Source organism: Ambystoma mexicanum, chromosome 3p, assembly GCF_040938575.1.
Source record: "Ambystoma mexicanum isolate Mex_15411 chromosome 3p, UKY_AmexF1_1, whole genome shotgun sequence".
Lineage (NCBI taxonomy): Eukaryota > Metazoa > Chordata > Amphibia > Caudata > Ambystomatidae > Ambystoma > Ambystoma mexicanum.
The window spans coordinates 48,586,863-49,740,295 of NC_090925.1; positions in this window are offsets into that span (position 1 = coordinate 48,586,863).

Below are 1,153,433 nucleotides of genomic sequence, written 5' to 3' on the forward strand. Positions count from 1 at the left end.
TATTTTCACTCCTAAGTATGTGAAAGTTTTCACTGTCTCCAGCTTTTCTGAGTTTGCAAACCATTGTGATCTTTTAGTTGGCCTAGTTGATTTTTCCAAGATCATAATTTTGGTTCTTGCTGTATTCAGGTCTAAATCGTTCTTCTTCAAGTAGCTTACGAGGCTGTCTAGTTGACGCTGCAGTCCAATTGGTGTTTGGTCCAGCAGAAGGATGTCGTCCGCGTAGAGCAGTCTTGTCACTTTCAACTCTCCTATTTTTGGAGGAAAGGAGCATGTATCAATTTCTGCATCCACTATGTCTGCCATGTATGCTTTATAGAGAGCCGGAGTTGTATACTTTCTGACAATAACCCCGCTTCATTCAGGCGTACTCTGATCGAGGTATTGCTATATAGCGCTTTGATAGGTTCGAGGAGTGAATTTTCCAATTTTTCCAATTTTTTCCATAGTTTTCTCCTGTTTACACGGTCGAAGGCTTGTACCAGGTCGATCGAAGCTATGAAAATTGTTGGGTAGCCCTCGAAGACTCTGGCCTTCAGGATACTGATCATCATAATGTTGACCGCAGTGCCTTTTTTTCAAAGCCTGATTGCAGTGGTTCTGCTGTCTTTGCCACTTTCTGCCAGTCTTGAAATTTCTCCAGCACCAGGGATCCGAAGAGTTTACCCAGCACGTCCAATAAGGCGTCGTCTTTCAGACCTTTTTATAAATTGGAACAATGTTAGCTGTTTTCCATGTAGCTGGACTAGATCATGTTTTCCTGCATCTTCTGAAGATTTCTACTATTAACGGGGCCCAAGTTTCCACCTCCTGTTTGAGATGGAGGTTTGTGATCCCGTCCGGACCTGGCGCATGGGAGTTATTCAGTTTACTGATTTTCTTTAGAATCTCCTCCTCCGTGCATGCCATTCATTTACTTTTCTTATATTTTAATGATCTTTTTTCCGATGGCTCTAGTTCTTCAAATAAGTTAGTGAAGTGTTTTAACCATCTGTCTTCAGGGACATTGTTGGTACTAGTTTTTGCTGGACCTGATAGGTTGGTCTTTATTAGAGTCCAAAAGTCATTTGAGTTCCTTTTGCAGACTACTCTAAGCATGGTCTCTGCGTCTTCTTGGTAGAGTTCTCTTCGGATTGATTGGAGCCACGATTTGTACTTTTTTTTTTGTTTGTTTGCGGAGTCTTAATTTATCTGTGTAGGATATTTTTTGGCTTTTCTTAGTGTTTTTCGTAAATTGGATTTCTTTGAGCGAATTTCCTCGTTGTATTTGTGAAGGTGGATTTTTCCTGTTTTTCTCACATGCCTGGGACATAGATATGGAGTAAGCAGTGGACAGTAATCCAAGTTTTTCAATGTGTTGTTCTTGTTTACTCCTAGCTTTTCTTGCTTGTGGATCACTGTGATCGAGGCAATGGCATCCTTTGTAATTTTTAGTCGATTTCCTTGGGCGTTTGTTGCCATCTCAGTCGACATTTTAAGTTGCGGGCGTTTGTTGGCATGCCATGTCACTTTGAGTAAATTATGGTTGCTCCGGGTCGATACCACTATCTCGAAACTTTTGATTTGTTGATATAGGTTCTTTGGATGCGTAGATGTAATCGATGGTGCTTGCATTTCCTTCCCCCTTCCAGGTTGGATCCTAGGTCTGGTTGTTTCTAGGGAGTTAATATTGTACAGATCACAGGATTCCATCAAGTCTGCCCACGCGAGGCTCTTGCCGTTGATTTTGAGCAGGAGTTTATTTTGTTTCCTAGAGTGGTTTTTACATCATCTACCGTTGGGCAAGTAGAGTTCAAGTCTCCACATATTAAAATGTGGTCCACGTCGAAGGTTGTTATAGCCAACGTTAATATTTTTTCTATCTCGTTTAGGAAGACGGACGTGTGAATTATGGCCGGGTTCCAATAGATGTTCAACAACAGGATAAGATCTTTGTTCTTTTTTCTTTTACGTCTTCTTCTTTTGCCCATTCCAGGACAATCGCCTGGATTAGTGTGTCTGATACCAGGTTATGGGCTATTCGGAGAGATCCGCCCGTATGGACGGCCGTTAGAAGGCCCAATGTTGGGCGACCTTTTTCGCCTTTGTGGGCTGGTGACAGTTGGACCTCATAGCCGTCCGGGCTAGGCGACCGCAGCAGCCAAGTTTCTTGTAGACTTAATAGGTCAAATCCACCTAGGTTTATCTCGCCAGGTTCTGTAAGATGAATATGGCCTCTGGTATTCCATGATCCGATAGTGATTGTTTGCTCTTTGTTGTATAGAGCATTTGCCATCTTTGCTTGTTCCCAATCTTCACCTGAAGGGGAATCTTCACTGCTATTTTCCAGTGTAGCGTGTTAACGCTTGGGGGAGAAAAAACCCAGTGACCACCCCTTTATGGATGAAATTGGCAATTTTCGGTGACACCAAGTTATAAGATAAACCTGGACAAAATGGAAGCTATACCCCGAAATGTCTATTGTCCTAAGGCCCATAATGAGTAATATGTTCTTATCTGGCCACATAATTATATTAAACAACTGGGGATTAGATTTACTCCCCAAACAAATGTTATATTACAATGCAATGCTGAACTAATCAATTCCAAAATAGAGCTTTTGGTGGATAAGTGGTCTCCTCTTCTCCTCTGCTGCTGGGGTGGTTATAAACAACAACAATGTTTGTCTCTCCTGTGATTGTATATGTTCTAGCAATTTTAACTCTCAACCCCTTTGCAACTTTTTGTGGAAAGGAGAAAGGCCAATAATCTCCGTCAATAGGTTGTACATGCATACATCACAGTTAAAAGGTAACAGAGAGCATTTGTCATCACTCAGGAGATGGATGGTAATTGGAGGCAGGCCTGGCTTTGTGCCCAGTATGGTTTGAGTTGGAGACGGTGCTGGCTCACCCAAAGGCAACTGCAGACATTGTGCACATGCTGGCCAATCTTTCCCTGTGCGCTTGTGTAAAGCTCTACAATATTGAAAACAACCCATGAGTGGTGCAATCACACGCCTGCATTCGACTCCTTCATGGTTTAATGGAAAGTTGAGAGTAGCCGCAAAATTATTGAATTGGCTTACTTGGTGGGAATGTGGTATAATATATTTGAATCAGGCGTGGCCTGCCTCCGGTATGCTCCCCATCGATCAACTCTGAAGAAATATGGTCTCTTCCAAGGTGAATTCTTGAAATACCTCCAACTGTCTAGTTGTTCCCACAGGGGATAGGCAATTAAATGGACACATCCGCACTCAAAATAAACCTCTGACATTGGCACCCGCCATATACAAAGCCCTGCTATCTTAGCCATGTCAAACTCAAATTGGAAGACTGAATTGTCCTGTAATGACGTGTATGGCCCTGTTCTTTGAGTGATCTGTGGTCGTTAATTTGGAGGAAAATATGTTGCACATCAATGGCATTAATTTGGAGGAAGATATGTTGCACATCAATGGCCATGCAAACACTGTATATGCTGTACAGTCAGGCCTTCTTCATGCCCGCATCAGTTTAAGAAAGGATCTGGACCCTCACCTGCAACATTATGTTGGTCATGAAGGATGGAAGTTTCCATACTAGAACACTTGCTTTTTTAGGAGGTTCTCAAGGACCTTCTTGCATTCAGTGTGGCCTTGGGTTATGCGTATTTCCTCCTGCTCACTCCCCTTTTCCCGATCCGTACTCATAGCTGGGAGTGTACACCCCTTATTTGATGCAAATGAAGCCCAGGTGAGGATGTTGGACACACACATTGCTAGCGCTGTCAAGTCAATCATCTCAAATTGGAAATCTCTTTCTATGCTTTCAAGTGGGGCATGGTGGAATCAGGTAGCCAACATACATCGAATAGAAGTGTATATACACAAGAGGGGGGCATGTCCTCCAGCACAACCACATCCTTAGCACCTGCTTGAAGATTTTTTGAACTCCTCACACTGAATGATGTTCCTCAGCTTTGCCTGGTTCAGACCCTTCAAATGACTTGGATAGCTTTCATTCTACTGAAACACACATATATAGGTGGCCGAAGCTGGCAGATTGGAATTTAATTAGTTGAATGTAATGTTTTATCTGAATTTTTTGCTTGTAATGTAGGCTCTGCCACGTTGTCAGTCATTGATTATGCTGTTGACCGACTGTTGTTTGCTTCCTCAATACAGAAAGTTAAATGCAAAAAACTGATCAGAATAGATAGGATTTTGAATGAGAGTCGAGAGGGCAATTCTCTACACTACCAATGCTCTACTGTTGGGAAGGGGGCAACCCTGCCCCACCCCCCTGAGGCATTAGTGCAAAGTGAGCTGCATTGGAAGCACTATGATGGTTCTGGAGGAAGGCGGGATGGTGAAAGGACCCCACCCCAACATAATGGATCCCAATCCAATATATTCGACCAACATAGTGTAGCGCTGGGTGCGAGTAAGACTGCCATTTTGCCTATGTGGCGAGTGCAGCATTTCATGCACTAGGCCCTAATTGCATGATGAGGGAAAACTCCAGCCATTCCCAAGCTCCCATGAGGGCCACCCACACCCCCAAATGCCATAAAGCTCATTTATTGTTTTAACAGTGTTGCAAAGATGTCTTAAAACTTGTCAGGTGCACAGTGTAATGACAAAGTAGTATTTTGTTGGAAGTGCAGTTTATTTTTTCTTTGACCTCTACAGTGAGAAGAAGATGATCACCGTGGCACCCACTTGATGGAAGACGGACAGACTAAGCTGGAACCAATAACCTGGTATCTCTTATGGAGCAGTTTCTCCTGTCTATGTTGCATCATCTATGAAAATGTTTTTCTTCCTACAATTCTGCTTGTTTTGTACTCTTTCAGCAGAACCTTCTTGGCAGCAAAGTTCTTTGCTGTTGCTCTCATCTCTGTGTGAGATTAAAATGTGCTATCCTTGCAAGATCGACTTGGACCTTTCTTCCCTAGCAGGTTTTATTTTCTCTGGTGTGAGCGATCATGGGTGTTCCTTCTCTACCAAAGCACATAGAACTGCATGCGCTCGCATAAACACACCACAATAAATCACTATGTGCCATGCTCTATCTGGGCATAGTACTGAGTGTCTTCTAAGATGATGCCAACATATAGAAGTTGTACACGATTCATTTACATTACAGTACATGACTTGCTTAAAGGCATGTCAGTAATTGACTAGCTCCTCATCTTTGCCAAAGTATAGATTTGCAGCTAGTTTTCCTTTACGCATATCGATGATTGCAAATACAAGAACAGCATGTGTGGTGAGGAGGTGCACTGGTTTTTGTATCATAGTAAAGAATATCAGCTGGAATTACACATGCCAAGGACTGTATGTAAGCATACAGTCAGTACACTATATGTTTCTGGCAGCAATTAGGGAAACACGAATTACGTATGAGAGAAGATGCAACATCCTCTATCTACTTCAGCTTAATTATCAAAGCCTTATTTTTTCTGATGAATATGTTAATGTTAATGTTAAAGGACATTTGTACCGCGCACTATCACCACCATAGTGGTCCCTTGGCGCTCTGGAGGCTCTGAAAGAGGAGGGGAGGTTGAGTTAGTGGGAAGAAGCAGGAAAAGTGCAAGAGAGCAGTGATGTGCTGTTGGCAGCCTCAGCCCGGTGGGTCCGTTGGCTGGGCCTGGGGTGTTTTCAGCCGGTAGTGGTCGTGTACTGTTGTGCAAGGCTATGTGTGTTTTTGTTTTGTAGTATAGTTTGTGCGGTTTGTTGTGCTGTAGGTTTTTGTTGTGTTTGGTTTGGAGTTTGAGAGGTGTATGCAGAAAGGAAAATTGTTAGTAGGGTTGATTAGTTTGCGTCTCTATCCTGAATTGAAGCGCTCGGCTTGCATAGTCTCCCCTGTTGCGGCTCTGTCCTGATCTGGGTCTGACTGGCTTACAGGTTCCTTACTCCTCTAGTCCCCGCCTCTAATATGCTCTCTGATAGGTCCCCTTATCCTCCAGTTAGACTCTAGTGGGCCTGCCTATGACAACCTCTCAGGTGGTGGGGAGATTGCCATTGTCTCGATAATTCCACACCAATCTGGTAGCTGGCGGTAATTGGCGAAAGTGTTGGTGGGATTGTCTGGGTTAGTTGACTCAGTCTCCGTGAATACATGAATGCATGATTATTGTTACCACTGAGGAATCATCATTTTGTTCGAAACTTTTTCAAATTAATATTTTTTCTAAAAACACAACCTTACAGGAACTAACGTAAATTGTTGTCACATCAGATAGTTTTAATAGTAAAGACGATCAAGGTTTCTGCATATTTTGCCTCACGGTATGTACTGTTCATTAGAAACTCAGCGCCCAGATACCTTAGGGTTGGGTGTGACCTACACATTTCAAAATAAATAAATCAAATATTCATTAGCCATATACACAGCCAGTGATTCATGAGAAAAAAGCAGATTTAAGTGAACTGAAAATGCATCCTTCATTTCCTAGGTGCCATTGAAGGGATACAACAGATAGCACGCCAACTGAAGAGGAAGGGACAACACACCGTCAAAGACCACGTAGATGCCAAACACTGTATTAAAGGTAGGGCCCATGACGTGCTGATCTACCACGCCACCACTGGGCAGCGGTGGTGCACGCTATTGTGCCAGACGATGTGTGACTCCTCTTCAATCTTCTGGCTCTCCTCTGCAGGGGAAAACCAAGACTATCCCTTCGCTCACAAGACAAAACCTGTAGAAATGAACTATGATTGGTATGTGGACTGTCAACAATCATGTAATATTAATAACATTACATTTCCCACACCCCTAAAGAGTGAGTATGAGCCATGAAACAACAAGCTGTATTCCAACTACTCCCAGTTGTGTGTAAAACCACTATATCCGTAATAAATCATTTTGCTCTTTGTATGAAGTGTACATTATTTACCTCCAGATTTCTAGTGTGTTGCTACCATAAGGGCCTCCAAGGCAATTATATTCCCATGGTGGTAGGTTTCTGGCTTGTGGAGTTGTGGGAGGTCTAGTATTGGCCATATGGCTGCATTCTCAGCCTGAACTTCAATTCCTTGGTAGTTTTTGTGGATGTAGTGCATGAACAAGGAATACAACAGGGAGTAGCAAAAGTTGCAAGAAAACCAGTCTAATCTGTGGCTAAGTGTTTATTTCTAAAATTCTAAAATATAAAATTAATAGTTATGGATTCCTCTTCCAAGAAAGTGTATAGATAAGATCCACAACCATGAATCCCTTTAATCATAGTTATAAGAAACTACATTAAAAAGGAAACCAATAAGTCAGGACAAATGTCTAACTTTCCAGAAACATACCAGGGACCAGTGAATAATGGTTAAGTCTGCAAAAATGTTTGACATCAACAATTACTATGAAAAGCATGCAGATGGGGCATGGAGCATATGTGTCTATAGGGTTGTGAGTACGGCTAAGCTTTCAACACATTCAGGACAGAAATATGCATTTCCATGCCCTACACCGATTGACATCCCCTTAGTCTGGAGGATGGGTGAGTTTGGAGAAGAAGCAATAACTTTGAGCAGGTATGTTTTTCCCAGGGATAAAAGAGAGTTAAGTAAGAACATTTTCAGTGTAAATCAGACTCAGAAGGAATTAAGGAGAGGTGGGTGTGACACCAGACCAATGCAAGAGACATCGGGTAGGTCATATGGCAAAGACATTGATGCAGGGATATCATATAATTCCGGATTCAGATAAGACAATGAAAAGCATAGGTATAGTATATAATTTATGTAGCACAGAAAGCTTGTAGCATAACACAATAGTAGGGAAGTTAGGAAGTAGCTCGGCATCCTATTGGTGCCTAAAAGATTAAGCACATTATATAACAAGTATATTTTCTAGATATCATTAGTCCATTTATGGGAGGAGAGAATAAGATTCCAGGACAGCAATCCAAACAAAGGAGAAGTATGTGGGACATCAGCAATGTGCAAGGAGAAGTTATGAGACATTAGAATCAACCACCTATTAAGGGGCTGGTCACCAATTTTGAATAAGCAGGATGAGCATGGGCTTGTACCCATACCACATCTGAAGAAATCAACAATGAGATCATTATTGGGCTCACTTTCATCCCCCACCACCAGATAAAGATGCCTCTAAAACACATTTCATCACTTCTGGATGGCTTCTCTGAATTCTCCCTTTGCTAAAACTCGCCCAGAAAGTACCCATAATTCTTGACTTGATCATATCATGTCTTGATTGCTTTGATGCCCCATGTGCAGTGCTACACACATCATCCCTCTCTAAGCACCAAAGAGTCCAAGAACAATCAGCAACACTGATCCTCAACCTTTAACATTTTCAGCCTATCACTCTGGTAGTGAAAGACCCTACAATCGTTACCAATCCAGAAATGATCTCAATGTGCATGTTGTGTGTATGGTTGGCACGGTGTATCAGCCTAACAAGCCATCAAAGTGCCCAATGATTGTCGGGCATCTTTTATCAATGATCCAAAACACAAAATGCACAAGATTCAGCCAAAATCATAAGCACGGGCACAGCTCTGGGCAACCCTCCAGACCATTGTTTTCAGCCTGCCAAGCCATTACAGAATGGGCAAGACCATATGCAAATCAGGCTTCGTACCAGCTCAAAAGGGGCAGTCCAGCCCAAGCTTCTAACTCACATTGCTTCTGCACGAGACCACAAGCATCCCCAGACATGTTTTGTCCTTGTTGGGCATCATCAATGAGAAGTAGTGTGGGTCTTTAAGACCAGCAGGCTCAGCATCTACATCCTTGCATTCTTGACCCACTTGGGGTAACTAAAGCAAAAGCAAAACCAAAAGTTAATGGCCAGAAGTTTTTGAATAAATTATAACCACAGGCACAGCTCCGGGCAAAGATGAGGCCCCACAAGGATGAAACATTTCTGGGGTTGCTTGTGTTTCCATTCAGAGGTTTGGGTTGGGCTGCTCCCATTGGTTGCAGTACATAACTGAATCCCATATGGCTGGACCCCTTCTGCAATGGCACAGACAGGCTAAAAAACAGTGGCACTGAAGGTTGTCTAGAACAGTGCCAGTGGTTCAGATTTATTAATACCTTCCACTTTGCTGGTTACAGTTGTCCTCCCTCTGTAGGATGCCAGATGTGGGTCCCTTGCTTCACACCACACAAGAGTGCGCTCATGGACTGATAGGAGTGGCATGGGAGAGGGATGTTGTGGGTATGGGGAGAAGCTATGTGTGTGTGTGTGTGTTTGTGTGTATGTGTATTTCTGTGGTGGGGCTGGCGGGTTGGGGGCCCAATGTTTGTGGTGGGGAGGAAGGAGGGGGTGTAGCAAAGGAGAGAAGGTGGTGGGGGGAATTCAGATGTGAAACACCCAAAAATATGTATAATTCTGCTCCATTTAAGGCCACACATAATTGGCCTAACCAGCATTTATTTGTGTGGGTGGGTTAATGACATACAACCACATTCACAACCACATTCATACATTAACTCACCTAGGTGAAACATGCATTAGCTCTCCTTGTTCGCTCAGGTACAGTGTGTGGGTCTGTGACCCTGCATATTTGTTAATTTGAATTATTTGCACTGTTTCCATTTTATTAGTCTATCTGCACTTCTTGTGTGCATTTTAGCAGCCTCTGCCTTCCCAAGCCCTGCTTCCCACATTGACGTTGTTCTCACCCAATGCCCACTTCCAGGCACCTCTGATTGGGCCTGTAATTCCATTTAGGTCACACACCACAAGGAAGCTCTGCCCTGGCAGCCCCTCCAGCATAAGGCTGCAAGGCAAAGGGCAACTCCCAAAGAAGCAGCTCCAGGCAGTGTTTCTCAGACTTTGCCAGGGAAGCATGCAGCCATCAACCAGCAGCGACTGACAAGGTAAGGGTCCGAGCAGGGGATACAGCCATTAGTATACCCCATTAACTTCCCTGCCACTCTTATTACCCAATTTCACTTACCTTAAATGGATTTTTGGGGAAGGGAGGTATAACGCATTTAGTTGGATTTTCAGGGGTAAGAAATGTTATGCACTTAGATGGATTTGTGGCAGGAGAAATATAATTCACTTAGATGGATTTTCTGGTGTCAACAATTGGATGCACTTAGGTGGATTTTCAGGGGAAGAAAATGTGATGCACTAAGGTGGATTTTTAGGGGAGGGAGATAAGCACATAGACATATTTTCAGGGGTAGGAAATGGGATGCACTTAGTTGGGTTTGTGGGGGTGGTGGACATAATGCACTTAGATGGATTTTCCGGGGAAGAAAATGTGATGCACTAAGTTGAATTTTTAGTGGTGGGACATATGCACATAGACAGATTTTAAGCAGTAGGAAATGTGATGCACTTAGATGGATATTCAGGGGTGCGAGATATAATGCGCATAGATGGATTTTCAGGGGTGGGTGATATAATGCACTTAGACAGATTTTCAGGGCTAAGAAATGTAAAGCACTTGGATGGATTTTCAGGGATAGAAAATGTGATGAACTTAGATGGATTTTTGGGGATGGGAGATATAATGCACTTAGATGGATTTTTGGGGATAGGAGATATAATGCACAAAGACATATTTTCAAGGGTAGGGAATGGGATGCACTTAGTTGGATGTTTGGGGGTGTGAAGTATAATGCACTTAAACATATTTTCAGGGGTTGAAATATAATGCACTTAGATGGATTTTCAGGGGTGGGAGATATAATGCACTTGGATTTTCAGGGCTTTAAATGTGATGCACTTACATGGATTTTCAGGGGTAGGAAATGTGATGCACTTAGAGGGATTTTCAGGGGTAGGAAATGTGATGCACTTAGATAGATTTTCGGGGGTGGGAGATATAGTGAACTTGGGTGGAGTTTCAGGGTTAGGAAATGTGATGCACTCGGATGGTTGTGGTGCATTTGGATGGACCTTTCGGGGTGGTTGGTGTGATGTGCTTGGTGGATTTCTTGGGGGTAAAGGTTTAGTGACATCACTAAAACACTGCACATCCAATCAGGTACTTCTTACATCAAAAAACACTAAACCAACTCATGTAGCTCATTAGATGGACATTTTTTAACAAAACATATCTATACTGCTTTGTAATGTAAAGTTTGTCATTTTTGGAACAAAATAAATAAATATATATAACATAACTTACAAACACTAACATATTTTTTTGTAAAGTATACAACAAATAAAATAAGTGTTTACACACATTAAAGTAAAAGTAGCTGCCAAATGCAACACACAATACAAATGCAAGGGACAAGTGCAACAGGGGTGTGATTTTAGGCGGGAATGGGTGGAAAAACACATATGCGATGATATGATGTGGCATTTATAACTCGCCTGTACACATGTGTTTTTAGGCATGACAAGAAAAGTAGAGGGAAACAAGGGAGTTTGTGCAAGTACGAGGAAGGGGATAAGTGCAGGGGGAGGGCAAGGGGGAAGTGCAGTTAACTCAAAAGTGCAGCCAGCGGATGGCTCATAAGTGCAGAGAGAAGGTACTGTAGGGTTGCAGATACAGATCTTTAAGTGCTGGGCTACCCAGAGGCAGTGCGACAGCAACTGGACATGCAGGAGCCTAGCCTGTATTCAGCGGGTGACCAGGTGACCAGTACGCGGAGCAGTCGGGTGCATCAGCAGGGGAGAGGAAGAGAGAAAGCGGAAGCAAAAAGGAAGGTCTTAAGTTGCTTCTGGAACTGGAGGTGGTTCTGCTCAAGTTTGAGAGAGGCAGGGAGGCTGTTCCAGAGAGAGGCTGCAGCCGAGGAGATAGATCTGCCCCCAACTCTCTGCTTGGAAAAGAGTCAGACCCTCAGAGATTTAGAGGTGGATGAGATGAGAGCTCGAGAAGGAAGAGGCGTTCCCAGGCCCCAGCAAGCCTTGTGGACAATGCAGAGAATTGATCCTGGCAGCCGCAGGGAGCCAGTGAAGAGATTTCAGAGCTGGAGAGGTATGATTCCTGGGGTTGAGGCCAAGGACAAGTCTTGCAGTCCTGGTCCGGATAAGTTGTAAAGGTCAAAGAGTAGAGGCAGGAAGATTTAGAAAAGGCTGATGCAAAAGTCCAGCCTAGAGAGGACCAGAGCTCTGGAGATAGTGAGCTATGGGGGAAAGTGAGAAAAGGAAGATAATAATAATACAAATTTAGCATTTAAATAGCGCTATGAACCCTCAGTTATCTGAGCGCTGCTTATTATTACCCACAGTGTGTGGTGCTCATTTATCGACCTCGGAAAGATGAAAGGCTGAGTTTTGTCCTGCTGGGATTCGAACCTGCATCAGCAGGCTCTGCACGAATGTCAAAGTGAGCGCTCTGTTCACTGTGCTATTGGACCAGCTGACCTCTGAGGAGGTGCAGCTGATAGTTTGACTTTTTAGAGATGTCAGAGAAGTGAGGAGAGAAGGAGAAGGTGGAGTCGAAGACAACACCAAGGTTATTAGCCTCACAGGAAGGAGCAGGAAGAGGGCCCAGGATGTCATGGTTGACCGTGTCAAGAACAGAGGATAGATCAAGGAGAATGAGGACAGATTGGAGATTAGAGTCAGGATTGAAGAGCAAGTCTTCACGGGTGTTAAGGAGAGTAGTTTCCATGTTTCTCTCAGCTCTGAAGCCAGACTGGTGGTCATGGAGGCAGCCAACAGATTCAGTATGTAGATTAAGCTGGGAGATGACCAGTCTTCCCAAGAGTTTGCCCAGGGAAGGAGTGATGGAGATCGGCAATAGTTAGCCAGAGATGAAAGATCGGCCAAAGGCTTCTTTAGAAGAGGGTGCACAAGAGAGTGCTTAAAGGGGTGGGGAGAGTTCCAGTGGCAGAGGGATGATTGCAGAAATTGACCAAGGCTGGAGCAAGGGTGTTGATGTGGTCCTTGATATACTTCACTTACTAATGGGTGTTCAATGGGTGACAGGTAACCAAACAACACTGTATCCATCCTCATATGTCATCTGCATTGGAAAGCATTGCATACACTCATCCTTGGCTCCAGTTTGGATTTCTTATTTTAATAACAATTATTTTGCTTTAAGTTAGCACTTTCAGCACCACCTAACAGCCAAAACTAAAACATAAACAGTTAGTACTGGTCAGCGAGTGAAATATGATAACCAGTGAAGGGAGAATAGCTCCTTGTTGTAACATGCTATTTGGGGGATTCCACCCCTGATGTATACAGTTGTTTACTTACTGTGGTGGGGTTTCTACATTCCAAAGTTAGCAGTTGGAGATGTGATGGTGGAGTCGTGCTGGGCTCAGGCTGGTTACAATTAAAGCTGCTTCTCCACTCATCCAGTGTGCGGGGTCAACATGGGATCTCGCGCACACTCCTCACTCCACAGCTGTCAGAGGGTCCCTGGGGCGTTGCCAGGGGCCAGAGGTTGGTTCCACCGGAGTCACTTAAGGGCAAGCTAGTGGAGTTTGCTCCCAAGGGTCATTTGGGGAGGTCGATGACTAAGAGGAGGTTGAGAGAGTTGTATTGGTGGCTCTTGGCAATTATTATTATTATTTTTTTTTTTGCATACAGTTTATTACAAACTTTTAAAAAAAAATGTTAAAAAAAATATTAGGAAGAATGTATGAGAGGCAACCACTGCAATATCACCCTCTGTGTTTCCCAAGGAAATGGCAGTAAGATACTTGCAGAAAAATCCGTAACATGAATGCATTCTTTTTTCTCAGATGCCGTAAGGCCGGAAATAACGTCTTTTAAATACTGCACTTGTGACAGCAATCTCTTGGCTTTACTTTGGTGCTGTGAATACTTTGTTGCAATTTTCTAATTCCATGGTACTCAGAGGAGTGACCTCAGAAGAATGAAGGCTGTGCTCGTCCTACAGTGGTTAGGACCTGGGTCCTGCAGGTCGAGAGGCCGGAGCACTACCTCACAGAGCATGCTGACCTGTTCTACTTAGGAATGATATGATATGATATGATATGATATGATATGATTGGTTATTTATAACACGCTTAATACCCAAAGATTTCTAAGCGTGGACCCGATCGAACCTGTGTTGCTCCGTGTCATTTTGTTTCCAAAGCGAGCGCGTTGCTGCTGAGCTATCCTCCCGAGACCTGAGCTATCCTCCCGAGACAGCAATGGACTAAAATTACAGTTCTTGCTTTCTATCCCCAAATCATAGATGTGTACATACAATCATGTGTACAGTAGGAAGGGACTAGGAATTCTGATATAACTATTAGGGAACACGAGGCATGGATGTACTGACCTTCATCTGAACATGGAAAGTTGTTTGGAAGTTGTCTAATAACTCTGTCAAATAATTGTTGACCGCAATAATTCTTAATATGCTGCACACAGCCCCCCATCACTGACAGATGTATTATAATTGTTGTTTTTTAATTTTATTATTTTATTGTGCAATGGTTAAAACAAATGCTTAAGCACCAACCTCCAGAGAAAGATGACAGATACATACATGTGATAAAACATTACATTCAATCATCAAATTATAAATTATATGATTCAGAATTCATTTTCACTATAGTTCATATCAACTTTCCGCGGGCGCCAATACTGCAATTATCTATCAACCTCAGTTCCTATTTCCAAATAGAAAGGTTTGCAGCCGTGAAAACAATTGACCTGGCACAATAGATGTTATTCCAAAACTGGCCAGTTTTGTCCAGGGGATAACCCTTGTAATAGATGTCAGTCATGGTTGGACAACCGGTGAGTAAATGGCGAGAGGATTCTATAGTCAGTTCCCATGATCTACATAGCCCTTCTTCACGAGGGACACCCCTCCACCTGCCAAGATCTTCATTGCTGTTGAATCCTAAGTAGATTATGAAGTGCTTTACTTGCTGGTTAGAGGGTTTGGTCTGATATGGGCAAGGTTTATTGGAGATACAGCTCTGACCTGCATATAAAGACATTTTTTTTTGTTTTTAGATATCTTTGTCATGCTCATATCAATGTTCCAGACAGCAGTTTTTATTTTATTTAATTGATGTATTTAAATGATGTATTGTAATGGAAACACAACACAACACCAAATAACGATGGTCTGATGGACGGAACAGACCCCCATACAGCAGCATTTAGTAATTAATTACACACAAATGTATTTATGGTTTTAGAATTCATATCTCTAGAGAACATTGCTTGAAAAGTAATTGGCAGCAGTTGTGATGAGCTTTGCATCTCTTCCCAGTATGAAGATAACCTACTGTTCACATGGAGGTGCTATTTTCTGGGGATGTGTCTAAAATAACATTCACGCTGTACCTCTTCTTGCAGGTCATCCTAGAACAGTCTTGCCATGCAATTAACCATACACCCTCCCTATAGCCAATAGGATTCATACTAAGCTGTGCAGGAAGAATGCAACAATCCCAGCATTGCCTTGCCTCATTCTTTGCCTCCGGACGCCCCAGCCTTACATCGAGAAACCACCATTTCCCATCCGGAATAATAGAGAATGTGATGAGTTAAACGATCCAGGCATGTATGACAACATTATCCATTCCATTCGGTAGACAGTAGTCCAGTCCGGGTTTTAGCTTTGCATTCTGGAATTCTAGTCCTGGTTTATAATGGGGAAATCCAGGACTGCAATCCCAGAATGCTGAAGTTAAAGCCAGGCATGGGCTAAAATCTCCCAAATGGAATGGAAAATGTTGCCATGTGTTCACAGGTAGCACGTTATGTTGACAGAGGCGAGGGAGCAGAGCATCCGAGTGAGCCAGGGAGCAATGAGAGGAGCACAGTTGAACAGAACTCAAAACAGGGTCAGATTGAGAGACAGAGTGGAAATGTGCTTGATGCAAAATATTTGACAGAGGAAATATGAGACCAGAGCAGGGAGTAGGTATTAAAATCAGTTCCAGCAAACGATGACCAGCAGGATTGAGGTGTGGCCTGGCAGTGAATGACCACATCATGCGCTGTCACACTGTCAATCAAAATAATCACACACTTCACCTTTACAGGCACTGCCCAAAGCAACACAGTAAATGTGTCACAAGTGATGTCATGTCACTCCAGATCTGATATTATCCAGTGATTTGAATCCTTCCTAAAACACCTCAAATCATTGTTCACCAATTGAATTTCCAAAGAGAGGGACAATTAATGTTAAGTTTGATAAACAAGCAACAGATTTAGTGATTAAACATCTGCAAGTGAAAGTCTTCTGAGAAATGAGGATGTGAGCCTCTTCCAGCTCCAGGGACCATGTCTCTGGGGATCGGCTGCATGTGTAGTGCGCGGCTCTCTCTATATAAATCATCAATGGGCAGAAGGGAGAATGCTTGCTGAGGCAAATCATGTAGGCCAGGGTCTCCCTGCAGAACATCATCCTAACTGCTCTCTCTCAGCTTCACAAACCTATTGCAAGTCAGGAGTCTTCATCACCTGTAAGACTGCAGCCACTCCCTACTTCCAGGGGCTCAGCGCCTTCCCTCTTTCTGGCCTACTCCTGGGCGTTGCTGTTGAGGACGTAAGAGTTTATAATACCTTTTAGACTGGAAAACAAGTTGAGTTTTGACTTTATAGGATTCTGTGCTGACATATTGATGGATGAAACCTCGGTGTCACTTTTACTTAGTGTTTTAAAGTTAAGTGGACCTCATTTTTGTTTTGGGTGGTCTAGTCATTTGGTTTCCCCCCTAATGGTCAGGAAGATAGTCAGGAACACCCCAGATGCTTCCCTCCCAAATTCACCCCGGTCAGTTGTCTTTGATCTGTTATTTGTGGTGCTTTTAGCCACTTCCGCCTTCTCTTCTGGGAAAGATGTCCAAGGTACGCCCTGTGCTGTACTTCACCCCGAGTATGATTTCCTCTTCTCCAAAAAGAATAAAAACATGGTTTAAGTGATAGAAAAAAGAAAAGCCCAGCACAAACCAAATGTTTCTGGCAGGGGTGGCCCCAATGCTAGGTGCTTTCCGGCCCTAGTGCTGGGTGCTTTCTGGCCCCGTTGATGGGTGCTTTCTGGCCCTGTTGATTGATGCTTTGTGGCCCCGTTCATGGGTGCTTTGTGGCCCCAGTGCTGGGTGGTTTGTGTCCGTAGTGCTGGGTGCTTTCTGGCCCCGTTTATGGGTGCTTCATGGCCCTATTGATGGGTGCTTTGTGGCCCCGTTCATGGGTGCTTTGTGACCCCAGTGCTAGGTGCTTTGTGGCCCCAGTGCTGGGTGCTTTGTGGCCCTGTTGATGGGTGCTTTGTGGCCCCGTTCATGGGTGCTTTGTGGCCCCAGTGCTAGGTGCTTTCTCTACCCCATTAATGGGTGCTTTGTGGCCCTGTTGATGGGTGCTTTGCATAGTAGTGAATTTGCCAAAAGTAGTCGATTGCATTTTACTTCACCTCCGGATCCCCTCTTCGCATCTACTCTCCAGGGACTTGTTTGGTAAAGGTCCACAGACCCCAACATGATTTCTGGTGCAAGGAAGTCTCTTGAAGGCTAGGATTCTACCACAGTTGGGATATTTTATCCACAAGGTGGTTTACCCACAAGAGCCCCACCCGTTGGGCTGGCACGTTTACATTTCTAGCGCCTTCTTCAACCTCCTAAGGTTATTAATATGAAAATTTAGAAGCAGGCTCTCTTCTCTATTTTTCCACATTCTATGAATACCCAGCCAATGGGTCTCCACCTGGGGGACTATGCTATTGGACATAGTTAAAATAATGTGTCCTCATATAGCACATTTCATGGAGTAATGCTGCATCTAAGCACAGTATTGATCGTTGTTGTTATTACCCAATTAGATGATACTCAATGCATTGATATCGAAGGATGAAGGGCTGAGTTGGCACTGCCCGTGAATTCCAATTTGTGACATAAAGTCTTGTGTCATCTTTGCAAGTGCTTAACTTTGGAGTTATCCATCCAGAGAGTGCAAACTATCAGGGTAGGGCACATGGGGACAACCCACGCCTGACATACAATATTTAGTATTGCAGTATTTACAGAATCCATGTTTCTCCTTCAGGTTTTCATCTGGTGTGGATTCTCCTGAACCCAAACATTCTCTGTTCCAAATATTGTGACGGTAAAAGGGCCGGTTTTAGGGTCTGCTAATGCAAGCTGATAAAATAGCCAGGGGCCCACTTCCCCCAACCATTGCCTTCGAAAAGCAGCTCTGCCATGCTGAGCAATTCCTACACCTTGACCTATGCATCCTGTTGCAGGGTGGGGGATTGCGAGGAAAACGTGCAGCAGGTGTCATTCGTAAAGCGCATATCCCCAGAAAGGTTATCCAGAAGCAACAGCCCACGACTTAAAGCAAATCTTTAAAAAAAAAAAAGAACATTTGCAAAAAAGAAATTGCTTGCAACATTTATAGTGCCAGGATATGTTAGATTTAATGTTGTGTTCCTTTATGTTTAATAGTTGTGTTTCTAAAAGCAAAGCACCCTTTCACCAACATTTCGGCTTCTTAGCACTGCTTGAAATGAGTGCGGAAATCATGGTGTACAGTTGAGGAGGAGGGAGGACATGTTAGATGGTCTTCCTTGGCTTGAGGTGACAAAGGAACATATCTAAGAGTTTCCAGCGATAAATGAAAGGGCAAAGCCACCAAAGCGATCTTTTGACTCAGGGGTTGGGTAGACGTCTTACATTGGGAGATCTCAGAGAGAAAAGACACCTGTGGGAGGGGTTTGCGTTGCTGAAAATAGAGTCTTTACCATCATAGTGTGTGTATGTAATGCAGAATGCCTTGCATTGCACCTGTGACAACTTGGACCCCACTGGAGTGGTTTATATACTGTGTCTGGCTGGGTGCCTAAAGCCTCACAAGAGCAGTCTCTATACTGTGTCTGCACAGGAGCAGTCTGTATACTGTGTCTGGCCGGGTGCCTAAGGCCTCACAGGAGCAGTCTGGTGATCCACGATGGCCCGCTCTAGAAGGGCGAAGTTAGATGTGGAGGTACCTACGTTTTGATGTTTCGAGATTTTGCTGAGTCATCCTGCCCAGTTAGGCCAGTGTTTTTTGATGTACAGTGCCTCAATGCGATGGACAGTTTGATATCCCTCTTGGGGGTTGGCATATTATTGTATGGTGATACTTGTAAGAAGATGGGCGTATGCTCAGTTCCTCGGTTATGAGCTGCTCCACTCTAGAGAGGTTGCAGGAATGAATCTGCCCCTCGTTGGCTCTCTTTTGAGAACCCATGAGAATCTACAGGATTCGCATGGAAAATCCCAGCTACGATGAAGGGTAACCCCAGGTGAAGAAAATAACATCAGGCCCTTTGGGACACTTTTATGGAACACTGTGAGGGAATCATACATGAGATGTGCATTGACATGCCAAACTCTGCAAAAGACCCACTGTGTAGTTCTTCCATGCTGTTTTGTGCTGTCAAACATTTGCGTTGTTGTGGAAACTACACTGTTCAGTTTCAAACCTCTATGATAAAGGTTCAGGAGGTGTAGATTTCCAAAAGATAAAAATAATACTTTATGAAGTGTAGGGGTGCCCATCTTACAGGTGTCAGCTGGCAAATAATAAAGGCAAGTGTGAGTACAATATATTAATAGAAATGATGCACATTATTGTAAAGTAAAATCCTTTTATACAAAGTTCTGCTGCCTTCTAAGTTGCCCACAGCAGTTGTGTGGTGGAAACGTTGAGCCAGATGCAGGGAATCCCTCAATCAGAAGTTGGCAAAGGCCCATTAAATTGACTCTTGCATTGGATCAGGAAGATCCCTTCTTTAGTTTGCATTCTTCCCTGGGGTTGCTCCTAATTGCCACTCTGCACTCCGACTGAGTGCAAGCTCCATTTCGAGTCATTGGTCATTGACCGTAGTGGGCATGCATGTTGGTGATTCATATAGGACAATCAGAGCTAAATAGCAATGGAGGGCTGTCCAATAAAGGAAGCCAAGCCTATGGGGGACGTGGGTTCTTTTGTTGGTCTAGGGCCCTCAGTTAGTAAAGTATTCCTTGAAGAGCAGGGTCTTCAGATCTTCCTGAATCTCAACAGGGAAGCTGGCAGCCCGGTGTTAGAATGATGGTTGTTCCGGAGGGTGGGAACATGGTAGGAGAATGCTTGTCTTCCGGTCTTCTCCTTTATGCTCTTCTTGGATTCCAGTGTGGTGATGTCTTGGCTCCTGGCTTTGTTTTGACCTGACATATTGATCTTTCTAGATAAGTATGATGGTGTCTTGGACATTTGAGATCTGTAGATGATGCAGAATGTCTTGAAGGGCTCACCTGTGCCAGTCTACAAAGTGTGGGAAATGGGGAGGGGGGATTCTCCAGCTTATATCAAGGCATGCTATGGGGCGCTGGGCAGCTTTAATGGGGGCAGACCAGTGGTTGTGACACCCGTCAAGAGGATGCTGCCTCCATCTGAGAGCGATATCTGCAGGGGTGGAGCGTTGGTCATACCTGAACTCCAGGTAAAGCCTTCCAAGAGAGAATCTGAAAAATAAAAGATTCTAACTGTATCTAATTGGACAATGTTCTGGTTGATTTACTCCAATTAACAAAGATGCAGTCCATGGCCAAACTCAGAGGTACACCGCACAAGGTTCTCAGGAGGAAGTACTGGTCTTAAACCAAGGCTTCCTTACACCAGAAATGACTGCAATAGCTGGTGGAAGATTTTCAGTGAGGGATGAACGCTTTGAAACCTGCAGGTGCTAATTAGTCTAACTGGACATGTTGCTGGTCATTAACATTATTAATTGCACATGCTACTTTGCAGCTTGTGGAAATAGGACATGTGAGGGATAATACCCAGTGTTATCCACCTGCTGGAGTGAGATAATGATGCATTCCCAGTGAAACCTGATGAAATACCCCCTCTGTTCACCTGTGCAGTTCAATCTTGTACTGCAATGAGGAGGGGTATCAGGTTGCGGTTATAGCGAGAGGGTTATTAGGTACTCAACTCAGACTTATATAGCTCCTCCTCTGTGTCACCCCACTCATTAAGTGTCCATTGCCTCTCAACACCAACATACCAAGCCCTCCTCTAGATCCTGCATGGCAAATCCTTCTGAAGACCCCACACATGCACTTCCGTCAAAAAGATATATGTGAAGAGATTTCCCATGCAGAAACATTTACACGCACTCGCCAGTCAACATGTATGAACATTAAATGAAGAACACACGTTAAGTAAAGCAGTTGCGGGGGTTGTAAAGTGCAGCTCGTGCCATCTGTTGGTGGCTTCTTGGCGCTGACACATTCTGCAATTTGCCTTGATCCCTCTACCTTAAGAAGCAAAATAATCATCTTGGAACATATTATTATGAGCAAATGTAGATAGGACTCTCGCCGGCTCTAGAATATCGCCTCTGAAAGCCAGAAGGAGGGCGCTGTTTGCCATTCTCAAAGAAGAAGAGCACCGTAATGATAGCAAGTCCCCTTTCCCTTTCACTATCACCAAGTCTTGCATTGCATCATGGGTAAGTTATTATTGCTACTTGACTGAAAGAAACTCAATCATTAAACAACGCACCCTCTATAAAATTGTAATGTATTATTACAATACGTATTATATTATGTGTCCTTCCTTTTCCATGCAAAGAAAATGAATTATCAGACAAGTTATTGTACACGCCAACAGAAGAGTGCCATGAGCCGAGTTCTCTCCATAGGCTACACCAGTGGCTTTATTTGAACGGTATATATTTTGAAAAGTTTCTTTTTTCGGGTTGTCAATGCAGGCCTTGGGACTTTTGATATGAGGCCTTCCTGCTGGGTCCTTATCCAGTAGATTTCAGTTTCTGTGTCAACATGGATTTGAATAGACATTCACACTCTGGGGTGTCTCTAATTCTGTCTCATTTTTTAAGGCATCATTTCTTTTTTTTAAACTGTTCACAGCTTCCGTATCGTGCCGCAGTGCCTTTTTCAGGCAAATGTGTCATCCACATCTCCCTTCTCAAGCTCTTAGCTCAACCGCCTCCAACTCCCTCAGGGTCAGTCGCTTCTCCAAGCAGCGAGTTGGTGGTAGATCTCTATCTTCGGCTGGGGCCTCCCTCTGGAACAGCCTCCCCGCCTCCCTGAAACTTGAGGAGAACCATCTCCGGTTCCTAAAGCACCTCAAGACCTTCCTCTTTGCTTCGGCCTTCTCTCCTCCTCTCCCCTGCTGATGTCCTGTCTGATACTGAACTGGTCACCTGGCTACGCTCTGTTCTCTGACCCAGGTCCCCTCCCCTGCCAGCTGAATACCTGCACTTCCTTCTGACCAACCCCTGCACTTGGGGGCTGTTTCTGTATCCCTCCATTTCTTGGTCAGAGATTTAATTTGTGTTTCTAGTGTCGGGGAGCTCTGCATGAGGATTATGGAGTGCTTCGCCATTCTGTGTATCAAAGTGCCGATGCCCAGGGAAAAAGCACAGTACCTTTTCCTGGGGTCTTGAAGAACAGCAATTGGGATTGGCTTTGGTGGGAATTTAGTGCTGATGCATTAGACCACCTGGATGAGAAACTACATGAGCTCTTGCTGAACCCTAAGGAAGTGTGTGCACAATTTGAGTCTCTTCTGCATAGTGGTAGCTCGTGTTACTGTATATTTGGATGAGTCTCATAAGCAGTGGCAAGTACATGTTAAGCCACACGTGTGAAAGGCTGGACCCCTGCTGCACTCCTCGTGTGCCACACGTATCCAACATCTTCATATTGTTATCAATAATTGGGGATTATTTACCTAATTAAGTGTTGGAATACAGGTATGTCATAATGTTAGGGCATAGCGAGTTGAGCTGACAGTACAGACACACTTCACTTGCTCTATGGTCCAGCTTTACCACAGACAGATAGTCAGTTACTTCTATTTATGTATCGATTGTCTTTATTTATTATTTATTGTCTTTATTTATCTTACTGTTATCCTATGTGCGGCACATTTCCCTCCACCCCCCCTCCCTGCACTTGCGTGATCTCAATGTCACCTGGCCTAGTAGGATTCTTGTATTTGCCTTCCCGCTGTTCCCTGTCCCAGGCCTCGTCGCGCCTTGAAACACTTATGTGTATAGGCGCGTTATAAATGCCATATCATATCACGCGGCTGGCCTACTCCTATTGGACGCTGCGCCCCAGCGCAATTATACACATCCTAAACCTATCACCTTTTACGCAATCGTTATATTAGTCACTGGATGAAGAGCAAATGAGAGAGTGCAGGTTGGCCTTGAAAAACAAGCAACAGGAAATGGTTGATTTCCTGTTAAATGCCTCCTGTGAGAAAGGCAGGAGAACGCTTTGGGAGATTGTGAATCAAGGGAATACCCTCCATGGTCTCCATGGTGCGGGGCAAGAAATGCCCTGCGCTGGACCGGCGGGTGCCTGGGTGGCTCATGTTATTGATTCATATACTGACAAATGTCAGATGCAATCTATTGTCAATGCTACTGAAGACCTGGCTATTTAATGACATACTTCTGCCCTGAGCCTGGATAAACCAGGCAATGGTAAAAAGAAATTATCCTGGGAACAAGTATGGACATCTCTTTGCATAGACTTTTTGGTCTATCATCTGTTTAATGCACTGTTTAATAACAATAACGTTCTGAGGTCATGGAAGGATGCTGTACACTTAACAATTCATAAACAACCTCGTATGGACCCAAACTCTGAACCCTACCCCTGATTCTTGCTAACTCGTTGTTTATTAGAGAGGAACCCATTTACGCTGCATTCATGGTTCGGTCCACAGCCTTTGGCTCGGTAAATATGATTGATATGATTGGTTATTTATAACGTGCTTAATACCCAGAGGTTTCTAAGCGTGGGCCCGGGGGTCGAACCTGTGTGTCTCTGTGTCGTCTTGCTTCCAAGGCGAGCACGTTGCCGCTGAGCTATCCTCCCGATCTGGATGAGCGAGGTACTGCGTCAGCAGGATATAACGGAACACATGCTCAGGGTGTTGATAGAACTTCAAAAGGGTAATAAGGCCTCCATTACAGTGGGGAAATCGGGGGTTTGTGCATCCCGAGTTTCCATTAAAAGGGGCTTCAGACGGGGATGTGTGTCAGATCCACTCTTATTTGCACTCCATAAAAATACTCTTTTTAGATTTTCAAGTGGAAGTTCCAGGTTTTGGCGACAAAAAAACACACATTTTAGCATGTGCTGGTGACATGGAATTGATTGCCAGAACCCTGCAATCATTCAAAATATTGATTGACAGATGCATACGGCTTATGGCCTCCCTTGAACCGAACGTTAAGGAGACCAACTCTCTGGTAATTAGTTGGGCAGTGAAATCTAAATCAAGAAGGGATTTTTATTATACTGCAGGGTTAGGGTGAGAGGATTAAGGAGACACATTGCCTTCCATATCAAAAGAAAGCAACCCAAAAACTGCCCGCAAATTCAATCCAAAAAGGTCAAATAATCACTGCACCTCTTTGAAAGTAAAAAGAAGGTTTATTACACAGTAACATGTCTCAGACGGTGCCGTAGAACTGAACTGACACGGAGCTTATTTTATCTGAAGACGTTACATCTTTTATAGCTGAGAAACTGCACATTAACAATACTATGCATAATAATGAGCACAGCATAACCCCTCCACCCTCATTGGCTACCACCTATAGAACATGCTAATCCCCACCCTGTAATCCCAGGACCGATCGGCCACTTCTAATCTAAACCCACTCTCCTAAACAAGTAGTGGTCCCCTTTATCGTCACTATGAAATCCAGGTACCTGATTGGTGGTTTCCCACTAGTGATATATTTGTAAATTGAGACCATCACGTGATGTGCACCTCCCTCCACCAGTTGCAGATGTAATTAAAGTAACTTGGCTCTGCCAACTCTGCTCTAATAGACAATAGGCCTTCTCATAACACTCTTCCTTCTCTTTCGCATTTTAGTACATTTTCTGCTCAGCAAACCTCCCCACTATTTAATCAACTCTTTCTACAATTCTTGATCAGCTATATCCTCTCTCTCCTTTTCAGCCTACTCGTAAACCTGCCCAACCATGGCTTTCTTCTCATCTTTGTTCCATGCAACGGCTTCTCCGCCGTTTGGAAAAACGTTGGTTTAAAAATTGATCCTCATCTAACCACTCTTCATATTTCTCTTACCACAGTCTTTACTGTCTAAATTCTGCCAAATATTCCTATTTCTCTGATCTTCTCTACACTCAATCTGCCCATCCTAGGTGTCTTTTTCAAACCTTAACTCAGCTCTATCCCCTCCCTCTTCTGATCATTTGATCAATTCTACTCTCTCCGCCTCTGACTTGCTCTGTTCTTTTCTTCCAAAGTCCACTCTTTACATCAGGACATTGTAAACGCATCCTCTTCTAACACTGTATCTTCTCCTCCTTCTGCTCCCTCGACCCTTCTCTCTGACTTTGCTCGTGTGTCTGATTCCGAGGTATCACTTCTGTTGGCTAAGGTTTATCCCACTGCTGCTCTTATGGATCCTATTCTTTCTGTTCTTATTCCTAAAATCTATCAGACTCTTATTTCATTTCGTGTTGCATTCTTTAATATCTGTCTTTCGACCTCAGTCTTTCCTCTAGCCTTCAAACATGCAACTATCATTCCCATTAAAAAAAAAAACTCAGCTAATCCTCTTATTGTTTCTAACTTTCATCCTATCTCACTTCTACCCTACGTTTCTAAGGTTCTAGAGCACTTAGTTTACTCACAGACTTCTTCTTTTGTCAATGATCTATCTCTCCTTCCACACTTTCAATCAGGGTTTCGTCCACGTCACTCAACGAAACTGCTTTGGCCACGATAGAAAAAAATATATAAAGTTTCATCATTCATAGGACACTTCACAATCACATTGTTTTGGTCTTCCTGAAATGTTATATTAAATAAGTAAATCCATGAAACAGAAATGATTTAGAGTAACTAAAATATGATTCAAAGAAGTCATAGTGTTGTTGAAAACCTTTATTCAGCAAAACCCATCAGGTGCAATGAAACATACTTAAACCACATGACTACAAAACCAATATAAAATTCCATAAAAGGTCAAGATAAAAGTAAAAAGTGCTAGAGTAAAAGACAGTTAAAATCCAGTTTGATAAAATGAACATATTTTTCCTCGTAAGCCATGCCCATCGTATATACAAGGAAACAAAAATTGCAGTGGTCAAGTTTTCAACAGATTTACAGTGGTGCATAGACCCCTTAATTGTTCTCACCCCAACGAGGATGAACAATGGAACCAAATATTTTCTCCTAAGCTCCTTCAAACCCGGACAAAAAGGCACAAAATGCATGAGATCTTCATTCTCGACATCAGAAATTGGGCAAGTATTATTCTGATTTTTGTCTCAGCTGGAGGGAGAAGACCTCAGCGGCAGAGTGCCCAGGCGAAACCTAATAACAGTGCCCGAGTATAAGGTGGAGCTATAACATCCAAGTAATCCTCATAGCCTGCCAGGTGTTTATAACTCAAGTACTCGGATCCGCTAGTCAGTGCTGAGCTAGTTAAGGTAGCTTCATTTAGTCTGTTATATTAGATAAGCCGTTTACACCAATAATTTGGCAGTCAAAGGCATGGTTAGTGGGCTTTCCCAAAATACACTTACGCCCAACACAGAAAAACATTTCTACACATGTAGCAACCAGGACAATTTGTGAGATCCCCCTCCAAATAGTATTGACTACATAATTACAAGTACCTATATGGCATAAATATAATGTGCTGGACATTATAGATTCCTACATTAGCTGTAGGGCAGTCAGAGAAGTATGACTTGATTAACAAAGGCCTAACAATGCTATCTCGTATAACACTATTGGTAGGGATGATTATTGTGGAAAACTCTTTGTTAGGCACTAAATCCATTGTTGACAATCAGTGATAGGGCCCAAATTGGTATTGCCCCTTCATCAAGCTTTGCCCATAATCACAACCTGTCACAGGCAGTGCAAACATTGAATAAACACAACAGAAAGGTGGAACTGACCCAGCCGCGGTCTTCTTAGCCAACAAGGATTCCGGGAACTAATCCAACAAACAATGTTATTGGTCATTTATTTGTAGAGGTTTCAGGGAGAGTCACTATTGCAAAGGCGGAATAACTATGAAATAGACACATTGTGGGACAGGATTAATAATGGTAATCGCAAGTTAGGTAGGTTCCTATGCAAATTCTAAGGTTCTTGTTATTGGGTAACATATTTATATGGATACATTGTAAGGGCGTAGAAAGAGGAGACTGACACAGGAAGCATGTTATTGGCAATGACTGTTATTGCATAACAAAAGAAAGACAAAAAAACTATGTAAGCCTAACTCTGAGAGGGGTTTCACTGCCTCAAATAAAACTAAGTGTGTATCGGAATGTCTGTAACTAAGAAGTCCACCATCCTGTGTCAAAATCCTATTTCTAACCCTCACACTTATAACAAAACTCAAATGTATTTGTGTCTTCAGGGTCCAGAAGAATGATTCCCTTCTTCTGATGGGATGGTGTTCAAAGTAGGGGCATGTCCCCCTTCCACAGGCCTTTCCCAGGATTCTTTTCACAGTTTATTGCAGGTGGGGGAATTTCTCCCTTTCCAGAGTTTTCTCAAGCTTTTCTTGATACGTCGGGAGAATGTCTCGCCTCCCCAGGCATTTCTCAGGCTCTTTTGTCAATTTACTGTGGTTCGATGAATGTCTCCCTTCCCCAGGCCTTTTGGAGGCTTCTCTTGGCATTTCACTGTGTTTGGTGGAATGTCTCCCCTCCCCAGGCCTTTCTCAGGCTTCTCTCAGTGATCAATGGACAGCCCTGGTGTGCTTCCCTGTCATGGGTTGTCTTCCTCAAGTGTGAGTCCAGACCCCTTCTTACGCTCCTCTTGATTGTTCACTAGGCAGCAGTGGTGTACTCTTCTGCCAGGGTCTGCCTTTCTCAAATATAGGTTCCAGACCACTGTTTAGGCTTCTCCTATGCGGGTCCCATAGCCCTTGTATTGACTTATCTGTGGGTGCCAGAGTTCTTTGTATTGGCTTCTCAAGTGTGGCTCCCAGACATCTTCATACTGGTTTCTTTTTTTTTTTTTTTTAATAATTCTGTTTATTACGTTTTAATAACACAACAACAAAACAGGCATGGGTCAAAGGCATACAACAGATCATGACAGTAAGGCAGTTTTCAAAGAGGCCGAGGGAACCCGGTGGGGCCGAGAGCCATCAGACATTCGTTGGGTATGGTAGGTGACCAATGTTAACAATAGTACATTTCTATTTCTTTCGGTACATTTCAGTTAGCGTCCAGCCATTTACCCCATATTTTCTGGAATTTGCGGGGGCACCCTCGTGCATTATAAATCCGTCGCTCCAGGGCCGCGCATCTGTCCAACTCATTGCCCCATCGGTTCACCGATAGGGGGTCGGCAGAGCCCCAGCTAGCCGCGATCAATCTTTTGACTGCCCCAAGTGCCAGTGCCAGAAATATTCTATCATGTTTTGAGAGATCCACTTCACCTCGGATTCCCAACAGCATCATTTTGGGGTCTCTGGGGATTGGTGTCGCCAGGGTGGCAGAAATCGTGTTGGTACAGCTCTCCCAGAAGACCTGTAAGACTCGGCATTCCCATAACATATGGTAAAAGGTGGCCGGTTCTGTTTTGCATCTGAGGCATGTCCCATCATCTAGTCCACCCCATCTGACCATGGCAGTGCGTGAATAGTATGTGCGGTGGAGGATCCTCAGTTGTATAAGCCTGAGTTTAGAATCAATACCTATTTCTCTAGGGGACATTAATGCCTCTGCCCAGTCCATGGTTCCATGTGACCTGTATCCCTTTCCCATTTTTCTTTGAGCCCGTCCAGCTGCGTCGCCCCGAAGGAGTTAAGGGCTTGATAGAGCGTGGAGGTGACCTTGGAGGCAATGCGTTGCGGAAGGATGTTAGTCTCAATGGGAGTACAGGGGGGTATGGTCGTCGTGTCAGGGAATTGGGTGCGGATGGCGTGGGTCATTTGCACATGTCGAAACCGGTCCATAGGTGCGAGGTCGAAGCGCTCTTGCATGGTCTCAAAGTCAAGGAGGTGGCCTTCTTGTATCACATGTGCTAGTGTATGTATCCCTTTCGCGCACCAGTGACCGAAGGGGCCCATCTTTACTATTTCTGGGAGGAGTGCGTTGTGCCATAGGGGTTGAGATAGTGTTGGTTTACCTTTCCAGCCTATCAGTTTGTGCGCATCCCGCCAGGCCCGGCAAATGTGACGTGTCATTTTGGGTAACAACGGGGGTTGGTCGTGGGTGGCGTACAGGGTCTGTAGTGGGGTTAGTGGGGTCATGCTCTCCATTTCAAGACGGATGTGGGGGAGTGTGGGGTCTGCATGTATCCAGTCATTTACCACCCCAATCTGGGCTGCAAGATAATAGGTGCGAATGCATGGTAGACCGATGCCTCCCTCCCATACTGATCGCTGCAGCGTCTCCAGGGCGATCCTGGATTGTTTCCCTCCCCACAGCAGTGTGCGAAGGCGTCTGTTAATGAGTGCGAAGGTGTCTCGGGGGATTATATGGGGGGCGTTTTGAAGTACATACAGTAGTCTGGGGAGGGTCAGCATTTTGAATAGTGCCGCTCTGCCCAGTAGTGATAATGGGAGTGATTGCCAGTGGGAGGTGTCCCTAATGAATCGGTCAATTATTGGTTGTAGATTGAGTTGTAGGAACCCCCCCAGTGACGGGTCGAGTCTTATGCCCAGGTATTTGAGTTCTCTAATGGAGACATGATATGGGCAGGTTTCAGGGATCGCAGACTCCCCTCCCTGGATCGGGAAGTAAATGGTTTTGGTTTCGTTTACTTTGAGGCCTGCGAAGCGCTGGTATTCTCTGAGGATGCGGGAGACGATCGGGCAGGAAGTACGTGGGTTACTTAGGTATATGAGGAGGTCGTCCGCGTAGAGGGATAGTCGGTCCTCTCCCCCCCCCCGGCCAGGCGAACCCTGTCCAAGTAGTGTTGGTCCTAAGCTCAATTGCGAGAGGTTCTATGGCCAATAGAAAAAGCAGCGGGGAGAGAGGGCACCCCTGTCTCGTGCCCCGACCCAAGGGAAATGATCGAGAAGACCTACCGTTCACCCTTGCCGTGGCCTCTGGGTGTGCATACAGGAGTTTAACCCACGATATGAATGTTTGCCCCAGGTTCATTCGAGTCATGATTGCCCACAAGGCCTCCCAGTCCACAGAATCAAATGCTTTTTCAAAGTCCACTGCCAGGAGGGCCAGTGGGGCCGATATTTCCTTGGCTCTACTCAGCGCCAACTGAACTCTGCGCAGGTTCATGCGGGTGGATTTGTTGGGCATAAATCCGCATTGGTCGGGGTGAACCAGGGTCTCAATAACCCGCAGCAGTCTGTTGGCTAGTGTTCTTGCAAGGACCTTGGCTTCGCCGTTGATCAAGGATATTGGGCGATATGAGGCACATTCCTCCGGGGGTTTCCCGGGCTTATGTATGACGACTATGCATGCTTTCCTGAGGTCCGGTGGGAGTGCCCCCAGCTCTTTGCTGCGTAGAAACATACGGTGCATGTGGGCGGGCAGTGAACCGCCGAGGCATTTCCATGTTTCTGTAGGGAACCCGTTGGGACCCGGGGTCTTCCCAGGTTGGAGCTGTGCGAGCGCCTCTTGTACCTCAGTTACAGTGATATCGGCGTTCAGGAGGTCTGTTTGGCGCTGAGAGAGCTTCGGGATCTCAAACCGGTCAAGGTAGCATGTGGGTTCGGGAGGCAGGTGCTCGGCCGGTGGAGTGTAGAGTTTCTCATAGTAGGCGGCGAATGCTGCGACAATGTCCGAGTCGTCTGTGAGGAGCGTTCCGTCTGGGGATTCAATTGCCCGCACATGTCCCTTGGTCTGCTCGCGCCGTTCCAGCCAGGCCAGTGTCTTATTCGCCTTGTCACCTCGTTCATAGATTTGGCTCCGGACCAATTGATGGGCTGTCCGTGCATTGTCTAGAGCCAGGTTGCTAAGGGCCACTTGTGCGGTGACCAAATCTTCCTTAGCTTCTTGGGTGGAGTGTTCCAGGGTTTGTTGTTCGCACTCCAGGACGCGCGCTTCTGCCTCTTTGATCTTTTGGATTCGTCTTCGTTGGTAGGCTGAAACTTCCGAGATAACTTCCCCGCGGAGGACAGTCTTATATGCCTCCCAGAGCGAGATTGGGCAGTCCACTGATCCTTCGTTGTTTTCGAAGTATTCTGTTGTCTTCTTCTCCAGTTCCTCCGCTATTTCGGGGAGACGTAGGTGGTATGTGTTCAGGCGCCAATTACGATCCGGACCACGGCAGGAGTTCTTCATAGACAGTAGGAGCGGAGAGTGGTCAGAAATACCTCTTGCGAGGAAGTCAGCGTCAAGGAGCCTGTGACTTACATTGCGGGGGACGAAGGCATAATCGATTCGGGAGAATGACTTGTGGACACCTGAGAAGAAGGAGAACCCAGCCTCGTTGTTGTGGAGCGCGCGCCATGCATCTGTCATACCCAGAGCTTCGGCGAACATGGCAAGTGGTGTGGGGGCAGGACAGGAACCTGACCTCCTGTGAGATCTGTCGATTGCAGTGTTCATCACTTCATTAAAGTCCCCGCCGATCACCCATACATCGGCCACATCCTCAAGCAGCCGGCTCTGTAGCTCGGAGAGTAGCTCTTTCGTCTGTGAGGGGGGGGCGTAAACTGCAGCGAGGCCCCATTTCTCGCCCCAGATGTCGGCCAGTATCATAACATATCGGCCCCGGGGGTCGATCTTAACCTTCCTGACCTGCAGGGGGACTCGCTTGTGAACCAGGATCATCGTGCCCCTAGCTCCTGTTGTGAATCCAGCCTGGTAGGTGTGAGAGTAGTTGGATTTTTTGAAGAAGTTAGTGCTCGTGCCTAGCAAGTGTGTTTCGTTTAGTAGGGCAATATCAGGTGAGTGACGGTTAAGGTACTGGAGCACCAGTCTTCGCTTTATGCTGGAGCCGAGGCCATTGACGTTCCAGGAGAGCACGGTCACCTTGTTGGAGTTCATTCTCTCTGCGTGGGGCGCTTATCTGGACATCTGGGAGGATCAATGGTAGTCCTATACGCTCGAGATTTGTGCAAGGCTATACCTTCGGGGGGGATGCCCGAAGGTCTTCTCGTGTTGGTATATCTTCTGCCTGGATGATGATCGTGTCTGTGGTCTTGCCCATAGCCAATACTTGGTTCCCTTGCCAATGCTTCTATGTGTCGTATCTTCTTGTTTCTTGATTCGCTTTCTTTATGAACTTTGAACTCCCCCCCACCCTGTACTTCCCCCCCAACTGGGAGCACCTGTCGCCCAAACATTAAACCTATAACTTTATGAACTTCTTCGGGATAACCCGGGTGTGGTAGCGCGCGTTTGGTCTTAGGGGGCGGCGGCCGCTAAGTGAGCATTTCCACTCTACCAATCTGCAGTTCGGGCCCTTCAGTACAGGGTATTCATCCTTTTCCCGCCGGGGTCCTTGACGCTTCGTCATCCGCTGCAGACGGGGAGCGAGGGGGCGAGGGTCTCCCAGGTCGGGGTCGCTGCGTGGGTGGGCCCGATGGCCCACGTCTCCCGTTGGGTTCCGTGAGGACATGAGTTTCAAGCCAGTCCCATGCATCTTTGGGGTTGTATAACAGGTGTGTAGCGCCCTCATACTGGACTTTTAGCAATGCCGGGAAGAAGAGGGCATATTTGATGGATAGTGACTGGAGCTTCCTCTTAACGGAGTCAAAAGATTGGCGGGCTTTTTGGACTTCTTTCGTGTAGTCGGGGTAGAAGCCAACCTTGTAGCCGGTGTATGTGATCGGGCCCATGGCCCTCGCCATTTGTAGGATCGCATCCCGGTCGCGATAATTCAGTAGGCGTGCAATCATTGTTCTGGGTGGGGCGCCCGGTATAGGCCGGCCGGTGGGGACTCTGTGTGCCCTTTCCACCGAGAAGAATTTGGATAGCTTCTTCGGGGCGAAGATATGAGTGAGCCAATCTTCCAGGAAGAGTTCTGCGCAGGGGCCTTCCTCTTTCTCCGGTATACCGAGGATCCTGAGATTATTGCGTCGCGCCCTCCCTTCACTGTCTTCGGCGCGGTTTTCTAGTTGGGTCACCTTTTGGGCAATCGCAGTGAGCTGCTGTTCCATGCGGTGGATCGCATCTTCATTGCTGGACACCCTCTGTTCTGCTTCGCCCACTCTGGTCGACAAGTTGCGGAGGTCTTGGCGTATAAGGGACACCTCCGAGGATAAGCCGCCCATTTTAAGTTCCAAGGACGTCCTCGAGTCCCCAATCGCTTTCATGAGGTCTGATAAGGAGACAGGAGGGTCTCTGAGTTCTCCAGGGTTACCTTCTTCTTCTAGAGGTTGGGGCTCGCGTTGGGGAGGGGCCCCCACGGTGTAGAGATCCATCTTGCTCTGTAGCGTTTGCCTCCTGGTTTTCTCCTTTCCCATGTCGCGATTGGGTTCTGTGTAGTAGGGGTCTAGCTGTTCCCCCTCGGGGCGGGATGCGCACAGTGAATCGCGGCCAAGGTCACGTTTGGGGTGTTCGCGGTGTCGTCGCTCGGCCTCACCAGGCGGCGTGATGCTGGCACTTGTCTACCTCGGGCGTACCGAGCGGCCAAAGTGCGTGGGACTGTGCCCGTGTTCTACCGGGAGTGCTGCGCTTCGGGGTGTGAGGTAGGTGGTCCCAAGGGAGAGGCAGGGCTGTTCCACTGTTCACGCGGAGTTTTGGGGTCCACCGCGGACACGTAGGTCGTAGCAGCGGTCTGGGTCTGGTGCTGGTCTGTGGCACACCTGTGTACTGTGGGTTCTGCAGCAGGCTGGTTGCAGAAAGGGGTCGCAGGGGAGAAAAACAAGCAAAGCGTCCGCCCCCCGCTCCCTTGTACCTGTCGTGGGTGCCTCTGGTTGCAGCGTGTCTTCCTCAACAGGGGAGCGCAGCTCACGGCTCCTGCTGCCGCTCGACCCTGGGTCTCAGTCTTGCTGGTGAGGGGGAGGGGCAGAGGTCCAGCGGGTAAGGCTGGTGCTGCAGAGCCCAGGCCGCAAAGCCTCTCCAGATGCATTGCTCCCGTAGTGTGTAAGCCCCTGTTGTCTCGAGGGTGGAGGAGGTGGGGGGGGGGGACCCTCCTCAGCCGCTCAATGGCCCCCGGAGAGCGCCGCGGGGTCGCGTACCGAGCGACAATCTCGCCTGGGAGCTAGCGAACTCAGCGCCTCCGGGGGGGAGGGGCGGTCCTCCTCTTCCGCCCGCGCCGCGATGGTCGCCTGTCGTCCGTCGGCGGTCCGCGGGCTGGTTCTGGTGTCCCCCTTCCCGGTTTCTCTCCGGAGTGCGGCGTCAGCAGCTCTGATGGGGCCGCCACCGCTGGTGGGCGGTTGAGGCACGATTAGTCCACGTAAAGTGGAAAATATGCAGGATATTAGCAGCGGCCGCCGGGAGCCGTTGGTTTTAGCAGCGCATACGTCGCTCGCGCATGCCCATACTGGTTTCTTAAGGGTTGGTCACAGCCCGATCACACTGTTTGTTTTTAAGTGTGGGTCCCAGACCCCTTCGGATAGGCTTCTTAAATGCGGGTCACAGACCCATTCGTATCATTTTCTTCAATGTGGTCCCAGAGCCTTATATACTAAGCTGTGCAGGAAGAATGCTAGAATCCCAGCATTGCCTTGCCTCATTCTTTGCCTCCGGATGCCCCAGCCTTACATCGAGAAACCACCATTTCCCATCAGGAATAATAGAGAATTTGATGAGTTAAACGATCCAGGCATATATGACAACTTTATCCATTCCATTTGGTAGACAGTAGTCCAGTCCGGGTTTTAGCTTTGCATTCTGGAATTCTAGTCCTGGTTTATAATGGGGAAATCCAGGACTGCAATCCCAGAATGCTGAAGTTAAAGCCAGGCATGGGCTAAAATCTCCCAAATGGAATGGAAAATGTTGCCATGTATTCACAGGTAGCACGTTATGTTGACAGTGGCGAGGGAGCAGAGCATCCGAGTGAGCCAGGGAGCAATGAGAGGAGCACAGTTGAACAGAACTCAAAACAGGGTCAGATTGAGAGACAGAGTGGAAATGTGCTTGATGCAAAATATTTGACAGAGGAAATATGAGACCAGAGCAGGGAGTAGGTATTAAAATCAGTTCCAGCAAACGATGACCAGCAGGATTGAGGTGTGGCCCGGCAGTGAATGACCACATCATGCGCTGTCACACTCTCAATCAAAATAATCACACACTGCCCAAAGCAACACAGTAAATGTGTCACAAGTGATGTCATGTCACTCCAGATCTGATATTATCCAGTGATTTGAATCCTTCCTAAAACACCTCAAATCATTGTTCACCAAATGAATTTCCAAAGAGAGGGACAATTAATGTTAAGTTTGATAAACAAGCAACAGATTTAGTGATTAAACATCTGCAGGTGAAAGACTTCTGAGAAATGAGGATGTGAGCCTCTTTCAGCTCTAGGGACCATATCTCTGGGGACCGCCTGCATGTGTAGTGCGCGGCTCTCTCTATATAAATCATCAAGGGGAAGAGGGGGAGAATGCTTGCCGAGGCAAATCATGTAGGCCAGGGTCTCCCTGCAGAACATCATCCTAACTGCTCTCTCTGGGCTTCACAAACCTATTGCAAGTCAGGAGTCTTCATCACCTGTAAGACTGCAGTCACTCCCTACTTCCAGGGGCTCTGCGCCTTCCCTCTTTCTGGCCTACTCCTAGGCGTTGCTGTTCAGGACGTAAGAGTTTATAATACCTTTTAGACTGGAAAACAAGTTGAGTTTTGACTTTATAGGATTCTGTGCTGACATATTGATGGATGAAACCTCTGTGTCACTTTTACTTAGCGTTTTAAAGTTAAGTGGACCTCATTTTTGTTTTGGGTGGTCTAGTTTTTTTGGTTTCCCCCCTAATGGTCAGAAAGATAGTCAGGAACACCCCAGCTGCTTCCCTCCCAAATTCTCCCCGGTCAGTTGTCTTTGATCTGTTATTTGTGGTGCTTTTAGCCACTTCCGCCTTCTTTTCTGGGAAAGATGTCCAAGGTACGCCCTGTGCTGTACTTCACCCCGAGTATGATTTCCTCTTCTCCAAAAAGAATAAAAACATGGTTTAAGTGATAGAAAAAAGAAAAGCCCAGCACAAACCAAATGTTTCTGGCAGGGGTGGCCCCAATGCTAGGTGCTTTCCGGCCCCATTAATGGGTGCATTGTGGCTCTGTTGATGGGTGCTCTGTGGCCCCGTTGATGGGTGCTTTGTGGCCCCAGTGCTAGGTACTTTCTGGCCCTAGTGCTGGGTGCTTTCTGGCCCCGTTGATGGGTGCTTTCTGGCTCTGTTGATGGATGCTTTGTGGCCCCGTTCATGGGTGCTTTGTGGCCCCAGTGCTGGGTGGTTTGTGTCCCTAGTGCTGGGTGCTTTCTGGCCCAGTTGATGGGTGCTTCATGGCCCTATTGATGGGTGCTTTGTGGCCCCGTTCATGGGTGCTTTGTGACCCCAGTGCTAGGTGCTTTGTGGCCCCAGTGCTGGGTGCTTTGTGGCCCTGTTGATGGGTGCTTTGTGGCCCCGTTCATGGGTGCTTTGTGGCCCCAGTGCTAGGTGCTTTCTCTACCCCATTAATGGGTGCTTTGTGGCCCTGTTGATGGGTGCTTTGCATAGTAGTGAATTTGCCAAAAGTAGTCGATTGCATTTTACTTCGCCTCAGGATCCCCTGTTCGCATCTACTCTCCAGGGACTTGTTTGGTAAAGGTCCACAGACCCCAACATGATTTCTGGTGCAAGGAAGTCTTTTGAAGGCTAGGATTCTACCACAGTTGCGATATTTTATCGACAAGGTGGTTTACCCACAAGAGCCCCACCCGTTGGGCTGGCACGTTTACATTTCTAGCGCCTTCTTCAACCTCCTAAGGTTATTAATATGAAAACTGAGAAGCAGGCTCTCTCCTCTATTTTTCCACATTCTATGAATACCCAGCCAATGGGTCTCCACATGGGGGACTATGCTATTGGACATAGTTAAAATAATGTGTCCTCATATAGCACATTTCATGGAGTAATGCTGCATCTAAGCACAGTATTGATCGTTGGTGTTATTACCCAATTAGATGATACTCAATGCATTGATATCGAAGGATGAAGGGCTGAGTTGGCACTGCCCGTGAATTCCAATTTGCGACTTTGCAAGTGCTTAACTTGGGAGTTATCCCTCCAGAGAGTGCAAACTATCGGGGTAGGGCACATGGGGACAACCCACGCCTGACATACAATATTTAGTAGTTATAGTATTTACAGAATCCTTGTTTCTCCTTCAGGTTTTCATCTGGTGTGGATTCTCCTGAACCCAAACATTCTCTGTTCCAAATATTGTGACGGTAAAAGGGCCGGTTTTAGGGTCTGCTAATGCAAGCTGATAAAATAGCCAGGGGCCCACTTCCCCCAACCATTCCCTTCGAAAAGCAGCTCTGCCATGCTGAGCAATTCCTACACCTTGACCTATGCATCCTGTTGCAGGGTGGGGGATTGCGAGGAAAACGTGCAGCAGGTGTCATTAGTAAAGCACATATCCCCAGAAAGGTTATCCAGAAGCAACAGCCCACGACTTAAAGCAAATCTTTAAAAAAAAAAAGAACATTTGCAAAAAAGAAATTGCTTGCAACATTTATAGTGCCAGGATATGTTAGATTTAATGTTGTGTTCCTTTATGTTTAATAGCTGTGTTTCTAAAAGCAAAGCACCCTTTCACCAACATTTCGGCTTCTTAGCACTGCTTGAAATGAGTGCGGAAATCATGGTGTACAGTTGAGGAGGAGGGAGGACATGTTAGATGGTCTTCCTTGGCTTGAGGTGACAAAGGAACATATCTAAGAGTTTCCAGCGATAAATGAAAGGGCAAAGCCACCAAAGCGATCTTTTGACTCAGGGGTTGGGTAGACGTCTTACATTGGGAGATCTCAGAGAGAAAAGACACCTGTGGGAGGGGTTTGCGTTGCTGCAAATAGAGTCTTTACCATCATAGTGTGTGTATGTAATGCAGAATGCCTTGCATTGCACCTGTGACGACTTGGACCCCACTGGAGCGGTTTATATACTGTGTCTGGCTGGGTGCCTAAAGCCTCACAAGAGCAGTCTCTATACTGTGTCTGCACAGGAGCAGTCTGTATACTGTGTCTGGCCGGGTGCCTAAAGCCTCACAGGAGCAGTCTGGTGATCCATGATGGCCCGCTCTAGAAGGGCGAAGTTAGATGTGGAGGTACCTACGTTTTGATGTTTCGAGATTTTGCTGAGTCATCCTGCCCAGTTAGGCCAGTGTTTTTTGATGCACAGTGCCTCAATGCGATGGACAGTTTGATATCCCTCTTGGGGGTTGGCATATTATTGTATGGTGATACTTGTAAGAAGATGGGCGTATGCTCAGTTCCTCGGATATGAGCTGCTCCACTCTAGAGAGGTTGCAGGAATGAATCTGCCCCTTGTTGGCTCTCTTTTGAGAACCCATGAGGATCTACAGGATTCACATGGAAAATCCCAGCTACGATGAAGGGTAACCCCAGGTGAAGAAAATAACATCAGGCCGTTTGGGACACTTTTATGGAACACTGTGAGGGAATCATACATGAGATGTGCATTGACATGCCAAACTCTGCAAAAGACCCACTGTGTAGTTCTTCCATGCTGTTTTGTGCTGTCAAACATTTGCGTTGTTGCGGAAACTACACTGTTCAGTTTCAAACCTCTATGATAAAGGTTCAGGAGGTGTAGATTTCCAAAAGATAAAAAATAATACTTTATAAAGTGTAGGGGTGCCCATCTTACAGGTGTCAGCTGGCAAATAATAAAGGCAAATGTGAGTACAATATATTAATAGAAATGATGCACATTATTGTAAAGTAAAATCCTTTTATACAAAGTTCTGCTGCCTTCTAAGTTGCCCACAGCAGTTGTGTGGTGGAAACGTTGAGCCAGATGCAGGGAATCCCTCAATCAGAAGTTGGCAAAGGCCCATTAAATTGACTCTTGCATTGGATCAGGAAGATCCCTTCTTTAGTTTGCATTCTTCCCTGGGGTTGCTCCTAATTGCCACTCTGCACTCCGACTGAGTGAAAACTCCATTTCGAGTCCTTGGTCATTGACCGTAGTGGGCATGCATGTTGGTGATTCATATAGGACAATCAGAGCTAAATAGCAATGGAGGGCTGTCCAATAAAGGAAGCCAAGCCTATGGGGGACGTGGGTTCTTTTGTTGGTCTAGGGCTGTGAGTTGTCAGTAAAGTAGTCCTTGAAGAGCAGGGCCTTCAGATCTTCCTGAATCTCAACAGGGAAGCTGGCAGCCCGGTGTTAGAATGATGGTTGTTTTCCGGAGGGTGGGAACATGGCAGGAGAATGCTTGTCTTCCGGTCTTCTCCTTTATGCTCTTCTTGGATTCCAGTGTGGTGATGTCTTGGCTCCTGGCTTTGCTTTGACCTGACATATTGATCTTTCTAGATAAGTATGATGGTGTCTTGGACATTTGAGATTTGTAGATGATGCAGAATGTCTTGAAGGGCTAACCTGTGCCAGTCTACAAAGTGTGGGAAATGGGGAGGGGGGATTCTCCAGCTTATATCCAGGCATGCTATGGGGCGCTGGGCAGCTTTAATGGGGGCAGACCAGTGGTTGTGACACCCGTCAAGAGGATGCTTCCTCCATCTGAGTGTGGTATCTGCAGTGGTGGAGCGTTGGTCATACCTGAACTCCAGGTAAAGCCTTCTAAGAGAGAATCTGAAAAAAAGATTCTAACTGTATCGAATTGGACCATGGTCTGGTTGATTTACTCCAATTAACAAAGATGCAGTCCATGGCCAAACTCAGAGGTACACCGCACAAGGTTCTCAGGAGGAAGTACTGGTCTTAAACCAAGGCTTCCTTACACCAGAAATGACTGCAATAGCCGGTGGAAGATAGATATTCAGTGAGGGATGAACGTTTTGAAACCTGCAGGTGCTAATTAGTCTAATTGGACATGTGGCTGGTCATTAACATTATTAATTGCACATGCTACTTTGCAGCTTGCGGAAACAGGACATGTGAGGGATAATACCCAGTGTTATCCACCTGCTGGAGTGAGATAATGATGCATTCCCAGTGAAACCTGATGAAATACCCCCTCTGTTCACCTGTGCAGTTCAATCTTGTACTGCAATGAGGAGGCATATCAGGTTGCGGTTATAGCGAGAGGGTTATTAGGTACTCAACTCAGACTTATATAGCTCCTCCTCTGTGTCACCCCACTCATTAAGTGTCCATTGCCTCTCAACACCAACATACCAAGCCCTCCTCTAGATCCTGCATGGCAAATCCTTCTGAAGACCCCACACATGCACTTCCGTCAAAAAGATATATGTGAAGAGATTTCCCATGCAGAAACATTTACACGCACTCGCCAGTCAACATGTATGAACATTAAATGAAGAACACACGTTAAGTAAAGCAGTTGCGGGGGTTGTAAAGTGCAGCTCGTGCCATCTGTTGGTGGCTTCTTGGCGCTGACACATTCTGCAATTTGCCTTGATCCCTCTACCTTAAGAAGCAAAATAATCATCTTGGAACATATTATTATGAGCAAATGTAGATAGGACTCTCGCCGGCTCTAGAATATCGCCTCTGAAAGCCAGAAGGAGGGCGCTGTTTGCCATTCTCAAAGAAGAAGAGCACCGTAATGATAGCAAGTCCCCTTTCCCTTTCACTATCACCAAGTCTTGCATTGCATCATGGGTAAGTTATTATTGCTACTTGACTGAAAGAAACTCAATCATTAAACAACGCACCCTCTATAAAATTGTAATGTATTATTACAATACGTATTATATTATGTGTCCTTCCTTTTCCATGCAAAGAAAATGAATTATCAGACAAGTTATTGTACACGCCAACAGAAGAGTGCCATGAGCCGAGTTCTCTCCATAGGCTACACCAGTGGCTTTATTTGAACGGTATATATTTTGAAAAGTTTCTTTTTTCGGGTTGTCAATGCAGGCCTTGGGACTTTTGATATGAGGCCTTCCTGCTGGGTCCTTATCCAGTAGATTTCAGTTTCTGTGTCAACATGGATTTGAATAGACATTCACACTCTGGGGTGTCTCTAATTCTGTCTCATTTTTTAAGGCATCATTTCTTTTTTTTAAACTGTTCACAGCTTCCGTATCGTGCCGCAGTGCCTTTTTCAGGCAAATGTGTCATCCACATCTCCCTTCTCAAGCTCTTAGCTCAACCGCCTCCAACTCCCTCAGGGTCAGTCGCTTCTCCAAGCAGCGAGTTGGTGGTAGATCTCTATCTTCGGCTGGGGCCTCCCTCTGGAACAGCCTCCCCGCCTCCCTGAAACTTGAGGAGAACCATCTCCGGTTCCTAAAGCACCTCAAGACCTTCCTCTTTGCTTCGGCCTTCTCTCCTCCTCTCCCCTGCTGATGTCCTGTCTGATACTGAACTGGTCACCTGGCTACGCTCTGTTCTCTGACCCAGGTCCCCTCCCATGCCAGCTGAACACCTGCACTTCCTTCTGACCAACCCCTGCACTTGGGGACTGTTTCTGTATCCCTCCATTTCTTGGTCAGAGATTTAATTTGTGTTTCTAGTGTCGGGGAGCTCTGCATGAGGATTATGAAGTGCTTCGCCATTCTGTGTATCAAAGTGCCGATGCCCAGGGAAAAAGCACAGTACCTTTTCCTGGGGTCTTGAAGAACAGCAATTGGGATTGGCTTTGGTGGGAATTTAGTGCTGATGCATTAGACCACCTGGATGAGAAACTACATGAGCTCTTGCTGAACCCTAAGGAAGTGTGTGCACAATTTGAGTCTCTTCTGCATAGTGGTAGCTCGTGTTACTGTATATTTGGATGAGTCTCATAAGCAGTGGCAAGTACATGTTAAGCCACACGTGTGAAAGGCTGGACCCCTGCTGCACTCCTCGTGTGCCACACGTATCCAACATCTTCATATTGTTATCAATAATTGGGGATTATTTACCTAATTAAGTGTTGGAATACAGGTATGTCATAATGTTAGGGCATAGCGAGTTGAGCTGACAGTACAGACACACTTCACTTGCTCTATGGTCCAGGTTTACCACAGACAGATAGTCAGTTACTTCTATTTATGTATCGATTGTCTTTATTTATTATTTATTGTCTTTATTTATCTTACTGTTATCCTATGTGCGGCACTTTTCCCTCCACCCCCCCTCCCTGCACTTGCGTGATCTCAATGTCACCTGGCCTAGTAGGATTCTTGTATTTGCCTTCCCGCTGTTCCCTGTCCCAGGCCTCGTCGCGCCTTGAAACACTTATGTGTATAGGCGCGTTATAAATGCCATATCATATCACGCGGCTGGCCTACTCCTATTGGACGCTGCGCCCCAGCGCAATTATACACAATCTAAACCTATCACCTTTTACGCAATCGTTATATTAGTCACTGGATGAAGAGCAAATGAAAGAGTGCAGGTTGGCCTTGAAAAACAAGCAACAGGAAATGGTTGATTTCCTGTTAAATGCCTCCTGTGAGAAAGGCAGGAGAACGCTTTGGGAGATTGTGAATCAAGGGAATACCCTACATGGTCTCCATGGTGCGGGCAAGAAATGCCCTGCGCTGGACCGGCGGGTGCCTGGGTGGCTCATGTTATTGATTCATATACTGACAAATGTCACATGCAATCTATTGTCAATGGTACTGAAGACTGGCTATTTAATGACATACTTCTGCCCTGAGCCTGGATAAACCAGCCAATGGTAAAAAGAAATTATCCTAGCAACAAGTATGGGCATCTCTTTGCATACACTTTTTGGTCTATCATCTGTTTAATGCACTGTTTAATAACAATAACGTTCTGAGGTCATGGAAGGATGCTGTACACTTAACAATTCATAAACAACCTCGTATGGACCCAAACTCTGAACCCTACCCCTGATTCTTGCTAACTCGTTGTTAATTAGAGAAGAGCCCATTTACGCTGCATTCATGGTTCGGTCCACAGCCTTTGGCTCGGTAAATATGATATGATATGATTGGTTATTAAATAATAAGTAATTAATACCCAGAGGTTTCTAAGCGTGGGCCCGGGGGTCGAACCTGTGTGGCTCTGTGTTGTCTTGCTTCCAAGGCGAGCACGTTGCCGCTGAGCTATCCTCCCGATCTGGATGAGCGAGGTACTGCGTCAGCAGGATATAACGGAACACATGCTCAGGGTGTTGATAGAACTTCAAAAGGGTAATAAGGCCTCCATTACAGTGGGGAAATCGGGGGTTTGTGCATCCCGAGTTTCCATTAAAAGGGGCTTCAGACGGGGATGTGTGTCAGCTACACTCTTATTTCCACTCCATAAAAATACTCTTTTGTATTTTTCAGGTTTTGGCGACAAAAAAACACACATTTTAGCATGTGCTGATGACATGGAATTGATTGCCAGAACCCTGCAATTATTCAAAATATTGATTGACAGATGCATAGGCCTTATGGCCTCCCTTGAACCGAACGTTAAGGAGACCAACTCTCTGGTAATTAGTTGGGCAGTGAAATCTAAATCAAGAAGGGATTTTTATTATACTGCCGGGTTAAGGAGACCCATTGCCTTCCATATCAAAAGAAAGCAACCCAAAAACTGCCCGCAAATTCAATCCAAAAAGGTCAAATAATCACTGCACCTCTTTGAAAGTAAAAAGAAGGTTTATTACACAGTAACATGTCTCAGATGGTGCCGTAGAACTGAACTGACACGGAGCATATCTTATCTGAAGACGTTACATCTTTTATATCTGAGAAACCACACATTAACAATACTATGCATAATAATGAGCACAGCATAACCCCTCCACCCTCATTGGCTACCATCTATAGAACATGCTAATCCCCACCCTGTAACCCCAGGACCGATCGGCCACTTCTAATCTAAACCCACTCTCCTAAACAAGTAGTGGTCCCCTTTATTGTCACTATGAAATCCAGGTACCTGATTGGTGGTTTCCCACTATTGATATATTTGTAAATTGAGACCATCACGTGATGTGCACCTCCCTCCACCAGTTGCAGATGTAATTAAAGTAACTTGGCTCTGCCAACTCTGCTCTAATAGACAATAGGCCTTCTCATAACACTCTTCCTTCTCTTTCGCATTTTAGTACATTTTCTGCTCAGCAAGCCTCCCCACTATTTAATCAACTCTTTCTACAATTCTTGATCAGCTATATCCTCTCTCTCCTTTTCAGCCTACTCGTAAACCTGCCCAACCATGGCTTTCTTCTCATCTTTGTTCCATGCAACGGCTTCTCCGCCGTTTGGAAAAACGTTGGTTTAAAAATTGATCCTCATCTAACCACTCTTCATATTTCTCTTACCACAGTCTTTACTGTCTAAATTCTGCCAAATATTCCTATTTCTCTGATCTTCTCTACACTCAATCCGCCCATCCTAGGTGTCTTTTTCAAACCTTAACTCAGCTCTGTCCCCTCCCTCTTCTGATCATTTGATCAATTCTACTCTCTCCGCCTCTGACTTGCTCTGTTCTTTTATTCCAAAGTCCACTCTTTACATCAGGACATTGTAAACGCATCCTCTTCTAACACTGCATCTTCTCCTCCTTCTGCTCCCTCGACCCTTCTCTCTGACTTTGCTCCTGTGTCTGATTCCGAGGTATCACTTCTGTTGGCTAAGGTTTATCCCACTGCTGCTCTTATGGATCCTATTCTTTCTGTTCTTATTCCTAAAATCTATCAGACTCTTATTTCCTTTCTTGTTGCATTCTTTAATATCTGTCTTTCGACCTCAGTCTTTCCTCTAGCCTTCAAACATGCAACTATCATTCCCATTAAAAAAAAAAAAACTCAGCTAATCCTCTTATTGTTTCTAACTTCCATCCTATCTCACTTCTACCTTACGTTTCTAAGGTTCTAGTGCACTTAGTTTACTCACAGACTTCTTCTTTTGTCAATGATCTATCTCTCCTTCCACACTTTCAATCAGGGTTTCGTCCACGTCACTCAACGAAACTGCTTTGGACACGATAGAAAAAAATATATAAAGTTTCATCATCATAGGACACTTCACAATCACATTGTTTTGGTCTTCCTGAAATGTTATATTAAATAAGTAAATCCATGAAACAGAAATGATTTAGAGTAACTAAAATGTGATTCAAAGAAGTCATAGTGTTGTTGAAAACCTTTATTCAGCAAAACCCATCAGGTGCAATGAAACATACTTAAACCACATGACTACAAAACCAATATAAAATTCCTTAAAAAGGTCAAGATAAAAGTAAAAAGTGCTAGAGTAAAAGACAGTTAAAATCCAGTTTGATAAAATGAACATATTTTTCCTCATAAGCCATGCCCATCGTATATACAAGGAAACAAAAATTGCAGTGGTCAAGTTTTCAACAGATTTACAGTGGTGCATAGACCCCTTAATTGTGCTCACCCCAAGGAGGATGAACAATGGAACCAAATATTTTCTCCTAAGCTCCTTCAAACCCGGACAAAAAGGCACAAAATGCATGAGATCTTCATTCTCGACGTCAGAAATTGGGCAACTATTATTCTGATTTTTGTCTGCGCTGGAGGGAGAAGAGCTCAGCCGCAGAGTGCCCAGGCGAAACCTAATAACAGTGCCCGAGTATAAGGTGGAGCTATGACATCGAAGTAATCCTCATAGCCTGCCAGCGGTTTATAACTCAAGTACTCGGATCCGCTAGTCAGTGCTGAGCTAGTTAAGGTAGCTTCATTTAGTCTGTTATATTAGATAAGCCGTTTACACCAATAATTTGGCAGTCAAAGGCATGGTTAGTGGGCTTTCCCAAAATACACTTACGCCCAACACAGAAAAACATTTCTACACATGTAGCAACCAGGACAATTTGTGAGATCCCCCTCCAAATAGTATTGACTACATAATTACAAGTGCCTATATGGCATAAATATAATGTGTTGGACATTATAGATTCCTACATTAGCTGTAGGGCAGTCAGAGATATATGACTTGATTAACAAAGGCCTAACAATGCAATCTCGTATAACACTACTGGTAGTGATGATTATTGTGGAAACTCTTTGTTAGGCACTAAATCCATTGTTGACAATCAGGGATAGCCCCCAAATTGGTATTGCCCCTTCATCAAGCTTTGTCCATAATCACAACCTGTCACAGGCAGTGCAAACATTGAACAAACACAACAGAAAGGTGGAACTGACCCAGCCGCGGTCTTCTTAGCCAACAAGGATTCCGTGAATGAATCCAACAAATAATTATATTTATTTGTAGAGGTTTCAGGGAGAGTCACTGTTGCAATGGCCGAATAACTATGAAATAGACACATTGTGGGACAGGATTAATAATGGCAATGGCAAGTTAGGTAGGTTCCAATGCAAATTCTAAGGTTCTTGCTTTGGGTAACATTTTTGTATGTATACATTGTGAGGGTGTGGAAGGAGGAGACTGACACACAGGCGGCATGTTTTTGGACAAAGACTGCTATTGCATAACAAAAGAAAGAAAGACACCTAACTCTAAGAGGGGTTTCACTGCCTCAAATAAAATAAAAAATAAGAGTATCAGAATGTCTGTAACTAAGCAGTCCACCATCATGTGTCAAAATCCTACTTCTAACCCTCACACTTATAAGAAAACTCAAATGGATTTGTATCTTCAAGGTCCAGAAGAATTGCTCCCTTCTTCTGGATGGCATGGTTTGCAAAGTAGGGGCATGTCTCCCATCCAAAGACCTTTCCCAGGCTTCTTTTCACAGTTTATTGCAGGTGGGGGAATATCTCCCTTTCCGGCGCTTTCTCAAGCTTTTCTAGATAAGTCAATGTGGTTAGGGGAATGTCTCAGGCATTTCTCAGGCTCCTTTTGTCAATTTACTGTGGTTCGATGAATGTCTCCCTTCCCCAGGCCTTTTGCAGGCTTCTCTTGGCATTTCACTGTGTTTGGGGGAATGTCTCCCCTCCCCAGGCCTTGCTCAGGCTCCTCTTGGCGATTCACTATGGTTGGGAGAATGTCACCCTTACCTAGGCCTTTCTCAGGTTTCCCTTGACAGTACACTGTGTTTGGAGGAATGTTTCCCTTCCCCAGGCCCTCCTCTGGCTCCTCTTGGCGATTCACTATGGTTGGGAGAAAGTCGCCCTTACCTAGGCCTTTTTCAGGCTTCTCTCAGTGATCAATGGACACCACTGGTGTGTTTCCCTGCCATGGGTTGTCTTCCTCAAGTGTGAGTCTAGACCCCATCTTACGCTCCTCTTGATTGTTCACTAGGCAGCCGTGGTGTACTCTCCTGCCAGGGTCTGCCTTTCTCAAATATAGGTTCCAAACCCCTTCTTAGGCTTCTCATATGCGGGTCCCATACCCCTTGTATTGACTTATTTGTGGGTCCCAGACCCCTTTTATAGGTTTCTCAAGTGTGGCTCCCAGACCTCTTCATACTGGTTTCTTAAGTGTGGGTCGTAGACCTGATCACACTGTTTTTTTTTTTTAAGTGTGGGTCCCAGACTACCTCGTATAGGCTTCTTAAATGATGGTCCCAGAGCCTTTTGTATTGGTTCCTTAAATGTTGATCCGAGACCCCTTCGTATTGGTTTCTTGAGTGTTGGTCCCAGACGCTTTCACAGCAGCTTCTCTTAGGTCCAGAGGACCCCCAGGCAGCCCCTGTATCTTCTTTTGGGGCTCCCATTCCTTCGTCTCCTTCTCAGGTCTCTGTTCACCTTCTGCAGCTCTCTGGATTACGCGGGTCCGCCACCCAGCTATGGAGCTGCGCAGTGCGTACCTGCTCACCTGCATCGTGCATAGCTCTACTGTTCCTTGGCCTTCTGTTTTGATCATTCTCAGCACTTTGCACTTCTACAAAGCTGGTAGGGACAATGTTTTATCCCGGCCACAATCTGCAGGCTCAGCTCTACCAGGTGTGAGCAAGGACCTCCACTTGTGGTGCTTCCAAGGAGGCACTGACAACAGTGTTAGTCCCTCTTCCATTTTTCAGCTACTTGAGACTGGATAACTACACGGTTCACTGTGGTTTTCTGAGAGGATGGTAGGGTTCTGTGTATCTTCTTCATCACAGTACTTTCAGGGGATGATTCAGTGGGGTTGGTCTTGATCTTCTTCATCTCAGTACTTTGAAGGGGCAGCTCAGTGGATTTGGTTCAGATCTTCCTCGTCCCCGTACTTTGAGGGGACGGCTCAGTGGTGTCAGCCCTAATAGTCCTTATCCCAGTAGTAATACCATTGCTATAACAGAAATACATAGAGGAACCTACAGGATCAGTGAAAGGAAAATAAGATGAGGAAAGAAAGGTGGGTGAAGGAGTATTGTACCGCGCTGTCTCCTGATGTCCTCCCTGTATCCCAAAGAGGGAATCTCTCCCCATGAGAACCAACTGACGAATACCATCCCCATAGGCACTATCAGTTAGTAGCCTCATCTGCCTGGCTCATGGACAGGGTCTACCCCTCGGGGAGCAGGGATGACATCATGAGATTCATCACAACATACAAACTTAATGACCCTATCATGGCTTAGACAGTTTACATAAAACATATTGTCTACCTGGCTTTGCAGTTCATCATTCTGCACCAGATAAATGAGGAGTTCTACATAGGTGGGAGGAGAAAATCAAACACGATCAACAGAATGTATTCTTTTGGTGTTACCGACAAGCCACTTTTGTGGATCTGCCTTTTTGTAGGATTTGTTCTTTTTTACCTGGTTACTATTGGAGCAAACCTGTGGTATTCAAGGATAAACACTGTGACTGCCAACTGTATAAACCAATGTCTTTATTCCTCACCAACCTGTTTTTTCTGTTACTGCTACTTCGTCTCCTCAATAAGGATCGATATTTTGCCCTCATTCACGTAGGTTTCACTCTCAAACTATTCCTGCTGCTTGTATATTATGTCATCAAGATGATTGCAACAGCATTCCTTTGCTTTATCATCATGGCTTATGACAGCCCTTCCGATATCTTCAACTTCTTATGTCATGCTCAAAGAAGATTGGGTTTGGTGGCTAACTGACACAACAACTTACAATGTACTAGTTTCTTCTCCTTCGGTTAAACCCATGGACTCAACCATGTGTTCTATGCAATCGTAGCCGTGATCAATCTGTCTTGCACCAGCACCCACACTTGTGAGATAGTGGCCATTTGTATGTGTTAGTTACTATTTATTTGTTCGATTTACTGTAGATCCTATACAGGACATGATTTAGGAAAGTCAACAACTTGCTGTGTTAAATAGCGATGAAGGAGTGCTCTGCAGAATCCCAGATTCCAGCACTCGATGGGACATATGTATTGGATTTCACTCTCTACACAGAACACATTAGAATTAGCTTTTCCCCACCCACCCTGTGCATAGTTCTGATTATCGTAGAATGTGATTGGTCGATTTGTACAGTTTACTTTAAATAGGCTCTTCTATTGGGTATAAGAATGCACACTTCTGTTTTTGTTTTCGTCGTTCTCAAACATTTGAAATTTGTGTGTGTTTGATGATCCAGATACCTTGGGGAACGTGGTTGCTTTTGAAGTTAGTGACTGTGTGTTTGTATGGAGTTATTGCTATGGCATGTGTATCGTGTTTTTTTTCCTCTTTAACAGTAATGATTTTGTTTGCAGTGGTGAGAGGGCATTTCATCTCAACTACTGTTAATTGAAGGGTTACATTTCAAGTCAAGCACCTGTTTAACTCACACCAGAAAGAATACAACCCTCTGGGGAAAAAGGCCAAGGGATTGCTTGCAAGGAGAACAAGGTTTAATTTTACAGAATACAAAGGTATCAGCAAAGAGCTCTGCTGCTCATGAACGTTCTGGTCAAACGTAATATAAGCAGAAGCTTAAAAAGGGGATACATTGTTACCACTATATAGTAAAAACGAATGTCACTGGTTGGTGAGACCCTATACATTGGCCTGCACCATAGGGGAAGCCAGGCTATGATTGGTTCTCTTTTCCACCATCTGTCTGTTCCCGTGTGGATCAGCTGGGCTCATCTCTCCAAGGAGTGAAGGTCAGGCTTCTCATAAGGTACAGTTTCAAAAGCTGCTATGATACAAAAAGACTACTACTATATTACGGTTGCATGCACCTTGGAGGCACGGGGACTGGTGCCAGGGAGAGGGGAGGGAGGAAGAAATCTAGTCATGCTGACCCACGCATTCTGTGCTTCATTGATATTGCACCAATATTACCCAAGGCTTCCACCCGCGTTTTGATCTATAATTTATCCTTCCCTGTACTTCGTGCTGCAAAGGATGTATTTAAGTGTAGAGATGAAATAGTCGTACATGCTCTGATCTTTTATGGTCATTGGTTTTATGGATGGGGGCTGGAGTCACTCACTATCATAGAATGCAGGGTTTCTCGGACTGGGTCAGTGGTGTGGACCGTTACTCTTGGTAGGCTGGGTGGGGGTTATATGTCTGCTGAGGGCTTGGCTGTGATCAATGGCCACTGTGAGGGGCCTGGTGCTGTTTCACGGCCTTGCAGGGCACATTCCTCTCAGTGATACTAAGTAATTGTAACAATGAAGGGACAAGGGGAAGCCTGTGTGAGAATTGGCCGCGCAGGCACATCCCATCTTAATACTAAAGTTGTGCCGCGTGGCCATGCAGGACTATGCGTCTACCACAACTACAAAATGGCGTTACTTTCTATGTGCGCACTGAATCTATGTTTATGTCATCCGTGCTACATGGTTACAAATTTGTATCATATTTCTGGTCGAATAAGCACATGAAAATATAGTTTTATTGTTAATTCAATGCTCAAGTTTATATCGGAAAGAATAAACAGACTTTCCATTAAATCACAACAATATTACATATATAAATATGACATATTATATAACACAAAATATCATGCAGAGCATTGAATAAAAAACAGTTCCATAATTACACTCAAAATGCAGTCATGTGACTCTTAAAATAAAATTGACCTAAGAAGAAATAACCACTTAAAATTCAACCACGAGCACAGTTTATGAACTCATTAGAGTGCTTGTTGTGCTTTTCTTGTATACCATGCACTGTTTAGATACATTAACAGTGCCCATGCCACTGGAGAGGCTGCCCTGAGTAAATGTACATAAGCAGGGTGATATTCTATTAGGTTGGTTTCTCTCAGTATTGCTATCAAAGTCAACTTCCTGATATTTTTAATCGCTGGACAGAAGAACAGGAACTGTGACACATGTTGTGTTGCCGCTTGGCCCAGCAGGTATGTCTGCTCATTACATGTATTTCCGAATCATGTCGCAGTTATAGGTCTGAGTGGTAAACAGTGGAACTTGGGTCTTGTTAGAAGTATACATAATGAGTATTTTTGGCCATCACGTTCTGTGATGATGGTGTGTCTTGGGTTGGATGGTTTCGAGAGTTCTGAGAGCTTTGTCTGTCCTTGGCATCGGATAATAATGCAAATTTTAAAGTGCCTGCCATCGATTGGCTTGAAGTAACTGGTGCAAGATAATGACCAAGCACATGAATTCCATGGTGCTTCAATTTTACATCTTTTAACCAAGGTATACTCGCTGAATCAACCTTTAGTGTAGTTGAATTCATGATTTCCAAAGTAAGTTCTGCCTTACTGTTCCTCACCAGTCACAACCAGTGGATGACTGGTTCCATGAACAACATATCCTTAACAAAAATACATCCCACTTCCATGTGTACTCCATAATCTGGTGCTATCATTTAAACCGTTTTTGTATTCCAAGAGTTAGTAGTGTCTTAATGTATGAATGTATTGTAAGTTTGTGTTTGTCATTTATTTAATGGTTGCTTGGAAAATACTTCTGATGGCACATTGCAGACAGTTAATTTATTTTAAGACTTTAGATTTGTATGTAACATTTAAAAACTTTGATAGTGGGGCATGAACATGAAAAATGTGCACAAAACCTTTTCCCAAAATCTGGAACATTTGCAGAAGATCTGGTTAGACATGTTTCAAAGGATCTGCCACCAATTACTAAAAGTAATGTGAAATCCATTTGACTTCTTTGCTAAACAAGGACTGATATAAGCACACGGAATGTATAATAGGATGAACAGTTAACTATTGGAACACAGAACTGGCATGAAGCAATTCTTAAAAAGAACAAGCGCACTGATGAAGAGCTTTGCTTGAAACATGTGTTGGCTCAACTTTTCTCACATGCCCAATCAAGGTACTTCATAAAAAATTATGTTCATAGCTTTAACAAGAAGTAAAGTATTTTTTATGAGAAGAGGGTCCGACATATAAACAGAGAAGCTTATCCTTTCTGTTCCAATGGACCAACAGAAGGAGGTGCACCTTAATATCCAATAGAAAGCTTGGCAATTATGAGCATAACATTATGGACAACTTGAGATGTGTCATTTTTCTTGGGCCTGAACTGCGACACTTGTCGAACCATTATGTAATAAGTTACCAGAGGCACAGGTAGCCGAGTTATATCTTCTCAGAATTATGTTTCGAAGCCTACTTCATGTCAGTTATAAAGCAGTAACAAAGCTAGATAGAACATGTGTGTGCATTTGATTAGATGTATATTTCATCTAAATGCACTTAAATAATGTTTCAGATCAGATATGTATTTGATAAGATTTGCTAATGATTCAATTGTATTTTTTTTATATCTTTCAGATAATCATCTTCAGTTTCCGAAGCGATTCTGTACATATGGGTGAAGGAAATACAACATCCTGGACAGAATTTATTCTTGTGGGGTTCTCTGATCTTCCACACCTGCGGGTTCCCCTGTTTGTTACATTTCTTCTCATATACCTGGTAGCCATCTCAGGTAACCTTCTGGTCATGTCTGTTATTTACTCGGACACGCGCCTACACACGCCCAGGTACTTCTTCCTCTCCAACCTGTCTTTTGCTGATATATTTTACACGTCCGTCACTGTTCCAAAAATGTTGGTCAACTTCTTTTTGGATAAAACCTATATTACTCTTCAAAACTGCCTGCTGCAAATGCACTTGTTCATGGCCTTAGCTACAGTAGATTACTGTCTCCTAACTATGATGGCTTATGATCGCTATGTTGCTATCTGTAAACCTTTGCACTATACAACAATCATGAGCAAGTCAGTCTGTTTTCAATTGGCCACTGGAGTTTGGATTATTGGTCTCACAATGCCAACATTTCACACAGTTTTAATATCACAATTTTGCTTTTGCAATTCAAATGAAATCAACCACTTTTTTTGTGATTTCCCAGCTCTGATGCAGCTTTCCTGCACAAGTACTCAAATCATGGATGGGATAACATACATACTCGGCATTGTGGTGCTATTATGCTCTTGCCTTTTAATCATCACGTCATATATACAAATTATCTCAGCCATCTTGAAGATCCAGACTTCGACGGGGAGATACAAGGCCTTCTCCACCTGTGTGTCCCATATAACAGTAGTGATCCTATACTACGGAGTGCTCTTATTTACCTACATACGACCAGCCTCAATGTATTCCGTGAGACAGAGCAAAATATTATCCTTCCTCTACAATGGTGTGATCCCGATGTGCAATCCTATTATTTACTCTCTAAAGAATACAGAGTTTGGGAATGCCTTGCACAGACGGAGAAACAAAGGAGATTAAAGCGGTTTGAATTGAAAATCCAGACCTCAACAGAGATACAAGACCTTCTCCACTTGTGCCTCCCATATAAAATGAGTGATTCAATAATATGCAGTCCTCCTTTTTAGCTGCACATGACAAGCCTCAATGTCTTCAGTGAGACAATGCAAAATATTATCCTTCCTCTACAGCAGAGTGATACTGATGTGCAATCCCAGTATTTACACTCTAAAGAACAAACAGTTTGAAATGCCTTGCCAAGAAGATGAAGCAAAGAAAATTAGAACATGTTGAATTGAAAATCCATACTTCAGCGTGGCAATAGAAGGCTTTCTATGTGTAACGTCCATATCACAGTACTATACTACCGAGTTCGCCTCTTCACCCACACATGACCACCTCAATGTATTCAGCAAGACAGCGCAAAGTATTATCCTTCCTCAACAGTGGTGGGATCCGACTGTGCAATACCATTATTTGCACTCTAGAGAACAAAGTATTTGCAAATGCCCTGCAAAGAACGCAAAACAAAGAACTTTGGGACCATTGGACTGAGGACATAGAATGAAAAGTAATTAGAATGTACACATTAGTTAATGATGGAAACTATGAAATATTTATCCAATTTTAACATCCCTAAGTCTGGACAAGGGGTGTCCTTGTTCCTCATATGGCAAGGATATTATTGGTACTACCAGATGCATAGAATGTTGGGTTTTGAGTGGAAAAGGAGAACACAGGCTGATCAGCATGGCTGTTTTCATGTTTTCCTTAACCATGTCAGTCACTTCTACCAGGGACCATGTTGTGTGATCTGTGTCACTTGTAGCACCTGTCATGCATCACCAGCTCCTTGCAGTAGTTGTTCACTCTGCCGTTCACACAGTCTATAAGAAATACCTGATCTAGTCAGGGTCGAACTGGGGCAAGAAATAGGCCCGGACATCCAAAAAAAAGTGGCCCACCCCTTGCCTCAGAAAAGTGGCCCACCCCGCACCTCAAAAAGTGGCCCAACCCTCACCTCAAAAAAAGTGGCCCTCAAACCATCATCCGTGAATCACGTCCATTCACGACTTAACAGAAAATGCTACTTATGGAGGGTTCATGTGTCTGTTGCATGTTGTTATGTTTTATGTAAACGCTTGAGAAAGTGATAACATTCCTTTTGATCTTTTAAAAAAAAAAACATCATCACATAGTAAAATACTTGGCAGAACCAGACTCAAAGCATGTCTACTCATTGACACCAGTAATGAAAATAGAGTTACATTTAATAAGCAGTACAGCCAAATGATGACACACTAACAACACACTAACAACACAACTTTTCATAGAGTTCAGGGACAGTTCTGTGACAGTTCAGTTCTGTGACAGGGTCCACAGCTCCTGGAAATCCTGCTTTCCAGCTTCATGAAAATCCTGGAAATCACTCAATCAAGAGCTGCTGCAACAATACACTTTTATGTACAACCAGGTCGATTATGTCCGGATTTTGCAATTGGACAAGCACATTACGCTCCACAGACATGAGCATAAAGGCTTTGAGGTTGTCCTGGCAGAGGTGGTTTCTTAGGCGGGTTTTAATATTCTTCAGTTTTGAAAAACTTCTTTCACATGCTACATAAGGTCAAGATGAACTTTTATGCCAAATACAATTGCCGGTAAGCACTACTAAGAAGTTCATACCTTTTTAGAATTGCATAGCAACATATTGCCCAGTTACGGCATGTATTGCATTTCTGTACTAAAGATAGCTCTCCAAAATCTTGTAGTGCTGGATTTTCACTATGTTGGGCTTCAAAGGCATACTCTTCTGGTAGTGTCCTCCTTAGTTTAGTCCACTTGCTTGCAAAGTCTGAGAGTTCTTCCCTTAACCCCTGTGGGGTTATGGAGTCATCCAATCTTTCAAGCAAGGAGCAGATATTTGTAAGAGCATTGTCGGGTAGATTTTCATTGAATTTTTTTGGATCCAGGCATGCTATATCTGCGGCAAAAGATGAGTGGGTTTTAAAATGACTAGTTATGCTTTGAAGAATGTTGTCCATAAAGGCATTATGTACAGTAACTCTAAACCGGTCTTTAGCCAAGCTGATTGGCTCATCCCTTGCCTTCATTCCAGGAATCCTCTTTTTGTGGGACATTCTCCCCTCTGGAAGTGCATTTTCCACTCCTTTATCATAGCCTCTCTTTTCGAAGCCCACGTTGGCCCATTCTGCAAATTTTTCAGCTGCAGAATACACAGAATCAAAATTTCTTGACTGTACAGCAACCACTTTTGTAGTGTCTGAGACCATTATTTGTGCCTGTAGGATGTCCATTCCACTTGTCTGGAGGTACTTAGATAATGGGGTTTTCGAATTAAATACTCTGAGATATAACTGGGCTGTGAGCACTGTTTGGAATTTGCACAGAGCCTCAGAAAAGTTTAAGCTTGGTAACAGACGTTTGCATTGAATGTATCTGTATTTGAGCCAATATTATTGAGTGCAACAACCACATTAATTAACATTGCTTTGTTTGTGTTATTAAAGGAGCCAAGAACTTTCCGTAGTGCTGCATCCTTTGCCCACCACCTTGTTTCTCCTATTATTTGGATTGTGCGGCCTTCCACAGACAGCTCACACCACACATCCATCCTTTTGTAAGACTCCTTGGAAAAAAATGGCACAAGAGTTTAACAGGCCAAACAAAGATGTGGATTCATTTGATACGTGTGTCTTCTATACGTACAAGATTTAATAAATGTACATAGCATCAGACATGTATTTGACCAGGGGATTCCTTACTGAGCCATGATGTGAGACCATTGTACTGCCCCTGCATATTGGATGCACCATCAATTGAATTCCCAATGCACTTGCGTAGGTCAAGACCATTATCTTTAATAACACTCTGCACCAACTCAAACAGCCCCTTTCCAGTAGACAAAGTGCAGTTGGTTACTGCTAGTAGGCGTTCATGTACAGTATCAGTAACATATCTAATAATTATAGAGCACTGATCAGTAACACTCACATCTTGTGTTGAGTCTATCTGAATGGAAAATATCCCTGCTTGCTTTATTTCTTGACAGATTACCATCTTAATCAGTTTGGAAATGGCTTCAATCACATACCCCTCTGTAGTCTTTGACATGAAGGTCATAGAAGCACCCCGTCCTTTCCCAGTTTTCTTTTTAGATTTGGTTTGAATGACCTCAATATGTTCCTTTAGAGGTCTGTCATATTTACTTAGGAGCAGAAGGATTTCAGGAAGTTGCCACGATCCAGCTCTTCATTATCCAGCTTGGACATGGACTGAGCCCCCTTTGCCCAGTTACTTTTATAACGTCAATAACGCGCTCCAATATGTATCTCCTTTTTCTGATTTGCTCAGTTCGAGTAATTTCTGTCGGTGAAAGAGTAAAACGCCAATATCGACCCCTGAAAAGTTCAACATATAGGAATCTGTGCACCTCCGGTTACCTTGGCCTGCCTCATGTTCTGCAATGTGCTGATAAATACGCCTCCAGTTTTTCATCCCGTTGATGAAAAGACCCCTCTCTCCACATTTAGTAAACGCTAAACAAACTGTGCAAAAAGGGCCTTTTGTATTTCAGAATAACTTAAACTATACCGTTTTCCCCTATCTTTCCTCCAAAAGGCTAAACTTGCTTTAATGTGTCCATGTTTGAGAGGTTGAATTGGATGGTGCTGAAAGAAATAGTAAAGTTGATCAGGTTTTGGACGTTGAAACAAATAGTCTCCCACCTGTAGATTATCTTTCCGTGCTCTGTGCTTCACACCCCCCCTTTCCCTGAGTCTTCAGTATGTTGTAAAGCAGATAAAGATACTTCTGAATGACTAGTACCTGCCACTTCCTCTGGGGGGAGGATGTTGTCTCCAATTATTTCTGGCAGACTTGTGCCTGACACTTCCTCCTTGGGGGAATCTTCAATTGTTTGTGGCAGACTGGTACCACCACCGGCTGCCACTTCCCCCTCGAGGAGGACAGCCTCAATTATTTCTGGCAGACTTGATTCCGACACTTCTTCCTTGGGGGAATCTTTAATTGTTTGTGGCAGACTGGTACCACCACCGGCTGCCACTTCCCCTTCGAGGAGGACAGCCTCAATTATTTCTGGCAGACTTGTGCCTGACACTTCCTCCTTGGGGGAATCTTCAATTGTTTGTGGCAGACTGGTACCACCACCGACTGCCTCTTCCTCGAGATGGACAGCCTCAATTATTTCTGGCAGACTTGATTCCGACACTTCTTCCTTGGGGGAATCTTTAATTGTTTGTGGCAGACTGGTACCACCACCGACTGCCTCTTCCTCGAGATGGACAGCCTCAATTATATCTGGCAGACTTGATTCCGACATTTCTTCCTTGTGGGAATCTTTAATTGTTTGTGGCAGACTGGTACCACCACCGACTGCCTCTTCCTCGAGATGGACAGCCTCAATTATATCTGGCAGACTTGATTCCGACATTTCTTCCTTGTGGGAATCTTTAATTGTTTGTGGCAGACTGGTACCACCACCGACTGCCTCTTCCTCGAGATGGACAGCCTCAATTATTTCTGGCAGACTTGATTCCGACACTTCTTCCTTGGGGGAATCTTTAATTGTTTGTGGCAGACTGGTACCACCACCGGCTGCCACTTCCCCCTCGAGGAGGACAGCCTCAATTATTTCTGGCAGACTTGTGCCTGACACTTCCTCCTTGGGGGAATCTTCAATTGTTTGTGGCAGACTGGTACCACCACCGACTGCCTCTTCCTCGAGATGGACAGCCTCAATTATTTCTGACAGACTTGATTCCAACACTTCCTCTCGGGGGGCACCTTCCTCGAGGTGGACAGCCTCAATTATTTCTGGCAGACTTGATTCCGACACTTCTTCCTTGGGGGAATCTTTAATTGTTTGTGGCAGACTGGTACCACCACCGGCTGCCACTTCCCCCTCGAGGAGGACAGCCTCAATTATTTCTGGCAGACTTGTGCCCGACACTTCCTCCTTGGGGGAATCTTCAATTGTTTGTGGCAGACTGGTACCACCACCGACTGCCTCTTCCTCGAGATGGACAGCCTCAATTATTTCTGACAGACTTGATTCCAACACTTCCTCTCGGGGGGCACCTTCAATGATGGATGACATTGTAGTTTCTGTAGCATCTGCAGCCACTCTGGCTTCTAGTCTTCTCACATCTGGAGCTCTTGTTGATGGGTCCAGTGAAGAACCAGGTTTAACACTCGTACCTGGCTGGTCACCCTCATCCACTTTTCTCCCAGCAATACCACCACGTGACATTTTGATGGTCTGACCTGCAGACAGATCTCCCATTTTTTTGTTTTGCCGGATTTCCTCTTCAATTCGCTTTTTCTTCTTTTTTCTTAGTTTTTCTGCTCCTCCCTTTTTTTAAATCTATTTCCTCTCCTAAAGAATACAATTATCTTAATTTTGCATTGGATTCCTACCTTTATCACAGTAGGTCTAAGTAACCTGGCTGCCAGTGCCAAAATCCAAAATTTCATTTCATTAAGAGGAAACAAGTGCTTGTCAGCATTTTCAGATTTGACTGTCCCCAGCTTCAGCATAACCTCCCTCCCAAAAAAGAGAACAATATCTAGCTAGGTCTATAAAATGCTGAGTCTAACAGTAATAAAGTCCCATGGCATGGTAAATGAACTGGATGCATGCATGTTATTTCTCCAGGGGAGCAGAGACCTAGACGTTGTATTATGGTATGACGTCTCAGAAAAAAATAGTAGCCAAAAAGGAAAGCTGCATTGTAATTAACTTATGAAAAAAACCAAGGGTGCATGCAGCAACATACATATAGCAAGTGAATTCCTGCTGCATGCACACAAATGCACACGTTTGTGTAATCATCCTACCCTCCACCCCAGTGTTTGAGAGAGGTATAATCGAGGTTTTACTTTTGCCCTAGCACACATGAGGTCTGGATGCAATGCAAATTCACAATAACAAAACTTGGTCAGATTGAAAGAGGAGGAATAGGATAGGAGTTCTGCCTGGCCACTGTGCTGCTTATAGGCTGGACTGGAGCCTAGGATGGCCGTGCTGGGGAGAGACAACAGGTGTGCATTATAAAGGCTGCCAAAGTGGTTTGAGTGTGCTATAGCCTACCTTACACTGCACTGCATTGAAGATATACAGTCACTAGTGGTTACTTACCCACAGGGATGGGCTCGCCTGGCTGGCTGTTGCCGATAGCTCCGCACTAAGGCCTGACTAGAATGGATACTTGAACAGCGACCTGCCTGCAAAAAGAAACAAGGTAAAGATGAAGAAAACCCAATAAACACAGTATATATCATATACATACAGTGCATGGCTTGCAATAAAGATATGATGGGCGCCGAAGCATCCTCCAATAGCTAGGGGCTAAACCATAGATAGTTTGTCACAAAAAAAGGAGTAGAGCATCCAGGTCCATAAAGGCTGTATACAAATAGTCAAATTGAGATAAAAAACAATAGAGGATGATTTGTGAGGTGTTGATGCAGGACATTTACAGCAGAGACAACAATGTGAGCATTTCTAATGTACACATTCACATCTGCTTTGTGAAAACATTATACGCAGCAGCTGTAGCAAATGATGCAGAATGCAGAGGGAAATGCATACTCCTATTAAGAAATGTAAGCTTTTCTGTGTGTGCATGATGTCCAGAACAGTCACCTGGCCGAGAGGTGCACAAACTGGTGGTTTGGAATTGGAAAGGGAAACACAACTCAAGGAACAACAGGAACACCTATGTGTATGCGTGGAATGCCAACAAGGGTCTGTTCTGGAGGGCGCGGCCCACACCCCCAAATAAAGGGAAGGCGTATATTAAAAGGAACAATTTTGTTTTAACATTAAATGACATGGACCCTAAAAGGCCAACATTGCTTTACGTGTCCAGTAGAATAATATGATATAGAATAGCATTAGCATACAACTATAACATAGTATACAATACCAAACCTAAGAAAGAATAGTGTTTCACACAGCAAGGTAGAGCATTAGAAACCCACAGTAGCATAGCACAAATATGCAGAAAGAAAGCTGGCCCCGGGAGCATACATACACTGCATGGCAGAGGTCTCTAAATCCTGTAGCCGGTGTCTAGTGCATTATTATGGTAAATGATATGATTGGTTATTTATAACGCGCTTAATACCCACAGGTTTCTAAGCGCCGTGGACCAAGTAGTCCTCGTGCATGCAGTAGCACTGGTGACTTCTGAGAGCCACTGTGGTGCCACCTGGAACCGTGGCATTGGCATAATACGGACAGGTGCACCACACATTCTGGGGGCGGCCGGCGGGGCTCCTTAAGCGGACGACCAACGACATGGACCTTGGCAGTGCCAGTGGCGCGCCTGCTGCTGGCACTAGTGGCATGACTCATCTGCAAGACGCCATGCCATGTGCAACAGTGCAGTCTACACACGGTACTCGGGGGAAACAAACATGATCAGGGCCAACTGAAGGTGAGCAGGGGCCCATTTCAAAGGTCTATTTGGGACCCCCTGCCATGACCCAGGATCAGCCATGGCCGCCTGGTACACATGTGTGCTGTTCGTTTATGCACCACCAATCTCATTCACACTGCTGCAGGCACAGTAACTTAACTATTAAAAAGCAGTGGAGATTTGAACCTTTTTACTTTTCTCATCTTGATACAAATGAAGCAGTTTTTTTTATAAACTAATATATATCCCTTCTTCTTAAAAAAAAAAAAAACTAAAGGCAACCAGGCTGCACAAGGGTTACAAAATGAGCAGCGTCATGTAGCTTAAGCGCACATCTCAGCTACAGTCTCTCAACCTGCTGAGCAGCCTCCTATCATGATGCCTGCCTTTTGCACAGATCCCCTGAAACAATCTATGTGTCCACAACACAGATTAAGATGCGCATGAGAAAAGTCATACAAAAAATTTCAGGATCAGGGAAACTCTATGGGGGGCTTGGAATCACAAAGCAGGAGGGTCACTGACACAGGATGAGGCAGTCCGTTTCTGGGGCCCAGGAAAACGTGCAAGCAGGCAGCGTCCACTCATCCAGGTAATATTTCCGCTGCAAGCAGCAAAGCTCTCAACACTCCAATCACATCATTAGTGTACAGTTTACCATAACCTGTATTCACTGGGAGCAGGGCGCAGTTGCAGAGTAGGCAGGGGCACAACGAAAATGGCAAATGGCAGGGCCCAGTCCTATTCCATCCCATCCATCCCACCTTGCCAGAATGCCCCCAATGGAGAATCCGCAGCATGCAGTGAAGAAGCATGAAGGAGGCGCTAACGACCAGAGCTGTGGGCAATACAGGCAAGGAGGCGAGGAGCTAGCGTGTTACAAACAGAAAGAGGTTCTCCGGACCCGAGCGGAGCAGCTTGAGCTGGACACAGCAACCTGGCGACAAGCGCTGAGGGCCGGAGGTTCTCCGGACCCGAGCGGAGCAGCTTGAGCTGGACACAGCAACCTGGCGACAAACGCTGAGGGCCGGGTATTCATCAAAATCAAAATGGGCATGAATCGAAACCCGGCGTGCAACGGCAATGAGGTATCAAAAAGGAGTGGCTGGAGATTACTCCACAGCTGCAGTTAGTGAGGGTGCCAGCAAAGGCAACCTCAAGCCCTTTATACATAGTTTTAAACACATGTACGTTTATAGTAAAAGATGGGGGCAGCGGCTCAGGGCCCTGAGACTCGAGGCACATTGCAACGGAAAAGAATGAAATGCCATGACGCTGCCCTTGAACATGGTGATCATCACGGTTTAACAATTGACCAGGGGTGACGTTGAAATAAACACATGAACTGCTTGTCCTCTCCAATCTCGATAGAACCCCCTAAGACAAATTGTACCTATTAGTGCAAAAGGGGTGTCCAGCAGAGGGAAGTGTCAATCTAAGTGAATGCCTCGCAATTTGTAAACAATGTTTTTTCTTCCACACATCATTACCTAGTCTACCTCAGGAAACATCAATGGCTGCCAATGAATGAGATGTTAATCGTGGACATAATCAAAGGGGGAAAAGGGCAATGATAGCGTGGTCTGGTTTGCAGGTCACCAAAAAATGAGGCACGAGAGTTGAAATAACGAGCGGGGAGACGGGATAATTTGGTGAGATTTCTGATATTGGAAAACTGAAGCAGTCCATAAAAAGGCCCCTCCGACCACAGGCAGCGCCTTGCAATGTCACCCTTTCCATTCCATCACCCTCATCTCGACTCGTGCCCCTCGGGTAATGTTCCATGCTTGCACACGGATTCTTCAATCTTACCTGATTTTCACGACGACGCGACTCACTGACGTCACGTCGACTATTTCGGTTCGAACCAGGTCAGGTCATGGTGGGTCTGACACTCTCTGTCTGCTGCTGCTGCTGGCTGCTGCGGGCAGCTGTGTGGCTGGGCTGTGGCTCAGTGGTGGTGGTGCTGCGGAGTGCGGCCGGGGCGCCGGACCGCCGGTGCTTGTGCGTGTCCTCGGCTTGTCGTTGTCTTCTGCTGCTTCTGCTCAGTGCTCAGGCTGCTGTACTGACACTGGCAGGCTGTCTCGTCATGGGGTGGTGGGTCAGGGTGCGGTGGCCAGTGAGTGGCCAAAAAATAATGCCCAGTGAGGAGGGCAGGCCCACTATATCCTCTCAGAGAGAGACTCAGAGAGAGAGTCACATGTCCATGGCGGCACAGAGTCCGTTGGCCCTCCAGCCCCCCAGCCACAAGTTGCTTTCAACTTTGCAGGGCAACAAATTCGTTGTTGTTAGTTCCTGCAAAGTTGAAAGGAACTTGTGAACTTAGTTTGCAGCCCCGCCCCCCGCCCAGGATGCTGCACACAGTTGCACTAGGCCCGCCGGGCCCGGTGTTCGTATTAACATAGAAACAAACAACAGTCAGTTCTCACCATCAAGGAGCACGGGCGGCCCTTGATGTACATGCATATGATATGCATCTGCAATTTGTAATTTGTGCAATTGCAATTTGAAAATCATCAAAGCAAGGTAACAACTTGTTGTTACCTTGCTTTGATGAATAATTATGCTCCCGCTCCAGCCAGGTCAGGTCACCGTCAGCAGTAGCACCAGCTCCAGCCTCCAGGGCTCCAGGCTCCAGCCCCTGAGCCATGGCATGGGCTGGCTCAGCTGGAAGTGGAACAAATGGAACGAACCAACACCCCCCCTCAGAGAGAGAGAGAGAGTGTCAGTTTCCTTTCCGGCGTGGCCCTGAGCCTCAGACGAGCTGCTGCTTGGCCGTCGGGGGAGATGTTATCCATCTCTACAAAATTTCACAGACAAGCAAGTTGCAACATCAACAATTTTATAAAAATAACTAAAATGGGCCACAAGAGACATGAGTCGCTGCTGCCTCCTGCCTGTTGCAGCAATTTTGTTCCCAAGCAAATATTTTTTTTCCTAAACATTTTTTACTGGCAAAAAAACTGCCCTGGGGTGGCCTCATGAAAACCGTCCCCCAGGTCCTCAAAGGTCATCGGCCAGTGGCCGATGGGCCGATGCCGCCAGTCCATCCCTGGATCTAGTATAGTCATTTCTGATCTCAAGCACATTCATCATAGTCTGAGAATCAAGGTTGGTTACAGTCTTATGGGCCTGACACTGTGCTGTCTGGCAGGAGGCAGACATGTTCTCAACATTCCACTGCTTCCAAGGCGTGGAGGGTTCATAGCTTGCTGATTGCTATAGTTCAGGCACTTATTTCATGGGTACTGCATCTCATTACTGGATAAGATAGCCAATGTGTTGCATTGCATATTCACCCAATGGGCGTTCCCCCGTGCATCCTGTCAGTATGTTCCTCTTATAGGCGGCGTTCGTGGGTCAGACAAACATTTCTTTGGGGCCCAAATATTAGTTTTATTTTGAAACTTTACATGGCCTATATTAGGGACTTTCTTTTAATGACTGGCTCTTTATTGAACTCCCTGAACTTCTTCTCTCTTGTTTTTATTTTCCCTGTTGCTCACAGCCTCCTAAGGAAGTTTGGAGTGTGGATCTACTGCTAAGGGGAATAACTCCACATTGCAGAGAGGAATTTAAAGAGAACCCTGACTGGAAATATCTCAACCATCACTGGTTAATCTTATGCTTGCTTCAGTTGTAATATGATCTGGTAAAATGTGCATCTTTGTCCAGGGGTTCATTTAAGCTGTGCAATGATCTGTTTGCTGATAATAATGTTAACTGATTATTTTCATTACAGGTTACTCTTTTTTCTATTGAAGGCATTCCTGAGGAATGCCCTGTCATCTTGGGTGGAGGCACGTTAAACTGTTCCCATGTAATCTACTGATCCAATGTGTGACTTATTGAACACTCATGGTAGGATTCTCTGAGTTACTTAGGGTAGGAGCGGGGCAGGGTCTGTACCCCATCTCATATGTACACTGAAATGACAGACTACATTTGTTCATTAATATGTATTGATGGCTGGGTGCCTTACAGTAGTACAAGATTAGCAGTGGTGGATGTATTACTCAGGTGTGCCAATGGAACAGCAAGAGGGAAGGACAGTGAGGATACATTAATTAAATTGTGCACATAATGTGGTTGACTATATGGAGTATTTATACATAACATAGCCTTACTTTGTGCTATATATACATCTATGCTATGCTATGCTAAGCTGGGATTTGTGTGGTAAAACCGTAGCTGAAATGATTGAGGGAGAAAATACTGAAAGTAATTGTTCCTAAAATAAGCATCAGTCTTCTCTCCCCTGAACTTGCCCCCACGCCCTTACTTACCTGCGGATTCCAGAGGTCACAGGGAATTGGCCAATCCGATCGCTGGCTCTGTGCGAGGTTGCATCGCCCTTTGGCATATTTTTACCCTTTTTATGAATTGCATAGTATTTATAATTCTGCCGATTACTACATGTTAGGCAGAATCATATGCAGTACCCTTTGGGAACACCACATACAATTAAGACTACAAGTGCAAGTACAAATTCGCCTTTGGTACAAGCCTGTACTAAACAGTAAAGTGGTAGAGATGGCAGCCAGACTGATCTCAAGAGTAAAGTGAGCAGTATCAAAACGTACACAAAGGACAGCAATTACTATGGTTCAAACTAACACTGACTCAAGGTTTCTGAGTAAAAGAATATACATTTATTTACACATCAGTTATAAAACAATTCACTAAGTAAAGCAGCAGAGAAAATCACACTCTTAATATACTACACAACACCCCATGAATTCTGGCCAAGTTAGGCTCAAAATGAAGTGTGAGCAAATGGCACTCCAGCAATTTCAAAGGGAGGGAAAGACAAGGTTATACAAAATTAAGCAGCGCCAACAAGTAAGTAGGCAGGGCAATCTAGAAAAGGCTTGCTACAATTAGGATTCAAATCGTGAACTGGTTGGTCCCGCCAGCACAAGGGAAGAAGATTCCTTGCAGATCTTCTCTGTCATCGATGTTTGGATATTTCGACCCGCGCAGGGCTTCACCAGAGGTTCAGTCATGGTAGTGGTCCTCTTCTTTCAGCTTCTCTTCAGTTCTCTCGATCCAGTGGTGACTCTGCCTTCCTAGTCCCAGAGACCTGCTTTTTATGCAGTTTTCCCTATTCAGACAGCCATGTCAATCACACAGCAGGTTGGCTGTCCATGCAGGACAGTCACCTAGCCAATCAAACCAGAGTGTGACTTGGGTTTCCAAGGGAACCCTGTGCAGGGGGCCTAAAACCCGTCCCTCACATCCTCTCCCCCCAGACTCTCAGACGCCTAAGGGACAGCAAACAAAGGAACCACACCTGGTTTGGCGCACGAGAAAGACCTTTACAAAAAGAAATGGCTAATAAACCCAGCCAGAACTAAATAAAACTAAATGGGGTCCAGCAGATTTAAGTTTGATGCTACTAACATAGCCTAAAACAGTACCAAGGCTATTTTCATAGACCACAGTAGGAAAGATATGTTAGATACTACTGCCACCAGCCACATCTTAAAGAAAGGGGAACGAAACAATGTTCCATGAGAGACAGTCAAAAAGGGATAACTATTAACCCTTTCCAGTACTCTATGTAAGATAGCTGCCTCTCTCTGCCGGTCCCTCCCCTCCTGCTTTAAATGGAAGGGGAGAGGGCTGAGAGGCAACGCCGAGCAGGGAAGGCAGTGAGGAAAGGCCTCCCATGCTCTTATCTGCTCTGCTGCGAGCACACCACCACACGGATCAGCTGGGAGCTGATCAGATCGCATTTGGATCATCTGAGTGTTCCATACACTCATCACCGTTCACTGCGTGTTCCACGGCCCTGCAACATCTAGAAATGGCGTCCATGGTTGCCAGTTCCTGCAAAGTAGCCCACCAGAATGCGCGCTGTGGGTCTGAGCGCCCATTCGCTGCCTCTCTCTGCTTGCCCATCCTGCTTTAAATGGAGGGGGAGAGGGCCGAGAGGCGAAGTCGAGCAGGGAAGGCCATGCTCTTATCTGCTCTTTCCTGCTCGCCTGCCATCTGTCCCGAAATGCTACCAGTCACACAAGGTAAGGAGCCACGCATTAGTCTGCTCCCCCATAACACAACCCTCGCCCCAAGATTAGACAGATTGTGCTCTCGCACACACATGGCACCACTAACTTCAGAGCCTCCATCTACAATCACCCGCAACTCCCGACTCCAAGCCAGATCGCAGAATGCAGAAAATGCCAGCAATGCATTCTCATCCGCAAAGACCCAGCCTAATTTAACCATGATGACGTGCACTTAAAACTTTGTAACGCCCTACTGCCAGCTCCATAGATCTTCAACTGTACCCAATGATTACATTATACTAAACACCCACCATGGAAAAACCACTAACTTTGTTACAACCACTATTAAGGTTAAGGACTTCATGCCTACCTCCACTGCTCTCCCCACTAAGATCAGAGTACCTCATTTAAGTGCCCCCATTTTGAATTGGAATGTACTGAATGCCACTGCACCTGTGTCTCCCACCCCTGAAAATGGGACCACTAATACCGCTAATGCCAGAGCCACTGATGCCCCCTCCACACCCTTCTCCAGGTCCATCCCACCTAGACATCCTCCTCTAGTCACCTCAGAACCACACCTTAAGTGTGCCATGGTCAATGCCGGTCCATTAATGCACATTCATTAAGCATACACAACCTCATCACCACCCACAAGCTGGACCTTCTCACGGTCACCGAAACATGGCTGCATGAAGCCTCCGGTACAGCACTATCCCTAGCACTCCCTCCAGGCTATTCCATCATTAGACAAGATCGCTACTTCCAGCCCTCGCAAGAAGCTCCTGCCAACTTAACAAAGAAAGGATACTCCCTTTCCTCCAGGGGCCAACCTTCAGACCAACCTTCTCCACCGACCCTGAGGCCCTCGCCCTAGCCTATGACACCGCAATCAAACTAGCTGTCAACTCCATTGCCCCTCACAAGCCTCGCAAAACTAAACCATCCAGTCATGCTAATGCTTGGTTCACCCCATACCTCCTCAAACTCTGCACTGAAAAATGGGCCGCCTTAACACGCTGGCAAACCTCCCACTCTGACAAAGACAGGACTGTCTTCAAAGCTCGCTCCAATGAGTACAAGAAGGCTATCATTCTTGCCAAAACCAAATCCTTTGCATCAAGAATCTCTGACGCTAAATCCAAGACAAAAGAAATGTTTTCTATCTTCAGAGAGCTAGAGACTCCCACACCTCCCCCCAAAACTTTACTAAAGATAAAATGGGCTGTGATGAAATACAAACAGCCACGCGCAAGAAGCTGGATTCACTCCAAGCCAAAATCCAAACCACTAAACAATCGCTCTCCAACCCTCCTACCCCCACTCCCTAACCCTCTCTTGACGCTTCTCCTCTATTCCCATTTAAGGCCATACATGAGCAAGACATGGTCAACATCATGAGAACCATAAAGCCGTCCAACTGTAAGGGTGACTCCTGCCCTGCCACAATTATCAAGGACTGTGCCGATACCCTTGCACCATTCCTGGAAGCCTTCGTCAATGCCTCCTTTGCCACAGGGAAAGTCCCCTCCTGCCTCAAGGAAGCTTGGGTCTGACCACTCCTAAAAAAAAAGCTTGACCTAACCTCTCCCAATAACTACAGGCCCATCACCTCCGTCCCATTCCTATTCAAGATACTGGACAAAGTAGCATACCTGCAGGTGCAACACTTCATTGAGGCAAACAAGCTTCTAGAGCTACGCCAAGCCGGCTTTCAGCCAAGGCATGGGACAGAAACTGCTCTACTTGACTTAAAAAAATCAAATGGACGATCCCAGAGACCTAGGTAAACCAGCCCTTCTACTACTTCTCGACCTCTCTGCAGCATTTGACCTCATTGACCACAACATCCTCCGCCACCACCTCTCCTCCACGGCCACATTTTCCCCTGACGCCACGGCCTGGATTACCTCCTTCCTGGAAAGCAGGACCATGAAAATATTTTCTGACTAAGCCTCTGCCTCACCCACTACAATGCTATGTGGAGTGCTGCAAGGATAGTGCCTCTCTCCTACTCTTTACAACATCTTTACACGTCCTCTCTTCCTCAAGCTCAACGCACTGGGTAACTCCTACACCAACTACGCTGATGATACCCAAATCCTCCTCACCCACACAGGGAACTATAACACAGACTCTACAACACTCAACAACATCTACAACACCATCCAGACTTGGATGGCAGACAACGGACTATGCCTTAACTCTGACAAGACAGAACTCCTCCTGGTAGGATCCTCTGACACACTCAAAAACTGTGACACTCAGTTTAGCCATTTCACCATCGCCTCCATCAAAATTCCAGTATCTGACGCAGTGAAAACCCTCAGAGTCTATCTGGACTCCAACCTTTCCGTGAATAGACAAGTAAACGCAATCCCCTCTTCAGCTGCGTGCCATGCTAAACTGATTAACACAACTAGGCCTTTCCTCTCCAAGGAGAACTGCACTAACATAGCTAGAGCCATCAGAGGCTCTAGGCTAGACTAGTGCAATGTACTGCAAGTCATCCAGAACAATGCGCTCCGCGCAGCTCAAGGCATCTGCAAAAGAGAGCACATCACGGCTGCCAGAAAATCAGCCCACTGGCTCCCAATGAGAGAAACATATTCAAAGCGCTGACAGTGACCCATAGGTGCATCCACCTCGACGCACCGGACTACCTATAACAAAGGATCCACCCCTCCATCTCTACAAGGCCCACCAGGCACTGTACGCCAACATGCTGAGCGTGCCCCTGGTAAAAAGAGCTAGAGCAGGTGGCGCCAGCTTCCCCTACCTTGCACCTTCACACTGGAAGCGAGGTATCTCGCATGGCTTTCTGCAAAGCCATGTAAACTTTTCACCTGATGGGCACCTCACTCGTCACCCATATTTGCGGAACACATCTTTTGGTAACCTGCAAAATGTTTTATAAGATGCACCCTACTGTATTATGTATAACATGTAAATGCATTACCTACCTGTATCTGTACCCCCTGTAACTAAGTTCCCTGCAAGTAACAGCGCCTCAGGGCTGTTTGTGCGCTATAGAAATGTAAAAATAAATAGTCATGTTCCGGGAGACAGTAGTCAGTCCCAGAAAATGGAGTTTAAAGTGGGAAGTCTGAAAAAGACAACCCTGTGTCACTGCACTAAAGGTGCTGTGTGACACACAGTAAAAAGATGACACCAATGGAGTAGGTGAGGCTCCACAGTCTATGAACACAAACATGTTAAACACACACACAGCAAAACACATGTAAGAGCGGGAAAAAAAGGCTCACACTCTTACCAGGTGAAAATAAATAAATCCTAGGACTCAGTAGGTAAGGGGAATTAGCCATTCTGGAGAATTCTCCCTAACAAGGTGATAGACCAAGCAGGAAGGGTACATAAAACGATCACGTCACAACTAAACAGAATGGAGCAAGAAAAAGTCAAGGCAGAGAGGAAGCATAGTACGGGAGATGAGAACTTGGATGAGGTAATCAGATTAAGACAAGAATGCCTAACACAATGGGAAAGATTAGGCAAATTTAGCTACGCGAAACAGGTAGAACAAACACATAGAGAAGGTGAAAAAACAGGTATGCTACTGGCGTGGCTATATAAGAACAAGAAGAAGAAAACGCCAACACACTCTGTCCAGAAATAAGAAGGCACTGTACACAACACACTAATAGGAGTAAACAGCAAATTCTATGAATATTACAGCACGTTGGACAAGGTTGTCAATGGGGAGCAACGCAAGGAGTTACAGGAAGCATTGGATGTAATGGTTTTACCAAAATTAGAAACAGAGAAAGTACAGATACTTGAAGAACCTATAATGTTGGAGGAGATACTGTCTATAATTAGGACACTACACTCGGGTAAAGCACCAGACACATGCGGGCTACCCGGCGAATTCTACAAGGCATATACAGGCACACTTGCACCGGTCCTGCCCAAAGTATACATGGAAGCTTTGGAAGTAGGAACTTTCCCAGAAAGCATGAGAGAAGCAGTGATAATATCCCTCCCCTATGCCTAACAAAAATGAAATAGATTGTAGCTCATACAGGCCCCTCTCTGTTGAACCAGGATAATATGATTTCAACAGCATTATTAATGAATAGACTTAGAAGAGTAATAACATAATTAATAAACCCTGATCAAATGGGATATGTGCCAGGAAGAAACATCTCTTAGAACGTGAATAGATTGCATCACGTTATTAGCAGTACAAAAGATCAGTTCGAATTCTCTGCCGTAGCTTCGCTAGATGCAACTAAAGTGTTTGACTACGCGACTATGGGGAAAATAGGCTTTGGGTAAAAGTATATGCAGTGGATACAATTGATTTTCATTAAACCCATGGCCAGGGTAGTTTCTCAGAGAGATGGGAATTGAGCAAAGGAACCAGACAAGGCTACCCGCTAGCCCCGATGCTGCACATTATAGCAATGGAACCAATAGCAGCATTCCTGAGGCGAGAATACCAGGATGTGGGAAATAGGATAGATGGAGTGATGCGCGTAGTATCTATGTATGCGGATGATACACTGCTATATATACAAGACCCAGTGGAGAATCTGCAGCACATATTGGCAGTATTGGACAACTTTAGCGCACTGTCTGGAATCACGATCAATGAGAGCAAATCCTGTGTATTCCCACAAGATAAGTATGCTTCTAGGCACAAGGAAGAGCTTCCAGCACTATCATTACCATGGGAAAAAGATACCTTTAGGTATTTGGGGCTGGATATATACCACACCCATGTGCAAGAGCACGTACACAAGACTTTAAAGTGTTACAAAGACTAAGGAAGTCAATGAAATTCTGTGGCACGTTGCCATTGTTGGTAATGGGAAGAGTGGCATTGCTTAAAATGGTGGCACTACCCAGAATCCTGCACTGTTTTGGGAATATAACCTACAATATACCCCAAACATCCTTTGCCAAGGGTTCCTATGGCAAGATGGTAGACACAGAAGAACGCTGAGTAATTTACAGAGACCCTATGATAAGGGAGGGCTGAGAATTCTGAGCTTTGAACTATATTACCTAGCGAGCCAGATACATTACTTAGTGGGCTGGCTTGCCGATGATCCCACAATAGACACAGCTGTCCTACAACCGGAGATAAAATGCCTTCACTTGAAAGAGATATTATGGGCACCCCCGGAAAAATCGCATGGATACCCACACTTGGTGAAAACTGGGCACACAGATATGGCACACAAACTGTGAAAAACTTAAACAAGGGACCCAATATCGGCACAACTACCCTTAGTGGCAGTGATGGGAAATTAAAAGATCTAGCATGTATCCTGGCTCCACGCAATGGAAGGGAAGTCTGTTAAGGGGTCGCCTGCAGAGAGGTGGTGGAGGGTTTGCAAAAATGATCATTGACAGAGGTGGGGGTGTGGGAAGAGGGATGTTGTGGGCCTAATCAGGATTTAGGGGAGGATATGTACTTTGGACAGAACTTTTACTAACCCTGTTCCAAGCTAGTAACAGAACAGGCGAAAATGAATTGCATCTGTTAACAAGAGGTGTCAAAGCTTTAATGTAGGGGGATACCACAGTATGGCTAGTTTGGGCGAGGGAGGGGGATGTTCATGTTTAGTGGCTGTAAAGTGACAATGAAACATTATTCGTTAACCTGAGGCACAATGTAAGTACCTATGTGTTTTTGTGTTAAGAAATACAATATTTACTTTAAAAAAATGTGGAATTTGTGATTCTCATTGTGTGTACTCAGTGTGGACTGTGAGAAACTTGAAGAGGTCTCCCTGACTAGTCCCCGGGGTCTATCATCCAGGTGGCCAGGATACGTCCATTGCTATTGGATCCAGTTCTTGGGAGTGGACTGGTGAGGGAGGATCACCTGAATAGGGGGTTATTGGGGAGTGGAAGTGGGACACCAACAGATGAGATGCAGTATCCCGCTTCTTTCAACACCTTTTCCCTATCCTAAGTGGTAGGATGTGGAAAAGGTGTTGAAAGAAGGGGGATACTGCATCATTCCCCCCCCCCCCTTTTCCAACACAAACACTTTCGCACACCACGAAAGACAATGGACTAAAATCAGAGCCGTTTACCTGACATTTCTCAATACCAGGGTGAGGCAAAGTCAGGCAATTCACCAGAATCACACAAACACCCGACGGCCCTTTCCCCTCCCCACAGGGATAACATGTGGAGCACAAGAGCACAGTATGAGCAAGGCAGACCGTACGATGAGAGAGTTAACTTAGCATGGCAGTTCAAGAGGAGGATAAAGATGGTGCGAACCAAGAATGTGTTGAGGAGAGAAGCTACCTTGCACTAGGAATCATAAGACCGTGAACAATAGCTCAAGTGTGTTGCAGCAGATGTCAATGGTACACAGAGCGTGGTTACGCTGATAAGCAGGACCGAGGGAGATGCCTGCTACCGTGGTACCAGCCTTGACTACAGATACAAGGAAAGTTAAGTTGTTCATCACAGCCGGTGAGCCAAGGGGAGAACCGATAAGAGACTGAACTTTGCTAAATGAAAGTCACAAAGTGGTACATTGAGAAAAGTTCGAAGAACTGTACATATTTAAGGGAAGACCAGCTGCAGAGGGGATAGGCACCACATGTGTGCTCCCTCAAGAGACTCTGGTTGATCCTGTGTTGATTGAAACTACAAATTATTTGAAGAGTAGGTCAGTCTGTTGCAACTATGGCGAGCTTCCTTTATTTTGGACTTGTTTCCTTCTTCGTGTTGGACTATTTGTTTGCTGCACATGGAGCTTGAGACATTGCGACTGCCCAATGTCAGAGTTGAAACTTAAAGAATAATGCAAATGATTAACTGTCCAATATTGGGATGTATTTAATGAGAAAAACATGTACATCAGAGCAATCAATGTCAATGAAAATGAATAATAATTTTCCAACATTGGATCAAATGAGAAAAGAACTTAAAAACAATGAAATGATTTTTTTTTTAACTTAACTGAATACATACAACAGTGGAGTACTTGTGGTCTTTTTTCTTTTTGATTAAAACTACTAATAACAGAAGGGCGTAGAAGAGCCGCCAAGATAGGTCAAAGTGGTCAGTGGCTGATATTCGAGAGAGGTTTTAGCCCAGAAGAGGGAGACCCAAGCGTAAGGAATCACAATCCAAAGTGCAACCAGAAAGGAACTTCTCATTGCTAATTTGAATCTGTCAAGCCATAGGAAGCAAGAAAGCTGACCTCTGAAGATCCGCATATCGATAAGAACTATTTGTTGTGTCTGATGACGGAAGAGGGGAAAGGCATCACTCAAGGTACATTTTTTATAGGAACTTTGAGTTGTTATTTTGAAAAAAAAGTCAGATCCTCGAAGGCAAGTAACTTGTTAGAGGAAAGAGACTTGGCCATCGACAGTCCTGATAGCTGTGAACAGAACTGTCATCTCGTGCTGGGAAAGCTAGAGAGTGGGCTGTGGCCAGGAGTCCCACTTAATCCCATGCTCTAAATGTGGGAAAGGGAGACCCCCGGCTACACATCCTGACTTATCATTCATGAAACTTCTTTCTTTCTTGTGAACCTTAACCCACACTCTTTTTGTATTTAGCTGTAAGGACTTACAATAGGTTTTTCTACTATAGGCCCTTTTTTTTTTTACCAGACGCCACTAGGACTGCCTTATTTTTCATTTGATGATTGTAGTTTGCTCCCATCCTAGCTTTAGTTTTAAATTAGGCATTTTCCTTACCGCTGCATATTTAGTTTAATAAACACCCTTAAACTGTGATCACTTCTGTCTGACTATTCTTGATGCCATGCCTTCCTGAAAGAACTCTTTATAAGCTCACCAACTCTTGAGACTTAGCCTAGCCCCTCGTCACTGCTACCTTGAACTGGTGTGACTACAGCTCCGCAGAGTTGTCCATGTCACATTATAGGTTGGACTTCTATGCATCTTTCCACCAGGGCAGAGTATAGAAAAGCAGTCCCAACAGGGAAGTACTGTGATTGACCCTGAATTGTGAATTGTGATGAGTGACAATTTAAGATGATCAGGAAATCCTCTCCATATCCCATCCACTCTCAAAGTCCACTTCCTCAGAGGGTATCTGGCCCCATGGGCCAGCCTATTTTGATGAGTCGAACAAACTGGCAGGTGATCCCATACCAATTGTTTTACTGTCATTCATAATTACTGAATACGCTGCAGTGAGTTTCAGGCATTCCCCATCATGTTTTCTGAAAATTATGAGCTGCTAGAGTCTGGTTTGATCCAGCCACTACCCAGTATGCTTCGTAGAGGGTCAACTGACTGGAATCCTGTATGCTTGACCCTCCCCCCACCAGGGTGCAGAATCACACCTAACAAGGGATTTAAGACCTCTGCTTCTCAACGTAAGAGGACAACAGTAGGAATGTCTGCACTCAGCCAATTAACCAAATTCTTCCTGATATGACGTTTAACCAAAGGAGCACTAGAGCACAATATGACATCCGCTCCTCAATTAAGCCTGCTATGAACTGTAAGGGAAAATATAGCAAAGGAAAATGGCAAAAAATATAGTAAAATGTGAAAGGCCTTCATGAAAGAGTGAGAGAGGCAACAGTCACAGATTATGTAATTAGTTGGATATGTTGTCTCTTGTTAGCATGACAAAAGGATGCCTCTGAAAACATTTGAGAAGCAGCTAGATGCACAAATGCTTAAGAATATTTCCAAAGTGATTCTTTGAAAGGAATTTAAAGCCTGGCTTATCAGTGCTGAAAGCAAGGCTGAGAACCAAACAAGAACTATGCCACACGTGGGAAAGACAAGGCACAGAAGCTTGCAGTACAGCCATATGCGATGTATGTGGCTGAAGGGGGTGAAGTGGTCTGCGGCGGCTGTGGAGATGACATTTTGCTTCTCTCAGAATTCCCAGGGCTTTAAGGCAGTGTCAAACTGATTGGTGTTATCTAAATGAAGTAGCCAGTTTTGCATTGCTGGCTCTTTAATATAATGAGGGAATTGCCATGTCACAGACTTACAAGGAAGAGGAGTGTCCTACCTTTAAAAATCAATTCAGGCGCAGAGCGCGTGCAAGACGGTGAAAGTGGTCTTCAGGGGCAGCTGGGCCAATCTGGAGAGTTGTGGCCTTTATGTCTGTATTACGCTTTTCGACTTTGCTCTAATCAGCATTTCACTGACGACAGACATCCAACACCATCAGCTGTCGCAATCTTGCTCACCAGCCCAATCCACCTGCTTGCCAGCAAAGCAAGACCCTGCAAGAAAAGGGTACTGTGAACATATGAGGCGTTCATACTTCATTCATACTATACTACATTCATTGCCCACTCCACCCCTTTTCTTCTCCCTTCTTTCACTTTTTAAAATAATGCCTGTCCCTTGCTTTCACAAGCTTTGGGGATTTACTTAAGTATTTTGATCTGTCTTGCAAGCTGGTGGCATGTGGGCAGTACAAAGCAAAGAAAGGAGAATCTTATACCTGGACGGAGGCACTGTAGCCCCTGGGGGACCATCATAAAGTGGCTAAGCTGCTCTGAAGAGTGGTGTGGACATTCCACTGTGTTCCATTAAAACGGTCTATTTTTCTTGTTTTTCCCCTCTTGTCACTTGATTCAGCAACCACACCGGGTGCTGTATAACTTCTGGAACTGTTTTAAGGTGACTCTTAAGGAGGACGGAGTGGGTGTATTATTAAGGAGTCACCCCTGGAACCACCCAATTGGCTGGAGGCATTTCTTCTACCGGAAACCACTGTACACAGTCTCTGCTGTTGGAAGCTCTTTCCTCCTCTACTATTTATAAAACCATTCAAATACACATATGGGGCCAAACCATGAGTTGGGCGGTAAGCAGGTATTACCGCTGGGGCTCGTGGCACAAATAGCTCTGCATCATGGGTATGCGGGCAGGTGCACACAGCCCCAGCGTTAATGCTAATTGCACCCAGTGAAACAGCGTGGGAAAGCAGGCCCCCGCCCAAAAACCCATTGCTAATTGAACCAGTGGGAAATACGTCACAACCGGAACGGGAAGTATCGCAGGAGCCATTTTGAAAACCAGAATCCATCAAAAATCAGAGCCCCTGGCAGCCATCCACACCCCAAGAGTATCTTTAATGTCTTAGGAGAGGGAAAGGGACGGGCAGCCCCTGACTTTCAGCGTCAGCCCGAAAGCACGGTCATCGTTATGGAGGGGATCCACAGTGTACTTTATTCACACTGTGCTGGTTGTGTACTGAGTCAGGTCACCATTCTAAAAGTAATTGTCTATTAGTGCCTGTCGGGACACTCTCCCGTCCCTCACGTCATCCCTGTGAGTGTCTGCTCTGTCTCCTGCCACATGGTCAACCTCTCCATCTTCCTCTGGGTCTGGCCAGCCAGATTAAGGGGATAGGAGCACATTCCTCCTCAGGAAAATGTTACGGAACATTGCACACACCAATGCAGTTTTCCCTACTTTGTCAGGTGCATACATGAGGGCTCCACCAGTGTGATCTATGCACTGCACCCCAGGCTGCCTGTGGTGTTGTATGCCATTCCCTTGCCTCCCCCCGTTTGCCTTTGGTGTTGTATGCCATTCCCTTAACCCCCCCAGGTTTCCTGTGGTACTGTATGCCGTTCCCTTGCCCCCCCGGTTTCCTGTGGTGTTGTATGCCATTTCCCTCACCCCCCTAGTTGCCTGTGGTGTTGCAAGCCATTCCCTTGCCACCCCCCTTCTTGTAAGCATGTGTTTCCTGCCTTGGCTTATTCCTGTCAATCCGACCTTCCCATTCCCCTTAGCCCTCTCATTCTGCCCACCCTACATCATACCACTGCATGAGTTCTTGAGACATTATTGCTCTACCATCACTGTGTTGCTGCAAATGCTTGATTTGGACATATGGACTCATTTGACTATTGGTGCTTCTTCCGTCTCTATTCTCATTCCTGACCTCTTCTGCATAACATGGTGACACTGCATCATGCTGTGCCCATCTTCATCCTGAATCTTGTCTTGCATGTGCTATTCCCTGCAACACTATGCATTATTACCGACTTCTGCAACTGTATTGTCTCTCCCCACTTACTTCTCCACTCTTTTTCACTGCTTACTCTTGTTCTCTCCTGTTCTCCTTTTCTTCCTTTTCCCTCTCTCATCTTCCCCGTCCTCTTCTTACTCTATGCACTTACTCTGAATTGTCCTCGGACATAGTATGATAGCTACATTGTTTGTCTCCTCCCACATCCTCTCGTCTTTCTTCCTCCCTCTCCAGCACTATCTGAAATGTCGTCAGGCCTGGTATGATAGTCACTTGTTTTTATTCCACCTTACCCCATCCTCGTGTAATCTTCCGGCTCTATCAGAAATGTCATCAGGGCTAGTAGGTTAGTTGCCTGTATGTTTCCATTCCCTTCCCACCCACCTCCTCCCTTCCTTTCTGTGTCTTAGCTCTTGCACTATTTGCAATCTCGCCAGGCCTAGTACGAAAGTTAATTTCACATTCTTATTGTTCAAGACCTTGTAAGAATGTGCACTGTTTGTATTTTTCCCTTGTTCCATCCCTTGCCTTGAAGCGGTTTGAAACACACTGTATAGGCACTATACAAATAAACTATCATATCATATCATATCTCTGGAATCGTGACTTAAGGAGTCCAAAGGTGAGCTCTATGCATACGCGGTCCGGCTTAAGGCATGGTTCTTGGCGGACTCATGTGGGGTACAAGGGTCACGCACAGGAGTCATCAGTCATGCCATCTGCGGCTATCCAGATTCACCTGCATGGTTTGAAATACAGGCATCAGTCATTTGTCTGGGTCTGCAGTCTAAATGTATCTGGGCATTGTTAGCCTGAGCATTATTATGTGCATCCTGCCCATGCAATGTGTACTTGCAGCCAGTGTTATTGTGGCGGTTGTTCAGTGGCATGTCCCAGGTGACAGGACATGGACAGATGGCTGTGGCATGGGTGGACATGCTGTTGGGTGTTGCTGTGTGGATCTGCGCAACATTCAAGATGCATTGTGGTCCATGTGGTTCAATGTATCATTATGATGGCAGTGCTGTGTGTCCGTCAGCATTTGTGTGGCTAAGAGGGGTGTGCGATGTGTTCATACACCTTTTAATGCCCAATTCGTAGGTTCAGGTGCTGCCCGGGTGCTGCCAGTGCATCCTCTTGCCAAATAGTGCTGCCTTCAGTTGTGACTACCTCCTCTTCTGTTTGTGTGCTTCACTGTGCATATGAGGCTGTGTTTGTACTCACCCACTATCCAGATCTGTTGTCCTCTGTGCCTCTCCATGTATCCTGGCAGTGTGCCGGTGTGTAGGACCATGGAGTTGTGTTAAATCTTGGTAGAAGGCATAGCAGTGGGTGATGATGAGGTCATGGCCACATGTCACTTGCACGTTGAGGGAGTGGTAGTGCTTCCGGTTCCTGTATGCAGCCTCATGGGCCTGGTGCAAAACCAACATTACATGGGTGCAGTTGATGGCTGCTATCACATTTGGGTGAAGTGTAGTGGCATGAAACTGTGCCTTTATGTCCTTGACCTGGGTTTGGGTGATGGGCAGTTGTTAACGATTTCAATCAGACACACACCCAGGTCTCGCCTAGCATGTAATACACAAATTAAATACTTATTTATTATGTCTATAGGTTAAATATTCTGAGTAATATACCACTCATATCACACCTGTCTCAAAATACCCCTGAGGTCACAGTGGACCAGGAATCAGGCTAGTTAGTAAAAGTAAATATGTATTTATTTATTTAATATTTAATACAAACACAACTTTTAATATATCTATATATATATGGGGCAGCAATTACCAAGTGGTGACAAAACAAGTCAGAACGTAAGTAAAGCAATTTAATTTACTTATAGCAATACAGAAAATAAAACACAGGAAAAAGAAAGTTTTGCTTTGTGAACAGATAGCGCTTTAGGTTAATATTTCCCGCTGCAAAGTTCTCAATTCACAAATGAGCAGTTCTACACAGAAGAAAGTAAGTAGCAGGTATTTAGGAATGAAGAACAGAGTGCAGTGTTTGAATATAATCTTCCCTCCCCAAAAAAGAAAGAAAAGCGTTTTTGGGAAACTTACACTTTTTTAAAATGACAGTTGAAAATGGCTTTTTGAAACAAGGAAAAGTGTGCAAAAATCCTCAAATTGATAGAAATTCCTATGCGAGCAACACCAATCAGGTCCTAACAAACATGAGGTACAAGGTAAACAACAGTACAAACTTAAGAGCGGAATGGAAGTTAAGAAACACTTTGAATAGAAAAAGACACGTGTAAAACGTTTGCAAAATGCGAATGTGTGGCAAAATTTCACTATGCAATGTTTTAATAAAAACGGGTCAGATATACTGTTGCGCAGTGCAGTTGTTAGTTTTGGATGTAGCTACAGATCTTTAACTAAGAGTTGAATTTATGTTATTATCTATAAAATTGAAGGAGTTATGGAAGTTTTAGTGAGGGGCGTTTTTGAAAAAAATTAGAACGACTAGGAATGACTAGGAAAAAGAGAATGCCACCCATGAATCTCCACAGTTACGCACGGCCGCTTGTAACTCTTCACGTAGGATGCTCTGGTTTCCGTTCTATATGGGAATTACCTTATTTAATCCAAATCACTAATGGGTTATGGGTTAATGAAACAAAATGGGAAAAATCAGCGCAAGAATGGTTCTGACAATGTTAGGGTTCTGAAGTTAAAGATGGGATAGGTTGAGATTGGGATAAAACAATGCAAATATACTAGGGGTTAGTATGATTCCTTTTTATACCTACAGTCCACTGTAAAATAAGATTGGACCATCAGGGTTCTGGTGATCACGGGTCGGGTCTACCAGCAGCAGGCCACTTCTAGTGGGATAAGTCAGCTGGGCGGTTCTGGTCAATTGAACTGGTACCTTAATTGGATTTGGATTGGATTGGCCCATCTGGTCACTGGACATGGTAGATTAGCGTGATCACGATTTTCAGCAGGCAAGCTTGATGGTAGCAAGCCAGACTGGATCAGAATGATTGTTTTCTGAAGTTTAGGATGATTAGATTTGGGCCTAGCTGAAAAGAGTTCAGCAATTGCTGGCCTTGGTTTTTGCAAATAAGTCTGGAATCAGGACAAGATGAAGAATTCTGGACAGGATGAAGAATTCTGGAACAAAGCGTTGCGTGAAAATCAGGAGGTAGTCAGGAATCAGTGTGTGTCTATGTGTGGTGAAGTTCCTATATTTATCCTGCCAAGTGACATCACAAAGTTTATGGTTAGGGCAGAATTTCAAACCACAGCCCTACGGCTGTGAGTGGTCAAAGTCACTTGCCTTGTTCTGGTTGGAAGTCAGAAAAGAGCTGTCATCTTTATGATGGGATTTAGGAACTCCCACATTGATTTGAACCACAATTTAACTTTTGCACAAATGCACATTCTTAACTCGAGATTGTTTTTGATTGAGCAAGAGTATTTGCTAGAACAAGAGAAGGATTTGCTGTTGTGAGTGACTTATAAGTAGATTTGGCTATAACAAGAAGGTGGGACTTATAGGTGGGACTCTATAATTATGCCCCTAATAAAATCGGACACATACATTACATATTTATCCTTACATCCAATTCCCATCTCTGTGAGAGCTGTCTATGTCGTTCTGTGGTTTTTTGTCCATTTTAATCATAATGGTTTGGCCTAACAATTTTGAATTCAATACATATCTGGGCGATTACCCCAAGAACATGGGCATATAATATAATATTTGCCACAATTATTCTTTCTCTGTAGCTTTGGTTCCTTATGTAGTACAGGGTTCACTAACGTCTCCACAGAAAGAGCCTAAAATTAGATTTATGCCTACCAATTTTTAGATTTGTTCTCCTTCATGGGGCAAAGTTAAAGGTTTTCAAAACTTAATCACAAATAGGCATTTTAAAAAACAGATATCTTTTCAGTTTTTGTTTTACTTTCATTCAACTGGCAACAGCTGTCACATTCCTTTGATCAGAGTGGGGTGTAGAGTGAAGTTTCCCACCATTGTCCTTGGCTGATCCAGAGATGAAAGTCTGATGAGTTCATTATTGTCAATATGCGAGAACCTCCAGCATCAATTACGCCTTCCTGTAGCAGCCTAGTGTCAACATAAAGTGTCATCTTTCCCAGGCTGGGCACTGTCCAATCAGAATTAACCAGTTAACTCCAAACTGGGTTACTTTAAGATTCACTGAAATCTTTAATTTAAAAGATATAAAATGAACAGAGTTTATATAGGATGTTGACAATTAAAGGAATTAAGACCTTCACAAAAATTGCTTTTACACAAGCAGACTTTGCAATTTCTTTGTGGAAAAAAAAACACATTTAAAGTGAGTCTTTTACATCAGAGTTTCCTTTGCAGCATACACATCTACTCAGCACCATTTCTGTCCTTGAGTGCTGGACTTCATTTCCAATCTGGAAGTAAATATTCAGTCTTTGCTTGGAGTTTTCTCTGCACTGCTGAAAATGAGTCAGATTGTTATATGTTGCCACTTTTAGCTGCATTTTTCTTGTGTAACTGAAAACAAACTGTTGCTGGACTGGTTTTACATGAAATACATTTCTTAGCTGCTGTCAGTCAGTGATGCCCGGTTTTCGCTGAGCCAGCTGGAGGATCTGTGATTTCAGCACATTTTTAATTTCATAGTTCACTTGGAAAATGACTGAATTTAGCCCCAAAACAGCACTTTGAAGCTTGCAATTGGTTGCATTTTTGTTTGTTTGTTTGTTTGTTTTTGTTATTTATAATGTGCAAGGATACCCAGAGGTATCAGGGTGCAGCATTTACATTTTTAAAAAGCATTTTCGGTTTTTAGCCCACTTCTGTGGCCTTGCTTCATGTTACATGTAACAGCACCCACTGGCATTCTCCTGCAGTGAGTTCTGTTTTTACACACCAACTTTGACTGTGTGTGGCAGGGGTGTGCAGCCTTTTGTGATTTATGACCCACGCGCACTTTTGAAGATTTTGCAGATTTTGCACGCACAGGGTTTAGCACATCCATCTTTGGCTCTTTCTTTCCCCATTGGTAAAGGGGTGCAGTGGGGCGCATCAGCATGGGTAAAATATCCCAAACAGTGCAATGTGTCGGCTGACATGGCACAGGAGAGCATCCAGGCCCTGGCCTAGGAGTGCTCAGAATGTGGGCTGTGCCATGCCATACATCATTGCCACGGTGTCACACCCCTGGAGTATCACACAACTCCTTCCTAGCCACGGAAGCAAAATGCAGTTGACACCTTCCACCTTGGTTGGCACGGGCTCCTGGTTTTAGTACATACAGGCACTACAAGGCAGCCAATGGCGGAAAGAGGGTTAGGGAGAGCTTGTGGATAGGGAGGGGTGGGTTAGGTTCACCGGAAAAAGGTGTTGGGATTATCAACCCAAACAAAACTTGTACACAACTTGCCTTGCACCCCTAATCCTAGTCAGTCAAAGCCCTTCTTACTTAGAGTACTGACTCGACTACCTGGCGTTTCCTAAAGAGCAACAAACATAAGCACACAGCATGAAATTAAATGAAACCATGGTGCTGTGACATACATATGAATAGAGATACTGGTGCTGTACTTCTTAATTAGTAATGCCCCAGATTGTGCCTTGCACCTTCTTACTGAGTCACCTACACATGAACAGACAAGCATTTGACTAGAAACATTATGCGTGTTACAAACATGTAAAATAGACAATGAGCCGCCACACATAACATAGCGTTACTTCATGTATGCGTAGTTAACTGTCCCCACACTCTCTGAGCATTTTTGTGCGTTCGGAGGACTCGGCGGTCCACCTGACGGTTCCATGTCATTTCATCGTGGGATTTTTTTTGCTGGGTTTTTTACTGCAGATTTCTTTACGAAAAAACTCACCAAACTTTTTCTTTTTTTCTTTTTGGGGGATTTCCCCCAAACCCCCATCCCCTTTTAATTTGTATATATTCCTGAACAACCACACCCAATTTATATATTTTTCTAACCCCCCAAGAAAATTCAATTCGTTTTTTCAGCAAAACATTTGCTGTAAAATACCCCGTGAAAATACATTGCACGTTGAAAGGATGTCTTACCCACCTGACATACGTTTGTGTTACTTGCAACAGATAACAGCATGCGATTTAAACAACAAGAAATACTGCTGCCGTGAAATGTTCGGACAATCTTCTCACAATGAGGCGTCCCACACTCCACCAAGGAATGAACACACTCATATCACCATACGTTCTATTAGGCACTTAACTGACACCTGGGGGGGCTCGCCGGCTCCTCCCCAGGCAATGAAACTCCTGCATTGAACGGTCTCCTGCCGTGCTTCAGCTCCTTCCACGTGCGGAATGCAGAGCTGCTCGAAAAGGTGGCATTTCACCGCTGGGCCGGATTATAGCAATTTGACCGCTTTGCCCGGGTCCTGCGTGAAGGGGATCCTCCATGCCCTCATCCATACACCTGCTTCCTCTGGCCCGTGCCTGCCATGCCAACAATCACCAACAGGCAGCACAGGCCAAGGAAGTTCTTAAATAGCAGTTGGCTGCACCTGCCTCATTCTGGACCAACTGCCACTCCAAATGGTCATGGGGATTGTAGTCTATTCCCGGTTTTGGCATAAAACACTCCTTTTGCATGACCTTTCCATGCCTTCAGACCCCTTTTCCTTACACACGGAGTGCTGAAAGGCTCCGGATCACAGAAACTGCAGGACTGCTACCAGCTTCAGCACTGGGGACACCGCTGTGCGGATCCAGATACTGCTCCGATTTCATCCTGGATTGTTCTCAGCAGTTCCATGATTGTCTCCCAGTTCAGATAATATGTAACAGTAACAAACTGGATGTCACTGAGTGTCCAGGGTGAGGGCCTGGTCTTGGGGATGGGTGCTCACCTTGCTGGTGCCCTTGTCCTCCTCCTCATTCCACCCTGCACCCCCAGTACTCCTTGTGCCATGGCCTGGTTGGCCTCCATCTCAAGCTCCAGGCGCAACATGAGTATCTGCCTGTTCCAACTTCCAGCAAATAATAATTGCATGGTGTTGGTAACAGTGTTTGGGGCCTGGGTGTGTCTTATGTAGGCCTCTGGTGTGCACTGTATGCCCCTGTGGCATTATTCATGGCACATGAGTTGAATTATCTCCATCTGTAGTCTGGAGGTTTTTCTTGGCTTTATTAGCACCGGTTTTCAGTGCTAATACCGTCGTACATGGAGTTGTGATCCGACTGTAATAACGCTGTGTGTTGTTGGCGCAATTATTTTTATTTTTGTTGCTTTTATAAAGCGCACAAACAGCTCAGAGGCATTGTGGCAATGTTACATAATAGAACAACTTAGTTACGGGAGGCTTGCATATTGTGTTGTACATTACAGATTGTCAGAGTGGGTTGAGCACCGTGCAGGTTTAAGCAAATAGCAGTGTTTTGTTGGCTTTACGAAAGGCAAGGTGAGAAGGATCTGCTCTAAGGGAGGGCGGCAAGGAGTTCCATTGCCTTGTGGCAATGAAGGGGAATCTGGCACCACCCGCTCTGGCTAGTTTCACTTTAGGTACTATGACGCAGTTAGCGTAAGGTGTTCTGTTGGGTCTGGAGGGTAGGGATCTGTTTACTGTCTGCGAAAGGTAGATTGGGGCTGTGTAGTTGATGCCTTTGTGGGTTAGGGCAAGTTTTTCGAAGAGGACAAGTTCTCTGATGGGTAGCCAATGGGCTTGTCTTCTTGTCAAGGATATGTGTTCCCTTCTGGGGATGCGTATAGCAGCAGAGAAAGCATTATTTTGAATGTTTTGGAGTTTCTCCATGTCTTTTCCTGACATACCTGTGAAGAGGGCATTTCAATCGTCTAGTCTAGACCCAATTATGGGTCTTGCAATGGTTTGGCAATTTTCGGTGGTCAGGAAGGGTCTGGCTGCATTTAGGAGTTTGGTGTAGTAGGCTGCTGAGGACGCAATGGTGCTCACTTGCCTGGACACGGAGAGGTTGGAGTCTAAAAAGACCCTGAATGTTTTTACGGCCTGAGAGACTGGGATAAGGGTGTTCTCAATAGTGAAGGATGATTATAGGTTATCTAGTTTCTCTAGAGTGTCTGTGGGTCCTATTAGTAGTAGTTCTGTTGTATCTCTGTTCAGGCATAACCAGTTCTCTGCCATCCAGGCTTGGGTGGTGGAGTAAGCAGAGTTGAGGGTTTTAGTGTGTGCCTAGTACCTCGTAGTAACCCGATAAGGGGAGGAGGACTTATGTATCGTCGGCGTAGTTTGTGTAGGCAATGCCGACTGAGTCCACTTTGTTGAATAGTAGTCTGGTGAAAATGTTATAGAGTGTGGGGGTTATGCAGGAGCCCTGCCGCACTCCGCAGTGGATGATGTCAGGTTTAGCGCAGGCATGGTCACAGAAGACTCTCATGGTTCTACCTTGGACCAATGAGTTGATCCAGGCGCTTGTGTGGGGAGAGAAATGTGCTGAAGAAGAGAGATGGTTGCAGAGAATGTTGTGGTCTACAAGGTCGAAAGTCGTGGATAGGTCTAGGATGAGGAGTAGGGCAGGTTCGCCTGTGTCCCTGATGTCGTCCATCTGTTTTTTTAGGTTGAGCATGACTGTTTCAGTTCCGTGGCCAGGACGGAAGCCAAACTGTCGTAGTACAAGGAGGCTGTTAGATTCAAGGAATTGTTGGACTTGTAGATAGGCTGCTTTGTCCAGGATTTTTAGTAGGAAGAGGACTGTGGTTATTGGTCTGTAGTTGTTGGGGGAAGTGGGGTCAAGTGATGTTTTTTTAGAAGGGGCATATCCAGGCTTCCTTGAGGTTGGCGGGTGTGGGTCCAGAGGCGAAGGAGGCATTTATGAAGGTGGTGAGTAATGGTGCAAGTGTGCCTGCACAATCTTTGATGAGTGGGGCCAAGCATATGTCACCTTTACAGATGGAGGTTTTAATCTTTTTCATGAGGGAGATGACTTCAAGTTCGTTGACTTCTTTGACTGTGAAGAGAGGTGAGTGAACAGCCCTATGGTTAGGGACGGTTGTGTGAGGCTGTTTGGGTGGGTTCAGCGTGTGTTGATTGGTCTGAATTTTGTTGTGGAGTGGTGAGTCTAGCTTGTTGAGCATGGATGATTGTATGTCAGGGCACCAAGCTGCATCTTTGGTGATAGTTTGATTGGGGAGTGGGAGTATGCATAGAATTCACACACTGTCCCTCTAAATTACAATTTGCGTGATAATGGTTCAAGAGTATTCACCAGGTTTGGTCCTCGCTGCCAGCACCCAGTGGGCCTGCTCCACCTTGAAGTATGAGGACAGCTCTGGGTCGTCCAATATGCTCCGAAGTAGGAACTCTACTGCCGTCTCCATGTTACCATGCAGTGCATCCTCAGGGATCCCGATGATGAGTAGATTGTTCGTGAAGGATCTGGATTCCAGATCCTCACATGTGGCTTTCACAAATTTCATGTCTTCCATTAGGGCAGTCACTGTAGTCTGCAATGCCACTATGTCATCCGCTGCTGTGCTGATTCTGCTCTCTGCCGCTGTGATTCTTTGCATTTCCTTTTCTAGCTGGACACGGATTGACGTGACATTGGATCTATTATCATCAAGTTTGTCATTGACTGAAAAAAAGCCTTTTTGCATTTTGCCCATTAGTTGTTGTATGCTTAGGGGGTCAAAAGCGGATGGGGGCAAAGAACAAACCGGTGCCAGCACTGACGGTGCAGCCACGTCGGCCGGCCTTGGCATATCTCTGGCGAATCCGTCCATACTTCCATCTTTCTTGCTCCACTGCCTTTAGTCATGTTGGGCAAAGAGTCTTCTCTGTATGAAGCCACCGTGGTTTAGGTGTCCAGTGACTGTCTACATTGACTCCATAGTACGGCCGGGGCTGGGCACCAGTAGCCAGCCAAGTGCAACTTTCTGTGCAGCGTTCAGCAAATGTTGTGGGCACTCTCCACCACTATGATTCCAAGCACACGCTGTGCCTTGCAGCCCAAATCCACAGCATGTCAGTAGCTTGCCATGAGGTCCCCAACCACAGTGTACAGGTAAAATGTGAGGCCAAGCCGGTGTTCAGGGGTGACCCACTCACATTCCGGGCCTGTCAGGGGGGCCACAGTAGGCTAGCAAGTGCCCAAGGTACAGCAGTTAAGCGCAGTGTCAGGTTCAGCCTGTGCTATATTTCTCGCCGGCTCCTTCTGGAGCTCAAAGAGAAGTTGCCATCTTGGCAAACTGCTCCACAGCACCCCCTTAGCAGTGCATCTTACCACTGCACAAAGTGCCCTAACTTTCAGTGTGGGCGCTGTGCTCACAGCCTAGTTGTGCATTTTGGCAATGCTGCTGCTTGGCCCTTCTCAAATATCTCACTCTGTTATATATTCATTTGTCTATTGACTGGCAAGAAACCCGCTGTTACGAATATCGTTTCAGGCCCCTGAGAACTGCCTCACTTACAAGAATCAACTGGCAACTATTCAACACCCTTGTCCATCCTGACCTTGGCCAGTAACAAGAATAAAAGCCATTAAAATAACTATAGCTCAGAAATGTGGCCTAGCTCACCAGAATGACAACATCTATAACTGCTTGGAGAGGTTCTGATCTCACATGGCAGGCCTCTTGCTCGCTATGTCCAATAACAACTTATACTAAAAAAAACATAAAAATAACTTCTAGCTCATAACATTGTCTAACAATATGTGTGTTGAAGAGAACACAATATAATAATAAAAATGTTTTGCACACGTTTCCTGTGATACGAACATCCTAAAACTCCCTAAAGTGCGACAAAACTACTTCTGTTCCAAATATAATGTCACACTACCAAAACCATGTGACAGCTGCATCACCAACTAGGGCCTAATTCTTCAGCTAAAAATGTTTTCTCAACGTATATTTCCATACATAGTTAGGATGTGGCAATTGGATCTGAATAAAGTAACAACAGTCTTTCCGATTCCGATGTAGGCAGACAATGGGCCTCATTACGAGTCAGGCGTCTGGCTTGCCGCTAACAGCGGGGGATTCTAACCCTGCCAATCTGGGAAGTCAGGGGCCAGAAAATGGTATTCCCATGGGGAACACAGAGGCATCGTAAATAACGGTGCCGTTGCCTCTGTTAAAGTCTGTGAGCGGGTGCCGTTCCACACGCCAGGTCTGACCTGGTGGGCGGGAGGGCATCCAGCCCACAAACTTGTACTCTGCCAGTCTGGTAACAACAGTGCCAGTAAGCCTACCAGCACTGTGGTTACTGGACTGGCAGGGTCGTAATGAGACCCAATGTGTTCTGGACAGGGAGGATCTTACAGGAATGGGAGTCCTTGTTCCCAAGAAGGGAGTCACTCCCAGTCAGGTCCCACTTTCCCAGAGTCCTAGGGAGAGTCTTGCTTAGCGGGCTCACCTCCCTACCCTCAAAGTGGGTGGCTCCCTTCTGGGGAGAAGTGACAAATAGTCCAGATTTGTCACAGTTTATTGATTGGGAACAAGTTTTTATACACATATCTAGGTGTCCTCTGCATATGGTTCTTGATTTTAAGGAAATCCTCGTCGCCATTGTAATAAAGCTCAGTCCAGGCAGCTTTAGGTTGTTTGATAAGTTTACTTCAGTTCTTATGTTACAGTTACAGTTCAGAATTCAGACTTAAGACAGGACAGACTAGACAGACACCGGCACCCATCACCCTGGGAGGGAAGGCTCAACTGATAGTACAAATAATAAATGAACATCATTATTTAAGATTTGAGATTAATTTTACATATATAATAGACAGAACACAGGTATACTCTTTATGTCTTTAGTAGTCTTGTTAACATTGGAAGTGATGTAATTTAATAGAGGCACTTCCCCTAATTAGGAAATATTCTTCTTTGCCAGTGGTGTGGGAAAACTAAAAACCTTCCATGTAGAGGTCCTAAAGTTAGACTTTTTCTGGACTGTGCACTATTTCAAAAAAATGCCTCCCTGATTCAACACAAAAACAGAAAATGGCGCCCTTGATGTGGACATTGTCATGCCCTCTATCCAATCCACCAGTGATCCCAGTTCCCCCTCGGCCCGAATACACCCCCCACTTACCTTCCTGGGCTCACGTTGGCGGTCCAGACCGGCTCGCACACAGCTACAGCAGCAGCTTCACGCTACCACTCCACAGTCACGACTGCGTCCGTTTCTCCATTGGCAGTTGCCGTGGAGATTAGGCCATCAGAAGATCAAGATCGCTTCTTTGCATCGTGCTGCTGGGTCTATCCGATCACGTGACCTGAACTCGCGATCACGTGACCGGAACTCGCGATCACGTGATCAGGAAGCAAACGGTACTTAAGTAGTGGAGTGCTTCAGTACCGCGCTTCACAGCTGTTTTCTCGGAGACCCTGTCTGGCCTGCGATTCTTACCTTGTTTCACGTTTGATCTTGGACCCGGCTAACTCTTCTAGGAACTCTTTGTGGATTACGTTATATCTGTGCTTTACCGGCTTGGACTGATACACTTGGCTCTTGACCTCGGATCGTTGTCACAAACTTCTCTTTGGATCCCGCTCTTCATTGTTCCGTCAGCTTGGACTGCTACCCTTGGCTCTAGACCCTGGATTGTTGTCACAGACTTCTTTTGGATTACCCCTCTTCACAGAATCTGGAGCATTGTATGAACTACGCCTCATCACCACCCTTGCCTACAATCTGGTTCAGTCCTGCCTGCAGGTCTTCCCCAGGTGGAGTCTGGTGTGACTACCAGTAAGTGTCTCCTATTCGGGACCTTTGCCTACTTGAGCCCCGGAATCCCTACTTCTGTCAATTCCTGGTAAGATCCTTCCTGTTTTTTTGGTTACCTGTGCATTACCCTGCTTGCTTGGTACTTAACGCTGTTTTCCTTCGCAGCTTCCGTGGGGCTTCCAGTACTTTGCGGTTCCGGATTCTTCTCCACCTGTGGCCTCAAAGGTTGTATAGGGAGTGAATCTATCATTCTCCCTGTGCGGCACTTGGGGACGGAGGTCTCACATATCTACACGACACTCAAGTTACAACAGACATAGACGAACTTGACCAGAGAGGCAATCTTCCTGCAATGCTCTTTGTGGATTCCCATCCAACTCCAAGACCACATCTTTACCAGTAACATAAGGTTATACCCAGTTGAACTAATTCAAACATAGCCCAGATTGGGGGACTTGGCAGCAATGCCGAAATGGTGGTTTATAGAAAAGTTAAGTACTCCTGAAACATGACTGTCGCCAGCTTCAGGTGGCTAGTCTTTACTACAACTCTCTTAAAGCAGAGTTCCTTCCCTAAAGGAATCTTGAAGAGTATGACGCTACTGAGCAGCGCAGTGCTACCAGGATTTCAGGATTTATTGGATACACAGAAGGATGAGCTCTAAATACTGCGGAAACATTGCTGCATGTTTCTTCAGGACAGTCTTTCCCAGTACCTCTGGGCTTACTGAATGATTGGATTGCGCTGATACTAACATATGCTTCAAAGCACCGCACTAGAAATTAATATAATGCATTAATTGATCTAAGAAGCAAAACATACCATCAATCAACATTTAGTGTGAGTTTGGAAGAAGGGTACACACAACACTGGGGTGGGGTAAGGTTTAAGATGGGCAATGGGACTCCCTAATGTGGAGAGCGAGGCAGAAGGAGGAGGCAGTACAACGCATCTAAACCTAGAGAGGGCAAAACAGAAAATGGGATATTAATATTGACATAAATTGTTTTATAATCTGCTGTCACATCCATGAAATGTAACACCTGCTGGATCTGTGTCAGAGAATCCTATTTTATTCTCCCACCTTTAAAAAAGGTTGAAGTATTTAGGTATATCTCTCCAGGCAGAAAACCTCCTTCCATGAGGTATAAACATGCCCCATGTCATATTAACGGAACGTATTGCAATATTTAGCTTTTCCTTGAGCTCTACTTCTGTAGTTGGGGGAACTGATGGTCACCAAGATGTTGGTTCATTCCTGGGTAGATTGTGTAAAGAGAGAAGTGACCCAAAACCTGAATGGTAAAAATGATCCAAAAGGCCAAATAATTGCAGCACTTCTTTGCAAGAGAAAACACACTTCATTACAGACCGTCCCATAGAACTGAACTGACATGGAGCTCTCCACATACCAGGAAGTTATAGGTTACATAGAGGAAAACCAAACATTTTGTAGATTTGATTTACACAAATCATCCCACCACCCTCATTGGCTACCACCTTACAGCATGTTAATCCCCCTTTTAGTCCCTGGACCAATTGGCCACAACTTATCTAAACCCACTGCCCGTTATGTTCACTACATTATCCCTACTAATCCAGTTACGGGATTGGCTAATGAATACATTGCTATAAAACTAATTTGTGACTGTCACGTGATGTGTACCCTTCAATCAGATGCATTCAAAGGAAATTGGCAAGGCCAAATCTGCTTTGATTAGTGAATAGGCCATATCATTACCACAGATACCATGGCGCACTCACCCCTGACCTTGGACTAAATTTACTGGCACCACCCCTTACTGACACAACCCCTTCTCCTCTCCTCCCAAATCACAGCACAATACAGACATGGCTCCACCTTATCGTCTTTCAACACCAGGTGCCCATTAATAACATCATCAGGGCACCACTTTTTGTGTCTTAATTTCAGGGAATTGTTTGTTTTAGTTGTCTGTTTACTTGTAAATCATCTGGGATGACCGCTCAGAGGGGAGGGCAGAGGTGTTCTAAATCTAAATGCCCTATTATGTTAATGTTAAAGTTAATGTTAATGTTAAAGGTGTTTGTACTGTGCACTGTCACCACTGGAGTGGTCCCCGGGTGCTCTGGTGGATCTTAAAAGGAGGGTGTGAAAATAAAGTGGGGGGTGAGGATAGTAGGGTGTAGTGGGAATAGGAAAGTGAGAGTTGTGATGTCCTGCTGGCAGCTTCAGCTCGGTTTGCACGGTTCGCTGAGCGTAAGGGTGGTTTCTGGGTCGGTGGGAATTCCCATGTGCTGTTGTGCCGGGTTATGTGATGCGTGTCTGTTGTTGCACTGTGGTGAAGTACATGTGGATTGCTGTGCAGAGAGGCAGTTGGGTGAGTTTCTGTTTGAGAAGAGTAGGTTGAAAGTTGAGGTTTTAGAGTTGGGTTAGTGGGCTTTCCTTAGCGCTTATCTTTGCATTTCTGCACTCAACATTTTATTTATTTACTAATTTTAGTTCTTCAGTAAGGCGCTATATTCTCAGAGGCTTCAGAGCACAGCACGTCAGAGAAGAGCCAAGCAACGATGGAAGCTCAATCAACATTAATAGAGTTATTCATTTATGTCAAAAACAAGGGTTTTTAAACACTTCTTAAAGATTTCTATTGAATGTGCGGCTTTAATAGCGGGTGGAATGGCATTGCACTCTCGCAGTGCAAGGTAGTCAAAGGTGGTTTTGCCACATTTTTTCAGACAGAAATGCGCTTGAGTTAACAGAGGGGCATCCGCAGAGCGCTTTTCTCTTTGGGAGGTTTTCAATGGATATCATGTTTGCAAATAATTCATTCCCATTTTAAAGAGGCAGCCAATATGCTTTACAATTTGGATTTCGTTTTCCAATACAATGTCAATTAGGCATTTAATGGACAACCTTTCACTTTGCATTGAATATATATATATAGAGAAAGGGTAAGTATCAACACATGTACTCCAGTTTCCAAAGTGCACCCCCTTTGCATTCCCAGTCCTGCTACTTTCTCCATTTTTACTCTAATGATGTTGGACAATTTAGGGAATGGGTAGGGGTTTCTTTTAATTTACCCTTTAAGATGCATCTTTGCATTTTGCAATGACCAGCAAGGGACCCAGTCGGGCAGGCATCATTTAGCTATACCTTAGTACAGTTGGTTTATTTGAAGTCAATTAACCTGCAAACAATGGTAATTCATCTACAGGCCGATTTCCATTCTTCATGGGTCAAATGAAAAGTCTTCCCTCTGGAGAAAGCACTAATTTTTCTCTCTAATCTCCAGTTTATTCCCCTTCTCAATCTTCTGTGTCCAATATTCCAAAGTTCAGACCTTCCACTTTTCTACATGCATCTCCTTATATTCCCTCTACCTCCACCTCTGGCTGGTCAGAGTTGTGGCTTTCCAGTCCCAAGGGTGGGGAGAAAAGCCTCTTTCATTTTTATACTCTAATTGCTGACTCATCGGTGCTACCTTGATTAAACATACATGTATAGTTTCTGCATGTCCAGGAGAACAATTTGATATGTTAAGTGATAAAATCCGGACATAGTTTGACAATTATGCAGGATTTGTTTGCCTCTTTTGAGTAATTTCCTAAATGTTAACGTAGGCATCCATTTCCAGATTCTGACTGAGCTTACTTTTATCTATTAACTGTCAATATTTCAAATGAAGCAGAGCTTGCATGGTGATGCTCCGCTGACTTTCATGCTTACACATTAAGGTGAACTCTTTGTTCATGTAACTGCGTTTGAATTTCTTTCATCTTTAATTGAATCAGTTCTCCACAAGGTGGCAGCAACACTACCCCGTCTACCTGTTTTTTCATCAAGTTTTCTATGCATATCCGAAAAAGGCATTTAATTCTCTTTAGCTATGCATATTTTCAATGACCTCTTCACCCTGGCATCTGGCTGGTCGGAGTGCATCAAAATGTCAGTGATCATCATTTTACCTTCCATTGATGGATGAGAACTGGGTTACAGATTCTCTTTAAACTGAAGCCTCATGTATATTAGGGAGAACCTGATGAAGATTTATGTAGCTCATCTGCTTTCCACATCTGCCTTGCATAGAATGAGTGTAACATGTACTTATCTTCTGACCAGCTCTCACTTCATTTGATGCCCTTAATACTTCAGCACATTCATCCATTGAGAACTGCAACTCGCATTTTCAATTTTTGTTCTTTCTTTTAAGACCCTCTATGTTAAAACTAAACGTATATATCTCTGATCAGTGTAATTAAATAGTAATATGCCTTCCATATTCTTATGATCATAGGATTTCCTCAAATCAAGCCAGTGGGCTTTATCACAAGGTTGCCCGTAAGCCACCAGTACGGCGGCTTAACTGCAACCTCGGCTTACCGTTTCTGCCACCGGATTCCCCGGCAGTACCGGGATATTATGGGCGGCGGCAGAACAGTAAGTTCCCATTCCCATCGAGTACCGTAGCACTCTGTGGGATGGTAACTGTTGTGATGTGCTTGGTTAGTCTGATGTGGTTTGTCATGTGATTTATGATGTCACCAGAGTGCCTGTGGAATGTTGATGCATGAGTGAGGGAATGCTATGATGAGAGTTCTACGCTGGGTCAGTTGAGCCTTCCCTCCCTGGGTGATGGGTGCCGGTGTCTGTCTAGTCTGTCCTGTCTTGGTCTTTCTATCTCCTTATTGCTTAAGTCTGAATTCTGAACTGTAACTGTAACATAAGAACTGAAGTAAACTTATCAAACAACCTAAAGCTGCCTGGACTGAGCTTTATTACAATGGCGACGAGGATTTCGTTAAAATCAAGAACCATATGCAGAGGAAGCTGATGAACCCAAGGAAGCTAAGGAAAAAGCTGGGGATTGATGTGACCTGCTGCGGGGGGGCAGGATGAACCAGGACCAGAAGAAAACAGATGACACCGCCCCCATGAACCAAGTAAGCAAACCCATCACCCAGGGTGGACACGGGAGGAAGGGGCCATAAGTTCCATTAAGGATAAATGCAGCAGCCTAGGCCATGTCCTGGGAGTGCTGCGCCTTGGGAGAGAAGCAGGAAGAGGCCCATGAGACAGGGGTAGCCCAGGAAGGAAGTGAACCTTGAAAGAGTCCTTTAAATAAGGGTGCCCCTGGGAGTATCAGTCGTATCTACTGCCCTCTATAAATGGGGTATGCTGTGTCAGAAGAGAAACTGGCCTAAGTTAAGCGGGAAGGTCGAGACCCGCCTGCAGGCTGCTCTGCCAACCCTGCAAGTGTCCCACCGATGGGAGCTAAAGTCCCTGCTCCCAGTGAGCGATGCTGGAGTCATCTGTAAATGGGACTATGAAAAGCTGCAAGTTTGTGTAGTATATGCAGCTGCAGCCTCAGAATTGTGTTTAAAGTGACTGTCGTGGCTGTGTGTGAAGAGAAATCGCTTGCAGAAGGTGGAGAGGGTCGAAAACTGTTTAGCAGCACCAACATATTCAGAGAAAAAAGTTTGAAAAGCCATGTTGGGACGTGCCAAAGTTGGTATGCTTCAATACATTAATGGAGCTAGTTGCATGTGTAGCTGAAGAAGGTGTTTAAAAGCGCAATAGAAGCATTTAATGAGCGGCTGGAGTGAGCACTGAAGAAAGCGTGATATAAAGTCTAAGCGGAAAGGTTTTACATTTGCGGCTGAAGTGAGTGTTTGACATTGTCATAGGCGGCACCAGTGAACGACCGTTATTTCGGGGGACAGTGCAATTGTATCTTCATCATCGGTGGTGATTTCAAATGTTATGACGTAAGATTCCAGATGGGGGTATCGGCGAAACATCAGAACACCATGTTCCCACGTTCTAAAGAGACCGTTTTGAAGATGCACCAGGACTAGGTGCGTAGGGTTAAAGAAAGGACCTTGCTTAGATCACGCAACGTGATGTTTCACGCTGCGTAATGCGGAAGTCAGAGTTCCGTAAAGGATTCGGAGTTTCTGTATGAGGTTGAAGCAGCTCTCCAGTTTAGATTAATGCGGCGATAACCGTTGTGACAATGGAAGAATGCAGGCTGCTCCGCTCATTATGGGTGTCTGGTAGCTGCTGACGGTGACCCATTAAGTCCCAGGAATTCGCTTTGATGAGGATTTATGCAGTGCGCATGGGCTTAAAGGAGTAATTAATATTGCGGCTGGGTTTTTCTATCTCTAAAGGCTGTGAAGTGAAGAAGGCATCGTGGGACATTTGTCTTGTTTAAATAATGCAATGCTGTTGTTTATGATCCTCTATGTTCTGCAAATGAAAACATTTTTTTTGCGGCAAGTGTGAGAGGAGGGTAAAATGTATTAGTGTCGTTTGGGTGATTGGTATGATTGGCGTGTAGAGATGTAATGTGTTAGGGATCTAACATGTTTCAAGCAATTGCAGGTAAATGGACATTTTCGTTGGCTAGTGAAGATGTAATGTATTAGAGAATTAACACATTTCAAGCATTTGCAGGTTTGTGGACATATCAAATTCTTTAACGTTTTAGTATGTTTTGTTCGCATATTTTAAGGCAATGCAAGGTGCTAATGCAACGCAGAGTTTATTTAAGAGTTAGGATTTAAGAGTATAAATATAATACTCTCCTGTATGAATAATAGAGAAATGCAATTTACATGTTTTTTTTAAAAAATTGTGTGTACGCTAATTGCAAATCTATAGTGTTGATAATTGCTAAAAGAAAAGATGGTAATTGAGGATGTACAAATGTCATGTATATCCATGTACTTGGAAAGTATGGAAGTGAAGGCATGTCACTAGCATATTATCTAGAATGCGTATGGAAGTATAAAAGAATGAGTGGGTGCATCATTCAATTTTTTAACTAGAAGTTTTAGATACTAGAGAGGTAGCCCCTCTGTTGGTATTAACGGTAGTAAGTTCACTGTTTATATGGGTTTGGTTAGGTGGTAGCGCCACTTAGAAGTGCACTCTATCAGTGTTGTTTATTTAGCACTGTTTAGGTCATGGAGATTGCGTTTTGTGATGCAAATAAAGTGAGGTAGCGCCTCGGTAGGTTTTAAGTGTAAGTAAGGGGATTCCTCAGGGTAGCGCCTTGTCAGGGATTTTAATTAGTGGTTAGTGAGAGTTGCACAAATGTGAATGGTACTGGAAAGTCTAGTGTCTTTGCTATAGCAGTAGTCTAGTGCTTTTGTTATGGCGGTAGTGCACTCTTTGGAGAATATGATTCTTATCCTAAAGGACAGCTTGTAGAAGTCAGGTGAAGCGAGTTGCTGGTAGGGGACGCCCTCCAGTACATACTATGATAAAGTTGAAGATGCTGTTCGGGGTGATGAATCTCAGGGTGATTTGTTTATCTTTATGTGTTATGTGTTGACCCTGGCTATTTTACCTGGTCAGGGTTTGATTATGAGACTGGATTGTACTGCCATTGAGAGTAGTGTTAGAGTCAACCATATGTTTTGTAGATGGTCTTGGAGTTGACTGGCCAGCATCTCCAAGCTGTTTGAGGAGCTTTACACCACGGTATGGTCAGGTTTGCTTGATTGGCTTGGTCCACCTATATATATATATATGTGCTTGTGTGTTTCTCAGGCATGCCTGTTGCTGGTTGTGAATTAGTGAGCTGTAGAATTTTACTGAACCTCTTATCTGTCTATGGTGATTTCGTTGTCATCCTGATGACTAGTATTGCGTCGGGGTGACAAGTATGTGCTTCGGGGTGGCAGCCTGAAGGCTCGATTGTGGCAGGGGCGAGCAGGAGGACCAAAGTTGTTTTATGTTGGTTATGGTATGGTGAGTTAGGTATAGCCTTGGATCTGGGCTGGTTTGTGTCTAGTGTGGGAGACTAGAGTCTGCCCGTGGCAGGGGTGGATGGGAGGTGATTAGTGCTGTTATTGATGGTGTTTAAGAATGATAGGCGGAGTTCTGGAATTGCATAGTTGTGGGTTTTTCATGTGAAACCTCCATTGCTCTTGGGTTTGGATGAGATGTGAGTCGTTCCTTTGTGAAAATGTCTGATAGGAGGGAGATGTGTTGTGAAGCTTTTGTTGCAAGTGTGTTTGGTAAGGGGGAAGATGTGTTGTGATGTGCTTGGTTAGTCTGATGTGGTTTGTCATGTGATTTATGATGTCACCAGAGTGCCTGTGGAATGTTGATGCATGAGTGAGGGAATGCTATGATGAGAGTTCTACGCTGGGTCAGTTGAGCCTTCCCTCCCTGGGTGATGGGTGCCGGTGTCTGTCTAGTCTGTCCTGTCTTGGTCTTGGTCTTTCTATCTCCTTATTGCTTAAGTCTGAATTCAGAACTGTAACTGTAACATAAGAACTGAAGTAAACTTATCAAACAACCTAAAGCTGCCTGGACTGAGCTTTATTACAGTAACCACTGAAGGACATGCACCGTTAGTAAAGTGGTGCCGGTGCTTCATTGAATTATCGGCCAATAGGGGCCTGAACTACCAGCAGCTCAGGCCTGCCAGTAGTTCACTGCCCTTACCGGCAGACTCGGTGGGAGCCGGTTTGGAAAAGGTTGTTACCGGCACTTAATTCCAGACCGGCTCACTCGTAATGAAGCCCGTCACTTTAACAAATGCATTTTCCATGCTGAAATGTATAACATCGGTACTTAATACGGCAAAGGAATTTACACACAACAGAGATGTGCTTTGCTAACATTGAACTGTGTACACCACAACAGATATTCATGATGACCATTGATGGAAATGCATTTCTGTTACTCTTTCTGCAGATTATTGGAGTTCCTGGGAAATAAATGCACTCTGAAAAAGTGACATTGTTCTTGTAGAGCTCTCAGCTTCATCCTTTGAGTTTCTTGCAGTGGGTGGATGGAATTATGTGACTTTAAAATTGTATTTTGAAGTCTGGTTTCCTCTTAAATGTGACAGTGAGCAGGAGCCAATAATCTCCAACCATAAACAGAGTCCATATATTTTAACTCTCTTGCTATGCCAGAAAGGTTTTTCTTACTGTATTTATCCTAGGCCTAGTTTTTATTATGCAATCCCTGACAAGTCCACCTTCCTGGAATTTATGTCTCCAGGAGGAAGTCAGTTTTCTCTCCTCTAATGAAATTAAGACCATGGCCGCATTACGAGTTTGGCGGTAGCTGTGCCCTTATTAAGGGCACGGCTACCGCCAAACTCGCTACCGCCCCAGCACACACAAATGGGCTATTACCGGCCCATTATGAGATGAATGGGCCAGTAATTGCCTATTCGCGGGTGCCTGTATGGCCGGCCTCCCGATCCCCATTCTGCCCCATCGGGCAGAATGGGGGTCGGGGTCATGGTTGCACTGGCACCGTTAATATCGGTGCTGGTTCAATCACGAGGTCTGCTCGCGGGTGCCGGTCTGCACGCCTGGTCAGACCACCTTTTGTGTGTCCTCAAGGGATTGATAGATCTTCTTTCTGTGCAGTAATCAATCCTTGGTCTGGATTTGGAAGTTTGACCTTTTGCTGTTTCATTGGGACTTTCAACTTTGAATGACGCTTCATTTTCTTTCAGAACTGGGTCATGTTGTTGGATGTTACTAAATTCTCTATTGTTTGGATTAACTTGCCATGTTTCAGTGGAGTGTTGCTGGCACAAAGCATACCTCTGGATTTCCAGTTCAATAAGTGTTCAAGAAATCCAATGCAGACATAGCCGCTGTTGGTTATGATTACTTGTCCCTGGAGCTGGTGATTACAGCAGTAAGGACAGCTTTGTATATTGATACCAGTTCAACCACCTTACTGCTCTGGGTCACAGTGTTTTAACCGGCTGCGAGTCAGGGGTCTCATTCACTTAGGCATTCCCAACGGCAATTAATAACTCTTTCTCATTATTTTCTTTAATATGGTAGGAACTTCCACCTACATAAACTATGGCCTTTCCTTCACAGGTTTCTCATTGTATACCTTATGTGGTGAAGCTAGATACATAAACACATTACTAATGGTTTTCAAGTCTTTATCTCACACACAATTCTCTAGGAAACAATCATGTAGATAATGTAGAATGGCTAATCATTGTGCCATAGGACTCATTTTGTTTTGACTATATGTGTTTTTCTACATGGTAACCCTGCATGGAAATAATCCTTGAGGTAGTGATGTTCTCAGTTTTGATCGAGTCACAATTATTGTAGAGGATGGTGGGAAGTCTCAACTATTATACGTTTCCCATGGATCAACGGAATGCAGTATTTTAACGCCCATACCATTACCAGTAGTGATTTTTCACATTAGTTAGTTGGCAAATAAGGTTTTGTTTGTGTATAATAGCACTTTAATAAACTGGTCATGCTTCTGCTACAACAAAAGAAATTAACTTCCTCCCAGATACCGAGGGTTGGGGGACTGCTGCTCTGTTGCGCAACCACAACAAATATTATTGCTCTCATATTTAACCTAAGAATGTTGTTGCTGTAGGGGTTGCCAATCCAGACCCAGAGTCCTTTATGAGCCTAACAAATGGTCTATCGACTAAGTATTGGTTCAGTGACTGTGCATAGACCATCAATCCGTCCTTATTTTCAAATCTCCACAAATGACATTTTTTAAAATAAATTCTTCACGTTCAGTTTTCATCTCAGTTGGTGATTAATATGCTCTTACAAACATGTTGTTCGACCCTACAGAAACAGGACTTCTTCAGGGCCTAAATATCACCTTTCTTCTGTTTTTTTGTTCTAACTATATAAAAGATTGGTGTCCACCAGTTAGCAAACAGTTTTCTTGCTGGTTGGACTAAAGGATCTAGTCTCAATGGCTTTTATAAATGCATTTTTCTCCTCTCTTTTTTCTTTTATCTTTTTCCTTTTATACCTCTTTAGATGAAGTGGTACTTCTTAACCTTTCCAAAGCTTGCAATAGCATATGTGTTCTGCCCATATTTATAAAAGCCACTGAGACTTGGGGGCCGATTCATGGAACAAACATGCGCTGGAAATCTCAGCGCGAGCTGGCGCAAAGTGGCACAAGCGTGAAAAAGCGTGCGATTCAAGGAAGGGCCTGCGTGTGTTTTCCACTGGTTGTCCGCCAAATCGGTGCGTGGCGCACATGGGTGAACACGTAATTGCAACAACCCGAACGCCGTGCGCGACGCGCACAGGAAAAGCGCACGTCGGTGCACACACAAAAAAGGGGGCGGGACACGGGGCGCAATATGCGGAATGGGGAACAACGCGTGAAAAAGAAGGCGTAACTGGGGAAGTACTGCAGGGAAATACACGGAACGCCCACACGCACATGAACACCTCGTATTCATGGATTCGAATACGGAAAACAAGTGCATGCTAAAAGACGCGCACAGGCGTCAACACGTCCGCCACAGGAAGGCAGGCGTAAGCGTCCCTGCGCACAGTATAAAAGTGCGCGCAAACAACAAACACGTATTTACAGCTACGACGAATGCCCCATTTGTCGCAGCACTGATCGTGGGACACCGCAGGAGGAGGAGAATAGCCAGGCCTGCATTTTTCCCCCCCGAACTACCCTTTTTGGGATGCCTGACGACCAGGTTTACGGCAGGCATAGGTTTCCACCTCGTATCATCCTAGACCTGGTCAGGGAGTGGGAAGATGACCTTACATCCCCCACCATCTGCTCCCAACCATTGAGCCCCTTGGAGAAGGTGCTCAATATCCTGCATTTTTTGGCCACTGGGTCATTTCAGCGGACTACTGCCATAGTGGGGGGGGGTCTCACAGGCCACGCAGTCACGCTGCCTACACCAGATGTTGGCAATCATGACTGCGCGCCCCTCAGTCCGCAGGCACATATACATGCCCAGAACACCTGCAGAAAGGCAGGCCGTAGTCCAGGACTTTTACAGGGTGGCACAATTCCCCAAAGTGTTTGGTGCCATAGATTGCACCCATGTGGCGCTACGTCCACCTAGGGCCACTGAGCACATCTATCGAAACCGCAAGCACTGGCATTCATCAACGTGCAGGTGGTATGCCATGCAAAGGGAATCATCACCTCTGTCTATGCAAACTACCCAGGCTCCACCCATGAGAGTTTCATATACAGAATGTCCGCCCTGAGCCGGGCCCTGGAAGCTGAGCAGCATGGAGACACATGGCTCCTAGGTGAGTATAAATGCCTGTGCACATGCATGCATGTCACACACAGACAAATACACAAACCCCAATAATCACAACCATTATCACCTCTCCAGGGGACAGTGCCTACCCTCTGAGCAACCACATGATGACGCCAATCCAGAACCCCACCACACCACCCCAGATAAGATACAATGCTGCCCATATTGCAACCAGGGGCATAGTGGAGCACACATTTGGAGTGCTAAATTCACGCTTGCGCTCCCTTGACCACTCTGGTGGGAAGCAACTCTATGCACCCCCAGTAGTGTGCAGGATAATTGTGGCAGCATCTGTCCTGCACAATGTTGCAACACTGCAGGGTGTACCGGTGGACATGGTGGTGCCCCCACATCCCCAACCACAGGCACAGGCGTTGCCCATGGGAGAGGATAGGGCACGTGGCGAGGCAGCCCGGACCCAGCTTGTGGCTACATTTTTCACCTAAACTCCCACCCCTGCGGAGTGCACACAGACCTGGCACATACCAGGTGACAATCGATGATGACAAAGAGACAGTCAATTGTCACAAACTTATCACCCTGAGAATGTTGCCATGGAAGTGCTACATTGTGTGCATCCCTAGCTACTAAAACATGAACAATCATGTGTGACCAAAAGGAACACATGCAAGGTGTGCATCACACACCCCTGCAAAACAGGCCATCACAATCCCTGGTATGTCATCCAAACCTTCCTAAACCACATCACCCTTGTTTGACACACCATGACATGGCAAGCAATAGCAAAAGGCCAACACATTACCAATAATATACGAAGAGACATGTGATAAATGTAAATTGGCTTCACACAATGACACCTTTCATGGAATCTGTTAAGCAGAAAACCTGTGCAGTTCCCTCTGGGACCACTGCAAACGATTTAGGCTTACAGGTGTTGGCAGTAAACCCACTTGGTAGCTGTCTGTACCACACAGATTCACCTGGTAGCTGTGGCTGAGCAGTCAGACCTCTCTCAAGAAAAGTTAGGCAGTATGTGGAGTATACAAAATAGGGCAATTTACACAGTAGAACAAGCAAACACGGAACAGAGCCTGGGTGTAAAGATATATAGGTATTTATTTAATACAACACATCTATGGAAAACACTCTGGCACTAATACGGCAAACAACTTCAATTACAATTACTATAAGTAAATCAATCCCCCTAACAATAGTTCAACAAGTCTAGGTTCAACGGCACCACTGATTTGCAGACAGAGGCGAATGCTTTAACCTAGATGGCACTCTAATATTCGTTAGGATGGGAGAGAAAAGGCAGGGTATGAAATCAACTCGGTACCAACACTTTTACAAACAAATGCAAGGCAAGTAAGGCAGGGTCTACTGTAGATTGCAAAGTTCAGAGGCCAGGCCCACTCGGAGAGAGGCAAGGCGAAATGTTCCAGAAAGTATCACAGTGGAAATGCACTTCGAGTCTTTGTCGCAAATTGTTATAGAAAGATTGGACCAGTTCAGAACAGAAAGTTAAGAAAGCTTGGAGGCGACCCAAATAGAGGGCGAGGATTAAGACACCTCACGCTACCCGTCACGAGGGAAGCCAGACGGACACAGTACCTTGGATGTGGAGAGACAGCTCCGGCGGGGGCAGTTGTTCCTGGTGGTGGATGCAAGTCGGGGCTTTGCCAAGAGAAGAGATGCTCTCTTCGTCGAAGGAAAGTTGAAGATCGTTGCACCACCAGGGAAGAGACCAGCCGCGGAGTGCTCCGTCACAAGGCACCACCATTTGGTCGCGGTATGGGCTAGTGGCTATCCGGTTGCTGGGATGCTCAGCACAGGCAATTCGACCACTACACCCTGGAAGCGAAGAAAAAGCAAAGGGGACTGGTTGTGCCCACCAGCCAGGGGAAGAAGACTCTCTGGCAGGGAGATCTCCTCTGTCGTCGGGAAGTGGTGAGTCGGTTCAGCAGGGCTCCACCCGAGGTGTCGTCGTTGCAGGTCGGCTCAGCTTTACCCTCGTCGGATTCTTAGGTCCTGTGGCGACTTCTGAAGTTCCAGTCCCCAAAGCCCTGCTTTTATGCAGAAAACCGCCATTCATTCAGCCTAGCTGTCAATCAAAACACGCTAAGTGGTGAGCGGGGTGGCTCACCACTTGGGCCAATCACACCAGAGTGCGACTTGAGTTGGCAAGGCAACTCAGTCCAGGGTGCCTAAACCCCTCCCACACCCCCTGTGGTACCCAGACAGAATGGCACCACTTTGGAGGGCCTCTGTGCAGAAGCCCGCCAAAAGTGGAACAAAGGGCTGAACCTTTGGTTTAGGAGTCACAGAGACGAACACAGACGCCATTTTAAAAACTGAGTTCTGGCAGAAAATACCAACCGATAGATTTGTTTAAGACAAATAAACCGGTGGTATGTTAGAGACTAACGAGAAAAAGTATTAACCTCCAACAATGGGACGAATCCCATAGTTATATTCGGGATCGAATATAACAAGTTGTTTCCACTGCCACCAGCCAAAACTCGACGAGGGGGGACGGGACAGTGCCCCCTCGAATAACAGACCCAGGGGTAATCGAATTACCCCTACCAGTACGTCCACAATAGGATGGTTTGTACTAGTTATGTTAGTAAATTTAGGTCTAGTAAAGCCAATGTTCACTTTACATGGCCGGGGAGACAGTAGTCAGACCCCGGGTATGGAGTCTATGGTGGGGGTCCTCTAGGATGCCCTGGTGTTACGGCACGGAGGATGCGTTGTAACACACATAGCAAAACACATGAGACCCTATGGAGTAAAAGACCCCATAGCCCATAGAACACATTGACATTCAAAGGAATTAACCACATTCATGTTATGTTATGTTATGTTATGTGCGTACTTATTACGCGCCGGTAGCCCGCGGGCATCAGGGCGCGGGAAACCGAGAAAATCAGAAAACACGGAACACCTCATTAAGATAAGTAGGAAACTTAAGGAAGCGGAGCTCTAGTGCTCATTGAAACAATGAGGTTTTAAGCGATTTCCTAAAGCTCTGATAATTAGCTTCAAGCCGTAATGCCATCGGCAGCTTGTTCCAGAGGTCTACTGCTTTCGCCGGGAAGGATTTGCCTTGCCAAAATACGGATTTAGCCCCAGGTCTGTTCAGCGTGCCCCTGTCGGCTGATCTTAGACATCTTCCAGGAGCATAGAAAGAGAAATGTTTTTTGAAATAGCTAGGGGCCTCTCCATATAGGCATCTGTGAACTATAGTCATAGCCTTGAACCTGACTCTTTCCTCCACTCTTAGCCAGTGTAATGCTCTTCTCCCTGTGGACACATGTTCTCTATTATTTATGTTTTTGACTATGCGAACTGCGTCATTTTGTATGACTTGGCACTTTTGAATCTCCCTTTTTGTAGCTCCTAGCAGGAGAGCATTGCCATAGTCAAGTCGCGACAGGATGATGGCCCTAGCGATAGTTGCAGCATTGACTTCATTAATGAAGGGTCTTATTGCTCTCATAAGTCGTAGATAGTAGGTGTTGTTTTTCTGCAGGTATCTTACCTGTACCTCTGCGCCCACTGAGGCCTCTACCATCATCCCGAGAGTTTTAACATGTGGCAACACCGGGATGTTAGCGTCCTTGATGGTGAAGGACTTGTATTCATTCCCTAGTTTACATCTGGCCTGTCGCGTGCCGAAAATCAGCAGCTCTGTTTTGGTATTATTTAAACACATCCAGTGATGTTGCATCCAGTGGTCAATGATGTTATAAACCTCTGAGATTTTAGCACTATCAGTGGTGTAATCACCAGTGAGTTCAAAAATGAGCTGCGTATCATCAGCGTAATTAGTAAAGAAAACGCCAATGTGTTCCAGGAGTTCGCAGAGACTTCTCAGATATAGATTAAACAAGAGAGGTGACAGGCTAGCTCCCTGCGGTACTCCGTAATGGATGAGGGCGGCCTTGGAGAAATTATCACCCCAATGTATTCTAGCGCTCCGATCTTTGAGAAAGGATGTCCAAGAGTGGGAGAAAAGAGTCTCACTCTTGGCAGGATGGAAAAAAAAAACTCCAGAAATCCAGCAAAGCTGCTGGGGGACTCACTAGGTTAGGAAATTCAGCCTAAACAGAGAATTCTCCCTAACAGAATCTGATGAAATGACTGACCAACAACTTCCCACACAAAACAAGTCATACCCAAATGCATTCCAGAGTTGTAGCATGAACATATCAATGAATGCCTGTTCACATGCACATTGACCAAGGCAAAATCCCTACTCCTGAATAAGTGTGCTGTGTGCATCTCCTCCAACACACTGCTCAACACACAGCATAGTGACCAGCCATTGTGTCAGAGACACACCTTGAGCATCACATGAAAAGGACAAAATAAATACATAAATAAACAATTGACGCATGTACAGGATCCACAAATGGTCATAGATCATGTGCTGCAGGGACACAGTGGTCCCCAGAAGGCAAACTGTGTGCACATTTGGACATGGAAGGGTGGATTTACATATGGTGGAGCATAGTGCGACTGTGTGTGTGTCAGTATGGACATGCACTCAATACATGCATGTCCAATCAAGTGACCATCAGTTTCCTCTACACAACTCATGTGAACATTGCCCATGTGCACACCCTAGCATGTCAAACCACACCAATCCCCTCACACCTGAAAGGTAAACACAACACAGGAACAGGCATTGACCAACAGAACACATCATGTACATAGGACACCACAATAACAATATCAGGGTGCCCATCACACTGTAGGCCAAGACAACTGTCCAACAACCAAACACCCTGCCTCATTCACATATCACCTTGACCTACTGAACAACTGTGTCTGGGGTATGTAGCCTTCTTCCTTGAAGTCTACCTGGCCACAGGATCACCCTACCCCTTTGTCTCCATCTACCACCGTGCTTGTAAATAGTGACCAGCACCCTCAGAGGCCACCTTGACTGGCAAAAATACCAAATCGAAGAGAACACAAAGGAGCCAAACACACAAGCCAGGCAAAAATCCTGTAGGCAGCAAAAAACCCTGGAAGAGTCTCCAGTAGATGACTTGAAGTAGCAGTAAATTTCAAAGCTCATGTACAAGCACAAGCATGTGTACCATGTTTGCTACATAAAATACAATCATGCATCACCAACTGATGGGTAGTGACACTGCTCCGGTGTCCACACGCAGGAGTGGCATGAACCAACCACACCCTTAGTGGTCTGGGCGCCTGCATGGTCAAACTTACACAGGCCTCTGAGACCACGGTGGGGAAGGAGGGTCAGGGATATGTTGACTAGACAGGCATTGGTATTCTGGATAACCAGAAAGAGGGGCAGGAGAGGGGAGTTGGATTGTCAAGGGAAAGTAGGGAAAAGACAAAAATCTACTGTTCACTATAACACATACTCAATCAGATAAACCATGTACATCATGCACATTGTACCAAATGACTCAAATGGAAGTCAAAGAGAGACTTATGTCTGGGGTGAGTGCTGGCCTCCTGCCTGTGCACTCTCAGGTCTGGTAACAGGAGCAGTTCAATGCTGCAAAGATTTGATTTGATTTGATTTATAAAGTGCAAAAAAACAGTCCCAGTGGCAACCGGGCGCATACTCTTAAACATGTTACAAAAAGCAGTAGTTACAGAAGTTACAAAAATATACAGCATATATACATGTACATACTCTTAAACATGTGACAAAAAGCAGTAGTTACAGTGAGTTACAAAAATATACAGCATATATACATGCACCGAAGGATACCATAAACAGCGTATAATACAGGGACAGAGCAGAGAGAAAATGTATATTCAGTCCTGTACCCCACATGGAGTCTGGACTGTGTCAAGGTCTCATGAGTCTTGGGAGAGCAGCCATGTTTTAGCATTGTTCTTGAAGGAGTGGAATGATGGTTCAATTCTGAGAGGTGTGGGAAAGGTGTTCCAGAGTTTAGAGGCCAGGACGGGGAAGCTCACCCCACCAGCTTTTTGGAGTTTGCATCTAGGCACGATGAGGCTGTGAGTTCGGGCCGCTCTGGTAGGTCGAGTGGAGGTGTGGCGTGAGAAGCGAGCAGACAGGTAAGGTGGGACGTTGTTGCTCAGACATTTGTGAGTCAAAGCTAGGATTTTCAGGGCAATTCTCTGTTTTACCGGGAGCCAGCGTAAGTCTGATCTGACGGAGGAGATATGAGAGGGTCTCGGGATGTTTAAGGCTGCCCTTAAGGCATTATTTTGCACAGTTTGCAATTTATTAATGTTAGACTGACTGGTCCCTAGGTAGAGAGCACTACAGTAGTCGATTTTGGCCATAACAAGAGTTCTGGCGAGTGTGATACAGTTGGTGGAGTTTAGGAAGGGTCTACAGGCAGTGATAAGTTTGCAGGTATAGGCCGAAGCTGACCTAACTGCATTTATTTGTCTGTTCAGAGAAAGCAAGGAGTCAAGAAAGACCCCTAGCGTCTTAGTATCTTTGGAGACTTTAATGTCATTGCCGTCAATAATTAAGGACTTGTAGGTTTGGTCTAGTTTGTTGAGTTTGTTGAGATAGTAACAGTTATTAATCTGTGTGTGTCCATAACACACACACACACACCACCATACATGCCCCAAAGCAAGTAAATCCTCCACAAACAAACACTCTTGTCTGCTGCTTCGTACCCATACATAAGACTCCCACCGTGATGGTTCATACACTGTCAATGCAGTAAGTCAGGAGCACGTGGGGGCGTGGCAAATGGAAGACCAATGTGTCAAGATTCACACATCATGCAATGGTCCCTGGGTAAGCAGCTACATGCAAATATCGAGGTACGGCTTCAGTACAAGTATCCCCCAAATAAAAGAGGTTGTGCATGTGTGAATTTGAACATGCAAATGATATGCACTGCACACCAGTCTGTCCCTCACTGGGTGTCCCTGTGTGCAGCTCTATTTTTCCAGGTATTGAACGCTAATGGGCTTATACATCTGCTTCAATAGAGCATGGTGGACTGGAGGATATGTGCGACAGCCCCTGCATGTGCCCCTGACAACTTGGAAAGAAACTTGTCATGTGGGCCTCATTACGACCCTGGCGGTAAGGGGTTTACGCCAGCGTTAGCTGCGCCGACCCCTTACCGCCAATTACGAGGTCCCTTAGCGCCATGGAGCTTTTAACACCCGCTTTTAGCGGGTGTTAAAATCCATGGCGCTAAGGGACCATGGAGTTAATTACGCCACCGTAATTTACGGTGGCTTAATTAACGCCTTCCCCACTCCCATTATGCCCTATGGGGCAAAAATGGGAATGGGAAAGGGTAAATGGGGATTGGGGACTTACCGCCCCGCCAAGGTCGGAATGGGGCGGTAAGTCCGCCAACCACCATGGCGTAAACGTAGTTTACGCCATGGTGGTAAAGTGACGGCCCAGGCGGTAACTTACCGCCTGGGTCGTAATGAGGCCCATGTGTCTACCAACTCATTTTAGCTGTACTGTGCGCTTCAACAAAAATAACTGTCCAAGCTCACCGTCAGTGGCGCTACTTAGCATGCATGTGCAACAGGCCTAGTGGAAGGTAGGCTGTGGTGTGTGCCCCTTGTGCTGCTCACCTTGCATGGAGTTCCGGGAAACACGTCTGCTTCTGTTAGATGTATGAGCACAAGGCCTGTGGCACTGCTAGCACACACATGCGCATGTCTGCACCACCGAACGTGGCCAGCTGCCAGACGTACACTGGCCCATGTCTGCCGGCAAAGGTGGTCTGGAGGCTCATTCTCCTGCAGAAAGGGCACAAAACACAAAATTAATGCAGGAAAGTCACCTGTGTGTGTCTTCATGCTGGTTGTGACTGGACCATGTCAGAGACGTACATCAGATTTCATCCCACCATCAGTGTGACTTTGACAGGCAAAGGGTGGTGAACACTCTCTACAGCATGAAGTGCATCAAGCACATGTACATTAAAGAAAATAAACATACAAGGTAACACGTGTAACACAGAGTTCTTCCTGCAAGGCCTGGCTGGACAACTGATGCACCTCCCGGCAAGCACGTAGCTCAACCGAGATGGTACGCTCAAGCTGCTCAAACCTCTCCTCTGACCGCGCCCTCTGGGACCTCAAGAGACACCCAGAGTGGATCTGAAGGACTCATACTCAGCCCTCAGGGCCTGTATGTGTGCCTCTGCGTGAGCAGCAATTGCTTGACGCAAAGACAACATTTTAGCCTGGCGTGCCCTGTCTGAGGCCGCCATGCCTAGCCTGAGCGAGCGGGCTGTGGACTGTGCCGCCCGCTGCTGGAGAAGCACCTGCCTAGCAGGGGGGAGCACGGATTGGGCCACACGCTCCATGCTCACAGCAATGTTTTCCATTGCTGCCCCTGGCGTTCTGAATTGGCAGTCATGTCTTGCTCCCACTCAGTATACCTCGGTGGCGCGCGGCAACCACGTTGCAGGGCTTGACACCTGTGGGACCCAAGGACCGGCCATCCTCGTTGGGTTGGCACCGCCCGCGGCTGCACGACAACATGCCCCCGTCGACGTGATGGCCCAGGCCCATCAGCGACTGGTGTGGAGGGTTACCCTGCATCCTGATCCACCACAAGCGGCGGTCCCACCACTGTCTGACCCCTCAGTGCAGGTGTCATGGACAGAGGAGTGTCCACATCAGAATCACTCACCCCTGATGTATGGACCTGATGCACATCCAACTCGACATGAATGTCAGAGTGGTCATCTGGGCTGGAATCATTGCCAGCCAAAGACAAGATGGTCTGTAGCACATGTGGGTTCTCATGGTCTGCCACCCCACGACCCACACTTGTGCCGGGTTGCTGTAGTGATAACAACCCTGAGCCTGGCATGACAACACCATCCTCTGGCTCCATTGCGTCATCATCTGAAAAGTAGAGAGAAAAAAAATCACTACACATGTTAGAAGCACACAACACAAACACACATAGACATCACACAGACAACCAACACATGAAGCAGACATGTCACACACAAGAGAACCTGCCATGCATGCCGGGTCAACTTGACATTGCTTCTGTGATCAGGCATGTAGAAGGGTGTTACACTGCTCAGAAGTGGCTCGATGCAGTGCAGAACATTTGTACGTTACTCACTATCTACATGTACAAGTACTTCATGATGTGTATCAGAAAACGTGAAGGCAGTGCAAGGTCAAGTTCAGGCATCACGTGCAATGTGCATGCAATGGGTTGCATGGCTACAAGCAAACCACCCCTCCCCCTAAGTGGAAATGCAGGGATGCCTTGTATGGTATTAAAAGGATGACCAGAGACCTATGTATTGGCAGACAGTGTTGACTAGCATCAATTGCATCATCGGAGTCAACTGACAACACAGCAGATGATGATGGGACAGTAAGCAGGACACATGATGAACCCTCAGTAGTACACCCACGTGTGCAGAAGACACTACACCAGTTGGACAGAGTCAGTGGGCCTGAAACAGGCTGAGGCCTGTTACCCACACAGACTGTCACACCCTAAACATGTGTGGGACGCAGGACTGAGCCACAGTGGCCATGGGAAGGCTGATGAAATGCCATGAAATGTAGGTCACCCTGGACACGTACTACAATTATCATCCAGTCAAGGACACATAGGGGCATGCATGGAATGCACATGGAGCAGGAATGTGCACTCATGTCCCTGCGGAGCATCTGACATCTGCACAGTCCAAGTGAGAAACCCTGCATCAAGGACAAAGGATGTACCCCACTGCATGTGTCTGGCAGGTTGGCTGGTGGAAGTTAGCATGTACACAGGACGCATGAACAGGCCATTGCATTATGGCAAAATGATGCAGACCAGTGCAAACGTGATATTGGGGTGCAGGGGGGGTAGAGGGGCAAGGGAGCATGCCTACGTGGAGTACCCGCATGCAGGCAGAGGACACATGCACGTCAGTCATGCTATGACATAGTCCCAGTGCTGAGAGGAAGGACACCCCAGGCTACATGCAGAAGGGCCAGTGAGCTGGAACATGGACCGGAGGGGCATCCAGGTGACCAGCATGTGAGTAGGGTGCAAGTGTGGTGATGAGGACAGTCTCCGTCTGCACCACATGTCCACCATCCTGCAGAGCAGCCATGCATCAGTAAAGCATTGCATTACTTGCACATCTGAACCATGTGCACATGACATGTAGTGGCAGTCATGCACAACACATCACACAAGTAAAACACACATGGCCTCGACAAACACGCAGCAACACTCACTGGACTGGGCATCAAAGTCTGGCATCTCTCCCACTCATTCGACCAATTCAGGTGGTATGAACTCTGCAACGAGTGACTCGTGCGGAGTGAGGTCTTCCTCCTCAGGTGCCGGCCCACTGCCAGTCACCAGGGTCATGTTGTAATTTGAGGCACGCTTTGCCTTAGCTCTGGGTTTGAGGTCATTCCAATGCTTTTTGCACTCTTGTGCTGTGCGCACCTCATGGCCGAATGCACTCACATGATCCGCAACTTGCTTCCAGTGGGTATCACGATGGGCAGCCGTAGTTTGACAATTAGGCCCCACTAGCATGTCACGGTTGTGGTCCGGCACGTAGTCCATGAGGAAGTCCAGTTCCTGCGCACAGAAAGGCTTCTTCATTGACGTGCAGGAGGTTGTGGCTGTGTGTGGGGTCCCAGCCTGTGCTGCAGATGCAACCTTCCTCCTCTTGGATAGTGGGGCAGGCCCTGGCTGGCAAATGCCGCCCTGATCAGTATGGCCAGTGGCACTGGTGGATTTAGCCAAGGGAGTGGCAGGTGGAAGGATGAATAAAGGCCTGACTTGCGTCAGTGGCTGCTAGGTGCCCTCGATAGGACCCTGCGCAGCAACATCCGCTGTGGCAGGGTCATTGACCGCGACTGTCCTGGTTGGTAGACTCACAACCTGCAAGCCTGTATGTGACCCCGGTGATTAACTGACAGGTCACACATCGCTCAGGCACCCCAAAACTACAGTAAAACCGGGCACACAACCCCTGCAGCCTACGTGCGTGGAATTAACCTCCCGCAGTACGCGGTGGCACTCAGGAACACTAAAAACGCATACTCGTGGGACACGCAGGCTACTATGACCTCGAAAACGGGTACGCGATACACATGGGCACCCGCAGTGGGAAAAATGGTGTGCACGACTCACCATCTGACTAGCGTGATGATGAAAAACACGCGTAGCCAATACCCCCGCCAAAAGAAGAGATACATCCTTGATCCGCTGTGAAGTTGTGATGGCGCGCGAAACAACACGAAGTAGCAACACATACGTCGGTCTCCACGAAAGGCACGTACAGCGAACTGATGGCCACGCTCACCGTTTACCCGTGCTGAGGGTGACGCCTGCGCACATCACATCACTTACGCACTTAGGCCCTTTCCTTGGATTGCACGCATTCACACACGGACGTGTGGTTTTTTCACATGCTGATCTACTATGCACCCGTGTTGAGGGAAATGCCTGTGCGCGTTAGATCACAGACGGGCTTACGCACTAAGGGCCTTTCCTCGAATTACACGCTGACGTGCAATTTTTTCACATGCCAAATCACTCCATATCAAGCTGGCCACGCGGGACAACACACAGAAGACCACGCTCCTGCCCAAAAGGCATTTTCCTGCCCCCCAGAGCGCCGAGCACGCTCCCACCTGCCATCTGCTGCTGCCTGCCTGCCTGCTGCCCACGTGCCCTGCTATTTGGTGCCTGCATGTCAGCCATCTGCAGGGGTCCAGTTGCTGTGTCCACCCCTGCTGGAAGAGAAGACTCCCGACTGGGATACCATCGCTCCACAGCCCAGCCCCAGGACCCAGTTGCCCACCCACACCTGCCTCGGGGGTCGCCATGTCGGGGCAAACACCATCAGAGACCACTGGCGACCCCCAGCCAGAAAGGCAGAGGGCTACCATCTTCAGTGACAAGGAAGTTGGTATCCTGGTGGAGCAAGTTCTGGGGCATTATGATGCCCTCTTCACACCATTGCGCGCCGACAAGGAAGGACGGGGAGGATCTGGGAGGAAGTAGTGGTTGCCATCAACGCAGAGGGGGTGGCAACCCACGACATCAACCACGTCCGGAAGCGCTGGGAGGACTTCAGGTCCAGGACTATCAACAAGGCCCGGCACCTCTTGAAGGCAGAGGATGCAGAGAGGTGCTGGGTCAGGCTGACCAACATCCAGATAAGGGTCCTGGAACGCAAAAGCCCAGCGCTCCACGTCCAGATCCTTCGAAGGAAAACATGTCTGGAGTCAAGCGGTAAGTGGCCATGCATTGCTGTGTGAAACAGGGCATGTTGCAGTGTGCTGTCTGTATGTGTTACATAGGCCATGTATGGATGTGTGTGTGCAGGGACATCATGGTAATGCATGTGAGACCAGTAATGCATGAACCACATTGATGGTGCATGTGTTCAAATGCAACATGGGGAGCTGCATGCGGAATGCACACATGAATGCATGCCTGTCTCTGTTCTTGGACATGGATGGGGGGTGGGAGATCGGTGCTGCTCTCATGTACATGTATGGTGTACATGTCTGTGTGTCTGAGAAGCGTGTGCATGACTTTGAAACGCCATGGATGCATGACACATGTCCGTCACTTATGTAGTCTAGTCACCCTTGTATCCACTGTGTCTGTGGTGTACGAGCCCTGATGCATGACCCTCCGGTGATGTGTGTGCATGGGATCAGTATGAGCCATGATGCATGTGAGTTTGAAGCCAAACCTTTATGTCAAAAGAGGCCCTTGTACATGGATGCTGATGTTGATTGCATGCACCGTGCCTGTTTCTGCATGCGTGTTGCCTGCATTGACCCATGTGTTGTGGAGGGACAGCATGGAAGTGACGTTTGACAGTGCCACTCATGTGTTATTGCTTCCTGTCTAGGGGGCTATTGTACAGTACCCTGATGCTTGTGTTCTATGTGTCCCTCTGCGCAGCATCGAGTGAAGAAGAGGGCGGAGACGGCGCTGTGGAGCAAGGCGGCAGGGATGCCTCCACCAGGTGGTGACACAAGTCCCAGCCACCCTCGAGGAATTGCCATCATCTGGGAGCGAGGGGACTGGTGCCGCGTCTGCCACTACGGCTGTAGCAGAAGGGCCTGGTGAGCCCCCACAGGGGCTTGTAATGGCGGAAGACGGTGCAGAGACATCCAGGTTGGAGGAGGAGGAGCCCGCTACTGAGCCGCACTTGGGGCCTGGTGGGGGTAGTACCACTGGTGCAAGTGGTGCAGTCCAGGTCCAGGGGCAGGAGGCAGCACAGGCTGCCACGAAGGGGCCTGTGCATGTCGCTGTCCCTGTGACTGCACCACCATGCACCAGCAGGGATGCCCCGTCCCAGGCCCGTCCGCAGGTAGGGGGGAGGCCCACATCATCTGGCACTCCACTACCTGCAGAAGAGGAGTCCCATGACCATATGGGCTCCGTCCTGATTGGTGTCACATTGCGCACGCGTGTCATTTGTGATGACGTGCGTGCTTCCTAGGGGGACCACGCACGCCATCACGAAGAGCTGCGTGGCAACGTGGCACAGTTGGGAGGGGCCATTGTCAGAGGGTTCCTACATGTGTCGCGCACTCTGGCCGACCTCTCCTCCTCTGTGGAGACTATGCGCCAGTCGTTCTCCCTGCTGTCTTCCAGGCCAGATTCCACCAGGGCCCCCTGTGCACCTGTCCTGACCAACACAGCCAGCTTGGTGGAGATCCCATCCCTGCCACAGTCGGGAGTGGACACCCCACAAACTGGAGACCAGCAGATGGAGGATGTGCAGGCATCATCGGACAGGGCACATGGACAGCAGCAGCAGCAGGCTCAAGGTGGAAGAGATGATGGCTCAGGGCCATCAACATCAGAGGGGCAGGCCTCGGCCAGAGGGCAGGAGGGCCCTGGAATGGGAGTGTCTTCCGTGTGGCTGCGGTTGGGCCAGCGCATAGATGCGGAGCGGCGGCGGGCGGAAGAGGCACGGCTCACCATGGTCAAGGCGGAGTTCTCCATGCGCCGGGCATTGAGGCGGCTGAGTGCCTCGAGGCAACTCGCAGGGAGTTGGAACAGGCCATGACTACATCCCTGCGAGACCTCGGGGCCAGGGCAGAGGCACGCCTCCGGGACATTGACATGGAGTTCGATGATGCCCTGGCCCACGACATCACAGAGTGAGCCGTAGGACTTGCCCACCGCCATTGTATATAGTTAGTTAGTGTTAGGTTTCCTTTCTGTTTTTATTTCTTTTGGAACGCTTTGACAATGCCCCACGTTTGTGTATATAGTTCTTCATTAGTTAGGTGTTTTTTTATAGGTTTAATTTCATACGTTGGGCTCATGGACCTTGGATTGAATAGTTGTACATAGTTGAACTCTGGATTTATGAAAAAAAAAATGTTTTTAATAAATCACCATGGATCAATGGATTTTACAATTTACGTTTCCTTTGGATTTGCTTTGATGGACAGAGAGTTTGGACTAATTTTCTTTTGGATTACTTTGGATTGAGACTTCATTTCTTTTTTTCATTTTTGGACATGCATTTCTTTTCTTGTTTAAAGTAATTTTCAGGTTTTTATTGCATTACCTTCATTTTGTGCAAAATACATTTTGATTTATTACTTCCATGTGTGGTATTCGCTCATTGGTTTACTGCATGTCACAATGTGGGTTTACACAATCACTGGCACCCAGTGTGTGTGTGTGTGACGGACATGTGTTGATGTACATAGTTGACTTTTGGTTTGTGTCATGAAATAGGCCTTTCAATGTGGGGTGGATGGGAAACTTGATTGGGTCTCAAGACTGGGGTGGCGTGCAGTGGGATTTTGGTGGACATGAGGCCCATGAATGTGCATCTTTATGACGGGGGACATGAGTCGGGGCCTGCTGGCAGGTGCCTGTCAATACTGGATGAGTGGGGGTGCAGGGGGACATGGGTTGGTGCTCACTAGTGCATGGTGACATGTGGGCTGGCTGGGGGGCATGTCCAGGGTGGATGGGCTGCCTACGGGACATGACCAGGTGTGCAGGGTAGTCCCCTGTGGTGTGGGCTGCTTTCAGGGGCTGGTGAGGGGGTAGAGGGCACACCTGGAAGCAACCACACTGCCAATTCACATGTGAAACTCCCTGCGCACCCCTCAGAATATACGTACCCTGCTTGCACAGGGCCTATCGCGTGTGATTCTCCACGTGCACCTCCCAAATACACGTACCCGCTCACACAGGGCCTTTCGCGTGTGATTCTGCTTGCGTACCCCACAGAATACATGTACCCTGCTCCCCAAGCCATATCGCGTGTGATTCTCCATGCACACCCCCGAAATACACGTACCCCGCTCGCACAAGGCCTATCGCGTGTGATTCTCAACGCGACCCCCCCCAAATACACGTACCCTGCTCGAACAAGGCCTTTCGTGTGTGATTCTACCTGTGCACCCCTCAGAATACACTTACCCTGCTCCCCATGGCCTATCGTGTGCGATTCTCCACGCGCAGCCCCGAAATACACGTACCCCGCTCGCACAAGTCCTATCGCGTGTGATTCTCTACATGCACCCCCAAATACACGTACCCCGATCGCACAGGGCCTATCACGTGTGATTCTCCATGCGCAACCCCCAAATACACATATCCCGCTCGCACAAGGCTTATCGCGCGATTCTCCACGTGCTCCCCCTAAATACACGTACCCCGCTTGCACAGGGAAACTTCCTGCCACCCCCCAAATACACGCAGGCACCCCATCCACCCTGGGCATGCCCCACAGGCAGCCCACGCCACTGGGGTTTGCTTTTTGGGCGCAATTTACCTGGCGCAAGCGAGGTACGTGTTTTCAGAGGGGTGCAAAGGGAGTTTTACATGCGATTTTGCTACCGCAAGAGGGGTACGTGTATTCTGAGGGGTGCGCAGGTAGTTTTACAGATGTTTTTGTGGTTGGGGGGCTGTATGCTGGTCCACTGCCCTGTGCGCCATGTACGGGATTTGTACGCTGTTCATGGCGCACGGGGCGGGGTTGGGCGCATAAGTGGCGCTGCTGCAGGGTCGCTGCGCCACTCTGCACCACGGCTGGTTACGGATGTTAAAATCTATGAATATGCTGTGTGCAGAAATGGATTTTGGCGCACGCGGCGGGCGCAGACTGCCGCATACGCACACTGTGCGCCAGCCGCGTGCGCCACTTGTGCGCCGAATTCTATGAATTACCCTGTTGATGTTTTAGTTCAACCAGCAAGAAAACTGTTTGCGAGCTGGTGGATTGGTCTAATAATCCTATAGGAATTCAAGTGCTTGATTACTTCTGTGAATGAGTCCATGGATGCTAGAGGTAACTGGAATTATTTTACAAATACTGGTGCCATGTTTGGGTCTGTAGGTATGGTTATACAATGAGGAGAGTTATGATTTGGATTTTTTTTACATTTGTAGCGCTCACCAAACAAAATGGACTGTATATTGGCGCAGATGACACAACTGAAGGTAGACGAGGAAGATCAAAACAGGCTCCCAGTAAACACTGGACGGCTATCTAAAAAGGAAGGTCTTCAGTGCCTGGCGAAATTGGAGAAGTGAGCTCATTGTTCTTAAAGGTAGTGGCAGGGAGTTCCACAGCCTAGGACCAAAAACTGAGAATCTTCTGTCACCTCTAGATGTAAAAACCGAGTGAGGGATAATCAGAAGATGTCTGTCGCTGGAACGCAATTGTCTCGTCGGATGATATGGCTGTATTAGCTCTTGTAAGTACAGGGGAGCGATGCCATTGATACAGTTGAAGACAATACAGGCTGTTTTGAATTTAATGCGATCATCGAGCGATAGCCAATGAAACTCCCGGCGAAATGGAGACACATGGTCAGCTTTTCTTAACTTAACTATTAGTCTATCAGCCGTGCTTAGTGCTTTCTGGAGCCGCTGAAGTTGTTTGGCAGGAATACCCAACAGTTGATACTTGCAATAGTCTAAGTTGGCACTGGTTAGTACTCCTACCACAGATGCATGATCTTTAGTTGGTATGTAGTGGAGTGCTTGGCATAGCATTCACAAGACAAAATATACTTCATTGATCTTAGCTCCCACCTGGGCTTCACTGCCCAGGTCTTCTTGCCACATATAACCCAGATTTTTTACTTTAGATACAAATGTGAGACTCTTGCCCAAAAGTGATGGAATAGGCAGCTTCTTGGCTGCTGACAGCAAGGTTTTTAGGTCTGAATATTATATGAGTTCGGTTTTGGCTGCATCAAGTTGCAAATAGTTCTTGGACATCCAGCTGCCTACTTCTTCCAGGCATAGCCCTAATTTGCTAAATGTTTCCTGGAAATTAGCAATTCGTACAAAGATCTGGGTGTCATCAGCATATGAGTGGAAATCCATCCATAGAGTCTCAGAATTTCAAGAAGTGACCGAATTGAACAGAAGTGGGGACAGGGAGGATCCGTGCGAAACCCACAGTTCAAAGAGATGAGGTCCAACAGGAACTACCCCAATCTCACACGCTGTTGGCGGTTGGTCAAGAAAGACCTAAACCAGTTTAATGCTGAATCATACACTCTTCCTACCTCCTGTAGTCGTTGAAAGAGAATTGTGTCAAAGGCCGCGGACAAGTCTAACATAACCAGGATGGTGAGCTCCCCTTGGTCCGCGCACTTTAGCAGTCCATCTTGTACTACTAACAGGGCAGTCTCAGTTCTATATTTTGGTTGGAAACAAGATTGAAATTTGTCCAGTAATAATTCATGTTCGATGAAATCCAGGAATTGGTTTGTTACAACCTTTTCGAGGACCATGGCTGCCCAAGGAAGTCCTGCAATAGGACAATCGTTTTGTGGTACTTCAACATCTAATGATGGCTTTTTCAATAGAGGTGACACAATTGAAAGTTTAAAACTCTACAGGACAATCCCATCCTGTAGTGACTTATTAACAAAAGTGTTAATAAAAGCAGTGAGATCATGCGCCAGTTGCATGTGCCAGTATGCCCACAGTCGTATTAATCAGCAGTGAAAACATTCTGAAAATCCAAAAATATTGGTCTCACCTTTTGTTGAGTTCGTCTGTTTCACAGGCATCACCCATACTGATCTGATCTTCTACCATCTGTCAGAAGCCTGGAAAGAGTGGATGTGAGTGGATGTGTTGGTGTAGACCAGTAGAACCTCTGGTGAGTGGACTCAGGGACTGGAGTCAACATGAAACGGTATATGACTCAGTGCTATCTAGGAGAGAGCGGCATAAGTTGAAGAAAATAGGAAATCAAAAATCCAACAAAAGAAGTAGAGAACAAGTTGCACCCCTTAAGTCTATCCAACGTGCATATCTGAATAGTGGAGAAAGTAGGGTTAGTAAATATATTAAGGCCAGCATGTCGGCAATTAAGATGTGGATGTAATATGATTAACTGGCTATTAACAGCTGAGGGGAAAAATAAAACTATGAAAGATTCTAAAACAAGTGATGGCACACACTTAGTAATGAATATGCAACTAAAAATGAGCATAGGGGATGTTTCAATAGCAGAGTGTTCCTCACCAGCACCAGTAATTACCAATGTAAAGACTGATAATTAAGAGTTGGGTGAATCGAGAAGGAGTAATTGTGGTAGTGGTGCCCTGGATATTAAAGAATTGCAGCCTACGAGCAAATTGAAACCCTTGACATTGTTCAATTCTTAAAAGACTGTTTGAGACGGACGTATCAACAATAAACCATGGAGTCATTTTAGCTTTTATCAATCACTTGCCAGTACTGAGTGTGTTATCTACCACTGCCTTTACCTTTGTAAAGCCATTTGCAGGATTTAAAGTTCAGTGACTAAAGTTCATTTGTGTCATCGGAAATGGCTCCCTAGTGCGAGAAAGCTGCATCGTTGCTGACACTTTATAATAATAATAATATGATAATGATTACCTCATGGTTGATAGTTAACCCGAAGGGTGGGATAGTTTTGGGTGGGGACTTTCTGGGTGAATTGATGATGTGGTGGGGTCATGTTAACTAACACAGAGGGAAAAATAAGCACAAATGGGGCGACATTGGCTAAATCCTTGGTGGACTTTTGTCATGATATGGAACTAGAGCTGTTGAATGGAGCAGTGAATTGCGATGGTCCCCGTGAGACAACATGGAGACGGGTGCCTTGTTCTCCACCATTGACTATATATTTTTCCTCTGGAGTTTGCAAGCTTCAACGACTATAGCGACCATGCTATTTTTTCTCTGTACTTTAAAATTGAGATAAACTGCTCTAAGTCCATGGATAAGGTTGGTAAATTGTGGATTAAAGGAGAACGAAATAGGTTGATTTGGTCTGACCAAAATCTTAACACGATCTCAAACTTTATGTCAACAGTTACAGACAAATTTAGGAGTCTTTCTACTCCTAATGAGATCGTGGACTGGATTCCTAGCATAACAGCCCATTTTTTACCTATGTGCAAGATTAATTCTATAAGCGATAAAACAACTCATAGTCATCCGTTTAATTAGAGGATTCAAGTAGAAAAGAGGAGAATTCAGCAAAGTTTGCATTATATTAACAACAATGTGAGAACTTGGATATGCTTGTGTAATGTTTCTGGACACAGTTTGAACTGTCAAAATATGTACAAAAATCTCAATAAGGGGAACACCAAAAAGCTGCGGTCCATATTCAATAATATCGATAAAGGTGATGGTGCTGTCCCAGTGATGAGTAAAATTAACGATGCATAATGCAGTGAATTTATTGCAAGCAAATTTAAAGCTAAAGAAACATCAGTGAATATCAGGGTTGTTGCGACCAGTAATTTTGAATGGGAGGATATATATGGGGCAATTATGAAATTGAAATCATCTAGAGCCTAGGGTCAAGATGGGGTTTACAAAGTAGTGTTGAGAGCCAATATTTTGTGCAGATATTCTATTCTACATGTTTAGTAAGATCATTGAGCAGAAAGTGATCCCTTATTCTTGGCGAGTATCACATATTATCCCAGTGCATAAAAAAGGTAGAAGGGATTGTCCCGAGAATTACAGACTGTTATCCCTTTTGGATTGGGTCATCAAAATCTTTGCTTCTTGTGTGCTGAATGAGTTGACTCGCTGGTATAATAGGAATCAGGTATTGAGTTGCTTTTAAATATGATTCAGGAAAGGTCTATCTACAATTCATAACATCTTGATTTTGAACGCTTTTATTGCTCAAGTTGGAGAGCGTAACAACCCCCCTTTGTACATCTTGTGTGTCGACTTTGCAGCAGTGTTTGATTCAATTGATAGACCTATATTGTGGGAGAATCTCGTGGAACTGGGTATCGCTGAACATTTATTAATGCTGTGTCAATTATTACATCAAAATACTGTGGGTGATTCAGATTGAATGGTTTAGGGGAGCTCTCTTCCTTTACTCCGATAGGATGGAGGTAAAACAAAGTTGTGTGCTTGCCCCCCTCCTATTTATTTTGTTTCTGTTGGATATTGGAAAATCTTTGGAATCAGTGAACAACTTTCCACCTAAACAGCGAGCATGGCAAGTCCACTGGCTCATCTATGCCAACGATCTAGTTTTATACCACCTTTGCCTCGATATCACAAATTGGCCAGGCAATTTTAGACAACGCTCGGGAAAATGGTTTAACTCTAAATCTTACCAATTCCAAATAAATGCATTTTGGCAAAACAACATATGATGGAAAAGGTATTGGGCACATATAAGGCATATTGGAGAAGGTTGACCAGTACTGTTATCTAGGCTATGATATCACTCTTGACTCAAAAGAAAAGCTTTCTCTTCTCAAAAAGGAAGTTAAAAACTGCTTCCTTATTAGTGGCAACAAGACATTTTGTGAAGAGAACTGCGGGATAGAAGCTTAGAGGCCTCATTACAAAATGTTGTCAGGCATGATTACCAGATATAATGTATGCCCTAGAAGCCCCGTATACTATCTGATGAATGGGCTGACAAGGTGGAAGATTTAATTTAATTTTTCGTCAATTATTTGGCCTATCAAATGCAATGCCAGTTCAAGCCATTCGACTAAAACTAGATTTACAATATGTAGCTAGTTTGATCAGGACAAATTGAAGCAGTCTTTGCATCAAAATAATGTGTTCCAAAGAGTTAAATGTTTGCCCTAACTAAACGAGAACTGATTAGTAAAACCTCTAAAGGTTTGGCTACTTTCCAAAGAATCAATTAATGCTATTTTTAGTCTATTGCTTAGGCTCCAAATTGGTCAGAAAAGGTGGGTGTCTTTCTGCACAGTTTTTAACAATACATGAAGAAATAGGACAGTGTTCTAAACTAGGAGAGTGTAGCCCGATTAAAATCATTACAAACCTGTAGATTTTTTTTCCTTTTAAAAGACCCCAGCAATATTTATTTCCGTTCTCCTCCCCGGCCCTAAGAAGGAAGTTTATATTAATTCGATAAAATAAATTGAGAGTACTAGAGAATGTGGGAGCCTGGGATGGTGTAGCCCGGGGAAAATGATGTGTAGAATGTGTCACACGATAGACCAGGTGAAAATTGCTTGACATCAATCAATCAATCAATCAATCAATTTGTTTCTCCCAGAGCGCGCTTTAACCAAAGACATCATAGCACTTAGACCGAGGAAATGAAGAGGACAGAGATACCAGAAGGAAGGGAACCCCCTATATAAATAGAAATGTCTTGAGCTCTTTCCTGAATGATGCAAAGTCATCATTATTTCTTAAATGTATGGGCAAAGAATTCCATAGCACACACAAAAGAGAGGTATTTGTGGATCTTAAAGTTCTACTAGGATTATAATTATGAAATTTCTCTTGACTGGCAAAGGATCCTTTGCCATTTGGGGCACAATGAATCATGCACAATGACATAAACCTGACCCTTGCTTCAACAGGCAACCAATGTAATGATTGCCGTGCCCCAGTTACTCATCTTCCAAAAGGGACATGTTTCGCCAGGCGCACTGCTGCATTTTGCAGCACTTGCAAGCGATGGAGGAGATATGATGACTGAGTCAAGTAGATCACATTGCAATAATGAATGCTACCGTTGAGGCTTACTGACACAATCTGAGCATGAAACTTCTCAGGTGTAAGGGGAAGAACTTTCTTTAACTGCTTGAGTTTGGCAAAGCCCTGGCCACATACTGCATTCACTTGGCTCTCCAGAAACCAGGACTGCAATATTTTGATGCCCGAGTTTCACACTGTTTTAACTGGCTCAGTGAGTGGACCCAATGAATCTGGCCAGAACGCTGATTGTCCAGCCACTAGCTACCTCTGAAGGGCCAATAATCAATATCTCGGTTTTCCTACTCTTTAATTTTAGCCAGTTTAACTCCATCCATCCCCGAATAGCTTCCAAACAATTTCTAAGGCTTTCCGCAATTTCTGGCTGGTCAGGCTGCAGCCTGAACAAAATATGGGTGTCATCCGCATAGTCGAACACCCTAAAGCCAAATAGGCAGATGAGAGCCAATAGAAGACGGATATGAAGATAAAGAGCAAAGGAGACAGTACTGACCCCTGAGGTACCCTGCAAATAACCGCCACCGTAAGGGTTAAAGTGAAACTATTTGAGAACGAGAAACCAGAAACTCCTGAAACCAGTCTAAGACCACCCGAGAGAACCCTGCTTCCTTCATTCTGTATACCATAATCTCATGATAATAGTATCAAAGGCAGCTGACTGGTCTAATAAAAGAAGGCCTGCCATACCACTCTCAACTCTGATCATGGTAAGATTGTCGAGCACTGACACAAGAACCGATTCTGTGCCCATCATAGGCCGGAATCTCATCTGGCAACTGTCTAGGATCTTTTGTTCTTCCAGATAGTCTCTGAATTGAGGAGTGACTACAGCTTCTAAGACCTTCATAAGGAAGAGACATAGCGATATGGGGCGGTAGTTTGCTAAAATCGAGATGTCCAAAGAGGATTTTTTGAATAGAGGAATTACTAATGCCTCTTTTAGTTTCCTAGGTATTTGGCCCCAAGTTAAAGATGAATTATTCTCTTGAGCCAATATCTCAAAAACATCTTGAGGCACCTGTTTAAACAAATGCAAAGGAATTGCATCAAGCGGCGAAGTGGATTTAAGATGAGCTACTATCTTACTTTCTGCGTCTTTAGTTGTTTGATTAAAAACTGAAAAGCAAGTAGCCATGTCAGATACAGTAGGGGATGGTGGGACCTTGCTATCTAACTTCATGCTAATGCCTTGATCCTTATCTAAGCAAACCATAATCTTCTTTCTAATGGTTCAAATGTTATCAATAAAGAAACCAGAAAGTTTGTCGCACATAATCTTCAAACTAACCCTCTCCGTATTGACCTCGGATTTAGTTAGATGTTTTATTACCTCAAAGAGTTTCTTCGGAACATTAATTGCTGATTCAATAGTGTCAGCAAAATATAACAATTTTGCCTCTTTCAAGGCTTTATGATATAATGATCGTTGTTGTTTGAAGATGTCGCAAATAGAAGAATCACAGTTCTTACTTCATTCAGGTTCTGACCTGCCAAGTTTCTAAACGTATTATGCGTAGTGCAGGTTTATACCAAGGTGCAGCCTGAGGGGCAGTTTTTGTCAACATCTGATAAGGTGGTAACTCATCTGCTACAGTCTCCATAACATTGACTAATCTAAATACATCCAATGGTAAAGGAGCCCGGTCCAAGCGGCCTTGATTTAGTAATTGGCCGCTTTAGCGAAAATAGAAGCAGGGACAATTCTTGCCCAATTTCGCTTAAACATGGAGATACTAGGGTTCACAGCTGGTTTTGATGGTCCCATTGTCTGTATCTTAAAAGGAATCACGCATTGATCTGACCACCTGAGATAATAGATTGGGGAGACTTCCACCAGTATTGATAGCGCAAATATAAGGTCCAAAGTGCGGCCTTTAATATGTGTAGAACCCTTGACTTGTTGCTCTAGTTGTGCTAATGTCATAGCTTTTAGAAAGCTCTTATTATCTTGGACTGTTCCCTCTTCTTCCCATAAATTAAAATCACCCAGGATCATTAAATGTTTGTACTGCAATCCCAAATTCAAGGCAACAGCCAAACAGGTCTTGGAAAAACATGTTCTAACATCATGTATTATCATGTGGCCCATTTATCTGAGGTATTTTAACATCCATGTAAACAATTTGAATTATATTACAGATGATCTGTTTTGGTTGAGCTGTGTTTCTGGACAGAGGTTGTCACTGACACTGGCAAAAACAAAAGCTAAGGATCTATCTGATGATTGTGATGAATCAGTAGTGATTGCCCCCAGAACCATGCCCTGTAACCCTTCTCATGTGGCCAGGGGAAGGCAGATGCTTCCTAATCTCGACCCTTCGGGTGGTGTTTTGTGGGAGTATCACATGGCGTTACACGTCAGGAGGAAGGGGATACCCCCTAAAACCCCAATCTCTTAATGGTTTATTGCAAAGTAGAAAAGGTTAGGAAAACTATCTTTGTTGGCAAGGATTTCAAGTCCCATAATTCCCTCAGTAATGGGACAAGTGAAAGAGAAACCCAATTTACAGGGGCGCCCCTTAAATATTCTTGGGGTACCCCCTCATCACACTCAAATCAGAGTAAATGCACCCCTCTAGGGAATTAAAAGCCATAAGTCTATCTTGCAGGTGATAACAAGACTTTAATCTTTAAAGATCATGAGGATTGGGGAAGTGACAGAAGACATCATTCTGTCATCCTTCGCTGGCTCCCAGGTCCTGAAGAATGATGCTGGACCTGGGGCTTAAATACTCTTGACTGGTCACTGGATACCAACAAAGCTCCTACACAATTGTTTTACCATACAAGGGATGCTGCAGGGTCTCCAGTGTGCATGGCCAGGTTCCGTTTGGGACAAGCTACATAACATTATGCTGCATATGCAGGAATACTGTGTTGCTCTTGTTTAGCATAATGTACTATGTTATAAACATTTATACATAACCACATCATCACGCCATGCTCTGAGCACCTAACTCAATAAACGTATATTTGATCTGGTTCAGTAATTCCTACAAAAAACCTGTTTTCCCATAGTATTCTGTTGTACCTTCAATCTGTTTTAGTCTCCATTGGCTTGTGATTGACAGGAACAGCTGCTGAGTTACCTTGTGCTCTCTGCCAGCCTGCCTGTAGTCTATATTTAGCCCACCCTGAATTTACTGTGTGCTTTGAGCAAAGCTAACTTACACTGTAACAGTTTTACATATATATATCCATCAACACATCATCAGAGACCCCATTGGCACGTGCAGAAGAGAACCAAGAAGAACATGATCACAGGAACCAGTATTTTACTGCTGCCCCCAGCCATGACAGGACCCAATCTAAGGCAAGTGATAGCCAATCTGTGTTCTGAACTCCACCTTATTCCTTCATTTGAACACCTGGATTGTGCACCGCCTTGATGACATGGGATAGTGACCCATTCTCAGCATCCTCCGGGGGTAGAAAAGGGCAGTAGCTGCTTGTACCCCAGGAGCCAAAAAAGAAAGTTTCTGCTGAGCTAAAAAGTCAATACTTGTCAGATATTCCTCTGAGCGGTGCGAAACAGTCTTTTGACAGTTTGAGCTTTTCTATCTTCCCCACTGTTGAAATCGTCCTTTTCTGGCAGCATACCAAATTCTTGTGTGATCTGCAAGCTTCTTTCTGTTTCTTTAGGTGCTATTGTGACTGTTGGCACCTTGACAGCGACAGGCATTTCTTCTCCCTTCAGGTGTTCATCCAGGATTACTAGTAGCACTGAGTGCAGGATGGCCAGTGAACATCTGCCCCTCCAAGATGGCAGGAGTTGCAAGTAGGCTTGTCGGCCACAAACCCAGTAGTAATCCTTCACTGCTGCTGTACCTTTTGTCATACCAGGGATCACAAGAGTGTAGTTGCACTGTTTGCTTGTGCACCAGGAACTGTTCCTTCATTGCTAAAGCAATTTTAAAGATTTGTGGCCCTATCTATTCGCACTGGCTTCTTCATTGTTGCAATCCATATCAGCCTTTGTAATGTGTTGGGACCATACTGCGCACGCATGGTCGCTATTTGGGATATTGCTTCTCTGCTGTACTCAAACAGCCCATCTGCCAGGCACATCACTGTGGTGCCCTGCCATTTGTCATTGTCATTTGAGTAACCTCACAAGGAGAAATATGGTCCTTGTAGACACTGGCTGTATTTCGTGTTGCCATTGCATAACACAGTATCTAGATCAATGCTCCTCAACTGCACACTATGTGCCTGGAATGTGCCCTTTATCCATTATAGTGCAAGATGTACCAAGCATTGTGCCTCTGTAATTGGGCCTGGATGTGGAACTAAAAACCTTAGGAGCCACTGATGTGTGCGGGATAAGTGCACACGTAACATCTTTCATTGATTTCCTTCCTGCAATGCGCATATCAGAGTACTATCTATTCAATGTTTCTACATTCTGGATGTCAGAAATAGTGTCAAAACCCAACACCTTATGTAAATCATACATCATTCACACTTCCCATTTCATTCGTCTAAGAAAACCTGTAGGGGTAGCCAGCAAAAAGTGAGACATTTTGTATTTCCTTTTTTATAGACATATTAGCATTTGTCCAAACCCCCAACCCCACTTTATATGGCCACGCCATATAACAAACAACCCTTCATCCACTCCAACAACCAAAACCAGTGTCATACAAAACATAGTACTTTATATAAACTAACTTAGTTCCTAGAACAAATTACTTTTGTTTTAATCTAATCCCTACATAACAGAGAGGTTGGTCAGCCATATTTGCTTGTACCTGGAGAGAGGAAAAATGGTTATCAAGAAAGAGAGAGAGTGAAAAAACAACAAAACAGAGAGAAAAAAGAAAGAGAGAAAGAGAGAAAGCAAGAGAACAAGAGAGCAAGAGAGAAAGAGAGCAAGAGAAAAAGAGCAAGTGAGAAAGAGAGAGCAAGTGAAAGCAAGAGAAAAAGAGAACAAGAGAGAGAGAAGGAAAAAGAGAGAGAGAGGAAGAAAGAGAGAGGTTGAGAGATGGAGAGAGAAAGAGATAGGGAGAGAGAGAGGGAGAGGGAGAGAGAGAGAAAGAGAGAGAGAGAGAGGGAGAGAGCAGGAGAGAGAGGGAGAGAGAAGGGAGAGTGAAGGGGGAGTGAAGGGAGAGAGAAGGGAAAGGGAAGGGAGAGGGAAGGGAGTGAGAGAAAGGAAAATAGGGAGACCCTTTTTCCACCAGGACCGACCGGATCCTGGACCTCCCAAAAAAAACAAAAAAAAAAACAAAAAAAAATAACTAAAAAATCTAAGAAAAATTGACAAAAGAAAAAAACAAGAAAAAATGAAAAAAAAGCAGACGTGTGCCACTGCACACGGCCCAGGCATGAATCCTCATAAATGTCTCTTCTTTGTCTATGCCCTTACTAAACTTTGCCTAGTCTCAGGTGCTCTTAGGACATCTGTGAGATGCACCCAATATCTAATTCCTTCATACGGACGGCTAGAGGAGTACAGAACACCACCTCATATGGACCTTTAAACTTGGGGCTGATCAGTTCCCCAGACAATAATGGTGCTGTTGTAATATGGGCAATGCTGTGTATGGAACCATGGTCTTGCTTTCTACAGGGGTGGTCACTATTTCTCCCCCCCTTTACCGCACGCTACTACCGCCACTGTGTGCTTCCGTCCGTCCCCTGGTCTATTATTTATGACCCATCAACATATAATATGTCTCCTTCCGTCAATTCATGAGCCGTTCATCAGAGTGGGAAAATAAAAAAAACTCCTGTAAATAATCCGGAGTTGCTAAAACAGGGGCCGTGCAAATAGCGTAAGTCCTTAAATTGTCTAGTCATTTTGTCAGTCCATTAAAATGTACTTTTGAGTCCTCTGTCCTTCCCTGATACTTTGTAATAGTGGCCTTGTGTAGACTGCGTAGTCAATCCATGCCCTACAAAAATTACATAAGCCCAAAAAACTGCTACATTTCCTTCACAGTACTGAGCCTAGGGGCAATGCGTACTGCTGCCGCCCTAGCTGATAATTTTTTTTTTTCTCATTACAAAAATGAGTTGTCCCAAGTATAGTCCATCCTGTTGGCAGTATTGTAGCTTCTTTGTTTCTGCCTTGTATCTTTTGTGAGCCAGAAATTACAATAATGCAACAGAATCCCTCCTGTACTGATGTTTATTTTCACTACATCCCAACCAATCATCCACATACTGTATGAATGTGCTAAGCACCTTACTTCAATGTAATCTGTACTGGGTCCAGAGCTCTCAGTAACCCAACATCATGTGGATTAACTGTCCATAATTGTGCTCGCACATATGGCATGTCCTCCTCAAAAATAAAAACATCTGAGTTACTAATGCCATCAGGGGGCATTATACCTCCCTATACCGCACCATGATATCACAGGGGATGCAGATTCCCAAAATAATCCCCCCATTGTGTTCACTGTCCTCAAATAACTCTTTATCCATCATTTCCTTTAAATAGACTGTCAGGTCTATACACGATATTGTGCACCACTCGCACCCGTTCTGGTCTTTTCCAATCAGGACTACTCTTTTTCTGACACTACTAGTCCTTGCAAATCTAATTTCAATATTGTCCCTGCCACCATCTTGGGTGGCACCATGGGACAGAAAATAAAATCTGTAGGTACTTGCCAACACTTTGTCACGATTTGAGGCACTGCATTTACTAATACCTTAATACCATACAAATAATATATCTGGGACCACAGGTGCCCCATGTGCTACTGACCCCCCCTTGCTATTGCATTGATTATTACCATTGCTTGAGTTACACACATCCCTGGAGTGGAACACACTACCCCTTGATCTGTGAATAATACAGTTATATGTATTGTACTGAGCAGATCCCTACCCAACAAGTTCACAGGGGAACTCTCTGAATATAACAAGGGCTCGTGCTACCTCCCCTCCCACATTTATATCCAGCTCCTCAGTCTATGGAACTGTAGAAATATCCCCAGAGAATCCCTGCATGTAAAGAGTTTTTTACCTGTTAATGGGAAGTTCCCTTCCATGATGCATGATGTGGTTGCACCTGAATGTACCATAAATATAAAATGCCTGTTTCCTATTTCCTCTTCCACCAAGGTCTCCTCTTCAGGGTGTGCAGTCATCAATAGGATTCTCCATGCAAGTGCTTTCTGTGAACTGTCCTAATCAGAATATGTATTTGTCCCGGGAATGAAAAAGGGCCACCCCTGTCATTGTAACTTCTTGGAATGGGGTGCCTGTTCCCCCTGTGCCAGTCTGTTAAACTGTGTTCCCTCAACCTGCTGTAGTTGTTGCCCATGTTGCCCTTGCTTGTCAGCCCCATAAGGGAACTGATTTTGACCACCTCGTCAAATTGCTGTTGTCTCCTTCCTTGAGGCCCTTTGAATCCCCGCCCTGGAGGACCCATAATTAAATCTCATCCCAGGCCTGTTCCTGCACTCCCTTGCAAAATTCCCCCATTTCCCGCAACACCAGCACTGTGACGGTCACAATCCTACTCCCCGAAGCCCTATCCTCCCAAAGCTTCTTGCTCTTGCTCCACGAAATCTTCCTTTTCCCCTTGGTGCTCCTTCATACTGCCGCTGTGGGTTTGGGGTACTACCCCCTGCCCCCATTGTCCCTGTCCTCCTTCACCCCATAGTGTCGTAGTTGTGGCATTCCCAATTTGTTGATAATCTTCTATCCTTCCCCCCTGAGCCGGTGCCTTCACTGGTGCTTAAATTCCAACCTTATTTAGTTTCTTTTTCACTAGTTTTGCCTCATCAATTTGCCGCTTCTGGGCTGTCTCCCTGTCCTGCTCCTTGATTCTCTTACAATTGTGGACTATTATACTTTGTAACTCTGGCCACCCTTTGGCTTCAATTCCCACAATATCTAGTGCCTTACTGACCTCTTTTGGTAGTCCCCTCTTTACAATAAAATAGAAAAATGGTACTGTCTCAACTCTCCACATTTCCTGTGATTTACGAATAAAGCTAACTGGGTCCTCATCATCACCGATTGTGCACTGCATTAAAGAATGTAAGTCAGTGGTATATGGGTAAATCCTTTGTAGGGCATCCCATACCCTTGCCTCATCAAAGGCTTCTCCTTCATGTCCATTATCTGCAAGACTTACCCCAGCCCTTACCCATATGTCCCCAGCCTGGTCCCGACTATGGTGACCAGTAAACTCTTAAAGTCTGCTCCTGCTAAGGCTACCCCTGCTGTTTGTTTTTCAAATTCATAGATCCATTTACTAGCTCCGTCTATAAACTGGGGGAGAGCTTTAGTCAAATTATTTCTATTTCTTGGTCTGTGCCTCCCCACTGCCTCTTGTGGCAGGGATGGGTTTCTCGCCACCCCCTCTCCTTGATCTCCTTCTTTCCCTCCCTCTTCATTATTTCTACCAACTTGATCTTACCCTCGATTATCCCTTGCTTGTTCTACTTCTTGTCCCAGGACTGTCCATACACTCTACCCATCATCTTTTTCAACACAAACATTTCTTATTGCCTGAGGGTTTAACCGGAACAAAAAATATCCTGGATTCCAATCCCCTGTTTTCTGCACTGGTACCCTTATTTCTGTTGATACTTCTTCAGTTTCTTGTAACCTGACCAACCTTTCTTGCAATTCTCTTAGCTCTTGTCAATGTCTACTTGTGGAACCTCTAAGTACACTAATACAGGAGGCATATTAGAGCTTGTGGATGGGTTATATGGAGCTGCAAAGGCTATTGAGCCCCCCTCCTAGTTGCTAATCCTGATAATCCTGTTGACACTCTCTCTACGCCTGGAGGCCTATAGACTGGGTTTTTATACCCTACTGCATGTTTAGAGGTTACAGGGTATATCCCCTTACATTGGATCTCTTTTTCACTTTCCTGATCTCCTATAACCTCAACTAATTCACAGAGATCTAGAATCTCTTCTCTTTTTTGGGACTTGGTCTCTTCATATTTTGCTGCTGCAAAGATGGACATTTTTTCTAGCATGTGTAGGTTGTGGGAGCCCTGCTCTGGCCAGGAGCAGGACGTCCCCCCTTCCTTTGTTTCTACTATCAATTTGTTATTTATTCTCTCACAACACAGTGGCAGAACCCTATTCATGTATGTTATTGAAGTTTCTTCCTCCATAATGTTGTGTGCGTCCTGAAAGGAAGCGCCCCCAATTTCAGCACGATCCTCCCCGCAATGAGAGACAATAAGGGACTCTCCCGTAATGGGAATAAGGCCAAGACAGAGTGCGGGTGAGCGTAAGTGGGCGTTTATCCAAAGAATAGGGCATGCAAAGAACTCTGCAACCTCCGAGAGCGCTCTGTCTGACAATAGCAAAGACAGGCGTATTTCTAATACAGAAATAGTCATCAGAACCTACACACTATAGGGGGCACAAGTTAATTGGGATTGGGTGGCGTCGACTAACTATAGGTGTTGCTGCAGCGTGGTTGGTCTTTGGCGTGAGGACGTCACTGGTCAGCCTCGTGGGTTGGGTTGGGCCTGGCAGGCCAGCCTGAGGTCATCCGAGCGGTGTTGGTATGCTGGGGCAGCCTGTGACAAAGATGAATACCTTTCCTGACTTGTTTGCCCTAAGCCATGCACATTGCAGTTATTCAAGAAACGACATTTAAGTTCATCAATAAATCGCTCAGTAGTTTATCTGATAAAATAAACGCAACACATGAGGAATGCACCTCGTGAGAGGTCTGGTGGTTGTCGGTTGGGGTGAGATTTACCTGTGTCCTATTGACCGGTATTTTAGGTCGAGGGGCTGGGCTCTGGGGCCTGAGCCGAATGATACATGTCTGTCTGCTGCGTTAGAAGTTATTATATAAATGGGTCTCTGTGTCTTGTCCCAGCGTTGGGGGTCGTCCTTGCACGGGGTCATGATTTTTGGGGTGGTCTGGGGGGATTGTGGGATTTACGAGAGGGTGCTGGTAGATCTGTGGAGTCAAACGTGGGTTTATTACCGTGCTGTAAATAACACAGGTGGCGGGCTGTGGCCTTGGGTGCGGTACCGGGGCCTCTAACTCTCTGAAGTGGCTCCAGCTTGGTTGGGGGAGGTGAGGGAGCGCGGCACATGCCTTAGCTTCTTTATCTGGCAGGCTTGGTAGGGTGGGAGGGAGAATGGCCTTGCATATATTCACAAAGGTTTTTTCCTCGTGCGTTGCTGACTTTTGAATGCAGAACTTTTATAATGTTCTGCCTTATTTTAATGTTATTTAAACACACATATATATTTCAATTTCGTTACACATTTCTTTAATACAGTCGGTCCGAGTACTTTTTCATTACATGGTATTATATTTACTACAGTGTTTTAATATTTGTATACATTCGACGGTACATGAGGTAGAACTATATTATGGACCACAGAGATTGACGGTTGCTACTATGGGTGACTCAAAAGACATATAGGGGTTCGTGTGTCTACATATGACTTAAAGACACTTTCTCTGTGATCTAGCAGCATTAGTACAGTCACATGTGAAGTCATATAAACATTTCACTTTTGTGGCTAATTCATAGTTTGCAGATTCTGTTTAACAAGAGTCGTTCACTAATACCACTACTTGAATTCATGTCTGCGTCGCCCTGGCCTTGCGGACCAGGTCACACGGGGTGCAGTATTACATTGTGGAAAATAAATTGTAACAGTGTTAATATCTGGTGTTAGCTCGTACCCAACTTTCTCATGGGAACGCGCTCGCAGCGGAGCTGCCATGGTGCTGCGGCGGCAGAAATGCATGAAAGGCCCTCCAAAGGTGGGGGCCGCGCTACAGTGCGCTGAACTCACGCCATCTTTGCTAGACAAGATGGCTTCTAGGCCTAACTGAATTTTGGTATATGTAAGGAACGGATACGTGTGGGCACTGTTGTCGGCGGGTGAACCCTCCTCCACCTGGGCCCGGGTGGCATGAGGGGACGCCCACCGAGTCATGGTCCTCACCTGGGGAGAAGGCTGCAGGTGAGGAGGGCCTCGCGGCCAGTCCTCCCCTACATTTCCCCCCTTTCGTTACTAAAATAACGAATTCTTTAGCTCTTCCAATCTCCTACATTCTTGTTCCTCTATCACTGCGTCATCCCATGCAGGTGTTCCTTTTCTAGGCATCCATGCCCTACATACCCCCCTCAAGCTCTCACCTCTTCTAGCATACTCGTCTGGTGTACATGTTAAATATATACAGTCACCAGTTTCTTCCAAGTCTACCCAGACCTCCTCATACCATTCTAGTTCCACATCTCGGGGTTCTTTGATAGTGGTGTGCCATAGTTTGTCTACTATGTAGTTATCACGGTGCATAGGCACTAACTGGTACCTGGGAGTGTTATCTGTTCCTGTCTGTACATGTACTTCTTGTGTCGCCCTAACTGTACCACCAGAGTTGCCCATTGTCACCATCATCATTGCACCGTTAGGGACTGCGTTGGCACAACATCGGAGGCCCACCTGGCACAGGCAGAACACCACGAGGAGGACCACCACAACTGGTATCAAGAACTTCATTGCCATTCCAAGCCATGAGGGAACCCAGGAGAAGATATTGTCGAACCATGAGCTATCTTTAGCCCCACCTTCCATCTTCATCTTCTCTCCCAGGTTATGTACTGCTTCAATGACGTGGGACAGGGACCCATTTTCTGCGTCTTCAGAAGGTACGAACGTGCAGCAGGCACTTCCTATTTTTCGGCAAACACCTCCATCGATCGCTGTTAACAGGTCCAGAACATACCTGTTCTGCATGGTCATCAGTCGCAGAGCTCGTAGTTCTACCTTTATTATGTTGAACCCTTCTTCAGTGTCATTGGCCAACTGAATCAGTTCCCACCGTGTGATCTGGAGCCATTTTGCATTTGCTCTTGCCTGGACACTTGAAACTAGTGAGGCAAAAAATGTTTCCACGGAGCTGAACAGGCGATACCTGTCTGGGATCTGTGCCAATAAATCGGATGATGCTTGTGATATGTAGTTTGATGCTCGCTTGTTCCGTGATAGCTCCTCTTCTTTCCCTCCGGAGGACAGGACATAGAGGTGCGCTTTTGCAGTGGGAGAAGTCGCATCCTGGTTCACGTTTCCTTGCGTCCTTTTATTTTCATCGACGTGACTTTCTGGAATCACCATTAGGGCCGAATGCAAAGTGGCCATTGAGCAGCTGCCACTCCATGCCTGGGGAAGGTGCAAGTAAGCCTGATTCCCGCATACCCAGTATGTGTCCATTAGTGCTGCTGTTCCTTTTTTCATGTCTGGGATGGTGAGAGTTTTGTTACAGTTTTTATTCGTTCCCATTGCCACTTTTCCTTCTCCCTTGAAACATAGTTCGTTTTTTATTTCACTTTGTAGCTTGAAGGGTTTCTCCATCGCTGTTACCCATGTTAGTTTAGAGATGTGTTCTTTCCATATTGGTAAGCACGTTTTTTCCATCCACCGCAGCTTGTCTGGTTGGACACCTCTCAGTGCTTCCGCTTTGCACAGTACTTCTTCATCTTTCCATTTGTTTTCGGAAAACAGTGTCCCTTGTATTGCAAAGAAAGGTTCTTTAAGACAGACCACTCCAGGCGCTTTTGAATAGCACGTTTTGTTGTTCTGTATCATTTTGAAAGAGACATCGTGTGCTTGGAAGGTGTTCTTTATTCTACACAGTGTGAGATGAAGGAGACATTGGGCATCCACAATGGGCAATTCTCTTGGCAACAACACTTTGGGTGTGCCTGATGCATGGGGGATGAGTGAACAGACATAACAGCTTTCATTGGTTGTCTGTTTAGCTGTTGTACTCATATCTGCATACCATTTATTTGCTTGGTGGGGGTGTCGTGGGTCTTCCATCTTGTCTAATCCTAACCCATAATACTCATCATACCCCCTCCTACTTGTCTCTCTTCTTCGCCTACTTTTCTCCCTCCTCCTATACCTTTTAGTTTCGATAGGTGAAAGAATAGGCCCCCCGTCCTCCTTCCCACCCCCCTTTTCCAATTCCTCATATAGGAACTTGTGTTCTGTCATCGTAATTACTTTTCCATTTTCCTCAATAAACAACAAATCACTGTTTTGTATCGGGGCGGGAAGGGTAGTGGGGCTGTTATATATTTCAGGTAGGGACATTGTGTCATTTTCCATTTCTTTTTGGGAATTTCTTGATTGTGACAGGGCAGCAGTGGGTGGTGCGGTATAGTAACCCCATACAAAGTGTGATCCATCCCAGACCAAAAAATCACCTTCTTTAATATTCATACTTGTAGTTGAATTCGTGCCAGGGGCAAGGGTGATGTTACTCCCCCCTCCCCCCTCGTTCATCTCGATAGAGATGAACGCTATGAACCAATATGTTACCAGGCAAAATATTGAGATGAAGAACACAATAACACACATTGATAAACCACATTCGTATGAATATGTCAAATTATCTACTAACATTTCTCTAAATCTAACAAATCTATTAGTTGCAGGCTGCCCATTGGATGCCATGGTAAATCCTGTTTGAAACACAAAAGTGCATTAAGTACAAGCATGTAAACATTTCTAACGTTGTGACGTTGTTTCGACAAAGTATGGGAGTGGGTGAGGGAGGGGGTGTGTCCACAGACAAGGTAACTTTACAATCATTACTATCCGTACATTATTACATATATAAAAAAGGAAAGTGTGAGAACAAAAAAACTTCTCCAAAACCAAAAAAAAAAAAAAAAACCCCACGAAAATCTTCAGAAGTTGTAAAAAATATATATATATTTACATATTTATTTTAGTACACTTATCGTGCCCCATTCGCGTGCAATGTTCATCACTTAATGCACACAAAATTCCCATCATTCATTCTGCACAACTTCATTGTCCGCTGTTGCCTGTGCCTCATCCTGTACCTCACCTTCCACTGCGCTATACGCCCTGCGCACATCTGTCAAATGCACCCAATATCTCAGGCCCTTTACCTTTACCGCCGTGGGCGTGCAAAACACTACCTCATAAGGGCCATGGAAACGTGGTGCGTTCCACCTTCTCACAAAACTTCTGACATATATGTAGTCGCCTGGCAACAGCTGTGACTGATTGTCCGGCTGTGTTACTGCCTCTGTTGTATTTCCTTCCTCTCTTGTGAAGGGCGGGGCAAGTTGTTTTGCAATTACGCGCGCTGCTTGTGCTAATTTTTTCAAGTAGTCGGTAAACTCCTCACCTAATACCGCAGCGCTTCTGTGTGCATCAGAACGTTCACGGAGAGGCGAATGTGTTGTGTGCATTCTCCTTCCCGTGACGATCTCGTGTGGGGATAAATGATGGTCTTTACTTGGCTGATTGCGCAATTCAAACAGGGCCAGAGGTAGGCAGTACATCCAGCTCTTTTTTAGGGAAAAACATAGTTTTGACAACCTGCTTTTCAGCAGGCCGTTCATCTTTTCCACTACGCCATTACTTTGAGGATGATAAATTGAACATAATTTGTGCTTTATTCCCAATAATGTAGTCACTTCCTTGAACAGTTCATTAACGAAATGAGTGCCGTTGTCTGAGCGAATCACGTCGCAAATTCCCCAGCGCGGGAATACTTCCCTCACTAAGAACTTTGCGGCGCTCTTCGCGTCAGGACGTGCACAGGGCCCCGCTTCCACCCACCTTGAGAAAGGACATACGACCACAATCATGTAACGAGCCCCATTACACCTTTGTCCCATATCTACATAATCGATGTGGAGCTCTCTAAATGGGCCAGTGGGTTTTGGTATTGTACCTCTCAGTGTGCGTAATGTCATTCCTGAGTTGTAAATTTGACATGTCGTGCATTCCAATGCTAACTTAGTGATGTGTTCCTGGAGGCAAGGTGCAAACCAATCCTCTTGGATCTCTGCCACTATGTGTTGCTTAGCATTATGTGCAGGGAAGTGTAGTTGTTGAAAGGCTATTTCTAACAACGTAACTGGCATCACTGCTTTTCCTGAACTCTCTTGTCGCCACAATAAGTCTGTTGGTGATTTGCTGCATCCTCTCTTAGTCCATAGCAATTTTTCTTCCGCACTAGCTCCCTCTTGCAGCTCTAGTATTTCTTGTGTGAGCATCATGTTATATCCTGTGGGGACTTCTTGGCTTACTGTGTGGTGCAACATGTATTCCCCTACCTCACCTTTCTGAAAGTATGAAGCTTCTTTGGCGGCGGCGTCTGCTGCCGCGTTTCCCAAAGATACAAGATCTGTGTTTGTAGTATGGGCTTGGCATTTCACAATTGCCACTGCCGTGGGGTCCTGCAGTGCCTCAATCAATTCTTTTAATAATTCTGCGTGTTGGACAGGTGTTCCATCTGCTCGTCGAAACCCTCTCCGCCCCCACCGTGCCAGTCCTCCGTGTACTGTGGTCGTCATGTATGCTGAGTCTGTGTATATTGTTACTGCGCACCCCTTAGCTGCATGCAATGCTTCTATAAGTGCTATCAGTTCTGCTGCTTGGGCTGAATAGTGTGATGGGAGGCGGTGTTGCACTAGTATCTCATAATCATCTTCCTCTAATCGTACCACTGCCATACCCACGTGTTTCTCTCCTGTCTCCATGTCAATTGAGGCCGACCCGTCCACGAAGTACACCTCTCCCTCGTTCAGGGCATTCTCAAAAATCACCTGATCCTGACCCTCGTCACCGGTGTATGTTGCACAGTTGTGGTTCTGCATGTCTTCTATTGTGCACGCCTCCGTGATGAATGTGGCTGGGTTTACAGTTTTACATCTTACTATGTGGATGTTTGCACTGGACAATATTATCTCATATGCTGTGGCGCGTTGTGTTGTTAATGTGCTTTTTGATCGCTCTAATATTGCAAATAGTGAGTGTTCCACAAACAGTGTTACTGAACAGCCCATTACTATTGTGGCACTTTTTTCAATGGCGAACGCGGCAGCAGCGAGAGATTGCTCGCACGCGAAATGTCCTTGCATTACTGCGTCCAGAGTGCCGCTATAGTAAGCCAGTGGCTTGTGGCCCAACGATGTCTTTTGTGTCAGTACTGCGGTCATCAGTGTTCCCTTGCAGTGTGAAAATAAGAAGAATTCGCGTCCATAATCTGGGTTTGCCAGAACTGGAGCGCTTGATATTAGCTCCTTCAATGAGTTAAATGATGTGTTCATTTCTCCTGTCCATTCTATGTGTCTGTTTTCCTGTTGTGCTTCTTTGAGTGCCTGTAACAAGGGCCTCGTATACGCTGCGTAGTCTAATATCCAAGCTCGACAGTAGTTGCACATGCCCAGGAATTTTTGCATCTCTTTTACTGTTTTGGGCTCTCCAACGGCTCTAATCGCCCCTGCTCTGTCTGGTATGATCCGTTTTCCATCCTTTGATATTAGCTGTCCCAAGTATAGGACCTCTGTTAGGCAGTATTGTAACTTACCCTTATCCACCTTGTACCCCTTGTTGGCCAGTAATGTTAGGAGTGTTATTGAATCCTTTCTACACTCTTCCTCGCTCTGTGCGCAAACCAATAAATCGTCAACGTACTGAATCACCGTACTTTCTACAGATAGGTTCCCTAGATCCTCATGTAATATCCTGTTGAATATGCTTGGGCTTTCGCAATATCCTTGTGGTAGTCTGCAGTGTTCAAATCTCCTCCCCCCTAGTGTAAATGCTGTTAAGTACCTGCTCTCTTCTGCTAAGGGGATCGAAAAGAACGCATTTTTTAAGTCAATAACTGTGAAATGAGATGCTGGTTTTGGGATGTTGCATAGTATTGTGGCCGGGTTCGGCACTAGAGGGAACTCTTTCTGAATCACATCATTGAGTGGGCGTAAATCTTGTATCATCCTCCAGGACCCTCCCTTCACCTTTTTGATCGGGTAAATGCATGTGTTGCATGGGGAGTTTGAGGGCACTATTATTCCTTGTGCTAACAGTGCCTCTATTGTCTCTTTTATTCCTTCTTCTGCCTCGCGAGACAATGGATATTGTCTCACCCGTGGTAAAATCGCCCCTTCTTTCAGTTTTATCACCACAGGTTGAACTCCATGTAATAACCCTACATCATGGGGGCCGTTCGTCCATATGTTAGTTGGTATTAACCTCATGTCATCATCAAAAAATGTGTGTGGTGCTCCAACTACTGCCATTAATTCAATTGGAGTTTCTCTGGCCGTAATCACGATGTCACATGGCATGGCTAGTTCCATTACTATTTCGCCGTCTGTTTCGGCGTCTGAAAAGAGCTCTTCATCTGACAGCTCTCGCTGTGGGATATTTGCATTTGTACACAGTACTGTACGCCATTCGCATCCTTCCATGTCAATCCCTATTACACATATCCTTTTTGCTGACACGTGTACTGCGTGCAAATCCAATGATAGCACTGCCCCAGTGGCTATGTCGGGGCACACTATGGGGCGAAAGAGGAACTCAGCTGGGATCCTCCAATCCATTCTTTTTAGTTCTGGTACTATGAGGGCCAATGTTCGCATGCCCTCAATAAACACCTCCTCGTTTTTTGGTAATCCTCTAATTTCTGTGATGATTGCGTGGCCCTGCATTACTGTCATTATGCGTAGAGGGCATATGCCCGGTGTTGAACATACTATACCACTTTCTGTAAATGATATGGTCATGTTTAGTTTGCTCAAGAGATCCCTCCCCAGCAAATTAATTGGAGAGCGTTCATAGTACAGTAAGGGTGCCTTCACTGTTTTCCCCCCCACCGTTACATCCAATTCTTCTGTGTAAGGAACTTCAATTACAGCCCCAGAGAACCCCTGCGTCTCTAACGTCCTATTAGATAGCGGGAACCGGCCCTCTTTAATGCATGATTTCTCCGCTCCGGAATCCACCATGAATATGAATTGCGTATCTCCTATCTGCGCCCCTATCAATGGTTCCTCTGATGCATTGTGGGTCGTAGATAGTACTGGACACGCAAGTGTTCTCTGTGGGCTGTCCTATGCGGGGTGTCTCATCGCCCCTCCCTGATCAAAAATGTTCCCCGAAACTACTGATACTCCGCTGTAGGGCGCGGGTGCGGGGGCTCCATTCGCTACGGTAGCGAAAGTGTTACCTGGCATGTATTGTATACTGTCATTATTCTGTGGGTAATTCTGTGTTCTGTACTGATGTCCGTGTAGTTGTGCGTTACCTCTTTGCCCTTCATTTCCTTGTTGTTGGTGCTGTCCCATAGGGAGGCCGTATGGGCTCCCTGGGTGTGGGTGACCGTGCTGTTCTGCCTCATGGAACCCGTTGTTTTGTCTGCTTCTGCACTCCCTCGAGTAATGTCCCCACCTCCCACAGCTCCAGCAGCTCCCCTGTGGACCTCTGGGACCCTGCCATCCATTTCCATACCCTTGTCCCCCTCTTCGGCCCCTGTACCCACCTCTACCCCCTCGTGGGGCCCACTCTTGCCACATTGGACCTCCGTTCTGCTCCTGCACAGTCCACTGTCGTTGTCCTTGTCCTGCCCAATTTGCTGCTATTCTTCCTTGTATTGCTATTTGCCCCTCCTCTCCTTCATCTCCCTCCCTCATGAGTGGGAGCCCTGCTACCGCTGCTGCAACCTTCACCAGTTTTGATTGTACCAACTTTGCCTCGTCTGCCAACCTTTTCTGTGCTACTTCCCTCTCTCTCTCTTTTATCCTCTTGCAATGGTGCACTATTATACTTTGGATCTCTGGCCACCCCTTTGCCTCAACGCCCGCTATTTTATCGAGTGCCTTCTGCACCTCTTTTGGGAGCCCTCTCTTAATGATAAAATAAAATAGAGATGTGGATTGGTGCCAGGGTGTGCCTGTTTCCGCTCTCCACATCTCCTGCACCCGGATAATGTAATCCATAGCATCCTCCCCGTCATTCATTGTACATTGCATTACTGACTGTAAATCTGGAGTATCTGGGAACGTCTCCCTCAGCGCATCCCAAACCCGTGCCCGCACTGTATTAAAGGACGCTCCATCATGACGGTCACAATCTAATGTTACGGCCGGGAAACCAGCCTTAACCCATACTCTGTCTGCTTGATCTCCTACTGCTGATACTAGTAGGCTTTTCACATCTCCTACTGCCAGCGGTATGCCGGCAGTATGTTTCTCGAATGCATATATCCACTTGCTCGCCCCTCCGGACAGCGGGGGCAATAACTTCATCAAATTAGCTTTATCCATCTGGGCCCAGGGTATATAGTTTGGTCTTCCTCCCCCTCTGTGTATTAGTGGAAGTTGTAATTTTCCTTTTAACGTGGCGCCCTCACCCACTTTGGTCGTCGCTGACCCCAATGGCGCCATCCTCCCCGCTCTATTCCTTAGTCGTCCCATCCACTCGTCATCTATTGCTCCTAGCGAGCATGCACCATCCAGCTCCTCGCTTTCCCCTCCTACTGCCATGCTCAACCTATCACTCTCATCTATTTCGCCTCGGACATCACATAGCAGGTCCTCTCTGATCCCTGTTTGCCGTGATACATCACCGATACTCCCCTCTGGTGTTTCCACCTGTATTATTCTTGTCGGTTCTTCCTCTATTCTGAACAATATTTCGCCCTTTTTCCAACCTTCCTCAATTTGTCTACTTTCACTTGATGTTCCGGATACACGTCCTGATCGAGTGGGAGTGCATGCTGTACGCTCACATATGTCTTTTATTCTTGAGAGTTCATCCTTTGCTATCGAGAGCCTCGTTTCTAAATTGCTCGTTAGCTTTTCTATGTCCCCTCTCTGCGTGTTTGTCTGGGCACGCTCTCTAGTGCTTTCGTATGGTGGGGGGGCTGTTGGTCTTAGGGGTGTAGTAGTTGTAGGGGGAGGCACATAAGTGGGATCACTATACCCTGCTGCGGGGGCTGTATTTGTAATATCGGGTACAAACTAATCACCACCGCAGGTTGTTCTGTGTTTAGCTGTTCCTTTTCCTCTCTTGGAATCATCAATGGGTTATCTGTGGTGGAAGGTAGATCAATATTTGGTGCCGGAGCCTTGGGTGGGGGTATTTCTTCAAATAGTCCCCAGAGATCTAATATCTCCTTCCTGTTTTGCCACTGTTTGCCCTTATACTTGAGGCGAATGCACGTTCGTACCATATCTAGAACGCTTTTTTCAAAAGACCCCCCCTCAGGCCAAATCTGGGGCAATCCTTCTCCTTTTAATTCTGTTAACCATTGATCGTGGTATTTCTTGATTCGTTCAGCGTATCCCGGTAAACTCGTACAAATATGTGACAAGGGAGGTTCTGCCCCCATATTTTAAATCAATAGCACTGACCGTGTTCACCTCCTTTACTTTTGATTACGTATAGATATTTCTAAGTATATTTTTATGGCCCAGACAAGAGCGGACTTCTCAATGATATCACGCAAGTTAAATTCACTACTAACATTCTTTTTTACTCGCCATTCCTCATTGTCTTCGCATCCTTGTTCAATCCCGCGCAATTTTCATTCACAATCAACCACCTGCTAGTTATGGTCCACACTCTCTGGCACCCCCTCGCGATCAGTCGTTCTTCTTCACTATTCGCACGGTGCGCGCACCCCTCACACTGCTTTCCCACTCACACCTGGCTTTTTTCCTCCCTTTCCTTCCTGTCCAGCTGTCCCTGTTGTTCTGCTCGGGTAACTAGATACCCGTCTGCATGTGCCAGTATTTTTGATCCCTATTTCTGCTTTTTTCCCCCTTGTCTTGGTATTTTATGTTAATCAGTTCGCCCCAGGCTCCCTTTTAGTCCAGACCCCTACCCTCTGGGCAAAAGAATAGAAAGAAATAGCAAACACTAAAATATACTCTGTGTCTTCCCTTGCCAGACACTAATAACTTATTTTTCACTTCTTTATATATTCCCAGTACTAGTTTAGATAGCACTATGCGGCGCCGCCTTCCACCCCCTTTCGGAGCTAGGTTTCCGTCACTTCTACTTCTTCATGTACGTCTTACTCCTAATGGCCATATGCAAAGAAAAAGATAAAGAAATTTTCAAGACCCGTCTTTAGTAGACCCCCGTTCTTCTGTTCCCAATTTCCCCTCCCTTCCCCTTTACGATCGCTCGCACTCGGTACTCACGTGCCCGTCTTGAACCGATAGTCTCCGAAACTGGGTCCGTCCAGGCAGTGTCACCGGTAACTCAACGGTCAGCCCCTGGCTCCGGCGAGCGGCACTCAAAGGGGATTTTTTTCCAATCGGGATCCCGTACCCTTTCTCATTGAGTGCGCACTTCTTATTGTGCCGGTCGCCGTTGGCGGGCAGCCTCCCGGAGCCGGCTCACCGTGCGTATCCCTTCTCGACCGGAGATTCTCGTGCCACAAGGGGGTCGTTAAAAAGGAGTTAGGAAAAATAATTTGGAGATATCACGCTATCGGGGTCACCACTGAAAGGAAGCGCCCCCAATTTCAGCACGATCCTCCCCGCAATGAGAGACAATAAGGGACTCTCCCGTAATGGGAATAAGGCCAAGACAGAGTGCGGGTGAGCGTAAGTGGGCGTTTATCCAAAGAATAGGGCATGCAAAGAACTCTGCAACCTCCGAGAGCGCTCTGTCTGACAATAGCAAAGACAGGCGTATTTCTAATACAGAAATAGTCATCAGAACCTACACACTATAGGGGGCACAAGTTAATTGGGATTGGGTGGCGTCGACTAACTATAGGTGTTGCTGCAGCGTGGTTGGTCTTTGGCGTGAGGACGTCACTGGTCAGCCTCGTGGGTTGGGTTGGGCCTGGCAGGCCAGCCTGAGGTCATCCGAGCGGTGTTGGTATGCTGGGGCAGCCTGTGACAAAGATGAATACCTTTCCTGACTTGTTTGCCCTAAGCCATGCACATTGCAGTTATTCAAGAAACGACATTTAAGTTCATCAATAAATCGCTCAGTAGTTTATCTGATAAAATAAACGCAACACATGAGGAATGCACCTCGTGAGAGGTCTGGTGGTTGTCGGTTGGGGTGAGATTTACCTGTGTCCTATTGACCGGTATTTTAGGTCGAGGGGCTGGGCTCTGGGACCTGAGCCGAATGATACATGTCTGTCTGCTGCGTTAGAAGTTATTATATAAATGGGTCTCTGTGTCTTGTCCCAGCGTTGGGGGTCGTCCTTGCACGGGGTCATGATTTTTGGGGTGGTCTGGGGGGATTGTGGGATTTACGAGAGGGTGCTGGTAGATCTGTGGAGTCAAACGTGGGTTTATTACCGTGCTGTAAATAACACAGGTGGCGGGCTGTGGCCTTGGGTGCGGTACCGGGGCCTCTAACTCTCTGAAGTGGCTCCAGCTTGGTTGGGGGAGGTGAGGGAGCGCGGCACATGCCTTAGCTTCTTTATCTGGCAGGCTTGGTAGGGTGGGAGGGAGAATGGCCTTGCATATATTCACAAAGGTTTTTTCCTCGTGCGTTGCTGACTTTTGAATGCAGAACTTTTATAATGTTCTGCCTTATTTTGATGTTATTTAAACACACATATATATTCCAATTTCGTTACACATTTCTTTAATACAGTCGGTCCGAGTACTTTTTCATTACATGGTATTATATTTACTACAGTGTTTTAATATTTGTATACATTCGACGGTACATGAGGTAGAACTATATTATGGACCACAGAGATTGACGGTTGCTACTATGGGTGACTCAAAAGACATATAGGGGTTCGTGTGTCTACATATGACTTAAAGACACTTTCTCTGTGATCTAGCAGCATTAGTACAGTCACATGTGAAGTCATATAAACATTTCACTTTTGTGGCTAATTCATAGTTTGCAGATTCTGTTTAACAAGAGTCGTTCACTAATACCACTACTTGAATTCATGTCTGCGTCGCCCTGGCCTTGCGGACCAGGTCACACGGGGTGCAGTATTACATTGTGGAAAATAAATTGTAACAGTGTTAATATCTGGTGTTAGCTCGTACCCAACTTTCTCATGGGAACGCGCTCGCAGCGGAGCTGCCATGGTGCTGCGGCGGCAGAAATGCATGAAAGGCCCTCCAAAGGTGGGGGCCGCGCTACAGTGCGCTGAACTCACGCCATCTTTGCTAGACAAGATGGCTTCTAGGCCTAACTGAATTTTGGTATATGTAAGGAACGGATACGTGTGGGCACTGTCGTCGGCGGGTGAACCCTCCTCCACCTGGGCCCGGGTGGCATGAGGGGACGCCCACCGAGTCATGGTCCTCACCTGGGGAGAAGGCTGCAGGTGAGGAGGGCCTCGCGGCCAGTCCTCCCCTACAGTCCCAAATGCTTCACTTAAACCCTACTGTTATGCTGCTCGTGCTTCAAAAATACAGATCAACCCATTTTGTCTCCACCCCCATTTACACTTTCTCCACTTTGATTTCACACATACACACACACACCGCGACTCATCCACCTTCCTTCCTTTTTTACCACAAAAGACAGAAAGAGAAAATATAAAAAATTGACTACCATCCAGACCCATTCCTTATACCGAGCCACTACGTAATACCACTTATTGCTTGTATTGTCATAAGAAGAATCATGTGTGGTACTGTTATCTCCCAGTCCTTATAAGATGGGATCCCTTTCCTTCCCTTTCCATCATAAAAAGTAGAAAAACAGAAATATGTGACGATTTCAATACATAACCCACCTCTACTCCAATCTACTCCTCAACACATCACCTGAAATCCAATCTATCGTATTCCTTATCATGCAATGTCCTATTGTATACGTCATCACCAGTACTGCATCACCAAAAGTCCTATTCCATCTATTCCATTGACCTCGTACATCACCATACCATATCTTTCACATCACCATACCATATCATACACATACATGTTCCCATTTTGTTATCACCTGCAAGAGAATACTCATGTGGGCATTGTTCACTTGAGTTTCCCTCTGTCATGAAGTCCCTATGCCTGTCGTTCTGCAGCCACACCCCGCTTCAGTGAGCAGAAAGGATTTCTTTTAAAATGGCTTCTACTAAAGTCGCTCAGTATACATGGGTTTTTTGAGTTAGGAGTCTGACCACTACAGTTGGGCATGGCTGACCTGCCTTGGGCTTCGCAAAGTACAGGGGAAGAAACTAAGGTCACGTCAAGGAGTCACCACTGAAAGCGAACCCCAATTTACAGGGGCACCCACTCATCACCCTCAAATCAGAGTAAATGCACCCTTCTAGAGAATTAAAAGCCATGAGTCTATCTTGCAGGTGATAACAAGACTTTAATGTTTACAGATCATGAGGATTGGGGAAATGACAGAGGTCGTCCTTCGCTGGCTCCCAGGTCTTGAAGACTGATGCTGGACTTGGGGCTTAAATACTCTTGACTTGGTCACTGGATACCAGCACAGAGCTTCTCCAAAACTGTCTTTCTTGCCACACAAAGGATGCTGCAGAGTCTCCAGTGTGCATGGCCAGGTTCCATTTGGGACAAGCTACATAACATTATGCTGCATACACAGGAATACTGTGTTGCTCTTGTTTAGCATAATTTACTATGTTATAAACATTCATACACAAACACATATTCACACCATGCTCTCAGCACTTAACTCAATAAACGTATATTTGATGTGGTCCAGTAATTCCTACAAAATAAACAGTTTTCCCATAGTATTCTGTCATGCCTTGAATCTTTTTTAGTCTACAATGGCTTGTGATTGACAGGAACAGCTGCTGAGTTACCTTGTGCTCTCTGCCAGCCTGCCCGTAGTTTATATTTAGCCCAGCCTGAATTCACTGTGTGTTTTTAGCAAAGCTAATTTACAATGTAACAGTTTTACAAATAGATATTCATCTAAATACTTGTTTGCACATATGTTTCAATCCTAACTATCTTTATTTAGTGACCCTCCTCCCCCCTGGACTTTTGTAGTGCTTAGAAAACAGATAACAGAATTATTGCCTGGTTCTAAAGTGCTTGGAAAGTTTGGAAATGAAGGTAAGCACTAGGCTCCTTCCCAACACAAGGTAGAGGGATGCAGAGGAATACTGCTTTAGGACTTGTCAGCTAATTAGTATATATGAGCTACATGTGAGGGGGTCTGAGAGGCTTGAAAGCCCCCCTCAGGTGCAGGCAATATAGAAAAAGGAGAGGAGAAAGCAGTGTGTGCCGTGTATGCAGTTGAAAATGAAACTGGAGGAGAGATAAGACTCTGGGATTGCTGAAAACCCAAAATCAGTGGTGGGTCCTTAGAGGGTCTTTTCCCTTGAGTTGTCCTTGTTGAAGAGGTCGCACAGAAGGAAGCGTTTGAAAAGAATATTTGCCCATTGAAGACTCATTGTGCAGAGGTCGTGCAGTGGGAAACAGAAGTAGCGAGGGAGGTGTGTCTTCTCTAGAGTATTCAAGTGGCTGGGTTGCACCAGTGCCTCTCCAGAGCAGAGGAAGCTCCATTTCCGAGTGACATGAGCAGAGGTGGACGAAGTAAGGCTGTTTACTGAATGTGGGGGAACACAACGACAGAAGAGCTGCGGACACCAAGAGCGAGTGACTTAACCTGTGAGTTTACTGCTTGCAAGTGACTCTGGAGGGCTCCAACGCTGTCCGTGTCTTCCAAGCTGGCAGTTTCACTCATTTATGAGTGAAAGAAGCTGTAATAACAATTTTGAACACCAAACTGTTCGAAAACAACTAAAGTTACATTTATTGAACCACAGTGACTATGCAAGTGTGTGATAGTGCAGAAGGCCCAAAACAATGTGCAGTAGCTTTAATAAAACTAAAATCTTACAAGCAATACCAAAGCCACGAGTATTTAAAAACTCAACAATATTAACACAACAAGCATTGTTCAAGATGAGAGGGGAATATTGGGAAACCCAAGAGCTATAAAACTTGCTGCTCATGGGTTAGGAAATAAAGATCATCAGTTGATATAAACATACATTTCAAAGCCAACATAGAATTAGAATAAGATAATATCCTGGTCACTATTTGGTTATTATGCAGAGGGGAAAGAAAGGTGCACAAAGGCAGCTCATTTGGAGGAGATTATCCAGAGGGGGAGGACCATAGTTGCAGATGATTCCTAAAGAGCTCTAATGTGATTTTCTGTTTCCCCGAAAGTGGCTTTAAGTCTGCTTCTAAAGAAATATTGTTAAGTTGGAAGTTACCACTGAATCATACTTTGTTTATTTGTAAAGTGTTGAATGGGCAGGAGAGTATACCCGGATGAGAGGTTGTTGAAGTAGAAGGCCTAACATGGTTGTATACCAGGTAGTAGTTGATAATGGGATGAACTGTGGTCCTAACAAAGACAACTAATGTTTAATGTGACATTGAAGGAAGAATTGTGTAAACCTGCAGAGGAGGAGTTACATTTCTTCAAAAATCGAAGTTTGTGACAAATCATCCTTTACAAAGACAAGTGTTGTTGTTTTGAAAAAGATACATGTGAAACTTGTTCTTACTCCAGGAGGAGCAGGAACATTTTAATTATTTTGGTGCATCCAGTTTTGATATCAATTTTAAATCTTCAAGAACTGTGTTGGAATACAGATTCCTTTATTTCTTTTGAACTTTGAAGTAAAACCTTGCTCAGATCTGGGGAAGTAGAATTCACCAAGATCATGAGAAGAGATGGTGGTCATATTGTGAAATCGACTGTATGCTTTATATATTTGTTGAATTGAACTGCCATGCATTTCCTTATTACTTTATTGAATGTAGAAGTGTGAGGGACAGATATCCTTTTGTTAGAGTTTTTTTCTTTAGTTTATTTTATGCAGGGTAATCCCTATCAGAATAGGGATAGTGAGGCGTTCATCCATGCTTTTTATTGAATAAAATGGCTCATTTTGAAAACTCTTTACAAAGATTTTCACTTCACACTTATGACCCCTTATATATGGTGTCACAGTGGGATTGAAATCAATTGATACAAATTGGGGAACTTTTAAATTTGAAAAACATAGCAAAAGGTCCAACACTCCCACTATAGCTGCTGAGCAATCAATGGATGTTGATGTACATAGCAGTAGAGGAGAGTTAATCCAACCAAGAGAAAGAGCCGTGATCCCTACATATTTAATTCTTATCCCTCCCCAAGGTACTTATGTCCGCCTTGCTTCTATGTCAGGTCTGGCCTGGAACTGTGGCCTAGATGTATTGGCAGGAGTAATTGGTCCAGACTATAGAGGAGATGTTAAAGTATGAATGCAAAATAATGGAATTAAAGCAGGCAAAACGATTGCCCAAGGCATTCTGGAGAAAGCTAAGTTTCCAAAACCCAAAGAAGATCAAAATCCTGATCAAACAGAGAGAAGAACTCAAGGTTTTGGGGAAGGCGACCGTGAACCAATGTCTCCAGTGCCTCAAGACAATGAAGATGAAGTAATTCCTGACCTAGCCTTTGCCCAACATACTGATCCCTTACTGGCAGAAAACTTTAATCAGGTAAACCAGTGAAGAAGAAGGGAGGAAAAAGAATGCAATTTTTTTTCTTAAGACCGGATTGCTGCATAGAGTTATATATATCCTTTTGGTACTCCAAGAACTCAACATGTAATTTCTTGGAGTCATAAAAACATTATACTGGAAATGGCTCATGCTCATTTAACATGTGTATGCTGATATAAATAATGTCATAAATACTTGTGCCTGTGTCAGAAAACTAGAAATAGAATGCCGCCTCCTGCTCCTTGAAAACCTTTGCCCATTATTGATGCTCCTTTTTCTAGGATTGGGATGGATATAGTCAGCCCTTTAAAAACATTGAGGTTAGGTAAAAAGTATATAATGGTCATCTTAGACTATGCAGCCCGTTCCCCTTACAGAACAATACCTCACAGCACATTTTGAAACAGTACCTCCCTTTTCCTCCCAGAATGGTTTTCCAAAAGAAATTCTTCCTGACCTGTATGAATAAACCTATGGCTGATGTTAAAGAAATCCTCCAGTTGAAAACTCTACGGACTTCCATTCACCATCCCCAAACCAATAGACTAGTTGAAATATTTAATCAAACCCTGAAACATATTTTAAAGAGACTAGTCAAGGCAGATGGGAACAATTCAGACATGATGATACCATGGGCCTTGTTTGCCATTCAGATTACGCCCCCTTCATTTACAGGTGTTTTCCCCTTTGAGCTATTGAATGGGAGAGAACCTAGAAATATATTAGACATGCTACAAGAAAGCTGGGAAGAAAGAGAAAGGGAAAGAGTCACTATTCCAATGCTCCAGATGGCTGTAGTTAGGAACATAGTCCACACTAACATGGCCTGAGCTCAGGAACATATAAAAGAGTATTATGATAAGAATGCGATAAGGAGATCTTTTTCTATAGGCCAAAATGTGTTAGTTCAACTTCCATCATCATAGAATATGATGCTGTTGATGTGGCATGGGCCATATGAAATCTTAGAACAGATGGGACCGTATAATGATAAAGTTACTCAGTTTATTCTGCAAAATTACAGACACATATATCATGTCAATCTACTTAAAGAATGGGGGGTGGATCCAGAATGAAACACTTCAGTCATATTAGCCAGTTTGTTGTCGGAAGAGGGTGAGGTTAATCAGCTAATCCCGACTGAGTTATATCAGAATCATAAACAACATCTTTTACAGCAGTTCCCTGCTGTGTTTAGAGCTGACCCAGGAAGAGTAAAGGGAGTATATCATTACATACATAACCCTCCTGCACAAGTAGTCCACCAGAAACCCTAAATCCTGGAAAGTAGAAAATAAATAATCCAAGAAGAGACAGAAGCCATGTTGAAAGCCAAAATCATTGAACCATCACAACACCCTGTTAGGCAGAATTATATGCAGTACCCTTTTGGAACACCACACACAATTAAGACTACAAGTGACAGTACAAATTCACCTTTAGTACAAGCCTGTACTACACAGAAAAAGTGGTAGCGATGGCTGAGCAGCCAGACTTATCTCAAGAGTAAGTGAGCAGTACCAAATAGTTAAACAAATGACAGCAATTACTATGATTAAACAAACACTGACTCAAGGTTTCTGAGTAAAAGAATATACATTTATTTACATGTCAGTTATATAACATTTCACTAAAATAAAGCAGTTGAAAAATCATGTTACTAATACACCACACCACTCCCAATAGTTTCTAGACAAGTTAAGCTCACAAAATGAAGTGGGAGCAAAATGGCACTCTAGCAATTAAAAAGGGAGGGAAAAGCAAAGTTAAGCAGAAATTGAGTAGCACCAACAGGTAGGTAAGCAGGGCAATCTAGAAACAGGAACTACACTGATGGAACCAAATCAAATAGGCTTAGAGCCAAAGTCAATAGGACAAAAGTATTTTGCTAAAGATCACACAGTTCAGGGTAGTTCGCAGTTAAGTCATTGCTAAGAGTTCTGGATGAAGTTGGTCACAGAAAAGTTAGTTTAAAGAGTGGAGAAGGACAACCCCTCGACACCTTCACCACGGCTGAACGAAAAGCACAACCGGATTTGCACAGTACCTTAAAATGGGGAAGAAGCTGTAGCTGAGGCAGACATTCCTGTAGGTCCTGCAGGCTCACGGTTCCTGAAACGACTGTCGGACTGACACGAAGTAGGAAGACTGGAGGGTCGTGCACTACTCAGGGAAGAAACCAGCAGCAGAGCAACGCAACAAATAAAAGGTGTGCTCCTTAAAGACCAAGCAGGGTCTGACCTTCCTAGCTACCCGGCCCACTGTAGCTGCGTACAGCAAATTCGACCAGAGGAGGGAGTCTTGGCTTGCAGTTTGGGTGAACTGGTTGGTCCCAGCAGCTCAGAGGAAGAAGATTCCTGGAGGATCTTCTCTGCCATCGGAGTTCGAAGATTCGGACCTGCGGTAGGGCTTCACCGGGCAGTTCAGTCATGGTAGGGGTCTTCTTCCGTCAGCTCCTCATCGGTTCTTTCGTTCCAGTGGCGACTCTGCCTTTCCAGCCCCAGAGACCTGCTTTTTATGCTGTATTCCCCCATTCACACAGCCTGGCTGTCAATTACACAGCAGGGTTGCTGTCTCGCCGGGACAGTCACCAAAGCCAATCATTTCAGAGTGCGACATGGGTCTCCAAGGAGACCCTGTGCAGGGAGTCCTAAACCCCTCCCTCACATACTGACCCCCCAGACATACAGGCACCTAACAAGGACTTCTGCGTAGAAGCCCACGAAAAGACACACGAAAAGACAGTGAACAAAGGAATCAAACTCGGTTTGGCACACAGAGTAAAACACGAGATGCCTTTTACAAAAAGAAATGGCGAATAAACCCAGCTGGAACCGTAGTAAAACTTATATGGTCTAGCGGGTTTAAGTTTGAGGCTACCAAGATAGCATAAAACTATACCAAGGTTATTTAAGGTAATCGCGTTAGGTAAAATATGGTAGTTACCACTGCACCAGCCAAGTCTTGATGAAAAGGGAGCGAAACAATGCTCCAAGAGAAACAGACAAAAAGGGATAAGTATTAACCCTTTCCAGTACTCCATGTAAGATGGTTTGTACTGGCTCTATGGTTTTACAGAGGCTAATAAAGTTAATGGCAGCTTTATGTGCTCTGGGAGACAGTAGTCAGTCCCAGAAAATGGAGTCTGAGTTAGGAAGTCTAAAAGACAACCCTGTGTCACTGCTCTGAAGGTGCTGCGTAACACATGTTAAAAAGATGATACCTGTGGAGTAGGTGAGGCTCCACAGTCTATGAACACAAAACATGTTGAAACACACACAGCAAAACATGGCTAACACTCTTATCCGCTGAAAAAATAAATCCTAGAAATCCAGCAAAGCTGCTGAGGGACTCAGTAGATAAGGGAAATTAGCCATTCTGGAGAATTCTCCCTAAGACATCCCTGGTCCCCCCCTATTGTGTTAGTTGCAAAATCAGACACTTTCTGGAGATTCTGTATCAACTTTAGGAAGGTCAATGAAGTATCCCAGTTTGATAGCTATCCAATACCAAGGATCAACAATTTGACTGACAAACCAAGTACCAGTTAATCCAGGGGACAAGCCCAAAACTGCCTTGTCCACACCCCTTGACTATTTCCAAAAGAAAGTGCTACATGGGGCTCCTGCTAATTTTCATGTACTTATGGATCAGGTTTTAAGGCCCCTTTTGTCATTTTGGGAGGCGTATATTGACAACATCATCATAGACAGTAAAAATTGGCCTCACCATATGTCACATTTTTACCAAGTCACCAAGGCATTAAGAAAAGCAGGCCTCACACCCAATCCAAAAATATGTCATTTGGCTAGATGTGCTAAAGTATGTGGCGTTCTTTTTAGGGAAAGCAGGGCAGAATAGTTTAAAAATGTCAATGGGCCTCATTACAAGGTTGGCGGCCGCGGAATGAACAGTGCCGCTAAGGGACCGGCACGGTTCATTCCGGGCCGCCACATTACGAGGTCTGCAGCAGGTCCCGCTCTGGAAGCCTGGACAGACCAGATGTGCAGAGCGGGATCCTCTAGCAGTCCAGGATGCTAACAACGGGCCCGCCAATAACGGACCTATTGTTATCCTCCTCCCCATTCCAATTGAGCCCTATGAAAATCATCTGCATACACTATCCATGCTAAACAAAGTCCATTCAATTTTGGACAGACCAAACCCTTATTATTCAAAGCATTGTTTGCACCGCTCACATAAAGGTTGAAGATAGTCGGGGCTAACATACAGCCTTGGCTAAGGCCGTTCGGAATAGCAAGTTCCCTAGAAAGAAGTCCTTCTGAATTTAGGTGAACCCTTATCCTGGTATCTGAGTAAAGAGCCATAATAATTGCTAACAGGTGAGTAGGAATATCAAGATCTTTGAGTAGTCGCCACAATATATTCCTATCCACAAGATCAAAAGCTGAGCTAAGATCCATAGATGCCACAAACGTTGATTGAGAGCCCCCCTTTATGGATCTAGATGTTAAAGATTTCAGTATTAGCCCCCCACAATCTGTGCCAACATTTTTTCTAAAGCCTATTTGTTTTATGTCCAAAATATGGTTTTCGGTGATCCAGTTTTCCAGGTCCCGCAAGACAAGAGAGGCAAAAATCTTGGAATCAGGATCAGAAATAGCAATCGGTCTATAACTTGATGGAATTAAACGAGAGCCTTTTTTAAAAACAGGGATAACGAGGGACACCCTCCATAAAAGAGGAATATGTTTACATAACAAAACATTGTTAAACAGTATAAATAGAATCCGCGCCCAGTTAACTGGATCAAGTTTAAGCAATTTATTAGAAAGATTATTTGGACCAGGAGCACCTGATGGTTTTGCTTTAAGAATTAAATCCTTGATATCCACTTCCGAAAATTTGAGGCACCAGTACAGGCTGCATCTTACCTCAGTTTTTACCATACTTTCACTAGTACTATACAATTTCGCAAAATGGCCTAACCATACATGCTCATCAATGATATTAATGTTTAACATTTTTTGAGGTCTTTCCAGTTCGACCAAAAATTGGAACAGTTAGACCCTTTCAAAGCTCTAAGCATAATTTCACCATCAATTTGCGAACGATGGCCTTTATAATAAATCAGCCAGTTTTTTTAGCGTTGTTTGATTTTCTTTGACTGTGACATAATGTCACTTTGGCAAAGTCCTGATTTATAGAGAGATCTTAATTCTTTCCTTAAGGAACATCTACGAATGTGGACAGTACTGTCTGTGTTATGATTCTGATGAATTCTAGGTTTCAGATTTTTAGGAGCTTGTGTCTCAGTTTTGTTAATGGTGGCATATATATAGGTCGTAAAATTAACAGCTGAGTAACAATCAATCCGTTGGGGAGGCGACATAGTCTCGTAATCTATTAACATGGTAGAGGTGAACTTGACATTCTTATTGTATGTCCATTTGATTCTGTTACCCTGCACACTAAGAGTCAGAGCAAACTTGTACAATTGGGGTTTTGTCTGTTTTAGCTTGATAATTATTTCAAACATCAAAAAACAGTGATCGCTACAGTTGGTTTCTTTGATCTCATATTTGCGCATGTTAATAGACAGATTACAGGACAAAAAAATGAAATCTATAGTAGATGTTAAGCCACGAGCTTTCCAAGTAAAGTGGTTATTATACAGTAATTCAAGAGCCCGCAGTTCAGCAAAATGATTCCACATTCTGCCCCTCACCTTGTGGTTACCCCCTAATTTACCCAGATCATTTTCATTAGACATGATAATATCACCCAACAGGGTTTCGCTGTAACAATGCGCATTACGATCTCCAGCAATCACAAGATGACCACCTTTGTTATTATCAAGCCACAATTCAATAAAAGTCCCCAACTTGGTTAGCTCATTGGCAAGTTCCAGGTCAGATAGTTCATTGGGGTCCCAATACACATTAACAATTAGAATATTCATGCAGTCTTGATCAAACCCCAGTTGGCAGGATACCAAAAGAAAATGGTGGGAAAATCTCCATTCACCTGTTACTACTGTGCCATTAGTTATTTTTACAGCAGTGATAAGGCCCCCTTTTGGACGTCCCTTATTACCACCTCGTGCATAGTTGGAGACCAGCTTATAGCCATCCCAGCATAATTCAGTTTTACACCACGTTTCTTGTAGTAAAATAAAATCGAACTGCTTCATCTAATTTCTCCATTACCTCACACTGCCCCAGTGAAAGGCAATGATTTGACGGCCTGCACACCAAAATATCCAGAAAATAAATTGCTTCTGTGGTATGATCTCTTTCTGAATGTAAAGCCCCTAGACCACATGGCTTGATCACCTAACTCTATTTCACTTTCCCAGATGTGTTCCATGTCTCCTTTCATTCTATGTGGATTTTCTATATAAATCAAGGACCAACAGGTCACTTTTCAAAGTCGCAGTGGTAGTATTTCCCAAGTCTGACTGAGATTCAACTCTCAATAATAGTTACCTGCTCATTTTACTAAGTAATTTTAACTGCAAAAAAATGCATCAAAACACTAGCCCTAAGAATCTGGACAGTTACAGCTGGCCAACAAAACACAAATTCGGTGAGGCTGTGGTTCTTTTAGCATTTATATATGGGTTGTTATGAAGAGCTCCAATACATATACATGTCATATAGCAATACTTCATCAAGATCTTTTCCCATTAACCAGGCAGTGTTCCCCACTATCCCCATTACTCTTCTTCATAACCCTAGACCCTTGCTTATTAACATTTGGATAACCCCTGAGACAGAAGGAATTATGAACACATATCTTGAATGTTAATTAAATACATGCACTGATGTTATTGAATGTCTTGAGCGTAGTTCTTCCACATTTCCAGAACGTATTAATTTGATAAAAAATATAGTGACATATTGGGTTATAGCGTGAATAGCAGCCAAGCTGAAGCTTTCCAGATCAATAGGTGTTAGGAAATGATTCTGTTTTTAGCAACTTCCCTTCCATTTTTATGGACCCTCCAAACTTTTTTATTTTTTTAATCTGACCTGAAATTTACAGTGAAGTGAAGGCTTCAGCCTCACTCCTCTGGCTTTTGTTCATGTATCATGTGGAAACTGACTAGTCCTTCAGGTTGTCAGTACTGGGAAAGTATGTTTCACTTAGTATTTACACTGTGTTATCACTTTTGAAAACGTTTTATAATTGCACACAGCATCTGCCAAAGCAGTGCAATGGGGTGTACTTTTTGTTTTGCCCTAGACTAAAACTCAGAGGGTTTTTAGGTTACTAGAGATTTACCTAAGGATAAACGGGTACCAGCAGTTTCTTTTTCCAATGTTTTGGTGTATTTTTTGTTAACCTTACCATGTTTACGCGTTTAGCTACTGACTGTGGCAACTATTCTAACATGGCAGTGCACCCAAGGTATTTTGCTTGTTCCTTGCCATCTTGTCACTAACCCTTCTTCTTGACCTGCAATGACAGAAAAATCCTTATATGGACTTTCAGTTGCTGGGAAAGAGGAGCTTTTTTGTGGGTTACTCAAGGACCATGTGTGTTGCAAGACAGGAATTGGGTTGGAGCTGTCTGGTCCCAATACACAAACTGGTTTCCATTTTGTGAGTTGTAGTCATGAGTGTCACCATCAGTGGTCCTGACTGAACACTGGACCACTGTTTGAGTGTGTGGTTTAGCAGATCTTAGATTGGCTAGCAGGATTTTTTACTCTTACCTGTCTTTTGGATAAGAAGAGATGCCCCTCACCATGTTCCAGAGAGATCCTGGAATTTACTGAAGGCCTGGCGACCAACTTCCGCTGGTGTCCAGGTAGAGCCCTGCCTGGCTCGTGATCTCCAGAAGACATGCGAAGGAGCTTTGACCCTTGGGGTGGTGGTAACAATCACCCTCGATGTGAGCTTGGAAACCAGAAAAGAAGAGCCTTCAAAGTGCCCCTGGAGCCTCCAGTGGCTGGCCAACTCTGTGTTTGGGCTACTGTGCTGCAGATGTCGTCATTCCGCATTGAGGCCAGGAAACTTGGGAAACAAACGCTTGTGCCACTGTATACTGTCCTGCAGCTGCAGTGATACAGTGTCTGCCAATTTTCGTGGTTCCTGCATTGAGGGGACCCAAATTAGGAGGCAAAGTCTGAACGCGACAAATGTGTCCCACTGTGTCACCATGCATCGGTAGCTGCCATCCAAAACAGCTTTCCTGCATCCAGTCCTGTGCTGAGAGGGGCCCTGCATCGAATTCTTTCTCAATCCTGAAAACCTTGCACCAGCAAAAGTCACCGACCGCAGAAGTGCTCGATGCTGCAAGACCTTGGAGCCTCTTCTGAAGACTTGCCAAGTCCCAAGAAGAATCAGAGTTCAGGTGGTTAGTCACAGAGGTACTTACCTGGCCTCTATCCCCTCCTTTTAAAAGTCTGGTAACTTTTAGAAACTTTTGTAACAGTTTGGCTTTGCCATTGTTTGCTCTTGCAAGCATTCCGAAAGTCGGGAACAGTTTTGTTGACTGCAACAGAGTCTCTAACTCTTGGAACAATCCCCAGGTCCCCAGGACCCGTACCTTAGTTGTGTCCTGCTTGAAAAACTTCCTTGAAACTTTTCTGAACATTTGGGCATAAGGCCCCATTCAACATGGGGATATACTTTTAAAGTTAGGGTTTTGTGATTACCGGGTCCTGACAGTGTTATAGATGTTCTTACCTTCCCTTTCAGGTGATGTGTATTATATATGGAATGATTGCACTGTCCATTTGGTTGTATATATGTGTCTATTTTTTGTTTTGTGTGATAATATTGAAATGATATGATAATTCAACGCGCCTATAAACGAGTGTTTCTAGGTATTACCTGCTTACAGTCATTATTCATTGTGTGTGTTTGGCCATTATACTAATTGTTATTTTTATGACTACTTGTCTAAGGACTATTCTAGTCTGTTTAGCTTTTGGACTCATTGTGGGTGTCTTACTAGGCTCACCCTTCCTGAGACTTAGCCATGGCCACTCGCCTTGCTACCTTGAACTGCCTTGGCTAAAGCTCCCAGAGTTGTCAATGCCACACTTGTAGGTTGGCCTCCTGTACATCTGTCCACTAGGCCAGAGTGTAGAAAGCCGGTCCTGACAGCAGGTATTGCCCAAGCTATCTCATGGAAAGTAGAGGGTTTTGTATATTTGGGAATAATTATGCTGTCCACCTCTGTGTACAACCAGTTAATAGTAATGTGAATCAGACCATGAACACAATCACCGATCATACGGAACAATATTCCTTTGTGCATTTCTTTTTCATTTTTTTATTTATTGAGCATTTGTACGGCGCCTTATTCAACAGAGTTATGTTTCAAAGTGCCACGAGGCTAAATGGGAAGGGAACAGGGGATATGAAACAATGGCAACACAGTAAAATACAGTCATGGTCATACTAGGTCTTGTGGCATTCGGATGTGCAAGTGCAGTGAGGAAAGATCAGGCGATCTGGAGGGAAAAGGGGGGGGAAGTGGAGTGGACAAGTGCTGGTAAAGCACTAGAAAGGGAAGTGCTAAGCGGAGCCAAGGAGAAGAACCTCAGGGTAAGTGCTAATGCAGCCGACTCCCAAGGGCGGAATGCAGAGCCGCCATGCAGCGGCCATCAAGGGCATTTGTCATGTTGGACCTATCAATATCATGCTATCAATGTTTCTGTGGCAAACACATTGCCTCACATAACAATGTGCACAATACACAATGAGAGCAATATGGTGGCAGCGTGATTATGCCACTGGAGAGATGAACATTGTGCATTAATAATGTGGCAAGCCACAGCGACACAGATGGAAGATAGACACGCCAGCCAAGACTTCACTTGGAAAGACCACTCCCACACTCCACTTTGCTTTACGCATCCTTTGGTCTCACACCACTTCGATGGGATTTGCATTCCAATCCTTTAAACGATTCTGTAAATATCTTGGCGTGCAATTATGGAATTTCACGAATGTTCCCATCTAGAGGAATACGGAGGGCGATTCTGGCAGGGCACTCCATGATATGGTCAAAGCGAATCAAATACCTCTGAAGGACCAGCATATGATGCTCCCCTTCACCTACATATACGTAAGGACTGTACTCTTGGATGGATTTTTCTCTAGCATATAAGCAGTTATCAGAGGCTGAGTTTTCTGCCACCGTTGTTTCCGGATTGGCAGGGTTGGTCTCTGGCATTCCCCTTGTTGCCTGCCATAGTGTGTTGCATTGTTATAAGGTTTTCAGAGAAAATGCATAAGGTGAAATGAGTAAATCTGATACATGTTTGCTTTTTGTTGAAGTCATTGGTACACTATCACACATTTGAGTGCAGATACATATGACACTATTGGAAGCAAATATGGGTGTTTAAAAGCAGATCCTTCAAATCTCTGCATCAGTATAATGTCATGGGATTAGGCTGGCATTGTACATGCATGTGAACATGCCACTCTGCTGGCCAAACCCCACCGGATCCTACTTGCTTTGGGATTGAAGAAGATCACCTGATAAATGGACAGATATTCTCATGTTGGTGGAATTGACTCTGGTTTCTGTCCTGGTAGAGCACTCTGTTTCACTGTCGAATCTGAACGATGACCCTCGATTTCCAATTATTTGGATTCCACTCCACGGGCATTGTCCTCCACGGCTGGGATTGGCTGCCTTCATAAGGATTGGACAACCTGGGCCATGTCTATGTTTCTGTAGTGGCTATCCAAAATTGTCCCACTCTGCTACATATGCTTTGATTGAAAACGTTTGCTCCCAAAGAGCACCTGAGGAATCATTCAAATAAGGTTATTTATCACAGTCATCCAAGGATCAGCACCGTGGCCATTTCCTATCCTCCATCACACTCTCAAATGTAGTTTTGTTTTCGACTTCCGATCCACACATAATTTAGTCTCAGCTTTTGCACAACTTTACAAAAAGGCAGATTGGGCATAGGTATAATTGTGGATGTGTTTGTGCTTAATCCATCATTTATTTATAGTTTTTATAAAGCGCTACTCACCCGTAGGCCTCAAAGCGCACACCAAGCGACACCCTGACTGCTTGCGGTACTCCCCATATTACCAAAAGCATATGCTTCTCTAGTCAGGACCTGAGTCCACTGCTCTCATGGGGCCTGGCCCATTCTACCCTGTGGGGTAAGAGGAAGAGGCAAGACACCACCTCTTTTCAGAATGTCATCTCAGTTCCTTGAGAGGATTGCTCATGGACAACGCGCTTGCCTTGCAAGACGATGCAGAGCAACACAGGTTGATCCCTGGATCAGCGCTTAGAAACCTCTGGGTCTCAAGCGCATTATAAATAGGCAATTATAATAACATTAATAGAAAAACTATTTTAGCATTGGCTTTTAAAGGGAAGGTTGAATGTAATACCTTGAATGAGGTAATCCTACATTATATTCTGTGAGGATATATAAAATTGTGTTTAAGTATGGGTAAGCAAGGATAGTAGTGTGATACATGCTTAAGGGCAGTACAGACCACCATACCTAAACCAGCAACTGTGCTGCTTACCACTGCAACAGTACACACAAAGCGCTTTAATGCTCAAAGAGTCTCCTCAAGGCCTATATTAGATTTTCAGTGAAAAACAGCTCTATATAACAACAGAGTTTTAGTAGTAATAAGAAGTGTGTTTTTGAGTTTGCATTCATTCATTTATTTGAACATTTACATAGCAAGGCGCTAATCAGCTTAACCATATCATACATACATGTATGCATGCTTACGCATGTAGTGTGGCTGGAATGAGCAGTCCAGCTCCATGATGAATAGGCAGTGGAACCAAACCCACTCCATTTTCTATTCAGCAAAATTATACAGCATCGCACTTGGGGGTAAGAAAAATCGCCACGTGATGTTCAGGCCTTGACTAGAGACATTCAGGGCATATCAGAAAGCTACATCATCTCAGAGCCGCTACTGATAATTCGTCTTGAGGATTCTGCTGGTAAAAAAGCCAAAAGTGTTGGAGTGGTTCTAACCCATATTGTTTACCATTATCCAGAGGAGAGTGGGAGGTGCTTTGAATCCAGAAGCCATAATCTGGGGCATTCTTCTGACGGGGGAGATTTTGGTAAGAGGGAAATCTCAAGTGAGGAAAAATATAAATAGGCTGCTACCCCACATACTGAGGCTGCTGCCGATGCAATACCAGGGGTGCAGATGGGGGTTGTGGGCGTTACAATGTATTTTAATGTTAATGTTGAGTTTGATTCACTGAACCGTGTGCAATTCTGTGCCTGTGGTATTGTGCTTTGCGGTGTTTGAATTATTCTAGATGCAGAAGTTGTTTCATTGTAATATGTGTTTTGGTTTATTTTAGAAGTAATAGAAATGTTCTGAGAACCTTTAGAAGAGATAGGCCTTTCATCATGGAAAGGGCGTTAGCATTCACAAGGTGTCTTGAGGATGCCAAGAGGTTTTGCTAAAGAAGAAGCCATTTCACATCCATTCTGGTTGTTGTGGTGTTGCCATGTTGAGTAATATAGACTTAAATGTGCTTTAGGAACTTATGTTGATTTAGCCAGAATGTATTGAGGGAGTTTGAGTTCTAATCTGCAAATACAGCCCTTATTTGTATACCTGGGCATTGGGCTTTCGTGTCTCTTGTACATTACTGGCACATTGAGTGCTGTGGCGAAAGATTATCCAAAGCATTGCATTATTTGGTCTTCCTGCCCCTCTCCATGTCTCCTTCTCCCTGTGGTGTGTGTTAGGATACATCAAAGGGATTGACATCCGTGAGTAGAATGTGAGGTCTGAGGGGTGTGGTTATAATACTGCAATGTTAAATATAATGTGGAGAAGGGATCTAAACAAGTGTAACAAGGACTTGCTTGGGAGAGACATCCCTCTGCAGCTAGTCCAGTGGCCCATCGTTCCTTCAGTTCATGATAGAAACATGCTAGCATTCCTATCTAAGCTGAGCTGAGGTAGCATGGGCTGAGTTTTTAAGTAGAAGGGGGATCGTTATTACGACACGCGGGCGCTGCTTACTTTGTATTTTGTATGTGTAATCAGGTATTACATTTGCGTGAGTCGCAGAATTATCTTAGAATTAAATTCTATATATCAAATACCTGACGTTATTAGGACAGATTTGATATAAAGCTGCATAACACAAAAAAGTTAGAACACTGATACACCAGTACATACCAGGTTCTTAAGGCTGCTCCATTTTTGAGTCGGGTGGGGGGGTAAACCTCTATACTACCAATGCTCTACCAAAGAACATAGAATTGTATACATAGACATAAACACATCACACTGTGTGCCAGGCTCTATCTTGGGGGTGGCACTACATGTCTTCTAAGAGGATGCTAACATGCAGAATGTGTAGTATACAAGATCAATTTGCCCTACCCTACCTCACTGCAGCACAGTAGACAATGTGCCATGCTGGGGACTGCTAAGCCCTTGCTCATGGGCAGTCCAGTATTTGACTAGCTCCACTTCTTAGCAGACTTTAGAGTTGCAGTTAGTTTTCTTTTTGCAACATCAATGATGGGAAATGAAATAAACACATGTGTGCAGAGAACGTTTGCTGAGATGTAGAGTTTTCGTATCAGAGTAAAAGGTACATTTTTGTATCAGCTGGAATTACAAATGTCTTTGACACGTTCTGTATATAAGCATATAGTCCGTAAACCAGATGATTCTGGCAGCCATTAGAGAAACATTCATTAGATATAAGAGAGGATACAATATAATATATGTACATACACTGTTATTAACAACGCCTTCAATTTTCTGATGAATAGAAAAATGCAGGACTATTGTGAGCCCCGGGGAATCACTATGTTGCTCAAAACATGTCTCAAATTAATCCTTTGAATACAATTACAACCTTACAGGAACATCGTAGTTTACTAGCATAACCTGTAGACATATCAGATAGTTTTAATATTAAGGATGCTCAAGTATAGGGTTTCTGAATATTCATTACCTGCATACTTCGTCAGTCTTTCAAGGGAAGAAACACATGAAGGGACGCAATAACCATCCATGCATCAGTGACACAAAGCGCGTATATGGAACAGGAATGATGACACTCCATCAAATCCTGGGTAGGTGCCAAACACTGTTTTAAAGGCAGTGCACATGTCAAGCCCATCTAGCAAGCCACCACTGGACGCTATTGTGGCAGAAAATGTGTGACTCCCCTTCAATCTTCTGGTTCTTCTGTACAAGGGAATGGTGGTCATTGGAAGTTTTGTGGAACAGGAAAAGTGGTGGCAATTCTGTTACCACCACTTTTCCCGCACCGCAAAACTAAAAGTTTTACAGGTGGGGTCACTGATTTACCTCCAGCCAAGAACTGGAAATAAGAGTCCGCAGAGTCCTTGGTGTCTGGGAAGCTCTGCCTGTTAGTTCCCTTGTGAGCGTCCCTGCAAGGGGTTAACTTTTTGCCTGGCGAGGAGGAGGCGGGTTTGCCAATCCAAAAAAGTCCTTGGTGTCCTTTGTGGCTTTGGGTGTGGGAGCAGTCCGCTCTTGCTGCCTGCGCTGCCCTGCAATGATTTGCAAAATGTCAGCCCTCTGCCCACGGATTTTCGTTTTATCAAACCCGCACGCACGCAAGGTACAGTGTTTGCTGTAATCTGTGACTTCTTATCACTTATCATGGTTCACTCGTCTTCAATTAAGGCTTGCTGGAGGGGCGGGGGGGAGAGACGGACTCCAGCCCCTGTGACTTTTGTACAGTGTATTTGTGAGCCCCCTGGGCCTTGGACCGGCTCTGCAACCCTTGTTATTGTCTCTGCGTTCACAATCCCTGTTCATCTATTTATCTGGAAACTTCTTTTGACTCTGAGGCGGAAGAAAAAGTTGCGTTTTAAACCTCTGCCATTGACTCTTGTAAGGGTGGTAAAGCTTTTTGCTAACCATAGGTTTGGGTCCTTGCTTGCCCTTACCTGCCTACAGTCTTTCCACCACCCATCTACTCATTAATTATTTATCCATGGTTTGGGGATCGTGAACCCCGTGCTCTATTTAGTACTATTTTATTTTCCATCCCATGGTTTAAATTTTGTATAATATTTGCTCAATTGCACTTAATCCATTTTAATATTCATATTTATATACATCTATCGTATATTACTTGGGGTTTTTATAAGAGTGTAATTTTCTTTTTTTTTTAATATTGTTTAGTACTTAGTGCTTATTTCTGAAGAGAGTGTGAAGGGGCTGCGAGATTTCCTTTTCTCTCCCCCTCTTCTCCAACTGTTGCCTTACCTTTGGCTTATACTGGCTTGTCCGGTTTTTTAGCCTTTTTTAATTTTGTTTTTTCGGAGCCGGCCACGGGCTGAGTTCCCTTCTTAATTCTACCCATTTAATTATTCTATTCTATGGGGAAGAGAAAAGCAGGAGAGGGAGGGGTTGGGGTCGCTAGTAAAAGGGCGAAAAAAACCTAAAAATTTTACTTCTACCCAAATCACCAAACCCCCAAAAGCAGCAACTAAAGCTAAAACCCTACCTAGAGAGGTTGTTCCCCGGGGCGAGGGACTGGGCTTGGAGGATATGAAGGGACAGGGGGAAGTTGATAGGGGCGTTATGTCTAGGGGGGATGCGACTGTCTCTAGTGTGGTGACGGGGAATTGCCTGACACCTCCTCATTTACTGTCGCAACCTATGCACCCCGTGGAGGCGGCCCCCAGAATTAATGGCAGGATCCTGGCAGAAAGGGAATCTGGGTTACTAGACTGCTCCACCGCTAGTGAGAGCGATAAAGAATGGTTGGAGGCCTTACTGGAGGAGAAGCTTAAGCCTTTACAGTTGTTGTTAAACTCTTTGAAGGGGCTTAAAGAGGGGGTTTTAACCACCTTGGCTATTATGGATGACTCCATTAGGGCTGTATCTCTTAAACTCTCTGACCTGGCCGTTATTGTTGAGGAAAGGGGTTTAGAGGACTGGCAGTGTAAGTGCCCATCAACCGCCCCCTTATCTAGGGAAACCGCTTCCAATGGTAAGAAGGATATACCTCCACAAGGGTGCTCTCAGGAGGTGTTGATCATTGAAGACCAGGACGACATACCAGGGGCCAAAAAGAGGCCAAATGGGCCTGTGAGGGATAGGGAGTGTGATAAACAGGAAATAACTGTAAGTGAAAAGGGGCTGGGGAGTGGGTTGGGGACTAATACAATCCTGAACCTACCCCCGGAAGCGGTCCCCTTTGTGGGGATTATTACTGGTTCTGCCCGGGCTGCCAACGGGAAGTTTTGAATCCACTCTTTCCCTGATTAACAAGGCCTCGCACTGGATCAACTCGAATCTGATGGGACCTAAGATTGACCCGAAAATGATTCGTATGGCCAGGCGTGTGGGATGGGTGGGGAACAGACCTAAGAATCTGAGTGGGGACTGTGTGGTAATCACCTTTTCTGATGCTCAGATCACGGATTATCTTCTGAATACCAACTTAGCCCGGGGCCTTAAGCCCAATGGCAACAAACTGTCCAGTAAATTACTCCCTCTGGATTATTTCTATATCCCTGGCATGGGAAGGAAGATGCCGATTCAAAGGTTGGGAAGTAGGCAAGATGGAGGTTTTGGAGATCCAAATATCAATCTGAGTAGAAAGTTACCGATTAATAGCCCCCTGGACGGTTGGAGTACAATCTCTTCCAACAAGGGCCAGCGTAATGCCCCGGTAAAGAACGTTCCAGCACCCTTGCCTCTGGAAAACCATTTCGAGATCTTGACGTCCTGTGAGGATGTGGAATGACAAGAGGTTGTAAGCGAGGCCGGGGTAATGGTGTCGACCCCTTTAGTATCCCACGGGAGTTTGGCCATAGACAGTCTGCAATTGCGCCTGCTTTCTTGGAATATAGCCGGCGCAATGAGGAAATTAAAGCTGGGTCCAGTGATGGAACTCCTTCAAGCTAACTCTATAGTCCTACTTCAAGAAACCTGGGCTCTAGAACCCCCACATCTAGATGGGTTTATTTCGTTTGATATCCCAGCCAACAAAAAACCGAGAGGTAGACTCTTTGGTGGTTTGTGTATTTTGATTAAGGCTGCTCTGGAATGTGGGATTGAGGTGATCCCAACAGGGCTGGACTTTTTGCAGGTAGCGTCTCTAGCAACTAGGATGGGGAAGGTAATCTGCATCATCAACTTTTATAATAGCCCTCACTTTTCTGATTTGGGGAGACTATCTAAGGTCAAAAGGTTCATTGAGAACCTGTTGTCCAAGGAAGTTAGGAAGTTCACCTCCTATATCTGGGGTGGGGATTTCAATCTAAAAATGGGGGGGGTTGGACCTGGGTGTTCTTGACCCCCTTGAGGATCAGGTAGAGAACATCCCGCCTAGGAGTATGAGAGATGGGAGAGTTTACCCGAAGGGTCTTCAGTTTAACTCTTGGTTGCTGGAATGGGGGTTCCGTATTGTTAATGGCCGAAAGGCACCAGACATACCAGGGGAGGGGACATTTAAGAATCACCAAGGCTGTTCAACAATTGATTATTTTTGCATCTCAGTAAACCTCTGGGAACGTGTTGTGAGCTTTGAGGTGCAGGCGGACACCCATAGCGACCATTTGCCCATCTGTCTTACTCTTAAGGGCTTGTTGGGGGAACGGGAATGGCTGGCCACAGCCCCCAGCCCACCGCTGGGAGTACCCTCGGGTTCTAGAAGAATTAAATGGGGTACCATCTTAGAGGAGGGGCTACACTATTTTTCCTTAAGGGAGAATAACTCGCTTGTGATGGACATATTGGGCAATCATCAATCTGCATATGTAATTAAAGAGAAATTTGTAGAATTATTGGCTGCACTAACATCAAAATTCTCTAAAACTATGAAGGCCAATGGTAATGTATTAAAAAGAGGATGCTTTGATGAAGCCTGCAGAAATGCAAAGAAATCGCTGTTGAGAACCCTAAACGACCCAATTAGTTACAGATCGAAGATCGCACAAGACAGGAAAACCTACCAACAGGAGATAAAGAGAAGGAAACTGGAGATAGAACAGGTAGCCTGGGAAGGTTTTTTGAATGCCGCCATGAAGGGGGATCAGAAGGCTTTTTGGGCATTTGTAAAAAGCGGACCAGAGGGATGTTGGTCCAACGTGGGGAGTGGCACCCATGTGGAAGAAGGGGCATGGTTGGCGCATTTTGGTAGCCTATTTGGGTCTGAACATTCAGAGGTCGAGTCAGACTTTAGTGGCGGTGGAGGAGATTGCTAAGGCAATCAGGCTTCAAGCGCATAACTGTGCCCCTGGCCCGGACATGATACCCTCGGATCTGTTCCTGGACCCAGTTGATTTGTGGGCCCCACTTCTGACCGTGGCGTTTAATGCTTGTCTAAAAGCGAGGAAATATCCTCCCTCGTGGAAGAGGGCAATAATATTCCCTATTTTTAAAAAGGGAGACTTGTCTAGCCCCGGTGCATACAGGCCAATTTCCTTGCTTGACTCATTGTTCAAAATTTTTGGGAGAATACTGCTGGCCCGAATTGAATCCTGGCTTGGGGAACAGTCAGTTCTCTCCGACATCCAATTTGGGTTCTGCCCTGGAGTGGGAACTATAGAACAGAGCCTTAACTTGTATTTGCTGGTGGCTAATTCTGTGTTTTGTCGGGGCAAGGCTGTCTATCTAGCTTTTATGGACCTAAGCACTGCCTTTGATAAAGTAGATAGAGCTAAGCTCTGGGCAGTGCTTGGGTCCTTAGGGTGCCCAGGGGAAATTTTACAGGCTCTGGTTGACCTCCATATGGATAATGAGGCCTTTGTACGCAGTGGCTCTGGGGGAAACTGCACGGCCTGCTTTCAGGTGGGGTGTGGTGTGAGGCAGGGTTGTGTACTGGCCCCCATTTGCTTCTGCCTCTACATTAATGGCCTCTCACAGGACCTGATTGGTGTATTGGCTGATTTTCTAGTTTTGGGAGGAAGGGGGTTCCCAGTATTGGCCTATGCTGATGACACTGTCCGTCTTGCAAGAACACCTAGGCCCCTACAGGTATTGATTAATGCCTATTCCATGTTCATGGACAATTTGGGCTTAAAAATAAACTCTAAGAAATCTGCAGTAATGGCATGCGTGGGTAGAAAACGTCCTGTGCCCATGAAACCCATGCTATGTGCAGGTGAAATCATCCGCAGAGTTAGGACTTTTGACTACCTTGGAATATGTTTTTCGGAGGCCTTAAATGGTAAAGACCATGTGGCCAAACAATCTGTTAAGATGAGCCAACAGATAGGCGGAATCTTTCGATTTATGTCGAAGTGTAGGGGCCGGCCTCTGGATGTGATCCTTAAGATCTATGGCACCCAAACTGCGACTTCCACTTTGTACGGTGCAGCTATCTGGGGCTTCCAGAATGTGGCGGAAATCTAGAATAAGGAGAGCAAATTCTTTAAAAACCTGCTCGGGCTCCCGTCCAGTGCATCTGGAATAGCCGTCCACAGGGAGTTGGGTGTGGAGTTTTGGGAAGATCAGTGGGCGCTGGCCCCTCTTTTATTTTGGGTCAGGCTGTGGGCTAATGAGCATGCTTCCTTGTGTCATACTATTATTCGCACTGTGCTGAGCAAATGGGGCTGGAAAAAAATCCCCTGGCTAGCGTATGTCTTTTCAACTCTGGGTGTAGCCAACTTAGGTGCCCTTTTTCCGCCTGATACTCTTTTGTCCAAAAGTGAGGGGACTGTCTACAAAGCCATGCTGGGTTAAACCATAGTAAGAAAAATAATTTTACTAGAGTATGGCCATAGAAACGGTGAACTTCACTCAAGCATTAGCTGCCTAACTGGAATCCAACCTTACTTGCTTTGGAGTACGTTAAAAAAGGACAAGTGGTTGATTACGAGGGCACGGTTTGACTGCCTTTGGCTGCAAGGCAACACTCATAAGTGGAAGGGTTTTCCCGACTCAGCAAGCTGCCCGGTTTGTGGAATCTGTAGAGAGGATCTCTCTCATTTGCTATTCTTCTGTACAGGGTATGCAGGTATACGTAAAGCGACCCTGATTCCTGCCTTGATCCGCACACACAGGGCTGCTCTTGTGGTTCTTTTGAGTACCGAAAAAGTTTACATCGCATGGGCACTTTTGACGTTCTTGAAAAGAGCGATGTATTTCAGAAATCGCATTCTGAAACTGCAAGGTGGTGAAGGTCTGTAATAAAACATAATAGCACTCGTAATGGGTTAAAGTATTCTGTACTGCTTTTTGTATGACCCATCACTAAACTATCCTTTAATGTAGCCCATGATGGGATAACCATTTGATTGCTAATTGTATTTGTATGCTGCCTTTGGAAATGTTTATCGATCCTATTTTTATGGAATTGCAATTGTAAGATTTTGTAATTTGGATCCGTGTAATAATTGTGTTTACTTGTCGTTTAATGGTTGCTTTTACACAACCGAATAAACTTGTTTGACTGACTGATGAAATAAATCAGCCACACCAGTAAAAAACAGTAATACTGGCAATCCCCTACATGGAGTCTTATAAGACTCCATGAAATGGGCAATGACCCCTGTGGGCACCTGAAATATCCCAGTAATCCTGGGACATCAGGCGCCGGTAACGGTAGGTCCATTTGATGGTATGCCGCCGGCAAACTCCTAATGACCCCTATCCCTTCACTTACAAGGTAAAGCATGTTCTCATGCAGGGAACACAACATAATGTTGCCTCTACGTTTTGGGTAGAGTTGAGGGGTTTTGGAAATGTGGAAAGTAAAAAAAATCATGAAATATTTATAATATTTCATTCCCCCCCAAGTGTAAGTATGATTGATGAAAAAACAAGCTGTATTCCAACTCAGCCTGTTGTTCGTAAAACTGCTGTACTCATAATAAATAATGTCATGTCATTTTCTTTGCATATTATTGCATTTTTCATCTTTTCCTTTGTCTGAAGTGTGCGTTCTTCATCACTTTATTGATTTCTTGTATGTTGATCTTATTCTTTAGATTATCAATCACTGCTGGTTGGTTTAAGCATTAAGCTTGCTGCCAAAAGCATCTCCAAATGGAGAAGACATTGTTTTCCAATGGTGTTAAGTTGCTGTATTGTGGAGTTGTGGGAGAACTGGAAGGTGCTGTAAGTGACTTCAATCCAGCACTCCAACTAAGTCAATGCCTATATGGGATGCCCAATGGAAGCCCTTATTTATATATTTTTATGTCAAAGTTATTTAAATCTGGATGATGAACCCTTATATAACGCCCCTCTATTTGGATCTCCCCGACCTCACTGAGCCAAAAAGTAGGTTTGTTTTGCAAATTAAAAGGTTTATTTGAAGAATTGAACAATATATATCACACTTTTATGAACAGAATAATATCTGAATAGCACACTTATGAATATGAACGGTAATCAGCAATGGGTAATATTACAATATCAACAATCTCTTTAATCACTTAGGAGTAGGAATAGAAAGGATAAGGTAGCAGAGAATACTTTGCATGATTCAAGGAAATGCAATGATGGGAAAGAATGCAACACAGAAATAAATTTGAAATGATTTCAATCAAAAGATAATATGATCACTCTTTCCCCTGTGACTACTCACTCCCCCCACTATGCAATATGAAGAGATGGAAATGAGGGCACACAAGTTTCAGGATTACAATCAATAATGCATTTCAATTTCAGTGCCCCCAGCAAGCTTAGAGAAAACAGGTATGATTTTAAAACAGGCAAAAATACTTTTGAATGTGATTGCAATGCAAGGGAAAATATGCTAAAATGATTTTAATTCACTAAAGGAGACTCAGCATAAGTGAGTTATTTTGGATTGGTTCAAGTCAACACTAGCAATGAGTCATGATTCATGAATGACTATCAGATTGAAAATGAATTTCATCAGTTGAAAACAAAAAACAGCTATTTTAACATGTGGTGAAATGGAGCTAAATTGGAGCTAAATTGCAATTCGCGGCAATTTTGACAGTTAAATTTAGGTTCTGGGACGTGCGGTTCAAAAGTTAAAGAGGTTTTAATCAAGGTAGATTTTTCAGAAACAAAGTCAAGATTTCAAAAATGACAGATGCTCTTTAAAGATTAGTAACAAAGATTTCTTAACACTAAAGAGCCGCAAACTACACGACAGCCCAGCCACCTATCCAGAGGCGCCTCCGGATGGTTTCTGTCTGAACGAGACGATTGCCTTTCTCCAGAAAATATATATTAGTGCCAAGATGATTATTGCTACAATTATCAAGGATTATGTGGAGGAGAGGAGAATTTAGGATAGTCAAAAGATTCTATAATGCAGTTCTGGACAGATTGAAATGGATGGAATAGTATTACTTTAAGCTAAGAGATTGGTTATGGACGGATATAGACTAGATACTCACTCCTATGGCTTTGGGATGGAGTGGGCCCCGTCAAAGATCTGGTCAAGGGTTTGGCTGGGATTCTCTCGCCACCGGACAGGTCTCAGTTCTGCACTCAGCACTGCACTGCGGTCTGCGCGGTCTCTTGGACTGGATGTGACGGTTTCTGGATACAGCTCTGTTTTCTGGGTCTGGGTCTTGGTTCTAGCACAGGGTTCTTGGCTAGAATTGCAAAAAGCACAGCACGAGAGCCCCTTGGAAGTTTAGGAGTTACACACAGGTTGCTAGGTTCTGAAGGTCTGCTGAGAAGGGTTCAGCTTTTGGGTTAGGCCTCTCTGCTTCAAAGTTCTAGAGTTTGGTTCTAGAGTTTCTGTCTGGATATTGTCTGGATCTGGTCTGGATCTTATTGCAGGGTGCTTCACCAAGAAATCAGTTGAGTAGTGGAAAAGTGTGTGTCCTGTCTGTCCTCAGCAGTCCCTATTTATGTATTTCCAAAGCGGGTGGGGAGGCTGATTCTACAATGCCCAACCCACGAAGGATCTGATAGGTCATAGGATTCCCTGTCCCCTGATTGGAGAAAGGATCAGCGTGTCATCCTGTGTCATCTTTATGGCTTGGGGAAAAACACTCCTCTTGGTCTCTGTACAGCATATCTTATTTTTCATAAAACACATATTTACAATATACACAACTTGTTAATACCACATAAATCACATGACAGATTAATTAAGGTACATTTCTGTTCAACTCTCATCTTTCTAAGAACTTTGGTTCAGAAATGACCACTTTTTGCGCTTTTGGTGGGTTTCTCAATTTTATTTCTGCACCAATTTTTAGACATGCATGCACAACCCATCTGAGCACAATTCTGTAATTTTTCCGGTTCCTGGCATAAACACAGTAGCTACAATATGAATAATTCCGGGGGTGGTCTCAGAACATCTCACAGAGTCCATATTAGTCTTCAACTGTGAGCACATTTTTCATTTTAACAATCTCAAAGTTTCACATTTTTGTCAGTTCGGTACAATATTTTATAAGCATTTTTCTAAAACATACATTTGCTGTGCTTTCTGAATCCACACAATGGTTTGTCTCCGCCTATAAGGTCTTGGCTGACTCAGAGGTCACATGTCTCTCCTTCCTGCTAGCAGTTTGTTGTCAGTCACACCCAAATTAGCATTTTCTATTCAGCCCAAGGATTCCTTTGTTTGCAGTGAGAGCAACAGGCCAGGGTGCCACTCCCAGTTCCTTTTGACACCAGCCTGTCAATCTCTTAGCCAAGGGCAGGGGGAAGTATCCTTTGTCCAGGGAGAAGGTGTGGAATTTGTTTGAACACAGTGTGGGAAACTTTAACTCTTAACCCAATAACCCTTTTCAGAATAGGGTTTTAAATTGTATCCACCTCCTAGGCTTCTGATAGCAAGTCTTTCTTTGGCATAGTTTGAGTTCCATGTTCCACTGTACCCAAAATGGTTTTAAAATGCCGGCTTCTGGTAGAGGTGAGTAACGGTATTACACCCATTTTTGACAGATGTCTTCCAGCAAGCTATCCTCAAAAGTATACTTTGTTCAGATATAGATACACTTCTGTGGACCGTATATTTATGTAGATTGCAGGAGAATGATGTTGACCACCCAACAAGGAGGTTGGATCTTTTTGGGTGGTTTGTAAGCCATGATTTCTACAAATTTGACACCAAATAAAAACAGATTTTTGAAACCAGCTCTGTTTCTTTTGCAATGATTTTGCTCTCTGAGCAGCCAAATGATGGGTTTTGGCAGTGGTCTCCTGTGTTACCACTGACATAGGCAAAAGTAGATGTGGCCTATTTTTCAGGTTTTCACTGCGCACTTTCTGGTGATTTATGGCAAGCAGCATGCTTTCCGGTGGCCATTATGATGTTTCTGCTGCCAGCAATGCACAGTGATGTTGCAGGGCTCGGATTAGTGGGTTAAGACATCCCACATGGCCATGTGGCTACATTTTGAGCCTCAACTTCAATTACTTGGTGAATTTTGTAGATGCATTCATTACAACAGGAATACAACAGGGAGCAGGAAGAGCTGCAGGCAAACAAGACTAATCCACTTTGAATCAATGTGGCTAAGTACTGATTTATAAAATTCTAAAATCCTAAAATATATAGTTATGGATTCATCTTCCAAGAGTGTATAGATAAAATCTTGAAGCCTTGCTTCAAAGGCATAAGAAACTACATTGACAAGGAAACAAAAAGGACATATTTCCTATGCTTCCAGAAACATACCCAGGGACCAGTGAATACTGGTGTGAGTGTCTTCAAGAATGTTTGACACCAGAAAGTACTGTGACAAGAATGCAGATGGGGCATGGATCCTAGGTGCAGATGGGGATGTGAATATGGCTAGGTTTCGAACGGGTTCTGGACAGAAATATGTGCTTTCGTGCCGGAGTGATATCCCACTAGTCTGGGAGATGGGTAAATTAGGAGTACGTGTAATAACTTTGAGCATCTACGTTTGTTCCCAAAATAAAATACAATCCAGTCAGTGGGAGAGATTTTCGTAGGAACATTGTCTGTGTACACTAGACTCAGGTGGAGTAAAGGAGAGGTAAGTGTGTCACCAGACCAATGCAAGAGAGATAGAGTGGGTCACATGCCAAAGATATTGATGCAGGGATATGATATCATACCGGATTAAGATAAACGAATGAAAAACTAAGTAAGGTCATCGCAGTTAAGTATATGATCTGAATACCACAGCAAGGTGCCTAGAAGATGAAGCACATTATATAACCTAGTATTGTGTCTAGATAACATTAGTCCATGTATGGGAGAAGAGACTAAGACAGCAATCCAGGATATCCATCCAGAAAAAGGAGAAGTATGTGGGATATAAGAATTAGCCATACATTAAGGGGCTGGTCACCAGTTTTGAATACAAAGGATGAGCGTGGGCTAGTCCCATACCACACTTAAAGAAAGCCAGTATGGGATAACTATTTAACAGTGTTCTCACTTTCACCCCCCTCAGTTAAAGACTTCACTAAAATCACATTCCATCACTTCTGACAGCTTCTCTGCATTCTTTGTTTGCTACAACTCGCCCAGAAAGTACCCATAATCCTTGACTTGATCATATCATGCTTTGATTGCATTGATGCCCCATGTACGGAGCCACAGACATAAACCCTCTCTAAGCACCAAGAACAACCAGCAACACTGATTTTCAGCCTGTTACATTTTAAACATATCACTTTGGTGATTAGACCCCCTTCACTCCGTAACAGTTCAGGAATGATCGCAATGTGTGCATGTTGTTTATGGTCAGCACGGCCATACATAGCTCAACTACTACAAGGTTCTTCCGCCTTGCAAGCCAATAAAACTGCCTTGATCAATGATCCAAAACACAACATGCACAGCATTCGGCCATGAAAATATTAAATGCCCTGAGCCAGTAGCACTGAAACCCACTCCTTGCATAACCCAAGACTTAAAAATAATCCAAAACCCTCACGACCAACCTCATTTAACGTTGATGAGTCATGAATCTGGTCTATCCTTCCTCTAATCCTGCTCACTTCTTTTTTTCATTACATTTTGGTTATTAACAAACCTTTAGGCATTTATTACATCAAACACACTCCAACATCAAAAGACAAAGAAACCATTAAGAAACTATTAAATTCCATGTTAACACTGCAAGACATAATCCTGTGCAAAATTAATTTTAAAAATCCAGGTAATTTTATCAAAATCTTTGGCCAACTCCTAAATCACCAGTATCCATAGCAATCTTTACAAACACAATGTTCCCATGTGGGTATGTCTTGAAGCTTCACCCTATTCAGCATTCTCCAAATAATCAACAAGGATCCATCCTTATTTTGGATTCTAAATAACAATGTATATCGACAGTTTAATGTCTTTTGTCTGCGATTTATTGATTGTAGGCAAAAAAGACAGAATACAGAAGCCAGCCAAGTCCTTTAGCATTCCACAAAGATTGTGTTCATTGGCTGACAGGTGTGGCCTGGAAGAAAAAGATTGCGGATGTGGGGAGAAGGTGTGTGTGCGTGCATGTATGTGTCTTTCTGTATCTGTGGTGGGGTTGCAGTGGTTGAGGGCTCAATGTTTGTCATGAGGGAGAGAGCAGAGAACACAGGGGAGATGGTTGGTGCGGAGAGTCTGCCAAGTGATTTAGGGAGTGAAACTCCCCAAAATCCTAATAATCCTGCCGATTGAAGGCTACACAAAATTGGCCTAAAAAGCATTATTTTTTGGCTGTGGCCTTCAACGGGTGGGGTGATGACATACAGCCACATTGACACATGTCTTCAGATATTTAATATCACTCCACATATTTTATTGTCACCACAAGCAGTGTGGAAGTGGTAAGAAGGTCTTCATAAATGCCTGTTAGTACTGGTCAGCGAGTGAAATATGACCACCAGCGAAGGAAGAATAGCTCCTCTTGACAATTATTAGGAAGAATGTGTGAGAGCACTACATCACTGTATATGTTTCCCAGGGAGAAGTAGTGAGATGCTTGTAGGGAAATCCATAACATACTTGCATGCTAATTTCTCAGATGACACTAGGTGCGTATTAACACCGGAAATAACGTATTTTACATACAGCAGTTTTGACAGAAATCCTTTGTCTTTCCTTAATACTGTGAATTACTTGTTTCAATTATCCAATTCAGTGGTACTCTGAGTATGAGTAGTATCCATGGAAGAATGACGGCTGTGTTACTCCTGCAGAGCGTAGGACCTGGGTTCTTCAGGTCGAGAGACCAGAGCACTACTTGAAGGAGCTGGCTGACTTGATCTCCTTTGTTAGAGACTAAAATGACTGATGTTTTTTTCTAACAGCAACACAAAAAACCTGTACAGCAGGAAGGGACTAGAAAACAAACGTTTAGGAAAAAAAGCTATGGATTTTCTGAACTACAACTGATCATGGAAATTTGTTTTGAGCTTGCGTAGATACTCATTAAAATAATTGTCGACCACACTCATTCTTAACCTGCTGCACACCACTCACCATCACTGACCGTTTTATTGTTATAGAAACAGAAAACAGCACCCAGAAAACCATGGTCCGATGCGCAGAACAGTCCGCGATACGACATAATTTAGAAATTAATAATTAAACAGTGTACAAACAAAAGTATATATGATGTGAAAATTCACATCACCCGAGAGCATTGTTTGAAAAGTAATTGAGAGCAGTGATGAGCTTTACATCTCTTCCCAGTACTAAGATAACATACATTTCACATGGCTGTGCTATATTCCGGGGACACAAATAACTCTCACGCTGTACTTCTTTTTTCAGGTCATCCTAGAACAGTGTTGCTGTCCAATTAACCATACACCCTCCCATTAACCAATAGGATTCATTCTAAACTGTGCCATAAGAATGCAAGAATCCCATCATATTCTTGTCTTATTCTTTACCTGGGATGTCCTATTCTTACAACTGGAAATCCCTGGTTTTCCACTAGGAATAATAGAGGATTTGACAAACTAAACTATGCAGGCACATAGGGCAACATTATCCATTCCATTTGTGAAACACCAGACTAGTCCCGGTTTTAACTTTGTCTTCTAGATTTGTAGTCCTGTATTTATAATGGGGAAATCCAAGACTGCAAGTACCAGAATGCAAAGTTAAAGCCAGGATAGGACTAGGTTCTCCTGAATGGAAAACATAATGTTGGCATGTATGTACAGGTAGGAAACTATGTTGATGGAGGAGAGGGAGCATATTTTTACTTCTATTTATTGTATTTAGAAAATCGCTGGGAAAGCAATGCATTTATGGCGCAACACTGCGTACAAAATGTAACACTGATAGCAAAGCAGAGGACATAGGTTGTTTAAAAATGGAGTTTGATTATGTGACTTGAAGATCAGACGTTGCATGGAAAGGTGGAAACATAACCACAGGATGAGGACAGAACAGAATAACATAGGAACGGGATTATGGAGAAAGTGGTAAATTAAGGATGGAGGAGTGACAGAAAAGTGATGTAGGTTCATCCATGAAGGGTAGGGAGATAGGAAAACTGGGTAATGCAGTAGAGAAGAGTGCTAGCAAACAGGTTCTTTGGAAAGAAGAAGGTCTTTGGAGTTGGATTTAAATAGTACATAGTGGTAGAGGTGGAGTACTACGGAGAGGGAGAGCATTCCAGAGTAGGGGAACGAGGAGAGAGAGCAAGCGGAAACAAGAGGGAGGGCAGGGGTCTCGCAAGGTGGCAAGGAGGAAAGCCAGGGCTCATTCTAAAGAGCGAGGCGGATAGGGAGTGAGATGAGCAGATAGGTAGAGTGGGGTGAGCCTTAGCCCTTTGTTTTTTTTAATTTCTTTATTTTTATTGGTTTATTACAAAACTTTAAAAAGAAAAGAACTATACATCTAATACAACCAAACATGTGTTCATGCTGAAAAGAAGACTGCATATTATACAACTCCTCAATCATACATAGCCGGCCAATCTGGTGCCATGCAATGGAGGTAGAGGTAAGCGAGAAAGGTTGAAAAGTGTGAGGACTGCAAATTTGAGGACTTTGACATGGGGTGAAAAATCATAGTTGGAAAGACGATCTAGAAAGGGCCAAAGAGGAGATTAGCTGGTTAGCAGTATTGAAAGGAAGAAGATGACAGATCTTTCTGATATTGAGGAGGTTGAGCCTGGCTTCAGTAGCAGATTTGGAGATGAAGGGTGAGTTGTGTGATGGGTCGAAGATGACACCAAGCTTGTGAGCACAAGCAGAGTAAAGAAGGTAGTGCGGTGAGAAGTGAGGTGGAGTGGAAGAAATAGCCTGTTTGGCCGGGTACTAGACCACTTCAGCCTTAGTGAAGATATGCATGAGCGAGTGAGATACCATCCAGTATTCAATGGCAGAGTGACAGTTTGTAATTTTTGACAACAGCTTGGTGGATAAGGAGTGACAGGACAGGAGGATTTGAGTGCTGCCTGTGAAGAGTTGATGGGAGAAGCCTAAAGTGGAGATTAGGGCACCATGAGCTGAAGTGTAGAGAGTGCAGAAAAGTGGAACGAGGGCATAGTCTTGGGGTCCCCCAGCAGTAAGGGGGGGTGAGTGGAAAGGAAAGGCTGTTCCAGGACACCTGTAAGGGTCTTGGGCCAAGGTCAGAAGCAAACCAAACAAGGGACTTGTCAATGATGACAAGGAGACATAATGTAGGGAGAAGGTCACAATGGTCAACAGTATCAAAGCAGAAGAGAGGTTGAGAAGAATTATAATAGATGAAAGGCTAGCATGACAAGTGAGGAAGCAGGGAGCAATGAGTTGAGCACAGTCGAACAGAACTCAAAACGGGTTAGGTTGATAGAGATAGAGGAAAACAGATTGATGCAACAAGGAGACAAGTGGTATATAAGAACAGATCAGGGAGTAGGTGTTAAAATCCATTCCAGGAACAGATGACCAATGGGAATAAAGGTGTGGTCCAGCAGTGAATTACCACACCAATTCCGACTGAAAAATTCACAAGAATAGTGGACAAAATCAACAAATCCACCTCACCAGCAGATCCTTGCCCACCAGACATGTCCAAGATCATCCTCAGCCAAAATGCACCTGCAGAATACTTCAGAAGAGATCTTCAACCTTGCACTTGCAACAGGAAATGTGCCACAAGCCTTCAAAATAGCATACGTCAAGTCACTCCATAAGGAAACAAGGACCTAACCAACTACTCACAATTTCAAACATCCCGTACACGGCCAAACTCCTAGAAAGCTATGCTTACAAACAAATCCTGGAACACGCAGACAACAATCATATACTAGACCAGGCACAAGTTGGATTCAGACCCACAAGAGGAATTGAAACAACACTATCTATATAGGATGATCTAAAAACCAATGCTGACTCCAACGTCACATCAGCACTATTACTTCTAATACTACTAGATCTATCAGCAGCCTTTGACCCAGTCTACCTTGAAACTCTCATCAAAACATTTTAAGAAATATAAATCATCAACACAGCTTTACTAAGGTTAAAAGTCTTTCTAGCAGAATGAACAGAAACAAGGTGGATTAACCCCTTCAACTCATCACCCCATAGAACAACCTGCAGGATTCCACAAGGCTCATCACTCTCAGCCCCTGCTCTTCAACATTTACATGACACATTCATCAACTTCATTAAGAGGCATGGTCTCTCTTGCTACAGCTATACAGACAACAAACAAATCATGTACAAAATGAACACTAGTGGAGATCAAGATGCAACCCTTATCAACTGCTTCACTGAAATATACCATTAGATGAGTAGCAACAGCCTTAAACTACACTGGTACAAAACAGAAATCAATATCAAACCCGATGATCCATTGACCCAACAACACATTCCATGGACTAACAAAATTCCAAAGTGGTTAAAAACCTCTGAATTGTAATAGCCAACACTTAACACTCGAACCGCTAGTAAACGCATTAGTAAAGAAGTGCTTATTCCACCAACACAAAATTAGATGGATATTAACTTTCTTCACTTTCCCACATAAAACTCTTGTCTCATCATGTCAAGAATAGACCATGCAAACAATATCTACTCAGAATGCCAGACTACCTTACCAAATACTATTGTGAATACAGAACACATCACACCAGCACTGAGAACCCTACATTGACTAGCAGTCAAAAAATAATTGTCTTCAAAACACTTTGCAACCCACATCCAAGGAACAGAATTCATACAGGAATAAAAAAAAATCCAATCCATCCAGTAACAACTTTCACCTCGAACCAAGACAATACGCAGAGCAAACATTTGGTGGATCAGCATTCTCCTGCATCTCGGCAACACTTTGGAAGTCTATGCCGAAGGAAATAAGAGCAACAGAAGACTACCTCAAATTCTGACCATTGCTAAAAACATGACCCTTTAACTTAACAAGCTAAACAGAAAACACTGTCGAAGAGAAACAGCCAACACAACACAACACAAGAGAAACACCGAAAGCAACCAAAAACCTAATGAACTGAAACCTTAATGCCCCAATGAAATAAAGCATTTCAACACAAACCACCATAGAAGCATATGAACTCTGCCAGACCAACATAACCATCACATAAAATGGCACAGACTACTAGCATTGCTAACTTACCCTTCTAAACACATTCCAATGCCCTGCCTACTCACCGTCAAACACCAAACAAATCACACGCATACTTGTACAACAGCAGAAGCCTACACCCACCACCACATAATGCACACACTCAGCAACACCAAACTAAACATAGCAAACTACATAAATCTAAACCAATTACACAGACATCATCCTACACACACCCATTCAACCAACACCACCTAACCTTTACCAACTAAAAACAAACCAGTGCACATTTGTGCAAACAGAAAAATTGATATGAGGCCGGGAAGCCCAAAGGAAACACACCAACACAGGTTACAAAGAACATACAAAGCGCTTTATTCAAAGTTACAACAATTACCAAAGTCAATTGACATACGGATAGCTATTCGGCCCTCAGAGTAACAGAACGAACCATCAACGGTAGTTCGCCGTGTTAGTGTGAGAGACCGTACATTGGGATACTCGGGTTTTTATACTTTTTATCCAGCTCTGGCCAACCTCCTCGCGGGTTAACCATTCTTGGGACCAGGCCTAGGGTTCGTTGCCAGGTCAATCCCATAATGTATGCATTTTGATCAGTTCCGCTGATACAGTTGTTCATTTACACATAGGTCAGGGATAGGACAAGGTCTTAGTTCGCGACACTAACAAGTGGCCTGCGGGCATATTACTTATTCCTGTGTGCGGAGGTCACAACGGCCAGAATCCCACTCGAAATGTCATTCGGCCTCCATTTTGTTGTTCAGGGTGACTTCCACGCTGCAAGAGAACCTAAAATGGCGGCTAAATCCAAGATGGTGATTTGCACAATACATTAAGGTCAAGACCTTGCCGCGGAATCTATGTACACAATGTTTTTAGACAACTTGGCATAGGCCAACATACATTCAAACAATGTGATAGGAGGTACAATATTATTTCGATTTCCACAGACCCTCCTTTTGGCCTATGCCAAGTGCTAAACATCATCCCTAATACTTTCGAAAATGACTCCATGTATTATCATCCATAGGTTCCGCATCATTGTCTGTAATGTCTATAGCCATAAGGTCGTTCATAAGAACCTCTTGTAACATGAATTCTTTAGATGCTGTATCTGGGGTATATATTTTATGCCCTATTGCGCTCACTGCTTGAGCACAACACCCCCCTATCATTCCACATATACTTGGGAGGCATTGAAAACAACAACAAAGGAATAACAGAATCCCTAAAATAACCAAAATAACGGAAAGCACCTTCCAACCCCAAGATCGCAAAGAATCCCAAAACCAAGTACTAAGGTTCCAGTCTCCTACAGGGATATGGACTTCAGAACTGAGAGTATGCAAGTTCTGAATTGCTTTAAAAATTGTTGGTGAGGAGTCTGGTACGAAAACACAACAAGCGGACCCCACTAATTTGCATACTCCACCTCGTTCTGCCAAGATGACATCTAACGCCATCCGATTTTGAAGTGCTACCAATCTTATCGCCTTTTGCTCTAAGGTCATATTGTAGAGTATGTCTGTGGTCCGGTTGATCGTTCTCTCCAATACCCTTGCTAATCCCCTAATGTTCTCTGAGTTTGCTATTTGTCCCCAAAAGGGCACAACCGATTTAGCTATGTCCCCTAATACTTGCCCAGGGGTATCTCCATTGTTGTCTCGCCGTGGGCGAGCCTTAGAAACCTCCAATGTACTAGCTACAAATACCCCGGGTAACAATATTCCTAAATAACAGGTTCCCTGCCAATCATTGGGCAACCAGGGAAATGCTAAACTACCACAAACAAAATAAACAGGCCCTCCTACATACAGAGGCCTGTTTTCCCCAGTCAAATTTATAATATTTTTACAAGTTTCAAAATCTCCCATTGGCCTAGTGCCATTTCTCTGTACACAGAAGGGAACCGAGTCGGGACTATGATTTACAGAATAAGAAGGAGGTACAGCGTCCTTATTGCCTATCGGAGCCATTTTAAAGGAAATCAGAGTTTGAAAAGAAAGAGATAGTTTGTCAGATGGCCTAATAGAAGCAACGTTAGGTTTACTTCTATTTGCGAAAAGCGAGCATCCCAGGGGAGTCAATTCACGTTTCTCGAAATCATTTAAATTAGTTCCATCAAAGTTCCCTGAGATGCTATCATTCCATCGGCCAAAGAATAGTGCTCTAAGAGAGGCATAGCAAGAAGTCGTTAAAGGTAGAGGATGTATATACCATTCCAGTCCCTTGTTCCCATGTTGCGGTAAGTGAGTACAAATCCAACAATTACTCTTATTAAAAATGGCATGAGTAGCATTCATTACTATCATCAGAGTGTTATTATGATACTTCTGTCTATGTTGGGAGTCTCTAGGGGACAGAGTGTGAAGGTGTACAGAGGGAGTCAAAACAGGTGGTACGATCTTGGTCGGTAATAAAGGTTTCAAAGGATAGACTTCTTCGAAATACCAAAGTCCTACAGCAGCAGTTGCAAAAATAACAATAATCAAAATCAACACACAACAGTACGTTTTCGGGGCCCAGGCACATTGTTCATTGTTCGATTTGGTCACCCCCTTATCTAAAATTCCAGTGCGGGGAGCAGCGGTGAAGGTGGCAGGCATCGTAGTTTCTCGATCGACGGGCCCAATGTTCGTTGCTGGCGACACTACGGTCGCGCGATTTCGTAGTCCTTCCCAACCCTAGCCAGCAGAATCCCTTTTTGTTCAACAAAACAAAACAATTTTCCGATCACTTCCTTTTCCAGATGCACGACACTCGTGCCGTAGTTCTATTTCCGTGGTCGAAGGTTGTACCTGATGGTACCCAAATTTGTCTGATCCAGAAGCAAAGTATCGTCACTTCCTGGGGGAAGCGACGTGTCGGTGGCGACGGAAGTCGCAGAGCGCGAAACAGTGTTTTCCGGAAGTGATTTTTCAAGAGAGAGCGGAGACGAAAAGGACTGTTCCCCAAGCTCCTCAGGCTCAGAGAACTTCCTCAACGCACTCACAGCGCTGTTTGCTACTCCAAGATCAGAGACTGTAGCACCAGCGAGGGGTTCTGCTTCTTCTGTAGCGTGTGGCGTCGGGTGAGGAAGTTTCTTGACGTGCGTCGCGTGAATCCAGTTCTTCTTTCCAGCCACCCGCACTGCTGTCCTGGTGACCAATAATACCTGGTGGGGTCCCCGCCAGCGAGGCGCGAGACAGGAAGACCTCTCGTAGGCCTTCACGAGGACCCAACTTCCAGGCTGTATATCGTGTCCTGGGCCCGTGAACCGTACAGGTAAAGCAGAATTCACCTGGTGGTAAATGAAATACAGATTTTTAGTTAACTGGTTACAGTAGTCTACAAGCAATACATTCTCCACCTCCCTCAGGGCTTTAGGTTTCGGGAGACCCCAAATGTTAGCAGGCCTCCCCATTACTACTTCAAATGGAGAAAGCCCAGTTATAGTCTGAGGTGTGGTACGCATAGCTAATAACACAATAGGCAAAGCATCTGGCCATTTTAGTTTGGTATCAGCACATGTTTTTGCAAGTTTATTCTTTAAAATACCGTTGTGTCTTTCTACCAATCCAGCACTTTGAGGATGCCTAGCTGAATGAAATCGTTTCTCAATGCCTAGGGCTGCACATATTTGCAAAATTACTGCTGCGATAAAGTGAGGACCATTGTCCGACCAGATTATCCTCGGGAGCCCAAATCGAGGAAAGAATTCTTTTACCATAATCTTTGCAGTGGTCATGGCGGTAGCATCTTTGATGGGGAAAGCCTCGACCCATTTACTAAAGGCACAAATAATTACAAGAACATATTTCAGATTATTACATCGCTCCATTTTAATAAAATCAAAATGTATAACCTCAAAGGGGACAAAGGGGGGCCCGAAACTTCCCCTTGGAGTCACTGTCCCTTTACCCACATTGTGCTGTAGGCAGATCATGCAGTTCTGGACGTGCCTCTTTGCAGTTTCCAGAATTTTGTCATTTACCCAAACCTGTTCTAACATTTTCGTGATCTGCTGGGCACACACATGCGTAGGACCGTGTGCCATTGTAACCATCGCCAATACATAAGAATCAGGAAGCAACCATTTCCCTTCGGATGTATCCACCCAACACCCTTCGTCATCCAGTTTCCCCATTCCTTCAGCCCACTTTCTAGATTCTTCCATCGTGGCATCAGTCTGAATATCTCGCACAGACCCAATACCTTCATCCATTATGCAAACGTCTCTCATTTCCATCGATGTATACATGTCCGTACTAAGGTCTGTGGCCGTTTGTCTGGCTATCAAATCCGCAAAAGCGTTCCCTCTGCCCACATCATCTATGACCTTGCAATGTGCTGCACATTTCATGATCGCTAACCGTTTAGGGAGTGAGAGCGCCGAAAGTAATTGGGCCATGCTGAATCTTGGTCCCATGTGAGGTCAGGAACCCTCTTTCCGACCAAAGTTTTCCGAAGTTGTGAGCCACCCCAAATGCGTACTGGCTATCGGTATATATATTTACTCTTCGCCCTTGGGAAAGTTCACAAGCTCGGGTCAATGCTATAATCTCTGCGGCCTGCGCAGAGTTATGCGAAATTCTCTTAGTTTCAACAATTTTGCTCAATGTAGTAACTGCATAAGCAGCTGTAGATGTACCATTCGAAAGTTTGAAGCAGGAGCCATCACAAAACAGCTCCCCTTCTGCATTATCCAAAGGAGTATCTATGAGATCTATCCTGCCCTTCGTTTCTTGCTCGGTGGTATACAGGCAGTCATGTGATTCTTCGTCACCGCAAACAGTGTTTTGCGGGAAAGGTAAGAGTTCAGCCGGATTGAGAACACAACACCTCTTAATTTGAATATGAGGGGCAGACAGAATTAGTTCATACCTTGTTAACCGTGCGGAGGTGAGGTGTTGCGTTTGGGTTTTGTTCAATAGAATATCAACAGAGTGAGGTACCATCAAAATCAAATCATGGCCTAGGACCATTCCCTCACTCTGTTTTACAGACGTGGCAGCAGCAGCGACAGCGCGCAAACATCTTGGCAAAGTGCATGCGACAGGATCAAGGGCGGAGGAATAGTAGCCGCACGGCCTATTCTTCCCTCCGTGTTCCTGTGTTAACACAGCCAAAGCACATCCATCACATTCATGCACAAACAACACAAAGGCCTTGTCATAATTTGGAGTACCCAGAACCGGTGCCGAACATAGCGCGGTTTTGAGAAGCTCAAATGATCGTTGATGTTCCGATTCCCATGGCAGTGGCAGAGAAATGCCCTTCTTCGTCAAAGCCAACATCGGTTTTATCACTAGTGCGAAATTCGGGATCCACAACCTACAGTAGGACGCCATCCCTATCAGGGCTCTGACTTCCTTCTGTGTATTTGGAACAGACATGCCAGAAATGTGTTTTATTCTTTCAGGTGTCAATCTTCTCCCCTCCTTTGACAGGAGGTAGCCTACATAGGCAACCTCCTGACAACAATATTGAAATTTTTTAAGCGAAGCTTTGTGACCATTTTTAGCTAGATGAACAAACAACAGTATAGTGCCTTCTTTACAGGCCTTCTCAGAATCTGCAGCCAAAAGTAAATTGTCAACATATTGAAGCAGCATGCAAGTAGGTGGCAATTCAAGGGTGTTGTGCTGCTCTTTTAAAGCTCTACTATAAATACTGGGACTTTCAGTATACCCTTGAGGTGCCCTTGTAAATGTAAATGAGCGTCCCGCCAAGGTGAACGCAAACAGATATCTGCTTTCTTTATGTATAGGGATTCTAAAGAAAGCGTTTTTTAGGTCCACAACGCTGAAGTGCGTAGCCGTAGCAGGGATCATTGTTAATATCGTCGTCACATCAGGCACAATTGGAAATTGTGGGGCGACCACTCGGTTAATAGCACGCAGATCAATTATAAACTGGTATGGAATTGCATTGTCGCCTTTCTTATATACGGGTAAGATCGGACTGTTACACAAACTACCTGTAATCTCCTCGATCACCCCACGATGTACAAAATCGGAGACAATGCATTTCAAAGCACGTTCACCTTCGACTGATATTTTATACTGCGGGATGCGTGGCAGTTTCACCCCATGTTTCAGGACTATTTTAACGGGCTCAATCTGTAACACTCCGACATCATTGTCGTCCACCGCCCACAAACATTCCGGGACAATGCTAAACTCGGGAGGTAAAGGTTGAATCAAAAACTGAGAATTAGGAAGTTGCTGTGGTGAAACCGTTAGCCGTACTCCATCAGAAGAACAATGAATTACTGCGTTCAATTTCTTTAACAAATTCAACCCCAGCAAATTCTTTCCACAGTTTGAAGTGAGAAGAAAAGGGCCATGGTCCGTGAAGGGACCCAAAGAAACGGATACCGGCGCAGAAACCGGACAGACAGTTGGTATACCAGAAAACCCTACGGAAACATTTGTTTGCCCTGACAGTGGGATGTTTGGAACCCTAGAATGATCAATGGAGCACTTCTGTGCTCCAGTGTCAATCAAAAACTGGTGTTTCCTATTCCCTACTAATGATTCAACGTAGGGGCCTTTTTGATTAACGGGAATAGGCAAAGGTTCCAAACCCTGCTTCGGGCAATCCTAATAAAATAGAGCCTCATCAGAAGGAAGCTCTTCAGAAAGGTAGGCAGCAGAAGGGTGAACAAATATGTTTCTCGAGTCCATACTCGAGGTCTGATTTTCCCGTGAAAAAGGTTGCTGAGAATCTTGTAAAAGTTGACCTCTGTCAGGGCCCCCTGCTCCAGGGCGGCCCCTAGGTCGTCTACCCATACCTCCAAACGCACTGTTTAACCTCTGGCGAAGGACAGGGCACTGTGCTCGCCAATGACCCTCCTGGCGGCAATAAGCACATTGATTAATATTTACAGGACTCAGAGGAGCATTTCCTTTTGGAACGTACTGACCTCTAGTTTGTGTCATACCTCCTCTGGGGTTTCTAATAATTTGCTGTAATAATACTTTGGTTTTCAAATCTCCCTTTCTCTTTTCAATTTTTTCCTTCTCATTATTAACACGGTTCTCATAATACTGAGCCATGTGCAAAACCTCAGATTGAGACTTTGCCTGCCAAGCGCTCTCAGAGGACATAATTTGTGACTGGATGTCAGGTAACAATCCACGTACAAATTTGTCCACGAGCAACCTCTTCCCCGACTCTGTACCTAAATCTTGTCCACTGAAGTCAGAAAATACCTGCTTGGATCTATTGAAAAATTTGGTGGCGCCTTCAGTTTTCCCTTGAACACAGGCCGTAAGCTTGTCCCAAATGATCCTTTTTTCTGGAATTATAGTTTTTAGTTTAGCGACAATCCTATCAGGTAAAGTAAGTATTACCTGTGGCGGTTTCCCACCAGCTGGTCTTTCTCCATCAATTCTAATCATATTTGCCCACGTATCTCCCAACCCTGGCACATCGTCTATTGTCCGAACCTGTTTCCATACATCTACGGGTAGGAGTACAGGGAATAACAAGTCAATGTCACTCAAGGTGAACACAGAGGACTATAAAACGGACTCTATTTCTTTATAAAACCCCATCAGGTTTTTTCTAATATAAGGAACTGATTGTCTAATTGTGTTCACTTCCTGTCGTGAAAACGGGACGTGAACGAATTGAGATACATAATGTGCAGGGACATCCACAGCGGGGGCACCAGTCGCCGCGTTGGAGGGGATCTCAACTTTTGGGACAAAGGTCGGAGGAACCTCTCTCATAGGCAACTGAGATATAGGTACCTCCGGCCGCTTACTAAGCAATCGAGCCAGGTCGAGCGCTAAGGCAGCTGTAGAAGTGTCGGGCGAAAAAGCCCTTTTACAAATCCCCAATAATTCTATGGGGCAACTAACCCTCTTCCTTACACATTCCTCTTGCAGGTGCTGTACCATCAGCTGAATTACTTTTCTTTGCATCTCTACTGTATACTGACTATACGTGTCATACACTTCGTCTGGCGGTATCGATGAATCCGAGATCCATCAAACCGCATCTTTGGTACAAATTCGTACTTCCTCAGGTGCTGATCTTCGGCACGGAAGGAACCATTTCTGTACATATATTCTATCGTCCTCATCATCCTCATCTCGTGATTTTTCAAAGTCTTTCCTAAACTCAAACAATCTTTCAACATGTCCATATACTTTCTGCTCTGTGTCCCTGGAAAGTGCCAAAGCATTCAGATCTCTTACCCCTTGTGGAAAATCTGAATTTTGTAATCTACCCAACATTACACACAAATGAGTCCCCAAACCTTCGATAAAAACATTTTTCTCAGAAAAACTTTTCAAATTAGATAATGTAGAAAAAACATTAGCTTGATCACCTTTCTCCATGCAATGCTTAGCCCATGCAAACAATTCCTGTTTCCTATCTGCAGAAACAGTACTACGAGTCACAATCTTTGACCCTGCACCTGGATCGACTCCAATCAATACGGGGCCACTGGGGAGCGGAGGTATAGGTAAATTTACCAAAGGTGCAACTATCGGTGCAGGGGGAAGGGGCGGTGCGATAGGCGGAGGAACAACAACCAAAGGACTAGGAACAATAGGCTGTACAGGGGGAACAGGAATAGCAACAGGAACAACAGCAGGAATGGGCAGAGCGCCCAAAACAGGAGCATACGGAGGTGGCGCTGAGGCATCAGGCCTGCGTTCATTTAATAATTTCTCAATAAATTCCTCAGACACATGGAAATCTTTAGAGGGATACATTTTCTGGATCCCGAGTGAAAAGGCTCTATCCATATTTTTAACTGATTCTGACCGCTTTTCTTTATCATATAATAATGCTTTTTCAGCGTTTGTTTTATGACGACGTGCATGTTTATCCCTACTTTTAAGCTGCTGCAATGCTTCTTTCTTCCAATATTGTAACACATCAAAGGCTGCTGGTCTAGCCTTTTTCTTTAACAAGATTGATTCTAAGTATTCAATACGGGGGATCTCAAAACTACCGTTGATTGGCCACTGAAATTCGGAGGCATGTCTGGTCTGTCTGTGCCAAATATCATTAAATACTATACTTCCAATGCCATACTTACAGTACATAGTACACGCCGGCGACCCCTCCTGTGGTGCCGGGCGGCTAAATTCCAAGGATTGCCGATCGCTGCGGAACAGAGCCCTAAAACAGCTAGGCAATTTCCCAGGCATTTCTCAAAAAATTGGTGTCACCTGGTCCAATAATTGTGTCTGCAGATACAATACGCCAAATTCAAAGTGTCAGGGTTAAATTAAGAGCTGGGTCACGACTGCACCTGACCAAACCTAAGGAGGACCGTACGGTTTACAAAGAACTTACCTAACGAATTTTACCTTGCGTTTGGTGGTTTCGGCAAATCTGCCCGCCTCAAAATTGGACCCTCGTCAAGATGCCGTGTCAGACCACACGACTATCGTCCAAGGATCGGATCGTGCAGCGCTGCCGAGGTATCGCGTCTCGATCGGTCGGGCCCGCAGAATCACACCGTCCGATCCCGGTTCGATAGTCTGCGTCAACCTTCAATGATCCGGCATCAATCTTGAGGGTCCCTATTCGGGCGCCAACTGTGGAAACAGAAAAATTGATATGAGCCCGGGAAGCCGGAAGGAAACACACCAACACAAAGAACATACAAAGCGCTTTATTCAAAGTTACAACAATTACCAAAGTCAATTGACATACGGATAGCTATTCGGCCCTCAGAGTAACAGAACGAACCATCAACGGTAGTTCGCCGTGTTAGTGTGAGAGACCGTACATTGGGATACTCCGGTTTTTATACTTTTTATCCAGCTCTGGCCAACCCCCTCGCGGGTTAACCATTCTTGGGACCAGGCCTAGGGTTCGTTGCCAGGTCAATCCCATAATGTATGCATTTTGATCAGTTCTGCTGATACAGTTGTTCATTTACACATAGGTCAGGGATAGGACAAGGTCTTAGTTCGCGACCCTAACAAGTGGCCTGCGGGCATATTACTTATTCATGTGTGCGGAGGTCACAACGGCCAGAATCCCACTCGAAATGTCATTTGGCCTCCATTTTGTTGTTCAGGGTGACTTCCACACTGCAAGAGAACCTAAAATGGCGGCTAAATCCAAGATGGCGATTTGCACAATACATTAAGGTCAAGACCTTGCCGCGGAATCTATGTACACAATGTTTTTAGACAACTTGGCGTAGGCTAACATACATTCAAACAATGCGATAGGAGGTACAATATTATTTCGATTTCCACACATTGACTGTACTTTCCCTATCTATTCCATTCCAAAGCCCTTCCCGTCCTCCTTTCACTTCAGATCCACCAGAGCGCCTGGAGACTGTGCAATAGGCACCAGTGCACAGCATAAATAGCAATAACATATCATTCATATAATGTTCTGTTTCAGAGTCAAACACAATAATCACACACTTCACCTTTACAAGCACTGCCAAAAAACAACATAGTAAATGTGTCCCACTGGAGACAATAGATGGCATGTCACTCCAGATCTTATTTTTTTTTTAAACGTATTTTATTGGCATTTCTATTGGATGCATACAAATACAAGAAAATTAACTAAAACAATAAACATAAACAACAACAGTCTTCATGCAAAACAGTTCCTCTTACTTAGGTGGGCATGTCTGCAAATAGGGGTTCCGATATCACGGGAAGTAGGAGGGATCTCGGTCAAGAAGATCACCATATCTAGGCGAGAGTGAGGGATCAGTTATGGCAAAGTAGTGGGGTTTATCAAGGGGGTTTATGATCTGCACTGAAGTGTATATCTCTCAGGAGGGACTTCTAAGAGTCTAGAGTGCCACTCGCAATGTCTCCGCTAGAGATGATTCCATCTTGCCAGGCTCTGGTTTCGGCTGCAGTCCATCTCTCTAGTTCTTTCATCCAGCGTTCATGTCTAGGGCCCCCTGGTGTCTTCCGTGCCATGGCTATAGTTCTTTTTGCAAGGATACATGCAATGTCCATCAACTTAACAAAATGCTTGTATTTGCTTGGTCTGGGGTAGACCCCTAATAAGCATTCCCCGGGTGTCCATTCATATCTGCTTATCCCGGCATCAGTGCAGCTCTATTTAACTTTGGACCACAGCGCCATTGTCTTGGTGCAAGTCCAGAACATGTGGATCAGATCAGCTTTGTCGTTCCGACACCATGGGCAAGCCAGGGAGGCTTGTTTGTTGAAGGAGGCCACCCTGTGTGGGGTCTAATATGTCCGATATAGGACGTTTAGTTGTATCTGACCGAATCTGGAGTTTCTCGACACCTTCTTGGGGTATAGTAACGTTCTTTCCCATTCCTTGTCTGTAAGCGTAGTTTCAAGGTCCGTTTCCCATTTCTCCTTCAGTGTTGCACTTTTGGGGTTGGGTTTGTCGATGATCCTCTTATAGAGTCGAGAGACCGGTTTCCAGCCATTCGTAAGGTCGTGCATCTCTTGTAACAGTGGGTCTGGGGTGGGTTCCTCAGGCCAGCTGCACCAGATCTTCTTGGCGGTTTGTTTGAGCCGATGATACCAGAGAAACTGTTCGCTTGATAGCCCTTCATTAGCCTGCAGTGACTCAAAATCCTTGAATTCACCCTCCTCAAACATATCCCCCATGTGTAAATTCCAGAGCCCTCCAACCTCCTAGCCGTGGAGAGATTCGATTCTGTTCTGCACACGTCAACCAGGATGGGGTTGTCTGGAGAGTAAGGGTGTTTCACCTGCCTGATGTAGCAGGTTCTGGTCCAAATCTGCCTACCAAGTTCGACGATCAGGGGGGCATCTGGGGATTGTCGTAGAGGGTTCCAAAGAGTTTCCCTGGGGAATATTCTGCAGGGAGATTGTCGCAATAGTCCCAGCTCGGCTGATGGATCGTCGGAGAGCCACTTCGTCACGTGGCTAAGCTGTGCCGCAAGATAATACAACTGGAGGTCTGGGAGTTGTATTCCTCCTTCTTTGTATGGGAGGGATAGGGTAGCCAAAGTCAATTTATGCCTGGTAGGTCCCCATAAGAAGTCCTTGATAAGTGCCTCTAATTTCTTAAAGAAGGGCGGTCTGACGTAGTGGCATATGTTGACGAAGCAATACAGAAATCGGGGGAGGACTATCATCTTAACGATTGCTGCTATGCCTACCATTGTAAGTGGGAGTCTAGACCAAAATGTTATGGATCTGCGAAGGTTGGTTATTGCTAATTCCGTGTTGTGCTCGTGGGTGAGCATCGGGGTGTGGCTCACATTAATTCCTAGGTACCGAAACGTGTCAAGTTGCCACTTTATCCCAATGTCCGGGAGATCAGTTTCTTCTAGGGCTCTCAGGCTAGCCAAGGGAAAGGCAGAGGATTTCAGTCTACTGAATTTGATCCCAGAGTATTTTGCATAGTTGTCCAGTACATCCAATGTGATTGGTGCGTTGACCTGGGGATCTTTCAAGTATAAAAGGACATCGTCCGCGTATAGGGATATTATGTTATGTTCGTTGCCCACTTTGATGCCAGCGTCAAAGAACTTTTTCCTAAAATATATGGCAATCGGCTCCATGCCCAATATGTATAGCATGGGTGACATTGGGCACCCTTGTCTGGTGCCCCTTTGTATTTTCCAGGATTTAGACACTGTTCTGCCGGTTTTTACTCTTGCACAGGAGAATTATAGAGTACTGTGATCCATCTGACAAAGCCCTCGCCAAACCCGAACCCCCTCAGCACCTTGACGAGCCACTCCCAGAAGATAGAATTGAAGGCCTTGATGGCATTGAGTGATAGTACTGCTAGGTCTTCTTCATTCTCATAGGTTTCGGCCATAATGTGTTGAAGCCTTCTCAGGTTGGCTGTGGTGTTACGTCGTGGAACAAAACCATTCTGGTCTTCGTGGATTAGGGACCCTACCATCCTAGCGAGTCTGCTGGCCAGTACAGTGGTGAGAATCTTGCTGTCATAATTTAACATGGCCAGAGGGCGATAAGAGTCACAGTCAGTGGGTGGTTTGTTTGGTTTGAGCATGGGAATATTTATTGTCTCTTTCATAGTGTTAGGTAAGACCCCGTTTTCGTAGGCCTCTAGGTAGACCTCGTGGAGGATTGAGGCGAGGGTGGATTCGTATGTTTTGTAAAATTCAGACGGGAGGCCGTCACTTCCGGGAGCCTTACAGGTGGCCAGCGATCTGATTGCTCCTGTCACGTCTTCTGCTGTGATTTCCATCTCCAGTGCCTCTCTCTGTTCGCTGGATATTTTGGGGAGGCCTATCTCATCCAGTGTTTCTTTAATTTCATCTCTGTCTATTTGTGTGACATGGGAGTACAATCTGGAGTAGAATTTGGCAAACGCTTCATTAATTCCTAGTTGTGTCTTGTGACGTATCCCGTTTTCGTCCAGTAACTCCGTCGGGAGGTGCCTGGGGCGTTCACGCTTACACAGCCAGGCCAGGAGTCTGCCGGGTTTGTCGGACTCCTTGTGAGACCTGGTGGTGTATGTTGCAAAGTCAAACTTCTCTAATCTGTTCCAGGAAGATTGGCATTTCTCGCGGGCTTCCTTCAAATTAATTTCGACCTCTGGAGTAATGCTTGAGGTGGATTTTAGATGGGAGATCTCTTCTTCTTGTGCTTTGAGTTCAGTCCTCAATTGCCTGCGAGTGCCTCCAGCTTTTGATATTATTTTTCCTCTGGCCACCACCTTCATGGCTTCCCACAATGTGCTCCAGGTAGATACTGAGCCTGTATTAATGTCAATGTATTCTTCTAGTTTTTCAGCAAGGTCCTCTCTGAACTCAGGGTTGGCGAGGGCCGCAGTAGGCATCCTCCACATGGGGATTGGTGGTCTAGGCCCCGTTAATTGCCATTGCATGATCAGTGGGGAGTGGTCTGAGATTGATCTTCCTAAATATGCCGTGGTTTCTGCCAATGGTATTTGTTCTCTGTCGATGAACAGATAATCGATTCTCGTGTGGATCTTGTGCGGGGCTGAATAGTAGGAATAGATCTTTTCAACAGTATGCTGTTCCCTCCAAATATCCACCAAGTCGAGTTGTTGCAGCGTTTCTGTCAGAGCGCATGTTGCGGGGTTACTTGGATGGAGGGGTGGTGCAGACCTGTCCATAGAGCCATCAATGACACAGTTGAAGCCCCCCCATATAAAGGTCCTATTTCGGTGGTGTGCCATCCGTGAACATATTGCTCTAAGGTGTGATGGTATTCCATGTTGCGGGAAGTACGAATTGGCTAAGCAAATTGGAGTCTGCTCGATAGTGCCCCACATTATTACATACCTTCCTTCTTTATCAGACTCGAATCCTTGCAATTGGAAGGGTACATTCGGGTTCACCCATGTGAACACCCCCCTTGAGTATTTAGAGTACGGGGATCCTCTCCCGGTCCCAGCCCATCGATCTGTCAATTTGGACATGGTGTCTTCCGTAAGATGCGTCTCTTGCAACATCGCAATCGAAACCTTTTTCCTGCGGAGATAGGACTGTATTCGGTTTCGTCTCAGGTATGAGCTCATCCCTCTCACATTCCACGTCATCACTTTGAGTTGTGACGCCATCGGATCAATATTTCTAGTTCGGCTGGCAGCTCCTCCTATTGGCAATGCCAATAGTAGTCGGGTTCTTCGCCCCCCGAGTTGTAGCATGCACCCATCCTGTACTTCTTCAGAGGTAGTGGCATGAAGACTGTATAACTAACAAAACTGTTAACAAAACCCGAACTGGTGCACCCAGTGACTACATCTTCGTTGTGGTGCTCGGGCGCTCTCGAGCCGTCTAGACCCATCCGGGTATCAGGCGCGAGCTGGGTCGGGCAGGTGGCTGGCCCAACCCGGATTGTCTGCGGGGGATAGGGCTGGTGTCTGGCAGAGAGGCCGAACAAGGGCCGTTTCTATGTAGCTAACTGTTAGTTGGATTACCTTCTGAGGTACGGTTGCTTGTGCTTGTTGTGGCCATTTTTAGCAGCGTGTGTCATATGCCGACGGTCTGGGAGCCTCAATCTTCCATCTGGGGAGCATCTTTAGCATCTGCAAGGTTGTTATCTTCCAGCAACATGTTGGCGGCCGTTGGGTTTTCTCGGAATATGGCATGTCCGTTGAAGATGACCTTCAAGCGCGATGGGTAGAGCAGCCTGTATTTCAGGTTTAGTTGTCAAAGTCTTGCTTTTACTGGGACGAAAGAGTTCCTCTCCCTCTGCACTTTCTGAGTGTAATCAGGGTAAATGGTTATTTTAGAGTCGCCATGTTTGATGGGGCCTTCTTCCCTGGAGCGCCGTAAGATAATTTCCCTATCCTGAAAGTTTATAATTTTAGCAATTATTGGTCGTGGAAATGAGCCAGGTGAATCCCTGCGACAGTTTCCCGGCCCCAATCTCCTGTTGCAGCAAGGATTATACGTATACTGTAGTGTTTGGGCCTTCCTTTCCTTCTGGTACTCCCAGGATCATTATGTTGTCCCGTCTAGCCCGACCTTCAGCCTCCTCGGACCTCTCCTCCAGGATAGCCACTTTCTTCTCTAGGGCTGCAACCTTGGACTTCAAGGCTGCTGTGGCCCCAGCCGTTTCTTCTATTGACGTCTCGGTGTTTGTCACCCTCTCGGTTAATTTGCGGGCGTCCTGACGCATGAGTTGAATGTCCATTTTAAATTCGTCGATCTTAGAGTCTATGTGTGTCCTCAATGAAGCAATAGCCTCCAATATTTGGGAGTGGTTATCTGTGGTTTCCCCTTCTCTCGGGTGGGTAATCTCTGGGGCACAAGAGCGAACCTGTGTAGGGGTTTTTGACTTGGCGGATACAAATGAGTCCATGGTGGCTGCTTTCGCTTTGTTCCTGGCGGCCATATTGGAGTCTCAGTGATGCTGCCCCTGGGACACTTTAGATGAGTTACCGGTGGGGGTATCAGCCGTCTCTCCGTGCATAGAGTAATGAGTGATGTTCCCAAGGTGTCAAAAGTCAATGAATCTGAATCTGCAGGGGGGCAAGGGTGCCGCCGCTATATCTGTGATGTCGCCATCGCTGCCCTTACCTCTGAGCTTCTGACTCGCCGGGGCAGGGAGATCTGGGGGCGCCGTAGTCACGCTCTTGCTGCTGGTTTTCGCTGTCCTGCGCCCCGGGGCGACGCTGGGGAGGAACCTCGGTGGTCGTGTGCGCCCTCAGCGGGCTGTCCTCAGCGACGGCTGAGCCCGTGTAGTGTACCACGGGAGTGGTGTACAGGTGCCGCTGTGGCGGGCCTCGCCAAGCGGTGAGAAGCAGGGTGAGGGGTCTCCCTTCCGATGTCCTGCATGCGATCGTGCTACGTTGTGTTGTCTCTGCTCGATCTGGCCACCTTAATCCCCGGATGCTGTTTGATGGCGGCTTCCTTCTCAGAGTTTCCGCTGAGTGGCGCGGGGTGCCATCTTGGATGCGTATGGAAGCTGGGGAGGGAGTATGATTCGAGGACAATTTCGCCAACCAGAGGGTCCGATTTCCCGGCTGGTCAAGCAGATTGTGTCGGGGTCAGCTTCTCCCACCTCTGCTTCAGCTTTTCGTGGTCGTAGGCACTTCTTATGCCGGCAAAAAGGATCGAGAAACGGCGTCTTGGCCGGAGCTCGGCTATTCAGCCTCTGTACGCCATCGGCTCCAGGCCACGCCCCTCACTCCAGATCTTATATATTATCCCATGAGGTGGGTCCTTCCTAAAACTCCTCAAACAATTGTTCTTCACTTAAATTTCCAAAGAGAGGAACAATTAGTGTTAATTGTAAAAAACAAGCAACAGGTGTAGTAATTAAACATCTTCAGGTTAAAGTCTTCTGAGTAATGAGGATGTGAACCTCTTCCAGCTCCAGGGACCATGTCTCTGGGGATCTGCTACATGTGTAGTGCGCGGCTCTCTCTATATAAATCATCAATGGGAAGAGGGGGACAAGCTAATCAAGGCAAATCATGGAAGCAAAGATCTCCCTGCAGAACACCATCCTAACTGATCTCTCTCAGCTTCACAAACCTACTGCAAGTCAGGAATATCAAGTAAGACCACGGTCACTCCCTACTTCCCGGGGGTCAGTGCCTTCCCTCTTTCTAAAGTGGAGTAGCAGACCTACCCCTGAGGGATGCTGTCGATGATGTAAGTCTCTAATACCTTTTAGACTGGAAAACAAGTCGACTTTTGTCTTCATCGAATTCTATGTTCAAATATTGATGGATGAAAGATCTGTGTCACTTTTCGTGTCGGTTTTAAAGTTAAGGTAACAAATATTTTTTGGGTTGGGATAAATGCTGTGTTTGCCCCGTAATGATTATATAGTCATGAACATGTTATCTGCTTTCCTCCAAAATTCACCCCTGTAAGTAGTCTTTGAACTGTTGCTTGTGCTGCTGTTAGGCACTTCTGCCTTCTCTTCTGGAAAGAGGGGCACATTCAACTCTATGCTGTACTTCACCCAGAATATGCACTTTTCTTTGCCAAACAAAACCCTTTTTTTTTATTTTGCTTTAGAAAAAATAAATTCCCTGCACAAACAGCATGTTTATGGCAGGGTGGCCCCTTTGCTGGGTACTTTACATAGTCATGAATGAGTCTATTGGATTTGCTGTCGCTTTCGGATCACTCTTTGTTTTAGCACCTGGGGCCAGATTACAGAAGCTTTTCACCGGTGCAAAGTTTAACGGTATTAGCACAAGGGAAAATTGCCCTAATATTAAAACACTGAGACATATTAGAAAACTATTGCATCATGAAAAGTGCAGTTTGACATGGTATAACCACCAGGGCAAAAATGTCCATAGTGCAACAAAGATAACTTTTTGCTGCATATTTGCACAAGGGCAACATTGTCCCTAGTGCTAATGCCATTCTGTATTAGCACGAGGGCAAGCTTTGTTAATACAAACAGATGACATAGCTGATAAAAAAGCTATGGCTCACTTCCCCCAACTGTTCCCTTGGAGAGACAGCTCTACCATGATCAAACTAGTCATCATTTTGCAGCGTGGGGGATTGGAGGTTCTCAATTACAGAATTGTAAGAAAGAAATGTAGAAGGTGTCTCTAGTAAAACACAAATCCCGAGAATGGATGGCCAGAAGTAACAGACCATGGGCCTCATTACACGGACGGCGGTAAGGGTTAACGGTCACCGTTAATGGCAACGGTGACCGTTAACCCTTACCGCCGTACTACGAGGTCCCTTAGCGGGTTGGTGCTCTAACGCCTGCTTTTTGCAGGCGTTAAAAACCAACCCGCTAAGGGACCTCGGAGATAATTACGGCACCGCAAAATTGCGGTGCCGTAATTAGCGCCTTCCCCATTCCCATAGAGCCCTATGGGGCAGAAATGGGGAAGGGCAATGGTGGAAGGGGGATTTACCGCCCCACCGACCTTGGGATGGGGCGGTAAATCCCCTTACCGCCAAGGCGGTGCTGGTAATTTACCGGCATGGTCCAGGGTGCTAATAGCACCCTGGATCACCGCCTTCCGTGTAATGAGGCCCCATGACTTACAACAAATATTTAAAGCAAAAGAAATGAACATTTGCAAAAAAGGAATTGTTTCCAACATGTATAGGGAAAGTATAGGTTATATTTTATTTTTGTGTCACTTTATGTTAACCAATCATGTTTCTTAACGCACTCTTTTACAATCAATTTGGTTTTTGGGCAGTCCTTTATTATAGATAGACGAGGGGGGACATTGTCGGCTTGAGGTGACAAAGAAACATACCTAACTGTGTCCAGCATTAAATGAAAGGGCAAAGCCACCACAGTGATGATTTAGAATCAGAGGTTGGATAGAAGTCTTACACTAAAAGATCTGAGAGATAAATGAGTCCTGTGGGAGGAGTTTGTGGGTTCCACGTGTTAATATCCCTGCAAAAATATCGCCATACAAAAATATTGCCATATTTTTGCGGCAATATTAAGGCATGGACCCTGCAGGGGACACCCCCGTGACCCTTGCATTCTTTTTAAAGGAGCAGGGGACACCCCTGCAACCCCTGCTCCCAAAAACCCCAGAAATTATCCCCCCCAAAAATATCGCCTATGGCTGTTCCAAATGACCATATTCTCAGCAGTATTTTTGGTGGGGATAATATAGTGATACCAGTTTGTGTTGAAGTAAACAGAGTCTTTACCATAATTCTGTGTGTATGTAATACAGAATGCCTTGAAAAGCACATGTGAAGACCTGGGGCCCCAATGAAGCAGTCTCTATACTGTCTGGCTGGGTGCCTAAAGCGTCACAGGAGCAGTCTCTATACTGTGTCTGGCCGGGTGCCTAAAGCCTCACAGGAGCAGTCTGTATACTGTGTCTGGCTGGGTGCCTAAAGCGTCACAGGAGCAGTCTCTATACTGCGTCTGGCCGGGTGCCTAAAGCCTCACAGGAGCAGTCTCTATACTGTGTCTGGCTGGGTGCCTAAAGCCTCACAAGAGCAGTCTCTATACTGTGGCTGGCTGGGTGCCTAAAGCCTCACAGGAGCAGTCTCTATACTGCGTCTGGCTGGGTGCCTAAAGCCTCACAGGAGCAGTTTCTATACTGTGTCTGGCTGGGTGCCTAAAGCCTCACAGGAGCAGTCTCTATACTGTGTCTGGCCGGGTGCCTAAAGCCTCACAGGAGCAGTCTCTATACTGTGTCTGGCCGGGTGCCTAAAGCCTCACAGGAGCAGTCTCTATACTGTGTCTGGCCGGGTGCCTAAAGCCTCACAGGAGCAGTCTGTATACTGTGTCTGGCTGGGTGCCTAAAGCCTCACAAGAGCAGTCTCTATACTGTGTCTGCACAGGAGCAGTCTGTATACTGTGTCTGGCTGGGTGCCTAAAGCCTCACAGGAGCAGTCTGGTCACCCAAGATGGCTGGCTTTAGAAGGACAGAGTTAGACGGTGGAGGTACCTACAGATGTTTAGAAAGTTTGCAGAGTCATCGTGTCCAGTTAGGCTGGTATTTTTTGATGCACAATGCTTCAATGCAACGAATTCACATGGAAATCCCAGCTACGATGAAGGGTAACCTCATGTGAAGAAAATAACATCAGGCCGTTTGGGACATTTTTATAGAACACTGTGAGGGAATCATACATGAGATGTGCATTGACATGTCAAACATTGCCTGAGAACAAATATACAATTCTTCCATGCAGTTTTGTGCTGTCAAATATTTGCAATGGTGTGGAAACTGCAATACTCAGTGTCAAACCTCTATGATAAAGAACCAGGCAGTGTAGATTTCCAAAAGAAAAAATCAATGAATACTTCGTATAAAGTGTATGGGGTGCCCATCTTACTGGTGTCAGGTGGCACATTGGAAACCAGAGGAAAGACACACGTTTGCACATTATTGTAAAGTAAAATCCTTTTATACAAAGGTAGAAACTATGCTGACATCAGAGTTTCCCCGCATCAGTTATGTGAAGGAAACGTTGAGCCAGATGAAGGAAATCCCTCAATCAGAACCTGGCAAAGGCCCCATGAATTGACAATAGCTTTGGATCAGGAACAACACTTATTGTATATTCTTCACTGATATTAGAACATAACGGATGTTCTGTAACTTAAAAGGCTGTGAAAAATCTCTGGTAAGGATTAATTAAACTCTGTACAATATAATTATCGTGGCTGATTTAAATTGCACTTGTGGCTCGGTTGACGTGAGATGTTTATTAATCTTAATGCAAAAACGAAACCAAAGAATTGAGAGAAATGGCTTCATTTTATGACTGTCCATGGCTTGTTTAAAGTGAATGGTTCTATTGATCAGTTTACACCTCTAAGCTGATCAATGCTTGTACATTTTTTCTTTCCATTGACAGCTGCATTACACTGGCCAGAGCACTTATACTTTCTAAGCTGGACTATTGTAATACCCTATACTTAGGTTTGACTACACGTGAACTAAATAAATATCAAGTGCTTCAAAACAACACACTCAGATCTGCCTTAAACATTCCACGAACCAACCACATCTCATCAATAAGACGCAACACTCACTGGCTCCCAGTACGGGACAGAATCACACTCAGAACCCTAGTGATAATGCACAAATGCCTTTCGAAATCGGCCCCAAAATACATGGTAGACAAATGCAACAGAAAACAATCTACCAGGACTACCTGGTCTAACTGCACACACTGGCTAAATATTCCAAATACAGACTTCAAAAAGCTGGTGGGACCAGTTTCCCTGTGTTAGCAGCTAAGCTCTGGAACTCCCTGCCAACAGCATTAAGAGCTGAACCATCGTTCAGGTCTTTCAGGAATAAAGTAAAAACCTGGCTCCCAGCCCAGCAAAATGAAGCTCACCAAAACTTTCTCAGCACATGTCACATGCTCTTTTGTGGTTCAACGCCTAGATCTGTAACACTAGGCTGATGGTGTTGTCTTTTGCTCTCCTTTTTCTCCTCATTTGTAACTCAAGTGCACTTTTTAGCCCTGTATCTATATGACAGACCTACTTGATCTGTAACACAAGTGGACTGATTAACTGTAACTTCATGTCTGAACCCATTGTGACCTGCTCAAGCAAACGCGGCCAGATACCTCCGGATTAGGTGCGCTCTATAAATAAACTAAAATAAACTATTAAGAGTGATGAAGATGAAAAATACACATGGTTCAGAGGAGTCGCACAATCAACACTTGATTATATTGTTATGGAAAAAAATCTGTTTGAGAAACGTGATCAACTATACGTAATGGACAGAGCATGGAGTGACCATTGTATATTAAGTTGTGTCATGAATTGCATGACTGTACCTGCTGGAGACAGATGTGTAGGGAGATTGGTTGTCACCCCGCAGGGGAACAGGGTGACATGGAACAGGAAAGCAGTTCATCAGTTCAGTGCTAAAATCTATGTTATGGATAATTTGGACCTTCAATTTAAAATGGGATTGTTCTCAGTAGACAGCTTGAATGAAACTATTAAGACTTATCTGCACTGATCGCGAGCTCGACTGTGGAAAAGATACACTGAACTCCCATAGATATGATGAAGTGATTGCACATACAGCATTGGAAAAGAGAAGAGCAGGTCTATGAAGATTTTTACCATTTTGGAGTCAGAGAAAAAAGAACAATTGCTAAAATCACATTGAATTATAAAAATTGTATTAGAGGTCAAAGACGTAGGCTGTAGTGTCTAGACTGACAAATCATGTCAGAATGTATTAGCCATAGGAACATGTGCCACTTTTGGTCATTGATTAATTTGTTCTCGTTATTTAAAAATACTGTACAGATTAATGCAGTGCTGGAAAAAGATTGGGTTGACCATTTTGAGAGATAAAGGATTGAGGACTACTCGGTCAATAGCATAGACTATGAGGTACAGAGTTATGTTGACTGTTCCTCACTGAAAATATTAGATATCATTAGACATGCTGGCAATTCAAAAGCTCCTGGTCCGAATAACGTGCCCAACAAACTCTTCAAAAAGAGTAAGGGCTGTTTTGTGTTCATTCTATCACTTTTATTTAAGGACATTCAAGAAAAAAATTAACCTTGAACACTGCATATATGATACCAATTTACCAAAAGTTATTCGTACTGACCCTAAAGAATACCGCCCAATATCCTTACTGGATATGGATAGCAACCTTTTTGCTGTTTATGTACTTTAGAAAATTGATACATTTATAGGATTTTCTATCACATGTTATGCAGAATTATAATGTAATCAAATTAATTTTGTGAAATTTCTTTTCATTTACTTATATGTCGTGTATATGATAACATTATTAAGGTTAAATGTATTATTTTTAGCCAATGTACAAATATTATTAATAAAATACTTGTACAATAACACACAGTACATAACATTGTCATCTTCTTTTGTTTAATACATCGTTATACACAGTGGAATATTCAGAAAGTGTTACAGAAGATACATTTTAAAGACATAATCTGAAGATGTGGATCTTAATAGCATCACAGTCTTGATAATATTATTTCTTTTGGCAGCATTGACACCCTACCCAAAGACATCTTGTGAGAAGAGAATATCGAAAAGAATTGTCTTAAATTTCACATTATGAATTAAGCGAAAAGGGGGTTATTACAATATGCTTGCTAGACAAACAGACAGCATCCTTGTAATTATCCCTTTCCCCACCAACCAAACTGCCACATCCTCCAGACCAACTCTTTTCATGCATTCTGAGAAAATTGACCACGAAATTTTGTAGTTCACCTACAAGACCTGGCGAATTGTTATTGCTGCCTCCTACCTAAAAAAAGCTCCTCATGGCCCATTGTCCTATGGGGCTGGTCTTTCCTGAATGTCTATGGGAGATTTTACATGGTAGTTTAGTTCTGGGTAACCATGATGACTCACATGTATTTCTGGTGTCATACTTCTCAGGCAAGATGCTTAGGTCCTTTGCCCCATTGCGCTTTCCAGTGCTGATGAGAAGTCTATTGTGAGGGATGATTCAGGCCTGATAGATCCATTGGCTCAAGTTCAACAACCTTGCCAAAGTCTGTGCTCAGCAGTTTGGGTGCCCGTTCACAGTCCAGACAGTAGCATCTAGCAATACCTGGAACTAATAGGGGTAGAGGAATGCCCTAACCAAAGTTCACAAAAACATCACAAAGAAAAATAACAAACACTAGGATTAGAGATATTTGCATTTGTAGTTATTTATGTGTATAGCGTACCTAGCCCTCAGGCATCTGGGTGCATTATTTCAGATACATTAGTGCAAAGCTAAAGTGGCAAGGTGCATAAACAAAGGAATGATACAGAAGCATGATATACAGTAATAAATAGGGAACATATAGGCAAGTTGCATTGGCAAAATACAGTGATTTCTAAAGGTGCTAGAGTGGCATTATATACAGTTCGGAGGAAGGTGTCAGTTGCAGGTTAGCCAGTTTCCTGAGAAGAAAGCCAGTTTTTACCATGGTCCCGCCACCTCATTTCATTGGTTTCCCATCCTCATGCTTGGTACATTATTTATTTATGTTATGTTAATTGACTGGGGGATGCACACTTCCACATGGTACACTTACAGGAATTGGGCAGTAGAGACACAATACTCACCTGGCATAGCTTGTGTCTTTCCAGACAGAGGTATGTTATCCCCAATCACATGCTCACATGTAAGGCACGTCAGGGCTTCCTTCTCTTCCCAAAAGCACATTAAATCATTATCTCCATCATTATCTCCATCTCCTGCTCAAGGATGTGGCTTAATGGCTATGCTAAGATGGTGACAACCTACTTCAAAGTGAACCATAACGCGCAGGTGGTAGCCCACTGCATAATTTAACACTGCAGAGACCCAAGAGTGTGATCAAACCAAAAACGTACATAAAGAAATGGTCCTTGGAAACGTAATAAGTTAATTCAAAATATTGCTTAACGAAATGTGTACATAAATGTATGTAAATTCAATTTTAAGTTATGTGGTCTTGTACCGTGCACTGCTGCCACTTGCGTACACTCTTGGTGCTCCAGTGGGTCTGCAATGGAAGGAGGTTTGGTGTTTGTTAGTGGGATTGAGAGGGAGAAGAGCAAGAGGTGTGCTGTTGGCAGTTTCAGTTTGGAAAAAACGGTCACTGAGCGTTGGTGCATTTTTGGTTGGTAGCGGCATGTGGTGTAGAGGTATGATTGTGTATGGGTGCTTTGTGTGCACTTGTGTTTTGTTTCATGTTGGGTGTTGTAAAATGTGTGTGATTTGTGGTTTGGTAGAGGTAATGTGGTGTTTAGAGTTTGACGGTGAGTAAGCAGAGGTTTTAGTACAGTACAGTTTAGTACAGTTGGTTTAGTGTAACACATCTCCTACCCCCAAAATTCCATCCAATGCAACATATTTCCTACCTCCAAAAATCCATCCAAGTGACACTTTTCCTAACCCCAAAATCCATCTAAGTGTAACAGATTTCCTACCCCCAAAATATAGCCAAGTGCAACACGTTTCCTATCCCCAAAAGTTAATCTAAGTGCAACACATTTCCTAGCCCCAAAATATAGCTATAAGTGGCACATAGCCTGCCCCCAAAAATCCATCTAAGTGTCGCACATTTCTTAACCCCAGGTGCAGCTAAGTGCAACACATTTCCCATTCCCCCAAAACTCCTTAATAGCAACACATTTCCTACCCCCCAATTACAGCTCAGTGCAACACATTTTGCATTTCCCAAAACACAGGAAATGGGTCCCCCTGATTAGGCACTGAGGGCAAGATCTGCTTTGCTCGACATACAGCTGGTGCAATAACCAACTACGGATGTGACTTCCAGGAGTTTACGTTACATGGTTGAGGCCACCAATCACAGGCCGGGTGGGCGGGAGGAGGGAAGGAAAGAGGCACAGGGGGCAGTCAGTAGGGTAATAGTAAATAGTGACAAAGAGGAGTGGAAGTTGGCGAGAGGGGGCTGGAAAAGCAAAATAAAAAAAAAATATTAAATGAAAGGAAATGTATATGTTGGGCAGGAGTGGCAGAAAGGGGGCAAGAAAATGCTAATTACCTAATTAGGAATCGGTAGTGTCTCTGGATGCAGCCTCGAAACTAGTAGCAAGATGCAGCCTTTCAGATCTCATTTCCTTTTGTATTGTATGTAATCAGATCATATGATCATGTACATCGGGTATCTTGGAATGGGACAAATGTCCATAATGGGAGGTCTTAAATGGTCTTTGTAGTAGCCATGTTACAAAGTGATGTTGAGCGATGGCGAACTTGGCGATGATCCGAAGATATACCTTTGGTGGCCAGATACCAGCATGTCCACCTGGGTTGCCAAATATGACCTGGCAATAATGGAGCATAATAATGGAGCATGTCTCTGAAGAGGTGAATTCCTAACATGTACCCTAAACTGTATCCAAGAATTAAGGATGGATAACAATACCTCACTATTATCGCTATCAACTGCTTCCAAAAACCGCAGTAGGGCCAGTAGGAAAGCATCACCAGCAAAGGGTATGCTCAGTATTTCATCCAATCGTAAAAGAGTGTCTGTTTCGGTACTGTGCCATTGATGAAATCCATATTGTTATGAAGAAAGTAGCTTATTTTGATTTGTATGGTTCTTCATCAGTCTCCGAAACACCTTCTCATGGATTTTACCCTAGAAGTTGAGACTGGTGATCTGTCTGAGATTGGAGTAGCCATCAAAGTCTAAGAAGTAGGCAGGTAATCAAGCCAATCTTCATATATGGCAGAAAGAGTCCTCGGGTCAAAGATGACCAGATTAAAAATGAGAGCAAATAGGGATGACAGATCTTTCCAAAGTTTTGTATGAATTAGGTCATCTAGATAAATTGTGGGTTTCAGCAAGTTAACACTATGATTCAGGCCTTCAATTGGGGGTAAATGGAAATAAGCCCACGTGGGCACTAAACGGGGAGAAATAGTGAACAATCTGCATTGACTGTTTTAGTTAGGTGCTTGTTTTGAATCAAATGTATCTTATCGCCAAAAAAAAAGGAATGTCTATCATTACATTAGTTAAAGGCAATAGTGAAGGCTGAGACAGCCATAATATTCCCTCAGTGATTCACAGTTGCAAAAAGAGCCAGAGGATCTGAGCCTGCTTTCACGCATGCTTTGTGGTAGGCATACGTCGAACTTATAAGATCTGAGGGAGTCACTTCTTTGCACCTTCATTTGTCAATTTGCCAACCTCCGTTTGTCAATATGTGGATTGGAAGTGATTTTAGATGAGACCTGACAAGAGTCCTACTTAGGGCATTCAAGTTGGACATATAATGAGACAAAAGTGACAAGCTGGTGGACAGAAAGTTTGCAGAGTAGTACACTTAGTAGTATATCTAAATGTTAGCTTTACTTTCTGATAATCTGGTAAATTGAATATTGTCTCAGAGACTGAATTTATTATATTCTATGAAAGACTGTATAATATGGTTACACTTCTTAACCCTAAGAACAGCATTTTCCAAATTTCACAGATTAAATATAATACATATCAGGGGTGTTTCTATGCAAACGGTATTGAAAAGCTTATGAGCGAGCTAAATGGTTCCTGCATCTCTGGCACAGTGGCCTTACTAAATTGGTACCGAACGAAGCTCTGTGGGTTTTAGCGGCTCTGATAGATCTGTTCATAACTAATATATTACATTATATTATGATGCCCAGCTAGTTTTCAACCTCTATTTACTTCCTATTCATAAGAAGGGAAAAGGAAACAATACCAATAAGGGATGTTGGGGAGGCACTTGAAAAATGGATAGGTGCAAATAATATGTTACTGTAAATAGTGTACTACCATTATATCAAACAGGTTTTGACGTAGGATTGGAACAGTTGCCAATGGTTTTATTTTAAAAATGTTGAAAAAGGTCTCTAAAGCAGATAAAGTGCTTTATAAAGCTCTGTTAGAGATAATCTGGGATCTTGATTTGGTCAATAAAGATTGTGGTTTAAATGAGCAAAATAGGGATTACCAAAAGAGTTATTTAAAATGTCAATACTGCTAAAGTTGGCTTTGCAGATGTTTTGGACTACAACACCAATTGGCTTTAAGCAGAATAGCCAATGGTGAGGGATCAGGGGAGTCGTAGTCCAAAACATCTGCAGACGAGCAGGTTGCATACCCCTGATCTAGATGATTTAAACAATGGGCCTCATTACGAGGCTGTTGCTGCAGGTATAGATTTTTTTTCCGGTGCCCAGAAAAGGGCAATTACCGGGTCATTACGACCTTGCCGGACCCGATAATTGCCCTTTTCTGTGTGCCTTAAAAAAAGCTTTCCCCATTCCCATTGAGCCCTATGGGGCTCAATGGGAATGGGGAGGGTGGTAGCAATTGCACCGTTATTAACGTTACCATTGCTACCATCAAGTTCTGCTTGCGGGTGCCGGTACTGCCACCCGGTAAAACCTGGTGGCTGCAAGAGCACCTGCAAGCAGAACTCCTAGTATGCCGGTACAGTAGTCATACTCGTAATGAGGCCCAAAGTTATTTAGACATTTTATATATTTTTCTTTCTTGGTTTTAGCGGTTTAAAATTATTGCATGTTTTCGTGTAAGGTTTAAGCTAAATCATTCTACATATACATTTTTTTTTAAATACGTTTTTTTCTTAATCTATTACTTTTCCCTATCATGTGACTCTGGTCAACACCTTTGTGTCACCCATAATTGACTATGGAATTGAGATGTATTTAGAATTCCCAAAGACCACCATATTCTGGTTGTTAGCTGAATAATAATCATATCACAAAGGCCCTTCACTGCCAGCATTGTCTTCCACTGCCCAGTAGGTTTCTATCTAAAACAGTTTGGTGCATTGGGTCCATTGCAGGAAAGGGCCCCAACATTATGACAGGCACATTTCTTATCTATGTACATGTTTTCACCACAATGTAATCACTATTTACAAAATGTTGGAATGCATATGCAAAAAGTTTGTTTTTGATGTATTCTGTTTGTGACCAGTATGTCTGACTTTGACACACTCATGTCAATATTTCACACTAGTGTCATATAGTTATGCTGTCCTTGAAGCAGGACAGATGTTTTCACATAGCAATGTCATGGAAACACATACTTGTGTTGGAAGGACATCCTTTTTGATAATTAATATGTCAATGAAAAAAACAATGTTTATCACAAGTTGTGCACACTTTCTTCTAAGTGTGCTTCTGTGCTGCCTTTTTTGATTCTTCAGAAGGGATGGTGAACCTTCTGATTTATATGACACCACAACATGCTCATATTACAGTAAATCTTTTTTTGGTGCAAATTTGTGATTTTACTAGTATCACTTGTGAGTTGATGAATTATATAATTTTGTGAAATTGGGATGTTTCAAAGTTTTAAATACTAATGTATTAAAATGGCTTTTTTAATTATTAATAGTTTTCACCATCTGAATATTGCATGAGTTAGCACTGATTCATAACATAATGTATGAATGTATGCACTATATTCTTTCAACATTGTGTTCGCGGGTTACAAACAATTCATTTAACTTTAGGTGTGCATGTAACACTGCAAAATATTGATGGTCAGAACATGAAATAGATACACATATCTTTTACTCCAGAACATTTATGACATATGTGGTTGGAGATGTTTCAAAATATGTTTCCTTTCATTATAAAGCAGTTACAAAGCACAAACGTACATCTGTATGCATTTGTTTAAATGTTTGTTTCATCTAAATGCTCCTTTGCTTATGATTCAATTGTGTTTTTTCCTATCTTTTAGATAATCATCTATACTCTTTAAAGTCATTCTGGGCACATGGGTGAAGGAAATAGCACATCCTGGACAGAATTTGTTCTTGTGGGGTTCTCTGATCTTCCACACCTGCGGGTTCCCCTTTTTGTTGGATTTCTTCTCATTTACCTGCTGGCCATCTCAGGTAACTTTTTGGTCATGGCTGTTATTTACTCGGACACCCGCCTGCACACGCCCATGTACTTCTTCCTCTCCAACCTGTCTTTTGGTGATATCTTTTACTCATCTGTCACAGTTCCGAAAATGCTGGTCAACTTCTTTTTAGAGAAGACACATGTAAGTCTTCAAAACTGCCTGCTGCAAATGCACCTGTTCATGGCCTTAGCTACGATAGGCTACGTTCTATTGACCATGATGGCTTATGATCGCTACGTTGCTATCTGCAATCCCTTACACTATACAACAATCATGAATAAGTCACTCTGTTTTCAACTGGCCACTGGAGCATGGATTATCGGTCTCATAATGCCAACATTTTACACAGTTCTAATATCGCAATTCTCCTTTTGTGATTCAAATGAAATCAATCACTTTTTTTGTGACTTCCCAGCACTGATGCAGCTTTCCTGCACAAGTACTCACATTATTGATGGGATCACATACATACTGTGTGTTGTTGGGCTATTATGCTCTTGTATTTTAATCATCACATCATATATGAAAATTATCTCAGCCATCTTCAAAATCCAGACTTCGACGGGGAGATACAAGGCCTTCTCCACTTGTGCCTCTCATATAACCGTAGTGATCCTATACTATGGGGTGCTCGTATTTACCTATCTAAGACCATCCTCGATGTACTCAGTGAGGCAGAGCAAAATATTATCCATCCTCTACAGTGGTGTGATCCCGATGTGCAATCCCATTATTTACACCCTTAAGAACAAAGAGTTTGCAAATGCCTTGCAAAGATGGAGAACCAAAAAACATTCAACATTTTGAACGGAAAATCCTGACCTCTATGGGGAGATACAAGAACTTATCGACTTGTGCCTACAATACCACAGTAGTGATCTAAGAATATGGAGTCCTCCTATTTACCACACATGACCAGACTCAATCTATCCAGCAATATAGAGCAAAATATAAGCCTTCCCCTAAAGTGGTGTGATAACATTGCGCAATCCCATTATTTACTCTCCACAGAACAAAGACTGCCCATGCCTTGCAAAAAAGCTGAATCAAAGATATTTGGGAAGATTGGACTGAGGATATAGGATGTAATAGAACTAATTAAACTATCAGAAAGCATGACATAGTTATCCTTTTGGAACATCCTTAAATCCTATCAAGAGCTTTCCTGGTTCCTCATGTGTCAAGGAGATGATTGTTACTACTGGAAGCGTAGAGCATTGAGTTTTTAGTGGGAAAGGCAAACACCGGTTCATCAGTTTAGTTGTGTTCATGTTTTCCCTAACCGTGTCAGTCACTTCTCCAGGGACTATGTTGGGAATCATTGACACTTGTGTACAGTAGCACCTCGCCTGCATCACCAGCTCATTGCAGTGTGTTTACACTCCGCCATGGACCCAGTCTATAAGAAATAGCCAATTTAGTATAGCCATTTTTGATCTCAAGCATATTGATCATACATTGCGGATGAAGCCTGCTTATGGTCCGATGATGGGGGACACTGTCCTCTCTGGCAAGAGGCAGACATTTGCTCAACTCTCTGCTGCTTCCCGCAGGTGCAGAGTTTATTCCGGCTGATTAATAATACACTTCATTGTGGGGGTGCCCGGCACTACATATTGTCACTTTCTGAGATATCCAAAGTGCTGCATTGCATATTCACCATTTGGTCCCGCCCCTTTTCTGGAAGTTGCTAGCTTAGTCAGCTTTGGTGGGTGGTCTTAAAAGAAAACAGCCCTCATTAACAAAGTCTGTCTGTGGTAAGTCAGACACCAATGCCTTTGCTGCCCAATTGTTCATTTTATTTGGAGACTTCACCTCCCCTATTTTCGGGGATTTCTTTAAATGACTGGCTCATAATTTAACTCTCTGAACCTCTTCAGACTTGTTGCATTTCCATGTTGCTCAAAGCCTCCTAAGGAAGTCTGGAGTGTGGATGTACTGTTAAGGGGAGAAAACCACCATTGAGGGAGAGGAAGTTAAAGAGAACCCTGATTGGAACTAGCTGAACCAATACGGTTTTGTTTTATGCTTGTTTCAGTTTTGTAAAATCTCGCAAAATGTGCAGCTTTGTCCACGTGTTCATTTAAGCTATGCACAGGTTATTCTTTCATCTATTGAAGGGATTCATGAGGAATGCCATGTCACCTTGGGTGGAGATACATTACAATGTTCCCAGGTAATCTTGTGATCCAATGTGTGACACATTGAACTCTCATACAAGGGATTCCCTCACTTACTCGGGGTAGGATGGGAGCAGGAGCTGTAGCCCATCTCAATAACAGACTACATTTGTCTATGAGCATGAACTGCTGGCTGGGTGACTCAGGCCAGAAGAAGATTAACAGTGGTAGAAATATTAATCAGTTGAGCCGATGGAACAGCAATAGGGGGTCACACTGAGGACACCTGAATAAAATGTCCAGAGAACGCGATTGACTGAATGGATTATGTATGCATAACAGAGGCTTACTATTAGCTCTGTGTATATCGACGCTAAGCTATGTTGCGCCATGCTTTTATACTGCACACCATTACCACCAGAGTGATCTCAGTGCATCACTCCAAATTGTGATGCACTGTCACTTTGTTGGGTTCCCCCTCTCTTCCGCCTGGGGTGTACAGGTCTTAGTTTGTGGAGTAGAGAGATCACTGAGTGTGCCTATTGCTGCTTTAGTTTTAGTAGCTCGGACCCCGTCTTTAACCAGAATGCACTTCGTCTGTACTGAGTCTCTCTGCTCTTCATGCATGTGAATGTAATACTGAAAACGCAAGGAGAAATCTTGATATGTTCTTCCGTTTATTAAATAGTCTATGTGAACAAGGAAAATACAACATGTTGTTCTCTGCAGAGGAAGTGTCTGTCAGGAGTCACTGCTTCTGTAACTCGGTTTGCCATTCATGCAATCCTTGGTCAGGAAGCTGCGGACATGCATCATTGTATCCACGGAACCCTCTGGCTCTTCAAATTTCGGTTTTAAGTTTTCAAATGACTTCCGTAATATTCAGGACAAGGGAATAAAGACCTTAACTTCTCACCACAAGAGAATTATCTTAGAGATGTCTGAACCAGTCCAATTAACCACAACTCAGTGTCAATTCTGCCTGATCTGACTTTTCTAACCGGAGACACACTGGAGCATAATAGTACACCCGCTCCCAAGTTAAGCCTGCTAAGAACTGTAAGGGGAAATATAGCAAAGGACATTGGTCAACATTAAAGTGATTTGAGAAAGGTATTCCTGAAAGAGTGAGAGAGGCAAAAGTCACAAAATATTTCTTTTGTTGGAAATGTTTGCCTCTTGCTCAATATCATGATGGAAATGTCTCTGAAAACATGTGAGATGCAGCTACATGCAGGGACTGGTTACTCAGTGCTGAAAGCAAGGATGAGAACCAAACAAGAACTATGCCACATGTGGGAAAAACAATGCCCGGAATTTAGCAGTTTAGCAATATGTAATGCCCCAGGTACCAGGTACCAAGCGCAGAGAAGATGCATTGTACTTGTGTAGCATAGAATACTTCATGCAATCTCAGTGAGTGCACTTGCAGTTGTTTCATTTTACCCAACATAATGTGAGATATAAAGTCATACAGGAACCAGCACCTTCGAATTTAAAGCTAACAATGGATGATATGTAAAACCCAAATATATAATCATTTAAGAAATCATAACTCTGTGGTGTGACATTTGGGTTACATGAAACAAATTGTATTTTGTAGCTAGAAATGTTATCTATGAAACTGAGAAAAAATGGGTGACTCCTGCAAATTCTATGACAGTGCGATCGCTCATGCATGTGATTATGCACACTGATGTACAGAATCTGATGACTGTAATTTCACACATTAGATTTCAAAGTTATTTAAAACAAATGAAATTGTCATTTTCCATTAGGAGGGGAATCGTGCCACCTTTCATTGACATCATACTTGCAGAAGCTACAACTCTGTCCCCAGATTTGGGAGGAGTTAAACACTATGGGCCTCATTACGACCCTGGCGGAGTGGGTTTACGCCAGCGTTATTCGCGGCGGACCCGTCCGCCCTACTACGAGATTCCGTAGCGCCATGGAGCGTTTTCCGCCTGGTTTTTCCGGGCGGAGAAATCCATGGCGCTACGGGACCTCGTCGTTAATTACGCCACCGTATTTTGAGGTGGCGTAATTAACGCCTTCCCCACTCCCATTATACCCTAAGGGGCAAAAATGGGAATGGGGAAGGGTAAAATGGGGGATGGGGATTTACCGCCCGCCAAGGTCGGAATGGGGCGGAAAATCCGCCATCCTCCATGGCGCTATCGGCAGCTTTCCGCCGTGCTCCGCGGTGCATTTAGCACCGCGATTTCCGCCAGGGTCGTAATGAGGGCCTATGTATTTTCCTGCTCACAGAATGGGTAGAATGGGGTATTGGGAGATGATGCTGGAAACATCTTGGGAACAACAAGAGATGGAATGGTTACAATGTGACCTCTTAAGATAATTTAATTGCTAATGCAGGCACAAAGCATTGAATGGTTCCCAATAGTTCAGTGCAGGTTTTAATTAATCATAAATGGATTGGGTTTCTAGTGCTGCATAGCTGTGGGGGTGCTGACAACTGATTACAGCAGCCTCTACCCCAAAGGTGTACCTTCTCAATGCACTGTTTGTTAATTCTGGCCCCTGAAACTCTATCGGACATTGGCTGCAAAATCAGATGAGACTTGTTAACACAGTGTGAGCTATTGAATCATAGTGTGTCTGTTACATGATCACTTCCATTTTATTTTGAACTCATCCATCAATTTCCTGTACTGGCAATGTTACACCTAAAACATCCTTAATATGTTGTAATCACAGGTAGTACTATGGAGATAAAATAAACACAACCTTGAATGAGTGAATGTCCCTGATTGTACACAGATCCCTTTGCCTGCAGAAATGTAGACTATTATAATATTAGAATATCATAAGTGAATGTGGCTTGATTTGCTTGTCATAAACAACTTGAAACATGACAAAGTGTGTGCAATGATTTTCTGAATTTGCTAGTCACCTCCGTAGAAGGAAACTAGCTGGTCTTGGAGATTTCCCAGAATGGTATCAGTACCCTGAGCTCTGCAGTGGTGCTTAAATTAGGGATGATGATGTACTTCAGTCGTCCTGCCCAGATTGCGGGAGGATAAAAAAAGATGATTTGATGAACAGGAAGGGGAAAGGTCAGCATATCCAAACAATAGGACATGATAGCTATCATTACACCCATCACTTTAAATTAGAGTGGGCAGCAGTGCATTCTCTTTTCAGTGAAGCCATAATGTAAAGATGAAAGGCTACATAAACTCAAAACACATTTCTAACCTGGTATAACACACAGAGTATGTGTGGACATTGTCAAGCAGTATGGAATGGTAATCACAGCTCAGATTATACTGGGGATAATAGTCAGCTGTGAAATGACCAGTGCAAGTAAGAATGTTAAATGAGAGGGTAAGAGATGAAATGGTGAACTGCTCGATTTTTCTTACCTGTGACAAAACCTGCATTTTGGTCACACTCACGAAAAAGTCTCAGTGAGTGATGCAGTTCTGCTGCTTTCATTGTACACTATTCAGCAGGGTGACTGGTCAAAGGGTCGAATACATTGTTTCGAAATACAATAGTTTCGAAACAAAAGGACTGAAAAAAAAAAAGTCGAATGCCTTTTTTTAAAATGTATATTTTTTTTTTGCTTTCGTATAGGGAAAAAAATGCTTTTTACACTAAAAACAGTGGTTTGGGGCGGTCCATCCAACCCCCCTCCCAAAAAAAGCATATATTTGACTTTTATTTTCCGGTCCTTTTGCCTTGAAACTATTGCATTCGAAACTATTGCATTCGACCCTTTCACCTGCAACCATTCAGCAGCAGTTCTGAGATGCTAATGAGAGGAGGTTAGCCTTAGCCCATCTGTTCTGAATGCGAAAATGGTAGAATCAGGTGCTGGTTGTTTAGAAGAGTGCAAATCACTAAATAAAAGTATACCATCAATCATTCTGTCCAATAAGAGTTCATATTGCATGCTCAAATTCCCATACTTGAAGTACACTACGGCAACACATAAAGCTGTCCTTCCTGCAAGAAATCACCAGCTTCAGGAACTAGTAATCATAACTGTTCCAGACTATTTGCCTCATTAGTAGTATGGAGCTAAGTGCAAGTAACAGAATTAGCATCCCTTCTGGGACTCCATAGCTCTGCACGGGTAGAGGCTTATAACACATCCCAGACGTAGTTCGAGGAAGGCCGTGGCGATGTTCCAGGCCTCAGAATTTCTGCATCTCCCTCACTGTGTGTGGTTTGGTAGTGGCACGTACTGTTGCCGCTCTGTCTGGAATTATCCTCTTGCCATCTTTGGAAATGAGCCCGCCCAAGTATAGAACCTCTGCCAAACAGTAATGGAGTTTTTTCTTGTCTACCTTGTACCCTTTGTGTGCTAACAATTGAAGTAAGGTGAAAGAGTCCCGCCGACAAGCTCTGCTTGCTGTCGCTGCAGATTAGGAGGTCATTACATACTGAATGATCGTGCTGAGGACATGAATGTTGACAAGGTCTTTGTGCAATATCCTATTGAAGATGCTGGGGCGTTCACAGTACCCCTGGGATAAGCAATGGTGATCGTATCACTTCCCCCCTAGGGTACATGTTGTAAGGTACTGTGATTCTTGATCGAGAGGCACTGAGAAAAAGGCTTTTTCCAGACACACCATGGTAAAGTGGGTGGACTGTTTCGGGATGCTGCACAGAATGGCGGCAGCATTAGGAACATGAGGAAATTCGTTCTGTACAGTATCGTTAAGAAGGCGAAGGTCCTGGATCATCCTCTAACTCCCCCCTGTTGCTTTCTTGATCAGATAGCGGTATTGTGTGGTGATGTGGAGGGGGCCAATAATTCCCTGTTGTAAAAGGGCCTATAATGTCTCCTGTAACCCTTCCTCTGCTTGGCCTGTTTAAAACTCAATTGTTAATGAAAGCCTGTTTACTTAGCAATATAAAGGGATTATGTAAGTGGTGATAATACACACATAGGCTATCTTCTGTTACAGGTGTGTTTAATTCCAGACTCAAGGTAAGAAATTAACAGTTTAAAACACATAGGCTGGAGTTGCAAGATCTCAGAAAAACCTGTGATTCCAGTTGCCAGCTATGTAACTTCCCAAACGAAGGGAGATACACTCTTAATCCAGGTGCGAAGTGCCAGCTTGAAAACTTTGTATGGGACAGGACAATGAGAGTTCACAAGCTCATCAGACATTGTGAGTGATGCAGTTCTGCAGACGAATGTCTGTGTATAATTTGTCAAGAGATTGCAAGTAAAGAAATGTAGGTTTTTGGCAAAATCGGATTTTAAGTAAAGTAAATGTGGGAGTGTTGGGACATTGTAAATTTCACCTCATAAACCTGACATCATTCCCTTAGAAATTCAACCAACAGAGAGCATGGCGGAGATTACTACTCTTGCCCAATCCTATTGTTAGGGGTGTGTATAGTAAAGCCTGCCCCTGCCATATACTGTGATGATGTCTCCTGGCATTATGAATAAGAGCCCCTGACAACACACAGGGACACACTTATTCCTGACCGATTCCTGATTTCCTGCCCGGCATCCTGTCCTGTTCCTGTCTTCATCTTACATGTATTAATCTAGACTCCAGATCCCAACCACAAGGCCAAACCTTGCTGCTCTTGTTTCAGCTAGGCCTCAATTCTAAATTAATCCCAATAACCAAGGGAAACGCTGTGGTGTTTTGGGAAGCATCCTGAATTAACCTGCCTTGCCACTCACTGCATGCTGCTGCCATCCTGCTCTCCTGATGCCCTATCTTATCCTGTAACCAGAATTGCCAGTCCAGAAGAACTATCCTTTGGTATACAGTCCCTGCCCAGATGGCCATGTCCTGCTGATGTTGTCCGGCTGTCCTGTGTTAGACCAGATCCATGTGGCGACCCGAGTGCTGACTATCCAAAATCCAAAATCTTAACTAAAGTGGACTGGGAGTATAAATAGGAACCATAGAAACCATAGTATACCTTGCCTTGTTTTGTTCCATCCCGATCTATAAGTCCTCCGATCCTTATCCTGATCATTGTAATATTGTCAAAATCATTCTTGAAACCCTGCCTTTGATTCCTTGTGCTAGCACCAACATCTTTAATAATTTTGTCTTGTAAAATCCTGAGCTATTAATCCTGTTTGGAGTGATCGGACTAGGTCCGCCAGGGTGGGCACAAAGGTGCTAGTGTTGAACTAGTGAGTCAACCCCGGGGCTTACGGTGTCTCAATATGGCAGCCTAGCCTGAATGCCCCAGTGTAGAGTAAAACTGGCCTTGTCAAAATTGATTTCTGTTTCATTTTCGCACCTTCATTTTCTCAAAAAAAGCACCTCACTAGATCTTGCTTAACTCACTCAATTTAGCTAGAGACCTAATTTCAATTTCATATTGTACCTAGGATCCATAGTTACCCCCAACCTAAAAAAACGCATCCCAATTTACAATATTTCAATCGTTTTTATTCAAAACCGTTTTGGTAATTTCAGGCAGGATTTGCAAAAATGTGATAATTTCAAGTGTCATTTTGATTATAAACTGTTTTCAATCTTCCATTCAATTTCGAATTGCATGCTTTTGCTCAATCCATTGCTTGTGGTTGCTAGTGTCTTTCCAGTGTTGTTCCAGTAAAGAATTGTTTTTGTTTCAAGATTTATACCCATTCATTCATTTATTCATCCATTTCCGAGTGTCAGTTTAGCATTGCCACAGTTTGAAATCCGTTTTTCTCTCTTGTTTGGGGAGGGAAGTTCAGATTTAAATTATGTTTCTTGTCTTTCATTCCTGATTATCTACTGATTCTGTTTATCCACTTAAAATGGATTATTTGTGGGTTGAGGGAACATTTCAGAGGGAAATTCTAACTGAAGTGCTATCTTACCTAAAATCTAAAAGTGCTCCTATTCCCTGGTGTGTTTGAGTTGTGTCAATAGAAGGGTAAACTAAGTACATTGCTCACATTCATATTGTTCTTATCACCCCATTGGTGATTGCTGCCCCATATTAAAAATTGTATGATTTCTTTTGAATTTTTAAATAAATAAATACATATTATATTTTATCAACCAGCCTGCTTCATGGTCCATTGTGACCCGGGGTATTTGAAAAGGGTGTGTGGTATAAGAGGTGTATCATCTCAATATTGAATCTAATCTAACATAAGCATTTCAATTGCACGGGGGCGTGGCTAACCGCCATGTAGGAGAGACGTGTTCGGCGCAGCTCCGCTCGATACGATTATGGATCCGCCACCAACCATCGCTTAACTTGACTGCAGTCATCTGAAAAACGAACACAGGTCGTGTGAAGGTGTGTCCCGCCTGCTGTCGAAGTTTGGGAACCTCACGTCCCTCTGTTGGCCCGCACCAGTGAAAAGAAACAGAACGCCATGCGAAGGCAGGAAATGGCGGCCATGATGATCCCCGGCCCAGTGCTGTAGCGGAGCCCTGTGATCGACCCCAGAGGAGCCCACCAGGGATCTGCCTTAGTGGAACTCGAACTGAAGCGGCGGCGGTGGCCTAAGCTGAGATTCACGCTCCTGCGCCCCGAAGAAGTGCGGTAAGGAGTCGGAGGGGGGGGCACCTGGAGCGGCCTTAACTGCACCCCCGCCGGAGGGGGGGGCACCTGGAGCGGCAGGATTGTGCCCGACTGCCCTGCCGAGCGGCCCATTGACACTGCCCGGACGACACACAACCCCCCCTCACGAAGCATCTCCCGCCGGCGCCAGTGAACCGTATAGTGCCCGCCGAGGCCTGGCGGATCCCGCGGACAGGACATGACCACTACGGGCGCCCGAAGCAAACACCGCCAAACCACCATGGAGTCCTTCGCGGCCGCTGGAGTGACCGGACCCAAGGAGGATCCAGCCCCTGGGGAGGCGCCGGGCTCCGAGAGGCCCGAGCCGGCCAACTCCCAACTGCTAGAGGCCATCAAGACACTCCAGAAAACCATGGAGGACAAAATAGACGCGGTCGCCATCGACCTGAACTTATTGAGGCAGGATGTGCGCTCTATCACCGGCAGAACGGACGCTCTTGAGATCCAAGTCCGAGACAACACAGACGCCAAAACTCAACTCTTAAAGGATGTGGACATTTTGGCGCAAAGAGTGAAAAATCTGGAAGACAGGGCCGAGGAGGCTGAAGGAAGGGCCCGCAGGAACAACATCAGAATCATCGGCCTGCCCGAGGGTATCGAGGGCAGCGACCCCACTAACTACATCGAGAACCTGCTCATACAGGAAATTGGGGCTGGGAAACTGTCGCAGGGCTTCACCATAGAAAGAGCCCATCGCTCCCTAGCCAGGAGGCCGCCACCGGGGAGCCCATCCAGACCCATAATAGCCAAAGTCCTCAACTACAGGGACAGGGAATCCATTTTGGCCTTTACCAGGATGGGCGGTTCCATACAGAGGGACGCCGCGAAGATTGCAATATACCCCGACTACACCTTGCAGGTTCAAAGGAGCAGAGCCCAGTTCCACCACACCAAGGCAAGACTCAAGGAGGCAGGCCTGCGCTACCTACTCCTCTACCCGGCCAGACTCAAGGTCCTGCACAACAATAAGGCACACTTATTTGACACTCCCGCAGAGGCCTGCGAATGGATGGACAGGGAACAGATCCCAGACATTGAACGGAGGCAGCGCGGGCCCTAGCCGCCTGTAACAAAGGGACTTCTTCTCACCACTTACTGGCTGCAGTAGCCGATCGTACATTAATATGCCAGTAAGAGTGGCGACACTGATGGTACCGGAGCCGCGCTGGTCGTGGCGCACCTCCTGATAACACCCTCGGAGGTAGCCCCTCTCCTATCCCCAGGATAATTTGGGTGAGCTCACCCGCCCGTAGGGCACCGGAAGACCTTGGTCTGATGGGGCAGAAACGGGGATGTCAGAGCAAGGGCAACCTCGCTAGACGTGTTGTGTTTGAAGTTGTGTTTGTAGTTAAGTTAGACGTTGTTGTTCATGGGGGTCTGAACCCCAAGTTGGGATCACAGTTTGAATCGGACATAAACCGGACCGGGACCAAGCGCAGCGGAATTGTTACGAGGACGACCAAGTTCGCCGAACACCTCAACCTCAGGCTTCCCACAGCCACACAACCACACCTAGACTATGGCTGAGAGGATCAGAGTCATGTCCTGGAACGTCAGGGGACTAAACAGCTACATCAAACAGCGCCGCATTTACGCCTACATGAAGCGCCACAGAGTCGGAATCGCTCTCCTTCAGGAGACCCACTTATGTGGCCCTAAGCTTGCAGCGCTAGCTAAGGTCTGGCGAGGTACCCTAGTGGGTTCCTCCTACTCCACCTACTCCAGAGGAGTCTTGATATGGATTGCCCCCTCTGTCCCAGTCAAGCTGACCCACACCAAAACGGACAATGAAGGTAGGATGGCCCTAATTCAGGGCACCATAAAGGGGCGTGACGTTCACCTGATTTGCACCTATGCCCCGAATCATGATGCCACTGTTTTCTTTCGTTGTACGCCCGGCTGTCCCCGAGTAACGAATGCATAACGATATGGGGAGGCGACAACAACTGTACCTCAAACCCTCGCATAGATAGATCGGATGGTAAGCATGGTGACCCCTCCCCACCCGCCAAGATACTGAACGCCCTCACACAGCAATATGCCCTGAAAGACCTGTGGAGAGCGCAAAACCCCGGAATCAGAGGCTACTCCTTCTACTCCCCCCACATAAGGTCCACACCAGGATAGACTGCCTGTTCATTAGCGAAGAGCACGTGGCCGGGTTTGAGGATACGCAGTATCTGGCCAGGGTGCTTTCAGACCACTCCCCACTGATGACCTCGTGGGTGACCACAGCCCCCAGGCCCCCCATCCCGACGTGGAAATTAAGAAGCGAAGCGCTATTAGACAAAGCCTTCAATGAACAAATCAGGGAGGGCTCCACACACTATTGGCAAACCAACATTGATAGCGTCAGATACTTGGGCACAGCATGGGAAGCCTACAAGGTGGTAACTAGAGGGGAAATGATAGCCGCGGCCGGAGGGGCCCTGAAATCCGTCACGACCCTGCTAGAGCACGCTGAGACCGAACTCCAAGACCTCGAAGCCACCCCATCCCCTGATCCCGCCCACCTGCAGAAAATGATTGAACTTAAACAAACGTGCTTAACACACTGGGAGACGCTGGGGAGGCTCAGTTATACCAAATTCACGGAAAGGAACCACGCCCTAGGCATGGCTTTATAAACGAGAAACCCCCAGACACCCCATATGCTCCATCCGTAATACAGACGGCTTGACCCTTCACACGCAAGTGGGTATTAACGCAGTGTTTAAGCAATATTACCAAACCCTTTACTCCGATCCAGCCCAGCCCCCAGACCACGCGATCGAAGACGCCCTGGACGCCATCAGGCTCCCTCGCCTGGAGGACCATTTGGCAGATTCCCTCGGAGGCCCCGTCACCCCAGATGAGGTCGCAGCCACCATTAGGGCACTGCCCTCCGGTAAAACGCCGGGACCGGACGGTCTCCCGGGCGAATTTTATAAGACCTATGAGGACATACTGGCCCCCCTACTGTCCAAAGTATACAACGAGGCGTATGAAACAGGCCACCTCCCCGACTCCATGACCGAAGCCACCATCATCCCCTTACTTAAGCCCGGCAAGGAAAGCTCTGACTGCGGCTCATACCGCCCCTTATCCATGCTGAATGTAGACAATAAGATCCTTACTGCACTACTGGCCAGAAGGCTGCGTACAGCCGTCCCGCACCTTATACACCAAGATCAGACAGGCTACATGCAGGGCCGCTCCATGTCTGAGAACCTGCGAAGGCTGCATCATGTGATACACAGCACAAACGGCATGCCCGGTAAATATGCAGTTGTGTCCCTAGACGCCTCTAAGGCCTTTGATTCGGTCCGATGGACATGGCTCTATGCCACCCTTGCCAAGATGGGGATCGGAACGGCTTTCTTGAATTGGGTCAAACTCATTTACACTAATCCCACAGCCAGAGTGCGAACCAACAACGCCTTTTCGGAAAAATGGAGCCTGGCCAGGGGCACTCGGCAAGGGTGCCCCCTATCCCCTTTCCTCTACATCCTGGCGATTGAACCAGTGGCGGCATACCTTAGGCAGGTGTATGGAGACGGGGGGATAGTGGTAAATGGAGTGAATCACCTTGTCTCCATGTATGCGGATGACACGCTCCTCTACCTAAGGGATCCCGAACTTCTTCTCCCCTACATTCTCGAAACCCTAGATGGGTTCCACAGATGCACCGGGATCCAGATTAACCACGGCAAGTCTTGCCTATTCCCCCTGGCTGCACTTAGTGGAACCAAGAAAGAACACCTCCCCCCTCTGGCCCTGAAATGGAAACCCACCACGTTCAAATATCTGGGCGTCGCGATCCACCGGGACCCCGAAGCCGAACATGCATTAAACACGGGCAGGGCTAAGGAGGGACTGGCTAAATCAATTGACCTATGGTGTAAATTGCCCCTTTCAATGGCTGGCAGGGCGGGACTCCTTAAAATGGTTGCACTCCCGCGTCTTCTACATTTCTTCACTAACGTCCCCTACAACATCCCCCAACGTTTCTTCAAAGACCTGAGCAAACTATGTAGGAAACTCCTATGGCGGGAGGGGAGGCACAGAGTTGCCCTAGACATAACTCAAAGACCGTACGAGAGGGGAGGCCTGAAAACCCCTAACTTTGAGCTCTACTACATAGCGGCCCAGCTTAAGCACGTGATCCAGTGGATGGCCGATGATGCCACGACGGACACAAGCCTATTGCAGCCCCCAGACGCACCTTGGTTGCTTAGGGACCTCCTCTGGATCAGACCAATACCTAAAACGCTGGATGCACACCTCATCCGCCTAGGCACTCAGATCTGGAGTCGGGCCTGCAAATCGGTCAGGTTGACCGACCCCTACTCCCCACAAATCCCTATAGCCGCCATCATGTCCACTAGACCGGAGGACCGGAAGGCGATCCGGAACATGTGGGAACCCTCCGGTGTTGCCACCCTGGGCGATCTGATAGACGACCAGGGCACTCACACATTTTCCGAACTGCACGAGTTGACTGGGGTTCCTATGGGTCAGTTCCTTTTGCATGGGGCGGTGATGGACAGGCTTCGGATGGCCGGAAGCGGAATCCCAATGCGCCGGACACGAGACCATTGAGAACTTGGTGGGCGTTGCAGAGGGGGGACACGAAACCTCTAGGCTTTATGAGATCCTAATTGACAACACCACACATAACGAACTCACATGCAAGGGTAAATGGGAAGCCGAGCTAAACACGCTATTCGGAGACACGGAGTGGGAAACAATAACACACTACCATAAAAAAGTCTCCAGGAATGCCCGATTCCAGCTTATCCAATTTTACATCATCCACAGGGCCTACCTTACCCCTGCTGTCATCTCGAGATTCAATGGCGCCGGCGTAGTGCCGTGCCCCAAGTGCCAAGAACCCGCGGCTTCACTGACCCACATGTTTTGGGCCTGCCCGGATATACAAACCTTCTGGTCGCAAATTCAGACCAGGATAGCGGAGGAGGACATAACGCTAGACGTGCAATCCCCTAAGGCATGTCTATTGGGCTCATATCCGCGAGGCAAAAAAAACAAACCCCTCAATAGGCTCAAGGACTTGATGTACATCCTCGCAAAAAGGCGCATCGCAATGGCCTGGAAGTGCCCCAGGGCCCCTAGACTTGTGACATGGTGGGAAGACCTCCGTAGGTGGTCTGTGGCTGAAACCGGGGCCTGGGAGCTGGCACAGCGACAGCAGAAAACAGGTGACTCGGAAATCCTCTTGCAATGGATAGCCCTCACGACAGCCCAGTTCCGTCCTAAAGAAGTCAGTACCTCAGGTGAGGACCTGGACAGCCCGGGCTCACCCTAACACCAATGGCAGACCGCGCAACCCCGGTCCAGGTTCGCATGGGGGGAGGAGGGAATGGGAAGTTATTGTGGATATATAACTGATTGCTATGTGGATGATGCTGGTTGTATAAGTTTCTTTGAAAAATCAATAAATATATTTAAAAAAAAAAAAAAAAAAAGCATTTCAATTGCACGCTGCATACTGGGCCGAGACTGTGTCGCCTGATTAAAATCTTTAACAAATTTGGGGGCTTGTCCGGGATTGTGAGTTTGGTTACCACCAGTGAGAGTCTAACACAGCAGACTAACCTGCAGGGTGGCAATACTTCGTGTGGTGTGAATACATGGTTACACTGTACAAGCACCCCCAAAACAAATACTCTAAGTACCAGGCCTGTCTGTAAAAGTAAACTTAATAATTAATAAAGAAATAAAATTGCCAAGGTGGCTGTTCCAGTAGAAATCAGTATGGCTAGGGAGCACATCTTGCATAAGCTTTTTGTCAGGGGTGAATGGACAGAAAAGGATGAACATGTCTTGCTGCAGGAAATCACACAACAGGTCGAAGCCAGTAACCTGGATACATGGCAGGACAATGGCCTATTACACCAAGCTCTGAGTGAATTATACATGACCCCAAATATTAAAGAGGAGAAAATCAAAATTGCCAGAATAGCGGCCTACCTATATCTCCACATGGGAGTGATACAGGAAAAGCGTGTTGAAAGCATAGGTCTGGCACAGAATCAAATTGAATTATTACATGAAATCCAGACTGATCTAGATTATACAGAACAAAAATTACTGAAGAACCACGAATTGGAGGCATAATCTAGAGATCTGGGTCTCCAACAGCACGAAAAGGCAGATCAAGAGGCCAAGTTACAGGCATTGAAAGAGGAGTGTAAGGAAAAGGTTGAGAGTCAACAGAAGTTAAACCAGCAAATACATTTTAATAGAGCCTGTGCAGAGTAGATGGATACCCTGCAAGAACAGATAGACAAATTGAAAGAGGCAAATAATAAATTAATTGTGAATGACCTCCACTCTCAAGAGGAAGTTGATCAGGAGCTCCAGAAATCCAATATTATCAAAAAACAAAGGGATGACAGGAAAGTAAATTAGCCCTCCAGGAGCTCAATGAACTAATAACAGAGTATGTATAGCGACTGGGACATGCCAAACGGGTGGAGGGTGCTCTGGAAGAGAACACCCACGCCAAAGATACACAAAACCAGGAGATGAATCTCCTGCAACAGAAAATGTCTCTGTATTCCCAAAACATGCAGGAAGCGCAGAGAGACAATGAGGCCCTCCGTGAAAAAATGTATGGGCTCCACCAACAAGTGGCAGCGCAAAAGGTTCATTGAGACCAGTAAGGCCTTGATAGATAAACAAAAGGCTCAGATCTTTGCTTATTACCAAGGCATAGGGTCTGAAAAAGAAAAGCTGGCAAGGTTCGAGAAAGAGGGTGCTAGACTATATCCTAACTGGAGGGACCCTGAACAGGTAGAGAGGGACAGGGCAAACCCTGATCATAGCATAAGGACCTCTGTACTCAGGGACTCCAACCCATTAAATACCATGAACACTGCCAACTTCATGGCTACTGGATCACATGAGGCGGGAGCCATGGGGGTGGCAGAATTCAATAGATTTGGTAAAATGGGACTGACAGATCAGTGCCCCCCCCCCCCTGAAATTGAAGGACGGGTATCACTGAACAGATACCCAAATGTTAGAGATGATATCTCTGACAAGGAAGACTCCTATGAGTGGAGGGGAGGGGAGGGGAATCAGATCCACTGAAATACCACCATCCAAGGGACCAGTTGGTTAAATTTGATGGGGAATTAAAGGAAATCAGGCCCACAAAGAGCATTCTGAATACCTCTATCCAGTTAGGTCAGTGCCGGGGATACTCTACCAACCCTGGGAGCACAGAAGAGTCAGAAGACTCTTCGGAGCACCATAGAAGTAGAGAAACTAGGTTCCAACATTCTGTGAGCCCTTCCCAAGCTGGCAGAATCTGGGAGTGCCTAGAGGATCAAGAAGGAACCTCCAGTAGTAGCGCCTCTGAGTCTGAGAGTGAGTGGACTCGGGTGATTAAAACAAAGAAGGCAACAAAAACTTAAGAGAGCAATGAACAAAGATCCCATTAGGCAGATTAAGGCAGATTAAGGCCATTAGGAGTGTCATAACTCCATATCATAAAAATGCAAAGTATTTTGTTTGGGAACACTTAGAACTATATGAGCAAATGATGGATACTTTTCACATGAAGGACAGCCAGAATTGCATAGAGTATGTTAAATGGACCTTCTCCCCTGAATACTGCAGTTTCTTTGCGGGACTGGAGGACCAGAACCACTCCAGATGGTCCACTTACAGGGTGGCCATCTTGAAAAAAAATTCAGCTCACAGAAACCCCTGTTGAATCCTACTCCCCAGCCGATGCATCGGCTGGCCGTAGGATTTATGGGGCCCTGGGCGCCAGGGCCTCGCTGCGCAGCTCCGGCGGGAGCAAAGAGAGACGCGTACCTGGGCGGGGCATATATTTGATTTTGCCTTACGTCACCGCGTAGCAGGACGTAAGGTGTACACAACATTCCTCCTTTTTTCCCAAAAAAAACATTAACAAACATACTATCTTTTAAACAATGTTCCAAACTGTGCTTTCTGATGCCTCGCAGGCTGGGTTGTTACCACTCATAGTCTTTGAGTCTTTCAGGGGATCTGTGCGCAGTTCTTAGAGCATACAGTCCACCCCTGGGGGCTATCCCTTGACTCCTGTTGGGTTGCTCACCTTCATTCTTCAGCTCTGCCTCCTCTGGTTCGCTCAGCAGCTCTTCCATTCTACCGTCCATGGTTGCTTTTCCTTCCTGATGGTGATGCTCCTCCTCAATTTGCGGATCTTCCTCTTCCGCTGGTTGCTGCTCCCCACCCGTTACAGGACTCTTGGTACTGTCTTCAACCATGATGCATTTCTTGTGACCTGTCTTTGTCCCCTTGTGGCTGTAATCATGGTCCCTCGCCATTGTGTTATGGTCCATGGGACGGAGTCGTATTGGGTGTCCAGCTTGGACTTGGATGGGTTCCTTACCATTATTACCTGATCACTGACTCAGTGATTGGACCTCTTGGCGTGTCTCTTGGTGCTCATATGTTTGTTCGTCACAGTCCTTCTTTGTTGAGTTTGTGCCCTGTCATACGTGTCCGTACCCCTGCTCGGGTGGTCTGGGATGGATGAATTGATTATGGTTCCATACATGATGTCCGCCGGTGGTATCCCCGTGGTGCTCTGGGGTATCACTCTGTAGTTTCCAAGGAACCTGTATAAGTCCACCCTACAGGGGCTTGAGTTGACACGGGAAAGGCGCAGTACTTTATTGAGGGTTCACATGAACCTTTCCACGTCTCTGTTAGCCCGTGGCCATCTCGGCATTATGTGATGGTATGTGAGGGTAGTTAATGATGAGGTTGGCTAGGTACTTCTTGAATTCATCACCATGGAACAGTGGTCCATTGTCACTCCGGATCCGCCGTGGAAGGCCATGAGTGGCGAACATTTTTTCCATAGCCGGTGTGACTGCCTCTGCTGCTGTGGAGGATACGATTTCAACCTCTGGGTACCTAGAGTGGTCATCGATTGCCACTAACAGGTACGTGCCCTCCTGTATCTTGCAGAAATCGATGCTAATTGCGTCCCATCTGGAGGACCCTCGCTCTGCCAACAGTATTGGTTCGGGATTTGGCAGGGCGCCAGTGATTTCACATGGGAGACATGTTCTGATAAGCTGCTCCACTTTTTCGTCGGGGCGGGGGAATCATACACAGTGTCTGATCCGGGCCTTGGTCCTTACCATTCCTTGGTGACCTTTGTGCGCTAATGCTAGGACTCTGTCTTGCATGCTTGCAGGGATGACTATTCGGGTCCCTCTTAGTATGAGCCCTTCCTCTGTGATTGACAGGTCTTGCCTTATTGCGAACATGCCAGCGAGGAACTCTTTGGCTTCGACAGTGCGATTGTGAATGTTCCGTAGGAAGGATTTCCATTCACCAGAGATGACCGTGTCTTTTACCAGATTACAGCATGGGTTGGCTTGCGTGGCCCCCACAATGTCTTCGATGTCGATGTCTCTTGCTTTCATCATGTGAACCACGTTGCAGATGTGTTCCTCTGTTTCCTCAGCCACGTGTATCTCCGCTGGTGTGGCTTCTCTTGGGTGCCTGGACAGGAAATCTGCTGGGTTCCCGCTGCCAGGTTGGTATGCCAACTCAAAGTCATACTGTTGTAGGTGTAGTAGCCACTTCCCTATTCTGGCTGGAGGGTGCGATGACAAGCCTGTGAATATGGGGAGGAGTGGTTTGTGGTCCTTGTATGCCTTAAACTTCCGGCCGTACAGGTACAGGTGAAAATGGCGACAGCCCCACAGTACTGCAATTGCTTCCTTTTCTATATGGGAGTACCGTTGCACCGTCGGTGTCAAAGTGCGGGAGGCATATGTGATCGGCATCAACTCTCCTGTGGCAGCTACGTGAATTAGGATTGCCCCTAGACCCATTGGGCTGGCATCGACATATAGTTCGGTCAACAATGTGGGATCGTAGTATGCCATGGTGGTGTTGGCCTTGATTTGTTCGAACGCTTCCTGGCAGGTAGGGCTCCAGACCCATTTTGTGCTGGCCTTAGTGAGTTCCCTCAGAGGTTCAGACAACGTGGCCAGGTTAGGGATGAATCTTCCGCAGTATGTTGACATCCCTAGAAAACTGCGTACCTCTGTTGGTGTGGTTGGGGGTGAGGCAGCACGGATGTCTGCTACTTTTTGAGGGTCTGCAGAGATGCCTGTGCTGTTGACTGTATATCCGAAGAACGAGATCTCTTCCTTTAGGAACTCACACTTGTCCTTGTGGATTGTTAAGCCTGCACTCTCTAGTCTGCTGAGTAGCATGTTGAGTCATCGTACGTGCTCTTCCTTGTCACCTGCATGAATGAGAATGTCATTGCTGACATTGAGTACCCCCGGGATGCCACGTATCACCTCCTGGATGGTCTGCTGAAACACTTCGGCCGCAGAGGAATTTCCGAAACTAAGTCGTTTGTATCTGCGCAAACCTATGTGGGTGGAGACTGTTGTGTTGTACCTGGAGTCTCAGTGGAGTTTCAGTTGGTGGTATCCAGCATTGAGGTCGATTTTTGAGAAGATTTTCAATCCTGTGAGGTCCGCTATAATTTCATCAAGGGTGGGGGTGATGTGTCACTCCCGCTTTGTTGCCGCGTTGGGGAGGCACATGTAAATGCATATTCTCACCTTGCCCGGTTGTTTGGGTTTCTTGGTTATGACCATGGGTGACACCCACGGTGTTGGTCCTGTCACCTCTTCAAAGCGGCCCGCTTTCTCGAGTGCATAGAGTTCTTTCTCAACCTGATTTCTTATGTGGAACGGAGTTCTTTGATGGCGTACTGCTCGCGGTTGAACAGACTCATCAATGTGAAGTTTGATGGACTTTCCGTTTAGGCATCCAATGCCCTTTTGGAGGTTCGGGTACTTCCTGAGAATGCTGTTAATGTCCTGTGTGTCTGTCACATCACAGATGAAACTTGTGCGTCCCAGGTCCTCTGCTGCATCTCTGCTCAGTAAACACTCGATTCCTGAATTCACAACGTATATTTTAGACTGCAGCGACTTGTCAACTCTGCTGAGAGTCGTCCGGAATCGTCCTATTATGGGCAGTGGAGTTTTGCACCCATAAGCAAACAACAGCCTGTCCGTCGTTTTTAGGATAGGTGGGGGTCTTAGTTTTCAGAATGTGGTCATTGGCATGACGTTAGCGGATGCCCCGGTGTCTATAGTCATCTGCGTTTCCTGGCCTTGAATGGCCACCAGGCATTTCCGTCTTCTCAGTCTTTTCATGGGCATGGCGCCTCCATAGTCCAGTGCTGAGACTATGTATACCTTTTTTCCTTTTCTCCATTGCTCGTTTGCTGCTTCTTTTTGAGGTTTTGCATCGTTGTCCCCTTCCTCATCTGTTGACGAGTTGACACTCTCAACTTGGCGGGCACTGGCTTGTTTCTTCTTCTTCCCCGTGTTTTTGTCTTGAGACGTTTGGGGGTATTGGGGTGGCACAGACGATCTGCATACTTTTGCATAGTGATCTTTTCTGCCACATGAACCACACGTGGTGCCTTGGGTCAGGCAATTTTGTCTCCCATGGCGAGGTCCTCCACACCACCCACACTCAGTGGGACCCGGGGTTCTTGGTTGCCACCGGGGGGTGTTGTTGCTGCTGGCCTCGTCACTCGTATTGGCGGTTCGTGATTTGGGCCACTGTCGCCATCGTTAGTGCCGGTTGCAGTTTCTGCAGGGTCGTGCCCATGTGCGCTGATCTGGCATGTGACAACTCCCTCTGGCGCCGAGTTCTAAGATTCTGGTCAGAGATATGCCTTTTTCACTTAAAACCATTCTCCTTAGCTTCTCCGAGTGTATCCCATTGATGATCTGGTGTCGAATTTCTTATTCAACGTCGGCAAATGCGCAAGATATTGCAAGTTTCCGTAGTCTGGTGTGATAGGCGTCAAGTGTTTCGTCCTCGGACTGGATGGTGGTACAGAAAATGAATGTTTTCATAGTCTGGATTTAGCTGGGGCAAAAAATGGGCTGTGAGAGCGTCTTTGGTTTGTTGGTTGACGTCGGAGCCATCTGCTTTTGCCAGCAGGTTGAATATACGTAGAACCTCATCCCCGACATTAAGTAGAAGGTGTGACCTCATTTTGCGAGATGTGGTAATGTCTTTGCAATCCATTGCCATCTCGAATTTCTGGATCCACAGCTGTCACCGAGGACCGACAGAGGAGGGATCGGGGTATGGCTCGAATGGGCAGAGCGCCAATGACATCCCTCCTTGTGAGCCCGTGTGTGGCGTGGATGGCGAGAGATTGGCTGCCATTCTCGATGGTGTGCTGGGTCTGGGAGTAGAGAGGCCCGTAGCCATTTTCCTGTGAACCTAGTGGCTCTTCCTGCCCACGTGCACTGAAACCCCCTCACCTGTGTGGCCAGTGGATGTCCGAGCTTTCTTTCCTTTCACGTGAGGTGCCTAAACTCCTGTGAGAGGTCCTGTGGCAGGTGGCAGGCTGTTGGTTCATCCGGATGATGGCCAGATTGTGGTGGCCACCTGGGTCCATGAGCTGGCGAGATATTCAAGTGGAGAATGCTAGAAGCTTCTTCTCCTGCTGTCATCATTCATTATTTTATTTATTTATTTTTTGGGGTGGGGGATGGGCCCCCCACCGTGCTTCCAAAAATTGGCCCGTGCGCAGGGCTTGATTAATTGGGAGTTTGTAGCGTTTGATCCCGTTTTCTCGTCGCCAGTGTTGAATCCTACTCCCCTCCGATGCATCGGCTGGCCGTAGGATTTATGGGGCCATGGGCGCCAGGGCCTCGCTGCGCAGCTCCGGCGGGAGCAAAGAGAGACGCAGACACTCTGGTGCATAGTGCGCCCGGAACTGCCCCATGTAGCAGGGGCGGGACATTTATTTGATTGCGCCTTACGTCACCGCGCAGCGGGATGTAAGGCGTACACAACAACCCCCAAGAGACCCGCAAGGAAGCCTACAATCTGCTGTGCTGGGAAGATCAGGCCCTCCAAGAATTTGTGCAGGAGCTCAAAGGCGCCTTTCCACAGACCACCAGGAGGATGCGCACAGATAGTCAGGATTTCTTCGCCACCTTCTTTCATGCCCTCCCAAAATACATAATGACCCAGCTGGTGAGGAACTTTCATGAGAAAAGATTGCTGGACTGGGTCATAGAGCAGGCGACCCACATTTATGAGATCCACAAATCTGCAGGTAACAAAAATCCAAACAAAAACCCCATACCAGCCAACACACCTGATGCTGCTAAGGTGGCGGAGGTGAAGGTTGCCCCATTTTAGATCTGTAGATGGGGGGCCTAAAAATAGACCTGTACCAAATCAACCCAATCAAAGACCTAGAAAGCCCTCGGTCAATCCCAGACAGGAGGTAGACAGGGAGGTAATCCCACAAATGGGACCTCTAACTCCCCTGATTACATCAGCCCCCGATACAAGGGTAACAGACCAATCCTGGGGTCTGTAGGGACTCCCAAGGGGGGTTGTCCAACCAAGTAAGTGCTGCCCCAGGAAACGTATCTCCTAACTTTCCCTAGGAGGCCAGTAATCCTCCAAATGCCGGTTTGAGTTTCTTTCCCGGTACCCACAAAACTCCAACCTTCAGGACAACCTTCCTTTCTTTCCCCGCTTTCAGGAGCCCAGACAGCCCAATCCGGGAGAGGGGAGGCCAAGGGTGGAGGGTTACCAAAATTCTCAAATCCCAGGGTACAATAGGAGAAGGGATAGTTACCCTTCCCGTGACTCACTAGGGTTGACCAGAGACCCCTGTACCAGCCAGAACAGATGTCACAACTGGAGCACCAGGTCCAGAACCTGTCCCAGGATCGGGGTTGCATGTTGAGGGCTCAACAGAACCCTCAGATGAACATGGCTGCTCAAAACTCCACGAACCAAGGGTCGGGTACTCCAGAACAATGACGGGGGAGCACCCGACAACTCACTGATTCCAGAGCAGGAGGCACGTGGGAAGGGAGGTGTAAAGCCCTAGAGGAAGCTTCCTTCCTCACCTGTGAAAGGCCCGGGACACCCAAGAACTGGAACCAAAATCTCCTGCCCCCAAAAACGTGCCACCCAAGGAACAGAGGGCGGGTTGGAGAAATAAAGATCCCAAAAAGACCCACTTCGTGGAGGAGGTTAGTGTCCTCCAATTTGAAGGAGAGGAATCCTCAGAGGATTCTGGGGAAAAAATCTTCTCCTTCAGGGACGGGGGAACTCCTCCCAAAGGAAAATGGGTCCAAAGAGATCCAAATGAAGACTGGGTGAATGTGGGGACTGAGTCAGAATTGCCTATCATTGAACGTCAGAATGAGCATCAAGGAAACCACACTGTCCAAACTAAGTCTGCGGACTGCCTCCAAAAAGGGGGAGGGGCGGACCAGAATCAGAAAAAGGAGATTCTCCAGCTCCCCAAAGCCATTCTGGTGACTGTCTCCAAAAAGGGGGGGTGACTGTCTCCAAAAGGGGGTCAGCCCAGAATCAGAAAAGGAGGAGCCTGCGACTCCTCGAATCCCTGAGTGCGAAATGTTCCTTTCCGATTCCCAAACTACCCAACTCGGTTCTGGGGACTGCCTCCTAGAAGGGGGGGGGGTGTAGCCCAGAACCAGAATGAGGATTCCTAAACTACCCAACTCTATTCTGGGGACCGCCTCCTAGAAGGGGGGCAGCCCAGAACCAGCAGAAGAGGAACCCCAAACCTCACCAACCACTCCTGTTGACTGCCTCCAAAAAGGGGGGGGCAGCCCAGAATCAGAAAAAGGGGACCCAGAAACTCCCCAAATAGCAGTGTGTCAACATTTTCTGTCAGATTGCCTAACTCCAAAACAGAATTATACCCAAAGTATCCCTGTGCCGGAGTCAAAAATAAGGAAATTGGCCACCCAGCTTGCCCAGAATGGGAGAAAAGGACTTTAAGACCCCCTCCCCTCCATTCTAACCCCTTGCAGATTATGACTCGCCCCCCCATATTAGGGAGAATTCTCCAGAATGGCTAATTTCCCTTACCTACTGAGTCCCTCAGCAGCTTTGCTGGATTTCTAGGATTTCTTTTTTTCACCTGGTAAGAGTGTGAGACTTTTTTCCCACTCTTACATGAGTTTTGCTGCGTGTGTTTAACATGTTTGTGTTCATAGACTGTGTAGCTTCACCTACTCCATAAGCATCATCTTTTTACTGTGTGTTACACAGCACCTTCAGTGCAGTGACACAGGGTTGTCTTTTTCAGACTTACCACTTTAAACTCAATTTTCTGGGACTGACTACTGTCTCCCAGAACGTGTAAAGTTGCCATTGACTTTATTTTAAATTCACAGACCCAGTATAAACTATCTTACATAGAGTTCTGGAAAGGGTTAATAGTTATCCCTTTTTGCCTGTTTCTCATGGAACATTATGTTGGTCCCCTTTCTTTAAGATGTGGCTGGTGGCAGTGGTATCTACCCTATTTTTCCTACTGTGGTCTATTTAAATAGCATTGGTACTGTATTAGGCTAAATTAGTAGCCTCAAACTTAAATCCGCTGCCCCCATTTACTTTTATTTGGTTCAGGCTGGGTTTAGTCACCATTTCTTGTTGTAAAGGCCTTTCTCGTGTTTTAATCTACGCGCCAAACCAGGTTTGGTTCCTTTGTAAACCGTCCTTTGGCAGGCTTCTGCACAGAAGCCCTCCTTAGGCACCTGAATGTCTGAGGGGGACAGAATGTGAGGGAGCGGTTTGAGACTTCCTGACCAAGGTCTCCTTGGAGACCCATGTTGCACTCTGTATGATTGGCTGTGTTGTCTGTCCTGCCAGGACAGCCACCCTGCTTTGTGATTGACAGCCAGGCTGTGTGAATGGGGGAAAACTGCATAAAAAGCAGGTCTCTTGGACTGAGAAGGCAGAGTCGCAACTGGATCGAGAGAACCAAAGAGAAGCTGACAGAAGAGGACCTCTACCACGACTGAACCTTTCGGTGAAGCCCTGCTGTGGGTCTGAATCTCCAAACTTCGACGACAGGGAAGATCTGCAAGGAATCTTCTCCTCTTGAGCTGGTGGGACCAACCAGTTCACCAAACTGCAAGCCAGCCCTCCCTTCTCTGGACGAATTTGCTGTGCAGAGCTACAGTGTACCGGATAGCTAGGAAGGTCGGACCATGCTTGGGTTTTAAGGAGCGCATCTTTTATTTGTTGCTTTGCTCTGCTGCTGCTTTCTTCCCTGGCAGTGACAGACCCTCCAGTCTTCCTACTTCGTGTCAGTCCGACAGTCGCTTCAGGAGCCTGCAGGACCTGCCAGGAACTTCTGCCTCAGCTACAGCCTTCTTCTACATTTAAGGTACTGTACAAACCTGGTTGTTCGTTCCGTCCCACCGCAGTGAAAGTGTTTGAAATCGTTTGCCAATCCGAGGGCTTGTCCTTCTCTAGTCTTTAAAGTAACTTTTCTTCTGACCAACTTCGTTCCGAACTCTTGGCCAAGACTTAACCGTGAACTACTCTGAACTGTGTGATCCTCTGCAAAGACTCTGGTCCATCTGGTCGTCTCGGGAGGATGGTTTAGGGGCAACGTGCTCGTCTTGGAAGCAATACGAGATGAAGCAACACAGGTTCGATCCCCGGGTGCGCGCTTAGAAACCTCTGGGTATTAAGCGCGTTATAAATGACCTATAATATCAGATAATTGACTTTTTTATATTTTTATGTTTTTTTATTATTTATTGTGCCTTAGCCAATATTCTTGACTTTTTACACATTTTTCATACAAATACAAAAACAGAAGAAACAAGTCAAAAACACTTAAACTAAAAATTGAAAATATAGAAGAGAATATAATAGAGAGAGAAAAAAAGAAAAGGAATAAAAACAATCAGTAATACATTTACAATTATCGTCAAATTTCATTTCTTAATGATCATCCAATTTTATGTCTCTCAGAACTCTTACTACTTCTGCGGTCAGAAATGTTTCATTACCAGAAGATAATCTGAACCAAAATTCCTCTGTGTCCAACCATCTAATATCATGAACAAATCTTCTCAGTCTAGTAACTCTAACCTCCCTTGTCCCCAAACACTCAGAAAGAAGATGTTTTAACGTTTGGCTTTCATTAGCATCACATTTAACACAGCAATCATCAGCTAAAGCTGTGTCTCTGACTGATTGAATTTCCAGGGTAGGGAGTAAGTTGAGTCTGAATCTTAAGAAGAGGTCCCTTGACCTCGGATCTGGATATTTGATCAGATGTGGGGGCAAGATCGCCCTTTTTTTACCCATGGTGGAAAATGACAGTGAAAACCTTACCCTCATCATCCGTTATCCTGTTTCTATCCAAACCGAGTTTTTCATACGCTCTTTTACTTTTGTCGGATTTTGTATCATGAGTTCTGATGCACAGTCTGAATTATTCAACTGTTCTAAACATCTCATCTTTAATTTTACAAGAAATCGGTTCGTATTACACTTCAGTAAGTTGGACAAATCCTCACATAATGTTCCCTTTGGGGGAACCAGTAGGGACCGATACAAGGATATCCATTTCCACTCCAACCACGATCTTAGCGAGGAGAGTCTGAGTTCATACCTGAGTGATATGATAGGCACACAATTTCGTAGTGCTAATGTCTTTTTCCACAGTTTTGACTCTATTGAATCCCAATTTATATCCATCGCGAGCAAATTTATATCCATGCCAAATAGAATGACTGGAACCACCTTTCCTAGATAGAATTTCACCAGAGGAAGCATAGAGAATTTAAAACATGTGGTTCTTATCCTTTTCATCTGAGCCCCCAACTTAATATTTTTTAGGCAAATAGTTTCCACTAGATGAATTTTGGTTGGGTGGGACTTGATTATTGATCCCAAATAAGTGAGCTCAGAGACAAGCTCTACAGTATGTCGATCAAGTTCCCAAGAATAGTTCTTAACTCTCTTTCTCTGATGTTTGAAAATTAGGATCCTAGATTTTTCTGGATTTAATTCGAGCATACATTTCCAAGACAGATAGCAGCCTCTGTAGGCCGACCTGCGAGTGATCCAGTACCACCACATCATCTGCGTACGCCAGCTATCTGATTTTTGTTGAGCCGATGCACGCTTATACTAAACCACTCTCCTTTAGGCTTTGATCAAGGTCAAACATATAGAGAATGAACAAAAGAGGCGCTATCAGGCAGCCCTGACGAACCCCTCTAGCCGCCCATATAGGTTCTGATAATTGACCCGCCCTGCAGAGTCTAACTCTCATCCTGGTATCTTGATGCAGTTCAATCAGGATAGAGAGTAGATTGGAAGGGACCCCCATGCATGCAGTTTCTTACACAAGAGACCCTTATTAACCATATCAAAGGCTTGGGTTAGGTCAATCCAAGCCCCAAATAGAGGGGAACCACCTTTGCTTCCTGAATCCCCATTTAAACAGCTGAGCACCAAACCATTAAGGGATTCGGATAATCCCTTTTCTAAAGTCAGTTTGTTGTTTAGGTATTATTCCATCGGAGTTGGCCCATTCCTCCAACTCCCTTAGGATAAAACCGACAAAGATTTTGCTGTCGGGATCAAGTAGTGAGATTGTACGATAATTCACCGCTAGGAGTCTATCTTGTTTTTTGAAGATCGGCATTGTGATCGAATTTTTCCATGATTCTGGAAGTTCTTTTGACATGATTATTTTGTCAAATAGTAATTTAAGCGCATGAGCGCACAACAGTGGGTTCATTTTCAGGGTCCAATTAGTAAGCCCATTTGGGCCCACCACTCTAGAGGTAGAGGAGTTCTTTATTAGTAGTTCTATATCAGCACTGGTATAAGTTAGGGACCATTTGGGTGTTTCCAAACTCTCATGTGCTGATGTACCTATAGACCCATATACCAGAGAGAAGTGATCAACACAGGACTGTTCTTCTAATATGGCATCTTGATTACACATCGATAAGTCTTGCTTTTCCCCCACAATAGCCCAGACATGTCTAGAGTTTCTCTGATTTAAAGACCTGAGCATAAGTTCTCCATCATGTTGCAGGTTGGATGACTTCAGTGACCGTTTCCAGTTTCTATAACGATTTTTAATGAGGCTAAGAGCTGTCTCATACGATTTTCTGTCGGGTTTTACTTTTTTCAGCGCTGCTTTTTGTTGTCTTATGATTTTTATTTGTTCTAGAATCTGGATGTTAAAGGCATGTTTATGCACCAATTTATGTTTTTGAATAATAGGCTTCTGAGGATCCAGATCCAATAATAAAAAATGAAAACTCAAAGGTTTGCAAGAGTCGGACATTTGTTCCTCAGACACATTAACCACCATGTTTTGGAGTCTGCTAGTCAGATTCCTCCCCCCAATCAAATTTTCTACTACAGTTACCAGCCATATTCACAGACAATTTACATGTATATGTGGAAACAGAGGTGGGAAAGTTGACATTGATTGATAATTTAAGTATTGCATGATCATCAGTATTCCCTTCTTCTACAATTAGCTTCATACACTAATGTTCCTAGACACCAAGAAGTAATCAATTGTAGAGAAAGTTGGGATACTCGGAATGTCACCCCTAACATTTCCATTAAGTATCCATAGGTCCCCTCCCTTCATAAAATGTACCCACCCTGAGCCATTAGATGATTGATAGTGTGATTTTCCTGAGACCTGATCTTTTGTCACAAGGCACTGTGAATCTAAATCCCCTGCTATTATGACTTCGTCCATAGGGAACAGAGATAATATGTCAACCAACAAGTCTGATAACTTTAACAGAAAATCATATAGACACCGCCCCTGAGAGTTCCAATACAAATAACCAAAATCCAGTTTGATCCAATATTCAGGCCATTATACTCAACCCTAACTATCAGAATACCTTCTACTTCATTTGATAGTAAGCTGGATTCATAGAGGACATTGTTTTTGCATGCAGTCATCAGACCCCCAGAAGGTCTGCCTCCTTCTGACCTAGAAGCCAATTGTTGAAACGTGGTGTATTCATCTACTCCGATTGAACAAGTGAGCCAAGTTTCCTGAAAGAGAATCAGATCAAAACACTCAAAAATATGGGATTTCCTCGGCTCCTGGGTAAAGGAGTTATAGCCTCTAGTATTCCATGACAGTATCTTAAAGTGTTTTTTTTTACTAGAGGCTCTGTTGTTGAATGCCCATTCTAAGGAGGATTTGGGAAACAATCTCTGGAACCATTTCCCAAACTGCCGTTGACGATGAGCCAATACCATTCTTGTTACTTTGGAACTGATTAAAGAGCTGATTTTCTTTCAACTGGGGGTGTGTGTTGACTGATGTTGGGCATAATTTTGAAACCTTAAACCCCCTTTTTTCCCAGGCCTCTAATTACCCCAGGATAGATTTGAGGCCCAGATTTGACCTCAAAACCAGTTCAGCTATGTTTGTAGAAAAGGGGAATTTAACCAATTCAATATCATCTGTGGAGAAGGATTTTAGACCTGGGATTAATTTCATTTCTGAAAAAAACCTGGAGCGATTCAGCCGTTCTCCAATTTGAGAGTTCGATGACAGTCTGGATACATACACTCTCAGCTCTTTAGATTGTTTCGTGTTATTGGGGTTTTTATTACCAGCCTTTGGCTTTTGCTCCCTTGGTGGTTGCGTTGGATTTCTATTTTTTGGATCAATGCCCTCACCCGTTCCTTGAGGGATTTGGTGCACTTCTTTATTTCCACCAAGTTGTATATTCGCTATGGCCAGCGCTTGTGGTCGTAGAACTGCCTCTCTTGGAGGTGAGCCGATTTTTATAGCTGGTTTAGGGGCAATTCCCCCTTGTCCTACCTTTGAGGCTTGTTTAGTTTTTAGAAAAATCGGGGCTATCTTTATTGCAGAGTTCAAAACCTTTGCTTTTTTTCTTTGCTAGCAGAAAAATTGGAGCGATTTGCTTGGGTGGCTCTAATATGTCTGTTTGGTTGACCACTGTGTTTTTTTTTTTACGTCTGCTTCTGGAATCTCTTTTGTATTCTTCTTTTCCTTTTCATTGACACTGTTTCATTTGTAGTCCTTTTCCCATTTTCTTTTTCTTCTCTTTCCTCCTCTCCTACCTTGGCCTTTAGAATCTTTACAAAACGGTTGTCGTCAAATGCTTCTTCTTGCCTTTAGACTTGCCAGACACTAGAATTTATGAGTTTTTTGTATCAACCTTAGCCATCTTGTTCTTTCTCTTTTTCGATTTACCTGACAGTTCCTTCTTTTTCCCCTCAATCAATTACTCAGCGTTTGTTGGAAAATTTTCTGGAAGGTCAGAAGCACTGTCTTTTGATGTTGCGTCCAAGTCTGTGACCTGTGCCATTCGCAGACATTCCTCCATCACTGAGGCTGATAAGGGGGAATCATCAGGCAATAACTCAGGGGCTTTCGTGGGACGCTTGCAATCCTATCCTTCCTCATTGCCCTTTGGGTGGAACTTTAAACTCTCCACCAATGCCCCAAAGTCCGTTTTCAGAGTACCATAGTGATCTGTAACACCGTCCATTTATAATACCTGTTTGTTAGAGATTGGCAAGAGATCCCTTTGGATTTCTCCCAGACCATAATTGACGGCTGTTTTAATAGCTGTCATCATGATGTCATTCAATTCCAATTCTTTTGTTACTTCTAGCAATATGCCCGTATGTTGCTTAACTTTCAACTTGATGGATTCAAAAACCTCACTAATGAACTTAAAACGAAGTTCAGAGCTGTGATTGTTGGGCGGATTAGGGTTCAGTTTGATTCAAACTGCACTTGTGGCTGATTACTTGGGGATGGTTCAGCCATCTTGGCAGACTCACATAATAAGGCCTCGCTCCCCAGCTCTTTGTCCTTCTGGTATTTTATTTAATTCATATGATGAATTTGTAGGTATTAACCTTTCCATCTCCAACAAACATCACAGGGATCTATCAATATTGTGTCATAGTCACTAGGCAGAAGCTCAGCTCTCCACTTCATACAGGGTCCCAATGGACCCAGTCTTGGCGCCTATGGCACCAAGCTCATTTCCAAGTGTGCTCAGCACACAGAATACCAGGGGCACGTACAGCAAGGCTGGGTGGGGCCCGAATATCTCAGTGAAGGCATGTGCAGAATGCAGAAGGAGGAGCTAGGTGGGCCACAAGGCGGAGCCTGCAGGGAGTGGCTGGGGCCAGGCTATGTAAACCGGCCCCACCCGAATACTGGCGCTTCACGTTAGTTTGCTGGCAGCAACTTACCGCTTACCACCGACTCTTACCTGATCCAAGGCGTGCGCTTCGAGCCTCCGGAACCCTTCGCCATCTACCTGGTTCAGCACGCGCATATTCAGCCACCTCGAACATTGTCACTCACTTCCCTATCTACAGTCACAGCGCACACCTTAACTGAGATCACACCATCGTCGGAAGCACAGTCATCTGCTTTCACTCTGCAGTCGCCGTGCAAGCCTTATCTGTGATCGCTTCATCGCCGGAAGCATCGCCATCTGCTCCTGACTCGACCGCAGTCATACTCACCTTCCCAGAGTCCTCGACAGGTACAGCCCAGCAACCTTACCTGTTCCGAATTCTATCTACCCAGGACCTTCTTCGGGTGCTGCCTCCACACGGGCCTTCATCTCCAACCGCCATCAGGAGTCGGATACCGTTCTCCAACCATCGCCGACCTGCTGCACCTGTAAAGAGAGTAAGAGATACAAGATGAGCGATTGCACAGACCTTAACTCGCTAAAGCGACATTATTTATGAACTTGATGCAGTTTCAGAAACCACCCGCTTGCCTACTAGTGGTGGAAACTCCCAGAGCTGCTTCCTTGTCATCACACGCTCCTGGGTCATCATCTTCATTGCTACAGGAGAGAAAGAACAATGTACCATTAAGAACAATATCCCTTGGGACAGTATCATTACAAGAACACAGACAATAAGAAAGTCATAAACACTTACCTTCAAGACAGAATGGTCGCAGCAGGCTTGGACCACTGCAATCAGGACCAGTGACGTAACTAGGTCCATGCGCAGCACCCGTGCTGAAGGAAAGCAGGACGGAGAGCTCACCCTTACATATTATCAGTTGAGCCTGCATGGGTAAACTTCTGCGCACCACATTTGACACGAACGGGCGGAAGGGAACCGCAACTCCGCCACGCTAGCTTCTTTGTCTCTCATCCTCTCGCCGGAAGAGGTCCAGCCTTCCAGGCCTACGAAAAGGCTTCCATTGAGTGAAAAGAAGCGACCTGAGGGAGTCAGCTCCAGGGAGGGCTCCAACCGTGCCCTAACGCCCCCGCAGAGACCAGGTGAGCGTAACAGATTGTCGGCACTTGTGCAATTCCATTACTTAATTCATGAGTTGGAGACCATGCTAAGGAACAATCAATTGCAGTTACTGTCCCTAAAGAAAAATGAGTTAGAATTGCATTTTTCATCGTAGTCGTCCTCAATGTATATTCCAGGTTGGGAGGTAGTGCGTCTCGAATAAGCTGATTAACAGGTGTCGAGATTCCCACTTCCTGTCCTAGGAGAGCTTGTGGATCCAAAGTTGAATCCAAAAAAACAGAGATTATAGACACTTGGTTATCACTGGAAAAGACACTTGGTGGGGGGCGAAAAACCCCACCACCTGTTTTATACCGTTTCAAAAATCCTCTGCCTTGAGATTCTTGTGATATTTCATTCCATTCATTAGCGGGCCCATCCTTTGTTTTTAGGCATGTTTCATTTGGATTCCCTGTGCTCCATAAGTTGTACATTTGAGGAGTAACTTTCAAAGCTTAGCAGATAGAAAGCAGAAAGAAAGCACCACATTTGGGTCAAAGGCTGAGAAGCCCGCCGTCCCCAGTGTGTGAATTAAAGCAAGGACAAGGATTCTTTGCACGTTCTAGCCCTCGGGTCAAAGGCTCAAATGCCTGCAGTCCCCGGGGGCTATAATTTATGGATTTTCCAAAAGCTTAAAGAGTTCTAAAGCAGGAGACAGATAAATGCCAGTTTTGTCCGACCAGGGAACGGAGATCACGGAGATGGAAAGAGATATAGTTCGGGCAGCATCAAAAAATGTTAAAGGATGGGAGCATCTTAATCCCCCTAAGAAGTTGTATTGTTTATTTTTACATGTGCAAAATCAATAAAAAATATTTGATTAAAAAAATGGGGGCTTTAAAAAGTCAAATTGTCACAAATTAATAGAGTTACCTCTTGGCCCCTCGGGCACGAAGCATAGTGCACAGCGGACGTGCAGAGACTGCACAGACTGCTTTCACTCGTGTCCTCACTCACAGCCCGCTCTGTGGTGTGAATGTTGTTTGATGCAGGGAATGAACTCCTCCAAGAGAAAAAAAAGAAAACAAATAAAAAACAGAAACAGCAGAAAGACTCCATGGACAGCTGCACAGACTGCTTTCACTCGTGTCCTCACTCCATGGCGAACTCTGCGGTGTGAATGTTGTTTTATGCAGGGAATGAACTCCTCCTCCAAGAGAAAAAAAAAAAAAAAGAAACAGCAGAAAGACAGCTGCACAGACTGCTTTCACTCGTGTCCTCACTCCGCCACTTAAACTCACACTTGAGCTTAGCTTGTCCAGAATCTATTTGGTGGTGTGTAGTATATTAAGAGTGTGATTTTTCTACTGCTTTACTTTAGTGAATTATTTTACAAATGATGTGTAAATAAATGTATATTTTTTACTCAGGAGCCTTGAGTCAGTTTTTGTTTGAACCATAGTAATTGCTATCCTTTGTGTAACCACCCGATACTGCTCACTTTACTCTTGAGATAAGTCTGGCTGCTCAGCCATCGCTACCACTTTACTGTGTAGTACAGGCTTGTACCAAAGGTGAATTTGTACTGTCACTTGTAGTCTTAATTGTGTGTGGTGTGCCCAAAGGGTACTGCATATGATTCTTCCTAACACCCACGGCCACCCATGCACCTGTGGCCAGGGATGCGGGATGGCTGCGGGATGACCCATATGGATGCACACCTTGGCCAAAAAGCTGACCCTAGACCCCATTTTGTACCACAATCGGATTCCATTTTGTACATGGAACCACAGGCCCCATGGGCAAAGGCCACCTGTAGAGCTGCAGCTCTCCCCTCAAGTTCATGCACAGCGAGCCGGTCACCTCCCTGGCCCCCCTCCTCTCTGCATGTCTCCCAGTAGGCCCGTTCCCACAGGAGATTAGGCGCAAACAAGGTACATGATAAACACTGTATCTTTCACCTTTCGCAGTTCATCGCTGACCTTTCAATGACCTGGCAAAGGCTTGGGTTTGAGGAAAACAATTCATCTCCACAAACATGACCCGTCCCTTGGCAGACCCCACATTTATGACATACACAGTGGATAACCCCCCAACCTTTTGAAGAAACAGATACAGACCTTCCGCCTGTGTGCAACTCTGTTTCACCCATACTGCTAATCCCTCTGTGAAGATTATAAACCCCCCCCATTGTAGGTGTGTATTAAGGCGCTTATTCCATGAAACAAAACAAGAAGATCTTTACCTATTTTACTGCGTATGAAGATATTGGTTATGTGTCTAGGCCCCATACTGTTGGCCGAATCTCATTCTTTGCCAAACACTCACGTTAATGTATGATATGTTAATTTACTTGTTCGATATAATGCAAAGTACACCATCCAGATGCTCACTGGCTTTTCAAATATATGAATGTTCACAAACATGTTCAACTCTCATATGGTGCTAAATGCATATAATGGAAAATGGTAAAGCCACAAGGCTGTTGTAGACAGAATTCATTTTGTAACACGATGCTCATGATAAACTAAACGTGTAACTTAGATTAAGATCATAGTTTTCATGTTATTCGGTGTATCCATAACCACACTGGCCTAATTTTACCTCGCATTCTAATGATTTGTATGTAACGCCACAAAGGGGGCTGGCTATAGGCCACAGGGCCCTCTCTCCCCTCTGCTGCAGCGCCGCACACTCAGCCACACCATCCTCCCCCCTCAGGCTGGGCTGACAGCTAAAGGCCCTTGTTTCTGTGATGATACAAATGTAACCTCTCACCCTTCCACTGTGACGGCACCATTTATCCACTCTCCCCTCAGCCCATTGACACATGATATTACCATGAACTCGCCTTGCACCCCCGGACTCTGGTCAAAGAAATATTGACAATTAGCCCCTTATCCTAATGCCTTTTGATGCAACGAATGCAGGCCCTTTATCAATGTACCATCCCAGATCACCCCAGACCCCCTATATAAGAGACCTGCTGCAAGGAAAATTTCTACAGCTGCCAAGAGGCAATCTGAGGAGCTGCAAACCGAATTAAGGAAAGAAATGATAGCAGTTTTTAACACATGTGGAAAAATGGGCTGTGCTGACTGAAGAGAAAAAAAGGGCCTGTTTAAAACTCAAATGTTAATGAAAGCCTGTTTACTTAGTAATACAAAAGGGTTATGTTGGTGGTGATAATGCACACATAGGCTATCTTCTGTCACAGGTTTGTTTCATTCCAGACTCAAAATAAGAAATAAAACAGTTTAAAACACATAGGCTGGAGTTGCAAGATCTCAGAAAAACCTGTGATTCCAGTTGCCAGCCATGTAACTTCCCGAAGGAAGGGAGATACACCCTAAATCCAGGACAAGTAGGTGCGATGTGCCAGCTTGAAAAACTTTTTATGTGACAGGACAATGAGAGTTCACAAGCTTGTCAGACATGTGTCTGTGCTCCAGGCTGGAACAACAGCAGTCCTAGGACATTCACCTGTCAAGTGTGAATAGGCAATAAAACCCTCAATTAAGACTGGAAACCCCCTTGCCTGGAAGGAAATTACAACTGCTTGCAGTTGAAGGAAGAAAATAAAAACAGGATCAAGTAACAAAGGGACTGCCTTTCGGTGCCAGAGACTAGATTATGAAGAAACTTTAAAGACTCTTATTTCTATAGCAAGAATTAGCAGAAATGTAAACGTTTGCAGTGTTAAATCTAATTTTGGCTCATCTTTTAAAACTTGGAAAACATGGTAGAACTCATTGCCGCATGGGAAACAGAAGTTACGAAATATGACAGATTCCCAGGAAAGTAATAATGTGGCAAACATAAGATTTTGTACATACATCCCTGGGGACAATTCACATTTGTGTATAAAATTGTGGAATTTTAGGCCAAATCTTTAATGTGTAAAATTACCAAAATGTTTCAGAAAGGGGAAACAAGGTCGCACAGACTGGAGGTTTGGACTAATCTGTGCTGCACATAATATGTAACCTGTATGTATAATTTACAAGGGATTGCAACTAAAGAAATGTATGTTTTTTCGCAAAGTCGGATTTTAAGTATGTGTGAGTGTTGGGACATTGTAAACTTCACCTCATAAACCTGACATAATCCCCTTAGAAATCCAACCAGTAGAGAGCAAGGCGCAGATTACTACCCTTGCCCAATCCTATTGTTAGGGGCGTGTGTAGTAACACCTGCCCCTGTCATATACTGTGATGATGTCACCTGACACTATAAATAAGAGCCCCTGACAACACACAGGGACACACTGATTCCTGACCAATTCCTGATTTCCTGCCCGGCGTCCTGTCCTGTTCCTGTCTTCATCTTACATTTATTCATCTAGACTCCAGATCCTAACCACAAGGCCAAACCTTGCTGATCTTGCTTCAGCTAGGCCTCAATTCTAAATTAATCCCAATAACCTAGGGAAACGCTGTGGTGTTTTGGGAAGCATCCTGAATTAACCTGGCTTGCCACTCACTGCATGCTGCTGCCATCCTGCTCTCCTGATGCCCTATCTTATACAGTAACCAGAATTGCCAGTCCAGAAGAACTATACTTTGGTATACAGTCCCTGCCCAGATGGCCCTGTCCTGATGATGTTGTCCGGCTGTCCTGTGTTAGACCAGATCCATGTGGGGACCTGAGTGCTGACTGTCCAAAATCCAAAATCTTAACTAAAGTGGACTGTGAGTATAAATAGGAACCATAGAAACCATATATTACCTTGCCTTGCTTTGTTCCAGCCCAATCTCTAAGTTATCCTATCCTTATCCTGATCATTGGAATATTGTCAAAATCATGATTGAAACCCTGCCTATGATTCCTTGTGCTAGCGCCAACATCTTTAATAATTTTCTCTTGTAAAATCCTGAGCTATTAAGCCTGTTTGGAGTGATTGGGCTGGGTCTGCCAGGGCGGGTGCGGAGGTGCTAGGGTTGAACTCGCGAGTCAACCCCTGGGCTTACGGTGTCTCATTCTGGTAGCCTAGCCTGAATGCCCGAGTATAGAGTAAAACTGTCCTTGTCAATATTGATTTCTGCTCCTTTTTTGCGCCTTCATTTTCTCAAAAACACACCTCACTAGATTGTTTTTAACTCACTCAATTTACCAGCTAGAGACCTAATTTTAATTCCATATTGTACCTAGGATCCATAGCTACCCCCCAACCGAAATGTACAATATTTCACCCGTTTTTATTAAAAAACGTTTTGGTAAATTCAGGCGGGATTTGCAAAAGTGTGTTAATTTTACAACATGTCATTTTGATTATAAACTGTTTTTGATCTTCCATTCAATTTCGAATTGTATGCTTTTGCTCAATCCATTGCTTGTGATTGCTAGTGTCTTTCTAGTGTTGCTCCAGTAAACAATTGTTTTTGTTTCAAGAGTTATACCCATTCATTCATTTATTCATCAATTTCCCAGTGTCAATTTAGCATTACCAGGGTTTGAAATTCATTTTTCTCTCTTGTTTGGGGAGGGAAGGTTGGATTTAAATTATCTTTCTTGTCTGTCATTGCTGATTACCTGCTGATTCTGTGTATCCACTTAACATAGATTATTTGTGGGTTAGGGAACATTGCAGGGTGAAATTCTAACTCAAGTGCTATCTTACCTAAAATCAAAAAGTGCTCCTATTCCCTGGTGTCTTGGAGTTGTGTCAATAGAAGAGTAAACTAAGTGCATTGCTTACATTCATATTGTTCTTATCACCCCATTGGTGATTGTTGCCCCATATTAAAAATTGTATTTCTTTTGAATTTTAAAATAAATAAATATTATAATTATAATAATTATTATATTTATTTAAGGCTATGAGGCAATAATGGGAGAATCAGACCTAAAGAAACAAGACCTTTGGTCTCCATCTCTCAACTGATTGGGAATGGGACGTTTTTAGTACCTACATCAAAATGGACCACCAACGTAGGCTTTGAAGAGCCCCAAAAAACACCAGTTAAGACAAACTTTGGAGGTCTAGAAGTTCCAGAAAAGAATTTTCGGGGAAACCCACTGGCATTACTTCCAGAAATTCTAACAGAGGTCTTTCAGAGACTAGGTGTAGGCCAGAAGCCCCTTTAACTGTTTGGGTTTAAATGTGATCTGTTGGAACACGCGGGGTCCAAATATTTTCACCTCCAAGAAAATGAAAGAACATTTGTTTGGAAAAGGGGATGTCCTTATGTTTCAAGAAACCTGGCTGGTTAACCCAATTATGGTAGAAGGCTATGCAATCTCTGTTCAGACAGCCTTACAAAAAGCTAAGGGGAGACCAAGTGGGGGAATGCTTCTGGCATTTAAAAACTCCATATTCAAGGACCTCAATCCAATCGTCAGTACCAATACAGGTATTCAAGTCAGGAAAGCACATCTCTGTCTCCAGGGAATATCTTGGAGGTGATATTTGTTAATATATATTGGAAACCCATGTGTTCACTATTACAACCTTTCCTGGATGATCTAGCATTGATGCTGGAAATTATTAAAATGAAGTTTGGCTGGGGGGCAGCAATAATTCTGGGCGGTTATCTAAATTCTCAATGTATCCAACTTATAAAAGGGAAATCACCATACACTACGCATAGGATATCTGAAAAGGGTAGAATCGGGGTGGAGTTCCTCAGGGAATGGGGATTGGTAATGGCAAATGGGAAACTGCCAGGGGACATTCCGGCAAATTCTACCAGATGCCAGGGTACAGTAACTCCACACTAGATTATCTCTTTATGTCATTGTCACTATTTGAACAAAATGCACCCCTAAACATTGTACAAGGAGGAGGTAGTGATCATCACCATCTAGAATTAATATTTTCAGGATTCCATTTGGACCCCCAGGAGAAGTATAATGAATCAATAACATTACTGAAAGGAAGAGTGTGCCAAAAGAAATATAGGAACGAGGGGAGGGAGCTCAATGACTGTTTGATGGGATCCCACAAGATAAACAATATGAGAGTTGTAAGCCGGGGAGCTTCATCAAGTTTCTGTGGTCTATCTGTCCCCCATCGGCAAAAGACAGTGGGAGAAAACAGGTACACCATCACTCATTTGATGATGAAACTATGTCAAAGAAAAAGATAATGAATAAAATACTCAGAGGTATAAAAAAATCTTCCATGAGTGATGAGAGTGAGAGAAAAGAAGCCAAATCCCTCTTGCAGAACTATAAATCCTGGTCGGTGTCTAGGAAATCTGGAGAAGCCAACAAGATAGTGAATATATGTTGAAGCAATTGGGGAAGAGAGATTCGGGAGACTTTTGGGCTGTGATTCACCATTTGGAAGGGAAAATGGAATCTAGACAGTGTAATTTAGTATCCAAAGTAGACTGGATTCTGCACTTGAAGGAGGAATTCAGGAAACCGCAAAAAAACATCATACAGAAGAAAAGGGATATGGTTTGGAGTCTTACTTTTGATGAACAATATATCATCAATTTAATTGGGTGCAGTTCATACTCCAGGGCAGCAGGCCCCAAATAGTTTGACTTATCAGGTTTTAAAAAATGATCCACCTTTATGGGCCAGGCTTTTATATTGGCTATTCAAGGAGATCATGGTAAAGCAGGAATTTCCAGTCTCTTGGAAATCTGCTATTGTTGTCCCATTGTTCAAGGGGGGTGATCGGACTGTGGTGACCAACTACCGCCCAATCGCCCTCCTTGATATAGAAAGCAAATTATTCATGAGGATTTTGATGGGTGAGCTTGAAACCTGGGAAAGGAGGGTGAGAGTCCTATGAAAGTGTCAGACGGGCTTCAGCAGTGGTTTGTCCACAATGCTAAATGGAGTGGTGATAAATCTTATGACACAGGAAAGAAAGGGGAACAAGAACTTTATGGGGCATGAGTGGACTTTTCCAAAGCCTTCAATTTGGTGGATAGAGGCAGGCTTTGGCGGATGGATGAGGAGGGTCACCTATCAGACTCAATGGGGGTGGAATGGGGAGTCAGGCAGGGTTGCTTGAGAGCACCTCTCTTCTTCAATTATTACCTATCTGACATAGGAGAGTACCTCACGTCAACTGCATTGGCAAGTCCAGTGCTAAATGGTGTGAAAATCCACTGGCTTGCCTATGGGGATGATTTAGTTTTACTCGATAAGACAGCAATTGGGCTTCAGCGCCTTTTGAGTAAACTACATTGTTCCGCGTAAGAAAATGGTTTGGCCATAAACCCTATAAAATCAAAGATAAGGGTATTATGACACAGAAATAAAAAGGTTATATTTCCACAGTGGATGATGGGAGGTCAGCAAATTCCAAAGGTTGAAGAACTAATTTACCTTGGCTATAAAATATATGCATCCCCGGCTGCCTCTAAGGTCGAACACGATATTCTCACGAAAATTAAACAAATTGGGGCTCGAATGAAAAAAATCTTGGAGAGATATTGTAGGTTCTCTTTGTGTCCACTTATAAAATTCTATCAGTCCAAAGTCATCCCAATTCTGCTCTATGGTTTAGAAGCAAAAACGCTTATTTGGGAGGGGAATTGGAAAAGATGGGAGGGTCTGCTGCGGGAGGATGTCCTTGGGCTGTCAATGTGACTTCCCGTTGCAAACATCAGGTTTGAACTGGGCCTAAAATCCTTGAAAGCCCAGGCTGGATAGAAATTGGTCTCCCTTCTACGGCTGATATCATTGGCACAAGAAGGATCATTATACCCAGATATTAGAGCCCATCTTGGGAATAATAAATCGAAAATGTTAATGGACCTCCATTGTCAAGTAAAAGAATGGATGGATAAAGTGGACATTGATATCAAAACACTAATTGAGAATCCGGTAAAAGCAAAAAAACAATGGGACAAGATGGACTGGATAAATACTATTGATGAAATACAATCTGTGAAAAACCCGAACCAATTGCAAGAAGAGTACACAAAATTAGGGCACCTCAATACATATTTGATAAAGTTCCCGGACTGGAGTATTAGAAAACAATTCTTGAGATTGCGGCTGAATGTAGTCCATACTGGGGAGGTCCTCGCAAAAAGAGGGCAAGGGGACTTGGCAATCCAACTATGTAAAATGTGCAAAAAACCACAGGAACACACTATTAAACATTTATTACTGGATTGTGAAGGAACGTGGCCTGCAAGGCGTATCTGGTTTGGAAAATTCGGGATTGAAGCCTCCCACTACATATCAGAAATGTTTTGGGATAGGATGCTCTCCGGAATAGCAGTGATTCGGATGTTGGAAAGCTGCAATATTACTTTTTAAGATCTTAAGAGTTTAATTGGTCTGTAAATAGGGCAAAAGAGCATTCTGCTCACTCATCCTTATTTGACAAATACTGAAGATGGATAGGGAAAGGAAGATGAATAGTAAGAGCTGTTATAAGCTGAATGGGAAACATTTTAATTTGTTAGTTTGTCTTTTCTATACTCCCTTTAAGTTTCTTTGAGGAAGTTAGACAAATGTGAACTGTACATTTGTATGTATTTTTAGCTCTGTTATTCTCATTCAAATGCTATTTGTATATATTTTGCTTTTCTCTGTCCTTTCTCCTCTCCAATTTCCCAAGTTGTTCTTGCGAGCCCACAGTGTACTGTGGTGGGGTTGTGGGATCGACAAGCAGGTTGCAGTCTCGTGGGTTTGTGTGCAGTGGATGACCCAGGGTGGGAGGTGGTTACCACCAGATGAGTCTGCCTATTGCTGTATCCCATGTGAGGGGAGAACCGTTTGCTGTGGTGTGAATGTGTACAGCGTGTGATGGGGAATCTAAGGCTGAGACCAGGTGCGGGTATGCTCCTGCACATAATGGCACAAGTGTTTAGCATAGTGGGAGGTGCCACATGTATGGGGGAAGAAAGGAGGTCAGTGCAGGGGAGCTGTGATGTATATTTGCTGAAGAGCACAAAGGTGTGTTAGTGCTGCTGTTGTAGAGCAGGTGATGGCTGGCATGTCTGTGTGGGGTTGTGGTTTGGGAAGGGGCCATAGTAAGCAAGGGCTGTTGTGGGCTTTTTGGAAAAACTGGAGGAGGGACGGGTGTCGGGCTTGGACCAGGGTAGCACAGGGCAGCACCGAGTAGGGTGGGGCACTTAGGTAAGATACTGTGTAAGAAATTGTAAGGCTGTGTCAGGCGGACTTGGGGATGGGAATCTGCGGCAATAGTGGCATACTGCAATGGTTGTGTGGGTCTGATGTGACATATTTGGGGGTCCATGCATCCTGCACCACATGTGAAAATGATAGGTGCCAGCTAGAGCTGTGAATATCAGTTGCCGCAGACAGTGGAGGATTTTCGGGAGTGGCATAGCAGTGCACTATACGGGCATGAGCTGGTAAATCAGATGGCGCGAGTGCCTGATAAGGCATGAGGAAGGGGGTGGAGACAGGGGTAGCAGGCAACGCTGCAGGATAAAGGGGAGCCTGTAATGGAGGGTCAAGAGTGATGGTGGGCAGTAGTGCACCAGTAGCAGTGGGCCCTATGATAGTGGGCAAAGGACATGCAAGGCATAGTAGTGAAGGGAGCAGCATAGGTACATGGTGGGACACGGGTGCAAACACAGAACATATGTTAGCCAGTGTGAGCAAAGAGAGCGTGAATTGTTGGAATGGTCACACATAGCTGAACTTCTAGATGGTGTATCAGCGTAACAAGCCAGTAAAATGCATTGGATTGGTCGGGCACATTTTATTAATGATCCAAAACACAAAATGCACAAGATTCAGCCAGGAAAATATTAAATGCCCTTGAGACAGTATCACTGAAACCCAATGCTTGCATAACCCAAGACTTAAAGAGGATTTCCCTAAAATTCAAAAGCATTGAGGACCAACCTCATATAACGTTGATGAGTTATGAATCTGGTGCATCCGTCCTCTTATCCAAGTCACTAGAGCAACATCTTCGGCCAACTCCTATTTGTGGTATTGCATCTAAGCACATCATCATCAGTATGCAGAGTGATTTTAAGAAACATAATTTCCCCAGCAAGATATTGCATTTTGAATACACTCCTTCTGGGTATGTCCCAAAGGTTCCTACTGCAACAGATTCAGGATGAACCTACAGGCAGACTTCTCACTGAAGCACTGGCACTGTTAGTCATTTTGCCTGTGCTTCTGTCTCCCTACTGCCATGGAGTCCTATGGGAGTCCTATGGGACGCCGCAGGAATGGGGAGTTATCAAATCTGCCACCTCACTTCCTGCACCACTGGGACTTGTAATGTCCAGGTGGCACTGGGAGGTCAGGAGGTGGATGCAGTGTTCCCAGGTCGGAAGCAACCTGCAGGTGGCACCGGCGGGTTACTGCCGGCCTCAGAATGACTGTGATGCCTCATGTACAGGGCAACAGACATCGACCCTGTCCAAGCACCAGCAAGTTCGAGAACAAGCAGCAGCACTGATCTCCTGTAATATGTCGAACCTATCAGTCTGACAGTGAAAGACCCTTCACGCATTGCCAATCCAGGAATTATCTCAATATGCATGAGGCATGAATGGTTGGAATGGCCACACAGAGCCTTACAAGCCATCAAAATGCCCACGAATGGCCAGGAACAGTTTCCAAAAAATTAAAAATACATTGAGGATTAACCTCATACATCGTTGATGAGTTATGAATCAGGGGGATCCGTCCTCTAATTCTGGCCACTTTAGCAAAACCTTCAGCTAAGTCTTATTGTTGGTAATGTAATTAAGCACATCATCATCAGTATCCATAGTGAACTTTACAAACACAAGTTTCCCACCAAGGTATTGTATTATGAGCACACACCTCCTGGCTATGTCCCAAGTCTTTATCCTACTCTGTAGACTGCAGAAGAATCGACAGGGATCCCCTGTTTTGGATACTAAATGACAAACACACATGCACAGTATAAGGTTGTTTGCCTGTGATTGATACATAGAAATACCAGGTAGAGAAGCCTGCAGAGCCCTGGTGCACACCACACACGAGTGTGCTTAGGGACTGAGAGGCGTGTTATGAAGAGGAAAGATGTGTGCATGTGTGCGTGTTTGTCTGTGGTGGTGATGGGGGCACAATGTTTGTGGTGGGGAAGGGGAGAAGCAGTGAGTGAAGGGGAGGAGGTGATGGGGGAGCAGTTCCCAGGGTGTTCAAAGGGTGACACACATGTAAATCATCATAATCCGGCCCATTGAAGGCCACACAGAATCGGCCTAAAAAGGTGTTGTTATTTGTTTTGGGGTGCGGTCGTCAGCAGGCAGGATGATGACAAACAGCCACATTCACACAGGGATTCAAGTATGTCATATTACTCCAAAGATGAATTGTTTCATTGTCATCTACAAGCAGTGAGAATGCGTCAAGAATTGCTTTATAAATGCTTGCAAATAGAGAAAACACAATCAAACTGGTAAGCGAGTGAAATATGACAACCGGCAAAGAAAGAATATCTTGTTCTGACAATTATTAGGAAGATTGTATGAAAGGCAACCAGTGCAGCATCACCCTATTTTTTTATTTTATTTATTTGGCTGAAGTGGTTTACAAATTAGGAAACCTTTAGCCAATTTACCTTAAACACATACAAACATTTTTTTTAAAAAACTGTAAAAAAAAAAAATGAAGAAAATGGGAGAACAGGAAGAGAAACAAACAAGGGAAGAAAGCAACGATAAATGAATTACCATTTTAGAGTTAGTTAAAAAAAGAGAAAAACAGAAAATCAGAAGATACAGTACATATATTTAAAACTTGTCCTCATTTACACTTTCAATTAAAAGTTCTGCAAATCCACTTTGTGTCTCACTCCTCATTCTCAAAATTGTCCACCTGGACAAGCATTCAGGCAGTACTCCACTTGTCACTGTTTTATCAAGTTTTGCAAAAATGAACAGCAGGAATTTCGTTAATGCCAAGATGATGTGTGTTTTCTCTCCCTCAATTAGAACCCTCCACCAATCGTTCACAGACCTTGCTCCATATTTTGTCATTATGCCTGCCATCTCGAGCTCTCTTTCCGCCCTCCGCTTTGGGCACAACAATACTAGATGCTGGAGGGAGTCATCCACGTTTTCTTTTTGGGATAGTAGGCATGTGGGATAACTCTGTTGTCCATTTCTTTTACTTAGGACCAGACTTGTCGGGGAGATGTTAAAACGGAAGCGCGTATACTGTGATTTAAGAAACCAATTTGGGAAGGTTTGAATATACTTTGGCAGCACAATCAGCGTCCGCGCTCCGAACCAGAAATCTTCTCGATGTTTACATTTTAATATTGCCTCGTGGGTCTCAATCCAGTCATTAATGTATAACTTCTTCTTTATCTTGCTTGGGTCTCTCACCAATGATTCTTCTGACTCGTTCAACTCTTTAATAACCGTGTGACGGATATCTTGCCTCTCCTTTAGTATTATTTCCCTCGGGTCCTTCGTTGCCTTCTTTAGTTTGGCTTGTTTGTTTTATTTATTTATATGGCACACCAAACCCAGAGGTAACTGGGGGCAACGAATACTAGATAATACTAATACGATTACTTTAAGATTAAGTTACAGGTTCATCATATTGGAAATAGGATTATACAGGCAAAAGTGCAAGATTATACAGCAAGTGAAAATAGTAAAGTGAATGATACATACAAAAAGGAATGGAGTACAGCAGAGTCGTTGGATCGCAACCAGTTCAAAGTATTGCGTCTAAAGCTAAGGAAGGATTGGTCCGCCATGATGGTTCTTTTGCTCCTAGTAGGGAGAGGTGGTGCTTGGTAGCCGAAACCCTCAAGGCATTTTCGGTACAGAGATATCAGCAGCATCGCCCTATGTGTTTCCCAGGAAAATGCCAGTTTGGTACTTAAAACCATAATGTACTTGTTGTAGATGTATGGAAGCAGGTTCAGACAATAGACGATGTGCCAGGGTTGGGAGATACGTGGGCTAATATGATTAGGGTTGATGGGGAAAGACCAGCTGGTGAGAAACCACCTCAGGTAATACTTACTTTGCCTGATAGAATTGTCGCAAAATTAAAAACTATAATTCCAGAGAAAAGAATGATTTGGGACAAGCTTACGGCCTGTGTTCAAGGGAAAACTGAAGGCGCCACCGAATTCTTTAATAGATTCGAGCAGGTATTTTCCGACTTCAGTGGACAGGTCTTGGGTACAGAGTCTGGGAAAAGGTTGTTTGTGGACAAATTTGTAAGTGGATTGTTGCCCGACATTCAGTCACAGATTATGTCCTCTGAGAGCGCTTGGCAGGCAAAATCTCAATCTGAAGTTTTGCACATGGCTCAGTATTATGAGAATCGTGTTAATAATGAGAAGGAGAAAATAGAGAAGAGGAAAGGAGATCTGAAAACTAAAGTATTATTACAACAAATTGTTAGAAACCCCAGAGGAGGCACGACACAGACCAGAGGTCAATATGTCCCAACAGGAAACGCTCCTTTGGGTTCTGTGAATATTAATCAATGTGCTTATTGCCGCCAGGAAGGTCATCGGCGAGCACAGTGACCCGTCCTTCGACAAAGGTCAAACAGTGCGTTTGGGAGTATGGGTAGACGACCTAGAGGCCGCACTGGGGCAGGGGGCTCTGATAGAGGTCAGTTTTTGCAAGATCCTCAGCAACCTTTTTCACAGGAAAATCAGACCTTGAGTGTGGACTCGAGGAACATATTTGATCACCCTTCTACTGCCTACCTTTCTGAAGAGCTTCCTTTCCGGGAATGCCTTAACTTGGGCTACTCCCCTCGTTAACTCTAGTGATGCCCTCTTGCACGACTATGATGGGTTTATACTGGCCCTTAAAAACATGTTTGACCGCCCTGAGCAGGTATACAGTGCCCAGGAACGCCTGTTAGACTTTTAGCAAGGTTCCCAGGATATGCTCACGTATGTGACCCGATTTAAACAGTTGGCTAAGGAAGCTGACTGGTCCGCTGAGGCGAGCTTTACCCTGTTCAGGAGAGGAATGAACAAAGAGTTTAAGGATGAGCTGGCCAGAGTGGCACGACCAAGCTCGTTCCAGGCACTAATGGATCTTGCCATGCACATTGACTTCTGTATCCAGGAAAGGAAGACAGAAAAGAAAAAAACCAGGGGAATTTCTCCCAAGGCATCATTTGAGAGTACCGTCAGAACGGACACCAACCCAAGCCCAGTCACAGAACCAGAGCCCATGTAGATTGGGGCCTTTCGTGAACCCACATCCCCGTAAGAGAGAATGAGAAGAATTCATATGGGCTTGTGCATGTATTGTGCCTCGGATAAGCATTTGGTTAGGGAATGCCCTCTAGCACCCCCTCGGATGTTCAGGAAATGCCAGCTCCCGATCCTAGATGCAGCAGAGCTTCGGGAGAGAGATGTTTGCTCCACATCAATTCCATCCTTGAACTCTCCTGGACAAAACAATTTGGTTATATTACAGGCCTTTCTATCACCCTCCAAGAATATGACCTATTCCATTTTGGCCCTGGTAGACTGCGGAGCTATGGGGATATTCATCGATCAAGAATGGGTTACTAAACATCGAATTCCGTACGAGCCACGAAGCACCATGCAACCTGTGGAAGCTATTGACGGAAGACCCCTCGCATCAGGGCCCATAAGCCTGCAGACCAAAGAGATCCAGCTTTCAATGAATCACCATCAGGAGCTGATTAGGTTTGACATCATTAAGTCAGCTCATTACCCCATGGTTTTGGGTATGCCCTGGCTACAGAAACACAATCCATATATCAACTGGACAGCGGGTTCTCTATTCCTAGTCTCAGAGTTTTGCATGTCTCACTGCCTATCCCTGGAACCTCCGTTAACAAACCCAAAGGAACCAACAAGGGAACAACAGACATCACTCATGGTGTCTGTCATACACCTTCCTGAGGCCTATCAAGGATATGCTGATGTGTTTTCCACTGCCATAGTCCAGGCCTTACCCCCACACACACCTGAAGACTGCACAATAGATACAGAACCCTCTGCAGTGATTCCCTTTGGCAGGATGTTCATCCTTTCCAAACCCGAGAAAAAGGCCCTGAGAGAATACATGGATACCAACCTTGAAAGTGGCACCATAAGACCTTCAAAATCTCCTGCTGGTGCTTCCCTATTCTTTGTTCCCAAGAAGGATACCAATGAACTCAAACCCTGCCTCGATTATTGCGGCCTAAATCAATGCACCCTCAAGGACCGGTACCCGTTACCCTTGATTTCGGACATCCTGGAATCTGTGAGAGGCGCGGTAATATTCACCAAGTTGGATCTCAGGGGCGCCTAACATTTGATTTGTGTCCGGGAAGGGGACAAATGCAAAACCGCCTTCAGAACACCCTTTGGCCATTATGAATATCTAGTCATGCCCTTTGGACTAGCTAATGCCCCGGCAATTTTCCAACGCTTTATGGACAGGGTGTTTTCTGACATGTTGTTTCTCTTCGTCATTGTATATCTGGATGAAATATTGATCTTCTCCAAGGACCCTATACAACACAAAGAGCATGTGAAGGCAGTCTTGCAGAGACTTAGAGAACACAAACTCCTAGCCAAACCCGAAAAATGTTTGTTCCATGTAACCTCCGTTCATTACCTAGAATTTATCCTTAGCCCAGAAGGAATCGGTATGGATCCTTCAAAGGTAAAGGCCATACTGACCGGGCCTGCTCCTGCTTCCATGAAACAAGTTCAATCATTCCTGTGATGGAATCGAAATAATATTATGCCTCCTATCGCAGTAATTATATGTGTATTGGCCTACGCCAAGTTGTCTAAAATATCATGCGAATAGACTCCGCGGCAAGGTCTTGACCTTAGAGAAAGTAATGTAAGTCGCCATCTTGGATTTAGCCGCCATTTTAGGTTCTCTTGTAATGTGGAAGTCACCCTGAACATCAAAATGGAGGCTGAATGACATTCTGAGTAAGATTCTGGCCGTTGTGACCTCCGCACACACGAATAATTAATATGCCTGCAGGCCACTTGCTGGGGTCGCGACCTGAGACCTTGTCCTATTGCTGACCCATGTGTAAATGTACAACTATATCAGTAATACTGATCAAAATGCATAAATGATAGGATTGACCTGCCAAGGAACCCTAGGCCTGATCCCAAGAAATGGTTAACCTGCGAGAGGGTTGGCCAAGGGCTGGACAAATCATATAAAAGACCCAAGTATTCCAATGTATGGTCTCTCTACTAATGCATCGAACCCTCATTGAAGTTCGTTACGTTACTCTGAGAGCCAAATAGCTATCCGTTTGTCAATTGACTTTGGTAACTGTTGTAGCTTTTAAATAAAGCACTTGTATGTCCTTGGTAACCTGTGTTGGTGCGTTTCTTTTAGGCTTCCCAGCCTCATATTAATTTTTATGTTTTCACACCTGGGCCTTGCCAATTTCTACCGCAAGTTCATATCTAACTTCTCCAAGATAGTACAACTGATTGTTGCTCTCCTGAAGAAAGACACTCCCTTCCTCTGGTCTACACCACAAGAAACTGCGTTTTTGCGTCTGAAGACAGAGTTTACACAAGCTCCTATCTTGGCCCAACCCGATACTAGTCGACCCTTCCTAGTAGAAATGGATGCCTCTAATTACACCATAGGTGTGTTCCTGAAGCAAGAATTAGGAGATAAACTGGAACACCCAATTGCTTATCTTTCACGGACCCTGACTCCTAGTGAAACACACTATTCAGTCCTGGAAAAGGAAATGTTAGCCATCCTTCAAGCCTTCACTGAGTGGCGACATTTACTTCTGGGAGCTAAACATCCAGTTCAGGTCCGTTCAGACCACCAGAACCTCCAGATTCTACAGTCTTTGGAGTGTAGGAATAGTCATCAGGCGCGATGGGCCTACTTCTTTGCCCAGTACCAGTTCCACATCACTCATGTTCCAGGATCACAAAACCTAATTGCTGACACCTTATCTCGACGACCAGACTACGAGCCCATTGAAGACAAGACATATCCTCAGATTTTTTCCTCCAAGATCTTTGTAGCCCAAGCAGTCAACCTCCTTGAAGAAATCCAAGCTCAGACCCAATCCTCTGATCTGTGGAAGGATATATCTAAGAAAAATCAATGGAATCTAAGGGTCCGTGAAGGGTATCTGTTCAAGGACAATGTATTGTTCATCCCTACAAAAAGGCTACAACAAAGAATAATAAATCTCTTGTCATGATACCCTACACTCCGGACATCGTGGCATCGCCAATACCCTCTTATACAAAGGCAATCCTGGTGGCCTAGGATGAGATTCGACGTGCAGCAGTACATTCAATCCTGTATTGTCTGCAGTCAAAATAAACATGATAACAAGAGACCGGTGGGCCTTCTACTGCAACCTACACTGCCAACCAGGCCATGGGAGGTTATCGCTACGGACTTCATTGTGGAACTACCACCTTCCCATGGATACACTACCATTATGGTTACCATAGACTTGTTCACTCATATGGCTCATTTTACACCCCTGCATAAACTACCATCCTCCTCTGAACTAGCAGGAATCTTCCTGGAACACATATTCTGTTTGCATGGACTCCCTTCCAAGATCATATTGGATCGTGGACCTCAATACATCTCACAATTCTGGAAAAGTCTCTGTCAATGCTTAGGAATCCAACGCGCCCTTTCTTCAGGATATCACCCTCAAACCAACGGAGCCACAGAACGTGTCAATCAAACCCTGGAACAGTATCTTCGATGCTTTGCCACCAAGGTACACGATGACTGGTCCCTCCTGATACCCATGGATGAATTTCGCCTACAACAATTCCGACCATTCGGCACTTAAGATCACCCCCTTTCATCGCAGTTAAGGTTTTCATCCATCGGTTCCGCATTCTGTTCTTCCTCAACCTACACCAGTACCCAGAGTTAACTCCTGGATCACAACCCTTGTCAATATACATAAGGAGGCCAAGGAATTCTTAGAGAAGGCCAGAAAACAGACCAAGAAATATGCAGATTCCAAAAGAAGACCAGGCCCTTCTTATGCAATCGGTGACCAGGTCTGGTTGTCCTCAAAAATGACTACCCCGACATCTACGGCTGAGTAAATTGACCCCTCGATACTATGGTCCATTTCCCATCAAAGAAGTTATAAATCCCATTTCTTATCGGATCAAATTGCCAGACTCCTGGAAGAAAATACACCCAGTCTTTCACACATCTTTGCTGAAACCCTTCTATCTATCCTCCTGGAAACCCTGCAAACCTCCTCCTATACTGGTCGACAACCAATTGGAATACGAGGTGTCCCGGATTTGTGATTCCATGTATAGAAGGGGCTAGCTTCAATATCTGGTTGAATGGAAAGGACATCCCCCTAGTGAAAGAACCTGGGAGCCTATGTCAAACATCAAGGACCCTCAACTGCTCAGAAGATTTCATCTCATTCACCTGGGCAAACCTGGAGGGAAAGGTCTTCGTAGGAGGCATGCTGTCATGAATCACAGAGTGCATCCCTTTTGGGCTTCTTGGTCCCTGTCACAGCGGGCTTACACTCATTAATACTCCCAACATGGCCATCCAGCGTAATCCCTTCTCGCTCCATGCGCTGGACGTAGCCTTTTCTACTAATAGACCACGCCTTCCGTGGCTTTGCGCGTCTTAATGTTATTGCGAAGTAGCGACCAGACGTGTGCTCCGTAGCTTGCGGTTCTTCTCCTTTTCCTAATCCCGCTATCCCTTCCTAGTCCTCCCCCTTCTACTTACCTCCTGGATTCCTGGCTAGCGTGCTTCCACTGGCTCCTGAATTCCTGGTTTCGGCATCCCGGAAACTGAACGCATTCTGGATTTGGAAGAGAATCGTGCAGCCTTCCTCAAGACCCTGTCCATCCGCAAGAAAGCATCGACCAAGGACAACAGTAAAGAACGGACTCAGGTGAGAAGGGGGGAACTCCTTGACACTTGTGTGCTAATTTCTCAGTTGACAAAAGGTGCATAATAACACCAGAAATAACTTGTTTTAAATACAGCCCTTGTGACAGCAATTCCTTGTTTTGTATTAGTGCTGTGAAGAACCTGTTGCACTTATGTAATTCAGTGGTACTCTGAGTAGTGACCTTGGAAGAATGAAGGCAGTGTGTGTCCTGAAGAGTGTAGGACCTGGGTTCTGCAGCTAGGGAAATCAGAACACTACTTTGCGGAGCTAGCTGACCTGATTTCCTTTCGAAGAACTAATGGACAGTCGGAAGGGACTAGGAATTCTAAAATCACTGTTAGTAAAAAAAAGTATGGATTTGCTGACCTTCAACTGGACATGGAAAGGGGTTTTGAAGTAGAGCAATAACTCTTTTAAATAATTGTTGACTTTTAGGGAGACTTATCATGTGTATGCTTCATCCCCTCTCCTCCGGAGACCCTGAGCACTTTTTGCTGGACTTCTGGACAGTTTTCTGTCAATCCTGAATGAGTGGAGCCTTTTTCCTCTCATTCATTCTTGTGGGCTCTGTCTTTTATGAACTCTAGTCTTTGTATTCTACCTGTACTGGGGAGACTGTCTGCTCCATCGCTTTTAAAGGCATCTTTGTTTTTACTACTGCAGCACGGAGCACCTTATAGACAGTGTTGCTGGGGACCCTTAGGGTCCTCCTTAAAGATTATTTTTTTATATCCTCGAGTAACTACAGTACTCAAGGATAGAGAGATACTTACATTTTCTTCTAACCCAAGGTATTTTGGCAAAAATGGTATTGCTTACCTTATTCAAAGAAGTTGCACCAGAGCATTGCAATGTACGTAGAGGTCTCCAAGCCACCCCCCTCTTACCTCCGACTCAAGCCGCTGCTTGTGTCCCTTCAATTAGTCCTTATCAGGTCTCTCTTGTTAGTTGTTAACTTGCTGCTTCTATAACACTAGACACTGGAAGAAATCCACAGGAACTCTTCATATTCTGCTGCTTGTAAAGACTTTGAGCCCTTTCCGAACTGCCTTTAGCTAAGGTTGCGTTTGAAACTTAAAAGACTTACTGGGCAAAGAAACACTATCTAGAAGCTTGAAGCAAGCTAATGTTACACTAACTAGCCATTTTCATCCCTTTAAGTTACTTTACTATATTTGTTTGCAGAGTAAATGTATTACTGTATGAACTGTTAGAATCTGCAGGTGCGCGTAATAACGGATATTACAATAACATTGCCTTTTCCCTTTCTAACGTTGCTACAAATATAACCACAAACAAACACAAAAGTGAATGTGCCCTTTGAATTGTATTCCGAAGTGCTCTAGTGTAAACGTCTAAACTATTTCTGGTGTGTGTATATAGTAAATAAATACTTTTATATAAATTGTATGTGTAAGAGTTTATTTTGTGTGCATGTCTCACTAAAATTTACAGCTCACATCGTCCTCTTAAGTTAAACCAGACTGCTCTGCCACTCTACCAAGGTCCTGAGTTACTACAGATTGATACTAAGAGTTGGACATCTCCAAACCACTGGGATAGCTTATTAAAGTCTTACTACCTGTAGGACTTTAGGAAAACCCCCATAACATTGACAACACTCATTCTTAAGAGGGTGCACACAGCTCACCATCACTGACAAATGTGTTGTTATTGAAACACATCACAACACCCAAAACTCTATGGTCTGATAGACAGAACAGGCCCCGATACAACATAATTTCATAATTAATAATGAAACAAGGTGCAATCTCGTCTATCTCTTTCTCTACTTGTGGTGTTCCCCAGGGGTCTAACCTCTCGCCCTGGTACCTCAAACACTACCTGGCACCTCTTGCCCACTGCATCACTATTTTCTGCCCCAATTTTCAATGTTATGCGGAGGGCACTCTCTCACGATCCCCTCAGCCACCTCTGCTTCTTCTCTCTTACAAGATTGTCTGGCCGCAATTCAGGATTGGTGTGCCATTAATTATCTCTGCCTTAATGCCAATAAAACTGAGATCATCCTCATTGGGACACTCACTCTCTCCTTTCCTCTCTCTCTCTCTGTCTGCCCACTCTGGGCCCTCTTCCTGCTCCTTCCTGTGAGGCTAAGAACCTGGGTGTCATCTTCGACTCCACCCTCTCCTTCTCTCCCCACATCTCTGATATCTCTAAGAAGTCAAACTATCAGCTGCATCTCCTCAGAGATATTTTATGTTTTCTCACTTTCTCCCAGAAGCTCACTGTCTCAAGAGATCTGGTCCTCTCTAGGCTGGACTATTGCAACAACATCTTTCTATATTGTCCCGCCTCTACTCTTCGACCTTTGCAACTTATCCAGAACAGGACTGCAAGGCTTGTCCATGGCCTCAAGCCCAGCTCAGGGATCATATCTCTCCAGCTCTGAAAATCTCTTCACTGTCTCTCCGTGGCTGCAAAGATCAAGTTCAAGACCCTCTGCTTCATCCACACGGCTTTCTTGGGCATGGGACCGCTCTACCTGCAACTTTCTCTTGCACATTTCCCTTCTCCAGCTCCCCGCTCACCACATCCAACGCTCTGAGGGTCAGAAGCTTCACCAAGCACAGAGTTGGGGGCAGATCTATCTCCTCTGCTGGGGCCTCCCTCTGGAACAGCCTCCCTGATATGATTGATTTGATTGGTTATGTATAACGTGCTTAATACCCAGAGGTTCTTAGCGCTTAACCGGGATCAAACCTGTGTTGCTTTGTGTCATCTTGCTTCCAAAGCGAGCACCTTGCTCCTGAGCTATCCTCCCGAGACACAACGTGCCTCTCTCAAACTTGAGCAGAACCAACTCTGGTTCCGGAAGCAACTCAAGACCTTCCTTTTCGCTTCCGCTTTCTCTGTTCCTCTCCCCTGCAGATGCACCTGACTGCTCCACGCACTGGTCACCTGGTCACCCTCTGAACACGGGCCCAGGCTCCTGCATGCCCAGTTGCCCTAGCACTGCCTCTGAGCTCCCCAGCACTTTTTGGATCTGTATCTACAACCCTACAGTCCCCTCTCTCTGCACTTATGAGCCACCTGCTGGCTGCACTTGTGAGTTAACTGCACTTCCCCTTTCACCTTCCCCCCTGGCACTTCTCCCCTTCCATCTTCCCCGCTCTTGCTTGATCTGAATGACACAAGGCCTAGTGAGATTGTTATTTTGTCCTCCCTTGTTTGACCCTCCTTGTCTTGTTGTGCCTGGAAACTCTTGTGTACAGATGCGTTACACATGCCACATCACATCATATCATATCAAACAAATATATTACTGATTTGATCATTCACATCTTGACATTGTTTGGAAAGTAATTGACAGCAGTTGTGATGAGCTTTGCATCTCTTCCCAGTATGAGGATAACATGTTCATGCAGTACCTCATCTCGCAGGTCATCCAAGAACACATTTACTGTCCAATTACCCATTCACACTATCTATAGAGAATAGGATTCAGATTAAACTGTGCACTAAGAATGCAAGAATCACAGTATATCCTTGCGTATTCTTCACTTTGGGATGTCCAAGCATTACAATGAGAAACCAATTGTTTTGCACTTTTGAGTGATACAGTATTTGATGAGTTAAACCATCCAGGCGTACACGGCAGGCATAGAGGCATGAGTTTATAATGGGGAAATCAGGACTGCAGGTCCAAGAATGCAAAGTTAAAGCCAGGTCTGGAAATGTTTGTCCCAAATGGAATGAATAATGTTGGCATTTATGCACAGTTTGGACACTATGGGGGTCATTCCGAGGTTGGAGGTAAGGGAGAAACGATGCTGGTAAAGGATTACCTGCATTGCTTACCACTATAGGCTATTCTGACCAGCCAGACCACTATTTACGGTACCGTAAAGTACGATTCAGTAAATAGCGGTCTTGGGTCGCACGCACGACACACCATGCCGATATTAGCTGCATGGTGTAAACCGGAGCTGATCACAAGTAACGTGCACACGTAAATAACGGCCTCCTTAAGGCCATAAAGTATCTTACCGGCATGGAGTACATACAGGCATCTCAGAGAAGGTGTAAAGAACCCTGAGCAGTGGTTCCCAGAGCCACAGGTGCACACAATCAGCACAGGTGTAGGCAATGGAGTCTGCCACAGCAGAAAAGGATCACACACCACACCCCCTACCACACCAAGATGATACCAATAGTGGTAGCAGTACATGAAGCAGGAGGCCCTGCTTGCAAGGCCACAACTACAATAACAACACCAACAACACCAGGTCCCACCACAGAGGAGACACAGGAGGAAAAGGAGGGTTAGACCGGCCAAGCATGCAGCACCAGTGCAGCCACCATCACCACCCCGGCAGCCCCCAATCCCAGGCATCAGGTCCGGTCCCTCAAGCTAACCCCTGAGCAGATCCACACCCTGTACCAGCTTGACTGTGACACCATCACAACCATAGTTGATCTGAGAAATGACGAGATAGTGAGCATCATAGAAATACGCACCGCTATCCCCCCTCAACTGAAGGTGGTGTCTGTGCCCCACTTTCATGCCACAGGCACCTACCAGCAGACAGTGGGGCCCATGCATGGCATATCACAACCGTACATTTCACGGACACAGAACCAAGTGCTGGATCACCTCCTCAAGCACACAAGGGACTACAAATCCCTACCATGGACTACCCATGAGATATACAAAACAAAAGTTGCCTCCCATACATTGGCAGGCATGCCAAATTACATAGGTGCCCTTGACTGCACCACGTGGAGTTGGCGGACCCACATGGCATGGAGGTGGCGTATCGCAACCGCAATTAATACCACTCCACCAACGTGCAGACGGTACGCAACGCAAGCAAGATCATCAGACATGGGTGGGTCCGACATCCTGGATCAACTCATCACCCAATGGCCCAGCTGAACTCCACGCGACCCTGCCACATGGGGCGACATGCAGGACGACGTGCCTGGCTGCTTGGTGAGTTGTCTGACTCTGCCATGCCAGTGCATCAGTGTCATGAGGTGGGTGCCTGCATACTCAAACCGGGTTGAAATGTTGACGCCAGTGCACGATGTGCGCCCCACCAAACACTGTGCCACAGAGCCTGTGTAATGGCACATGAGTACAGAATCCCACATTGATGAAGTAAGGCACACACCTAACACTACATGACCAACATGTGACAAGGCCACATCCCACAATACATGCACCACTCATCGGCGGCCCTCACACACCGTAAGGGCATATAGGAAGACACACTGAATATGCACTATGTGGCTGCCTCCAGCAAATCACCACACCGGAGAGTCATCCCTGGGAGTGGATCGAACTGAGGCCAGCAGGGATACCACACTGCATCACCGGTTCGGCACACCCATAGGAGTGCTCGAAGTCACCATAGTACTAATCTGTGCAGTATGATGAATATGCCACTGACTACAGCCAACACACCCAACTACGGATTCTCACAGTACACAGCACTTCATGGATCTAACCCCAAGACTGCTGCATGCATAAACGATGCTTGTACTACAAGATGTGCGTGCCATAGTTCATAGACCATCTCGAAGACGCTACCCCCTACATCATTCCATTGCACAGGACACATAGCGGTGCCAGGAATGGGGTAAATGCATCCATGGACATGTGCTTATGGGCATAAATGACCTGCTGCCATGTAAGACTAGTTCAGTTCTCCACCATGACAGTCCAAACACTTACCATCATTGCCTACACATGCAGGTGATGGTGGCTGTCCCTTGACATCGTGGCTCAGGACCCCAGTCAGAAACCCACAGAACAGGCCTGAGGAGGCCTACAATACTGCCCATACCCGTGCACGTGTGGTTATGAAGCAGGCACTTGGCTTGTAAAAGGCACAAATGAGTTGCGTAAGCTGGTCGGGTAGGGCACCCATCTACTGCAATGTGAAGGTGTCCAAGACCCCCATGTCATGTGTAATGCTGCACAAAATGTGCATCCCTTGGAACGTGGCCATGGCCCCTGACATGGGACTGCTAACACCAGATGATGATGAAGTGTAGGAGGAGGTGGAAGGGGCAGGACAGCATCATGGTGCCGGTGCACAGGAGGGACATGTTGTGTGTCAAACAATGATTGGACATTAAAACCGAAACACAAGTCAGGAGAGGGTGGCATGACATGGGGACATAGGGCACTGGGTGTGTGTATACTTGTACACCATGCACTGTCAGATATCATAATACACATGCTCAATGATGAATGTCCACACAGGTTTATCTTTGCAACACAAACGGTGTATTGAAATTTAAAGTGCATAAGTGTAAAACATACCCTCCACCACCCTCCCCCCTCCCCCCAACTCCCCAACACACCCTCACCACCCACCCCCCTGCCCCCAACTCCCCAAGACCCCATCACCCCCCCTCACCCTCCTCCCCACCTCCCCAACACACCCTCCACCACCCCACCCCCCTCCCCCCAACTCCCCAACAGTAGTCCCATGGTGTCCATTAGGCCACATGTGGCAACTATGCTAACTACTCCGTGCTCCCGGGGCCCGGGGGTGGCATGTCCCGGCAGCACTGTGAATGTAGTGAACATCGCAGTGGGCTTGCCAGGGTTGAGTGACTGGTTGAGGGGGTCTCCTCTTGCTGAGCCTGCTGAGTAGGACGCGCAGCCTCAAGGGCATCAGCAATGCGGCGGTTTGGTTGTTTGTTTGTTTTTAATTTGTTAATGCGCGCCAAACCCGTGAGTAGCCAGGCGCAACAGTTTACATGAAGACTTAAGCTTGTTACAATGTTAGGCATGAGTATGTACAACACAATGGCAAAAGAGAGCACATATAAGTGAGACTAGGTACAATCATATAAAAACAAGTGGCAAAAAGCAGATATGTACAGGAATATATACAAGTAGGTACCCAGAGGGCATGTCTTAGGGTGTCTAAGCAAAGGTAGGTTGTGGCTAGGTAGGAGGTAGGGTAGAAGTTATGTGTCATTCGCACGCAGCCAATTGATTATCTTGTGCCTGAACTTCGGGTATGGTTGTTCCGTTCTGAGTTCAAGTGGTAGTTTGTTCCAGCAGTGAGCAGCTTTGACGGGAAAGCTGGATCCTCCCGCGGTGGAACGTTTAAACCTTGGAATCTCTAGTTTAGAGGTGTTAGCCGATCTTGTGGGTCGCAAGGAAGTTTTCCTGTTCATTTTTTCCATGAGATACGGAGGGGCTAGGTTGTTTAGACATTTAGATGTGAGGAAACTGTTTTAAGTAGGATTCTGTCTGTTATTTTTAACCAGTTGACCTCTTTCCTGAAATTAATGATGTGCTCTCTGTACGGGATATTTAGTGCTGCTCTTAAGGCGTTGTTCTGTAGTCTTTGAAGTTTATCAGTGATATATTTGTTGGTTCCAGAGTACAGGGCATTACAGTAATCTAACCTAGTCATGATAAGGGCATTGGCTAAAGTGATGCAGATGGTACTAGAGAGATAAGGTCTAGCTGCACGGATAAGTTTGTAGGTGTAGGTGGTGGAGGAGGTGAGGGAGTTGACCTGTTTCTTGAGGGTAAGGGAGGAGTCCAGATAGAATCCAAGGGTTTTTACCACAGACATCACCTTGATAGGGTTGTTATCAATGCTGAAGGATGTGTAGTTTGGGCATAGTTTTTGGATGTTGACTTCAGATCCTAGGATTAGTAGTTCTGTTTTTTCGTCATTCAGGCAGAGGCCGTGTGCGGCCATCCATGCCTGAATGATGGTGTATATCTTGTTCACCAAGGCTAAGTCTGACTCGTAATTGCCCGAAAGGGGTATAAGGATCTGGGTGTCATCTGCATAGTTTGTGTAGATGACACCCACACCATCCAATTTGTCAAACAAAGGATTGGTGAAGATATTATACATGGTGGGGGAGACACAGGATCCTTGTAGGACACCGCAGGTTATTTTGATGGGGTCAGCTGAATTGGTAGTGGAGAAGACTCGCATGGTGCGATTTGCTAAGAAGGATTGGACCCATGCTATAGCATCTGAAGTTGTCGGCAGAATCAAGGTGGTTGCATAAGATTGCATGGTCCACCAGGTCGAATGCAGCTGACAAGTGCAGCAGGAGGAGCTGTCCTTAAGTGCGTCAATTTGAGTCTTGAGGTCTAACAGAGCTGTTTCCGTGCTGTGGAGTGGGCGGAAACCAGATTGCTGTGAGCCAAGCAGGTGGTTAGCCTCTAGGTAATCCTGGATTTGAATGTAGGCAGCTCGGTCTAGGATTTTTAGTAGGAAAGGCACTGTGGTGATAGCTCTGTAGTTGGTGGGGATGGTGGGATCAAGAGTTTGTTTTTTCAATAGTGGGAGGACCCATGATTCTTTAAGGTTGGTGGGTACCGTGTTGGATTTAAAGGAAGAGTTTATAAGCTTGGTAATGAAGGGAGCTAGATCCCTAGCTGCATCCTTTATTAGTTGTGCAGGACAGAGGTCGCCCTTACAGTTTGAGGGTTTGAGGGAGAGTATTATTTTTTCTGTGTCAATTATGGAGATAGATTTGAATCTAAATGGTATATTGCTCTTATTCTCCTGGGATTGGGGTATTTGAAGGTGCAGGGGTGGAAGAGTAGGCTTTATTTTAGCAATTATACATTGTAGCAAGGAAATTTTGTTAGCAAGGGCGTTTTGTATATTTGTGCACCAGGCTTTGTTTTTAGGGGTGTTGTCTATTGGTTGAATGGGGGATTCCATCTCACGGAGAATGGTGAAGAGCTGCTTAGTATTGGAATTAGCTTTTGCAATCCTGTCATTAAAGGTGTTCTTCTTAGTTTTGATAATTTATTTTTTGTACAGTTTGGCAAATTCGGTTAGGTTAATTGTGTTGTAATCAGTGGGAGAGTGGCACCAGATAGATTGGAGCTTTCTTTTTTGTAGTCTTAGGGATTTGAGATGGGGCGTGAACCAGACATTTAAATGGGCTTCCTGTTTAGCTTTACGTAGTTTGGCTGGAGCAACTGCGTCTAGTGCTTTGGTCATGGCGATATTGAAAGTATTTACCAGGGTGTCTGGGTTGTTGCTTTCCAAACCAGATATGGCAGGAAGGAGGAGGGGGATAATGTTTTCAGCAGTCATGTCCTTCTTGCTTCTGGTCAGGAGAGGGGGAACCATGTTGTTGATTTTGGGGCTGAGGAGATCCAGAGTGGCGGAGAAGGTTATTAAGTAGTGATCCGTCCATGTTTGTGGAGCAATATTGGTGATATTGCTGTTACAGTTTAGTTCCCATACCCAATCGAGGGTCCTTCCTTTGATGTGGGTGGGGGAGAGGACTTTTTGGACAAGGCCGTGGTCCTTGAGCAGGGCTGAAACTGACTCTGCATGTTTATTGTCAGTTTCATTAAAGCCAATGTTAAAGTCTCCCAGTAATAAGGTTTGGGAATGGTCTTTAGTGTTGATGGCTATAAGGCTAGTTAAGTCATCTTCAAAGGTGCCTAGGGGCACTGGGGGTCTGTATATTAAGAGGATTGAGAGCGTGCGGTTGTTAGAGAGGGGCATTTTGGCTGCAAGTACTTCACAGGATGGGTAGGAGACTACTGTGGCCTGTCTGATGGGAAGGGTAGATTTGCAGATGATGGCTAGTCCGCCACCTCTGTCATTAGGCCTGTCTGCTCTGAGAATTTGGTAGTTATCGGGCACTGCTAGCATCAATGTTGGACCCGCCGCCTCGTGAAGCCAAGTCTCAGTAATGGCCAATAGATCCAGGTTGTCCTTATTTAGGATGTTCACAATTTCTGTGGCATGGGCCACCATAGATCTCGCATTGATGAGGGATCCTAGTAATTTTATAGAACTATTAGGTTTGCTAGTTTGAGAGATTTTTAGTGATCGGGTGTCCAAAATTGTGCAAGTTATGGTGGGAGTTTGATCATTGGTGTAGTTGGATTGTATGTGTGAGTAGTGCAGGTTTTTAGGTTGGGTAGTGGTGCATCTGTTGGCATTATTCTGGTGGTTTCCTACAGGTTCATAGATGCTAGGTATTCTGGACCTAAGTCTCAGGTTTCTGTCCTTAGAAGGGCTAGTTATGGGAGTGACCGCCATAGTACTAACTACAGAAGTGAATAGTATTAGTGTCAAGGTGACTTTCGTGGGGAACATTTCTTAGCTATTCCAGAGATGTACTGTGAGCTGGCCTCTAGATATTAAGTAGATGCTTCAGTGATATACCTGAGTCATTCGTGTCTAGGAGGTACAGTGGACTAATATTTGGTACGTTTGTCTTGTGGAGATGAAGTCAGGGTATTCAAGCAAGCTAACATCTAGATTTGACTATAGCACAGGACCTAGTACACTGGTAACTGGAGAGTAGCAATTAGTACATTTAGGTTCAGTTAGGTTGTGGAGATGCATGAGGGATTTCGGGTGACATGTGCAAGCTGGTGCCGTAGACCAGAAGGGTTCGCCTGAATGCAGAGTTCACAGGTGAGGCTAATAATGGCATGTACAAGCAGGTACAGTAGACCAGAGGGGTTCACCTAGATGCAGAATTCACAGGTAGGGCTAACAGTGGCATGTGCAAGCAGGTACAATAGACCAGAGGGGTTCACCTAAATGCAGTATTCACAGGTAAGGCTAACAGTGGCATGTGCAAGCAGGTACAATAGACCAGAGGGGTTCACCTAAATTCAGAATTCACAGGTAAGGCTAACAGTGGCATGTGCAAGCACGTACAATAGACCAGAGGGGTTCACCTAAATTCCTAAACGAAATGCAGAATTCACAGGTAAGGCTAACAATGGCATGTGCAACTGAGTGCACTAAATACAGTTAACCAGAGGGGTTCACCTAAATGCAAAATTCACAGGTAAGGCTAAAGTGGCATATGCAACTAAATGCACTAAATACAGTTAACCAGAAGGGTTCCCTAAGTGCAGATTCACAGGTAAGGCTAACAATGGCATGTGCAAGCAAGTACAGTGGACCAGAGGGGTTCGCCTAGATGCAAAGTATACAGGTGATGAAGAGATGGCATACGCAATGCAGTACAGGTTAGTTACGATGGCGGGTTAGCAGGTGGAGGCGTCATTATAAGTTAATTGGCTACCGTGTTTAAAGCATTATCGTTCAGCATATCGGGCTAAAGCATAGTTAAAGACTTAGTCAGCAATTAGAAGGTAGATTGAGGAGTCTTACAGATTAGTATTGCAGAGGTCCAGGCTCTCGGCTCTTCGAGCTCCTAACAGGCTCACAACAGGAGGAAGCCTTAGGGAGTGTACGTTTGAAAGGTGGCTAGGCTGATTTGGGTATGAGGTATGGATAGTTCCTCTAGCAGCGCCTCCTTTTAATTGGCATGAATGTCAATTGGATTGGGCATAAGGGGTAGGCCACGCCTCGCTTCCATGCGTGGAACAGGCACAGAACAGGCCTTCGTTACGGCCGGCGTATCCGCCTGCCGGCGGATGTCGGAGATTCGAAAGAGTGTGGGCTCAGCCTCGTTGTGGCGCTGCGATGTGCCCGGTCCATCATCACCTGACGTACTGTCCGTCATCAGCTGACGCATTGCCCTTAGTTCCTCAAGCCACTCCATTCTGCCCTGGCGATTGTCTTGCATCACCTCAGTGATGAGGGCAGTGAGCTGTGCTGCACGCTGTGCATCAGTTGATGGGGTGTCATCCCTGCAGGGGATTGGGCTTACATGTCCTGACAGGGCTGCGACTGGGGGACTGGGCACGGGATTGGCGCTTTCCTGTGCTTCTCCAAGTGCACATCGGCCAGGTGTGTCAGGGTCCCCTGAGTTGCTGCACGACACCTGTGGGTAATTGCTGGGCTCTGGGGTGTGGACGATGGGATATGAGTCTTCCTCTGATGCTCCACAGATGGACAAGGGGCTGTTCACGGTTTCCAGTGGGGCTGTGGCTGCCACCTCCCCAGGGATGCTGGACTCCTCGGACCTTGGAGCCGACAATGCACCGGGCGCCGATGCAGGGAGGGGCGGGGGTGGTGCACCCTCCATGGGCCTTGGAGGAGCCGGTGTGGGTGTGTCCTTCCTGGCTGGTATGCGGCAGACCCTGCCTTTGCCCCTGGAGGTGGTGGGACAGCTGGTCTCGGGCTCCTCGCTGTCATACTCACTGCCTGTGGGGGTAGAAGAGAGGGACGGCATGAGTGATTATTTGAGACGCAAATTACATTCATGGCTTCATTCACATATTCAGTCATTTGGGGTTTATGGACTTTTGGGTATGCAACAGCACTACATTCTATTCATGGGTGTGATATGTATGCAGGTGTCAGAGTCACTCATCCTGGCCTGGTACTGTGCAGTCTGACTCGCACACTGGCCACCCAGCTGCACAGTGTGCATCATGGGATGTGCCAGCTTGTGCATTATGTGTTATGTGCGTTATGACCTTGCACTTGGGCCTTGCTTGGGTAGCAGTTGGTTTGGCATGATTTGGATGGGGGGAGGGCACCATGACAAGGTGCCTTGGCCGGCCCTTGGGAGTGTACATCATGTAATTGGCATTGGCAGTGTTGATTTTGGACACTCACCTCCATCAGCGGACGATGGTGCCCCACACTTCATGTTGTCGACACCCTCTGTGGATTCCGTTCCGATCAGTCCAGCACATGTCTGCTCCCATGGCATCAGTTTCATGAGGGAACTTGGGCCCCCTCCTGTCTGCTGTACCTGGCTGCAGTTGGTGGAGAGGATGCTCCGCACCCTCAACCGCAGGTCATCCACCGCTTGCGGCAGTCCTTGGGAGTGCGGTGGGTGGTGCCGACTGCGCTCACCCTCTGGGCCACTAGTGCCCATATGTTCTTTTTCCGGAGCACTGGCTCTCTACGCATGTCCCTGCTGAACACAATGTCAGCATGCTCCTCAAGGGTGTCTACCAAGGCCTGCAATTCATCTGGGCTGAATCGCTACTTGCAGAGCTGGTCTGCTGTCTTCTTTGGAGCTTTAGGCATTCCTGCAGGGTGTGATGGCCTTTTCCAGGGTTCAAAATACTCCCAAAGGGGCTGCCTGATGAGGATGGCAATGGATTGTGCTTTTAAAGATGGCTGCCGCGCTCCTTCCCGTTCCTGTGTGATGACTATATTTCCGATTCCGTTATTTGAGGGTGGCCGTAATTTACGGCCACCGTTATTTGCGGACATCGCTGTTTCCACTTTTTTCTATGGCGGCATCATGCCGGTAAGGGCATTTTCGGGCCCTGTTGCAGCATGCCGCTAGGTGCTTTACCAGCATGGCACAAAGCTTGTGCCAGCAAAGTTGTAATGGGCTGCAATTAGCGGTCTGTGACCCGATCCGACACGTTCTTTGGTCCATGCTGGTAAATCCTGGTACTTACCTCCAATCTCAGAATGACCCCCTATGTTGACAGAGGATAGGGAGCAGAAGACCAGAGTGAGCCAGGGAGTAATGAGAGGAGCACAGCCGAACAGAGCTCAAAACAGTGTCAGGTTGAGGGACAGAGTGGAAATCTGCTTGGTGCAAAAAGGAAACCAGGGTATATGCGACTAGAGCAGGGAGTAGGTGCTAATATCAGTTCCAGGAAAAGATGACCATCAGGACTACAGGTGTGTCCTGGCAGTGAATGACCAATTGCGCTGTCACACTGTCAACCAAAATAATCACACACTGGACTTCACCTTTACAGGTACTGCCCAAAACAATACAGTAAATGGTGCTAATTATGTGGTTGGTGGTAGCGGTGCTGCTAAATACCATGATTTTCCGGCACGCTGGAATGGGCATTTACTGTGGCATTACATCCCTGGCGAATGTGGTATTGCCCATTCTCGGACGCTGGAAAATATTACTCCCCATTCCCATTTGAGTCCCATTGGACTTAGTGGGAATGGGGAGGATAGACGCACCGGCAACATTTATCAATGGTGCCGGTGCATCTGTCGAGGTCTTTGAGCGGGTGCCGTCCTGCCCACCAGGTCAGACCTGGCGTACTGAAAGGCACCCACTTGCAGAACTCACAGATTGCCGGTCCGGAAACAACGATACCGCAAGATTACCGGTACTATTGTTTACTGACCGTCAAACATATGTGTCCCGATGGACACAATTGTTGTCTTGTCACTCCAGATCTTCTATATTATCTGGTGAGTTGGGTCTTTCCTAAAGCTTGTCAAATAATTGTTCTTCAGTTGAATTTACAAAGAGAGGGATAATTAGTGTTAATTGTGATAAATATGCAACAAGTGTAGTGATGAAACATCTGCAAGTGAAAGTCTTCTGAGAAATGAGGATGTGAGCCTCTTCCAGCTCCAGGGACCATGTCTCTGGGGATCGGCTGCATGTGTAGTGTGTGGCTCTCTCTATATAAATCATCAAGGGGAAGAGGGGGAGAAGGGAGCCGAGGCAAATCATGTAAGCCAGGGTCTCCCTGCAGAACATCATCCTAACAGTCACTCCCTACTTCCAGGGGCTCAGTGGGTTCCCCCTTCATGAAATGAAGCAGCAGTACTGCCTCTGGGGGATTATGTCAAGGATGTAAGTGTTTCTAATACCTTTTAGACTGGAACAGTTGAATTTTGACTTTATAGGATTCTGTGTTAAAATATATATGGATGAAACCTCGGTGTCACTTTTCCTGTTAAAAAGTTAAGTGGACCTAACTTTTGTTTTGGGTGGGTACTTGTTTCATTTTCCCCGAAAGCTCAGGAACATAGTCAGGAACACCCAAGGTGCTTCCCTCCCGAATTCACTCCGGTCAGTTGTCTTTGAACTGTTGTTTGCGGTGCTTTAAACCACTTCCGCCTTCTCTTCTGCGAACGATCAACAAGGTAAGACGTATGCTGTACTTCACCCCGAATATGCTTTCCTCTTCCATCCAAAAATCCCATACTCTGTTATTTTGCGTTGCTGCCCATGTCTCAATTTTGTTTTTATTTTATTTACAATCAATTGAAAAAAAAATTGTGAAAAACAAGTTACAGTATGAACTCCTGCATATTTTTTTAAAAAGAAAAATGTAGTGATTAGGTTTGTTTTTAAAACAAACTTGCACAACATTTTACACCCGCAATGACATAGCCGGTCCTGCTTCCCTCTATCAGCCTTCTCCACCATAGATCTGCATCAAATATTCAATGTTCGGATAGCAAAGGGCCAAAGTGGGCTATACGTGCCACTGCTAGAGCCGGGAAAATCAAATCAGATGCTTCAGAGTTTCTATTGCCGTAATATCGTTACAATACCGACATGTGTTCCTACCCACTACACCACGGATTGCTCTTATTTCATTTGTGGGTAGAATGCCCAAACGAATTCTCAGGGATTGGTCTCTGTAATTTCTATGAAGAAACTGTTTTAAATAGTGGCAAACAGTGTCCAGTTTCTGCTGTGCCACAGGGAGATGGACAGTTAGTTGATAACTCGCTGCTGCTTCCAATGTGGAAATACAATCCAGGTCCTTTAACTTGTTCTTCACCCTAGTGGGGTTCTTTAACAGCAGATCAAGTGATCCCCCAACCTCCTCCAGATGCATGGTGATCTTCAGACACCAGTTTCTCAGCATCTGATTCTTAGATGTTGTAATTTCCTTGTTGGGCAAGCTGACATAAAGATCTTTCTATACAGAGCCATGGTATTCCATTCCACAGTCTGTTTGAGGGATGTTAAACCCAACTCCCGGCGCACAATTGCAATTGGTGTAGAGGAAGGGATGCTCAGCACTTTTCTCCAAAAGAGGGCCCTCCAACTGTGTCCATATACCTGTTGCAATGTTAGGCAATCCCTTCGCTCTGTCTGAATTTCCAGTTCACTGCGTGGGCCTAACTAACCAGGTTTTTGGCTTTCAATCTTAGATGTGCCACCATGGGTGCCTCCATTTTGGTATCGCTGAGCCAGACGCTGAGGTACTTAAGCGAAGATACCTGGTCAATGTGCTTGCCATTTAGGAACCATGAATGATTGTTTCTCACTTGATTAGAATTTCTAAAACTTACCATATTAGTTTTCTCTTTTTTTATCTCTAGGCCATTTTCTTTAATTTAACAACTCAATGTGTCCAATTGAAGTTGTAGTCCCACCGGTCTTGCCCCTATCATCTCTTCCTTTGGCATCTCTCACCACTTCTACGCCGATGACCCCCAACTCTCCTGTCGGCACCACCTGTTCAACATCCGCAAGATCCGCTCCTCCCTCACCTTCCACACTTATAAACTCCTAATTTCCTCCCTTATTTTCTCCCGCCTTTTCTACTGCTCCTCTTTTATTTTTGGTCTCCCCGCCTCTCACCTGACTCCCCTAAAATCCATCTACCACTCCTCCATCCGTACTCTATGTCTTCTCGGTACTCGTGACTCTATCTCTACCTCGCTCTCTCAACTCACTGGCTTCCCTTCCTCTCACAACTGAAATTTCAATTCCTCTATCTTGTCTACAAATCTCTCCATGACATTACCCCCTCCTATCTCTCTTCCCTCCTCTCATTTTACCATCCCTCCCGCTCTCTCCGGTCCGCCGATTTCTACCTTCTCACTGTACCCCGCTGCCCCTTGCGCCGCTTCACGCTTCCGCTCCTTCCAACTCTTGGCCCCCCTCCACTGGAACTCCCTACATCTCTCCATCCGCTCCTCCTCCACCTACTCATCCTTCCGCTCCTCCTTGAAATCTCTTCTTCTCCACTCCCCTCCCTGATTCTCTCCTCACCTCCCCTCTCCCCTCCTCAAACCCCTTCCCCCCTCCCTCCACTCGCCCCCCCCTCCCGCTTCCTCCCACTGACCTCACTGGACACTGCTACCAAGAGGCGTAGGAGGTCACCTGGGTTACTCCCCCCTCCCGCTCCCTCCTCCCCCCTTCTGCCACCCTTCTAGCATTGAACCTGATTCTCATACCCTTAACCTTCCTCCTCCTCCCCTCTCCCCTTAGGTAAATTGTTCCATATACTGTACTTCTGGTTTGTTTCACGTTTGTAAATAAGCTTCTTTAAATTGTGTATCTTGTTGTTACTCTGTAAAGCGCTTTGGCGTAAAGCGCTATATAAATTCAATAACCATAAACATAAACCGGTATTTGGTGGATTAGGACCAAATCGTCTGCATACAATAGGCACGGGACTATGCCGCCACCTATTGTTGGTGCAACAATTCTAGTTGTTACTTCCATTGAGGCAATGTCTGCCAGGAAGAATTTGAATTGGCCCGCAGGCATCAGACATCCCTGTTTACTCCTTTCACTGTGATGATTTCTTTTGATAATAGGCCAGGTTTATTCAGCCGAACTGTCAATGTTGTGTTACGATGCATGGCCTTAATTGGATCTAATAATGCTTCTTGGCAATTGTTCGCCTTCAATTTACCTCACAGTTTTTGACGCTCAATACAGTGAAAAGCTTGAGCCAAGTCCATGAAGGCCATAAAGATCATTGGTTTGCCGTACCGGACTCGGGCCTTCAATATGTTCAGTAGTAAGATGTTTACTCCTGTCTCAATGCATCCCTTTAGCGTACTCCATTTGTGGAGATGGTCCAACAGTATTGTGCCGTAGATTTTATCAATAACATCGAGGAGGGAGATAGGTCGATAGTTCTTGGGTTTTTCTTGATCTCCTTTTTTGAAGATGGGGACGACTATCGCCCTCCTTCATGAACTAGGCATTTGGTGAGATCTGGTGACCAGGGATAGCAAAGCATGGATGAAATTCACACACTCTTTACCATACTCTTCCAGCATATAATTTGTCAGGCCGTCTGTCATTCAGATTCAGGATACGTCTTCGAATGTCGCAGATTTCACTGTCATCAACCCAGGACTATGGGCATTGAGCATGTAAATCATTCAAGATGGTGCCAGGTTCAGCGACATATATCTTTTTCGAAATATTTTATCCAATTGTCTTTACTTATGGGGTTGATCTGGTCATTGTCAATTTCCAGGCCAACCAATTTTTATCAAAGACCAGAACATCCTGGCATCTTTGGATGCAAGTGATTTAAGCATGTCTTCAGATCCATTCTGGTAAGTTAGCAGTCGTGCGGAATACAACCAGTTTTTGTATGTCCTTGTTCTCTGATGAAGATGTATTTGGCTTGTTCTGATCTAGATTCATTAGCCACTCTTTGTGATCTTCTAACCATCCTTCTTTTCAGCACATGTTCATTTTTGAATGTATGTTGGTGGCTTACAAGTGATCTTCCTGTCATCTTTCCATTTGTACAGTATGGATCTAAAAGTGGAGTGTAATCTATTGATGTTTCACCCTGGATGAAGTCCCATAAGAGTTGTTTCATGTTGTTATTAGAGATTTTCAGCCTGGAACAGCCATTGCATACCTCCAGTCTCCCTTGATTTTTTCACGAAGATTGGTGGTTTTGATCGACCGTTCCAAAAGTAGTAGGTGGTGGTCCCTCTTGTAAGTTTTTACGACCTTGAATGTGTTGACCAATGGTAGAAAATTCCAGGAGACGAAAATGTAGTCTATCACTGACGAGCGATCCATGCTTTCCCGCATTGAGTTGGGCGGCCTCTGATATTGCCATTCAGCATGTGCGTGTCTTTCTCATCTATCAAAGTGCTCCACATTTCCCCCTTAGTTTGACCGGTATTACCACATACCTTCGCTTGACCAGTATGATGTCTTACCAACCCTGGTGTATTAAGGTTTCCACCTATGACAACATGTTGCGTTTGCTGGATTGAATAGGCATTGTTGATTAGAGCTGCAATATGGTCAATGAAGGTCTCATTTGAAATGAGCATGGGATTCCAGTACACGTTGATCAATACCATCTTCGCTAGAGTCCTTTTTCATCTACCCCCAACCCCCAATTCCCAGCTAATAAGCAGTCTTGAAACAAAGTGCTGGAAGAGATAGTATCTATTAGGGTTAGGTGGCAGCCAGATCTTACAGCTGTCAAGAGGCCAGTCAATGGGTGTCCTTGTTTTCCTTTAGAGGACCAGCTCAGAAAGATTTTAAAACCATCCATAATAAGGGTCTGCATTAGCTATGTCTCTTGTAGACAGACCAGCTTGAAAACTCCAAAGTTGACATTGCTAGGTTTAGTGAAGTGCATGAAACCTCTTGTGTTCGAGGAGACGATTTTCAGACGAGTTGGTCTTAGATGTAAGTATCCACTCTCTAATGGTTGAGGTGATGTATCGTTTGTTCTACAGCGTGGCTACAAGTTATCTTGGGAGGTCAGTGCTCTAGATATCCATGTCCAATCCTGCGTTTTATTCCCCTTGCTTTTATCTTTGATGCTGTCGTCAAATTGCTGACGTGATGCCCAAGGGGTTCCAATTTAGCATTGCCATTTAGTTTTTTATCCCAGACCCACCGGCATCCTTCCCAGCTGTAGTGTATCCAGATAGGAGGTACTGGCATTAAAACAGTTTGCACCTGATTTACAGAGCGTTTTCCTACGGGATTGTAAAATGCTTCTGTGCATCAGGCCCTTTGTTTTTTGCACTTTCACTGTCTTTTGTGATTATAGAACACATTTTATGCTTTTACAAGGTTTGGACTAAAGGTTTGTTCCAACTCCGTCTGCAGGGCTGTGATGGCTGTTACGTCGAAACCCAATATTAGTAGGTTTTCTGCTGCTTCAAATAGCAAATTCTTAATGACTGGTGAGGCAATATGGAGGTAGATCGAGTCAGTTCGGCATTCATCAACAAATTCGATAATTTGCAGGTCCTCAGATATGAATTGCCTCCTCTCTGGGAATCGACTGTTATAGTTGCTGTGTTTGCTCTGCCATCTAAACGTCTCGATGGGCCAGTATCCAACATTGGTTAAGGAGCGTTCCTGCGATGACGAAGAGATCTTAATTCATTTCTATGATTATTTGTAATAGTTGACCAATGACGGTTCGACCTCTCCGGTTGGTAAAAAAGAATGTTCTCACTGCCTTGATCTTGTCATTGTTTTAGTTTAATCTGGTTTGTTGAGCGAGTTTGCATTTCCAAGTTTCGAATCTTGACCAACCTTTTCCTTTTTTCTGCCATTGTTAATAAGGGAGGTGAAGCAGGAATTTGCACATGGGGGCTTAAGACGGGAGCAGTCCCTGTATCTAGAGCCTGAGTCGCTAGTGAAAAAAAATGCTTAGGTCAGAGGTCCATTAGAACTTGAATAGTCAGTGTTGTTTCCCTCGTTCTTGATTCCCGAGCTGAGAGAGTCTTCCCGGCTGTTGAAGGGGTGTCTTGAGCGGGGACACTCAGATGATCATTTGTTCTCACACAAGTGCGTCTTGGCACCGGTTTAGGAAATGCTCTCTTAGGAGATGCATCATTAGGTGGTCTAATTGCAGATGTTCTAGGTTCGGAGTCTAAGCCTTTCGATTTGTCCTTCTGCTCCAGACCCCCATTCAAGAGTCCCCTTTTCTGGATAAAAATTGCATAAGCTGGATTTCCTGAGATGTTGCCATCCTCCTCCTAAACATGGATTTCTTCCACCTCTTCACCTCGACTTATACACTGCTCTCATCTCTTCTCCACTGGCATGGATGACACTGGGCCTCATTCCGAGTGCGGCAGTAAGGGGTTAACGGTGCTGGTAAGGATGCCGGTGCCATTAATCCCTTACCGCCGCATTCCGAGGTCCCTTAGCGAGAGCTGCTAAGGGACCAGGGAGCTAATAACGGGCCCATTATTAGCTCCCTCCCCATTCCTATTGAGCCCTATGGGGGATAGGAATGGGAATGGGGGGGTTTGAATGGGGATTTACCCGGTCCTACAAGGTTGGAATAACCTGGTAAGTCCCCATTCAAAGAACCTGGACACGACTTTGTAGGCAGCCGTGGTGATCTCTAAACTCGTAATGACCCCCACTGTCTTGGCCAATAATTTAGGGGAGTCATGTGCTTGACCGGTTTTATCCCGTCAAGTCCACCAGCTGCAAGGTATTTGATGTGTGTGTAGATTTCATAAAATATGTCCTACCTTTGTTGAAACCTCTGGGTATTAAGCACGTTTTAAATAACCAATCATATCATGTCATATCATACCAGTGAGCTCATTTGGATGTAGTCCACTATGCGCTCCACTGGGCAAAGTGACATTTTTTGTGTGGTGGTCTTTTGCTGTAACAAGTTTAATGTGCATCATCGCGAGCAGTGTCGTATGCTCTTTTAAAGAGTCATTGAGATGTTCATAAAGTTTCATGAACTGCGCAAGGGCAATAGTCATAGCAGACAAAGATCTGTTTTTTCTCGCCTTATTGGTGCATTTAGTGTTGGTGAAGTAGGGCGCTTCTCATTTCTCGTATAATTTTGAGCCATTTGGTGAGAGCTTTTGGGCGAAAAATTAGGTCTGAAGACGTTGCCAGCGAGAAAGACACACCTCCCACTTGGCTTAAGCGGGATAGATCGAGCTCTAAAGGGAGTGCAATACCCTCAAAATCTACCACCATGAGTGCAGCATCACACGCAGGCTCACTTGCTGCCTGACCTGTGTCACGTGTGTCATCCTTTTCTGTGGTCAGCCAGGAAACTGTAGTTTCTCTTGTGTCCGGGGTCATTTGAGGCGTGACAGGCCATTTAAATTGATAAGTCCCATTGTCTTCCCTTTTAGTTTGAGGAGTCTTTGATATCAACTATTTTTCCATTGCAGTTCAGTAGGAGCCCTCAAACATTTCGTTGACATTGATTTTGCAAAAGGAGAGAAGTTAAACAGGGCTGCTAATTTGTCTTTTCTACCTGCTTTCCACAGGATGCTGCGCGCTCCAGCAGTTTGGCATCCAATAAGTCTGCCATCTGAAGGTCCTTAAACAGGGTGACTTGCTTTGTCATGAAAAAGGGCGGTGCTGTTGAACAGGGACGACATCCTCTTGTAGCGATTCTATGGTACACACGTGATTTGTGCACCATTTTGAACAAAACCTCTACAGACATTTTTTTGCATCAATCCGCCTTGTGGATTTGAAACAGGCAAATTGTTTTCCCACTTTGGTTGATAGCGACATTTTTTGTTTTGGAAGGGTTCAGACACCCTGGTAGGCCACAGTATTGCTTTAGACGTATTTGCCGGGCTGCCATCCCTCAAGGCGCTTTGCCCCTTATCTCTGCAATGCATCCAGAGCCAGAGATACAGTTGTTGTTGCAAAGTTTGACAGTTTTATGGGGGAAAGAGATGTTGAGATGTCAGGGGGAGATGAACAATCACTTGGCAGACGTAAGTCAGCTGGGGACTGAAAAGGTACAATGGGCCTCATTACGACCCAGGCGGTAAGTTACCGCCTGGGCCGTGACTTTACCACCATGGCGTAAACTACGTTTACGCCATGGTGGTTGGCGGACTTACCGCCCCATTCCGAGGTTGGCGGGGCGGTAAATCCCCAATCCCCATTTACCCTTCCCCATTCCCATTTTTGCCCCATAGGGCATAATGGGAGTGGGGAAGGCGTTAATTACGCCACCGTAAATTACGGTGGCGTAATTAACAACAAGGTCCCTTAGCGCCATGGATTTTAACACCTGCTAAAAGCAGGTGTTAAATCCGCCATGGCGCTAAGGGACCTCGTACTCAGGCGGTAAGGATCGGCGCTGTTTACGCCGCCGTAAAACCCTTACCGCCTGGGTCGTAATGAGGCCCAATGTCATTTGCATGTTGTTCCATCCGCTATTGACACCTGTGCAGATGGAAAAGTAGGTGCAGCTGTTTACGACAGAATCTATTTTTTATTTGTTAATTTATTTATTACATTTGATTACGCACCCAAACCCTTAGGTATCACGGCGTACATACATCTTGAACATACACTTTTGGTATTATCAGCTTGAAAAACTTAAGTTGCAATGGCATGGTTATTTACATCATATTCATATATTATGGTTGGCATGGTCTTGTTACAATAGCGTGAGTGCTGCATTGAGGTTTGCTTGGTTGGTTAGTATTTATTGAATAGCCAGGTTTTTAGTTGCTTCTTGAACTTGTGGAAGGAGGTCTTGTTGGTGAGGTGGGTGGGGAGTGTATTCCAAATGCGCGGTGCTGCTATTGGTAAGCTGGAATTGACTGCTCTGGTGGTGAAGTGTGGGATGTGGAGGTGTGTGTTGTTGCTGGACCTGAGAGTTCTCCCAGTGGCTTTACGGGATATGGTTTGGTTAAGGTAGGTTGGTGCCATGTTAGAAATGCATTTATGCGTAGTGGTGAGTGCTTTGTGGAGGATTCTTGCTTTTATAGGTAGCCAATGGGTGTCTCTTCTGTGTTGGGAGATGTAATTTTATTACATTTTTATTTGAGGTGCCTAGCAGTAACATATTGCCATAGTCTAGTTTTGTAAGGATTAGGGCTCTAGCGAGCGCTAGGCAGTTTTGGGTGGAGGGGAAGGGTTTGCTTAAGGTAATGAGCTTGGCTGTATATGCAGTGGAGGAGGCAAGTGCGTTAATATGATTTTTCATAGTGAGGTTAGAGTCTAGGTGGACTCCTAACATGTTGACTTTGTGTGAGATGGTGATGGAGGTGCCATCTGTCAGGATAGAGGTGTATTCAGACGGTAGTTTACTGAGTTTGGCTGGGGAGCCTATTATGAGGATCTCTGTTTTTTCCCCGTTAAGGCAGAGGCATTCGCCCTCCAGTTTTGGATGAGGGAATAGATTGTGTTGATGCAGGCAGTGTCTTGTTCTAGATTGCCTTAGATCAAGGAGGGCAGTCTCGGTGCTGTGACTGGGCCGGAATCCAGATGGTCTGTTCCCTAATAGTTGGTGCTGTTCTAGATAGGTTTGTACTTGGGAGTAGGCTATTTTATATTGATGATTTTGAGGAAGGGTACAGTTGTTATGGGCCTGTAATTGGTAGGGATGGTACGGTCTAGTGTGTGTTTTTTGAGCAGTGGTGTGACCCATGCTGATTTAATGGATGCTGGTATTGTGCTGAATTTGAAGGATTCATTAATGAAGTTAGTGATAATGGGGGCTAATGTTACAGCACAATCTTTGACTACTTTAGCAGGGAAGTTGTTGCCTTTGCAATTTGATGGCTTGAGGGAGGCTATAGTTTAAAGAACTTGTTCCTTGGTGACTCGGTTAAATTGGGATTCTGGTACATTGGGTTTAGGATTGGCACCGGCTGTTGGGATGGGGTGATGGTGGGTTTGAGGAGCTTTTTTTGGGCAGCTATTTTGTTTTGGAGTGTGTTCACTTTGGAGGATAAAGCATCCTGGATGGTGTTGCACCAAGCTTTGCTAATGATAACGGGGCTGATAGGCTGGATAGGGGATTGGAGTTCTTTGATAATGATAAACAGTTCTTTCTTGTTAGAGGCTGCATTAGGTATCCGGTTGTTAAATTAGTCTGCTTTCTGGGTGAGTATGCTACGTTTGTAAGCTTTGGACAATTGTTGTAGTTTCGTTTGGAGTTCAGGGGAATGTTCTTTCTAATTAAGTGTTCTAAAGCTCTTTTTTCCCTTCTGAGTTCTTTAAGCTCGTTTCTAAACCAGGGAGAGCTGCGTCTAGGTTTAGGTATTTTAGTTTTGAGTGGGGCTACTTTGTCAATTCCAGCTTTTAGGAATTTGTGGTAATGGTCAGAGATATTATTGGTATCAGAGAGGTTAAGGGGTTTGGAGTTCAGTAATTTGCTGAGGAGAGGGTTTAGATTCTCAGGGGTGAGCTTATGTGCGTTTCTGACTTGGATAGTTGCTTGCTTAGGAGCTTTAGTTGTTAGGTCTGAATTAAGGTTAAAATGAATTAGATGACAGTCAGTCGAAAACATATTGTGAATGTCTACTATGGCTACTGTGGTATAAGGGTGAGTATCCAATTGAGGATTCTGCCTTTGGAGTGGGTGGGCGCATTCACTATTTGTGTGAATTGCATTTCGCAGAAGGCCTTGTGGCAAGCTGCCGCTTTGTTGTCTCGAGGGTAATTGAAGCCTAGGTTGAGGTCTCCTAGAAGTATATATTTTGTATTGGGTTTGAGCGAAGGTGTAATTAATAGGCTAAGTCTATGTTTGGGTTGGTGGAGGTACTCAGAGGTCTATAGACTATTAGAATGTTGACAGTTGACTTTGGGCTGCTGGCAAGTTTGAGAGAGAGAATTCCGTATCCCGCTAGTGATTCCATTTTGCATTCCCTGAACTGTAGTGAGGTTTTGTGGATTATGGCTTTATTATTTATATTTATACTTATTATGACTATACCTTTCCACACTTGTTCCAGCCCATTTCCCGCTTGGACCGTATACAGGACGTCGAACTGGGCTGGAAACACTTCATCATCCAGCTCCTCGACCATTGCTTTGCGACGTTCGCCGATGTCTGAAGTTGCCCTGCCAGGGGCGGTTGTGGGTTACTGTCCCCAAGCGGCGCTGCCTCCCCGCTGGTCTCATCAAGAATAAAAGTCTCCCTCATCCCATCTTTCTTGAGCTTCCGTAATTAACACATCAGTGCTTAATGGCAATTAACCATGAGGTGTAGTAGTAGCCCACTTGTTACCTTGTCTCCTTGGTAGTCATACAATGCCGTAAGCGGCTAAGAGTGCTGCTCAGCATTCGGAGGTGCTGGTTTGCCTTGATCTTCCAGCTGGGGTTAGCATTCCAACCACTCCTTCCTTCTGCGAATTTGAACTTCTAAGGGTCCGGCTTTTGTCCATAAGAACCCCCAACCGCCGAGCCACCGGACATCAGACACTCAACTTTACCATGCTGTGCTTCGCTACTCTGAATGGTTTTGAGAGCAAGTGTGAGCAACTGGAGGAGTGGTAGGGGATAAGCAGAGAGGAAGGACTCAGTGAGTCACCGGGTTGCACAGCAACAGGCAGCAGTGTCCGTGGTGGAGTAGAGGATTACTCCATGCACACCAGACACTCAACTTCACTGCGCTACGCTTCGCTACTCTGAGTGGTTTTGAGAGCGAGTGTGAGCATGAGGTGGAGAATCTGGGGATAAGCATAGAGGAAAGACTCAGCGAGTCAGCGGGTCGCACAGCAACAGGCAGCAGTGGAGTAGAGGATTACTCCAGGCAAACCAGACACTCAACTTCACTCTCGTTTTACTATTTTTCTACTTCTTCTCAGTAACTGATCATTGGTTCAGTTTTCAAAAATTGGCAGTGCTGTAGATGATGTGTTTGAATAGTTTTAATGGTCTGGACAATATTCCATTAACCAGCGGGCGAGTTTCATGCTTCCTATGTAATTTTCAATGAAATACATTTGAAACCGTAGTTAACACATTAATGACAGTTGCTGGGCAAGGAGCTGGAAATAATTGAAATAGTGTGTGTCATCATATAGCACATGCCCATGGATTAATTCTGCATCACAGCACAGTATGTTTAGTTGTCATTATTACCCAATGAAATCATACTCAATGTATTGATATCGAAGGACGAAGGGCTAAGTTGGCACTGCCCGTGGATTCCAATTTGCAACATAAATTCTTGCGCCATCTTTGAAGCAAGTGCTTAAATTGTGAGTTATGCACCCAAAAATTGAAAGCTATTGGGTATGGTGAGTGGGAACAGCACACGCCTTAAGTAGTTATACTATTTACACTATCAATGTTTCTTCCTGATGTTTCCATCTGCTATGGATTGTTCTGAACCCAAACCTTTTTTGTTCCAAATATTGGGACGGTAAAGGGCTGGTTTTAGGGTCTGCTAATGCAAGCTGATAAAATAGCCAGGGGCCCACTTCCCCCAACCATTCCCTAGGAAATGCAGCTCTACTTGACCCTGCAGGGTGGGATGTCATTGTTCAAGTTCATAGGTTCTCAGACATGTCTCCTGGGTCATGTGTTAATCCTGGAGAAAGAATGCTCAGCAGCTCGAACACCTCCACCTATGCATCATTCTGAAGCTTGGGGGATTGGAGGTTCTCAATGAAAGCAGTGCAAGGGAAACTTGTAGAAGGTGTCAGTAGTAAAACACATATCCCCAGAAAGGTTGACCAGAAGTAACAGTCCATGGGCCTCATCACGAGTATGGCAGTATCCCGGCGGTATTACCGCCGGGATACCACCATCCTAATAACATTACCGCAAACCCCTCTGCGCTATTAGCGCCGGATCACAGGTTTGGCAGAACTGGCATTCCCCATTGGGACCGTTCAAGAATTCCCCATTCCCCATTGAGCGCAATGGGGGATTTTTGGCACGACTACCTTTGGCAGTATTACCGCATGTTAATTGCACTGAAAATCTGCAAATTCACAGCGGATTTACCCCAGCACAGAGCAAACCCGTGATTTGGCAGACCCTTAAATGCAGTAGTTATAGCATTACCGCCGCATTTAAGGGTTTCCGCCAAACTCGTGATGAGGATAGAGGGGTAAAACAAATGTTGGAATTTAGGGATGTTCTTTGTTTTCCCTGATGGATTCGCCTTTTTCTTACAAAAAGGTACTGGGTCATGATGGGACTCTGTTGACAATATCCCATAACAGCTGAGGGGCTGTCAGGTAGAGGTGTATCAGAACGGGAGGATACAATATCTAGCCAAGAGCTTGTCTCCCATTGTCCCAAGGACCCCTTGCCCAGGTGACGCTCCTTCGCTCGTCCGCCTCCCTGGTCGGAATCGAAGAGTGATAGTCCTTCCAGGGCCACCTGAACAAAGGATCCCGGGAAAAGCCTGGGAGAAATGCCCCAGGCTTCTCACAGGGTAAGCACGCCAAACACGAGATTGGGCAGACCCTTAGATGCAGTGGTAACACCGTCACCACTTCATTTAGTGGCTACCGCCCAACTCGTGATCAGGCTCCGTATACAGAATACATCTTCTGTTCCTTGCAAAGAGGTGTTTGTGCCCTCCCTGGCTTACACGTGTGAAATGAATAAAACAGACACTCCCTGGGCAGGGAATAAGGCACAAAAGAGCAGGCTGCGAGAGTTCAAGGAAAAGTTTATCTAGATCTCTGAGAGCGCTCTGACCACGTCAAGGTTACAACACATTTACATAGTACATCTACATCTTTAACATATGATGCTACGTTGGACCTGGATTGGTCAGCCGTGGTGGTGTCTTAGGTGTGGGCATCATCTCTTCCTCTGGGTTGGTTGCTTGGTTGGCAGGAGGATTGACGTCAGACATTTGTGCTCCGGATGGGTGAAGGTCAGGTCGCTGTGAAACACGGCAGTCACTATCTAAGCTAAGACAATACATTCTGAGTAAAGCATGCACTAAATAATAGTTGATCAAAAGACTCTCAGCAGTGTATCATGTCGTTATACAAATCACTCAAGAGTTTATATCATCTACACACTTGGGTTATACAGGTCACAGGTTTATGGGCCTTGACCACTATAATACTGTCATTGAACTATAGGGTTAGTCTCACAAGAATCTCAGGTATGTGGCACTTGTTAGTATTGGGCACAATGTACTGCACAGGGGTCTGGTGTTAGTTGGGGGGTCTGTTGGGTGTGCTTCATAGCAAGGTTGGCAGTCTGGCACATGAAAGGGATGCCTTGCAACGACACAGGGTTAGGATGGCAATAAGTTTCAATTGGAGAGGGTAAAAGGGCAAGGTCACTTTTGTGGAGATGGACGAGCTCTGTTCTTGGATTATATTGGTTCACATGCAGGACAGTGATCTCAGAGGAAAAGGGATGTGTTACATTTATTATTTGTTGCAAGCAGCTCTGGCTTCAGCGTGAGAATAGATTTGCGGTGTTTTCCAGTTGGAGTGGGGACGAGGGTGGGGGCCATGTGCTCCGAGCTACTGTAGCAGGCAAAAGGGAGAGATGCATTTTGTACTATTGCAGTGAGGCCTAGCTACCAAGATGGAGTCGAAAAGGGGGTACAAAAAATGGATGCCCTGTGTCCTCCTCGGTGGTCCCATCTACGCAAATGTAACCAAAAGTTAGCATTGCATAACATATCCCCCCTTTCGTTACATCTAAAGTAATGAATACTTCTACTTTTTATTCTTTTCATTCTCCCTTCGGTAGTACTCAGCCTCTGCCACCGCCTCGTCCCATGCGGGGGTGCCTTTTATGGGCATCCATGCTCTACAAACGCTTCTAAGGCTGTTTCTTCTTCTGGCATATCCATCTGGTGTACACATTAAGTAAATGCCTCCATCCCCATCTAGATCTACCCATACTTCTTGGTACCATTGCAACTCTCTTGGTTCTTTTATCATTGAATCATGCAAATGATCCACTATATCCCCATATTGCCTGTAAATTGCTGTCATCCTGTATTGTTGTGTAGTGTATTCCCCTGTTTGCATTTGTGCATCTATCATGGTAGCTACCGTTGTTGGTCGGCCCATTGTTACCATCATCATAGCCGAGGTTGGCATGCTTTTCTCACAACACCGTAGTCCCAGTTGGCATACACAAAAGAACAGTAGCACAAAAACAATGATGGGGATCAGTATTTTCATTGCCACATTTACCCATGATGGTATCCAGTTGAACAAATTGTCGAACCATGTGCTTTCTTTTGCTCCTCCTTCCGCTCTCATTTTCTCCCCTAAGTTGTGCACTGCATTTATCACATGGGAGAGTGTCCCGTTATCAGCATCTTCAGTTGGCACGAATGTGCCACACGCACCCCCAATTTTTCGGCAAACACCACTGTCCATCGCCGTGAGGAGATCTAGGACATGTTTGTTTTGCATTGTCATTAGGTGCAGCATGCAGAGCTCTATCTTTATCACGGTGAACCCCTCTTCAGTGTCATTAGCCAGTTGAATGAGCTCCCAGCGCACTTTCTGCAACCATTTGGCGTTCGCTCGTGTTTGCAGTCCTGGGGCAAGAAGTGAGGCGAAGAATGTCTCTGCTGATGAAAAGAGCTTGTATTTCTGCGGGATCTCTGCAAGGAGCTTCGATGATTCGGATGAGATGTAGTTGGGGACCTTTTATTCCACGTCAATCTTTTCTTTAGTTCATATTCTGACAATAGTTCATATGCTGGAGCTTCTGTTGTTATTAGTTGGGGCGCTGTCGATTGTTCAGCCGATTGCCCTGCTGGCGATATGCCAGCCGATTGCCCTGCTGCCCTCTGGATATGGCTTTCTGGTATTACCATCAGGGCTGTGTGGAGGGTTACTAGAGCACAAGTTCCTTTCCACGATGCTTCCCCCATGTTCACTTTCCCTTCCCCACGGAAACACAGTTCATGTGGTACTTATTTTTGTATTTTGATAGGTTTCTCTAATGCTGTGACCCACGTTAGCTTTGCGACATGCTGCGACCAGATGGGGTCACATACCTCTTTTATCCACTGGAAAGTGTCATTTGGTAGGCCTTGAAGTGCTTTGGCTTTGCATTGGAGTGTTTCTTCGTGCCATTTATTTTCTGCATATCGTGTCCCCTAGATGACAAGAAATGGTTCCTCGAGGCAACTTACTCCTTGGCGCCGGCTTGTGCATGTTTTCTCATTCGCCAGCTTTTCCAATGTGACAGTGTGCGCCTGGAACGTGCTCTTTATTCTGCATAAAACCAGATGAATTAAACATTGGGCCTCGACAAGGGCACTTCCTGTGGTACTAACATTTTCGGTGTTCCTGATGCGTGCGGAATGAGTGAACAGATGTAGCAGCTTTCATGTGTTGCTTGCTTCGCCGTGGCACTCATGTCAGAATACCATTTATTTGATTGATCAGGGTGGCGGGGATCTTCTATTTCATCTAACCCCAGGTCGTGATAAATGTTGTATCTTTTCCCTCCCATCCCCCTTTTTCTCCTCCTCCTCCCTTCCTGGTCATTGTTTTTCACCCTTTTGTAATGTATTGGAAACATCCCCGGCCCAGGTTGTATCATTACTATTCAATAAGGCATATGTATCGTCATCAGTAGCAGCACTATTGTGTGAGGTAGGGTGTCTGTGCATTAATACTACTGTTAATTAAATCATTTGTCCAATAATAATCTCCATCATATTCGTTATATCCATAAGCATTACTCATATTTACACTGAAATGTAACACTGACACACTTGTTGATCCTACAGTGATGTATTCTGAGGGTTGCCTTTCATCTGCTTTGTTGACATTAATTTCATGTGACTCCTGCCATATAGTCTTCACCCCAGTCCATATCATTTGCGATCCCTCTCTTATCATGTTAGCCCCGCTTCCCCCCTTTGCATGTCATTAACAAGAGATAAAAGGGTATAGTACCAAGCTGCAAAAAACAACATTACTGACATCAACATTGCAGCACATTTCAAAATGCATTTAACATCACTGAACCTTTCAGCCCTAATGGCGCCCCTATCACTATCTAGCATTAATTAGTTCTCTCCGATCGTAGATCGTTGGGCCATTGTTCACCTGGAGGGGCGATATAAATTTGTTAAGTCATCACAATATATACATATATTTACATTCTTGTTCAACTTCACGTTTAATCATCATTTTCAGTCAGGCTCGTTCTTTCACCCTATTGCTCATGTACTTTTGCTATAGAGATAATAATCAGAACGAAGGTGGGAGATAGAGAGGGAGAGGTAGTTGAGGTGTATAGACAATATGTCGGCCAATTAAAGAGCAGAGGAGGAAGAAACAGAAAAAAATAAGGTGGAGATAAGCTGTGCAAAACAAAATACATTTCATCAATTTTATCTCTGCATATTCTCTTTTACTGATGATTTTGTTATTTGCTTTCAACCTCATTTGTATTCCTGAACTCTTCTCCCAGCACTGAGGCAGCCATGTGTGTATCCGAGGCTCTTCTAATCGGGGATACTGGCATGTGTATTCTCCTCCCAGTTACAATTTTGTGGGGGCTTAGATGGTGGTCTTTACATGGTTGCGTCCTGTTTTTCCCCCCACCGTTATATCAAGATCTTTAGTGTAAGGAACTTTTAAAATAGCCCCAGAGAACCCCTGCGTCTCTAAATTCCTGCCTGAGAGCGGAAACCGCCCTTCGATAAGACATGATTTCTCCGCTCCAGAGTCTACCATAAAGATAAACTGCCTATTTCCTATCTCTGTCCCCACTAGTGGTTCCTCTTCTGCACATAGGGTGGTGGATAGGACTGGACACACAAGTGTTCCCTGTGGGCTGTCCTAATCTGAATGTCTTTCTTGCCCTGGCACTGAGAAGACATTATCTCCGATCACGGTCACGCCACGGTACGGTGCGGGCGCACCGTTTGTAGATGTTGCATAACAATTAGGGGTTGCACTTCCCACTGCGTTTTGTCTTGCCATTGGTTGTGGTGGTAGTTGTTGTCCTTTCTGTACCTGAGTTTCATTATAGCATGGGTCTTGCTGTCTCCCGCTTGCCATTAGTAGTCCATATGGGCTACCTGGGTGTGGGCACCCCCAACCATTCTCGTTCTCCAGGGGCAACTAAAGGCCGCATTCTACAATCTCTAGATTAGTGTTTCCATCTCCCAAAGTTCCAACATGACCCTTGTGGTCCGCCTCTCATTCCTTGGCTGCCAAATCCCCTAATCCCCTAATTCCCCTAATTCCCATCCCTCCAAACCCCCCTCTCTGGCCACGGTACCCACCTCTTCCTCTTGCTGGTCTTTCTTGCCACTGCTGCCCACTGTATTGCTCTTCTCCTCTTCTCCGTTCCACTGCCCTTGTCCTCCTGTGGCCTGCAGCACTGCTATTGTTGTTGGTCTGTTTCCCGCTCCTTCGTCCCCCTCGTTTTCTTGGTCTGTGGTTGCGCTGGCGTTGACGGCGGCGACCTTCACTAATTTGTTCTGCAACAGCTTCGACTCGTCTGCCAGCCTTTTTTTTCTCTTTCTTTGATCCTCCTGTAGTTGTGCACAATTACACTCTGTATTTCAGGCCAGCCCTTGGCTTCTATCCCAGCTATTTTATCCAAGGCCTTCTGCACCTCTTTCGGGAGCCCCTTTTTGATGATAAAATAAAATAAGACGGTGGACTGGTTCCACGCCGTGCCAGTTTCGCTTCTCCATAAATTCTGCACCCGCAGTATGAATTGTGTGGGATCCTCATTCTCATCCATTGTGCACTGCATCACTAAATGTAAATCTGGATTGTCTGGAAACGTGCGCCTCAATGCATCCCATACTTGTGCTCGAACGTTATTGAATGCCGATCCATCGTGGCGGTCACAATTCATCATTACTCCGGGGAATCCGGCCTTTTCCCACACTGCGTCTGCCTGGTCACGTATAGCTGACACTAATAAGCTGTTCACATCCCCTATCGCTAGTGGCACTCCTGCTGTGTTTTTCTCAGAGGCGTGTATCCATTTCCCAGCCCCTCCCGACAGCGGGGGGAGGACCTTTAGCAAGTTGTTTTTATCCATTTGAGCCCATGGAATGTAATGTGGCCTACCTGCTCCTTTATGTATCAATGGCATTTGCAACTTGTGTTTCTTCCCTACCTTACTTACTGCACCTTTCTTTACTTTACTTACCATCATATTTCCCCCTCGCTGTCTTAGTCTACCCTGCCATAGTGGTGGCGATGGTGTGTCTGGGTACCGGCAGTTTGGCAGTGGGGACCCGGTCTCGGCAGCTGCCTCTTCATATTCGTCTAAGTCACTCCACACCTCTTCTATTTCTGATTCTTGCTCATTGTTCCCTTCACATCCTTCCCCTCTCTCTTTCTGGGGTGGGTGGGGGTATATTCCTCATGGGTTTGTCATTTAGATGGAATAGGAACTCCCCTGACCGCCACTCTTTCTCTTGCCCTTGTGGTATGCGTGTTCCTTGTGATGATACTGACCGCGCTGGCTCTGAGATCGCATGCGCCACTTCCCCTGCCATGCTCAATGTTGGCGTTAGATCCGCTATGGATAATGGTGGTACCTCTCCTCCCCCTGGCAGCATTTGGCTCCTGTCGCACAATGCTCGTAGCCGCATTATTTCCATCTGTGCATGCGCTAGCTGTCGGTCTAATTCTCCAGTGAGATGTGCCAAATTCACGGGGGGTGTGCTTGTTGGGCCATATAACCCTCCTTTATCATAGGGGGGTGGTGCTGTGGCAACTGCTCCGGTTGTGGGTGTGGGAGTGGGACATGCTGGTATGTACAGGGGCTCACTATATCCTACTGCTGGTTTTGACATTAAAGGATATATTTTAGTTGTATCACCTTCAGCTGTAGTGGTTGTGCACTCGCCCTTTGGCGTGATATGATATGATATGATAAGGCATTTGTAACGCGCCTATACACAAGTGTTTTGGCGTGCCGCTTACCTCTTCCTGTGTTTTCTGTTCATTCACTTTCTCTTTGTTTACCTCTACTGTAGGCATAACTTCTTCAAACATTCGCCATAGGTCTAGTACTTCTGTTCTGTTTTGCAGTTGTTTCCCCTTGTACCTTGATAACAAGTGTGTAGATACCCCCCCTCTGGCCAGATTGGCGTCACACTGTCCCCTTTTATCTCCGTCAGCCATTGATCGTGATATTTTTGCATTTTCTCACTGTATAACGGAAGGTGCTGACAGATATGTGCTAGTGGTGTTATTCCTCCCATGACGATCTATGTCCTTTCCTCTCTTGTCTGTACTTACCTTTCGACCTCCCTTTTTTCCTTAACCGCTTCTCCACTAGCCTTTTCACTTCTAGTCGATAATATATCACGGGTCTTACTTGTAATTATTATGCACATATACGTATCAAGATATATATATATATATCAAACACTTGTCAATGTTAACCCTATAGTTGTTGCATGTTCAAATTCAACAGTTCATTATTGCATGCTTTGCCACTTTAACCACAAGTAATCACAATACTTGGATATCCTTGACGAAACAATGAACAGAACACAAAGCACATACAACACGTATCATGCACCTGCACTACCTGCGTGCGTTTTCTCCCCGTTTTGCTCTTTTGTTTTTCCACCCTTCTCCCATTTCGCCTACTCTTCTCATTCACTCCCCACCTCCTACACCCTTTTACTCTTTTCCAAGAATCCTTTCGTACCCAGAAAAAGAATATTCTAAATGACTACTCCGAGTCTACTCAATATACGAGACTCCTACTATTTTCTCTGTCTCTTCACTTATTTATTCTGCACTGGACAAGACAATGCTACGCAGCGGCGCTTTTTACCCCGTTCGGGCTAGGATATCACTTCTCTTTTTCTCTTCACCTCTTACAAAAACCTAATGGCCATATAAAGGACAGATCAGAAAAGCCTCATCATCACTCACACAGGCCCTTCTCTTCCCTATCACCCGTTACCACCTGTCTCCCCTATTTCCCCCTTACCTTTCCTTCGTAACCTTCGCAACCGGCACTCACGTGTTCAGTCAGGTCGCTCGAGGGTCGCCGCTCGCAGTCCGACCCCAGTCAGGCTCGCACCCCAACCAAGCCATGGCCTGCCTCGGCGAGCAGCTTTTCAGTCGGGTATTCGTCAACCGGGAACCCTTGACCCTTCTTCGTAGTGCGCCCAGGCTGGACAAGAGAACTTCAGATTGCAGCCTGTCTGTCTACATCCCCACAGTCCATAAGATCGTTTGGTGCACTTGTTTCATCTCGGGATTGACTGCTTTGTTGGTACAAGAAGTTACCTTGGGGCAGTGTTTACTCAAGAATATGCCCCCTCAGGGAGTGCCCCCTTACATGGGTGACCCTCCCTTCCAAGCAGAGCAAAGTCTGAGCATCCCGGCAGGTCTCCAGTGGTCATCCCAGCAGAACATGGGTGCTGCTTTGGTTTAGTGGGACAAGGCGCTGTTTCCCTTGGTTAGGTGGGTGCAGTTTTGTTTAGGGGGGTGAGGCACAGTTTTGTCAGGGTACACGGTGCTGCTTTGAGTTAATGGGATGGGACACTAACTGTTTCATCTGAAGGGACCCACCCATTACTTTTAGTCATTCTCAATCTGGCAGTCCAGGAAAGAGAACCTGCTTTTCACATCTGTTTCGAAGACCTTGTTATCCGTAGTAATGGCATCTATTATGGCCATACCACCTCCCCAGCCACCCCCACCATCACCACCTGGTGGGTCTGGAAAGAGGAACAGGCGTGAGGATGTCAAAGAGGAGGAAGAGGAAGACAAAGATGAGGAAGAGGAAGTGCCTATCTTCAGCACCCAACATGAGTCCTGGATGCGGTGGTGTTTTACCACTGTTGGGGTGTTTTACCACTGTGGTGGTGCTTTACCACTGTCAGGGTGTACCAAAGGCTAGGGCAATCTATGTGGACGATCTGGTCCTGCTGGATGGACAAAACTCAAATTGAACTCAAGAGAAGACTAGAACGACTTGCTGAATACGTAAAATCTAACAACCTGTCGATAAATACAAATAAGTCACAAACCATGATCTTTGCAGCCAAGGAAGGAACCAGAAGACAAGACTTCTCAATCTGTTTACATTCAATTACACTCATTCAAGTCTGCTGATATAAATATCTAGGAGTGTGGCTCCACTCAAGTATTAGTGAGCAGGATTGGGAAACAGTGCTAAGAGCAAACATTGACTCTCTATTGCTGCAAGGCCTTATTTTGCATAAACCGTATGGCACATTTTCCTTGCGCCCACTTATAACTTTCTAGCCACAAAAATTGGTACCAACTTTATGCTATGAAGCAGAATCTACTTTCAATCTATCAATCTATCATGGCTTATTTGGGATCGGCTTCAAGGCCGTTTTTGGAGGAAAGTGATCTCATTGCCATACGTTTCCAGTAATAAGACTAAGATACAAAACTGCTGTACAATCAATACAGTCCATTGTTCTATGGAAATCGTTGGACCTATTTCGTAAAATGCCAGTTGATGACAGCACACCACCTATCGATATGTTGAGAACAAAATGGGCATGCCTTTCTATTGAATAAATTGAAACAAAACTGTACTGCATGGATTGAGGCCTTGAAAGCTTCGATGGAAACCTTGAAGTGCCATCCCCTTGAAATTAAGATGAAAATACAGAGACAAGATTGAATTGAGACCAAAGAGAAAAAAGCACAGTATAAACATTTTATAAATTGCTCCATTGAGGCACGTATGTTAAATCAAATCCTGGTTTACCTTCAGCTGTTCCCTTGTCCAAAATGTACATAGGTAATATCAAATCCCGGCTTACCTAAAGCTGTTCCCTTGTCCAAAATTCTGGGATCTATTTCTGTGTTTAGGCTGAATCTTCTGCCCACTCTTGAGGTCCTGGGGCACACAAAACAACTTAGAGATTTGCCTAATACCTGCTGCTTCTGTAAAACTAGTCTTCTGCTGGAATCATTGCACCATAATGTGATGGTTTGTGAAGCTCTGACAGCTATAAGAGGCAAATACCACAAGCTCTTACCCAGGATTGTCTTCCCGTTAACCTTGGAGGAAAGATGGTCCTCACTTATACTTGGAGAAGAAAATAATGTCATTTTAGCGGTCTTACAGTTTGGACTGAAATTTCGATTTCAAAAGTACTGTAGTGCGTTTTTTTAGATATCCTTATATCTGTTTTGAATGTTCTGTTTTTCCTTCGCTGTTTCACTTTTTGAGCATACATTTTATTTAAAGTAATAACCCTGGAAGGGTTTTAATTAAAATAAAAATAAAAACAAAAACAAATACAAACCTTCATCATTACCACATGTACTCACTAATTTTATTTTACAATTACAGGAAATGATACGATTGCCAAAGACAGCTACCAAAAAAGAAACACTCTTCACATCCAGCAAAGTAAGAACATAAATATAAGAACATAAATATAAGAACATAAATATAGCATGCATACTGTTCTAATTGTAACAATGTACTTTGAATACGTATTAGCCTAGAGTATTATGTTCCAATCAACAGGATTTATTTCACTCTTACTCATTACATTGCCTCATTCACAATCTTGTTATTCCTACATAAACACCACCATTACAACAACCATTGATTTCCTCAAAACATCATAATGTCCCTACGTATTCAAACACACCACCACTCCATTACTCACCAACTGAAGCCCATCACATCTGCACACACTTTTACTCTTACATCCTTCCCAACTACACCTATCATCCCACTACACAATCACACAGCACTCTGTTCATCTTTACAATCACACCCACACACCCATCCACAATACACGCACATACATTCCACAACTTCCAAACCCAAACTTTCATTTTTCCCAACAGACAGAACAGAATGTCTACTAAAAAGCAACTATGGAAAATAAAAAGTAAAAATAGAGCAGATAAGAATAAAATCAAGCCATATAGTCATCCAAAAATGTATAGAAAACTTTAAAACAAAAGAAAAAATGTCCTCAACAAACTTGCAACCAAATATTTGTTTTTCCCAAACAAACTGTGCACTGTATAAATGGATATGTAGCTAAATGTGTAATATATGCCAACAATCCTTTAAATTTTCTTGACCATTCCTATGTGAAACTTTACAACCAATGGACGCTTGTCCGGTGCACAGCCACAGTGGACTTTAAGGACATTCATTAGCCTGCATTTCAGGAAATTCTTGCAAAAGCACCCTTCGCAACATAACATGTTTTAGCAACACATCATTCTTCTTTACAGAACTGTGTGCATAGACTTTACCAGACTGTACTAGATGCATTAGAAACATATCAAATGTCAAACGCGTCTATCTAAAGGATTCCCAATGAGCATATGGGAAAAAAGTGTAGAAGCAAATTATTTTCCTCTAATCTCTCCTACAGGAAAAGGAGGAAGATATGATGAACGATCTACACAAATTAGTGCATTAGAACATTGCTCTTTACGGATCTAGCGTGAATACCTCAGATTCAGAAAAAATGTGGAATACATTTTTCACCTCCGGTCCGAAAAGTGGACCAACAACTCTATGTTATGGAGTTGCACACACATTAACAACAGGCTCTAATTATTTAAACATGTCCGCTACCCAACAGCTTTAAAAGATAAAAACAAAGATGAAGTTTATCAGTCAAGTATCACAAATCTCTTGGCAAACATGCATTTTGCAAAAGAATACTGGTTGCAAAGTCACACTGATTAACGTTGTATACTAAGGAACCTAGGCCGACCCACATGGTGTGTTTCTTTAAGTTGTGCAGAGTATGCATGGGATGACTTGCACGATTTCTTATGCACTGCAAATCAAAATAAAGATAGAAGATCTATAAAAACACCACGAGAACTCTATTCTGTCATTGTATCAAGGTACTTTCACTATCTCTTCATTGCCATGCTGCACTTCATCTACAGTAAATCTACCCCTGCACTTGAAGTGCAACACTTATTTTGGAAAAAAAGAATATCAATCCCGAGGAGCACCACACATCCACAGACCTTTGTGGATAGAAGATGCTTCCAAATTTGGCCATGACAGTGATGGCACTGTTTTACAATTTATTGAAAAGTACATTTCCTGTGACATCCCTTCAGAAACCACCCATAGTGACGCACGTACACAAATCGTACACTTCCAAAAACATAAGTGTGCCAAATACAGATGATGTTGATGTAAAAATAAAGGTAAATACTATACCAAATGTCGCTTTGGATTCCCTAGACCGGTTTGCAAAAAAGTAAGCAGCTTCATGCCTTCTGTTAGACTCAGTGTAAAAGGCAAATCCCCTAAAAACACTTACATCATTTAAAGGGACGAAGCATCCAAGTACATCAATGATTACAATACAATCATTGCCCTTATGTGGAATGCAAAAATAGACATACAATTCATTGTAGAAAATTCCACTGCAGTTGCTAGATATGTCACTGCCTATCTTACCGAAGCTGAGAAAATAGAGCTATATTCATGTATACAAATGAATTGTGTGTTTGAGGCACGCTTATTGCCTCGCGCATGTGCACCATGAGCTCATACTAAATCCAAAGGAAAGTGTTAAGAACACAAAACAAGGTTAATGTAAAGATATATAGCACCTTTTACATTTTAATATTCTAACTGTCAGTGAACAAAAACACCTGGCCTAGATATATTGGTGAACTAAAACAAGTGACGTAAATATGTGATGTCATAAATGACATTTGTGATGTCATATTTGATATCCTGGGTGTTTTAGCAGTGCACACAGTGATGGCGCGAGTTATGGTTGCTTAGACTACCATAACTGGCAGATTTCTGGGGGTTTCGGACATTCATATGTTTGTATTAGTGCAACTTAACCATAACATCCCTTTAATATCGTTTTTTGACAAAACTCATGGGTTTTTACCAGTGTGCCCTAATTTCTTACAACTTCCTAATATTATACTAACCCCCAAAATAACCGCATTTTCTGCCGATCGATTTTAAGTTCCTCCTTAAAACTGTCAACAAAATAACCGGGTGTAACCACCTGGCAATGCCTGATGCTCTCAAATTACTCAGCACATGAGCGTTTAATTAATTTCAATTGATCATCATTGTCCTTTTTCTTATTTGTTTCATGGGGTCATTTTTAATTTTTTGTAAACATGTTTTGTCTTCCATAAATGACTTATCACAAACAGTAATTTATTCAAAAAATAAAGAGCCAAAAATGGCTATTTCTTCTGGCAGAACAGACTCCTTGGTCTAAAAGTCACAATGAGCCAATGCATTTCGGTGCTTAACACCATCATCAGGGCTATATATGTTAAATATTTACATTGCATACACAGTTCAATCAATGATTGGTACATACTGTTGTGTGCCACATATGTTCGAATTATACAGATAGAGAAAGAAAACAAAAACAAATTGGCCATCAGAAACTTGTGATAAATTGAAATTAATAAATAGCTCATGTTCTGAGAAATTTGAGAGCATCAGCGATTGCCATTTTGTTGTAAGTTTTGTATGGATCCTTGTGTCATGGGATCGTCTGAACCTGATAGCTCCTAGTACAATTTAGATTAATTAAGAAAGTTATCCATCAAATTAAGCAGAATAAAATCACATTGGACAAACCAGTGCTGCTAACTTATATCATTCCTTCTCCTTAAAACTGTGCCATTCACCACCTTCTAGCAACATTTTGAACACTTCTATGAACTTTCTGCGAATTTTTGCACCATTTTTTTGACCGTCACCGTTCACAAATGTTGGTCGCCATCACAGACTTTCTGGACAGTGTTGCATACGCGCGCACGGTGTGATGACGTGTTTGGAAACGGGCCGGCGCTTTGCAAATGGGTCTTTGCTTCGTGAACGGATTGAAACTGAATGTCTAGCTGAACTAGGAAGTTTCTATCTGAAATTGTACTCTAGCACAGCTCCTAGACTTATTCTTACTGATGTTCCATCTGCAATCCAGGAGAGAAAACATGCTTGGAAGAATATCAGCAGAACTGCTATTTAACTTAACAATGGCATCAGCCATGGATATTCCTCCTGCCCAGAAGACACCACCGCCAACACCACCACCACCACCACCAGTTGGAGGGCCTAGTCAATGGAAAGAGCACAATGATGCAGAACAAAAATCAAGAGAACCAGGAAGATGACATAGAGGAATGCCTACCTCCAGTACCCAGAGAGAATCATGGGTGTGGTGGTTCTTTACCACTGTTGGGGGTGTACCTAAGGCTAAGGCCACCAAGGTACAAATGCATTGAGTGCAGCATTGTCAGTACTCCTACAGGACCTCCTCCATGTGCCGCCACACCAAATCCAACCATCGCCTCACTACAACTCGGCATACAGATTGAGAAACACCAGGGGCCAGATTACGGAAACCTTTCACCAGTGCAAGTGCAAAGTTTGCATGGTATTAGCACTAGGGCGCAGTTTGCCCTATTTTTCAAAACACGGGACACATTAAAAAATCATTGCACCTCGACAAGTGGAGTTTGGTATATTAAAATCACCAGGGCAAAAATTAAATTGGTTGTTTTTTGGCAGGTTTAAGACAAATCATTGCTCAAATAAGTAAAATAAAAATAAAAACTAAGGTTTAATCTTAATCTATTTCCTTTCCCTATCATGTTTGTTGTTTGTTTGTTTGTTTATTTTGTAATGTGCACCAAACCCTCAGGTAGCAGGGCGCAACAGTTGCAAGAATATTTAAAGCTTAGTTACAAGAATATTTAAGTTTTAGTTACATCATATGGTTATTACAATACATACATTACATTACATATATACATATATACAAAGTACATAGTGGATAATCTAGAATACATAAGGTGAATATGTTGACAGGGTACTATCAACATGAAGGCCAGGAAGGTGTTCCGTAAAGGGTGGAAGTTTATGAGGTATCCTTGGTACGGAGCCGGTTCAGGAGGTTGTGTCTAAATATAGAGTATGACTAGAATTCTCTTAAAGCAGTGGGTAATGCATTCCAGGCAAGAACAGCTTTGACTGGGAAGCTAGCTCTTCCAGCTTTGGACAGTCTGAATCTTGAATTTTCTAGGCAAAGATGGTTAGATGCTCTAGTGTCGTGGGTGGGGGTTCTTCTGGTCAGTCTGGCGGAGATATAGGGTAGTGCAAAGTTGTTAAGTCCTTTAAAGGCAAGGGATACCATTTTAAGGGTTATTCGATAGCTGATTTTGAACCAGTGGTAGTCTCTCCTAATGTTGGAAATATGCTCTCTGCGGGGTATGTTCAAAGCTGCTCTTAGGTCATGGTTTTGCAGTATTTCCATTTTATTTATGATATTTTTGTTAGCGCCAGCATATAGGGCATTGCAATAATCAAGCTTTGACATAATTAGTGCATTGGCAAGCGTGATACAATTTGTTTTGTATAAATAGGGTCTGCAAGCCCTAATCAGTTTACAGGTCTAGGCTGTTGAGGAAGCCATGGAGCTGACTTGTTTTTTGAGGGATAGTGTGGAATCGAGATAAAAACCTAGTGTTTTTACCTCAGTTACTACTTTGATAATGTTGCCATCTATGTTAAAGGCAGCGTAGCCGGGGCTGAGTTTTTTGAATTTGGAGTCAGAACCCCGAAGCAAGATCTCAGTTTTATCGTCATTTAGGCAGAGGCCGTGAGATGCCATCCATGCCTGAATGAGGAGGTATATTTACTAGAGCTGTGTCTTCAACAAAGTTGCCTGAAAGGGGTATGAGGATCTGAGTGTTGTCAGCATAATTAGTATTTGTGACACCCAACCTGTCTAGTTTGTCAAACAGTGGCTTAGTAAAGCTGTTATACATTGTCAGTGAGACACATGAACCTTGTGGGACACCACAGGTAATTAGGATTGGGTCTGCTGAAGCTGATGGGAAGAACACTCTCATCGTATCGTTAGCTAGGAAGGATTGTACACAGGCTATAGCTTCACTTGAGAAGTGGGCAGCTGACGCTAGGTGTTTGCATAACACTGCATGGTCCACCAGGTCAAAGGCTGCTGATAGGTCAAGGAGGAGTAGCATAGCTGTTTTACCTTTATCCTCGCCGATTTGTGTCTTAAGGTCAATTAAAGTTGTTTCAGTGCTGTGTTGTGGTCTGAAACAGGATTGGCGAGATCCTAGTAGTTGGTTGGCCTCCAGATAGTTTTGGACGTAGGCTTTTCTATCGATAATTTTGAGGAGGAATGGGTCTGTAGTTGGTGGGGATAGCCGGATCTAGAGTCTGTTTCTTGAGGAGTGGTAGCACCCAATACTCTTTGAGGCTCATAGGGACAGTACTCGAGTTGAAGGAGGCATTGATTAGTTTGGAGATAAAAGGAGCTAGATCTCTAGCTGCATCCTTAATTATTTGTGCAGGGCAGCTGTCTCCCTGGCAGTTGGATGGTTTGAGAGATAATATGACCTTTTCTGTTTCCAGTATGGAAATATTGGCAAACCTGAAAGGTTTACCAGTGCTCAATGTATCATCCGTTGGGGTAGTGGGCCACTCTATGGAGTGCAGGGATGCTTTTTTGTTCACTATTTTAGTCTGCAGAGTCACTATTTTGTTTGATAAGGCATTTTGGATATTAGTACACCATTGTTTGTTTTTCAGGATATTGTCTGAAGGCCCAATAGGATTTTCCATTTCCCGGAGTATGGTGTAGAGCTCCTTGGAATTGGAGTTGGCCTTGATGATTCTATCATTGAATGTGTTTCTTTTGGTTTGGATTATTTCTTTTTTGTATTTGTTTGCGAGGTTAGATTGTATGGTTTTATTCTCCGTTGTAGGTGAGTGTCTCCAAATAGCTTGTAGTTTCCTTTTTTGGAGCCGAAGTTCTTTGAGGTGGGGTGTGAACCATGTATTGAGGTGGGACCGTTGTTTGCTTTTGCGCAGTTTAACTGGGGTGATGGTATCCAAGGCCTTGGCCATGGTGTTATTAAAAGTCTCAACTAGCATGTTTGGGTCAAATAATTAGTGTTATCGAGAGGGCTGGTAGGAGGAGGGGAAGCAATTTTTCAACAGTAATTTCTTTTTTTGCTTCTGGTTGGGAGTGGTGGTACTGTTTTGAGATTTATCGGCTTTTGACACTCTATAGTGGATGAAAAACCAATAAGATGGTGATCAGTCCAAGCTTGCGGGGTTATTTTAGTCATGGTGATGGAACAGTTCAAGTTGGCTACCCAGCCTAATGTGAGCCCTTTTATGTGGGTTGGAGTGAGGACTTTTTGGGTCAGGCCATGCTCAGGTAAAATAGTTCTAATGGATTGGGCTTGTTTGTCCTCAGCATCATTAAAGCCTAAAGTCACCTAGTAGCAGGAGCTGTGTGGAGTCCTTTATTTTGTTAGTGAGGAGGCTGGAGAGGTCTTCCTCAAAGGTGCCTAATGGTCCAGGTGGTCTATACACTTGGAGAATAGTTAGTGTACTATTATTAGTTAGTACTATTATTGGAGATAGGTAAATTGGCTGCTAGTAATTCGCAGGATTTAATTTCAGGGGGTGTGGTTAGTATGTGGTAATTTTCTGGTATAGCTATCATGAGTGCAGGACCTGCTGCATCATGAAGCCAGGACTCAGTGACAGCCATTAAGTCAAGGTCGTCATGGGTGAGTATATCAGCAATTTCGGTGGCATGCGCAACAAGAGATCTTGCGTTGATAAGGGCTCTTGAAATAGTTGTTTTTTTATTCCGCTCTTGGTAAGGTCTAGTTTTGGGGTGTTTCGTTCTCTTTTGGTTATAAAGAGAGTAGGTGATGCAGTGAGTCTGAGTTTTTTGCAATGCATCAGGGTCTAATACAGACGGGTTTAGGTCACTGAGTAGGGAGTTGTGATTGATAAACTGGGGTCTGGTTCCATTGAACTTAGGATCATAGATTTGTGGCAGTCTAGCTCGAAGTCGGACATTTCTCTCCTGGAGAGTGCAGGGTTTAGTGTTAATGCAGGTCATTATAATGATGGCCCAGATTAGGGTGATGATTGTATACGTAAAATAAATCTTTGTGGTGTACATATTAGTTATTATAGGGCCACACCTCAAAGGGTGTAATGCGAGATAGAGATACAATTTAAGTAGTGAGCATGCAATACGTTCAATAACAGGCATGTCATCGGCTCAGGGGCAACCTGAGGCTAAGAGGGCGCAGGTCAGATATTGAGTATTGTATACTGGCAATTGTGTGAACATACGTTAATATTGAGCAATACGTAACATATCTCGATTGGTGACATAGGCTAGATCACAATCAAACATACAAGTGAGACGGTGGTAAGCAAAGAAGGACTGCAGTAAATGAGAGCCTAACAAAAGTAAGTTCAGATCATTCATATAGCATATAGGAGTTATGAACATAGTATCAGTGATTTGTATGGCAGTTGCTTGGGGAGTTATATGGATAACGTGCAACTGAACGACAAGCACGGTAGGGTTAAATCACTGATTGACACAGAAGGTGAGGTGAACACAGTATACAGAATTGAGATATCAGCAATAGACAGAGTATTACCAGTAGGTTACTTCGGAGGTACAATGCTACAAAGGCACAGTAGGCAGAGTGTCAATAGAGGGGTGAGTCCAAGGCTAGCCTAGTGGGGAAGAAGTTAGGTATGAGACTCATCAGATAGTGTCTGGATTGTTTCTGGTTTGGATGACAAATGCTAGCCGGCATCTACTGCAGACTGTTTCTGGGGCAGGGTCAGGGTCTACTGAGTATCAGCGTATGGGAAATAAGGCTGCTCGCACTTACAGCAGCATACAACGTTTGAAAGCTGATAAGTGGCATAGATAAAGTATTGCAAAGGTTATCCAGGACAGTTAAAGTGTAGGAGAGCAGGCAGGTACTTCAGTAGCAGGACCGGGCGGCCAGCGGCTATCACCGGCAAACAAAGGCAAACAAGGTCTTTCTCTCTGGCCTTGTTCCAAATGGCTCGCTTCCTTCCGCCTGCCGGCGGATACACGGTATAGATGTTGTGGATGGTTGCTCAGCAACCAATGCAAGCCTCGGTTTGAGGCCGCGTTGCGGAAGCCATTTTGGGAGCAGGCGCGGCTATCGGGCACAAGTCACAGCTGATCATGGGTGCTGCAACATCAGCTGTAGCCAGGAATTTGGAGCGGATCAAAGCAGCACAGGGGCTCGACGCAGTGCTCCGAGGAAGATCCACTGGAACAGGGCATCAATCCAGGCGGTCACATGACTCATGCTGCGGAGGGGCCTCACAGGAGAAAGGGGATCCTCGAAGGCTGATGCAGGGTGATAATGGCTCCTGCCCTCTCAGTCTCCTGCAGGGGTGGAATGGGAGGCAACAACGGCAAACAAGGCCTTTTTCCCTGGCCTTGTTCCAAATGGCCGGCTTCCTTCTGCCTGCCGGCGGATACACGTCGTAGATGTTGTTGATGGTTGCTCAGCAACCAGTGCGAGCCCCGGTTTGAGGCTGCATTGCGCCCGTCATTTTGGGACCAGGCGCGACCATTAGGCATAAATCACAGCTGATCATGGGACTGCAGCATCAGCTGTAGTCAGGAATTCGGAGCGGATCAAAGCTGCACAGGGGCTCACTGCAGTGTTTCGAGGCAGATCCACTGGAACAGGGCCTCATTCCAGGCGGTCACGTGCCTCGTGCTCTGAAGGGGCCTCACAGGAGAAAGGGAATCCTGGAGGGCTGATGCATGGTGAGAAGGGCTCCTGCACTCTCGGTCTCCTGCAGGGGTGGAATGGGAGGCAACAACGGCAAACAAGGCCTTTTTCCCTGGCATTGTTCCAAATAGCTGGCTTCCTTCTGCTTGCCGGCGGATACACGTCGTAGATGTTGTGGATGGTTGCTCAGCAACCAATGTGAGCCTCGGTTTGAGGCTGCGTTGTGCCCACCATTTTGGTACCAGGCGTGGCTATCGGGTATAAATCACAGCTGATCACGGGGCCGCAGCATCAGCTGTAGCCAGGAATTCGGAGCAGATCAAAGCTGCACAGCGTCTCACTGCAGTGTTCCGAGGCAGATCCACTGGAACATGGCCTCAATACAGGCGGTCACATGCCTCTTGCTGCGGAGGGACCTCACAGGAGAAAGGGGATCCTGGAGGGCTGATTCAGGGTGAGAAGGGCTCCTGCCCTCTCGGTCTCCTGCAGGGGTGGAATGGGAGACAACAATGTGGCGGTGGTCAACACTGTTGTGTCACCCATGCATCACTATGGAATTAAGGTATATTCAGAACTCCCAAAGACAACCATGTTCAGGTTGTTAGCTGATCCAGAATGCACCTGCCTGCCTCCTGCTTTGTCTAGAATCAAACCACAATACTGTTCACTGCCTGTATTGTCTTTTACTACCGATAGGTTTCTATTCAAAGCAGTTTTCAGGGTCCATTGGGCAATTGCAGGAAAGGACCCCAACTTTATGAGACACATTTCTTATATACCTATGTAAAATGTTCCAGCACAATGTCAACACTATTAACAAAATGTGAACTGTGAGAAACCTCAGGGTATCCTCACTCCTACTCCCCCTGCATCCTCTGCTTAAGTGGCCAGGGAAAGGCCATCGATTTTGAATCCCGACCTGGGGTGGAGAAGCGAGGGAGCAGCACCTGGGTGGAGGGTTTTTGGGGATTTGGAGAACGGTATCCACAGGTGAGACATGGTATCCCCCTTTGCCTTCTGAAAACCAACCTAAGTCTCCTCCGGCCTTTATAGGCTAGTGTGAAACATCTCCCCTCAATTAACCTATGACAGTAATGGGATGAGGAAAAGGTGGCTAGGAGTGCTCACTAGTAACCTATGTCACCACTCTAGTACTGGGACAAAGAAGATGCCTGAAGAGTACTGTGAAGGTCAGACATGTCCCTATAATTGTACTCAGGCAGGTCTAATTGAAGACTCTCACCTGCAACCTGTTAAGTGGTTGCAGGTGTATAAAACCACAGGAAACCGGCAAAACAGATACCAACAGGGCAGCCTGTGTGGGAGAGTCCAGCAGGAACTACGTGGTGGGTCTAGGAGTGAAGTCAGGATGCCGGCAGACGACCCAAGGGACTTGTGGTGCTCAGGACCTGGTGGGCCACAAGAAGACCACAAGTTTGGGAGGCTCTGTGGTCGGAGAAATGCTGCCGGATCTGCAACTGAAGGAAAAGCAGAAAGGCAGCTGCCAACATCCACGGACGCAGAGCAGAGCTGACCATGAGGATTGAAGAACAACATGAGAGTGAGCAGAGCTTGGGAGCAATGGAAAGTAAGCAAGCTCAGATAAAGCAGAGCCACGCAGCTACACAGAGTGAAAGCCAAGGATGTGTGAGTGAAGGGAGATAGTCACTCAAAGTGCAGTGCTTTTAGGAGCGGCTGTAGGGAACTGAAATCACACTGAGTGCCAAACGAGTGAAACTGTGTGAAACTAATGAACCTAAGGCCGCATACTGGGTGAAACTTAATAGCACATTAAATGTTAATGCATGAAACATTTTTGAATGCCGCACTGAATGAAACCTTTATTGAATACTGCGCTGAATTAAACCTTTATGAGTAAACTGACAACAAGCGACAAATGCATATGAACTGCAAACATAGTTTCGTGAAAGCCAAAGCCGCAAGTGAGAAATGCATTTGTACTGCAAAAAATGTTTTGTAAAGCCCTGCAATCCTCAAGAAAGCAAGAACTGAGGATTGCGGGAGAGCATGACCCCAAGGTGGTGAAAGGAGTGAAATAACCACTAAGTGAACTTTTGTAACTGAATAACGTGTAGCAAGTTCAAAGATTGACCCAAATTGTGTAACACAGTGTGACAAAGTTAAAAGGCTGACAAGGAGAAGCCAAGTGAGTGGGAACTTCCACACAAGCACAACATCAGAAGAACCTACATTGGTCAAAGAACCTAAGGTCCCTGGTTGAGCAACCTGTAATGGGTGTACAGTGTGGTCTGACAACTGCGACCAGACCAGGGAACCTTCAATTGTGGAAGCCAAATACCTTGCTGAAGCACGCCAAGAAAGAGTAAGCTGAATTAATCGTTAAACTTATCCGGAAGGGAAGTTAAGTTAATTTGAGATTTTTTTTTTAACATTAAGACACAGAGGCCAAGCAGAGGTTGGCAAGTTGAAGTCCTGGGAAAGGGAATCCTGAGGCTTGTTGAACTTTAATGTTGTCTTGAGGACAGAATACTCAAGACCCTTTTCTGTGGAAATACATTGCATTGTATTTGGGGAAGGGAACCCCAAGGATTTGTGGAACTGTTATGAATTTAAGAACTGGAATCCAGAGCATTTTTGGTGGAACCTTCTTAAACTTGGCAAAGGGATCTGAAAGGGAAGCTAGGAGCTGGAAGAAGCTCAGAATGTTAGTTGGATCACTATCACTTTTATTATTGACATCCCTACTCATTGTTTAGCTTTAGGTGTGAGGGCAAGGCCAGGATTTGGACACAGAGAGACTTTTAAGTTGAACTTCTGGACTGAGACTTTCTGTAGTTTTGTTTATTTAGGAAAATCCCCCTTATCATAGGGCAAGTTAGGCTTTCAACCATCCTGACATTTGAATTCGTACATTGTTTTACTTTGCACTTTGAATTTGTTGTCAGTGTCTTGCTTTGTGACGCCTTCGCAAGACATGAATATGAAATACATTTTTTTGTTTTATTCTGATTTTGTCCAATATGTGCAATTTAAATATTTTACACTATTGTTATAGTATGCAGGCTGTCCCTTAAAGCAGCACTGTCATACAAACACACATTTCTTTTCAAAGAAGCACATGGAAATGCATTGCGTTATTGATAGTTTATTATGTCAGTGAAAAAACAACTTTATACACAAGTTGTGCACACTTTCTTCTAGGATGGAGGAATGTTGCCCCTTTTCCAGTCTTCAGAAGCAAAGGATAGTTTATTACACATATCTACTGATATATATGATGGTACTACATGCTCATATTAAGTTGTTTTTTATATGAGTTTTTGGTGAATATACTAGGTTCACTTATGAGTTGATGAATGTGATTTTGTATAGAAATTGTAAAGTTTTAAAGTATCAAATAAAAATAACTCTTTTTCGTATTATTAACCCTATAACTGTTTTTGTATTCCTGGACTTAACACTGTTCAGTAAGATGCTTGATGTACTTTATGTATGAATCTATTCAGCACAGATATTCGTTATTGTGTGTTTGTTTGGACAGTACTATTGATGGCACACTGCACACAAATCAGGTATTTAAAGACTTCCGATGTGCATGTAACATTTCACAATGTTGATATTGGGGCATGAACATAAAACATACATATCTCTTTCCCGAAAACTGGAACATTTATGCTACCTGTCAGTTCTAAAGCAGTTACAAAGCAAGATAGGATATGCCTGTGCATTTATAGAAATGTTATGTCATCTTGTTTTTCACTTGCATTCAGGGTGCTCAGGCCAATCTATGGGGTCACAATAATATTTTTATTTAATGAATTAATGTTCCCGATATGTATTCTATAAGATCTGATTATGATTTAATTGTGCTCTTTTAAATACGTTTTTAGATAATCATCTACACTTTTCGGAGCTGCTCTGGGCACATGGGTGAAGGAAATACCACCTCCTGGACAGAATTTGTTCTTGTGGGGTTCTCTGAACTTCCAGACCTTCGGATTCCCCTCTTTGCTACATTTCTTCTCATATACCTGGTAGCCATCTCAGGTAACCTCCTGGTCATGTCTGTTGTTTACTCAGACACTAGCCTGCACACGCCCATGTACTTCTTCCTCTCCAACCTGTCTTTTGCTGATATCTTCTACACGTCCATCACAGTTCCTAATATGCTAGTGAACTTATTTTCAGAGAAGACCCGTATCACTCTTCAAAACTGCCTGCTGCAAATGCACCTGTTCATGGCCTTAACAACTATAGATGACTTTCTCCTGACCGTGATGTCTTATGATCGCTACCTTGCTATCTGCAAACCCTTACATTATGCAACAATCATGAGTAAATCAGTCTGTTCTCAACTGGCCACTGGAGTTTGGATAATCGGACTCCTAGCGCCAACATTTCACACAGTTCTAATATCACAATTTTCCTTTTGCGATTCAAATGAAATCAATCACTTTTTGTGTGACTTCCCTGCCCTAATGCAGCTTTCCTGCACAAGTACTCACATCATGGATGGCATATCATACATACTAGGTGTTGTGGTGCTAATATTCTCTTGTCTTCTAATCTTTATTTCATATATACAAATTATCTCAGCCATCTTGAAAATCCAGACTTCGATGGGGAGATACAAGGCCTTCTCCACTTGTGCCTCTCATATAACGGTAGTGATCCTATACTATGGGGTGCTATTATTTACCTACATGCGCCCATCCTCGATGTACTCAGTGAGGCAGAGCAAAATATTATCCTTCCTCTACAGCGGTGTAATCCCGATGTGCAATCCCATTATTTACACTCTAAAGAACAAACAGTTTGCAAATGCCTTGCAAAGAAGGAGAATCAAAAAACATCGGAACATTGTGAATTGAAAACCCAGACCTCGACAGGAAGATAAAAGACCTCCTCCACTTCTGGCTCCCACATCCCACATCACCCACACATGACCAATATCAATGTATTGAGTGAGAGAGAGAAATCTGTTATCCTTCCTCTACCGTGGCAGGATTCCTGTGTGCAATTCCATTATTTACACAATAGAGAACAAAGACTGTCCAAATGCCTTGCAAAGAAGGAGATACACAGAACATTGGGACCATTGCATTGAGGACATAGAATGGAATAGAACGTATTATAATGTAATATAATAAGGGGTGATGAGGATGGGATATGGCCATAAAAAGCCAAAAGTCCCCTATTTTTCTTACCCAGAGATGTTTGGGGAACATTCCTGTGATGTTCACGAACATATCAGATGTGGGGGGCATCCGTGAATATTTCTACATTATAGGGTCAATGAAAAGCAGTTTTTGGATGGCTTATAACTTTGGCGCCACTCAATGAAACTGCAAGTAACTTTGCAATATCATTTTAGACCTGACCCTGAATGGTTTTACAAAGTTGTGTGCAGTTTCTCCAAGAGGGGGCAAAATTGGAGGGAGGGTCCCAAAATATTAGAAAGGCTTATAAATGAGATGCAGTTTGACGAATCTGCACAAAGGTTTGCATAAAGATTTTAGACCCAGATTTGAATGTTTTAGCAAAGATTGGTGGGATTTTGTCAATATGGGGCAAAATTAAAGGGGGGGGAACATTTGTAGCTAGCTTATAACATTGTTGCTGTTTGACAAATTTGCACACAAGTTTTCAGAAAGATTATAGACCCATCCTTGAATGTTTTGCAACATCTGAATGGATTTTGTCAAGTGGAGTTTAAGTTATATGACTATTTGTTGTACATACATTTTGACACTTTCAAAAAAATAAAACATGGGCAGATTTGTAGCAAACCCATGCAAGGAGCATTGGCAAGGCCCCGAAAGAATGGTTTTACAAATGTGTCTTTGTTTTATTTTTTGAAAAGTGTCATAATGTAGGTACCAAAATAGTGATATACCTTTGGCGACTGAGATATAGGCTGTGGCCTTGGGCAGTGGCCAGATGATCTGAGTCATGGCCAAAGGCCTTGACTCAGGCAATCTGGTTACTGGCCAAGACCACTAGGGACCAGCAATGGGGTTAAAGTGGGCATGGCTATCAGGTACCGGCTATGTGGTAATGTTTTGTAAAATCAGGATAGGGTTGAATGGCAAAAGAAATTCTGCTGATGGCGACAACCCATAGTGCTGAGCAGAATTGCAGCAAACATTTGCGAGGAGCATCAGCAAGGACCTGAAAGTATGGTTTTGCAAATCTGTCCTGTGTTTTATTTTTTTCAAAGTATCAAAATATAAGTACATTAAATTGTAATATAACTTTGGTTCATGGACAATGGGCCTGGCCCTGAGCAAGGGCAAATGTGTACTTATTGGGGCATGCAGCATGGCCGAAGCCCTAGGTGTGAATGGGAAACAATATTCAGCTTGCGGCTACAGCCTGAAGTGCTGTACTGAATTACAACAAACCTGCATGCAGAGCATCAGCAAGGACCTAAAAGCATGCTTTTGCAAATCTGTCTTGAGTTTTTCTCATTTGAAAGTGTTAAAAAGTAAATACAAAATATAGTGACATAACTTGGATGCCTGGGCAGTGGACTTGGCCCTCTGCAAGGACAAATGCCTACTCTGATTTGAATATTGGGGAATGTAGCATGAAGCTCATGCCCCATGGCGTGTGGAGACTGGCCATGGCTGCAATCTATGAGAACTGGCCATTGGTTATATTATGAGGGTATAGTCAACATTAAACTAGGATGCAGGGCAGGTGCAGCGGATAAAAGGGATGGTTTGGTGCGGTTGGGGTCATGCTTGAGTCTCATGCCCTAGGTAATTCAACCATGACTTGCATCCCCAGTACGCACTGCTGATATCGACACACATCAGTATGTCTTGCAAAAAACACGTTTGTTTAAAGAAGTTTACAATTCTTTCATATATTTTCAAAGAGGAATAACTCAAGGTTTTCAACTTCAACTCTTCGGCAGGCGAAGAGTTGAAAGACGCAGAACGTTTAAGAATATTAAAAGCCCTGTTCACCATGTGTAACACAATGTTTTAAGACCAACACATTTTGAAGGAAGGTCTAAAGAAACTTGTGGACTTGGTGCTCTCTTATGCTCCTGAGGAAAAATAACTGGAGTGCAAGGTGGGGAGTTCAATCCATTGAACGAATCAAGGTGTGTAAATCCCGAGAGCTCCTTTTCCATGGATAATTTAGATATTCAATCAGTTCAGCGCCAGTTTGGAAAATATGAGTCCCAAATTGGAATCTAAAGGGACCAAATGTAAATAGAGAAAAAAACATTTGACAAAAGAAATTGAGTAAAAATATTCTTAAAATAGCATAAGCACTGGTGATGACCTCATCATAACAAGTGACCTGTCATTAAACTCCTAACCATTTTCATTTGGTCAATCACTCGGCTATTAAACAGAAACAATCTCATAGGCAGGATACCCTAAAAACCTGGCTAAGTTATCCTCCATTGCCACCAAATGTATTATCCAGTCCGAATCGAGGCAATTTAGTAAAATGTGTCAAAACTATTCCTGCCTTCGACTAGTCGAAAGTTTAAACATGCATGTATTTTAGGTTCCTGCTCCTTTGGCAGCTCCTGCTTTCATGGAAATGTTTCAGAAGAGGGAAATACAGCTTGCCTTATCCAAAACTAAAGTTAACCACACAACAATAAAATCATTTATGGTCCTTATACAACACAGAATAGTCAGTTTCTGAATAGGGCAAACGTTCTTTTATCTAATAACATAATATTGGTTGAAATTCCTGCAACATCCTCAGTTAACATGGGCCGTTATCCGCCTGTTATCCGCCTGTTCTCTCCTATTGTTTTGGAAATTATACTAGCTTGTAGATGATTATCTAAAAACATATTTAAAAGAACACAATTGAATCATAATCAGATGTTATAGAATACATATCGGGAAATTATACTAGCTTGTGCTGGAGACTTCCAAAAACTGGGATACGTTTTTACTAGAGGTAAGAAGTCTGAAGGAATAAGTGAAAAGGTAAAACCTACCCAGGGGTAAGCGGGATCAGGGTAGAATAAGTGACCCCCCGGTGAGGGAAGTTCCAGGAGGGCCAGACGCCCGTGCCCCGCAGAGCGGACCACACAGACCCGCCTAAACCCCCTAAACTGGGCTAGCCAATGACGTATTACTGAGCAGGAGCAGGTACGGGCCCCATCGGACATTTTCTGCATCACCCCACACGAGGCTATCTGCTACGTTGGGAGGCAGTGGCCCCAGCCACATAGAGTGGAAAGAGAACACTTGGGGGGTTGCCCACCCCACACCCCTGTGAGGAGATGCCTAGAACATGGTGAAGGTGCTGACTGGGGGCCGCCCCCGATCTGTGTTAATGTGCACAGCAGAGGAAACCGATGTCCACAGAGGTTGAGACTGCATAGCAAATCTGGAAGGAGGGCAGAAGCCAGTGGATCTGACACGGCAACTTAGATAAAATATAACGTGTTGTCAGCAAGAGCAGTTGTACCCCGTGGTGCCTAAGAAAGTGTCCAAAAGTGTGGCACTCCCGTGTCATTAAGAGGCAGCAACCTCCAGGACTTGCAGATTGGGGCCCTGACCAGAGTCCACCCATGGGATTTGCTCCACCAGCCGAGGCCACTGTACGGCCGCCGGACCGTAGGACCTACTGTTAGTACCGCACTCCAAAGTTTTAAGGTCACTCGCTTAAGAATTGGTCACGCTCAGGGGAGTGCAAACTGCCATCCAGGTGGAAAGGTTTAGGTGGTAAGGTCAGTCAGAGACCAGGAACATCCAACAAGGGGGAGATCAGTTGTTCCTCGGTGGGTTGGGCCCCCAATCTTGGGGCGTGCACTCTCAACCTGGACTTCAAATAGGGGAGGTCCCATCCACTGGACTCACTAACCAGAGGGAGTGGGGATACCGCAAGGACCAGGAGAGATTTTCAGGAGCAAAGGAGGCCCTTGACAGAGTCATTAACATATCACTCCCTGGGTTCCGAGCAGTTACCCACAGTCTGGAGAGGGAGTATTAGCGTTGCCTGCGGTCCTACACATTTCTGAGTGGTGTGGGCCCTCTACACAGGGGCGTGTGCCTGCCACAGGGGCTTACGAGTTGCTCATAGGCCCAAGCCGGACACTTGGCCATCAAAGAGGTACTCCACTAGGGACAGCAATACTTACAGAGAGGAGAGCAGAGACAGCAGGTCAACGGTGTGGGGTGCCTGGAAGTAAGGCAGAAGTTGGCCAACTACAAATACGTTCCACAACACACAGGCCCAGCGACTAGAGGAGGTGGAAAGTAATCAAACCCCATTGAATACTTTGGAAATGCAAACGGACCAAAGGTAACTCAACCACAAAAGCCGGGAAGAAGAATTTCGTCTAAAGATGGACGATTTGGAAAATCGAGAAAGACTTAACAACCTGCGGTTCTTTGGCATACCAGAGACAAAAGGGGAGTCAGAACTATATTTGAAAAGAACGCTTAATGAAGTTACAAAGTTGATATTCAAGGATGTCTCCCTCAATGAGGTAAATGTTGAGAGAATACACAGGGCAGGGAGGTCAGCCGGGGGACCCCGGGCGGTCCTAGCATGGTTCCATAACTATAGTGACAAAACCAAGATCCTGGAGAAGGTGAAGTACAAGGGCCTTTGGTTCTTTGAGAGTGATGATCTTCCAAGATCTATCGTCAGTGACCCTGGCTAGCAGGAGGATATGTATGCCCCTTATGAAGTTTCTTAAGGAAAAAGGTGTGCGTTATAGATGGGGCTTCTCATTCTCCCTCACATTTGAACTAGACGGAAACAAAGAGATACTGAGGACCGAGAGAGACATTCATAGAAGAATGTCTGAGCACCTGGGTGACCCGGACAGTGGGCAGAATCGGGACGAAAGAGCAGACGAAGACAGGGATTGGCGCATCCAAAGAGTGAGCAGAGGGGCATACCGGGCTCCAGAAAGTACAGGAAAATGAACGCTTCGTCGGTGGTGGACTCCTGAATCACACTGAGTACTATATATGGCTGTTAAATGTGAGTGCAGGGATGTTTTTTGCGATTCACACTTAGAGTAAGCGATCCTCTGTGATTCCTGGGATGACATTGGGTTGAAAACGTCCTTTGAGGGGGATATACCAGAAAGTGGGAAAAGGGACTGCAGGGGCTTGAGGGTGATGTGTAGAGAGATAACATAGATGGGGGTGGGGTAGGGGAACCTTAAATAAGCAGTTGTGTTATTGAGGGTCTGTGATGTGAACAGTCCCACCTGGTAGTCAGAGATTGCCCTGGTGATGCTATCCGTGTGGTATTGGATGCCTTTAAAGGGCGGTGTGGGGGGCAGCCGAGGGGAATGGGGATTGGAAAGGGTTATTCTTCAAGTTGAGTGCATGTGGCAGTGTGGGGGTGGAGTATGTGACTTGGCCAACCGGGGGGTTAGGCGGTGACACATGCCTGGAAATTATACAATGGTGTTAGCAGCAGGCTCTCAGAGGGGTGACCTTCTTAGGCGGGCACGTTAAATGTTAAGGGAATACATTCACCGACGAAAAGGTCCCTAAAGGCCAGGGAATTCAAGAGGGCAGGCCTCAATGTGATGTTCATACAGGAGACTAAATATGCAAAAGGGGAGGAACGGAGGATCATTGGTGGGAGACTGGGACAGGAATACTGGGGCTCGGGTCCTCTCTGAAGTGCGGGATGGGTATTCTCATTAGGAAAGGGCTGAAAATGGAGGTGACCAAAGTGTGGGCGGATGTAGATGGTCAGGCCCTGTTGGTAGCGGGTATGGTACCGAACATGAGTTTTACGCTGGCAACAGTGTACTGCCTAACACAAGTCAATTGAGATTTCTAATCACTCCCAAAAATGATGTTAGAGGCTTCCGGGCACATAATAGTGGGTGGTGATTTTAACTTATGGCCGTATTCCAAGTTGGACAGGTGGGGGGATCCCAGAGCACTGGACCCGCACGGTAGGGGGTGTTCCGGGGTCAAGGAGATGCTGGGAGTTTATGGGCTAAGAAACGCATGGCGCGGCTTTCATCCGAATGAGAGAGGATATTCCTTCTATTCGGCCCCCCATGTTACTTTCTCGAGAATCGACTACATGTATGTTACCGGTGGCGTGTGGGATGTGGTGCTAGGTTCCAAAACCACCACGATCACATGGTCGGACCATGACATGGTGATGGTTGATTTAGACAGGGCAGGGTTACCGCATCAAGGGACAAAGTGGTGATACAATGAATCATTGTGGATGGACCCTGTGTGTAAAACAGAGATGACCAAGGACATTGGGGAATACTTCAAAGTGAACAATATGGGGGAAGTCTCAAGGAAGACAGTGTGGGAAGCGGTGAAGGCAACGTGGTGGGAGATCTTGATCTTGAAGGTGCCAGGATAAAGAGGGAGAGGGCACTCATAGAGAATAGGTTTTGGGAGGAGATTGCCCATCTCGACAGATTAGCAAGGGAGGCCGTCAGGGAAAGGGAGACCAGGATCCTCGAAGCCAGACAGAAAAGAGAAGAGCTTCGACTGATAGAAGAAGGCCAACAAGTCAGTTCCTGTTTTATGAGAAGGGAGACAAGGCCAATACACTCCTTCCCGCCAGACTATGCGGACAACACTCTGAAAGGCGGGTGTCGGCCATAGATGCAGAGGGAGGAGGGCGGGACCCAGGGAGTGAGGGGAATCGCAGAGGCATTTGCAAAATTTTAAGAGACCCTTTATAAATCAGCGGCTAGTTCCGGAAGTGCAGGAAAAGGGTTATAAATAGAGGAGACGCAGATGCCCAAACTCTCTTGGGAAGAGACTGGCGGGCTGGACGCCCCAATTACACCAGAAGAAATTAAAAGGGTGGGATTGCGATTACCTCTAGGGAAGGCCGCAGGAGAAAATGGTTACAAGGCTGGCTTCTACAAGTCTTTTATTTCCCCTCTCCTCTCATTCATGGTGGAGCTCTTCAACAATGTCCTTGTCACGGGGGACGCCCATGAATCATTCTCTAGGGCTCTAATCTCAGTGATCCATAAAGAAGGTAGGCACTCTAATAAATGTGGGTCTTACCGCCCCATATCGCTCTTGAACATTAATGCCAAAATGTATATGAGGGTACTAACAGCTAGACTGGAAACATATATGCCCCACTTGATGCACTCAGATCATGTTGGATTTATAATGGGGCAACAGGGAGTGGATACAATGCAGAAAACTCTGCACTTGATCCACGAGTCACGTAACATGGCAGACTCAGTGGACGCCGAGAAAGCGTTTGACAGGGTGTAATGGGGCTTTCTCAAAGAGGTCTTTGGGAAGGGAGGACAGGCCTCTAGGTTCAGGTGGGTGATAATGGCAGTGTACACATTCTCCCAGGGCGTCAGTGGTGGTTAATGGAGATTAGTCCTGATGGTTCAATCTGAGTAGGGGCACGAGACAAGGGTGCCCCCTGTCGCCGATTTTGTTCACCATCTCCCTTGAACCCCTGGTTCAGAGAATTAGACAGGAGCCTCATGTAGAAGTCCTGACCGTAGGAGGGTTGGAGTAAAAGTTGGCCTTATATGTGGATGACCTTTTGCTGCACGTAGGGAAACCCTTGACCTCTGTACCTAGGGCAATCCAACTGATTGAGCAATATGGTGCACTATCCGGCTTTAAGATCATTAGGGCCAAGTCAATTCTGTTCCTTCTACAGCTACTTGGGAAGGGAGAGGGCAACAGATTTGACCTGCTAGGACTTACGATTGGAGGGGATACCCTGCAATATCTGGGGATAAATCTCACAAGGGAGATGGGGGCCTCATTCAATGCCAACGTTCCTACTCTTGTTTCCAGCCTACGGGTAGACCTAGACAAATGGGAAAAACTAACCATATCCTGGCTTGGGCAACTGAACGCCCTAAAGATGGTTTGCCTTCCTAGATTCCTATACCCATTCTAGAAGTTCCCGATTTTAAGATTGAGGGGGGATTCAGGAGGATGACAGGGGTGGCAGGGTCCCTCCTGCTCGCGGCAAGATCCTGTAGTGTGATGTATTGGAAGAGTGCGAGGATACCAGGGACGCAAGAGAGGGTTAATATTGCCACAAACATATGTGTAATGGAGAGGGTAACTGCAGTGCTCCATGGGCAGGCGGCAACGGACAAAATACTATGCAGTGAATTTATACTCAAAAATGTGGACAAGAAGTAGAAGGGTGCATTGGAAAGGGTGCAGAAAAACTTGTCTAAGGGGATTAACAGACATTTGAAGAGAGTGCCTACTCACATCCATCCTGGGGCCCATATGAGTTCGATATAACCGTAATCTGGGGAATACCTCAATGGAGGCAGCCAAAAACATTGACCACTGCCCACACATCATAACCAGAAAAACTGGCCAGGGTGGTATTCTGCAGAGGAAGACACTGTTCAAAAGTGGGAGTGGGGGGAATGGGTTATAGTATTTTGAAAAAGGTTGGGACAACGGAGGGTGGGGGAGTCTAAGGGCAGTCTGAATTTGTATCACAGTTCCTGACATGTTCTTGATGTTTTTTTTTATGTAACAAAAACTGCAATAAAAACAAAGTAAACAAAAAGAAAACCAAACTAAGTGAGCTCCCTATGGTATACACTGAATTGGGTGCATGTGCCATTGAATACCTGGGTGAGGATCCTACTCTTGGCAATCCTTGGAAGCTGTTTATACATACATTATTTCTACTCCAACTTTATATTGTTAATGCTACTAACTTTTCTGCTCCCTTTACTTGGTCAAATGCCATTACTTCAGGGTTAGATTATGTACTATTTAAAGATGTTGTGTTTGATTTCATTGGTAAACTGTGCATATTTCCTTCATTTGTGAGTGATTAGAAAGTCTTGCAGTCTTGCACTTCACTATAGAAAATAACCAAGGACCAACATATGAAATGGTTGGTAACATCAAGATTAGCAACTGACTTGGTTGGAGAATAATATAGACACATTGAATTCCCTTTTCTATATGGAATTATTGAGGCAGGAGGCTATTAGACCTCTTGACATAGATACTTATGAAACTTCCTTTGTAGCTGGTAAAGCACAGATGGAGACGCTCCAAAGAAAATATGTCTTGAATGCAAGACGGAGTAATGCTCTTATTGATTCAAATATAGGTAAAATGAAAAAACAATTGAAAGTTGATATAAACATTTTTTTTAAAATAATTATTGTGATTTACGGAACAAGCAAAGATGATAAGTACATTCAAGATGTCCCCAAAAAATATTAATAAACGCTACAAGGGATTTGACAGTACCTTTCAATGGTTCCAATTACATAATGTGCTTAGAAATAGAGATGTCCATGTTTTGGGAAATGTCTACAAACCACAAAACCAAGGTAACAAAGGAAAAACAAAGTATGTTCCATTGATGAAACGGTTTGGTTGGTACAGATATCTGAAATGCATTATAAACTCCAGGACCATTTTAGGGCAAAGGGTGACCCATTCTACCTTGCGAGGAAGATTTATGAATTACTTCAACGGATGAGTTAACTCGGATGATAGAAAAAAATAAAACCGGTTGTATCTCTAATATGATAATCATAAAGTATATCAAACATTTTTCTTGGAGGTTGTATAAACATTTCCTGTCTATTAGAGAGACGGGTTTGGTACCTAATAGCTGGAAAGCTTCCTTATTTATACCAATATTAAAAAAGGTTCTACAGCAAATCCACTGAATGTTCGACTCCTAACCATGGTGGGCAAGACTTCTAAATTATTTGCTCAACTACTGTTTTCAGGAAATAAATGCTTGGACAACTAAAAATAAACTATTGGGGAATCAACAATCTGGATTTAGGAATGGATTGAGCACCTTTACAAATCTTTGGTCCCCCTTTTTTATTTAATCCAGACCACGTTCTCTAATGAAGATCCCACTTTGTTTATCCTTTCTGTGGATTACAAGGTGGTATTTGATACAGTAGACTGGACAGTGCTCTGTGGGAAACTCGAAAAATGGAAACTCAATCCTATGATTCTCCACTTTGCTAAAGCATTATATTGTGGCACAATAGTCCATTTAAGGAGGGATTGCTGTCCAAAAAGATAGAAACCAATTTTGGCCTTAAAATCATTTTCCTCTATTTCTTGGTCGGTCTATGTAGATGACACCCTTTTATTAGACAAAACCGAAATTGGCTTACAACGTAGCTTGCAGGTGTTGAGCAAATATTCTAAAAGAAATGGCCTGATTATAAATGATCAAACAAACAAATATTGTAATAATCAGTGCTGAAAAGAGTAAATGTCCAAAATATGTATGGAAGGTTGAAAAGGAAACTATTCAGATGGATAATTGTTATACTTATATATGGGGTTTTAGTTTCTAACTCATTGAGAATTAGAGCCTTAGGAAAATGGGTCTCATTGAAGACTGTAATGACGTTTCATGCAATTAGAAATGTTATTGGATATTCAGGTGGCTTCTCAATCAATGGATTCTTTAAGCTGTATAATACATGTTTGTTTCCTAGCATGTTACATGGATTGGACAGTTTTACTGATCGCAAAAAACATTGGGTGAGAAAAATTGAAAGCAAACTTTGGCATTGAATACTTGGGCTGGAAAATTCTGCTCCCATTGAGTCGATAAGATGTGAGCTTGGTCTCACATCTCTGGATACTCAGAAAAAAATACTAACTGGCATATTCTTTATGCAAATGTTTCTGCAATCTTATAAACAAACAATGATTCATTGAAATGTTATCACACACACATTACGAGCCCTAAAGCTTTGGAAGAGTAGAAAAAAAGTAATTTATTTATTTTTGGATGAAATTGGGTTTGACTGGGATATAGTAATATGCCCCCTGTGGAAAAGAAGATAAAGAAATTAGCCAAGATATGGGTCAGAAATAATAATGTTTCTAATCTATCACAAAATAACAAATACCACCTCTATGTAATGCCAAGTTTTCCAGTGGATGAACCATGTTCTTATCTTAAGAATTGTCTTAATACTGCAGTGAGAACTTTAGTTATCCAACTCAGAATAGAACTGTTTCCCACATTGGCAAATAAAGCGGCATGGTAAGTGATTCCTTACCACGCAGGACTTTGTTGCATCTGTAAAAGGGAAGTTGAGACCCAGAGACAAAATATCACCAACTGTTTGGGCCTTTATATAGGAAAGGTTGTGAAATATAACTTGAAGATTTTAATTCACAACAAATATGGGGCCTTTTATGTCCGGCAATAATACAATGTTTAATTTTACATTGTATCATGTCTGGTTGAACATCCAAGAAAACATTCAAATTGGCTCCCAAAAATGCTTGTGAATTTAGATTGGTGTGAATTAATTAAATGCTTTATATTTTTTGTAATCTTGGTACATTTTCTTTTTTAATGTTAAAAAAAAGATTGCATACAGAACGTAGTGCTGAGAAATGTTATTGTGTATTTTGTTTTATCAATGTATTATCAATTGTAGTGTTAAAAGGTTTAATTAATCATAAACAACTTTAATTTAAAAAAAGATACTTTGACTGAGTTCTCACTTTTCTTTTGGTATAACATTGTGAAGCGCATAGCACCAGGTGGAGTGTGCTTTTGCAGCCGATGACTGATCATTTCCAGCAAGTCTCTCTGACACTGAGAACCAGAGCACAGAACATGACACAGACACATTTTCTGTGTTGTAGGAGGAAGTGTTTTGTCTGTGACACCGTTTTCCATCTTGAACACCAGCAGGGTGGGGTGTACCGTACACAGGGTGCGACAGAGGTTGACTGCAGTTGCCTTCAGTTGGAGGCAGGAGGGGCATCGTTATTCGGGTCGAGACTACACTATAGCATCAGCTAGCATACAGTGTACAAAGTAAACGCTTATCAGAAGAAATGCAGTTTTTCACCTCCTCCCACCCGATGATTTTATGAAAAAGATTATTAAATTCTTGCTTTAGGCATATTGGCATCAGCTCAAATGGCAGCATTCTACAAGAAAGTACAATTGACTATTTTGGCCCTCATTTCCAAACATCCCTCACCTCCTCTTCAAACGATCTGTCTCTTTCACCTACAGCTATGATGCAGGTTGTGATAATAGATGTCTTGGAAAATTTCCAGGGTAGAGAGGTTCCTAGACTGTCCTGATTGGTGTGATTGTATAAGAGGATTTGTTCTTATCTGCCTACAGGAGACCTGGGCCCTTGATGTAATAGAGATCCAGGGTTAATGTGGTGTCCAATATACTTGCCATGAAGGGCCCTAGAGGTAGACAGTTTGGAGGGTTACTGACTTGGTTGAACCTCAGCAAGAACTGGGATATTAAGAACTATAAGACTGGATCTCTGGATCTCCAGCATCTGATTTTAAATATTTCAGCTGATTATCACCTACTTGTATTTAACATTTATAATACGTCCAATGGGGTCTCACCACTACCGTCCCTAGGCCTAATGCCAGAGTATGTACATAGGTGGGAGAATCTAAATCCTGATGACCATCATATCGTGGCTGTCTGTGATCTAAATCTCCAGTTTGAACCGTAGATGGACCTTGTTGACTTGTGGGAAGAGCAGGACCTGGCTTGGGAAATACTTCCATATTGGTGGACTTCCCGAATAAGAACCACAACCGGGCTGTTGAGACAGCCCAAATCTTGTGCAGTCTTAATGTGAAAGCCCTAAATGGCTACACTAGCCAAGATCAACCAGCCAAAAATAGTTATGTTGGCCACAATGGCTCAACAAGAATATACTACGTACCAGTTTCTGCGAGTGACTGTGACTCGGTCACCAGCATTGCAGTCCTGGATTGTTATGGAAGTGATCAGAAACCACGCTTGAGTATCATCCGCCTACTGGAATGATAACACTGGGGACTCCCTAAAGCTAGGAGGACCACCAAAATCCTCAGCGGACATGCCCGTTGTTTGGTCCAAGATCTTGGCATCTGATAGTATGCCGACCCTATAGATCTGCTTACTGGAACATCAAGAACATTTGCGAAGGGGAAAATACTGACCAGGAGGTGTTGACAGAGTTTGCTAAATTGGTCAAAAACCTCTACCCGGTGTTCGCTAGCTGTATTGCTGAGACTAGGAAAATGGTACTTGCAAAGACAGCTGGCTCGATGAGGAATGCAGGGCTACAGAAAATGGAATAAGGCGTTGTGTAACAGACAGTTCACCAGTGGACAAGACAAAATTGTGAAAACGAAGAGTCAACTTTAAGTGCTTAATTAAAAGAAAGAAAGCATCCCATTTGAGACAAAGGTGGGAGAAATTGTTGTAAGCAGTAAAGAGAGGAGATTCTGCAGACTTTTGAAATCAGGAGCCAGTATGGAGTTGTGCCATGACACTGTGCCATACAGCCTCATAACCCTGGATATGTTTGTGTAATCACTTCCAAGCTTATATAAGGATTTGTTGATATCCACATTTGAATAGTTAGTCTTAACTATGAGAACTGAGTACACTTTGAATAGTTGTATGAGTAATTTCAGGTTGTCCATAGCTGATGTCGAGGAAGCAATTGAAACATTGAAAGGACGGAAGGCTACCGGCCCTGACAAATTCCGATTGATCTCTATAAAGATGAGCAAATGATTTGAGCCCCTATAATGTGCCATTTGTTTAATGCAGTAATTAAGACCAACATTGCATCAGAATCATGGCGAGGGGCAGAGATATTTCCCATCTATAAAAAGGCAGTAAGTGAGAGCCCTGAAAGCTACCTTACGATCTTGCTTTTAGGTGCTGCAGGCAACATTTTTGCCAAAGCAATTCTAAACCACTTCCAGGGTTGGCTAGATTCAGAGAAGATAATTAACCACCTACAAGCAGGATTTCACATCAGAACTGAAGATCGAAGTTTCAGGCTATACCTTATCCTGCTGAAATATAGCATTCTTAGAAAATGCAGTTTCTATGTGAACTTTGTGGATTTAAAAACTGCGTTTGACGGTGTACCAAGAAAGCTTCTATTGCAGGTCCTGAATGTGGAAGAATACCTGGCCACTTACTGGCAAACATTCAGATCTTGTATTCAGATAACAAGGCAGTTGTGCGTTGGGGATTAAGGGTGAGACAACAGCCCTAATAAACATTTAAAAAGACGTGCAGCAAGGGTGCATTCTTGACACGGGTTTATTCAGGTTATATATTAATGAGGTAATTGAGGCATCGGTTGCTCTCTATATAAACCCTCCTAGGTTTGGCCAAGAAAGAATACCTGCATTGCTCTTTGTATATGATGCCATATTGCTTGCAACCTCACCAATGGGGCTAAGGTTTATTCATAAGTGTAAAAACTGATGTTGGAAATTAACAGACGAAAGACCAAGATGATGGTATTCAGACTAAGAACCTCGATACGTTACAGCATGCAAATTGAAGTCCAAGGACATACATTCGAACAAGTCCCTTTCTTTGATTTCTTGGGCATTAGACTCAAGGAAAATGGCCAATGGACTGCCCAAGTGACACAGGCATGTGCTGTGTTGGACAGAAAACAGAGGTAATGTTAGGAAGTTCTCAGCTAGCCATGCAGGGGGGCAGCATAACACCGGCCCTAGAAATGTATTTCTAAGGCCCTCAATGGAGCAGAGCTATAGGGATTCGCTAACATCCAGTTTTTAAAAACATTGTTACTGCTTCCGTTGAGTACCCCTAGTGCCCTGATACATGTGGAGAACCATTTGAAGCAAACATTGCATCTTGCAATGGTTAAGCCGTTGATGTACTGTGTCAGGATTTGGCGAACCACAGGTCCTTTGAAGTACAGAGCTGCTATAGTACATGTTATATACTAGAGGGAGGCCAAACCCTACCATGGATTGCCCATGTTAAGAGGCAGCTAATCGCTTTAAACATAGGAGATCTTTGCCTTGACCTGGAAGAGATCAACAGTGAGAGCATAGGTATTCTAAAAAAAGCAGCTATCCTGCAATCAAAAACGAGAATGGAGAATGCCTGTATTCAACTAAACTCGAGTATATTATATTTAAGTAACAAGCCAGAGTTTGTATTTGAGAAATACCTTGACATAATATCACCACCCTATGCAAGATTGTTTTAAATCAAGTATAAGATTAATAAATTGAGGGTGGCCTGGTTCCCAAGAAGTTGGCTCAGTTTCAGTTAATCAACCTGTCCAACTTGCAGCAACAGAGATGAGGCAATTATGCAATTCATGTTGTTTTGGTAAAGTCATGAAGCATGAGAGGCGCATATTTGCTGCCTATCTTTACGATTTCATGGATCAGGTGTGCTAAGGAAGCACTGAATTATAGCAACACACCTGGAGATTTGAATGATGTTTATTTAAATTGTTAAATATATACACTGCACTCGGATAAGGAGATCCCGGTAAAGAAACACATCTCTGTGTAATAACCACACTTTATTTGGCTCTAACATACTTCATGTATTTCTTTAGGTCATGTTGTATAGGAGTCTTTTTTATTTCTATCGTTGAATGCATTTGTAAAAAGAATTGTTGGTTTTTAATCTATGGTGCTGTAATTGGCTGTTAACTGGATGTATTGTGTTGTGTTTTATGGTTTTATACTGAATAAAGCTAATGATGATGATGATGATGGTAATATCAGATGATATCACTGAGAGAACAAATACAAGTTGTGATGTGGCTGGAGTTGTGCATTTAAATCCTGTCTCATAGAATCACACTTATGGTGACGAGGGAGACCTTATAAATTCAGTCCAATCGGATTTCTCTCCCTCGAATACCCCCACAATTCTTAAAGAACATTTGGGGGATGTATTTTCTTTTAGCTATTTAGTCAACACCCTCGCCAACTGAGCCTAGGCTTACCTGCATGGAGGAGGCAATTCCAGAAGACATACCGAAGGTGTGTCCTACTTCCATCTCAGCCCTCTATCTAATTCTAACTTCTATGATAAATCTGTATGACAATAGTGACCTAGCAAACCTCAACCCTTTCTACTATATAGGCTATCCTGGACTCTCCTTTTTCGTCAAGAATTGAGGCTCACTGCAAACAGTATCAATCCCGCCAGGCTGTTGGAGGTGGAGATTTCCTTCCTCGACTAATAATTTCAAATGACTCTACAGAGCAAAGAGATTCTGCACAGCCTGATGGATCAGAATTAGTGGCAATAGTCAAAGATTCACAAGCTGTTATAGATCATCTGCGCAACATGATACTGCTTTCTCCACCTAGTGAGCAGTTACCTGCATCAAAGGGTAAAACTGTATTAACAGGCAAAAAAGATAGGAGACACCAAATAAAAAATCATCTCCAAAGTTTCTAAGATCTCTTACCAGTGCCTAAGCTTGGGGCCATATGACTACAGATGAAGCGAATACAAGTAAGTCAAAAAATTGTGAGACAAATATAAAAAGAAACCGCATTAGATGTCTATGGAATTGATTCCTCAACTGTCCTTGGCTGAATATAACTCTCAAGTGGTTTCAGAGGTTACGTAGGTGATTTATGTGCTCTCCATTGCCACTCAAAGTGAGGTAAGGGTGGTGGCAGTGCCCTTAGATAACAGTTCCTCTGTACTTTGTGGGAAGCTAATTTGAAAAGCAATATAATTGCTGAGTCCTCTGCAATTCCACATGCAGATTACGGAAATAAACTTGTCTCTCTCTCACAAGCAGAGAAATGAATTATTGTTGAGGGCTTAATAAAAGAGGGGGTATTATCATAAATGATCCATGTTCCTGTGGGCATCTTCCTAAGGAGAGCTTACTCGGGGCGAGAGTCTGACTAAATGTTTACTTCCTGGTCCCAATTTGTCCAATAAATCTGTCAGTCATTCTGTCCCGGAAATTGTTATTGCATATGTATTATCGGAAAGAAATACAGCATTACTTAATCAATAACATTTTCTGGCATTATTTTATGATATTCCCAAACTGAGTCTAATCACCCCCCAGAATGTCAGTCCGGTTGTGTTCCTGGTTGAATCCACTATCCAAAAAAGTGTTGATAGGACTAATCTTTTACACAGAGAGCGCTCTCAAAGTTATATCATAATCTATAGAGGACATAGGCACCTTTGCACAAGCAGGGCACTTTGTAATTTCCTTAGGAAACAGCATATTATGTTGCTTCAAGAAACTTGGCTCTTACCCAAATTCATATGGATGGATTCCAAATGTATACTCAAAAAGCTGTGCAGGGACCTATGGGAAAACCTTCTGGAGGTCTCCTAATTGCAATAAGAAAATATGTTGTTGTGGTTGGAAGAATATGGGACTCTTTCTATTGGCCATGAAATTAAACTATTATTGGATACAGCAAGTGCTGGGTCCTTATTTTTAAAATGTATTGGAATGCTAGGAAATAGATTATCTATTCCTTTCTATGAAACATTTCTACAATGTTGAGAGGCAGATTAATACATCATCCCTAGCGTTTGCCCGTACGCTGCATCAATACCGCAATGGTCAGAGACAGTACTCACTGAGACAGCTGTTTCACCCATATCCCCACAGGTACAGAATGCTTTGGGAACATTGTGAGCTGAAGAGGGCAAACACATTCAAACTAACTGTGTAACAGTAACAGCGCATGCATTAGACAACAAGCAAACTTGCACTTCACATGAAGAACACGTACAATGGGTAATATATGCATTTAGATATGAAGAATACTAACATATCATCCACATACATGAAAAACATTAACATGATCACTATCACAGAAGCAAGTGTGTTCTACGGGCAGCCATCTTATTAAAAATGGAAGCCTCAGCACGTCTCTGAATGAGCACAGATCTTAAGGGCTCACAACAGCTCAAAAGGCTGAATCCACAGAAATATGTATCTGTGCAGAGCTCAGACAGTAACTGGCAACTAATGGGAGGATCAGAATGGAAAAATGACGCACGGCATAGCAGTTCCCAAAACGCAAGCAATATACTCCCAGTTTAATTAAAGTTTCTGAAGTAGAGAAACAACATTCCTTTGATAGGCAGGTGCAGTAAAACAGTAAACCTGAAGACTCTATGAGGCATAACCCAAAAGTGACATTCCTATTTTTGGCATTTTAATTGTATTTGATTGTACGGTATCTGGCATAAAGAGCATGCTAACATAGTTGGCAGCCTATGCTTCCCAGTTAGGTCTGATCATCAACCTTGAGAAGAGCAAAATGATGGTGATAGCTAGAAAAGGCCCTAGTCGCTCCGGTATGGCCACCGAATTGGGGACCATTGTAGTGGTGGATTCCTATCCATATTTGGGGCTGGACTTTAAAACTCTGGCTAATTATGAAGACATAATCAGGCATAAAAAAACATAGAGCCAAGCTGCTTACATTACAGGGAAGGGATCGGCTGGCTTTAGTATGGCAGGAATTTTAAAACTCTACCAACAGTGTTTTGTCCCTGCCATCCTCTATGGCTTGAAGGCACTGGCCATGCCAGATCAGAAGTGATTGAATATTTTTGAGGGTCACTACTGGCGAACTGTGCTGGGATTAGGTCCTTCGTGCTTGGTACAATACTTACGCTTGGAGTTGGGTTCTTTGGAATAAGTCACTATATAAATAACACATCATTATCATCATTGTCATTATCATCTCTATGAAAGGTGTGGCTCAACGCACAAGAGGTGCTTTTTTATCTTAAAGCACGCGCAGACCCCAGGTGCAAATTACTGAGGCTGGCGGGGGATAGTTATGAGGCTGAGAAACACCCTCAGGGCCTCAACTTTAAAGAACTAAATGAGTCCCTGTTCAAGGAGATTGAGTGGTTTTAAGAGAACAGCGTGCGTCTGCCCTATATCCACCAGAAAAAATAATTTGAGGAAAAATTTAACAGATGGGATTGGAGTATGAATGCTATCCATCTGGCCAAGCTAGTGGACATGAAGCAGTATCCCTTGTAACGTATAAATATCTAAAGCGCCAGCCTTACTTGCTTTTGTGCCCGGCACCAGAGGTGAGGCAGTTCCTATTAAGGCTTCGGACTAAGGAGCTCCCGGTGTTAGCGATCATTGTGGCCCGCATGACGGGGTGTCCAGTCAAATGGTCGAATATATTTGATCGAATGACAAATTGGTCGAATCAATTCGACCATTTTTTCGACCAAATTAATTCGACCATATTGTAATTCGACCAAATGTTTTCGACCAAATGTCTGGCAACCCATGAAGGTACTGATTGAGGCTAGACACTGCTGAATATGCCAGGCCATAGGAGTACTGGAAACCACTAGACATGTCTTAACCATTTGCCCAAAACTCGGTCCAACGTGTATGTGTGCATTTGGGAAATGGGTTTATAATTATGAGGCCATAACCGAGGAAGCCTTTTGGGATAGTTGTCTTAACGCCAAGCCTTTGGGTCTCCAACTTGCGCTTTTAAGGGTGTGGTCTCATGTTAAAACCCTACTTCCGGATGCATCATGATCATGATACGGTTGTTCACTCTTTATGCATTTAGTACTTGCATACTGTATTTCATTTCATGTACACATTCTATTTATTCTTTACTCCTATATGTATGCATTGAATTTAACTTACTTCTGTTCTTGGCGTATTGCTTAATTGACTAATGGCATTGCATTGTACTATGATGTATTATTAGACTTTTGGAGGTATTTTTATTTCATGACTGTTATTTATGTTTTATGTTTTGTACGTTTAGTATGGTCTATGAGATACATACAATGTGTAAAATCCTACATTTAGGATTAAATCACAATAAAGTATTATTATTATTATTATTATTATTATTATTATTATTATTATTATTATTATTATTATTATTATTATTATTATTACCCACAAGTGTCCCTAGTAGCAACAGGATATAATATTAACATAAGCTAAAACCTCACATACATAGGACCTAATTCAATTTCATACACAGTCTCATAACAGGTGACAAATAATTGGAGAACACTGGCCATTCATTAGAACGCCTGCAATACTCCCTACACATACACGTAGATACAAGGCACCACATGGCCACATTCAAAGGGATCTCCCAGTCTCATGTCTTGAGATTGAGGGATGGTAACTTCTAATTGAAGGAAGAACGTTCCATGTGCCGCCCTCTTCCTGTGCTGTCTTGCTCATATCTTGACAACATGTCAAGTGTCCAAGGTTGGTTAGCAATGTGCCGACCTATCAACAACGTTAGAGTCATGCAGCCCATCAAGTAGTATGCCAACCAACCCCTTGTAATGAAGATGATTTAGTTTAACCTTTATCAACATTGGGGTGGTGCCAGGTGAAGCCATCAGATATCTGTAACCCAATAAAATGTTTGACCCTTATGGAATATATATGTTTTCAACCCACTAACCTATCCCCGTTCCCTATAGGTTTTGTAAACTGATATTATGTTATGAGCTCATTGATGATGTGCTTGTAGTACTTACGCAATTGTTTTGAATTAACATGTTGAAAACAGTGATACTTGAATACGTTTATGCTTTTCCGGCTTTGTTTCGTGTATGAAGTTGGGTTTTGCCATGCATTTTGTGTACTCCGTCTTTGGGTCTGGTTTAGATTGACTCCAATTCCTCTGGGTCTGCTTGGGATTTTGGGCAACCTCATGAACCTAAGCAACGTCTGATCTTACTAGCTAGCAACATTAATCCTGCTTGTTGTGAAGTAGCTTTGGATGAGTTGAGTGGTAATATTGAAGTATTGTCCAAAGGAAACCATAATGGCTTGGTATGGCCTACTTTTCTTTTTAGGTGGTGTCTTATCAAAATTAATAACAATGTGTTAGGTGATCAGGAATGGATGGCCAACTGGCATTGTGGTATTCTTACAACATGTATAAATATATAGGTATTTTAGCTGAGATCTTTTTACAAAGCGTACATCCTTTGGTATATTAGCCACTAACTAAAGAGGTCATAATATGTTGTCTGCTGGATTTTGACTTGGAAGGAAAATACCTTATTTGATAGGAGCAAAGGACATACTTGTTAATCCGTCAGGCAACCGTGTCTCCTGGAACCCTTGTCAGAACTTGTATACATTTAATAATCATGTGAACCAGCATGTGGGAAGTTATAATGCATGTGAGAGAAACAGAGTATTCTCACCTCACTTCATGAATGTATTCTTAAAAGAGAACTAGTGGCTGTTCAAAGGAAATGCAAGTTCAATGTCTCACCTCATGCACATGTTTCTGATGAGAAAGGGATTATGAGGAAAAGAGAACTTTGTAGCGAACTTAGAATCATCAAACAAAGTGATGTTACTGAAATGACTAAAGTGAAATAATCGAAAGCTTTTAAACAGACAAATAAAAACGATCTGTTGCAACATAAGCATCTGATGTCACAGAGAGTGCCCTCTTAAAACACCACATTATGTGTTATTAGCAAGCCGTTAAGTCAATTTAGGCTGTTTTTCCTAGGCAAGTACTCAATTTTAACATATAGTTGTCAGGGTTCAATGTCATTTCATCGCCTGCAATTTCATCCCCTGTCAATTTAACGTGTACATTCCAACGCAAATTCTCATGGTTGTTTTTGGAGGCTCCCCCCCAAGCTCCCCTCCCACACTTATTTTTGCCTATTGCCTACCAGACCAAACACGTTTCTGCCTTTTCCCACCCCCTAAAAAATTCAACGAACATATTCGTTGTAATATGCACGTTAAAATGCCAGGAGATGAAAATGCAGGAGATGAAAGGACATTGTACCCGTTGTCAGCACATAGGGGCACCTCTATTGTCACCGTTAAAATACCTGAAACAAGTTGTTTTACTGATGGTGTCCCTTTTCCAGGGCGCCAACTGCAGTTGTTGAGTGATAGATTTTTACTGCAATAATCACTGATGATCCAATCTTTTTTTGTCAATCTTTGTGTTTTATCGTTACAATTCTACTTCATTTAGTTTTATTTCTCCCAACACGTGTTTCCCCATGGTTAATTTCCATGGTTCATCAGGAGAGAATCTTAGAGCTTTCGTTTAGTTGCCTCACTTCAAAATTAGAGGTTGGTTTCCTGTATTCTTATTCATTTATGAGTTATTGGTATTTGGTTTACGTTCCGTTTTTCTTTGAGGATTCAATTGTCCTCACAACACCCAATCCGTATTATATGTGTGACTGCAATAGTTCTGAGAAAATGTCATTTTTGTGACACCAGGAACATCTTGCCACTCCCCAGATAGTTTGTTCTGGGAACGTACTTGAGAAGATATTTGGTTGTTTTTTACAATGTTTACTTTAGATGAAGCCTGATAATTCCTTGGAAATCACTATGAGAATGTAATATGCTGTCTCTTTTACCTTGTCTACACTATATTCGAGAACCTTCACCGGATGCAAGATACAAGAACACAGGTCCCAACCTTGACACTAATGGAAGGAATGATAGCAGAGCAGGTTAGGGACAAATAAGAAGCGAGGGAGTAAAATGTTGGCCCCTTCTGTAAAGAGTATTAACAAACATCCTGCATATCGGTATACATGCATAACCTATGCTAGTGCCTGTGTGCGTTGATCCCACTCATCAGTGTGGCAGATTTTGTATGGCTGACTGTACTAATCCATTTTCTACACTGTGGCCACATATTCCCGTCAAACCTTACAGAATAATATAAACAAAGCATTGATGCCAAAGCATAATGCATATGAAATAATCTCAACTACTGAAACTAAGTTATTCTCTTTGCACATGCAAAAAACACAAAGTTACATAGTTGGAGATCAAAGTCTTTTAACAGGAAGTGAGAAAAGGCCTGAGTTAGCAAATGCGTAAAGAAGAAGAAGCGATGGCCGCAGCATGACAAAGGGAATATCTTCTGATAAAGACCATATTGGTGCTGGTTTCTTTAGGCTTTTGCCTCTGAACTGAAGTGTGAGCATAGAGATATATCCTCAGAATGCTGAAGACTGCATTGTTATCCAAAGGTCGGAATAAAACACAGCAGTAGGGGTTGTGCAATAATTGCACTCACAGGGCCAAGATCCTCCTGTAAATAACATAACCATGTTCTGCATTTAATATGTCTTGTGGTTTCAAATGTCATGTGATCCCTCATGATATAGTTGCTGTCACCATGCGAATATGCTTACTTCTATGGTTGTCAATTAGTGCATTTTCCTCATATTTGCTTCACACTATGCAATACAAGCCTCATTGTATTCCTAAGGCCATATCAATTGGCCATATCAAATGCAATATCAATTGAATTGCACACATGCATTGGGAAATGTTTGAACGTCTACTTCCTTATCTGCAATGGCACTAGCAACCCAGTGAAATGAGGGGTTAGTTGGCCTTTTCTCCTCCTGATCCAATCAGATCTCTAAATGATCTTACTGGGATACAGAGTCTGGAAGTGCTACAGAAAGTGGCTAGAAGTCATGCTAAAAGCCAGTCTTATATCAGAGGATAGTATGACAACATCCACCCAATTACAACAGCAAATGTTCTGCACACTTAGCCCTCTGCAGAAAGATCTGTACAGTGTATTTCAATCTGATAACCGTATATTTATCACATCCCAACCCCCAAATTCCCATGCCACTCCAGTGATCCTGATAGTGTACACTATTGCTGCTTTCCCTCAGTTGGCTGGTTAAGGTCATTATATTCCTTTCATGGAGTTGAAAAATGTAAGATGAAGGTGTTGTTCAGGTAGAGAGACAAGAGTGCTCTCCATCCTACATGCAACCCAGTCCATTTGTTAAAGCAATGACTATTTGGTATAGCCGGATGCTGGGAAAAATATCAGAAATGTGGTGGTGCTCAAAAATCAAACATAATGTTAACAGCATAACCACCCTCTGTGTCATCAGCACCTTAATAACCGCTGGACTTGTGCCCCAAACATGGAGAGGTTCTCAACCAGTATGTTGTGTTTTCTTTTAAATCGTATTTACATCATTGATTCAAACACTGGGTAGATATTAACATATCCAAACTGTGGCAGGATTCAATACCAATATAAAAGTATGACAATAATGTTCTTATTACAGACTAGTTGTGACATCACTACTGACTTGTAATATTGAAATGACATCACTTCTGTAACTGTAATGTCTAATCCTTGCTAGGAGAATTCCAGCTGCAACTACAACACTTAATCAGAGCCTTGTCAAATTGTACACATTCTGTTCTTCGAAAATTAATTTATATGACACTTTACAGCCTTTAACTGATAAGAAACTATTTATTGTAGTATGTTTATTGTGTGCAGAGCGTTAGTTTAACACATGAGACAAAGCATTTCAATGCTTATTTTAAAATCACAAAGCAAAAATGTTTTAGATGCATTTTATTAAACTGCTTAAATTAGGTTTCTGCAAAACTGTGAGAGCTGCATACTATTATGATTTTTTCTTATCCAAACAGCTTCTACATTGATTATTTTTATCAGCAACTGGAAGATCTCTTAGAATACATTAAGTATTAATTGGGATTACTGTGTATGGCATGTATCATAAGGAATAATACACACGCTACCATGGAAAATAAATGCTATTCCACATCATCCCAGAGTTCCATCATCTTTTTTGGCCTCAATTTGATCACGGAACTCCTCAGTGACTTTCAATATCCTTACAACTTAGAGTCAAAGGTACTTTAACATATATATTACATGGCCACGGTATCCTCACCAAACTTTGCAAAAAAAGTATATGGCCCACTCTGAATTTTTTGCAAAGTTTGGTGAGGATTCGTCCAGGGGGGGAAAAGTTATAAGCCGCTCAAAAATTGCCATAATGGGAAAAAAATTTCTCACGCCTACAACCCAAACCGCTGGACGGATTTACACCACATTTGCGGCAGGAGCAGCGGCTTGGTTCCGAAAGCGTGCTTTGCTTTATTTGGTGTAAATCCATCCAGTAGTTTTTAAAAAAAAAAAAATTAGTGATATCTGTGTTCGCTTCGCGGACACACTTCCCTGTTCGCTCCGCGGACAGGACGGTGATTGGGCAAGCAGCTTGCGTGATGTCCGCGGACATCTGACATGCTCTCTCATTGGATGTGGTGAAAGCGTGCAGTGCGTCTGGCTTCAGAGACGCCCGCCATCTTTGTTCCTCGAATGAGAGGCTTTGTCAGCAGGAGCAGGATCTGCCGTCTGCACAGTAAGTCTTTCGTGTCTGTCTCCTGTTCCTCCCACCCCCGCTCATGCCCCGTGTGTCCTTCTTGTCCCCCCACCTCCACTCATGGCCACTCATGTTCCTCCAGCCCCCTGCTCACGCCTTACCCATGCCTACACAAAAACCCAAACTGTTGACATTGCCAATGCTTGTTCTAAACCCAATTGTTTTTTTTTCTTTTTCCACCAAGGACCATGCTTTTTGAGTCACAAACACCTTTGAAGGTGTGGGCTGCTTTGGTCTCATTTCCACTTTCTCGACAGTCTTGATGCCTTTCAGTGGAATCACTCTCCCAACACAGAATCAAGAGAAATACTCATCTCCGTTCATTAACATGGCATCCCTGCCATCATAATCATTTGACATCACCCTCTTCTCCCACTCTGGCTACTGTGTGAACAGAAATACCACACCCATTACCAAAACATCTTGCAAGTTTACTTTACTTAAACCCATCGCCTCACCTGCTTCTGCAGTGCTTGATCCTGGACTAGAAACATGTCACTGTGAGGGGAGACTTAGCAGGAGCTAGAACAACATGCACTCAAACTAGAGGCACCGGCAGGGCTGACCCCCACCCCCACCCTCACACTCATACACACACAGGATTTGCTATACACTGGGCATCCATAAACAACGTGTCACCTCGTCAGGGGCACTTGGGATCTCGTATAAGAGGCATGGGGAACTGGCCGCACAGATCAGGCAGGAAGCCAAGCACCAGGAGGGTGCTGGCTGGGTCATCTTTAATAATGAGGAAAATTCAGAGGAGAAACACATCATGCCTTCCACCCCGGCATCCGCACACACACGGTGGTCACTGCCCGCTCAGCTCATCCACCCATCTTGCTAAAATGTTTAGATTCTGCTTGGCGTATCAGAAAGCACATGTGGTTGATTTTAAAAAGTCATTTGAACTTATATGTTGTTTTCTAAGATCCTAGAATATATGCACGATGTCCTGGTTTTAATTGCTTTGATTGATCCGTGATGTATGAGAAAGGTGTTATTATTTTTAAATATTTAAATAAATAAACCTGAGACAAACTATGAGGACGCTCTCTTGGTCTAACTTTGCAAACGGTTTGTCTGAGGTTCGACTACATTTAATGGCGAACAAATGGCTGGAGCGCCCTTTCAGACTCAGGCAGCTTTCAATGAGACAGGCGATCATTTCTTAGATTATTTGGATATTAGGATGTTTACAGAATCCTTAATAGATGGCAGTGCAGGGTAGGGAGAGTGTGATTTTGAGTTGGTTGCACTTGCCCTGCGCTGTGAGACACGTTCAGTGATTTGGACTAGGTGAAAAACAATTTGGGGAGGTGGTTGAAACTCCAGTCAATGGCCATGGTCTGAAGTTGAAGTGAGTGGACGAGGGGCGTGCCATCATTTGACACCAGAGATGAGGAGAGGTAGGAGCCGTGATGGTAGCTTGTGGGAGAGTCATGTTTGCCTGATTTTGCTGGAGAAAGAACAATGAATTCTACGTACATTTGGCCACCCACCTTCGGAACAACATATCAACACCCGAACAAAACAGAAGCAGAACACCATGCTGCTTGTGGTCTCTTCACTACTGAACTTGAACTGCCTGTGTACACTGGGCAGGGCAGAACTGCATGTGGTCATCCAACTCACATTGCACACCCCACATCACTCTTGGGAACATGAGCCAGTGCAAGAAGATGCATGGCTGTTGCATGATGGCAGTGGACATTCACTGAGACTGACAGAAGAGGTTGTACTTTCAGTCCCATCCACTACCTCCGGGGCAGGTGTGCAGATCTTATCTGGTGAATATCAGAAATGTTCAACAGACAGAATACTTGAGAAGCACCCCATTCACTGGGTCACACAGTGATGATGATGAAATTGAGATGGCTGATGATGGAGAAAAAGATTAAGCTCCATCAGAGTCCCGACAGGAACAAGTGTTGCTGCTAGAAAGCATCAATGCTGAGGAAGCAGAGAAGAGTTATGCAACAGAGGCCTAGGCTAAAGTAGAAACAGAAGCACAACCCATTCTGTATATAGTCTCTTTGAGAAACAGCTTTCCCATTGCAGATCAGAAAGCGTATCATATCACATTACATGCAATCTAGAACACCACAAACACCAACACCTGCACCATCACACCCGCATGAACTCAGCCTGTGTGCTGCTGGCCCACTGTCAAATGTGTGGCAGTCATTTGTGGAGAATAAATGGCAATCGAATCTGGCAACTAGCACTTTTGGAATACAGAGAACATAATTCATGGAAGAATCAAGACACAAAATTAGTATTTGTAAATACCTACAGCGATATGTCTAATCAAATTAAAGAAAACCATTCTCAAGAAATGGCATGTGTTGAGCAAGAGCGAAACACTGGTGCCTAAACCTGTGGTCGCTTTCAAGCGCAGTACAAATATGAAAGACTGATCACCAGGAATGACATCACCACTAGAACTGAACATCAAAGAAGCATTACAGAGACCTGGAACATACCTCCAATAACTGGTCACTTTCCGTGCGGTCATTGTACTTATCACAACTCCACTAAGAGAAGCACAGAAGTTGATTTGGGTCTTAGCTCTCCTTGGAAACCAAATGAACACTCCAACTGCAATACCAGCATGGTTATTTATACCATCTGGTGTCCCTGCAAAATATTCTATATTGGTAAAACAGACAGAAAGGTGAAATTAAGGATGGGGGAGCATAAGAGCTGCCTAAGGAACAGAACGGCCAATGCCCCATCGGTAGATCATTGGATCGAATTTGGACATAAAATTGAAAATGTACAATGGTCAGTCATATACAAATTAACACCCAGTCCGGACACCAACAGAGATAAACGCCTGCTTTTTCGAAAGGAACAACAAATAATTGTTCTAACTAAAAGTGCTATTTCAGGCTCAATGATAAAATTGATTGGCTTAACATCTACGTATGACTGGTATGTGTAATCTAGACATAAGGATGAATGCCACTGGACCTTTTTTGGATCCACCATCTTCCGCGGTGTTGTGCACCCCATACCAGAGCTTTAAATACGGTAATGACTTAGTTAAACCTGCCTCTTTGATCGAGTATACACATTGTTGTTCCGCACGGATTTCCCTCGGCCTGAGGCGATGTACATACTAATTGGGCTGCGGGCGATGGTATCATACCCAACACCATGTGACAGCAGGGGTGCAATTAGAAACCCACCAGAGTATGAGGCGATCACACTCACACAGACACGAATAACAAAATCACGTGACATAGCACATGATTTTCTGTGCTCCAATCGCGCTCATGCTGTTCCGAACAATAATATCATGTGACATATCACATGACTTCATGTGCTCCAATCACTACGTGATTGCAGAGACAATTTTACGTATTTAAAGCGACGTGGGGTGCACCATTACGCATGCATCCAGCCACACCCACGTTCTTACTAGGCAGATGGCGCCGCACGGAAGGAAGACAGACCGTACCAAGGTAGGAAGCAGCTGTCAGTCTCACGGCAAAATGTTCAAGAGGCTCCAGTTAGCATAGCTGTAACTCGTTCTCCTCCCGCCTCCTCACCTTCTTCTCTCTTTCTACCAATAGTCTGCGCACGAGAGAAATAACAGTTGTGAGTACTTTCCAAGGAGCAGCCTTATCTACCACGGCTTCCCGCTCCCCGTTTGATCTCGATTGTTGGGAACACCCACATACCACAAACGATATTCCTTTCTTTGAAGGTAAATGCTGCACAGCTCCTCGAGTGTAGGGGTAGTTTGTTGGCTTCCTCCTCCTCAATAGATCTAATGTGGGCATCCTTTGCCCTGTTCTGTTCCCACCCTTTTTTACAGACAACAGAGTTACTAATTGAATTGTTAATGTGTTTTCGCCAGGTGAACACCCCGCAGTGATGACTTCAATGCTCTGTGCATTTACTGCCTATAGAGCCTTCCCCCCACCCCCTCTAGTGGTGTGTTTGTTGGGCCTTCCGGACCATCCTACTGATGGTAAGCAATTGTACTAAATACACATTTGTGCAAATGCTACGAACTACTACAGAGTTGTGTAATTTCATCTCTGGATTGTAGTAGAGGCTTGATCTAAGGAGCCACCATTGATGTAGTCATGTGTGAGAAGGACTATTTAGTCTTCGGACCCCTGTGTTGTCCCTGTGTCGGCTTTAAGTATTGATTGGATTGACACCATTTTAAAAGCCAAATCGAGCTAGTTAGAAACTCGTAACTGTTAAATTGTATACTGGTATGTTTTGGCAGGACATTTAGACACATGTTCTGATTGTCGATTCTTGTTTTCTTTTTTCTCCTTAGGTAACAAGTGGACTTAACAAAGTCGTCGTTTTTGTGGATGTATACTTAATAGGAATTTGTAGTGGCACATTTATTTCACGCCATTATCTGTATTTCTATGTAGATAGAACTGAATTGTTAAAGAACCAATTGTGTTGGTTTCAGTTTTTTATCTACCACAGCGCTATGGGCGCAACACAGTGCACAAACTGTAGACATAGACGTGACAGCTCCCTGACGAATTTCCCTTCATTTGGTTTATACTCCTCTTTTTTTGTGTGGTTGACGGAAAGAAACACGTTGGACGATTGTATGTTGAGAAGGGTGTGTATGGAATATGTTGAATGAGAGAATGTTATACTGTTTGAGAAAACCCTGTTTACTTTGCTAAAACAATTGCGTATTTGCACTTGCACAAGACACTTTATGCACAAAATACCTCAAACTGTTGAGGACAGTTACCCTGCCCAGCCCTCCACACCCATTAGACTGACTGTCTTTTCTATGTTGTTGCACTGATGTCTCTCTCTTTCTCTTTTTATTGATGTAGAAGCTGAAGAACAAGGGAGGTTAAGTTGAGTAGAAGTAAACCACATTGTGCCTCTCGCTTGAATCATTCAATGCCAGTACAATACTTATATATGTACAGTTCTGTTCTTCTCTTTGTGTATTTTCTTTGTGTATTTTTATGATTGACTTTTGCATATTAATAAAATTCATATATATTTCTAGAAACTGCCTGTTAATTTAATGAAATTAGGGCAGACCACTTTTCAATCACGTTGTTGGTCCATAGGCTACCCATGGGGAATAGAAACAAGATGCCCGTTTGACCCTAATGTAAATTACTAAAGGTTGTTGACCTTTTTTTGAGGGTGGTTTATTATGGGCCTTTCTCCCCTTATACCTCCTCTTGTGTTATTGGCAACTTGCACTCTCTGCCATAACATGTCGTGCATAGGAAAGGCTGGACCAACTTGTTTACCATCTATGCGGTGCCACATTGTAGTAAACACCCATCCCACAAGAGCAGTGCTAGGGAAATGTTTGAGCAAGGCTACAAACTTCAAAAAACCTATGACAGACCATGCCTGCTCGATGCTAATCCGGCTATAACACTGGGGTGAGAAATGCACCTCACCATGGGCATATGGACCAGTGTTAATAGCACTGATCACATGACTGCCAGAGCACACCAGGCCATCTTTTCTTCCTCCAACAGCCAAGAGAGGTCAAGAAATAATTCAAGGGGACAGCAAGTGTGTGCAATTCGGCACGAGGAAACATTGTGTATATAAGGGCTATATATACAAGTTTGGGTTAGCCCCGGGTATTTATACAAGGGGCTGACTAGAACCTTCTGGAAAACGTGTGCCTTTATCTCTCCACCTGCACTACTCTAATGTGCTGGAAAGGGTTGTGTTCAACCAATTTCTTAGACATTCAACACCTTCAAGACCGCCTACAAACAGTTTTCCACTAATGTTACTCCACAGAAAACTTCTCTCAGGAATTGTCCAATTTATTGTCTTTGCTAAGCACTATCCTCTACCATAATTCACCTTGACCTGTCTGCTACCTTGGACACTGTTGATCACTCTGACCTCCTTAATGCACTCTCTCTTTTTAATATTCACAATCACGCCCTAGCTTGATTGAATCCTACCTAGCACCTCACCAATTCTATGTCACCTATAACAACACCTATCAATTAATTGCTCTAACTATTGGTGTTTCATAAGGTTCTGTCTTGGGCCCTCTCCACTGTCTGTGTCTCCAACACAGAGGGGCTGTTCTTCCCTGCCATATCCCGTTTCTCTTCCTCTCCCTATTCAGTTTCAACCTGACACTTTCCTCCACTCTTCTTCAGCGAGAAACCACAGCGTAATCTATGACCCTTCTCACACCTTTGCTACGTTCATCTCCAAAACTGAAACTGCGGCTCTCATCAACCTCCTAAATATTAGGAAAATCAGGCACTTCCTTCCTTCAACACAGCCAATATTCTCTTAGCCAATCTTGTCTTCTCTAAACTGGACTACTGTGCAGCAGCCATAACTGTGCTTTCTGTCCTCTCAACAAGATCATTAACTTTGCTACAGGTCTTTCTTTGTACTTCCTCACTTCACACCTACTTCCTCGTACCGTCACCAGTCTGGATGGCTGACATTGTAAAACAGGGCCATACTAAAATGTCTTCTCCCGGTTCACAAATCTATCCATGGTATGGCACCACCATATCTAGCCTCTCCAATCCAACTGTACAAGCCTTCTAATAATCTCTGCTCTGCTTCCTCAACTAGCCTTGTGGTACGGCGTCTGCCCTATGCTCCTCTTGCTTCACTCTTTCTCTCTCCTTGCTGCACTTGCATGGAATTCTCTTCCCCAAACACCCGAGTAACAGTCCACACCCATTTTTTAATAATCAAACTGAAAGCCTACCACCTCGCCTCCGGGTTACCCTCTTAACTTACCTCTCATTAGCCTTTTAGCTAACATTTTCCCCCGCCTTTTAGCTGCCATTGTCGCTCCCTTTCTCTGCCTCCACTCAAGCACTTCATCCATCATGGTCATGTACAGCGGGTTGCCTCTGGACTCACTTATAAACAATTACTATAGTAATTAAAAAAGGAGTGTACAAGCAAGAGGTAACGCTATTTATTCTGGGTGCAGTCATAGCTGGGAAGGCAAGATTCACACAGAATGCGGAACAGTATTGCATGAAAGTTGTTGTCAAAGATACACCCCAAAAACAAAAGCTTTTATAATCATACAAACTAATTAGCATCATATCACATTGCAACATTAAGTTAGTCCTCCAAGCGAGTCTAGATGGTTGAACTATGTCATTCCTCTACAGTGGGACATACATTATCCTGAAATTATTGGGTCCCACAAACCATACCAACTCAGCCACCTCTGTGATATCAAAGTCCAACCCCCACTTCCCACATCATAGTGCAAACACATTGAGACATTTGAGATGACCAGCAGATCTTTATTCATCTGCCGCCGGTCATCTCATTCCATTTCTCAAAGGAAAACCACTAATCACAACAATAGAGAAGCCTTGAATCATTGAATAGTTACTGCTTTAATGTTGCATTTTAGGAACTCTTTGAACCTCTTCCCAGGAAGAGATGTAAAACTACTAGTAGACCAGTTTCATTAAAATAGTATGCTGAATTGTAAATTGTTTGTGCATTCACTGCCTTTCCCCGTCACCCATGAGCTTCGCTTCCTAACCTCGAAAGGATTACAAGCTGTTCAGTTCTTACCGTATGATCCTGGGAACGTGTCATTTGCAATGTGCTGTCAGCCTCTGTGGCTACTAAGCAAGTTAATAAGATGTGATTTTGTTTCTAGTGAAAAGCATGCTCTGAGGCCTGTTTACAGTGCTTCATTCTAATGTTAAGCCCTGTTTACTAAACTGTAACACAATTGTACGGCCTATATGTTTATTTGCTTCAAACACAATTATTTAGGGCATTCTCCAGCCTCGTTTATAGAACTGTGTGACTATCAATGAAGCCCCCTCCCCTTTTGGAAGGCTAATTCCACAGTTTGTGCCTTTTTACCAAGCCGATTTACCACAGTCACATCCTTAATTGTCACACCTGATTCGGTATCTGCAACCCCCCCTAACCACGGAAGCTGAAGGGAGTACAACCCTCCCACCTTGGTTGTGCACAGTTCCCACGAGACAGCCAATGGGGGGAACAGGGTCAGGGAGAGATTGTGAATGGGTAGGGGCATTTTAGGGTCACTGGAAAGACAGTTAGGGATGGTTAGGGATGCTTAAATGGATGGTTACAGGGACTTAGGAAGAACCATTTAACCTGCATGCACGTACCATATAGTCTAATACTCTCTTGATTGACTCTGGCCTGATATATCACACCTACTTCCATTACCATTCCACCTAATGCTCACTACCATGCCCTGCTCCCTGTCTCCTTGATCCTTTATATTCTCTCAGAACACATGGATGAAGGTTATGTAGCAACACAAATACATGATGAGAAGTGAATCGTCGTACAACAAGCCACGCATGATGAGGAACACAACAATTCATGTTGGACACATGGAACAGAAACAGACAATGGGTACCGGCACCCTTGTTTCCTGACCTCCACATTCCAAGTCTGCCTGCCGGAGCCGCTGTGCCCGACAGGTCTGACCCTGGCGGGACCAGCGGCCACAATCAGCAGACCGGTCACAGAAGCAACGGCACAGGTAGCAAACGGTGCCGGTTCTACCGTGTCCCCACTTCTATGGGGACTTACATTTCACTGCTGCCTGACTTTGCGGTAGCACCAGCAGGGTTACCGCTGGACCCATAATGAGGCCCAATGTCTCAATTCCAGGAAAACTCATTCTTTGTCTCTGGCCTGTAGGTGATGGCAAAGTCGAACTCCCCAAAATATTGAGCCCAGTGCAATTGCCACCAACTGAGGGGCTTGGCGGTTTTAAAGTATTGCACATTTTTATGATTAGTCAAAACTGTTATTTGAGGCTGAGCACCCATAAGTTAATGCCTCCATTCTTGAAAGGCTGTTCTAATGGGCAGTAATTCCTTATCTGTGATGGAATAGTTCTCCTCCCTATTAGTCAATTTGCGTGAAAAATCCCACAAATGGGTGCAATATCCCCTCTCGATCTCTCTGTGAAGCAACCTCCCGCAATGCTACATTAGAGGCGTCCGTTTCAACTTGAAATGGTCTCTCAATGTTTGGATGCTGTAAAATGGGTGCCCTGGTAAATGCCCCCTTGAGCTCCTGTAAAGCTAACTCTGCCTCCATGTCCCACCTGAATTGACATGCCTTCCGGAGCAGTCGGGTGACTGGTGTAATAATATGGAACAAATTGGCAATAAATCTCAGATAAAAATTTGGGAAGCCCAAGAAAGACTGCACCTCTTTCACATTCTGTGGGGATGGTCACTCTGTAACTGCTTGTACCTTTTTCCTATCCATCTCAATACCTTGGAGTGTAAGAATGAATCCTAAAAACTCCACTCTAGAAGCATGGAAGAAGCACTTCTCAAGCTTTACATGCAACAAATGTTCTCTCAGGTGTTGCAAAACAGCCTGAACGTACTAGAAATGCTGCTCCCTGGTTTTGGAGTAGATCAAAATATCATCAATATAGACAATCACAAAAATGTCTATGTAGTCCCTTAGTATGTCCTGCATAAAGTGTTGGAACGCCGCTGGAGTATTACACAACACAAGCGGCATCACCAGGTATTCATACAGGCCAAAATTTGTACAGAAAGCTGTCTTCCACTAATCCCTGGCCTTAATTCTGATCAAATGATAGGTCCCCCCTTAAGGTCTAACTTTGCATAAATGGCAGTTTATTTCACCTGATACAACAAAACTGATATCAGGGCCAAAGGGAATCTGTTTTTAATAGTCACTTTATTAAAGGCCCCATAGTCTATACATGTTCTCAGGGTGCCTTCCTTCTTGTGAACTAAAAATCAAAGGAGACTTGAACACCCTGAGGAATCCACAAGCTAACATGTTATCCATTTATTTTTGGAGGAGTTGATTCTCTTGTGTAGTAAGGGCATACATCTGACTGCATGGTAGCTTGCCATTAGGCTCTAAGTCAATCACACAATCATATGGTCATGAGTTGATAAAGATTCTACCTGCCCTTTATCAAAGACCTTTGTATATTCTGAAAAGATTTCTTGAAGAACCGTTTCCACTGCCTAATGCTTTTTTGACCTACTGCCCCTTCCACTAGGAATGTTGCTGACCGTGATCCCTCCCACACATGCTGAACACAATTTGGGGCATCAAAAGACAATGAGCGCTCAACACAATTCATTGAGGGATTACGGATAACCAACCAGACCTTTCCAAGAATGACTGAAAACTGCCGTGCCGCAACTGAGTGAAAGGTTATCTCTTCCTTATGCCCTGATAAACACAGCATTTGAGTTTGAGTATGAGTGGTGATGAGGCCCGAGGTCAACATGGAAATGTCCACTGAACAAACATGATCTGTGACTGCCTTAGACTGTGTTGGCAACTTTAATTTCTTTGCTAACTGTACTTCCACAAAGTTCCCCAAGTTGTGCCGGAATCAATCATGGCGGATACTGTCATCTTAGTGGTGGAAAACAGCCATGTCATCAAAATATACAAGTGGGGTGTCTTGTTCTGAAATGTGTTTGCAATGCAATTGGCAAACCTATCTTGCTTAGAACTAGTCAATTCAGTTCCCTAGTCTGTTCTTTTCCCGCTTCAGATCTCAACCTAGAACCTCCTCTCGACTGAAGCGTGTTGGGACTATTCCGACTGAAATTACCCCCTTTCCCACAATACAAACATTACAAGAACGGCGGAATGGGTTTAACGGCACTGGTAATGGTGCCGGCACCGTTAAACCCATTCCGCCCTATTATAATGTTCCAGAGCGGGTCCCACTAGGGGACCAGGGAGCTAACAGCGAGCCTGTCATTAACGGGCAGGGAGCTAACAGCGAGCCTGTTATTAACGGGCCCGTTGTTAGCTCCCTCCCTATTCCCATTGAGCCCTATGTGGGCTCCAATTGGAATGGGGAAGGACCAGGTCTGGGTTCCCTGTAGGAGGAAATACTGGGCCCTCGAAAGTTGGAATGGCTTGCTATTTCCCCATTCAGGGAACCTGGACCCAGACGCGATTTTGGAGGCAGCCATGCCCTTCTTAAAGGCATGGCTGCCTACAAAGTCGCAATGAGGCATAATGTGTCTTTTACCCTTCTCTTCTGATATATGGGGACCATGAATGCTTTCTATCTGCATCGGTTCACTCTCTCCTTGTTTGGTACTAGCCTCTCGACTTTCATCCAATTATACAGATGGAACTTCAGACACGTTCCCTCTCCATTCTGATCACTAATTCTTTGGTCCAGTTGTAAAGCTAAGTTAATCAGTGCGGTACAGGTGTTGGTTTGGGGCTCCACCTGTGCTATCACATCCTTCAACTCTTCCTTGAGTCCCTGATAAAATAGCACAGTTTGCTTTGCTTCTGGACAGTCAGTCTCTATTTTGAGTATGTTAAATTGTGTTATGTAAGTCACCAAAACCTGTGTTTCTCTGGTGCAATGCAAGCAGCTCCTTGTCTTGAACAAACAAAACATGTTTTCGATCAAACAAATTACCATATTCCGTGGTAAACTGATCCCAGTTATAACGTAAAGGATCATCTTTTTGAATTAATGGAATTGCCCATGCCACTGCATCCCCGGACAGATATGAAATGATAAACGCTGTCCTAACATATGTTGAGTCAAAAGATACTGGGGTTTACATAGAAAATTGAATTGGCACTGAGTCGGGAAGGCTGGATATTTAATAATATTTAATAATATTTAATATGTAATACCGGCATCGTGAACCAACCGTAAAATGCTATGTGCTGTGTTCCCAACTGCCGCAGGTGCACACAATCAGCACAGTTGGAGACAATGGAGTCTGGGCCAGCACAAAAGGAGCACACCCACACACCACACCCCTTCCCACACCAAGATTATTCCAATAGTAGTTGCAATACTGGGGATGGAGGACATGCTTGCATTGCTACACCAGCAATGACAACAACAGCAACAGCATGCACCACAGAGGAGACGCAGGAGGAGAAGGAGGGTGAGACAGGGCCAGCATGCCCCATCAGTGCAGCCAGCAGTACCACGCAGGCAGCCCCCAATCCATCGCATCACAGCCAGTCCATTCAACATAACCCCTGAGCAGATCCACACCCTGTACCGTCTGGACCGGGACACCATCACCACCATTGTGGACAAGATACACAACAACATTGTCAGCCTCAATGAAACATGCACCGCCATCCCCCCTCTACTGAAGGTAGTGTTGATGCTCCACTTCCTTGCCACAGGCACCTACCAGCACACAGTTGGGCACAAGCATGGCATATCACAACCCTTATTTTCTCGCATTCTGAACCAAGTCCTGGATGCCCTCCTCAAGCACCTAAGGGACTAAATATCCCTACCTCGGACTTCCCAGGAGATTTTTAATACAAAAGTTGGCTTCCATGCACTGGCAGGCATGCCGAATTGTATAGGTGCCCTCGACTGCACCCACTTGGAGTTGGTGGTCCCGCATGCCATGGAGGTGGTGTACCGCAACTGCAAGCAATACAACTCCATCAATGTGCAGATGGTATGTGTCACCAGCAAGATCATCACACATTGTTGTGCCCGATATCCCGGATCAACTCATGACTCTATGGTCCTGCGAAACTCCATGCTACCACGCTACAAGGAGCGACATGCTGGACGACGTGCCTAGCTGCTTGGAAAGTTGCATGACAGGCACATGGCACAGACATGGGGGGAGAGATGCACACACCACCATGCTGTCAATGTTGATGTGACAGCATGATGTGCACATCACAACACATCACAAATTAGACACGGACACAGCTGTATGCGTACACAATGCATGAGCAACAAGACGACAGTGCACACCGTGCATCATCTTGAAGATGCAACCCACACCATTAGTCCATGGCACAGGACACATTGAGGGTCTAAAAATGGCGTGCATTCAACCAGGGACATGTGCATGTGACCATCGATAATCTGCAGACATGTGTGACTAGTACAGCTGTCCATCATGAATCGACTGACACATACCTTTTTTTTGCTTCTCATGCAGGTGACAGTGGCTATCCCTTGAAGCCATGGCTCCTCACCCCCGTCCGAAACCCACAGAACAGGCACGAGGAGGACTACAACGATCCCACACCCGTACCTGTGTGGTCATTGAGCAGACCTTTGGCCTGTTTAAGGCCCGGTTTTGCTGCCTTAGCCGGTCGGGTGGGGCACTCCTCTACAGGCATACGAAGGTGGCCAAGATCAGCATGGCATGTGTCATGCTGCACAACATGTGTATCCGACGGAACGTGCCCCAGCCCCCTGACATTGAACTGCTACCACCTGGTGATGATGAAGGGGATGAAGAAGATGTGGCTGCACATCATCGCGGTGCCGGTGCACAGGAGGGACGTGCTGTGTGTCAGTCAGTGAGTGCACAATATTTCTGACACACATGGCTGCAGAGGCTGTCATGATGGTTGGACAGAGGGCACTGGGTGTGGGACTACATGTACACTATGCACTGTATATGAATAAATGACACATGCGCAATGAGGAATGTCCACTCAAGATATTTCTTTAACACAACAGGTGTATTCAACTGTGCAACAAAGAGGAAATGGCATTAACCCTCCACCACCCTCACCCCCTACCCCCATAACTCCCCCACACACCCTCCCCCCCTCCCCCCACAACTCTCCCACATACCCTCACCCCTCTCCCCCACACACCCTCACCCCCTCTCCCTCCCCCCACAACTCCCCCACACACCCTCCCTCTCTTCCCCCTCCCCCCACAACTCCCCCACACATGGTATGCAAAAAATTGTCTTGTGCCCTCATCAGACTGGCTAGTCTACATTCCGCCACTCCCTGCACCCGGTGGCAGCATGTCCGGCCGACACAGGGTGCACGCTGACCTCTGTAGTGGGCTGGTCTGTGTTGAGCTGGAGTACGATGGGGTGGCCGCCTGCTCCATATGATGGGCCGGACATTCTGCCTCCATTACATCAGCAATGCGGCTGAGGACCTGCCACAGGGACGATACCTCCTCACACAGTCTAGTTGTGTTGTCGGCAATGATCTTGCCCAGAGAGGCAGTGTGTTCACGCCACTCTTGCCTTGCTTAGGCATTGTCAGATACGAATTGTCGCACCAGGGCCGTTAGCTCCTCCTGCCGATGCACACCCGTAGGTACACCTGTGGAGGTGGAGGGTGCTTGTGGATCATGCACAATTTCTATTGGGTCCCCTATGGGACTCATGGCCCCTTGGTTGTATTCCCCCCCTAGACTGCTCTGGGGTGGTGGCGTGGTCAGAGTCTACCGATGTCAGCTGGGGTGTTGGTGCTGGACTTGGTGTGCGAGGCGGGCACCCACACCTCTTCCTCCGACTGAACTGGACTCCACTGAGGGTGCAGCTTTAGCTGTGTCCTCTGCCTGTGTGACTGGAGAAGTGGGTTCTGTGCCAACGGCCCTTGGCGGCACCAGTGCTGTGGCATCCGGAGGTTGTTTCCTCTGCGGTGCATGATGAGGCTTGTGTTGTGCTTTTGAGGTTGAAGGCCTGTTGCCCTCATCCCGGGCCCTCTTCCGGGGTGTGGTTGGCTGTGGAGGTGAGTCCCAGCCCTCGCTGTCATGGTCTGAGCCTGTGGGGGTCGAAGAGAGGGACGGCATGAGTGATGGTTTGAGAAGCATCATGCATACATTTGTATTATTGCTTATCTACACAATAGAGGTAATAGGCAGTTGAGTTTGGATGATCACGTTGCTTGTAATATGGGTGGGTAATGCAGGCATCCATCGGGGTCACTCATGTTGGGGCAGTCGTATGATATGTGACATGCATATTTCTTGTGGCTTGCATGCAGTGTGACGTATGCCATTAACATATTAGTGTGGTTTGTGTAAGGTATGACATTGCCCTGCTGCAGGCATCTGCATGTGTCTGTGCTGCGTACGATAACTATGCTGGGAATGTGTGTGTATTGGGCCATGGCTAGCCTCTTTAGACAGACATATTGGTGAACTATCATCAGACTCTGCATTACAGTGTTTTATTAGGACACTCACCTCCTTCTGCCGATGAGGTGGCGCCACACTCCATGTCTCCCACGCCTTCAATGGCCTCCATGCCAATCAGGCTTGCACATATGTCCTCCCATCGGGAAAGCTTCATGGGAGAGCTTGCACCTCAGCCAGTTGCCCTGGCCTGGCTCCTGTTGGCCGAGAGGATGTTGCAGACTCACAGGCGCAAGTCATCCCACCTCTTCCTGCAGTCCTTGGTTGTGCGGGGGGTGTTGCCAACTGTGCTTACTTTTTCCGCCACTAGTGCCCAGATCTCCTTTTTTCTGATGACAGCCTCCCTCTTGAGGCTCTGGGCAAACACAATGTCAGCATTCTCTGCCAGGATTTCCGCCAGCATTGTCAACTCGTCTTCGTTGAAGCACTCCTTACGCTGGCGTGAGGTGCCCTTTTTCACAGCCTTCAGCATTGTAGTGTTGTACTGGATAGCATTTGGCACACAGCAATGTAATACAGGTCCTGGCTGCTGAGGATGGCAAGGGATTGTGTTTTTCAAGATGGCCGCCATACTCTTTCCCATTCCTGTGCGATGACGCTACTTCCAGTTCCGCTAATTTACGGTGACCCTTATTAGCGCTTACTGCTAATGGCGGGAGCGCTAATAGCGGTGGCCGCTAATGCTGTCTTGATTCATGCCGGTAGTGCAAACTGTGCTTTACATGATGCCTCTAAGGACCTTTTTCGGGACTTTTGCGGCATGCCGGCAATGTCGTTACGGCATTGCGCGAAGCTTGTGTCCGCAAAGTTGTAATAGCCCTCTATTAGCGGGCTCTTACCTACACGGACACGGTATTTGCTGCATGCCGGTAAGGACAGTTACTTACCTCCAAACTCAGAATGACCCCCAATGTCTCCATACCATGAGAACTCATATCTTAATTCACTGTTGCCTGCCAAATGTGCCCCATTGCATTATAGGAATAATACATATGTAGCTCACAAGAACTTCTCTTTACTGTAGTCCCAAAGGCTGCCCTGTTACCTCACAGGGTTAATACATAAGCTGCTCTGTTACCTCACAGGCTTAATACATGTGCTGGATAAAATAAATCACTATAGCTGTTTATAAATGCTGCCCTGTTACATCACAGGACTTAAAGCATGTGCTGAGTGTTCAGATTCGCAATCCACAAATCTGATTTACACAAACATGATTCCACATTACACCGCTACGGTGCTGTACACGGCTTCCCCGAGCAAGTTGCTGAAGTTGTTGGACAAATATCGTGCTCAGACTGCATCACCCGGAAATCACTGCTGCTGGCCAGGCATAAAGTAAGCCGTTCTCCCCTCCTTTCTACGCGACGGCTGGGTCTGACCCAGCGTTGTTAATCCGCTTCCTGAAATTCTCCTGCTATTCTCTACCGCACCCTGTCCATGCTGTCGAAGGTCAAAACAATCAGCACCGGGCACGGGCAGCTACAGATCATTTCAAGACCCAGTGGCACGTGCTGAAGGCATGTTGCCACCGGGAATCATGGGAACTGTAGTTTGCTGGCCCTACGGCACCCGATTAGCCCACAAACTCTCACACTAAGACAGCTGGTAAACCGCCTGCCTGCACTTAAAAATGTCTAATGTCGTTGTCATTAATGTATGTATGCCCACCCATGTATTGTCCACAATGACTGTTCCATTTAATCCCCTCCACAACTTGGTCACAATATCACTCAAGCTCACCCCATTGTGAGGAGCTCACTGCTTCCTGTCAAATGTTATCTATTGTATGTTCTTTTGTGTTCCTCCCTGCATTAAAATACATAGATCCAAAATAAAGGCATGTTTTTTGGGGTGGGTTACAGCCACTTTCTTATTCTGGTTAATGTATGCCCTGAAACGTTCTCCTTGCTAATGTCAGTCTTGAGTTTGGGTATTTTCCAAGTCCTTGTGAGAGTCCTAATGGTGTCTCCTTCTTAATGCCCATAGATAGGTTCCTCTCCCAAGGAGCGAGAAGAATAGCTGGAACTTCACAGCAAAGAGTTCTTCTTTGGGAAATCGGGCCCTCATGAGAAATGTGGCACCCCTTGCAGTTAAGAGAGCCATGGAGGACGGTTCTCATTCCCAGGTGGGCAGGAGCAAACAGGCACAGGATTCCCTGACACAATTCTGAAGAGCCAGGAGAAGTCCTCGTTAATTACAACCACATCATATCGAGTGTGTCCGTATTGTGATGTGCTTGGAAGGGAAGATTTTGCTGGGAAAGCAGTACACTGTGCTGTGCACAGCCTCCAAGAAGCAAGTGAGGTGGAGCAGAGGTACGCGTGTTGAGTTTTAACCAAAGGTGGAGTGGCTCTTATCTATGTGAGTAGTAACCCAGTGAGTATGCCCTGATGTGGGTCCCGAGCCTGCAGGGCCTAGAGACCCACGCTACTTCTGATATCTAGTGTTTCCATCGAAAAGGTTTCCAAAGAAACCTTTTCCATCAAAACCTATCTATGAAAAAAAATGCATCGGATGCACATATGTGTTAGGTGAAGGGTTGATTTTCATTGGGGTGGGGTTTTAAGGGTAAACAACTGGGGGTTCGAAGCAAAAAACTTTAGTTTGAAAGTTTTCATTGGAAAGACCATAAACCGCTACTTCTCATTGATGTGGCCCAATGAGGCTGAAACATGTCTGGGGATGCTTGTGGTCTCATGCAGAAGGGATGTGACCTAGCAGTTTCGGCCGCACTGCCCCTTTGGGGGTGGGTTCAAGCTTGATTTCTATATTCTTGAGGACCACTCTGAAACACTTGTATACGAGCGCGATATATATCATGTCATATATGGTGTTTCCCCTTTTGTGATGGCTTGACAGGTGAGGAATGATGGTCTGAGGGGTTGAGCACTATGCATTTCTTTAGTGGAGAATGCTAGTTTACTGCAAAGGAACTCAAACGTGGATAAGCTCAAACAGGGTGAAACTTGACTCAAAATCGCTAAGACAAAATAACCTTGTTGTTGAACATAAATACGACACAACACACAAACGTTTCAACGCCATCACAGTTTATTTGCACCCTGTGTTCGAGTCTTTAGATCCTTGAAAAAGAACACACCAGATGTCAGCCAAGTAGGCTGCTCTATGAATGAAGGGATTTGATGGCAAATCCTACTGCAGAGTTGACTTCTGGGAGAAGTGTGCAGACGTGGCATTTCAATGGCTTTACTCTCTGCTCGATAGAAGTGGACTTTAAAGAAAATGACAACCGGTCCAACATTGCTGCTGCAATGATGATAGGCAAGATCATTCATGCCTATACTTGCCCATGAACTCCAGCCTGTGGCTACTCATTCCTCAAGCATTGCAAGCCTTCTAACCCCACGATGCATTAGTCACAAACAATCTGCTCCAATTTCAGTCCCTCACAGCAGGGCCAATTTAGTGGGATTCCAGGGTGTAAATGCCACATCAGCATGAGTAGAGCAACACCGCAACTGACTACCATAGCAGTTACCCCTGAACATTGGAAGGAGCATGTCTTAGATCAACTCAGTGATAGCTGCGAAGCAATGCCCATTCCTTGACACAGCCATTTAAGAAGATCGCCCAGCGTGTTAGCATGAACACTTTGTCCCTCAGCATGTTCCTGATGGTGACATAGTTACTGAAATTGCAACTGGTCAGTGCAGGAACATGACTTGTCTAGTTGGTCATAGGGAGCACCACCCCCATTTCAGTCGCCACTCCCAGTAACTGTCCATTCTTTTCTGGTCTTTTCTATGATTACCCATGCACAGCAATATTGTCCAACATGCCACCCAAGCCGGGATGAATGTAAAACAAATGTCATTTCCATCCTTCTTGAGTCCAGCATGAACAATGAAAGTGTTTGCTCCAGACCTCATTCTGCTGTCTCATTGCTCGAAAAATCCAGCATCTGCAACACACAGCACTGTTCAGCTTTTCAATTTTGCATTTATTTTCTAAACTAACATTGCAGTGTGAACGGCTTGTGGCCTAAGACATATTCAACCCACTTTGCCCCCCCATAACTAATAGCTAATGTCAGTAGTGTTAAAGTTAGTATTGGTAACAGTTAGCAATGTTAAAGTTGTTATTACTAACGCCCTATACGGCACTATGCTGCTAACTTAATATCTTATACTACACTATACTGCTAACTTTACCTACATACTATGGCTCTGAGAAAGCACTGTCTCTCCACACTGACAAATACCTTCTCCCACTCTCAACAACTTTTTCTAAAAGGTAGGGCTGTGGGGTCCGTTATTTATTATTCTATTCCTCCCATCTACTTCTCTCACTGTTAGAGCTTTCTATCTACCCCCTGGTCCTTTCAACTCCTTGGTTTCTGACTGGTACTTTCTCCTTCAGTCACTTCCCACTATGATCCCCATTGTCATTCTACAGGGGCTTAACCTTCCCAAGTCCTCCACAGTCACCCATCTTGAACCTATCTGAGCAGTCCCTCTTGTCAGGAGCACCAATCACAATATTTATATGTTGGAGTGTATCCTGTGTTTCCTGCGATCTACTGAGGTGCGTGTGCCTTTAAGGAATTAAGGACAGCTGACCTTAAAAGGTCGCCTCTTCCGCCCTTGTGGCGTAAGCCCTGGTGGAGAAAGGGCTGGACACATTGTCTGTTAGGCTGTTTGGCGAGTGCTGGCGCAAACCTAATGGCGGAACAGGGTTCTCCCGTGTGTAAGTAAGTCGTTTTTATTCATGTGTTTCGACAAGTGAGGACCTGAAATTGCCATCGCTAATTCTAATACTAACAGTAACACAATCACCTTGGACGACGAGCAAGTGTCTGAGACCCAAAGGCATTTGTCACAGGACCGGCAAGATTTGGGTATGGTAAATGGTGGCATTCCGCCAATTTCGATCTATAATAGCCATACTGATGTAACACATGATCAGGCTTACAACTACAGTGCAAACTTAACTCAACTCAAGACATGTAATGAACACTTACCCGACGCGCCTCCGGCCCTTGAGAGTCCGCGTGGTGCGGTGGGTATGGGGCCGTGTCTGGCGGGCGATGCTGGTGGTGGGTCGGAGGAGCTTTCGCGTGGACCTGACATGGATCTGCAGGCGAGCATGGACGCGGCGGGAGCTGGGGATAATCCGGAAGAGTCCGGAAGAGTGTCGCTGATCTGCAACGGCGTCAGAAGTGTGGGTGGAGTTGGGAAGCCCGCAGTTGCTGCCGGTGAAGAGTGCGGCTGCACCCCAGATATTGGGCGGTCCTGTGGGGCTGCCTTGGCCCCTTCTGTCTTGCCTGTGGACGGCGGGGCGAGCTCGCGATTCGGAGCCGCTCCTCCCGTGACTCAGGTGAGAGCGGGAGCGTTGATTTGCCTGCTGCGCAAGCGGTGTGCGTAGGGCTGGGTCCGCCCCAAAGTGAGCTCAAAGACCTTGCTGACGAAGTGTTTGGTGCCTCACACGAGAGGCCAAAAGTTCCTCATACTTCAGAGGCTGAGTTTGGCAAAATGACAGTGAAGGGGCAATCTAATCATAGATGTAACGAGCGTCACGACTCATTGGATGTCGCAAATAATATTCTGCTCAACCTAATTTCTATGACCAAAGCACAAAATACTTTAAGGAAGGACATGTCCTCACACTGTGAGCAAAATCAAAAACTAGCTACGAAACGTCATAATGGGAAACTTAATGACTCTAACAAAGATATGGATGAATGTTGCACACAAACGCAGGAAGTCGCCGACTAGTGATCCTGAGGAGATCATACGTACGGCTTCTACTAATGATTTGTCTTTTAATCAGATAAATTTGCAAAAGAGAACAACCAACCCCAAACATGTGCAACTGAATTCAACGCATCAGAGTGCATGATCTTTACAGCATACTAGTCCAATTGCATCAGGGTCATGTGATCTGTCTGATTCTTCGTTCATAGAACGTCCCTTTCCAAAATTAAGGAGGAGAAGAGCTCTGAAGTCTCAAAAAACGACAAAGTGTACTTCAGAGGCCAACATATTGGAGTCCAAGGAACTTACGTTAACAACTGGGCTACAATGTGCAATCATTTCGTCAATAGCAATTTCTATGGCCCCCTTTATGAAACTTTATGAAAATTTGAACGATTCATTGAAGGATCTTACAACACTGACCGCTCTAATGAACACTAAAATGATGTACTTGGAACAAATATGTAGCCAGTCTTCAGGAAATGTAAACAAAGTACTGAAAAATCTAGACACTTCACTTAAAGCATCACGAGAGCAAAAGAGAAATGATGCATTTGATAAAAAAAACTATTGGCAGAAGTTGCCCGTGAAGCATTGGCTATATTTAATAATATTGAAGCACCAGGAAGGCCAATGAAACAATCTATGGTTGTGACCGCTGAAATAACGCTGCAAATGGATCTAGTCGCCTTAGATGGCGACTATAGTGGAGCGATGAGGGTTGTTCAAGCTCCTGTTGTGGCGTTACGAACTCCACAAGATGATACAAATGAGCATTGGGTGTTAAGAGTGTTGATGGAGTAACTCATGCTCATTTGGGTAGCGCACACAATCCTCGGGCAGCAAGTTGTCAGCATCATACATGAGTGGGATCAAATTGCTGACATCAACTTTAACAATGCCTTTGTACAAGCAAGGGGGTGTAAAAAACATCTCTTTATTGAGGATCAAATGCCATCAACATCTAATATGGAAGCCCAATCAAGCTCAGATAATGCATATCATCTGGAACCCAAAGTGGGGAGAAACGTAATGTATTCCCCATCTTTGGAGGGACTGCAAGCAGTTCAAAATCGATGGATTCTAAAACCAAAATTGCAAAGCCCGCAAAGAAATCTAAAAACATGCTGGCAAAGAAAAATAATAAAAATACAGGAGCAAGAACATTTTTGAGGAACTTTAAATTTGTGCAATCAGTGATGAAAAACTGTAACAAACCTGATTTGAAAGAAAATGCACAAAAACTTGAAGAGCCGGAAAGAGGTCCCTCTCAATAGGTGTTAGACGAGAATAAAGTGTCATCAAATAACATCACGCAGAGCTCCTCAACATGTTCACATATGACGAGGGGGAAATAACTGAGGTCTCATCATCAGGCCTGCAGAGGACGCAAAGTAAGAACATGGGCATTCAAACATCTGACGGACCGTTTCCAATGATCGCATCTACTGTAGGCTTGTATAGGCCCCATGATGCGAAGACGGTCATTCAAGTATCTCATGGACCAGTTTCAAAGACCTCGCCTAGTGTAGGTCATGCACCTAAGATGCGAGTGAAGTCTGGGACGATATCAGAGCCCGAAGGAGGTAGCACGAGTGGCCTCTCTACTAAGCACGGGAGGCAAGAACATTAGAACTTGTTGTCTTGTTACTGAACAAGAACATTTAACAACAGACCCAACTGGTCCCATAAGTCCACCATATTTGACTATGCACGAAAGAAGGTTGAAATTATGTACCAAACAAGTAAGGTTACATCCTACTGGATTGGAGGAGTCCTGTTCTGGCATTTCGAGATATGTTGAACTGGACTCAAGCTGTGTGCTAGGAAATTCAGATGCAGCTAGAGAATGCTCTAATATTGAAGGAAACAAAAACTTAGCCGATGTAAAACTCGATTTACAAAAGACTGCTCGTGATAGGAACAGAGAACAAGTTAAAAAGGTCAAAGGAGGAGCTCCAGTACTCAAGCTGCTGATTGAGAGGCTTGATTCGGTGGATAAGCTGATTTTTAATTGTGCTAACATTATCCATCTATTTGACCTGGTTCCAAGTCTACGTGCCAGTAAGTCAGATGATGTAAAGATTGTTGAATTTCCCAACGAAAAACGGAACGATAAGGTAATTCTCCACATGACTTCATCGCTAATAGCTAACACAATCATGGAGGTGAACGTTGCACTCTTTTCATTGGGATTTGAAGTCTATGATTTGGCAGCTCCGAGCATGTATCCTTACTACCGCCCAGAGGACAATGAGGAGAGAGAAAAGGCTACTAGCCTCGCCGTTAGAGCGTTGTGTGAAAAGGCAAGTCTTGAGGAGAAAAAAGAACTCAGGTCAATACTCCATAAAAACGTGAGTCCTCTCGAGGCAAGAAAAACAGACATCAGAATTACGATATGTGGATGCCCTAACTGAAAAACGACACTAGACGAGGAGTCTAACAGTTTTGAGTACTAAGGATTCTAACTATGAGTAGGGCTGGGTAGCAGCAACGCTCAATACAAAGGCCCAACAATAATGTCAGGAATTACCATCCTCAAGTGAGTGTTTAATAGCCTCGTGGAACACGTGAGGCTTTACTCACCTCTTTAATACGAATTGGTTGGAAGGCATAACTATTGCCTGTTTACAGGAAACATGGTTAAACGAAAGTCCACTTTCAAGTGATTACGAAGTGGCATTTAACCCTGCATTAAAGATGGAGAAAGGACGACCGATGGCCGGTTTGCTAACATTAGTCAACAAGGCCTCCGGCTTCAAGATTATAAAGTCGATCAACCATTCTCCTTCCATCCAAGAAACCACGATTATAAAGGAGAAGATGCGTCTTGAAGACACTGAGGAGATAACACTTTTAAATGTGTACTGGAACCATCAGAGGGTAGGTAGAACCGAATTTGTAGATCAAATTGCGGAAATTCTTGTTTCCCTGTTGGTGCTTAAGGAGAGCACAAATATTATGATATGCGGTGATCTGAATATTGACCTCTTTAAACCTGCTACAAAGGAAAAAAAGGAGCTTGCTCATAACTGGCTAGAAGAAATGAAAGCAAGACAATTGTACATGCTAAATGGGAACACGTTGGGAGATCTGGTACCGGCAGCTACATGGCATCGAGCTGACACTACTTCCATAATCGACTATATGTTTGTATCCACATACTTACATGCTCGAATAAAGTTCTTTCTCATCAGGAAGCAAATCAGTGGTGATCATAACATGCAGATAACAAGTATTATAAGGACATCTAGAGATGTTACCTCAACGTGGCAACACAGGGTATTAGTTGCATCAAACAGCGTTAGACTACGTTTGGAGACGCATGAGGTTGCCCAGTTGGCAGCAACTTATTGTCATCACAGTACCCAAACGGAGTACGCACAATTGCTGCTACAATTCAAGACCAAGAATGTAGGGTTCAAAAATCAAAATATGGTGCGTAAACACTGGTTTGATCCTAAGATACAATTTCGTAAAAGAAAGATGAGTAAAGCTATTCGCCAGGCTCAACCAAAGGACCACTTACTTCAAAAAAAGGCCATTAGATCTGCTAAACAGAGATATAAAAATTGGCTGAAAGCCCATGAATACTTGACCATTCAAAAAGACGCGGAAACCATGTTATCTGTATTGAAGAACAAAAACTCAAGAGAATTCTGGAGGATTATCAACAACATGCAAGCCCCGCAAAAGGCTTTGCAAACGTGTCTGGTAATGGAGAAGGACTGGATCTCTCACTTTAAGGAACTATATAAGGGCCATAGATTGTTGATAGAGGGAATGAACTGCTGTTTCCTCCACGTGCAATTAATTACTGCAAAGATGACATCACTTCCATTATCTTGAAGGCTAATAACTCAAGAGCTCCTGGCCAGGATTCAGTGACTTCATACCCGCCGAAAATAAACAAAACACATGTAAGCGGGCTTTTTTATATGCTGACGATCTTGTAGTTATGGATTTAACACCTGTTGGCTTACAACGAAATCTAGATGTAATTCAGACCTATGTAAGTGAGAACCGCTTGCTGATCAATGCAAACAAAAGTGAAGTCTTAATATTTAGAAATCTGCGAGGGGCCACTACGGGAAAAGTAAAAAAATTCAAATGGTTTCTGGGTGGGACTCCAATGATGATAGCTCAAAGCGTCAAATACTTAGGAATGGTCTTAAGTTCCTGTATTAACGACTTGGGTGGCAGACACTAAAAGGAAATGCACCCAGTTAGCAAATCAAGCTCTGCTCATGAAAAAGAAATTTGGGAAATTCTCATTGGAGCCGGTCCGGCTGTTTTATCAACAAAAAGTGGTGCCGGTGTTGATCTACGGAGCAGAAAATGCCCTGGGATGCTCTCACGAAGCGTGGTCTTCCATGGAAAACCAATTCTGGATAAAAGTGTTAGGTCTCCCTAGAGGGACGACGACTTTGTGTATTAGGTATGAGCTATCTCTCATTTCACTACAGGCAAGGATCACTTGGAACTTGCTATCTCTATACCGGAAGACTCGAGCACGAGAAAACATCTTGCAATTTGAACTCCTTCACAGTGCAACGGCCGAAGGTCAGAACGTGGTGGCCCTGTGGTAGCATAGATGTGAAAGTCTATTGGAAGAATTTGATATTAGTATCAATCTGCTCCATGAAAACCCACTTGCTGCAAAAATGAAAATCTGGCATTTGGACTGGGAGAGAACTTGTTCTGAAAGAGCTGTGGCAAAACTGATGATAAGTGTCCCACTTGAAGTATGTGCCCTTAACACGACTCAGCGCTACATCAGTTTATTCCCAGAACCCAATGCACGGAGACGCTTTATGCTATTTGGCATGAATCTGTTCAAAACCAAAGCGTGCCTACAAACATGGAAATGCAATAAAAACATTAACCTCAGATGCAGATTCTGCACAAAAACACCTGAGACTCTGAAACACTTAGTTTTATTTTGCAACAGTCTTCAAAATGAAAGAACTGTGCATTTGGGCCCGTGGGGAGTAATCCACCCTTCTTTGTGTGCGGAAGAATGGTGGGGACACATGTTCAATGGAACTGACTGGAAACTGCTAATCCCATTGACACAATTTCTAGCAATAATTGAACATCAGCTAAGGACGGTTTCTGGTGCTTAGTAAGGGAGTTGCGTATGACGGTCCATCTGGCAATAAGAAGCCAGACAAAATGGGAGAAGGAATTGACGATCTTAAATGTAAAAACATTTTTTAAAGGTTTGTATAAACCGTATAAAAAAAAAAAATAAAAAAAAACAATGTTGGAAAACACACTGTACTTTGGCGCGACTCAGAAAGGTAACACCTTACATATAACAGAAACAGGGTACTATACCAGGCTGATCTTTGTGGAGACGGTTAGTCACAGGAACTATAGTGGCAGGAGCTGGCTGAAATCAAAGTGACACAAAGAGAAGGCAGGCACATATACTGGGTAACATGGATTGATCAGAATAAAGTGTGCACTGGAATATGATAAGGGGTCTGCAGGTAGATTATGTAAAAACCTTGTGATTGATAACAGCAGATTAGTCTTACCAACAATCACGCAGCAACCTCATCAGTAGGACGTGTTGATAAGATGGTTGTACTCAGTGCAAGGGTAAAGCTAGAGACCATATACTAAGACAGGTGAGACTCCAATGAACTAGACTAAGGCAACATACGTCGTTCCCTCATCTGATTTTAACAGAGACCAACCCATTGGTCATACTGTATAAAGGAACAGAGCTGAGACACAACAGTGGACTAATTTGTAATCAAGATGGAAAAGCAGTGGATAAAAATAAACAAGGACGGAGAAAAGAAGCAAAGAGCAGAAACTGTAGACAGAAGCTTGACAAGCACTACTTAGAAGGCACACGTGATTGCTGGCATAAAGGAAATCGTGGCCCAATAATTAGAACATGTATCATGGATTTAGGAAAGGGAGGTTTCCACACATACACTTGGAAACCTAGCATTCTAGGAGTATCATGAAACATAAAACATTAGTCATAGGAATGGCCGCCGGTCACTGCCAACTCAGTGAATACATGGCTCAGAAAACTCAGTGCACTAGCCATAGACAAGTCAAGAAGTTGCTGCAAACTCAGCTGCACTAAAGAGAAGGTACTTAAACTATGGACACAAGTCTTAGCATGTAATGCATGAAACCTGGATTGCAAAGCAACATAGGGGGGAACAGCTTTGCCAGAAACAAGGTGAGTCTGTGAGCTGTGGGAAGGGAGCAGTGCTGACAATAAAACAAGCTCTTGATGAAAGTCAGAAAGCCAGCACAGCTTTAACAGCAAACTTGGCAGAAGTGTAAAGCAGCTACGGCAAGTAGGATTGAGTAGCCAAAAGCAAGAGAGCATGGAAAGGTTAGAAAATGGCAAGAAGCTGGAACTCCAGGAAAAGGCAGTTAATAGAACACTTGTTAATGCTCAGAGTGAGCTTATGAATCACTCACAACCCACAGCCCAACAGGGTGGAGCTGATTGCAGCCTGATGAAATGTGTCCAATTAAGCCATGATCAGGCTTCTATACCTTGCAGCAGGTAAAACAAGCTCTTGCTTGTGGGTTGTAAGCAGAAGTGGGTTGTATTAATGCCTCTCCCTCTCTTGATAACTTAGCCTGCAGGAGGTGTCCCTCTTCCCGCCTCCCAGCTCACCCTCCACCCGTGATTGGCTTTTCATGTTTGCTTTGCCTGGTCTAGTCGCTGGCATTGCTAGTGCATGACTCCTTCTCCCAGCCATGCCCAGCTGAGTTGTTGTGCTTTGATGATGGTCCTGGGCATTGATTTGGTGCCTTAAAATCGTAATTTGCACAGCCCTGGGCCCCGTGTGCAGCGTAGTCATTTTCTGACCACTTTCAGACATTTTGTTCCACTTCCCCTTCCTCCTCCCTTATCCCAGCCTGCCCTCTACCTGTCATTGGGCAGATAAATGCTCTTAACTGACCTCAGAGGGCAGCCCCTGCGGCTAAGGGACCCAAGGCAAAGGGCAGCTCCCACAGAGGGGTCCAGATAGCGTCTGCAGGTGTCAGCAGGGGAAGCCAGTGGCCAGCTGTCAACCAGCAGTGACTAGTAAGGTAGGAGTGGCCCGGGTTAGGAATAGAGCCATTACTGCCAAATAACAACCTTACCTACACTAGAATAATATTGTGATTATTAGCCTGTGCCACTCTGAGATAACAGTATGGTTATTGGCCATACTTAAACTGCATTGTGAAACCTAGGGCTTTCTCCCACTATTCAGTACTCTCAGACCTGGTATGTTCTTTCTCATGTATTTAAATTGCATTCTGAAAGTATTAAAAATTGAATTGTGAAAGTATTTAAAAATTGCATTGTGAAACCTAGGCCTTTTTCCCACTATACAGGACTCCCAAACCTAGGTGTGTTTTTCTCTGGTATTTAAACTGCATTATGAAAGTATTTAAATTTCATTGTGAAAGTATTTAAAAATTGCATTATAAAACCTAGGCCTTTCTCCCACTATACAGGACTCTCAGACCTAGGTGTGTTTTTCTCTGGTATTTAAAATGCATCATGAAAGTATTTAAATTGCATTGTGAAAGTATTTAAAAATTGCATTGTGAAACCTAGGCCTTTCTCCCACTTTACAGGACTCCCAGACCTAGGTGTGTTTTTCTCCGGTATTTAAACTGCATTATGAAAGTATTTAAATTGCATAGTGAAAGTATTTAAAAATTGCATTGTGAAACCCAGGCATTTCCCACACTATTCAGGATTCTCAGACCTGGGTGTGTTTCTCTCAGGTATTTGAATTGCATTGTGAAAGTATTTAAACATTGCATTGTGAAACATAGGCCTTTCTCCCACTATTCAGGACTCTCAGACCTAGGTGTGTTGTCTCTGGTGTTAAACTATATTGTGAAAGTAGTGCTGTCTTTGGTTTTGCCTTCTTAGCAAAGCGTTCATCTAGCAAACTGTTCTACCATTGTCTGAGCTCTTGTCGTTTTGTTCAATTGTCCACTATTGTCTTGTCTCTCCTTGTCTCGTCTGCTTGTGCCCTTCCCTGTGTCCTTCCCTACTCTTCTCCCTGCCCCTACCCCCTACCTCCCCCTTCCTCTTCTCTCCTCTCTCTACCTACTCTAAGGTGCCTTCTGTCTCTCCTATCTTTTCTAACTGCTTCTCTATTGGCTATCCTTCTCTCTAAATCTGGTAGGAAGAAGTGTAAAAAGGACATCCTGGTCTCCAACCCAGACCACCCTATCACGGACATCTATACCAGCGCTTCCTCCAAGCAAGCCCTCACCGACATCCTCTTTATCATTCCCTCGCCAGACCTATGGACTTCTATATATGTTCTCTGTGCTTTCTCCTTTCTCTTCTTCTCCCATTAATGGTGGAACCTGGCCTCTTTTCACTCCTCTAAGGTCATCATCAATGTTTACCTTAATGGTACCATCTTGGTCCAAGGCCCTTAGGCCAACCTTCTTGATAGTTGCTTCCTGTGCCTGAACAATTTTATTACTTCTGCTGTTCCATCTCTTCCCTCCACGGCTTTCTGTTTTCCCCTGCTGTCTCCTCCTTGGCTACCTTGCCCTCTCCTCCTTCCTTGTCTGCCCCCCCCGCAGGCTTCTTCTACACATCCACAGGGAGTACCTCTGATTTGTACCCCTCCCAGGAAGTCTTTCAAGGATGGCAACCTTCTGCATATTATTACTCTAAGCTCTCGCTCAGCTGTCAAACACTACACAGACATCTGCTGCATCCTTGAAGAAATGTACTTCAATGTCCTCGGTCTCACAGAGACATGGCTCACGGCCAGCTCTGTCACAAGCTTTGACACTCTCCTCCCTGATGGCTACAAGACCCTCTCCGCGCTCAGGTCCAATCATTCCGGAGGGGGTGTAGCCCTGATCTTCCCTGAGTGGATTCCTGCATCTGTCATTCCTGTGCAGGCCTACTCCTCTTTCAAATGCCTTGTCTGCATACTCTCTCTCTCTCTCCTAGTCATTCCCTTACTGTGGCTACTATCTATTGGCCACCTGGTCAGATCTCCTCCTTCTGCTCTGAGTGGGCAGACCTCTCCTGATCTTGACCACTCGACTCCTCCTTCTTGGAGACTTTAACATCCACCTGGATGCTTCCAGTCCTTCCTCTGGATTCTTTCGCAACATCTGCAACTCTCTCTCACTCTCTATCCTCCCCCTCTGGCCCGACTCACTCTGCAGGGCACACTCTCCCCCCTTCGGCTAACTCACACCCTGACACAGCCCTTTCTATGCTCCATCCTGCTATATCTCATACTGTTGATGTCCTTGTCCCTGTCATGAGGATCCGCTTGAAGCCCAAAGCCAAGTGCAACTCCTGGTACGACTCAGACCTTGTCACCTTTAAACACAAGTGCAGGGTGGCTGAGAGGAAATGGCATTCTCCCTGTGCATCCTCTGACAAACTGGCCTGCTGACCGCTCCAAAGGCAATACCAGCTCTCTGTCCGGACCAAGAAGAGAACTCTCATCCAAGCCTGTGTCTGTGTGGTATGCAACAACTCGGCCGAAAACTTTAAAATTTTATTTGCAACGAGCTGGCCAATCCTGCTGCAGTCTCTACCTCTCCTGTCCCCTCCCAGGCCCTCTGCACGGCCCTGGCTTCTCATTTCATCTCTAAAACTCAGGACATCCTGTCCTCTCTCCCTTCCTCTCCTCCTTCCCCCTCTACTTCCCATTCTTCCACTGGCCCTTCCCTGGCCACTCCTCCTCCCTCCAAGTCTGATCTATGTAATTCTCTGCAAAACATATTCACTCCTGTTCCTCTAAAACCATCAAGGACCACATTGACACCCTGGCTACTGCTCTGGCTGACTTCTGCAACCAGTCCCTCGCCACTGGAGTATTCCCTTCCACCCTGAAGCACTCCCTTGTGCACCCTCTTCATAAGAAACTCTCAGCCGACCCCTCCTGCCCTGCTAACTACCACCCAATCTCCATTTCTACTTTCCTGTTCAAACTCCTGGAAAAGCTGACAATCTCCCAGCTTAATCTTCACACAGAATTGGTTGGTTGTCTCCATGACCATCAGTCTGGCTTCAGAGCTGCCAGGAGCATGGACACTGCTCTCCTGAACATCCGTGAAGACCTGCTCTCAAACCTTGACTCCAATATCCCCTGTGTCCTCATTTTACTTATTCTCTCCCCTGCCTTTGACACGGTCAACCATGCAATCATGCGCAACCGTCTCCGTGATAACCTGGGTATCACCGATCAGGCCCTGGCTTGGCTGACCTCTTTCCTCTCCAATCGACCCTCCCAGGTCCAACTTGGGTCCTTCCTCTCCTCTATCTCTATCTCTACCTGTGGTGTTACCCAGGGGTCTAACCTCACTTCAAAATGAAGTGTGCGTAAAATGGCACTCCAGCAATTAAAAAGGAAGGGAAAGACAAGGCTATTCAAAATTAAGCAGCACCAACAAGTAAATAGTCAGGCAATCTAGTAAAGGCTCTCTACAATGAGGATTCAAATCAATAGGCCAGGGCCAATGTTAATGGGTCACAATCTTTGCTCAGGATCACACAGTTCAGAGTATTTTGCGGTTAAGTCTTTGCCAAGAGTTCAAAATGAAGTTGGTCGGAAGAAAAGTTATTTAAAAGAATAGAGAAGGACAAGCCCTCGGATTGGAGAAAGATTTCACACTTTCACTGCGGTCGGACGGAACGAATGACCGGATTTAAACAGTACCTTAAATGAGAAGGAGGCTGAAGCTGAGCAGTCATGCAGTTTCACGGTTCCTGAAGCGACTGTCGGACTGCCACGAAGTAGGAAGACTGGAGGGTCCTGCACTGCCCAGGGAAGAAACCATCAGCGGAGCACAGCAACAAATAAAAGGTGTGTTCCTTAAACCCAAACAGGGTCGTGCCTCCTGGCTATCTGGTTCACTGCAGCTGTACACAGCAAATTCGACCAGGAGAGGGAGGCCTTGCTTGGAGTTTATGTATGCAAACAAAGGGGGGTCTGGGAATCTCTCTACCAGCATGAACACAGCCCAATGACCTGTTCTTGGGTGAATAACCCCTGGGAGAGACTCTACCAAGTCTTTGGTCACTGTCCTTTTCACAGAGAAGAAATTTCCCCGCACATCAGCCTTTGTCCTGCCCGGGGGCAGTCCAGCGCCGAAATGCTAGGCAATTCTCCTCTGAACAAGAGTACCATCAGTAACCCCATACACGTGTTTCAGCCTTGTTGGGCATCATCAGTGAGGTGAAACTGTTGCCTCTCTAGGAACAGTGAGCAAGGGGTCCACGTCTGGATTGCCCTGTTAACTTAGGGTGAAACCCAAAGTTAATGGGCCTCATTACGAGTTATGCCGGTAAGGGAAAAATGATGCCGGTATGTAAATACCGGCATCATTTAACGTTCCGTAGCATTCTGACCCACAAACCCGGTATTAACGGCACCGTTATTTACGGTGCCGCTAATAGCGGCATAGGCGCGTACACGCGCCTCCTCCGGTAGTAAATACCGGCATGCCGGTAATAGGGGGCAATCACAACCCACGCAAACATGCAAATACCGGCATCGCGAACACGGTAATAACGGGCTGCATGATGCCGGAAAAACGGGCATCGCGGACCACCCGCAAACAGCAAACAAGATACAAGGCAGCTGCCACAGGTGCACACAATCCCCACAGGTGGAGTCAAAGGAGGCTGTGCCAGTATGAACTGAGCACACCCACACACCACAACCCCCCCCCACAGGTGTAGGCAATGCAGAGTGGCCCAGTACAAAAGGAGCACACCTACACACCACACCCCTTCCTACACCAAAATGCTACTACTAGCATTTGCAATCATGGCGCAGGAGGATATGCCTATACTGCTACAACTACAGCAACAACAACAACAACAACAACAACAAGAACAGGCAGCACAGAGGAGACGCAGGAGGAGAAGGAGGGTGAGACAGGCCCAGCAATTACCACCAGCGCAGCCACCAGCGCCTCGTAGGCAGCCACCAATCCCTCGCACCAGACCCAGCCCATTCAACCTAACCCCTGAGCAGATCCACACCCTGTACCGGTTGGACCGTGACACCATCACCACCATAGTGGACATGATACACAACGACATTGCCAGCCACATACAAATATGCACTGCCATCCCCCCACTACTGAAGGTGGTGTCTGTGCTACACTTCCTGGCCACAGGCACCTACCAACACACAGTGGGCCAGCTGCATGGCATTTCACAACCACTATTCTCACGCATGCTGAACCAAGTGCTCGATGCCCTCATGAAGCACGCAAGCACCCACATATCCCTACCACGGACTGGCCAGGAGATAGCCGAAACCAAAGTAGGCTTCCATGCACTGGCCGGCATGCCCAATTGTGTTGGTGCCATCGACTGCACCCATGTGGAATTGGTAGTCCTCCATGCCATAGAGGCGGTGTACCGCAATCGCAAGCAATACCACTTCATCAATGTGCAAATGGTATGTGACTCCAGCAAAATCATCACCCATTGCTGCGCCAGATTTCCTGGATCCACACATAATGCCATGGTACTGCGCAACTCCACGCTACCCCGTCACATGGAGCGACATGCTGGACCACGTGCCTGGCTGCTCGGTGAGTTGCACAACAGGCCCATGGCCATGCTGTGGGGTACTCATGTGTGCTGATGCAGAAGGGGGGGATAGTACACCTGGGTGGGAAAGGGGGGGGGTAGTTTACCAGGGTGGGAAAGGGGGGGTAGTTTACCAGGGTGGGAAAGGGGGGGTTAAAAGTACACCTGGGTGGCAATAGCCAGTGAGTGGAGAATGAATGCAGAGCTAAACACTCCTCACCTGACACAGCCAAACGGAAAATGACACATCACTGGGCCACATATCACAAATAATGCAAATGGATGACAACAAGTAAGAGGCACAACCGGGGCACCATGGTGATGGCAAGCAATGCATGACTGAATAGAATGGGAACTGTGCCAATGCGGCCAGTGTGACCATGCAAAGTAAAGAGTACACAGCATGAATTGGAGGCTAAACATTGTTGCACTGCCACAGCACATCTGCCTCAGCATGCATGATTACACCCTGCATCATCTATTCAACCCCATCCAGTGTTCCACACCTCTTTCCAGTATACATCCCATATAGGTGACTATTTGGTACACGTACAGGGACATGTGCATGCTCACACCTAATAGCTGCTGAAATGACCGTGCTCCCTGAAGGTGTCAGTTCAGAGTGACACACACCTATTTGTATCTGCTTGCAGGTGATGGAGGATATCCCTTGAGGCCGTGGCTACTTACCCCTTTGCGGAACCCGCAGAACAGCCATGAAGAGGAGTACAATCGTGTGCACACTCGTACCCGTGTCGTGATTAAGCAGACCTTTGGCCTGTTGAAGGCGCGGTTCCGCTGCCTAAGCAGTTCTGGTGGGGCACTCCTATATAGGCCTCAGAAGGTGGCAAAGATCACCATGGCCTGTGTCATGCTGCACAACATGTGCGTCCGAAGGAATGTACCACTGCCACCTGACATTGACATGCATGGCCCGGGTGAGGATGAAGGGGATGGAGACGGAGGCGAAGGAGCCCCCCTGCCAGTACGTGATGCACGGGACGGCCATGCTGTACGCCAAGCACTAATTGACGAATACTTTTAAGACACAGGGACCATGAATGACTTTTTTCAGTCAGACACTGGGCCAATGTGAAAATGTACAAAGGGAATGTTGTAATTTTGAGACTGAACACCGTAACACATTAAATGGATGCACACCAAAAATGACAATGTCCAGCCATGGATTGTTCTCCAGAAAACTTGTGTATTATATGAAAGTGCAAAACTGTGCCCACTCCCCCCTCCCACGATCCCCCAACAAACTCCCTCACCCACCCCACAGACCCCAGTGAACAGCCCAACAAACTCCCTCGCCCACCCCACAGACCCCAGTGAAAAGCCCAACAAACTCCCTCACCCACCCCACAGATCCCAGATGTCCCCATGTGTGCATAAAACAGTGTTGCCTTCAACAATCCTACTCCTCACATTTCTTCCATTTTTCAAAAAGTCACTTTTTGGCGACTTTCGGGTCTGGGGGTGCCATGGCCATGCACCGTGCACTTCTGCGTGTTAAGCGCACGGGGCTTGATTGGACAGAGGTGGAAGGTGTTGACGTGGTCGAGGTGTCAATTGTGAATCCTCTGTCAGACCCATGGTGTGGCTGCTGCACTTGCCTGATGTTGGCTAGTAGGGCCTCGGTCAGTGACCCCATACACTGCCTGAATGCAGACGTGGACGCCTCCACGGCTGCTGTATTTGCGGCAATGGCCGTGGCTATGGCCTTCATGGCCTCATTACCGGCAAGGACCTGTTGCCGCATTATCTGCAGCATCTCGTCTTGACGGGCCTCCACCCTTGCCAGACGGACCTCAAAGGGGGTTTCTGTCGCAGGTGTACCGGTGGAGGGCTGGGTGGTGGAGGGCTGGGTGGTGGAGGGCTGGGTGGCGGAGGGCTGGGTGGTGGCAGGCACCTGCTTGGGGCCCTCGTCCTGGGCACTGTCGTCCTCAAATATGCCGATGTCCGAGTCCCCTAGGTCGGAGTCATGGAGACATGGGTCATCCAGGCTCTCTGTCTCCGCAGGGGGGGAGGGGAGGGCCAATGGGTGTTGGGCTGGGCGATCCCGAAAATTTTTCGGCCTCTTGAACCACCTCTGTGGACAGGACGTCCATGGTGGCCGGCGGTACAGCTGGCACTGTCGCAGCAGGTGCCCCCTGCAGAGATGATGCCTTGCGGGGCACACTGGGAGTGGTCAGAGGACATTTTTTGGAGGAGGGGGTTGCAGTGTCCCTGGTCCCCTTGCTTGCACTGGATGTGCCTGGCCCCCTTTCCTGGGTTCCACCTTCCTCATCGGTGCCTGGGGGATAGAAGAGATGCAGGTCATCAGTGAGATTGCCAAATGGCAGCTGTGATTTGTGGCAGTGTTATATCTTGTTACATTCAGGCATGATTTAATTTCTGTTGTGTGGCATTTGGTGTACTGAGGGGACATGTTGGCAATAATTGCATGGCTGGTGGCAATGTATTGTCTAGGTGTGGGGGGGGACATGGGCATGGATGGGTTTACAGATTTCATGCAGCATGCGTGTGGTGCAGGGGGTGGCAATCAATATTCTGTTGGTGAGTTGATGTTGCCTTGGGTATGGGAATTGCCTTGCCTATTCTGACTCCCACCTCACTTGTGTCACATCATGTTTTGTTAAAGGTGGATGTGATGGTTCACTCACCTTCCTCTGTTGTAGTAGCTGCCCCGTACTCCTGCTCTCCAATCCCCTCGATGGATTCTGGATCGATGAATCCACTTGCAATCTCCTCCCATGTGGTGAGCTTAACAGGGGAGTGTGTGCCACCTCCTGTCGCCATTGCGGCCCTCCGGTTCTCCGCAAGGATCTTCCGCACACGGAGGCGGAGGTCGTCCCAGCACTTTCTGCAATCCTGGACACTCCTTGGGGTAACCCCCACTGCTGTTACCATCTGCGCAACCTCCTGCCACACCTGTTTTTTATGCGTTTGGGCCGCATGCTTCAGGTCCGTGCTTCGGATAATGTCAGCATGCTGTTGTAGGGTGTCCGCTAGCATTGTCAATTCTGCATCTGAGAAGCGCTGCTTCCTCTTCCTTTGTTTGCTTTGTTTGCTTTTTCCGGTGGCCTTTGACATCCTGGTTCTGTTTTGACACTCAACAACACGGGTGTAGTGGTAGTAATGGAGGATGGCAATGGATTGTGTTTTTAAAGATGGCCGCCGGCCCATTTCCCGTTCCTGCGTGATGACGTAATTTCAGTGTCTGTTTTTTGTGAACACGGTAATACCATGGTGGTATTACCGTGCCGGTATTTACGGGTTAGTGTGAGGCGGTAGCGCAATGGGCGGGCCCCGCGATGGCGGTATAGGGGGATTGGAGGCCCTTTACCGGCATGGCGGTGTTGCCACTACCGGCATGGGGGAACGCGCGTGCTCGCGCACTCGTAATGACCCGCTATTAGCGGGTTCATACGTGCACGGACCCGCTCATTCCGCCATGCCGGTAATGAACACGGTTTTACCGGCATACTCGTAATGAGGCCCAATGTATGCAAACAAAGGGGGGTCTGGGAATCTCTCTATCAGCACAAACACAGCCCAATGACCTGTTCTTGGGTGAATAACCCCTGGGAGAGACTCTACCAAGTCTTTAGCTCACTGTCCTTTTCACAGAGAAGAAATTTCCCCGCACATCAGCCTTTGTCCTGATGAACTATGAGCTATGTTTGGACCAAGGACACACACTGATCCTCAGATTAGGACGCAGTCATACCTGTTTGGTATGAGCCATTTAAGTCAACTCTGTTAAACCATTGCTAGTACTGCTCAACCCTAACCACAGCTTCAAACAAAATGCAGACCATGTCACTGGGAGACCGTTTGCAGTTGCTAACAAAGACCAGCTCATCCTCTGAAGCAATAGTTCTCTACTCAATGTGTAGTAGAGAACTGGCCCACCTGTGCTCTTCTTCCGTAGAGAATGGGGCAAGGTCCATGGAGTATACTATCATGTCAGAGGTTACACACATAAACCAGAATAACTGGTTTGCTCATGACTTGTTCATAGGGGAGTGGTATCAGGGTTGGAAGCTGTCATGGGTGATGCACTCAAGAGTAATTGCACCATATTTTTTTTGTTTTACTGCCACTGGGTTCACCAATTACTTTCTGGGGGCAGGCTGGGTGATGGATGGGCTTGTGTGGGGGCCCTGAATGCATTTCAAGCTATATGTTGGATCAGGGTAGCAGGCAGTGATCATTGAGCGTGTATAATGCCTGGGTAGGAGGCATGAAGGGCTGGGGCAGACCCCATGCCCCAGCATGTTCCTGCTTGTGTTCTTCCCTCACATTACAGTGATTAGCAATACAGGTGACACCTACCAGTGCCCCCCAATGTTGTTCCCTACTTCTTGATCTGTGCAGCCAACTCCTCATTGGTACCAGTGTTCCTGAGGGGGGAACAATGCTTCTTCTGGATGAATATTTAATTGCACATCCTCTGCATCGAGGAGTATGGGAATGGGTCAGACATGCAGGTGCCGGACTAATTTACACTTCCCTAAATGATCCTTTTCCTACGTTAGAAGTGTTCTCATATTAAATGTATGAGGTGTACTGAACGTATTCCACCTTGTGTGCCTTTGCTACATTATTGTTTAGTGTCCTGGTTGTGTTGGTCTTTCTCCTGCTCACAGTGTAGCAGGGCCACCTTCAAGACATTTTCCAGTGCAGAATCCAGCATTAGTAGGAGAAGGCGAAGTGTTGGCAATATACCAAACAAACGTGTTATGGCACTGAATCACTGTTAGCGCAGTGTACAGAGTAAGAGATGAGGATGAAGCACATGGTTTGGGGATAAGATTGAAAGTCACAAGGTTTATTGGGATGGTGGAAATGAAACCAGATTAGGAGACACCCTAGAAAATGTATGAGTATGGCACTAGGTGAAAAAGCAAAACCACTTGGGTTAATGCAAACATATGTAGTTGTGTTTCATGACTCTATATGACCTCTGTTTGAAAATAGTCCACGTGTAAAAATAAACATACAAGAAGTATGTAACCTCTATGTCAGAAAATGCTCCATGACCATTAGCTCTTTTAATTTTCAATGACTTATTGGACTTCATTGACAGCTTGTAACTTAAACAGTATGTACCCTGGATAGTACTGTGTGGAGCCATAAACCTGGAGTAAGGGTGTCTCTTGGATTATAACTGCCTTGATTTTCACTGATAAAAGGACAATGCACACTTTATCAGATATTCTATATCTCAGAAGCAAGGTTCAGTTACACATGATAGTATCAGCTCCCCAAGAGATGCTCGTCAAAGCCACACTTTACTGATCCTTACACTTGTCATTGCTCTTAAAATGCTTGTTGCCATGCCTCAATGGGTCATTATCAGCACCGGATCACAGCTAGGCTTCCTAGACCTCAAGACCTTCCTCTTTTCTTCTGTCTTCGCTCCCCTCTCCCCTGCTGATCTGTTCTCTCTTGGCACTGTAAACCTGGCCACCCTCTGTCCTTCAGGCCCAGGTACCTGCTCACCCTGCCACCCTCCCGCACTTCCTCCGGGCCACCCCTTGCACTGGGGTCTGTATCTATATCCATACAGCCCCCCCTTTTTTCTTCCTGCACTTATCGGACCTACCCTGTCTGCTGCCTTAAACCTAGCACTTGCAAATTGCTGGCTGCATTACCACTGTTTGTTGCCTTTATTATTTATGTATTGTTATTCATCTGTTTCTCCTCTGCTTCGCACTTTCCACTCACTTTTCCCCTCCCCCTCTCCCCTCTCCCATGCACTTGCGCGTTCTCAATGTCACTGGGCCTAGTAAGATCGCTGTTTTGTTCTCCCCTGTTCCCCTCCCTTGCCTTGTCGCGCTCTGAAACACTTGTGTAAGAGCGCGATAGAAATAAAATATCAATCAATCAATCATGGCAGACGCTTTTGAGAACATGATGCTGGGCCAAGAGAATAAAGCATGAGAACACTCCCACCCCCTCTGGATAATTGGAAGCATGCTGGTGTGCACACATACTGGCAGAACCTTATCTTAGAATAGTGATGTACAAGTCTGGCAGCCTGGCTGGCAGGGATTCCTCACAATTCATTCAAACCCCCAGGTTTTGCTATTTTGGTCCAGTACTATGCGGCTGTATAGCCTTAAACTATATAGGAATATTGGGGGGCAAATACCAACTCAGCTGCAATCATAGGCCTGCATCTATCCCAAGTTGATGGGCACCTAATCAGTTGCTGGCTTCCAAATGCAAATATTCCTAGTCTCTGTCTGGGGCTTCCACACAGATGTGCATTCAATCAAAGACTTCAAACATTTGGAATCCTTCACTCTTTTGTGTCAGCTAGACAAATGCCTTGCCTATATATGGCAACAGCTGTGTTCCAGTTGTGCCCCTAGAACACAAAGTATTGGACTCAGTACTGGATATTAGACCATGTTCCTTCCGGGACACCCCAGTGACCTCCTAAAAATAGAATCCAGCCAAGCTACCATGCCAGTAGACACATGCAGGGAGCACAGTCATTTGGGGAAACGGCACCCTGATAAGCTATACATCTCTCAAGGGACACATGAAGGATCGTTATGGGCACTATATGTGGACACAACAGGGGAAATGTGGGGTTATAAGTCAGGAAAATGGCAAAAATTGACTGCATTGATTTTGGTGTAAAGCCAACAGACACTGATCATGTTCTTAGCGCAGCCTAAACTGTCACATGTGTGTTGATATGCACAACATATTTTTGATGACAATGATTAAGCATCACCACAGTGCACTACGCAGTTATAGGGCAGAGGTACAGTACTTCTTTCTTGAGACCATAGGGTAGAACTCTTTCACAAGACAACTCACCCTTTCCAGTGTCTCCTGTCAGCACTTTATTTGATCCCTGGTTTTTTTTGTAGACTTTATTGTTTTAAACATGTAAACTGTTTTTCATAACATAGCCCTCCTGTATACTTTGTTTTTTAAAATACCTATACTGCCTCCTGATTATCTGTTGACACTTTGTTTAGCCAGACTTAATTTTGTGGGCTTCGTCCTGAGTAATTTCTGAGTGACTGCACAGCTCAAAAGTCTGTTAGAGCGTGAACAAGAGAGGTCACTCTGCTTGGCTGCGTGCTTCGATTCACTTTCTTTTTCCTGTTTGATCTTACACCTGCTCAATAGTAACTTCAATCAACAATTCAGTGTGTTCATTTCATGGGATTGAAATTGCTGATCTGATTAATGAACATTAACTTGACTTATTTGCCTTTACAGAAATATGGCTGCAAGACCAGTCTGTACCTGTCATCTCTGTAGCTAGCCCTCTCCTTATTATGAATAGAAATGGGGGTAGAGGAGGGGGAATTGCCATCATATTTATAATTGTGGAAACAGTGCCAAGACAACCCATCCAAGGCTTTGAAGTCGTATGTAGTAAACATATTTCAACAAAAGTAACTGTTCTATGTTGTTTGATTATCGCACCCCCAGACTTAAAACCAGATATCCCAACAACATTACTTGAGGTCCTTTACTGATAATGTTCCCCCGGGGCAATTATTAATTGTAGGTGCTATAAATGTAGGCCTCAAGGACCCACGGCACACAGCTATGGCATATACTGCCAGCATTGGAGTTTAAATAGGCCATCTGACAGCTAACTCACCAAAAAGGTTGAATACTAGACTGGATACTTCATAGAAACATAACTATCACAAATCCTACTTCTTTGACACAGCAATGGCCTGATCATTTTTTTCATTGTTTTTTATCTCCTATGCCCTGGACCCACCCACTTGGGTGGAGCCTGCAACAACTTGCTGGACTGCTCCACTAAGCCTCTCCATATAGGGCGCAGTGTCCAGAAGACCAGGTAAGTCCCGCACTGTTTCGTTCTCTCTGTTTGGCCCCGGGGAGGGAGTAGATTGTACAGGCCCACCAGCGTTGCTGGTGGTCCCACTCACTCTGGTGGAGCGATCAGGTATCCCAATCTTTACCACCCATCCTGTCAGGCCCAGAGTGGGTGGTTTTCACAGCATGCCGTGCCATCTTTACCCGGTCTGCAACGTGTCATGTAGCTCGGATCTACTCTGGTTCACCTGGTCGGCTCACAGGCAGACCGTTCTCCCTCACACCATGCCCCGATTTGGGATGACTGTCACGCAGCCCTGTACTGAGGGTCTCTTCACCTGGCCCACCTCCTCACGCAGCCTAGTGTTTGGTTCCTTCCGGGTCTATCTGGACTGGCCTCCGGGTGGGCCGTTGCCTATCTGATCGTGCTGCTCACTTGGGGTTGCCCCACTAACACTTCTTTGACCGGGTTGGGGCTTTTGATCTAAGCTAGCCACAGCCGGCATTCACAGATCAGTCAGCCATATCTCCGACACCCTGGGGGAGTCGATCGAGGCACAGCCTCCCCAGGAAGCGTTATTCTACTTTTCTCTTCTTTTTTGTATATCTCTTCCTACCTTGTTTCTCTTTTGCTGTCTTCTTCTTGTTCTCCTTTAACTGCCTCTTTCTAACTGTCTTTTCTTGTCAAACTTTATTCTATCCAGTTAGGGCCGTGGTTGCTATAAGTAGAGCCCTGCCAGGCTCCATCAGCCACAAGCTTCCATATATCACCCCTGGGGAGGAACTTGTAAGTCACAATACATTAAAACACTTACACTTCAATAAATAGCTTTTTTAATGTAATCCCTTGTTGTGGCTGTGATTATCCCTTTCTTTACTCCTTCTATCCTATCCCTCACATTATGCATGCCCGGTGCCTGTTTATACCCCCTTCCAAAAGACCCCATTTGGGTCAGGGGTTACACTCAGCTTAAAATGACCCAACATGTAAATTAAACATTTAGTTCATCGAACTATTAAGTGATGATTCGATAGCAAATCAGACCATTTATGTATGAAAGAAATGCGGTTTCCATAGCCTGACCTATTATCAGCTCTAGGCTTGACTAGTGGAAACATGTTCTAGAACAGGTTTGGAAAGTTCAAAATAAGACAGGTAGACTTGTAACAAGTACTGCACAGATAGCAACATTCATTACTTCTGAAGACGCTGCATTGGTTGCCTGACACTACACACATTAAATGTCGCCACAAATTCTGGTCCTTAAGAACCTTCACACAATTGGACCTAAGTAACTCTAGCACAGATTCCAGTACCGTTGCCCATTCCGTAATCTTTGCAATTTGCTACGAATGGACAACAGTGATGGGTTGTGTGTGCCAAGTAAGGAACACCCTCCCTTAAGACCTTTGCTGTACAGGACAACTCATAGAATTCAGAGGTACACTTAAAACACATCTGTTCACTTCTTTACTCCGCTTGCACGCCTAGTACTATAAACACAGATAGATAGATAGATAGATAGAGAGATAGATAGATAGATAGATAGATAGATAGATAGATAGATAGATAGATAGATAGATAGATAGATAAATAGAGATAGATAGATAGCTAGATAGATAGATAGATAGATAGATAGAGAGAGAGAGAGAGAGAGATAGATAGATAGATAGATAGATAGATAGATAGATAGATAGATAGATAGATAGATATAGATAGATAGATATAGACAGATAGGGAGATAGATAGATAGATAGATAGGGAGATAGGGGGATAGATATAGATAGATAGATAGATAGATAGATAGATAGATAGATAGATAGATAGATAGATAGATAGATAGATAGATAGATAGATAGACCAACATGGCATACGTTGGCTTGACTTCACAGTTCTTCATTCTGACATTTTCTACCACTTCTTCTTTTTAAGGAATTTTTAAAATCTTTGTTTTTAACAGTATAAATGACAGGGTTACACATTGGAATCCCCCCACTATAGATTAAGGAGAACATTTTACTCTGATTCACGGAGTACGTTGAGGCTGGTCGTAAGTAAACAAAGATGACGGCTCCATAGAGAAGGACCACCACTGTGAGGTGTGAGGCACAGGTGGAGAAGGCCTTGCTCCTCTGTGCATTCGTCTTGATTTTCAGGATGGCTGAGATGATTTTGATGTATGATGCAAGGATCAAAAGACATGAGGAAAATATCACTATCACTCCCAGCAGAAAGGTCACTCTGTCAATGGTGACGGTGCTGGTGCAGGAGAGCTTCAGTAGAGCTGTAGCATCACAGAAGAAGTGGTCAATTTCAAGTGTTTTGCAAAAAGAGAAGTTAGATATTTGGGTAACGTGGAAAATTGGCTCCAGGAGGCCAGCAATCCAAGCTCCTGCAGCCATTCGGATACACACAGGTTTATTTATTATCACTGCATAGCGTAAGGGATTGCAGATAGCTGTATAGCGATCAAAAGACATGATGGACAGGATAATAAATTCTACTGTAATCATGGCTGCAAAAAAGTAAAACTGGATCAGGCATTCCCGGAGAGTGACATGCGGGTTCAGTAAAAAAAAGTTGTCCAGTATTTTGGGGAAAATAACAGATGTGTAACAAATGTCTGCAAAAGACAGGTTGGTGAGGAAGAAGTACATGGGAGTGTGCAGATGAGAGTCGCAGTAAATAACCGACATGACGAGAAGATTTGCTGCAATAGTCACAAGATAAACCAGGAGAGATCCAACAAGAATGGGCATCCGCAGGTTCGGAATATCAGAGAAACCCACCAGAATAAATTCTGTCCACAATGTCTGATTTCCTTCTCCCATCTCTCCAGGAATACTTGTATTTTTACTGTGTTTCATTTGATAAAAGAAAGGAAATAGAAAACTTTTGAACTGTGAACAGATCTAGGGATATGAAACATACATTGTGTTAATGTGTGTACATTCACCTTGGTCACATCGCATGACAATTTGTTTTCAGCAGACAAATTGCAATAATCACAGAAAATAATATAACAAGGAGCTCAGAAATGTTCTACACACACTTTGCAGTGTTCGGCTCTGGCTCATGTGTGAACTGTGGTGTGCATCAAGGGCATTGCAATGGCTTATGACCACAGGTTTCCAGGAGAAAGGGGGAAAGACATGTTGCCAAAAAACAAAACACACAATCTTGAAGCATGTTCTTATAGCATAGCATAAGAGGTGCCTATATTAAAGGCTTGATTATCTGGCATCAATTAGAAATACATTGTGCCAGATAACCAAATATGCCAGATAACTTATTGTTGGTAATTTGGCTGACAGCCTAAATCAGTGCAAAAAAGTGAAGAACAAATGTTACCATTCAGCATTTGCCTTACAGAACGGTACATTTACCGGCAATTGGAACAGTTTGTTAATACGAGTGTTCAATTCAATGTGATGTCACATGTCAAAGCTTTTACTTGGTGTCCAGTCTTTCCTTCAAAACATTTTCCATCTACACATTTTCCATCAAATGTTTTCTAACGAAAATATTTTCATCGAATGCATATTTGTCTGGGGTAAATAGTTAATTTTGTTTGGGGGTGGGTTTTTAAGGATTCAAACGGGTTGCTAGGGGGACCCCCTCGGAAAAAATAAGAAAATGTAAAAAAAATGCATTTGATGAAAAACATTAGTCTAGTAGGGAAGTAATGGTCTTTAGGCTGATAGATTCTGGAAAAGCCCTGATTTTAATTTAAATAACATGAGGCTTGGGGAGACTCTTGATTTTGTGGAATGTATTTGATACGTGTGCTGCTGGTGTTGGGAGGTATTGCAGCAGAACATGTATGGGAGGGACATGTAAAACACCCTTGTCCCGAATCCTTCTCACACAGTTTCCATCCTGTGTCATGCAAGGTCATGCAAGGTCAGATAAACGACCAATGACCTGAGCCCATGCTCTGCTATTACAGGCCACTGCACAGCAGCATCCAAATGTCGTTTTCAATCTCAGGTGGTCAATGTTATTTATTTATTGTCATCAATATTCTGAGAGCATAAACTATGAACAAGATATACAGTTGCATGGACATAGGAATGGATTCCACATTAAAATCCACACAATGAACTTTAGAGGTAATCCAGGCCGAAACTCAGCCGGAGGTAAATGCCAGCACCACAGGTCCTTACCTGAATAGTCAGACCCAATTACAGCATTATCACTGCTCAGTGGTTATTGCAGTTTCTTTTTTCTTTGTTCTTCCTGGAATTCCACTGATGGTATTCTAGAAAATCTACTTGCTGTTTTGTACCTTTACTTTTCTATCCATTTCCAACTTAATCTAGTTTATAAAAAGGGTGAGAGAGATGGATGGGAGAGCATCAGGAAGATAGGAGCAGAGAGTGGGGGTACGACAAGAAGGAGAATTGGGGTAAACAGCAGAAAGCAGGGAACTACTGCAACATGTGATCAGGCAATAGTGGTGCATTGGTGGTGCTGAAATTCGAAGATAGGGTGCACTTCAAAGCCCTAACACTGGTTCATAGATGCATTTTTGGAAAAGCTCTGGCCTACCTAAAATCCAGGATACAATCCTATGCACCCAGCAGAACAATAAGATCTTCCTACCTTGGTAAAATCATAACGGCCCGCACAAGCTCAAATGCGGCATCGGCAGATCCTTCCCCATATTAGCAGTCGGCCTTTAGAACCAACTCCCCAATCACATAAGATCGGAAGCCAACTACATGCGATTCCGCAAACTAGTGAAAACCCATATCTTCAAATACGAAGCTACCCCAGGTCCCCTTACTAGCCTCTGTTTGATCTCGCTAAATGTCCCGTCTCCTCATCTGCCACTCCTCGTCTGTCACTGTCTACTTTGTCCTGGGTTCATGTCTCTGTGCCCCGAAGCCTGCGAGCTACCGTTGCAATACAAATAATTAAATAAATAAATATAAATAAATTAATTGATGTGGTTTATCTGATAAGACGTTCTGGGATCCAGGCAGATGATGTGGTGTTAGTTGCAGATACACCTGCGGTGATTATAAAGAGAGTCAGTGGAAGTTTATGTTCTGGGTCTGGCAGATAATCGTACAGAATGCGACCCAGAATGCAAAAAATGGACAGAACCAATAAAGCTCATTGGCTGCAAGGTTAGCTTTAAACAACCATGAAGTGGACCCCAGCCAGTGCACAGAATATGCAAGTGCAGCTGCCCTGGTAGATGACAGATATCACACTGCTACTTAGCAACAAAGATTGCAGACCACTATTCCCCAGTGAAACACCACATTCCATTGCGTATGGAGCTGCATTTCTCTTCAAACTTTGCACGTTTCATAGCCTTTGAAACTGCACAGCAAAGACATGATACTGCGGAAAGTGGAGAGTGGGACCCACTGAGCAGTGCTGGAGTGATTGCAGATCTAGGCTGTAGAAAGGTTAAGTTTAGTAAATCCCATGCATTAATGTTCAATTAATTAATATTGTGATTATGGCACCAATGCTAGAAAAGTCATCTTCTTGAAGGCCTTCATGGAGATCTGCGTAACCTGGATGGGTATATTTAAATGATTATAGGGTATAATTAAAAGGTAAAACAAGGCCAGAGAGTTGCATAAATCCCCCTTGTAATATTGCCCTGAGGGCCATGGTGTGGTAAGGGTGAGGATCATCAACATGACAGTGCCTGGATTGGTAAGAGTGAAGATCCTCAACATGCCAGTGCCTGGATTGGTAAGAGTGAAGATCCTCAACATGCCAGTGCCTGGATTGGTAAGGGTGAAGATCCTCAACATGCCAATGCCAATGCCTGGATTGGTAAGGGTGAATATCCTCAACATGCCAATGCCTGGTGTGGTAAGGGTGAATATCCTCAACATGCCAGTGCCTGGTGTGGTAAGGGTGAAGATCCTCAACATGCCAGTGCCTCGGCTGCCTTAAGCAGAAGATTGACTGATAATCCTGGAATGCTGGGTAGTGAAGGCCACCTAGCACTACTTCACTTTGCGGAATCACGAGTTTGATCATAATTGAATCACTCCATCGTAAGAACACGGACATGCTTAATCATGCAAAGAATAGCAAGGGCATCTGAAGTAAAGGACTGCACAGTGTATGAAGGTTTCTATGACCCTGAACTATCCTGAACGATTCAAGGCTTCCCCGTCAAGTGTGAAACAGGGGAGACCATCCTCCAGCATAGGTGCTGATGAAACCCGGGATCCGTCTTGCGTTTATGTTTACAGTTTCAGTGATGGGAAGAGAAACAGACTTACAAGTATTCAATGCCATTATGTTGCCAAGTGAGATTCACTAAATTCAAAAAAGTTTACACAGTGGGGTTGTCAAGCAATACAACATTATTTTTGTTCCAATTAATCTTATATAAAGATAGCACATGATAATAATGCTTGTTCAGGGTCATGATGGGTGGGAGGGAGCAGCGAGGCACACTGATATGCCCAAGCACCATTCTCTGTGCACACGGTTCAAAAGCTAAAAAAATAAACATTGGGAACCTAGGTGCGCCTTGCAGGTACACCATCGCAGGTTGGGGAATTCATTGCAAAATTGCACTCATGCAGGCTTTACAAAATGTGCCACTGCGGGCAAGGTTATGTTTTATAATGTGTCAAATGCCAGTCATTACAGAAATTGGGGTAATCCATACTGACCTAAACACTGGTTACCAGGATGGAGAGATCTGGTTGGCAATGTGCGGTCTCAATTCAGGGTGAAAAAACACAGGGACTCTGTCTTGGCTGAGGTTTTGCAAGGTTGCTTCCCATCACGGATGAGACATCCCAAAGTCAACGAGGGAGGCAGTCGGATTCCTGGGGCGAGATTCTCAAAAAAGCGCATTCATATATCCGTGTTCACCCTTTTGCGCATTTGCGCATTTCAGTGGGTGTTTCTGGACATTTAAAAAGCTGATGCTGAATTCACAAATGGGATATGTTTTTAAATGGCCAGAAAGGTGAGTCATCCCTGTGCACATTTGAAACGAGTGCAGGCAGTGGTGCAATTCATGGCAGGGTCATTTTTTACCCTGTCATGATTTTTTTTTTAAGTGTGATAGGCACACTTTAAACCACGGCTGCCACACTTGCATTTCCAAGCCCCAAACAGGGATAGAAATGCTTTTCTTCTCAGATCGGCATTTCATTGCTTGTCTCTGTAAAATCAGCTCCCAGCAACCGCGTGGTCATACTTGAGTGTCGGGAGCACGCACCAAGCACTAATGCAAGGAGCTGGACAGCCCACATGTGTGACACTCTCCATCCCCTCCTGGTCACTGTTGAGAATAAGGTGATCTGTCCATTTCAGCAGTAGGCACAAATGGAAATAACACCTCATCTGCTCTTTTTTAATGTGTGCTAATTTTCTAGTGTCTATGTTCAAAAGGCAGCTTCTTGTCATAATTATAAGATCTGATAACACCATGAATTGGCCATTATATTAAGCAGAGGCCATTTGCTGTAGCATTAAAATGGCTGCTCCTGACTCTAACATATTCTAATAACAATCCTCTGGCATTCATTTGTTTTACTTTTAAAAGATGAAAGTGAGTGATGCCTTAATTTAGAAGGATGGGTTTCAAGCATTCCCTGAAACAGCCATCTAACCTGGTGAGGTATTTTATAATCTTGCTCTCGCATTATTGGAAACCACCTTGATTCTGTTAATAGTGTAAATACTTGACATGTGTTCAGTCACCCTGACCCTCTACTGCTTGCAACCCCTCCTCCATGACCATCTGTTGTTAGATATCAGCTGCTGTTACATGGCAATGAGCATTGAGCAATGGCACTGATATAGCCATTACATAAACCATGTTCATGTAGTCTTTTTTTTCTGGGGGGTGCAATGCAACATATTTTGTTAGTAGAAATTCAACAAATGGTGCCTTTCTTTGCTGGGCTATGAGAACCACATGCTTTACATACAATGGGATTGGTGGCAGGAGAAGGATGGTCAGGTGCACGACACTTCATAAGCAACCATACGGCAAAAAAACACACAGCCACAGTACACCAAAAAAATATGTAAACTTGCAAACACCAGTGTAAAGTGGCATGGATGTGTTGTGCATTGTAATCTTAACACAAAAGTGAAAAAAGACAAAATCAAATTTTGTTTTCAGTCTTGAAGATGTACTTACAGACTTCACAGTCAGATCCAGGGAGAAGTTGCCTGTCCCACTTCAGAAAGGGAGCGTGTGATCTGCCTCTGAAAGTAGGATATTGATATTGTCTTGCAAGTGATGGGAAATGATGACCTGTAGTTAGTATGTACATTGGAAAGACATTGCTCAGGATGTATCCCAGCATGTGGTCTACTTCTTCTCCCGGCCGGCTCTAAGCGCTGCATCCCTTCCTCCCGTACATGGTTATATAGAGAGAGAAGAAGACTCTGTCTGGCTCAGCTCTTCTGAGACATGGTCCCCGGAGCTGGAAGTGGCTCAGAGCCTAATTCCACACCCGCAACTAAGAAACCTTTCTGATTAAAGTGCTGCTTACTTATCTCAATTAACATGTTTTGTCCTACTCATTGGAAAGTCCCTGTTTTGAAACACAATTACACTATGAGTTTTATGTTGAGGCAAACTCAGCACAAAATAACATCTCAACAATCAAATGAACGCCATTAGTTGTCTGGCATGTGTCATTGAGAATCACTGTAAAGGTGATAAATGTGTACTAAATGTATTACGTCACCTTTACTACTGGTTCCTTTTCTGGACTAAGATCACACTTCTAACCTGTCATTCTTATTTTTCCTTGGATTTTGCAACTCACTCCATTACGAGCAAACCAATTCAAAGGGCAAGGTGGGTATTAAGCGGGAGGGACATCAATGGAGTATCATACTGATCATGACCCACATGGATGTGGCATTCCACGATGTCTTGCATAACACACAAATTAACAATGACCAAATGATAGTGATTAAATGCTAAGAGGAGAGAGTAAAAAGATGATGCGTCAGCGTTTTTGTTCCTCTTTGATATGGTAGGAGTGCATGGTGCAGTGGTCACTGACATACTGAACTGTGATCGAAACCAACCTAGAACAGTCGAAACACACATGCATAAATGCTGCTGGAACAAAGGTCAACTAGAGCCACCCAGATCACATTGTGAGATAATAATAGGATTTTCACCAAATCTCTAAACATAGAACATTTAATTATAATCATTATCAACCAACCAATGATGGAACTCATTTATCCACCTCAGAAGGATGAAAAGCAAGGTTGCCTTGCTAGGTTTCAAATCTGCGGCCTACAGATCACACACAGATCTCAGCAAGTAGCTCTCAACCCATGGAGGGAGGTATTTTACTGTCAGATAAGATAAGATATCTCAGCAAAGTTAATTGATCACTGCTGAAATCTGTGTGGGATCTGCAAGTCACAGGTATGATTCAGATCTCAGACTTTCATCTTTCCGAGACCAATAAATGAGTTCCACCTTTGGTTGGGGGATAATATGTGCAGCCTAGTTGGGCACTTAGTGTCAAATAGGATAAACTACACTCCTGCCCAGCCTGTCTAATTGTGCCAGTGGCTCCAGTAACTGCGGCCACAGGAGACTTCTGCTGTCTTCAGTGCCTCAACACGCTGCTGCAGGTGATATTTTCCTGGCATCGCCTGCATTTGGGAAGAATGAAAGGGAAATGTTGATGAGGCATGCAGACACCCATTGCGTGCATTGCCAGCGGCCTCTCATGTGAGGTGGGCCATATGGGTTTCAGCAGGAGAGGCTACCGTGTAGGAGCATATGCTGCAGCACCATCCCTACCTCATGCAGTGCCGTAACACAAGATGTGGTGGCCCCCCTGCAAGCCATGCTCAGGGAGCCCCCCAACTCAGCAACAAATCAAGGGTCGCGCCACACTCTAGGGCAGCCTAGATTATCACACTTGCGCAATACGCACAAACATGCTGCTGAACGGATATGCCATTCACTGCACTAGGAGAAAGATATACATATGTGTTTTAATATAACATACATCACACTGTCTGAAAAAAATTGTCTGAAAAGCCAGAGTGTTTGCAATTGTTTTGTAGGGTAACACCAATCCAATAGATGCAAGTCACCAACAGAGCACAGGAACATTAAAGCTTTGCTATTAAAAATGCCATGCCACAACGCAAACATGTCCACCTGGCTGCACACGGTAGACCAGTGTCGACATGTAATAACAATATAGTAAAGATTGCAAGGCCACATTTAGACATATCTAGATTGGTTGCACCAAAATGGCAGTCGAAGCAATAACACTCATCAAGAATAGAACACACATTCAAGCCTGTGTCTCTGTGGCCTCTAACAACACGGCCAAACTCTTTAAAATCTGAAAAGAACTGGTCAATCCTTTTGAGGTCTATACATCTCCTGTTCCCTCCCAGGCCCTCTGTATGGCTCTGTCATCTCACTTCTATGCTAAAACTCAGGACATCCTGTCCTCCATCTCCTCTTCCTCTCCCTCCTCCTCTCTCGGCCCCCCTTTGGCCATCTCTACCTCTCTTCCTCCTTTCTCCTCTTTCTCTCTGACAACACCTGACGAGGTTTCTAGACAAGTCCGATCTATGAAAGTGTCATCCAAACAGGAGCTCTCCTGCTCCACCAGAACCATCAAGAACCATATTGACACACTCGCTCCAGCCTTGACCGATTTCTGTAATCACTCTTTCCCCTCTCCCGTTAAGCACTCCCTTATGCACTCACTCCTCAAGAAGCTTTCTGATGATCCTGCCTGCCCAACAAACTATCGGCCAATCTCCATCACTCCTTTCCTGGGCAAACTGTGGAAAAAGCTGGCCATCTCCCAGCTTACTCTCCACATGGAATCTGTTGGTTGTCTCCATGACCATTAGTCTGGCTTCAGTGCCAGAGACACGGAAACTGCTGTCCTGAACACCTGTGAAGTTCTGCTCTCTAACCTTGATTCCAGCATTCCCTCTGTCCTCATCCTCCTTGATCTTTCCTGTGCTTTCGACACGGTCAACCATGCCATCCTGATCAATCCTGATCAATCGACTCCATGAGAACCTGGGCATCACGGATCAGGCCCTTAAGTGGCTGACCTCCTTCCTCTTGGACTGCCCCTCCCAGGTCCAACTTGGTCCCTTTCTCCCGCTCCATCCTCTCACTCTGGTTTTTCAACCTCTATGTGGCCCCTTTGACCGACCTGATCTCTACATTCTCCTCTAACTTTCAGTGATATGAGGATGACACTCCGCTTTCCTTCAGGCTCCCCTCATACTCCTCTCATCTCTCGCTCATTCCAGACAGTCTATCCGCGATTCAGGATTGGTGTGCCTCCAACTATCTCTGCCTTAATGTCAGTAAGATGGAGATCCTTCTTATTTGGACTCCTGCCCCTGCTTTCCCTCTCACACTCTGGCCACCCGCCTTGGGCCCTCTTCCTTAGCCTTCCTGTGAGGCAAACAACACTGGTGTCATCTTTGACTCCACTCTCTTTCTCTCCTCACATCTTAGACGTTGCCAAGAAGTCCCACTACCAGCTGCTCCTCCTCAAAGGGACTCTTCCCTTTCTCACTTTCCCCCAGAAGCTCACTGTCTGCAGAGCCCTGCTTCTCTCTAGGCAGGACTACTGCAACAGCCTCTTTCTCAATCTGCCTTTCTTTACTATCCAGCCCCTGCAACTAATCCAGAAAAGGACTGCAAGACTTATCCTTGGCCTCAAGCACAGGGATCGTATCTCTCCAGCCCTGAAATCCCTCCACTGGCTCCCAGTTGCTGCAAGTATCAAGTTCAAGACCCTTTGCATTGTCCACAAGGCTTTCTGGGCCAGGGACCCGCACTACATCCAACGCTCTCTTCCAAAATATCTTCCTTCTCAAGCCCTTCGCTCAGCTACCTACAACTCACTAAGGGTTAGACGCTTCTCCAGGAAGAGAGTGGGGGGTAGATCTCTCTCCTCTACAGGTGCCTCCCTCTGTAATAGCCTCCCTGCCCCTCTCAAGCTTTAGCAGACCACCTGTAGTTCTGGAAGCAGCTCAACACGTTCCTCTTCTCCTCTGCTTTCTCTCTCTCCCTCCCCTGCTGGCCAACCTGACCTACCTGTCTGCTGTACCGACTGGTTGCTTGGCTACCCTCAGAGTCTCACTGAGTCGAGACTCTTTCTTGATCAGTCACCCTTGCACTGCCTCTGGTCCTACCATGCACTTAGGGGCTGTAACTGTAACCCTACAGTCCCTTGTTCTCCTTGCACTACCCAGAGCTGTGCTGCCCTGACAGCACTTACTCAGAGCATTGCTGCCCTGTTTTTCCCCTCCCCTCTCCCTTGCACTTCCCCCGTCCCTTTCCCCTTCCGCTTCTCGTTATCGCACTTGCACGATCTGAATGACACAAGGCCTAGTAAGATCATTTGTCTTGTCCTCCCTCTATCTTCAATCCCTTGTCTTGTCGCGCCTAGAAACACTTGTGTGCAGGTGCGTTATAAAGGACTTATATCATATTATTTGATCACAGATGCCCAGAAAAATATACAATGCTGCAGTAAGAAACGGCTGACTGGCAGATCCCAAATGGCAGTCTAGCCAGGTAATTCTCTTAGCAGGACTGCTTTATCATAAATGCCCCATTAAAAAAAAGTCATACCAAACTGAGGAATGACTAGACTGGCTGCACCATAATGCCTCTCTAGCCACTAATACCACATATCATGCCTGCTTAGCCTGGACATGGCATTATAATTTGCTGATAATCCTGCCCCCCCCCACACATCCCCTCTCTCTCCCATCCCAACCTCTAAAATCAGCTCCTTGGCCCAGAATTACCTCCACGTCCCTCTTCCTTGCCCCAGGGCTTACGGCTGAGGCTCCTTGCCTCATATGTAAGTACTGGGATGAGAAAGAGTGGCACTAGGAGTAATGAATATTACAGGTAGCTAAATCAAGCATTACTTCCATGTACCTCATCCCAGTACTTGTGTATGAGGCAGAGTGTCTTATGCACAAGTACTGTCTCATACACACTGGGACGAGGAAGAATAGGGCTAGGAGTAATGAAGATTACCAATAAGTAATCCAGGCATTAAACACAAGAATTGGTGCAACACCATTGAGTTGACTGGGATTCAGCACTCCCCCCCAGAAATGTTGGGCTATGTTGACCAGACCTGGCTGACCTTCAGAGCAGTTGCCAGACGGAAAAGGACACAGATGTTACTAACATAAAACAATTCACTGTTAATACCTGCATTCAAATGCCAATTTCTTTAGGCAATTGAAATCGTGATGTGGGTTTAATACTTGCATGCCAGGGGAGTGATTGGAAGTGTAGAGAGGGAACAGGAGACCACTCATTCTCACAGCAGTCCATAAGTGGGTGCTTTAAACCTTAAAGGAGAGAGTTAACTGCTTGTAACATTGAAGCTGCACTAGAATAGTCTCATAAAAATGCATAAAGAAATTAGATGACCCAAACAAATAAGTTTGCCCCTCCCCCACCGCCCATGAAGTTGGCACCCCTCCCAACATTTGAAGGGTTAGCACACCCAGCCATCCATACATTTAAGCGCGCTTTCTTTCACCATACTGGCACACCCAGGCAGCCATCTATACATTTAAGTGTGCACCCTTTCACCATACAGGCACACCCAGGCAGCCACCCATAAAATTACGTGTGCACCCTTTCACCATGCAGGCACACACACCCAGGCACCCACCCATATATTAAAGTGTGCACCCTTTCACCATACACTTGCACAGGCAGCCACCTATACATTTAAGTGTGAACCCTTTCAACATACACTCACACACTCACACATCATGGGGTTGAGGGGAGCCCTAACACTTAAAAAAGAAATTGGGCCTCATTACAATTATGCCGGATTGTAAACAACGGTGCTGGTAAGCTCACCGGCACTGTTGTTTCCGGGTCGGCATATTACAGCTCTGCAGGCGGTTGCTGTCCTGCCCGGCAGGTCAGACCTGCCGGGCAGAACGGCACCCACCCGCATAGTTTTCACGGAAGCACTGGCACCATTAATAACGGTGCCGGTGCTTCTATGGTCCCCATTCTCATAGAGTCCGATAGGACTTTATGGAAATGGAGACTTACCATTTGCCGGCGCCTGACTTCCCAGACAGCCAGGGTTGTAATCCCCCGGTGTTACCGGGAAGTCGGGCGCCGGTAAATCATTACGGGTCTGGCAGCAACCTGCTGGTAGCAATGGCACGGTTGCCACCAAACCCGTAATGAGGCCCATCGTTTCTTTTTGAAGTCACTCTGACTTCATAAAGAAATTATTTCTGTTGCAGAAATAATTTCTTTATAAATGCAGAGGGAATTCAAAAGAAAAAATATTTTTTTTTCTACAAGTGGGGGCCCCTCCCAGGACATGTGCTGGCGGGATCCCCCGCACCGCGGGGGCTGCAGGGGCCCCTTTTACACCAGTGACCTCATGTCAGTCACTGGGGGCAGAAATTGCACCTTCAGCATGATTCCCCACACATGACAGTGGAGAGCTCTGTGGGAGAGCGTGTGAAAATGATGGAGTGGCTTTGCCTGTGGGCGAGCCCATGAACCTTGAGGGGTGGAAGCACTCTGTTGGAGAGACAGGGAACATTAAGAAGTATTTATGCTCTGTGGGAGAGACCTATGCATTTTTAATGGTGATTGCACAATGTGATAGACCCCAATAATCGGCAGCACTTTTTGGGAGAGTTTTGAAAATGCTGTAGTAGTGTTCAAATCCTTCACTACCACACAACGCAATTTCATATGCTAATTTATCCAGCTCCAGAAAATATCCCTGACTGTACTAAAAACTCTCTCTGAAAGCACCCTTGCAGGGTGGCAGCTTAGCAGCTGAATAGCAACTCATACAAGGGCTGCTGGTCAGACTGATACCTTGCTCTACCAATACTTTGCTGGATCAGCAGGTAAGGTGGTTACTAGATAGTCACAAAGCATCTGTGCAGCTATTGGTCCACAGAAAAGTCATCAGAGTGCAGTACGGTGAGTTTTATGTTGCTGAGTTTGTTGGCCCCCCTGCACTTTTGGAGTCTTTCATTGCTTTCTATTGGAAGGAGGAGCATCTCAATGTATCCACTACATGGGCCCTACATGGGCGCGGAGCGCAGTGTAGTGTGTAGCACTGTGAGTTTCCTGTTGCTGGGTTTGCTGGTCCACCTGTACTTTTGAAGTCTTGCAGTGCTTTCTATTGGAAGGAGGAGCATCTCTATATATCCACCACACCAGCACAGAGCGCAGCACATTGTGCGCCACTGTGTGTTTCGTGCTTGGTGGTTGGTGACGTTGTATGAAGAAATCTAATGGTTCCCCCTTCTTTTGGCTGGATTTTCTGATGGGCTGTATAAAAAAAGGGTGCACCATAATGACTGTACCCCCCTGAACCTTGAATACAATTTCCAGTTTTAGCAACGATTTCAGTCCACCTGAAACAGACTGCAAAATAGTGTACTTTTTAAACTTTCCAGTGAACAAAATTGAGATACGAAGCAGAACCTGCTTTAATATGGTCACGGCGAGCATTGGACAAATCAACATTTCCTCAGGATAGGCCCTGTGTGAGAGTGACTGTGGGATTCATCCTTTGAACTCTCTGTAGGCATAACCTTGAATGGACATCACCTGGCTTGAGCACAGCCCTGTGAGAGTGACTGCGGGACTTACCCCTTGAACTCTCTGTAGGCATAACCCTGAATGGAAATCACCTGGCTTGAGCACAGCCCTGTGAGAGTGACTGCGGGACTTACCCCTTGAACTCTCTGTAGGCATAACCCTGAATGGAAATCACCTGGCTTGAGCACGGCCCTGTGAGAGTGACTGCGGGACTTACCCCTTAAACTCTCAGGAGGACATAACCCTGAATGGAAATCACCTGGCTTGAGCACGGCCCTGTGAGAGTGACTGCGGGACTTACCCCTTGAACTCTCTGTAGGCATAACCCTGAATGGAAATCACCTGGCTTGAGCACGGCCCTGTGAGAGTGACTGCGGGACTTACCCCTTAAACTCTCAGGAGGACATAACCCTGAATGGAAATCACCTGGCTTGAGCACGGCTCTGTGAGAGTGACTGCGGGACTTACGCCTTAAACTCTCAGGAGGACATAACCCTGAGTGAAAATCACTTGGCCTGAGCTTGCCCCTACAAGCGTGACTGTGGGATTTGTCCATTGAGCTAGCTGGAGAGTAAAACCCCGAGTGAAAGTAATCTGGCCCGAGTCTGACTCTATATTATGAACTGCAGATAAGAGTTGAAGCTATTAAAGAATACACTGGCCTTAACTTAATGCAGTAGGATCTACCCAAGTATGTATTTATAAAGGGAGACGCTTGGCTGGAAAAGGCATTGAAACTCAATGGACAGTTTATTATCTTTGCTACTTGCAATAGCAATCTGAACTCAATCACTCTGAACTTGGCTGGACATCAGTGCGGTTTGCTAAGTGTCTATTTTCGGCAATTGAAAATTAGTGAGACCAGATAGCGAGCATAGATTCAGAGAGTGCCTCTGAGAGAGTGACTGCGGGATCCTTTCCTTAGAGATCTCTTCCAGCGCAATCTGATAGTAAAGTAATCCTGTCCAAGCATGGCACCCATGTGCATTAAGCAAGAGTTAAAACGGACAATCTTACGATTTTTCTAAGCTAGCGCTTTCTTGTAAATGATCAATAGTTATAGTCTAGCATATCTCAGAGCTGAACCTTCATTTGTTGACAAGTGTACTTTTCTTTTTGTTATTCAGGATTGTCACCCTAGCATGCCACTGTTCCTCAAACGGTACAATCAGGCAGTGGGGCAAGTTCAATGGGTTTAGCTAGCACGCAGCAACCTACCTCTGCCCAGCAATCTAAGAAAATAAATCTCATCAAACATAAAAACAAGGTGGAGACCGTGGACTTGCTCGACACTCTCCATGAAAGTGCCTTAGCTACTAAATCTATGCAATGGAAAAATCATTACATTCCTAAAACTCCTGAGTAATTGCAATATGGAACCAAATGATCAGGCTAGAAATCCCATAGAAGCATCATCCCATAAAAGCACCCCATTGGAGAATAGGCCTGGTCTTTCCGACATTCATAAAAACTCTCTACTCAATGTTTTTATGATATGATATGATATTTTATTTGTATCGCGCTCATACACAAGTGTTTCAGAGCGCGTTCTTGTTCTGCAGAGAGAGGCAAATGCAGCGAATAAAACCCAACAATGCATGCAAGCTAATGAAGAAGATAACATGCAAACCGGCTCCTTGCCAAGAATTTCCACCAATGCATCTAAATCTCCAGATGTGGCGCACATAGCGGCCGAATCGTATGCCTAGCCACCCATGACTCATAACGACTCTTCCACTGAAAGATCGAAGAGGAGAGGCAGAGAGACCCACAGCAATTCGTTATTTTAAAAGTGCTGCTCATAATTTATAAAATAACACCAGCCAATAAAAGAAAGGTTACTTAAACTGGTTGATATAGTGCTTTTTATTCCCCCTCGCGTGGTACTCCAAGAAAACACAGACTCATACTGGCAGACGCGAGACTATCATCTTCGGTAATCAGTATTGAGGACACTGCTCCAGCAGAAGAAAGAGTGGGGATCTCTTGAGCTCTGCATCATGGTGGCGCAAACAAAAAACAAACTCTGGTGGAGCATACCACCGCAAAAAAGAGTGTTGCTAATTAAGGAAAAAAAAACGAAACTAACAAATAGGGTAAAAAAGAAACAGAGAAAGGTGCAAACTCATAGAAACACATCTCGATCATTGATGCTGACAACTCGTGATAATATAGCCTGCATTGAGACTGATAATGGGTATGATCTAACTACTACAAGACAGTCCAGAGTTGCTTGGAAGGATAAAGAAACACAACCCTTTCAGGGTCATCTAGATCATTTGATAATGAAACAAGGATTGAAATTCCTACCTGAAGAAACAGCTATTTCCTTCAAAATAAATGTAATTGGTGATGGAAGCAACCACGTATATTCAAATAATGGTGGTGTCTTAGATTCCCTACCCTCTCTTCCTCATACTTATAATGCTAATCCTGTAAGTACTGACACAGCAAAAAACTAGCATGGTGGACTTCTTGGAACTGACAAAAATCAATAAAAATAAAGTAGGAAAGATAAACATCATGGACACATATGTTACTAGCAACAGGGCATTTCTGAACTGCTCTGATGGATTGGAAATTATCCATCGCATTCCTCAACTCAGAGCAATTACTACCAGTGATTTCTCACTGGTGGAAATTCCTAAAACATTCCCTCTCTGATCATATTGGAACTAATAATGTTACATGTGCTGTGCTCCTTGGAAATTGGGTGTGAGTTTGTTAATCATCCGGAACATATTGAACCTAATAGATAACTCCAGAAGGATGGTAGGAACAGAGATGAATTTAATGTGGTGGATTTGGATTATTGAAAAGATAGCTAAGAAAGTGGCGGGAGCAAATGGTTTCTGTGCACCTAACACCACCCAAATTTATAACCACTGGGAGGAGGACCAATATGATGTTGATTGATACTTCTAGGCGTCAAATATCAACATTCTGTCACCGGACACTAGGGGTTTCAACCCATTTATGTCCAAGAAGGAGGGTATTAAACATTTACTAAAAGCAAACAGAATTGCCTTGCAGGAGACATGGTTTATGAGAGAAATTAACTCTGATTATCCATAAACCGGGCAAATGTAACTTAACTGGGAGGCCCTTTGGTGGGTTTCTAATAGGTGCAAGAAACAACTTAATGTAAAAAGAATATGCTATCTCCAGTCACAGCCCTTACATATAAGTGGGTGTAGTTGAGATAAAAAAGCGCCTTGGGCAATTCAGATGTTACTTATTGACATCTATAACCCCCAGGTGACGGGGGGTAGGGGGGGTTATTGATCTCATAGAAACGATCAAAATCTTAATGAATGATTGGCTTACCCAGAATAAAGAATGGGTATACATCTTAATGGGCGACTTAAACTATCAAAGACCCTCCTCCACGGATATAGATAATACAAAGGTCAATCATTTTGGCATCAGAGCTATCAATTCAAATGATGCTCCTACTCTTTTTCCTGCTGACCGCTGGAGAGATTCTATGGAAATTCAAAGTCTCTATCAACTGACTGTGAGCCATATAGAACCTAGGGTACCCATATTGGTCTAGTAGCCGAATACATACTTGGATTGATTATTCTTTGTTACCCGGGGAAGTGTTTGCAGAAACCAGTGAGTTTAGGCTGATTCCTAATAACCTCAGTGACCATGTTATTTGTACATTTTCCCTACAATATCCACTAAAGAGATCTAATAAAGGGAGAATGTAAAGTAAGTAGGGCGGGTAATAAGATCGGTTGGCATGACATGAACAGAGGAATGTTCAACGATCAATTGACTAACAGTCTTACAAAGTTTGACTGGCTATGATCTGGTGACAAAAGATTTATCAATATTTCTGTGAAAGATGCCTATGAATACACAATGATTTATGGGGAAAAGATCTGCTCTAACAGGAAACGCAGTCTGAATTATTCTTCTGATGCCATTATAAGAGAACAAAGAAGCTATTCAAGAAAGAGAGTAAAGAGATTAAGTTGCTGAAGTTGGAAGGCGTACTGGAGAGGGAAATGCTAACTAAACTACAACCTAAACATAAACAAGCAGTGCGAGAGCAGACATCTTCCACAACTACCATACAATGGTACAATGTTTTCAGAGCCTTACAAGAGCATGATTCCCATGTATGCTGGTCCTTATATAATTCCTGGACAGAAATAGGAACTCAACTCTAATGACGCAACTACTTGGATTGCGCATACAGTTACTCTCTATTACATACCTATTGGAAACAAATCCTTTAGTGGCATTGGTCAAATGGAAGCCTCAGTGAGAGATGTCATGTGCACCATGGACAATATTAAAACCTTAATAGTGAAACTAAAGCCTTCTAAAGCCACTGGCCCCGATGGCATCCCCAATATCATCCTAAAAGCTGATCCTGACTTGTGAGCAGTTGTGTTACAAACTCTCTTTGGCAATATATTTCCCACTGGTGTTGTTCCTCAAAGCTGGAAAGAATCCATTATTATTCCTGTCTATAAGAAGGGAGACAGGTTAGATCCATACAACTATCGGTTATTAGCTATGGTCAACGCCAGCTCTAAATTATTTGTGGATCAAAAAACACCACATTTTTAGTAACATTTTTAGTGGGCTTCAGGAAGGGCTTTAATACACTATCCAATTTATGGACACTTTCATATTTGATAAAAGAGGCTGAACTTGACAAAGAGTGAGTTTGATATGTCTGCTTTGTAGACTATAAGGCCGCCTTTGACACAGTAATTAGACTGAAAGACTGCTGCCTTAACAGGGACGTCATTTGGGGAACCCTGAGGCCTACCTTGCTACCCCTAAATAAATATATATTTTTCTTTTCTTTTTTTTAATTTAAGCTCCTGGGCTGGCTGTGGCCAGTGCCATGTGGCTCTTTGTTTCTGGAGTGGCTGGCTTTCTTGTTCAGGCCTCTTTGAAAAAAGCGCAGGTGGTTGCACTAGTGTAACACTTTGAGCAGTGACCCTAAATAAGAAAGAATAGGAATCATTTATAATGTGTCTTTCTGGAATTCTATACAATAATTGCTAGACTCATTAAAGATTTACTTCAGGCACACTTCAGGGGGTGTGTCCTTGATTTAGTCTCTTCTCAACTCAGCCATTCATCCTTCTGAGTTCGATAAATGAGTACCAACACAGGTTGAGTGATATTGGGCCTCATTACGACTCAGGCGGTAAGGGGTTTACGGCGGCGTAAACAGCGCCGACCCTTACCGCCTGATTCCGAGGTCCCTTAGCGCCATGGAGGTTTTAACACCCAGGTGTTAAAATCCATGGCGCTAAGGGACCTTGATGTTAATTACGCCACCGTAATTTATGGTGGTGTAATTAACGCCTTCCCCACTCCCATTATGCCCTATGGGGCAAAAATGGGAATGGGGAAGGGTAAATGGGGATTGGGGACTTACCGCCCCGCCAACCTCGGAATGGGGCGGTAAGTCCGCCAACCACCATGGCGTAAACGTAGTGGTAAAGGTACGACCCAGGCGGTAACTTACCGCCTGGGTCGTAATGAGGCCCATTGTATGTATGTTGGTTCTATATATAGCACTTCAGCATATGTGTTTTATAATAACATATCATTATCATTTGGCCTTGGATGTTTGCTTGCATTCACAGTAATTTGGAAATATAGGCCTATACACACTGATGTTAATGATACATATGGTGATCCAGTGCTGTATGAAATGTATATCACATTAAAGTGATATTGTAACCATATTTTTCGTTGTGTACTTAGGAACAATGCTATTTGATGCCCCTTCCTGTTTTGTCAAGGGGCGAAAGGTCATGTTCCTTCACGTCCTGTGATGTTACTTTGGGGTTGGGTCAAATGACATCACTTCCTGTGATGTCATCAGAGGCAAAGGGTCGTGTGATAACACGTCCGCTACCCGTGGTATTTTGATGAAATGAAGTCCCTTGGTCTCAATCCTGCTTTACTCCACCGTGTGACAGGAATGTTTCCAAATACCCCAATGAGAATCCGAGTTAATCAAGAAGTATTTCTCAGTGGCACTATCCCTTCTAATCATGGATTTAAATAGGGTTGTGGACTGGCCCCCCACATTATAATCTTTATGTTGCAGACTTACGGGAAAGCTTAACGAAATGCCACAATTTTGCTCCTTGTATTGGTTTCCAAGTGGTATCCTGGCTCTCTTATGCAGATAATACTTTGGTATTAGACCAAACTCCTGTGGGGTGACAATGCACACTCAAGGCCCCACAAAGCCACTCCCTAGGAAATGGTCAAGATATCAATTATAAGAAAACTAAAATAATGATATTCCTCAAAAAGGATAGGAAAATGAAAACGTATAACTGGACAATCGGAAAGGAACCTATTGAAAGAGTGGACTGCTGTTCTTACCTGGTCTTTCCTTTCTTTGAAATGGATAATGGAGATAAATTGGGAAACTCCATGACTGTTAAAACATTCAGAAACGAATTGTATAAAATGCAAAGGGAGTAATTGAGGGCCTGTAGAAAGTGTTGAGCATTGTATACAGATTGTAAATATTTTTTGATAAGGAAACCTTGTGGCTGGACTTGTTTGGAGGGAAATTGTGGCAACGAACTTTGGCCTTAATTAATTGTACACCTGTAGAAACAATTCGAAGTGAATAGGGTATTACCACACTTAGCACTTTAGAGAAAATAAGAAGTGCATTGCTGTTTGTAAAAATACAGACAGAGAAAGATAACCAAAATACAATGTACTGCAATGTTAAACATTTTATGAATAAGTCCTGCCCTCCCTAAGATCGCTCTAAAACGCTGGTTAAAGGAAGTTTTTATGTTTTAAGATCAGATTGGTTTTGATGTAAGATCTTTTATTAATATTGGCGTACCCATCAAAGAAATTAAAGAAAAAGCTGGTGTATGGGCTAGAGACAACAACTTTAGACACCTATTGGCTAGCACAAGAGATATGTATTCTTGTCCTTTCCTATAAGCACTCCTTTTAAATACCTTCTGACAATCAGAGATTAATAAACCAGGCATTTTATATTGTAACCACGTCTGTGACTGCTACCTAACTTGGCAAGAGTAGGACGAGCATGCCTCTTGCTGATCGATTCGGTAGTTTGTGTAAATTGGAAGTGCAGACAGATCCACACACACTTACGCAATGCACAGCAACCGCCCATATAATAGATAAGGCAGATAAGGCTCTTAACAAAATCTTATACATTTCCCGTCAGACAACTTTTACAGTGACCAAACATAGGCTTTTGTTTTTCTGGTACTAGTTTGGTACTGAATTATACTCTGTACTATATATGGTTGGAAATCGAACCACTTCTAGAAATGTGTAAATAATGAAATTAACTTTTCTTTACTAGCCTTTATTTAGCCTGCATTTCTTAAATTGATTGTAATGAAATTTAAATATGAAACAGTTTTTAGTTTTGTACAGGTATAACATTTATTTTATGGGCTAAATATGCTTTGTGATTTATATGATTGTTGGTAGTGATTTTTAATAGTGTTACGGTTTTTATGTAAATAAACACTTTAATTAAACTAAAATGTCTATTCTAATTGATGATGCGTGAGTTCCTGAGGAGTGTGTACCCCAGAATCTCCTACATGCGGGCTGCACCCACACTGCTCACAGAATAAAATGTAACAGGTGTAAATTATGTGCTGGCCATTGATGCCGTCAGCCTTGAGCTTGACACTAGAGGTGTAGTTGGCAACATTTTGGCTTGTCTCTGGTCTTCCTGCTTCCTGCTTTCTTCTTCCACTTGATGCTGCAAGAGATTCAGCAAAGCATTCTTTTGCATTTACACAGTGCTCTTCCTTTTGATATTTGCTGTGAATCCTCCAATTTCTTTGAAATATGTTTCCAGACTGGAGGAAAGCTGGCACACAGTGATACCTTTAAATCTAACTACACATGAATCTTCATACAAAGTTGAAGCAGGTACCTCAACTGCATTGCCTGGCAAGGCATCTTGCCTCATCTTGTTAGACAGGTTTAGCTCAAGCAGTTACACCATAGGGAGAACTTCACCAAGGAGTACATTGTGAGAGCAGACCTGTTTGGTGGCCTCCTCAAAAGGCCATGGCGCAGTGCAGAGATTGCATAATTGCGAGGGACGTCATTGAGGGCTCACCAGGGGTCACAAATGCGACCCCTGATGCCTCCCTGACTACCGTTTTGTCTCCCTTGCTAACCCTACAAAAAGAAAAAAATAATTTCTTTTTTTAATGCAAGGTCCTGGGCTGTGGCCAGCACCATGTGACTCTTTGCTTCTGGAGTGGCTGGCTTTCTTGTTCAGACCTCTTAACAAAAATAAAGAACAGGGGTTCCACAAGTCTAACACTTTCAGAAGTGACCCTAAATAAGAAAGAATAGGAATAGCAAATAATTTGTTTTTCTAGAATTCAATACAATAATTTCTAGACATATTAAAGGTTTATTTCAGGCACACCTCAGGGGATGAGTCACAGATTTAGTCTTTTCTTAAACACCTCATCTCAGCCTTTCATCCTTCTGATGTCGATACATGAATACCAACACAGGTTGGGTGATATTGTATGTATATGTGTTCGATATAAAGCGCTTAAGCATAAGTGCTATATAATAACACATCATTATCATTTGGCCATGACGTCTGCTTGCATTCACAGTCATTTGGTAATATGGGCCTATACGCACTGATATTAACAATACATATGGTTATCCATTCTTGTATGAAATGTATATCACATTATAGTGATATGGTAACAATATTATTTCGTAGTGTACTTAGGAACAATGCTATGTATGTCATGATGCCTACCCCCGGGCATCCGGATCAAGCCCATCAGCCCCGGGGGCAGGCATCCAGACATTTACAAAAACCTCAGCAGCCCCAGCTAGGGGCTGTCTGGGTTCAGTCCTGGTGCCATAGGCACCAGGCTTATAATAAAAATAAGTCCTGGCGCCATAGGTGCGTTGCTTCGCCTGCTCCAGCACGGCGCCATACTCACCAGCATCTTTCAATCCGGCACTGTCTCCATCATTTCTTCGCCGTACTCCGGTACCTAGGGGCACAAGAATAACAAGGTGAGCCAAGGGAATCAACAAATACCTCTTACCACCATAGACTTACCTGATTTACCACTGGCGGTATTATTCTCCATATCTTCATATGCCGCATCTGTAAAGACCGAGAAAAAAAACACGTTAACGCATGCAATAGTTACCGGACAGCGTTGGGTAACACATACTCTTACCTGAACGCCAGCAGCAGCTACGAGACCTTCTTCTCACGAACTCAGTTGCAACTTAAGGAAGGAAGGGGACAAGAGTGAACATCGGGCACATTGAACTCTTTGAACTTGATACTTACCAATCCCGCCTGGGACTTCAGAGTCAATGATTACCGGAACTCTCCCAATGCCTTCAAACCAGTGAAGTAACTGGTATCTACGCGCCCCTGCAAGACATGCAGGATGGAGAGCTCATCTTTTACAAACATAAGGTGAGGTTACTAAGGGGATATCAGAGGTGATTAGTGGGGGAGAGCGAGAACAGTTGGGAGGCCATCACTAAAACCCACAGGTGGCTAATCCCTGTCTCCACTTGCAGAAAAATACTTCCTCGGGTCTAGCAGACAAGACTAGGCCGGCCAGTCCAGACAGTCATTTCTGCACTACGCATCACGTTGACAGAGACCGCAGCTGTCCGGGTCCGATCGACACCCCTGTGGAGTCCAGGTGAGCGTAACAGAACACGAAGCCTTTCTAAAAATACCCACCCGGGTGTTATGGAAACCTCGGAAACCGACCAAATGGCCCAATTATTGGGGGAATTTAGGGCGGAAGTACATGCCGCTCACCAAGAGACTAATGCCCTCAGGAGAGAAATCATTGTCTCAAAGGAGTGCACTGATGATCTGGATAGGCAACTACTGCAAAACCAAGCTGGGCAAAGCCCCTACCTGGATATGGGGGAAAACCAACCCCCGTTTCATCAAGCAATCCTGTGCAAGTGGTTTTACCAGGAAATATTCCGTTAGCTCCACCCAAACGCTTTGCTGGGGACCCCAAAAGGTCTGCCGTGTTTATGAACCAATGCCGCTTGCACTTTTTATGCAGACCGGGAGCCTTTCCAAATGACCAAGCCAAAGTAGCCTTTGTATTGTCATACCTTAGTGACAGCGCAGCAGATTCGTCCATTCTGTTAGTCAACCAGGATGATCCTCTTCTCCGGGATTTTCAGGGTTTTCAAAGGAGCATGGAAAAACTATTTGCCAGACACTCACAGGGTCAAGCCCTGGACAACAAACTTTTATCCTTACGACAGGGTAACCAGGATCTGCTAACCTATATTGCAACCTTCAATAGGTTGGTGGTGGAAACCGGGTGGCCGGAGGAAAACCCACCTCAGGATTGCACAAAATTTATAGACTTAGTGGTCCAGCTAGACCACCGAATTCAGAACCGAAAGACTGATCGAGCTAAGTTCGAGAATCAGGTATTGGTTAAACCCAACGTTGCCCCCAAAGGAACATATGCATCTGAACCTATGCAGATCGGGGGGGGTTAAAGGACCCTTAACTCAAAAGGAAAGAGAAAGAAGACGACAGATGCAGTTGTGTCTGTACTGTGGAACCTCAGGACATTTTCTACGGGATTGCCCTACAAAACCACCCAAGAAGGTGGTAGGAGTTGCTGATAAAAGCCACATAGAGCCTGATTCGGGAAACGACCACGCCCGACAAGCGTAGAGGTCCGCTTGCCGAGCTTAAAGAAGGACACTCAGACCTCGCATCTGATCATCCCAATGGTTCTTCTTGATCCCAGGCAGCCATCACGTATGCACGCAGTAAGGGCATACATAGATAGCGGGGCCGTAGGAAACTATATGGACCACGAATTGGTGTCAAGGATGAATCTACCTCTCTGCAAAAAGACCACTTTGGATGTCATCACCACAATTGATTGAACTGAGATTGCCTCGGGGCCTGTAACTCATTCCACTACAGAGATGACACTGTTGAGTCAAGATGGGCATCGAGAGACTATTGTGTTTGATCTAATAAAAGCCCCACAGTTCCAGATAATACTGGGGATGCCATGGTTGGAAACACATAATCCTTGTATAGAATGGCGAGAGACAAGAATAACCTTCCCGGATTGTGCACATACCTGTTACCCGGAGAAATCTTTCAACAAAAGCCTGGCTACAGTCGTTAACCCAATCGTGCAGTTACCTCAGGAATACCAAGAATTTCAGGATGTTTTTCAAAAAGAACAGGCCAATACATTACCTGCTCAAAGATCATACAATTGTCAAATCGACCTCCTACCCGGTGCACAGCCCCCATGCAGTAGAATCTACGCCCTCACGGAACCTGAAAATCTTCACCTACGGCAATACTTGGACCAATACCTTGCTAATGGCTTTATTCGTCCTTCCAAGTCTCCTGCATCCTCAGCTTTATTCTTCGTGCCAAAAAAGGAAGATGACCTTAAAACGTGCATAGATTAACGCGCATTAAATCAGATTACGGTAAAAAACCGATACCCATTGCCTCTGATCCCCGAATTACTAGACCAAGTAAAGGATGCTTGTATCTATACTAAGTTAAGTCTCCGAGGGGCATATCATCTGGTACGTGTCAAGAAAGGCGATGAATGGAAGACTGCCTTTCGCACCAAGTATGGATTATTCGAATATCAGGTGATGCCCTTCGGGTTGTGCAATGCACCAGCAGCCTTCCAGTATTTTATGAACGATGTCCTTCGTGAACTCATTGACGTCTGTTTCGTCGTATACATAGATGATATTCTAGTGTACTCCTCCTCAGAATCAGACCATGTTAAGCACGTGCGTGCAGTCCTTGAGAAACTACGCCAGCACAAGTTATATGCAAAATTGGAAAAATGTGTTTTTCATGCTACGGAAGTTGAATTTCTTGGATTTATCCTGACTCCAAAGGGAGTACGAATGGACTCTCGAAAGGTGGACGCAATTCTCAAGTGGCCATCACCTAGTTCAGTCAAAGGGGCACAAAGCTTGCTCGGATTTGCTAATTTCTACCGCAGATTCATTCCAGACTTCTCCCATGTTGTACACCCCATCACAGCACTTTTGCAAAAAAACAAACGCTTCTTGTGGACTGAAGAGGCTGAAAAGGCCTTCCAAGAGCTGAAAGCGAAATTCACATCTGCACCTGTCTTGAAGCATCCATGCCCTGAGCTTCCATACATAGTAGAAACTGATGCATCCAGTTTAGCCATGGGAGCTGTCCTGTCCCAGAAGGATCCTGAAACCGGTCAACTTCACCCAGTAGCGTTTTGGTCCAGAAAGTTCTCAGCACCTGAGTTAAACTATGCGATTACCGATAAAGAGCTATTAGCTATCAAATCCGCCTTTAAGGCTTGGCGGCACTACCTTCTTGGTGCGAGGCATACCATTACCGTAATCACTGATCACCGGAACCTGCAGTATTTAAAAACAGCCAAAGCCCAATCATCGCGACAACTTTGATGGGCATTGTTCTTTGCCGAATTCGATTTCGTGATCACTTATGACCAGGCTGCAAAAATGGCAAAGCAGATGCCTTATCCCGAATAGGGATGGGAGAAGCATATGCAAACCCGGAACCGGTGCCAATAATTCCCGAGCAAAGAATTCTTGGCATAACTACTCAACAGACACTAGAAGATATTCATTCAAAAATCCAACAACTCTTCGATCCAGCAACCCTGCAGGACTGGGGAAAGAAAGGCCTGGACTACTCAGTCGTCAATGACCTACCTTACTATCAAGGACGACTATTTCTACCACACAAGGAAATACAAGAACTAGTCATCTCCAATTACCATGACACCCTGATGGAAGGGAACCCAGGTATCGCAAAAACTGAAGCGAAAATTAAGTTCTGGTGGCCCACTTGGCGAAAAGACGTAAAGTCATTTGTGATGTCTTGTGGCATTTGCGCCCAAAACAAAAGCCAGAAGAAAAAACCTGCTGGCCTTTTACAACCTTTGGATATTCCACCTACACCCTGGCACACCTTGTCTTTAGACTTTATTACAGATCTACCTCCATGTAATGGATTTAACACCATCCTAGTTATTGTGGATCTTTTTTCCAAGATGGCCCACTTTATTCCTTTAAAAGGATTACCTTCCGCTTCAATTTTGGCCAAGGAGTTCCTCAAAAACATTGTTCGAATACACGGATTTCCTTCCGTATTGGTCTCTGACCGAGACAGTCAATTCATTTCACAATTTTGGAAGAAATGTTGTCAATTGGTGCAAATCGACGTGAGGTTATCAACCAGTCACCATCCCCAGACCGATGGTCAGACGGAGAGGAACAACCAGACCCTTGAACAGTACCTACGTTGCATGCTGCACCAGACCGAAAGCAATTGGAAGGATATTTTATGGATTTCCGAATATGCATACAATAACTCAGTACATTCTGGAACCGGACAAAGCCCTTTCTATACCAAATACGGACATCACCCTCGAACCTCAGAACTCGATTTGCCTCAGAACTTAGAAATGCCTGCAGTTAGTCATTGGGCCTCATTCCGAGTACGGCGCTAACCAATGGCGCTATTAACGCCTTGGTTGACGCCGTACCCGGACCGGCAGCGCCTTGGTGGTTGGCGGAATTACCGCCCCATTCCAAGGTTGGCGGGGCGGTAATTCCCCAATCCCCATTTACCCTTCCCCATTCCCATTCTTGCCCCATAGGGCATAATGGGAGTGGGGAAGGCGTCAATTACGCCACCGTAAATTACGGTGGCGTAATTAACATCAAGGTCCCTTAGCGCCATGGTATTTAACGCCTGCTAAAAGCAGGTGTTAAAAGCACCATGGCGCTAAGGGAACTCGGAGTATGGCGGTAAGGGATTACCGCCACCGCTCTCGTTAGCGGTGGCCGCTATCCCTTACCGCCATACTCGGAATGAGGCCCATTTACACTCTACTATTACACAAGCCTTTAAGGAGGCAACAGAACATTTGAAACAAGTGAAAGAGAAATATAAGAAAAATGCTGATCAACATAGAAGCGATGCTCCACGATATCAGATTGGGGATCAAGTTTGGCTGGCTACAAAACACATACCTCTAAAAGGAACTCAGACGTTTAATCCTAGGTATTTGGGACCTTACACTATTAAGGCCATTATCAACCCGGTGGCCGTCAAGTTGGAATTACCCTCTAATATTTCGGATCCATCCTCTCTTTCATGTTTCACTTCTGAAACCAGTTCAACCCGGGACAAGACATGCCAAACCACCTGACCCCATCCTAATAGATGGAGAACCTGAATTCGAGGTAAAGAATATCCTGGACTCTAAGTTGGTTAAATCAAGACTTTTTTATTTTATCGACTGGAAAGTTTACGGACCACAGGAAAGGTCATGGGAGCCTAGTGACCACGTTCATGCACCTCGGTTGGTGAAGAAATTCCATCGGAACTTCCCAGACAAACCAGGGCCAAGGGGAAGAACAACTTTAGGAGGGGTTTTGGGGGGGAGTGCTGTTATGGTGCCTACTCCCGGGCATCCGGATCAAGCCCATCAGCCCCGGGAGCAGGCTTCCAGACATTTACAAAAACCCCAGCAGCCCCACCTGGGGTCTGTCTGGGTTCAGTCCTGGCGCCGTAGGCACCAGGCTCATAATAAAAATCAGTCCTGGCACCATAGGCGCCTGGCTCATTGACATTACTTACCTCATGCAGACCATGCTGCAAATAAATCCAAGCCAATGTGAAGCCTACAGGGACTATTTTTTACTCGGTTGTGGTCCTGGGGAACTTCTTTCCTGGGACTACTTTGGAGGCTATTTAAACCACGACCGAACAGCAGCCCATGCTTCGTGTTATTCTGCATCCAGCAGTGTGACTCTCACTGTGCCTGCAGCCAGCATCCTGTCTTCTGCCACGCCGGTGTGCCTGCAGCCAGCATCCAGTCTTCTGCCACACCCGCCTCGAATCCGGAGCTCCTAGAATAAAGAGGAAGAAAAGGACAAGGTTAGAAAACAAACTTATTTCAAATTCCTCACCTGATTCCGGATCCATTTCATCTCCCGACCTGGAAAGTACATCAGTCCTGCACGCGTCGCTTCGGCAGCTCCAGCACGGCGCCATACTCACCAGTTCTCACAGCATCTTTCGATCCGGCACTGTCTCCATCATTTCTTCTCCGTACTCCGGCACCTAGGGGCACAAGAATAACAAGGTGAGCCAAGGGAATCAACAAATACCTCTTACCACCATAGACTTACCTGATTTACCACCGGTGGTATTATTCTCCATATCTTCATATGCCGCATCTGTAAAGAGGGATAAAAACAACACGTTAACGCATGCAATAGTTACCGGACAGCGTTGGGTAACACAGACTCTTACCTGAACGCCAGCAGCAGCTACAAGACCTTCTTCTCACAAACTCAGTTGCAACTTAAGGAAGGAAGGGGACAAGAGTGAACATCGGGCACATTGAACTCTTTGAACTTGATACTTACCAATCCCGCCTGGGAAGTCAGAGTCAATGCTTACCGGAACTCTCCCAACGCCTTCAAACCAGTGAAGTAACTGGTATCTACGCGCCCCTGCAAGACACGCAGGATGGAGAGCTCATCTTTTACAAACATAAGGTGAGGTTACTAAGGGGATATCGGAGGTGATTAGTGGGGGAGAGCGAGAACAGTTGGGAGGCCATCACTAAAACCCACAGGTGGCTAATCCCTGTTTCCACTTGCAGGAAAATACTTCTTCGGGTCCAGCAGACAAGACTAGGTGGGCCAGTCCAGACAGTCATCTCTGCACTACGCATCACATTGACGGAGACCGCAGCTGTCCGGGTCGGATCGACACCCCTGTGGGGTCCAGGTGAGCGTAACAATGTAATGCCACTTCCTGTTTTGTCAAGGGGTGAAAGGTTGTGTTCCATCACTTCCCGTGATATCACTTGGGGGTGGGGTCAAATGACAACACGTATTGCAATGTAATCAGATGTCAAGTGTTGTGTGATTTCACTTCTGCTACCCATAGCATTTTGGTGAAATGACACCCCTGAAAGCTGCTACCACTGACACAGTGTTAAAAAAAGTCCATTTGAAGCTGTGCTATGAATTATTCAGCAATCATTGCTAGCATTGCACCACTAATATAGTTTGTAAAACATGTGCAAAGGAGAGTTCCAATGTTTTACTACTGAGATCTTCAAGTTGTGCTGAGGAGATATTTGTTGCACATGCAATTGGTGCAGTGCATTTTTGTCCAGTTAAGCCTGGATATAGTGTGAATTGACATTCTAGGTCAGAGCAACTAATATTTTCACAGGCAGGTCATTTCTGATAAAGCATGTGAAGACGTGGTGAAGGACTTGTGCAAAGCATGAGACAAGCATTGTCTTGCAAATTGATAAGGCGTCAAAATCAATGTATCCATTGTCTGCAGCAACCAAGTCCAAATGCAAATTATGAGGCCTTAGTTGATGTGCCTCCCCTTTCCAAATTTTCTGGATGTCAACTGCTCTCACATTGTTCTACAATTGCCCTAGTGCCTTGCAAGAAGGAAAAGGATCAGGGAGCTTAACAGCAATGATCAGATTTCCCCGTAAACATTAAAGCCAGCTTAGCGTTGAGAGGGTGCTGTCTTGCATGTGACATGTGATATTTGTTTCCATGTTCAAATACTCAATACTTGAATGAGGCACTTGGGGATCACTGTTATGCATTTTTTGGGTGCAGGTGTAGTGCTTGGTGTCCCTAGCAAGGCAGTATTGCAGTATAATCCAGGGTTTTTTCGTGGGCATGTTGTGGTGTGCTGCTTTTGTGATGGTGTGGACATGGGTGTACTTCAGATCTCTAGGATTCTTGTTGTGATTGTGCATGGTGCAAATCATATGGATGATAACATTACTACTGCTAAGCAGGAGTGCAAGGGTGGCTAGTGGCTACACCTCCACTCAGCCCCACCCTGCTACTAATCCAGCAATGATCCCAATAATAAAGGAGAAACAGGCATGCTAGACATGTACATCCTTCACCTCTTTGGGTAACGTGGGCCGATAGCAGCCAATTTTCTTCAATAGATGTGTGACCTGGCACAGAGGCTATGCAAATAATAATAGTATAGGGATACTAAAATATAACAAGGGACAACCAAGATATTTTAAAAATAGGATATTTTATTAAACTAATAAAAACACTGCTGTCCCACCCTTGTGAAAGAAAAACACAGAGAATGAAGGTGTTAAAATATAGGGCCACCTTGGTTTCATAGACAGCTGTGCTCAGGCAAAGATCGAATCTAAGGGTGAATCATGTTTGATAATATCTGCACCTTCTAAGCCTGAGGGCCAAAACCCCTGCCCTTGCTGAGACTCTCAACTACCTGACTTGCTAATCACCAACCTCTGTGCATCCTAAGATCCACCAATCCAGCTGATCACTGCTGTGTACTTATCTACTCCAATGCTCCTGCTCATACTACTTCTTCCCCGGACTGTCTTCTCTCTTCTTCCCCCTAGGGCCATCAAGAAAGCTACACTAACCAGCCCACAACTGTTCATCTCTGCCAACTCTCTTCATCTTTATCTTCCCTATTCCCTATAGACAGCACCCTGGTCACTCCTCACATCCCCACCCTCCTCACACAAACCACCACTTCCCTACTCATCTCTCTGAGAATATCCCTGCCCTCCCTCTCCACACACTTGCTCAACTCCCCTGCAATAAACTATTCTTCCTCACTAACCACTTTCACTCCAATTACCGCAAACTCCCTACGATGTCCTCGACTGAAACGTGGACCCCTTTGAAATACCTATATGTTGGCTTCTGATTGGCCCTTTCTTGGGCTGTGTAAGGAAGGCATGCTATCAAGATAAGACAGAAACAAGTGATCACAGTTCAAGGTCGTTTATTAAAATGTAAAAATGGGTGAGATAAACACCCAATCTAAACCTAAATCTAAGATGGGAGTAAGCTACGACCATCAAATAATAATTATGCAGTCTTAATGGTGTCTTAGTCAAATAAAAAGGGCCTATACTAAAACGCCTATTGCCAGTGGCGTCGCCAGGAATCAAATTTAGGAGGGGCACGGAGGGGGCCAAAGACAAAAGTAGGGGGGCACCGACAAAAGTAGGGGGAGAACATGGTCACTGCTTGTCTTAGGTAGGGGGGGCACAACGGGGGGCACAGGGTTTCACAGGGGGGCCCTGGCCCCCCCAGAACCCACCTAGCGACACCACTGCCTATTGCCAATCCTTACCACTATGCTACAAAATAGTGTGGGATAATGTTTACAAGAAAAGAAAGAGGTGTTCTCAAAATGATAAGTCAGGATGGTATTGTTATGCTCTCCCTTCCCAACCGTTTAGCATGGCACAAAGGGGGGAACTCCTGAGCACAGCACACTCCTGGGCTTCTCCAGCACAAGCTTACAGTTTGTTTCCAAAATATCAGGGCCTTCTGTGGACAAGTCTATTTCACACAAAGACTCTTGCCTCAGCCATAAACAACACAATCAAAGTTCCTTTCAGTAATCTTCACGTCAGGTGATCTCTTTTCACCCGTGGAACCCCTTCAACTGGGCTCTGATCCTTCTTTCGATGCTAGCTTCCCTCAGCCCGGTTCACTACAGCCTTCCCATTCAAAATATCATCATCTGTAATATTTGAGAGTATCAGTGTCTTTTTAAACAGTCATTCACTGTGGACACCCCTTGGTTGGGTTCACTCTTGTCAACACAATATTCACGGATGAATTATAGTTCACCCCAATTCTCAGGCATCCGTCAGTCGGGTTCACATTTGCCAAACACACAGTTCCCTTTGCTTTATCACAATGCAGGAATCACTTCCCTTAGCTTTCCTCTTGACATCATGTCAAAGACTTTTGATTGTACAAGGGTTTTTACTTGACCCTTGTATGATCACTTTGACACCTCACGCTGGCCTCTCCTAGGGACTGTTGGTATTTGTAGTTTCAACAAATGGGGACCAGCCAGAGTCCTTTGAATGAGCCCCCACGTGGTGCCAGACCACTCTGCAGCTGGTCCTTCACTGGGTTTTCTTAAAAGTTCATTCACACACAAGTTTATTTTTCATGTAATGTTGCCTTTTGCAACCTTGAACTCAACACCGTCCACATTACTATCAGCTCTCTCCGACTCACCGGCAGTTTTGATCTTGTTAGCGTTTCCTGCCTCTGGAGTCAAGGACGGTGCCATGGCTATCAGTGTGGGATGGCCTAGTGCATCACTAAAATCTGTCACACCACACGCTAGCTGCAGATTCTGGTCTTATTGTTCCTTTTAAGAGGCTTTGAGGGTCTAGGCTGAAAAGGGCAAGGGCACTTCCCTCCTTGTCGTCCTTTCAGGTCTCACCGCCTTTCTCCATGGTTTGAACTGCTGTCCTGGAATAGCTGCTTGCTTGTTCATTTGTCCTTGCTCAAAGTGTGCTCTTGTGCTCTGCCTTTTATCTCTGTGGGGAAGGGAAAGGACAGTCAGGTGTGTGTAGTTTTCAGCAATTGCTTGACTCTGCCTGACCATTGAGTTTGGACATGTCAGGTAAACGGCTCTGGTGTTAGTCTGTTGTCTTTCACAGTGTGAGAAAATGTTTGTATCAAAAAGCAGGGGTTAGAACTTCTAAATATCCTATGGGATAGGATGGGGAAAAAGTGTTATAAGGAAGGGGGTACCTCATCTCACCATTCGGTGTCCCAATTTCACTCCCTCCGAAGACCCCCCCCATCCAGGTGATCCTCCCCCACTGGTCCACTCCAAGGAACTGGATCTGATAGCGATGGCCGTGTCCTGGCCACCTGGATGACAGATCTCTGGGGACTAGCGGGTGAGACACCATCAGGTTTTTCACAGCGGTCTCTGTGGAAATGAACTCCCAGCAACCACGTGGTCTATGCAAGGGAGCTGTAGAGCCACGTGTGTGACACGGTCCATCCCCTCCTAAAATACGCTTGGCACAGTTGAGAATAAGGTGATCTGTGCATTTCAGCAGTGAGCACAAATGGAAAAAGCACCTCCTCTGTGCTTGTTTTGCCAATCTAGCCACTGGTATCTAGGTTGAAAGGCAGCTTCTTGTCATTGTTATAAGGTGTGATGACACCATGAATTGGCCATTATCTTTACCAGCGGCCATTTGCTGTAGCATTGAGAAGACTGCTCCGCTTTTACTTTGATAAGATGAAAGTGAGCGATGTCTTAATTCACTAGTATGGATTTCAACCATTCTCTATAACAGCCATCTAACCTGATGAGGTATTTTATAATCTTGCTCTCGCATAATTGGGAACCTCCTTGATTCGGTTAATAGTGTCAACACTGGACATGTATTCAGTCACCCTGTACTGTTTGCAAACCCTTCTCCATGACCTTCTGATTTCCATTACTACAGAAATATCACCCTACAGTGGCAACACTTAAAAATATTATAGGTTGTATATCTGCCCATTCAATCTGGGTTTTTCAGCAAACACTCTAAAGGAACTGTTCTCAACCATTACTCCCACATTCTTACCACTGCTCACCGCTTGCATCTTTGCTTCATCCTCATTATGCTCAACCTCTCTACTGTTTTTGACAGTGTCCCTCATCCCACACCCTGCACATTTGCTTCTTAGGCTCCAAGGACAATGTACACTACTGAGTGAACTCTTATCTCTAAAACAGCTCCATTTGTGCCGTCTGAAGCTCTAAAAATGACTCCTCCAGCCGTTCCCATGAATGCCCCATAATACTCAGCCCTGGCCCTACTAGCTTTCTATTTCTTTGCTTCCCCCATGGGTAAACACATTTTTTTTTTCAATGTTCCTTATATCTTTTTGCTTATGCCACCTTATAATCTTTTTCCCCACTTTGTTTGAAATCTTGCAGCCCATCAGCATATTCATCTCCCCTCATCAATGTATTGAACTGCACTGTTTGATATTAAGCTCCTCTAAGAAAGACTTCACCTTCCTCAAATTCTCCAAAGCAAGGTCACTTCCCCCATCTCCTTTCCCCTTTCCTCTGGACCAACTCACTCTATCACTCAGGACTCCTGACATCAAATTTAAACAAAATCACTTCATTCCCCCCTGCCTACGTGGCCAGAATGAGCATACTACACTTTACTGGCCTCTCCCCACTGGAACACTCTCACCCACAGCATCAAAGCAATTTAGTCAGCGGAACATATCTTCTGAATACATTGCATACTGTGTACAGTTTTTCTTCGCCCAAGGATAAACACGTTAAATATGCAGTCACTTTGTAGAAGTATATACATTTGAATTAACACACATTGGGCCTCATTACGACCCAGGCGGTAAGGGGTTTACGGCAGCGTAAACAGCGCCGACCCTTACCGCCTGATTACGAGGTCCCTTAGCGCCATGGAGCTTTTAACACCTGCTTTTAGCAGGTGTTAAAATCCATGGCGCTAAGGGACCATGGAGGTAATTTACGGTGGCGTAATTAACGCCTTCCCCACTCCCATTATGTCCTATGGGGCAAAAATGGGAATGGGGAAGGGTAAATGGGGATTGGGGACTTACCGCCCCGCCAAGGTCGGAATGGGGCGGTAAATCCGCCAACCACCATGGCGTAAACGTAGTTTACGCCATGGTGGTAAAGTCACGGCCCAGGCGGTAACTTACCGCCTGGGTCGTAATGAGGCCCAATTGTGTGCTTCAAAGAAACTGGAAAATATACTAGAAAAATAACACAAAGACAAAAATAATTGTATAATTAATGCCATAAAGCATGATCACAATATATCATATACAAAATCTGCAACAGCAACAGCATTCTGTTAGATAATCTCATACAGCATAGCAGCCACGTTTCATCAATACATATCAAAAAATATCCATAATTACATAAGACAATAAGCATTACTTAATCTCATCTCATATAGATCCCAAATTATCAAAAGTATGCAAATGCCAAGTAAAAATTGATGATTTGTCAATGCAAACAAATGCAAAAACAGACAAAACGTATAAACCATGCAATCATTGATAGAGAGTACATGATAAACAATTTGCATATAATTGCAAGTCACGTAAGCATATGTAGTCAGTAACATCAATACCAACTAACACGACATTGATGGCCAAATAGTGGGCCTTCATGTGCCTGATTTTTACCACAAAACACCTTAGCATGGCTGCCCATTTTCCTGCAGATAGGACCAGTAAATCACTTGTAGGTGGACTAGTTTCGACGATGAACGTCAAGTCTTGTCTTCCTGAGGACCAATGTCAAGTGTCCAATACTCACTTGCTGGTATATCGATTTATTGCCATATCCACCCGGTCAGGAATATTTAGATACATACTGGCTGCAACACAATATATAATCCAAAGATTAGCTCAAATGAGGAGCTGAAAGATTCAGACTAAAGTATTGTCCAAAACGTTGCTATGTGAAAAGGTCAAAGTGGCTCCATCATGCCCCGTGGTCCCAGAAACTATGTCAAGTCCCATACTGTTATTAATATACAATGCCAAAAGGCACATTAATGAAATATCGAAATAAGACATTATACAGAATCCTACATTTCAAATAAACCTTGCATTATGGCTATGGGTACCTACTCTTTAAACAATTACACAACGCTTGAGGCAATCCCTCACTTTATCCATGACATGGTCGGTATAAATGTGCAGGGTATACCATCGTTTCATCGCCAGGCATTTTTACAACTGCATTTTTTACGTGGCAATTATTACGAAAAGTCATCGAAATGCTGGGGGGTGGGAAAGGGCAGATAAAGGGTTGGGTCTGCAATAGTTGAAAATAGGTGGGGAGAGGGAGCCGGAGGGGGAACTCTGCCAAAAAATACATTTAGCTGACTTTTTTTCGTAATAGTGTCCGCGTAAAAAGGCAGTCGTAAAAATGACTGTGATCTTGTCTCAATCAGAAAACCAGCTTACGCCATCTCGATGCGTGCTGGTCAAATGTTGCTACAGTTATGGATGTAGTGGAACGCTTTCTCAGTACGTTATGACTAATTAGCTCCAATATTCATCAAAAAACCATGTTATGACATGATGACACCTACGTCTATTCAACCACACAACTAGAACGTTAACAGAAGTTCACCCAGGTCTGCTATGTATGGATTCTGGTGATCAAGCACCCTGACGGGTGGATCCTTGCTCTAAGTTTCCCGTGAATTAAAGTAACCACTCTTCTCAAGCAACAAATAGATTCCAGAAACAAACAGCTGCTATTTCATACTGCAGTTTGAATGTAATTGAGACGGAGCCTCGTAATCGGCTGAGAAGAAACATGCAATGCAGATTTTTGTGGAGCCCAAATACAAAAGTGCATCCTTCTAGACATAAATGCATGAGCTAAAACACGTTCCATTCCAGATGGTCGTTTAGACCTACCACATGCATTTGCAGAATATATATCCAAAACTGTTTGTGGACTACCAGCCTCTGTTCAATTGACCTTCCTTTAGCCTCCAAACACACCTTTTCTATTACTACCCATTTTAAATTATCTTCAGTGTGATGGGCTTCCTAAAAATGGGAAACAAGAGGTACCGTCACAACATGGTGTCAGATTCTTGACCAATGTTCATTGATGCGTGTGTTCACAGATATATTTGTTTTACCAACATGACATAACTGACATGGGCAAAAAATTGCATACACGACATTCTTTATTTCACAATTGTGGCTTCATTAAGCAGCCAAGAAAGGGAGGGGGAGTACTCGGATAAAGTACAAAGGGCTCTTTGTAAACGCATAGACCTACGGGATTGGACTGAGAATTTCGAACACCTGAGGAGATTGCGTAGTTATAGGTTTGTACAATACAGACTTTATGACTTTAAGAAACCTCAGAAATATCTGAACATTTGTCCATCACCCAGACTAAGACGGTTTATTTTGCTACTTAGACTGGAACAACTCCCCACAAGGATGGTCACAGGAAGACAAATTAAGTTGGCTGCCAATTTGCGAACATGCCGATTATGTAAAGCTCAAGATCAGCTGGAGACAGCAAAGCATCTTTTGACTGAATGCCCTGAGATGGCGAGCACTTTTATCCCTCTGCTGGATGGCTTTGTCCATTCTAGGAACTACATTAACGACGATCTGTTCTGGAATCACTGTGTTAATACTAACAGTAAGCGCCTGCTGATCGCTCTGTATACCATCTGGCTGAGAATTGAAGGCAGACGGGACATAACATTTTAAGATAAAGGTTTTCAATTGAATAATCTGTAGATAGGATTGGCTGCATAGGTAATTATGTGTTATATATTTGCTGTTTACTGTCTTTTAAAAAATTACGATTAATGTGATTTTTATTTGTACTTTTATGCTCATAAGATATTTATTAAGCAGCCAAACCTTATAATTCAGTGGTCTTCATGCTCAATTTACACACTGATTGATTACTGCATGGAAAGTGTCTGCATGAGGGAGCGAGTCAAAATTGTGTGCACACATCATCATTTTAACACACTTTATTTAAAAATAAAATTCCATAAATGTTATACAGAACAGCACATAGTAAAAGAGCAAAAGCACAAAGAGGGAATTAAAATCACAAAGCAAAAATCAGTATTAAAACAGTATAGCTCTCGATGCTAGTTTATTGCACTATTCTCTTTTGTACTATGCAGTTTCCCTCGTGTAGACAAAAGGGGCACTTAAGGGGAGTTGTTGCTGTCCCACTTTGCTTTAACTGTAGCAAGGGGTACATTTCCAAGGCCCATCTTTATTAACAAAGAACACTTCAAAGGATCATCTACATAACATCAATGCTCCTCCATCCTATAAGCATCTTTGCACATCAAATATTCATAGCCCATGGACAGATTTAGACACTTTGTAACATATTCGCCCCATGTAAGCTGAGTATAGGTATCTACTGGGCTAGTCCCGAGCTCATCCAATTCCAATTTAAAAGCAAGATCATTCATATGCCTGAACCTCCCAAGAGAATTCACATTGTTATAGGACAACACATCTTTAAGTGCAGCTCAACATGTGATATGACTTTCACTCTACCAGATTCGTAACCGTAGTATAATGGCTTTAAGAGCAATCCGATCGACAATGCATAGAAAACCCAAATCCATGTGTAAAGGAATATTAGGGGAGCTGCCCAGAAGCCTTAATATCATTTTCAGGAAATTATGTTCTGTCACAGCTAGAGCACTAGCCTTGTTTGAGCCCCAGATTTCTGCTCCATAGAGGGCACCATCCAAAACCTGGGTGCTATACATATCCACAGATGGGACAATAGAATTACACTTCAAGAGATTGGCAAAGACTAAGATGCCATTTCATTTTCTCCCCATACTCACATCAACCCGTGTGTTAAGCTGATCGGCCCGAGAGGACCGCGTACCTGTATTCTTGGTGGTTGGTCTTGCTGAGGTCGCCAGTCTGGAGTCCAGGAACTGATGAATTAGCGGCACGAGGAATCAGCCCCTCCGCCACCCAAAAGAGGAACTGGGTGAAGGGTGGACCGACCCCCAATGTCACGATAAGTACTGTCCAGATGAGCGTGACTCGAGGATTGATGGCTCAAGATGGTGACACTGTAGTTTTAGGTAGAGCCGATTGTAGATATCATGAATCTTCCGGAACCAATGTAACAGTGAGGGATTACAGCTGATAGAAAGTCCGGTTGGTGCTGATAGTTCCAGAGGTTTGCAGGATTAGGTTCGGAGGTAGGCAAAACAGGAAGAGAGAGAACAGCTGGAGACTAGCTGGTACTGGGCAAGTCCCGGGTAGTCTGAAGATGGGCAGACCCAGTGCCGACAACAAGTCAGGGCTGGAGGCAGGCAGGCTCAGGACAGGCCCCAGGTAAGGCTGGAGGTAGGTTGGCTCAGGACTGGCCACAGGTAAGGCTGGAGACTGGCTGACCCAGGACAGGCCACAGGTAAGGCTGGAGGCAGGCTGGCTCAAGACAAGCCACAGGTATGGGCTGGAGAATGGCTGACCCAGGACAGGCCACAGGTAAGGCTGGAGGCAGGCTGGCTCAAGACAAGCCACAGGTATGGGCTGGAGAATGGCTGACCCAGGACAGGCCACAGGTAAGGGCAGGAGGTAGGCTGACCCAGGGCAGGCCACAGGTAAGGCTGGAGGCAGGCTGGCTCAAGACAAGCCACAGGTATGGGCTGGAGACTGGCTGACCCAGGACAGGCCACAGGTAAGGGTAGGAGGTAGGCTGACCCAGGACAGGCCACAGGTAAGGGCAGGAGATAGGCTGACCCAGGACAGGCCACAGGTAAGGACTGAAGGTAAGCTGACCCAGGACAGGCCACGGGTAAATGCAGGAGGCAAGCTGGCCCAGAACAGGCCACAGGTAAGTAAGAGGCAGGAACAACGAGGCAAGCGAAGCGAACCACGTTGAGACGCGACTCGCTGAGAATTGCGGCCTCTTTTATGGGCCGCCGGCGCCCGAAAGGCCTGGGACGCAAGCCGTTCCGTTTCCGGACGCCGGCGGACCCATAACGAGGCTTGAGAAGCAAGCCCCGCTAGGGAGATGAGTTCGGCCCACGGCGCATGCGCGGAGCCGAGAGAGAGGCCTTCCGCGCATGCGCCGAAGGCCGCCAGCCCTGTAGCCCGCCACTCCCCTCCCGGCGAGCCCCCGGAAGCAGATGCGCGGGTAGACTCGCCAGGAGGGGAAGAGAGCGGCAGACCCCCGTTTCCCGTGTGACATAACACTATGCCCCCTCCCAGGAAGGCCCGGAGCTCCGGGTTTCCAGGGAAACCGTACATAGAACTCACGTATCAACCGGGGTGCATGTACATGTTGGCGTGGCTCCCATGTACGGTCACAGGCTGGGTACCCCTTCCAGTCAACTAAATAGTGGAGCACCCCTCTACGGAAACGGGCATCACAGATCTCGTGTACCTCAAACTCCGGGACACCCTGCACTAGGACAGAGGCCGGACGGGGAGGAGTGCGGCCATAAGCATCGACCACATAGGGCTTTAACAGGGACACGTGAAAAACGGGATGTACATGCCAGGAAGAGGGTAGGCGTAGGCAAAAGGATACGGAGGACAACCGTTTGGTAATAACAAAGGGACCCAAGTAACGAGGAGCCAGTTTGACGGGCAAATTGCGGAGTGGCAAATTCTTTGAGGACAACCACACCTTGTCACCCTCCCGAAAGTCGGGTTCTACACTCCTCTTCCTGTCTGCCTGTCTCTTCATCCGATCTTTGGCCTCACTTAGGATCTTGCTTGCCAGTTCTTGTTGATTCCGAATGTGTTTGACTAGATCATCAGCAGAAGGAACAGTACTAGAAGGAATGGGTTGAAAGGGCATCAATCGAGGATGTAAACCAGTGGAACAGAAGAATGGACTGACTCCGGTGGAAGCATGGACGGTGTTATTATATGAAACCTCGGCCAGATCTAGTCCATCTTTCCAGTTAGATTGTGTGGCATTAGAAAAACAACGGAGGTACCCCTCCAAAGTCTGATTGGTCCTTTCGGTCAGCCCGTTGGTCTGTGGGTGGTAGCCTGAGCTTAGAGCTCTATGTATTCCTAAATGACCGCATACCTGTTTCCAGAATGAAGAAAGGAATTGGGTTCCTCTATCCGATATGATTTTCTCTGGTAGGCCGTGCAGCCGGTAGATGTCATGCAGAAACGCCGAAGCCATTTGGGTAGCTGTAGGGATCTTCCGAAATGGGATGAAATGAGCCAGTTTAGTGAAGCAGTCTACGACCACCATTATACAGGTGTAACCTTCAGATGGGGGCAAATCCACAATGAAATCAGTAGCGATTGTATGCCATGGATAGAGAGCTGTTTCAGTGGGCATTAATAAACCCAATGGCCGTTTTCTGGGAACCTTGCACTGTGCACATATGGGACAGCTGTCGATGTACTTCTGGACCTCAGTCGCCCAACCTGGCCACCAGAACTGTCGAGAAACCAACTCTCGAGTGGCTCTGACTCCACGGTGTCCTCCTATGGGTGAATCATGGAATCCATGTAAAATGCCTCTCCTAATGGCTCCTTTAGGTATGTAAAGTCTCTTCTGAAAAAACAAGAGTCCCTCTCGTTCAGAAACTGAGTGACGACTAAGAAGGGATGTTTTTTCGGGGTCCAACCGAGTGGCTTCTGCGATGGACTTAAGGTGAGAGGACAAAGCCAGCAGGAAATGGCGAGGAGAAATCAATGGCTGTTCAGGACCTTGCGTCCCATCAACATTTTCCAAGGACCTGGAGAGAGCATCTGCTTTTATATTGGAAGTTCCCGGGATATAAGTGACATGGAACTCGAATGGAGAGAAGAAGAAGGCCCACCGGGCTTGACGAGGAGTCCGACATTGCAGAGAGCGAAGATATTGCAGATTGCGATGGTCGGTTCGCACTTCTACAGAAAAACGGGCTCCGAGGAGAAAATGTCTCCATTCCTCGAATGCGGTCTTGATGGCCAACAATTCCCTTTCTATCACCGCGTAGTTTCGTTCGCTGGGACTCAACTTGCGAGAAAAATAGGCAACTGGATGTTCCACTAGCGTGGCTGGATCTTTCTGGAGAAGGACTGCTCCGACCGCGAAGCTGGAAGCATCGGCCTCTACAATGTAGGGCAAGTCCTCCTGGGGATGGCGCAGGATGGGAGCAGCCATAAAAGCCGACTTTAATACTCCAAAAGCCTGGGAAGCCACAGGACTCCATTCGAAAGCGATCTTGCTGCTGGTAAGACTGGTGAGGGGAGCCGAGATCCGCGAGTAATGTGGAATAAAGCGCCTGTAGAAGTTTGCGAACCCCAAAAATCGTTGGAGAGCCTTGATATCGTGTGGATGTTTCCATTCTTGTATGGCTAGAACCTTCTTGGGATCCATCCCAACTCCTTCTTGATTGATAATGAATCCCAAAAATTCGATACTGGTCTGGTGAAAGCTACATTTCTCTGCCTTGGCGAACAAATTGTTGATGGATAGTCGATGAAGGACCTCACGAACGTGTTCCACATGCTCGTCCAAGGACTTAGAGAATATCAGTATGTCATCCAAATAAACCCAAACGGATAATCCTAACAGGTCACCAAAAATGTGGTCCATAAATCGCTGAAAAACAGCGGGGGCATTACATAAGCCGAAGGGCATAACCCGATATTCAAAGTGCCCAAAAGATGTTTTGAAAGCTGTCTTCCACTCGTCCCCATTCCTGATGCGTATCAAATGATAAGCTCCACGGAGGTCCAATTTGGAGAAAATTCGTGCAGTATGCAGGGTTTCAAGGATACTACGTATCAAAGGCAACGGGTACCGGTCCTTGGCTGTAATGTCATTCAACTGTCGGTAGTCGACACAGGGTCTCAACGTGCCTTCTTTCTTCTTTACAAAGAACAGGGGAAACCCTGCAGGTGACTTTGACGGTACAATGTACCCCTTTTCTAGACTTTCAGATAAATATGCCTGAAGAACTTGCTTCTCGTCACGGGTCAACGCGTACAACTTCCCATGAGGTATGACATGGTTCGGCAACAGGTCAATGGAGCAATCAAAGGACCGGTGTGGAGGAAGGGGTATGTTGCCGGGTTCAGAAAATACCTGTTTGAAATCGGCATATACCTGTGGAACCAGAGACGTGGAACATAGATGAACCCCATTGTTGTCCGTCTTTAGAGAAGTCGAAACGGTCATGGTGGGAACAGATAGCTTGCATCCTTGAGCACACCTTTCGGAGGAAAAGGTTAAAGTCTGAGTTCTCCAGTCTATCAACGGATTGTGATGTTGTAACCATGGTAGACCTAGGACCATCTTGTAGTTAGGTGACTTAATAACATCAAAGGAGAGTTCCTCGTAATGATCAGTAATCTGAAGAGCCAATCCGACCGTGAACTGGTTAATAGGCCCCGAAGACAAGGGGGTACCATCAATAAGCTCCACTGACAAGGGAGTAGGCCTGGAAACGAGTGGTATTTTATGTCGGGCGACGAATGTTTCGTCGATGTAGTTGCCGGAAGCCCCACAATCCAGCAGACCAGATAACTCCAGGTCTCTGTCTGGTAATTTAATCCTGACCTTTAGGGTCTGTAGCACCACTGGTTGCATGGGCCGACGAATGGAACAAATAACCGAAGGGTCTGAGGAGGAGATGGGACCTGTCGTTGCCCTTCCTATAAACGACAGGTCTCCTAGTTTCCCGACTTCTTCTTTTGTGGACGTAAAGGACATATGCTCAGATAATGCCCAGCTGCTCCACAGTAAAGACACAGACGCAAAGACCTCCTTCGTTTCTTCTCTTCTTCCGACAAATGCCCTCTCATGGCTCCTACTTGCATGGGCTCAGATCCGGACTCGGTTGATCCAAATGAACCAGCAGGCGAGTTGGTTGTCCGGGAACCGCTTCTGTCAAACCGACGTCTCTCAGCCTTTCGTTCGGTTAGTCTTTGGTCAATACGAAGTACTTGATCTATCAAGAGTTGAAGACTCTCCGGCTCGGGGATGTGGAGTAATTCGTCTTTGTACTCCTCTCTCAGGCCTCGACGAAACAGCGTTTTCTGTGTAATTTCGGGCCACCGAGAGTCGGTAGCCAAAAGTCGGAAGCGACTGATGTAGGTGATGACGTCATTGCTTCCCTGTTTGTAGTCCATCAACTGATTCTGTGCGACGGAGGCCAGGTTCGGCGTCTGGAATACTTCCAGAAAGGCTTTTTCGAAGGCAGCAAAGTCATTCAAAATAGGACTGTTCGTGACCACAAACGGGGTTGCCCAAGCTAATGCGTTCCCAGTTAGATTCCCCAGGATATAGCCAATCTTGGCCCTATCGTTGTTAAAGTGCGTGGACCTGAAGAGGAAATGGATCCTACAGTGGTTACAAAACTCTGCCACCCGTCTAGGATCGCCGTCGAATTTGATGGGTGTTGTGTGAGCCAATGGTCCCTCTGTCTGAGAAGAACTGGATGCTCCTTGTGTTATCATTTGGCGTAATGTTTGATTCTCTTGATGCAGGGCGGTCATCTCAGCTCTGAGTGCCAGCAATTCGTTCCTCATTTCTTGCGATTCATCCATCTCCGAATCTGAAGGCAGGCGTCTCAATCTGTTAAGCTGATCGGCCCGAGAGGACCGCGTACCTGTATTCTTGGTGGTTGGTCTTGCTGAGGTCGCCAGTCTGGAGTCCAGGAACTGATGAATTAGCGGCACGAGGAATCAGCCCCTCCGCCACCCAAAAGAGGAACTGGGTGAAGGGTGGACCGACCCCCAATGTCACGATAAGTACTGTCCAGATGAGCGTGACTCGAGGATTGATGGCTCAAGATGGTGACACTGTAGTTTTAGGTAGAGCCGATTGTAGATATCATGAATCTTCCGGAACCAATGTAACAGTGAGGGATTACAGCTGATAGAAAGTCCGGTTGGTGCTGATAGTTCCAGAGGTTTGCAGGATTAGGTTCGGAGGTAGGCAAAACAGGAAGAGAGAGAACAGCTGGAGACTAGCTGGTACTGGGCAAGTCCCGGGTAGTCTGAAGATGGGCAGACCCAGTGCCGACAACAAGTCAGGGCTGGAGGCAGGCAGGCTCAGGACAGGCCCCAGGTAAGGCTGGAGGTAGGTTGGCTCAGGACTGGCCACAGGTAAGGCTGGAGACTGGCTGACCCAGGACAGGCCACAGGTAAGGCTGGAGGCAGGCTGGCTCAAGACAAGCCACAGGTATGGGCTGGAGAATGGCTGACCCAGGACAGGCCACAGGTAAGGCTGGAGGCAGGCTGGCTCAAGACAAGCCACAGGTATGGGCTGGAGAATGGCTGACCCAGGACAGGCCACAGGTAAGGGCAGGAGGTAGGCTGACCCAGGGCAGGCCACAGGTAAGGCTGGAGGCAGGCTGGCTCAAGACAAGCCACAGGTATGGGCTGGAGACTGGCTGACCCAGGACAGGCCACAGGTAAGGGTAGGAGGTAGGCTGACCCAGGACAGGCCACAGGTAAGGGCAGGAGATAGGCTGACCCAGGACAGGCCACAGGTAAGGACTGAAGGTAAGCTGACCCAGGACAGGCCACGGGTAAATGCAGGAGGCAAGCTGGCCCAGAACAGGCCACAGGTAAGTAAGAGGCAGGAACAACGAGGCAAGCGAAGCGAACCACGTTGAGACGCGACTCGCTGAGAATTGCGGCCTCTTTTATGGGCCGCCGGCGCCCGAAAGGCCTGGGACGCAAGCCGTTCCGTTTCCGGACGCCGGCGGACCCATAACGAGGCTTGAGAAGCAAGCCCCGCTAGGGAGATGAGTTCGGCCCACGGCGCATGCGCGGAGCCGAGAGAGAGGCCTTCCGCGCATGCGCCGAAGGCCGCCAGCCCTGTAGCCCGCCACTCCCCTCCCGGCGAGCCCCCGGAAGCAGATGCGCGGGTAGACTCGCCAGGAGGGGAAGAGAGCGGCAGACCCCCGTTTCCCGTGTGACATAACACCGTGACACATGGTTATTCCATTTCCCATCATTGGAGAACTTAACACCCAAATAATCGAACGTCTGCAATACGCACCCCATCCATACGAAGTACCATATTGAACCAACACCTCATACAATTTGTTTTAGAGGTGTTCACCTGCAAACCATTTAGGTCACAAAACCTACAAAGTGGGTAGCCTGCTTTCTTAGTCCCATTGGGGGCTGTGAAAGGAGTACAATATCAACGGTAAACATACAAAATAAATGTTTCTTCTGCTAACAAAGGAGCTTCTGATGTATCCTTTGGGAAATGATCTAGCTCTCCATCAAAAAATAATTTAAAATGTAGAGGAGCAAGTGTAAACCATTGCTTTACCCCCTTCTATACCGAAAACGTACTAGTAGTCTCTCCCTAAGCTCCATCTGACTCTGGCTGAAGAGTCCACATAGAACACCATGATTGCCTTCAACAGGTCCCTCTATCAAATTGTGCAGTATTGTACCAAAATGTTAGCTCATTTGTGCGCCCCCGCAGTTACTGCGACTTTGGTGGCGCACAAAATGAGGGTGACATTTAATGTGCCCAAGCAGAGCGGGGCTTGTTGGGTTGTCCCCCTCTCTATCTGGGGGCAGTAACGGGGGTCAGGGGTTGCAGGGGTGGCCCCAGCTTACCATTTCGGAAAGCAGGGGACACGTAAGAAGAAAAAAAAAGAAAAGCACCCTGAGGCATCAGCTCCAACCCACGTTAGTGGGAGGAGCTGACACTGCAGGTATTGCAGAGTGCGGGCGGCACACTTCTGCATGTGCTGTCCTAAAGGTAAGTGGAGTGGGGGGCATGGGAGGGGTAATGCAGGCCAGGTGAAGCGGGCACAGTGATCCATATGATCACTGCGCTGCGCCGTAACTGGTGTCAGCATTTTCGGCTGTCGCAGTTATGGGGGCGCAGTGATCACAGAGATCCAATTGTGCCTCCCACTGAGGTTGCTTTGGGATGCAGTCGAATGGAGCCTTTAAATTGACAATTAAGAGGTAAAGACTGCCCTTATTTAACTTCACACATTTGTTGAAAATTAAGCGCAATCTTAAAATATGATCGACAGTACTTTACAAAATCCACTTGAAGGTGGCTCAGTGCTTCCTGTTCCACAACCCACACCTCTAATTATATTTGGAGGATTGCTCAATACATTTTATTGGTAGCATTCAGTAAATAAATTACCCTATCATTACCGTGGTCTCCACACTCCCCCTTTTTAAAGGCACAGTTTCTGCAAGATTCCAAGAGGGAGGTTTGGAACTAGTCCACATAATTGCATTAAATAACCAATGCAGATAGGGTGCCATCATTTCTGATTTGCTTTTATAGAGGTCAGCCGGCATGTAGTCAATACCTGGGGCTTCCACTGAGACCTGGCATCCCACAGCCTCCACCACTTGACTTACGCTTATCTCAAGCGGCGGTAGATCAATACACCATAAACCTATACAATTAGGAAATTCAGACTCACTAACATATATGTGCAAATATCATGTTTGAGTTCATCATCTTTCCTTTGTACATGAAGCAATGACTGGTGCAGGATAAGTCCCTGGAACTTAAGTTCCCATATTTAAATGCGCAATCACTTGCTTCAGCTCAACGATAAGATCCCTAAACTCTTTTGTTGGGTCAATGTAACAGAACAGGGAGGGTTGAGCCGTTCTCTGAATGTTTCTGGATCATATTGATGGATATTGTGAATGAGGATACCCCCACCCTAATCTACCAGTTTTATAATCATGGAACTGTGATTATTCAATGTCTATAATGTTCAAATTGACTTTTATTGATGTTATATTTGATATGATGTTTCAAAGAGAATACTCTCACTAAACCCTTAGTTTAACTTACTCAAAGGTCAGTAATTCTTTGAGCATATCCTTGGTAGGTTGGAAACCACTGATGCAGGTCATATTCCTGCATGTCATCAAAGAAGGCAGTGAGGTGTATTTTCCATGGAAACTGCCTTTCTTCTGTCTCTATCTGTAAATTGGATGGAACCTATACTGGGAACAAAAGACAGTCCTTTACTCAGTAGTCTTAATTATTAATTGTGCTTGAGCTAGGCCTGCAATTTTTAAGTTCTTTTCTGACCCAGGACTTTCTTTAGTATTTATTATTTAGTATTTTATTTATTTGTAAAGCGCAACCGAGCCCGGGGGCATCTGGGAGCTGTTTGTAAAGTTACACACACAGTTACACACAGGCAGCAAATATGGAGCTGGCATACAGAATTATACACATGGCTACTTAGATATGTTATAAATATACAAAGATACAAATTTCCAAACAAGTTCGGAGATAATATATGTACAACGGGGAATATAACTTAGATGATTAGTTGAATAAAGACGTTCTCACTATAACTCAAGCTTGAAACCAGGCCGGTTGGAGTCTTGCTCATGGAGCCATCCTTTAACCTTCTTTCGGAATATAGAGAAAGATGGTTCCTCTCTTAGCGATACAGGGAGTGCATTCCATTTCGTAGCAGCCAGGACTGGGAAGCTGATCCCCCTGCGCGTTGTCGGTGTAAGTGTGGGATGGAAACATAGTGCGACTGCACAGTTCTGGTGGGTTGTGTGGTGGAGTGGCACGTGAAAGGGTTAGACAAGTAGGTGGGCGCTTGGTTGTAGAGACACTTGTGAATGAGTGATAGTGATTTCAGAGCTATTCTTTGCTTAATGTTGAGCTAGTTTATGGTATGTCTTGTTGCAGTGATGTTTTGCTTCCTGGGAATGTTGCATGCTGATCTGAAAGCGTTATTTTGCATAACTTGCATTTTGTTAAGGTTTTGTTGAGGGGTGCCCAAGTACAGCGCATTGCAATAGTCCAGCTTGGATAAAACTAATGCTCTAGCTACTGAGATGCAATTAGTTGTAGTCAGATACGGGTGGCAGGCCATATAAGATTGCGGGTGTAGGCTGTGGACGAAGATAAAGCATTAGTTTGTCTTGTTAAGGTTAGAGCGTAGTCAATATAGATTCCTAAAGATCTTACATCATTGGATACTTTAATGATGTTGCCATCAATATTAATTGAGGTAAATAATGTGCCTAGTTTGTTTAGATTAGCAGTTGAACCCAGAAGGAGCTGCTCCATCTTCTTGTCATTGAGACAGAGCTCATGCTTTGCCATCCAGGATTTTATGATGCTGTACATGTTGTTGAGGGTCTTGCTGTCTACAATGTGGTCACCAGTAATAGGGTTGAGTATCTGGGTGTCGTCCGTGTAATTGGTATACATAACACCCTGAAAGTCAAGTTTGTCAAAAAGAGGCTTGGTGAACACATTGTAGAGAGTGGGGGATACGCAGGATCCCTGTGGAACCCCGCAGGTAACTGGTGTGGGTAAGGCCGATGCAGACGGTGCACAGGAAGGAAGGACTCTATCCAAGCATGAGCTTGGCCAGATAAATATGCAGCAGATGAGATATGTTTACATAAAATGTTATGGTTCACCAAGTCAAATGCAGCTGATAGATCAAGTAACAGAAGCAAGGCTGATCTTTATCCCTGCAGTGTGTCCTGAACTCCCCCTGTTGAGCATGAGGGTCTATATTTGGCATTTTAATTTGAGGGGGGTTCCCATTAGCCTGCCTTGTATATTTCCTCGATGAACTCATCGATCTAAAAAGGCACCAAATTGTCCCTCTGACATAACTACATTGCATCCCTACCCCTGTACTGAGGTTGCTTCAGAACTCACCAAAAATAGTTACTAAATTACTAAAGTAATCCAAAAAGGAGTGTACACGAAGCAATAAGTAGCACAATTTATTCTGGGCCCAGTCGCAGCTGGGAAAGCAAGATTCATGCAGAATGCAGAACAGAACTACATGAAAGGAGCTGTCAAACTACACCCCTAAAACCAAAGCTTTTATAATCATACAAACTAATTATCATTTACACATATTTCAACATTAGGTTAGTCCTCTATGCAAAGCTAATTGGCTGGGCTACATCATTCCCCTATGGAGGCACACACCTTATGATTCAATGATTGGGTCTTGCAAACCTTGCCACACCACCCTCAAACACCTCTGTGACGTCACATTCCAACCCACAATTCCCACATCTATAGTGCCAAACCATTGAGCCATTTGAGATGACTGATGGATCTTTGCTCACCTGCCACCGTCATCTCCATCCATTTCACATGGGAATACTGTTCATCATGACACTGGAGCAGCCTTTAACCATTTACAAATTATCATTTTAATGTTGCATTTTAAGAACTCTACAAACCTCTTTCCAGGCTCACATGTGCTAGGGGGCAATTTGAAACCGCCATGGGGCAGGTGGATTCTGTCAGTAGACCCATTTCATAAACTAATTTGCCGAATTATAAAAATGGTTTTGTGTTCACTACCTTTCTCCGGCACCCATGAGCTTTGCTTCCTGATCTTCAAAGTATCAGAGGCTTTACATTTCTTACCGTATGATCCTGGGAATGTATCATTTGCAATGTGCTGCCAGCCTCTGTGGCTACTAGGCGCGTTAGTAAAATGCAAATTAATTTCTATTAAAAAGCATGCTCTGAGGCCTTTTTGCAGGGCCTCCATCTAATGTTAAGCCATGTGTACTTACCTGTAGCGCATGTTAATAACCTATAGGGTAACTGATACCCTTTTACCTGTTCATATGAGTCCTTTAAAAACGATCATTTAGGGCATTCTCCAGCCTAGTGCATACAATGGAATTGCGTTGCTGTCAATTAAGACCACTCCCACATCAGTGTGCTACACCCACAGCTGATAAGTTTGTGCCTTTTGACAGTGCTGAACTTGAATTTTTACCACACCCCAATGCTAACCAACTACATCGATGTATATTGCACAATGGTAAGTGCCGAATGTCCTCTTCCCTATGTACTAAAACACACGTCCACTTCACTGCCCTGCTTGACCGCACTAATATAACCATTTAAACATTATGAAGGCACCCTGATTAGGGGCTGCCTCTGCTATCTATTTTTTTGGAATTGAAAAAACAACCAAATAAAAGGCAAATAACCATTGCTTGTAATGAAGTCAGCTGATTTGATTGAACTCACCCGAAGGTGAATCATCCCCTTCATGAAGCCAACCGGAGAAGGACCTCTTTGGATGCCGCTGCCATTTTCACTAACTTTTGAAAAAAATATGACATGCTACTCAGGCTTATGCCCCCATCTAGAGACCACCCGACAAGGAAACAAAGAACAGGAATAAGACATCAGACTCTGGCCTCTAGGCCATTCATAGACAGACATTGGGAACTCAATCTGGTGAACATTGGGAACAGAGAACATGGATATAGCCTCCTGAAAAAACGACCTCCACAAAGCCAGTGCCAGCAGGACTACACCATTGTTCCCAGTGAAGTAGCTGGGCCGAGTAGCTTCCTGGCAGCCTCCCACCAAAGGTAAGCGCATCCTCATCAGAGGTAACTGCGGGACGGCGTGTACACAGGCCTGTCACTTCATATTCTCACTTGCTTTACAGGAGGCTGCAAAACACAATTAGACAAAACGAGAGGAGAAGAACAGACCAACCACACACAGAAGAAATAAACACACCACCCACGCTAATCGCACTCGTGCCCTGTAATTGCCAAATGGGATTAGTGTGGGAGGGTTGGGGATCTCCACAGTGGCCCTGTAAGATCTCGAACACACGTGAGCTTAAAAAATCACCCATCAGGGCACATGCATGATAGCAATGCACAGGCCCAACACATGCCATCTGCACACTGCAATGCCAATGACAGAACACGTGAGTGATGACTGCTGGTTTTGAGCTGCACACAAGGTTTGACATGAGAATGCCGTTGTACCCCCATAGTGAATGGCACTGCATGCATCAACTAGGATGGAGAAACATGTCGTGGACAATACATGGAAAAAGCATGCACAGGGTGTCCATCAACATGCACTTAGAAAAGGTAACGGATCAACAATGCACTGTCACTGACACCTGTGACCTCTGCCCTTGCAAGTGACGCTGGATACCCGAAGCTACCATGGCGAAAGACACCTGTGCACAATCCATGTACACCACAGGAGGTGGCGTACAATGAGGCACAGGTCAGAACCAGCTGTACGCAGGGTGTGCCTCTGGCCGGCTGAAAGGTATTTTTCTGTGTTTACACCAGACCAGAGTGGCCTTGACGTACATGCCATATAAGGTTGGACAGATATTGCTTGTCTGTGCCATGTGACACAACATCTGCCTCAACTGAAAAGTCCCCTGTCCCTTGATGAGGACATGCTACCCCCAGAAGACAATGACTTACTACCTGCAGGTGAAGTGCTGCCACACAGTGACCAGGAGGAGGGAAGGAATGGTCGTCTGGTGCGGCGAGTACTAATAGACAATTATTTCTTATCACATTGCTAATTACATGCTTCTCTACTTTGCACATAGCCATGCATTAAATACATCACATTCACATAATAAGGAATGTCCTAGCATTGCTTCAAATTTCCTAGAATTGAATTCTTATGTGTAAATAAAGACATCCCCAACACACATACCCACCCGCCTCCCCCTTCCACAGGACACCATCTGCAACACACCCATCCTACCCACCTCCGGCCCCCTCAACACACCAACCCGAACACACCCATGCCCTCCCTCCTCCCTTGAACCCATGAAATGTCACTACCATGGCCTCTTACCAGCCTGCTCAAGCACAGTTGGTGTCAGATGGTGCTAGGAGTGGTGCCTTGGGGTGTTGTTCACAGATCCCTCTGTGGGGGTTACAGAGGTGAAGGGCTTAGACAACTGACCCCAAATGTGCTGCAGTGTCAGTTGCATGCGGGAATGGAGGGACTCAGCAAAGGCCAACATGCCCTTAGTTTGCTCCTTCATCCTCTGCCTAATGTTGGAGATGGCAGTGGTCGTCTGGGTGAGCTGCTGGCACTGGTGGTCCAGGGACCGAGAAATCCTCCTGGAGGATCCCTGGGTGATGTCCCTGATCTCCTGCATATGCTGCACCTGCTGAACTGCTAGGTGTTCCATGGATGACTGGCACTGCGCCATGGCATCCATTTTCACCATTGCTACTCGTGTGTGCTCTGACACTGGCTGTGAGTTCTGGCGAGGGATAGGGCTAAAGCATGGCAACCATAAGCCTGCGTATTCCTCATCCTCCTCCTCATCTGGAGAGCCATTGCTTCCTGTCTCTACCCCACCTTGGCGCTGGCTATGCCTGTCCAACACAGGTTACAAGAGGTTGTCAGGGGGCAGATGGGTGCACGCATATGTGTGTGAACGGCACTCTTGGGAATCTCCACAGGGTCTAGATGTGGTGTGGCAGTCGCAGCACCTGCATCACCAGGTGCTTTGACTCCTGTGCCATTTGCATGGCTGGTGGAGGGTACCACTGAGCACTGATTGAGGAATGGTGGGTGTCTCTCTGCCTAGCACAGCTGACACTGTGGTAGTCTCCTGTGGACCGGCTGCTTTCTGCCTGCTCTTCCTCCCGCTGCTCTCACGCCTGGCCTGTGCAAGCATAGAGGTGAATGCACTGGCAGTGGTGGAGGTATCCTGGGCAGTGAAGAGATCAGCCTCTCTTTAGCATCAGTCGACTGTGTACCTGTTGGGTGGATGATGACATGCTTTCTGTCATCGTGCATACATGTAAGTTGGCTCGCAGGGCTTTCATGAAACATGGGATTTCTTTTTTCAACACACATTTTGTATGATGGCATGGTTGGTTTCAGGCCAATGAGTGCAGCTGCTGCTAGGTGGGAGTAGTGCCAGCTGAAGGTGTACATGGCACATAGTTGTGCACCTTGCCTGTTGGCCTGCCAATATTGCTTGTTGTTGTGGCAGTACAGCACCTTCACTTGGCAACATGGACTGTCACAGCACACATGGGTGCTTCTTATGGTTCCATTGCTTCACATTGTACCCATTGCCATTTGGTTGCCCATTCCCCTGCCCATTGTGTTCATCTATGCTGGGGGATGCATGATTTATGGCAGAGCATGCACCTGGGAGTGGGCACTGATAGACTCACTGACATCCCATTGGCTTGCTGGTCCAACTTTTGTGCTGCCGATCCCCTCTTTCCTTTCCATGTGGAGTATGGAGCTGGGCTTCTCCTCCCATGGAGTCAGGGCAAAGTGTTCCACGGTGCCAACTCCTGCACCTGGCAATTAGGCTGCGGACCCTGGCCTTGAGGTCATTCCATCATTTTCTACAGTCCTCACTGTCCCTTTCGGACAATGCCCACTACCACCACCTTGCCACTGATCGTGGCCTAAATGGCAGCCTTCCTCTGGCCAGAGGTCCTGAGCTGCCTGCTCCCATCTAGCTCCTCAGCGTGGAAGACAACCTTCGCTTCCAACACCTGGAGTTCTGCCTCTGTGAATTTCTGCTTTCTCAGCCTCAACTCAGTCACCTTAGGATTTCACTTTTACTCAGACATGATTGTGCTTAGTATGGTGTCTGGATGGCAATAGGAAATGGGAGATTCAGAGTGGATTGTACTTTTCAAGATGGCCACGCCGTGCTTCCTGTTCCAGCGATCACACTATTTCCACCAGCGGTAATTCCACCAGTTGAATTAATACTGAATGTATGGGGTTAATGGTAATTCTGCCGATTTTGGCTAGAATTCCCATCGGATACTCATGTACAGCGATAATTCAGCCCACCAGTGGTGTTTGCGCCCCGCCAAGTTTTAATATGGCAGTAATCGTACCTCACACCACATCGGTAATGGTAATTCCGCTAATTACCTCTGTATTACCATCCAACTCATGACGAGTGCCAAAGTATTTTTCCACCTTCTTCAGCTACTCCTCAAGTGACTCTATGGGCCTCATTCCAAGATTGGAGGCAGTCATGGCGCTATTAGCGCCATGACTGCCTCCAATAACGGTACCAAGTCCGTCCTGGTTCAATGGGGACTTACCGGTCTATTCCGACCTTTGCAGGACCGGTAAGTCCCCATTGAAAATACCATTCCCCATTCCCATTTGAGCCCCCATAGGGCTCAATGGGAATGGGGAAGTAGCTAATAACGGTACCGCAATTTACGGTACCGTTATTAGCTCTGAAGTCCCTTAGCAGCTCCCGCTGGTTAAACCAGGCACCCATAGCGGGACCCACTAAGGGACCTCTGAATAGGGTGCAAGGGGTTTACCGGCACCAGTGTCCTTACCGGTGCCGGTAATCCCTTTGCGCCAGCCTCAGAATGAGGCCCTATGTCTGCAGTCACATCTAGACTGGTAGCCACATTATCCTCCTCGTGTTGTGCCTTTTTATTTTCATCCACTGTCACCTCATTAAATTCATGTTTGCCCTACTCAAGTACTGTAAAATAGTTCTCAATGCATGATTCACCCACCTCACGCTCTGTGTCAGCCTCCGTCTGCCCCCAGGGACTCTATCTCTCCCTCCTGGATTACTACGTCAGCCACTGAAGCCGACGTTGAGGAGTGCACCTGTTCCTCATTTTCTCAGATGAGCAAGCTCTCCAAATAAAAGGACATGTTTACTAAGGCCCCAATGAGCACAAAACACATGCACCTAAACTACCTAATTTGTCTAACTTGTCAAGAGCAAAACACACAAACGTGCCAAAGAAAAAAAGGATTTGCACAAGACTCGCATAATGGGAAATGGTTTTCCAAATGCTAACAGTCAGGGAGTTGGCTAAGTACAGCAAAGGGTGACTTTTTGAGCTCACACACAAAGTTATCCCTACAAACACAGGTAAGGAAAATTGTTAAGAAGCATTTTCTTTTTTTAAGTTTGGGGTGTGTAAGGAACTCATGTTGGCAACAGTAAAGACAGACACAAGTGATCACAGTTCAAGGGTGTTTATTAAACTGTATAAATGGGTTGGAAAAACACCTAATATAAACCTAAATATAAGATGGGAACAAGCTACAACCATCAAAATAAAAATAAAGCAGTCCTAGTGGCGTCTAGTCAATTAAAAAGGCCTATACTAAACAAAACTATTGTCAATCCTTACAATTAAATACAGAAAGAGCGTGGGATAAAGTTCGTGAGAAAGAAAGAAGAGTTCACAAATAATAAATCAGGATATAGAATATAGTAGTCGGGGGTCTCCCTTCCCCATGTTTTTTAGCACAGGACAAGGTGGGATTCCGGAGCACAGCATACACTCAAGCCTTCCCAGAACAAGCTATCAGTTACGCTTCCAGGTATCAGGACATCGGTGGTTAAGTCTCTTTTCTACAATACGTCATTCGCCTCAAAGGATCCGATGTCTTGAGAAAATAATAATAAACTTGTTGGTCAAAGACTTTCGAATGCACAGCGGATTTTGCCAGACCTCTGTATGACCACTTTTACACTGTTCTCACAGCCTTTGCACAGCCTTCTGGAATTGGTAGTTTCAAAAAAGATGGGGAACCAAACTAGAGTCTCACGCCGATCACCCACATTGTGTTGGCCCCTTTCAGCTGGCTTTCCCCTTCAACCTTCATAGTTCAATCATCTTTAGCTTGCAACTTTCATTCAACACAGTTTGGATTCTTATTGGTTCTCCACTCGACTCATGGGCGTGATGAACGGCTTGCTTTTCCTTGTATCAGGAGTCATAGACGGTAACATGGTAGGTAGCGCCCTCTGCTTTCTCGCTTATCGACGTGTTTGCGGTCTTAAGATTTCTTCTTCAGAGGATTCACAGGTCTGAGTCAGAAAGGGCAAGGTTGCTTCTCTCCCTGTCACCCTCTCGGTTCTCACTGCCTTTCTCCTCCTCCTGAACTGTCACCCTGGGATAGCTCTCTCGTCATTCTGCCTGCCTTGCTCGTAATATTCTCTTGTGTTCCACCTTTTATCCCTGTGGTGATGTGAAAAGAGCCATTAGGTGTGATTGGTTCTGATCAATTGCCTCACTTTGCCTGACCTTATGATTGGGCCATGTCAGGTAACGGGCTCTATCCTTACTCTGTCATCTTTCGTGGTGTACAAAATTGTTTGTTTTAGAAAAGGGGTGGGCAGAGACATTGAGTGTCCTATTTAATAGGATAGGAAAGAGGGGTTAACAGAAGGGGAATACCGCGTCGCACCTGTCAGTGTTCCTGTGCCACTCCCAGAGGACCCCCATACAGGTGCTCCTCCCTCTCTGGTCCACTCACAGGAACTATTTCCATCAGCGATGGACATGTCCTGGCCACCTGGAAGACAGATACCCGAGGACTAGTTTGGGAGACACCTTCAGGTTTCTCACAGCTGACACAAATAGAAGAAGGGGAAGGACAAGGGTGACATTTTTTTTTAAAAACATGTTGTTAAAAGGGAAAAAGAGTTACAAAGGAGGATTAGAAATGAAGGCCTATCTCACCAAAAACACTCTAAAACACACCCAGACCTGCCTAATTGTAAGCATGCATTGTCTACGACCAGTACGGCTGACAAAGAAAATGCCCAAAGGAAGCCTGAAGCAAGAGTCCTTCTGCATGGAATCTCATGGGAATCCCATGGTGCAGGGTGAACCATCCAAATAATCGTAACTTTCCCACAGAGCAGAATTTGTGAAGTTTGAGCACCTTTACCTGCAGCCCAGAATCATTTTAGCTGCTTCATTTTGAAGTAGTTGTATCTGGTGGAAAAGGCTTTCAAGGAGAGCCCCTCAAGGTCCTCTCCCTTGCAGGTCTGGTAAGCTCCTGTAATCTCTTAGTAGGAGGTCTGGGAGTACTTGACACTACTCCAGGTCTTTCAGATCATTGCCCAACAGCGCCCTTCCTGGTACTTCAGATTGTACACTCACAGGTATCCTGACAGTCATTCCATTGCACTGGCTGAGAGCTGGTAATTGGGGAAGCATCTGCACAGGCCCTCCAGCTAACTTGGTGAGGCGTTTGGGTGACTTAGCAACATCCTCCACCTTGAAAAAAGATTCATCCACCACAGTTATGCTGGCCCCAGTGTCTCTAATGGCAGGGGTCTCCTGACCATTGACTAGGACACTGTCTTTATAATACTCTTTAGTATTAGGAGGGATAGAATTGTACGCATCTAAATTGTGTTGTTCCCACAACCCTAGGGATACTAAAGATACACTAGCTGAGACTCCAATGGGGTCTTCAGCTAGTAGTTGAAAGTTTCCAATGTTTGCTACACTTGCTGGAATAGTGGGCACTGCAGCACCACTATCCAGACTTTGTTTCTCTAACAGTCTATCAATCATTTCTAATTTCTTGCCTTTGACAGGAAGACCTTTCTGTCTACACAGATCCCTTAAATAATCATCAGTATTAGTAAGGAGGGTCTCCTGGCTGTAACTTTCCATATGTTTGACTTTGTTTAAAATAAACTTGTTGTGATAGTTAGCATTGTGGTTATTTGAACCAAGGTACCAGCAGAACTCTAAAATGTAAATCCAATACTTTTATCCTCACCGCTGTACACCAGTGTTAGGCAGAATCCAGTGCAGTTCCCTTAGGGAGCACTACAGGAGATTGGGACTACAGGTGAGAGCAATAAATATCCATTGGTATCAGTCTGTACCACAAAGATTTAGTAGGTAGCTGTGACTAAGCAGTCAGACTTATCTCAAGAGGGAGATGAGCAGTATTCAGGGTTTACACAATAGGCCTTCAGTACTATGGCACAAGGAAACACTGACCAAATCTTTGTATTAAAAAGGAATACATATTTATTTTACACACTTCTAGTTAAACACAGTTATCACAAGTATTAAGCAAGTTAAATTCAGTCAAAGAAAACATACACCTCGCCCTAGTTAAATTGTAGACAAGTTTGAGCAAGAGTGAAAACTGAGCAAAACGGCAAAGTGAAAACCAAATACAAATGGCACTCTATCAATTTCTCACAAGGGAGGGAAAGCACAAGTTATACAGAAATATCTCCTTACACACCCTAGCAACACTTCCCATAAGTTTGTGAACAAGTTTAGGCAAGGCAGTACTTTAGCATAAAGAATACTGAAATAAAAACCGAGCAAAATGGCACTTTACAGGTTATAAAAGTGGGAAGGAAAGGGTGGTTATAAGAAGTAGTTGCACCAACACAGTTCTAGTTGAGAAGCAATCTAGAGAAGGCAGTTCCAACAAATTTAGCCATAGTCAATAGGCCTGTGGCAGAGTCAGTGGTACAGGGCAAGGGCCCAGGAGCAAAATGTTCTTGTAGCTGCAGTCAAGTCTTTGGTTAATGATTTTGAAATGGTGGATGCAGAAGGTGAAAGACAATGTTAAGAGAGAGGGGCAGCCAACCCAACAGGTAGGTAAAGGATTTAAAACACCATGAGCACTACCACGCAGAAAGGGCGGCTTGGCGGAGCAATGTACCTTTAAAATGACGAAGTGGCTCCTGCGGTGGCGGTTGTTCCTGGTAGTTCCTGCAGTTTGGGGGATCCAGCAGAGGAAAAGAGGCTCTCATCGTGGAGGAAGGTTCGAGTTACTGCACTACCCAGGGATGAAACCAGCCATAGTGCTGCCCGACGAATAAAAGGTACTCTCCTTTAAATCGCGGTCGGGTAGACGGGTGCCTGGCTATCCGGTCTCTGAGTACAGGGTACTGGTGATTCGACCAAGGCAGGTCCTGGAAGGCGATTGGCAAACTGGTTGGCCCCACCAGCTCATGGGAAGAAGGCTCTTTCAGATAAAGATCTTCTCTCGTCGTGTGGAGAAAAGTGGTGAGACGCTGCAGCAAGGCTTCACCAGTGGTTCAGTCGTTGCAGATGTCTTTGGCTTCTCTCCTCTTCGGCTTCTTAGTTCCAGTGGCAACGTCTTGATCTTCCAGTCCTCAGGACCATGCTTTTATGCAAAAAGAGCCCATTCATACAGCCTAGCTGTCACTCACACAGTGGAGTGGTCATCTTCGCGGGAGACCCTCCAGCCTATCAGGATAGAGTGCAACATGGGTTGCTGAGGCAACCCCTTCCAGGGGTCCTACTCCCACTTCCACACAATGGACCCACCCCAGACTCAGTGGCGCCGAAAGGAGGGCTTCTTGCCGAAAGGAGGGCTTCTTGGCAGAAGCCCACCAAAAGGACGAACAAAGGATCCCTAACCTGGGTTAGGAGTTTAGAGAAAGACACGAGAAAGAAGTTACATTAAAGTTCTGGCAAATAAAACCTACTGGAGTAAAGTTAATATTTAAATATACCGGCGGTATGTTAGAGGCTGTCAGAAAATGTGGTAGCCTCGAACAATGAGAAAATCCCATATGAAAATATTTGCAGTCGAATATTTACGGTAGTAACCACTGCCACCAGCCAGAAACTTTTGTGAGAGGGACTGTACGGTACCATCTCGAAAATGAACATAAGGGGAAAACTATTAACCCTTTCCAGTACCTCCATAGTAAGATGGGTTGTACTGGTTTAATTCATAAAAATTGACTAGTAAAGTCAATTGGGACTTTACATGCTCTGGGAGATAGTAGTCAGTCCCAGGGTATGTAGTCTATGTTTGGGGGTCGCTACGACGCCCCTGTGTCACTGCACGGAGGGTGCTGTGTAACACATGTGAATAAAGATGGTTCCTATGGAGGTGAGAGAAACCCCATAGACATTAAACACAAAAATAGTCTAGAACACACATAGCAAAAATGTCTAAGAGTGGGAAAAAGAGTCTCACTCTTAGCAGGAGAAAAAAACAAACCCTTCAAATCCAGCAAAGCTGCTGGGGGACTCTATAGGTAAGGGAAATTAGCCATAAAATGAGAATTCTCCCTAACAATGTAATTGACGCCATTTTTTGTTTTTCATTTTTTATATGTGTCAGCAATGATAATGTGTGCATCGCAGTGACATTGATATATGCTCTCATGCTTCATGTGAGGTACTGGCAAGTATTTTTAGGTGATGTATAAGTATAGTATGGCAAAGCAGTCCGAATTCATTTACAATGTCTTACGTTAGATGCGTACAATATGTAGTATAAGCATATTGGATATATTTGTTAATTCATTTAGTTTATACAAACTTTTTGAAAAGCAATACATTCTCATCCCCCATTTACAATGTGTCCAGGCTGCAGAGAAGAAACAAACAAACTACTTCAGACATAGCACAAAACATATTAACCTATACATTCCACAGGTTTCCACCTCTTTGTCTAAACTTAGTGTTTCCTTATCAAGTCTGTGTTTAATTGAAGGTTCTGTTTCATTTCTTCCATAACTGGGTCTCAATATGTCCTCATTATCCAGTATAGACATCTCTGCCTCTTCAACACATGCACCTATCACAGCCAATAACCATCAGACTCATTTCAAAGTTTTAACAGTATTTCCAATTTTTGCAGAAAATTTGTCAGCACGAAGATGTCTTTTTCTCTAGGGTTATAAAATTATCGCCACAGTTCTTCTCCACATAGGGTGGAATATTGTCTTACTAGGGCTCCTAAATGCAGGGATCTTATGTCTTTCAGGCCTTCGCAGTACAATGTAAGATGTTTTAGAGTCTCATTCTGTTTATTACAAAAGCAGCAACTTAATAACGCTGTCACTTTCCGAGCTCTTAGAGCCTGACTTACTCTTGTGTTGAATAAGTTCAGTCGAAATTTCATGCACATTACTTGATGTCTTGCGTTGGCTGTTCTCATCAAGTAATGCAGCCGTTTTTTCCGATCTTTTACTTCAATTGCTGCTTCTTCCATCAGCTTATGGCGGTTTCGATCGTCAATTGTCGAGCACCAATCTTTCTCCCATAGCTTTTTCTTCACATAGTTTGGGTTATTTTTCAATGTTTACTGATCAGTGCCTAACTGTATTAGTTGGATTCCACAACAAATTGCCCATTTACACAGTAGAGATTCAGGATTTCCTTTCAGAGCATCTCGAAGGAGCCAAAACTGAGGTATACAATCATCTATAATTACTTTCCTGAAGATGGATAACATGTTCCATAGCACTCGTGCGTGCATGGAGATTAGGTTGAGTTCATATCATACACACGCACTCGATATTCCTTTCTGTAGCTGCAAAAAATGTCTCCAATATTGCTTTTCTAATTCTGGTCATAGAGTTGCAGAGACTCCCAGTGCACTCTCAGCGCCATAGATCAGCGTTGGTACAACGTTTTGATTATAATGGGCTAATACTGGTAACAGAGAACATTTCCCAAACTTTTTGTTTATAGTTACACCATGAAATGCTAGTTGGTTACATGTTTGTTTGGCATTTGCAGCCCAAGGTGCGTCATTTATATTACTGTTGATCCACATTCCCAAGTACTTTGCTTTTTTTTACACATTTCAAGTTTTCGTTAGTCAGTCTCCATTTTGGAGCACATTGTTTCTTCTGCTTATTAGTTTGTGTGAGATACTGAAAGATTATTATTTCAGACTTAGCGCGGTTCATTTTTAGTTTGTTTTTTTGCACATAATCTTCTAGAGCTGTTAACTTTCTTGGTAGGCCAATTGGTGTTAAGTCCAATAGTGTAATATTGTCTGCATATAGCATCCAATTTACGATCATCCCATTTATTTTCGGGGGAAAGGAGATTACGTCTTCTAAACTTTCTCCAATGTCGGATAAAAATAGGCCAAACAGAGTGGCTGCCAGCAGGCAGCCTTGTTTCACCCCTTGGTTTGTTCTTATTGACTTACTCAAAGTTCCAACAGAATCAAATCTAACCTTAATCATCGTGTTTGTATGTAGTTCTTTAATCGGCTGGAGTAAGTTTTCAGGGCATTTCCACTTCTTCATTTTTGTCCAGAGCATCTCTCGATCAATGGTATCAAAAGCGTTGGATAGATCAACAAACGCTACATAGATCTTTCTATTTTGGGGCATTGCTTCCCTTTTTAAAAAGTTTAGAATTGTTAAATTCAAGCCGCATCCAACACCTTTAATGAATCCTGTTTGGCGAGGATCGTATCTTTTTGAGTCCTGGATCCATTTTGTTAGTTGGATTTGTAGCTGAGTAGCGAAAATTTTCCCCACCACATCGAGGAGGGCTATAGGCCGATAGTTCTTTGGATCGGTATGGTTGCCCTTCTTAAAAATGGGTACAACAGTGGCACTTTTCCAAAATGTGGGGATTTTTCTCTTCTGAAGAATTGATGTAAACAAGGTGTAACAAAATTCTGCCCATAATTCTGGTTGCTGTTTTAGTAAGTGGTTTGTTAACCCATCCGGCCCAGGGGCTCTAGATGTACTTAATTTTACGATGTGTCTGTAAATGTCTTCTTTCTTTATCTCAATTGACCACTCTTGTTCTGGCATTGCTGGGATATCCAACTTGATATCATTGTTGTGGAATATTCCCATATAGTGTTTTACCCATACTTCTTCTGGTACTATATTTTTTATAATAGCACTTTGTGGGGTTGAGACGTTATTCAAGGTGGCCCAAAAATCCCTTGTATTTCTTTTAACAAGCGTTTCATCATATTTTCCACATCTCGTTGTATCATTATGTGTTTATGACTAATTAACCAGTTCTTGTAGGTTTGTCTTAGTTGTTTTACCTTGCTCTTATGGTGTGGGTCTGATTTGTTTTTGAGCATTCTTAATGCTTTATTCAGCATTTTATTTCTTGCATGAAGCGCTTTGTCCCATGCATGTAGCTTTACAAAGTCTGGTCTCATTTTAGCAGTATTCTTCTCACGGAAAGTCTCTAGAAGAGTTGTATATTCAATTTTCTCCATTTTGGATTTTTCTTCCAGTGATTTTAGCAGAGAGTTAACATTATGCGCATTTAAGCATAATCGATTATGGCCAGGCTCTACCTCTAGAGCTCTTCTTACCATGGCAGGTGGCCCTTCAGATTGCTTGGATTTCAGATACATTTTTACTACACAATGGTCACTTGACTTCATTTCGATAACTTTCAGAAGTATAACTTCACATCTCAGTCTTTCATTTACAAACATGTAATCTATTATTGATTTTGATAAATTCCTTCGCCAAGTTGGTTGGGCAGGGATATCCCCTAGGATTTCTCCATTCAACATCTGTAGATTCCATGCATCCATTTCAAGCATCCAAAGCAGGGCCACTAGATCACTGGGAGTTGTCTCCTCCGCATAGTTGTTTCCAATCTTATTTTGCAAACCATTTATGGTAAGATCTCCACATAGTAAGAGGTTTACATCCTTTTCATTCCTCTTGATGTTACAAATAATTTCCAAGATAGTTTCAATACATTTCTCCAATTAGATTGCAGCATGTTGCCAATAAAGATTTACGAGTATTAATACGTTTTCAGCTTTCGCTGATGTCATTGGGAGTTTGACCTTAGACACTTGTATATACGGTGACACATTGGTTGAAGATAGAATACGTATGCCGCTTTTGATTTTTGCAAGGGTCACAATTCCTGACATTGGGCGTCCCTTTTTCCCTTTAATTGCTTGGTTAAAAGTAATTTCAAAACCCTCAGCAATTGGAGTTTTCATAACCATGTCTCTTGCAAACGTAATGAATCAATATCTTTTAGTTAATTTGGTATGTCTTCAAAGAGATGTGTATGTCCTTGTGTATTCCAAGAGGCTATGTATATAGTTCTAGAATCATCAATCTTTGAACATTAGCTGTTTTTACGGATGTTTTGACAAGAACGTACATTTTGAGAACGGATTATCACATTTTCTGAAATTTGACTGCATTGTTTCGGCCGTGTTCATGGTTTACATGGGTCAAATAATATATACTTAATTTCGAGTGGTATAATGCTATTTGAACTTAGGTCATGGTATTGTGATCACACACAATCTTTTCTTTTCCTCATCACACACAGTATTGTTGGTGATACACATAAGTGGTTAAGCATTCATATTTTGAAAGAAATGTTGGCTTATATCCTTTGTAATTCAGAGAAGAGGAAAATACGATTCGGTATGACATTTCAGTATAGTTTCAGATGTACTCATAATATAGAATTAGCACCCCCCTGTTAAATATATTCTTTGCTAATTTTGAAAAGATTTTTGTGGAAAAAGTAAATGCGTTTCCCAAAATAGGGACTACGAAACTTGGGTGGATTGGCTATGCCAACGATTTAATAATTATGGATAATACATATGTCGGCGTATCACGCAGTTTCCTTGCTCTCTGCAAATATGCAGAAAAAAAGGGTTGAAAATTAACCTTCAGAAGACAAAATTTATGGCAATCGGCCAGAAGCAAGTTAAAAACCAATATTTATACTGTTTTAGGACCCATCATTAGAACAGAGCATTATGAATATTTGGGCTATGATCTCTCATCGGAAAAAAAGAAAAATGACATAGCACAACAATATAAAAAAGTGAAGGCTATGTCTAAAATGACAGCAGCACTATCTAAAAAAAATGGCAGGTTAATCTCTGCTAGGCATTTAAACATCTATAAACAAACACTGGCCTCCTCTTTCCTCTATGGTTTGGAAACATTGTGTATAGATTGGGGAGGGTGGGCGGATCAACTACACCCCTGTTGAGGCGTTAAGGATAGAGTTGGGCCTAACTTCTTTGGCCACAATGATCAATATAAATAGAGAACAATCGTTTATTAAAATGATGTATGCCAATTACCAATCCCTTCTGTCGTTAATGAAAACAGCCATGATAGAAAGTAAGTAAGTAAAATGACTTAATGCAAAAATGTAAAAGATTGAATGAACATTTAATTGACAGAATAGGGTGGAGTCCTAACTGGGATTTTGGAGAAGGTGCCTTATGCCAAGCATATAAGAAATCTGCAGAACAATGGGATTGGGTGGTAAACCATGATAAGGTGGCGGGTATAAAATTCTTAACTACCTTCTCCAAGATACAGTTTACATATAAAGAACCTCAACCATATATTAAGTTGATGCCCTCCCCAATAACACAAAACATATTCCTAAATATGCGCCTATATTCCTAAATATGTGCCTGAACACACTTAAGGTACTGGAGATTACTGGTGCCTGGCTGGGTATACCCCGAGAAATCTATGAATGTTATCTTTCCAAGTATGCCAGTCATCTTGAAGAAAAAAACCAGGTAATCCTTCTCACAGGTAGATAGGGGGCCTTACTTTTGCCATGACCCAAGTATGGAAATGGGCAGAAAAGGAGCTGCTCAAGTTTGAAACTGAAGTGATCTTGGTGGCTAATCTATAAGTATAGAAACCTGAAAATGAGTGACAGATAATATGTGATGGATAATAAGCCATAAGTAACCTATTGTCATTGTTAGTTTTATTGGAATTTATTTTTTATGGTTCTTTTGTTCGAGATGTCAAAGTGAGACCTTTGTCATTAGGTGTATGTTTTAATGTGTTAGATCTAGAAGTTTATCACCACCAATGTATTATTTTATATATGTTTATATTGACTGTATTGACACAGGTTTGCAATTATTTTTCATATATTTTTTATGTATGTTGTGTAAAAGTTTTCTTTTGAACTAATATACAAAATAAAATATATTTTTTAACAAAATATAGAATTGAACAGTGACATACACGTTCTAGTATAACTCATAGGATGTGTAATTTCATGGTGTCTATTTGAGATGACCTCATAACATCAAGTTATAAAGTGACATGTAAATATGTTTTAGCACATGGAATGTCTCTTATTATAGTATTCCATTACGGTAATTTCTACATTTCTGAATTTTAGTTCTGCACATGGTTGGCTGATCACCTTTCAAAGGAAACAAGCAAAATGGCATTCTCCATTCATGCCCCTTGGATATAGGGAATTCAACCTTTCTGCCCAGTATGTTTCTCTCTGGCCTAGGAGTTTGGAGATGCTGCATCCCCCTTCTCTTTTCTCAATATTCTCTAGCACCTGGAATTTCATTTGAGATATCTGGTGTCTGGTCTCTTGGAAATGTTGCATCACTGGGGATTCGGTATTGCCTGTCCGGGTATTAGAACAGTGTTCGTTCCATCAGAATGTGGCTTTTCATGATGACTATCCAACGTAATACTTGCTGAATGGGCATTTTATGCTGTAAATTATGTTGCTGCCTAGCATTGGAGAAATATCTTCTTCCCTGTGTTAGGGTGAAACACTACATCACTTCTCTGTATTAGACTTCAGCTTGTGCACTGAAGGCATGGGAAAGTCCAGCTTCTTTGGGGTTTCTAAGGTAGTCAGTTACTGTCACTCCTGACTAGCATGTCATTTATGTTTCTGCTTCTGGTTTATGGGAGCACGGATGGGGTTTCATATAGTTTGCCTAGTGTTCTGTCTTGAGAGAGGTAATTCCAATCTCTATTGGCAGTTTTCTTGGTCCTGTTACGTTGTTTTGAGTGCTTAGTAACATAGATAAGTGGTGGATGGGTTTTGGTATTACTTTTGGTCAAAATCGTTTCTCTTGTGATGCTTTCAACCATGTTTAGGGAGCTCTTGATTTCATTGTCTTGGTAGCCCCTGGGCTTGAATCTGTGGGCCATATCTTTTAGCTGTCTCTCGCTATCAGTTTGTTCTTGCACTATCTTTTTTACTCTGAGGAATTGACTGTATTGAAGGCTCTTTATGGTATTGGGTGGGTGGAAGCTCAGTCTGTGAAGGAGGTTATTGCGTTTTGTAGTTTTATGGTAAAGAGTGGTTTCTAGTTTGTCTCCTATGTGTTTTTCATCACATCTAGAAAATTACTGGTCTCTTTACTGTGCACGGTGGTGAACTGTATCCTTTCATATATGCTATTTAAGTAACTGGTGAATAGTATAATTTCTTCTTTGGTGCCTGTCCATAGTCCAAAAATCATCAATGTTTCTACCCCAGACCCTGACGTAGTTCCGCTAGATGGGATATTGAAGAACATGTTCAGTCTCGAATTTGTACATAAAGGTATTCATGTAACTGGGTGCCATGGAAGCACCAATTGATGTTCCTCACACCTGGATGTAGCCTTGTTTCTTGTACCTTAGATAGAAATGCTGGGATATAAAGACGAGTAGTAGCATGAGGATCTCATTGGCTTTAATAAGTAGCCATTCCACTGCTTCTTATCCCTGATTGTGCGGTATTGAAGTGTATAGGCTGCCTTCCTCTACCACAAATAAGATGTTGTGGCAATTTACGTTGATTATGTCTAATATATTGAGAACGTGGGTGGTGTCTTTAATGTATACATCTGTTTCTTGTCTAATGCATTGGTGGAATGAGTCAAGGTATGTGCCCAAGGGTTGACAAATACTGTTGGTTGCCGAATCTATGGGACGACCTGGTGGTTTAAGTGGGTTTTTATGGATCTTGGTTAATGTGTAGAAAATGGGTTTCTTGTGTGTGCTGCAGTGAGGTCATTCCTTGTTCTGTCTGAGATCCATCCCCTTTCTGCTGCACTGGTTAATAGCTTCTCATGATTGGATCTCATTCCTGGTGTAGGGTCATGTTCTATAGGGGCATATAGTTCTCTATCTTGTAGTTGTGGCTTGCATTCTTTTGTGTAGTCATTGGTGTCGAGGAACACCAGTCCCCCACCTTTGTCTGCTAGTGTGAAAGTGAGTGTGATATTAGAAAACAATGATGGTACTATGTTCAGTTCCGTAAGATAATTTCTGGAGGTCAGTGGTGAACATTATGTGCAACAAATCAATAATAGGGTAGCTTTGGTAGGTGGGATAAAGGTACGTTTGGGCATAGATTCTGTGAATTCAGGTTCTTCAATGTTCTTCCATATGTTCACACTTCTGTTGTGCTAAAAAGGCTTTTAGTCTCGACATCCTAGCAAATTTAAATAACTCTATTTTTTGGTCAAACAAATTGGAACTATAGATGGGAGCACCATCTGGAGTAGGTTCAATACGATCTGTGAGAATTGTCGCTTGGATACGTTTAGTATAAGGATTTCTTTGGGTTCTGTTGTGTTGTTGTTTCGCTTTCTACGTCCCCTCCTGGACTTTTGTCTCTTCCTCACCTTCCATAGGACTACATGGTGATTCTGGTGGAATTACCACCAGTGGTAAATCTGCAAATTATGGCAGAAACTTGTCATACAGTGTGCAGTTATACAGTGCTAATGGATTTGCCACAGTTTTAACAACCACCATCATATTCATAATTAGGCCTATTGAAGCCATGAAAGGGTAGAAGTTGTGATATACAGCACCATTTTAACACAAAGTATAGCAACTGGAAACACTAACTTGCAAACATAACATTCCCAACTCGCGACTACCAAATACAAACACATTCACTTTCTTCAGTATTTATGTAAGAGGACTTTAAACAGTTGTCCTCTTGGAGGTGAGGTACAGTGCTCTTCACAACTGATCTGTACAAATCCATGATAAACAGTACCTGCTACATATTTTCAGCAAAAGAATATATAATTGGCTGTTCAATTCAGCACAACTCCTTCATATCTACATTCCTGAACATCCAAGAAAGGTGATGTTCCCTTAGATTAAGGCAAACACTATGTCCAATGTCAGGGATGAAAGATGAAGGAAAAGGCAGACTGTTTTTCCTTACAATAAACCCCAGCATGAACCTCTGCAGAAATCATTGCCAAACAGTGAAGTCTAACGTCTAGTAGTAGCGACAGTCAAATGAGAGGTCTGTTTGAAGTGTGCAGACAACTAAACCTAAGATTAACACCCATTGCACTCTCAAGAGCACTAGATGTCTTTGTTTATAAGAAGTTGAGTCCCATAATGGCAGTATAGGCGGGAGTAAAGTGTGTCTGACTGTGAGGGCCCTTCACTCTGAGCTTGAATTTCAGTCAGTCTTACTGTTGAGAAATGAAAATGAATTATTTCATTTTACGCTTCTCTCGAGCCCCGTCTCCAGGCCTAAGTAAACATATACATAACCCAAGTGACTAGGCATCTCCTCAACCATTTGATGACGTCAGGCCGCATCTTTCCACCAAGCCTAGCAGGCCCCAGATTAGAGGGACAAATGCAAACAAACCAGGCCCTTAAAACCAGGTTATTCCCTCCAGCAACCTGCAACCCTCCAGCAACCTGACGATCTTTCCCCATTTCACGATTACCTTCATGACACCTAGTCCTTGACACTGTCAGTGACCCAATTATATTCTCCAAAGCAAGGTAAAGTGTAAGCTCGGAGCAGACTGGACGATCTGATTACACGGCTAAATGAAAAGCAATGTTCCAACTGAAGCTCAAGGTATGAGTAGAGGAGCAGGTGGCTGACTCTCCTCTGATCCCTTCCCCCTCGCCACCATCCTATAGGAGTAGCAGACAGAGAGCTACAAATGGGAACCCATGTATGAATCCAGGCAACATTCCCATACCGTGTCGAGTGTATGAAAGACGAGACACACTCAGACAGTCGTTCAGGTTATAGCATCACGTAGACACAGAATAAGGATGCTACCATGAAGCATGTCTGCTAGCAATCTGCCAGAATGCAGTTATGAGTAATATGAATGAACTCTAAGTAAAATCTGATGATGACAGAATGATGTCGTAATGAAGATGTACGAACCTGTGCCAAAACGATATGAACATACTAAAAACTAAATGTAACTGAAATACTAAGAGAAACATGTAACTAAAGACGAAGTAATCATGAATATAAGAAGATAAAGTAACGTACGGATCCATAACTAAATATGCTGTAATCCAAGGTAGAAAAGATACATAGAAGCTTGCTTGAACGAGATATATATTTATATATATATAAAAAACGTTTAGGACGACCATTGGAAGAAAATGGATGACGGCCTGTTAAGAATCAACCCTGTTACCTCTAAAGACGAGTATAGGATTGGTCATTGAAGAACTGATGAAGACACTGTTTTTATGTGCAGAATAAGGGAGCACCTTGGCCTGGGATCAATGAGGCTAATTAGAGATGGGTGCAAGGCTCAAAGGGAGTCAAATGAACAGACCATGTGTATAAGCATAATTCTACTAAGATTAGGATAGACAAGGACATTTGCAAAGTGCCAAGTATTGAACAATCACAAGGACAAAAGCCTATGTATGGTGGAGCGAGCAAGTCTCTAACTTTATTAAACAACCTGTTTAATAAAATTAAATAGTCTTAAATAAGAGGCTGAAATGGACAAAATGGTGGTCTCTTAACACGTGGCTCAAATTCAAAAACAAGGGCTATTCATTAAAAGCCCAGATGGAGATAGCAGTCTGCTCATACTCCCTTGAATGTTCCAGAACAGTGAGAAGACTACGAGGTCAACTACAAACAGAAGGCCCTGGCTAAGGATCAGGTCGATGACATAAAATGGACTAATTAGGAAAACAAAGAGCAAATTGACGCATCTCGATCACTGAGGTTTCATTTCACTCATGTGCTGCTAAACAAGCCGAAAGTCCAAGGTTGGATGGGGTTGCCGACCAATCATGAAGTTTGCCACACACTTTCTTATACAATGTTGCAGTTACTAACCCGCTTCTACATTCTCTGCTATAATCAGTGTACTACGTATGTAGACACGTTCCCCTAATCCAATCCCTACCGTTCATTGGTTTTGCAAAATGCCGCATAGAATGACATCATGAATGATATATGAAAAAGTGTGTAAACTCTGTACGGACAAGATAAGGTGTTAAATACGCAAGCATCTAGTTTGATAGATGTTACTTCTCCCTGCTTTCTTTCATTGAGATAAAAGCAGTATTTTACCATCTTCCTTGAGTCTGTCTGATTTTTTGGTCTAAGATATTTACTGGTAATTCTATCTAATGCATAGAGGACGCTTTGAAGTGCTGAAGCACATATGTATCTATGCACCACTTTGGTGGACATCAGCCGCAGGCATGGCCTTGTGCCAGCATGCTCCAGCCTCCATACACCAGACTAACAAACAAAGCAAAACAGTTTTTTTTAGCTGGACACATAACAAGTCTCAGCACCCATCCACATGCCTGACCATCCTGGGTAGCTTACTGGGGCTTGGCCATCCCACCCAAATCCTTATTTTGGCCAAATGCACACATGCATTCTAATGCTTTCTAACAATGTTCCCATACCTTGGACTTCGGTAAGCCCGGGGGCATTCCCACCCACAAGCGCATTGAGGCCATACTAATGGGATAAAGGTGCTATATAAATGACAAACTACTGCTACTACTACTACCTGTTGCACCAAACTCGACCTCTCGCAGTTGAGCTGTTGGAAGACGTGGATTACCACTGCCAACGGTTGCCTGCTACTGACTCTGCAACATTGTCAGGAGGACGCTCGCTTAACTTCATTATGAGTTCAACAATAAGTTCAGGGAAGTTGGGGTCTTGGTATTTTGCTGGCATAAAAAAAAACATTGGGCAAAACACAGGACACCTCATTATAAGTAACTTTTGTGATGCACCCTGGCCAGCACTAGGCCCAACGCCCAGAAAGCACATAGACGTGCAGAGATTGCATTGCAGGTCTACGTCCTGCGTATATTTGTAAAATGTACTGCAAGTGATACATTTGCAGTGCTTGCTTGCATGCTTAGCATTAAGTTTAGCATACATTCAAATAAGGCAGTAAGGAAGTGCATCAGGACATGAAGTGTGTTCCCAGAGGGAGGCCACCACCTCGCTCCTCCTAAAGCTCCACCACTGAATCACGCTGTATTAAACTTCCAATGAAATCCTTTTAACAGGTCTTGCAAAGGAGATGGCTAATTTAGATCAATGCAAAGTAAAGCGGCAACAAGGGGACAATGCTACATTTCAATAATAATAAGCATTTCTGGGCAAAGGTATCGCTGCACTGCGATGGTGCGAGTGTCCGTCGAAATCAACCCAAGAGTTCCACCAGCGCCACGGTAGCAGACAGCAGGGTCATGAACGGGGAGGGAAGGATGGCGCAACATGGACCTACTATGGACCTCATGTGATCCCAAAACCTGTGCATCAACGCTCACACATATTCACACGGCCACACACCCCTTGCATGCACACATCCTGGATGGCCGCATCCCATCCTCAGGAAGCTGATCATTTTCATGGGATTTTCTTGGCACTGGAAGGGTGGTGAAGGGAGCTTGGAGACAATATTTCAGTGAACGCTCCTGAAGTGGGTGTGGGGATATGGGTAAGAGGTCTGGAAAGAAAAGCACCTCAGCACATGGACAGGCTGAGCAGCTGTAAAAAGAAAGATCACTGCGCAACCGAGAGAACATGAAAGCAAACATGCTATCAAACAAAACTCGTGATTGGCAGAACGTATTTTAGATTCACTCTCATTTATCACCAAATAGTAATGTTTTTCTGTTTCATTCCTAGCATGCCCAGTTACCATGCCAACCAGGTATCTGCTTTGCAAAGTTACTCCTCTTCTCTATTTTCTATAAACAATGTTTTTGGCACATAGTTGGCACTCGCGCCACCAAATGCTCAAAAACCAAAAAGTGGAGCCCATCCTCCAATCTGGTTTGCAATACATCTTGGATGTGGCCAGCATTATGATTTAGAGTTTTGTTTGGAATGAGAAAATATGATTTGCAAGTATTTAAGGTAATTGAGGGCCTGATTCATGGAATGTTTTCCTATGGGATTGTGCCATTATAAAAAGCGTCCATGAAGCAGGCCCTAGAGCTCCATGTGAGATTCACAGACTCAAGCAAAGTTGGCGCAGTGAGTTTGTTAAACTGCGAAAACGTATGCTGTGGCCCTGATAATCTTATAATCAAATATCTCATTATAACCCTTGATCAATGGCATGATGGATGGAAGGGAGCAGTGAGGCATCGTGATATGCACGAGACCCATCACCTGTGGTGCCGATAGCTTCAGATGTGTATTCTTCATCTTTGACCCAAACATCTCAAGTGACAGTGTGATTCCATCATATTTATGAGTTTAAAGGCCAAGATATACAAAATAGGGTCTTGCAGGTACGCCATGGCAGGCGTGGGTGTTCATTGGAGAATTGCAGTTATTCATGCTGTGCAAAATGTGCCAGTGAGAGCCAGACTATGTTTTATAATGTGCCAAATGAAATCACAGTCTGACTACCAGTGTAGTGGGAGCTGGTTGAAAGTTTGTGTTCTGAATTCATGGTTAACAAGGGGAAATGCCTCCTGGTTGATTCATTGATAATTTTAGCTGATGTCTGGGGGGGGTGATTCTCCTCAAGGATGAGGCATCCCTAAACCAAAGGATGAAAGATGCCTCCTTCCCAGCATTATAAGATATGACGAAATCATCAATTGGCCATTACAACCTGGCTCAACCTTCCAACCTTCCAACTCTGTAGTATTGTTTTAGTTCACTTGGAAAAGATAGAAGAGATTGAAGACTTAATCATCTGAAATGCCCACCTTTGCCTGCAGCGCCATATTAAGCAGGTGAGCTCGCTTGTGATCTTGCGCTACCATACTATGAAGCTGGTCCACTTACCTTTGGCATAATATGGCTATGGAAGACTTGCCTCCAGTAAAACTCATAACACGTTTAAACATTGATTGTGGGACTAGGCTATCATCCACTATATTATAGCAGTGTAATGTATACGGACATGACACTGCTCCAGCCATCAACCACTACTTTTCCTGTCTTTTTTTGGAGTATAGGTAATGCAGCAGCATTTGTTGGAAGAAAAGTACAACATACTGTTTTCCTTTGAACTTTCGTGGGAGACAAAGGAGCAGTGGCCAATAGTGGCCAATAGAATCACAGGCATGAATTCAAATACAATGGATTGGATGGCTAGGGGAGATGGGCAGCGGTGCCCTGCATTTCATACACAAGCCTGAATTTAAAAACAGCAATACACACACCAGATTAAAAAAATGTATATTTTAAAACAGTGATGTAATTTGCATCATATTAACACAGAACTGAAAAAAAAGCCAAAATAGATTTTTGTTTTCAGTCTAGAAAGTATTACACATACTTCCTTCCTGGACAGTCTCATCCAGGGTCAGGTCGGCTGCTTCACTTCACTGAAGAAGAGTGCCTTCTGCCTCTGAAAGTAGGGAATGGATGAAGACTCGCAAGCAGGGGAAAAGATGACATGTGGTAAGTCTGTGGAGCAGAAAAACAGCAGTTAGGATGAGTCTTAGCATGGAGCCTACGTCTTCCCCCAGCCGGCCCTAAGCGCTCTCTTTCTTCCTCCCAGGCCTGGTTATATAGAGACAGCACATAGACTTGTTGATCTGTCTCGGCTCTTCAGAGACATGGTCCCTGGAGCTGGAAGTGGCTCACATCATCTTTCCACACCTGCAGTGGCAGAACTTTACTGATTGCAGGGTTGTTTATCGCAATTACCATGTATTGTGATCTTTCTTTGGAAAGTCCCTTTTTTGAAGCACAATCAAATTTTGACGATTATGATGAGCCGAACTAATGACATCACAACAATCATATGACAGCCATGGATTGCCCAGCATGTGTCACATGCATGATGTTTGCTTTACGAGTAATGATTGTGTAGTGATTTATCATTTTGATTTAATATATTACTGTGCTTATTACTGTGCTTATCATGGTCATTTTCTGGAAGGCCGCACATTGAGTTCTGACCCCCCTCTCCCTCCTACATGACTTATGGTGCTTTCACTACTAGTCCCTGCTCTGGACTCATGTCCATCTTCTCTCCTGTCTTTGTTATGTTTGTTATACAAAATCGCTGCATTATGGGAGAACCACTTCAAAGTGCAAGGGGTTGAAGCAGGAGGCACTTTAAGGGAACATCAAACTGATCCTGACTCACACACATGTGGCATTCAATGTTACCCTGCCAAACATGCACATTAATTAAAAAACTATTTCTAGTGAGTAAGTAGTAAGAAGCCAGTCTAAAAAAGATGATTTTTCCATGGTTTTGTTCCTGTCTGAAATGGACTGGGTGGTGTCCCGAAGATTAACACCAATGATAGAAAATGTGTACGCACCCGGTCCTGATTTCTAGAATCATGGGGTGCAAGGTTGATGCTTTTTTGGTTGGACGTGGATATTTTGTGGGTATTTTATCATTTGAAAACTTTCTAGATGTACTGTAATCCCATTGAACCTAGAACAGCCAAAGCACACTAGCATGACTTTGCTGGAATGCACTTCTATTAGAGCCGCCCAGGAAACATCCTGGATCCCTGTCTTCCAGAATTAGGGGCCTTAATGGAGTTTGAAATGGCACTGTATGTGTTTTTTACCTGGTTTACTCAAGGAGGCTTGGAATGCATTCTACCATATGAGCTCTCCAAAAATGTGCCCGGCAACACAGCAACATTGGTTCTCTCCAGAACCGAAACCTGCCCAATAAGAGAAAAACACATTTAGAATTCCAGTGGTTCCCTACATATCTGGACAAGTTGATAATTAGGTACATCCAAGGCAGGTTTGTGATTAATAGGCATATAGCTCATGAGTAAGGCATTGGCTTCTCAAAAAGGCCAAACCTGCACATTGCAAGTTAAATCCTGCATCAGGGCCGATGCAGCCTTTTATGGTCTTACTAGGCCTAGCCAAACTTATTTAAATATGACCCACAGTCTTGTCACATCTTTTTAGAAAGCATCTCCCTATACCTTGAGTGAATAATGGGTTTTTGGCATGGTCAAATCCCTGGTCCAACTTGTTGCAGTTTCCCAGTATCACACAATGATATCAAAAGCCTTTATTCTAAGCCAAATCTAGGATTTATTAGTCCAGTTTGTTCAGCCCATTAATGCCTTGTTAGGGCTGATTTGTTGAGCTTGTTCAACTAAATCAGAACACCCAAATCTGCTAGAGGAATTGTGTGGCTCCATAATAGGAGCCACACAATTCCTTACTGTTACATTGTGGGATTGAGGTGTTAGACAGGGAAGGATCCCACAAAGAGTGTGTCTGGTACGTTTGGACAATTTTTGGGCAGTTTCTTTAGTAACTGTTGAAACAGTTTGAGGAGTTTGGATTTAGTTCTTGTTTATTTTTCTGTTTTAGGATTATTTTTGTTTTTCATTCTTTTGCCTGTTTGTCTGCGTAGTGTTTGTTCAGTATGGCATTATTTTCACCCACATAAAAAAAACTCTGTTTCCTCTGATAAAAATGTAGAAGTCAAATTAAAGATTCCCTTCTCTGATCCTATCACCAGAAAAACCCCAAAACACCTAAAATACTGGCTTACACTTTCCTAATTTCCCCTGCCTGCTTGTTGTTCTTGTCATCTTGCTTTTATTTGTGAATGGTGTATGCGATCGAGCCCCTGTAATAAAGAAAGGGAATGTAAACCAACTCAGTCTCTCAACATCAAAATAAACCTTCTGGATTTGGGCTTTCAGACCCAGATTCTCAGTTCTCTTGCTCTGTTCCTGGCGGGGGGGGGGGGGGGGATCTATTGTTTTTTGTGTGTAATTGGATGACCTGCAACCTTCTCCTTGCCAATTTCAATTCTAAGTTTGGGGATATTTCAAACCCTTCTTCCTGTCCCAAAAATGTCTCCCTCTTAATGTCCACAGTTAAGTCCCTGTCTTACGTGCAGTTTCCATTGGGCTTCCCCAAACAGAGGAAGTGATAGCTGGAACTTTTCATCAAGGAGCGCATCTAGTTCTTCTTTGGGAAATGCAGCCTCATAGGGGGTGGCCTCGCCTTGCCTGTGCCATTAGGATGGTCCTCTGGCCTCCTTGAAGTCTGAGGCTACTGGACCAGTCTGCCCCTGCCTTCCAATATCTTGGTGTAAGTCCCCTTATTTAACTATTGAATCATACAGTCAACTTTCTGTTGTGTGATTGTTTATATGCCCACCTCCAACACCTGCCAAGCATTAAAAATATGCCTACCAGAGGATTCTTCTCTGATTAACTCCTGATTTTTTTTTTGCTTTTCTCTCCTCTTCTCTCTATACCTTATTGCCACTTTATTCCCTTCCTCTTGGTTCCAACCTTCTTCCTCTTGGTTCCAACCTTCTTGCCATGGTGCAGTATGCTCTTCACCTTCCACTATTTAAAGTATTTGGTGGCTAAGTGACCTTCTCTTCCCCTCTTTTCTAACTTCTTGATTTCCTCTACCAACCTCCTGGTGTTTTCCTCAATCCACATTAGCACCTTCCATAAATCTCAACTCTTGTTATCCTCCCCTAAACTTCCTTTCACTGTCACCAACCTCCTTTTCAGTGGTTTAAACATCCTCCTCCTGATTTACTCCGCCCCAACATTCTCTCTGAAACCAAATTCCTTCTTCTGATACTCTGAAAAACTCCTCTGCCATCCTAATTGCTTCCCTCTTTAGTATTTCACCAGCCCGCTCACACCGACCAACCCACTTCTTCTCGAATTATTTCCCCCAAATTCCAACTGAAATTATTCTCCAGCAACTTTGTCACGATCCATGCCCCTGACCCCCTCAGGTATAAAAGCTGCCTGGCAGCAGTGGGGCTAAAGCTCTTCACACCGGCCCCAAGGGCCTTAAAATTCAATTAGAAACATACATGGAGTCAGTCCTGGCGCCTTTGGCGCCAGGCTCATTATCAGGAATAAAGCAATACCAGTTTTGGACCTTAATCCAACATGGAGGCCTATTACACAGTATAACAACAAACAGGGTTGGTTGTTGTAAGCAAAAGGGCACGGGCAAGCTGTTGATTTCCTTTGAAACGTTAATAGGATAGGCGTGATAACACAAAAACGAAGGTTTTATAGGAAAAAAGTGATTCATAAGTATCAATGAAACAGAGAACTGGAAATCCAATTACTCAAACTCAAGTGCAAGGGGTGGAGGGAGGTGAGGAGGGTGGCAGATCCACTTTTGTTAGTACAGTGCTGTCCAGAACTGGGGGTTAGATTCTGTAGCTGTCTTGTTGTAATTGAAATTACCTGGGGGCAGGTCAACTGTTCATATTCCTTTTCATGTGTCAATCTTTAATCTTTCCCGTAGGTCACAGAAAGTAGGAGATACTTGTAGTTCAAAAAGTGAAAATGCACAATAAAAAAGGCTGTGGGGCTGTGGGGTAAAGACAGGCTCTTCGAAGAAATGCATACTCTTTCCATCTGGGTGTGCGCAGGAACAGTTGTTGTATCACAATATCTTTTTCCTTTTAATAGAGATATTTGATGTAGGTCATGAGAGCCTTCATGACCTATAGGGTCGACCGGTTTCAATGGCATACAGAAATAAAGCCATCTGCCTCAGGACCGTGATTCCATTTGGAAAATGAATCCAAAAAAGTTCAGAATGTCTGAACTGGGTCAGGCACCTTCTGCAGGGATACAGAAGGTGGGGAGGGGAAGACAGGGGGGAAAAACTATGAAAATTACAATGTGGGCAAGGGCTGAACAAATCTGGCCTTAAAAAAGGGGGAGGGCAGGACATTCTAAACCCTTCTACAAGAGTATGAGAATAGAGAGATACTTTCACCAAATCAAGTGGTTAACTAAAATTGCAGGGGAGTATAGGTGCCTGAACACCGGTGAACAAGACTCATCATCAGAGGTGGGTGGAGGGGGGAGGAGGGATGGGGAGCGTGGGGACCCCAATCCCTCGTGGGTGCATGCTGAGTGGCTCAAAACAATTTCAAAACCAAACACATGGTTACCTCTATACACATAAAGTGTGCTGAGGGAGGTCTGTCCCATTGATGGCAGGCAACGCTAGAACAAACAATAATTTGTATCAAAATAGATGTCAACTGGGGCGTGCTGTATGCAGGGGCAGTGAAAAAAGAGTATCTGTACCTGATAAGGATTGTTGCTGCATCTACGAGCGAAACTTCTTTATATCGAAGAATCCAATATGGGAAGAACAAATGCGGCCGTGAAAGTTCCCCTGTAACAGCCCTGGTCTCTCCGACCCAGGATGGGAGGACCCAGGGGAGAGGACAGGACCGCCAGGGAAACCCTCTTAAGGGAAGAAAACCCTGGTCGAGTCTGGAGTCTCGTGGATCAGGAGGATGCTGAAGCCGAAGAGTCTATGAGATGTGAAAGTGCAAGGATGTCACACGGGAGGCTTCTTCTAGATGCACGAGAGGAGAAAACAGGAGAATGTCAGAGAAGGGAAAGAAGTAGGACAGTCTAGTAGGGAGCGGAAGAGAAATCCTCTCACCATCGAAGGAAAAAAGTCAGAAGTAGAATATCCGGGACTGGAACTCGGAAGGATAGCAGATGAGCAGCAGGGGCTCTGTAAAGAACAGACAGGTAAGTGCCCTAGCCGGAACGAAGGGAGGAACTCAAAAGGGGCTGAACTTACTCTATCAGAAGCCTGGGATAAAGCAAACAGGCTTGCCAGGTTGGTCTGAATGCAAAGGAAACAGGGATTGAATGGGGCGACTGGTGACAATCTCTGAGAAGTAAGAAGGAACAGGGTTAGAATGGATGGAAGAGTGGATGTAAAGTATCTAGCAAAGTAAGTAGAAGGATTCTGAAACAAACTCACGGAGCGCCATTAGCAGAATTGTCGCGCAGAACCGTCAGCTTCGAGTCTGGATAAAGGATCACGTGAGCGGTCGATAGCGTCTCAGAGTTTTCATGTGTGTTCTGTATTGTTTTCTCTGCCCAGGAGTCCATGTGGGACTCCTGGCAGTGCAGATCTTCCTGTTTTTGGTTTGGTGTACAGAACAATGGGATACCCTTATGGCACCGATGGGAGGGGGTACAACCCTGTGCCCCTAGTGTATGTTTTTGTGCACCTTTGTGTGGCCCACAGAGCAGGGTATGGACTGGTGGCAGCTCAATGCTGAATTTGACAGGTGCTCTGAGTAATCTCCATTTTGGGATAACCAGGCCCTGCCATTGGAATCAGTTGATTCCTGATAGGAAACAAGATGACCTCTGTAACCGCTTGCTTTCTATTGCCTGTTACCTTGTTTTCCCAAAGTCCTGGGAAGCCCTGACTCTGTCCCTTCCCCCCTGGCTGGCTGTTGGGTGGAAGTTCCATATATGGTGTTGTTGTGAACTCCAGGCCAGACTGGCTGGAGCCTTCCCAGTGACTTTATATTGTATGTACACCCTGTGGGTGGGACTTGTGTGAATGGAGTGTGTGACCAATATGCACTTCTTGTTGTGGATGTCTGGTTTCTAGTATGAAATACAATGACTGAGACAGCCCTGTCCGAAACTGGTATGAATGCAGTGTGTAGTGTTGAATTGCTGGGTACTTGTCCCAGTACACATTCCTTGTTGTGAGTGTCTGAGAGGGAGGAGAATGGAATGAATTCACTGCATGCCTGATTGGCAGACTGACTGCTGAATGTCCTTCTGAGTGATTGGTTGCCTGAATGTGACCCAGCAGAATGAATGGGAGATCGACTAGTATATCTGGGACCCTCTAACTGCTAGAATTCATTCAGAAGCTGGAGTTGAAACTAACATTGAAACTGAAGCTGAATCTCAAAGCTGAGCCTGAAGAAGAAGGTTGACTGCTTCCCAAATCCAAAAGATGCCGAGCCGTCAAGACTGACCCAAGAGAGGACCTGGTAAGGTGCCCTCTTCCCGTGCTCCGAGGGACATTTCGAGCACCGCTAAACCTTCGCGAACTCCTTGGAAGTCAGACCCTCGAGAGGCTGCTGACCGGAGATGTGGACCGGCGAAGAGAACGAAGATAAGCACCGGACATTCCGTCCACCGTCGTCGGCCAGGGTTGTCAGGTTTGCATAACCGCTGGAGGCCCGTCGAAGCTGTGTTGCCCAGAAGAGGAGACCGCTTGATGCCATGGCATCGACGACCAGAGCCACACGTTCCTTTGCCTAAGAATTTTGATTCACGGACACGCTCGTCCGCACCGCCACCCGTCTCGCCAGAGGAGGCCAGGGCATTGACGCGCCGAGGAGCATCCGCATGTGGGTTTCCCGCCACCCAAAGACTGTAGAGACACCGGATGACTCGACGCCCTTGCTAGGCCAAAGTTCTTCACAAACTCTTTGCGGTCCTAAACTATCGACATCGAGGTGCCCTGCATGCCTCTTTTTTGCAGGACGTCTTCACTCCGTCGTCGGCGAGCACTGCTGGGCCTGGAGCTGCCACCTCAACGTCGAGTTCACTTTCTTTGAGATATCTCGACGATCCTTGACTCCTTCTTTAATGGGAGTTGCTCAAGAAGGATCCGTTGACGACTCGTCGTCAAACTCTGCTATTCCATGTACATTGGGATGGTAGAAACATTATAGAAGGAAATAAGATTTATAGAACAATCTATGGACTGGGCTTGTAGTATATCTTTATTTTACAGGTTGCCCCAGTGATTTGGTTCAGAACAGAGACAGCAGGAATGGTGGCATTCCCAGAATCAGATTCAGCAACAACCCCAGGGGCAGAGTCCTCATTGGTTGCATCACCCCCTTCAAGAGTTACACCATCAGTCTGGTATTCAACCAGGGCAGCTATCAGCTCAGCCCTAGACTTATCCTCAAAGTCTAATTCCCTGGCTTCACAAGCACTCTGGAGAGCCTCTAAACTTATCATAGTCAATTTACCATTTGCAATAGACTCCATTGCTTGTAATGCAGTTATCTTGTACACAACTAAACCTTAATTTAACAAAGTGCAGATATTTTGTAAGTGGCACGGTTATACCTTGCTTCTTAAAACCATAAGCATCCCATGCTGCCACCAGTGTAAAGACTGGAGGGGGGTGTCTGTACTTCTGCTCTCTATATGGCAGAGGAGAGGCACAGAGGACTCCAGCCAAGATCCTCTATTATTGGTAACGTAGTCAAGCAATCAAGGCCTAGCTTCTCAGGAGGTGATGCAGGCTGGTTTTTAAGTACAGTGTAGTCCCCAAGCCCCCACACACAAAGGAATGTCCACAAACTGTATTAGTTAAAACACAGTCTTTATATAATTAAGGTTCAAGGTTATATACACTATCACAATAACTCACTTTGTGCTCAGTTAATCTATAATGGCAAATATATACCGTTCTAAGTGGTACCACAATTATTATCAGATTTCAGTAAAGTGCATCAACTGTACTCTCGTTAAATGTCACACAAATCACTTAATAATGGTATCCAACAATAGACATAGAAGGGAAAGCAGTTGGTTAAAATAATTGGCAGAATACTGGCCCCTACCGTTAGACACAGTTCTGTGTGGAGATCCCCCCACCTGGGCAACCAGTAAAATAAAGATATACTACAAGCACAGACCCTAGATTGTTCTATAAGTCTTATTTCCTTCTATAATGTTTCTACCGCCTCAATGTACCCGGAATAGCAGAGTTCAACGACGATTTGTCGACCGATCCTTCTTGAGTGACTCCCTTTAAATAAGGAAGCCATGGATCATCGAGATTCCTCAAAGAAAGTGAACTCAATGTCGAGGTGGCAGCTTTGGGCCCAGTGGTGCTCGTCGATGACAGAGCGAATACGTCCTGCAAAAAAGAGACATGCAGGGAACCTTGATGTTGATCAAGTTGATGAAGTTCAGGACCGCAAAATGTTTGTGAAGCACTGTGGCCCAGCAAGGGCGTCAAGTCGTCCGGCGTCTCTATGGTCTTTGGGTGGTGGGAAACCCACCGGCAGATGCTCCTCGGCGGGGTCGATGGCCTGGCCTTCTCCGGCCGTTTAATACAAGGAGAAAGACGGCAAGATCGAAGAGGGTTGCAAGGAGGGAATTGCCCTTGACCTTTTCAGAGGAAGACCGTTAATTTCATGAGCCTTTGAAAAAAAGAAACGCAGGACCCAAAATCAAAGCTGAAGAAACCAGCATTGTGTGTCGGAGGTACCCAAGGCTCTCCTGCATCAATAGCCAAGGCGGGGAGGATTGTTTGCCGCTGTGGTACTGTCCTTGGCTTCTACAACAACCAGTGCCAGTAGAGTCAGCACAGCTGGTGAGTTAGGGAGACTGATACCAGAACGGTCTGCGATGAAGCCAAGGTTGCAAGCAGTAACATTGTATAGAGAAAACTGAAGAGAACAGTGTGCGTAGTATATAAGACAAGCAACACAAATATAATTAAATAGCAGATGAGTGAATAAACGTTTGAAGCCAAGACAGATACTGTAAACAGAGTTGTCCCGTGCCACGTGGGTGCTTATTCGAAGGTCTCTGTCAGGTACCCAACCGTAAGGTGGCAAATGTGAAAAGAAATTGTGAAGTCAAAGTTGTCCTTCAATGGGTTAAGCCAAACCCTGTGCACATTTGAAAGTCTTCAATAGTTAATGCTAACTGAGATGGGTTTGAACCCGGATGAGGGAGACTAATTGTATTAAGAGGGGGATTTGGGGTGAACCATGAGTCACCTGAGAAAGAATACGCAGATGACACACAAGTCCTCATTCCACTCACAGGCTACAACGACCAAGACTGTAAACATATGAACAAAGTATACCTAGAAATCCTTGGCCCGGATGGTTACTAATAGCTTAAGACTTAACGACAACAAGATCAAGCGCCTGATTGTCGGCACTCAAGCACGCCTGAACAAACTGGACCATAGGTACACATCCTTCAACATAGACGGTAACACAATCAAGGTTTCCAAAGAAATAAAAACCCTGGGGATCTATCTCATCTCAACTCTATCCCTCAAAAAAAAAAGTTAGCTCCATAGCTGCCTCCACAGCCTACACCAATAAATTAATCTATAGTTGCAAATCATACCTGTCCACCAGTAGTTGCCTAATGCTAGCCACAGCCCTAGCACTAACACAAATCGATTACTGTAACACACTCTTACTAGAATCCTCTGAACTTAACCTTAACAAACTTCTGGTCCTTCAAAACAACTCTTTGAGAGCAGCACTTAACCTACCAAGATCTTGCCATATTTCAACTTTCAGACGAAACGCCAACTGGCTGACAGTTTGTGACAGAATCACACTTTGCACCATGGTATTCACACACAAAGGCCTGACGAACACAGCACCCAAATACTTATCTGAGAATATCTGCAAGCACCACCCCTCTCGCTCTACCAGATCTGCCCTTTCCCACTGCCTGGCAGTACCTAGGTTCAACTTAAAAACTGCCAGGAGGAGCCAGCTTCCCAGTCCAGGCAGCCAAATGCTGGAACTCCATACCGCTGAACCTCAGACAAAAACCCGCCCTCCTGCCATTGAAATCTGGAACAAAAAAATGGTTGAACAACATACCTACCCAATGAGGCACCCTACAACTGCTTCTGGCTACTACCGATCTTCTGTATTATGATTACTTGCTTGCAGTTGTCTTTACGCTATGCTGTACTTGTGTTTATGCTATGCTGATTTAGTGTTTTATCTATGCTGTATATGTTACCCTAGCCCGACCTACCTGTAACCACTGGTCTCCTTTCTGCCACTGTCTCGCTTTGCTCTTGTATGTAACTCCCAAGTTCTCCAGCGCCAAGTTACCTCAGGGTTCGGTGGGCAATATAAATATTAAACAAATACAAATATACTACAAACATTGTGAAAGAGGATCTGAGCCCGGAATAGGGGGATCCAAATAGACGATTATTGTATTAAAGGGATCTGAGCCTGGCTGAGGGGGATCTGGTGTGAATAATGAATCACATGAATTGAGTACTTGTAAAAGGAAAATAGCTTATCGTTTGTTTTGTCGCATCAGGCCCTCTGAATGAATAGACTCTGGTAGACAACGAGACTTGGCCACAGAAGGCCCTGATGCTTATGATCCAATAAGTGTATTTGGTGTCAGTGCCATGTGGGACCCTGATAAGTTTTGATAAATTGTGTTTGTAAGCGTGCCAATGGCAGTATTTAAATGTGTTTGGTTATAAACTTGTAATAAATAATAAAGGGGTTGGACAATGCCTCAGTATCCCTAAACTAAGAGGTATTTCCCTACCTCCACCAAACCTCGGGGTCTGTCTGTGTCTGTCCTGTGTAACGATGTCCAAAGCAGACATGTCCTGTATCCAAAATCCTATCCAAGCCACCCCATTCTAAAAGTAACGTTAAGGTTCTAAGAGTAGTGTGTTTTGCTTGAAAAGTGCACAAATGTTCAAGTTCAACAGAAATGTTTAAATCCAATAACATTTCCAACTGAATGTTGTTCACAGTTCCAGGAATGACTCCTTCCCCAGCTTTTCTCTCCAACAAAATAAAAGTTCCAAAGAATAACCAAGTTCTTTGTTCAAGTTGATGACTCCCTTCGTCTTTATGTTGCAATTTGTTCCAGAGAAAATGCCTCTCTTCCCCAGGTCTTTTCACATTCAACGTAATCCAAAATCCTAAGGGCATGAATCTTCCTAGGGGTTCCCTGACTCACAAAACACCTGGTGTACTCTCCTGCAAGGTTCTTTTCACACTCCCTACAATTCACTTCACCCACTTGGTTTGGCCTGTTTTACTTTCCTGCCAGGACTTTTCTTTATGCAGTTTGCTTTACACTCTTGGCTTTGCCTGGTACGCTCTCCAGCCAGGACTTTATTCATGATGTTCGCTTTACCCACTTGCATTCCCTTCTCGGTCTTCCCCAAGTCCATACTGTGTGTCCCTGACTGTGGCGTTCAATGTTATGCTCAGCTTCACTTCAGTGGCTCAACAATTTCCCTGGGCTCACTGGTTGCTTTCTTCTGCTCTCTTCACATCTCTAACTCTGCATCAGTTACTTCTGCAACTCTCATGGCTTCCGCTGATCCTGCAGGTGCCTAAGGTATGCATCCGTTCTTCTTTTGGAGTCCAAACTCCATCGGTTGCCATGGAAGACCGATTGCTTCCTTTCACCTCGCTTTAGCCTCCACTGAATTTGACTGTGCACGTCACTCACCAGGCTACCTTTTCGCTCCGGCTTGCCATTCTGTTTCCTGTGCCACCACCAGCCACTGTACCCCGAGTCTCTCTGCTCGGATCTTCTCACCACAACAGGGTAAGAAGACGATGGACTCCATACCTCTCTTCCCAGCATGGTTTTAAACTGTGTCGTGCCAATCAGATTCCTCCAGCAACTAGACTACTGGGGTTGGTTTCCAGTAGAAGTTATCATCATTGCTCCTTACCTCTTCCTCATCTCATTTGGTATTAATTTACTTGCGATATGACATTGAGGAATACTGTCAGTAGAGTTGTCAAGAAGTCGAGTGGAATAATGCCATTACGCCATTAGGGCGTGAGGAATGGAAGGAACATCCCTGAAAGGGAAAGGGGGATACCATCTCTCACCTGATGATGTCATGCTTTCCCGGCAAGGGTTGCCTTTCCCATGTGTGCCACCCTCAAATAGTGCCCCCCAGGGTCAGGATCAGGTCCAAGTGCCATCCCCTGGTCACCTTTAGGAAAGGCTATCTCAGGGAATGGAGTGATGACATCATGAGATTCATAACACCAGTGCCTTAAGTGGCACTACAAATCGAGCCAGGGCTCATCGAGGGGGCGTGGCCTAACCGCGGGGGCCTTGATGGCCCGTTAGCCACGCCCCCTTGACGAGCCCCAGCTCAATAGGCTACTGGCACACCTGCCAGGGAGCCTGTTGTGGAGATTAGCACCCTCTCCCCTATGGGGGAGAGGGTGCTGATCTCTGCATTTATATTCTATAGGCTTGCCTGGCAGGGGACAGCGCCTCCCTATTCAGCCTTAATGGTGGTGCTGCCCCTCGCCAGCTGGGGAGGGGCAGCGTCACCATCAAGGCTGAAAGGGTGAGGCGACTGGAAGCAGAGGCCTTTTTCCTAAAGACTGAAACTCCCGCGAATATGCGAGTATTTAGAAAGCAAGGCCTCTGCTTCCAGCGGCCTCAAATTTTCTCCATAATGGTGGCGCCAGCCCACGTGCATCACTTGATTAAAGGGATGCCTCGAAGGTGCGGCGCCACCATTATGGCTGAAAGGCATTTTTTTCTGAAGCCTGAAGCTCTCGCACACGAGCGAGAGCTTCAGGCTGTAGAAAAAAATGCCTTTTTGTGTAGTGTGGCCAGGGCTGCCAGGGGAAATTAGTGGGCCCTGGCAGGGCCCCGCCTCAAAATGAAATTTCGGAGCCAGCCGGGGCCCAGCCCCGGCAGGCCCCGGCCCACTTAAAGCCCTTCATAACACTACTATATCTATCCAACTCCTAAGCATGCACACCATAAAGGAATCAGACACCACTTTTCAGTGTAGATTTGTATCCTGTGTGTTGGCTATAAGTATATTTAGTTCTATAATCTTTTGCAATTAATTGTCTATTCAGTTCTATAAATATTTATTGTTCAAAATGTGGCACTTAGAGGCTTCTCATGCATGTCTCATGCATGGCCAGACAATAGTCCTGGCTTTACTAAAATCACTCTCTGACTGCACAATGGAAGGTGTTATCTTAGCAATTCGGTAGCAAATTACACATGTGCCCCTCTATCAGTCTGACTGAGTGCTGTACCAGTACTGTGCAGTGACAGTGTCTCTTCACACAGGTAAATTGTTCAGTAGCTATTCATCAAGCATCCGTGCAACTAATGGTCCACAGACGTGTCCCTGAAATGTGGGTCCAGAGAGGAAGCAATGATAACTTTAAATCCAACTAACCATGGAATGCATCGCTACACAAGGTTGGAAGTGTGTACTTACCAGATATGCCTATCTGCAATTTTTGTCGAGTCATGGTCCTCTCGCCATGTTGGAAATGTTTATTTCAAGCAGTTACATGATAGAAAGAACCCCCACAAAGGAACACATTGTGATAGTTGACCAATTTAGTGGCCTCATCAAAAGGTCAGATCCCCGAACAGAGATTAGATAGCAGCTGCCCTGACACAATGTCAAAAATGCCATTTTGGGAGGACACCAGGTGGCATGTGAAATATGGAGGCTTAAAGGACAAGCGTCTCACTCATCAGTGATTTATAAGGCCCTGAGTCCCCCCCTATAAACCCAAGAAGAGCACAAGCGGGAGGATAGCTCAGGGGCAACATGCTTGCCTTGGAAGCAAGACGACACGGAGCACCACAGGTTCGATCCCCGGGTCTCGCTTAGAAACCGATGGGTATTAAGCATGTTATAAATAACCTATCATAATCATAATAAAGCAGAACTCAGAAAGACCTCTAATCTGTGGTGACCTGATAGACCGAGTTTGAAGATTAATCGTGTCCTTGTTCCTGAACTCCAAACGCTGACGTGAGAGAGATAAGCGTGGTGCAACATGCGAGCCATAGCCTCAACTGGATCTAGACCCACGGTAGCTGTTGGCTCTGACAGACAATGCCACAAAGTGAAAAGGGAGAGCCGGCCCCTGTGGACAATAAGCAATGCCCGAGCTGTATTGTTCACGGATCCCATCATATCCTGGGAACAATTACAGAGAGCACAAATGATGTGTGTGGTCCTACTCCTGCCCATCCCCAGAGCAAGCGGGAAGAGGGCAGTCAGAGATGCTGGCATGAGAACAGGTAGAGTCCTCCCATCCCAGACTTTATTGGGAGTGCAGGGGTCCCAGCACTCAGTGACCCCGTCTTTTTCCAGACTGTGATCCACAGGCTCCGAATGAGATAATGTTGAGGAGGTGGATCGAGCCAGCTCTTCAGAGGATGTTAGATGGCAGTGTCCTTCTCCCTGAATGAAGAGTACTGTCATGACATCAGCCCTGATCCCCACTGGCAAGCCCATTGGCCAGGTGGAATCAGGGATGGAATCACTAATAAGGCCTGGCATCCACTTCTCAAGCCCTCTTGGGGCCAGTTCTGGCACCTTTGGCGCCAGGCTCATCAGTAAGGAAAGACATCTGCTTGAGGAACTACTTTATTTAGGCTTTCAGCCAACATGGAGGCATCCACATAGCTTGATTCCTAGAACCAAGCTATGCGGTCTAGTGTTTTGGGTGTGGTGGCCTAGTGACTACTTTACCTGGACTACTTTACAGTGGCTATTTAAACCACACCCGAACAAGACAACACGCTTCGCATTACTTTGCTTCTAGCAACGGGACGCTCACTGTGTCCAGCTTTCTCACGTGCCTGGTGAATTCCGGACCTGCAGAAAAACCAAGAACATCGTTAGAAGCAGAATCTTACCTGCATTCATCATCCTTCACTGCTCGCAGCACCTGAGCAGCTCTGTTGGTGGAGTCCACCGCCCGGATCGAAGGACCTGAGAAAAGGAGGAAGACATCATTAAAGGAGGTAGTGGAGACATTACAACCACAAAGCGCTTAAAGACTTACCTGGTTGGTTGCTTTTTGCCCGGCATAGCTCCGGAACTCCATCTGCGCTGGGAACTCACCGCGACCTACAAAAAGAGAAAATCACAGGTCAGTGAGGACAAAACATTGCTGCGCTACGCAAAGCACCTCCTTACCACGTCATAGCGCTATAGCGCGCCATCATCTCCCAGTGAGAACCAGCATATCCAGTTCTCCAAGCGGACACTCTGCGCTCCTAGGGAGATAAAAAAACAGACATTTAGAACAGAGAAAAGGCATGCAGGAATTACGACGTCATCAATCGCAATAAGACCTACCTGAAAGACACTACAAGGGCAGCAGTCAGTGAAGTAACTGGACCGCCTGCGCCCACAAAAGACAATGCGCCCCTGCCCAGAGAGCAGGACGGAGAGCCCACTGATTCCGACAACCAGGCAGAATCCCATCGACACCGAGACCACACCAGGGAATCATTGGGAAGGGCACCAATGACCAACCGGCTGGGTGGCGTCCCCGTGGATACCATGTGAGCGTAACAAGTACATGAGGAGAAGCCGGGAGAAGAGAAAAGAGCCACAACTGGCAGAGGAGATTGTGGGCATCCTATCTCGAGACCAAGCATGGCTGCTTGGAGAGGGAGGTCTTGTCCCTGATATATGAGCTCCAGAGCATTTGTGGCACTAAAGACTGTGTGCTCTTGTACCGGAGTACCATCAAGCAAAGCTACTTAGCACCATAAGGGAGAGCTTGAGGGACAATTGAGAAGCAGACTAGAAGAAGTGGTGTAACTCCTGCAAAGAAAGATTGTAGTAGGTACCTGTTGTTGGGAAACAGTCCCATGCAGTGAGGGCGGTGCTGGCTATGAATAAAGTAGACACTGAGATCCAAAAAAGATGTGAGACATAGAAGTACAAGGTTATCTCCCCACCATACACTCAGTTTGCTTGGGGAGAAGATATTGAGAGTGCCCTAAGGCAACTGTATACTCTGAAGGTGAAAACAATGAAAATGTAAACCTTATCTTTATAAGGGAGAGTGCCCACCACTGAGGCCTAGAGAAAGGGCATACTCCTAATGAGTTGGAAAAAGTCATAACAAAAACTCAAAAGTCACACAGCAATGGCCCCCTTATCAGGAGCAGTAGAATTGGAGTTGCCAGTAGAAACGGGGGAGCAGATGGCAACTAATAACAATTTTGCAGCACTCCTTGAAGAAATCAGAGAGATATGTATGGATATTGGACATATACTTGATGGCCTAGATAAAAAGAAATTGAATCTCTTGAAGACAGATTACAGTGCTTTGAAGGAAATCAAACATCGGTCGACATCCTAGCCACTCAATAAGGCATGAGGTTATCAGAACTAGAGAGGCAGAAAAAATCCATGAGGTTGAATATTGACAATTTTGAGATCCGAGAAAGTCACAGCAACCTCTGGTTCTTCAGCTTCCCTGAAAAGGATGAGGACAATGAGAAGGTCATTGTGAAAGCCATTAAAGACATCTTCAGACACTTTTTCGGTAATGAAGAAATGAGTGAGCCAATGATTGATAGAGCCATCGAACAGAGCAAGGAGGGTGAGGGACCAGATCTGTACTTGCAAGATTCCATTACTACACAGAGAAGTCTAGAGTGTTGGACACGGCTAGAAGAGAAAGGCCCATTGCCTGCGGATCAACCAAGATATTGATTTTCCAAGACTTGTCTAACTTCACATTAACCAAGAGTCACCAATTTGGCCCCCTCACACAATGGCTAAGGGGTGAGATAAAGATGGATGTTCCCCTTCTTGACCTCTTTTGAATATGACAGCTTGAAGTAAAACCTGATCACTGAAGACAACATCCAAAGAGTTTCAGGAAACCTTACAGAGGAAAGGGAAACCCCCACTGCTTCCTGACAAGATCTCACAGTGGCCCTCGTTCTTAGGGGTTGGAAAAACCAAGGATACCAGGCTCCAGAAAATATTGAAAAATGAATTAACCATTGCTGTATATTAGATGACAGAGAGAAACATTATGATCTTGATAGAGGGGGAGTAAGAGTTGGTTACATATACATCTCTGGTTCTAGTGATACCATTGCTTACAGGTCATTGAGAAACCTCTGCCAGGGTCTGTTGGTTAGAGCTTCACAAGTGACTCTTACTAGATGGGGTAACAGGCGATCTGTGACATGGGGAGGTTATTCTCGAGAAGAGATGAATCATGGTCATCAGGGTGAAAGTAGGAGGGAAATGGGGTTCACAAAATATTCAGATGGGGGCTCAGGGAGGAGATGAATGAGGTGTGGAAGTGCCAAGAGTGAGATCCGACCAATGATTCACTCCATTCATGGGAAATTGAATGGTTCCGGACTAGATGCCGAAGAGTGGTTGAGGGGTATGTTAAGGTTTTGTTGTTGTTGGGGAATTTGGAATTACACAATCTTTCTGGAGGCAGCCAAAGAGACACATACAAAGGTGAGAGAAAAGGGACAAGAAGAGATATCAAAGATAATAAGGGGCCGAGAAGAGTCAGGGGAGTTATTCATTACATATGCAAATGGCTGACCACAATTCAACACTTATAATGGATTCGCTGAATGTAAGAGTATTAAACTCCCCAACCAAGAGATCAATGACCTCTTGGGAATTTTGGGAATTTAAATGGTCATGATTAGATGTGATTTGCTTACAAGAAACCCACTGGGTGAAAGGGAAGGAACTGCCCCTTCGAGTGACAGGTATCGATAAAGTCTATTATGCCGCAGCACAACATAAAAAGAAAGAGTAGCAATAATTGTGGGAAACCGGTGTAGGCTGGTACTGGAGAAAGAACTTAGAGACACAGAGTGGAGATACCTATTCATAGGGGATCTAACAAGGTACAAAAATGATGTTAGGATAGGTATATTGTCCGAACGCAGCAGAAATACCATTCTGGGCCAAAGTGGCAGAAAAGGTGAAACTGTTTTTGGAATGGCCCATATTCAGGGTGTCGCGGGACATCAACATGGTATTGAACCTGAAATGGCACAGGTAAAGTATGAAGACTACTGGAATGGTTTTTTGGGAGGAAAATGTATCAAGATATGGGTGTTGAGGACACACCGATGCCTCCAACGGAGGGTGACCCACGATACACATACTCTTCAGTAGTTCATGATTCCTACTCAAGAATATATATCATCTTAGTTGAGGTTGGGGTGAAACAGAAGGTGAAAGAAGAGGGCTTATCCCTGATCCCATGGTCAGACCACAAACTAGTAAGAGCGGAGATAGGGGACTGGGCGGAAGAGCCCCACATGGGGCAGTGGATGTGCAATGACTTTCTCCTTAAATATAGAGAAATAGCACAATCTCTCTTACCTAGCATAAAATAATATTTCCAGGTTAATGATAAATGTGAAGAGAGTGCTCCGACCGTGTGGGAGGGATCCAAAGCTACAATAAGAGGAGAACTGATCTGAATAGGGACACAAAAGAAATGAGAGTCACATCGCATGGAAATTATGTTGTGATGAAAAATAGACGCTCTCCTGCCGGGTGGTCAAGGCACACATCACATTAACTCAGCTTCCTCAAGGTAGCTTTAAATTTACGAGGCTCAACCAAGGGCACTAATGGTCCATGAGATGGAAAGGAAGCTGCTATTCCTGAAGCACAAGTACCATGAAAAAATGGAAAAGGCGCTCAACTAAGGGCACTAATGGTCCATGAGATGGAAAGGAAGCTACTATTCCTAAAACAGAATTAGAATGAAGAAGTGGAAAAGGAGCTTAACTAAGGTCACTAATGGTCCATGAGATGCAAAGGAAGCTGCTATTCCTGAAGCAAAAGTACCATGAAAAAGTGGAAAAGGCGCTCAACTAAGGGCACTAATGGTCCATGAGATGGAAAGGAAGCTTCTATTCCTGAAGCAAAAGTACCATGAAAAAGTGGAAAAGGCACTCAACTAAGGGCACTAATGGTCCATTTGATGAAAAGGAAGCTGCAATTCCTAAAACACAAGTACCAGGAAAAGTGGAAAAGGCACTCAACTAAGGGCACTATTGGTCCATGAGATGGAAAGGAAGCTGCAATTCCTAAAAACAAAAGTACCAGGAAAAGTGGAAAAGGCACTCAACTAAGGGCACTAATGGTACATGAGATGGAAAGGAAGCTGCAATTCCTAAAAACAAAAGTACCAGGAAAAGTGGAAAAGGCACTCAACTAAGGGCACTAATGGTCCATTTGATGAAAAGGAAGCTGCAATTCCTAAAACACAAGTACCAGGAAAAGTGGAAAAGGCACTCAACTAAGGGCACTAATGGTACATGAGATGGAAAGGAAGCTGCAATTCCTAAAACACAAGTACCAGGAAAAGTGGAAAAGGCACTCAACTAAGGGCACTAATGGTACATGAGATGAAAAGGAAGCTGCTTTTCCTAAAGCAGAAGTACCATGAAAAAGTGGAAAAGTCGCTCAACTAAGGGCACTAATGGTCCATTTGATGAAAAGGAAGCTGCAATTCCTAAAACACAAGTACCAGGAAAAGTAGAAAAGGCACTCAACTAAGGGCACTATCGGTCCATGAGATGGAAAGGAAGCTTCTATTCCTGAAGCAGAAGTACCATGAAAAAGTGGAAAAGGCACTCAACTAAGGGCACTAATGGTCCATGAGATGGAAAGGAAGCTGCTATTCCTAAAACACACGTACCAGGAAAAAGTGAAAAATGATTTGTCTTATATCCGTGTGGGGAAGCTTAATGGAAGTCAGGTTTGAGTTGCTAACAGTAATTGCCTGACTTTGCCTGACCATAGTAGTGTGACAATGCTCAGGTATGAGTCTGTTTTCTCCCAGAGTGGGCTGTCTATGTGAAGGTGTCTGTGTAGGGAAGGGGTGGGTGGTTAGAGTTCCCAGGTATCCAACCTGGTAGGATGGAGTAAAGGTATCACTCCCACTCCCCGAAGACCCCTTACCCAGGTGATCCTCCCACGCTGTTCCACCCCCAGGGTCTGGATCCAAAGGCAATGGCCGTGCCCTGGCCACCTGAGAGAGAGACCCCAGGGACTATCGGGTGACACACCTTCTGGTTTCTCACAGGGTCACAGACATCACAGACATTGACATTGACATAAATATAGCTGGAACAAGATCGTCCGAGGTCCCGTCCAGGGGTCTGTCCATTTCTTCAGACAGTCTTAACCCATATCTGGCAGTAGGGGGTCATGAGGTGCTAAAGACACCAACTTAACCACCTCACTCTCTGACGTTCCAATCTCTAGCAAGTACCCGATGACCCCTTCTGTCATTTCTACAACTTCAATCAGTGTGGGTAAAGATTAATCAGCATCCCCGACGACCAGCACAGGTCAAACTCTTTCAGACACTGTGCCATTATGTGGATCACAGGGTGGAGAGCCGCTGACTAGTAAAAGCCCAAAGGGAGAGCACTCTATTGAAGAAACCATAACCATGCATGGTTCATAACTAGGACTCACAATGCCGGCTCAGACTTTACATAGATTTGTCTCATTAATGGGAAATGGGAAAGAAAAGGGAGACATATTTGCACATGCTGCCACTGGTATTTCCCCCTTTGCCATGGGCACTTACCATAACAGCTGACTGTTATTTACCGGACCCGACCATCCACCGACTATCCCTGGTCCAACCATGATGCACACCTCTGACCCAGCCACAAAGGGGGCCCCTGAGGCCAGTGGATGTAATGCAGCATTGCCCTGTCTGAGCTGGTGGTACTAACAATATTATTTCTGGCCTTTTTCAAAGTTCATGGACGCTGGGAAAAGGACTTCTGGGCAACCACACTCCCTGATGAATTTGATGCCATGATCTGACTTGGAATGGGAGCCTGTGGGATAACAGTTGTGTTGCAGGCTAAAATAACTGGCCCAATTGCAATGTGTAAGAATGTATATTTATGTGTTTCTCTGTTAATTTACTTGTATTACCCCAGGCCGAAATAAAGTTATTGACTTATAACATGGGTACAGGAGTATGGCGTGGTGTCCCAAGGAATGACATAACTGGTGTATATTCAAGGCTGATTGTGTGAACTTGTGATGGTACGATGCTTATTGATTATATATACAAGGATGCCCATCAGCTCTCAATATTTCTTCGTCTTTGTATCGTACCAATGCATATTGGTCACAACATGACTACTGATCTGCGGGAGTACAGGGATTACAGATAGCAACAGAAACACCAGTGTGACCATCAGGAAGAAAACATGGATACCTATCCAAATGTCTGTGCTTGCCAGTGGTCAAATCCTCATCTCCTGATAGCTATCGACCTAGCCATGCTTATGAATCAGACGAGGCACTGGATAATGTAATGGCGAGCCAGCTGCACTCTGTCCTCTGTAAACCTACCTAAACACGACAAACATGTCAGACCATGGAATCAGGAGTGTATTAGTAAATGGGCACAGGGCAAGCCAACACATGCAGATGGTTCTTCTCCTTGGTGGCGTAGTGCTCTGGGAAAAGGTATCCTAAGAAAATGAAAGTAAAGTGTGCCAAGAAACGTACTGCCAGTACTCTGTAAGTCCAGGGGCTGCATATCCCCTAGCAAAATACAGACATTGCTTGCAAGCCCACAGACACAGGCTTTAAAGGATCCCCCCAGCCAATTTTCCACAGTTCCCGGGGTCATTTCTCTTGTGTTCTCTGTCTTGTTTTTTTAAATAGTTCCCACACTGTTTCCCACAGTTCTCAGGGTATTTTCTGCTTGACTATTATCACTGTACTTGGAGCTTGATGGTGGATTCCATTAGTGGGGTCATGGGAGGTGGGCCTGCTGCAATGTATTTGAACCAGAGGATTACAGGATGCTGCCATGAAGCTTGGACAGGATTCCCACTAGTTCCCCCACTTCCTTCCTCGTCTAATCCCTCTCTCTCTGCCCCAGTGTCTCATCACATATTTCAACCCCAAAAAAATCTTGCTATTTGTTTTTTGTCTTCTTAGGTATACACTTTTTATCTTCACATCTATCACTTCCGGTCTAACATTTCTCTGCTTGCCACTTTGCTCTAATCTCCCCTCCCCTAGTCCTTTAACAGACCTCTCTTCCCCCACCGCTCTGCTTCATCTCCTCCTGTCTCCTGTTCTTTCCTTATCCATCCATCTTCAAAAGATATTTCAATAGTCATGTATTCTTCTCTTCAACTTCACCTGTTTATGCCCCTCCGTCACACCACTTAAGATAGCCCAGTTCTCTTCCAACTTTCCCCCCTTCTTCCCCCCTTTCACCCTCTGGTTTCAACACTTAAGCTACTTCATGTCTCTTTCACGTCTCCCAACTTCTCCACCACTTTCACCCCACGGCTCACAACACTTAAGCCACTTCAAGTCTCTTCCAACTCTCCCCCCTTCTTCACCCCTTTAACCCTCTAGTTAAAACACTTAAGCTAAATTAAGTCTCTCCCAACGTCTTTGCCACTTTGGGCACTCCTACTTTTACAATTGTGGTTCCTCAATGTATTCCTTAATCTCATACCTTCTTCAACCATTTGGGCTATTTCTTCATAGCCACAGCTGTTCTCTGTTTCTCCCATTTCTCTGCCACTCTCTGGAATTTCCTTTCCCCAGCCTCATGGGCAGTACTTAATGTATGGGGGCGCTTGCCAGAGCTCAACCGCGGCACTTATTTCTGAGCCCTAGAACTTATTTCGGAGCCCAGTTTGATTAAGTTATGGCATTTTGGCAACTTTATCATTTTAATGGTCAGCCTTAGTAACACAACAAGCAGCATCAGTGTGGCCTAGGTTGGCAGGTCATGGCCAAATGTCCATTTCCATGAATATCAATGTGGTGGACGTTGACAATGCTAGTTACTCATGCTGGCCATGCCTGCACACTGCTCCACTCAGCCTGCATGACATTGGTGCACATTCTCTACCTTAATAACCAGTAGTACTGCAACAGCAGGGTGGGTTAGCAACAGCAGGACAGTCACCAGTGAGCAGCACCAACACAGGTACATGGACAAGGAAAAGGGCAATTCTGAAGAGGAGTGCCCGTCACGAGTGGCAACCTATACAAGAAGACTTTACTGCAGTGCCAGGAAACATCATTAGTTCAGTAATGATTTGCATGTATTTTTCCATCAAATCATCATAGGGGGAAAGCATGTTTGCTCGTTTGTGGTTAGATGGTCAATATGCTGCACTTGCCACTGTTGGAATTAGAGCAGAATGTTAATGATGATGGGTTGCAAAGAAGCACTTGCACATTTGTGTTAGTTAGCGCCACATCTAATACGTTTTGTCGACACTGCCAGAATCAGATCATTCATCACCTTCAATGAACCAGTGGGAGTTGCATATTTAACCCCAAATATGTTGGTATTGTATGTGGAAGATGTGGGTGGTGTCCAACCCTGTGTGTAACAGGTGTGCTAGAAAAAATGCAGGGCCTGACACTTATTTTCTTACAAATTAAACACTGCTCATGAGAACTCGTTCTCCTAGCCCACTGGGTCTCTTAACTTCCTAATTGAAGTCTCTGCCTTTAACCGGCCCCCTGGCTCATCCTTGCAGCCCTCTCTCTGTCTCCTCCTTTCCCCAGATTGCTGGGTCTCCCCTCCAGCATGTTGCCACCTGCTTTCCCCAGGCTCCAGGGGCCCTGCTTCATTCTTCTCCTTGAGCTCCTTTGCTCGCGTCTTGTCTTCCTCACTCCATCCAGCACCAATAGCTTAGCCATTGTTTTTTTAAATCTTTTTTTTAAGAACAAGTGTGTTTAGTTTATACATAAACTTTTACACTTCCACAAATAATAAACTTAAACACTTTCTCAGAATAGAATTTACACCACAATACAAAATACAGCCAACCTGCGTGTTGTTGCACAGTCATACAAAGCATGGTACAGTCACATCATTGACTCATGTTTCCATTTGCTAGTCTCATCAATTTTTCTATCACCCATTAACTGTTTCCAGACTCAATGTTCCTATTCAGCCTAACTTGTGTCTGTTCTAAATGATCTGATGCTCACTCATGTATCACATGATCATGATCCCTGGGATTCTTGGAAGGTTGGGACTTTGTTGTCCCTAATTGCTCTCCAATCTGCTTCACCCTGCAACAATTTGATTTTTAGTTCCTCCAAGATATATGCCAGCAGAGTATTGAGGGCTATTATTAGACTGTCATTTGTGGTCGTCATCAGACTCACCCAAAAATGTGTCTGACAGTACCCAATGGATCGAGTGTGTAAAATATTGCAGTAGATGGATTGTTTGGTCTCGGAATGCTGGGCACTCCAAGACCGCGTGGTACAGGGATTCGTTTGGAGCTCTGCCACATGCGTGGCAGCCTTACATTTCTTTACAAATTCAGAGTTTCGGCCCCATAACTTCCATCGTCAGGAAAATATCCAACCGAAATCTTAAATATAAGTCCCTATGCTTTTCAGAGGGACATGTTCGTATATAAGATTTTGGCATATTTGCCGGGATCCACAGATGATTGTTGTTTCTATATAATTGCAACCTATTAAGATCTTCATAGCCAGATTTTCTGTCACAGCTCTCTACTTTTTTCTTAACTAAATACGTGCTTCGATCGCCACTTGCATTATAGCTGCGTAGATCTTGTACTTTTTAAAGAAATGGTACACTTTTTTATACAAATCCGATTTTGTATGTAAAAACTCAAAGAATGATGGGCTTCAGATTTGCATTAAGCACCTTGGTACCTTCAATAGATGAACTGTGTCAAGCCGCACTGAAGCAACTCAACCTCTACGAATCATGAGTTTTTTGGGATTTCCTCACAGAGTGCAGAGAATATTGCCAAAATCCTAATAATGAATCTTGATATGAATAATGAATACAAGTGTCATTACTATCCCAATTAATGAACTACAATCCTGTAGAATTTTATTTAAGCAGCCAAATCTATTGAAAGCAGATCAGGAAGGAGCAACCAGACAGAAGGTAAACACACAAGAAATGGCAGGTTCCACACGCCCAGCACTTGCCAAGCACGGAGCATGCAAGCTCCCAACCATTTCTCACTTGACCCTCAGGCACTGACCGCCAACTAGCCATCACACTCAGATAGACCCAAAGACCCAGGGCACACATTAGCCTGCACTTAGCTCGTGCTAGGCACCTAGTATACCAGCCAGGCACAGAACAATGTAGGACCTGCAACCACTGCTAACAAACCACTGCTTAGCACGGTATCACACCCAATTCACACAGGCAGAATTAGAAATGTAAACCTCAGACCAGGCTCACCATAGCAACTGGCACAAAAGAGAGCACCTCCTTTGCCTAAATGGTACCCACCAGCTAGGCTCAATCATGCCAACCAGGCACTAGGCAATTCACCAAGAAAAATTCAACAAGCATGAAACCCCACATGCCACCACGAGAATAGCCTATCAGTTTAATACCTGGGGACCAAAGTACCACCCCTTGCCCAGGCACAGCACAAAAGGCACCACCACAACAAGTCAGCACAGACTCCCCATCTCACGCACTCTAGAAACCCTTCGTTGTCTCTTACAGGCCCCAAACTGAGCCACTGTATACACAGGACCACCCATACGAAACCAGAACCCCATAGGGGGTGCCGGACCAAACCAACATAGGTAAGGATCACCAAGACCACACACTCAATCAAATTCCAAGTGACCTAAGGAGCTCTAGATAATCTCTGCCTCTTCCCTCTCTCTTTTTTATTCCAAACCTTCAACATAATGGGGACAATACGCATATATGTATATAATTGTGTAAATGCCTTACAAATTGACCTACACTATTCACCACTCCACACCATGCGCTGTGCACAAATGTAATGTATCATGTCCCCCTAATAATACACCAAACACCAATTGTCACTAAACATGATTTTGAATATGTATCAGCCTTGAGAAGGACCTACGGGTCGAAACACGTGTTGGCTGACCACATGGGGCATTAAGAACCCCACCTTCTTTTTACCCACCATGGGTATCTATACCCCAAGAAAATAAATAAACCAGCTACAAAGCAGCACCTAAAAACACAAAACTGTGTGGAAAATATATTATTTCATATATTTACAAAGACAAGGTATCCAGGTTTCCTTTAACTCACTACCAAACAAATGAAGTGTGGGCTGCACCTCAACCACAACCTGTGATCTGCCACAACAACAGCAACTGATGAACCTCACTATCAGAGCTCAGCGAGGTTGGTTCCACCCTAGAGCCCGCGTTACCACCCCCCTCCTCTCCAAACCTAGGTTGCTTACTTGCATCAGATACTGGGTCTCATGTAGGAAAGCAAAGAGGTATTTCAACAGTTCCACTTCTCCCACATTCTTAACGAGTCCAATGGTTCTTCTCCAAGGTCCTGTGTCTGACCATCTCCCTCTTCTGGTTTCCTGGTTCGTGCTTCACTCACAACCTCTCTGAACCAGAAATTTGCTCTCTCACAGTTGGTGAGCCAACAAGGACTCATGCTTCCTCTGACCTCTAAGCCCTGCCGATGACTGGCTTGGTCCACCGGAACATTCCTAGCTGGTTTTATTGGTTCCATGTGGTAATATCCCCGCAAAAATGTCACCATGCAAAAATATCGCCATATTATTGCAGCGATATTAAGGCATGGAACCTGCGGGGGACACTCCCGCAACCCCAGTATTATTTTCAAAGGAGCGGGGGGCACTCTGGCAAACCCCACTCCCAAAAAACCCTAATATCATCCCCACTAAAAATATCGCCTATGGCCGTTTCCGACAACCATATATAGGGCAACATTTTTGGTGGGGATAATATTACATGATACCGTCTTATTCTTTCACCTTCCTCCTCCCCTACTGCGGGACAGTATACCTCCATCTCCCCCTCTTGGTTTTAGCCTTCCAACTTAAAAAATTCCCTCCCCACCACCGTCTGCTCTCCTCGCTAAATCGCTAACTCACTCATATTCTCCTTGCTAACATGTCCAAAGTCACCAACCGCTACCAAACTCTTCTGTCCAGTTCCTTCCCCAAAAAGGCACACTGGAGCTGCTCAATGTATGTGCAGAGATTCCTCCTATCCCTGGTTGGGACTCTGCATGAGGGTCTGACCTTAAGAAAAAAACATGGCTTGATTGAAGATAATTGGTTAATGTGTCCTGAGTAACGTTGGCTGGAAGGGGAGTGGGCTTTAGCCACCTTTTTAGATTACAGTTTTCATTCATCAACCATCTTTGATGCACTCTATACTGAGCTGGGGTCCCTTGTTGCCCTGGCATGTGCACAGGAAAACAAGAAAAGCTTTGGTAAACCTAAGAAAACACTCTTTCATTTAAAAAAGACTCTATGGATGAGAAACATTGTATCTCTGGGGTACAAATCTGTCTTTGTTGGAGAACAATGTTATAATAGCTTTGCTTCTCATGTCTTTCTTTCTTCTTTCAGGGACCACATATATGAACCATTGATCTGTGGATCCAGCAGCTCATGTACTTGTATTGATGGGAAAATACATGGTTTTGAACTGTGTTGAACCTGTATATGTATGACAAAACCATCCTCTTTGCCTTTGCTTTCTCTCCCCCTCTCCCCTGCTAATTCCTGACTGAAACTGCACTGAATCTGCAACTGGGCCACTCTCACTGATCTCGGTCCCTGGCCCAGCTACTCTCCCCTTGCACTGCCTCCCTGGCAACCCCTGCACTGCGAGACTGTCTCTGTATCCCTACAGCCCCCCCCCCTTCCCAGTACTTGTCTGCACTTACCTTGCACTTGCCACCAGCTGGCCCTTATTATTTATCTTGTTATTCTACTACCCCTGTACTGCACTTTCCCCTCTCCCTTTAACCTTGCACTTTCCCTTCCAAATGCACTTGCGCGATCTGAATGACACCTGGCCTAGTAAGATCGTTGTCTGTCTTCCCTTTGTCTCCCCTCCCTGCCTTGTCGCGCCTTGAAACACTTCTGTATAGGCGCGTTACAAATGCCATATCATATCATATCATATGACATCCTGTGTTTGAAAATTATTTCACTTAAAGGGAAATGCTTCTACATCTGTGCTGGTGGTTTTGAGTCTGGCTTTTTGGTACATTAGCTCTCCTAAATTCTCTTTAGCAGACCCAGAGACAATGGGGGGGGTAACTTGGGGGTGTACCCTGCCTGTGGGCGGCGACTTATTGCTTATTGAGGGTGGTCTGGGATGAATTTTCTAGCTTGTGCTGGAACCAAGCCTTTTTGACCACCCTCCTGAAAGTCCCCAAACGTATGCAGGGACTTCATCAGACCACACACATCACAGAATTTGGGCAAAAAAGTAATGCTACTATTTATTTGTATGTATTCCGGTCCAGGAGAAAATTAATGATATGGTCATGTTTTGATTACTGCAGGCTAGCATATAATTATCCTTTGAACGCATCGACATCTTGCTGATTGCTCATGGTCAATTCAAAGTACAACCAGTCTTCAAGCACAGTTGCATTCTATTAACTCAGACCCTGTACAGAAGGACTTATAACATGCTACTGTGTGTATTTCAAATGGCAGATTTTTATGTATTGTGTATTTGTGTGCATAGTTTGCATTTTGGTACTAGCAATTACTATATATATTTACATTCTTAACTGCATTTAATGCAGTGTAAACCTCACAAACACTGACCACTTTCTGAGCCTAAGGTATTTGATGGTTGTTTTTATGAATCAACTGGGTCACATAGTGTTTTGTCGGCTAATAATTATAAACCATCACTCCTGAGCAGTACACACTGATAGATGCAGCATTTATTTCATGGCACCAAAAAAATATACCTCTTCCCCAAGACACCTCACACTTGCCAATATTGTGAACATGCTCCTTTTTCCACACCTGCATGGCGTATTTGGGCTTGACATCACTCTTGTGCATTGTTAAACATACTGTGGATTGGGTTTGCAGTGTCTGAATTGTGATGAAAGAATATTGTATGGTAGAATTGTTCTTCATTCTAACATATTCTACATCTCCTTCTTTTCAAGGCATCCTTGAATTCTTTGTTTTTTACAGTGTAAATGATGGGGTTACTAAACGGGATGGCCCCAATATAGACTAAGGAGAATAGTTTGCTCTGATTCACTGAGTACATTGAGGCTGGTCGCATGTAAACAAAGATGAGAACTCCATAGAAAAGGATCACTACTGTAAGATGTGAGGCACAGGTTGAGAAAGCCTTGGTCCTCTGTGTATTGGTCTGGATTTTCAGGATGGCTGAGATGATTTTGATGTATGATGAGAAGATTAAAAGGAATGAAAATACCACTATTGTGCCCAGAAAAAAGGTTGTTCTTTCAATTGTGGTGGTGCTGGTGCAGGAGAGCTTCAGCAGAGCTGTATAATCACAGAAGAAGTGGTCAATTTCTAATTTCTTGCAAAAAGAGAAGGTAGATATTTGGACAACAGTGAAAATTGGCTCGATGAGACCAGCAATCCAAGCTACAGCGGCCATTTGGAAACACAGAGATGTATTCATGACCATTGTGTAGTGTAAGGGATTGCAGATAGCCATATAGCGATCAAATGACATGATAGTCAGGATAATAAATTCTGTTATAATCATGGCTGCAAAAAAATGCACCTGGATCAGACATTCCCAGAGAGTGACACGCAGGTTCAGTGAAATGAAGCTGCCCATCATTTTTGGGAAAATAATAGATGTGTAACAAATCTCTGCAAAAGATAGGTTGGTGAGGAAGAAGTACATGGGAGTGTGCAGATGGGAGTCACAATAAATAACTGACATGACAAGAAGGTTTGCTGCAATAGTCACCAGATAAACAAGTAGAGATCCAACAAGAATGGGCATCCGCAGGTTCGGAATATCAGCGAAACCCACCAGGATAAATTCTGTGGAAGATGTCTGATTCGCTTCTCTCATCTGTCCAGAGTTTCTTCTATTTGTTTTGTGTCTGATCATCTAAAATGAAAGCAAAAGACAACCCATAAAATGGAAGCAGATTCAGGGCTCTGAAACATAAATTGTCTTTAAGTCAGTACATTCACCGTTTGTTTTCAGTAGACCAATTGCCAATTGCAATCATCACAGCAAATAATACAGTGAGGAACTCAGAACTTGTATAAGATATGTTCTACATGTTTTTCACTGTGCAGTGTTTAGTTGTGGTTCATGCTGATATCATATTGTGCAACAATGGCACTGACATGCCTTATGACTGCAGGTTGCAAGAGAAAGGGGGAAAGGCATTCAGAGTGTCCATCTCACTGTACCATATGACCTATTTTTTTTTCAAACTTTATTGTTGTGTATGATGAGACATCTTTACAACATACAAAATAAACAATACCTTTCAGCACATGTAAAATAAAAACAAAAAAAAAACTTTACAGAGACACTTTTTCATTTTTACAAAAAAGCAATAGTATAGAACATTCTCCTTTTTTTTTACACAATAAAAAACATTAAAAGTTCAAACTCATCCAAGTTTGTGTATTGAACGTTCAAACTCTTCCAAGGTTATGAATATGCTTACAACAAAAAGACTCTGTGTATTATGTGTGGACTCGTTCATAACAGTTTGCATCCATATCAAAAGCAAAACTTCACCTTAATTCATTACAGCTGTACTTTTACTAAATCAAGTTTTTTATCAATGATTTGCAGAAACTGAAACAATGCAATTACCAGTGATATCCTGACTCTCCACATACATTGAAGCCAGAGAGTTTCTAGGGCGACACCATTAATGCAGGATACATACTTTCCCAGATACTTCTGTCTGTCTATTTCAAAAGATGCACAGTATAATACCAGATGTTTAAGGGTTTCACTTGCACCGGTCACACAGAATCTACAATTCATATCAAACTGTTCATTATTATTATTATTTTTCCAGAATTTCATGCGGTCTTTGGTTGCTAACAAATTAAATTTAAATCGCATGTACATTGCTCTCACCAGCTTATTAGGTACCTGCCTGATATACGAAAGTAAAGGTCTCTGCTTGTGACGAAATTTCGAGTATTCTTTATAACTTTTATATTGCGCAATCAAAACCAAGGCATTGTATACCTTCTGCAAGGAGTTAGGTTTACCTTTCATCACCATTACTGCCAGATCCTCATATAGAGAGTTTTCAATAGGCTGTCGAATTTTTGCAAAATGTGCTAATCTACGCCATAACAATTTTGATGCCAGGGATGACAATCCTAGTTCATGAATGATTATGGGATTCGGCATGGAATTTGGCAAGTGTAATACTTTTTTCCATATCGTCCCCTGCAGAGAATTTAATATATGGCCAATCGATAGTGTGCATAGATCTAGACCATATAAAATGATTGATTCTATCTTAAGCAGGTAGAACTCAATAAGAGGAATGAGAGAGAATCCACAAAGTTTACGATGGATGATCTTCATCTGGGCGATCAATGGCAACGCCTTGATTGAAATTGCCACTTGCCACTTTATCACAGAGTCGGAAATTAGTGAGATTGTATCCCAGATAAATAATCCCAGAGAGTGAGGTGTCACATTTCCATTAATTAACCATTTGAATGACACTGTTTTCCTTTTGTTCGAAAAAATCATTATATTTGATGTACAGGGGTTAACTGAGAGATTGTGTTTTTCACAAAATTTAGAGAACAGGTGTAATTTATTTTGTAATCCAAAGGGTGTACGATCTAATTGGATTACGTTGTTGGCAAAATGTCAACCAGTTTATACACAAGTCCCCTAATTTTACGGGAAAAGAATCGGACTGGCTCCATAGCTTATCTATGTCGGATAAATACAAGTTGAAAAGAGTGGCCGCTAGGTTACACTCTTGTTTTACCCCAATATAAGTACATATTGGATCAGTCAGCCGACCAGTACAATCAATTTTTACCCTATAACTAGTGTTGGTATGAAGCATGGCAATCATTGCTGTTATATGAGCAGGTATCTGAAATTCGCTCATCTTGGCCCACAGGATTTCTCTAATAACACAGTCAAACGCTGAAGAGGGATCAACAAATGCCATATAAATTGGACCTTTTAAATCTTGTCTCGAGCTCTTCAATAAATGCGCAAGAATTGTTGCATTCAGTTGTGTTCCCATTCCCTTCCTAAATCCCGTTTTGAAACGTGTGAAAATCTGTGTAGCGGATATAAAGGAATTCAGCTCTCTAAGAATTAGAGCAGCGAAAACATTTGCAGAAATATCTATCAAGGCGATTGGTCTAAAATTGGCCAGATCGGCTGTGCCACCTTTTTTATGCAGGGGGATAACTAGGGCAGATAACCAAGAAGATGGCAGCTTTTTTGTTTTAAAGATGGTATCATAGCAACGGTTTAAATAGGATGCCCAGAATTTTGGATCATCCTTCAACAGACAAGGTGGAATTCTGTCTGGGCCGGCTGCTTTTGAAAACTTTTTGATTACTGACTCAATTGCTTCCATCCCCCATGGACATATGTCTGGTAAATCTGCTACACTTACGTCATACTTGAGTAACTTAAACTTTTCAGGCAAAGAATATTTATTCCGATAGAACTCGACCCACGCCTCCCCACTCACTGTGGAGCATTTCTGAGCAGGGATTCTTTCCGTAGGTTCTCTTTAAGTTCCCCAGATCTCCCGGGTTTTTCTACCAAGCAATAGATTAATCATTTTTTGATTCGTTTTCAAATATGCATTACATTCATTTCTGTACTGAACCAAAATTACTTTTTTTCTATCCATTGCTTGGTCATGGGTGGTGTTATAATCTCTTTTCAGGGCCCTGATTTCTAAATTTTTCTCTCTTTTTCTTCTTTCTATACCCAGATCAAATCCACCATCTACGTCATTAGGCAAATCCTGCTTCCACACAGTGGATTTATGAAACATATCCTCATTCCTAAGGTCTATTGACCTACATTCTGCCATAGACAACAATTTTGGGTTCAATTTTAGCATATCACGGTTTACTAGGCCGTTCAGTTGTCGACACGTATTCGGATTCCATCTTATAGATAACAACTGTCTGTCAATTTCAGGTAAAATCAATGGTCTATGCAATTTATGTATATCAAATTTACACTCCAGTGTACATTCCAAACAGCAGTGGTCACTGAGAGATGACTCGTTTATACAAGGGAGGGCAGTACTAGCTAATGTATCTGATGTGACAATGTAATCAATAGTTGAATTATATATTCCTCTTGTCCGGGTCACTTTCGGCCCATTGCTTGCAAAAGGAATAATTTGCATGTCCCAATCATCAAAAAAATGTACCCACAGCTGTCCTCTCTCATAAGGCGAAATTGCATACTGGTCATTCTCAAGTTCGTTTTCTAAGTGTCTTTGCAAAAGTGTGGAATTAAAATCCCCACCCAAAATGATTTCAACATTAGGCATTTCATCCACCACATCCACCAATAATGCATTCAATCTCTCAAGAATACCATCAATAGAAAGCCTATTAGAATTACAATATAGAGATATAACCAACAAGGGGACATTCTGAACATTGCTTGACAATAAAACAATGGCCAACATTTCTTCAGTTGAGTGAATCTGCCTTATTTCCACATCATACACCAAGGATACAAAAATGGCAAGGCCACCCCTTGGTCACCCTAATAGGCCTTTTTGTGCATGGCTAAAAAAGCCAGCAAATCCCTCCTCGGGGATATCTAAAATAGCCATGGTTTCTTGCAGGATGATAATTGCGGGCCTTTTCGGACATATTAATGTCCTAAACCATGCCTTTAGATTTGTATACCCGCAGCAGTTCCAAGATTTTACTATAAAGGCATTCTTTTATGATTTTTCATCCACTGGATTCTCTTTAAGTATGGATTTCATCAGTGGTTCTAACCATGCAAGATGTTTTATGATGTGTGCAACAGACTCTGCTTGTGCAGTTACCTTTTCATTTAACATTGTCATTTGTGTATCTCTTGGATCATTTTTGGGATTTTGCTGTATATTCTACTTCTTGGTAGTCAATAAAGCTGATCGCATCCTCCATTGAATGAAAATCAAATAACGTATAACCCAGAAATTCTAAGTCTCTGTAATGGGTCCATATTAGAGATGCAATAATGGGGGATTGAAGCTTACATATCATTCAGTGTTTCCGTGAAAAGGGTAGTTTGGTCCAGTCAATATCATTTGTTACCAGATTGCGTAGGGCTGGAATTTGGTGAAAGATTTTCATTACAGCGGCTCGATTTAGGCTGGGTTTATCAATCATCGTTGTGTCGGCCCACCATCCCATCACTGATTTCGTTTCTAAAAGGATTTCTTTAAGTGGCACATCAATTACCAACTTTTCTACCTCCTCACTTCCATTCTCATTTACTGCTGAACTTATATGTGTTGCTTCTAAGACCCCTCTCATGGGCAGTGAACCTGTCTCCAAAGTAGGTAAGGAACCTCCTTCAACTTTATCATTTTGGGCAACCCTCTCATTGTGTGTTATGTTATCCACAACAGTCCCTACAATGCCATTCGATTCATTCATAACCTGTACAGACATAGACGTAATTTTTTTGTCCATTTTCTCAAAAAATCTTTGCAATTGGGTTTGTATTAACATTGGAGAGTTCTCATGCAACCCTCCCGTGTCAAACCCTTTTGGACCAGATCTTACATCTTGCATCTTTTCAAGTGACTGCACCAGTTGGGGAAGCTTAACCTCAGCCTGGAATTTATTCACTTCTAAGAGTGACTGACTTTCTTTATTCAGTTGGTTTACTTCAATGCCCATGTCATCCAATTGCCTTTGTCCAAGACAAATATTAGATGATCTAGGGCTACATGTTATGATATTTTTTAATTTTTTAGATTTCTTTTTTGTTTTTTCAAGGTTGACTATGGGCATTAATGGGGTGATAGCTATTCCCTTTCTTTTTTGAGCTCTTGAAAATAGTTTTTTTGCCTTCCGAGACATGGAAAACGTGGATTGCTGTGAATCACTTTGTGCAACATGGATATCTGTTTGATCTTCTATCAGTACTTGGTTGGCATTATTGAGATCAATCAGATCTGTTAATGCTGAGGGAATAACAGATCTATCAGTATCACCATCCACTGTTACCGGTGGACTTCCACCATCTTTTTCCATCAACTCAGGAGGTACTGGATTTGCTGCCAATATGATGTTTTCTAGGACCAGTATGCGATCATGTTGGAGCTTGGCGATCTCGAGCTACTCAGAGACAGGAAGTGAACTTTGCCTGGTACCAGTCTGCTGTAGCATCTCTAAACAGCTGGTATTTACATCAGGACTCACTTCATTTTGTGAAAATAGGTCGCAATAGGTAGTTAAAATTGGCCTCTCTACATTGTGCTCTAGCTGCTTTACAATCAGCAATTGAGATGCCCAGAAGTTGTTACATTTTTCCTGGGACATCATAAACCCTTCAATACTGCTTAGTGTGTTCATAATTTCAGCATTAGATGTACTCAAAGCGTGGATTGCTCCGTGTGTATACTCGTGGCCTTTATCAAGCAGGTTCAAGATTCTTGCTAGAACCGGAAAGTTTTGAAGCTCATGGTTATTTAAGTCTATCAGGGTATCCTCAAGTGGATAGAGTGGTAAAGACGAATTTGGAAAACGTATGTGTTCATTTCTTTCTTTCTGTTGAGTTAAATCCATACCAAAAACAGGTGATTGGGGATAACTCATCATGATTAGCTGCGAAATCGAGAGCCGGAGAGCTGGCCTTATGAATGGTATTTTTTTTAGATGTGCTCTCGTCTTTTTTCATGTTTTCTTTAAGCTGTCTTAGGTTTGCTGCTATTGCAGCATGGACATTGATTTGTTCCCAAAAGCCGTGAGAACTCGCTGCAGGTGTGGATGGCCCATTAGACAGTCTCGTTCGACTTTGTAATTGTGCTAGCACCACAGGAGCCACTAGTGATGTATCTGATGCAGGCAACATTGATACATCACCAACCGCACCTAGCAGCGAATTATCATTAATTGGAACATTGCAAATAAGGGTCTTGGGATATGTGATGCCATCAATGGACTCAGGGCATTTGTCCTTTAATAAAACAGGGAGAACACTCGTAGGGTCTGTCTTTACCATACCACTAGGTAACTCTGAGTTAACTAAATCGTTGCCTCCTTGAGTATTCATTTGTGCGATTGATTCAGAACCTGCAGTGTTGCTGCACACATTGCGTCCTTTTTTTTTTACCTGATTCACTTGCTCTTCATAATAATCATCCTCAGAAGCATTGCCCTCAATTGCAGTACCAAGGGATCTGTTCAAACTCAGTTTACCACTACGTAAATGTTTCACCATATTTATGTTTCGCCACCTGTTTTACCAACAAAAATAACTTTACACTTTCATGTACAATTAGGCCCTCCTACATAAAAGTGTGACGCCTGGTAATGCACCTGTAGGTATTCTGAACGATCTACCCAGAATAAATCTCAACTAAAATATCTTGCATTTAAGATTAGACCATACCCTATTACTATTTCAGTATTTAACCTGAATGTGAACCATTGTATGGTAAAGGGGAACAACTATACACCCTTAAGTCAAGAACTTACAGACTTAGGGTCCTGAACCTCCGTGCCCCCGCACAAACAAACAGCCCAACAGCCACTTAGAAAGCCCACTTCGAATGCACGCGCATGGATGCGCGCGCACACCCTAGATGTAGGAAGTGAGGCTGTGATGGGCGGAGAGAGGGCCGGTCAGGGGGCGGGGGCAAGATGAAATTAACTGAGTTGATTTCAAAAGTCCAGAAAGTCCACGTTAAGGCAACTTCAGGGATTCCTCTTGCAGACGGCAGCTAGTCTCAGCGAGATAGGACCAACAGTACGATCCTCGCAGTCAGCAGCCGGCAGCCCGCAGCCCAACAGCCACTTAGAAAGCCCACTTCGAATGCGTGCCTATTATATGACCTATTATAGAGGCTGACCGTAACAATCAATGATTGTAAATCCAGGGATTGAGTTTCATCTACCATAACTTGTGCGTTGAGGGTGGGATTAATACACACAAACCACCACTGGGATGCCCAACCCCACTTCTGTGTTTGGAAACCTGAATAGTGAATATAGAGTATCCCTCCAATGTCCATTGGTCGGTGACCCACGTCTCCTGGAAATGCAGGACATCGTAGTCCCTGAGAGAGTTTATCCATTTCAAGACAACCATATTTTTAGCATACTTGCAATGTTCTAGGACATCGCATATCCCTTTTCTTGGGTTGGAATATTTCCAGCTACATCATTACATACAGGCATGTCACATTTTGGAGCGGTGGGGGGGGGGGCGAAACATGTCAAGTAGAGGCAGCATGTAATGGAAGTACCATCCTCAACACTCCCGTTGGATTAGATGTGATATTTACTGCCTCTCTCTTCTCTTGTATTCTGGGTGGTGCCCGCTCTCTCAGTTCAATGTTCAGATACACTGGCTACAATGTCCTTGCATCTATCAACAGGAGGCCTGATGTTATGTGGTCATTTGCCTGGGTCACCTTAATATAGTCCAGCCCCTTAGTAGAGTCTTGGGGAAAGCGTCCTTCATCCACGATATCTGAATTTATAACTGACAGGCAGTGTGTTTTGTGTTGTATCTAGTGGATGCATTTATTAAGGCCATCTTTACTCTCCCAACTGCTTTGCTGTAGTTTAGCGAGATTTGTAAGTAGACTGAATTTTCAACATGGCTCTTCGCTATGGTGGTTGGGTGTAATCTCCCGTCATGATGTTGGATTCTAGAATCCTGCAAACTATGTGCAGGGTTCTCTGGCTAATAACTATTTCCACGAGCAATAGAGCTCGACGCAGGAGCATATTGTGATGTGTTAATTCTATCTGGATGTTTGACGCAAGGCCAGGGGTCTTTGTTCCTATGATTTTAATTATACAGAGTCCAAAGACCCCCCATATGCCCCTTAAAGATGTAAACTGTATGGTCGCAGTGAGCACTTATTGGAGCCCCTATGCGGTTATCTACAAATTGTCCAACAGCTCCTAGTTACGTCTTTAAGACAAATACCATCGCTCTTAGGGCAACTGCTCCCAAAGTATCCATGTGGCATCCCTTACACCATGGTTACACCATGGTTTTTCACAAGCAACATCAAGATTTTCCTGGCTCTTCTATTCAGGGTCCTACACGTCTATATTCCCTGTGATCCTTGAAGGGTCAGCACCCATGGGTACCCGTGGGCATAGGGCTTATAGACTCTAGAATGACTTCCTGGAGGGGCAGAAAGTGCATCACTAACAGCATGAATGGTGAGGAGATCAAATCAATTAAATCTAGTTTGCATCTATCAAGGGCCTTATCATCCCCCTGCCAAAACACTGGGCCCCTTAGGGATTGAGTGGACCTTGATTGGAAATGTAAAGTTGTCCCTATCCTGCTGATGATCCTGTCTTGGTCTAATCACTACATCACACTCATACAATGTTGGCTTCCCATCTTTTTCCCCTTGTTTAATGCTAAGAATGGAGTTAAAAAAGGGAGCTTCCTTTGGGATAGCATCTCCTTTGGTTGCCCCTTAGCTATAGGGGACCGTCTCCTATTTACTTTAGTTCCTTTGATTTTGTCACTACCCATTGTAGATGGGTCATGGTGATGATCACTTTGGTCAATGTCGTCCAGGAGTACTCCTATTTCTTAAATCAAGAGGTTTACTTCATTGATTGGAGTCCCTACCTGTGCGCTATTTCTTCGATCCTGGGATGGAATAGCCTGGGAAGCTGCTTTCTGTTTGGTCATTTCAATACAGTCAAGGAGATTTATATTTGACTGAGTCTGTTATATAGTCTGTGGGATTTTGGAGCTACTAAAATGCAGTGTACCATGGGGGTGCATAGTGCAAATGCAGTTAATTCTACTACAGTACAATGTAGATAAAATTTAAACAATTGATTGAAAGCACATTAAAACACCCCTGCAGCTGTGAGACTATTACACTTGCTAAAATGCATAACTTTCTACATGACTAAATAGGACCCTTCATTGATACAGAATTTAGCAACAACCAATAGCATAATCTAACAATATAATAAAAGGCCAGATGTATGTTTGTCCGGTTTGTTTGTCTGATGCAGTATCTTCACCTGTTGACACCGCTAGAGGGAGCTGTTGCCTTAGGATATATAGTGGTCCTATTGTGTTAATGTAAACCTGCACTTTGGCCCGTGTACACAAGCTTCTACACAAGTATAAATATAAATATAAATATGAAGCAACTGTTCCACTATCTTTTTGTCTCTTAGGGCGGACGAGTGGACAAAGTACCTCAAAAGTCTTGGGAGGATAGCACAGGGGAAACGTGCTTGCCTTGCAAGTCGACATGGAGCATCACAGGTTCGATCCCTGGGTCCGTGCTTAGAAACCTCTGGGTATTACATAACCTATTATATCACATCCTACCAGGAGGGTCCAGAGGAACACCAACTTGCTTACAGAGCAGACAGAGTCCTACTCCCGCCCCTCTGGCTGACCTCTCCCAGAGTACATAGGACGTGAAATTCACAACTTCTCCATTCAACAATTAATCAAATCAGAGCTTGACACTTCTAAATAATCCAAGGAGACTCCAAGTTAGAACCGGTTTGGAGCAGAGATACAACACGATCCAGGTGCCACCCAGGGACACACAGCATGGATCACTTTGGGTTGTGAGGTGCAGGTGTAGTATTAAGTTTAGTTTTAGCCATGGGTAGTTGGAACGGTCTTTCTCAAATGGGCAGACGCGAACATTGCACCTCGGAAAAAGAGAGCTGCACTGCACAGGCACAGGATTTTCTCGCAGCCTTGAATCAAAAGCATCAACTCCTGGCTGCAGCCACTGGCAGCCAAACATCAGGGAACTACTGACCCAACATCTACTCATCTCCACTCCACTCCTCTAGCTGTCTAACAAGTGCATTTGAACAGCAACAACTGCCGGGTGTTAGATCTGAGCTCCTTCTCCCCGGCACAGAAACTGAGCAGGGAACAGCTCGCCCCTCATTTGGTCCGCTCCGTACAGTGATTAGGGTGTAGGTCCATAACATGCAAGTGTATGGAATAACTTACGAGGAAGGCGGTGCTGGGAAGTGATTGCAACCTCTTACTACTTCATTTTGTAGAGTCGCTATATTCATTCATTACTTTGTCATAAGAACACAGTTTAAATAACTCTGAAAGATTTGATCATCCGCACAATGGGTGTGGGCGCGCCTGGCTATTTTGACATTTTAAATGTCATTGAATGATGGTAGATTAACCTCCGAACAATGGCTAATCCACACACATTTTCTTCTGCTCACTGCATGACATACACATAGAACATTGTACTCTGGGTGGACACATATGACAGCCAGGAGTTAACCATATCATCTGAAAGGGGGGAGGGCCAAACCTTCCCCTTGCCTTGGCCAGCCTAATTAACTAACAAAGGCTGCATGGTCGCTCCCTGTTCTTATGTTGGGCTCTGCAGCTGGTGGCAGCAATTAACATAATTAACATACTAATAGAGTGTACTTCAAACAAACCCATATGAGGCCTGGCTGCAGAGGATATCAAAGGAGACAGGAAACACCAACAACCTTTCATACGCACTGCATCAACCTGAAGCCAGATCCCGCCATTAGTATAACTTGACAGTGAAATGTCATGTCTGGGACTCCATGTATTAATGTAGTCATCCGTGCAGGGGACCCCATTCATAAAGTATGTGTATGTGGATTGACAATGTCAGGAAGTGTGATCTTGCTGCAGCTTCAAGGGAGGAACCACAGAGAGCTCCATTGACCAGAAAGGCCCTTTGATCCACAATAGACAAGAAGGTGGATGGGGTATTACATGTTTCCACCCATTTAGCATTTCTGTTGCAAAGCACTTTGGTTATGACCTCATGCATTCTAGAGATTGTTGGTGGGGACCCAGGATTGGTTCCTTAAGGTAGGCTTAGCCTACACCAGTCCCTGTGGTCCATTTGTCTTTAAAAGAGTCTCACGCCCCTCTTTTGTGGAGATCATCTCAAGAATTTGCAAGGAGTAGCAAGAAGAATGCAATAATGAACCCTGGCTGAAGAAGCAGTGTGCCTTACATCATACTCCAAGAGGGACGCACAATCCCTCCCCTCAACGTCTCCCAGGGAACAGAGCGAGATACCGAATCCTGAGGACCTTCTACTACTCAAGAATCTGTACCGAGCCAGCACACAGCATGCCCTGCTACTCTCTGCAGCAAGCTTCCTAGGTGGGAAGTGCCAGAGAGTCTCTGAACCAGACCAAGGTCAGAAAAACTTCCTGCAAAACTCTCCTCAGCTTTGGGCCGTCCTCCTTAAAGGTCAACACAAGCCCAGTGAAGAAGCTAGGGGGGGGGGGTACATCGACAAGCATCTACCAAAGTCCGCCTTAAAGGACATTTGTGCGCCAGTTGAGCCCCTTGAGCTGCAACCAACTGCACATCTGACTAGTGTTCCATTGCAGTCACTAAAGCTGTCCGAGATGCCTCGACCGGTGCTTTAGAACTGCCGACAAGCACTGAGACAATGATTACTGATTAAGAGCTGCTGTGTAGTGCAGCCTGCAGCCGTCTGTCCATCCTTGCTCGCCGAACTGCCTGTTGCCTGATACCCACAGCTGTCTCCCGTCTTGAACTATTTCGCTTCAAAGTTCCCTGAAACCTAGTCGACTCTGCCGAGCACCAAAAACTCTCCAGCAAAAATTACATTGTGGTTCTGGCCCCCTGGTAAGTTATACATTTTAAATATATATGTTATTTTCCGATTTGCAGATATTCTAAATGCCTAGTACAACATTTCCCACAATCGTCAATTGATTTTTCATTAAAATAACATGTTTATTCTGGAGATATAGGCATTCTTAGGATGTCCAATGCATTTCCGTCTTGTGGACCTTCTTCAGGGACCACATTCTAAAAAAGTAACGAAATACACTTTGTAAATATGCATTGATTGAGGATATTGTTTTCTTATTGTACTATGTGTTTTGTACAGGTGTGTTAGTTACCTGCCCATGATTACGTTGCTCCTACATAAGCTTCATCTTCTTCTAACGGGCTATTGGTTGGTGGGCTATCCTTCGTTTTAGAACCCGTGAGTAAAGCATATTTCTTTTTCCATACCTTGAGTGTTCAAGGTGTTCTCCTAATTTGTTTTCTTTCCCTGATGTCTGTATCTAGACATTACAAAAGAAATGGTACATTTCTGTCCCCTATGAGGATATGCTGGACACAGAGAATGTTGGATGATGGGTTACAGTCTCAGTTGGGGATCTCAATGGGTATGACAGCGGTAATTCCACTAGTGGTAGTTCTGCAAATTATGGCAAAAACTTGTCATACAATAGTGCGGTAATTCAGTTATAAGGTATTTCCCACAGTTTTAACCTGCACCACTGTACTCGTAATGAGGCCTATAGTAGCCACTAAAATGGTAGAAGTTGCGATATACAGCACCATTTTACACAAAGGGCCCCATCACAAGTGTTGCGGTAATGCAGCGGTTTTCCTGTCGAGCGTAAATAGCGCGGGAAATGCGTCACTGCCGGAATGGGAAACAAAGCAGCGGCCATCTTGGCAATCACATTCCATCGGCTATCACAGCCCCTGGAAGCCCTCCAACCCTGGGAACACTGAACCATGTCACAGCAGCGCACTAGGGGCAAGTCTGCCCTGGACAGGGTGAGGAAGCCCAAATTTAGCGACCATGAGCTGGCAGTACTGGTGGAGGAGGCTGAGATCCACCACGAAGAGCTGCAGCAGCGCAAAACCAGTGTATTTGTATTTGTATTTATTTTATTTATAAAGCGCAGCCAGGCCCAGGGGCATACGGGCGCATAAGTTAGATCTGGTTACAGTTGCAATTGAAAGCAGTCAATAAGGGTTACGTTACATTGCAGTTACAGGTGGGTACAAACTTAGTCATGCAAATGCATATATACATAGTCTAGTATAAGTACATTAATTACAAAAGTGTGCCAGTGACAGTCGATCATGCTGGGATCAGGCGGTTAGGGTGTCAAAGAGTCCATGTTGTGAAGCCAACACTTCGTGTTATGTTTAAATAGGTTAAATGAAGGTTCTGCACGCAAAAGCGCAGGTATTGTGTTCCATAATTTAGAGGCTTGTACAGGGAAGCTAGCACCACCCGAGTTATGAAGTTTAAATCTCGGTATGGACATAGTGTTAGCTTGTGCTGCTCTAAGTGGTCTTGAAGAAGTGTGAGGTGTAAGTTGGTTGGTGAGGTAGGCTGGTGCAAGGTTGGCCCTGGCTTTATGTGTAAGGGCCAGAGTTTTAAGGGATATTCTGTGCTTGACTGGAAGCCAACGTAGTTTGCGTCTGGTCTCCGAGATGTGCATCTTTTTGGGGATGTTGAGGGCAGCTCTGATGGCATTATTTTGAATTACTTGCAGTTTGTTGATATTTTTGTGGCTAGTGCCTAAGTAAAGGGCATTACAATAGTCTATCTTGGATAGGACTAATGCTCTAGCAAGAGTAATGCAATTGGGTGAGGAGATGAACGGCCTACATGCAGTGATCAGCTTGCAGGTGTAAGCGGCTGATGATGCTACTGCATTAGTTTGTTTGGAGAAGGATAAGGTGGCATCAATGTAAACCCCAAGGGTTTTGGTGTTATTTGACACGGGGATGAGATTGCCATCTATGGTGAAGGATTTAAATGCGGGATTGAGATTTTTGAGTTTGGCGTGAGTGCCAAGGATGATCAACTCGGTTTTTTCGTCATTGAGACAAAGTCCATGATGTGCCATCCATGCTTGAATTACTGAGTAGATTTCATTAAGGGTTTTGCTGTCTGTTTCATAGTTCCCCGAGATAGGAATGAGTATCGCGGAAACAAAAACCACAGCGTCACCTTAACACTTGGTTCACGCCGCAGCTAAGAGAATTACGCAAAGCTAAGAGAACCGCAGAGTCACATTGGAAAAAACATCCCACAGAATCCAATAAGACTGAGCTAACCCTAGCCTCCTCTAGTTACGAAGAAGCCATCTTTATTGCTAAAAAGGACACATATAACAAAAGGATTACACAAGCGGAATCCAACACAAAGGAACTCTTTAAGATTTTGAAAGAACTAGAATCCCCCATTGCCCCCATAGACAAATATGTTACAGATGCACTATGGTGTAGTAATATTCAGAAGGCCTTATTAGATAAAATAGCTCGCCTACAATCTAAAATCAACGCAAAAAAATCCCTGCTACTTGCTGACCCGGACTACAAACAATTACCTAACAAATCACCTACCTTTATGTCAACTTGTAAACCTTTCAGCTTCTCACCCCTCTCAATCTGGGAAGTAGAAAACATCATCAGGAAACTTAAACCTTCAAATTGCCAAGGTGATGCCTGCCCTGCCCCGATCATCAAAGCTGCTGCGCACGACCTGGCACCATTCATAACCAACCTCATCAATGCCTCCTTCAAAACTGGAGTAGTGCCTGATAACCTAAAAGATGCGTGGGTCATCCCACTCCTTAAAAAACCTACTCTTGATCCAGCCAACCCGTCTAACTATAGACCGATAACAACTGTACCTTTCTTATTAAAAATACTGGACAGAGCAGCCTATTTACAAATACAGGCCTACTTAGAATCAAACAATCTCCTAGGACTTAGGCAGTCAGGTTTCCGACCGAGACACGGTACGGAAACTGCATTAATAGATCTCACTACCCAGATACAAATCCTGAAAGACAATGGTAAACTTGCACTCCTCTTATTGCTTGATCTGTCAGCTGCTTTTGACCTTGTCAACCATCAAACACTATGTCACCACTTGAAAACTGCAGCACACTTCTCAGACGCAGCCACAGCCTGGATCAGTTCCTTCTTGGCGAACAGAACCATGAGGGTCTTCTCTCCCACTGATTCTGCTGAACCTTCACCAGTACCCTGTGGAGTGGCCAGCGCCGAGCACAGATTTGGCGCAACATCAGCCAAAGGGTAACTGCAGTGGGGCGCGTTCCCCGGGATGGCAAGGATTGCCACAAGCGCCTCAACGACTTGCGTGTGAGAGTCTGCGGCATCCTCTCACAGCACAGGAGTACAAACAGGGGCACTGGAGGAGGGCCACCACCACCCCCACCCGAACTCAAACCCTGGGAGGAGAAGATGAGTGCCCTGATTGACATCGGCACCATCGAGGAAATTGGTGGTGCGGAGGCAGGCACTGGTATTGACCCAACTGCAGGTGAGTCCCACCCCAAATGTATGCAACTGAAAGTACCACACATGCAGACCCTGAGTGAATGAATGTGAAGAAATGCGTGTGAGGCACTGCAGACACCCATAAGTGATCCCTTGATCCATTGAACCATAGTGCTGCCTAGAATACCCTGCATGTGCAGTGCATCAATAGAAGGGCCAGGGGGCAGATATCCATAGCTATGGGACAGCTACGTAGAGTGTGAGTGTGCAATACACCCCCAGGACCCTGAGCGCAGTGCACCCCAACCCCGCATGTGATCTTGTCACACAAGCATTCCCATGCAGTGTACCTGCACACTCACACATCACACCAATCACCACATGGTGACTGAACAATAATTGATACTGTCAACAATGCCACTTGATGGCATGAACTGCTTGATACTTATGTAGGTTGCTTTGTACTCAATCCACACCCTAGGTACCCCACAGGCACACGGCAAACACCACGGGATGAAGATGATGGGGAGAAGGCCACACCATCAAGGCGCCCGAGGCAGCGTGCCTCGAACAGCACCACCACCCCACAAAGGGGCCGCACAGAAGGGAACCGACACAGGCCACATCCCAGATCACCACAACACAGCCCAACCAGACCGCTGCAGCACCCACATGTCCGCAGGGAGTCCACATCCAGCTCGCCCCAAGCCACCAGGCATAGCCCCGATGCAGAGGGAGTCACCTGTGGATCGGAGCCCGACGTGGGAGTGACACCTCCACGTGCGCATCAGGCAGGACGTCTGCATTCATCCAGAAGCAGTGATGCTGAAGGGATGGGCACACCACAGGGGACCCCAGTGCCGGGCACACAAGGGAGGGGAACAACCTTCTCCATCAGCACATGCAAGCAACCGGGTCGGTCCCATCGACCTCCACTACACCCACGGAGGGATCCCTTGAGCCGTCTCCTAGGTGCCATTCAATGCACCACCTGAGGTCACACACACCAGAGGGGCCTGGACATGGAAAGCACCCACGACCATCGTAGCTGGACATGGCATCGTTGTGGGTGCCCTGAAAACAAACATGCACATACTTGCACTGTTGTGGGGTGTTCACTGGGGGAGGGCGGATTGTGTGCTGGGTGTTCACTGGGGGAAGAGCGGATTGTGTGCTGGGTGTTCACTGGGGGAGGGGGGATTGTGTGCTGGGTGTTCACTGGGGTGAGGGGGGATTGTGTGCTGGGTGTTCACTGTGGGGAGGGGGATTGTGTGCTGGGTGTTCACTGGGGGAGGGGAGATTGTGTGCTGGGTGTTCACTGGGGGGAGGGGGGATTGTTAAACTGAGAATAAATCATGTTTCAAAATTCACAAAGCATGGACATTAGTGATTGTGATTAAGTGCTCTTTAATGTTGAAGTGAATGTGCAAAATGTAGCCGTCACCCGTATAAAAAAAACATCAATCAAGCCCTGTCTGGCCAACCTCCCCTCCCTCATCCCAACCCTTTGTGCACGTGCAACACCTTCCGGCATGTCATCACCTTCACTCCCATCCTCAGGTGGCTGCACATGAGCATCAAGGGGGCAGTGGCACATTCCTGCGACAGCAGATGTTGTGCAGTATGGCACATGTCAGTACAATTTTTTCAACTTTTTCAGGTGCATAAGTTAATGCCCTTCCTGTACGGTGTAGGCACCGGAAGCGTGCCTTCAGCAGTCCAAATGCCCTCTCCACGCAGATCTATGTACGACCATGGGCAATGTTGTATGCCCGCTCTACTGCAGTGTGTGGATGACGCACAGGGGTCATGAGTCATGTGTACTGGGAATATCCAGAATCACCTGCAGGGGAGAGAAAGCAGGTTTGGGGAGAAGATACGTTCAGTGGGTGTACAGGGCTCAGTCATCAGTGTCACATTGCCATACTTGTCATTTGGTCAATAGCATTGTGGAGTGTGCTGTGCTACGAGCACCATTGATTCAATGAGGTACTCACAACTTGGTACGCCTCTGTTTCAGAATGTAACAGTATTCATTCCCTTGTCACTGTGGAAGGGGACCCTTCCATCTGCTTGTGCATGCGAGAAGTGGCTACCTCATGTGTCATTGCCATTCCCTTTGGCTGCTGTTGCATTTGCTGGTTGTCACTATTGTGTACTGTTCTCCAGGCATTTCATTGGCCATTCAGGGGACAGTGTTTGTGGGATGTACATTGGCATTAATCAGAATACTTATGTGTGGTGCTTTTGTGGATGTGCCAACTTGTGTGTTACATTTGCATGACTGTCGGGTGGGCAGGGTGGGATGTCGGTACTGTGTCAGTGTGGGAAGCCATAGTGCTACTCACACAGGAGGCGTTGTGGTGGTAGGCCTTCCATATGTCACTGTGCTGCAACATGTCTTTTAAATCCTTAATGGGTGTCTTCTGCTGTGTTGGACATGTCCAAGGTTTCTCGTGCAAGGTGCTTGAATGGAAATGCTGCACTGATGGTGCTGCCTATTAACATTCAGGGATTTCATTGTGTGTGACCAGCACCATCTGTTGTGTATTAACATGCATTACGGTATATATTTGTACTCACCCAGCAGCCTTGTGTTTTGCCCTTGGTTCCTTTCCATGTACGCTGGCAGAGTACTGTTGCGCAGGACCGTGGAGTCGTGGGTAGATCCTGGGTAGCGGGCACAGCAGTGGCTGAAGGTGAGGTCAGGGCCACATGTCATCTGCAAATTCAGGGAATGGTAATTTTTCCGGTTTCTTTAGGCTGCCTCATGTGCCTGGGGTGGTACAAGTGCTACATGTGTGCAGTCCAGGCCTGCTATTACATTCGGGACTTGTGCAATGGCATGGAATTGACCCTTTAGCTTGTGCACTTATGCCTATGTGGCTGGCAATGCGATGTGCTCATTCACATGATTCAACAGTGCATCCAGCACCTGTCCCAGCATGGCACAGAATGTGGACTGGGCCATGCCATACATCATGGCAACGGTGTGCTGGAAGCTGCCAGTCTCGAGGAATTGTAGCACAGACACAAGCTTTACAAGCGGAGGTACTGCTGTGCTGATGACTATACGGCTGCCAATGTCAGCCTGGATTGTGTCCAGCAACTGGGTGATGGTTGCCCTGTCCAGCCGATATTCAGTCACCAACTGGCCATCAGTCAGGGCCCAGGGTGTTGGCCTGACCCTGGGTATGGCTGGCCACCTTGCTGGTGCTGCTCTCCTCCTCCTTCTCCTCATCCCACCATCCCCTGCGCTCCCAGGGCCTTGGCCTGTTTGGCTGGCCTCTGTAGCTTCAGGCGCAGCAGGTAGAAGTCCACATCAAGACTCCTGGCTCCAAATGGCAGCATGGTGTTTGGAAGTGTGTGTTGTGCATGGGTGGGTCCTTTGTAGGCCTCTGATTTGCATTGGTTTCACCTGGGCCCTTATTTGTGTCTCCTCCCTGCTCATGCTGGTGGAATGGTGTTGGGGAGTGTGTGTTGTGCATGGGTGGGTCCTTTGTAGGCCTCTGATTTGCATTGGTTTCAGCTGAGCCCTTATTGCTGTGGCCTGTGTTCTTTTACCTCCAGCATTTTGCTGGGGGTATTTTTGGCAGATTGTCTGCCGCTTTTCTGGTGCTAATTGCGCCTACGCCAGACTCGTGATTGCTATGTTTCAGCGCAAATGGTTACTGGCACTTTTACAGCCGACTCTCATACAGCCGGCTGTACTTGCGCCGGCTGTAATGGCGCCAATGGTATTTGAACTTGTGATCCGACGGACCCTTAAAATCGGCACTGATAGCGTTACCACCAATTTTAAGGGTTACCGCCCAACTCATGATGAGGCCCAAAGTATATTAACTGGAAACATTTACTTGCAAACATAACATTCCCAACTCCCAAATGCCAAACACAAAAACATTCACTCACTTTCTTCTGTATTTAAAAGAGGGCTGTAGAACTGGGTGTCTGGCCAATGATGACTCTGACATCTTGGTTTGTACTGGTAACTTCTTTACTTAGTTCCAAGTACATTTCATTAAGTTCATCAAGTTAGGTACATATAAGATAGGGACATCCTTCACCGGCATCCTCTCTCAGGGTTCTCAATCTCCAACTGCCTCACATAGAACCCACTCATACAACAACATTCTCTCAGCCTGCATTCCACATCAATGACTCCAACATTCCATGCATTCCAAGCAGGGTCCAGGGAAAACTACATCACAACACATCCCCCCCTTAATAACAACAAGACAGCAACCTCACGTAGGAGTCATACACCCCACAAACATACTCAATCCTAATGCGCGTACCTCTCTCAGCTCAGATACTGGAACCCTCAACAACGCACCCACACAAAACCCTGAGACCATCCTCACCAAGTGGGACAACTTCTGCTCCATACAATGCCTCTCCCTTTTTTCTACAGACTAAGGGAGTGACATCAACAACGTAGAAATGATACCGCTCCATAACTCGTCAACAACATCAGGCTACCAGCCCCTCTACACATCTGCTCAACACGCAGTGCACCACACACTAACATACACTCTGCTCCATCACAACCCACACTATTCACGCACAACTCGCTGGCTGCGCACCTCACATGTGTCCCATTCAACATGGCTGGGTATTCCAAATACCCAGGTAGCCAACACCACAACAACAAAATCACTTAAGTGCTCCAGTGTCACCACCCCACAAGATGCCTGTATCCCACGATCACATTCCACACAACAACACCTCAAATTCAGGGAGTCGATATAAGACACTCACTGCATCATACCTCTAGACATAAGTGTTAGGCAGAATCCTGTGTAGTTCCCTTAGGGAGCACTACAGAAGATTAAGACTACATGTATGGGCAATAAATCCCCTGTGGTATCAGTCCGTACCACAAAGATTTAGTTGGTAGCTGTGGCTAAGCAGTCAGACTTATCTCAAGAGGGAGATGAGCAGTATTCAGGGTTTACACAATAGGACTACAATACTAGGGTACAAGGAAACACTGACCAAAGCTTTGTATTAAAAATAATATATATATATATATATATATATATATATATATATATATATATATATATATATATATATATATATATATATTGAAACAAAAGGAAAAGTAATTCCACTTTTCCACACAGGGACGGCACTCGAAGCTGTCAGGACGTCAATAATTGTCTCCCAAAATAAATCCACCGTTCGCCACAAAATTCTTATACCATCTCCAGCTTTATTAAAGGCATGACAGAATTACGACGTGTTTCGCAACGCTCCCGTTACTTGATCGCATATTAAAGTGAGTATTTTGCACAGTGTTTAAATACAATTGAAAAGGGGATTTGAAATCTATGGTTCTGCCCAGCACAATTAGTCTCTTTTCTCTATGACCTTTTCTCAATCCATAGGGATTCTCCTGCAGGCGGCCATTTTGGAGTGTGTTGGATATCATTCACACTATCGTCGATGTTATGAAAAAAATATATACAACAAGTTTATGGTAGACCGGCAGTTTTTGAAGTTTTATACCGCTTATAGTATATACATACAATGCAATGTAGCAGACATCAATGTGCCTTGTTAACTAACTTTCAAAGGAGCTGGCTGGATTTACCAATATGTTTTAGCCATTAAATTAAAAAATCCACTGTATCAGATTCAATGAGAGATCTTCTTTAACACATTGTCCCATAAATATAAGGAAAGAGAGGAAACATGATGCTTGGAATCCTCGAACATTTTCGGGATTGTCATTAAAGTGCGTAGTGCTGTAAACATTGGTCCGTGGTCAGTCATAATTTAGAATGCAATAATTTAGAAAGTCAAAATGTTGAAAAATTATTTTAGAAAAAAATAATGTTGAAAACCAAAAATGTCAATTTTTTTAAATATTTTTTCGAGGTTAGCATTATTTTAACATGTATTGTATGCAACTGTAAATATCATTTTTTCATAAATAGATAAATATATATGTTTAGATAACTTTAAAATACATTACAACTTGTAATATACTTAACGTCCATCAGATGGTGATATTGCTCTTTAAATATGTATGTAACTAAATATAAAGTTTGTTATTGGTTCTTACGCATGTTACGTCCTGCTACGTATACGTGAGCGCCATTTTTAAAGCTCATTCAGCAAACGGTTCTCCCGCGGTCGCCTCTCCGTTACTCCGGGCATGGATTTTTGGGATTTTTCTTGGTTTTCTTTTGGATCATCGTGTTTTTTCCACTGGATTAACCGGGTCGTTTGGATTTCTGATTTTTTCTCTACTGATGCACCGTGGATCTTGGATTTCCTTTTTTTTGGTTTGGGTTTTTGCTTGGATTAACACTATTTTTCTTCTTGGTTTATGTTTTTCTCTTGCATTTTTTCTTGGAACATTTACAAGGATTGCAGCTTCACACTTGGATTTATTGGGTTTTTTGTCTTAGATTGCTAATTTTTTGTTCCTCACTGGATTTGGAATTTTGTTTGGTTGCCGTTGCAGACGTGGTTTTCTGGATTTCCTGGTTGGTTTTTCTGGATTTACTTCACCTATCCCACATTGGATTCCAGATGACTACGAATCGTAAGTTTTATTAACATTTTAAGTTAGAAGCCACAGAATTTAAGTAATTTTCCTTATTGTCCACATTAAAATCTTGTATTAGTTGTACCAGTTTACTTTCGTAATCCCTGTAATTTTTCCGTTTTGGTGCTTGGTTAGTCAATGAAAGTGTTTGTGACAACCGAAATTATTCGAGTATGAGGGATGAGTGGGTGATCGAGGGTGGGAGGGGGGGTGCCGGAAAGGCTCGGGACATCGGGTGAGGGGGTTTTGTGGGGGAACCCCCCTAGTAAACGATACTCGTCCTGTTTCTTTATTTCGGGTTATTGATAATGTTAATTGTCTTTTTTTTTTACTTTTTTTTTCGAAAAATTGTCTCTTTTAATGATATCTATATGTTTTCGACATTTCTATTTTCGGTATTTTTTTTCAACATGTTTGTACTTCGACATTTTTTTTTCGACATTATCACTATAAACCACATTGGTCATCAATAAAACCAAACAGTAATAAAGTGCCTAGTGCTCATCATTGTTCCTCACATGCGGACAATTAATTAATTGTCTGTAAACTCATTGATTATATAGACAAAAAATGGATTCATAAAGTGCATAGTGCTGTAAACATACATTGATACTGGCAATCAGTATGCAATAAAAATTATGGTAAAACCAGCATTTAGGGAAATAGAGGCCAAAGTATAGGCAAAGGAAAAGTACAGAAGGGAAAGAGATCAGAGAATTTGGAACTAAAAAGGCTGTGCAATTTTCACTAAAAAAGTAAATACACACATAAAAAAGAATTAAGAATTTTTGAAAAAATGTTAAAATATGCTCAGATATCAACAAATTAGGCAAGACATTGCCATCTGTGGTCAAATACAGAAAATTTGTCAGAGTTCAAATGCTAAAGGTGAATTATGTCGCAAGAAATGTGTACAATTCTTCATCCAAGTTATGTCCCCCTGGTTTTTTAGTTTGGAAGTCTAAAATACAACGTGTCTCCATCTGTCTCAGTTCAAGCTCTCGATTACCACCACGTGGGTTAAGTTTAGTATGGTGCACACCAAAAAATCTAAAGCTGTCCAATTTGCTCTGATGTTGGTCTCTAAAATGTACTGCCATAGGGTATGAGGCATCTACATTTTTTATGGCATGCATGTGTTGCAAAATTCTAAATTTTAACTTGCCAATGGTACTGCCCACATACCAGAGATTGCATGAGCATCCTAAAACATATACCACAAATTCGGTATTTCATGTAATTTTAGTATTTACTTCAACATCATGTCCCTGTATTGGATGTGTAAAACTGGTTTTGTTCAGTGCCAATTGGCAAGCTTTGCATTTGGTGCATTTCGAAAAACCAATATTTCTTTTGTTCAGCCACGTGGGTTCCACTTGAATTACATTTTTCGGTGGCATGAAACTTGTAACTAGTGTGTCTTTAATGGAGACCGACTTCCGGTAGGTTATGTTGACTTGTTGCCCCATGTATGGAAATAAAGCTTCATCAGTTTTCAGGACATGCCAGTGTTTTTGTAATATTTGCCTTATCATTTTGGCATGTGAACCATACGTGACTATCAGTCTTACATCATCAGTCTCAAGAGATTGTTCAGGTATTCGATTAGTGGAGAGCAATGCCGCTCGGTCTAAATTTCGAGCTTTGATAAATGCTCTTTCAATAATAGCCTTTGGGTATCTTTGTTTACTGAAATTTCGGGCTGTGATTTTACACTCCCTATCAAAGCAGTCCAACTTGCTGCAATTACGTGGAATCCTGACAAACTCACTGGGCCTCATTACGACTCAGGCGGTAAGGGGTTTACGGCGGCGTAAACAGCGCCGACCCTTACCGCCTGATTCCGAGGTCCCCTAGCGCCATGGAGGTTTTAACACCTGCTTTTAGCAGGTGTTAAAATCCATGGCGCTAAGGGACCTTGATGTTAATTACGCCACCGTAATTTACGGTGGCGTAATTAACACCTTCCCCACTCCCATTATGCCCTATGGGGCAAAAATGGGAATGGGGAAGGTAAATGGGGATTGGGGACTTACCGCCCCGCCAACCTCGGAATGGGGCGGTAAGTCCGCCAACCACCATGGCGTAAACATAGTTTATGCCATGGTGGTAAAGGTACGACCCAGGCGGTAACTTACCGCCTGGGTCGTAATGAGGCCCACTGTATGGTATACTCCATTTAAGTGGAGTCGGATGATTACTTGTCGCAAATAATGGCATGTCCGAACTTGTTGGTTTACGGTAAAGTTCAGTACTGATTTCTTTTTTGTCCGTTTTTACCAGGACATCTAAGAAGATTAAGGATTCTTGGCTATGGGTCTCAGTAAATTTAAGATTTAAGTCGTTAACATTCAATATCGTCACAAAATCTAGACAATCTTGCTCTTTTCCATTCCATAGGACAAATAAATCGTCAATGTGCCGTAACCAGAGGACAACTTGGTTAGTGTACTTGGTATTAGCATCAGTCCAGACAATGAATTTTTCCCACCAACCCATAGTAAGGTTTGCATAGGGTGGTGCAAAGCTTGTTCACATTGCTGTTCCACATAATTGATTGTAATAGACGTTGTCAAAGAGAAATATATTATTAGTCAAGCATAGGTCTACCATTTCCATAATCATTTGTCCATGACTCAGGTAGTTTAACGATCTACCATCTAGAAAATATTTGCGTGTTTTTTTGCCATCGTTGTGCTGGATGGAAGTATAAAGTGATACTACGTCCAATGTGGCAAACATGAAGTTTCTTTCCCAGGTGATTCCTTCAATTTTGCTGAGGAAGTCTTTCGTGTCACGTAGGTAAGAAGGTAAAGGTAGTAAAGTTTGATCGACGTACTTTGACATATTTTCTAGTGAGGCACCGTTAAGGGTAACAACGGGTCTTCCAGGGGGGCAAATCAGGTTTTTTATGGATTTTTGGCAGGAAGTAGATTGTGGGGATAATGGGAGTTTTGATGAAAAGATATTTCCAGTCGTCATCATCAAGAATATTCAATTCCTGCCATTTACGCAGAAAGCACTCAACTTTAGTTTTATGGATTCCAATGGATTTGCCTCGAGTTTTTCGTAGCAATGTTCATCGCCCAGTTGGTGTTGCGCTTTCTTCACATAGTCTTCTCTATCAAGAATTACGATGTTACTTCCTTTATCAGAGGCTTTTATGATCACATGGTCGATTTCTTGCAGTTCCTTTAGAAGTTTTCTTTCTTTGAATGAGAAGTTTGGCTTCATAGTGTTTTTGTATGATCTGGCTTTCTTCAGGTCATGAATTACCAAATCATGAAAGGCTTCGACTTTGCCACCTGGCTGAAACATAGGATTGAATCTTGATTTAGCTTTTAGAGTGCTCTTAATGGGCCAATCGCTTTCTATGTTCAGCATTTCTGGAGTGATGTCGACGCCTAGATCTGTTGATAGATCGGTGGATTCTAATTCAGCCAGAGCAGTTAATGCTTTAAAATCCTCAATTGCTGTTCGACCAGATAGACTTGATTTAGGTTTCATTTTAGGTGGATTCAAAATGAAAAATTTCTTCAAACAAATCTTTCTCATATATTTGTAAAAGTCTATTCTGGTTTGAAAGATTGATGATGTTTCTATCAGAGTTACTGGGCGCTATTGTGCCTTCTTCCTCCCAGAGCATGTTATTGAGCCTTGCTCTGACTCTGAGCTGCTTGTGCCCTTGTCCCCTCCATGTTTTCTTCTTCCTCCTGACCCTTGGTGTTTGCCCCGTCCTTTGCCCATGTTTTTGGTGGGTTTTTTTCTGCCGTCTAGACCACGCATCCTCATCTCCTCTAAAAAAATCTTTTTTTTGGGTGGATTTTCGTTGGTGCTAATTGACGCTTCTGAATCTGAAGTTGTTGCTGCTTCACTCGAGACCAGAGTTGTTTCTTTGCTTTCAGTACTTTGATTAGCTGTATTTTTCCTCAGGTTATCGAATCGACGTGCAAAGGTGTAGACTCTTCCTCTTAGGTAGTCTTCTTTGTCACAAAGGAACATTCTCTGTATACGTAATTTGATGTCTTCCTCATAAGCTTTTAGAGTTATTTCCATGCTTTTTCTGAGTTTGTTACCTTCTTCGCTAGGTTGAATAGCGGACAATTGTTCATTATTTTCTTCAATTTTTGTTAACACCTTTTCTCCTTCGATTTGAGCATATTTAATCAAAATATTTAGGAACTGTCCCGAGCACATGTTAGTGGAATCACCCCATTCTTTAAGCATCTCTGGGTCTTGTTCCTCGAAGGAAGGTGATGTTAAGATTCTAAGCCCACGTGGGATCCTCCCAACGTCCACATAGTTCTGAAGAGAATGCTCCTCCCACCATTTGCTCACTTCCTTTTTCTGTAGTTTCTCCAATTCTTTCAGTAGGCTAATTTCATTTTTGTCTATTGTGTTGTTTTCTATTACATTTTTGCTTACTGTTTTGATTTGCTGAGCTTCGCTGAATAAGTTCTGTGCCTCTTCACAGCGTGCATTTTCTTTCTCAAGTTGCAATGCCATGTTCCTTATAGAAACTCTCTTCTATTAAATATACTGGATGGGAATGGCGTTGGATAGATAGGATTCGGACACACTTGGTCAGAATACGTTAAATCCGGAGACATTGACGTTATACCCTGGCAGCAATGATGCATGCAAGGAAAGTCAAATGCACTATCCGCCTAATAGTCCATTGAAGATAGGAGTGTTGCTATGTGCAGGCAGCCTAGAGTACACTCACCAGAACGTTGGTGTCTCCGTCCACCCTCCGATGAAACCGGGTCTACCTTCGGTCGGTCGAGTCCCTCCCGGCAGCAGCAGCACACGCTTTCTCCCTTGGTTCGGTTCCTGGTCTGGAGCGAAGGCAGCAGCCCGTAGTGACTCGGTGCTCCTTCTTTGCTTCTGTAGGGTTGGCTGGTGCTCGTCCAGCGCCTGTCGCTAGGCACGAAGATATTTGAAACAAAAGGAAAAGTAATTCCACTTTTCCTGTCAGGACGTCAATAATTGTCTCCCAAAATAGATCCACCATTCGCCACAAAATTCTTATACCATCTCCAGCTTTATTAAAGGCATGACAGAATTACGGCGCGTTTTGCAACGCTCCCTTTGCTTGATCACATATAAAAGTGAGCATTTTGCACATCGTTTAAATACAATTGAAAAGGGGGTTTGAACTCTATGGTTCTGCCCAGCACAATTAGTCTCTTTTCTCTTTCACCTTTTCTCAATCCATAGGGATTCTCCTGCAGGCGGCCATTTTGGAGTGTGTTGGATATCATTCACACTATCGTCGATGTTATGAAAAAAATATATATAACAAGTTTTTTGTAGACCGGCAGTTTTTGAAGTTTTATACCGCTTATAGTATATACATACAATGCAATGTAGCAGACATCAATGTGCCTTGTTAACTAACTTTCAAAGGAGCTGGCTGGATTTACCAATATGTTTTAGCCATTAAATTAAAATGGTATCAGATTCAATGAGATATCTTCTTTAACACATTGTCCCATAAATATAAGGAAAGAGAGGAAACATGATGCTTAGACTCCTCGAACATTTTCGGGATTGTCATTAAAGTATCATTTATTACACACTTCTAGGTCAACACATTAATCACAGTTATTACAGCAATTTAAAATCAGTCAAGAAAAGTATACACAACTCCCTAGTTAAATTGTAGACAAGTTTGAGCAAGAGTGAAAACTGAGCAAAACGGCACAGTGAGAACCAAACACAAATGGCACTCTATCAATTTCTCACAAGGGAGGGAAAACACAAGTTATACAGGAATATCTTCTTACACACCATAGCGACACTTCCCATAAGTTTGTGCACAAGTTTTAGGCAAGGCAACACTTTAGTTTGTATAATACTGAAATGAAAACTGAGCAAAATGGCACTTCACAAGTTTTAAAAGTGGGAAGAAGAAGGTGGTTATAAGAAGTGGGTGCACCAACACAGTTCTAGTTGAGAAGCAATCTAGAGAAGGCAGTTCTAAGAAATTCAACCAGAGTCAATAGACATATGCCAGAGTCAGTGGTACAGGGCAAAGAGCCCAGGAGCAAAATGTTCTTGTAGCTGCAGTCAAGTCTTGGTTAAACAATTCAAAAAGGTGGATGCAAAAGCTGAAAGACAATGTTAGAGGATAGGGGCGGCCAACCCAACAGGTAGGAAAAGGATTTAAAACACCTTTAGCACTACCATGCTGAAAGGGAGGCCTGGCGGAACAAAGTACCTTGAAATGTAGAAGAGGCTCCTGCGGTGGTTGTTCCTGGCAGTTCCTGCAGTTCGGGAGATCCAGCAGAGGATGAGAGGCTCTCATCGTGGAGGAAGGCTCGAGTTACTGCACTGCCCAGGGATGAAACCAGCCGCGGTGCTGCCTAACAAATAAAAGGTATGCTCCTTTAAATTGTGGCCTGGGTGGACGGGTACCTGGCTATCCAGTAACCGAGTACAGGGTACTGGTGATTCGACCAAGGCAGGTTCAGGAAGGTGATTGGCAAACTGGTTGGCCCCACCAGCTCAAGGGAAGAAGCTCTTGCAGATGAAGATCTTCTCTCGTCGTGTGGAGAAAATTGGTGAAACGCTGCAGCAGGGCTTCACCGGTGGTTCAGTTGTTGCAGATGTCTTTGGCTTCTCTCCTCTTCGGCTTCTTCGTTCCAGTGGTGACGTCTTGCTCTTCCAGTCCTCAGGACCCTGCTTTTATGCAAAAAGATCCCCATTCATACAGTCTAGCTGTCACTCACACAGTGGAGTGGTCATCCTGGTGGGAGACCCTCCAGCCTATCAGGGCAGAGTGTGACATGAGTTGCTGAGGCAACCCTGTCCAGGGGTCCTACTCCCCCTCCCACACAATGGATCCACCCCAGACTCAGTGGCACCAAAAGGAGGGCTTCTTGTCAGAAGCCCGTCATAAGGCCGAACAAAGGATCCCCGACCTGGGTTAGGAGTTTAGAGAAAGGCACGAGAAAGAATTTATATAAAAGGTCTGGCTGATAAAACCTACCGGAGTAAAGTTAATATAAAAATAAACCAGCAGTATTTTAGAGGCTGTCAGTAAATGTGGTAGCCTCAAACATTGGGATAATCCCATAGGGAAATATTTGCGGTCGAATATTTGTTTTGGTAGTAACCACTGCCACCAGCCAGAAACTTTTGAGAGAGGGACTGTACAGTACCCTCTCGAAAATGAACATATGGGACAAACTATTAACCCTTGCCAGTGCCTCCATAGTAAAATGGGTTGTACTGGTTTTGTTCATAAAGAATGACTAGTAAAGTCAATGGGGACTTTACATGCCCTGGGAGACAGTAGTCAGTCCCAGGGTATGGGTTCTATGTTTGGGGGTCGCTACGACACCCCTGTGTCACTGCACGGAGGGTGCTGTGTAACACATGTGGATAATGATGGTTCATATGGGGGTGAGATAAACCCCATAGACATTAAACACAAAAAAATAGCCTAGGACACACAATGCAAATATGCCTAAGAGTGGGAAAAAGAGTCACACTTTTATCAGGAGGAGAAAACAAACCCTTCAAATCCAGCAAAGCTGCTGGGGGACTCTATAGGTAAGGGAAATTAGCCATAGAATGAGAATTCTCCCTAACAACAAGCAACACATGTATCTTCACTAGCTTTTCCTACATTTCATAACTAATGTATTGAACTTTGCAATTTATACTAAACACTCAATTATATAACTAACTTTATCCTTTTTTTTTATCAAAGTCCAACATGTGAAAACATAAGTTAACACAACCTTTCATAACGACTCATTGTTTTACAACCCTAACCAGTCTACATTTGACCTGATATTGAGCTCAAAGTCCAGCTGTGGAATGGACTGTTAAACATTAAGATTGAAGAAAATGCATTATTCACTACTCCGACAATTAAACTCAACCATTTGTTACACAACCACTCCACAGTTGACTTTCACAGGCCTCACATCACATCACTAAAATGTTGCTAAACACAATTATGAACCCATCACATTACTATAATGTCGCCAACTAACTTACTAACAAGTGCTCTTGCAATAACTCTAAACACTACTAATATGCAATTTTGGCAGTTACTCTTAACTCTGTAAATAAAACAAAAAACTGTCAAACACAACTAGGAAAACAACTGGCATAACTTCCACAGCGATTAATCTCCTGTTAAACGCTGCTTCTCCTGCCAGCCACGCACAGCATAGTACCTCTGGGGACACGGCCGCTCTTCCCGATGGTCGCTTGGCCAACTCATCCCAAATATCTCGGCTAGCACTCCTCTGTAATCGCCAGGAATACTGCAGATGTTCACCGGCATGCCTTTCTTTTACTAGCCATAATGCAGCCGTCCGCTGCCTCCTCTGCTTTGCTTGTAGCATTCACCCACATTCACTAGATGCTTGCAGCTGCCGCATTCCTAGATCCATTTCTTCGCTCCTCTTCACACTGCCATAATCCCGGCAGAATAGCTCAGTGGCAACGTGCTCGCCTTGGAAGCAAGACAACACAAAGCAACACAGGTTTGATCCCCGGGTCCGCGCTTAGAAACCTCTAGGTACTTAAGCGCGTTATAAAATACGCAACTAAGACAAACAACTACGCAACTAAAACAAACAATTCCTGTAACAGTGCCTTGATGCCCGCGGGCTGTGTGAGCACTTTAAAAATGCAAAATAAAATAAAAAATAAAATAAATAATCCGATGCAGCGTCATCATTACAGGACCAACGCTGTTCCGGTGTTATAAGATTTCAGCCTTCTGGAAAAAAAAATCTTCAATGTTCATAAAACATCACAGCGTGCCTCAGGCTGCAAGGTTCTTTTCTCCTAACAGTTTTGTCACAGCTCTGAATAAACGGACCCCTCCAACAGTGATGTCTTCAACCTGCCAGGAACATCGCCATCCCCCAGGCATTCTATGCGACGTCACCACTTCAGATGAAACGCCAGGAGGACAGAGCTCTGTGTACAAACGGTCACTGCTCGCAGCAAAGGCCCTCTGCCTCCATTTTTGCTCCACAAGGTGCGTGTGCCTCCTGTTTTGCGTCGTTCTGCACAAGCGCCTCCATTCTCATGCCGCTGCACTACAAGCTGCCCACAGCCACTCTGCAAATCCACATAACGTTGGAGCCTCCTCTACAAGTGCTGGTCACTCTCTGCACAGCTTCCCAATTCTGACTGGCACCCAATTTTATATTTGCCTCACACAGCGCATGAAAACAGTTTCCCAGTGCAGGTCCAAGCCTTCTGCCTCACAAACAACAGGTAATGACAGCAATTTTCTTCACCAGTGTTTAACTCCTTAGCAAAGTCACTTGAGCCCCCAGGCCCCTGCAATGCTCTGCAATGGGCTCCAAGTCCCTCCATAGTGCTGAAATGGGCTTCAAGCCCCTCCAAATCCATGTAATGGGCTCCAAGCCACTCCAAATGCTCTGCTAATGGGCCCTTAGAACCACCACTGTTCAATGTTCCCTTGCAGCCCCTTGGGACTCACTGTTTATTTATCTTCTTGTTGGAAGAATAACTGGCCCTTGACAGCAGTATTACCAGACAATCTTCATAACCTAACTGAATGTCTTCATGCACAGAGATGATTGCTCTGCTTCAAAGCTACTACTTCCTTATGAATAACTATCACATGATGTGACTGGACCCTAAGGAAAGTAGTGTGAATGCAAATATGAGCATATCCAGTGAAGGTACAGCAATAAAAAAAACAGCAGAACAATAAGAAAGTGTTGGAAACCTTACTGATTGTCTTCATACACAGAAAGCATTGCTTTCTTTCAAGTCTGTGTTTTCCCCTATATATATGTTTAATATGCTGTGAGTGGACCCCACGTGAATTACTGTAAGAACATATTTAAACTATAAGTCCACAGATATAGAATGTTTAGTTCCTGACTGTTACTGGCCTAGATATGCCAGTAAAGGAAAAAAGAGGGAGCCTGGCATGTGATGTCATTACTGATATCATCAATGACATTTGTGATGTCATCTTTGATGTCCTGGGTGTTAGTCTTAGCAGTGCACGGTGGTGGCGCGAGTTATGGTTGCTGAGCTTACCCTAACTGGCGAATTTCAAGGGTTTTTCAGTTTTACTTCGAACCATAATGTCCCTTTAACAACGTTTTCTTTTAACTGAATTTCATAGGTTTTTAGTAGCACAACTTAACCATAATGTCCCTTTAACAAAGGTTTTTTCACTGAATTTCATAGGTTTTTAGTAGTGCAACTTAACCATAACATCCCTTTAACAATGTTTTTTTCACTGAATATATATATAGATAATGTAAATGTTATACATGTTTACTAAGACTCCCTTATCTTACATACATATAACACAGAAAATATTGAACTCCCTGCCCCGCCAGTGATTTTGATGTCTGCGGACCGTGCGCATGTCAGCGGACGGACGCGGTCAACATCAACACTATCCAAAAACTCAAGGGGTATCTTACATTATTGTATCATATAATAAAAACATCAAACATGTTCAAAAAGCACCACATAAATACATTACATCTAACAATAAATAAGAAGTGGAAACTGTATATGTAAGACACCAACTATCCACTGAAATAGCGTTTCCATTATAATGGAATATACCAAAACAAAATAAATATGCCTCCAACAGAATTACCTCACAGAAACTGTGCAGCAAAAAGCAAGAGCATACCCACACAGCAGTAACACCAAAAGTTTGTATGAAACTAGTAAGTACACAATATTGATTTCATATATTCATACGTTTTCTGTATTACGTACACAAAAACTAATATATACATTTTTTTTTACACAGAAATGTCCAGTACTTTGGAATGGCTGGAAGAAAATTTCCCATGCGATGAAATGAGTGAAGACAGTGATACTAATGGTAGACACAACATTTCTCTATATACGCCAATTAATAACCATTGCTTTATGTGTAGTTAACATATGTTTTTTTTTAACAGACCATACAGACAATAAGTGTAATATACCAAGAGAGACATTAGAAGATCCTCTGAAAGGAATGGAACTAAAAATGGATATGTTAATGAAAAATGTCAATCTTCTAAAACAGTTTATTGAGGACCACATTAAAGAAAAGATTAAATATCACTGTCCCACATGTTCCTGTTCCCCCTCTCCGTGTCCCAGCCAACTGTCCCCAAACACTCCCCAGCAAGAAAAACGTTACAATGAGACTTCCATCCCTTCCTCCCCTCACATATATCATGTCAAAACCCCTAATTCCCCTGCATTTGTTTCAGTTTCTGCTTCCCCCTCTCTTTCATAATTTTTATACTGTTAAACAATGATAACATTTTAAGTGTGTTCTTAGTTATATGCCTGTGTCTTATTTTATTTTTTTAAAGGCAGTTAGGGTGTCAGCGGGCAGCTGTCCGGGATGTCCTCAATTAACCAACATGGGGTTGTCCTAAGGACACTATACCTGTCCGTACTGTCTGTAATTAAAATGGAGGTATCCTTAGAATACACAAGATGTCAGCCTGTCCATAATTCACCAAAATGGGGTTGACCTAAGGACAATATACCTGTTTGTACTATTCGTAATTAAAATGGCAGTGTCCTTAGAAAACACAAGATGTCCTCTTGTCCGCAATTAACCCAAACGGGGGTGTCCTAAGGACAATATACCTGTTTGTACTGTTCCTAATTGGAGGTGTCCTTAGAACACAAAAGATGTCTGCCTGTCTGCAATCACCCAAAATGGGGGTTTCCTAAGAACAACCCCTTGTTCATAATATCCGCAACCAGAATGAATATATCCATAGAACATATATCTCGTCCGCCCGTCTGCAAAGTTTTGACGCACATTTATTTTATTCAGGGACTTCAACACTGTTCGTAGAACACCCACGCACATGCAGATCACACACTTGGGTCCTACGAACATCGCGCCTGTCCGCAACTGTCCGCCGCACGTGTGTCGCACTTTTATTCGTTCTGGGACCTGAACACTGTCCATTGAACAACCGCACAACCATCTTCCCACATTTTGTGTCCTGCGGACAGACGTCCCATTCACGAACGTGTCAGTGATGTCATCATGTGACCACACCCACTCTCAGCATGTGTCCTTTTTTGCGGACACTGTACAGGCCCCCAAACATTTAAAAAGTGCTTTTTTGAGCAATCCAAGGAATTTTACAGTAAAAGTTCACCATTGCACATATCCCAGACAATGTCCCTGCCGATCTACATACTTTTTGCAACTTTTTGAGCCCTTTGTTGGTGTTCAAAGTGTTCAGGGACAGCATGGGTGTCCGCGAAGCGTACCCCAGCACCTGTTTTTAAGACCACACCCCAGAGAAGATCCTCATTCTGCTTTTGGATTTGCAAGATGTACAACAGGACAATTGTGCAGGTTGCTGTTCTTGGTTCCTGGTTCCTAGTTCCTGGTTCCTGGATCCTGGTCATTAACCTTCCAGATGTCATCCCAAATTGCTCCTGCTGCTACTGCCTCGGCATCATCACCCCCACCCCCTCCACCACCACTACATCCCGAAGGGCCTGCAGAGGTGAATAGGCATTGGGATGCAGAGGAGAGGGATGAAGAGGATGAAGAGGATGAGGTAGTGGAAGTCACTACTACTAGCACTCATCGTGAGATTTGGGTGTGGCGGTTATTTACCACCATTGATGGAAAGGCAAAAGCTCATGCGAAGAAGGTGATCTGCACTCATCGCCGCATGGTGCTGAGTCGTGGCAAGCCTGGTTCGTATAGCTTTGGTACTACATCAATGAAGCAACACCTAAAATCATTCCACGGTGGGGCTAATCGTAAGGTTATACCTTGCGATAAACATAGCAGGTTCAGTTCCTCTGCAGCATCCTCCGTTTTCGCTCCTGTCACCACAAAAGACACTCATGTGGGACAGTGCATCTCTCGCCTCGCAGGCCATTCATGATGCTGTTGACCCTTACCTTTCAAGGGTCACAATATTGTGCATGTACTGTGATACAGTACTCTGCAGGGGGGAGAACCTTCGGAGTGCATTTGAGACTGCGGTCAAGGATCATGAGAAGGTCTATGACCTACCTCAGTAAGGCCCACCCCACATCTTCCTCTCTCCACCTGCTCTTTCTTATCCCCGTGATTGGTGTCCCTTCCTTACCCTCCTTTCCCCTGCTTTCCTTTTGTGTCGTGTTTAGAAAAACCAAAAAAATATATAAAACAACAAAAAACAACAAAAAAGGCTCTTTTCAGAGCCGCCTTTCACAATTTAAAAATAGAAGTGACAAATGAATAGTGCAGGGCCCTGTGCATTTTTTAGAAGTCCACGGACAGTTCGCTGACATTTATTTTTTGGGGGCGCTGCCCTATCAGAACCATTGCACTTTTCTATAGGTGGAAGTGGAGCTCTGAAAAGAGCCTTTTTGTGGTGTTTTTTTGTGTTTCAAAAACTTCAAATGGTCAATACCTACTACAAAATGGATTGCTGTAATTTAAAAAAAGGTTTCAATGCATTTTTTATATTTTGCAGAAAAATAAAATTGCCGGCATAAGATGTACTCCATCTCTGCAAAAAATGTGTATGCTATAAAACATAATGTTTTCATTCTGAAAAGAGGACATACCAACTTCTCTCAAAAAGGCACAAACAGCCTTTTTAACATAGTGCCTTGCTTTCTCTATTTGTGGACCAAATGAAAAAGAACGCAACCACATTTGTCTCAATACGGGAAAATATTACTCTGGAGTTTGGATACATGTCCATGACTTTCCCAAGTCCTTCTTTCATTGCAAATTGCAAAGAGATTCAAGGCACTTGTCCTAAACTGTTCCCTCCGCAATGAATAATAATAATGTCTGGATTACGCTGTGTCACCAAAGAAGCACAGAGAGGTACCACATCCACCCACTTCATTCCACGCACTCCATGCCAGTGCACTTCCACATGCGAGAATCCAAGATGTGCAGCCACTCCACAGCGATCTGCATGCACCTCCAACCAATTTATCCATGAATCTCCCAAAATCCAAACAATCTGCTTTCTGAAACACACAGCCATAGCTATCTGTTATTCTCTCAGGAAAAAGACCTACTGATAAACTCTCTCCTTACACAACACACCCAGTCAACCTTATTAACCAATCCGTTGCTCTCCTCAGTCTCCTTTGAATGCCTCTCAACCCCAAAATCCCTGTATGTAATACGCATTGTCCTCAGACAACCATGGTGTCCGTAAACAAATCGAAAAATCTGAGAGTGGGGAATGAAAATTTAAATAGTATACCCTATTTCCCTTTTGAGGGTGGCTCTGAAAAGAGCCTTTTTTTAAAAATGCTTCAGTAACACCTTTTATTTTGTATTTTTATTTTATTTTTCTTATTAAGATATTATTATTATTAAGATAACGAAATACCATCTGCTTTAAAGTAAACAACATTCAGTGTTGTCATTATTGCAAAAGAACAACCCAACTCTATTCATAAAAGCAAATATGCCCTGGTTAATTAAACACCTAGCAACATTTTGCTGAGGACAAAAAACAGAACTATTGTCCCATACTGCTCTAGGTAACAAAGCAGAAAAAATAACCTTGGCATTTGGAAGGACTTTCATGATTGCCTGAACCAAGTTTTGCAGATCTTGCCACAATGTAGGGACACTGACATAGCCCAAATGCACAGCACCACAGTACAGGACAACTACATCTGGACTATTGAACCTAGCCATATCCTGACAAACTTCCAAAATTGCCTGCAAATGAAAACCAGGCACAGTACTCCACACCACCTCCACTCCTTTTACATCAAAATTCATTGCAACATTCCTACATTTAGCATACTGCTCCAAACTATCAACAATCATATCTCCGAGCACCAACACCCTGACTTTCTCCTTCTCTGCCATCTTCACTGCACACAGCCTTTTTCAACACAAACCACAACCTCAACATCTGATTGGCTGATCCCTACAATCCCTTTTCCATGCTGGATTTACTGAGAAACCCCAGATGTGGCATGCCCTGTCTTCGGACAATCATGGTGACCGCAGAGCGCGTAACACTGGGGCAGCCCTTCTACCCTTTCCACTGCACTCTCTGCACCATTTCCTCATTGGCTACTGTTAAACAGTCACACAATCATCCAACAATGAAATCCAAGAACTCTGCATCTAACTCTATCATCACAGATCAGCACTTTAGATTTACTATTGATCACTCTCAGTACAATTTGGCTGTGACGGCAAAGGACCTACAGCAACAACCACTATAAAACTCCCAAAGATTTCTACTTGCAGATTCATGCACATCCACATGCATGAACACAGGCTACAGGTATGAATATTTTCTACACAGTACAGGTAAAGCTCTTCTAGGAATACAATACATCCCGGGAGCATAAATACGCAACTAAGACAAAATAATTACGCAACTAAAAAACAAACAATTCCTGTAACAGCACCTCGATGCCCGCAGGCTGTGTGAATGCTTTAAAAATGTAAAATAAAATAAATAAAATATTAACAGAGTAACCCACTTGTTTGGCATCTAGGTAAAGGCTATTGCAATAGTCAAGCTTAGATTGTATGAGAGCCCTGGCCAGTGTGAGGCAGCTGTTAGTGGATAAAAAAGGTCTGCAGGCTCTAATTAGTTTCCCAGTGTAGACGGTAGTTGAGGCGGTCATGTTGACTTGTTTAGAAAGGTTGGTATTGGCATCAAGATAGAAGCCTAGGCTTTTCAAATTTTTAACCACGGGGATGGTATTACCATCAATGATGATGTTGGTGTAGTCAGGGCTGAGTTTCTGTAAGTTATTGGATGATCCGACTAGGAGGAGCTCCCTCTTCTCATCATTCAGGCAGAGGCGGTGTGTGGCCATCCATGCCTGAATGATGGAGAAGATTTTGTTAATCCTAGTGACGTCGACATTGTAGTTGCCAGAGATGGTGAGGAGTATCTGGGTGTCAGCCCCGTAGTTGGTGTAGGTGACACCCAGATTGTCCAGTTTGTCAAAGGAGGTTTTGTAAAAATGTTGTATAGGGTGGGGGAAACACAAGATCCTTGTGGGACACCACAAGTAATGGGAATAGGGTCTGCTACAGCCGCAGGTGAAAAAACCCTCATGGTTCTGTTGGCTAAGAAGGATTGTATCCACATGGCAGCTGAAGAGGAGAAATGGGCAGCAGATGAGAGGTGGTTGCAGAGTATTTTGTGGTCGACCAGGTCAAAGGCTGCTGAGAGGTCTAGAAGGAGCAGGATGGCCACTTTACCTTTGTCTTTGATGTCATCAATCTGACTTTTGAGGTCAACAAGGGCAGTTTCTGTTCCATGTTGAGGTCGAAAGCCAAATTGACGCAACCCTAACAGTTGATTGGACTCTAAGTAATCCTGAATTTGCAAGTTGGCAACTCTATCAAGGATTTTTAGCAGGAAGGGTCTGTAGTGATAGGCCTGTAATTAGTGGGAATGGCTGGGTCTAAGGATTGTTTTTTTTAGGAGAGGGAGAACCCATGGCTGTTTCAGATTGTTAGGTATAGAGTTGGTGGAGAAGGATAGGTTTATAAGTTTGGAGATGAAGGGGGATAGGTCTCTTGCTGTATCTTTGATGATCTGGGCAGGGCAGCTGTCCCCTTTGCAATTAGAAGGTTTGAGGGATGCTATAATTTTTTGGACTTCTGGTATAGTGACCTTTTTGAATGTGAAGCCAGAGGTGGCATTGGTGGGGGTGGATATGCTGGGGGTGAAAGAGTTACTATTGGAGTGTTGTAGTCGTTTGGCCTCAATTTTGGTTTGAAGGCCAATGATTTTGTTGGCAAGGGCATTTTGGATGCTAGTGCACCAAGGTTTGTCTTTCACACAGGTGTCCGTCGGTGGGTTGGGATTTTCTAATTCCTTCAGAATGGTGAAGAGTTCTCACTTACCCTGTATAAACTGTAAAATGAACTTACTGTCATTTCTCCCATCTGCTATGATGAAGTGTCAATTGAAAACCTTTCAGCTCTCCAAATTTTTGTTTACACACACACCTATTTAAAAAAATATTCTTTCATATTATAAGATCAGAGAAATAACAGTATAATTATGAAAAAGACTGTCCAGTGTGTTATAAAATTACACGCAGCCAGGATGAGTACATGCATATTCATTCAAGCACACACAGACAATATCATTAGAAAGGCTCGCAGCTCAAACAACACCACTGCCTCTATATGAAATCTTTCTGCTTTATTTCCCACACCTTCACAAATGCATACATTGCATGCTTTTCTGTACAATCTGACATTTACCCTGTAAAAATAGCAAAAAATGCATGATATTTCTTCTATCTCTTAACATCCATTAACATAACATTAAAAAAACAAGTGTGCTCTATACCTTTACTATTATACTCATTAGTAAAACGTATTCAACTAACAGATTCTAAATAACATATACAGGATGCACATAGGCAAAGGAAAGTGCATGTGCGTACTATGCTCAGTTGTAAGAAAACACTACTTCTACAAAACAAAAAAAACAATGGGCCTCATTACACGGTAGGCGCTAAGGGATTACTGGTACTGGTAAGGTCACAGGTGCTGGTAATCCCTTAGCGCCCTACTACGAGGTCCCTCAGTGGGTCCAGTCCTTAATGTCTGGTCTGACCAGGTGTTAAGGACGGGACCCGCTAAGGGACTTCAGAGCTAAGAACGGTACCGCAAATTGCGGTACCGTTATTAGCTCCTTCCCCATTCCCATTGAGCCCTATGGGGGCTCGAATGGGAATGGGGAATGGTATTTGGCATGGGGACTTACCGGGTCCTCCAGGATCAGAATGATCCGGTAAGTCCCCATACCGCCTACCCGGACCCAGTATGCGGTAAGGGAGTAGCCATGCCGCTAATAGCGGCATGGTCACCTCCTACCGTGTAATGAGGCCCCCTGTCTACATTAACAAAAGTGCTATAAACACACACATTCACTAACTTCTTTCTTTTACAATTGCAGTGAAGACCACTCTCCTGAAAAGCGCCAGCGTCTAAAATACGAACAAGGATTTAGAAGAAACCTACTCTTTCCATACAAAAAAGTAAGTACAATACTAACATAATGTTCTAACTGTTACTCAAACACACTAGCATTTTAGTATTGTAGAAGAAACAAGTGTATTAACACTTTACCATTAGATGTAATATTAGTGCTTCCCCTTACCAGTTGCATACTTTATATTGTCATCTGAAGCCCAGTATAGTAACACAAAAATACAAGAATAGCCTTCCCAACTTGATGTAGCTGACCATTTCACAATCACACACCTCCACAATCATACTTAACATCATACTCAGACACTCATGCACAAAGCATGCATACACTGCACAACAGCCCAACCCACACTTTCTTTTTTTTCTCCAACAGACCCCAAAGAATGCCTACCAAAAAGCATCTCCGTACAAAGCAACGCAGAATGCGAGCAAATCAAAATAAAAGTGTCCAAAATAAGGATCCATCTCTAGCAGATTTTGTACAAAAAGTTCAAACAAAACAGCTAATACAGTCATAAAGCGAAATAAAACAAGCTTCCAGTACAGAAACTGTCCCTCCTCTATCAAAATGTAAAATGAAACAGAAAGTGAACAAGACTTCAGCTACCACTACTGCTAAGGCTGCACCTATAAATCTTTATGTAGTGGCAAGTAACCATACCAAAACAAATATTTTACAAAAAAGGTTCTGCCACAGAGTCCTTCAGAACATTATAAAAACAGGAGAGACATCATGCATAACCCTTAAAACCTACCGTAGAAAAGTAATCCTAGACAGTGCAATCCTTCTCAAAAGTAAGTTATTTATTTTAGTTTTTAACAGAATGAAACAACTAACAAAACAAACTACTAAACTACAAAAAAGGCTTCTCAGTAAATGGAATATCAACAAAATAGCTTCTTAAACATGTGTGTAGGTGAATGAAGTCACATCACGACCACAGAACCACATTTTAATGAAAAAGCATATAAACAAAAGCAAACAAACCCAATTGCCATACATAGCAGTGGACGAGGGTATGAAAAACGTAATAACACAATTATGGAACAAGAAAATCTGCTCACAAAAATATCCCCAGAAATCTCAATATCACGTCCCCATTCTGCTGAACCAAAACGTCCAGTCTACAAATGGCCTTGCACATCAATGTATAACATTGCCAAACTATCTTTCAAATCTTACACATCATTCAACTATAAGAAAACTGGTCCAAAAACTCTACTATACTAAAAGTCCTGCTTTAGCCCTAGCCAATTTAAATAACAATATTCTAAACGGTCCAGCCAAACAACTACTCGAAGAAATAGAGCATATCCAGAGAAAATATTTTGGAATTGAACACCACTTACAAAATGCAATAAATCTACGCCAAACTAGCAACTACTGTACAAATAGAAACCTTCTATTAAACACATACAAAAAAGAAATACTAAAGTTTAAAAGTACCTCTGCTGAAGTCCCAAACCATGTGTGTGTGTGTTGCCACAGGACTTTTTATAAAAGTAGCAGAAAAACTGTTGACATAATGTACAAAATAGAAGACAATGAAGATTCCAAATGGTTCCAATTAGCTCTCTAACTTATTGCAGAAAACAAATACGACATTACTGACCCCTTAATACTTTGCAATTACTGCACTGCAAAACTTGACAACAACCAAACACCTTCATGTGCTATCACAAATAACTTGGAATTATTCCCACTACCAAAACCCCCTGCAACAACTACATTTACATGAGAGCATCATAATTCAAATAGGGCACCCATTTCCAGCAATAATACGCCTCCAACCAAAAATTACCTCCCTCTGAATTAATGAAAGGCATTTGTGGCAAAATAGTTAATTTACCATTAGATATCAAAGAAAATGTACACACTGTAGGAGTGCAACGCCCAATAGATCAATCTTTAATTGTCTTAGTAAATGGCGTACCTACAAAAGACAAAAACATTTGGCAATAACTCGTATACTTACATAAAGTTAGACTAGCCCTGCGATATCTAAAAAACAACAATGAATACTACAAAGAAATTAATATTGAAGACAACCTGAGAGAAATCATTGAAATAATTCAAGAGTCACCAGAAACTGGTCAATTTCAACTTTTAAATCCTGCTACAGAATCCAATATTTTAGACTATTATTCAATTCATCCTTTACACTCTAAAGACACTATAGATGATGCACTGGAAATGTACCAAATGCGACAAGCCAAAGGATCTCCAATCAGCATATTGGAAAAAAGCATAAAATCACAGGTCTTTCCTCTACTCTTCCCTACTGGAAAAGGAGGAAGGTACGATGATAGAACCACACAGATAACACCATCAGAATATCGCTCTTTACGAATGTATTCTGATGACCCCAGATTCAGACAAAACGTGGAATACATATTCTGCCTTCTCTTTGAAAGTGAATTAGCAACTCTATGCTACGGAGTTGCACACACATTGAAATCAGGTACCCAAATTCAAAATATATCAGCTATGCTATTATTACAAAAAGTGTAAGAAAAAGATGAGGTTTTACAGTCAAGTATTACAAATCTTTTAGCAAACATGCGTGGTACAAAAGAATACTGGTTCTGACGTCAGGGAGATGTACGCTGTATGATAAGAAACCTTGGCCCACACACTTGGTTTGTAACATTAAGCTGTGCAGAATATGCACGGGGAGATTTAATGATTTCCTACGCATAGCAAACACAAATAAAACAAACATAGATATAAAAACACAGGAGAACTCTGCTCACTAGATCCTGTGAATATATTAAGATATTTCCATCATCCCTTCATTGCTATGCTACCCTTTATTTGTAATAAGACTGTTCCTCTGCTCAGAGAAGTTCAATACTTCTTTTGGAGAAAAGAATACCAAGGCAGAGGAGCACCACACAGCCACATGTTATTATGGATTAAAGGTGCTCCTAAATTTGGTCAGGACAGTGATTCCACTGTTTTGCAGTTCATCCAAAAATATGTCACTTGTGAAATCCCTTCACAAACAACACATAGTGACATTCATGCACACATTGTGGGAAATATTGTTGTCACAAATATTAAAAAAATTGAAATAATACACCAAATGCCTCTTTGGTTTCCCTAGACCAGTTTCAGCACAGGTCAAGTAAACAACTTCATGTCTTCAGTCAGACATAGTGTCAAAGGTAAATCACCTAAGAACACATATTGCATAAAAAGAACAGAAGAATCAAAATGCATAAATAATTAAAATGCAATCATTGCTCTCCTATGGAATGCAAACATAGAAGTGCAGTACATTGCAGACAATTCCAGTGCAGTTGCACGGTATGCCACAGCCTACTTAACCAAAGCAGAGAAAACAGAGCTTCAAGACCTCTGGGATGACATATCATCTGACAAAACACTATCACAGAAATTGTGCAGCTTAGGCATATAAATGCTCTCTCATAGAGAATGTGGCTGCCATGAAGCTGCAGACCGTTTAACTGGTACTGCCCTTTAAGGAAATTCTGACAAAAAAGTATGGCTAAATCTTGGTCCTGCTAAATCTAGAAAAAGAGTTCTCAAATCATTTGAGGACATGGAGTTCACATACAAAAATAATATGAAACCAGATGCAAAGAAAGGTTGATACCGAGTTGTAAATTGTAAAGGCAGCTTAGTGAAAATTACCAAACACAGCTTAATTAATCATATCAAATTGTCATTAAAAACTTCTCAACATAAAGAACTGTATTACATGTCCCTGCTACAACTTTTTAAACCATGGAGAAAAGAAGAAGAGTTACTTGATACATATGACTCCTATGAAGACGCTTTCAAAGCAAATGAAAGCACTATAACAGACGTAAACACAGTACCAAACAATGTTGCACAATGAACAGCAACACAAAGAAGAACTCCAGACCCAACTACAAGTGGACACTCCTGACAGTAGTCAACCTTCTGTAACAGGAAGCCAAGAACCACTTGGACAGCCACTATTAGCAAACAAGTCAGAATTAGCCATGATAGAAGTAGAAAACACCATGTGCCAGTATGATCAAGCTACAGAAGAATTTGTTGTACTGAAATCACAACTAAACAATGAGCAGCATAGTATTTTTCAAGAAAAAACAAAACAAATTGAACATGGTCTGCAACATGAAAATAAAATTGTACCTGCCAAAATTACAAACCTATACTGCTATATGTGAGTGGTGAAGATGATTCAGGCAAAACATTCTTAACAAAATCATCAGCAAGTTCCTTCAACAATTGACAAACAACAAACTGTCAGCTGTTGTAACTGCCCCCACAGGTTTAGATGCCTACAACATAGGTGGTGTCACATTACACTGATTACTACTCCTTCCAGTGAAAGCAGAACCTATTTTTAAAACATTAGGGCACAAACTGTGTGGTAAAACTCTTGGCACATAGGAAATGTCAACATTTGGCAACATTTCCAATAGAGAGAATTAACTGAAAACATGCACCAGTCTGCAGACCTTACATACGCCAACATTTTAAAAAGTATTAGAGTTGGTGTACTATCTCAAGAAGCACAATCAATATTAAAAACCAGGCACATGTGTGCCCTCTATGGCCATAACTCATGCGTTACTGATGTCATGGAAAATTTAGCACACAAAAATGTAAATTGTATGTCCTTGATGCCAACTCTTGCAAGCTGTTCGAAATTCAATGAAACAATGTTGAAAAAAGAAATGCAACCAATAAATGAAATTTACTCCACAGAGAAACTGGACATACATGGCATGACACTACGCATGAGTCAACAAGCCACAACAAGACTATTTACCTTAGAAAACTCTATCTCCAACACAGCTGGTTTGGAGAAAATATTAAAATTATCTTTAAACTGTAGAGTAATACTTAAACGTAACCTTGACGGGGAGCAAGGACTAGTTAATGGAGCACTTGGTACAGTTGTTGGCTTTCAAACATACCCACGTGACAACAACATTCAATTTGTCAATATTCTCTTTGACAGACTATCAGAAGTTAAAAGGATAGCACGCTCAGCAGCCCACTTCCTTCTTTTCAAAGACATGTATGTACACAGAGAACAATGTTCACTAACTCTAGCATATACAGTTACCATTCCCAAATCACAAGGTCTTAGCCTAGATAAAGCATTAATAGATATTGGCAGTACAGTCTCTAAAGAAGACATGAGCTATGTAGCACTATCACGCTTACGTACACTTGATGGGCTATTTCTAATCAACTTTGATGCAAGTAAAGTAAATGCAGATATTCCTTGCATTCTAGAAAGCAATAGGCTGCTTTCACTCTACACACCCCATCTAAAAACCTATCCTGTTCCACAAAAAGCAAAACGTTGTAAAAGAAAACTACTTCAAAGTGAAACGATACAGGATATCACTGCAATTCCTCCAAAGAAAAAAAAAGAAACTAATACGTCATCAAGTACCACAACGAAAGAAGAATCTACTGGTCAAAATAACTCAACTACTTCTTCAAAGAAGCAACACACACTCCGAACAAATGACTTCGACACAGAACTGTCAGGTCCATTCAAATTTTCAAATATAACTGCTGTAAATTGCTACGCAAATGTAGCAATACATATTCTATTCCAATTGCCACCAATTATTGAGAACATTTACTTACACAGTACAGACCAATTGTGTTTGCAAATGTTAGTCCTTCATAGAAAAGTGACCAACAATCCTGACAACACTTACAGTGTTCATGGAATAAGACAAGAATTGGACTACTGTGCTGAAATTCACTATAAACTCACAAGAAGATCCACAAGAATATCTAATGTACTTGCTACAATTACTTGAAAACAAAAACATACCTATAAATGAAATCTTCCAGATTTCATACATGTGGAAACATACATGCACTCTCTGCAGCCATGTGGCACAGGAACAAGTCCCTAATTTACACTTTGTGTTTGTATCCATACCTAACTGTGAATCCATTCCATTTCAGCAACTTGTACAAAATGCAAACCATGGCAGATTATGTACTACCTGCAATTCAGATGCAATACGTAATAGTAATGCTTTTACGTTACAACGCAGATGGTACCAAAAACAACAGTAAGCTGACTGGATTCACACATGGTCAAGTATAACTTGGTAAGAAAACCTTCACAACAATAGGTATAATCTACTGCGCACGAACCACAACCAATGCAGGTCACTACACTGCATATAAAAAAAAGAATTGTGGATGGTTCGAATGTAATGATAGTACTTTAAAGCAGCGATTACCAGCAAATCTTGTAAATACTTACTTAATATTCTTAAAACCAAAATTTAATACATAATCTGTCTATGAACATAAGCAAAACTTCAACATCAAATCTATGCACAGTTAGAATACACCAACATGTATCTAACTGCCCCAAGATTCTGCAACACGCAAGCAGATAAATAAATACCACTAAAATCTAACAAGCAATACACAGTTAGAATACACCACCAGGTATCTAACTGCCCCAAGATTCTGCAACAAGAAAACAGATAAATAAATACCACTAAAATCAAACAAGAAATATACAGTTAGAATATGCCAACAGGTATCTAACTGCCCCAAAAAATCTGCAAAAACCCAAAAGATAGATGAATAGCATAAAAGTAGAAATAAACAATTAGAATGCACCAACCAATTGCCCCAAAAATCTGCAACAAGCCAAAAGATAGAAGATTAGCAAGGAACAAGAAATAATTAGTAAAACAATGAAAGAAATATATCGTACAACAACATAGAAAGTTTTTTTTTTAATCCAGCATGAATTTGTTGTCCCACAGACCCAATGATTTAGAAACCAAATACAGAAACTGAGCAAATTGCGCAGTACACTGGTTTGAACTATATTACTTGTAAAGTACTAAATATGAGGGTCAACAAAATACAGAAATGTCTATTATGCAATGCAATAACTCATTATGAACTACCTACTATAAGAAATGATCTTTTCTCTTATCACAGAGATCGAAAAAGTATGTCTGGTCCAGTTACCCATGTCATGATGGAACTGCATACAACCACAAAAAGCTCAACCAGTAAGTCTACAATAAATAGACTCATAAACACCGCTGCATAAAACACACCCATTCAAGCAAACATCTAACCATACACCACAATCCAAAATGTTTACTTCCAAGGGTATCTTATGATGCAGTCCTTGTTACAAACTCTTCAATCTTAACTGCATAGCCTAGCCAAAACTTCACATACAAATTCTACAAATGAAACAGTACACAAACTTTTGAGTTGTGGATATTTGATGGGTGTTTGATTCTATGGGTGTGTTATACTGCAGTGGTTGAGGCCAGGGCCTAGAGTCTTCGGTGCATCACCTGTGGCCTTCGGCCTTCGGCCATGGACCCAAGACTCTAGGCCCTGGCCACAACCACTGCAGCATAATTAATTGTAATTAATATCCCCTATTAGCAGCTCACATACCATAGTCAAAATGTTTGGTAGCATAGGTGTGTTATGCTGCAGTGGTTGTGGCCAGGTTCTAGAGTCTTGGGTGCATGGCCTACGGCCTTTGGCCTGCTTATAGGGGATATTAATTACAACCAATGCTCTACTAACAACCCAAAACCAACATCATACTAAAGTAAAATAGCCAGTAGTGCATTTATAATGTACGCAGACAGCCGCGAAGACCACGGACATGGCGAATACATCAGGGGCACCTGCCACCTAAACAAATACGGTACCCATCTCTGACTCCCCAACCCTCCCCAAGCACTCCTGCACACCAACACACTCCCCAAAATTGCATTTTGCCTCTGTTCGTCGCCGTGCTGTCGGCAGATCCAAGATGGCGGGAGCATCAAAACAATGTGACCCACCCCACACCTCACTCCAGCCATTCGCCGGACACGTTGCGTGTCCGCGGACATGACACAAGCCGATTAGCCAATCGGTGTCCTGTCCGCAGAGCGGAGCGGACACAAGTATCGATTTTTTTTTCTTACGTTTTGGTCATTTAAAAAATAAACGACTGGACAGGTTTACACCAAATTAACAAAAGCACGCTTTCAGGACTATTCCGCTGCCCCTGCTGCAAAATAGGTGGAAATCCATCCAGCAGTTTCAGCTGTAGGCGTGCGCAAAGTTTTTTACCATTATCTCTATGGGAAAAAATACATTTTGGGACCCCTCCTATAACTTTGCCCCCCCCTGGATCAAATCTCACCAAAATTTGCAAAGAAATTCAGAGTGGGTCATATATTGCAAAGTTTGATGAGGATTCGTCGAGGGTTAGTGAAGTTATAAGCCACCCAAAAAGTGTTCTTCCTATGGAATTAGCAACTAAACTATAACTACACAGCCACGACCGTGTGCTGTGTAATAACGTTTAGGACGACCATTGGAAGAAAATGGGCAATGGCCTATGTTAAGAATCAACCCTGTTACCTCAAAAGATGAGCCTAGGATGACAAATTGAACAACTGATGAAGAAACTGTTTTCATTTGCAGAATAAGGGACTACCTTGGTCTGGGATCACATAGGCTATTTATAGATGGGTGCAAGGCACAAAGGGAGTCAAATGAACAGACCCCATGCATAACATATATTTCTACTAAGATTAGGTGAGACAAGGACATTTGCAAAGTGCCAAGTATTGAACAATTGCAAGGAAAAAAGCCTATGTAAGGTGGAGCGAGCAAGTCTCTAAAGGCCAGAAATGGTAATGACACCTTGTTTAATAAAATCAAATAGTCCTAAATAAGAGGCTGAAATGGACCAAATCGCGGTCTCCAAAACCTTGGCTCAGAAGTCGAAAACACGGGCTATTCATTAAAAGCCCAGATGGAGATGGCAGTCTGCACATACTCCCTTGAATGTTCCTGAACAGTGAGCAGACTACAAGGTCAACTACAAACAGAAAGCCCTGGCTAAGGATCAGGTCGATGACATACAATGGACTAATTAGGAAAACAAGGAGTAAATTGATGCATCTCAAGCACCTATGTTTCATTTCACTCACGTGCTGCTAAACAAGCCGAAAGTCCAAGGTTCGATGGGGTTGCCGACCAATCATAAAGCCTGCAACACACTTTTTTATACAATGTTGCAGTTACTAACCCGCTGCTATATTCTCTGCTATAATCAGTGTACTACGTATGCAGAAGTGGCTCAGGGCGTGTCCTTCAGACAAGGGGCAGCTAATGTAATATTAACACTTATATGATTCTATAAGTAGACACGTTCTCCTAATCCAATCCCTCCCGTTAATAGATTTTGCAAAATAACATGTATTATGACATCATAAATAACATTTGAAAAAGTGTGTAAACTGTGTACAGACAAGATAAGGTGTTAAATATGCATGCATCTATTGTGATAGCTGTTACTTTCTTTCATTGAGATACAAGCAGTATTTTACCATTTTCCTTGGGTATGTCTGTTATTTTGGTCTAAGATATTTAATGGTAATTCCATTTAACACATTGAGGACGCCTGAAAGTGCTAGAGCACATAGGTATCTGTGCACCACTTCGGTGGCCTCGTGCCTGCATGCACTCTCCTCCATGCACCAGACTAACAAACAAAGCACAACATCTCTTCGATCAGAATGCAGCTACGTCCTATTACAAACAGTTTGTTTTAGCTAGACACATAACAAGTCTCAGCACCCATCCACATGCCTGTCCATCATGGGTAGCTTACTGGTGCTCGGCCATCCCACCGAATCCCTATTTTCACCAAATGACACATGCATTCTACTCCTTTCTAACAATTTTCCCATACCTTGGACTTTGGTCGCCCGAGGGCATTCCCACCCACAAGCGCATTGAGGCCATACTAATGGGATAAGGGCACTATATAAATGACCAACTCCTACTACTACTACTTGTTGCACTAAAGTCTTCTCACAGCTGAGCATTTGGAAGAAGTGGATTGCCACAGCCAGCGGCTGCTTGCTACCGACTCTGCAAAATTGTCAGGAGGACGCTCGCTTGACTTCATTCTGAGTTCAACAATAAGTTCAAAGACTTGGTATTTTGCTGGCCTGAAGAAAAACATTGGGCAAAACACAGGAAATCTTGTTAACATTAGCAGTAACACCTGTGATGCACCCTGGCCAGCACCGGGCCCGACATGCAGAGGTAGGGCATAGAAAGCACATAGACGTGCAGAGATTGCATTGCGATTTGCATAAATTGCAATACACACAGATCCTCTTTCAAAAGGTCTATGCCCTGCGCGTATTTGTAAAAAGCAAAGCAAATGACACATTTACTGTGCTTTCTAGCAGTTTTAGGTTTAGCATTAGTTCAAGTAAGGTAGTAGGGCATGCATCGGGACATGTAGTGTGTTCCTAGAGTGAGGCTGACCCCTCGCTCCTCCTATAGATCCACCACTGAATCACACTGCACTAAACTTCCACTGAAATCCTTTTAACAGGTCTTGCATAGGCGATGGCTAATATAGACCAATCCGAAATAAAACGGCAACAAGGGGATACTGCGACATTTCAATAATAATAAGCAATTCTGGGCAAAGTTATCTCTGCACTGCGATTATGTGAGTGTCCTTCACAATCAACCAAACAGTCCTTAGCCCATGGCTAAGTCAACAGGCAGCCAGGGTCAAGAAGGGGAGGGACAGAAGGCTTATCAGGGACTCACTACAGACCTCATGTAATCTTGAAAACTGTGCAACAATGTTCAAACACAATAACATATTCATAAACATTCACGCAGACACACACCCCTTGCATGCACTCACCCTGGATGGCTGCCTGCCTTCCTCAGGAAGATGATAATTTCCATGGGATTTCTTGGCACTGGGAGAGTGGGGCAGAGAGCATGGAGACGATATTTCAATGAACGCTCCTCAAGTGGGGGTGGGGATATGGGTGAGGGGTCTGGAAAAAAAGCACCTCAACACATAGACGGGCTGAGCAGCTGGAAAAGGAAAGATCAATGCTGGCCCCGAGAGAACATGAAAGCAAACATGCTTTCAATCAAATTTGCAGAACGTATTTTAGATTCACTCTCATTTATCATTAAATAGTGATGTTTTTGTTTCCTTCCTAGCGTGCCCAGTAACCATGCCAACCAGATATCTGCTTCGCAAAGTTATTCTCTTCTCTATTTTCTATGAACATTGTTTTTGGCACATAGTTGGCACTCGCACCACCAAATGCACAAACAACTAAAAGTGGAGCCCATCCTCCAATCTGGTTTGCAATACGTCTTGGATCTGGCCAGCATTGTGATTTAGAGTTTTGTTCTGGAATGAGAAAATATTATTTACAAGTATTTAAGGTCATTAGATGTCCAGGTGAGATTCACAGAATCAAGCAAAGTGGGCACAGTAGGTTTGTTAAACTGTAAAACCTTATGGTTGCCCCAATTAATCTTATAATCAAATATCTCATTATAGCCCATGATCAATGGCATGATGGATGGAAGTGATGTGGTGCCGATAGCTTCAGATGTGTATTCTTCACCTTTCACCCAAACATCTCAAGTGCCAGTGTGATTCCCTCGTAGGTTTCAGCTCAAAGGCAAATAAGGCATGCCATGACAGTTCATTAGAGAATTGCAGTTATTCATGCTGTACACAATGTGCCAGTGAGAGCCAGGCTGTGTTTTATAACGTGCCAAATGAACGCCATTCTAGTAAAATGTGAGTCCATAAGGACTTGCACACTGGTGACTAGTTTAGAGGGAGCTGGTTAAACGTTTGTATTCTCAAATTAGGGTGAAAAAAGTGGAAATACCTCCCGCATTCATTGTAAATATTAGCTGAAGTTTTGGGGGGGCTGCTTCTCCTCAAGGATGAGGCATCCCTAAACCAAAGGATGAAAAATGTCTCCTTGTCATCATTATACCACAAATTTGCCATTATATCAACCATTATACTTTTACTCCAGCATTAAGACAGATAATTCTCAACCTGGCTCAACCTTCCTACTCTGTAGTATTGTTTTAGTTCACTTGGAAAAGATAGAGGAGAGTGAAGCACACCTGTGTCTTCAATGCCTTGTTAAGCTGGTGAGTTTGTTTGTGATCTTGCGCTACCATACTATGAAACTGGTCGACTTACCTTTGGCATAATATGACTTAGGAAGAGTTGCCTCCAGTAAAACTCATGACATGTTTAAACATTGATTGTGGGACGAGGCTATCACCCACTATATTATAGCAGTGTAATGTATACGGACATGACACTGCACCAGCCATCAAACACCAATTCTTTCTGTCGTTTTTTTGGAGTATAGGTAACGCGGCAGCATTTGTTGGAAGAAAAGTACAACATACTGTTTTCCTTTGAACTTTCGTGGGCGACAAAGGAGCAGTGGCCAATAGTGGCCAATAGTGGCCAATAGAATCACTGGCATGAATTCAAATATAATGGCTTGGGTGGCTTGGGTGGCTAGGGAAGATTGGCAGGGATGCCCTGCCTTTCATACACAAGCCTGAATTGAAAAACAACAATACACACACCACATAAAAAAACAAATGTATATTTTCAAACACTGATGTAATTTGCATCATTTTAACACAGAACTGCAGAAAAAGACAAAATAGAATTTAGTTTTCAGTCTAGAAAGTATTACACATACTTCCTTCCCGGACAGTCTCATCCAGGGTCAGGTCGGCTGCTTCACTTCACTAAAGAAGAGTGCATTCTGCCTCTGAAAGTAGGGAATGGATGAAGACTCGCAAGCAGGGGAAAAGATGACATGTAGTAAGTCTGTGGAGCAGAAAAACAGCAGTTAGGATGAGTCTCAGCATGGAGCCTACGTCTCACTGAGCCGGCTCTAAGCGCTCTCTTTCTTCCTCTCAGGCCTGGTTATATAGAGACAGCACATAGACTTGTTGATCTGTCTCGGCTCTTCAGAGACATGGTCCCTGGAGCTGGAAGTGGCTCACATCATCTTTCCACACCTGCAGCAGCAGAACTTTACTGATTGAAGAGTTGTTTAACATGTATTGTTTTTCTTTCTTTGGAAAGTCGCTGTTTTGAAGCACAATCACATTTTGACTTATATGATGAGCCGAACTCTGCGCATAATGACATCACAACAATCATATGACAGCCATGGGTTGCCCAGCATGTGTCACATGCATGATGTTTGCTTTACTAGTAATGATTGTGTAGTGATTTATCATTTTGATTTAATATATTACTGTGCTTATCATGGTCATTTTCTGGAAGACTGCACATTGAGGTCTGCCCCCCTCTCTCTCCTATATGGCTTGTGTTGCTTTCACTACTAGTCCCTGCTCTGGACTCATGTCCATCTTCTCTCCTATACGGACATGACACTGCACCAGCCATCAAACACCAATTCTTTCTGTCGTTTTTTTGGAGTATAGGTAACGCGGCAGCATTTGTTGGAAGAAAAGTACAACATACTGTTTTCCTTTGAACTTTCGTGGGCGACAAAGGAGCAGTGGCCAATAGTGGCCAATAGTGGCCAATAGAATCACTGGCATGAATTCAAATATAATGGCTTGGGTGGCTTGGGTGGCTAGGGAAGATTGGCAGGGATGCCCTGCCAATCTTTCTTCTTTTTGTTTAGGTTACACAAAGCACTGCATTATGGGCAAACCACTTCAAAGTGCAACGGGTTGAAGCAGTAAGCACTTTAAGGGAACATCAACCTGGTCATGACTCACACACATGTGCCATTCCACGTTACCTTGCAAAACACAGTGATGAACAGAAGGTCACTCCGCATATGCAATATCGTTAGAAGAAGATCTGGATGCTTGCCTTTTTCTAAACCCTTGGTAAGCTCTAGTAAATAAGGGATAGTAAAGGCGGGCCGGGTAGAGAACGATTGATTTGTGATTCTATGTTTCTCTCTGTTGTTATATCGCAGATGTTACATCGCAGATAGATTGCCGCTCAGATAATTTTGGAAAAACACCCTGTTTTCTAACACTGGCTCCATTTTGGCCTCAGAGGACCAAGAAGGGTGTACCCAGAAACAAAAAAGAGGTACCTAGATAGTATTCGGTGATGCTTGTCAGTAAGTAAGATTGGGATAGCCTAGATAAATATGGCTGCACCAGCAAATAACGAACATTACACAGGAGTTTTAGACAAATGAATGCGGTTGGTTGTATTTATATAGAACACGATGGTAATACCACAAACATTTGTGTTTTACACCAATAACTTGTGTAGAAATGGCGAAATGGCAAGTTAAAATAATGTTCTAAATGAGTGCGAACATAGTGATAATGGACAGCGAACACCTAAGCGGCTCTGATTCAGTTGTGATTCCGGTTTGACTTAAAGATATCCCTTGGACTGATAAGAAATAGTAGAATATGTATTTGGCATTTCTGCTTTGTTGGCATAATACACAAAGTCACACATGATAGTTCTGTTTGTTTTAATATTTTAGATCTATTGGGGAGCACCTGTCTGTTCCTGGTATGCAACACGTATAATATGACTGCGTGACGAAAAGAGAAATTGTCCTGAAGACAGAATCGATGGAAAATACAAAATAAAAATCATTTGATTGTATTATAAAATCATATATAGATTCCAGAAACACATGTTTAGTGTTGACACACTTATTCTCCATATAAAATAAAGGGGAAGGTTTCAATGAAAACACATAGTTGACTGTGGGTACATGTTATGTTTTGTTTTACAACATGTCTTTTTGTATTTTGGTGCATACTCACTGCAGTGAAATGGTGTTTATAAAAGAAGAATGCAATTAATTGTTTTGGGAACCATTAAGGTTTTTTATATGTATTTGATCTTTTATGATTGTTTTATGAATTGATAGACATTAAAATATTTATATTTTTTGGAAAATCTTGTGTTCCTACCTAAATTTTGCAAGGTTAGTCTGTATATGTGTCTGGCACGTGCCATAGACAGACTCATAGCCTAAAGGGAGGAAGCCGTTTTTATGGGATTTGTTGTGCTTGATATAGTGTAGTCCTCACCCATACGGCCCCTAAAAAGAGGACAATACAGCTCAGTTTAGCTGATGAACTCCTCCTGTTTAAGTCATGATTATGACTTCCACCAAACTGTCTCTCCCTCTTGCTGAGCATGTGGCAACTCTCTCTAAACTCCCATACAAACTGTGTGGAACAAAGAGTATATGTAGTGTGGCGAGCCATCTCCCAATTTTTGGAATTAGATCTTGATTTGCTTAGTTTCAAGGTTTTACCTAGCCTTGAGGGTAATCATAACATTTATCAGGCGTGTTGCTTTCTTGGAAATACTCCTGCATCTGGTGGTAATGCTTTGGGCTATTTGACGGGGCTGCAGCCCTATGACGTCTTCAGAGTGTGTGTGTGTCTTGGGGATCACTTTAGAGCACTGATGGTATTTCCGTGCCCTGGAGATTGTTTGGTAGCTGAGGGGGAGTGGGGTTCTTGAGCCACGTGGGATTCAATAGTGCAACCAACATTGTTCATGGAACAGAAGTGTTTTATGGACCATGGGATGTTCTTGGGCTAAGAGAGGTTCCAGTACCATGGGAGGTTTATGGGCCAAGTGGGGTTTGCAAGCCACCATACTAAAAACCTCAAGCCTTGCTGACAGACTTGGGGAAATTTAATTTGTACACCAGGCTTGGTGCGTGTCTTCTGTGAGGAGCCAGGAATGAGAATTGGACACAAGTTTCTAAGAGATGTTTCCCTACTTAAAACCAAAACTAAGGGTCTGTCAAAATCAGAATGTCCAAAGTGCTATTCTGTGCCTCACATTCTAATAAAATAAACTCTAAAATGAAAAAGGCAAATTCATTGGCCTTGAGTAGTTCATAAATGTTTAAAAAGGAAAATGTGTATCTTCAACATAAAGGTTCCAACAAATTATAATTCATTGCTCCCTTCCCCATGATTTGTCTTCCCTTGGCTGCTTATTCAACATTGTCAGTTTGTTGTGTTTTTCTTTATCAAATGTACAAAACAACTTCACTCTCTGTCTTTGTCTTATTAGGATTCCTGGTGTACTCTCCTGCCAGATTTCCCTTCTTTCTCCTGTGATCATCACAGCATTTTTACTAATCCTGACTTGATTTTCTCAGGACCTCTTGGATTCATGTATTCCTTGTACAATGTTCAACCTGTTCTTGCCTGGTGTACTTTTCCTATCAGGGCTTTCTTTTATACACACACTTGCAACTGCCTAGTATGCTCTCCTGCCAGTGCGTTTTTGGATGCACTCATTTGCAATTGCCTGGTATACTCTCCTGCCAGGACTTTCTTAGATGCACTCACTTGCTACTGTCTGGAATACTGTCCTGTCAGGGCTTTCTCATATAAGCGTTTTATTTTTTTATCTTGCCAGAACATTTTCACTGCCAGGGCTTGTCTCAGGTGGGCTCTGCGCACCTCACCAATTTGGATGGTCTATTATTTCTGCTTTTCTAACGTTTATGTTTGTTTTTCCTTTACTACTGGTGGTATTCTTTTTATTTGATGTGAATGTATCTGCAGATTTGTATGTATTTTGATAATGTGGAATTTCTTTTTGAAAAGGTTTGAACAAATCAAATACAAATAAAAAAAAATGTTCTTTTACATATGTATCGCATATATGCATAATCTTGAAAGCTTTGAATTTTCCTCTTTCGCTCTCTCTCTCTCGCTCTCTCTTTCTTTCATGTACTGCATTAATGTTTACTTGGTTCTAGCCTGGCTTCCAATAGGCCCTGACGACCCTGCTTCCTCTCGGTGGATATGCCCGCTTTGGCTTATGCATTCTCCTTCTCTTGCGGTAAGCCGGCAGCGTTGGTTCTTGTCTCCTCTCTGGTTGCCGTATCCACTTCTTGGATTCTTTATGTCCCTCGGACCGTGCTGGGCTCTACTGCTTTGTGTCTTCAGGCTCCATAAGGAGAACACTGACTCCAAACACCTGCAAATGTCGGCCAGCACTCTGTTGGCTTTTGGCGTACCTGCAACATTCTTGTGGTCAGCATCCCTGCTTTTGGTTCTCAAGCCAGTCTGTGCCATGGCTCCCTCTTCAGCCTCACTGTATCTCAGTTTTTTCTCAGAGAAGCAGATTTCTCTCTATAGCAGCTGCCTTCTCTCTTGCTGTTGCTGACTCACTATGTACACCACTCTCCGGGTTCCCAATTCAAACCAGGAGGAAGTCTGTTTTCTCTCTGCCTCTCTGCGTTCCAATTGAGTCAGTCCAAAAACTAGAGTCTGTAGCTTGCTTCTTTGGTTTGGAACACTATATCATTCTCCTCCTCCTCGTCCCAATACTTTTAATCAATTCTAAACAGGGAGAAAAAGGCATGGTACTGCTGTTTATGTATGATAGTTTCTGTTTAACTTTACAACAACTCATGTAATACTGGTGAATAATTGAGGAGTTATGGGCTTCAAAAACTGTCCACATATGTCCTGTGAGCCCATTTAAGTGTTGTAATATCAGAGTTCAAAACTGTCTGCATCCCTTATTGTCTTGCGTTTAACAGTATGTTGACGTTTTCCTGGCAAGATTATACAGACTGAAAATGGTGAGTGCTTCCATGGGGTGGAAGGCATTGGATAGAAAGTGAATTGGGGCCTGAGATGCAAGGGCCACAGTCTGGATATGCAGCCATATGTAACCACAACCTCCAGACGCCACTATTTGAGCAAATGTGATCCCTGCCTGCAATGAAGCCAATAGTTACCCAGATGCCAACACTCACCCCCTTCCAGGAGGTGGTTGGGCACATAGTGTCAAGCAGCAAATAAACACATATCTGGCCAATGGTTCTAGTGACTGTGACCAGCAGCACCCAGGTTTGTGCAGAATTGATAGGGCTTGGTTGAAGTCACGCAGGCACGCAGTCCTTGCATTACCTGCTGACTCCCATCTGGGGTGGCGAAAGCTGGTATCCACAGTAGTTGTGGCTTCCATTTACAGGTATATGTTGCAGCATCATCCTTTCCTCCTTTAAATCACTTGTTAGAGGATAAGGATAATTCAGTCATGGGTGTGAGACACCTAAAGGTGCCTCGCCCGCTAGTCCCTGGGGATCTTGCATCCAGTTGGCCAGGACACGGCCATCGCTTTTGGATCCAGTTCCTGGGGGTGGGCCAGTGCGGGAGGATCCCCTGGATGAGGGGTCTGCGGGGAGTGCAAGTGGGATTCTGGATGGCGAGGCGCAGTATACCCTTCCCTGTAACACAATTTTCCCCATCCTACCAGGTAGGATACTTAGGAAATCCGGGTTCATAACCAGATGCAGCATGGAGACGGCAACCATGCAGGTGGTCGACAACACTCATAACATCCTTGATGATAGCCACCCTTGCATCATGGTGCTATTCAAGCTTGTAGCTTCCTTTGTCACAGTAGACAACCAATCGCTCACGGACACGCTACATCAGCTACATTAATTTAACATCCTTACTGTTCATGGTCTGTAAGAATGTCATTTATTTTCCCTTGATGCCTCCCTTGCCTTGAAGCGCTTTGGAACACATTGTGTATAGGTGCTATATAAATAATCTATCATATCAAACTATCATATCGCGTGGGGATCACTGATGTTGTCTTCCACTCGTTCAAGTCCTACCTCACCTACCACCAGCAGTGTGTTCAGATGGACTCCTCTAGATCACCAACGCTACCTGTCACCCGTGAAGTCCTGCAGGGTTCCATCCTCTCCCCAATGATCTTCAATCTATACATGGAGTTGCTGGGAGCCCTCCTAGATACACACAACATCCACATCCACCAATATACTGATGACACACAGCTACACCTCAATATCGACTCCATGAAGGACATCCACAGTATCAATACCTGCCTCTTGCTGATCCAGTCTTGGATGGCCAGTGCATACTTGATGTACAACCCCAGCAAAACGAAATTGCTCCTCCTCACCAACAACACCGAACACCCAGTAATACCGACCTGGCTATCAACCATGAACCCTGAGGGCTTCACAACCGAGTTCACCTCCCGCGCTAAGTCCCTCCGGTTCCAAATCGACAGACACCTCTCCTTCAAGACATACATAGCTAAGAAAACTCAGACAGCTTGGTATCAGCTCTCCCTCTTGTGGAAAGTCAAGCCCTCCCTCCGGACAGCTTTAGATCTACTGTTTAAGCTCTGGTCCTATCCCACCTGCATGGGGACAATGCCCTCCTCTTAAACCTCTCGTTGTTCTTTTTTGTGCCACTGAAAAGTGTCCAACATGGGGCCACATGCCTCATTAGGGCTCTATGCAGATACGATCACAACACCCCAGCCTTCATCAATCTTCACTGGCTCCCACTGCACGCACAAATGAACTTCAAGTCTTGCTGCATCATCTATAAGGCAGTCATCCACAAGTCACCCAGCTACCTCATGCAGTAACTCAGCGTTACTGGCATACAGCGCACCACCAGAAGCCAGGACATGCGCATGCTTGAAATACGCCTCTGCAAAAAGGAAAGGACCAGAAAACAAGCCTTTTCTGCCTATGCCCCAAGACTATGTAACCTACTCCCTGTCAGCATAAGACTCTCCCCCACGCTTCTACAATTCAGAAAATAACTCAAGATCCACCTCTACAAGGAGTCTCTCCTCCTCAACACATAGGCCATCACGTCGACCCCAAAAGCACCTTACTCACTAGACGCTGTTCTCACTCTCCTTTCCGCCACACTGTACAGCTGTACCTCTCCTCTATGCCCCTCTGTATCATACCCCCCCACTGTATATCTTTTCTTTTGTATACCTCTGTAAAGTGCTCTGTTGAGTATATCTATTGTTGTATACCTCTGTAAAGCACTCTCTGCTCTCAATAAATACAATAATAATAATAATAATAATAATAATAATAATAATAATAATAATAATAATAATAATAATAATAAAAGTAGGCACAACCAATTCAAAGCAGATGTTTATGATGCTTTAGTTGACAATATATGTCCATAAGGTTCTGCAAAAACCATGTTTCATGCAGCCTGTCATCAGACCCCAAAACATGTGTTGCTCATGTGTCTGCTTCAGACACTGTTCAGGGCACAAAGGGAAGACATTCTGCCCAACCCACGAGTTTGGACAGAAGTGAAACATCCCTGGTGTGGGGCCCCTAGTTGGAAGTGCATCACTTTCTCTAGTTCATGAATGTTTGTCAGAATTTGACAGAGAGATTCAAGCAATGGACTCACATGTATTATTGTGCAGAAGCATACACTCATACACAACAGTATTGTGTCAACAGTGTTTGCTGACTCGAATTATGTTAGAAACATGCGTTATTCAGACTATCTATCGAGGCAGTTTTTAATTAGAGATTAACTTGGTGTTCTGTGGTTTTATTTTACATTGTAACTTAAATCCTGAAGTTCTCTGCTGGAGTTTCTTTTACTTATGACTTCAATCACATATTGTACAGTATTGGATGCTTTGACAAACCTTGTTGATCGTCGGAACACCGAACCACGGAGCTGCACTCGCCACATTCAGATTGGCTATACAGCCCTCGGCCCAGAACAATTGGGAGGCTATCACCAGCAATACACCAGGCGCTACAATCCTACACAGGATCACCTCTCATTCTCCTGCCTTGATAAAGACTACGGTCGAAACGCGTGTTGGCTCTCCTTTTACCTGTACCTAGCACCTTGCTAGACTTTGGTTTCATGTGTGTCACAACAGGAAACCCTCACTGGTGACAAGTCAGGAGTTTTGCCCCATTATTTTGAAGATCCAAGAACTTATGCCCTAACTGCTACAACTAGGGGTAACTAACCACCCACTAGCGCCATTAATCAACAAGGTTTTTCAAAGCATCCAATACCGTACCACTTTGGAACATTGGAGTTTTGATTCCCGGACAGACCATGTGCCAGGACGTAGGCCTTATTTCAGCAACCAACTCATGTTATCAGTTAGTGCAGGGGACTTTCTTTGCCTTCAAACTCCAACCAACCAAAGCCACATATTGTACAGTGCCCAGCTGCCTTCCAGTGAAAGCGTGCTTTACACAGAAATATAAAATATATCAATAATACAGTGGGTACATGTGTTTAGGTATTCAAGCAATATCTCCCCATTGCTCCACTAAACCCTATTTTTCCAGCACTTGAGCCCCTCCCCTCGAGTCCCTCCTGGCCATCTATTACCCCTGCATCCTACCTGTAAACAGTAACCCCAGGGATCCCTTTAAACAGTGATACATTGTTTGCCCTGTGTTCCTGCTTTATAAATCTCATTCATAAATGTAGTTAAGGCAAAAGCCTGTGGATCTTAAGAAACATACAACTTGCAGAGCAAATCTTGCATGTTTAAAAGCCTTGAAGCTTCCCTATTTTATAAATGCTCCCATTTGGCGCTCGCCCACTAGATGTTCTTTGTCTGTTAATGTTAATGTTAAAGGCATTTGTACCCTGCACTGTCACTACTGCAGTGGACTCCAGGCGCTCCAGCGGATCTGAAAAGGAGGGTGTGAAAAAAGGGAGGGTGTTGGGGGTGTTGGTAGAGTGTAGAGGGAATAGGAAAGTGAGATTTGTGATGTCCTGTTGGCAACTTCAGTCCGGTTTGCACTGTTTGCAGAGCGTAAGTGCGACTTTCGGGATGGTGCGTATTCCCAATGTGCTGTTATGCCGGGTTGTGTGTTGTTTGTCTGTTCTTGCATTGTGATGAAGTATGTGAAGATTTCTGTGCAGAGAAGTGGTTGTGTGAGTTTCTCTATGAGAAGTTTATGCGGGAAGTTCAAGTTTTTGATTTGAGTTTTTACTTACCTCTTTATCTTTGCTTTTCTGCGCTCAACATCTATGATTATCCTGTGGGTTTGGTATTGTAGTGTGTCTGCCTCATTGGCAGGCACATTGAGGAGTGGCAGTTTTCCTCTGTATTACTCTAGTGGTACTGGTATCTGGCTGATGCAGATGTTTTCCACTGCCCTGGGGTTGGCGATGTTTAGGTTAGGGGATTCTGGTCCCTCCCTTCCTATCCGGGCCGTTTCCTCTGTGGACTAGCGGTATGTGGACATGGGTGGTTGGGGTGTCCTTCCCCTGCCCTCTGGTTATGGAAGATTAAGCTAGGGGTCATGGTTTACTCCTTGGAATGCTAGTTTACCGCTGGATCTAAGCTTCCTAGTCATTTCCTTCTGGTTTCGGAGCAAAGAGCCAAGTCTTTAGTCTTTTTTCTGAATTCCAGATGATCCCTTGTGTTGCGTATATTTTTTGGAAGGTCATTCGAGGTTATTGCTGCCAGGTGAAAGAAAGATGATCCTCTGAATTTTCTTTTATTTTCATGCTTTTGGATGTAGTCGAGTGCTGTTGCTTGATCTCAGTGGTCTTGTTGGATGGTAGACAGTTATTTTCTCATTTAGGAACTCTGCTCCTTGGCTGTGGATTGCTCTGTGTATTATGCACATGATTTTGAACTTTGTTCGCTGTTTTATTGGTACCCAGTGTTGCTTTTTCAGCACTGCGGTAATATGTTCTCTTCTGGTATTTTGAGCAGGAATCAGGCTGCAGGGTTTTGGATGCGCTGATGTTTCTTTAATGGTCATTCTGGCAATCATAAGTATAGGGTTTTGGCGTGGTCTACTCTGAATATGATGAGTGCAATGACGGTGAGTGTTTTGTGGGTGAAAGAGCGGAATGGTAGGATCCTTTTTACCGTGCATAGCATGAAGAAACATTTCTTGATTATAGTTTTTACTTGTGGCTCAAGTGTTAGTTCATGGTTCATCAAGACTCCCAGGTTCTTTACTATTCTTGATGGGGTGACTGCTGTTTCTAGTTCCGTCGGCCAGGGGATGTAGTGATTTCTGTTTTTTCCAGACTGAGTTTGAGGCTGTTAGTGTTCATCCAACCGTAGAGTTTGTGTAAGCAGCATTCCAGTGTTTTGCTTTCTTCCTGTGTATCTTGTATTTTGTAGACGATCTGTGTGCCATCAGCGTAGTTGTAGCATGTGTGACTGTGTCTTTTAATGAGCTTGATTAGTGGAGCCAGGTATATGTTGAAAAGCAATCGGGATAAAGAACATCCTTGTGGTAATCCACAGGTGAATTCCCTTGGAGTGGAGTTGAAAGGTTTGATCCATATGGTTTCTGCTCTGTTTGTTAGGAAGCATTGAATCCATGGAAGGGCTAGGTCGGTGATTCCTATTTCTTCCAATCTCCCGATGTGGATGTCATGGTTGACTGTGTCAAATGCTGCAGAGAGGAATGCCTGGTCTAACACTATCGTTGAATTCCTCTTCTCAGCAATATTAATCCCAAAGTCATCGTAAAGCGGTTGAAGATGTGAAGTGGTAGAACTGTGGGATGTATTTACCCCTGCATCCGAGCCCTACCTCAAAACTGTGCAGTATTGACATGGAAAACATCATGATGGCCAGAGCTTCCCAGAAAATGCACAGGGAAATGCATGAAGAATAGGCTGCCACTCATTTTTGCCGATGTTATGGGCACAGAAGGACACTGCCTAAAACCACCAGTGGACTACCCACACAGTAGTCTGAAACCATTGGGAATGGCAATGCTGATTGCCAAGAGCAAACCCATAACTGTTGGGAATTCATTTTCTTAAATCCCAAAAAGGGGTGCAGTACCAGTACTCACCACTATCAGAAAGCCGGCGTTTTAAAACCACCAGATTTTGTGTAAAACTGAATAAATGAACCCAAGGCAAGCCAAAGAAAGACTTACTGAGAGGTGGATCCAATGTAAAGTTATATTCTGAAGTGACTTGAAGGTTTATAACAAGACTGGCTGTGCTGTGGATTTCAGCAGTTTAAGTAAATTTGGACTGAAAGACACTAAAAATCTAAATGTTTAAAAGAAATGAGTGACCTACTTTTGAATGTCACATAGGCTGCAATTGTTTAAATGTCATAGTTTTAAACTTAGAATCAGCATTCTAGCTGCATATGTAAACATTGTCTTGACTTAAACTGGGTAACAAAAAGTGACATTTTATCTGAAACCTGGCTTAAGGAACTGAATTCTGCCCACCAGCTACCCCCGACAGGAGATGAAACTTGAGTCACAGCTGTGTTCCCAGGCCTATCTGCCTTTTGCTGGCCACACTAAGGATATGCCATCTCTCTGATAATTGAATTAAGGGGAGCCCCCACAGAATACAGGAGCTCTGAACAAAGCCCTGTCCTGACTCAGGCAAATGTTTTATTGGCGGGAGTCATAAATGGAGCTTCCTCCTGGAAGGACAGGGGAGGAGCACTGCCTGTGAGAGCAAGCTGGCTTGGCAGAACTGGAAAAACCAGAAATTCAACCTTGTGCTGGGGGGAAACTACACCCTTTTGGGGCCAGAACATAACTCTAAAAAGATGAATAACTCATAGTACGGACTTGCGAAAATTATTTAAATGACACCATAATTCTTGTGATTTTTCTGCCCACATTTTAAGAGGTTTTTAGAACCGGTGGCATGATCTGGGGGCTAGCTAGCAGTTAAGAGGGTATTACTTAAAATGTATGCATGTTAAAAATCTGACATTTCATCAAGTAATGTCCATACTCCTTGCGCACATGTGTGTAAATTTGGGGTAATGTCCGGTATTGCAAACCAGTTAAAAAGTGCAAAATATTGCCATTTCTGAATGCAAGCTCCCAGGAAGAGCAGAGTTGGAACAGGGTATACCTCCTGTGATGTGTGATGGGTGCATGTAATTTCAAACCACTGTGTAGCTATGAAATATGTTTTTTGAGCAAATATAGATTGTGTGTAAAGTTGACAGGGGTGGGTTCTCTGTATCATAAACAGACCTCATCATGATGACACTTCATTTCATTCCCCCAATCAAGTGGAAGCGGATGAAGTGGCCAATGACAAGTGGAGAGGGGTAGGGTCTAGTGAAACTGCACACACGCCCATTTTCAAAACACATAAAAGCAGACAGACAGGACAGATAGGGACCTTCAAATCCATTTGCTGGGGGACGCTCTGCTGGAAAATCCATACTTTACCTCCATCAATCTCTAGAGAAAGCTGTGCAGAAAGATCCAGACTTCAAATCCATCAATCTCCAGAATCCAGAGAGAGAGAGAGAGCTGACCCAGATCACTGTGAAGTGCAGAGACCAGAGTCCAGTCTAAAACCTGACCAGATCCGTGGCGAGGCCCATTTAATTCAAGAATATAGTGTGAGTAACTAGCAAACTGTGCAGAACCAATCTCTTAGTTAAAATAATATAATTCAATCTATTTTAATCTAAGTAGAACTGCCTCCTAACTGTCACCTGTCATTTGCAAAGCTGTCACCTGTCATTTTCTAGTTGCAAGCTGCACTTGTCTTTTTGAACTTTAAAATTTCAAATCTGAAAAACGACCTTTATTTAATCGCTCATATCTCCGTGACCGTTTATGCTAGAGACTTGCAGTAACTTTCCTCTGAAAGCTGGGAATCGTGGCTTTTCTAGGAACCTAGAACCGCATTCCTACCCCCTATAATTTTGCCGCAAACCTGCTAGTTACACCCTAGATCCTTGCTAAAGTGAGCCTGGACTAATATTAACTTGATACCACTCACCCTGAACCTCTAGAGGGAATTAAAAGCATTTTAGCATATTTTTCACTTCATTGCCAGCACATATAAAAGCATTTTGGGCCTGTGTTTCCAACTTCTGTAGTCTAAGCTTGCTGGGGTGAACTGAATTACAGTTGATTGCATTTCTGAGAACTGTGTGCTTTCCTTCCATTTCCTTGCATTGCATAAAGGGGGGAGGGGATTGCCAGAGAAAAGTGATTACATTATTTTGTTGAACGCATATTGAGTATTTTCTGTACTGCATTTTCATTCCACCTTGCATCCATTTGAAACCATAAAAGTATTGTTGCTATCTTATTCATCCTATAACCACTCATCATTGATTATAAAGAAGTGTGCTAGTGCCAGACTATCCATTATTGATTACATATCAGATTAAGTGTGATATTCAATTATTAAATTATTATAAAGTGTGATATATATATCTATTGTTTAAGTTATCAAATAAACCTTTAAATTTGCAAAACAGAACTACTTCTTGGCTCAGTGGGGTCAGGGTTATTCAAAGAGAGGGGTGTTATATAGGGGTAGTCATCCAGAACGCATGAACTGGACATAAAGATATATCAATAAGGGTTTCCATTCAGTATCCCAGACTAGGCATTGACTTAGCTGTAGTGTTGAATTGAATCCTCTTACAAATTGGGGGCTCGTGCCGGACGTTTGGGTTAGATCTATCACTTGTGCAGATTAATACAGCGTGCCAGCTGACCAGATACACATATCCGGTCGGATCACCACGCTGTGTTACGCTGTAAAGCACTCCTCAAAGGAACGCTCTAAGAAAAAGGCCTGTTTTGCAAGAATAAAATACTAATTTCTGTAAGTCAGGACAGAGACCAATCTCTAGAATGACGACCTTAGTAGACATGAAAATAGCCAGAGAGCACTTCTTACATAAGTTATTTGTGAGAGGTGAGTGGACTCACCAGGACCGTATGGTCTGGTTGCAGGCCATCACGCAACAGGTCACTGAAACAGGGTCAGATATATGGGGAGATCAGGGTCCCCTACATGTGGCCCTGAGTGAACTATACATGGCTCCTAAAGCTAAGGATGAACAAGACAAGATGGTTAGGATAGCGGCATACCTGTACCTATATATGGGAGACATGCAGGATAAATGTACTGAAAGCCAAGATCTGGCGAATAAACGACAGATGGCGTTAGAGAAGGTCCAATCTGACCTGGTCTCTTCTGAGCAGAGGCTGCAGGGGAGCCAGGAGTCAGAAAATGAGAGTAGACAGCACATCATTAAAATAAAGAAGGATATGGACATCCTGCAACAGGAAAAGGCTGACCAGGATACCAGATTTCTGGCCTTGCAGAAGGAGTACCAAGAAGGTTTGGACTCCCTACTGCAGAGCCAGAAAAAGCTGGAGCAACAGTTAGACTTCAATAGGGCATGTGCTGAGCAGGTAGTCACCCTGCAAAGCCACCTAGATAGGGAGAAGGCAGAGAGCAATAAACTGATTTTGAAAGACCTGGATACCCAGGCAGAATTTGACCAGGAGCGCCAGAAAGCTGGTGCCTTTCAAAGGCAGAGGGACGATCTGGCGGCACAGATGCAGGCTCTTAGTGAGGAAAGGGATACCTTAGGCCAGGAAGTCTGCCACTTAAAAAGGAAATTGGAAGAAAATCACCTGGCCCACCAGGGACTGGGTGACCTCCAAAAAGAACACCAGGACTTGCTAGAGCACACCAGGAGGGTGGAGGATGCTCTGGCAAGACAGGAGCAGGCCAATAGGGACACAGCTCAGGAGGTAACCCTCCTGCAGAAAAGACTGACCCAGTGCTCCAGGACCAATCAGGAAACGCAGAGAGAAAATGAGGCTCTCTGCCAGCACAATGATAGGCTCCAACAACAGGTAGCGATGCAGGAGAGACTGATAGAGTCTAGTAAGGCCTTAACTGAGGAACTGAAGGCGCAGGCTCTTGCATTGCAACAGGGAGCAGGGGCGGATAGAGACCAAGTTCGCTGGGAAAGGGAAACTCCTGAGCATAACCCCAGGAGCCCTAGTACCAGAGGCCTTTATTTCTCTCAGTCCCTGGACTCTGCCACCCCCATGTCCCCTGGCGCACATGAGCACAGGGCCACAGGGATGGCAGATTACTATCCAGCCAGAAGCATGGGGCTCATAGGCCAGTACCACCCAGGAATGGAGGGGCGGGCATCCGGGTATGGGCACCCAAGCACAGTGCAATTTAATGGGGAACCCCAGGAGAGTAGGCCCATTAAGGGCATCCTGAAAACCTCTGCCCAGTTAGGTCAGTGGAGGGGGTACCCATCAAATCCTGGCAGCCAGGAGGGATCTGAAGACTCCTCTGAGCGGTACAGGACACAGGAGACCAGGTCCCCACATTCTGCCGGCCATTCCCAGGCTCGCAGAATCCGGGAAAACCTGGAAGAACAGACGGGAACCTCTGGGAGCAGTGCCTCTGAGTCAGAAGATGAATGGACCAGGGTTACCCGAACCAAAAGGGCCAGTAAGGCAAAAAGGGCCTTGCTTAAGGACCCCTTAAAGCAGATTAAGGCGATCAGGAGTGTCATCGCGCCTTATCATAAGAACGCCAAGTATTCTGTTTGAGAACACTTGGAGCTCTATGAGCAAATGATGGAGACTTTTCATTTGAAGGACAGCCAAAGCTGTATTCAATATGTAAAGTGGACCTTCTCCCCGGAATACTCCAGTTTCTTTGCGGGGCTGGAGGACCAAAATCATTCAAGATGGTCCACCTATAAGGCGGCCATCTTGAAAAATGTTTCTGTTCACAGAAATCCTCAAGAGGCTCGCAAGGCAGCCTACAATTTGCAATGTGGGGAGGATCAGGCCCCACAAGAATTTGTGCAGGAGTTAAAGCGTGCTTTTGCACAGACCACAAGAAGGGTGCGCACGGATAGCAGAGAATTTATTAATACGTTTTCCCATGCCTTGCCCAAATACATAATGACCCAGCTCGTGAGGGATTTTCACGAGAAAAGATCTTTAGACTGGGTCATTGAACAGGCTACCCGGATCTATGAGGTGCAGAAACCGGTAGATAGCAAAAGTAATGCCCAGAAAAACCCCAAAGCCAACAGCACCCCTGCTGCTGCCAAGGTGGCAAAGGTAAAGGTCACCCCCGTTTTGGATTTGGAGATTGGGGGGCCTAAAAACCTACCTGCACCTAATAATGCTAGGCCCAGAAGGTCCTCGGGCCAGTCACAAACAGGGAGTCAAGGAGGTAGTCCCACAAATGGGGTCCCTCGCTCTCCTGACTATGTAAGTCCCTGTTACAAGGGAAATCGACCCATCCTGGGTTATGTGTGGACTCCTCCAGCCTAAGGGGGGGGATCCAGCCAAGCACCTAGCCCAGGGAACTTCCCTCCTAACTTCCCACCGGAGGGCAGAAATTCTCCAAATCCTGGGCAGAACTTTTTCCCCAGGTATCCACCCAATTTCCAGCCCCAAAATCCTCCACCCTTCTTTCCCCAATTCCCTGAGCCCAGACAACCGAATCCGGGAGAGGGGAGGCCAAGGGTGGAGGGGTATCCAAATCTTCCTAACCAGGGGTACTACCAAAGAAGGGATAGCTACCCTTCCCGGGATCAGCCCAGGGGAAAAAACAGGGCCCCGTATCAGCCTGAGCGGGTTTCCCAATTAGAGCGCCAGGTTCAAAACATGGCGCGGGATCTGGGTCACATACTGAGGGCTCAACAGAACCCTCAGATGAGCGTGCCACCGGAGAATGCCCCAAACTCTGGACCTGGTGCCCCAGAACAATGACGGGGGCAGCACCCCGATAACTCACCGGTTCCCAGGGAGGAGGCACAAAGGGAAGGGGGGTGTAAAGCCTTGGAGGAAGCTTCCTTCCTCACTTGTAAACAGCCCCTGGAAACCCAGGAACCGGAAACAAAATCTCCTGCCCCTGAAAGTCTGCCTCCTAAGGAGCAGAGGGGTGGTAGGAGAAACAAAAGACCCAAACAGACTCAGTTTGAGGAGGAGGTACAGATCTTCCAATTTGAGGGAGAGGGATCCTCAGAGGATCCTGGGAAAAGGATCTTCTCCTTCAGAGATGGGGCAACTCCTCCCAAAGAAAAACCTCCCAAAGAAAAATGGGTCCCTAGGGATGCATATCCAGACTGGGGAGATGTGGAGACTGAGCTACCGCCGCCCACCATCTCATCCCAGAACCAACAGCAAGAAAATCTCCTGGTTCAAGCCCATCCTGGTGACTGCCTCCAGAAAGGGGGGGGCGGCCCAGAACCGGAGCCAGGGGAACCCACAATGGCTCTGATCTCCAGTTGCCAACTTTTTCTTTCAGATTCCCAAGGCTCTCCACAGAATTCTGCCCAAATCTCTTCGCTAGCAATGTCCAAAACCAGAAAGTTAGCCCACCAGTTGTCCAAAAATGTGCATTATCTGTGCCCCCTTGAGGAGAAGGAGGGAAGATATTATGCCCCGGTACAAGTACAGGGGCAGGGTACAATTTCAGCGCTGGTGGACACTGGATCCCAAGCGACCCTTCTGTCCAGAAGGGCCTTTGACGAACTGAATGCAGGAAGGGGAGAGAATTACCAAATTCCTCTCACCTCACTTCCTGGACAACTCCAGAACTTTGACGGGAAGGAAATTCCCGTCGAGGGGACGGCAGACTTGGACATTAAAATTGGGCGACACAAGTTGAAACACCCAGTCATAGTTGTGACTCCAGAGGGCACCCCTTGTTTACTGGGGAATGACCTGCTGAGAAGGTTGTCACCCCTAATAGATTGTGCAAACAAGGTCCTCTGGACCCAGACTAGCCGACCAATAAAATTAAAACAGAGTGTCAACCATGTTAGTTTAAATGGCACATGCCACATGGTTGAACAAAAATCTGACCAAGTAGAATTTCACTTCCAGAACAGCCAGATTCCAGACGTGACAGTAATAGCGGTAGGACAACAGACTGGTGATGGTGGGTCCTCTCTATTTCTGAAAATCAACCTTCCTTCCAGTTTAAAGTGGTACTCCACGCTGGAAGGAAACACTCTGAAATTCTTTACAAATCCACAATCAGACATTCCCACTCCTATAGTCCAGGAAGATGTGAAATCAGCCCAGAGCCTGGCTGATATTCAGCAAATAGGAGAGCAGTTGCTCATCCCTGTTCAGTTAAATGATGGGAAGGATTCTGTTCTCCCCCGAGTGTGTGTGAACAACGGTAAGAGCTTCATCAGCGAAGGCATGTTCCGCCAACTCCCAAAAGATCCAGCCATTCCCACCTTCAAACTGATAGACAAATGGGAAATGGACCTGGAAGCACCTAATTCCAAACATCTCCTGCCAAGCAGGTGTATGCTCAAAATCTCCATTGGCAACAAGAGCATAGTCCATAATTGTTGGGTCGTGCGAGACGTCACTGCCGCCTTTTACTTAGGCAGTGACATTCTCAATTGCTTTGCCATTAGTTTGGACCTAATAAACTTCAAAGCTTGGTCCCGATTAGCGGATAATCCCATGGGCTTTGATGATCCAGAAAAAGCATTTAGGTCAGCTCAATTGCTACCTTATGCAGTTGAAATTCAGATTAAAGAGGAAGTCACCATCCCAGAAAGGACCCGACAATTCTCCCTGGAAGTAAAAGTTAAAAGAGGACAACATTTTCAAAACCCTGATGCTTATATACATCTAAATGCTTCTATCCAACTGCAAGGGTTAGGGGTAAACCCAACTCCATTAGTCAACATAGAACATGACACCATTCCAATATAGGTGGATAACAGCGACTTAAAGAGTATTACTCTAGCCGCAGGCACCATTATTGGAATGGCGGTTGATGACCGACATTTTTCCATCGATTTAGGTAATGAACTGTTAGGGCCAATCCCCAAGGACTGCTTTGACAGTGACAGTGATGACAATCTAACACCAGACAGGATTTTTACCCGCCATGGGGGGAACTTCCTGGTGTACTTCTTGCCCTTATGGTAAGGAAGATGTGACTTGTGACTTCAGGAGGGATGAGGTGATTTTTCAGGTCCATGAGGGCTGCCTTTCCCACCTGAAGCCTCCAGTCCAAATCAGCACTCTGACCAGGGACTTCTCCACCCAGCTGGAGGAGGCCGCGGAGATAGCCAAACCAGAAGTCTTTCCAGGCTTCAGGCAGATGGTGGAAGAGAGAGTCAACCTAGCTGATGCCTGTGTGACTCTGGAACAAAAGCAAAAGTTGAAACAAGTTTTCTTGGATTTCCAAGATCTCTTTGCGGTAGACTCATATGACTGTGGTCGCACTGACATCCACACAACAACAATCCCCACGGACCCTGGCATGACTCCTGTGTTTAGGAAGCAATATCGTTTGCCTCTCGCATCAATGGAGTCCCTTACTGAAATAATTAAGAACCTTGAGTCCCGGGGAATAATCCGTCCAGTCCACAGCACTTTCAATAATCCGGTGCTGGGAATATTGAAGCCAAACGGCCAGTGGAGACTCTGCGCCGACCTCAGGGAGCTCAACAAACGGGTCCATACTTCCCGATGGCCTCTGCCCTACATTGACCAAGGGCTGGCCCAGATTCAGGGGTCACAGGTATTCACTGCAATAGACCTGACCAATGGATACTGGACCGTGCCTGTCAGCAGGGAGGACCAATACAAACTGGCTTTTACCTTTGGGGGCCAGCAGTACACATGGACCCAGACTCCCTTCGGATACCTTAACTCCGGTAATGAATTCAACATTTTCCTACATAAGGCCATGCCCGACCTTGGTGCGAGGGGTAATCTGGCTTATGTAGATGATGTCCTCATCAAAAGTTCATCTGTGGAGGAACACATAGCGGAGATCCGTTATGTTCTGACGCAGTTGAGGGTCGCCGGAGCAAAACTTTCCTTTCAGAAAGCACAGTGGTGTAGAACCCGTATTAATTTCTTGGGGCATGAGATTACTCCTCAGGGTCTCTGTCCCCAGGAAAAGAAAGTGGAAGCACTTCAGAAACTGAAAGACCCCACAACTCTGCGGGAACTAAGGAGCCTCCTTGGACTACTAATTACAGAAAGTTCATTGAGGGCTACGCAGAGATCACCAGACCCCTGATTCATCTCCTGAAGGGGGGGGTCAAGTGGGAATGGGGTCCAGAACAAGCCGAGGCAGTAAAACAACTCAAAAGAAGCCTCTCACAAGCGCCTTGCCTAGCTTACCCTGTCAGAAACAAGGAGTTCTTCCTGGAGACGGGGTTCTCTAATACGTGCTTGACGGCAGTATTATACCAAAAGCATGACAAGGTCAATAACATAATCTCCTATGTGAGCAAAACTTTATCCTCTGTGGAGGAAAAATTCAACGATTGTGAGAAGGCACTCCTGGCAACGGTGTGGGCATTGAAGAATTACCGCCCGTTTATCCAGGGGGAACACATCATAGTGGAGACTCCACACCAGCCTCTGCAGTATCTCCAAAGTGACAGAATCCGGGCCGGAAATGTGAGTAATTCCCGAATTACTTCCTGGATTCTGTCAATGCAAGGCTTTCCTGTGGAGGTCAGATATGGCCAAAACAAGAAGAGTCCCCTCGCGCAAGGTCTGGCTGACTTGCATGATTGTGCCAGAGAAAACTGTCTCGAGGACGAAAGTCTAAAAATAAAGGACAACATGGAGGCATACCTTAATTCCCCCCACAAAGTCTTTGAAGAGGACAAGTGTGAGGGAATGCCCACTGTCTATGTGGATGGATGCTCGTACCATGTTGACAACGACGGGGAGAAAGAACTGGTGGCCGGCGTAGGGAATGCATGGGTGAATGAGTCCCCAGAACCCTCCGCTGGATACAAAATTGGTCCCCAAAGTAGTCAGGTGGCAGAATTGATGGCTGTGCATCAGGCCATCCTCACTGCTGTCCAGCATCAACTCCGCGAACTGGTCATAATCACAGATTCGGATTATGTACGGAACGGGTTCGTGGAGCACCTGGTTAATTGGAAAACCAGAGGCATGTTATGTGCTAACAACAAACCCTTGAAACATGGGAAGTTGATCCAAAACATTGATGATCTGGTCACCTCGAATGAGATGACCATCTATTGGAAGAAGATCAAGGGTCATTCCAAAGTAGAGGGACCAGACAAAACTGGAAATGACTTAGCTGATCAGTTGGCCAAAACCGGGGCCATCCAAGGGGATCTAATTGAGATTGAGTCCCTGTTGGGGGAAATCCAGGTCACTGCTATCACTAGGTCCCAGACAAATGCTCACAACGACCTTTCAATTGCCCAATGGAGTAAGGAGACCCCTGATGCTGATTTGATTACCGCTCAGAAGGGGGATCCAATTATTGGTAAATTTTACCAGCACCTTGAGGACCCTGAGAACTTTCCCCTGACGGATACCGATTACATTGGGAAAGAGGACCTAAGAGTGTTGATGAAATGTCCAAAAATGTTCCGGATCCAAGACGGTTTGTTGGTAAGGAAATCCAAAGCTGGCCACGATCAGTGGGTGGTTCCTACCTCATTCCGAAGCCTGATGTTAAGTCACGCCCATGATGCGGCCACCGCCGGTCATAGGGGGTTTCACACAACATTGGAAATCTTAAGAGAGGTTGCATACTGGCCACACATGGGGCAGGACCTCGACCAATACTTGAAGGGGTGTCTTGTGTGTGCACAATTTCAGCCATCATCCCTCACGCACCGTGCGCCTCTCCAAAAGCGGGGGATGACACTGCCACGGTCAGATTTACAAATCGACTTTGTAGGCCCCGTGATTCGCTCTGCTAGGGGGAATAAGTACATGTTGACTGTGACATGCTTGTTTACCAAGTGGGTGGAATGTCTCCCAGCCCCAAACTGCAAGGCAGAAACGGCAGCTGCCTTGATGATTAACCACATCTTTTCCCGTTTTGGTCTACCTCAAAGGATTGAGTCAGACAGAGGTAGCCACTTCACCAGTGAAGTAATGACAAAGATGTGGGAGATACTGGGGGTCAAAAGGAAGTTGCATATTGCTTACCGGCCAGCTTCTTCTGGGGCAGTAGAGAGATATAACCGAACCATTGTGAGCATATTAAAGAAGTTTGTGGCAGATTCTGGGCCAAGTTGGGATATCCGATTACCTCTGGTCCTAATGGCCATCAGATCTACCCCTTCATCTGCAACCAAAATGTCACCATTTGAGTTGATGACTGGGCGCAAGATGGTGCTTCCTCAGCATTTGCTCTACAGGACCCAAGAGCAGACACTGATAAATGCCTCCACAACTCATGAGTATGTGGAGAATTTAAGGAAACACCTTCAACATGCTTTTGCTTACGCTCAGCGGAATCTAGAAAGATCGGCTGATAGCATGAAGACCCACTATGACCTGAAGACTTCCAGGAAGGAATATCAGGTGGGGGACCGGGTCTATCTATACAACTTCCAAAGAAACCAGGCAAAACAGCGGAAATTTTTGCCTACATGAAGGGACCCTTTGAGATCATCGACAAGATCTCCCCTGTGGCCTACAAAATCCACATCCCCAAAGGTGCTTTGGCAGCGGGGGAAGACAAGTGGGTCCACATAAACTAGTTGAAATGTTGCCATCCCAGGCACACACTGCAACAACTGGAGGAATCCTCTGGAATCCTAGCGGGTACTGTCTCAGACTAATTCAGTTCCAATCATAAAACATACCACATCTAGTCTCTAAAATATTGTGATTTGCATGAAACTGTCTCTTAGTTATACTGTTTTTTTTTCAAAATAAGAATGTAATGTTTCGTTATGATGAAATGCATATGCTGCCCCACTATCTCAACAGTGGTGGAAAAATGTCTATGAATAGGTATTGCCGCTCTTCCTTTGTCGTCCTAGGAGAAAGAAAACCTTGAGACGGGCCAAGGAGGACGATCCGGAGACCGGGAGCAGAGACGCAACGGGCCCAGAGTACCTCCCAATATTCCCATCAGGACCGGCGAGGAGAACCGATCGATCCGACCGGATGGAGAAAAAGATGCTGAACTGTGCCATCTATTGGAAGAAGATGAGGAAACATCCCAGGTCTTGCGAGTCCCATCAGTGAAACCGAATGGCCATCGCAAGAGGGGGGCTTGTGGGATGTATTTACCCATGCATCCGAGCCCTACCTCAAAACTGTGCAGTATTGACATGGAAAACATCATGATGGCCAGAGCTTCCCAGAAAATGCACAGGGAAATGCATGAAGAATAGGCTGCCACTCATTTTTGCCGATGTTATGGGCACAGAAGGACACTGCCTAAAACCACCAGTGGACTACCCACACAGTAGTCTGAAACAATTGGGAATGGCAATGCTGATTGCCAAGAGCAAACCCATAACTGTTGGGAATTCATTTTCTTAAATCCCAAAAAGGGGTGCAGTACCAGTACTCACCACTATCAGAAAGCCGGCGTTTTAAAACCACCAGATTTTGTGTAAAACTGAATAAATGAACCCAAGGCAAGCCAAAGAAAGACTTACTGAGAGGTGGATCCAATGTAAAGTTATATTCTGAAGTGACTTGAAGGTTTATAACAAGACTGGCTGAGCTGTGGATTTCAGCAGTTTAAGTAAATTTGGACTGAAAGACACTAAAAATCTAAATGTTTAAAAGAAATGAGTGACCTACTTTTGAATGTCACATAGGCTGCAATTGTTTAAATGTCATAGTTTTAAACTTAGAATCAGCATTCTAGCTGCATATGTAAACATTGTCTTAACTTAAACTGGGTAACAAAAAGTGACATTTTATCTGAAACCTGGCTTAAGGAACTGAATTCTGCCCACCAGCTACCCCCGACAGGAGATGAAACTTGAGTCACAGCTGTGTTCCCAGGCCTATCTGCCTTTTGCTGGCCACACTAAGGATATGCCATCTCTCTGATAATTGAATTAAGGGGAGCCCCCACAGAATACAGGAGCTCTGAACAAAGCCCTGTCCTGACTCAGGCAAATGTTTTATTGGCGGGAGTCGTAAATGGAGCTTCCTCCTGGAAGGACAGGGGAGGAGCACTGCCTGTGAGAGCAAGCTGGCTTGGCAGAACTGGAAAAACCAGAAATTCAACCTTGTGCTGGGGGGAAACCACACCCCTTTGGGGCCAGAACATAACTCTAAAAAGATGAATAACTCATAGTACGGACTTGTGAAAATTATTTAAATGACACCATAATTCTTGTGATTTTTCTGCCCACATTTTAAGAGGTTTTTAGAACCGGTGGCATGATCTGGGGGCAAGCTAGCAGTTAAGAGGGTATTACTTAAAATGTATGCATGTTAAAAATCTGACATTTCATCAAGTAATGTCCATACTCCTTGCGCACATGTGTGTAAATTTGGGGTAATGTCCGGTATTGCAAACCAGTTAAAAAGTGCAAAATATTGCCATTTCTGAATGCAAGCTCCCAGGAAGAGCAGAGTTGGAACAGGGTATACCTCCTGTGATGTGTGATGGGTGCATGTAATTTCAAACCACTGTGTAGCTATGAAATATGTTTTTTGAGCAAATATAGATTGTGTGTAAAGTTGACAGGGGTGGGTTCTCTGTATCATAAACAGACCTCATCATGATGACACTTCATTTCATTCCCCCAATCAAGTGGAAGCAGATGAAGTGGCCAATGACAAGTGGAGAGGGGTAGGGTCTAGTGATGCTGCACACACACCCATTTTCAAAACACATAAAAGCAGACAGACAGGACAGATAGGGACCTTCAAATCCATTTGCTGCGGGACGCTCTGCTGGAAAATCCATACTTTACCTCCATCAATCTCTAGAGAAAGCTGTGCAGAAAGATCCAGACTTCAAATCCATCAATCTCCAGAATCCAGAGAGAGAGAGAGAGCTGACCCAGATCACTGTGAAGTGCAGAGACCAGAGTCCAGTCTAAAACCTGACCAGATCCGTGGCGAGGCCCATTTAATTCAAGAATATAGTGTGAGTACCTAGCAAACTGTGCAGAACCAATCTCTTAGTTAAAATAATATAATTCAATCTATTTTAATCTAAGTAGAACTGCCTCCTAACTGTCACCTGTCATTTGCAAAGCTGTCACCTGTCATTTTCTAGTTGCAAGCTGCACTTGTCTTTTTGAACTTTAAAATTTCAAATCTGAAAAACGACCTTTTTTAGTCGCTCATATCTCTGTGACCGTTTGTGCTAGAGACTTGCAGTAACTTTCCTCTGAAAGCTGGGAATCGTGACTTTTCTAGGAACCTAGAACCGCATTCCTACCCCCTATAGTTTTGCCGCAATCGTGAAAAACGCACTCGCGAATTTACCGCGATTTGCAAATTTCTCAACGTGTGAAAACAGCAGTTTTCTTGCTTTCAGTTGCCAAAAATTCCTTTAACCTGCTAGTTACACCCTAGATCCTTGCTAAAGTGAGCCTGGACTAATATTAACTTGATACCACTCACCCTGAACCTCTAGAGGGAATTAAAAGAATTTTAGCATATTTTTCACTTCATTGCCAGCACATATAAAAGCATTTTGGGCCTGTGTTTCCAACTTCTGTAATCTAAGCTTGCTGGGGTGAACCGAATTACAGTTGATTGCATTTCTGAGAACTGTGTGCTTTCCTTCCAATTCCTTGCATTGCATAAAGGGGGGAGGGGATTGCCAGAGAAAAGTGATTACATTGTTTTGTTGAACGCATATTGAGTATTTTCTGTACTGCATTTTCATTCCACCTTGCATCCATTTGAAACCATAAAAGTATTGTTGCTATCTTATTCATCCTATAACCACTCATCATTGATTATAAAGAAGTGTGCTAGTGCCAGACTATCCATTATTGATTACATATCAGATTAAGTGTGATATTCAATTATTAAATTATTATAAAGTGTGATATATATATCTATTGTTTAAGTTATCAAATAAACCTTTAAACTTGCAAAACTGAACTACTTCTTGGCTCAGTGGGGTCAGGGTTATTCAAAGAGAGGGGTGCTATATAGGGGTAGTCATCCAGAACGCATGAACTGGACATAAAGATATATCAATAAGGGTTTCCATTCAGTATCCCAGACTAGGCATGTAAAATGCTGTAGTGTTGAATTGAATCCTCTTACAGAACGGGTCTGGGAAAATGCACATTTGCATCAGCTTTAAGACCAATGTAGGTGAAAATGATGTTGTTTGAAAGCAGGGATGACATATTGGTTAGTGTCAACATTCTGTGCCGTAGTGCATAACATTTATGCCTGTGGCTCTGATAGAAGAATTAAGCTGTGCTATGATTGGAACACTGACTTACAAACATTTCCATATCACTGCCCAGTATGTAACCAAGAAACGAGAAACTGGTAATGAGAGCTCTCATTCTGTATATTTTGATATGTGGGAAATTATGGGTTGTGTTCTTTATTGCCCCCACACAGAGGCACAGGTGTGACAGAATGAAGTGTGCTTTTGTAAATTCAATTTGACACATTACAAGATTAAGGGCAACACTTGAATTTCAGTTTGGACTTAAAACATAGCAAAATGAAGTTTGAAGGAGTAGATTACAAGTTTTCAAACCAGGCTACACAGGTGACACAACAAGCTTTAAAAAATATTTTATTTTCTTTCAAACTCTTCAGGCTGGCTGTAGCATAGCCATGCTCCTCTGGGAAGGTAGACATGTAATTCTTTCACAGCATTTTACTATAAGAAATGACAAGCAAGAATGCTGAGGACATCTTAGCGCTATATAAATAACACATCATTATCATTATCTCTTGAAAGTTGAATGATGATCTACTAGATCCATTTGCAGGGGGGAGACATCTGCTATTTCATATTCATGACACATTAATGCAGAATAACACAGTGACGAGTGATACTAACATTGCTTTCATAATTCTCCTCTCTTTCCCTCTCTCATTATTGGGGATTTGATCTTTTTGGTTTAATATTGATGTGTGTTACATTGAATGTTTGTAACACTTATAAGATGGAATTGCGTGAAATTTCAAATTTTAAGAACGTTAATTTGCTCCTGTGAGAACATACACAACTATTTGTCTTGAAAAAGACCTCCACGGTCGAAACACGTGTTGGCAACTTTATAACAAAGGATTTAGTTGGGGCAACTTCATAATAAAGTTTTTGTCTTACCAATAATACAGAGCCATCGTGGGCTATATGACATGTGCTAGTTGAAAGTTAATGTCAATATGAATAATATGATGTAGACATACCACTCTGCAAGCAGTACTGTGATCAGGAGATATAATTCATCAATCGGTGAACTTAATAAAACAAATCTTTCTTAAATATTAATTGGCATGAGATATGGTTAGGAGTGCATTAAAAACGTCCACATTGGATTTCAATTAATGGCAATTGCAGTTTGCCATATTTTTTATGTGCAAATGTAGCTTGAACTTATATGTATGGGACTGAGTATAATAACCCATATAACATTCTGAGCTGCAGAACAAATATTGTTTTCTTTCAAGCAGCATCGCCACAATCTCAGAATAAAACTTGATTTAAAACGAATGGCACATCAAAGACACCTGCATCTGCGCCCCAAGAAGTGACAAAAGCTCTGTAACATACAGGAGGCAATTGTTGGGGACTTCCAATCATTTCAGGTGAAATGAGCCCTGAAGGTTCTATAAGATGATGTGTGATTAATGCAGTGATAAAAAAGCAAACTTATTGCATGCTTCCAAGTTCATTAGCCCAAGCTGGGGAAGGAGATATGTGTGTGCTGCCTGAGAGCGTGTTGATGCTCCATGCTACTCACTCATTCTTTATGAATTATGTGGGGAGTGATAGCTTTGATCTACCCCAGTAAAATAGACAAAAGGGCCTCCTTATGAGTCTGGTGGTGATCCAGCAGTAAATCTGCTGAATTACTGCCACACTCGCTTACCGTTGCCACCACTTGGTGCCACGGATTCACTGCAGGAATCAAAAGTTTTGGTAGGGCGATCATAACCGGGATATTGGTGGTATTACCACCAGCATAATAAACAGTACCTGCTGCACCTCTAATGCAAAAAATATGTCCTCATGTCACGATTACCTCCATGGCACCTAGGAGAGTGTTAGTGCCCTGCCTTTATATTCTCCAGAGCAAGGTCAACTATAATCTGATTACACGGCTACATCAAAAGCAATGGTCCAACTGAGGCTCAAGGTACATATGTGTGCACCACTTCGGGAGACACAACATATCTGCCATCAGAATGCAGTTGCGTCCTATGACAAGCATTGGGTTTAGCTGGACACAGCACCTCTCTCTCGCACTCATGCAATCTCCTGACCACCTCTCAGCACCCATCCACATGTCTGACCATCATGGGTAGCTTACTGGGGCTCGGCCATTGCAGTCAAATCCCTGTTTTGGCCAAATGCACACATGCATTCTAATCCTTTCTAACAATGTTCCCATACCTTGGACTTCGGTAAGCCCGGGGGCATTCCCACCCACAAGCGCATTGAGGCCATACTAATGGGATAAAGGTGCTATATAAATGACAAACTACTGCTACTACTACTACCTGACGCACCAAAGTCCTTCTCGCAGCAGAGCTGTTGGAAGACTTGGATTGCCACTGCCAGCGGCTGCTTGCTACCGTCTCTGCTACATTGCCAGAAGGACGCTCGCCTGACTTCATTCTGAGTTCAACACTAAGTTCCGAGAAGCCAGTTCTTGGTGTTTTAACGCCTCGAATAAAAGCATTGGGCAAAACACTGTGAATCTTATTAATATGATTAGTAATCACTGTGATGCACCCAGGCCAGTGCTGAGCCAAGCATACAGAGGTAGGATGTGGCAAGCATATAGACGTTCAGAGCTTGCATTGCAATTTGCAAAAAATGCAATAGACACAGATCCTATTTTAAGGTTTATGTCCTGCGCGTATGAGTGCAATGCAAGTGACAGATTTACAGTGCTTACTTGCAGTTTATGTTTAGCATTAGTTCAAATAAGGGAGTGAGGCGGTGCATCCGGCATGGAGTTTGTTCTCAGAGGGAGGTCGTCCCTTCGCTCCTCCAATAGATTCACCACTGAATCACGCTGCACTAAACATCCACTGAAAACCTTTTAACAAGTCTTGTGCATTCTTTACCTTTCACCCAAATATCTCAAGTGACAGTGTGATTTCCTCATAGGTATGAGTTTAAAGGCCAAGAAATGCATAATAGAGCCGTGCAGGTACACCATGACAGGTGTGGGAGTTCATTGGAGAATTGCAGTTATGAATGCTGTACACAATGAGCCAGTGAGAGCCAAGCTGTGCTTTATAATGTGCCAAATGAAAGCCATTCTTGTAAAATGTGAGTCCATAAGGACTCACTAGGGACTAGTGTAGAGGGAGATGGTTGAAAGTTTCCATTATCAAATCAGGGGGAAAAGGGGAAATATCTCCAGGGTGATTCATTCTCTGTTTTAGAAGATGTTTTGGGGGGCTGCTTCTCGTCAAGGATGAGGCATCCCTAAACCAAAGGATGAAAAATTCCTTCTTGCCATCATTATAAGATATGACAAAACCATCAATTGACCATTACATCAACCATTATCGATTTACTCCATCATTAGGACAGATACTTCACAACCTGGTTCAACCTTCCAACTCTGTAGTATTGTTTTATTTCACTTGGAAAAGATAGGAGAGATTGAAGAATTAATCGCCCAAAATGCACACCTTTGCCTGCAGCGCCGTGTTAAGCAGGTGAGTTTGTTTGTGATCTTGCTCTACCATACTATGAAACTGGTCCACTTACCTTTGCCATAATATGGCTAAGGAAGACTTGCCTCCAGTAAAACTCATAACACATTTAAACATTGATTGTGGGACTAGGCTATCATACACTATATTATAGAAGTGTAAAGCATTCAGAAATGACACTGCTCCAGCCATCAAACACTAATTGTTTATCAGGTTTTTTGGAGTATAGGTAACGCAGCAGCATTTGTTGCAAGAAAACGTACAGCGTACTGTTTCTAATTTCAACTTTCATTGAAGACAAAGGGGGAGTGCCAATAGAAATACAGGCATTAATTCAAATACATTGAACTGGGTGGCTAGGGAAGATGGGCAGGGGTGCGTGCACTGCTTTTCATAAGCAAACCTGAAGGGAAAAACAACAAAGCACACACACCACAATAAATTAAAAGAAAACATGTATATTTCGAAACACTGGTGTAATGTGACGTGGATGTTTTATGCATCACAATTTTAACACAGAGCTGAAAAAAAGACAAAACAGAAGGCTGTTTTCAGTCTAGAGGGTATTACACATACTTGCTCCCAGGACAGTCTCGCCCAGGGTCAGGTCGGCTGCTTCACTTCACTAAAGAGGGAATGGATGTAGTCTCATAAACAGGGGAAATTATAACACCTAGTATATTTGTGGAGCAGAAGGACAGCAGTTTGGATGAGTCTCAGCATGGGGCCTACGTCTTATCCCAGCCGGCTCTAAGCGCTCTCTCTCTTCCTCCCAGACCTGGTTATATAGAGACAGCACATAGACTAGTTGATCCATCTCGGCTCTGAAGCTGGAAGAGGCTGAGATCGTCATTCCACACCTGCAGCGGCAGAAATGTACTGATTGAAGGGTTGTTTATCACAATTAATATGTAATGGGACCTTTCTTTGGAAAGTCCCAGTTTCGAAGCACAATAACTTTTTGAGTTATATGATGAGACGAACTCTGCGCATAATGACATCAAAACAATCATGTGATGGCCATGGATTGCTGTGGCCGTGGTCCCACGCCCCTTCCCCCCTTCCCACCCATCCCTCCTCATTAACTACTAGTCCCTGCTTTGGACTCACGTACATCTTCTCCCCTGTCTTTGTTATTTCTGTTTAGGTTATACAACACAATGCATTATGGGTAAATCACTTCAATGTGCAAAGGGTTGAAGCAGGAGGCACTTTAAGGGAACTTCAAAGTGATTTTGACTCACACGCATGTGGCATTCCTCGTTACCTCGCAAAACACGCAAATGAATAAAAAACTATTTCTACTGCATAAGTGCTAAGGGGCCAGCGTACAAAAAGAGGATTTCTCTGTAGTTTTGTTCCTGTCTGGTGTGGACTGGGAGGTGTCCCAAAGGTTAAGAGCAATGATACCAAATCTTTATGCACCTGTTCCTGATTTCTGGAATCATGGGGAGCATGGTATATGCTTTTTTGGTTGGACTGGGATTTCTTTGGAATGTGTTATCGTTTGAATTCTTTGTAGATGTACTGTAATCCCATGAAACCTAGAACAGCCAAAGCACACTGGCATGTCTTTTGCTGGAACACACTTCGATTAGAGCTGCTCAGGAAACATCCTGGATCCCCGTCTTCCAGAATGAGGTGCCTAAATGGAGGTTGAAATGGCACTTTTTGAGTTTTTTTACCTGAAAAGTGAGGTCCTCCCCTCGCACTTTTCAGTGCCATGGAGGAGGGTAGCCTGGCCTCCCTGAAGTCTGAGGCTACTGGACAAGTCTGTCCCTACCTTCTAAAATCTTGGTTTCAGTCCCATTATTTATCTATCATATCATAATGTCAAATCTCTGTTGTGTGATTGTTTATATGCCCGTCTCTAACACCTGCCTAGCTTTAAATATGTCTACCAGAGGCTAGCTCTGATTAACTGCTGATTTTCTTCTCACCTCTCTGTACCTTATAGACACTTTAATCCATTCCTCTTGGTTCTAACATCATTGCCAACTCTCCCTTTCTACAGTGTGGAAGGCTCTTTGTTAGGCAGAATCCTGTGCAGTTCCCTTAGGGAGCACTACAGAAGATTAAGACTACAGGTATATGCAATAAATCAGTCTGTACCACAAAGATTATAGTTGGTAGCTGTGGCTAAGCAGTCAGACTTTTCTCAAGAGGGAGATGAGCAGTATTCATGGTTTACACATTAGGACTACAATATGATAAAAAGTATCAAAAATAATATATATAATTATTTTACACACTCTGATGTTCACACACAAATCACTATCATAAAAGCAAATTAAATCATTCAAGAAAAGTATACACAACCCTATTTAAATTGTAGACAAGTTTGAGCAAGAGTGAAAACTGCCTACCCCCTCACTCCACTCTTCCTCATCGTGGGGCGAGGGCAGGAGCCCCCCCAGCACCCCCAGCCCAGCAGAGGAACCACGCGACAAGCGGGGAACAGGACAGGGCCTGCCTGACCCTGTCCCCACACGGCGCCTGACTCGCCCATGCCGGGCGCAGCGCGGGCTGAAACCGAGGCTGAGCCTCATTTACATCAGCGGTAACCGCCGGCAGGCGGATCACGCCGGCGGCCAGCTCCAAGGCCACTCTAAGGCCTGTTGAGAGCCTGCCTACCCCCTCACTCCACTCTTCCTCATCGTGGGGCGAGGGCAGGAGCCCCCCCAGCACCCCCAGCCCAGCAGAGGAACCACGCGACAAGCGGGGAACAGGACAGGGCCTGCCTGACCCTGTCCCCACACGGCGCCTGACTCGCCCATGCCGGGCGCAGCGCGGGCTGAAACCGAGGCTGAGCCTCATTTACATCAGCGGTAACCGCCGGCAGGCGGATCACGCCGGCGGCCAGCTCCAAGGCCACTCTAAGGCCTGTTGAGAGCCTGTTTGGAGCATCAGGAGCCAGGGGCCACGGACCATTAATCTTTTGTGAGTAGTGGGAATACCCTCAGTCTATACTATTGTGCTTTCTGGTATGCCCTCTGCTACTCCGCACCCATAAACATTTGAACTCGGTTTCTTTAACTGTTTGCTACATATGCTCATGCTTCCAACGCCACCGCCTCTATGCATTACTGCTGCCACCTCTTTAATAGTACAGGCATCCTTAGCCCTTAGTGCTCCATGCCTCATGACTGCTATTTGGCCGTGCCCTATGGTTGCTAACGTACAACCGCAACTGTGTTGTGCCCTATGGTCGCCTAGACCCCACTTGCATTGTGTTGTGCCCTATGGTCGCCCAGACCCCACTTGCATTGTGTTGTGCCCTATGGTCGCCCAGACCCCACTTGCATTGTGTTGTGCCCTATGGTCGCCCAGACCCCACTTGCATTGTGTTGTGCCCTATGGTCGCCCAGACCCCACTTGCATTGTGTTGTGCCCTATGGTCGCTTAGACCATACTTGCATTGTGTTGTGCCCTATGGTCGCCCAGACCCCACTTGCATTGTGTTGTGCCCTATGGTCGCCCAGACCCCACTTGCATTGTGTTGTGCCCTATGGTCGCCCAGACCCCACTTGCATTGTGTTGTGCCCTATGGTCGCCCAGACCCCACTTGCATTGTGTTGTGCCCTATGGTCGCCCAGACCCCACTTGCATTGTGTTGTGCCCTATGGTCGCCCAGACCCCACTTGCATTGTGTTGTGCCCTATGGTCGCCCAGACCCCACTTGCATTGTGTTGTGCCCTATGGTCGCTTAGACCATACTTGCATTGTGTTGTGCCCTATGGTCGCCCAGACCCCACTTGCATTGTGTTGTGCCCTATGGTCGCCTAGACCATACTTGCATTGTGTTGTGCCCTATGGTCGCCTAGACCCCACTTGCATTGTGTTGTGCCCCATGGTCGCCTAGACCCCACTTGCATTGTGTTGTGCCCTATGGTCGCCTAGACCCCACCTGCATTGTGTTGTGCCCTATGGTCGCCTAGACCTCATTCGCATTGTGTTGTGCCCTATGGTCGCCTAGACCCCACTTGCATTGTGTTGTGCCCTATGGTCGCCTAGACCCCACTTGCTTTGTGTTGTGCCCTATGGTCGCCTAGACCCCACCTGCATTGTGTTGTGCCCTATGGTCGCCTAGACCTCATTCGCATTGTGTTGTGCCCTACCTATAACGCCTATGCCCCCTTCACGCCACTCCCCTGTACATTACCTTAGCCCCAGCATGCTACTCTGCCTGACTGCGATCATGTTCCCTTTCTGTGTCATGCAAAGTAACATACCCTGCACTGGCAACAGTTACCTAGCCTATAATAATGGTTTAGTCAGACCCGCCTGCCCAAGACACCACCCGATCACCTGCCCTACACCATTCCTGCCCACCACACCAGCCTTCCCCCCGGATACCAAGTCCGCCCTTCCCACCCATAGACATGCACACGTTCCGCATGTCGCAGCTAACACACACCTAGCTGTCTATAAGCAGAACCCCATCAACACGAGAGCATCTTGCCCTACCATTGACTACAACACCTCTACATTAGCTAACCCAACCAACTCCCGTAACACTACCCTCATCCCCTCCGATCGGAATTCGAGACTTGGTGCTAGAACCCACTACAGACCTAGCAAAGGCCCTACCAAATCACTCAATAAGATCAACCCTCACACTGTAACACCCATCAACACTATCCATCCCAGTCTTAAAGGAGCTCTCCTAAATGTCAGATCATTAGTCGCCCATGCCTCAGAAGTCACTGACATCATTCTAACAAACAACCTGGACTTCCTTGCGGTAACCGAAACATGGCTGCACGATGCTGCAGGTCCATCTCTTACCCTAGCCATACCTGATAACTACACCATCCTTAGAGCAGATAGACCGAACGCTCGAGGTGGCGGCGTAGCTATCATCTTTAAGACCACGCTTGACATCAGACTATCCTCTGCTCCCCCACTCAAATCCTGTGAACACATTACAGTCAAATTTCAAACCTCCCCTAAAAGTACTATTACGCTGCACTTAATTTACCGACCCCCGGGCCCTCCTGGCTCATTTGAGGAAGACATCACTTCACTAGTTGCTGAAAGTTCCAAACCATCAGCACAATTGATTATACTCGGAGACTTTAACCTTGGGTTTAACGACCCCCTAGACACCCCAGCCACTGCCCTGGCCATGGCATTAGAGGAGCATGGCCTCCAACAACTTTGCTCCAAACCTACCCACTCGAAAGGCAGAATCCTTGACTGGATAACTACCCTGAACTGCAACATTACTACGAAAGATCCCACACAACTTATCTGGACTGACCACCACCTCCTCCCGTTTGACATTCTTACCAGCAACTCAGCACATAAAAGGCCTATCATGGCACCTGCCTGCCCTACTAGGAAAAAGAGCAATATCACAGCGGAAGCCCTAATACCTCTGGTGATCCCTACTTTAAACGCACTACCCGCCACAATGGACTTGAACCAACTGGTCAACGCCTACAATGAGTCTGGTGCACAGGGATCCAGAATGCCCTAGCTAACAAAATCTCAGGGCTCCAAACTAAAATCAACAACAAACGACAACAACTCACTCTCGATCCCACCTCCTTCCCCACGCCCCCTCCACCTACTGCCACTAATTCAGGCTTCACCTTCAAAAAGGTATCCATATTGGAGGTTCAGAAAATTATAGCATCCCTCAAACCATCGAATTGCAAGGGGGACAGCTGCCCCGCACAGATCATAAAAGATGCAGCTAGGGATCTCTCCCCATTTATCACCAAATTAATAAACCTGTCCTTCGCCAACAACATGGTCCCCAGCAATCTGAAACAGTCCTGGGTCCTACCGCTACTAAAAAAAACTACTCTCAACCCTGACATCCCCACGAATTACAGACCCATTACCACCGTCCCATTCCTACTAAAAATCTTGGATAGAGTGGCTTATTTACAAATCCAGGACTACCTTGAGGCCAATCACCTACTAGGAACTCGCCAATCTGGCTTCAGACCACAACACGGGACAGAAACGGCCCTTGTTGATCTCAAATGCCAGATAGACGAACTCAAAGACAAAAACAAGGCTGCCATCCTTCTACTCCTTGACCTCTCCGCTGCCTTTGACCTGGTCGACCATAAAATCCTGTGCAACCATTTATCTCTGGCAGCACACTTCTCTCACTCTGCAGTCACATGGATCCAATCTTTCCTGGACAACAGAACCATGCGGGTCTTCTCCCCCCTAGCAGCGGCTGACCCCATCCCCATCACCTGCGGTGTCCCACAAGGATCCTGTGTCTCACCTACCCTTTACAATATTTTCACCAAGCCCTTATTCGACAAGCTGGACAATCTGGGTGTCACCTATACTAACTACGCAGATGACACCCAGATACTCCTCACCTTATCAGGCAACTACAACAAGGACGCCAAATGGATCAATGAAGTCTTTTCCATCATTCAGACATGGATGGCCACACATGGCCTATGCCTGAATGATGACAAGACTGAATTGCTTCTTGTCGGCTCACCGAACACTATCAGTAAACTCTGTCCCGGCTACACCAGCTTCACTATTGACGGTAACACCATACCCATTGCCAAGAGCGTAAAAACCCTCGGTTTCTACCTAGACACGAACATCAACCTAGCTAAACAAATCAACATGACCGCCTCAGCCACTGCCTACACCGGTAAACTTATCAGGGCCTGCAGACCACTGATCTCCCCTAGCAACTGTCTCATCCTAGCCAGAGCACTCATTCAATCTAAACTGGATTACTGTAATAGCCTCTATGTAGGTGCCAACAAAACAGTAATCAATAAATTGCAAGTTTTACAAAATAACGCACTCCGTGCCGCCCTCAATATTCCTAGAAGGGAACACATCTCCGCCACCAGAACTGCCTGCAAATGGTTGTCCATCCAACAGAAAATTGATTTGAAAACCATATGCCTTACTTACAAAGCCCTCAATCATCTTGCCCCACCCTACCTCTCGAACAAATTTACACTAAGACAGAACACTAGAACCACCAGATCGTCCAATTCATTACAACTAACAGTTCCCAAATACTCCCTCAAAAGAGCCGGAGGATCCAGCTTCCCAACCTTGGCATCACAACTCTGGAATTCCATCCCACTGGATATTAAATCCACACCTACTTTCCAACCTTTCAGAACCAAGGTCATTTCCTGGTTAACCAACAAATAACTGTCCTACCACATATGTATGCACTCCGAATGTCCAATTTTATGTATATTGTTTGAATACTATTATCTATGCCCTATCAATACTGTACTTTTACCTGTAACCTGATGTTCAAAGCGCATATATACCCCCGGGTCAAGAGCGCTATATAAATAAATAAACAAACAAACAAACAAATAAACTATACATGGTAAGACATATAAAAAAAAAAAAAACGCACAGTGAAAACCAAGCAGAAATGGCACTCTATCAATTTCTCAAAAGCGAGTGAAAGGACAAGTTATACAGGAGTATACACTTTAACACACCAGCAACTCTTCCCCAGAAGATAGGCAACAAGTTAGGCAAGGCAGTACTTTAGCATTGGCAATACTGAGGTGAAAACCGAGCAAAATGGCACTTCACAAGTTTAAAAAGAGGGAAGGAAAAGGTGGTTATAAGAGTTAGGTGCACCACCACATTTCTAGGTGAGAAGCAATCTAGAGAAGGCAGTTGTAACAGATTTAGCCAGAGTCAATATGCCTGTGCCAGAGTCAGTGGTACAGGGCAAAGTGCTCAGGAGCAAAATGTTCTAGTCGTGGCAGTCACGTCTTTGTTTAACGATTCGAAAAGGCGGTTGCAGAAGGTGAAAGACAATGTTAGATGATTGGGGTGGCCAACCCAGTAGGTAAGAAAAGGATTTAAAACACCTTTAGCAGTACCCAACGAAAAGGGAGGCCTGGCGGAACAATGTACCTTGAAAGTGGAAGAGGCTCCTGCAGTGACAGTAGTTCCTGGCAGTTCCTGCAGGTCAGGAGGTTCAGCAGAGGAAGAGAGGCTCTCGACATGGAGGAAGGTTCGAGTTACTGCACTGCCCAGGGATGAAACCAGCCGCGGTGCTGCCAAACAAATAAAAGGTACGCTCCTTTAAAAGGAGGTTGTGGTGGATGGGTGCCTGGCTATCCGGTCTCCTAGTGCTTGGCAATGGTGATTCGACCAAGGCAGGTCCTGGAAGGTGATTGACAAACTGGTTGGCCTCACCAGCTCAAGGGAAGAAGACTCTTGCAAGTTAAGATCTTCTCGAGTCTTTGGAGAAAAGTGGTGAGGATCTGCAGCAGGGCTTCACCGGTGGTTCAGTCTTGCAGATGTCTTTGGCTTCTCTCCTCTTCGGCTTCTTACTTCCAGTGGCAACATCTTGTCCTACAGTCCTCAGGACCCTGCTTTTATGCATCAAGACCCCCATTCATACAGCCTAGCTGTTACTCACACAGTGGGGTAGCTCACCTGGCGGGAGAAACCCCAGCCTATCAGGGCAGAGTGCGACTTGAGTTGCGTAGGCAACCCTGTCCAGGGTGCCTATTCCCGCTCCCACACATCCTTTCTACACCAGACTCAGTGGCACTGAGAGGAGGGCTTCTGTGCAGTAGCCCGCCAAAAGATCGAACTAAGGATCCCCGACCTGGGTTAGGACTATAGAGAAAGACACGAGAAATAATTATAATCAAAGTTCTGGCAATAAAAACCTACTGGAGTAAAGTTAATATTAAAATAAACCGGCGGTATGCTAAAGGCTGTCAGTAAAAGTGGTAGCCTCAAACAATGGGAAAATACCATAGGGAAATATTTGCAGTCGAATATTTACAGTAGTAACCACTGCCACCAGCCAGAAACTTTTGAGAGAGGGACTGTACGGTACCCCCTCGAAAATGAACACTAGGGAAAAACTATTAACCCTTCCCAGTACCTTCATAGTAAGATGGGTTGTACTGGTTTTGTTCATAAGAATTGACTAGTAAAGTCAATGGGGACTTTACATGTCCTGGGAGACAGTAGTCCGTCCCAGGTTATGGAGTCTATGTTTGGGGGTCGCTACAACACCCCTGTGGTATGGCACGGAGGGTGCTGTGTACCACACATGTAAAAAGGTGATTCCTATGAGGGTGAGAAAATCCCCATAGTCCATAAGCACACAAGATAGCCTAAAACACACACTAGAAATCTGTCTAAGAGTGGGGAAAAAGGGTCTCACTCTTAGCAGGAAAAAAATATAAACCCTTCAAATCCAGCAAAGCTGCTGGGGGACTCTATAGGTAAGGGAAATTAGCCTTAGAAGAGAATTATCCCTAACACTCTTCATCTTCCACTTCCTCAAGTCTTTGAGGGCTAAGTGACTTTCCCTCTGTTCCAACCTCTTGATTTCCTCTACCAACCTCCTGGTGTCTTCCTCAATACACATTAGCACCTTCCATAATTCTCAACTCTTGATATTCTCCCCCAAACATCCTTTCACTGTCTCCAACCTCCTTTTCAGTGGTTCAAACGTCCTCCTCTTTATTTACTCATCCCCAACATTCTCTCTGAAACCAAACTCCTTCTTCTGATACTCTAGCAAAAAGTTCTGTCATCCTAACCGCTTTCCTGTTTAGTATTTCACCAACCAACTCACAATGACCAACCCACCTCTTCTTGAGTTATTGCCACCAAAGTCCTACTTAACTTATTCTCCAGGACCAGAACATTCGAAGATGGGTAGCAGCTCTCTATAGATCCCCGACAGCTAGGGTTCAGGTGGATGGGGAGCTGAAAACCCCTTTTAAATCGTCAAGGGGTACAGGACAGGGCTGCCTTTTATCTCCAATGATATATGCTTTAGCCATAGGAACCCTAGCAATTGTCATTAGAGGAAACCCTACAGTTAAAGGAATTCAATGTGGAGGAATCAAATTTAAATTGTCCTTATTTGCAGATAATATCTTGGGCTATTTGGGTGAGGTCAAGGAGTCACTTACAGAGTTGATGGCAACCATAGAGTCTTTTGGCAAATTATCCGGTCTCAAGATTAGCATGACTAAATCAAACATTCTACCGACTCTCTGAACTGGCTCATGTCTTGAACATGAGACAGCAGTGTTAGGAATGAGTGTGGAAAAGGAGGACATTAGATATCTAGGGATACAATTGCCCAATGACTTTTCGAGATTGCACTCCTTGAATTATGACCCGCTCCTTGAGACCTTGCAAAATTATCTATGGAGATGGGTTACAATCATCCTATCCTGGTTTGGGAGGAGAACATCAGTTAAGGTGAACATCCTCCCATTCCTGCTTTATATGTTTTCTTCCATCCCGTCACAACATTGACCTCCCAAAGGAACACATGGAATTTGGGTTCCCAGATTTCTATAATTACTATGATGCGGCCCAACACAAAATATTGCTAGAATATATGAGTGACAACCTCAGAACATATTGGATGTTTTTGGGGGATAGTGATATACATCCCAAAAAAGTGGGAGATTTGTTGTGGGCCTCGATAAAGGAACTCCCTAGTAGAATACAATTCCACCCGATGCTAGAGGTATTATGGATAACCTGGAACATTGTAGGGCAAAATTAGAGATTAAGTAGCAGTAACGACAAGGCCCTCTCCAATTACGTCACTTTGGGGGGTCACTGATTGATCTAAATCGCTTAGGTTTCCATAATGTGCAGGAATGGTCGGATAGTGGCTTGGAAAGAGCCTGTCAGCTTTTCCAAGAGGGTAAATTCAGGGGTTACAAAGAAGTATCCGAATGCTAAGTCAAGATGCCATAATAGTCTTTGAATATCTTAGGCTGAAAGGGCGTATAACCAACCATACAGGTGCAAAAGAGGAAGCTATAGTTGGTGAAATGGCTCCAACAATGGTATTGTTTAGACATGGTTCTCCTATCAAAAAAGAAGGGCAAGATGCCTATTGCCAACAATGAAGCCAGCTTAGCATTAACAAGGGGCTGTCAGTCATGTGACCTGTGATACTTTTGTCCATGTTCAAATACTTTTACAAATCTGGCCTAATGCAATGGGGAATCACTGTAATGCACTATTACATAGGTACAGGAGTAGGGCTTGGTGTCTCAAGGAATGACATAACTGCTGTATATTCAAGGGTAATTGTGTGGACTTGTGATGGTACGATGCTTATTGATGCTATATACAGGGATACACATCAGATCTCAAGATTTCTTCCTGTGTCTCAGCAGCATGCTGGCGACAAAATGACTACTGCTCTGCAGGAGCACAGGGATGACAGGTGGATACATCTCGTACTCAGTCTGACACTGTTGCTGACGCAGCAGTGATCCGCCACGGGTCAGAAGAAGAACACATACTCTGGTTTCCCTTTTCATGCGAGTTATTTATTACATAAAAGGTGAAAACTCCTAGCTTTACCCAAACTATGGGTGTTCCCTACCTATCTAATAATGTGCTTGTCAGTCATCACTGTCCAGCCTAACCTATTCTGCCCGACCACTATTATAACAACTAAAGCACGCGAGAATGCCTCCCTTCTCCTGTAAGGCAGTCCATGACCACATTTAGTTCATTAGCACATCCTCAGATAGCCCTTGGCAACTGTGCCTATCATACAGTTCAGGTGCTGGATTCTTCAGGATCTTTTATTTTTGTTCTGCTTCTTTCCTTGTTACTCCATTTTCATTTCACTTTCTTCCGGTTTGCCCATTCTCTTCCACTTCCGCAGAAATTGTTATCTTCCCCTTTTGATTGATTCAAGAATTCTCAATTTCTCAATGTCATTCCTCTATCTTTGTTGGGATGAGTTTGAGTGTCCCAAATATAGGTGTTACTCTCTTCATATACTCTTGACCCTTGGGTATGAATAGGATGAGTAGAAGCATTCCACTTATGAGTCTTACTCCCCTCATTCAAACGTGCAGTCAAGGTCAAGGATGGAAAATGTTGACAGATAAAGATATCCCGACCCATCCCATTTAGTCTGGGCCATCTGTTTGGCCACACTTAGTAACTCAAGAGCATATATAAATCCGAGTAAATGGGAAATGATTCCTCTTGGTTTGTATGGTTGGACATTGCTTGGGACCAATAATGGGTGCTCGTTGAGTGTCTAATGATGTTCTCTGCAGCGGTTGGAGGACTTAGGGAAACAGTTTGTGATGTGGGCTGTTAGGCAGAATCATATGCAGTATCCTTTGGGAACACCACACACAATTAAGATTACAAGTGACAGTACAAATTCACCTTTGGTACAGGACTGACACAAAGTAGGAAGACTGGAGTGTCCTGCACTGCTCAGGGAAGAAACCAGCAGCAGAGCAAAGGAACGGATAAAAGATGCTCTCCTTAGAACCCAAACAGGGTCCGAGCGTCCTGGCTATCTGGTTCACTGCAGCGATGCACAGCAAATTCGACAGGGGAAGGAGGCCTTGCTTGGTGTTTGGCAAACTGGTTGGTCCCACCAGCTCAAGGAAAGAAGATTCCTTGCATATCTTCTCTGTCATCAAAGTTTGGAGATTTGGACCCGCGCAGGGCTTCACCGGGAGGTTCAGTCATGGTAGTGGTCCTCTTCTTTCAGCTTCTCTTCGGTTCTCTCAATCCAGTGGTGACTCTGCCTTCTAGTCCCAGAGTCCCGCTTTTTATGAAGTTTTCCCCCATTCACACAGCCTTGCTGTCAATCACACAGCAGGGTGGCTATCCTGGCAGGACAGTCACCTAGCCAATCAAACCAGAGTGTGTCTTGGGTTTCCAAGGGAACCCTGTGCAGGGGACCTAAAACCCCTCCCTCACATCCTGTCCCCCGAGACTCTCAGGCGCCTAAGGAGGGCTTCTGTGCAGAAGCCCACCAAAGGACGGCGAACAAAGGAACCAAACCTGGTTTGGCGCGCAGAGTAATACACAAGAAAGACCTTTACAAAAAAAATGGCGAATAAACCCAGCCGGAACCAAATAAAAGTAAATGAGGTCCAGCGGATTTAAGTTCGAGGCTACCAAGATAGCCAAACCAGTACCAAGGCTATTTACATAGACCTCGGTAGGAAAAATATGGTATATACCACTGCCACCAGCCAAATCTTAATGAAAGGGGAATAAAATAATGTTCCATGAGAGACAGACAAAAACGGATAACTTTTAACCCTTTCAAGTACTCTATGTAAGATAGTTTGTAATGGGTCTGTGAATTTAAAAAGACTCATAAAAACAATGGCAACTTTGCATGTTCTGGGAGACAGTAGTCAGTCCCAGAATATGGAGTTTAAAAAGACAACCCTGTGTCACTGCACTAAAGGAGCTGTGTGGCACACAGTAAAAAGATGATGCCTATGGAGTAGATGAAGCTCCATAGTCTATGAACACTACACATGTAAAAGACATAGCAAAACACATGTTAGAGTGGGGAAAAAGGCTCACACTCTTATCAGGTGAAGAAAACAAATCCTAGAAATCCAACAAAGCTGCTGAGAAACTCAGTAAGTAAGGGAAATTAGCCATTCTGGAGAATTCTCCCAAACATGGGCCACTGGTTCTTCAACTTCACAACCCCCTGTGATGCCATAAACCCTAAAATTATTCCATCTTTTTTAGGATTTCCAAGATTTGAAGTTGCATGTGATGAGTTGACATTTCACCTTCCAACGTGTCAATGCTGAGAATGAAGTCTGCAGGGGGTCTTACTTTTGTCAATCGTGTTAAGATTCCATTTAAGTAATGTATTTTTGGATGGTGGCAATGCTTTTGTGCTTTTTTCCATTAAGTGCACTGATGTTATTCAGACTGTGTTGGTTCTAGAGAAAATCAAGTGGGGCAGATAGATCATTGATTGCAGCCATCACTGAAGCCATCACCTTGTGAACTTGATCAGAAAAGGAAGCGACTAGAGGACTGAATCAGGGGAGATGCTAATTGCTAGAAGAAAATAAAGGTTAAAGAAGCAGCAAATGTAGCCAGTGCAATCTGCACAGCGCTAGCAAAGGAGTCAGGTGTTAGGCAAGATTGTATGCAGTACCCTTTGGGTGCACTACAACAACCCTGACCTCCTGGCAATAGGAACCCAACCTTTGGTATAGGTCTGTACTACACAGGTTGGTAGCGTGTTGAGCAGCCAGGCTTACCTCAAGAGGGGTCAATGTGAGCTGTAGGGGAGTGACAAAGAGATTCACAGTGAGAAGTAGTCACACTGTACTCACATAAAAAACTCTCACACACAAGGTGTCTTGTTTAAACAATTGTTGATTTATTGAATTGTCAGCTAGAATAAGCCTTCGTCAGAAGGGGGCAAGATAATAATAACACACAAATACACTCCAAAATCCACACTCTTAATATTTCTAAATCAGTAAGTACCCTTTTGGGATGGCAGACATACACTTCCTACACCCTCAGGTGACTTTAGTAACTAGGACACTGTGGACATTAATATACCACTGGTTGCTTTTAGAATCCGACTAAAGAGTTTGGCAAAGAATAAGGTTATTAGAACAGAACAAGAGATCACACAGATATTCTGAATCAGGTAAGTTGTTTTGATAAACCCCAATGCAAAGTTAGTTAACCCCTTCCTGGAAAGAGGACAAAACACAATGACAGAGGGCAGAAGAGTCATTCAGGGAGCCAGGCTAGGCCAAAGTCAATTGGGCAAAAGTCTAGGTGAGCTGAAGCACTGCTTGCAGGTAAGTAGAAGTCTTGCACAATGTTTTACAAGTCTTTGTAGAAAAGAAGAATTCAAAGCAGGGCCACAAGCTGTTTAGGCTTTTGATGTAAAGAAGCTGTCAGCAACGCTACAGAACAACCGCAACAGGTCTCATCAACAGAGAACAAGTGCAGATACACGACAAGAGGTAAGTTCTCTTAGACTGTACAGTACCTTTACATTGAAGAAAAGTGCAGCAGATGACTTCTGTTCCTGTGCAGCTCTGCAGATCCTGGTGTACCTGGGCCTCAGTCGGGGGACAAGAGGGAAGACCTCTGGGGACTCCTGCACTGCAATGGGATGGTCATCAACAGCACCCGGAAATCTTCAAACAAGTGACACTAGAGTGTGTCAGCTCCTCGCGTCTACCGCAAATAGCAACACAGCAGTTCCTAGCTGTCGAGATGGACTTTCCTTGCATCTGTGGTTCCTGCACTCTGTTAAGGTGGCTCAGGCTCAGTCAGTCCTGCTTCCTCGGAATCCAGAGGATCTTCCTGGAGCTCTTGGCCAGCTTAAAAGCAACGCACACAATCTGGTGTTCCTCTCCCTGGCTATTTGGTTGCAGCAGCAACTGCAGTGGAATTTCAACCAGATCTAAAAGGATTTTCAGGTGGCTTACTTTGGAGTAGATTGGTCCGATCGACTAAAAAGGGAGAAGTCGTCCTTGCAGGGGTTCTACAGTCAATACGAAACTGGAGCTTCAGTGGTTGACTCTACCTTCCAAGCCAAAAAGCCTTACCTTTTATGCAGGTTTCTCCCATTCATTCCTGCCCAGATGTCAGTCACCCAGCAGGGAGCCTGTCCTTGCTGGACAGCCAGCCAGCCAATCATCTAATAGTGCATTCCTGTCTCCTAAGAGACAAATCACAGGGAGTTTTCGGGCACCTCTCTTGCTTCCTGCCCCCGCCTGCCACCCTGGAGCCCGAGGCGGGTTTCACTTGTGAAGCCCGCCAAAGAGAAAATGAACAAAGGGACCAAACCTGGTTTGGCAAGCAGAGTAAATGTCAAAAAGGACCTTTTCCCTCAAAGAAATGGCTAAAAAAGTACGCTGGGGCGATTTTGACAAAAATGGCAACCTTGGGTGCTTTTCTGCCGCTGCGAACGCAGCCGCGGTAAATGCACACCACGGTAGTTAAAAGTAAACGACTGCCACCAGCGATTCATCAAGGAAAGGGTAACATAAACGCTAGACAAAGAGGATACTAAGTAACCCCTCTAGCACCCTATTGGAAAGTAGTGTGTGCTGGGTCTAGAAAGTTACAATTGTAAGTAAAGTCAATTTCACCTCACTGCTCTTGGAAACAGTAGTTTATCCAAGAGAAGTGTTAGGGAGAATTCTCCAGAATGGTTAGTTTCCCTTACCTACTGAGTCCCTCAGCAGCTTTGCTGGATTTCTAGGATTTATTTTTTTCACCTGGTAAGAGTGTGAGTCTTTTTTCCCACTCTTACATGTGTTTTGCTGTGTTTATTTAACATTTTTGTGTTCATAGACTGTGGAGCCTCACCTACTCCATAGGCATCATCGTTTTACTGTGTGTTACACAGCACCCTCAGTGCAGTGACACAGGGTTGTCTTTTTCAGACTTCCCACTTCAAACTCCATTTTCTGGGACTGACTACTGTCTCCCAGAACATGTAAAGTCACTATTGACTCTATTAGTCTCTTTAAATTCACAGACCCAGTACAAACTATCTTACATAGAGTTCTATAAAGTTCTGGAAAGGGTTAATAGTTATCCCTTTTCGTCTATTTCTCATGGAATCTTATTTCGTTCCCCTTTCTTTAAGATTTGGCTGGTGGTAGTGGTATCTACCGTATTTTTCCTAGTGCAGTCTATTTAAATAGCATTGGTACTGTTTTAGGCTAAGTTAGTACCCTCGAACTTAAATCCGCTGGACCCCATTACTTTTATTTGTTCGGGCTGGGTTTATTCGCCATTTCTTTTTGTAAAGGTCTTTCTTGTGTTTTACTCTGTGCGCCAAACCAGGTTTGGTTGCTTTGTTCGCCATCCTTTGGCGGGCTTCTGCACAGAAGCCCTCCTTAGGCGCCTGAATGTCTGAGGGGGACAGGATGTGAGGGAGAACTTTGAGACTCCCTGCACACGGTCTCCTTGGAGACCCATGTCGCACTCTCTATGATTAGCTGTGGTGACTGTCCTGCCAGGACAGCCACCCTGCTGTGTGATTGACAGCCAGGCTGCGTGAATTGGAGAAAACTGCATAAAAAGCAGGTCTCTGGGACTAAGAAGGCAGAGTCGCCACTGGATCGAGAGAACCGAAGAGATGCTGACAGTAGAGGACCTCTACCACAACTGACCCTCCCGATGAAGCCCTGCTGCAGGTCCAAATCTCCAGTTCACCAAACTGCAAGCCAGGCCTCCCTCCTCTGGTCGAATTTGCTGTGCATATCTACAGTGAACCGGATAGCCAGGAGGACCGGACCCTGCTTGTGTTTTAAGGAGAGCACCTTTTATTTGTTGCTTTTCTCTGCTGCTGGTTTCTTCCCTGGGCAGTGCAGGACCCTCCAGTCTTCCTACTTTGTGTCAGTCTGACAGTCGCTTGAGGAACCGTGAGCCAGCAGGACCTGCCAGGAACTTCTGCCTCAGCTACAGCCTTCTTCTTCATTTAAGGTGCTGTTCTAACCCGGTTGTTCATTCTGTCCGACCGCGGTGAAAGTGTTAGGAATCTTTTGCCAATCCGAGAGCTTGTCCTTCTCTATTCTTTAAAGTAACTTGTCTTCCGACCAACATCGTTCCGAATTCTTGGCAAAGACTTAACTGCAAACTACTCTGAACTGTGTGATCCTCTGCAAAGACTCTGGTCCATTGACTTTGGCTTAGTCCTCTTGATTTGATTTCCTCGCCATAGTAGCCTTTTCTATATTGCCCCGCTTACTTACTTGTTGGTACTTCTTAATTTTTGTCTAACCTTGTCTTTCCCTTCCTTTTAAATTGCTGGAGTGCCATTTTGCTCACACTTCATTTTGAGCTTATTGGGTGGTGTGTAATAATATTAAGAGTGTGATTTTCTACTGCTTTACTTTAGTGAATTGGTTTACACCTGATGTGTAAATAAATGTGTATTCTTTTACTCAAAAACTTTGAGTCAGTCTTAATTTTGTGTGATGTTGCCAAAGGGTACTGCATATGCTTCTGCCTAAACCTGGTGTACAGCGGTGAGGATCATGTATAGTGTTTATACTTAGAGTGTTGCTATGACCTTGGATCAACTAACCACAAGGCTAAACATCACTAAAAAGCAATATTAGTCATGTCTGATATGGAAAGCTACAGTCAGGAGACCCTCCTTAGTTACACTGTGGAGTATATGAAAAATCTGTGTAGAGATAGGAATCTCTCTGTTAAAGGCAAAAGGTCAGAATTGATTGAAAGGTTGTTAAAGAAACAAAGTCTGGAGGGTCGGTCTGAAATACCTAACCCCCCCAGCAAATGTGGAAAATGATGAGGATGATAATGTATCCATTGATGAGTTAGATGAGGCAGATGTGTCTCACAATGTAGGCCTCACTGCTCCTCTGCCTGCTCAACAACCTCAACCTTTGTCCACTGGGACCCCTATAGGTCCTACACTCAGTCCTGAATTAATTGCTCTAGAAAAGATGAGGCTTGAATTGGAATTTAAACATATAAATGCTCAAACTGAACAAAAGCATCAAGAACTTAAGCTCAGAGAAATGGAGTTGAACCATGCCTTAGAAATGAAAAAGCTGTCTTTGGAAAATGCTTCCCTCCCAGAGTCTTCTAGGTCTTGCAGTCATAAGGGACCCTGCATGCCAAAATAAATTGTTGGTATGTATGAGGCTAAGCTTGATATTTTGGATTGGTTGACAATATTTGAATATAATCATGGGATTCAAGACATTGCAGGGAATCAGTTACTTTGTTGGCTCTTCTCTAGGCTACCCACTGTTGCATCTGATGTTGTGATAGAGTTGAGGGAGGTGGATAGGATGGATTATGGATGTGTGAAGCTAGCTTTAATTGCTAGATTTGAGAAGACCCCTTCCTAGTGCCTTAAGTGGTTTAGGACCTTCAAAAAGCATGGTGGTACCCCTTGGGCTACCTGGGAATGTGAATGTTTGAAAAGCCTAGATGGTTGGGTTAAGGGTTACAGAGTAAACACTTATGAAGGTATGAGAAATCTTGTTATGTTGGAGTCAATTTATGATGTCTGCTCTCCTGAGCTCAGACAGCACTTGGCTGATTCTAAGGAGATAGATCCAAAGAAGTTAGCTAAGGCTGCTGACTTATGGGTTGCCAACAGGGCTACTCACAAGGATTTGGGGCAACTCAGAAGAAGGATGAGGGAAAGGAGCCAAAGAAAGATAACAAGGAGAATTCTGATACCTCTAATCCAAAAGAGGGCCCCAAACAAAACAATAAGGGTAAGCCACAAGGGAAACCGAATCAGGCTAGTACACCATCTGGACACAAACCAGATGGAGGTCAGAACAAGCCCCCATTCATCAAAACATTTGGGAAATGTTATGTCTGTGGGTCAACTGACCATGTGAAAGGGGATCCCAGATGTAAGGGTAAACCTTCAGGGGTCCACACTGTCTCCTTAGCCTTCTCCCCAGAGTAAGAAGTATCTATGGCAAGTGGAAATTTTCACCTACTGGCTGATGAACCAATGAGAGTCTCAACTAGTGTTTCTTTAGTGTCCCTCGGTTTGTGGGAACAACAAAATTTAGATGTCTATAATTCCATCCCAGATAATATTAAAGAGTATTAAAAAGATAGTGTTCTTGTGAATGGCCAGGAGACTCCTGCCATCAGAAACACTGGGGCCAGCATAACTGTGGTTGATGAATCATTTTTCAAGGTGGATGATGTTGCTAAGGCACCCAAACGCCTCACCAAGTTAGCTGGAGGCCCTGTGCAAATGCTTCCCCAGTTACCAGCTCTCATCCCGTGCAATGACATGACTGTCAAGATACCTGTTAGTGTGCAGAGGGATGTGGCTGGGTGAGTTCTGTTGGATAATGACCTCAAAACTCTTGGTGTTGTGTCTAGTACCCCCAGGCCTCCGAGTAAAAGGAAACAGGAGCTCACTAGGCCTGCAAGGGAGAGGACCTTAAGAGGCTTTCCAGAAGAGTTGGTAGAGGAAACTATCACTCCCAGTCCACAGGAGTTGCTCATTGCTATTACTGGAAAGAAAGAGGCAAAAGGGAAACCCAAGACCTCCATGAAAAAGACAGATAGCACCCCTGTGCTACCAACTAGGACATCCCCATGTCCAAAGTCACACCTGTGACTCTTCCACCTGCTGAGGCTGAGTGTGAGGTACAACCCTATGGCGTTGATCCAGTTTCTGAAGAGTCAGATCTATAAAACGACATTGTTTTAGTTGGAGATCTGGACCCTGTTGACCATCCTGAGCTCCAGTCTTTACTGGCAGAAGGTGGACCCAACAGTGCAGACTTCAGCAGAGGACAAAGAGAGTGTCCTACTCTTGAAGGTCTTCGACTACAGGCAGCTTCGCAGCTCGATGGGCAAGAGCCTGGGAAGCATAGGTTGCACTGGGAAGATGGCCTCTTCTACAGCGAACCGACTGAGCCTATCCCTGGGGACTGCAAGAAACGTGTAGTGCCCCTAGCAAACAGACTCAATTTCCTACAGTTGGCCCATGAGATACCTTTGGCTGGTCATTTGAGTTTCAAAAAGACCAAGGAAAGGCTCTCCCTGTACTTCTACTGGCCTAAGAAGGGTTCAGAAGTTGACAAATTCTGTAGGAGCTGCCTCATTTTCCAAACGTCTGGCAAGAGTGGACCCAAGCATGTGGCACCCCGGGTGCCTCTCCCAGTGGTGGGAGTTCCTTTTTAGAGGGTGGGCATCAGCATTGTTGGTCCCCTTGACCCTCCCACATCTTCAGGGAACAGGTATATCCTGCTTGTAGTAGACCATGCTGCTAGGTACCCTGAAGCAATACCTATGAGGACTGTTACGGCTCCGGCTGTGGCTAAGGCTGTACTTGGTATTTTTACCAGAGTAGGGTTTCCTAAGGAAGTGATATCCGACAGGGGATCCCATTTTAAGTCCCACTACATGCAAGCCATGTGGAAAAACTGTGGTGTCACTTACAAGTTCTCTACAGCCTACTATCCACAGACAAAGAGACTGGTAGAGAGGTTTAATCATACTATGAAGTGCATGATAGGTGCTTTAGAGGAACCTCTTCAAAGAAAGTGGGACCTTCTACTGCCATGCCTTCTCTTTGCGTATAGAGAAGTCCCTCAGGAGGGAGTTGGTTACAGTCCCTTTGAACTTCTCTAAGGCGATCCAGTCAGAGGTCCATTGGCCCTGGCTAAGGAGGGGTTGGAGAGTGCTCCTTCCCCTAAGCCAGTCAAAGTGACTGACTATGTGATAGATCTCCGGAGGAGAATGTCACACATGATGGCAGAAGCTAGTGATAACTTAAAAACAGGTCAGGCTCTGGTCAAACATTGGCATGACCCGAAGGCCAGCATGGTTGAGTTTACTCAAGACCAGCTTGTACTAGTTGTGGTGCCTACAAGGCAGAGGGCCTTGCAGGACAAATGGATAGGACCCTTTAAGGTTGTGGGCAAACTTGGAGATGTGAACTATTTGGTGGATTAAGGCAGACCTAAAGAGGCTCCCAGAGTCTTTCCCACCACCTGTTTGAAGGCATATTTCTCGGGACCATAAATGGGAGCTTTGCTTCTAGCTTCAGCTCAAGAGGAGGTGGAGAGTGAACCTCTACCTGACCTACTCAGAGGCCAACCTTTAGATGAGAAGATAGAAGGAGTTAACTCTCTTCTAATCTTACATCTGAACAGCAGCATGAGTGCAAGTTTCTGTTGCATCAGTTTGCCTCCATGTTTTCACTTTCACCAGGCTTGACCCCTAGGGGCCAACATGATATTCTCACTGGTGACTGTTTACCTGTGAAAAGCAGAGGTTACAGAATGTCAGAACATGTGAGATCCCACATCAGAGGAGAGGTCAACAAGATGCTTGATCTCGGGGTTATAGAGCCCTATACAAGTCAATTTTCTAGTCCAAATGTTCTAGTACCAAAGGCAGGATCCAAGGAGTTGAGATATTCTATGTGGACTATAGAGCTCTAAATTCAGTCACTAAGACTGATGCCCATCCTTTGCCAAGGGCAGATCAACTGGTGGATAAACGTGGTGCAGCCAAGTACCTCAGTACATTTGATCTGACGTCGGGTTATTGGCAAATAGCCCTAACAGACCATGCCAAAGAGAAAACTGCATTCTGAACCCCAGCAGGCCTCTACCAGTTTAAGATCAGGCCTTTTGGATTAAAGAATGCACCTGCTACATTCCAAAGGATGGTCAATCAAGTTCTGAATGGGATGGAGGACTTCTGCATGGCATACTTGGATGACATTGCAGTGTTCAGCCCTACATGGAAAGAACATGTTGATCACTTAGGATATGTTTTGCAGGCTCTTGAGCAGGCCCATCTGACCATAAAGGCAAGAAAATGTCAAACTGGTCAGAGCAAAGTGGTCTACCTTGGTCATAAGGTAGGAGGAGATAAAATAAGGCCATTGCCTAGAAAAGTACAAGCTATACAAAACTGCACAACCCCTACTACTCAAACCCAAGTGAGAGCCTTCCTAGGCCTCACTGGGTACTACAGGAATTTCATTGAGAACTATGGTTCCATAGCTTCTCCGATGAATGTAATCTCCTCTCCAAAATTCCCTAAAAAGGTTAGATGGAATGAGGAGTGCACTCAAGACTTTGGAAACCCGAAGAAATCCCTTTGTCAAGTTCCAGTTCAAAGAGCTCCTGATTACCACCAACCTTTCATTATGCAGACAGATGCATCCAATACAGGTATAGGTACAGTCTTTAGTCAACTGAATGAGAAAGGTAGGGAGTACCCCATTTGCTTCATCAGTAGGAAACTGAAGGAACCAGAAAGAAACAAGGTGGGCAACCATAGAGTGTGAGTATTTTGCCATTGTGTGGTCTCTGAAGAAGTTTAGACCATACTTGTATGGATCCATTTTTGTGATTCAGACAGACCACCAACCCTTGGGATTGTTAATGCAAATGAAAGGGGAGAATCCAAAACTTCTAAGATGGTCAATCTGCCTCCAAGGGTTTGATTTCACCATTGAGCACAGGTCAGAATGTCACCACCAAAATGTTGATGGTCTCTCTAGGATGTTTATAACCGACTAGAGTGAAGAGATTCATCCAGGAGTGGATTAAATCCTCCTGTCCCTTAGTCTGGAGGGGGCGAGTGTTGGGGAGAATTCTCCAGAATGGCTAATTTCCCTTAGCTACTGAGTCCCTCAGCAGCTTTGCTGGATTTCTAGGACTTATTTTTTCACCTGGTAAGAGTGTGAGCCTTTTTTCCCACTCTTACATGTGTTTTGCTGTGTGTGTTTAACATTTTTATGTTCATAGACTATGGAGCCTCACCTACTCCATAGGCATCATCTTTTTACTGTGTGTTACACAGCACCCTCAGTGCAGTGACACAAGGTTTTCTTTTTCAGACTTCCCACTTCAAAGTCCATTTTCTGGGACTGACTAGTGTCTCCAAGAACATATAAAGTTGCCATTGACTTTATTAGTCTTTTTGAATTCACAGACCCAGTACAAACTATCTTACTATTCAGTCTTGCCTGGGAACCAGTGAGAAGTAGCTCTGTCATCATTAAGACAGAGGCCGTGTGTGGCCATACAAGCTTGAATAGTTAGGTACATTTTGTTGAGCAATATTGAATCAGTATCATAGTCACCCGTGATAGGGATGAGGATTTGGGTGTCATCTGCATAGTTAGTGTAGGTGACACCCAAATTGTCGAGATTGTCAAAAATGGTCTTGGTAAAGATATTGTAAAGTGACGGAGAGATGCATGAGCCGTGAGGTACTCCGCAGGTTAGCGCTACCGGCTCAGCTGACACGGTCAGTGCGAATACCCTCGTAGTTCTGTTGTCCAGGAGGGATTGTATCCAAGAGTTGGCTTTGGAGGAGAAATGAGCTGCTGTCGTGATGTGATTGCAGAGGACTTTATGATTGACTAAATCAAAGGCAGCCGATAGGTCCAGTAGAAGAAGGAGTGCTAGGTTACCTTTATCTTTCAGATCCTCAATCTGAGTTTTTAAGTCTATGAACGCTGATTCAGTGCCATGTTTCTGTCTGAAGCCTGATTGTCGCAGGCCGAGGAGATTGCTAGATTCAAGATGAGCCAGAATGTGTACGTATCCTGCCCTATCTAAGATTTTCTGTAGGAAAGGTACTGTGGTTATCGGTCTGCAATTGGTAGGAATGTTGGGATCCAGGCAAAGTTTTTTTTAATAGTGGAATGACCCAAGCATCCTTCAGGTTGGTAGCAACAGTGCTAGTTTTGAAGGATGCCTTTATAAAAGCGGTGATGAAAGGCACTAGATCCCTAGATTCCTCTTTAATTATTGTTGCAGGGCAGATGTCCCCTTGGCATCTTGATGGTGTGAGGCTAGTTATTATGCCCCCTACTTCACAGACTGAGACAGGGGCAAATTTAAAAACGTTGCATGGTTTTGCCGAAGGAGCCTGGGACTGTGGAGGTGGGTCAGCTGTAAGAATGTTCACTTCTAGAAGCAATATTTTATCAAGCAGTGCTTTTTGTATGTTTATGCACCAGGTCATGCCTTTAGTGCAGGTTTCTAAAGGTGGTATAGGGGATTCTAACTCTCTGAGTATGATGAGTAATTCTTCTGTGCGTGAATTTTCTTTATTAATTCTGTCATTGTACGTGTCACTTTTTGTCTGAAGAATGGCAGTTTTGTAACTGTTGGAGGTTTTTTAAGAATTTGTCTTTGTTCATTACTGTAGGGTGATTTTTCCAAATAGTTTCTTTTTTCTTTGCATAGGGCTTTATGGTTAGGAGTGAACCAGGAGTTTAGGTGAGCATGTGGCTTTGCTTTGTAAAGTTTGGTTGTAGAGTTCAACTAACGCCAAAGGGTCTGTGTTGATGTTGGAGTGATTGATAATGGGTTGTAGTAGGGGTAGTCATTTCTCTACAGTCATTTTATGGTTGTTTCTGGTGAGTGCTGGAGGGGCCGATGAGTTACATGGATTCGGTTGGATACTGTCTTGTCGGTTGAAGGATATGTTATGGTGGTCAGACAAGGCGCATTGTACATTAGATAAGATATTAGTATCGCAGTTGAGGTCTGCCATCCAGTCTAGGGTTCTCCCTTTGCTATGCGAGGGCATGTTGATGCGTTGTGAGACACCTAATTCCGTGATTGTGTTGACGAGGGATGGGGCTTATCATCATTCGTATCGAAGTGGCCTAGATTGAGGTCTCCCAGCCGCAGGATTTGTGATCCTGATTTGGTATTGCAGAGTAGTGTCATATCTTCCTCGAAGGATGACATTGGGCCTGGTGATCTATACAAGAGGTGGATAATTATTGTACGTGAGGCCGTGAGTGGTATTTTGACTGACAGGAGTTCTCCTGAATGGAATGTTTCATTAAGTAGGACCCTCAGACCAAGCTTAGTTTTGGTGATAGAGGCGACTCCACCACTTCTAGAGGTTTTTCTATCTAGTCTAAGGATGGTGTAGGTGTCCGGTATGGCTAGTGTGAGTGTTGGACTAGCTGTGGCATGAAGACAAGTCTCAGTTATAGCTAGGAATTCAAGTTGGTTTAGGACTATGAGGTCCACAATATCAAGTACATAAGCTGTCAAGGCTCTTGCGTTTATAAGCGCATCATTGATAAGTGGAGTATTACCGTCAGGCATGCTTGTCGGTAGGGTGGGATTGCTTTTTGATATACTGTTGTCTCACTTAATCTTGTTTCTCCTCATGGACAGGGTTGTGATGCTAGTTTGGTTCTACCGTTAGTTAGTGGTTGATGTGTGTGGGTCGGGCGGCATATAGCTGGATCCATTGGAGTGGAGAGAGCGGGCAGTTGATACTTGCTGTTGTCCTTAAGGTCTTGTTCAGTTTAGTTGACTCTGGTTGACGGGAAGGCATGATTTTAGTTGGTGTTATAGTATCAGAAGGTGGTAATGTGGTGGACATGGTAAGAGAAATACAGGGTTTGCAAGGCCTAAGTGGGGAGTCATTGGCTGCCTGCGGGATGATGTGTCTCTCAGACTTTGTCTTGTCAACTATGGTGAATAGTAACATTGTGAACAGAAGTAGAGAACTGAATGTGAGCAGTATGCATGAAGTTGAGGTGGTATGTGAGTACATGACTTATCACGCCTGTGCTGATGCGATTGTATGCTGGGACGCTGAATCAGTTAGCAGAGGCAGTGACTTGAGATCAGCTTGACTAAGATGTGCTAATGTTGAAAGATGGATAGCCTGAGTAGAGAGACTATGAGCTTGCTAGAGCCTTAGGCTAGTAGTGGTGCAGGCCAGGATATGGCAGGCATTTAGCCATCTCGGACGTTAGGATACAGCCCTGGCAGAACACAATTTAGCAGTTTCTGGTTCAGAAGCTAGGAGAGAAAGTATCGTATTTTCAAAAAGATTGCAAGCAATTGGCAATATGGGCTAGCGCGATCCAGAGCTAGAAGAGCAATATTGCATTTGCAGAAAAAGATGGCAAGCAACAGGCAATATAGTTTAACTCGATCAAGAACTAGGAGAACAATATTATATCTGCAGGACAAGATGACAAACAACATGCAATATGGCCTAGTGCACTCTGGACCTAGAAGAGAAATATTACATTTGAAGCAAAAGATGGCAGGCAACAGGTAATATAGTCTAACAAGATCAGGAATTAGGAGAGCAATATTACATTTGCAGGACAAGATGGAAAACAACAGGCTATATGGCCTAGCGCGATCCGGAGCTAGAAGAGCAATATAACATTTGCAGGAAAAGATGGCAAGAAACAGGTGATAAAATCTAACGTGCTCAGGAGCAGAGTAAACAATACAATATTTGCGAAAGGAAAAGTTGGTGAAAAGTGGGCAATCAGGAGTTTCATAATAGTGCAATCTTTTAAAAGCTGGTTAGTATCTGACGTGAGACAGCAAGTAAGAATAGTCTATCATATGCAGGACGGTGGCTAGAAGTAAACAGTTTACGATTTGGTACAGGAATTGGCAATTCAACCTTTCGTGGGGCTGTATGGATTAATTGCTGGATCACTGGCAGTAATAACAGTATAGTACTCATTCAGATGATTTGTGAAAGGCTCATATAATGCTTACCCTTCTGTGTCATGTACATCAGAGTGCAGAAATAGTGTTTTTTTTGTCTTTGGAAACTGTGCAGCAAAGTGAATTGTGTGATTACTATGAGCCATAACAAGAGTTCAGGTAGGATTGATTAGAGGGGTATGCTTACCGCAGCAGCACAGGCGACCGCAGCCAGCACAGTCTTGATGCTTGTTGATGACACTCGCAGTAGAGAAGGTATTTTTGTTAGGTTGTTGATGCAGTAGTAGTTCAAAGGGGGACTAGGGCAATATTTACGTGTGAAATCGGCAGCATGTCTAGTCCACTGCTCTGGCTGCCCAAATAGGCACAGACAGGGCCTTGAGAAACAGGCCTTTGGACAAAAGGGCAGGCTTCCACCTCAGGTCAAATCTATTGGGCCAAGCAACGTGGAGCGGCCAATCAGCTGGAGCAGCAGAGGATTTAGCAAACCCCTAAAATGGCATAGATATTCCGGAAGCCATTTTAGAATGGTGCGAGGACTGGGTTTGCATGCAGCAAATGTTAAATTTTTGTTGCAATTTATGCTTCCAACATAATTGAAGGAGCCTGTGGCAACATAGAGATGTTGTGCATCTTAAATGAAATATTTAGCAGAGTAAGGCCTATCGAGGTTGGATGAGGATAACACGCCCCTGTGTCTCACTGCCATTGCAGTCAATCTGACTATCTGGGCTTTCCTTTCCCCGGCCTCATGGGTCCTCCTTCGTCCATCCCACTGGGTCTCTTAACTCCCTAATTTTAGTATCTGCCTCAACCAGCCCCTTGGGCCCTCCTTGCAGCCCTCTCTCTGTCTCCAACTTTCCCCACATTTCTTGGTCTATCTCCCAGCATTTTACCTCCTGCTCTCCTTTATTCTCCTTGCTTCAGCTCCTTTGCACGCTTCTTGTCTTCCTCACACCAGCCAGCTCCCATAACTGTGCCATTAAGGTTTTATAGGGCACCCCCCCTTCCAGTCTCCCACTAGTGTAATGGGTATCAGATGGGACCATTTTGGATGGGGAACCTGGGAATCATAATTCTCTGGGCCTGTGAAATGTGATATATCACACCAAGAGATACTCTCTAGGTGCTAAACCACATTAGTCACAATCTCACCCTCAAAATGGAGATAACTATCCCTTGATGGTGCCTCTGAACCTAGAATGCGGTGGTGTGCTGCATATCTAGGTGAAAGAAGAGAGAGGGAAGGTCTCCCTAATATTCTCCAGCACCTTTTTAAGAAAGCACAGAAGTACTCCCTCCTTAGTCGTGCTCTTACCATAATATTAAACAAACATGTACACAGTAGTGTACAGCTAAACCTTATTCTATAAGCCTCTGTGTGTGTGTGATAGCATATGTTAAACACTGGCCACCTGTGTAATCAAAATAACCAAGGTATTTCATCAATTATGATTTTTGGAGACACACACATGCATAGTTCATTTGGGGAAATTAAATATGGTCCTTCTCTCATTAATAAAGTGCCAAGAGCTAAACCTGTACATCATCTGACCTGTTGGTTTCTGATTTATTGTCAAATGATTCATTACATGACTTATGAAGCATGGGGATCATTTTAAAAAATGGCAAATTAAAAGGAGAGAAAAACTGGATCTGCCTTCTACTCTTTTCTTTTCTTGTCCTGTACCTCCTGTTCCTTGGAATGTTCTTCCTCTTGCATCGTCTTCCCTTGACCAGTCCCTTCGGAGGTCTGACCGCTGGCATATCCTGAAGAGAAGTCTGCAGAATCCAGAGTCTGTCACATGCTACTGAAGAACCTCCTTCTCAATGTTGCTTGTTTATCGTAGAGGATAATCCAAGCCGTCTTTCTAGCCAATGCCTACTTTCTAGAGTTGGCCTTTTTTAAAGGGTATTCAGTTGACATTTAACTATGTCTAATAGGCATGCTTGAATGCATGTTTGGAATCATTTATCATTTTGGAGATTAAACAGGTCTAATGGAAACCAGATGATGTTTCTTTCCATTGAAGTAGAGTTTGAGTCTTGGAATAATTAGGGGCTGCAATAGGGATCCCAGACCATCATCTAAGTCATTTAAGAACCCAGTAAGAAGACAGGAATCACTAGAATGAGCTTAAAAGCTCTGTGCAAGGATATTGTTGCCTGCCTTTTTCTACGTTTTGGATGTTGATCTGACACATTATCCTCACACCGGGAGGGTTTTGGAGCGGTTAAGAATCACATACTGAATAGATTTGTAATTGTTGCTCAGGTTCTTTTGTTAGGTGGTGGTAGTAGGAGTTTTTCTATGTACCCCTTTGTTTTTTTGTGTGTGTATTTTAACATTGCTTTGTTGAAAGCTTTTGTAGTGCTTTAGTTCACATCCTTCCCATGCATTATTTTCCCATGAGAACACATAAACCTCAAAACACCAAAACACAAAGACACATTTTTCTGATTTTCTATAGGCAAGGGAGACTTTTTTGAGCTTGCAAGGTGTGATAACTCCCCAGGGGAGGAAACTTAAAACGGTGAAAGTTCCAGGGGAGGATCGATGGAATGTCCTGTAAACCACACTGAAAATGTGTAATATTACTGATCTGGCCTGTCTATTCTATACCATAGATATTCTGAAGATCTCCTGCTCAAGGATGGAGAGAATTCCTGGGCTTAAAGGTGTCCTGTTCTTCTTTCTGGGGGATTTCCATGATTATATAACAAATATGGTTAGGGCCTACTTGTTTATGTGAAAGTATAAGTTCTCCCAAGGTCATAAGGACCCCACACTTCTCCCAGCAAACATCAATGGTGGGGCTTCTTAAAGAAGCACCGGACAAATTGATGGAGGGCAGCATTATGCACGAATCTTCTCTCTCCTCTCTGTGATCCAGGCAAAATGTCATCCCGGCTGTGCGGCACAGCACCAAGGTGGCCTCCTCAGGAAGAGGCGCTTGTAAATGTTTGTTTGTTTGTTGTGTGCACCTTATTTATGATGTTTTTAGTCACGTGTGCGCTATTCATGATACCTTTACATGTGATCTATAGAAATAGATATGTTTTAGATTATTCAAGTTTGAGTTTCTTGATAGTGGGTAGGGTGACTTTTGACACTTATCTTTACTGTAAAGGTTTATTAGAACTTTGGCTAGGACTTTGGAAGAAGTATTTTGTGGTGTATGTTTACCATAGCCCTAATTTATCTTTTATGTTAGGGTATATCTTTGGTACATCCCATCTCGAAGAGTTCCATGCAGGGGTGAATCGTCTCCCCAAGATGTGTGTGTCTTTTTTTTTTCTCCAATTTATTCTGCACGTGTTGGTATTAAACTGTGTGGGGTGCAGGGATATCATTTCACCAAAATTCCAGCAGTAGCCGAATTGTCATCACGCAACCTTTGAGCTCTGATGACATCACAGGAAGTGATGTAATTTGACCCCCATCCCCGAGTGACATCCCAGGAAGCAGTGGAACACAACCTTTCACCCCTTGACAAAACAGGAAGTGGCATCACATAGAATTGTTCCTAATACACTATGAAAATATGTTTACAATATCACTGTAATGTGATATACATTTCATACAAGAATGGATCACCATGTGTATCGTTAATATCAGTGTGAATAGGCCCATATTACCAAATTACTGTGAACGCAAGCAGACATCCAATGCCAAACGATAATGATGTGTTATTATGTAGCACTTACGCTTAAGCGCTTTATATAGAAAAAAGATACATACAATATCACCCGACCTGTGTTGGTAATCATTTATTGACATCAGAAGGATGAAAGGCTGAGTTGAGGTGTTTAAGAACAGGCTAGATCAGTGACTCACCCTCTGAATTGTGCCTAAAATAAACCTTTACTGAGTCTAGCAATTATATATTAGAATTCCAGAAAGAAAAATGATTTGATATTCCTATTCTTTATTATTTAGGATCACTGTTGAAAGTGTTACACTTTTGGAACCCCCTGTTTTTATTTTCAAGAGGCCTGAACAAGAAAGCCTGGTGGGGTGAGGGTTACCAGGATACCCCTGAAAGACACGAGGCATATTGTGAGGGCAGAAATGAAACCAGATTAGTTGACACTCTTGAAATTAGTGTTACTTTCAAAGTATGATTCTATGTGAAAGTGTATTGAAACAAATTGCGTTCATAAGCATATGCATAGGTGTTTTTTTTTAATTGCTCTGTGTGAGTTACGTTAAATAGAAATACCTGGGTAGGAAAACATTCTTTCAGTACTGAATTCCTACTGTCAAGGACGACCATGAGAATTTCAAGAGTCTGAAATATGTTTCAATGGTTTTTTATTAACAACATTTTGAAATCTTCAGGATGAAGATTTTGAGACTGAAGTCCAATTCAACTAAGGAGTTGTTGCAGCAGTACCTCAACCTCTCGTGGGGGTCCTGCACTCTAACCCAGGCTTCCCTGTAAACACTAGAGATCAGGACCCCCAGCATCTAATGTAGCCTATCTGCAGTGGGAGCTCCTAAAGGCCAGGGCCTTATCTAGTTATCGATTTATTTTTACTTTCATTAAGCGCTCTAAACCCAGAGGCATCACGGTGCTGGTCACCAAGTACGTAGACAAGAGGCTGCCTGCATATAAGGAACTTAGAAAAACTGTTGGTTCATGGTAAGGGCAAATCAGATGCTCCAGCGAGCGGCAAGTTAGGGGAGATTTTATTAACTTAAATATGATACGGTCCTTGATCGGTAACCAGTGAACTCTTCTTCTGGCTACTGAGATTTGTTAGCGCATTAGGATGTTGAGTGCCACTCTGAGGGCGTTATTCTGAACAATACACAGTTTATTGATCTTGCTCAGAGAGGTTCAAGAAAATAGGGCATTGCAGTAGTCCAGTCTCAAACCTACGAGGGCTCTGGCAATGGTGACACAGCTTTTGGAGGTCAGGAACAGTCTGCATGCATAAATACGTTTAGTGGAATGGGCCGCCAAGGAGGCGATTGCGTTGACCTGTCTTGAGATGGTCAATGTAGAGTCCAGTTAGAAAACCAGGGTCTTGACATTGCTGGAGACCTGGATGGTGATGCCCTCAATGATGAAGGATTTGTAAAATAGGCAAAGCTTGTTGAGGGAGGTGCGTGAGCTGACCACTAGGACTTCTGTCTTTTCATCATCGAGGCAGAGGTGGTGGGAGGCCATCCAGATCTGGATGGTGTGATAGATTGAGTGGAGTTTGAGAGAGTCGGGGAATAGTTTCCATACAGTGGGATCAAGATCTGTGTTTTGTCTGTGTAGTTTGTGAACACAATTCTTTTATCATCAAGCAGGTCGAAAAGTGGCTTGATGAATATTTTTTAGAGTGTCGGAGAGACACACGAGCCTTACAGGACACCACATGCAACAGGGGCTAAAGGAGCTGCTGCGCCAGTTGAAAACACCCTCATGGTTCTCTCAGACAGGAAGGATGATATCCAAGATATAGCGTCTGGTGAGAAGTGTGCAGCTGAGGCCAGGTGTCAACACAGGATTTGATGATCCACGAGATCAAAGGTAGCGGACTAGACAAGTAGCAGGAGGAGGGCTGACTTGCCTGCATTGCTAATCTCATCTAGTTGGATCTTCAGATCCAGCAGAGGTGATTCAGTTCCGTGGCACAGCCAGATGCCAGATTGGCACAGGGTCAAGAGATTGCAAGTTTCTAGGAAGTTTTTGATCTGAAGATATGCTGCACGGTCTAGGATTTCCAGCAAAAAGAGGACGGTGGTGATGGGTCGATAGTTAGTGGGGATGTTGGGGTACAAAGTAGTGGGAGAACCCATGCATCCTTGAGGCTGGAGGGTACGGAGGATGAGGGGAATGAGGAGTTGATAATTGTTGTCAAAAATTGTGCCAGCGGTTCAGCTCAGTCCTTAATGACTGCTTCTCGGTAGATGTCACCCTGGCAGTGGGACGGTTTGAGGCCTTTGGTATGATATGATATGGCATTTATAATGCTCCTATACACAAGTGTTTGAATGATATGAATGACCTACAGATGCGAGATGGGTTTGAAGCAGAAAAGTCGAGTGTTGGAGGGTGCGACTTGGGTTCTTGTAGATGACGTGTCAGGGTCAGCGATTCTCAGCGTGTTTTTCTGCTGATGATCTTTGTTAGAAGCATGTCAATTGTATGTAATAAGGCATTTTGGATCTTAATGCACCAGATACTATCCTGTATACAGTTAATGGGAGTGGGCACAGGTGAGTCATTTTCGCGCATGATGACGAGAAGCTCCCGGGTGCTGGATTATGCATTCTCAATTCTGGTGTTATAAGCCATTTCTTTTTCTAGAAGGATTGCTTTGTTGTAGGTGCGGGCTGCCAGAGTAAATCAGGCTTTGTTCTAATCCATAGGGTAGAGGGTCCATTTGGTTTCAGCCTGACATGTGAGAAGGCAAAGGGTTTTTAGTTTGGTAGAGAACCATGAATTATGGTACAAGGCTGCTCTGGCTTTCCTCTGGGTAAGAGGTGCCACAGTGTTGATGGCATGCTTGAGTAAAGTGTTATAAGCTGTCTATGAATGTGGCTGGGTTGTTGCCAGGAGTGGGTGCGAGAAGGAGCTCATATAGCAAAGGCAGGATTAGGGATTTAATAATGTTTCTGGTACCCTGCGTGGCTGTATAGAGAAGAGGAAGGGCTGATGTGGGAGTGAGGTTGCAGACTGGTATTGTGAATGAAATACTATTATGCTTGTAATACTGCAACCCATATGATGCACCATACTTTTCAAAGTTATCAAAGGTTTATGGTTAGGGAAAGAATAAGCACCAAATTCTAAAGTTTAGATGCCGAAGTACATTTTTATTTCATCAAGATGCCCATTCTCATTTGCCCCTACGTTGACACTTGTTTCGGCCTCCCTTTGGCCTTTCTCAAAACTGGGCTATACGTATCAACCAGAATCACAAAAAGTTAAAATATTACATCATTATGATATAGAAAAAACAACATAATAAACATGAATTCAAAAGATCTGGAGCCATGAAGCATGATGATCACAATACCTGTAATACCCCAAACATTTTTTTAATATTATTGCAAAAAAAAAAACAAATAAATAAAATTGTCAAAAGAATAAGTTGAAAAAAGTGGATTGAACACACAGATAAAAATAGGGTTTGCAAGGGGAGGATTGGAAGGGATAGATAATGATATAAAACAGAGAAATCACATTCAATGTACATCTATGTACAAACTTATATACCAATTAGTGACATTCCATTACCGTATGTGATGACCACTGTTAAAGTGTAGTTTCCCATGCATACCCATATGACTTATCAATTCACAAGAGAAAGTGCCATTTCTTGGTATTGTTTGGTGCTTGTGACCCAAATAAGGTCTACTTGAAGTCATGCATTTGACATTATTCTTTGATTGTCTGACAGTTTCTATTTGCACAAGTCCATGCATGCACCTGATAACTGGCATCAATGTCCTCATAATGGTATATTCAGGTTCATGCACTAAGTAGTGTTCTTTATTTCTTCCTTATTTGGGATATGCTCCCACATACATGTTGACGTTATACTCATATTGTTCATGAATGATGTCAAAGTGAGATTATACACCTGCTTGCAAAAGCGCTCCGCATGTGATTTTTCGCAGCGGGCGCAGTTTTGCAATCCCGATTTACTGTGTAAACAATGGATGATGTCACACGTTGTACGCATGGCATCAGAAATTCCAGCTGCCATGCTGTATTGCCTGTTTTGCTGCTGGACATATGCAAGTTTGTGTCCCTCACACCGTTTCTATTTTACAGTTCTTCACTAGTTACTTAAATGTTTGTCATTTATCTAAGTGAATGAAGCCAATAATGCCTACAAGAATGTTTACCAAGACTTTACCAATGTCAGAGTTTGTGTCCCTTACTTTTTCTCTATTGTACAGTGCTTTACTAGTAGCTTATATATGTGTTATATATATAAGTTAATGAGGCCATTAATGCCTAGAAAAATGTTTTCTGAGACTTTACCAATAGTGTCCTAACCAACTATCTCCAACAGAAGCCGTACCAATATTAGCATTTTTTTTTATTTGTACACAGTAATTAGAAACCTTTACAAAACACGTCATTAGACAAGAAAATTGCAGTGCAGTGCATGTGTTACATTATCATAAAACTAAAGAAACACAACTTTCTGATGTGAATATGTGAATATTCATTCTGCATTAACCTAAACCACACATCCATATTCTCAGTTCCAATATATATATTCTAAAAAGCTAGAACATTCCATTCAACCCTGCTCTAGCCCACAATGGCCATTATCCACTTTCTACCCAATGTAATCAGCCATCATTTGACTGAGACTAACCTTTCTCGACCCTTTTCCACTTAGCAGAGCATATATCTTCAGGAGACAATGTTGCCATGTTTCAACACTTTCACTACAGTACATGTCAGACTCCATTCATGACCAGAGATTAATCTATCGCACAGAAGTTACGAGGCCAACCCCTCCTCCCGAGCCACATATTTCCAAAATAGAACTGATCTCACACCCCAAGTACCCTCGCAGTCCATCAGAAGATGTCTTAGTGACCTACTAGACAGATTAGTAAATATTTTACAACTATTAGCATTTCATTGTCTATCAGACACCATCATGCTCGATATGTGCCAGGTTTTTTATAAATGTTTCGATGGATCATCATCTAGCTAGGAGCCAAAATCCATAAATTATATTTAAGAAAAACTCTTGAAGAAAGCCAAAACTATATCAGTATTGGGTTCCTCTTGTTAATTGCTCGGTCACAAGATGCCACATGCCTGCACCTCCTGGCTCAGTGCAGGTATAGTTTGATAACACAATTAATGTTGTTGGATGCAGTTGCCTTCATGATAGATTTATGTTTACAATGGTACCTTAAATCCAGAGGCTCAGGATAATTACACTGGTGCCATATGGCAATTGATATTGCCTTCTGTGAATTGCAAAACCGTAGTTACTATTGATACACAGGTAGTCCAATGCCACAACGACCCCTTATTCTATTGAACAGTAGAAATGTTAGAAATATTTACAGTATTCAGAAACCCTTACACCAAATCACAGTCTTGATTTATTTTTCGCAGGAAAGACCCCATCTCCTAATCAGTGTTCAGTCCGTATTCAGTTGATCACATTTTGCATATTAATTTTCATTCCATTTGTCGATGTTTCCGAGCTTTGTCCCCTCCTCTTTTCCCTAGGGAGACTTTTTTCAGACCAATACACCACAAGCCTTTTTTACCTTCCATTTGACTGTGATTTGGTATACTGATTTCTATCATTTTTATTTTTCAAGGTAGGAACTTTGCATCCAAAAACTGGTATATCACCAAACTTCTGCTGTTTGCATGGCACGGTCTACACAGTGAATACCTTATTTTTATTGCACACTATTTAGGGTTTGTGAATGTACAGGTTTGTGTCCTGGCAAGTACTGTGATCAGTAATGGCGGCCCTAGGAATATCTCTCACTTGTTTTTAATTGCTAAAAGGACCACTCACACTTCAGCAGATAATCAATCATCTCAGAAACAATTTCTGGTTACACATGATAGTATCAACTCCCAAAAAGATTCTTGACAATGTTATATGCCACTGATACTACTGCCTGACAGTGTTCTCAGACACATGTTGTCCTTGACTAAATGGGTCATTATGAGGACAGAAATCATAGTCAGGCTTCACCGGCAGAGGCTTTATGGCGCTCGCAAAGTGTGCTGGACTTGCTGTGTCAAGAGAAGAAGGAGTTACCAGGATGACCCTTATCTGATCGTTGGAAAAGGGCTGGTGTGCACACATGATGTCAGAGTTTTATCTCTGAATAGTGACTTGGAAGGCTTTCACCCCAGCAAGTTTTCTTACATTTCAACATGGTATGGTGCCTTTGCTTTTGGGTTGCTATTTTGGTCGACCATTGTATGGGTCTGCAGTCTTAGATTATATGAGAATCTTAGGAGCAGATCACCAACTCAGCTGCCCTCACAGGCTTGCATCCATTCAAAGTTCTGGTGGAAACCTAATCATTTGGTGGGTCCCAAATTCCGGACATTGCTAAACTTTCTCTATGACTTCCACACAGATGTGTACTCCAGGTGCTCTTAACCCCTTAACTGCCAGGCTATTATGCAAGTCTATGCAAAAAGCACTAGCATAATCGTCTTTGGCACTTATGTGGCCTCAAATGCCATGACTATATATACAGCAACATCTGTGTCCCATTCACTCTCACAGTTCCTTGACAACACCTCACCTTTATATGCTGATAAACGTTCATAGGGGCCATATAGGATTCACTTCTCGAATGAGGCCATGCATGTGGGCACATCAGGTGAAAGTTGGGGTTTTAAGCCAGTAGAATAGCAATAATTGAGAGGCCTCATACTTGAGGTGAGGTTTAGGATTTCCTTGCAGAGGGCAGAGAATAGGGCCAAAATCCTAATAATGAATCTTGATATTAATAATGAAGAAAAGTTTAATTACTATCCCAATGAATGAACTACAATCCTGCAGAGTGTTATTTAACCCGGCAACTATTACAAAGCAAAGTCGGACCCAAAGAGACAGACTATGGAATTTCAATTCTGAAGATTAGTTTATTTTCACAAACTCAATTGTTTGTCTCTCCAAACATATCTGTAGGCACCACGAACACGTGAAGGCTCAGTCCTTTCTTCTCTTCTTCAGGTGTGAACCCCCTATAAGTGGACTTTCTGGGGTCCTGTACACCATGACTACCTTACAATTTGGGCCTGCAAACTTAGGTAGCTTACATCAGATGCTGGGTCTCATGTAGCAAAGCAAAGAAGAATTTCAACAACTCCCCATCTCCCACCTCCTTAACCAGTCCAATGGTTCTTCTCCAAGGTCCTGTGTCTGACCATCTCCTTCTTCTGGTCTCCTGGTTCCTGGTTCACCCACAACCTCTATGAACCTGAAATGCTCTCTCACAGTTGGTGAGCCAAAACAGACGCATGATTCCTCTGACCTCTAAATCCTGCTGATGACTGGCTTGGTCCGCTGGAACATTCCTAGCTTATTCTCTCACCTTCCTCCTCTACCACTTATACTGCCATCTCCCCCTCTTGGTTTTAGCCTTCAAACTTTCAATATTCCCACCCCACCCTGTTTGCTGTCTTTTCATACTCTCCTTGCTAGCTTGTCCCCACTCACCAACCGCTACCAACTACTTCTCTCCAGTTCCTTCTTTGATGCATTCTATACTGAGCTGGGTTTCCCTGTTGCCCTACCATGTGCACAGGAAAATAAGAAAAGGTTTGGTACACCTTAGAAACCCCTCACTGTATGAGAAACATTGTATCTCTTGGGTACACATTTTTCTTTGTTGGAGAACAATCGTACAATAACTTTGTTTCTCGTGTCTTTCTTTCTTTGTTCAGGGAGCCACAGATATGAAACATTGGTCTGTGGATCCAGCAGCGTTTGTCTCATGTACTAGTATTCATGGGAAAATACTTGGCTGTGAACTGTGTTGAACCTGTATAAGCACAGCATACTGTATCTGAAATGATTTCCCTTAAAGAGAAATGCATCTACATCTGTGCTGATGGTTTTGAGTCTGGCTTTTTTGGTACATTAGCTCCTAGGTTTTCTTTAGCAGACCCAGGGACAATGGAGGTGGGTTACCTTGGGGTTGTCCCCTGCCTGTGAGCAGCAACATATTGAGCGACATATTGAAGGTGGCCTGGCATGTATCCTCTAGCTTGTTCTGGAACCAAGCCTTTTTGACCACCCTCCTGAAAGTGCCCAACGTTAGGCAGGGGACTTCATCACACCCACACATCACCAAATTCTGGCAAATAAGTAATGTTACTGTTTCTTTGTATGTATTCCTGTGCAGGAGAAAAGTTATGACACATTCACATTTTGATTATTACAGGCCAGGATAGAATTATCCTTTGAAAGCATTGACATCTTGCCGAGAAATATTGCTCTTGGCCAATTCAAAGTACAACCATTCTTCAAGCAAAGTTCCATTCTATTCAATTAGACCCTGTACAGAAGGTCTTGTAATGTACTAATGTGTGTATTTCAAATGGCATGGTTTTTCATGTATTGTGTGTGTGTGTGTGTGTGTGTGCTTAGTTTGCATTTTGGTAGTAGCAATTACTATCTATATGTACATTCTTGACTGCATTTAATACAGTGTAAACATCACAAACACTCACAGGCCGATTCATGGAATAATTAGCGCGGCGCAAGTGGGCAAAAACGTGCGAATCGCAGTGGAATAGCGAAAATCGCAGTGAACGTGCGAAAATCGCACGAAAAGCAGCGCACGTCGATTCATGGAAGGCCGTGCGCGAGAAAACCAGCGGATGTGCGATAAAAAGTGCGCGGCGCACGTTAGCGCACAGGCCATCTAACAGCGTGCGCCAGGTCACAGCGAAAATCGCACAGGCCACAGCGAAAATCGCACATAGCGCGGCGCACGCAATAAAAGTAGGCGGAACACGGGCGTAACACTCGGAATGGGGAACAACTTGCCAAAACGTGGGCGTCACGGGGGAAGTACAGGGCACAAGTGCGCGGAACGCCCACACGCTCGCCTACAACACGTATTCATGGAATAGAATAGGGGAAAAAAGCGCACGCTCAAACCAGCGCACAGGCACAAACACGACCGCCACAAGAAAGGAGGCGGTAGCGTCTCTGCGGCTGTAAGAAATGTGCGCCAAAAGGTGCGCCAACAAATAGCACCTATATACTGCCATGATGAATGTCCCATACTGTGGCCCTCCAGGAAAAATGACGTGCAAAGGGGTACCCACAAACACGGACACCCGCTGACAAAAAATACGTGTGCATGTATACCGGGGTGCGCGGGAAGTGTCACACGCGATTTGCAGGGTACGTGCATCACAGGGGTTCGCGTGAAGTTATTCACGCGATCGGGCCTGGGGGAGCGGGCTACGTGTATTACAGGGGTTCGCGTGAAGTTCCACACGCGATCGGGCCTGGGGGAGCGGGCTACGTGTATTACAGGGGTTCGCGGGAAGTTCCACACGCGAATAGCCTGGGCGCGTGTATTTCAGGGGTGCGCGGGAAGTTCCACACGCGAATAGCCTGGGCGCGTGAATTTGAGGGGTGCGCGGGAAGTTCCACACGCGAATAGCCTGGGCGCGTGTATTTCAGGGGTGCGCGGGAAGTTCCACACGCGAATAGCCTGGGCGCGTGAATTTGAGGGGTGCGCGGGAAGTTCCACACGCGAATAGCCTGGGCGCGTGTATTTCAGGGGTTCGCGGGAAGTTCCACACGCGAATAGCCTGGGCGCGTGTATTTCAGGGGTGCGCGGGAAGTTCCACACGCGAATAGCCTGGGCGCGTGTATTTCAGGGGTGCGCGGGAAGTTCCACACGCGAATAGCCTGGGCGCGTGTATTTCAGGGGTGCGCGGGAAGTTCCACACGCGAATAGCCTGGGCGCGTGTATTTCAGGGGTTCGCGGGAAGTTCCTCACGCGATAGGGCCTGGGGGAGCGGGCTACGTGTATTACAGGGGTTCGCGGGAAGTTCCACACGCGAATAGCCTGGGCGCGTGTATTTCAGGGGTTTGCGGGAAGTTCCACACGCGAATAGCCTGGGCGCGTGTATTTCAGGGGTGCGCGGGAAGTTCCACACGCGAATAGCCTGGGCGCGTGTATTTCAGGGGTGCGCGGGAAGTTCCACACGCGAATAGCCTGGGCGCGTGTATTTCAGGGGTGCGCGGGAAGTTCCACACGCGAATAGCCTGGGCGCGTGAATTTCAGGGGTGCGCGGGAAGTTCCACACGCGAATAGCCTGGGCGCGTGTATTTCAGGGGTGCGCGGGAAGTTCCACATGTGATTTGACAGTGTGGCTCCTCCCAGGTGTACCCTCTACACCCTCCACGGCCCCTGCAGGCAGCCCACACCACAGGGGACTACCCTGCATCCCTGGTCATGTCCCGCAGGCAGCCCACCCAACATGGGCATGCCCCCCAGCAAAGGCACATGTCTCCTTGAACTAATGAACACCAACACATGTCCCCTTGCACCCCCACCCCCCAGCACTGTGGGGCACCTGCCAGCAGGCCCCCACCCATGTCCAACTCATGTCTCCCACCACCCCCAAACCCCAGCCACCAGGGTCACCCTCCACCAGGGCCCCACTCATGTCTCCCACCACCCCCACCCCCCAGCACTGTGGGGCACCTGCCAGCAGGCCCCCACCCATGTCCAACTCATGTCTCCCACCACCCCCAAACCCCAGCCACCAGGGTCACCCTCCACCAGGGCCCCACTCATGTCTCCCACCACCCCCACCCCCCAGCACTGTGGGGCACCTGCCAGCAGGCCCCCACCCATGTCCAACTCATGTCTCCCACCACCCCCAAACCCCAGCCACCAGGGTCACCCTCCACCAGGGCCCCACTCATGTCTCCCACCACCCCCATCCCCCAGCACTGTGGGGCACCTGCCAGCAGGCCCCCACCCATGTCCAACTCATGTCTCTCACCACCCCCACCCCCCAGCACTGTGGGGCACCTGCCAGCAGGCCCCCACCCATGTCCAATCCATGCCCCCCTGCACCTGGGTCCCAACATTCCCCAATCATGTCCGTAATGCCCATCCTCCCCTGCCAAAAGGCCCAACCAACTATCACACCCACCCACATATCAAAGGCAATTACATGTTACACCCCCAATGTAAATAATGCAATTTAACACATGTCTGTCACACACAATGGCTGCAAGTGAATGACAAAACACCCAACATGACATGCCAGAAAGCAATGAGATGATACGACACATTGAAGATTAAAAAAATAATATGTATTGAACAGCAAATAAGAAAAAACACAAAGCAAATCAAACAAAACAAGATGAATGTCCAAGAAAAAATTATGAAAAATTAAAATAAGCCAATCAAGAAGATAATCCTGGGTCCATGAGCCCTACCAAATTAAACCTAACTGACTACTAACTAAAAAGGGAACTATATACAAAAAAGTGGTGCATTGTCCAATCGCAACCCAAAAAAATTTCAAAAAAACAAAGGAAACCTAACCCTAACTATACAACTATATACAAAGGCAGCGGGCTATTCGGACGGCTCACTGGTTGTTGTCATGGGCCAGGGCATCCTCGAACTCCTGGTCAATGGCTTGGAGGCGGGCATGTTCCCTGGCCCCGAGGTCCCGCAGGGATAACGCAGTGTCAAGCTCAAACTCCCTGCGAAGACCCTCGAGGCACTCAGCCCGCCTCAGCGCCCTCCGCATGGAGTCCTCCGCCCTGACCATCGTGAGCCGTTCCTCCTCTGCCCGCTGCCGCTCCGCACCTATCCGCTGGCACAACCTCTCCCACACGGAAGCCACTCCCATTCAAGGGTTCTCCTGCCCTCCGGCCGATGCCTGCACCCCTGATGTTGATGGCCCCGAGCCATGATGCCTCCCACGTTGAGCCTGCTGCTGCCTCCGACGCAACTGCCTGTGCCAGCACGACGGCATCCAGGCTGATGGAAACCACCGACGCCGTCGTGCACGTGCCCTGCCCGATGATGCCGTCACATCCTCCATCTGCTGGGGTCCAGTTGCTCTGGTGTCCACCCCTGCTGGATCTCTGACTCCCGACTGTGGCAGGGATGGGATCCCCACCGAGCTGGCTGCATTGGTCGGGGCAGGTCCACAGGGGGCCCTGGTGGCATCTGGGCTGGAAGACGGCAAGGAGAACGACTGGTGGATAGCCTGCACAGAGGAGGAGAGGGCCGCCACATTGGCCAACACATGCAGGAAACCCCCGAACATGGCCGATCCCAATTGGGCCACGTCGGCACGGTGCACTTCGTGATGACGTGCGTGCTCCTCCCGGGAAGCACGCACGGCATCACGAATCGCAGCCGTGCGCAACGCGACCCCAATCAGGACCTTCTCCGCACGGCCAGGGGTTCCCACGTCCGCAGGTGGAGGGGAGTCAGGTGACATGGACATCCCCTCTACCTGCGGACAGGCCTGGGACGGGGCATCCCTGCTGGTGCATGGTGGTGCACTCACAGGGTCAGGGACAGCGACATGCACAGGCCCCTCCACGGTGACCTGTGCTGCCTCCTGCCCCTGGCCCTGGACTGCACCACTTGCACCAGCAGGGATGCCCCCACCAGGCCCCATGTGTGCCCCAGTGGCGGCCTCCTCCTCCTCTGTGCAAACCACCAACCTGGATGGCTCCTCACCGTCTCCCACCGTAGCAGGCCCCTGTGGGGGCTCACCCACCCCTTCCGCTGCAGCCGTGGGGGCATCCCCGCCGCCTTGCTCCACAGCGCCGTCTCCGCCCTCTTCTTCACTAGCCGCTGCGTAGAGGGAGACAAAGAACACAAGCATCAGGGCACTGTACAATGGTCCCCTAGACAGGAAGCAATAGCAGATGAGCACCACTGTCAAAGTACACTTCCATCATGTCCCTCCACAACACATGGGCCAGTCCAGGCAAAACACACACAGTAACAGGCATGGTGCATGCCATGGACATTTCCATGCATGTCCAATGGACTCTTGAAACATTCAATGATATGTAACTCACATGCATCATGCCTCATGCCCATCACATGCACACACATCACCTCAGTCACATCCATCTGGCCCCAAACACACCAAACACAGCGGATACAAGGGTAATTTTGCTGCTTTACTGAATCTCTGCATTGTCACACACATGTGTCATGCATCCATGGCATGCACAAGTCACAGACACGCAGGTCAGGCACACAGACATGGCTACCATATATGTACCTGGCATCAGCACCCATCCCTCACCCCCACCCATGTTCAGGTACAGAGACTGGCATGCTCTCATGTTCATAATCTGATTAGGGCTCCCCATGCGGCATATCAACACATGCAACAACCATGTGCATCACACATCACTGGTCGCACATGCATTACCATGATGTCCCTGCACACATACATGCATACATGGGCTATGGCACACATACAGGCAAGTATCATAGAACCAGCACACCGCAACATGCCCTGTCTCACACAGTAATGCATGGACACTTACCGCTCAACTCCAGACGGGCCTCCCTCTCAAGGATCTGGGCGTGGAGCGCTGGGCGTACGCGTTCCAGGACCCTCATCTGGATGGTACTCATGCGGCCCCGGCCCCCCTCCACGAGGCGCCGGGCCTTCACAAGGGTCCTGGACCTCAAGTCCTCCCAGCGCTTCTTGATCTTCAGGACGTCGCGGGTTGCCACCCCCTCCGCGTTGATGGCAACCACACAGTCGGCCCAGATCCTGTGCCGTCCTTCCTTGCTGGCGCGGGACGATCCAAAGAGGGCATCATACTGCCCCAGGACATGCTCCACCAGGACACCAACTTCGGTGACAGTGAAGCTGGTGCCCCTCTGCCCCTCTGGCCTGGGGTTGCCACTGGTGCCAGATGTGGAAGTGCCCGACATGGCAACCCCAGAGGCAGGTGTGGGTGGGCAACTGGGTCCTGGGGCTGGGCTGTGGAGCGATGTAATACCAGTCGGGAGTCTTCAGTTCCAGCAGGGGTGGACACAGCAACTGGACCCCTGCAGATGGCTGATGTGCAGGCACCAAATGGCAGGGCACGGTGGCAGCAGGCAGGCAGGCAGGCAGCAGCAGATGGCACGTGGGAGGCTGCTCGGGGCACTGGGGGGCAGTAACTCGGCCTTCTGGGCAGGAGCGTGGGCTTCCGTGTGTTTTCGCGTGGCCAGCTTGATACGGAGTGATTTGGCACGTGAAAATCCTGCACGTCAGCGTGAAATCCGAGGAAAGGCCCTTAGCGCGTAAGCGCGTCAGCACGCATACGCGATTCTATTGGACCAGAGTCCCTCAGCGCGTAAGCGCGTCTGTGACGTGACCCGCACGGGTGTTCCCCACTCAGGACGTGATGACGGGCCACACGTGGAGATACTGCACGTCAGAGTGTCATCGCGTGTAATTGGACAAAAGTGCGCGTACACGCGATTGGCCTATGTACGTGTATTTAATGGGTGCGCGGCCACTTACACACGCAAGTACGTCAGCGAACCTGTATCCCGTGGTGCGTGTGAATTTCCACACGCTATTGGACTGGCAACAGGATTCCAGGGCTGCGCGGGTCACACGCTCGCCTAGAACACGCGCTAAGCATAAATTGCGGACTTTAACAATAACAAGCTCAGACGCCAGGATGAACATACCGTTCCTAGCAGCAGTGGCAGTGGGCTACCAAAGGAGGAGGAGGAGGATAGTCAGGGCCAGAATATTCACACCCAGAACCAGCCTTTTCGGGATGCCTGATGACCAGGTGTATGGGAGGTACAGGTTTCCACCACACATCATACTGGACCTGGTGACTGAGTGGGAGGATGACCTCACATCACCCACCCTGTGCTCCCAAGCACTCAGCCCCCTGGAGAAGGTCCTCAATGTACTGCACTTCTTAGCCACTGGATCATTTCAGCGGACAAGTGCCATAGTGGGTGGGGTGTCACAGGCCACCCAGTCACGCTGCCTACACCAGGTCTTGAACATCATGACTGCACGCCCATCAGTCCGCGGGCACATATACCTGCCCAGAACACCTGCAGAAAGGCATGCTGCCGCCCTGGATTTTTACGCAGTGGCACGATTCCCCAAAGTGCTAGGTGCCATCGACTGCACCCATGTGGCTCTACGTCCCCCCAGGGCATCTGAGCACATCTATAGGAACCGCAAGCACTGGCATTCCATCAACGTGCAGGTAGCATGTAATGCCAAGGGAATCATCACCTCAGTATATGCCAACTATCCCGGCTCCACCCACGACAGCTTCATTTACCGAATGTCCACCCTAAGCCGGGACCTAGAAGCTGGGCGGCATGGCGATACATGGCTGCTTGGTGAGTATGTATGCCACTGCACATGCATGCATGTTGGATACTGAGCAAGGTCACAACCTCACCAATGATACCAATCCCCACCTCCACAGGGGACAGTGCCTACCCTCTCAGCCCCCACATGATGACGCCAATTCGGAACCCCACCACGCCACCCCAGGTAAGATTTAACACAGCCCACATTACAACCAGGGGCATAGTGGAGCGCACATTCGGAGTGCTGAAGTCACGCTTTCGCTCCCTTGACCGTTCTGGCGGGCAGCTGTTATACGCTCCCCCAGTAGTGTGCAGGATCATAGTGGCAGCATGTGTCCTGCACAACGTTGCAACACGCCGGGGCCTGGCCGTGGACATGGTGGTGGCCCCACATCCCCAACCACATGCACAGCCGCTGCGCATGGGAGGGGAAAGGGCACGGGGGGAGGCAGCCCGTACACAGCTAGTGGCTAATTACTTCACATAGAAATCACACCCCTGTGGAGTGCACACTGCCCTGGCACATTCCATCTGACAATCAATGATGACTCAACCTGACACTGATCCTGAATGTGTGGAGAATGAACCGGGAATTCCATGTCAGCCTGAGATTGTTCACCTGGAAGTGTCACAATGTGTGCATCCCTACCCACACAGACACCACCAATGCAGTTTTGTGAAGTTACACATTGAAGCAGCTAAAATGAATACCCACTTGCAAAATGCAACAAGAGGACAGTGCCATGTCAGCCAACCCAACCCCAGCACTGCCACACGACACACCGTGCCATGTCATGCTAATTGCAGGTAAACAAAGTAATCCCCACAACATGACATCACTCTCACTATGTACAGTGGCACTATTAGAAACCTGCAACACCTGAAATGCTCACAGCAATGCCGGACCAACAACATACTTGAGCACGTAGTACCATTAACATGACATAAAAAATGTAACATATTAGTAGTCTCACCACCTGGAAATGCCTGCACTCCCACCACTACCAACTGTGCAGTGTTGGCGCCATGTAGAGTTGTAGGTGCATTGCTGCCAACATGGTCCCCATCGCCAGACTAGAGGTCCTTGTGTGGACTTGAGGAAGGGACCTGCAAATTGGGAGGTAGACACAGAAGAAGAGTTACACATCAATGCAACATGCAGTGTACAAGACAACAGCAATATGCACTAGGAATGTATACACAGTATTGACTACAGACTGGCCACACAGCTCATGGGAGTCCAACGTCACTGTGTAATTCACTGTCACTTGGGCACACCCTTTGCAAGCCCATGGAAACGGGAAGCAGGAGGGGCGTGTGTGACTCAAACCCAAGCATCTGAACCAAATACATTACAAGCCTGCATGTGCCCAGCCACAATGCAGCGTATGCCCACAGGAACCACGGAAGCCAACAGATCGGAGCCAACAGATCGGAGCCAACAGATCGGAGCCAACAGATCGGAGCCAACAGATCGGAGCCAACAGATCGGAGCCAACAGATCGGAGCCAACAGATCGGAGCCAACAGATCCTCCCAAAAAAATTGGGAATAAAAGAAATCAAAATCAAAATAAAAATAAGAAACAATCAAAAATGGCCATTGATGGGCCCGGGGGGGTTGGGGAGGCCACCCAGGAGGTCCGAGGACAGGATGCACACCAGAACCCACCTGCGTGGATCCTGGGAAAATAAAACACCTCCATGGGCTCATGGCCCACACGGCTACCCTATTGTGGGAGTGTCACTGCTGTCGCTATTATCACCCTGTGCAGCTGCATCCGGAGGTGGTTGCACTATGGGAGGCAGCCCACGCAAGGCCCTAGTCTGCTCCTCCATGGCTGCAAGCATGCGGGTGTGGTAGGTCTGGTTCTGGAGGATGAGTGTGCGGAGGTCCCCATGCAACAACTCACGGGATGCCCGGACCTCCGCCCTCGTTGCCTGCATCTCAGCTGAGAGCGTACGGGTGAGACGCTCCAGCTGCTGTTCTGTCCTTTGGTGTGTTGAAGCCTCAAGCTCAACAAGAGTCGTCCTGAGGTGTAGGAGCTCCTGCCTCAGGGCTTCCCTGTGGCCCTGGGACTCAATGGAGATGGCCTCCTGCAGAGTCGCCAGTGCCGCCCGCCTGTCCCTGTTGGACCCCAACATGTCCTCCCTGTGTGACTGGCAGATGGAGTCAGTTGCCTGCTCTAGTCGCTCCATCAGCCTTTCTGGGGGGACAATGGAAGTGGCCACCCTATCCATGGCCTGAGCCATCATCTCGGATGATGCAGCCTGTTGGGTAGCCATACCGTAAATGGATTGCTCCCATGCGGTATTGCCAGGTGGCGTACGGCCACCACGTCGGCGGGCACCACACCTGTCTGGGGCAAGGCGAACTGCGCCTTGCTGTGCCGGCACTGCCTGAGGCTGCAGGACTGCATTCCCCCTCTGATCTGCTGGCCCAGGAACAGGATCAGATGTCGCGGAGTGTGACCCTGCATCCGTAACCACCGAAGGCGTAGCTGCCAACACTGACATCCCCATGGAGGGTACTGACCCTGGTGCAGGTGGGTGAGACAGAACAGAATCCCTCCCTGGAACACTCACCAGCGACGGCACGTAGGTCTCATCCGAATCAACACCTGAGTACAGCTCGGGGGAGGTGCAGCCAGAGACACCCCTTGAGAGCACGACCTGCAGCACTTGTGGGTTCTCCCCCACCACCACACCACGTCCCTCACTGGTGGTTGGTCGGCCCTGGGACACCTCCTGCGTCTGCACCATCTCCACAACCCCAGCAGTATCAGGTGCGTCTTCCCCTGCAAAGACATGAAAACAAAGTAATGGAAACAGGCATTAGCACCATGGCACACATTGAGGGCTGAGAAGCAAGAGAACCAGTACTTGATTGACATGTCCCACATGACTAAAACCCTCCCATGCATGCACCCTCACTGCGTATGAAGTGCAGGCAAACGGCACACACTGATGACACCAAGATGGAAGATGAACAAATTTTCTGCATGCTGCCTGGCAGTGGCATCACACATTGGCCTGTGATTGGCAGGTGAAACACACATGCCATCACACAGATGGCATGTACCATTGCTATTGAGTGAAGATGGAGAGGAGGGCAGCACCTATTCATTCAGTCCAGTTCCCGCATGTAATAGCTTTTCTGATTCTAACAGGTCAGATTTTTCACCTGGAGCTGCCAGTCTGTAATGGTCAAATTGCACAGGGACATGTGTGTACAAATGATATCCAGGTAACAAAGTCACTCCCCTTTACCATACCCATGTCAGAAATGTGACTAGTGGACAGCGACATGCCTAGTGAAAGTGGTGGAATGCAAACAAACTGACTGAATGAACAGTGTAAAATAAGCAAATCTGTTGTGTCAAGGTGACACTTCAAGGGCAACTGGCGTGCAGTTGTGCTAGATGTCTACTGTTGGCAGAAGGGATACTGCTATGGCCAAATGCAGCTGCGCAGGAAGTATTGCATGAAGCACATGGCTGACCCATACGACTGAGGCGCACACACTCTCTCCTGGCACCCAAACAGAAGCCCTCACACACACACCATGCACATGTATGACACACACATGCATGTGCACTCACCGGACAATGCCTCGTAATCAGCCAGATCTCCCACGCCTTGGATCTGTTCCTCCGTGACGTAGGTCCCAGCGACTGACTCATGTGGAGTGAGTTCCATGTCTACTACTGGAGACCCACCTCCAGTCACTAGAGTTGCGGCATGACTTGAGGCCAGCTTACTCTTTGCCCTGCGCTTTAGGTCATTCCAGCGCTTATAGCAATCATTGGCTGTGCGCCTCACGATTCCAAGGGCACTTACGATGTCCGCAACGGTCTGCCAGTGTGCCTGGCGTTGTGCAGGTGTGGTCTTGGATCCTGCAACAATGACCATCTCGTTGTCATGTCCGGACACATACTCGACAAGTGCATTCAGTTCGTCATCCGTGAAGCTGGGCTTCCTGGACGGGCCGGACTGTGTAGCCGTGTCTGGGGCATCAGCCTGTGCCGGACGAGCACTCTTCTTCTTCCGCTTGGAAGGTGGTGGTGATCCTGAGTGTCCTGCGCCGCTCTGGACACTAGGGGCAGGAGCCCTGGTGGACTCTGTATCAGGAGTGTGGGATTGCACACTCAGCATGGGAGTTGGTGCAGGCATTGGCTCGAGTGTGATGGTGTCAGGGGGAATGTCAGCAGCATGGACTAGGACCGACACTGTCCTGGCTGGGTGTGTGAGGGCTGGGGTGGATGGAGCCGCAGCTGCCCCTGCAGCCACTCCGCCCTGCCTCCTTGGTGCAGCAGATGACCTTGCTGCCCCAGATCCACGTGGCATGATGGCATCAACGTGCACCAGCGCACGTGTCGTAGCCCTGCTGACCTGGAAGTCAGCCATGGAGTCAGCCAGGTCTGGTGCCACAATGGGCTGGTCCAACAAGGGCTGAGCATGGATGGTGTCAGCCACTTCAGCCTCAACGGGGGGGGGGATGATGGGTGCCCTTGACTGGTCCTCCACACATGGGGGGACAGGCTCACCCTGCAAGTTACGACCACGTCCCCTACCGGATCCACCACGGCCACCACTTGTGGCTCTTCCACCTTTGCCACCCTTACGGAATCCTCGCCTCCCAGCCATGGCACTGATATTAATGTGCGTATGGGAGTGGCTGTAGACAATTGTCCTGGGCAATTGGGGGTCAAAGGGGTTGGGTACCAGATGGTAATTGTACCCTAGTGCTCTAGCACGGCTGATTGTAACCCCTGGGGAAAGATGACGGGTCACGCAACGCACAGGAGGCCCAAAAAAGGGAGATGACGTGCACGCAACCCCTCCTAGACCACGTGTGCAGAAAGAAAAACCTGCACTACGCTGTGGCACCCAGTAACACAAGAATGAACGTATGCGTGTCACACGCAGCCTAGAATGACCTCTGAAGGGGTAGGCAACACACGGGGCAAGCACAGAAGTTGGATACGTGCGTGACTCACCGTCTGCCAGGTAAAAGAGCGTGAAGAATGAGCGCGTTTGGCTGGCTAAACCCCCGCCAAAAGAAGATGTGTACGCTGTCTGAGAAGACAGGACAACAGTAGAAGGGGACACTGTTTGAGGGAACAGGCCCAGGTAAACCAGTAAAAGAGAAAAAAGAGAAAAAGCTGTCAGAGGTAACAGGGAATACGAACTGGAAACGCCGTGAAGTAAATCGCGTGTGAAACGACAAGAAGTACAGATTTCACCCACTCGCTCTCCACGAAAAGCACGTACAAGGAAATGGTGTTCTACATGTACCTTATATACAGGCCCACACGTACAGCGTCACTTACGCGGCGTGTACGTTCACCAATCACACGCTTTGTCACTCCTGCGTGTAGATCCATTTTCACCAATCACACGCTTTGTCACTCCTGCGTGTAGATCCATTTTCACCAATCACACGCTTTGTCACTTCTACGTGTACATCCATTTTCACCAATCACACGCTTTGACACTGGGACGTGTCACGCAACAATTTCCTGCACGTGCAGGTGACTATAGGCGCGCATATGCTGTTGACGGGTTTACGCGCTAAGGGCCTTTGCTGACGTGTGGGATTTCACTACCTATCAGGCTGTCCACGCGTTCACACACGAGAGACCACGCTCCTGGCCAGGAGGCGAAATTACTGCCCCCCAGAGCCCTGAGCACGCTCCCACCTGCCATCTGCTGCTGCCTGACTGCCTGCTGGCCACGTGCCCCACAGTGCTGGTGGGTGGGGGTGTTGGGAGACATGGGTGGGGGCCTGGTGGAGGGTGCCCCTGCACTGGTGGGGGTGGTGGGAGACATGGGTGGGGGCTTGGTGGAGAGTGCCCCTGGTGGCGGGGGGTGGTGGGAGACATGGGTGGGGGCCTGGTGGAGGCTGCCCCTGGTGGCGGGAGGGTGGGGGTGGTGGGAGACATGAGTGGGGGCCTGGTGGAGGCTGCCCCTGCACTGCTGGGGGGGTGGGGGTGCAGGGGGACATGAGCAGGTGTGCAGGGTAGTCCCCTGTTTTGTAGGCTGCCTGCAGGGGCCGTGGAGGGTGTACAGGGAACACCTGTGAGGACCCACCCAGCCTAATCGCGTGTGATGATTCCCACGCACCCCTGTAATACACGTACCCTGGCTAATCGCGTGTATAACTTCCCGCGTACCCCTGTAATACACGTACCCTGGCTAATCGCGTGTATAACTTCCCGCGTACCCCTGTAATACACGTACCCTGTCCAATCGCGTGTTGGACTTCCCGCGTACCCCTGTAATACACTTACCCTGGCTAATCGCGTGTTAAACTTCCCGCGTACCCCTGTAATACACGTACCCTGTCCAATCGCGTGTTGGACTTCCCGCGTACCCCTGTAATACACGTACCCTGGCCAATCGCGTGTTAAACTTCCCGCGTACCCCGGTAATACACGTACCCTGGCTAATCGCGTGTATAACTTCCCGCGAACCCCTGTAATACACGTACCCTGGCCAATCGCGTGTTAAACTTCCCGCGTACCCCTGTAATACACGTACCCTGGCCAATCGCGTGTTGGACTTCCCGCGTACCCCTGTAATACACGTACCCTGGCCAATCGCGTGTTAAACTTCCCGCGTACCCCGGTAATACACGTACCCTGGCTAATCGCGTGTATAACTTCCCGCGTACCCCTGTAATACACGTACCCTGGCCAATCGCGTGTTAAACTTCCCGCGTACCCCTGTAATACACGTACCCTGGCCAATCGCGTGTTGGACTTCCCGCGTACCCCTGTAATACACGTACCCTGGCCAATCGCGTGTTAAACTTCCCGCGTACCCCGGTAATACACGTACCCTGGCTAATCGCGTGTATAACTTCCCGCGTACCCCTGTAATACACGTACCCTGGCCAATCGTGTGTTAAACTTCCCGCGTACCCCTGTAATACACGTACCCTGTCCAATCGCGTGTTGGACTTCCCGCGTACCCCTGTAATACATGTACCCTGGCCAATCGCGTGTTAAACTTCCCGCGTACCCCGGTAATACACGTACCCTGGCTAATCGCGTGTATAACTTCCCGCGTACCCCTGTAATACACGTACCCTGGCCAATCGCGTGTTAAACTTCCCGCGTACCCCTGTAATACACGTACCCTGGCCAATCGCGTGTTAAACTTCCCGCGTACCCCTGTAATACACGTACCATGGCTAATTGCGTGTTGAACTTCCCGCGTACCCCTGTAATACACTTACCCTGGCTAATCGCGTGTTAAACTTCCCGCGTACCCCTGTAATACACGTACCCTGCCCAATCGCGTGTTAAACTTCCCGCGTACCCCTGTAATACACTTACCCTGGCTAATCGCGTGTTAAACTTCCCGCGTACCCCTGTAATACACTTACCCTGGCTAATCGCGTGTATAACTTCCCGCGTACCCCTGTAATACACGTACCCTGGCTAATCGCGTGTTGAACTTCCCGCGTACCCCTGTAATACACTTACCCTGGCTAATCGCGTGTTAAACTTCCCGCGTACCCCTGTAATACACGTACCCTGTCCAATCGCGTGTTGGACTTCCCGCGTACCCCTGTAATACACGTACCCTGGCTAATCGCGTGTTAAACTTCCCGCGTACCCCTGTAATACACTTACCCTGGCTAATCGCGTGTTAAACTTCCCGCGTACCCCTGTAATACACGTACCCTGGCCAATCGCGTGTTAAACTTCCCGCGTACCCATGTAATACACGTACCCTGGCTAATCGCGTGTATGACTTCACGTGTACCCCTGTAATACACTTACCCTGGCTAATCGCGTGTTAAACTTCCCGCGTACCCCTGTAATACACGTACCCTGGCCAATCGCGTGTTAAACTTCCCGCGTACCCCTGTAATACACGTACCCTGGCTAATCGCGTGTATGACTTCACGTGTACCCCTGATATGCACATTACCCGCTTTGCGTTCCTTGTTTGGCTGCCCTGTAAACTGGTCCAGAGTTAGCGCAGCCCTTTGCGATGATTTAGCGATTTTGCTGGCTTTTCCTTGCGCGAGGGCGTTCTTGGGGGCGTTACTGGCGCTGCTGCAGGGTCGCTGCGATACTCTGCGCCACGGCTGGTTTGGGAGCATGTAATCCATGAATACGCTGTGCGCGGAAATCGGTTTTATCGCACGTGCCTGGCGCAGTCAATCGCACGCGGACACTCTGCGCCAGCCGCTTGCGACACTTTTCTGCGAAATTCTATGAATTACCCTGTGACTGTTTTCTAGGCATAAAGTATTTGATGTTTGTTGTTATGATGAACTGGGTCACATAGTGTTTTGTATGATATAAACCATCACTCCTGAGCACTAGACACTGATAGATGCAGCACTTATTTCATGGCACCAAAGAATATACATCTTCCCCAAGACACCTCACACTTGCCAATATTGTGACAGTGCTCCTGTTTCCACACCTGCATGGCATACTTGGGCTTATCATCACTCTTGTACATTGTTAAACATACCACGGATTGGGTTTGAAGTGCCTGAATTGTGATGAAAGAATATTATATAATAGATTTGTTCTAAATCCTAACATTTTCCACATCTCCTTCTTTTCAAGGCATCCTTGAATTCTTTGTTTTTTACAGTGTAAATGATGGGGTTAATAAATGGGGTTGCCCCAATATAGAGTAAGGTGAATAGTTTGGTCTGACTCGTTGAGTACATTGAGGCTGGTCGCATGTAAACAAAGATGAGAACTCCATAGAAAAGGATCACAACTGTGAGGTGTGAGGCAGAGGTGGAGAAAGCCTTGCTCCTCTGTGTATTGGTCTGGATTTTCAGGATGGCTGAGATGATTTTGATGTACGATGAGAGGATTAAAAGGAATGACAATACCACGATCCCGCCCAGAAGAAAGGTCATTCTTTCAACAGTGAGGGTGCTGGTGCAGGAGAGCTTCAGCAGACCTGTAATATCACAGAAGAAGTGATCAATTTCACGTGATTTGCAAAAAGAGAAAGTAGATATTTGGACAATGGAGAATATTGGCTGCATGAGGCCAGCAATCCAAGCTACAGCAGCCATTTGGAAACACAGAGATGTATTCATGACCATCATGTAATGTAAGGGATTGCAGATAGCCATATAGCGATCAAAGGACATGATGGTCAGGATAATAAATTCTGTTATAATCATGGCTGCAAAAAAGTGCACCTGCATCAGACATTCCCGGAGAGTGACACGCGGGTTCAGTGAAAAGAAGCTGCCCATCATTTTTGGGAAAATAATAGATGTGTAACAAATCTCTGCAAAAGACAGGTTGGTGAGGAAGAAGTACATGGGAGTGTGCAGATGGGAGTCACAATAAATAACTGACATGACAAGAAGATTTGCTGCAATAGTCACCAGATAAACAAGGAGAGATCCAACAAGAATAGGCATCCGCAGGTTCGGAAAATATCAGTAAAACCCACAAGTATAAATTCTGTTGAAGATGTCTGGTTCGCTTCACTCATCTGTCTAGAGTTTCTTCTATTTGTGTTGTGTCTTATCAGCTAAAGGAAAAGCAAAAGACAGCTATTGAAATGGAAGCAGATTCAGGGCTCTGATACATACATTGTCTTTATGTCAGTACATTCACTGTGATTACATTGCATTAGAATTTGTTTTCAATTGACCAATTGCAATAATACCACTAAATAACACAGTGGGAAACGCAGAACTTGTGTAGGGTATTTTCTACATTTGTTTCACTTTGTAGTGTTGAGTTGTGGCTCATGGTGATATCATATTGTGCAAAAATGGCACTTAAATGCCTTATGACTGCAGGTTGCAGGAGAAAGGGGGGAATGCATTCTGACATCAAGTCCCTTTAGGAAAATCTGGAACCCTGGAATAATGGCTGCGCAGAACAGGTGAATACAGTAAATGCTTGATTATCTGGCACCAATGGGAAATACATTGTGCCAGATAATATAATATGACAGATAACTCAATGTTGGTATTCCAGGTGGCAGAGGGCCAAAAACAGTGCAAACATGTGAATAACAAAGGTGAATCTATTATCTGGCATCCATAGTGTATTATTCAGCATTTCCCTTATTGGTGCATAACTATTACCACCATTGACAAGGGGCAGTTAGTAGATTGTTGGATGCAATGCTGTGTCATATTTCAACAATTCTAGTGTCTCAGATTACTTGTGGAATTGTTGAATGGCTGGCACTGGAAGAGATATTGATTCTGGAAAATGCAGGTCCCATGAGTTATTGCTCTAGTTTATATTGCTCTATGTTAGGTGTCAAGCAGTACGTCACAGACAACAGACTTACATTTCAAAGTACAATTCTTTATTAAATCAAATGTCAGGATGGTAGAAACCATATCTTGCCATATAGTAAAGTGGGATTTCCCTACCAGAATGAAACTAAGGAAAGTCTGTGTCAAAGAAATACACTTAAAACTTTGTCTGTGTCCAAAACATATCCTTCCCTCACAACTAAAGCTAATCAAAGTCTAAGGATGTCAACATTTAAAGAAATAGTGTACATCTCAAAGTTCTGAGCTTCTTCGAACACAGCTTCCTTTGAGCTGCCCTACAACAAAGTGTCAGAAGGTTTCATACCTTTCTGCAGTTCACAGTAATACTGTTCAATATGGTTTATACACCAATTCTCTTGATTCCCTTCCCCGGTTTCCAAGCAACACAGTTCAAGCACAAAAGGATCTCAAATCTTTCCAAGCAACACAGTTCAAACACAAAATAATCTTAAGGCTCCTTTCACAAGACAAGAAATGAAGTTCCTCAAATCTCAGGGTTTCCTTCCCCAAGACTTTATCTTCTTTGTCACAATATCTTTGAATTTTCTACATGTAGGGCTCAATGGTCTAGGCACAGTTTTCAGACCAAACGGTCCACCAATCACAGGTCACGCAACCAGGGCCCCGAACTCTCATTCTCTTGGCTTTGGATATATAGTGTTGCACTCTTTTGCTTTTCCTTCTGAGACTCTTGCTTTGCCATCACTTGATACACATCCTTTCCAAAATGTGAGACCTTGTTGTTCTGCACTCATTCACAAAAGTTCAATAGCTGGATGTTTTACTCACAACCACATTCTTATGCCTCACTTTCACTCTTATGCCCTCTTCTGTAACAGGATGTTCACTCCGGCATTTGTTTGATTTACTTTTATTGCTTAGGTTTATTCCATTCCACATTTAGAATGCTTAGTTTCTGTGTTTCATTAACTTCAGTTTCCAATAAGCATTGCTGCCATTAATTATAAAGTGCCTTTTAATGTGTGTTCCAATATGAATTGCTTTCAATGTGTTTTAAAGTTTCATTTGTTCCGATATTTCATAAGCATTAGTTTTGTTCACTTTTTACATTAAAATTAGTTTTATATTCAAAAAAGCATTACTTCGCTTAGTTTTCACGGTTTCAATTAACTTAATATTCAATAAGCATTGCTTCACTTAGTTTCCAAAATTTGGTTCTGTGTTCAATAAACCTTGCTTCATGTAATTCTTAAAGTTCCATTCAGTTTGGTATTCAATAATATTGTAGGAGTGCCTCAGCGTTCACGTGTTTTTCCCTGACACTCACCAGCTTGTGGCTACTCCTTCTGTGGTGCTCTGCTTGCCTGCTTTGTGTCTTCCTCTGCACACCGGTTCTCAGAATGCCATTTTCTAGATGCAGACAGCATCCCTTCTGCATGGTGCTCTCACGGCTCCTTCTGCTGAGCACGGTTCCCAGAGGCACCCAGACTGCAAATACTTACGCAGCCCTCCTGCTATGGGATGTGTAAGTCTCCTGGGAAAATTGTCAGAGTCCTGGCTCCTCATCCGGTTCCACCCCGGCTGCTTCCTCAGGAGCACAGTCCCCTGCTGGCTTCCTCCACAGAGGCCTCCATCTTACTCTCTACTGTGTTGCTATGTTCTCTGTTTATACACCTGTAGATTCCTTACAGGCTGCAGGTGTGGATCTCCAATGAGCCATGCCTGACCATGATTAAAGGAACATGCCTGAACTTCACAGCTCCCTGCAGGCATATTCCTCGTCCCAGTACTAAAGAGGTGAAAGTGTCCTCAACTCCTAGCGGACTTCTAGAATGACACCCTCTCGAAAACCATCAACTCCATAGCCCCACTTGAATGCAAAAAAGAAAAAAAAGTCACTGCATAGCAACTCAGAAGAACTACAGGCCATACGAACCAACAAACAGAAAGCCCTCAAAAAATGGCATGCCAACCCATGTGACAGCACTACGGAAAACTTTAACCAGATCTCCCAACATTATCAAAGCCAAATCCAATCCTTTCAACACCTGCATCACCAACGCCAGCTCCCAAACTAAGGAAATCTTCACTATCTTTAACAAACTCATCTGGCCTCCCAATAGCCCAGATGAGATCATCAAAGACGAAACCTGGTGTGCAAACATACAATCTGCCGTGCTTAACATAATTGACCTATTACAGAAGAAAATCAAGGATCAATGCAAAGCACTACCAACGCAACATCATCCCCCTCAATCAGTTCCTACTCCTCCGAGCCCACTCAACTTATTCTCATTCCGAGATATCACGGAACAGGAAGTCATCAACTTACTTAAACACCTCAAGCCATCCATTTGCAAAGGCGACATCTGCCCACCAAAGATAATTAAGGACTATGCCAATTCCCTTGCCTCTCTCATAACAGCTTTTATGGATGCATCCTTTAAAACAGGCTTGGTCCCTGCCAGCCTCAAAGAAGCTTGGGTACGCCCTCTACTGAAAAAGCCTACTCTTGACCCTGCTCAGCCTAATAACTACTGGCCCATAACCACTGTCCACTTCCTCCTTAAAATTCTGGATAAGGCAGCCTACAGCCAGACCCAATACTTTCTTGAAACCAATGCCATCCTAGGGAAAAAAAACAATCAGGCTTCCGCCAAGGACATGGCACAGAAACCGCATTAGTTGATTTAAAAAACCAAATCACCCAAATCATGGAAAAAGGCAAGCCAGCACTGCTCCTATTACTGGACCTCTCAGCCGCTTTCAATCTTGTAGATCACAAAACCCTCACCACACACCTCAGCCACTGAGCCAAATTCTCTGAAGAAGCAACCTCATGGATCTCCTCCTTCCTTGAAGGCACAGTAATGAAAATATTCTCTGACATAGCCAAGGCAGCTCCCACCACCATTGTTACGCTCACCTGGTATCCACAGGGACGCCACCCATCCGGGTTACTCGCTGGAATGCTTCTCAGCTTTGCCCTGATGTGGTCTGCGGGGAAGGTCCTGCCTGAAAATACAGGAGGACTGTGTTCAAGACTGACCGACTGGGGTAAGTATCCTCCCTCCACCCACGTATGATTTCAGTCCCTCTGGTGCCCTCTCCTCACCTTGTGGTAGAATTAGGTGTGCTCTCTGTCCTGCCTACTTTGCAGGGGCACGTTGTCTTTCATGGGCGAATGCGGTCCAGTTACTTCACTGATGCCGGCCCGTTTGATATTGTTCATGTAGGTCTTATTGCTGTTCTCTAGTTTTGATGCTATCCTGCATGCCTTTCTTTGTTTAAAATGTCTCTTTTTTCTCCCTTAGGTATGCAGAGCTCAGAGCGGCGAACTGGCTTGGTTGAGCCCCGCTGGTACATGATGGCGCATTAAGAGCGCTATGATGCGGTAAGTAAGCGCTATGCGCAGCGCTGCAAAGTCTTGCTTTGCCTAACCTGTGTTGTCCTTCCTTGTAGGTCGCGGTGTTCTTCAGCGCGAGTGGAATGTCCGGAGTGGTGCCAGCTGAGAGGCGACCAGCCAGGTAATCCTTTTGAGCAGTTTGTAATTTGTAAATGTCTCTACTGCTTTCTTTAATGTTGCCTCTATCTTCCTCTTTCAGGTCGTTCTATCCGGGAGGCGTGCAGATTCGAGGAAGCTGTTCTCAGATGCTGCGAGTGTTTAAAGATGAAGACTGCAGGTAAGATGCTGCTGCTAATGATGTTCTTTTGTCTCCATTCAGGTTCTGCTTCTCCGAGGTTTGAGGGAATAGCTGGACACAGTGAGCATCACGTTGCAAGCTGAAAAGTAACGCAAAGCGTGTTGTCTTGCTCGGGTGTGGTTTAAATAGCCCCAACAAAATAGTCCAGGTAAAGTAGTCCCTAGGCTACCACACCCAAAACACTAGATCGCATAGCTTGGGTCTTAGGAACCAAGTTATGTGGATGCCTCCATGTTGACTGACAATGCAATAAAGTAGTTCCCAAGCACATTGATTTTTCATGGTGTATGAGCCTGGCGCCATAGGCGCCAGGACTGGCCCCATGAGGGCTTTTGAAGAGGATGCCAGGCTCTAAAGGCCTGAGTCCTGACTCCACCTGGCCAATGGGTTTGCCAGAGGGGGTTTTGGGCGAGGGTAGTGACAACCATCCACTGTGGTGTTCCAAAGGGTTCATGCACAGCACCCACGTTGTACAAGGCCTCTCTTCGATAAGCTAGACGCGCAGGGCATAGCATATACTAACTACGGTGACGACACTCAAGTACTCCTACCACTAACCGGCTCATACAGCCAAGATACCATCTCTCTAAATCTAATCTATGCCACTATCCAAGCCTGGATGGCGGCCATCGGCTTCTGTCTCAACCGCGACAAGACCGGGATCATCATCCAAGGTAAAAAAGCTACACTAGCCAAACTAGATAACCTTTACTCCGATTTCAGCATAGACAACACCATTATCCCTGTTTCCTTGTCAGTGAAGACCTTAGGGGTCTACATAGACTCCACTCTCTCCATGCCTAGACAAGTGAGCGCCATTGCCTCAGCATCTGCAAACACCATTAAGCTCATCTGCGCAACAAAACTATACATCTCCAAACCCAGCTTCCTCACTATAGCAAGAGCTACTATAGGGGCCAAACTTGACTATTGTAACACACTCCTAACCCAAACCTCAGCTAATAACCTAAACAGACTACAAACCACTAAAAGCAATGCTCTAAGAGCAGCACTGAGCATTCCTAAAAGGGACCATATCTCCCTTGCCAGACAGGCAGCATACTGGCTCCCGACTGTATCACCTTCAAAATCCTTACCCTCACACACAAATGCCTATCCCTCACAGCCCCCTCCTACCTATCAGAAACCATCACAAGAGCCTCATCCACACATCCAACACACACTCAATACTCCAACCTACTGCCAACCCACACATGAACAGGGCCAAAGCAGGTGGGCTAGGCTTCTCCTACATAGCCATCAAACTCTGGAATAGGCTCCCCACAGCACTCAGAGCTGAGATTTCCCTCTTTGCCTAGCACAAAAATCTGAAGACCACGCTCTTCAACTAGCCTCCTCTCCACCAATTCTCCAATGTACTGTGTCTATTCTTTTTTCTGTAAGAAATGTATGCAATGTATGTCCTGCAACTAGGCTTTTTCCCTGTAACAAGCGCCACAATGCCTCCGGGCTGCTGTGCCCTATACAAAACTGAATAAATAAATAAATAATCATAAATAAACATAGATGATTTAGAGGGTGAGGACTCAGATCTGTACTTGCCAGATTCCATTACCACACTGATAAGTCGAGAGTGGTGGACAAGTTTAGAAGAGAAAGGCCCATTGCTCATGGATCAAACAAGATATTTATATTCCAAGATTTGTCTAACTTCACACTAACCAGGAGACACCGATTTGGCCCCCTCAAACAATTGCTAAGGGGGTGAGATATAGATGGGTTTTTCTCTTCTTGATCTGTTTTGAATATGACAGCTTGAATTAAGACCTGATTACTGAAGACGACATCCAGAGAGTCTCAGGCAAACCTATGGATGAAGGGGACTCATCCCCAACCCCACTTCCTGACAAGACTGCTCATCGGTCCCTAACATTAGGGGGAAGAAAAGCCAAGGGTACCAGGCTCCAGAAAATATTTTAAAATGAAAACACCATTGCTGCAAAAGAGGTAGAGGGAGAGTACAGGGTTGGTTACATGTATAGCTCTGGTCTTAATGATGCTGATGCCTATAGATCATTGAGAAACCTCTGCAAGGGTTTCGTAATTGACACTTAATAGATGGGGGAAAGGGAGATCTGTGACATCGGGACAGGGTTCTATAGCAGTGATGAATCCTGGTGTCCAGGGTAAAAGGAGGAGGGGAATGGATAAAGATGTAATTGATTCACAGATTATTCAGGTAGGGATCAGGGAGGAGACGAGTGAGATGTGGAAGTGCCGAGAGTGAGATCAGGCCTCGTGGTCAAGTCTGTGCATGGGAAAGGGAATAGTTCGGGACTGGACACCGAATACTGGGTTGGGGTATGTTAAAGTTTTGTTGTTGTTGAGAAATTTTGAATTACACAATCTTTCTAGAGGCAGCCAAAGATATACATACAAAGGTGAGAAAAAGGGGAGAGGAAAATATATCAAAGAAAATAAAGGGCAAGGAGAGTTATACATTGTACACGCTAATGGATGAATGCAATTTGACGCTTTTTGTATTCAACTCACCAACCAAGAGATCAATGACCTTTAGGGAATTCAAGCGATCATGATTAGATGTGCTTTTCCTACAAGAAAAGAAGAGACCCACTGGGTGAAAGGGAAGGACTGGTATTGATAAAGTGTATTATGTCTCACCAAAATGTAAAAAGAAATAATATTGGGAAACCCGTGTAGGCTGGTAGTGGAGAAAGAACTTAGAGACCCTAGGGAAGTTACCTATTTCTGAGGGGGACTTATCAAGGCACTAAAATAACATTAGGATTGGTTTATTGTCCGAACCAATATAATTCTAGGAGAAAGTGGCAGATAAGGTGAAACTGTTTGTGGAAGGGGCCATACTCATAGGGGGAGAAAACAACATGGTACTGAACCCGGAAAGGGACAGGAAACGTATGAAGACCACAGGAACACACCCAGGTTTAGGGTTTGGGTCCTATGTTTTAGGGAAATTAACCAAGATATGGGTGTTGAGGACACGTTGACGCCTCCAAGGGAGGGCGACCCACCATGCACATAGTACTCATATGCCCATGACTCCCACTCAAGAATAGATGTCATCTTGGTTGATGTTGGAGTGAAAGAGAAGGTCAAAGAAGTGGGCTAATCGCTGATCCTATGGTCAGACCATGACCTAGTACTTGCGAAGATAGGGTACTGGGCACAAGAGAGCCGGAGAGGGCAGTGGATGTGCAATGTCTTTATTCTTAAAGATAGAGAAATATCACAGGTTCACTTAACTAGCGTAAAAGAATATTTCCAGATTAATGATAATGGTGAAGTGAATGCTCCTACTGTGCATGTGGAAGGGATTCAAAGCTACAATAAGAGGAGAACTGATTAGAATATGGATTTAAAAGAAATGAGAGTGACAGCACAAAGAAATTATTTTGTGACGAAAAATAGATGCTCTTCATCCAGGTGTTCCAGTCACTAATTACATTGACACAGCTGATTACTAAGGGCACTAATAGTCTATGTGATGGAAAGGATGCTGCTAGTTCTAAAACAGAAGTACCATGAAAAAGGGGAAAAGTTAGACAGGATTCTGTCCTGGAAATTAAGAGAAAAAAGGACATTGAAAATGGTAGCCTCAATCCAGTCCAGAAACACAGAGGTAGTGTATCATATGCAGAGGGTAGGAAATACTATGATAAACTGTACACTGTAGAGTACAAAGAGGACTGCAATCACATAACAGACTTATTTTCCTCTTCGTAAACCCAGGTACTTCTATGTAAACCACAGAACTGTAGACCTCCCCCATCAAAGAAGAGTAAGTGATCATGACTATAAAGAACATGAAAGAGGGAACAACCCCTAGAGACAATGGTTTCTCAGTGTGTTTCTTTAAAATGTATTGTTCTACCCTGGCCTCATTCCTGGTGAGAGTTTTTGACACAGTAGTAGTGGTCATTCACAAGGAAGGTAAATACTCTAATTCATGTGCCTCATGTAAAAGATCTTTGCCAAATTCTGGGGAATAGGCTGGAGGGGGTTCTCCTATCCCTAATTCATGGTGACCAGGTGGACTTTATAAGAGCTCGGCAGTGCTCCAATAATATCAGGAAGACCCTGGACTTCATTCACTTAGCAAAAGAAGATGGGCTAGACTCCTACTTGATTTCACTAGACTCTGAGAAGGTATTCGACCGACTTGAATAAAATTATATAGGATGATTCTGCAGAAAAGTGGGCTGGGCCAAAACTTTTAAATAGGGGTAGCAGCTCTCTATTGTACCCCGCCAGCTAGGGTTCAGGTGAATGGGGGCACATCCCCCTTTAAATTATCAAGGAGCACAAGACAGGGCTGCCTGTTATGTCAGCTGTTATATACATTGGGCATAGACCCCTAGCAATTGCCAATTAGAGGAAACCCTACAATTAAAGGAATTCAATGTGGAGGCACTGAATTTAAACTGTCCTTATTTGCAGACGATAACTCGTGCTATTTGGGTGAGGTCAAAGAGTCGCTTACACATCTCAAGGCAACCATAGGATCTTTTTTTTGGCAAATCTTCTGGTCTCAAGATTAACATGACTAAATCAAAAATCCTTCCTACTCATCAAACTGTCTCATGTCTGGAACATTAGGGATGAATGTGAAAAAGGAGGACATTACATATCTAGGGATATGAGAGCCCCAAGACTTGTCGCGATTGTGCTTCTTGAATTACGACCCACACCTTGAGACCATGCAAAATGACCTAAGGAGATGAGGTACGCTCATCATATCATGGTTTGGGAGGAGAACATCAGTTAAGATGATTGCTAAAGATACTACTGAAAAGGTTCCTTGATTGAGTTACATTAAGATATGAAATTATATGATATTCTATTTATATCGTGCTAATACGCATGTGTTTCAGAGCGTGACCAAGCAAAGGGAGGGGAACAGGGGAGAACAAAATACGATCGTGCTAGGCCCAGTGGCATTAAGGACGTGCAAGTGCATGGAAAACAGAAGAGGGGGAAAGTGCGTGGAGGGGGAGAAGTGGAAAGTGTGGACAGAGGAGAGAGCAGAATAAATAATAAGTGGGATAAATAAGTAAGTGCGGACAAAAAGGGGCACATCTGGTGCAGCCAGACACGTGTCAACTGCATGATTAGTCAGATAGGGTATATCTGATAAGTGCAGAGGAAGAGTGGGGGGCTGTATGGGTACAGATACAGATCCCAGTGCCAAGGGTGTCCAGAGGCAGTGCTGGAGGGAGGCCAGGTGCACAGGTATGATATGATATGATATGATATGATATGGTATTTGTAACGCGCCTATACACAAGTGTTTCAAGGCGCGACGAGGCAGGGAGGGAGGGAAACAAGGGGAAGACGGACAAGCGATCCTACTAGGCCAGGTGTCATTCAGATCGCGCAAGTGCAGAGGTAAGGGGAAAAGGAGAAAGTGCAGGGGGAGGAGGTGGGGGGAAAAGTGCAGTACAAGGTAAGTGGCGTAATAAAATAATAAATGATAAATAATAAATAAAAAGGGCCAGCTGGTGGCAAGTGCGAGGTAAGTGCAGAGCAAGTGCTGGGTAGGGGGCTGTAGGGATACAGTGACAGTCCCACAGTGCAGGGGGAGCCAGGGGGGCAGTGCAAGTGGAGAGTGGCTGGGCCCTGGACCGAGGTCGCTGAGAGTGGCCCAGATGCAGGTTAAGTGCAGAATTCAGTGGGGAGTTAAGCAGGTTTAGCAGGGGAGAGGGAGAGAGAAGGCAGAAGCGAAGAGGAAGGTTTTGAGGTGCTTCCGGAACCGGAGATGGTTCTCCTAGGTACCTGGGCCCAAAGGACACAGGGTGGCCAGATGCATGGTGCTGAGAGAAACAGATCAGCAAGGGAGAGGGGGGGCAAAGGCAGAAGCGAAGAGGAAGGTCTTGAGGAGCACCCGGAAACGGAGATGGTTCACCTCAAGTTTCAGGGTGGCCAGAAGGCTGTTCCAAAGGGAGGCCCTAGCCAAGGACAGAGATCTGCCCCCAGCATGTTTCTTTGAAAATCGCCCGACCCTGAGGGAATTAGATGGAGAGGAGCGAAGGGCTCGGGAAGGGAGGTATTTACGGAGGATGACAGTATTTCTGTCCCAGCCCCAGAAAGCCTTGTGGACAATGCAGAGGGGTTTTCCTTGCATCCACTGGGAGCCAATGAAGGGATTACAGAGCTGGAGAGAAGTGATGCCAGGGCTGGAGGCCAAGGACAAGTCTTGCAGTCCTGTTCTGGATTAGTGGTAAAGGGCAGAGAGTGGAAGCAGGTAGATTTAGAAAGAGGGTGTTACGATAGTCCAGCCTGGAGAGAACCAGGGCTTGGGAGACTAGGAGCTTCTTAACATTAAGAAAAAAATGTTGGAACTCAATATCACACACTGGTACCGCCCCCTAATGATATATTGCGAGAGATAAGATTGCTAACTTGCCGTTTCTGTGATCATGTAGGCATAATGAGAGAGCGTCTGAAGTTAGTGAAACCTAAGAATAGAAGGCTGATAAAATTATGGCGGTCATTACAAGTTTGGAGGTAGCCATGGCTACCCCCTTACCGGGTACCGGGTCCGGGTTCCTTGAATGAGGAATTACGGGCCATTCTGACCTTGGAGGGCCCGGTAATTCCTCAATTCAAGGAACCCGGACCCGGTACATCCCCATTCCCATTTGAGCCCCCATGGGGCTGAATGGGAATGGGGATGATGCTAACAACGGGCCCATTATTAACAGGCCCGTTGTTAGCATCCTCGTCTGCTAGCGGGATCCGCTAAGGGCACCTGGTTTTATCAGGCGTCCTTAGCGGGTCCCACAAGCAGACTCGTAATGTGGCGTTAAAGGGTTGAAGGCTCTGGCACCTTTACTGGCACTGTTAACCCCTTACCACCAACCTTCTAATGACCCCCTATGTCTCCTGGCATACAGAAATACTTATTATGGGCTGAGTCACAAGCGGACTGAGTCATGCTAACAAGGGCAAGGTTTGACTGTAGTCGATTAAGTGCGGTGGTGACTTCTTGTTCAGGGGAGGATCGTAATCTGTCTTGCCTTCTGTGTGATGCCCGACATGAGGAATCTCGCTCATTTCTTATTTGCCTGCCCGGCATACAAGAGTGCGAGAGGATCTTTGTTACGGCCTCTGCAATGTGAACTGGGGTTTGTGCAATATCGACCTGCACTGATGCTTTTACTTTGGGCTGATTCCCCACGTCTTACATCTTGGGTGGACTCTCTTATCATATTTTAAAAAAGGCACTTTATATCAAAAAATGTTGGTTTGTGACAATGTCATGAAATGTGTTTTTTTTTACATTGTTGTTTCTTATGATCTAGTTTTTTATTTAGGTGATTTTTTTATGGCATCTACATTATGTATATTATTCTGTATTTGTACTGTTTTTATGGAATGTTTTGTACATTTCCCCCCAAAAATGTATGATGATGATGAGTTAAGATGAACATCCTCCCATGCAGGCTTTATCTTCGATCGCGTCCCCGCTACCAGACGGCTTCTTCAAAGACCTGGACTATATGATATACACATTTATATGGCAAGGGAAACAGCTCAGGATTAAGAGAGCAACACTGACCCTATTCAAGGAACACAGAGGATTTAGGTTCTCAGATTTATATAATTATTATAATGCAGTTCAACACAAAATATTGTTAGATCATACGAGCAACAACCTCTGAACTTATTGGATCATTTTTGGGGATAGTGTAACACATCTCAAAAAAGTGGAAGATTTGTTGTGGGCCCCGATAAAGAACTCCCTAGTAGAATAAAATTCCACCCGACGCTAGAAGTATTATGGAGAACATGGAAGATTGACTACAAGATTACAAGATCCTATCCAATTATCTTACTTTGGGGGTCACCTCTCTAAACCGCTTAGGCTTCCGTAAAGCTCAGGAATGGTCAGAAGGTGGCTTGTAAAGAGTCAGCCAGCTTTTCCAAGAGGGTAAGTTCAAGGCTAACAAAGAAGCGAGAGAGAGAGAGACAGAGAGACCTCACTTCATTTGAAAAAGGTTTTGGATGAAGCAGATACGAGAAAAGGGATAGTCTCTCATTTATGTACAGTTCTTAACTACTCAGACTTAACAGGCAGGCAAAACTTCAATAAATACTGGGATAGCAGGGGAGGACATCCCAGACAGTATCTTCAGAGATTTTCAAAGTTACTTTCCATCGAAACCTATTCAGAGCAGAAATGGAACACAATTTCAAGATGTTACATGGGTGCCTTAGAGACCCTTTAAACTCTCTGAAATCTATAGGGGGTCTTCCCAAATTGTCCCTGTAGTTGTGGGTAGCTGGGCTCGTTAGTATGGTAGTCCTGCCCCAGAATATAAATCTACTGGGCAGAACTTTTAAGCTGGAAAAAGGAGGTGACGGGTCCTATTGGAATGTAACCCCCGACAAATGCTATTGGGCATTTCCCCAGTGAAAAAGAGGTGTTCTGGTCTCCGAAGATGTGGGAATCTATGTTTGGTGGTTGCCCAAAAGTGGAAAAGTTAATCAGTCCCAAACAAGTTGGAATGTTTACACAAGGTTTGGGATATATATATACGCCATGGACAAACTGACATTTCTATCCCACAATAACATGAGTTACTTTGAGGGCGATTGGAGGACTTTTACAAGAAAGTGGGGCTCTATCTGGCCACAAACGGGGGAAGTGAAGAGTAGAGAGAAGGGAGAAATTATAAAGTGAAATGACTAAGGTGAAACATATAGGGATAGGCTGGGGATTAAGCTGCAGCAGGGATATTTAAGGTGTGTACTGTGGGGAAGGCATGGTATCAAACAGTGAAGAAAAACACAAGTGCTCACAGTTCAAGGGTGTTTATTGAACTTCATTGGGTGGGAAAAACACCTCTCTAAACCTTCTTCTAATGATGGGTGCAAGCTACGACCATCAAATAATAAATAACACAGTCCTAGTGGAATCTTCGTCAAAATAAATGGGCCTATGCCAAACTACTTTTTACCAATCCTTACCTCTAAACACCAAACAGTGTGGAAAATGATATAGGTAACAAAAGGAGTGTCAAGAAACAATAAATTAGCGTGACTGGATAGTTGGTTCCCCTTCCCCACGTTTTCAATACAGGACAAGGTAGCACAATAGAGCATGGAACACACTTTAGTTCTTCTGAGCACAAGGAAGCAGTTCCAATTCAAATAGGAGCTTTCTGCAATAAAAGTCTGTAGTGCAATCAAGGATCACTTCTCATTCGTAAATCAAAAGTTCAAAGAAAAATAATCAAACGTTACTTTCTCAACGGGTCTTCCTCTGTTAGGGTCAGACCCTCACTTTTAATTCAACGTCACAATAGAAATGGTTCAGACAATGTTATTGTTTAGACACAGTTATCCTAAAAATGAAAATCAAGATGTCTATTGCCAATATTGAAGCCAGCTTAGCATCGAAAAGAGGCTGCCTGTCATGAGACCTGTGATTTTTGTGTCCATGTTCAAACACTTTCACACATCTTGACTGATGCAATGGGGGATCACTCTTATGCACTATTAAGCCTGCGGGAAAGGTTGCAGGTGTATGGCATACCTGCATGCTGCCTGCAGTGTGTCCCTGGGGGCTTGCCATAATCACCAAACTCACACCCTCCTCTTCAAAGGCTGCTGATTTCACCTGCAGGGCAAAGCCAGCAGTAAAGGGAGTGGGTGTTTGTTGCCTGCAGGGTGTTCTGTGCCAGAAGGGAGAGGACTGTACCCTGAGGACGGAGGAGAATAACTTTTAAGGCAGAAGGCAGAAGCAGTACCCTGTATGCTGCATACAGAGCACCAGACCAGGTGGGCCCACGTTGGGAGGGAGCAATGCCTGCAGTTGCTGCTAACCCTGCTGTTAACCTTCGAGAGAATGCCCAAGAGTACATCCCCAGTATGCTTTCCAACCCCCAAACTGTGCCCTGACATGAAACGCCAAATTGTAAAATCCTAACCAGCAAGCGAAAAATTCCAGCTGGTCCATCTTTGTTGGGGCCTATATCTCTGAAGGAGTACATGGATGATAGGTGAATTGATCTCCTACTTAGCCAAACACAGCTATGGGCCCATTAGTGATCCTGCAGTAAAGGTGTAGATTCACTTATCAATTACGTGACAGTAAGAGAGAGGGGACACAGTGGCCAGAGGGAGGGGGCTCAGGGAGATAAGGACCACATTGATCGCAGTGTTGTGCAATTAATGCGTAGATGCAGCCAGAGAGGTCCAGGGGAAAAGGGGGGAGTGGGAGCACAGGGTGAGGGGCACGCAGGGGAGGGGTAAAGGGTAGGGTAGTGGGTAGAAAAAGCATTATGGGCATGGTATCATAGCCTATTCAGAGTATAGGTCTCAGCTAAGTAAATTAGTTGTTAATTCGCTGCCACAGGTCTCAGATCATGGGTGCCCATTAATCTTTTCAGCTTTCAGCTGCAGAAGCGTGCTGAAGGCATGTTGCTAGTTGGCCGTTCCCAGGCGAATGTGAGCAGCAGATGCATTCGAGGTCAGTGAGTGAGGCTCCTGGGTGCCCGCAGGGAATGGGAAGAGAAACATAAATGAAATGTAATAAAATAAAATTGAACGACAATGGGGTCAGCGGGTTTCAAATTGCCCCTTGGCAGACGAGCAGCAGAAGAGGGTTGTGGGGCGAGGGAACGAGTAGCAGGGAACCATTCAAGGGAGAGGTCCTGGTGTTCTCAGGGTGGAACAGTGTTTTGTGTCCTTGTGGATGTTGGAGGGGCACCTCATTGGTCAGATGCTGTGCGAAAGACTCCCCATTGCCAAGCTCAGGTTGTTCGATGTGAGCAGACCAATGGCAGGTAAATAAAGTTCCAGTGGTCGGCTCACAGTGTGGAGCACTGACAGCCCTTTTCACACAGTTCTGTTGCACTGTGCTGTTTGAACCGTGCTCTCCCATCTGTGTCTGGCCTGTAACAAACAGTATTACTGCTTGGGTGGTGTATGCTCCTTTTTGGATTACTTTGGTGTTATTACCGTTATGTTACATGGAGGACGACTGGCACATTTGGAGGCCCCAGCAAGATCCTCAGTTCTCTCGACAGGCTGTGGGTATTCTGGCCTCACTCCCCAGGGGCATGGGCCAGGCAAGTGCAGACCAGTTGAATGTGCACAACGAGGATGCCCTGCATACGCCGAGTTCACAACGGTCTGGATAGAGGGAAGGCTTGGTGCTGGGAGGACTTGAGGATCTCTAGGACACCATTGTACCTTGCATGAACATGGGAAACTGTGGTTGCATGCCCACAGAGGGGCGTAGGGATTTGGTATGGTGTATAGCACACATCCTTGAGGTGGGAAACGATTGGCCGTAGTAGTATATATTAATTCCACACCTGCAATATGGGGCTGGTTTGTGGTGACACATCTGCGTTAGAGCAGAAGTGTTAATAGAAGATGGTGGACACCATTAGAGGGAAATGCACATAGTGCAGGCGATTGGGTAGTTTGATCATTTTTGGGGAGTGTTGCTGAATTGTTGATGTATTGAGAGACAGCGCACAGGAGGATCATAGTTGTTGAGTACATTTATTGTCTTTGAGATTTGGTGGGCTAGTATAGCAGGAGTGTTGTTTGGTGTTCTATGTTGGGCTGGCTGAGGTGGACGGGAGAACACCTGAATTAACATGCAAATAATTGTGCTTGGCGTGAGTAGAGGCAAATGCGAAGTTGGAGGAGGGCACGGCATGGCAATTGCAAATTAACATAGAATACGCAAGGATTAGGTGGGCCCGTGGGGAAGGCCGATGTTACACTAACAATGAGTCAGTGGGTGGGCCTGTGGGGAGGGCCGGTAAGAGTGATAAGTGTGAGTGGATGGGCCTGTGGAGAGGGCCAGTGAATGTTGATTGGGTGCAAGCAGAGAGAATGGTAAGTATGGATGTGTGTTGAGAAGAAAGGTGGTGTGTGAGAGGTGAGAGTGAGAAAAAGGGGTGGAGGCATGAAGGGCAGTTGGAATAAGGGGAGAGTGTTGTAAAGGGAAACATAGTAGAAGTTAAACTGGGGTTGGGAATGTCGTTCAGAGGCATACGCCCCTAGAACATATAGTGCACCAGTATCATGATAAACTATTAAGGTACAACTTTCAGTGCGCTCGGAATACTGCGGGACAGAGCTTCTGGGATTGGCCAGGAGAAGCAATGTTTGATAGTAGAATAGTGGAATAATAAACAGCATGTTTTCATTTTTATTAGCGACATATAATGGCTCAAAACGTAAGTTGAGGCAGAATATTCTAGGGCGCTGGAAGCTGTATGAAAAGAAGGAGGAGCCCAAGAAAGAGGGTGGGGATAAGGACAGGGAGACACGAGCTTTTGCCCCACCCTCTCCCTACACGGGATACACCAACCACCGATGGATGTCTCTGAATATGGAAAAGTCAAACAAGGGAAAGGGAAATCCCAAAGGGAACACAAATGACAAGATGGAAAGGGGAAGCAGGAAACATTTAGCAAGTATATAATACCGCCGGGATGTTATGTTATGTTACCTCTTCTTATATAGTGCACGGTCACCCGAAGGTATCATGGCACTGTGGAGAGAGAGAAATCTGAAGCCTCAGCTGATCAGAATACATGGGTTTTGACCCGCCTTCTAAACTCAAAATAGTTGGAGGTTTTCTTAATGGCACATGGGCGGTTATTCCACAGAGCTGCTGCAGCGATGGAAAAAGCCTGACCACCAACCCTGCACCGTTTGTATCTTGTCACAACAGGTTGTTCGGCAGTAGCTAAGTGGAGGTTGCGGGTGGGGTAGTAGCGGGTGAACTTGGCTTGGAGATTTTCCGCCCCTGATTGTGGAGGGCGCGATGGACTATACATAAAGCCTTAAACTTCACCCGCTGAGCCACTGGGAGCCAATGGAGAGTCCGCAGCACAGGAGAGATATGGGCTCAAAAGGAGTGCCAGTGCCTACCCGTGCAACCAGATTTTGCAGCAGCTGCAACCGTTTTATCATGCCTTTAGGTTGGGCCAGATATAAGGAGTTGCAATAGTCTATCCGTGATAAGACCATGGCTGCTATCACCAGTGGACGCAGTAGGGCAGGAATCAGAGGCAATGCCTTCCTCAGAATTTTCAGCTGGAAGTGACCAGCGTGGCATACAGCAGTAACTTTTTGGTCCATAGAGAGTGATGCCGATAGAACGACACCCATGCTTTTCACTTTCTTTACCAGGATCGGCAGGGATCCCAGGGAAGAGGGCCAGAAGGAAGACGCCCAAAGTGTGGGATCAGGGGGATAAGCCCACCACCATCACCTCAGTTTTATGTCCATTTAATTTGAGCCAATTGTAGTTCATCCAGTCTCCAACAGCTGTCAGACACTCCTGCAGCTTCTACGACACCTCAGTCGGATCAGAATCTGGGTGTCGTCAGTGTACAAGTAGCATTTGTGGGCGAAGGAGCAGATGAGACACACAAGGGCAAAAATATGAGGTAGGAGACATGGAGGAACCCTGTGCCACTCCACAACTGAGGTGACAAGGAGCAGAAAGAAATGTAGGCATCGATAGGGTCTGGGTACGATCTGCAAGGAACGACCTGAACCATGCTAGCACCTGCCATGATATACCAAACTGTGCAAGACGGGATAGCAGGATGGAGTGGTCGACCGTGTCAAAGGCCGCCAAAAGGTTTCCAACAAAATCAGGGCACCCACTCCACCTGCATCCACCAGCCTGGTCATGTCGTCCAAGACGGTGACCAGAACACTCTCTGTGCCTCGACCAAGACGGAACCCAGACTGAACCGGGTCCAGAAGATTAGTAGATTCCAGGAAAGTGGAGAGTAGGGCTGGCACCAGTGACTCTAAGAGTTTAGCCAAAAAAGGGGAGAAGTGAAATAGGCTGAAAATGAGATGGGGTGGCAGGGTCCAGGGTAGGTTTCTTCTAGAGAGGGCTCACCCTGGCTGACTTCAGCTCCCATGGGATAGACCCTGTCAGGAGTGAATCATTAATAGCATTAGTAATCTCTGATAACACATTTGGAGCAATATCTTTCATGACCCATAGAGGGATGGCATCCGAAGGGGAGCAAGACTTAGCCGTCAGAACTGTTTCCACAGAAAAAGTAGGGCAGGTGGACCAGGTGTTGACTGCAGTAGGAGCAGGGGTGGCACAGGGAAAGCTAGGGTTGCCTATTGGTACAACCCTTGTCACTGTAGAGGAGTTTGATAGAACATCGCAGAGCTCTTGAGTAGGTGTGACAGTAGGAGTGAGTCTCTCTGCAGAGGCAAGAGCCTTGACAGCAGATAACAGAGCCCTCGGCTGAGATAGAGAGGACTCGATGTTGGTGGTAAAATATACCATTTTAGCGGCTTTCATTTTGGCTGAATATCTAGTGTTGAGTTGTGTTCATGCTGATATCATATTATGCAACTTTGGCACTGAAATGCCTTATGACCTCAGGTATGCAGGAGAAAGGGGGAAAGGCATCCTGTCATCAAGTCCCTCTAAGAAAATCTGAAAGCATGGAATGAAGGCTGAGCAGAACAGGTGAATACAATAACAGCTTGATAGCTGGCATCAATGGAAAATAAATGTTGCCAGGTCATATAATATGCCAGATAACTCAATAGGGCTGATTACGAGTCCGGCGGAAGCCGTGCTGGAAAAAACGGCATGCTGCGGCCGGACTCCTAGGGATTTACCAGCTCCGGAACTGCCAGATTTACCGGGGCATTACAGCCCCAGTGATCTGGTAATTCCAGAACCAGCATTCTGTAATTCCCTATTCCCGCCACGGGAATGGGGAAGTGGAAACACTGGCAACATGCGGTAATGGTGCCAGTGTTTCCATGTCCGTCTGCAGGCGGGTGGCGTTATGCCTGCCAGTTCAGACCTGACAGCTGTAATGCCACCCGCCTGCAGAATTCGTAGTTAGCGGGTCCGGATAATGGTGCCGGTAAGGTTTTACCGGCACCGTTAAAACCGGATCAGCTAACTCTGAATGAGGGCAATGTTGGTAATCTGAGTGACAGGGGGCCAAAAAAAATGCAGAAATATGGGTAACGAAATTCCATCACTGATCTGGCATCGACAGTTTATTATTTAGCATTTCCCTTATTGGTACAGTACTATATCCGCTATTGGCAAGGGGCAGTTAGTAGATTGCTGCATTCATTGTTGTGTCATATGTCAAGGCTTCTGCTGTTTCAGGTGGCTTGTCGAATTGTAGAAAGGCTGGCACTGGAAGAGGTATTGATGAAGGAAAATACAGGATGGGGTGAGTTGGCGCTGTAAGCCTCTACTTGCTCTAGTTTGTTATTGCTCTATTTTTGGCAAATTAAGTTAGAAGCATGCTTGTATTTAAGAGTGGGAGGTGAGGTCTTAGATTAGGAGTATATTAAGTAACATTATGACATTATGCTGATAGGTTCAGGAAAAAGTCTGTTTTAAAAAATAATATCTGTTTTGGGGATTCTATTTATTTTTGAATGTATCTGAAACATGTGTGCTGCTGGTTTCTGGTGACTGTTTTAGCAGAAAAGGTGTGGGTCATGTAAACTGCCCTGTTCCTGGATACTTCACTCAATGGTCTATTATGTGGCGTGTAAAGTCCGAGGTACGTCCAGTGATCTGACCCGAGTCTCTTCTGCAGTAAGCCGCTGCCCGGTCAGACCTACACATACTTTACAATTACAGAAGGGCAATGATTTTTGTTCTAATTTATTGTTATCAAGATTCTTAAGGGATAAACTTGGAACAGCAGACATATGGATATAGTTATCATGACATTACACATGGGTCCTGATTACCACTTCACAGCTATTCTATGCAGAAAAAGAGCCAGAGGTAAACACCACTACGTCGGGTCCTAATCTGAGTAGTCAGACCTAACTATACCATTATCACTGATCCATCCAGGATTACTGTTGTTTTTTTCCCCATGGAATTCCACTGATGGTAGTCCAGAAACTTCACTTGGTATATTGTAACGTTGTTTCTCTTTCCATTTAAACTTCATCTAGTTCCTGAGAAGGCTTCAAGAAAGGCATAAGGAGAGAGCAGTTGAAAATAATGCACACTGATTGGGGGTGTAACAAGAAGTAGAGGGGAATTGAACAGCAGAGAGCAACGAAGTACTACAAAATATCATATGGGAATAGTTGAAATTGATATTGTTTATATGATGAATTATTTTGGGATCAAGGCATCACTCTTGAACCATGCAATTTTTAATACTGGAGTAGATTATGTGGTGTAAGTTTCAGATACACCTGTCATGATTATCAAGAGAGTTAGTAACCAATTTATGTTCTGGATCAGGCAGATTATCTTACACAACGTGATCCAGGATACGACCATGGCAATTACAGAACCAACATTGCTCATTGGCGGCCAGTTTAGCTTTAACCGGTGTGGACTGGAGCGTCCTGGGCCTTAGCCACTACACAGAGTGTGCAAGTGCTACTGCCCTAGTAGAGGATTGACACATGCTCCTGAAACCACACTGCTGCTTAGCAACAAGGCTGCTAGACCAGTCGCCCTACCATGATAATGCACATTTCATTTTGCAGAGAGTTATAATTCTATTAATGATTTGAGCCTTTCTGTGACTTTGAAATTCTGCAACACAGCTCTCAGCATAATAACGCCTGTAGATCAAATAGAAAGTGATGCTGGACCCACTGAGAAGAGGTGGCAAGATAACAGATCTATTCTGTAGAAAGTTACGGAAGTTTGAGTTGGTGTTTGAGGGTGAAAACTGATTTCATGTTTTGGCTAACATGATGCATGCCTTTCTCAATGCAATAGAGCTAGAACAGTCATCACCTGTCCACCTTGAAGCATGACATCTACTGTGTCCCATAGAAAGGGCATGTTCACACATTGTAGTACATTGAAGGCTTGCATGGAGAACTGCGTAACCTGGATGGTAATATCTCAATGGGTATAGGGTACGTGGAAATAGGAAAACGGGGAGAGAGAATCACAAACTTCCATCTCCAAATTCAGGGTTGTGTGCGTACAATGATTAGTTTCCATAACATGCCAGTGTATGGAATGACTGAAGAGGAAGTGATTGACACCTCTTACTACTTCATTTTGTAGAATTGCTATATTAATTACTTTGTCCTAAGTACATGGACAACAGTTTAAATAACTATGCAAAAAAAAGCAAAGGTGTTCATGAACACGATTGAGCGGCCCAAACCAACCTAACTGATTTCAGGATACTCCACCAAGAAAAAACAAGCAATGGCAACGGCAATAGTGTTGGGATTTGTAGTTGTTTATTGCATTTTACATTTTGCATGGGGGGTAGTAATAAGGACTGGTTGCCCTGGTGGGGGGTATACAGGACAGCATTATGGAGAATGAAACGCTCCTATAGATGCCTGCCAGGTGAGCAACAGTACATACAAGCATTGTACAACATTCAAAGCAAGAACTGAAACCATGAAGGGGAAGGAGAAAGTATGCAGCACAAATAGGGAGTGGAAGAAATGGCAGTACAAGAGGGAGGGAAAGGAATGGCAGCACAAATGGGGAGGGAAAATGAGCAGAAAAGAAGGGGGGGGGAATGGCATCACAAGAGGAAGTGAAGAGAATGGCAGTACAAGAAGGAGGGCATGGAATGGCAGCACAAAAAAAAGGGGAACGAATGCCAACACAAGAGGGAGGGGAGAGAATTGCAGCACAAGACAGAGTGGAAGGAATGGCAGCACACGACAGAGGGAAAGAAATAGCAGAAGAGGAGCTGAATAAATGGCAGCATAGGAGGGAGGGAAAATAATGGCAGCACAAATGGGGAGGGGAAAAAGAGCAGAACAGAAGGGAGGGGAAAGAATGGCAGCACAAATGGGGAGGGAAAAAAGAGCAGAACAGAAGGTAGGGGAGGAATGACAGCACAAGAAGGAGGGGAGGAAATGGTAGCACAAAAGGAGGGGAAGGAATGCAGCACAAACGGGAATAGGAAGAAATGACAGAACACAAGGCAGGGGAAGGAATGGCAGCACACAGGGCATGAATTGTGGCAGGGCAGAGTGAATAGATAGATATCATGTTAGCAACAAACCACAGAATAATTGACTAAAATGTTCTTAATGCCAATATCTGCAATTTAAGACACGAGCCTCTGAAACATGGCACCTGCAAACTAAAACCGTCAGCACCCTGCTACATGCAGGAGCTCAGACGTCAGAAAAAAGAGTCATCAGGAAACAAGAGAAAACCTGGCACCACTCCAGTACCGCTTCTGAACTGGTGCTCCTCAAGGAACTCCCAGCAACCCGCTTACAACTAATCAACACAGCCAAGACAGCCTACTATTGGAAGACCATAAGCTGACAACAAAGCAGTGCCCCCTTCAAAATGGTCAAACAAAACATCAGCCAGCTACCCAACCCTGCCATACACACTCCAGCGTCATCAACAAAACCAGCAAGATACGCCAGCACATAGACACCAACTCTTCATACACATACCCACCTCATGTTCCACCTTGTGAAATCTCCACACTCTGGACAACAATCAAGACACTTTCTACAGAGGACCTGGTAGAATCCCTGGTCACCCTCAAAACCACATCATATACAGATGACACCCTCCCAGCATCCATCCTCAAAACCCTCCCCATAAAAGCTCTGCTTCCCTACTTGGAGATCATAAACAGCTCCCTAACTCAATTGGCCGTAAATACAGGAAAAATCCTCCCTCTAATAAAGAAACCCACTCTGGATCTCAACAAAATAGGTAACTATTTCTCCATCACCCATCTTCGTCACCTAGGTAATAAGATTCCGAAAGCAGTAGCCGTACAACTTCAGCAACACATCTACACCAACAATCTCCGCCAAACCTACCAATCCGGGCTCAATCCAGATGCAGCACAGATACGTCAACTTTAAAGGTGGCCAATGAAGCCCTCAAAATCCTTGACAACAGCCACCCCTGCATCCTGGTTCTACTCGACCTCTGAGCTTCTTTCGACACAGCAGAGCACCAGGCCCTCACAGACACCCTGCATCAGCGCAGGGAGATCAGCGATCTTGTCCTACGCTTGTTCAAGTCCTACCACACCAACTGCCATCAGTTTGTTCATATGGACTCCTCTAGATCGCCAATACTACCTGTCACCTGTGGAGTCCTGCAGGGTTCCATTCTCGCCCCAGTGATCTTCAATTTGTACATGGAGTCGTTGGGACCCCTCCTAGCCACACACAACATCCATATCCACCAATATACTGATGACACACATCTACACCTAAAGTTCAACTCCATCAAGGAATTCCACATGCTCAAAAACTGCCTCTCGCTAATCCAGTCTTTTATGTCCAGTGCATACTTGAAGAGCAACCCCTCCAAGACCAAATTACTACTCCTCACTAGCAACACCAAACACCCAGACATGGCTAGCCACCATGGCTATCAACCTGAGGGCTTTACACCCAAGTTCAACCCCTCCACCGAGTGCCTTGGGTTCCACATCGACGCAGACATCTCCTTCAAGAAACTTGGTATCAGCTCTCTCTCCTGAGGAAAGTCAAGCCCTTCCTCTTTCAGGACAGCTTTAGATCCACCGTTCAAGCACTGGTTCTATCCCAACTGGATGGGGACAATGCTCTTCTCGAAGGCCTCTCATTGTCCTCACCTGCGCCCCTGAGAAGTGTTTATTAATTATCTATCAAGGCAATTTTTTAATTAGATATTAACTTGATGTTCTGTGGTTTTATTTTACATTGTAAATTAAATCCTGAAGTTCTCTGTTGCAGTGTATTTTACTAATGCCTTCAATCACATGATGTACAGTCCCCATCTGCCTTCCAGGGAGAGCAGCTTTACACAGAAAAGAATAATATAAAAATAAGACAATGGGAACGTGTGCTCAGGTCTTCAAGCACCAGCTCCCTAATTGCTCCACTAAACCCTACATCTCCCGCACTTGATCCCCCCCACTGTCCCGCTCATCTATTACTCCTGGATCATACATGTAAACGTGTAACCCCAGGTATTCCTTTAAACAGTGGCACATTGTTTGCCCTGTGCTCATGCTTTATAAATCCCTTTCATAAATATAGTGAGGACACCTGCCTGTGGATCGTAAGAAACACACAACTCACAGAGCAAATCTTACATGTGTAAAAGCATTGAATGTCTTAACACTAAAGAGGAGGCATTTTTGCAGAAAGCATTTACACAACTTCCAGTGGGCCTTGCCCATTCCTGCATTCATCTGTGTTACATGTTCCCTACAAGTAGATGGGGTAGGGGAGGGGACTCCATCATATTAGGTACTTCATAAAACAAGAAATCTGCTCTACTCCATCTCACCAACTACTTGTGTAAGTGTTACCACTCTAACAATATCAAAAGTACAGCCTTGAAGCCTCCCTGTTTTGTAAAACTCACCTTTGGCTTTCGCCCAAAAAGTGCTCTTTGTATATAGGAACATTTGTAGTAAAATTTGAGAGTCATGGTAGGACCTTAGTATTGACCCTCAAATGTGAGTGCCCTGTTCTTCCACCATCAGATAAGGCGGCACCTAACCAGGCTATTGTAGTTACCAGTCACGGCCGTAGTGTTAAATGAGTGATATTAAACCAAGGGGATTTTAGTCTGTGCATCTACGACATCATCCCCCATTGCGAAAAGATCAGCCTAAATGATGTGGAAGCTCTCCAAGTGATGGGGAAAATTGGGGAAGCGGTTACAAGAATCTTCCCTTTTGTACCATTGGACAAATAAAACGTAAAGCCTTGTCCAGGGTAGAATGGTATGAAAAGGACTGTGAAACAGCAAAGCAGGAGATGGTAAACGCTTTGGCAAAGGGAAATGCCGTAGATAAAACCCTGCCCCTGAAAAACAGGTCTGAATACAAATCATTGGTCAAGTCAAGAAAATACCTCTCCTGCAGGAATAAATGTGAGTCTCTGGCCTGGGCACTTGACTCGAGGGACTATGTCACATTTAAAAGCTGGTGCCAGGTGCTGAGGTGAGAGGGAATGCAGAGAGTCAGTGCAGCATAACAGCAGAGTCATGGTTGGACCATTTCTCCAGATTATACGGAGTAGAGAGGGAGGATGAGCCAACAGGAGCTTCCATGAAGACCCGAGAGGACAATGAGGGACTGTCATTCAGCATTAATGACATGGCAATAGCCATCAAGTCACAGAAGACTGGGAAGGCGGCAAGCCCTGACAAAGTATCGATAAATCTATACAGCGAAGAACCAGTTATGTGGGCCCGATCCTCTGGAAGCTTATTGAGGCATGTGGTACTACCGATTCTGTGCCAGATTCATGGCGGATGGCAGAAATAGGTCGGGAATAGTCCTATCTACAAAAACAGGGGGAAAGGAGAGTCAGCCTAATTACAGCACAATCTCCTTGCTAGATAGAGCCTGTAAAATCTTTGCCAAGGTATTATCAGGGCAAATACAGGCATGGGCCACAGAAAATGATATCATAGGCATGCTTTAGGCTGGGTCCCAGAGGGGACAGGCACATGAGACAAGAGTTTCCGTCTCTATAATATTATACAGAAATATACCATCCATAGGAACATGAGAGTCTATGCCACCTTTGTGGACCTCAGGACGGCTTTTGACAGCGTCCCGCGCACATTGTTATGGGACATCCTACAGGAAAGAAGACTGCTAGAGGGACTGTTAAGGGCCATTAAATCCTTGTATAACGAGAACATGGCCATAGTCAGAGTGGGAGTGGGAGGCAAGAACACCAATACATTTAATGTCAGCAAAGGAGTGCGACAAGGTTTACCTTTGGCTCCTCTCTTGTTTTGTATATATATAGAGGAAGTAGTGAAACATCTATTGGCAGAAGGTAGGGAACCCCCAAAGCTGGGGAATTTGAGATACCCTGGTTTGTTTTTGCAGATGATGCTGTAATCCTGTCGACTTCCACCCAGGGATTAAACAGTAATTGCTAGCTATTTTGAATAAATGTGGTGCGCTATAACTGTCTCTGAATACAGGGACAACAAAAACAATGGTCATCAGACCCATGTTTGGTAAAAGTGTGAAACTTGCCATTAATGCAGGGAGGCAACCACTAGAACAAGTAAGCCATTATGACTAGTTGGGCATAAATATCAGTGTTAGTGGCAATTAGACAAGTCAAAGCGCGAGAGCCACGGTTATGTTAGGAAAGTATTTTGGCGGCACTCATGCTTTTCTCATCAATCACGGCAGGGGGTGTTGTTTGCCCTGCACTGGACTCTTACAAGAAGCAGGCCTTGGCAGATGCCCTCTATGGGGCAGAACTATGAGGATTTGTAGACCTAAAGGCGATGAGAAAGGTAGAAAATCAAGTTTCTGAAGCAACTATTGTGCCTCCCTTCATCTATGCCAAATGCGTTGTTGCACCTCGAATTAGATCTAACCCCAATCAATGCAAATGCCGCTGCCAAAGCAATGCTTTATTGGCTGCGACTTTGGGGGACGTCTGAACTTGATCCATTTAGGGCAGATATGACTCACTTGATGAGTCAGGAGGTAGCAATGCAATTGCCATGGTTGATACATGTTAGATAAAGTCTTTATGGCATAAATGAGCAGGAAGCATGGACTCCCCCACAGCTGATACACAAATTAAAGTGCAAATGTATAAAGGCTGAGATATGTGAAGAATTATACAGAGAGCGCATGGTCACAGCATGTAGGAACCTAAAATCTGCACCAGAATAAATATCAGTTACGGCACACTTTAGATATGGACTGGATCAAACCACCGTATTCCCAAGCACTTTTCATGAACTTCAGATTGGGTTCTCTGAAGGTGGAAAAATGTGGCACCTCTTGGAGGCCAGGAAACACGAGCAAGTGCCCCCCGTGCAACGCAATTGAGCAAACTATGTACACTTCATGTTCCTCTGCCCCATCACCCATTAATTAAGAAAACTATAACTAAAATCTCTGATGAGACAAGCTGATCTATACACAGCCACCGAAGCCCCGGACCTATATAGGTTAACTAATCACCCATGAAGGGTCTATAAAATATTAAAATTCATACACAGGGCCTGACTGTTGAGGCAAACAAAAAGTGAGCTACCGCTCTTATGATTGATGACTGTTTGATACCAGGGAAGCCGCAAGCTTCCAATCCTGTTCCTTATTACTGGTTGCTCTCCCCCCCGGAACACTTGTAATGCTAGGTGCTATAAGTGAAATACTGGGGTACAATGGAACATAGTGTGATGCCAGGGATATTACAATGTTTAAAATATGAGCAGTTGTTTTAGTCACAGATGATTCCAACGTGTTTGCTTGGGAGGCGGTGAGAATGAACATTCTACGATCTGCTATCATAATCTCTCCTCCCTAATCGAACGTTGTTTCTTTGTGAATATTTTGTAAGACCCCCGTCTGACTACCTTCACCCTCTTTTTGGCTTCTTCCAAGGCCTTCTGGTTATCGTAGTTTCAATAACCGGGTAATCGCCAGCACTTCCTAAGTGAGCACCTACATGGTGCCAGTCTCCTCTGCTGCTGGTTTACCCCCTTCAAAAACAAACAGTTCTTTGTTTGTTCAAAGTTCAACCAAACGGCCACCCTTCACCTTATTTACAGGCCCCCAGGTCCGGCACCCACCTTTGTCAGTGAAATTTCCTCTCTCCTTCTAGAAAAAATGAAAAACAACTCACAATCAATCATTTTAGGCAACCTTAATCTAGGTCGTGGCGACCCCAAAGATCCTGTACCAACTGATCTGGAGAATGCTCTCATAGACCTTGGCCTCACCTTGTACATCCAAGAACCGACCCATATCAAAGGTAGGACCATTGATTGGTTAGCCGGCTCCAACTGCAACATCCAGATCCTCAACAACTCCCCATGCTTATGGTCTGACCATCACATCATAACGTTTAACATTGAAGCTACCCCACGAGCCCCAACACCAATGGCCCCAGCACTCCCCACCCGCAGTAAAAAAAATATAACAAAAGAACAACTCCTCCCACTGTTACTCCCTTCCGTCAATGCGGCCACCAACTCATGCTCTGATCCCACCTCCCTCGCAGACACCTAAAACCAAAAGATGCTCACGGCTATTGACTCTATAGCACCTATCAAACCGAGGAAGGCTAAACCGCGAGCACACCTTAACTCATGGTTCACTCCAGAGCTAAGAATCCTCCGCAAAGCTAAACGCTGTGCGGAAAATCGTTGGGAAACCTACCCATCTGATGAGCATAAAGATGGTTTCCTTCTCGCCTCCCTTATTTATAAAGATGCCATCATCACTGCTAAAAAAGAATCGCTCAACAATCGTATCATGCAAGCAGATTCGAATTCCAAGGAACTCTTTAGAATCCTAAAAGAGCTCGAAACCCTAGTCTCCCCTCCAGACACATGCACGAAAGACAGCAAATGGTGTGCCAACATCCAAGCAGCCCTACTAAACAAAATCGCTGTGCTTCAATCCAAAATTAAAGAAAAGCAGGACAGCCTGAAGCGTGACAACCGCTCCCTCTCCCCTACCAGGCCCACCCCTCCCAAAATGGCTAATACCAAACCCTTCACCTTCTCACCGCTCACTGTCACTGAGGTAGAAAACATCATCCGGAGGATTAAACCGTCCAACTGCCAAGGTGACCCGTGCCCAGCTCCCATCATCAAGGATTCTGCCCACGACTTACCTCCATTCATTACAGCCTTCATTAACTCCTCCTTTAAAACAGGTACTGTCCCGGACAACCTTAAGGACGCGTGGGTGATCCCGCTACTAAAAAAACCTTCTCTTGACCCAAGCATACCCACGAACTTCCGACCTATTACTACAGTCCCATTTTTGCTTAAGATATTGGACCGTGCAGCTTACCTGCAGATCCAAAACTACCTCGAATCAAACAATCTGTTAGGTCTACGACAATCCGGATTTCGGCCCAGACATGGGACCGAAACAGCTCTATTAGACCTAAAAACCCAGATCGAAGTACTGAAGAACAAGGGCAAATTAGCAATGCTACTACTTCTTGACCTCTCCGCCGCATTTGATTTGGTTAACCACCAGATCCTTTGCAGGCACCTCCACTCGGCTGCCAACTTCTCACCGTCCGCTGCGGCCTGGATCAAATCCTTTTTGAGCAACAGATCCATGAGGGTCTTTGCACCCTCCGCAGCCGCGGATCCTTCTCCTATTCATTGCGGCGTACCCCAGGGTTCTTGCGTGTCACCTACACTTTAAAATATCTTTACAAAACCACTTTTTGATGTGCTTGATTATCTGGGTGTCTCCTACACCAACTATGCGGACGACTCCCAGATACTCATTCCTATCTCAGGTGATTATCTAGCTGGCACTAAGGCCCTCAATGACGTCTACCTGGTCATCCAAGCTTGGATGGCCCAGCACCAGCTATGTCTGAACGACGATAAGATGGAGCTTCTTATCTTGGGTACCTCACAACGCCCGAGCAAACTTGAGCCATCTTATCAGTCATTCACCATAGACGGCAATACCATTCGAGTCTCGAAAGACACTAAAACATTAGGCTTCTACTTGGACTCCACCCTATCCCTAACGAGACAAACAAATGCAGTCAGGTCTGCCTCTGCCTACACGTGCAAACTTATTTCAGCCTGCCGACCGTTTCTCACCACCCCCAACAGTGTCACACTAGCCAGACCACTGATCATGGCAAAAATGGATTACTGCAGTGCTCTTTATTTAGGCACTAGCCAAGAGAACCTGTCCAAACTCCAAACTACCCAGAATAATGCCATTCGAGCGGCCTTGAACTTACCCCGCAACCATCACATCTCAGTAGCCAGAACTAGCCTAAAGTGGTTACCTGTGAAGCAGAGAGTTTCCCTAAAAACTCTTGCCCTCACGCATAAATGCCTAGCCTACAAGGCCCCGATCTATCTCTGCAGTCGGCTTTCGCGCCACTCTACTGGCAGACCACTAAGAACTGCTCAGACTCATTGCCTAACAATCCCCAGGTTTAAGCTTCAAAAAGCGGGAGGCACTAGCTTCCCTGTCCTAGCCTCTAAACTATGCAACACCCTCCCTGCTACCATCAGAGCCGAAGACTCCTTCAACACCTTCAAGACTAAAACCAAATCTTGGCTCTTCGACCAGCAATAAGACATGCCCGACATTTCTGTCCTACTTACTCTGCCCGCTTATCCCTGACACCATCTCCGGTCTGCTACCTATGCTAACCTTTTTTTGTTCACCCTAGGTTATATCCTCTGTTATTCCCAGTTGCACTGTAACCTATGTAATATATGTAATTAATATGATTATTATTATGTTCGTATTGTTTAATTTTGTAATGTACTCTCCTGCCTGTATGTTTCTTTCTTGCAACCCTGTACAAATTGCGCCCTGATGCTCCTGGGCCTGATGGTATGCGCGTTATAAATAAACACATACAAATACAATTAGCCACTTGCTACTTTTCGTTCAACATATTTCTGTTTCTTATCGATACTCCTCTCGACTCACCGGCTGTGATGAACCACTTTGATTTCTTTATCCTTTCAGTCAAGGTGGGCACCACGAAGACCAGCATTTCTCCCAACTTGGTTATCAGTGGAGGAGGGTCTTGCGTACTATTGACATCTGCTGCACTGCACGCTGGCTATTGTTTGCAGGTCAATTCTCTCATTGTCACCCTCTTGGGCTGGACCGTCTTTCTCTTCCTCTTGAACTGCTGTGCTGAGTTAGCTCTTACGTCATGTGGTCTGCCGTGCTTGTCCTGTTTTCTCCTGCTCTACCTTTTATCCTTGTGGGGAAGGAAAAAGGGCAGTCAGGTGTGCGTGATTCTGGCCAATTGCCTGACTTTGTCTGACCCTTGTATTGGGACATGTCAGGTAAACGGCTCTTGTCTTAGCCCGTTGTCTTTCGTATCGTGCAGAAGTGTTCATGTAGAACAAGGGGGGCAGTGTTTTGGAATGTTCTACGTGATAGGCTGGGAAAAGGTGTTGAAAGAAGGGGGATACCGTGTCTCACTCATCAGTGTCCCACTCCCACTCCTCAAGGACCCCAATCCAGGTGATCCTCCCTCACTGGTCCTCCACCAAGAACCAGATCTAATAGCGGGTGACAGATCCCCGGGGACTAGCTAGGGAGACATCTTTAGGTTTCTCACAGACCATATATTGTCCTGGAAAAGACCTCCAAGGTACCAATAATAGAGAGCTGGCATATGGCATGTGGTAGTTGAAAGTCAATGTCAATAAAAATAATGTGATGTATACATACAATTCTGCAAGAAGTACTGTGATTAGGAGACACCATTCATGAAACAGTGGAATTAACAAAACAAATCTTCCTTAAATATTGATTGACATGAGATATGCAGAGGACATTAACTAAGTCCCAATTGGATTTCAATTAATGGCAATTGCAGTTTGCCATATTTTGAATGTACAAATACAGCTTTAACTAATATATATAGGACTTAGTATTATTACACATATAATTCTCTTAGGTGCAGAACGTATATTGCTTTTATTTCAAAGCAGCAGCACCACAATCTCAGATTAAGTCTTGATTAAAAACAAATGGCACAGCAGAGACACCTGCAGCTGCGCCCCAAGAAGTGACAAAAGCTTTGCGACATACGAGAGGCATGGGTTGGGGCCTTGCAACCATTTCATCTGAAATTGACCCTGAAGGTTCTATAAGATGCTGTGCGATAAATGCAGTGTTCAAAAAGCAAACCCATGCTTCCAAATTCATTAGCACCAGCTGGGAAAGGTGATACGTGTGTGCTGCCTGAGAGCTTGTTAATATCTTCTACACCTCACACACTTATTTTGGATTATGTGGGGAGGGATAGCTTTAATGTTGCCCTGAGAAATAGGTAAAGGGCCTCATTATGATTCAGGTGCTGATCCAGCAGTATATGTACTGAATTACTGCCATACTCACTTACTGTTACCACCACTTGGTGCCACAGATTTACTGCAGGATTAAAAGTTGTGGTAGGGCTGTGTTAATCCCCATTTTTGGAGTCCATAGGACTCCATGGGGATTTTGTGGAATTACCACCGTGATTTTGCTGCTGGTAATTCTGATGATTTTATCAGAAACCTGTAGTACAATTGAGCAGCTATGAAGCGGTAATCTATTCACCACCGTATTAACCCGCATCACCATACTCGTAATGAGGCCCATAGTAGCCACCAAAAGGATGGAAGTTGCGTAATAGAGCACAATTTTACACAAAGTAAAGCAACTGGGAACATTAACTTGCAAACATAACATTCCCAACTCTTTGTTCAGTATTTATATATGGTAATTTGTATAGTGCCCATACACAAGACAAGTGTTTCAAAACGCTCATAGAGGGTGGGGCAAGGGGAGAAAAAACAAGTCATTCAGATCCCTTGCATTTCTGAATGATACAAACTCTGCCCAGGCAGAGTAAGTGCATACATATATTTAACAGGGTAGATAAAAGCAAATAGGTTTGTTGAAGATTCTGCAGTTTTTTCCAGAGCATAGGGTGCGACCATGCAGGAGGGGAGACAGCGGAGAAATGATACACGATCTTCAGGCATGGTACGTTCAGATCGAGTAAGTGCACAGAGGTACAGGAGAGGGGAGGGGGTAAGTACAAGGGGGATTGGAGGGAACAAGTGCGACCGGTTAGTCAGAAAACGTGTAAGTTATGAGGAAAGTCGTTCTCATGGGTTGTGACCAAGTACAGTAGCAATGGGGCAAGTGCAGACACAGAGGCAAGAGCTGGAGGACTGACGAGGGGGCCATGGATCTGTGAGATGTTGCGGTATGCCCCGTGGCCAGTCGGCATGCTATGTGGAAGGGAAAGGAGACAGGAGTGAGAGGAATGTATTAAGGAGTTACCAGAACTTAAAAAGATCAAGCTCAAGACGGAGGGCAGCAGGGAGGCTGTTTCAGAGGGAGGCCCCTGTTGAGGATAAAGATCTCCATCCAAATCTCTGGTTAGAGAACCAGATCACTTGCAGAAGGTTGGAGGTAGATGAGCGCAGGGCTCAGGAGGGACAGTATTCGAGAAGGCAACATTGCAGGTAGGTAGGTCCCAGGCTGCAAAAAGTCTTGTGGAAAATGCAGAGGGTCCTAAACTTGATCCTTGCAGCCATGGGGAGCCAGGGGAGGGATTTCAGCACCAGAGAGATGCGGTTCCAGGGCTTGAGGCCAAGGATAGGTTTTGTGGTTCTGTTCTGGATAAGTTGCTGAGGGGGCAGAGCAGAGGCGGGGAGGTTGAGAAAGAGGTAGTGCAGTAGTCCAGCATTGAGAGAACCAGGGCTCTGGAGACAGTGACCCTCTGGGGGAAGGTGAGAAAGGGAATGGTGCCTCTGAGGAGGTGCAGCTGGTAAGTGGACTTTTTAGAGATGTCCGAGATGTGAGAGGAGAAAGAGAGTTTGGAGTCGAAGATGACCCCAAGGTTTTTGCCGAGCAGGTGGGTGCAGGCACAGGGCTGAGGGAGGACTTTAAACAGCTGAAAGCAGACTTTCAATAGCTGCCCTCGTGGAGGTAATGAACAGTGCTTTTATCTTAAACTGATCCATGCAACTGCATGATAAACAGTACCTGCTATGCAACATCAGCAAAAAAGATATAATCGGCCGTTCAAGTCAGCACATCTGCTTCGTAGCTGCATTCCTGAACATCCAAGAGAGGTGATCTTCCCTTGGGTTAAGGCAAACACTATGTCCAATGCCAGGGATAAAAGATAAAGCAAAAGGCTGACCTTTTATTTTTAAAAGAAAACCCAGCAGGAACCTCATCAAAAATCAATTCCAAGAAAGTGAAGTCTAACGTCTAGTGACATCAACGGTCAAATGAGGGGTCTGTTTGAAGTGTGGAGACAAGTAAACTTAAGCTTAAGACCCACTGCACTCTCAAAAGCACTAGATTTCTTTTTTCTCATGCTCCCCCTCTCACGCCCCCTCTCCAGGCGTAAATACACATACAGAACCCAAGCAAGTAAGCATCACCTCAAACATTTTGAAGTCCTCTGGCAGCATTGTTCCACCATGCCTAGCAGCCCCAGGGGGAGGGGCAAATGAAAACAAACTAGCCCTTCAAAACCTGGTTATTCCCTCCAGCAACTTGCAACCCTCGAGCAACCTGACAATCTTTCCCCATTTCAAGTTTGCCTTCATGTCACCCAGGATTGACACTGTCAGTACCTCCCCAGCAAGTATATTCTCCAGAGCAAGGTAAAGCATAATCTCAGAGTAGACCGGACAATCTGATTACAAGGCTACATCCTGGAGGCTCAAGATATATATGTATGCAGAACTTCAGTGGACATCATGGCCGCATACCTGCATGTACTCGCTCCATACTCCAGACTAACAAACAAATGACAACATCTCAGCCATATGAATGCAGCTACGTCGTACGACAAAACATTGGGTTAAACTGGACACATAACGACTCTCTTGCACTCATGCACTCTCCCGACCACCTCTCAGCACCCATCCACATGCCTGACCATCCTGGGTAGATTACTGAGGCTCGACCATCCCATCCAAATCCCTATTTTGGCCAAATGCACACATGCATTCTAATCCTTTCTAAAATGATTCAATACCGTTCACTTCGGTCCCCGGGGACATTCGTGTCACAAGCGCATTGAGGTCATACTATTGGGATAAAGGTGCTATATAAATGACAAACTACTGCTACCTGCTACTACCTGATGCACCAAAGTCCTTCTCGCAGCTGAGCTGTTGCAAGACGTGGATTGCCACTGCCAGCGGCTGCTTGCTTGCTTGCTTGCTTGCTACCGACTCTGCAACATTGTCAGGAGGACGCTCGCCTGACTTCATTCCGAATTCAACTATAAGTTCTGAGAAGCTGCGTCTTGTTGATTTGCTGGCTTGAATGAAAGCATTGGGTAAAACGCTGTGAATCTTGTTCACATGTTAAGTAATCTCTGTGATGCACCCTGGCCAGCGCTGGGCCCGGCATGAAGAGGTAGGGCATGGAGAGCATACAGACGTTCGGAGCTTGCAATGCAATTTGCAAAATTTGCAACACACACAGATCCTCTTTTAAAAGGTCTACGTCCTGCGCGTATGTGTTAAATGCAATGCACGTGACACGTTGACTGTGCTTGCTTGCATTTTAGGTTTCGCATTAGCTGAAATAAGGCAGTAGGGCCGTGCATCCGGACATGGAGTGTGCTCTAGAGGAGGCCGCCCCTCACTCCTCCTAATGCTCCACCACTGAATCACACTGCACTAAACTTCCACTGCAAACCATTACCAGGACTTGCACAGGAGATGTCTAATATAGGACCATCCAAAGTAGAATGGCACCAAGGGGATAATGCTATGTTTCAATAATAATAAGCAATTCTGGGCAAAGATATCTCTGCACTCGCATTCAACCCAACAGTTCTCCCACAGCCCCGTTAACATACAGCCAGGGCCATGAAGGGGGAGGGAGGGAAGGCGGAGCATGGACCCACTGTAGACCGCATGCGATCTTCAAAACTGTGCAACAATGTTCCTACAATAAACATATTAATACAGATTCACACAGACACACATCCCTTGCATACATGCGCCCTGGATGGCCGCCTCCCGGCCACAGCAAGCAGATCATTTCCATGGGATTTTTTCTGTAATGGGATGGTGGGGAAGCATGGAGACGATATTTCAATGAACGCTCCTGAAGTGATGAGTGGGGATGTGGATAAGAGGTCTGGAAAGAAAAACACCTCAGAAAATGGAGCAGCTGTAAATGAAGAGATCACTGCGCGTTCCGAGAGAACATGAAAGCAAACGCGCTTTCAAACAAAACTCGTGATTAGCAGAACGGTTCTTAAATCCACGCATGGCGGAGAGGCACCAACATTAACAAATAGTTATTTTCCCCTTTCATTCCTAGCGTGCCCAGTTACGATGTCAGCCAGATATCTGCTTCACAAAGTTACTTCTCTTCTTTATTTTCTAGTAGCAACGTTTTTATCACATAGTTGGCACTCGTGCCACCACATGCGCCAAAACCAAAACCAAAACCAAAAGAACATTCCCCAATCTGGCTTGCAATGCGTCTTGGATCTGGCCAGCATTACTATTTAGAGTTTCAGTTCTGGAATGAAAGAATAGGCTTTACAAGTATTTAAATTCATTGGATCCCCATGTGAGATTCACACAATCAAGCAAAGTTGGTTAGTGGGATTGTCAAGCAGTAAACCCTTATGGTTGCCCCAAATAATCTTATAAAGAGATATCTCATTGGAACCCTTGACCAATGGCATGATGGATGGAAGGGAGCAGCAAGGCGCCGTGGTATGCACAAGGCCCATCACCTGTGGTGCAAACAGCTTCAGGTTTGTATTATTTACCTTTGACCCAAACATGTAATGTGACAGTATGATTCCTTCATAGGTATGAGTTTAAAGGCAAATATATCCAAAATAGGGCCTTGCAGGTATGCCATGAAAGGTTTGGGAGATCTTTGGAGAATTGCTGTCATTCCTGCTGTACTAAATATGCCAGTGAGTGCCAGGCTGTGTTGTATAATGTGCCAAAATGAAAGGACTCAGACACTGGGTTCTAGTGTAAAGGGAGCTAGTTGAAAGTTTGTGTTCTCAAATCATGGGTGTAAAAAGGGGAAACGTATCCCGCGGGATTCATTGTCTGTTTTACCTGATGTTTTGGGGGGGCTGCTTCTCTTCAAGGATGAGGCATCCATAAGCCAAAGGATGAAAGACGCCTGCTTGAAGTCATTATAAAATGTGAAAAAAAACATCAATTGGCCATTATATAAACCATTGTCCATTTACTCCAGCATTAAGAGAGATACTTCACAACCTGGCTCGAGTAAGAGTTCTTACAACCTTCCAACTCTGCAGTATTGTTTTATTTCACTTTGAAAAGATAGAAGAGATTAAAGAATTAATCGTCTCAAATGCCCACCTTTGCCTGCAGCGCCGTTTTCAGCAGGTGAGCTTGCTTGTGGTCTTGCGCTACCATACTATGAAACTGGTCCACTTACCTTTTGCCTAATATGGCTAAGACTTTCCTCCAGTAAAACTCAAAACACGTTTATACATGGATTGTGGGTCTAGGTCAGGGGTGCACAACTGATTTTGACAGAGGGCCGAAAGTACCTTACATGAGGGCTATAGTGGGCCGAAAAGTAAATGTGGGTGGGGCGGTAGGCGGGGCGTGGCAGGAGGCTTTTTAAACCCCCAATTTGAACTAAACACATGGAAAAAGAATGTTTTTGAGGGGTAACGATTTTTATTTGCATTTCAAACTTACATTTTGTACTACACATTTTCCATTGTTATAATTTATTTCTATTTAGTTATTGTATCTCGCCTGTTTAATTAACTTATATATATTTTATTGACCCTAGATACACTATGCCCCAGGGCCCCCTTACCCCCAACCAAACACTATGCCCCATGGCCCCCTCACCCCAACCAAACACTATGCCCCATGGCCCCCTCACCCCCAACCAAACACTATGCCCCATGGCCCCCTCACCTCCAACCAAACACTATGCCCCATGGCCCCCACCCCCAACCAAACACTATGCCCCCTGTCCCTCACCCCCAACTAAACACTATGCCCCCTGTCCCTCACCCCAACCAAACACTATGCCCCATGGCCCCCTCACCCCCCTCACCCCCAACCAAACACTATGCCCCATGGCTCCCATCCCCAACCAAACACTATGCCCCATGGCCCCCTCACCCCCAACCAAACACTATGCCCCATGGGCCCCCTCACCCCCAACCAAACACTATGCCCCATGGGCCCCCTCACCCCCAACCAAACACTATGCCCCATGGCCCCCACCCCAACCAAACACTATGCCCCATGGCCCCCACCCCCAACCAAACACTATGCCCCCTGTCCCTCACCCCCAACCAAACACTATGCCCCATGCCATGGCCCCCTCACCCCCCTAACCCCCAACCAAACACTATGCCCCATGGGCCCCTCACCCCCAACCAAACACTATGCCCCATGACCCCCACCCCAACCAAACACTATGCCCCATGGCCCCCACCCCAACCAAACACTATGCCCCATGGCCCCCACCCCCAACCAAACACTATGCCCCCTGTCCCTCACCCCCAACCAAACACTATGCCCCATGCCATGGCCCCCTCACCCCCCTAACCCCCAACCAAACACTATGCCCCATGGGCCCCTCACCCCAACCAAACACTATGCCCCATGACCCCCACCCCAACCAAACACTATGCCCCATGGCCCCCAACCCAACCAAACACTATGCCCCCTGTCTAGGTTATCCTAGCATGGTAAAGCATTCAGAAATGAAACTGCTCCAGCCATCAATCACTAATTGTTGCTCTATTTTCTTTGGAGTATAGGTAACGCAGCAGCATTTTTGGAAGAAAAAGAACAACATAATGTTTTTCTTTTAAACTTTTGTTGGAGACAAAGGAGCAGTGGCCAATAGAATCACAGGCATTCATTCAAATACAATGAACTGGCTGGCTAGGGAAGATGGGAAGGGGTACACTGCCTTTCATAAGCAATCCTGAAGGGAACAACAACAAAGCACACACCACATTACATTTTTCACAAATAGTGTATTATTTCAAACAACAATGTAATATGACATGGATGATTTTTGCATCATCATTTTAACACGGAACTGAAAAAAGACAGAACATAATTTTGTTTTCAGCCTAGATAGTATCCCACCTACTTACTCACTGGAGAGTCTCATCCACGGTCATGTCGGCTGCTTCACTTCACTGAAGAAGAGTGCATTCTGCCTCTGAAAGTAGGGAATGGATGTAGTCTCATAAGCAGGAGAAATGATGAGATGTAGAACGTTTGTGGAGCAGAAGGACAGCAGTTAGGATGAGTCTCAGCATGGAACCTATGTCTTCCCCCAGCCGGCTCTAAGCGCTCTCTCTCTTCCTCCCAGACCTGGTTATATAGAGACAGCACATAGACTTGTTGATCTGTCTCAGCTCTTCAGAGACATGGTCCCTGGAGCTGGAAGAGGCTCACATCATCTTTCCACACCTGCAGCGTCAGAACTTTACTGATTGAAGAGTTGTTTATCACAATTACCATGTATTGTGATCTTTCTTTGGAAAGACCGTGTTTTGAAGCACAATCACATTTTTAGTTGTATGATGTGTCGTACTCAGCACATAATAACATCACAATAAACAAATGAGGGCCATGGATTGCCCAGCATGTGTCACACCCATGAGGTGTGCTTTACTGGTAATGATTGTGTAGTAAGTTATCATTTTGAGTTCATATATCACTGTCCTTAAGGTGGTCATTTTCTGGAGGGAAACACATTTAGGTCTGCCCCTCCTCCCCCCATCCCTCCTATACAACCTATGTTGCTTTCTCTACTATCTCCTGCTTTAGACTCATGTCCATCTTCTCCCCTGCCTTTGGTATTTTTCTTTAGGTTATACAACACACTGCACTTGAAAGTGCAAGGGGTTCAAACAGAAGGCACTTTAAGCGCACTTCAAACTGATCATGACTCACACACATGTGGCATTCCACGTTATCTTGCAATACACACAAATTAATAAAAAACGATTTCTAGTGCGTAAGTGCTAAGAGGTCAGTGTAACAAAAAAGGATTGTTCTGCGGTTTTGTTCCTGTTTAATATGGACTGGGTGGTGTCCCAAATGTTAACAGCAATGACAGCAAATCTGTATGCACCGGTCCCTGATTTCTAGAATCATGGGGTGCACAGTAGATGCTCTTCTGGTTGGACTGTGATTTTATGGGGGTGTTTTATCGTTTGAAAAGTGTCTAGCTGTACTGTAATCCCAATGAACCTAGAACAGCCAAGGCACCCCAGCATGTTTTTTGCTGGAATGCACTCTGTTAGAGCCGCTCAGAAAACATCCTGGATCCCTGTCTGCCAGAATGAGGTGCACTAGTAGAGGTTTACATGGCACGTTATGCGTTTATTACCTGGTTTACTCAAGGAGGCTTTACAATCATTCTACCATATGCACTCTCCAATAATGTGCCTGGCAACACACCAGCATTGGCTGTCTCCAGAACCAAAACCTGCCTAATAAAGAAAAACACTTTTAGAATGCCTGTGGCCCTCCACATATCCAGACTCTGATGATAAACTGGTAATTAGATCCACCCAAGACAAGGCTGTGCTTATTGACATATAGCTCACGAGTAAAGCATTGGCCTCTCACTAATGGCAAACCTGCACATTGCAAGTTAAATCCTGCACCAGGGCCATGCAGCCTGTCATGGTTTTAGCACGCTAGGCAAACTTAATAATACAACCCATCGCCCTTCCAATCATTTTGGCACTATTCTCCTTATACCTTAAGTGTACAATAGGTTTTTGGCATGATCAAATCCCTGGGCGTTTTCCAAGTATCGCACCATCATATCAAGGTCCTTGATTTTCAGGGCAAATCCAGGGCTTTATTTGTCAGGTTTGTTCAGCCCATCAAAGCCCTCCTAGGGCTGATTTGTCAAGTTTGTTCAACTAATTCATAGCGCTCAAATCATCTAGCAGAATGTCGTTGCTCCACAATAGGCCCAGCTAACTTCCTGTTCCTATATGGAATTAAGGTATTAGTCAGGGCAGACTCCCACAGAGAGGGTTTCTAGTACATTTGGACAATGTTGAGTTTGGATTTAGTTCTTGTTTATTTTGCTGTTTTAAGAGTATTTCTATTGTTCATTTTTTTGTCGATTTGTCTGCTTGGTGTTTGTTTAGTATTGTGCTAGTTTCACCCACACATAACCCTTTGCACATTCCTATTGCCTAATCATTCTTCCGTTTCATGTAATGAAAATGTAAAATTCAAAATAAAGATTCCATTCCAAGTTCCAATCCCCAGAAAACCCACAAAACACCTAAAATACTGGTTTCCCCTTTCCTAATTTCCCTTGCCTGCTACTTCTTGTTGTCGTCTTGTCTTCCCTCTTGCTGTTGTATTATTCTGTCATTATTTCTATAATAGGTTGTGCCTTGAATCTTGACTTACTTACAGGGTTTCAGTCAAGTTCCTTTGGTGAAGCTCACATTTCTCAGTATTGTCATGCACTGACAATGGGACAAGAAGTAGCCAAGACCAATACCTCAAGTTAAAGGTGCTTTTATTTGGCAATGTTCTATCAGATAGAGCCAATGGAATAAAGGAAGGGAAAGTAAACAACGTAATTCCTGGTGTCTCAACATCCAAAGAAACCTTCTGGATGTGGGTTGTTAGACCCAGGCTATCAGTTCTCTGTTCCAATCTATTGTTTTTGTGTGCAAATGGATGCTCTGAAACCTACTCCTTGCCAATATCTATTGTAAGTTTGGGGATATTTCAAACCCTTTGTCCTGTCCTCAAAATGTCTCCCTCTTAATGACCACAGCTATGTCACTCCCTGTCTTGCTGCGGTTTCTGTTGTGCTTCCACAAACAGAGAAAGATATGCCTAGAACTTCTCAATAAAGGAGATGCATCTAATTCTTCTTTGGGTTCCCGAGGGCGTTGAACCTACCAGCACCTTGAGATCATACCAATGGTACATAAGGCGCTATATAAATGCAAAGTAACATAACATAACATAACATACGTAACCTCACAGGGGAGGCCCTCCACCTTGCACTTGCCAGTGCCATGGAGGAGGGTCCCTGGCCTGAGTCTGAGGCTACTGGACCATCCTGCCTCTGCCTTCCAATATCTTGCATTCAGTCCTATTATTTATCTATTGTATCATAAAGCCAACTCTCTGTTGTCTGATTCTTTATATGCCCACCTCTAACACCTGTCCAGCGTTAAATATGCAGTGATTAACTCCTGATCTATCTTGCCTTTCTCTCTTCTCCTCTCTTTACCTCATTTCCACTTTATTCCCTTCCTCAAGGTTGTAACCTCATTGCCAACTTTCCCTTGCCAAGGTGCGGAAGGCTCGTCATCTTCCACTTCTTCAAGTCTTTAGGGGCTAAGTGACCTTCTCCTTCCCCTCTGTTCCAACCTCTTGATTTCCTCTACCAACCTCCTGGTGTCTTCCCCAATCCACATGACCACCTTTATGATTGGGGCTTTACTATGATGAATGGTAGAGCATAAGGTGATCGCCCTGGTGATTGCAAATGGCATCCGGGCAATAAAGTGGCGACACTGGGTTATTACTGAAATTTAATATAGTGATCACTGCATTTGTAATCTAAACTTTGAGGGGTGGAGCATGGTTAACAGAGAAGAGGAAATAGGAGACTGTGACATAAATCCTTGTGGAAACAGGATAAGATGGACCCAAGGAAACTAGGGAAAAGTGCAAAACTTAATTTGTCATTTTAGCGCAGTGGATCTGGTAAGGTTTGGTAGCCTGTTGGTTAATGGGATGGAAGACTGGTTTAGAGACTCAGTCGCAATAATTGCAATTCAAAAAGACAATTATAGAGTGTCAACCAAAGGTGTCCCTCAACATTATTTCGACAAGGAAATTACAGATGCCAAGCGGGAGAAGAGCTAGACCATTCGGGCCCCTAAGTCTAATACTCTCATAACATATATTAAGATCAAAGGAATTAAGCAGATAAAGAACACATTTGGGAGGTAGATACACTGGTGGTGCACATCCTTTAGAAATGCACAGTCGCAGCACTTGGTCGAGGTGGTCTCAACGAAGGATCATAAGAAAATGTGGAAGCTCTTGGGTAACACCAGAGCCTTAAACAAAACCACATAGTCAATCCTGTCAGTTCAGCAGAATGGCGCAATTACATAACTGAGAATGATGTGCCCAACAGTCTCTGCCAAACCCACATAAAAGGTACACAGTGGCTTTAATATGGTAATTGAGAAAAAATACATCTTGCATAAGATATCTAAGTTCGAAAGCTCCAGAGCCCCAGGCCCTAGCAGCCTTGCAAATGTAGTATTAAAAAGAGATACAGAGGTCTGGGCCTCAATATTGGAAGCTTTGTATAACAAGGTATGCACAGAGAGCGTAATACCAGCATCCTCAAAGAAAGCTGTATTAATTCCGGCATTCAAGAGAGGCAAACATATGGATCCGTAAAATTATAGATTTGTATCTCTTCTTGATATTTCTGGCAACATATCTGCATCTTTTCTGCTCGATGAAATTGCTAAATTATTTATTTGTATGATTTACACAAAGATAATCAAGCAAGTCAATCAAAACAATAAATACAAAACAGTGAATTACATGCAGAATACTATATACACATAACCAGAAAGAACTAGTATATACTCAGAAAGTCATCCCAAATCTTTCCATGCAATCTTAACTTCCCTTGTCTCTTATAAATCACCCTTTCCATAGTTGCAAGACCGGACATCCGCTCAATCCAATCCTGAACAGCAGGTGCAATCCGTGTTTTCCAGCCCCTCAAAACCAACTTCTTTCCCAAACTAGCACCATGGAGCAGAAACTTTTTCCGAGAGATAGAGAGATCCTCAAGCAACTCACCACCTCCCAAAATCATCATCTTGAAATCCAACTCATTATCCAGGTTCAAAACACGCAAACAGCCACAACAAACATCGTGCCAGAATCCTCGTACACGCACACATTCCCATAGCAGATGTTCCAAACTACCCAGTTCATTTCCACAACACCAGCACTCATTCGAATCCACCATCCCTCTCTTGAACATTCGTTCTGGGCTCCAAAACACCCTATTGAGGATCTTTATTTGTCTCGACCGTTCCTCCAAATTAATAGCACAAAGCTTAACATTCGTACATATTTCCAACCACATCTCGGGCGAAATCTCACAACCCAATCTCCGTCCCCACTCATCCCTTAATTCAGAGTTCTCCTTATAAGCAGACACAATACAATTGTATATCCTGCTAGCAATTGAAGAACCACCTGGCTCCCTTTGCTTAAGAAAGAGATTCACCACCGCATCCCTTGCTCCACTACATCACCAATACATCTTTTCAATTTTCTGAAATCATCAGGTCGGAAATTGTCAATGTTCAATTTTGCACATAACTCTCATTCTCCAATCCACTCACCATCCATAAAGACATTGCCAATCCAGTAAACTCCACTCAGAAACCAGTCTGGCCAAAATAAAGTCTTACCTCCAACAGAAACCAGCGGGTTCAAGCAAATGGATGCATGAGTGGTTTTCAAAGCAACCGATCCTAGCAATTCATGTATATTCCTCCACGTTTCTCTCAAAAAAACTGTCAAAGGCGATTTCCTACACAATTTGTTCATTGCTGTGAGAATCGCCCTAGGAGGCAGCAGACCCAACAAACTCGCCTCAGCAATTACCCATTTAGCAGGTGGATCTTCCAAAAAGGGTACAATGAATTGACTGGAAAAAGCTAAATGATATGCTTTGAAGTTCGGTACTCCTAGTCCCCCCTTTTCCACAGGTAACTGAAGTTTCCATAATTTTAGCCGTGGTGGCTTATTATCCCAAAGAAAGGACTGTAACAAACCATCAGTTTTTTTCCAATATAGTTGACCAATCTTCACCGGAAGCATACCCAGAATGTAATTAATTTTCAGAGCTGCTCCCATTTTTAGAGCGTTCACCTTGCCCCAGAGAGACAAATGAAGCAGAGACCACCTCAAAATGCTCATTTTCGAATCGCTACACACTTCACTTATATTCACCACCGCCATCTCATCCACCAGTGGGGTCAGCCTTATACCCAGATATTTAATTTCCTTTCACACCACTGAAACCCAAGTCCAGTAAACAAATTCTTATCACAGTATCCTGAAATCGGCAACACAACTGATTTAGACCAATTGACCTTAAATCCCGCCACCGCATGAAATCTATCTAAAACATCCAACAAGGCCGGAAGGGACACTGTCAAATTCCGCAATAGTGGTAGCAGATCATCCGCATAAAACCACAACTTTTGATCGGCACCATGAAAGTTCAGGCCTTGTATTCCCACATCGCACCAAGGCAATTGCCAATGGTTCCATGGCCAAAATAAATATCAGAGGAGACAACGGACATCCCCCTCTCATAGCCCTCGGCAGTACAAAAGAGTCTGATAATTGTCCATTAGTTCTGACAGTGGCCGTTGGACAAGCATATAGCAGAGCAACCCATGAAATAAATTCTTCTCCCAAGTTCATAGCACGTAATACTGAAAAAAGATACTTCCAATCAACACAATCAAATGCTTTTTCTGCATCTAAAGAAAAAATGGCCACATCATCTTCCAAAGTCTGTGCATGTGTCATTAACAGCAACAAGTTCCTAATATTACTAGATGTTCTCCGACCGTGAATGAAACCTGACTGATCAGTGTGCACCAGCTTCACAAGTAAAGTCTGTAAACACATGGCCAATAATTTCGCCAATATCTTGTTATCCGTATTAATTAAACTGATCGGACGATAGTTCAATGTCAAGCTACCATCTTTATCCTTCTTAAGAAAAAACGATATAACAGCATGATTGGTAGAAGCAGGAAGAAGACCCACTACCCTAGACTCCATATACTTATCCCGCAAAAGTTCCACTGCCGAATCAGGCAAGATTTTACAAAATTCAGCAGGCAGACCGTCAGCACCAGGAGACTTGCCTGAGTTTAGTTTTCCAATAGCAGCCCTCAATTCATCCACAGTCACACCTTCACCCAACATGGCTTTCTCTAAATCATTCACTCTAGGTATCTCCAGATCATCCAAAAATGACTCATCCAAACCACTGACACCCAATTCATTTTAATACAGTTTCGTATAATATTCCTTAAACGTCACATTAATCTGTTTTGGATCAAAAGTCACCAGACCATTCTTTCTTTTAATAGAGGTGATTGTCCCTTCCGACTGTTGCTGTCTTAATCTGTAGGCAAGCCAGCGGTCGCATTTCTCACCATACTCAAAATAAGAGCATTTTAGCATGAAGAGATCTCAAAATCTCATTCAACTCTCTCTGCATTTTCCTAAGTGTTCTCCTCTTTTCCAGTTTAGCAGAGTCATTTATCAAATTCAAAGGTGTGTGGATTCCATACAATTGTTGGATACATTCTAAACGGGCTTCAGGCATGATCCATAATTTAAGGCTCCTGGATAAGATGATACTTAATGCCTGAAAGAAAGTCTGGGACTGTACGCAGTTTTGGCGGTTTTCTGCACTGCTTTTGATTCTGTGATTGTGGTTGAAAATTGAGGCTTTGAGGTGCCCTGGTTCTATATTAAGTGCTTTTAGATCTTACATGAAAAAAACACTAGTGTTCAGGTTAGGTTGGACAGCAGAGGAGCCATTATGGGCCCTGTAATTGTCAATAACGGTATAAAACAGGGAGGCGTGTTTGCTCCTCTGCTAACATATATTTCTCAAATTTGCCTGGTGTTTTGAGAACTATTGACAATTGCTTGTCTAGACTTGCCGTTGGAAAAATATGTAGCCTGTCATATGCAGATGATCTGGTGATCTTTGATCCTACGTATATGTGGGCAAACAGATTACTGGATGGCCTGTACAAATATGCAGATGAAAATGGGCTATTCTTCACTGGCAGGAAAACTGGAAAGCCTGAATTTGTGGTAAATGTGAATCATATTCAGTATGTTGCTAGCTATAAATATCTAGGGCTTGAATTGTCAACTAGTAGAAACTATGCTGAAATTATCTCTACTTAAAGTAAGGAGGCTGTTGTGCTAACATTTGTGGTAGAATCCTCGGGCTTCAGCCTTGAAAGTATCCTGACACTGGGCTGCATTACGAGGTCAGCGGTAAGGGGTTAACGGCAATGGTAAGGGTGCCGTTGCTGTTAACCCCTTACCAACGCATTACGAGGTCCCTTAGCGGGTCCTGCTAAGGGCGCCTGGTTTTACCAGCTCCGTATGGGGGCTTGAATGGGATGGGGAATGGTTTTCAGAATGGGGATTTACCGGGTCCTCCTAGGTTGGAATGACCCGGTAAGTACCCATTCCGAGAACCCGGACCCGGTATGCGGTAAGGGGGTAGCCATGGTGCTAATACTACCATGGCTACCTCCAACCTCGTAATGAGGCCCTTTGTATAAACAATGCTTCTGTGCCAGTATGCTTTATGGTGAATAGTCATTAACGATGCAGGATCTCACGTGGCTGAAGGTGATAGATGGTACATTTTGGAGGAGGATGCTCGGAATGGCCCTGTGTGTTCCCATTGAGCTGCTACAATTGGAATTGGATTAGCTGTCACTGTCAGCCATGGCACACAGACAGTTCAGTTCTTTATAACAATCAAAAACTAACCCTAAATGGCCATTATTAAAACTCTTGGGTCAGGTATGTGACGTAGGGCAACTCGAGAATTATACACTAATGGTGAAACCACTTTTGAGATGATCGGCCGGTACCCAATTGGGGGAGTGAATCCCCCGAACTGAAGACACAATTCCTACGATAACTAGGAAAGTGTGATTGGTTGAATAACTATGACCATATAGCTAGATTAAAACAATACAAAGCAATTTTGCGGGTAACTTATAATTTTAAGAAACCACAGAGGTACCTTTTGTTATGCCCTGCTACAAGTTTGGCTGGATTTATATTGCTTCTGCGCACAAATAGGCTTCCAGTATTGGCTGCTGAAGGCCCAATCCTGAAAGAACATGCCGTATTTACAGATGACGAAATATTGAAGAATAGGCAAGGCATGTCCTAGCAGGATGTAGGAAAAATGGGCCACTATCCATGCCCTTATTAGGCGGTTTTGTCAATAACTATGATAGCATAAAAGAAGACTGTTGGATGTATTGTCTGAATACAGAGAATAAGGTGCTGCATATTGCTTTATACTATATATGGAAGCAGGTAGAAATGTTGTTTTCGAATGGATAATAAATGATAATGAATTTTTAGACAAGAATCATTAGAATGGAGTAATGGGAATGGATGTATTATAGTTAATGTGAGTATGAAGAATAGGAATATGCATAACCTTTATTTTAATGCATGTATTATTATATATGTCCATGGATCTTTATGTATAACAGTGTTTCACATTGCTTAGATGAATTGTGTTCTATGTGTTATATATTTAATATGTTTAAAGCTCAATATGAGCTAATCACATTCATAATAATAAAAACATAAAAATATGACCACCTTCCATAATTCTTAACTCTTGATATTCTCCCCCAAACTTCCTTTCACTGTCTCCATCCTCCTTTTCAGTGGTTCAAACGTACTCCTCCCGATTTACTCCTCAACAACATTCTCTGAAACCAGGGTCCTTCTTCTGATATACGCTACCAAACTCCTCTGTCATCCTAACCTCTTTAATCTTAGGTATATCACCAATCCCCTTCACACTGACCAACCCTCTTCTTCTTGAGTTATTTTACACCAAATTCCTACTCAAATTATTCTCCAGCGATATCCTTTTACCATTTTCAGACTCTTTATATTCTCTCTGACTCTCCTCACTATGGCTGCCCGCCTCCTGAAAGTGCTGTCCACCAACCCCATCCCTTTTTAACAGTATCCAACACATTTATGACTTCCTTCTCCCCCTTCTGTCTCCAGCTATTTCTTCACCCTTCTCTCTGAAAAAACCCTCCTCTGTAAGCACTCAGCCTTGAACAATCTGCTTCTATTTGCCTCCTACAGGTCAAGCCACGATATGACTTCCGCCAAACGCTCTCTCCCTCATTCCTTCATGCTGAGCATGTGGCAACACTCTCTAAACTATACATCTAATTTAAGTTATGGTTAAGTTGCTAAACTCATAGGAAGACCATTTACCAGCGGCTTATAAATGCGCTCCACCTGGAGTAAACTTCACCAAACTTTGCAAAAGTAGTTTATAGCCCACTTTGAATTTTTTCGACAAGTTTGGTGAGGTTTCGTGCAGGGGGGACCCTTTTTTTCACCATAGACTTGATGGGGAAAAACTTTGCGCACGACTACAGGCCAAACGGCTGGATGGATTTTCACCAAATTTGTGGCAGGAGCGGGGGCTTGGGTCAGAAAGCGTGCTTTTGTGTGTTTGGTGGAAATCTGACCAGTACTTTTGTTGCAAAAAACTGAAATGTACGTCCCGCAAAAAGAAGTGTCATTGGCTTGCTGCACGGCATGATGCCGGCGAACGTTGGACGCGGCTGGTGGTTGGCTGGAGGGAAGCATGCTGTGCATCAACGTTTTTGGGAAACGCTGCCATGGTGTATCAGAGGACAGTGTGGCGCCAAAAGGGACTGACAAACATGATGTATGGCATGTGGCGGTGGGAAGAGGGGATGAAAAGGGTGGGGGCGAGAGAAGTGGTTCATCACAGATATATGATTATTAGGTAGACAAAGACGATGGTGTGCCTGCAGTATCCGTGTGTAGCGCACTAATTCGCCAGTCCCTGCACATGCCACAACCATGTGTGCTGAATGAAGGCAGCTTTCATTACGGCACGCTAGCACGTGCCACAACCTCTTACCGTGCTAACCGGTGGTACCTGAATAGCAGACAGGGAGTGCATTGCAACACATATGTTATTACGCTCTGTGGTGGTGGAAAGAAGGGATGGAAAGGGTGGGGCAGTGAGAAGTGAATCATGTGAGATACGTCAGTAGATGGACGAGGACGTTGATGTGCCAGCAGTGTCCTTGCGTACAGCGCCAATTTGCAGGTCTCTGCACAGCGACCTCCCATGTGTGCTGCATGCAGGCTGCCTTCGTTACGGCACAATAGATGGTGTGGAGACCTATTTCCGTGGTGACTGGTGGAAGCTCAATTGCAGAAGGGAAGTGTATTGCACATGACATGCACATTATACGATAGCATGTACTCCGGTGTGTTGCATGGATGGAGGCCTTGCAGCGACAACTACGTGCCGTGGTTGGAATTAGGTTTCACATTGTTCCCTTCTGTGTGTGGAACATCAGCATTGCATAGATGGTTAATTGCATGGGTGTGGTGCTTCTTAGCACATCCTACAGTGTTTAATACATGGCTGCAGCTACTGCAGCGACCAGTTGTGCAGTGAGTCTACTGAGTGCAGTGCTGTAATACTGACAGTATTGAAGAGGGTAGAGGTGAAGTGCACCTTCTATGTGCATGGATACTGCAGTGTGTGAATTGGGCGCAATTCTTCAATAGTGTGTGCATAGAAGTGGAGACAGACTAAACTGCATATCGTAGGGGATTGCGTAGTGTGCATTGCGCAGAGTGGTGACTTTTGTACTGCAGTATGATGTATTGCTTTTCTGTACTGAATAGAGAGCTGGGAGACATTCTATGTGAATGGAAGTGGGTAAGTGTGCCGGAGGCTGCGTTATGTGTCCATGAATAGCTATATTACGGTGTGGAGGTTGGTTAGTAGTGACAGTGGCTGTGGTACGTTTATGAAATGTGGTACTTGAGCACATGATGGTATGTGGCCAACTTGGCCCTCCTCCCTCGCCCACCTGCAAGGCAAAAAAACCCAGGGTCATCTTCGACTCTGCACTCTCCTTCTCCCCTCACATCTCTGACATCTCTAAGAGGTCTCACAACCAGCTGCACCTACTTAAAGGTATTCTTCCTTTCCTATCCTTCCCCCAGAAGCTTACTGTCTCCAGAGCCCTGGTCCTCTCCAAGCTGGACTACTGTAACAGCCTCTATCTAAATCTTCCTGCCTCCACTCTCCGCCCTCTGCAATTTATCCAGAACAGGACTGCAAGACTTGTCCTTGGCCTCAAGCCCAGGGATCGTATCTCTCCAGGACTGAAATGTCTGCACTGGCTCCCAGTGGCTGCGAGGATTAAATTCAAAACCCTCTGCATTGTACACAAGGCATTCTGGGGTCTGGGGCTGAAATACCTTTAACTCTCTCTTCCTAAATATCTTCCTTCTCAAGCTCTTCGCTCATCTGCCTCCAACTCCCTCAGGGTCAGTCGCTTCTCCAAGCAACGAGTTGGTGGCATATCACTCTCTTCGGCAGGGGCCTCTCTCTGGAACATCCTTCCTGCCTCCCTGAAACTCAAGTAGAACCATCTCCGGTTCCGGAAACACCTCAAAACCTTCCTCTTTGCTTCTGCTTTCTCTCCTCCCCTCCCTTGCTGAATTCCTGACTGAAATTGCACTGGTTACCTGGCCACCTTCTCCGATCTCTGGACCAGGTCCTGTTAACTGCCTTCCTGCACTGCCTCCCTTGCAACCTCTGCACTTGGGGACCGTTTTCTGTATCCCTTCAGTCTCCTTTCCAGCACTTGTCTGCACTTCCTTGTACTTGCCACTAGCTGGCTGTTTTATGTGTTTTATGTATCTTATTTATTCCACTTCCCATGTACTGCACTTTCCCCTTTCCCTCACACTTTTCCTTTCCCCCCTTCCCATGCACTTGTGCGATCTGAATGACACCTGGCCTAGTAGGCTTGTTGTCTGTCCTCCCTTTGCCCCCCCCTTGCCTTGTTGCGCCTTGAAACACTTGTGTATAGGCGTGTTATAAATGCCATATCATATCATATGCATGGTTGCATTATGTTGCAATGGGTGTGGCCAAGGCCTAGACCAGTGGGTGCATGGACAAAGGCTGTAGGCCATAGGCCATGCACCCAATAGTCTATGCCTTTGCCACACCCACCGCAGCCAAGCACTCTACACTGCATCTGTCACAGACTCCTCAACTTTACAGAATGGTTGTGGAGCACATTGTAGACTTGATAAAGCACCAGAAGGCAGCTGACATGCAAATATGGTTGGTTGGATGGGTTGGGCTGGCAGTAACAGCATAGTATGTGAATGAAAGTGGGTAGCGGTACCGTAGGGTGTGTTAAGTTTGTAGATTCTTGTAGAAGGTGAAGCTTTCTAGTGATAGTCGTATAACAGCGCAGAGCTTGGGTCGGAGTGTCGGTGGTTGTGGTATGTGTGTGGATTGTGATACTTGCTGACATGTTGCCACACATGGCTGGATTACGTGGCAGTGGGTGTGGCCAAGACCTACACTATTGGGTGCATGGCCAAAGGCTGTCAATCACAATCACAAATGTCTTTCACTGATGACATCACATGTGCATTTACTTTTCATGAAAAGCCTCCACAAGGGATTTTCAAAATAATGTTGGCAGGAAACTACCAGAGGTCATTGGGAGAACTATCATGAGATACATAGTTCATAACACAATCCATTGCCACACAGAGATCTTTCCAGTATAGGAACCAACTCATGAAGAAACGTAGGCATTGGGCCTCATTACAAGTTTGGCGGTAGCCTTGCCGGTAAAACCGGCAGGCTGCCGCCAAACTTGCAGACTTTTCCTGCACCCGCAAATGGCAAATTACTGGTTCATTACGACCCTGCAGGCCCAGTAATTGCCCATTTGCGGGTGAAGGAATATAATGCTGCCCATTCCCTTTTGAGCCTGATTGGGCTCAATGGGAATGGGGAGATCGGATTCAGAATGGTGCTGGTGCATCCGACATTCTCAGGTCGCGCGTCCCGGTACGCTCACCAGGACAGTCCTGGCTGGCGGGAAGGTACCCACGAGCAGAACTTGTTGTTTGCCGGTCCGGTAACAATGGTACCGGCAAGCTTACTGGTACCGTTGTTACCAGACCGGCAAATTTATAATGAGGCCCATTGTCTACAGCATGCTCCATAGAGGTGCAATATTCACAATCTTGCCATGCTGCATAGTAAAATGATGAATGCTTTTGTTTCAGAGTTGTGTGTACTGTAAACATGTAATAAGTAGCTAACAATGCCTCACTTACTACATAATTGTACTAGTACACACAAAACATGAACAGAGCACAGCGCATACAAGTAAGAGCATATTGGGAAAGTAAATTAAGCCAAAAAGGCAGCACTATTAGCAGAACGTGGTCATAACCTAACTGATTATCTTCATGCATAGAAATAATTGCTGTGTTTCAGGCTTGCTTCTTCCCCTATGGTACATGTATCAAATGATATTACTGAACCGTACGGAAAGTAGTGCAAGACCATATGAGAAGGGTAAACTCTACAAACATTGTACCTTTTGACTGTTTAGTTGCTGACTGTCAGTGAAGAAAACCACCTGGACTAGATACATCAGTAAACAAAAAAGGAGGGCGCCAGACATGTGATGTCATCAGTTTCATAGGTGTTAGTGTTAGCAGTGCACAGTGGTGGCGCAAATTACGGTTGCTTAGATCACCATAACTGGTGAATTTCTGGGGTGTTTCGGTTTTACTTGTAACCATAGTGTGCATGGGTTGTTGTTAGTGAAAAGTAACTGTGACATCCCTGTAGCAAATGTTTTTGCTCTGAATTTGGTAGATTTTTCTTAAGGTAACTGAGACAGAATGTCCGTTTACCAAAGTTTTTTCACTGCATTTGATAGGTTTTTAGTAGGGCACTGTAACCAGAACCTTCCTTTAGCATAGTTTTTTGAGTAAAGGGGATGGGTTCTTAGTAGCGCAACTTAACCATAACATCCCTTCAACAATGTTTTTTGGTAGTGAATTTCATAGGTTTTTAGAAGGCACTGTAACAGTAAAGTTGCTTTAGCATAGTGTTTTCAGTAAAGGTGATAAGTTTTTAATAGCGCAACTAAACCATCATTTCCTTCAACAATTTCCTTTTGTTATTATATATATATATATTCAGTAAAAAAACTTTGTTAAAGGAACGTTATGGTTAAGTTGCGCTACTAAAAACCTAACCTATGAAATTCAGTAAAAAAAACTGTTAAGGGACTTTATGGTTCCAAGTAAAACTGAAAAACCCCTGAAATTCACCAGTTATGGTAAGTTAAATAACCATAACTCGCGCCACCACTGTGCATTGCTAAGACTAACACCCAGGACATCAAAGATGACATCACAAATGTCATTGATGACATCAGTGATGACATCACATGTGCATTCAATTTTCACGGGTCATAATGAGGCCCAATATCTGTCCGTACTGTTCGCAGGCAAGTTGAAACTGATCTAAGAACAAAGCTGATGTTCGGGATGTCCGCAATCAAACTACCATATGCGGTGTCCTGAAATGTTCGTCAATAAACACAATGGGGGTGTCCTCAGGATGCTAGGCCTGTCCGTATTGATCGCTGGCGAGTTGAAACTGTTCTAAGAAGACAGGCAGTATCCTGAAATGTTTGTAAATAAACAAAATGGGGGTGTCCTAAGGACAGTATACTTGTCCGTATTGTTCGGAGGCAAGCTGAAACTGTCCTAAGAACACACACGGTGTCCTGAAATATTCGTAAATAAACAAAATGGGGGTGTCCTGATGATGCTATACCTGTCTGTATTGTTCGCGGGCGAGTTGAAACTGTTCTAGGAACACATGCAGTGTCATGAAATGTTCGTAAATAACCGAAATGGGTGTGTCCTGTGAACGCTATGCCTGTCCGTATTGTTCAGAGGCAAACTGAAACTGTCCTAAGAACAAACGCTGTGTCTTGAAATGTTCGTAAATAAACAAAATGGGGGTGCCCTGTCGATGCTAGACCTGTCCGTATTCTTTGCAGGCGAGTTGAAACTGTTCTAAGAACACAGACAGTATCCTGAAATGTTCGTAAATAAACAAAATGGGGGTGTCCTGAGGACGCTATACCTGTCCGTATTGTTCGGAGGCAAGCTGAAACTGTCCTAAGAACACACACGCTGCCCTAAAATATTCATAAATAAAAAAAATGGGGGTGTCCTGAGGACGCTAGACCTGTTTGTGCTGTTTGTAAGCATGTTCAATCTGTTCTAAGAACACATCAAGTGTCCCGGGATGTTCGCAAATAAACAAAATGGGGTGCTTGAGGATTCTATGCTTGTCCGTATTGTTCGCAAGCGAGTTGAAACTGTTCTAAGAACAAACGCCTGTTCGTAACTGTTTGTTTCACTTGTAACGCACTTTTAATTAGTTTCAGGACCCGAACAGTGTCCGTAGAACACCAACGCACATGCGCAAAACATTTTCAGTGCATTTGATGTCCTGTGGACATCCGCTCCTTTCGCGGACATTTTCACAAAGCTATCATATAACCGTGTCCCTGAACAATTTAAAACTACCTTTTCAAGCAATCCACAATATTTTTCAATAATAACTCACCATAGCACAATTCCCACATAGTAATCCTGAGTTTCTACATACTTTTTGGGACTTTTTGAACCTTTTTTGGTGTCTGATCTGTCCGCCGACAGCGCGTATGTCCGCGAACAGGGCACAAGCACTTCTATAAAAGATCAGACCCTAAAGCTCATTCTTATTGTGTTTCTGGCTATCTTACAGAACACAGTGCATTTTGCTGCCAACTTTCCAGATTTTCTTCTGAAACCTGATGGCATCCATGGCTGCAGTACTTCCACCTGGTGCTACATCTGCCTCAGCACCACCCCACCCCCTCTATCACCTCCCCAAGGGCCTGAAGAGGGGAACAGGAGTGAGGATGCAGAGGAGGATGAAGAGGATGATGAGAATGAGATAGAGGAACTCCCTATTACCAGCACTCGACGTGAGTCTTGGGTGTGGCCATTATTTACCATTCATGTTAATGTACCTAAGGCGCGTGCGAACCGAGTCACCTGCAACAAGTGCAAAGTGGTACTCAGTCGCGGGAGGCCTGGTTCATACAGCTTTGGGACAACTACCATGAAGCAACACCTAAAGTCATTTCACACTGGGACCATTCGCAAGGTTGTACCATGCGAGGAGCATAGTAGGTTGACTTTCTCTACTACAGCCTCCGTTTCTGATCCTGTCACCACAAGGGACACTCCTGTGGGACAGTGTATTCCTCAAACTGCCTCACAGGCCATATGCAATACTGATGACCCTTACTTTTCGAGGGTCACAGTTGTGTGTGTGTACTGCGATGCAGTACTCTGCAGTGGGGAGAGACTTCGAAGTGCTTTTGAGGCTCTGGTCTCAGAGCACGAGAAGATCTGCTCACTACCCAAGTAAGACCCACTCTACATATTTCTCCACCCGCCCTTTCTTATCCCCGTGGTTGGTGTCCCCCCTTAGCCTCCTTTTCCCTCCTCTCTTAGTGTGTCGCGTATAAAAAACAAAAAACAAAAAAACAACAAAAATAAAAATAAAAGGCTCTTTTCATTGCCGCCTTTCACAGTTTAAAAATAGAAGTGAAAATAAATGAAGCAGAGCCCTGTTTATTTTTTAGAAGTCCGCGGGCAGTCCGCGAACATCTAACATTTTGGGGTGCTGCCCTATCATAACCATTGCAGTTTTGTCAGGGAGGAAGTGGTGGCTCTGAAAAGAGCCTTTTGGTGGTGTTTGCGTTTGAAAAATATGAAATGCTGAACACTTACTATAAAATGGATGCCGTGATTCCAAAAAAGGTTGCAATGCATTTTGTACATTTCTCAGAAAAATCTGATTGCCCGCATAAGTAAGATGGACTCTATCTCTGCGAAAAATGTATGTGCTACGAAACATAATATTTTCATTGTAAAAAGAGGACATGCCAACATCTCTTAGAAAGGCACAAACAGCCTTATTGACATTGCGCCTTGCTTTCTCCATTTGTGGACCAAATGAAGAAGAACAAAGCCACATTTGACTCTGCACAATCCGTGAAAAAATTACTTGAGAATTTGGAAACATGTCTATGACCTTCCCAAGTCCTTCTTTCATTGCAAATTGCAAAGAAATTCCAGACACATGTCCTAAACTGTTCCCTCCACAATGAATTACAATTATGTCTGGATGTTGCTCTGTCTCCAAAGTAGCACAGAGAGGTAGCAAGTCCAACCACTTCATTCCACATACTCCATGCCAGTGCACTTCCACATGTGGGAATCCAAGATCTACAGATACTCCACAGCTTTCTGCATGCACCTCCAACCAATGTATCCACGAGTCTCCCAAAATCCAAACAATCTGTTTTCTGAAACACACAGCCATAGCTATCTGTTCTTCTCTCAGCAAAAAGAGTATCTGAGAAACTCTCTCCTGGCACAACACACCCACTACACTTTACTGACCAATCCCTTGCTCTGCTCATTCACATTTACATGCCTCCCCACCCCAAAATCCCTGGCTGTAACATGCAATGTCCGCGACTACCGCCATGTCTGCGGACATATCGTAACATGGACAGTCCTTCTACCATTTCCATTTCACCTTCTGTGCCATTCCCTCATTGGATATAGCTAAGCAGTCACACGACCATCCACCAATCACATCCAAGACCTCTACATCTAACTGCATCATCATAGATCAGCACTTCAAATGTACTGTTAATCTCTCTCAGTACAAGTGTCATATCATTGGAAAGCACCTTCTACAAGAAATACTGTACAAGTCTCCAAGATTTCTACTTGCAGCTGCATGCATATCCATATGCATAAACACAAACTACAGGTATGCATATTTTCTGTATAGTACATGTACAATTCTTATAGATTCATATAAACAGATTAACTGACTTTTAGCCTGTATAACCTATAAAATGAATTTACTGTCATTTTTCCCATCTCCTATAATCAACTGTCACTTCCAAACCTATCTGCTATTTAATTTCTTTTTACACACACATTTGCAAAGCATGTTGAACTAACATATTTAAAGTACAATATAAAAAGTTAACATACTCAAACAAAATTGCATGCACACAGTATGTTCAAATATCAAACAAAAAGCAATGTCTAAATTAAAATCAGTGCTATAGACAAACAACATTACTCATTTGTTTCCTTTATGATTGCAGTGAAGACCACTCTCCTGAAAAGAAGCAGCCGAATTTGAAGTACAAAGAACAACTCATTCCAGAAACAAAGTAAGTTAAATACCACCATAATATTTGTACTATTACTCAAACACACCGTAAGGTTAGTGCATGCTATTTCTGCGCCTACAAATAGAGATTGTGCACCATTGTGTCCACAAATCCCCATTTCTTAAACAGAGATTTACAGGCAGAGTAGCACACAAATTCCTATTTTTTGGCCCACAAATGACCCAACCCAGCCCCTAGAATTTTGATATTATACAACAAACAATTGTTTTAATTGTATACCATTAGATTTACTATTTGTACTTCTCCACACCACTACCTTACTTTCTACTGTCATCTGAACCCCAGTTTAGTAGCACATAAATTCAAGAATACCCATCCCAACTAGTTGTAGTTGCCCAATACACAATCACACACCATCACATACATCTTTATCATCATACTCAGACACTCATGCACACAGCACACATACATTGCAGAACACCCCAACCCATACCTTCTTTATTTTTTTCAAGAGACCCTAAAGCATGCCTACCAAAAAAGTCTGTAGAAAGCAACACAGAAGCAGAGCAAATGGAAATAGAAGTGTCCAAAATAACCATCCATCTCTAGCAGAATTTGTAAAAAAAGTTCAAACAAAACAGCTAATACAGTCATTTAGCAAAACAAATCAAGCTTCAAGTACAGAAACGTTGCCTCCTCTATCAAAATGTAAAACGAACCAGAAAACAAATAACAAAAATTCAGCTACCACTACAGATAAAACTGCTCCTATAAATCTTGATATAGTGCCAAGTAAGCATACCAAAGTATTTTAACAAAAATGTTCCGTCACAGAGCCCTTCAAAATCTTATAAAAAGAGGAGAGAAATCAGGCACAACCCTTAAAACCTATCGCAGGAAATTAATCTTAGAAGCTTTGATAGACAGTGCAATCCTTCTCAAAAGAAAGTTATTTATTTTAGTGTTAAACAAAATGAAACCACTAACAAAACTAATGACTAAATTACAAAAAAGACTTCTCAATAAATGAAATGTCAACAGAAATAACTTCTTAAATATGTGGAGGTGAGTGGAGTCACACTACAAGCACAGAACCATATTTTAATGAAGAAGCATACAAACAAAAGCAAACAAATACAATTGCCATACATAGCAGTGGACGAGGTTATGACGAAGTTAATAATACCATAATGGAACAAGAAACACTGCTTACAAAAATATCCCCAGAAAACTTAGAATTACCTCTCCATTCAAATGAATCAGAATGTATAGTATACAAATGGCCATGCACGTCAATGTGTAACATTCCCAAAAAATCTTTCAAGTCTTTACGCCAATTCCTCAATCAATATGTGAAAGGCAAAGACAAAATCAAAATTAAACTACTGCAAAATATGGATACCTGCCCAGTGTGGAAGTACACAGGACTGCAAGGACATTCATTGGCCTGCATTTCAGGACCTATTTGCAAAAGCACCTTCCATCACAACACATCATTCAACTATAAGAAATCTAGTCTATAAACTGTACTGTGCTAAAAGTCCTGTTTTAGCACTAGCCAATTTAAATAACATTCTTCTACATGGTACAGCAAAAGACCTACTTGAAGAAATCGACTATATCCAGAAAAAATATTTTGGAAGTGAAAGCCACTTACAGAATGAAATTGCTTTAAAGCAAATTAGCAACAATTCTATGCATGGCAACCTTCTACTACAAACATATAAAAAAGAAATACTGAAATTTAAAAGTACATCTGCTGAAGTACCAAACCATGTGTGTGTATGTTGCCGCAGAACTTTTTATAAAAGTAACACAAAAACTGTAGACCTAACATACAAAATAGAAGACAATGAAGATTCTAAATGGTTTGAATAAGCTCTCTACCTTATAGCAGAAAACAAATACGAAATAACTGACCCATTACTACTTTGCCGTTACTGCAATACAAAACTTCACAACAACCAAACTCCTTCACGTGCTATCACAAATAATTTGGAATTATTTCCACTACCAAAACCCCCACAACAACTCAATTTATATGAGAGCATCATAATTCAAACAGTGCACCCCTTTCAAGCAATAATACGCCTTCAACCAAAAACAGCAAAATTACCTCCCTCTGAATTAGTGAAAGGTATTTGTGGAAAAGTAATGTATTTACCATTAGATCTAAAACAAAATGTGCACACTCTAGGAGTGCAACGTCCAATGGAACAATCTTTAATTATCTTAGTAAATGGTGTACCTACAAAAGACAAAGAAATTTGGCAATAACTGGTAGATTTACATAAAGTTAGACAAGCCTTGCAATATCTAAAAGACAATAATGAATACTACAAACAAATTAATATTGAAGAAAACTTGAAGGATACCACTGAAATCACAAGTAGCTGGTCAATTTGAGCTCCTAGATCCTGCTACAGTATCCAATATTTTAGACCATTATACAATTCATCCATTTCACTCTAATGACACTGTAGAAGATGCACTAGAAACGTACCAAATGCGACAAACAAAAGGATCACCAATAAGCATATGGGAAAAAAGTATAGAAGCACGTGCTTTTCCTCTACTATTTCCTACTGGCAAAGGAGGAAGGTACGATGATAGACCTATTCAAATAACAGCATCAGAATACCGCTTGTTGAGGATGTATTCTGAAGATCCCAGTTTTAGACAAAATGTGGAATACATATTCCACCTACTCTTTGAAAGTGAACTAGCAACTTTATGTTATGAAGTTGCACACACATTAAAATCAGGATCCCACTTTCAAAATATGTCAGCTACACAATTAATACAAAAAGTGCAACAAAAAGATGAGGTTTTACAATCAAATATTACAAATCTATTAGCAACCATGCATGGACTAAAGAGTATTGGTTTGGCGTCATGGAGATGTACGTTGTATGATAAGAAACCTTGCCCCACCCACTTGGTTTGTTACATTAAGTTGTGCAGAAAATGCATGGGAAGATTTACACGATTTCCTACGCATATCAAACAAAACAAACATAGATAGACTAACACCTGTAGAACTTTGTTCTCTAGATCCTGTTAATGTTTCAAGATATTTTCACCATCGCTTCATTGCTATGCTATGCTACACTTTATTTGTAATAAAACTGTCCTCCCCTCTGAGAAAAGAATACCAAGCCAGAGGAGCACCACATATCCACATGCTTTTATGGATTAAAGATTCTCCTAAATTTGGTCAAGACAATGACGCCACTGTGTTACAGTTTATTGAAAAATATGTCACTTGTGAAATTCCATCACAAGCAACAAATATTGATCTTCATGCACAAATTTTACAATTTCAAAGACACAAATGTGGCAAATATTGTCGTCGCAAATACAAAAACAAAGGGAAATACACACCAAATGCCGCTTTGGTTTCCCTAGACCAGTTACAAAAACAGGTCAAGTGAACAGCTTCATGTCTTCAGTTAGACATAGTGTTAAAGGTAAATCACCTAAAAATACATATTACATAAAAAGAACAGAAGAAGAAAAATATATCAATGATTATAATGCAATCATTGCCCACTTATGGAATGCAAACATAGATGTGCAGTACATTGCAGACAATTCCACTGCAGTTGCACGATATGTTACAGCATACTTAACCAAAGCAGAAAAAACAGAGCTCCAAGACCTATGGAATTACCTGTCATCAGACAAAACACTGTCTCAGAAATTATACAGCTTGGGCATAAAAATGCTCTCCCATGGAGAATGTGGCTCCTATGAAGCAGCAGATCGTTTAACTGGTACTGCTTTGTATGGAAAATCTGAAAATATAGTATGGCTAAGTCTTGGTCCTGCTAAATCTAGAAAAAAGAGTTCCAAAATCATACAAAGATATAGAAACAATAGCCAAACATGATCCCAACAGCCAAGACATTTTAAAAACAATTTACTGAACACATACTCCCCAAACAGAAGTACCACTTTGGAAACCATGTGTCTATACCACATAGCCCAAAACTTCACATACAAAAATAATAAAAAAGCTGATAAAAAAAGGTAAATACAGAGTGTCAAATTGTGAAGGCAGCTTAGTAGTAAAACTCACCAAACCAAATTTAATGAATCACATCAAATTTTCATTAAAGACTCCTCAACATAAAGAACTATATTATATGTCCGTGCTACAACTCTTTAAACCATGGAGTAAAGAAGAAGAAATACTAGATAACTATGACTCCTATGAAGACGTTTCAAAGCAAATGAAAGCACTATAACTGATGTAAACTTTACACAGTACAAAACAATGTTGCACAAATAACAGCAACACGAAGAAGAACTCCAGGCCCAACTAGATAAGGACACTCCTGACAGTAGTCAACCTTCTGTAACAGGAAGCCAAGAACCACTGGGAGAACCACTAATAACAAATGAGGCAGAATTAGCTATGACGGAAGTAGAAAACACCATGTGTCAGTATGAAGATAAGGAAGACTTAACTATACTACAGTTAAAACTAAACAATGAGCAACGTAGCATTTTTGAAGACGTAACAAAAGAAATTGCACATGGTGTACAACATGAAAACAAAGAATGCACCTGCCAAAATTACAAACCTATACTACTGTACGTCACTGGTGAAGCTGGTTCTGGCAAAACATTCTTAATCAAAATCATCAGTAAATTCCTTCAACAATTGACAAACAACAAACTGTCAGCTGTTGTCACTGCCCCCACAGGTTTAGCTGCCTACAACATAGGCAGTATCACTTTACACCGATTACTACTCCTGCCAGTAGAAAACCAAAACAAATTAGACTATTACAAACTTTCTACAGAAGCTGCAATTGAACTACGCAGAGTATTAAAAATGCTACTAATAGATGAAGTGAGCATGGTCTCCAACCTAATGCTGGCTTTGATTCACCTCAGATTACAAGAAGTACTCAAAACAAACTACGAAGAGCTCTTTGGAGGAAAACACATTATTGTTTTCGGAGATCTTCTTCAATTGATACGAGTGAAAGTTGAGCCTATTTTTAAAACCTTAGGACACAAACTCTGCCGTAAAACTGTTGGCAGCATTGGAAATGTCAACCTTTGGCAACATTTCCAATACAGATAATTAACAGAAAACATGCGGCAATCTGCAGATCTCACTTATGCCAAAATCTTCAAAGTGTTAGAGTTTGTATATTATCTCAAGAAGCACAAGCAATATTGAAAACCCAGCACAGTTATGCATTTTATGGTGATAATGCATGTGCTACGGATGTTATGGAACAATTAGTCCACAAAAATGTCAATTGTATGGTCTTAATGCCAACTCTTGCAAGCTGTTTCAAATTCAATGAAACAATGGTAAAAAAAGAAATGCAACCAATAATTGAAATTAGCGCCACAAACAAACTAGACATACATGGTATGACACTACCCATGTGTGAACAAGCCACAACGAGACTTCATAGTTTAGAAAATTAAATTCAATCTCCAACACAGCTGGATTACAAAAATTATCCTTAAATTGCAGAGAAATGCTTAAACGTAACCTTGACGTGGATCAAGGGCTAGTTAATGGAGCACTGGGTACAGTTGTTGGCTTTCAAATATACCCATGTGACAACAACATTCAGTTTGTCAATATTCTCTTTGACAAACTTTCAGAAGTGAAAAGGATAGGACGCTCAGGAGCTCGATTCCTTCTCTTCAAAGACATGTATGTACGCAGACAACAATTTTCTCTAACTCTTGCATACGCAGTCATCATTCATAAATCACAAGGTCTTACCCTAGAAAAAGCATTGGTAGACATTAGTAACACAGTCTTTAAAGAAGGCATGAGCTACGTAGCACTATCACGCTTACTTACACTTGACGGTCTATTTATAATCAACTTTGATGCAAGTAGAGTAAACACTGATATTCCTTGCTGTTAAGTGACTTTGATTCAGTACTCCAACTAAGTTAGTGCCTAGTCTGGGATGCCCAAGGGGAGCCCTTATTTATATATTTTTATGAAGTTCATAGATCTGGATGATAAACCCTTGTATAACGCCCCTCTCTTTGAATCCCCCTGACCTCACTGAGCCAAGAAGTAGGTTTGTTTTGCAAATTAAAAGATTTATTGAAAAATTAAACAAGATATATATCACACTTTTATAAATAAATTAATATTTGATACCACACTTATGAATATGACAGTGATCAACAATGGCTAATATTACACTAGCACACTTTTTTAATGACTAAGGAGTTGGTATAGAGAGGATAAAGTAGCTGAGAATGCTTTTATGGGTTCAAAGAAATGCAATGATGGAAAAGAATGCAGCACAGAAGCAACTGAGATGGTTTCCACAAGAGATAATATGATCACTTTTTCCTTGGACAATTCGATCCCCCCCTATGCAATATAACGAGGTGGAAGGAGAGCACACAATTTTCAGGAATACAATCAAATGCAATACCAATTCAGTGCCCCCCTAGCAAGCTTAGAGCAACAGGGACGATTTTAAAACACAGGCAAAAATACTTTAAATGTGATTTGCAATATAGGAGATTCAGGGTAGGTGATAGCTACTTAAGATTGGTTCAGGTCAACACTATCAGTGATTCATGAGGAATGATCAGGTTGAAAACAGATTTCAGCAGTTGCAAGCAAAAGACAGCGATATTGACAGGTGGAGAAATTTGATTCAAATTGCAATTTGTGGCACTTTTTCAGAGTGCGTAAAGCGTGATTACGGAAAAACTAAAAGGAGTAGAAAGTGTTAGACTCGTTGGAAAGCTGAGGATATTAGCTTTAAAATGAAAGTTAAATCTTGTTCCTAGCACATATGGTTCAAAGGATACAGACAATTTTGTGGAGGCAGATTTTCAGAAATGAAATAATGATTCAGAATGGCAAATGACACTTTCACAGCTTTAAAGTCACAGAGTGAACACACGATTTCTAATGCAGTTATAAGCAGGTTGAATTGGATGGGATAAGCTTATTTTAAACTAATAGATGACTATGCACAGTTCTGGCTGGGTACTCACACTATAAATTTGAAATAGGCCGTCAAGATCTGGTCAGGTTGGGACTGGACTTCCGGCGGGTGGCTCTGAAGTCACATCTATCTGGGTCAGCTCTGCTTTGCTGGTCTGGATCTCTGGTTCTGACAAAAGTTCTTGGCACTGCACAGCGGTCTGGTCTGGGTCTCTCTGGATACAGTACTGCTTTCTGGGTTCTGGCACAGGGTTCTGGCCAGAATCAAACAGCTCATCCGGCTGTTGAATGGTTTGGTTAGGTTGCTGGATTCTGAGGCCTGCTGAGAAGGATTCAGCTTTTGGTTCAGGCCTCTCTGCTTCAAGTTCTGGAGTCTATCTGGAGTCTATGGTCCTTCTGGATATTGTCTGGTCCGGCAAAGTGCTTCGCAAGAAATCAGTTTGAAGTGGAAAGTGAATGTCCCTCCTTGGGTCTCATTGGCTCTATTTATGTCTTTTGAAAATGGGTGTGTGCGTGGGCATAACTAAGCTTGCCCCGCGCAACTTATCATTGGCCAAGTGCTCCTGTCTCCCTTGATTGGGGGAAGGAAATGGAGTGTCATCGTCATGAGGTATGTTTATGGGTCAGAGGATCCTCCCCTTGTCACTTTGCACACAAATCTATTTTTGATCCAAATGCATATTTATCTATGTACAATTTTTCTAATATTATATGTCCAGTTAACATATTTTCTGTAGCACCAAACCCTCCGATCCCTGTCTTTGTAAGATGTCGTGTCCACTTCTGACAGGATTCTGCCCTTTTCATCCAGAACACAACCTCTAAACTTTTCCAGATTTTACACAAATGTGCGCAAGGAATATGGGCATCAGATGATGAAGTGTCAGATTTTTAACATACATACATTTGGAGTAATACCCTATTTTCCGCTACTACCCCCCAGAACATACCACAGAGTCAGAACACCTCTTAAAATGTGCACAGAAAAATCACATGAATGATGATAATATTGATATCATTTTGACAATTATGTACTATGAATTATCCATCTTTCTAAAATCATGCTCTGGCCCAGATGGGTGTGGTTGAGGTACCAAAGCACATGGGGGAATTTCTGTCTGTCCCCGCCTCCAAGCTCAGCTGGCTCACAGGGGCAGGGCTCCTCCCAGTTTCTTCCAAGAGGAAGCCATTTACGACCCCCTGATTTAACATTTGCCTGAGCCAAGGAAAGTTCATTGTTCTGTTTCCTGCAGTCCCAGGTACTCCTCCCCTGATTCAATCAGAGCGGTGTGATCTCCTTTTGGTGGGGGCAGCAGAATGCAGCCAGGCCTGTGCATGCAGTTGCTGGGCAAGTTTCAACTCCTGTCGGGGGTAGTTGCCGGGCAGAATTCAGTTCCTTTAAGCCAGGCTTTAGCCAAAGGTCACTTTTGTTCCCATTTTTCTTCATTCAAATCAAACTTACAATTTTGACACATGATATGATAAGCTATGATATGGCATTTGTAACGCACCTATACACAAGTGTTTCAAGGCACGATGAGGCGGGGGCGGGAGGAACAAGGGGAGACAGACAACGATCCTACTAGGCCAGGTGTCATTGAGATCGTGCAAGTGCAAGGGTAGAGGGGAAGGGAAAAGTGCAGGGGGCGAAAGGTAGAGGGAAAAGTGCAGTTCAGGGTTATAGCATACATGATAAATAACAAGGGCCAGCTGGTCGCAAGTGCGAGGTAAGTGCAGACAAGTGCTGGGAAGGGGGGCTGTAGGGATACAGACACAGTCCCGCAGTGCAGGGGTTGCCAGGGAGGCAGTACAGGGGAGAGTGGCTGGGCCACGGACCGAGAACGGTGAGTGGCCCAGTTGCAGATTCAGTGCAGTTTCAGTCATTTTAGCAGGGGAGAGGGGGAGAGAAAGCGGAGGCAAAGAGGAAGGTTTTGAGTTGCTTCCGGAACCGGAGATGGTTCTCCTCAAGTTTCAGGGAGGCGGGAAGGCTGTTCCAGAGGGAGGCCCCTGCAGCGGAGATCTGCCCCCAACTGGTTGTTTGGAGAAGCGGCTGACCCTGAGGGAGTTGGAGGCGGATAAGCGAAGAGCACGAGAATGAAGATATTTAGGAAGAGAGAGTTGAAGGTATTTTGGCCCAAGGCCCCAGACGGCCTTGTAGACAATGCAAAGGGTTTTGAACTTGATCCTCGCAGTCACTGGGAGCCAGTGTAGTGATTTCAGTCCTGGAGAGATACGGTCCCTGGACTTGAGGCCAAGGACAAGTCTCGCAGTCCTGTTCTGGATGAGTTGCAAAGGGCGGAGAGTAGAGGCAGGCAGATTTAGGTAGAGGCTGTTACAGTAGTCCAGCTTCGAGAGAACCAGGGCTCTAGAGACAGTGAGCTTCTGGGGGAAGGAGAGGAAAGGAAGGATACTTATCAGGAGGTGTAGTTGGTAGTGTGACTTCTGAGAGACGTCGGATATGTGAGGAGAGAAGGAGAGTGTGGAGTCGAAGATGACCCCGAGGTTTTTTGCCTTGCAGGTAGGAGCCGGAAGAGGGCCAAGAGAGGCCGGCCAGAGAGCTGCAGTGAAGGAGGGAGTGGGTGTGCAGCTAGAACGATAATTCGAAGTTCAAAACTATGACATTTAAAAAGTTGCAACCTATGTGACACTCCAAAGTAAATCACTCATTTATTTTAAACATTTCGATTTTAGTGGCTTTAAGTCCAATTTCACTTAAGCTGCTGACATCCACAGCTCAGCCAGTTTTGTCATGAACATTATTTTAGGCTCTTCATCTTTCCAGATTTGGTATGCACACAAGACTTCATTCTACCAGACGTCTGCTGGTGTTCAGTAAGATTTTTGAATATCTTGCAATGGTTGAAATACGCATTTCGAGCTTGCATTTCAGAGAAACAAATGTGATTTCAAAGTGCTTTTTGAGCTAACAGGCACTGCTGTTTTTCCTTTGGAACCACGTTTCACTCATGGCGCTTCCGGCCCATCACGCTCGCACTGGTGGGTGGCAGGTCAGGTGACCATTTTGGTGTGCGCAAAAACTGCACAGCTTTCCTGGATTCTGGCGCAAATGTGGGCATTTCAGCCATCTTGGATTTTCTAAGCCCACAGCACCAAATGTTGTAGCATAATAGTTCAAATGTGGGTCAAGACACCTGACAAGCCCCCCCATCCAACTGCACTTTGATTTCGATTCGAGGGGGAGTTGGGTGCAAAGGATGTTTTGATCCACGCGCTAGGATGTCCGCATCATCTTCATCTGATTCTGCAGATGGCAAAGTTCAGCATCTTTTCCTCCATCAGGGTGGATCGATCAGTTCTCCTTGCCAGTCATGATGGGAGTATTGGGCGGTAACCCGGGTCCCTCGGATCTTTGCTCCCGGTCTCCGGGTCGTCCTCCTTGGTCAGTCTCCATGGTTTCATCTCTCCTAGAATGACAAAGCAAAAGCGGCAGAAACATATTCGTAGACATTTTCACCACCACTATTAATGGTGGGGCAAACATATACATTTTTTACATCAGGAGACATTTGTATTCAAGAATCATAGAATGTTATAGGCTATATGTGGAATATTTTAGGGTTGGACTTGTATTACTCTGGAGCGGCCCCCTCTGAGACTGCAGAGGACTCCTCAAGTTGCTGCAGAGTGTGCCTGGGATGGCAACACTTTAGCTGATTTATATGGACCCACTTGTCTTCCCCTTCCACCAAACTACGCTTGGGGATGCGGATCTTGTAGGCGACTGGGGAGATCTTGTCTACAATTTCAAAAGGTCCCTTCCATGTAGGCAGAGATTTCCGCTGTTTGGCCTGGTTCCTTGGGAAATTGTATAGATAGACCCGGTCTCCTACATTGTATTCTTTCCTGGTAGTCTTCAAATCATAATCAGTCTTCATGCTATAGGCTGATCTTTCTAGGTTTTGCTGAGCATAGGCAAAAGCATGTTGGAGGCGTTTCCTTAAATTTTCAACATACTCATGCGTTGTGGAGGCATTGATCAAGGTTTGCTCTTGGGTCCTGTAGAGCAAATGCTGGGGAAGCACCAACCTGCGTCCAGTCATCAGCTCAAACAGTGACATTTTAGCTGCAGATGACGGGGTAGATCTGATGGCCATTAGGACCAGAGGTAATCGGATATCCCAACTTGGCCCAGAATCTGCTACAAACTTTTTTAAGATGCTCACAATGGTTCGGTAGTAACGTTCTACTGCCCCAGAAGAAGCTGGTCGGTAAGCAATGTGTAAATTCCTTTTAACCCCCAGTATCTCCCACATCTTTGTCATTACATCGCTAGGGAAATGGCTACCTCTGTCTGACTCAATCCTTTGGGGTAGACCAAAACGGGAAAAGATGTGGTTGATCATCAGGGCAGCTGCTGTTTCTGCCTTGCAGTTTGGGTCCAGGAGACATTCCACCCATTTAGTAAATAAGCATGTCACTGTCAACATGTACTTATGTCCCCTAGAGGAGCGAATCACGGGGCCTATGAAGTCGACTTGCAAATCTGACCATGGCAGTGTCATCCCCTTCTTTTGGAGAGGTGCACAGTGCGTGAGGGGTGTTGGCTGAAATTGTGCACACACAAGACATCCCTTCTAGTATTGGTCGAGGTCCTGCCCCATGTGTGGCCAGTTTGTAACCTCTCTTAAGATTTCAAGTATTGTATGAAACCCCCTATGACCGGCGGTGGCCGCATCATGGGCGTGACTTAACATCAGGCTTTGGAATGAGGTAGGGACCACCCACTGATCATGGCCAGCTTGGGATTTCCTTACAGACAAACCATCTTGGTTTCAGAACATTTTTGGACATTTCATCAACACTCTAAGGTCCTCTTTCCCAATGTAATCGGTATTCGTCAGGGGAAAGTTCTCAGGTTCCTCAATGTGTTGATAAAACTTACCAACTATTGGATCCCCCTTCTGAGCCGTGGTCAAATCAGCATCTGGGGTCTCCTTACTCCATTGTGCAGTTGAAAGATCATTGCGAGCATTTGTCTGTGACCTTGTGATAGCAGTGACCTGGATTTCCCCCAACAGGGACTCAATCTCTATTAGATCCCCTTGGATGGCCCCGGTTTTGGCCAGCTGATCAGCTAAGTCATTTCCAGTTTTGTCTGGTCCCTCTACTTTGGAATGACCCTTGATCTTTTTCCAGTAGATGGTCACCCCGTTCGAGGTGAACAGATCATCAATATTTTGGATTAACTTCCCATGTTTCAAGGGCTTGTTATTAGCACATAACATTCCTCTGGTTTTCCAATTAACCAAGTGCTCCACGAACCCGTTCCGTACATAGTCTGAATCTGTGATTATGACCAGTTCATGGAGTTGATGTTGGACAGCAGTGAGGATGGCTTGATACACAGCCATCAACTCTGCCACCTGACTACTTCGGGGACCAATCTCGTATCCAGCGGAGGGTTCTGGGGACTCATTCAACCATGCATTCCCTGCGCCGGCCACCAGTTCTTTCTCCCCATTGTTTTCAACATGGTAAGAGCATCCATCCACATAGACAGTGGGAATTCCCTCACACTTGTCTTCTTCAAAGATTTTGTGTGGGGAATGAAGGTATGCCTCCATGTTGTCCTTGATTTTTAGATTTTCATCCTCGAGACAGTTTTCTCTGGCACAATCATGCAAGTCAGCCAGACCTTGCGCGAGGGGACTCTTCTTGTTTTGGCCATATCTGACCTCCACAGGAAAGCCTTGCATTGACAGAATCCAGGAACTAATTCGGGAATTACTCACATTTCCGGCCCGGATTCTGTCACTTTGGAGATATTGCAGAGGCTTGTGTGGAGTCTCCACTATGATGTGTTCCCCCTGGATACACGGGCTGTAATTCTTCAATGCCCACACTGTTGCCAGGAGTGCCTTCTCACAATCGTTGAATTCTTCCTCCACAGAGGATAACGTTTTGCTCGCATAGGAGATTACTTTATTGACCTTGTTATGCTTTTGATATAATACTGCAGTCAGGCATGTATTAGAGAACCCTGTCTCCAAGAAAAACTCCTTGTTTCTGACAGGGTAAGCTAGGCAGGGCGCTTGTGAGAGGCTTCTTTTGAGCTGTCTTACTGCCTCGGATTGTTCTGGACCCCATTCCCACTTGACCCCCCCTTCAAGAGATGAATCAGGGGTCTAGTGGTCTCTGCGTAGCCCTCAATGAACTTGCTGCTGGAATTAGTCAGTCCAAGGAGGCTCCTTAGTTCCCGCAGAGTTGTGTGGTCTTTCAGTTTCTGAAGTGCTTCCACTTTCTTTTCCTGGGGACAGAGACCCTGAGGAGTAATCTCATGCCCCAAGAAATTAACACGGGTTCTACACCACTGCGCTTTCTGAAAGGAAAGTTTTGCTCCGGCGGCCCTCAACTGCATCAGAACATAACGGATCTCTGCTATGTGTTCCTCCACAGATGATCTTTTCATGAGGACATCATCTACATAAGCCAGGTTACCCCTTGCACCCAGGTCGGGCATGGCCTTGTGTAGGAAAATGTTGAATTCATTGCCGGAGTTGAGGTTTCCGAAGGGAGTTCGGGTCCATGTGTACTGCTGGCCCCCAAAGGTAAAAGTAGTAGTAATAATGAAAGGGGTATGCCTGCAATTTAATCCCTGGTCCTTCAGGCAAAGTACAACACAATCGAAAACAGTGGACCAGTGGAATGGGATGACGCAACAAATTATTAACTCAAGTACAAATTTTAATAATTCACTACTATAAATTTCACATCATTAGTGCATATATGTTGTAGAATCATAAAATACAATTTATCACTTCCACACTCCTATCTCAAGCATTCATTCTTAATCCCATACTTTCAACAACAACTCATCATCAGTAAAACCACATTAGCATAACCAGATAATGTAAATTATTGTAGTTCCTCTAATCTTCCTATATTTATGACCCAATCTATAGTATCAGGTGTCAGAAACTCTGGCATTACAATTATTCCAGAGATGCACTGTAGATCGTCGACACGTGTTTCGGTCACAAAGACCTTCTTCAGGACGTAGGGCACCCAATAGTACTACTGCCCTTCTTGGACACGTATGAGTCAGTGTTCATTCTAAAAAACATATACAATCATAAAAACAACGTCATCCCTTTCTATTTCAACAATGACAATATATTGTCAAAAAGTGTCTTGTAACTAGAAACACATCGGCCTACTCACCCCCAGGAATTTATTCAAAGGTATGCAAGTTGGCGCATGGAAAAAATCCTCCACAGGATTCAGCAACACTTTAGATATCCTGCAGATCAGTAAAACAAAACGTGCCATTTTAGTTTGATTCTAATCGCCACCACTGTTGCACATTTTTCTTGCTTAGCCCAACTACAATAAAAATAAAAAACAAAAAGATGTGTTTAAACATACCACTTCCATCCAGTGTAGATTTATTTAAGGCGTAACTCTGCACGTATTCGGTGCAGTCCCCAACTTTCTTTTCATTGGTAAATCAAGTCCACTGTGATTACTTCCACAGACCCAAATGCGGTCAGTACCACTATATCAAAATATCAAAAGAGAGGACGAACATAGTTGATCACTTGTACCTCCATACCGTGGAGACTCACTAAATACCACCCTATATCACAAACTGGGATATAAAATAAAATACAATACACCCGGCATAATGCCCATGGTGGGGGAATCACCGTGACCCATGGAGGTCCCTTATCCCCTAACTCAACCACCTCTCATACGGTCCCACCTCCGTGCTTTCCCGTGTGTCCTCTCATTACATTTCCTCCTTAAGTTTACCGACGCAAGCCGACATCGATACTCATAGCTCACTAATACGCGGTGTGGTACAGATTCCAAATTCCAAATTACAAGAATGTGATCCCGCAAGACACACATATCGCGTACACCCGTGCGCTTATCACTGCAGCCACTCGAGATCACAGTGTACTCGCACTCACCAGCATCAGCCTGTCGGTATAACCTCGAGCAACACGTCTCCTCGCAGTTTGCCAAACACCGTGTCCGGTATAATACCTCCATTTAAACACACGGACGTCACTGCACGGGCCACCGACATAGAAGAGGGACCAACAAACCTCCTCACAGGGCTGCCAACACAAAAACGGGATTGACAACCAGCCGTTCAACAGTGATCGACACTTACTTCCCTATACCTCTAAATGCATAGGATACTAACCATAATTCCCATATGTTTGTGAACCACTGTCGCAAGCAGCACGCAATTTTTTCTACATTTTTTTATTATTATTTTTTATTTTTCATTTATTCTTTAGTTCGGGGCCAAGTTTTATGATAAAAAATCCCTAGTACTTTAGATACGGTCATAATTAAACAGACATGGTTCATACGGTTTATTTTTTTGTTTTTTTGTTTTTGGTACACATTGTGTGTCGTTACACCAACATTTAACATATGGTACCCATAAGACGTCTCTCACATGGTGATGCATTCGCCAAAACACATGACAAATAGTGAATAGTTATTACAACAATTTTTCTGAAAGCAATATTTACTTCATATACTATTTGCTGCAAACTATGGCATATTTTTTTCTGGTGCCACATGCCACATACTCTTATATATACACAAATAGTATCAGAGCTACTTCTGTTCAGATATTCTACTTCTGTTCCGTTCTACTTCTGTTTATGTATTTACATCAGTTTATTCCACTCAACTGAAACATTGAGTCCTTTCCGAACAGTATCAAGAGTATAAATCCATTTCTGTTCTATGCGGTGTAGTATCACCCCCATATCTCCACCTCTCATGTTGTTCCTTATGTGTTGGAGTACAAACCATCGTAAATCAGTGTCTTTATGCTGGAATTTCGTGAAATGGTCAACTAAGGGTTTATCCGCCACTTTATTTCTTATGCAGCTGCGATGTTCAGAGACCCGTTGTCTAACCTCGCGTTTTGTTTTCCCCACATATAGCAGTCTGCAGGGACACCTTTTTTATCATAAAACTTGGCCCCGAACTAAAGAATAAATGAAAAATAAAAAATAAAAATAAAAAATAATAATAAAAAAATGTAGAAAAAATTGCGTGCTGCTTGCGACAGTGGTTCACAAACATATGGGAAATATGGTTAGTATCCTATGCATTTAGAGGTATAGGGAAGTAAGTGTCGATCACTGTTGAACGGCTGGTTGTCAGTCCCGTTTTTGTGTTGGCAGCCCTGTGAGGAGGTTTGTTGGTCCCTCTTCTATGTCGGTGGCCCGTGCAGTGACGTCCGTGTGTTTAAATGGAGGTATTATACCGGACACGGTGTTTGGCAAACTGCGAGGAGACGTGTTGCTCGAGGTTATACCGACAAGCTGATGCTGGTGAGTGCGAGTACACTGTGATCTCGAGTGGCTGCAGTGATAAGCGCACGGGTGTACGCGATATGTGTGTCTTGCGGGATCACATTCTTGTAATTTGGAATTTGGAATCTGTACCACACCGCGTATTAGTGAGCTATGAGTATCGATGTCGGCTTGCGTCGGTAAACTTAAGGAGGAAATGTAATGAGAGGACACACGGGAAAGCACGGAGGTGGGACCGTATGAGAGGTGGTTGAGTTAGGGGATAAGGGACCTCCATGGGTCACGGTGATTCCCCCACCATGGGCATTATGCCGGGTGTATTGTATTTTATTTTATATCCCAGTTTGTGATATAGGGTGGTATTTAGTGAGTCTCCACGGTATGGAGGTACAAGTGATCAACTATGTTCGTCCTCTCTTTTGATATTTTGATATAGTGGTACTGACCGCATTTGGGTCTGTGGAAGTAATCACAGTGGACTTGATTTACCAATGAAAAGAAAGTTGGGGACTGCACCGAATACGTGCAGAGTTACGCCTTAAATAAATCTACACTGGATGGAAGTGGTATGTGTAAACACATCTTTTTGTTTTTTATTTTTATTGTAGTTGGGCTAAGCAAGAAAAATGTGCAACAGTGGTGGCGATTAGAATCAAACTAAAATGGCACGTTTTGTTTTACTGATCTGCAGGATATCTAAAGTGTTGCTGAATCCTGTGGAGGATTTTTTCCTTGCGCCAACTTGCATACCTTTGAATAAATTCCTGGGGGTGAGTAGGCCGATGTGTTTCTAGTTACAAGACACTTTTTGACAATATATTGTCATTGTTGAAATAGAAAGGGATGACGTTGTTTTTATGATTGTATATGTTTTTTAGAATGAACAATGACTCATACGTGTCCAAGAAGGGCAGTAGTACTATTGGGTGCCCTACGTCCTGAAGAAGGTCTTTGTGACCAAAACACGTGTCGACGATCTACAGTGCATCTCTGGAATAATTGTAATGCCAGAGTTTCTGACACCTGATACTATAGATTGGGTCATAAATATAGGAATATTAGAGGAACTACAATAATTTACATTATCTGGTTATGCTAATGTGGTTTTACTGATGATGAGTTGTTGTTGAAAGTATGGGATTAAGAATGAATGCTTGAGATAGGAGTGTGGAAGTGATAAATTGTATTTTATGATTCTACAACATATATGCACTAATGATGTGAAATTTATAGTAGTGAATTATTAAAATTTGTACTTGAGTTAATAATTTGTTGCGTCATCCCATTCCACTGGTCCACTGTTTTCGATTGTGTTGTACTTTCCCCAAAGGTAAAAGCCAGTTTGTATTGGTCCTCCCCACTGACAGTCACGGTCCAGTATCCATTGATCAGGTCTATTGCAGTGAATACCTGTGACCCCTGGATCTGGGCCAGCCCTTGGTCAATGTAGGGAAGAGGCCATCGGGAAGTATGGACCTGTTTGTTGAGCTCCCTAAGGTCGGCGCAGAGTCTCCACTGGCCGTTTGGCTTCAATATTCCCAGCACCGGATTATTGAAGGTGCTGTGTACTGGACGGATTATTCCCCGAGACTCAACGTCCTTAATTATTTCAGTAAGGGACTCCATGGATGCGAGAGGCAAGCGATATTGGTTCACAAACACTGGAGTCATGCCAGGGTCTGTGAGAATTGTTGTGTGGATGTCGGTGCGACCACAGTCATATGAGTCCACCGCAAAGAGATCTTGGAAATCCAGGAAAACTTGTTTCAACTTTTGCTTCTGTTCCAGAGTCACGCAGGCATCAGCTAGGTTGACTCTCTCTTCCACCATCTGCCTGAAGCCTGGATAGACTTCTGGTTTTGCTATCTCAGCGGCCTCCTCCAGCTGAGCGGAGAAGTCCCTGGTCAGAGTGCTGATTTGGACTGCAGGCTTCAGGTGGGAAAGGCAGCCCTCATGGACATGGAAATTCACCTCATCCCTTCTGAAGACACAAGTCATGTCTTCCTTACTATAAGGGCAGGAAGTGTACACCAGGAAGTTCCCCCCATGCCTTGTAAAGATCCTGTCTGGTGTTGTATTGTCATCCCTGTCACTGTCAAACAGTCCTTGGGGATTGGTCCTAACAGTTCATTTCCTAAGTCAATGGAAAAATGTCGGTCATCAACCGCCATTCCAATAATGGTGCCTGTGGCTAGAGTAATACTCTTTAAGTTGCTGTTATCCACCTCTATTGGAATGGTGTCATGTTCTATGTTGACTAATGGTTTTGGGTTTACCCCCAACCCTTGCTGTTGGAGAGAAGCATTTAGATGAATGTAAGCATCAGGGTTTTTCAATTTTTATCCTCTTTTAACTTTCACTTCCAGGGAGAATTATCGGGTCCTTTCTGGGATGGTGACTTCCTCTTTAATCTGAATTTCAACTGCATAAGGTAGCAATTGAGCTGACCTAAATGCTTTTTCTGGATCATCAAAGCCCATGGAATTATCCGCTAATCGGGACCAAGCTTTGAAGTTTATTAGGTCCAAACTAATGGCAAAGTGATTGAGAATATCACTGCCTAAGTCAAAGGCGGCAGTGACGTCTCGCACGACCCAACAATTATGGACTATGCTCTTGTTGCCAATGGAGATTTTGAGCATACACCTGCTTGGCAGGAGATGTTTGGAATTGGGTGTTTCCAGATCCATTCCCAATTTGTCTATCAGTTTTTACGTGGGCATGGCTGGATCTTTTGGGAGTTGGCGGAACATGGCTTTGCTGATGAAGCTCTTACCGTTGTTCACACATACTCGGGCGAGAACAGAGTCCTTCCCATCATTTAACTGAACAGGGATGAACAACTGCTCTCCAATTTGTTGAATTTCAGCCAGGCTTTGAGCTGATTTCACATCTTTCTGGACTATTGGAGTGAGAATGTCCGATTGTGGATTAGTAAAAAATTTCAGAGTGTTTCCTTACAGTGTGGAATACCACCTTAAACTGGAAGGAAGGTTGATTTTCAGAAATAGAGAGGACCCCCCATCACCAGTCTGTTGTCCTACTGCTATTACTGTCACGTCTGGAATTTGGTTGTTCTGGAAGTGAAATTCTACTTGGTCAGATTGTTGTTCAACCATGTGGCATGTGCCGTTTAAACTGACATGGTTGACACTCTGTTTTAATTTTATTGGTCGGCTAGTCTGGGTCCAGAGGACCTTGTTTACACAATCTATTAGGGGTGACAACCTTCTCAGGAGGTCATTCCCTAGTAAACAAGGGGTGCCTTCTGGAGTCACTACTATGACCGGGTGTTTTACCTTGTGTCGCCCAATTTTGATGTCCAAATCTGCAGTCCCCTCGACGGGAATTTCCTTCCCGTCAAAGTTCTGAAGTTGTCCAGGAAGAGAGGTGAGAGGAATTTGGTATTTCTCCTCCCTACCTGAATTCAGTTCATCAAAGGCCTTTTTGGACAGAAGAGTAGCTTGGGATCCAGTGTCCACCAGTGCCAAAATTGTACCCTGCCCCTGTACTTGTACCGGGGCATAGTATCTTCCCCCCTTCTTCTCAAGGGGGCACAGATAATGCACATTTTTGGACAACTGGTGGGCTAATTTTTTAGTTTTGGACATTGCGAGAGAAGAGATTTGGGCAGAATTCTGTGGAGAGTCATGGGAATCTGCAAGAAAAAGTTGGAAACTGGAAATCAGAGCCATTATGGGTTCCCCTGGTTCCGGTTCTGGGCCACCCCCCCCTTTTTGGAGGCAGTCACCAGGATGGATTTGAATCAGGGGATTTTGATGCGGTTGGTTCTGGGATGAGATGATGGGCGGCGCTAGCTCAGTCCCCATGTCTCCCCAGTTGAGATGTGAATCCCTTGGGACCCATCTTTCTTTGGGAGGAGTTCCCCCATCTCTGAAGCAGAAGATCCTTTTCCCAGGATCCTCTGAGGATCCCTCTCCCTCAAATTGGAAGATTTGTACCTCCTCCACAAACTGGGTCTGTTTGGGTCCTTTGTTTCTCCTACCTCCTCTCTGCTCCTTGGGTGGCAGACTTTCAGGGGTAGAAGATTTTGTTTCTGGTTCCTGGGTTTCCAGCGGCTGTTTACAAGTGGGGAAGGAAGCTTCCTCCAAGGCTTTACACCCCCCTTCCCCTTGTGCCTCCTCCCTGGGAACCGGTGGGTTATCGGGGTGCTGCCCCCGTCATTGTTCTGGAACACCAGGCCCAGAGTTTGGGGCTTTCTGCGCCGGCATGCTCATCTGAGGGTTCTGTTGAGGCCTCAGCATGTGACCCAGATCCCGTGCCATATTTTGGACCTGGCGCTCTAACTGTGAAACCCGCTCAGGCTGATACAGGGTTCGGTTTTCTCCCTGGGCTGGTCCCGGGAAGGGTAGCTATCCCTTATCTGGTAGTACCCCGGGATGGGAAGATTTGGGTACCCCTCCACCCTTGGCCTCCCCTCTCCCAGATTAGGTTGTCTGGGCTCAGGGAATTGGGGAAAGAAGGATGGATGATTTTGGGGCTGGAAGTTGGGTGGATACCTGGGGAAATTCTGCCCTCCTGTGGGAAGTTAGGAGGGAAGTTCCCTGGGTTGGGTGCCTGGTTGGATCCCCCTCTTGGGCTGGAGGAGTCCACACATACCCCAGGATTGGTTGGTTTCCCTTGTAGCGGGGACTTATATAGTCAAGGGAGCGAGGGACCCCGTTTGTGGGACTACCTCCTTGACTCCCTGTCTGTGACTGGCCCGAGGGCCTTCTGGGCTGAGAATTATTCGGTGCAGGCAATTTTTTAGGCCCCCCATCTCCAAATCTAAAATGGGGGTGACCTTTACCTCTGCCACCTTAGCAGCAGCAGGGGTGCTGGTTGATTTGGGGCTTTTCTGGCAATTATTTGTATTTTCTATGGGATTCTGCACCTCATAGATCTGGGTAGCCTGTTCAATGACCCAGTCTAGTGACCTTTTCTCATGAAAATCTCTAACTAGCTGGGTCATGATGTATTTGGGCAAGGCATGGAAAAAATTGATAGCAAATTCCTTACTGTCTGTGTGCACCCTTTTGGTAGTCTGTGCAAAGGCACGCTTCAATTCCTGCACAAATTCTTGTGGGGCCTGATCCTCCCCACATTGCAAATGTGGCTGCCTTGTGAGCCTCTTGGGGATTCTGGTGAACAGAGAAGTGCTTTAAAATGGCCGCCCTGTAGGTAGACCATCTTGCATGATTTTGGTCCTCCAGCCTCGCAAAGAAACTGGAGTATTCTGGGTAGAATGTCCATTTTACATACTGGATGCAGCTACTGCTGTCCTTCAAATGGAAAGTCTTCATCATTTGCTCATAGAGCTACAAGTATTCCCAAACAGAATACTTGGCGTTCTTGTGGTAAGGCGTGATGACACTCCTTATTGCCTTAATCTGTTTTAAGGGGTCCTTAAGCAAGGCCCTTTTTGCCTTGTTGGCCTTTTTGGTTCGGGTAAGCCTGGTCCATTCATCCTCTGACTCAGAAGCACTGCTCCCAGAGGTGCCCGTGTGATCTTCCAGGTTGTCCCGGATTCTGCGAGCCTGGGAATGGCTGGAAGAATGTGGGGACCTAGTCAATTGTGTCCTGGGGCACGCAGAGGAGTCTTCATATTCCTCCGTGCTGCTTGGATTTGATGGGTACCTCCCCACTGACCTAACTGGGCAGAGGTTTTCAGAATGCCCTTATAGGGCCTACTCTCCCGGGGTTCCCCACTAAATTGCACTGTACTTAGGTGCCCATCCATCCATTCCTGGGTCGTACTTTCCTATGAGCCCCATACTTTTGGTTGGATAGTAATCTGCCATCCCTGTGGCCCTGTGCCTATGTGCGCCAGGGGACATGGGGGTGGCAGAGTCCAGGGACTGGGAGAGATGAAGGCCTCTGGTACTAGGGCTCCGGAGGTTATGCTCAGGTGTTTCCCTTTCCCAGCGAACCTTATCTCTATCAGCCCCTGCTCCCTGTTGCCATGCAAGAGCCTGTGCTTTCAGTTCCTCAGTTAAGGCCTTACTAGACTCTATCAGTCTCTCCTGCATGGCTACCTGTTGCTGGAGCCTAACATTGTGCTGACAGAGAACCTAATTTTCTCTCTGTGCCTCCTGGTTGGTCCTGGAGTACTGGGTCAGTCTGTGCTGCAGGAGGGTTACCTCCTGAGTCCCATCCCTACTGGCCTGTTCCTTTCTTGCCAGAGCCTCTTCCACCCTCCTGGTGTGCTCTAACAAGTTCTGATGCTCTTTTTGGAGGTCTCCCAGTCCCTGGAGGGCCAAGTGATTTTCTTCAATTTTTCCTTTTAATTGGCAGACTTCCTGTCCTAAGGTGTCCCTTTCGTGAGTAAGAGCCTGCATCTGTGCCGCCAGGTTGTCCCTCTGCCTTTTAAGGGCACCAGCTTTCTCGCACTCTTCCTCAAATTCTGTCTAGGTATCCACGTCTTTCAGAAACAGTTTGTTTCTCTCTGCCTTCTCCCTATCTAGGTGGCTTTGCAGGGTGACTACCTGCTCTGCGCATGCCCTATTGAAGTCCAGTTGTTGCTCCAGCTTTTTCTGGCTCTGCAGTAGGGCGTCCAAACCTTCTTGGTACTCCTTCTGCAAGGCCAGAAATCTGGTATCCTGGTTAGACTTCCTGTTGCAGGATACCTATTTCTTCTTTGATTTTAATGAGATACTGTCTACTCTCATTTTATGACTCCTGGCTCCTGTGCAGCCTCTGCTCAGAAGAGACCCGGTCAGATTGGGCCTTCTCTAATGCCATCTGTTGCCTATTCGCCAGATCTTGACCTTCAGCACATTTGTCCTGTATGGCTCCCATATGTAAATACAAATATGCCGCTATCCTAACAATCTTGTTGTGCTCATCTTTGGCCTTAGGGGCCATGTATAATTTGCTCAGGGCCACGTGTAAGGGACCCTGATCTTTCCAGATGTCTAACCCAGTCGCATTGACCTGTTGTGTGATCACCTGCAGCCACACATTCTAGTCCTGTTCAGAACATTCACCTCTCACAAACAGTTTATGTAAGACGTGCTCTCTAGCTATCTTCATATCTACCAATGTCGTCATTCTGGAAATCGATTTCCTTCCTGACTTACAGAAGTTTGTATTTTATTTTGCAAAACAGACCGTCTCCTTAGAGCATCCTTCTTTTGAGGGCCGTTTTTACAGTGTAACATGGCGTCTTGATCCAACAGGATTTATGTATCCTGTCAGTTAGAACACTGTATTAAGCTGCACAAGTGGTAGATCTAATCCAGATGTCCCGGCTCGAGCCCCCATTCTGTTAAGTGACTTCAATTCAGTACTCCAACTAAGTCAGTACCTAGTCTGGGATGCCCAAGGGAAGCCCTTATTTATATATTTTTATGACAAGTTCATAGATCTGGATGATAAACCCTTCTATAACGCCCCTCTCTTTGAATCCCCCTGACCTCACTGAGCCAAGAAGTAGGTTTGTTTTGCAAATTAAAAGATTTATTGAATAATTAAACAAGATATATATATCACACTTTTATAAATACATTAATATTTGATAGCACACTTATGAATATGACAGTGATCAACAATGGCTAATATTACACTAGCACACTTTTTTAATTACTTAGGAGTTGGTATAGAGAGGATAAAGTAGCTGAGAATGCTTTTATGGGTTCAAGGAAATGCAATGATGGAAAAGAATGCAGCACAGAAGTAACTGAGATGGTTTCCACAAGAGATAATATGATCATTTTTTCCTTGGACAATTTACTCCCCCCCTATGTAATATAAGGAGATGGAAGGGGAGCACACCATTTTCAGGATTACAATCAAATGCAATACCAATTCAGTTCCCCCCCTAGCAAGCTTAGAGCAACAGGGATGATTTTAAAACACAGGCAAAAATACTTTAAATTGATTTGCAAAGAAGTGAAAATATGCTAAAAATGATTTTAATTCCCTATAGGAGATTCAGGGTAGGTGATAGCTACTTAAGATTGGTTCAGGTCAACACTATCAGTGATTCATCCGGGATTATCAGGTTGAAAATGGATTTCAGCAGTTGCAAGGAAAAGACAGCGATTTTGACAGGTGGAGAAATTCAATTCAAATTGCAATTCGCTGCACTTTTTCCGAGTGCGTAAAGTGCGATTACGGAAAAACTATAAGGAGTAGAACGTTTTAGGTTCGTTGGAAAGCTGAGGATATTAGCTTTAAAATGAAAGTTAAATCTCATTCCTAGCACATATGGTTCAAAAGATAGAGACGATTTTGTGGAGGTAGATTTTCAGAAATGAAATAATGATTCAGAATGGCAAATGACACTTTCCCAGCTTTAAAGTCACAATATGAACACACAATTTCTAATGCAGTTCTAGGCAGGTTGAATTGGCTGGGATTAGCTTATTTTAAACTAATAGAGGACTATGCACAGTTCTGGCTGGGTACTCACACTATAAATTTGAAATAGGCCGTCAAGATCTGGTCAGGTTGGGACTGGACTTCCGGCAGGTGGTTCTGAATTCACAGCTATCTGGGTCAGCGCTGCTTTGCTGGTCTGGATCTCTGGTTCTGACAAAAGTTCCTGGCACTGTACAGTGGTCTGGTCTGGGTCTCTCTGGATACAGTACTGTTTTCTGGGTTCTGGCACAGAGTTCTAGCCAGAATCAAACAGCTCACCCGGCTGTTGAATGGTTTGGTTAGGTTGCTGGATTCTGAGGCCTGCTGAGAAGGATTCAGCTTTTGGTTCAGGCCTCTCTGCTTCAAGTTCTGGAGTCTATCTGGAGTCTATGGTCCTTCTGGATATTGTCTGGTCCGGCAAAGTGCTTCGCAAGAAATCAGTTTGAAGTGGAAAGTGAATGTCCCTCCTTGGGTCTCAGTGGCTCTTTTTATGTCTTTAGAAAATGGGTGTGTGCTTGGGCATAACTAAGCCTGCCCCTCGCAACTTAACATTGGCCAAGTTCTCCTCTCTCCCTTGATTTGGGTAAGGAAATGGAGTGTCATCGTGATGAGGTATGTTATGGGTCAGATGATCCTCCCCTTGTCACTTTGCACACAAATCTATCTTTGATCCAAATGCATATTTATCTATGTACAATGTTTCTAATATTATATGTCCAGTTAACATATTTTCTGTAGCACCAAACCATCCGATCCCTCTCTTTGTAAGATGTTGTGTCCACTTCTGACAGGATTCTGCCCTTTTTACCCAGAACACAACCTCTAAACTTTTCCAGAATCTACACAAATGTGCGCAAGGAATATGGGCATCAGATGATGAAGTGTCAGATTTTTAACATACATACATTTGGAATAATTCCTTATTTTCTGCTACTACCCCCCAGAACATACCACAGAGTCCTAACACCTCTTAAAATGTGCACAGAAAAATCACAGGAATGATGATATTATTGATATAATTTTGACAATTATGTACTATGAATTATCCATCTTTCTAAAATTATGCTCTGGCCCAGATGGGTGTTTTTTAGGTTCCAAAGCACATGGGGGAATTTCTGTCTGTCCCCGCCTCCAAGCTCAGCTGGCTCACAGGGGCAGGGCTCCTCCCAGTTTCTTCCAAGAGGAAGCCATTTACGACCCCCTGATTTAACATTTGCCTGAGCCAAGGAAAGTTCATGGTTCTGTTTCCTGCAGTCCCAGGTACTCCTCCTCTGATTCAATCAGAGAGGTGTGATCTCCTTTTGGTGGGGGCAGCAGAATGCAGCCAGGCCTGTGAATGCAGTTGCTGGGCAAGTTTCAACTCCTGTCGGGGGTAGTTGCCGGGCAGAATTCAGTCCCTTTAAGCCAAGCTTCAGCCAAAGGTCACTTTTGTTCCCATTTTTCTTCATTCAAATCAATTTTGACACATGCAGCTAGAACGCTGATTCTAAGTTCAAAACTATGACATTTAAACAGTTGCAACCTATGTGACACTCAAAAGTAAATCACTCATTTATTTTAAACATTTTGATTTTAGTGGCTTTAAGTCCAATTTCACTTAAGCTGCTGACATTCACAGCTCAGCCAGTTTTGTCATGAACATTATTTTAGGCTCTTCATCTTTCCAGATTTGGTATGCACACAAGACTTCATTCTACCAGACGTCTGCTGGAGTTCAGTAAGATTTTTGAATATCTTGCAATGTTTGAAATAGGCATTTCAAGCTTGCATTTCAGAGAAACAAATTTGATTTCAAAGCGCTTTTTGAGCTAACAGGCACTGCTGTTTTTCCTTTGGCACCATGTTTCACTCATGGCGCTTCTGGCCCATCACGCTCGCACTGGTGGGTGGCAGGTCAGGCGACCATTTTGGTGTGCGCAAAAACTGTGCGGCTTTCCTGGATTCTGGCGCAAATGTGGGCTTTTCAGCCATCTTGGATTTTCTAAGCCCACAGCACCAAATGTTGTAGAACAATAGTTCAAACGTAGGTCAAGACACCTGACATTGCATTTTAGAATACAATAGACTTCGTTCACTATACACCCCCCATCTAAAAACATATCCTGTTCCACAAAAAGTAAAATGTTCTAAAAGAAAACTAAATCAAACAGAAATGCAACAGGATGTCACTGCAAATCCTCCAAAGAGATTAAAAGAAACTAATACTTCATCAAGTACCACAAGCAAAAAAGAACCTATTAGGGAAAGTAAACCAGGTACTTCTTCAAAGAAGGAAGACAAACTCCAAAAAAAGCACTCAAATACAGAACTACCTTGTCCGTTTAAACTTCCAAATGTAATTGCTGTAAGTTGCTACGCAAATGTAGCAATGAATATTCTATTTCAATTACCACCAATTGTTGACAACATTTACTTACACAGTACAGACCAATTGTGTTTGCAAATGTTAGTACTTCATAGAAATGCAACAAACAATCCTGACAGCATGTATAGTGTTTATGGAATAAGACAACAATTGGACTACTGTGCTGGAATGGTGAAATTCATTATAAACTCACATGAAGATCCACAAGAATTTCGAATGTGCTTAATACAAGTACTGGAAAACAAAAACATACCTATAAATGAAATCTTCCAGATTGTATACATGTGCAAACATACATGCACTCTCTGCAACAATGTGACACAAGAACAAATCACCAATGAGCGTTGTGTATGTATCAATACCTAATTGTGAATCCGTTCCATTTGAGCAACTTGTACAAAATGCAAACCATGGTAGATTATGTACTACCTGCAATTCGGATAATCGCTCCACCTTACTAATGCAAACACATAGTAAATACTAATGCTTCTACGTTACAATGCAGAGGGTACCAAAAAAAAACTGCAAGCTGACTGGATTCACACATGGTCAAGTATCACTTGGTATGAAAACCTTCACAACAATAGGTATAATTTACCACACACGAGCAACAACCAATGCAGGTCACTATACTGCATATATTAAAAAAAAATGTGGATGGTTTGAATGTAATGATAGTACCATTACTCTAAAGCAGAGATTACCTGCAAATGTTACAAATGCTTGTTAAATCTTCTTAAAACCACAATTTATTAACTAAACTGTACTTAAACATTAACTAAACTTCTATTAAAAAACTATAAACTGTTACAATATGCCAAAAGCTATAAAACTGCCCAAAGATTCTACAACAACTAAACAGATAAATGAATACTACTAAATTATATCTAAAAATAGATAGTTAGAATATGCCAACTGGTATCTAACTGCCCCAAAGTTTTACAATAACCAAACAGATAAATAAAAACCACTTAATTATAAAAAAACTATAAACAGTTAGAATATGCCAACAGGTATCTAACTGCCCCAATATTCTACAACTAAACAGATAAATGAATACCACTAAATTATATAAAAAAAATAGACAATTAGAATATGCCAACTGGTATCTAACTGCCCCAAAATTTTACAATAGCCAAACAGATAAATCAATACCACTTCATTATAACAAAAAATAGACTGTTTGAATATGCCAACAGGTATCTAACTGCCCCAAGATTCTACAGCAACTAAACAGATAAATGAATACCACTAAATTATATCAAACAATAAACAGTTAGAATACGCCAACTGGTATCTAACTATGCCAAGATTTTCAATAAGCAAACAGATACATCAATACCACTACATTATAACAAAAAACATAGACAACTAAAATACACCAACTGGTACCTAAATGCCCCAAAATTTTACAATATCCAAACAGATAAATCAATACCACTTCATTATAACAAAAAATAAACTGTAAGGATATGTCAACAGGTATCTAACTGCTCCAGAAATCTGCAGCAAGCCAATATATAGAGCATTAGCCAGAAACAACAAGTGAACACTGAAAACAGCATGACAAAAAAAAGTTTTTTTTTAATCCAACATGAATTTTTTTTTTCTCCCACAGACCCAATGATTTTAGCAACCGACACAGAAACTGAGCAAATTGCACAGTACACTGGTTTGTAATCTACTAAATATGAGGGTAAAAAAAAAGTTGATTATTCAATGTTATATGTCGTTACAAAATACCAAAACTACCATGATCTTTTCTTTTATCACAGAAATGAACAAGAAATACATGTACTCCAGTTACTAAACCAAACAGTAAGTATATTATAATAAGTACAACCATCACAGCAAATCACACCCATAGTGACTTATAACTTTGGTGCTTATAAATTTGGTCTTGTCCATTCACCCAAGACTGTAGGCCCTGCCCACAACCACAACAGCATATCACACCCATAGTGGCTTATAGCTTCGTTGCTTATAAATTTGTTCTTGGATCCCAAAGTTATAAGCCACTATGGGTGTGATATGCTGCAGTGGTTGTGGCCAGGGCATAGAGTCTTGGGAGCATGGCCATATGGCCATGCTCCCAAGACTCTATGCCCTGTCCACAACCACCGTAGCATATCACACCCATAGAGACAAACATTTTAACTATGCCATATGGGCACTTTTAATGTCCGCGGACATGATGAGTGTTCTAAGAACAGTTTCAGCTTGCCTACGAACAGTACGGAGAGGCATAGCATCCTCAGAACACCCCCATTTTGTTTGTTTACAAACATCCCAGGACACATGATGTGTTCTTAAAACACTTTCATCTTGCCAGCGAACAATACGGACAGCTTCCTCAGGACACCCCCATTTCGTCCATTTACGAACATTTCAGGGCACTGCATGTGTTATTAGAACAGTTTCCACTTGCCTGCGAACAAAACGGACAGGCATACCGTCCTCAGGACACACCCATTTCGTTTATTTTCGAACATTTCAGGACACTGTAAGTGTTCTTAGAACAGTTTCAGCTTGCTTGCGAACAATACGTACAGGCGTAGTGTCCTCAGAACACCCCCATTTTGTTTATTTACAAACATCCCAGGACACTTCTTGTGTTCTTAGAACAATTTCAACTTGCTTGCAAAAAGTACGGACAGGCATACCGTCCTCAGGACACCCCCATTTTGTTTATTGACGAACATCCACCATCCTCAGGACACCCCCATTTTGATTATTGACGAACATCCCAGGACACATGACGTGTTCTTAGAACAGATTCAACTTGTCTGTGAACAAAATGGACAGGCTTACCGTCCTCAGGACACACCCATTTTGTTTATTTTTTAACATTTCAGGACACCGCGTGTGTTCTTAGAACAGTTTCAGCTTGCTTCCGAACAATATGTACAGGCGTAGTGTCCTCAGTACAACCCCATTTTGTTTATTTACAAACATCCCAGGACACTTCATGTGTTCTTAGAACAATTTCAACTTGCTTGCGAACAGTACGGACAGGCATACCGTCCTCAGGACACCCCCATTTTGTTTATTGACGAACATCCACCATCCTCAAGACACCCCCATTTTGTTTATTTACGAACATCCCATGACACATGATGTGTTCTTAGAACAGATTCAACTTGCCTGCGAACAAAACGGACAGGCTTACCGTCCTCAGGACACACCCATTTAGTTTATTTTCAAACATTTCAGGACACCGCGTGTGTTCTTAGAACAGTTTCAGCTTGCTTGCGAACAATACGTACAGGCATAGTGTCCTTAGAAGACCCCCATTTCGTTTATTTACAAACATCCCAGGACACTTCATGTGTTCTTAGAACAATTTCAACTTGCTTGCGAACAGTACGGACTGGCATACAGTCCTCAGGACACCTCCATTTTGTTTTTTGACGAACATCCACCGTCCTCAGGACACCCCCATTTTGTTTATTTACGAACATCCCAGGACATATGATGTGTTCTTAGAACAGATTCAACTTGCCTGCGAACAAAACGGACAGGCTTACCGTCCTCAGGACACACTCATTTCGTTTATTTTTTAACATTTCAGGACACCGCATGTGTTCTTAGAACAGTTTCACCTTGCTTGCGAACAATATGTACAGGCGTAGTGTCCTCAGAACACCCCCATTTCGTTTATTTACAAACATCTCAGGACACTTCATGTGTTCTTAGAACAATTTCAACTTGCTTGCGAACAGTACGGACAGATATACAGTCCTCAGGACACCCCCATTATGTTTATTGACAAACATCCACCATCCTCAGGACACCCCCCTTTTGTTTATTGACGAACATCCCAGGACAGATGATGTGTTCTTAGAACAGATTCAACTTGCCTGCAAACAAAATGGACAGGCATACCGTCCTCAGGACACACCCATTTCGTTTATTTTCGAACATTTCAGGACACTGCGTGTGTTCTTAGAACAGTTTCAGCTTGCTTGTGAACAATACGTACAGGCGTAGTGTCCTCAGAACACCCCCATTTAGAACATGTCAGGACATCCGCGTTGTCCGTGGACAAAGCGAACACAACAGGGGGGTCTACCACCTAAATAAATACAATATTTAACCCATCTCTTACTCCCTCACCCTCCTCAAACAGCTTTACACACCAACACACTCAACTAAATAGTATTCTCAAGCAAGTTTCACTGCGGTGTCCGCGGACGTCCGCAAATCCAAGATGGTGGACGTTCCCGAAAATCTGATGCGCTTCACGCTCTCCACCGTCCAATCAGCGACCACGTTGCATGTCCGCAGACATGACGCAAGCCAGTCGGCCAATCAGGACACTGTCTGCGGAGCGAACAGGGAAGTGTGTCCGCGGACCGAATATAGATATTACTAATTTATTGTGACCTACTTTTTGGTCATTTTAAAAAAAACTACTGGACGGATTTTCACCAGATTTGCAAAAGCACGCTTTCGGGACCAAGGCGCTGCTCCTGGTCCAAATTTGATGAAAATCCGTCCAGAGGTTTGGGCTGTAGGCGTGAGCAAAGTTTTTTCCCCATTCAGTCTATGGGAAAAAAAGAAGTTTTGGGACCCCCCTTATAACTTTGCCCCCCCCTGGACAAAACCACACCAAACATTTCAAAACAATTCAGAGTGACCTATATACTTTTTTTGCAAAGTTTGCTGAGGATTCGTCCAGAGAGATCGAAGTTATAAGCCAGCCAAAAAGGGCGCTTCCTATGGAAACAGCAACTTAACCATAACTATATATATAGTTCAATGAAAAAACTTTGTTAAAGGGACGTTATGGTTAAGTTGCACTACTAAAAACCTATGAAATTCAGTGAAAAAACTTTGTTAAAGGGACGTTATGGTTCCAAGTAAAACCGAAAAACCCTCGTAATGTTAATATGTTGAATAATGAAATAACTATTTTCTTAATAGATTTTTGTGTACTGTGAAATATGTTATAAGTAGCTAATAAAACACATGTATTACATAATTGCATTACTATAGACAAAACGCAAAGACACAAGAACACATACCAATATGGGTATATATATAGGGAAAGTGAAGTTAGCAAAAAAGCACAAGTAGTAGCAGAAACAATTCATAACGTAACTGATTATTTTCATGCAAATAAATGATTGCTCTGTTTCAAAGCTGCTATTTACCCTATGTATATGTATCACTTGATGTGATTGGACCCTAAGGAAAGTAGTGTGAGTACAATGTATACAAATATGACCATATACAGGGAAAGTACAGCCATAAAAAAAAAAAAAAACAGAACTATCAGAAAGTGCTCATAAGTCTATTGATTATCTTTATGCACAAAAAGGATTGCTGTCTTTCAAGCTTGTGTTTTCCCATATGTATATGTTTCAAATGATGTGACTGGACTCTAAGGGAATTACTGTAAGAACCTACTTGAAGGATACGTCTACAAATACAATAACATTTTTAGTTTCTGACTGTTACTGAAGAAAACCATGTGGCCTAGATATGTCAGCAAAAGAAAAAAGAGTGAGCCAGACATGTGATGTCATCAGTGATGTCATCAATGACATTTGTGATGTCATCTTTGATGTCCTGGGTGTTAGTCTTAGCAGTGCACGGTGGTGGCGCGAGTTATGGTTGCTTAGCTTACCATAAATGGCGAATTTCAAGGGTTTTTCGGTTTTACTTGGAACCATAACAACGTCCCTTTGACAAAGTTTTTTCACTGAATTTCATAGGTTTTTAGTAGCGCAACTTAACCATAATGTCCCTTTAACAAGGTTTTGTTCACTGAATTTCATAGGTTTTTAGTAGCGCAACTTAGCCATAACGTCACTTTAACAAAGTTTTTTCATTGAATTTCATGGGTTTTTATAAGTGCAACTTAACCATAACGTCCTGTAACATTTTTTTTAACTACATTTTAAAGGTTTTTATTAGTACAACGTCACCATAACATCCTTTTCAATAGATGAAGACCACTAACATCTTATGTCCTCAAAGTGGGAACGCCGGGAGGTAAAAAAAAAAAAAGTTTTTCCTTCCTACACCGGGACGCCTGAGGGCCACCATGGAAAGGGAAGGCAGGGTGTATAAAGAGAACACAACAGGGCATGAGCGAGGGTGGGGGGAACAGGGGAGACACATGGGCATGAGCAGGGGGTGAGAGGGAACAGTGTACAAATGGGGCATGAGCAGGGGGTGGGGGGAAAAGGAAGGAAACACTGGGCATGAGCGGGGGTGGGGGAACACGAGAGAGACACGGGGCATGAGCAGCGGGTGGGGAGGAACATGAGGGAGACACGGGGTATGAGCGGGGGGTGGAGAGGAACACGAGGGAGACACGGGGCATGAGCAGGGGGGATACAGGGCACACACGGGACATGAGCGTGGGTGGGGGAAAGGAGAGAGACAAGGGGCATGAGCGGGGGGTGGGGGGAACACAAGGGAGGCATGGGGCATGATGAGCGGGGTGTAGGGGGTAACACGAGGGAAACACGGGGCATGAGCGGGGGTGGGGGGAACACGAGGGAGACACGGGGCATGAGCGGGGAGTGGGGGCAACAGGTGACACACGGGGCAGGAGCGGGGGGTGGGGGCAACAGGAGACACACGGAGCTTGAGCGGGGGGTGAGGGGGTACAGGATGGAGACAGGTCATGAGTGGGGGGTGGGGGGAAAATGAGGGAGACACGGGGCATGAGCGGGGGTGGGGGGAACACAAGGGAGACACGGGGCATGAGTGGGGGTGGGGGGAACAGGGCGCACACGGGGCATGAGTGGGGGTGGGGGAACAGGGCATACACAGGGCATGAGCGGGGGTGGGGGAACAGGGCGCACACACGGGGCATGAGCGGGGGGTGGGGGGAACAGGGGAGACACACGGGGCATGAAAGGGGGTGGGGGAAGAGGAGAGACACAAAGGGCATGAGGAGGGGGTGGGGGAAAGGAGGGAGACACGGGGCATGAGCGGGGGTGGGGGGAAGGCGAGAGACACACGGGGCATAAGCGGGGGGTGGGCGGAAGGTCACAGACACACGGGGCATGAGCAGGGGTTGGGGGGAGGGGAGAGACACATCGGGCATGAGCGGGAGGTGGGGGGAAGGGGAGAGAGACACAGGACATGAGCGGGGGGTGGAGGGGAAGGGGAGAGAGACACAGGACATGAGCAGGGGGTAGGGGGGAAGGGGAGAGAGACCCGGGGCATGAGCAGGGGCAGGGGTGAGACACACGGGGCATGAGCGGGGGGTGGGGGGAAGGGGAGAGACACACAGGGCAGGGCATGAGCGGGGGGTGGGGGAAGGGGAGAGACACAGGGCATGAGCGGGGGTGGGGGAGAGACACAGGGCATGAGCGGGGGTGGGGGAAAGGAGGGAGACACGGGACATGAGCTGGGGGTGGGGGGGGATGAGTGGAGGGTGGGGGGGCATGAGCGGGGGTTGGGGCAACAGGAGACACACGGGGCATGAGCGGGTGGTGAGGGGGTACACGAGGGAGACACGGGGCATGAGCGGGGGGTGGGGGGAACACGAGGGAGACACGGGGCATGAGCGGGGGTGGGGGGAACAGGGCACACACGAGGCATGAGCGGGGGAGGGGGGCACAGGGCGCACACAGGGCATGAGTGGGGGTGGGGGAACAGGGCGCACACACGGGGCATGAGCGGGGGGTGGGGGGGAACAGGAGAGACACACAGGGCATGAGCGAGGGGTGAGGGGAAAGGAGGGAGACACGGGGCATGAGCGGGGGGTGGGGGAAGGGGAGAGACACACAGGGCATGAGCAGGGGGTGGGGGGGAAGGGGAGAGAGACACGGGGCATGAGCGGGGGTGGGGGAGAAGGGGAGAGAGACACGGTGCATGGGTGGGGGCAACAGGAGACACACGGGGCAGGAGCGGGGGGTGGGGGCAACAGGAGACACACTGGGCATGAGCGGGGTGTGGGGGGAAGGGGAGAGAGACACAGGACATGAGCAGGGGGTGGAGGGGAATGGGTGAGAGACACGGGGCATGAGCGGGCGTGGGGGGAAGGGGAGAGAGACATGGGGCATGAGCGGGGGGTGGGGGGTAGGGGAGAGAGAAACGGGGCATGGACAGGGGTGGGGGGAAGGGGAGAGAGACCCGGGGCATGAGTGGGGGAAGGGGGCAACAGGAGACACACGGGGCATGAGCAGGGGGTCAGGGGGTACACGATGGAGACAGGGCATGAGTGGGGGGTGGGGGGAACACGAGGAAGACACAGGGCATGAGGGGGTTGGGGGAACACGAGGGAGACACAGGGCATGAGCGGGGTGGGAGCAACAGGAGACACACGGGGCATGAGCGGGGATGAGGGGGTACATGAGGGAGACACGGGGCATGAGCGGGGGTGGGGGGAACACGAGGGAGACACAGGGCATGAGCGCGGGTGGGGGTAACAGGGCGCACACAGGGCATGAGTGGGGGAGGGGGGAACAGGGGCGCACACTGGGCCTGAGCGGGGGTGGGGGGAACAGGAAAGACACACGGGGCATGAGCGGGGGATGGGGGAGGAAGGGGAGAGACACACGGGGCATGAGCAGGGGGTGGGGGGAAGGGGAGAGACACAGGGCATGAGCAGGGGTGGGGGGAGGGGAGAGACACATGGGGCATGAGGGGGGTGGGGGGAACACGAGGGAGACACGGGGCATGAGCGGGGGTGGGGGCAACAGGAGACACACAGGGCATGTGCGGGGGGTGGGGGCAACAGGAGGCACACAGGGCATGAGTGGGTGGTTAGGGGGTACACGATGGAGACAGGGCATGAGTGGGGGCTGGGGGAAACACGAGGAAGACACAGGGCATGAGTGGGGGTTGGGGGAACACAAGGGAGACACAGGGCATGAGCGGGGGTTGGGGCAACAGGAGACACGCGGGGGATGAGGGGGTATATGAGGGAGACACGGGGCATGAGCGGGGGGGTGGGGGGAACACGAGGGAGACACGGGGCATGAGCGCGGGTGGGGGGATCAGGGCGCACACGGGGCATGAGCAGGGGAGGGGGAACAGGGCGCACACGGGGCATGAGCGGCGGGTGGGGGAGGAAGGGGAGAGAGACACGGGGCATGAGCGGGGTTGGGGGGGAAGGGGAGAGACACGGGGCATGAGCGGGGGGTGGGGGGAAAGGAGGGAGACACAGGGCATGAGCCGGGGGGGTGGGGGGAAGGGGAGAGACACACAGGGCATGAGCGGGGGTGGGGGGAAGGGGAGAGAGACACAGGGCATGAGCGGGGGGTGGGGGGAAGGGGAGAGAGACACGGGGCATGAGTGGGGGGTGGGGGGTAGGGGAGAGACACACGGGGCATGTGCTGGGGGTGGGGGGAAAGGAGGGAGACACGGGGCATGAGCGGGGGGTTGGGGGTAACAGGGGAGACAGGGCATGGGTGGGGGGTAACACAAGGGAGACACGGGGCATGGGTGGGGGGAAGGGGAGAGAGACACGGGACATGAGTGGGGGTTGGGGAACACAAGGGAGACACGGGGCATGAGCAGGGGTGGGGGCAACAGGAGACACACGGTGCATGAGCGGGGGGTGAGAGGGTACACGAGGGAGACACGGGGCATGAGCGGGGGTGGGGGGAGCAGGGCGCACAAGGGGCATGATCGGGGGTGGGGGAACAGGGCACACACAGGGCATGAGCGGGGGTGGGGGAACAGGGCGCACACACAGGGCATGAGTGGGGGGTGGGGGGAACAGGGGAGACACACGGGGCATGAATTGGGGTGGGGGGAAGGTGAGAGACACACGGGGCATGAGCAGGGGGTGGGGGGAAAGGAGGGAGACACGGCATGAGCGGGGGTGGGGGGGAAGGGGAGAGACACACGGGGCATGAGTGGGGGGTGGGGGGAAGGGGAGAGACACACGGGGCATGAGCGGGGGTGGGGGGAAGGGGAGAGACACACAGGGCATGAGCGGGGGTGGGGGGAAGGGGAGAGAGACACGGGGCATGAGCGGGGTGGGGGGAAGGGGAGAGACACACGGGGCATGAGCGGGGGGTGGGGGGAAAGGAGGGAGACACGGGGCATGAGCAGGGGGTGGGGGAAGGGGAGAGACACACAGTGCATGAGCGGGGGGTGGGGGGAAGGGGAGAGAGACACAGGACATGAGCGGGGGGTGGAGGGGAAAGGTGTGAGAGACACGGGGCATGATCAGGGGGTGGGGGGAAGGGGAGAGAGACATGGGGCATGAGCGGGGGTGGGGGGAAGGGGAGAGAGACCAGGGGCATGAGTGGGGGAAGGGGAGAGACACATGGGGCTTGAGCGGGGGGTGGCGGGAAGGGGAGAGACACACGGGGCATGAGTAGGGGGTAGGGGGAAGGGGAGAGACACAGGCATGAGCAGGGGTGGGGGGAGGGGAGAGACACATGGGGCATGAGTGGGGGGTGGGGGGAAGGAGGGAGACACGGGACATGAGCGGGGGGTGGGGGGAACACGAGGGAGACATGGGGCATGAGCGGGGGTGGGGGCAACAGGAGACACACGGGGCATGAGTGGGGGGTGGGGGCAACAGGAGACACACAGGTCATGAGGGGGGGTCAGGGGGTACACGATGGAGACAGGGCATGAGTGGGGGGGTGGGGGAACATGAGGAAGACACGGGGCATGAGTGGGGGTTGGGGGAACACGAGGGAGACACAGGGCATGAGCGGGGGTTGGGGCAACAGGAGACACACGGGGCATGAGCGGGGGATGAGGGGGTACATGAGGGAGACACGGGGCATAAGCGGGGGTGGGGGGAACACGAGGGAGACACGGGGCATGAGCGTGGGTGGGGGGAACAGGGCGCACACAGGGCATGAGCAGGGGAGGGGGGAACAGGGCGCACACGGGGCATGAGCGGGGGTGGGGGGGAACAGGAGAGACACACGGGGCATGAGCGGGGGGTGGGGGAGGAAGGGGAGAGAGACACGGGGCATGAGCGGGGTTGGGGGGAAGGGGAGAGACACAGGGCATGAGCGGGGGATGGGGGGAAAGGAGGGAGACACAGGGCATGAGCCAGGGGGGTGGGGGGAAGGGGAGAGACACACAGGGCATGAGCGGGGGGTGGGGGGAAGGGGAGAGAGACACAGGGCATGAGCGGGGGCTGGGGGGAAGGGGAGAGAGAAACAGGGCATGAGCGGGGGGTGGGGGGAAGGGGAGAGAGACATGGGGCATGAGCGGGGGGTGGGGAGAGGGGGAGAGAGACACGGGGCATGAGCGGGGGGTGGGGGTTAGGGGAGAGACACACGGGACATGAGCTGGGGGTGGGGGCAACAGGAGACACACAGGGCATGAGGGGGGGTCAGGGGGTACACGATGGAGACAGGGCATGAGTGGGGGGTGGGGGAACACGAGGAAGACACGGGGCATGAGTGGGGGTTGGGGGAACACAAGGGAGACACAGGGCATGAGCGGGGGTTGAGGCAACAGGAGACACACGGGGCATGAGCGGGGGATGAGGGGGTACATGAGGGAGACACGGGGCATAAGCGGGGGGTGGGGGGAACACGAGGGAGACACGGGGCATGAGCGTGGGTGGGGGGAACAGGGCGCACACAGGGCATGAGCAGGGGAGAGGGGAACAGGGCGCACATGGGGCATGAGCGGGGGTGGGGGGGAACAGGAGAGACACACGGGGCATGAGCGGGGGTGGGGGAGGAAGGGGAGAGAGACACGGGGCATGAGCGGGGTTGGGGGGAAGGGGAGAGACACAGGGCATGAGTGGGGGATGGGGGAAAGGAGGGAGACACAGGGCATGAGCCAGGGGGGTGGGGGGAAGGGGAGAGACACACAGGGCATGAGCGGGGGGTGGGGGGAAGGGGAGAGAGACACAGGGCATGAGCAGGGGGTGGGGGGGAAGGGGAGAAAGACACGGGGAATGAGCGGGGGTGGGGGGAAGGGGAGAGAGACATGGGGCATGAGCGGGGGTTGGGGGGGAAGGGGAGAGAGACACGGGGCATGAGCGGGGGTGGGGGGTAGGGGAGAGACACACGGGGCATGAGCTGGGGGTGGGGGGAAAGGAGGGAGACACGGGGCATGAGCGGGGGCTGGGAGGGTAACACAAGGGAGACACGGGGCATGAGCGGGTGGTGGGGTTAACAGGGGAGACAGGGCATGGGTGGGGGGTAACACAAGGGAGACACGGGGCATGAGCGGGGGGTGGGGGGGTAACACAAGGGAGACACGGGGCATGAGCTGGGGGTGGGGGAAGGGGAGAGAGACACAGGGCATGAGCGGGGGGTGGGGGGAAGGGGAGAGAGACACGGGGCATGAGCGGGGGTGGGGGGAAGGGGAAAGAGACACAGGGCATGAGCGGGGGGTGGGGGTTAGGGGAGAGACACACGGGGCATGAGCGGGGGGTGGGGGCAACAGGAGACACACGGGGCAGGAGCGGGGGGTGGGGGCAACAGGAGAGACACAGGGCTTGAGCGGGGGCTGAGGGGGTACACGATGGAGACAGGGCATGATTGGGGGGTGGGGGGAACACGAGGGAGACACGGGGCATGAGTGGGGGTTGGGGGGAACACGAGGGAGACACGGGGCATGAGCAGGGGTGGGGGCAACAGGAGACACACGGGGCATGAGCGGGGGGTGAGAGGGTACACGAGGGAGACACGGGGCATGAGCGGGGGTGGGGGGACACGAGGGAGACACGGGGAATGAGTGGGGGTGGGGGGAGCAGGGCGCACACGGGGCATGATCGGGGGTGGGGGGAACACGAGGGAGACACGGGGCATGAGCAGGGGTGCGGGCAACAGGTAACACACGGGGCATGAGCGGGGGTTGAGAGGGTACACGAGGGAGACACGGGGCATGAGCGGGGGTGGGGGGAACACGAGGGAGACACGGGGCATGAGTGGGGGTGGGGGGAGCAGGGCACACATGGGGCATGATCGGGGGTAGGGGGAACAGGGCACACACAGGGCATGAGCGGGGGTGGGGGAACAGGGCACACACACGGGGCATGAGTGGGGGGTGGGGGGAACAGGGGAGACACACGGGGCATGAATGGGGTGGGGGGAAGATGAGAGACACACGGGGCATGAGCAGGGGGTGGGGGGAAAAGAGGGAGACACGGGGCATGAGCGGGGGTGGGGGGAAGGGGAGAGACACACGGGGCATGAGCGGGGGCTGGGGGAAGGGGAGAGACACACGGGGCATGAGCGGGGGGTGGGGGGGAAGGGGAGAGACACACGGGGCATGAGCGGGGGGTGGAGGGAAGGGGAGAGAGACACGGGGCATGAGCGGGGGGGTAGGGGAGAGACACACGGGGCATGAGCGGGGGGTGGGGGGAAAGGAGGGAGACACGGGGCATGAGCGGGGGGTGGGGGAAGGGGAGAGACACACAGGGCATGAGCGGGGGTTGGGGGGAAGGGGAGAGAGACACAGGACATGAGCGGGGGGTGGAGGGGAAGGGGTGAGAGACACGGGGCATGAGCAGGGGGTGGGGGAAGGGGAGAGAGACATGGGGCATGAGCGGGGGGTGGGGAGTAGGGGAGAGAGACACGGGGCATGAGCGGGGGGTGGGGGGAAGGGGAGAGACACACGGGGCATGAGCGGGGGGTGGGGGGGAAGGGGAGAGACACACGGGGCATGAGCAGGGGGAGGGGGGAAGGGGAGAGAGACACGGGGCATGAGCGGGGGTGGGGGAAAGGAGGGAGACACGGGGCATGAGCGGGGGGTGGGGGAAGGGGAGAGACACACAGGGCATGAGCGGGGGTGGGGGGAAGGGGAGAGAGACGCAGGACATGAGCGGGGGGTGGAGGGGAAGGGGTGAGAGACACAGGGCATGAGCAGGGGGTGGGGAAGGGGAGAGAGACATGGGGCATGAGCGGGGGTGGGGAGTAGGGGAGAGAGACACGGGGCATGAGCAGAGGTGGGGGGAAGGGGAGAGAGACCTGGGGCATGAGTGGGAGAAGGGGAGAGACACACGGGGCTTGAGCGGGGGGTGGGGGGAAGGGGAGAGACACACAGGGCATGAGCGGGGGGTGGGGGGAAGGGGAGAGACACAGGGCATGAGCAGGGGTGGGGGGAGGGGAGAGACACACGTGGGGGTGGGGGGAACACGAGGAAGACAGGGGGCATGAGTGGGGGTTGGGGGAACACAAGGGAGACACAGGGCATGAGCGGGGGTGGGGGCAACAGGAGACACACGGGGCATGAGCGGGGGGTGAGGGGGTACATGAGGGAGACACGGGGCAGGAGCGGGGGTGGGGGGAACACGAGGGAGACACGGGGCATGAGAGCGGGTATATATATTTAATTAAAAAACTTTGTTAAGGGGACGTTATGGTTAATTTGCACTAATAAAAAACCTATGAAATTCAATGAAAAACCTTTGTTAAAGGGAGGTTATGGTTACAAGTAAAACCGAAAACCGGTGAAATTCACCAGTTATGGTAAGCTAAGCAACCATAACTCAACCCACAACCCTGTGCACTGCTAAGACTAACACCCAGGACATCAAAGATGACATCACATATCTGGCCCACTTGTTTTTGTTCACTGACATATATAGGCCAGGTGGTTTTGCTCACTGACAGTCAGATTATTAAAATTGAAAAAGGTGCTATATATCTAGATGTTAACCTTGTCATATGTTCTTTAAGTGCTTATTTTTTGGTCTCAGCTCATGGTGCACATACATGGGTAAATGAGCAGGCCTCAAACACACATTTCATTTCTATACATGAAGATAAACTTTAGTCATTAATATTTTCTGATGATGCTGTTTCTTTCTTCCTTACTTTAGTTTCCCGGTATGTGCCTCTGATTTGTATGCATTGTGGTTATTCATATGTATTGTTTGTACCAGCACAAGTGCTGTAAGTCTTGAATTGTTAGGTAGTTATTACATGTTTTACATGTTTAACAAATTTGGCTGCGTTCTTCTTCATTTGGTCCACAAATGGAGAAAGTGAGGCGCAATGTCAACAAGACTGTTTTTGATTTTTGAGAGATGTTGGCATGTTCTCTTTTCACAATGAAAATATTATGTTCCCTAGTACACACATTTTTAGTTGAAAGGAAGTACATATTACTTATGCTGGCAATCAGACTTTTCGGCGAAATATACAAAATACATTGCAACCCTTTTTGGAATTATAGCAATCATTTTTCCATTTAGTGTTGACCATTTGAAGTTTTAGAAACAGAAAAAGACACCACAAAAAGGCTCTTTTCAAAGCCACCACTTCCTTCCGGAGAAGAGTGCAATGGTTTTGATAGGCGAGCACCACAAAAATGTTAAATGTCCGCAGTCTGTCCGCTGACTTCCGAATATGCACAGGGCCCTGCAGCATTTAATTGTCATTTCTATTTTTGAACTGTGAAAGGCAGCTCTGAAAAGAGCCTTTTTTTGTGGGTTTTTTTCTGTATTTTTGGTGGTTTTTCAGGCATGACACATAAGGAAAGGAAGGGAATTGAGGGTAAGGAGGGGCTCCAATAACTGGGATAAGAAAGGGCAGGTGGAGAGAGGAAGATGTAGGGTGGGCCTTAATTAGGTAGTGGGCAGTCCTTCTTATGCTCCCGGACCGCAGCCTCGAAAGTACTTCGAAGAGTCTCCCCCATGCAGAGTACTGAATTGCAGTACATACACAATACTGTGACCCTCAAAAGTTAAGGGTCTACAGCATCACATATGGCCTCCGAGGCAGCTGGAGGGATGGGCTGCCCCACAGGAGTTCCTCTTGTGGTGGCAGGAGCAGAAACAGAGGATGCTGCAGGGGAACTCAACCTACTCTGTTTATTGCAAGGTACAACCTTACGAATAGCCCCACTGTGGAACGACCTTAGGTGTCGCTTCACTGAGGAAGTACCGTAGCTGTACAAACCTGGTTTTCCATGACTCAGCACCAACTTGCACTGAGTGCAGCGCACCTTGTTTGCACGAGCTTTCGGTTCTCCATCAAGAGTGGTAAACAACCTCCACACCCAGGATTCACGGTGAGTGCTAGTAGTAGGGACTTCCACTACCTCATCCTTGTCATCCTCTTCATCCTCCTCAGCATCTTCATGTCTATTCCCCTCTGCAGGCCCTTGGGGAGGTGGTGGTGGTGGAGGGGTCAGGGGGGGTGCTGAAGCAGAGGTAGCACCAGCAGGAGCAGCAACAGCCATGGTTGCCATCTTCAGTGGTGTCAGGAGGCAGAGCAAAGGCAGCAATTTGCAGAATATAAAATTCAGCAGTGTCTGTCCTATGACTCCAAAAACAGAATGAGAAGCAGCGCTGGGGTGTGGCCTTTCATAGGGGTGCTGGGAAATGCTTCGCAGACAGCCACGCTGTCCGCGAACACTTCGAACACCAAAAATGGTTTAAAAAGTTCCAAAAATATTGCAGATTATTAAGGACATTGTCTGGGACATGTGCAAGGGTGACGTGTCACAGGAAAATACCTTGAATTGCTCAAAAAGCACTTTTTTTGTGTCTTGGGCCCTGGACTGTGTTCGCGAAGAAGGACCCACGCTTAGCGTGGGTGCGGTCACATGATGACATTGCGGACACGTTTGCGAATGGGACGGTTGTCCATAGGACACCAGATGTGCGCGTTCGGGTGTACGCATGCGGGTGTTCGATGGACAGTGTTCGTGTCCCCGAACTAATTAAAAATGTGACACACGTGCGGCTGACATTTATGAACAGGCACGATGTTCATAGGACTCAAGGGTGTGTTACGCATGTGTGTGGGTGTTCTACGGACAGTATTCAGGTCCCCGAACAAATTAAATGTGCGTCACACTTTGCGGACAGGCGGACGGTCTATGTGTTCTGTGGACATATTCATTTGGGTTGAGGACAATGCGAACAGGGCGTATGTTCTTAGGACACCTTACTTTGAATAATTGCAGACATGCAGACTGATTTAGTGTCCTGCGGACACCTCCATTTTGATTGCAGACAGTGCGGACAGGTATAGTGTTCTTAGGACACCCCCCATTTTGGTTAATTGTGGACATTCTGGACACCCACGATGTCCACGGACACACTAACAGCCTTTAAAAAAACACAGATGAATATAGTAACAGCACACATAATATTTTATTATTGTATACAAATATAAAAATTATGAAAGAGAGGGGGAAGCAGAAATTGATACAAATACAGTGGAGTTAGGGATTTGTACATGTTGGATGGTAGGGGAGGAAGTGATTAATGTCTCATCATAACTTTTTTCGTGATGGGGATTTTTTTGGGGATGATTGGCTGGGTTATAGAGAAGGGGTAGAGGTACATGTGGGGCAGTGAAATTTAATTTTATTCTTTATATGGTTCTCTACAAAGTTTTTCAAAATAATGAAATTGGTCATTAATTGATCCATTGTTTGCTCTAAACGCTGCAGATGATTTTCCAAGGTGTCTGTTTCAGTATTGTTCTTATTGTCTGTATGTTCTGTTAAAAAAATAAAATGTGTTAAGTACACATAAAATAATGTTTATTAATTGGCTTATTTAGAGAAGTGTAGTGTCTACCATTAGTATCACTGTTTTCACTCATTTCTTCCTGAGGCAAATGTTCTTCTAGCCATTCCAAAGTACTAGACATTTCTGTGTAAAAAAAAAGAAAATTATTTTTCAGTGTACGCTACTACAGAAAGTTTATAAATATAGGAATTAATGTAGTGTACTTACCAGTTTGTTTTTTAGTTTTGCTGTTACTGCTTTGTAGGTGTGCTGTTGATATTTGCTGTGCAGTTTCTGTGAGGTAATTCTGCTGGAGGCATATGTTATTTTTTTTTGTATGTTCCATATGCTATGCAATTGGACTGTTAGTGCCTTACATATACAGTTTGCACTTTCTATTTATTTTTAATGTAATTTATTTGTATGCTGCTCTTTGAACATGTTCAGTTTTTTTACTGCATGACAGAACAACGTAAGATACCCCTGAGCTTTTTGATAGTGTTGATGTTGACCGAGTCAGTCCTCGGACATGCGCACGGTGCGTAGACATCAGAACCACTATGTGGGTCAGGGGGTTCAGTATGTTCTATGTTACATGTATATAAACTAAGGGAATCCTACTAAAAACCTAGCAAATTCATGCTATCTATATCTATATTCAATGGAAAAACTTTGTCAAAGGGACGTTATGGTTAAGTTGCACTAATGAAAACCTATGAAATTGAATGAAACAACTTTGTTAAAGGGACGTTATGGTAAAGTTGCACTAATAAAAACCTATGAAATTACGTAAAAAAAACGTTGTTAAAGGGACGTTATGGTTCCAAGTAAAACCGAAAAACCCCTGAAATTCACCAGTTATGGTAAGCTAAGGAACCATAACTCTCGCCACCACCATGCATTGCTAAGACTAACACCCGGGACATCAAAGATGACATCACAAATGTCATTGATGACATCACTGATGACATCACATGTCTGGCTCCCCCTTTTTTCCTTTATTGCGATATCTTGGCCACATGGTTTCCTTCAGTAACAGTCAGGAATTACAAATTGAAAAGGTACTCTATTTGTAGACTTATCCTTCAAGTATGTTCTTACAGTAATTCCCTTAGGGTCCAGTCAAATCATGTGATACATATGCATAGGGTAAGTGGCACCTTTCAAATAGAGCAATCATTTCTCTGCATAAACGTAATCAGTTAGATACTGCTACTACTGCTGTTTTTTTCCTTACTTCAAAGTCCTTGTATATACTCAAATTTGTATGTGTTGTTATCTCTTTGTGTTTTGTCTATAATAATGCAATTATGTAGTAAATGGGTTGTATTACCTACTTATCACCTGTTCCACAGTACACAAAACTCTAATAAGAAACCAGTTATCATTTCACTATTCAACATGGCAAGCTTATGAATATTGCACCTCCATCATATATGCTGCACACAATGCCTATATTTCTACATGAGTAGCTTAGTATACTGGATAGAACTTCATAATAGAATGCTATTTATATCAAAGCGTTACTTAATGTATGTACTAATTAGCACTTTATATTTATTCCAATATTTCTTGCCACTTTTTGGTCACCATTATAATGAGAATACCTTCTAACGAGTTTTCATGAAAAGTAAATGTACATGTGACATCATCAGTGATGTCATCAATGACATTTGTTAAGTCATCTTTGATGTCCTGGGTGTTAGTCTTAGCAATGCACGGTGGCAGCGCGAGTTATGGTTGCTTAGCTTACCATAACTGGCGAATTTCAGGGGGTTTTCGGTTTTACTTGGAACCATAACGTCCCTTTAACAATGTTTTTTAACTTAATTTCATAGGTTTCTATTAGTGTAACTTTACAATAACGTCCCTTTAACAAAGTTTTTTCATTGAATTTCATAGGTTTTTTTTAGTGCAACTTAACCATAACGTCCCTTTAACCAAGATTTTTCATTGAATGTCATAGGTTTTTATTACTGCAACTTAACCATAACGTCCCAGTAACAATGTTTTTTCACTGAATATATATATATATTTTGTGGTGGCCCATCCCCTAGGCTAAAGTCTGGGTGAGGGTCTGCATCTGCGTCCTCAAATTATAATTAGCTTGTGATTGGCTTACTTTCCAGGAGTTATGTACCCTGCAGGGGACTCAGAACATTTATCAGGCCCATTATGGATTCACTCCTGCCTGTGGTGGTAATGCATTGGGCTGTTTGGCTGGGATGCAGCCCCATGTTGTCCTCAGAGTGTGGGTTTCTCTTGGGGATCACTTTGGAGCACTGATGGGATTTTCCTGCTCTGGAGATTGTTTGCTAGGTGAGGGGGAGTGGGGTTCTTGGGATATGTGGGCCCAAAGGTTCAAACAGCATGATTCATGGAACAGAGGTGTATTGTGGACCACGGTATGGTCTTGGGCCAAGAGAAGTCCCTGATCCAAAATTACAGGGTCTTGAACTTCTGTAGTTTGACAATGGCACAACCTGAAATCCAAAATTGCAGATACTGTGGGGTACATTTACCCACTCATCAGAATCCCCCTCCATCACCAAGCTGCACTTCTGCAGTTACCAGCAGAATGGCTGCGCCAGCTCCTTTGAGCACCCTTGCCTCGCATCAAAACTGCATTTTTCAGCTACACAATGATGGCTGCACTGTCTTGCAAAGCACCTATTGGGCAAGATGGAACAGGGAGCACACCCAGAAAGGCTGCCAGGGTGTTTTCTTAGGTGCACCAAAGAAGAGAATTCAAAAGCAGCACTGTTTTTCTTCTGGCTCATCATTTCCCCTTGAAAAAAGAAATATTTGGCATTTAAAATGATGGTGCCCTGAGTCTTTTTTTCATCTGCTCAACATTACACAATTCTGATCCTTGGAGATCGAGTTCTGCCCCTCCATATTCAGATTGTGCTCCAGCAAAAGAAAGCATGATCACTGAATGACTGAAGATCTGGGAAATCACCAGAAACTTTACTCTCGGCCGTATGGAAAGACGCTTGACTTTTATGCTACAAAATGTCAAAAAGAAACTCTTCAAAAGAAACCCTACCTCTCTGTACATATGTCATTTTCAGTGTACCTGTGCCTTGAACAGATTTCTGGGTAAGAGACACTGACTAGGCTGCAAACAATGTTTGGAATCCAGATGGTAGAGAAAACCGAATTTGAAAGGGACATCCAGCAGAATTCACCAAGTGTAAAAATGTGCTTTTGCAAACAAGAAAAATATCTGTTTTAAACATGTAATGTTGAATAAGGTCCTGCCCTTACCTAGAAATGTGAGGGGGGTTTGGGTAACATCTAATATAATGTTTTATTTCAACAGACTTGCTTCTGATCCAGAACAATATAAAATAAATAAATGAATGCATTGGCTGTACTGGGGAACTAGCCAAACAGGTTTCCTGCTTAGCTTCAAAGGACATTTGTGTGCTGGCAACATGAGTGGCCTTCCCCCAAAAGGAGCCACAATGGATTCCTGCAACCCCTACATGTTACTTTTTGTTCCTGGAAACCTTGAATGACCAAGAGGAAGAATATAGTTCTGCCTATCAGACTTTGTGGCTAGCTCCAGCTTGACACAATAGAGTTCCAGGACACCTACGTGTTACGTTTGGAAGTGACACCTACCATTCACTCAAACTGAGAAACTCCATGGCAGCCCTGGGCTAAACTGACATTTGATGATAGCCTGGGAAGAAATGGCCTTAGTTGGAGGACAAAGGGCCAGCCCATCTGGCTTAAAATAACTTTTTTATTAATAAACTTTAAGAATGTTATTTCTGCAACCGTGCAAGGCAGTAATGTAAACGTTTTACAGTTTAAATGTAATTTTTGTGGCTTCTCATAGCATGTATGCGACGCAAACGCCAGGTAAATGTGAATCATGGGAAGAGTACATATGGTGGAACGTTAAAGATTAATGGAAATATGATAATATGAACAGATATCTAAAATTGTGGAATTTTGGGTGAACCGGTTCCCACTAAAAATCGCAAAAGAATATTAAAAGGGCGAAATAATGTTGTACAGACCTGGGAGTTCGAATACCATGTTCTGTATGAAATATGCAATTTGCCTATGTAATTTGCAAAAGTGCCACAACTGTATAAATGTGTGATTTATGTTAAGATTTATTTTTGCAAAAATGACTATTTTGTACCTCATGAAACACAACCCCATAAACTGAGTCGCCTCCTTGTGGAGGCGACCAACATAGGCTGACATGTCCGGTTCTGAGGGGTAGGTCTAGCATAGTTCTGCCCAACAATAAATCCTATGATGTCAGCCGCCTTTAAAAAAAAAAGGGGGGGAGCTCACAGAGAGAGACACTCTCGTCTGAATTTTCCAGTTCCTGATATTCCACATTCATCTTGCCAGATTCCAGATTCTACTGCCAGGCCAGAGTATAGCTGACCCTATCCAGGCAGGACCATTGATCCAAAAATCCCAATAAACAGGGGGAAAAGCTGTGGTACCCTTTTGGGAGTATCCTGTGACCAGACCACCATCTGCATGTCAGCTGTAACCGTGCTATCCAGTGACTAGACAGGCCCGGCTGTTGTTCTGCTAGGAGAGTCCGCTGCTGTAACTTGGACGAGATATTGCCTTGCTGTCCAGAAACCTTGTTGGCTGTACCAAATCCCAAACTCAGGAGCTGATTGTGAGTATTTCCCATCCCATAGCAACACATAACATACCGCAACTTGATACCTTGTCTTTGTCCTAATCGCTAAGTAATCCCATCAATACCCTAATAACTTGCTCAAACTGTCCGAATTCTTTGTGCATCCTGTCCTTGATCTCCAAGCTTTAGCGTCATTCTTCTATTCATTTCTGGTGGTCATACTTTGAATAATCTAAATGAATTCCCAAATTGAGCTGAACGCTGGGTGAAAAGGTTAACGTTGCAAATTAACTTTGGAGCGTACCGTGTCTTTCTTAAACAATCTAGTCATTGATATTATTAAATCTAGTTTAAGTGAAACTTGTCCTTTCCTTTTTAAACCGCTTTTCTGTTTTAATTGTTTTTTTTTCCCAAAACCGAATCTCCTTTCGCATTGAAATCTCATCCAGTTATTCCGCTATAGGCACTCTTTCACATTCATATTACCTCTATGATGTGCATCCATCACCCAGCCTAAAAACAGCATTCCGATTCTGTTTATTTGACCCATTTTTCAAGACGTTTTGACATTTAAACCCATATAATTTAGCAAATACACGTTCTGTGCGTGTGATTTCGGCTGCACTGTGTTATTACTTTCAAAGTAGATTTTTTAACTGTATGCTCTTTGATTATACTTTGCCTTGTAGTTGCCAGTGTTTTTACAGTCCTAATACTGTGATAAATCATATTTACCTCTTTGATTTGACCACACATGAATTATTTATTTACTGACTCTGAGAATTATTTACTGCAATTGCAAAGGTTTTAAAACCTGATTTTGCCTCCCATTTCGTGAGGAAAGGTCGGATTCGATTAAGAGGGGTTTGAGAGTGCTTTGCAGGGGGAAATCTTAACTCAGGTGCCATCCACCCCAACTGTAAAATTGCTCCATTCAACTGTGCTTTGAATACGTTCCAGTAGGAGGTTAGCCAAGTGTATTTCATCAGTTTGCAGTGTAACTATCACCCCATTGGTGATTGCTGCCCAATATTAAAATTGTGTTTCATTTGAATTATAAAATAAATAAATATTGTATTACCACCCATCGGCCTGGTTCATCGTCCATAGTGTAGTGAACAGAGAGTGTGTCAGCGGAAACAAAATTCAAGTTAAAGTGGTGACCGGCAATGGGTTGGGGAGAGAGGTGGCCCCCGAAATTCGGAATCACAGATCAGGCCATATAAACCAAACAATAATTGAAAAACATGAATATTTTATTTAAATTTCATTTGTTTAAAACATACATATTAAATTTTAAATTTTGTTACAAGCTCATCTCTAAATAGCAGCATATTTTAGTAGAATAAAGTGCATAGTGAAACAAAGTGCCAATATAAAACCAGACTGAAAATTCAGTCAGTATTAACTTCATGTTGCCAAGCTGTCTGAACCTCAAGTCGGCTGAAGAGGGTCACCCGGCTGGTGGTCAGAGGCTATGGCCACATTTAACAATGTAGAGAAAACCACAAAAATATATGGACAAGGCAATAATAATTCCTAATTAGAAAAAGGGGTGCCATACGTCGACTACTGTACTGTCATGACCTACTATATACACTAGGTCTGACATATACACAGGAAGTAGTTTCGATGGTGCGGAGAATCTAAGCTGTTTCATGGTTGATGCCCATCTTCTTCAGGACGGCGCACTCCCGTTGGAATATTTGCCACTTGAAGGTTTTAATGTAGCAATAAGGCAATAATACATACAGGAATACAGAATTATGCAAACTGAATCCATAATTTTACCATCGTCCATAGTGACCCGGGGTATTTGTAAAAATGGGGGGTGAGACGGGTTGTGTGCCAGCTCAATCTGAATTCTAGGAAACAAAGAAAAGCAATCTAATTGAGCGTCACATCCAAGGTTAAGGGCAAGGGCCCTGGTCCGGAGTGTAACGCCCAATTGAAATCCTTTACAATACTGAGGACTCTATTAACACAACTGGGGCGCTCTTCCAGCTATCATAAGCTCAGTCTTTGCATCATTGAGTGCTAATCCATTGTTCACTATCCAGGCTGACTGTAATTAACTGTCAGTGGAACAAGTCAATGTATGTTGTAGACATCCAGCAGGGGAAAGGTAAAGATGTTACAAAGCATTGGAGATACACAGGAGCCCTGTGGTACTCCATACGTCACCAGACAACCTGCTGGAGAGAAGGAGGTCAAGAAGAAAAGTCTACAGATTCATATTGGATGGTCCACCAAGTCAAAAGCGGCAGACAGAACCGGAAGCATGTGGAGTGCTTTGCCCCCTTCCTCAAAAATATGCAGATGGTAGCCTTGAGATCCAGCAATGTGAACTCAGTGCTATGGGCACTCTTAAACCCTGATTGCTTCCGACCCAGGATATTATGTGTAGACAGAAAGTCCTGAATCTGTATATCCAGGGTATGCTGGTGATAGGATGATAGTTAACAGGCACACTGGGGTCGAGAGAGGACTTCTTTATCAGGGGAGAGATCCATGCCTGCTTGATGGATGATTTTATCCAAATTTCCAGAAAGGAGGCATTCACAAACTTGGTTATCAATGGTTGAAACTGAGTGGCACATGATTTGACCACGAGAGCGGGTCAGATGTCCCCCTTGCAATGTGTGGGTTTATGTTTTTACAGAACTGCTGATATTTCGATTTCTGTGACTGCCCTAAACTTAAAAATAGGTGAGGAAACATGTGATCTAAAGGTTTAGATATGTGTACCGCTTCTGTCCAAAGCGCTACGTTTGGATGCAATCAGAAGCATTGCTAGGGGGACTAAGGTGGATGTAGCCCTGGTTCTTTTGTTTGTAGCCCCAGTTAGAAGCTCAGGGGCTACAGCCAAAAGACTAGTTATCCCCGAGCCACAGCAGTCCCAGCATTGGGTTGCCCCAGATCTTTTCCAGACCTTGCAGCACCCCTAGCTGCTATGTCCTCTTGGATTTTTCGGATCTTGCCTGTCATGTCATCCTGTATAGAAATACACCTGTTTCTTTTAACAACTTTATTTAGATTGGTTGCAACATGGATACCATTACATACATAGAGCCCGGTTCCGCTGTTTGAGCTGATCTGGCGGATCACTGCTGTACCGCCCAATGAAGACGGGTAAAATCACGCTTGTTTGTGCCATGCTGCACAATCTGTGCCTGCGCAGGAACATTCCAATGCCCCCAGATGCAGATGATGAAGATGGGGTTGGATATGGAGACAGAGATGGGGATGGGGATGGGATGGCACAACCTCCTCCTGGGGTCCACTAGATGGACAACGAGCACGGGATGCACTGATTCACATTTACTTTTGAGAGACAGCACATCCACAGCAATGCATGGATATGGTGATGCCAATAAATGAATTGTTGTACTGCAAATGAAATGATGGATGTCCACTCATGTATGTTTTTTTTTAAAATGATGATATATTGATGAATTAACAACAGGGAAGGAGGTGCAATGGTTAGGGAAGCTGTACACCCGTGCCCACCCACCACCCAAACGTGCCTACCCTCAACCAGGCCCCAATATTCAAACACTGTAATGGACCTCCCCCACCACCCAAACGTACCCATCCCCAACCAGGCCCCAATATTCAAACCCCCTAATGGACCTCCTCCACCACCCAGACGTACCCACCCCCAACCAGGCCCCAATATTCAAACCCCCTAATGGAGCTCCCCCACCAGCCAAACATACCCACCCCCACACACCCTTCTAGTCCACATGTGCCATGCAGTGCCCAACACACATGCCATCATTTCCGTGTGTGCTTATGTGCTTGTGCATCCTTGCCTGAGAGCCCTGTTAGCGAATTCGAGCGCCTCTGTGGACTGGCAGTGGTGGAGCTGGATGGGGTGGTGGTATTGGATGGTACAGAATCTGGAATAGGTGGCATATGTGCAAGATTCGCCTATTGGCCAATCAACATGGACTCAATCACCCTCAAGGTGTTGTCATTGCCCTCCTGCACATGGCGTGCCAGGGTGACTATAGTGCTGGCAAAGCGTGCAATGGACCTTGAGAGGCGACATACTGATGTGCTGTAGCACTCCCTCTGCAGCCTAGATTGCTCAAGCTGCCTCTCCACCAGCTGGGTGAGGGTAGCATGCTGCTCCTCCATCTGCTGCATGCAGGAATTTAGCTCTGCCATTGAGGGGGTAGGTGACCTCATAGGACTGTGGAGTGTTGTGGGGCTGAACTCCAGCTGATGGAACGATTCCAAGTCATTCAGGGTGGACACCTACCCCTGTGGCCCTGTATCAGAGTGTACTGTCGGGGCACTGCTGTCACTACATGCTGCCTCCTCTGCACTACAGATGCTCTCTGCGGTGGGTTGCATTGGCATGATGGGTGCCCGTGGCACCTGTGTTGCATCAGGCAGCGTGGACATGGTGGAGATGTTGGTGATGGTGGCAGGCACATGTGTTGTAGTTGCTACTGGGGGCAGAGATGTCGAACTTCTGGCAGCATCCTCCTGGGCAGGGGCGCTGGCTTGCACACGTGCAGGAGCTGATTGCCTGGGCTGTTGTGCAGTATCACTGTCACTCGATACGGCTGTGGGGACACAGAGGGAATGCATTTAGTTATGTGGTGGTGCCTGATGGGTGCATCAAATGCATTATACAGGTTGATCGTTTAATTGTAGCATTTACATGCATCTGCTTGTTGCCGGTAATGCATTGTAGTGATATGGGTCACCATCTGGATCATGATGGGTCCTTTGGCCCAGTCATGCACTGCCGGGGGGGGGGGGGTTGTAAATGGGTCCTTTGGTCCAGTCATGCACTGCCTGTGTGGGGGGGTTGTAAATGGGTCCTTTGGCCCAGTCATGCACTGCGGGGGGGTTGTTAAGGGTCCTTTGGCCCGTCATGCACTGCCAGGGGGGGTTGTTAATGGGTCCTTTGTGCCACTCCTGGCATCAATATCATATGGCATTCAAATTTACGCACTTACTAGCATCTGCAGGTGGACTCACTCCTGCCTCAGCATCCCTGATCCCATGGATGCCCTCAATGTGGAGGACACTGCTGCAGCGCTCCTCCCATGTTTGCAGCCTCAGTGGGGAAGGGGTTCCTCCACCTGTCCCACTGCTGCGTTGGTGGTGTGTGGAGATCAGGTTCCGCACCCTCAGCCTCAGGTCATCCCACCGCTTGTGGCAGTCCTTTACGCTCCTCACAGTCACGCCCACAGCGGTGCACTTGGTGCTGCTTCCACCCACACTTCCTTCCTCGGCTGCTGCGTAGCACGCCGTTGATCGGCACTGAACAGCATCTCAGCATGCTCCACAATGTGCTGAACCAGAACAGTTAGCTCTGCCTCGCTTAAGCGCTGTTTGTGCTACCTCTGGGCTGGAATCCTGGCAGACATGTTGGTGGTCCCTTTTGGCTTCTCAAAGTGTGGATTTTGCTTGTGCTGACTCTGGATGGCAATGGATTGTGCTTTATATGAAGGCTGCCGCTCTGTTTCCTGTTTTGGCGATCATGGTATTTCCGGTTCCGTGTCCGTGGCGACGGTGTCGGAAATGGGTTTTGCTCTACTTGTGGCGCTGCTATGTCCATTTCCGTGCGTTTTTCCGTGGCGGCGGTTACACCGTTTCCGCATCTGTGTGGTGCGTGTGACCGACAGCATGTAATCGGCCGGTCTTTCTGCAACCTTGCGGACGCAGAAACTTTGTTACCGCTGCTGCGGAATCACCGCAGTTCGGACCAGGGAAGTTGTAATGAGGTACCCTGTGTCCACTTATGTTGGCCCTGGCCATTTGGTGGGGGTGGGGCTTTTATTCACATTTGTGGCACTTGTACTAGAGCTTGAGTCCCTTTGCTGCAAGTCCCACCAGTGTATGTTACTGCAAAAGCTGGACAGCCTGGTGTCGCTATATTCTGCCACCTCTGATTAGGGCAAGTGTTAGCACTCCACTAATGCTGAGGTGCAAGGCACATTGAGAGGCAGTGATTGCCTTGGGTGGCACTATCCTTCTAGGCGGTGGCCGCTCTGCACCCGTGGTTCATGTTGGATGTCCGCCCTTCACCGCTTGTGCCCAATGCTCCTCCCCGGCCTCCAGCCCGCGGCGCCCCACTCGTGTTCCCCTTCAGATACCTCAATCCGGCCCTGTGCTTGCAGATCCGGCTGGGTTCTCCCCCTGGCTGGAGGGCCATGTCGGCCAAGAAGTCAGCCGCACCCTTGTGTCTTTATTATTAGCAGTATGGAGGGGGTCCAGCCCACGCTCTTTCTTACTCACTATTTCCCCTGGCCGCTGGGCCGTTGTTCACTCCACTCGGCTAAGGCTGGAGCTGCTTCTCTCCGCTCCTTCTCGATGGGACGTGCTGGTCCCTGCACATCCGATAGCTTGCGCGGAGCAAGGCTTTCAACGCTCTGTCAGCCGCTCCAAGTCCAGCGTCTTGCCCTCTTAGCTCTTCCAGGGTGGCTCACAGCATCGGTGCCTCCCGCTCCGTTCGTTGGGTGCTGCGCTGCGCAGCTACTCTGTACGCCGCTGCTGTCTTTGATGGAATGGGAGAGTTGGCGTTGCGCCCTTCCCAAGGGGAATGCTGTTTATGGTGGCACACCTTCGTTGTTGAACGAGCTAGCTGCGCTCGCTACAATATGCTTCAGCGTTCCCTTCTCTGGCGAGCGCCGCCATCTTGAGAGTCACCGGGGGGCTTCTTTTATCTTCGCGTTTACACCCTTTGCGCCTCCGATTATCTCCAGGAGCGGAGTCAAGCGTTGGGAAGTGGTTCCCCCACAAGTGTATGTGGTTTTATTATATTAGCAGAAAGATTAATGCACTGTTGTAATCTTTTTTAGGATCGCGGACCAGGAGCTCTTCGGATGTCTGTCCTCACTGCATGTGTGCTGGCCACGCCCCCCGTGTGAATACCTTAAAATCATGGTCCACCCTTGTCCTTGCCCTTAGCATATTGTTCTCACACTCTGCTTCCCCTGGCACTTGCCCACCAGGCCTCCCCTTAGCACTTGTGTAGCCCTATTGGCCCTCTCCCCCCTGCACTAGTATACCAGTCAAGTTAAGAAGAGAACAATCCTATAATAGTTTCAAGCGCAACACCCGCAACTGGCTACGTCACAAAGACAAATAAACCATAGTCACATATGCTCGCTCTCTCCCTTGTCTTCTCAGTCAGCAATCGTGCACCTACGATTATTACCCATGAACATGTACATACCTGTAACTATGCAAACTAAATTATTAATTTAACTAACTGCAATCATTACTACACCGACCCATGCACATGTATATATCTGCAACTATGTAACTGTAACCTAACCTTTATGTACCTGTATATACCTATCTATGCAAATGTAACCAAGCTATAAGTAATCTTGCTATGTTGTGCGCCCAGCTACCTAAGGGTTTAGGGCGCCCTACAAATAATAAAGTAACAAACAAACCTCCTCTTGCCCCGCACCTCACTCCCACCCAAGCATTTTCCCTTCTGCCTGGCCTACACCCCCCTCCCATATCCCTTCCCACACCACTTCTTGTTTCTGCACTCGCATGATCCGAATGACGCAAGGATTGCAATAGACCAAAGGTTAATGTGCCGCATTGCAAGCCAACATTTAAATAACGGACGAAGGAATACATCTTCCAAAGTGCACCTTCAACATGTGCTTGTGGCCTTTGCACAATTACATCTTACTGTGGAGGGCCACATGTGGAGGACAACCAGGCACACCTGCATCAATGCAGAAATCATTGTGACTGCTGTAATAGATGCACACAGAAGCTGGTAAGCCTATAAAAACTGAACTGATTGGAGGAATGCTAGAAATGTAGTGAAGTTATTTTTTTTTTGTTATTGATGCTCATTGCACGTGTTGTCCTAAATCCGAGAGTCAACAAATCATTTTGCGAAATTGCCCTTATTGGGGCCACGCGCATTGATACCGTTAAAATGTAAGTAAATAATTCCTCATGTGTGATATTTGAAACATTTTGTTGTTTTTCACTACACTGATTTTTGTGCATTTTTTGGCATTTGTTCCCAAAAGTTAAACTCACTCTGGCACACACTGAACGCTGGATGAAGGGTCCCATTCTCACGTGTGAATAACTTGTCCTTGAATCCACCACACTAACAATTTTGATGGACAAAATTTGTTGAATATCCTCATAGAATTGATAAGATTCATTATATGGAAAGCTAACATAGTAATTTTAAATTTCAATTAACGACACCTGTCTTTAGAAGAGGTTGGCCATCCGTCACATATAGAGAATGGAAACACAGCAAACCATGTAAGGAAAGATTTAAATAATATTTAAGCAAGTGAGCATGTGCTGTATGCTACATGATTAACCTTGTGATGGATGAATGTTGAATTCAACGCAAAAAAATAGGCATTGTGCCTGTTAATTGTAACTTAATTGATACTTCACATAAATATGTACTGTGTTTATTCAATGATGAAGTGGGTACAGAAATATATTTTTGCATTCTCGATTTTACACCGCTATTTTGTACCAGCCTGTGCCTGTCACAGGTTTAGTATACCGGTTGACAGATTCTTTTTACCGTAGTTTGACAATAATCATCAACAACTCATCTGTGAAAACGATCATCTGGGACGATCTCCAGACACCAATATGTCCTTTTGTGGTTCCAGCGACAAGGAGCAACATGTTAGCCTACTGTTTCTGAGAGTGTGCGAATGTGAACTAGCGCATTTCTAATGTGAACCACGTATTTGTTCTCTGTAATGTAACGCCATGTGCGACTAATGAAAGTCGCTGATGGCATATAATAACGTTCTGTGAGGAATGGAAAGACTGGGATTAATCAATCGATGAACCGAATCAGCATTATGAGGTTGCGAAACATGCAATGTTCGCTAGCTATTACCTCCAACGTTACCCATGTTTCTGCGGATTTAATCACCTCTTTTCAGCGTCATGTCAAAAATAAAAATACTTGTTATGCTTCCGACTACTGCTGATTATTCTACATACACATTTTTTTATCATTTCTGGATCGCTGCCTCCCGGCATCAGGAAACTCATTGTTTTCATCTGATTTTTTCTGCAATGGGAGGGTGGAGAATGGAGAATGGAGACCATATTTCAATCAACTCTCCTGAGGTGGGGGTGGGGATGGGGATATGGGTAAGGGGTCTGGAAAGAAAAGCACCACAGCGCATGGACGGTCTGAGAAGCTGTAAAAGGAAGGATCACTGCATGGCCTGAATAAAAATAAAAGCACACATGCTTTTAAACAAAACTCGTGATTGGCATAATGATTCTTAAATCCACGCTCATTTGTTTAAACAATTAGAGGTGCACAAACAATTAGAAATAGTAATTTTCCCATTGTATTCCTATATTGCCCCGTTACCATACCAACCAGATATCTTCTTCTCAAAGTTGTTTCTCTTCTTTATTTTCTTTAAACAATGTTTTTGGCATATAGTTGGCACTCGTCCCATCAAATGCGTCAAAACAAAAAGTGGCGACCATGTCCAATCTGGCTTGCAATGCATCTTGGCCAGCATTCCTATTTAGAGTTTCAGTTCTGGAATGAAAGAATAGGATTTACAAGTGTTTAATGTCATTAGGTTTCCTGGTGAGAGTCACAATCAGGCAAAGTTGGTGCATTGAGTTTTTTAAGCAGTAAAACCTTACTGCTGTCCCAATTAATCTTATAATCAGATCTCTCATTGTAACACTTGACCAATGACATGATGGATGGACGGGAGCAAATGGGCATTGTGATATGCACGAGACGCATCACCTGTGATGCAGATAGCTTGAGATGTGTATTCTTTACCTTTGACCCAAACATCTCAAGTGACAGTGGGATTCCCGCATAGGTATGAGTTTAAAGGCCAAGATAGACATAATAGGTCCTTGCAGGTACGACATGACAGGTGAGGGAGTTCATTGGAGTATTGCAGTTATTCAGGCAGCACAAAATGTGCCAGTAAGAGTCAGGGTGTGTTTTATAATGTGTCAAATGAAAGCCATTTTTGTAAAATGTGAGCCCATAAGGACTCACACACTGGTGACTGGTGTAGAGGGAGCTGGTTAAAAGTTTGCATTCTCAAATCAGGGTGAAAAAAAAGGAAATCTCCTGGGTGATTCATTCTAAGTGTTAGCTGATGTTTTGGGGGACTGCTTCTCCTCAAGGACAAGGAATCCTTAAACCATAGTAGGAAAGATTTATGCTTGCCATCATTATATACATTTACTCCAGCATTAAGAGAGATACTTCACAACCTGGCTCGAGTAAGAGTTCTTCCAACCTTCCGACTCTGCAGTATTGTTTTATTTCATATTGAAAGATGGAAGAGATTGGAGACTTAATCATCTGAAATGCACACCTGTGCCTGCAGCGCCGTGTTAAGCAGGTGAGCTCGCTTGTGATCTTGCTCTACCATACTATGAAACTGGTCCACTTACCTCTGGCATAATATGTAAAAGGAAGAGTTGCCTCCAGTAAAATTCATAACACCTTTAAACATGGATTGTTGGACTGGGCTATCATGCACTATATTATAGCTGTGTAAAGCATTCAGAAAAAGCACTGCTCCATCCATCAAACACTAATTGTTCATGTATTGTTTTTGGAGTATAGGTAACTCAGCAGCATTTGTTGAAAAACAAAGTCCAACATAATGTTTTTCGTTTGAACTTTTGTGGGAGACAAAGGAGCAGTGGCCAATAGATTCACAGGCATTAATTGTATTGGGTGGCTAGGGAAGATGGACAGGGGTGCCAGAAGGGGAAAAAAAATCACACATACCACAGTAAATTAAATAAAAATATGGATATTTTCAAACACTGATGTAATGTGACTTGGATGTTTTTTGCATCATAATTTTCACCGCATAATTTTGTTTTCAGTCTAGAAGGCATTACACATACTCCCTGGGCAGTCTCATCCAGAGTCAGGTCGACTGCTTCACTTCACTAAAGAAGAGTGCATTCTGCCTCTGAAAGTAGGGAATGGATGAAGTCTCATAAGCAGGAGAAATGATCGCACGTAGTAAATTTGTGGAGCAGAAAGACAGCAGTTAGCATGGAGACTACTTCTTCACCAAGCCGGCTCTAAGCACTCTTTCTCCAGGCATTGTTATATAGAGACAGCACAAATACTAGATGATCCGTCTCGGCTCTTCAGCGACATCGTCCCGGGAGCTGGAAAAGGCTGAGATCATCATTCCACACCTGCAGCGGCAGAACATCCCTGATTGAAGTGTTGTTTATCGCAGTTAACTTGTATTGTGACCTTTCTTTGGAAAGTCACTGTTCTGAAGCACAATAACATTTTGAGTTACATGAGGTGTCAAACTCAGACCCCTCCAGTGTGCTAGGTATGTCTGCCCCCCATTACCCCTCCAGTTTGCTAGGTATGTCTGCCCCCTCTGTTACCCCGTCAGTGTGCTAGGTATGTCTGCCCTCTCTGTTACCCCTCCAGTGTGCTAGGTATGTCTGCCCTCTCTGTTACCCCTCCAGTGTGCTAGGTATGTCTGCCCCCCGATCACACCTCCAGTGTGCTAGGTATGTCTGCCCCAACCCCCGTTACCCCTCTAGTGTGCTCAGTATGTCTGCCCCCCTTTACCCCTCCAGTGTGCTCAGTGTGTGTGCCCCCATTACCCCTCCAGTGTGCTAGGTATGTCTGCCCCCGTTATACCTCCAATGTGCTAGGTATGTATGCCCCCCGTTACCCCTCCAGTGCGCTAGGTATTTCTGCCACCCCGTTACCCCCTAGTGTGCTTGGTATGTCTGCCCCGTTACTCCTCCAGTGTAATAAGTATGTCTGCCCCCCATTAGCCCTTTAGTGTGCTAGGTATGTCTGCCCCCATTACCCCTCCAGTGTACTTGGTATGTCTGCCCCTGTTACCCCTACAGTGTGATAGGCATATCTGCCCCCCATTACCCCTCCAGTGTGCTAGGTATGTCTGCCCCCCATCACCCCTTCAGTGTGCTTGGTATGTCTGCCCCCGTTACCCATCCAGTGTGCTAGGTATTCCTGCCCCCTGTTACCCATCCAGTGTGCTAGGGATGTCTGCCACCCCGTTACCCCCCTAGTGTGCTTGGTATGTCTGCCCCCCTGTTACCCATCCAGTGTGCTAGGTATGTCGGCCCCCCTGTTACCCATCCAGTGTGCTAGGTATGTCTGCCCCCCTGTAACCCATCCAGTGTGCTAGGTATACCTGCCCCCTCTGTTACCCCTCCAGTGTGCTAGGTATGTCTGCCCCAACCCCTGTTACCCCTCTAGTGTGCTCAGTATGTCTGCCCCCCATTACCCCACCAGTGTGCTCAGTATGTCTGCCCCAGTTACCACTCCAGTGTGATTAGTATATCTGCCCCTGTTAGCCCTCCAGTGTGCTAGGTATGTCTGCCCCCTGTTACCCCTCCAGTGTGCTTGGTATGTCTGCCCCCCGTTGCCCCTCCAGTGTGCTAGGTATGTCTGCCCCCATTAACCCTCCAGTGTGCTAGGTATGTCCGCCCCCCTGCTACCCCTCCAGTGTGCTAGGTATGTTTGCTCCCTGTTAGTCAGAATCCTGTGCAGTGCCCTTAGGGACCACTACACACAATTAAGACCACAGGTGGCAATACAAGCTTTACCTTTGGTAAAAGCCTGTACTACATGTTAAAGTGGTAGCAGTAGCGGAGCAGCTAGGCTTATCTCAAGAGTATATGAGCAGTAGCAGAGATTACATAAAGAGACCACAATTACAGTGACTCAAGCAAACACTGACTCAAGGTTTCAGGTAGAAAAATATAAGTACATTTATTTTTAAACCATTTGTTATAAACACAACACGTAAAATATACTTCAACTAACCAATTCACTTTATACAGTATGACTCAAGTTAAGTACCCTGTGTTTGAATGGACCGTTGTGATGAAACAAGACCTGTTACTGTGAATACGATTGCGATCACTTTTTGACAGTTTGGTCTACTAAATAAACGCGTATCCGTGACAAGAAATGCTACCGGGGCAAAAACACACTTAGCACCTGAGATACCCAGAGGGAGTTGGAGGCAAAAATCATAGGCAATATTATAGCTAGGCAGACAGAATCGAAGAACATTCATAAACAGGAATTCAAGAGTTAAAGGGTCAAGTGACACTGGGTGCCTGTTGTCGAGGATCACACAGTCGGACAGTTCATGATTCAACATAGCCAAGAGTACTTTGATATTGTCAATTTTTGGAAGCAAAAGTTATTAGAAGGAGGGAAAAGTAAGGATAAGCCTTAAGGAAGAGAAAGAGGCATTCATCCAAATTTCTTAAGCAGGACACACTACCTTTCTCAAGGGATGAGGCTGGTGCCACGGCAGTTGTTCCTGTTGGTTTCCCGCAGACCCACTGTTCCTGGAGCTTCATGTGCAGGAGGACGTCTGGAGGGGTCTGCACCACACAGGGAAGAAGCGGGCAGCAGCGACAATGAATAAAAGGTGCACTCCTTAAAAACAGGAGAGGCTCTTCAGGTGGCTATCCGGACCACTACAGCAGTGTGCAGCGATTTCGACCACAAAGGGATTCCTTGGCTGAAGAAGACAAGCTGGTTATCCCCACCAGGCTCAAGGGAAGAAGACTCCGGACTGGATCTTCTCTTAGTCGTTGAAGGATAGATGGCTCAGGACTGCAGCAGAGCTTTACCGGTACGGGATAGTTGCAGCAGCCGACCTCTCCTCCGCTTCTCTTCGGTTCATTGTAGTTCCAATTGCGACTCTCTGACTTCTAGCCCAAGAGATCTGACTTTTATGTGAAAATTCCCCATTCGCACAGCCTGGCTGTCAATCACGCAGCAGGGGGGTTGTCCGGTCCGGACAACCACCTGAGCCAATCATGGCAAAGTGCGACTTGGGTTTCCTTGGATACCCTGTGCAGGGGGTGACTACACCCCTCCCTCACATTCAGCCCACCTAAAGATGCAGGCGCCTGGAGGAGGGATTCTGAGTAGAAGCCCACCAAAATACGGTGAACAAAGGAGGCAAACCTGGTTTGCCGTGCAAAGTAAAACACAAGAAGGACTTTAACAAAAAGAAATGGTGAATAAACCCAACCGGAGACAAAAGAAAAAGTATTTGGTCAAGCGGGTTTAAGTTCGAGGCTAATATAATAGCCTAAAAGAATACCACATTTATATAGTATAATCGCGGGTAGAAAAGTTAGGGTAGATACCACTGCCTCCAGCCAAGTCTAAATGTTAAAAGAGCAAAACAATGCTCTAGGAGGTACAGATATAAAGGGATACAAAGAAACCCTTTCCAGTACTCCATGGAAGATGTGGTGTACTGGTTCTGTGGTAAATTGACTAAGTAAAGTTAATGGCAACTTTACCCTTTTCTGGGGGACTGTAGTCAGCCCCAGAAATGGAGCCGGTGGGAAGTCTAAAAGAAAACCCTGTGTCACTGTCACTACACTGAAGGTGCTGTGTAACACACAAAAGAAGGGGGCTACTGAAGTGGTGTACTTCAGAGTCCACAATCCTAAACTCAGGTAAAAGACACATGGAAAAACCTGGGTAAGAGTGGGGGAAAAGCTCACACTCTTACCAAGTGAAACAAATAAACTCCAGAAGTCCAGCAAAGCTGCTGGGGGCCTCACTAGGTGAGGGAAATTAGCCATAAATGAGAATTTTCCCTAACACTCGCCCCCCCCTGACTAAGGGACTGGAGAATTTAATCCACTCCTGGATGGACCTCATACCTTTAGTCGGTTAAAAACATCCTAGAGAGACCATCAGCATTTTGGTGGTGACTTCCTGCTCTGTGCTCAATGGAAAAATCCAATCCTAGTAGGCAGATTGACCATCTGAGTAACTTTGGGTTTTCCCCTTTCATTTGCATCAGCCATCTCAAGGGTTGGTTGTCAGTCTGAATGATGAAGGTAGATCGATACAAGTATGGTCTAAACCTCTTCAGTGACCACACAATAGCAAAACATTCTCGTTCTATTGTTGCCCACCTTGTCTCAGGATCCTTTAACTTCCTGCTGATGAAAAATATGGGGTGTTACCTACCATTCTCATTCAGTTGACTAAGGACTGCCCCTATACCTAGATTAGAAGCATCAGTTTGTACAATGAAGGGTTGGTGATAGTCAGGAGCTCTTAGGACTGGAGCTTGACAAAGGGCTTTCTTTAGACCTTCAAAGGCTTGATTCCACTCCTCATTTCACCTGACCTATTTAGGGAATTTGGGAGAGGAGATGACATTCAAGGGAGAAGCTATGGTGCCATAGTTCTCTATGAAGTTCCTGTAATACCCAGTACGATCTAAGAAGGCTCTCACTTGGGTTTGAGTAGTAGGGCTGGCCCAGTTTTGTACAGCTTGTACTTTGCTAGGCAATGGCCTTATTTAACCTCCTCCTACCTCATGTCCAAGGTAGACCACTGTACTCTGACCATTTTGACATTTTCTTGCCTTTATGGTCAGATGGGCCTGTTCCAGAGCCTGCAGTACATATCCTAGGTGTTCAATATGTTCCTTCCATGTAGGGCTGAACACTGCAATATCATCCAAGTATGCCATGCAGAAGTCATCCATCACATTCAGAACTTGATTGACCATCCTCTGAAATGTAGCAGGTGCATTCTTTAGTCCAAAAGGCATTACCTTGAATTGGTAGAGGCCAGCAGGGGTGGAGAATGCAGTTTTCCCCATGGCATGGTCTGTCAGGGCTATTTGCCAATAGCCTGACATTAGGTCAAATGTGCTGAGGTACTTGGCTGCACCAAGTTTGTCCACCAGCTCATCTGTCCTAGGCAAAGGATGGGCAATCCGCTTTTGTGACTGCATTTAGAGCTCTATAGTCCACGCAGAATCTCAACTCTTTGGATCCTGCCTTTGGTACAAGCACAACTGGGCTAGACCAGGGGCTAGTAGAGAGCTCTATAACACCGAGATCAGGCATCTTGTTGACCTCATTCCTTATATGGGTTCTTACATTGTCTGATATTCTGTACCCCTTGCTTTTGACAGGCAAACAGTCACCAGTGAGTATGTCATGCTGGCCCCAAGGGGTCAAGCCTGGTGAAAGTGAGAACAATGAGGCAAACTGATTTAACAGTAATTTGCACTCATCCTGCTGGTCAGATGTGAGACTGGAAGAGAGATTAACTCCTTCCACTTGCTCATCTAAAGGTATGCCTCTGAGAAGGTCAGGCAGAGGTTCACTCTCCTCCTCTTCTTGAGCTGAAGCTAGGAGCAAATCTCATATGTCAGGTCTAAAGACATAAGCCTTTAAACGGTTGGTGTGAAAGACTCTGTGAGTCTCTTTAGGATTGCCTAAATCCATCAGATAGTTCACCTCTCCAAGTTTACCCACAACTTAAAAGGGTCCTATCCATTTGTCCTGCAGGGCCCTCTGCCTTGTTGGGACCATAACAAGAACAAGCTGGTCTTGAGTGAACTCAACCATGTTAGCCTTCTGGTCATGCCAATGCTTAACCAGAGCTTGACCAGCCTTCAAGTTATCACTTGCCTCTGCCATCATGTGTGACATTCTCCTCTGGAAACCTATCACATAGTCAGTCACTCTGACTGGCTTGGGGGAAGGAGCACTCTCCAACCCCTCCTTAATCAGGGCCAATGGACCTCTGACTGGATGGCCATAGAGAAGTTCAAAGGGACTAAATCTTACTCCTTCCTGAGGGACTTCTCTATATGCAAAGAGAAGGCATGGCAGTAGGTAGAAGGTCCCACTTTCTTCTAAGGGGTTCTTCTAAAGCACCTATCATGCTCTTCTTAGTTCTGTTAAACCTCTCCACCACCCATTGGTTTGGTGATGGTAGGCAGTTGAGAACTTGTAGGTGACTCCACAGGTTTTCCACATGGCTTGCATGTAGTGGGACATAAAATGTGGTCCCCTGTCAGATATCACCTCCTTAGGAAAACCTACCCTGGTAAAATACCAAGTAGGGCCTTAGCCACAGCCGGGGCCGTAACAGTCCTCATAGGTATGGCTTTAGGAAATCTAGTGGCATGGTCCACTTCAACCAGGATAAACCTGTTGCCTGAAGATGTGGAAGGGTCAAGAGGACCAGCAATGTCAATCCCAACCCTCTCAAAAGGAACTCCCACCACTGGGAGGGGCACCAAGGGAGCCAAATTCTTGGCTCCACTCTTGCCAGAGGTTTGGCAAGTGTGGCAGCTTCTGCAGAATGTGTCTACTTCTGAGCCCATCTTAGGCCAGTAGAAGTAAAGAGAGAGCCTTTCCTTGGTCTTCTTAAAACTTAAGTGACCAGCCAAAGGTACCTCATGAGCTAACTGCAGAAAATGGAGTCGGTTCACTAGAGGTACTACAAGTTTCTTGCAGTCTCCAGGGGTTGACTCAGTTGGTTCACTGTAGAAGAGGCCATCTTCCCAGTGCAACCTATACTTTCCAGGCTCAGTCCCATTGAGCTGAGAAGCTGCCTGTAGGCGAAGACCTTCCAGGGTAGGACACTCGATTTGTCCTTTGCTGAAGTCTGCCCTGTTAGGTCCACCTTCTGCCAGTAATGATTGCAGCTCAGGATGGTCAACAGGGTCAGGATCCCCTACCAGAGTAAGATCTTCTTCTAGATCGGATTCCTCAGTATCTAGCTTAATCGTACAGGGTTGAACCTCACACTCAGCCTCAGCTGGAGGAGGAGTCACAGATGTGACTTTGGACAGTCTTGGAGATGTCCTTCTGGGCACAGGAGTGCTTGCTGGTTTGTTGCTGGCAGACATGGGATTCCCCTTTGTCTCTTTCTGACCTGCAATAGCAGTAAGTAAGTCCTGTAGACTTGCAGTGATAGTTTCCTCTATCATGTCCCCAGGAGAGCCTCTCAAGGTTCTCTCCCTTTCAGACCCAGTGAGCTCCTGCTTCCTTCTGCTGGGAGGGCTGGGGGTGCTATACACAACTCCAAGAGTTTTAAGGTCATTACCCAGCAGGACCCTCCCAGGTACGTTATTTTGCACACTTACAGGTATTCTGACAGTCATGTCATTACACTGGATGAGAGCTGGTAACTGGGGAACCATTTGCACAGGGCCTCCAGCTAACTTGCTTAGGTGTTTGGGTGCCTTATCAACATCCTCCACCTTGAAAAAACATTCATCAACTGCAGTTATGCTGGCTCCAGTGTCTCTGATGGCAGGTGTTTCCTGACCATTCACAAGAACACTATCTTTGTAATATCCTTTAGTATTATCTGGGATTGAGTTATAGACATCTAAGTTCTGTTGTTCCCAAAGACCCAAGGACACTAAAGAAACACTAGCTGAGACTCGCATAGGCTCATCAGCTAGTACTGAAAGTTTCCACTGGCTATAAGTACTTCATCCACCTGGGAGAAGGCTAAGGAGACAGTGTTGATCCCTGAAGGTTTACCCTTACACCTGGGATCTCCTTTCACATGGCCAGGTAACCCACAAACAAAGCATTTCCCAAATTTTCTTTGGAATGGGGGTTTGTTCTGACCTCCATCTGGTGTGGAACCAGATGGTATACTAGCCTGATTTGGTTTCCCTTGTGGCTTACCCTGGTTATGTTTGGGGCCCTCTTTTTGATTGGAATTATTGGAATTCTCTTTGTTGTCTTACTTTGGCTGCTTCCCCTCATCCTTTTTCTGAGTAGCCCCAGAATCCTTGTGAGTAGCCCTGTTGGCAACCCAGAAGTCAGCAGCCTTAGCTAACTTCTTTGGATCTATCTCCTTTGAATCAGCCAAGTTCTGTCTAAGCTCAGGAGAGCAGACATCAAAAATAGACTCCAACATTACAAGATTCCTCAAACCTTCATGAGTGCTCACTTTGTAACCCTTAACACAACCATCTAAGTTCTTCAAACAGTCACACACCCAGGTAGCCCACGGGGTACCATAATGCTTTTTGAGGGTTCTAAACCTCTTAAGATACTGGGAAGGGGTCTTCCCAAAACTAGCTGTTAATGCTAGTTTCACACACTCATAATCCTGTTTATCCTCCTCCCCCAACTCCATTACAGCATCACTTGCAACAGGGGGAAGCGCAGAGAAAATCCAAGGAATCAACTGATTCCCGGAGATACCTTGAATCCCATGATTGTACTCAAACATTGCTAACCAATCCAAAACATCAAGTTTAGTCTTATACATACCAATCATCTCCTTTGGCATACAGGGTCTCTTAGGGCTGGAAGACCTAGAGGACTGTGGGAGAGAAGCATTTTCTACAGATAATTTCTTCATCTCTAGTTCATGATTCAGCCCCATTCCTCTGAGCCTTAACTCTTGATGTTTCATGGCAGTTTGTGCATTAATAGGTTTCACTTCCAATTCAAGTCTCATTTTCTCAAGTGCAATAAACTCTGGAGTAAGTGAAGGGCCTGTGAGGGTCCCTGTGGATAGAGGTTGTGTTTTCTGAGCAGGCAAAAGAGTTGTAGGGTTTCCTAACAAGGACTCGTCTACTTCTTCAAAATTAACACTCTCAGAATCAGAAACACCAGTATCCACATTTGCTGGAGGGGTAGGCCCTTCTGGCCCACTCTCCAGACTTTGTTTTCCCATTAACTTTGCAATCAATTCAGATTTCTTTCCTTTACCAGAGAGACTCCTCTCTCTACACATGGTTCTTAAAACCTCAGCAGTGTAGTTTAAGAGACCCTCTTCAGTGTAGTTTTCCATATTGTACATGATTTCTTAGTAAAATAGAATTAGTGGTGTTAGCCTTGTGGTTAGTTGAACCCAAGCAATAGCAGCACTCTAAGTGTAATCACTCTACTTCCAAATCCTCACCGCTGTACACCAGTGTTAGGCAGAATCCTGTGCAGTGCCCTTAGGGATCACTACACACAATTAAGACCACAGGTGGCAATACAAGTTTTACCTTTGGTACAAACCTGTACTACTATGTTAAAGTGGTAGCAGTAGTGGAGAAGCCAGGCTTATCTCAAGAGTAATGAGCAGTAGCAGAGATTACACAAAGGGACCACAATTACTGTGACTCAAGCAAACACTGACTCAAGGTTTCAGGTAGAAAAATATAAGTACATTTATTTTTAAACCATTTGTTATAAACACAACACTTCTATTAAATTCCAAACCACACATAAAATATACTACAACTAACCAATTCACTTTGTACGGTATGACTCAAGGTAAGTACTCTGTGTTTGAATGGACCGGTGTTATGAAACAAGACACATTAGCGTGATTACGATTGCGATCACTTTTTGACAGTTCGGTCTACTAAATAAACACGTAACCATGACAAGAAATGCTCCCGGGGCAAAAACACACATGAGATACCCAGAGGGATTTGGAGGCAAAAATCATATGGAATATTATAGTTAGGCAGACACATAAGTAAAGAGCAATTCAAGAGTCAACGGGCTGGAGCCAGGGTCAAGTGACAGCGGGTGCCTGTTGTCGAGGATCACACAGTCGGGCAGTTCACGATTCAACGTAGCTAAGAGTACTTTGACATTGTCAATGTTCGGAACCAAAAATTATAAAAAGGAGGTAAAAGTAAGGACAAGCCTTAAGGAAGAGAAAGAGGGATTCACCCAAATTTTTCAAGCAGGACACAGTACCTTTTTTAAAGGATGAAGTTGGTGCCACGGCAGTTGTTCCTGTTGGTTTCCCGCAGACCCACGGTTCCTGGAGCTTCGATGTAAAGGAGGACATTTGGAGGGGTCTGCACCACACAGGGATGAAGCCGGCAGCAGCGACGATGAATAAAAGGTGCGCTCCTTAAAAACAGGAGAGGCTCTTCAGGTAGCTAGCCGGACCACAACAGCAGTGTGCAGCGATTTCGACCACAAAGCGATTCCTCTTGCTGAAGAAGACAAGCTGGCTATCCACACCAGGCTCAAGGGAAGAAGACTCTGGACTGGATCTTCTCTTAGTCGTTGAAGGGTAGATAGCTCAGGACTACAGCATTGCTTCACTGGTACGCGATAGTTGCAGCAGTCGACCTCTCCTCCGCTTCTCTTCGGTTCCTTGTAGTTCCAGTGGCGACTCTCTGACTTCTAGCCCAAGAGACCTGCCTTTTATGCGAAAATCCCCCATTCACACAGCCTGGATGTCAATCACGCAGCAGGGGGGTTGTCCGGCCCGGACAACCACCTCAGCCAATAATGGCAAAGTGCGACTTGGGTTTCCTAGGATACCCTCTGCAGGGGGTGACTACACCCCTCCCTCACATTCAGCCCACCTAAACACCCAAGCACCTGGAGCAGGGCTTCTGAGCTGAAGCCCGCCAAAAGACTGTGAACAAAGGAGGCAAACCTGGTTTGCCGTGCAAAGTAAAACACAAGAAGGACTTTAACCAAAAGAAATGCCGAATAAACCTGACCGGAGCCAAAAGAAAAAGTATTTGGTCATGTGGGTTTAAGTTTGAGGCTAATATAATAGCCTAAAACAATACCATGTTTATATAGTATAATCGCGGTAGAAAAGTTAGGGTAGATACCACTGCCACCAGCCAGGTCTAAATGTTAAAAGAGTGAAACAATGCTCTAGGCGGTACAGATACAAAGGGATACAAAGTAACCCTTTCCAGTACTCCATGGAAGATGGGGTGTACAGGATCTGTGGTAAATTGACTAAGTAAAGTTAATGGCAACTTTATCCTTTTCAGGGGGACTTTAGTCAGCCCCAGAAATGGAGCCGGTCGGAAGACTAAAAGACAACCCTGTGTCACTGCACTGAAGGTGCTGTGTAACACACAAAAGAAGGGGGATACAGAAGTGGTGTGTCCAGAGTCCACAATCCTAAAAACAGGTAAACGACACATGGCAAAACATGGGTAAGAGTGGGGGAAAAGCTCACACTCTTACCAAGTGAAAAAAATAAACTCCAGAATCCAGCAAAGCTTCTGGGGGACTCACTAGGTGAGGGAAATTAGCCATAAATGAGAAGTCTCCCTAACACTCCCCCGTTACCACTCCAGTGTGCTAGGTATGCCTGCCCCCCGTTACCCCTGTAGTGTGCTCGGTATATCTGCCACCCCATTACCCCCAGAGTGTGCTCGGTATGTCTGCCCCCATTACTCCTCCAGTGTGCTTGGTATGTCTGCCCCCCATTACCCCTCCAGTGTGCTAGGTATGTCTGCTCCCGTTACCCATCCAGTGTGCTAGGTATGCCTGCCCCCCTGTTACCTATCCAGTGTGCTAGGTATGTCATTACCCCTTCAGTGTGCTCAGAATGTCTGCCCCCAGTTAGCCCTCCAGTGTGCTCAGTATGTCTCCCCCGGTTACCCCTCCAGTGTGCTAGGTATGTCTGTCCCCCCGTTATCCCCTAGTGTGCTCAGTATATCTGCCCCCTGTTACCCCTCCAGTGTGCTCGGTATGTCTGCTCCCGTTAGCCCTCCAGTGTGCTAGGTATGCCTGACCCCGTTACCCCTCCAGTGTGCTAGGTATGACGGCCCCCTCATTAGCCCTCCAGTGTGCTAGGTATGTCTGCCCTCCCCTGTTACCCCTCCAATGAGCTAGGTATGTCTGCCCCCCGTTACTCCTCTAGTGTTCTCAGTATGTGTGCCCCCCGTTAGCCCTCCAGTGTGCTAGGTTTGTTTGCTCCCCCGTTACACCTCCAGAGTGCTAGGTATGTTTGCTCCCCCGTTACCCCTTCATTGTTCTAGGTATGCCTGCCCTCCATTACCCCTCTTGTGTGCCCGGTATTTCTGCCCCTGTGTTACCCCTCTAGTGTGATCGGTATGTCTGCCCCCCTGTTACCCCTCCAGTATGCTAGGCATGCCTGCCCCCGTTATCCATCAAGTGTGCCCAGTATGTCTGCTCCCGTTAATCCTCCAGTGTGTTTGGTATGTTTGCTCCCCCATTACCCCTCTAGTGTGCTAGATATGCCTGCCCCCCGTTACCCCTCTAGTGTGCTCGGTATGTCTGCCCCTGCTTTACCCCTCTAGTGTGCTCAGTATGTCTATCCCCCACGTTACCCCACCAGTGTGTTTGGTATGTCTGCCCCCCTTTACTCCTCCAGTGTGTTAGTTATGTCTGCCCCGCTGTTACCCATCCAGAGTGCTAGATATACCTGCCCCTTGCTACCCATCCAGTGTGCTAGGTTTGCCTGCCCCCCGTTACCCATCCAGTGTGCTCAGTATGTCTGCCCCCCCATTATCCCTCCAGTGTGCTCGGTATGTCTGCCCCCTGTTAGCCCTCCAGTGTGCTTTTTATGTCTGCCTCCCCGTTACCTCTCCAGTGAGCTAGGTATGTCTGCCCCCCATTACCACTCCAGTGTGCTAGGTATGTGTGCCCCCTGTTACCCCTCTAGTGTGCTCAGTATGTCTGACCCCCGTTACCCCTTCAGTGTGCTCGGATGTGTGCCTCCCTTTACCCCTCTAGTGTGCTAGATATGTCTACCCCCATTTCCCCTCCAGTGTGCTAGGTATGTCTGCCCCCCCGTTACCGCCAATGTGTTCAGTATGTCTGTCCCACCTGTTACCCCTTCAGTGTGCTTGGTATGTCAGCCCCCCATTACCCCTCCTGTGAGCTAGGTATGTCTGCCCCACCGTTACCACTCCAGTGGGCTCAGTATGTCTGCCCCCATTTCGCCTCTAGTGTGCTAGGTATGTCTGCCCCTGTCTGCCCCCCTGTTACCCAACCAGTGTGCTAGATATGCCTGCCCCACAGTTAACCATCCAGTGTGCTAGGTATGTCTGCCACCCCGTTACCCCCTTAGTGTGCTCGGTATGCCTGCCCTCCTGTTACCCATCCAGTGTACTAGGTATGTCTGGCCCCCTGTTACCCATCCAGTGTGTTAAGTATGTCTGCCCCCCTGTTACCCCTACAGTGTACTAGGTATGTCTGCCCTCTGTTACCCACCAGGGTGCTAGGTATATATGCCCCCCTGTTACCCATCCAGTGTGCTAGGTATGCCTGCCCCCTCTGTTACCCCTCCAGTGTGGTAGGTATGTCTGCCCCAACCCCTGTTACCCCTCTAGTGTGCTAGATATGTATGCCCCCTGTTACCCCTCCAGTGTGCTAGGAATGTTTGCCACCCTGTTACCCCCCTAGTGTGCTCGGTATGTCTGTCCCCCGTTACCCCCCTAGTGTGCTCGGTATGTCTGCCCCCGTTAACCCTCCAGTGTGCTTGGTATGTCTGCCCCCTTGTTACCCATCCAGTGTGCTAGGTATGTCTGCCCCCCCATTATCCATCCAGTGTGCTACGTATGTCTGCCACCCTGTTACCCCCCTAGTGTGTTCGGTATGTCTGCTCCCCCGTTACCCCTTCAGGGTGCTAGGAATGTCTGCCCCCCGTTACCCCTCTAGTGTGCTCAGTATGTCTGCCCCCGTTACCACTCCAGTGTGCTTGGTATGTCTGCCCCCTGTTAGCCCTCCAGTGTGCTAGGTATTTCTGCCCCCGTTACCCATCCAGTTTGCTAGGTATGTCTGCCCCCCCTGTTACCCCTCCAGTGTGCTAGGAATGTCTGCCTCCCGTTACCCCTCTAGTGTGCTCAGTATGTCTGCCCCCCGTTACCCCTCCAGTGTGCTTGGTATGTCTGCCCCCTGTTAGCCCTCCAGTGTGCTAGGTATTTATGCCCCCCATTACCCCTCCAGTGTACTCGGTATGTCTGCCCCCCTTAGCCCTGCAGTGTGCTAGGTATGCATGCCACCCGTTACCCATCCAGTTTGCTAGGTATGTTTGTCCCCCCTGTTACCCCTCCAGTGTGCTAGGAATGTCTGCCCCCTGTTACCCCTCTAGTGTGCTCAGTATGTCTGCCCCCTGTTACCCCTCCAGTGTGCTTGGTATGTTTGCCCCGTTAGCCCTCCAGTGTGCTATGTATGTCTGCCCCCCATGTTACCCCTCTAATGTGCTCGGTATGTCTGCCCCCCTGTTTCCCCTCCAGTGTGCTAGGTATGCCTGCCCCCGTTAGCCCTCTAGTGTGCTAGGTATGTCTGCCCCCATTACCCCTCCAGTGTGCTATGCATGTCTACCCCCTGTTACCCCTCCAGTGTGCTTAGTATGTCTGCCCCCCCATTACCCCGCTAGTGTGCTAGGTATGTCTGCACCCGTTACCCCTCCAGTGTGCTTGGTATGTCTGTCCCCGTTACTCCTCCAGTGTGCTAGGTATGCCTGCCCCCCATTACTCCTCCAGTGTGCTAGGAATGTCTGCCCCCCGTTACCCCTCTAGTGTGCTCAGTATGTCTGCCCCCGTTACCACTCCAGTGTGCTTGGTATGTCTGCCCCCTGTTAGCCCTCCAGTGTGCTAGGTATTTCTGCCCCCGTTACCCCTCCAGTGTGCTCGGTATGTCTGGCCCCCCTTAGCCCTCCAGTGTGCTAGGTATGCATGCCCCCCGTTACCCATCCAGTTTGCTAGGTATGTCTGCCCCCCTGTTACCCCTCCAGTGTGGTAGGAATGTCTGCCAATCCTGTTACCCCTCTAGTGTGCTCAGTATGTCTGCCCCCTGGAACCCCTCCAGTGTGCTTGGTATGTCTGCCCCCTGTTAGCACTTCAGTGTGCTAGGTATTTCTGCCCCCCGTAACCCCTCCAGTGTGCTCGGTATGTCTGCCCCCTTAGCCCTCCAGTGTGCTAGGTATGCATGCCCCCCGTTACCCATCCAGTTTGCTAGGTATGTTTGTCCCCCCTGTTACCCCTCCAGTGTGCTAGGAATGTCTGCCCCCTGTTACCCCTCTAGTGTGCTCAGTATGTCTGCCCCCCGTTACCCCTCCAGTGTGCTTGGTATGTCTGACCCCGTTAGCCCTCCAGTGTGCTATGTATGTCTGCCCCCCATGTTACCCCTCTAGTGTGCTCGGTATGTCTGCCCACCTGTTTCCCCTCCAGTGTGCTAAGTATGGCTGCCCCCATTAGCCCTCTAGTGTGCTAGGTATGTCTGCCCCCATTACCCCTCCAGTGTGATATGCATGTCTACCCCCTGTTGCCCCTCCAGTGTGCTTAGTATGTCTGCCCCCGCATTACCCCGCTAGTGTGCTAGGTATGTCTGCACCCGTTACTCCTCCAGTGTGCTAGGTATGCCTGCCCCCCATTATCCCTCCAGTGTGCTAGGTATGCCTGCCCCCCGTTACCCCTCTAGTATGCTCGGTATGTCTGCCCACGTTACCCCTCCAGTGTGCTAAATATGACTGCCCCCGTTACCCCTCCAGTGTGCTAGTTATATTTGCTCTCCCGTTACCCCTCCAGTGTGCTTGGTATGTCTGCCCCTTGTTACCCCTCCAGTGTGCTAGCCATATCTGCCCCCGTTAGCCCTCCAGTGTGCTATGCATGTCTGCCCCCATTACCCCTCCGGTGCGCTAGGTATGTTTGGCCCCCGTTACCCCTCCAGTGTGCTAGGTATGCCTGCCCCCCCATTACCCCTCCAGTGTGCTAGGTATGCCTGCCCCACCCTGTTACCCCTCCAGTGAGCTAGGCATGTCTGCCCCCGTTTACCCTCCAGTGTGCTAGGTATGTCGCCCCCCGTTACCCCTCTAGCATGCTCAGTATGTGTGCCCCCCGTTAGCCCTCCATTTTGCTAGGTATGCCTGCCCATCCTGTTACCCCTCCAGTGTGCTAGGTATGTCTGTCCCCCCATTACCCCTCTAGTGTGCTAGGTATGCCTGCCCCCCGTTACCCCTCTAGTATGCTCAGTATGTCTGCCCCCCGTTACCCCTCCAGTGTGCTTGGTATGTCTGCCCCCTGTTAGCCCTCCAGTGTGCTAGGTATTTATGCCCCCAGTTACCCCTCCAGTGTGCTCGGTATGTCTGCCCCCCTTAGCCCTCCAGTGCGGTAGGTATGCATGCCACCCGTTACCCATCCAGTTTGCTAGGTATGTTTGTCCCCCCTGTTACCCCTCCAGTGTGCTAGGAATGTCTGCCCCCCGTTACCCCTCTAGTGTGCTCAGTATGTCTGCCCCCTGTTACCCCTCCAGTGTGCTTGGTATGTCTGCCCCCGTTAGCCCTCCAGTGTGCTATGTATGTCTGCCCCCCATGTTACCCCTCTAATGTGCTCGGTATGTCTGCCCCCCTGTTTCCCCTCCAGTGTGCTAGGTATGCCTGCCCCCGTTAGCCCTCTAGTGTGCTAGGTATGTCTGCCCCCATTACCCCTCCAGTGTGCTATGCATGTCTACCCCCTGTTACCCCTCCAGTGTGCTTAGTATGTCTGCCCCCCATTACCCCACTAGGGTGCTAGGTATGTCTGCACCCGTTACCCCTCCAGTGTGCTTGGTATGTCTGTCCCCGTTACTCCTCCAGTGTGCTAGGTATGCCTGCCCCCCATTACCCCTCCAGTGTGCTAGGAATGTCTGCCCCCCGTTACCCCTCTAGTGTGCTCAGTATGTCTGCCCCCGTTACCACTCCATTGTGCTTTGTATGTCTGCCCCCTGTTAGCCCTCCAGTGTGCTAGGTATTTCTGCCCCCCGTTACCCCTCCAGTGTGCTCGGTATGTCTGGCCCCCCTTAGCCCTCCAGTTTGCTAGGTATGCATGCCCCCCGTTACCCATCCAGTTTGCTAGGTATGTCTGCCCCCCCTGTTACCCCTCCAGTGTGGTAGGAATGTCTGCCAATCCTGTTACCCCTCTAGTGTGCTCAGTATGTCTGCCCCCTGGAAGCCCTCCAGTGTGCTTGGTATGTCTGCCCCCTGTTAGCCCTTCAGTGTGCTAGGTATTTCTGCCCCCCGTAACCCCTCCAGTGTCCTCGGTATGTCTGCCCCCCTTAGCCCTCCAGTGTGCTAGGTATGCATGCCCCCCGTTATCCATCCAGTTTGCTAGGTATGTTTGTCCCCCCTGTTACCCCTCCAGTGTGCTAGGAATGTCTGCCCCCCGTTACCCCTCTAGTGTGATCAGTATGTCTGCCCCCCGTTACCCCTCCAGTGTGCTTGGTATGTCTGCCCCCGTTAGCCCTCCAGTGTGCTATGTATGTCTGCCCCCCATGTTACCCCTCTAGTGTGCTCGGTATGTCTCACCCCCTGTTTCCCCTCCAGTGTGCTAAGTATGCCTGCCCCCGTTAGCCCTCTAGTGTGCTAGGTATGTCTGCCCCATTACCCCTCCAGTGTGATATGCATGTCTACCCCCTGTTGCCCCTCCAGTGTGCTTAGTATGTCTGCCCCCGCATTACCCCGCTAGTGTGCTAGGTATGTCTGCACCCGTTACTCCTCCAGTGTGCTAGGTATGCCTGCCCCCATTACCCCTCCAGTGTGCTAGGTATGCCTGCCCCCCGTTACCCCTCTAGTATGCTCGGTATGTCTGCCCCCGCTACACCTCCAGTGTGCTAAATATGACTGCCCCCGTTACCCCTCCAGTGTGCTAGGTATATTTGCTCCCCCGTTAGCCCTCCAGTGTGCTATGCATGTCTGCCCCCATTACCCCTCTGGTGTGCTAGGTATGTTTGGCCCCCATTACCCCTCCAGTGTGCTAGGTATGCCTGCCCCCCCATTAGCCCTCCAGTGTGCTAGGTATGTCTGCCCCACCCTGTTACCCCTCCAGTGAGCTAGGCATGTCTGCACCCGTTTCCCCTCCAGTGTGCTAGGTATGTCTGCCCCCCGTTACCCCTCTAGCGTGCTCAGTATGTGTGCCCCCCGTTAGCCCTCCATTTTGCTAGGTATGCCTGCCCATCCTGTTACCCCTCCAGTGTGCTAGATATGTCTGTCCCCCCATTACCCCTCTAGTGTGCTAGGTATGCCTGCCCCCCCGTTAACCCTTTAGTATGCTCAGTATGTGTGCCTCCCTGAGCTGGTGGCACTAAGGACACTATTTCTGGCCTTTCTCGAAGTTCATGGAGGGGGGAACCATGGCGGAGCCACTGACTAGCATGGATGTCATCACTGCGGCCCAAAGCCCAATGTCCCCATAACCATGACTGGTATCACTATGGCTGGGCCGGGGAATACAGTCGCAGAGAGAGCACTGGGGTTAAAAGTTCACTGCCCGACAAGCGGCCCCACAGTTTAAACCATCCAAGCCACCCTGCCCCCTTCCCGAGCCTAGAGGATTGCACAGCACCGCCACGTCCATCGGCCTGTAGCGGGCAGGTAGTCTACACACCAGGTTTCCATTTTTTGGCCGGCAAGTCGGCTAGCAAGGCTGGCTATGCGACACCCAAGTCCACTACAGGGTATGAGAAACAGCAGGGTGAGAGGGGGCTGCTTAGGACGGATAGCATTACTGCACAAGGTCCCCAACCTGGCCTCTGACCACCCAGGAACCAGGGAAGCTCTCATACATAAATGCACCCTCTGGTTCTGTACTATACGCGGATGTCTATCTGTAATCCGCAAGGATTTCTTAAACTGCAGCCAGGCTGCACCACCAGGGAGCGAGTGCTTTTGACTCACTACGGATTGAATTCCGGGAGCAGAGAGTGGCCACTGTGTATCAAACAGCACAATTGGAGCTCATTCAAAGTACATTATTGAAAATAAACCACAACGCCAGGTGCCCTCATGTGCCAATGTAGTGCCGATGGGGAAAAGAACTTCTGGGCAACTGCACTCCCTATGATCTGACATGAAGTGAACCCTAACGGGATTGGAGCCTGTGGGATAACTGGGTCTGTGGCTCAGTTCGAATCCCGGCAGGTCTACTCAGCCCTTCATCCTTGAGGTCGAAGAAATGAGCATCATTAAGTTGGGTAACAATAAACACTTGGTATCTATCAATGGCACAAAGATGCCCTTCTGGGGATGAACATGCTCTACAAATGCACCCGTTATGATATAACAGTCGGGTGGCCGGGAGATGTAACTGGCTCAATAGCAAGGCAGAAGGATGTGTGTTTATTTGTTTCACTATTAATTTGTATGTGTGATGGTGTACTTTTATGGCGAAGTTATTCTCTGATTACATGGGTACAGGAGTAGGGCTTGCTGTCTCAAGGAATAAAATAACTGCTGTTTATTCCAGGAAAATGGTGTGGACTTGTGCTGGTGCGATGCTTATTGATGCTATTTACAGGGATGCCCATCGGATCTCAAGATTTCCTCCGGCATGGTGACAAAATGACTACTGCTCTGCAGGAGATCAGGGATGACAGATGAATACATCTGCTCAGCCCTACAGAGCCACTGAAGCAGTAAAGGTGCAGATTCAGAGCTGCCAAAGGGGGCGCACTTATCAATTACGTCACAGTATGAGAGAGGGGACGTAGTGGGCAGATGGAGGGGGCCTCTGGGGATAAGGACCACATTGATCACTGTGCTGTGTAATGCATGTGCAGGCGCAGCAGGAGAAGTCCAGGGGAAGAGGGGTGAGGGGCACGCAGGGGGTATGGGTAAGAGGAAGGGTAGTGTGTAGAAAAAGCATTATGGCCACGGTGTCATAGCCTATTCGGAGTATAGGTCTCAGATCATGCGTGCCCATGAATCTTTCGAGCTTTCAGCTGCAGCAGCATGCTGAAGGCATGTTGGCCGTTCCCAGGAGAATGTGAGCAGCAGATGCATTCGAGGTCAGTGAGTGAGGCTCCTGGGTGCCCGCAGAGAATTAGTAGGGAACCATAAATTAAATGTAGTAAAATAAAACTGAACCACAATGGGGCCAGCGGTTTCAAATTGCGCCTTGGCAGACGAGCAGCGGAAGAGGGTTGTGGTGCGAGGGGACAAGTAGTGAGGAACCAATCAAGGGAGAGGCCTTGATGTTCTCAGGGTGGGACAGTTTGTTGTGTCCTTGCGGATGTTTGTGGGGCATCTCATTGGTCAGATGCCGTGTGAAAGTCTCCCCATTGCCAAGCTCAGGTTGTTCGATGGGAGCAGACCAATGGCAGGTAAATTAAGTGCCAGGGGTCAGCTCAATCACGTAATGTTTGAACACACCATTGTGGGGTGGTGTGGGAAGGTATGTGACTACACATGGAGTGGTGTTGGACAATAGGGGGTCAGGATGGCATTCTCCAATCATAACTGTATAATGCATGCTTATGCATAAGGGGCCGATGTAGTCCCACCAATCAGCTTCATAGGGAACATTCTAAATGCTTCAATTACAATCATGCAAATTATGTCAATTATGTACAAAAAAGTGGGCCCACAGTGTGCTGCACTGAAAAGGGTTGTCTGACAGCCCTTTTCCCAGAGTTCTATGGCACTGTGCTGTTTGAACCGTGCTCTCTAAGCTGCCTGTGGCCTATAATAAACAGTGTTACTTCTTGCTTGGTGTACGCTCCTTTTTGGATTGCTTTGGTGATATTACTGTTATCTGACGTAGAGTACCCCTGACACTTCTGGTGGCCCCAGCGAGATCCTCAGTTCCCTCGACAGGCTGAGGGTATTCTGTCCGCACTCCCCGGGGGGCATGGGCCAGGCGAGTGAGACCAGTTGAATGTGTACAACGAGGAGGCCCTGCATACGCCAAGTTCACAAAGGTCTGCCTGGTCCCGAGCACCGCCCGCGCTCGGATGGAGGTGTATGCCAGAGGGAAGGCTCGGTGCAAGGAAGACTCGAGGTTCTCTAGGGCTCATCAGTGTACCCTTGAATGAACATGCAAAACCGTGGTTGCATGCCCACAGAGGGGGGTAGGAATTTTGTGATGGTGTATAGTACGCATCCTTAAGGTGGGAGGACGATCGGCCATAGTAGTATATATTAATTCCACCCCTCCAATATGGGGCTGGTGTGTGGTAGACAAATCCAAGCTAGAGCAGAAGGGTGCATAGAAGGTGTTGGACGCCATTAGAGGGAAATGTGCATAGTGCAGGCAATTGGATAGTTGCATAATTTTTGGGGACGGGGTGTTGATGAATTATTGATGTATTGAGAGACTGCACGCAGGAGGATCATAGTTGTTGAGTATGTTTACTGTCTTTGGTGGGGCAGTATTGTGGGAGCGTTGTTTGGTGTTCTATGTTGGGCAGGCTTGGGCAGAAGGGCAAACGTCAGAATTAACGTGCATAAAATTGGACTTGCCGTGTGTAGAGGGAAATGTGAAGTTGGAGGGGGTGTGGCCTGGAATTTGCATATTATCATAGAATACACAAGGATTCGGTGAGACCGCAGAGAAGGCCATTGTTGTACTAACATTGAGTGAGTGGGCGGGCCTGTGGGGAGGGCCGGTAAGAGTGATAGGTGTGAGTGGGTGGGCCTGTGAAGAGGGCCAGTGAATGTCGATAGGGTAAGTATGTATGTGTGTTGAGAAGAAAGTGGGTGTATGTGAGAGGTGGGAGTGAGAAAAAGGGGTGGATGGCTTGACAGGCATTTGTAATAAGGGGATGGTTTAAAGGGAAACATAGTAGAAGTTAAAAGGGGTGGGGGGCGGGAATGTCACTCAATAAGTTGCACCAGTATTGTGATAAAATATTAAAGTACAACATTCACTGGGCTCGGCACACAGCGAGACAGTGCTTCTGGAATTGGCCAGTAGAAGGTATGTTTCGATAGTGGAATAATAGACAGCATGTTTTCAATTTTTATTAGCTACATATAGGCTCAAAACATAAGAAGAGGCAATATTCTAGGGCTCTGGAAGGTGTATGAAGAGAAGAAGGAGGAGCCAAGCCCAAGAAAGAGGGTGGGGAGTATAGGGACAGGGAGACATGAGCTAGTGCACCAGCCCCTCCCTATGCAGTATACACCAACACCCAATGGGTGTCTCTGAATAGGGAAAAGTCACAAAAGGGAAAAGACAAGCTCAAAGGCAACGTAAATGACAAGAGGGAAAAGGGAAGCAGGAAATATTTAGCAGACATGGGCCCGGGATACCGCCATAGCAAACAGCGTTACTGCTACTCTGTCCTGAGCTATTAGCGCCAGATCACGAGTAGTGGGCTAACCGTTATTTCCCATTCCCCATTGGGTCTATTTGACTCAGTGGGGGTTTCATGGCACCATTAGCGCCAGCGGAATAAGCGCTGCGCTAATAGCGCCCAAAACAGGTAGAAAGCAGGATTATTACCTCCCAAGGTAAAACTCCAAACTTTCCACCCCACTCATAATAGGGCCAGCCCTTAAATGCAGCACTAATAGTGTTACCCCTGCATTTAATGGCCACCACCTAACTCGTGATGATGCCCATATAAGAGAGCACTCAGCAATAGTTGGATTCAATGTTTGAAGAGGCAGAGAGGGTGATAGAAAAGAGGTGCAGAGGAAGGAGAAGGAGTCAGATGCATGAGGAGATCAGAGGGGTGGACCTCAGGAAGAATAAAGTTCAAACTAGACAATGAGGGGTCTGACAAAGGCAAAGTAGGGCCAGACATGATGGAAGAGGACATTAGTGCCTTGGACAAAGATGGAGGGATGGGCATGAGTATCGATGATAAGGAGCCATGGGTTGCAGATAAGGAGAAGGAGAGGGGACAAAAGGAAAAGAAGAAGAGGATCAGAGGGAGACAGTGAAGAGATTGGTCAAAATCCCTTCACAATAGAAAGACAAAAATGGCAGTGGCGAAGGCCCCACTATGACTGTCAGGCCCCAAACACAAATATCCCTGTTGCAGAAGGGGAGGGGAGAAGTGTGCTACATACCATAGCAGACAAGGGATAGGGACAACTTAATATGCAGTTTACCCTCCCTTGCGGCCTGAGTGAGCAAATGGATATATGCATTTGAAAAAGAGACAGCAGGGGTCTCACTAGCGGTTTGTGATTTGAAGAGCTTGTTCGCAGTAACAGTAGGCGTGTGAGGAAACAAAATATGGGAACAAGCAGGATATAACGGGGTGTAGCTGAGTAGCAATATAAACAATGGGGTACCCTTTAATAACTGTTGTGCCCACACATGGAAAGTGTTATGGGATTTGTACCCCAATACCTTGGATATGAGATCGATACTAAACTAGACAAAGACCCTGCAAAATATATACGACCGATGCAGGAGATGTGGACACAGGAGAACAAATAGTCATGGGATAAGAAGATACCCTATTTTACCTTATATTGGTTTGAGGACTCCCCTCAGATGTGCTGACATCCCTAGGAAAATAGTGGGGCTAGAGGCAAAAGGGTGGTCAGAAATACAAGTAACTTTCATGCGCTATTGCAAGAGAAATCAAGAAAGGGAGAACAATACGGTGGACAATGCTGCCAAGGCAGAAGCGCAGTTGGAACAAAATAATCTAGGAGAGCTCTAAATGGAATCAGCCATGCCCACAGGTCCTCTATAGGTGTCTACCCCCAGCAGGGAGGGTTTCTGGTGATGTGAGGGGCATAGCAAGGGGATATCCTCTGCCACAGTATTCTCAGCAGTGGGGGATCCAACAGCCAGGCATGTACTCCCAAGGGGGGAGTAACATATCAATGAGGTATTACCAACAGGGTAGGTGGTATCCACAAAGAGGCAGAGGTTTTGGGTATAGGGGGGCAGGACCCATGTTCGTAGGGCCATGCTTCCTTTATGGGCAGCAGGGCCTCTTTGCATGAATGTGACCATATGGACACGGCTGTATTGCAATCTTGGGGGCCACAGGTAGGAGCTCGGCAACTGCAGTATCAGTTGCCCACCTACAAGCAGACATCCCCACAACCCCAGCAACCCCTGGTGCAGCAAAAGCAGATGCCCACCCAAGCAGGACCTGAAGGGACCACAGGGCTACCAGCGAGTGAACTGAAAGCCTGCAAAGGCACACCCATAAGGGGACATCATACTGCTAGGCCAGAGTATAGTTCCCAACTATGTTGGAGCAAAAGCTTTGGGAAAGAACCCTTTCCCGGTCTAGCATGGCCTGACACCAAACTAGGAGTGCCCACCGAAAGTGCATGTGTGTCCAGTCCTTGCATTAAATGAAGGCCCCGGAGAGGAACCCAAGGTAGCAGTGAAGATAGGACAGAAAGATTTCTCCTTTTTGATAGACACAGGGGCCACCAAATCTTGCATAAGGGAGGGTAGGTTCCCACTGTCTGAGAAAGTAATGGACACACAGGTCTCCTCTGGGGCTATTATCACAGTTCCAGCAAACACAGGATCTACAGTTAACAATGGGGACACAACACCTTGTGGCACCTCTATTGTATTGAAAAGACACTCCCATAAACATATTGGGAAGGGATGTGTTAAGTAAATTAAATGCAACAATTTCATTCTCAGAAAAGGGAATGGTGTGTTCCACACCTGGCGTCTAGCCGCAAAGGGTGGTGGCCATAATATAAGCGTACTGTGCACCCAGTACATTGCGAGGACAGCCAATATACCCGAGGTGTTCCTGTATGGGGTCCAAGTATTGTTGGGGTGGGTTCCTGGGATGAAAGGGAAGACATTCCAACTGGCCACATAGTTTCTTTTCAGGCATTCAGTGCAAAAGGAAGTTGCCCAGGTACACAGGTATTGTTGCAGCTAGATGGGGCAGTCATCAGGAGAGACATGGTGATACTATGTGGGAAAGATGAGAATGACATAGAATGGCGTACGGTTCTTTGTATTGACCCCATACTAATGATAACTTATGTGACTGATGAGCAGGTGTTCGCAGAGGGCGAGGAGGTAGATATGGTGTTCCAGCTCCACATCCCCTGCACAATCAGAGTGATGAAACATAGAGTACTGCAACTCATACAGGTGATGAGAAGACAGGATGCCTACTTTCGGGAAGATCTAAAGAAGGTTCCAAGGGGCCCCATGTTGTAGGAGTGCTCAAAGGAGCAGGGGCAGTTTGCATAAAGCTGAAGGAAGGGGCAATGTTGCCCCAGGTGAAACAGTATCCACTCTTCCAAGAGGCAGACAAAGGCATTGATGACACACTCCTAATGCTGTGGCAGCAGGGCATAATACAGGCTTCAAGGTCCCCATGCAGAACAGTAATATACCCGATAAAGAACGAAAAGGGGGGGCGTGGAAATTTAAACAGGACCTCCGCCCCCTAAATAACATGGTAGAGGCTGAATTTCCACTTGTGTCAAACACTACCACAATGTTGTGTAATATCCCACAAATGCAAAATATTTCACAGAGATCGATTTGAAAAATGCCTTCTTCTCCATCCCATTGCACCTTGACTCAAAATATCTCACTGTGTTTATCTATTGCTGGACCAGATTTGAGTACAAGAGGCTAACACAAAGGTACTGCAAATCCCCCGGTGTGTTCAACAGGATGATCCTAATGGATTTGAGCAATTTGCAGGTACCCAGTACAGTGATACAATATGTGGATGACCTCCTACTGTGCAATACCACAGATGAACAGTGCAGACAAGACCCAAGAACTCTATTGACACTGCTAGCAGATAAAAGATACAAGGTAGACAAGGAGAACCTACAGTATTGTTAGAAAAAGGTGGTGTACTTGGGACAGATAATATCAACAGATGGTCGAAAGATAACACCATAAAGAGTGAAGGCCATACACAGAACACAACCGCCCTGCACAATAAAAGAGATGTAGCAATTATTGGGTCTTTGCAATTACTGTAGGGCTTATTTAATTTATGTATTTATTGTTCACTTATTAGGAGTTTATAAAATTAGAAAAACTGTTTCAAATCGCCCACAGGGCAAACAGGGTGGGGAGAGGGGAGGTAGACAATGAATTACAGCAATGGTTGATAATTGCATTAATAGTACAAACAAACATTGAGAATAGAGGGAAGGGGATATACACCTACTATGCCTTGTGAGTGTTCAGAATGTGCAAGTGCAGAGGGGGAAGGGGTGAGGGATAAGGTGCTTTGATGCTCATGGAGAAGTATTCGGGGTAAGTGCTGAGAGGAGAAGAATGTAACCATCAATGAGTGGGTGAGCCAAGTAAGTGCAGTAGAAAGAACGACAGCGGTTGAGATGAGACATGTGGGGTGTCAAGGCACCGAGGACACATAAGGGACCTGCACATCAGTTACACTGCTGTGCATTTATCAGGGAAGAGAGGAGGAGAAGGAGGAGGTAAAGAGAAAGATCTTGATGCTTTTTTGGAACTTAAGGATGTCTTGCTCAAGATGCAGAGGGAGTGGGAGGCTGTTCCACAGAAGGGAGCCAGCCGAGGAAAGTGATCGCCCACCAGCGAGTAATGTGTCAGGACGTGTTGAAGATAGAGTGGTCACCGACCCCAGATAGCCATGTGCATGATACAGAGGGATTTCAAATGAATCCGTGCTGAGATCGGGAGCTAGTGAAGGCTTTTTAGGGCAGGAGAGATGCAATCCTTGGGCTTGAGGCTGGAGGGGTCACAGGGTGGAGGAAGAAAGATTAAGGAGGAGGCTATTGCAATAGTCTAGCCTGGAAAGAACCATAGCACGGTAACATTGATTCTGGGGGGGAAGGTGAGGAAGCGTAGAGTCCAATTGAGAAGGAAGAGCTGAAAGTGGGACTTCTTGACAATGTCCTGAACATGAGGGATGAAGCAAAGGGAGGAGTTGAAGATGACTCAGAGAATCCTAGCTATAGTGCAGATAGATAGTGCAGATAGCAGGGGGGGGCATGGAAGAAGGCCAGAGTGCAGGGAAAAAGTATGATGCAGGGTACCCAATAAGGAGAATCTCTGTTTGCTGCTATTGAGGCAGAGGTCATTGGCAGTGCATGAGGCCTAGATGGCAGAGGGGCAGTCAGGGATGAAGGAGGCCAGTGGGAAGCTTGAAGAAAAGTTGTGTATCATCAGTGTAGCACTGGATGTTGGGGAAGAAGGAGGAAATTAATCGTGCCAGTAGAGAAAGCTATATGTATAAGAGCCATGGTGAAAGAATGGGGCCCTGGGGGATGCCAGAGGAAGCAGAGGAAGAAGGGGAGGAGGAAGTGCCAAGAATGGTTTTGGAGGAACGGCCAGTTAGGAAGGAGGTAAGCCAGTCCAGTGCCCGCTCTGAGATGCCAAGGGTGTCAGGAAGCCTTTTTATGAGGATGGAATGATTCACTGTGTCAAATGCAGAAGAGAGATCTAGAAGGATGGGGACAGCAGGGGAATTGGAGTCAAGAGATGTGAGCAGTTCTTCACAGGTGTTCAGAAGAGAAGTTTACATGCCTCTGGATACTCGGAATCCAGACTGGTGGTCATGTAGACTGCCAACTTAGGTGGTTGATTATTCATTAATGATCATGGTCCTTCTCCAGGCTCACAAAGAACCATAAACAGTTAAGAGCCCCATCAAATGCACAGCAGAGATGAACGAAAATGTTGCCGACCTCATTTGTTTGCACATGCAGATGGCAAGGTGATGATGGCTGTCCTCACCCAAAAGAAGCCACAGGGACACAAGACCCTGGCGTCGTATAGTGGTCTGTTGGATCTGGTAATGCAGGGTCATTTTCCATGCAAACAAGTGCTTGCATCGAGAAGGCAGCAGCAATAGCAATGGGATTCCCAGTGATTATGTGTGTGGTGTAATTGCTTTTCCAAATCCACATTGATGACACAGATGGTCTTGGGATACAAGGTCATTCTGACACACACAGCGATCGATTGAGGTTGTTAGGTATCATGCTGTGAACCCAGCAGCATTCATAGCAGAGCCTGATAAACAGAGAGAATATGTGCATGACTGCACCTCGTACATGGACAGGATGGAAGGGAACCCCCAGGTGAAAGAGGGGAGACATTCTCTTGGTTGGCGGGTCTTCGATGATTGATACAAGCACAGAGTGGCGACACATGAGGGCTGCAGTGGTATACCACCAAGGTGGAGACTTTGTCATCTTTTCTCAAACACGACTGCCAGAAGATTATTCAGCACAAACAGCAGAGCTTGTGGTGTTAATAACAACGCAAACCATTTCAGAGGGGCACATGGTCCATATTTTCTCAGACCCGCTGTATTTCATGTCTACGGTACACTCAAGGCTGGCTTGGTGGGAAAGGAGGGGGTTCAAAAGGAGTGATGGCTCCCCCATCCAGCATGCAGACTTGTTGGCCCAATTAATTGAGGTACACCCCTAATAGTAGAGGTAGCAATAATAAAATGTTCCGCCCAAACCGGCGGCTAGGATTTTGTTTCACATGGTAACGACATGGCCAACAGGGCACCCAAAGAAGAAGCATACTTGCCCGAAGGGACTACAATACTGCTCCCCTGTAAAAAAAAAAAGAAAAAATACCCATGATGGTGGTGTTGTCAAAAGGAAATGAGAAAAACCCTACAGCTGAACCTTAATAGAACTGCAAGGCGAAGCATCGTAAGAGGAGAAAGAGCTAAGGGTAAAAAGAGGGTGTTCCCTCTCCCCCACAAACTTAGTGTGGAGACAGAATAGCACAGGAACTCCTGTTATGCCTAAGCAATTGCTAAATGTATCACTAGAGCAGCTCCATTTTCCTACCCAAGTTTCAAAAGAAGACAAGGCCTCAGAGATTATTGATAGTTGGTTCATGTTCAGTGTTTATGAACTTATGGCTGAATTTATAAGCACACGCATGACTTGCCAGAAATTGCTGGCGGGGCACACACTGAAGACTGCCAAAGCAATGTTACCACAACAAAAGGGGCCCTTCCGGCACTTGCATATTGACTAAGTTGACATGCAAGATAGATGTGCTTCTTATCGTTATATGATTGTTATCGCACGTGCCTTTTCACGTTGGCTTGAGGTAGGACGCTGTGCCCATATTGATGCAAAATCAGTAGGAAGATATCTCATTCTAGAGGTTTTTCCAAGGCAGGGCATTTATGATGAATTAAGGTCAGACAATGGAAACATTTTGCCAATTATTTGTTTAAGGAGGTTACAGCCCTCCTGGGGATTAATCATGAACTTTGCTCAGTTTACCACTCTGTCAAGGGTTTTGACCCATGTTGAATTATTAGGCGACAACAAAAACTGAATCAATAGACTGGGTAGATGTGGGGATGAGCTGTCGCCACCCAACATTCTATCCCAGAACAAAACTAAATCAATAGATTGGGTAGATGTGGGGATTGAGCTGTCGTCGCCCATCATTCTATACCAGAACCAGGATAACCACACAGTTTTGCGCACACCAAAATGGTCGCCTAACCTGCCACCCACCAGTGCAAGCGTGATGGACCAGAAGCGCCAGGGGTGAAAGGTGGTGCCAAAGGAAAAATAGCAGTGCCTTTTAGATCAAAAGCGCCTTGAAATCACTGCTGTTTCTCTGAAGTGCAAGCTCAAAATGTCCATTTCAATTTGTTCAAAATCCATTTTTAATTGATGTGGACAAGTTGCTAAAATCAGGGGCACAAGAGCATGCTAAACATTCAACCTTCTTGAGGGGGGTTCCACATCACCACTCTAATGTAAGGATGCCCATCAAAACAATGGAAGCAAGGATTAGAGCTGTCAAGCAAAATCCTCCTGTCAAATTCAAGACAACTCCTAAAAAAATAGGTGCAGTACCAGCTTTGGACACAAGCTGGCGCTAGCGGTCTAAACTCTGACAGTAGAACTGTACTTCAGGAGTTGCCAGCCTCCTGAGACAGCTGGAAACTTCAATGCCTTTTTGGTTAATTAAGAATGTAAACACCTGCTGTTACCTGAAGACAGGCTGATTCAATTAACATTGCAAGAGGCTGGGCATTGAATGGGGTATGCTAATTTGGGTGTGGACTGTAAAAAGAGCTCTGCCTGGCAGAAGAGACATGTGATCCCTGACTCCCAAGTTTCTGGGGGCGGACCCAGACACTTTTTGTGAATTGAATTGAAGGCAAATATATGTTTTATAAAAACACTGATAACTAATTGTAACCAGATGACAGGAATGTACAATTTGGAGATCCTTAAAATGGAATTTGTACCTACAATTTAAATCCAAACTCAATTCCGTACGATGTTCTGAGGCAAAACCCCATGAATTATGGAGATTGCAGACACGGGGTTCACGCTAGAAAAATGAAAATTTACTGGAATATGGGTAGAAAGGCGGTGTACATGTGTGCCATTTTTGGTAAACGTCTGATATTGGTAAATCAACTAAAAACGAAAATAAGTTGTCATTTTAGAATGCAAGCCTCCAGGAAGATCAGAGTTGGCCCAGAATGTACCTTAAGTAATCTGTAATATGTACATGTAATGTCAAACAACTGTGTATCTGGGAAATATGTGTAGTTATGAAAAATGATTTCTAAGGTAAAAGCAAAGGGGCGTTTCTTCAATAGATCGTAAATGGCTGACATCACTCTGACACACTATCCTTTCTCAAATCAGGGACCAAAGAATCCTTTGGCCTATCAAATCTTGAGAGGGTTGGGCATGCAGAATTAGCCGACCCACCAATTTTCAAAACACATAAAAAGAGCCACTGGGAGCCAGGTAGGGACTTTCTTTTTCACTTTCTGCGGAGCATTTTGACAGACAACTTCACATCCAGACTTCAGACTTCACATCCAGAGACTCCAGACTCCAGATAGACTACAGACCTTTGAACCAAGAAGGCCTTCTGCAAGCTAAAGTATTCTCAGCTGGCCTTACAATTTTGCAAACTGATTACCCCAGATCTCCAAAGGGCACATCAGAATAAAACCGCCGGGCTGTGCGGTTTGCTGCTTGCTAAGAATCCTGTGTATCCAGAACAGAACCAGAGACCCAGAAAGCAGTGCTGAATCCAGAATCACAGACCAGACGCTGTATCCAGAACCACTAGCAGAACCACAGACCAGACCAGAACCAGAGAACCAGTACCAGAAATCGCCAGAAGTCCAATCCAACCCGTCGACCAGATCCGTGACAAGGCCCAGTCCTTCCAAAATTAGGAGTGCGTATCCTGAGGCCTGTGCAAAACCAATCTCTTAGTTTAAAATAATCTAATTCAAACTATTTTAATCTATTAGAACTGCATCATCAGAAATCGTGTCCATCCTGTAGATTCAAAACCTTCCAAAGCGCATCTGTCATTCTGAAACTGTAATTTCAATTCTGAAAATCTACCTCCACGAAATTGTTTGTATCTCTTGAACCGTTGGGGCTAGGAGCGAGTTTTAACTGTCATTTTAAAGCTAAGATTCTAAGCCTTCCAACGAACCTGCTTATAGATATTCCATAATCGCGCTCGACGCACTCGGAAAAATTGCTGCGATTTGCTATTTGGCTCAATTTCTTCACTTGTAAAAATAGCAGCTCCTTGCTTTCCTTTGCTGAAATTCGTTTGCAACCTGACAATCATTCATAGAGCATTGCTAAAGTGATCCTGAATTAATTTAAAGTAGCTATCACTCACCCTGAACCTCCTATAAGGAATTAAAAGCAATTTGAGTATATTTTTCACTTCTTTGCATACCACCTTTAAAGTACTTTGCCTGTGTTTAAAATCATCCCTGTTGATCTAAGCTTGCTAGGGGGGAACTGAATTGGGATTGTACTGTGATTGTATTCCTGAAGAACTGTGTGTGTCACTTCCACCTCCTTACATTGCAAAGAGGGGGGGCTGAATTGCCAAAAGGGGAAAAATGATTATATTATGTTTTGCTGAAATCATATCAAGTTTATTCCTGTGTTGCTTCTTTTCCACCTTGCATTTCCTTGAACTATATAAAGCATTCTCAGCTACCTTATCCTCTATACTACTCCTAAGTAATTACCCAGTGTGCTAGTATCACATCATCCATTGTTGATCACTCACTATGATATGTCTAAGTGTGATATCAATTATTAATTTATTATAAAAGTGTGATATATCTATATATTGTTTAATTCTCAAATAAACCTTTTCAATTTGCAAAACAAACTTACTTCTTGGTTCAGTGGGGTCAGGGGGATTCTAAGACAGGGGTGTTATATAAGGGTTGTCATCCAGAGTACACGAACTGGACATAAAAATTTATAAATAAGGGCTTCCCTTGAGCAATCCCAGACAAGGCACTGACTTAGTGGGACTGCTTGATTGGAGTCTTTAACAAAGTGGGGGCTCGTAGCCGGGGATTCTGGATTAGATCTATCACTTGTGCAGATTAATACAGTGTGCCATCTGACAGGATATATAAATCCGGTTAGATCACCACGCTGTTTTAAACTGTGAAAGCACTCCTCAAAGGAACGCTCTCAGGAAACGGTCTGTTTTGCAAAATAAAATACTAACTTCTGTAAGTCAGGAAGAAAATCAATCTCCAGAATGACGACCTTGGTAGATATGAAGATAGCGAGGGAGCACCTCTTACATAAACTGTTTGTGAGAGGTGAATGGTCTGAACAGGACCAAAATGTATGGTTGCAGGCGATCACACAACAGGTCACTAACACTGGGTCAGATATCTGGAGAGATCAGGGTCCCTTACATGTGGCCCTGAGTGAACTATATATGACTCCTAAGGCCAAAGATGAACAAAATAAGATTGCCAGGATAGCGGCATATTTGTATCTATATATGGGAGCCATGCAGGACAAATGTGCTGAAGGCCAAGATCTGGCAAATAGGCAACAGATGGCGTTAGAAAAGGCCCAATCTGACCTGTTCTCTTGTGAGCAGAGGCTGCACAGAAGCCAGGAGTCAGAAAACGAGAGTAGACAATACATCATTAAAATGCAGGAGGATATGGATATCCTGCAACAGGAAAAGTCTGGCCATGATAACAGATTTCTGGCCTTGCAGAAGGAGTACCAAGAAGGTTTGGACTCCCTACTGCAGAGCCAGGAAAAGCTGGGCAACAACTGGACTTCAATAGGGCATGCGCAGAGCAGGTAGTCACCCTGCAAAGCCACCTAGACAGAGAGAAAGAGGAAAGCAATAAAATGATTTTGAAAGACCTGGATACCCAGGCAGAGTTTGATGAAGAGCGCCAGAAAGCTGGTGCCCTTCAATGGCAGAGGGACGACCTGGTGGCACAGATGCAGGCTCTTACTCAGGAAAGGGATACCTTAGGCCAGGAAGCCTGCCAATTAAAAAGGAAAATGGAAGAAAATCACCTCGCCCTCCAGGGGCTGGGTGACTTCCAAAACGAGCATCAGAACTTGTTAGAGCACACCAGGAGGGCGGAAGATGCTCTGGAAAGAAAGGAGCAGGCCAGTAGGGATGGGACTCAGGAGGTAACCCTCCTGCAGCAAAGACTGGCCTAGTATTCCAGGACCAATCAGGAGGCACAGAGAGAGAATGAGGCTCTCTGTCAGCACAATGATAGGCTCCAGCAACAGGTAGCCATGCAGGAGAGACTGATAGAGTCTAGTAAGGCCTTGGTTGAGGAACTGAAAGCCCAGGGGCTGATAAAGATGAAGTTCGCCGGGAAAGGGAAACACCTGAGCATAACCTCAGGAGCCCTAGTACCAGAGGCCGTCATCTCTCCCAGTCCCTGGACTCTGCCACTCTCATGTCCCCTGGCACAGATGAGCACGGGGCCACAGGGATGGCAGATTACTATCCAGCCAAAAGGATGGGGCTCATAAGCCAGTACCTCCCAGGAATGGATGGGCGGGCATCCAGGTTTGGGCACCTAAGCACAGTGCAATTTAGTGGTGAACCCCAGGAGAGTAGGTCCACCAAGGGCATCCTGAAAACCTCCGCCCAGTTAGGTCAGTGTGGGGGGTACCCAGCAAATCCTGGTATCAAGGAGGGATCTGAAGACTCCTCTGAGCATCACAGGACACAGTAGACCAGGTCCCCACATTCTGCCAGCCATTCCCAGGCTCGCAGAATCCGGGAAAACCTGGAAGATCAGACGGGCACCTCTGGGAGCAGTGCTTCTGAGTCAGAGGATGAATGGACCAGGGTTACCAAACCAAAAAGGCCAATAAGGCAAAAAGGGCCTTGCTTAAGGACCCCTTAAAACAGATTAAGGCAATCAGGAGTGTCATCACGCCTTATCACAAGAACTCGAAGTATTCGGTGTGGGAACACTTGGAGCTCTTAGAGCAAATGATGGAGACCTTCCATTTGAAGGACAGCAGTAGCTGCATCCAGTACGTCAAATGGACATTCTCCCCAGAATACTCCAGTTTCTTTGCAGAGCTGGAGGACCAAAATCATTCAAGATGGTCCACCTATAGGGCGGCCATCTTGAAACATTTTTCTGTGCATATAAATCCCCAAGAGGCTCGCAAGGCAGCCTACAATTTGCAATGTGGGGAGGATCAGGCCCCACAAGAATTTGTGCAAGAATTGAAGCTTGCCTTTGCGCAGACCACCAGAAGGGTGCGCACGGACAGCAGAGAATTTGTCAACACATTTTTCCATGCTCTCCCCAAATACATAATGACCCAGCTCGTGAGAGATTTTCATGAGAACAGATCTTTAGACTGGGTCATTGAGCAAGCCACCCGCATCTAAGAGGTGCAGAAACCAGTGGAAAATAAGAATCAGACCAAAAACCCCAAAACCAACAGCACCCCTGCTGCTGCCAAGGTGGCAGAGGTAAAGGTTGCCCCCGTTTTAGATTTGGAGATGGGGGACCTAAAGACCTGCCTGCACCAAATAATTCACAGCCCAGAAGGCCCTCGGGCCAGTCACAGACAGGGAGTCAAGGAGGTAGTCCCACAAATGGGGTCCCCTTCTCCCCTGACTATGTAAGTCCCCGCTATAAGGGAAACAGACCAATCCTGGGTTATGTGTGGACTCCTCCAGGCCCAAGGGGAGGGGATCCAACCAAGCTCCCAACCCAGGTAACTTCCCTCCTAACTTTCCACAGGAGGGCAGAAATTCCCCAAATCCTGGGCAGAACTTGTTCCCCTGGTATCCACCCAACTTCCAACCCCAAAACCATCCACCCTTCTTTTCCCAATTCCCTCAGCCCAGACAGCCTAATCCGGGAGAGGGGAGGCCAAGGGTGGAGGGGTACCTGAATCTTCCCAACCCAGGGTATTACCAGAGAAGGGATAGCTACCCTTCCCGGGATCAGCCCAGGGGAGAAAATAGAACCCCGCATCAGCCTGAGCGGGTTTTACAACTTGAGCGCCAGGTCCAAAACATGGCACGGGATCTGGGTCACATGCTCAGGGCGCAACAGAACCCTCAGATGAGCATGCCAGCGCAGAATGCCCCAAACTCTGGACCTGGTGCTCCAGAACAATGACGGGGGCAGCACCCCGAAACCCACCGGTTCCCAGGGGGGAAGGGAGGTGTAAAGCCATGGAGGAAGCTTCCTTCCCCACTTGTAAACAGCCCCTGGAAACCCAGGAACCGGAAACAAAATCTCCTACCCCTGAAAGTATGCCACCCAAGGAGCAGAGAGGAGGTAGGAGAAACAAAGGACCCAAGCAGACCCACTTTGTGGAGGAGGTACAGGTCTTCCAATTTGAGGGAGAGGGATCCCAAGAGGATCCTGGGAAAAGGATCTTCTCCTCCAGAGATGGGGGTACTCCTCCCAAGGAAAAATGGGTCCCAAGGGATTCCAACCTAGACTAGGTAGATGTGGGGATTGAGCTGTCGCCGCCCATCATTCTATCCCAGAACCAACAATACCAAAAACCCCTAGTTCAAACCCATCCTTGTGACTGCCTCCAAAAAGGCAGGGGCGGCCCAGAACCGGAACCAGGGGAACCTAAAACCGAATCAACAGACTGGGTAGATGTGGGGACTGAGCTGTCGCCGCCCATCATTCTATCCCAGAACCAACAATACCAAAATCCCATGGGTCAAACCCATCCTGATGACTGCCTCCAAAAAGAGGGGGGCGGCCCAGAACCCGAAACCATTTCCAGTTGCCAACTTTTTCGTTCAGATTCCCCAGGCTCTCCACAGAATTCTACCCAAATGTATTCTCTCGCCATGTCCAAAACCAGAAAGTTAGCCCTCCAGTTGTCCAAAAATGTGCATTATCTGTGCCCCCTTGAGGAGAAGGAGGGAAGATACAAGTACAGGGGCAGGGTACAATTTTGGCACTGGTCGACACTGGATCCCAAGCTACTCTTCTGTCCAAAAGGGCCTTTGATGAACTAAATGCAGGAAGGGGGGAGAATTACCATATTCCTCTCACCTCTCTTCCTGGACAACTGCAGAACTTTGACAGGAAGGAAATTCCCGTCGAGGGGCCTGCAGACTTGGACATCAAAATTGGGCGACACAAGGTGAAACACCCAGTCATAGTAGTGACTCCAGAGGGCACCCCTTGTTTACTGGGGAATGACCTCCTGAGAAGGTTGTCACCCCTAATAGATTGTGTAAACAAGGTCCTCTGAACCCAGACTAGCCGACCAATAAAATTAAAGCAGAGTGTCAACCATGTTAGTTTAAACGGCACGTGCCACATGGTTGAACAAAAATCTGACCAAGTAGAATTTCACTTCCAGAACAACCAAATTCCAGATGTGACAGTAATAGCAGTAGGACAACAGACTGGTGATGGGGGGGTCCTCTCTATTTCTGAAAATCAACCTTCCTTCCAGTTTAAGGTGGCATTCCACACTGGAGGGAAACACCCTGAAATTCTTTACTAATTCAGAATCAGACATTCCCACTCCAATAGTCCAGAAAGATGTGAAATCAGCTCAGAGCCTGGCTGATGTTCAGCAAATTGGAGAGCAGTTGTTCATCCCTGTTCAGTTAAATGATGGGAAGGACTCTGTTCTTGGCCGAGTGTGTGTGAACAACGGTAAGAGCTTCATCAGCGAAGCCATGTTCTGCCAACTCCCAAAAGATCCAGCCATTCCCACATTCAAACTGATAGACAAATGGGAAATGGACCTGGAAGCACCTAATTCCAAACATCTCCTGCCAAGCAGGTGTATGCTCAAAATCTCCATTGGCAACAAGAGCATAGTCCATAATTGTTGGGTCGTGCGAGACGTCACTGCCGCCTTTTACTTAGGCAGTGACATTCTCAATCGCTTTGCCATTAGTTTGGACCTAATAAACTTCAAAGCTTGGTCCCGATTAGCGGATAAGCCCATGGGCTTTGATGATCCAGAAAAAGCATTTAGGTCAGCTCAATTGCTACCTTATGCAGTTGAAATTCAGATCAAAGAGGAAGTCACCATCCCTGAAAGGACCCAACAATTCTCCCTGGAAGTGAAAGTTAAAAGAGGACAAAAATTGAAAAACCCTGATGCTTATATTCATCTAAATGCTTCTCTCCAACAGCAAGGGTTAGGGGTAAACCCAACACCATTAGTCAACATAGAACATGACACCATTCCAATAGACGTGGATAACAGCGACTTAAAGAGTATTACTCTAGCCGCAGGCACCATTATTGGAATGGCGGTTGAGGACCGACATTTTTCCATCGATTTAGGAAATTAACTGTTAGGACCAATCCCCAAGGACTGTTTTGACAGTGACAGTGATGACAACACAACACCAGACAGGATTTTCACCAGGCATGGGGGGAACCTCCTGGTGTACACTTCTTGCCCTTATGGTAAGGAAGATGTGACTTGTGACTTCAGGAGGGATGAGGTGATTTTCCAGGTCCATGAGGGTTGCCTTTCCCACCTGAGGCCTCCAGTCCAAATCAGCACTCTGACCAGGGACTTCTCCACCGAGCTGGAGGAGGCCGCTGAGATAGCCAAACCAGAAGTCTTTCCAGGCTTCAGGCAGATGGTGGAAGAGAGAGTCAACCTAGCTGATGCCTGTGTGACTCTGGAACAGAAGCAAAAGTTGAAACAAGTTTTCTTGGATTGCCAGGATCTCTTTGCGGTAGACCCATATGACTGTGGTCGCACCGACATCCACACAACAACAATCCCCACGGACCCTGGAATGACTCCAGTGTTTGTGAAGCAATATCGCTTGCCTCTCGCATCCATGGAGTCCCTTACTGAAATAATTAAGAACCTTGAGTCCCGGGGAATAATCCGTCCAGTCCACAGCACTTTCAATAATCCGGTGCTGGGAATATTGAAGCCGAATGGCCAGTGGAGTCTCTGCGCCGACCTTAGGGAGCTCAAGAAACGGGTCCATACTTCCCGATGGCCTCTGCCCTACATTGACCATGGGCTGGCCCAGATCCATGGGTCACAGGTATTCACTGCAATAGATCTGACCAATGGATACTGGACTGTGCCTGTCAGTAGGGAGGACCAATACAAGCTGGCTTTTACCTTTGGGGGCCAGCAGTACACATGGACCCGGACTCCCTTCGGATACCTCAATTCCGGCAATATATTCAACATTTTCCTACACAAGGCCATGCCCGACCTGGGTGCAAGGGGTAACCTGGCTTATGTAGATGATGTCCTCATCAAAAGTTCATCTGTGGAGGAACACATAGCGGAGATCCGTTATGTTCTGACCCAGTTGAGGGCCGCCGAAGCAAAACTTTCCTTTCAGAAAGCACAGTGGTGTAGAACCCGTGTTAATTTCTTGGGGCATGCGATTACTCCTCAGGGTCTCTGTCCCCAGGAAAAGAAAGTGGAAGCACTTCTGAAACTGAAAGACCCCACAACTCTGCGGGAACTAAGGAGCCTCCTTGGACTGACTAATTACAGCAGAAAGTTCATTGAGGGCTACGCAGAGATCACCAGACCCCTGATTCATCTCCTGAAGGGGGGGTCAAGTGGGAATGGGGTCCAGAACAAGCCGAGGCAGTAAGACAACTCAAAAGAAGCCTCTCACAAGCGCCTTGCCTAGCTTACCCTGTCAGAAACAAGGAGTTCTTCCTGGAGACAGGGTTCTCTAATACGTGCTTGACGGCAGTATTATACCAAAAGCATGACAAGGTCAATAAAGTAATCTCCTATACGAGCAAAACTTTATCCTCTGTGGAGGAAAAATTCAACGATTGTGAGAAGGCACTCCTGGCAATGGTGTGGGCATTGAAGAATTACCGTCCGTTTATCCAGGGGGAACACATCATCATGGAGACTCCACACCAGCCTCTTCAATATCTCCAAAGTGACAGAATCCGGGCCGGAAATGTAAGTAATTCCCGAATTACTTCCTGGATTCTGTCAATGCAAGGCTTTCCTGTGGAGGTCAGATATGGCCAAAACAAGAAGAGTCCCCTCGCGCAAGGTCTGGCTGACTTGCATGATTGTGCCAGAGAAAACTGTCTCGAGGACGAAAGTCTAAAAATCAAGGACAACATGGAGGCATACCTTAATTCTCCACACAGAGTCTTTGAAGAGGACAAGTGTGAGGGAATGCCCACTGTCTATGTGGATAGATGCTCTTACCATGTTGACAACAACGGGGAGAAAGAACTGGTGGCTGGCCTAGGGAATGCATAGGTGAAGGAGTTCCCAGAACCCTCCGCCGGATACAAAATTGGTCCCCAAAGTAGTCAGGTGGCAGAATTGATGGCTGTGCATCAGGCCATCCTCACTGCTGTCCAACATCAACTCCACAAACTGGTCATAATCACTGATTCGGATTATGTACGGAACGGGTTCGTGGAGCACCTGGTTAATTGGAAAACCAGAGGCATGTTATGTGCTAATAACAAACCCCTGAAACATGGGAAGTTAATCCAAAACATTGATGATCTGGTCACCTCGAAGGGGATGACCATCTATTGGAAGAAGATCAAGGGTCATTCCAAAGTAGAGGGACCAGACAAAACTGGAAATGACTTAGCTGATCAGCTGGCCAAAACCGGGGCCATCCAAGGGGATCTAATCGAAATAGAGTCCCTGTTGCGGGAAATCCAGGTCACTGCTATCACTAGGTCCCAGACAAATGCTCACAATGATCTTTCAACTGCCCAATGGAGCAAGGAGACCCCTGATGCTGATTTGATTACAGCTCAGAAGGGGGATCCAATTATTGGTAAGTTTTACCAACACCTTGAGGACCCTGAGAACTTTCCCCTGATGGATACCGAGTACATTGGGAAAGACCTAAGAGTGTTGATGAAATGTCCAAAAATATTCCGGATCCAAGACGGTTTGTTGGTAAGGAAATCCAAAGCTGGCCACGATCAGTGGGTGGTTCCTACCTCATTCCGAAGCCTGATGCTAAGTCACGCCCATGATGCGGCCACCGCCGGTCATAGGGGGTTTCACACAACATTGGAAATCTTAAGAGAGGTTGCATACTGGCCACACATGGGGCAGGACCTCAACCAATATTTGAAGGGTTGTCTTGTGTGGGCACAATTTCAGCTAACATCCCTCACACACCGGGCGCCTCTCCAAAAGAGGGGAATGACACTCCCATGGTCAGATTTACAAATCGACTTTGTAGGCCCCGTGATTCGCTCCGCTAGGGGGAATAAGTACATGTTGACTGTGACATGCTTGTTTACCAAGTGGGTGGAATGTCTCCCAGCCCCAAACTGCAAGGCAGAAACGGCAGCTGCCTTGATGATTAACCACATCTTTTCCCGTTTTGGTCCCCCTCAAAGGATTGAGTCAGACAGAGGTAGCCACTTCACCAGTGAAGTAATGACAAAGATGTGGGAGATACTGGGGGTCAAGAGAAAGCTACACATTGCTTACAGGCCAGCTTCTTCTGGAGCAGTGGAACGCTACAACCGGACAATTGTGAGCATCTTAAAAAAGTTTGTGGCAGATTCTGGGCCAAGTTGGGATATCCGATTACCTCTGGTCCTAATGGCCATCAGATCTACCCCTTCATCTGCAACCAAAATGTCACCATTTGAGTTGATGACTGGGCGCAAGATGGTGCTTCCTCAGCATTTGCTCTACAGGACCCAAGAGCAGACACTAATAAATTCCTCCACAACTCACAAGTATGTGGAGAATTTAAGGAAACACCTTCAACATGCTTTTGCTTATGCTCAGCGGAATCTAGAAAGATCAGCTGATAGCATGAAGACCCACTATGACCTGAAAACTTCCCGGAAGGAATATAAGGTGGGTGATCGGGCCTATCTATACAATTTCCAAAGGAACCAGGCCAAACAGCGAAAATGTTTGCCTACATGGAAGGGACCCTTTGAGATTATAGACAAGATCTCCCCTGTGGCCTACAAGATCCGCATCCCCAAAGGCGGCTTGGCAGAGGGGGAAGACAAGTGGGTCCACATAAACCAGTTGAAGTGTTGCCATCCCAGGCACACTTTGCAGCAACTGGAAGAGTCCTCTGCAATCCCAGAGGGTACCGCCCCAGAGTAATTCAATTCCAACCCTAAAAGATCCTACATATAGCCTATCAAATTCTGTGTTTCTCAAGTTTATGTGTTCCTGTCTCTTCATTTAAAAAAATGTGCATGTTCATATCTGTTGAGTTCTAAAATATATATGCCACCCCACTATATCAATGGTGGGGGAGAAATGTCCATGAATAGGTATTGCCGCTTTTCCTTTGTCGTCCTAGGAGAAAGAAAACCTGGAGACTGGCCAAGGAGGACAATCCGGGGACCGGGAGCCGAGACCCAAGGGGCCCGGGGTACTGCCCAATATTCCCATCAGGACCGGCGAGGAGAACCGATCGATCAGTACCGGATGGAGGAAAAGATGCTGAACTGTGCCATTTGCAGAATTGGAAGAAGATTATGCGGACATACCAGTGCGTGGGTCATCACCTTCTGTGCACCCGACTCCCCATCGACTCAGATTTAAAGTGCAGTCGGGTGGGGGGGCTTTTTTGGTTGTCCTGACCGATGTTTGAGCTATCATGCTGCAACATTTGGTGCTGTGGGCTTAGAAAATCCAAGATGGCCAAAAAGCCCACATGTGCGCCAGAATCCAGAAGAACCACGCAGTTTGTGCGCACACCAAAATGGTTGCCTAACTTTCCACCCACCAGTTCGAGCAGGATGGGCCGGGGTGCCATGAGTGAAATGTGTGCCAAAGGAAAAAACGCACTTTAAAATCACCTTTTGTTTCTCTGAATGCCAGCTCAAAAAGCCTATTTTCAAACATTGCAACACATCCAAAAATCTCACTGAACACCAGCGGACATCTGGCAGAATGAAGTATGTGTGCATACTAAATCTGGGAAGATGAAGAGCCCAAAACAATGTTCATAACAAAACTTGCTGAGCTATGCATGTCAGCCGCCTAACTGAAACTGGATTAAAACCACCAAAATCGAGATATTTGAATTAACTGAGTGACTTACTTTTGAGTGTCACATAGTTTGTAACTGTTAAAATGTCATAGTTTTGAACTTAAAATCAGCATTCTAGCTGCATATATAAAAATTGTCTTGACTTAAACTGGGGAACAAAAAGTGACATTTTACCTGAAACCTGGCTTAAGGAAACTGGAATTCTGCCAGACAGCTACCCCCGACAGGAGTGGGGGCTTGCCCAACAAATGCATTCCCAGGCCTGGCTGCATTCTGTTGCTCTTGCCAAAAGGAGGTCACACATTCTCTGATTGAATTACCAGGGGATTGCAAGAAACTAAAGAAAGGGCCCAGGCAGATGGTTTATTTGGGTGGTCGTAAATGGCTTCCTTTTGAACAAAGCCCTTCCTTGACTCAGGCAAATGTTATATTGGGGGCCGCAAAATAGCTTCCTCTTGGCAGAAGCTGGGAGGGGCAGGGTCTCTGAGCTTGGCAGAAACTGGATAAACTGGTTTCTACACCATGTGACCTGAAAAGACACACCCCTGTTGGCCAGAATATGATTCTAAGAAAGATGTATAACTCACAGTGCGGACTTGTCAAAATTATTAAATGATACCATAATTCTTGTGATTTTTCGGTGCACGTTTTAAGACGTGTTGGGAATTTGTGTGATGTTCTGGGGCAAAACCCCGCTATTTATTGACACCACAGACTCTGTGTTTAAGCTAGAGACATGGAAATTTACTGGAGTATGTATGGGCAGGCCGTGTATATGTGTATAATTTTTAATGAAAAACCAATGTTGCAAAACCAGTTAAAAAAACGTAAAATGTTGCCAGTTCTGAATGCGAGCTCTTAGAAACATCAGAGTTTGAACAGAGTATACCTCATGTGATCCGTGATGGGTGCATGTAATTTCAAACCACTGTGTATCTATGAAATATGTCTTTAGGTCAAATATAGATTTGTGTGTAATTGAGTGTCCTTTCTGCAAGCCATTAAATTACATCATTCTGACACACCATCCTGTTCTCCAGTGAGAACGCAAAGAATTCTCCAACCTATCAGAACACTGAAGGGGTTGGGCCTAGAAAGCTAGCCTCTCCACCCACTTTCAAAACACATAAAAAGAGACTGCTGGGACAGGTAGAGACATTCAATTCCATTTGCTGCGGAGCATGCTGACCGACGACTTCACATCCAGAGATCCTACACTTAGACTTCCAAGCTAAACAGATACTACAGAACTTTGAACCAAGAAGGCCCACTGCAAGCAAAAGTATTTGTCAGCAGGCCCAAAAACCATTTGCAGACTATCAACAGCCGGGCGAGCTGTTTGAATTCCCTGCCTAGAACATTGCCGGGACCGGTAGCAGTGTCCAGGAGCCGTGCAGATCAGCGCTGTGTCCGGAGAAAGCGGGACCAGGAGCCGTGCAGACCGGTGCTAGACCAGACCAGCAGAACCCAAGATCCAGGAGCAGTGCCAGTGACCCAGAAAGCAGAGCTGTACTCGGAACCGGAGACCAGATCGCTGTGAAGTGCTGTGCGGAGTGACCGGATCCGTGACAAAGTCGCCTTCCTGTCCAAAATCTCTTGTGAGTACTCAGCAAAACTCAGAACCTATCCCTTAGTTTAATATAATATAATTCAATCTATTTAACCTAAGTAGAACTGTCACCTGTCATTTTCTAGCTGCAAGCTGTAACCTGTCGCTTTGAACTTTTAAAATTTAAAATCCGAAAAACTACCTTTATTTAATCGTCCGTATCTCTGGAACCGTTTGGGCTAGGAACTTGGTTTAACTTTCCTCTGAAAGCTTAGAATCTCAGCTTTTCAACAGGCTTAGAACCGACTACTCCTTATACTTTTGCCGTAATCGTGATTCACGCATTCGTGAATTTTGCCACGATTCGCGATTTGGTTAAAAATCCAGCCACGTGTGAAAACAGCAGCTTCCTTGCTTTCCTTTGCCAAAAATTTGTTTAACCTGCTAGTTACTCCTAGATCCTTGCTAAAGTGAGCCTGAACTCATCCCAAGAATATTTCACTCACCCTGAACCTCCTAAAGGGAATTAAAACCATTTTCAGAATATTCCTCACTTCATTGCCAGCACATATAAAAGCATTTTGGGCCTGTGTTTCAAACTTCTGTAGTCTAAGCTTGCTGGGGTGAACTGAATTACATTTGATTGCATTTCTAAGAACTGTGTGCTCTCCTCTTCATTTCCTTACATTGCATAAGGGGGGGAGTGGATTGCCAGAGAAAAGTGATTACATTGTTTTGTTGAAATCATATTGAGTTTTTTCTGTATTGCATTTTCATTCAACATTGCATCCATCTGAAACTAGATAAAGCATTCTCTACCACCTTATTTTCTGTTCCTATTCCCAAGTGTGCTACCTCATCCTTTATACTACTCCTGGGTAATTAAATCAGTTTATTAGTAGAACATTACCCATTGTTGTTAACTGCTCATGTTCTGAAGTGTGATATTAATTATTAATTTATTATAAAGTATGATATATATATATATATATATTGTTTACATTCTCAAATAAACCGTTTAAACTTGCAAAACAGAACTACTTCTTGGCTCAGTGGGGTCAGGGGGGTTCCAAGAGAGGGGTGTTATATAGGGGTAGTCATCCAGAACTCATGAACTGGACATAAAGATATATCAATAAGGGTTTCCATTCAGTATCCCAGACTAGGCATTGACTTAGCTGTAGTGCTGGATTGAATCCTCTTACAATCCTTACCGGCACCATTAACCGCTTACCGCCAGGGTCAGAATGAGGTCGATAGTGTTTTATCTGGCTAATAATTATAAACCATCACACCTGAGCACTACACACAGATAGATGCAACACTTATTTCATGACACCAAAGAATACACCTCATCCCCAAGGCACCCCATGCTTGCCAATATTGTGAACATGCTCCTTTTTCCACACCTGCATGGAAAAATTGTGTCATCACTCTTGTGCATTGTTAAAAATACAGCAGATTGGGTTTGTAGTGCCTGCATTGTGATGAAGGAATATTACATATTATTCTAGTTGTTCATTCTAACATGTTCTACATCTCCTTCTTTTCAAGGCATCCTGGAATTCTTTGTTTTTTACAGTGTAAATTATGGGGTTACTAAAAGGGATGACCCCAATATAGAGTAAGGGGAATAATTTGGTCTGGTTTACTGAGTACAATGAGGCAGGTCGTATGTAAACAAAGATGAGAACTCCATAGAAAAGGACCACCACTATGAGGTGCGAGGCACAGGTGGAGAGGCTTTGCTCCTCTGTGTATTGGTCTGGATTTTCAGGATGGCTGAGATGATTTTGACGTAGGATGAGAGGATTAAAATACATGAGGAAAATATCACTGTCACACCCAGAAGAAAGCTCACTCTGCCAATGGTGACGGTGCTGGTGCAGGAGAGCTTCAGCAGAGCTGCAACATCACAGAAGAAGTGGTCAATTTCCCGGGTCTTGCAAAAAGAGAATTTAGATATTTGGACTATGTGGTAAATTGGCTCTATGAGGCCAGCAATCCAAGCTCCAGTGGCCGTTCGGAAACACACAGTTTTATTCATGATCATTGTGTATTGTAAAGGATTGCAGATAGCCGTATAGCGATCAAAGGACATGATGGTCAGGATGATAAATTCTGTTGTAAGTATGGCTCCATAAAAGTACAATTGGATCAGACATTCCTGGAGAGTGACAAGCGGGTTCAGTAAAAGAAAGCTGCCCATCATTTTTGGTAAAATAACAGACGTGTAAGCAATGTCTGCTAAAGACAGGTTAGTGAGGAAGAAGTACATGGGAATGTGCAGACGGGAGTCACAATAAATAACCAACATGAGGAGAAGATTTGCTGCAATAGTCACCAGATAAATCACAAGAGATCCAACAAGAATGGGCATCCGCAGGTTCGGAATATCGGAGAAACCGACCAGAACAAATTCTATCCTCAATGTCTGATTCACTTCTCCCATCTGTCCAGAGTTACTTCTACTTGTGTTGTGTCTGATTCGCTTAAATAAAAGCAAAATACAACTCTTAAAAAGCAGATCCTGGGCTCTGAAACCTACCTTTGTGTCTTTGTACATTCACTGTGATCAAATTGCATCAGAGTTTGTTTTCAGTGGACCAATTGCAATCATCTCAGGAAATAATGAGGTATTTTCTACATGTTTGTCACTGTGTAGTGTTGAGTTGTGGTTAATGATGATATAATGTTGTGCAACAATGGTACTGGAATGCCTTATGACCTCAGGTATACAGGAGAAAGGGGGAAAGGCATCCTGTCATCAAGTCCCTTTAAGCCCTTTAAGGAAATCTGGAGCATGGATTAATGGCCGAGCAGAACAAGTGAATACCATAAAAATGTGATTATCTAGCATCAATGGGAAATCAATTGTGCCAGATAACTCAATATTGGTAATCTGAGTGACAGAGGGCCAAAAACAGTGCAAGAATGGTAGTAACAAAATTCAATCACTGATCTGGCATCTGCAGTTTATAATTTAGCATTTCCCTTATTGGTACAGAACTATAACGGCTATTGACAAGGGGCAGTTAGTAGATTGCTGCATTCAATGTTGTGTCATATGTCAACGCTTCTACTGTTTCAGGTGGCTTGCGGAATAGTAGAAAGGCTGGCACTGGAAGAGGTATTGATTCTGGAAAATACAGGATGGGGTGAGTTGGCGCTGTAAGCCCCTCCTTGCTTTAGTTTATTATTGCTCTATTTTTGTCAAATTAAGATAGAAGCATGCTTGATTTTAAGAGTGGGAGGTGAGGTCTTAGTTTAGGAGTTTATTAAGTGTCATTAAGCATTGATAGATTCAGGAAAAACCCTGTTTCTTAATTTTTTTAATTGTATCTGAAACTTGTGTGCTGCTGGTTTCTGGGAACTGTTTTAGCAGAAAAAGTGTGGGTCATGTAAACTGCCCTGTTCATGGATACTTCACTCAATGGTCTATTATGTGGCGTGTAAAGTCCGAGGTACGTCCAATGCTCTGACCCGAGTCTCTTCTGCAGTAAGCCGCTGCCCGGTCAGACCTACACATACTTTACAATTACAGAAGGGCAATGATTTCTGTTCTAATTTATTGTCATCAACATTCTTAAGGGATAAACTTGGAACAGCAGACATATGGATATAGTTATCATGACATTACACATGGGTCCTGATTACCACTTCACAGCTATTCTATGCAGAAAAAGAGCCAGAGGTAAACACCACTACGTCGGGTCCTAATCTGAGTAGTCAGACCTAACTATACCATTATCACTGATCCATCCAGGATTACTGTTGTTTTTTTTCCCCATGGCATTCCACTGATGGTAGTCCAGAAACTTCACTTGGTATTTTTTTTTTCTTTGTTTTTCTTTCCATTTCAACTTCATCTAGTTTCTGAAAAGGCTGCAAGAAAGGGATAAGGAGAGAGCAGTTGAAAAAGGTTTGGGGGTACGAAAAGAAGAAGCAGGCATGTGAACAGCAGAAAGCTGGGAAGTTCTGCAAAATATGATATAAGAATAGCTCAAATTAATATGATGTATCTGATAAATTATTTTGGGATCAAGGCATCACTCTTGATCTATACAATTGAATACTGGAGCAGATGATGTGGTATCAGTTGTAGACACACTTGCCATGATTATAAAGAGAGTTAGTAGCCAGTTTATGCTCTGATCAGGCAGATTATTTTACAGATCATGGTCATTGCAGAACCAACTAAGCTCATTGGCTGCCAGTTTAGCTTTAAACAGCCATGTCATGGACTGGAGCATCCTGGGCCGTAGCCACTGCACAGAGTGTGCAAGTGCTACAGCCCGGGTAGAGGAGTGACACCTGCTCCTGAGACCACACTGCTGCTTAGCAACAAGGATGCTAGACCAGTCGCCCTACCATGATGATGCACATTTCATTTTGTAGATAGTTATGATTCTTTTAATGATTTGAGCCTTTCCTCGACTTTGAAATTCCCCAGCTCAGTCATCAACGTAATATCACTTGTAGATCAAAGAGAAAGGGATGCTGGACCCACTGAGAAGTGGTGGCTTCATAACAGATCTATTCTGTAGAAAGTTAAGGAAGTTTGATTTGGTGTTTGTGGGTGATAACTGATTCATGTTTTAGTTAACAGGATGCATGCTTTTCTCAACGCACTACAGCTAAAACAGTCATCACTTGTCCACCTTAAAGCATGACATCTACTGTGTCCCATGGAAGGGGACTGTCCACACATAGTATTACATTGAAGGCTTGCATGGAGAATTGCGTACCTGGATGGTAATATTTAAATGCAAATAGGGTACGTGGAAATGGGAAAACGGGGAGAGAGAGTCCCAAACTTCTCTCTCCAAACTCAGGCTTGGGTGCGTACAATGATTAGTGACATAACATGCCAGTGTATGGAATTACTTAAGAGGAAGGCGGAGCTGGGAAGTGATTGACACCTCTTACTACTTCATTTTGTAGAGTCGTTATATTAATTACTTTGTCCTAAGAACATGGATAACAGTTTAAATCACTATGCATTTCAGGGTACCCCACCAAGAAAAATCAAGCACTGCCAAAGGCAATTGTACTGGGATTAATGCACTTTAAATTTAGCATGGGGGGGGGGGGGTAAAGAGGAATGGTTTTGCTTTTGGCGGATGTAAAGCACAGCTTTATGGAGAATTGCACAATCAATAGAAGCCTGGCAGGCGAGCAACAGTACATGCAAGCATTGCACAACATTTGACGGAAGAACTGAAAGTGTGAAGGGGAAGGAGAAGTTGTGACAGCACAACTAGGGAGGGCAAGAAATCACAGCACCAGGGGAGGGGAAGAAATGGCAGCAAAAGAGGGAGGGAAATGAAAGGCAGCACAAATTGGGAGGGGAAAAAGAGCATCACAAAAGGAAGGGGAAAGAATGGCATCACAAGAGGAAGGGAAGGGAATGGCAGCACAAGAAGGAGAGGAGGGAATGGCAGCACAAAAAGGAGGGGAAAGAATGGCAACACAAACGGGGATGGGAAGAAATGACAGCACACAAGGCAGGGGAAGGAATGGCAGCAGACGGCATGAATTTTGGCAGGGGAGAGTGAATAGATAGATATCATGTTAGCAACAATACACAGAATAATTGACTACTAATTGACTCCCGCTCATATACTGTATACCTACTATGCATCATCATTATTTCTGTAACCTTCCACAACATTGCTACACCGAAAGTAACCAGTTAGCAATCCTGTGTCATGAAACTAAGCTACCCTGTCGTAACATAGCCTCGATGCCCCCAGGCTGCAAGTGCGCTATATAAATTCAAATAAATAAATAAAATGTTCTCGATGCTGATGTCTGCAATATAAGACACAAGCCTCTGAAACAAGGCACCTGCAAACTAAAACTGTCAGCACCCTGGTACATGCAAGAACTCAGACGTCAGAAAAAAGAGTCATCAGGAAACAAGAGAAAGCCTGGCACCACTCCAGTAGCGCTTCTGAACTGGTGCTCATCAAGGAACTCCCAGCAACCCACTGACAACTAATCAACACAGCCAAAACCTCTTACTATCGGAAAACCATAGCAGAAGCTGAGAACAAAGCAGTGCCCTCTTCAAAGCGGTCAAACACTGGGTCAGCAGTCAATCTTCTTCATCGACAAAATCAGCAAGAGTTGCCAGCACACGGACACCAGCTCTTCATACACATACCTCACTCACGGCCCACCTTGTGAAATTTCCACACCCTGGACAACAATCAAGACACTCTCTACAGAGGACCTGGTAGAAACTCTGGCCACCCTCAAAGCCACGTCATATACAAATACACCCTCACAGCATCCATCCTCAAAACCCTCCCCGTAGAATCTCTCCTTCCCTAATTGGAGATCATCAACAGCTCCCTAACTCAAGGCACCCTCCCATTGGCCTCAAATACAGGACAAGTCCTCTGTCGGCTAAAGAAAGCCAATCTCGATCCCAATAACGTAGGTAACTATTGCTCCATCACCCATCTTTCTCTCCAAGGTAAGCAGATTCAAAAGCAGTAGCTGCACAACTGCAGCAACACATCTACACGAACAATCTCCTCCAAACCTACCAATCCGGGTTCAACCCAGATGCAGCACAGATACGCCAACCTTAAAGGTGGCGATGAGGCCCTCAAAATCCTTGTCAACAGCCACCCTTGCCTCCTGTTTCTACTCCACTTCTTTCGACATAGTAGAGCACCAGGCGCTCATGGACACCCTGCATCAGCACATGTGGATCAGCAATCTTGTCCTACGCTTGTTCAAGTCCTACCCCGCCAACTGCCAGTTTGTTCAGATGGACTCCTCTAGATCACCAATGATACCAGTCACATGTTGAGTCCTGCAGGGTTCCATCCTCTCCCTAGTGATTAATACATATATTTGCTGTGAGCCCTCCTAGCCACACACAACATCCACATCTACCAATACACTGATGACACACAGCTATACCTAAAGTTCAACCAGATCAAGGAATTACACAGGCTCAAAAACGGCCTCTTGCTGATCCAGTCTTGGATGTCCAGTGCATACTTGATATGATATGATATGATATGATATGGCATTTATAACGCGCCTATACACAAGTGTTGAAACATAACCCCTCCAAGACCAAATTACTACTCCTCACCAGCAACACCAAACACCCAGACATATAGATATGGCTATTAACCATGAACCCAGAGGGCTTCACACCCAAGTTCACCTCCTGTGCCGAGTGCCTTGGTTTCCACATCGACACACACATGTCCTTAAAGACACTTGGTATCAACTCTCCCTCCTGAGGAAAGTCAACCCCTTCCTCCCTCAGGACAGCATTGGATCCACCATTTAAGCACTGGTTCTATCCCACCTAAATGGGGACAATGCCCTCCTCAAAGGCCTCTCGCCCTCCCTTGTGCCCCTGAGAAGTGCCCTACATACGGCAGCACTCTTCATCAAGGGTCTAGGCTGACACAAGCACATCATCAGGGCCCTCATCGACCTTCACTGTCACTAACTACACGCACATATCAACTTCAAGTCTTGCTGCATCATCTATAAGACTGTCGCCCTTAAGTCACCGAGCTACCTCACAGAGAAAATCAGCATCTCTGGCCAACAGCACACCAACAGAAGCCAGGCCACATACAGACTTTAAATCCACTGCTGCAAAAAGGAAAGGATCAAAAACATGCCTTCTCTGCCTATGCCCCAAGATTATGGAACCTCCTTCCGACTCGCTATTACCTGTCCACCCCTCTCGTCCCTGCCACCCTGTACAGCTGTATTCCTGCCCTGTGCCCCTCTGTATCCCACCCTGTGCTGTATACCTTTGTATTAATATTTAATATTGTGAGGACACCTGCCTGTGGATCTTAAGAAACAGGTAACTCACAGAGCAAATCTTACATATTGAAAATCATTGAATGTCAAAACACTAAAGAGGAGGCTGCAGGTCACTATTGCAGAAGGTGTTTACACAACTTTCAGCGGGCCTTGCCCATTCCTGCATTCACCTGTCCTAAATGTTCCCTACAAGTAGATGGGGAAGGAGATGGGTCTGCATCATGTTAGGCACTTTATAAACCAAGAAAATCTGTTCTACTCCATTTCACAAACTACTTGTGTAAATGGTACCGCTCTAACAACATCAAACGTACAGCCTTGAAGCCTCCCTGTTTTGCAAGACTCACCTTTGGATTTCGCCCACAAGATGCTCTTTGTATATAGGAACATGTGTAGTAAAATTTGAGAGTGATCATAGGCCCTTAGTATTGACACATGTATGTGAGTGCCCTGTATTATCACCATCAGATATGGAGGCACCTAACCAGGCTATTGAAGTTACCGGTCAGGGCCGTAGCGCCGTTAAATGGGTGCAATTAAAACAAGGGGATTTTAGTCAGTGCCTCTACGACAACATCATCACCCATGTCTAAAAGATCAGCCTAATTGATGTGCAAGCTCTCCATGTGATGGGGAACTTCAGGAAAGTGGTTACAAGAATCTTCCCTTTCGACAAATAAAACGTAAAGCCTTGTCCAGGGTAGAATGGTAAAACCAGGAAAATAGAAGATGGTAAACACTTTTACAAAGGGCAGCGCCATAGATAGGTATTGTATGATCGGACCGAAAAAAAAGGTCCGACCGTACAATACGACCGAAAAATGCTACCACCAAAGGTTCGAACACCAAAAGTTCGAACATTTGGTAGTAGTGAAGTGGGAGAATGGAAGACCAGGCTCCCGTCCTTCACCTCTCGCGCTTGGCCTAGAGGGTCACGGCCCAGACACCCGCCGCGAGAAGAGTTTGTCCAGTTACCAGACGACCAGGTACCCTGGTACAGGAACATACGGATGTGTCCACCTGCCTGCCCAGCAGCCCGCACTGGCCATGCCGACACCTGCGGCTCGGATCAGCTAGACTAAAAACCACACGTCGTTAGAGATGCCATGACGACCTAGACAACGGGAAGCACATCTGTACAAATATACACACTTAACATTTCCACACCAATCTACACGAAGAACATACTCAGTGCTCTGACGTAGGCGACAGGCATATTCACGGACGTGCATCTTTATTATTTTTACATAGGCTTTCAGAATGCAAAACCGCAAGATGCATCATGAACTCATCTATAACGCTTGCTCACGCTTCTCTTGAAACCCGTTACCACCATGAGAGGTATAATGGAAACACGATACGGGTCATGGAAATATATGCCACTATAACCTAAAGCACCCATGCACGAAATGGATCACTTATGCACCAGGCCCAAGTAGGCCTCAAGCAAGAGTTCCCGTGGACATTAACAAAACAAAAGTCAGGTTGCTGATCCTGCAGAATGAGCCTGGTGGAGCAACCAGCCAAGGTCGCAATGTTGCAAACCCACATCCAAGAACAAATCATCAAAGGCACGATGTTGCAACCTCGCACTCCGCGTACCAACGTTAAAGTCATATTTACAAATTAAACCAGACACACAGTGGAAAAGCAATATTAATTGTGCAGAATTCTGCCTCAAACACGGTCCCTCCCCACGTGACCAAGCCGAACCTGACGAGATGCCAAAACCCAGGAGAGAAAAGGCGTCTGGGTCCCTCACTACGAGACACAGGCCGAGACACTTGAAAGGCTCAATGGACACCTGCCACAGTAGGAGCGGTCAGCCTTCCACCTATGAATAAATCCTCACATTGTCTGCACGTACCCATATTGAAACATTGTTGCAAACACAGGTACACCGAGAGCTGGGAACAACGGTGGTCCCAGGCTGGGGAGCTCACGGATGCACCAATCAGAACATGGGGCCCTTATCTCAGACGTCAGTAACATTAGCCAATCCTCAGGGGTCTTCATGTAACAATTCTTATGTATCTAATTGAAGGGACAACCCAGATATACCACCTGACTACACCTTGACCACTAATATCATTCTCTATATGTGTACTATACTAACCCTACCACTCGAGCAACCAATTAAGAGTGGCGATAGGTTTTTTGTTAACTTTCTGAAGTGACGCAAGTAGCGCGTCATAATGTAGTAAAAAGGGCCTGCGAGCCCCACGATTATGTGTGTGTCAGGACGAACGCGTGCGCTCCTTGACCCATCCCTGCCGTTTTGTATAAATAAACAGCAGAGTCGCCTTGCTCCTTGTGTGTGTCTCATACTCTATCTCATCTGGGATATACGGGAGGAGTTGGGGCCTCCCTGCCCGGAGGTCTGCGGACGGCCCGGCCGACCCCGGCAGAATTTCCCCCCGACAAGTTGGAGGCACTGCTGAGATCTGTTTAAGATCAACTTTTATTTTTAGTTTTTCCAGGCACTCCCGTTGCGAGGAGGCCCGGCGGCGCGGCCCCCTCTGCCGTTGCCCCCTTCTGAGGACTACAGGACCATCGCGGAGCCGCGAGAAGACCGGACAGCGCAATCCGGATATTGGCCCTCGGGAGCCCGTTGAGAAGTATCCCGCCCGCGGTCGGCGAGTGTCCAGACGTGGTCCAGACGAGGGGAGGTGGCGAGCCGCTTGGAGGGTGCACGCAGTCGAGCGGCCCTGCATCGAGAGAACTTGGTGAGCATGACACGCACAACAAGCAATGCGAAATTGTGTGGGAGGGGGAGGAAGTAAATAAGGGAGGGGGGAGGTATTGTAAAGATGTGCGGCGAAGGTTTAACTGAGTGTTGTCAATGGAATGAGTGGTAGCGAAACGAGTGCGAGAACAGTCGGCTAACGTTACGCGAAAGAGGGGGGCGGGGCACGAAAACATCACGTGCAGCCGCTCGTAACAGTCAGCTAACGTTACGCGAAAGAGGGGGCGGGGCACGAAAACATCACGTGCAGCCGCTCGTAAGAAACTGATGGCTTAAATTGCGACTAAGTGTGAGGGTGGGTGTGTGTGGTTTCCTACGACTTGACATTTATTGATCAATGAGTAGATGAGGTTCCCTATTGTTCGAGCAAGAAACTCGATAGGTAGATGACGTTTCCCTGTGGCCGGTAGCTAGTTACATAGTTGCCCAAAACGGAAGATAATTGGCTGGTTAAGCCCTCCTGTTGAGGGGCGTATCACACGCGAGGCGACGCAGCGTGCGCAGTCCGGTTATATTATTGATGAGATTACCTTGTTCCAGGAGAGACAGGAAGACAGCTGTAGGGTTAGCGGGGTAGATTGCAAGTGTATTTTGAACTTAAAGAACATAACAAGAATATACCAGTAGCTCGAAGAAATCGGTGACGTCACCAGTAGGGATTTAATAGGATATTGCGAGCACAAGGAATTTTGGGTTTGAGAATGGTGGGGAAGAGAAGCATGATAAAGGAGCTGGTACGGAGATAAACTATAAACCAGTGGATCGAAAGAAGATGGGGAAAGGGGCGTGGCTGCGCACGGAGAACGCCGGCCACGGCAAGTGTAAAAGGGGGAGGAGAACGGAGAAACAGGACGACTGTATAAGATCTTCGTAAGGGGTACGCAGCCGCAGGGGGCTGCGTGCGCTTCGGCCGCAGGGGGCCGTAGGGGAAGGAATATAATATAACATCATATTTATTATTATTGAATAATTTGTCAAAGGATTGTCGTAAGTCCCCACACTTGCGGGGCGAGGTAAGCAATACAAGGTTGTATATTGTAAACTGCTAAGTAAGGGGAAGGGTAACAAGGGGAGTGAAATTATGTCATACGGGAGAGGGTCGGGAGGGTGGGGGAACACCCTCACTACCCCACTACAGCACATATGCACCACACTGCCACCACATAGGGAGAAGTTAATTAAGTACAGCATAGAGTGGACCCAGGGGACAGACAATAAAATGTTAACACCATGGCCGCCTAATGGCAGTTTCGATCCATATGCCCAGCATTCACTACTAAACCATCTGCACAATACATACAAGGGGAAGAAGTTGGCAAACCATGTGGAGGTGTTTAACTTATGGAGGATGTTCCAGGGGTCTCGACCAGGACCAAATGGAATGTTCACTATGGGGGAAACGCCGGAAGAAAAGGAGATTAAAAAAGAAGGAACGGGTGGGGAAAAGGAGTGCGAAAGCACAAAGAATACGGGGAACGAAAGACAGGGAGGAGAAAAGATTAATAAATCAGACGACATAAAAAAGGAACCGAGCAATGAGATACCCATAACACCGGGAGTGAAAACAGAGGGAGGAGGGTTGTACCCTTTAAGAGAATTAGGAGAAATAGGACAGTTAAGAGCGGCTGAAGGATACTCAAACCCGGCATACAGCCCTCCACCATATGTGGCTCATGGGAAGATACCAATGGGGGACAGAAGGATTAGAGAAGAGCAGACTGTAGAGATAGGAAACGATGAGTGGGTAGCTGCACAGATATTGTTGAAATTACGGGGCTCACTAACTGGAGAAGAAAGGGAGGCGGTAAAGAGAACAAACGAGGATAGTGCCAGAGAGAGTGAAATGAGGGGAGAGGAGCTACTACGGCAGAAGGAAGAGATTTTGGAGGAAAGATTAGCAAAACTAAGGGATGAGCAGAATGAACTGATCAAACAACTTGAGGGGGAGGAAAGAGAGAGAGTGAGGAAAAGGAAAGAAGGTAAGGACGAATTGGAAAAATTAAGGGAACGAAGTGAGGAGCAAAAGAGAGAAGCTGAAAGGGTAAAAGGAGCAGCAGATAGGGTATCAAGAGTAGTGCTGAGAGAAAAGAAGAAGGAAGAAGAAGAAAAGGAAAAAGAAATGGAAATATGGAGGAGGAGGATAATATCAGAGGCAGCTAAGAAATATGAAGAGGGGAAGGTAATAGAGAGTATAGTAGAAAGAGAAAGGGTGAAATGGGAAAGGAAGAAAGAGGATGAAAGGATATTGGAACAGATGAGCAATGAAGTAATGGAGGAATTGAAAAGGAAAAGGGAGGAAAATAGTAGGGAAATGGAGGAGAGGAGTGAAGGAGGAAGAGAAGAGAGGGGTTGGGAGAGTGAGAGATGGGGAGATGTATATAAAAGTAGAGAGGTAGCAACAACATCAGCACTAAGGGGAACAGTTGGTAACAACGGAAAGGGAGAAAGAGACCTCATAGACTTAAAAACAGTAACAATAAAAGGAAAAAAGGCAGAGTGGGGGGTGCCATTTATGAACGATTTTTGCAGTGAGGAGGAAGGAGGAGTGGAGAAGGATGGAAGGAAGAGTGAAAGGGAAAGCTTAGATAAATTATACCTCACTAGAACAAACATAGATTCGCCCTGGATGAGTAGAAGATGGGAGGAGCTGGAGAGAAGTAAGGAGGAAGTGAAAAGAATAGGGGAAACACAAACCAATGAAACCACGCCACCAACATCACCATCGCGCCCTCCCACGTCACGCCCTACATGTTCAACTACCGCGCGCTCTATGCACAGAATAAAGCTCGCGCCCTTCATGAATGAACTTACACCTTATGCATGTCGGCTTAGGGACCTCCCTAGTCGCAGGCAAGACAGACAAATAAACATACCCATATTGAACACAGGAAATGATGAAAAAAGGGGAAAGGAAGAAGAGGGAGGTAGGAGCAGAGGTAGTAAGGAAGAATTTGAAGTAGTAAAAAAAACGGGGGAAGAGGAGGGGTGTGAAGACTCAACATTATGGAGCGTAAAGGGTGACGCAAGACAGAATTTAATGCCACTGCTGGAGAGAGGAGGGGTTAGACCACAGTATGTACCTTGGAAACATACGGATAAGGAAAATATAAAATGTAGGCTCCCATCACTAAGTGGAGGTGGGGGCAAGTGGATATATGAAATGGAAAAACACACCGCAGGACAGAAACTAGCAGTAGGAGATGTGAAGGGCCTGTTAATATCAATATTAGGGGATAGAGCGGATGACATTTGGAAAAGAGCGGGATTCCATGGGGTAACAATAACGAACACATCGCATGATGGAGCACCATTTGCAAACTGCAGACATGCGCTATGGCAGGCACTGAGAGTGCAGTACCCAGACACATCAGACATAGGAGCCATTACTTCCCGTAAGATGGGTGAAAATGAGGATCCTGTTGATTATATCCAGGATATTCAAGAGAAGTGGCGCATGGAAACTAGAGAACAATGGGACAAAACACCAGCCATATTTTATCATATACTAGTACAAGGGCTCCCAGAAGGAGTTCAAAAACAACTAAAGAAAGTAGTGGGGATGGAAGCAAAACCATGGCCAGAAATACAACTGACTATAGTACATCACTGCAGGACATGGCAAGGAAAAATGAAACAAAAGGAGGAGGACAGGAAAACAGAGGAGGCCAAATTAGTACAGAAAAAACTTACTAAATACACAATGGAAGGGGCACTAATAACTACGCCCACACCAATGGCCCAAAGCCCAACGCAAGTAGTGGCTGCACAAGATCCCGCTCAAATAGCGCCTCCACAAGGGGTAATGGAGCAAGTGCCGCCTCTGCAATTACACGCACCAAACATGGGAGGAGGGTACCCAATGCAAGGAACTGGGTATTATAGTTATAACAGAGGGAGAGGAGGGTTTATGAGGGGGAGAGGATATGGATATAATACCCAACAACAGGCTGGGGGACTAAGAAATAACTACCCCACAGGGCAACCCGTATACCAGGACAACACAGGGAGCTTCCCATGGCAAAACCGGGAACCACCCGTGTGTTGGAGCTGCGGACTATTAGGACACATGTCACGTACATGTAGGGTCAGGCCAGGAACACCAGCATGGAATGAACAAGCACAACCTAGGACCTCACAAGAACAGCAGGGCACACAACAACAGCAGATGTCACAACAAGGGAGTGGCCAACCACAACAACCACAACAGCCACAAACCTATTCACTGCCACAACAACAAATAACACAGTACCTGCCACCGCCACAACAACAAGTAGCGTTAATACAACCACCACCCCAAAATGAACGAACACAATTGGGTGGGGTGACGGTGTTGGGACACAACCCTTACACAGGGAATGGCCAATCATTGTACCCCCAATAGGCCAGCCCACAGACGGCCTTGGTGTGTCCCATCCTGTCAGTAACACCTAATAGTGCGGAGGAACCACGCATAGAGGTAACGATAGGTGACAAAAAATTATCATTTCTTGTTGACACCGGGGCAACCCGGTCTTGCATAAGGGAAGGTAAATTTAAGATGTCAGGCGAAGCCATGAACACCCAAGGATTTTCTGGGGCTAAAGGGTTGGTTCCATTTACTGATAACGTTCCCTTATCTATTGGAGATTATGATCTGTCAGTTCCACTTTTGTGTTATAGTGCCTCACCAGTAAATATACTGGGGAGGGACATAATGAACAGGTTGAACATGACGATCTCCTTTACAGAGGATGGCATAATTTGCTCTACTCCAGGGATTAACATGCTCGCAGCACGACAGATTTTGCAAGCATACTGTGGACAGACAGCGATTAGGGCGGAGCCAGTAGATGGCGAGATATTCCAATATGGCACAGACATGGCATTTGCATGGATGCCAGGGATAGAAGGGAAAATATGGAGGAGACCAGCAGCCTATCTATTCCGACCAGAAACACCAGTTAATGAACTAGAAGGGAAGGTGTTTGTAGTGGACATTGAGAGCATTATTGCAACAGCTGATTATGTTGCTGTGCACGCCCAAGATAAAGAAGGGAGAGCATGGAGGGCGGTGATAGCACTAGCAGAAGGATGTAGGCTGACCCAGGTGTCAGATGAAGAGCTGTTCTCAGAAGAAAAGGAAGAAAATGAAATGGTGTTCATGATGAGTGTAGAAATATGGCTAAGAGTGGCCCACAAACAAGTAGCACAGAAAATTGCAATGGCACTTGAGGCACCCGCAGGCACCCCAGTCCCATTTTTTAAGGAGGATATGTCAAAGGTGCCCAAATCATTATGGACTATTAGCCCTTATGACGTGGGATGCATAAAAAGCATAGGGGGTGTAAGGATAAAATTGAAAAAAGGTGCCATACTACCAAGAGTTAAACAGTACCCATTGTCAAAAGAGGCAGATGAGGGCATATATGAAACCATAACGGCCCTTATAAACAATGGCATATTGGTCCCCTCAGAATCACCATGTAACACAGCTGTGTACCCGGTGCGCAAGGCTAAAGGGGGGTCTTGGCGCTTTATACAGGACCTCAGGCCCTTGAACAACATAGTAGAAGCAGAGTATCCAGTAACAGCAAACCCGGCCACAATATTGTGTGGCATTCCAGCAGAAGCATCACGATTTACAGTGATTGACCTTAAAAATGCTTTTTTCTCAATACCATTACACCCAGACTCACAAGATTTGACAAGCTTCACTTACCGAAATACAAAGTGGAAACATACCAGATTACCACAGGGGTATTGTGAATCGCCCTCAATTTTCAATAGAGTAATACAGATGGATTTGGGTAACGTTGAGGTGGAAAGCACAGTGTTACAGTATGTGGATGACATAATAATTTGCAGTACAAACGAAAGTAAATGTAGAGAGGACTCCTTAAAAATGTTGACGATACTGGCAGAAAAGGGGTACAAGGTAGACATGGAAAAGATACAATACTGCCAGGAACAGGTACTTTACATTGGCCAACTGATATCCCAACATGGAAGAAGGATTGCACCACAAAGAGCACAGGCCATCTCAAGCACTCCCGTGCCACAGACTGTGAGAGAACTGCAGCAATTTCTGGGGCTGTGCAACTACTGTAGAGCATGGGTATTTGATTACAGCTCATACATAGGACCCCTGCTTGAGGGTTTGAAGGAAGCAAATAAAGGGGAGAAAAAGTTGGGATGGACTATGGAAATGAGGGAGTCATTTGACGAATTAAAAGACGCGATATCAACTGCTCCAGTACTGGCATCCCCAGACTATGAGCGGCGCTTCTTTATATTTTCACATTGCGACTCAGCAGTGATGAAAGCAGTGTTGGCCCAAAAAACTAGCATGGGCTATAAACCAGTAGCATTTTACAGCGGTCACTTAGACCCTATAATGTTAGGCCACTTCTCTTGTGAACAAGGTCTCGCTGCAGCTGCTTTTGCAGTAGAAAAAGCATCAGCAATAACTATGGGGTGTCCAACTACACTATTTGTGGAACATGCACTATTTGCGATATTGAATAAACCTAAGTCCACATTAACGACACAGAGGGCATCAGGTTATGAGATTATTTTGTCTAAAGCTGAACTAGCAATTGTTAGATGTAGCACGGTTAACCCTGCAAGGTTCCTAGCAGAAGTAATTGAAGAGGGAGATTACGCCCACGACTGCACCCAAGTAACTGAAATATACTCATGTACTAGGAAAGTTGAAGAAAACGCACTAGAGGGAGGTGAGCTTTTGTTTATTGATGGGTCATCAACTATTGATCAAGGAGATGGGATACGAAGGACTGGGGCAGCAGTAGTAAAAATGATGGAGGCGCCGGTGTGTGTGGCTATGAAGTGTGTACAATTACCACAGCATTACTCTGCTCAAGCGGCGGAACTCGTTGCACTAATATTGGCATTAAAGGAAAGTTTTAATAAAAGAGTAACTATATATTCCGACAGTGCATACGTTACATCCACTGTCCACTCAGGGCTATCAAAATGGAGAAGAAGAGGGTTTAGGAGAGCTGATGGCACTCCAGTACAACATGCCCTCTTGTTGGCTGAACTAATTGAAGTAATAAACGACCCCCAAGAACTAGCCCTAGTAAAATGCACCGCACACACCAATGGAGAAGACTACGTCTCAAAAGGAAATGCAGCAGCAGACGCACATGCGAAATATGCTGCATATTTTGGTGAGATATGGAACCCCACAGACTCACAGAGAGGGAGAGGGAGGGGAATAGCGAGGGAGATGTTAATAAGAGAAGGGTACACCCATCTCCCAGCCACACAGATTATGGAGCTACAAGCGGCCGCACCAATGGCCGAAAAAGAAGTATGGGTGAAAAGAGGATGCACAATGTCACCAACCGACGCACTATGGCGCCAGGGTGGCACTGGGAAAGTTGTAATACCGTTGGCACTGTTAAATACCGCCTTGAGCCAATTACATCACCCTGCCCATACAGGCAAGGAAATAATTGCAGCACGAATTAGAGAAGATTGGTTTTGTCCCGAGTTAACCTTCCATGTGTCAAATTTTATCAGCAATTGCCTAACATGTCAACAGTTTACGGCCGGTCATACTCTAAAAGTGATAAGAGGTACCATACCCCGGCCAGAAGGACCTTTTCGGCACCTTCACATTGACTATGTTGATATGATCAACATCTGTCAAGGCAATAGGTATATGATTGTAGTAGTATGCCCATTTTCTAGGTGGATTGAAGCAGGGCCCTGTTCACACCCTGATGCGTTTAGAGCAGCCAAATTCATAGTAAGGGAGGTCTTCCCCAGGTGGGGAGTGTGCGAGGTGTTAAGATCAGACAACGGCCCCCATTTCGCAAATGAAATGTTCCAGCATATCACATCCCTGCTGAACATTAAACACAAATTTGCATGTGCATACCACCCACAGGCTAATGGTGTATGTGAACGCCTGAATGGCCTATTGAAGGAGGCAATTGCTAAAATACAACAAACAACAAAGAAAAGTTGGTTGTATTGCCTTCCGTTAGCATTGTTTGAACTCAGAAACAGGCCAGGGTCCGACCACCACCTCACCCCTCACGAAGTGGTTACTGGACGTCAAATGCGCCTTCCCCTAACACCAACGTCAAGGGCATTCACCGACAACGAAAGTTCAGCGAATGTGTTAGGTGATGAAATGTATCAATATGTGTCTTCTTTGATTACTAGTGTCGTGTTTGTGTCTCAACAGCTCGAGCGCACACGGGGCGGGTCTACCAGCAATCAAGAAAAAGACGAAAGTACGGAATTGGGAAAGGAGAACTCGTGCAAACTTGCCAAAGGTGACCACGTACTACTTCGCAATTTCAATAGAAAGTGGAACGACAAGAGGTTCACTGGCCCCCATCTGGTAGAGGACGTATCAACAAGAGCAGTAAAACTAAAGGATAAGCGTGCCTGGAACCACCTACATGACGTAAAGATCTACAAACTACAGACCCGCCCCAGCGCCAACGGCAGGTCCATTGGAAGAACAGCAACAACATCCCCGACAGCGGAAGAAAGTTCCACCACAGACAACGACCCAATTGTTCCCTCGGAGACAATAACTGACGAAGAAGGGGGTGATCCCCATACTGCCCACCCCATGATCACTCGCTCAAAGAGTAAAAATACTTCCGCCACTTGAGCACAAACCCCCCCCCATTGACTGCTAAGTACAGTTGTAACTAAAACTGAAGGACATGCTTGCACTAATACACATGTAAACACGTGAATGTTCTCTTTTTTCTCTCGCACATACAGGAACTGCGTAATATTATATTGTTAAGAAAAGCTAATTAACGAATTCAGTGTGCAGGTGTAGATGGTGCTGCCAGACGATAACTACCCAGAAGAATTATCACACCAATTTGTATACGAAATAAAGAGGCCAACATACTTAAAAAGGAGAAGGGTACGTGTCTACTACACAGCCTTCCTCCTGGCCATAGAATATCACATGCCCCACCTCCACCCATACTTGTCGGTCCTAAGAGACCCATCACTTAGAGTAGCGTGGGAGCAGCTCTTCGCCTGGGCACTGAATGACTACTTGATAGGGAGAGCTTAAAGGAAACAAAACTAACATTTAATAACGAGCACTTTTGAGAATTTTCAGGCGGGCAACTGTAACGTCGCAAGAATAAGCTGCCAGGACCGCAGCAAGGTAAGAGCAAAATGCCGGTGAAATTAGCATATGTAATAAAAATAATAGGGATTTTTATGATCACCGGGTTCTTGGCTGCCTCTGTCTGGCAGTACAGCTATGCTATCGATTTTATTGCTGCACCCAAACTTAATATACCCCCGTCCCCTGCTGCAACAGGTGTTACGTCAGGTGGTAATAGTAATTTTGCACCCAAGCAAAATAGAGTTAAACGCAGCACGTACTCAGACAATAAAGGTATTGATAATTATGTACAAGATTCAGCACACGTCACAAACAACATATGGTACCAGCACATGACCCGCATTGGTAAGCAGACAACTGAGGATAGCTGTTATGTTTGCTCGTTAATACCATACGCCATGAGCGCTTCACGAACATTTGTTGCCACAGAAATAGATGAAAAAACAGCACAGTGCATAATATATTTGGCCCTGTTCCAAACGAAAGGAAGATTTCAAGGAACAGTAGTGCACATGACATGGAAAACACGAGACTCATACCCATATGAAAACAACTTCCTCAAGACCTATCTGAGTTATCACAAGACCAGTTTACATGCTGAAGCATTCAGGTACATAACAAGTGGCCCTGCAAAAGGAGAAACAAAGAAGGTAACACTGCAGTATCTACCATGTGATTGGTACGCCACTGAAGTTCCGGGTAAACAAGGATGCTGGGAAAGGCCGCTACTGACGATAACAGGAAAGGTGTACCTGGGCAACAGCTGGGAGATAGGAGTGATTGGCAGCAACATGGTAACAAAAGAAACTATCTCAACTATCGAGACACACAATCATCGATGTTGGACGACGTGGATCAAATATGTACCAATGCTCACGTGGGTAGAAGAAGATGAAGACCCGATAACTATACTACCATTGACTGCGCCCAAAGTATGCTACCAGCATAAAGGAGAGGTGGACGTAGGATATAACACCAATTGTGCAAGCGTGATGGAGTTACCTGAGGGGGGAGCGGGAACAGCAGTAATAATGGACCATTATTGGGCCTGTGGAGAAAAGGCATATCATACACTGCCTCCCCTGTGGAATGGTGTGTGCACAATGGTACACGTCAATGTACCATCACTAGTGGTACCTAAGAAGCATGTCGATGTGGCGAAATTTCCTAAAATGGATGAAGGGGATAAGAGAAGAAAGAGATCTGCACCACTTCAGAAGGAGCAAGGAAACAGGACCAACAGCAATGATACTGTCCTAAATAGGAGAAAAAGACAAGGAGAGCCATTGACCGGAAATTACCTGTGGGGAAGGTCGGAAACGGAACTAACATCAATACCGCCAGAACACAGACTATTCAGCAGAGCAGCAATGTTCTTCTCCTCAATAATACATCCGGGACTGCAGGCATACGCAAACGCAAAATGGCTCCAAATAACCAGGTGGGAACTAATGATGACCATCAATTCAACAGTAAATGGGTTTAACGCAATTAAAGAGGAGCTGCGAGCTGTAAGGATGGTAGCACTACAGAACAGATATGTATTGGACCTTCTCACAGCAATGGAAGGAGGAGTTTGTGCAAAGATAGGACAATCTTGCTGTACGTTCATACCTGCCAACGATGCTGACAATGGTACACTGACAGAAGCAGTTTCACAACTGGCCCAGATGCACTCCAAAATGATGGACGAAAGTAACGGTGTAAACAAGGATAAGAGCTGGTTTTCACTATTATGGTCATGGATGCCATCTTGGCTGTCAGATGGACTGAAAATAATAGTGGGATGTGCTATTTTGGCTGGAGCTGCCCTGATCATAATTAGATTTTGGAAGGCCCGGAAGGCACGCACGACTGACGAGTTGCTGGAAATGGTGGGAATGCACCCCTTAATGCCAGCAGATGACGGCCAGCATACAGGTGTGATAATACAAGAAAGGGAGAAGTTGCGCACCCAAATCATCACCAATCATCTAGACCCACCATCAGTGAAGATCGAGAACCCAAGGAACCCCAGGAGCTACATAGGAAGATGGGTATACTGTACTCCTGGAGGAACATGTGAATACATGTATTGGTCATTTGAAGATCATGTAAACCATTATGGACATCTCGGAGGGATAACTAAGATATGGAGGGTAAGAGGAGATAACGAGAAGGATATGTTTGTGGTCGACAAGTCGACCAGAGGGGGGACTGAAGTGGGAGAATGGAAGACCAGGCTCCCGTCCTTCACCTCTCGCGCTTGGCCTAGAGGGTCACGGCCCAGACACCCGCCGCGAGAAGAGTTTGTCCAGTTACCAGACGACCAGGTACGCTGGTACAGGAACATACGGATGTGTCCACCTGCCTGCCCAGCAGCCCGCACTGGCCATGCCGACACCTGCGGCTCGGATCAGCTAGACTAAAAACCACACGTCGTTAGAGATGCCATGACGACCTAGACAACGGGAAGCACATCTGTACAAATATACACACTTAACATTTCCACACCAATCTACACGAAGAACATACTCAGTGCTCTGACGTAGGCGACAGGCATATTCACGGACGTGCATCTTTATTATTTTTACATAGGCTTTCAGAATGCAAAACCGCAAGATGCATCATGAACTCATCTATAACGCTTGCTCACGCTTCTCTTGAAACCCGTTACCACCATGAGAGGTATAATGGAAACACGATACGGGTCATGGAAATATATGCCACTATAACCTAAAGCACCCATGCACGAAATGGATCACTTATGCACCAGGCCCAAGTAGGCCTCAAGCAAGAGTTCCCGTGGACATTAACAAAACAAAAGTCAGGTTGCTGATCCTGCAGAATGAGCCTGGTGGAGCAACCAGCCAAGGTCGCAATGTTGCAAACCCACATCCAAGAACAAATCATCAAAGGCACGATGTTGCAACCTCGCACTCCGCGTACCAACGTTAAAGTCATATTTACAAATTAAACCAGACACACAGTGGAAAAGCAATATTAATTGTGCAGAATTCTGCCTCAAACACGGTCCCTCCCCACGTGACCAAGCCGAACCTGACGAGATGCCAAAACCCAGGAGAGAAAAGGCGTCTGGGTCCCTCACTACGAGACACAGGCCGAGACACTTGAAAGGCTCAATGGACACCTGCTACAGTAGGAGCGGTCAGCCTTCCACCTATGAATAAGTCCTCACATTGTCTGCACGTACCCATATTGAAACATTGTTGCAAACACAGGTACACCGAGAGCTGGGAACAACGGTGGTCCCAGGCTGGGGAGCTCACGGATGCACCAATCAGAACATGGGGCCCTTATCTCAGACGTCAGTAACATTAGCCAATCCTCAGGGGTCTTCATGTAACAATTCTTATGTATCTAATTGAAGGGACAACCCAGATATACCACCTGACTACACCTTGACCACTAATATCATTCTCTATATGTGTACTATACTAACCCTACCACTCGAGCAACCAATTAAGAGTGGCGATAGGTTTTTTGTTAACTTTCTGAAGTGACGCAAGTAGCGCGTCATAATGTAGTAAAAAGGGCCTGCGAGCCCCACGATTATGTGTGTGTCAGGACGAACGCGTGCGCTCCTTGACCCATCCCTGCCGTTTTGTATAAATAAACAGCAGAGTCGCCTTGCTCCTTGTGTGTGTCTCATACTCTATCTCATCTGGGATATACGGGAGGAGTTGGGGCCTCCCTGCCCGGAGGTCTGCGGACGGCCCGGCCGACCCCGGCAGAATTTCCCCCCGACAGTAGCATTGCAGGTAAGTAAAAAAAAGACTGCAGGGGCTGCAGGGGTGTCCCCCGCAACACCCCGCTCACTATACTTTAGAGTATAGTGTGCGGGGGCTGTGGGGGAAACCCCTGCAGCCCCCGTAGAATGTAAGTGTGTTCGCATGAGAAAGGTGCAAGTTCGCACCTTTCTCATGCAAACTTTCCTGCCGCGGCTAAATCAGGCGCGGTCGGATCACTTACAATCCGTGCACTTGACTTGAGGGACTATGTCACATTTTGGAAGCTGGTGTCAGTGCTGAGGTGAGAAGGAATGCAGAGATTCAGGGCAGCATAACAGCAGAGGCATGGTTTTACCATTTCTCCCGATTATACGGAGGAGAGATGGAGGATATGCCTACAAGGGCTACCATGGAGAACCGAGAGAACAATGAGGGACCCTCATTCAGCATTAAAGACGTGGCAATTGCCATCTAGTCACAGAAGGCTGGGAACGCAGATCTATGTGATTTTCCTTTGATGGAAATCACTGCATGCAAAAGGTCTGCATGAGAAATGTACGCACTACAAAATTGTTCAACAATTTCCCATGCGGACATCCATTCAAAAAACACCACGTCCATACAAACACACACCCCCACCCACACCCCAACACACCCCCACTCAAACCCCCAACATCCGCCACCCTACTTACATTTCTTTCTGATGCGCTGTGTCCTTGCAACACTGGTTCCCTTTCACTTCTGTCATCGGGAACCGGCTCTGCTGGTTCCTTTTCTATTCTTTCTTTTTTTACTTTTTGTCAGTGATGTGCAGGGGTGTCCCCTGTAACCCTCGCTCACTATACTGTATAGTATGGTGAGTGAGTTGTTGCGGGGGACACGCACAGCCGCGCAGTCTTTTTTTTTTTTACCTACCTAAAATACATACCACAAAAGGTTCAAACTTTTGGTGTTCGAACTTTTGGTGGTATGCATTTTCAGATTTTTTATAAGGGTCAGAACTTTAGGTGCAGTCATTTTGGCTGAAACCGGGAAGGTGGCGGGCCCCGACAAAGTATTGATAGATCTATATAGGGAAGAACCAGTTCTATAGGCCCAATCATATGGAAGCTTTTTGAGGTATGTGTTACTACCGATTCAGTGCCTATCTACAAAAACAAGGGATAAGGAGAGCCCTGCTAATTACCGCCCAATTTCCTTGCTAGACAGTGTCGGTAAAATCTTTGCCAAGGTATTATCAGGGCAAGTACAGGCATGGGCCACAGAAAATCATATCATAGGCACGCTTCAGGGTGGGTTCCAGAGGGGGAAGGGCACACTAGACCAGAGTTTCCGTCTCTATAATATTATACAGAAATATACCATCCTTAGGAAGATGAGACTCTATGCTACCTTTGTGGACCTCAGGACAGGTTTTGACTGCGTCCCGCGCACATTGTTATGGTAAGTCCTACAGGAAAGAGGACTGCCAGAGGAACTTCTTAGGGCCATTAAATCCCTGTATAAAGAGAACAAGGCCGTAGTCAGAGTGGGACTTGGAGGCAAGAACACTGATACATTTGATGTCAGCAAATGAGTACGCAAAGGTTTCCCTTTGGCTCCTCTCTTGTTTTGTATATATATATATAGAGGAAGTAGTGAAACATCTATTGGCAGAAGGTAGGGATCCGCTAAAGCTGGGGAATTTGAGCCACCCTGGTTTGTTTTTGGAGATGATCCTGTCGACTTCCCCCCAGGTATTAAAACAGTACTTGCTAGCTTTTTTAAATACATGTGATGAGCTAAAACGGTCTCTGAAAACAAAAACAATGGTCATCAGACACAGGTTTGATAAAAGAGTGCAACTTGGCATTAATGCAGGGAGGGAACCACTAGAACAAGTAAGCCGTTATGAAAACTTTGCAATCTGTTTCAGTGATAGTGGCATTTGCACAAGTCAAAGCGCGAGAGCCACGGTTATGTTATAAAAGTATAGTGGCGGCACTCGTGCTTTTTTCAACAATCACCGCGGGGTGCCGTTTCCCATGCTCTGGACTTATACAAGTAGCAGGCCTTGGCAGCTGCCCTCAATGGGGCAGAACTATGGGGAGTTGAAGACCTGAAGGCGATGAGAAAGGTAGAAAACAAGTTTCTGAAGCAACTATTGTGCCTCCGTTCATCTATGCCAAATGCGTTGTTGCACCTCGAATTAGATCTAACCCCAATCAATGCAAATGCCGCTGCCAAAGCAATCCTTTATTGGCTGCGTCTTTGGGGGACGTCTGAACTTGATCCATTTAGGACCGATAAGACTCACTTGGTGAGTCAGGAGGGAGCAATGAAATTGCCATGGTTGATAGGTGTTAGAATAGTCTTTGTGCTGTAAGTGAGCAGGAAGCATGGACCCAACCACAGCTGATAAACACATTAAAGTGCAAAGGTATAAAGGCTGAGATGTGTGGAGAACTATACAGAGCGCACATGGTCACAGCATGTAGGATCCTAAAATATGCACCAGAATAGCACAGTTAAGGCAGGCTTAGGATATGGACTAGATCAAACCAGTGTATGCCCAGGCACTTTTCATCAACAAAAGATTGGGTTTTCTGAAAGTGGCAAATGTACTGCCTCTTGGAGGCCAGGAAACATGAGCGAGTTCCCCCCGTGTAACGCAAGTGAGGGCATTTATTATACACATCATGTTCCTCTGCCCCGTCACCCGTGAATTAAGAAAACTATCTGGAAAATCTCTGATGAGCCAAGCCGATGTCCACACAGCCACCGAAGCCTTGGACCTATGTAAGTTAACTGATGATCCAGGAAGGGTTGATAAAATATCAAAATTCATACACAGGGCCTGACTGTTGAGGCAAACAAAATGGTAGCTACCGCCCTTATGATTGATGACGACTCTGTGTTTGATACCAGGGAAGCCGCAAGCTTCCAATCCTGTTCCCTATTACTGGTTGCTCCGCCCCCCCCCAGAGCACATGTAATACTAGGGCCTAGAAATGAAATACTGGAGTACAATGGAACATAGCATGACGCCATGGGTATTGCAATGTTTAACATATGAACAGCTGTTTTAGTCACAGATGATTCCAACGTGTCTGCTTGGGAGGCTGTGAGTATGAACATTCTACTATCTGCTATTATAATCTCTCCTCCCTAAAAACATAGAGTCATCCGTTTTTATTGATAAGTTTTAGAATCTGAATGAATTGAACCTTGGTTCTTCTTGAAGTCATGCTAGGTCATACAATTGATATGCTGGGTTACAAAGAAAAGGGGAATAATGCTGCGGTTAAATTATGAGCTGTTGTCTTAGTTAGAGATGATCAACATTAGCCAGCTGGGAGGCTGCGAGACCGGAAGTCACCAGAATCTCTCCCCCTTTGCAAAACAGCAATTGATTGCTTTTGGAATTTGGACATACTGAATGCTATTCCATCTTGATTTATGAACTTGTACCAAATGTTTTGGTATGTAATAGCGTAATGTGAGGATGTTCTTTTATGGTTCAATAATCGAATAAATGTTTTTAAAAGTCAAGTCAAAAAAGTATATAGGAATGGCTGGTCTAACAGGGTGGTTGAATTCCTTGTCGCAGCGATATTAATCCCCAAGTCATCGTAAAGCGGTTGAAGTTGTGAAGTGGGAGAACGGCTCTGGGAAAATGCACATGTATTCAATCACCAATTTAGGTGAACATGGTTTCATTTCGAAAGCAGGGATGACATATTGTTTAGTGTCAAAACTCAGTGCATGCCATTTATGCCTGTGGCTAAGATAGACAATTTAAGCTGTGCTATGATTGGCCAACTGACTTACAAAAATCCATATCACTGCCCAGTATGTTATCGAAAAACAAGAAACTGGTAATGAGAGCTTTCATTCTGTATATTGTGTTATGGGGGAAATATGTGTTGTGTTCTTTATTGTGCCCACACACAGGCACAGGTGTGACGGACTGAAGTGTGCTTTTGTAAGTTGAAATGTAGTGATAGTGTTGTGAAGGTTGGCAAACCCATCGACCACCCTAGGCGATTTAAGGTGAGGCAAACTGCATCCAAAACACTGTAATGGACCAAGCCTGAATGGGAAATCTGGATGGGACCAAGGGGTTCATGGGAAAGGCCCACACCACCAGTTTCCACAGAAACACGTCCTTTGTTTGAAGATTGTCACTATAGTGTTTGTTTTTAAAAGGATGTGCCCTGCAAGGCCATGGGACAGAGCTGAGCGCCTGGCGGCATACGTGTTATCGCAAACAGACGAAAGCAGGCCTCCGACCCCCATCCAGCCAACTAAGAGTTATAGCCCCTACAGCTGCCCTAATGCCAAGACCCCTGAATTCCGAGATACAAGCTGACCCCAGACCACCGACTATAAACTAATAAACCATGAAGATCTAAGAGAATGTTTCTTCCACGTTTAGGTTACAATCACATTATATTGCGAGGCACAGACAGGGATAAATGATAGTCCAAAAGCCAGGGTGGAAGCCCTGGAAGTGAATGACGCGGTCGGGTGGGAGTGAAATGTGTGTGTGTGTGTGGGTCAGGTTGGCCTCAAGACTCCCCCTGTGCCATTCCCCGAGCCTGCCAGGTGCACGGTATAATGATAGATTAGCATTGTTTATAGATGTGGCTAAATTATCGAAAAACCCCAGAAATGTGGCAGTTATGGTAAGGTAAGCACACATAAGTGCCACCACCGTGCACTGCTAAGTGATAGCATTAATGTTGCCCTGTGAAATAGGTAAAGGGCCTCATTATGAGTCTGGTGGTGATCCAGCGGTAACTCTGTTGAATTACTGCCACACTCGCTTAATGTTACCACCCCTTGGTTCCACAGATTCACAGCAGGATTAAAAGTAGTGGTAGGGCAGCGTTAATCCCCATTTCTGGAACCCAAAAGACTCCATGGGGATTTTGGTGGAATTACCACCAGCGGTGATTTCGCTGCTAGTAATTCTGATGATTTTATCAGAAACCTGTACGGTTGAGCGGTGACAAAGCGGTAATGGATTCACCACTGTTTTAACCCCCACCACCATACTCGTACTATAGTAGCCAGCAAGAGGGTAGAAGTTGCGTTATACAGCATCATTTTACACAAAGTATAGCAAGTGGGAACATTACCTTGCAAACATTACATTCCCAACTCCCGACTGACAAACACAAAAACATTGGGCCTCATTACAAGCATGCCGGACCGGCATACTACAGGTCTGCCTGCCAGAGCCACTCTCCCGACAGGTCGGACCATACTGGACACAAAGGCCATGTTAGGCAGACCGTCACGGAAGCACCTGCACCGTTACTAACGGTGCCAGTGCTTCCGTGGTCCCCACTATGGGGCTCTATGGGAATGGGGAACAACATTTTACCGGTGCCTGACTTCGCGGCCACTGGGGTTGGAATCCCCCGGTGTTACCAGCAAGTCAGGCACCAATAAATCTTTACGGGTCGGGCGGCAACCGGCAAGTATGACCGGCATGGTTACCGCCAGACCCGTAATGAGGCCCATAAACTTTCTTCAGTATTTATGTAAGTGGACTTTAAACAGCTGTCCTTGTGGAGGTAATGTGCAGTGCTCTTATTCACAACTGATCCGTGCAACTGCATGATAAACAGTACCTGCTACGCTCCTTCAGCAAAGAAGATATAATTGGCCATTCAAGTCAGCACGTCTCCTTCATAGCTGCATTGCTGAACATCCAAGAGAAGTGACGTTCCCTTAGATTAAGGCAAACACTATTTCCAATGTCAGGGATGAAAGATGAAGCAAAAGGCTGGCTTTTTATTCTTAAAAGAAAACCCAACAGGAACCTCAGAAAAAAGCATTGCCAATAAAGGGAAGTCTAACGTCTAGTAGTATCAACAGTCAAATGAGGGGTCTGTTTGCAGAGTGGAGACACCTAAGCTTAAGTCCCACTGCACTCTCAAAAGCACTAGATTTCTTTGTTTATAAGAAGCTTGAGTCCATTAATGGCAGAATAGGTGGGAGCAAAGTGTGCCTGACCGCAGAGGGCCCTTCACTCTGAGCCTGAATTGCAGTCGGTCGCACTGTCGATAAATGAAAATGAATTGTTTCATTTCACGGTTCTCTCATGTCCCCTCTCCATTCCTAATTACCCATACAGAACCCAAGCAACTAGGCCTCTCCTCAACCAGATGAAGTCCTCTGGCAGCATATTTCCACCTAGCAGCTCCCAGATTAGAGGGTCAAGGTGTTGTTCCAGAAACTCTGAAAAGAAAACGTACAAAGCCCTCAAAACCTGGTTACTCCATCCAGCAACCTGCAACCCTCCAGCAACCTGACAATCTTTCCCCATTTCACGATTACCTTCATGACACCTAGGGCTTGACACAGTCAGTGTCTCCCCAGTATATTCTCCAGAGCAAGGTAAAGCATAATCTCAGAGTAGACCGGACAGTCTGATTACAAGGCTACACCATGGAGGCTCAAGGTACATATTTACGTACCACTTCAGTGGACATCATGGCCTCTTACCTGCATGAACTCACCTCCATACTCCAAACTAACAAACGTTGTACGACAAAACATTGGGTTAAGCTGGACACATAACGACTCTCTTGCGCTCATGCACTCTCCCGACCACCTTTCAGCAACCATCCACATGCCTGACCATCCTCGGCAGCTTACTGAGGTTCGACCATCCCATCCAAATCCCTATTTTGGCCAAATGCACACATGCATTCTAATCCTTTCTAAAATGATTCAATACCTTGGACTTCAGTCCCCCGAGGACATTCTTGGCACAAGTGCATTGAGGCCATACTAATGGGATAAAAGCACCTTATAAGCAACAAGCTACTATACTACCACCTGTTGCACCAAAGTCATTCTCGCAGCTGAGCTGTTGGAAGACTTGGATTGCCACTGCCAGCGGCTGCTTGCTACCGACTCTGCAACATTGTCAGGAGGACGCTCGCCTGACTTCATTCCGAGTTCAACAATAAGTTCAGCGAAGTCGCGTCTTGGTGGCCTGAATGAAAGCATTGGGCGAACGCAAAGGTATGGAGACTTTCGGAGCTTGCATTGCAATGTGCGAAAATTGCAATAGACACAGATCCTCTTTTAAAAGGTCTATATCCTGTGCATATGTGTCAAATGCAATGCAAGTGACACATGTACAGTGCTTGATTGCAGTTTAGGTTTCGCATTAGCTGAAATAAGGCACCAAGGCAGGGCTTCGAGACATGGAGTGTGTTCCCAGAGGAGGCCACTCCCTCGCTCCTCCTACAGATCCACCACTGAATCCACTGTACTTCCACTGAAACCTTTTACCAGAACTTGCACAGGAGATGTCTAATATAGAAGCATCCAAAGTAAAATGGCAGTGAGGGGATAATGCTACGTTTCAATAATAATAAGCAATTCTGGGCAAAGATATCTCTGCAACAGTTCTCCCACGGCACGTTAACGGACAGCCATGGTCAAGAAGTGGGAGGGAGAGAAGGCGGAACATGGACCCACTACGAACCTCATGTGATCTTCAAAATTGCACAACAATGTTCCCACAAAAAATGTATTAATAAACTTTCACACGACACACACCCCATGCATGCACACGCCGTAGAGGGCCGCCTCTCATCCTCAGGAAGCTGATCATTTGCATCGGATTTTCTGGTCACTGGGAGAGTGGGGCAGAGGGCATGGAGACGATATTTCAATGAACACACCTGAAGTGGGGGTGGGGATATGGGTGAGAGGTCTGGAAAGAAAAGAACCTCAGCACATGGACGGGATGAGCAGCTGTAAAAGGAAAGATCACTGCGCACCCGAGAGAACATGAAAGCAAACATGACGTCAAACAAAACGCGTGATTACCAGAATGGGTCTTAAATCCATGCACATTTGTTTAAACAGTGTAAGGGCACCAACATTAACAAATAGTTATTTTCCGTTTTCATTCTGGGCGTGCCCAGTTACCATGCCAACCAGATATCTGCTTCACAAAGTTACTTCTCTTTTTTATATTCTAGCGCCACCAAATGCAGCAAAACCGAAAAGTGGCGACCATTCTCCAATCTGGCTCGCAATACATCTTGGATCTGGTCAGAATTCCTATTTAACGTTTCAGTTCTGTAATGAGAGAATAGGAACTGCCAAGGGTACCTCCAAACTTGCAAGAAAGTCCGACACCCACGAATGGGGAATTACTGGGGTATTCCGGCCCTTCCGGACCCGGTAATTGCCCATTCGTGGGTGCCGGAATGGGGTGATCCCCATTCCCATTGAGCCCATTCGGGCTCAATGGGAATGGGGAGGCCTGTAGCACCGGCACCGTTCATAACGGTGCCTGTGCTGCAGGTATGCTGTGCTTGTGAGTGCCTGGCGGAATGAAAGGCACCCGCAAGCACAACTCGGAGTTTGCCAGTCCGGATGCAATGGTACAGGCAAGCTTACCGGTACTGTTGTATCCAGACCGGCAAGCTCATAATGAGGCCCAATATGTCTCCAGGTGAGATTCACAAAATCAAGCCAAGTTGGTTCGTGGGTTTGTTAAGCAGTAAAACCTTATGGTTGTCCCAATTAATCTTATAATCAGATATCGCACAATAATCCCTGATCAACGACATGATGGATGGAAGGGAGCAGCGAGGCGCAGTTTTATGCACAAGACCCATCCCCCGTGGGTCAGATAGATTCAGATGTGCATTCTTTACCTGTGACCCAAACATTTCACGTGGCAGTATGATTCCCTCATAGGTATGAGTTTAAAGGCCAATATATGCAAAATAGGGTCTTGCAGGTACGCCATGACAGGCGTGGAAGTTCATTGGAGAATTGCAGTTATTCATGCTGTGCAAAATGTGCAAGCAAGAGCAGGGGCATAGGATACACATAAAATATGGGGGGGAGGGGGCACCTTGGGGACTTTGCTTGTTTTATTTATTTATTGTGTTTTAGTTAAAGAACTCGACTTTTCACAAAATTAAAATGGCAGTACGTATGAAATTACATATAAGTACTATTTGTCGATTAGACTTATCTGATGCAGCCCCTAACAGCAGAGAGTTTCACAGTGCAGAGTTTGAGGGCAGAGGGAACAGGCACAGGTAGAGCTTGCAAAGCCAAAAACAAATAGAAATGGCTTAATTGCTTCTATCATCTATATACTGCCAAGTTAGGTCTGCCTCGTTGTAGTTCTTACTTTCATTTGGAAGACCGGTGTTTCACAATCCCCATCCCTAAAAGGTTTGCTCATTTGCATATCCCTAACGCTCATCTAGTTATAAAGCATCTCTCACTTACCATGACTTCCTGTTTGAATACCAAGTGGTTTACAAACAAAATGGAAAGGGATTTCAAGAACTGGGACAAGGTATACCCAAAGGAGTCACGTAAAAAACCTTACTACGGCATTCGTGTTTTGAGAGCTACATAACCTGGAGAGACTGGAATAATAACCTCTAAAAATGCTAGTGATGGAAGCGACCAAGAGCTGCAGAGCCACTTCAAGACACTGCTTGGAACTCCCAGGAAGCCACCCGCCTCTAACCGCCTCATCTGTAACTGAGAGGCACATGCAAGAAATGATTCCAGCTATTGCTTGGGGTCCATAAACACAGCACACAAGGTTGAGCCTATGATCAACACAGTGCGAACAACATAATTATGCTCTTGATTTGTGAGTTTGATTTTGTCTTTGCATTGGATTTTGTATTTAAAAACCTTGTTTAACTTCCTTTTAGTGATTTTAGGGATTTCTAATGGTATTTGTTTTGTGTTTTAAATGAATTGTAATGATTTGGCTCACATTTCACGATGGGAAATGTGTCATTCATCTGTACTCGGGTGCTGGAAACTTGCTTAATGCAGATGCAACAGTCCTTTCCTAACTTTCCTGTTTGGGAAGCATGTTAATGTTAAAGGTATTTATATAGCGCACCGTCACCAAGCATGTGACGCACACAAACAGGAAAGTTAAGAAACGACTGCTGTATCTGCCCAGCAGGGCCCGACACAAATGGGCCCCCACACATCTTCACCTGGGCCTGGTCAGGATGCCGAACAAAGATTCAAAGCAGGCAGGGCTGACTGAGCCCATCTTCTTTCTGAGGTCTTGAGTACCATCGAAGTTGGGTAAAAATACCATTTACTAAAAGGTCACCACATTACTAATGTCATCCAGCACACAATTGCCTTGGGCCATAGTCTGCATGTGAGGACAGCCAGCCAGAGAGCGAGCATTGAACTATTTCGCAGTGAAACAGGATCGTTTTTGTTTTAGCAATGGATGTAGAAATCTTTGTCTGCATCAAGACATAAGGCAATGACGTGTGTGAAGGGGAAGGTGGTATGTAACATCCCAGGCTGCCCCTGAGCTAGCTACATTATTCTCCACCTCTCCTCATGTAAACCCAGTTTGCCAGTGCGGTACCGCACAAGACACAATTGCTATTCACATCATGCAAATGGGATTACAAACGCAATCATTAAAGCAGATTCCCCGAGAAGCTTTCACAGTCTAACAATTAGATTTCCCTTTCCAGCAGCATCTAAATCCATTTGATATGACTAGTTACTCTGGCGGATTACATGCTGCCGTACAACCCCTGGATTCTGGGACTGCGCCCGCCCGCCATCTAGAAACTTCAAATGATTCTCTTCTCTATAATTTGTCATTATGCACCTGAAGATGAAAGGCACGGCTGGTGGAGTGGGGACACTGGTGATTAAAACATTTCGCCCTTTAGCAGACGCGGACATTGGGCCAGAATCATTTTCACTGCATACTGTAACAGGACCAGACACCGCTCTGCGTGCATGGCCTCGCTTTCAGATAATTTTTCCATCGCACCTAAAGGCCAGCCGCTCTAAGCAGCCAGCCCTAGCTATAATCATTCATCGCACTCTTAAATCTTAGACACATTGGTTAAATGCATGGGGTGCCAATGAGTAGAGCAGCCAATTAGAACAGCGCTGGACCGTGACTGTCAGGTTCATAATATTATTGGTGGCACCCAGAGGGCCTGGAGGTGACAGAACAGACAAATAATTGCAGTTTGGTTGCATTTAAAGAATTCTGCATGTTGTATCATTGATTATTGATCACTCTTTTGTTTTACAGGGTCATGCGATGCATTCATATAACTGGAATGCAGAGCTGGCACTATAAATCGGTTGCCCAAGAGCAAGAGATTTCACTGCTACATACCCGCCCCTAGTAGGTAGCTCGTAGCTGTCGAGTAGACAGTCTCTGTCCCTCTCTCCCTCATCGATAATGCCGTCAGCAGAGGCCGGCCCAGCCAAGTTCTCAGTCAGCAGCACACCCAGAGCCTGTCTGCTCCCTTCATTCTGGAAGAAAATGCAGGCTGAGGCTACTGCGCAGCAGTGCACTGCGCAGGGGCACGTGCAGTCTGTTCCCCGGGCACGTTCCAAATGCGCAGATGCGAGCAAATAAATGTACCTTTCAGTCTGCATAAGAACGTTTACTTTTTTGCATGCACGCAGAGTGACGGCTGCAGCAGCCTCACAGCCTGCAGACTTTTTCAACTGCAGAGCAGTGCACTGAACTGGGCTTGTGCACGACACAACAAAACACTTTTATTCTGGGGGGATGAATGCCATTCTATCCCTCCCACTTATAATTGTGTGGGGGATTTGTCCCCCCTCCCCCTGTGCCCCTCCATATCCTACACCCATGAGTGAGAGCCAGGCTGTGCTTTATAATGTGCCAAATGAAAGCCATTCTTATACAATCTGAGTCCATAAGGACTCACACACTGGTGACTAGTGTAGAGGGAGCTGGTTGAAAGTGTGTGTTCTCAAATCATGGGGGAAAAAGGGGAAATGTTTCCCGGGTGATTCATTCTCTGTTTATCTGACGTTTTGGGGGGGGGGCTGGTTCTCCTCAATTATGAGGCATCCTTAAACCAAATAATGAAAGATGTCTGTTTGCCATCATTATAAAATGCAAAAAAAAACACCAATTGGCCATTATATCAACCATTATCCATTTACTCCAGCATTAAGACATATACTTCACAACCTGGTTCAACCTTCCAACTCTGCAGTATTGTTTTATTTCACTTTGAAAAGATAGAAGAGATTGAAGACTTAATCATCTGAAATGCCCATCTTTGCCTGCAGCGCCGTGTTCAGCAGGTGAGTTTGTTTGTGACCGCTCTAACATACTATGAAACTGTTCCACTTACCTTTGGCATAACCTACCTTGTATCTTGAACCCAGGCACTGTTTCAACTTACCTTGCACCGTGAACCTAGACATTGTTTCAACTTACCTTGTATCTTGAACCCAGCCACTGTGTTAGCACAGACCACCTATACAATGTTCCTGCCAGGCACCTACTCAATACTGCTGAGAACTATTCTCCACCTCATTAATCTCACTTGCCCATCTAGCTCCACCCTAAGCCTGGCCTCCATCTGCACCACCCCACCACCCCCCTCAGATCTTCCCCCCAGAATCATGCTACCCCTTACCTCCCTGCCATGCAGCTTCTCTGAAAGAAACGCTAGACTACGGTCCAGACTTCCTAAACTGCACGAGCCACGAGCCAGGGACTTGACCCAACACAAACTCACCAACTGCTCCTATCTCGCTAGCACCTGTGCCAACCTTACGATGAAAACACCCAAGCCCACCCCACAAACTACTACGTCCAGACACAAAACCGACAACACAGCCACCACCACCACCCCCACTAAGACAAGAGATGCACCCATAAAAGGAGCCCTCATTAACGCTCGCTCTATAATAGCCCATGCTACAGATATAGCGGACCTCATTCTAGCAGCAGATTTAGATTTCCTAGCCATAACAGAGTCCTGGCTCCACACAGCCGCCGGACCAGCCCTCTCCTTAGCCATCCCACACGACTACACCATCCTCCGAGCAGATAGGACAGAATCAAGAGGTGGTGGCCTGGCTATAATTGCCAAAACACGTCTCAACATCAGACTCAACTCCTCTACCCACCTCCCATCATGCAAATCACTCACAGCCAAGCTGCCCACTACTAAATCCCAAACGATATCCATCCACCTACTCTACAGACCGCCCGGACCTCTAGGATCCTTCAAGGAAGACCTTAGCACCATCCTCACTAACAACCTGAAAAACTCCTCCCAGAGTCTTCTCCTTGGAGATTTCAACCTAGGTTTTAAAGACCCCAAAGATCACCACGCCACCCTCATCAACAATACCCTATCTGAATTAGGCTTCACCCAAAAAGTATCTGGCCCCACCCACAACAATGGGAGAACCCTTGACTGGGTCGCAGACTTCAACTGCGTGGCCGCCATCACTGACAACTCCCCCCAACCTTGGTCCGACCACCACCTACTCTCCTTCACCCTCGAAGCCTCGAGCCCCATCATTAACAACGAGAAGCAAGAAAAAGATCACAGTGGAAAATCTGATCCCTCTGATCCTCCCTACACTTAACCAACTCCCCGCCACCCCCAACCCCCATGACCTCGTCGAAGGCTATAACAAAATCATGCGCACAGCCTTAGACTCCATTGCACCTTCAAAACTAAGAAAATGCAAACCCAAAAAGCACCTCAACCACTGGTTCTCTAATCACCTTAAAACTCTCAAAACAGAAAACCGCAAAAAGGAACAGGCCTGGAGACAATCTCCCACAGACCTCAATAAATCAATACTCAATAAAATAAGATCCAACTACAAAAAAGAAATTATAGCTGCCAAGCAAGAATCCTACAACATGAGAATCGCGCAATCTAACTCCAGTACCAAAGAGCTATTCACAATAATTAAAGAACTGGAAACACCAGTGCTAATTCCTGACACCTGTGTGAAGGACAAACAATGGTGCACTAGTGTCCAAAATGCCCTAAACAATAAAATCACAAACCTCCAAACTAAAATTAAAAACAAGAAAGAATCCTTAACTAAACAGACCAACCCTATCAACACGACCCCGCGCCCCATGCCCCAACTCCCGTTGCCTACCCCCTCCCGCTTTAGCTTCTCCAAGGTCTCCACTCTAGAAGTGGAAAAAATCATCCTTAGTCTAAAGCCATCCAATTGTCAGGGCGACCTCTGCCCCCCTCAAATCATTAAAGATGCGGCAAGAGACCTCTCGCCATTCATCACAAGACTTATCAACGCTTCCTTCTCCTCAGGCACCGTCCCCAGCAACCTCAAAGAGTCATGGGTCCTCCCCCTTCTCAAAAAACCTTCCCTCGACCTGTCCATTCCCACCAACTACAGACCCATTACCACCGTTCCCTTCCTGCTCAAGATTCTAGACAAGACAGCCTACCAACAAATACAAAAATTCCTCGAATCAAACCATCTACTCAGTATTCGGCAATCAGGTTTCAGACCCCAACACGGGACAGAAACAGCCCTTATCGACCTGAAGGCTCAAATCGACACTCTGAGAGACAATGGGAAAACTGCCCTACTGCTCCTCCTAGACCTATCCGCAGCATTTGACCTGGTCGACCACAAAATCCTATGCAATCACCTCGACTCTGCGGCCCACTTCTCCCAAGAAGCCATCGGCCGGATCGAGTCCTTCCTCAGCAATAGATCCATGCGTGTCTTCTCTACCACAGCGGCCGCAGACCCCGTCCCCATTACATGCGGAATACCCCAGGGTTCCTGCGTCTCACCTACACTGTACAACGTGTTCACGAAGCCCTTGTTTGATGATCTAGATGGTCTGGGTATCACCTACACTAACTATGCCGATGATACCCAGATCCTCATCCCGTTGATGGGAGATTACAACCATGATTTGGCCTTGGTGAACAGGGTGTACCTCATCATCCAGGCATGGATGGCATCACACAGTCTATGCCTGAATGATGACAAGACTGAACTCATCATACTTGGATCCACTGCAAACCTAGCCAAACTAGACCACAATTACACCAGCTTCAGAAAAGACGGAAACCTAATTAAAGTAGCCAAGGAAGTAAAAACCCTGGGAATATACATTGACTCCTCCCTCTCTTTCCATAAAAAGATCAGCTCCTTGGCCTCCTCCACGGCTTACACATGTAAGCTCATAAGAGCAGCCAAACCTTTCCTATCCACCCAGAGCTGCATTACATTAGCCAGAGCCCTCATACTATCAAAACTGGACTACTGTAATGCCCTCTACGTAGGAGCTAGCAAACAGATCATCAACAAAATACAGATGCTGCAAAATAACGCTCTCAGAGCAGCGCTCAGCATCCCCAAGAAAGAACACATCTCCAACACTAGGAGAGCCCATAACTGGCTCAAAACTACAGACAAAATCATGCTCAAAGTAGCCTCACTTACACACAAGTGCCTCAACAACGCCGCCCCCAGCTACTTAGTCGACAGAATAAGCAAACACTCGTCCAACAGACCTACCAGAACCTCCAACACCAATCTACTCACTGTCCCCAGATTCAAACGCACCAAAATGGGGGGCAACAGCTTCCAAGTGAAAGCAGCCCAGCACTGGAACTCCCTACCACCCCCACTAAGGACACCCCAAACCTACTCACACTTTAGGCGCAACTACATACACTGGCTAAAGAACAATGACTGCTAATCCCATCCTACCCAGACCCGGTACACACCTAGTAAATAAGTTTACTCGTAAACCTGCATACCCACCTTGTAAATATATATACTCATGTAACCTGCATACTTCCTTGTCTTTATCATGATTGCTGTAACTGTTTTCTACCCGATGGTAATTTACTGTAAATACTGCAATGCAATGCTATGTGAAGGGTAACTAAGCTTTGAATAACCCTGCTGCTCCTGCGCCCTCCTACCCTCGGGTTTGGTGCGCATTACAAATAAATAAATTACAAATTACAATATGGCTAAGACTTGCATCCAGTAAAACTCATAACATGATTAAACCTGGATTGTCTGTCTAGGCTATCATCCACTATATTATAGCAGTGTAAAGCATTCAGAGATGACACTGTTCCAGCCATCAAACACTTATTCTTCCTGTCGTTTTTTTGGAGTATAGGTAACGCAGCAGAGTTTGTTGGAAGAAAAAGTACAACATACTATTTTCCTTTGAACTTTCGTGGGAGACAAAGGAGCAGTGGCCAATAGTGGCCAATAGTGGCCAATACAATAACAAGCATGAATTCAAATACAATGATTGGATTGATAGGAAAGATGGGCAGGGGGACCTACCTTTCATACACAAGCCTGAATTTAAAAACAATACACATACCACATAAAAAAGTATATTTTCAAACACTGTTGTGTTTTGCATCATCTTAACACAGAACTGAAAAAAAGACAAACTCGATTTTTTTTTTTTTCAGTCTGGAAAATATTACACATACTTCCTTCCTGGACAGTCTCATCCAGGGTCAGGTCGGCTGCTTGGCTTCACTAAAGAAGAATGCATTCTGCCTCTGAAAGTAGGGAATGGATGAGGTCTCATAAGCAGGGGAAATGATGGCATGTAGTAAGTTTGTGCAGCAGAAAGACAGCAGTTAGGATGAGTCTCAGCATGGAGCCTATGGGCCTCATTACACGGAAGACGGTAATGGTTAACGGCCACCATTAATGGTAACGGTGACCGTTCACCAGTACCGCCTTACTACGAGGTCCCTTAGCGGGTTGGTGCTTTAACGCCTGCTTTTTGCAGGCGTTAAAAACCAACCCGCTAAGGGACCTCGGAGCTAATTACGGCACCGCAAAATTGCGGTGCCGTAATTAGCGCCTTCCCCATTCCCATAGAGCCCTATGGGGCAGAAATGGGAATGGGGAAGGGCAATGGCGGAAGGGGGATTTACCGCCCCACCAACCTTGGAATGGGGCAGTAAATCCCCTTTCCGCCAAGGCGGTGCCGGTATTTTACCGGCATGAGCCATGGCGCTAATAGCGCCATGGCTCACCGCCTTCCGTGTAATGAGGCCCTATGTCTTTTCCCAGCCAGCTCTAAGCGCTCTCTCTCTTCCTCCCAGACCTGCTTATATAGAGCCAGCGCATTTACAAGTTGATCTGCCTCGGCTCTTCAGAGACATGGGGCCTCATTACATGGACGGCGGTGGACCAAGGTGCTATTAGCACCTTGGTCCATGCCGGTAAAATACCGGCACCGCCTTGGTGGAAAGGGGAATTACTGCCCTATTCCAAGGTTGGTGGGACGGTAATTCCCCCTTCCCCCATTGCCCTTCCCCATTCCCATTTTTGCCCCATAGGGCATAATGGGAATAGGGAAGGTGTTTATTATGGCACCGCAAATTGCGGTACCGTAATTAGCTCCCTGGTCCCTTTTCGGGTTGGTTTTTAACACCTGCAAAAAGCAGGCGTTAAATTCTCCAACCCGCAAAGGGACCTCGTAGTAAGGCGGTAAGGGTTTACCGGTACTGGTAAAATACTGGTACCGGTAAACCCTTACAGCCTACCGTGTAATGAGGCCCATGGTCCCTGGAGCTGGAAGAGGCTCACGTCCTCACTTCACACCTGCAGCGACAGATTTTTACTGATTGAAGTGTTGTTTATCGCAATTAACATGTATTGAGACCTTTCTTTGTAAAATCCCTGTTTTTCAGCACAATAACATTTTGAGCTATATGATGTGTTCAACACAGCACATAATAACATCACAAAAAACAAATGAGGGTTAATGAATTGCCCAGCATGTGTCACACCCATGATGTTTGCTTCACTGGTCCTTAATGTGGTCATTTTCTGAATGGTAACACTTTTAGTTCTGCCCGCCCCACCATCCATCCTATATGACTTATGGTGCTTTCACTACTAGTCCCTGCTTTGGACTCATGTCCATCTTCTCCCCTGCCTTTGTAATTTTTGTTTAGATAATACAACACACTGCGCTTCAAAGTGCAAGGGGTTGAAACAGTAGGCACTTTAAGGGCACATCAAACTTATCATGACTCACACACGTGGCATTCCATGTTACCTGCAAAACAAGCAAATTAATTAAAAAAAGATTTCTAGTGCATAAGTGCTAAGAGGCCAGTGTAAAAAAAGATGATTGTCTGTGGTTTTGTTCCTGTCTGATGTGGACTGGGAGGTGTGCCACAGATTACAAGCAATGACAGCAAATCCTTATGCACCCGTTACTGATTTCTGGAATCATGGGGTGCACAGTAGATGCTTTTCTGGTTGAACTTGGATTTTTTGGGGAGTTTTATCATTTGAAAACTTTCTAGATGTACTGTAACCCCATCAAACCTAGAATAGCCAAAGAAAACAAGCATGTTTTTTGCTGGAACGCACTTCTATTAGAGCTTTTCGGAAAAAAATCCTAGATATTGTCTGCCAGAACGAGGTACCTCAATAGAGGCTGAAATGGCATGTTGTGCATGTTTTACCTGGCTCCCTAATGGAGGCTTGGAATTCATTCTACCATATGCACTCTCCAGAAATGTGTCTGGCAACACACCAACATTGGTTATCTCCAGAAGCAAAACCTGTCCAATAAAGAAAAACACTTTTAGAATGCCAATGGTCCTCTACAATTTCGGGCAAGTTGGTAATTAGATACACCCAAGACACGGCTGTGCTTATTGGCGGATAGCTCACGAGTAAAGCATTGGCCTCTCACTAAGGGCAAACCTGCGCATAGCAAAATAAATCCTGCGCCAGGGCCGATGCAGCCTTTCATGGTCTTAGGAGGCCTAGGCAAACTTAATTAAATACGATCCACGGCCCCTTCACATCTTTCTGGCATGATTCGACCAATACCTTGAGTGTACAATTGATTTTTGGCATGGTCAAATCCCTGGTCAAACTTGTTGTGGTTTCCAAGTTAGTTTGCACAATCATAGCAAGAGCCTTGATTCTCAAATCAAATCTTGGGCTTCATTTGTCAGGTTTGGTCAGCTCGTCAAAGCCCTGTTAGGGCTGATTTGTCAGGTTTGTTCAACTAGATCAGGGACCACAAATCATCTAGCAGAATTTTGTGGCTCCATAATAGGCCCAGCTAAATTCCTGTTAAGGTGATTAGTCAGGGCAGACTCCCACAGAGAGGGTTTCTTGTACATTTGGACAATTTTGAGTTTGGATTTAGTTCTTGTTTATTTTGCTGTTTTAAGAGTAGTTCTATTTTTTTTTTTGCCAGTATTTTAGGTGCTTTGTGGGTTTTCTAGTGGTTGGATCTTGGAATGGAATCTTTCATTTGAATTTTACATTTTCATCACAGGAAACGGAAGAAAAATGAGCCAATAGTATTATGCAAAGTGTTATATATGGGGGAAACTAACACAATACCGAACAAACACCAAGAAGACAAATCGGCACAAAAATAAAAAATATAACTACTCTTAAAACAGCAAAATAGACAAGAACTACATCCACACTCAAAATTGTCCAAATGTGCATGAAAAGAGTTTTTGGCAGATTTGAACTTGTGTACAGATGAAGCCATTGGACGCCCTGCATTTGTACAAAAAAACTAAATTATGTCAGCAGGATAAGATTGAGAATTGGACCTGCCTGAGAAAATATGAAACATTAATAGAGTATAAACAATTTCCTCCTGAGATCCATACCCAATTATGTATTTGAGAAAAGTTCTGTGTAGATATCAGGGCTTGTATTTGATATTTTTATTTGATCTATTAACCCCTTTTAATGGTCCTAAACAAAATCTTGAAAGGGGAGAATACACTTGTAGGATATGTATATGTAAAGAAGCAAATCAGATTAGAATTTCAAAACATGTGCTCCTATATTGTGAATGTATGGAATATACAAGACCGAGAATATTTGCACACATTTTATGTAATCTTCATTTTATTGCTACATAAGCTTTGTGGAGTATATTAGAAAATGGGATCACATTAATTTTAGGTTTGATGCGCTACACAAAAACAATATTTGACATTGTGAAAGAATGTTGTATATGATGAAATTGGTTTGGGGAAATGAGAGGCAGTTGTATTGGGTATAAGAATTTGAATGTGAATATGGCTTTTCCATTTCAATCTTATGTAATACTAGAAACATTATCTAAGTATATTATTGACATTTTTAGAAGTATACCGTTAATGTATGCTTTGCTGATGTACATTTCAGGAGATAGTGTGGATTTATTTTGTAGACACATTTTTTATAATTGTGAACAGGGTAGCTATGAACGACTAAAGAAATAAAATAAACACATGCAAATTAAGAAGAGTCAGGGTGCATTCGCCCCCTGCACCATCTCCCTCTGGCTTCTTTCCTGACACACTAGCATGCGCAACCATGCTCGATGTTGAGCTGCATATACTTTCACCCTCACTGCATTACTCCAGGACAACTCTTGGCTGTTGGAGGATGAACATTCCACACAGTTTGCTCTGATGGCCATGCAGTCAATGATCTGACTGCTAGTCCACATGCCCCTTTTATGTGGATTTTCTGGTCCACAGACTGCTGCAATCCCACCATACCATAGCCATAACCTTCTCGTACAAATGCCCTACAGCCTTTCAAGAGAAAAAAGCAGCAGGAAATTTAACAGCAATTATCAGCTTTTCCAAAAAGCTACAAGAATCGAGAGTTCTCCGAAAAAAGAAGGGCAAGATCTCTATTGCCAAAATTTAAAGCCAGTTTAGCATTGAAAAGGGGCTGCCTGTCATGTGACCTGTTATATTTGTGTCCCTGTTCAAACAGTTTCACAAATCTTGACTGATGCAATGGGGGATCACTCTTGCCCCGTTAACCCCCTACCGCCAGGGTCGTAATGTTTTTTATTTGTTTTCTGCTTCTTTCCGTTTTATTCTTTTCCTTTCACTTTATTATGGTTTACCCCTTCTCGGTCACTACCATAGAAATTGCTATCTTCCTCTTTATATTGATTCTAGAATTCTCCTTTCCTCAATGTCCTTTCTTTATCGTGGTTGGGACGAGTTTGAGTGTCCCAATTATAATGGTTACTCTCTTCATATACTCATGACCCTTGGGTATGACTAGGATGAGTAGAAGCATTCCATATATTAGTCTTACTCCCCTCATTCAAACTTGCAGTCAAGGTCAAGGATGGACATTTTATATAGATACAGAAGTCCCCACTAATCCCATTCACTCTGGCCCATCTGTCTGGCCACATTTAGGAACTCCAGAACATTGATAAATCTCAGTACATGGAAAATGCTCCCTCTGGGTTTGCCTGTGTGCTTGGACATTGCATGGGACCAAGAATGGGTGCTCTCTGATGGCTTAATGATGTTCTGTGCAGCAGTGTGAGGACTGAGGGAAACAGTCAGTGACAAGGGCAACTGGTTCTTCAATTTCAGAACCCCCTGTGATGCCATGAATCCTGAAATTCTTCATTCTTTTTTGGGTTTAGTTATTAATGTGCCTATGATCGGTGGACATTTCACCTTCCAAATTGTCAAAACTGAGCATTCAGTCTGTATTGCATCTTACATTTTTCCACCATAGATTGATTTTTGTCAATATATTTAATATTTCATTTAAGTAATGTACTTGTGGACGGCGGCAATGCTTCAGTTACATTTTGCCATGAAGTGCTTTCTTGAGGCAAGCACTGCTGTTATTCAGACTGACTTTGTTGTAGAGAAAATCAAGTGGGGCAGAGAGATCATTCTTTGCATCTACCGCTGTAGCCATCATCTTGTGAACATGGTCAGAAAAAGAAGAACTAGAGGACTGACCCAAGGGAGATGCTAAATGCTAGAAGAAAATAAGGGTTAAAGAAGTAGCAAATGTGAAATCTGCTCAGTTCTAGCATAGGAGTCAGGTACACCTTCTGAGGTAGCGTATAAGGTGACTACTTAGAAGGCTTGACCATGGCAATGCAACCTAGACAGCATGAATACCAATTGACAACTTTCACCAAGAAAAGGAAATATACAGAATAACGTATATGGATGTCACCAGTGAGGAACAAGCGTTCAAAGTGTGAAATGAAACTAATAGGACTTTTGAGAAGGTTTGTCGACAGTAGCAAGTGTGAGGTAGTGGAGACCATGGAGAAGTGATCAACCTTGCCAAGGACACCTTCATAACAATCAGGATAGACTGCAGGAGCACCTTAGAGAGTCCTGGTCACATTTACAATAAAGTTCAAGTGATGCTGTACACCAGGCTGGTGCCTGCTTCCTGCAAGTAACGCTCTGGTGAAATGTATAGAGCAGAAAGGTAGCAACAGCAACACCACAGTGAACCTGAGGAAGAAAACAGGGATCCTTTCAGCCACTGCATGCGTTTCATATCTAAATGTATGTGCTTGGCACAGGCCCACTCCCATCTCCTCACAGCTATCGACAGCCACAATTAAAGTGGCATAGCACAACATTTGGGGGGCCAGTGGCAAGCCATGCTGAGCGCCTCCCTGCTCCCCACCCCAGCTCAGCAACTCATCTTGGGTTGTGCCACATTCTGGGATGGCCTAGACACTTGCCAATACACACAAGAGAAATACATAAATATGAGTTTTAAGGATTATGCAGCACACTTTCTGAGTAAAACTGGCTAGAAGGGTAACACCAATCCAAACATCCAATACATGCAAGTCACCAACAGTGCACAGGAACATTATTGCTTTATTTAATGTAATGCTTTGCTATTAAAAATGACTGGCTGCGAGGCCACCAGGGGGCGCAGGCAAGATGGCTGCCTAAGCTTCTAGCTCCCCGTATGGCCCCAGGAAACATGACAGAAGATATGCCCTGAAACCTCTTGAGCCCCGTTTGTGTAACGCTCACCTGACTCCCACGGAGGCGCAGGCCTGGTTGGGAGTGCTGTTGCCTCTTCTTTGGTGAAGCGCAGGACTCGGAAGATGGACTGGACCGGACCTTCAAATCTGGCTTGTCTGACTCGCAGAAATATCCTTCTTAGGGTCTGAAAGGACGAGCTCTCGATCCTGCTTCTAATGCAGGAGCGCGTTGCAATACAGTTACTTCACTGGATCATGGATTGTAGAGAGTTCAAGTTTGCTTGACCTTCCCGGTAAAGTACTGTGAGAATTCTGTTTATAAGTATGAGCCCGAAATAATAATTGTCCGTTGTCTCTATTTCAGGTGCAGAACAAAGATTCCGAGATGAGCAATGGAACCGGCGAAGGAAACTCAGGTGAGTTGTTTGATGAGAGGTTCCTTTAGTGTTCTTGCATTAATGCACTAATGCTTGTGTCTTTTTTCCCCATAGGGGCCGGGGTTCGGAAATGCCGGAGATATGGCACCGACCCGAAGTGAAAGGTGCAGTTCCAGTAGATATCAGGTAAATCTTTAATGAGCGTTCAGGTAATGTCTTAGCATTCGCTCACTAACGCTGATGTCTCTTTTTCCCCTTAGGGGCCGGGGTCCGGAAATGCCAGGATGCGGCACCGACCCAAAATGAAGTGGGAATGACCCAACAGGTAAGTCTTATGATGGCAAATTAAGGGTTTCTTATTCTCTTCCCTAGCTCACCTTTGTTCTTGTCTTTTTCTCCCTAGGCGCTGAAATGTGGTTGCGGATCCAGATGGTCGCTGATGAACATGGAGGTGCCTAGTAAAGATGAGTGGAATGCGGCGCTTTAGCGATCGATGCAATGTGCTTTTAAAATGAATGTCTTCCTTTTCAGGATCGTCGGCGAAATGTCTCCGGAAAGCGGCTTTAGCAGGTAAGGACTCTTCTTTCTCCTATTCTCTTCCTTTCTCCCTTTGCAGGTGTTCCAGGATGCTGGCGGGCGTGGTAGAAGTCAGGATGCAGGAGCAGACACGGTGAGCGTCCAGCTGCTAGATGCAGAACAACGCGAAGCGTGAGTTGCTGCTTGGGCGTGGCTTAAATAGCCTTCGAAGTAGTTCCAGGTATGTATCCTTCCTCTCAGTATGTATACTTCCTCTGGCCACACCCGTGTGGTTAAGTAGTCCCCAAAGATAAAGTAGTCCCATTCAGGCCTCTAGATGGCCCGGATGTTGCAGCATGGTCTGCATCAGGTAAGTTTACACCAAGCACCTTTAAACACAAAGTCATCTTTTATGAGCCTGGCGCCCATGGCGCCAGGACTGTTGTCCAATATGAGCCTGGCGCCAAAGGGGCCAGGACTGAGTCCAAAGGGCCCCTACTTGGGGCTGCTGAGACTTCCCTCTGGGACATGATGTCTGCCTCTGGGGTAACTGGGCCTGGTCTGGCTCCTTGGAGGTAGGCATCATGACAGTTTGCTGCTGCGACCTGAATTGGGGAACCGTTAAGGAGCCTGAGGGTGCTGGCGCGGTCCACGGGGGTGCTTCCGTTCACCTGCTGGCTGCCCGTGGAGCACGGCCCTCCCCCTCCCTCGGACGCCCTCGAGCGACATCCTCAGCGGGGATCGAGCGCTGTCCGCCCATGCGCCGAGAGGAGGAGCCGGCCCTCTGCTTGAGCTCACCCGCGAAGCGAACGCTCCCCAGCATAGCGTCCCGAGGCTGGGCGGGCATCCAGAAGACCTCCGCTCACTGCCGGTGACCCGCCCTCCCGCCCCGTGAGGCCAGCGGTCCGTGGCCACCCCCTGCAGGAGGAACAGCGCCTGTGGGGCCGTGTCCACCCCACCGGCCCAGCTGACAGACACATCTCGGCCCGGCCGACGCGGGAGCACGCCCGGGCCCCATTCTCGGGAGATTCTCCACCCGCTACCCAACGCTGCCGGCGAGGTCCCTCCTCCACACCCCCGCACTGCACCATTACCTCCAATGCTGCGGAAGCCTGCCCTACACCATCCCCCCCGGGGGCAGTGAAAGCGGGCGGAGGAGCCCCTGAAAACGGCAGGGTAGGCTCAGGCCAACGCGGGAGCACACCTGGGCACCCCACCCCACAGCCAGCCCATCTGCTAACACAGGCTCCACCCAAAGGGGTCCAGCCGCTGGGCCCCCTAGCCCTGCTTCCACACTACACGGCAGACCAGAGCTGGGGCCCCCCTGCTTACCAACCAGCCTCAGCACTTCACAGCGGGCGCTAACCCACGCGACAGCAACCCAGGAGCTGGATCCAGGTGAGACACAGCAACGTCCTCCACCCCGGAGTCCCCTTTAGAGCCCACACCCACATCACCACCCCCTGCAACCATTACAACAGCGCAGGTGGCCCCCCACATCGAGGTGACACAGGGCAGAACCATCCCCACCCGAGGAGACCCTTAATATCAAACCTCCAGCTACCTGCCAAGGCCTGCCCGGACCCCCCGAGAGGGGCGCCACAGAGGGCTGGGGAACCTCGGCGGCTCTGGGCCACGCTACGGGTGGCTGTGCACCCAGCAAAACTAATGAGGTACACCATAGAACGGAGCACCGACATCGACATATAGCACCACCATTCGAAGACAATCACAGGGATTCGAACTATCACGGCGGGGACGACAATTCAGGGCCCTGGGACCCCCCTCGAGGATATCCAGAGGAGGTTAATACCACATGAACTGGAGGGAAAATCTTGCGAAGTACCAGTTCACCCCAAGAAATCACGCAATGGAAACTGGTCCCACCACCGCACAGCCCCCAGACATGAACGCCATGCAGTGCAACATCCAAATGATCCTCGAGGAGATCAGGGGTATGAGGACAGACATGGGGGCTAATCTGGCTGACCTTATGACCAAGGTTTCCACGGTAGAGGACCGAATGGAGGGGGTCGAAAATAACCAGGTATCAGCGGACCTCCTTGAAGCACAAATAGACGTCAGATTTAAGGAGCTGCAGCGCCGTGAGGAAGATCTCCGGCTCAAGGTCGATGATATGGAAAACCGGGAGAGGAGAAATAACCTAAGAATCTTCGGCCTTGAGGAGACGTCTGGAAAACAAAATCCAGGACATCATTAGAATTGTCCTGGGATCGGACTCAGGCAAAACTCTCCTGCTCGACAGGGTCCACTGGGCCGGTGGCGGCGGCAGGGGCCCCCGCTCGGTCCTAGCAAGATTTCATTACTATAGGGACAAAGCTAGGGTGCTGGAGAGGGTGAGAACCTTACGGGACATTCAGCACGGGAATTCCAGGGTGACAATATACCAGGACCTCTCTGCCCACACATTCCAGATGAGAAAGAAATGCAGCTCTATCACCAGATGGCTACAAGAGAAGGGGGTACGATATAGCTGGAGGGGTCATCCATTCTACCTAGCGTTCGAATGGCAGGGCCAGAGATACCAGCTAGTCGCAGAAGTATACATTCAAAGGGCCGCAGAGGACCTCATGGGTGACCATGTGAGATCATCTACAGATCAAAATGGAACCGACAGGGACAAAAGCCGTGCCCCTCGGGGCCCAAACCCCTCACAGGGGAAGCTAAAAGTCAAAGGCTCACACAAATTTCGGAAGACCAGACACCCCTCAACAGATCGGGGGGACCCTACATGATAACATAAGTAGCATCTGAGGCTTAATCAATGCCTTGGCTGTCCACAAGGAGCATCAGAGATTCCTTCATTTTGTGCACACTCATCATGCCAAGGCTCAATCTATGTTCTCTTATAACCCTCGGGCATCTGAGGACCTTGTTGGGCATTATATGTTTTCCCCACACCAGGCGGGAAGTTCTTTGTTTAAACAACCTAAGTCGGAGTTGAAAAGTTGCCCATTTTGGGGCTATTTGGGACACTTGGTGTTTCTCTTCAGAGATGTGCTGGTGCCCAGGGACTCCGAGTTGCGATATGTGCTGAGGGGGTCTAGTGAAGCTGCCCACGGGCCTGAGCCGCGGGGGGGTGGGGGTGCCCCCACCGGATCCTCACCACTGGTGCTAGAAGGCAAACACATAGCGGAAAAAGGCCTGGCGTAAGGTTTCATATTAAAAAATTCTGTTTCCTGGGGCCGGGGTAGTGACCCTGGCGGTTCGTTGCTCGCTTCAACCCCTCCAGGGGAGCAGGCAGCGAATGCCCTACAAAACGGGTAAGGGAAAGGGAAGGAGGGAGGGGGGAGGCGGGATGGAGTTTTTGTCAGGGTTCAGGGGAAGAGGGGAATCCAGCTCAAGTCACAGACACGGGTTTTGCAACGGGCTTTAAGTAGCGAACACTCAAAAGGGTTCAGAGAGCACAATACACATGATGAAAATGATTGAGGGGAAAATAGGCACGCTGAACGTCAAGGGCCTCAACTCCGAGAACAAAAGGTCCTTAACGAGTAACATGTTCCGAAAACAACGCCTAACAGTCCTTTCCCTGCAGGAAACTCTCTACAAGCAAGGAAAGGAATCGAAAATAAAGGGGAAAGAGATCGGTAGCAACTACTGGGCCTCTCAGAGGAGCTCTAAGAAGGAGGGGGTGGGCATTCTCCTGGGCAGGACGTTTAATCTCATTTGAGTAGAAACCAAGCGGGGCTTCGGGGGCCGGTTCCTGGGTATTAAGGGAAACTATGAGGGGGAACGTATCACCCTAGCCACTTTATATGCACCCAACTCGAGACAAATACCTTTCCATACCCAAATCCTCAATCTCATGGACGAATGGGAGGAAGGGGCCATGGTACTGGGTGGGGATTTTAACCTGATACTGGATCCTCATCTAGACCGATGGTCCACAAAGGGAGGGATACCCAAATTGCTCTCCAAAGACAATCTAGCCATGCAAACTTTGCTGAGGGAACACTATTGGGTGGACGTCTGGCGTGCAGCGCATCCAGGCCAGGGCGGTTACACCTTTTTCTCACCCCCACACTGTACCCATACCAGAATTCATCTTCTGTTGGTTTCCGAATAGGGGAACAGGGTGGTGTCACAACCAAAAGTAGAAGCCATAACATGGTCTGACCATGAACTGCTTATAGCCAACTGGTCTCTACCCATCTTCCCAAGATCCTCCCGATGGCGATGCAACAACACACTCCTCCGAGACCCCATATTTCGGGACTTCATGAAGAAAGAAATGTTGGCCTAATTCGATATAAACGATAACGGTGAGACCGATATGTCTATGGTGTGGGAGGCTGCAAAAGCAACATTCAGGGGCCTCCTTACTGCAGAGGGCTCAAGGGGCAAACGAGAATGGGGCCTAATTGAAAATAAGATCCGCACGGAATTGGGTGGGCTGCGTGCTAAGCTAGGCCTCCCAGGGGTAGACCGGGGGGCTCTCCTGGAAGAGATGCAGGGCAAAAGGCAAGAACTCCACACGGTCCTCATAGGGGAAGTCATTAAGAAAATGCGATACACCAAGCAAAGGTACTACGAACGAGGGGACAGAGTTGGGACTCTACTAGCACAAAGAGCTAGAGGCTGTAGAATCGAGAGAGGAGTTGCTCGTCTTAAGGACGGAAGCGGAGGGACCTGTGGGGGCAGGGAAGAAATAGCGGAATGTTTTGCTGACTACTACAGCAAACTCTACTCCAGACAGGCAGGTGAATCACTAGATGATATCCGCACCTATCTGGCAGAACACCCCCTGCCTAGGCTATCAGAAGCAGAACTAGAGGCCTTGGAGGGGGAGATATCGGAGGAGGAGGTGGAGGGCGCCATCAAGAGGCTGAAAGCAGGAAAGGCTCCAGGGGGTGACGGCTATACGGCCGATTTCTATAAACAGACCCAATCGGTTCTGCTGAAGCCACTGGCAAAATTATTTAATCAGATTAAGAGCGGAGACTCAATCCCACCGACGTTCCTACAGGCCCTCATCACTGTAATACCTAAACCCGGTAAGGACCAGATGGAATGCGGGTCCTATAGACCTATCTCGCTCCTCAACCTGGACGCCAAGATTTTCGCAAGGATCCTGGCCTCCAGATTAGAACGCTGCCTCCCTCGCTGGATACACCGCGACCAAGCGGGATTTGTCTTAAACAGACAGGGTTCTGATAATATGCGAAAAACTCTTCATGTGCTCACCTCCAGGGTGGTTCGCGAGGAGGGCGCACTGGCCCTTGACGCAGAGAAAGCTTTTGATAGGGTCAGTTGGGCTTTCATGGGGGAAGTCTTCACAACTTTGGGAATGGGCCCGAGGTGGCTCGGTTGGATGTCCGCGCTCTACTCCTCTCCCTCCGCCAGAGTGGTGGCTAATGGGACGGAGTCGAGAATGTTCCCCCTTGAACGCGGCACATGACAGGGATGCCCTCTGTCCCCGCTAATTTTTGCACTTGTGATGGAACCATGGGCGATCTCTGTCCACACAGATGAAGCTATCAGGGGGGTACAGATAGGAGACACACATTGTAAAATATGCCTCTTCGCAGATGATGCACTGCTCTACATTACAAAACCGTCCCAGACAGTCCCCAGGTTCCTACAGGGTCTCTCTCGCTATGGGGAACTGTCAGGGTATAAGGTCAACCTCGAGAAATCGGTGGCATTTATAGGGGGAACCTCCCGGATCCAGAAGTAACCTATGTGGGTGGGCTCCCCTTTAGTCTCTGAGAGGTGGGATTCCAGTACCTGGAGGTCCAGATCACACATGACCCTGAAGAACTATACCCGGCTAACTTCCCCCCCCTCTGGGCTGCGATCAGAAAAGATATAGAGAGGTGGGCAAGGTCGGGCCTCTCTTGGATGGCATGCCTTAATCTTATAAAAATGGTTATCCTCCCCAAGTTCCTGTTCCTTTTCCAAATGCTCCCGGTGCTGATCCCCAAAAAATTCTTTGTGGAAGCGAAGCGAGTCCTTCTCAACTTCCTATGGTCAGGCAAAAAACATTGGATTTCTCATGAGGTATTAACCAGGCCAAAGGAGGAAGGCGGGGTAGGATACCCCGACTTATAAACATACCACAGGGCCTCCCAGCTGAGGGTCCTGGTTGAACACTTCACTCCAGGTACTGAAAAACAATGGGTAGCCATGGATAACAGGGTTCTTTCACCCGTCACAATAGAAGAATGGCTCTGGGTCCCTAGAAAGAACATCCCTAGAAGTGTTTTGAACCACCCAGTCCTAAAAGTATTGTGGTCCCTGTGGAGGGAGGGAGGCTACTATGACTGGCTCACGACCTGGCCCTTTCCATTGAGCTGCATCTGTGCCCCCCCTTCTTAGCCAAGATAGCCGAGCCCGCGGCATACCAATCGTGGTTTGAAGCTGACCTTAGAAGGACTGGCCATCTCTGGGTAGGGGGCATGTTCCTATCCCTGAGAGACTTAGAGGAGGCCCTTGGAATAGGCACTCTATCCCCCTTCCGCTATCTTCAACTCAAAGGAGTCCTCACCGAGCCATCGTGGGGGGACACTCTTTGGAGGGACCTCAAAGATTTCGAGAGGCTCCTCCTCTCTGCCAGGGGCTCTAAGGGGATAATATCCCGCCTCTACCAACTCTTTCTGCTCTCCGCCCCAAGAGACCCACCACCGGCATGCACGCAGTGGGAGAGGGACCTACGAGAGGAAATTGATGATGAACGATGGGCAGCAATGTGCAGGCGGGCCAACCGGTCCACGGCCTCACTTCAATATCGCCACCAGGCCCTCAAGGTTTTGCACCGCTGGCACTACCCCCCACAGAGGATTGCTAGAATGAGGCCAGGATACGACCCACACTGCTGGAAATGCAGAATAGCGAAGGGAGATTATATCCATATGTGGTGGGGGTGCCCAGTGGTCCAGAAGCATTGGGGAGAGGTATTAACCTGGATCAAAGGAGTGGACGGGGTCGAACAATCCTCCTGCCCCTGGCTTCTCCTTTTTGGTATAGACTCTGGTGATGACCACGAAAACACCCAAGACCATATGCTACAGATCATGCTGGTGGCAGCTAGATGCTGTCTGGCACAGAAATGGAAGAACCCCGGAATGCCGGGGGAAAAAGCATAGGTCACCAAAGTGTGTGCTATCTATGACATGGAATTCCTTACTCATCTACTTGACAAGGCTAAGTCCAACATCGAAGAAATATGGCTGCCCTTCTTCGATAAATACGGTCACCCCGCCTAAAGCGAAGCACCCTCCACAGGAGCTCCTCTCCCGAGGAAGACAGGCTGCCACCCAGTAACTCAACTTGCTTGAAAACCTTTCAAAACTTGGCTCATGACTTTGGCGTGCAAAATAATACATCATGTTAACACCGCTATGCCCTTCACGAACCTGCTAAGCAGACAGCAAATGATACTTTGAACTGGAGGTGGGAGGGGGGAGGGATAAGGGAGGGCTCGGGGGGGGTTATGTTATAATTATTCTCTTTGTTAATCTTTCCTCTGGAATGCTATGTGATGTTATAACAGATGCGATATTCAATAAAATATGATTTAAAAAAAAAAATGACTGGCTGCACAATATAGACCAGTCTAGATACATAATCACATGTTACAGTAAAACATGCCATGCCACATTAAGACATACCTTGACTGGTTGCACCAGCATGTCAGTCGAAGCAATAACACTTATCATGCTTATTTTATCATAGATGCCCAGAAAGATATGCGTTATGGTATCTTGGTGGTGGATATCCAACAGGCACAGATGACTGCAAAAGAGCAATCTAAAACCAAAAGGTCTTTAAAACACGTCTAAATGCTAAATGATTATCGGTGGCACTAAGAGATTGTGGAATTTGATAACTCACCAGCAGCAATCGAAAAGCTCGGACACAAGTTCTACACACTCTATAATGCAGAGTCTGAATTAGACATCTATCTTGAGAACGGAGATGTGGACCTGGAATGTGTCGCTGAAACGTAACTTGCAGGTATTCAGCACCTTGACCATAAAAGGCTTAGTGCACAATGCAAAGTGATTTAAACGGAACCCACTTCTCGACTGGGAGACAATGCAAATCTATAGGGAGAGCCAGTAGCCACCCTAGCCCCAATGTTCTGCAAGATTTGCAGCCGATGAATAAGGTATTACAATAATAAATCCGGCTTAACACCAATGCTGCCTCAACTGGGGCATGCGCCGCTGCGGGCAGACAAGGTAATGCTTTCCACAAGATTTTTAGATGGAAGTGGCCAGACTGTCATAAATCACTAATGTGAGCTTCCATAGAGAGAGAAGGGGTGAGCTTTACACCCAAATCTTTCACCACAGATGCAGGAATAAAAAGAGAACCAAGAGAAGGAGGTCAGAAAGCAGATGTCCACATTTAGGTGGCAGAATAGGAACCAACCACCAAAATATCCTAGTTGTCCCCATTCAATTTCAGCCAGTTGTTACACATCCACTGCATGGTGAACAACAGGCACCCTCCAAGTGAGAAGTGCCATCTCATTGCTCCTGATTAATTTGTATAATAATCTGGGTTTCATCAGCATAGGAGTAGCAACGGAGGCCATGGGAGTGGATGAAACTGATCAGTGGCTGGATAAAGACATTGGACAATATCTGGGACAACTCAGAACCCTGCAGAATACCACAAGAAAAAGCATTTGAACCAGAGCGAAAAGAAGAAAGTGAAAGAATGTGACTTCTGTCATAAAAAAAGAGGAGCTCCAAGATAGGTCTGGGCCTGAGAGACCTGACCTGAGCAGGTGGCCAGCAGGGTGGGATGATCCGCTTTATCAAAGGTGGCTGAATAATCCAAGAGAATGAGTCCTCCTACTCCACCCTGATCTGATAGCCGAGCCAGGTCGCCCATAGCTGACACAGGGATGCTCTCAGTGCCACAGCCCGGTCAAAAACCTGACTGAAAAAAACAGGGAACCAGCCCCTCAGTACACAAAAGTTTGATCGTCTGGGAAACCCAAGGGACTATGCCAGGCATAATTTCCTAGAGAACCCAAAGGGGGGTTTGGTTTAGGGAGAGAAGATAATTTCACCATGGTTGTGGCAGCCAGGACACCCTCAGCAGTAAAGAAAGGAAAATAGGACCAAGAATGAGAGGACACCTATAATGATTATTTTATCACAGATGCCCAGAAAAATATACAATGCAACAGCAAGAAACGGCTAGACTGGCAGCACCCAAATGCCAGTCTAGCAGGTAATTACACTTGGCAGGACTGATTTATCAGATATGCCCATTTAAAGAAAAGTCAAGCAAAAGTAATAAATGACTAGACTGGCTGCACCAAAATGCCTGTCTAGCCAGTAATACCAAATATTGTATTGTATTGTAGCTGTCATTTATATAGTGCATTTTACCATTATTAAAGTCTCAATGTGCTGGTGGTAGGAACACCTTCAGGGACCGAAGTCCAGAGTGCTGGAGGTCACAGAGTAAGATCAGAATGTGTGTGTGCATTTCGACAAATAAGGCTTAGGAGGACTGGCCAGGCTCCAGTAGACAGCAACCCATGAGTTCAGGCATATGGATGAGTGCTGAGAAGAGTTAGGAGATGGTGTGAGTGCTAGAGAGTCGCTATGTGTTAATTGTAACACCCCACAAATCCCCTCTCCCTCCCACCACAACCCCCAAAAATAGCTCCTCTGCCCAGAATTACCTCCATGTCTCTCTTCCACGTCCCAGTTCTTAGGTATGAGGCACACACCCATCATTCAGCATACACTCACACGCACACACACCCAGCTACCCGTGCATTTACATGTGCACCCTGTCACCATACATTCAACATACACACAGGCAGACCCAGGCATCCACTCATCATGCACTCATTCACAAACATTACATCATATGTACACACACACTTACATGCACACACACACATTTAAACAAAATAAATGTTCTTACCTTTTTTTTAATCCACCGGGGAATAAGGCCTTTAGCTCCAAGCAGCAGCCAGGAACGTGTGTTCCCGTCATGTGCAGTGGACCTCGACCATGGGGTGGTGGGGAAGCCCAATGCTTTCAAAAAGAAATAGTTTCTTTTTGAAGTCAGTCTGACTTCATAAAGACATATTTCCTTTACGGGAGCAAACCGAAATGGAAATAATTTCTTTATGAATCAGACGGATCATATAATGGAGAGAAGACTGCACCCTGTCCCCTGTACATCTGCCTAAACACTACAAACATGCCAGAATAAGGAATCAGGAGTGTATCAGGAGTGTATTACTACATGTGCTCAGGGCCAGCTGATGTAGGCATATGGTTCTTCTCCTTGGTAGGGTAGGGTAGTGCTCCGGCAAACGTAGTCAAAGAAAATGTCTCTTGTTAAAGAAAAGTGTGCCAACACAAATTCTGCCAGTACTCTTTATGTCCAGGGGCTACATGTCCCCCAACAAAATCCACACTTTGCTTACAAGTCCACAGACTCAGGGTTTAAGGGATTGCATTCCATATTTTCAACATTTCTTGGAGTTGTTTCTCTAGAGTTCTCCCACACTCTGTTCCCCACAGTTCTCAGGGTCTTTTTTACTTGACTATTAGTGCCATAATGGATCTTGTGGGTGGATTCCATAAGCGGGGTCATGAGAGTTGGGCCTGCTGCAATGGATTTGATCTGGAGGAGAACAGGAGGCTGCTCTGATGCTGGGACATGATTCTGACTAGTTTCTGCACTTTGTTGTCCTATATCAGCGCTTTCCTCCTCCAGACAGTTTCTCTAATCTCTCTCTCTGCCCAGCGTCTCTTCACAAATTTCGTCCCCGCAAATTCTTGCCCTTGGATATTTGTCTTCTTGGGTGTACACTTTTTATCTTCACCTCCATGACTTCTGTCCTAACATTTCTCTGCTTGCCACTTTGCTCTAATCTCCCCTCCCCTAGTCCTTTAACAGACCTCTCTTTCACTTCCCCCGTTTCACCTGCTATCTTCTCCCTCATCTACGGGATGACAGCCAAGGTTCGCACTTCACTTCTTTCTGTCATCTCCTACTCTGCATTCTCGAGGTATCGCCATTCCTTCATTGCCATCAGTACGTCTTCCGCCCCTCTGCTACCCTTTCCCCTATCCACTGTCCTTTTCTTATCCGTTGCTCTCCAATAATTATTTTGGTAGCCATGTATTCTACTCTCCATCTTCATCCTGTTGTGCCCCTCTCTAACACCACTTAAGATAGCCCAATTATCTCACAGCTCTCCCCCTTCTTCAACACTCTCACCCCATGACTCACAACACTTAAGCTACTTCTAGTCCCTTTCAACTCTCCCAATTTCTTCACCACTTTCAATGTATTCCAAAATCTCACACCTTCTTCAACCCTTTTGGCTATTTCCACAACTGTTCTCTATTTCTCCCATTTCTCTGCACATCTGTGGACTTTGTGTCCGGGTCTCATAACTCCCTAATTGCAGTGTCTGCCTTTAACCAGATCCCTGGCTCTCTTTCTTGCAGCCCTCTCTGTGTCTCCACCTTTCCCCGGATATCTGAGCCTCTCCTCCAGCATGTTGCCTCCTGCCCTCCCGGGCTCCAGGGGCTCTGCTTCATTCTCCAGCCTTCAGCTCCTTTGCTCGCTTCTTGTCTCCCCCTCCAGCCAGCTCCCATAACTGAGCCATTGAGGTTTTATAGGGCTTTGGCCCCACCTTCCAGCCTCCCTCTCTTGGAATGGGGAGCAGATGGGACAGCTTTGCATGGGGCACCTGGGAATCATAATTCTCTGAGCCCCTGAAATGTCAAACAGTTATCAAATGTTTTCATAAGTTGTGATTTTTGTGGACAAACACCTGCATAGATCATTGGGCCAAGAGCTAAACCTGCACATCATCGGATCTTTTTTCTGATTTATTTTCAAATGATTCATTATATGATTTATGAAACATAGGGATACATTTTTTTTAAAATGGCAAAATAAAAGAAGAGTAAAACGTTATCTGCCTTCTACACGTTTCTTTTCTTGTCCTGCTCATCCTCTTCCTTGGAATTGTCTTCCTCTTGCATCGTCTTCCTTTGACCAGTCCCATCGGAGGTCTGACCGCTGGCATATCCTGAAGAGAAGTCTGCAGAATCCAGAGTTTGTCACTTGCCACTGAAGAACCTCCTTCTCGATGTTGTCTGTTTATCACAGAGGATAAGCCAAAGGGTCTTTCTATTCAATGCCCACTTTCTAGAGTTTGCCTTTTTTAAAGGGTATTCAATTGTCATTTAAATATGTCTAATAGGCATGCTTGAATACGTGTTTGGAATCATTAAAAGGAGATTATACAGGCCTGATGATATGATATGATATGAAATGATAAGGTATTTATGATAAGGATGGAAACCATGTCATTCTTCTGGCCCTTGAAGTACAGTTTGAGTCTTGTAAGAATAAGGGGCTGCATTAGGGATCACAGACCATCATCAAAGGCATTTAAGAACCCAGTAATAACACTTGAATCACTAAAATAAACATTAAAGCTCTATGACATTGTTGCTGCACTGTTCTACATTTTGGATGTCGATTTGACACATTAGCCTCACACCTGGAGGGTTTTGGAGCGGTTAAGAAGCACATTCTGAATAGTTTTTAATTATTGCTCAAGTTCTTTTGTTAGGTGCTGGTAGTAGGAGTTTTTCTGTGTACCCCTTTGTTTCTTTTGTTTGTGTATTTGAACATTGCTTTGTTTAAAGCTTTCATTGTGCTTTAGTTCACATCCTTTGCAGCATTTTTTTCTCATTAAAACACATAAACCTCAGTGACTCCTTTCACCTGTTCAAAAAAACATATTTCCTTTTTATGATTTTCTATAGGCAAAATAGACTTTTATGCACATGAAAGGTTTGATAAATACCTACAGGAGCATCCTTAAAAAGGTGAATTTACCAGGGGGATGATCGATGGAATGCCCTGTAAACCACAGTGAAAATGTGTAACATATTTGCTGATCTGTCCTGTCTATTCTGTGCTATGGAAATTCTGAGGATCCATAGCTCAAGGATGGAGGGAATTAATGGGGGGGAAGATGCCCTGTTCTTCTTTCTGGGTGATTTCAATGACTAATTATCAAAGATGGGTGGGGTCTACTTGTTTATGGCCTGAAAGCAAAGATCCACGTTCCCCCATGGTCACAAGGGCCCGTGTGTCTCCCAGCAAAAATCAATGTTGGGGCTTCTTAAAGATGGACGGGACAAATGGATGGAGAGCAGCATTTTGCTTGAATTTTCTCTCTATTCCCAATGTTCCAGACAAACCTTCAGCTGAGCTGTGCGGCATAGCTATATGATGGCCCCTTCAGGAGGAGGCATGTATACATTGTTGTCTGTTTGTTTTTTACATGTTACCTATAATGTTTAGTCATTTGTGTGTTGTTCATGATAGCTTTACATGTGATCAATAGAAATTGTTAGTTATGTTTTGAACTATTCAAATTTGAGTTTGTTTTTAGTAGGTGGGGTGACCTTTCACACTTTTATTGTTACTGTAAACATGTATTATATTGAATGCATTTTGAATAGCACGTTGGGAGACATATTTTGTAGTGTATGTTTACTAGTGCCCTAGCTCATCTTTCATTTAGGGATATAACTTTGGTCCATCCCATCTGGAAGAGTTCCATGCAGGGATGAATAGCCTCCCTAAAGAGTGTGTGTCTTCTTTTCACCATTGCATTCCATTTTTTGCACGTGATGGTTTTACACGTTTCTGTGAGGATCCCAAGAATACACTTAAAACGCATGAGGCATGATGTGAGCGCAAAAATTCAACCAAATGTGTTAACACTCTTAAAATTAGTGTGACTTTCAAAGTATGATCCTTGGTGGAAAGGTTTAAAATAAATTGGGTTTGTAAATATATACATAGGTGTTTTTCAATTGCTTTGTGTGAGCTAGGTTAAATAGAAATACCTGGGAAGGAGAAAACACTTTCAGTAGTGACTCCCTACTGTCACAGACGGCTGTGAGAATATCAAGAGTCTGAAATAAGTTTCAAGGGTTTTTTATTAACAACATTTTGAAATCTTCCTGATGAAGGTTTTGAGACTGTAGTCCAATTCAGCTAAGGAGTTGTTCCAATTGTTTCCTCAACCTCCCATGGAGCTCTGTACTGTAACCTAGGCTTCCCTTTCAACACTAGAGATCGGGAACCCCAGCTATGTCATCTAGTCTATCTACAGCGGAAGAGACTGAAGGCCAAGGCCTTATCTATCTATCTCCTCCTCTGCCTTCCTAAGGGTTCCCTACTCTAGTATTCCCATCCGATCATTTCAATGAGGATCCAAAGGGTGTCTATGTTCCCTCACTTCCTTCCACATCTCTCCCTGCTCTTATGGGTCCACCCTCTCTATTCCCTTTCTCCTCCTGCTCCCTCTGTCATCTTCTCCCTCCTACTCTTCCATCATCGCCTCATCAATCCTGCTGCTTCAGGTTGTCTTACTCCCAATACTTGCACCCCTCTCATCTGTCTCTTTTACTGCCTTCCCCCACTTCATTCCAATTCCGTCCTGCTAGTCTTTTCATACTCCTCCCCCTCCTATGTTTACCACTCCCCATCTCTACCTAGTACTCTCTCATACCTCAAACCTTTCCCTGTACAACAGTGTATTTTCCCTCTCTCCCATTACTATTCACCTCTCTCTCTCCCTCTCTTCAGCCTCTATACCCCAAACCTCTTCTATCATTCCACCCCATCTCACTCCCACATTCCCTCTGACAATCATAGATCCATTCACTCCACTTGGTCCAACCCTCTCTCACACATGGAACCTTACCTGCGCTCCTTATCCAACTTTTCCACAGACTGTCCTGCATTCTGATCCACCTACTAACCTCCTCCTGTTCTCTCGGTCCATCTCTGTACCGCCTAACCACACTCAAACAACTTTCACTTTATGTGGATTCTTCAGGCCTTTCATACCTGTGGCTTTCTATGTTTGCCCTTCCCTCTCCTCTCCATTGGGATATGGGCTCACCTGTCACTGGGGCCCAAGGAGAAGCTATTCCTTTCCCTGGGGTGGGGCCATCATGTGTACTATGTTGGGGTGCATGTACAGAGTCCCATCCAGGCCAAGTTATTCGGTTGCGAAAGACCAATTAGAATGAACTCTCAGGAGCAGATTGAAGGCAGTGTGGCAAAAGCACGCGTTGTTTTAGTTAGGTTTGGCACATATTAGATACTCACAAATAGCAACACTGAAAGAGCAACACAATGCATCATTGTTGTGGTAGCAGAGGCCATAGATTGAGCAGCATATAGGCACAGTGTTTTAAGTTCTTTACTGGTAGTAACATAGTGAAGTGTGATGTCTGGGAAAGATCAAATCATGAGGAAAATTGAGCCAGCAAGGTATTGTGGTAGAAGTGAGATTGGTGTTTTAACATGGCAGCAGTGTCGCCAATTCGGATGTTAATGCCTAGTACACAATGGATAAAATAAAACGTAGGCCATGATGTGGAGATACGGCTCTTTTAGTTCAGCTCCAAAAGCCTCTTCCCTTCCCCGGGAGTGAAACCAAGGTCAGAGGCACACATGGTCAGAGGCACCCATGGTACACTGCTAAGTGCTAATTGTGTCCAACTGCAGAGCTTGACTAGGATGGGAACGGAATGTGAGCTGGTAGTGATGTGCCCATTGAAGGACAAATGTATCAGTGCGGGGATGTGATGATGTGATGCAAATGGGCAAGATGAAGATTTAGAGCACTACTGCCCTCCCCAATGAGCGGGCATCCCATATGAATTACAAGTAGACACAGAACCAAAAGGAAATACATCTGTGATATTCAGACACAAGAGCGGTACCCCGTCACGTCATTACTGGACACCTGGGGATTGAAGGAGATAAGGGGGAGCCGAGTCTGGAATGTTCTATGGCATGGGATGAGAGGAGCAGAGGGGATGCCAACAAATTAAGTACAAGGTCTGGGAGGCCGCTTGTGTGTGCCATGGTATCTGGGTCGATGAAAATACCTATTGTCTATTAGTGCAGAGTTGGTATTGTCAAGTTACTTTGATCGCATCTGGAATTGGGGGGTTCACATCACGTGATGTCTCAATTTAGGGCTATATATAAATAATGGGAAACCACCACTCGGGTACCTGGATTTGATAATTATGATGTAGGGGACCACATTTTTATGGGAATGGATTTAATTAGTTTTGGCCAATCGGTATGCAGACTATAGCAAGGAGGGATTTGCATGCTCTATGGGTACTGGGGGGATTATGTTGTACTCATTATTATGCATAGTATTGTTAATGTACGGTTTCTCCGATGTAAAAGATGTTATGGCTTTAGATAAGATGAGCTCTGTGGAAGTTAAGTTCCATGGGACCATCTGAGTCCTGTCTGCACGTAATAAACATTCCCTTGCAAAAAGGTGAGTGATTATGTGGCCTTCTTGGATTATTTTTACAGGCAGTTTTTGGGTTGCTTTCCTTTCCATTTGGTGACCCTAATGTGATCCCATACTCTTTGTGAGGTCAGGATGTCTCATAAATGCATTGTGGGGTGCGGCGCCCATTTGCAGCGACCAGTCCCAGTGCCGACTTGAAGAGCTTTGCAGGATATCCAGGGTTAGGTATGGGCGATGACTATCATGATGGGGCACATTTTAATGATAGGCTAGCGTGTGGGCTGCCTTAAGAAATTAGTATCCTGATACACCTACGATATAGTCAATTATGGCATGCACTATGAAGGATAATGAAGACCCATCACAATACATATTACAGATACAGGAGATGTTGAGGGCAGAGACAGAGGAATCATAGGATAAGGCTATTGCAATATTTGATAACATGTTGAAGAATGGCACTCCCAAAGGAGGTGCAGAGAGATTTGGATGAGGTAGTAGGGATCAATGCTAAGGGATGATAAGAGATTCGGGCAATTATAGTGCATCATTGCAAAAGACCAGAGGAGATGGGAAAGAAGTGGAGGATAATGCTGAAGCAAAGTTATTACAGAAGAAATGAGCGAATATGAGCATAGAGGGAGAAGTGATCATGGGTCCACCTGTGGTGCAGGGAGAGCAGCGAGTGGTTCCGGTGGACACAAGGGTGGTGCCAGAATGGACAGGAGAATGTGAATACTATCCAAACAACAGAAGGTACCAGGGATGCTACCAGGTAAGCTATGCAAGAGGAAGAGGGGGCTTTCAATGATTCTTAGGAGGTAGAAAAGGAGGAGGATTGGTGGGATGGGGCAGAGGTTTGCTAGACCAGGGCTGTGTTGGTCATGTGGTAAAATTGATCAAGCAGCTGCGTATGATCCCCACACATATCCCAGTGGGCCTATGGCCCCAGCCACATATTCACAGCAGTATGGGATGATGCCTCCAAGCGCCCCATATGGCACAGCACATGCACAGACGCCACAGCAGGGACAATAGCCCCAGTATCAGCTGCCACTACCACAACAGGTGCAACAGCAGCAGGGTCAGCCGCTAGCACTAAATAATGCACATGTGTACACACAAAAACAAACAAAACAGTCAGTACCATAGGTATAGAATAAAAATGCTCTACCAGATAGCACCAGGCTACAATACCAAGGGGCGAGTGTGATGGGAGGTAACACTTTTGTGTTCCTAGGAATGAACACCCACCCATATTAGGACAGCCCAAATAAAGCTTTGGCGTATGCAGTCCTATCAGTTATTGCCATCCTGAAAGAGGAACCGCTGGTAGGTGTAGAGATAGGCAACACATCATTATTTTCATGGATGACACAGGTGTGACAAAATCATGCAGAAAAGGAAGGGCACTTTTCCTTATCAGGTAAAGTAATGGACACACCAGGGTTCTCTTGAGCAATACATTTGGTTCCATATTCAGAAGACTTACTCATCAAGCTGAGTAACAAAGAGGTGTTAGCTCCACTATTGTTTTCAAATGTAACTCCTATGAACTTGTTAGGCAGGGATCTGTTAATCAAGTTCAACATGACAATTTCATTTTTGGAAGAAAGGGTATTGTGCTCTACACCAGGAATTTGTGTTATGTTAGAGCGCTGGTGGGTACGTGAGCATTGTATAGTGATGGTGCCACTAGAGGAATAACATTGCACCTGGATTTGTTTATATATGGAGTACAGTGTTGTTGATTTGGGTGCCAGGTATTAGTTTAGTTTAGTTTAGTTTAGTTTATTTATTTGTACCGCGCGCCGAACCCTGGGCTAACTGGGCGCCGGAGACTTAGAAACAGTTACAACATGGTAAAAATATACAATACAGACTGTGATAAAACAACAATAGGTGTAGCAGACCGGGTTACAGGTGGTCAACAGAGACATGCGGAGAGGAAGTACATTAAGCAGCGTTTTTGTTGGAAAGCCATGTTTTTGTTTTGGCTCTAAAAGTCCAAAATGAGGGTTCTGCTCTAAGGTTTGGTGGCAAAGCGTTCCATAGTTTGGCAGCCAGGACCGGGAAGCTGGCGCCACCTGCTTTTTTTAGGGAGAATTTAGGAACGGAAAGGCAATGTGAGTATGGCGTTCTAGTTGGTCTAGTTGAGGTGTGATTGTGGAACTTGTCTGCCAGGTATTTGGGTGCATCATTGGAGCGGCATTTATGGACGATGACGAGGGATCTGAGAGTGATTCTGTCTCGTACCGGGAGCCAGTGAGCATCTTGTCTGATGCTGGAGATGTGGCCGTTTCGTGGGATACTGAGGGCGGCTCTGATGGCATTATTTTGAAGCACCTGTAGTTTGTTCAGGTTGCGTTCTGAAGAGCCGAGAAAGAGGGTATTGCAGTAGTCAATTTTTGAGAGCACTAACGCTCTGGCTAGTGTAATGCAGCTGGAGGGTGATAGGAAAGGTTTGCATGCGTTGATGAGCTTATTGGTGTAAGCTGTGGATGAGGCAGTGGCGTTCACCTGTCTTTTGAGTGAGAGAGTAGAGTCTAGATAAACCCCAAGGGTTTTAATTTCTTTGGCTACTGTGATTAGGTTACCGTCTATGTTGAAGGACGCGTAACGGGGGTCTAGTTTGTTTAGCCGTGGTTGGGAGCCGACAAGAAGGAGCTCAGTTTTCTCATCGTTGAGGCATAGACCGTGCTCTGCCATCCAGGCTTGGATCTCCAAGTAAAGGTTGTTGATTCTGGTGGAGTCCTCATCGTAGCACCCCGATAGGGTGATGAGAACCTGGGTATCATCAGCATAGTTTGTGTACGTGACACCTAGGTTATCTAGGCGGTCAAACAATAGCTTAGTGAAGATATTGTATAGGGTCGGTGAGACGCACAAGCCTTGAGGAACGCCGCAGGTAATGGGGACAGGGAGTGCTGATGCCCCCGGGGAGAAGACCCGGGTGGTTCGGTTGGCTAGGAAGGACTGGATCCAGGCAGTCGCCTGGTTAGAGAAGGCCGCTGAGGTCATCAGATGTTCCGTGAGGATCTGATGGTCGACGAGGTCGAAGGCAGCTGATAGATCTAGCAGTAGGAGAATGGCTAGATTACCCTTGTCCTTTGCCTCGTCCATCTGGATTTTTAGGTCCAGTAGGGCTGACTCTGTTCCATGCCTTGGCCTGAAGCCGGATTGTCTGAGACCCAGGAGGTTGTTGTCTTCCAGGTGCTTCTGTATTTGCAGGTAGGCCACTCTGTCTAAGATCTTTAGGATGTAGGGAACGGTGGTGATTGGCCTGTAATTAGTTGGGGTATTGGGGTCTAGATTAGGTTTTTTTAGAAGTGGCATGACCCAGGCCTCCTTGAGGCTGCCAGGCACTGAGCTTGATTTGAAGGATGCGTTGATGAGGGCTGTTATGAAGGGGGCCAGAGTGTTGGCGCCTTCTTGGATGATGGGAGCTGAGCATGAGTCCCCTTGGCATCTAGAGGGCTTGAGGCCCTTAATGATGCTTTCTACTTCTTTAGTGGAAACTGGTGAGAAGGAGAAGGGGGGGCAAGTGGACGTTTTAGGGGTGGTTGACGGTGGATGGTTTGTTTTTTTGGCTAGGTTGAGCTTTTTCTGTCCGATTTTGGATTGTAACATGGTGATTTTGTCTGCTAGGGCTTTTTGAATCCTCTCACACCAATCTGCATCTTTCACGCAGGTTTCAGCAAGTGTGGGGGGGGATTCGAGTTCCCTGAGGATGTTGAAAAGCTCTTTTGTTTTGGATTTGGCGCTCTCAATTCTGTTATCATATGACTCTTTTTTGACCTTGAGGATAGCAGTTTTGTAGGTGGTGGCAGCTATCGAGAGTTGAGTTTTGTTGGCGAGGTTGGGCGTTTTTCTCCAGGTGGCTTCTGCGGCTCGTTTGGAGTTTCGGAGGATTTTTAGCTCTGGTGTGAACCATTTGTTCATATGGGCTGCCGGTTTGGCTTTGGTGGGTTTGAGAGGAGCGATGGTGTCTACTGCTGATTCTATCGTTTTGTTGTAGAGGTCAGCAAGTTTCTCCGCATCTAGGTTGGCGTAGTTTGTAGGGGTACAGGTATTGTTTATAAGTGGGCGGAGGTTTTGTAAGGTAATGTTGCGGTTGTTTCTGGTGAGGGTTTGGGGGACGGAAGGGGTCTTGGAAACAAGCCATGGAGGGTGCTGACAGAATTTGTGTTTCAGTCTGCAAAGCCCAACGATTATACTCTGGGTACCAGCATTACACTTGATTTGCTGGGGGCGGGGGTTGATTGCAGATTATGAGGTAGTTCTGATGCTATCAGATGGTACTTCTTTCAGGATGCCGAGACAATGATGGTGAAATGATCTTGCAGTTTGTATACCATGTCAAATAATGATTAAACATAAGAATGCCTTGTGGCCTATACAAATCATTAGATGCATGCCTGCACACTTAGAGAATGCTTTGTTACAGGTCCCAAGCACTTTATGGACAGACCACCCACCATGGTGTAAGGTACTTGAAGAGCATAGGGGAAGTGCATATGAAGTTGAAACCAGGAGCAGTGTTACAGAGAGTGTGACAGTACCCATTGTGCAGAGAGGGTGATGAGGGAATACATAAAACAATCATTGTGTTATGGCAGCAAGGCATCTGAATCCCTTTGTACCACAGCCATATACACTGTCAAAAAAGTGAAGGGGTCAAGTTGGAGGATGATACAGGATGTACACCAATTAAATAACATTGTTGAGGTTGAATTTCCAGTTGTACATGCATGATCCTTTGCAGTGTACCAACTGAGGCCACACACTTTACTGTCATTGATTTAAAGAATGCATTTTTTTTCTATTCCATTGCGCCCCGATTCTCAATATCTCACAACATTTACTTATCGCAGGAAAGGGTTCCAACATTCTAGAGTCTCTCAGGGCTATTGGGAGTCCCCAAGCATTTTTCACAGAGTATTCCACATGGATTTGGGCAACATATATGTACCGAGTACAGTCATCCAGTATGTAGATGACCTCTTGGTGTGCAGCGCAAGAGAAGATGTCTGTAGAGAACATTTGATTAAACTGTTGCAGTTGCTCACAGACAAAAGATGCATAGTGGACAAGGACACAATGCAGTACTATCAGAAAGAGGTAGTGTCCTTGGGACAGATTATATACTCTGAAGGGAAATGATTAACATCAGAAAGAGTGTCCACAGTACAGAACACACCACAGCCCGTGACCGTGAAGGAAATGCAACAATTTTGTAACTATTGCAGAACATGAATTTTTGACTATTCTACTACATAAAACCCCTACTGCAGTTGCTCAACGAGGCACAAAACAGGAAGAGGTCACTTATATTGATGGGAGAAATGATTACATGTTTCCAGGCGCTTAAAGAAGCCCTAAGCAACAAACCAGTATTAGCAACCCCTGATTAGGCAAAATAAGTGTATTTGTTCTGACATTGCAATGGGCAAATAATGACTTCTGAATTTGCTCAGCACACATTTCACTAACATAAACCCTTAGCATATTACAGTGCTATACTAGATTTGGTAATGCAGGGTAATTTTGCTTGTGAGCAAACACTGGCTACTGCAGCCTTTGCCATAAAACAATCAGAGACAATCACTATGGGGTGTTCGGTCATGTTTTTGATATTCTTGAAAGATCTAAACCCACTTTAACTACACAAAGAGCCTTGGGATGCAAAGGCCCATAATTTAATAAGAGCTAGAGAGCTAAAGAGCTTGAGGAAGGGGTGGTTCTCTTTGTTGCTGGCTCTTCTACGACTGATCGGGAGACAGCCCCGAGACATAGACCAAAGAAGTGGCATATAACAGGGATCCAGATGTCACTGCATACCCTGAGGTGGCAAACCAACAGTTGCAGTTTGCAATCCAATACATTGCAGTACCGATTACATAAATAATTGAATTATAAAGGCAGGCAACTCAGTAGAAGGATCGTTGGATAAAGCGGGTTCATCAACTGATCTGATTTGGAGACAAAACGTTACAGGTAAGGTGGTAATGCCACAGGAGTTGCTTACAGTTGCTTTGGATCAGCAGCCCTACCCGGCACATGTTTCTAAACAGCATATTGCTTCTGACACTCAGGTGGACTGGTTTGTCCCCAATTTACAGGAATTCATCAACACGTGTGTGGCAAATTGCAAAATGTGTCATCTTTACAATTCTGGCCAGATGCTTAGGACCTTGCATGGCACATTGCCCCGTCCCAATGTGCCATTCCAGGAGCTTCACAACTATTACCAGGATATGATCAACAGGTGCAGTAATTATTGTTACCCTATTGTTGTAGTGTATGTGTTCTCACGTTGGGTTGAGGCTGGTCCCTGCGCACAACCTGATGCAAAGTCAGTTGTGAAATTCTTGGTACTCAGTGTATTTCCTCACTGGTGCTGTGTGAGGTCATACAATCTGTTAACAGAACACACTTTTTTAATTTATATTTAAGGAAATAGTATTCCTATTGGGATAAAGCACAAACTGTGCTCAATATATCATCCTTGGGCCAACAGAATTGTGGAGAAGATTATGTACTTTTGAAACATTAACTGTCTAAGTTATGTGTAATGTTAGGGAGGAACTGGGTGCAATGTCTCCCCCTGGCTCTGTTTATCCTGAGAACACAGCCCAGCAAGACTGACTTGTCCCCGCAAAAGATAGTGACGGGGAGAAGTATGCACACACCTCTTACTCCTATGCACACAGCATCAGATGCTCACATGGCAGCAGGAGTATTGGGGGAAGAGTTTCAGGGGTATTTGCAGGAATTGACAAGGTGTGTAAAAGTTTTAACTTACCAGATTACTCCTTGAAGAGAAGACACAGCTGCAGCATCAGCGGCAGACAAATTGAACATATCACTGCCACAGCTGTTTCCCGGAAAGACAATTTACTTTCAGAATTGTGTACACTGCTGGAAACAACAGAGGTTCTAGGGCCCATTCACTGTAATGTTTGTCACCCCCTCTGCTCTGTGAAAGAGTTGTGGTATTGGGTTAACCTATCCGATGGTCGGAAAGCCCTGAACACTGCTCCGCCTTCTCACCTGACTGACTGACTTGCTTCTCAAGATGAAACTATTTTCTTCAGCACAAGATTGGCGCATTTGGTGGCCCATTTGTTCACTAAGATTTTAGTATATTTTGCTGCATTTGTTTTGATATTGCAGTAGATATATATCTTTACCATGAGAAAAGATTTACATTTATTTGCGTGGATGTATGTTTTTTCTCTTCCTCTGCAGGCACAACAGTACAGATGCCATGTAATACATATGCTATGGTGTATTTGTTGTTTTTTATTTGTAGGTTGTATAGTATGTTTTGGGAGTTGTTTGGTATGGTGGGGACATATAAAGGGGGGCTTTAGATATGTTTTTTGAAAATGGTACACATTTAAGGATAAAATGAATTAGGAGGGAAACTGACGAAGAAATATAGTACAACCACTATAAAGGGTTTATCTTTGACACTGTGGCTGATGTGCACCACCCGTAATCAGACAACATGTGGTATAATAGCATGTGTGAAGTGGTGAGGGAGAAGTCAAACAAGAGCTGCCATATATGCTCTTTGATACCTCATGGGATGGGCACACCGAAGCTGTTTATACCCCAAGAAATTTTGCCTCTTATGGCCCAATGTTTGTCCCTGTGCAGCGTGTAAAGCCTTTCCCAGGGGCATACTGTCCAAGCAGTAATAATGGACATTGATGATGAATAATGTGCTAAATTGAAGGAGCAAGCATGGTCCAAGGTACAACCATTGTTGAAGATGGAGGGAGGGTTGTTTTTCAACAATCGGTGGGTGGCAGGAGAAGAGAGCTGTGCAGCGGGAGGCTTAGCAGGATTTCCAGAGGAAGTGGTGGCATGTGTGAATCAGAACTGTGGCAGAACATGGGTTAACTACATGTCAAAATTGACATGGATTGAGTTAAGCGAAACACCAGCCAAAGTACAAGACCAGCAGAATAGTTATTTTGCATGTGAAGAAATGCCACCATACCCATAAGAACAGTCAGTGTAATAAAACGTGGTTTATCCCTGACCTGACTGAAGGTACCACAGCCTTGATGGATGTGTGCTGGGTGCGTGGACAATATGCATGTTTGCACCTTCCTCCACCATGGTAGGGCGTATGATCGCTGACCACCCCAGAACCAACTAAGCCCCATCCAATAGGCGTACCCATCGCTCACCAAGAATTCATCATCAGAAGAGATAAAACTATTAATTGAAAGACTCCTCAAAGAAATTGAAGGTGATTCCAGAGCATACCACCTATTTACCAAAAGAGAGTCCTTTTTTAGCCTCCCTTTTGGTGCCATGTATCCATACTGAAGCTAATGCAAAATGGCTGTCGACAACCAGATGGGAGATGCTTCAGATGGCAAACTAGACCGAGATGGGCCTTAGCTCAATAAAGAGTGAGTTAAGGACAATCTGGTTTATGAATCTCCAGAATCAATATGTTCCAGATCTGCTCACAACTATGGAATGGGCAGTATGCAAGAAAATTGCACTGTCCTGCTGTATGTCTATCCCCCAAATGATGCAGAGAATAAGTCTTTGACTCATGTGATAGGGGCTGTTGGGAGGGACTCCCAGGTATGCCAGAGTATGGCTTTGGTTCTGCAGACTTTGAGGGCCCAAAACACTCCCCAGAACGAATGGAGGACTCAGCCAACGGCAAGTACAAACTGTGGTTTATTACAGATAAAACCAAAAGGTATACATACAGGAAAACAGGAATTCTCTGGTACTCCTCACCACTCCATGGCATCCAGCCCGGTTTTGTTTGACTCTGGGGTCATCACTTGAGCCCTTCCCCAAAAAACCTATCAGCATGACGGATTGGGTATTGATAGCTCTATAACCTATATAGTCTCCTATAGATGCTATCCTACTGGCTTTTGCATGTCAGGTGGCTGGCCTGTCCCATCCTCAAGAAACTATGTATTAAATTGTTGTAGAGTAATGGGCTAACCATTGGTTCATACCCTTTGCCATCCACCCCAGGGTTTCTAAACTGTGATTGGTTAGAGCTGATCTCCCCATGTATGGAACGCGATTGAGTTCTCAGCTCGCTGTGCACCTCTTCAAGGTTATGTGAACGATTATGTGTCTGTATTGTAACTTGTGTGTACCACCTTTTCCTATGAAACTGCGCTTCAGACCTTGCAACACTAGTTGTTTGTGTCTGGTTTGCTGGGATCGGCTTTGCCTTCACACCACGGATGACTGTCCATTGTATCATTTGGCTGTACTACGTGTTTAGAGAGCACACATTTGAGCTCCTCAGAACACATTAATGAGGATTTATTCTGTTTTTCTGCAGCTGGTCCCTTTGTCATCGGGAGATAGGATTGTGTCCTTGTATGTCCGACTTTGGCTGTGAACCTGTCTAGCATGCCTTGCTCTCTGTGCAGCCTGAATCATCTTCCCCTCATGTCATGCTCTGTGGCTTGTGGCCTTCTGTAATTTTCCTAAACCTTATAATGCAGTTTCTACACTGTACATGTTATACTAGGTTCCCTATACGTTAGTTGTACATGGCTCTATCAGGCTCCACATATACTTCTGTATGCCCACTTGATAATTGCTATAAGCATCTGCAAGCTTGCTCAGGATCTCTTGTGCCTTGCGATTCTGCGTTACTGCCTTTTGTTAATGAAAAGATAATACAATAAATGACAGTATGTGTATGTATCTGTCCTCTAGCTATCAAACGTGTTAAGCATGTTCTTCATGTATATTAATGTGTGTTTGTGTAATGAGGTGCAGGACTGCAAGTGTGCTTCATGTCTAATGCTCTATGTTGTGATGTCACTAATAAGGTCTACACCGTGGCTTCTTGGAGCTTAGTTGAGGCTGTCCATATAGGTTTCTCTGTCCATGATCTATGATTCTTCTCCTACACACGTAAACATATTCATTGTGTTCAGCTTGTATGGCTGGCTCTGAGGATATCTTTCTGTGTACTTGTCAATCATTGGTGCACTCAGGATGTGTCCAAAATAAGATGAATTGCGGCAAGCATTTCTGGCACTTTGTCCCAACATGAGCCTGGGGGCGAGTAGGGGCATCTTCGGGACCCTCTCTTTAGGGCCCTTCCCAATTTGAAGAACCAATTGCCAAGACATAATTGCCACTAAAATTCATTAGAATAATATTTGATTGTTTGCACCATTTCTGATGCGCTTTACTAATGCTTCTTTCTTTCATAAAATGATTCTAGATGTCATTAAGAGTGTAGTGGTTACACCGTTTAAAAGAAAAACTGGACAGGATCCTAAAGACGCTAATAACCTCAGGCCTATTATGAATGTCTCCTTTCTTTTGAAAATTGTGGACAGGGTAGTCACGTGCAATTTCAAGAGAACCTTGATTGTGTCAGTATTTTACATCCCAGACAGTCTGGTTTGAGATCCAATCATGGGAGGGAAAGTGCATTATTTCATTTGCAAACACAGATATACGATATCGTACAAAGATGCAACACTGGGCTGTTTCTGCACGATTTATCAGCAGCTTTCAATCTTCTTGATCATGGAAAGCTTTTGAACACATTGTCTACTGTATGTCACTGTGCGGATGGGTCTATTGGGTGGATCGAGTCATTTTTTTCCAATAGGAAATCAAGAGTTTGTTGGGTTCAGGGATGGTCCACTCATAAAATATCCACCTGTGGATTTCCTCTGGGTTCATGCCTGTCCCCGGTTTTCTTTAATGTTTATATACTCCCTATGTGCAACATTTTTGACGAGACTTGGGGCCTGGTTTACAAAGGCATTTATAAAATGGTGAAGTACTGGATGACAGCTCTCTGCATCAACAGTGCAAAGACGGAGCTTTTGATATGTGGGTCCCCACAAGCCAGAGCAAAAATGGATCCATGCTTTGAAAACTATAGATGGCCACTGTATTAAAGTACAGGTGTGGATGCTGATGTAGACAGCATAGTAACAAACTCTCAGTACCACCATAGACTATTGAGATTAATACAATAATATCTAAGTAATACGAATTGTGAAACCCTGGTACGGGCAACCATCATGCCTAGATGAGATTATTGCAATGCACTCTTGGGTTGGGCAAACTCCCAATGTTACAAAATGACACAGTGCGTATTGTTAAGAATACATCTAGGGGAGAGCACATTACCACTTCCAGAAAGGAACTCCACTGGTTGGCAGTGGCATATAGGATTCTTTTTAAAATAACTACTGTGACTCATAAATGTCTATTTGGATCTGCACCCTTATACCTTAAATAAAGCCTTGTTCTACAACCCCAGATGAGAGCCACTAGACACATTTCGGGTTGTATGCCTAAATGTCAAGAGAACAAGAGGGAATGGACATTCCTTCCCAGTACACGCTGAAATTGCCTGGAATAGTCTGCCTGTTGACATGCAGAAGGAGAAGAGGCTTGTCACCTTTCTTAAATGAATGACGACAATCTTATTTAAATGAGACTGCTTTTACCTACGACACGTTCTGTCATTATTGTTAAATGTTACATATGTCTGTGATTGATGTGCGCCCTGATGCCTGCGGGCTTCGGGGCATAGTAAATAGATAATTAAATATGGCTATCTAAGTATGATGAGTGTAGGAGGACAGAGGGAGCAGGGTTAGTTAACAGAGTATTAACTAAAGGGGGGGATGTTGGGATGCACATACAGCACCCCAGCTAGGCCAAAACTATTCGGACCTATTACAATGAACTATCTCTGGAGCAGATTGAAGGTGGTGTGGCAAAGAACATGTTGTTTTAGTTAGGTTTGACACATATTAGATACTCACACTGAAGAGCAACAAAATGTATCATTGTTGTGGTAGCAAACGTCATATGTAGGGCAACCCATATGCCCAGTGTTTAAAGTTCTGTATCTGTAGTGACGTATTCAATTGTGATGTGTGGGATAGATAAAATTAGGTGCAAAATGGAGCCAGCAAGGTATCGTGGTAGAAGCAAGATTGGTGTGTTAACATGGCATCAGTGTTGCCATTTTGGATGTTAAAGCATATCACTTGATGAATAAAATAGAACATAGACCATGATGTGCAGCTGTGGCTCTGTTAGTTGAGCTCCAAAAGCAAATACCCTTTCCCATTCCCCAGGAGAGAACCCAAAGTAGGGGGCACCTACGGTACACTGCTAAGTGCTAATTGTGTCCAGCTGCAGAGCTTCAATAGGGTCAACCGGATTGTGATCGGTAGTGATGCGCACATTGAAGGACAAATTCATGAGAACAGGGCACAAGGTCTTGCAATGCCAATGGCAAGATGAAGATTTAGAGCACTACTGCCCTCCCCAATGAGCGGTCATCCCATATGAATTACACGTAGACAAACAAGCCAAAGCGAATAAACCCCGAAATTCAGACTCTAGAATGGTTCCCACGGTCACGTCATTACTGGGCACCTGAGGTTGAAAGTAGATAAGGAGTCGAGCCATGTATAGAATGTTCCTTGATTTGGGATAGGAGGAGCAGATGTGATGCCAATAAATTAAGAATAGGGCAGGGAAAGCATCTTGTGGCGCCATGCTGTCTGGGTCGATGAGAAGGCCTATTGTCTACTGGTGCAGAGTTGGCCACGCCAAGTTACTTAGATTGCGACTGGGAGTGGGGGGTGAACATCACGTTATGGTCTCAATTTATAAATATATCAATAATGGGTAACCACTAATCAGGTACCAGGATTTGATTGTGACGATGTATGTGACCACATGTTTAGGGGAATGGGTTTAGAGACTACAGGGGGGAATTGCATTTTCTATATGCAGTAGCCAGTGAGGGTGAAGGGATTATATTATACTCATTATTATGCAAAGTATTGTTAATGTGCAGTTTCTCTGCTATAAAAGATGTAACATCTTGAGATAAGATGAGCTCTTTGTCAGACCTTTTTGCATGTAATAAACCTTGTTTTCCCTTGCAAAGTGGTGCAATGATTATTTGTCCTACTTGCATTATTTTTATGGGTTACTTTCCAATCCTTTCTTGTGGGGGTGATTTCTGCGAGTCTCTGTGGTCTCCGCTCCTTGATTTCAGTTTGGTGTTCCACTCCCAGTGTGGCAGGGTGGGTTATGTCTCTCTCATCAGTGTGTGACAGATGTTGGAATGCCATACTTTGCATTGCAGTTGATGGCCTCCTTCAGCAGTCCACTGGGCTCCTGCGTTACCTCATGAAATGTCAGTCCTGGTAGTTCTGCAATAAATCAAAGAGAATTCTGTCCAGAAACGAGGATGAATGACATTGGGTGATTGGAAGTGGTACCATTATTAACAATGAAGGCATATTCCAGGTGTTCCAGCACTGGGGCGCCGCCCCATCTCCCTCACCCCACCTCCGGGGTAGGACCAGCTCTGGCATATGCTTGGTTGGACTCCTATCCCACCTAGGAGCAGTGTCTGTTTCTCCTGCCAGGGTCAAGTACCTGACCCTGTCATACTCCTCTATGACCCTAAGGTATTTTTTGTATTTTCAAGGAAGGAACTTTGCATTCAAAACTGGTGTATCATCAAACCTCTGCTGTTTGCATGGCATGGTCTACACAGTGTATACCTTATTTTTATTAGACACCATTTGGAGTTTTTACATTTAAAGGTCTGTGCCCTGGCAACAACTGTGTTCAGTAATGGTGGCACTAGGAAAATCTCTCACTTTTTTTCATTGCTAAAATGACCACTCACACTTCAACAGATATTCGATCATATGAGCAACTATTTTCGGTTACACATGATAGTATCAGCTTCCCAAAAACATTCTTGACAAAGTCATAGGCCACTGTTTCTGCTGCTGGTCATTGCTCTCCGAAACATGTTGTCCTTGCTCAATAGGTAATTATGAGGACAGAGATCACAGGCAGGCTTCCCAGGTCAGAGGTGATATGGAGCTCGCAAAGTGTGCTAGACTTGCTAGGTTAAGAGAAGAAGAAGGTACCAGGATGGCCCCCATCTGATCATTGGAAAATGGCTGGTGTGCACACACACTGGCAGAGTCCTATCTCAGAATTGTGACTTGGAAGGCTTGCGCCTTGGCACAGTTTTCGTACATGTCAACTTCAGTTGGTGTCTTTGCTTTTGGGATGCTATTTTGGTCCAGCACTCTATGGTTTTGCAGTCTTAAAACTATATAGGAATCTTGGGAGCAGAACAGCAACTCAGCTGTCCTCACAGGCTTGCATCCATTCAAAGTCCTGGTGGCCACCCTATCTTTTGGTGGTTGCCAAGTGCAAACATTCCTAAGCTTTCTCTGTGGCTTTCACACGGTTGTGTACTCCAGGTACTCTGAGAGCATCACTCATCTGTGGCCTTGGGTGGTATCGGTGTGCGGTATATAGCAACATCACATAACATAACAAAGAGGCCGACTATGAAATTTAATTTCTCAAGAGTAGTTTATTTTCACAAACTCAGTTCTATGCCGCTACAAAAGTATGCGTAGGAACTATGAGCACACAAAGTCTCAGTCCTTTCTTCTCATCTCCAGGATGTAAACCACCTATATGTGGATTTTCTGAGGTCCTGCATCCCATAACTATCAAACCCCATAACTATCTAACAATACAAACCTCCAGGCAGAGCTTCCAGAGCTTAGCTAATTTACTTACATCAGATGCTGGGTCTCAAGTAGCAAGGCAAAAAAGAGTTTCAACGTTTTCCTCATCCCTCACATTCTCAACCAGTCCAATGTTTCCTCTCCATGGTCCTCTATCTGACCATCTCCCTCGTCTGGTTTCTTGTTCCCTGTTTCACTCACATCCTCTCTGAACATGAAATAGGTTCTCTCACAGTTGTTGAGCCAACAATGACGCATGCTTCCTCCCACCTCTAAGTCCTGCTGATGACTGTCTTGGTATGCCATACATTTCCTAAAATGTCTAGGTGGCCTTATTCTCTCACCTTCCTCCTCCACTACTGTGGGACAGCATATCCCTGTCTCCCCCTCTTGGTTTTAGACTTCCAAACTTCAATACTCCCTCATCACCCTGTTCTGCTACCTTCTCTCCTTCTCATCTTCCCTCTATACACTCCTCTGTAACTTATTGTCACAACCCACACTCTGAAGACCCCCTGGCCAACCTATGGACCCGGGAGAGTCTTGATTCATGCTCCCACTAAACCAAAGAAATTGCAGCATAGGCCTTCTTGGGGCCAGTCCGGGCGCCTTTGGAGCCAGGCTCATTTTTGAATATGGACTTGTGCTTGGGAACTACTTTTCCTTAATGCCAATCATGTGGAGGCATCCTCACAACCTGGCTCTTTGAAACCAGGCTTGCAGTGTAGTGTTTTTGGGTGTGGTATCATGGGGACTATTTCACCTGGACTTCTTTCTTGAAGCTATTTAAACCACACCCAAATAGACTGACACGCTTCGCGTTAGTTTGCATTACTGCAACGTAACGCTCACCGTGTTCAGCTTCAGCCACGAACCTCGTAAGGACAGCACCTGCAAAGGAAAGGAGAAGACATTGTGAGAAAAAAGCAGCAGCTTACCTGAACTTCATCACCAGTGGTCCGCAGCTCTTCCGACCATCATACTGGAACCAGCGCTCCCCCGGATAGAAGGACCTGTAAAAGAGAAGAAACAAGGCATTAGACATTGTACAATTAAAGAACTGTGCCTTAAGGCTCACCTCGCTGGCCGCTCCTCAATCAGCATCACGACGGAAATTCCATACTCCGGGGGAGTACCGCGACTTGTGGAGAGGAAAAGATAACAGGTTAGCAAAGGCATCTTAAGCGCAGCGCATAGCGCTTACTTACCGCATCAAGGTGCTCCAAAAACTCCCATACTTACTGGCGAAACACAGGTTCCGCCTTGCCACATATTGGACTTCCGTGTACCTAGGAAGAAAAAGACATTGTTTAAAAGGCTTGCAAGTACAGCAATATTCACAGAAATAAGACCTACCTGAAAGACTCAAGACAGGCTGGCCTCCGTGAAGCAACTCGATCGCCATTGCCCACCAAGCTCAACGCGCCCCTGCCAAGACAGCAGGACGGAGAACCCGCCAACATCTAAAACAAGGTGAGGAGAAGTCCAGAAGGGTCGCAGACCTACGGGTAGGCGGGAGGCTGTTTGCCCCAGTTGCCCATTCCTGATCATAGTTTACCTGTATTCCAGGCAGAACTCTCCCGCTGGTCGCATCTGGGCATCGCAAGGACGGATATCTGAACCCCAACTGCTGGGTGGCGCCCCCGTGGAACCAGGTGAGCGTAACACTTATCCCCATTAACCAACCACCAGCAAACTCTTGTCTCCAGTTTCTTCCCCAACAACCCACACTTTGAGCTGCTGTGAGTATATACAGGGATTCCTCTGCCCCTTGATTGGGACTCTGTCTGTGGGTCTGCACTTAAGTGAGTCTGGGCTGGATGGAAAATGACTGGTTAATGTGTCCTGAGTAATGTGGGCTGGAATGGGAATGGGACTAAGCTATTTTAAGGTATGGCACCATTTTAGATTCCATTTTCCATTCATCAACCATCTCTGATGCAATCTATCCTGAGCTGTGGTCCCCTGTTGCCTTAGCATGTGCACTGGAAAACAGGAACAGCTTTGGTAAATATGAAAACCCCTTGTTTACTTTAAAAAGACTCTCTAGATAAGAAATGTTAAATATTGTATCTCTGGGGTACCCTTCGTTCTTTGTTGGAGAACAATGGTACAATAGCTTTGTTTCTCATTTCCTTCAGCGAGCCACAGATATGAAACATTGATCTGTGGACCCTACAGCGTTTCTATTACTAGGAAAATACTTTAATAGTGTTTCTATTTATAGGAAAATACTTTGTTTTGAACTGTGCTGAACCTGTAAATGTACCACATCCCGTGTCTGAAAATGATTACCCTTAAAGGGAAATGTATCCACATCTTTGCTGATGGTTTTGAGTCTGGCTATTTGTTACTTTAGCTCTCTGAAGTTCTCTTTAGCAGACCAAGGTTAATGGGGGGTTACTTTGGGGGTATCCCCTGCTTGCGAGCAGCGACTTATTGAGGGTGGTCTGTAGGCATGGCATCCTCCAGCTTGTGGTGGAACCAAACCTTTTTGACCACGCTCATGAAAGGCCCCAAAGTTAGGCAGGGGTCTTCATCACACCACACATATAACAGAATTCTGGCAAATAAGTAATGCCACTGTTTCTTTTGATATATTGCTCTCCAGGTGAAAAGCCATGAACTTTTACATTTTGATTATTGCAGGCCAGCATAGAACTATCCTTTGAAAGCATTGACAACTTGCTGAGAAAAAAACTACTCATTTGTATTTGTTTATTATTTGTATCCAGCACCTAACCCTGAGGTAACTGGGCGCGGGAAAACTTAATATGTTATGGAAACATACTTACAAAAATAGGTATACATAGGAAGTCAGCAGGTAGGTCGCCCAACGTTGGAGAGAGGTCTGGCAGTCAGATAAATACAGTTAAGGGCATAACCATCAGAATAATGCAGATATGATAGTCCACTGGCAGCCAGGGCTTCAGATGTTAATCTTATCAGTGAGCCATATTTTTGCCCTGGTTTTGAAGGCTCTGAAGGAGGGTTCCGTTCTAACGGTGGGAGGTAAGGATTTCCAATGGTTGGCAGCTTGAACGGGGAAGCTGGCGCCACGTCATGCCGAACTCACAGTACAACCAGTCCTCAAGCACTGTTCCATTCTATTCACTCAGACCCTGTACAGAAGGTCTGGTTAAGTGTTATTGTGTGTCTCTCAAATGGCAGTTTTATTTATGTATAGCATGTGTGTGTGCCATAGTTTGCATTTTGGTAGTAGGAATTACATCTCTATTTAAATTCTTGACTTCAGTAAATACAGTGTAAACATTACAAACACTGACCAATTTCTAAGCAGAGCCTAAGGTATTTAATGTTTGTTGTTATGATCACCTGGGTCACATAGTCTTTTTGTCTGGCTAATAATTATAAACCATCACTCCTGAGCACTAAACACTGAAAGGGGATGAATGGCGTACTTATTTTTTAGCACCAAACAATACAACTCTTCCCCAAGACACTGCGCGCTTGTCAATATTGTGACAGTGCTCCTGTTTCCACACCTGCATGGAATACTTGGGCTTGACATTGCTCTTGTGCATTGTTAAACATTCAGTAGAGTGGGTTTACCGTGCCCGCATTGTGATGAAAGAATATTATATAGTAGGTTGGTTTTTCATTCTAACATTTTCTACATCTTCTTTCCAAGGCAACATTGAATTCTTTGTTTTTTACAGTGTAAATTATGGGGTTACCAAACGGATGGCCCCAATATAGATTAAGGAGAATAGTTTGCTCTGACTCGCAGAGTACATTGAGGCTGGTCATAAGAAAACAAAGATAAGAACTCCATAGAAAAGGACCACCACTGTGAGGTGAGAAGCGCAGGTGGAGAAGGCCTTGCTCCTCTGGGTATTGGTCTGGATTTTCAGGATGGCTGAGATGATTTTGACGTACGATGAGAGGATTAAAAGAAATGAGGAAAAAAACAGTATCACACTGAGAAGAAAGGTTACTCTTTCAATAGTGACAGTGCTGGTGCAGGAAAGCTTCAGCAGAGCTTTAATATCGCAGAAGAAGTAGTCAATTTCTAGGGTATTGCAAAAAGAGAAGGTGGTTATTTGGACGATGTGGAAAATTGGATCGATGAGGCCAGCAATCCAAGCGACAGCAGCCATTCGAAAAACTAAGTTTTATTCATGATCATCGTGTAGTGTAAAGGATTGCGGATCAAGTGCTTGCATAAGTGCTGCTGTTTGCTGGCAACCGACGCTGCTCCTGGATCGGACTGCTTCATTACTTCACTGCTATCAGATTGGACTTTATTCTGGATAGCTCTGCCCCTTTTTACCCAGAAGGCTACATAAACCTCGGGCTGCCGCATCTGCACGCGCGCATCAAGTGCTTGCTGGCAACCGACGATGCTCCTGGATCGGACTGCTTCATTACTTCACTGCTATCAGATTGGACTTTATTCTGGGCATACTTTACTACGGCTTACACAATATGTATTTAAAAATGACTCAATATATATAGATTAGTAAAGTTAACACTAATAGAGCGTATATTTTTTACAGATATCGTCCCCCCCTTTTACCCAGAAGGCTACATAAACCTCGGGCCGCGCGCATCTGCGCGCGCGCATCAAGTGCTTGCGTAGGTGCTGCTGTTTGCTGTTCGCTGGCTCGCCAGCTCCCAGCGCACAGCCCACAGCTGCTGTTACTAGGATTTATTTTAGTCTGTTTCTATAATTTATTATATTTTGTCGCTGTATGTATGAAGCTTGGTCTGCTTTTCGAAACTGGCAACGTCGCTCACCGTTGGAAATACCAACCGAATTACGGTGTAAATTAGGATGGTAAGCAGTGCTTTAAAATAATCTGCTAAGAAATCTTTACACATGATACATTGTGCTCCAACGTGCCCAAAATATTTTGCATTTTAGCAGAGTATAGAGACGAAGTATATCCTAGGTTCTAATTTGTATACTTGGAGAACGTTAACTAATAAAGTAGAGATTAGCGTGACTAAGGAAAGCATGGCGAGCGGATTGCGCAGCAGTCGCTGTAATACAGTGAATCTGCCTGCGCTAACCTGCTCAACCATTGAATCGTTAATATGTGCCGGCCGTACCTTTTATGCTGAGCCGCCAAGATCTGATTACTCTGTTACTGATATATGCCACGGAGACGTAAAATGTGCTCTGAATATAATCCATGCTGCCAAAATGTATGGCAAAGATTCTGAATGTACTGTTAATTCTGAACATGTTGAATTTTTAACAATAAAGAGGCGCAAAGTGCAGCGAAATTGATGCTTAGGACAGACCTTTTAAATTGTATTGCATCACCTGTTACTAATGAGCAGTTTGACTCTGCATTGAATAAGATGGCTGCCTTAGACGAACTGGTTAGGCGTTCCATTGGAATTCTTACCCCGTTAGTATCAAGACCCGTGATAGACATAAATCATAAATTCAACTCATCAACGGTATATATTAACGACGATAGTGCTACTAATGATCTTGGAACTGATATCAATAATCAATCTATGCCTAAGGAATTGACATACTCTCCTGATTATACCAAGATGCGTACAACTGATTCCCACTCCACATCTATTGACCATCCGAATACCCCAGTGGTTAACTAAGATTGGTCATCTCAATCTTTTCCTGTTATAATTAAAATACTGGACTTACTAGATAAAGGACACGACCTGACTCATCTTGAATTAAGAGAAATAAAATCTACCATGCACCATATATGCTCAAAAATTGATAAGTGGGAGGGTTTTTTAATAGCTGATGACCTTTTAAGGACAAAGAATAAAGTTACCTTTTATAAACAGTCCCTGAAAACTAATCTTTTGCTAAATAATAAAAGCACACAATACAATGTTGATTCAGTACTATTATCATCGGATAGTCAAACCACAATAGTTGAACCAGCTCTCACACTTTCCACTTCATCTTCTAACACAGCAATTTGTAACTGCAATACGGAGTTTGAAAGAGTTAAAAGCAATGATTGAAGTATCAAATACCATGATCACACAATTCTTCGCTAATTCGGTACAACAAGCTGAAGCCCCTGATAGTCCATCGGCACTCTTAAAAGCTATGGATATAACGAACCAAGAGGGGAACATTGAAACTCCCCCCAACGTCAACCTACTCTCGTTGCACTAAAAAAATGCATTTGCGTGCTACAAAACGTCAAGCTAGGCGACATAAGGAGGCCCTTGCTAAGGACAAAAAGTGCCAGTTAAAATGCATGAACAAATTGGAAGTAGCAAGCGACCTAAATGGTTCTTCAAATCTCGAATTAAGCAAACTGAATGAAGGAATAGTTCATAGCGACCCCAGTCAAAGAACTCAAGAGGGTCTGGCCGCTGTTAGCTCCAACTTAGTAACAAACTCCTTAATATCTACAGTAGCTAGAAATATTGAAACTTCAACAAGTAACACTTTGGTTCATACCCTAAAGACGACACAAGTTAAGAATTTGACTTCTAAATTCAAGAATCCTACAAATCTGAACACCAATGAACCTTCAAATGACATAGTACTGAAACCCAATGATAAGGGCCGGCCACCAAAAACTGTGAAACCAAATTCAAATAGTTATTTTCCGGTATGTGGTAGGAGTCACACGACTGTTTCGAGTTCAAAACCTGGTATAATCATGCTCAATCAGAATCCAAGAGTGATCTCAATTAACCATGAGAAGATAATTAATAGTGAGCTTTGTATGGCTAATACTACACTAGCTCCCGACATGACAAATATGTGTCCACAGGGGAACAATTCAATCAATGTTAATGAGGTCAGCAAAGTGACCACCTTAACAAAAACCGATGAACCTCTCCCAAAAGGCATCGAAATGGAACAAAGGGTGAATATGAGCAACTCTCTTCCAGAGGACTATGAAAATCGTAATATAGCAGTACATGGCTTGGGACTGAGTAAGGTGCTGCTTGCTCCTTCAAATGTGGAGTATTCAAACTCCACTCAGGTAGACACGCTAGAAATGCTAAGGAAAGCAATCCAGAAAGTTAATATACCGGTTGTAACCAAATTGAATCAGAAGTTCCTTAATTCATGTAAGAATACCGAAACTGTGCTACAAGGCGCCCAACCCCAGGACTTGGCTTTAAATAAAAAGTCTTTCATAATTGGACTCAATGGTATGACGACTGCATTAGGCGGTGCTCGTATACATCGGCCCTATTTACTTGCCTTGTTCACAAGAATTTCCCAACTAAGGATACTAAAATTCGAAGATATTTTGAGAATATCACTTGCAAGTTTTAACAATAAAATATCTTTATGTTACTTGCCATCAGAGTCAGTTATGAAATTTCTATGGCTGAAACAAGAGGAAATTAAAGAACAAGGGCTCACATTAACGATCTTCTCGGATGAAACTGCTGCGAATGAATTTCTCGCATATTCATCTATGCCTGTAACTGATACTGATGACTCGAAATTTCAAATAGAGATGAAAGGTAGTGAAATTGATGATCGAACATTACTGAATTTAATTGCTAAAAATACAGGACTTCCCTGGCTTAAGCCTATGTTAACTGCTTTGTTGAACTGTAAAACATCAGTAACCATCCTAGCAGCATGGAAAGACACGATGTCTAAGCTGTCCCGCTCCTCTGACGATAAACCCCCCTGAATGATTCACCCGGCAGACCATTTGACCCACATGGCCAGCTAAGATACTGAAATCTAGACCAGGAGCGGCCCCAGCTGGGTGCCCGATAAGATCTCACCCACCCCTTCCTGCCGCCCAACCACCTGCCTATTCCGGAAACCTGACAACTGTTACCCCCCCCACTAAGGAGACAGTTACTGTTAATTTGTTGTTTGTAAGTTGTTGTTTATTTGAGAAGGCACAACTTCTACATATTAGTCGGCTATTCTGAGTAAAGAAGCTGGCCAATATATTGTATGATGATGATAACTATAAATGCCAATAAACAAATTTTAAAATAAAATAGCCACCGTGTACCAACAAACTCACGGTTCTTTCTTGGAATTCATGTGGTTTCCAAAATAAAATGCAATGGTTTAATTTACTTCCTACAAATAAACGTCCTTCCATTATACTCTTTCAAGGAACTATGAAACTTAGCCCCCCTTTGTTGCCTAGTTATAACACTTACTGTGTCACTGCCTTAAAATTAAATCAAGGGCGGCCCTCGGGTGGCTTAGCTATTGCAGTCAAAAATACTATGAATGTAAATACCAAACTGGTATGGGAATCTAGGAATCTACTGGGTATAATACTGATGAAGTCTAAGGAAAACTGCAGTAATATTCTAATAATTTCTTTATACTGGAACCCTTCTATAATTAAACTAGAAGAAATGTTTGATGAAATTGATGAATGTCTTGAAAGTGCTGTGAACAACTACTGTCCTCTTGAAATTGTAATTGGTGGTGATTTTTACTTTGAATGCCGTAAAAGCCAGACAGACGAAGCATTTACTAGTAAGATAAATGCCAGGATGAGAGGTGCTGCTTGGATATCATATTTTCAGGATTGGGATTTGGACATGGTAGAAGCAAATGAAACATGCCCAGGACTTACCTGGAAACGTGGTAATCACTCATCGTTGATTGATCACATATTTTTGTCTAATAACTTACTTGCTGATTAACCCGATACATTTTGGTGATCATTCGCAAATATCAATTGTATTACAATATGATAGTGCTGTATTGCAAGTAGATCCTACTGTAGTTTTCCCTGAGGTCGATCGATATCAGTTATCGCTTAGATGGAGCACAGGGCTTTGCAACTACTTTGGAAGGTATGTAACAAAAAATATAGATAAGATCAAATGCGATAATACAAAATCAGTCACAGAGATATCAGATGGGTGCTCAGACACAGTAAGAAGAGGTCTGGTAGCTCTTAGTGTGAAGTTTAGTAACAAGAAACATTTTCATCCGTATGATCCAAACTGTAAAATACTTAAACGTGAGAAAAATAAGGAACTTCGACATTTGATAACCAAAATGTACGATGATGTGACTTATCAATCTCAACGTAAATTGATCTATTTCAAATATAAACAGAAAGTGAAAAATGCACGGATAGGCAATACAATAAGATCAACTGCTCACTAATTAGAGCAATATGCACACATGATGGTAGCACAATTTGGTGAACTATAAAAAGTTCTGAAAAACAGGTTTGATTGCCCATGCCGGATTGTATTCCAGATAAAACTTGGTGTGATTATATATCTGCTATCAGCTTCCACTAAGATTTATGCATGTACCTGAAGTGTCGCTCTGTTACAATGAGATGAGCCGCCTTAACTGGTCAATAGATGACATCAAATGGTCAATTGCTAAATTATCATACTCAAAATCAGCAGGACCAGATGGACTACCTCCATGTGTCTATAAAACCGACCCTGATTTATGGGCAGAAATTCTCAAAATAAAATTTCAATCAGTAATTTGAACTGGTACAGTCCCGTGCTCATGGCTTTCAGTAAACATAATCCCAATCTATAAGAAAGGTGATCCATTGAAGCCAGCTAATTATCGGCCCATCTCGTTAATTGACACGGAAGCTAAGAAATTTGCAAAGCTCCTGCTATGTGAATTGGAATAATTCATTGTAAATCATGATCTGTACTCTAAGAATCAGACAGGCTTTTGCAAAATGATGAGCACTTCACTTAATGCCTTGATAATGGCACATGTCATCAAGGGGGCTTATATTAAGCAAGCAAATCCTGTTTATATTGCTTTTATTGATATCTCATCAGCATTTGACACTGTAATACGGAATATTCTATGGACAAAAATGATGAAGATGGAAATTCTGCCACATTTATTATACTGGCTTATCAAACTCCATACGAACACATCTTACAAAATGAAGCTATCTGATGACGGATGTAGTACTATGCCAATAAAAACATATTTGGGTTTAAAACAGGGGTGTACTTTAGCAGCTACCCTCTTTAACCTATATATAGCTGATCTGTATTATACCTGGAGTGCCAAGAAGGTATTCTCTGTGAATGTGGGGGCCTTACGCCTCCAATGGCTTGCATTTGCCGATGATATTATTATACTTGATCCCACTCCATATGGCTTACAAGTAAAATTACAACTATTTGAAGCATTTGCAAGTGCCCACAGCCTCTCTCCGAATCCTGCTAAAACGGCTATTATGAGGTTTGGTAACGGTAACAGATGTAAAATCTATCAGTGGAATCTCATGAAGACTGCAATATCATTGAGCAATAGTACGATTTATCTTGGTTACAATGTAGCAAAGAAAAATTTGATTGCAGCTTGGAGGGAAATATTATATCAAAAGAGCAGGCCTTTACTATCACAAATGAAATTGATTTATGCTAAATATTGTAAATTCTCACTAGTGCCGCTGATTGATTTCTATATGTTAAAAGTAGAAAGTGTTTTGTTGTACGCTTTGGATATTTGCTTATGTGATATGAGTACACAGTTAGACTCCCTACAGGGCACTATGTCAATGTCTGCCATGTTCTTTCCCATGTCTTTACCCAACCCTATAATCAGGCACAAACTTGGTTTAGTGGCTTTATCTACAAGGAGGAAATGGCGACAGCTAACTACCTATGCTAAAACATGCTGCCACGAAACAGTCTTTACACATTTTTGAGCGGTAACTTGAGTTCATGTGAAACGCCTTCCCTAATAGAGTATCAATCAAACATGAAGTTAATCTTGAGAGAAGCGGAATTGTCAGTTGAGGAAGTATATTTTCGACCAGGGTATTCAAAGAAAAAACTTTTTGAATTAGATTGGATTACAACACTTGAACAAATTGGGAAATATAAAATGTATTCAGAATATGCAGCACACAAAAAAAAAAAAAACATATTCCTAGATTCTCTTACATTGATTTATTTCCCTGCAACCATTATAGAAGTTTAACCTATACCATAAAAGTGAAAGGATTCAATTTTGGCACAAGGGAAACGATGGCATAATTAATGAACAATCTTGTTCCCTGAATGTGTTGAGCCTAAAGAGACACTTAAACATTTGATTTTATACTGTCCGCATTTTAAAGAAAAACAAACTATGCTATTGATGAAATTTGTAACCACTGAATATGATGACTGTTTGAATGCTTTATGGGTAAGAATGATGCAAGGAAACTATAAGTCCCTAATATATGCAACTGTATCATGTTGTAAGCTTATTGAAAAAGAATTCATATTCATCGAATCTAAGTGATTTTATGTTTCATATATATGAGTTTCAGTAGATTTCTTTTTTTATTTGAATTATATTCCACGCTTAAAATTAGGACTTTCTTTCTTTTCTAAGAAATTTAATGAAATTTGTGGAATTTCAAAGAGGAATTTTGTATTGTAACTGTCGAAATATAAAACGTTTATAAAGGTTCTTTATCTTGTATTTTGAACCAAAACAAATAAAAACAAAAAAAGGATTGCAGATAGCCGTATAGCGATCAAAGGATCATGAATTCTGTTGCAACCATGGCTGCAAACACGTACAGCTGGATCAGACAATCCAGGAGAGTGACATGTTGGTTCAGTAAAACAAAGCTGCCCATCATTTTTGGGAAAATAACTGACGTGTAACAAATGTCTGAAAAAGACAGGTTGGTGAGGAACAAGTACATGGGAGTGTGTAGACGGGAGTCACAGTGAATAACTGACATGACGAGAAGATTTGCTGCAATAGTCACCAGATAAACCAGGAGAGATCCAACAAGAATGGGAATGCGCAGGTTCGGAATATCAGCAAAACCCACAAGTATAAATTCTGTCGAAGATGTCTGGTTCACTTCTCTCATCTGTCCAGAGTTACTTCTATTTGTGTTGTGTCTTATCAGCTAACATGAAAGAAAAAGACAACTCTTAAAATGGAAGCAGATTCAGGGCTCTGAAACATACATTGTGTCTGTGAACATTCACTGTGATCCATTGCATCAAAGTTGTTTTCAGTAGACAGATTGCAAACATCACCGGAAAACATATAGTGAGGAGCCCAGGACTTGTCCATGGTATTTTCTGCATGCTTGTCACTGCGTAGTGTTGAGTTGTGGTTAAAGATGGTATCATATTATGCATTAATGGCACTGAAATGCTTTATGGCTGCAATCAAGTCCCTTTAAGAAAATCTGGAACCCTGGAATAATGGCTGAGCGTAACAGGTGAATACAGTAAAAGCTTTATTTTACGGCATCAATGGAAAATACATTTTGCCAGATAATACAATATGCCAGATAACTCAATGTTGGTAATCTGGATACAGAGGGCCAAACACAGTGCAAAAATGTGAATAACAAAGGTGAATCAGTTATCTGGCATCGACAGCGTATTATTCAGCATTTCCCTTATTGGTACAGAACTATTACCACCATAGGCAAGGGGCAGTTAGTAGATTGTTGCATTCAATGCTTGTGCCATATGTCAACGCTTCTAGTGTTTCAGGTTACTTGTGGAATTGTAGAAAGGCTGGCTCTGGAAGAGATATTGTTTTCCAGTGGTTCCCATATTTTTTTCAGCTGACCGTAACAATCAAGCATTGTAAATCCAGGGATTGACTTTCCAGTACCATAACTTGTACGTTGTGGGCGGGATTAATGCACACACTCAAACCACCACTGGGATGCACAACCCCACTTCTGTGCTTGGAAGCTAGAATATTGAATATAGAGTATCCCTTGTAAGACTATTGTGCTCAATCTTCTCCTGAAACCTACTAGGAGATGGCTCAGAGCCTCCTCATCCTCCACCCAGATGTCTAGCCTAGTGTAAAGGATTTTACAAGGTTTTACTGGAAACACACAGTAGGGAAATCAGCCTATAATTACTGGGGCTCCCGAATCCCACTTTTTTAAATATAAGAACTTCCTCTGCTAGGTTCCAGATCGGAGGCTTCAAACTACTCTGAAAGATGTTGTTAAATAATATATGTAAGTAAGGAACTCATATTTCTAAATTACTCCTATATAGGTCTTCGGCATGTGGTCAGGGCCGGTGTCATTCCCCAGAATTTGGGACCTCACTGCAAGTGCTATTTCATGTATACTCAATATACGCAGGGGTATTCCCAGGGACCTATAACCAAGCCAATCTGGTATGGCTCTCAAAAACGGATCAAGATTCCTGATAAAGGCTGGAGAAATGCTCAACGCACATTATTTCTGTAATTACTACTCCTACTGTGTTTGGATATTTACAATTGCCCCTGGTGGCAATTCTCTAAACATTCTTTTGCATCTTTTTTTCTCCAATGAATATTTATTTTTGTTTTGTTATTGTATATGGTTGATATTCACCAACCTTTACAATCGACACAGCAGTAAAACATTTCCAAACTGATTTCAACATTTCCAAACTAGTTAAAATAGATGGTTCATACATCATTTCATACAGACTTAAATTAAATTTCACTAAAATCATATCCAATTTCATACAACATCACAATGATGAAATATTATTCTATGTCATTGAATACTTATTTTTTATCCTCTTCTTCAAATAATTTCAATTGCATCAACTATTGCCGCTGATGTTGGATAACCCATTAAAATTCTACTCCAAACTACATCTACGTTACCATTAGTCTGATCACCCAAAATGTTTTTTAAATGGGTCATTTGTTGTACCATCAATGCCAGACATTCAAGAATTACGTCTCAATGTTTTAACTAAGTTAAAATCCTCATAAAACCTACAATACTCATTTTCAGGTAAAATTAACTTTCAATGCAGAACAATAGAACTCGTTTTAACAATCTCTAACCTGAAATGCATAAAATGGTAATGTGAAAGGCTGTTCGGAAAAATAAAGAGATGCAGAGCAATGGTACCCAATCGCCTGTACACCGTATTTAAATGGATCATTGACATGCATATTCTCTAAGGTTGCAATCCAATCTTGTTCATATAATATAGTTTTGACCCTAGATGGATTTTCAACTAAATCTTTGGGATTGCAGCCCATCTCTAATAACTATAGTTCACACATTCCAACAAACATAGTTGCCCATGGTTCACAACCACCTTAAAAAGCACCCGAAATCACCTCTTAGAGGGAATTTGTAGATAGTTGCAATATTTTCAAGTATATGCAGAGGCATAAGCAATTATTCCAAACTGCCAATGACTTGAGGGCTAGTTCATACCTTATGGCCACATGGGGCATACATAGAGGCAACCTGAGCTCTTAATGCCATATTAAGTATTCACAATAATTTAAAATATTAGTCACATCACCTTGCATGACATGTGTCCCATATATTACCATAGGGACTACTTTATCCTCATAAAACTTAATTTGAGGACGCATGGCGATGTTACAGTACTTGACATTCAGTCTGGACATTTGGCCATATTGTTGGATTAAAAAATATCAACTCTCTCCAAAGTATTCCCCTTAAGGGAACGTTTCATCCTCTGTTTTCTCCTGGGCTTGCAGTGGTATCCCGGCACAATTACCGCAGGGATACCGTCCAACTATGGATGAGGCCCGTGTAGCCAAAATACACTCATGTCTTAGCCCAGATATGGTCCTCATATTGTTGGTCAATGTAGCTTGTCCGACTTATATTTTTGTGTTTGCATATATTTTAATAATAAGATAGAGCAGCCCACCTGGAATTACCAATTTCGCCAGCTTAGAACATAACCTTTCTCTGTCCACCATGTAAAAGGCCATGGACAAGTCAATCAAAGCTATCTTTGTGGATTTATATTTTTTACCCTCTGTCATTTCAAAAAGGGACTTCAAAAAAAAATATTCCCATAGATTTTCGAAAGCCTGTCTGAAAAATGGTTGGTCGACCTTTACTTTCCACCCACATGGTCAGGTGGCTCAAAATGTTTACTGCAAAAATCTTACTATCAACGTCCATCACTGCGAGAGGGCAGTAGTTTGTAAGTTCAGAACGCAGCCCCTTATACAGGGTTGCAATAGTGGACCAAGTCTCAGAGGATGATTTGAATACATTATTCGCCAGAATGTTTGGCTAGGGCGCACAAGAATTACTTGCTTTCATAATCATTTCTTGAATTTGTTCCCTTTTAGTACCATATGGGTATAACGCTCACCTGGTATCCACAGGGACGTCACTCAGCCTGTTCTGACCTCTTACAACCTCAAACCCTTCCCTGGAGTCTACTCGACTGGAGACTGGGCCTGAAACACAGGATTGGTAGAGTTTAACTCCCTATTCTCTCTGTGTGCTTGAACCCCTTCTTCCCCGGGGTCCAACCCTTCCCTTTGATCCACAGCTCACCTTGTTTTCTTGGAAAGCGTGCTCTCCGTCCTGCTTTCAGCGCAGGGGCGCGTTGATTGATGCAAGCTCGTTGCAGCCTAATTACTTCACTGGCAAGAGTCCGACAAGTAAGTATAAATGAGTCTTTTGAACAGTTCTCTAACTTTGTTCCTTTCCTTCATTAGATGATGGCCACAAGCGCCAAGTCTGACTCCAAGTGGGTCTTTGGAGGGATGGAGAGGCCCTTGAGAATCATGTAGGTGATTGCTGCCTTACTCCAGCCTGTGATCTTGGAGGGCTGGGGACATGAGGGGCAAGAATCATGACAGCACTCCCCCCCAAGGCCCCTCTCAAGGTGGCTCTTCTGTCTGGTCCTGGTTTGTTTGGATGGTTTTGATGAAATCGTCTAAGCAAGTGAGGAGCATGGATGTACTCACAAAGCTCCCATGTCCTGTCTTGTGGACCATACCCCTTCCAGTCTACTAAGTAGTATAATTTGGATCTGACATACTTTGAATCCAGGATGTCCTTGACTTCAAATTCTAGTTCCCCAGCGACTACTACTGGCTGCGGTGGCGTTGCTACCCAGGTCCCAGGTTGAACAGGTTTAAGGAGAGACACGTGGAACACGGGATAAATCTGCATGTTTGACGGCAAAGCTAGCCTGACCACCACAGGATTTATCACAGAGGTGACGGTGAATGGACCCAGGTATCTTGGACGGAAAGTTTGGGTTCCTTTAATGGACAGGTGTTTAGACGCCAGCCAGACTTTGTCTCCCACTTGGTAGTTGGGGGCCTTTGCTCAGTGTTGATCAGCAAACTTCTTTTGGCAATTCTTAGCTTGAAGTAGGTGTTCAGCTGCCCTTTTAAAGGTTTGAGAAATGGTTGTGTGCAAGATTTTGACTGCTGGCATTTCCAGGGTTGTAGGAACGTCCAACTCAGAAGTACGTGGGTGCCTGACATGCATGGTATAAAAGGGTGTCTGCCCAGTGCTGGTGTGTAGGTAATCATTATAAGCATATTCAGCTATCCACAATAGGTCGAACCAGCTTCCTTCAGCTTGGTGTAACATGCAACGCAGATACTGCTCGAGTGTCTGATTTGTCCTCTCAGTTTGACCATCCGTTTGGGGATGGTGACTGGTGGATAGCCGGATGTTGATCTGGGCCATAGAGCAGCATTTTCTCCAGAAGTTAGATACAAATTGAGTACCTCGGTCTGAGACTAAAACGGAAGGAAACCCATGGAGCCGTACAATGCCTTTAAGAAATACCTTCGCCAGAGTGGAAGCATTTGGGAGCCCCTTAAGAGGAATGAAATGTGCCATTTTTGAAAATAGGTCCACGACCACAAGAATAGTGTTAAACCCTTGACTGGGTGGTAAGTCAGTAATAAAATCGAGGGACAACATGTGCCAGGGTGCTGGTGGGATTCCCAATGGTTGTAATAGCCCAGTCAGTTTCTGCTTGGATGATTTGTTTTGAGCACACACTCCACAAGATAGGATGAATTGGATAATGTCTTTACGCCACGTGGGCGCCCAATAATTTCGTTTTACCTTGGCTAGGGTTTTAGCGATTCCGGGATGGCCCTCGATCAAGGAATCATGATAACCAGACAGAACTTGTTCTCATAGTTCTTGGTTTGGTAAGAATAAACGATTCCTGAAGTAGGGCAACTGATCTTTTTCATGTAATGTTCGCCTTGTGCACTCCACGCTTGTAATTGCTCCTGACTCAGCAGGTTTTGGATTTCTTCATGTAATTCTTTCTGAGTTATGGTTGCTGTGATTCCTAGGAGCTTGTCACTCGGGATGATTGCTATTGGGTCTGGGGTCTGATACCCTTGCTCTTCCACACCCATACGGGAAAGGGCATCGGCCTTCCCGTTTTTCACCCCTGGTCGAAATGTAATCACATAGTCATATTCAGCAAAAAAAAGAGCCCAACGTAGTTGTCGTGAGGATTGGGCCTGTGCCAATTTTAGGTACTGGAGGTTCCGGTGGTCAGTTATTACAGTGATTGTGCATCTAGCGACCAAGAGGTAGTACCGCCATGCCTTAAAGGCTGACTTAATGGCCAGCAGTTCTTTGTCTGTGATAGCGTAATTGAGTTCAGGGGGTGTGATATTACACAACCAGAAGGCAACAGGGTGTAACTGGCCCGTTTTGGGGTCCTTTTGTGAGAGGACGGCTCCTACAGCCATGGTTGAGGCATCCATGTCCACCAGGTATGGGAGATCAGGGCGAGGGTGGCATAAGATTGGGGCAGATGTAAATCTTGCTTTGAGTTCATGGAAAGCTTCCTCGGCTTCTGTTGTCCACTGGATCTTTTTGTTGCTTTTCCTTAGCAATGACATGATGGGTGTATGATTTGCGAAAATCTTGGGATGAACCGGCTGTAGAAGTTTGCAAAACCCATCATACTTTGAACCCCCTTGAATGAATTTGGAGATGGCCAGTTCAGGATAGCATCTACCTTGTGTACATTCATTCGGATTCCATTCGGACTGAGAATAAAGCCCAGGAATTCCACCTCGGAGACGTGGAATGAGCACTTTTCGAGCTTGGCGTAGAGCTGGTGTTGACAGAGTTTCTCCAGTACGGATCGGACGTGTTTAACGTGGTCCTGCTTTGATGCGGAATATACTAGAATATCGTCGATGTACACTAGAGCACAGACATCAATCAATTCCCGTAGGACATCGTTCATGAAGAATTGAAATGCTGCAGGCGCGTTGCAAAGGCCAAGCCGTATTTGGTAGGAAAAGCGGTTTTCCATTCGTCCTCCTGTTTTATGCAAACAAGTTGATATGCCCCCCTCAGGTCTTGTTTTGTGTAGATTTGGGCATCTTTGACTTGATCAAGCAATTCAGGGATCAGTGGCAGGGGGTAGCGGTTTTTTATGGTAATCTGGTTCAGTGCGCGATAGTCGATGAACGTTCTCAAGTCCCCCTCCTTTTTCGGTACAAAGAATAGAGGACTGGCTGCTGGAGACTTCGAGGGATGGATGAACCCGTTGGCCAGGAACTGGTCAAGATAGGCCTTTAGGTGCTGGTTTTCTGGTTCCGTAAGTGCGTAAATTCGCCCACAAGGGATTTGTGCGCCGGGTATCAGGTCGATTTGGCAATCGTGTGGTCTATGCGGTGGCAGGGTATTAGCCTGTTCTTTCTGAAAGACATCTTGAAAGTCCTGGTATTCACAGTCACAAGCGTGGAGGTTCTGGTGTCCATTGGTGTCTATTGGTTGTTTCTCTTGGCGATAACATGTGTGGGCGCAAGTCTCGGGAAAGGCCAATTCTTTTGCTCGCTAATCGATTTGAGGATTGTGAGCTACCAACCATGGCATTCCCAAAATCAACCGGAACTGTGCTGCCTTAATGAGGTTGAAAACTATAGATTCTTGGTGTCCATCCTGGCACGAAAGGGTTAAAGCTGCAGTGCATTGGGATACTGGAACAGAAGCTTTCCGTGCCGTCGACAGTGGTAACAGTGTCGTTGGTTGATTTAGGGCGTAACGGAAGCCCCATCTTTGCCGCAAGATCCTGGTCGATGCAATTCCTAACGGCTCCACTGTCAATGTACGCTCTTACTGCGTGCATCCGAGATGGTTGTTGGTGATTGATCAAGACCACAGATGGGAGGTCTGTAGTTCACTTTCTTCGCTCGACAAGTGGACCCCTGCACTGGGGAGTTTTCCGATTCCTTGATTCCTTGATGGTATCTTCCTTGTACGTGGCCCCTACCGTCCTTCTCGGTGGCTTCACAGGGCACTCTTTAAGGAAATGACCTTTGCGAACAGCTTTTCCATCTCCTGCTAAAAGCCTCTGAAGTCATGCAGCAAAGGATCGTCTTGGGCCACAAAGGGTACAGACAGCGCTACCACTCAGGTAGGATAGCACAAAAGCGACCCGGAAAGGCCCCTGGTCTACAAAGGAAGTGCAGGCGGCACTGGTTCATGAACGTTGCAAACCTCTTGGGATCCCCTGTAAACCGTTCGGGTGGGCCAGGGGAACGCCCCAGGAAGGGTTATCTGAACGGGATTGGCTGATGGTGCTGGCATCGAGGGCACGCTTCCCGGCAATGGTGCATGCCCTGCTTGTGACTGGAGAAGTTGCTGGCTTAAATCATCAGTGTGTTCTTTGGCTACTATCAGCTCTCTCCTCAGGGTGTTGGTCTCCTGCCTGGCTGCATGTACTTCAGAACGTAGCTGCCCCAACATGTGGGCTAACTGGTCGGTTTCTGACATTTCCATGATGCCAGGTGGATTTTGATGTGAGGCTTTGTTTTCTGTAAAGCTCACCTGGTATCCACCGGGATGTCACTCAGCCTGTTCTGACCTCTTACGACCTCAAACCCTTCCCTGGAGTCTACTCGACTGGAGACTGGGCATGAAACACAGGATTGGTAGAGTTTAACTCCCTATTTTCTCTGTGTGCTTGAACCCCTTCTTCCCAGGGGTCCAACCCTTCCCTTTGATCCACAGCTCACCTTGTTTTCTTCGAAAGTGTGCTCTCCATCCTGCTTTGAGCGCAGGGGCGCATTGATTGATGCAGGCTCGTTGCTGCCTAGTTACTTCACTGGCAAGAGTCTGACAGGTAAGTATAAATGAGTCTTTTGAACAGTCCTCCAACTTCGTTCCTTTCCTTCATTAGATGATGGCCGGCGTCTGGGGATGGCGACCTGCTGCTGAGATGAGTAGCGCTGAAGGTGAGTGAGAGCGCGATGCGACCCTTTCGTATTTATATTGAACTGAGTTATTTTTCTCTGTCTATTAGGTGTCGCCACGTTTTCAGCGTGGATGCCGGTTATGAAGAAGAAATGCGGTGAGTAAGCGCGGTATGCGGCGCCTCTAGATGTTTCCATGCTAACTTGGAGTGTCTTTTCCCTCTTGCAGATGGATGAGAAGTTCCGGAGACAGAGTTCCCCCAGAGTGGCTGGGATTCAGGTAAGCATTTGAAGGTCGTACAGTCTTTAAATAAGCAAAGATTTGCTGAATGCTTACTAATGCCTTTTTTCTGTTCTTTTCCCTTTTCCTTAGGAAGCGGCGTGCCGGGATGGGAATGACACCGCCGAAGATGCCCGCAGAACAGAAGAAGCGATGAATGATGGGCAGAAGCGTCTCAAGGAAAGGCTGTTCGTAATGCTGTTCTTGTTCTTACAGGAGCTGAGCGCAGAAGAAAGATGCAGGTCTACTGGAGACCGATCCGAACACGGTGAGTGTCACGCTGCAGGTGCAGAAAACACAAAGCATGTTTCTCAGCCTGGGCGTGGCTTAAATAGTCTCTGGATATCCCAGGTGTCTCTGGGCTGAACCACACCCAAAAGCCTAGACTGCACATGCAGTTCTGGGAACCGAAATATGTGGGGGCATCCATCTTGGCATCCACCTTGTCCCCATCAAAGCACTACAAGTCCAATCCACAATGTTATCCTATGGGAGTAAGTGAGTCTGGTGCCACACGCGCCAAGTCTGACTCCAAGAGGGTCTTTGGAGGGATGGAGAGGCCCTTGAGGGCCATGTAGGTGATCATGGCCTGGCTCCAGCCTGACATCTTGGAGGGCTGGGGACATGAGGGGCAGGAATCATGACAATGTATGGGTATCATAAGTAACCTCCTTCTTGTCTATATCACAATCTGGCATAACTCTCTAGTTATGATGTGAATATAATTTACAAAAGTGAGTGTCACACATATTTTCTGGTATGGGAATTGCTTGAATAATGTCTTGTCTATCATTCATTGAATGTATCACTGCCCAAAAATTAATGTCCTTTTAAGATATCAAAATCTCCAACATGGCTTCGCCATCTCTACGGAGTAATTTACTTCTATGGCTTTTTAGCCAATTACAGTGTGTCCGCCTAGTATTTATTATTCCCATGAACACAATCTCTTTCTGGTCATATACTACACTTTTCATCTTACGTACATCTGATCTAAGAATCGTCTCTTTGTCTCTTATCTCAACATCGAAAGCATGTTTATTTTTTGTTTTTCGTACCACCCGTCTGATTACTGTGCACCAAACTATTCAAAGATGTTTCCAGGAAAACTGCAAACCCAACAGCACTAAATGTCTCTAATTTCCATTCTAACGTGGAGTTCGCTAGTACTTCATCTAAGAAATCATTCACCAAATTTGTAGTTCTCATATTCCCAGAAAAACTGTTTCCACCAAGGTTTTTAGTGCCCTACAACATTGTGGTTATTTCTGGATCTATAATAACCAAAGAAAACGTAGCTTTTAACATACTATGGTCACTCAACATAGTGGGTATCATTCTAAAATTTGAGCATAATTAAAGAAGGAATTTGTCCACACATATAGAGTTCAACAGGATCGAGGAACATCCCCTCTTCCATGATGTTTGTCTGGGAATATCACCAATTACGTTACCATTCAACATAGTCACCCCAATTCATCTCATACTATTTAACCAAGCAGCACCTTGAATCCTTGTATAACTATCCCTATTCATCTTAACTGAGTTAACTACAGAGTCATCATCAGTACATACAAAATATAGGTCTCTGGCTAGGATGATGTGACCGTATGGATATATACTTAACCTTTCTTCCATACAATTCCAAATTGTCTTCAAGAAAACTCTAAGTGGGGCTTCCCCTCCATACCAATAAATATTTATCATCAAACACTTGTGGTCTGAATGACCTTGTGTTCTTAACAATACTACAGCTAAAGCCCCTCTAGTGATATCCTGTTGAGTTATGATGTATAAACCACATCCATTTTTGACTGCCACCAACAGTCCCCCCAATGGACGACCCTTAATGGATTTGGTCTCTCTCAGGAAACCGATATCAATAAAAGGCCCATCAACGAACCATACTTAGTGATTAACCCAATTCTTCACTAGTTTTCAAGTGAAAATGATCCCTTGTGTTCCATAAAACAATGGCCAGTACTTTTTTGACTAAGACGAAGCTGGGTCTTGGTTCAATTCAGCTTTCTATCCTGTGTTTGTACCAATGTTCACGCCAACCATTACCAGTTTGAATTATCCCTACTGGCCACCCTGGCGACATAGATCTTGGCCACTTCCCTTGGAAATGCACCTGAACCGGCAACTGAAACTTTATAATCTTTCAGATCAGTCTCCGTGTAGTAAAATTCACTTTGATATTAGTTGCTCCTTCCCTACATATGAGATTAAGTGAAACACCATTTTCCTAAGTGGACCTGCTTCCTTCATGATCACCTCACATACCACTCTTGAAGTGAAGTTGAGGATCACTAAATTATTCACATGGTCAATGACCTTGACACAATCAATGTCACGGGACGCCATAGCTCGCAAGTTTCAGAACTTCCTGAAACAGACCTAAAACAAAAGGACAGTTAAGAATTAAAGGTTCATCTTGTACAAATACATTTTCTAATAGAAGTCTATCAGGGTAATTCATAGAATTTCGCAGAAAAGTGTCGCAAGCGGCTGGCGCAGAGTGTCCGCGTGCGATTGTCTGCGCCAGGCACGTGCGCTAAAACCGATTTCCGCGCACAGCGTATTCATGGATTTTAGGCTCCCAAACCAGCCGTGGCGCAGAGTATCGCAGCGACCCTGCAGCAGCGCCAGTAACGCCCCCAAGAACGCCCTCGCGCAAGGAAAAGCCATCAAAATCGCTAAATCATCGCAAAGGGCTGCGCTAACCCTGGACCAGTTTACAGGGCTGCCAAACAAGGAACGCAAAGCGGGTAACGTGCATATCAGGGGTACGCGTGAAGTTATACACGCGATTAGCCAGGGTACGTGTATTTCAGGGGTGCGCGGGAAGTTCCACACGCGAATAGCCTGGGCACGTGTATTTCAGGGGTGCGCGGGAAGTTTTACACGTGATTTCAGCAGGGCACGTGTATTTCAGGGGTGCGCGAGAAGTGCCACACGCGATTAGGCTGGGTGGGTCCTCACAGGTGTTCCCTGTACACCCTCGACGGCCCCTGCAGGCAGCCCACAAAACAGGGGACTACCCTGCACACCTGCTCATGTCCCCCTGCACCCCCACCCCCCTGCCACAATGGGCAGCCCCCACCAGGCCCCCACTCATGTCTCCCACCACCCCCACCCCCCAGCACTGTGGGGCACCTGCCAGCAGGCCCCCACCCATGTCCAACTCATGTCCCCACCACCCCCACCCCCCAGCACTGTGGGGCACCTGCCAGCAGGCCCCCACCCATGTCCAACTCATGTCCCCCACCACCCCCACCCCCCCAGCACTGTGGGGCACCTGCCAGCAGGCCCCCACCCATGTCCAACTCATGTCCCCCACCACCCCCACCCCCCAGCACTGTGGGGCACCTGCCAGCAGGCCCCCACCCATGTCCAACACATGTCCCCCACCACCCCCACCCCCCAGCACTGTGGGGCACCTGCCAGCAGGCCCCCACCCATGTCCAACTCATGTCCCCCACCACCCCCACCCCCCAGCACTGTGGGGCACCTGCCAGCAGGCCCTCGCCCATGTCCCATCCATGCCCCCCTGCACCTGGGTCCCAACAATCCCCAATCATGTCCGTAATGGCCATCCTCCCCTGCCAAAAGGCCCAACCAACTATCACATCCACCCACATATCAAAGGCAATTACATGTTACACACCCAATGTAAATAATGCAAATGAACACATGTCTGTCACACACAATGGCTGCAAGTGAATGTTAAAACACCCAACATGACATGCATGAAAGCAATGAGATGATACGACACATTGAAGGATGAAAATAAAAATGTATTGAAAATCAACTTGAATGGAAATGAAATTAGAAAAACCACAAAGCAAAACAACAGAAAGAAGATGAATGTCCATGAAAAAAATCCAAGAAATAAAAAAATCCATAGAATAACTATTTACAAGACAATCCCGGGTCCATGAGCCCAACCAAATGAAACCTAACTATGTCAACTAACTAAAAACTGAACTATATACAAAAAAGTGGCGCATTGTCCAATCGCAACCAAATAAAAAAAAAAAAAATTAGAGGAAACCTACCACTAACTATATAACTATATACAATGGCAGCGGGCAAGTCCTGCGGCTCACTCTGTGATGTTGCCGGCCAGGGCATCATCGAACTCCATGTCGATGTCCTGGAGGCGGGACTCTGTCCTGGCCCCGAGGTCTCGCAGGGATAACCCCATGTTTACCTCAAACTCCCTGCGAGCTTCCGCGAGGCACTCAGCCCGCCTCAACGCCCGACGCATGGAGAACTCCGCCCTGACCATGGTGAGCCGCTCCTCTTCTGCCCGCTGCCGCTCCGCACCTATCCGCTGGACCAACTGCTCCCACACGGAAGACACTACCATCCCAGGGTTCTCCTGCCCTCCGGCCGATGCCTGCCCCTCTGATCTTGATGGCCCCAAGCCATGATGCCTCCCACGTCAAGCCTGCTGCTGCCTCTGACGCCGCTGCCTCTGTCAGCACGACGGCATCCAGGATGATGGAAACCACCGACGCCGTCGTGCACGTGCCCTGCCCGATGATGCCGTCACATCCTCCATCTGCTGGGGTCCAGTTGCTGTGTTGTCCACCCCTGCTGGACCTCTGACTCCCAACTGTGGCAGGGATGGGATCCCCACCGAGCTGGCTGCATTGGTCAGGGCAGGTCCACAGGGGGCCCTGGTGGCATCTGGGCCGGAAGACGGCAAGGAGAACGACTGGCGTATAGTCTCCACAGAGGAGGAGAGGGCCGCCAGATTGGCCGACACATGCAGGAAACCCCCGAACATGGCCGATCCCGATTGGGCCACGTCGGCATGGTGCTCTTCGTGATGACGTGCGTGCTCCTCCTGAGAAGCACGCACGGCATCACGAATCACAGCCGTGCGCATCGCGACCCCAATCAGGACCTTCTCCACACGGCCAGGGGTCCCCTCGTCCGCAGGTGGAGGGGAGTCAGATGACATAGACATCCCCTCTACCTGCGGACGGGCCTGGGATGGGGCATCCCTGCTGGTGCAAGGTGGTGCACCCACAGGTTCAGGGACAGCGACATGCACAGGCCCCTCCACGGTGACCTGTGCTGCCTCCTGCCCCTGCCCCTGGACTGCACCACTTTCACCAGCAGGGATGCCCCCACCAGGCCCCATGTGCGCCTCAGTGGCGGCCTCCTCCTCCTCTGTGGAAACCACCAACCTGGATGGCTCCTCGCCGTCTACCGCCGTAGCAGGCCCCTGTGGGGGCTCACCCACCCCTTCCGCTGCAGCCGTGGGGCATCCCCGCCGCCTTGCTCCACAGCGCCGTCTCCGCCCTCTCCTTCACTAGCCGCTGCGTAGAGGGAGACATAGAACACAAGCATCAGGGTACTGTACAACGGTCCCCTAGACAGGAAGCAATAGCAGATGAGTGCCACTGTCAAAGTACACTTCCATCATGTTACACCACAACACATGTGTCAGTCCAGGCAAAACACACACAGTGACAGTCATGGTGCGTGCCATGGACATTTCAATGCATGTCCAATGGACTCTCGAATCATACAATGTAATGGGACTCACATGCATCATGGGTCATGCCTATCACATGCACACACTTCACCTCAGTCACATCCATCTGGCCCCGTACACCCCAATCACAGTGCATACAAGGATGACTAGGCTGCATCAGTGAATCTGTACATTGTCACAGACATGTGTCATGCATCCATGGCACTCACAAGTCACAGACACGCAGGTCAGGCACACAGACATGGATACCACATATGTATCTGGCATCAGCACCCATCCCTCACCCCCACCCATGTCCAGGAACAGAGACTGCCATGCTCTCATGTGTGCAATCTGCACAGGGCTCCCCATGTCGCATTCAAACACATGCAACAACCGTGCGGTTCACACATTACAGGTCGCACATGCATTCCCATGATGTCCCTGCACACATACATGCGTACATGGCCTATGTCACACATGCAGGTAAGTATCAGACAACCAGCACACTGCAACATGCCCTGTCTCACACAGCAATGCTTGGCCACTTACCGCTCAACTCCAGACGGGTCTCCCTCTCAAGGACCTGAGCGTGGAGCGCTGGGTGTGCGCGTTCCAGGACCCTCAACTGGATGGAACTCATGCGGCCCCGGCCCCCCTCCACGAGGCGCCGGGCCTTCATGAGGGTCCTGGACCTCAAGTCCTCCCAGCGCTTCTTGACCTTCTGGATGGTGCGGGTTGCCACCCCCTCCGCGTTGATGGCAACCACACAGTCGGCCCAGATCCTGTCCCGTCCTTCCTTGTTGGCGCGGGACGATCCGAAGAGGGCATCATACTGCCCCAGGACATGCTCCACCAGGACACCAACTTCAGTGGCAGTGAAGCTGGTGCCCCTCTGCCCCTCTGGCTGGGGGTTGCCACTGGTGCCAGATGTTGATGTGCCCGACATGGCAACCCCAGGGGCAGGAGTGGGTGGGCAACTGGGTCCTGGGGCTGGGCTGTGGAGCGATGTTATCCGAGTCGGGAGTCTTTTGTTCCAGCAGGGGTGGACACAGCAACTGGACACCTGCAGATGGCTGATGTGCAGGCACCAAATGGCAGGGCACAGTGGCAGCAGGCAGGCAGGCAGGCAGCAGCAGATGGCACGTGGGAGGCTGCTCGGGGCACTGGGGGGCAGTAATTCGGCCTTCTGGGCAGGAGCGTGGTCTTCCGTGTGTTTTCACGTGGCCAGCTTGATATGGAGTGATTTGGCACGTGAAAATCCTGCACGTCAGCGTGAAAATCGAGGAAAGGCCCTTAGCGCGTAAGAGCGTCAGCACGCGTACGCGATTTCATTGGACCAAAGGCCCTTACAGCGTAAGCGCGTCTGTGACGTTTTGCGCACGGGCGTTGCCCGTACGCGATTTCATTGGACCAAAGGCCCTTACAGCGTAAGCGCGTCCGTGACGTTTTGCGCACGGGCGTTGCCCTGGCAGGGCTTGGTGATCCCGCATGCCTTTATGTTCTGTACGTGCTTTTCGTGCGGTGCGTGTGTTTTCCATCCGTTGGGGTTCACACGCTATTTCATCACAGCGGGTGTTGGCTACGCGTTCTTCTACACGCAAGGAGACGGTGAGTGGTACCCCGCTCCCCCAGGCCCGATCGCGTGAATAACTTCACGCGAACCCCTGAAATACACGCGCCCAGGCTATTCGCGTGTGGAACTTCCCACGCACCCCTGAAATACACGTACCCTGCTTAAATCGCGTGTAAAACTTCCCGCGCACCCCTGATATACACGCGCCCAGGCTATTCGCGTGTGGAACTTCCCACGCACCCCTGAAATACACGTACCCTGCTGAAATCGCGTGTAAAACTTCCCGCGCACCCCTGATATACACGCGCCCAGGCTATTCGCGTGTGGAACTTCCCACGCACCCCTGAAATACACGCGCCCAGGCTATTCGCGTGTGGAACTTCCCGCGCACCCCTGAAATACACGTACCCTGGCTAATCACGTGAAAAACTTCACGCGAACCCCTGAAATACACGTAGCCCGCTCCCCCAGGCCCGATCGCGTGAAAAACTTCACGCGAACCCCTGAAATACACGTAGCCCGCTCCCCCAGGCCCGATCGCGTGAAAAACTTCACGCGAACCCCTGTAATACACGTAGCCCGCTCCCCCAGGCCCGATCGCGTGAAAAATTTCACGCGAACCCCTGTAATACACGTAGCCCGCTCCCCCAGGCCCGATCGCGTGAGAAACTTCACGCGAACCCCTGTAATATATGTACCCTGCTGAAATCGCGTGTGAGACTTCCCGCGCACCCCGGTATACACGCACACGTATTTTTTGTCAGCGGGTGTCCGTGTTTGTGGGTACCCCTTTGCACGTCATTTGTCCTGGAGGGCCACAGTATAGGACATTCATCATGGCAGTATATAGGTGCTATTTGTTGGTGCACCTTTTGGCGCACATTTCTTACAGCCGCAGAGACGCTACCGCCTGCTTTCTTGTGGCGGTCGTGTTTGTGTCTGTGCGCTGGTTTGAGCGTGCGCTTTTTTGCCCTATTCTATTCCATGAATACGTGTTGTAGGCGAGCGTGTGGGCGTTCCGCGCACTTGTGACCTGTACTTCCCCCGTGACGCCCACGTTTTTGCAAGTTGTTCCCCATTCCGAGTGTTACGCCCGTGTTCCGCCTACTTTTGTTGCGTGCGCCGCGCTATGTGCGAATTTCGCTGTGGCCTGTGCGATTTTCGCTGTGACCTGGCGCACGCTGTTAGATGGCCTGTGCGCCAACGTGCGCGGCGCACTTTTTTATCGCACATCCGCTGGTTTTCTCGCGCACGGACTTCCATGAATCGACGTGCGCTGCTTTTCGTGCGATTTTCGCACTTGCACTGCGATTTTCGCTATTCCACTGCGATTCGCACGTTTTTGCCCACTTGCGCCGCGCTAATTATTCCATGAATCGGCCTGCATATGTTTAGATTCAGACATTTCATGTTGTGAATTATTCATGACATGCCCTTTGGGCGAATTACATTCTTGCAAAGGGGCCTTTTGACCAATAAGTGTTTCCTGCTACATTATGTTTCTTTGCCTGAGGTGCACCTAAGGATATTGTATTTGACGTTGTTCCCTTCTCTCGAGTTAAATTTTGTGTCTTCATTATATTTTGGCCCCAATGTTTCCTCCCTTGGAGGTCCCTGGGCCCTGGATAACCTCTGTGTCAGATACTGATGGTTGTTCAAACTGTCATAACACTCTTCACGTGAAGGCCCGGCTGTACCTGTATAATGACTCTATGTATCCAGTAGATTATCCTCCTCTACATCATAGAGGGCTACCATGTCCACTGCAATATCCAACAATATGCTTGAATTATGAGAAAAGGAGACGGGATCATTCATATGCACAGTCAAAATGCTCAAATTTAACTACTCAAGGTCCCCTTCCATTATTTCTTTAAGGAAGTGTGTTATGGCACCTTTCCCAGTGACGCAATGTAAAATTTTAGACAGGTGGGAATGCACCATTGGTGTCCTTATTTCTGCCCCCTTTTGATATGGGTTTGATTTCTTTTTCATATGGAATTTGATATTGATTAATTGTTGATATCAAAATGTTTCAATATCAAATTGTATATCGATTTGATATCCATTTTATATAAATGGATATATAAAGTGTGTTTGTGTACTTTGATACAGTTTGATATAAAGTTTATATCGAAATGATATAAAGTATATATCAAAATGTTTTTAATATGGGAGAGCGTGTGCGCGCTGTTGCTTGGTCGAGGGCAAAGTGGGTTGTGAGGAGTTAGATGGCGAGTGTTAGGGTTTGGTGACACAGCGATGATGCATGAGTGGTTTGGACCTTACTGACATCATCATTTTATATAGATTTGATACAATTGTACAACAGATTTTATATACATTTTATATTATTTGTATATATCAAAAATATCAAAAATAAAAAAGGTCTCATATTAAAATTATATTGTATATTTTGTATTTTTTTATATCAACATGTTTTGATATCAAAAATATATTTTTTTATATAAAATAAATGTGTTATAAGAATTATATTGGTAATTTTTTACATCATAATTATTGTTTTTATATCACATTTGTTAAATCAAAATATCTGAAATTTTATATCACAATCAAAACATTTGGATATCAAAATGATATCACAATGTGTATATCAAAATTTAAAAAAACTGATATCAACATTTTTTTTGTATATTAAAATTATATGGATTTATAGAAAGGGATGACATCCCAAAAAATTATACCAAAATTAAAAAATGATTTATGTCAATGTTTGGCAGCATTGTTAAGTTGCCGAGAAATGCTGCGGCATGTCTGGGCATGTCCTGACGCATTGTGAACGTATTATGCCAAAAGCTGTGCTATTTGTTATTGTTTTTAAATGGTGACATTTGTGAATATGTAGTTTATAATGTATAACAAAATGAAAAATAAGATCTAATTCCACGGTTCCAGACAACACAGACAAGCATGCAAAAAATGGTAGTGCACTGGATGCAATCATTCTGACGGTACTGCAAAAACACAGTGTTCGCGCCGACACATCTGCAGCTTGCCTTTATGAAGCTGCGTAAGTTGCACAAGGCCCGGCTATCTGACTCAGCTATTTTGGGCTGGGCTTGTTGTGTATTAGTAATTTATATGGAACAGATAGCAGAATGAAGTCCCAGGGCTACTAAATTCACGCGTCCGCCTGTTCATGGCTTGATTAAATTGTATTTTCATGGCCCCATTCATTGTAAAGTCACAGGACCCCCGAGGTTATTGTAATCAAGAGCAAGCTATCATGCAAGTGGTGTGTCTAATTGGCATCCATTCCGGCCATTCATGGTAAATTATCTGTGACTAATGGGCCTTTCAAAGGGCCTACCAGCCTGCACGTGGAATATTGTCATAGGCAGGATGAGGGATGTTCTGATAAGGGGGGAATTAACTGAATGTCTTCAAAAGCACAGCCAGGAAGCCGACCCAAAATATCGATCCAGATTTTGGGAGAATTGGATGCCCCACAGTTCGAAGCGACCATCGGACTAAAGAGGTATTTTCCTTCTAAAAAGTGAGTTGATTCTATTTAAAATTGGCAAAACATACATTTTAAAACAAAATGTGCTTAGTCTGTATGTAAAGGCCTATAACTAAATAACTTTTTTTCTGACCAGGTTGCTATGTTTTAAAAGCATAAAATATATAAAGATAGAGAACAGTATTTCTAGCGCTATGAATAGGCTCAAGGCACAGATATGTGTTATCTGGAAATGGAGAAACTGTAGAAATGTTTAGAAGTTTTTGAAGACCAGCTATTGAATAAAATATGCAGGATAAGCAATGTGTTTTTACAAGCTATTTAATATGCTCTGTGGGCAAAATACAGGTGTTTGTCTATGGGCGGGGGCAATATGTAAGTCAGTTTGTTTAAAGTTTGTTCTAGAATCTAGCACTATGGGCCTCATCACGAGTTGGGCAGTAACGCTGGCGCTATTAGTGCTGGCGTTAATAGCCCTACCACCAAAACCCCCAGCGCTATTAGCACCGGATCACGGGTTTGGCGGAACAGGTATTGGGGAATTCCTCACTCCGCATAAGGCCCAATGGGGAAAACTCACGCTATTACTGCTGGCGGATTTCCAGCCATCGGTAAAAATGCCGAAAATCAGCAGATTTGCAGCGGATTTCCCCCCAGCTCAGAGCTGGGGGAAATCCGCCAAAGCCATGATCTGGCCGACCCTTAAATGTGGCGGTAATAGCGCTACCGCCACATTTAAGGGTTATCGCCCAACTTGTGATGAGGCCCTATGTATTTTTATTCAACTGTTGCAAACAGATATTTTAAAACAAAACATGTTTATTCTCAATATTATCTTCCAGCCTGTATTTTTGCAATATTTTATGTTTGTTGTAGGGTAGTTTTAGAAAGCTTGCTTGCAAAGGTTCCCCCAGTGGATTTATTCTGTGTGTGTGTACATGAAAGCCTGGGGGCTAATGACACAAGGCTTTGTGATATGGCACACAGCATGTCTTTGTTAATTACCAACCACTAACCAAATATCTTGTATTTTGTTTCAACCAATGGGTGTGAGAATGTTTAAATATCCACATGGTAGTTTACAGCGCTCTATTTCAGTTAAGGCATGGCTGGATATATTACTGCTTGCTGCTGCAGCTCTAACACTATCGCACAGCTGGTATTGTCAATTACGCACTGATCAAACTATCCCGACTCACATTTCTGCTGGGCTGTATTGAACATTTATATTAGCCAAAGTGGAAATACATTTTGATAAAGTTAGACGTGATGATGGTTTTAGATGATAGCTCAGTGTGTTAAGCACAAACTGCATTGAACACTTACAATAGTGAAAGTTTAAATACATTTTGGTAAACCTAGGTACGGTGGTGGTTCAGAAGATAGCTCAGCGTGTTAAGCACATACTGCAGAAAGTTGTGTTCATGTGTATTATTACAAGCACCAATTCCAGAAAAGTGTGTCCTTGTCTGGGTGCATGTGTGTGTGCGTGTGTGTGTGTATGTGTGCGCGTGTGTGCATGTGTGATATTAAATATGTATTTTAAACATGGGAGGTCTTTCAAATTTGCTGGAGAGCACAGTTGGCCATCAGGGACAGTGCAACCATTTGGAGGATCAGGGACAGTGCGACCATTTGGACTGTTAGGGACATGACGGCATTGTGGACAATTCGGGACAGCTGAGGTATTGCAGCAGTGATCCCACAGCTGTCTTTAGTGTTTCAAAAGGCTGCACTGTGCCTGATGGTTACATAGTCGCCATTGTGTTGTTTTCTTAACTGTGTGTCATGATTTAAAATATAACAGCGCCTTTTATAAAAGAATGTCCGGTTTGTAAATATGTCACAGATCACACAAGCAGTTGAAACGTTTAATGCCGCTGTGACTCAATATTTAAACCCTGAGCCAGAATATAAGATCATAACATTATAAGATGCTGATTCTAATTTTCTCAGTTTTAATAGAAATGGCCTAAAACACACGAATGGTACAGACATGCACTCTCTGGATGTGAATTATAGAGCAATTATAGAGCGAGTGATTCAGCAGATCATGGATGGCAGGATGGAGCGGGGATGGCGCTTTTGGAAGCTGGTTCAACAACTCTTGGATGTCCCGAGGTGAATGGAATGATGCAACCTGCATGGATCAACACATTTGGAATGTTTCAATGACCCATGGATGGGGTCTGACAGTGCTGTTACAGCGATAAAGCCCAATGTATCTGGGGTGCATATGCAGCTTCTTTGGTGAATTTATCAACAGGACCGCCTGCCTCTCTTGGGATCAACACATCATTAATGTTTTAAATGCCCCAAGGATGGGTCATCTTGGCTGGTGATCGTAAGGGCCCCAGGAATGTCTGGGGGGCCCCTACGATCAAAGTTATTTTTGGTTCATCAATGGAATGTCTTTTTTTCATTCATCCCATGGGGGGCCCCAAGGAAAGTCTGGGGGGGCCCTAGGATCAAAGTTCTTTCTGATTCGCCCATTGGACCCTAAGAGTGTCTGGGGGCCCGACACATAGAGTTGTTTCATACACAGGGCCGCGTGGCTCCAACGCCCCAAATTATTTACCTTATTTCTCTAAACTGGTGCCGTAGAATGCCTGGCAAATGCTCACACAGTGTTTTTTACATTGGTGCTGGACTGGTGCACTATATGCTGAATGATTAATTACATATTCTAAAGCTGTTTTGTGTGTGATATATATTGTATGTGTTTTATACAGTTTTCAAGATGTATAATACATCATGTTTTTTATTTACAGCTTTTTATTATCAATTCGGTGTAAGTTTCGACATGGCGCTTAAATGCTGGGTAGAAGCATGCAGATGTAGTAACGTTTGTTTTATCAACTTTTAGAAGCTTGAAAGATGCGCCATTCGATGTGATTTAAACTCACCAAGAGGCTCATGCTGGGATACCTGCACATGCTTCTCTAATGCGCACGTATTTGTCATTATGGATACCAGGCTACACAACCCCTTCCTCTGCATGCTAGCAGGTGGCAAGAGTTATTTTGTTAAAAAAACATTTAGAAAATGCCCACACCATGATATTGCATGCTCCTGAAAATATAATTTCGTTTTACAGCTGCTGGCAACCTGTTTTATTTTTTTTAGTGCTGTGTCATAAAAAAGTGGGATTTCCTTCACAGAGAGGCCTATTCAGACATGTGCTGTGTTTCAGTTCACAATGCTTCATGTTGCTTGTTTGTATAGTCAGAGATCGGCCTTTAAAAAGTTTAATTACGTAAAACCACACTGCTTGTTTTATTATTGTGTGTGCTGTCAGTACTTTAAGTGGCGATAGACCCTAGGCTTTCATTTTAGAAAAAGAATGTCCCCGCTGCTGGAAATTTTGTAACCAGCTCCACATTTAAGAAAGTTTAATGACCTAAAAGCCAATGTGTCAAAGATCCTCTCCGGTAAAACCACATAAAATGCGGATTACAAAATGATTGCGCCGGGCAGATTCTCCAGTTTTTCGCATTTCCAGGTGCACTTAAATTTAAAAATATAAAAATGTAGGCTAGCAGTGTATCCTGCCTGCAGCTAAAGAATGCAGACATGTTGTTTTATAAACTCTTTTTGCACCATTAAATTAAAATACAGAGGGCTGGATTTCAGAACATACATTTTTAAAATGGTTTTCACATCTTGTTTAAAAATTGTACAATTTTAAAACACTGCTATGTACAAGCTTGCAGTAAATACATATAATCAACTCACTTTTTAAAAGTAGAATGCCTCTTTTGTCACCGGATAACAGATGTCCTGTGGTCTTCAGTTCCAGCTGGGCCTTGTAAATGTCCCAAAATCCACTGCAATGTTCTGGCCGGGTTCCAAAGCAGGGTTTTTGAAGACATCCACCTCCCACCCCCTCAGCAGAAGACCCCCCATTTGGACTATTCCCTGTGCAGGCTACTGGTGTCCTTTGAAAAGTCACGGGGCATTTAGAATACAATGGGTCATTTACATGGTCTTTGAGGCACAGAAGTCACAAGCTGGCTGAAGATTACAGGCGCCTTGGGGCTTAGCTTCCTTTACAATGAATGGTGCCATGCAAATACAGTTTAGTCACACCAGGCACATGGCAGTGCGTGATTACAATAGCCTCAGTGTTTCATTGCAAGGTTGGATCATTCTGACGTGGCTTCATATCATTTGTAATAAACAGAGAAACAGAAATGGTTGAGTCAGAGCTCCGGGACTCGTGTGTGTGTGGTCATCTGTGAATTCTCTGCCCTGCCATTGTATTTTCATAAAGGCATGCTGTGGCTGTGTTGCTGGAACACTGCTTTCTGCACAACAGGGAGAATGGTAGAATACAGTGTCCCAGCATGCTACATGCAGCTTTTTTGTAGCCATGGAATTAGATCTTCAATTTTATTTTATTTTATTTTATTTATCAAGCACACCCTTATATTACAAACTTTTGCTTTTCACAAAATCAAACAATTCCACTTTCCCAGGCCCTGCAACTCAGCTGTTTAAAAAAAAAAATAGTGCAGCTTTTGGCATAATATGTTCACAATGCTTGCAATAGAATTTGTTATGCCGAATTTCTGAATTCAGATATAAAAAAGTTATTTTGATAAACATTTTTAAAAATATTTTTACATAGAAAATTCTGATATAATGTTGCAATCACATGTTTATATATCACAGTTTATTGTTTATATTTTTATGTAATACTCGATATAATTTTGCTATTAAACAAGCCAATATAATTTTGATATAAAAATGTTTGATTTAAAACATGTTTGATGTAAAAAAAATGATATCAAATTTTTCTATTTTTTTATCTAAAAAATGTTTTTGATATCCAACATTTTTGCTGTCAAACCACATTTTTTGATAGAACATTTTTTAAAATGTTCTTTTTGATAAATAGAAATAATATAACGTTTATATACAATTATTCAAAGGCTTATCAAAGGCCAGCTTTATATAACCATACAGCAGGTTTTACCCTATATTTTTGTTTAACAAGGGGTCTGTCTTATATCAGGGTAATAATCGTGTATACAGCAAACAGGGAAAGACAAACTACCTCCTGCTGCTACATGTCAAATGATTTTTCAATTATCACAACCAAATGTACACCCTGAAGTTTTCAAACATATCAACTTCTTTTTGACCGGACCTCAAAATTGAAAACAATTTAGCAAACAGGAAACCATATTTTTTATTCTTTACTCATCTTGAGTGCCTGTGTTTCACAAACCATTTTTTTTCTCTATTTATATAAACATATATACATAAAACAGTCAAACTGACACATTTCTAAACGTATATATTAAATCTAAATTAGTATCACATGTGTGGGTGGTACATGAAAAGATACTACAACAGTTGAGTTCCAGAGGATCTACTCTCCAAAGTTCTAACATGCTCACTACCTATCACCTCTAAGGGAAGGATTAGCAATGGATGAAATTGCAAAATATTATGCCGACACAGTGCGTTTCGGCCCATATGGTAGAGATTGACCACATCTAGCCTTGGTCTTCTTTTTATTCATTCCAGGACTTCATCAGGACAAGGATAAGTGGTTTTATGGAATCTTTTTGTCTTCCGACCCCAGTGATACTTCTAGTTTCTAGAATTAAAAACAAACATAACATCTAAGTAAAAACTAAGTAAACAAGGGGGAGGTCTATAATCGGTGAACACATGCTCATGTGAATAGAACATCTAAGGGTCATCATTCGGTCGATGTCTACTCACCTCGTTGTGGTGGACAGGGCAGGGACAGGATATTTAATTCCAATGTCACTCACAGGCTATTGTATCTGTAGACATGTTGGGTTTCATGACAAGACAGTCCTACTCAGGTCTGAGAAATATTTATCATTGTCCAAACAATTTATGTTAATATTTCAAGATGTCAAGATCATGTTGCAAGGCTAAGCATTATAGTCCATACCTTGATCCTTTCTTATTTGCCTTATTTTTATATTTATTGGCCTTACTAATATAATTTGTGGTTAGAGGTGCCTCTTTCTCACAAGTACCATTAATTTGGCACGCTTGATCTTGAGCCCCCTTAGTCTGAGCCGTGTTTAATTCAAGTTCCTTTGTAGCAGACAACACCTGATTTATGGCTAAAAATGTGGGGTTCGTAAACCCATCTCCCTCTGATTGGAGTAATGTGCCATCCACACTGCGTCTTGTATAGTTTTTTGGACTCCATTTTGTATTTTAGCTCATTTGTTATGTTATGTTATGTTAGCATTACTTATAAAGCACACCATCACCCAAAGCCATCATGGCGCTGAGAGGGGGAGACAAGGAGGAGTCATAGAGCCAAAGCCTAGAAAAGATGGGTTTTATATCTTTCCTAAAAGCTAGGTAATTAGTGATTTTCCTAATAGCAGGTGGGAGGTCGTTCCATAAAATAGCCGCAGCAGTAGAGAAGGCTTGGCCACCAACCCATACCCATTTCAAGGTCAGGACCACCACACAATTTGACGAGGTGGAGCACAAACAACAGCTGGGAAGATAGCGGGTGACCTGAGATTGGAAATATTCGGCGCCCTGATCGTGGAGGGCATGATGGACTATACACAGAGCTTTGAAAGAGACCCGCTGGGCAATCGGGAGCCAGTAGCGACCCGGGCAGCAAGATTCTGCAAGCGTTGCAGCCGGCAGATCAGTCCCTTGGGTTGAGCCAGGTACAGGGAGTTACAGTAGTCGAGCCGAGATAGCACCATAGCTGCCATCACTGGAGGACGCAGTGGGGCAGGGATCATGGGTAACACCTTCCTCAAGATCTTCAGCTGAAAGTGGCTGGCTTGACAGACTGCAGTAACTTGATTGTCCATAGAGAGTGTCACAAACAGAATAACTCCCAAGTTGTTTACCTTGGCGACTGGCACAGGAAGAGAGCCCAAGGATGACGGCCAAAAAGAGGACACCCAGAAAGTGGCATCAGGAGGACGACCCACCACAATCACCTCAGTTTTGTCACCATTCAATTTGAGCGAATTGAAGGTCATCCACTCTCCCACGGCCATCAGACACTCCTGTAAGCACAACAACACCTGAGCAGGATCAAGATCTAACCAGATCAACATTTGAGGGTCGCCAGCATAAGAGTAGCATCTGATGCCAAAGGAGTGGATCAAACAAACAAGGGCCCAAATATACATATTAAAAAGAATAGATGACAAGGAAGAGCCTTGGGGGACTCCACAACTGAGGTGACAAGGAACTGAGAGAAAGGGGGGCTTAGAGAGAGTCTGAGACCCGTCTGCCAGGAAAGACGTGAACCAGGCCAGTACTTGTCCTGATATGCCTAGCTGGGCCAGGCGGGACAGCAGAATGGAGTGGTCGACCATGTCAAAGGCCGCTGAGAGATCTAAAAAAATCAGGGCTCTAACGGAGGGGTTGTAGCCCTGATCTTTCCCAAGTCGATTCCTGCCACTATCATTCCCACTCAGATTTACCCCTCTTTTGAATGCCTTGTCTGCAGGCTCTCAATCTCTCCTAGCGACTCTCTTACTGTTGCTGCTCTCTACCGGGCCCCCTGGGCAAATCTCCTCTTTTCTTTCTGAGTGGGCTGACCTCTCCTCCTCCCTCCTGACCTCTACCACTCAACTCCTCCTCCTTGGTGACCTCAACATTCACCTCGATTCCCCCTGTCCCTCATCTCTGCTCTTTCACGACCTTTGCGATTCCCTCTCCCTCTCTATCCTCCGTGCTGGCCCGACGCACTCTGCAGGACACACACTTGAAGTCCTGATCTCCTCTGCCTCCCCCTCTCTATCCATCTGACCACTCATCTCTCCTAAAGTTTCCACTGCCTTCTCTCCTCTCATCTCTCACTCTCTTCCCCAAAGCCAAGTGCACCAGAACTCTGCCACCTACCTTCTTGGACACCCGACCTATGAAGTGTGTGTCAGTTGAGGCTTTCGCTGCTACCTTCTCTCCCACCTCTCCTCCTCTAGCTGACTCACACCCAGACACAACCCTGTCCCTTCTCTACCCTTCCATTTCTGATACTCTTGATGCTCGTGCCCCTGTCATGAGGATCCGCTTGAAGACCAAAGCCAAGTGTAATTACTGGTATGACTCTGACCTAGCTACACTTAAACATAAGTGTAGGGCAGCTGAGAGGAAATGGAGGGCTTCTTGTTCATCCTCTGACAAACTGACCTGTCGCCTGCTCCAAAGGCAATACCGACTCTCTGTCCGCACCAAGAAGAGAGTCCACATTCAATCCCGTGTCTCTGCGCCATCTAACAACTCGGCTAAACTCTTCAAAATCTGCAAGGAGCTTGCCAACCCTGCTGCAGTCTCTACCCCTCCTCTTAGCTCCCAAGTTCTCTGCAATGACCTTGCCTCTCACTTTATCTCAAAAACCCAGGACATCCTATCCTCCCCTCGCCCTCCTATTCCGCCTCATCTGTGTTAGGCAGAATCTTGTGCAGTGCCCTTAGGGACCACTACACACAATTAAGACCACAAGTGGTAATACAAGTTCACCTTTGGTACAAGCCTAGCCTACTATGTTAAAGTGGTAGCAGTAGTGGAGCAGCCAGGCTTATCTCAAAAGTATATGAGCAGTAGCAGAGATTACACAAAGGGACCACAATTACTGTGACTCAAGCAAATACTGACTCAAAGTTTCAGGTAAAAAATATAAGTACATTTATTTTTAAACCGTTTGTTATAAACACAACACTTCTATTAATTCAAAATCACACGTAAAATGCACTAAAACCAACCACTTCACTTTGGTATACTCTAACTCAAGGTAAGTACCCTATGTTTTAACGGGCCGGTGTTGTGAAACAAAAGACGTTACAGGGAATACGTATGTGATCACTTTTTGACAGTAATGACAGTTCGGTCTTACTAAAGATACGCGTATCCGCGACAAGAAATGTTACAGGGGCAAAAACACACTTAGCACCTGAGTTAACCAGAGAGAGTGGGGGGCAAAAATCATAGGCGATACTTTTGTCAAGGCAGACAGAATCAGAGAACACTCGTTGACAGAAATTCAAGAGTCAATAGGCTGGAGCCAGTGTTAAGTTCCTGTTGTTGAGGATCACACAGTCGGACAGTTCAAGATTCAACGTTGCCAGGAGTACTTAGATATTGTCAACAGAGGAAGCAAAAGTTATAAGAAGGAGGAAAGACAAGGTCAGGCCTTGGGGGCGAAGAAAAGGGATTCACCCTAATTCCTCAAGCAGAACACAGTACCTTATACAATGAAGAAGCTGGTGCCACGGCAGTTGTTCCTGGTAGTTTCCTGCAGACCCACGGTTCCTGGAGCTTCGGTACGAAGGAGGAGGTCTAGAGGGGTCTGCACCACACAGGGATGAAGCCAGCAGCAGCGACAGTGAATAAAAGGTGCGCTCCTTAAAAACAGGAGAGGCTCTTCAGATGGCTATCCGGACCACTACAGCAGTGTGCAGTGATTTTGACCAAGAAGAGGATCCTCTGGCTGTGGAAGATGAGCTGGTTATCCCCACCAGGCTCAAGGGAAGAAGATCTGAACTGGATCTTCTCTGGTCGTCGAAGGGTAGATAGCTCAGGACTGCAGCAGGGCTTCACCGGGACGGGGTAGTTGCAGCAGCCATCTTCTTCTCCGCTTCTCTTCGGTTCCTTGTAGTTCCAGTGGCGACTCTGCCTTCTAGCCCAATAGACCTGCCTTTTATGCGAAAATGCCCCATTCACACAGCCTGGCTGTCAATCACGCAGCAGGGGGGTTGTTCAGCCCGGATAACCACCTCAGCCAATCATGACAAAGTGCGACTTGGGTTTGCTAGGATATCCTGTGCAGGGGGTGACTACACCCCTCCCTCATATTCAGCCCACCTAGACACCCCGGCGCCTGGAGGAGGGCTTCTTGGCAGAAGCCCACCAAAAGACAGTGAACAAAGAAGGCAAACCTGGTTTGCCACGCAAAGTAAAATACAAGAAGGACTTTAACAAAAAGAAATGGCAAATATACCCGACCGGAGCCAAAATAAAGATTATTTGGTCAAGCGGGTTTATGTTCGAGGCTAATATAATTGCCTAAAACAATACCACGTTTATATAGTATAATCGCGCTAGAAAAGTTAGGGTAGATACCACTGCCACCAGGCAAGTTTAAATGTTAAAAGAGCGAAACAATGCTCTAGGAGGTACAGATAAAAAGGGCTAAGGATTAACCCTTTCCAGTACTCCATGTAAGATGGGGTGTACTGGATCTGTGGTTAAATGACTAGGTAAAGTTAATTGCAACTTTTACTTCTTCTGGGGGACAGTAGTCATCCTCAGAAATGGAGTAGGTGGGAAGTCTAAAAGACAACCCTGTGTCACTGCACTGAAGGTGCTGTGTAACACACAAAAGAAGGGGGCTACTGAAGTGGTGTACTCCAGAGTCCATAATCACAAAAGCAGATGAAACACACATGGCAAAAACACAGGTAAGAGTGGGAAAAAGAGGCACACTCTTACCAAGTGAAAAAAATAACTCCAGAAATCCAGCAAAGCTGCTGGGGGACTCACTAGGTGAGGGTAATTAGCCATAAAATGAGAATTCTTCCTAACAGTCTGCGCTTGCTGACCCCCCTTTAACCACCCGCCTTCTCTTCCTTTCCTCTCTTCTCCCCTGATGAGGTCGCTAGACAAGTCCGATCTATGAAAGCCTTGTCAAAACAGGTTCATCCCTGTTCCTCTAAAACCATCAAGAACCACATTGACACCCTCCCTCCAACCCTTGCCGATTTTTGCAACCATTCCTTTGCTTCAGGATCTTTCCCTCCCCTCTGAAACACTCTCTTGTGCATCCTCTTCTCAAGAAACCCACAGCTGATCCTTCCTAACCGTCATTCTGATTCTGTTGGCTGTCTCGATGACCACCAGTCTGGTTTCAGAGCAGCTAGAAGCATGGAAACTGCTCTCCTGAACATCCATGAAGATCTGCTCTCCAACCTTGACTCTAACATTCCCTCTGTCCTCATCCTACTCAATCTCTCTTCTGCCTTCGACACAGTCAACCATACCATCTTGCTCAACTGCCTCCGTGAGAACCTGGGTATCACTCTCAGGCTCTGGCCTGGCTGACCTCTTTCCTCTCTGATTGACCCTCAAAGGTTCAACTGGGGTCCTTCCTATCCTCTATCTTCCTCTCTACCTGTGGTGTTCCCCAGGGGTCTAACCTCTCACCCTGGCTTTTCAACCAATTCCTGGCAACTCTGGCCCACTGCATTGCCACTCTACGCTAAATTTCCAGTGCTACGCTGACAACACTCAACTCATTTTCAAGCTGCCCTCGGCCACCTCCTCTCCCTCCCTCATCGCTGATTGCCTCAATGCCATTCAAGATTGGTGTGCCACCAATGATCTTTGAATGCCAGCAAGACAGAGATCCTCCTCATCAGCAACCCTTCTCCATCTTTTCTCCTCTCTCTCTGGCCGGCCTCGCTTGGCCCTCCTCCTATCCCCACCAGTGTGGCTAAGAACCTCAGGGTCATCTTTGACTCCACACTTTCCTTCTCCGCCCACACCTTTGAGGTCTCTAAAAAGTCAAACTTCCTATTACACCTCCTCAGAGGCACTCTTCCTTTCCTATCCTTCCCCCAGAAGCTCACTGTCTCCCAAGCTCTGGTTCTTTCTAGGTTGGACTATTGTAACAGCCAGGGGAGTTGCTAGGTCTGGAAAAGACCCGGGGCTAAGCTGATGTCAGAACTGTTGGGACTGGGGGCTAGCTGGTCTTTTGGCTGTAGCTCCTGAGTTTCTATCTGGGACTACAACCAAAAGATCAGGGGCTATATCCCCCTTAGCCCCCCCTAGCAGCGCCCTTGGTAACAGCCTCTTTCTAAATATATCTGCCTCTACTCTTCGCCCTCTGCAACTAATCCAGAACAGGACAGCAAGACTTGTCCTTGGCCTCAAGCCCTGGGATCGTATCTCTCCAGCTCTCAAATCTCTCCATTGGCTCTCAGTGAATGCAAGGATTACATTTAAAACCATCTACATTTTCCACAAGGCTTTCTGGGGCCTCGGTCCAAAATACCTTCAGCTATCCCTCTGCAAATACCTCCCCTCTCGAGCTCTTTGCTCCTCTACTTCTAAGTCCCTCAGGGTCAGTCGTTTCTCAGAGAAACGAGCCGGGGGTAGATCTCTGTCTTTGGCCGGGGGCTCCCTATGGAACAGCCTCCCTGCCACTCTAAAACTTGAGGAGAACCATCTCCGGTTCCAGAAGCACCTCCAGACCTTCCTCTTTGCATCTGCCTTTGCTCCCTCTCCTCCCTTGCTGATCTGCTCTCTCTTGCCATTTTGCATCTGGCCACCCTCCGTCCCCTTGGCCCAGTTACCTACTCACCCTGCCACCCTTCTGCACTGCCTCCCGGCCACCCCTTGCACTGGGGACTGTATCTGTACCCATACAGTCCCCCAAACCCCATTTTCTTCTTTTTACGCACTTATCAGATTTACCCACTTCTGCTGCCGTAAACACAGCACTTGCCACTTGCTGGCTGCACTACCCCAGTTTATTGCTTCATTATAGATTTTATTTGTATTTATTATTATTTATCTGTTTATCCTCTGCTCTGCACTTTCTACTCTCCGCCTTCCATGCACTTTTCCCCTTTCCCTTTCCCATGTACTTGCACGATCCCAATGTCACCGGGCCTAGTAAAATCGTTGTTTTGTTCTTCCATGTCCCCTTCCCTTGCCTTGTTGGGCTCTGAAACACTTGTGTACGAGCGCGATACAAATAAAATATCATATCATATCATAACTCCACCTGAATCAACCAGCCTGGCCATATCATCCTGGACAGCGACAAGAACACTCTCAGTGCCCCTACCAGGTCGGAAGCCAGATTGGGCAGAGTCCAAAAGATGGGAGGATTCAAGAAAGGTGGAAAGCAGAGGGGACATAAGTGATTCAAGAAGTTTAGAAAGAAGGGGCAGAAGAGCGATAGGGCGAAAATTGGAAAGAACCGCAGGGTCCTGAGAGGGCTTCTTGAGGAGAGGAATAACACTAGCTGCTTTGAGTTTGTGAGGAACCAACCCAGACAGGCATGAATCGTTAATGGCCGCTGCGATCTCAGGAAGGCTGTCCGGAGAGATCTCCTCATGACACAAAGTGGAATGGCGTCAGACGGGGAACATGATTTCATTTTTAAAATATCTGCCAGAACTGTTTCTTCCATGAACCTGGGAAAAGTAGACCAACTATTTCTGGTCAGACCCGAGATGGTCTGAGGGCAAGTAGAATTATTACCAGTGGGTGGCACTACCTTGATGATTGTTGAAATATTTTGTCGAATCGTATCAAACTTCTCAATGAAGAATTGCGACAGTGCATCACATAGCTCCTGAGTAGGAACAACCTTGGGGGCCAGTTTTTCAGAAGTGGAAAGAGCCTTAACTGCTGAAAAGAGGGCCCTAGGCTCACACAATGCAGACTCAATTTTAGTAGTATGATATAGTGTTTTAGCAGCTTTGATGGCACCAAAATAAGCTACTGCACAGGCTTTGTATTGTACTTTTTGAATTGGGTCATATGATATCCTCCATATTCTTTCCGCCTGCCTCAGTGTGAGCCAGGCATCCTTCAGCTGCTCAGTGAACCACAGCTCAGATGGCAGCCTCCCAGGCTGGACCAAGCGTAGAGGAGCTGCCAAGGTAGCAGCCTCTAAGATCGCTTGAGAAAGAAGGGGGAGAGAGGTCACTGTGGTAGTATTGCACTTAGCACAGATTTAACCATGCTTTGGGTATCGACTTTACACCATGAGTGCTGCCAGGTCTTACACAATGAAATCATGGGAGATCTGTCCAATACTTCAAGGGTGCAGGCGACCAAGAAATTATCAGACCAGCGCATGGGTTCAACTGACTGGATAGTCAGGAATGTTTCTTTGGCGAAGATCAGATCTAACATGTTGCCAAGTGTATGAGTAGGACTATTCACATGCTGGTGGAGGTCAAGGTCTGGCAAACTATTAGTAAACACATTGACAGCTGGGGGTCTGGGAGACTAAATTTGACATTAAAATCTCCCAGAACGAGACGTTCCAGTTGGAACTGATTAAGTGGCAGAAACTTACGGTCTCATGGATTGGAAGGATAAAGGCAATTAAGATGATGTGTCTTCCGTGATTTCTATATCCCTTTCAGATGCTCCCAATTAAGATACCAAAATCATTTTTCAGGGAAGTAAAGAAGGCTATATTGAGGTTCCTATGGCAGGGGAAAAAAAACAAGAATTTCAAATGAGGTATTGACACTGTCGAAAGAAAAGGGGGGAGTGGGCCTACCTGATATCAAAAAATACTATGTAGCAGCTCAGTTGAGTATTAATTCCACACTTGAGGAACCAACACATTTACAGTGGGTAAACCTTGACAATTACAGTTTTACTCCGGCCACCTTAGCGGAATGGCTCTGGGTCCCAAAGGATAAACTAAGGCAGAAGATACGGCAGCATCCAATCTTGGGCATAATTTGGGAAATCTGGAGGGAGAGTACGGACATGCAAGGCATCACGACATGGCGTCCCCTTTGAGCCACATATGGGCACCGAGTATCCGAGAGGAAATCCCAGATCATGGGAGGTTTCAGGGCTGGTTTGAAGTGGGCCTTGCAAAGGTCGGGCAACTCTGGGAGAGTGGCAAGTTCATTGCAATCACTGACCTCGAAACCGCACTGGGTATAGGAAAGTTACCAGTATTTGACTTTCTTCAGCTCAAGGGTATATTGATGAGAGAAGCATAGAAGGAGAAAATACAAAGATAGCTTACCCCCTTTGAGGTACTTCTTAACACCCTCGCTGGCACTAAAAGTTTGATCTCATTTATTTGTATTTATATAGACACCCAAGGGGAATCTACAACCAAACTCAGACAGAGATGGGAAACAGATATGAATATGGAAATTGACCCTGTCCTGCGGTCTAAGCTGTGCAAGGGCTCCTTTAGCGTGCCTATCGCCTCCCTGTATAAATTGCATGATGTCAAACTGCTTCATAGATGGCAATATGATCCCCATAGATTGTCCAAGATGTTTCAGGCAGAGAGTCCCCTACCCTGGTGTCAATGTGGGCAGGATGCAAATTATTGACCCATGTGGTGGGGGTGCTCCAAAGTGAGAGTGTTCTGTGATGAAGTTCTTGGTTGGACTTAAGTTGTGGAGGGGATCCAACACGAGGTGTCGCCTTTTCTGGTGCTGTTTGGGTTAGAGAAAAATGAGGATACATATGTGAGGGTTACAGGATTGGCTGGTCCTTTACTGCTAGCAGCTCGGGCATGTATAGTTATAAAGTGGAAAGCAGAGAGGACCCTGAGCAAGAAGGAATGGGAAAATGTGGCCACTAACATTTGTATAATGGAAAAGATTACTGCGGGTCTACATGGGAAAGCCACCCAATACGAAGTTCTATGGAAGGACTTCATTGATAAGTACGTTGCCGGTCCGTGAACCGGACATTCGATTGGTGATTCAGCAGTGAGGCAACTCAATGTCTGGGAGTGGGGGATTGACGACAATGAATTGAGAGCATGACATAAGTGATATGCAGAAATGGCGTTTTGGAGAGCATCTATAGACCGTGGTTGCTTCCTACGCATTAACCTCCAGTAGAGTATCAGACACAAATCTGAACATGTATGGTGTTTTTACCATAACACTTTTCTAGGGAGGACGGTTGGTTGTTTGGGGTAATATGTGTTTTGTGATCATGGCTCTTAGGGTTTGAAAGAAGACAGTTGAACTACTTCTCTGTACTTTGTTTGACGGCTATTTCCTCTATAGCACCTATATGTTTTTTGTATATGTTACATTGAAAATTTAATAAAATCAAATTTAAAAAAAAGAAAATCTCCCAGAACCACCAGGTGAGTATATTGAAGTTGCAAATTGGCTAGGAGGTTGGGGAAACAGTCACAGAAAAGACTTTGGGAACCGGGAGGATGATAAATAAGTAAAAAGTGGCAAGTATTAATGGGTGAGATGACACATCTAAAGAGCAGAGCTTCCATAGGACTATCATGGGGACAGTTCAATTGAGTTATAGTGAGATTAAAACTAGAAATAACTGCAATGCCGCCACCATGGTGCAGTGCCTGGCGGTCAACATGCGTAATGCAGTCATTAGGCAGAATGGCCTGGATGAGAGAGGGGGTGGAATTGGCCTGCAACCAAGTCTCGGTCAGGGATAATAAAGCCGGGCGGTGATCGTCCAGCAGAAATAGTATTTGGTCAGCATGAGCAGGGAGCGAACGAGTGTTCAAAAGAAGAAGTGTACATACATCAGAGCTAGGCAATTCTTTGGGTGGAGATTGGAGTAGAGCTGTCTTATCCAGAGGGCTAATGGCCCAACCGGGAGGAAATGTGGTCATAGGAGGAGCCAAAGCTGTTAAATCTGTCTTAGTATAGAAAATTCCTTGCACATCCCCGGCCGCAACACGGACGGGCACAGACGGGCTTGCTGCACCCGTCCGCTGCGCCGGCACATAAATGCACATAAATTGGTCAAGTATTGAAATGATTGAGTTGTCCTCAGCCTCACCTCTGTGAGCTGACCTCCCAGGTGCACACACATTTACTTGCAAAGGGGGGCCTGCCTTAGAGATTGTCAAAATGAAGCACTGTATGTAATTCATTTTTGCCAACAATTGAGTCAAAGTGGAAGCCTCACCTTTAAAGTCATCTCCCTAATCACTTCAAACGTCTTGAATAGAGATGTTAGTGCAGAATTAAGGGCATACAACGCCAGTTCTGTGCCCTGTAGCTCTGGTGTTGGTTGATTAAGGGGAAAGAAAGAGACTCTTCTTGATGAGGGTGTAACATATGCAAAATCTGTAGGAATTGGTGAGTTTGGAGACACCCGGGCAAATACGTCCGGTGAAGCAGAAATCCTCTGTCGCTCCACAGGAAAGGCAGAGGAGAAGAGTTGTTTACTAAGGTCAACCTCGGGTGGCTCATCCGTGTGTTCCAAAGAACGCTATCTTCTCTCACCTAAATATCATCAGGGCCTCCATTTATCCTGAACAGTGGATAGCTCTACCCTTCTCAAGTATGCAGTCTGAGCAACACTATCAACTGTCATTGGGGGTGGGGAAGGCATTTCCATAGATGTGCATTCCTCTCTATTCATTAAAGTTGGGGAGGTTACTCTTGACAAACTCTGGACCATTACTCCTACGTTGCCCACACTCATTTTCATTTTCTAAAAGTCCATTCCTCAGGAAGCTGCCGAGTATGTTTGCATACAGCATTCATGCTTAACGTTTTTCTTTCGTGCAAATGTCAAACAGTGTGGCACAACCTCCATTAAACTTTCATTTCCACATGGCGTGCTGGTGAGGACTCAGAGAGTATTTCGCAGACTTGCGCATCCAATTATAGTCAATCCCTCACTCCACTGCACAGTGTTTTGAAAGCTCTGGCGCCTCCCAGATACAAATTAAGTTTTCAATTGAAGTTGACACGCCTTCCTACCGCACGGTTACAAGGTTGTACACCATTGGTGCCAATATCTGACCGCAGCTGACAGTGAGCTTACTTATAACTTCTTTGAAAGTCTTTGAACTTCTTTACTGTACACACATTGTTGACTCACCGGAGATGGAGGCAGAGGTTCTGTGCATAACGCAATTCTGTGGTGGACTGCAGCAGACTGCTCTTTCCTCACTGTTCTTTGCTCTCCATGCTTCGTGCTAGATTGAGGTTTTATGATTTCAACAGGAAGTTACTGTAGCTGCTCCAAAATAACGTCTAGACCGCTGCACACGGAACGCCAAAACTGGAGAGCAGCAGACTGCTCTTTCCTCGCCGCTGTTCACTCAGTGAATGTTTTAGTGAGTCCCATACACCCATATAACTCGCTCATTTTTTCTAATCATCATTTTCTTGTATTTTTTCCTATTGGAACATAGATCTTTCCTAATCCTAGGATCTCTGTTTCTTTTTTGCAACGCCCACAAGTCTAGATTTCACTGCACTGCACTGCCTTTTTGTAGTAGGCGGTCCATTATTTCCCTTGCTGGCTTTGTCAGATATTTACCAAATATAGACGAGATCCCAGAGGCAGACTCAGTAATATTCGTGTTATTCTCAGAGGTAGCACCACCAGACGTGGCGAATTCTGGCATTGGCACTTGATGTGCCTCTACCAGATTAGCTGCAATGGCAGAGTCATCCATTTTAATCTGTGTTTATTACTTGATATTTACATGTTTTGGGCTGGATGGGTTTTAGCCCTACCGTCACGAGACAGGGCACAATGAGGTGATTAATGGTCACTATCTATTCCCTCCTGATTTTCACAGGATATAAGAGTGCCCCAAAAGGATAGGTGAACCAAACATAGTCAAGGTGGCTACACCTGTCCCCATTTCAGAATATCAGGACAGGTGGAATATCTGGGGCCCATCTACCATTACAGGCCCACAAGCCAGTTCTAAAAAGGGATTCAGCACTTTGGAGAGCATATCTATAGCCTGATTGTTTGCTTGGAGCCACCAAATCAGGGCTGCCGCACATAACATCCTCATCTTCTATAGATTCTATTAAATTCACGAGTGGCTCAAACTATACATTTCAATCACCCAATACTATGGTTTTCCAGTGGTTGCCATATTTCTGTGCTAAATGAACCTTCAGCCCGTCCAATCTATTTAGAGTATCCATCCCATTTGCACCACAGGGCTCATTGTAGATGTTAGAAATACAGAATTTCAAATCAGGCCTGACAGTAACAATCAAGCATTGTAAATCCAGTGATGAGTTTCCACTACAACAACTTGAACATTGAAGGCAGGATTAATCCAAACAGTCAAACCACCACTGGGATGTCCAATTCCACTTCTGTGTTTAGAAAATAGAATAGTGATCATAGAGAATCTCTCCATATATATTACTCGGTCACCCATGTCTCCTGTCTCTGAGACAGTTTATCCAAGTCAACCGTATGTTTTAGCAGACCTGCAATGTTCAAAGACATCATTTTCACTGTGTTTATTATTAGATACAAAACATGTCACATTGTGGGGATGTCAAAACATGTCAAGTAGAGGCAGAGTGTAATGGAAGGCTTGTCCTCAACACTTCTGTTGGATTAGGTGTGTTATGTACTGCCTCTCTCCTCTCTTGCATTCTGGGGGCGCCCTCCCTCTCAGTTCAATGTCCAGATCCACTGGCTGCAATGTCCTAGCATCAATCAACAAGAGACCTGATGTTCTGGGATGATTTGCCAGGGTCACCTTAGTATAGTCCAGCCCCCAATTAGAGTCTTGGGGAAAGCGTCCTACATCCATTATGTCTGATCTTATCACAGACAGGCAGTGTGTTTGTGTCTTATTCAGTGGATGCATGTATTCACTAGTGCAGTGATCCCCAACGTGTAGCTCGCGAGCAACATGTTGCTCTCCGGACCCTAAAATGTTGCTCGCCAGTTGTTCTGGGTCATTGTGTGGAGGCTAAGAAGATGGACATTCAGGATGAGACAACAATGGCAGTGTACCCTGAGCCAGAACTGTACAGGAAGACTAGCCAATCAGCGTACTCTATTTGACAGGCATGACATACTGTTAGTTGTTGAAGCTTTAGCTGTGGATGCATCAGTAGAGTGGTCTGAGTGGTGGGGCAGGCCAGGTGGGTGCAGGGAGCATGGGGGGTGGCTACAGAAATTAATCCCTAGGGGCTTCAGATGACAGTCCCCAGTGATTGAAGAGAACCTGAAGCACAGAAACTAAGCTGGCCTGGCCATCCATGTGAATACCCATTGTACTGCTCTGTAATCAGAAGTCAAAATGCCTCCCCATTGAATCGAACCTTATTCAGACAATTTCTATTTTAGCACTGTAGAAGTTCTATGCCACTTGGAGTTCTGGTACACTATGAGGTGCATCGCTGGCTGGATCAAGAATACAATCTAAAAAGATAATGTTGCTGCCAACAGAGCCTTCTCCTGCTGCACTCAGGTTCGTCGTCGAATAGTACGAATATAAGTAAGAAAATAAGTGACTTCAATGCCCAATTGTCAAGGAAGTTCCAATAAGCTTCTTCTGTACATGTATGATTTGCATTTGTTGCCAAAATGCAATTTTTTGGTCCAAAATGTTCCACAATAATTGCATAATCCTTGTGAAGACATTCTCATCTTCTGATTCTTCTTTCCAGTATGTAAGTGCATTATTGGGAAAAATAATCAAACCAAATGCCTGTGTTTGTGTTCTGGTGACAATTGCCAACTTCTGTGCCTTTATACAGCTGGTGCCCAAATATTGGGCAAATAAGTGGCATGCATGCTCAAACTTTCCTTCTTAAACAATTTGCTTATGCCAGTTTCTTTACATGTGAAGTTTGTGTTTGCTGGCCCTATGCATCAAAATTGGCACAAATGTTACATACTACTTGTATTGCAGTGCCTGATGGGAAAATTCACATTGAATGATGCTTTGCTTATTTGGCATTTGACTAATGGGTTGCTAAGGGGAATGAACTACAAATTGTGCACAATTAATTGGTGTAGCTACCTATTGCAATTCATTTACGTTACTGAAAATAATTTCTTAGTGACATAGAAATGATTTTTACTTTAGTATAGTGTTTCTTGCTAGATTCTTCCTGCTTCTAAATTCTTTAAGAACGGATGTTACCCAATGTAATGTGCTGTATTCATCAACCTCGAGCGATGAATGGCTAAGTCCACCCTGCCACAGGTATGAACATGCGAAATGCAAGCTGACCCCATGTCAAGAGAGTGCACTTAACAAGTGAGATTTACAACCACAGACATGTGTGTACAATATGAAGGAAGAATCCCACCCCTTCTGTAAAGTGGTCTTCAAAAGTTCCAATGTGTGAACAATGTTTCTTGCCCACTAGCATGCTTAAGAATGCACCACTTGCAACTATATTTCCCAGGGGATTGCTTGGACAAAGAGTACCCAAATCCATCATAAATAGTGTTTATATTCCTAATAACTTGTCTTAAATGTAACAGACCTAGAGAATATAAAAAGTAGTATCCACTGCCACCAGCCAAAACTCGATCAGGGGGGACGGAGACGTGCCCCCTCGAACAACAGACCCCGGGGCGATCAAATTGCCCCGACCAGTACGTCCACAATATGATGGTTTGTACTGGTTTCTGTTCATAATTTGGGACTAGCAAAGCCAATGGTGACTTTACATGCCCTGGGAGACAGTAGTCAGTCCCAGGGTATGGAGTCTATGTTGGGGGGTCGCTACGACACCCCTGGGTTACGGCACGGAGGGTGCTGTGTAACCCATATAAAAAAACACATGAGACCCTATGGAGTAAAAGACCCCATAGCCCATAAAACACATGGAAAGTGAAAAGAACACCTCAAATCATGTCTAAGAGTGGGAGCAACAGAATCTCACTCTTAGCAGGAGAGAAAAAAATAAACCCCAAAAATCCAGCAAAGCTGCTGAGGGACTCACTAGGTTTGGGAAATTAGCCTTACACAGAATTCTCCCTAAAACACTGCTGCAAGAAAAGCCTTTCCCCGTGCAGTGCTGTGCACGTCTGTTTTTCTGTGGCGTGGTGTTCACTTTGGCCCATTTGAGAAAGACTGTCCCAGCTTCCTGCTGCTAATTTTCTACACTTAATACACTTAATACTACACCTGCACTTCACAACCCAAACTGATCCAGGCTGCGTGTCCGTGGGCTACGCCTGAGTCGTGTTGCACCTCTGACCCAAACCTGTTCTAACTTGGATTCTCCTTGGATTGCCCGGGCCTCTATGAAGAGGAGCTACATATTGTGAGAGGATTGGCAGCCAGGACACCCCAGGGTGCCTTGTGTTAGCGGGTGTGAGAGAGCTTACCAGTCCACTTATTTTGGAGTAGGTGCTGGTGCCAGAGAGTGAACATTCGTTGGAAGGCTTGTGCCTTGAAATCCCAGCCCGGGTCAAGCGATTTTTGGAAAAGCAAGCTATTGAGAACTGAGGTCTGTGGATTATTTAGAAGTGTTGAGCTCTGATTTGATTACTTGCTGGATGAAGGGGATAGGGAGGTTTAATTGCAGGAGATTTGGTCAAAGCCTAATGCATCAATTTCCCTCAGACGTATGTGGCTGCAAGTATGTGGGAGCGAGTAAGGGTAAAAATTAAGGTTGGTGGCCAGGGGATCCTGTGGGGTTCTCCCCCCTGCATTTATTTACAGCAAAATGGCTTAAAAGAAGAACAAAACATTCGATGGATTCGGATTCAACCAAATCTCCTCCAATAAATCACATTCAATCACATAGAAGCGGATGAAGAAGGTGTGCGTCTTACCATCCTATGTACTCAATGATTGGAAGGCCCATATGCCAGTCAGCGTTCCTCTGGCACTCACTGGCATCATTCTGATTTACTGTGTCCACTTGTGCGCCCTAAGAGATAACAGAGATTAAGGGATAGTGGAAGAGTCGCTCCATATTTATACTTATATTTCATTACTGGTTGTTGCTAGATTCTGTTTCAATGAAGGGTCCAATATAGTAATTTAGTATTTTATGCATTTTAACAATTTTAATAGTTCCACAGTTGTAGGTTGTGTTTTAAAGTGCTTTTGATCAATTGTTTAAACGATATCTACAGCCTACTTTAGTAGAATAGTGTAAAAACGCACTTTGCACCCGCAGGGTATCTTGCATTTTTTAGTAGCTCTAGAATCCCACAAACTATATAGCAGTCTCAGTCGTGTATATATCTCCTTAACTGACTTCAAATGAGTCAACATAAAGCTTGTAGACCACCCCACTGTATGTCACCACCTCATCAACTCATCCAATTTCTCTCCTGATGCCACATCTTGGATATCCTCCTTCTTGGAAGACAGAACTATGAGAGTCTTCTTAGACACTGCCAGCATCCCATCCATCCCTATCCCCTGCGGCCTGACCCAAGGTTCCTGCGTCTCCCCTTCCCTTTACAACATATTCACAAAACCTCTCTTTGACATCCTGGATGTCAAAAATTGCAATAGACACAGATCCTCTTTTCAAACGTATAGGTCCTGCACATATTTATAAAATGTGCAGTGCTTGCTTGCAGGATAGGTTTAGCATCAGTTCAAATAAGGCAGTAGGGCAGAGCATCAGAACATGGAGTTTCTTCCAAGTGCGAGGCTGCCCTCTTGCTCACCCTATAGATCCACCACTGAATCACGCTGTACTAAACTTCCACTGAAAATCAATTACCAGGTCTTGCATAGGAGATGGCTGATATAGACCAAATCAAAGTACAACGGCAACAAGGGGATAATGATGTGGTTTAATAATAAGCACTTCTGGGCAAAGGTATCGCTACAATGCGATTCTGCGAGTGACTTTTCTCCCCCAATCACGTTAACAGACAGCCAGGGCCATAAAGAGGGAGGCAGGGAAGGAAGAGCATGGACCCAATACCGACCTCATGTGATCTTAAAACTGTGGATATACGTCCCTTGCATGGGCGCACCCAGGAAGCTGATGATTTTCATGGGATTTTCTTGGCAATGGGAAAGTGGGGAAGGGAGCATGGAGATGATATTCAATGAACATCCTGAAGTCGGGGTGGGGATATGAGCAAGAGGTCTGGAAAGAAAAGTACCTCAGCATATGTGTTAGGCAGAATTATATGCAGTACCCTTTGCGAACACCACACACAATTAGGACGTTCATTGAATATCATCTCCATTCTCCCTTCTTGCTTCTCCACTCTTTTGACGGCTAACTCTCTGTTCTCTCCTCCTTTCCCTTCTCCCTTTTCCTATCTCCTCCCTTTACTATTTCTATGCACTTACACAGAATTGTCCCTGGACCTAGTATGATAGCAACCTCGTCTGTCTCCTCCCCCCTCCCTTCCTGGTTTTTTCCTCCCCACCCCCCATCCAGCACTATCTGAAATGTCATCAGGCCTAGTATGATAATCGCTTGTTATGTTCCTGCCCTACCTTTCTGCAACCCTCTCCCTCATCTCTTGTTTTTCTCCAGCTCTACCAGAAATGTCATCAGGCCTAGTACGGTAGTCGCATGTCTGTTTCCATGTCCTTCCCACTCTCCCCCTCCCTTCCTTATCTATGTCTTAGCTCTTGCACTATCTAAAATGTCGTCAGGCCGAGTATGATAGTTAATTTCACATCCTTACTGTTCATGGCCTGTAATAATGTCATTGTATTTTCCCTTGTTCCCTCCCTTGCTTTGAAGCGCTTTGAAACACATTGTGTATAGGTGCTATATAAATAAACTATCATATCATCATATCATATCATATCAACCCCCCCAAACCTGCAAAACCCAGAATGTCCCAGTTGCCTAATATGTGTCATGCAACTGCTAACTGCAAAGTCCAAATAAACTTGCAAAACCCCATTAAATGCAGATTTATATAACATCCTTATTAAACCTCCTTTTATATGTTTCTCAGTGTGTATGTCTTATAAATATTATTCCCTCTTTATCACGGGGTTTCAAGGAAAGGACCCCCTCATGTGCATTGAAACTCTCTCCATCTCCCAGATTCCGTGTACCTCAGAGCACCCCATGTGTAAATCGTGTTCATGTAACATTTGTGGTTTTAACATCATATCTTTCTATGCGCGTGCAACTCTAATACGTATCAATTCTAAACAACAGTAATGCTAAAAGTAACATATCCCATTCAAAATTAACTACACTTGATCAATATGAAATTGCACCACTGCGCCCAGTTCGCCGCCAACCCCAGTCATTAATATGGTACGCGCAACATGAAGCCTCATAATCATGGGGACTCTTCTTGACCACCCGAACATGCACTACTTACAGAGCTTTCAACAGGTGTCAGTGATTTACTGCCCATTGATGATGTCAATGTTGAACTTGATAGTCTGGGTGTAGATGGCTAACTGTAGGCTTGTTGATGATTTTCCTGATGCCGGCTTTCTTTCTCAACTTGATGTTGCAAGCACTGCAGCAAGGCATCCTTTCACATATGCACAGTGTTGCTTTCTTGTGATGTTTGGTGCAAGTTCTTCACCCAATTTCTCTGAAATGTGGGTGCAGCCAGCAGGAAGCAATGATAACATTAAATCCTACTACTCATGTATAACAATACGAGTTTAAACATACTTCTTGCTGTGCCTTTCTCATTTGCTTGCCAAGGCACAGGCCTTCACCATGTTGGAATGGTTTATTGCAAGCAGTTACATGACAGGGAGACACATTGCGACAGCTGAGCAATGTTGTTGTCTCCTCTAAAAGGTGATATGGCAGAGCACAGATTACAGACAAGTTGCCTCTGACAGCTGTCAAAAGTGCCCATTTGGATCTGTGCTGTGAGTTTTGCAGTAATCGTTGATAGCATTGCACTGCTCAGAAAGCCTGTAAAAACACGTGCAGAGTAGATTTCCAGTGTATTCCCAGTGTGATCTTCAGATTGTGCAGTGACAACGTGTGGCGCACGTGCAGTTGGTGCAGTGCATTTTTGAAAAGGTATGCCCAGATGTAGTGTGAGCTGATCTTCCGTGCCAGAGCAACCGATTCTTTCACAGGTTGACAAATGCTGATAAAGAATGTGACCACATGGTGAAGGTGTTAGGCCGAATCATGTGCTGTACCCTTTGGGAACACTACACACAATTAAGACTACAAGTGTAAGTACAAATTCACCTTTGGTACAAGCCTGTACTACACAGTAAAGTGCTAGCGATGGCTGAGCAGCCAGACTTATCTCAAGAGTAAAGTGAGCAGTATCAATAGTTACACAAAGGGCAGCAATTACTATGGTTCAAACAAACACTGACTGAAGGTTTCTGTGTAAAAGAATATACATGTATTTACACATCATTTGGAAAACAGTTCACTATTATAAAGCAGCAGAAAATCACAGTCTTAATAGAGCACAACAAAACTCAATCAATTCTGGACAAGTTAAGCTCAAAATGAAGTGTGAGCAAAATGGCACTCCAGCAATTTAAAAGGGAGGAAAGACAAGGTTATCCAAAATCAATAGCACCAACAAGTTATAGGCAGTGCAATCTAGAAAAGGCTTACTACAACTAGGATTCAAGTCAATAGAGTCTTTGCAGAGGATCAGACAGTTCAAAATAGTTTGTGGTTAAGTCTATGCCAAGATTTCAAAATGAAGTTGGTCGGAGGAAAAGTTACTTAAAGGAGAAGAAAAGGACAAGCCTTCGTAGAGGCGAAAGATTTCCCGCGCTTCTCCATGGTCGGACGGAACAAACAACCAAATTTACGCAGTACCTTCAAAGAAGAAGAATGCTTTAGCTGAGGAAGTTGTTCCTGGCAGGTCCTGCAGGTTTGCGGTTCCTGAAGCTTCCGTCGTGGTGACAAGAAGGAGAACGGCTGGAGGTTCTGCACTGCCCTGGGAAGAAGCCAGCAGTGGAGCAAAACGCTCCTTAAAACCCCAACTGGTTCTCTTCCCACTGGCTATCCAATCTACTGCAGCGATGCATAGTAAATTCGACCAGGATGAGGACCAGTGTCTTGTGTTGGCAAGCTGGTTGTTCCCACCAAGCTCAAGGGAAGAAGATTCCTTGCAGATCTCCTATCTCGTCAAAGCTGCAGCAGTCATCTTCCTTCAGCTTCTCGTTGGTTCTCTCGTTCCAGTGGCGACTCTGCCATCCAGTCCCATAGACTGGCTTTATATGCACCAAATCCCCCATTCACACAGCATGGCTGTCAATAACACGGCAGGGTGGCTGACCTGGCAGGGAAGCCACCTAGCCAATCAAACTAGGTGGGTGATGATATTTCTGTTGAGGAACTAAATCAATTTCAGATGTGGCAGCGAATGTTTACATGTGAGTATCTCAAAGCATGAAAATGATTAGTTCCAGATCTTCTGGCCTTGAAGGGCTTGCTAACAACACTTTAAAGTCGAATGCTCATTTATTACCCAGCATCTTGATATTACTGGGCTAATGCTGCAGGCAAATATCAGCACCTCTGTGATTGGATAAGTGTGCTGTTTTACCAAATTCACACTTTGAAATAGGGAGACATGCCACTTTATAGAGCTTTGATAGAAAAGACTGCCACATTTGATAGGATGAATGGAGCCTTGTTGTGGGAAAAGCTGGTCTTGTTGTGCATCCCAGGTTGTTTATTGAAGATTTGATAAAGTTCCACACAAAATAGAGCTGAAGATGAGGCTTAATTCTAATTGAACTCTGTCCTGGGAAATATGTACATATTTAAGACTGAGGCAGTGATGCATTTTGGCAGCCCACCTTGTTAAGTGCTTTAGTTTGTTAACTCAACATCAAACATACGTCAGTCTGGTACAGTCACACTCCCATTGTATAAACAATTGTGCACCAATAGAAACACACCACATTTTTTTTACATTCCCAATATCTATAAGCTGTTGCCAAATGTTCTTATCTTTTTCTCCTACGTCTCACATATACAAAAGCCTTAAAACACATAGCCAACATAAACTGCAAGCTACACAAAAACACATAAGCACTCTGCTTCTTTTTCTGAAGTTCTAGATTCTTCACTTTTCTGACTAATTTGGCAACTTTCCCAAGTAAACCTTATTAACAGTCTGGATTCAGTTTTCGTCCATTTGTCCTTCTGCAATTCAGCTACAGAGAATAAGTCATACAAATGTTAAAGTTTTTTTTCTTCTCCTATCTTCTTCTACGTCTTGTAAAAACCTTAATTGGTGAATGGAGCCGAATCGCCTGGAGCGATCGAGTGCCCAGAGTGAACTGACGTGTTGCGTAGAGCGCACAAGTACGTAGAACGAACGTGCATAGATGCATCCAGTACTGACGAGTGCGTAGAATGGATGAGTACGTAGAGCTACTGAATGCACAGAGCATGAGGCAGACAGGAGCGCGTACGTGGGGCGGACAAGAGGGCCTGCGTGGGGCGGACAAGAGGGCATGCGTGGGGCGAACAAGAGGGCATGCGTGGGGCGGACAAGAGGGCATGCGTGGGGCAGACAAGAGGACATGCGTGGAGCAGACTCGAGTGCGAGGCAGACCGGAGTGTATTGGACCAGTCTGGGGTGCATGGAGTGGATAGGAATGCACGGCACGGACCGGAGCGCATAGAATTGCGTGACGTATGTAGTATGGTTTGGAATGCAGAGAACGTTTGAAAGAGCATATAACCCTTCATATCACACCATCATGCTTACTCTCTCCTTTACATCACCACTCAACTAGAACACAGGGATACTATGACACCATTCGGTATAACTGTTCTCATATCAACATCCGCCGCTCACTCCACATCATTCTAAGTAAACACTGCTGGTTTCACACCCACCAGCCAGGCGTTCTCCTCAGGCCTAACGCAGCCGCAGCCTTTCCGGATAAATCCTGCCAGAACGAACACATTCTCCTGATCTCTCAACCACCACACCTACCGCTAAGAAGCAGCTATTACACGAATACCGCACGAGCTGCACACATATCTGGTGCTCACACACACCTTTGACTCTCTCTACTCTCTCTACTGATCTGAACTTCGGTTCCCAAGGGCGTTCAGACCATACCAGTGGTATATAAGGCGCTATATAAGTGCAAAATAACATAACATAGCATAACATATAACAAGTAAATATTAAAAAAAATAGTCAAAATAAAAAAGAGTCCCAAATACCTACCAGGTCACAGACTATCACCTTTGGCCATTGCCAGTGATATTTCACACCCAACTTTACTATATCTATAGAAATAACTTTACAAAAGAAATGAAACATTGACAACCCAAAATATATAGCTGCGGGAACAGAACTACTCGTACCCGCGGTTATCTGTAGTCTTTTGTAGCCTCAGATATAGCTGCGAATATCAGCAAAATGGCCACAAAACAAATGCTTTCCTGCACCCCCAGCACCTCACCAAATGCCCCCCTCATCTGTGCTAGCTCTCCCCACTCGCAAGATGGCCTCATACGACCTCTCCTTTTTCCCCCACATCACACACTGTTTCTGTGATGCAGTTTGATTTCAGATGTCGGCTATTCACGGCTATTGCTGAGGCTAAGGAAAGCTTTGTGTTGCGAACTCGGTCTCTGGACCCCCTCCAACTTCCACATTTCACTCAGTGCCCTCTAGACATCCCCCCACCTCTACCATGATGGCATTCATATGTGTTTGGACCTGCAAATAGCATTTTACTGCATTTCATTTTCCCAAGACCTCAGCTATAGCCGTGAATATCTCTTGCATCTTTGGAATGCTTTGTGCCCAAGTTGTTTCAGACCTGGTACCAAAGCTGTCCAGCGTTTTGGCTGTGCCCTTTGGCAAAATTCAACCTTTTTTTCCATGGGAAAATGAATGGGAAGTAAGAAAAAATGTGTGATGCTTAATGACGTTCTTATTTATTAGCAAATCTTTACAGACTTTTGCAGTCTGGGGGGGGGGCCCGAAGACTTTAAATCACTTTCGGAATTTCAGTCAAAAGTTATCAACAATAGAATTTTGAGAGGTTCCTATGTGTCTCCGAATCACCTTAACTATAATATAATAATAATAAATGTATGCTAGTCTCGGGAGGATAGCTTAGCGGCAACGTGCTCGCATTGGAAGCAAGATAACACAGATCAACACAGGTTCGATCCCTGGGTCCGCGCTTAGAAACCTATGGGTATTAAGCGTGTTATAAATAACCTATCTTATCATATCATATCATGTTTTTTTACAGACAGAAAATGCAAATTGTGACATAATCAGTGTGCACATATTCCTGTGGCCATGGCTAGTGGCTCTACCTCTGAGCACCTACCGTATCCCACCTTCTCTACATCCACCCAACCTCCCCACCTTCTCTACCCAAAACACCCACCATACTCCCTCCATCTTTATTCTATCCCATTTTACCTAATCTTGGCTATCTCCACCTATTTCCCGTACAAACCTATTTTGTACCACCATCATATACCCACCATGTCTTCCCCATCCATACACTCTACCCACAACCTAACTACCCTTACCCAGCCTAACCCCATCATCTTGACCCCTACCCACCCACTCTACCGCTACAGAATCTATTCATGCTTCCACACTGTTCTCCCATAATCTCTTATACTGTATTTATCACAATATACAATTTACAAGGACTACTGAATACACAAATTTATAATTTTTTTTTTAAATAGCAGCAGCAACGTCACAAGTGATGTGATTAGGTGAGCCACACATGTGGATATTCTCAGCAAAGAGTGTGGCATGTACTCATGGCTATCTACAGGGCCACATGTATTCACGTCTATAGAAAATTCAATGGTATGTTGCTTATGTTGCCGGATAGCATATCCCTGGCTTCCCGACATTTTTATGGAAACTCTGTCACAGAATTTACAAGTGTTATAGCGGTAATGGGAGAGGGCAGGAGAGGTGAGGAGGCCTTCAGGGGACAGGGGGGGGGCTGGCGTAGACGTTGCAGGCACTTGGAAAGGTCTTGGGAGTGCAGGAAATCATTTGTTTTTCACTGTTTTTCTAGATAGCCGCGGCTGTTAGGCAGAATTATATGCAGTTCCCTTTGGGAAGACCACACACAATTAAGACTACAAGTGACAGTACAATTTCACCTTTGGTACAAGCCTGTAGTACACAGTGAAAGTGGTACCAGTAGCAGAGCATCCAGACTTATTTCAAGAGTAAGTGAGCAGTATCAAATAGTTACACAAAGGACAGCAATTACTATGATTCAGGCAAACACTGACTCAAGGTTTTCAAGTAAAAGTATATACAATTATTTCACTCTTCAGTTGTATACCATTACACTATTATGAGCAGTCTAAAATTCACACTCTTAATACACCAAAACCACGTCCCTTAAATTCCAGACAAGTTAATCTCACAAAATGAAGTGGGAGCAAAATGGCACTCCAGCTACTTAAAAAGGAGGGAAAGACAAAAGTTAACAGAAAAGGATCCACACCAACAGATAAGTACTCAGGGCAAGCGAACACGAAAAACTACAATGATAAAATCAGATAGAAAAGGCTTAGGGCCAAAGTCAATGGTTCAAAAGTCTTTTGCTCAATATAATACAGTTCAGTGAAGCAGCGGTAAAGTTTTTGGCACGGTTTCCGGATGAGGTTGGTTGATAGAAAAGTAAGTTCAAAGAGAAGCGAAGGACAAGCCCTTGGATTGGAGAAAGATTTCAAACACTTTCACCGCGGCTGAACGAAACGCACAACCGGATTTGCACAGTACTTTAAAACGGAGAGGGAGCTGTAGTTGAGGCAGAAGTTCCTGGTAGTTCCTGCAGGCTCACGGTTCCTGAAGTGACTGTTGGACTGATCAGAAGTAGGAAGACTGGAGGGTCCTGCACTCCCCAGGGAAGAAACCAGCAGCACAGCAAAGCAACAAATAAAAGGTGCGCTCCTTAAAACCCAAGCAGGGTCCGACCTTCCTGGCTATCTGGCCCACTGTAGCTCTGTACAGCAAATTCGACCAGAGGAGGCATCCTGGCTTGCAATTTGGGTGGACTGGTTGGTCCCACCAGCTCAAGGAAGAAGTTTCCTGGAGGATCTTCTCTGTCGTCAGATTCTGGAGATTCGAACCTGCAGCAAGGCTTCACCGGGCGGTTCCGTTGTTGTAGGGGTCCTCTTCTTCCAGTTCCTCATTGGTTCTTTCGTTCCAGTGGCGACTCTGCTCTTCCAGTCCCAGACACCTGCTTTTTATGCAGTTTTCCCTCATTCATACAGCCGGGCTGTCAATCACACAGCAGGGTGTCTGGCTTGGCAAGGCCAGTCCCATTAGCCAATCAGACAGGAGTGCAACTTGGGTTACCAAGGGAACCCATGGCAGGCGTCCTAAAACCCCTCCCTCACATCCTGCCTACCCAGACTCTCAGGCGCCTAAAGGAGGGCTTCTGTGTGGAAGCCCGCTAAAAAGCGATGAACAAAGGGACCAAACCTGGTTTGGCGTGCAGAGTAAAACACGAGAAAGACTTTAACAAAAAGAAATGGCAAATAAACCCGGCCAGAGTCAAAATAAAATGTATTTGGTCAAGCGAGTTTATGTTTGAGGCTAATATAATAGCCTAAAACATTACCACGTTTATATATAAGATAATCGCGGTAGAAAATCTAGGGTAGATACCACTGCCACCAGCCACGTCTTAATGTAAAGCGAGTGAAACAATGTCCCAAAAAGGGATAAGAATTAACCCTTTTCAATACTCCATGGAAGATGGGGTGTACTGGGTCTGTGGTTTAAAGTGACTAAGGTAAAGTTAATGGCAACTTTACCCTTTTCTGGGGGACTGTAGTCAGCCAGAAAATGCAGTTGGTGGGAAGTCTAAAAGACAACCCTGTGTCACTGCACCGAAGGTGCTGTGTAACACACATGAACAATGGGGTGCCCTGGAGTAGGTGAGGCTCCAGTGGCCAAGATCACACAAAAAGTAGAAACACACATAGCAAAACACATGTAAGAATGGGAACAATGGCTCACACTCTTACCAGGTGAAAAAAATGAATCCTAGAAATCCAACAAAGCTGCTGAGGGACTCAGTATGTAAGGGAAATCAGCCATTTATGAGAATTCTCCCTAACAGCGGCTATGAAACAAATAACTTCATTGGGTGTTGATATGCCTGTAGGTATAAATTATCACATTAGTTGATTCGTTGCTGTTGTACACACACCTATGTGAATAGCCGCAGGTATTAAGCCATACATTTCTGTACAATAATCATATTATTCTGTGGATGTTAGATCACACCATATTACAAATGTTTCTGATGCCATGTCCTCACCTCTACCATTGTCTCATTTGAACTTATAAAGATTGGCAAGGTCTGCTTTTGAGTCAGTAAAAAATGTACGCGTGTCTGCGGCTCTGAGGGTTTTATTAGCTGCATGGTTTAATAGCGGCGGCTATAAAAGATGGTTGAATAAATATAGTTTTTTTGGTGTTTCAGTCTTTTCAATTAATTGCTTTTACTGTTGTAATTGAGTACTTGTCTGTGATAGGATACAGTGAAAATGTGTCAGCCATTTTAGTACTTTGCTTACTATAGTCTCCTTTTGTGCTATTGATTTTGGTAAGTAAAAAAGCCACCATTTTGTACACTTGTCTCATTCTGACTTCAGAAATCACACTCTACATATGGTGAGTGTGTGGCTGAAGTGAAAGTAAATATTATATTCTAGTATATTTACATATTTAAAGGTTTCTTTGCATTGTTGAGTGTCAGCTATTTTAATCACTGCTAAAGATGGCATATATTGCCACTATTTTCCACCTGCTCACATCAAGTGGCAATTAATTGTACTATAAACGTGCTTAGAAAGAGTATTCTTCTTAACTGTATAGAATTAGAAACATGTTAGTGCTTCTCATACACCTGTTGGCGTAATTTCTCTCAAGGTATACCAGAGGTCTGGGGGTCTGCCTGACACCCAAGGGCCCCTACGCCCTTCCCCAGAATAAACAGAGGACTCAGACAAAGGCAGGTTAGAACTGCCGTTTATTGCAAAAACCAACAGGGATCATAAAAGACAATTGAAATTCCCCAGTACTTCTCAGCTCTTCATGGCATGCTGTCCATTTTTGTACAAGTATTGCTTCATCACATGGGCCCTTCCCTGGAAAACCACAGAGGATTGGGTATCGAGAGTACTATTTCATATAGGGGTACCCTATAGAGGTTATTCTACTGGTGCTTGCATGTCAGGTGGCTGGCCTGTCCCGTACCCAAGAAACTATCTATTACATTGTTGCAGAGTAATGGGCTTACCACTGGTTCGTACCCTTTGCCATCCACCCATGACTATCTAAACTGTGATTGGTTAGGGCTGATCTCCCCAGGCCTGGGACTCGATTCGGTTCTCAGCCCTCTGTGCACCTCTTCAAGGTCATGTGGACGATTATATGTCTGCATTGTAACTTGTGTGTACCACCTTTGCCTATGAGTAAGCACTCCTTACGTTGCAACACTTGTTGTCATCTGGGTCTGACTTGCTGGGATCAGCTCCGCTCTCGCACCACATGTGACTGTCCATTGTCTCGTCTGGCTATACCACATGCATAGAGACCACAAAATCAAGCTCTTCAGCTTGCATTTATGAGGATTGATTCTGTTTCTCTGCAGGTGGTCCCCTTGTCATCTGACGATTGGAATGTGTCTGCATATCTTTGACCTTGGCTGTGAGCCTGCTTCGTGCTCTGTGCAGCCTGAATCAGCTCTCCTTGTATCAGGCTCTGTGGCTTCAGGCCTTCTGTAATTTTCTTAGACGTATAATATACATTCTACATGTTCATGTTATTCAAGTGTTCTATATGTTAGTCGCGCATGGTCCTGTCAGGTTCCATATATATCACTGCAGTCCCATAGGGTTGTTCACGTTAAGCATCTGCAAGCTTGTTCATGATCTCTTGTGCCCTGCTCTTCTGCACTACTGGATTTGACTAATGAGAAAATAATAAAAGCATTGACAGTATCTAGATGTATCTGACATCTAACTATAGAACTGTGTAAGCATGTTCTTCGTGTATGCAAACATGTGTTCGTGTAATGTGGTGCAGGACTGCCAATATGCGTCATGCCTAACGCTGCTTCGTCGTGGTGTCACTAGTGACGTCATCATTGTGGCTTCTTGGTGCTTAGTCGAGACTGTCCATATATGTGTTTCTGTCCAGGATCTCTGTTTCTTCTCCTATACCGATGAAGATGTGTATTGGATTCGGTCTGTAGGGCTGGCTGAGAGGTTTCCTTTCTGTGTACTTGTCAATCATTGGTGCACTCGGGATTCGTCCGAAATAGGATGAGTGACTGCAAGCGTTTCTGGCTCTTTGTCGTGTCATGAATCTGGTGGTGAGGAGGGGCATTCTTGGGACCCTCTCTTGGGACCCACTCTTCACACCTATGCATTATCAGTGTTTTACTGGGATGCTATTAAATAGCTATCCCTAAAATGTAGCATATTTCCCTAAATATGAAGCTACACTATTTTATAAGCACTGCTACCAGATTACATGTAGTGCCATGCTTTATACTTACTTGTAAAAAAGGTTCATATGGTGGTGCTGCTAATTCACTCATGCTAAATAACTTTCAATTAAATGGTGCTAAAAAATACAATTTTAAAAGAACAGCATTCATATTCAACAACTTTCCTTTTTCTGTGGTTATTTTTCAATATAAAATTAGAACCTTTTTAAAAAATGTTTACACATAGCTTTGGGGAATTAATATATGTCTACAACTGTAAATAATAGTTTTTCATAAAGTATGTTGTCTAATTATATTTTCCTATTACTGTGGCCATGGCTGGGACGATGCAATCATGGCATATAGTGCTTACAATTTTCATCACTGAAACATTGGGTACCGGTAGAATGGCAGCAGGTGGATTTTTTTTTAGAGAAGATGTGGCTTTGATGCTGGTTGTAGGTGTTGTGATGGTGGATGGAGGTGGTGATGGAGGAGGTGCAGATACTCTCCGATGTAATGAACGATGGCCATGCATCCTCACCTTGTGGTGGTCATGGGTCTTCTTGTATGTATTATTATCATCATTGCAGTGGACACGTAGTAGATGATTGATAAGGACACATGTGCCCAAGCCATGTGATGGAACAGTTGCAGGGCCAAGTCATAGCAGTGCAAATTGTGACATAATCACTGTGGACATATTACTGTGGCCATGGGCAGTGATTCTACCTGTGTGCATGTATTGCATCCCACCTTCTCTACCTTTTCTCAACATATACCACCCTCTCCACTGCAACCACCCACTATACCCCCCCTGTTATCTATACCCAGTTTATCTAACCCTGAGTAACCCCACCCACTCATCCTACTGATACGTTTTCTACCCTCATTCTACCCCTACTGTGTTTTCCCTTATTGATATAACTTTTCCATGCCCTCTATACCCCTACTTAGTCTGGACAGGTCTTCATTCCAGGAAGCCTCTTCCACGGGGAATGGTGGTCATTCACATGGAGCTCTCATTTTCTTCAATGGGTTTTTTAATTACAACCCAATGATTATTATATGTGAAGACAGCAACAGTGTACTATGCATAAATGTTGTAGGAAAGATAGTGCATACAATGTACTACTTATGAGGGTCAAAAATATTCAACATATGTGTGCAACTGTAATTGTATTTCATAAAGTATGTTTTCTAAGTATATTTCCTTTTTTATACAGACTGAAAAGTGCAAATTATGACTTATTACTGTGGCCATGGCTAGTGTCTCTAGCTCTGTGCATCCAACCACCCGCCATACTACCTCCCTCTTTATTCTGTCCCTTCTTACCTAATCCTGACTACCCCACATACTCACACGACATACATCCTTTGTACCACCATTGTATCCCCTTGATGTTTTTCTCCATCCATACACTCTACCTACACCTCCTCTACCCTTACCCTCTTGACCACTAACCACTCACTCTACCGCTTCAGAATCGATTCATGCTACTACACCGTTTTCCCATTATCTCTTTTACTGTATATATCTAAAAATGCAATTACCCACAATAACTGAATACACACACATATATACAATTATTATTACAATTTCTTTTGTAAATAATAGCCACAAGCAAATTGTTTGGGTGAAATGCAGGCACGGATAATCGAAGCAGCAATTGGAAGTTTTATCCACAGCTATGATAGTGCCAGTCACTGCGCGGCATGCCCAGTCATGGCTAAGATTAATTCTAAACCGTCGAGTCATCACCTGTTTTTCTACAGACTGGGGCATGTCACTGAGACTGTTTGCAGATGCAAATAAAGACCTGATTATCCTCTGAACTAATAGTTTCTCAGTGTGTAGTGGAGCAACGGTCTACCTGTCCTGTTTTTCTTTGGAAGAACTGGGCAGGATCAAGGGTTGTCTGCCATTAGGGGCAGCAACAGGCGGTGCAATGAATAATTAATGTAAATTGGAGACAAGAGGGCGCCCTGAATGGGTGGGTGCCCTCTATGGATTGCAGGCTACGGTGTGGATCAGACGAGCAGCAGTGAACTTTGCAGGTGCATAGGTGCCTGTGTGGAGTCCATGAAAGGCTGGGGCAGACGACATGAGTTATTCCTGCTCTGATTATTCCAAGAGACTGAAATTAATAGCAAAACAGGTGACCCCTAGCAGTGGCCCAATGTTTCACCCTCCTTCTTGATGTGTAATGCCAACTCCCTATGGCCCTTTTCTACATTCTCATTCAATAGATGCCCAAAGCTCCTCTGGAGGTTGCGAAAAACCAAAGGGTGTCCCAATTGCTAGTCCTCGAGGTCTCTCTCTCAGGTGGCCAGGGCACAGCCATCGCCTTTGGACCCAGACCCTGGGGTTGAAACAGTGTGGGATGACCACCTTGGTGGGGGATCTTCGGGGAGTGGGGCTGAGACAACCGATGGCGAGACAGGGTATCCCCCCATTTTTCCATGCCCATACCCCATCCTATTTCATAGGTTTCTCCAACTCCCCCCCTTTCTACTCAAACACTGGGCCGAGGAAGAGGAGGACTCTGAGTTAAGAGGCCAACATTATATATCCTGTTAATAAGGTCAGGCAAAGTCAGGCACTTGACATTAATCACATACATCTGATATCCATTAGCTCCCCCAACATGGATAAAAGGCGGAAAACATAATGACACACTCTGAGCAAGATGGGGCACGAGAAGGAGCAGATCTTCCGAGATGAAGGTGAGCCCAGTGGAGCAAGACGACCGATCGAGCGACAAGGGCAAAGAGTAGGGAAACCCTGAAGATCGCTGCAGGAGGTTGTTGCCTCAGGGAAACCGCAAAGTGTATGCGGAGAAAGCCAAATCTCAGACAAGAAGAAGCCTGCATTGTGTTACGAGGACACCAGCATCCCTCCAAGATGAATGGCAGAGTTGGGGAGGCGAGGCAAGCCTGTGATATCAACCTTGACTCGTAAATCAAAGCTGCAAAGGCATGAAAGGGATGCACACAACCAGTGAGTTAGCGAAAAACGTGAAAGGATGGTTTGTGTCAAGGAAAGATAGGAGCTGTAACAGTGTATCTCTGATTGAAGGTTGCGTGCGTGCAGATGAGACACAAAAGAAAGCAAATACAAAGTGAACTTTAAAGTTTACTGAAAACTGTGAAGCCAGTGATACAGAGTGGTGGAGTGGTCCAGTGAAAGGAAATAGCCCACTCGAATGTCTCTGCGAAATCTTTGCTGTCTTCTTGTAAAGCAACAAAGAGAATGAACTATGAAATGTGCAATGATCAAGATTAATTCTGTCGAAGGGGGAAGTTAAAAAGTGATATGTTTAAGAGAACAATTTATTTGAACTTTTCCAAGTGTGTTATAGAACAAGTCCAAGAGACACTGGGACAAACAACATAAGGGAAAGCTGAATTGAAAGTCGAAGTGAACCTGCAGAGGTCTATGTAAAAGGCCTTGCACATTTGAAAGTCTTCAACATCAGTTAAAGGTCCGATCCCAACTGAGGGAGACCACAAACAGTAAATAAGTTAGGGGAAGGGAACCCCTAACAAATGTGATTGAGGCTTGGGGAAGGGAACCCCTTCAAGTGATGTGATTGCGAGGTCCGAGCCTGACTGAGAGAGATCTACGTTGAATCAGGTACTTTATGTCTGGAGAGGTCTGAGCCCGACAGAGGTAGACCTTCAAAACTTTTGTTGAACTGTGAAAGAACTTTTGGTGAACTGGAAATAAGTGACTTTAATGTGGAAAGCCAAGCGGGCCTCGACCCACATTTTGAATGACCTTTCTTTTGAGAAGCTGAGCCAACGTGTGTCATCCTGTCGACCGGGGTCGCCTTACTCCATGCTGTCCAATGTAGTGAGGAGAGCTGACTCAGCCACCTTGATCTTTTATGTGATCACATCGACGTTTGCTGCATACACATTCCCTTTTACACAATGTTGGTATAAGAGATAGGGCAGGCATTAGGTTTTGTTAGTACAGGCCATTTTGATTTGACATTTTGACCTGACTAGGAATAGACTACTATCATCATAGCAATAGGGCAAACTAGGAGATTTTCCAAACCCCAAGACTTTAATAAAAGTTTTGAAATGTTTAGCTCTTGTGTCAGTGTCATACTTGTGATTCCATGCTTCTCTTACAAGGTTCAAATGCTGCGTCTTCTTGCATATTTCATTATTGGTCTTCTGAATCAAGGAATGTGGAAATGGGGGGGCAGGGCTGGAGGTGTTGGGCTCTTGTTCAGTGATCTATTGTTCCTATTCTGCACTGGATGTCCTCCCCCAATCAGTTTCTAAGGACTAGTGAACATTCTGCACCTGTTGTGCATTTGCTCCATCAATGATGGTTTGCTTTGGCCTTACTCTTTCTAACCTACTAACTGCATGCCTCCTTCTAGACATTTTCAAGTACAACATTCAGCATTGGTAGCAGAACTTGAGATGTTTGCACTAAAGAAACCAAACACATGACATGATGAAAAGGGGATGAAGACAAATGGTGTTTTGTCAGGATCTCCAGGATACCCATGAAAGGCAGCAGGCTTGTTGGGAGGGTGGATGGAAAGGAAAGCAGAGTAGGTGGCACTCCGTAAAATGAGTGTGACTTGCAAAGTATTGTTTGTTTGTTTTATTTGTTTATTTATTTATAGTGCACACCACACCATGAGGTATCTGGCACATTACAAGGGCATGCAGTTTCTGAGTTACACACAGAATTTACAGTTAACATTACACGAAAAATACAGTCATTTACAAAAAGTAATTCATATTATTTGCAACAAAGGTTATGTACACGTAAGGTGGACCGAGTCATGTTGTGCAATAGGTATTTACAGTCGGTGTGAGTTGATGGGGTATACTCTACAGGGTTCAGGTTAAGGCGGGCTGACGGGGCTAGTAGGGTGCATCGTTGGTGATAAGCCAGTTCTTCATATCTTTCCTCAATTTATGGAAAGACTGGTCAAATGTAATTGTTGGAAAAGCAAAATAGAAGTTCTGTTCATAAAAATCTACGCATATGTTTTCCAATGGCTCTGCATGACCTGTGTGTAAAAAAGAAATCTGCGGGTAAAGAAAACATACATACAGTTCTGAGCCTCATGTCAAACTACTGCATCACTACTCCATCACTCCCATGTATTTTTATTTTTAAGGAAGGAACTGTACATCCAAAAGCTTTTGCATCAAAAGCGTTCAGCTGTATGCCATGCATGTTTCATCCAGTGTATCTCTCATAGGACTCCATTGAGACTTTAGCAGACCATGGCCTGTACATTACTATGCCCAGGCGTACACCTGCAGTCATGGTGTCACTTGGATAATCTCTCACTTGGTTTTAATTGCAAAAAGGGAACATTTACATTTCAGCAGATATTCAATCATTTCAGAAACTAGCTTGGCTTAGACATGAGAGTATCTGCTCATATGATGCTTCCCATGGTCACAGGTCACTGATTCTACACCAGTCATTGCTCACAGAAGATGTCTGTTCTTGCCTCGATGCATTATCAAAATACAATGATCAAAGCCACATTTCCCAGGTGAGAAGCTTTGGAGATGTTGCAAATGGTGCTGGTCCTCCTGGGTTAAGAGGATGAAACATTAGGACTCCCCCCACATCTGTTTATTGGAACAAGGATGCTGTACATGGATACAGGCCATGCGTTATCTCAGAATGGTGACTTGGAAGCATTGGAGCTTGACAGAGGTATCTCACAATTCATCTGGGTTGGCGTCTTTACTTTCGGGGGGCTACTTTGGTCCATCACTGTATAAGTGTGCAGTCTTAGGTTGCATAGGAATCTTGGGAGCGGAATATTATCTCAGCTTCAATCACAGGCTTGCATCCATTTAACATTTTGGTGGCCACCTAATCACTTGTTGGTTGCCAAATACAAACCTTCCTAGACATTCTGTGCAAAGGTGTTTTCCTTCAAAGCATCCAGACACTCAGAAACAGCCAATTTTCTGGGGCAGTCAGCAAATACAATGATTTTATATGGCAACATATGTGTCACATTCCCTCTCATGGAACACAAAGGGGGTCATTAGTCCAGAAAAAAGTGTTGGTATTTCCATACACAGGCTCTTTTCCCCACTGGCAGAGTACAATTGTGCTGGTGGGGATTCCTGATTTACCTCCAACTAACAGCTGGATGTAATTCAGGCCCTCACTGGCAAAAAACAGCTGTAATTTCTAGCACTGGTATTACCAGTGCTGGTTATACTGGTAATCCCCGTCATGGAGTCCTAGTTGACTTCATGGATTTAAAGTTGCCACCCTGCCCCCCACCTGTAATATCCTGTTAATTCCAGAATATCAGGCAGCGGGAGCGGTTATACTGTTTGCCGGTATCCTGCTGGAATTTCCAGCGGGATACCGGCGCAGGTGTGATGAACCCCAAAGTAAAATATTTAGACTCACTGTATTGCAGTCTTACTGCCGGCGCATCCCTTCACTCCCTACCAGTGGAATCTACCTAACCAACCATGGAAGGATAACAGTGCAGGGAATGCAGTCCTTTGGAGACACCGCACCCCGATAAAACAAGGACCTCACAGGAGGCATGTACAGGATTTACATCTCTAGTGAGGCATTACATGTACACATAATCAGAAATAACATGTGTTTAAAAGTCAGGAAAATGGCAGACATTGAGAGACGTCACAGCTGATGTCAAGTTTCGACCTTCAAGCTCACAATGTTCATAGAATATTGCCAACATTGGAAAGAATGATTCATCTTTCACAAACGTGTAATGACTATCCCAATTAATGAGCTTCAAACCTGGAGAGGTGTATTTTTTAACCAATTAATTTACACAAAGTCAAGTAGAACAAATTAAGGCAAACAATGGAATTTCAGTTCTGAAACATAGTTTATTTTTCCCCAATTCAATTATACGGTTCTCCAAAAATATGTATTGGAACAACCAACACACAACGTCATAGCCCTTTATTTTTTTTTTCAGGTAGAAAACCACCTATCTGTGGGGCCCGGTACACCATGACTTTCAAGCTGAGCAGCTCAACTTGGGTAGCTGACGCCCATCAGACACTGGGTCTCTTATATCAGGGCACAAAAGAGTTTAAATTCTTACTCCGCTCCATTCTCAACCAGTCCTTGCGTTCTCCTCCAAGGTTCTGTACCCAACCACCTTCTTCTTCTAGTGTCCTGGTCCTTGTGTAACTCTCAATCTCTCAGAGCTTGAAACAAGCTCCCTCACATTCAATGAGGCAACAATGACTCAAGTCTCCTCCCGCCTCTAAGTCCTGCCTATGGCTGATCTGGTCTACCAGAATGTTCCTGGACTGACAACATGGTCTCACACTCTCAACCAGTTCCTGCAATACTGGGATTCAATTTACCTCCTCTCCCCCTCTTGTTTGTAGCCCTCCAACCTCCAGTTTTCTACTGTCTCTTCCTCCCTTTCTTCTCTTCCCTACAGACTCTCCTCTTTAACGTATCTCCTCTCACCACCTGCTACAGAACACCTCTCTGTTGCTCCTTTCCAGATAGCATACACTGTCAGACTGAGCCTCATGGCTTATATAGAGAATCCCACTCCACCTGGTTGGGACTCTAGGTGAGGATCTGCACCTATGTGAATGTAGGCAGGGCTCAGAATAATTGGTTAATGTGACCTGGGTAATATGAGCTGGAAAGACTATTGTAGCAACTCTGACCATTCTAGATTCCAATTCTCGCTCTGCAACCATCTCTGATGCAGTCTGTACTGAGCTGGAGTCCCCTGCTTCCCCAAGGTGTGCACTGAAAAACAAGAAAAGCTTTCTTAACCATGAAATCTCATCTTTTCTTTCTACCAATTATTAATTTCTGGAAATGATTTCCATTACATGCAAATGTATCTATTTATTTGCTGGTAGTTTTGGGTCTGGTTTTTTGCTACTTTAGCTCTCTTCAGCTGACCTTGCGTCAATCGGTGGGACTTAACGCTGTGTGTCCCCTGCATGCGAGCAGTCATTCATTGAGGGCGGTACACTTGCCCTGGATCCTCCAGCTTTCAGTGGCACCCAGCCCATGTGTCCACAAAGTTAGGCAGATGACCTGCTCACACCACTCACATCAACGAATTCCTGCAACAAAGTAATGCTATTATTTCTGTGTATGTACTGCTGTCCAGCAGAAAGGTTCAGCTACTTTGAACATATGATTGTTGCAGGCCAACATACAACTATCTATTGAAAGTATTTATGCCTTGACGAGAAAAACTGTGCATTCCCGACGCATAATATAACCAGTCCTCCAGCACTGTTCTATTCTGTTCTCTCAAACGCTGCTCTGTGGCCGAAGAAATCACACTCTATATTTGAATACTTGACTGCAGTGATAGCATTCTATAGCCAAAATACCACTGGCCATTTTCTAAGCATAGCCTAAAGTAACATGTTTGTTGTTATGATCAATTTAGGGCACAGACCATCACCCCTGTGCAGTACACAATTAAAGGGCATAGCTACTACAACCCTTTTTAATTGAGACCAAAGAACATAACTCTTTCCCAAGACAACTCACCCTTGCCAGTGCCATGAAAGTGTTCCCGTACCCAAACATTCATTCTATATTTGGGCTTGACATCACTGTTCTGCTTTTTTGAACCTACAGCAGATTGGGTTTTCAGCAACGGCATTGCGATCAAACAAATTTCATTGCGATCATTTCAAATTGATAATTTATTCTATTGGAGTCTAGTGATTTGTTCTAACATTTTACACCTTCCTTCGTTTAAAAGCATCCTTGAATTCTTTGTTTTTTATAGTGTAAATTATGGGGTTACTCATCGGGATCACCCCGACATAGATTAAGGAGGATATTTTGCTCTGACTCACTGAGTACGTTGACGCTGGTCGTACATAAACAAAAATTAAAACTCCATAGAAAAGGATCACCGCTGTGAGGTGTGAGGCACAGGTGGAGAAAGCCTTGCTCCTATGTGTATTGGTCTGGATTTTCAGGATGGCTGAGATGATTTTGACGTATGATGACAGTATTAAAACACATGATGAAAATACCACTATCACACCCAGAATAAAGGTCATTCTTTCAATGGTGACGGTGCTGGTGCAGGAGAGCTTAATCAGAGCGGTAATATCACAGAAGAAGTGGTCAATTTCAAGGGTTTTGCAAAAAGAGAATGTAGATATTTGGATGATGTGGAAAATTGGCTCCAGGAGGCCAACAATCCAAGCTACTGCAGCCATTCGGAAACACACAGATGTATTCATGGTCATTGTGTAGTGTAAAGGATTGCAGATTGCCATATAGCGATCAAAGGACATTATGGCCAGAATAATAAATTCTGTTGCAAGCATGGCTGCAAAAAAGTACACCTGGATCAGGCATTCTCGGAGAGTAACATGCGGGTTCGATATAAGAAAACTGCCCATCATTCTGGGGAAAATAACAGAGGTACAAGAAATGTCTGCAAAAGACAGGTTGGTGAGGAAGAAATACATGGGAGTGTGCAGATGGGAGTCGCAGTAAATAACTGACATGACGAGAAGATTTGCTGCAATAGTCAACAGATAAACCAGGAGAGATCCAACAAGAATAGGCATCCGCAGGTTCGGAATATCAGCAAAACCCACCAGAATAAATTCTGTCGAATACGTCTGATTCTCTTCTCCCATCTGTCCAGATATACTTGCATTCATATTGTGTTTGTTTAGCTAAAAGAAAAGAAAAAGACAGTTTTAGCAGTCCCAGAGCCCTGAAACAAAAAGTGTGTTAATGTGTGCATTGTGTAATTGTGTTAATGTGCAGCTCCAGTCCGTGTCTGCCCATGCTAGCTGGGAAGCCTGCTGCAGTCAACCGGAGGCGACTGATAAGGTAAGTGTGGTCTGGGCATGGCTTTACACCATTACTGTACTCCACTAAATGCTTCACCACTCTTATTACCTACTAGAACAAAGTCCAACTGTGTTAGTCAGTCATAAATCACACAAATTCAGGTCATCTGTGTTAGGAAGTAATATTTCACATTTAACCCACTTGTGCTAGTGGACCATATCCCACAGGGACAGACTGCAGGGCACATGGAACACATGACCCATGTAGGAACCCGTGGGGATGGTAATTGCTGCACACCAGAATGTATGACAGGAGCGGGATATGGGCCGCAATTCGTCAGAACAGTGAGGGTAGGAAAAGTACTGCCACTAAATAACCCTACGAAAAATTCACCCTTCTGCATACACCTCTCCAACTCTGAACTAAACACAACCTTACCTCTACAGCACAACAACCTCACGCACTTCCACATCACATGTGAGTTTGTTTCCATCATAGCAATTGCAATAATCGCAGAAAATAATATAGCAAGCAGCTCAGAACTTGTGAAAGGTATTTTCTACATGTATATGACTGTTTAGCTTTGAGTTGTATGTCATGTTGACATAATAGTGTGCCTTAATGGCACTGAAATAAATGCCTTATTACTACAAGTATCATCAAACACTTAAAATTTCAATCTGGAAGCATGTTGTAATGGCTTAGCAGCAGCGGTGAATACAGTAAAGACTTGATTATCTGGCACCAATGGAGAATACATTGTGCCAGATAATCAAATATGCCAGATAACGTATGTAATCCCAACAAATAGAATGCAAAAAGGGGAATAACAAATGTTACTCAGTTATTTAGCCTCCAAACTTTATTATTCAGCATTTCCCCTCTATGAAAGGTGTTGGTACAAGTAATGGGAAGCAGTGGATAATAGAGTGTTCTGTTTAATGTGGTATCAGTTGTCAAAGCTTCAACCATATTTGGTTTCAGGTCGATAAATGAGTACCAACACAGGTTGGGTGATATTGTATGCATATTTGTTCAATAAAAAAGATCTGAAGAGCTATACAATAACATATCATCATTTGGCCTTGTGCGTCTGCTTGGATTGACAGTAATTTAGTGTACTTAAGAACAATGCTATTGGATGACACTTCCTGTTTTGTCAAGGGGTGAAAGGTCGTGTTCCATTGCTTCCTGGGATGTCACTTTGGGGTGGGGTCATATGACATCATCAGAGGTCAAGGGTCGTGAGGCGAGGGGCGGCCACTTTTTTTGGTATGACCAGGCGCATTTCTTGTCCCAGTCCGACCCTGTTTCAGGTGCAATGGTATAAACACTGGAACTGTTTGGGGTACCGTGAGTTGGCTCTATGATGCCCCCTTCTCGTTCTAGTTTAGGTCGCTATATTTTGATTGAATCAAGGTAGAAGGTCCATTTTAAGATTGTGGGTTGAGGACTATTACTTTAGGGGGCATTAATGGGCCTCAGGATGATAGGTTCAGGAAAAGCCCCGATTATTTTGATAATAATATGTTCTTTGGGGAGATTCTTTATTTTCAGCAATTTATTTGAGATGTATGTGCTCATGGTTGCTGGGAGCTGTTTTAGCAGAACATGTGTAGAAGGTTCATGTACATGACCCTTTTCCCAGATCCTTCACTCAGCATTTCCATTATGTGTCAGCATTTCCATTATGTGGCATGTAAAGTCAGAGCAACCAGCAATGACTCGGGTTCAGGCTCTGTTATACCAGCCCACTGCACTGTGAGGACTACATATCCTTTTCAATAACTGAAGGGCATTTTTTTAATTCATTGTCATCTAAATTCTAAGCGGATACACTTGGAAATAGACATAGGAGTAAACGGCGCATGACACTACACATAGGTCCGCTTTACAGCTTCAGATGTATTCCATGCATTAAATTAGCCAGAATAAAATACCACTACAACCGGTCATAATCGGGAGTAGTCGGAAACCCAAATACAATTTTTCCATTGCTGCATGATTACTTTAGTTTGTTCCCTTTGATTTCACTGAAGGTAGCACAGAATATCTAGTTGTTATTTATTAGCCTGGGTTTCCCATCCTTTTCCACCTTCATCTAGTTCTTGAAAAGGCTTCAAGGAAGGGACGGGGCGAGCAGGAGGAAACATAGAGTAGGGATTAGGGTGTGATAATAAGAGGAATTGAGGTTGACAGCAGCAAGCAGGGATGCATTGCAAGACATGATCTGGCAATATTGGCAAACTGATATGGCTTATCCCACAAGTCATACTGGGTTTTAAGGCCTCACTCCTTATCTACACAATGTAATACTGAAGCAGATGGTGTAGTGCAAGAGGCAGCTACCCCTTCCATGATCATACAGAGAGGCAGTGGTTAGTTTATGTTCTAGATCAAGAGGATCATTTTCCAGAACGAGCGATAGAGGGAGCCTAAATGTTAATTACAGAACTAACAGCTCATTGGCTTCCAGTGCAGCTTTAAGCAGCCATGAGGGAGCTAAGGGCATACTGGACATTAACTAGAATTGGGATTGTGTATCTTTATAGATGTTTAATGCCTTTTTCAGATATGAAACTGTTGTTTAGCTTCAAGGATGCCAGGATAATCTTCCACCATATGTACTGTACATGTCATTTTGTACAGAGCTGGGGTTCTCTAAAGTTCTTGCACCTTTGAGGCACTTTGAAATTCCCCAGCACAGCACAATAACACCTGTAGATTAACTAGACAGCGTGGAAGGGCCCACTGAGGAGTGCTGCATTGGTAGCAAATCTAAACTGTAGGAAGGAAGGAAGTTTCAATTCGTCATTGAGGGTGTTATATAATTTGATTATTTGATAGAGTTACTTGGCTAACACGTGGCATGCCTTTCTTATTGCAATAAGGCTAGAAAACTCTTGTTCACCTTAAAACATGGGTAGGCATCTATTGTGTCTCCCAGAGATCGACTGCTGTGCGCAAACATAACATTGAAGGCCTGAATGGAGAACTGTGTGATCTGGATAATGAAGAGGGAGTCGGGATCTTGCCACCACCCCCCTCCCTTCAGGTTCAGGACAAGACGGAAGGGCAGAAAACATCGCAATCACCCATTCTATTTCAGACGAATCCCAAATGCACGAATGATGGATAAATACATTGAGAGTTATCCTCTCAGTCAGCCACACTGCCCTGGCGAAGTACAGATCTATCTATGTGTAAATGAAGAGCCAAAAGCCATGGTGAGAGACACCTATATGGACAGCCTGAACTAAGCACCAAGAAGCCATGTTGCTGACGTCACTAGAGACACCACAACATAGCAGTGTTAGACATGAAGCACACGTGCAATCTGCACTGTGGTACACACATGCACACTCAAATAAATGAAGAACACGAACATACAATTCTATAGTTATAGGAGAGATCAATATACATACTGTCATTGCTTTTATTATTTTTTTCCATTAGCCAAATGCAGCAACACAGAAAGACACAGAAAGACACAAGAGTTCCTAAGCAAAAGCTTGCAGATGCTTACATGCAAATAACTCTATGGAACTGCAGTAGCACCTATAGGACCTTTCAGAGCCAAGTGTGACTAACCTATGGAGAATATAGCATAGCATGGCCAATGTAGATATTGCATTATAGTGTCTAGGAACATTACAGCAGGCCTCAAATTATTGAGCATGAAATTAGCTGAGCTGATTCAGGCTGCTAAGGGAGCCAGGCGTGTGAGACGAGACCCACAGCCGAGGACAAGAGATACAGAGACATTCCAATCCTTAGATGACAAAGGGACCAGATGCAGAGAAACGGAATAAATCCTCATAATTCGGAGCTGCAGAGCTCAATCTCAGTTTCGTGGTCTCTGGACATGGGATGCAGCTGAAGCAGACAATGGACAGGGATCAGGGGTGAGAAAGGAGAGCCGATCCCAGGATGCCCGTTCCAGGCTGCAACAAATATTTAACAAAATGTTGCGATGAAGCGGGACATGGTCTCATAGCAACGGTTGTCCACACAAGTTACAATTCAGATACATACTCATTCACAGCACCTTGAAAATGTGCACAGTGAGCTGAGAACCCTTTCGGTTCCCAGGTCTGGGGATGTCAGCTCTAGCCAATCACAGTTTAACACTCTAGGGGTAAGCAACGGGTAAGAACTAATGGTGGGCACACTGCTCTGCAATAATTTTGTAAGATAGATTTTGGGGAAGGCACAGGCTGGGCACCTGACATACAAGAGCCAGTAGAATAACATGTATATTTAGCCACATAGGTTATTATGCTTCTGGCGGCCAATCCCACGCCGTGATAGGTTGTTGGAGAACACCCGAAGTGATGATAGAGCAGTGACGTGTTTTCTAAACAAACGTGGCCTGTGTGCCATTTACTGTGTGACATGCTGGCATATTTCTGAGTTCTTGTATCCGTCCCTGTTGGTTTTGGCTGTTATAAACCACAGTGTGTACTTGCCATCTCTGTTTATTATGGGGAGTCCGCGGACCCCCAGCATCCCTCTGGCATACCTGGGAGTCTGTCCCTAACAATAGCAACATCTAGTGTATAGGTTTATGGAAAAGGGAAATGCAGCCTTGGGTACCATGCAGTGGCTATGGTGTAGAACCACAGCATGCCAAAGCCTGGATTGCCATAAGAGGAAGGTGGAGTGATAGTCATGGAAAGCTGGGAAGTGCCTTTTACTACTTCATTTTCAGTCACAGGTTGGTTTTTATTTTAATCAGTGTGACATAAGACCACGGACATCAATCAAAGTAATTATGCAAAGAATTGCAAGAGCATCAAATATAAAAAGAGTGGACAGTGAATGAGGGATTTGAGGAGCCACAATAATCCTGACCGATTACAGTGTAAGGCGCCAAGACATAAAATGTGGCAACCATCTCCCAATCTGGGTCCTGATCGAGTCTCGGGTCTGGCCAGCATAGCATTCGTGTTTACAGTTTCAGGTTTGGAATGAGAGATTAGGATTTGCAAGTATTCAAGGCCATTGGGTTTCCTGGTGAGATTCACACAATCTTGCACAGTTGGCGTAGTAAGTTTGTTAAGCAGTAAAACCTCAGTTTGGACCCAAGTGATCGTGTGATCAGATATCTTAGTAAAACCCTTGATCAGTGACATGATGGATGCAAGGAGCCAGCAAGGCACAGCTATATGCACAGGAACATTACCAGTGTGCAGATCATTTCAGATGTGTATCCTTTACCTTTAACCAGATTCTCTCATAATTAGGTATTTAAAAGCCAATTTAGAGAACATTGGGAAGATGGGGCCCGCCTTGCAGGGACCCCATTGCAGGTTGGGGAATTCATTGCAGACTTGCAGTTATTCAGGCTGTGTAAAAGGTGCCATTAAAAGTTAGGCTATCTTTAATTCTGTGTCCGTTGTAAGCCATTTTAGGCAGCTCTGGGACCATCCCACCCCATTTGGGAGGCAAGACTTTCGATGCACTGTTATATGCTGATCGACCTGATGCCTGTGGGGCTACAAGTAGGCCTTTTCTATGCGGCTGAGTATTTTAAGGCTAATAAGTTAATCTTGAATAGGGATAAAATTAAGATTTTAGTTTTTAGTAATAGTAGGAAGAAGGTTAGTTATTCATAGTTTCTCAATAGTGAGAAAATAGAGTTGTGGATTTGTTTTGTTAGCTTGGGCTGACCTTCGACAGTAATGGGGAGTGGGGAAAGCATATAGACTTGGTGTATATAAAGGCCAGGTCCACGTTCAAAGGGTTAATTAGATTCTACCACACATTTGGTGGGTGCATGCTGGGTAAGGCGATAGAGTTCTATAAGTGCAAGGTGAGGAACATGCTACTTTATGGCAGTGAAATCTGGGGGAGTTCTAACTGTGAGAAGTTGGAAGTCACCCAAAATAAAATTATGAAAAGGGTGACGGGTCTCCCAATAGGAACCCCAAATTGCACTCTGCGTTTGGAGCTGGGGGTCACAAGGATAGCCACAAGAGCTAAATTGAGACGAGGCGCCTTCTTTTCAATGGTTGTGTAGGTTCCCAGAAAAATGACAATATTCAGTTCCTGTTATCAGAGATGTCAGGCTCTGGTTTATCTTTAAAATGTAAGCGGTTTTGGGAGGGTTTTAACACACTGCTGACAGCATGGATTGAGTCTCTGACTGCAGCAAGAGACCTGAGCCTGACAGAACTAAAATCAAGGGTCAAAGAGGGGATACCTAATAGGGACTTAATCCGGGGTTGGAATGCAGTTCAGGCATTAGGCTGTTTTCAGCTAGAGATTCCATGCCGAGCAGGGGGGCAATGTGTGTAGTATCCCTCACCCAACTGCAGGCGCTCTATTTTATTATTACCATTAAAAGGCTGCAGCAATCAGGGATTAGGAGAAAAACTGTAAGTGTTGGCTAAAAGTAAGGGCGGATCTGAAGCAATTTTAGCTAATCTGTAGGTGGTTCTTAGATCTGCAAATAGATTGGTTAAGGCCCTTTTTTCTGTAAAATAATATAAAGGACTGTAAAGCGGCACCGTATTTTATTTGTAAATGCCCGGACTTTGATTTTATTTTTAACTTGGGTAACTACGTGAGCAAGACGTTCGAAGAAAGTTTTAAATTGATACTGAAGTGGGGAGAATTCCTTTTTTAACATTGTGTTTTAATTGATTTTAAATTGTGTATAATTCTTTCTTTTGCAATGCTGTGTTTAATGATTTATGTTAATGGAGAAATCTGATCAATAGCGTTTACTTACTAATTTACTGAAAAATGTGCGACCATAAGGATGCAGATGCTGGTTACTAGCATAGAGGGATCTGTTTGAATGTTTGAGGTCTCAAGTGAAGGTGAAAATAAAGGACATCTTTACCCAGGGGATCATGTCTCTGTCTTAGCTGACATTTTGGGGGGTTACTTCTCCTTAAGAATGAGGCATCCCTAAGTCAAAGAGGGAGGGGGAAAGGTCAGTGGGGACTAGGGTGGAAGGTTCCTGCTTGTTGTGCTCAATCAAACATAGGAAAATGAAACATGCATAGGAAATAATATGAACTATTGAACATTTACTCAAGATAGATCATCCATGATGTGGTGTGTCTTCTGGGTCTAATAACGTGTGTTACAAAGGTTCAACTCTTAGGTATTCTTGTTGTTGACTTTGAAAAGATGCAAGCAAGTGAAAACTTCATCAAGTGATATGAATGTCAACCCTTCTGTGCCACAGCCATGTAGCCTAGTCAGCTATGTTATAATCTTAATCTAGCGTACTATGAAACTTGCCCACTTACCCTTGAAATAATGTGAATAAGAATGGTTTGAAATCAGTTAAATCAATCACATCTTTAAGATGTGGATGCAAACTTTGTGTCTGGGAATAGTGTAATTATGGAACCTGTATTCAATGCACCTCTTCTGCTTCCAGGCACTTCCCCAGGACCACCTGGTTTACAGGATCCACAACTATATCATGGCAATGAGAATTGAGGAATGCCACCACTTCAGCCATCAGATACAAATTGTGGGTGTAGGTTCTTTTGGCGGGTGGGTAGGTGATAAAACTACAAACCTAAAGCTTCTTCCTCCTTTGCAGCAGGAGTGGCTAATAGGGCCACATGTATTAAATGAAATGCAATGGATTGGGTGGTGGGAGAAGAGTGCGCAGGGGTTCACTGCACACCTTAATGCATATTTGTCTGTGGGAAAAACAGTGACATACAACAAAGATTCATGTAGACTTTCAAACACCCATGTAGAGGGACATGGATGTTTTGTGCATTCCAACCTGAAGACTTACATGGAAAAAGACAAAACATATGTTTTTATTTTCGGTCTAGAAGGTATTAGAACTACTTACACTCTGGACAGTCTCCTCCAGGGGGAGGTTGGCTGTTCCACTTTAGAAAAGGAGAGTGGTTTCTGCTTTTGAAGGAAGGGAATGGATGAAGTCTTACAGGTGATGGGTAATGATGACATGCAGAAGGTTTGTAGCCCAGAAAGACAGCAGCCAAGATGAAATTAAGCATTGAGTCTCCTTCTTCTCCCGTCCATCTCTTAGCACTCACTCCCTTCCTTCCGGACGTGCTTATATAGAGATAGCATATAGACTGCATCTGTCTCTGTTCTTCAGAGACATGGTCCCTGGAGCTGGAAGTGGCTCACATCCACATTACACACCTGCGGCATCAGAACTTTACTGATTAAAATGCTGTTTATTTATCTCAGTTAACATCTATCATCCAATTCTTTGGAAAGTCCCTTTATGAGTTTTAATGATGAGGCAAACTCAGCACATAATGAAATCCCAACAATCAAATGAGGGCATCTAGTATGTGGCATGAGCCACATTTGCTATGCCTGGTCTTTCAGTGATGATTTGGTAATGATTATAAAGGTGATTCATGGTCAATAAGTTGCCATTTTGATTTCATCTTGTTCTGTTCTTAATGTGGTTATTCACTGGTGGACAGCGCATTCCGTTCTGCTTCCCCTCTATGCCATATGTTGCTTTCACTACTATAGCGTTAAGACCTGGTCCGGCGGGCCCGATTGAGTCTTATTATCCTGGCGTCCGGCTAAAAGGCCAGAGCAAAGCGAGGGCTTTTGACAAGAGTCCCTGGGATGATAAGACTTGATCCAGCCCATCAGAGAGGGTTTTAAAGCTATTAGCAGTGCAGTTTCCAATCCATAAAGCCTGGGTGTTAATAAAAATGTGTTTTCATTCAACGAACAGGACGTGTGTGGCGTCCCGCTCATTGAACTAAAATACTGGCACAAGATGGCCACCATGGATCTGGAAGGCGGGGCACATCTTTCATTTCCATGTTGGCCACCGAGCGGCAGCAGAAGCGCGCCAGCGGTGGATAGGGTGCTGCCACTGCCGATAAAAATAATTATGTGGGACGGAGCAGGGGTGGAGGGAACAGTAAGAAAAATGATTAGGGAGGGTGGGGGAAAGATGCCGGTTCAGGGCGGGGAAGCAGCCTCTAGTTTCCATGGAATGCAGGATAAGATTAGCCGTTTCAGCCTGCGATCCAAGGAACCTGATTAGCTGCCCCCCCCGTTGTGGGTGCCAATAACTTGTATATTTTATTTGGGATTTAAATGTACTACATTACAGGCAACCAATTCAATGTACAAAGGGGGTTGACGCGAGGGACATCAAAGGGGGCATCAAACTGATCATGACTCATATGCATGTGTCATTCCACATTATCTTGCATATCATACAAGTTAACAATAGCCAATTACATGCGAGTAAATACTTCAAGTCCAGTAGGAATAAGATGATTCTTCTGTGGTTTTATTCCGAACTGATATGGACAGGGTGTTCCAAAGGTTAAGGCAGGTGGTGACAAAGGTTTTTTCCACACAGTCTTTATTCCTTGCATCCTGGAATGCATGGCAAATATGTTTTGATGGTCTGGGATATCTTGTGGAGGTTTAGTCTTTGAATATGTTCTAGATGCCTGTAATCCCATTCAACCCAGAACAGCCAAAGCGCACACGCATGACTGCCAATGGAAAAAACTTCAATTAGAGGCACTCAGGAAACATCCTGAGATCATTGTCTACCAGAAAGGGCCCTCCTAATTGATGTTGCAATGTCTCTTATTTCTTGGATGGCATTCTCCCTCATATGCCATCCAAAAATCTGTTTGACAACGCAAACATCATTGGTTCTCCCCTGAACTAAGACCTGCCAAATAAGAAAAGAACACATGTTAGCATGCTAGTGGCGATCTACTTATCTGGACTATAATAGCATTTCGGTATTTAGACGCACCCCAAAAAAGCTATGATTAATAGATAGATAGTTCATGAGTAACGCACTGGCCTTTCGCTTGGAGCAAGCCTGCACTTCGCAAGTTAAATCTAGCAGCAGGGTCAATTCAGCCTTTACATGTTTGACGAGGCCGAGACACACATAATTAAATAAGACCCACATCCCCCCACATCTTTTTGCCATGAGTCTTCCCATACCTTGAGTGTACAGCATGTTCTTTGCATGGTCAATGCCTGCATCCAACTAGTGGCGGATTCCCAGGCATCTCAGAATAATATAAGGAGCCTTCATTCTCAGGTCAAATGTTGGGATTACTCCCCAGGTTTTCTCAGCCGAACAAAGCCCTCTTGTGCTGATTTGTCTAGATTGTTCAGTCAAATCAGAGACCCAAACTACTCCTAGTGGAATTGTGTTGCTCTATAAAAGGCCCAGTAACTTCCTGTTCCTTTGGATTTTGCTAGGTTATGAGGGAAGCTGTTAGAGAGGACAGGATCACATAGGGTACCTGGCACATTTGGACAGTTCTGGACGGATGTTTGGGTGTTTGTACAAGCAGTTTTAGATTTTTTAGTTGTTGAGGATATTGCTGTTTTTAGGAGTGTTTTTGTTGTCCGCATGTTGTGCCAATTTGTCCCCTTACTGTTTGCTCAGTAGTTTGTTAGTTTCACCCATATGAAAAAAAACTTTGTACTTTAGTCTTAGCTCATTTCAGAGAGAAAAATTCAAAGCCAAAAAATCCTTTCCTGTCGATGATACTAAGAACAGAACTACCCAAAATATTTGTTTACCCTTTCCTAGTTTCTGTTTTCCAGTTTCTTGTCATAGCTGCTTTTCTCTCCTCTTGCTGTATGTTAGTTTGTCATTATTTATAATGTAGCATTGTGTTTTATCCATGCTCTTGAATCACTCACTGTGTTCCTAAGAGTATGCTGACGCTGGAATCTTGATTGATGGAGTCAGGCCCCTGATCTCATTGTATGCAGATCATATGCTGCTCTACGTCAACAACCCAGAAGTCAACCTACAGTATATTTTGGATATAATGGGCCACTTTGCGGAACTCTCCGGCATCCATATTACCCATGACAAGTATTGCTTGTTCCCGTTGGTGGGCCTTACAGGTCTAGACTGGGATCGGCTGCCTGACCTAGGACTGCAGTGGAACCCAGACACCTTCCAATACCTGGGAGTATACGTGTGGCGTGACTTCACATCTTCGCATTATAATAACACACAGAGGGAAGTAGACTACATGGTAAAATCCATATTATTCTGGAGGAGTCTGCCCCTGTCAATGGTGGGCAGAGCTGCCTTTTTAAATATGGTGGTGCTCCCTCGCTTGCTACACCATTTTATTAATATACCCTACAACATACCCAAGAGGTGTTTCAGTGAGCTAGATTCAGTAGCCAGAGCATTCTTATGGGTGTGGGAGAGCAGAATTGCACTGAACACACTGCATTGGCTCTGCAGTAACGGCGAGATCAGACTGCCCCATGTTGAGATATATTATTTTGCAGGGCAGCTGCAGTTTGTCATTAGCTGGCTAGCAAATGAGATTTCATTAGACACAATGCTCCTGCAACCATCAATATTACATTACCCCCAGAAGCTTGCTTGTTGGGATTATATTAGAGGGGGAAGAAACACACATCACACCTCACCAGGATGAAGGAACTATTCTGTGTGTCAGCCAAACATAGAATTGCAAAATGGACTGGAAGTTGGCAGAGGAACCCAGTGGGCAGACTTAGAATGCTGAGCAATGGCCAAGACCACAACTTGGCACACAGCAGTGTATGGTGGGTTGAGAGAAGTGAGCACAGAAGTAGCTGCTTGGGGCCCAATGACACAGGGAATGTTTTCCCCCTCTGACACAAGGCCCCCGTGAATGAGCCGCTTGGGAAGTGCCACCTGTCAAGGTATGATGTGGGTCATAGACAAGGAGGATGCTCTTGGAATCTTGCTCTTGCCTAGTGCCTACAGACTGTGTTGAACTGTAACCTGTAACCATACATGTATGCACATCACAGATGCTTTTTGGTTTGTGTTTTAGTTGTTGGTACACGTGAACATATGTATTTATTACAGGTCATTACCAATCACTGATGCTATGTAAACAACATAAATGCCTGTTGTTTATGGTGCCTTGATATGTTCAATGGGTTGAAGTCAAGATCAGCAACTCAAGCTGAAGGTGCTTTCAGTTAGGAATGTTGTATTGGATTGGGCCCATGTAATTAATAAAGGGAAAGTAAACCAACTCAACTCCCTGGGTATTAAGGAACCATCATGGATGTGTGCTCTGATACCCAGTCTCTCAGTTCTCTTTTTCTGTTAAGGGTGGAACAGTGATGGGTAAGATCAGCCATTGACCAGCATCTTTGCCTCTTGACCTGTGAGCCTTTGCTTTGGCCCCCATATCTGCTGCAGCCATGAGTACCCCTAGCTTGCTAATTGCTGTGCTGTGTCTCCACTGTGTGATCCTCCGTTTATTGATACAACTGTACTTCAAGGTGCCTCTCAACCAGCCTGGCTACATCATCCACAAACATAACCAAGACACTCTCGGTCCCTCTCCCTGGCTGAAAACCTGCCTGGAATGGGTGCAACAAAGAGGAGGACTCAATGAAGGAAAACAGAAGAGAAGTAAAAACTTCCAAAAGGTTCATAGGGAATTGAAGAAGAAAAATAGGATGTAAATTAGACAATTCAGTTTCATCCAGTGACATTTTTTTCAGCAAGGGGATCACAATGGCTTGCTTAGGTACTTCAGGAATAGAACCTGAGTGCTAGGAAACATTAACAACTTGGGTGACCAAATATATTATGTCTGGTGGAATGTCTTTAACCCCTTAAGTGTTGTAAATGAGGTATCTCGTCCTCCACACTACGTTTCCAGTGCAAGGGATGAGATACTGTGTCCTCCTCACTGCTTAACTTTGGGGGGGTGGATTGCCCCCCCTGCTGCTGCAGCGACCCTTCTGACCCCCAGACAGTGAAGCAGAGGACTTACGTGCATGGGGGTCGAGGGGATGCTGTGATGACATCAGCAGACACTTGGTGCCAATGACTCCCCAGAGAGAAAAGCTGTAACTCAGCCCAGACAGAGCTCCAGGAGGCCAGAGCTGCTGCCCCTGGCCTTGGGCACCTGTATCCCATGTTTGATGACGATCCACAAGTCCAGCAGCACTCCCAAGGAGCCCCCACAGGGTCCCCATTCATTCCCAGAAGAAAAGGCTGTAATGCATTCGAGCCAGAGCTCCAGGACGGCCGGCGGTGCTTTCTCCAGCCTTTGGTGCCTGTCTGCCATGTTGGGAGACCATCCCCAAGTTTAGCACAGGTCCCAGGGAACAACGGCAGGGTCCCCATCCCTTCCTGGAGGGAAAGCTGTAACACAGCCTAGCCAGAGCTCCAGGACAGTCAGGGCTGATTCCCTTGGCCTTGGGCACCTGTCTCCATTGTTGGTATACTATCCCCAAGTTCAACGGCGGTCCCAGGGAGCTCCGGCAGGGTCCCCATCCCTTCCTGGAGGGAAAGCTGTAACACAGCCTAGCCAGAGCTCCAGGACGGTCGGGGCTGAGTCCCTTGGCCTTGGGCACCTGTCTCCATTGTTGGTATACTATCCCCAAATTGAACAGCGGTCCCAGCGAGCTCCGGCAGAGTCCTCATCCTTCCCTGGAGGGAAAAGCTGTAACACATGCCAGCCAGTGCTCTGGGAAAGCTGGGGAAGCTGCCTCCTGGCTTGAGCACCTACCTCCCTTGTTGGTCGACTGTCCCCAAGTTCAGCAGCTGTCACAGGGAGTCCTGGCAAGGTCCCCATCCCTTCCTGGGGGGGAAAGCTGTAACACAGCCTAGCCAGTGTTCTAGGATAGTCAGGGCTGCTGACCACAGCCAGAGCTCCAGGATGGGCAGCGGTGCTGCCTTCAGGGTTTGCCACCTGTCTACCTTGTTGGTCGACCATCCCGTAATTCAGCGCCAGCCCCAGGGAGGCCGAAAGGGTCCCCATCCCTCTCTGGAGGGAAAATCTGTAACAGAGGTCAGCCGGAACTCCTGGATGGTCGAGGGTGATGTGCCCAGCATTTGGCACCTGTCTCCCACGTTGGGCAACCATCCCCAAGTTCAGCACCGGTCCCAGGGAGCACATGTGGGGTCCCCATCCCTCCCTGAAGGGAAAAGCTGTAACGCAGGCCAGCCAGAGCTCTGTGGTGGCCGGGGGTGCTGCCTTCCATCTTGGGCACCTGTCTCATTAGTTGGTCGACCGTCCCCAAGTTCAGCAGAGGTCACAGGGAGCGCTGCAAAGTCTTCATCCCTTCCTGGAGCAATGCTTCCCTGAAGAGAGATCACTGTGTGATCCTCCTTATATTTATGCAAATGTTCTTCCAGGTGCCTCTTAAGTGCATTCATACACACAGTAAGCACACCTGTCACCCACTTCATAATGAAAACTCACCACCTTGTCTTTGAAGCAAGGGGTGGGGAATTTCACCAACAGTTATCTCACATCATCCTTAGCTATAGTGAAGTGTATAAACACATGCAGTACCCGAGAGCATTGCCCTTGCCAGCTCTGCTCTCTATGACCCACTAGACAAGTCATGTTCCTGCGCTGACCAGATCTAGTTTGAGTAACTATGCCACCGTCAGGAACGTGCTAAGGGACAAATTGTTCATGCTAACCCATTGGGTGTGGATGTGTCAGGGAATGGACATTGCTTAGCAGCTAGCACTGAGTTGGTCTAATACATGCTCCTTCCAATGTTTAAGGGTAACTGCTATGATAGTCAGTTGCGGTGTTGCTCTGCTCATCCACCAAATTGGTACTGCTGTTTTTATATTTTTTTGTGGCAGGTTTGGCACACTGGCAAATTGTGGAAAGCATATCTGGCCAACTATGAGTGACTGAAATTGGAGCAGATTGTTTGTCACTGATGAACCGTGGCATTGGAAGTCTGGCAATGGTTGAGGGATGAGTAGCCACAGGCTGGAGTTCATGGGCAAGCATAGGCAATTCCAAAGCCATAGAAAGAGATGAAGATAAGTAGACCCCCAGATTTTCTATAACCGTCACTGGAATAGGAAAGTCACCAAATGACAAGGGCAAGCAAGAAGAAGTCAATGACTCTGCACAGAATGAGGCAGAAGAAACACCCAGAACCAGAACCTCAGTCTTGTCCCCATTAGGTGTAAGCCAGTTGTGGCCCATCCACTCCTTCACAGCCTCAAGACAGCCTTGCAGTTGGGATGACACTGATTTAGTGATTTAAACTCTGACCTATATTGATAAGACAGGGATAACTGAGTTCACTGTGTTTTTGTGGTTTTCCTGGTTGGTTTTCAGGCTGCCCTTAACACGTTGTGCTGGAAGGCTTGATGGATAAATTCCCTTGTTGACCCTACCACCATCATATAAACGCGGAGGTGAGTGTTAACTAGTATTGTCGTTTTCTGACATACACACAAGTATCTTGTGTCGTCATAAGCAAGGGGCTAGAGATTAATGTGATGTTATTGTTTATTGTAGATATGTACTGGAAGACACCGTTCACATTGTATAGACCAGATCAGAGTTGAAGTCTGGCTTGATCCTGAAGAAGGTCATTGTATCATGGGCCAATTGTGTAATGGCCATTTATACGACTGAAACATATGTAGATCCAGCAAATAAGCTGTGGAGCTATTTTGGCATGTATGCACACAAAGAACGGTCACTGGTGTAACAAAAATTGTACATTGATATATGGTATTTGTATACAGGAAAATGCTCCTGTATTTGTGTTGGTTGAGATCAATCATTAAGGGTATGGAATGAAAGTGTGTATGGTTGGTGAGAAGACTGAAAAGATGTCAAATATTATTATGATTTCATGTGACTGATGAGTAATCAATACTCCTGAATGCGAGATCCCTTGTCGCCCATGCCCTCGACATAGCCGACCTCATTACAGAACACAATCTGGACTTCCTGGCAGTAACCGAGACCTGGCTACATAACGCAGCTGGACCATCTCTAATGCTAGCCATTCCAGAAGGCTACACCATAACAAGACAAGATAGGGATGGCACACGAGGTGGCGGAATTGCCATCATTTCCAAATTGAGCCTCTCTCTCAGAACATCCCCTCCTCAAACCCTACAATCCTGTGAAAATATCTCGGTCAAATTCCAGATAAGTAACATACAAACCCTCACCATCCACCTAATTTATAGACCCCCAGGTCCTCTCGGTACCTTCGACGAGGACTTGCATAGCCTGATCACCAACAACATTAAACCTACCTCCCAGCTTCTATTATTAGGAGATTTTAACCTTGGCTTTAATGACCCCACGGACAAACAAGCCTCAGACATAGCCAATACCATCAATGCATCAGGCCTGTCTCAGAAAGTCAACAGACCCACTCACTCCAAAGGGAGAATACTAGACTGGATAGCAGATTACAACTGCACCGCCTCCATCACTTCCATCTCTCCCCAATCATGGACAGATCACTCTCTTGTAACCTTTAACCTATCTACAGCCAGACCCTCTCCGACGGTCCCATTGCTAGCCCCGCCTTGTCTAACCAGAAACAAAAAGAGTATTACAGCGGAAAAAGTCATCCCTGCCATCCTACCCACGTTAAACGCTCTATCGGACAATCTAGACCCTAGTACTCTAGTTGAAGAATATAACAAAATTATGCTCAACACACTGGACAAAATCGCCCCGCTCAAACTTAGAAAAAGCAAACCCAAAGCGCACCTTAACAAATGGTTCACTCCCCAATTGAGAGATTTACGACTCCTAAAAAGAAAAAGTGAAAACTCCTGGAGACTATGTCCCTCTATCGAAAATAAAGCAAAACTATCCTCCATCTCCTCTCACTTCAAAAAAGAAGTGAACCTTGCCAAAAAGAACTCCTATGATGAACGTATCACCAACTCTAATTCTAGCATGAGAGAACTCTTCGCCATACTGAAGGAATTAGAGTCACCAATAGCCATACCAGACTTAGTTACCAAGGATAAGACCTGGTGCACAGATATTCAAAATGCGCTAGCAAATAAAATCAATACACTTCAAACCAAAATACAACAAAAAAAAGATATGCTCAACCTTCAGCACTACCCTAACACCTCTACATATAGTATCCCACCAGAGGCAAACAACAAATTTCAATTCTCCAAAACATCCCCACTAGAAGTAGAAAAAATCATTCTCTCACTCAAACCTTCTAACTGCAAGGGTGATATCTGCCCAGCACAGTTAATAAAAGACGCTGCCAGAGACCTCTCACCATTTATCTCTAAATTAATCAATGTCTCCTTCACATCAGGCACTATCCCAGCCAATTTAAAACATTCCTGGGTGCTCCCACTTCTCAAAAAACAGACCTTAGACCCACTTATCCCAACCAACTACCGCCCCATTACCACTGTGCCATTCCTCCTCAAAATATTGGACAAAGCTGCCTATATTCAGATACAAAAACACCTTGACCTGTATAAGCTCCTAGGAGCAAGACAATCTGGTTTCCGTCCACTTCATGGAACAGAAACCGCCTTAATTGATTTAAAGACGCAGGTCGACGAGCTGAGGGATGGAGGAGGAACAGCACTCCTGCTCCTACTTGATCTCTCTGCAGCATTCGACTTGGTCGATCACAAGGTACTCTGCAAACACCTGGATTCTGCTGCCCATTTCTCTCCTGAGGCCATCAAATGGCTCGAATCCTTCCTCAGCGAAAGAACAATGAGAGTTTTTTCCCCATCGGCCGCAGCTGACCCTACCCCTATATTATGTGGCGTTCCCCAGGGCTCCTGTGTCTCGCCTACCCTATACAATATCTTCACCAAGCCCTTGTTCGATGATCTAGACCTTCTGGGTATCACCTACACTAACTATGCAGATGATACACAGATTCTCCTCCCGCTTTCTGGGGATCATAGGAAGGACTCGGAATTGGTGAATAGGGTATATCTCGTTATTCAAGCATGGATGGCCACACATGGCTTGTGCTTGAATGACGACAAGACGGAGTTGATAATCCTGGGAACACATATGAACACCAAAAAATTAGGTCAGGAATTCTCCTCCTTCAATATTGATGGAAATCCTATCAGGGTCTCCAAGGAAGTAACAACCCTCGGTTTCTACTTGGATTCCACACTATCTTTCGACAAACAACTAAAATCCTTGGCCTCTACCACCGCATACACCTGCAAACTGATAAGAGCAGGCAAGCCCTTCCTCTCTAATGACAGTTGCATGATCTTGGCTAGAGCACTTATCCTCTCCAGGATCGACTACTGTAATGCCCTTTACAGTGGTGCCAACAAATCTACCATACAGAAACTTCAAACGCTCCAAAATAATGCTTTGCGAGCAGCGCTTGGCATAAACAAAAGAACACACATCTCCACCATTAGACGCCAACACAAATGGTTATCTACAAACCACAAAATTCAATTAAAAATTATCTCCCTGACACATAAAGCTCTTAACAACGCCGCCCCAAGCTACCTCACGAACAAAATGCAAAAAAAAACCTCTATTAGACCTACCAGAGCTACCAATACTAACTGTCTGGTAGTACCTAGATTTAAACTTACCACGGTCGGTGGGAATAGTTTCCCTGTGAAGGTGGCCAAAACCTGGAATCTATTACCCAACAATCTAAGAGCAGACCAGCCGTACTCACTATTCAGAAGGAATGCTATCCAATATCTTATCTCCAACGACCACTAGATTTAGGCTTATAATATTCCCAGACTTGACACTTGTCCCTCTCCTCCTTCCCACGATATGTTATGCGTACCATCCTCTATGTAATTCATCGACCTTCACGATGATGGTCCTGCACATTTGTATACATTTGTATACTATTACTGTAACTTGTATAATTTGTATAATTTGTATAATTTGCACAACTTGTATATTATCTATAATATCCATTACTGTATCTTGTATAATATGTATAACTTTTACTGTATCCTGTATAATCTGTAACAATGTAAGTTTCGCATTATCCTACCTGCTGCGCCCTTCTACCTACGGGTCTGGAGCGCATTAGAAATAAAACAAACAAACAAACAAACAAACAAACAATACCTTAAGTGTCATCTTGAAAAGAATAAAACATATTTTTTGATATAAATATTATTCATTGATTATACAGTGGATTGCTTTAGGCCCAATACCAGGGTCCATTTTCTATTGTCGTAAGGTCCCCATCCCTTCCTGGGTGGAAAAACTGTAACGCAGCCTAGCCAGTGCTCCAGAACAGTCAGGACTGCTGACCACAGCAAGAGCTCCGGGATGGGCAGCTGTGCTGTCTTCAGGGTTGGCCACCTGTCTACCTTATTGGTCGTCCATCCTGAAGTTCAGCGCCAGCCCCAGGGAGGCCGGAAGGGTCCCCATCCCTCTCTGGAGAGAAAATCTGTAACAGAGGCCGCCCGGAACTCCTGAATGGTCGGGGGTGATGTGCCCAGCATGTGGCACCTGTCTTGCATGTTGGGCAACAATCCCCAAGTTCAGCACCGGTCCCAAGGAGCGCCTGTGGGGTCCCCATCCCGCCCTGGAGGGAAAGGCTGTAACGCAGGCCAGTCAGAGCTCTGTGGCAGCCGGGAGTGCTGCCTGTCACCTTGGGCACCTGTCTCATTAGTTGGTCGACCGCCCCAATTCAGCAGCGGTCACAGGGAGCGCCGGCAAGGTCCCATCCCTTCCTGGAGGGAAAAGCTGTAACACAGCCTAGCCAGAGCTGCAGGAAAGTCGGGGCTGCTGCCCCCAGCCTTGAGTTCCTGTGTCCCTTGTTAGTCAACCATCCCAAAGTTCAGTGGCAGTCCCAGGGAGCCTTGGCAGTGTGACAATGCTTCCCTGAAGAGAAAAGCTGTAACACAGCCCAGCCAGAGCTCCAAAATGGTCAGGGCTGGTGACCCTTGCCTTGGGCACCTGTCTCCCTTGTAGGGTGACCATCCTCAAGTCCAGCGGCAATCCCGGTGAGCCCCGGCAGGATCCAAGACCTTTCCTGAAGGGAGAAGCTGTAACGCAGGTCAGCCAGAGCTGCAGGATTGTCGATGGTAATGTCTGTGACCTTGGGAGGCTGTGTCCCATATGGGCGACCATCCCCAAGTTTTGCCATTGTCCCAGGGAGCCCAGGCGGGGTCCTTATGTCCTCCCTGAGGGAAATTCTGTAGCGCAGCCCAACCAGCGCTCCAGAATATTCAGGGGTTATGTCCCTGGCCTTAGGCAGCTGTTTCCCTGTTCCCTGTTTTCCTTAGAGGCTGCAACACCCCAGGCCAAAATTCTAAAAATGTCCTCTCCCAAAACCTTTTGGCAATAGCAGTGGTTTGGCCTTTTCCATTTGTGCCCAGGTAGGTGCACCCATACATGTGAGGTACCGTTTTGTCGGGACATCTGTGGGAAAGTGGGAAGGTAGTACATGTGTTGTTGGCAGCGTGTTTTAGTGGTTTCCGTGTGGCAAATGTCTGAAAATTGTTTTTTTCCCCTACATTATGGACTTTGTTGGGGCTTGTGGGTAATACATTCCAGGGCGATTAACGCAGGTCAGACCTCTGTGGATTCCCACAGGTATCTTCTTTTCAGAAATGCATGTGGTGGCCTGTTTTCCTTAGTGGCTTTGACACCACAGGGTCAAATCTGTAGGTTGTCCACAAGATGAAAATCCTAAAAAGTTCCTCTCCCGAAACCCTTTGGGGTAGGAGTGGTTTAGCCTTTTCCCTTTGCGCCCAGGTATGTGCACCCACACATGTGAGGTACTGTTTTCACTGGGATAGCTGTGGGAATGTGGGAAGGTAGTACATGTGTTGTTGGCAGTGTGTTTCAGTGGTTTCCTAGTGACAAATGTCTGAAAATGTTTTTTTTTCCCTAAATTTTAGAATTTGTTGGGCCATGGTGGATAATACATTCTAGGGCTATTTTTGCAAGTCGGACCTCTTCTTTTCAGAAATGCAACACCCCAAGCCCAAATCAGTGGGTAGTCCACAAAGCCAAATCCAGTCTTCCCAGAGCATTTGATGTACCAGAGGTTTAGCCTTCTCCCTTTGTGCCCAGGAAGGTGCACACACACATGTGAGGTACCGTTTTCGTTGGGACACCAGTGGACATGTGGGAATGCAAGACGTTTTTTTGGCTGCAGGTTTTGGTAGTTTCCTGGTGTCAAATGTCTGAAAAGTTTTTTTTCCCAAAATCTTGGACTTGCCAGGCCTTGTAGGTAATACATTCTAGGACTATTTGTAAATCAAACCTTTGTGGATTTCTATTTGCGTCTTCTTTTCAGAAATGCATGGGTTTCCCCGTTTTCCTTGGTGGCTGTGACACCCCAAGGCCAAATCTGTGGGTTGTCCACAAAGCCAAATTCAGTCTTCCCAGGACATTTTATGAACCAAGGGTTTAGCCTTCTCCCTTTGTACCCAGGTAGGTGAACACACATGAGAGATACTGTTTTCATCGGGACACCTGTGGGAATGTGTGAAGGTAAGACATTTGTTGTTTTCTCTTGGTTTGATAAAATGTTCATACATTTGCTACTGCACTTTGTTATACAACCCTTTCATTTCCCAAATGTAACCTACATTTAGTCGCTGCTTTAGGCACTGTATGCTTTTGTAACCCGCACAAGCCACCTATCCTTCAAAAGGTCTGCCTGTGCTCTTTCAAAAAATGTATGCTTACCACTCCCTACCACATTTGTTTTCCTTATTTTCACATGCTAAGTACATCTGTTTAGGCTGTGAGCATAACAATCCTGTTTACCAAGGCTCTATTTTTGGCTTGTGGTATTTCTTGTTTTGTGAAACATTGTGAAAAATGTGTGATTTCCTAACTAGAAGGGTAGGGGAATGTAGCGGTGCATTGCTTTTTTCAATATTCACAGAAGTCATTCCCTTACAGGTCCAAACATTTCCAGCACATACCTTTCTTTTTGTGTGATTTCCTAACTAGAAGGGTAGGGGAATGTAGCGGTGCATTGCTTTTTTCAATATTCACAGAAGTCATTCCCTTACAGGTCCAAACATTTCCAGCACATACCTTTCTTTTTGTCATGTTTCCACTTTTTCCAAAAGTATGGCAATTTTACCTAAATAGTTGTTGCCTGACCTGCGCAAATTACACCTTCCTAAACGTGGAATTTTGTTTATTTTTCAAAAATGTGTGCCTTTCTGTCTTCCCATTCAGCTTTCCTACCATCCTCTTCCATTCCGTCCACACGTGTCCTAATGGAAAAAAAGTGGAAAATCGCCTACCTCTCACAAAACTGATGGTAACCTTATAAAAATATGTTTTTTTGTTTCCACTCAATCTGTTCTTGAAAGCCTGGAAAATGGTGAATTCAGACCAGCAAACCATTTGTCTCTAGCTCTTACAAGGAAAAAAACACAGGCTTCTTTGTACATCATTTTATTGGCATGTTCTGATCAAACACAAAATGTGCTCTTTTTGTTATTTTCTCCCACACAGCAAACTATGAATCCTATGTGGCATTTTGACTGCCTACATGTGGTAACAAAAGGGGCCACATTTTGCAGAGATATATCTCTTAACATAAAAGTTACAAGGGATTGAATGCGACATACCGAAATCTATCAAAAAGGGATCAGCATTGCGAGGGAAAACCCTCAGCAGTGAAGGGGTTAAGGACATTGAGTGGGGCAGGATCAGATGGAGCTGATGAGTTAAGCTGACAGACGCCTGAGAAACAGCCTTGTCAGAGAAAACATGAAATTGGACCAACTGCCCATTGACAGAACAGATCGTCTGACAAAAAAGAACCCGTCCGCACCAAGCGGGTTCCATCTCGAATACCCTCAATCTTAGTTTAGAAAAACCTAGCCATGGCGTCACAGCATGACTGTGAAGGAGCTACTGTCGGTCAAAACCGAGCAGTGGAAGAGAAATATTTCACAAGAGCGAAAAGCTCCTTGGAAGAGTTAAGAGGAGTTGTGACCCTCTGAGCAAAGAAATTCTTTAGCCAGACGAATGGCTGAGTGGTAACTCTTAGAAAGGGTGACAAAATTCATCCTTTCGGTAGAGCCATAGGCCACACGTCATTTGCGTTCTGCTTGATGAAGCCCTAGACTGGCCAGCCCAAGTTCTTCAGAGAACCATGACTGGGCAGGGTGCTTATGCACATAAGTGTGTTTAAGCGGGAAAGCTTGTTAGCCGCAAACAAAAGTGCTTAGGATAGAGTATTGAAATCCATTGGCATGTCAGTAGGACAATTGAACTTAACCAAGGACACCATAAGGGCCAGATCCACAGACCGCCAATTCCTTTTTGGCATAGCCGTGTCTAGACAGGGGGCCCCAGACCCAAGGAAGGGGACGAGATAGCGTTCAGACCAGAGAACCTGCTTAGCAGGTAAAACTGAAAGACTTGAATCTGATGATAAAATCAGATCTAGGTTACCCCTTAGCTGATGGGTGGGTTCATGAACAAACTGGGAAAGGCCAAAATTGGGTAAAGCATAAACAAAACTGCTGGAGTGTTGAGGGGTGCAGAATATTAAATCTAATACTCAAGTGCCCTACAACAGATGCCCTTATTAGAGAGAGGAGGGGTGAAACATCAGTATGTGCCATGGAAACACACCGACAAGGAGAACGTGAAGTGTAGGCTACCAGCGTTGAGTGCAGGAGCTAGGAAGTTGATGTATGAGATCATAAAATGACAATATACAGTATGCTAGCAGTGGGTGATGTAAAAACTATGAGTAGCAATATTAGGAAAAGCATCTGATGACGTATGGAAGTGGGCGGGGTTCCAGCGGTGAAAACACAAAACACAGTCCATGATGAATCGTCATTTGCAAACTGCAGGGTGGCAGTATGGCAAGCATTGAAGACACAATATCCAGACACGTCAGACATTGGGGCCATTACGTCACACAAAATGTGGGAATATGAAGACCCTATGCAGTACATTCAGGAGATTTAAGAGCTTTGACGCCTTTAAACTCGAGAGCCTTGGGACAAAACAGTAGCAATGTTCTATCATATACTAATAGAGGGGCTACCAGAAGTAGTGCAGGGAGTCTAAGAAAGTTAGTAGGGATGGAGGTGAAAGGATGACCAGAGATACAGCTCACAATAGTTCACCATTATAGGCTGTGGCAGGCGAAGGTTAAGAAAACGGAAGAGGACAGGAAGGCAGATGAAGTGAAACTAGTACAGAAAAATCGATTGAAGTATGTGATGGAAGAGGCAGTCATAACCAGCCCCACCACACAAGCGCAGCATCAGCAGAAACAGCCATGACCCCAACAGTTCACACCGCCCATGGGAGGAGGATACATGGGGTGGGCGGCCCACAACAAGGGTTCTGAGGAAGGGGAGGATAACAGAGAGGGCGTCGCTTCGGACCACAGATGTTTCATAATCAAGGAGGGTTTCCAGGTGGGTTATGGGATATGGGCAACAGATGCAGCAGAAACCAGGGGATGATTTCGGGGGGGTTTCCAAGGCCAAGGGAGGGAGCCACCACAGTGTTGGACCTGTGGGCAGATAGGCCACATCTCAAGAGTAGGCCGGTCCAGGAAGATGCAACAGAACTGGGGGGGCAGGGCCAACAGCCATATCAAGGGCATCAGGATGATTATTATGCGCAGGACCAGCAACAGTTTGGACAGATACAGGGAACGTATCAACAAGCGCCACAAGCACAGACATAAGCATCACAGACACAAATGCAGGTACCATTGATGTCAAAACCGATATTGCAGTATTTACAAGCACCAAAAATGTGAGGGAACGCACAGCAATTAGCACAGATACAGCACAATGACGCACTAGCACATGTGGACAGTGTAGAGAGAGAAGTTACAATCTATTCTGATTCCACCTTAGTGACATCAACAGGACACTCAGGACTGGCATGATGGCTCAGGAGAGGGTTCAGGAGAGCGGATGGGACTCCAGTGCAGCATGCACTATTATTGGACAGATTGCATAACCAACAAAGGTAGCAATAGTGAGGTGTTAAGTACACACAAAAGGGGAAGACCCTATCTCAAGAGGAAATGAAGCAGCAGATTTCGGGGACAAATGCACAGCATATTTTGGGGAACTATGGGAAATAATGGAGAGAAACACTGTACAAGGAGGGGCTGAAATGGGGTTACAATCTATTACCAGAGACACAGATTATGGATCTGCAGGGAGCTTCGCCCAAGGAGGAGAAGGAGCTATGGGTGAGGAGAGGGTGCTCAATGTCTCCAACAGACACCTTATGGTGACGGAACAACACAGGAAAGGTGGTCATGCCACTGGCATTATTGAAGACAGCATTATCACAATTGCACTACCCAACACACACAGGGAAGGAGGTCATTGCTACATGCATTGGAGAAAAGTGGTTCTGTCCCAACTTAAATGAACATGTGGCTGAATTTGTGAATAACTGCTTGACCTGCCAACCAGCAGGGCAAACTCTGAGAGTTGTGAGAGGAGCCATACCAAAACCAGTAGGCCCATTTCTGCATTTACACATGGATTATGTGGATATGATCCAAGTCTGCCAAAGATACCGCTACATGATAGTGGTTGTCTGCCCACTCTCCAGGTGGATTGAGGCAGCTCCCTGTTCATATGCAGTTGCCCTTAGAGCAGACAAGTTCTTGGTTAGGGAGGTTTTCCCGAGATGGGGCATGTGTGAGGTCCTGCGATCTGACAACGGCCCTCACTTCACCAACAAAATGTTTCATCACATCACAATCCTGCTAGGCGTCCAGCATAAGTTTGCCTGTGCATACCACCTGCAAGCAAATGGCATGTGTGAACACCTGAACGGACTCTTAAAGGAGTGCATATCCAAGACACAGCAAAGCACCAAGACAAACTGGTTGCACTGTTTGCCCCTTGGACTGTTTGCACTGCGCAATAAGCCAGGGTCCAACCACCATTTAACGCCCCATGAGGTGGTGACAGGATGGCGCATGCATCTTACTCTGACTCCTCCCACAAGGGCACTGAAAGACTGCGAGAATAGTGCATATGTGTTAGGACAGGACATGTACGAGTACCTCACGAATCCAGGGGAGGCCAGAAGACAGCGTAGATATGGACTGTGACAATGCACCACAAGACTGTGAACTAAAAATCTCTGTGAAAAAGGCCACCATCATTCTCATGCATAAATGTATCTGGTGCTGGAACGCACCCTGGTTTACCGCCCTCACGTGGTCGCGCAGGTGGCTGACTATGCTGTCAAGTCAGTAGGTAAGGTGGCCTGTAACCACCTGCAAGATGTCAAGCCCTACAAAGCATTGGCCTCACCTGGCAACAAAATCTCCATGACCAACAGGGCCAACGTTCAGCACCTAGAAGAGCTACAAGTGCATTCTGAACGTATACGACTAGGGAGACAAGGACACCCAATGGTCACGTGCTCCCAAGCAGCGACTGAAACACTTTTAGAAAAAGATTAAGGATACACTGTCTGTTTATTTTCCCATTCCGCACCCACACCCGCACCCGCAGGGCCTACTTGTATGCCGTGGGGATTGTACTATTTGTCTTCCCCTATGTTATCTTCCACCCGTCACCCAGACACTTTCTCTAACCAGTTTGTTCACGCAGACCCAACCGATTCAGAGCATGATCCCTTGGAGTATATTATTTTGTCTTCGTAGAGTACTTGGCCCAAACATACCCACAACTTTAGCACGGTGAACACCCAGTACTGGCCATGTTAAGAGACCCATCAGTAAGAAAGGTGTGTGAGGTGATGTTTGCCTTTGCAATTAGTGATTGCTTGGTCCATTGGACTTAAGAGTGTTCTTACAATACTAACAAAATAATGCCTTTGATGGCGCATGCATCTTACTCTGACTCCTCCCACAAGGGCACTGAAAGACTGCGAGAATAGTGCATATGTGTTAGGACAGGACATGTATGAGTACCTCACGAATCCAGGGGAGGCCAGAAGACAGCGTAGATATGGACTGTGACAATGCACCACAAGACTGTGAACTAAAAATCTCTGTGAAAAAGGCCACCATCATTCTCATGCATAAATGTATCTGGTGCTGGAACGCACCCTGGTTTACCGCCCTCACGTGGTCGAGCAGGTGGCTGACCATGCTGTCAAGTCAGTAGGTAAGGTGGCCTGTAACCACCTGCAAGATGTCAAGCCCTACAAAGCATTGGCCTCACCTGGCAACAAAATCTCCATGACCAACAGGGCCAACGTTCAGCACCTAGAAGAGCTACAAGTGCATTCTGAACGTATACGACTAGGGAGACAAGGACACCCAATGGTCACGTGCTCCCAAGCAGCGACTGAAACACTTTTAGAAAAAGATTAAGGATACACTGTCTGTTTATTTTCCCATTCCCATTCCCATGTGGACAGTGTAGAGAGAGAAGTTACAATCTATTCTGATTCCACCTTAGTGACATCAACAGGACACTCAGGAGAGCGGATGGGACTCCAGTGCAGCATGCACTATTATTGGACAGATTGATCAGGTGATTGCATAACCAACAAAGGTAGCAATAGTGAGGTGTTAAGTACACACAAAAGGGGAAGACCCTATCTCCCTGGTTTACCGCCCTCACGTGGTCGAGCAGGTGGCTGACCATGCTGTCAAGTCAGTAGGTAAGGTGGCCTGTAACCACCTGCAAGATGTCAAGCCCTACAAAGCATTGGCCTCACCTGGCAACAAAATCTCCATGACCAACAGGGCCAACGTTCAGCACCTAGAAGAGCTACAAGTGCATTCTGAACGTATACGACTAGGGAGACAAGGACACCCAATGGTCACATGCTCCCAAGCAGCGACTGAAACACTTTTAGAAAAAGATTAAGGATACACTGTCTGTTTATTTTCCCATTCCGCACCCACACCCGCACCCGCAGGGCCTACTTGTATGCCGTGGGGATTGTACTATTTGTCTTCCCCTATGTTATCTTCCACCCGTCACCCAGACACTTTCTCTAACCAGTTTGTTCACGCAGACCCAACCGATTCAGAGCATAATCCCTTGGAGTATATTATTTTGTCTTCGTAGAGTACTTGGCCCAAACATACCCACAACTTTAGCACGGTGAACACCCAGTACTGGCCATGTTAAGAGACCCATCAGTAAGAAAGGTGTGTGAGGTGATGTTTGCCTTTGCAATTAGTGATTGCTTGGTCCATTGGACTTAAGAGTGTTCTTACAATACTAACAAAATAATGCCTTTCATCGAGCATTTCAGGTGGGCAACTATATCTTCAGGCTGCGAGGATCAAGCATAGTAAGTGGGGATGAGGGAAACAATAAAGAACATTATCATTATGTTGTGTGTGTGTTACTTCCCAGTGGATTGATTGGATTTGTATTCTGGTAATTATATGTTGTTGTTACAGATACCGATGTGCCCTATACAAACATTCCCCTGACTCAAGCATGTGGAACGAGCATGTTCGGTGGGCAAGAGAATACTGCTGATAAGGTAAGGAGAGATAAGTGCAGTGTTGACACAGACATGAAGGGAGTCGACATGTATCTGATTGGCAGTGCTCGAGTGTCTAACAACATGTCGTACAAACACATCACAAAAGTTGGTAAGGAAACCACTGGGGAGAGCTGTTATGTCTGCTTGTTATTCCCCTATGCAATGAGTACCTCTAGGACATTCATATCAACTGAAATACCAGAAGCAAGAGCACAGTTCCTGATGTATCTTACGATGGTGCGAACACGAGGAAGATTTCAAGGGAAGTCAGCAATGTTGAGATTGATGTCCAAGGGAACATACCCATACACATGTAACTACATAAAGACATTAGACATGATGAATAACTATTGGCAGGTAGATGAAGCTGTACAGTACATAACTGACAGACCTGAGAAGGGAGAAACAGAGACTATTACATTGAAGGAACTGCCATGTCCCTGGACAAGAGTGAGGGAGATTGGAGGAGAGCCTGGATGCTGGGAAAGACCACAACTAGTATATGGAGCAGTGTATACACACGATGGATGGCAAGATGGAGTGGGGGGAAGCAAATCACTGATGCTAGCCCAGTCGTCAGTGAACAAAGTGCAAGAAGAAAATGACAAGTGCCTTAAGGAATGGGACGCGAGTGCAACGTTACTGACATGGGTAGAAAATTAAGCGGGCCGATGCCGATATTCCCTCTAAAGATGCCAGCTCTGTGCTATCAGAACAATGGAAAAGTTGAAGTTGGCGAGAATGTTGGGTGCAAAACAATTGAACAACTCACAGCTATGGGAGCGAGAACAGCAGTGCTGATGGATCACTATTGGGCTTGTGGATCGAAAGCATATGAGAAGATGCCACCTGATTGGGGAGGAGTTTGCTCATTGGTTCACACAGATATGCCTTCACTGGTCGTGCCAAGGAAGGACATAAAGCTTGATGTGTTCACAAAAATGAACAACAAATGAAAGAAGAGATCGAAGTGGCACCAACAGCCAATGCAGAGAAAGCAGAGAAGCGAGCAGGTTCGAGCAGAGTGAAGAGGGGAGGAATCATTCCTCAGAAGCATCTGAAACAGCACTAGATGAGAAACCAGCGGAACACAGGCTGTTCAGCAGGACACAAATGTTCTCTGCATCAATAATACCCTCCGTACAGGCATACACGAATGCCAAGTGGTTACAGATCCCTTGCTGGGAGCTGATTGTAAAGATTAACTCTACTGTGAATGGTTTCAACACCATAAAAGAAAAGCTCAGAGCAATAAGGTTGGTCGTGCTCCAGAATAGGTATGTTCTGGATCTCATCACGGCTATGGAAGGAGGAGTTGTGCAAGTTGTGCACAGATAGGGAGTTCCTGTTGCACATTCATACCTGCCAACGATGAAGATAACAGAACTCTAACAGATGCAGTGGCACAACAAGCACAGATGCATGCCAAAATGGAAGATGAAGCGAGGGAGGCAGGAAAAGACAAGAGCAGGATAGTGTACATTTGGTCCTGGATGCCCTCATGGCTATCAGATGGACTAAAAGTGATAATGGGAGCACTGGTACTGGCAGCCACATCAATGTGTGGGATCAAAATCTGCATGGAAAAGTGCAAGGAAACAAATGAAGAAGCTATTGGAATGATATCCTGATGTGTGTGAACATAGGTGGGGCAAAGGACTACATTGTCGCAGAAAGAGACAAGATAAGAGGAAGAATTACTCAATGAGATCTGTTCCCAACCGAAACAATGAAATTTGACAATCCATTTGATGCAAAGTACTATGAAGGGAAGTGGGTTTTGTGAAACCCTGAAGGAGTGTGCTGTTCCATGAACTGGTCATTCCAACTATTATGGACACCACAGAGGAATAACGAAGATATGACAGCCCAGAGCCAAAGGACCGTCATATAATGACGTGATCGACAGGTCAACCAGAGGGGGGACTGAAGAGGGATGGGGAAGAATATCCTCTCCTCCTCCTCCTCTGAAATTTATGGCACAGAAGAAGGCCAGGAAACACTGCAGTCACCCAACTCTTTTTGGACTGCCATACACCCTCAACCAGCCCTACAGACCAGGTGCGGTATGAATTTACCCCAGCATGGATGAGGAGGCTCAGGGCATAACCAAAGACACTTCAATTGAGAGTCTTCAATAAAGCACCACGAAGCCAATTTGCTGACATCGTTAGAGACACTGTTTAGGAAAATTACAGCAGGCCTCGAGCCTCAGAACAAGAGACGAGCTGAGCTGATTCAGCCTGGACAAATAACAAGATGTGTGAAACAGGACCCACGGCCGAGGCCAACAGATACAGATAACATTCCAATCCACAGACGACAAAGGGACCAGCTGCAGAAATGACTATTAAATTCTCATAATTCAGAGCTGCACAGCAGAAATTCATGGTGGCTGAACACGTGACCTGGCTGAAGCAGACAATGGACAGCGACCATTGGTGGGTAATGGAACAGGTCTCAGGCTACCAGACAGAAGACTGCAATAAATATGCCACAATATGAGACAAGTGTTGCACCGAGCAGGAGAGCACTCTCATAGACTAAAGTGGTACACACAAGTTACAATGCAGACACATAGTCATTCTTATAACCTTGAAAATGTACACAGAGAGTTGAGAATCTTTGCCGATACCAGGCCTGGGGAACGTCCGCTCTAGCCAATCACAGTTTAGTACCCTATGGGTGGGTAGCAACAGGCAAGAACCAACGGTAATCCCACCCCACTGCAACATTGTTACAGATAGTAACTTAGGGATGGATTAGGCCAGCCACCTGACATACGAGAGACAGTTCAATAACATCTATATAGTCCACTATGGGGGGTATGACACTCAATACCCAATTGTGTGGCCCGATAGGTTTTCTGGAGAAGGACCCAGATTGTGACATCAGGCTGATGAAATATCGGATTAAAACCAGCCTGCCAGCCGTGAAAGAGTGAGCCATGCATGGATTTCTCCTGTTCCTGTGCTGATCCCTGTTGGGGTTGTCTGAAACTGCAGTTTGAACTTGCCATTGTGTGAGTCTTCCGTTTATCCTGGGCAGGGTGTTGGGCCTTGCAAGAGTCCTCAGACTTCCAATGCCAATGACTTCCAATGCCCCTATGGTATACCTGAGAGTTCTTCCCAACAGCGCTGTTGGGGAAACTGTCTCCTAAATAGATCCCCTTGTGCTGCCAATCAGTAGGGAAGAAAGACTTCCTAACGGCAATGCATGGAGGTCGAAAATTAAAATAAGACTGCGATTCGAAGCTCGAACAGTGAGAACACCAATTTACAAGGAAAGGAAATTCACTTAAAAAATTAAGAAATTAAAACAATAAAAGCGCTAAAAGTGAGTGCAACGTGTGTAGCGTTGTGGGTGTATGCATACACATTTGTTTGAAGTGGAGTGTTTCCATAAGGATGCTGAGTGAGTTTTTTTGCGTTTTTATTCTCTCTTTTGAATCAGATGTTGAAATATCCCAGGGCGATAAAGTTATCATGATAGGTGGAAAGGTTGGCCATGGAGTCAGTGAGCTTTGTTGCAAAGTTTGGGTTGTAGGAGGGTGGTCTCTAGATCAGAAGAAACATTACTTTGGCTTGGTCGTTGAGCTCGATGAGGAGAGATTTGCAGTCTTCTATGTCAATTGAGGGGAGTGCTGTGGCGCATATGTGGTCTTTGTGAGCCATTGCGATTCCGACTCTTCTTCGTTTTTCTCTGTTGGTGTGTATTAGTTTGAAATTGTCTGGTATGGCTTTGTGGGTCACAAAAGGCAAATATGAGCAATAGGTGTGGTAAGAAGAGACATTTGCAGAGGAAATTCATGGCATTGCTCCATTAAACATAGGCACAATGTCCACTGCTCCTCAGTGACAGGTAAAGTTGGACGTGACTACTGCAGCCACAGTGCTCCCACCAGAGCACATCACTATGATTTCAACCATTTCCATGGCATGTTCTATCAAAAGTATAACTTTGTGGCCTCAAATTATAGCGTGTGACTTCAGAAGATGCTTGGAAAACTCTGTTCATACAACGTTGCAGTAATTGTGGCTCTTGGAAACTCTTTTTCGTTGTTAAACACCAACATATCCATAAGCAATTCAGCATATATCCTGCCATCTCTGGGGCTACATCATGGAGCAGTCAGGGCACACACAATAGCTGCTTAACAGATGTTTGTCAAAGCCACAGGTCAGTGAGGCTGCTGGCTCTCTGGTGCACCTAGCACTCATGGACCTGGTATCCTTGCTCTTCTGGGTCCCAGCCAATCATCTTAGGATAGAGGTCTGGAGAGCTTTCAAGCTAGCTGCACATGGTGAGTCCAGAAAAGAAGACACTGGGAAGGGTGAATTGGCATTTCCCAATCTGGCAGGGCTTTGCCGCAATTGATGGTTTGGATTCTCTTTTTGGGAATTATGCATAGGTTTGGATTTCTTAGTGCAGCTTGATAGTGGTGTGTGCTCTACAGTTATGTTGGAATATTGAGAGTGGTGCCACCAACACAGCTGCCAATCACTGGGTTGCATGCAGTGATTGTGGTGGTGCCCACGCAGTTACTGCATGAAAACTGCATGCGAACATTCACATGCTTCCTCTGAGCATGTTACTCAGATGTGCAATCTAGAAAGAATCCAGGTACCAGTCAGTCATCAGGCCATCTGGCTTTGTCCCTGCAACCCTTGAAGCAGTCTGGATGGTTACACAAAGCAAACTAATGATCTGAAGGTTTGATCATCCCAATGCCAGTGTTTATATTTAATGGAAAACTTTCTAGCCATCAACATTTGGTTCTACAAATAGACCCTGATTGAGGCAGGTTAGCCGAAACATGGGACCCAACCTGCTGTTCCTAGAAACCCAAGCTACACCTCACTATCGATACCTAATTAGACTGAACCATGTTGGAGGTGCGTGTGGTGTCGTGCAGAAACATAGCTGTGCTGGCCAAGCTGACCCTTTTTGGGAAGGACACAGCCTACATTGCATTTGATCTTTTCCCTGCTTTAATGGCTAGGCATGGTCTGGGATGTTGCCCAGAGCCATGCCACTGATTAATATTAATTAAAAAACTTTTCATCTAAGAACATTCCATAAAGCTGCAAGTGCAATGAGCATGTAGGACAAGTAATGTCCCGTTCTCTTGGCTCAACCGTATAGGTGTTCCCATTGCATCACCCCGTGATTCTGCAGGTTGTAACTTGCTACAATTGTGCAGAATAGGCTGTAGCCGACCATTGGAACTCATTAAACATACCAAGCAAACATCCTTCCTCAGACGACACTGTGACCATAAGGGCAACTGACCTTGGAGGCTGAACACCCCTCAGGGCAAACACAAGGATTCAAATCCCTTATGAATACTTATATGGGACCCCTGTTCCTTTTTTTCTCCCTTCACTCTGGCCACCCTCTATGGGCTCTCCCCATTTCCTTCCTCGAATGCCAGAAACCCCAGAGTCACCTTCGACTTCTCTCTCCCTTTCCTTCCTCATATCCTTGACCCCGCCAAGAAGGCCCATTTCCATCTCTACCTCCTCCCTTTCCTCACGTTTCCCCAGAAGCTCAATGTCTCTAGAGATCTGCCACTCTCTAGGCTGGACTACTGCAACAGTCCCTCCACTGGCTCCCGGTTGCTGCAAAAATGAAATTAAAATCCCTCTGCATCATCCATAAGGTTTTCTGGGGCCTGGGACCACGCTATCTACAACTTTCTGTCACCAAATACTCTCCCTCCAGATCTCTCCCATCCTCTGGCTCCAACTCGCTGCTTGTTAAAGGCTTCTCTAAGCAGCGAGCGGGTGGCTGAGCCCTCCTCTCGGCTGGCCCCCTCCTCTGGAACAGCCTCCCCCTTCCTCTCCGTCTTTAGCCAGATCTCCTCAAATTCCACAAGCTCCTCAAGACTTTCCTTTTCTCCTCCTCCTTTCCCCTCTCCCTCTCATGCTAATTTCCACAGTTGCTGAGATTGGCAGCCTGGACCCTTATAAGTCCTGCTGGGTCCGGACATTCTGTCCAATCGCCTCCAAACTCCGCCCTCCGGCTGCACTTTCCTTTGGACCCCCATTGGCCTGTGTTGTCCCACAGGCCTGCCCTTACCATACTGGCAGGTGATCACTCTCCTACCAAGTGGTCACTGCCTGGCACTTGCCTATTGCCCTGCAATTAGCTCCTTAACACTTCCCCCCCTGTGGTACCTCAAGCACTTACCCCCTTCTCCCCTGTCCCATTTCCCGCTCTGCACTTGCACATTCTGAATGTTCACAAGGCCTGGTAGGACCACCTCTGCCTTTGTTCACCATTGTTGTTTTGTCCATTGTTATGTTTTGTTCCCTTGTTCTCTCCCCTTTGCCCTGTGGGCGCTTTGAAACACAACTGCTTGATGTATAAACATCTTACAAACGTACACCATATAAATAAATAAATAAATAAATAAATACAAACATACATAAATAAATACATGTCTACAGAAAGTTGAGTTTACCAGCCCTATGGCAAAAATTCAGAAACCTCTGGCCAAGGTAAAGGTCAGGACCCTCAACATCACAGCATGCATTATATATTTGATAATGTGGAAATCAGAGTAGTGCAGTCTTGCACACAAGGGTCAGACATGTCTCTATTCATAGACTGCCGTCATATAGAGGTTTATTTTTCACCAACCCAATCACATCCCTACATTCTTGCAAACAAGTACTGCTACTGTTTCTTTTCAAGTATTGCAGTCCTGTGTAGAAGTTCTGGTACTTTGCAAATGTGAGTATCGCAAGCCATGTTGCAACTATGCATTGAAGGTGTTGCTCTCCTGCTGGGAATATCTGCTACGTCCTACTCAAAGTACAGTGAGTCCTGCAGAACTGTTCGCTCACCTCACTACAATCCTGATGGTATCCTGGTGTTATTGTATGAATCTGAGCTTGCGGGGGAGGTGTGTTCGCAATCTTTGTGTCCCTGTGTTTGGGTGTGGGGTTGCTTTTGCATTGTGGATACAATGAACACATCAGTTTGAAGCATTGCTTTTTCATTTTTATTTTGAGTTTCATGCAGTTTGCATTGTGAGCCAGGAGGCTTTAAATGGAAGCACCGGGAAGTGGGAGGAGGAGAAGGGGTGCATTATATAGATCCTGGGTCATTCACAGGTGCCTTTCAAGAACATTTGCATTGATTACCCAATCACTTACTGAGTCTTTGAGTTCAGGCCCCAAACACAGTGGACACCACTGATAGATTTACCCTTCACCCAAAGTAGACCCCCTCTCTTGAATTGGTGACTGGCATGCTGTCTCAAGCATTGGGGGCGGGGGGTGGTTTAGCGCCATGGCGAGTTGATGGTACATCTATTGCCTCCGGCGCTGGATTTACTAAATCTATAAGTGCTGATGGGATATTTGCTGATAGATCCCAGGGCCCTTCCAGGTAAGTAGATTTACATGGGTCATGCTGCTTCTCCTGGCCTTTGTCAGGTGCATCCTTGTGGGCAAGGCATAGGGTTTTATAAGAGACTCTCACATTGATTCGCCAGTTCCAGGCTGGAGGAGATAGGATTCTGGAACTTCCCCTTACATATGATTGGCATGCGTGGCTGTGACCTTTGCAATGATCTTCCAGTTTCAACTCAAAACAGTCCAGCTGTGCAACATTTTTAAGGCTAGGTTACAAAACACATGTCCTCCTCTTTGTTGTTTCCTGAATTTTAAGGTAGATGGAAACTTTTAGATAGTATCCAAGGCCCGTATTATTCGAATGTGTCTTAAATTCTCTGCAACTATAATTTATGTGGCTGTCTTCTGTAGTCATATAGCACCGTGAAACTGGCCTGCTGGCCCTTGCTCCTGACCAGCTGAACAGTCACGTGACCTCTATTTCTGGAAGCAATGCCAGGGCATCTGTAGCCCTGGCATCCCATTCAAAAGGGGCGACCCTTCTAAGGGCATTGTTTGCCCCTGTTGGTGCCTGACTATGCGCCGCACTATGTTACATTACCTTCAATATTTCTTTTCTCTCTGCATATTTTTACATGTCTAGCCCTATTTGACTCTTCCAATGTTTCTCTCTGTTCTATTTTGCTTGAGGCTGTACCTGTTTTTAATTTTGGTGTTCTTAATGCCCTCTCCCTTTGCAATAAGTCTCTTTCAATTCACTGAGACTTGGATCACTTCTGACAACTCTTCTGTACCTGCTCTTTTTTAAGCTTCTTCTGCCCATTTTTCTCATACTCCCCATGTGTCCAGGTGCAGTGGTGGTGCCGGTGCACTCTCAAACTCTTCTTGGACTCTTTTACCCCCTCCTTTTGGACTTCTGATATTTGCTTTGTTTGAGTATCATTTTTCCTCTTTTTCTTACTATCCTGGGAACACTGTTGACTTTATTGATCATCTTCGCTCATTTTTCCTCCGTTTATTTTCATTCTGAGAGACTTTGTAGAGGAGCAGTCGAATGCCTCTGCAGGATGCCCTACCCCCTGCTACCTATATGCTAGCAGCCGGAAATTGCAGCATGTGTTACACCATCAGTTGGGATGATTCTACGTTCGTATTCGAGAAAAGGTATCCACTAAGAAAACCTTACCTGATGGATCCTCGAAGAGATGACAATCTCTTGGAAGAGGTTCCTGTAGGAATATGAAAATGAGAGAAAGAGAAGTTGGTGACATCACAAGAAGTGAGTGTGACACACCAAGGAGACTGGCTGAAGAAGTGAATGTATGGACCTTATAGAATCTGATGACAGAGTAAAAAATCGAGTGTGCGGAATGAAGATTGCATGACTGGAAGGTGGACATTGGTGTTATATTTTAGTAATGTCATGAATCGCAGGGTGCGCCCCTTTTGGGCTTCATGGTCCCTGTCACAACGGGCTTGTTCACATTAGTAGTTCCAATATGGCCATCCAGCATATTCCCTTCTTGCTCCATGCCCTGGACGTAGCCCTTCTCTATTTCTAGCCTTCCGCGGCTCCGCGTGTCTCAATGCTATTGCGAAGTAGCGACCAGACGTGTGCTCTGTAGCTCGCGGTTCTACTCCTTTTCCACTCCCACTTTCCCTTCCTTGTCCTCCCCCTTCATCTACCTCCTGGATTCGAGTTCTAGCGAACTTGCATTGCCTCCTGGATTCCTGGGTTCGGCCTCCTGGAAAACTGAACGCATTCTGGATTCGGCAGAGACACGGGCCGCCTTCTTCAAAACCCGCTCCATCCGTAAGAAGGCATCAACCAAGTACGCCGGTAAAGAATGGACTCAGGTGAGAAGGAGGGACCTCCTTGACAGTTTGAGACGCCACCCGATCGAAAGCGATATCGACATGGATGCTGCCGTGCAGGACCTGTTGCGTCGTATGCAGGAACTATCAACTGAGGTACAGAATCTGAAAGCGCAGAACGCTGCTCTCAAACAATTGGTCCTATCCCGGGATTCTACTACAAAAGAAAGTGTTATACTGGGCGGCGTTGTGGATAAATACGAAGGCTCAGCAAAAACCCTTCATGCATTCCTGGATTGGTGCTTGGTTCACTTTACCTTCAAGCCTTACTATTTTGCGACCCCCAGGGCCATGGTGGGTTTTATAATCTCTCACCTTTCCGGGAATGCCTTAACTTGGGCCACTCCCCTTGTTAACTCTAGTGATGCCCTCTTGGACGATTATGATGGGTTTATACGGGCCCTTAAAGGCATGTTTGACCGCCCTGAGCAGGTTTTCAGCGCACAAGAACGCTTGTTAGATTTTCAGCAAGGGACCCAGGATATGCTCATGTATGTGACCCGATTTAAACAACTGGCAAAGCAAGCTCACTGGTCCACTGAGGCGAGTTTTACCCTTTTCAGGAGAGGTTTCAACGAAGAAATTAAGGATGAGCTGGCCAGAGTGGCACGACCAAGCTCGTTCCAAGCACTAATGGATCTTGCCATGCAGATTGACTTCCGTATCCAGGAAAGGAAGTCAGAAAAGAAAAAATCCAGGGGAACTCCTTCCAAGGTATCATTTGAGGAAACGCCAGCTCCCGATCCTAGATGGAGCAGAGCTTCGGGAGAGAGATGTTTGCTCCACATCCATTCCATCCTTGAACTCTCCTGGACAAAACAATTTGGTGGTACTACAGGCCTTTTTATCACCATCCAAGAATACAAACTATTCCATTTTGGCCCTGGTAGACTGCGGAGCTACGGGAATATTAATCGATCATGAGTGGGTTGCTAAACATCGGATTCCCTACGAAACACGAAGCACCATGCAACCTATGGAAGCTATCGACGGAAGACCCCTCACATCAGGGCCCATAAGCCTGCAGACCAAGGAGATCCGGCTTTCAATAAATCACCATCAGGAGCTGATCAGGTTTGACATTATTAAGTCAGCTCATTACCCCTTGGTATTGGGCATGCCCTGGCTACAGAAACACAACCCATATATCAACTGGTCTGCGGGTTCTCTATTCCTAGGCTTAGAGTTTTGCATGTCTCACTGTCTATCCCTAGAACCTCCATTAACACACCCAAAGGAACCAACAAAGGGACAACAGACACCACTAATGGTATCCAATGTCATGCAAGTTCCTGAGGCCTACCAAGCATATGCTGATGTGTTTTCGACTGCCATTGTCCAGGCATTACCCCCACACAGACCTGAAGACTGCGCAATAGATACGGAACCCTCTGCAGTGATTCCCTTCTGCAGGATGTTCATTCTTTCCGAACCCCTGAAGAAGGCCCTAAGAGAATACCTGGATACCAACCTTGAAAATGGCACCATAAGACCTTCGAAATCTCCTGCTGGTGCTTCTCTATTATTTGTTCCGAAGAAGGATACCAAGGAACTCAGACCCTGCCTTGATTATCGCGGGCTAAATCAATGCACCCTCAAAGACTGGTACCCGTTACCCCTGATTTCGGATATCCTGAAAGCCGTGAGAGGCGCAGTAATATTCACCAAGTTGGATCTCAGGGGCGCCTATCATTTGATCCGTGTCAGGGAAGGGGATGAATGGAAAACCTCCTTCAGAACACCCTTTAGCCATTATGAGTATCTAGTCATGCCCTTCGGACTGGCTAATGCCCCGGCAATTTTCCAACGCTTTACGGACAGGGTGTTTTCTGACATGCTGTTTCTCTATGTTATTGTATATCTGGATGACATACTGATCTTTTCCAAGGACCCTATACAACATGAAGAGCATGTGAAGGCAATGTTGCAGAGACTCCAACATCATAAACTCCTGGCCAAACCTGACAAATGCTTGTTTCATGTAACCTCTGTTCATTACCTAGGGTTTATTCTTAGCCCAGAAGGAATTGGTATGGATCCTTCAAAGGTAAAAGCCATATTGACCTGGCCTGCTCCTACTTCCGTGAAACAAGTTCAATCTTTCCTGGGACTTGCCAATTTCTACCGGAAATTAATATCTAATTTCTCTGAGATAGTACAACCGATTGTTGCTCTCCTGAAGAAGAAGACACTCCCTTCCTCTGGTCAACACCACAAGATATGGCGTTCCAGCGTTTAAAGGCAGAGCTTACACAAGCTCCTATCTTGGCTCAACCCGATACTAGCCATCCCTTCCTGGTAGAAACGGATGCTTCAAATTACGCCATTGGCGCAGTCCTGAAACAAGAATTAAGAGATAAACTGGAACACCCAATTGCTTACCTCTCACAAACCCTGACTCCCAGTGAAACACATTATTCAGTCCTGGAAAAAGAATTGTTAGCCATTCGCCAAGCCTTCACTGAGTGGCGACATTTACCTCTGGGAGCTAAACATCCAGTTCAGGTCCGTACGGACCACCGGAACCTCCAGATTCTGCAGTCTTCGGAGTGTAGGAACAGTCGCCAGGCGCGTTGGGCCTATTTCTTTGCCCAGTACCAGTTTCATATCACTCATGTTCCAGGATCACAAAACCTAATTGCTGACGCCTTATCTCGACGACCTGACTACGAGCCCACTGAAGACAAGGCATATCCTCAGATGTTTTCCCCCACGATCTTTGTGGGCCAGGCAGTCAACCTCCTTGAAGAAATCCATGCCCACACCCAATCCTCTGATCTGTGGAAGGACACATCCAAAAGAAATCAATGGAATATAAAGGTCCGGGAAGGTTATTTGTTCAAGGACAATGTATTGGTCATCCCTACAAAAAAAACTACAACAGAGAATAATGAATCTTTGTCATGATCCCCTACACTCCGGACATCGTGGTTTCACCAATACCCTCTGTCTAATACAAAGGCAATTCTGGTGGCCTAGGATGGGAACCGACGTACGGCAGTACATTCAATCCTGTGTTGTCTGTAGCCAAAATAAACACGATAACAAGAAACCAGCTGGCCTTCTACTACAACCTACACTGCCAACAAGGCCTTGGGAGATTATCGCTACGGACTTCATAGTGGAACTGCCACCTTCCCATGGGTACACCACCATCATGGTTACCACAGACTTATTCACTCATATGGCTCATTTGACGCCCCTGCGTAAATTACTATCCTCTTCTGAACTAGCAGGAATCCTCCTGGAACACATATTCTGTTTGCATGGACTCCCTTCCAAGATTATATCGGATCGCGGACCTCAATACATCTCACAATTCTGGAAACATCTCTGTCAATGCTTAGGGATCCAACGTGCCCTTTCATCAGGTTATCACCCTCAAACCAACGGAATCACAGAATGTGTCAATAAAACCCTGCAACAGTATCTTCGATGCTTCGCCACCAAGGTCCAGGATGACTGGTCACTCCTGATACCCGTGGCTGAATTCGCCTACAACAATTCTGACTATTTGGCACTTATGATCAGCCCGCTTTATTGCAGTCAAGGATTTCATCCATCGGTCCTGCCTTCTGTTCTTCCTCAATCTACACCAGTACCTACAGTTGACTCCTGGATCGAAAGCCTTGTCAGCATACATAAGGAAGCCAAGGAATTCTTGGAGAAGGCCAGGAAACAGACCAAGAAATATGCAGATTCCAGAAGAAAACCTGGCCCTTCTTATGCAGTCGGTGATCCGATCTGATTATCCTCAAAATTACTACCCCGACATCTACGGCCTAGTAAACTGGCCCCTCGGTACTATGGTCCATTTTCCATTAAAGATATTATAAATCCTGTTTCTTATCGGATCAAATTGCCAGAATCCTGGAAGAAGATACACCTAGTTTTTCACACATCTTTACTGAAACCCTACTATCCATCCTCCCGAAAATCCTCCAGACCTCCTCCTATACTGGTCGATGACCAATTGGAATATGAGGTATCTCGGATTTGTGATTCCAGGTATAGAAGGGGCAGCTTCAATTCCTGGTTGAATGGAAAGTATATCGTCCTAGCGAAAGAACCTGGGAGCCTGTCTCAAACATCAAGGCCCCACGGCTGCTCAGAAGGTTCCACCTCATCCACCCGGGCAAACCAGGAGGGAAGGGTCTTCGGAAGAGGCATGCTGTCATGAATCGCATGGTGCGCCACTTTTGGGCTTCATGGTCCCTGTCACAACGGGCTTGTTCACATTAATACTTCCAATATGGCCGTCCAGCGTATTCCCTTCTCGCTCCATGTGCTGGACGTAGCCCTTCTCTATTTCTAGACCACGCCTTCCGTGGCTCTGTGCGTCTCAATGCTATTGCAAAGTAGCGACCAGACGTGTGCTCCGTAGCTCGCGGTTCTACTCCTTTTCCACTCCCGCTTTCCCTTCCTTGTCCTCCCCCTTCATCTACCTCCTGGATTCGAGTTCTAGCGAACTTGCATTGCCTCCTGGATTCCTGGGTTCGGCCTCCTGGAAAACTGAACACATTCTGGATTCGGCAGCGACACGGGCCGCCTTCTTCAAAACCCGCTCCATCCGTAAGAAGGCATCAACCAAGGACGCCGGTAAAGAACGGACTCAGGTGAGAAGGAGGGAACTCCTTGACAAGTAAACTCATACCCACAGAGAAAGTAGATCGGAAAGCTGTGTCACAGCAAAGAATTAGCTATGAGCTTGGAAAGAACGAGAAGGGCTGTCTGGTCTGATGAAAAGACTGAAGGCAGCCAAGACTGGTTATCTATTCTCAAAGGATAAGAACGTGAGAAGCTGGATCATCACTTATTAAGGTGCAAGGAAAGAACACCATGAGTGCCAAGTTCTCTTAATTAAAGACAATTAAATGCTGCAAAATGGGCAGAATTGCGGTCTCCTGTCACATGGACAAAGGATGGAAATAGAGTTGGACATGCTGTTCTGGAACTATGATAAGCATGTGCCCATACCCCCTTGTATTCCCAGAGAAGAAAATATATTGCAAGGCCAAGTTCAAAGAGAATTGTCCTGGCAGTTGGCATGGGCGAGGAGAGATTTTGGGCTGATTAGGTGGGGAGGTGAAGTTGAGTTCACCCCTGGGCACCTGGGGTAGGAGCGTATGTGCTGCTAGTGAATCGAATGTTCCCGACTTGGCACGAGCATGCCAACCAATTGTAGAGGGCGTATAACGAAGGGCCTTATAGGTTGAGAGCCAATGATGTTCCTCATTTCTAATAACTGTTGGGGATGACTTGCAGTAGGGGTGGGCATGAGTTGTTCACCTGACTGCAGAGACCCAATCATAACCTGATCCCTTATAGAAAGTATGCTTAGATGTTCCCCTTAGTCCTATCATAATTCCCCATAGGTTTTTCTTATTTGCCACGTAGTATGACATCACGTATGACACATTTTTGTTATATAAATGTAATTTTTTCTATGCTGCTTCGAGAATACATTCAAACGTCCATTGATGTCCGTTGCAACTCCCTGTTTTGGACAATTGATAATAAAACAGCCATAAAGGACTTTGCCATCTTTCTGAGTGGTCTGAATATTGGTGTATGAAGTTATTCTGTTTCCCATCCAACTGCATGACAATCGACCCACCTGGGCCCCAAGTTCAACTTCTTCACTATTATTTCTTGATGATTTATATCATTTGCATTCTCTTTTAGTCTCCTTTCCTCACCAATCGGGTTCTTGTTTTGGTCTTATTGTTTCATCCTTTCCTTCTCCTAGTCCTACAACTGTTCAACCGCTTTATCTCTCGGTTCATTATTTACTTTGTTTCTCTCTCTCTCTATCTCTTCCTCTGCCTCTTCCTTCCCTTGCTTTATACTTATTTCTACTCATCAAAATCTCTCTTCTGTTAATTCATCTTCTTTTCTTTCCTTACTTCTATCATCTCTTCCTTCTTCTTTTTCCTTCTCTTCTCTTCAGCCTGATGCTGCCACTCATAAACCACCTTAACCTTGGCTCACTTCCATTCTTGCCTACCAATGTTATCCATTCTAACAAAAGAAGGGTAAAGATCGCATGAAGTGCCATTCCTGTCGGCATTCCCCTCCTCTAGCAATTATCCAGGCTTGGGAGTTTCTAATGAAAGACAATGGTAAACACTGAAAGCGCTATCCTCTGCAAAAGTACTTCACACTCTTACAACAGAACTTGGGCCTTTTGAGAAAACATCCCTTATTGAGATTTCACACTGGATATTAAAACGTGCACTCAGGGGTGGACTGGGAACCAAGAGAGGCCCTGCAAATAATGTTCAAAGTGGCCCCATATCACACATTTTCGACAAGCCCAACCCTTTTCCTATGAGAAAATGTGGAAATGAAATAGATTCTCACACAAGAGTGCAGAGGCCTATCCGGAAATCTCCAGAGTTCTCTATAGGCCAGTACACCCCCCGCCCCCTCCCCCGGCGAGCTCAATCAGTGACACTTCATTGTAATTCCTTCCAAAAAGGGCTCTTTAGAGTGGCTTGCAAAGGAAGGCTACGTCAGCTCGTCTTTGTCCTTGCACTCTGCACAGAGTAAACACGAGTGGTGCAATGATAACGCGTTACACCTAAAATCACCCATATATTTCTCTTCTGGGATGTGATAAAGCGCATTCCGCGTTGGTGTATCTTGCTGAATTGCAGACAGGTCTTGCGTCAGCTGAAGTGACATCAGTCATTGTGTAAGAGATGCATGATTTAGGACCAATTCTCCACATAGGATAGACCAGTGCCTGGCAATCATCCTGGTGTTTTGTTTTACTATGTCTTGATCATTCCAAAAGGTTTTGATCTGCAATTGAGGGCTTGGTGAGAGAGCAGCTGATCGTGTGTTTGTATGAAAACTTGCTTTTATTTTCAGCACCTGCTCAGAATGAGATGTGAATTCATATGCTCATTAATTGTGAACAATATGCTGGGAAATGAATTTAATTGGAAGTAGGTATGATTTTGACTTGTGTAGTAAACTTAAGAAGTGGTTTATTTTTCCTAATAAAACATATTAAATTACATTTTTAATAGCACATTTATTGAGTCCAAACTCATTAGTTCCTGAGATGATACATTGAAATGACATTTATTTGGTTAAATGTTGTTTTCTTTAGCTCATGAAATGCACTGCTCAGTAAATGAGGTACCACATTGAAAGTCTTTTCATACAACTGACAGTGAGCCTCATTCTAAGTTTGCCTGTCCGGAAACAACAGTGCCGGTAAGCTTATCGGCACCGTTGTTTCCAGACAGGCAAACTACTGGTTTGCCTGCCAGAGCCGCTGTGCCGGATAGGTCTGATCCTGCCAAGCACAGCGTTCACGGCAGGCAAAGCTGTCACAGAAGCACCAACACCGTTAACAACCTCTCTATTGGACTCTATGGGAATGGGGAGTAACAAAACTGCCGGCGCCTGACTTCCCGGCCGCTGGACTTGGAATAGCCGGGTGTTACCAGGGAGTCAGTCGGCTGTAATTTTTTACGGGTCCAGTGGCAACCTACCAGTAGCACCGGCCCGGTTACCGCCAGACCCGTAATGAGGCCCAGTGCTTAAGGTGGGATGGAGGGACACAAGGGTCATCCTTACTATGAGTCATATGAGATAAAATGCTGACTGGACTCACAAACTCTTGTAAAATTAGTTTTAAGCATAGAAAGGGTTGTGGGCGCGAGACCACCAGGCACGCCATGACAGTCTGGAGATCCTGCAACATGGGAATCCCACTATTAAGTTGTCACATGATGACACGGACCAGAGTCATCTGTTTATCCTTAGTACATCTCAGCAGATCACTGATAGACGGCACAATATGTCGCAACATGTGTTGGTTCCATGTCCCTTTTTGTTCATTATTTTATGCAAAATCATCATTAGGCTAACTGGCATTTCCAAAATCTGAGGCTTAAGACTGTTTTGTCCGAATTGTTATCATGCTGTACTCCAATGTTCAGTAACATTACCTTGGTATCAAACCAAAAAAGATAACTTCTTGGTCTGCCCATTCTTTGCTTAAATAGATGTCATTAAAAGTGAAGTATAAACAAGTGACAATAGTGCGCATGTGCACGGACTAGAGTGTGACAAACGCCATTACTATTCCGTATGCGTTGTTAATCCAGGTTTGGCCACACTGGTTTTTCACTGAAATGTAGATGTCATCCGACTTTCTTCATCTTAATCCCTCAAAAACGGAGATCCTTTTCTTTCCTGCTGCTACGATCTGCCGCCCCATTCTCCTTCCTTCCTCTCAGTCCCTCCTTCTAGTCCCCCCTTTTGTCCCTCTGCCTGTATCTTGGGTGTAATTGTTGAGCCTTCTCTTTATTTTTCTCTTCATGTTTCCCAATCCTGTGGTTTTACTCTTTTCAATATTTATTGGGCTCAGTTTTATCTTTCCTCTGTGCTACTAAACCTCGTATTTCTTGTTTTGTTCTTGCCTTGACTATTGCTCATCCCTCTGTGCTGGTCACCCGGAATCTCATCTTCTCCCTCTTCCCTCTATCTATCATTCTTCTGTCTGTCTCCTGTTTTTTCTCTTTCTCCTCGCTCACATCTTCTTTACTTTCTATATAGCTGCTGTCCTTTGAGTCTGGTTTTCTTTTTCACTTTCTCTCAATTTTCTTTAGGTAGCTTTAAGTGTACTCATGTTCTCTCCCCTATTTATCTTTCTTTGCTTATTTCTATTAATTCTCCTTCCTGGACTCTTCGTTCTCAGAATCAGTTCCTTCATGCTGTTCCTGAACCCCCATGTTCTTCGTCGCATTTCCATTCTTTTACCCTCTTTGCTCCTAAGCAATGGAAATTTCAACCTCTTTCCCTTCTCTTAGCATTTTCCAGACTAATCTCAAAACCTTTTTTTCTTTTCTTTCTAATAACTAAATGTCTGTGTCATTCTTAGTAGTCTTTTCTCTGATTTTTATTTTATTTTGTATTACTCATATTTATGGTGCTGTTTTGTTATCATTTGAATCAGCGCCTTTTGCGAAAGGTGCTTTATGAATCTAATAAATGGAATGAAATTAAATTAGCAATAATAAATATGTTTCTATCAATTTGTATTAGTCTGGCTGCATGGTTCTGGAACTGCAGTTTCTCGATCGGATACTTAAGCGTGGGGCATGTTAGCAAGATGATGCAATAATCCAATTGAGGGAGCATTAAAGCCTCAACTAATTTAATTCAAGCACCCATTATTGCTTCTTCTCAGCCTCACCCGCACTGTGCAATTCTCATGCTATCCCTTCCTTTCCTTTCTACTTCTCTCTGTGCTCTCCTCATCTCTCAATTGTCTTCCATCCCTATAATCTCTTCTCCTTGACTCCATTCCTCTTCCTGGTCCACTACTCTCTCCACTGACAAAACCAACTCCAACCATAGCTTTCATTACACTTTCTATACTCGAATATACCCCCAGTGCCACTCTATTTCTCAGACTCAGCGTCTTTGTGCTTCTACATCTCCCTATCTTTCTATTGTTCTTTGGAGTGTGCAGTCTGACGGTAAGAAACCCTCCTTTACCCCCGACGTCTTTCTTTCTATTTCTCCTTCAGTTTACCTCATTACTCTTACCAAAGCCGGGATCTTGCTCGTTCTCCCTCTTTCGAATGCACTATCTGAACAATCACTCTCCACCTGGTCTGCTAGGTCAATTCTCTGACCACCTCTCCCAATTAATTGACTCTCCCTCCCGGTCACCATCTCATTGTCAATGGCGACTTTAACCTCCCCTCTCTCTCTTCTGCTCTATCCACTGATTGTAGCTCTCTTCTCATTAACCACTCACTCTCGTCTGTCCACTCTCTACTCTCTGATCACCATTTCAAATGGAAGCTCCCTCCACCTTATTCTCCTCTCCCCTCAACTATCTGCTTCTAATATCTCCACCGCTCCTTCTCTCTTTGAGCATGCTACCGGGTTTGCCTCAATGTCCACTCATGCTGCGTCCTCACTCTCTCATCTAATACTACTGTTACTAAGTGCAAGTTTCCCTCTTCCAAACTCCCTGACTACCTCTCTGACCAACACCACTCTCTCTCTCCTCCTATGCTGAACTCACCTTTCCATCCTCCAAAAAAAGCCTTTACTAACTTTAACACTGGTCTCTATCCTCCCTTCTCCTCTCTCCACTCTCTTTCCACATTGACTCCCAAAACCTCCCCTCCACTGCCTTGGATTACACCGATTAAAAGAATAACAATACGGAAAAAGCTTCCCACTTGGCAAAGGTCAAGACACTCCTCAGATCTCAAACTTTACCTCACTGTTCTTCAAAACTAGCCCTCAGCTCTTGACTTTGCCAAACATGACTTCTATCTCACTTTCATCGTCTCAATCCTCCCAACTCAGGCGCCTCAAAAAATCTGTTAACTCGATTCTTTCGCCTCTTAAACCCTCCTCCATCTCCTCCACTCTTTCTGCAAATGATCTTGTTCTCGACTTTGCTTCTAGAATTTCCAACATTTCCAATACCCTTGCTACTTACCTTCTATCCTCTCTTCCTGCCCACTTTTCTCCACCACAACTACCCTCCTCTCCCACTACTACATCTTCCTTTGCACCCATTAACTCTGATTAGATTATTGCCTTACTCTTCATAGCTAACCCTTCCTGTGTCCCCACTGACCCACTGCAGATGCACATTGTGAAGCACATAGCTACCAGCATTGCTCCACATCTTAGCTCTCTTGATAATGCTACATCCCTCACCTTAAGAAATCTGGTCTGAATCCTAAATGTCCTGCCAACTTTCATTCGGTCTCTCTTCTACCACACTATTCCAAAGTCATACAGCGAGTAGTATTCAATTGACTCACTGAGTTCCTTGGTACTCATAACCACCAGGGCCCTCTTCAAACAGGCAATATGGTTCAGGCTGGGAAAAACCTATTAGCACTTACCACAGTGTGAGCAGGGTGAGTTTTACATGACAAAAGGCACACGTATGACTTGTAGTTTGTTTTGACACCCACCTATAGCAACATAGAAGGAGCACCAAATATATGAAAGTTGCAGTTTCAGAGGTTATAAATAGGGCAGTGCTATAGGCTCAGTGTTTAGTAGTTGTATAGAAAGTTATGTTCTTAAGTGAGGTGCGAGGAAAGAGTTGAACAAGGTGGAAGATGGAGTCAGAAAGGTACTGTGGTAGGAGCAAGGTCAGCATGTTAATATGGCAGATGTGCCCCCATATTGGATTTTTAGGCCTAGTACACAATTAATAGAATTGAACACATACCTTGATGTGGAACTGCAGCTCCATATAGCTCAGTCACAAGACAAATCTCTTTTCTGTCCCCAGGAGAGAAGCCGAGGTCAGAGGCACACAGAGTGCACCAATAAACGTTAATTGTATCCAGTTGCAAGGGCCGAACACAGTGGGGACGTCAGCGCTCGAGAGTGAAAGTAGGTATGTGCCATTTGAACGGCAAATTCATGAGAATAGGGCATGAGGTTTTGTGATGTCAATAGGCCAAGCAAAGATTTAGAACACTACTGCCATCCTCCAAGGAGTGGTCATCCTATTTGAATGCATAACCAAAGCAAATACATCGCTGGAATTTAGACTCAAGAGTGGTGCCCAGGTGACTTAATTACTGGGCACATGGACCTTGAAGGAGATAAAGGGGAGCCTGTCTGGAATGTTCCATGATTTGTATAGGAGGAGCAGAGGCAATGCCAATACATTCAGTACAAGGTTGGGGTGGAGCTTTTGTGCGCTGCGACATCTGGTTTAATGAGAAGGCCCATTGTCTTATCAAACCAGGGTTTATTTTGAACATGTCTGGATCAGAGTGCACATTACTTGATGGTCGCAATTTATTAGTGTGTCAATATACTCATTAGCCAATCCCGTACCTGGATTCAATAGTGTCGATGTACTGGGCCACGTGAACAGCGTAATGGGTTTAGATAAGGTGTGGTGAATCAGCCCAGGGACTATAGGGGATACTAGCATGTTCTTTAGGTAGTGGCCAATGAGGGTGATGGGATAACATTTCAACCTATGCATGCAAATTTAAAGTTTTCCGCTATAGAACCTGGAATTTCTTGGAGCATGATCAGCTCTGTGTCAGTTTGGTTCCACAGGACCATCTGAGACCGTATTTCATGTTATAAACCTTGTTTCCCCATGCAAAATGGTGCAGTGACCAGTATTGTACAGCTTTGGGCTTACGGTTCCCTTTACACTCCAACCTCTGCATTCTACCGAGAGAGCTCTCCTCATTTTCAGCAACTTCAACTTTTCTGCACGTCATGAGAACCAATCATCTATTCTTATTCTTCCCAATCTCTCTGATACTGTCAACCATTCTGACCTTCTCTGTTCATGATCTCTCCTTGGCTATCAGTGATAAGGCCCTTGCTTGGTTTGCTTTATACCTTGCCCCTAGACACTTTCAGGTATCCTGGAACAGCCTTTCCTCCCCAAACAACACCCTAACAGTTGGAGTTTCCGAAGAGTCTGTCCTTGGTCGACTTTTCTTCACTAGCTATACTTCTGCTCTTGGTGCCCTGATCTCCTCTCATAGCTTCTCCTTTTAGCTTTTCACTGATGACACTCGGATCTTCTTCTCCTTTCCCTCCTTATCCGACAAGTTGTCAAACTGTTTCTCTGCCATCAAATAATGGATGGTTTCTCACTCGCTCATGCTCAACGCCAGTAAGACAGAAGTTCTCTACTTCCCAGCAAAGCAGACGATTTCTTCCTCTCCCCCTCTTTTTCTCTTCTCCCCTGACTACCTTCCCTACTCTGTTTCCTCTCATAGCTTTGATGTCATCGTGTGGGGTGGACCCCTAATTACCTCAACCCAAGCGGGCCCACCACCTGATGAAAGAGCGCACGTTTTGTAAGTAAAGCAAGTTTATTGTACAATCATCATTTAGAAGGTGTTGTGGAACCAAACTAACCCAAGTCTCAACGAACCATATAAGTTGACACCTTATATTTATTTTTGCAACAGTTAAAACACTCCCAGATACTTTATTACAATCCCCCACACATGTGATTGGACAAAACCTCTTCAAAGAAATTCCATCTTTCACAAATTCCTACATTCTCATTGTTAGCCTTTATCTTAACTACCATCTTCAGCTCACATGTAGGATTTGTCAATGTTAGGTCATGGCATCATCAACCAGTTAAACATTTGTATCAAAACATAATTCATTACTAGAAAAAACTAGTAAAAACTTGCCTGAGCCCTTTAAACCTTAACTCTTAATTGCACACGGTTTGCATAAATACTTCAAGCAATATGAAGAAGGCTTAGTAAACAGGTTCTCTTTGAACTATTGATAACTATCTCTTACCCCGGTTCACTGGCCTCCACTGGAACATCCAAATCTTCATAACTGCTATTTTATCATGCACAGCACAACTGAAAATACAGTTGAAACTCCTGGGCTTCAATCACTTTAACCTCAAACATTGTTTATTGCTGGTCAGAAACAATTGCGGAATCCCTCTGCCAATCTCCAATTCATTCAAGGGATTACATCTGCCTTCTGTAAAAGAGGTATGGTATCACAAGTATGACACTGACACATACGTTACACATTTCAAAACCTTTATCATCTTCTTGGGGTTTGGAGTAAATCCTACTCTGCCCTATAGCTAAAATGGGAGCACTCTCTACCATTAAATAATACAGAAAATACAGTCCTAATCAGTCTATGGGCCTCATTACATGTTAGGTGGTAAAATTCGGCCATTACCGGCTTGGCGCTATTAACGTGTCCGGCTTGGCATGATGCCGCTAATAGGGTGGCATTACGAGTACATGGACACAAGCACAGCGCCATGCCGGTAATGACCCTACTACCATGCGGCAAAAGACCCCAAAAAGTCCCTTACCGGCATCGACGAAAGCGCTGATAGCACTTCCGACCTCCCGCTACATGCAAATATTAGCGGTGACCGTAAAATTGCGGAACCGGAAATAGCGTCATCGCACAGGAACGGGAAAGAGCACGGCGGCCATCTTTAAAAACACAATCCATTGCCATACTCAGCACCCAGGACCTGTTTCCACACGACTCCAACACCAAATCATCCCGGATACCCTGACGATGCCAAAGGCCATCAAGAAAGGCGTGGATCGGCAGCGCAAAGAAAAATTCACCAGTGAGGAGCTGATCATGTTAACCGAGACCCTTGCCGCAAATGCCAATGTTGTATTCCCCAATGACATGCGGCGTGAGACACTCGTGAAGAAAAAGGCTATCTGGGCAGAGGTTGCCCACAAAGTCAGTGCGGTGGGCACCACCACCCGCACTGTCAAGGACTGCAGAAAGCGGTGGGACAATCTACGGCTCCGGGTCCGCAGCATACTGGCTGCAAATCGCAACCTGGCAATGGCCACAAGAGGTGGCGCTGATTCACCAATCAAACTCCGGTAGTGGGAGGAGACCTGCGCCAGCACAATTTGAGTGGAATCCATCGAGGGAGTCAGAGACATGGAGCGTGGTGCGCCCACTTCATCAGATGGAGGTGAGTGTACACATTAAAAAATGCACTGTGAAGGGTGAGGGGCCCCCAAATCTGAGTCCAGAATCAGCCCATGGATCCAGCCACAAACATACATGCACACAACCCTGCCAATGTGAGTGTCACACCCCAACACACACACATGCACGCATCACCACATACACGTGCAACACAGACCCATTCATGCATGACCCACCCGACCTCCCCATTACCGGATTCCCAACTAAAGAGGTCCCAATGCATAGAGCGGCATGACGTAATCATTCTGCATAAGGCACGTAGAACCATCACCGATGATATTCCCTATTTTTGTCCCCCACAGGATCACAGACAGACAGTGATGAACAGGGCACTGTGACACATGCTCCCCCAGCCAAGAAAAAGGCCAGGACACAGAAGACAGGGGACATTGCCACCACCTCAAGGGGCACGGGGAGGAGTGAGCACCAGCAGAGGGGTAAAGGCAGCAAGAGCGCCAGTTCAACACGGCCTGAAGCCACGGCTGCTACAATTGCTGCACCCACGGCAATGTTCCCCCCGTCATTGGAAACAATCATGGAGGGCCCGCTCTCTGCTGCCACCAGTTCCACTGGTGAGGCAGCAGCCACCGTGCCGCTGTCGGACGTGGAGGAGACCATTGACCTTGAAACGCAAAGGCAGACACCCAGCCCCCCGCAATCCATTGAGCCAAGCCCACGGCCACCATCGCAATCAAGTAGCCATGGACAATCTGGCAACAACAGCGTGGAAGGGCGCTGGAGCCCTCAGGTGTCCTCACCTGATGGCCGAGGCATGGACCAGGGCGCAGCAGCCACCCCCAAGAGCTGGACGCAGTCGCCATGACCTGTCAACCATCAGCCAGAGGCAGGTGGAAATTACACCGCTGGTTGGTCAGCATGTGGAAGAGGCAGCCCGTCTGAGGGAGGAGGTTAGGTTGAATGCAAGCCAGACAAGAGAGGGCATGGATGCCTGCACAAACAGGCTGTGCGAGGAGATGACCCAACTGAGGCAGGTCCGCACACACATAGCAGATGCTATGGAGTGACAATATCCCCCTTCACCACAGGATCAACCGGGCACCTCCTCCTCTGCGAGTTTACGTCAGACAAGGCCCTGCCGCCGCTCCTTGCGCACCATGAGGCGCACGCCATCCCAACCTCCCAATGGCGGTGGAGGTCATGAGAAGTAGGGCCAGCAAGAACTAGCTGGCCCATGTGCAGCAGGACACCTATGCACTAAAAGGCACACATGGGGGTGTTGTGGGGGGAGGGGGAAAGGGTGTTTTTGGGTGTGTTGTGGGGGAGGGGGAAAGGGTGTTTTGGGAGTGTTGTGGGGGGAGGGGGGAAAGGGTGTTTTTGGGAGTGCTGTGGGGGGAGGGGGGAAAGGGTGTTTGCACAGTTGGGGCCATGCACTTTTTGTTCACGAATTAATCATAATACACTGTTGACAAGTTGAAACACAGGCTTGGTCTTCATCATTGTGTATGTGTACTTTATTGGGAACAGGGCCCATTAAGCGCCTCACCACATACAGCAGGGCAACAATACCCATCTCCATCCAAATGAGTTGACCCTTGTCTCTCAGAATATTTGATATATCAGATTCTGACGCACATTGTGTCCCTCCTGGCCATCGCCTCTTGCATGTCCTGCCGGGCAATTTCCCCCATCCTCATCCCCATCAACATCATCTTCATCAGGTGGTTGCATGTCAATGTCAGGGGGCATAGGCACATTCCGTCTGATACACATATTGTGCTGCATGACACATGCCGTGGTCATCTTCGGCACTTTATCATGGCCGTACAGGAGAGCCTCACCCGGACAGCTTAGGCACCGGAGCCGTGTCTTCAGAAGGCCAAATGCCTGCTCAATCACGATGCGGGTCCGGTTCTGTGCAAGGTTCTATTCCTCTTCGTGCCTGTTCTGTGGGTTCCGTATAGGGGTAAGGAGCCAACTCTTCAGGGGATAGGCAGCATCCCCTGCATGGCTGGAACAATGGGGCCTTGTTACAGGTCACCTCAATTACAACCTGGACATTTCACACTAATTTCTGTTAGCATTGTGATTGGCATCCACGAATTCCAGCATGCATGGAGACGATCAGTGTAACTGCAATGTGAGAAGGTAAGCTAGTCCCTGCAAGTGGACGTGCACCATGCATGCTCCGGCAGTATTTCCCATCTCCTGGGTGTGAACAGGTCCTAGGTGTTCCTGAGCCCAGGCAACCTTTGTACGACACTGCTCGTGTGCTGCCATTATGATTCCAATGTCCCCATGCTGTGAAGCGGCACACCAGTAGTGGTTTACGGGTGTGGTTCTGTACAATGGCTACGGGTGATCCATTTGCATGCACTCATATCTGTTGTGATGTTGTTCAACGCACATTTACATTATGCATATTGGCTGCATGTAGCAGCTTTGTGTCATGTAGGGTATGGTATGATGTGCAATGTGCATGTGGATAGATGTGTCATGTATTGCGTTATGGATTGATCTCTTTGTTGTGCAGTTTACTACTTGCATGTGTTTTGTGTCCTCTCCATTGTGGGCTGCGTTGGTGGACATTGGCGTACATCTGTATGTCCCTTTATTGTACGGACGACATTCCACAACAAGTTGGAGTATGCATCTCTCCCCCCCAAACACACCCCACATCACACTGGCATGTGCCTGCCCTGCTACTCACCAAGTAGCCACAAACTTTGTCCAGCATGGCGCTCCATGTTGCGTGGTATCATTGAGTTCCGCAGGACCATTGATTCACGGGTTGATCAGGGGTATCGGTCACAACAATGTGTTATTCTCTTTTTTGAGTCACATACCATTTGGACATTGATGGAGTGGTAATGCTTTCTGTTTTGGTAGACAGCCTCATTGTGATGTGGGGGCACCATTTCCACATGGGTACAGTCGATTACCCCGATGCTACTTGGGATGCATGCCAGTGAGTAGATGCCAACTTTGTTGTTGGAGATCTCCTGGGCTGTCCGTGGCAGGGATATGTGTTCACTTGTGTGCTTCAGGGGGGCATCGAGCACCTGGGTCAGCGTGCGTGTGAATACTGGTTGTGAAATGCCATGCATCTGCCCTACCGTATGCTGGTAGGTGCCTGTGGCCAGGTAGTGGAGCACAGTTACCACCTTCAGTAGAGGGGGGATGGCAGTATGGATGTCTATGTGGCTCACTATGTTGTTGTGATTCATGTCCACCATGGTGGTGATGGTATCCCGGTCCAGGCGGCACAGGGTGTGTATCTGCTCAGGGGTTAGGTTGAATGGAATGGCTAGAATCCTGGGGATTTCTGGCTGCCTCTGTGGTATGACTGGGTGCACTGGTGTGGCTTGCTGGGCCAGTATCGCCATACTCCTCCCCCTGTGTCTCCTCTGTGCTGCCTGTTGTTGTTGGTATTGCAAAGCAATCATGTCCTCATGCCCATGTAATGCTGCAAGTATTTGAACCATCTTGGTGTGGGAAGGGGTGTGGGAAGGGGTGTGGTGTGCTCCTTTTGTGCTGCTCCAGTCTCCATTGCCTCCACCTGTGCTGTTGTGGCCACCTGTGGCAGGTGGGGACACTACTCAGCTCTCTTAACGTGTGGTTCGCGATGCCGGTATTTCCTCCATGCCGGTATGGGCTTCTTCGGCCAATACCATGCCGCTATTTGCATGTCCGCATGCCTTGTAATGGCGTGCTATTAGCGCCATGCCGCTATTTCCGACCTGATGGGTCGCGCGCCCACGGACTGGCCGCTATTAGTGGCACCATTCTTAGCGGTACCGCTAATAGCGGCTAGTCCGGGTCGTGATTAGCTAGGGAATTTAGCGATACCCGTAATCCCTTACCGGTACCGTTATTCCCTTACCGTCTAACGTGTAAGGAGGCCCTATGTCAAATCAATATGGCCTATACTAACAAAACCTAATGTCTGCCCTATCTCTTATACAAAAAGTGTGTAAAGGGGAATATGTATGCAAAGGAAAGTCAGTGTTACAACATAATGAATCAACGTGGCTGAGTCAGCTCTCCTTCCCACGTTGGACAGCATGGCGTAAGATGGCCCCTGGAAACAGGATGACATACTCTGGCTAAGGTTCCCAAAACAAACGCTGTTCAAAATGCGAATGGAGGCCCACTTATCCTTCCATGTTGAAGTCACTTATTCCAGCTTTCAAAAATTATTTCACAGTTCAACAAATGTTCACCCATGCCTCCCTCATTCAGGCTCGGACCTCTCAAAGCAAAGACTTAAGGTAGGTATCCCTCGGTCGGACTCGGATCTGTCAACCAAAAAGTACCTGATTCAACATGGATCTTCCTCAGCACTTGCAGGTGTTCCCTTTTCCAAGCTTTATTCACATTCATAAAGGGGTTCCCTTCCCATAACTTATCATGCTTCCAGTCTCCCTCAGTCAGGCTCAGACCTTTCTCATGAGAAGACTTCTCATGTGCGAGGCTTTTACTATAGATCTCCGCAGGACCACTTTGACTTTCTCTTCAGCTCACACTCTTGTGTTATATGCCCCAGTGTCTCTTGGTCTTGGTAGCTCAGTACCATAAGCACAAATGTTCATAGACATCTTTCTCCTAAAGTAGTTTGTTCCCTTTGCTGCTTTATAACAAGATATTACATATTTTGTGGCGACTTTCGAGTGGGCTATTTTCTGTCACCGGACCACTCCACTACTCTGTATCACTGGATTCACAGTTATCAGTAATTTAAAGTTCACCACAGGTCTTTTTTCCTTCGCATCTCATCAGTACGTGCACAGCCTTTGAGATATTTTGTTGCAACTTCAATCTTTCCTAAAAACACACCGGCTTTTCAGGATATTTGCTAACTCACTGACTGTGTGCATTCCTTTCTTGTCTTTGCAGATTTAATTCACCAGTTAAGGTTAATACCACAGACTTGGCCTCACCTCCCCAACTCTGTTGCTCACCAGTGAGGGTTGCTGGCATTCTTGAAACACAATGCACTCTTCTTGTCTGGGATTTGGCCTTCCCTGTGTATCTTTCACGGCTCTTTGGAAGCAACAACCTCCTGCAGGGATCTCCTGGTATTCCCTACCATTTTCTATCATCCCTTGATCAGTCATTCTGCTCCAGTGGGTTTGCCTTTGCCTTAGAAAATCTGCTCCTTCTCGTGTTCCACCTTGCTCAGAGTGTGTCTCTATGTTCCGCCTTTTGTCTGCATGTGGAGAGCTAACAGATATCAGATGAATGTGATTATAGATATATTATATTAAAGTGCCTGACATTGCCTGACCCAATTAGCGGGGCATGTCCGATGAGATATGTAAGGGATATACTCTTTGCTCTCAGTCACCCTCTTCCTCAGCCCAGTATTTGTGCAGAAAGGAGGGTGGGGTAGGGACATTGGAGAATCCTATAAAATATAATGGGCATGGATATGGAAAAGGGGGGACTACCATTTCTCATCATCGGTTGCCTCACCCCACTCACCGAAGACCCCTCACCCAGGTGATCCTCACACACTGGTCCGCCCCCCGGGTCTGGATACAAAGGCGATGGCCAGGCCCTGGCCACCTGAGAGAGAGATCCCAGGGTACCAGCAGGTGAGACGCCCTTTGGTTTCTCACATACCCTTCTCCTATGCAATGTAGCCACATCTGTTTCATACGGAAAGGGAAGCCATGTTCTTTACCTTTTTGGTGTTCCATGGTGAAACAGTAGGGTTGCAGGTCTAGGAACCATCACATGACTCAAAGGTCAGAGTCCTTTCTTTGACTTATCCATAATAAAGGTGAGTGGTCAGTGATGAGTGTGAATTTTCACCATAAAAGGTAGTATCTAAGATGGATAATTGTCCATTTGATGGCAAGGGCTACCAGTTCCAACACAGAGTAGTTCTCTCTGGGAAGAGTTTACTACTAGTGAATAGGATGGGGTGATCAAATCCTTTGTGTATTTGCAATAATGCTGCTCCTAACCCTGTGAGGGAGGCATTGGTCTGTAATACAGGTTCCTGTTTTCTCTAGTACCTCATACGGCCTGTGCCTCTTTGGAACAAGTTTATTTTCAGAGGTAGGTAGAAGGACTAACACTTTCTGTCCTACTGAAAATAACCTTAGATGTGCCTTCTTGTCGTTGTTAAATTGTTGTTGGGCTTGAGCTTTCTCCATTTGAATGTGGACTAGACTCCAGAGGAGTTTCATGTGCTCTCGAAATCGGGTAGCTGCCTTTGAGACGGTATCCCGATTCTAGAAAAAGGGACTTCTATTATCGGTAATGGGTGTAGAGGGGCAGGTAGGAGAATATGTGAGTTTATTGGCATATCTCACATGTCGGAATTAAGTTCTGTATGTCAGCATGGATACCCAGCCAATAGAATTTCCCACTGATGTGAGCTTGGGTTTTAGATTGTCCCAAGTTTCCCACTGTCAAGTGTGCACTTTCTAGCATGATATTCCGATTAGTTTTGGGTATTATCAATTGAGGCTTATTTAGGCCTTCCCCAGAGGTTTGCCTTCTATATAGTAATCCCAGTTTCAGTCAGTCTAGTCTTTTATTACTGTGGCATGACATTTTTACTGGGCATCTATAATACAGTAAACATGATTAGTGGTATTACCTGTGTAGCCTGGCATTTAAGTGCATCCAGTATGGCCTTTTCCTACTGTGTCATGACATATGTTTGTGGCACACATAATGAAATAAGCATTATGTGGCTAGACTGCATTTTGGTGTGGCTAGTCTAGCAATTTCTTACTGTGGCTTGACATTTTGTAATGGGAGCTCTACTAAAGCAATCATGATAAGTTGAATTACCTAGCTAGACTGGCATGGAACCAGTCTAGTCTTTCCTTACTGTGGCATGGTATATTTTTCTGGGCATATTTTATAAAGTAAGCATGATAAGTGTTATTAGGTGGTTTGATTTGGCATGTTGGTGCAACCCATCAACGTATGTCTTACTGTAGCATTGAATATTTTACTGTGCATCATCAAGGCTACAGCAAACATAGGTGTTATTATGTGCCTAAACTACACTGTGCAGCCAGTTCTGACATGTTTACTTATTGTGGCATTGCATTTTTCATAGCAAATCAGTAAGACATCTCAGCAGTTTGAGCGCTCACTGCTGTGATCTATGTGTGATGTGCAGGTTGCAGGTTGGAATCCCGGCAAGGCCAACTCAACCTTTCATTCTTCCAGGGTTGAATAATGCATACCAACTTCGGTTAGAATGATAATTGTATGTAATTATGTGCTATGTTTAGTCTTTGGCAAAGGCGCTATATAAATAACAAATAATTATCGTGAATAAAAGCATTAAGGCTCGTGTGCATTGTTGGTGACTTGCATCTCTTGAATTTTTGGTTACTGTAATATCGCAGCATCTGCCATTGTTGGGCTCTACTTATCATATACAAACATGCAGCTATAACTGGCATAGTGTGGAAGTAACTGCCCGTCCAATGCTGAAGTGGCATACATATGGCAGTGCCTCGACCTATGGTGATTCTATTGGGTTTTACCCTATCATATCATGACCCCATTCATGGCATATAAAGGCAACACCTTGTTAAAATGTGAATGGTATCTAAAATATTCTTGTCTGCTTTAGTACCTATTTGGTATTTAAAAAAGTTAACATTTATGGACTTTGTTTTGTGCTGACAAGCCACTTCTGATGATGTCACCAGGGTTAAAGAGGAACAAATGCCATCTAAGTTAAATGTCATGTGACATCACTTCCTGTGATGCCAACAGGCCAATTGGGGTGCAATCAAATAGAATTAAGTGGTCCACATAGGACAACTTCTATAGGTGCCGTTTATTTTTGGTGGGAAGTTTCGGGCACTATGTAACTCCCTTTCTATGTTAGCTGTATATAAATTATTTAGAACAGGACCCAACATGCAGACTTGTTTTAGGCCCCTATTTGTTTGTATTCTGTGTGTGTACCATCTGCGTTTAATTGGATGCTTATTGAAGTATACATATAGAGCTGTTGAATATGATATGATATCATATCATATATGGCATTTATAGCGGGCCTATACACAAGTGTTTCTAGGCGCAACGAGGCAAGGGAGGGGGAACAGAGGGAAGACAGACAACGATCCTACCAGGTGTCATTCAGATCGTGCAAGTTCAAGGGAAGGGGAAGGAGGAGAAGTGCGGAGGGAAGGGGAAGAGGACAGTGCAGTACATGGGTTTGGGAAATAAATAACAATAAGTAAAGTACGGCCAGCAAGTGGCAAGTGCAAGGGTAAGTGCAGACATCAGGTGTCAAGTACTGGTGGCGGGACTGTCGGGGTACAGAAAATAGTCTCAAGAGCGGGGATTGCCAGGGGGGCAGTGCAGGAGTACGGCTCGTGGGGGAGGGGACCTGGGCCTGAGATCACAGGGTGGCCAGGTAACCAGTGCAGTTTCAGTGTCAGCCAGGAAGTCCGTAGGGAGAGGAGGAGAAAAAGCAGAGGTAAAGAGAAAGGTTTTGAGGAGCTTCTGGAACCGAATAGGATTCTCCTCAGGTTTCAGAGAGGCAGGGAGGCTGTTCCAGAGGGAGGTCCCAGCTGAAGAAAGAGATCTAGCACCAACTAGTTGCTTGGAGAAGCGACTGACCCTGAGGGAGTTTGAGGCAGATGTGCGAAGAGCCCTAGAAGGAAGGTATTTAGGAAGAGAGAGTTAAAGGTATTGAGGCCCCTGGCCCCAGAAGGCCTTGTGGACGATGCAGAGGGTTTTGAAAGTAATCCTCGCAGCCACTGGGAGCCAGTGCAGAGATGTCAGTCCTGGAGAGATACGATCCCTGGGCTTGAGGCCAAGGACAAGTCTCGCAGTCCTGTTCTGGATAAGTTGCAGAGGGCAGAGAATAAAAGTAGGCAGATTTAGAAAGAGGCTGTTGAACTAGTCCAGTCTAGAGAGAACCAGAGCTCTGAAGACAGTGAGCTTCTGGGGGAAGGAGAGGAAAGGAATAATACCTCTGAGGAGTTGTAGCTGGTAGTGTGACTTCTTAGAGATGTCAGAGATGTGAAGAGAGAAGGAGTGTATAGAGTCGAAAATGACCACAATGTTTTTAGCCTTGCAGGTGGGAACAGGAAGAGGGCCAAGAGAGGCCAGCCAGAGACTACAGGAAAGGAGGGAGCAGGTGTGCTGATGAGGAGAATCTTAGTTTTACTGGCATTAAGGCAAAAGTCATTGGCAGCACACCACTCCTGGATATCAGACAGACAGTCAGAGATTTGGGGTGTAGAGGAGGCGGCTGAGGGGAGCCTGAAGATGAGCTGGATGTCATCAGCATAGCACTGAAGGTTGGGAAAGAGAGCCGTGGGCCAGAAGAGCCAGGTATTGGTTGAACAACCAGGGGGAGAGGATAGACCCTTGGGGGACACCACTGATAGAGAAAAAGATAGCAGAGAGGAAGGACCCAAGTTGGACCTTGGAGGGTCCGTCGAAGAGGAAAGAGGTCAGCCACGCCAGAGCCTGATCAGTGATACCCAGGTTATCACAGAGGCGGTTGAGCAGGATGGTATGGTTGACAGTGTCAAAGGCAGAAGTGAGATCAAGCAGGATGAGGACGCAAGGGGTGTTAGAGTCAAGGTTGGAGAGCAGGTCTTCACGGATGTTAAGGAGAGCAGTTTCCGTGCATCTGGCAGCTCTGAAGCCAGACTGATGGTCATGAAGACAACCAACAGATTCAGCGTGGAGTATAAGCTGGGAGAAGTCCAGTTTCTCCAGGAGCTTGCCCAGGAAGGGAGCGATGGAGATTGGGTGATAGTTAGCTGGGCAGGAGGGGTCGGTAGAGGGTTTCTTAAGAAGGGGGTGCACAAGGGAGTGCTTCAGGGGGGGAGAGAAAACTCCAGTGGCAAAGGAGTGATTGCAGAAATCAGCCAGGGCAGGCGCCAGGGAGTCGATGTGGTCCTTGATGATTTTGGAGGAACAGGGGTGAACCTGTTTCGATGAGACTTTTACAGATCAGACTTGTCTAGAAACCTCATCTGCGGAGAACAGGGGAAAGGCAGAGAAGGAGAGAGGAGAGGTTGCTGCAGAAGGGCCAGAGGAAGAGCAGAGAGAGGACAGGATGTCCTGAGTTTTAGATATGAAGTGAGAAGTCAGTGCTGTGCAGAGGGCCTGGGAGGGGAGATGGGAGGTAGAGACTGCAGCAGGGATGGCCAGTTCCTTGCAGATTTTAAAGAGTTCAGCCGAGTTGTTAGATGCTGCAGAGAGGCGGGCTTGGATATGCGCTCTCTTCTTGGTTAGGACAGAGAGCCAGTATTGCCTTTGCAGCAGGCGGCAGGGCAGTTTGTGAGAGGATGTACTTGAAGCACGCCATTTCCTCTCAGCCACCCTACACTTGCGTTTTAGGGTGACGAGGTCTGAGTCGTACCAGGAGTTGTACTTGGCTTTGGGCTTCAGGCAGATTCTCGTGACAGGGGCAAGGATATCAAGAGTATCAGATATAGCAGAGTGGAGCGTGGAGAGGGCTGTGGCAGGATGAGAGTCAGCCAAAGGGGGACGGGGGGTGAGAAGGTGGTGGTGAAAGCCTCATTTGACAAATGATTCATGGGTCAGATGACCGAGAAGGTGGGTGGCAGAGATGGAAGTGGCTTGGCTGAGTGGTAGGGAAGGTGAGGTGGGAGGAGAGGAGAAAGCAATCACTCCAGGAGAGATGAGTGGTGAGAGGGACAAAGAGGGGAAGGTCTGAGGAGATTAGAACATCAAGAGTGTGCCCTGCAGAATGAGTTGGGCCAGCGGGGAGAATAGTGAGTGAGAGATATGGTGCAGTAAGGTTGGATCTATGGCACGCTTCTTAAGTTTTTCCCACAACATTGATCTTGAAAAAATATCAAAGACCTTTGTAAAAGCCACATAACAACAATATAAATTGCTGCCCTTCTTATGTTCGAATTCAGCTATTAAATATTGCAATGTGCAGATACTTGTAAGAGTTTTATATGACTTCCTAAATCCCATTTGGAAGAGGCTAAGTATTTGATTTCAGTTCAACCAAGTATCACTTCCTCTCTCCCTGGCACTGTGGTGAATTGACGTCCCTGGAACAGAGCAATCTGCTTTTGGGAAAAGAATATAAGTCTTTCCCAGCATAACTCGACAATATCAATGTTGCGAAAGCATTTCCGTTACCACACCTGCATGGCTTAGGTGGGCTTTAATTGAATTTACAGAAGATTGTGTTTCCAGAACATGCATTACGATTACCCAGTATATGATTACATTCATTACAAATTGTTAATGCATTTTAATGAGGGCTCTTTACTCATTCTAACATTTTACACATCTCCTTCTCTGCACAGCTTCTTTGAATTCTTTGTTTTTTAGAGTGTAAATTATGGGGTTACACATTGGGATCACCCCGCTGTAGACTAAGGAGAATATTTTGCTCTGATTCACTGAGTACATTGAGGCTGGTCGTAAGTAAACAAAGATGAGAACTCCAAAGAAAAGCACCACCACTGTGAGGTGTGAGGCACAGGTGGAAAAGGCCTTGCTCCTCTGGGTATTGGTCTGTATTTTCAGGATGGCTGAGATGATTTTGACATATGATGAGAAAATGAATAGACATGAAGAAAATATGACTAATACAAACATAACAACGGTCATTCTTTCAATGGTGATTGTGCTGCTACATGAAAGCTTCAGCAGGGCTGTGAAATCACAGAAGAAGTGGTTAATTTCAAGAGTCTTACAAAAAGAGAATTTAGATACTTGTACAGTGTGAAATATTGGCTCCATGAGGCCAGCAATCCAAGCTCCAGTAGCCATTCGTAAACATGCAGATTTATTCATGGTCATCGTGTAGTGTAAGGGATTGCAGATAGCCATATAGCGATCAAAGGACATGATAGTTAGGATAATGAATTCTATTGTAATCATGGCTGCAAAAAAGTACAGCTGCAACAGGCATTCCAGTAGCGTGATCCCCTGCTTCATTATAACAAAGCTGCCCATCATTTTTGGGACCATAACAGAGGTGTATAAAATGTCCACCAAAGACAGGTTGGTGAGGAAGAAGTACATGGGCGTGTGCAGATGGGAGTCACAGTAAATAACTGACATGACAAGAAGATTTCCTGCAATAGTCACCAGATAAATCAGCAGAGATCCAACAAGGAATGGAATTCGCAAATAAGGAATATCTGCAAATCCCACAAGAATAAATTCAGTCCAAGATGTGTGATTTCCTGCATCCATCTGTCTAGGGCTGCATCTATTTTGGTTGTATGTGATCAGCTGCAACAAAAGAAAAGGTACCTCTTAAAAATGTGCAGAATTGTGTGTACGTTTATGCATTTATAACAATATCAACATTTCAGCCTACAAATTGACATTTCTAAAGAAATGTTAGTGTGAGAGCCTGAAACAGTTTTATTGTATCTATTTAACATATTACACTGTGCAGTGTGGACTCATGGTTGGTGTTGGTAACATAGTGCGCAATACTAGTACTGTGCAACTCAGGATCCCAGAAACTAGGAGGAATGGGGAGAGGCTACCGGCCATCAAGGCACTTTATAAGCAGGAGAGGTGAAAACAGCAAAAGCTCAATTATCTGGCAATAATGAGAGTACAATGGTGCCGGATAATCAAATATGCCAGATCACTGAATGTCAGTTCTATGGAAGACAGAGAACAAAAACATGGATTGCAAAGTTTCCTGGCTTCGCTCTGCTTACCATCACTTTGTGATGCAGAACCATCTGTGAGTCAGCCTCCAACATGTGGGGTCCGGATTGCCTTAACTGGAACCACTCTATTACCAGCAATGGGAGATGATGGGTTGTAGAGGATTATGTTCAAGGCAGTGTTGGTTAAAAACACCATGGGATGTTTCTTGCAGAAATAAGTATTAAAGCTTGGCACTGCTAGAGATATAGATACGGACAAATCTAGCAGTGAGGTCCCTAAGTTGTCACTGTAAGCCCACTACTTTCTCTAGCTTGTGTTGCTGTATTCTGGTAAAGCAAGGGAAATGTGTGCTGGTTTTTCTGACTTGTGAAAATGGGCTATTGATGGAGTATGTTATTAATAGGCCAATAGCTCATAGATTCAGGCAAACCCTCTATCTCTTAAATACTAATATGTGGTTTGCATTCATTCTGAATGGATTTTAAGTGGTGGGAGTCAATCTGGATTCCATGTAGCTGCTCGTGTATGAAAATATTTTGAAGGGTCATATCAATGGATATCTGCCTGGATCCATCAGAGCAACATATATTTCCATCATATGGCATGCAACGCAGGAGCAATGCCCAATAACCTATAACCGGTTCCTGCTATAACAGCCCACTGTTAGTAGGTTATATGGTTGACTTTCTGTCTCTAAAGGACAATATAGTAGAGATTTCTAGGGGGTAAACTGGGGAACCCCTTAACTGAGAATGAAAATGGCTCTGGTAACCTGCTGTATAGGATGTTTCTCAATCATGAAGGATGGCAACCATGTTTTAGCTAACTGTACTTTTACAGAAGAGTAATATCCATTTGCATATCAGCCTCTTCCCACCCACAAGCAGAGTCCAGCATAAACATGCAAGATAATTCTCATCTGAACAAATGTACCATCAGCTAACCCAGACATGTGTTTCAGCCCTTTTGGGCATTATCAGTGAGGTGAAGCAAAGCCTTCCTAAGCACAGTGAGCAAGAGGTCCACGTCTGGATTACCTTTACTAAGGGTTAAACGTCAGGTTTTACAACATGTTATAAAATGTTGGAACCCCACTACTTAGAACAAACATGACTCAAATAATCTGTTGTAGGCATGTTTGCAACTCCTCAGGAAGGTCTACAACCAGGTTTTAGCTCAATATACCTTACACAGATTAGAAATAGCAATTTGCATATCGGTCTGTTCCCACCATGCTGAGAAGGAACCAATGCATAGAAAAGGGGATTTACCCATTTTCATTCTTAATTTTGGGGCATCATCATAGGCCATGTAGTCATTAAGTGGCACATTTCAGTCAACATTTTGGACACATGGTACCATCAAATGCACTTGGGATGCAACTATGTATTGTTTAAAGAATGACTTCATGTATATATGTGGTTACATTTTGAGAAATGTAAGGATTTAGAATTTACGTTCCATGTAAGTCATCATAGTATGTAGAGAAGTTAACATGCCTCCTTTATGGCATATATCAGTCTCCATATCATGATATATAATATCTGAAGTTGGACACATGATGGCAGAAATCATTAATGGAAAATAGTGGACTTCCATCACACTTAGTGGAAATCACAATACATGAATGGACAAAAAAATCTACAAATAAATTATGAAAAGCAGATGAACTGCATGACATCATTTTATTATACACAAACGTTTCTCAAGTTCCCACTTTAGAGGTTGTAGAAGAGTGTTTTTGATCATTTGAAGATAGTGATTCTGTAGGCAAATCATTGATCTTATAGTGTACAGAATTGGCTTTTCAACATATCTATTTCCAGTTTATGAGGTGTACATATCGAAACATTGAAGGCACAGCTATGGGAGCCATAATTGCTCCCAATTTGGCAAACGTCTATATAGAATATTTTGAGGTATCACTCATTCACGTAAATACTAGCCCCAATAAAATAACATGAACACATGGAAATGATACATAGATGACATCACCTGTGTCTGGAGTGGTTCAAAAAACAATGTGGCTGCTTTTCTACAGATGGAACAACAACCACATTTCCTTTAATTTAAGGACAATACTGATGCAAATACTAATATAAATACCATACAATTTTGAGATATTACCATAAAGCAAGGATATGGCAGGTTAGGAATTAGGCCATCCCATAAAGAAAGTGAGTAAAATGCCTTATTATATTTTCAAAATCATCATGCAATAGGTGAGACGACAAACCTACTGTTTGGGCACATTCCTATAACTGTTAAGAAATAGCAGTAGCAGGGAAGATTACAAAATTGAAGCCAAGATTTTAAATAAAAGTATATGAATTGGGGATTTCCTCCGGGTGCAGCTAATTAAGCAAGCAACCTTAGTATATATCCTTTGGTTTGGTGTCGCGTTGGTGTGTCGGTTTAGGGAAGGACCATTCCCCTCCCTCCCTTGGTTTAAGTAATGAGTAGTAGGTACACCCTTAAACGGTGCCACCTTCTTGAATAAGTGAAAATTGGTCACACTTCATTCAATATTACTGGAGTAATTTGTTTATTTTTGTATTGACTCCATTGCCCACTTTTTTGTTAACACGTGTTTCAGCCTCTCAAGGGCCTTTTTCAAAACAGTGACTTTTTATGGGCAAAAATCCTTTATAGTACTTTCTTCAATATATTAGCAGTTAGTATACATTTGATAGATTCAATAAGTTTAAACATGCGTTCGAAGGAAAAGAAAAAAGTTTGATTGCATTCATCATTCACCATTAAAGTACATAAAAGAGAAAAATTAAATAAGCATGTAACCAAATATGCATACACATTTGCACATACATTGAAATCGGGGAAGATAGCCAATGAAACGAAAAAGAGAATACATATTTTTTGAGAAACGCAAAAATAAAGGACAAAAAGAAGAAAAGAAAAACATGTATATATGATTAATTATCATGGATAATCTACCCCTACATTCTAGACTAACCCCACCATTTGTCCATTTCTGTTTAGTAGTACCCGTGATTCATGCATTGCAATTACATGCATGCAATTTACCTAGAATGATTCACAAGTATTGTATCAATGTATCTCCGTGCTCTTACAACTTAAACTTATTTACAAGTATATAACGCGTTAAAGTGCCACCGCATCTGGTATAACTACTTTAAATGCCCTTTTTAAGAGAAAAGGATCATTTCTGCTTACCGAGAATCAAAATGTTAAATCACGGGTTAATCCCTGCAACAGATAGTAAATGTCAGTGTGCACCTGTTCACTGCATTAATTCCTTATATTATAGCTTTCCATTTATGTCTTTCCATTGTCATAACTCTAAATGCATTTGGTATTCCATATATATTCATAATATGTTTATACATGTCCACATAACTTGTGTTACGTGTTCCATTCTAATATTTGTCCCCCCCATGTCATTTAAAAGCCAGCCTGTCATATTTTTCGGCCTGTCCGTGACCGAGTCCAAACCGTATTTACAGCTAAACATTGCCACGTTAAATAGCGATGCATGCAGACAGAGAAATCCGTCCCTTAATCCTCACTTACCTGTGTTAGCGTTGTTACAAAGTCCCTCGTGTCGGCTCCAGTCAACTGGAAGTGCTGGCCACGCGCAGAGCATTGTTTAATTGTTACCACGACAACCTGGTTGTCCCTCATCGCTGTCTCCATATGCCATTATAGCGGCGGCCATCTTAAGAAGGTTATCCCACAATATAAATCTACCTAGACGTTTCACCTAATTACTTTTTTCTGAGAGTTTCATACTTAATATATTTACTAATTAATTCAATTTAATATTGGAACTATTTTTCTACAATGTTACAGTTTATACAATTTATTTGGGCAAGGTGTCTTTGAACTGTATTTATTATTTGCGAATTTGGCATCTAAACTCCCAGATGTTACGCGCTTTAATGTTGATCCTCGTTCCTAATATACACGCCCTAATCCATAAAAAATGTTCTAATACATTGTGAATTGGTGGCAACATTTCTTAAACTAAAATATCAAATTAATTTGTGGATTTTAAATAATATATTATAACAAAGAGGATAGACCAAGGAAATTGTCAAGATGGTAGCAAAAGGAGCATTTAACAACAATACGGAAGTTTTCATACAAACAAGAGAGAAACAACTCACAATGATAGGTTTTCCACTAAATGCAATGCTCGACTGCTATTTTTCAAGTAAACATTTCTGCCATCTTGAGTCCACCTTCTGCCATGATATATCACTGCTTGTTAATAAGTGTATCTTCCAATATGGGAGCTTATTTGTGCCAGGTAGGAGAATGTTACATTCTCTACATACTATGATGACTTACATGGAATGTCATTTTGTAGACCTTACTTTTTAAAAATTGAACCACTTATAAACATTTCACAATTATTTTGAGTAGCACTTTGTTTTCTCAAGTAGATTTGATGGTACTATTCATTTTTAAAGTGCTCCTCTTCCAATATTGCAACTGAAATGCACCAGGTAATGACTACATACACTACAAAGATGTCCACTGAACTGTATGCTCTTATATATGATAACTACACACGTGGAAAATATTACCAAAATTAGGCGTCTTCGCTTTGGTGAATAATTCATGTAAACAAAGGTACCAGTCTTGGGTATCTTAAATTGGTTTTTCATTAATGCACATGTCTAGGTGTGATTTATTTTTTAGCAGGTTAACAACAAGGACTGGGGTTAGAGTTACAAATAAAATCCCTTGGAGGAAAGTAGTCTGTTCACTCTTCATTTCTATTGATTGATGCAACTGATAAATGATATGTGAACAGATATTCCATATTAAAGTGTAACAACTGGGGATACCTTTCTGTAATAACTCACTGGGTAAGATACATGGGGTGTCACAGAGTTTTCGGGAGTGTTTCCCATGCAGAGTCTCTTTCCTCTGTTGCAGCGGCGAGTCTGTCTTTGCTGGTGATTCCTGCAGGTGGAGCTAACTCTTTAAAACCTACCCTCTGGATGCTGAGCGTTGCAGATTGTTTGGGAGTGTTTCCCATGTGGATTTACAGAGCTGAGTCTTTCTTTGCTGGTGATTCCTGCAGGTAGAGGTAACTCTTCAAAACCTACCCTCTGGATGAAGAGCATCGCAGAGTGTTTGGAAGTGTTTTTCCAGGTTTTCCAGGTTTTAGCAGGTTAACAACAAGGACTGGGGTTAGAGTTACAAATAAAATCCCTTGGAGGAAAGTAGTCTGTTCACTCTTCATTTCTATTGATTGATGCAACTGATAAATGATATGTGAACAGATATTCCATATTAAAGTGTAACGACTGGGGATACCTTTCTGTAATAACTCACTGGGTAAGATACATGGGGTGTCACAGAGTTTTCGGGAGTGTTTCCCATGCAGAGTCTCTTTCCTCTGTTGCAGCGGCGAGTCTGTCTTTGCTGGTGATTCCTGCAGGTGGAGCTAACTCTTTAAAACCTACCCTCTGGATGCTGAGCGTTGCAGATTGTTTGGGAGTGTTTCCCATGTGGAGTTACAGAGCTGAGTCTTTCTTTGCTGTTGATTCCTGCAGGTAGAGGTAACTCTTCAAAACCTACCCTCTGGATGAAGAGCATCGCAGAGTGTTTGGGAGTGTTTTTCCCACTTTCCCCAGAAGCCCAGGGGAAGAAGGTGACCTTCTGGGTTGCTGCTAGTGTGCGGTAAGACGTGTTTCTTGATGCTGCTGCCTGGCTATTGACCATGATTATTCAGGTTTCACAGTAGTGTGACACACTCTTCCCGCTTTCCTCCCATTACAGGGATTAGTTCATGAGCGAGGGAAAATTACCCGAGAAGTAAAACCATCCTGCCCTACAACACAGCAACACACTCGCTCACTCAAAGAAGGGATGCAAGGTTCCATAAAAATCTATATGCACCCTCTACCAGTGCAACCCTTCAAGGCACTGATGTAGTCTTCGGAGTCACACAGTCCGGTGCAGCAGACCCCCTCGGAAATGTGTTTGAAGGATGCTAACATATGGGTGAGGGATTCAACAGAGGGTAGGAATGTGTCAAGCTCACTTGAGCATTGAAAGAAAATAAATCACCACTGACCTCTCCGGACCTACTTTGGGAATTCAGCAAAACCCTTTTAGGCCCCCCTATTCAAATAAACAGTAAGCTCCATTCATCTATTTCAGTTTTTGACTCATCACGTTTGAGGGAAAACATCAATGATTTAACTGATGCAGATATCTTGGAGACAGACTTGTCTCCGATTTTGTTTGTTTGTTTGTATAGCGCTCCAAACCCAGGGGTAGAAGGGCGCTTAAGAAGACGGTTACATTGTTGAGAAGTATCTTTGTGTTGCATACTTCGTACATACATACTTATAATACATGCATATATAATATAATGTAATACAGTTTACAGTTTAAGTGTTGGAATAATATACAGTTAGCAATATACAGTTTCAATATACAGTCATATACAGATCATGAGCCAGTTTACCAAGCAGGGGGTGTGAGGTCAGGTGTTAGTGGAGCTACTCTTTGTTTAGGAGCCAGCTGATGACCTGCTTCCTGAAGATCTGGAAGGACTCAATAGTTTTGATGTTGAGAGGTAGGGTGTTCCAGAGTTGGGAGGCAAGTACTGTGAAGCTGGTCCCTCCAACTCTTTTTAGGTGGAATCTAGGCACTGTCAAGCATAGAGTGTTGGAGGATCTGGTGGTTCTGGTAGCAGGTTTCATGGTGAATTTGTTAGCTAGATATGGCGGTGCTAGGTGATTGAGGGACTTGTACGTGAGGCAGATGGTTTTTAGATCAATTTTCTGGCGTATGGAGAGCTATTGCAGGCTTTCCTAGTAGTGGAAATACGCTCTCATCTGGGAATGTTGAGGGCTGCACGCAGAGCGTTATTTTGAAGTACCTGTAGCTTGTTAAGTACGGATAGGTACAGGCTGTTGAAGTAGTCCAATTTGGATTGTATGAGGGCTCTGGTGAGTGTGAGGCAGCTGTTGGGTGATAGGAAAGTTCTGCTGGCCCTAATGAGCTTGCCGGTGTAGGCAGAGGCTGAGGCGATCATATTGGTGTGTTTGGAGAGGTTGGTGTTGACATCCAGATAGAAGCCAAGGGTTTTCACGCTTTTGGCAATAGTGATGGCGTGGCCGTCGTTGTGATGTTATTGTAGCTGGGATTGAGTTTAGTTAGGGTGTTGGGGGAGCTGACGATGAGGAGCTCTGTCTTCTCATCATTCAGGCAGAGGCCATGCGAGGCCATCCATGCCTGAATGATGGAGAATATTTTGTTGATCCGGGTGACGTCTGCTTGGTGATTGCCTGTGATGGTGAGGAGTATCTGGGTGTCATCTATGTAATTTGTGTAGGTGACACCCAGACGGTCCAGTTGGTCAAATAGAGGCTTTGTAAATATATTGTACAAAGTGGGGGATACACAGGATCCCTGTGGGACCCCGCATGTGATGGGGATGGGGTCTGCTGCAGCTGTTGTTGAGAAACCCTGCATGGTTCTGTTTGCTAGGAAGGATTGTATCCATGTGATGGCAGAGGAGGAGAAGTGGGCTGTGGTGGCTAGGTGACTACAAAGGATTTCGTGGCTGACCAGGTCAAAGGCCGCTGAGAGGTCTAGTAGGAGTAGGATTACGGCATTGCCTTTGTCTTTAATTTCATCAATCTGGCTTTTGAGATCAACAAGGGCGGTTTCTGTTCCGTGTTGAGGTCTGAAGCCAGATTGATGTATTCCTAGCAATTGGTTGGATTCCAGGTATTCCTGATTTTGGATGTAGGCGACTCTGTTTAGGATGTTTAGTAGGAATGGGACTGTGGTGATGGGCCTGTAGTTGGTGGGTATGGCTGGGTCTAGGGATTGTTTTTTCAAGAGTGGGAGAACCCATGATTGTTTTAGGTTGCTGGGGACTGAATTATTGATGAAGGATAGGTTAATAAGTTTGGTGATGAAGGGGGAAAGCTCTCTAGCTGCGTCTTTTATAAGCTGGGCGGGGCAGCTGTCTCCTGTGCAGTTCGAAGGTTTTAGGGAGATGATGATTTTTTGGACTTCCGTAATGGTGGCTTTCTTAAACGAGAAGCCAGAGCTAGTATTGTTGGGCGTGGGTAGGCTAGGGTTTGTGATTTTGTTATTGGAGAGTTGTTGGCATTTGTTCTCAATTTTGGTTTGGAGTACTGTGATTTTGTTGTTGAGGGCATTTTGGATGCTGGTGCACCAAGGTTTGTCTTTCAAACAGGTTTCTGGAGGTGAAATAGGATTTTCTAGTTCCTTCAGAATTTTAAATAATTCTTTGGTGGAGGATCCTGCCTGAGTAATCCTGGTGTGGTATACATCTTTTTTGGTGTGAATTATCTCGCTTTTGTAAAGTGAGGATAAGTTTGTGAGGTTGGATTTGTTTTCCACTGACGGGTTAGTCTTCCATGTGAGTTGTGCCTTGGCTTTCTTTTTCCTGAGTAATTTGAGCTCAGCGGTGTACCACGAGTTCAGATGAGCTTTAGGTTTATCTTTGCGTAGTTTCAGTGGGGCAACGGTATCCATTGCCTTAGCCATGGAATCACTGAAGGTGTCAATCAGCAGGATTAAGTCAGCATTGGCTGGGAGAGCATTGAGGGTGGTTAAGACCAGTGGTAGTAGGGCTTCAGCAGTGATGTTGCGTTTATTCCTGGTGGGACAGGCTGGTGCCGGGGGGTATTTATTGGGCAGTACCTGATTAATCTTGACCTCAAGAGGAATCATGTGATGATCAGTCCATGCCATAGGATGGGGGTCCTTGCAGGTTGTATTGCAATTGTAAGTTGCTACTCAGTCAAGGGTTCTGCCCTTTTGGTGGGTGGGGAGTACAATGAGTTGTGGAAGTCATGTTCTGTTAGGACATTGGCTAGGGATGCAGCATGGGCATCGTTCGGGTCCTGGTAACCGAGCTTGAAGTCCCTGAGGATCATAATTTCTGCTGATGGTTTGGAATTTTCAGTGATGAGAGATGTGATGTCTTCTTCAAAGACTCCAGGTGGGCCTGGGGGTCTGTATATGAGGTGGAGGGTGATCGTGGTTGTGGGGGAAGTTTGCAGTTTGGCTGTGAGTATCTCGCAGGATGTGAGAGACACTGTAGAGGCTGATCTGAGGTCTAGGGAGGATTTGGAGATGATCGCTACGCTTCCACCTCTAGCGTTAGGTCTCTGAGGATAGAGTATTTGTCCGGTATGGCAAGAATGACGTCGGCAATTTCTGTGGGGTGGGCAGCCAGGGATCTGACATTGAGTAGGGCACCTTTTAGTGGGGGAGGAAAGGGCTTGTGTGGCGCATTGTGCTTTGTATTGGTTTTGGTATTAGGTTTGGAGTCGGGCTTAGTAGTTGTAAGGTGAGCCTGGTGCCTAGTCTGTTGTTGCGTGCTGTGAGGTTGGGAGTGAAGGAGGGGGGTCAGGCCAGGAGGCTTGGAGCGGGCGGGATGTTTGGTGTTCAGTTTAGAATGGTTGGACTTAGCGATAGGACTGGGGTGGCTGTGTGTTGTGTTGGCTGGGGGGCCTAGGTTGACATGGGAAGTATGTGGGTGGTGGTGAGTGGGAGGGAAGGGGGATACAGAGGGTAGGAACGGTGTGGGGCAAGGGATGGGGTGGTGTCTTGGGCACCCTAGTTTAGCCAGGCCGTCGTGGTAGGCTATGTAACTGTTACTGCTACAGGGTACGTTGTCCAGCGTTATGCAGAAAGGGAACATGATTAGGGCGAGCCGGAAGATCATGGTCTGGCAACAGCGGTACGTAATGCTGGAGGCTGGTGGCACTAGTTGGGGGGGGCGGTTAGTATGGCTGATAGTGGCTGGTTTGAGCTGGGTAGGTTAGGCTTGAGGAGCAGTAACTGGTTTAGGTGTAATGCACTCGAGCTAGGGTGCATCAGTTTTTGAAGTCAGGGAATGGTAATTTAGACTAAAAAGTGGAGGGGTAGCCTTTATTTTCAAGATAACACATTTGGCTAGAAATACAACCAGATACAATGGCACAATTGGTCAAAGTGCACCTTAAAGCACTATAATAACTGTGGTTGAAAAAGCATCTAGATTCGAAATAGCACATAAGGTTAGACTACACCTAGATTTGGGAAACACATTTGGCTAGAAATACAACCAGATTCAATGGCACAGTTGGTCAAAGTGCACCTTAAAGCACTATAATAGCGTTGGTTGAAAAAGCATCTAGATTCGAAATAGCACATAAGGTTAGACTACACCTAGATTTGGGGAAAACATTTGGCTAGTGATGCATTTAGATCCAATAATACAGTTGGTCATAGTGCACCTAGGTGCACTATAGTCACGTTGGTTAAAAAGCACCTAGGTGTGGAATAGTCAGACATAGCGATAAGCAGGATACACAGTAAACAGTACACATGAGCATGCACCACAATGAGCTTAGCGTTGCAGCGGTAGGTGAGCATATACATAGGTGGTGATGTTATGATACTTTGAGGAGGGGCAGCCTGAGTGGTGGATAAGCGCAGGGTGGCAGATACTGTCACAGCGAGGTTGTGCTTATATAAAATGATGGCGGTGGAATGATGCAAAGGCAGTGTGGCGTGCTTAGGTAGAGGGCGACCAGACACTGGGAGATATTTGCATATATGCACAGTACCTGGCGTATTGCGATGTTTCACAGCGTCAGGTGGCAGGATGAACCGGCATAGTAGGAGTGCAACGTTGTGGAGGAGCGACGTGATGGTTTGTTGTGCAGGTTACAAAAGCGAGTTGGTAAAGATGCAAGCTGGTGCTCCCGGGACTGAGTCATGGGTATTTTCGGGCAGCTTTCCTGGCCCAGGCTCAGTCAGCTCACGACAGGCTCCAGACAGGAAGCCTTTGTGTGTGGCCTGTCCCAGCCCCTACAAATAACTAGAGCCTTTGAAGCCCTCTCAGCCTAACATCAAGCTTCCAACAACTTCTGATGAATTGGCAACCCCTGACGCTCAAAGCTTGTGGTCTGCGTCGCTTCCCCTACCACACAAGGAGACCCTGGTAAATTTACCTAGGCCTCAGTTGAGCATTTTGGGCAATGAATGCCCGAAGAAAAATAGGTATGCCCTTGGCTCTTGCTGCTCATCTGGTCAGGGACTTTGAAAATGACTTGGACCATAAGGTGAAGGAGAACAACTCAGACTTGATTAATTCATTTTCCAATAAGGGAAATCTACAATGTGAAATTGGTTCATTCAAACTCCATGAATTCTGCACAGAAGCCTGTTCTCAAGCCCTCGTCCAAAGGTGGCAATGCTGAGGAGGTCTCCCAAACTCAAGTATGGTTGTTCTCCTTTTCTACTGACTTGCCTCCCCATCCTGCGAAAAAACAACCATCTAGTTCCACTTCTATATCGTCGTTGGAAGACAATTCATTTTCACTTAGAACACTTCATTGTCCTGCTCACTTCCCAAGTTCCATGACTTTCAACATTCAAGCGAATGTCATGTCAGCAGTAACTATTGCTTTGACACCATTTATAAAACTTCACGAGATGATAAATGAATCCTTCAAGGACCACGCTACGCTTTTGGCTATGATCCATATGAAAATGATTTATATTGAATCATTCATTACAATGCTCCAGACAAGGGTGGACAATGAGGCAGCGTAATTGACCTACCTCCAGAAAACAATTCCAGAAACACTGGACTTTCAGCGTGCTGACAAAGGAAATATTCTAGGTACCCTTCTGGAGACTTCGCAAGAAAAAAAGTATCCAAAGAATAGAGGTTCTCCTCCTGCCGAACCTAACTGTCAAGAGATGCCTCTAATCCACATACTACCTAGTGCAACTATGGACAAAAACGGCCACCGATGAACTGGCCTGCACTATAGACTTAACAAGCCACATTGTCCTTTCATAACCGGAAAAGTGGAAATTGGTTTGTCCCAATATAACACAAATGCCCACACGTCTACATTGGACAACGAGCAGTCCAAAGCAGGGCCAAACAATAAGGGGAAATGTGCTTGTGGATCCCAATTTGGAGAGGCAGAGAGAGGGCATTTCTATCCAAGCGACCAATGGCTTGGACTCACCATTTCCTATATTTCAAAAAAGGAAGAAAATGAAAATTACACCGGTAAGCCCCCTGGCAAACGCACCCACCTCCCTTTTTGACCCAACCGCTAGCAGCTCTACCATGGCCCTCACAACTCGAGTTCAAATACGCCCTAATAACATTGCATTTAAAAATGTTGATGTACTCATTTTGCCTTTAGAAAAATTGCATTTAGATGTACCCCATTACATTTCGAATCTAGATGGATGTGTTGACATGCTCACTTTGGCCTCAAAATATTGCATTGAGACATGTTGATGTGCTCACCTTGGACTAAAATATGGCATTTAGATGTGCTGATGTGCTCACTTGGCCTTAATATATTGCATTTAGATGTGCCTTTTCAAACTTCACTTCTAGATATACTGAACTGCCTACATTGACCTTAAAAATCAGACTTAGTCGCCATAACAGGCTTTAACCACGGTGCATTGCCACAATATCAAGGCCTGCCTAGAAATCTGGAAATTCAAACTTGGGTTCCATCCCCTGTAAACAACTGTCTCTTCTCCTGTGTGCTTCACACCCAAGCACCTCTGTTCTGTTCTGCAATTCCAAGATGCATCCACAACAACCAGTCCAATGACTTCCAGCAGCTCAGACCCAGCTGTTCCAATCCGCTCTAATTTCTATCCATCCAATAACAGCACATGCTATAGCTATCACCTATGAGCCCCACTCAGCGCCTGCTCCTCGTGCATTGCGAACCCAACCCACATCGCTGAACCCACTACTGCCAGACTCCGACAAACTATTGCAACCCCAACAGCTGGTCTCACCAGACAATCACTGTGCAATGCTGCCCTCTACCAAACCCCCACTCACTTGACCCGGCCTTAACCCTGCCTGGCCCCACCATGCCATGGGAGACCTAAATCCAACTACCTGTCCTACCAACAACTCACAGCTTGCCACCAACAACTATAAATGCACACTCACCCTAAAAATGCCCAAAAATCTCCCAGACTCACACGACATCCCACCATCACTCTCCATGCCCAAAGCATGTGCACTCAACACCACATCTATCCCACGAGACACAGGATATAAGCCAAGCTCAAGCACTAGGTAACATTGTCCCATTGACAAGACACGTGTCTCGCCTAGCTACATGCTGGCAGTATCTACAAACAACAACCCTGCCGATCACTTGGTGGAATGCACACCTCAATTCGAGAGCCTTCTCCCCGCCCCCCCGAGAACACATCAACAACCCCTTCCAGCCACTTACTATATACACAATGGGGAAACAACGCTCTCCCCTGTGCCTAATACCTTCAAGTGTGATGTTGCCTCATGCATTTCTCACGCTACCCTAATGACAGCTTCCCCAGCCATCATCCTTACCAACACCAACCTAGACACAGCATCCACAGTACTGGTCAAAGCCTCTTCTATAGCTGAATCCCCTGCTAGCTTAGAACACATACCTAGCAAGATCATATCCACCTCTGACACTAAAGTGAATACCACAACACTCCTCACAGGAGCACTCATCAATGCCTCCTTGACTATGCCCTCGACATTTCCGACCTCATCACCACCAACAAACTAGACTTCACAGCCATCACAGAAACATGTCTCCATCAAGCTGCTGGTCCACCCCTCTCCCTAGCCATCCTGGATAGTTACTCTATCTTCAGGAAAGATAGACTAGTATCCAAAGGATATGGAGTCACCTTTATTGCATAAAAGATACTACCCCTTAAAGAAATTCACAACCAATCCATCAGCTCAGCCGAGTTGCTCTCAGTCAAAATTGCTTTATACGCTACAACCACCCTTAGGATCCATTTAATTTACAGACTTCCAGGCCCACTGCTTTCCTTCAAGGAAGACATTGCGCAACTCCCCTCTACCAACACAAAGCCCTCCTCCAAAATCATTTGTTTGGGAGATGTCAACTTAGGCCTAAATGACCTAGCTGATCCGCACGCACACACACTAGCCAACACCATTGAATCCCTACGCTTCTCCCACCTGATCTCAAGCCCCACCCATGATAAAGGCCTTACACTAGATTGGAAAGCAGACGTCAACTGCAACACCAACATTCTAACCAGCGATCCTTGTCCATGGTCAGATCACAATGTTATCACCGTCAATATTAAAGAGACAGCTCACTCGGTGGTTTCATCCCAACCAGCACCGGCTCCCCTCTTGAGAAACTCACTGAACATTTCTCCAGCCATCCTACTCCCCATGTTGCTACCGCTCACTTCTCATCCACACACAAACACTGACTCCACTGCCATGGTCAAGCTATATAACCAAACCTTCTTCAAAGCCATGAACAAATTAGCACCTCTGAGCATCCATAAGCCTAAACCAAGCGTGCATCTCAATTTGTGGTACAACCCCAGCGTCACAACCCTACGATCCTCAAAAGGAGCAGCGGAGACTGTTTGGATAAAAATACCTTCCGACGAGAACAAACAGCATTTTACAACCCTTTGTGAAATTATAAACAAGCTATTCTGCAAACTAGCCATAGCACCACATGCAACAGGAGAACTGAAGAAGCAAGCTCTGGCACAAGAGAGCTAGCATTGACCCACAAATGCATCTCAACACAGTCCCTACGTACCTGTCCAGAAAATTCTCAAATAATCTGTCCTCCAGACCTACCCAGACTGATTATTCACATTGACTTGACATTCCTATATACAGACGCCAGAAAGGAGGGGATAACAGCTTCCCATTGATCACTGCTAAACTCTGGAACGCCCTGCCTCTGGCCCTAAGATCTGAGGACTCCTTATGGTCCTTTTACAAAGGCTGCAAAACCTGCCTCTTTTCTCAAGACGCCCAAATTTAGACTGAACCCGCCCAACTTAACAACTCCTGGCACCATCACCTCCACCCTGCTCAGAAATATAGCTCTAGATAAGCTTGTACATAACAAATATGCTTCTAACTATTGTAAACATTAACTGTAACTATGTACCACCTATGTCTGCAACCTTGCTCTAACCAAGTGCAACCACTGCCTTCATGTAAACCAGCGCCCAGATGCCCCCAGGTTTGGTGCGCTTTACAAATGTCTAAGTAAATAAATAAATAAATAAATAAATAAAGTACCCTAGAGAGCCATTACAACCAAAAAAAGTCTATGGATGTAGCTCATTCAAATACAAGAAGTTCAATGATACAACAAACTTCTTTCTCAACTTATCCTCTCCGTCAACTCTCTCTAAAACAATTAAATTGAGAGAGCCTCATGACCAACTCTTGATCAACACTTGGAACAAAATCCAATGACAGCAGTGCAGCGCAAAATTGACGGTGTGCTTTCACCTGCCAAAAATCACCCTTCATCTCTATTTGTGAACACTGATCGTTTGGACCGTTGAACCTATTTGTTTGATCAAGATGACAAGGCTGACTTGTCGGGTGCCAATAGACAGGCCGCTGCACCTTTTGAGCTGTTGACAAAGGGACGCCCGGTCGCTATATAATCTCAGACCTCAATGCTAGCTTGGAATGTGCCGAAGGTTTGTCCCTTCGAACAGCAAAAAAATCAACAACGAAGAGTGTGGCAGATAAAAAACTGCCTCCGGGTGATACTAACTTGGAGAGGGCAGAAATACACAAAAATCATGGCCCTACGGATCCAGACTACGATCCTATAGATTCTGCAAAAAATTACTGATGGCAGATTTTAAATTCCACTCGGCTAACCAGGGGAGCCACCAGGAATTTACAACCATAGCCTCAAAAGCAACCAACAAAATATCCTCCCAAGATGACCGAAAGACTGGCAAATTGGATTTCCGGGAGCATAGATCTGCAGGGTAATTTGCTGGGGGCAACAGAAAGTCGCGCCAGGGTCTTTATTTGCAGCTGGAGCATGTGCTAACAGTGGATGATGGCTTGATAATGAATCAGATTACAGCACCACATTCTCCTACTGAGATTTGTCAATACATTTTTGCAAAGGTAGCGGGCGCCCCTCTCTCGAAAGAACAGACTTGATAACCTCTTCAGTGGTTATTAACCACTTGAGAGTTCGCAGCCACTGCTTTTACTCACTGTGCCTTTCACAGATGGGAAATATCCATTTGCATATCAGTCTTTGTCCTGCCCAGGGGCAGTCCAGCACCGAAATGCAATGGCAATTCCAACCTGAACGAGAGTACCACCAGCAACCCCATACACGTGTTTCACCCTTGTTGGGGATCATCAGTGAGGTGAAGCTGATGCCTCTCTAAGCACAGTGAGAGGGAGTCAATACATATGACATTCAAAACCATTGAATTTCCTAGGGAAAGCGATCTGGATAAGTTTGTTTTACATCTGTCTTCGATTGAGATTAAATCGTTCATGATGGAAGCTGCTCACTTACTCCTTCCAAAGGGCTATGCATTAATGGACCCCTCAAGTCACGTGAAGCCAGATTGGGCCTCGTGGCACGGTAAATCTGCTAGACAAGATTAATAACCCTGACAAGCATTTGTTTGAGCAACTTTAAGGGGCCCTGAAAATAAGAACCATGGGAGAGGTCTCCTGATAGGGAATCAGGCCCTGGCTACCAGTAATTTAAACCCCCGGATAAAGTTGACCTTTGTCTGCTAACAAGCCTCATCGCAGAGGCATATTGATGTCCTGGGCAATTCAATCAAAGACAGAAATTTGGCATACACCCCTCCTTCATTTTTACTGGAAAGGTTTCTAAGTAAAAACAAGTAACAGCCAATCTCCTCTAAAGAAGATGAATGGATTATTGGCTCCTGGAATACCCAGGGCTTTATACACCTGTTTGGCAATGATCAACTTTGCAGTGAAAATGTTGATGTACTCTGTCTCCAGGAAACATGTATACAACATCTGCCCCTGGCCGAGTGATATACCACCTTCTTAAACTCGGCCTATCGAGGCCTTAGAACAAGGCCGGCCTCAGGTTTTCTGACATTAGTGAAAAATGGGGCAGGGTTCTAACCGGTTGCTGAAGGAGCTCCAAACTGTTTCGTGCAGTTCCTTGTACTACAAAATGACGCGCCGCACCCCATCTCTAAGCCGAAACTTCTTCTTGTAAATATATATTTGATGACCTTGTGGTGGAGCTAGGTGCAGATTAAAATATCTCCCAGTTTGATATGTTAGCTGGGAGTTGTTATGACGTGAAGCGTGGTTTATGTAAAGGTGACTTCAAAATCAGAAAGTGGTTTAATGCAATGTTGGCAAGAGATATGCATATGCTGAAAGGGAAAACGATGGGTGCCATCACAAGCATCCCGACTTGGTCTAATGTAGCTCAGTCCAGATTCCTGGACTATTTCGATCGTTCGCATAAGCAGGTAGACCAAGTTAAAAACATGAAAGTGCTCAATTGGCCAAATAGTGACCATGCACTATTAAAATGGACATGGTCTTTAGGTTTGAGGCAACATAGCAAGTGTTGTCATTTCACACAGGACATTACACAATGTAGGAATGGCTTACCTATGAGCTCACTAGATGTGGTACTTTTATTCATGGATTTAGCGAGAAAATGACAAACAGAGGCGTAGACACCAACTATGTTCCACTTTTGTAAGAATTTAGTGCAAAACATATATAACTAAACAAGACTAAACCCTATAAAATAAAAAAACAATACATTCGGAAAAAACAAATCAGCACTTTTGGTTCGACATTTTGGATTGTGGAAAAAAAAAATTGACATATTAACTGGATACTGGTAAATGGATGTGAGGATTTCATTTTTATTTTATACGTGGAGACCTTTTAAATTAAATGAATTGTGAAAAAGAGGAATGCATTTTAACTCAATTGGGATGTAGCCAAAGGTTTGTGTAATAAACTATATCTCTAAATAAAATAAAATAAATAAAAAACAAAGCACAGACCAAAAAAAGAGTAATGCACATGAATGCAAAGCAGCGATGAACGGGGGCATGATTGTGTTATGCCTCCCAGAACCGTGCAAAGACAAAGCTCAACTTGGTGTCCGCTCGAAAGGCTATTTCACACTCTTGCACCTGGAATAGCTCCCTCCAGGAGTAGCTCACCTGCTCCACTTCATCAAAAGAGAGCCCCTTATGCCACATGCAGGCGGAGAGAAATCATGTCTTTAAGTCAGCTTTGAGGAAACAGAGTAGTTAAAAGAATCTTTACCTTTGGGCCTGCTTCTTCTAAGGCCCGGCTCTATTCACTCGCATCCTTCCTCCAGGACATGCTTATATAGTGATTGCAGACACATTACTTCTGTCTCAGCTCTTCTGAGACATGGTCCCTGGAGCCGGGAGTGGTTGACACCCTCATTCCACACCTGCAGCATTCCTGATTACATGTTGTCTTGTTTATCCTAATTAGATTGAATTGTTTCTCTATTCAGAACATCACTATTTGAATCATTTTCTACTTGTAGTGTGTTATGAAGGTTCAATATCAGCACATAATACCACATCCACAAATCAAATGATGCCCATCGGGGGTCTGGCGTATCTCCCACTTAATGTGTTGGATTATTTTGGCAATTATTGTAAAGATGATATTCGTGTTCAATGTAGTCCTTTTGATAACAAATATAATAGTGCAGAATATGCAGTTCCTCTGTCACTGTCATCATTTGTCTTTAATCGTGTGTTTCAATTTACTGCCTGCTATAGTCTGGTGTTGCTCATTCTCTCCCACACTTTATCATAGTTTGTTGACTTCCCTGTACCAATTGTCCAACGTCCAATGGTCCAAGCTGATATCCAGCTCCTTACTGTATGGCCCAGTCTGATATTCCACTAGCCTCTACCTGCCCTGGTCTGGTGTTCCAGTTCCTTTACCTTCCATGGTTTGTTCTGCTGGACTTTTATTCCTGATGAATCCCCCCAGAAAGACAACTGATAATTCCGCCAGAAACGGGTATATTAGCCCCTTTCCCTCTCTGTTGCAGTGTTGTGTCATGCCACTGAGTTCCTGCACTCTTCACAACTCACATTACCTTCCTTGTTCAGAGTGTTTGTTCCCTTCCCTTATGTCAGTTCTGCTCTGTTATCCTACTTCCTCCCTACTTCCTCCCATAGGCATGTGCCCCACTCTATTACTCCTTCAGTGAGCTTTTGTTCCACTCACTCCTCCCTTCATAGCGAGGATACTCTCTACCACACTCCCTTTTTCCTAGCATCCTACCATGGGTTATCCACACTCTCCTCTCAATGTCTCTAAGATGAAAGAAATCAAACGACCACCTCCCCATCCTAAAATCCACTGTAATCTTTCTTGACATGTCCCACAAAATTGGAGTTAGCAGAGGCATTGTCTTACCCTGCATTAGTAATTGCAAAAACCTCAACATGGTTTTCCATAAACGTACAGTCCATCAAATCCAACGTCTTCAAATCAGTGCTCACCGTTGATTTTGGGGTTAAATCTGAAAGACCTCTTTACTTAAATTCTTAAATCATCCAAAGGTGTACAGAAGCAGCCTCACTGGTCTGGAATCCCCCCCCCATTCCATAGCTAGGATAACAGCCTGTGAGCAGGTGCAGTCACTAAGAGGCTGATTTAGGAATAAAAGGCTTGCTGGCTGGACTGCAAGCATCCACCATGCAGCCCAGCCCTGGAACTCTCTGTGAGTCTGTGGACTGATATCAAAACCTTCTGCTAAATACACTGAAATGCCGAACTTCAAGAAGAATTCTATCTGCCATCTCGATGAAAATCCCCCCCACTGCTTTCATGACTGACTGGCAGAGGTTGAGGCGTTGGACACCTACTCTCTTCCCGCCTCAATGCCTCACAAATCTCCAATGCCATATCCTCTTCTACCTCTTTTGAATTCACCATCACTACTATTGTTCTGCCTCACTCGGTTCAAATCATCTCAATCTATCACCCTCCTAGTCCCAATGGACCATTCTTTGATGAGTTTGGGCAACTCCTTCATCCACTTTCCACTAAATATCACATCATTCTCCTAGGTGACTACAACCTTCCCCTTCCAACCACATCTCAGAAATCTGAGCGTCAGTCCTTTCTTAGTGACCATGCTCTCCACTCTATCCATAACCTACGTACCCACACAGGCGGTAACCCTTTGGATCTATTATTCATCTCCATTTTTCTCTCAACCACAAGTACTACTGTCAGACAATCCATATCTGATCACTTTGCCCCACCCTCTCTTGTCCACCCTCTGACATTTCCTCACCACTTGCTTCCCCTAAAAGGAAATGTGTACCTTCTGTCAGTCCCCCCTTTCTCTTCAACGTACAGTTCTCCCTATCCTCCTTCACACCCGATGCCTCTTCCACCAACACTGCCTTCACAAGATTCCAATCCCTACTGATGACTTATTCTCCTCTCACTTCCTACTGCTAACTTTCACCCCTAAGTCTCAGAATCCTCAGCCTGGGTTACTCCATTCATTCACTCTCTCTGCACAGAAATGTGTTGGCTGCTTTGCAAATGGAGACATACCCACTTGCATTAGAACATGCACCTCTCTGTCCTGAACTCCTTTAAGTCGACTCTTGATAATGCGAAAAAAGTGAATTCTACCTAAACCTCATTGACTCTCAATCCAATCACTCTTGCCAGCTAGAGGGCACCCTAAACTAACTCCTCACTCCTCTCAAGGGTATAACTATCAACTCCACTCTCACAGGTAACAACCTCACTGAATTCTTCACTGCAAACATGTCCAAAATTAGAGATTCTCTCCTGAACTTCTTCATGCTCCCTCCGCCTACTCTACCATCATCCTTCACCTCTTACTCCCACTTTAGTCACACTAATGCTGCTATCTTTACTGATGAAGGCTAACCCCTCTTGTGCCCCATCAGACCCTCTTGTTCCTCAGCTAGTCAAGTCTATTTCCCCTTTAGTGGCCTCTTACCTAGCTGAACTCTAAAACATGTTATGGGACTCTGCTTGCTTTCCCTCTATTTTTAAAATGGCCACGGTCATCCCTCTCATAAAAAATCCATGGGCTAAGTCAAAGCTAACGGCTAACTCTCTCCTTCCGCAGTACTCTGAAGCATTCGAAAGAGTTATGTTCAACCATCTTACTAATTTCTTAGACATTAAAAACATTTGAGACTCCTACAAGCAGGTTTCCGCTCCCGCCACTCCATGGAAACTGCTCTTATAGATGTGTCCAACATCATTGCCTCTGCTAAGCACTCCAACCTATCCTCTATCCTAATTCTTCTTGACCTGTCTGGTGCCTTTGACACTTTTGATCATGCTAGTCTTCTTAATACTCTCTTTCTTCTTAGGATTCATGATTGAGCCCTTGGCCTTCATTGAATCCTGACTTTCACCTCTCCATTTCTCTGTCTCCTGGGGCAGCAACACCTCTCACCTCACTCCTCTAACTGTTGGTGTTCCACAAGGCTCTGTCTTGGGTCTGCTCCTTTTTACACTCTACACCTCTGCTCTTGGGGCACTAATATTCTCCTTTGGGTTCTCATACCAACTCTTCGCAGACAACACCCACATCTTCTTCTCTTTTTCTGAACTCTCCTCTGATCTCTCTATCAACATTTCCAATGGTCTCTCTGCCATTTAATATTGGATGGCTTTGCACTCTGTGATGTTAAACTCTACCAAAACAGAGGGGCTCTTCTTCATTGCCAAAAGTTCTCACTCATCTCTTCCTCTGCCTATCCAGTCCCCAACTGACACTCTCCCCTACTCTTCCTCAGCTAGAAACCTCAGTGTCATCTATGACCCTTCTCATAAATTCTCTACTTTCATCTCCAAAATTGGAACAGCAGCTCAACTCAATCTCCTAAATATTAGGAAAATCAGGCACCTCCTTCCTTTCAATACCACTGCGCATCTCTTTACAACTCTTGTCTTCTCGAAACTGGACTAATTTGCCAGCATCTTCTTTGGTCTCCCCAACTATGTTTTCTGCCCTCTTGAGAAGATCATTAACTGTGCTTCCAGGACTCTCTTTGAACTCCCTCACTTCACATCTAATCGCTCATACCGTTACCAGGCTGGATGGCTGATGATGCAAAACAGGGCGGATTTAAATTTCTTCTCCTGGTCCACAAATCTATTTATGGTAAGGCACCGCCGTATCTATCCTCCTGTATCCAACTCTACAGGCCATCTCATAATCTCCTCTCTGCCTCCTCTACTACCCTTGTGGATCTGTGCTCTCCCTGTGCTTTCTCTCGCTTCCACTCCTTCTCTCTTCATGCTCCACTTGCATGGAATTCTCTTCCCCCGGACATTGGGGAAACAGTCAACAGAGATTTGTTCAAAACCAAGCTAAAAAGCTACTTCCTCACCTCTGAGGTATCGTCTTAACCATCCTTTCATCTGCCATACCTCCAACCTGCCTCCGCACCACACCTCCTATTCCTGCACTCTAGCCACTTCACCCATCATGACAACATTCTGAGCACAGCTTGCCATACTGCTCATCTGCACTTAAAAATGTCCAATGTTCAATGTCCTTAATCTATGCATGTCTAATTGTGGTTGTCCCCAGTGACAGTGACTGTTCCATTTATTCCCCTCTGCAACCTGGTCAGAATGTCCCACAAACTCACCCCGTTGTAAGAAGCTCACTGCCTTCCCATCAAATCTGATTTCTTATCTATTGTACATTCTTTTGTGATCAAAAGAGCATTGTTCCTCCTGTATGTAAATAAATAAATACAGACAATGAAGATGAGCATTGGCAGCAGAAGATCCCACACATTGATATACACTGCCCCCCCTGAATAACCTTCCTCTCCACCTTAGTTTGAGAAAACAACTAAAAGCCTTCATCTTCAGACACTCATTGACTGAATAGCTTGCTACAAAATCCTCAATATCGCCACCTTCCTGGCCAGGTTACAGTGGCTCAGCCTGTCTAACTGTCTAACTAAGGACATCCTGGATCTGTACTTGGCTACAACAACTATTGATTGATTTGTTTTGCATTCCATTTATCACATTTATAATGTGCACATCCACACATAACTAGGCGGGACAAATTGTATCTACGGTCAGACGGGACAACACAAGCACAACATGGAAAGCTGAAGAAGGTCCTATTTAATGAGAAAAGAAATGTTTAAATGTTTTCCTGAACACACACAAGAAATCTGCTCAGTGAATGTCCAAGGGCAACTGATTCCAGAGTATAGTCCCTGCCATGGAGAAGAACCTGTCACCTCCCGTGGTCTAACGGGTACATGGAATAGTGAGCACATTTTTATTCTCTGACTGTAGACTTCTGACTGGGTTATATGGAGCAATACTAGCCGTAGTAAGTTGGGGCAATCTTAAGTTCACTTATATATAAGACATAAGATCGTAAAGATAACATGCTGATGGGCTGGGAGCCAGTGGAGGTCAAGGTGAAAGGAGGAACTAGAACAATTTTTGGGATGTCAAAAAATAGGATGAACAGCAGTATTTTCAAAAACATTCAACATATGTCAAAACCTATTAGAAAGGTCTAGATACAAAGCGTTGTCGTTGTTCAATTGCGAGTTTAAGAGTGTGCCCTCTCCGGACGCCTAACCCCTAAGCCTTAGCAATAAAGGGAAAGCTCCGCCTATGTAGACGGAGACGGAAGAATACAGATCTGACCACTTCATTTATTGGGTGCCAGAGTGAAAACCAGGAGCCAAGATGACCCCCAAATTCCTCACACTGGTGAAGACACGTGTGGATAATCTGAATAGGGTTGCGGGACGGGGAACACACTGAGGATTGTTAACAAGGTGTTTGAAAACCAGCAGCAAAGCTTAGTTTTAGCCAGACTGAGCTGGAGACCAGTGCAAATCATCCATTGGCAAACCTCACCAAGGCCTTCCACTGAGTGGGAAAATACCTTGGTGGAAAAAAGAGTGATACTGCTGCTGGGAATTCGGAAAGATACTCCTCCAACATTAAAAATAAATATTAAAAAGCAGCAGGGACAAAGGAAATCCCTGAGCGACACCACAACCTACCTGGATAGGACTCAATACAAATGAGCCAACCATGAACATTTGAGCTCAATCTGCAAGGAAACCCCTAAACCATGCTAAGGTATGAATGGACAACCCTGTCAATAATAGCATGGTCTACAGTGTCAAAAGCTGCAGTAATGTCAAGCATGACCAATAATTAGAGATGCCCCTAATGAGCATTGGCCGGAATATCATCGCATGCAGCGACCAAGAGAGGATATACTCATCAAAGTCAATATCCAATTGGAACAAAGGAGTAGAGAATTGCACGGTAACAGCTTGGGAAGACGAGTGTATCTATGGTGAAAACAATTGTGTTGGGTTTATTGGCTTAAGACTGCACCTGTTCGTGAAGACAGTGAGAATTGGCCATGACAACAGCTTTTTTAAAGGGTCTGAAAGCATCTTGCATTTGAAGTAATGCCTAGCACCATATTTATTCTGACATTCTAGCCGGCCCCTTGTTTGGGTCTTACACACCCGTATTTGAAAAGTGTCCCGCTAGGAACTATGACAAACCTATTTTATCTTTTCTAGCTCCCCAATTCCTTTTTATCTAATCTTTTAGACTATGTACTGATTATGCTCCTCTCCGTTCTCCCACATTTTAGCACTTGCCTGATCTGGAATGCACCAAGACATGTGAATGATCAGTTTTCACCCATTATTCCTGTATGGACACGTGTATTTTAAACTTTTCAGGGTGCTGCTCCACCCTCTGTATCACACTCAGCTTAGAGACAGATGCTTGCCCTGCTTCCCTTTAGCCATAGCATGGAATATTTTCCACTAGATCCTTCTTAGGAAAGTCCGGACTATGAGCACAACACGATAATGGAATTCCAAGATCCTCAGGCCATCCAGAGGTTGACATTCCAACAACACTGTGAACAATTCATACCTCATTTCATGCCCCTATGTAAAAGCCCTTATACTCCAGAGATGCTGGATGCCTGGCAGAGCAGGTTACAGACGCATGACGCAAGATCAAAGTGATTTGGACAGCACATACTAGTCAATTCAATTCAGAAATCTTTGTTCAGCAAAATAAGTGCCATAAAAGTACAGCTACAAACACAATCATGAATCAATATAATCCAAATGTCCAGAAAGCTCTGATCACAAAATGGGTGTTTGCAAAGTTCACATAAGTATTACAAAATAACAAAATTATAATGATTCTGGCCTCTTACTTCAATCAACCCAACCTACAACAAAAACGTCATATCATAAATATTTTAAATCTCAGTATAAATAGTTAATAAATCATATTACAGAAAATTGATCTGTAGGGCTTAGTTGGCTAAACAGTCTATAAACAAGCATCCCGACAATTTTTGCAGGGTAAACAGTTCCTGTTTTATGTCTCCTTCATGAATCAGTTAGCTGTGTTTCAGAATGTAGACAGGGGAATGCTATGAGCTCTACTAAGAGACCAGCAAGCGCGGTAAGGACTATTTATGATACTGAAAGTTATGGACACGGGCAACTCCACATTGGTTCACAAGGAGAGTGCACTAAAGGTTTTCCTAGTATTAAGGGTGTGAGACAGGGGTGCCTTCTTGCACCCCTCTTGTGTAATCTTTACACCAACTCTCTTTCCCTGTTCCTAGCATATCTAACTGCAATGCTGGAAAAATTGAAGCGAAACAAACATGGTACCCTGTTGTGCGTCCATGATGTCGTTCTCATGCCAAGACAGCCAATTTTCTTGAGATTCTTCTCATCGAAAAAACAGAATAAATGCATGATTGCAACCTGTATGTTAACCCAAGCAAGTCTATGGGCCTCATTACAAGTATGGAGGTAGCCAATGCTGCTTTTAGCGGCATGGCTACCCCATACCGGGTACCGGGTACCGGGTTCCTTGAATGGGGAAATACCGGGCCATTCTGACCTTGGAGGGCCCCGTATTTCCCCATTCAAGGAACCCGGACCCTGTACATCCCCACTCCCATTTGAGCCCCCATAGGGCTCAATGGGAATGAGGAGGATGCTAATAATGGGCCCGTTAATGATGGGCCCGTTGTTGGCATCCTGGTCTGCTCACAAAACCCGCGAGCAGACCTCGTAATGAGGCGGTAGGGGTTTAACGGCGCTGCCAGCTCTACCGGCGCCGTTAACCCCTTACCGCCCTCCACGTAATGAGGCCCACTATCTTTTGGTGGCATTTCCCAGGCTTGCCCACATCTTCCTGAGGTCACTTTCAGTGCAGAAGGAAGGAAGAATACCATCCATTCCATATACTATTAAAGTGAACCATTTTACCCCACAGTTGCACATTTGGATGGAGGGCATTGTTAATCCACTTATCATCAAAGATATGACTGCCAGCGATATGGCAAATTGGAAATGTATGTCTAGAATACAATAAAAATCAATTGGCCACCATCAATGGACAACAGCATTTCTTCCAACTAGATAGAAAACTACCGGCCTATCACAAACGTTGCTTTTATCCTCAAGATCATGTATTAGGTAGCCTATTTGCCGCTACAAAGTCATATCGAAGAACAGAACATCTTGGGGGTATGCCAGTTGGCTTTCAGAGCTCTGCACGGGACAGAAACCGCTATGCTGGATGAGGGACAGGGAGCGCCAATGTGTATGTGGAGGTCACCAAGGAGGAGGAGAGGTCAGCCCACTCTGAGAGAAAAGAGGTGATTTGACCAGGGGGTGTTGAGAATAGCAACAGTAAGAGAGTGGCTAGGAGAGAGAAAGAGAGCCTGCATGCAAGGCATTCAAAAGAGGAGTAAATCTGAGTAGGAATTATAATGGCAGGAATCCACCCAGGAAAGACCAGGGCTACATCCACTCCAGGCCGGGTGGATCTGGGTGTGGAGAGGATGGGTGGAGAGTGTCAAAGCTTGTGACAGAGCTAGCCGTGAACCATGTCTCTGTAAGACTGAGGACATCAAGGTCCAGTTCTTCAAGGAGGTGGCAGATGTCAGAGGAGTGTTTGACAGCAGAACGTGCCAAGATGAAGAAGGTTGCCTGCCTTAAAGACCTTCCAGGGAGGGGTACAAATCAGAGGTATGCCCTGCGGAGGTGTGGAAGGAGCCCAAAGTGGGGCAGAGGAGGAGTGGGCAAGGTAGCCAAGGAGTAGGAGGAGGGGACAGCCGGAGATTAAAGGAAGTTCCGAGGTGAGGGAACTGCCTATCGAAGAGGAGAAGATTGGCCTGAGGACCTTGAACCATGACAGTGCCACTTAGGTAGACATTAAGGATGACTCTGGAGGAGTCGAAGGAATCCATAAGAACTTCCCAGCGAGTGCCACCATTAATGGCGGAGGAGGAGACAGGACAGAGCACAGAGATCATATGCGGGGTCCATAGATCCGGCGAAGGGACGACAAAGAAGATGTTAGTGAGCGTCTGTTTGGAAAAGGCACTGGAATAGGTATCGGCGATAGGGAGACCTGGGTTTGAGGCCAAGATATCCTTTTTAAACTTCTTCTTTCCAGACTTAGTGAGAAGGGAAGGATAGTTGATAGAGAAGCAGTTGGAATAGATGGGAGAAACAGAAAGCGCCATGGGCGGGAAGAGAGAGAATGCCTCTGAGGAGGTACATCTGGAAATGGGACTTATTGGCAAGGTCTGTGATGTGTGAAGAAAAGAAGAGAGTGGAGTCGAAGATGACCCCAAGGTTTTTTGCCTCACAAGAGTGTCAGGGCAGAGTGCCCAAGGAGGACGGCCAGAGTGAGAGAGGAAATACGGGAGAAGGGGTCCGAAGAGCAGAATCTCAGTCTTACAGGCATTAAGGCAGAAACCATTAGAGGCGGGCCATTCCTGAATAGCAGAGAGAGTTGTGTGTCATCTGCATAACCCTGAAAGTTATAGGAAAAGGTAGAGATTAGGAGGGCCAAAGGGGCCAATTAGACATTGAAGAGCCAGCGGGAGAAGATAAAGCCCTGGGGAACACCACATGTGGAGAGAGAAGTGTTGGAGAGAGAGGAACCAAGCTGATCCTGGGAGGGCCGGTCCAGGAGGCAGGAGGTCAGCCACTCCAGAGTCCGATTTATGATGCCCATATACTCGCAGAGATGTATAATCAGGATGTTGGGGTTGACCGTATCAAATGGAGAGGAAAGGTCAAGGAGAATGTGGACAGAGGGAAGGCTAGAGTCAAGATTAGAGAGCAGATATTCACAGGTGTTAAGGAGTGCAGTTTCCGTGCCTCTGGCTGCTCTGAAGCCAGAATGATGGTCATTGAGAAAACCAACTGATTCAGTGTGTAGGGTTAGCTGGGAGACAGCCAACTTCTCCAGGAGTTTGCCCATGAAAGTAGTGATAGAGATGGGGAGATAGTTTGCCGGAATGGAGAGGTTGGCAGAAGGCTTTTTTAGTAGGGGTTGCACAAGGGATCTCTTGAGAAGAGAGTGGAAACATCCAATGGTGAATGAGTGATTACAGAAATTGGCCAATGCTGGAGCAAAAGAACCAATGTTGTTCTTAAAGGTTCTTGAGGAGCAGGGGGTCACCTGTTTGGATGTGACTTTCATAGACCAGCCTTGTCTGGAAGCAACATCAGGTGTTACATGAGAGAGGGAGGCAAGAAAGAGAGGAGAGGGGCAGCCAATGAGGGCCTGAGAGAGATAGAGGGAGAGAATGAGAAGAGGAGGAGAGTGTGGACAGGATGTCCTGGGTTGTAGTGGTGAGATGGGAAGCCAGAGCCCTGCAGAGGGCCTGGGTAGATGTAGATGAGGTAGATACTGCAGTAGAATTGGCCAGCTCCTTGCAGATTTTGAAATGTTCGACCATGTTGTTAGAGGCTGCAGAGATGCAGGCTTGAATATGGCTTGAATATGGCCCCCCTTCTTAGACAACATGGAGAGCCTGTATTGCCTTTGGAGCTGGAGGCAGTTCAGTTTGTGAAAGGGTGCACCCAAAGCTCCCCACTTCCATTCAGCTACTCTGCACTTACATTTCAGAGTGGCCAGATTGGAGTCAGACCAAGAGCTGCACTGGTGGCAGGCTTCAGGTGGATCCTTATGACAGGGGCAAGGATTTCCAGAGTGTTAGAGATGGAAAGGTGAAGGTTGGAGTGACTGCAAAGGGAGGAGTTAGTGCTGGGTGGGCATTTGCAAAGGGGACAGGAAGATTCAAGTGAGAACAAAGAACAAAGTGGTCCATCCAGGAGAGAGGAGTAGTGAGAGGACTGGAATGGGGGATATCTGAAGAGATGAGAGCAACCAAGGTGTGTCCGGCAGAGTGAGTCCAAACAGAGGATTGAATGGAGAGGGAAAGAGAGTTGCATAGGATGTGGAAAAGCTCAGAGGAGTCTGAGGAAACAATGTGGATGTTGAGATCCTGAAAGAAGAGAAGCTGGGAGGTGGAGGAAAGGAGAGAGGAAGGGAGGTCAGCCCATTCCGAGAGGAAGAGGGTGATCTGGCCAGGTGACCTGTAGATGGTGGCCAAGGTCAGAGAGAGGCCAGGAAAAATAGAGAGACTGCAGACAAGGCATTCTAAAGAGAAATAGGTCTGAGTGGGGATGATGGAAGTAGGGATCCACTCAGGAACTATAAGGGCCACTCTGCCTCCAGGCATATTGTGCCTGGGCTCAGAGAGGATCTTTTAGCCCTCAGGGAGGAGTGTGTCAAAACTTTTGACAGAGCTGGACTTGAACCATGTCTCAGTAAGAGCGTGAATATCCAGGTCCAGGAGTTCAAGGAGTTGGAAGATGTCAGAGGAGTGTTTGACAGCAGAGTGAGAGTTGAGAGTAGCCATGTTGCCACTTTTGAAAGACTTCCGGGAGGGATAGAGGGAAGAGGAGTACCCATCAGAAATGGCAGAGGAGCCAGAGAGGTGGAAGGAGGAGGCGTCAGTGGAGCCAGAGAGGTAGTGGATGGCAAGGGAGCCAGAGAGGTGGAGGACGGATGTGGCCAAGGAGCCAGAGATGTAGTAGATGGAATGGGAGCCAGAGCAGTAGAAGAAGGAGGAGGCAGAGGAGCCAGAGAAGTGGTAGCAGGAATGGCAGGAGAAGGCAAGAAGTTGATGAGGTGAAGGAGGCACCTTTCAAATAGTAGAAGATTGAGCTGAGGGTCTTGTACCATGACAATGCCATTTAGATAGCCATTAATTATGACTCTAGAGGATTGGAGGAAGCCAAGTGGACCTCTCACCTAGTGCCACCATTAATGAGAGAAGAGGAGGAAGGAGAGAGATGTGCAACCAAATGAAGGGTCCAAAGGTTGGGAGAAAGAATGACAAGGAGGATGTCGGTGAGAGTCTGTCTGGTGGAAGCTCTGACATGGGTGTCTGCAATGGGAATGCCTGTATTGCAGACCAAGGTGTCCTTCTTGAGCGTCTAACTACCAGTCTTAGTGAGAATCCCTGGTCTGTGATTTCAAGTCCCAAAAGGTTTAGCCTCTTTCTGCACCACAGTGCCTCCTGCAATGATACCTTATCCCCAGCCTTTTGCAATTGGATGAGCACATGTCTTATTTCACTGAAATGGCTCTTTATGTACTCATTCTTAATCAGGATGGCATTCACATTAACCACAGCTCCTCTCTCAGATGCATACGGTAGGAAGTGCCTCATTCAGAGAAATTCATAGGCATGTTTGATGTACTTGTAATAGGTCTAATGATCCCTCTGGACTCTAGGCTTTTTATTATTTCCCGCAATGTCTCTAAACAGGTCAAGGGTATCCTATATTGTCTGACAAAGACACGTTCCTTACCATAGCCTTCTGGCAATGTAGTGACAGGCAGATCAGTATGCCTACAGTCAAATGCATCTCTGTTGAATACATCCTTCAATTCTAAAAATATTTCCCTCAACTGGTCTCTCTCCAACTCATTTGTACCTGTATCCACAGCTTGGATTTGTTCCTCTACCATTTTAGAATATTCTGGGAAATCCTGCAGAGGAGGAATGTATGTACTTTCCTCTAATTGTGGGGCAGTATCTTTCTGGACAGACACCCCCCTTAAATATCGTGACACCTTAGCCTCCATCTCAATGTGCTGTTCTCCTTCATTGCGATCCACCCAAAATAGAATGGCAACATCCTGTAGATGACAAATCACATCTTTTGGCTCGTAAGGATACACTGACTGAATTCTGAAAAACCCCTTTGGTTCAGAGTCTAAAATCTCAGGCAGCTCACCTTGTGAAGTGACATAGTTTTCAGGAATATTTGCAATAATTGTGTGTTCAAATGTGCAGTGTGGTGTGATTTATTTATTTTTTTTAATTTTTTTTTTGTATTTTCCAAAAAGAGATTCATTGGTTTTAACAAAGCTGTCACAGTCTGTTTCTCTTGTTTTCAAAGGAAAGGGCCCTTGAGAGAAAGAGAAAAAGAGAGAGGAGAGAGAGAGAGACAGAGAGAGGAGGCTTGAGAGGCTCAGCTTTTCAGTTCCTCTTTGTTTCTTTGTTCTATCAGAATGAAAGCTTGCTGCAGGATCTTTGCTGCAGCAATTGCCCAGGACGTTCTCTGACCACTGATTAGGTGCTGCCACCAAGTCTCCTCTTCCCGTAGACTAAAGGGCTCCAAGACAGTTGATAAGTAGGCCTTTCTCAGAGTTTTCAATGCCGGGCAGGAGGTTAAAAGGTGACGGACCTTTCTACCGTCTCTAACTCTTTACATATCCTGCACGAATTTGATGGACTCTTTCCTCTGATGAATAGTAGTGTGGTGTGAATTTTGAATGGCCATCCCAATGCTGCACCTTCATCCAAATTAATCTCCTGACATCTTTGTAATCCATTAGTATACGGATGGGAACATCCCCAATTTGTGCTCTCTGTCTCTCGTATCTTTTCTAACTGCTTCTCTATCGACTATCCTGCTCTCCTCACTAAATCTGGTAGGAAGAAGTGTAAAAAGGACATCCTGGTCCCCAACCCAGACCTCCCTATCGCTGACACTACATCAGTGCCTCCTCCAGGCAAACCCACACCGACATCCTTTTCGTTGTTCCCTCGCCAGACCTATGGACTCCTCTCTCTTCTTCTCCCATTAATGGTGAACCCATTGGGAGGACCGCCTCGCCTCTTTCCACTCCTCTAAGGTCATCATAAATGTTTACCTGAAAGGCACGGTTTTACTCCAAGGCCCTGAGGCCAATGTTCTCCTCTTTAATAGATACTTCCCGCGCCTCATCAATTTCCTTCCTTCTCCCGCTCTCCACCCTCTTCCCTCCACGGCTTCCTTGCCTCACCCTGCTATCTTCTCCTTGGCTACCTTGCCCTCTCCTCCACCCTCCTCTGTCCCCCTCGGGCCTCTTCTACACCTCACCAGGGCGTACCTCTCATTGTAACCCTCCCCAGAATTCTTTCAAGGATGGCAACCTCCTCCATATTGCCACTCTTAACTCTCGCTCAGCTGTCAAACACGCCTCTGACATCTGAGGAACTTGACCTCAATTTCATCGGTCTAACCGAGACAGGGTTCACGACCAGCTCTGTCATGAGCTTTGACACTCTCCTCCCTGACGGCTACACGATCCTCTCCACGCCCAGGGCCAACCATTCAGGAGGGGGGTAGCCCTGATCTTCCATGAGTGGATTCCTGCCTCTGTCATTCCTTTGCAGGCCTACTCCTCTTTCGAATGCCTCATCTGCAGGCTTTCTCTCTCTCCTAGCCACTCCTTTACTGTGGCTACTATATCTATCGGCCACCTGGTCAGATCTCCTCCTTCCTCTCTGAATGGGTGGACCTCTCCTATTCCCTTCTGGTCTCGACCACTCAACTACTCCTTCTTGGTGATTTTAACATCCACCTGGATGCTCCTGTCCTTCCTCTGGACTCTTTCACGACCTCTGCAACTCACTCTGACTCTCTAACCTCCCCTCTGAACCAACTCATTCTGCAGGGCACACTCTGGATGTTCTGATCTCTTCAGACCTTCCCCTTTCTACCCCTCTCACCACACCTCTCTCCTGGAGTGATCACTTTCTCCTTTCCTCCCAACTCACCATTTCTACCCCTCAGGCCAAACCACCTCCAGCAGTGCCGCCCACCTTCTTGGTTATCAGACCCATGAAGTGTGTGTCAGTTGAGGCTTTCACCACTACTTTCTGCTACATCCTCTGACAAACTGGCCTGCTGCCTGCTCCAAAGGCAATACCGACTCTGTGTCCGCACCAAGAAGAGGGTTCACATCCAAGCCTGCGTCTCTGTGGCGTCTAACAACTCAGCCAAACTCTTTAAAATCTGCAAGGAACTGGCCAATCCTGCTGCAGTCTCTACTTCTCCTGTCCCTTCCCAGGTCCTCTGCATGGCTCTGTCTTCTCACTTCATCTCTAAAACTCAGGGCTTCCTGTCCTCTGTCTCTTCCTCTCCCCCTATCCTTCTACTCACTGCTCTTCTTCTGGCCCTTCTTCAGCCACCTCTCCTCCCTCCTTCTCTGCCTTCCCCCTGTTCTCCCCAGACAAAGTTTCTAGACAAGTCAGATCTATGAAATTATCATCAAAACATTCACCCCTGTTCCTCCAAAACCATCAAGGACCACATTGACTCCCTGGCTCCTGTTCTCGCCGGCTTCTGCAACCACTCCTTCACCACTGGAGACTTCCCATCCCCCCTGAAGCACTCCCTTCTGCACCCTCTTTTAAGAAACCCTCTGCTGACCCGTCCTGCCTGGCTAATTACCGCCCAATCTCCATCACTTCTTTCCTGGGCAAACTCCTGGAAAAGCAGGCCATGTCCCAGCTTAATCTTCACACTGAATCTGTTGGTTGTCTTCATGACCATCAGTCTGGCTTCAGAGCCGCCATAAGCACGGAAACTGCTCTCCTGAACATCCGTGAAGACCTGCTCTCCAATCTTGATTCCAACACCCCCTGTGTCCTCATCTTACTTGATATCTCTTCTGCCTTTGACATGGTAAACCATGCCATCCGGCTCAACCGTCTCCGTTATAACCTGGGTATCTCTGGTCAGGTCCTGGTGTGGCTGACTTCTTTCCTCTCTGATCGACCCTCTCAGGTCCAACTTGGGTCCTTCCTTTCCTCTATCTCTATCTATACCTGTGGTGTTCCCCAGGGGTCTAACCTCTCTCCATGTCTGTTCAACCAATACCTGGCACTTCTTGCCGACCGCATTGCCGCTCTCTGCCCCATCTTTCAGTGGTATGCAGAAGACAGTCAGCTCATTTTCTGGCTACCTTCAGCCACCTCTTCTCCTTCTCTCATCTCTGACTGTCTGTCTGCTATCGAGGAGTGCTGTGCCAATTATCTCTGCCTTAATGACAGTAAGATGGAGATTCTCCTCATAGGCAAACCCGCTCCTTCCTTTCCTAGCACTCTCTGGCCGGCCTCTCATGACCCTCTTCCTGCTCCCTCCTGCAAGGCTAAACACCTCGGGTCATCTTCGACTCCACACTCTCCTTCTCTCCTCACATCTCTGACATCGCTAAGAAGTCACACTAACAGCTGCACTTCCTAAGAGGTATTCTTCTGTTTCTCTCCTTCCCCCAGAAACTCTCTGTCTCCAGAGCCCTGGTACTCTCTAGGTTGGACTATTGTAACAGCCTCTTTCTAAATCTGCCTGCCTCTACGCTCCGCCCTCTACAACTCATCCAGAACAGGACTGGGATACTTGTCCTTGGCCTCAAGCCCAGGGATTGTATCACTCCAGGACTGAAATCTCTGCACTGGCTCCAAGTGGCTGTGAGGATTAAGTTCAAAACCCTCTGAATTGTGCAAAACGCCTTCTGGGGCCTGGGGACTCAATTCCTTCAACTCTCTCTTCCCAAATATGTTCCTTCTCGAGCTCTTCGTTCATCCGCCTCCAACTCCCTCAGGGTCAGTCACATCTCCAAGCAACGAGTTGGTGGTAGATCTCTCTCTTTGGATGGGACCTCCCTCTGGAACAGCCTCCCTGCCTCCCTGAAAACTTGAGGAGGACCATCTCTGGTTTCGCAAGCACCTCAAAACCTTCCTCTTTGCTGCTGCTTTCTCTCCTCCTCTACCCTGCTAAACTCCTGGCTGAAACTGCACTGGTTACCTGTCCACCCTCTGATCTCGGGTGCAGGTCCCCCCACCCGACAATTGCACACCTGCACTGCCTCCCTGGCAACCGCCACACTTGGGACTGTTTTCTGTATCCCTATAGTCCCTACCAGCACTTGACACCTGATGTCTGCACTTACCCCTGCACTTGCCACCAGTTTGCTGCACTTTTAATTATTGCTTTAATTTATTCTATTTGTTTTTTCCCATGTTCTGCACTGTCCGCTTACCCATACCACTCCCGCACTTCTCCCCTTAGCCTTCCACTGCACTTGTGCGATCTGAATGACACCTGTCCTAGTAAGATCCTTGTCTCTGTCTTCCCTCTGTTCCCCCCTTGCCTCGTTGTACCTTGAAACACTTGTGTATAAGTGTGTTATGAATGCCATATCATATTATATCATAACTTCGACCAATGGTTTGTATTCCCATTCTATCCCCTGTTGTCTCATGATTTCATTGATACACACAAATGTGTCACTCCAAATATGTTTGTCCCTGTCAGGTAAGAATTGCGCAGTCACACTGTGTGAGACTACACAACCCTTCTCTGCTTGGTTTTAGGTAACCCACCTTTTGCCATAGGTCTGCACTACACAAGTTGATAGTGTAACTGAGCAGCCAGGCCTATCTCAAGAGGGTTAAATGTGAGCTGTAGAACTGTAAAGATGAAATCAGTCAAAACACGTAGCCAAGTAACACTTATACTCAAGGTTTCAGTTATAAATAGTTATTTATTTATTTAACAGCAGTTTTAAATAAGCATTCTAAAAAAGGCAATTGATTGTAACAATTCAAGTAAACTTTGAAATTACTTGTCAGACTTAGTCGAGCTAGTGGACAATCTTTAGATATGCTTTATAAACTTCTCCTACATCCGGAGGTGACTTCAATCACAACGATAGTATTTTCATCCATATATCACACTAACTCTTTGGTAAACTCTGAGTTGCAGAAAGGAAGGGTTAAGGGAAGTAAAAAAAGGCTAGAACAGTTTCTCAGGACATGTGAGAACAACAGAATCCTCCAATTAAGTCTAGATGAGCCTTTCGCAGCAGTAACAATATTACACAAGCTACAACCTAAGAGGGACAAGCAATATGACACTATTTGCACTATAAAATGCGAAAGAAAACCTGGAAAGGTGACGTCATGCTTTGTTGCACCTTACAGATGTTGAAAATTGTACGGATGGACCCTTTTTTGCCCAGAAGACCAAATTAAGGCAGTCTACTATTTGCATTTTGTCCTTTGCATACAATGTCCTCCACTATGACATCATCGGTTCTATGTTATCAACATTAGTCTTTTTCTTCGATGGGGTTTTTACCAAAACGTTTTTTTCGAAATGAAACTCATTGACATTTTTTGAATTTTTTAATGTGGAGGGTCACCTAACGCCCCGTTCCCCAATTAATTTAACACTTTTTCCTACTCCCCCTACCCCTCATATACCCATACCCAGTACCCCATATATTTTTTGATGAATTATTTTGATAAAATACATTTGGTAAAAAACCCATCGAAAGAAAGACTGTCGATGTAGCAACGTTGTGCGTCATCATCATGGCCATGTCTGTTGAAAGTCTATTTTTCAAAAAGATTGGGGTGGCACAATTTTTACTCAGCCTGTAGGTTGAATCAAATTCCTCCCTTGTCCTGCCTTTCCCTGTCGTTATGTGTTTTTAATGCCTGCTTTTTGATGTGCAAGTCTGAGTCTGAGACTGATGTTACACTGTCATTGCCTATTTAATACCCTACCCTAATAACCTACATTACCTAATTAAACTAACTATCAAGCAGAAACTTAACTAACTAAACTAAAAGAAAAATCAAAAATGGCCACATATGACCCGGGGGGGAGGGAAGGCACCCAGGAGGGGGGAGGTACAGGGTGCTGCTCAACACCCACATGCGATGATGCTGAGCCAAAAAAAAAAAATCCATGGTCTCAACACCTGCACAGCCCAACCTATGTGGGAGATAGATGGTTGTCTGGCTCATCCTGGAAAGGAGGACGTGGCACAATAGCCTGGCCACGCCTAGCCGCAGCTTACCCCTCGACGGCAGCAAGTCTGCCGGACGGGTGAGTCTGGTTCTGTGTGGCGATGTGACGTAGGTCTGCATGCAGAACCTCACGTGATACACGTGCTTCCTCTTGCAAGGTAGCACGTGTAACACGGAGTTCCTCCTGCAAGGCCTGGTTGGACAACCGCTGCACCTCCCTGCAAGCCTGTAGCTCAGCCGAGATGGTATGCTCAAACTGTACAAACCTCTCCTCTGCCAGCTGCCTCTGGGACATCATAAGGACACCCAGAGTGGATTTGAGGGAAGCATACTCCTCCCTCAGTACATCCATGTGCGCCTCTGCGTGAGCAGCAATTACTTTAAGCAGAGACGACATTTCAGCCTGGTGTGCCCTGTCTGAGGCCGCCATGCCCAGCCTGAGCAAGCGGGCCGTGGACCGTGCCGCCTGCTGCTGGAGAAGCACCTTTCTAGGAGGGGGGAATACAGATCGGGCCAGACGCTCCATGCTCTCAGCGATGTTCTCCATTGCTGCCCCCTGCTGTTCTGAATTGGCAGTCATGTCTTGCTCCCACTCAGTATTCTGCGGTTGCGCGCAGCGACCGCGTTGCTGGGCTTGACCCCTGCGGGACCCAAGGACTGGGTGTCCTCGCTGTGTTGGCACTGCCCGCGGCTGCACGGCTACATGCCCCCGTCGACATGATGTCTCAGGCACACCAGTGACTGGTTTGGAGGGTGACCCTGCGTCCCGATCCACCACGGGCGGAGGAACCAAGACTGTCTGACCCCTCAGTGCAGGTGTCGCGGACAGAGGAGTGTCCACATCAGAATCACTCACCCCTGACACAGGGGCTTGATGCTCATCCAACTCGACATGGACGTCAGAGTCGCCATCAGGGCTGGAGTCATAGGCAGCCAGAGACAAGATGGACTGTAGCACTTGGGGGTTTTCGTGGCCTACCACCCCACGACCCCCACTTGTGCTGGGTTGATGTAGTGGTAACAACCCTGTGTCTGGCATGACAACACCATCCTCCGCCTCCATTGCGTCATCACCTGAAAAATTGAGAGAAAAAAGGTCTCTACACATGTCAGAAGCACACAACACACACACACACCGACAACAAACACATCAGGCAGACATGTGACACACAAAATAGAACCTGGCATGCATGCTGGGTCAACTTTGAATTGCTTCTGTGATCAGACCTGTTGAAAGGTGGCAGTTTGCATAGAAGTGGGTCTATGCAGTGCAGCAAATGTGTATGTCACTCACTACCTACATGTACAAGGACTCCATGGTGTGTGTCAGGAAATGTGAAGGCAGTGCAAGGTCAAATTCAGGCATCACGTGCACTGTGCATTCAATGGGTTGCATATCTACAAGCAAAGCACCCCTCCACCCAAGTACAAAAGCAGGGATGCCTAGCATGGTATCAAAAGGCTGACCATAGACATGTATATTGACAGGCAGTGTTGACTGGCATCAACAGCTTAATGTGATTCAAGTGACAACACTGCAAATGATGATGGGACAGTAAGCAGGACACATAATGAAAACTCTGGAGGCCGCCCACGTGTCAAGAAGACACTAAAACAGTCGGACAGGGTCATTGGCCATTAAAACAGGCTGAGGCCTGTGACCCACACAGATTGTCAGACCCTAAACATGTGTGCAGCGCAGTACTGAGCCACAGTTGACATGGGAAGGCTGATGAGATGCCATGCAATATATGTCACCCAGGACTTGTATTACAGTGATCATCCAGTCAAGGACACATAGGGGCATGCGTGCAATGCACATGGAGCATGAATGGGCCCTCATGTCCCTGTGGGGCTTCTGACCTATGCACAGTACAAGTGAGATACCCTGCATCAAGTACTAAGGCTGTACCACACAGCATATGTCTGGCAGATTGTACGCTGGAAATTAGCATGTACACAGGACGCATGAACAGGAAAGTACACAATGGCAAGATTGAAGCAGACCAGTGCAAAGGTGGAACTGGGGTGCAGAGTGGCAGAGGAGGGGCAAGGGAGCATGCCTACATGGAGTACCCACATGCAGGCAGAGGACACATGCACGTCAGTCATGCTATGACATTGTGCCTGGGCTGAGAGGAAGGTCACCCCACGCCACATGCAGAAGGGCCAGTGAGCTGGAACATGGACCGGAGTGGTATACTGGTAACCAGCATGTGAGTAGGGTGCAATAGTGGTGATGCAGACAGTCCCCGTCTGCTCCACATGTCCACCATCCAGCAGAGCAGACATGCATCACGGAAGCATTGCATTACTTACACATCAGAACCATGTACACGTCACATGTAGTGGCAATCATGCACAACACATCCTACAAGTAAAACGCACACGTCCTCAACAAACACGCACCAACACTCACTGGACTGGGCATCAAAGTCCAGCATCTCTCCCACTCCTTCGACCGATTCAGGTGGTATGAACTCCGCAACGAGTGACTCATGCGGAGTGAGCTCTTCCTCCTCTGGTGCAGGCCCACCGCCAGACACCAGAGTCAAGTTGTAATTTGAGGCACGCTTAGCCTTAGCGCTGCGTTTGAGGTCATTCCAACGCTTTTTGCACTCTTGCACCGTGCGCACCTCATGGCCGAATGAACTGACATGTTCCGCTGAAAGGGGCCCCTAGGGGTCCCTCGTGCTATGGAAACAAGGCAATGACCATACAGGAAAAGATGCGTCAGACACAAGGTTTCAAATTCCTAATGCTAGGGTTTATTGCAAGAAAAAGATGGTATCAATTGGCCAATTCTGATATCACGCCCCGCGACGTGAGTTTCCTACACCTTGAGGGACGCAGGAGAGCGAATTACGTACATCAGTTACATATATACAAAATGCATATCATACAATCAACAAAGTCATGTTCAACACCCCTCTGTATTAAGTTCCTTTGAACTCGGGATGACGATGGACATATCCGACGAGTATGACGATTATAATGCTTTCGATGTCTATTCTAGTAACAATGTGCAATTTAGAAAGTGCAGAGGCATCTTTTAGAACACGGTGGTTCTGTGCTTGGAAGCAATCTGTACACGGGGGAAGAGCCACATTCCAAGCTTTGCTATCTATAAGGTACTATTTGTGTCCTGGGAGCCGACACGTTCTAAAGGGTTTTGCAAAGGGGGTCCGTAAGAGAAGCATTATTCAAGCCTTTAACTGTATTATCCTAACATATTCTACCATCGTACGAGACCAGCTGGCAGCTGTGAAGTGATTAAATGCCCTGCAGCTTCCTCCCAAGGCTACAGAGAGGGAGCGTGGGCATTCCTCTCTGGGCTACTCATGAGGAGTTTCAGCAAACTCTTCAGTCCCGCGACCTTGTCCTTTCATATTCAGACACCAATGTTAACAGTTGAGCAAAGTAAGCAGAATTCGCAAGAATTGCAAGCTGCAAAGCAGTTTTTAGACAGAAAGCAATGAGCAATGGTTAACAAGCAAAATGGCGATTCTTGCTACATTTAAAATGGCCGCTCGTCGGTCAAGCATAGCAGTTTATATTTCTATAATTCGGTGCATAAGACGGTTGGCCCACGGCCATCAAGTTACGTCTATCATTCAAATGAAGGGTATTCATTTTTCCAGATTGACACAGCAACATGCTTCCAGTGGGTGTCACGGTGGGCAGTCGTAGTCTGACTATTGGCACCCACTACCATGCACGGCTGTGGCCCCGCACGTAGTCCACGAGGAAGTCAAGTTCCTGCTTGCAGAAAGGCTTCTTCCTCGACGTGCAGGAGGTCGTGGCTGTGTGTGGGGTCCCAGCCTGTGCTGCAGGTGCAACCTTCCTTCTCTTGGACTGTGGCGCAGACCCTGGCTGGCTAATGCCGCCCTGACCAGTATGGCCAGTGGGTTCGGTGGATTGAGCCAAGGGAGTGGCAGGTGGAGGGACGACCAAAGGCCTGACTTGTGTCAGTGGCAGCTGGGTGCCCTCTAATGGACCGTGCGCAGCAACATCCGCTTGTTAAGCGGAAACCTGTGCAGTTCCCTCTGGGAACACTGCAAAAGATTTAGGCCTACAGGTGTTTGGCAGTAAACCCACTTGGTAGCCGTCTGTGCCACACAGATTCATCTGGTAGCTATGGCTGAGCAGTCAGACTTCTCTCAAGAAAAGTTAGGCAGTATGTGGAGTATACAAAATAGGGCAATTTACACAGTAGAACAAGCAGACACGGAACAGAGCTTTGGTGTAAAGATATATAGGTATTTATTTATAACAACACATCTATGAAAAACACTCTGGCACTTACACAGCAAACAACTTCAATTACAATTACTAGGAGTATCTCAATCCTCTAACAATATGTCGACAAGTCTACGTTCATCGGCACCACTTATTTGCAGACAGAGGTGAATGCTTTAACCTAGATGGCACTCTAATATTCGTTAGGAGGGGAGAGAAAAGGCAGGGTATGAAACCAACTCGGTACCAACACTTTTACGAAACAATGCAAGGCAAGTAAGGCAGGATCTACTGTAGATCACAAAGTTCAGAGGCCAGGCCCACTCGGAGAGAGGCAAGGCGCTATGTCCCAAAAAGTATCCCAGTGGAAATGCCCTTCGAGTCTTGGTCGCTAATTGTCACAGAAAGATTGGACCAGTTCAGAACAAAAAGTTAAGAAGGCTTGGAGGCGACCCAATGGAGAGGCAAGGATTAAGACACCTCACGCTAACCGTCACAAGGGAAGCCAGGTGGACACGGTACCTTGTATGTGGAGAGACAGCTCCGGCGGGGACAGTTGTTCCTGGTGGTGGATGCAGGTCGGGGCTTTGCCAAGCGATGAGATGCTCTCGTCGTCGAAGGAAAGTTGAAGATCGTTGCACCACCAGGGAAGAGACCAGCCACGGAGTGCTCCGTCACAAGGCACCACCTTTTGTTCGCGGTACAGTGGTTAGTGGCTATCCGGTTGCCGGGGTGCTCAGCGTGGGCAATTCGACCACTACGTCCTGGAACAAAGAAAAAGCAAAGGGGACTGGTTGTGCCCACCAGTCAGGGGAAGAAGACTCTCCGGCGGGGAGATCTCCTCTGTCATTGGGAAGTGGTAAGTCGGTTCAGCAGGGCTCCACCGGAGGTGTCGTCGTTTCAGGTCGGCTCAGCTTTACCCTCGTCGGATTCTTAGGTCCTGTGGCGACTTCTGAAGATCCAGTCCCAAAAGCCCTGCTTTTATGCAGAAAACCCCCATTCATTCAGCCTAGCTGTCAATCAACACATGCTAAGTGGTGAGCGGGGTGGCTCACCACTTGGGCCAGTCACACCAGAGTGCGACTTGAGTTGGCAAGGCAACTCAGTCCAGGGTGCCTAAACACCCTCCCACTCCCCCTGTGGTACCCACACAGAATGGCACCACTTTGGAGGGCTTCTGTGCAGAAGCCCGCCAAAAGTGGAACAAAGGGCTCAACCTTTGGTTCGGAGTTATAGAGACGAACACAGACGCCATTTTAAAAACCGAGTTCTGGCAGAAAATACCAACCGATAGATTTATTTAAGACAAATAAACCGGCGGTATGTTAGAGACTAACGGGAAAAAGTATTAGTCCCCAACAATGGGAAGAATCCCATAGAATTATATTCGGGGTCGAATATAACAAGTAGTTTCCACTGCCACCAGCCAAAACTGGACGAGGGGGGACGGGACAGTGCCCCCTCGAATAACAGACCCAGGGGTAATGGAATTAACCCTACCAGTACGTCCACAATAGGATGGTTTGTACTAGTTCTGTTAGTAAATTTATGTCTAGTAAAGCCAATGGTGACTTTACATGCCCTGGGAGACAGTAGTCAGTCCCAGGGTATGGAGTCTATGGTGGGGATCCTCTAGGACACCCCAGTGTTACGGCACGGAGGGTGCAGTGTAACACACATAGCAAAACATATGAGACCCTATGGAGTAAAAGACCCCATAGCCCATAGAACACATAGACATTCATAGGAATTAACCACATTCATTTCCAAGAGTGGGAGAAAAAGAGTCTCACTCTTGGCAGGATGGAAAAAACAACCTCCAGAAATCCAGCAAAGCTGCTGGGGGACTCACTAGGTTAGGAAATTCAGCCTAAACAGAGAATTCTCCTTAACACCGCTGTGGCAGGGTCATTGACTACAACGGTCCTGATTGGCAGACTCACAACCGGGGTGTTGTTGGGTGCATCTACCCCTGCACTTGCCAACACCCGGCTGTTCGGGGCAGCAGATGACATAACTTCCCCAGGGACACGTGTCTTGGTCAGAGCAGACCTGCGTGCCCATATGGTTTCGCTCCGTGCCTGTTGGAAATCTACCAAGGGCTCCTCAAGTGCCAACGCAGCCTGCGCTGGCAGACCCTGAGCCTGGGTGGTGGTGTCCACAACTGCACCTGCAGCTACCACTACCCTTGGGCCCGTGGCAGTCGATGGAACGGACTGCCGGGTCACACGGGCGCCAGTGCCAGATGCAGAAGCTGCATCCCCCGGAACCACAGGGGGTGGTGGCATGACTACACCAACACATGGCACAACATTGTGCTCAAGTGGCGCACCCCTGCCTCTTCACCCTCTGTGGCCGCCCTGGACACCTGGAGTCCCCCTACTCCCTGGTCACCATGGCCACGTCCCCGACCATGCCCGCCACGAGGAGTATGCCCAGCTGAGGTGCCCCTCACCTTTGGTGGCCTCCCAACCATGGCACAGATGTAGCAGTGCCGGCACAGATGGAGTAGTGCCAATGGGAGGTGTACACCACAATTGACCTGGGCAATTGGGGTGAAGGGGGTGGGAAGCAAGATGTTAACAGGCCCCCTGCACCTGCAAGGCTGTATGTGACCCCAGTGATGTAGTAACGGGTCACGCAACGCTCAGGCACCCCAAAACTGCAGTAAAACCGTGCACGCAACCCTGCAGCCTATGTGCATGGAATCAACCTCCCGCAGTACGCGGTGGCACCCAGTAACACGAATAACGCGTACGCGTGGGACACGCAGGCTACTATGACCTCAAAAATGGGTGCGATACACAGGGGCACCCGCAGTGGGAAAAATAGCGTGTGACTCACCGTCTGACTAGCGTGATGCAGAAAAACACGCGTAGCCAATACCCCCTCCAAAAGAAGAGCTACGTCCTTGATAACTGTGAAGTTAAGATGGCGTGCGAAAACAACAGGAAGAAGCAACACATGTCGGGCTCCACGAAAGGCACGTACAGCGAACTGATGCCCCTGCTCACCTTTAACCCGTGCTGAGGGAAACGCCCGTGCGCATCACGTCACTTACGCGCATGGGCCCTTTCCTCGGATTACACGCATTCCCACGCGGACGTGCAGTTTTTCGCGTGTCACGTCACAGAGGCGCTTACACTTGAAGGGCCTTTGGTCCAATGAAAGCGCATACGAGTGCTGACGCGCTTACGCGCTAAGGGCCTTTCCTCGAATCACACGCAAATTTGCACATTTTTCATGTGCCAAATCACTCCGTATCAAGCTGGCCACGCGAAAACACACGGAAGACCACGCTCCTGCCCAAAAGGCCGAATCACTGCTCCCCAGAACCCGAGCACGCTCCCACCTGCCATCTGCTGCTGCCTGATTGCCTGCTGCCCTCGTGCCCTGCTATTTGCTGCCTGCACATCAGCCAGGGGTGCAGTTGCTGTGACCACCCCTGCTGGAACTGAAGACTCCCGACTGGGATACCATCGCTCCACAGCCCAGCCCCAGGACCCAGTTGCCCACCCACTCCTGCCTCTGAGGTTGCCATGTAGGGCAGTACACCATCTGGCACCACTGGCATTCCCAGCCAGAGAGGCAGAGGGCCACAGCTACACTGCCACCGAAGTTGGTGTCCTGGTGGAGCAAGTCCTGGGGCAGTATGATGCCCTCTTCGGAAGTTCCCGCGCCGACAAGGAAGGACGGACTCGGATCTGGACGCACATCGTGACTGCCATCAACGCGGAGGGGGTGGCAGACCGCGACTTCCAACATGTCAAGAAGCGCTGGTAGGACTTCAGGTCCAGGACCCTCAACAAGGCCCGGTGCCTCTTGAAGGCAGCGGATGCTAAGGGGCGCCGGGGCCACCTGTCGGAACATCAGATGATGGTCCTGGAGCGCATATACCCAGCGCTCCACGTTCAGGTCCTTGAGAGGCAGACCCGTCTGGAGTCGAGCGGTAAATGTAAATGCATACTGATTGGAAGCTGTGCGTGTGGTGGTGTGCCAGTAGTGTGCAGGTTGTACATGTGTTTTTATAGGGCCATGTATGGATGTGTATGTATAGGGCTGTGAGGCAGACACATGCAAGTCCTTTCATGTGTGAGACACATGGCTGGTGTATGTGTGGGTAAGCATGCAAGCCAAATGCAGATGTGTGAGCACACATGTTTGGATTACTGTGTATGTCAGTTGGCATGGTTGTGGTGTCACACATGGATGTTGGTTCCAGCTGCATGTATGTGCACCGTGTACATGTGCATGTGTGTCTATTTGACAAGGGTGCGACAGTGATGCAACATGGATGCATGTGACACTGATATGTGGAAAACAGATTTGCAGATGTAACATGGATGCCGATCTCAACACTGCGACAGTTGGCGGAGGTGTACACATGCATGTGAGTGTGTTGGCGTGTGTGCACTCCCTGTGTTTCATGTGCTGTCTGGCTCACCTTTGGCTGCTCATGCTGTTCTATGTGTATGGATGGTGCTGGCAGTTGCAATATGGCTGTGGAATAGCTCAAGTGTGTGTGAGTCAAAATGAAATGTGTGTTGGGGATTGTGATGCCATGTCTGAAGTTTGACAATGCCACTCATGTGGAACAGTCATGTGTGTATGAGTCAATTGTACAGTGCCCTGATGCCTGTATTTTATATCTCCCTGTCTGCAGCGTCAACTGATGAAGAGGGCGGAGAAGGTGCTGTGGAGCACAGCGGCAGGGATCGCACCGCCAGCCGGAGACGCAAGGCCCGGCTCCCTCCCCAGATTGTCATCTCGTCAGGGAGTGAGGAGTCCGGTGCCGTGTCCCAGGCAGCAGCTGGCGAGGGGAGGTCCAAGAGGCGGAGGTCGGAGTTGGACTCCTCGGCAGCAGATGGGGCAGCTGAGACCCCAGAGGGCCCAACGGAGGAAGATGGCATGGAGTCATCCAGGTTGGTGGGGGGTTTGGTGGAGGAGGAGGCCGTGCAAGGGACAGAGACAGGGTCTGGAGGTGGGGATTCCACTGGTGCTAGTGGTGCAGTGCAGGACCAGGGACAGGAGGCAGCACAGGCCGGCGCGGAGGTGCCTGTGTGCAATCCTGTCCCTGATCCTGTCACTGCATCATCTTGCACCATCCGGGATGCCTACGTCCAGACCCGTTCTCAGGAAGGGGATTGGCTTACACCAACTGGCCTTCCTCTCCCTGCGGATGTGGCTATCCGGCACCAGGTTGCACCTGTCCTGGGTGGGGTGGCGTTGCGTCAACGTGCCATGCGAGGTGACCTGCAGTCTTTTCATGAGGAGACTGCACGTCTTCTCGCATGGCTCGTTGACCGCGGTGACCCACTGGGACAGCTCACCAGGGCTGGATTCCTCTGTTTCCTGGACTTTGTTCCGACCCCCTCCTCAACTGAACCCCCTATGCCCCAGTCGTCCTCCATGCCATCTTCCCACCCATGTATCACCTGGGTGCCCTGTGGAGCTGCCTCTGACCCTGCGGCCAGGCTGGTGGACAACAGATCCCTGCCACAGTCGGGAGTCGGACGTCCAGCAGGGGTGGCCACCTCCACAACTGCACCCTAGCTGGAGGAGGATGTGCAGGCAGCAGGAGCCAGGGCACAGGCAGCAGCACAGCAGCAGCAGCAACAAGGTGGGAGCCATGATGACTCGGGGCCTTCATCATCGGAGGGGCAGGCATCGGCCAGAGGGCAGGAGGACCCTCGACGGGAAGTGTCTTCCGTGTGGCAGCGGTTGGGCCATGCAATAGATGCGGAGCGGCAGCGGGCGGAAGAGGCACGGCTCAAAATGGTCAGGGTGGAGAACTCCATGCGGAGGGCCCTGAGGCGGGCCGAGTGCCTCAAGGCCATTCGCAGGGAAATGGAGTTCCAGATGACATCGTCCCTGCGAACCCTCGGGGCCATGGAAGAGGACCGCCTCCAGGACATCGAGCAGGAGTTCGATGATGCCCTGGCCCGGGACATCCAAAAGTGAGCCGTCGGACTGACAGCTAAATCACGTGTGAAACTTCCCGCGAACACCTTAAATACACGTACCCCACTCGCACAGGGCCTATCATGGGTAAAAATTCACTTGACCCCCAGGAATGTTGGCCTTGTGCTAGCGAGCGGGGTACGTGTATTCCTGGGGTTTGCGTACAGTTTCACCCGTGTTTTCAGCAGGCTACGTGTATTACGGGGTTCACATGCAGTTGCAGTTTCACCCGCGTTTTCAGCAGGGTACGTGTATTACGGGGTCCGCTAGAAGTTTCACACGCGATTGAGTGGGGTACGTGTATTACGGGGGTGCGCGGCAAGTTTCACACGCGATAGGCCTTGGGCGAGCGGGGTACCACTCACCGTCTGCGTGTAGAAGAACGCGTACCAACACCCACCCACTGTGAAGTAATAGCGTGTGAACCCCAATGCCTGGAAAACACACGCACCGCACCCCCACGTACAGAACAATGGAGATCCACGTGGGATCTTCAAGCCCTGCCAGGGCAACGCCTGTGCGCGATACGTCACAGACGCGCTTAGGCTTGAAGGGCCTTTGGTCCAATGAAATCGCGTATGCGTGCTGACGCGCTTACGCACCAAGGGCCTTTGGTCCAATGAAATCGCGTATGCGTGCAGACGCGCTTACGCGCTAAGGGCCTTTCCTCGAATTACACACTGACGTGCAATTTTTTCACGTGCCAAATCACTCCGTATTAAGCTGGCCACGCGAAAACACACGGAAGACCACGCTCCTGCCCAAAAGGCCGAATCACTGCCCCCCAGAGCCCCGAGCACACTCCCACCTGCCATCTGCTGCTGCCTGATTGCCTGCTGCCCTCGTGCCCTGCCATTTGGTGCCTGCACATCAGCCATCTGCAGGGGTCCAGTTGCGGTGCCCACCCCTGCTGGAACAGAAGACTCCCGACTGGGATACCATCGCTCCAAAGCCCAGACCCAGGACCCAGTTGCCCACCCACGGCTGCCTCGGGGGTCGCCATGTCGGGACAAACACCATCTGAGACCACTGGCGACCCCCAGCCAGAGGGGCAGAGGGCCACCAGCTTCAGTCAGAAGGAAGTTGGTGTCCTGGTGGAGCTTGTCCTGGGGCATTATGATGCCCTCTTCGGATCATCACGCGCCGACAAGGAAGGATGGGACAGGATCTGGGACGACTTTGTGGTTGCCATCAACGCGGAGGGGTGGCAACCCGCAACATCAAGCAAGTCAAGAAGCGCTGGGAGGACTTGAGGTCCAGGACCCTCATAAAGGCCCGGCGCCTCGTGGAGGGGGGCCGGGGCAGCATGAGTACCATCCAGATGAGGGTCCTCGAACGCGTTCGCCCAGCCCTCCATGCCCAGATCCTTGAGAGGCAGACCCATCTGGAGTCGAGCGGTAAGTGGCCAAGCATTGCTGTGTGAGACAGGGCATGTTGCAGTGTGCTGGTTGTCTGATACTTGCCTGTATGTGTGACATAGGCCATGTACGCATGTGTGTGTGCAGGGACATCATGGTCATGCATGTGAGACCAGTAATGTGTGAAGCACACGGTTGGTGTACGTGTTTAAATGCAACATGGGGAGCCCTACGCGGAATGGACACATGAGAGCATGCCAGTCTCTGTTTCTGGACATGGGTGGGGGTGAGGGATGGGTGCTGATGCCATGTACATGTATGGTGTCCATGTCTGTGTGTCTGACCTGTGTGTCTGTGACTTGTGAATGCCATGGATGCATGACACATGTCTGTGACAATGTTCAGAATCACTGATGCAGCCTTGTTATCCTTGTATCCACTGTGTCTGGGGTGTACGAGTCCAGATGGAAGAAACTACGGTGAAGTGTGTGCATGTGATAGGCATACCCATGATGCATGTGAGTTCCAAAACAACATTGTATGTTTCAAGAGTCCCTTGGACATGTATGCTAATGTCCATAGCATGCGCCATGCCTGTTACTGCATGTGTTTTGCCTGCACTGACCCATGAGTTGTGGAGGGACATGATGGAAGTGATCTTTGACAGTGCCACTCATCTGCTATTGCTTCCTGTCTAGGGGACCATTGTACAGTACCCTGATGCTTGTGTTCTATGTCTCCCTCTACACAGCGCCAAGTGAAGAAGAGGGCGTAGACGGCGCTGTGGAGCAAAGAGGCGGGGATGCCCCCACGGCTGCAGCGGAAGGGGTGGGTGAGCCCCCACAGGGGCTTGCAATGGCGGAAGACGGGGTGGAGACATCCAGGTTGGTGGTTTCCACAGAGGAGGAGGAGGCCGCTACTGAGCCGCACATGGGGCCTGGTGGGGGCATCCCTGCTGGTGCAAGTGGTGCAGTCCAGGGGCAGAAGGCAGCACAGGTTGCCATGGAGGGGCCTGTGCATGTCACTGTCCCTGACACTGTGACTGCACCACCATGCACCAGCAGGGATGCCCCATCCCAGGCCCGTCCGCAGGTAGGGGGATGTCCATGTCATCTGCCTCCCCTCCACCTGCGGACGAGGGGACCCCTGGCCGTATGGAGAAGGTCCTGATTGGTGTGGCGTTGTGCACGGGTGTCATTCGTGATGACGTGCATGCTTCCTGGGTGGATTACGCACGTCATCACGAAGAGCACCGTGCCAACGTGGCCCAGTTGGGAGCGGCCGTGGTCGAGGGTTTCGTACATGTGTCGGCCACTCTGGCGACCCTCTCCTCCTCTGTGGAGGCTATGCGCCAGTCATTCTCCATGCCGTCTTCCGGCCCAGATGCCGGCCCAGATGCCACCAGGGCCCCCTGTAGACCTGCCCTGACCAACGCAGCCAGCTCGGTGGAGATCCCATACCTGCCACAGTCGGGAGTCGGAGGTCCAGCAGGGGCGGACACACCAGCAACTGGACCCCAGCAGATGGAGGATGTGACGGCATCATCGGGCAGGGCACGTGCACGACGGCGTCAGTGGATTCCAACAGCCTGGATGCCGTTGTGCTGGCAAAGGCAGTTGCGTCAGAGGCAGCGGCAGGCTCGACGTGGGAGGCATCATGGCTCGGGGCCATTAACATCGGGGGGCAGGCATCGGCCGGAGGGCAGGAGAACCCTGGAATGGGAGTGTCTTCCGTGTGGGAGCGGTTGGGCCAGCAGATAGGTGCGGAGCGGCGGCGGGCGGAGGAGGAACGGCTCACAATGGTCAGGGCGGAGAACTCCATGCGGAGGGTGGTGAGGCGGGCTGAGTGCCTCGACGGTATTCACAGGGAGTTGGAGCTGGACACTGCATTATCCCTGTGAGACCTCGCGGCCAGGGAACATGCCCGCCTCCAAGCCATTGAACAGGAGTTCGATGATGCCCTGGCCCATGACATCAACCAGTGAGCCGTCGGATTAGCCCGCCGCCTTTGTATATAGTTATTTAGGTTTAGGTTTCATTTCTTTATTATTATGATTTGGAGTCCACTGACTTTGCTTCACTTTTTGTATATAGTTGTATTTTAGATAGGGTTTTTGTTAGGTTTCATTTGCTTTTGGGATAGTGTACCCTTCAGACTTTCTTTTTCAATTTTCTGGATATGTATATACTTTCTTTTAGTCATATTCACATGGAGTAATGTTTTTTTATGCTTTTCATCTTTGGATTTCGTTCTATGGACTTTTGGGATGCACCACTTATATTTTTTCATATTTTAGATTTCTTTTCTTGCTTGAATTTGAGTTTCTTTTTCTTATTTCAAATATTATTTCTTCATTTGCATGTGTGCTTTTCATTTTGACATTTGTTATATTTTTTAATACATTTCCTTATTCAACATTATTGGTGTGGTGTACAGTGATGATTTTGGTGCATGTCTCCATGAGCATTGGCACAGTCATGTGTTGCAAATGTGTGGCTCTGTAGGACATGTGCTGATGGGCATGCTGGTTCTTTTCAGACTATCATGGAATGGGTGATTTACTAGGGAGTGGGTGCAGTGGTTCGTTGGGTGTTTGCACTGGGGGGTGGAGGGGTGGGATTTGGGTTGGCATTAGGGCCATGGGTCTGTATAGTCATGGTGTGGTGTTTGAGGGACATGTGTGGGGGCCTGCTGGCAAGTGCCCTGCACTGCTGGTGGGTGGGGGTGCAAGGGGACATGAGTGGGGGCCTGCTGGCAGGTGCCCCACAATGCTGGGGGGTGCGGGTGCAAGGGGACATGAGTGGGACATGAGTGGGGGCCTGCTGGCAGGTGCCCCTCCATGCTGGGGGGTAGGGGTGCAAGGGGACATGAGTGGGACATGAGTGGGGGCCTGCTGGCAGGTGCCCCGCAATTCTGGGGGGTGGGGTTGCAAGGGGACATGAGTGGGGGCCTGCTGGCAGGTGCCCCGCAATGCTGGGGGGTGGGGGTGCAAGGGGACATGAGTGGGACATGAGTGGAGGCCTGCTGGCAGGTGCCCCTCAGTGCTGGGGGGTGGGGGTGCAAGGGGACATGAGTGGGACATGAGTGGGGGCCTGCTGGCAGGTGGCCCGCACTGCTGGGGGGTGGGGGTGCAAGGGGACATGAGTTGGTGATCAGTAGTGCAAGGAGACATGTGCCTTTGCTGGGGGGCATGCCCATGTTGGGTGGGCTGTCTGCGGGACATGACCAGGGGTGCAGGGTAGTCCCCTGTGGTGTGGGCTGCCTGCAGGGGCCGTGGAGGGTGTACAGGGAACACCTGGGAGGACCCACACTACCAAATCACGTGTAGGACTCCCCGGCACCCCTGAAATACACGTACCCTGCTGAAATCCTGTGTGAAACTTCCTGCGCACCCTTGAAATACACGTACCCTGCTGAAATCGCGTGTGAAACTTCCCGCACACCCCAGTAATACAGGTACCCTGCTTGGACAGGGCCAACCGCGTGGGAAACTTCCCGCAAACCCCAGTAATACACGTACCCTGCTGAAATCGCGTGTGAAACTTCCCGCGCACCCCAGTAATACACGTACCTCACTCGCACAGGGCCAATCGCGTGTGAAACTTCCTGTGATCCCCAGTAATACACGTACCCTGCTGAAATCGCATGTGAAACTTCCCGCGCACCCCTGAAATAAACGTACCCTGCTGAAATCGCATGTCAAACTTCCCGCGCACCCCAGTAATACACGTACCCCACTCGCACAGGGCCAATCGCGTGTGAAACTTCCCGCGATCCCCAGTAATACACATACCCTGCTGAAATCGCGTGTGAAACTTCCCACGCACCCCTGAAATACACGTACCCTGCTGAAATCGTGTGTGAAACTTCCCGCGCACCCCAGTAATACACGTACCCCACTCGCACAGGGCCAATCGCGTGTGAAACTTCCCGCGATCCCCAGTAATACACATACCCTGCTGGGATCGCGTGTGAAACTTCCCGCGCACACCTGAAATACATGTACCCTGCTGAAATTGCGTGTGAAACTTCCTGCGCACCCCAGTAATACACGTACCCTGCTAAAATTGCGTGTGAAACTTCCCGCGCACCCCTGAAATATACGTACCCTGCTGAAATCGCGTGTGAAACTTCCCGCGCACCCCAGTAATACACGTACCCCGCTCGCACAGGGCCAATCACATGTGAAACTTCCCGCGATCCCCAGTAATACACGTACCCTGCTAAAATTGCGTGTGAAACTTCTCGCGCACCCCTGAAATATACGTACCCTGCTGAAATCGCGTGTGAAACTTCCCGCGCACCCCAGTAATACACGTACCCCGGTCGCACAGGGACAATCGCGTGTGAAACTTCCTGCGATACCCAGTAATACACGTACCCTGCTGAAATCGCGTGTGAAACTTCCCGCGCACCCCTGAAATAAACGTACCCTGCTGAAATCGCATGTCAAACTTCCCGCGCACCCCAGTAATACACGTACCCCGCTCGCACAGGGCCAATCGCGTGTGAAACTTCCAGCGATCCCCAGTAATACACATACCCTGCTGAAATCGCGTGTGAAACTTCCCACGCACCCCTGAAATACACGTACCCTGCTGAAATCACGTGTGAAACTTCCCGCGCACCCCTGATATACACGTACCCCACTCGCACAGGGCCAATCGCGTGTGAAACTTCCCGCGAACCCCAGTAATACACGTTCCCCACTTGCCGTGCTGGTACAGGGTTAGCACAGCCCTTTGCGCTGGATTGGGGATTTTGATGGCTTTTCCCTGTGCAAGGGGCGTTCTTGGGGGCGTAATTGGCGCTGCTGCAGGGTAGCTGCGCCACTGTGCGCCACGGCTGGTTTTCGTAGCTGAAATCCATGAATACGCTGTGCGCGGAAATGGATTTTAGCGCACGCGGCTGGCACAGAGATTCGCACGCGCACACTGTGCGCCAGCCGCGTGCGCCACTTGTGTGCTAAATTCTATGAATTACCCCCTGAATGTCCTGTTGATCATGTCGACATTCTGGGCGTAGTTCCCCGATATTAGCAGCAGAACTTGCATGTCTTCAACAAAGTTGGTTAAGGGCTACCCAAGGCATCAAAGTGATTAAATAGTGGATTGGTATAGGTTTTTTAAGGGGCCGGGGAGATGCAGGAGCTCTGAGTGACACTGCATGGGACGGGAATGTTATCAGAAGAAAAGTCACCAATGACAACCCTAGAGATGCGTTCACTCAAGAATGATTTGATCCACCAAGCCACCTGATAAGAGAAGTGGAAGTTAGACAGGTGTTGGCAGAGGATGTCGTGATGAACGAGGTCTAACACTGTTGAGGAGCAGGATGGCTAAATCGCCCGAATCATGGATGCTATCGACTTGAAAGGGTTTTGCCAATTGTTCTGCAGGTGTGGTTCAATTGCAGAGTCACTAGGACAGGTTGTTTTTGTACTTCTGCTTTAATGACACTGTTAGAGGCCTCTAGTAAAAGACAGCTATACCAACAATCAGTAACCCAAGCTCTGTCAAATAAAAACATGTCTACTTTCATTTAACAAAAGGCACTTATTGTAATGCTTGTTGTGGTGGTAAGGTGAAGATAGGAGGGACCATTTTGTGTTATATGTCTAGGATATACTAGCAGGCTAGCTTTCTGCTGGCCAGGTTACTGGCGGGCAACACAGCCCCGTTTTGAAGTCCTCAGAGGCAGGATGTTAGTGTCGGTATTAGGTCAAATTACTTTTTTCTTTTTTCTGAAAGGATAAAAGACCGATTTAGAAAGACTGCTGTGTGACTGCACACAGAATTGAACTGTCAGCCCCTGTGCCACACACAGGTGTGTGCAGGGGCTGACAGGTACGGCGAGATGGAGAGTAGGAGCTGTGGGAGTCAGTGGTAAGTTTATGTGTAGTGTGGGTGTTGTGTGTGTGTGTGTTTGTATGAGGGTGAGAAAACGTGTGTATGAAGTGCGGGGTGGGGGAGTCGGGGAGCAGAAGGGGAATTGTGTGTTTTTTTCTTTTTAAATGCAGAACTGTTGGAGTCAGGTCAGAGGCGATGCAAAGCTATCCTGTCTCCCAGTCCACTGTTTTTTGTATTGGTTTATGGAGCCACCCAGTCCACTGTTGTTTGTACTTGGGTCATGGAGCCACGCAGTTCATAGTTTTTTGTACTTGGGCTATGGATCCACCCAGTCCACAGTTTTTTGTACTTGGGTTATGGATCCACCCAGTCCACTGTTTTTTGTACTTGGGTTATGGAGCCACCCAGTCCACTGTTTTTTGTACATGGCTCATGGTGCCACCCAGTCCACTGTTTTTGTACTTGGGTAATGGACCACCCAGTCCAATGTTTTTTGTACTTGGGTTATGGAGCCACCCAGTCCATTGTGTTTTGTACATGGGTCATGGTGACACCCAGTCCACTGTTTTTTTTTACTTGGGTCATTGAGCCACACAGTCCACTGTTATTTGCACTTGTGCCATGGAGCCACCAGTCCACTGTTTTTTGTACTTGGGTCATGGAGCCACCCAGTGCACTGTTTTTTTGCACTTGAGTCATGGAGCCACCAGCCCACTGTTTTAATACGTGGGTCATGGAGCCACCCAGTCCATAGTTTTTTGTACTTGGGCTATGGATCCACCCAGTCCACTGTTTTTTGTACTTGGGTTATGGATCCACCCAGTCCATTGTTTTTTGCACTTGGATTATAGAGCCACCCAGTCCACAGTTTTTTGTACATGGGTCATGGAGCCACGCAGTCCACTGTTTTTTGTACTTGGGTAATGGACCACCCAGTCCACTGTTTTTTGTACTTGGGTTATGGAGCCACCCAGTCCATTGTGTTTTGTACACGGGTCATGGTGACACCCAGTCCACTGTTTTTTGTACTTGGGTTATGGAGCCACCCAGTCCTTTGTTTTTTGTACTTGTGTCATCGAGCCACCCAGTCCACTGTTATTTGCACTTGGGTCATGGAGCCACCCAGTGCACTGTTTTTTGCACTTGAGTCATGGAGCCACCAGCCCACTGTTTTAATACGTGGGTCATGGAGCCACCCAGTCCATAGTTTTTTGTACTTGGGCTATGGATCCACCCAGTCCACTGTTTTTTGTACTTGGGTTATGGATCCACCCAGTCTATTGTTTTTTGCACTTGGATTATAGAGCCACCCAGTCCACAGTTTTTTGTACATGGGTCATGGAGCCACGCAGTCCACTGTTTTTTGTACTTGGGTAATGGACCACCCAGTCCACTGTTTTTTGTACTTGGGTTATGGAGCCACCCAGTCCATTGGGTTTTGTACACGGGTCATGGTGACACCCAGTCCACTGTTTTTTGTACTTGGGTTATGGAGCCACCCAGTCCTTTGTTTTTTGTACTTGTGTCATCGAGCCAACCAGTCCACTGTTATTTGCACTTGGGTCATGGAGCCACCAGTCCACTGTTTTTTGTACTTGGGTCATGGAGCCACCCAGTGCACTGTTTTTTGCACTTGGGTCATGGAGCCACCAGTCCACTGTTTTTTATACGTGGGTCATGGAGCCACCCTTTCCATCATTTTTTGTACTTGGGTTATGGATCCACCCAGTCCACTGTTTTTTGTACTTGGGTTATGGATCCACCCAGTCCATTGTTTTTTGCACTTGGATTATAGAGCCACCCAGTCCACTGTTTTTTGTACACGGGTCATGGTGCCACCCACTCCACTGTTTTTTGTACTTGGGTAATGGACTACCCAGTCCATTGTTTTTTCTACTTGGGTCATCGAGCCACCCAGTCCACTGTTATTTGCACTTGGGTCATGGAGCCACCAGTCCACGGTTTTTTGTACTTGGACATGGAGCCACCCAGTGCACTGTTTTTTGCACTTGGGTCATGGAGCCACCAGTCCACTGTTTTTTATATGTGAGTTATGGATCTACCCAGTCCATTGTTTTTTGCACTTGGATTATAGAGCCACTCAGTCCTCTGTTTTTTGTACACGGGTCATGGTGCCACCCAGTCCACTGTTTTTTGTACTTGGGTCATGGAACACCCAGTCCACTGTTTTTTTGTACTAGGGTTATGGAGCCACCCAGTCCATTGTTCTTTGCACTTGAGTTATACAGCCATCCAGTCCACTGTGTTTTGTACACGGTTCATGGTGCGAACCAGTCCACGGTTTTTTGTACTTGGGTAATGGAGCCACCCAGTCCATTGTTTTTGCACTTAAATTATGGAGCCACGCAGTCCATTGTGTTTTGTACACGGGTCATGGTGCCACCCAGTCCACTGTTTTTTGTACTTGGATAATGGAACACCCAGTCCACTGTTTTTTGTACTAGGGTTATGGAGCCACCCAGTCCATTGTTTTTTGCACTTGGGTTATGGAGACACGCAGTCCATTGTGTTTTGTACACGGGTCATGGTGTCACCCAGTTCACTTTTTTTTTTTTTTACTTGGGTAAAGGAACACCCAGTCCACTGTTTTTTGTACTAGGGTTATGGAGCCACCCAGTCCATTGTTTTTTGCACTTGAGTTATACAGCCACCCAGTCCACTGTGTTTTGTACACGGTTCATGGTGCCACCCAGTCCACTGTTTTTTGTACTTGGGTAATAGAGCCACCCAGTCCATTGTTTTTTGCACTTGGGTTATGGAGCCACGCAGTCCATTGGGTTTTGTACACGGGTCATGGTGACACACAGTCCACTGTTTTTTTTACTTGGGTAATGGAGCCATCCAGTCCACAGTTTTTTGCACTTGGATTATTGAGCCACCCAGTCCACTGTTTTTGCACTTGGGTCATGGAGCCACCAGTCCACTGTTTTTTATACGTGAATTATGGATCCACCCAAACCATTGTTTTTGCACTTGGATTATAGAGCCACTCAGTCCACTGTTTTTTGTACACGGGTCATGGTGCCACCCAGTCAACTGTTTTTTGTACTTGGGTAATGGAACACCCAGTCCACTGTTTTTTGTACTAGGGTTACGGAGCCACCCAGTCCATTGTTTTTTGCACTTGGGTTATGAAGCCACGCAGTCCATTGTGTTTTGTACACGGGTCATGGTGTCACCCAGTCCACTTTTTTTTTTACTTGGGTAAAGGAACACCCAGTCCACTGTTTTTTGTACTAGGGTTATGGAGCCACCCAGTCCATTGTTTTTTGCACTTGAGTTATACAGCCACCCAGTCCACTGTGTTTTGTACACGGTTCATGGTGCCACCCAGTCCACTGTTTTTTGTACTTGGGTAATGGAGCCACCCAGTCCATTGTTTTTTGCACTTGGGTTATGGAGCCACGCAGTCCATTGTGTTTTGTACACGGGTCATGGTGACACACAGTCCACTGTTTTTTGTACTTGGGTAATGGAGCCACCCAGTCCACAGTTTTTTGCACTTGGTTTATTGAGCCACCCAGTCCACTGTTTTTGTACTTGGATTATTGAGCCACCCAGTCCACTGTTTTTGTACTTGGGTCATGGAGCCACCAGTCCACTGTTTTTTATACGTTGGTCATGGAGCCACCCAGTCCATAGTTTTGTGTACTAGGGTTATGGATCCACCCAGTCCACAGTTTTTTGTACGTGGGTTATAGATCCACCCAGTCTATTGTTTATTGCACTTGGATTATTGAGTCACCCAGTCCACTGTTTTTTCTACACTGGTTATGGTGCTACCCAGTCCACTTTTTTGTACTTGGGTAATGGCGACACCCAGTCCACTGTTTTTTGTACACGGGTCATGGTGCCACCCTGTCCACTGTTTTTTGTATTTGGGTAATGGAGCCACCCAGTCCACTGTTTTTGGTACTTGGGTAATGGTGCCACCCAGTCCACCGTTTTTTGTACTTGGGTTATGGAGCCACTCAGTCCACTGTTTTTTGCACTTGGGTAATGGAACCACCCAGTCCACTGTTTTTTGTACTTGGGTAATGGTGCCACCCAGTCCACTGTTTTTGTAGTTTGGTTATGGAGCCACCCAGTCCATTGTTTTTTGCACTTGGGTTATAGAGCCACCCAGTCCACTGTTTTTTGTACACGGGTCATGGTGCCACCCAGTCCACTGTTTTTTTTCACTTGGGTAATGGAGCCACCCAGTCCACTGTTTGTTATACGTGGGTCATGGAGCCACCCTTTCCATCATTTTTTGTACTTGGGTTATGGATCCACCCAGTCCACTGTTTTTTGTACTTGGGTTATGGATCCACCCAGTCCATTGTTTTTTGCACTTGGATTATAGAGCCACCCAGTCCACTGTTTTTTGTACACGGGTCATGGTGCCACCCACTCCACTGTTTTTTGTACTTGGGTAATGGACTACCCAGTCCATTGTTTTTTGTACTTGGGTCATCGAGCCAACCAGTCCACTGTTATTTGCACTTGGGTCATGGAGCCACTAGTCCACTGTTTTTTGTACTTGGGTCATGGAGCCACCCAGTGCACTGTTTTTTGCACTTGGGTCATGGAGCCACCAGTCCACTGTTTTTTATATGTGAGTTATGGATCTACCCAGTCCATTGGTTTTTGCACTTGGATTATAGAGCCACTCAGTCCACTGTTTTTTGTACACGGGTCATGGTGCCACCCAGTCCACTGTTTTTTGTACTTGGGTCATGGAACACCCAGTCCACTGTTTTTTGTACTAGGGTTATGGAGCCACCCAGTCCATTGTTTTTTGCACTTGAGTTATACAGCCATCCAGTCCACTGTGTTTTGTACACGGTTCATGGTGCCACCCAGTCCACTGTTTTTTGTACTTGGGTAATGGAGCCACCCAGTCCATTGTTTTTTGCACTTAAATTATGGAGCCACGCAGTCCATTGTGTTTTGTACACGGGTCATGGTGCCACCTAGTCCACTGTTTTTTGTACTTGGGTAATGGAACACCCGGTCCACTGTTTTTTGTACTAGGGTTATGGAGCCACCCAGTCCATTGTTTTTTGCACTTGAGTTATACAGCCACCCAGTCCACTGTGTTTTGTACACGGTTCATGGTGCCACCCAGTCCACTGTTTTTTGTACTTGGGTAATAGAGCCACCCAGTCCATTGTTTTTTGCACTTGGGTTATGGAGCCACGCAGTCCATTGTGTTTTGTACACGGGTCATGGTGACACACAGTCCACTGTTTTTTGTACTTGGGTAATGGAGCCACCCAGTCCACTGTTTTTTGTACTTGGGTAATAGAGCCACCCAGTCCATTGTTTTTTGCACTTGGGTTATGGAGCCACGCAGTCCATTGTGTTTTGTACACGGGTCATGGTGACACACAGTCCACTGTTTTTTTTTACTTGGGTAATGGAGCCATCCAGTCCACAGTTTTTTGCACTTGGATTATTGAGCCACCCAGTCCACTGTTTTTGCACTTGGGTCATGGAGCCACCAGTCCACTGTTTTTTGTACACGGGTCATGGTGCCACCCACTCCACTGTTTTTTGTACTTGGGTAATGGACTACCCAGTCCATTGTTTTTTGTACTTGGGTCATCGAGCCACCCAGTCCACTGTTATTTGCACTTGGGTCATGGAGCCACCAGTCCACTGTTTTTTGTACTTGGGTCATGGAGCCACCCAGTGCACTGTTTTTTGCACTTGGGTCATGGAGCCACCAGTCCACTGTTTTTATATGTGAGTTATGGATCTACCCAGTCCATTGTTTTTTGCACTTGGATTATAGAGCCACTCAGTCCACTGTTTTTTGTACACGGGTCATGGTGCCACCCAGTCCACTGTTTTTTGTACTTGGGTTATGGAACACCCAGTCCACTGTTTTTTGTACTAGGGTTATGGAGCCACCCAGTCCATTGTTTTTTGCACTTGAGTTATACAGCCATCCAGTCCACTGTGTTTTGTACACGGTTCATGGTGCCACCCAGTCCACTGTTTTTTGTACTTGGGTAATGGAGCCACCCAGTCCATTGTTTTTTGCACTTAAATTATGGAGCCACGCAGTCCATTGTGTTTTGTAAACGGGTCATGGTGCCACCCAGTCCACTGTTTTTTGTACTTGGTTAATGGAACACCCAGTCCACTGTTTTTTGTACTAGGGTTATGGAGCCACCCAGTCCATCGTTTTTTGCACTTGAGTTATACAGCCACCCAGTCCACTGTGTTTTGTACACGGTTCATGGTGCCACCCAGTCCACTGTTTTTTGTACTTGGGTAATAGAGCCACCCAGTCCATTGTTTTTTGCACTTGGGTTATGGAGCCACGCATTCCATTGTGTTTTGTACACGGGTCATGGTGACACACAGTCCACTGTTTTTTGTACTTGGGTAATGGAGCCACCCAGTCCACAGTTTTTTGCACTTGGATTATTGAGCCACCCAGTCCACTGTTTTTGTACTTGGGTCATGGAGCCACCAGTCCACTGTTTTTTGTACTTGGGTCATGGAGCCACCCAGTGCACTGTTTTTTGTACTTGGGTAATGGAACACCCAGTCCACTGTTTTTTATACTAGGTTTATGGAGCCACCCAGTCCATTGTTTTTTGCACTTGGGTTAAAGAGCCACGCAGTCCATTGTGTTTTGTACACGGGTCATGGTGACACATAGTCCACTGTTTTTTGTACTTGGGTAATGGAGCCACCCAGCCCACAGTTTTTTGCACTTGGATTATTGAGCCACCAGTCCACTGTTTTTGTACTTGGGTCATGGAGCCACCAGTCCACTGTTTTTTATACGTTGGTCATGGAGCCACCCAGTCCATAGTTTTGTGTACTAGGGTTATGGATCCACCCAGTCCACAGTTTTTTTTACGTGGGTTATAGATCCACCCAGTCTATTGTTTATTGCACTTGGATTATTGAGTCACCCAGTCCACTGTTTTTTCTACACTGGTTATGATGCTACCCAGTCCAGTTTTTTTGTACTTGGGTAATGGCGCCACCCAGTCCACTGTTTTTTGTACATGGGTCATGGTGCCACCCTGTCCACTGTTTTTTGTATTTGGGTAATGGAGCCACCCAGTCCACTGTTTTTGGTACTTGGGTAATAGTGCCACCCAGTCCACCGTTTTTTGTACTTGGGTTATGGAGCCACTCAGTCCACTGTTTTTTGCACTTGGGTAATGGAGCCACCCAGTCCACTGTTTTTTGTACTTGGGTAATGGTGCCACCCAGTCCACTGTTTTTGTACTTTGGTTATGGAGCCACCCAGTCCATTGTTTTTTGCACTTGGGTTATAGAGCCACCCAGTCCACTATTTTTTGTACATGGGTCATGGTTCCACCCAGTCCACTGTTTTTTTTCACTTGGGTAATGGAGCCACCCAGTCCTCTGTTTTTTGTACTTGGTTAATGGCGCCACCCAGTCCACTGTTTTTTGTACTTGTGTTATGGAGCCACCCAGTCCACTGTTTTTTGTACTTGGGTAATGGAGCCACCCAGTCCACTGTTCTCTGTACTTGGGTTATGGTGCCACCCAGTCCACTGTTTTTTGTACTTGGGTTGTGGAGCCACCCAGTTCATTGTTTTTTGTACATGGGTCATGGTGCCACCCAGTCCACTGTTTTTTGTACTTGGGTAATGGACCACCCAGTCCACTATTTTTTGTACTTGGGTCATGGAGCCACCAGTCCACTGTTTTTTATACGTGGTCATGGAGCCACCCTTTCCATCGTTTTTTGTACTTGGGTTATGGATCCACCCAGTCCACTGTTTTTTGTACTTGGGTTATGGATCCACCCAGTCCATTGATTTTTGCACTTGGATTATAGAGCCACCCAGTCCACTGTTTTTTGTACACGGGTCATGGTGCCACCCACTCCACAGTTTATTGTACTTGGGTAATGGACCACCCAGTCCACTGTTATTTGCACTTGGGTTATAGAGCCAACCAGTCCACTGTTTTTTTGTACTTGGGTCATGGAGCCACCCAGTCCATTGTTTTTTGCACTTGGGTTATAGAGCCACCCAGTCCACCGTTTTTTGTACACGGGTCATGGTTCCACCGAGTCCACTGTTTTTTGCACTTGGATTATAGAGCCACTCAGTCCACTGTTTTTTGTACACGGGTCATGGTGCCACCCAGTCCACTGTTTTTTGTACTTGGGTAATGGAACACCCAGTCCACTGTTTTTTGTACTAGGGTTATGGAGGCACCCAGTACATTGTTTTTTGCACTTGGGTTATGGAGCCACGCAGTCCATTGTGTTTTGTACACGGGTCATGGTGCCACCCAGTCCACTGTTGTTTGTACTTGGGTAATGGAACACCCAGTCCACTGTTTTTTGTACTAGGGTTATGGAGCCACCCAGTCCATTGTTTTTTGCACTTGAGTTATACACTGTGTTTTGTACACGGTTCATGGTGCCACCCAGTCCACTGCTTTTTGTACTTGGGTCATGGAGCCACCCAGTGGAATATTTTTTGCACTTGGGTCATGGAGCCACCAGTCCACTGTTTTTTATATGTGGGTCATGGAGCCACCCTTTCCATCGTTTTTTGTACTTGGGTTATGGATCCAGCCAGTCCACTGTTTTTTGTACTTGGGTTATGGATCCACCCAGTCCATTGCTTTTTGCACTTGGATGGATTATAGAGCCACCCAGTCCACTGTTTTTTGTACACGGGTCATGGTGCCACCCACTCCACAGTTTTTTGTACTTGGGTAATGGACCACCCAGTCCACTGGTTTTTGTACTTGGTTCATCGAGCTCCCCAGTCCACTGTTATTTGCACTTGGGTTATAGAGCCAACCAGTCCACTTTTTTTTTGTACTTGGGTCATGGAGCCACCCAGTCCATTGTTTTTTGCACTTGGGTTATAGAGCCACCCAGTCGACTGTTTTTTGTACACGGGTCATGGTGCCACCCAGTCCACTGTTTTTTTGCACTTGGTTTATAGAGCCACTCAGTCCACTGTTTTTTGTACACGGGTCATGGTGCCACCGAGTCCACTGTTTTTTGTACTTGGGTAATGGAACACCCAGTCCACCGTTTTTTGTACTAGGGTTATGGAGCCACCCAGTCCATTGTTTTTTGCACTTGAGTTATACAGCCACCCAGTCCACTGTGTTTTGTACATGGTTCATGGTGCCACCTAGTCCACTGTTTTTTGTACTTGGGTAATGGAGCCACCCAGTCCATTGTTTTTTGCACTTGGGTTATGGAGCCACGCAGTCCATTGTGTTTTGTACACGGGTCATGGTGCCACCCAGTCCACTGTTTTTTGTACTTGGGTAATTGAACACCCAGTCCACTGTTTTTTGTGCTAGGGTTATGGAGCCACACAGTCCATTGTTTTTAGCACTTGAGTTATACAGCCACCCAGTCCACTGTGTTTTGTGCACAGTTCATGGTGCCACCCAGTCCACTGTTTTTTGTACTTGGGTAATGGAGCCACCCAGTCCATTGCTTTTTGCACTTGGGTTATGGAGCCACACAGTCCATTGTGTTTTGTACATGGGTCATGGTGACACACAGTCCACTGTTTTTTGTACATGGGTAATTGAGCCACCCAGTCCACAGTTTTTTGCACTTGGATTATTGAGCCATCCAGTCCACTGTTTTTGTACTTGGGTCATGGAGCCACCAGTCCACTGTTTTTTATACGTTGGTCATGGAGCCACCCAGTCCATAGTTTTGCGTACTAGGGTTATGGATCCACCCAGTCCACAGTTTTTTGTATGTGGGTTATAGATCCACCCAGTCTATTGTTTATTGCACTTGGATTATTGAGTCACCCAGTCCACTGTTTTTTCTACACTGGTTATGGTGCTACCCAGTCCACTTTTTTTGTACTTGGGTAATGGTGCCACCCAGTCCACTGTTTTTGTACTTTGGTTATGGAGCCACCCAGTCCATTGTTTTTTGCACTTGGGTTATAGAGCCACCCAGTCCACTGTTTTTTGTACACGGGTCATGGTGCCACCCAGTCCACTGTTTTTTTTCACTTGGGTAATGGAGCCACCCAGTCCACTGTTTTTTGTACTTGGGTAATGGTGCCACCCAGTCCACTGTTTTTTGTACTTGGGTTATGGAGCCACCCAGTCCACTGTTTTTTGTACTTGGGTAATGGAGCGACCCAGTCCACTGTTCTCTGTACTTGGGTTAAGGTGCCACCAGGTCCACTGTTTTTTGTACTTGGGATGTGGAGCCACCCAGTTCATTGTTTTTTGCACTTGGGTTATAGAGCCAACCAGTCCACTGTTTTTTTGTACTTGGGTCATGGAGCCACCCACTCCATTGTTTTTTGCACTCGGGTTATAGAGCCACCCAGTCGACTGTTTTTTGTACACGGGTCATGGTGCCACCCAGTCCACTGTTTTTTGCACTTGTTTTATAGAGCCACCAAGTCCATAGTTTTGTGTACTAGGGTTATGGATCCACCAAGTCCACTGTTTTTTGTACGTGGGTTATAGATCCACCCAGTCTATTGTTTATTGCACTTGGATTATTGAGTCACCCCGTCCACTGTTTTTTCTACACTGGTTATGGTGCTATCCAGTCCACTGTTTTTTGTACTTGGGTAATGTCGCCACCCAGTCCACTGTTTTTTGTACACGGGTCATGGTGCCACCCTGTCCACTGTTTTTTGCAATTGGATTATAGAGCCACCCAGTCCATTGTTTGTTTATACTTGGGTCATGGAGCCACCCAGTAAACTGTTTTTTGCACTTGGGTCATGGAGCCAGCAGTCCACTGTTATTTATATGTGGGTCATGGAGCCACCCAGTCCATATTTTTTTGTACTTGGGTTATGGATCCACCCAGTCCACTGTTTTTTGTATGTGGGTTATGGATCCACCCAGTCCATTATTTTTCGCACTTGGATTATAGAGCCACGCAGTCCACTGTTTTTTGTACACGGGTCATGGTGCCACCCAGTCCACTGTTTTTTGTACTTGGGTAATGGAACACCCAGTCCACTGTTTTTTGTACTATGGTTATGGAGCCACCCAGTCCATTGTTTTTTGCACTTGAGTTATACAGCCACCCAGTCCACTGTGTTTTGTACACGGTTCATGGTGCCACCCAGTCCACTGTTTTTTGTACTTGGGTAATGGAGCCACCCAGTCCATTGTTTTTTGCACTTGGGTTATGGAGCCACGCAGTCCATTGTGTTTTGTACACGGGTCATGGTGACACCCAAGCCACTGTTTTTTGTACTTGGGTAATGGAACACCCAGTGCACTGTTTTTTGCACTTGGGTCATGGAGCCACCAGTCCACTGTTTTTTATATGTGAGTTATGGATCTACCCAGTCCATTGTTTTTGCACTTGAATTATAGAGCCACTCAGTCCACTGTTTTTTGTACACGGGTCATGGTGCCACCCTGTCCACTGTTTTTTGTATTTGGGTAATGGAGCCACCCAGTCCACTGTTTTTGGTACTTGGGTAATGGTGCCACCCAGTCCACCGTTTTTGTACTTGGGTTATGGAGCCACTCAGTCCACTGTTTTTTGCACTTGGGTAATGGAGCCACCCAGTCCACTGTTTTTTGTACTTGGGTAATGGTGCCACCCTGTCCATTGTTTTTGTACTTTGGTTATGGAGCCACCCAGTCCATTGTTTTTTGCACTTGGGTTATAGAGCCACCCAGTCCATTGTTTTTTTTCCACTTGGGTAATGGAGCCACCCAGTCCACTGTTTTTTGTACTTGGGTAATGGTGCCACCCAGTCCACTATTTTTTGTACTAGGGTTATGGAGCCACCCAGTCCACTGTTTTTTGTACTTGGGTAATGGAGCCACCCAGTCCACTGTTCTCTGTACTTGGGTTATGGTGCCACCCAGTCCACTGTTTTTTGTACTTGGGTTGTGGAGCCACCCAGTCCACTGTTTTTTGTACTTGGGTAATGGACCACCCAGTCCACTATTTTTTGTACTTGGGTTATGGAGCCACCCAGTCCATTGTGTTTTGTACACGGGTCATGGTGACACCCGGTCCACTGTTTTTTGTGCTTGGGTTATGGAGCCACCAGTCCACTGTTTTTTGTACTTGGGTCATGGAGCCACCCAGTGGACTATTTTTTGCACTTGGGTCATGGAGCCACCAGTCCACTGTTTTTTATACGTGGGTCATGGAGCCACTCTTTCCATTGTTTTTTGTACTTGGGTTATGGATCCACCCAGTCCTCTGTTTTTTGTACTTGGGTTATGGATCCACCCAGTCCATTGATTTTTGCACTTGGATTATAGAGCCACCCAGTCCACTGTTTTTTGTACACGGGTCATGGTGCCACCCACTCCACAGTTTTTTGTACTTGGGTAATGGACCACCCAGTCCACTGTTTTTTTGTACTTGGGTCATGGAGCCACCCAGTCCATTGTTTTTTGCACTTGGGTTATAGAGCCACCCAGTCGACTGTTTTTTGTACACGGGTCATGGTGCCACCCAGTCCACTGTTTTTTGCACTTGGATTATAGAGCCACTCAGTCCACTGTTTTTTGTACACGGGTCATGGTGCCACCCAGTCCACTGTTTTTTGTACTTGGGTAATGGAACACCCAGTCCACTGTTTTTGTACCAGGGTTATGGAGCCACCCAGTCCATTGTTTTTTTAACTTAAGTTATACAGCCACCCAGTCCACTGTGTTTTGTACACGGTTCATGGTGCCAATCAAAGTCCACTGTTTTTTGTACTTGGGTAATGGAGCCACCCAGTCCATTGTTTTTTGCACTTGGGTTATGGAGCCACGCAGTCCATTGTGTTTTGTACACGGGTCATGGTGCCACCCAGTCCACTGTTTTTTGTACTTGGGTAATGGAACGCCCAGTCCACTGTTTTTTGTACTAGGGTAATGGAGCCACCCAGTCCATTGTTTTTTGCACTTGAGTTATACAGCCACCCAGTCCACTGTGTTTTGTACACGGTTCATGGTGCCACCCAGTCCACTGTTTTTTGTACTTGGGTCATGGAGCCACCCAGTGGACTATTTTTTGCACTTGGATCATGGAGCCACCAGTCCACTGTTTTTTATACGTGGGTCATGGAGCCACCCTTTCCATCATTTTTTGTACTTGGGTTATGGATCCACCCAGTCCACTGTTTTTTGTACTTGGGTTATGGATCCACCCAGTCCACTGTTTTTTGCACTTGAATTATAGAGCCACTCAGTCCACTGTTTTTTGTACAGGGGTCATGGTGCCACCCAGTCCACTGTTTTTTGTACTTGGGTAATGGAACACCCAGTCCACTGTTTTTTGTACTAGGGTTATGGAGCCACCCAGTACATTGTTTTTTGCACTTGAGTTATACAGCCACCCAGTCCACAGTGTTTTGTACACGGTGCATGGTGCCACCCAGTCCACTGTTTCTTGTACTTGGGTAATGGAGCCACCCAGTGCATTGTTTTTTGCACTTGCGTTATGGAGCCACGCAGTCCATTGTGTTTTGTACACAGGTCATGGTGCCACCCAGTCCACTGTTTTTTGTACTTGGGTAATGGAACACCCAGTCCACTGTTTTTGTACTAGGGTTATGGAGCCACCCAGTCCATTGTTTTTTGCACTTAAGTTATACACTGTGTTTTGTACACTGTTCATGGTGCCACCCAGTCCACTGTTTCTTGTACTTGGGTAATGGAGCCACCCAGTGCATTGTTTTTTGCACTTGCGTTATGGAGCCACGCAGTCCATTGTGTTTTGTACACAGGTCATGGTGCCACCCAGTCCACTGTTTTTTGTACTTGGGTAATGGAACACCCAGTCCACTGTTTTTGTACTAGGGTTATGGAGCCACCCAGTCCATTGTTTTTTGCACTTAAGTTATACACTGTGTTTTGTACACTGTTCATGGTGCCACCCAGTCCACTGTTTTTTGTACTAGGGTTATGGAGCCACCCAGTACATTGTTTTTTGCACTTGAGTTATACAGCCACCCAGTCCACAGTGTTTTGTACACGGTGCATGGTGCCACCCAGTCCACTGTTTCTTGTACTTGGGTAATGGAGCCACCCAGTGCATTGTTTTTTGCACTTGCGTTATGGAGCCACGCAGTCCATTGTGTTTTGTACACAGGTCATGGAGCCACCAGTCCACTGTTTTTTATACGTGGGTCATGGTGCCACCCAGTCCACTGTTTTTTGCACTTGGATTATAGAGCCACTCAGTCCACTGTTTTTTGTACACAGGTCATGGTGCCACCCAGTCCACAGTTTTTTGTACTTGGGTAATCGAACACCCAGTCGACTGTTTTTTGTACCAGGGATATGGAGCCACCCAGTCCATTGTTTTTTGAGCTTGAGTTATACAGCCACCCAGTCCACTGTGTTTTGTACAAGGTTAATGGTGCCACCCAGTCCACTGTTTTTTGTACTTGGGTAATGGAGCCACCCAGTCCATTGTTTTTTGCACTTGGGTTATGGAGCCACGCAGTCCATTGTGTTTTGTACACGGGTCATGGTGCCACCCATTCCACTGTTTTTTGTACTTGGGTAATGGAACGCCCAGTCCACTGTTTTTTGTACTAGGGTAATGGAGCCACCCAGTCCATTGTTTTTTGCACTTGGGTTATGGAGCCACACAGTCCATTGTGTTTTGTACACGGGTCATGGTGACACACAGTCCACTGTTTTTTGTACATGGGTAATGGAGCCACCCAGTGGACTGTTTTTTGTACTTGGGTTATGGATCCACTCAGTCCACTGTTTTTTGTACACGGGTCATGGTGCCACCCAGTCCACTGTTTTTTGTACTTGGGTAATGGAACACCCAGTCCACTGTTTTTTGTACTAGGGTTATGGAGCCACCCAGCACATTATTTTTTGCACTTGAGTTATACAGCCACCCAGTCCACTGTGTTTTGTACACGGTTCATGGTGCCACCCAGTCCACTGTTTTTTGTACTTGGGTAATGGAGCCACCCAGTCCATTGTTTTTTGCACTTGGGTTATGGAGCCACGCAGTCCATTGTGTTTTGTACATGGGTCATGGTGCCACCCAGTCCACTGTTTTTTGTACTTGGGTAATGGAACACCCAGTCCACTGTTTTTTGTACTAGGGTTATGGAGCCACCCAGTCCATTGTTTTTTTCACTTGAGTTATACACTGTGTTTTGTACACGGTTCATGGTGCCACCCAGTCCACTGTTTTTTGTACTTGGGTCATGGAGCCACCCAGTGGACTATTTTTTGCACTTGGGTCATGGAGCCACCAGTCCACTGTTTTTTATACGTGGGTCATGGAGCCACCCTTTCCATCGTTTTTTGTACTTGGGTTATGGATCCAGCCAGTCCACTGTTTTTTGTACTTGGGTTATGGATCCACCCAGTCCATTGTTTTTTGCACTTGGATTATAGAGCCACCCAGTCCACTGTTTTTTGTACACGGGTCATGGTGCCACCCACTCCACAGTTTTTTGTACTTGAGTAATGGACCACCCAGTCCACTGTTTTTTGTACTTGGGTCATCGAGCCACCCAGTCCACTGTTATTTGCACTTGGGTTATAGAGCCAACCAGTCCACTGTTTTTTTGTACTTGGGTCATGGAGCCACCCAGTCCATTGTTTTTTGCACTTGGGTTATAGAGCCACCCAGTCGACTGTTATTTGCACTTGGGTTATAGAGCCAACCAGTCCACTGTTTTTTGTACTTGGGTCATGGAGCCACACAGTCCACTGTTATTTGCACTTGGGTTATAGAGCCACCCACTCCACAGTTTTTTGTACTTGGTTAATGGACCACCCAGTCCACTGTTTTTTGTACTTGGGTCATCGAGCCACCCAGTCCACTGTTATTTGCACTTGGGTTATAGAGCCAACCAGTCCACTGTTTTGTTGTACTTGGGTCATGGAGCCACCCAGTCCATTGTTTTTTGCACTTGGGTTATGAAGCCACGCAGTCCATTGTGTTTTGTACACGGGTCATGGTGCCACCCAGTCCACAGTTTTTTGTACTTGGGTAATGGACCACCCAGTCCACTGTTTTTTGTACTTAGGTCATCGAGCGACCCAGTCCACTGTTATTTGCACTTGGGTTATAGAGCCACCCACTCCACAGTTTTTTGTACTTGGGTAATGGACCACCCAGTCCACTGTTTTTTGTACTTGGGTCATCGAGCCACCCAGTCCACTGTTATTTGCACTTGGGTTATAGAGCCAACCAGCCCACTGTTTTTTTGTACTTGGGTCATGGAGCCACCCAGTCCATTGTTTTTTGCACTTGAGTTATACAGCCACCCAGTCGACTGTTTTTTGTACACGGGTCATGGTGCCACCCAGTCCACTGTTTTTTGCACTTGGATTATAGAGCCACTCAGTCCACTGTGTTTTGTACACGGGTCATGGTGCCACCCAGTCCACTGTTTTTTGTACTTGGGTAATGGAACACCCAGTCCACTGTTTTTTGTACCCTGGTTATGGAGCCACCCAGTCCATTGTTTTTTGCACTTGAGTTATACAGCCACCCAGTCCACTGTGTTTTGTACACGGTTCATGGTGCCACCCAGTTCACTGTTTTTTGTACTTGGGTAATGGAGCCACCCAGTCCATTGTTTTTTGCACTTGGGTTATGGAGCCACGCAGTCCATTGTGTTTTGTACACGGTTCATGGTGCCACCCAGTCCACTGTTTTTTGTAGTTAGGTCATGGAGCCACCCAGTGGACTATTTTTTTGCACTTGGGTCATGGAGCCACCAGTCTACTGTTTTTTATACGTGGGTCATGGAGCCACCCTTTCAATCGTTTTTGTACTTGGGTTATGGATCCACCCAGTCCACTGTTTTTTGTACTTGGGTTATGGATCCACCCAGTCCACTGTTTTTTGCACTTGGATTATAGAGCCACTCAGTCCACTGTTTTTTGTACAGGGGTCATGGTGCCACCAAGTCCACTGTTTTTTGTACTTGAGTAATGGAACACCCAGTCCACTGTTTTTTGTACTAGGGTTATGGAGCCACCCAGTACATTGTTTTTTGCACTTGAGTTATACAGCCACCAGTCCACTGTGTTTTGTACACGGTTCATGGTGCCACTCAGTCCACTGTTTTTTGTACTTGGGTAATGGAGCCACCCAGTCCATTGTTTTTTGCACTTGGGTTATGGAGCCACGCAGTCCATTGTGTTTTGTACATGGGTCATGGTGCCACCCAGTCCACTGTTTTTTGTACTTGGGTAATGGAACACCCAGTCCACTGTTTTTTGTACTAGGGTTATGGAGCCACCCAGTCCATTGTTTTTTGCACTTGAGTTATACACTGTGTTTTGTACACGGTCCATGGTGCCACCCAGTCCAATGTTTTTTGTACTTGGGTCATGGAGCCACCCAGTGGACTATTTTTTGCACTTGGGTCATGGAGCCACCAGTCCACTGTTTTTTATATGTGGGTCATGGAGCCACCCTTTCCATCGTTTTTTGTACTTGGGTTATGGATCCAGCCAGTCCACAGTTTTTTGTACTTGGGTTATGGATCCACCCAGTCCATTGTTTTTTGCACTTGGATTATAGAGCCACCCAGCCCACTGTTTTTTGTACACGGGTCATGGTGCCACCCACTCCACAGTTTTTTGTACTTGGGTAATGGACCACCCAGTCCACTGTTTTTTGTACTTGGGTTATAGAGCCAACCAGTCCACTGTTTTTTTGTACTTGGGTCATGGAGCCACCCAGTCCATTGTTTTTTGCACTAGGGTTATAGAGCCACCCAGTCGACTGTTTTTTGTACACGGGTCATGGTGCCACCCAGTCCACTGTTTTTTGCACTTGGATTATAGAGCCACTCAGTCCTCTGTTTTTGTACACGGGTCATGGTGCCACCCAGTCCACTGTTTTTTGTACTTGGGTAATGGAACACCCAGTCCACTGTTTTTTGTACTACGGTTATGGAGCCACCCAGTCCATTGTTTTTTGCACTTGAGTTATACAGTCACCCAGTCCACTGTGTTTTGTACACGGTTCATGGTGCCACCCAGTCCACTGTTTTTTGTACTTGGGTAATGGAGCCACCCAGTCCATTGTTTTTTGCACTTGGGTTATGGAGCCACACAGTCCATTGTGTTTTGTACACGGGTCATGGTGACACACAGTCCACTTTTTTTTGTACTTGGGTAATGGAGCCACCCGGTCCACAGTTTTTTGCACTTGGATTATTGAGCCACCCAGTCCACTGTTTTTTGTACTTGGGTAATGGAACACCCAGTCCACTGTTTTTTGTACCCTGGTTATGGAGCCTCCCAGTCCATTGTTTTTTGCACTTGAGTTATACAGCCACCCAGTCCACTGTGTTTTGTACACGGTTCATGGTGCCACCCAGTTCACTGTTTTTTGTACTTGGGTAATGGAGCCACCCAGTCCATTGTTTTTTGCACTTGGGTTATGGAGCCACGCAGTCCATTGTGTTTTGTACACGGTTCATGGTGCCACCCAGTCCACTGTTTTTTGTAGTTAGGTCATGGAGCCACCCAGTGGACTATTTTTTTGCACTTGGGTCATGGAGCCACCAGTCTACTGTTTTTTATACGTGGGTCATGGAGCCACCCTTTCAATCGTTTTTGTACTTGGGTTATGGATCCACCCAGTCCACTGTTTTTTGTACTTGGGTTATGGATCCACCCAGTCCACTGTTTTTTGCACTTGGATTATAGAGCCACTCAGTCCACTGTTTTTTGTACAGGGGTCATGGTGCCACCAAGTCCACTGTTTTTTGTACTTGGGTAATGGAACACCCAGTCCACTGTTTTTTGTACTAGGGTTATGGAGCCACCCAGTACATTGTTTTTTGCACTTGAGTTATACAGCCACCAGTCCACTGTGTTTTGTACACGGTTAATGGTGCCACTCAGTCCACTGTTTTTTGTACTTGGGTAATGGAGCCACCCAGTCCATTGTTTTTTGCACTTGGGTTATGGAGCCACGCAGTCCATTGTGTTTTGTACATGGGTCATGGTGCCACCCAGTCCACTGTTTTTTGTACTTGGGTAATGGAACACCCAGTCCACTGTTTTTTGTACTAGGGTTATGGAGCCACCCAGTCCATTGTTTTTTGCACTTGAGTTATACACTGTGTTTTGTACACGGTCCATGGTGCCACCCAGTCCAATGTTTTTTGTACTTGGGTCATGGAGCCACCCAGTGGACTATTTTTTGCACTTGGGTCATGGAGCCACCAGTCCACTGTTTTTTATATGTGGGTCATGGAGCCACCCTTTCCATCGTTTTTTGTACTTGGGTTATGGATCCAGCCAGTCCACAGTTTTTTGTACTTGGGTTATGGATCCACCCAGTCCATTGTTTTTTGCACTTGGATTATAGAGCCACCCAGCCCACTGTTTTTTGTACACGGGTCATGGTGCCACCCACTCCACAGTTTTTTGTACTTGGGTAATGGACCACCCAGTCCACTGTTTTTTGTACTTGGGTTATAGAGCCAACCAGTCCACTGTTTTTTTGTACTTGGGTCATGGAGCCACCCAGTCCATTGTTTTTTGCACTAGGGTTATAGAGCCACCCAGTCGACTGTTTTTTGTACACGGGTCATGGTGCCACCCAGTCCACTGTTTTTTGCACTTGGATTATAGAGCCACTCAGTCCTCTGTTTTTGTACACGGGTCATGGTGCCACCCAGTCCACTGTTTTTTGTACTTGGGTAATGGAACACCCAGTCCACTGTTTTTTGTACTACGGTTATGGAGCCACCCAGTCCATTGTTTTTTGCACTTGAGTTATACAGTCACCCAGTCCACTGTGTTTTGTACACGGTTCATGGTGCCACCCAGTCCACTGTTTTTTGTACTTGGGTAATGGAGCCACCCAGTCCATTGTTTTTGCACTTGGGTTATGGAGCCACACAGTCCATTGTGTTTTGTACACGGGTCATGGTGACACACAGTCCACTGTTTTTTGTACTTGGGTAATGGAGCCACCCAGTCCACAGTTTTTTGCACTTGGATTATTGAGCCACCCAGTCCACTGTTTTTGTACTGGGGTCATGGAGCCACCAGTCCACTGTTTTTTATACGTTGGTCATGGAGCCACCCAGTCCATAGTTTTGTATACTAGGGTTATGGATCCACCCAGTCCACAGTTTTTTGTACGTGGGTTATAGATCCACCCAGTCTATTGTTTATTGCACTTGGATTATTGAGTCACCCAGTCCACTGTTTTTTCTACACTGGTTATGGTGCTAACCAGTCCACTTTTTTTGTACTTGGGTAATGGTGCCACCCAGTCCACTGTTTTTGTACTTTGGTTATGGAGCCACCCAGTCCATTGTTTTTTGCACTTGGGTTATAGAGCCACCCAGTCCACTGTTTTTTGTACAGGGGTCATGGTGCCACCAAGTCCACTGTTTTTTGTACTTGGGTAATGGAACACCCAGTCCACTGTTTTTTGTACTAGGGTTATGGAGCCACCCAGTACATTGTTTTTTGCACTTGAGTTATACAGCCACCAGTCCACTGTGTTTTGTACACGGTTCATGGTGCCACTCAGTCCACTGTTTTTTGTACTTGGGTAATGGAGCCACCCAGTCCATTGTTTTTTGCACTTGGGTTATGGAGCCACGCAGTCCATTGTGTTTTGTACATGGGTCATGGTGCCACCCAGTCCACTGTTTTTTGTACTTGGGTAATGGAACACCCAGTCCACTGTTTTTTGTACTAGGGTTATGGAGCCACCCAGTCCATTGTTTTTTGCACTTGAGTTATACACTGTGTTTTGTACACGGTCCATGGTGCCACCCAGTCCACTGTTTTTTGTACTTGGGTCATGGAGCCACCCAGTGGACTATTTTTTGCACTTGGGTCATGGAGCCACCAGTCCACTGTTTATTATATGTGGGTCATGGAGCCACCCTTTCCATCGTTTTTTGTACTTGGGTTATGGATCCAGCCAGTCCACAGTTTTTTGTACTTGGGTTATGGATCCACCCAGTCCATTGTTTTTTGCACTTGGATTATAGAGCCACCCAGCCCACTGTTTTTTGTACACGGTTCATGGTGCCACCCACTCCACAGTTTTTTGTACTTGGGTAATGGACCACCCAGTCCACTGTTTTTTGTACTTAGGTTATAGAGCCAACCAGTCCACTGTTTTTTTGTACTTGGGTCATGGAGCCACCCAGTCCATTGTTTTTTGCACTAGGGTTATAGAGCCACCCAGTCGACTGTTTTTTGTACACGGGTCATGGTGCCACCCAGTCCACTGTTTTTTGCACTTGGATTATAGAGCCACTCAGTCCTCTGTTTTTGTACACGGGTCATGGTGCCACCCAGTCCACTGTTTTTTGTACTTGGGTAATGGAACACCCAGTCCACTGTTTTTTGTACTACGGTTATGGAGCCACCCAGTCCATTGTTTTTTGCACTTGAGTTATACAGTCACCCAGTCCACTGTGTTTTGTACACGGTTCATGGTGCCACCCAGTCCACTGTTTTTTGTACTTGGGTAATGGAGCCACCCAGTCCATTGTTTTTTGCACTTTGGTTATGGAGCCACACAGTCCATTGTGTTTTGTACACGGGTCATGGTGACACACAGTCCACTGTTTTTTGTACTTGGGTAATGGAGCCACCCAGTCCACAGTTTTTTGCACTTGGATTATTGAGCCACCCAGTCCACTGTTTTTGTACTTGGGTCATGGAGCCACCAGTCCACTGTTTTTTATACGTTGGTCATGGAGCCACCCAGTCCATAGTTTTGTATACTAGGGTTATGGATCCACCCAGTCCACAGTTTTTTGTACGTGGGTTATAGATCCACCCAGTCTATTGTTTATTGCACTTGGATTATTGAGTCACCCAGTCCACTGTTTTTTCTACACTGGTTATGGTGCTACCCAGTCCACTTTTTTTGTACTTGGGTAATGGTGCCACCCAGTCCACTGTTTTTGTACTTTGGTTATGGAGCCACCCAGTCCATTGTTTTTTGCACTTGGGTTATAGAGCCACCCAGTCCACTGTTTTTTGTACACGGGTCATGGTGCCACCCAGTCCACTGTTTTTTTTCACTTGGGTAATGGAGCCACCCAGTCCACTGTTTTTTGTACTTGGGTAATGGTGCCACCCAGTCCACTGTTTTTTGTACTTGGGTTATGGAGCCACCCAGTCCACTGTTTTTTGTACTTGGGTAATGGAGCGACCCAGTCCACTGTTCTCTGTACTTGGGTTCTGGTGCCACCAGGTCCACTGTTTTTTGTACTTGGGATGTGGAGCCACCCAGTTCATTGTTTTTTGCACTTGGGTTATAGAGCCAACCAGTCCACTGTTTTTTTGTACTTGGGTCATGGAGCCACCCACTCCATTGTTTTTTGCACTTGGGTTATAGAGCCACCCAGTCGACTGTTTTTTGTACACGGGTCATGGTGCCACCCAGTCCACTGTTTTTTGCACTTGTTTTATAGAGCCACCCAGTCCATAGTTTTGTGTACTAAGGTTATGGATCCACCAAGTCCACTGTTTTTTGTACGTGGGTTATAGATCCACCCAGTCTATTGTTTATTGCACTTGGATTATTGAGTCACCCAGTCCACTGTTTTTTCTACACTGGTTATGGTGCTATCCAGTCCACTGTTTTTTGTACTTGGGTAATGTCGCCACCCAGTCCACTGTTTTTTGTACACGGGTCATGGTGCCACCCTGTCCACTGTTTTTTGCAATTGGATTATAGAGCCACCCAGTCCATTGTTTGTTTATACTTGGGTCATGGAGCCACCCAGTCCACTGTTTTTTGCACTTGGGTCATGGAGCCAGCAGTCCACTGTTATTTATATGTGGGTCATGGAGCCACCCAGTCCATATTTTTTTGTACTTGTGTTATGGATCCACCCAGTCCACTGTTTTTTGTATGAGGGTTATGGATCCACCCAGTCCATTATTTTTTGCACTTGGATAATAGAGCCACGCAGTCCACTGTTTTTTGTACACGGGTCATGGTGCCACCCAGTCCACTGTTTTTTGTACTTGGGTAATGGAACACCCAGTCCACTGTTTTTTGTACTATGGTTATGGAGCCACCCAGTCCATTGTTTTTTGCACTTGAGTTATACAGCCACCCAGTCCACTGTGTTTTGTACACGGTTCATGGTGCCACCCAGTCCACTGTTTTTTGTACTTGGGTAATGGAGCCACCCAGTCCATTGTTTTTTGCACTTGGGTTATGGAGCCACGCAGTCCATTGTGTTTTGTACACGGGTCATGGTGCCACCCAAGCCACTGTTTTTTGTACTTGGGTAATGGAACACCCAGTGCACTGTTTTTTGCACTTGGGTCATGGAGCCACCAGTCCACTGTTTTTTATATGTGAGTTATGGATCCACACAGTCCATTGTTTTTTGCACTTGGATTATAGAGCCACTCAGTCCACTGTTTTTTGTACACGGGTCATGGTGCCACCCTGTCCACTTTTTTTTGTATTTGGGTAATGGAGCCACCCAGTCCACTGTTTTTGGTACTTGGGTAATGGTGCCACCCAGTCCACCGTTTTTGTACTTGGGTTATGGAGCCACTCAGTCCACTGTTTTTTGCACTTGGGTAATGGAGCCACCCAGTCCACTGTTTTTTGTACTTGGGTAATGGTGCCACCCTGTCCATTTTTTTTGTACTTTGGTTATGGAGCCACCCAGTCCATTGTTTTTTGCACTTGGGTTATAGAGCCACCCAGTCCACTGTTTTTTTTCCACTTGGGTAATGGAGCCACCCAGTCCACTGTTTTTTGTACTTGGGTAATGGTGCCACCCAGTCCACTATTTTTTGTACTAGGGTTATGGAGCCACCCAGTCCACTGTTTTTTGTACTTGGGTAATGGAGCCACCCAGTCCACTGTTCTCTGTACTTGGGTTATGGTGCCACCCAGTCCACTGTTTTTTGTACTTGGGTTGTGGAGTCACCCAGTCCACTATTTTTTGTACACGGGTCATGGTGACACCCGGTCCACTGTTTTTTGTGCTTGGGTTATGGAGCCACCCAGTCCTTTGTTATTTGCCCTTGGGTCATGGAGCCACCAGTCCACTGTTTTTTGTACTTGGGTCATGGAGCCACCCAGTGGACTATTTTTTGCACTTGGGTCATGGAGCCACCAGTCCACTGTTTTTTATACGTGGGTCATGGAGCCACTCTTTCCATCGTTTTTTGTACTTGGGTTATGGATCCACCCAGTCCTCTGTTTTTTGTACTTGGGTTATGGATCCACCCAGTCCATTGATTTTTGCACTTGGATTATAGAGCCACCCAGTCCACTGTTTTTTGTACACGGGTCATGGTGCCACCCACTCCACAGTTTTTTGTACTTGGGTAATGGACCACCCAGTCCACTGTTTTTTTGTACTTGGGTCATGGAGCCACCCAGTCCATTGTTTTTTGCACTTGGGTTATAGAGCCACCCAGTCGACTGTTTTTTGTACACGGGTTATGGTGCCACCCAGTCCACTGTTTTTTGCACTTGGATTATAGAGCCACTCAGTCCACTGTTTTTTGTACACGGGTCATGGTGCCACCCAGTCCACTGTTTTTTGTACTTGGGTAATGGAACACCCAGTCCACTGTTTTTGTACCAGGGTTATGGAGCCACCCAGTCCATTGTTTTTTGAACTTGAGTTATACAGCCACCCAGTCCACTGTGTTTTGTACACGGTTCATGGTGCCACCCAGTCCACTGTTTTTTGTACTTGGGTAATGGAGCCACCCAGTCCATTGTTTTTTGCACTTGGGTTATGGAGCCACGCAGTCCATTGTGTTTTGTACACGGGTCATGGTGCCACCCAGTCCACTGTTTTTTGTACTTGGGTAATGGAACGCCCAGTCCACTGTTTTTTGTACTAGGGTAATGGAGCCACCCAGTCCATTGTTTTTTGCACTTGAGTTATACAGCCACCCAGTCCACTGTGTTTTGTACACGGTTCATGGTGCCACCCAGTCCACTGTTTTTTGTACTTGGGTCATGGAGCCACCCAGTGGACTATTTTTTGCACTTGGGTCATGGAGCCACCAGTCCACTGTTTTTTATACGTGGGTCATGGAGCCACCCTTTCCATCGTTTTTTGTACTTGGGTTATGGATCCACCCAGTCCACTGTTTTTTGTACTTGGGTTATGGATCCACCCAGTCCACTGTTTTTTGCACTTGAATTATAGAGCCACTCAGTCCACTGTTTTTTGTACAGGGGTCATGGTGCCACCCAGTCCACTGTTTTTTGTACTTGGGTAATGGAACACCCAGTCCACTGTTTTTTGTACTAGGGTTATGGAGCCACCCAGTACATTGTTTTTTGCACTTGAGTTATACAGCCACCCAGTCCACAGTGTTTTGTACATGGTGCATGGTGCCACCCAGTCCACTGTTTTTTGTACTTGGGTAATGGAGCCACCCAGTGCATTGTTTTTTGCACTTGCGTTATGGAGCCACGCAGTCCATTGTGTTTTGTACACAGGTCATGGTGCCACCCGGTCCACTGTTTTTTGTACTTGGGTAATGGAACACCCAGTCCACTGTTTTTGTACTGGGGTTATGGAGCCACCCAGTCCATTGTTTTTTGCACTTGAGTTATACACTGTGTTTTGTACACTGTTCATGGTGCCACCCAGTCCACTGTTTTTTGTACTTGGGTCATGGAGCCACCCAGTGGACTATTTTTTGCACTTGGGTCATGGAGCCACCAGTCCACTGTTTTTTATACGTGGGTCATGGTGCCACCCAGTCCACTGTTTTTTGCACTTGGATTATAGAGCCACTCAGTCCACTGTTTTTTGTACACAGGTCATGGTGCCACCCAGTCCACTGTTTTTTGTACTTGGGTAATGGAACACCCAGTCGACTGTTTTTTGTACCAGGGATATGGAGCCACCCAGTCCATTGTTTTTTGAGCTTGAGTTATACAGCCACCCAGTCCACTGTGTTTTGTACAAGGTTAATGGTGCCACCCAGTCCACTGTTTTTTGTACTTGGGTAATGGAGCCACCCAGTCCATTGTTTTTTGCACTTGGGTTATGGAGCCACGCAGTCCATTGTGTTTTGTACACGGGTCATGGTGCCACCCATTCCACTGTTTTTTGTACTTGGGTAATGGAACGCCCAGTCCACTGTTTTTTGTACTAGGGTAATGGAGCCACCCAGTCCATTGTTTTTTGCACTTGGGTTATGGAGCCACACAGTCCATTGTGTTTTGTACACGGGTCATGGTGACACACAGTCCACTGTTTTTTGTACATGGGTAATGGAGCCACCCAGTGGACTGTTTTTTGTACTTGGGTTATGGATCTACCCAGTCCACTGTTTTTTGTACTTGGGTTATGGATCCACCCAGTCCACTGTTTTTTGCACTTGGATTATAGAGCCACTCAGTCCACTGTTTTTTGTACACGGGTCATGGTGCCACCCAGTCCACTGTTTTTTGTACTAGGGTTATGGAGCCACCCAGCACATTATTTTTTGCACTTGAGTTATACAGCCACCCAGTCCACTGTGTTTTGTACACGGTTCATGGTGCCACCCAGTCCACTGTTTTTTGTACTTGGGTAACGGAGCCACCCAGTCCATTGTTTTTTGCACTTGGGTTATGGAGCCACGCAGTCCATTGTGTTTTGTACACGGGTCATGGTGCCACCCAGTCCACTGTTTTTTGTACTTGGGTAATGGAACACCCAGTCCACTGTTTTTTGTACTAGGGTTATGGAGCCACCCAGTCCATTGTTTTTTTCACTTGAGTTATACACTGTGTTTTGTACACGGTTCATGGTGCCACCCAGTCCACTGTTTTTTGTACTTGGGTCATGGAGCCACCCAGTGGACTATTTTTTGCACTTGGGTCATGGAGCCACCAGTCCACTGTTTTTTATACGTGGGTCATGGAGCCACCCTTTCCATCGTTTTTTGTACTTGGGTTATGGATCCAGCCAGTCCACTGTTTTTTGTACTTGGGTTATGGATCCACCCAGTCCATTGTTTTTTGCACTTGGATTATAGAGCCACCCAGTCCACTGTTTTTTGTACACAGGTCATGGTGCCACCCACTCCACAGTTTTTTGTACTTGAGTAATGGACCACCCAGTCCACTGTTTTTTGTACTTGGGTCATCGGGCCACCCAGTCCATTGTTTTTTGCACTTGGGTTATAGAGCCACCCAGTCGGCTGTTATTTGCACTTGGGTTATAGAGCCAACCAGTCCACTGTTTTTTGTACTTGGGCCATGGAGCCACCCAGTCACTGTTATTTGCACTTGGGTTATAGAGCCACCCACTCCACAGTTTTTTGAACTTGGTTAATGGACCACCCAGTCCACTGTTTTTTGTACTTGGGTCATCGAGCCACCCAGTCCACTGTTATTTGCACTTGGGTTATAGAGCCAACCAGTCCACTGTTTTGTTGTACTTGGGTCATGGAGCCACCCAGTCCATTGTTTTTTGCACTTGGGTTATGAAGCCATGCAGTCCATTGTGTTTTGTACACGGGTCATGGTGCCACCCAGTCCACAGTTTTTTGTACTTGGGTAATGGACCACCCAGTCCACTGTTTTTTGTACTTGGGTCATCGAGCCACCCAGTCCACTGTTATTTGCACTTGGGTTATAGAGCCACCCACTCCACAGTTTTTTGTACTTGGGTAATGGACCACCCAGTCCACTGTTTTTTGTACTTGGGTCATCGAGCCACCCAGTCCACTGTTATTTGCACTTGGGTTATAGAGCCAACCAGTCCACTGTTTTTTTGTACTTGGGTCATGGAGCCACCCAGTCCATTGTTTTTTGCACTTGAGTTATACAGCCACCCAGTCGACTGTTTTTTGCACACGGGTCATGGTGCCACCCAGTCCACTGTTTTTTGCACTTGGATTATAGAGCCACTCAGTCCACTGTGTTTTGTACACGGGTCATGGTGCCACCCAGTCCACTGTTTTTTGTACTTGGGTAATGGAACACCCAGTCCACTGTTTTTTGTACCCTGGTTATGGAGCCACCCAGTCCATTGTTTTTTGCACTTGAGTTATACAGCCACCCAGTTCACTGTGTTTTGTACACGGTTCATGGTGCCACCCAGTTCACTGTTTTTTGTACTTGGGTAATGGAGCCACCCAGTCCATTGTTTTTTGCACTTGGGTTATGGAGCCACGCAGTCCATTGTGTTTTGTACACGGTTCATGGTGCCACCCAGTCCACTGTTTTTTGTACTTAGGTCATGGAGCCACCCAGTGGACTATTTTTTTGCACTTGGGTCATGGAGCAACCAGTCTACTGTTTTTTATACGTGGGTCATGGAGCCACCCTTTCAATCGTTTATGTACTTGGGTTATGGATCCACCCAGTCCACTGTTTTTTGTACTTGGGTTATGGATCCACCCAGTCCACTGTTTTTTGCACTTGGATTATAGAGCCACTCAGTCCACTGTTTTTTGTACAGGGGTCATGGTGCCACCAAGTCCACTGTTTTTTGTACTTGGGTAATGGAACACCCAGTCCACTGTTTTTGTACTAGGGTTATGGAGCCACCCAGTACATTGTTTTTTGCACTTGAGTTATACAGCCACCAGTCCACTGTGTTTTGTACACGGTTCATGGTGCCACTCAGTCCACTGTTTTTTGTACTTGGGTAATGGAGCCACCCAGTCCATTGTTTTTTGCACTTGGGTTATGGAGCCACGCAGTCCATTGTGTTTTGTACACGGGTCATGGTGCCACCCAGTCCACTGTTTTTTGTACTTGGGTAATGGAACACCCAGTCCACTGTTTTTTGTACTAGGGTTATGGAGCCACCCAGTCCATTGTTTTTTGCACTTGAGTTATACACTGTGTTTTGTACACGGTCCATGGTGCCACCCAGTCCACTGTTTTTTGTACTTGGGTCATGGAGCCACCCTTTCCATCGTTTTTTGTACTTGGGTTATGGATCCAGCCAGTCCACAGTTTTTTGCACTTGGGTTATGGATCCACCCAGTCCATTGTTTTTTGCACTTGGATTATAGAGCCACCCAGCCCACTGTTTTTTGTACACGGGTCATGGTGCCACCCACTCCACAGTTTTTTGTACTTGGGTAATGGACCACCCAGTCCACTGTTTTTTGTACTTGGGTCATCGAGCCACCCAGTCCACTGTTATTTTCACTTGGGTTATAGAGCCAACCAGTCCACTGTTTTTTTGTACTTGGGTCATGGAGCCACCCAGTCCATTGTTTTTTGCACTTGGGTTATAGAGCCACCCAGTCGACTGTTTTTTGTACACGGGTCATGGTGCCACCCAGTCCACTGTTTTTTGCACTTGGATTATAGAGCCACTCAGTCCTCTGTTTTTGTACACGGGTCATGGTGCCACCCAGTCCACTGTTTTTTGTACTTGGGTAATGGAACACCCAGTCCACTGTTTTTTGTACTACGGTTATGGAGCCACCCAGTCCATTGTTTTTTGCACTTGAGTTATACAGTCACCCAGTCCACTGTGTTTTGTACACGGTTCATGGTGCCACCCAGTCCACTGTTTTTTGTACTTGGGTAATGGAGCCACCCAGTCCATTGTTTTTTGCACTTGGGTTATGGAGCCACACAGTCCATTGTGTTTTGTACACGGGTCATGGTGACACACAGTCCACTGTTTTTTGTACTTGGGTAATGGAGCCACCCAGTCCACAGTTTTTTGCACTTGGATTATTGAGCCACCCAGTCCACTGTTTTTGTACTTGGGTCATGGAGCCACCAGTCCACTGTTTTTTATACGTTGGTCATGGAGCCACCCAGTCCATAGTTTTGTATACTAGGGTTATGGATCCACCCAGTCCACAGTTTTTTGTACGTGGGTTATAGATCTACCCAGTCTATTGTTTATTGCACTTGGATTATTGAGTCACCCAGTCCACTGTTTTTTCTACACTGGTTATGGTGCTACCCAGTCCACTTTTTTTGTACTTGGATAATGGTGCCACCCAGTCCACTGTTTTTGTACTTTGGTTATGGAGCCACCCAGTCCATTGTTTTTTGCACTTGGGTTATAGAGCCACCCAGTCCACTGTTTTTTGTACACGGGTTATGGTGCCACCAAGTCCACTGTTTTTTTTTTCACTTGGGTAATGGAGCCACCCAGTCCACTGTTTTTTGTACTTGGGTAATGGTGCCACCCAGTCCACTGTTTTTTGTACTTGGGTAATGTCGCCACCCAGTCCACTGTTTTTTGTATACGGGTAATGGTGCCACCCTGTCCACTGTTTTTTGCAATTGGATTATAGAGCCACCCAGTCCATTGTTTGTTTATACTTGGGTCATGGATCCACCCAGTCCACTGTTTTTTGCACTTGCGTCATGGAGCCACCAATCCACTGTTATTTATATGTGGGTCATGGAGCCACCCAGTCCATATTTTTTTGTACTTGGGTTATGGATCCACCCAGTCCACTGTTTTTTGTATGTGGGTTATGGATCCACACAGTCCATTGTTTTTTGCACTTGGATTATAGAGCCACTCAGTCCACTGTTTTTTGTACACGGGTCATGGTGCCACCCAGTCCACTGTTTTTTGTACTTGGGTAATGGAGCCCCCCAGTCCCCTGTTTTTTGTACTTGGGTAATGGAGCCACCCAGTCCATTGTTTTATGTACTTGATTTATGGATCCTCCCAGTCCATTGTTTTTTGCACTTGGGTTATAGAGCCACCCAGTCCTCTGTTTTTAGCATGCACTCTCATGGAGCCATAACTCAGCCCATGAGTTAAGCATACACATGGTAAATCGCGGCTTAAACAGCAGTCTGTTTAGGAAATAGCGAACTGGCGAGCCCGATCGTGTTCTCCACACAGGTGGCCACAGTTTATCCATCCATTGCCCCAATTAAGACTCAGATGGATGTTATAAAGAAGGGAGGAAACACAGGGAGGAGTGAGAAGTGATGTCCAGAGAACAGTAGGCAGCTAAAAAGCAGGAGCAGGGAAAGGAACACAATGGCAGATGTAAGAAGATGAGGAAGGAGCACATGAGCAGGTGATTGGATTAGAGAGGAAGACGGAATAGGGTTATGTGGCTGATGGGCACAAACAGAGGAAAGAGGAGGAGCAAGAGAACGAAGAACATGGAGGCATGAGGAGGAGCTGAAAAGCCTAAAGAGGGATATCTATTGGGAGGAGGAAGGGGGAAACAGATCAGAGGGCCTGCCATGTGGGCGTGCATTGGAACCAAGGCAGGATGCTTTTGCAAGGTCTATGGAAATCCTGGTTACAATGTGCCTGGAAGCCGGTGGGGTCTAAGCTCTTGCACCCATGTAATAAAAATATATGAAGGAGCGATCAAATAGACCCAGTGGTATTGGCGAGGGCTCAGGAAGTGCTAAACAAACTTGTGCTACAGCCATAGGGAAAATAACTGCTGACACTATGACTCCCTAGGGTGCCTGACATCCAGAGATGTCCCTACGTGTGAGCCTTGGGGTGGACCATAATAACCAGTTCTAACAAGTGTGCACCCTAAAAGGTGGCTTATAATGATTGATCCATAAGAATACTCTCATGACTGAAGGGGGACATCTTGCTGGTCATTGGCCATCTCCTCACAGATCCAAACTCCCAAGATTGAAGAGATGACCAAAAACGGTGAGTGAATTGTTCAAGCACAGAACTTTGGCTCTTGCTCCAAGACCTGATTCAATATTTCTGACCAATATTGATTGTACTTGGAGAGCATCTTTTACAAAGTGGCAAAACCTTGTGAAGTGTCCCCAAACATATTGGTTCTTTACCCTCAACCCGTTTAAGGAGATACATCCAATCTTAGTGTGCACATTTGCTCCTCCTCAGTTGTTTTTGCACACAAATAAATATTTTATACCATATTCAAGTCTGTGGTTCTGCTTCTTGTTAACAGCTTCTAGAGCCTAAGGGAACTTGTGTTTGCTTGTTTTTCGGCTTTGCTTTTGTGGCCAGTGATATACGGCCCTCTGTTTCTGTATGCTGCTGGCCAGAACCCCAAGCAGCAGCCCGTTCTCCTAGCCCTCTGTTTCTGTATGCTGCTGGCCAGCACCCCAAACAGCAGCCCAGTTTGTTTTCCTAGCCCTCTGTTTCCGTTAGCTGCTGGCCAGCACCCCAAGCAGCAACCCAGTTCTCCTAGGCCTCTGTTTCCGTTAGCTGCTGGCCAGAACCCCAAGCAGCAGCCCGTTCTCCTAGCCCTCTGTTTCTGTATACTGCTGGCCAGCACCCTAAGCAGCAGCGCAGTTCTCCTAGCCCTCTGTTTCCGTTAGCTGATGGCCAGCACCCTAAGCAGCAGCCCAGTTCTCCTAACCCTCTGTTTCTGTATACTGCTGGCCAGCACCCCAAGCAGCAGCCCAGCTCTCCTAGCTCTCTGGTTCTGTATGCCGCTGGCCAGTACCCTAAGCAGCAGCCCAGTGATCCTAGCGCTCTGTTTCTGTATGCTGCTGGCCAGCACCCTAAGCAGCAGCCCAGTTCTCCTAGCGCTCTGTTTCTGTTAGCTGCTGGCCAGCACCCAAAGCAGAAGCCCAGTGATCCTAGCCCTCTGTTTCTGTACGCTGCTGGCCAGCACCCTAAGCAGCAGCCCCGTTCTCCTAGCCCTCTGTTTATGTATGCTTCTGGCCAGCACCCCAAGCAGCAGCCCAGCTCTCCTAGCTCTCTGGCTCTGTATGCTGCTGGCCAGCACCCTAAGCAGCAGCCCAGTTCTCCTAGGGCCTGCATCAGCCTTGGTCAGTTTACACTTGTAATCATGAATTGTCTAGAGGCTAAAACCTTTACTGAGGAATCAAATCCAGCTGCAGATAATGGGAATCACTTTTACACAGGCACAGCTCGAGCTGCTGAAACTTTTAATAAGGCATGGTCTCCAGATGCAAGTGATGGCTAAAACCTTTAATCATCCTTGGTCTCCCGCTGTGTGTGAATAACATTTGCATCAGTAGCCAACTCCAGGTGTTGGCTAGATGTGCCCTAAGCTCCAGGGACAGTGTCTGTGAAGCTGAACCGCGGATGCGTCTGGCACCTCTATATAACCATGGCTGAAAGAAAGGGAGCTCTTAAAGAGGAGGCATTGCTGAATTTAATCTGAAAAGCGCATTTCCCATTCCAGAATACTGCTGTAAATAAACTTTGATGTCTAATATCCTCCGAGGCAACATCCTTTCTCTTTTTCCAACGCGGAGCACACTTTCTTAGTCCGAGTTTCTGACCTACCACTTGATGAGACAATTTGCACTGTAAGTTTTTTATAACACTTTTAGACTGATCAATTATTGAGTGAAAGTCTGTGTGTTCTGTGTTATCAATCCGTGGACGAGTGGGGTTAGTATTTTATGGCCCCCTATCATGCATAGCTTTGAATAGGAATAGACCCTTTGTACTCGAGCCCCTACATATCCTACTGACACCCCATTCCATGGCTGGAACTTTACTGTAACTTTTTATATTTAAAGGTTTCTCAATGTAGTTGAAGTCGGTTTTAGGGTATCTTTCTTAATTCACCTTCTATGCATCATTTCTCCCACGGCAGATGTTTGCCAAACATTTCTTTTTAAACTTCGATGTTTGGGGAAAGTCTTTAGTTTTTCTATTTTTTACGCTGTTACCATTTCTTCAGAATGTTTCATTTGAAACCAAATAGTGCAGGTACGTGCAAGGGTAAAGGGGAAGGATTAAGGTTGTGGATTTTACCCCATAATCTAGGGATGGTGCTCCGAACAGTAGAATTCGTTTTCAGCACTGGGGCCCGTTCCGGGTCCCAGGCCCAAGCCCAATCTGGCCCTTAGACTCATCCTTGGTCTGAGAGCTGAATTCCAGACCCGTGGGCCATTCCCGCTTTCCGAGTGTCAGCCGCAGTCTGTTTCTAAATGTCCCATGATGAAACCGTGACTTTTAGTACGCTTATTAGAGACCTAAGTGAGCCTCCACTTAACTGGTGGGCTGCCCGGGGACTGTAAGTCAGGGTCAGTAGGACCTCCCCCAAATTCTGCACATCACAAATATAGCCTTTAGGTAATTGGTCTATGCGCCAGACCACGCCGATTTGCTGTTATTCAGCTAGCCAATCGTGTTGCCCCTTATTAAATGGTGCAGGAAATCGGACAGCCAATGATTTCTGCATGGCATGTTGCACAGGGAAAATGGGTGGATTATCAAACTATTAGAACATGCATGATAGGGATAAGGTCATATTCAGTGAAAGCACCTATGGCTATTCACTCTAAGTCATGGAAGAAAACCTTCCATTTTAAATACATTTCAAAAGAGAATCTTCATTAGGTCACAGATGTGAGTGAGTGAGTGAGTGAGTGAGCAAGCGAGCACGTGCACCAAGTACACGTGGGCAGGGGTGGTACCTGCCCCCGTACTGCTTGAATAACAGGGACCGCAGCGTCTTTTTGCCCCACTTGTGATTTGTTTGTTTGCGGAAGCATTTGAATAGCACTATTGCAGTGCAAGGAAACTATTAAAACGCACACAAAAATTCGTAGTGACTGGGGGCAGGGCTTCTGTTCCTCTTATGCTGGGTGCAGGCGGTAGCAGCAGGTTGTAATCGAGGCGGCATAATTAAACAAAAAGTGTTTGCTTTTAATTTTAAATTGCTTTGTTTTAGAGTGTTTTGAATTCAAACAGAGTGACACTGTCCCTGCCTCGTCTGTGAGCGAGTGAGTGAGTGAGTGAGTGAGTGAGTGAGTGAGTGAGTGAGTGAGCGAGCGAGTGAGCGGCTGTGGAAATGCACAAAGTGACTGTAAAGTCACTAAGTGACCTCAGCATGCATGAAGTGGTTGGGGCCAGATTACAGTAACGTTGCACTGGTGCAAGTGCAAAGGTGCATGGTATTAGCACCAGGGCAAAGATTGCCCTATTTTTTTTTTAAATACCACGACATATTAGAAAACTATTGCACCATGACAAGTGCAGTTAGCTGATATACCATGCCAAATTGCACTTGTCATGGTGCACAAGTTTTCTAATATGTCCCAGTGTTTTTGAAAATAGGGCAAACTTCACCCTGGTGCTAATTTTGTGCAAATGTTGCACTTGCACCGGTGCAAACCTTCTGTAATCTGGCATATGGTGCGTTTAGCACGAGCAGATTGTGCTCTTTCTTCCCGGGGTGATCTGCGCGCCTTCCTCTCTGGGCTGCTTTTCGAACACCACTTTGGATTGGAGGGAAGATTGGAAGGGGACCCGCGGACAATCAAAACACTTTAGTTATTTTGAAATGTACACAAATATACGTATATTTCTTATAGCAATTTACATAAAAGTGTGCAACGAGCAGAGACTTGTAAAGCCCGTGCCACCGGTCATTTGTATTCGTAGACACTGTTCACGTCACCCTTTGCACCTGATCTCTACAGGCATGTTTGTCCGCACATGGAGGAAGTTGCAAGGACATCCTTACTTCGTTGCATTCACGAGCCTGTAGAACATGTTTGTGAATTTAGTGCAGCCTCGGCTTCTCCGCTCTATGAAGAAGCATGTGCTGCGTGTGGCCTGTTAGCATGACGCACTAAACCAAGACTTCTGCTCATTTGAATATGCATTGATATTCCTGCCTGCACGTGGCATCAGTAGTTGATACTTGTGGGAGTTATGGGAGTCACATTGCTCAATGTGTGCGCTAGCCGTGAGACAAAGAACTTATGATGTGCAAAATATGAATAGACAGAATGGACCCCCAGTACAGTCAGTCCAGCATCCTGGATTGCGGTTTAAAAAGAAAATAATAATAATAGCCTACTCTGTGAAGTGATAGGGCCACCCAGGCCAGTCAGAAGGAGACACATGATCTGCCAGGATCACACTTTAGTTAAATGGTGAAGTTAGGGTGCAAATTTAGCACTTGATCAGGTATCTTTTCACCTTTTGTTGGTGCTAATATGTATTAATTATTGTCTTTCAATCGTTAAAATAATCCTGTTTGTAGAAATTACTTTAAAAGTACACAAACCACTTACAAAACCAACCTATGCAATATTTATCTGTGCCAACCAGAGCATGTAACAGGTCACCTATGTGTCTTTGTTTTTGGCACAGACATGCCGCTTATGATGCAAATTTGAAGTTTTAAAAAAGTTGATCATTGGTCTGCTTGGCAACCAACATGCATCAATTAAATACAGTCGAGGCTACGTTTAACTGTGGTGCACAGCGTCTAGTAGGCAACTCGAACTGTGCCTGGGTCTAGTATGAACATGCTACATGTTGCTGCTCTTATCACACAGCATTCACGTGTCTTACCTGGGGACACATTGACTGCTGTACCCCCACAGAGCCATGTTTACTTGTTTTCGGGAGTGCATACCTCGTTGGTGGCTCACCACTCATTTTCCCCCGAAATGTAAGAGACATACCATTATGCACTGTATAGGGTCTGATTCACAGAACGTTTCCCTATGGGATTGCGCCATTATAACACGCCTCTGTGAATCAGGCCCAGTCATGCAGAGCACACTTTTCCTGTGTACTTCGAAGCTGTGATGCATGTCATTGTGGGGGCTCGCTCTAGGGACCGCTTCCTGGCAGCGAAGACAAGAATGTTCTTTATTTAAGTACAATGCGTTAGTATTTAATGGTTTTAAATTCTAACAAATTAACTTCATATTTCAGATTAGACTTTCAGAAATGTATGGTGTTCTGTTGCCTCTTTTAGAAATTCCATTTCCCAGAATGCATCGGTTCAGTATCATGGCCGCTCTCTCTTACAGGGACTTCTTTATGCTTTGCTACTGTCACGGTTTCCCAGAATGCAGCATCAGGGCCTTTCTCCATCATGCAGGGTCTTGTGGAGGTGCTGGTACTTCTTCTGAAGTTTCCCAGAATGCAGCATCAGGGCCTTTCTCCATCATGCAGGGTCTTGTGGAGGTGCTGGTACTTCTTCTGAAGTTTCCCAGAATGCAGCATCAGGGCCTTTCTCCATCATGCAGGGTCTTGTGGAGGTGCTGGTACTTCTTCTGAAGTTTCCCAGAATGCAGCATCAGGGCCTTTCTCCATCATGCAGGGTCTTGTGGAGGTGCTGGTACTTCTTCTGAAGTTTCCCAGAATGCAGCATCAGGGCCTTTCTCCATCATGCAGGGTCTTGTGGAGGTGCTGGTACTTCTTCTGAAGTTTCCCAGAATGCAGCATCAGGGCCTTTCTCCATCATGCAGGGTCTTGTGGAGGTGCTGGTACCTCTTCTGAAGTTTCCCAGAATTCAGCATGAGGGCTCTTTCTCAAACAATCTCTTTTGCACACTTTCTTACTTGGACTACATTTTCCAGGATGCCTTGCCAGTCTTAAATCATGCGTTCATCGGTTGGTTCAACATGTGATCTGTGGTTCCTTAAAGAGCAGAGTCTTATTTTTGTGTTTTAAAGTCGAACTTTCAGAACAAATGCACACTTGCCGCAAGAGCAAGGCCATAACGTGAGTTTCCACTTAAGTAAACTGTGCCATCTTGGGCTTTGTAAAGCGTGAAGGGACCACACTTTTTTTAGTGTCCAATTTAATGTTTATATTTCTATATCTTTACAGTAAATGGGGAGTCTGAGAAAAGAACAAAGTGAATTTGAGGGGTGGATTCACTTTATTGGGCTAGGGCAAAAGAAATAGTAAATACAACACTGGGTGCAGGCAGGCCGCAGGGTTATCAGGCATCTTGCAGAATTCGGAAGTGCTGCTCACTTTACAGTGGAAGGCCGGCCATCGACAGCCCTGAGACCTGATTGGGGGGCAGCCAAAGCTGTGGGAGCATGAAAGAGGCCAGAAGGAATTTATGATTTTTATTTATTTTATTTTTACATTTGTATAGCACACAAAGCAGCTCCTAGGCATCGCGGCACTGTTACTTGTAGTTAAACTTAGTTACAGGAACAATCAATTACAATATTCATTTAGGTGAAGCATTACATTACATTTTGCATTTAGGCAGGTGTAGGTTAGTGTGTCTGGTGTGGAGTGGTTAGGTGAAAAGTAGTGTTTTGGCAGATTTTCTGATGGCCAGGTGTGAGGTTTCCCCTCGGAGTGTAGGTGGCAGGGCATTCCATTGCGTGGCTGCTAGGTAGGGGAAGCTGGTGCCACCAGCTCGAGTTCTCTTGGATTTAAGCACTGTGAGCATCTTCGCATAGGGCGTTCTAGTAGATCTGGTTGTGGAGATGGAGTGGATTTGTTCAGAGAGGTAGGTGGGAGCAGGTTGGTGTATACATTTGTGTGTCAGAGCAAGGGCTTTAAGGATGACTCTCTCTTTGATTGGAAACCAGTGGGCTTCTTTCCTTGCAGCTGTGATGTGCTGTCTTTTAGGGATGCCTAGGGATGCGCGTAGGGCATTATTTTGAAAGACCTGTAGTTTAGCTAAGTTTTTGTGGAGGTTCCTAAGAAGAGGGCATTGCAATAGTCCAGTCTTGATGCAGTTATGGCTCGAGCAATGGTAATGGAATTTTCTTTGGATAGGAATGGTCTGGCTGCTGTCATGAGTTTAGCGTGGTAGGCCGCTGCAGAAGCGATGGCATTGACATGTCTGGTCATCGACAGTTTAGAGTCAAGGTAGACTTCCAGAGTTTTTACTGCACTGGCAACTGGGATACTGATATTGTCAATGCTGAAGTGGCTGGACTTAGGGTCGAGGTTCTTGAGTGTCTCATTGGTACCGACTAGGAGTAGCTCTGTTTTGTCAGAGTTCAGGCATAGACCATTTACTGCCATCGAAGCTGTCATTTAGGGTAATGGAGTCGGTGTCATAATCTCCTGTTAGGGTAAGGTGGATCTGGGTATCATCAGCGTGATTAGTATATGAGATACCCAGCGTGTCGAGAATGAGGAAGAGGGGGTGCGTACAAATATTGTAGAGGGTGGGCGAGATGCAGGACCCTTGTGGTACACCACACAGAATTATGGTTGGTGAGGCTGAGTCTGAGAAGACTTGCATGGTTCTACATTGCAGGAAGGATGATATCCATGCGGTGGCGTCTGATGAGAATTTGGCTGCGGTGGTTGGGTGGTGGCATAAAACCGTGTGATCAACAAGGTCAAATGCTGCAGAGAGATCTAGGAGGAGGAGAGCCAGTTTACCGGCGTCCCTAGCCTCATCCATCTGCTGTTTTAGGTCCAGTAGCGCAGATTCTGTCCGATGTCCTGGGCGAAAGCCTGATTGGCGTACCCCTGGAGGTATGCGACTTTATCTGGTATTTTGAGCAGAAAGGGCACCGTGGTGATGGGCCTATAGTTGTTGGGAGATGTTGGGTCCAGAATAGGCTTTTTTATAAGTGGACATACACAAGCCTCTTTGAGGCAGGTGGGGGCTCTGCCAGTGGTGAATGAGGCGTTCACAAATGCTGTAAGGAATGGTGCGAGTGGGCTGGCGCATTCTTTGATGATACTAGCTGGCCCTGGGCATGTGTCTCCTTTGCACTTGGATGGCTTAATGGATTTCATGATGTTAATCATGTCCTTTTCTTCAATTTTGTTGAAGGAGAAGGGAGCGCAGAGGTCCCTGGGTGGTGGTGCAGAGGTCAGATGGGGTGTGGTTTTCAAAGTTTGTCAGGAAGATTCAATTTTGGTTTTGAATGTGTTTAATTTGTTAAGCATGGCTGATTTGATTCCTTCGCACCAAGTGTTGTCTTTATTAAAGTTCTGTGGTGTGGGTGTGGGGGTTTCTAGGTCCCTAAAAATGGAGAATATCTCTTTGGTGTGGGATTGCGCTTCTTGGATTCTGGTTTCAAAGGAGGCGGCTTTGGTTCTAATCATGGCTTGTTTGTATTCTTTAGCAATATTTTTGAATTCAAGTTTAGCTTTATCGGTTTCGGTGGATTGCCAGAGTGTTAGGGCTGCACGTTTCTTGGTTTGCAGTGCCAAGAGGTCGGTGGTAAACCAGGCATTGGTGTGCCCTGTGGGTTTGGCTTTTCATAGTTTTAGTGGTGCGATATCTGCAACTGCTGCCTTGATGGCTTTGTTGTAAGTCAGTGCCAGGATTTCTGGATCAGTTGAGAACGGCGGTCTGAAGGCTTTCTTTAGTGAGTTGCCTGGAGCTCCTGGCGAGGGTACGTGGCATGGGTGGAGCTGGGATATGTTTGTTTCTGGCAGTAGGGGTGCTGAAGTAGATAATGTGGTGGTCAGACCAGGGGGGTGGTGAGTTGGCAGTGATTATGAGAGGGCCGTTGTGTTGGGCGACCCAATCAAGGGACCGACCCTGCTTGTGAGTGTGACCAGTAACAGTGTTGCTGTATCAAGAGTTGTATTGAGTGCTTTAGCAGCAAGGTAATTATCGTCGTTAAGGCCCAGGTTGAGGTCTCCTAGTAATATAGCATTTGAGGATTTCTTTAGGTTGTCAGATAGGAGTAAGGGCTGCTTGGAAGTCTCCTACTGGTCCAGGTGGCCGGTAGACCAGGTGCACTGAGATGGTGCAGTTGTGAGCGATGTTGACTTTAGCATGGAGGTAGTCACTGTTTTTGTCTATGTCCTTACTGCTCTCCCATGTTGCTTCAGTCTCTCTGTGCCCCTCGCTCTCTGTCAAATAGCTGGTCGGCTGACCCTCTCTTCCCAAACCTCACCCTCTCTATGGAGCCTTCCTGGTGCGCTCGATCTCTGTTTGGTGCCCACCTCTTCATCGGCACAGGTAAGGTGGCACCCTGATATACAGATCATTGATTCACCTGTACATTTATATGTTTCAATTGCACAGTACCATTAGGTGCCATTGCCTTCTCCTTGCGGGGTGTAAACCCCTTTGGCCTCTATTGCCAGGCAGCAGTGCACCCTCCTGATTACTGCACCCTCCTGATCACTGCACCCTCCTGATAACTCCACCCTCCTGTTCACTGTACCCTCCTGTTCACTGTACCCTACCTTGCGTCATGATTTAGAGAACCATAATTTACATCAGGAACCTCACCTGTCCTCATTTCTCATGAAGAGCAAGGACAGGGAGCCCAGCCCCCTTGCAGGATGACGTCCCATGCAAGACACAGTCCCCTGTCCCTTATCTAAATGGTGCCACCCTATCAAAGATGGCGAGTCCTGTGATTTGCTGGAGGTGAGGCGTGGGACCTGATCCACACTTTTAATAGTTCTCCTCCTAATGGGCAGAATTCAATGTTAGCACAGATAGGGTTTGTAGTTGCATTTCCATGCAGTAAGATAGAGGGCACGTCTGCAGCAGGCTGAAATGAGCTGTGCTATATCTACCAGTCACAGGGACCAGGCCCAGTAAGATAAGTCAGTATTTTACTATAAGCAAGCACCTTTTGCAGACATCTGTTTTCACCTGAAAGCTGCAGGTTTCAATTACCAATATAGCTTGACATGTTAACGCAACTGCTGTGGGACATTGAGTGCGACCAGAGGGTGCAGCTGCAAAAGAGACTCTGAGGGAGAAATGCAAAGACAGAGACTGTGGGAAAACTAGACAGGGAGCGGAAGAGAAAGGGAAAAAGTGAGGGGGGATGGTAGGTAAACACAGGGAGGAAAGAAAGAGGCAGAGAGAGGGTGAGGGATAGAAATGTAGGGGTTAGAGGATGGAGGGGAACGGGCCGCATACAGAAGGTAAAGAGTTTGGGTAATTGGGTTTGGAAAAAGAAGTGAGTAAGGAACAAATACTGAGGAAAGGATGGAGCGAGCAGAGGGATGATGCAGAAGAAGGACTGAAGGACATTGAGGAGTGTGAGCGGGAGAGATGGATGGTGGAAAGGGAAGAGGAGGGAAAGCTTTTGCCATAGCATGAAAAATTCAAACTGTAAACCATACCACAAACCCCTGAACAATAGCCTAAGAAGTGAATCACATTTAATCATGCCATATGGGCCTTATTGATATATATATATATATATTTCAAAAACAAACAGCTTCGGGCGGAAACTATTCAAGCGAGCAGCACTCCACGAACAAAAAAGTGTTCCAATGATCCAAATAATCACGAAAGTCCAACAGCAAATACTGCATCGTAGGTTGTGTGAAATATAACAGCCTTTATTTTACATATGCAGCAGATAAAAAGTGTTCTCCCAGTGCTAATTTAGCTTAGCCAGACGGCAGCCTGACGCGTTTCACCACTAACCAGTGGCTTGTTCATATATATATAAAACACCAATATATTTTGTAGACTCTAAGTTTCAGAAAGGAATGGTTAAGGAAAGTAAAAGGTTAACACACTTTCTACAACAATGTGAGGCCAACTGAATCCTCCAATGAAGTCTAGATAAGCATTTCCCAGCAGTAAAAGTATTCAACAAGCTACAACCTATGGAGGGACAAGCAATACCAAAGTCAATGGATTTAGAAGAGCGCCTTTAGGGAGGGAGGACAGCCAAAGTCATTTGGACAGAGTTCTGATGAACATCTTGGATAAAGATGTTTACAAAGTCAGATTGTTTACAGAAAATCACTGAAAGCACAAAAGCTGTTAGGCCTGTGCAAACGGGAGTTGAACTCCACTCAGTGAGTTAAGCAAGTGCAAATCTCAAGTGAGATAGCATGACTTAAGGCAAGAAGCCAAGTACCCCTAAGCCCAAACAGTACCTCTGGTTAGAAGAAAAGTGGCCCAGCTGGATGTCAACTTGCTGCAGCTATGCAGACCCTGGTTCCTGAGCCTCAGTCGTGGGGACAAGAGGGCGGACGTCTGCAGGGCTCCTGCGGCATTACTCGGGAAAGACTTTGGAAACTACAGACTCTCTTCGATTCAGCAGCATTTTGCGGTTTCAGCATCTTCTAAACAGCACTGATGCAGATCGAATATCTCTGGTTGGACTTTCCTTGCTCCCTCTGTCCTGGTCTCTGGTGAGGGGACTCTGGATCGGAATTTCCTGCTTCTGGAGTGTTCTTAGGATGCTCCTGGAGCTTTTGGCCTGATTCGTTCAACGACAGACGTTGCACTTGATTATGGACACTCGACCACAGGCATTGAGCTTCTGCAGCAAAAGAGGGGCACAGCAAGTCGGGGATTGCCCCAAAATGGAGTTCATCTCAAGGTTAGTTGGTCCCACTAACCCAAGGGGGGAAGTCGTTCCGTCCAGAACATCTCTGTTGAGGTGATAAAGGAGATCAGCACAGTAGCAGGGCTTCACCAGGCATTTCAAGGTCCAAGAGGTTGTAGTGGGCTTCTCTTCATGGTTTCTTCATTGGATGTTTCTTTCAGTGGTCGAATCTGCCTCTAGTCCCAAAATCCTTCGCCTTTTAAGCACGTTTTCCCATTCATTCACAGCCTAGGCTGTGAATCACACAGCAGGGTGGCTGTGTTTTAAGGGCAGCCATCCACCCAATCAGGACTGGCTTCATTCAGGCACTCCTAGAGACAAAGGACATGGGATTTTTCGGGACCCTCCCTCACATCCTGTACTTTTAGGCACACTGGAGCCAGGGGCGGGCTTCAGGGCTGAAGCCCACCAAAGGCAAAACACACAAAGGGCTGAAACCTGTCACAATGCACAGAGTAAAAGCCAAGAAAGACCTCACAAACAGAAAATGGCGAACAAATAAGACAGGAGCCATTTAAAAAAAATGGTCACCCACAGGTTCTATATTTTAGCTGAGGGATCAGCCTGCAGTAAAAAAGCACACTGGTAGTAAAAATGAAAACCCTGCCACCAGCCATTTAAAGTAGTGAGGGTAACAAACAAATGTTACATGAGAAAGTAGGGTAAGAGGCTACAAATAACCCCGCAGAACTCTACATAAGATGGTGTGTGCTGGACCCACAAAGAGAAAAGGTAAGATCAATTTCACTTTCCTATTCTTGGGAACAGCAGTTCACCCAAGAAAAGGTAGTTAAACCTTAATAGAAATCCAAAGGACTTCTCAGTGACACTGCACTGAGGGTGCTGTGTGCCACTATACAAAAGGCAGATGCCTGTGGAGTTTGGTAGACTCGAAAAACACTGAAAACATGAAATCCAAATCAGGGAGCAACACATGAGAGAGTGAGAAAAAGGACCAACTCACTCATGTGTTAAAATTAAAAAGTCCTAAGTCCAGCAAAAGAGCTGGGGGTCTGTAAGGTGGGAGGAATTAGCACTGAAATAAACATTCTCCCTAATAACTATCCAAAAGAATGCTTGAGGAAAATGGAATATTGCCTGTGGCCGCCATGACTGAGAGAAAGAGTAATGCTGTTGAAATACAGAAATCTCTGAAGTTCTTACTTACATACATACCATTGTATCTATTAAACTTAGATTTCAAGATCTGACTGCTGTTTCAATCATAAGATTGGGTTAGACAAGCTGGGTCAGACTGAAAAACTAGCTCTAATTTAGGGAAACTGTTTCATAGACTTTAAAATAAGAAAATGATTCAATGACCTGTGACACATTATGGGCTGCTTACACGGCAGCCCATAGCTGTTGTGAGCACGGGATACTATTAGTGAAGAAACTCACATTCTCCCCTATGGTTTTCAACACCACCATTCCGAGGTGGGTGGAAAAACTGGAGGGGCGATGTGGTGCTTTCCAGCTGTAAACGTTGATACAATATGTATGGGGACAGCATGTGCACCAGTTGCATTGCGAGCATTTCTAAAACGTCTTCCACTTTTCTTATTCACAAAAGTGTCCTTGTCCCTTAAGTAAATGAGAAAAGTCACTGTAGACCAAGAGATGCTTTAATTATATAGATGAAAGTGTGCAGCAGATGTTAACAACACCTCAGAGTTGTCCTATTGTAACTCCTTATCTTACATGCAAAACAAGGGCTTTTGGTAGGAGAAGCTCTCGCAGTGCCTGCCCTGCATTGCTGATTGCAGCTACCACTACAGTGATGCCTTAATTCATGGACATGCACAATTCAAGGATGTGATGCCAGGCAGCCTTGTTCTCATTTTGACAAAATATAGTGCTTTTAAGGAGTGTTCTTCCTTGATGGAAGAACACTTTTCTATGTTTGCATGCACCTAAGAACCTGCCCTCACCGATCTAAAGGTACCAGAACATCAAAATGTGTTTATAACAAGACCTTAAGCACTCAAAGACTCAAAGATACAACCAAACTCAACAATTCTGCATGGAAAAGGAGTTAGAAAAGGATGCATGCTGGCACCTCTTCCTTTCTGATTGTATCTTAGACTTTAATTAAGTCAAACATAGCAATTTCCAAAAGTGTACAAGATTAGTACTGTAACAGAGATGCAAAAGTAGCAAGTTCCAAAGATTAGGACCATAGACTGAGAACTGTGATCTCCTGTACAGGAGCAGCATGACGGAGCAACGACAAGCAACCATTTGTCGGCTGATCTTAAGGATTGGTTAAACTGATACCAATTTAGTTTGTTGTCCAGATAGGAAGGTGCAAGGATGTGCAAACACTTGAAAATGAGGCACAGGATCTTAAACGTAATTCTCTCCAGAAGAGGAAGCCAATGCAAGGACTGGCATAAAGCTGAAATATGTGTTATTTTAGAAAATTTACAAGTGAGCCCAACTGTTGTGTTTTGTGCTCTCTGCAGTCTGGACACATGTCTTTCTGGACTGCCTTCAAGAAGACTATTGCCGTAGTCCAAATGTGAGTTGACATGAGTACCTGCTTTTATAGAGTGAGTGGTCATTTGCAAGAATAAAAGGAAGTGCCAGACGAAGAAGATGAAGAGAGTGGAAAACGTACTGTACTTTGGCACCAACCTCGGAGTCACTACCCAGGTTGGTTAGCCAAATACAGCCCGCATTCTTCAATGTGGCGACATAGGTCAAATTCTCAAAGAGCTGTGTGTCGTCAGCATATGAGTAAAAGTTGAAACTTCTAAAGGTGTCATATAACTGCTTCATTTACAGAATTGAAGAGAAGCAGAAAACGTGCCAAACCCTGAAGAGATGAATTGACCACACTTGACCCGTTGAGAAGGCTCTGTCAGAAATGAATGAAACCATTAGAAATCTTTGTCTGAGACTCTAACAACTGATTTCAGATGGGAGAGTGGAATGTTATGATCCACCGTATCAAATGCTGTGGGGAGATCTAGCAGTACCACAAGGGAAAGTTCCCCTTTGTCTGCCCACTCAAGAAGACTGTCCTAGACTGCTAACAGTGCTATTTCGGTCCCATTATTAGGGAGAAATCCAGACTGAAAGGTGTCCAGAAGCGAGTGATGCACAACATGATCCTGGAGTTGGTTAGCCACAATTTTCTCCAGAATCTTTCCTGGCCATGGGAGGCCAGCAAGCAGGTGATAATTCTGCAAAAATATTGAGGTCCAGATTATATTTTGTTAAAGAGGGGAAACTGTAGCGAGTTTAAGATCTGAAGGAACTACTCCCTGGGGCAAAAAAAGATTCATGAAGTGGTCATAAAGGCTGTCAGCTCAGCAGCAAGATGTCAGGAAGGAACAAGTGAATATCAATGGTGGGTTGTTCTGTTGCTGTTCCGGTCTGTATACTGATGATGCATTGATCCTGCACAGGAACACAAAGACACAAATGGCCTGTATAGAGTTAATTCCCATATTACTTCAGAATGTCCAGGGAAGACAGCATCAGGAGAAGCAATAAGGCACTTTAAGATTATAGACTGGGGGATAGAGGGCTATAAATCACCCTGGATGAAACATATTGCAGAAATACTGTGATCAATGAACACAGAGGGCCTGATTCATGGAATCCTGCACAGAAATGGCGCAAAGGTTGCACAGCGAGAAGGAACCTGCGTGAGCCGTGGCGCAGAAAAAAAGGTGCTTGCCATGCATATTCATGGATTTCAAGACGCATTTCTAGCCGTCACGCAAGTAACAACAAACTGCGTGAGGAATGCCTCCAACATTCCCCCATGCACACCAAAAAAGCAAGTGAAATGACTAACATGGCGCAAGCCTCAGCCCCAACCCTGACCCAGCATCGAGAACCCCAGCAAAATTTTGCGACAAAACCTCGCAATCCCAGACGGCACCACAGCGAAATGCATGCCCCACCTCCCAAGCCCAGCACGTACCCCAGTGAAATCGCGCTACAAAACCTTGCATTCCCAGGCCTCACCCTAGCAAAAACGCATGCCCTCCCTCGTGACAAAACCTCTCATTCCCAGGCCGCAGCATAGCGAAAACGTGTGTCTTATCTTGCAAGCCCAGACCGTACACCAGCGTAAGTGTAGGCTACACCCCTTACTAAAACATTTCTTCCCCCCCAACACCCTCAGCACCCATCCTGGCCACATACCCCCCTACTGCACCTAAACCACCATATCACACTCCCCAGCACCACTCACCTGTGACAACCCCCACATTCAGCCCCCCTCCAGACTGAACACCAATCCCAGCTCCATGCACCTGTCACACCCCACCACAGGCAGCCCCCTCCAGACAGGACACCACCCCCAGCCCCCATCTATGCTAACACCCCCATCTAGGAAGCCCCTTCCAGACAAGACACCACCCCCTTCCCCCATCACCGCTGACACCTCTGACAGGCAGCCCCCTACAGATTGGACAACCCCCCAGCCCCACTCACCTGTGAGACCCCCCACAAGCAACCCCCTCCAGACTCAACACCACCCCTAGCGCCACTCACCTGTGACACCCCACAGGCAGCTCCCTCCAGACGAGACACCCCCTAACAGGCAGCCCACCTAGATGGGACACCACCACCATTCCCCAACACTGCTGACATGCCCACAGGCAACCCCCTCCAGATGGGACACCCCCCAGCAGCCATCACTTCTGACCCCCCCACAGCAAGCCCCCTCCAGACGGGGCACCATTCCCCAGCCCCCATCACAGCTGACACTCCCCAAAGGCAGCCCCCTCCAAATGGGACACCACTCTCAGCCCCCATCACTGGTGACACCTGCCACAGGCAGCCCCCTCCATATTGTGCACCCCCCCACCAACCCCACTCACCTTTGACACCTCCCACAGACAGTCGCCTCCAGACGGGACACCACCCCTCAACCCCCATCACTGCTCACACCTCCCACAGGCAGCCCCCTCCAAACGGGACACACCCCCACAGGCAGCCCCCTTCAGATGGGACACCCCCCATAGGCAGAACCCCTCCAGATGGGACACCAGCCCCCAGCCACCATCACCACTGACACCCACACAGGTAGCCCCCTCCAGATGGGACACTCTCCACAGGCAGCCCCCTCCAGACGAGACACCAACCCTCATCCCCCATCACCGCTGACACCCACCACAGGCAGCCCCCACCAGACGGGACACCTCCCGCAGGCAGCCCCCTCCAGATGGAACACCAGCCCCACTCACCTGTGACACCCCCCACAGGCAGTACCCTGACAGTATGACACATCACCACTACAATGAATGTCTGTTGCTCACCTGAACTTCTGTATTGTGACAGCACTGTGTATTGCGACCTGAGTATGAATCCTGCAAATCAACTGCAATCACCGGAGGTCCATCCATGAGTAGAGCACCTACTCACACACCCTTCCAAGCTCTAATCATCCCCCAACATACACATGTGACAGGTGAGTGCAAAAACATGTGCATGCTGCCCATGACATTGCCAAGGCATCAAAGCACAGTGACAGAATGTGTGCCCAAGACAGAAGCAAACATAATAAAACTTGGTGCAAGATCCACACACAATGGGCAGGCATGTCACAGCCTGAGCATGAGTGAGATGGGTGGAAAAATAGCTGTCAGGGAACTATCACATGAGTGGTCAATGCATGGGTGATCGTAGGGCAGTCGCAGAGAGCGTGACTCACAGAGACTGGTGAATTGTTCAGCCACTCTGGAATATCACATTTGTGGCACTACTGCATTCCAGTGGTTGACATTGATCAACACATGAGAGAAGGCATTGCATGATTATACATGCTGGTGAAGGTGTATGGATGACGTGCGTTTAAAAGAGCAATAACAAAGTAATGTGCTTTCACAGTGAACATGGAACACTCCCACAGCGAGCCCACCTCCCTTCATCCCAACCACACCGATGCCAAACACAGAGTGAAGCAGCACATATCAATGCAAATCCAAATATACAGTGCACACCCAATAGTCTGATTGACACACCACCACATGTCAGGCACATGTGCATCCTACCATCCACAGCCATTCCATCAACAAAAATACACAAGCATTCATGCAACAAGACACATGAGTTGCAATGGTGAGATGCACTGGCTCAAAATGGAACTAGCAAACAGGCTGACACACAAATGAACTGCACAAGCTGTTGAATTTGACAAACACAATGAAATATATTGTATGACTATGTACAAGAAAATGTTTCCAATGATGCCAAAGTTGTCCATGTCAAATTGTAAAATAAAAAATATACCTTACTCCTAGATAACTATATGCAGAAAAAAAGGGGAAGGAATGTCTGAAAAGTCTTGGAAAAATAATAAATGAAGAAAGGAAACCTACACCTAAATAATTATTTACACAGGCAGTGGGCTAGTCCATCTCTTCATCCCCAATCTCGCTCAGGCTCTCCACCAGGGCTGAGTCAAGTGCCACGTCCTCACTCCCCAGGTGGGCCTCTGTTTGTTGCCTCGAGGGCTTGCAGGGCCTCCAGCGTATGTTTCTCTATCACCTTGGCTTCCCTGCAAGTCTCCTCCAGGATGGCAGTCCGCCTCCTTGCCCAACACAGTTCAACCCCAGCCATGGCCAACACAATCCTTGCCTCCCAAACCTTCTGCCTCTCCACTCCAATTTGCTGCCCATAATGTTGGAACACTGAAGTCATCCTTTATCTGAGATCCACGTTCTCCTCCTGCCTCACATCATGCACCTGTCCCATTTCAATGTCAGGCCCTCCCTTAATGCCTGCTGCTGCCTTAAAGCCTGGTGCCTGCTTTGTGTGTACACTCTCCTGGCTGATGACGATACCTGAGGGCGCACGTCCTGTGCCCTGCGTGTGGGTGCCTGCTGTCCCTCTATTGCCAGTGACCCTGTTATTGCATGGGTAGGCATGTTGACCACCTCAGTCGATTGACCTTCAACTCCAAACTTGGGCAGGGATGGTGGCTCCACCAGTCTGGGCAATGTGGGTGGGACTGGTGCACAGGGGTGGAAGACAAGGAGGGGGTTTCATTAGTAAACAAACCATGCAGCACAAACTGGAACAAGCATGTTGCAAGCCAGCTGACAAGACGGCATACCTCATTGTGATGATGTGCAAGCAGTCTATGTGTAGCCTGCACATCATCACGGATGACAGCTGTACCCTTACCACCCCAGCCTGCAGGAGTAGCACATATTCCTGGATGTAACAGCAGATGGTAAGGGGGTGTCAGTCTGGGTGGACACAGCCAACACCAGGGGCTGGGTCAGGGTGGAGACATCCTGGTAGGTGCATACAGCTGCATCCGCTTGGACAAGAATGTGCACAGGCACTGCAAGGATGGCCTGCACAGCCTCATGCTCCATGGACATGACTGCAATAGGCACGCCAACATCAGCACCTCCACCTGACCCCATGGGCTGTGCTTGAACGGCCACCTCCTCCACCCCACCAACCTGGATGATTCTGGGTCATCTTCCACAATGGATGGCCCATATGTGGCATCACCTGTCCCACATTTGCCTTCTCGGACTTACCCCGAGCAGTATTACCCAATGGTACCGGTGCAGCTCTAACCAACTCGCTCCCCTAAAATGTGCTCTCATGCGGGAATAGCTGGGCCTTGCGCCTATGCCTGGTGGAGGTATCCCTGTTGCCATGCTCCACAGCACTGCTTCTGCTCTCCTCATCAGATGCAACTGTGGAAAAGGAGACAGAACAGAAACACTAGTGGACTGCACCAATGTTGTTGTGACAATATCAGCAGTCACATGAACTTGACTACTCAAGGGAACAACCATCATCCTCCACCACAACAAACATGGACATGTAATCCACATACACGCAGATACATGTGTTTCCATCACTCCAGGCATTCACATCAGACTACATGGCACTCTCACTACCAATCAATTGTGTATGCTACACACACATGCATCATGTGCACATACACATGTCATGCACACACATCAACAGAGAGTCCACAAGCAGTGTGGTGAGCAATCACATCAGTCTCCTTAACTGTAATCGCCCTACATGACTACATCAGGCATCTAAATCCACGTTTTGCATCCAGGCATCAGTGATGGCCAGTCACACATTCCCATCTTTACCACATACACATGACCATCATGCATGCACAAGACGTGGGCAACACTACCTTAACTGTCACACTTGTCACATGGGCACGTCTCTGACACAAATAACAAAACATGTGCACGGTCTGAAAGGCAGCACTTCAACACACAATGCAAGAGACATCTCATTCAAAATACATATGGTCCAATGCACACATGGAGAGCAATGCCTGGTGCATGCACGCAGACATCTGTCTCAGAGACATACTTGCTGCAACCATAAGGGGCTTACTCCTAACATGCAGCAACATGGACATGCACTGTACAGCACAGCAACTCATGGCTACTAACCAGTCGACTCCAGACGTTGGGGCAGCTCGCAGACCTGGGTGTGCAGCGCCAGGTAAAACTTATCCAAGACCTGCATGTTGGTAATCGACAGCCGGCACCTGCGTGCACTGTGCACTTCCACAGATGCACCGACCTCAATGAAGCGCAGGGCCTTGATCTAGGTCCTGTATTTAAGGGCCTCCCAGAGTTTATGCACCTTCTTGAAGGTCTGGGATGCCTCCCCTCCGCATTGATGGCATCCCTTATCCCGTCCCAGATCTGCTGACGTCCTTTCTTGCTGACTTGCATCGATGGGTTGAAGAGACATCATCATTCTCCAGGATCAGGATTCTACCAGGATGTCAACTGTTCTGGCAGTGAAGTTGACAGGCCTCTGCCTCACTCCCAGGGGGTTACCACTCTGGTCAGAGGTTGATGGTGCTGACATGGCAACCCCAGAGGCAGGTGTGGGTGGGCAAGTTGGTTCTGGAAATAGGCTGTGGAGAGGTGGTTGTGTTATGGCATGTTGGGAGTCCAGTAAATCAGCTGAGGTGATTACAGGGCCAAGGACAGGAGCACTGGCAATGGCTGGACAGCAGGCATTCAAAACGCAGGGCAGGTGGGCAGCAGGCACACACACACTGGGCAGGCAGCCGCGGATGGCTTGGTAGGCGGCAGTTTAGGGCATTAGGAGGCAGGTAAAATGACTCAGAGACAGTAGCGTGGGTCTTCCGTATATAATGCGTGGGCAGCCAGAGACAGAGTGACGGTTACTTTGCGTGTTTGAAATTAGCGTGCACACGTGAAATCCAAGAAAAGGCCCTCAGAGCGTAATTTACGTGACACGTGCTGCGCACTGGCATTGAGCACGCCAGAATAGTGGATACATTAGTATGCGTAGAAGCAACTCCGATCGTACGTGCGCATAGGAGTAGACAGACAAGTGGAATACTGCAATTTCTGGGGTGCCAGGCATTTGTTCACTTCAGGGATTGGAAGACATTCTTATTTTGGTGGGGGATTTTCCTCCGCACATACGCGCATCTACGTTTATATTTTCAGAGGCTAAATGTGAGTTGCGTATGCATTTTTCATACTCTGGGTGCCCCTGAGTATCATGTACTTCTATTCGTAACTTTACAGTAGCTTTCTGGGGTTCCCATACACATTTTTTGTGTTGCTGGGTGCCACAGCATATCATGTAATGATTTTTCTTTTTACAGAAGCTATCGAGGCCTTGCATATACATTTGTTACATAATTGGGGTGCCTGTGCATTACACATCCCATATTTATATCACCTGGGGTACTTTTGAGGCTTGCTAGACCACAGAAGTACATTTTCCATCACGTACACTGCCCTCTCACTAGAATTGCCCAAGACAATTGCTTGGTGTTGCCTTCCATTGTTCAAGTACACCTGTAACATGAGTGGAAAGGCTCCAAGAGGGAAAGGTGACAGAGGTGGCCGGAGTCAGGGTCAGGGACATGCAGTGGAAGCTGCTGTCCCACCCCCAATGGTTCAGGGACCTGCAGTGGAAGCTGCTGTCCCACCCCCAATGGTTCCGGGACCTGCAATGGAAGCTGCTCTCCCACTCCCAAGGGTTCTGGGACATGCAGTGGAAGCTGCTGTCCCACCCCCAAGTGTCCTGGGACGTGCACTGGAAGCTGCTGTCCCAGACCCAAAGGGTAAGGGATGTGTAGAGGAAGCTGCTGTCCCAGCCCCAAAGGACAAGCGACATGCAGTGGAAGCTGCTGTCCCAGCCCCGAAGGGTAAAGGACATGCAGTGGAAGCTGCTGTCCCAGCCCCAAAGGGTAAGCAATGTGCAGTGGAAGCTGCTGTCCCAGGCCGGAAGGGTAAGGGACCTGCACTGGAAGCTGCTGTCAAAGCACCAGTGGGTGTCCCAGGCCACTAGTGGTACAGCATTTGGGGCCCTGAGTGGTCCCCGCCACACAAGATAAACGCCAACACCACGTGCCAAGAAGAACAGACTCAGCCCCATGGCACAGCACAGGGTACCGGCACGTTGAAGAAGAGGAACTTCAATGATGAAGAACTCCTGGTCCGGACTAAGTGACAGACCACCACCATGACATGTGCCTGCAACCGGGGAGCACACATACACCTGCTCAGGGTATGGTGCATTGGCAGCATGTCACAGATGAGATAAATGCCTTAGGGTATGAGAAGCATACTGGAATGACCTCAACATTTGTTCCAAGTCGAAGATGGGTGCCAACCTCGCCTCTGCCATGGCAACTGGAGGGGGGGTCATCCGAGGAGGAAGAGCTCCCCCTGCATGAACAGGATATGAGCCAATTCATTCATATGGATAAGGTGCAAGGAATGGAAGATTATGAGGGCATGTCGGGTGAGTGACCAATATCGTGCATCCTGAGTACATGTAGGGAAACCAAACAAAGATGTATGTATGTGTTGCATTTCTGCCTGCATTTTGATGACTGCCCTGGCTGAACCTTTCATGGTGCACTGACTCATGCCCAGTGTACTCAAGAGTGGCTAAAACCCATGTATTGTACATCCGTTGCACAAGGTCGTGTGACAGTAGTCATTCCCACCATCATACCCAACCAACATTTGCAACATGCTACCACAACGTACTATCTAGTTACTCGCATCAGTGATTTCAGTGACTCTGTTCTTCTAAACATGTGCTTGTGTCTGAAGCACGAGTTTCACTTGTTAATGTTAATTTTAATGTTAATCCGGCCTATATAGTATTCCCTATGCAGTCTAGTCTTGGCACTGGCAAAAAATCGATATTCTATCTAACTGTGGCTATGTCGGACATTAACAATCCTATCTAGCTGTCGAGATGTGACGCAAGCTAATGTTCACAATTCTGTCTAAGTGTGGCACATGCTAACATTCAGAAGTTTCGTCTAAGTGCTGCACATGCTAACATTCATGGTCCTATTTAGATGCAACACAGGCTAATGATAAAAATTTCCGTCTAAGTGTGACACTTGCTAACATTCATAATCATATATACATGCGATGCAGGCTAATGTTCACAATTCCTTCTAAGTGTGGCACCGGCTAACATTCATAGTCCTATCTAGATGCAGTGTATGCTAATCTTCACAATTCCATCTAGGTGTGGCACCGGCTAACATTCATAATCCTGTAGATGCGACGCAGGCTATTGTTGACGATTGCATCTAAGTGTGGCACAAGCTAACATTCATAATCCTGTTTAGATGCGACACAGGCTAATGTTGACGATTGCATCTAAGTGTGGAACATGCTAACAATCATAATCCTATCTATATGCGACACACACTAATGCTAATAATTCCGTCTATGTGTGGCACATGCTAACATTCATGGTACTATTTAGATGTGACGCAGGCTAATGTTAACAGTGGATTTGTTCAGAGAGGTAGGTGGGAGCGGGTTGGTGTATACATTTGTGTGTCAGAGCAAGGGCTTTAAGGATGACTCTCTCTTTGATTGGAAACCAGTGGCCTTCTTTCCTTGCAGCTGTGATGCGCTGTCTTTTAGGGATGCCTAGGGCTGCGCGTAGGGCATTATTTTGAAAGACCTGTAGTTTAGCTAAGTTTTTGTGGAGGTTCCTAAGAAGAGGGCATTGCAATAGTGCAGTCTTGATGCAGTTATGGCTCGAGCAATGGTAATGGAATTTTCTTTGGATAGGAATGGTCTGGCTGCTGTCATGAGTTTAGCGTGGTAGGCCACTGCAGAAGCGATGGCATTGCCATGTCTGGTCATCGACAGTTTAGAGTCAAGGTAGACTCCCAGAGTCTTTACTGCACTGGCAACTGGGATACTGATATTGTCAATGCTGAAGTGGCTGGACTTAGGGTCGAGGTTCTTGAGTGTCTCATTGGTACCGAATAGGAGTAGCTCTTTTTTGTCAGAGTTCAGGCATAGACCATTTACTGCCATCGAAGCTGTCATTTAGGGTAATGGAGTCGGTGTCATAATCTCCTGTTAGGGTAAGGTGGATCTGGGTATCATCAGCGTAATTAGTATATGAGATACCCAGCGTGTCGAGAATGAGGAAGAGGGGGTGCGTACAAATATTGTAGAGGGTGGGCAAGATGCAGGACCCTTGTGGTACACCACACAGAATTATGGTTGGTGAGGCTGAGTCTGAGAAGACTTGCATGGTGCTACCTTGCAGGAAGGATGATATCCATGCGGTGGCGTCTGATGAGAATTTGGCTGCGGTGGTTGGGTGGTGGCATAAAACCGTGTGATCAACAAGGTCAAATGCTGCAGAGAGATCTAGGAGGAGGAGAGCCAGTTTACCGGCGTCCCTAGCCTCATCCATCTGCTGTTTTAGGTCCAGTAGCGCAGATTCTGTCCCATGTCCTGGGCGAAAGCCTGATTGGCGTACCCCTGGAGGTATGCGACTTTATCTGGTATTTTGAGCAGAAAGGGCACCATGGTGATGGGCCTATAGTTGTTGGGAGATGTTGGGTCCAGAATAGGCTTTTTTATAAGTGGACATACACAAGCCTCTTTGAGGCAGGTGGGGGCTCTGCCAGTGGCGAATGAGGCGTTCACAAATGCTGTAAGGAATGGTGCGAGTGGGCTGGCGCATTCTTTGATGATACTAGCTGGCCCTGGGCATGTGTCTCCTTTGCACTTGGATGGCTTAATGGATTTCATGATGTTAATCATGTCCTTTTCTTCAATTTTGTTGAAGGAGAAGGGAGCGCAGAGGTCCCTGGGTGGTGGTGCAGAGGTCAGATGGGGTGTGGTTTTCAAAGTTTGTCCGGAAGATTCAATTTTGGTTTGGAGTGTGTTTAATTCGTTAAGCATGGCTGATTTGATTCCTTCGCACCAAGTGTTGTCTTTATTAAAGTTCTGTGGTGTGGGTGTGGGGGTTTCTAGGTCCCTAAAAATGGAGAATATCTCTTTGGTGTGGGATTGCGCTTCTTGGATTCTGGTTTCAAAGGAGGCAGCTTTGGCTCTAATCATGGCTTGTTTGTATTCTTTAGCAATATTTTTGAATTCAAGTTTAGCTTTATCGGTTTTGGTGGATTGCCAGAGTGTTAGGGCTGCACGTTTCTTGGTTTGCAGTGCCAAGAGGTCGGTGGTAAACCAGGCATTGGTGTGCCCTGTGGGTTTGGCTTTTCATAGTTTTAGTGGTGCGATATCTGCAACTGCTGCCTTGATGGCTTTGTTGTAAGTCAGTGCCAGGATTTCTGGATCACTTGAGAACGGCGGTCTGAAGGCTTTCTTTAGTGAGTTGCCTGGAGCTCCTTGCGAGGGTACGTGGCATGGGTGGAGCTGGGATATGTTTGTTTCTGGCAGTAGGGGTGCTGAAGTAGATAATGTGGTGGTCAGACCAGGGGGGTGGTGAGTTGGCAGTGATTATGAGAGGGCCGTTGTGTTGGGCGACCCAATCAAGGGACCGACCCTGCTTGTGAGTGTGACCAGTAACAGTGTTGCTGTATCAAGAGTTGTATTGAGTGCTTTAGCAGCAAGGTAATTATCGTCGTTAAGGCCCAGGTTGAGGTCTCCTAGTAATATAGCATTTGAGGATTTCTTTAGGTTGTCAGATAGGAGTAAGGGCTGCTTGGAAGTCTCCTACTGGTCCAGGTGGCCGGTAGACCAGGTGCACTGAGATGGTGCAGTTGTGAGCGATGTTGACTTTAGCATGGAGGTAGTCACTGTTTTTGTCTATGTCCTTACTGCTCTCCCATGTTGCTTCAGTCTCTCTGTGCCCCTCGCTCTCTGTCAAATAGCTGGTCGGCTGACCCTCTCTTCCCAAACCTCACCTCTCTATGGAGCCTTCCTGGTGCCCTCGCTCTCTGTTTGGTGCCCACCTCTTCATCGGCACAGGTAAGGTGGCACCCTGATATACAGATCATTGATTCACCTGTACATTTATATGTTTCAATTGCACAGTACCATTAGGTGCCATTGCCTTCTCCTTGCGGGGTGTAAACCCCTTTGGCCTCTATTGCCAGGCAGCAGTGCACCCTCCTGATTACTGCACCCTCCTGATCACTGCACCCTCCTGATAACTCCACCCTCCTGTTCACTGTACCCTCCTGTTCACTGTACCCTACCTTGCGTCATGATTTAGAGAACCATAATTTACATCAGGAACCTCACCTGTCCTCATTTCTCATGAAGAGCAAGGACAGGGAGCCCAGCCCCCTTGCAGGATGACGTCCCATGCAAGACACAGTCCCCTGTCCCTTATCTAAATGGTGCCACCCTATCAAAGATGGCGAGTCCTGTGATTTGCTGGAGGTGAGGCGTCGGACCTGATCCACACTTTAATAGTTCTCCTCCTAATGGGCAGAATTCAATGTTAGCACAGATAGGGTTTGTAGTTGCATTTCCATGCAGTAAGATAGAGGGCACATCTGCAGCAGGCTGAAATGAGCTGTGCTATATCTACCAGTCACAGGGACCAGGCCCAGTAAGATAAGTCAGTATTTTACTATAAGCAAGCACCTTTTGCAGACATCTGTTTTCACCTGAAAGCTGCAGGTTTCAATTATCAATATAGCTTGACATGTTAACGCAACTGCTGTGGGACATTGAGTGCGACCAGAGGGTGCAGCTGCAAAAGAGACTCTGAGGGAGAAATGCAAAGACAGAGACTGTGGGAAAACTAGACAGGGAGCGGAAGAGAAAGGGAAAAAGTGAGGGGGGATGGTAGGTAAACACAGGGAGGAAAGAAAGAGGCAGAGAGAGGGTGAGCGATAGAAATGTAGGGGTTAGAGGATGGAGGGGAACGGGCCGCCTGCAGAAGATAAAGAGTTTGGGTAAGTGGGTTTGGAAAAAGAAGTGAGTAAGGAACAAATACTGAGGAAAGGATGGAGCGAGCAGAGGGATGATGCAGAAGAAGGACTGAAGGACATTGAGGAGTGTGAGCGGGAGAGATGGATGGTGGAAAGGGAAGAGGAGGGAAAGCTTTTGCCATAGCATGAAAAATTCAAACTGTAAACCATACCACAAACCCCTGAACAATAGCCTAAGAAGTGAATCACATTTAATAATGCCATATGAATAAAAGGTGTGTACCTTTTATTCAAAATATGGGCCTTATTGAGATATATATATATATATATATATATATATATATATATATATATATATATATATATATATATATATATATATATATATATAAAAACACCAATATATTTTGTAGACTCTGAGTTTCACAAAGGAATGGTTAAGGAAAGTAAAAGGTTAACACACTTTCTACAACAATGTGAGGCCAACTGAATCCTCCAATGAAGTCTAGATAAGCATTTCCCAGCAGTAACAGTATTCAACCTATGGAGGGACAAGCAATTCCAAAGTCAATGGATTTAGAAGAGCGCCTTTAGGGAGGCAGGACAGCCAAAGTCATTTGGACAGAGTTCTGATGAACATCTTGGATAAAGATGTTTACAAAGTCAGATTGTTTACAGAAAATCACTGAAAGCACAAAAGCTGTTAGGCCTGTGCAAACGGGAGTTGAACTCCACTCAGTGAGTTAAGCAAGTGCAAATCTCAAGTGAGATAGCATGACTTAAGGCAAGAAGCCAAGTACCCCTAAACCCAAACAGTACCTCTGGTTAGAAGAAAAGTGGCCCAGCTGGATGTCAACTTGCTGCAGCTATGCAGACCCTGGTTCCTGAGCCTCAGTCGTGGGGACAAGAGGGAGGACGTCTGCAGGGCTCCTGCGGCATTACTCGGGAAAGACTTTGGAAACTACGGACTCTCTTCGATTCAGCAGCATTTTGCGGTTTCAGCACCTTCTAAACAGCACTGATGCAGATCGAATATCTCTGGTTGGACTTTCCTTGCTCCCTCTATCCTGGTCTCTGGTGAGGGGACTCTGGATCAGGATTTCCTGCTTCTGGAGTGTTCTTAGGATGCTCCTGGAGCTTTTGGCCTGATTCGTTCAACGACAGACGTTGCACTTGATTATGGACACTCGACCACAGGCATTGAGCTTCTGCAGCAACAGAGGGCACAGCAAGTCGGGGATTGCCCCAAAATGGAGTTCATCTCAGGGTTAGTTGGTCCCACTAACCCAAGGGGGGAAGTCGTTCCGTCCAGAACATCTCTGTTGAGGTGATAAAGGAGATCAGCACAGTAGCAGAGCTTCACCAGGCATTTCAAGGTCCAAGAGGTTGCAGTGGGCTTCTCTTCATGGTTTCTTCATTGGATGTTTCTTTAGTGGTCGAATCTGCCTCTAGTCCCAAAATCCTTCGTCTTTTAAGCACGTTTTCCCATTCATTCACAGCCTAGGCTGTGAATCACACAGCAGGGTGGCTGTGTTTTAAGGGCAGCCATCCAGCCAATCAGGACTGGCTTCATTCAGGCACTCCTAGAGACAAAGGACAGGGGATTTTTCGGGACCCTCCCTCACATCCTGTACTTTTAGGCACACTGGAGCCAGGGGCGGGCTTCAGGGCTGAAGCCCACCAAAGGCAAAACACACAAAGGGCTGAAACCTGTCACAATGCACAGAGAAAAAGCCAAGAAAGACCTCACAAACAGAAAATGGCGAACAAATAAGACAGGAGCCATTTAAAAAAAAAAATGGTCACCCACAGGTTCTATATTTTAGCTGAGGGATCAGCCTGCAGTAAAAAAGCACACTGGTAGTAAAAATGAAAACCCTGCCACCAGCCATTTAAAGTAGTGAGGGTAACAAACAAATGTTACACGAGAAAGAAGGGTAAGGGGCTACAAATAACCCTGCAGAACTCTACATAAGATGGTGTGTGCTGGACCCACAAAGAGAAAAGGTAAGATCAATTTCACCTTACTATTCTTGGGAAGAGCAGTTCACCCAAGAAAAGGTAGTTAAACCTTAATTGAAATCCAAAGGACTTCTCAGTGACACTGCACTGAGGGTGCTGTGTGTCACTATACAAAAGGCAGATGCCTGTGTAGTTTGGCAGACTCCAAAAACACTGAAAACATGAAATCCAAATCAGGGAGCAACACATGAGAGAGTGAGAAAAAGGACCAACTCACTCATGTGTTAAAATTAAAAAGTCCTGAGTCCAGCAAAAGAGCTGGGGTTCTGTAAGGTGGGGGGAATTAGCACTGAAATAAACATTCTCCCTAATAACTATCCAAAGAATGCTTGAGGAAAATGGAATATTGCCTGTGGCCGCCATGACTGAGAGAAAGAGTAATGCTGTTGAAATACAGAAATCTCTGAAGTGCTTACTTACATACATACCAATGTCTCTATTAAACTTAGATTTCAAGATCTGACTGCTGTTTCAATCATAAGATTGGGTTAGACAAGCTGGGTCAGACTGAAAAACTAGCTCTAATTTAGGGAAACTGTTTCATAGACTTTAAAATAAGAAAATGATTCAATGACCTGTGACACATTATGGGCTGCTTACACGGCAGCCCATAGCTGTTGTGAGCACGGGATACAATTAGTGAAGAAACTCACATTCTCCCCTATGATTTTCAACACCACCATTCCGAGGTGGGTGAAAAAACTGGAGGGGCGATGTGGTGCTTTCCAGCTGTAAACGTTGATACAATATGTATGGGGACAGCATGTGCACCAGTTACATTGCGAGCATTTCTAAAAAGTCTTCCACTTTTCTTATTCACAAAAGTGTCCTTGTCCCTTAAGTAAATGAGAAAAGTCACTGTAGACCAAGAGATGCTTTAATTATAAAGATGAAAGTGTGCAGCAGATGTTAACAACACCTCAGAGTTGTCCTATTGTAACTCCTTATTTTACATGCAAAACAAGGGCTTTTGGTAAGAGAAGCTCTCGCAGTGCCTGCCCTGCATTGCTGATTGCAGCTACCACTACAGTAATGCCTTAATTCAGGGACATGCACAATTCAAGGATGTGATGCCAGGCAGCCTTGTTCTCATTTTGACAAAATATAGTGCTTTTAAGGAGTGTTCTTCCTTGATGGAAGAACACTTTTCTATGTTTGCATGCACCTAAGAACCTGGCCCTCACCGATCTAAAGGTACCAGAACATCAAAATGTGTTTATAACAAGACCTTAAGCACTCAAAGATACAACCAAACTCAACAATTCTGCATGGAAAAGGAGTTAGAAAAGGATGCATGCTGGCACCTCTTCCTTTCTGATTGTATCTTAGACTTTAATTAAGTCAAACATAGCAATTTCCAAAAGTGTACAAGATTAGTACTGTAACAGAGATGCAAAAATAGCAAGTTCCAAAGATTAGGACCATAGACTGAGAACTGTGATCTCCTGTACAGGAGCAGCATGACGGAGCGACGACAAGCAACCATTTGTCGGCTAATCTTAAGGATTGGTTAAACTGATACCAATTTAGTTTGTTGTCCAGATAGGAAGGTGCAAGGTTCTGCAAACACTTGAAAATGAGGCACAGGATCTTAAACGTAATTCTCTCCAGAAGAGGAAGCCAGTGCAAGGACTGGCATAAAGCTGAAATATGTGTTATTTTAGAAAATTTACAAGTGAGCCCAACTGTTGTGTTTTGTGCTCTCTGCAGTCTGGACACATGTCTTTCTGGACTGCCTTCAAGAAGACTATTGCCGTAGTCCAAATGTGAGTTGACATGAGTACCTGCTATTATAGAGTGAGTGGTCATTTGCAAGAATAAAAGGAAGTGCCAGACGAAGAAGATGAAGAGAGTGGAAAACGTACTGTACTTTGGCACCAACCTGGGAGTCACTACCCAGGTTGGTTAGCCAAATACAGCCCGCATTCTTCAATGTGGCGACATAGGTCAAATTCTCAAAGAGCTGTGTGTCGTCAGCATATGAGTAAACGTTGAAACTTCTAAAGGTGTCATATAACTGCTTCATGTACAGAATTGAAGAGAAGCAGAAAACGTGCCGAACCCTGAAGAACACCACAGCATAAGAGGAGGGAATCAGAGATGAATTGACCACACTTGACCCGTTGAGAAGGCTCTGTCAGAAATGAATGAAACCATTAGAAATCTTTGTCTGAGACTCTACCAACTGATTTCAGATGGGAGAGTGGAATGTTATGATCCACCGTATCAAATGCTGTGGGGAGATCTAGCAGTACCACAAGGGAAAGTTCCCCTTTGTCTGCCCACTCAAGAAGACTGTCCTAGACTGCTAACAGTGCTGTTTCGGTCCCATGATTAGGGAGAAATCCAGACTGAAAGGTGTCCAGAAGCGAGTGATGCACAACATGATCCTGGAGTTGGTTAGCCACAATTTTCTCCAGAATCTTTCCTGGCCATGGGAGGCCAGCAAGCAGGTGATAATTCTGCAAAAATATTGAGGTCCAGATTATATTTTTTTAAAGAGGGGAAACTGTAGCGAGTTTAAGATCTGAAGGAACTACTCCCTGGGGCAAAACAAGATTAATGAAGTGGTCATAAAGGCTGTCAGCTCAGCAGCAAGATGTCTGGCTCAGGAAGGAACAAGTGATTATCAATGGTGGGTTGTTCTGTTGCTGTTCCGGTCTGTATACTGATGATGCATTGATCCTGCACAGGAACACAAAGACACAAATGGCCTGTATAGAGTTAATTCCCATATTACTTCAGAATGTCCAGGGAAGACAGCATCAGGAGAAGCAATAAGGCACTTTAAGATTATAGACTGGGGGATAGAGGGCTAGAAATCACCCTGGATGAAACATATTGCAGAAATACTGTGATCAATGAACACAGAGGGCCCGATTCATGGAATCCTGCACAGAAATGGCGCAAAGGTTGCACAGTGAGAAGGAACCTGCGTGAGCCGTGGCGCAGAAAAAAAGGTGCTTGCCATGCATATTCATGGATTTCAAGACGCATTTCTAGCCGTCACGCAAGTAACAACAAACTGCGTGAGGAATGCCTCCAAAATTCCCCCATGCACACCAAAAAGCAAGTGAAATGACTAACATGGCGCAAGCCTCAGCGCCAACCCTGACCCAGCATCGAGAACCCCAGCAAAATTTTGCGACAAAACCTCGTAATCCCAGACTGCACCACAGCGAAATGCATGCCCCACCTCCCAAGCCCAGCACGTACCCCAGTGAAATCGCACTACAAAACCTTGCATTCCCAGGCCTCACCCTAGCAAAAACGCATGCCCTCCCTTGTGACAAAACCTCTCATTCCCAGGCCGCAGCATAGCGAAAATGTGTGTTTTATCTTGCAAGCCCAGACCGTACACCAGCGTAAGTGTAGGCTACACCCCTTACTAAAACATTTCTTCCCCCCCAAAACCCTCAGCACCCATCCTGGCCACATACCCCCTACTGCACCTAAACCACCATAGCACACTCCCCAGCACCACTCACCTTTGACAACCCCCACATTCAGCGTCCCTCCAGACTGGACACCACCCCCAGCTCCACTCACCTGTGACACCCCACCACATGCGGCCCCCTCCAGACGGGACACCAACCTTAGCCCCCATCACCATTGACACCCCCCTCAGGCAGCCCCCTCCAGACAGGACACTACCCCCAGCCCCCATCTATGCTAACACCCCCACACAGGAAGCCCCTTCCAGACAAGACACCACCCCCTTCCCCCATCACCGCTGACACCTCTGACAGGCACCCCCCTACAGATTGGACAACCCCCAAGCCCCACTCACCTGTGAGACCCCCCACAAGCAACCCCCTCCAGACTCAACGCCACCCCTAGCGCCACTCACCTGTGACACCCCTAACAGGCAGCCCACCTAGATGGGACACCACCACCATTCCCCATCACTGCTGACATCCCCACAGGCAACCCCCTCCAGATGGGACACCCCCCAGCAGCCATCACTGCTGACCCCCCCACAGCAAGCCCCCTCCAGACGGGGCACCATTCCCCAGCCCCCATCACAGCTGACACTCCCCAAAGGCAGCCCCCTCCAAATGGGACACCACTCTCAGCCCCCATCACTGGTGACACCTGCCACAGGCAACCCCCTCCATATTGTGCACCCCCCCACCAACCCCACTCACCTTTGACACCTCCCACAGACAGTCGCCTCCAGACGGGACACCACCCCTCAACTCCCATCACTGCTCACACCTCCCACAGGCAGCCCCCTCCAAACGGGACACACCCCCACAGGCAGCCCCCTTCAGATGGGACACCCCCCATAGGCAGAACCCCTCCAGATGGGACACCAGCCCCCAGCCACCATCACCACTGACACCCACACAGGTAGCCCCCTCCAGATGGGACACTCTCCACAGGCAGCCCCCTCCAGACGAGACACCAACCCTCATCCCCCATCACCGCTGACACCCACCACAGGCAGCCCCCACCAGACAGGACACCTCCCGCAGGCAGCCCCCTCCAGATGGAACACCAGCCCCACTCACCTGTGACACCCCCCACAGGCAGTACCCTGACAGTACCCTGACAGTATGACACATCACCACTACAATGAATGTCTGTTGCTCACCTGAACTTCTGTATTGTGACAGCACTGTGTATTGCAACCTGAGTATGAATCCTGCAAATCAACTGCAATCACCGGAGGTCCATCCATGAGTAGAGCATCTGCTCACACACCCTTCGAAGCTCTAATCATCCCCCAACATACACATGTGACAAGTGAGTGCAAAAACATGTGCATGCTGCCCATGACATTGCCAAGGCATCAAAGCACAGTGACAGAATGTGTGCCCAAGACAGAAGCAAACATAATAGAACTTGGTGCAAGATCCACACACAATGGGCAGGCATGTCACAGCCTGAGCATGAGTGAGATGGGTGGAAAAATAGCTGTCAGGGAACTATCACATGAGTGGTCAATGCATGGGTGATCGTAGGGCAGTCGCAGAGAGCATGACTCACAGAGACTGGTGAATTGTTCAGCCACTCTGGAATATCAAATTTGTGGCACTACTGCATTCCAGTGGTTGACATTGATCAACACATGAGAGAAGGCATTGCATGATTATACATGCTGGTGAAGGTGTATGGATGACGTGCGTTTAAAAGAGCAATAACAAAGTAATGTGCTTTGACAGTGAACATGGAACACTCCCACAGCGAGCCCACCTCCCTTCATCCCAACCACACCGATGCCAAACACAGAGTGAAGCAGCACATATCAATGCAAATCCAAATATACAGTGCACACCCAATAGTCTGATTGACACACCACCACATGTCAGGCACATGTGCATCCTACCATCCACAGCCATTCCATCAACAAAAATACACAAGCATTCATGCAACAAGACACATGAGTTGCAATGGTGAGATGCACTGGCTCAAAATGGAACTAGCAAACAGGCTCACACACAAATGAACTGCACAAGCTGTTGAATTTGACAAACACAATGAAATATATTGTATGACTATGTACAAGAACATTTTTCCAATGATGCCAAAGTTGTCCATGTCAAATTGTAAAATAAAAAATATACCTTACTCCTAAATAACTATATGCAGAAAAAAAGGGGAAGGAATGTCTGAAAAGTCTTGGAAAAATAATAAATGAAGAAAGGAAACCTACACCTAAATAATTATTTACACAGGCAGTGGGCTAGTCCATCTCTTCATCCCCAATCTCGCTCAGGCTCTCCAATAGGGCTGAGTCAAGTGCCACGTCCTCACTCCCCAGGCGGGCCTCTGTTTGTTGCCTCGAGGGCTTGCAGGGCCTCCAGCATATGTTTCTCTATCACCTTGGCTTCCCTGCAAGTCTCCTCCAGGATGGCAGTCCGCCTCCTTTCCCAACACAGTTCAACCCCAGCCATGGCCAACACAATCCTTGCCTCCCAAACCTTCTGCCTCTCCACTCCAATTTGCTGCCCATAATGTTGGAACACTGAAGTCATCCTTTATCTGAGATCCACGTTCTCCTCCTGCCTCACGTCATGCACCTGTCCCATTTCAATGTCAGGCCCTGAGAAATGTAGCCTCCCCCTTAATGCCTGCTGCTGCCTTAAAGCCCAGTGCCTGCTTTGTGCGTACACTCTCCTGGCTGATGACGATACCTGAGGGCGTACGTCCTGTGCCCTGCGTGTGGGTGCCTGCTGTCCCTCTATTGCCAGTGACCCTGTCATTGCATGGGTAGGCACGTTGACCACCTCAGTCTTTTGACCTTCAACTCCAAACTTGGGCAGGGATGGTGGCTCCACCAGACTGGGCAATGTGGGTGGGACTGGTGCACAAGGGTGGAAGACGAGGGGGTTGCATTAGTAAACAACCCATGCAGCACAAACTGGAACAAGCATGTTGCAAGCCAGCTGACAAGACGGCATACCTCATTGTGATGATGTGCAAGCAGTCTATGTGTAGCCTGCACATCATCACGGATGACAGCTGTACCCTTACCACCCCAGCCTGCAGGGGTAGCACATATTCCTGGATGTAACAGCAGATGGTAAGGGGGTGTCAGTCTGGGTGGACACAGCCAACACCAGGGGCTGGGTCTGGGTGGAGACATCCTGGCAGGTGCATACAGCTGCATCCGCTTGGACAAGAATGTGCAGTAGGCACGCCAACATCAGCACCTCCACCTGACCCCATGGGCTGTGCTTGAACGGCCACCTCCTCCACCTCCACCTCACCAACGTGGATGACTCTGGGTCGTCTTCCACAATGGATGGCCCATATGTGGCATCACCTGTCCCACATTTGCCTTCTCGGACTTACCCCGAGCAGTATTACCCAATGGTACCGGTGCGGCTCTAACCAACTCGCTCCCCTAAAATGTGCTCTCATGCGGGAATAGCTGGGCCTTGCGCCTATGCCTGGTGGAGGTATCCCTGTTGCCATGCTCCACAGCACTGCTTCTGCTCTCTTCATCAGATGCAACTGTGGAAAAGGAGACAGAACAGAAACACTAGTGGACTGCACCAATGTTGTTGTGACAATACCAGCAGTCACATGAACTTGACTACTCAAGGGAACAACCATCATCCTCCACCACAACAAACATGGACATGTAATCCACATACACGCAGATACATGTGTTCCCATCACTCCAGACATTCACATCAGGCTACATGGCACTCTCACTACCAATCAATTGTGTATGCTACACACACATGCATCATGTGCACATACACATGACACATGTCATGCACACACATCAACAGAGAGTCCACAAGCAGTGTGGTGAGCAATCACATCAGTCTCCTTAACTGTAATCGCCCTACATGACTACATCAGGCATCTAAATCCACGTTTTGCATCCAGGCATCAGTGATGGCCAGTCACACATTCCCATCTTTACCACATACACATGACCATCATGCATGCACAAGACGTGGGCAACACAACCTTAACTGTCACACTTGTCACATGGGCACGTCTCTGACACAAATAACAAAACATGTGCACGGTCTGAAAGGCAGCACTTCAACACACAATGCAAGAGACATCTCATTCAAAATACATATGGTCCAATGCACACATGGAGAGCAATGCCTGGTGCATGCACGCAGACATCTGTCTCAGAGACATACTTGCTGCAACCATAAGGGGCTTACTCCTAACATGCAGCAACATGGACATGCACTGTACAGCACAGCAACTCATGGCTACTAACCAGTCGACTCCAGACGTTGGGGCAGCTCGCAGACCTGGGTGTGCAGCGCCAGGTAAAACTTATCCAAGACCTGCATGTTGGTAATCGACAGCCGGCACCTGTGTGCACTGTGCACTTCCACGGATGCACCGACCTCAATGAAGCGCAGGGCCTTGATCTAGGTCCTGTATTTAAGGGCCTCCCAGAGTTTATGCACCTTCTTGAAGGTCTGGGATGCCCCCCTCCGTATTGATGGCATCCCTTATCCCGTCCCAGATCTGCTGACGTCCTTTCTTGTTGACTTGCATCGATGGGTTGAAGAGACATCATCATTCTCCAGGACCAGGATCAGGATTCTACCAGGATGTCAACTGTTCTGGCAGTGAAGTTGACAGGCCTCTGCCTCACTCCCAGGGGGTTACCACTCTGGTCAGAGGATGATGGTGCTGACATGGCAACCCCAGAGGCAGGTGTGGGTGGGCAAGTTGGTTCTGGAAATAGGCTGTGGAGAGGTGGTTGTGTTATGGCATGCTGGGAATCCAGTAAATCAGCTGAGGTGATTACAGGGCCAAGGATAGGAGCACTGGCAATGGCTGGACAGCAGGCATTCAAAACGCAGGGCAGGTGCGCAGCAGGCACACACACTGGGCAGGCAGCCGCGGATGGCTTGGTGGGCGGCAGCTTAGGGCATTAGGAGGCAGGTAAAATGACTCAGAGACAGTAGCGTGGGTCTTCCGTATATAATGTGTGGGCAGCCAGAGACAGAGTGACGGTTACTTTGCGTGTTTGAAATTAGCGTGCACACGTGAAATCCAAGGAAAGGCCCTCAGAGCGTAATTTACGTGACACGTGCTGCGCACTGGCATTGAGCACGCCAGAATAGGGGATACATTAGTATGCGTAGAAGCAACTCCAATCGTACATGCGAATAGGAGTAGAGAGACAAGTGGAATACTGCAATTTCTGGGGTGCCAGGCATTTGTTCACTTCAGGGATTGGAAGAAGTTCTTATTTTGGTGGGGGATTTTCCTCCGCACATACGCGCATCTACCTTTATATTTTCAGAGGCTAAATGTGAGTTGCGTATGCATTTTTCATACTCTGGGTGCCTCTGAGTATCGTGTACTTCTATTCTTAACTTTACAGTAGCTTTCTGGGGTTCCCATACACATTTTTTGTGTTGCTGGGTGCCACAGCATATCATGTAATGATTTTTCTTTTTACAGAAGCTATCGAGGCCTTGCATATACATTTGTTACATAATTGGGGTGCCTGTGCATTACACATCCCATATTTGTATCACCTGGGGTACTTTTGAGGCTTGCTAGACCACAGAAGTACATTTTCCATCACATACACTGCCCTCTCACTAGAATTGCCCAAGACAATTGCTTGGTGTTGCCTTCCATTGTTCAAGTACACCTGTAAAATGAGTGGAAAGGCTCCAAGAGGGAAAGGTGACAGAGGTGGACGGAGTCAGGGTCAGGGACATGCAGTGGAAGCTGCTGTCCCACCCCCAATGGTTCAGGGACCTGCAGTGGAAGCTGCTGTCCCACCCCCAATGGTTCCGGGACCTGCAATGGAAGCTGCTCTCCCACCCCCAAGGGTTCTGGGACATGCAGTGGAAGCTGCTGTCCCACCCCCAAGTGTCCTGGGGCGTGCACTGGAAGCTGCTGTCCCAGACCCAAAGGGTAAGGGATGTGTAGAGGAAGCTGCTGTCCCAGCCCCAAAGGACAAGCGACATGCAGTGGAAGCTGCTGTCCCAGCCCCGAAGGGTAAAGGACATGCAGTGGAAGCTGCTGTCCCAGCCCCAAAGGGTAAGCAATGTGCAGTGGAAGCTGCTGTCCCAGGCCGGAAGGGTAAGGGACCTGCACTGGAAGCTGCTGTCAAAGCACCAGTGGGTGTCCCAGGCCACTAGTGGTACAGCATTTGGGGCCCTGAGTGGTCCCCGCCACACAAGATAAACGCCAACATTACGTGCCAAGAAGAACAGACTCAGCCCCATGGCACAGCACAGGGTACCGGCACGTTGAAGAAGAGGAACTTCAATGATGAAGAACTCCTGGTCCGGACTAAGTGACAGACCACCACCATGACATGGGCCTCCAACCGGGGAGCACACATACACCTGCTCAGGGTATGGTGCATTGGCAGCATGTCACAGATGAGATAAATGCCTTAGGGTATGAGAAGCATACTGGAATGACCTCAACATTTGTTCCAAGTCGAAGATGGGTGCCAACCTCGCCTCTGCCATGGCAACTGGAGGGGGGGTCATCCGAGGAGGAAGAGCTCCCCCTGCATCAACAGGATATGAGCCAATTCATTCATATGGATCAGGTGCAAGGAATGGGAGATTATGAGGGCATGTCGGGTGAGTGACCAATATTGTGCATCCTGAGTACATGTAGGGAAACCAAACAAAGATGTATGTATGTGTTGCATTTCTGCCTGCATTTTGATGACTGCCCTGGCTGAACCTTTCATGGTGCACTGACTCATGCCCAGTGTACTCAAGAGTGGCTAAAACCCATGTATTGTACATCCGTTGCACAAGGTCGTGTGACAGTAGTCATTCTCACCAGCATACCCAACCAACATTTGCAACATGCTACCACAACGTGCTATCTAGTTACTTGCATCAGTGATTTCAGTGACTCTGTTCTTCTAAACATGTGCTTGTGTCTGAAGCACGAGTTTCACTTGTTAATGTTAATTTTAATGTTAATCCGGCCTATATAGTATTCCCTATGCAGTCTAGTCTTGGCACTGGCAAACAATCGATATTCTATCTAACTGTGGCTATGTCGGGCATTAACAATCCTATCTAGTTGTCGAGATGTGACGCAAGCTAATGTTCAGAATTCTGTCTAAGTGTGGCACATGCTAACATTCAGAAGTTTCGTCTAAGTGCTGCACATGCTAACATTCATGGTCCTATTTAGATGCAACACAGGCTAATGATAAAAATTTCCGTCTAAGTGTGACACTTGCTAACATTCATAATCCTATCTACATGCGATGCAGGCTAATGTTCACAATTCCTTCTAAGTGTGGCACATGCTAACATTCATAATCCTATCTATATGCGACACACACTAATGCTAATAATTCCATCTATGTGTGGCACATGCTAACATTCAGAAGTTTTTTTTAAGTGTGGCACATGCTAACATTCATGGTACTATTTAGATGTGACGCAGGCTAATGTTAACAATTCTGCTAAGTGTGGCCCATGCTAACATTGATAATCTAATCTAGATGCAACGCAGGCTAATGTTAACAATTCCGTCTACATGTGGCACATGCTAACATTCACAAGTTTCCTCTAAGTTTGGCACATGCTAACATTCATAGTCCTATCTAGATGCGGTGTATGCTAATGTTGATGATTGCATCCAGTTGTGGCACATGCTACCATTCACAAGTTTCATCTAACTGTGGCACATTGTAACATTCATTGTCCTATTTAGATGTGATGCAAGCTAATGTTAACAATTCCGTCTAAGTGTGGCACATGCTAACATTCATAATCCTATCTAGATGCAACACAGACTAATGTTAACAATTCCGTCTAAGTGTGGCACATGCTAACATTCACAAGTTTAGTCTAAGTGTGGCACATGCTAACATTGATAATCCTATCTGGATGCGACACAGGCTAATGTTAACAATTCCGTCTAGGTGTGGCACATGCTAACATTGACATGTAAGTTTGTATGCAATGCAAGGCAACATTTACAATCCAGTCATGAATAGATTCAGGCTGGTGGTCACAAATCTTTCTAAGTATGCATGGTGTAAATCTATGGCAGTCTATGTTATCGAGAGGTAAGGTAGAGTAGCGCAGCTTTCTGGAATAGAGTAATTGCTCTACACCCCACCCATGCCACACTTACAGTTTTTGTTGGTGTCAGTTGACTTCTGGCTTCACTGGCTTCGCCTGATGACACTTGCTGACACAGTTCGGAGCCGCCATTGTACGAACCGCCCTTTGCCTCAGGGCCCTTAGCCGTAAGGGCTGCCGGGCAGAGGGCTGCCCTGGGAAGGACTATTAAATAAGGGAGTTGCCTAATCAGGAGGGGTGGGTCAGGAGTATAGGAGGGGCATGTTCAGGTGCAAGAAACACTGCCCAATCACTGAGCTAGGAGGCCGTGAGGTGGGAGGGAGAATCAGGAGGTTGGTCGGGGCTAGTTAAGGTGCCGAGAGCACCTTAACTAGCCTTAACCTTAACTCCAGAAGGATTTTTACTAAGTTTGAAATATTAGGGCAGATTAGATGGGTGTGCTAATGCAGCACAGGACGCTGTTTGCCATGCAACCTTACCTCGGAGCTCCAGATGGGAAACAGGAGCACCAAATTGAATACCGAATACCAAATTGCCCAATCAGGGTCCTAGGCCAGGCTGGGAGGTGGGAGGAGGGAGGGAGTGGGAGGTGGAAGGTGTCGGGAGCTGCAAGGGGCTCGAGCCGGGTCTGGGTACAGGAAAATGGAGGCAAATTCTAAAACAAAGCATCCCCAGGAGGGTCGCTTAGTCCTCAAACTCACCTGCAGATGCTCTGGAGATGGAAGCAAGTGTGGAGGGAGGCGCTGGTCAGTACACCAGCCAACGGTTTACCAAGTTGCCCAATCAGGGTCCGGGGCCGGTCTGGGACGTGGGAGGAGGGAGAGAGATGGAGGAGGAAGGTGTCAGGAGCAGCAAGGGGCTCAGACCGCGTCTGGGTACAAGAAAATTGAGGACAATTCAAAAACAAAGCAGGCCCAGGAGGGTTGCTTAGTCCTCAAACTCACCTGCAGATGCTCTGGAGGTGGAAGCGAGCATGCAGGAAGGTGCTGGTCAGTACACCAGCCATGGTTTACTAAATTGCCCAATCAGGGTCCGGGACCAGGCTGGGTGATGGGAGGAGGGAGGAGGAGGCATGTGGAAGGTGTCGGGAGCAGCAGGGGGCTTGGACGGGTCTGGGTACAGGAAAATGGAGGCAAATTCAAAAACAAAGCAGGCCCAGGAGGGTCACTTAGCCCACAAACTACCTGCATACTCTCTGGAAGTAGAAGTGAGCGTGCAGGGAGGCACTGGTCAGTAGGTCTGGTGTTTACATGTGAGTGTAGGACTGTATTTGTTCACTTGGGATTGACTTGCCTTGTGGGCCACCAGTAATTCTTAATGGGTGCATGGTTCATAGGGTGTGTTTCTAATGATGTGTCTGGACATGGTGTCATGTTCATTGATTCGTGAGGACGCTGTTTTCACATTATAATATGTGGGCATTGAAACTGCGTGGGCTTTTCATTGTTGATTGGGAGTGGGTAGCATTGCTGACTGTTTGTGGCCTGTGACAGGTGTTGCTGGTTATGTGATGTATCTCTCATGGCACTTTGATCATGTGTAATGAGTGACACTTCACGTCCCTTGCAGCATTTGTGGGTTTATGTCTCGGTGGCACCTTTGGCATGCCGTGATTATGAATCAGCCATTATGGTGTGCAGCACCAGTTTAAATCCTGTGGGTATTCATGTTTTTTTGTTAGGAATTCTACATTGTGTACCAGCACATTAGTGTTACTATTGTTGGTGTTTTTGCATGCATGCATGCACCATGGTGTTTGCAGCATAAAATTCACCACAGCTGGGTGCATGGTACTGCTTCATTTGATTGAATGCAGTATTTGGCCATTTGTATGCTGTGACAAGGACCATGCTCTTTTGGTTTGCATCCTACTTTTGGCATGCATTTAGTGTTGCTTCCTTATCACATTGCGTTCTGTTGTCTGCTAATCTCTTCCATAGCAGTTCCCTCAGTGGCCAGCATTCCATTGTGAGCTCAAGCATGGTCCTGGTGGGAGTGCAAGAGGTAAGTATTTATGTACTTGCAAAATCCTCCACTGTATCTTATGCACCTACTCCTTCACAGTACCTTCATGATGCACTTCCATGTAATTTATTTTTAGAAACCCAGGACATACACAACCTCATTGGCCTCCTTCATGTGTCCCTGGGAAGAAGTCATCAGAGTTGGCAACTCCATGAAGGCCTCATCCAAACTGGTGGGCCAGTGCTCATCCAGAAATGGGCCAGTGCTCAACCAAAACCATCAAAGGCAACATCTCCTCTCTGGCACCTGCTCTTGCTGTTCTCTGCAAACAATCATTTGCTGCTGTTTTGTTTCCATCATACCGCAAACACTCCCTCCCCATCCTTACTATACCATCTGCTGAGCCTTCCTGGCGCACCAACTTATGCCCTATTTCAATCCCTGCATTCATGGGGAAACTGATTGAGAAGTTTGCCCTACCACAAATGGACGTCTATGACTTACTTGTTGGCAGTGTACATGGACACCAGTGTGGATTCCAACCTTCCTGACCAACTGACACTGATCTCCAGTACACCCATGAAGAACTGCTAGCCTCCCTCAATTCATAATCCCCTGATGTCCTCATCCTCTTTGATATATCATCTGCATTTGACACAGTAAGCCATTCCATCCTCATTGAAATGATCCATGCAACACGTGTTATCTCGGAGGGGGCAGTGGGCTGACTTAGCTCATTCCTAACCAACTATTCCTACAAAACCATTCTGTGCCCTTTCTCCTACCCTAATTCCTTCTACACCTGTGGCGTCCCGCAGGTCTCCATTCTTTTTCCATGCATCTTTAAAATATGCATTTCCCTACTGCTGCGCTTCATTGAGTCATTCTCCCACAAATGTCAGTGCTATTCTGACAACACACTACTTTCTGCAAAGTTCCTACTAACACACTTGAAATTCACCCTGACTGCCTCTCAGCCATCCTGGCCTAGTTCACTGCTATGGACATCGGCATGTACGCCATACAAACCGAGACTGTCCCTATTGGATCTCCTGCAGCCCACTTCTGCCATTCACTCTCTCCTTCCTCCATGGGCTCACCACCTGCCCCCTCATCCGATGTCAGGAATATTGGAGTCATCTTCGACTACACGCTTTCCTTCATCCCTCATATGCATGATATTGTCAAGAAGTCCCAGTTTCAGCTCTTGCTTCTCAAAGTAACTGTACCCTTCCACACCTTCCCCCAGAGACTCAATGTTACCTGTGCTCTGGATCTCTCCAGGCTACTCTACTGCAACAGCCTCCTCCTTAGTGTTCCTTGGTCCACCCTTGAACCCTTGAGTTTAGGGCAGGAAGACTTATCAATGGCCTCAGGCCCAGGGACCGCATCTCTCCTGCACTACAAAGCCTTCAGTGGTTCATAGTCTCAGTACGGATTACACTTTAATCCCTGTGTATCATCCACAGGGCTATCTGGGGCCGGGCACCACTCTATCTTCAATGCTTACTGATCAAATATTCCACTTCTATACTCCTGCATTCCTCTGACAACTACTCCCTGCGTGTGAAGGACTTTGGTATAGAAAGGGCTGTTGGTGGATCAATTTCCTCTGTGTGCTGCCTTCTGTGTAATAGCCTCACTCTCCCTCTGCATCTTGAGCAGGACCTCCTTAAGTTTACAACAATCCTCAAGTCCTTTCTCTTCCCTTCTTCCTTCTCCCCCCTCTGCTGTGCTATTGATACAGTAGTGTGCATGATGCACAGGGTGCTTATGTGTCCTTGGAGCCCTAACCCCCCCCCACATGTATCATCTAATGAACTGTGTATATACTGCACTTGCCCACGCTCAGCCTCACCACGGTTGCACTTACATTTATGTTTCATTTTGTGGCACTTCACCCCAAGCTGTTCTCCATGAACTAATCAGAAGCTTTTCCCTTACCACCCTCAACTGGACACTTGCACGTTGTAAACACTCACAGGGCATTGTGGGTTCGTCTCCACTCCCACTTATTGTCATGATTCCTTTGTAGTTTTGATTGTTTCATTAATCTCTGTTAGTAATTGCTTTGTTACCTTACCCTGTCCCCACCCTGTTGCCCTGTGTGCTTAGAAATATTTGGGGTTGTTGGATGAGTGCCTGACAAATGAACAACACATATGTTTATTGATAATGTACGCACTTAATGGGCAGCCTTCTCATTGCATTGGTAATCTTCCAGGGGTGTACCAGCTATTTGTCGTGATCAATTATCTGCATATGTGATGTCTTCACATGTTCATGCAGCATGTTGAGTGATGCATGCATTGTGTATGTGACATTGTGTAATGAATGGGGATTTGTGACATGCAAATTTGCTCCATGTCTTTGAGGGGGACAGGCAGTGTGGGGGATGATTTGAATGCAGTGTGCAGGTGTTTGTACATGTGTGCTGGGACACATGTAGATGGTTGTCTTGGGAGTTGCTATTTGCATGTGTTATATGTCACTGAGGGGTGTCCATGGATCTTACTTTTTTAGGGGCATGTATGTGTTAGCTGAACTATGTTTCATTTTGTTTTTTGTCTGCAGATCCTTACATCAGGGAATGATGGCTATTTCATGGAATGAAATTTGACTGTCAAATGCATGCCAAGGGGACAGGGTAAGATGTGATTTTATATAGTTAGTTATGGAATGGTGATTATTTGGTTGGTGTATACTGCGCTTCGTTTGTAACACCCCACAATAGGGGCATGTTTGTGCGCATCATGCACACTCTGAGCTCGGACATACTGTTTCAGGATTTCTCAATGATTACACATTTGACATATATGTTGGTTATTCAGACCCACCGCACCAGAAGGGGACAACTACAAAGGGTATGTGTCATGATCTCTGCTTCCAAAAGATCAGGACTTGCCCGACTCCCTTGGAAGCAGACCCAAAACCCCGGTTCCGAGTGCCAGCCAGTCCCAATTGGGACCTTTTGGACCCTGTCCTGGCGCCAGTGGCACCAGGCTCATAAAGATGCCCAGTCCCAGCGCTGGAAGCGCCGGGCTCATAATGCTTGGGTGGACTTACCTGCAGCAGACCATGCTGCTTACTTACCTGCCAGTTGAGCCCCTGATCCTCTTCTGTTTGGGACTACTTTTCCTGTTGGGTGGGGCAGGAGCCACTCCCTAGGTTCAGAACACTGGAACTCTTCTAGAAAGCAGGAACTCTTTTCTTACCTAGGCGAGGCTGTGGAAGGAGACACCTAAGCACTACAGGAGGCTATTTAAACCACACCCGATGGATGAATCTTGCTTTGCGTTATTCTGCATTCTCTGCAGCAGAACGCTCATCGTGTCTTCTGCTTCTGATCCTGGGCCTAAGGGAACAAAGGCTTACCATCCTGGAATCCAGTCTTCAGCAACACCTGTAAAGACAAAGAAAGAACAGGTTAGCACTACGGTCTTCAGTGGCAGCGCATCTCTTACCTGGTCCATCGGCTGTCACCAATGCCTCGCGCTGCATTCCGGCATCTGAAAGACAAAGGCTTACCTACTCTTCGCATGCTCCGGAGGTCTTCGCACTGCATTCCGGCATCTGAAAGACAAAAGCTTACCAGCTCTTCACACGCTCCGGAGGCCTTCGGCGCTGCATCCCGCATCTGAAAGACAAAAGAAGGTGCGTTTAAAGACATTGAGCAACTCTATTACTCACGTGCCATTACGCCTTCCACGCCGAATCCAGTGGGTACTCCAGCACCCTTCAGCTTCTCTAAAGCTCCGAACTGGTACCTGCAAGATAAAAGGGACAGTTAGTGTGCATCATGAAGCAGGCTACAAGCGCTTACTTACGTGCTTCCAGGAGCTTCTATTCCTCACGCGGGTTCGATCCTCAACTCTCATCAGCCCGCCATCCGCCATCGCCGGAACCCTGCAAAACAAGGGACATCATTACAAAAGACTTTTAAGACATTTGAAGTGCCCAGAACTTACCGTTCGTGCAGTTAACGACGGACAGCAGTCCTCTGAGGTCAAGAGGCCTGCACCCTTATCCAGTGAAGAAACTGGTTACGGCACCCTGCCCCGAGGCAGATGGAGAGCTCGGCGTTCACTTACCTAAGGTGAGGGCGTTAACCTTTGGGGTTCTACAGGAGAAGAGAAAGGGAAGAGGAGAGAGGCACCCAATAACCCCAGTTCATTAATCCCATATTTTCTATCTGCAGACATCTTACTCTTCGAGTCAGACATACAGTGCACAGAGGTCCAGCCCAAAGAGCCAACCGTGTGTTACACATCACCTTTGAAGATACGGCATTCACCCAGTCAAGACCGGCGCCTCTGCGGGAATCAGGTGAGCGTTACAGAACGCAAAGCCTTACGCAAAACTCCCACCCAGGCGCTATGGAAACCTCGCATACCGACCAGCTAGCCCAGTTACTTGGGGAACTAAGATCAGAAGTGCATGCAGCCCGTCAGGAAACAAATGCTTTAAGAAGGGAACTGATTATTTCCAAGGAGCGAACAGACGATCTCGCTAGACAATTGCTACAGTCACAAGCCGGACAAACTCCGTTACCCGCATCAGGGGCAAATCTTCCTTCAACATCCTCTACGAACCCAGTGCAGATCAACCTACCTGGGAATGTACCTCTGGCTCCGCCCAAACGATTCTCTGGTGACCCAAAGAGGTTTGCAGTATTTATTAATCAGTGCCGGTTGCACTTCTTATGCCTGCCAGCAGCCTTTCCAACTGATCAAGCTAAGGTAGCTTTCGTGCTTTCGTACCTTAGTGGCAATGCGGCAGACTGGTCGATCCCTCTAGTTAATCAAGATGATCCGGTTCTCCATGATTTTCAAGCTTTTCAGCTCAGTATGGAAAAACTGTTTGCAAGACATTCACAGGGGCAGGCCTTGGACAATGAGCTCCTTTCATTGCGACAGGGTAATCAAGACCCTTTGGCTTATATTGCGTCTTTCAACAGACTGATTGTGGAAACTCGATGGCCTGAGGACAAAAGGATTACGCTGTTTTATAGAGGTCTACGTGGAGAGCTCAAAAATGTGTTAGCCCAAGTAGTGAATCCCCCGCAAGACTGTTCGGACTATATTGACTTAGTCGTTCAAATTGACCACAGACTGCAGAACAGGAAGGCCGATCGTTCCAAGTTTGATGCTCGAGTATTTTCCAAATCACCAACTCCTACCAAAGGAGTAGACTCCGGGGAACCCATGCAAATAGGGGGCCTGAAAGGACCACTAACACAAAAGGAGCGGGAAAGGAGAAAACAGTTGCAATTATGCCTCTATTGCGGAAACTCGGGGCACTTTCTTCGAGACTGTCCGGTGAAACCAGCCAAGAAGGCAGTAGGAGCTGCAGTTACCAGGGTCACAAATTCTGAGCAGGGAAACGACCTCGCCCGACAAGAATAGAGGTCCTCTTGCCGAGCGTTAAAACAAGTTCCGTGACCTCGCATTTCGTGATACCTATGGTCCTCATTAGCCCTGAACATCGAGATCGATTACATGCGATTGAAGCTTACGTCGACAGCGGTGCCATCGGCAATTATGTGGATCATGAAATGGTTTTGAGGATGAATCTGACTCTTTGTCCAAAGGCTGTAAAGGACGTCATTACTACGGTGGATGGTACAGAGATAGCCTCCGGACCAGTAACGCATACCACCCAAGAAGTGACGCTAATAAGTCAAGATGGACACCATGAGAAGATCGTGTTTGATGTGATCAAGGCCCCTCAGTTCCAGATTATTCTAGGATATCCTTGGTTAGAAAAGCACAATCCTCAGATCGATTGGCGAGCAAGAACGGTTCAGTTTCCAGAATGTGTCTCTACTTGTCACCCTCGACCTGGTGTTGCACTGGCAGCAATTTCCTCGGAGGCTCCCCAGTTACCTCCTGAATACCTTGAATTCCAAGATGCTTTCCAGAAGGATCAGGCTAACTCTCTACCTCCTCATAGGTCTTATGACTGACAGATAGACCTGATACCTGGATCTACTCCTCCTTGTAGTAGAATTTATGCCCTCACCGAGCCTGAGAATCTTCACCTCCGACAATACCTAGATCAATACCTAGCGAATGGGTTTATTCGTCCTTCCAAGTCCCCTGCTTCCTCAGCTTTGTTCTTCGTTCCAAAAAAAGAAGGGGACCTTAGAACTTGTATAGATTATCGCGCCCTGAACCAGATCACCGTTAAGAATAGATATCCGTTACCTTTGATCCCTGAACTCCTGGACCAAGTCAGAAAAGCATGCATATATACCAAGCTGGATCTTAGAGGAGCCTACCACTTGGTACGAGTAAAAGAGGGCGATGAATGGAAGACGGCCTTCCGCACCAAGTATGGGCTATTTGAATATCAGGTCATGCCCTTCGGACTTTGCAATGGCCCGGCCGCCTTTCAAAATTTTATGAACGATGTCCTCAGAGAGCTCATAGATGTGTGTGTTGTTGTTTACATTGACGACATCCTCGTTTATTCTTCATCGGAAACTGAACATCGGAAACACGTGAAAATGGTCCTCGAGAGATTGCGTCAACACAAACTTTTCGCTAAGTTGGAAAAATGTGTTTTCAACGTGACTGAAGTTGAATTCTTGGGATTCATATTATCACCTAGCGGAGTGCGTATGGATTCAAAGAAGGTCGATGCAATTCTCAAATGGCCATCGCCATCCTCTGTAAAAGGTGTTCAAAGCATGTTAGGCTTCGCTAACTTTTACCGCAGGTTTATCCCTGAATTCTCTCGAATAGTCCAGCCCATCACCGCCTTGTTAAAGAAAAACAAAAGTTTTGAATGGTCTACCGAGGCGGAACAAGCTTTCCAGGATTTGAAGACTAGATTTATCTCTGCACCGATCTTAAAACATCCTCGCCCAGAACTCCCCTACATCGTTGAAACTGATGCTTCGAGCCTTGCCATGGGGGCAGTTCTATCACAAAAGGACCCAGTAACCAGTCAGTTGCATCCCGTGGCATTTTGGTCCCGCAAATTCTGGCCTCCTGAAATCAATTACACTATTACTGATAAGGAACTTCTAGCTATCAAGTCCGCCTTTAAGGCTTGGCGGCATTATCTTCTGGGGGCCCGACACACCATTACTGTGATTACAGATCACCGAAACCTGCAATATTTGAAAACTGCAAAAGCTCAATCCTCTAGGCAACTCCGTTGGGCACTATTCTTTGCCGAGTTTGACTTCATAATCACCTATCGACCTGGGACAAAAAACGGTAAAGCTGATGCCCTTTCTCGGATGGGAGTGGAAGAACATTTGATAAATCCTAAACCTGTACCTATCATTCCCGAACAAAGAATTCTGGGTGTAATCGCCACACAATCCATAGAGGAAGTTAAGGATAAAGCCAGGCTACTGGTAACTCCAGCAGACATACAGAATTGGCATCTGTAGGGAAAGGACTTTACGGTGAAGGACAAAGTATTATATTTCCAAGAACGGTTATACCTGCCCAGCACAGATTTACAGAAAAAGGTAATCTCTTGTTATCACGATTCTTTAATGGAAGGTCATCCCAGTATGGCCAAAACCTCAGAAAAGATCAAGCGTTACTTCTGGTGGCCGTCTTGGAAAAAAGATATCAGAGACTTTATAATGTCCTGTGGAGTATGCGCCCAAAACAAGAGTCAAAAGGAAAAACCAGCCGGCCTCTTACGCCCTATTGACATCCCACCTCGCCCTTGGCATACGCTTTCTATGGACTTCATCACCGATCTACCTCCATGCTCCGGATACAATACGATCCTAGTAATCGTGGACCTATTCTCCAAGATGGCGCATTTCATTCCACTCAAAGGCTTACCAACAGCAGCAACTCTGGCCCGAGAATTTCTCGAAAACATCGTCCGACTGCATGGTTTTCCTTCAGTTCTAATTTCGGATCGAGGGAGTCAATTTATTTCTCATTTTTGGCGAAGTTGCTGTTGGTCGGCTCAAATTGATGTGAGACTTTCGACCAGCCACCACCCTCAAACCAACGGACAAACCGAGAGGACCAATCAAACTCTGGAACAGTATTTGCGCTGCATGCTACAACAAACTGAAAAAACTTGGAAAGATATCCTTTGGATAGCCGAATATGCCTACAATAATTTTGTCCACTCGGGAACTGGGAAGACCCCGTTTTTTCTTTTATACGGTAGTCACCCTCGAACCTCGGAGTTGGATCCACGCCAAGATCTTGGAACACCAGCAGTAGACCACCTGCATTCTACAATCACCCAAGCCTTTAAGGAAGCCGTTTCTCACCTTCAAAGGGCTAATGAACAATACAAGAAAAGCGCAGACCAACATCGGAAGGAAGCCCCCCAGTATCAAGTAGGAGACCAAGTCTGGTTATCCACCAAATATCTACCTCTAAAAGGACCACGCACATTCAACCCAAGAAATCTTGGTCCCTATTCCATCACTACCATAGTAAATCCAGTAGCGGTCAAGTTGGACTTGCCCCCTCACATGAAGATACATCCGGTCTTCCACGTCTCTCTATTAAAACCCGTGCAACCTCAAACCCGACTAACTAAATCTCCAAAACCTATTCTAGTTGACGGAGAACTCGAGTTTGAAGTCAAAATCATCCTGTATTCCAAGATCTCCAAATCTAAACTATTTTACCTGATTGACTGGAAAGGCTACGGTCCCCAAGAAAGATCCTGGGAACCTGCAGAATATGTCCACGCGCCTCGTCTAATCAAAGGATTTCATCGAACATTTCCTAACAAGCCCAAACCCCCGGAGAAGCCCGGTTTGGGAGGGGCCTTGAGGGGGGGTACTGTCATGATCTCTGCTTCCATAAGATCAGGACTTGCCCGACTCCCTTGGAAGCAGACCCATAACCCCGGTTCCGAGTGCCAGCCATTCCCAATTGGGACCTTTTGGACCCTGTCCTGGTGCCAGTGGCACCAGGCTCATAAAGATGCCCAGTGCCAGCGCTGGAAGCGCCGGGCTCATAATGCTTGGGTGGACTTACCTGCAGCAGACCATGCTGCTTACTTACCTGCCAGTTGAGCCCCTGATCCTCTTCTGTTTGGGACTACTTTTCCTGTTGGGTGGGGCAGGAGCCACTCCCTAGGTTCAGAACACTGGAACTCTTCTAGAAAGCAGGAACTCTTTTCTTACCTAGGCGAGGCTGTGGAAGGAGACACCTAAGCACTACAGGAGGCTATTTAAACCACACCCGATGGATGAATCTTGCTTTGCGTTATTCTGCATTCTCTGCAGCAGAACGCTCATCGTGTCTTCTGCTTCTGATCCTGGGCCTAAGGGAACAAAGGCTTACCATCCTGGAATCCAGTCTTCAGCAACACCTGTAAAGACAAAGAAAGAACAGGTTAGCACTACGGTCTTCAGTGGCAGCGCGTCTCTTACCTGGTCCATCGGCTGTCACCAACGCCTCGCGCTGCATTCCGGCATCTGAAAGACAAAGGCTTACCTACTCTTCGCATGCTCCGGAGGTCTTCGCACTGCATTCCGGCATCTGAAAGACAAAAGCTTACCAGCTCTTCACACGCTCCGGAGGCCTTCGGCGCTGCATCCCGCATCTGAAAGACAAAAGAAGGTGCGTTTAAAGACATTGGGCAACTCTATTACTCACGTGCCATTACGCCTTCCACGCCGAATCCAGTGGGTACTCCAGCACCCTTCAGCTTCTCTAAAGCTCCGAACTGGTACCTGCAAGATAAAAGGGACAGTTAGTGCGCATCGTGAAGCAGGCTACAAGCGCTTACTTACGTGCTTCCAGGCGCTTCTATTCCTCACGCGGGTTCGATCCTCAACTCTCATCAGCCCGCCATCCGCCATCGCCGGAACCCTGCAAAACAAGGGACATCATTACAAAAGACTTTTAAGACATTTGAAGTGCCCAGAACTTACCGTTCGTGCAGTTAACGACGGACAGCAGTCCTCTGAGGTCAAGAGGCCTGCACCCTTATCCAGTGAAGAAACTGGTTACGTCACCCTGCCCCGAGGCAGATGGAGAGCTCGGCGTTCACTTACCTAAGGTGAGGGTGTTAACCTTTGGGGTTCTACAGGAGAAGAGAAAGGGAAGAGGAGAGAGGCACCCAATAACCCCAGTTCATTAATCCCATATTTTCTATCTGCAGACATCTTACTCTTCGAGTCAGACATACAGTGCACAGAGGTCCACCCCAAAGAGCCAACCGTGTGTTACACATCACCTTTGAAGATACGGCATTCACCCAGTCAAGACCGGCGCCTCTGCGGGAATCAGGTGAGCGTTACAGTATGGTGCACAGGGTTCACGGATCAGACTCTGCCGTGGTTAACCTCCTTTCTTTCTGACAGACCATCCCAGGTGGTACGCAAAGCCTTTCAACCTGTGCCATCTCCCAGGGATCTCAACTATACCCCTGGTTCTTCAACATGAACATGGCTGCCTTTCCACATGGAATTGCCACTTTCACCTGTAACGTCCAGTTTTATGTGGATATGGGACAACTTTCTTTCAGGCTACCCTCACTCTCCTCCTCGTCCTCACTCATATCTGACTTTCTGTCCACAATGGTGTGCTGCAAACAACCTCTGCCTTAACGGCAGCAAGACTGGGATGGTTTGCATTGAGACCCCTACTCCCGCTTTCCCACTTTCACTCTGCCCAGACTCCATTGGCCCTGCAGCCGCACCCACCTGCAAGGATGAACATTCCTTGTGGGCTGCTTTGACTCCACTCTCTGATTCTCATGTCACATTTCAGACATCTGTAGATAGTCCAACTATCAGGTCCACCTCCTCAGAGGCACTCTATCTTTTCTCACTTTCACCCAGAGGGTCACTGTCACCAGAGCCCTGCTTATCTCCAGGCTGCAATACTGCCTGCTTCTACTCTGTGCCCTTTACAACTCATCCAGAACATAACTGCAAGATTTATCCTGGGCCTCAAGCCCAGGGACTCCATCTGTCTTGCACTGAACCCCCTGCACTGGCTCCCCGTGGCTGCAAGTGTGAAATTTAAGACCCTATGCATTGTCCAAAAGGCTTTCTGGGGCTTGGGGCCTACCTTCCTGCATCAATGCCTACATTAATACACTCCCTCCCATTGAGCCAGTTCTCAAGGCAGAGATTTTGAGGGAGATCTTTATCCTCAGAATCGGCTCCCTGCTGCCCTCTATCTGGAGCATTATCTCCTTAAATTCCGGAAACTGGGCAGTGTTGTATTTTACTTGAGCAGGTGTATTGGGGTGGCATATTGGAGTCATCATGTATATGCTCCCAGGGTAGGCACTGTCTTCTGTAGAGGTGAGAATGTTTGTCATTTGTTGACCGTGTATATTTCTCGGTGTGCAACATGCATGTGCAATTTCATTCATACTCACCAATGAGCCGTGTGTTGCCATGCTTCCCAGCTTGCAGGGCATGGTGTAGGGGGGACATCCTGAAGATGTAACTATCATGGGTGCTGCCAGGATAGCTGGCATAGACTGAAGTAGTGATGACCTTGGCATCACACACAACCTGAACATTGAAGGAGTGCCAGTGTATCCGTTTGCAGTAGATGTGCTCTGTTGCTCGAGGTGGACGTAGAGCAACATGGGTGCAATCAATGGCACCAAGCACTTTTGGGAAGTGTGCCACCCCATACAAATCCTGGACCACTGCCTGCCTTTCTGCAGGTGTTCTGGTCATATAGATATGCCAGCAGACAGAAGGACGTGCGGTTATTAAAGCCAACACCTGGTGTAGGCAGTATGACTGCGTGGGCTGTGAAATGCCACCAACTATGGCGGTGGTCTGCTGGAATGAGCCAGTGGCCAAAAATTGGGGTTCAGTGAGCACCTTTTGCAAGAGTTCTCAGTGCTTGGGAGCCCAGGGTGGTTGATGTGAGGTAATCTTCCCACTCCCTGACCAGGTCTAGGATGATATGGGTGGGACCTATACTTGGAATAGACCTGGTCGTCAGGCATCCCAAAAAGGCTGGTTCTTGGGTGGAAGATCCAGGCCCTGGCCATCCTCCTCCTGTGGTGTCCCACCATCACTGCTGCAACAAATGGTACATTCATTGTAGCTGTATACATGTGAGTGTTGATCGTGCATGCTTTTTATGCATTCCTTTGTGTGTGCATTGACGTTTATGCCCGCTATCGCGTGGCATAGGTATTTCGGGATTTGCACATGCTTTTTTGCGTGACGTCGATCCCTGTTCAGTTCCATGAATATGGGTGTTTTGCCTGTCGGAACGTCCCACATTATGCCCACATTTTTTCTTGTTCTTCCCCATTCCACGTGTTCCGCCCGCTTTTTAGGTGGCTGCGCAGACCCGGCCAGTCCTTTGCTAGGAGTCTCGCACAAGGTATTTCTGGTGTCGCAGTGACGTGTAGGACCGGCACGGATTCCTTGCAAGTCCCGGGTAAGACCCACGCATTGTGTTCATTAGTCGACGAACAGGGACATGCGCGCATGCCCCCAATTTTCAGCGCAAATAATTCCATGAATCAGGCAGAGAATATCTAATTTTACGAAGATAAGAAAACAAATATAAGAAAGTGAAAACATAGATGAAGCTAAGAGACAAGATCCATAGTCAAGCACATGATTAAAGCTAGGTGACCATAACTCTCCTCAAGAGTTATGGAGAATAAACTATGCACAGGGAGGTGGGGCTCGGTGGTACCGGGAAAATATGGAGGCACAGAACTTTGGGAATGTGTTGAGTAAACTGTCACTAAATCAAAACACAATTGGCAAAAGATGCCACAATGGAATGGCTCAAACAAAAACAGTTCAACAATAACAATTACTTTATCTCCTGCATGCAGATATTACTGAAAAGAACTGCAGCATTAAATGACGTCACTATTAGATGAGATGGGTGAAGGCCAGGTAGAAAGATTCCTGCTGAAGGTAGTCAGTGATAGACTAGGCTGTGAGCAATTTCACAGGGAATACCCTCTTCCAGTCTGTCCTTAAAAGCAATGAGGACCAGGAATTTTAAGAGGGTTAACCATTAAGGTCCCGAGGTATACATTAGGGGTGGCGAAGTAGATTACCTTCAATGTTTGGATGCTTAAGAATAGAAAAGAGGAGGCATAGTGTTAGCCCTTTAAAATGGACCAGGGGCAATGCATGTTCGCATGATGACGGAGGAAGAATACCGTCTGGCACTGCTGCCATGACCGGCTCTAGATTAATGGACTGGTCAAAGGGGCTGCACCTTTCAGTAGAAAAGACATTAATAACAACGTTGTGGAATTAGGGTTTAGTACCAGTGAAAGATGCATTAATTTTGGGGATTTTCCAGACAATTTAAGAGGAACCTTCGAAGGAGAAATTTTACTTTAAGCACATTTTTTACTTTGACTTGTAAAATACATGTTTCTGATTTTGAATATTTTGGCTGATCATGAGGTGAACTTCTAATGCACTGGCGAGTGGCTTTCACTCACAGCATCAGGAAAATGCAACTCTTGACTATTCAGGATCCATTAACTAGAGGGCAGTTCTGGATCCATAGACATGCCGAATTGTGTAATGTATAGGGCTGCATAATATGTTTGCACTGCATGTATAACTTGCCGTTAGCCCCATTCTGAGTCCAGCAATAACACTGAACGTCCTCACTTCATTGACATGGTGTAGGTGTAACCATGACTGACAAACCAGCCAATGTCGGATTTCCAGCAGAAATGGTATAAGGATTTGTCTAAAAAACATTGTAAGATTATTTCACGACCCAATAAGACAGTATTTAAGAAAGATCCCTTCTCTTAGAAATATCAGCCCTGGAGATTTGATCTTTATAGTTTGCGTGTGTCGGTGTGTGTGTCTGTCGGTGTGTGCACGTGTGTGTGTGTGGGTGTATGTTGTGTGTGTGTGTCTGTTTTATGTGTGTGTGTGAGTATGTGTGTGTGTGTGTTTGTGTGTGTGTTGTGTGGGTGCATGTGTGTGCATGTGTTTCTGTGTGTAGTTTGTGTGTCAGTTTTGTGTGTGTGTGTGTGTGTGTGTGTGTGCCACAATGGGATTCATAGGGTTCATATCTAACTCAATTTGATTGACAGACATATTGGTGAGCATGCACCTCGGTTGGCACCGCTTGTAGGGTATTCTACTCCGAAGATTCCACCTCTGCCAATTGAAAAGCACAAGGAATGATCTGTAAGGTGCAAGGGTGTAGAAGAAGGAGACCGACATACAGGTGGCATGCATTTGGCTAAGGACCTTCATTATTAAAGGATAGTTCCGGGACTTTTTTTTTATTGTCCCTACGGTTCGGCCATGTGTTTTTAAGCATAAATCGGTAGATCGTAGAAAACTTTCCTATGGACCTTACCCGACTTTTCGTCCATTAACGCACTCGAAAACATCCGCCATTTTATGATAATCCTATCATTTCCCCCCATCGCCCTGGCTCACCTGCTTTTGCGGCACTAAATCAAATCCCCCACCCCTGAGCCTGACATCAGCAGACGCGTACCGCCCATTCCCCGTTTCGTGTCAACAATCGCTGCGCCTCAGCTAATGAAGTGTCGCCATGGAAATGGCAGGACGCCTCTTTCCTCAATAAGTATAAACAGACCGTTTCACAACACACAGCAGCAGATTTTCGAATCCATTCCTCTCTCTGTGTTACTTTGAGTATTCTGTGACTCGTTTCTGTGCTCTGGTCAGCTACCTTCGTTGATTGTAGCCCGTGTGAACAGATACCAGTACCACCGCTATAAATTATTTTACTTTCTTTACCACACAATGGCTACAATAATGCCGTATATGTACGAGCCCGAGTACACCGAGGAAGAACTACTGGAAAGGCAAGCACGCGAAAACGATGGGGATTCGGACGGCATTTGGGAGGACCAGTCAACGGATGAAGAGCCTGGACCATGTCGCATGGACGGCGTCTCCACCTGGTGCACGTGCAATCGGTGCGAGCTAATGCCAACTGAGGAGGAGAACTGCTGCTGCCGAGAAAACTCGGGATGCCTGGCCTACATTTCGGAAGGCGAGCCAAGTCCGCAATGCATCACTGAGCTGCCAGAGTTCAGGGAAGCCTGCCTCTCACAGACCGTGTTGAGGATGATGATGGTGCTTATGCACGAACTTCGCGGCACTGTTCGTCCGCGTAATCCGAGTAACGAGTAAGTATACTCTGGTTGTGATGTCAGTGATGCCACTACTATGTCATGGTCGTCTCCCACATATAAAATTACATCTACATATCATTCGAATGCATGTAAATTGGTTCCATATTGTGCATTTTCTAGATAGAATTTTTTTCAAAGCAGAATGACATTTTTTACCTGAATCGACAGTGATAAGAAAGTTTTGTCATTTTAATACAGTTTGCATCTTTCGTTTTCATAGGTGGTACAGGCTGGTGGCCTATCGTTGCTTCACTTGGTGGCTTCACGGGAGGCTCGGACACCGCGTTCGGAGAGTAATACCTGCCTGTGCGGTACTTGCCATTAGACAACATTTCCCCAGCGACAGTGGACAATACCGCGGATTTTCCCTGGATGTGCTGCAACCGCAAATTTACAATGTGTAATGTTTATTATTTATGTTCAATTGAAATTAAGATCTAAAATAAAACCCAACATATATTTTAACAATGGTTGTTTTGATTTGTTCAAGCGTTGGCAATAAAAGGAAGGCCGTTGTATTTTATTGATACAAAACATGGTTATAGGTAAATATGGTTGATCATAATAAATCATCCTTTTGGGCACCGGGTACAGAGATGACCACCTCTGGCCCGTGCCGCCTTGCCACCACAGGCCAGCCTGCTGCTGACTAACTGCCTAGGCATCCAGGGTCTCCAGGGTGAACTGCACCCATATATTCTCCTGGGAGGGTGAGGTATTTATAAACTCACCCCCCTGCCTTCCATGTACTAGATCCTGCAGCCAGCCTCTTACATGCAGTTAGATGGCCTCTCCTTGGTGAGGCCCTGCGGCAAACGAGTCTTGTCTGCACGACCACCGCCCCAATCCACCCCCCGCCCTATCAAAGGCAGTTCGCACCGGGGTACTTGTGCTGGCAACTGGAGCAGTCAGGGAGCGATAAAGGCCAAGAGGTGCCAAAGACCATGTACACTTCAAAGTGGTCTATAGAGCATGGGTTGTTGTTCCCATGTCTACCTCCAGACCCCGTGTCTCCTGCCAAGCATCCCCCCTCACGCTGGACGGCCCCCTGCAATCCACATAAGTGTGTCTCCATTCACGAGTCTTCCTGTGTCTTGTCTGCACGACCACCGCCCCAATCCACCCCCCGCCCTATCAAAGGCAGTTCGCACCGGGGTACTTGTGCTGGCAACTGGAGCAGTCAGGGAGCGATAAAGGCCAAGAGGTGCCAAAGACCATGTACACTTCAAAGTGGTCTATAGAGCATGGGTTGTTGTTCCCATGTCTACCTCCAGACCCCGTGTCTCCTGCCAAGCATCCCCCCTCACGCTGGACGGCCCTCTGCAATCCACATAATGCCACGACATATACACGTCATTCATTCACAAACACACCCCTGTTTCGAATTCTTTATAACCCACTTCATATTTCTAATGAGCACTTCTTTGCGCTTTGCTAGTCAACCCGTGAAGGTGCTGGTTATCTGCTCTTCGTCTCTGTGAACTTCCGTGACCACTTCGAGGAAACTCGTCAGTTTGCAACCTGTGAACTGCTCCCTGTTCTACGACAAGAAACTACTCTGATCCCTGCATCTAACTGTTTGTTCGTCAAGGTAAGGCCATGTACCATAATCATTTTGCGTCCAATTTCTTTTCGTTCAAGACAGTACATGCAAGGAACTAGTCACATGTTCTGAGTTTACATTGGTATTCATAGAGAATTGTTGATCTTTACTTTTCAGAACTTTCCACAATGCCTGCCTGTTCCATTGGCGGTTGCCCTTCGAAGACCCATAATAAATCTGAAGGTACTGTAATGCATGTTTTCCCTAAGACAATAGATCAGATAAGAGAATGGGTCCGATATTGCGGATATCCACCGTCTGAGCTTGAAAGTAGAGTCCTAGAGGTCTTTGCGGACAAGAGGGGTGATCGATACCGCATCTGCAGCAGGCACTTTACCTCTGACATGTACTCCACATCATTGCTAATAAAGAAGAACACACCGCGAGCGAGGCGAAAATTGCTCTCAACCGCTATTCCCACTCTATTCGTCCACATCCCTCCACTGGTGAGTCAAGTTTACGTATTTATCTCTCGGCCTTGCGGTAGTGTGTAGCATTAGCTAACAATAATTTCCCCATTTATGTATCCACTCAATATGAAGGCGGAAGATTCTCCATCCGTGTCGTTATTGCAGTCATCAGCCACTTCAAGCGCCTATCGGGTAATCTTACTTGGCTATTCTGCCACTGACTTGTTTTAGGCATGTAAATCAATAGTTTTAATTTATCGTGTAATTATGTTACCTAATGGTACACCCTTGTACTCGTCCTCTAGTCTTTGTTTTCAGTTATAATTATTGTTATCCAAAATAATGCAAGTACTGTCTTTCAGGGAGATGCTGAGGAGTCCAACGTATTGACGACTACCGTTGATGTCACTCAGATGCTCGAGGTACGTTTCAGGACAGTTCCGTCGCCCTCCTATGTGTCTTCTTTTTTCAATTTGTGTTCATTACTAATGAAAGTCCTATGTTTCAGGGAGTCGATGGAGCATTAGTCCAAGAAGAAGGGGGAGCATGCAGTTACGGGTCGGCGCAACAGCTTGCAGAAGTGTGCACCGCAGTTACATCGTCCCTTGATGTTCTTATGCATTTCGAGGTATGGATACTGACAGTTCGATCAAGCTAAATCATATGACGTGATTACATCCGCCATACTTCCTTCTTTATTAACGCAAGTACTATGTTTCAGGGAGATGACGGAGCTTCTTCTACAAGAACATCACCCCTAGTAGTTGATGCAGATCTCTGGGTGGTGACACTTCCAACGATCAAGCAAATCGAATCATATTTACATATCCATTATTTATTTTAGACAACTGATCATTTGTGCAGGTCTATTTAGATGAGCCGTTCACGCCTGCACAAAGTTTCTGTTCTTTTTATCAAAATAGAAAACCATACTAATGCAATTACTGTGTTTCAGGGAGTCACTGAAGCATCATCTTCAATAATATCATCAATGGAAGTCTATGAGGAGCCCGAGGTATGGATCTTGACAGTTCCATATAACTAGATCAACAATGCGTGAATAATTGTCGTTTGAATGTTCTACACAAAGCGTTCATTCGTGTTTTGCTATTGAGATGTACGTGGGTATTGGTCCCCAAGTACATTTTGTGTTTTCGATATTATTATACATACTAATGAAAGTTCTATGTTTCAGGGAGTCGATGGAGCGTCAGTGCGTGATGGATGTGCTTATCATGAAAATATAGTCGTTGCAGCGCAAGAGGAAGTGGAGACATGCACACACGAGTCGGAGCAACAGCGTCCTGATGTTGAAGTTCGAGGCAAGAACGTTTCAAAGAAAAAAAAGCAAAAGAAGGTTAGTGTCCTGGTCACTATATTATGTTGTTTTTCACTGTTAATAGTTCAATACTGTAAGTTGTGTTTAAACTGAACATCCCTTTTCCAATCTGTCCTCTAGTTGCGAGTGGGTGTACGAACTAGATCTACACAGACAGTGAAGCGAACGAGAGATGTTGCTTGTCAAACCTTTTGGCAGGGACTTGAGACTGGAGATGCATCGTGCCAATGGGAAGAATATGAAGTGATTGACAACGGAGCTATACCACATGCAGCCATTGATAGTGAATGTCCTCCTGGTAGTTCGGATGCAGTCGGAGATAAATTCACAGAATCCACACCCGCAAAAACTATGACCGCGAGAAAGTTGAAGAAATTGTCCTATTCACCCATTGCCGGAGAAGGAACAGATGTTGCAATGGAAGAGAATGAAGTGGACTACAATGAAACACCTTCAATATCACTGAACATAGCGGAAGACGATATCAGAGATTCTACCTTTCATGTGAGTGACATGTCCTCAACGTTACAGGCCGAACCAGCTGGGATGCAGAGTGACAGTATAAGGAAAGAGGCCAAATTCATTGTATTCGATAGTTGTTTGATTGATATTATTATTCGGTTGAAATGTGGGCATTCGGTAGGTGGGGAAGTATGTGGGGAGCCATTGATTAATGTGACTCGTGCAATTCGAGGCACTAACCTTAAAATACATGCCACCTGTACAAAATATCATCCTTTCTCATGGTCTGCACAACCCATGCTGGGACAACTGCCAGCAGGCAATCTACTTTGTGCAGCGGCTGCACTTTTTAGTGGTTCAAGTTTTAAAAAATTAGAGTCTTTCTTTCAGTTTGTGGGAATCCATTTCATTGCGAAGCTTGGAGAATGGAAAAAATGTCTATTGATAGTACATTCGCGGGCAAACGGTTCAGGCTAGCCGGTGATGGACAGTGCGACAGCCCAGGATTTTCAGCCTAGTACTGCACCTACCACTTTCAGGACATGGAAAGTAAGAAAATTGTGAGTTCGGTGGTCGTGCAGGTGTCACAAAGTACATCCTCAGTGGCCATGGAGAAAGTTGGCTTTGTAGCATCATTGCAAGAACTACAATCGCGGGGAATGGTGATCGACCTGATAGCCACGGACAGACACGTTTCAATTGCCAAGACAATGAGAGAAGAGTACAAAAATATAAATCACCAATTTGACGTTTGGCATCTTGCAAAAACAATCAATAAAAAATTGTCGGCTGCAGGTAAAAAAAAAGATATGCAAGGTATTTCACAGTGGTCCAAGTCAATCAGCAACCATCTTTGGTGGAGCTCAAAAACATGTGGAGGGTCGTTGGAAATTCTACTGGAAAAATGGCGGTCAGTAATGCTACACTGTACAAACGTGCACCGCTGGAACACGAACCAACATTTCCACAATTGTGAACATGGCCATTTGTCCACAGAGGAGGCACGGAAGAAGAAGTGGTTGATTCCTTCATCACCCACTCACAAAGCCATTGAAAAGATTGTATTTGCTAAAACTATAACAAAAGCTTTGAGGGGACTCACGGAATTCTGCCACACAGGAGATTTGGAGGTGTTCCACAATATGTGCCTAAAGTAAAGGCCAAAACGATTGCATTTTGGCATGGAGGGCATGATAAATCAGACTCTTTTAGCGGTCTTGGCACATAACCATAATGTTGGCCGTCAACAAAGTAGGACGACCGGAACTTTAGGGACGCTTCGCTACAATAAGGCCTTCACTAAAAGAAGTAAACAATGGGTGATCAAACCAGTGTTTGAGGATATGCAATATGAGTTTATTGAGAGACTTATTGTTGACGTCCTAGATAGGCACATAAATGGAGTTGTGAACAAACCTGTGCAGGTGACAACTGCATTGCCACCCAACATTGCCTCTGTTCCATGTCCACCTAAAGAAGAGCTCATTGAGAAATACACATCACGGTTTAAATGATTGTAATTTGATTGTCTGTTCTCTCGAGTCTCCTTATGTCGCAGGCCCATTGAATATGTTTATCTATCCAACCTTGTTCATTTGCGCATTAAATTAAACCAAACAGTAATATAAATGATTTTTCAAAAAATATAGAATGTCTCCGTATTTATGGTTCTGTGGGGCTGCAAAGCACGC